Raw genomic sequence first — 1153433 nt, 5'->3', positions numbered from 1 at the left:
TAGCCTAAAAAGTCTTATACCACAATGTGTTGGTAAATAATCTGTAAGTTACCACCGATTACCATCCATTTTCCACTAGACAGATTGAGGTCGCTTGGACATTAATAAGGCTGTGTTTGCATGAGAGAGCTATACGAATGGGGAACAGAATGAAGTCAAGTAGGAAATAACAAAAGAATGTCAGTTGTTGGGTAGGAAGAAAACGTAAGATGTACAAGGACATGTAACAAACTTTTTCTCAGTTAGAAAATATAAAAGGACTCAGAGACAAGGGCAGGGGAGAAGTCACCATCTGGACTTGTGCCAAGTCAGACGTGTACTGCTAGGTAAACTTTCTTGCAGTCACATCAGTCACTTGCAGTCACATCAGAGAGCAGTAGGGCGAGATCTCAATCTAGGACTAAAAAGCGTGGTTACAGGCAGGAGGCCTATTAAAGATGCCTAAAATGAGGAGCAGTTAAAGGTATACAGATGATCAAGTAAGCGGTTAAAGTCATATGGACAATGGAGTGAGCGGTTGAAGATATGGACAACCCAATGAGCTGAAACCCAGAGACCTAGGCGATGGTACAGAGAGGGCGCGGGTTGGTAAAATGGCTCGTCAGTACACTACGGCAATAGACTCGCGACCTAATGGAGAAATAGAGCTGACTCTCTTTGGACCTGTTACAGTGATTACCACGACAGATTTAGCACTTGGGTGATACCGGTGATAATTCCCACGTGGACTTTGACTCGCCCGAGCATCACTGTGCTCGACTAGCTCGGCGCTCAGCGAGTTTTTCCAGGGTCCCCTCCCTGCATCTTTGGCACTCTTTAGAGAGCTAATGAACATGCAAGGATTGCCTGCCACGCACTGTAATGCCGTAGCCATGTTGGTTGTGGGCATTACAGTGATTGGCTGGCCGCACAGCATCATCAGGTCTATATAAGACCTGGCGCCGCTATACTTGTCACAGTCTACCCCGGAATCAGGCAGAGTAGGGACAGGTGCTGCTGCATTAGGGAGAGACTTGCTTGCTTATAGTTAGTATAGGTATTCCACAACATAATATATAAATATATATATATATATATATATATACAGTACAGACCAAAAATTTGGACACACCTTCTCATTTAAAGATTTTTCTGTATTTTCATGACTATGAAAATTGTACATTCACACTGAAGGCATCAAAACTATGAATTAACACATGTGGAATTATATACTTAACAAAAAATTGTGAAACAACTGAAAATATGTCTTATATTCTAGGTTCTTCAAAGTAGCCACCTTTTGCTTTGATGACTGCTTTGCACACTCTTGGCATTCTTTTGATGAGCTTCAAGAGGTAGTCACCGGAAATGGTCTTCCAACAATCTTGAAGGAGTTCCCAGAGATGCTTAGCACTTGTTGGCCATTTTGTCTTCACTCTGCGGTCCAGCTCACACCAAACCATCTCGATTGGGTTCAGGTCTGGTGACTGTGGAGGCCAGGTCATCTGGCGTAGCACCCCATCACTCTCCTTCTTGGTCAAATAGCCCTTACACAGCCTGGAGGTGTGTTTGGGGTCATTGTCCTGTTGAAAAATAAATGATGGTCCAACTAAACGCAAACCGGATGGAATAGCATGCGGCTACAAGATGCTGTGGTAGCCATGCTGGTTCAGTATGCCTTCAATTTTGAATAAATCCCCAACAGTGTCACCAGCAAAGCACCCCCACACCATCACACCTCCTCCTCCATGCTTCACGGTGGGAACCAGGCATGTAGAGTCCATCCGTTCACCTTTTCTGCGTCGCACAAAGACATGGTGCTTGGAACCAAAGATCTCAAATTTGGACTCATCAGACCAAAGCACAGATTTCCACTGGTCTAATGTCAATTCCTTGTGGTCTTTAGCCCAAACAAGTCTCTTCTGCTTGTTGCCTGTCCTTACCAGTGGTTTCCTAGCAGCTATTTTACCATGAAGGCCTGCTGCACAAAGTCTCCTCTTAACAGTTGTTGAAGAGATGTGTCTGCTGCTAGATCTCTGTGTGGCATTGACCTGGTCTCTAATCTGAGCTGCTGTTAACCTGCGATTTCTGAGGCTGGTGACTCGGATAAACTTATCCTCAGAAGCAGAGGTGACTCTTGGTCTTCCTTTCCTGGGGCGGTCCTCATGTGCGCCAGTTTCTTTGTAGCGCTTGATGGTTTTTGCAACTGCACTTGGGGACACTTTCAAAGTTTGCCCAATTTTTCGGACTGACTGACCTTCATTTCTTAAAGTAATGATGGCCACTCGTTTTTCTTTACTTAGCTGCTATTTTCTTGCCATAATACAAATTCTAACAGTCTATTCAGTAGGACTATCAGCTGTGTATCCACCTGACTTCTGCACAACACTACTGATGGTCCCAAACCTATTTATAAGGCAAGAAATCCCACTTATTAAATCTGACAGGTCACACCTGTAAAGTGAAAACCATTTCCGGTGACTACCTCTTGAAGCTCATCAAGAGAATGCCAAGAGTGTTCAAAGCAGTCATCAAAGCAAAGGGTGGATACTTTGCAGAACCTAGAATATAAGACATATTTTCAGCTGTTTCACACTTTTTTGTTAAGTATATGATTCCACATGTGTTAATTCATAGTTTTGATGCCTTCAGTGTGAATGTACAATTTTCAAAGTCATGAAAATACAGAAAAATCTTTAAATGAGAAGTTGTGTCCAAACTTTTGGTCTGTACTGTATATACTGTATATACACAGTACAGAACTAAAGGTTGGACACACCTTCTCATTTAAAGATTTTTCTGTATTTTCATGACTTTGAAAATTGTACAGTCACACTAAAGGCATCAAAACTATGAATTAACACATTTGGAATTATATACAGTGGTGGCCAAAAGTATTGGCACCCCTGCAATTCTGTCAGATAATTCTCAGTTTCTTCCTGAAAATGATTGCAATCACAAATTCTTTGGTATTATTATCTTCATTTAAATTGTCTTCAATGAAAAAACACAAAAAGAATTGTCCTAAAGCCAAATTGGAAATAATTCCACACCAAACCTAAAAAAGGGGGTGGACAAAAGTATTGGCACTGTTTGAAAAATCAAGTGATGCTTCTCTAATTCGTGTAATTAACAGCACCTGTAACTTACCTGTGGCACCTAACAGGTGTTGGCAATAACTAAATCACACTTGCAGCCAGTTAACATGGATTAAAGTTGACTCAACTTCTGTCCTGTGTCCTTGAGTGTACCACATTGAGCATAGAGAAAAGAAAGAAGACCAAAGAACTGTCTGAGGACTTGAGAAACCAAATTGTGAGGAAACATGAGCAATCTCAAGGCTACAAGTCCATCTCCAAAGACCTGAATATTCCTGTGTCTTCCGTGCGCAGTGTCATCAAGAAGTTTAAAGCCCATGGCACTGTGGCTAACCTCCCTAGATGTGGACGGAAAAGAAAAATTGACGAGAGATTTCAACGCAAGATTGTGCGGATGGTGGATAAAGAACCTCGACTAACATCCAAACAAGTTCAAGCTGCCCTGCAGTCCGAGGGTACAACACTGTCAACCCGTACTATCCGTCGGCGTCAGAATGAAAAAGGACTGTATGGTAGGATACCCAGGAAGAACCCACTTCTTACCCCGAGACATAAAAAAGCCAGGCTGGAGTTTGCCAAAACTTACCTGAGAAAGCCTAAAATGTTTTGGAAGAATGTTCTCTGGTCAGATGAGACAAAAGTAGAGCTTTTTGGGAAAAAGCATCAACATAGAGTGTACAGGAAAAAAAAAGAGGCATTTAAAGAAAAGAACACGGTCCCTACAGTCAAACATGGCGGAGGTTCCCTGATGTTTTGGGGTTGCTTTGCTGCCTCTAGCACTGGACTGCTTGACTGTGTGCATGGCATTATGAAGTCTGAAGACTACCAACAAATTTTGCAGCATAATGTAGGGCCCAGTGTGAGAAAGCTGGGTCTCCCTCAAAGGTCATGGGTCTTCCAGCATGACAATCACCCAAAGCACACTTCCAAAAGCACTATAAAATGGTTTGAGAGAAAGCACTGGAGACTTCTAAGGTGGCCAGCAATGAGTCCAGACCTGAATCCCATAGAACACCTGTGGAGAGATCTCAAAATGGCAGTTTGGAGAAGGCACCCTTCAAATATCAGGGACCTGGAGCAGTTTGCCAAAGAAGAATGGTCTACAATTCCAGCAGAGCATTGTAAGAAACTCATTGATGGTTACCGGAAGCGGTTGTTCGCAGTTATTTTGGCTAAAGGTTGTGCAACCAAGTATTAGGCTGAGGGTGCCAATACTTTTGGCTGGCCCATTTTTTGAGTTTTGTGTGAAATGATCAATGATTTGATTTTTGCTTCATTCTCTTTTGTGTTTTTTCCTTGCAAGCAAATTAAATGAAGATAATAATACCAAAGAATTTGTGATTGCAATCATTTTCAGGAAGAAACTGAGTATTATCTGACAGAATTGCAGGGGTGCCAACACTTTTGGCCACCACTGTACTTAACAAAACAGTGTGAAACAACTGAAAATATGTCTTATATTCTAGGTTCTTCAAAGTAGCCACCTTTTGCTTTGATGACTGCTTTGCATTCTCTTGATGAGCTTCAAGAGGTAGTCACCGGAAATGGTTTTCACTTCACAGGTGTGCCCTGTCAGGTTTAATAAGTGGGATTTCTTGCCTTATAAACGGGGTTGGGACCATCAGTTGTGTTGTGCAGAAGTCTGATGGATACACAGCCGATAGTCCTACTGAATAGACTGTTATAATTTGTATTATTGCAAGAAAAAAGCAGTATATATACTGTATATATATACAGTATATATATACTGTGTATATATATATATATATATATATATATACTAGCTATTGAATCCGTTCTACGCCCGAGTGGCGAGCATTTTAATTGGTATATGGTCTCCCATGCTGGTATGTGCTGCCCCCCTCCTTGTATTTGTGCTGCCCCCATCCTGTCTCCACCATCCTATCCTGGTATGCATGGCACCCCTCACCCTCTATCCTGGTATGCATGGCACCCCTCACCCCCAATCATGGTATGCGTGGCACCCCTCACCCCCAATCCTGGTATGTGTGTCACCCCTCATCCCTATCCTGGTATGTATGGTATCCCTCATCCTGGTATGCATGGCACGCTATCCCTCATCACCAATCCCGGTATGCATGGTACCCCTCACCCCCAATCCCGGTATGCATGGCACCCAATATCCCCAATCCCTGTATGCATGGCACCCCTCATCCCCAATCCCAGTATGCGTGGCACCCCTCATCCCCAATCCCGGTATGCGTGGCACCCCTCATTCCCAATCCTGGTATGCATGGCACCCCTCATCCCAAATCCCTGTATGCATGGCACCCCTCATCCCCAATCGCTGTATGCATGGCACCCCTCATCCCCAATCCCTGTATGCATGGCACCCCTCTTCCCCAATCCTGATATGTGCGGCACCCCTCATTCCCAATCCTGGTATGCATGGCACCCCTCATCCCCAATCCTGGTATGCATGGTACCACATCCCTCATCCCTGTCCTGGTATGTATGGTATCCCTCATCCTGGTATGTATGGTACTCCACCCCTAATCCCTATCCTGGAGTGTATGGTATCCCTCATCCTGGTATGCATGGCACCCCATCCCTCATCCCCAATCCCGGTATGCGTGGCACCCCTCGTCCCCAATCCCGGTATGCATGGCACCCCTCATCCCCAATCCCGGTATGCGTGGCACCCCTCGTCCCCAATCCCGGTATGCGTGGCACACCTCATCCCCAATCCCGGTATGTGTGGCACACCTCGTCCCCAATCCCAGTATGCATGGCACCCTTCGTCCCCAATCCCGGTATGCGTGGCACACCTCATCCCCAATCCCGGTATGTGTGGCACACCTCGTCCCCAATCCCGGTATGCGTGGCACCCCTCGTCCCCAATCCCGGTATGCGTGGCACACCTCGTCCCCAATCCCGGTATGCGTGGCACCCCTCGTCCCCAATCCCGGTATGCATGGCACACCTCATCCCCAATCCCTGTATGCATGGCACCCCTCATCCCCAATCCCTGTATGCATGGCACCCCTCTTCCCCAATCCTGATATGCGTGGCACCCCTCATTTCCAATCCTGGTATGCATGGCGCCCCTCATCCCCAATCCTGGTATTCATGGTACCACATCCCTCATCCCTGTCCTGGTATGTATGGTATCCCTCATCCTGGTATGTATGGTACTCCATCCCTAATCCCTATCCTGGAGTGTATGGTATCCCTCATCCTGGTATGCATGGCACCCCATCCCTCATCTCCAATCCCGGTATGCGTGGCACCCCTCGTCCCCAATCCCGGTATGCATGGCATCCCTCAACCCCAATCCCGGTATGCGTGGCACCCCTCGTCCCCAATCCCAGTATGCATGGCACCCCTCGTCCCCAATCCCGGTATGCGTGGCACACCTCATCCCCAATCCCGGTATGTGTGGCACACCTCGTCCCCAATCCCGGTATGCGTGGCACCCCTCGTCCCCAATCCCGGTATGCGTGGCACACCTCGTCCCCAATCCCGGTATGCGTGGCACCCCTCGTCCCCAATCCCGGTATGCGTGGCACACTTCATCCCCAATCCCGGTATGCATGGCACCACTCATCCCCAATCCCGGTATGCGTGACACCCCTCATCCCCAATCCCGGTATGCGTGGCACCCCTCATTCCCAATCCCGGTATGCGTGGCACGCCTCACCCCCCCAATCCTGGTATGCGTGGTACCCCTCACCCCCCAATCCTGGTATGCGTGGTCTCCTCACCCCCCAATCCTGGTATGCGTGGTACCCCTCACCCCCCAATCCTGGTATGCATGGTACCCCTCACCCCTCAATCCTGGTATGCATGGTACCCCTCACCCCCCAATCCTGGTATGCGTGGTCTCCTCACCCCCCAATCCTGGTATGTGTGGTACCCCTCACCCCCCAATCCTGGTATGCGTGGTACCCCTCACCCCCCAATCCTGGTATGCGTGGTACCCCTCACCCCCCAATCCTGGTATGCGTGGTACCCCTCACCCCCCAATCCGGGTACGCATGGTACCCCTCACCACCCAATCCTGGTATGCGTGGTTCCCCTCACCCCCCAATCCTGGTATGTGTGGTACCCCTCACCCCCCAATCCTGGTATGCGTGGTACCCCTCACCCCACAATCCTGGTATATGTGGCCCCTTCATCCCTTTCACACTGTGCACACATACAAAAAAAATAAACACTTATACTCAACTTTCTTCTCTGTACTCCAGCGCTGCTGCGTCCTGTTCTGCCGGAGGCCGGGGGAGGAATGCAGCGCCGGAGCACAGCGCTGTCCGGCGCCATTTTGCTGAAGACACACTGTAAATGTGTCTTCAGTAAAATGGAGCCAGATAGCACTATAAGCACGCGCCGATCCGACGCCTCACTCCTGCCCCGGTCTCCTGCGAAGAGAGGCGCCGCGGCATCGCTCCTCCCGGTCAGGTAAGTATGCGAGTATGGCGCCGGAGATCGCGGTATGCATTCAGTGCCTACGCATACCGCGATCTCCGGCGCCATACACCTCCTCTTACCTGTAACGGCTGGATGCCTGCTTCTGTCTGGAGCCAGACTGCGCGTCACGCATGCGCAGTCTATCGAGGCTTCAGACATAGGTACGCATCTACAGTTATATTATAGATTTATATATATCCATCTGAACTAACAGTCCTTCTGAGGACTAATCCAGCTGCATATATTCAGTGGTGATAGCAGGAGTTAGGCAGACAGGGTATGTGGCAAACTGCAGTGCATGATACAGCACAAGAGGGTCCATTGAATATCCTGTTAGTATAGGTATTCCACAACATATATATATATCCATCTGAACTAACAGTCCTTCTGAAGACTAATCCAGCTGCATATAATCACTGCTAGGCAGGCAGGCAGTGTATGTGGCAGACTGCAGTGTATGATACAGCACAAAAGGGTCCATTCAATGTCCTGTCTGCAGCTGCTGGTGTAATAATTACAGATATTTGTAGACATAGCCCCAGATATCAGAGGCCAAGGCAAATTTTTTTTATCTTAATCCTGGTTATTTGCTTAAAAAGCAATCCAAAGTACACAATTTTTCTGCTTCATTTGCTTGTTCTCACTGCAGAATAAAGATAGATCTGTTCCATATTTCAGAAATAAAAATCTAGAAATTTGAACTGAACGTGGAAAATATTGGCCTCCATTTTCATTCTGTTGCAGTGTGTCAGTCAAGCTTTTCACACTAGGTGTCTGTGAAGAATAGTATTAGTAAATTACAGGCCTGCTATTTAAAACCATGGTTCTCTGTCACACATATCACATATATAACAGCGTTCCCAAATCAGCCATTTCTGCCTTCCATTGCGAGGCAGTGTCTCTATCAAGCTATTCACACTATGTCTCTGTGAAGAATAGTATAAGTAAATTACAGGCCTGTTATTTAAAATCGTGGTTCTCTGTCAGACATATCACTTATAAGACTGTTCCATTTCTTCCATTTCCATTCTGCTGCAGTGTGTCGGTCAAGCTGTTCACACTAGGTGTCTGTGAAGAATAGTATTAGTAAATTACAGGCCTGCTATTTAAAACCATGGTTCTCTGTCATACATATCACATATATAACAGCGTTCCAAAATCAGCCATTTCTGCCTTCCATTGTGAGGCAGTGTGTCTATCAAGCTATTCACACTAGGTCTCTGTGTAGAATAATATTAGTAAATTACAGGCCTGCTATTTAAAATCATGGTTCTCTGTCCGACGTATCACATATAACTAGTGTTGAGCCACCCCCGTAGTGTTCGAGTTCGGTTCGGTTCGTCGAACACCCGTGTGTTCACCGAACTGTTCGTCGAACTGTTCGTCGAACACCTTCGAACACCGTTAAAACCAATGGCAGGCAAACAAAAACACATAGAAACACATAGAAAACACCTTCAAAGGTGTCCAAAAGCTGACAAACTGCTCAGAAGACACAACTAACACATGGAAAAGTGACAAGTACATATAGTCATGCGAAAAGAAAAGAGGTGGAGGAGTAAAAGGAGGGGGAGACACAAATATAGGCATGTCATGCCCTTCTAAAATCCAAAAAGTGAGAAGCCGACACGTTCAGTCCGCTCCTGCCCGTGCCACCTCCGTGTCGCCGGGTTTGTGCCAGAGCCGCGGTGAACCCTGACGGCCAGCCCCCCTCTCCCAATACTGGTGCCTGTCCTCTGGTGGGTCGAGCGAGCCCCCCTGTGGTGGAGGCGGCTCTAAGCTTTTTAATTTAAATTGTCTCTCTAATTTGAATGAATACACTTTAAATCCATTTACAAGGATCTATTAGAGGGCAAGTCTCATGCCAGCAGCCGCGTAATTCCAGCTCCAGTAGCGTCCACTAAAGCTGCTGCAGTTAAAAAGCTTTTATAAGGATCGAGCTCGGCTGTCCACCGCAAGGCATCCTACTGCCAGTCCCAGCCCCTATGCCTTGGGGTGCCTCCTGATGCTCTTCACTGAGTATCCCATGGTCCCGAAGCATTTCCTTTGAAAAAATTAAGTGTCCAAACTACAGGTGGTGTAGCTTGCTTAACAGCCGGGATAATCCGCTGACTAGCAGACACTGCTACTAGGCACAAAGTATTTCCTGGGCTAGATGCAGTTAAAAATTTGTAATTAGATACTCTCGTTGGATGCTGAGAAAGCATTCCATAGAGTCTCCTGGCACGCCATATATGATTCTCTTAAAAAGCTTGGGGTAGGGGTCTAGGGGACCCTTTTATAGCCAAAATCACGGCCCTGTATCACAATACGTCACCTAGGCTGAAGATAAATGGAACTGTAGCACCCTGAGGGCTCGGTTGCTACAGAGGTACTGCACCTCACACAGAGGTGTGATATCTCACTCTCAGGTAAGGATGGAGTGTGGATCAGGACCCAACACCTGCATGCATTACACCACATTGCCGTGGGGCAGGGCGACCAATATGCCTCTGAGATGGGCACGACAGTCCCTGTCCCTGGCTGGAGTGGGGGGAGGGAACACTGAGGAAGGGGAACCCTGTAGTGCAGGAGCAGGGAGGAAGCAGTTCCTGGGTGCATTGAGAAGGGAGTATAAAAGGTGGGCACCATCTTAGTTCAGTGCAGAGAAGTCTGAGCAGAAGTGGCAGGGAGCAGGGGCTCTGCATGAGCTCTGCTCCGGAGGCGGGCCTAGTAACAGAGGCCCAGGCCTGGAAGAGGGAGAAGGAAGGAAGAGGAGCGGAGAAGGCTCCAGGAACGAGGAATGAAGGGATCCCAGGGGTGCGGACGGGCGAGTCGCCACCGCACGCCCGAATCCACCTGCGTGGAGGGGTCAGGCCAAAGGGGGAGACCGGTCCCCGAAAGTAGTGGAGACAGGAAACGACCCTCAGCTAGAAACCGGAGGCTCTGACATTTTATGTGGCGCAGCCCCTCGCTACACCCGCTAGGAAGGCACCACATAGGGTCAGGGAAACTGGCGCCAAGTTTACCAAGAGGAGGCCCGAGACAGCCGGACAGAAGGGTTGGTAAGAAAGGCCAGACAAAGGACACACAAAGGGGGTCCTGTGAAGCGCTCCAAAGTTATCTGGGAGTTGTCTGAGCCCCTCACCTGGTGAGCACAGTACGACGTGGGCAGCCGTTACCTGCAGACGTGGTCTGGATAATAAGAACTGTGAGTAAAGGCCCTGGACTGCATCACTGACTCCGTGTCGTTACTGCTGCTGCCCTGCACCATCACCCCCATCCTCCGCATACACTGCCCTGAGGCTATACTCCTCCCGTGGGGAGTTATGCTACGCTCTGCTGCACCTACAACACCAGCCTCAGCGGTCTGCCCTGCAGCGGCGGTTCACTCTGACCGCAATCCACGGGTGGCGTAGTCGGACATTTAAACATCAAAACCTCATAAATAGTTCCACCACTGGTTTGACCACCCTGAGCCACGGAACCGGGTCGCCACCACGAAGACTACAACCACCAGCATCCACCAAAAAGGGTCCGGCTCCGGGTGTCCCAAGGCCCAGGGGGTGCATCAGAACATTTTCATCACCTTTCACAATCACCAATGGGACAAGGCAGGGATGTCCTCTGTCCCCACTCTTATACATCCTAGTGACGGAGCACCTGCTCTCATCAATTCGCCATAACCCCAATATTAGGTGGATTGAGGTGGGAGGCACCGAGTACAAGTGCTCTCTATTTGCTGATGATGTCCTAGTATATATCACTCAATCACATATATCCATCCATGCTGTTATGGCTGAAATAGATCACTTTGTTACATGGTCAAATTTTAAAATCAATGCAGCGAAGTCTGAGGCCCTCGATGTCTCCCTCCCCAAATCCATATAGGATTCCATCCAGTCCAACTTTCCCTTTGCCTGGCCCTCACAGGGTATCAAATACTTAGGAATTCCTATTCATAGAGACCTCTCCCATCTATGTTATCTTAATTTTGGGCCCTTTATTGAACAACTCTATACAGACCACGGTTGGCAAGTTAGAACTGTAAGATTCACTACGTGAACCACTGGTGTTTTGTGGAAAAGCACATGTACACTGTGTTCCAAATTATTATGCAAAAAGTGTTTAGGAGTGATAAGGGAAGAATTTGTTTGTTTGTCAGTTAAACTCATTGATGGTGATGTGTGTCAGGGCTCTTTATATCACTGTAAGCAATTGCAGACACCTGTGCTAATTAGTTTGGCAGGTGTGTCCAATGAAAGGCAAGACTACTTAAGAAGGCTGTCTCACATTATTAAGCAGCCTACATTTTCTGCCAAAATGGGAAAGAAAAAGGATGTGTCGGCTGCTGAGAAGCAACAAATTGTGGAGTGTTTAGGTCAAGGCATGACTACAATCAACATTGTGCGATGATCAGGATGAAGTATCTTGGCAATCAAGAAGTATGTAGCTGATTCACAGTACACACGTGTGCGTGCTGATAAGGGCAAATTGAGGACTCTTTCCTACAGGCAATTACGTCAGGTTAAAAGAGCAGCGGCAAAAAAGCCTTGTCATAGCAGCAGACAAGTTTTTGAAGCTGCTGGTGCCTCCAACATCCCCCGAACAACAAGATGCAGGGTCCTTCAGAGGTTTGCAGCTGTGCATACGCCATCCTGTCGACCTCCTCTATCCACTTCACACAAGCAGAAGCGGCTCCAGTGGGCTAAACATTACATGAAGACTGATTTCAAAACTGTTTTGTTCACGGATGAGTGCCGTGCAGCGCTCGATGGTCCAGATGGATGGAGTGGAGGATGGCTGGTTGATGGACACCCCACGCAAACACGGCTACAGCGCCAACAAGGAGGAGGTGGAGTAATGTTTTGGGCTGGAATCATGGGGAGAGAGATTGTCGGCCCCTTTAGGATCCCTGAAGGCGCTAAAGATGAACTCCATAATGTATGTGGATTTTCTCAAACAGCACTTCCTGCCATGGTTCAAGAAGAAGAACCGCGTATTTCACAGCAAGATCATTTTTTTGCATGATAATGCACCATCTCATGCTGCACATAAAACATCTGCATCTCTGGCTGATATGGGCATAAAAGGGGACAAATTTATGGTGTGACCCCCATGCTCCCCTGACCTCTACCCCATTCAGAACCTCTGGAGCATCATCAAAAGGAGTGTCTATGATGGCGGGAGGCAGTTCACATCTAAGCAACACCTCTGGGAGGGTATTCTGTCCTCATGCAAAACAATTGAAGCAGAAACCATCCAAAACCTGACAAATTCAATGGACGAGAGAGTTCAGAAGCTCCTTTCGAACAAGGGGTCCTATGTGAAAATGTAACATCACCTAGAATAAAGTTTTGAGTTGAAAACTGTTTGATTTCAGTTTCTAATAACCTGCTAATGCTTATAATTTCAAAAATGACCATTTTTTTGGTCTTTATTAAAATGAAAAGGTTGATCGAAAAGTTTGGGGGATCTAAGAGTGTGGCAACCCAGTAGTCATGATTACTTCGAATTCTGACAATATGAGGGTCATGTTGCAGGTAGTGCAGCAAGAAGGCACTTATGTGTCTTGCGCATCTCGGAGCCCCAAAATTATTTTCCGGGCTAGATGCAGCTAAAAATTATTATTAATTTTAAATCTGGTGGAGATTAGTATAGATGGCCTAATAGGATTAGTGCTGCACACTGCTACAAAGCCCAAATTATTTTCCAGCCAAGATACAGATAAACATGATTAGTAATTTTAAATCTGGTGGAGCTTATTATAGATGGCCTAATAGAATCAGTGTTGCACACTGCTACAAAGCCCAAATTATTTTCCAGCCATGATACAGATAAACATGATTAGTAATTTGAAAGCTTAAAACGGTTGGTAGGGTGATTTTAACCAATCATCAAGCTTTTACTCTCCCCAGGATGACACAGGGGTAGAAAAAGTCGTTTCGGATCCTTGATTTGTTCATCTTTATGAACGTGAGTCTGTCTACATTATCAGTGGAGAGCCGCGTGCGCTTATCTGTCAGCACACCACCAGCAGCGCTGAACACACGTTCAGACAGAACGCTGGCTGCGGGGCATGACAAGATCTCCAAGGCGTAAGTGGCGAGCTCTGGCCATTTATCCAGATTGGAAGCCCAAAAAGAGCAAGGGTCCAGTGACACAGTCATGGCTTCAATGTTTACTTGGAGATACTCCTGTACCATCGTCTCTAGGCGTTGACTATGTGTCAGACTTCTTGTCTCCTGTGGCCTTGCAAAGGATGGGCTAAAAAAGTGGTGAAATGATTCCGTAAAATTGATGTTACCAGCAGATACTGTGGTTCTGTTACGGTTTGAGTGCTGAACACTTGACGGTCCCACGGTTGGCAAGTTGGAACTGTGAGATTCACTACGTGCACCACTGGTGTTTTGTGGAAAAGCACATGTAAGATTCTGCAACAGTCTCTGCTGATACTCCTGCATGCGTGCATCCCTTTCTATGGCTGGAATAATTTCGGCAAATTTACTTTTGTACCGGGGATCTAACAGTGTGGCAACCCAGTAGTCAGGATTATTTCTAATTCTCACAATTCGAGGGTCATTTTGCTGAAGAGTTGTGGAAATCTCTGAAAGAACAGGCAGATCTGTGGCTGACACCGCTGAACCTACAGCCAGGCATGGTCATGTGTGACAATGGCCGGAACCTGGTGGCGTCTCTGAGGCAAGGCGAGCTCATACACGTACCATGCCTGGCCTATGGGCTTAACCAGCAGTTTCTCAAAACCTACCCGCATCTGCCAGATATGCTTGTCAAAGTACGTTGCCTGTGTGGCCATTTTAGAAAGTCAGCTACAGCTTCTGCTGCACTTGCCGTGCTTCTGCAGCGTTTGCAGATTCCAGCTCAGGGACTGATCTGCGATGTCCCCACACGTTGGAACTCTACACTGCAGATGTTGGGAAGGATTTGTGAGCAGAAGAGGGCAGTTGTTGACTACCAGCATCAACAACACCATTGGTATTCAGTTAAGATTCCACACATAAGACCTCAGGAGTGGACATGGATGTCCGGCATATGTACCATTCTTCAAAACTTTGAGGACTCCACCTAGATGGTGAGCGGCGATGAAGCCATAATTAGAGTCACCATCCCGCTTCTCTGTCTTCCGAAATGCTCTCTGTTCACAATAAAAGAGGATGTGTGGCACCACAAGGAGTCCGGTTGCCACAGTGGCATTGCCTCCCGCACAAGGGGGTGATGCCATGCCTGGAAGCAAGGAGGGCAACACTTTCCTGTCTCCAGACCAGCAAGGGGAGCTCCTCCCCTTAGCAACTGGGATCTGGAGGCGGGGTTAGTTAGTGTGAGGAGAACAGACAGGAGTTGAAGTCAGGACGTTGACGAGGAAAGACCTAGGGAGTGGAGCTGCACGGCAGTACACCCCAGAGGGAAGCGCCAAAGAACTGGACACCGGAGTCCGAGGTTGTGGGGCACTGAGAGCCCAGCAGCAGAAACCGGAGGGCAGGAGACTGCAGGTCTCCAGGCCCCATCAGACGCCCAGAGGCTCAGCAGCACAATAGGGCCCAGCACCGCCACGTGGGAGCGACACTCCAGGAAGGCCCGTGCTGCCTGCCATACGGGTGAGCACAAAGACGTTTTACTCAGGGATGAGGGCCGCAGCATAGCTATACGCAGCAGGGCCAAAGAGATAGCGCAAAAGGGAAGGCCTACAACTCCACCTGGCTAGGTGGATCCCCCAACTTGCTTCCAGGCCGTCCGGACCTCTACTACCAGCTAGTACCCATGCCCCGGTCTGCCTAACCACTGCAAGTAAAGAAAAGAGGAAACCGCCATTAAGTTGTGGACTGATTATTAACTGCGCAATCCTCTGCACTACAGCATAACAACAACGTCTACACTGCCCTGGAGCTAAGCTCTACCTGTGGAGAGCTAAACCAACTCTCCTGCATTAACAACAGCTCCAGAGGACCTGCTCCGCAGCGGCGCCTCCATTTAGCCGCATAGCACAGATGGATTCACAAACGCTATATAAAAACTTTAATTCCCCTGTAAATATCCCCTTTTTACTGAACGCCCTGGGTCACGGACCGGGTCACCGCCACTATGACATCTCCCCTAGCAACGACCAGCCCGGCACCGAGTACCCCACGGCCCAGGGGGCGCGTCATTTTGGCGTCACGAACAGGATTCACAATGCCCGGTTTTACCGGGTCCTGTGTGCCATAGACTGTACTGAACTGTGTTATCACGTCATTTGCCGTCAGCCGAGGGGACGCAGGAGGCCTCGATCCGGAACCGCCGGGTAAGAGATCCTTCCGTCTGCAGAGCAGCATACTGGTACATCAGCAGACGCCCAGGACCTGGCTGAGGTTCACTAGGAGGAGGAGGATGCACAACCGAGGAGAGGATTCAGCCGCGGCCGCCCCAGTAGTCGCAAACCCTGAACGACTTTGAGGAGCGACTGCGCAGTTTGTTTAAAGTGTACCCCCTGTCTGAGGAGCAAGAATTCAGCATCCTCATAGGACAGCTAATCGGTGCAGCCCAGAGAGAGGTGAAGTCCTGGCCGGGCAGGGACAAAGGCACTGTAAAGGAAATACTGGCCCGGTTGAAGGATACCTTTGACACCCGCACTGCAGCAAAAATTTAAATGAAGTTCTACGGGTGCAAACAAAGGGTGCAGGACAGTGTACAGGACTATGCTCTAAACCTGAAGGAGGAGCTGCGGGCCATTAAACTGGTGGACCCTGACAGTGTGCGAGACGAGGACAGATTGCTAACTGAGCAGTTTATTGAGGGGCTCCTGTCGAATGCTCACCGGACACAGCTGCGCATTATGGCTCTGCAAAACCCTGATCTAGACTTTGCGCAATTTAAAGACTGAGCCATCCGGATGCTGCGAGAACCAACCCCAGGCGGCACTGCATCCCTCCGGCGCCCAGCAATCACATACCACCAGGAGGTTGCGTCCATTCCCCCAGCACCTGTGGAGGCTGACGCGCAGACTCTACACAATGACCCCTCAGCAGACCTACGCCTTCAGGTCCAGGAGCTGACCAAAAGTGTGGCTACACTAACTCAAACTGTGCAGGCCATGCAAGTGTCTCCAAAGGAAAAGATCCAGCGGCTTCCAGTCCAGATGATGCCCCATGGCGACGACAGAGAAGAATTCCACCGACCAGAGGTAGGAACAGCGATCGCTACAACCAGGACGGACAACCCATCTGCTGCTGCTGTCAAAAGGCGGGGCACTATGCAAGATTCTGTAATTTAAATGAGCAACCCCTGGGGCAGAGGACCAACCCCCAGGAGTAAGACGACCAGGCCCACAAAGCTGGTGAGACAAGTACGTGGGAGGACGGCCGGTCCTACCTGTCGTGCTTGATGGCATCCCGATGAACTGCTGGACACTGGGTCCCAGATGACAACGATGCCATATATCCTTTATAAACAATTCTGGACTGATTCAGACATTACCCGCAGTCCAGATGAACATCTTAGTATCTATGCCAGCAATGGTCAGCCCTAGCCTCGGGTGTGGTATAACGAGGTGACCATAAAAGTTGGCCGAGTAGAACTGCCATCACAAGGAATGATTATTGTTGATATTGATCGCCGAGAAAGTCATCCTATGATAACTATAGGCACCAATGTGATAGAGAATTGTCTTGGGGAAATTATTCTTTTGTTACAGCAGGTCGCAGAGACTGCCAGTTCCAGTCAGCAGCGAGTTCTGCAGAAGGAGATCAGCGCCCTGATGAAAAGACAACAGGTAGATCTGTCTGGTGGAGAAGTTGGCAGTGTCAGGATGAGTGATCCATTCCACATTGCAATGCCCCCTAGGAGTGAAATGTTAATATGGTGTCAGGCAGCAATAGGTCTCAGGGGTCAAGATTAGCAGGCCCTGGTAGAACCTGTGTACTCTGATAGTAGGCCCATCATCTTGACAGCCAGGGGGGTAGTCGATGTCCGCAAGGGGAGAGTACCGATACACATCCTGAATTGTGGGGAGAAAGAGGTCCATTTACCCCGGTATGCTACCCTTGCTAAGCTGTACACTGTCAGTAAAAATGCAATAAAGGCAGTGGAACCCTTGCCTCCATCCAAACTGGCGGAGGATAAATGGCTCCAAGGGGCAGATGGAGGATTGGTGTCAGAAGCTACAAGTAGGCACTGACTCCACCCCTTTGCACCAAAATCATGGAGTATACCGGGTGGTCAGAGAATAAGAGCAAGTCTTCAGCAAACACCCACTAGACTTTGGGCAGGTAAAAGGGGTCCAACATCATATCCCCACACGAGATCATCCACCCATTAAAGAGAGGTACCGGCCTGTACCCCCAGCTCACTATCAATGTGACAAAGGACTGTTACGGGAGATGAAGGAGGCTGGGGTGATCAGAGATAGTTGTTGCCCCTGGGCAGCTCCATTAGCTCTCGTTGGAAAGAAAGTACAATGAGGATGTGTGTTGATTACAGGCAGATTAACCGCATTACACATAAGGACGCCTACCCATTACCCAGAATTGAGGAATCATCAGCAGAATTGAGATCAGCTAACTATTTCTCCACTTTGGATCTCACCAGTGGGTACTGGCAGGCTCCTGTGGCAGAGGCGGACAGAGAAAAGACCGCGTTTACAACACCAATGGGCCTCAGCGAGTTCAACTGCATGCCATTCGGGCTCTGAAACGCCCCAGGAACCTTCCAGCAGTTAATGGAGTGTTGCCTAGGACACAAAAACTTCGAAACCGTCCTGCTGTACCTAGACGACGTAATCGTCTACTCAAAGACATATGAAGACCACCTGAAGCACCTGGCCGAGGTGTTCAAAGCCCTATCTGGTTATGGCCTGAAAGTAAAGCCATCCAAGTGTCACCTGTTGAAGCCCAAGGTGCAGTACCTAGGTCATGTGGTAAGTGCCGAAGGTGTAGCACCAGACCCTGAAAAAGTCACGGTGATCAAGTACTGGCCAAGACCCTCCACTATCAAGGAAGTGTGGCAGTTCCTCGGGCTGGTAGGCTACTACAGGAGATTCATCAAGGGTTTCACCAAGATAGCGGCACCCATGCAGGACCTCTTAGTGGGCCAGTCAAAGAAGGCCAAAAACCCGAAACCTCCGTTCAAATGGGGGAAAACCAGAAGACGAATCTTTCACTCGACTGAAAATGGCTCTTACTGGAGACGAAGTCCTGGCCTACCCCGACTATGGCCAAATCTTTACACTCTGTACGGATGTCAGCAACGTGGGATTGGGAGCAGTGCTGTCCCAGGTACAGCAGGGCAGAGAGAGAGTGATTGCCTTCGCCAGCAGGAAGCTCCGTCCTACGGAAAGGAACCCCGACAACTATAGTTTCTTCAAATTGGAGTTTTTAGCCATAGTCTGGGCTGTAACAGAGCCCTTCAAACACTACCTCACCTCCTCCAGATTTACAGTCTTCATGGACAACAACCAGCTGACGCACGTGGAGACTGCGAAGCTTGGTGCCCTAGAGCAACGATGGATGGCCCGACTGTCTAACTACGAGTTTACAATCAAGTATCGGGCGGGGCATAAAAACACAAATGCTGATGCGCTGTCCAGGATGCCACACTTGCCAGATGGGGGAGAAGACCCGGAAGAGCTGGAGGAGATAGAGCTACCCGCTTTCCATCGTCACGGGGTGACCCAGTGCTCTCACTGTGTGAGGGACAAGCGTTCCGCCAACAGAGAGGCCACGTTCAACCCATTGCCCCACCATGGATGGGCAGAGACCCGACCCGGCTGTCCGCCTGGTAAAGGAATTGCTGGCACAAACTGACTCGAACCCTGATCCAGATGCTCCACCGGAGACACAACAGTTGTGGAAGGAGAAGGGCAAGCTGTTCATCTACGAGAGGAAGCTGTGTCGAAGAAGTATCAACTCCCGGACACACGAACTGGTCTGGCAGGTAGTAGTCCCAAGGCAGGATGCGCCAATGGTCTTAGAAGCATACCACAATGGAGCATGACACTTCGGGTGGAAGAAGTTGGAAGTCCTGCTACATGAGCAATTCTACTGGGTTGGCATGAGGAAAGCAATCGAGAGATGGTGTCGAGAATGTGGTCCATGCAACCTGAGAAGGAAAGACCATGATAGCCAGAGGGCTCCCCTGCAGCCCATAATCACCAAGCAACCATTTGAACTGGTAGCCTTGGACCACGTGAAGTTAGTCCCAAGCCAGTCAGGCTATGTCTACGCTTTCACCATAGTAGACCACTACTCCAGGTTCTTGGTAATAGTGCCAGTGAAAGACCAGACGGCTCAGACGACAGCCAAAGCGTTCCAACAGCACTTTTGTCGCTTACCGACCAAGGTCCAGCCTTTGAAGTAGAGGTGTTCCAGGAATTCTGTAACTTGTATGGCTGCAAGAAAATAAGGACGACACCGTATCATCCCCAGACCAACGAGTTGTGTGATAAGATGAACCAGATGGTAATAGACCTGTTGAAGACGTTGCCCCTTGAAGAACGTAGCCTGTGGCCAGAGAAGTTACCAGATTTGGTGGACCTGTATAACCATATCCCGGTGAACTCCACCAACTGTACACCCGCTTACCTGATGAGAGCAAGACCTGGTAAGCTACCCAATGACTTAGACACGGGAGTTTTAACACCAGAGACGACATCACCAGATGCAGATTGGGATACAGAGTGGCAGCAACAATACCGCAAGGTGCAAGAATGCGTGGAGAGAAGTTTGTCCCAGGCGAGACAGAAGCAGGAGAAAACTTACAATCAGCATGCACCAGCAGTTTCCTTGTCACCTGGAGAACAAGTACTTAAGAGGAAGGATTGAGTCCACAAATTATATGACCAATGGGAGCCCAAGCAGAGACATATTGTTCATACAGGCTTACAGCCCAAGAGTGGCATATCCAGTGGTAGCGTAGCGGAGTTTCCCATCATACGAAGGTGACCTTGTCGTGGTTGATGGGCACACATAAATTGGCCAAATTATGCGCAAAAAAACTTCATTTTTCAAAGTGACATTAGTCTAGATACAATAGTTCTTATATATTCATGTATGGAGTGCCGAAGTTCTTTTTTGCAATGGGAGGTTGAGCCATACACCGTTCTACCCTCAAATTATGATAACACCAAAGTGTGCCTCATCAGTAAAGATGGAGGGGAACCTTCAGCGGCAGTCTCAAGAGACCACTTGAAGATATGTCCTGAACAGTTGAAACACAAAGAACAAGACCGAGACAGCCCTCAGCCCACAGAAGAGGTGGAAGAAACAGTCCAGACAGTCCTTGGAGCATTTCCCCGGTCTTGGACGCAGGTGAACAGAGCAATTGTGGTACCTGTCCTAACCTTTCTCCATGCGGCTTCACCGGAAGCTGCAGAGGCTACAGAACATCTGGAAGACCAGTCAGCCCCAGAGACAGATGTTTCATCAGCAGCAGATCAGGAGAATCTACCCTCTGCTAGCAGTGAACCTGTCGTACCCAGGGAGAGTCAAAGAATAAATAGGAGATTACCCAGCCTACTGCTGTTACCTCAGACTACCCGTAGTGTAGTTCACACTGAACCCACCATACCAGGGGTAGACACTAGGGACCAGGGTAGGTCAGTGACAACAAAAGTACTACGTAGATCAACCCGGAGTACTAAAGGTCAGCTCCCTGCCCGCTGGGGGAACTAAAGTGTAAGAGAACTAAAGAGTATGTTATAAATAGTTGTAATCGTTAAATAATGCTAGAAATATATATATTTGTTAAATTTATGGACAATTGGACCACAGGACTAGGTGTGGTCAGGACAATGATGGATATAGTTACTATTTGGCCTAGAAAATAAACCACAGGCGTGCCTGAAGACCAGGCCCAGTGAAAGAGTGCCCTGAAACCACGCCCAGGTACGATACACAAAGTGGGTTGATGCGGTTCCCACCAGCCAAATTTCAGTTACCCGGATTGTGGCGTAAAGACTAAGCGCCGCAGTGACTGCTGTACGTTTTTGATTGGGTTTTTGTCGTTTTTGCTTTTTGAGATTTTGTAAACTGTTTGTAATGTGAATTGTTATTGTTGATTGTTAATTTTAAAAGGTATCCTCAGTCCGAGAGTACTGAAGTTAACTAGGGGGGATGTGGCACCCCAGAAGTCCGGTTGCCAAAGTGGCATTGCCTCACTCACAAGGGGGTGATGCCATGCCTGGAAGCAAGGAGGGGTCCCCTAATCAGGTTTTGCTAGCATGCAACACTTTCCTGGCTCCAGACCAGCAAGGGGAGATCCTCCCCTTAGCAACTGGGATCTGGAGACGGGGTTAGTTAGTGTGAGGAGAACAGACAGGAGTTGAAGTCAGGACGTCGGCGAGGAAAGACCTAGGGAGTGGAGCTGCACGGCAGTATACCCCAGAGGGAAGCGCAGAAGAACCGGACACCGGAGTCCAAGGTTGTGGGGCACTGAGAGCCCAGCAGCAGAAACCGGAGGGCAGGAGACTGCAGGTCTCCTGGCCCCATCAGACACCCGGAGGCTCAGCAGCACGATAGGGCCCAGCACTGCCACGTGGGAGCGACACTCCAGGAAGGCCCGAGCTGCCTGCCATACGGGTGAGCACAAAGACGTTTTACTCAGGGACGAGGGCTGCAGCATAGCTATACGCAGCAGGGCCAAAGAGGTAGCATAAAGGGAAGGCCTTCAACTCCACCTGGCTAGGTGGATCCCCCAACTTGCTTCCAGGCCGCCTGGATCTCTACTACTAGCTAGTACCCATGCCCCGGTCTGCCTAACCACCGCAAGTAAAGATAAGTGGAAACCGCCATTAAGTTGTGGACTGATTATTAACTGCGCCATCCTCTGCACTATACCATAACAGCAAAATCTACACTGCCCTGGATCTAAGCTCTACCTGTGGAGAGCTAAACCAACTCTGCTGCATTAACAGCTCCAGAGGACCTGCTCCGCAGCGGCGGCTCCCTTTAGCCGCATTACACAGGTGGAATCACGAACTGTATATAAGAACTTTAATTCCCCTGTAAATATCCCCTTTTTACTCACCGCCATGGGTCACGGACCGGGTCACCGCCACTGTGACATCTCCCCTAGCAATGACCGGCCCGGCACCGAGTACCCCATGGCCCAGGGGGCAAGTCAGATGCATTGGAGGCGGAGCACGATGAGATGGAGCAAGGAACCATATATGATGTTTTCACAGCCCAGCCTCATCTCATCCCAACGTGGATATGGTGACAATGAGGAAGAGGAGGAGGAAGTACAGGAGTTAGTTTCCTGCACTATATACGGTGCTACCTGCACAACTCTCATACCATCTCTTCAGCGTGGATGGCCTGAGGACAGGGAAGAGGATGAGGAGGAAGAGGATGAGGAGGAGGAAGAGGATGAGGAGGAGAGCATGGTCAGTCGTCCTCTTGGTGAGGACATGGATGTCTTGCCTCTTTGCAGTCTGGTACACATGGCTGAGGTTATGTTACGCTGCCTTTCCCGTGACCCTCGCATTGTCCAAATTTTGACTGACAGTCATTACTGGTTGGTGACACTTCTAGATCCACGCTACAATGAAATCTTTCTGTCTCGTATTCCCAAGCTGGACAGGCCTAATAAAATGGGGCAGTACCAGAATGCCCTTGTTGCGGGATTATTAAAAAAATTCCCATCTGAATACGTTGGCGGCAGAGGTCACAGTTCGTTGGACAACCAAGGAGTACAGGCGAGACAGACACAAATGCAATCCAGTAGAGGCAGGGGAACACTGTCAAAGTTCTGGAACAGTTTTCTCTAACCCTCCCATCGCACAGGCCCTGAGGCGCAGGATACTCTCCCAAGGAGGGAAAAGTTTCGGAAGATGGTGAGGGAGTACATTGCCGACCATACCAACGTCCTCTGTGATTCCTCTTTGCCTTATAATTATTGCGTATCAAAGCTGGACACGTGGCATGAACTGGCTCTCTATGCCTGGGTATACAATTCACACCACTGATAACCACAACTGCAGAGGACGATGATCCTAAATGAACTGGGTTGTGTTCAAGTTTCATCACGTTCCTGTGGTTTCTTATCACATGCAACTCTTCAACGAAAGCTGGTGAACAGGTAATTGTCAGAAAGCTGTCAGCCAGACATATGTGTCCTGTACATTAAGGACTGAGTACTGGTTGTGGTGCTATATAAAGCAGGGAAGCGTCAAGTTAACCCTTGCTTTGCTGACCAAAAACGTCACATCTGTTCCAAAAGTGACACGAGACCAGTGCGGAAGACATGGAGGATTCCAGAATTATCCAAAGACAATCCAACGTAAGTCCAGGTGACACTACATGAATATTAAAGCTACATTTCATCCATGGACTTTGTTTTCTTATCAATTGACACACATGATCATTCTAATAAAGAGTACAGTTTAAAAACTGAAAAATAATGAATACAATTATGGACTGTACAATATCTGCACGCTATAACTTATTTCAAAGGAGTTTTCACCTAAAGACTGTGTTTTAAAAGAATCAAGAAGACGGGACGAAGACCCGATGACATCAGATGATGACGATTGGACCCGTGATTACTTCAATTTAGATTTAGGGAAGTATAATTATATATGTTAAATGAATATTAGTCACAGCTTACCATAACATGAGTTTACATCATTATATAACAATAATCCGATATTATTATTATTATTATTATTATTATTATTATGGACATTAAATGATATTACCAATAGAGATGAGCGGTGTTCGACTAGAACTGTTCGCCAATCTCAAATTCGAGCTGTTTTGGGCGGTGTTCGAGTTGTTCGACGAACCCGAACGATTTGCAAAAAATTCGGCTGTTCGAGGTTATGTTCGATAACTGTTCGTGCACCAAAAGCGTGTCCTGCATGTCTGGCGCTATTTAGAGCACCAATCATGCAGGGATTGTCTGCTACTCACTGTAATGCCACAGCCATGGTGGTTGTGGCATTACAGTGATTGCCCAAATCGATGGGAACTGTGCTCACAGTGAAACATGAAAAGCCGGCAATTCAGCAGCGGTACACCGGTACCCGACAATTTAGAACTGAAAGAATAGAGCATCACACATAGATTATATAGATATAAACATGTCAGCCACATATATACGAAGTACAGTGAAAGTGCTGCTTACTGTACTTGTCATTTAGCGTAAAGGATTTATCAAAAAAAATAATAGTGTTTTCATGCACCGTCTCTTTAAAAAAGCCGGCCGGCAATTCAGCAGCGGTACCCGACAATTTATAACAGACAGAATAGAGCTTCACACATAGATTAGATAGATAGAAACAAGTCAGTCACATATATATGAAGTACAGTGATAGTGTTGGTTACTGTACTTGTCATTTAGTATTAAAATAAAGGATTTATTATTAAAAAAATTGGCGTGGGGTTCCCCTTAATTTTAGGCTCTAGCGGAGGTTAAGCAGACGGCTGGGGCAGATGTTTGAAGCCTGGGAAGGGGGTAATACCCACGGAGCTTCCCAGGCTACTAATATCAGCCCCCAGCTGAATACATAGCCTTTACTAGCTATTAAAATGGGGGACCCCCCAAAAAAATGACGTGGGGTCCCCCCTAATTTAATAGCTAGCAAAGGCTAGGCAGACAGCTGGGGACTGATATTAATAGCCCAGGAAGGGAGCCATGAATATTGGCCCCCTCCCAGGCTAGAAACACCAGCCGTCAGCCGCCCCAGAAATGGCGCATTCATAGGATGCGCCAATTCTGGCACTTAGCCTCGCTCTTCCACGCTGCCCTGGTGCGGTGGCAGGGGGTAATAGGGTTGGGGTTGATGTCAGCTTATAATGCCAGCTGACATCAAGCCCAGGTTAGTAATGGAGAGGCGTCTATAAGACACCCCCATTACTAACCCCATAGTCAAAGTTAAAAAAAACACAAACACCCAGAATAAAGTCCTTTAATTGAAATAAAGACACAATCCTTTATTGTTCTAAATTAAACCATACTTACCGTCACGCCCATTCCAGCTGAAGCCAACGATCTCCTGCAATAAAAGAAAAATAATAAAGCAACCTCATCCTTACCTTTCCATGGTTCCCACGACAGCTTCAGCTCTGCTACATCGAGATGACAGGCTGGACCGCAGCAGAACGCTGCCATCCAGCCTCTCATCCCGCAGACACTGAGAAGCGCAGGCTTGCTTGCGCTGCTCAGCGTCTCTCTGTGACGACATCCAGATGAGCCGAGTTCATGTCCAATGAACTCGGCTCACCTCATGCACGTCACTGACAGCGTGGGAAAATTCTCACGCTGAAGCGGTGAGTGCAGGAGAATTCTCCCACGCTGTCAGTGACGTGCATAAGGTGAGCTCATGTCCAATGAACTCAGCTCACCTCCTGCACGTCACTGACAGCGTGGGAGAATTCTCCTGCACTCAGCGCTTCAGCATGAGAATTCTCCCACGCTGAAGCGCTGAGTGCAGGAGAATTTTCCCACGCTGTCAGTGACGTGCATAAGGTGAGCTCATGTCCAATGAACTCAGCTCACCTCCTGCACGTCACTGACAGCGTGGGAGAATTCTCCTGCACTCAGCGCTTCAGTGTGAGAATTCTCCCACGCTGAAGCGCTGAGTGCAGGAGAATTTTCCCACGCTGTCAGTGACGTGCATGAGGTGAGCCGAGTTCATTGGACATTAACTCGGCTCATCTGGATGCCCTCACAGAGAGACACTGTGGAGCGCAAGCAAGCCTGCGCTTCTCAGTGTCTGCGGGATGACAGGCTGGATGGCAGCGTTCTGCTGCGGTCCAGCCTGTCATCTCGATGTAGCAGAGCTGAAGCTGTCATGGGAACCATGGAAAGGTAAGGATGATGTTGCTTTATTATTTTTCTTTTATTTCAGGAGATCGTTGGCTTCAGCTGGAATGGGCGTGATGGTAAGTATGGTTTAATTTAGAACAATAAAGAATTGTGTGTTTATTTCAATTAAAGGACTTTTTTCTGGGTGTTGTGTTTTTTTTAAATACTTAATAGAAATTCATGGTGGTCATGTCTAATATTGGCGTGACCCCATGAATTTCGGGCTTAGGGCCAGCTGATAATGCCAAGCTGGCCCTAACCCCTTTATTACCCAGTGAGCCACCGCATCACGGCCCTGGATGAGTTGGGTACAGCGCCAGAAGATGGCGCTTCTATGAACGCGCCATTTTCCGGGGTGGCTGCGGACTGCAATTTGCAGCGGGGGTGGCCCAGAAAGCTTGGGCCTCCCTGCGCTGCGGATTCCAGCCCCCAGCTGCCTAGTTGTACCTGGCTGGACACAAAAACAGGGCGAAGCCCCACGTCAATTTTCTTTAAATTATTTCATGAAATAATTAAGAAAAAAAGGGCTTCCCTATATTGTTGTGTCCGGCCAGGTACAAATAGGCAGCTGGTGGTTGGGGGCAGCCCGTTCCTGCCTGCTGTACCTGGCTGGACACAAATATAGTGCGAAGCCCCACGTCAATTTTTTTTAAATTATTTCATGAATTTCCTGAAATAATTTAAAAAAATTGAAGTGGGGCTTCGCACTATATTTGTGTCCAGCCAGGTACAGCAGGCAGGAACGGGCTGCCCCCATCCACCAGCTGCCTATTTGTACCTGGCCGGACACAACAACATAGGGAAGCCCTTTTTTTCTTAATTATTTCATGAATTTCATGAAATAATTAAAAAAAAAGTACGTGGGGCTTCGCCCTATTTTTGTGTCCAGCCAGGTACAACTAGGCAGCTGGGGGCTGGAATCTGCAGCGCAGGGAGGCCCAAGCTTTCTGGGCCCCCCCCCGCTACAAATTGCAGTCCGCAGCCACCCCGGAAAATGGCACGTTCATAGAAGCGCCATCTTCTGGCGCTGTACCCAACTCATCCAGGGCCCTGGTGCGGTGGCTCACTGGGTAATAAAGGGGTTAGGGCCAGCTTGGTATTATCAGCTGGCCCCAAGCCCAAAATTCATGGGGTCACGCCAGTATTAGACATGACCGCCATGAATTTCTAGTAAATGATTTAAAAAAAACACAACACCCAGAATAAAGTCCTTTAATTGAAATAAAGACACAATTCTTTATTGTTCTAAATTAAACCATACTTACCATCACACCCATTCCAGCTGAAGCCAACGATCTCCTGCAATAAAAGAAAAATAATAAACCAACCTCATCCTTACCTTTCCATGGTTCCCACGAAAGCTTCAGCTCTGCTACATCGAGATGACTGGCTGGACCGCAGCAGAACGCTGCCATCCAGTCTGTCATCCCGCAGACACTGAGAAGCGCAGGCATGCTTGCGCTCCTCACTGTCTCGCTGTGACGGCACCCAGATGAGCCGAGGTCATGTCCAATGAACTCGGCTCACCTCATGCACGTCACTGACAGCGTGGGAAAATTCTCATGCTGAAGTGCTGAGTGCAGGAGAATTCTCCCACGCTGTCAGTGATGTGCATGAGGTGAGCTCATGTCCAATGAACTCAGCTCACCTCCTGCACGTCACTGACAGCATGGGAAAATTCTCCTGCAATCAGCGCTTCAGCGTGAGAATTTTCCCACGCTGTCAGTGACGTGCATGAGGTGAGCCGAGTTCATTGGACATGAACTCGGCTCATCTGGATGTCGTCACAGAGAGACGCTGAGCAGCGCTTCTCAGTGTCTGCGGGATGACAGGCTGGATGGCAGCGTTCTGCTGCGGTCCAGCCTGTCATCTCGATGTAGCAGAGCTGAAGCTGTCGTGGGAACCATGGAAAGGTAAGGATGAGGTTGCTTTATTATTTTTCTTTTATTGCAGGAGATCGTTGGCTTCAGCTGGAATGGGCGTGATGGTAAGTATGGTTTAATTTAGAACAATAAAGGATTGTGTCTTTATTTCAATTAAAGGACTTTATTCTGGGTGTTTGTGTTTTTTTTAACTTTGACTATGGGGTTAGTAATGGGGGTGTCTTATAGACGCCTCTCCATTACTAACCTGGGCTTGATGTCAGCTGGCATTATAAGCTGACATCAACCCCAACCCTATTACCCCCTGCCACCGCACCAGGGCAGCGTGGAAGAGCGAGGCTAAGTGCCAGAATTGGCGCATCCTATGAATGCGCCATTTCTGGGGCGGCTGACGGCTGGTGTTTCTAGCCTGGGAGGGGGCCAATATTCATGGCTCCCTTCCTGGGCTATTAATATCAGCCCCCAGCTGTCTGCCTAGCCTTTGCTAGCTATTAAATTAGGGGGGACCTCACGTCATTTTTTTTGGGGGGTCCCCCATTTTAATAGCTAGTAAAGGCTATGTATTCAGCTGGGGGCTGATATTAGTAGCCTGGGAAGCTCCGTGGGTATTACCCCCTTCCCAGGCTTCAAACATCTGCCCCAGCCGTCTGCTTAACCTCCGCTAGAGCCTAAAATTAAGGGGAACCCTACGCCAATTTTTTTAATAATAAATCCTTTATTTTAATACTAAATGACAAGTACAGTAACCAACACTATCACTGTACTTCATATATATGTGACTGACATGTTTCTATCTATCTAATCTATGTGTGATGCTCTATCTTTCTGTTCTAAATTGTCGGGTACCGCTGCTGAATTGCCGGCCGGCTTTTTTAAAGAGACAGTGCATGAAAACACTATTATTTTTTTAAATAAATCCTTTACACTAAATGACAAGTACAGTAAGCAACACTATCACTGTACTTATTATGTATGTGACTGACATGTTTCTATCTATCTAATCTATGTGTGAAGCTCTATTCTTTCTGTTCTAAATTGTCGGGTACAGATGCTGAATTGCCGGCCGGCTTTTTTAAAGAGACGGTGCATGAAAACACTAATATTTTTTTTAATAAATCCTTTACACTAAATGACAAGTGCAGTAACCAACACTGTCACTGTGCTTCTTATATGTGTGACTGACATGTTTCTATCTATCTAATCTATGTGTGATGCTCTATTCCTTCTTGTCTAAATTGTCGGGTACCGGTGTATGCCGCTGCTGAATTTGCCGGCCGGCTTTTTTAAAGAGAGTGTCTTCTGAGCAGTTTGTCAGCTTTTGGACACCTTTGCAGGTGTTTTCTATGTGTTTCTATGTGTTTTTGTTTGCCTGCTATTGGTTTTAACGGTGTTCGACGGTGTTCTAAGGTGTTCGACGAACAGTTCAACGAACAGTTCCTCGAACATCCCGGTGTTCGAGGAACCGAACCGAACCCGAACACTACGGGGGTGGCTCAACACTAATTACCAATGAAGAAGAAAAGAAAAAAATGATCCTGTTATCCTAATGATGAGCCTATCTTCTTTGAGGTTTTCAGTTGATGTCTGTCATCCTCACAAAGGGGGAATTGTTAAATATTAATTATGGATATTCATTTTATTCTTTATTCTGAATTCTGTACCATACAGATTGCATCAGCCATCGTTTCTAGATGACATGCGCTATTTGTGTGTGTATTTTTAGTTCACTACCATATGCGGAATGACAGGCCTATAAAAGCCCATGTTAGAGACAGGGGGGTCTCTCTTGCCATTCCACAGGACACAGGATGAGGGTTGTGTGTAAACCTGCTGCTGATGTAGGCCCAGGAAACAAGTTCTTTACCCAGACACATGGTGTCATATGGGCACACGTGCTGGACACAGACAGACGCAATCTACCATTCAGAATCCCAGGGAAAGATGGGTGAATCTCAACAATTAAGCTAATTATGGACTAATGGACAATCACTTTGTAACTAATTATTGTATGTGCCTTCTGTAATAATTCTTTTTAATGGACAACCCGAGAATAAATAAATAAATTTTTTTATAAGAATATCTTGATATTGATACTTTGAGAAGTCCTCGATAGAGAAAAAATGCAGAAAGAAGTATTTATTTTACAGTTCCTTAAAATATTTCCCAGGAAAATCCATTTTGGTTTCGTTTTTGTATGTTTTATTGTGAGTCCGTAAAAGTGGCGTAATACAATATTGTTGACAGCATTGACCTAGGAGTCAGAAATGCTTCCAGGGGTCTTCCCCATGCTGTACCCATGTCATTTTAGCACTGTTCCCATCGATTTGGACATTTTTAGGCCCTCTGCAGACCGCCGGGGTGAGCCGCCGGAAAAATGCTTGAGTTTCCCATAGACTTACATTGGGCTCGTTACTCGGACTGAGCACTCGAGCATTCCAATTTGTTCGACTCGAACTACGAGTACCCGAGCATTTTAGTGCTCGCTCATCACTACATGTGACTAGTGTATCAGTTAGAAATATCATTTGGTATATTAGTTAGTTGACTTTGTGATTCAAAACTGTGCTGTAAAGAACAAGGCATTGTTTATATCTTATATACTCAGAATAATAATCCTTAGTATTGTGAACTAGTTTAATATTATCTTGCAAATCACTAAACTTTTAAACCTTTAATTTATGTTCACCTAAATTGCTTGTAGTAAATAAATCATCAATTGGTTCAGGTTACCACTGAGTCTTCATCTTGTGTGCCATTTATTTTCCTTTTTACGCTATCCTGGGTCTGTATAGCTTTCTTTGGCACTGTCAATCTGTGGAGGGCAAGATGAATTCAATTACCAGGAAATACTATAAGAAATTGTCTTATTTTATTTGGAAGATGAAGCATCGGAGTCATTGGCCCTTCCATCAGGACAATGATTTTAAGCATAAGTCCACCCAAGCTTGATTTCAGATGAATTCCTAGAACATTATTGTGTGGCCATCACAACCGCCTGACTTGAACCTTGTAGAAAATCTATGGTGGGATTTGAATACATTTCCAACACAGAATCCCAAGAATATTTGTGAACTGAATGCATTAATCCGTGAGGCATGGACTAAGATTCCATTGCTAATTCTGCAGAAGATGTTGTCTGGCTATGCATCACACTTGCGGCAGGTTCTATCAGCCAAAGGGCTCTACTAAATAATAAAGATGCTACCATGAAGGGGTTGAATAATTCTGAGACTATGGTAGTCATTAAAAAATACTTTTTCGGGATGACTTTGAATAAATCTTTTGTTATACTTGTCATATTGAGCTAATGTATTTAGGCCATGTCCACGTAATGGATAAACGTCGCAACTTTATAAACCCATATGGAAATTATTTTGAGATTGTACATGTTTTTGTTGTCACCCAACTTCTTCACAATCCAGTATTATTTTTTTCAAACTATATAGTTGTGGCAAAGTCCACTTTGAACCTGTAGAAATTGATTCGCAGATTGTAAACTTCCCACCTTGATTTTTCTCTGCCTGCATGCGTTATGGTTATTTTTTTCAGCTTGGAGATTTAACAATAGGGTTGTTATTATGTCATTCATTCCAATGTTCTACCTGCCATTATAATAAGATTACTTTAAAGCAATAAACTATTGAGATCTAATCTTCGTTCTAGGCACCTAAGAGGTCTGAAATTTGATAGTGGAATTAGTAGAACAGTGATTTCTCCAAATTGTCAGAAGAGCTGTTTTGCACTGAACCATGCAATGCAACATATTGCTCATGCTATGGTGAGCAGACTGCATGGCTTAAACATGCTACCATGGCCTGCAGCCTCTCTGGACTTGTCTACCATACAGAACACCTTTATGGGAATTTTTTTTCAATTTTTTTCATCATTAAGATATCCATTGATTGTGTATCTTTTCAGAATGCTACGACTTTTACCTCTTGGTGTTGCTATTCCTATGTTCAGGGGTGTACATAGTTTTATTTTTACCATTCTTGCACAATGAATAAGCTTTTAAAAATATTTAGCTTTTTTCTCTGCATCTCAAGACCCATAACATTTTTATTTTGCCATTGACTGTGCTGTATGAGGGCTTATTTTTCTGATGGTTTGTGATTTATTCATACTATTTTGATGAGCATACTTTTTTGTGATAACTGTTCAATCCATTTTTGGGAGGGAGGATGAAAAATTAATAGCAATTTTGTTATTGCATTTTAGTTTTTATTTATATTTTTTTAATTAAAAACCATTTTGTAAAGGGAAAGCCAATTTTTTTTTATATTTTGCATTTGGGATTTTTTACTCAGAACACTTTAATGATTTTTTTTTTTTTACAATATTTGTTTCATGAATTGACTTGAATTTGTAATTGTGCAGCAAGAGCGCTGTCTATCTATAAACCACTTCGATTCTTTGGACATTATTGAGCAAGACATCCCAGAGGTTAAATGACTGACTGAAGGTTCCACTGATCCCAGATTGTAAGGCGAAAGTGAATATTTTTTTTATTGTTTGCTTTTTGGGATTTTTTTCTCAGAACACTTTAATAAATGTTTTTTTTTTACAACATTAGTTTATGAATGGACTTGAATTTGTAATTGTACAGCGAGAACGCTCTCTATCTATAAACCACTTAGATTCTTTGGACACTATTTACTAAAACATCCCAGAGTTGTAATGACTTTGACTGAAGGTTCCGCTGATCCCAGATTGCCATCAAAAGATGTGTATAACATTCTACAGTCTCCTAGGACTGTACTAGCCACTTTCAATTACGATAATTTCGGCAGCAGCGACCATAGCATGATAAGATTCAACGTAGTATTCAATAAAATATTTCGAAGGGGAAATGCAAAAACCTGGAACTTTAGGAAAGCTAAATTCAATCAATTAGGTTAAAAGCTTAGTCTTGTAGACTGGGATCATATCCTGATAACTTGTGATATTGAACATAAATGGGGCGTGTTTAAAGATATACTACAAGAATACAGTGGAAAGCTTAGATTCTTTAGTAATAAGATATTCAGGAATAAAAATAAACTATAATAGATAAGTAGGATGGTATAAAGTATAAAAAAAACAAAAAAAACAAGGGGCATTCAAAACCTTGAATGCCGAGAAATCAGAAATAGCATTTCAAAAGTATAAAGATCTCAATAGGAAATGTAAAAAATAAATCAAGCATTTAAATAAAGCCCCAATTTTTTTTATAAATACATTAATGCCAAAAAGAAAAAATCTGATGGCATTTGCATTGGCCACTTAATAGATGATCATAACAAATTAATTATAAAGGACAAATAAACGGCTGAGATATTAAAAAGGCAATTTTCATCCACGCTCACCAATGAACTGACTGTTACAGGGATTATTCAACAAGGCAAAAATCAGAGTTCACCACCTGATATATCTAGTTTAACACAAGAAGAAATATGCCATCATTTCAGCAAATTAAGTATTTGCAAATCCCCCAGGCCAGATGGCATTCATCTATGGATATTTAAGTAGATGAGCTTAGTAATTGACAGACTGATGTATCTAATCTACTTAGACTCTCTTGTAACAGGGTTATTGCCACAGGATTGTAGGATAGCTTCCATGGCCCCAATATTTAAGAAAAGTAAGAAGGTGTATCCAGCCAACGACCAGTAAGTCTAACATCTCAGTGGTGTGTAAAGTTTTTGAGGGCATTATAAGAGATATAAAAATATATTGCAGAGAATAATATAATAACTGACAACCAGCATGGATTCATGAAAGCTAGTGGACAGTGTATACAAATGGATGAGGAACTTGTTATGAAACAGGAAACAAAGAGTTGACATAAATGGTACATTGTCTAAATGGAATATAGTTAGCAATGGGGTACAACAATGATCTTTGTTAGGACCTAATTTTTTAATCCCTTTTTTTAAAGGGGAAATCCGTAGCTAACATTTAGTTTGATCCTAAATGTATTTATATTTATAGTTTTAATCTAGTTTCTTTTCTAATATAATCTAATGAAAAAATCCCTATGGTTCCCTCACTATGCTATCTAACTGATTTTTTTTACCTTCTTCCTGTTTGATGATGCTTTGTTTGATCTAGATACGATGTCTGTATGGGCAAACACTTAGCAGGTGTGATCTAATGCTGATCGATGTAGAGTACTGCACCTCGAATGGGACTCCAGAACAGAAGAATTTGGGTATTCTTATTACAAGTAAGATGAGCTGCAGTACTCAATATCAAGTAGCAGCTGGAAAAGCAAAAAAGATTTTACGGTGTATAAAAAGAGAGAGAAAATTCCATGTACCCAATGTATTATTACCCCTCTATAAAATTACATATAAGACCACATCTAGAATAAGTAATCCAGTTTTGGGCCTCACATTTTAAAAAGTATATTCGGATATTAGAATCAGTTCAAAGGCGGCAACTAGAATATTATAAGAGATGGAAGGTCTCGCCTATGATGAAAGATTAGAAAAGAGGAGGCCATGCATACCAAAATTGGGGATGAGGAGGCCATGCATACCAGGATTGGAGATGAGGGTGCCATACATATCAGAATTGGGGGTGAGGAGGCCATGCATAACAGGATTGGAGATGAAGAGGCCATACATACCAGGATTGGAGAAGAGGGTGCCATACATGCCAGGATTGGAGATGAGGGGGCCATACATACCAGGATTGAGGATGGGGCGGCCATGCATACCAGGATTGGAGATGAGGGGGCCATACATACCAGGATTGAGAATGGGGGGGCCATGCATACCAGGATTGAGGATGGGGGGCCATGCATACCAGAATTGGAGATGAGGGTGCCATACATACCAGGATGGGAGATGAGGGTGCCATACATACCAGGATTGGAGATGAGGGTACCATAGATACCAGGATTGGAGATGAGGGTGCCATACATACGAGGATTGGGTATGAGGTGGCCATGCATACCAGGATTGGGGATGAAGGAGTAATGCATACCAGGATGGGTAAATTTTCCAGTAGCTGCTTCATTTCCCACCCTAGGCTTATACAAAAGTCAATAAGTTTCCCAGTTTTTTTGTAGTAAAATTAACTACCTTGGCTTATACTCGAGTCGGCTTATGCTCGAATATATACAGTAAATCTCTGCATTATTCCCAAAATACTACACTAATTTTGTTCACTGGGGCAGTTATACAACACATCACTGTTTGGAATATTTATTCAATGTTTTAGAGTTTTCTTTTCCCATCTCTACTGCTGAGCTGTGATGTACTTTCACAATCCTAAAACCATCCTATAATGGCTGCAGCATTCCTTTCTAAGGCTTTCATACAGGCTATGATAGTCCCTCCTGATTGGCTATCTTAAATCAAATGATGTGTTAGCTACTAGGCATCAAGGGGAAGCCAACTCTAAAGTCAGGTTGCATCTTGTGACTGATGCGATCCTCTACAATGTGTAGAAAGGCAACTGAATTTTTTGTGCACAATAATTTGCACAAATCAAAATACAAATTGTTTGAATTTGCCACAAAGTTCATAAAATTTAACTCAAATTCTATTTGCATCAAATTGATTAAATTTTCTTTAGTGGTCACCAATGACCCCTTTAAACATGCCGATGGAGGATGCTAAACAACCACCAATCTGCCTAATAAAAGACAATTAGTGGTTGTTAGGCGTCGGGCGATTGCTGGACCTGAAATTGGGTCAGAATCATCTGTGGTGTCCCATTCTGGTCCCGCCAGGGAAGATGCTGCTTAGCATCACCATCATGTCCCAACGCCTAGCCAGTGCACGAGAAGTACAGGCTGTCTCTTGGGTCCTTGTTCCTAGTAGTGTTAAGCATAGGTTGCGGAGGGGATCAAGGGCTGCTACAGCCTAAGTCCAGGATGCACTGCACTGAGCATGCCCGTGACATAGCGGACTGTGATTGGGTTTTTGGTGTCAGCTGATCCGGTGACCTGGCACCGCCTGATTGGCCGCAGGTGACGTCATCAGTAGTGCGACCAATAATGAGACAGTGGGCAGGGCTTAGTCTTTAAATAGGCCGCCCACAAGCATGGCGGCGTGCTCTGATCATTGAGCTAAGGTTGTGTTCCTGTGTGGACGCTTGTCTGTTTGGGCTCCACGTGCTCTCCAGCTGCTCTCTCCGTGACCGGCCGATGCCAGAGTTCGCTTGGCTGTTTAGCACAGGTCGCTTAGGCAGGCCTAGCTTCAGACACACAGGTTTAGCTGGGGATAGGCAGTCTTAGCTGGAGGAAGGCATCTAGTTTCCATTTGACAGTCTGGCTCCGTCAAGGGGGTCGCTATACACCCCGAGCAGACTGCGAATTCCATATCCCTGGTACCGCCTTTTAGTCACGTGGAGAGTTACTCCGCAGTCCGGTCGCACACCGGCTGGGAGCATGTACACACCGGCGTGAGTTACACACACTTCCTAGCGCCTGCTGCATAGCCTCTGTGCAGTTAACAGGGCTACGGCTACGTTATTTGTCACACATCTCTCGTGCAGTTAACGGAGATAGTGTGAATCCCTTTTCCCGTCCCGGTGTGAAGTAACACTGCAGGGATTTATACATTAGTTGGTTGTTTTACCTTCTTACCCGGAAGGTGTTCGGCCGCAGCCCTCTAGGCTACATCGCGGACCCCGGGTTCGGTTGTTTTCCATTATTTAATAAAGTTGTTTGCAACCGTCCCCTTAACAGTGGTAATGTAATCACTTTTTTGCCCAGGCCAACCAATATGATATTCTGAATTGTGGATGTGCTACCAATAACATGCTACTATATACCCATATAATAATTGACTTTTATGTAGGAATTATTTAAAAAGGATTTATTTAGAAAAAAATATTCAGTCCTTTTAGCGTTTATGATTCGACCCTTATGGCCAAGTTACTCAAGCATACAGTATATGATTCTATATGGGAACATAGTATCATGTTAATGGCAGCAAATTCACAATTTTCATGGGATGTTGCACTGCCACTGCCAATAACGATGGTTTTGAGACCCAAGGATAGACTATTTTGTTCATTTGTCGAGTGATGGCCAGCCCACTTAAATCGGCTTATAGTTAAGAATAAACATTTATTTTACTCACTTATATAGCACCATTAATTCCACAGCGCTTTACAGACATTGTCATCACTATCCCCTTTGGGGCTCACTATCTAAATTCCCTATTAGTATGTCTTTGAAGTGTGGGAGGAAACTGTAGAACCCAGAGGAAACCCACGCAAACACGGGGAGAATATACAAAATCATTGCGGATGTTGTCCTTGGTGGGATTTGAACCCGAGATCTCATTCCTATGAAAGCTCGTTCCACAATTATTCACTCATCTAACTTGGCTATAAGGGTCAAATAATAAATAAATCCTAAAAGGACTAAATATTTTTTTCTAAGTGAATCCTTTATAAAAGTCAATTATCAAGTGAAAACATTTACATATTTGACATCTGAAATAAGAGTATGTACCCTTCTTGACCGATACACTTATAGTGAAGAAAAATAATGACAACATGACCACATAGCTACCGCTCCCAAATATTTTAATGTTTGCTCCATTTGTAAATTTTGCCAGGAAATACTAGTTTGGGATATTGATTTGTTGTTGATGATGGCTGATGATGGACAACAACATTAATAGTGATAGCACCAGAAATTCATTGGCTAATGCATAAATACACGGGTGCGAATATTATGATAATAACTGATTATATCAGGATATACTGTAGGTGTGGGCATTTCTTTATCATCTTGGGTGCATACACTTACACTGTGTTCCAAATTATTATGCAAATAATATTTTCTCAGATTTTCCCAAATTGAATTTTGACAAATTCAATGGACGAGAGAGTTCAGAAGCTCCTTTCGAACAAGGGGTCCTATGTGCAAATGTAACATCACCTAGAATAAAGTTTTGAGTTGAAAACTGTTTGATTTCAGTTTGTAACAACCTGCTAATGCTTATAATTTCAAAAATGACCATTTTTTTTTTATTAAAATGAAAAGGTTGAAAACTGTGCTGTGCATAATAATTTGGAACATGCATTTTGAGTGCAGTTTGAGTTTTTTATTTTTTTTTAAATATACTGTTATCATAGGCAGTTTGTACAAAAACCTTAAATTGTACTCTAATAGTTATTTGACTGGAAAATTACAATGACTGCAATTCATATAGGTAATTTGGGAAAATCGGAGAAAATATTATTTGCATAATAATTTGGAACACACTGTATATGTTCTATTAGTTCATAGGATGTAGAGAAAGAATGTATAGTTAGCAGACCAGTAGCACTCAGTCACAAAACCTGTTCCCACAAGCACATCCCATAGACCCATTTTACAACTTTTAGTAGTAGTTTGGTGACTTAATTTTGAAGAGAGGAGACAGCAAGAAAGGGAAGAGAAAAGAGCTAAAATAAGGAACACAATACAACTGAGAACCAACAGACCACTGGTTAGTAGATAATAGTTATTATATCATGTAATTTGTAATTATTGTGCACCAGAATATTTTATGTATTGATTATATTTTAGATCATTTACTTTATTTTCAGGTTGATGTGATAATGTACCATATCACATTCAGAGTTGTTTTTTTAATAGTGCCATTGCAGAATTAGGAGCAATTATATCATGTTTTTTCCATGTATTAAGAATAATGATAAACTGATGATTACAGTGATATCACTCATGTAGTTGTGGTTCTATGAATGTTAAAGAAAAACACTATGAATACAGAATGCCTCTATGAGAAATAATTTATTACAAAGACTGACACCCGCAGAAACATTAGAGCTTCACTGAAAACAATGTGTCATGAATACAGATTTTTTTTTCATTGACTGGCAAGAAATTTGTAGTTGTGTAGCTAGAACATTGTAGAGTTTGTTCAGGAACTTCTGTTTGTTAGAAAACTTTTCTTTCTCTTTGTTCATATGGTTATGTTGAGTATTTAGAGTGCTTTTTTATGGACTATAAAAGCATCTCTTGGCAGAAAAATCGCAGAGTACAATAAGAAAGTTTTCATTGCATTTTTGTTCTGTTTTTATTTGGCTTTTTTGCATTAATTTGACTGGGTAAAAAATGCTGTAAAAAATTGACATTCTGCAGATTTGAAAAAATGCGTGAATGATTAAAATACGCAATGAAAAAAATAGCAGCATGTGCATGAGATTTTGGAAATGTTGCTGCTACACTAAAAGGCAGTGTTTTTACAAATGAACAAATATACTGAAAAATGCTGTGTCTGGACATACCCTAAAGAAGTGGTAAGTGACCAGCATATGATTCCCTATGAATGCTAGATAAAGGAGGGGGTTGGAGACAGGCACAGCTAGTGGGAAGCCCCCATGACCGGCATTGGCCGGGTGGTTTCCCTTTTTAAAAGTATTGGGCTTGGATTGGATGGGGGGAAGTTAAAGGGGGCGGGTAATTGGGAGAGGCTGGGGTATATAGGAGAAAGTGCAGGAAAACCGCCATTCCTGGAGGAGCAGCCACAAGAGATTCATCTTACCATGGAGTCAGTGGAATCCCTGGTGGTCCGGCTGAGGGACGTCGCCAGGTCACGGAGCGGTGGATGGCTTGAGGCCCAGCTGTCTGCTTTGCTGGGAGCAGCTGGTACCCAGAATGCTCCGGCTGCAGCTGGGAGGAGAACCAGGAGGACCAGGCCCCCGGAGAGACTGTCACCGGAGGTAACTACGTGCAACAGACGCAGGCTCCGGAGCCCCTCGGGGACCCTGCGGGAGGCGAGCGCAACTGCGTGGTCCCTTCTCATCACGCTCGCCCCAGCAGGAATCCATCCAGCCGGCTTGTTGGCGCAGCACAGCGAGGATCGTGGGCCGCGCCGGAAGTGAGGGCCGCACCGGATGTGCGGCCTGCATCAGTAGCGCTGCCGGTGCCGGAGGCCCGGGCCCCAGCCGACCGGCGCATGCGCACAGCAGCTGGGCCGCAAAGGCCAGCTGCAAAACACGGTGGGGGCCACAGGAGGAGGCAAGGGACTGGGAGGACGCCAAGAGGAGGACCACATGCGGCAGGCACCACTGGCGATGTTCCTGTTGGGGTGCCTGCTGGGAGGAATGCCAGGAGAGGATCCCAGGAGGTTTCTGCGGGCAGGCAGCAGTGCAGGGAACCCCTGCTGCCTGGCTCATCCAGACGATGAGGAGTGTGGGTGGAGGCGGGCAACGATGCCTTATTGCCCGGCAGCTTTTATCCTGGCAGCATGGACCAGGCCCTGCGCCTGGGTCCAGTATTAAAAGAAGATACAGAGCTGCTGATAGGAGCGCAAGGAGGTCTGGCGGCAGGCAATCCTCTGAAAGAAGCCCGGCTACATCATCAGCAACTGCTCAGGTCCCCCCTGATGACGGGGAGGCCAGGGGCGCGGGCCTTGAGCAGCGACCGGAGTCAGAGGGATCTGATTCCAGCAGCGACCGTGATGGAGGAAGAGATCGCCTGGACTCAGGATTTCCATCTGGCGGGGACACAGCACCTGCGCAGCTGCGTGAGTATGACTCTATGTCTGGTTTGTTGTCCGCAGGGGCTGTATTGCTAGGGGACAGCAGTGGTCAAGTTGCAGGGCCAGGGGGGAGGATGTTAGGTGGTCTCGGTGGGGCAGAGGTATAAGGAATGAGGGATATCTTGCAAAGTATGTCGCAGATTTTGCTTAGAATGGAGGGCGGGGCAGCGAGTGGATCAAGGGCATCCCCCATAGGAGCCTGGTTGCCAGGACAGGCCGTGTGGCCACAGGCTAGTCATGAAGTGGTTGGGTCTGTTGCGGGCAAGGAGGTAGCATCTTTGGGTGTTTCAGTGTCGGTTCAGACCGAAAAGACAAAGCGGATAAGGTCAAGTCGGACTATAGGCCAAAAGGTGAGGTTTATGTGTGCTTCGAGGGGCCACTAGGGGCACATTTAAAAAAAGAGGTGAAAGAGAAAATTTGGCGCGAGGAATACGTCAAAATTTTCACCCCCCTTCCCTTGGAAAAGTTTAATTTAGACACAGGGAAGAAGGACGATAGCAAAAAGGAGAAGGAGGAGAAACGCAGGTGGCGGCTTATTCCCCAAACATTCGTAAATTGGCTTTAAGCATTTGCCATAATGGCTGGTGTCATCGGGGAGAAGTTTCCTGAGAATTGCTCAGGCTTATTCTGCTATTTGGATTCTATTGGGGAAGCGCATCATACTTACGGGGGTCAGACATGGCTGAGGTGTGATGAGCAATTCAGGCAGAGGAAGGTGGTGCGGCCGGAGATCAAGTGGGATCAGAAAGATATTGGTCTTTGGTTGAAAATGATGGCCCCGGATAGGTACGAGCAGTCCTTTCATGGAAGCGGGGGGAGCGGTAGTCAAACATTGGGACACGGGGGGGGGGGGTGTAGTCAGGGAGCACGGGGAGGAAAAGAGAAGTCTTGGACATGCTGGCAATTTAATGATGGCCAGTGCAAATATGGGATCGGCTGTAAGTTCAAACATGTTTGTTCCCAATGCTGCGGGAGCTCCCATGGGGCCGCAAAATGTTTTAAAAAAGGAAAAGGAAAGCTGTCTGTGGGTACCGGTCAAGGGGGTGACCCCAGTGAATCTGCTAGGGATGGCACCCTTTCTAAGTAGATATCCTGATCAATTAAAGGCTACAATTATTCGTAATGGTTTTTCAGAAGGTTTCAGGATCCCTACACCTGGTCATAAAGTGCCTTTTTCAGTTAAGAATTTGAGGTCTGCGTTATTGTATCCAGGGATCGTCAGTGTAAAGTTGGCAAAGGAGGTGGAGTTGGGGCGTATGGCGGGATCGTTTGAGAGTTTGCCGGGCGAAAGGGTGATTATTTCTCCTTTGGGGGTTGTGCCTAAGAAAGAGCCAAATAAATTTCGTTTGATTCATCATTTGTCGTACCCGAAGGGATTTTCGGTCAATGACGGTATCATGCCAGAATTATGTTCTGTAGAATATACATCATTTGATGTGGTGTCATGGGTGCGCAGGTACGGGCCTGGGTCATTTTTATCAAAAACCGATATTGAATCAGCTTTTAGGTTACTTCCAGTTCACCCGGTTAGCATTCCGTTATTGGGTTATTTTTTAAACAAAGGTTATTACCTAGATAGGTGTTTGCCTATGGGTTGCTCAATTTCATGTGCATTGTTTGAGACTTTCAGTACTTTTCTGGAGTGGGTGGTTAGGGATGTTGCAGGTGTGCAGTCCGTAATTCATTACCTGGATGACTTTTTGTTCATAGGTCCCCCAGATTCGTTGGTTTGTAGTAATTTGTTGGCAGCCATGGTGTGGGTTGCAGAACGTTTTGGTGTTCCTTTGGCGAGAGGGAAAACTTAAGGTCCTTGTACCGTATTGAGTTTTTTAGGAATACTGATTGATTCGGAAAAAATGGAATGTCGGTTGCCCGAGGACAAATTGGTATTGCTCAAGCAGGAGGTGGAGCGAATTGGAAAATTGCGCAAGGTGACATTGAAAGAGCTGCAGTCGCTGTTAGGGAGATTGAACTTTGCATGTAGGATCATGCCTATGGGCAGAATATTTTGTCGCAGGTTGTCAAGGGCAACAGCAGGTGTGGGGGCATCTCATCATTTTATTCGATTGAATAGAGAGCACAAGGAGGATTTGTTGGTGTGGAAGTGCTTTCGAGATAGTTACAATGGTAGGTCCTTGATTCAGCAGGAGTTTTTGAACAGCTTTGATTGCGAGATTTATACGGACGCAGCAGGCGGTGCTGGCTATGGGACCTATTGTAAGGGAAAGTAGAGCGTTGGTAAATGGCCCAATTCATGGAAGGAGAAGGGTCTTACAAAGAATCTTGCTCTTTTGGAATTATTCCCAATCGTAGTCGCGGTATCAATTTGGGGCAAATTTTTCTCGAATCAGAGAGTCAGGCTCCGCTGTGATAATATGGGTGTGGTGGCAGTGATTAACAGCTTGTCGGCTTCCTCCCCCCCGGTTATTAAGCTGGTTAGGGAATTGGTAATCCGTTGTCTGGAGTTGAATGTGTGGATTTCGGCGGTGCATGTGCCAGGTGTGCAAAATTTTATAGTGGATTCTTTGTCTCGTTTCCAGTGGGATCGTTTTCGGGCACTGGCACCAGAGGCAGAAGTCGCAGGATTGGAATGCCCTTCGCAGTTGTGGCAGCTGATTACGGACGAGCTGGAAGATTTATTCAGGAGTCAGTGGCGAGTTCAACCTGGTCATCATATGAGGCATCGTGGCGAGAATGGCAAAGCTGGGTGTCCCATTGGGGGGCGGTAGAGAGTGACGAGGATAGAACACTGGCGATTTTGTTTTTAGTTGGTAAGGCTGCAGAATTAGGGTGGTCGGTATTTAGAATTGGTAAATTTATTGCCGGGCTTGCATTCGGTTTCAAAGTGCAGGGAGAGTCTGATATCACAAAATCATTTTTGGTCAAGCAGGCATTAAAAGGTTTTAAAAAAAGTAGCAGGATTTTGGATAAGTGTAGGCCAGTGTTAGGCACTTTGAGTTGGAATCTGGGGTTGGTAATTTCTGGTTAGAGGACGGTGTTCATCTTAGCGCAATTGGTATTGATCTTTGGGCCCTGGCGATACAGGAGGGTATTGAAAGGGCACTGGTGGTTTTGGGGCACTCAGGAGCCTAAGGTTTCAGGGCTGTTCGCGGTTGGCGGGGGGGTGGGGTTCTTGGAGTTGGTACCGAATTGTTGGTGGAAGGAATTTGAAATAATTCCAGGTCATTTTAAATTGAGTGGGGGGTGATCTGGCAGTCGGTTCTGGGCTCTGGACAGGGTTTTACCCCAGGAGCATTTAGTTGGCTAGTCTTTCACAGACTGTGGAAGTTTGGTGCCCTTGAGCTGGTGATGCATGGTTGAGGGTAACATGGTGGTTGATTTCTTGTAGTCTATTTCAAAGCCAGATCTATTAGCTCCAAGAACCCTCCCTCCATATTTATATATTTATTTTATTGTATTTTGATTGTTATTGTTTGTGTGTTAATAAAATGGCCGCTGTGGCCAAAATTTATCCAACGAACAGCAGGTTGTAGCGTTTTTATTTTGGGGTCCGGGGTCTCGGGTAAGGCGGGAGAAGGTAAGCCATCAGGTAAGAAACCATATTGGCCATACCAGGTCATGATGTGAAGCCTCAGAAATATCTATTGTTATAAAGCTGTATTAAGGATATGTGGACTCTCTTGTGTTTGGTTGCTCAACCATGATTCTCTTTTTCACATGCTCCACATTTTGTGCTTTGTTACAACATTTATATAATGTACAGCAGCAGTGAAATATTGTTGTACTACTTCTATTTCATGTTAGTTTTCTGGAATGAGTAAATTATTACAATTGGAACTCTTACAAAATTGAGCATTGTCTTACAAAATATTACTAATTATATTGACATTTATAATGATTATATTTATATCTGTACTATGGAGGCATAGCTAGGTTTTACTTTTCCCGTGACATTGATTCAGATTGCTGCCCTGTTCCCACCTGCCCCTTTGGCTACAACCCTGTGTATTTGCCATTAAAACAACTGTGACGTGGGCAAAAGAACATTGCTCACAAATAACAATTTGTACCTTTACTAGATGTGTCTAGTGCACACAAAGCAGAACCATTTTGTAGAGTTTCTTATCTGTAATATCTATGTAACTGTGCTCATCAAAGCGGTTGTCTTCATACGACATCCATCTTTCTAACTATCTATCTATAAACAAAACAATACAGCCCCTTCTGTAAGGGCTAAGATCGATGCAAACACTGTATACATGAAATTTGAACTACATTACTGCTATATAGAATATACTTATAATAATTAAGGTACTTAGTGCATGAATTGGCCAATTCATGTGAGTCCATCAACCAAAGCAAGGTGACCTTTCTTTGATATGACCCTAAACATAATATTTATCAGATATGTTTCTACCGGACTAAAAGCCTTCAAATTTAAAGGGTAGGTAGGATCCAGCCCTAATTAAAAACCATCTTCATCTGATGGGTGGAGCTCAGTCAGAAAAGGAGGCATTCACCACCTCCAACAGTTGACTGTGAAAAATTGCCCGCCACCTCAGGACAATATAAAGCACGTGTGAAAAGATGTAAACTTCTATGTCTTCATAATATACAAAAAAGTGATACAGTGATAACTGTGCTCATCAAAGTGGTTGTCTTAAAGGGGTTGTCCGGTCAAAAGTGATAAGTCTGCAGTCACTCTGTGCGACTGCAGACTTATGAATCCCCCCCACGGCAGACACTGTAAACTGCGGGGATTCGCCGGTATGAGACCTGGTAACAGAGGGTATGTATGCGTTATACATAACTGCCTGCCAGTGAGCGCGGCCTCGCTCTCCATATACTTGTATTGAGCGAGGCCATGCCTTCTAGTTGGATGCATCCACTGGCCGTCCACGTCAGTAGACGGAGCGTGGCCTCCCTCCATATGTGTTTGGAGCGAGGTGGCGCTGAATGGCAGGGGGTATGTATAACATATACATAACCTCCAGTCCCAGGTGTCATACTGGCGAATCCCTGCAGCGCACAGTGCTGCGTTTGGGGGATTCATAAGTTTGCAGTCATACAGAGTGACTGCAGACTTATCACTTTTGAACGGACAACCCCTTTAATAAGGCATCTGGCTGTCTATCTATCCATCTACAAACAAAAGAATACAGCAGTTTCTGAAGGCGCTAAGCTGTATGCAGATATTGAATGCATGAAATTTGAACTGTAATATTACTATATGGAAAACACTTATAAAAATGATGGTACTTAGCTGTATCCTTTTGTTTGTAAATTATGCAGTCATAGCAGCTTGTACCTGTTCACACTTGCTTTATTCCGTTTGGAGGTGCTGGTCAGTTTTTTTTTTTTTTATTATCTACCTATCTATCTATGTACAAAGGAAAAAAAGGCAGCACTCCGAGGATTCCAATATAAAGTGGTTTATTGACCCATCATGTCAGGGCAATGTTTCGCTCCAAGTGATGAACTTTAAAAAAAAAAAAAAGTTGAGAAAGTTCCTCACTTGGAACGAAACGTTGCCCTGACATGATGGGTCAATAAATCACTTTATATTGAAGATAGAATCCTTTGAGTGCTGTCTTTCTATTCTTTTTGGACATACTTAAAGGTTTGGTATTGCCTATGAGGCTGTGCATCCACCTATAACTATCTGTCTTGCTAGTGCTGCACCTATATTTTGCCATTTATCTACACTCAACAATCAAGCGTTTCATGGCAAATAGACAACAGGCTCGCAAGAAGCGTGTTGGCCAAAAAAGGCGCAAAATAACTGCCCATGAATTGAGGAAAATCAAGCGTGAAGCTGCCAACATGCCATTCGCCACCAGTTTTGCCATATTTCAGAGCTGCAACATTACTGGAGTATCAAAAAGCACAAAGTGTGCGATACTCAGGGACATGGCCAAGGTAAGGAAGGCTGAAAAACGACCACCTTTGAATAAGAAACATAAGATAAAACGTCAAGAATGGGCCAAGAAATATCTTAAGACTGATTTTTCAAAGGTTTTATGGACTGATGAAATGAGAGTGACTCTTGATGGGCCACATGGATTGGCCAGAGGCTGGATCAGTAAAGGGCAGAGAGCTCCACTCCGACTCAGACGCCAGCAAGGTGGAGGTGGGGTACTGGTATGGGCTGGTATCATCAAAGATGAACTTGTGGGACCTTTTCGGGTTGAGGATGGAGTGAAGCTCAACTCCCAGACCTACTACCAGTTTCTGGAAGACAACTTCTTCAAGCAGTGGTACAGGAAGAAGTCGGTATCGTTCAAGAAAAACATGATTTTCATGCAGGACAATGCTCCATCACATGCATCCAACTACTTCACAGCGTGGCTGGCCAGTAAAGGTCTAAAAGAAGAAAAAATAATGACATGGCCCCCTTGTTCACCTGATCTGAACCCCATAGAGAACCTGTGGTCCATCATAAAATGTGAGATCTACAGGGAGGGAAAACAGTACACCTCTCGGAACAGTGTCTGGGAGGCTGTGGTGGCTGCTGCACGCAATGTTGATTGAAAACAGATCAAGCAACTGACAGAATCTATGGATGCAAGGCTGTTGAGTGTCATCGTAAAGAAAGGTGGCTATATTCATCACTAATTTATTTTGTTTTCGTTTTTGCATGTCAGAAATGTTTATTTCTAAATTTTGTGCACTGATATTGATTTATCTGGTGAGAATAAACAAGTGAGATGGGATTATATTTGTTTTTTAGTAAGTTGCCTTATAATTCTGCACAGTAATAGTTACCTGCACAAACAGATATCCTCCTAAGAAGGCCAAATCGAAAAAAAGCCCACTCCAACTTCCAAAAATATTAAGCTTGGATATTTATGAGTCTTTTGGGTTGATTGAGAACATAGTTGTTGATCAATAATAAAAATAAAATACAACTTGCCTAATAATTCTGCACACAGTGTATGTATCTATATACAGTCATATGAAAAAGTTTGGGCACCCCTATTAATCTTAAGCTTAATGTTTTATAAAAATTGGTGTTTTTGCAACAGCTATTTCAGTTTGATATATGTAATAACTGTTGGACACAGTAATGTTTCTGCCTTGAAATGAGGTTTATTGTGCTAACAGAAAATGTGCAATCTGCATTAAAACAAAATTTGACCGGTGCATAAGTATGGGCACCCTTATCATTTTCTTGTTTTAAATACTCCTGCCTACTTTTTACTGACTTACTAAAGCACTTTTTTTGGTTTTGTAACCTCATTGAGCTTTGAACTTTATAGCCAGGTGTATGCAATCATGTGAAAAGCTACTTAAAGTGGCCACTTGCAAGTTGTTCTCCTGTTTGAATCTCCTCTGAAGAGTGGCATCATGGGCTCCTCAAAATAACTGTCAAATGATCTGAAAACAAAGATTATTCAACATAGTTGTTCAGGGGAAGGATGCAAAAAGCTGTCTCAGAGATTTAACCTGTCAGTTTCCACTGTGAGGAACATAGTAAGGAAATGGAAGAACATAGGGACAGTTCTTGTTAAGGCCAGAAGTGTCAGGACAAGAAAAACATCAGAAAGGCAGAGAAGAAGAATGGTGAGATCAGTCAAGGACAATCCTCAGACCACCTCCAGAGAGCTGCAGCATCAACTTGCTGCAGATGGTGTCACTGTGCATCGGTCAACTATACAACGCACTTTGCACAAGGAGAAGCTGTATGGGAGAGTGATGCGAAAGAAGCCGTTTCTGCAAGTACGCACAAACAGAGTCGGCTGAGGTATGCAAAAGCACATTTGAAGAAGCCTATTTCTTTTTGGAAGAAGGTCCTGTGGACTGATGAAACCAAGATTGAGTTGTTTGGTCATACAAAAAGGCGTTATGCATGGTGGCAAAAAAACACAGCATTCCAAGAAAAACACTTGCTACCCACAGTAAAATTTGGTGGAGGTTCCATCATGCTTTGGGGCTGTGTGGTCAATGCCGGCACTGGGAATCTTGTTAAAGTTGAGGGACGCATGGATTCCACTCAGTATCAGCAGATTCTTGGCAATAGTGTTCAAGAATCAGTGATAAAGTTGAAGTTACGCAGTGGATGGATCTTTCAGCAAGACAATGATCCAAAACACCGCTCCAAATCTACTGAGGCATTCATGCAGAGGAACAATTACAATGTTCTGGAATGGCCATCCCAGTCCCCAGACCTGAATATCATTGAACATCTGTGGGATCATTTGAAGAGGCTGTCCATGCTCGGCGACCATCAAACTTAACTGAACTGGAATTGTTTTGTAAAGAGGAATGGTCAAAAATACCTTCATCCAGGATCCAGGAACTCATTAAAAGCTACAGGAAGCGACTAGAGGCTGTTATTTTTGCAAAAGGAGGATCTACTAAATATTAATGTCACTTTTCTGGTGAGGTGCCCATACTTATGCACCTGTCAAATTTTGTTTGAATGCAGATTGCACATTTTCTGTTAGTACAATAAACCTCATTTCAAGGCAGAAACATTACTGTATCCAACAGTTATTACATATATCAAACTGAAATAGCTGTTGCAAAGACACCAATTTTTATAAAACATTAAGCTTAAGATTAATAGGGGTGCCCAAACTTTTTCATATGACTGTATCTGTCTGTCTGTCTATCTGTACAACCGTCTTTCTACCCTTCTGTAAGAAATGTTTTGTTTCTGGTGTGTAGCAAAATGATTCTTCACAAATTGAAAGTACTCCATATTGAAAGTATGGCAATGTATTCAATTGCCTTTAAAACACATGGATGAAACTGTGACTCTCCAATCTTTCTCTTCTTAAAAATTAAATCAGTATTATTATCTTTCCTCACACAGTGACACTAATTTTCTATAATGTGTAACATACCTGGCGGCGTCCTAGCATAGTGGTCCATCTCCCACTGTGCAAGAGCGCGCACTTGATTTCCAGTCCAGACTGCCACTCTGGCTTCTTTCCATACTGTCTGCTTTGCTCTGCTCTGGCTGCTTAGGGCGATGCCCGCTGAACTTCCTGTTTCTTGTAGCTGCTGCAGACACACCCCTAATGCGTCCTCAGCCTATTGCTGTCTGTCACCTGGTATTTAAACCAGCTCCTCCTTGGAATCCATGCCTGAGCATCTTGTTCTGTCAGTTGGCTTCTTGTCACTGATGTGCCAGGTCCTGTCTATGTTTTCTGCCTTGCGGTATCAGTTCCCGTGTCTGAACTGTGTCCTGTCTGTGTTCTCTAGTCAGCTGTCTGTCTGCCTTCCTGGAGGCTGTATTTCCAGGCCTGTCTGAACACGCTCCTAGCCTGTTCGTCTTGCCCTCTGGGGGCCGCATACCCAGACCCGCTCCTGTATTTGTTGCAGTACAGTTCCTGTCTGAACTGTCTCCTAACTTCCTACCTGTTTTGTCTTTATGTCCGTTTGTTCCCTTTTTCTGCAGTGTCTGAACCAGCACTTGGCTTTACTTAGGCTCGTTCCTGCATTTTGTTGCAGTTATTCTTCTTGTCTGAACTGTCTCCTAGCTTCTTACCTGTTTTGTCTTTATGTCCGTTTGCTCCCTTTTTCTGTAGAGTCTGAACCTGCACCTAACTTCTACTCATTGTCATTGTACTTCCGTTTGTGAGTTGGAGTCCTTTCGCTACTTCTTTGCAAGTACCTTTTGTGTTTCTGGTTCTGCCTTTCTTTTCCAGTCTGTTCCGTGTGAACAGAGCCCTGTCCCCTTTGCTTTATCTTTGTTTACCGCTTCGGCGATTTATCTCTGTCCTGTCTTACTTACCACTTCGGCGGTTCCTGCCCGCTCATTCTTGCCCACCGCACTTGCGGTTTTGCTCTGCTCGGCCTTGTCCACTGCGTTTGCGGTTTTGCTCTGCTCGGCCTTGTCCACCGCGTCTGCGGTTTTGCTCTGCTCAGCCTTGTCCACCGCGTCTGCGGTTTTGCTCTGCTCAGCCTTGTCTACCGCGTCTGCGGTTTTGCTCTGCTCAGCCTTGTCTACCGCGTCTGCGGTTTCGCTCTGCTCAGCCTTGTCTACCGCGTCTGCGGTTTCGCTCTGCTCAGCCTTGTCTACCGCGTCTGCGGTTTCGCTCTGCTCAGCCTTGTCTACTGCGTCTGGGGTTTCGCTCTGCTCAGCCTTGTCTACCGCGTCTGCGGTTTCGGTCTGCTCATCCTTATTTACCACATCTGCGGTTTCGCTCTGCTCAGCCTTGTCTACCACGTCTGCGGTTTCGCTCTGCTCAGCCTTGTCTACCGCGTCTGCGGTTTCGCTCTGCTCAGCCTTGTCTACCGCGTCTGCGGTTTCGCTCTGCTCAGCCTCGTCTACCGCGTCTGTGGTTTTGCTCTGCTCAGCCCTGTCCACCGCGTCTGCGGTTTTGCTCTGCTCAGCCTTGTCCACCGCGTCTGCGATTTTGCTCTGCTCGGCCTTTTCTACCGCGTCTGCGGTTTTTCTCTGCTCAGCCTTGTCTACCGCGTCTGCGGTTTCGCTCTGCTCAGCCTTGTCAACCGCGTCTGCGGTTTCGTTCTGCTCAGCCTTGTCTACCGCGTCTGCAGTTTTGCTCTGCTCAGGCTTGTCTACCGCGTCTGCGATTTTGCTCTGCTCAGCCTTGTCTACCGCGTCTGCGGTTTTGCTCTGCTCAGCCCTGTCCACAGCGTCTGCGGTTTTGCTATGCTCAGCCCTGTCCACCGCGTCTGTGGTTTTGCTCTGCTCAGCCTTGTCCACCGCGTCTGCCGTTTTGCTCTGATCGGCCTTGTCCACCGCGTCTGCGGTTTTGCTCTGCTCGGCCTTGTCTACCGCACCTGCTGTTTCGCTTTGCTCTGCTTGATTACCGCATCTGCGGCTCTGAACCCGTCTCCCAGTCTGTACTGGACCCTACCCAGCCTGCACTCTAGCCTGCCTGTTCCTGTATTCCCCGGTGTGGGTCAACAGCCGTGTCCGGGGTCTGACCTAGAGTGGCACCTGGTCCCTCTGCTCGGTTCCTCCCTGGTGCACTGGCATCGTATGCCGTCGTGCGACCTTGGTCGGATTGGGCAGATACTTAGTTATGCCCCTCCAGGCACTCTCCGGTTCATGGCACAGTGGAATCACTAATCACACACACGCCAGTCAGTCCGGGCGTGTGCATTACATAATGTAATGCTGTCATGCACTATCAGTGCAGTTTCTTCAGTCTTTAATGGCTTTCTCAATATCCAGTCTCTCCATTAAATGGCTGCTGCATTTCCTGCTTCTGCTTTTATACAGGCAGTAACAGTTCTTGTTATTTAGCTGTGCTGTATTATGTTATGTCATAGCTACAAGGCATTGTGGGAAAGTTGTGTAATCTGTAAAATGGTGTTAGTTATTCTAGGTGATTCTTGTGAAGTGAATCATGTAATGTTCGAATTCGCCGTGTTTAGGACATTTCTAAAAATTTAGCAAAAATTGTATTTCAGATGATTTGACTCACTCATCTCTATCAATAACAGGTTCAATGCTTGGTTAGCAGAATGCCCATGGTGTAGTTGGCAATAAAAAATTATTCTTACGGTAATCAGCGTTTACTTGATCAAAAATAAAGTAAAAATATTTCTGCTCATTACAAATTTTTGTGCTGTTTTAGACAAAATTTAAAAATGTTTTTTGACACCTTTACTTTTTTCTGTCATTTTTTGTGTTACATTATTCTTCCCCTTGGACATTTTGTAACTAAATTCCTTTGTGTATTATCTTTTGTTTTGCAGTCTGACAACGTATACTTCAAGAATGTTACAATCATTGAGGGTAGTAACCTTATTGCTGCTACTGATAACCATCGGTTTCTTTTATGGAATCACCTACAGAGAGAATATCTTGCCTTACATGCCTTTTATATCAGGCGAAAGAAAATTAAATGGATCATCTTTATTAATAGGTAACATTTTCTATCCCTTTCATGGGTGGTCAAGCATCACAAATGTATCAAGTATAACAGCATCAAGTTTTCAGGGAAAGATGTTACTGAGAACAAGCAATCCCCCTTCAACCACAACATTAAATGTTACTCTCAGGTCTCCTTCTGAAGTATTAAAAGAAGGTGATGGCATCATATTTTTAGAAAGTACAGATCGAATGCAACCTCCTTCATTAGTTTTATGTGCCATAGAGTCTGCAGCTCGTGTGTACAAAAACCGGCCAGTGGCTTTCTTCATGAAAGGATTAAGCAATACCAGCATAGAAGAAACAGTGAAGAGAAACTTTCCAGCGCTCTCATCTTTGAGCAATGTTTATTTCTTCCCCTTGAGGATGGAAGAACTTTTTACTGACACACCACTTCACTCCTGGTATCAGAAGGTAATGTGCAGCAAAATCCATTTTTTTTCGGATTCTAGTAGTGATGTAATTAATATGATCAACTGTAAAGTAGACTTTTATTTCAGCAGCGCAGACAGACAACTGGCTCTCCTGAAGACGGCTCTTTATATGGTCCAATGGCCACAATAAATCTTTATAGTAATTCTTTAAACTAATGCATTATATTATAAGAAAATCTGAAGAGGGGTTACCCAAAGACAAAAATTATTTCATCCTACTACACATATATACAGTATAACATAATGAACCAAGAAAAAAGCTTGGAGGATGCAAGAAATCACAATAAAAACATGTGAATTTTTATTAAGTCTCATTAAATATATATATATAAATAAATGTATAAAAAAATGACAAAATATGCAGACACAAAATAGAGGGTGGGTGAGCCAAAAATTATATACAGTATGTATATAACTCATGTAAACGTTAATCTTATAATATAAGATAGGGGCATCACAGGTAAAATATGTAGGAGTGCTCAGATACTCAGATACTCATATTTAAGTCACATGCTGTCCATTTCCTTGTGATCCTCCTTGAGGTGGTTCTACTCCTTCATTGGAGTCCAGCTGTCACAGCTGTCACAGCATGGCAAATCAGAGATGTTCATGGGCGGAGACGATTTTTTGGCGTGAACAAGCTGGAACCCCCAACACGAACCCGAATTTGAAATGTAGAACAAATTCGCTCAACACTACTCAAGATTCCTAAGAGCACAGTGGCCTCCATAATCCTTAAATGGAAGAAGTTTGGGACCACCAGAAGTCTTCATAGACCTGGCCATCCAGCCATACTGAGCAATCATGGGAGAAGAACCTTGGTGAGAGAGGTAAAGAAGAATCCCAAGATCACTGTGGCTGAGCTCCAGAGATGCAGTAGGGAGATGGCAGAAAGTTCCACAAAGTCAACTATCACTGGAGCCCTCCACCAGTTGGACCTTTATGGCAGAGTGGCCCGATGGAAGCCTCTCCTCAGTGCAAGACAAATGAAAGCCCACATAGAGTTTGCTCAAAAACACATGACAGACTCCCAGACTATGAGAAATAAGATTCTCTGGTCTGATGAGACGAAGATAGAACTTTTTGGTGATAATTCTAAGTGGTATGTGTGGAGAAAACCAGGCACTGCTCATCACCTGCCCAATACAATCCCAACACTGAAACATTGTGGTGGCATTATCATGCTATGGGGTGTTTTTCAGCTGCAGGGACAGGATGACTGGTTGCAATTGAAGGAAACATGAATGCGGCCAAGTACAGAGATATCCTGGATGAAAACCTCTTCCAGAGTGCACCAGACCTCAGACTTGGCCGAACAACGACAATGACCCTAAGCACACAGCTAAAATAACAAAGGAGTGGCTTCAGAACAACTCCGTGACCATTGTTGACTGGCCCAGCCAGAGCCCTGACCTAAACCCATTTGCGCATCTCCGGAGAGATCTGAAAATGGCTGTCCACCAACGTTCACCAGCCAACCTGACAGAACTGGAGAGGATCTGCAAGGAAGAATGGCAGAGGATCCCAAAATCCAGGTGTGAAAAACTTGCTGAATCATTCCCAAGAAAGCTCATGGCTGTACTAACTCAACAGGGTGCTTCTACTCAATACTAAGCAAAGGGTCAGAATACAAAAATATCTACATTTCTGTTTTCTTTCAGTCAAGATGGGGTGCAGAGTGAACATTAATGAGAAAAAAATGAACTTTTTAGAAGTTACCAAATGGCTGCAATGAAACAAAGTGTGAAAAATGTAAAGGGGTCTGAATACTTTCCGTACCCACTGTATATAATTAGTGATGAGCGAGCACTAAAATGCTCGGGTACTCATTGCTCGGGTCGAGCAAATTGGAATACTCGGGTGCTCGACCCGAGCAAGGAGCCCAATGTAAGTCTATCGGAAACTCAAGCATTTTTCAGGCGGCTCCCCCCAGCGGTCTGCAGAGGGCCTAAAAATTGCCCAAATCGATGCGAACAGTGCTCAAATTACATGGGGACAGCATGGGGAAGATCCCTGGAAGCATTTCTGACTCCCAGGTCACTACTGTCAACAACGTTGTCAGAGGTATTACGTCACTTTTACGGACTCACAATAAAACATACCAAAACGAAATCAAAATGGATTTTCCTGGGAAATATGTTAAGGAACATCCTTTCCATGACATGTATAATGTATATAAAGCAAAATAAATAACCAAAAACAAAAATACTCCTCCACTCCTTGGGCTATGTTCACACGTAGCGTTTTTGATGCATTTTTGCACTTTTGCATTGCTTTCAACCAAGACGAATGCATTCACCAGGAAATGTCATTTTAACATTTTACAACCTTATCTGGCCACGTTGTGTGTGGCACATCATCAGACACATGCATACAGTGCTGAAAAGTCATGGGAACAGCATGGGGAAGACCTCTGGAAGCATCTCTGACTTCCAGGTCACTGCCTAAAAGTGTGCCCATCATAAGTGATCCTTGGCGCATGCGAAGATGCCTCCCACCATGAACCTGTCGTTGCAGACTTACAACAATCACCGTCCACATCCTTGTCCCACTGCAGAGTTCAGTTGTATCTACCCCATTCCTTGGAATGCAAGCGCAAGTATGCAGGCAGCCAGCCACCCAGCCACCCACAGGCTGCAATACTATACTGCCAAATTTTTGACAGCTGCTTGCACTTGAAATGTGGCCTTTTAGGCTTGTGGAGGCGGAAGCTTTTCATAACCTCATGCTGGCGGAAGCCGGGTGTCCATACTCGGTCCCCAGCCGCCACTATATTTCCCGGTATTGCCTCCGCCTTCCACAAGCACGGGTCCCACAACATTACCCATGCCCTCCCCAGTGCGCTTACTGGGAAGGACCACATAACCACAAACACGTGGACAGGTGAATGTGGTCAGGGACGGTACAGAGCCTGTCCACAACTTTTTTTGCTGACAGTTGTATTTAGCTCGGTGAAAGGACTGGCATAGAGGGAAACCCTATCTACCCTGCATGTCATTTCTCCCAGGAAGTCCTGTAATGCAGCTTGTTGCAGAAGCAATGGCAGCCCATCCAACATCAAGTCGCCCTTGTCGGTGGTGCTTTGACACACACATCTTTCTTTGCGCATTTAATTTCTTGAATACAGAGTTAGACAATGGCCTGATCTGTAATGCGGTTTGAGAAATAACATGCATAAGCATGGCCGATCCACATTAAAAAAGCAGCCATAGAGTGTTCGGGAACCTTCCCCCACACTTTTTTTTAGCCAGGGCTGCTTTTCGGCAGGGTTGGACGGTCCCACCAGAGAACCGGAGACTCCTACGGTGGGTCCTGGCTTCTCCTTCAGGAGAGTTCATAGTGCCGAGGAGAGGCCATGATGAGGATAGAGGCCAACATCTGCTTAGTTTTCTGTTACTTGGAATGCAAGTGCAAGAATGCAGGCAGCCACCCACCCACAGGCCGCAACACTAAACTGCCAGATTTCTGGGCAGCTCTTTGCACTTGAAATGTGGCCTTTTAAGCTCGTGGAGGCGGAAGCTTTTCACAACCTCATGCCGGCGGCGGCCTGGTGTCCATACTCTGTGCCCAGCTGCCACTATATTTCCTGGTATCGCCTCCACCTTCCACAAGCACGGGTCCCACAACATTACCCGTGCCCTCCCCAGTGCACTTACTGGGAAGGACCGCCTAACCACAAACATGTGGACAGGTGAATGTGGCCAGGGACGGTACGGAGCCAGTCCACAACTTTTTTTTGCTGACAGTTGTATTTAGCTCGGTGAAAGGACTGGCATAGAGGGAAACCCTATCTACCCTGCGTGTCATTTCTCACAGGAAGTCCTATAAAGCTGCTTTTACTTGAAATGTGGCCTTTTAGGCTCGTGGAGGCGGAAGATTTTCACAACCACATGCCTCATGCCTCGTGTCCATACTCGGTCCCCAGCCGTCACTAGTTTTCCCGGTGTTGTCTCCATCTTCTAGAAGCACAGGTCCCTGAACATTACTGCTGGTACTTTTCTGTGGGAATTTGCTTGCCTCCTACCAGCCTGGAATATTTCCAGCAAACTATGGTACGACGCCATGGTATTAACACTGCCCCCAGTACCAGTAGCGAAACCATCCCCAATTTTCTTCTCAGGAATTTTATTTGGTAGTCTGAGTGGCTGCCCAAATACATTTTCTCACAAAGGAGGTGAAGATAGAGTGGCAGTAGGTGCAAGCTTCTCCAGCCTGTTAGATATTAGAGGGTGAATGGCAGCACATTGGATCAGTGGTTAGCACTGAAGACTTGCAGCACTGGGATCCTGGGTTCAAATCCCAGCAAGGACAACATCTGCAAGGACTTTGTATGTTCTCCCCATGTTTGCGTGTGTTTCCTCCTCAGTAAAAAAGCAGCCATAGAGTGTCCGGGAACCTTTCCACACACTTTTCTTAGCCAGGACTGCTTCTTGGCAGGGTTGGACGGTCCCACCAGAGAATCCTTTGGTGTGCCTTGGCTTCTACCTCAGGAGACTTCATGATAGCGCTAACTTTGCAGGGGCTCTTTAGCGGGGGAGAAAGGTTAGCCCTCAGAATCAAATCCTCTGGTGGGCACAATGTTTTTCAATCTGAAACAGCTTCTCAGTGGGAGTTGTATTATACCACATAAATATTCTTTAGCTGAGTGAAAGGACTGGTATAGAGGGAAACCGTATCTGCCCGGGCTGTCATTTCTTCGTGACCAGGTTCCGCCCTTTGTCACACACGACCATGCCTGGCTGTATGTTCAGCGGTGAGAGCCACAGATCAGGCTGCTGTGTTACAGCTTTCAACAACTCTGCAGTGCTCGGGGGGTTTGTCAATTAAGCATGAGGTATGTTATCTTCAGCACAGCCTGTTGCCGCTTGGCCAAGGCAGTGCTGCAGTGCTGTCAGCTTGTGACTGATGTGGTCATTTCGGAGATGGAGGAGGAGGTGCATGAGCTGAACAATGTGATTACATTGTTGTTAAATTGGTGATGCTGTTTTTTTATTCTAAAGAAAGACCTTATTGTTTTGCTTTTTTTTTACATTTTTTTTAATGACAAATGCATTCACCGGGAAATGTCATTTTAACATTTTACAACCTTATCTGGCAATGTGGTGTATGACACATCATCAGACACATCCTGTTTTATTTATGATGGAGGGACTCTGAAAGTCATAAACCCTATTTTTATAGGGACATCAGACGGCCCTTAGTATTCTTAAAAGGCCAGCAGACGGCCCTCGCTATTGTTAAAGAGCCATCAGCCGGCTATGCTTTGTTGTTCCCATTATTAACAAGTGGGTCTCCTATACTGTTATTGCGTATCCAGTGACTGCAAGGGCTGCCAAAAATTTGGACGCAACCCAATACCCCTTTGAAGAGACATAGAGGAGGGTCTCAGTAAAAAAAATGTTTCCATTATAAAGGAGCGGGTCTCTTATAGTGGTAATGCCCATGCTGGAACTGCAAAGGCTGCCAAAATTTGGGAAAAGCCCCACTAAGAATTTAAAGACACATAGAGTAGGGCCACAGTAACAAGGTATGACATGTTCCCATTAGAAAGGAGAGGGTCTGCTATACAGTTATAAGGTATGCAGTGAGTCCAATGGCTGACAATTTTAGGAAAAACCCCACTAAGAATTTAAAGACACACAGAGCAGGGCCACAGTAACAAGGTACAACATGTTCCCATTAGAAAGGCGAGGATATGCTACACAGTTAAAGGGTATGCAGTGAGTCCAACGGCTTACCAATTTTAGGAAAAACACCACAAAGAATTCAAAGACATATGGAGCAGGGCCACAGTAACAAGGTACGACATGTTCCCATTAGAAAGGAGAGGGTCTGCTATACAGTTATAGGGTATGCAGTGAGTCCAATGGCTGACAATTTTAGGAAAAACCCCACTAAGAATTTAAAGACACACAGAGCAGGGCCACAGTAATGACAAATTCCCATTAGAAAAGAGAGAGTCTCCCATAGTGTTGGCCTATGCAGTGAAGTCAAGGCTGCCAAAAATTTGGAGGCACTTCAATGACCCTTGGAAGAGACGTGTAGGAGGGCCTCATAAAAAATGTTTCCATTAGAAAGGAGCCGGCCTCCTATACTTGTAATGCCCATGCACTAAGTGTATGGGCTGACAAACATTTACCCCTGGGGGGTATACATGAACATACTGTATAAAAATTTTTTTTTACGGGCATCATAAACACCCTTTAAAAAAATTAGGTGGGTGTTGCATCACGGACCACGGTCACCCTGGTGATATGGTAGTGGAGGATGAGGAGAAGGAGGAGGACAACAGCAAATAGCCAAAATCAGGAAGCATATACCCATGTGTGGTTGTGAAAAGGTGCATGGGAATACACCTCCCAAGAAAAGACACTGGATTAGATTTTATGTTACACTGCTATCATTCGGTGGTGTTGAGAAGTCTGGCCCAATCCAGCCCTTGTTAATTTTTATAAGAGTCAGCCTGTCAGCATTTTCAGTTGACAGGTGGATGCGCTTATCAGTTATAATTCCACCAGCAGCACTAAAATCCCTCTCTGATAAAACGCTGGCGGCAGGGCAGGCCTGGACCTCCAAGGCATAGAGAGCCAGTTCATTCCATGTATCCAGCTTGGATACCCACTAATTATAAGACACAGCAGAATCACGGAGGACGTTGGTACGTTCGGCAAGGTACTCCCTCAGCATCTTCCCAAACTTTGCACTCCTTGTGAGAGTACCCCGCGCCTCAGGGCCTGTCTGATGGGAGGGTCTGAGAAAACTCTCCCAGAACTTTGACAGTGTTCCCCTGCCTCTGCTGGATTGAAGTTGTGTCTCTCTCACCTGTACTCCTTGGTTGTCCAACGAAGTGTGCCCTCTGCCGCCAGCGTTTTCAGATGGGAATTTTTTTAATAGTTCCGCAACAAGGGCCTTCTGGTACTGCTCCATTTTTGTAGACCTGTCCGCCTCAGGAATAAGAGATATAAAGTTCTCCTTGTAGCCTGGGTCTAGAAGTGTCACCAACCAGTAATGACTGTCACCCAAAATTTTGAGAACGTGAGGGTCATGGGAAAGGCAGCGTAACATAAACTCGGCCATGCGTGCCAGACTACTAACAGGCAAGACTTCCGTGTCCTCACCAAGAGGATGACTGACCATGTTCTCCTCCTCCTCTTCCTCCTCTCTGTCCTCTGGCCATCCACGCTGAACAGACGGTATGACAGCTGTGCAGGTAGTACCGTCTATAGTGCATGAAACTAGCTCCTGTTCTTCCTCCTCCTCCTCCCCCTCATTGTCACCCAATCCACGTTGAGATGAGATGAGGCTTGGCTGTGTGTAATCACCCTGTATGGTTCCTTGCTCCATCTCATCGTGCTCCGCCTGCAATGCATCCTCTTTGATTGTGAGCAGAGAGCATTTCAGAAGACAGAGAAGCGGGATGGTGATGCTAATTATGGCGCCATCGCCGCTCAACATCTTGGTGGAGTCCTCAAAGTTTTGGAGGATGGTACATATGTCTGACATCCATGTCCACTCCTGAGGTCTTATGTGTGGAGTCTGAACTGAATATCGACGGCCTTGTTGATGCTGGTAGTCAACAACTGCCCTCTTCTGCTCGCAAATCCTTCCCAACATCTGCAGTGCAGAGTTCCAACACGTGGGGACATCACACACCAGTCTGTGAGCCGGAAGCTACAAACGCTGCTGAAACATTGCAAGGGCGGCGGAAGCTGTAGCTGACTTTCTAAAATGGGCACACAGGTGGAGTACTTTAACAAGCAGATCCGGCAGCTCCGGGTAGGATTTGAGAAACCGCTGAACCACGAGGTTAAGCACATGGGCCAGGCATTGTACGTGTGTGAGCTCGACTCAGAGCCACCACCAGCTTCCGGCCATTGTCACACACGACCATGCCTGGCTGTAGGTGTGAGCTACAGATCTGCCTGCTCTTTCAGAGCTGTCCACAACTCTTCAGCATTGTGCAGTTTTTCACCTAAGCATATTAGCTTCAGCACAGTCTGTTGTCGCTTGGCCGAGGCAGTGCTGCAGTGCTTCCAGCTTGTGACTGATGTGGTCATTTCAGAGATGGAGGCTGAAGAGGAGGAGGAGGGTGAGGAGGTTGAGGTGCAGGAGATGTAGACCATGGGGGCAACCCTGATTGACCTAGGGCCCGCTATCCTTGGCGTCGGGAGTATGTGTTCCGTCCCAAGGTCCGACAGGGTCCCGGCTTCCACTATATTAACCCAGTGTGCCATCAGCGAGATGTACCATCCCTGCCCACAAGCACTTGTCCACTTTTCCGTGGTTAGGTGGACTTTACCTGTAACTGCATTGTTGAGAGCATGGCTAATGTTTTGGGACACGTGCTTGTGTAATGCAGGGACGGCACGCCGGGAGAAATAATTGCGGCTGGGGACCGAGTACCAAGGGATGGCCGCCGCCATCAGGTTGTGGAATGCTTCCATCTCCACGAGCCTAAAAGGCAACATTTCGAGTGCAAGCAGTCATGAAATGTAAGAATTTAGTAGTGTGGCCTGTGGGGTGTTGGCTGCATATTTGCGCTTGCGTTCCAAGGCTGGAGTATGGACAACTGAACGCTGCGCGGGGACAAGGACATGGACGTGCTTCCTGATGTTGCTACTTGAGAGTGTGCAACGACAAGTGCAGGGCAGGAGGCATCTTTGCATGCACCATGGACACGGGATTGACTTGCATGCACAAAAGTGGAAGAAGCAATGGTGCCACCCACAGACATTGTTCCTGGACCCTGGGGTTCGGCCCACAAAATCGAGTGCTTTGCTGCCATGTGCCTGATCATGCTGGTGGTGGTCAGGCTGGTCGTTTTGCCACCCCTACTGATGCTGGCCTGACAGGTGTTGCAAATGACCTTTTTGGGGTTATCGGCAGAGTCTTTAAACAACAACCAGATTCAGGAAGACCTAACACTTGTTCTGGCAACTTCCTTCATGTTGGTGTTACAGGGAACGGTTGCCTGCCTTCTGTCTGCGGCCACCACACTGCTTCTTCCTGCCTGTTGGGGTGCTCTGCCTCCCTCCCCCTGTGTGCTGCTGTTCTCGCTCTGCATGTCCTCCTGCCAGGTTGGGTCAGTTACTATATCATCCACCACCTCGTCTTCCACTTTCGCACCCTGGTCCTCCTCCTGACTTTCTGGCAATTGTGTCTCATCATCGTCCACCTCTTGTGACACTTTCCCACCGTCGCCTTCATGTGACTGTGGCTGCTCAAGTATTTGGGCATCGCACACGCAATCTCCTCTTGCCCCGCTTAAAGTGGACTGGGTGAGAGGCCCGAATCTATAAATGGAAAAGTGAACAGCTCTTCAGAGTGTCCAAGTGTGGGATCAGTTGTCTCTGGGTACTCAGCATGGTGGGAGGAAGGAGGATCAGGGTGATGCAGCAGCACCTCTCCCTACACTGTCTGATCCGGAGTGACTGTGACGAGCATGGCGGCGCCAGGTCTGATATACACCTGATGACGCTTTGCGGCCAGCCAATCACTGTAATGCCCACAACCAAAATGGCTATGGCATTACAGTGCATGGAAGGCAATCCCTGCATGTTCATTGGCTCTCTAAAGAGCGCCAAACATGCAGGGAGGGGACCCAAGTTCCTGCCCGAGCAACCCGGAAATACTCGCCGAGCGCCGAGCTTGTCGAGCACCATGATGCTCGGGCGAGTACCGAGTAGTGGCGAGCACGTTCGCTCATCACTATATATAATATCTATATATATACATACTGTAGAGTTCGGTACTCACCTAGCCACGTTATAGGTAGGCACGGGACACTGTCTCTTTAAAAATGTCCAAGGCAGGTTTATTAGGCTGCATAAACCGCACTTCCAGAAGTAAACAAAAGAAAACCTTGTCCGGCACAGGGTAACAAAACAGAAAGTAAACAGTCCATCCAATATGGCGGGTTCACCCGCTCACAGTCACAGTCAGTGTCTTTTTATCCTCAGACACTCTGGAGGTCTCCACACCTCCAGCCACAGACACTGAATGAGACACTTGGTCTCCATTTTATACACACGCCCTGGGGTGGGGATATGTGAGCAGCCAATCCCCCCCATCTCTTATGACTGCTCGAAAAAACTGGCCCTGATACGCCCTATTAACCCTCTCAGCACTATGTGTGCTGGAGCATGCTTTCCCGGTTTCACATCACTGAAGCTGCCAACCTCATACATATCTCCCCTCAAGGACATGTCTGGCGGCCCTCTCACAATACTGTAATGCAGCGACTTGCTAGCATTACGGTAATGGTCCAGGATGTGTTATACCTGACCATGTACCTTCCCCCTCAGGTGACTAGTCACATGACTGTGACATAGCACAGGTCCTGCGCACACAGAATGTCTGTCTGATCACATGACTGTGACATCAGCAAGGTCCTGTCAGTATGTGTGTGTGTGCATGGGATGCATATATAAACCCTGCTTGATGGGAGACAGGTGTGTTCTGTGAGAGAGGCGTAAGGCCTGTTCCCGTGTGAGTGGGACACCGACCGTGTGAGGCCTAGTGAGGCCGAGTGAAGCCTGGTGCCTGAAAGGTCGAGACTGGATCCTGTGTGGATGCTAGTGGCCTTGGAAGGCAGAGGTTTTGATGAAGAGTCCTGAAAGGCAGAGCTTGGATCCTGTGTGGATGTCAGTGGCCTTTGAGGGAACGACGGCTAGAGACCCCCACCTGGGAAGCCGCAAAGCCACAGTGGTGGCGGATTATTGGTGAAGAGTCCTGAAAGGCAGAGCCTGGATCCTGTGTGGATGTCAGTGGCCTTTGAGGGAACGACGGCTGGAGACCCCACCTGGGAAGCCGCAAAGCCACAGTGGTGGCAGAGTAATGGACTGAGACAGCTAAACCCGGCAAAGGTAATACCCTGTGTTATATGGACATTAATATGGACATTGCTATGTTATTACCTTGCTGAAGGCTGTACCTGGAGCAAGTGGGCCGGTGTGTCACTTGGCTCGTGAATATTATATATATGTGTGTCGGCGTGCCACTGAGTTGGACCCGGTCATATACGGTTTATGAAGTAATAAACTGCTGAGCATTGTTTAAAAACGGAAAGACATTGCACGTGTGCATTGATTGTCGCAGTGAAGCGAGTATCCCCCATTATGATGTCTAGTGCTGCCTTACAATACATACATACATACTTTTTGGCTCACTCACCATCTCTTTTGTGTCTCTGTATTTTGGCATTTTTTATACATTTATATATATTTTTTTTTCAATAAGACTTAGTAAAAACTCATGTTTTAACTGGAATTTCTTGCATCGGGCACAATTTTTTCTTAGTTCATATTGCATTATATTATATAGCATAGTTATTGGATTGCTTTATGTACAGAACTAATATTTTAGTACCATATTTTGGCATTTATGAGTACTGTACAATGGAAGTTACAATTGCATTAGCAGTGCTACTGTACTTAGTAAATGTGCAGAATATTATTTTTTCTAGATTATAGTATAGCAGGTGAAACAGCTTGTTCCTTGCAAAATTAACTGATTGTGCAGGGAAGCAGAGGAAGGACCACAGTAGGTAAGTCCTGTTACTGTTTTCAGTTGCTTTGCAACCATTGCGAAAAAAAAACAACCCTAAAAATCTTGGTAAAAATCTCCTGCTACCATGCACTGAAACCCTATAGCAATAAGTGAGGAAATGAAAAGCAAATATATAAAAATAATACAATGTTGAAGAAAAAATAAATAATTTGTTGAACTGTAGTTGGGCACTTTTGAGTACCGTCCTTTTCTGTCTATTTATATTGAATGTTATTGGCCAACTGTCAAAATAATTAAACCATAAAAATAACAAAGACCAAAAGAAAACTAGTCTTAGAAGCCCAATTTAGTCAATAATTTTTAAATGACAAACTAATTATAGAAAAGAGAGCAAAAAACCTAAAAAATTTTAGCACTTGCTAAACCTCTTCTGGCAAAATTACGTAACTGTATAACCAGATTGCCAGCTGTAAAATACAGCTCTACTCATAATGTGTGTGATGGGTCCTGGGCTAATGCCTGTCCCAGCCCTTTAACCCCCTCAGATGCTGCTGCCAATAGCGACATTTGCAAGTGAAGAGTTTGACAAAGAGAGATTGCTCCATTTGTCAGCCCATTGGCAGCCCCACAGCATGATTGTGGGGGAACACAATGGTTGCTATAGCAACACAAAGGAATAACAATGGCCTCTCTGTCTTCTCTAAGCCTCAGCCACTCAGATCCTGCCAGAGTGGGGAAGGTGAAGCTAGGTTGTGCAGTGTATTATCAAAGTGACCAAAGTATTGCATGTTTAAGTCCTCGTGTAGAATTATTAATTATTTTAATAAAAAAAAGTTTAAGTGTAAAAAAAAATATATAGATATGAAACATCACCACATTCCAGTTTTAATAATAAAAAATAGTTTAATTGTACAAAAAACGCACAAAACCCTAGAAGAACAACACATGTTTAGTATTGGTGCGTTTATATCAAACCATACTATAAAAGTAGCTTATCATTTATTGTGCACAGTGAATGCCATAAGAAGAAAATATGACAAACTGTGACAGAATTTATGTTTTTTAAAAAAATAGGTGAAAAAATCATATGTATAAGAAAGCGATACCAATAAAAACTGCAGGTTTTTTTTACACAAAAACACAGCCCTTATACAAATGTGTATCCAGAAAAATTAACACATTATGGTTCTCAAAATACTGCAACTAAAAGAAAAAAAGTTTTTTTTTTCAACTGTTTATCAACAGTGGTAAAGTACAAAAAACACTATAAATTGGATTGTATTGACACACCAAATTAAGTCAACATGTGAATTAGACTCAACGATGACTCCATAAAGCATAACATTAAAAAAATAATTTAGACTTTTTGCTTTAGTTCATACCTCCTTCCAAAAAAAATTATAAAGTGACAGAAAACCCATATATACTCAAAAATAGAACAAGCAAAAACTTCAGCTTTTCCCAGGAGTGGTGCCTGCACCGATTCGGGTATTTTAACCCCCTAAAGGCTTATTAAAGGATCACTATTGACTTTTAGGATTGCTACTTCCTGTAGCCACACTAGAGTTCTAGTCCTCTTCCTCTCTGAAGAGATAATTTACATATTTCCCAGAGGAGCATTGCGGCTTTAAAAGTCTCCTCACCTGAGGTGCTTAAAACATCACTCTCTGCAAGGAGAAATATTACCCCAGATACTGATCTGACGCCTCTCATCCACCCAAACCAGAACTCACACTTTGCACTGACGAGGGACAGTACCCCAAAACACAGTGTCTGCAAATTGAGTTTCTGGTCTTGGCTTTTTATCCTAAGTCATATGATAAGGCTCATTAAAGGGTCACTATTGACTTTTAGGATTGCTACTTTCTGTAGGTGGCACGAGAGTTCTAGTCCTCTTCCTCTCTGAAGAGACAATTTGTGTAAATCTCTGAAATAAGTGATTCAGACGGAACCCCCAGTGGAAGATTTCCTATAATGAGGCAGATGGAGATACTGTGGATGCCGTCTGGCCTGTGATCCAGCAGTGTTCATCTTTTTATTAGGCGTGCATAAAAGTGCCGTCGGCCACAGCTTTGTGAACCTCTGAAAAAAGGACACAGCTGAACAGAGGCCAGACGGAGTCCAGAGTAACTCTGCTGCCTCATTATAGTGAATGAATCCCTCGGGGGTTTCATCTGAATTATGTTACTCAGAGATTTAAATGGAAAACCTGATATCAGTGCTCAGCATAGAGCACAGGATAAATGGGAACATTTACATAACATTTTGGATCACAATAAAAGCTTCGACTCAATCCACGAAAAAAGCAAGTCCCCACTCAGGTTTATCATCTATTAATGGAAATAAAGGGAGCTTCCACGTTACTGATAGCACAAAGGCTCTGGAAAAGCAAAATGGCCCTTGCTCCCCCAAAAGAAGTTCAGCAAATTCTGTGCTCCAAAATACAAAAGCCCACTTCCCTTTTGAGCCCCACAATGTGCCTAAACCGCAGTTAGCATCCACATGTTTGGCATTTCTGTAGCTATGAGAGCCCACCTAATTTATGGATGCATGTCTCCAGTAGCATGAGCTGAGCACAATGTACTGGTCACTATAACGTACTGGTCACTACATTGTACTGGTCACTACAACGTCAGTTTGCAATTTTCACTCACCAACATCCGCTGCTGCTTGTTTCTGGAAAAGACTCATGGAGTCAAAATCGTCACTACACCCATAGATAAATACCCAAAGGGGCATAATTTCCAAAATGGGGTCATTTGAGGGGGGATTCTGCTATTCTAGCACTTACAAGTATATGAAGTCTGCATACTATTCTAGAAAAATCTGCACTCCAAAGGCAAATAGCGATCCGTCCCTCCCGAGTCTCGACCTATGGCTAGGCAGTACTGTACAGCCACATATGGGGTATTTCTACATTAAGCAGAAATTTTGGTGCCAATTTTACCCATTTCCCAGTGTGAAAGTGTAAAATCTGGGGTTAAAACAAAATTTTTGAGGAAAAAATGTAAGTATTTTTCACTGCCCAATGGTATTAAATTCTGTGATCCACCTGTGGTGACAATATGCTCACTGCACTCCTAGATTAATTCATTGAGATGTGTAGTTTGTTAGATGGGGTCTCTTATTGGGGTCTGCTGTTCTGGCACCTCAGGTGACTCTGCCAATTAGACATGGCACCCTCATACCAGTCCAGAAAAATCTGAAATGCAATATAATGCTTCTTCCTTCTGAGCTTTGGACTGTGCATCAAAAGTAGTTTTTGATCACATATGGGGTCTCAGCATACATAGGAAAAATTGCACAACAAAATTTGAGGTCCATTTTCTCCTGCTATCCTTGTAAAAATAAAAAAAAATGGGGCTAAAACAACATATTTGTGGGGAAAATATATTTTTTGCATTTTTACAGAGCCACGTTGTAAAATTCTGTGAAACAATTATGGGTTCAAGGTGCTCACCATACATCTAAATAAATTCCTTGAGGGGTCTAGTTTCCATAATGGTGTCACTTGTGGGGGGTTTCCACTGTTTAGGCACAAAGGGGGCTCTCAAAACGCGACATTGCGCCCGAGTATTATTCAAGCAAATTTTACATTCAAAAAGTCAAATGGTGCTCCTTCCCTTCGGAGCTCTGCCATGCACCAAAACAGTGTTTTTCTCCCACATATAGGGTATTGCCTTACTCAGGAGAATTTGCACAACAAATTTTATGGTGCAATTTCAACTGTTACTGTTATGAAAATGCAAATTTTGGGGCTGAATACATTTTTGTGGTAAAAATGTGAAAATTTTATTTTTACGGCTCAATGTTATAAACTTCTGTGAAGCACCTGGGGGTTCAAGGTACTCACCACACATCCAGATAAGTTGCCTGAGGGGTCTAGTTTCCACAATGCTGTCACTTGTGGTGGGTTTCCACTGTTTAGGCACATCAGGGGCTCTCCAAACACGGTATGGCGTCCACTAATTATTCAAGCAAATTTTACATTCAAAAAGTCAAATGGCCCTCTTTACCTCCCAAGCCATGCTATGCACCCAAACAGTAGTTTTCCCCCACATATGGGTTATCGGTGTGCTCAGTAACACATTTTGGGGTCTATTTTTTCCTCTTACCCTTGCGAAAATAAAAAAAGTAACATTTTTGTGAAAAGAAAGTTAAATGTTCATTGTTTTCTTCCACATTACAAAAATTCAGATGAAGCACCTGAAGGGTTAATAAACTTCTTGAATGTGGTTTTGAGCACCTTGAGGGGTGCAGTTTTTAGAATGGTGCCACTTTGGGGTATTTTCTGTCATAAAGGATTCTCAAAGTCAGTCCAAATGTGATGTGGTCCTTAAAAAATGGTTTTGTAAATTTTGTTGGAAAAATGAGAAATCGCTGGTGTGACGATAGTCACTACAGAAATAACAGTCCCAGAAGAGGAGAGAAGAGACTAATATTACTGAAAGAAATATTATGTAAGTACTACTTACTGGATAAATAGAGGGAGGTCAAACAATCCAAAGTCAAGTCCAGGAAAATGGCGCAGTACAACAAGGAGAAGTCAGAGACGTAATCCACTACACAAGCCGGGGTCAGGAAAACCAGAAAGACAATGCAGTACACAGGGAGCGGACAAAAGAATAATCAGATAACAGGCAAATGATCAAAATCCAGGTAAGGGAAAATAGTCAGGCACAGGGCAAAGAGCACAGAGCGATCAGTCCTACACAGGCAACAGCAAGTGTACAATTGACACTGGGTGAAGGAGCTAGCATGCTTAAGTAGAACACTAATCAATGGAAGTGAATACAGATGATTGCAGAACTGACCCAGCAAAACCAAAACAGACTGACAGCCTCCACACAATAGTAACATAGCAGACAAGGAAAGTGTAGAGACCGTGAGAGCTGGTCAACTTTTAACCCTTATAACGTCCTAGCAAAAAAAAATTTGGTTCCAAAATTGTGGTGATGTAAAGAAGACATGTTGGAATTGTTATTTATTAACTATTTTTTGTGACATATCTCTCAAATTTAAGGGCATGAAAATTAAAAGTTTTAAAATTGCTAAATTTTTGCAAAATTTCTGACTTTTCCAGAAATAAACGCCAGCCATATCAAATAAATTTTACCACTAACATGAAGTACAATATGTCCTGAAAAAAACATTCTCAGAATCAGTGGGATCTGTTGAAGCGTTCCAGAGTTATTACCTCATAAAGTGACAGTGGTCAGAGTTGTAAAAATTGGCCTGGTCATTAACATGCAAACAGCCTTCGGGGGTAAAGGGGTTAAAAACTGACTAGCTGAATCCTTCTAGACCAGTGATGTCAAACTCAAATACACAGAGGGACAAAATTAAAACCTCACGGGCCAACCAGTATACAGTGTAATGGGCCCCACATAGTCCTCTATACAGAATAATGAGCCCCACATAGTCCTCCATACAGTATTATGGGCACCACATAGTCCTCCATTCTTAATAATGGCCCCACCTAGTTTTCCATACAGAATAATATGCCCCACATAGTCCTCCATACAGTATTAAGGGAACAACATAGTCCTCCATACAGAATAGTGGCCCCACATAGTCCTCCATACAGTATTATGGGCACCACATAGTCCTCCATACTTAATAATGGCCCCACCTAGTTTTCCATACAGAATAATATGCCCCATTTAGTCCTCCATACAGTATTATGGGCACCGCATATTCCTCCATACATAATAATGGCCCCACATAGTTCTCCATACAGAATAATGAGCCTCACATAGTCCTCCATACAGAATAATGGCCCCACATATTTGTGGCAATTTTGGTGTCTCGGGCCAAATAAAACCACCTCGAGGGCCAGATTTGGCCCACGGGCCAGAGTTTGACTTATGTGTTCTAGACTCTATGTCGAAATCAAAAGTCAATTTAACCTGTAGGTCTCATCAGTCACTGCAAAAGTCAATGGCAGGGGGAGGAGGGAGCAGCTTGGTCAGGAGTTGAAGAGAGGAATGATTTCTGCAGGTACAAGAGACTTCCTGTTTCTAAATAGATCAGAGAAAGAGAAGAATTAACTGGGTAGAAAGGCAATTTGAGCAATTGTAAGTACACAGTGCCATATAATATGATGAGTGCAATATATTAAGAGGATAAAACTTTGATAGAAGTGATTCTTTAAAAGGAACCTGTATGTGCGGTCCAATCTGTGGACAGCATGGTATAAAGAAGGAGGAGCTGAACAGAATTATATATAGGATTGGAGTAAAAGATTCAGTATAACTTGTATTTTTTCATAGAAATCCCTGGTGTTTGTATGTAAATCCAGTGGGTGACAGTTATCTCTGTATGCACTGTGATTTAAGGTAGACTGTAAGTCACTGAACAGAACTTCCCACTGGACTCATATCCATAATATCACCAGGGATGTCAATGACCAATATTCAAGTTTTACTGAAGATTTTCCCACAAAAATGTATATAATTCTTCTCAGCTTCTCCTGCTATATAACATCCTGTCTACAGATAAGATACACCATTTTCAACACAACAGGCTCCCTTTAAACATAGTAAAAATACACCCTTTGGGTCCCCACACCATTGCAATATACTCCTTTATGTCTCCACACAGTAACTGCACTGTTTCTGACCACTTACACAGTAATATTGCTCCTTTTCTGCTTTCATACACTGATTATGCTTCTATGCAATAATAAGGTTTCCTTTGTGCCTGCATTCAAGAATAATGCCCTCTTTTTATTTTAACAAAATTAATAATTCGCTCATTTGGTCCCCACAAAAGAATAGGTCCATCTCTGTGCCTCTGCACGGTACATTCCCTCTTATGCCCTCACACAATAGTAATGTTTTTATTTGTAAATTTTCCTTTTGAATCTTCCATGTCCTAACTAAATCTCACCTGATCCTGGTCTCAAAAAATGGTGTCTGGTGCTTCTTTCCTCTACCTGTCTTATGTTGTATTAATAGTCCTAACTTCTAGCAGCTAGTGGCTCACCCGAGTAAGTGTTGGAGCACAGAGTTCTCTGTAATAGGTTTGAGCTAGAGATGAGAGGATCGATATGCGGTCCATTGGCCAGGTCAATAGTCTCTAGCAGCTGTAGAATCGTAAATCTCTTACCTTCCAGTATCCCTGAGGCGGCTTTTGATTCACTGGTGTGGCACAATGTCATTATTGTGGCATATTGCATGGACAATGTTGCACTAGCCCATCAAAAGCTGCACATGCAGGATGGATTAAGAGCAGCAAGTAGCAGTTTAGAAGGCTTTGCCCCCCAACACACACACATCTGATGTATAACGTGACATATCACATGATCCCCCTTTGATAGATCATGTGACAGTTCATGTGAAATTAATTCTGCACAATATTAATATATTAATTATAATTATTTTTTTATATTAATTGTATGACTTAATTTTGAGCAAAATTAAGTATGCTGACACCCCCCTATATACAGTATGAGACACTACATACAATATGAGCTGACACATAATCATACACAGCGAGAGGCCCCCGATACAGTGGGAGACCGCATGGCGCCCCCCATATAAAGCGGGAGGCCACACGGTGCCCCCATACACAGCGGGAGGCTGCATGGTGCCCTCCGATAGAGCAGGAGTCCGCATGGCGCCCCCCAGATACAGCGGGAGGCCGCACGGCGCCCCCATACACAGCGGGAGGCCGCACGGAACCCCCCATACACAACAGGAGGCTGCACGGTGCGTCCAGATACAGCAGGAAGCCGCATGGCGCACCCCATACACAGCGGGAGGCTGCACGGTGCCCCCCCAATACAGCAGGAGTCCGCATGGCGCCCCCCAGATACAGCGGGAGGTTGCACGCAGTCACGCACGTGTGGCACCCTACTACCCACAGGTACCACAGGACCAAAAAGGGTGCATGGATGGACTTCTCCACAAGAGGCCCTCACTCAAACAGACACCTCCACCCTTACACCTCATACCACCAGAGGGTGCCCGGATAGGGATATATATACTGGAGGGTGGAGTTAGGCAGTAAGTTTAGTCAGAGAGTGTGCTGCCACTGAGAGCAGTGAAGACGCAGCACGTCTGCTGCTGTATTGAGGGCCCCGAGTGTGGCCGGAGGCAAGGAGGAGAGGAGAGAGGAGTTGAGGGGGCAGAGTAGCATCATAGGCTCACCCCAAGACACAAACCGGATACCGGGTCCGCGCCTACAGGGTCCTTTATACCCAGGTGGGATCACCGGCATACCAGGAGGACTACAAGTCCCTTGTCGACTTGAAGCTAAACCCTTGACAGGACTAGGAACCACGAAGGCCCCGGCGTCCAGGGATAGTGGTTGCCAGAAAAAGGTCCTACTACCAAGCGACAGGTGAAGGAACAGCATGACACAGAAGTTAGGCCCAGTTGCAGGCTGGCCAGGAGCTTAGAGAGAGGGAGACACAGACCAGGAGGCCTTATACGCGCTCACTGGGGAGAAGTCCTGAAGTGCACCCTTCCTACCGAGTACCCTGGACCGTACCTGACATCTGCACCAGTAAAGGTACTGAAGTGAATCCCCTGTCTCTGTCAGTTACTCCTGCTGCGCCATCTCTCCTGCACTGCAAGCCCCAGCATTTGTAACTACACTGCCCCGGGGTCCCGCTCCGCCTGTGGGGAGCAGAAACATCCTAGCTGCCATCCCATCACCCCCCGGAGGTCTGCAGCAGCGCCGGTAACCATTACCGGAAACCACAGGTGGGGTCACGAGACAAACTAAAACGCCTTTTTAAAGAGAGACCCAGAGTACGGGCCCGGGAGCTGACTGCCGTGACCTCCTAAACAAGGTAAAAAGCCCAGGTACCGAGTCCCCTATATTCCCCCTAGGTGACACACACACGCACACACACAAACATATACAGACATATACAAAGACATATACATACACGCATAAACACATTTTAAACACAAAAATACATATAAACAGACATCACACAATGATATCTGCACACACAAACACACTGTGACAGACACACTGTGACACACACGTCACTCACCATCCCCCTGCTTGGCTCCAGTTGTCCAGCTCCCCTCCAGTGGTAAGTAGCAGCGCAGGGCACACTGCATGACGTCACGCTAGCAGACAGGGCCGTGTCTCCTAGCTGTGAAACGGCCAGGCCAGCACACAAGCAAGTTTACAGGTGCAGTGCTGGCCCGGCCGAAGAAGAAGCAGAGGCCCTGCGCAGCTGCTGGGGGGCCTCCCACCTCTGCCTGATGGGATATGTGCACCGCATTGGTGCCGCACACATTATAATGAGGGCAATCTGGCCATGGGCCCCACCAGATTGCCCTCATTATAATCTGCCTATGTGCACATAGCATCCCCAAAGGTAAGAGATTTGTAAGCTTCCCATCCATCAGCCAGTAACTACTAACCTGGTAGTTGGACCCAAGTTTCAAAAATTGATCCACACATATTTAAACGCCTCGAGGATGCATATACAGTTTAAAGTAATGCTCATCTGGGCATCCATACGGAACCCTAAACCTCTAAGTCCAGTTGAATTCACATCCATTTGGACTGCCATTGTTATGACAATGCAGACAGGAATTCACTTACTTGACAACATGGCTAATTTAGCTTGTAGGTGAAGGCATTGTATATTGTAGGCAGAGCAGGTAAACAAGCCGCCATCTACTGTATATTTATGAGACATCATAATGATTTAGTTACTTGCCAGATATTTTGAAACTCAACCAATTTTGCCAGCCATCCTTAAAATTCGAGAGTCTATTAAAAATAAAAGAACTTTTTTATAATTTGCACCATTTTCTTTCATTATGGAGAAGTATAATTCTTAAAATAAAGTTTTGTAATTCAATTAAATGTGTTTCATTTTGTTCTCAGATTGATCCACAAAAGCAGTCGTACTGGACCCATGTTAGTTCTGATGCCTGCAGGTTAGCTCTGATCTGGAAGCATGGTGGCATTTATTTGGATACCGACGTTATCTCAATACGAACCATTCCCATTAAGAACTTCTTGGCTGCACAATCTTCTCACTTCTCTAGCAATGGTATTTTTGGGTTTTCTTCTCATCATGTTTTCACCCAGACATGTATGGTGGACTTTGTTCAGAATTATGATAGCACAAAATGGGGAAATCAAGGGCCACATCTCTTTACTGAGGTTTTAAAGAAGTTCTGTGAAATACCAAATTTTATTAATACTGAAGATGTCATATGTGGAAACATAACTTTCTTCAATCCCAAGCGCTTTTACCCTATTCCCTACCCAGCATGGAGAAAGTATTTTGAAACATGGGACAGATTGTCAACTTTCAATGACTCATTTGCTTTGCATCTCTGGAACTTCATGAATAAAGAAAAATTAAGTGTGGTACCTGGTAGTAACACACTAGCAGAATATCTCTACAAAGAGTACTGTCCTTCTACATATAAGACAATACTTAAGCATTAAACCACTTACCATGGAACATTACCCACTCGGACTACCTTCTTTTTACTGTTTATAACTTTTATTAAAATTTGAATCTATTTTTCTACATCAGTCCTGATATCCAGGTAATCACTATGAAATTGTCCAATCCTATAAAAAACTCTCTCATTAATCTTATTTATATTTGATTGTGTGCATATTTTGTTTTTAACAGAAAAATATAATACCCAAGGTTAATCTAACAACACATCTAGAGTTAATATCCGATGCAAATAGTGAAATAGTGAGAAAATCTCCTAATATTCGTCTGTCAAATCTATAGGCTTCAAGAGCCATATGTATGACAAAAATGTTCTTTTGACATGAGTTTTCCTGTTATACCTCAATATACTTTTGCTTGAACTACACCATGTAGAGCATATACCTAAGTATATCTGGGGTAAAGTTTGGAAGACAGTTGCAAACAACCCCATTAAACATGAGTCACAGGTGTGTTTTAAACCAAGTCTAATGGCACATTGGCTGGTGATGTGTGAGTTCCTGGCTGGTCTAGGACATAAGAAGAAAGTATGAACTTCAAAACAAAAACTGTTGACCTTGATCCTGACCACTTCCTGCAGCCAGCGGCAGTCTGCAGATTATAAACGAGATGATCAGATTGATCAGTGGTGAGTTGAACTTTTGTCAAATTTCCTGAAATTCAGTTATCTAAAAATTTGAAGAGTTTGCATTTTGATTCACGAAGATTGGTCAAAAAAATGACCCATACCATTTCACACACTCCTGAATAGTCACATAGAAGACTAATGATATCAGTTATGGCCAGGCTAGCTTCAGCACAATGTCCTGCAGCTATCACATCACATGGTCTAGTACAACTAATCATGGGGTCTGTAACAGCCAGTAGCACCAATTTATGCATTTACAGTATAGGGATAGGGGTCAGAACGAACAACTCATTCCATATAGAGACAGAAAAAGGTCACTATTGTTGAACATTTAGTTTCATCAATAGGAAGAGAGAGATGTGGCAGGCTTTTCATCCTTGCAGCACAGAAGTTTTGTCTCTTTCCCTCTCTCTTTCACATCTCTGCTTCCACTATGGTTATGTTGAACAAAACAGATTTGATACAGTACTGGGAATGGCAAAATGTCTCACAAACTGTTCCAAGGCAATTGGACTATTTAAGATTCGCTGCAAATAAATTCAACACAAATCAAGATTTTAAGAAAAAATTGCTGAACCTGGAAAATTCAAATTTCAAAATGTTTGATGATCTCTAAAAATGAACTGCAGAGGAAGTGAGAGAAAATTTAGGAGTATATACAGGATAAAGATGGACCTGCACCACCCAAAAGTGACAATGGCACTGTACTGTAACCAGGAAAGCAGCACAAGCCATACAAAACAAAAGTGTTTTCTTGGCAAAAATAGCACCAGTATTCATACGATAAGAGGCACTTTGAATACAAATGTAATACTTTATTATTCCAGCAAACAAGACACAATTACAATAAAATCAATTAAAAATCAAAACACAGAAAAATCTGTTTTTTGTAAAACACACCACAGTACCACATCAAGGGGATGTAATGATATGAACATGTAATCACATGTAAACCCCCTCTCCAAAATATGCAATAATGTATAAGGACAATATTTCCAAGAAAAATATCAAAATATATAAAGAGAAAAGGAACTCCAATATAGTGAGGTTCTAAGAATAAAAGACATACAAATGTACAATCAAAATAACCAGATCAAGAAAAAATAAACTTGGGACCGTTTGATATTACTCTAGATATTGATAAGGATGAGGAAGAGGCAAAGAACCCCGTGCATTACGCCATGAAACTGTGGCTTCTTCAGGGAAACTCCACTCCTTAGTCCCATAAGTATTAGTAAACAAACTACATACTTCAACTTGTACTTCCTCATTATTTTTGAAATATTAACAGCTAATCATTACTTAAAGGGGTTCACCACTATGGTGATACTGATTACTTGACCTATCCGTAAGACAAACAGACGCTACTCCTACCAAACAGTTATTATGAGCTATCTGACAAACCCTTTAATATATATACTGTAAGTAAATGCTTTTATAATTGGACAATTCTTCTCCTAATAAAGAAATAATTAATTATGTCTGTTTGATAAGAGGAAGGAAAGGAAGAAGATGTAGAGGAATGGTGAAGAGAATATTAAATATTATACATTAATTTCCCTCTAAATCAATAAATTTAGAAGGAAATTAATCTATTGATGAATAGATTAATCTATTAATTTAAATTAATCTATTAATTTAAATCTATTGATTTAGAGAAATTCATTTCACTAAATCAATAGATATAGAGAAGGAAAAAAGCATGAGACAATCTTCCTTAAAATCTTCTTTCTGATCTTAAGTGGTGATCATATTGAACTAACATTCAATTCATATTTTATTTGGTTATAATAAGTCATCTATGTCTTTTGGAAAGCCATCATTTTTCTCTACTGTGACCGTATCTTAAAATAGGATATTTCATATATTTACAATTGTTACGGTAAAGTCTTCTCATCTTTGGAGATTAAACCTTTTTTCTTCTGGATCCCCTTGTCTTTTGAGAAAAAAATGGTCACATGTTTTTATTAATTAAAAAAAAATAAGAGCAATGAAATATTGGAACTAACTTGACAACATAATAAAATTAGTATGGTTTCATCTCTTGTCATACAAAAGCACAGAGATACTTTTCATCAGAAAAAAACTGATAATTTTAATGGTGATACTAACTTTTTTCATCTTTCATAGATGTCTATACATTATGTGACTAGTGATGAGGGTACTACAATTAGGGAAATTATTTCTGGCAGTGGAAATGTCTCTAATATCAGCAACTATCCGTCTTTAGATGGATTAACATCTAACGTGAACACTCTTGTGAACATTGGGATTTCAAACAATATTAACAATGATCTTTACTCAGATTAATTGACATTAGTGGTATGCGAGCACTAAAGTGCTCGGCACTCGAATCGAGCAGGCCAGACGCTCGGAAAGGCTGGACTCGAGTAACGAATGAGGAGAACATAGACAGTCATACTCTTGGTGAGAACAGGGAAGTCTCGGATGTTGGCAGTCTGGCACACAAGGCCGACTTTATGTTCCGCTGTCTTTACCGTGACCATCGAGTTGTACGCATTTTGGGCATTACAGAAAACTGGCACGGCACAAGAGAATTCTTGGAGATGGTCGTGTGAGGTTCTGATTAAGGAAGATGTCAGTCTTAGATCAGTTGCAGAACGGAGGGCACAGGAGGGGTGATGATACACAGAAATAAGGGATGAGATATAGGCAGGTGCAGAACTGTGGACAGCTATTTGGGTGAGAGCGATGAGTTTGTATTGTATTCTGTAGTGATTGTTTAACCTAACCAGTGCAATGACTGGCACACGGTAGAGGTGTCGGTGAAGCTGCTTGATAGAAATATGACCCTGGCTGATGCATTCAGAAGAGATTGGAGAGGAGACAGTTTGGTTAGAGAGAGGCCGATTAGAAGAGAGTTGCAGTAGTGAATAAGAGTGACAGTAAGAGTTTTTGCAGTATCAAAGGTGAGAAAAGGTCGAATTGTGGAGATGTTTTTATGGTGCAGGTGACATGGGCGAGTGAGTGATTTTCCACATTGAATAAAGGAAAGTTGTGTGTCAAATATGACTCCAAGACAGCAGGCGTGCCGAGTGGGAGTTATGATCAGGTATAGGTAGGTTAATAGAGGGAGGAAACTGAAGAAGTTCATTTTTGGACAAATTAAGATCAGGGTCTTGTTGAAGAATTATAGAAAAAAACAAATTCCCAACGCTGACAACGCTGGCAGCAAAGGTCACAGTCAGACAGTTCATTGGACAACCAAGGAGTACCAGCGAGGGAGACACAAACCTGGTGTGGCAGAGGCAGGAGAACACTGTCAAAGGTCTGGAACAGTTTTCTCAGATCCTCCCAGCGCCCAGGCCCTGATACATGGGGTACTCTGACAAGGAGGGAAAAGTTTGGGAAGATGCTGAAGGACTACCTTGGTGACCATACCAGCGTATAGTGTCCATTTTAGGACATGATCACATATCAAAATCAAACGTCAGAATGATGTCAGTTTGAGGCTAAATACCCTGTCTGAGAACTGATTTTGATAAGTGTTTCTGACAAGTGACTTTGACAAGTGACTTTTACAATTGTATTATAATAATAAAAAAAAGTCCCTGTTTGCTGATGGAACTTTAACCCAAAATTCTGTGTCCAGAAACCAGTGCACTAACCACTGAGCTAATAACACAGTTCGAGAAACTTATGAGTTCTATTTGGTTATATGATTTTCAGTGCAAACCTGATTGAAGCTCATTGGGACTTATGCACAGACTGCAAGCAAGTCAAATTCAAATGATGTTTGATTTTGATGTGTGAGTCTGTTGTATGACTTTCTTCAAACATCAGAATCAGAATCACAATAAATTTTAGTCACCCTGAGTATTTTCATTGTTGATTTCATAAGACAGGAAAAGCTGCTGGTTGATATCACTTGACTGGATAGCTCAATGGTACGCCATCAGCCTCTGAAGCTACAGTGTCACGGTTCAATCCCAGTAGTAATGTTTTTATTTTTTTTAATTTATGCCTGTTTAGCACACAAACTACAGGGGTGTTTTACTTTTAATATCTGACATTTTGATTGTCATCCTGACGTGTTAAGAGTTTCAGACACGCTGTCTATTTGCATGGTAAATTACATAGCCAAAGTAAATTGGGAGGCACTAATTTACTACATATCTATTTCCAAGTGACTGTACATTTGCATCATTTCTTAAAGGGGTCTAATGATAAAATTTCTTTATTGTCAATTTTTCTTTCCATCCACCCAAGAACTGGCTGCAAACTCCCAATTTACTTTTGATATGTAATTATTATTATATATCACTACCTAAATTATCAAATAATGAACCTATAGTTTAATGGTAAGGCATCTGTGTCACTTAGTTTTGGTTTGAAAGGATAATAATAATAATAATAATAATAATAATAATAATTAATAATAAAAAGTTCAGTGTCCCTACAGGTTTTTCTTGGCTTATGAGATTAACCATGATAATACACAGGGGGTCTAAAAGTAATTGTGATTCTTATTCTGATGTATGAGAAAAGTCAGATATAAACTCAAATTATGCTGCCAGATGGTTTTTCTTGGTTTATGAGATTTACTATGCAAATACTCATGGTGTCTGGAAGTCCTTCTGATTTTGATTTTGATGTGTGATGAAAGTCAGGTATCAAACTCATTCATCAAACTCATTCATCATTTGAATTTGGTTTGGACAATGCCTGTGTGAAAGTCCTGATTGCACTGGAAATAACATAACCAAGTAAAATGCCCACTTTTCTGTAATGAGTGTAGCTCATTGGTAAGTGTGCTGACTGTGAAACATATGCTTTTGGGTTCAAGTCCCAGTAGGGACACTAAACTTTTTATTATTAATTATTATTACTAATAATGTTTTATTATTATTATTATTATTATTATTATTATTATTATTATTATTATTATTATCCTTTCAAACCAAAACTATGTGACACAGATTCCTTACCATTAAACTGTAGGTTCATTATTTGATTATTTAGGTAGTGATTAGTGTTGAGCATTCCGATACTGTAATATCGGGTATCGGCCGATATTCGCGGTATCGGAATTCCGATACTTAATTCCGATACTTTTACAATATCGGATACCGGAATCGGAAGTTCCCATAATGCCTGCGCTCTGTAGTGTCTGTGAAGGATGACAAGTTGGATGGCAGCGCGATCCAGCCTGTCATCAGAATGCCATCCCAGCGGGGGAGAATTCTCCTGATTGTTTAAAAGCCGGCGGGTGGTATAAAGCCGCCGGCTTTTAAACAATCACACAGCCCCATACTGCTTCCCCGCAGCCTCCCACCCAGATCCTCCGCTCCCCTCGCCACCTCCCATCCCGATCGTAAGTTAGGACCGGGCGGGGAGCGCAGCTCCAAGGAGCGGGGAGTGAAGGACCCGGGCGGGGAAGCCGGCAGTGAAAAGACCACCGCCGGCTTTCCCGTTCTGTGCTGCGCTTTCCCGCCGGTTATTTCAAATGAACAGCTGAGGTATCAGGTGATGCCGATCAGCTGTTCATTTGAAGTCGCCGCGTTGCCCTCAGAGGGTTCATGTGAGTTCATGCTTGACTGCATGAACTCACATGAACTTTCCCACGGCCGCACAGGTCAGCCTCACCTCCCAGACCCGTCATGATTAGTGTGTGTGCGGGGTGTGTGCACGATGTTTGTGCGGGTGTGCGCGGTGTCTGTGCGATGTGTGCGGGGTGTGTGTGCGGGGTGTGTGTGCGGGGTGTCTGTGCGATGTGTGCGGGTGTGTGCGGGGTGTGTGTGCGTGCAGGCAGACATAGGCCGATGTGACACTACTACTCCCATCGGCCTATGTCTGTCCCCCGTCCACTCCTGCCAGCAGGATCAGCTCGATGGGAGCAGTAGTTCCCATCAGACTGATCCTGCTATTTAAATTGCCCTACTGTGTCCCCAATAAATGTTAAATACATGTCATTGGTGGCCAGTGGTTACCTAAAAGAAATTAGTTCATACATTACCTGTCCCCGCCGATCGCCACCTAAAATAAAGTAAAAAATAAAAAACTACACCTATACTCACCTAGACACCTAATTCCCCGAAGCCATCGATCTCCTGTAATAAAATATAAAATAATAAACCACAACCTTATCCTTACCCCTCCGTAGCAGTCCACGAGTGTCCCACGAAGATCTCCAGTTCAGAGCAGCCACATAGAAAGTGACCGCTCTGAACCGCTGCCGCCGCTAGAATGACGGGGCCGTAAGGGTTCACCGGAGTTCAGGCAGCGCTGCTCCAGTTAGCTGCTTTACGGCCCTGCTGTATAGTGAGAAATTCCCACGGTACAGCAGTGCCGTAAAGGAGGTCTCCGGAGCTGCGCTGACTGAATGCACTCCGGTGACCTCAGTCAGTGGCTCCCGCTGCCGGGAGCGGACGTGTTCCCGGCAGCGTGAGCTTACAGCAGCCATGCACAGCTGTCACCATCTCCAGATGTGACAGCTGTGCATGGGAGATCAGCGCAGGAACGTGGACAGGTAACTATTATTTTTAGTAAACTAAGAATTAAATAAAATTGTGTGTTTTATTTCAAATAAATTATTTTTTTCTGGGTGTAGTGTGTGTTTTTTCTTTTTAACACTTTGTAGGTTAGTAATGGGGGTGTCTTATAGACGCCCATCATTACTAACCTGGGCTTCATGGCAGCTGGCGCTGACATGAACCCCACCACTATTACCCCCTGCCACCGCACCAGGGCAGCGTGGAAGAGCGAGGCTAAGTGCCAGAGTTGGCGCATCCTATGGATGCGCCATTTCTGGGGCGGCTGACGACTGGTGTTTCTAGCCTGGGAGGGGGCCAATATTCATGGCACCCTTCCTGGGCTATTAATATCAGCCCCCAGCTGTCTGCCTAGCCTTTGCTAGCTATTAAAATAGGGGGGACCCCACGTCATTTTTTTTGGGGGGGTCCCCCATTTTAATAGCTAGTAAAGGCTAGGTATTCAGCTGGGGGCTGATATTAGTAGCCTGGGAAGCTCCGTGGGTTTTACCCCCTTCCCAGGCTTCAAACATCTGCCCCAGCCGTCTGCTTAACCTCCGCTAGAGACTAAAATTATGGGGGATCCCACGCCATTTTTTTTTTAAATAAATCCATTATTTTAACACTAAATGACATTTGAGGAGTTAATAAAGATGCAGTCCCTAAATTATTATTTATTTTTTAATTAATTTTTCCCAAAACATTTGACGTGGGCTTCGCCATATTTTTGTATGCCAGCCAGGTACAGCATCCAGCTTCTATGAACGCGCCATTTTCCGGGGCGGCTGCGGACTGCAATTTTCAGCGGGGGGCAGAAAGCTTGGGCCTCCCTGCGCTGCAGATTCCATCCCCCAGCTGCCTAGTTGTACCTGGCTGGACACAAAAATAGGGAGAAGCTCCACGTTTTTTTTTTTTTAATTATTTCATGAAATTCATGGAATAATTAAGAAAAAAAGGGCTTCCCTATATTGTTGTGTCCAACCAGGTACAAATAGGCAGCTGGTGGTTGGGGGCAGCCCGTTCCTGCCTGCTGTACCTGGCTGGACCCAAATATAGTGCAAAGCCCCACGTCAATTTTTTTTTAATTATTTCAGGAAATTCATGAAATAATTAAAAAAAAATTATGTGGGGCTTCGCCCTATATTTGTGTCCAGTCAGGTACAGCAGGCAGGAACGGGCTGCCCCCAACCACCAGCTGCCTATTTGTACCTAGCCGGACACAACAATATAGGGAAGCCCTTTTTTTCTTAATTATTCCATGAATTTCATGAAATAATTAAAAAAAAAATACGTGGGGCTTCGCCCTACTTTTGTGTCCAGCCAGGTACAACAAGGCAGCTGGGGGCTGGAATCCACAGCGCAGGGAGGCCCAAGCTTTCTGGGCCCCACCCGCTGCAAATTGCAGTCCGCAGCCGCCCCGGAAAATGGCGCGTTCATAGAAGCGCCATCTTCTGGCGCTGTACCCAACTCATCCAGGGCCCTGGTGCGGTGGCTCACTGGGTAATAAAGGGGTTAAGGCCAGCTTGGCATTATCAGCTGGCCCTAAGCCCGAAATTCATGGGGTCACGCCAATATTAGACATGACCACCATGAATTTCTAGTAAAGTATTTAAAAAAACACAACACCCAGAAAAAAGTCCTTTAATTGAAATAAACACACAATTCTTTATTGTTCTAAATTAAACCATACTTACCATCACGCCCATTCCAGCTGAAGCCAACGATCTCCTGCAATAAAAGTAAAATAATAAAGCAACATCATCCTTACCTTTCCATGGCTCCCACGACAGCTTCAGCTCTGCTACATCGAGATGACAGGCTGGACCGCAGCAGAACGCTGCCATCCTTCCTGTCATCCCGCAGACACTGAGAAGCGCAGGCATACTTCCACTCCTCAGTGTCTGGCTGTGACGGCATCCAGATGAGCCGAGGTCATGTCCAATGAACTCAGCTCACCTCATGTACGTCACTGACAGCGTGGGAAAATTCTCCTGCACTCAGCACTTCAGCGTGAGAATTTTCCCACGCTGTCAGTGACGTGCATGAGGTGAGCTGAGTTCATTGGACATGAACTCGGCTCATCTGGATGACGTCACAGAGAGACACTGAGGAGCGCAAGCATGCCTGCGCTTCTCAGTGTCTGCGGGATGACAGGCTGGATGGCAGCGTTCTGCTGCGGTCCAGCCTGTCATCTCGATGTAGCAGAGCTGAAGCTGTCGTGGGAACCATGGAAAGGTAAGGATGAGGTTGCTTTATTATTTTACTTTTATTGCAGGAGATCGTTGGCTTCAGCTGGAATGGGCGTGATGGTAAGTATGGTTTAATTTAGAACAATAAAGGATTGTGTCTTTATTTCAATTAAAGGACTTTATTCTGGGTGTTTGTGTTTTTCTTTAACTTTGACTATGGGGTTAGTAATGGGGGTGTCTTATAGACGCCTCTCCATTACTAACCTGGGCTTGATGTCAGCTGGCATTATAAGCTGACATCAACCCCAACCCTATTACCCCCTGCCACCGCACCAGGGCAGCGTGGAAGAGCGAGGCTAAGTGCCAGAATTGGCGCATCCTATGGATGCGCCATTTCTGGGGCGGCTGACGGCTGGTGTTTCTAGCCTGGGAGGGGGCCAATATTCATGGCACCCTTCCTGGGCTATTAATATCAGCCCCCAGCTGTCTGCCTAGCCTGTGCTAGCTATTAAATTAGGGGGGACCCCACGTTATTTTTTTTGGGGGGTTCCCCCATTTTAATAGCTAGTAAAGGCTAGGTATTCAGCTGGGGGCTGATATTAGTAGCCTGGGAAGCTCCGTGGGTATTACCCCCTTCCCAGGCTTCAAACATTTGCCCCAGCTGTCTGCTTAACCTCCGCTAGAGCCTAAAATTAAGGGGAACCCCACGCCAATTTTTTTTTAAATAAATCCTTTATTTTAACACTAAATGACAAGTACAGTAATCAACACTATCACTGTACTTCATATATATGTGACTGACATGTTTCTATCTATCTAATCTATGTGTGATTCTCTATTCTTTCTATTCTAAATTGTTGGGTACAGATGCTGAATTGCCGGCCGGCTTTCTTAAAGAGACGGTGCATGAAAACACTATTATTTTTTTAAATAAATCCTTTACACTAAATGACAAGTACAGTAAGCAACACTGTCACTGTACTTCTTATATATGTGGCTGACATGTTTCTATCTATCTAATCTATGTGTGAAGCTCTATTCTGTCTGTTATAAATTGTCGGGTACCGCTGCTGAATTGCCGGCCGGCTTTTTTAAAGAGACGGTGCACGAAAACACTAATATTTTTTTTAATAAATCCTTTACACTAAATGACAAGTACAGTAAGCAACACTGTCACTGTACTTCATATATATGTGACTGACATGTTTCTATCTATCTAATCTATGTGTGATGCTCTATTCTTTCTGTTGTAAATTGTCGGGTACCGGTGAATGCCGCTGCTGAATTGCCGGCTTTTCATGTCATTCTACATTATTCTTAGTTGTTTTACTTCATGTAGAATTAACCTACAAGGAAAGAAAGGGTTTATTTTCATTCCGATATTTGTGTCCCATTGACTTGCATTGGTTTCCGGTATCGGAATCGGCGATATCCGATACTTTTTGGGTATCGGCCCGATCCAATCCGATACGATATTTCCTGATATCGGAAGGTATCGCTCAACACTAGTAGTGATATATAATAATAATTACATAGGAAAAGTAAATTGGGAGTTTGCAGCCAGTTCTTGGGTAGATGAAAAGAAAAACTGACAATAAAGAAATTTTATCATTTAGACCCCTTTAAGAAATTACGCAAATGTACAGTCACTTGGAAATAGATATGTAGTAAATTAGTGCCTCCCAATTTACTTTGGCTATGTAATTTACTATGCAAATAGACAGCGTGTCTGTAACCCTTAACACGTCAGGATGACAATCAGAATGTCAGATATTAAAAGTAAAATGCCCCTGTAGTTTGTGTGCTAAACAGGCATAATTAAAAAAAAATAAAAAATAATAATAGTAATAATATTCCTAATGGGATTTGAACTGTAACAATGTAGTTTCAGAGGCTGATGCCTTTCCATTTAGCTATCCAATCAAACAATAGCAACTGGCAGCTTTTCTTTTCTTATGGGATCAACTATGAAAATACTCAGGGTGACTAAAAGTCATTGTGATTCTGATTCTGATGTTTGAAGAGAGTCACACATCATACTCACACATCAAAATCAAACATCATTTGAATTTGGCTTGCTTGCAGTCTGTGCATAAGTTCCAATGAGTTTCAATCAGGTTTGCACTGAAAATCATATAACCAAATAGAACTCATAAGTTTCTTCAACTGAGTTAATAGCTAAGTGGATAGTGCACTGGTTTCTGGACACAGAATCTTGGGTTTAAGTCCCATCAGCGAACCGTGACTTTGTTATTATTTTTATTACAATTATAAAAGTCACTAGTCAGAATCACTTGTCAAAATCGCTTATCAAAATCAGTTCTCAGAGAGGGTATTTAGCCTCAAACTGACATCATTCTGATGTTTGATTTTGATATCTGATCATGTCCTAAAATGGACACTGTACCAGCGTCCTCCATGATTCCTCTCTGTCTCTGTTCCTTACAACTGTTGGGTATCCAAGCTGGACATGTGTCATGAACTGTCTTTCTATGCCTTGGAGGTCCTGGCCTCTAGCGTTTTGTCAGAGATGGTTTTTAGTGCCGCCAGGGGCATTATAACTGATAAAACTGATAGGCGCATCCTTCTGTCAACTGAAAATGCTGACAGGCTGACTGCTATAAAAATGAACAAGGGCTGGATTTGGCCAAACTTCTCAGCACCACTAGATGATAGCATCAAACATAAACTCAAATCCAGTGGTTATTTTTTGGGGGGTCTATTCCTATGCACCCCTTCACACCCAGACATGGATATACCCCTCAGGAATTGTTCTATTTTATGTCGCCCTCCTCCTTTTCTTCATCCTCATACTGCTTCAAAAAAGCAGTATGAGTGTCTCGCTGACTGTTAAGACACAAATATATCTGTTTAAAAGATTCTGGTGTAGGCCAGAGAAATAGAACTGTGGTTTTCCTCTTCCACAGTTCTAATCTCCTTTTTATTACCCTTTTGCCATTGATAGTGCGAGTGTAAGCAATTTTTCTTTATTTACAATGGGCAAGGCGCGTGGCAAGGGACGTGGAACTGGACGTTCTGGTGATGATGCGTGCAGAGGATGGGGCCGTGGCCAAGGTGAAAATGTGCCACAACCAACAGCCACATCTTCTCGCTCCCACTTCTTGACCGAATTACTAGGGACGCACACAACAACACCACTATTGCGAAATGATCAGTGTGAACAGGTTATTAATTGGATAGCAGATAATACTTCCAGTCACCTGGGCACCACCACCTGCGGTCTGTCTTCCACACGGTCAAGTGTTAGTAGCCATGAGTCTCTACCACATACTCCCCCTCACCCTGATGCTCCTTCCTCCCACCATGCCGAGTGTCGTCAGACAGCAACTGATCCCACAGTTGGAATCTCTGAAGAGCTGTTCACTGGTCCATTTCCATATTTGGGCCCCTCGCCTGCTCCGCTTGAAATGGTGGAAGAGAAGATCCCATGTGGCCAAATATTTGAACAGCCATGGCCACAGGAAGGCAACGCTGGCAATTTGTCACAAGAGGTGGACGATGACGAGACACAATTGCCACGAAGTGAGGTGGAGGACCGTGGTGCGGAAGTGGAAGAGGAGGAGGTGGTGGATGATCTAGTAACTGACCCAACGTGGCAGGAGGACACGCAGAGCGAGGCCAGCAGCACATCGGGGGAGGGAGGCAGAGTACCCCAACAGACAGGAAGAAGCAGTGTGGTGGCCGCAGACAGAAGGCGGGCAACCGTTTCCCGTAACACCAACACGAGGGACGTTGCCAATACAACCGGTAGGTCTTCCAGAGTATGGAATTTTTTTAAAGACTCTGCTGATAACCCCAAAAAGGCCATTTGTACTACCTGCCAGGCCAGAATCAGCAGGGGTGACAAAACTACCAGCCTGACCACCACCAGCATAATCAAGCACATGTCAGCAAAGCACCCGACTTTGTGGGGTGAACCGCAGGGTCCACGACCAGTGTCAGCGGGTGTCACCACTGCTTCTTCTGCTGTTGTGCGTGTAAGAGAACCCCCTGTTGTGCGTGCAAGGCAATCCCCTGTCAATACTGTATGCAAAGATGCCCCCTCCTCTCAGTCTTTACTTGTTATGGCAGTTTCTCAAGAAACAGCATCAACGTCCACGTCCACATCCCACCGCAGCGTTCAATTGTCCATAATTGTCCCAGACCTTTGAACGAATGTGCAAATTCACAGCCAACGCTCCACAGGCCACAGTCCTAAATTCGCACATTTCACGACTGCTTGCGTTGGAAATGCTGCCTTTTTGGCTGGTGGAGACGGAATCTTTCCGCAACCTTATGGCGATGGCCGTCCCTGGGTACTCGGTCCCCAGCCGACACTATTTTGGCCGGTGTGCCATCCCCGCACTACACAAGCACGTGTCCCAAAACATCTGCCGTGCCCTCAACAACGCAGTTACTGGGAGAGTCCACCTGACAACGGACACGTGGACAAGTGCTTGTGGCCAGGGACGGTACATCTCCCTGACGGCACACTGGGTAAACATACTGGAAGCCGGGACCCAGTCTGACCTTGGGACGGAACACATCCTCCCCACACCGAGGATTGCGGGCCCTATGTCAGTCAGAGTTGCCCCCACAGTGTACAGCTCCTGAGCATCATCCTCCTCCTCCTCATGTTCAGCCTCCATCTCAGATATCTCCATATCAGTTATAAGCTGGAAGCTCTGCAGTACTGCCTCAGCCAAGTGGCAACAGGCTGTGATGAAACTCATAAGCTTAGGTGATAAACCTCACACTGCTTGTGAGTTGGGGACAGCTGTGAAAGAGCAGGCAGATCTGTGGCTGAGACCGCTGAACCTACATCCAGGCACGGTCGTGTGTGACAATGGCCGTAACCTGGTGGTGGCTCTGAGGCAAGGCGAGATCACACACGTACCATGCCTGGCTCATGTGCTTAACCTCGTGGTTCAGTGGTATCTTAAATCGTACCCCGAGTTGCCAGATCTGCTCTTCAAAGTACGCCGCCTGTCAGCTCATTTTCGGAAGTCGGCTACAGATACCGCCGCCCTTGCTGTGTTGCAGCAGCGTTTGCAGCTTCCGGCACACCAACTGGTGTGTGATGTTCCCACACGTTGGAACTCTACCTTCCACATGTTGCAAAGGATTTGTGAGCAGAAGAGAGCAGTTGTGGAGTATCAGCTGCAACAAGGCCGTCGATATTCAGGTCAGACTCCACACATAAGACCTCAGGAGTGGACCTGGATGTCTGACATATGTACCATCCTGACAAACTTTGAGGAGTCCACCAAGATGGTGAGTGGCGATAATGCTGTCATTAGCGTCAGCATCCCACTTGTCTGTCTTTTGCAACGCTCTCTGCAGAGAAGTAAAGAGGAAGCATTGCAGCCAGAGTATGATGAGATGGATCAAGAAGCTGTAGCGGGCGATTACACACAGCCCAGCCTCATCTCATCCCAACATGCATTGGGGGCAATGAGGGAGCGGAGGTGGAGGAGGAGGAAGAACAGGAGCTGGTATCATGCGCTGTAGACGGTAGTACCTGTACAACTGTCATACCGTCGGTTCAGCGTGGGTGGCCTGAGGACAGGGGGGAGGAGGAGGGGGAGGAGGAGAGCATGGTCAGTCGTCATCTTGGTGAGGACACGGAAGTCTTGCCCGTTACTAGTCTGGCACACATGGCTGACTTTATGGTACGCTGCCTTAACCGTGACCCTCGCGTTGTCAAAATGTTGGGTGACAGTCATTACTGGTTGGTGACACTTTTAGACCCCCGCTACAAGGAGAACTTTCGCTCTCTTATTCCTGAGGTGGAGAGGTCTAAAAAATGGGGCAGTACCAGAAGGCCCTTGCTGCAGAACTGTTAAAAAAATTCCCATCTGGTCACGCTAGCGGCAGAGGTCACAGTTAATTGCCCAACTAAGGCGTACAGGCGAGAGAGATGAAACTCCAAACCAGCAGAGGTAGGGGAACACTGTCAACGTTCTGGGACAGTTTTCTGAGACCCTCCCAGCTTACAGGCCCTGAGGCGCGGGGTACTCTCAGAAGGAGTGGAAAGTTTCAAAAGATGGTGAGGGAGTACCTTACCGACCATACCAGCATCCTCCGTGCCTTTTAATTATTGGGTATCCTAGCTGAAAACTTGGAATGAACTCGCTCTGTATGCCTTGGAGGGCTATCGTGTTATCGGAGCGTCTTTTTAGTGCCGCTGGGGGAATTATAACTGATAAGCGCACTCGCCTGTCAACTGACAATGCTGACAAGCTGACCCTTATCAAAATGAACAAGGGCTGGATTGGGCCAGACTTCTCATCACCACCAAATGACAGCAGAGTAACATAAAGTCAAATCCACTGTGTTATTTGGGGAGGTGTATTCCCATACACTGCTTCACACCCACACATGGGTATACGCTTCCTCATTTCGACTGTTTTTTGCTCTTCTCCTTATCCTCAGCCTCCACCACCACTATACCACCAGGGTGACCGTGGTCCATGTTGCCAGCTTTGCAAGTTCCTCCGTCCTAATTTTTGGCAGCTTTTGCTTGGAAGGCATAGGCAAAGACTATGGGAGACCCACTCCCCAATAATGGGAATAATGTTTTTAATATGCTGTACTGCATGGCTCTTGTAAGGGGCATTGCAAGTTTCTCCATTCTAATTTTTGGCAGCTTTTGCTTGGAAGGCATAGGCAAAGACTATGGTAGACCCTCTCCCCAATAATGGGAATAATGTTTTTAATATGCTGTACTGCATGGCTCTTGTAAGGGGCATTGCAAGTTCCTCCGTCCTAACTTTTGGCAGCTTTTGCTTGGAAGGCATAGGAAAAAACTATGGTAGACCCACTCGCTAATAATGGGAATAATGTTTTTAATATGCTGTACTGCATGGCTCTTATAAGGGGCATTAAAATCGTCTTGTTAGGCTGTGTGCCCACGATGCGCTTTTTAAGCGTTTCCGCAGCGGCAAAAACGCTGCAGAAATGCTTAAAAAATGCATGGTAGAAGGCCTGCCATGTCCCCCAATAATAATCCGCATGTGCTGTGCACATGCTGCGAAAAATTTCCGCTGCGGATTATCATTGCGGAAAAAAACGCAGCACTACCAATTATTTTGCGCAAGTGCTGCGTTTTCGCCACCATTGACTTGCATTAGAACGTGCCAATTCCACAAGACTGCATCTGTACTTGCATAATTGGCGCATTCTAATGTGCGGATGGTGCCCGGGAGTGGAGGAGAGGAGAGTCTCATTAACACCCAGGTACCAATAAAAAAGCTGTAAAAAAAGAATAAAATAAAAAATAAATATATACTTACCTTCTGGCGGCCCGCTCTGCGCTCCTCCTTGCTTCTCGGCACTTCGCGATGGAATGAAGGACCTGCACTGACGTCAGAGTCATGTGACGGATTACGCGACGCTGACGTCGGCAGGTCCTTCACTCTACCGCTGCCGGCAGCCGGGACCGAGCGAAGCAAGACAGCACGGGCCATCGGAGGGTAAGTATATATTTATTTTTTTATTTTTTGACATTGTCTCGGTCACACTATATAAATCCATGCCTTTTGCATGAATTTATATAGTGTGACCAAGTTATCAAGCACTTTCCAAGTGATGCTGAAATCGCTTGGAAAGCGCTTGACAACCCGCATGCGGAAATGCAAGTGAAAAACGCTTCACTTCCGCATGTCCCTGGCAGGAAAATGCGTTTTTTTCTGCCAGGGAGATGCAGAAACACTCAGGAAAAAATCCTGAGCATTTCTGCATCGTGGGCACATAGCCTGAAGCTACTGTGACATCCACGTCTCTTCCAAGGGTCATTGATATTGTCTTTTTATTCCACTGGGACCTCCACATCTCTTCCAAGGGGCATTAAAACCGTCTTGTTAAGCTACTGTGACCTCCACATCTCTATCCCAAGGGGCATTAAAACTGTCTTGTTAAACCACTCTGAACTCCACATCTCTTCCAAGGGGCATTAAAACCGTCTTGTTAAACCACTCTGAACTCCACAGCTCTTCCAAGGGGCATTGAAATGTTGTTTTTAATTACCTCTAACCTCCATGACTCTTCCAACGGGCATTCCATTTCCTCCTAATTTTAGTCAGCTTTTTCTTTTCAATGCAGAGGCGAACACTAAGGGAGACCCACTCCCCAATAATGGGTAGAATGTTTTTAGTACGCTGTAATCCACGTCTGTTTCAAGGGGCATTGCAGCTCCTCATAATTTTTGGAAAACTTTCCATTCACTGCTTAGGCCAACAGTGTACAGGAGACCCAGTTGCTATAAATGGAAAAAAACGGTTTAGTTAAGGCCCTCTGCCCTCCATGTCACTTCTAAGGGGGTATTGGAGTGCCTCAAAATTTTTTGTAGGCATTGCACTCACTATATGCCCTATAACTGTGTAGCCGAACCCCTCCTTTTTTTATAGAAACATATCCTACAAGACATGTGTGGTTGACTGGCCTGATATTGATGTGAATGGTCCCTGTTCCTCCTGCTCTTTCTCCTTTGCCACCACCTCATCCATCATTCATCACCTGAAGTTTTGTTTTAACGGGAGTCATAGAACTGGGATAGTAGCAGAAAAATATCCAGCAATCCTCGGAGGAGGTAGGATATGCGCCAAAACGCTGACCACCTTAGGCCTAGCCGCTAATACATACATGCGCTTGCATTCCAAGGAACAGAAAGCTAAGGAGATGGATGGCCTCATGATCATGAATAATTTACTCGTTGTGTAGGAGGCCGACCACTGCTGCTGTCTACCTTCTGAACTTTGTGTTGAAGCCTGATAGACCCAGGACCCGCAATCCTCTCTATCTGGAGAAAGTGTTGCATCCCAGTGTCCAACTGTGTCCCGGCTTTCACAATATTAACCCAGTGTTAAGGCGTCAGTGAGATGGACCATCCCTGGCCACATTCACTTGACCACGTATTTGTAGTTAGGCTGTCCTTCCCAATAAATGCACTGAGGAGGGCACAGGTAATGTTTTGGTATGCACGCTTGTGTATAAGGCACACGGGGACAAATAGGGGCGGCTGGGGACCGTTTATGGACACCCAGCCGCCCCCAGGCAGCTGGGAACCGTGTGTGGGCACCCGGCCGCGGGATGGCTGGGGACCGAGTATGGACACCCGGCCGCCCCCTGGCAGCTGGGGACCAAGCGTGGACACCCGGCCGCCAGGCGGCTGGAGACTGAGTATAAATACCAGGCCATCAACGAAGCCATGACGTGGTGGCCAGATTCCGCCTCCACATGCCTAAAAGGCCCAATTTCAAGTGCAAGCTAGCAAGCAGTATGGTATTGCAGCCTGGGGGTGGGTGGGTTGCAGGCTGCATACTTGCGCTTGCATTGCAAGGAATGGGGGAGGTACAATTGAACACTGCCCTGGGACAAGAACTTGCACGGGGATAGTTGCAAGTCTGCATCTTCTGATGCGGCAAGTATCACTTCTGATGGGCACACTTTTAGGCAGTGACCTGGGTGTCAGAGATGCTTCCAGGGGTCTTCCCCATGCTGTTCCCATGTCTTTTTTTAGCACTGTATGCATGTGTCAGACAGCACATGGCCAGATAAGGTAGTAAAATGTTAAAATGACATTTCCCGGTGAATGCATTTGTCAAGGTTGAAAGCAATACAAAAGTGCAAAAATGCATAAAAAATGCTACTTGTGAACATAGCCCAAGGTGTGGAGTATTTTTGTTCTTAGTTATTTATTTTACCTTATACACAAGTCTTTACCCTGGAAAGGATGCTCCTTAACATATTTCACAGAAAAACAGTTTAAGTTTCGTTTTTGAATGTTTTATTGTGAGCCCGTAAAAGTGGCTTAATACCTCTGACCACGTTGTTGACAGCAGTGACCTGGGGGTCAGAAATGCTTCCTGGGGCGATCCCTATTCTGTCGCCATATCATTTTAGCACTGTCACTATCGTTTTGGGCACTTTTTAGGCTTTCTACAGACTGCCGGGGGTGCCGCCGCAAAAATGCTCGGGTCTCCCATAGACTAACATTGGGCTCGTTGCTCGGGTCCAGCACCTGAGCATCACGGTGAGCTCGGCCCGAGCTTTGAGCACCCGAGCATTTTAGTGCTCGATCAACACTAGTTACCGCCAATCACTGCACCTCTCTCCTGCACTTTCACACAGATGACAGCATGGGAAACTACAGTTGTTCAGCGCCCTTTTCGGGTTTGTGTTCGGGCTCGGGTGCCCGAACACGAACCTTTTTTCTTTTGTTTGGGTTTAGCCACCAATTTCAAATATCAAAAGATTTGCTCATCTCCTTCACCAGCTTGCAAAACCTGTCCCTCTTTATCAGACTACACCTGATACACTACTTCCCAGGTTGGGTCAGTGACTTCATTGTCCACCGCATCGTCTTCTCCTTCCGCACTCTCTTCCTCCTGACTTTTTGACTTAACAGTATCATTTGTTGGTAACTGTCTCATCATCATCTACCTCTTGAGAAACTAATTGGCCGTTCAAATATTTAGGTATCACAGGACAAGGTGCCCAGCATTGCGTCAACGGATATTATATAAGACTTGATTCAGCTGGCCAATTATTATTATAATTATTATTATTTTATAAAGCGCCATTGATTCCATGGCACTGTACATAAGAGGTTACATACAAAATAAGAATATCACTACAGTAAACAGACTAACAAAGATAGACTGGTACGGAGGGAAGAGGACACTGCCCTTGCGGGCTTACATTCTACGGGAATGGGGAGGAGACAGTAGGTTGGGGGGTTGCAGTAGTAGTAGCTTCGGCATTGTTGAGGAGGCAGCGGGGTCATGGCAGGCTGTAGGCTTGTTTGAAGAGATGGGTTTTCAGGTTCCGTCTGAAGGATTCGGATGTGGTGGATAATCGGACGTGTTGAGGCACAGAATTCCAGAGGATAGGGGATATTCGGGAGAAATCGTGGAGGCGATTGCGTGGAGAACGGATTAGTATAGAGGAGAGAAGGAGGTCGTGGGAGGACCGGAGGTTACGTGAGGGAATATATCGGGAGATTAATTCAGAGATGTACGGAGGAGAGAGGTTATGAATGGCTTTGTAGGTCAGTGTTAGTAGTTTGAACTGGATGCGCTGGGCAATTGGGAGCCAGTGAAGTGATTTGCAAAGGGACTTAGCAGAGGAGTAGCGAGGCGAGAGGTGAACGAGTCGTGCAGCAGAGTTGAGGATGGACTGGAGGGGTGCGAGAGTGTTAGCAGGGAGGCCACAGAGGAGGATCTTGCAATAGTCGAGGCGAGAGATGATGAGGGCATGCACAAGCAGTTTAGTAGAGTTAGGGTTGAGGAAAGGATGGATTCTGGAAATATTTTTGAGCTGGAGGCGACAGGAGGTGGCGAGAGCTTGGATGTGGGGTTTGAATGACAGGGCTGAGTCAAGGGTTACTACGAGGCAGCGGATTGTCGGTACAGTGGAAAGAGTGATGTCGTTTATTGTGATAGATAGATTAGGTAGGGAAGATATGCGAGATGGGGGAAAGATAATGAGTTCAGTTTTGTCCACATTGAGCTTGAGGTAGCGGGAGGAGAAGAAGGAGGATATGGCTGCTAGACATGCTGGGATTCTGGACAGCAGAGAGGTGACGTCTGAGCCAGAGAGGTAGATCTGGGTGTCATCAGCGTACAGATGGTACTGGAAGCCATAGGATTTTATGAGCTGTCCCAGGCCAAGGGTATAGATTGAGAAGAGTAGGGGTCCTAGGACAGAGCCTTGAGGGAGTCCAACAGAGAGGGGGCGGGGTGAGGAGGTAGCGTGGGAGTGGGAGACGCTAAATGTGCGGTTAGAAAGGTATGAGGAGATCCAGGATAGGGCAAGGTCTTTGACGCCAAAGGAAGAGAGGGTCTGCAGTAGGAGGCAGTGGTCAACGGTATCGAAAGCAGAAGACAGGTCAAGTAGAAGGAGTACAGAGAATTGTCTGTTAGCTTTGACTGTAAGTAGGTCATTGGTGATTTTGGTAAGGGCAGTTTCGGTGGAATGGTGGGGGCGGAAGCCGGATTGTTGGTTGTCGAAGAGAGAGTTAGATGAAAAGTGGGAGAAAAGTTCAGCGTGAACGTGTTGCTCAAGGAGTTTGGAGACAAATGGGAGCAGCGATATGGGGCGATAGCTGGACAGGGCGGATGGATCGAGGGATGGCTTTTTGAGGATGGGCGTGATTGTGACATGTTTGAAGGCAGCAGGGAAAGTACCAGAGGATAGTGATAGGTTGAAGAGGTGGGTTAGGGATGGGACGAGTGTGGGGGTGAGGTTAGGGAGGAGGTGGGATGGGATGGGGTCGAGTGCACATGTGGTGAGGTGTGATTTGGAGAGGAGATGAGTAAGGTCTCTTTCCATGATGTTGGGAAGGGAGGTTATAGGGGTAGGGAAGTGGTGTGGAAAACAGAGGGGTTGTGGTGGTCGGACAGTAAAGACTTGCCGTGTTTGGTCAATCTTGTTTTTGATGTGTGTGGCAAACTCCTCAGCAGAGATGATGGAGGTCGGAGGGGGCAGTGGAGGGCGGAGGAGAGAGTAGAAAGTGTTGAATAGTTGTTTGGGGTTGTAGGATAGGGAAGATATGAGGGTTGTGAAGTAGGCCTGTTTAGCAGAGGTGAGTGCTGATTTGAATGCGAGCGTTGCTTGTTTGAATGCAGTGAAGTCATCTTGAGTATGTGTTTTCTTCCAACGCCGCTCCGCAACCCTGGATGCTTGTCGAAGCTGTTTAGTGAGGTTGTTGTGCCAGGGTTGCCTGTTGACTCGTCGCGCTCTGCCATGTATAAGATGGGCGACCGAGTCAATAGCTGATGCGAGAGTGGCATTGTAGAAAGCAGTGGCGCTGTCTGTGTCATGGAGTGAGGATATGGATGTCAGTGGTAGAAAAGAGTCAGAGAGTGTGTGAGTGTCTATATGTGCAAGGTTTCTGCGGGGGTGTGCTAGTTGCTGGACATGGGTGACAAGTGAGGAGGACAGGGATGAGAATGTGAGTAGGTGGTGGTCAGATAGGGGTAGGGGGAGGTTGTGAGGTTAGATAGGGAGCAGAGTCGGGTGAAGATGAGGTCTAGTGTATGTCCATCTGTGTGGGTGGCTGAGGAGGACCACTGAGTAAGTCCAAAGGATGAAGTAAGCGACAAGAGTTTTGATGCTGCTGACTGGTGAGTGTCAGTGGGGATGTTGAAATCGCCCATGATTATTGTGGGAATGTCAGCCGAGAGAAAGTGAAGAAGCCAGGTGGAGAATTGGTCAATAAAGGCAGTGATTGGGCCCGGGGGTCGGTATATGACAGCCACTTGGAGGTTGGAGGGAGAGTAAATGTTGACAGAGTGGACTTCAAAATAAGGGAGAATAAGGGAAGGAAGAGGAGGAGTAAGGCTAAAGGTGCAATTGTTAGAGAGGAGAAGACCCACTCCTCCACCATGTCTGTTTCCAGGGCGAGGAGTGTGGGTGAAGTGGAGGCCGCCATAACACAGCGCAGCAGGGGAGGCAGTGTCAGACGGTGTTAGCCATGTCTCTGTGATGCCCAGGAAAAAGAGATGACGAGAGGTAAAGAGGTCGTGGACAAAATGGAGCTTGTTGCAGACAGAGCGTGCATTCCACAGTGCTCCAGAGAGAGGGAGCAGCGGGGTGGGCGTCAGGGGGACTGGTTTTGTGCAAGAGGGGTTGTGGTAGATTGCATTTGGTTTGATGCGACAGGTGGGAGAATTGGTGGAAGGTCAAGCTGTGGGGGTCCAGGATTGGGAGATATGTCGCCAGCAGTGAGGAGAAGCAGAGAGAGGGACAGCAGGTGGGAGAAAGAGAGTGTCTGGCTTGTTTTATGTTTTGGGAGGATTAATCTGAGGTTGAGGAGCAGGTCTGTAGATGAGGTTAGGTGGGGAGGAAGGAGGGAAGGAGAGATGATGATTTGGTTAGAGGGTGCTGGGGTGTGGGGATAGCAAAGGAGAGTGAGGATTAGAGGGGCCAAAACTGTAAAAGCATAAGTAAGCATGTTGAAAGTGTAAGGGAGAATGAGAAAGAGAATCTAAGTACAAGTAGTAAATAGTTCTTTGTACCTTCTGGTCACTTCTGGCCGATTTCTGGCATATTTCTTTCCTAGCCCCTTAAAAAGCGAACCTTTGAAAGCCAGACCCGTCTGTCTATGCCAGACATGGCTCCCTTGATTTATGGAGCTCTGACCAGCACATTAGGAAGGTCAGGTGTGTGCAGGAGCCGTACGGACACTGTTCACAAAAGCATGGGTGGAGGGGGACTAATTAGGACACATTGGCTAAATGAATGCAGGAAACAGACAGCTAGGGACCAGTGTGTATTGGGATCAAAGGTTTGAGGTGATGATCATGCAGATTGGGACAAACAGACCAAGGACAGATAGAATGAAATTAGCAGGGATCAGTGAATACACAGCAGATAACGGAAGCAGGAAACGTACCGGGGGACAGATAAATACAGTTACGAAAGACAGTCACATATGCAGCATGGAGTGTGGGGTCCGATGACGTACCGGGGGACAGATAAATACAGTTATGAAAGACAGTCACATATGCAGCATGGAGTGTGGGGTCCAATGACGTACCGGGGGACAGATAAATAGAGTTATGAAAGACAGTCACATATGCAGCATGGAGTGTGGGGTCCGATGACGTACCGGGGGACAGATAAATACAGTTATGAAAGACAGTCACATATGCAGCATGGAGTGTGGGGTAATGCCAGTAGTCAACAAGGCTATGGTATTTACTTGTACGTCAGGCAACTCTGCAAGTTTATTGGCTGTCTAACAGGCTTGAAACATGCGGGACCGGGACTTGAGCATGGCCCTTGAGCACCTGCGTTGCTCGATCAAGTAATGAGCATACCTGAGCACCCCGATGCTCCATATCAATCTCAATCTGCGCATATGCCGCCTCTGGCAGGCATTTTCCTCAGTCCCACTGCAAGGAAATCAATGGGAAGGAGGACTCTGCTAACAGCAGACATCTTGGGAAAGTCCAGGGCTCACAGCCTCGCAGTGCTGGGACATCCCCTCCTCCCAGCCCCACTACTACCACCGCCAGCCTCCTGAAGCAGCGACCCTGCCTCTTGTGACCCCACTCCACCGTCGCTGATTCCCTGGCTAGATACCGTAAAATGGGACTATAAGTCACGCCACTATTTTATTTAAAACATTTTTTTCCTATTTTTCTCCCCAAAATTTGGGATGCATCTTATGGTCTGATGTGTCCGCAAAATACAGTAGATCTTTTTTTTAAACCCACTTGTATCTAACTTATCATCTTTTTATGTGATTCATATTATCTTATTACATATCTTATTTCTTTGAATTTCTCAGTTTACTTTCTATCTTTTACTTTGGATGTCAGCTTGCTGTATTCAAATATTCCACATAATCGAGTTTTATCAGTGGTGGATTTTTTTCTTTCTCAAGAGGATATACTGTATATTCCACCTCACACATTGAATTTTAAGAGATATACAAATTGCCTCTTTAGAGAGAAAGAGTACTTGAACTCTGTAGTGCCACCTATTGGAACCAGCAATCCTACAAGTCTCAATCGACCCTTTAACGAGTTTTCCAATATGACTTAGGATAAAAGCCAAATCAGAATCTCAATTTGCAGACACAGTGTTTCAGGTTATTGGCCCTCGTCAGTGCAAAGTATGAGAATTGATTTGGCTAGGTGAGAGGCTCTGAACTGAGGTCTAAGGGGTAACGTTTCTCCTTGTGGAGAGTGACATACCGGTTTTGGCATGCCAAGGTAAGGAGGCTTATTTGCCGTGCAATGCAGTCTGCGTAATAGTTTGGCATGCCTGTTGAAGAAACCTGATCAGTTTGGAAGCATAGCATGTTTTCATTTAATTACATTTGTATATTTTTTTGCAACACTCTGGTTACTCTAACTGGGACCGCTTCTTCTATTACTGTTTCTTTTTTTCCTCCCTTCTAAATGTCACATGTTATATACTCAATTATTTTTAACAAATTAGCAATAGAAACTTAATATTTTATTTTTTTTATTGATTTGGCATTTCTTATTGAAAAAAGTTTTTCAACACTCATGTCATTCAGGTAATTAACAGAAAATCCCCCGTAAACTAAACAAACTAACAAACACAATATCCCACCCTTAGGAGCAGGTTATGCCACATTTTTAGCAACTGGTTCTACTACCTTCTAATGAATGGATTTACTATATGTTTAACAACAATAAGTGGACATGAGTTTTCTCATTACTTTATCAGATTTTGCTGATGGCAATCTAAAAGTTCTCATTTTGCTTCAACATCACAATTGATATAAACTACTTTTCTTAGTTCATAATTCAAATATCCTATTTTCTTCTTCTTTAATCCAAGGATCCAGATTTTCATCCTAGAGAACTGAATTCATGGTTCATTCAAGAATTGGCTCATAGCATTTTGGTACACAAGTAATTTCTCAACCATTTATCAGTGAAATCCCCGATTGTCAATGGTAAACTTCATATTTCGATGTTTAAAGTTGATGTATGAAACAAATGCATTGAATTATTCTTTCCTCCTAGTTCACACAACACAGAAGAGCATTATCTATGAGCCTTCTCCAGTAGGCCTTCTCCAGTATGTAGTAGGGGCTACTTGTCTTACCATTGCAGTGCCAGTGGACTAGGAATCAGGATTACCGCCTAGTATTCTGGCCGTCAGCATCTGACGTCACTGCCTGTGTCTGGCTAGTGTCCGTGCCTCAGATGAGGAAGAGAATCATCGGTGGAGCGGTGAGAAGGTAAAAAGGAACCTTTTTATTTTTTATTTTGTAAAGCGGAAACATGGGGGCAGATTGCTGAGGAGACACATGGGGCAGAATGCTGAGGAAACACATGTGGCTGAATTCTGAGGAGGAGACACATGGGGACAGAATGCTGAGGAGGAGACACATGGGGCCAGAATGCTGGGGAGACACATGGGGCAGAATTCTGAGGAGGAGACACAAGGGGGCAGAATGCTGAGGAGGAGACACATGGGGCCAGAATGCTGAGGAGGAGACACATGGGGGCAGAATGCTGAGGAGGAGACACTTTGGGAAGAATGCTGGGGAGACACATGGGGCAGAATGCTGAGGAGGAGACACATGGGGCAGAATGCTGAGGAGGAGACATACGGGGCAGAATGCTGAGGAGACACATGGGGCAGAATGCTGAGGAGTCACATGGGGCAGAATGCTGAGGAGACACATGCGGCAGAATGCTGAGGAGGAGACACATGGGGCAGAATGCTGAGGAGGAGACACATGGGGCAGAATGCTGAGGAGGAGACACAATGGGCAGAATGCTGAGGAGGAGACACACGGGGGCAGAATACTGAGGAGGAGACACACGAGGGCAGAATGCTGGGAACGAGACACATGGGGCAGAATGCTAATAAGATATGTGGGGCAGAATGCTAGGGAGATACATGGGGCAGAATGCTGAGGAGACAAATGGGTCAGAATGCTGAGGAGGAGACACATCGGGCAGAATGCTGGGGAGACACATGGGGCAGAATGCTGGGGAGACACATGGGGCAGAATGCTGAGGAGGAGACACATGGGGCAAAATGCTGAGGAGGAGACACATGGGGCAAAATGCTGGGGCGACACATGGGGCAGAATGCTGAGGAGGAGACACATGGGGCAGAATGCTGAGGAGGAGACACACGGGGCAGAATGCTGAGGAGACACATGGGGCAGAATGCTGGGGATACACATGGGGCAGAATGCTGAGGAGGAGACACATGGGGCAGAATGCTGAGGAGGAGACACACGGGGGCAGAATGCTGAGGAGGAGACACATGGGGCAGAATGCTGAGTAGACACATGGGGCAGAATGCTGGGGAGACACATGGGGCAGAATGCTGGGGAGAAACACGGGGCAGAATGCTGAGGAGGAGACACATGGGGCAGAATGCTGGGGAGACACATGGGGTTGAATGCTGGGGAAACACATGTGGCAGAATGCTGAGGATGAGACACACGGGGGCAGAATGCTGAGGAGGAGACACACGGGGGCAGAATGCTGAGGAGACACACGGGGCAGAATGCTGAGGATACACATGGGGGCAGAATGCTGAGGAGACACATGGGGCAGAATGCTGGGGAGACACATGGGGCAGAATGAAGGGGAGACACATGAGACAGAATGCTGAGGAGGAGACACACGGGGCAGATTGCTGAGAAGGAGACACATGAGGGCAGAATGCTGAGGAGACATACGGGGGCAGAATGCTGAGGAGGAGACACATGGGGCAGAATGCTGAGGAGGAGACACATGGGGCAGGAGGGTGATGAGGATGAGACACATGGGAGCAGGATGGTGATGGGGATGAGACACATGGGGGCTGGATGTATTTTATTTTTGAGGATACTGTTTTCAGTGAGGGGGGTTCCTGTTACTGTGCAGGGCAGCACTATGTCACTTTTTTTCTTCATCTGGTGTAGTGTAAAAGTTGGGGAAAAATTGGGGAATATGCTCTACAAACTGCTCTAGATAACTTTTATTTTCTGCAGAGACAAGTCCTGGTTGGGAGAAGTGATGGCGGTCTGCGCTGGATGAAGGAAAAAAGCGAAGATGAAGGACTTCAACTAGAGACGTCACTGGTGAGTTGTTACCTGTATACTATACACTACACTATACACGGGGCTCCAGTGTACAATGTCACTGGTGATCCCTGTATTACCAGTACACTGACACTATATACAAAGCTCCTGTAAGAGTGGGCGGTGGGACTGTGGAAGGTTCAAGGGGTGGAGGTGGAGTTGGGGTGGATCCTGGGCAGAGTCTCAAGGGGGCCCGGAAATTTTGCCAGCATGGAGCCCTGAAATTACTGGTGGCAGCCCTGCCCCAGGGTGAGGTCTGGGCTATAAATAGCAAACCTTTTGAGTCATTACGTAGTATTCAGTGGGTCTGGAGGCAACACCTCCAGAGATGTGTCCTGTGTACCTTTTCTTTTGCTTTCCTGTTATGCCAGAATGGTCATGTTTGTTTTGATGAACTTTACATTGGTTTATGCTGTACTTTAATAAACCAGTGAGAGATGTAATGATACAGCGCTCCTGTGTCTATCTCTGTGTGCAGCCGAGTAAACAGATCTACCATAGCTGGTGTTTTGAATGCAGGCAACGTTAAAGGAATACGTGTAGCGGCTGTGGACAAACTGCGTGTTCTAGGGTGAAGGTGTCAATAAGCCAGGGAACTATGACAGACAGCATGGAGGAGCTAATCAAGCACTTGGTCCAAGTCCAACAACAGCATCAACAGCAGCATCAACAGCAGCAGCAGGTGCAACAGGAAACCAGTAAACTGTCGCTGCAGCAGCTCCAACAGCAGCAGCAGTGACAGCAACAGGAGGTAGCTACGTGGCAGATGGAACTCCCCACAGAAGTTGTTCCTGGGAGGCCCGCAGCCCCACCCCCAAGTCCAGGTGATGACTCATATGTCAGGAAAGCAGTAAGAGGACACATGGAAAAGGTGACGCCAGGGGATGATGTGGAGGCATTTTTGACTGTTTTTGAATGGGCAGCAGAGCAGGAGAAGCTGCTGCCAGAGCAGTGGGCAAAAGGTGATGGCCCCTTATCTAACTGGTGAGCCCCAAAAGGCTTATTATTAGAGATAGGAAAAATGCAATGGGTAAAAGCTGGTGATAAAAAGTGCTAAGGCATATAAAATTCAACAATTGCTACCTTTATTGGGGTCCTTGTAAAAACACAATGCGTTTCGACGGCATGCAAGCCGTCTTCATCAGGTTACTGGTGAGCTGCTTTTGCTTATTTTTTAATCATAGCTCAAGGACTATTTGCCTCCCATTTGACATCCTAGCGCTTCAAACCACCAGCGTCAACGTCTTTTTTCTTTTATTATTAGAGATAAGCAAACCTGTTTTTTTTTCAAATTTGGCACGAACGTTGCTCATTCGGATTCATGTTCGGACATCTGACTCTTTTGCCCAAAAGTCGGCAAAAGTCGGTCCGAACATGTACATCCCTGGTTTCCCATGCTGGCATCTGCGTGACAGTGCAGTAAAAAGGGGCTGTGTTCGGCGATAACATTGTTACCGCGCCGGTCACAGCACTGCGGAATCATGCTGTCAGGTAACAGTGACCCACAGTAAAAAGCTTACCGCAGGTCATAGGCACTGGCTTATGGGTCTACTACCCCCATCAGCCGGCGCCTGCTGTCACTATTAACAATGAGCGCAGGCACAACAGATGAGAGGGTTAATCCCATCAGCGGAGTTTGCGCAGCGAAAGTAAAGAAAAAAAGAAGTCACAATTAATAATTCTTTAAATAAAAATAATAAACACATTATACTCACCTACACCTTGTCCCTGATGCCCTCATCCCCTGAAAAAAAGAAAATATAAAAAAACACCATATACTCACCTTAACAGCTAATCCCCCATGCCCTCATCTCCTGTAATAAATAAAAAATAATAAACCACCATAATTGTCACCTGTCCGCTGTGGTGCATATAATAGCGAGTGTCCCACGTCGATCCCATGAATAGAATGGCCACATTATGAAATATGACCACTCTATTCAGCAGCTGCGATACACTAACATGAGCGTCACCGCTCCCGTAGTGTATTTCGAGGAGCTGCTAGCAGAAAGGTCAAACGAGTTTATCAGTTGATGAACTCGTGTGACCTCCCTTACTGCAGCACTGCTATGTGAGGAAATTCTCACGCAGCAATACTGCAGTAAGTGAGGTCACTGGAGCTCATCATATGATTGAACTCCAGTGACCTCTCTGCCGGCAGCTCAGCCTGATTACATTCCTGTGTCAGTGTATAGCCTGCTGTCCTCTACAACAGTGACATCAGTGGCTGCTGATGTGACTGCTCTAGCAGTGACCCAGATCACCGTGGGACAATCTGGATTGTCATCACGTTGGACAGGTGAGGGATAGTTTTTTTTGTTTTTTTTTTGGTTTGTTACAGGTGATGAGGGCTTCAGCAGATTAGGCATTAGGTAAGTATTTTTTTGAGGTAAATTAAGAATTAATAATAAAAACAAGTGTCGTTATTTTAAATAAAAGATTTTTTTCTGGCTGTGTCTTTATTTCTCAAATTTTAATATAGGATTAGTAATGGGGGCATCTTATATACCGTTCCATTACTAACCTGAGCTTCATGTCAGCCGCCAATACAAGGCTGACATGAACCCCAATCCATTTACCCCACTTGCCAACACTACAGAGAAAGTGGGAAGAGCAGAGGGAAAGTGCCAGATTTGGCGCATCTTATGGATGCGCCATTTCTGGGGCCCCTGAGGGCTGATATCGATGGATCCATGGCCCCTTCCTTGGCTATTAATATCAGCTCACAGCTGTCTGTTTAGCCTTTGCTGGTTAGATTTTATATGGGGACCCCACGTCAATTTTTTTCTGGGGTCCCCCTGTAATCTAGCCAGTAAAGGATAACCAAACAGCTGTGAGCTGTTATTAATAGCTAGGGAACATCTTTGGCTAATGGCCCCTTCCCTTGGCTAGTAATATCAGCCCCCAGTGGTCGGCTTTCCTTCTGCTGGTTATGAAAATGACGCAGGAGCTCACGTCATTTTTTATTTACTTCTTCATTTTATATAATTTATAAGAAATCACATGCCCACTGCGCTTGTATTTGATGCTGCATAAACTCACCAGCAGTATGTAAATTTTTGTATCTCCAAAATGCATTCATTGCTGTATAGAAACTCTTCAAACGCGCGTTTTTCACACCTTTTTTGGATGGTTTTTTTTGCATGCGTTTTTTAGATAGTTTTTGTACAGCAATGAATGCTTTTTGGAGCTAAATAAAGATATTTGAAAAAAAAACGTGGGACATCACTTTCTTGGATTACCGTTGGACCTGGGGTGACTATATTGGTTTAATTTAAATGATCAGGGCTATGTACGCACGTTAAATATTTGGTGATTGTTCCTGGGTAGAAAAATATGGAGGAAAAAGGGAAAGAGAGAACTACCTGAGCGTAGATAGTAGAGAATAAAAATTTTAAAAGAATAAAAAATGTTTTATGCTCACCTGAGCAAGTTGTGCTGATAGGCACAACTCTATTTGAGGAATTTGTCCATTATTAAGGTTCTCAGACCATGGTTTGCAGCTCTTCCATAGACTGTGGTGGTATATTTGCCCTGCCCGACAGTCAGCCACCACGTGAACAAATTGAGACAAATGGATTCTGGAGGCGCTCCCGTGGAAGAAAGAGTACCCAAAAAATTGTTGAATCTTCCAAATGTGGTGCAATCACATGGAGGATATTCCACAAGGGATTATTATTTGTAGGTTTATTAAAAAATCATAAAACCGTGAATACACATAAGGGACATGGATATACAAAAAAGGAAAGGGAGAAGGGAGTCTTTAAAAAGGATCACACAACGCATTTCTGCTCACAGAGCCTTCATCAGGTGTGTATGAGACCTTAGGTTTGACTAAACTCTTATACCCAGCATCTTTACTAGTGGGTGGGGTCACCCTCAGAGGTAACACTAAACTCAAATCTACTCCTTCCCTCTGTTGTGGAGTCTGGAGTCTAATTGATGAATATAGGTGAACTTCTGTATGCATATATTTCTTACCAATAGTGTGAGATGCCATTGTTCAAATTTAAAAAATCATCACCTAGATGTGAGCTGGAAGCCTATGTTAACAAAATGATTATTTTATCAAAATCTGTAATTATCTGCTGTGTGGAGTTCCTACAAGAAATCTAAAAATTGATATAGGGAGGTGATTAATTGATGTGATGGGTAGCAAAAAAAAAAAAAAGAATAAAAAAAAAAAAAAAAAATTTTTGAAAAAAACATTGTTATCCGACAAGCTGACAAGCTGACAAGGGGGAGGACAAAGAGGAATACATAAAGGAAGCCCATAATATATTGTCAAACAACGTTTTAATGTTTCAACTTACTCCCGAGCCTTGTTCACATAGTCTATCTGCATATAGATAGAAGGTCCAAAAGACTTATGGAGAACCCAACAGTGGAAAAACATATGGCAGATTCCTGAATGGAGATAGGAAGTCCATTCTGTATAAATAGAAATTCACATGAATAGGAATGTGTCAAAATCCTTGAGGAAAGTAGTGGTCAGGGCTCACCTGCGCCTCCTGTGTGCATGTCTCATGATATGCGAGTGGCATGTCTTCTTCTCCCTGGCCCGCTACAGAAATAGGGGAACATTTGATTCCCTGGGTGTGTGTGTGCTGTGGTGTTTCAGTGGATGAGATTTTTACACTCACTTCTAATATGCCTTCTTAGGCGCCAAATCCTTTGGTCTTCAGAATGGGGAAATTTCATCAGCTTAAAAACGTAAAGTACTTTTTACTTACAGCAACACTCAAATACATAGAATAACATGTGACAAGTTTCCTTATTCTTCATTCACATACAAGTCGCTTTCTCAGTGGTGAATGACACACACACAGTTCTTGCAATACAGATGAATGAAGAATACTTCAGCCCTAAGGATAATTCCATTTCCCTGGAACATACACATAAAGGAGCTGGTTCTACTTCTCTACTGTTCCTGCTACATGACTTTCCTGGCTGTACCTTGCAGATAAGGCTGTATGGATGGGGTCCCCAACGTACAATAACTGAGCTGCCCACCTCTTCACTACAGTAATTAAGGAAAACTATATTGGGGCATGATTTTTCCATGGTTCGGTGAACTGGCTTTGATTTCAACAACCCATTCAGGTAAACCTAGGAGATATGGCTGATTACTAGCTTGGGTGCTCACTGCTCGGGTCGAGGAAAATTGGAATGCTTGGATGCTGGACCTGAGCAATGAGCCCAATGTGAGTCTATGCTAAAAGCAAGCATTCTCCCGGCGGCCATTCCCGGAGGTCTGGAGGGGCCCTAAAAATTGCCCTAAACAATGGGAACAGTGCTCAAATAGCATGGGAACAGCATGGGGAAGACCCCTAATAGCATCTTTGATTCCCAAGTCACTGCTATTGTCAGAGTATTGCGCCACTTTTACGTGCTCACAATCAAACATACAAAAACTAAACAAAAATAGATTTTCCTGGGAAAAATGTAAAGGAACATCCTTTCCAGGGTAATGACTTGTATACAAAAAAAAAAAATAACTAAAGTCAAAAATGGTCCTCCACACTTTCGGCGATGTTCATACGTAGCGTTTTTGATGCATTTTTGCTCTTTTGCATTGCTTTCAATGGTAAAAAATAAATTTACCAGTAAATGTCATTTAAACATTTTACTACCTTATCTGGCCATGTGGTGTGTGAGACATAATCAGACAAATTCTGTTTAATTTATGAAGGATAGACTCTGAAAGTCACAAAGCCTATTTTATAGGGACATCAGGTGGCCCTTACTATTGTTAAAGGGCCAGCAGTCAGCCCTCACTATTGTTAGAGGGCCATCAGCTGGCTATGCTTTGTTGTTCCCATTATTAAAGAGCGGGTCTCCTATACTCTTTTAGCGTATGCAGTAAGTGGCAGGGCTTCCAAAAATTTGGATGCACTCCAATACCCATTTGAAGAGACACAGAGGGCCTGATTCAAAAAAATAATTTCACATTATTAAGAAGTGGGTCTCCTATAATGTTATTGCGTGTGCAGTGACTCAAAGGGCTGCCCAAATATTGGAAAATCTTCAATACCAATTTGAAGACACCCAGAGGAGGACCTCAGTTAACAAAATGTTCTCATTATTAAGGAGTGGGTCTCCTATACTGTTATTGCGTATGCAGTGACTGCACGTGCTGCCAAAAATTTGGAAAAACCCCAATAACAAATTGAACATAAATAGAGGTGGACCTCACTAATAAAATGTTCCCATTATAAAGAAGCGGTTCTGCTATACAGTTATTGCATATGCAGTGCCTACAACGGCTGCCTAAATTTGGGAAATACTTCAATACCAATTTGAAGACACATAGAAGTGGGTCTCAGTAACAAAATGTTCCCTTTATAAATGAGCGGTTCTGCTATACAGTTATTGCGTATGCAGTGACTATAACGGCTGCCTACATTTTGGAAATAACCGAATACCAATTTGAAGACACATAGAAGTGAGTTTCAGTAACAAAATATTCCCATTATTAAATAGCGGTTCTGCTATACAGTTATTGAGTATGCAGTAACTGCAATGGCTGCCTAAATTTTCGACGCATGCGAAAAGCAATTTCAAGACACGTAGAGGAGGGCCTCAGTAACAAAATGCTCCCATAATAAAGGAGCAGTTCTGCTATACAGTAAATGCGTATGCAGTGACTACAATGACTGCATAAATTTTGAAAATAATCCAATACCAATTTGAAGACACATAGAGGTGGGCCTTAGTAACAAAATGTCCCCATTATAAAGGAGTATGTCTCCTATACTGGTATTGTGTATACAGTGACTGCAAGGGCTGCCTAAATTTTGGAAATACCCCAATACCAATTTGAAGACACATAGAAGTGGGCCTCAGTAACAAAATATTCCCATTATTAAAGAGTGGTTCTGCTATACAGTTATTGCATATGCAGTGACTGCAACAGTTGCTAAATTTTTGACGCATCCCTACACCCCTTTGAAGAGAGGTAGAGGAGGGCCTCAGTAACAAAATGTTCCCATAATAAAGGAGTGGTTCTGCTAGACAGTTATTGCTTATGCAGTGACTACAATGGTACTTAACTTTTGGAAATACCCCATTACCAATTTGAAGACACATAGAAGTGGGCCTCAGTAACAAAATATTCCCATTATTAAAGAGCGGTTCTGCTCTACAGTTTTTGCATATGCAGTGACTGCAACAGTTGCCTAAATTTTTGACGCATCCCTACACCCCTTTGAAGAGAGGTAGAGGAGGGCCTCAGTAACAAAATGTCCCATAATAAAGGAGTGGTTCTGCTATACAGTTATTGCTTATGCAGTGACTACAATGGTACTTAACTTTTGGAAATACCCCATTACCAATTTGAAGACACATAGATGTGGGCCTCAGCAACATAATGTTCCCATTATAAAGGAGCAGTTCTGCTATACAGTAATTACGTATGCAGTGACTACAATGGCTGCTTAAATTTTGGAAATACCCTACTACCAATTTGAAGACAGATAGAAGTTGGCCTCAGTAACAAAATGTTCCCATTATAAAAGAGTGGTTCTCCTATACTTGTATTGCATATGCAGTGACTGCAAGGGTTGCCAAAAATTTTGAAAAATCTCATTACCAATTTGAAGATACATAGAGGTGTGCTTCAATAACAAACTATTTGCATTATAAGGGAGTGGTTCTGCTATACAATTATTACGTATCCATTGACTACAACAGCTGCCTAAATTCTGGAAATGCCCCAATACCAGTTTGAAGACACATAGAGGTGGGCCTCAATAACAAGATGTTTCCATTATAAAGGACCGGTTCTGCTATACAGTAATTGCATATGCAGCTACCACAACGGCTGCCTAAATTTTGGAAATACCCCCATACCAATTTGAAGACACATAGAGGTGGGCCTCAGTAACAAAATGTTCCCATTAAAAAGGAGCGGTTCTGCTATACAGTTATTGTGTATGCAGTGACTGCAACGGCTGGCTAAATTTTTTAAATATCCCAATACCAATTTGAAGACACATAGACGTGGGCCTCAGTAACAAAATGTTCCCATTATAAAGGAGCAGTTCTGCTATACAGTTATTGCATATGTAGTGACTGTAATGGCTGCCTAAATTTTTGACGCATCCCAATACCCCTTTGAAGACAGGTACAGCAGGGCCTCAGTAACAAAATGTTCCCATAATAAAGGAGCGGTTCTGCTATACAGTTATAGCATATGCAGTGACTACAATGGCTGCTTACCTTTTGGAAATACCCCAATACCAATTTGAAGGCACATAGATGTGGGCCTCAGTAACAAAATATTTCTAGTGATGGGCGAGCACTAAAATGCTTGGGTGCTCGATGCTCGGATCGAGCAAATTGGAATGCTCGGGTGCTCGACCTGAGCAATGAGCCCAATGTCAGTCTATGGGAAACTCGAGCATTTTTCAGGCGGCTCCCCCGGTGGTCTGCAGAGGCCTAAAAATTGCCCAAATCTATGGGAACAGTGCTCAAATGACATGGAAACAGCATTGGGAAGACCCCTGGAAGCATTTCTGACTCCCAGGTCACTGCTGTCAACAACATTGTCAGAGCTATTATGCCACTTTTACGGACTCACAATAAAACATACAAAAACAAAACCAAAATGGATTTTCCTGGGAAATATGTTAAGGAGCATCCTTTCCAGGGTAATGACTTGTATATAAGCCAAAATAAATAACCAAAAACAAAACTACTCCTCCAAATCTTGGGCTATGTTCACATGTAGCGTTTTTGATGCGTTTTTGCACTTTTGCATTGATTTCAACCGTGACAAATGCATTCACTGGAAGATGTCATTTAACATTTTACAACCTTATCAGGCCATTTGGTGTGTGAGACATGATCAGACATATCCTGTTTCATTTAATATGGAGGGACTCTGAAAGTCAAAAATCCTATTTTTATAGGGCCATCAGGTGGCCTTTACTATTCTTAAAGGGCCAGCAGTAGGCCCTCACTATTGTTAGAGGGCCATCAGCTGGCTATGCTTTGTTGTTCCCATTGTAAAAGAGTGGGTCTTCTATACTCTTTTAGCATATGTAGTAAGTGGCAGGGCTGCCAAAAATTTGGATGCACTCCAATACCCATTTGAAGAGACACAGAGGGCCTGATTCAAAAAAATAATTTCACATTATTAAGAAGTGGGTCTCCTATAATGTTATTGCGTGTGCAGTGACTCAAAGGACTGCCCAAATATTGGAAAATCTTCAATACCAATTTGAAGACACCCAGAGGAGGACCTCAGTTAACAAAATGTTCTCATTATTAAGGAGTGGGTCTCCTATACTGTTATTGCGTATGCAGTGACTGCACGTGCTGCCAAAAATTTGGAAAAACCCCAATAACAAATTGAACATAAATAGAGGTGGACCTCACTAATAAAATGTTCCCATTATAAAGAAGCGGTTCTGCTATACAGTTATTGCATATGCAGTGCCTACAACGGCTGCCTAAATTTGGGAAATACTTCAATACCAATTTGAAGACACATAGAAGTGGGTCTCAGTAACAAAATGTTCCCTTTATAAATGAGCGGTTCTGCTATACAGTTATTGCGTATGCAGTGACTATAACGGCTGCCTACATTTTGGAAATAACCGAATACCAATTTGAAGACACATAGAAGTGAGTTTCAGTAACAAAATATTCCCATTATTAAATAGCGGTTCTGCTATACAGTTATTGAGTATGCAGTAACTGCAATGGCTGCCTAAATTTTCGACGCATGCGAAAAGCAATTTCAAGACACGTAGAGGAGGGCCTCAGTAACAAAATGCTCCCATAATAAAGGAGCAGTTCTGCTATACAGTAAATGCGTATGCAGTGACTACAATGACTGCATAAATTTTGAAAATAATCCAATACCAATTTGAAGACACATAGAGGTGGGCCTTAGTAACAAAATGTCCCCATTATAAAGGAGTATGTCTCCTATACTGGTATTGTGTATGCAGTGACTGCAAGGGCTGCCTAAATTTTGGAAATACCCCAATACCAATTTGAAGACACATAGAAGTGGGCCTCAGTAACAAAACATTCCCATTATTAAAGAGTGGTTCTGCTATACAGTTATTGCATATGCAGTGACTGCAACAGTTGCTAAATTTTTGACGCATCCCTACACCCCTTTGAAGAGAGGTAGAGGAGGGCCTCAGTAACAAAATGTTCCCATAATAAAGGAGTGGTTCTGCTAGACAGTTATTGCTTATGCAGTGACTACAATGGTACTTAACTTTTGGAAATACCCCATTACCAATTTGAAGACACATAGAAGTGGGCCTCAGTAACAAAATATTCCCATTATTAAAGAGCGGTTCTGCTCTACAGTTTTTGCATATGCAGTGACTGCAACAGTTGCCTAAATTTTTGACGCATCCCTACACCCCTTTGAAGAGAGGTAGAGGAGGGCCTCAGTAACAAAATGTCCCATAATAAAGGAGTGGTTCTGCTATACAGTTATTGCTTATGCAGTGACTACAATGGTACTTAACTTTTGGAAATACCCCATTACCAATTTGAAGACACATAGATGTGGGCCTCAGCAACATAATGTTCCCATTATAAAGGAGCAGTTCTGCTATACAGTAATTACGTATGCAGTGACTACAATGGCTGCTTAAATTTTGGAAATACCCTACTACCAATTTGAAGACAGATAGAAGTTGGCCTCAGTAACAAAATGTTCCCATTATAAAAGAGTGGTTCTCCTATACTTGTATTGCATATGCAGTGACTGCAAGGGTTGCCAAAAATTTTGAAAAATCTCATTACCAATTTGAAGATACATAGAGGTGTGCTTCAATAACAAACTATTTGCATTATAAGGGAGTGGTTCTGCTATACAATTATTACGTATCCATTGACTACAACAGCTGCCTAAATTCTGGAAATGCCCCAATACCAGTTTGAAGACACATAGAGGTGGGCCTCAATAACAAGATGTTTCCATTATAAAGGACCGGTTCTGCTATACAGTAATTGCATATGCAGCTACCACAACGGCTGCCTAAATTTTGGAAATACCCCCATACCAATTTGAAGACACATAGAGGTGGGCCTCAGTAACAAAATGTTCCCATTAAAAAGGAGCGGTTCTGCTATACAGTTATTGCGTATGCAGTGACTGCAACGGCTGGCTAAATTTTTTAAATATCCCAATACCAATTTGAAGACACATAGACGTGGGCCTCAGTAACAAAATGTTCCCATTATAAAGGAGCAGTTCTGCTATACAGTTATTGCATATGTAGTGACTGTAATGGCTGCCTAAATTTTTGACGCATCCCAATACCCCTTTGAAGACAGGTACAGCAGGGCCTCAGTAACAAAATGTTCCCATAATAAAGGAGCGGTTCTGCTATACAGTTATAGCATATGCAGTGACTACAATGGCTGCTTACCTTTTGGAAATACCCCAATACCAATTTGAAGGCACATAGATGTGGGCCTCAGTAACAAAATATTTCTAGTGATGGGCGAGCACTAAAATGCTTGGGTGCTCGATGCTCGGATCGAGCAAATTGGAATGCTCGGGTGCTCGACCTGAGCAATGAGCCCAATGTCAGTCTATGGGAAACTCGAGCATTTTTCAGGCGGCTCCCCCGGTGGTCTGCAGAGGCCTAAAAATTGCCCAAATCTATGGGAACAGTGCTCAAATGACATGGAAACAGCATTGGGAAGACCCCTGGAAGCATTTCTGACTCCCAGGTCACTGCTGTCAACAACATTGTCAGAGCTATTATGCCACTTTTACGGACTCACAATAAAACATACAAAAACAAAACCAAAATGGATTTTCCTGGGAAATATGTTAAGGAGCATCCTTTCCAGGGTAATGACTTGTATATAAGCCAAAATAAATAACCAAAAACAAAACTACTCCTCCAAATCTTGGGCTATGTTCACATGTAGCGTTTTTGATGCGTTTTTGCACTTTTGCATTGATTTCAACCGTGACAAATGCATTCACTGGAAGATGTCATTTAACATTTTACAACCTTATCAGGCCATTTGGTGTGTGAGACATGATCAGACATATCCTGTTTCATTTAATATGGAGGGACTCTGAAAGTCAAAAATCCTATTTTTATAGGGCCATCAGGTGGCCTTTACTATTCTTAAAGGGCCAGCAGTAGGCCCTCACTATTGTTAGAGGGCCATCAGCTGGCTATGCTTTGTTGTTCCCATTGTAAAAGAGTGGGTCTTCTATACTCTTTTAGCATATGTAGTAAGTGGCAGGGCTGCCAAAAATTTGGATGCACTCCAATACCCATTTGAAGAGACACAGAGGGCCTGATTCAAAAAAATAATTTCACATTATTAAGAAGTGGGTCTCCTATAATGTTATTGCGTGTGCAGTGACTCAAAGGACTGCCCAAATATTGGAAAAACTTCAATACCAATTTGATGACACATAGAGGAGGACCTCAGTTAACAAAATGTTCTCATTATAAGGAGTGGGTCTCCTATACTGTTATTGCGTATGCAGTGACTGCACGTGCTGCCAAAAATTTTGAAAAACCCCAATACCAAATTGAACATACATATAGGTGGACCTCACTAATAAAATGTTCCCATTATAAAGAAGCGGTTCTGCTATACAGTTATTGCGTATTCAGTGACTACAATGGCTGCCTACATTTTGGAAATACCCCAATACCAATTTGAAGACACATAGAGGTGGCCTCAGAAACAAAATGTTCCCATTATAAAGGAGTGGCTCTGCTATATAGTTATTGCGTATGCAGTGACTACAACGGCTGTCTAAATTTTGGACATACCCCAATACCAATTTGAAGACACATAGAAGTGGGCCTCAGTAACAAAATATTTCCATTATTAAAGAGAGGTTCTGCTATACAGTTATTGCATATGCAGTGACTGCAATGGCTGCCTAAATTTTCGAAGCATCCCTACAACCCTTTGAAGAGAGGTAGAGGAGGGCCTCAGTAACAAAATGTTCCCATAATAACGGAGCGGTTCTGCTATACAGTTATTGCTTATGCAGTGACTACAATGGTACTTAACTTTTGGAAATATCCCATTACCAATTTGAAGACACATAGATGTGGGCCTCAGTAACACAATGTTTCCATTATAAAGGAGCAGTTCTGCTATACAGTAATTATGTATGCAGTGACTACAATGGCTGCTTAAATTTTGGAAATACCCTAGTACCAATTTGAAGACACAAAGAGGTGGGCCTCAGTAACAAAATGTTCCCATTATAAAAGCGTGGTTCTCCTATTCTGGTATTGCCTATGCAATGACTGCAAGGGTTGCCAAAAATTTTGAAAAATCTCATTACCAATTTGAAGATACATAGAGGTGTGCTTCAATAACAAAATGTTTGCATTATAAATAAGCGGTTCTGCTATACAATTATTACGTATGCATTGACTAAAGCAGCTGCCTAAATTTTGGAAATACCCCAATACCAATTTGAAGATACATAGAGGTGAGCCTCAATAACAAAATGTTTCCATTATAAAGGAGCAGTTCTGCTATACAGTTATTGCGTATGCAGTGACTGCAATGGCTGCCTAAATTTTTGAAATATCCCAATACCAATTTGAAGACACATAGACGTGGGCCTCCGTAACAAAATGTTCCCATTATAAAGGAGCAGTTCTGTAATACAGTTATTGCGTATGTAGTGACTGTAATGGCTGCCAAAATTTTTAACGCATCTCAATACCCCTTTGAAGACAGATATAAGTGGGCCTCCGTAACAAAATGTTCCCATAATAAAGGAGCGGTTCTGCTATACAGTTATAGCGTATGCAGTGACTACAACGGCTGCTTACCTTTTGGAAATACCCCAATACCAATTTGAAGACACATAGATATGGGCCTCAGTAACAAAATATTTCTAGTGATGGGCGAGCATTAAAATGCTCGGGTGGTCGATGCTCGGATCGAGCAAATTGGAATGCTCGGGTGCTCGGCCTGAGCTATGAGCCCAATGTCAGTCTAGGGGAAACGCGAGCATTTTTCAGGCGGCTCCCCTGGTGGTTTGCAGAGGCCTTAAAATTGCCCAAATCTATGGGAACAGAGCACAAATGACATGGGAACAGCATGGGGATGACCCCTGGAAGCATTTCTGACTCCCAGGTCACTGCTGTCAACAACGTTGTCAGTGCTATTACGCCACTTTTACGGACTTACAATAAAACATACAAAAAAACAAAATGGATTTTCCTGGGAAATAAGTTAAGGAACATCCTTTCCAGGATAATGACTTGTATATAAGCCAAAATAAATAACCGAAAACAAAAATACTCCTCCATTTCTTGGGCTATGTTTATATGTAGCATTTTTGATGTGTTTTTGCACTTTTGCATTGATTTCAACCGTGACAAACACATTCACCGGAAGATGTCATTTTAACATTTTACAACCTTATCTGGCCATGTGGTGTGAGAGACATGATCAGACACATCCTGTTTCATTTATTAAGGAGGGACTCTGAAAGTCACAAAGCCTATTTTTATCGGGCCATCAGGCGGCCTTTACTATTCTTAAAGGGCCAGCAGTAGGCCCTCAGTATTGTTAGAGAGCCATCAGCCAGCAATGCTTTGTTGTTCCCATTACTAAAGAGTGGGTCTCCTATACTGTTACTGCATATGCCCCCCAAAATTTGGACGCACCCCAATACCCTTTGGAAAATTTGGATGCACCCCAATACTCCTTTGAAGAGACTTAAAGGATGGCCTCCTGAAAACAATGTTCCCATTATTAGGAAATGGATCTCCCATACTATTTGCCTATGCAGTGAATGCAAGTGCTGTCAAAAATTTGGACCTACTCCAATGCCCCTTGGAAGAGACATAGAGGAGGGTGTTATGCTGGCGTGTCCTTTAATAAAATAAAACTTAAAGGACACGTCGGGGTCCACCGGACTGCAGGGGAGCTGCAGCAGCTGAGTCCCAGAGGAATGTTCAGCTAAACACAGAGAAAGAAATAAACTAGTGTGTTAAGTGCACACACAAGTAGTAACTAAACAAGGTACTATGCTGGGAGTTAGCAACACTCCAGAAAAGAAACTAATAAACTTCTGCATTGCAAGACACCGCTGTGCAGAGCAGGAAGGATTTGGCAGCATGAAACGCCTGAGCACTAGATGTCGGCGTAAAGAGCTGCAGATAGCTGCAGGCCAGGAAAGGCCTGGAACCTAAGTTCCTAAAGAGGAGTAGGATCTCTGCAGCACACAACACATGGGTGTAAAAGTGGCAGTGTGACCATACATACAATGGCGGAGACCTGGAATGCTGGATCGGTAGCGAGGACGCCTCCGTGGCGTGGACACCAACCGGTGAACCGACACGGTAGAGCATGCTGCTCAAAGCATTCCCCTAGCCCTAATTGATGGCTAGGATGACTAGGGAGCACACAGCAGGAACCCTTGACAATGACTCACACACACTGCATTTACTACCAGAGACCTCACCCCAGGTTAGAAAGAGAAAGACTAGGCACCAGGGCGGAACCCACGGAGCCCTTAAATACACTAGAGACACCCCCAGCCCCCCAGGACAACCAACCACGCTGTGCCAGACAGCAGGGGGCGTGGCTTAGCGGCACATGACCGCAAGGGGGCGTGGATTAATGGCACATGACTGCAAGGGGGCGTGGCTTAGTGGCATATGTCCGCAAGGGGGCATGGCTTAGCGGCACATGAGCAGAAACGCAGAAACCACACTTAGTATCCCTAGAACGGAACCTAAATGCTGACAATTACTGACCAGCAGGAAAGGGCCTGGCCAGACGCCACGAGAAAGCCCTCATCCTGCGTACCAGCCTAACATTACTGCCCTCTCTAGGGCTCCCTCCCCCCAGGAATTATGGATACTCTCAAAAGTGGCAATAAGATCCGGAGCGTTAATATTGTCTACCGGCTCCCAAGTCCTATCCTCTGGACCATAATCCTGCCAGTCCACCAAATAAAACTTCTTGCCCCTAACCACCTTAGAAGCAATGATTTCATTTACCTCAAAATCATCCTGTGCAGATTCCGATTCAGCCGGAAAGGAACCAGAGAATTTATTGAGAGTAACCGGTTTGAGTAAAGAAACATGGAAGGTGTTAGAAATTCACCAAGAGGCCGGCAATTTCAGCCGATAGGCCACATCATTCACATTGGCCAAGATTTTAAAAGGCCCCAAATACCGGGGAGCAAATTTAGTTGAAACCACCCGGAGGTGAATATTGCGTGCAGAAAGCCACATCAAGTCCCCAGGAGCATAACTTGGAGCAGGACGCCGATGCCTATCGGCCGTGACCATCATGCGCTACTTAGAAGCACGCAAAGACTCCTGAGTGTGATCTCAGATATCCCTGGCATTAGTTGCCCAATCCTCCACAGCGGGAAGAGGATTAGTACCGGGTACAGGCATCGGGACCCGAGGATGTTGTCCAAAATTCATCGAGAATGGCGTCTGCCCCGTAGAATCTGCCACAGAGTTGTTTAAGGCAAACTCCACCCAGGGTAGCAACGATGCCCAAGAATCATGGCGGGCAGACACAAAATGTCGCAAATAAGTTGCCAATGTCTGATTAGTCCTCTCAACCAAACCGTTAGTTTGGGGATGATACGAGGAGGAAAAGCACAACTCGATTTGTAAGAGGCGGCAAAAGCCTCGCCGAAATCTAGAGGCGAACTGAGGACCCCGGTCAGACACAATCCAATCAGGCATACCATGCAAGTGGAAGATATGGGCAACAAACAATTGAGCAAGCTCACGGGAAGATGGAAGACCGGGCTGAGGAATCAAGTGGGACATCTTAGAGAAGCAGTCCGTAACCACCCAAATCAGCCTGTTACCCTGTGAAAGCGGCAAATCCGTGATAAAATCCATCGCAATCATCTCCCACGGCCTATCAGCCACGGGAAGAGGCATAAGATGCCCCGCTGGCCATTCCCTAAATGGCTTATTTCGCACGCAAGAGACGCAGGCGGCGACAAAATGGGAGATATCAGGAGACATCCTGGGCCACCAATAGGACCGAGAAATTAAATCTTTGGTCCGTTTGTCCCCAAAGTGCCCTCCAATCTTGGAGGAGTGACCCCAATGGTGAACCTCTTGCCTACGAGACTCTGGCACAAAGGTCCTCCCAGATAGAAGTCCCCGCAGGGTGACAGGGTTCACAGAGTAAACTCTCGGATGGGACAATAAGTCGCGCTTCCGACTCTTCACCCAGGAGGTCAAAAGAGCGAGACAGAGCATCTGCCTGTGGATTCCTCTCGCCAGGCACATAATGGAGAGAGAAGTGAAATCGAGAGAAGAACAAGGACCACCTTGCCTGTCTGGGATTTAAGCGCTGTGCCGTCTGAAGGTACAAAAGATTTTTGTGGTCAGTGTGCACATGAAAAGGATGGATCGCACCCTCCCGTAGGTGTCTCCATTCCTCAAAGGCCAGTTTCATTGTGAGCAGTTCCCTATCACCAATCGAATAATTTCGCTCAGCCGAGGAAAAGGATTTAGAGAAAAAGAAATAGACTCTTTTTCTACCCTGAGCATTCTTCTGGTACAGTACAGCTCCTGCGCCGACAGAAGATGCATCTATCTCCAAAAAGAATGGTTTGGATTCGTCAGGACCGTGCAGGATAGGAGCTTTAGTGAAGCAGTTTCAATTTAGCGAAAGACTCTTCTGCCTCAGGACTCCAATCCTTAAGATTGGCCCCTTTTCGAGTGAGGGCGGTGATAGGCAAAGCAAGTGTGGAAAAGTGCGGAATAAACTGCCTGTAATAATTTATGAACCCCAAGAAACGCTGAACAGCTTTTAGAGAACGAGGCTCGGGCCACTTCAGAACAGCCTCGAGTTTCTCGGGATCCATAGGAAGACCGGACCCAGAAACAATAAAACCCAGGAAGGGTAAGGATTCTTGCCCGAAAAGACACTCCGCAAGCTTAGTATATAAGCGATTCAATCGCAGATGGTGCAATAAAGTTTTCACCATCCGACGATTCTGCTCAAGGTCCGAAAAAAAATCAAGATGTCATCAAGATTAGTGTTGAGCAAGCATGCTCGACACTGCTCGGTACTCTCCCGAGCATCTCACTACTTGGGATGTGCGGCGAGCACCGAGCATTTCCTGGTTACTCGGGCGGGAGCTCGGGTCTCCGCCCTGCATGTTTGGCGCTCTTTACAGAGCCAATGAACATGCAGGGATTGCCAGCCAGTTACTGTAATGCCACAGCCATGTTGTTTGTGGGCATTACAGTGATTGGCTGGCCGCACAGCATCACCTCGAGTATTTAAAACAGGGTGCCGCCATCTTGGACACAGTCGCTCTGGATCAGACAGTGTAGGGAGAGTGCTGCTGAGCTAGGGAGAGATTTATACTGCGAAATAAGTAGTGTAGGGTCTCTAAAGCCTGCAAAATCAAACAAACAGTCCTTCTCGGGACTAATATCCATCCCAGATATCAGGCAGGCGGGCAGGCAGGCTGTATAGGAGACGCAGTGGTTATACCAGCAAACACTGCATTACAGTCCTGTGTGCTCCTGTTGGTCAAATTGCTAGACTTATCCCCAGGTCTCAGGGGCCAGGAAAAATCCTTTTTTTTTCATCTAAATCCTGTTTTGTTTTGTTTTTTCCTCAGTCAGACTGTTCAAATACCCATCTTATTAACCTTTTGATATTCCCCTCCCCCCAAAAAAAAAAATTGAGTGTGTCTGTGATTGTTCAGACACAAATATATCTGTAACAATCAGAGAGCTAAGTCACACAGAACCATCAAAATGCCCATGTGTCCGCATAAACAGCAAAAACCTTTAATATGACACCTTGACAATAATACATAAAATATAACATTTATTGTTGATGTATTAAAAACAATGAAAAATGCATAAATATAATAACGGAAGGAAAGCAACACAAACAAAGGTCGTCGGGATTTGACAGCTATAGTACATGTAAAAATGTTCACTAATATTAAATATAGTCATGTGCTGCAAATATATAAAAAAGATCCGCATTGCAAAAGACCATGTGAAGTTTACATAAGGTACAAAGAGTAAGTAGATAGACTCACAGTGCAAAAATAGTCAATGAGGCAGCAAATTGTATAGTGAGACAGAGTATAAGGTAGATATAAATAACAGAGTTGTACTGACCCGTAAGACCTAGATCCAACGCGCGTTTCGCCTGGGCTTTAACGAGGATATAGAGAGAGAGGAAGTGGAGAGGTATTTATTTATGATCCAGCCAATGGATGGGGCAGAAGTTGACTGATACAGGTGTCCGGTGTAAGTGCAGTCACATGGCGCCATGTGTAACATGTCAGACCACGCTTCTCCGTACTGAGCTGCGACCCACATGGGCGCAGAACAGCTGGGGAAGTCAGAGGTCCGGCGTGCGTGTCAATGTGAGACGCGAAACCGGAAGTGACGCGGAACGCGTCATACAGGAAGTGGCCATGCGTTCCACCTTGGAACGCAGAGGGGGAAACGACGCGGTGCGCGTCATATAGAAAGAGATTGTGCGTTCCACCTGTGGAACGCAAGGAAAATGAGCAGATGAATGATGAATAAAAGCAGAGAGAGATATGAGTAGACAGAAGTGCAGTGTAGAGGACCATAAAGAATAGTGTGAGTATATTAATGATATATGAGTGTTGAGTGAACAGAAAGAAAAAAAGAAGAAAAATAAGATATAAACAAAGAAATATAGCATAGGAAAACATAACTGAATGTGAAGAAGAGCAGAAAACGTGATACATGTCCTCATAGGAGGACAAGTGTAAAGTGTCAGAATATAAGGGTAAATATTAGAAATAGGTGATGACACAGATAGGATATGTGCAATAATACAAAACGTCATAATAGACCTTAAATATAGGTATACAAAGTGTCACAAAGGAAGTGACCAGTGTGATAAGTGCAATAACCATAATGTCTACAAAGAAATAAATGCAGCAAAATGTGGAGAATTAAATTAAGATTAAATTAACATATACAAGCTAGAAGGAGAAAGAAAAGAAAAATGGCATCAGTCAGTCAATTCAATATCATATATATGTATAAATATTTTTAAACGAGTATTGCTGCCCAAGTAGGATAATATGTTGATTGAAGAAATCAAACAGTATAGGCCATTCAATGAACTGATGGCTTGATATTACTGCCTCCCAACAGAAATTCAGCTGGAACTACGGGAAAACCAAAACAGAGACCAAGGGCAAAAGAACTATAAAAAAGAGACAACAAGAGTAAGTAAAACAGCAATAAATTTAAAAACATAATTAAAAAATTAAAACATGAACACACACATATACGAGTGATAGACGTATACTATAGAGGCAGCTCAAACTCATTAGAGGAAAGAAACAAAACTATTGGTTTCATTAAGACCAAGGGGGGTTATGGTGTTTAAGATGGTGATCCACCTTTCCTCTTTTTGCGCCAGAATCCTTTTCCAATTCCCACCCCTAACCCCAGGATAGACCAGATCAATGCCACTTACCTGGAGGCCAGACGTGTCACAGTCATGGAACTTTTTAAAATGCCGGGGTAGGGTTTTGAGATGTTCCAGATTGTCAATTTCTTTGGCTGATCTAATATCGAGGACATGTTTCCTGGTACGTCTCCGTAGATCTCTTGAAGTGAGACCAATGTACATCTTACCGCAGGGACATTTTGCGCAATATATGACACCTGTAGTCGTGCAAGTGATGTTATAAGTGATCTTGAATTCTTTGGTATGGTCAGAGTTAAAGAAAACCTTGGTAGACTTGATGCTGGTGCAAGCTACACACGATCCGCATGGGCGACAGCCCCAAGGGGGGCCCTTGGTACCAAAAATTCCTCCGGTATTGGGTGCTTCAAGGTGGCTATGGACCAAGATGTCTTTGAGGTTTTTTGACCGTCGGTATGTGATGGCTGGATGAGGTGGGAGATATTTCTTAAGTGTTTGATCAATACGGAGGACCGACCAGTGTTTCTTTAAGGCTTGCCACATTTCACCGTTTCTGACTTTGTAAGTAGAAATAAATCTCACCGAATCGTCTTGATTTTTGGCTTTTGTGGAATAGAGTAAGTCCTTTCTCTGAGAGAATTTGGCCCTGCGATAACCTTGATAGATGGTCCTGTGATTATACCCACGATTGCGGAATCTGTGTTTTAAGATCTGAGCTTGTCTATCAAATTTGTATTCATTGGAGCAAATTCGACGCATCCTTAGAAACTGTCCAGTATGGATGCTTCTAATAAGGTTTCCGGGATGTGAAGACTGTGCATGAAGCAGCGAATTGGCTGCAGTGGGTTTGCGGTGGACGTCAGTTTGAATAGAGCCATTAGGGTTGATGTCCAATAGTACGTCCAAGAACACAACATTTTTTCTTCCTGTGGTGAAAGTTAACTTGATGTTTTGATCATTACTATTAAGTAAATTGGTTAAGAGCTTGAAATCATCCCGAGGACCCTGCCATAAAAAGAAGATGTCGTCTATATATCTCCCCCAATACAAGATATTGCTTGACAGAAGTGGAGGATTAGTTATAAGGAACTCCCTTTCCCACAGCCCCAGGAAAAGATTCGCATAAGAGGGTGCACAAGCAGCACCCATAGCGGTACCCCGGAGCTGCAGAAAAAAGGAGTCCTGGAAAAGAAAAAAGTTGTGACTTAGGACAAATTCCAATAATTGCAGAATTAATTCACTTAAATCCATGTCGTAATTGGACATCCTCAAAAAGGTATCCACTGCTTTAAGACCGTCCCCATGGTTAATTGAGGTGTAGAGAGATTCAACATCGCATGGAACCATGAGGACGTCATCATCGACATGTATTCCATCCATTTTTTTGAGAAAGTCCGTAGTATCCTTAATATATGAAGGAAGTAGTTGTACTAGCGGATATAGTAGATGGTCAATAAATCTGCATACGGGTTCACAGAAGTTGCCCATACCTGACATTATAGGCCTACCTGGAGGGTTGTTGATGTCTTTGTGAACCTTAGGAATCAGGTAGAAAGTGGCAATTCGGGGGTCCTTGTAGATGAGATAATCACATTCTTTTCTTGTGAGAATGCCCTGAGTGGCAGCTGCATCCAAAATAGTTTTAAGTTCGGCCTGGTATTTGGACAAAGGGTTGAAAGTAATTTTTTTGTAAGTTGTACCATCATAAAGTTGTTTTTTGGCTTCCCGTATGTACATAGGGGTAGGCCACAGAACAACATTGCCACCCTTGTCTGAGGGTTTAATAATTACATATTGTAGTTTTTTGAGGTCGTTGATTGCAATACGTTCCTCCTTAGTACAATTATCGTATGGTAAGGAGGAGGCAATCTGTTTGAACTCCTCGTCGACCAAACGAACAAAAACGTCTATGTTGGGATACATGGACAAGGGTGGAAAGCGTTGAGATTTTGGAATAACACAGGATAGTAACTTACTGGATTGTCCAATTTCTTGTTCGTCGAGGAGACTCTGAAGTGTGTCTACTGCCGCTTGTTCCTCTAGGGTGGGAAATAAATCTATGTCAATAGGTCTGTCAAATATTTTCTTGAAAATTAGCTTACGGGCGAAAAGATGAAGGTCTTTTACAGCAGTAAAATAATCAAACCCGGATGTCGGGGAGAAGGAAAGACCTTTACAGAGAATGTCATTCTGAGCTTGAGTGAGTATATGATGAGAAAGATTAATTACCTTCATAGAGGATGAAGCGGAGTCAGATTCGTCATGACGGAATTCCCTTGTCTTGGTTTTCTTCAAATCCTGGTTCTTTTGGCCCAATCTGGTATGATAATTGCTTTTCATGGAAGAAGATGTGGTCGATTCGTTGTCGGTAGATATAGATAAGGAAGTGGATGCTTTATGTTCGATTCTAACAGACTGTTGGAATTTCCACTTGTAAATTCTATTATTTTCTTTGTCCTGACAGTCACGTTGGTATTTAGATGTTTTAGTGGTTTTAATCTGTTTTTCCCACACAGTAAAATTTTCCTCCATATCACTGTAAAATTTCTCCCAATCGTCTTTTTGGACAAGGGATTTAAGTTTGTCCTGTAGGGCGTTAATTTCTAGATCTGTGTCCGCCAGAGTGGTACCATTCTTTTTAATAATTAGACTAACAAAGTTATTGGAGCATAATTTGCATATCTCCTCCCACTGGGAGGAGAACTCAGGGTCGCCCTTTCCATATGATGGAAAGACTTGTACGCGTAGTCCTCTTGGAATAAGATTTTCCTCTAAATACTGTTCTAGTGTAAACTTGTTCCACCATGTCTTAATGCGGCAGTGGTATAAGAGTTTGAGAGAATTTTTTATGCTCTGTGAGGTTCTAAAATCACTCGGTGTGGATTGTGTGCCCTTCCCTTTAAAAACTGTGAGTGCCTGGCTGTGCCAGGCTGCTTCTTTGGCATGGAAATCCATAAAAAATGGAAAGAAACCTCTGTAATGATACAGGAATTTATAACTATCAGAGAGCTAAGTCACACAGAACTATCAAAATGCCCATGTGTCTGCATAAACAGCAAAAACCTATAATATGACACCTGGACAATAATATATAAAATATAACATTTATTGTTGATGTATTAAAAACAATGAAAAATGCATAAATATAATAAGGGAAGGAAAGCAACACAAACAAAGGTCGCTAGGATTTGACAGCTATAGTACATGTAAAAATGTTCACTAATATTAAATATAGTCATGTGCCGCAAATATATAAATCTCTTTCTATATGACGCGCACCGCGTCGTTTTCCCCTCTGCGTTCCAAGGTGGAACGCATGGCCACTTCCTGTATGACGCGTTCTGCGTCACTTCCGGTTTCGCGTTTCTCACTGACACGCACGCCGGACCTCTGACTTCCCCAGATTATTATTGTCCAGGTGTCATATTATAGGTTTTTACAAATATATCTGTTTAAAAGAGTCTGGTGTAGGACAGATAACTAGAACTGTGCTTTTCCTCTTCCACGGTTCAAATCTGGGTGTTATCAACCAGCTTGCCTTTTTTCCATAAAAAAAAACAGTTTGAGTGTGTCGCTGACTGTTCAGACACAAATATATCTATTTTAACAAGTCTGGTATACACCAGGAAATTATAACTGTGGTTATGCAGTTCCACGGTTCAAATCTCTGTATTATCCACTTTTTTGTCTTTTTTCCATAAAAAAAACATTTTCAGTGTCTTGCTGACTGTTCAGACACCAATATATCTGTTTAAAAGATACTGGTGTAGGCCAGATAAATAGAACTGTCTTTTTCCTCTTCCACGGTTCCAGTTTGGGTGTTATCAACCTGCTTGCCTTTTTTCCATAAAAAAAAACAGTTTGAGTGTGTCGCTGACTGTTCAGACACAAATATATCTATTTTAACAAGTCTGGTATACACCAGGAAAATATAACTGTGGTTTTGCAGTTCCCCGGTTCAAATCTCTGTATTATCCACTTTTTTGTCTTTTTTCCATAAAAAAAAAAACATTTTCAGTGTCTCGCTGACTGTTCAGACACCAATATATCTGTTTAAAAGATTCTGGTGTAGGCCAGAGAAATAGAACTCTGGTTTTCCTCTTCCACAGTTCTAATCTCCTTTCTATTACCCTTTTGCATTGATAGTGTGAGTGTAAGCTATTTTACTTAATTTAAAATGGGCAAGGTGCGTGGCAAGGGACGTGGAACCGGACGTTCTTGTGATGTTGCGTGAAGAGGACGGGGCCGTGGCCAAGGTGAAAATGTGCCACAACCAACAGCCACATCTTCTCGCTCCCAGTTCTTGACCGAATTACTAGGGAAGCACACAACAACAAGACCACTATTGCGAATAGAGATGAGTGGTGTTCGACTCGAACTGTTCGCCAATCTCAAACTCAAGCTGTTTTGGGCGGTGTTCGAGCCGTTCGGCGAACACAAACGATGTGAAAAAAATTCGGCTGTTCGAGGTTATGTTAGATAACTGTTCGTGCACCAAAATCATAACTGGATTTTTTCTCAGTAATGCTGAAAATTAATGTTAATACGCAGTTTGAGTGTACAGTGGGGCGGGGGGAGGGGCAGGGGATGGATCTCTGCAGGAATAATGAAGATCTCCATTTTTTTTCTCTTTCCCGCATTTACAGTGGGGAGGTGCAGTCTGTCAGCCTATCAGCAGCGCACACACGGAGCAAACTGCTTTTTTTCATACAAGCAAGAGCATGTGTCATTGGCAGTCTATGTCACATGTCCTTGCACTATAAGACCCAGCCATTTTCCCCATCGCCACCATTTTCTCACTGCTGCAGCTGCGCGTTAGACGGCACCGCTGTTGCTGTCTGCGCTATACTTTGTTAATTTCAAGCTAATTTTCGCACAAATCTACAGATAGCTTGAGAGTAGGGAAGAGTTGTGATTGCAGTCCTTTTAAGGACTAGGTTACATCATTTCATACGACTTTTATCAGGCAGGTCTGTGCACTTAAATAGATAGGTTGGGAGTAAAGACTAATTGTAATTGCAGTCCTTTTCAGGGCTAGGTTACATCAGTTCCTATAACATTTTGCCAGGCAGGTCTGTGCCAGTGCTGTGCAAGTTTTTTTTCACAGCATTTGACTAAATCTAGCAAAGCAAATCCTTTTTGGCCTATTGCAGAGTGTGTTAGTCAGTGGAGTAGCCTATCTGTGTTGCAAGCTACACCACCTGTGTATAGAATACAATTTTTTTTTACTGCACCTAGTGAAGTAAAACCTTTTGGGCATAACATCATTCTATTAGTCCATCTATACTAACCTCCACCAGTGCAAACTAAAAATAATTTTTTTCTGCATCTACCTCTGAAAAAATATTTCAGCTTCTAGCAGTGTGTGGGACTTGGTCTATTAGTCCATCTATACTGACCTCCATCAGGTTGCAAATTCAATATAATTTTTTTCTGCATCTAGCTCTGAAAAAATATTTAGGCTTCTAGCAGTGTGTGGGACTTGGTATATTAGTCCATCTATACTGACGTACATCAGGTTGCAAATTCAATATAACTTTTTTCTGCATCTAGCTCTGAAAAAATATTTAGGCTTCTAGCAGTGTGTTGGACTTGGTCTATTAGTCCATCTATACTGACCTCCATCAGGTTGCAAATTCAATATAATTTTTTTCTGCATTTAGCTCTGAAAAAATATTTCTGCTTCTAGCAGTGTGTGGGACTTGGTCTATTAGTCCATCTATACTGACCTCCATCAGGTTGCAAATTCAATATAATTTTTTTCTGCATCTAGCTCTGAAAAAATATTTAGGCTTCTAGCAGTGTGTGGGACTTGGTCTATTAGTCCATCTATACTGGCCTCCATCAGGTTGCAAATTCAATATAATGTTTTTCTGCATCTAGCTCTGAAAAAATATTTAGGCTTCTAGCAGTGTGTGGGACTTGGTCTATTAGTCCATCTATACTGACCTCCATCAGGTTGCAAATTCTATATAATTTTTTTCTGCATCTAACCCAGCCAATACTTTTAGCCTAATACCACAGTTTGGCCACTCAGGTCTGCTCGGTTCCCATTCATTGTTTTTTTGTGCAAACAACTCCAGAGTTGTGAATTAGTTAACCACCAAAATGAGTGGAAAAAGGCCTGCTGCTGGAGGAAAGGGGAATAGGCGTGTTGGGAAGGGAAAAAAAGGTTGTGTCCGTGGTCTAGGTGTTAAAGCAACAGTAACATCTGCAGAAGAAAGACCATCTTCCAGCCAAACTAAGATATCTACTTCTTTTAGCGGACAATGTGATAAGATCCCTTTCTTACGGCCACGCCAATCGCTACAAATTCCAGATGAGGCACAAAAACAGCAGGTGCTTCAACGGATATCAAGTGCTCCTTCAAGTGGGCTCTTCTCCACATCAACCTCAACATCACAAATACTCCAGTCCTCAGAGGTGTCACCCCAATCGCACTTGCTTCCTCACAGCTCCCAAGTCTCCAGCTGCCCGTCTGAGTATGGGGTAGAACAGATGGTTGAGTCTGCAGAGCTGTTTACTCATACTATAGCCTGGGAATCAGACGTCGGCTCCAGAGCTTCTGTGAATCCAGACAAGGAAATGATCTGCACTGATGCCCAGAATCTTTATGAGTCGGATCCAGGACCAGACGCAGAAGGTTCTGACCATAATGTAGACTCTCGTTCCCAAACTGTAACTCCTGTTGGTGAAGACAATGAGGAAGACGATGATGAGACTCAAATACCTGATTGGAGTGACAACTTTAGTTTTTTGTCAGGGCAGTAACAGGTTGGCTCTGAGGACGACGGGTGTGATAACACACAGGGTGATGATGATGAGGTTGGAGATCCCACTTACTGTCAACCCACAGTCAGCCAAGAGATGAGGTCAGCAGAGGAGGTGGTGGAGGAGGATGCTAGTGACGACGAGGTCAGGTTGCGCCTTCCTGGACAGAGACGTAGTACTGGAAGCACGTCAACAACTGCATCCTCAAACACAACTCTGCCTCTGACCACAAGTCGTGGTGGCTCTTCAGGCCGCATGGGTGCTAAGCCTTGCATAGCCTAGGCATTTTTTTAGATCGATAAAGATGACCCAACTCGTGTTATCTGTAACATTTGTCAGCAAAAGCTAAGTAGAGGCCAAAAAATACATAGTTTGAGTACTTGATTCATGAACCGGCACATGGTCATGAAGCATAAGTTGCAGTGGGAAGCTCACTGTGCTACAATGCGGCCTAGCCGGCCGGGCCAACCACCGTCTGCCACATCTTGTGCATCTGCGGCCTCTTCTTCCTCTGTGACTGGGGGGACAGCAGTCACACCTGTTTTGGGACGCAGACCTGCCACCTCTTTACCAGCAACAGCCAGCGTGATTGGCAGGTCATCATTTTCTTTGGAGGTGGTAACACCAGCTGGTGTTCAGCGCTGTCCTACATCGATAGCACCACCTTTGGATGAAGGCAACCTAACATGTCCGCCTGCATCTTCCTCACAGACCGGCAGTTTGCCGGGGACACCCTTTTCAACCCCGTCTAAGCACAACAGCCAGCCCTCGGTCCCTCAGTTGTGGACAAGTAAAAGACCATTTCCTCCTAGCCATGAGAAAGCTAAGAGGTTGAATTTCACCATCTGCAAGCTCTTGGCTACAGAAATGCTTCCTTTCCGCCTGGTGGACACAGAGGATTTTCAAGACCTTATGTCCGTTGCAGTGCCCCAGTACCAGATGCCCAGTCGGCACTACTTCTCAAAGAAAGGTGTGCCTGCACTCCACCAGCATGTCGCACACAACATCACCGCTTCTTTGAGAAACTCTGTGTGTGACAGGGTGCATTTCACCACAGACATTTGGACGAGTAGGCATGGACAGGGGCGTTACATGTCGCTGACTGGGCACTGGGTAACTATGGTGACAGCAGGACAAGGGGCTGCTGTCCAAGTCTTGCCGTCCACATGAGTTGTGCGTCAATCCTCTATATCTCAAATTTCCTCCACTGCTTCTGCCTCCTCAACCTCCTCTCAGTCCTCCACCTGCACCCAAAGCCTGTCTGGTCATTCCACAAGCTTTCTAACTGTGCAGAAGGGATCCTGCACACCTCCTTACTATGCTGGCAGCAGGGCTCAACGTCATCAGGCGGTATTTACTTTGAAATGTCTGGGAAATGTGAGTCACACAGCTGAGGAGTTGTGGTCAGCTCTGGAGAACCAGTTTCATGAATGGTTGTTTCCACTGGACCTGAAACCAGGGAAGGCCATGTGCGACAATGCTGCAATCCTGGGTGCGGCCCTTCGCCGGGGCAATGTCACACACGTGCCTTGTATGGCTCACGTGTTGAACCTGGTTGTCCAGCAATTTTTAGCCCACAATCCCAGACTAGATGGCCTTCTGCAGAGGGCACGGTCGCTGTGTGCTCACTTCCGCCGTTCGCATCCCGCAGCTCAGCGACTTACATCTCTACAGAAGTCGTTGGGCCTGCCACTTCACCGGCTACAATGCGATATGCCTACCCGGTGGAATTCAACTCTGCACATGTTGCAGCGACTGTGGCAGCACCGACAAGCCCTAGTGCAATGCGTTCTGACGTATAGCCTGGGCCAACGAGATCCAGAGGTGGTGCAAATGCCATTATCAGCATGACTATTCCGGTGATTTACATGCTGGGGCACATGTTAAACAGAATTTGGAGTCAGGTGGTGGCACAAGAGGAGGTGGAGGAAGTAGAGGAGGAGGAGTTGTATGCGGAAGGGCTAACATCTGCAAGGTCCAGACGGTCGGCAGCACCAAGGCGGCAGGCATGTGAGGGTTGGGGAGATGGTTTTACCAGGGCGCATGGTAGCAGCCAAACTAGTGAGGAAGGTGTAGGAGCCCAGGAAGAACTGGAGGACGAACTGATGGAAGACTCATCAGATGAGGGAGACCTTGATCACATTTCTGTTGTGCGAGGTTGGGGGGAGAGGACAGAGGAAGGAAGCATGATTGGTACCTCGCCACCAACACAACAGGGACTTGGTGCTCCTGGATGCGCAAGACACATGAGTGACTTCTTGCTGCACTACCTGCAACATGACCCTCGAATTGTGAGAATTAGAAATAATCCTGACTACTGGGTTGCCACACTGTTATATCCCAGGTACAAAAGTAAATTTGCAGAAATTATTCCTGCCATAGAAAGGGATGCACGCATGCAGGAGTATCAGCAGAGACTGTTGCAGAATCTTACATGTGCTTTTCCACAAAACACCAGTGGTGCACGTAGTGAATCTCACAATTCCAACTTGCCAACCGTGGGACCGTCGAGTGTCCAGCACTCAAACCGTAACAGAAACACAATATCTTCTGGAAACATCAATTTTGCGGAATCATTTCACCACTTTTTTAGCCCATCCTTTGCAAGGCCACAGGAGACAAGAAGTCTGACACATAGTCAACGCCTAGAGACCATGGTACAGGAGTATCTCCAAGTAAACATTGAAGCCATGACTGTGTCACTAGATCCTCCCTCTTTTTGGGCTTCCAATCTGGATAAATGGCCGGAGCTCACCACTTAAGCCTTGGAGATCTTGTCATGCCCCGCAGCCAGCGTTCTGATTGAACGTGTGTTCAGCGCTGCTGGTGGTGTGCTGACAGATAAGCGCACGCTTCTCTCCACTGATAATGTAGACAGACTCACGTTCATAAAGATGAACAAATCATGGATCCTAAACGACTTTTCTACCTCTGTGTCATCCTGTGGAGAGTAAAAGCTTGATGATTTGTTAAAATCACATCACCAACCGTTTTAAGCTTTCAAATTACTAATCATGTTTATCTGTATCTTGGCTGGAAAATAATTTGGGCTTTGTAGCAGTGTGCGGTACTGATTCTATTAGGCCATCTATATTAAGCTCCACCAGATTTAAAATTAATAATAATTTATAGCTGCATCTAGCGCGGAAAATAATTTTGGGGCTCCTAGATGCGCAAAACATATGAGTGCCTTCTTGCTGCACTACCTGCAACATGACCCTCAGATTGTCAGAATTCGAAGTAATCATGACTACTGGGTTGCCACACTCTTAGATCCCCCACACTCTTCGATCAACCTTTTCATTTTAATAAAGAACAAAAAAATGGTCATTTTTTAAATTATAAGCATTAGCAGGTTATTAGAAACTGAAATCAAACAGTTTTCAACTCAAAAAATTATTCTAGGTGATGTTACATTTGCACATAGGACCCCTTGTTCGAAAGGAGCTTCTGAATTGTCTCGTCCATTGAATTTGTCAGGTTTTGGATGGTTTCTCCTTCAATTGTTTTGCATGAGGACAGAATACCCTCCCAGAGCTGTTGTTTAGATGTGAACTGCCTCCCGCCATCATAGACATTCCTTTTGATGATGCTCCAGAGGTTCTCAATGGGGTTGAGGTCAGGGGAGCATGGGGGTCACACCATAAGTTTGGCCCCCTTTATGCCCATATCAGCCAGAGATGCAGATGTGTTATGTGCAGCATGAGACGGTGCATTATCATGCATGAAAATGATCTTGCTGTGGAATACACGGTTCTTCTTCTTGAACCATGGCAGGAAGTGCTGTTTGAGAAACTCCACATACATTATGGAGTTCATCTTTAACCCCTTCAGGGATCCTAAAGGGGCCGTCAATCTCTCTCCCCATGATACCAGCCCAAAACATTACTCCACCTCCTCCTTGTTGGCACCTGTAGCCGTGTTTGCGTGGGGTGTCCATCAACCAGCCATCCTCCACTCCATCCATCTGGACCATCGACCATTGCACGGCACTCATTGGTGAACAAAACAGGTTTGAAGTCAGTCTTCATGTATCGTTTGGCCCACTGGAGCTGTTTCTGCTTGTGTGCAGTGGATAGAGGAGGTCGACAGGATGGCTTACGTACAGCTGCAAACCTCTGAAGGACTCTGCATCTTTTTGTTCGGGGGACGTTGGAGGCACCAGCAGCTTCAAAAACTTGTCTGCTGCTATGACAAGGCTTTTTTGCCGCTGCTCTTTTAACATGACGTAATTGCCTGTAGGAAAGAATCCTCAATTTTCCCTTATCAGCACGCACACGTGTGTACTGTGAATCAGCTACATACTTCTTGATTGTGCAATGATCAGGATGAAGTGTCTTGGCAATGTTGATTGTAGTCATGCCTTGACCTAAACACTCCACAATTTGTTGCATCTCAGCAGCCGACACATCCTTTTTCTTTCCCATTTTGGCAGAAAATGTAGGCTGCTTAATAATGTGGGACAGCCTTCTTAAGTAGTCTTGCCTTTCATTGGACACACCTGCCAAACTAATTAGCACAGCTGTCTGCAATTGCTTACAGTGATATAAAGAGCCCTGACACACATCACCATCAATGAGTTTAACTGACAAACAAACAAATTCTTCCCTTATCACTCCTAAACACTTTTTGCATAATAATTTGGAACACAGTGTACATGTGCTTTTCCACAAAAAAAACAGTGGTTCACGTAGTGAATCTTACTGTTCTAACTTGCCAACCCTGGTCTGTATGGAGTTGTTCAATAAAGGGCCCAAAATTAAGATAACATAGACGAGAGAGGTCTCTATGAATAGGAATTCCTAAGTATTTGATACACTGTGAGGGCCAGGCAAAGGGAAAGTTGGACTGGATGGAATCCTGTATGGATTTGGGGAGGGAGACATCGAGGGCCTCAGACTTCGCTGCATTGATTTTAAAATTTAACCATGTAACAAAGTGATCTATTTCAGCCATAACAGCAGGGATGGATATTTGTGATTGAGTGATATTTACTAGGACATCATCAGCAAATGCAGAGCACTTGTACTCGGTGCCTCCCACCTCAATCCACCTAATATTAGGGTTATGGCGAATTGATGAGACCAGGTGCTCCGTCACTAGGATGTATAAGAGAGGGGACAGAGGACATCCCTGCCTTGTCCCATTGGTGATTATGAAAGGTGATGAAAATGTTCTGACGCGCCCCCTGGGCCTTGGGACACCCAGAGCCGGACCCTTTTTGGTGGATGCTGGGGGTTGTAGTCTCCGTGGCAGCGACCTGGTTCCGTGGCTCAGGGCGGTCAAACCATTGGCGGAACTATTTATGTGGTTTTGATGTTTAAATGTCCGACTACGCCACCCGTGGATTGGGGTCAGAGTGAACCGCCGCTGCAGGGCAGACCGCTGAGGCTGGTGTTGTGGGTGCAGCAGAGCATAGTATAACTCCCCACGGGAGGAGTATAGCCTCAGGGCAGTGTATGCGGAGTATGGGGGTGATGGTGCAGGGCAGCAGCAGTAACAACACGGAGTCAGTGATGCAGTCACAGTCACAGTTCTTATTATCCAGACCACTTCTGCAGGTAACGGCTGCCCACGTCGTACTGTGCTCACCAGGTGAGGGGTTCAGACAACTCCCAGATAACTTTGGAGCGCTTCCAAGGACCCCCTTGGTGTGTCCTTTGTCTGGCCTTTCTTACCAATGCTTCTGTCCGGCTTCCTCGGGCCTTCTCTTGGTAAACTTGGAGCCAGTTTCCCTGACCCTATGTGGTGCCTTCCTAGCGGGTGTAGCGAGGGGCTGCGCCACATAAAATGTCACAGCCTCTGGTTTACAGCTGAGGGTCGTTTTCTGTCTCCACTAGTTTCGGAGACCGGTCTCCCCCTTTGGCCTGACCCCTCCACGCAGGTGGATTCGGGCGTGCGGTGGCGACTCGCCCATCCGCACCGCTGGGATCCCTTCATTCCTCGTTCCTGGAGCCTTCTCCGCTCCTCTTCCTTCCTTCTCCCTCTTCCAGGCCTGGGCCTCTGTTACTAGGTCTGCCTCCGGACAGAGCTCATGCAGAGCCCCTGCTCCCTGTCACTTCTGCTCAGACTTCTCTGCACTGAACTAAGATGGTGCCCACCTTTTATACTCCCTTCTCAATGCACCAAGGAACTGCTTCCTCCCTGCTCCTGCACTACAGGGTTCACCTTCCTCGGTGTTCCCTCCCCCCACTCCAGCCAGGGACAGGGAACGTCGTGCCCATCTCAGGGGCATATTGGTCGCCCTGCCCCACGGCAATGTGGTGTAATGCATGAAGGTGTCGGGTCCTGATCCACACTCCATCCTTACCTGAGAGTGAGATACCACACCTCTGGGTGAGGTGCAATACCTCTGTAGCAACCGAGCCCTCAGGGTGCTACAGTTCCATTTATCTTCAGCCTAGGTGATGTATTGCGATACAGGGCCATGATTTTGGCTATAAAAGGGTCCCCTAGATCCCTACCCCAAGCTTTTTAAGAGAATAATATATGGCGTGCCAGGAGACTCTATGGAATGCTTTCTCAGCATCCAACAAGAGTATCTAATTACAAATTTTTAACTGCATCTAGCCCAGGAAATACTTTGTGCCTAGTAGCAGTGTCTGCTAGTCAGCGGATTATCCCAGCTGTTAAGCAAGCTACACCACCTGTAGTTTGGACACTTCATTTTTTCAAAGGAAATGCTTCGGGCCCCCGGGATACTCAGTGAAGAGCATCGGGAGGCACCCCAAGGCATAGGGGCTGCGACTGGCGGTAGGACGCCTTGCGGTGGACCGCCGAGCTCGATCCTTATAAAAGCTTTTTAACTGCAGCAGCTTTAGTGGACACTACTGGAGCTGGAATTATGCGGCTGCTGGCATGAGACTTGCCCTCCAATAGGTCCTTGTAAAAGGATTTAAAGTGTATTCATTCAAATTAGAGAGACAATTTAAATTAAAAAGCTTAGACCTGCCTCCACCGCAGGGGGGCTCGCTCGACCCACCAGCGGACAGGCACCAGTATTGGGAGAGGGGGGCTGGCCGTCAGGGTCCACCGCAGCTCTGGCACAATCCCGGCGACACGGAGGTCGCACAGGCAGGAACGGACTGGCCGTATCGGCTTCGCACTTTTTTGGTTTTAGAAGGGCATGACATGCCTATATCTGTGTCTCCCCTCCTTTTACTCCTCCACCTCTTTTCTTTTCGCATGACTATATGTACTTGTCACTTTTCCATGTGTTAGTTGTGTCTTCTGAGCAGTTTGTCAGCTTTTGGACACCTTTGAAGGTGTTTTCTATGTGTTTCTAAGTGTTTTAGTTTGCCTGCCATTGGTTTTAACGGTGTTCGATGGTGTTCGACGAACAGTTCGGCGAACATACGGGTGTTCGACGAACCGAACTGATCTCGAACACTATGGGGGTGGCTCAACACTAATTGCGAACTGATCAGTGTGAATAGGTTATTAATTGGATAGCAGATAATACTTCCAGTCACCTGGGCACCACCTCCTCCGGTCTGTCTTCCACACGGTCAAGTCTTAGTAGCCGTGAGTCTCGACCGAATACTGCTCCTCACCCTGATGCTCCTTCCTCCCACCATGCTGAGTGTCGTCAGACAGCAACTGATCCCACTTTTGGACACTCTGAAGAGCTGTTCACTGGTCCATTTCCATATTTGGGCCCCTCGCCTGCTCCACTTGAAGTGGTGGAAGAGGAGATCCCATGTAGCGATGGCCAAATATTTGAACAGACACGGCCACAGGAAGGCGAAGCTGGTAATTTGTCTCAAGAGGTGGACGATGATGAGACACAATTGCCACAAAGTGAGGAGGAGGACCGTGGTGTGGAAGTGGAAAAGGAGGAGGTGGTGGATGATCTAGTAACTGACCCAATGTGGCAGGAGGACACGCAGAGCGAGGCCAGCAGCACACAGGGGGAGGGAGGTAGAGTACCCCAACAGGCAGGAAGAAGCAGTGTGGTGGCCGCAGACACAAGGCGGGCAACCGTTCCACGTAGCACCAACATGAGGGACGCTGCCAGTACAAGCGGTAGGTCTTCCAGATTATGGAATTTTTTTAAAGACTCTGCTGATAGCCCTAAAAAGGCCATTTGTACCCCCTGCCATGCCAGCATCAGTAGGGGTGACAAAACTACTAGCCTGACCACCACCAGCATGATCAGGCACATGTCAGCGAAGCACCCGACTTTGGGGGGCGAACCCCAGGGTCCACGACTAGTGTTGAGCCACCCCCGTAGTGTTCTAGTTCGGTTCGGTTCGTCGAACACCCGTGTGTTCGCCGAACTGTTCGTCGAACTGTTCGTCGAACACCTTCGAACACCGTTAAAACCAATGGCAGGCAAACAAAAGCACATGGAAACACATAGAAAACACCTTCAAAGGTGTCCAAAAGCTGACAAACTGCTCAGAAGACACAACTAACACATGGAAAAGTGACAAGTACATATAGTCATGCGAAAAGAAAAGAGGTGGAGGAGTAAAAGGAGGGGGAGACACAGATATAGGCATGTCATGCCCTTCTAAAATCCAAAAAGTGAGTAGCCGGCACGCTCAGTCCGCTTCTGCCCGTGCCACCTCCGTGTCGCCGGGTTTGTGCCAGAGCCGCGGTGAACCCTGACGGCCAGCCCCCCTCTCAAAATACTGGTGCCTGTGGTGGAGGCAGCTCTAAGCTTTTTAATTTAAATTGTCTCTCTAATTTGAATAAATACACTTTAAATCCATTTACAAGGATCTATTGGAGGGCAAGTCTCATGTCAGCAGCCGCGTAATTCCAGCTCCAGTAGCGTCCACTAAAGCTGCTGCAGTTAAAAAGCTTTTATAAGGATCGAGCTCGGCTGTCCACCGCAAGGCATCCTACTGCCAGTCCGAGCCCCTATGCCTTGGGGTGCCTCCTGATGCTCTTCACTCAGTATCCCGTGGTCCCGAAGCATTTCCTTTGAAAAAATGAAGTGTCCAAACTACAGGTGGTGTAGCTTGCTTAACAGCCGGGATAATCCGCTGACTAGCAGACCCTGCTACTAGGCACAAAGTATTTCCTGGGCTAGATGCAGTTAAAAATTTGTAATTAGATACTCTCGTTGGATGCTGAGAAAGCATTCCATAGAGTCTCCTGGCACGCCATATATGATTCTCTTAAAAAGCTTGGGGTAGGGGTCTAGGGGACCCTTTTATAGCCCAAATCACGGCCCTGTATCGCAATACGTCACCTAGGCTGAAGATAAATGGAACTGTAGCACCCTGAGGGCTCGGTTGCTACAGAGGTATTGCACCTCACCCAGAGGTGTGATATCTCACTCTCAGGTAAGGATGTAGTGTGGATCAGGACCCGACACCTGCATGCATTACACCACATTGCCGTGGGGCAGGGCGACCAATATGCCCCTGAGATGGGCACGACAGTCCCTGTCCCTGGCTGGAGTGGGGGGAGGGAACACTGAGGAAGGGGAACCCTGTAGTGCAGGAGCAGGGAGGAAGCAGTTCCTGGGTGCATTGAGAAGGGAGTATAAAAGGTGGGCACCATCTTAGTTCAGTGCAGAGAAGTCTGAGCAGAAGTGGCAGGGAGCAGGGGCTCTGCATGAGCTCTGCTCCGGAGGCGGGCCTAGTAACAGAGGCCCAGGCCTGGAAGAGGGAGAAGGAAGGAAGAGGAGCGGAGAAGGCTCCAGGAACGAGGAACGAAGGGATCTCAGTTGTGCGGACGGGCGAGTCGCCACCGCACGCCCGAATCCACCTGCGTGGAGGGGTCAGGCCAAAGGGGGAGACCGGTCCCCGAAACTAGTGGAGGCAGGAAACGACCCTCAGCTAGAAACAGGAGGCTGTGACATTTTATGTGGCGCAGCCCCTCGCTACACCCGCTAGGAAGGCACCACATAGGGTCAGGGAAACTGGCGCCAAGTTTACCAAGAGGAGGCCCGAGGCAGCCGGACAGAAGGGTTGGTAAGAAAGGCCAGACAAAGGACACACAAAGGGGGTCCTGTGAAGCACTCCAAAGTTATCTGGGAGTTGTCTGAGCCCCACACCTGGTGAGCACAGTACGACGTGGGCAGCCGTTACCTGCAGACGTGGTCTGGATGATAAGAACTGTGAGTAAAGGCCCTGGACTGCATCACTGACTCCGTGTCATTACTGCTGCTGCCCTGCACCATCACCCCCATCCTCCGCATACACTGCCCTGAGGCTATACTCCTCCCGTGGGGAGTTATGCTACGCTTTGCTGCACCCACAACACCAGCCTCAGCGGTCTGCCCTGGAGCGGCGGTTCACTCTGACCGCAATCCACGGGTGGCGTAGTCGAACATTTAAACATCAAAACCACATAAATAGTTCCGCCACTGGTTTGACCGCCCTGAGCCACGGAACCGGGTTGCCGCCACGGAGACTACAACCACCAGCATCCACCAAAAAGGGTCCGGCTCCGGGTGTCCCAAGGCCCAGGGGGCGCGTCAGAACATTTTCATCACCTTTCACAATCACCAATGGGACAAGGCAGGGATGTTCTCTGTCCCCTCTCTTATACATCCAAGTGACGGAGTACCTGCTCTCATCAATTCGCCATAACCCCAATATTAGGTGGATTGAGGTGGGAGGCACCGAGTACAAGTGCTCTCTATTTACTGATGATGTCCTAGTATATATCACTCAATCACATATATCCATCCATGCTGTTATGGCTGAAATAGATCACTTTGTTACATGGTCAAATTTTAAAATCAATGCAGCGAAGTCTGAGGCCCTCGATGTCTCCCTCCCCAAATTCATATAGGATTCCATCCAGTCCAACTTTCCCTTTGCCTGGCCCTCACAGGGTATCAAATACTTAGGAATTCCTATTCATAGAGACCTCTCCCATCTATGTTATCTTAATTTTGGGCCCTTTATTGAACAACTCCATACAGACCACGGTTGGCAAGTTAGAACTGTAAGATTCACTACGTGAACCACTGGTGTTTTGTGGAAAAGCACATGTACACTGTGTTCCAAATTATTATGCAAAAAGTGTTTAGGAGTGATAAGGGAAGAATTTGTTTGTTTGTCAGTTAAACTCATTGATGGTGATGTGTGTCAGGGCTCTTTATATCACTGTAAGCAATTGCAGACACCTGTGCTAATTAGTTTGGCAGGTGTGTCCAATGAAAGGCAAGACTACTTAAGAAGGCTGTCTCACATTATTAAGCAGCCTACATTTTCTGCCAAAATGGGAAAGAAAAAGGATGTGTCGGCTGCTGAGAAGCAACAAATTGTGGAGTGTTTAGGTCAAGGCATGACTACAATCAAGATTGTGCGATGATCAGGATGAAGTGTCTTGGCAATCAAGAAGTATGTAGCTGATTCACAGTACACACGTGTGCGTGCTGATAAGGGAAAATTGAGGACTCTTTCCTACAGGCAATTACGTCAGGTTGAAAAAGCAGCGGCAAAAAAGCCTTGTCATAGCAGCAGACAAGTTTTTGAAGCTGCTTGTGCCTCCAACGTCCCCCGAACAACAAGATGCAGGGTCCTTCAGAGGTTTGCAGCTGTGCATACGCCATCCTGTCGACCTCCTCTATCCACTTCACACAAGCAGAAACGGCTCCAGTGGGCCAAACATTACATGAAGACTGATTTCAAAACTGTTTTGTTCACGGATGAGTGCCGTGCAGCGCTCGATGGTCCAGATGGATGGAGTGGAGGATGGCTGGTTGATGGACACCCCACGCAAACACGGCTACAGTGCCAACAAGGAGGAGGTGGAGTAATGTTTTGGGCTGGAATCATGGGGAGAGAGATTGTCGGCCCCTTTAGGATCCCTGAAGGCGCTAAAGATGAACTCCATAATGTATGTGGATTTTCTCAAACAGCACTTCCTGCCATGGTTCAAGAAGAAGAACCGTGTATTTCACAGCAAGATCATTTTTCTGCATGATAATGCACCATCTCATGCTGCACATAAAACATCTGCATCTCTGGCTGATATGGGCATAAAAGGGGACAAACTTATGGTGTGACCCCCATGCTCCCCTGACCTCTACCCCATTCAGAACCTTTGGAGCATCATTAAAAGGAGTGTCTATGATGGCGGGAGGCAGTTCACATCTAAGCAACAGCTCTTGGAGGGTATTCTGTCCTCATGCAAAACAATTGAAGCAGAAACCATCCAAAACCTGACAAATTCAATGGACGAGAGAGTTCAGAAGCTCCTTTCGAACAAGGGGTCCTATGTGAAAATGTAACATCACCTAGAATAAAGTTTTGAGTTGAAAACTGTTTGATTTCAGTTTCTAACAACCTGCTAATGCTTATAATTTCAAAAATGACCATTTTTTTGGTCTTTATTAAAATAAAAAGGTTGATCGAAAAGTTTGGGGGATCTAAGAGTGTGGCAACCAAGTAGTCATGATTACTTCGAATTCTGACAATATGAGGGTCATGCTGCAGGTAGTGCAGCAAGAAGGCACTTATGTGTCTTGCGCATCTCGGAGCCCCAAAATTATTTTCCGGGCTAGATGCAGCTAAAAATTATTATTAATTTTAAATCTGGTGAAGCTTTAGTATAGATGGCCTAATAGGATCAGTGCTGCACACTGCTACAAAGCCCAAATTATTTTCCAGTCAAGATACAGATAAACATGATTAGTAATTTTAAATCTGGTGGAGCTTATTATAGATGGCCTAATAGAATCAGTGCTGCACACTGCTACAAAGCCCAAATTATTTTCCAGCCATGATACAGATAAACATGATTAGTAATTTGAAAGCTTAAAACGGTTGGTAGGGTGATTTTAACCAATCATCAAGCTTTTACTCTCCCCAGGATGACACAGGGGTAGAAAAGTCGTTTCGGATCCATGATTTGTTCATCTTTATGAACGTGAGTCTGTCTACATTATCAGTGGAGAGCCGCGTGCGCTTATCTGTCAGCACACCACCAGCAGCGCTGAACACACGTTCAGACAGAACGCTGGCTGCGGGGCATGACAAGATCTCCAAGGCGTAAGTGGCTAGCTCCGGCCATTTATCCAGATTGGAAGCCCAAAAAGAGCAAGGGTCCAGTGACACAGTCGTGGCTTCAATGTTTACTTGGAGATACTCCTGTACCATCGTCTCTAGGCGTTGACTATGTTTCAGACTTCTTGTCTCCTGTGGCCTTGCAAAGGATGGGCTAAAAAAGTGGTGAAATGATTCCGCAAAATTGATGTTACCAGCAGATACTGTGGTTCTGTTACGGTTTGAGTGCTGAACACTTGACGGTCCCACGGTTGGCAAGTTGGAACTGTGAGATTCACTACGTGCACCACTGGTATTTTGTGGAAAAGCACATGTAAGATTCTGCAACAGTCTCTGCTGATACTCCTGCATGCGTGCATCCCTTTCTATGGCAGGAATAATTTCTGCAAATTTACTTTTGTACCGGGGATCTAACAGTGTGGCAACCCAGTAGTCAGGATTATTTCTAATTCTCACAATTCGAGGGTCATGTTGCAGGTAGTGCAGCAAGAAGGCACTCATGTGTGTTGCGCATCCAGGAGCACCAAGTCCCTGTTGTGTTGGTGGCGAGGTAACAATCATGCTTCCTTCCTCTGTCCTCTCCCGCCAACCTCGCACAACAGAAATGTGATCAAGGTCTCCCTCATCTGATGAGTCTTCCATCAGTTCGTCCTCCACTTCTTCCTGGGCTCCTGCACCTTCCTCACTAGTTTGGCTGCTACCATGCGCCCTGGTAAAACCATCTCCCACACCCTCACATGCCTGCCGCCTTGGTGCTGCCGACCGTCTGGACCTTGCAGATGTTAGCCCTTCCGCATACAACTCCTCCTCCTCTACTTCCTCCACCTCCTCTTGTGCCACCACCTGACTCCGAATTCTGTTTAACATGTGCTCCAGCATGTAAATCACCGGAATAGTCATGCTGATAATGGCATCGTCAGCACTAAACATCTTCGTCGCCATTTCAAAACTGTGCAGAAGGGTGCATAGGTCCCTGATCTGAGACCACTCCTCCAGCGTGATTTGCCCCACCTCTGGATCTCGTTGGCCCATGCTATACGTCAGAACGTATTGCACCAGGGCTTGTCGGTGCTGCCACAGTCGCTGCAACATGTGCAGAGTTGAATTCCACCGGGTAGGCACATCGCATTTTAGCCGGTGAAGTGGCAGGCCCAACGACTTCTGTAGAGATGTAAGTCGCTGAGCTGCGGGATGCGAACGGTGAAAGTGAGCACACAGCGACCGTGCCCTCTCCAGAAGGCCATCTAGTCTGGGATAGTGGGCTAAAAATTGCTGGACAACCAGGTTCAACACGTGAGCCATACAAGGCACGTGTGTGACATTGCCCCGGCGAAGGGCCGCACCCAGGTTTGCAGCATTGTCGCACACGGCCTTCCCTGGTTTCAGGTCCAGTGGAGACAACCATTCATGAAATTGGTTCTCCAGAGCTGACCACAACTCCTCAGCTGTGTGACTCACATTTCCCAGACATTTCAATGTAAAAACCGCCTGATGACGTTGAGCCCTACTGCCAGCATAGTAAGGAGGTGTGCAGGATCCCTTCTGCACAGTTAGAAAGCTTGTGGCATGACCAGACAGGCTTGGGTGCAGGTGGAAGACCGAGAGGAGGTTGAGGAGGCAGAAGCAGTGGAGGAACTTTGACATAAAGAGGATTGACGCACAACTCGTGGGGACGGCAAGACTTGGACAGCAGCCCCTTGTCCTGCTGTCACCATAGTTACCCAGTGCCCAGTCAGCGACATGTAATGCCCCTGTCCATGCCTACTCGTCCAAGTGTCTGTGGTGAAATGCACCCTGTCACACATAGAGTTTCTCAAAGAAGCGGTGATGTTGTGTGCGACATGCTGGTGGAGCGCAGGCACACCTTTCTTTGAGAAGTAGTGCCGACTGGGCATCTGGTACTGGGGCACTGCGACGGACATAAGGTCTCGAAAATCCTCTGTGTCCACCAGGCGGAAAGGCAGCATTTCTGTAGCCAAGAACTTGCAGATGGTGAAATTCAACCTCTTAGCTTTCTCATGACTAGGAGGAAATGGTCTTTTACTTGTCCACATCTGAGGGACCGAGGGCTGACTATTGTGCTTAGACGGGGTTGATAAGGGTGTCCCCGGCAAACTGCCGGTCTGTGAGGAAGATGCAGGCGGACATGTTAGGTTGCCTTGATCCAAAGGTGGTGCTATCGATGTCGGACAGCGCTCAACACCAGCTGGTGTTCCCACCTCCAAAGAAAATGATGACCTGCCAATCACGCTGGCTGTTGCGGGTAAAGAGGTGGCAGGTCTGCGCCCCAAAACAGGTGTGACTGCTTTCCCCCCAGTCACAGAGGATGAAGAGGCCGCGGATGCACAAGATATGGCAGACGGTGGTTGGCCCGGCCGGCTAGGCCGCATTGTAGCACAGTGAGCTTCCCACTGCAACTTATGCTTCATGTCCATGTGCCGGTTCATGCATGAAGTACTCAAACTATGTATTTTTTGGCCTCTACTTAGCTTTTGCTGACAAATGTTACAGATAACACGAGTTGGGTCATCTTTATCGATCTGAAAAAATGCCCAGGCTATGCAAGGCTTAGCACCCATGCGACCTGAAGAGCCACCACGACTTGTGGTGAGAGGCAGAGTTGTGTTTGAGGATGCAGTTGTTGACGTGCTTCCAGTACTACGTCTCTGTCCAGGAAGGCGCAACCTGACCTCGTCGTCACTAGCATCTTCCTCCACCTCCTCTGCTGACCTCATCTCTTGGCTGACTGTGGGTTGACAGTAAGTGGGATCTCCAACCTCATCATCATCACCCTGTGCGTTATCACACCCGTCGTCCTCAGAGCCAACCTGTTCCTGCCCTGACAAAAAACTAAAGTTGTCGCTCCAATCAGGTATTTGAGTCTTATCATCATCTTCCTCATTGTCTCCACCAACAGGAGTTACAGTTTGGGAATGAGGGTCTACATTATGGTCAGAACCTTCTGCGTCTGGTCCTGGATCCGACTCATAAAGATTCTGGGCATCAGTGCAGATCATTTCCTCGTCTGGATTCACAGAAGCGCTGGAGTCGACCTCTGATTCCCAGGCTATAGTATGAGTAAACAGCTCTGCAGACTCAACCATCTGTTCTACCTCATACTCAGACGGGCAGCTGGAGATTTGGGAGCTGTGAGGAAGCAAGTGCGATTGGGGTGACACCTTTGAGGACTGGAGTATTTGTGATGTTGAAGTTGATGTGGAGGAGAGCCCACTTAAAGGAGCACTTGATATCCGTTGAAACACCTGCTGTTTTTGTGCCTCATCTGGAATTTGTAGCGATTGGCGTGGCCGTAAGAAAGGGATCTTATCACATTGTCCGCTAAAAGAAGTACACATTTTAGTTTGGCTGGAAGATGGTCTTTCTTCTGCAGATGTTACTGTTGCTTTAACACCTACCCCACGGACACAACCTTTTTTCCCCTTCCCAACACGCCTATTCCCCTTTCCACCAGCAGCAGGCCTTTTTCCACTCATTTTGGTGGTTAACTAATTAACAACTCTGGAGTTGTTTGCACAAAAAAACAATGGATGGGAACCGAGCAGAGCTGAGTGGCCAAACTGTGGTATTAGGCCAAAACTATTGGCTGGGTTAGATGCAGAAAAAAATTATATTCAATTTGCAACCTGATGGAGGTCAGTATAGATGGACTAATAGAGAAAGTCCCACACACTGCTAGAAGGCCAAATATTTTTTCAGAGCTAGATGCAGATAAAAATTATTTTTAATTTGCAACCTGATGGAGGTCTGTATAGATGGATTAATAGTCCCACACACAGCTAGAAGCCCAATATTTTTTCAGAGGTAGATGCAGAAAAAAATATATTCAGTTTGCAACCTGATGGAGGTCAGTATAGATGGACTAATACAACAAGTCCCACACACAGCTAGAAGCCCAATATTTTTTCAGAGGTAGATGCAGAAAAAAATATATTCAGTTTGCAACCTGATGGAGGTCAGTATACATGGACTAATACAACAAGTCCCACACACAGCTAGAAGCCCAATATTTTTTCAGAGGTAGATGCAGAAAAAAATATATTCAGTTTGCAACCTGATGGAGGTCTGTATAGATGGATTAATAGAACAAGTCCCACACACAGCTAGAAGCCCAATCTTTTTTCAGAGGTAGATGCAGAAAAAAATATATTCAGTTTGCAACCTGATGGAGGTCTGTATAGATGGATTAATAGAACAAGTCCCACACACAGCTAGAAGCCCAATATTTTTTCAGAGGTAGATGCAGAAAAAAATATATTCAGTTTGCAACCTGATGGATGTCAGTATAGATGGACTAATACAACAAGTCCCACACACAGCTAGAAGCCCAATATTTTTTCAGAGGTAGATGCAGAAAAAAATATATTCAGTTTGCAACCTGATGGAGGTCTGTATAGATGGATTAATAGAACAAGTCCCACACACAGCTAGAAGCCCAATATTTTTTCAGAGGTAGATGCAGAAAAAAATATATTCAGTTTGCAACCTGATGGAGGTCAGTATAGATGGACTAATACAACAAGTCCCACACACAGCTAGAAGCCCAATATTTTTTCAGAGGTAGATGCAGAAAAAAATATATTCAGTTTGCAACCTGATGGAGGTCTGTATAGATGGATTAATAGAACAAGTCCCACACACAGCTAGAAGCCCAATATTTTTTCAGAGGTAGATGCAGAAAAAAATATATTCAGTTTGCAACCTGATGGAGGTCAGTATAGATGGACTAATACAACAAGTCCCACACACAGCTAGAAGCCCAATATTTTTTCAGAGGTAGATGCAGAAAAAAATATATTCAGTTTGCAACCTGATGGAGGTCTGTATAGATGGACTAATACAACAAGTCCCACACACAGCTAGAAGCCCAATATTTTTTCAGAGGTAGATGCAGAAAAAAATATATTCAGTTTGCAACCTGATGGAGGTCAGTATAGATAGACTAATACAACAAGTCCCACACACAGCTAGAAGCCCAATATTTTTTCAGAGGTAGATGCAGAAAAAAATATATTCAGTTTGCAACCTGATGGAGGTCTGTATAGATGGATTAATAGAACAAGTCCCACACACAGCTAGAAGCCCAATATTTTTTCAGAGGTAGATGAAGAAAAAAATATATGCAGTTTGCAACCTGATGGAGGTCAGTATAGATGGACTAATACAACAAGTCCCACACACAGCTAGAAGCCCAATATTTTTTCAGAGCTAGATGCAGAAAAAAATTATATTCAATTTGCAACCTGATGGAGGTCAGTATAGATGGACTAATAGAATGATGCTATGCCCAAAAGATTTTACTTCACTAGGTGCAGTAAAAAAATTGGTATTCTATACACAGGTGGTATATCTTGCAACACAGATAGGCTACTCCACTGACTAACACACTCTGCGATAGGCCAAAAAGGATTAGCTTTGCTAGATTCAGCCAAATGCTGTGAAAAAAACTTGCACAGCACTGGCACAGACCTGCCTGGCAAAAACTGATAGGAACTGATGTAACCTAGTCCTGAAAAGGACTCCAATTACAATTAGTCTTTACTCCCACAATCTATCTATTTAAGAGCACAGACCTGCCTGATAAAGTCGTAGGAAATGCTGTAACCTAGTTCTTAAAAGGACTGCAATCACAACTATTCCCTACTCCCAAGCTATCTGTAGATTTGTGCGAAAATTGGCTTGAAATTAACAAGGTATAGCGCACACAGCAACAGCGTTGCCGTCTAACACGCAGCTGCAGCAGTGAGAAAATGGAGGCGACGGGGAAAATGGCTTGATCTTATAGGGCAAGGACATGTGACATACACTGCCAATGACACATGCCCTTGCTTGTGTGAAAAAAAGCACTTCGCTCCGTGTGTGCGCTGCTGATAGGCTGACAGATTGCACCTCCCCACTGTAAATGCGGGAAAGAGAAAAAAAAAATGGAGATCTTCATTGTTCCTGCAGAGATCCATCCCCTGCCCCTCCCCCCACCCCGCTGTACACTCAAACTGCGTATTAACATTAATTTTCATCATTACTGAGAAAAAATCCAGTTATGATTTTGGTGCACGAACAGTTATCGAACATAACCTCGAACAGCCGAATTTTTCTCAAATTGTTCGTGTTCGCCGAACGGCTCGAACACCGCCCAAAACAGCTCGAATTTGAGATTGGCGAACAGTTCGAGTAGAACAACGCTCATCTCTATCCACGACCAGTGTCAGCAGGTGTCACCACTGCTTCTTCCGCTGTTCTGCGTATAAGAGAACGCCATGTTGTGCGTGCAAGGCAATCCCCTGTCCATATTGCATGCAAAGATGCCCCCTCCTCTCAGTCTTCACTTGTTATGGCAGTTTCTCACGAAACAGCATCAACGTCCACGTCCACGTCCCACCGCAGCATTCAATTGTCCATATCCCAGACCTTTGAACGAAAGTGCAAATTCGCAGCCAACACCCCACAGGCCACAGTCCTAAATTCGCACATTTCACGACTGCTTGCGTTGGAAATGCTGCCTTTTAGGCTTGTGGAGACGGAATCCTTCCACAGCCTTATGACGGTGGCCGTCCCTCGGTACTCGGTTCCCAGCCGACACTATTTTGTCCGGTGTGCCATCCTCGCACTACACAAGCACGTGTCCCAAAACATCTGCCGTGCCCTCAACAACGCAGTTACTGGGAGAGTCCACCTGACAATGGACACGTGGACAAGTGCTTGTGGCCAGGGATGGTACATCTCCCTGACGGCACACTGGGTAAACATAGTGGAAGCCGGGACCCAGTCGGACCTTGGGACGGAACACATCCTCCCCACACCGAGGATTGCTGGCCCTATGTCAGTCAGAGTTGCCCCCATAGTGTACAGCTCCTGCGCATCATCCTCCTCCTCCTCCTCATGTTCAGCCTCCATCTCAGATATCACCACATCAGATACAAGCTGGAAGCACTGCAGTACTGCCTCAGCCAAGCGGCAACAGGCTATGCTGAAACTCATAAGCTTAGGTGATAAACCTCACACTGCTTGTGAGTTGTGGACAGCTGTGAAAGAGCAGGCAGATCTGTGGCTGAGCCTGCTGAACCTACATCCAGGCATGGTCGTGTGTGACAATGGCCATAACCTGGTGGCGGCTCTGAGTCGAGGCGAGATCACACACGTACCATGCCTGACTCATGTGCTTACCCTCGTGGTTCAGCGGTTTCTTAAATCGTACGCCGAGTTGCCAGATCTGCTCGTCAAAGTACACCACCTGTCAGCTCATTTTCAGAAGTCGGCTGCAGCTTCCGCCGCCCTTGCTGTGTTCCACCAGCATTTGCAGCTTCCGGCACACCGACTGGTGTGTGATGTCCCCACACATTGGAACTCTACCCTCCACATGTTGAAAAGGATTTGTGAGCAGAAGAGAGCAGTTGTGGAGTACCAGCTGCAACAAGGCCATCAATATTCAGGTCAGACTCCAAACATAAGACCTCAGGAGTGGACCTGGATGTCTGACATATGTACCATCCTGACAAACTTTGAGGAGTCCAACAAGATGGTGAGTGGCGATGATGCTGTCATTAGCGTCAGCATCCCAATTGTCTGTCTTTTGCAATGCTCTCAGCAGAGAATTAAGAGGAGGCATTGCAGCCAGAGTATGATGAGATGTATCAAAAAGCCATAGCGGGCGATTACACTCAGCCCAGCCTCATCTCATCCCAACGTGCATTGGGGGGACAATGAGGGAGAGGAGGAGGAGGAGGAGGAAGAACAGGAGCTGGTATCATGCGCTGTAGACGGTAGTACCTGTACAACTGTCATACCGTCGGTTCAGCGTGGGTGGCCTGAGGACAGGGGGGGAGGAGGAGGAGGAGGAGGAGAGCATGGTCAGTCGTCATCTTGGTGAGGACACGGAAGTCTTGCCCGTTACCAGACTGGCATGCATGGCTGACTTTATGTTACACTACCTTAACCGTGACCCTCGCGCTGTCAAAATGTTGGGTGACAGTTATTACTGGTTGGTGACACTTTTAGACCCCCGCTACAAGGAGAACTTTCACTCTCTTATTCCTGTGGTGGAGAGCTCTACAAAAATGGGGCAGTACCAGAAGGCCCTTGCAAATTCCCATCTGAACACGCTAGCGGCAGAGGTCACAGTTCGTTGACCAACCAAGGCGTACAGGCGAGAGAGACGCAACTCCAATCCAGCTGAGGCAGGGGAACACTGTCAACGTTTTGGGAGAGTTTTCTGAGACCCGCCCAGCTTACAGGCCCTGAGGCGCGGGGTACTCTCACAAGGAGTGGAAAGTTTCAAAAGATGGTGAGGGAGTACCTTGCCGACCGTACCAGCGACCTTCCTGATTCCTCTGTGCCTTTAAATTATTGGGTATCCAAGCTGAACACTTGGAATGAACTCGCTCTGTACGCCTTGGAGGTCCTAGCCTGCCCTGCCGCTAGCTTGTTATCGGAGCGTATTTTTAGTGCCGCTGGGGGAATTATAACTGATTAGCGCACTCGCCTGTCAACTGACAATGCTGACAAGCTGACGCTTATCAAAATGAACAAGGGCTGGATTGGGCCAGACTTCTCATCACCACCAAATGATAGCAGAGTAACATAAAGTCAAATCCACTGTGTTGTTTCAGGAGGTGTATGCCCATGCACAGCTTCACACCCACACATGGGTATACGCTTCCTCATTTCGGCTGTTTTTTGCTCTTCTCCTTATCCTCAGCCTCCACCACCACTATACCACCAGGGTGACCGTGGTCCATGTTGCCAGCATTGCAAGTTCCTCCGTCCTAATTTTTGGCAGCTTTTGCTTAGAAGGCATAGGCAAAGACTATGGGAGACCCACTCCCCAATAATGGGAATATTGTTTTTAATATGCTGTACTGCATGGCTCTTGTACGGGGCATTGCAAGTTCCTCCGTCCTAATTTTTGGCAGCTTTTGCTTGGAAGGCATAGGCAAAGACTATGGGAAACCCACTCCCCAATAATGGAAATAATGTTTTTAATAAGCTGTACTGCATGGCTCTTGTAAGGAGCATTAAAAACGTCTTGTTAAGCTACTGTGACCTCAACGTCTCTTCCACGGGGCATTGATATTGTCTTTTTATTCCACTGCGACCTCCACCACTCTTGCAAGGGGCATTGATATTGTCTTTTTATTCCACTGCGACCTCCACCACTCTTCCAAGGGGCATTGATATTGTCTTTTTATTCCACTGCGACCTCTACCACTCTTCCAAGGGGCATTGATATTGTCTTTTTATTCCACTGCGACCTCCACCACTCTTCCAAGGGGCATTGATAAAGTCTTTTTATTTCACTGCGATCTCTACCACTCTTCCAAGGGGCATTGATATTTTCTTTTTATTCCATTGCGACCTCCATCACTCTTCCAAGGGGCATTGATATTGTCTTTTTATTCCACTTCGACCTCCACCACTCTTCCAAGGGGCATTAAAACTGTCTTGTTAAGCTACTGTGACCTCCACGTCTCTTCCACCGGACATTGATATTGTCTTTTTATTCCACTGCGAACTCCACCACTCTTCCAAGGGGCATGGATATTGTCTTTTTATTCCACTGCGACCTCCACGTCTCTTCCAAGGGGCATTAAAACAATGTTGTTAAGTTACTGTGACCTCCATGTCTCTTCCATGGGGCATTGATATTGTCTTTTTATTCCACTGTGACATCCACCACTCTTCCAAGGGGCATTGATATTGTCTTTTTATTCCACTGCGACCTCCACGTCTCTTCCAAGGGGCATTAAAACTGTCTTGTTAAGCTACTGTGACCTCCACGTCTCTTCCAAGGGGCATTGATATTGTCTTTTTATTCCACTGCGAACTCCACCACTCTTCCAAGGGGCATTAAAACCATTTTGTTAAGCTACTGTGACCTCCACGTCTCTTCCACGGGGCATTGATATTGTCTTTTTATTCCACTGCAACCTCCACCACTCTTCCAAGGGGCATTAAAACGGTCTTATTAATAGTGTTGAGCTACCCCCGTAGTGTTCCAGTTCTGTTCGGTTTGTCGAACACCCGTATGTTCGCTGAACTGTTCGTCGAACACCTTCGAACACTGTTAAAACTAATGGCAGGCAAACAAAAACACATAGGAACACATAGAAAACACATAGAAAACACTTCAAAGGTGTCCAAAAGCTGACAAACTGCTCAGAAGACACAACTACCACATGGAAAAGTGACAAGTACATATAGTCATGCGAAAAGAAAAGAGGTGGAGGAGTAAAAGGAGGGGGAGACACAGATATAGGCATGTCATACCCTTCTAAAACCAAAAAAGTGCGAAGCCGACACGGCCAGTCCGTTCCTGCCCATGCGACCTCCGTGTCGCCGGGTTTGTGCCAGAGCTGCTGTGGACCCTGATGGCAAGCCCCCCTCTCCCAATACTGGTGCCTGTCCGCTGGTGGGTCGAGCGAGCCCCCCTGTGGTGGAGGCAGGTCTAATCTTTTTTATTTAAATTGTCTCTCTAATTTGAATGAGTACACTTTAAATCCTTTTACAAGGATCTATTGGAGCGCAAGTCTGATGCCAGCAGCTGCGGGAATTCCAGCTCCAGTAGCGTCCACTAAAGCTGCTGCAGTTAAAAAGCTTTTATAAGAATTGAGCTTGGCGGTCCACCGCAAGGCGTCCTACCGCCAGTCCCAGCCCCTGTGCCTTGGGGTACCTCCCGATTAAGTGTCCAAACTACAGGTGGTGTAGCTTGCTTAACAGCTGGGATAATCCGCTGACAAGCAGACACTGCTACTAGGCACAAAGTATTTCCTGGGCTAGATGCAGTTAAAAATTTGTAATTAAATACTCTCGTTGGATGCTGAGAAAGCATTCCATAGAGTCTCCTGGCACGCCATATATTATTCTCTTAAAAAGCTTGGGGTAGGGGTCTAGGGGACCCTTTTATAGCCAAAATCACAGCCCTTTATCGCAATACGTCACCTAGGCTGAAGATAAACGGAACATTTTCATCACCTTTCATAATCACCAATGGGACAAGCCAGGTATGTCCTCTGTCCCCTCTCTTATGCATCCTAGTGACGGAGCACCTGCTCTCATTAATTCGCCATAACCCCAATATTAGGTGGATTGAGGTAGGAGACACCGAGTAGAAGTGCTCTGCATTTGCTGATGATGTCCTAGTATATATCACTCAATCTCATATATCCATCCCTGCTGTTATGGCTGAAATAGATCACTTGGTTACATTGTCAAAATTTAAAATCAATGCAGCGAAGTCTGAGGCCTTCGATGTCTCCCTCCCCAAATCCATACAGGATTCCATCCAGTCCAACTTTCCCTTTGCCTGGCCCTCACAGGGTATCAAATACTTAGGAATTCCTATTCATTGAGACCTCTCCCGTCTATGTTATCTTAATTTTGGGCCCTTTATTGAACAACTCCATACAGACCACGGTTGGCAACGAAGAACTGTTAGATTCACTACGTGAACCACTGGTGTTTTGTGGAAAAGCACATGTACACTGTGTTCCAAATTATTATGCAAAAAGTGTTTAGGAGTGATAAGGGAAGAATTTGTTTGTTTCTCAGTTAAACTCATTGATGGTGATGTTTGTCAGGGCTCTTTATATCACTGTAAGCAATTGCAGACAGCTGTGATAATTAGTTTGGCAGGTGTGTCCAATGAAAGGCAAGACTACTTAAGAAGGCTGTCCCACATTATTAAGCAGCCTACATTTTCTGCCAAAATGGGAAAGAAAAAGGATGTGTAGGCTGCTGAGAAGCAACAAATTGTGGAGTGTTTAGGTCAAGGCATGACTACAATCAACATTGCCAAGACACTTCATCCTGATCATCGCACAATCAAGAAGTATGTAGCTGATTCACAGTACACACGTGTGCGTGCTGATAAGGGAAAATTGAGGACTCTTTCCTACAGGCAATTACGTCAGGTTAAGAGAGCAGCGGCAAAAAAGCCTTGTCATAGCAGCAGACAAGTTTTTGAAGCATCTGGTGCCTCCAACGTCCCCCGAACAACAAGATGCACGGTCCTTCAGAGGTTTGCTGCTGTGCGTAAGCCATCCTGTCGACTTCCTCTATCCACTGTACACAAGCAGAAATGGCTCCAGTGGGCCAAACAATACATGAAGACTGACTTCAAAACTGTTTTTTTCACCGATGAGTGCCGTGCAACGCTTGATGGTCCAGATGGATGGAGTGGAGGATGGCTGGTTGATGGACACCCCATGCAAACACAGCTACGGCACCAACAAGGAGGAGGTGGAGTAATGTTTTGGGCTGGAATCATGGGGAGAGAGATTGTCGGCCCCTTTAGGATCCCTGAAGCGGTAAAGATGAACTCCATAATGTATGTGGAGTTTCTCAAACAGCACTTCCTGCCATGGTTCAAGAAGAAGAACCGTGTATTCCGCAGCAAGATCATTTTCATGCATGATAATGCACCGTCTCATGCTGCACATAACACATCTGCATCTCTGGCTGATATGGGCATAAAAGGGGACAAACTTATGGTGTGACCCCCATGCTCCCCTAACCTCAACCCCATTGAGAACCTCTGGAGCATCATCAAAAGGAGTGTCTATGATGGCGGGAGGCAGCTCACATCTAAGCAACAGCTCTGGGAGGGTATTCTGTCCTCATGCAAAACAATTGAAGCAGAAACCATCCAAAACCTGACAAATTCAATGGACGAGAGAGTTCAGAAGCTCCTTTCGAACAAGGGGTCCTATGTGCAAATGTAACATCACCTAGAATAAATTTTTGAGTTGAAAACTGTTTGATTTCAGTTTCTAATAACCTGCTAATGCTTATAATTTAAAAAATGACCATTTTTTTGTTCTTTATTAAAATGAAAAGGTTGATCGAAGAGTGTGGGGGATTTAAGAGTGTGGCAACCCAGTAGTCAGGATTATTTCGAATTCTGACAATCTAAGGGTCATGTTGCAGGTAGTGCAGCAAGAAGGCACTCATGTGTCTTGAGCATCTAGGAGCCCCATATTATTTTCCGGCTAGATGCAGCTAAAAATTATTATTAATTTGAAAGCTGGTGGAGCTTAGTATAAATGGCCTAATAGAATCAGTACTGCAAACTGCTACAAGGCCCAAATTATTTTCCAGCCAAGATACAGATAAACATGATTAGTAATTTTAAATCTCTTGGAGTTTAGTATAGATGGCCTAATAGAATCACTACTGCAAACTGCTACAAGGCCCAAATTATTTTCCAGCCAAGATACAGATAAACATGATTAGTAATTTTATATCTGGTGGAGTTTAGCATAGAGGGCCTAATAGAATCAGTACTGCACACTGCTACAAGGCGCAAATTATTTTCCAGCCAAGATACAGATAAACATGATTAGTAATTTTAAATCTGGTGGAGTTTAGTATAGATGGCCTATTAGAATCAGTACTGCAAACTTTTACAAGGCCCAAATTATTTTCCAGCCAAGATACAGATAAACATGATTAGTAATTTTAAATCTGGTGGAGTTTAGTATAGATGGCCTAATAGAATCAGTACTGCACACTGCTACAAGGCCCAAATTATTTTCCAGCCAAGATACAGATAAACATGATTAGTAATTTGAAAGCTTAAAACGGTTGATGAAGTGATTTTAACAAATCATCAAGCTTTTACTCTCCCCAGGATGACACAGGCTTAGAAAAGTCCTTTCGGATCCATGATTTGTTCATCGTTATGAACGTGAGTCTGTCTACATTATCAGTGGAGAGCCGCGTGTGCTTATCTGTCAGCACACCACCAGCAGCGCTGAACACACGTTCAGACAGAACGCTGGCTGCGGGGCATGACAAGATCTCGAAGGCGTAAGTGGCGAGCTCTGGCCATTTATCCAGATTGGAAGCCCAAAAAGAGCAAGGGTCCAGTGACACAGTCATGGCTTCAATGTTTACTTGGAGATACTCCTGTACCAACGTCTCTAGGCGTTGACTATGTGTCAGACTTCTTGTCTCCTGTGGCCTTGCAAAGGATGGGCTAAAAAAGTGGTGAAATGATTCCGCAAAATTGATTTTACCAGCAGATATTGTGTTTCTGTTATGTTTTCAGTGCTGAACACTCGACGGTCCCACGGTTGGCAAGTTGGAACTGTGAGATTAACTACGTGCACCACTGGTGTTTTGTGGAAAAGCACATGTAAGATTCTGCATGCGTGCATCCATTTCTATGGCAGGAATAATTTCTGCAAATTTACTTTTGTACCGGGGATCTAACAGTGTGGCAACCCAGTAGTCAGGATTATTTCTAATTCTCACAATTGGAGGGTCATGTTGCAGGTAGTGCAGCAAAAAGGCACTCATGTGTCTTGCGCATCCAGGAGCACCAAGTCCCTGTTGTGTTGGTGGCAAGGTAACAATCATGCTTCCGTCCTCTTCCTTCTCCCCCCAACCTCGCACAACAGAAATGTGAACAAGGTCTCCCTCATCTGATGAGTCTTCCATCAGTTCGTCCTCCACTTCTTCCTGGGCTCCTGCACCTTCCTCACTAGTTTGGCTGCTACCATGCGCCCTGGTAAAATCATCTCCCCCACCCTCACATGCCTGCTGCCTTGGTGCTGCCGACCGTCTGGACCTTGCAGATATTAGCCCTTCCACATACAACTCCTCCTCCTCCTCTACTTCCTCCACCTCCTCTTGTGCCACCACCTGACTCCGAATTCTGTTTAACATGTGCTCCAGCATGTAAATCACCGGAATAGTCATGCTGATAATGGCATCGTCAGCACTAAACATCTTCGTCGCCATTTCAAAACTGTGCAGAAGGGTGCATAGGTCCCTGATCTGAGACCACTCCTCCAGCGTGATTTGCCCCACCTCTGGATCTTGTTGGCCCAGGCTATATGTCAGAACATATTGCACCAGGGCTTGTCGGTGCTGCCACAGTCGCTGCAACATGTGCAGAGTTGAATTCCACCGGGTAGGCACATCGCATTTTAGCCGGTGAAGTGGCAGGCCCAACGACTTCTGTAGAGATGTATGTCGCTGAGCTGCGGGACGCGAACGGCAGAAGTGAGCACACAGCGACCGTGCCCTCTGCAGAAGGCCATCTAGTCCGGGATAGTGGGCTAAAAATTGCTGGACAACCAGGTTCAACACGTGAGCCATACAAGGCACGTGTGTGACATTGCCCCGGCGAAGGGCCGCACCCAGGTTTGCAGCATTGTCGCACACGGCCTTCCCTGGCTTCAGGTCCAGTGGAGACAACCATTCATGAAACTGGTTCTCCAGAGCTGACCACAGCTCCTCAGCTGTGTGACTCACATTTCCCAGACATTTCAAAGTAAAAACCGCTTGATGACGTTGAGCCCTGCTGCCAGCATAGTTAGGAGGTGTGCAGGATCCCTTCTGCGCAGTTAGAAAGCTTGTGGCATGACCAGACAGGCTTTGGGTGCAGGTGGAGGACCGAGAGGAGGTTGAGGAGGCAGAAGCAGTGGAGGAACTTCGAGATAAAGAGGACTGACGCACAACTCGTGTGGACTGCAAGACTTGGACAGCAGCCCCTTGTCCTGCTGTCACCATAGTTACCCAGTGCCCAGTCAGCGATATGTAATTCCCCTGTCCATGCCTACTAGTCCAAGTGCTTGTGACGCGCCCCCTGGGCCTGTGCAGTGCAGGGGGATACCCGGAGCCGGATTGCTGGGGGTTGTAGTCCTCCGTGGCGGTGACCCGGTATGTGCCCAGGGCGGTCAAACCAGTGGCAGTCTATTTGTGTTGTAATAAGTGTCCGACTACGCCACCCGTGGATTGCGGTCAGTGGGGACCGCCGCTGCGCTGCAGACCGCTGAGGCTGATGTTATATGCGCAGCCAAGAATGGGATAACTCCCCACGGGAGAAGTATTGCCTCAGGGCAGCTAGAGTAGATGATGGTAGTGATGGTGTGAGCGTCCCAGTACTAATGGTGCTGGTACGGTGATGAAACACAGAGATGTGTGGTTGCCGTTTCCAATGCTTTACTCACAGTTCTTTACTGGTCCTAGTCACCTCGGTACCGGCGGTGACTGCCCAAGCCGTGCTGCGTCCACCAGGCAAGGGGCTCGACCAACTCCCAGGCAATTCCAGAGCGTGGCACAGGACTCCCTTCCTTTCCTTTCTCTGGCCGTCCCCACCGGTGACCCACCTTTGTCCAGCTTCCTCGGGCCTTCTGCTTGCGAAACCTCTCTCCGGTTTCCCTGACCCTATGTGGTATGCTTTCCTGGTGGATGTAGTGAGGGGTCGCACCAAGATGTGGTCACAACCTCCGGTTTTGGCTGAGGATTAGTCGCCTCCACCAATTTGGGTTCCGGTACCCTGGTCTGCCAACCCTTCACCCGTTATCTCGTGGGTTCTTAGGGTTCCTTCTTCACTCGTGTCTCTGGGCCTTTCTCTGTGTTCCAGTTCCTTGCTTCCTTTCTTACTGTCCTTTCTGTTCATTCTCCTTTCTCTCTCTCTCAGGCTCCAGCCTCCTGACAAGGCCTGCCTGCGGAGCAGAGCCCATGCAGGGGCTCTGCATCCTGTCTTCTCCTCTCACTCTTAGCTTCTTCTCTGCACTGCACTGAACACTGTTCTAAGATGGTGCCCACCTTTTATACCTCCTCCTGACACCCGAGCCCAGGTGACTAGCAACCAATGGGCTCCTACCTATGCCCAGAGACCCACCCCTATCTGCTCCTACACCACTGGGTATTCCACCCCCTCCCCACTCCAGCCAGGAACAGATGCTGTCGTGCCTGCACTTCTGTCTAGTGGGAGCACCGTTGAGCTGTCCCTCGGAAATGGGGTGTGTGTGGTGCATGCAGCTTACTGAGTCCTGGTCCACACTCCATCCTTACCCGGGAGTGGAATACCACACCTCTGGTTCGAGGTGCAATACCCCTGTAGCAGCCGAGCCCTCGGGGTGCTACATTCCCCCCTTGTAAATCACAGCACGTCCTCGGGCTGGAAAAGAATAAAACAATTTTCAAAATACAAAATTTTTAGAATGCATTCGCATATAAGACATTTAACCAAAAACTCATCCCTTTATGGGAGGTACTCTTTTCTTTCCAACGTTACTGGTATAAACATTATAAGACTTTCTTCACACACACATAAAATACCATAAACTCTTTTAGCAGCATATAAAACTTTTTCAGTATAAGACATTCTTAAGTAAAACATTTTTTTTTTTTTTCAAAAAACACATTCTTGAGTTCTGGCCGCGGTGCAACTTGTGACCAGGTGTTCGATCGTCTTTTTAAGTGCAACAGTCCATTTAATCCGCCTTGAGGTAGACGTTGCGGTTCTTGTATAAAACCAGTAGGGGGCGCTTTAAGAAGCGCAACTATTTACAAGGGGTTGGCCGCTCTCAGTCCTCGGCCAGTGGGGATAAGGGAGTGGCTGCTCACAGTCCTCAGCCTGGTTAGGGATGGAGGGGGTTAACTTGCACACAGTCAACAGTTCCACAACAATAAACAGTTCTCTGTACCCTGACGGGTAACTACAGTGCCTACAAGTAATATTCAACCCCCTGCAGATTTAGCTGGTTGACACATGCGGAATTAACTTGGCATTGTGACATTTGTACTGTAGATCAGCCTGGAAGTGGGAAATGCACTGCAGCAAATATTGTTTTTTTTTTTGTTTTGTTTTCTTAAAAAACGTTAAAAGTTAATTCAGAGTGTCATTTATTATTCAACCCCTCAAACCACAAGAATTCTGTTTGGTCCCCCTAAAGTATTAAGAAGTAGTTCAGGCACCAAGAATAATGAGCTTCACATGTGTGGATTAAAGATCTCTTTTGCCAACCTTTTCTGAATATTTAAGACCCTCCCCAAACTTGGGAACAGCACTCAGACATGGTCAACATGGGAAAGACAAAGGAGCATTCCAAGGCCATCAGAGACAAGATCGTGGAGGGTCACAAGGCTGGCAAGGGGTACAAAACCATTTCCAAGGAGTTGGGCCTACCTGTCTCCACTGTTGGGAGCATCATCTGTAAGTGGAAGGCTTATGGAACTACTGTTAGCCTTCCACGGCCTGGACAGCCTTTGAAAGTGTCCTCCCGTGCCGAGGCCAGGCTTGTCCGAAGAGTCAAGGCTAACCCAAGGACAACAAGGAAGGAGCTCCGGGAAGATCTCATGGCAGTGAGGACATTGGTTTCAGACAATACCATAAGTAACGTACTCCACCGCAATGGTCTCCGTTCCAGACGAGCCGTAAGGTACCTTTACTTTCAAAGCGTCATGTCAAGGCTCGTCTACAGTTTGCTCATGATCACTTGGAGGACTCTGAGACAGACTGGTTCAAGGTTCTATGGTCTGATGAGACCAAGATCGAGATCTTTGGTGCCAACCACACACGTGATGTTTGGAGACTGGATGGCACTGCATACGACCCCAAGAATACCATCCCTACAGTCAAGCATGGTGGTGGCAGCATCATGCTGTGGGGCTGTTTCTCAGCCAAGGGGCCTGGCCATCTGGTCCGCATCCATGGGAAGATGGATAGCACGGCCTACCTGGAGATTTTGGCCAAGAACATCCGCTCCTCCATCAAGGATCTTAAGATGGGTCGTAATTTCATCTTCCAACAAGACAACGACCCAAAGCACACAGCCAAGAAAACCAAGGCCTGGTTCAAGAGGGAAAAAGTCAAGGTGTTGGAGTGGCCTAGTCAGTCTCCTGACCTTAACCCAATTGAAAACTTGTGGAAGGAGCTCAAGAATAAAGTCCACATGAGACACCCAAAGAACCTAGATAACTTGGAGAAGATCTGCATGGAGGAGTGGGCCAAGATAACTCCACAGACCTGTGCCGGCCTGATCAGGTCTTATAAAAGACGATTATTAGCTGTAATTGCAAACAAGGGTTATTCCACAAAATATTAAACATAGGGGTTGTATAATAATTGACCCACACTTTTATGTTTAAAATTTAATAAAATTCAACTGAGCAACATAACTTTTTGGTTTGTAAGATTTATGCTTCTGTTCATAAATCCTACTCTCGTTTGCAGTTTGAAGGCTCTAACTTATTTGCATCTTATCAAACCAGCTAAATCTGCAGGGGGTTGAATACTACTTGTAGGCACTGTATATACAGTTCAATTTACCGTTCACTGGTAACGGTGTCCTCCTGATGCTTCCTCCTTGTACTCTTCAGATCCGTCCGGACCCTCAGGGTAGTCCATGTCTGGGCGGTACTGCAGTTCTTCCTCTGTTAGATGGTGGACATGGAGGGCATACAGTCCCTTTGCGCCCTTGTGTAGCAGGCCTTGCGACCGGGCCTGGAGAAGGTCGCTGTTAATGACGCCCGGGATCAGAGTGTGCGACTTTGGGCCTGGGCACGGGCTGGTGGTGGCAGTGCCCAGGGCTGGAGGGCTCGGCTGTGGGGCTTGTTGCGGGGTCTGGAGCAGGTTGGTGTCTGCAGCGCCCAGGATTGGCGGCTCCACCAGGGGGCCCGGGAGCAGGCTGACGCTGGCAGCGTCCGGGACAGGTAGACTCCTCTTACCTGCTCCCGCGACCGCTCCTACATCACGCATCTTCTCCTGGCGCTGGTCGGGGCCCGCGACGGCTGCGGCACTGCCGATGCTGGGCAGCTTAGTCTGCTGCCGGTCCGCCTTCTTGCTCTCCGTTCCTGGTGTCCTCCTCCCCCCTGGTGGACCGTGGCCTACCTTACGTTGATCTTCCTCCGTAGGCCGCGGCTCCGCAGTCGATCGTCGGGGTTGAGGACCTTGCGTCGCGCTCCTGTGACGTCAGCGTCGCTCCCTCTACCTTCCAGAACCCTTCCAGCGTCAGTGCGTGGGGCGGATCTTCGGATCTCGCGCGCTTTCGGCGTCCACGCCCCTCTTCTTCCCGCGCGGCGTCCCGAAGATGTCGCCCGATGGCGGGAAAACGACTGCGGATGGCGGGAAGACGGCGGGAAATGACCCAAGATGGCGTCCGATGGCGGGAATCGGCTCCGGATGGCGGGAAACGTCTCCGGACGGCGGGAAACTTCTGGAAATGGCGGGAGACTTCTATTCAAGGTTCATGTACAATCTTCTTCAGGCACGCAATACCCGCTTGTGGCGGGTTGGTAAAGATCCTGCCGACTACGCCAAAGTTGACGCGCCCCCTGGGCCTGTGCTGTGCAGGGGGATATCCGGAGCCGGATCGCTGGGGGTTGTAGTCCTCCGTGGCGGTGACCCGGTCCGTGCCCAGGGCGGTCAAACCAGTGGCAGTCTATTTGTGTTGTAATAAGTGTCCGACTACGCCACCCGTGGATTGCGGTCAGTGGGGACCGCCGCTGCGCTGCAGACCGCTGAGGCTGATGTTATATGTGCAGCCAAGAATGAGATAACTCCCGACGGGAGAAGTATTGCCTCAGGGCAGGTAGAGTAGATGATGGTAGTGATGGTGTGAGCGTCCCAGTACTAATGGTGCTGGTACGGTGATGAAACACAGAGATGTGTGGTTGCAGTTTCCAATGCTTTACTCACAGTTCTTTATTGGTCCTAGTCACCTCGGTACCGGCGGTGACTGCCCAAGCCGTGCTGCGTCCACCAGGCAAGGGGCTCGACCAACTCCCAGGCAATTCCAGAGCGTGGCACAGGACTCCCTTCCTTTCCTTTCTCTGGCCGTCCCCACCAGTGACCCACCTTTGTCCAGCTTCCTCGGGCCTTCTGTTGGCGAAACCTCTCTCCGGTTTCCCTGACCCTATGTGGTATGCTTTCCTGGTGGATGTAGTGAGGGGTCGCACCAAGATCTGGTCACAACCTCCGGTTTTGGCTGAGGATTAGTCGCCTCCACCAATTTGGGTTCCGGTACCCTGCTCTGCCAACCCTTCACCCGTTATCTCGTGGGTTCTTAGGGTTCCTTCTTCACTCGTGTCTCTGGGCCTTTCTCTGTGTTCCAGTTCCTTGCTTCCTTTCTTACTGTCCTTTCTGTTCATTCTCCTTTCTCTCTCTCTCAGGCTCCAGCCTCCTGACAAGGCCTGCCTGCGGAGCAGAGCCCATGCAGGGGCTCTGCTTCCTGTCTTCTCCTCTCACTCTTAGCTTCTTCTCTGCACTGCACTGAACACTGTTCTAAGATGGTGCCCACCTTTTATACCTCCTCCTGACACCCGAGCCCAGGTGACTAGCAACCAATGGGCTCCTACCTATGCCCAGAGACCCACCCCTATCTGCTCCTACACCACTGGGTATTCCACCCCCTCCCCACTCCAGCCAGGAACAGATGCTGTCGTGCCTGCACTTGTGTCTAGTGGGAGCACCGTTGAGCTGTCCCTCGGAAATGGGGTGTGTGTGGTTCATGCAGCTTACTGAGTCCTGGTCCACACTTCATCCTTACCCGGGAGTGGAATACCACACCTCTGGTTCGAGGTGCAATACCCCTGTAGCAGCCGAGCCCTCGGGGTGCTACACTTGTGGTGAAATACACCCTGTCACTCACAGAGTTTCTCAAAGAAGCGGTGATGTTGTGTAAAACATGCTGGTGGAGCGCAGGCACACCTTTCTTTGAGAAGTAGTGCCGACTGGGCATCTCATACTGGGGCACTGCGACGGACATACGGTCTCAAAAATCCTCTGTGTCCACCAGGCGGAAAGGCAGCATTTTTGTAGCCAAGAGCTTGCAGATGGTGAAATTCAGCCTCTTAGCTTTCTCATGGCTATCAGGAAATGGTCTTTTACTTGTCCACATCTGAGGGACCGAGGGCTGGCTGTTGTGCTTAGACGGGGTTGAGAAGGGTGTCCCCGGCAAACTGCCGGTCTGTGAGGAAGGTTCAGGCGGACTTGTTAGGTTGCCTTGATCCAAAGGTGGTGCTATCGATGCCGGACAGCGCTGAACACCAGCTGGTGTTTCCACCTCCAAAGAAAATGATGACTTGCCAATCACGCTGGCTGTTGCGGGTAAAGAGGTGGCAGGTCTGCGTCACAAAACAGGTGTGACTGCTGTCCCCCTAGTCACAGAGGATGAAGAGGCCGCGGATGCACAAGATGTGGCAGACGGTGGTTGGCCCGGCCGGCTAGGCCGCATTGTAGCACAGTGAGCTTCCCACTGCAACGTATGCTTCATATCCATGTGCCGATTCATGAATGAAGTACTCAAACTATGTATTTTTTGGCCTCTACTTAGCTTGTGCTGACAAATGTTACAGATAACACGAGTTGGGTCATACTTATCGATCTGAAAAAATGCCCAGGCTATGCAAGGCTTAGCACCCATGCGACCTGAAGAGCCACCATGACTTGTGGTCAGAGGCAGAGTTGTGTTTGAGGATGCAGTTGTTGACGTGCTTCCAGTACAACATCTCTGTCCAGGAAGGCGCAACCTGACCTCGTCATCACTAGCATCCTCCTCCATCTCCTCTGCTGACCTCATCGACTGGCTGACTGTGGGTTGACAGTAAGTGGGATCTCCAACCTCGTCATCATCACCCTGTGTGTTATCACACCCGTCGTCCTCAGAGCCAACCTCTTCCTGCCCTGACAAAAAACTCAAGTTGTCGCTCCAATCAGGTATTTGAGTCTCATCATCGTCTTCCTTATTGTCTCCACCAACAGGAGTTACAGTTTGGGAACAAGGGTCTACATTATTGTCAGAACCTTCTGCGTCTGGTCCTGGATCCGACTCATAAAGATTCTGGGCATCAGTGCAGATCATTTCCTCGTCTGGATTCACAGAAGCTCTGCAGCCAACCTCTGATTCCCAGGCTATAGTATGAGTAAACAGCTCTGCAGACTCAACCATCTGTTCTACCCCATACTCAGACGGGCAGCTGGAGACTTGGGAGCTGTGAGGAAGCTAGTGCGATTGGGGTGACACCTCTGAGGACTGGAGTATTTGTGATGTTGAAGTTGAGGTGGAGGAGAGCCCACTTAAAGGAGCACTTGATATCCGTTGAAGCACCTGCTGTTTTTGTGCCTTATCTGGAATTTGTAGCGATTGGCGTGGCCGTAAGAAAGGGATCGTATCACATTGTCCGCTAAAAGAAGTAGATATCTTAGTTTGGCTGGAAGATGGTCTTTCTTCTGCAGATGTTACTGTTGCTTTAACACCTACCCCACGGACACAACCTTTTTTTCCCTTCCCAACACGCCTATTCCCCTTTCCACCAGCAGCAGGCCTTTTTCCACTCATTTTGGTGGTTAACTAATTGACAACTCTGGAGTTGTTTGCACAAAAAACAATGGATGGGAACCGAGCAGAGCTGAGTGGCCAAACTGTGGTATTAGCCCAAAAGTATTGGCTGGGTTAGATGCAGTAAAACAATTTTATTACATACACAGGTGGTGGAGGTTAGTATAGATGGACTAATAGAACAAGTCCCACACACTGCTACAAGCCCAAATATTTTTTCAGAGCTAGATGCAGATAAAAATTATTTTTAATTTGCAACCTGGTGGAGGTTAGTATAGATGGACTAATTGAACAAGTCCCACACACTGCTACAAGCCCAAATATTTTTTCAGAGCTAGATGCAAATAAAAATTATTTTTAATTTGCAATCTGGTGGAGGTTAGTAGATGGACTAATAGAACAAGTCCCACACACTGCTACAAGAACAAATATTTTTTCAGAGCTAGATGCAGATAAAAATTATTTTTAATTTGCAACCTGGTGGAGGTTAGTATAGATGGACTAATAGAACAAGTCCCACACACTACTACAAGCCCAATTATTTTTTCAGAGCTAGATGCAGATAAAAATTATTTTTAATTTGCAACCTGGTGGAGGTTAGTATAGATGGACTAATAGAACAAGTCCCACACACTGCTACAAGCCCAAATATTTTTTCAGAGCTAGATGCAGATAAAAATTATTTTTAATTTGCAACCTGGTGGAGGTTAGTATAGATGGACTAATAGAACAAGTCCCACACACTGCTATAAGCCCCAATATTTTTTCAGAGCTAGACGCAGATAAAAATTATTTTTAATTTGCAACCTGGTGGAGGTTAGTATAGATGGACTAATAGAACAAGTCCCACACACTGCTAGAAGCCCAAATATTTTTTCAGAGCTAGATGCAGATAAAAAAAAAAATTAATTTGCAACCTGGTGGAGGTTAGTATAGATGGACTAATAAAACAAGTCCCACACACTGCTACAAGCCCAAATATTTTTTCAGAGCTAGATGCAGATAAAAATTATTTTGAATTTGCAACCTGGTGGAGGTTAGTATAGATGGACTAATAGAACAAGTCCCACACACTGCTACAAGCCCAAATATTTTTTCAGAGCTAGATGCAGATAAAAAATATTTTTAATTTGCAACCTGGTGGAGGTTAGTATAGATGGACTAATAGAATGATGCTATGCCCAAAAGGTTTTACTTGTCTAGGTGCAGTAAAAAAATTTGTATTCTATACACAGGTGGTGTAGCTTGCAACATAGATAGGCTACTCCACTGACTAACACACACTGCAAGAGGCCAAAAAGGATTTGCTTAGCTAGATTTAGCCAAATACTGTGAAAAAAACTTGCACAGCACTGGCACAGACCTGCCTGGCAAAAAGTGATAGGAACTGATGTAACCTAGCCCTCAAAAGGACTGCAATTACAATTAGTCCCTACTCCCAACCTATCTATTTAAGAGCACAGACCTGCCTGATAAAAGTCGTAGGAAATGATGTAACCTAGTCCTCAAAAGGACTGCAATCACAACTATTCCCTACTCCCAAGCTATCTGTAGATTTGTGCGAAAATTGGCTTGAAATTAGCAGTTAAATTATAGCGCACACAGCAACAGCGGTGCGGTCTAACACGCAGCTGCAGCAGTGAGAAAATGGTGGCTACGTGGAAAATGGCTGGGTCTTATAGGGCAAGGACATGTGACATACACTGCCAATGACACATGCCCTTTCTTGTGTGAAAAAAAGCAGTTCGCTCCGTGTGTGCGCTGCTGATAGGCTGACAGTTTGCACCTCCCCACTGTAAATCCTGAAAGAGAAAAAAAAATGGAGATCTTCATTATTTATGCAGAGATCCATCCCCTGCCCCTCCCCCCGCCCCACTGTACACTCAAACTGTGTATTAACATTAATTTTCAGCATTACTGAGAAAAAATCCAGTTATGATTTTGGTGCACGAACAGTTATCGAACATAACCTCGAACAGCCGAATTTTTTTCAAATTGTTCGTGTTCGCCGAACGGCTCGAACACCGCCCAAAACAGCCCGAATTTGAGATTGGCGAACAATTCCAGTTGAACACCGCTCATCTCTACTTACTAAGCTACTGTGACCTCCACGTCTCTTCCAAGGGGCATTAAAACCGTCTTGTTAAACCACTCTGAACTCCACAGCTCTTCCAAGGGGCATTGTAATGTTGTTTTTAATTACCTCTAACCTCCATGACTCTTCCAACAGGCATTGCATTTCCTCTTAATTTTAGTCAGCTTTTTCTTTTCAATGCATAGGTGAACACTAAGGGAGACCCACTCCCCAATAATGGGTAGAAAGTTTTTAGTACGCTGTAATCCACGTCTGTTTCAAGGGGCATTGCAGTTCCTCATAATTTTTGGAAAGCCTTCCATTCACTGCTTAGGCCAACATTGTACAGGAGACCCAGTTGCTATAAATGGAAAAAACAGTTTAGTTAAGGCCCTCTGACCTCCATGTCACTTCCAAGGGGCATTGGAGTGCTTCAAAATTTTTGGTAGGCATTGCACTCACTGTATGCCCTATAACTGTGTAGCCGAACTACTCCTTTTGGTACAGAAACATATCCTACAAGACATGTGTGGTTGACTGGCCTGACATTGATGTGAATGGTCCCTGTTCCTCCTGCTCTTTCTCCTTTGCCAATACCTCATCCATCATTCATCACCTGAAGCTTTGTTTTAACGGGAGTCATAGAACTGGGATAGTAGCAGGAAAACATCCATCAATCCTCGGAGGAGGTAGGATATGTGCCAAAACGCTGACCATCTCAGGCCTAGCCGCTACTACGTACATGCGCTTGCATTCCAAGGAACAGAAAGCTAAGGAGATGGATGGCTTCATGATCATGAATAATTTACTCGTTGTGTAGGAGGCCGACCGCTGCTGCTGTTTACCTTCTGAACTTTGTGTTGAAGCCTGATTGACCCAGGACCCACAATCCTCTATGTCTGGAGGACGTGTTGCATCCCAGTTTCCAACTGTGTCCTGGCTTCCACAATATTAACCCAGTGTGAAGGCGTCAGTGAGATGGACCATCCCTGGCCACATTCACTTGTCCACGTGTTTGTGGTTAGGCTGTCCTTCCCACTAAATGCACTGGGGAGGGCACAGGTAATGTTTTGGTATGCGCGCTTGTGTATAAGGTGCACCAGGACAAATAGGGGTGGCTGGAGACCGAGTATGGACACCCGGCCGCCCCCTGGTGGCTGGGCACCGAGCATGGACACCCGGCCGCCGGGCAGCTGGGGACTGAGTATGGATACCAGGCTGCCGACGCAGCCATGACATGGTGGCCGGCGTCTGCCTCCACGAGCCTAAAAGGCCTCATTTCAAGTGCAAGCAAGCTACCAGTATGGTATTGCAGCCTGGGGGTGGGTGGGTGGCAGGCTGCACACTTACTCTTGCATTCCAAGAAAACAAAGCAGATTCTAACTTCTATCATCATCATCATGATCCTCACCTTGGCACTCTCAACTCCCCTGATGGAGAAGCCAGGGCCCACCGGAGGAGTCTAGTTGTTTGGTGGGCTCGGCCAATGCTGCCCTAAAGCAGGCCAGGCTAAGAAAAGTGTGGGGAAGGTTACCGGGACAAATAGGGGCGGCTGGGGACTGAGTATGGACACCCGGCCGCCGGGCGGCTGGGGACCGAACATGGACACCCGGCAGCACCCTGGAGGCTGGAGACCAAGCATGGACACCCGGCCGCCGGGCGCCTGGGGACTGAGTGTGGACATCCGGCCGTCCGTCGGCTGAGGACCGAGTATGAACACCCGGCCGCCCCCTGGTGTCTGGGGACCAAGCGTGGACACCTGGCCACCGGGCGGCTGGGGACTGAGTATAGTTACCAGGCCGCCGACGCAGCCATGACGTGGTGGCCAGATTCCACCTCCACATGCCTAAAAGGCCCAATTTCAAGTGCAAGCAAGCAGTATGGTATTGCAGCCTGGGTGTGGGTGGGTGGCAGGCTACATACTTGCGCTTGCATTGCAAGGAATGGGGGAGGTACAATTGAACACTGCCCTGGGACAAGGACTTGCACGAGGATAGTTGCAAGTCTGCATGTTCTGATGCGGCAAGGATCACTTCTGATGGGTACACTTTTAGGCAGTGACCTGGGTGTCAGAAATGCTTCCAGGGGTCTTCTCCATGCTGTTCCCATGTCTTTTCAGCACTGAATGCATGTGTCACACAGCACATGGCCAGATAAGGTTGTAAAATGTTAAAATGACATTTCCCGGTGATTGCATTTGTCACGGTTGAAAGCAATACAAAAGTGCAAAAACGCATAAAAAATGCTACTTCTGAACATAGCCCAAGGTGTGGAGGAGTATTTTTGTTTTTGGTTATTTACACTGTGTTCCAAATTATTATGCAAATAATATTTTCTCAGATTTTCCCAAATTACCTATATGAATTGCAGTCATTGTAATTTTCCAGTCAAATAACTATTAGAGTACAATTGAAAGGTTTTTGTACAAATTGCCTATGATAACAGTATATTTTTAAAAAAATAAAAAACTCAAACTGCACTCAAAATGCATGTTCCAAATTATTATGTACAGCAGAGTTTTTAACCTTTTCATTTTAATAAAGAACAAAAAAATGGTCATTTTTGAAATTATAAGCAGTTTGAGTTTTTTATTTTTTTAAAAATATACTGTTATCATAGGCAGTTTGTACAAAAACCTTTCAATTGTACTCTAATAGTTATTTGACTGGAAAATTACAATGACTGCAATTCATATAGGTAATTTGGGAAAATCTGAGAAAATATTATTTGCATAATAATTTGGAACACAGTGTAAAAGCCATTTTAAAACTCATCACCTTCACGGATTCGCACAAGATTGTATGCCCCGCGGAGATCCAATTTAGAGAAAATTGTCGCACCCCGAAACCGATCAAACAGCTCGGTAATCAAAGGCAAATGATATTTATTCTTTACTGTCACCGCATTTAGACCACGATAGTCAATGCAAGGATGCAAAGACCCATCCTTCTTAGTGACAAAAAAGAATCCAGCCCCTGCTGGGAATGCCAGATTATCTGCAATGTATTCTGAAATTGCTTTTGTCTCAGGGGCCGACAAAGGATATACCCTGCCTCTTGGGGGTTCAGAACCCGGTAGTAAGTTTATGGCGCAATCATACGCCCTGTGAGCTGGTAGAGTCTCTGCAGCCTTTTTGGAGAAAACAGCTGCATACTCCGCGTATTGAATGGGTAACGCTGACAGCTCCAGAAGTAAATCAGAACGAGAAACCAGAAGCACCGGACGAATACAATTCCCCTGGCAGGAAAAGCTTCACTGGATAACCTGACCAGTCGACCAGTCCAGATGGGGGGAATGCCTCCGGAGCCAGGGCAGACCCAAAAGTACAGAATCCACCCCCTCCTCCATCACCAGGGAAGAAATAGATTCACAATGGCTAGCTCCTATCTGGAGCTGTATAGCCTCAGTACGATGGGTAACCTCCTTAGGCAGAACAAACCCGTTAACTACCCGGATCTTAACAGGATTAGGAAGTAAAATTAATGGAACTGAGTGACTTTGAGCAAAAGACGCGGACATAAAATTTGTCTCTGCTCCCGAGTCCACACAGGCTCCTATCTCCACAGTCTTCTGATCAAGAATGACTGAGAAAGGCAACAGAATTTTGGAGGAAACAAATTCATTTTCTAGAGACTCGCCTCCAACAGACACTAGAACTCCCTGTTCAACATGCGGAGAGCGACAGGTGCATCGCCCAGACCCCCGAGGGGTGTGGGACAATAAACCGGATTTTATTGACTGTTTGTGAAGACAAAGACCCTCCATGCGTGACACCTCCATGGGCACAGAGGGGTCGAAATTGCCCGAACCCTCACTCAGAGGCACTGAGAAGGTTGGAGCAGAACGCTCCCGTAGCTTCTCAGCAGTCACCTCCAGTCATCTCTCGGCAAACCAAAGGTCAATTCTGGTAGCAAGATTAATCAATGCCTCAATTGTTACTGGCACCGCTCGGGTAGACAACGCATCTTTTACATGGGAGGCCAGACCTCTCCAGAAAATGGGAATCAGAGCTTTGTCTGGCCAATTCAACTCAGCTGCTAGGGTGGGGAAATGCACCGCATAGTCGCTTACGGATGACGTAGCCTGACTAATAGCGAGAAGACGCATGGCAGTGTCATTGGTGACCTCAGGACCCTAAAAGACCTGTTTGAGGGCTGTTGTGAAACCGGCTACAGTCTGCACAACTGGATCCGACCGTTCCCAGAGTGGAGTAGCCCACTCCAACGCCCGCTCAGAGAGCAGGGAAAGTATAAATCCCACCCTAGACCTATCAGTGGGGTACACCTGCAGTTGTTACTCGACGTGCACCGCACATTGATTGAGAAACCCCCGACAGGTCCGAGCGCTCCCAGAGAACTTATTTGGAAGCGCTAGGCGAGGAGTTGGGACAGGGGAGGGTATTAGGGTGGCTACCATCTGGCCCACAGCCTGAGCGGTCAGAGTTGGAATGTCCAGAGTCGGCGCACATTGTTCTACTCGTTGTAACCGAGACTCCAGCTGCTGGATATAGCGTTGCATCGAGGATGTGCCATTCTAACGCTGTACAGTAGCCGTCATACTCAGCCAGACCCTGGCCTAGTCTAATGTTATGTTGGCGTGTCCTTTAATGAAATAAAATAAAACTTAAAGGACACGTCGGGGTCCACCGGACTGCAGAGAAGCTGCAGCAGCTGAGTCCCAAAGGAATGTTCAGCTAAGCACAGAGAAAGAAATGAACTAGTGTGTTAAGTGCACACACAATTAGTAACTAAACAAGGTACTATGCTGGGAGTTAGCAACACTCCAGAAAGGAAACTAATAAACTTCTGCACTGCAAGACACCGCTGTGCAGAGCAGGAAGGATTTGGCAGCATGAAACGCCTGAGCACTAGATGTCGGCGTATAGAGCAGCAGATAGCTGCAGGCCAGGAAAGGCCTGGAACCTAAGTTCATAAAGAGGAGGAGGATCTCTGCAGCACCCAACACATGGGTGTAAAAGCGGCAGTGTGACCACACATACAATGGCGGAAACCTGGAATGCTGGATCGGTAGCGAGGACGCCTCCGTGGCGTGGACACCAACCAGTGAACCGACACGGTAGAGCGTGCTGCTCACAGCATTCCCCTAGCCCTAATTGATGACTAGGATGACTAGGGAGCTTTCAGCAGGAACCCTTGACAACGACTCTCACACACTGCATTCACTGCAAGAGACCTCACCCCAGGTTAGAAAGAAATACACTAGAGACACCCTCAGCCCCCCAGGACAACTAACCACACTGTGCCAGACAGCAGGGGGCATGGCTTAGTGGCAAATGACCGCAAGGGGAGTGGCTTAGCGGCACATGACCGCAAGGGGCGTGGCTTAGCGGCACATGAGCAGAAACTCAGAAACAACGCTTAGAATCCCTAGAACGGAACCTAAATGCTGACAATTACTGACCAGCAGGAAAGGGCCTGGCAGGATGCCGCGAGAAAGCCCTTATCCTGCGTATCGGCCTAACATTGGGTCTCCTGAAAAACAATGTTCCCATTATTAGGAAGTGGGTCTCCCATTGTGTTTGTTTATGCAGTGAATGCAAGGGTTGCCAAAAATTTGGTGGCACTCCAATGCCCCTTGGAAGAGACATGGAGGTCAGAGGCCCTCCTGAAAACAATGTTCCCATTATTAGGAAGTGGGTCTCCCATAGCGTTGGCCTATGCTGTGAATGCAAGGGATGAAAAAAAATTGGGAGCCACCCCAATGCCCCTTTGATGAGACGTAGAGGACCTCATGAAAAAATGTTTCCATTATTGAGAAGTGGGTCTCCCATAGCGTTGGCCTATGCTGAGAATGCAAGGGCTGAAAAAAAATTGGGAACCACTGCAATGCCCTTTGGAAGAAACGTAGAGGGCTTCATGAAAAAATGTTCCCACTGTAAGGAAGTGGGTCTCACATAGTGTTGGCCTATGCAGTGAAAGAAAGGGCTGCCAAAAATTGGGAGGAACTCCAATGCACCTTGGAAAAGACGTGGAGGAGGGCCTCATAAAAAATGTTCCCATTAGAGAGGAGCGGGTCTCCTATACTTGTAATGCCAATGCACTAAGTGTATGGGCTGACAAACATTTACCCCTTGGGGGTATACATGAACATACTGTATAAAAAAATGTTTTTACGGGCTTCATAAACACCCTTTAAAAAAATTATGTGGGTGTTGCATCACGGACCACCGTCACCCTGGTGATATGGTGGTGGAGGATGAGGATGAGGAGAAGGAGGAGGACAAGATCAGATAGCCAAAATCAGGAAGTGCATACCCATGTGTGCGTGTGAAAAGGTTCATGGGAATACACTTTCCAAAAAAAGACACTGGATTTAAGTTTATGTTGCGCTGCTATCTTTCGGTGGTGTTGAGAAGTCTGGCCCAATCCAGCCCTTGTTAATTTTTATAAGAGTCAGCCTGTCAGCATTTTCAGTTGACAGGCGGATGCGCTTCTCAGTTATAATTCCACCAGCGGCACTAAAAACCCGCTCTGATAAAACGCTAGCGGCAGGGCAGGCCAGGACCTCCAAGGCATAGAGAGTCAGTTCATTCCACGTGTCCAGCTTGGATACCCAGTAATTATAAGGCACAGAGGAATCATGGAGGATGTTGGCACAGTCGGCAATGTACTCCCTCAGCATCTTCCCAAACTTTGCACTCCTTGTGAGAGTACCCTGCGCCTCAGGTCCTGTGTGATGGGAGGCATGAGAAAACTCTCCTAGAACCTTGACAGTGTTCCCCTGCCTCTTCAGGATTGGAGTTTTGTCTCTCTTGGCTGCACTCTTTAGTTGTCCAATGAACTGTGACCTCTGCCGCCAGCATTTTCAAATGGGAATTTTTTTAATATTTGCGAAACAAGGGCCTTCTGGTACTGCCTCATTTTTGTAGACCTGTGCGCCTCAGGAATAAGAGATAGAAAGTTCTCCTTGTAGCGTGGGTCTAGAAGTGTTACCAACCAGTAATGACTGTCACTCAAAATTTTGAAAACGCGAGGGTCATGGGAAAGGCAGCGTAACATAAACTCAGCCATGCGTGCCAGACTGCTAACAGGCAAGACTTCCATGTCCTCACCAAGAGGACGACTGACCATGCTCTACTCCTCCTCCTCCTTCCTGTTCCCAGGCCATTCAAGCTGAACAGAAAGGTATGACAGTTGTGCGGGTAGTAATGTCTAGTAAACTAGCTCCTGTTCTTCCTCCTCTTCTTCCTCATTGTCACCCAATCCACTTTGGGATGAGATGAGTCTGGGCTGTGTGTAATCACCCTGTATGGTTCCTTGCTCCATCTCACTGTGCTTCGCCTGCAATGCATCCTCTTTATTTGTGAGCAGAGAGCATTTCAGAAGACAGAGAATCCGGATGGTGACGCTAATTATGGCATCATCGCCGCTCACCATCTTGGTGGAGTACTCAAAATTTAGGAGGATGGTAGAGATGTCTGACATCCATGTCCACTCCTCAAGTCTTATGTGTGGATTCTGAACTGAATACCGATGGCCTTGTTGATGCTGGTAGTCAACAACTGCCCTCTTCTGCTCACAAATCCTTCCCAACATCTGCAGTGTAGAGTTCCAACGCGTGGGGACATCACACACCAGTCAGTGAGCCGGAAGCTGCAAATGCTGCTGAAGCATGGCAAAGGCGGTGGAAGCTGTAGCTGACTTTATAAAATGGGCACACAGGCGGCGTACTTTGACAAGCAGATTCGGCAGCTCCGGGTAGGTTTTGAGAAACCACTGAACCACAAGGTTAAGGTCATGGGCCAGGCATGGTACGTGTGGGAGCTCGCCTCGCCTCACAGCCGCCACCAAGTTCCGGCCATTGTCACACATGACCATGCCTGGCTGTAGGTTCAGCGGTGTCAGACACAGATCTCCCTGATCTTTAAGAGCTGTCCACAACTTTAGCATTGTGCGGTTTGTCACCTAAGCATATTAGCTTAAGCACAGCATGTTGCCGCTTGGCTGAGGCAGTGTTGCAGTGCTTCCAGCTTGTGACTGATGTGGTCATTTCGGAGATGGGGGTTGAAGAGTAAGAAGAGGCTTAGGACCTAGGGCCCGCAATCCTCGGCGTCTGGAGGATATGTTCAGTCCCAAGATCCGACTGGGTTTCGGCTTCCACTCTGTTAACGCAGTGTGTCATCAGCGAGATGTACCGTCCCTGCCTACAAGCACTTGTCCATGTGTCCGTGGTTAGGTGGACATTTTTTGTAACTGCATTGTTGAGGGCACGGCTAATGTTATGGGACACGTGCTTGTGTAATGCGGGGACGGCACACCGGGAGAAATAGTGGTGGCTGGGGACCGAGTACCGAGGGACAAGCGCCGCCATCAGGTTGCAGAAAGCTTCCATCTCCACGAGCCTAAAAGGCAACATTTCGAGTGCAAGCAGTCGCGAAATTTGGGAATTTAGTAGTGTGGCCTGTGGGGCGTAGGCTTCATATTTGCGCTTGCGTTCCAATGACTGGGCTATGGACAACTGATCGCTGTGCTGGGACAAGGACATGCTTGCTGATGGTGCTAGATTAGAGTGTTCAATGACAGGTGCAGGGCAGGAGGCATCTTTGCATGCACAATGGACAGAGGATTGGCTTGCATGCACAACAGAGGAAGAAGCAGTGTTGTCACCCGCAGACACTGTTCCTGATGCTGGATGCTTTGCTGCCATGTACCTGATCATGCTGGTGGTGGTCAAGCTGGTAGTTTTGCTACCCCTGCTGATGCTGACCTGGCAGGAGGGACAGATGGCCGTTTTGCCACCCCTGCTGATGTTGTCAACCTACCGGTTGTACTGGCAACGTCCCTCGTGTTGGTGTTACGGGGAACGGTTGCCCGCCTTCTGTCTGCGGCCACCACACTGCTTCTTCCTGCCTGTTGGGGTACTCTGCCTCCCTCCCCCTGTGTGCTGCTGGCCTCGCTCTGCGTGTCCTCCTGCTATGTTGGGTCAGTTACTAGATCATCCACCACCTCCTACTCTTCCACTTCCGCACCACTGTCCTCCTCCTCACTTCGTGGCAATTGTGTCTCGTCATCGTCCACCTCTTGTGACAAATTGCCAGCGTCGCCTTCCTGTGGCCGTGGCTGTTCAAATATTTGGCCATCACTACATGGGATCTCCTCTTCCACCACTTCAAGCGGAGCAGGCGAGGGGCCCAAATATGGAAATGGACCAGTGAACAGCTCTTCAGAATGTCCAAGTGTGGGATCAGTTGCTGTCTGACGACACTCAGCATGGTGGGAGGAAGGAGCATCAGGGTCAGGAGGAGTATGCGGTCGAGACTCACGGCTACTAAGACTTGACCGTGTGGAAGACAGATCGGAGGTAGTGGTGCCCAGGCGACTGGAAGTATTATCTGCTATCCAATTAATAACCTGTTCACACTAATCAGTTCGCAATAGTGATGTTGTTGTGTGCTTCCCTAGTAATTCGGTCAAGAACTGGGAGTGAGAAGATGTGGCTGTTGGCTATGGCACATTTTCACCTTGGCCACGGCCCCGTCCTCTGCACGCACCATCACCAGAACGTCCAGTTCCACGTTCCTTGCCATGCGCCTTGCCCATTGTAAATGAAGTAAAATAGCTTACACTCGCACTATCAATGGCAAAAGGGTAATAAAAAGGAGATTAGTAACCGTGGAAGATGAAAAACACAGTTCTAGTTCTCTGGCCTACACCAGAATCTTTTAAACAGATATATTTGAGTCTGAACAGTCAGCGAGACTTTCAAACTGTTTTTTTATGCAAAAAAGACAAAAAGGTAGATTACACCCAGATTTGAACCGTAGAAGAGGAAAACCACAGTTCTATTTCTCTGGCCTACACCAGAATCTTTTAAACAGATATATTTGTGTCTGAACAGTGAGCGAGACACTCAAACTGTTTTTTTTATGGAAAAAAGGCAAAAAGGTGGATAACACCCAGATTTGAACCGTGGAAGAGGAAAACCACAGATCTAATTTTTAAATAGATAAATTTGTCTGAACAGTCAGCGAGACACTCAAACTGTTTTTTTTTATGGAAAAAAGGCAAAAAAGTAAATAATACAGAGATTTGAACTGTGGAACTTCAAAACCACAGTTCTAGTTATCTGGTCAAAACCAGACTCTTTTAAACAGATATATTTGAGTCTGAACACTCACAGACACACTCAATTTATTTTTTTTGGGGGGGGGGATACCAAAAGGTTAATAGGATGGGTATTTGTATAGTCTGACTGAGGAAAAAAAAAAAGAGTATTTAGATTAAAAAAAAAAGGATTTTTCCTGGCCCCTGAGACCTGAGGCTTAGTCTAGCAATTTGAACAGCAGCAGCACACAGGACTGTAATACAGTGTTTGTTGGTATAACCACTGTGTCTCCTATACAGCCTGCCTGCCTGATATCTGGGATGGATATTAGTCCTCAGAAGGACTGTTTGTTTGATTTTGCAGGCTTTAAAGACCCTACACTACCTTTTTCGCAGTATAAATCTCTCCCTAGCTCAGCAGCACTCTCCCTACACTGTCTGATCCAGAGCGACTGTGTCCAAGATGGCGGCGCCCGGTTTTAAATACTCGAGGTGACGCTGTGCTGCCAGCTAATCAATGTAATGCCCGCAACCAACATGGTTGCGGCATTACAGTGACTGGCTGGCAATCCCTGCATGTTCTTTGGCTCTGTAAAGAGCGCCAAACATGCAGGGTGGAGACCCGAGCTCCCGCCCGATTAACCCGAAAATGCTCGGTGCTCGCCGAACATCCCAAGTAGTGAGATGCTCGGGCGAGTACCGAGCAGTGTCGAGCATGCTCACTCAACACTAAGTAACACCCATTGGGAAATCTGGCTCCATGCCAACATGCTGTGCACTCAAAGCTTCCTCTTTGAGATTATGCAGTAATTGTTTCAAGAGACACAGCTGAGGGTTGTTTACGCTGATAATAGCCTGATCACCGCTCATGAGATTGGTGCAGTACTCAAAGTTCTCAAGAACCAAATGTCAGTGATCCACACCCACTCAACAGTTGTTTTGTGTGGTGGCTGACTCTCAGTCTGACGGGCATGTTGAAGCTGGTATTCAGCTACTGACCTCTGCTGTTCACTAAGCCTCGCCAACATATTATAAGTGGAGTTCCACCACGTGGGCAGGTCGCAAATGAGTCGGTGACTTAGCAAATTCAAGCGCTTTTGCAGCGCTGTACGAGCAGCAAAAGCGGTAGAGGAATGTGGGAAATGGGTGCTAATACGGCGTACCTTCTCAAGTAGGAATGGCAAGTCACGGTAAGTTTTCAGAAATTTCTGAACAACTAGGTTCAGCACGTGAAGTGGACTAATATTGACAGAAAGCAGGCTGACCCCCCAAAATAGTGGTTAAAATGGCCTTGAGCGTGCTTAGTAGCAGGCAGTAGGAAATGTTTGGACTAATGCTTTGTGCAGGGCACTCAATGATTTTTGAAGTGGACTAATGTGGACAGAAGGCAGGCTGACATCCCAAAATAGTGGTTAAAATGGCCTGGTGCGTGCTTGGTAGCAGGCAGTAGGAAATGTTTGGACTACTGCTTTGCGTAGGGCACCAAACAGTGAACTAATGTGGACAGCAGAAGCCAGGCTCTGACCCCTAAAATAGCAGGAAAAATAGACCGGTGCTAAAAAAAAAAAGGCAGCACAAAATGCAACTTCTGTGTGTGCTGGAAAAATATTGCTTTGCCTCTGACAAGAGCTGTTTTAAGATGGACACTGGAAGAACACTTTATCCTCTCCCTAGCTAATACACAAGCTCTCCCCTGTACTCTTTCTTTGTTGTGAGCCTTCAGCTCTGAAAAGAGCTATTTTTTGGTGGTATTATGGAGCTAGTGAGCAGCTCCTTTAAACACAGAACTAGTATACACTGCAGGTAGCCCTTAAAAGGGCTTTTGTTTTATCAACAGGCCTAAACAATCTCCCTAACAGCTCAGCGATCTCTCCCTCGGCTAACCCGAATACCGTACTATCCATGCGAATAGCGAATAGTAACGAATAGACTTGCTCATCACTAGTCCTAACCTATCTAGTATTAAAACCTTACCATGTGTCATACGACGCCAATGTAAATAAGGGCAGAGCAAGATAGAGCCCCAAATAAGACACTTGTTTTAGAGTCTATGAGCATAGACGCTAAATGAGCATAGACCCTAAAACAAGTGTCTTATTCTTGGCTTTACCTTGCTCTGCCCTTATTCACATTGACGTCATAAGGCACATGGTAATGTTTTAATACTAGGCAGATTAGGACCGTCCCATTGTGTACACCGTGTCGTGGTGGGATGGCTTTTCTGCTTTTTTTTAATCAAAATAGCATTAACTAAATGTGTTAGTTGCCCTATGTTATTTTCATGTACTATTACTATTTACTCAGTTAGGTGTTGTAGGGTCTGTGTGACGCGCCCCCTGGGCCGTGGGGTACTCGGCAGCCAGGCCTCTGGTTGCTGGGGGATATCACGGTAGCTGGCCTCGTCCGTGACCCAGGGCGGTCAGTTAAAAGGGGGGTATTTATAAAGGATTTAAGTGTTCGTGACGCCACCTTTGGAATGCGGCTAAGGGGTGCCGCCGCTGCGGAGCAGTCTTCTGGAGCTGGTGTTATGGCAGCAGGGATGGTGTGGCTCTCCACAGGTAGAGCTAGCTCCAGGGCAGTGTGGGGTGTAATGGATAGTGGTGCAGGGGAGAGACTGCAGGACGGTCCCGGAGGAAAGACGGACACTCACACTGGGGTAAGCTTCAGTACCTTTACTGGTGATGTTGCAGGCACGGTCCAGGGTACTCCAGGCGAAGGGCACACTTTTGGACTCTCCCCAGTGAGCGGGTATAGGGCCTCCTGATCCTTGGCTTTACTTGTAAAGCTTCTGACCTACCTGGAGCTAGGCCTAGCTTGTTTACTGTCTCTCTTTGCACCTGCTGACCTGGTGGTAGGGCCTTCTCTTTGGAGATCACTCTCCCTGGATGCTGGGGCCTCCGTGACTCCTAGCCCTGGTACTGTAGTCAGCGTTTGGTGAACCTTGGCCTGTAGTCCTCCAGGGGTTCCGGTGGTTCCTACAGGGTGTAAAGGGTCCTTGTAGGCGCAGACCCGGTGTCCGGTATATATCTCGGGGTGAGCCTGGTATGCTCCTCTGCCCCCTTGCTACTTTTTCCTTCTCCTCTCGCCTTCGGCCACACTCAGGCCCTCACTAGGCTTTCACTTGTGCTGTAGGCCTTGGCTCGCCTAAGCACAGCAGCCAGCGTGCTGCTCTCTTCGCTGCTCTCTGAGCGTCAGCACGCTCTCTGCTCAACTCTGAGCTCTGTCCCTCTCTGTGTCTGAGAGACTAACTCTGTCTGTCTGAACTCCAGACTCTAACTAAACTGAAACTCCAACTGAGCTGCCTGGCTCCACCCTCCCTATATATATCCCTAACGGGCTCCCTCTGCTGGTCTGAGGTGGTAGGGTGGAGATGTGTGAATGTGTGAGGGCCTCTTGTGGAGAAGTCTATCCATGCACCCTTCTGGGTTCGGTGGCACCAATGCGCAGCAGGGCGCCACATCCCCCCCTAGTAAAACTCAGTACTCCTGGACTGAAGCATTTTTTTCAAAACAGGTTAAACAATAACATTTCTTCCCTTTATGGGAGGCACTTTTCTTGAACGTTACAGGTAACATTATAATACAATAATAACAACAAGTATAATAATAACAATAAAGTTCCAGCAAGTCCCGTAACCTGGTGTCCATTTCACCGATGAAGGAACATGAGGGACTAGCCTGAAAACCCTCAACGTAGGCCCTGGGTGTGGCTACAGGGCATAGGTGATCCAGGTGCTGGACCACGTCTTCCGCCACGCCAAACGGGTTTTGGTTCTGTTGTCACTAAAGGGGCACTCCAGGGAGTGCAACTATGTACATGAACAGTTTTTGGGCTGCTCACAGTCCTCAGCCACCGAGTCCTTTATATATACCCTTACGGTTAACCAAATAAACACATATATTTTCAGTTTATACAATAAACATTATGCAATACCCTACTGGGTAACTATTTATACTACAGGTATTTTTAACTTACTCCTTATATCTGACAGGGGTCTGGCCTTTTGTGCTACGCGATGACCTACGTAGTACTGGAATGCGTGTAGTGTGGATGCTTGCCATATTTTCCGCTCTATGTGTTGGTGGACTGCAAGACTGCCTTGACCTCTCTACGGGACTGGCAAGTACACTGCTTACTGGGCCTACTGGCTCTGCTTCTACCGGTGATCCTTTTTCCGGGGATTCTTCCTGAGCAGGCTCTTCAGGGGCACTTACAGGTCTTACTTGCAGTGGAGAGTCTTCTGGCTGTTGGTAGAAGTGTATCACAGGTATTATTACCGCTCCATCCAGTTGAGGCCAATCTGCTGGGAAATCTCCTAAGACAGTATGGAGTACTTCTTCTTTAGGCTCCTCCGGTACGGCGAGAGGCACTTCCTCCTGGGGCTTCAGCGGACTTGGGCACAACTTCAGATGGTCTCTTGATACCGTTGCAGTTGTTCTTCCTCCGTCTTTACTAATTAGACAGGTTTTCCTATTGTCGAATCTGGAATTCAACACAGTGTAAGGTTCCCTTACCCACTGGTCATCAAGTTTGTGGCTTCTTCTCTTTCGTTTCAGCACAACTTCTCCAGGTGTCAAGAGTTCGGCTGGTGCACTCTTGTTGTACTGTGCTTACTGCTTATCTCTTACCCTACTTAGACTGTCTTCGACACAGGCCTGTACTCTCTTGTACTGCTCCTGTCGAGTCGTATCCCAGTCTTCAGTGGACATATCTGCTTCTTGCTCTACCACTCCAAGCTCCAGGTCTATGGGTAACTTTCCGGGTCTTGCTCTCATGTGGTACGCTGGAGTACAATTGGTGGAACTCACAGGTATATGACTGTACAGATATACCAGGTCAGGTAGCTTGTCTGGCCACTTGTTTCTTTCTTCTAGAGGTAAGGTCTTCAACAGGTCGATGACTATGTTATTCATCTTTTCACATAACCCATTGGTTTGGGGGTGGTACGGCGTAGTCTGGATTTTCTTACACCCGTACAGATGGCAAAACTCTTTGAACAGATCGGCTTCAAAGGCAGGGCCTTGATCCGTCAGCACCTTATCCGGGTATCCATGGGGCCTGCAGAAGTATGCCTGAAATGTCCTTGCTGCAGTTTCTGCTGTCAGATCCTTAACGGGGGCTACCACCAGGAACCGGGAGTAGTTATCCACCATGGTCAGGGCATGCGAGTAGCCTGACCTGCTGGGTGACAGCTTGACGTGATCCAAAGCGATGATCTCCAGAGGCTGGGTTGTCTTGATGGACTGCAGGGGTGCCTTCTGGCTGCTGTAGGCCTCCAACACCATCTGGATGTCTGTCCTGGGCACTACGATCTGCCATATCATCTCATGGGTCCTAGGGTTGACGTACCTTCGGCACAGCTTCTCTCTATAGATGAACAGCCGGCATCTCTCATTCTACAGTTGCTTGGCTTGGGGAGGAGCATCCTTCTCCAGGGAGGAACCTTCCTGGGTTATCAGTTCTTTGATATGACTGACAACCGGGTTGCTGTCCTGGGTCTCCTTCCAACTGTGGTGAGGTAAAGGGTTTAGTGTCTTACCACGATACCTCCTGGAGGTGCGCTGCTCGTGGACCATCCAATTTCTGTGGAAGGCAGGTAGCTCAATCTCTTCCAGGTCATCCACTTCTTCTTCAGTATCCAACTGGTGCGGCATTCTGGATAGGGCTTCGGCGTTAGCGTTCTTGTGGCCTGCCCGGAACTTGATGGTGAACTGATAGTTTGACAGCCGGGCCATCCAACGCTGTTCCATGGCTCCCAACTTGGCTGTCACTAGATGTGTCAAGGGGTTGTTGTCAGTGTAAGCCGTGAACTTACTGAAGGCCAAGTATTGCTTGAATAGTTCAGTGATGGCCCAGACCAAGGCCCGGAGCTCCTACTTGAAGGAGCTATAGTTTTCTGGATTCCTCTCGGTAGGACGAAGCTTCCTGCTGGCATAGGCAATCATCTTCTCCTTGCCATACTGCTTCTGGATTAACACAGCTCCTAGTCCCTCGTTGCTGGCATCAGTGTACAGCAGGAAAGGTTGGCTGTAGTCAGGGTAGGCCAGGATTTCTTCGCCAGTCAGGATCTCTTTCATCACTGCAAAGGACTCAGCCTGCTCTTTACCCTACTGGAAGGGGGGGTTCTTGCCTCTGTTGGACTGTCCCACCAGGAGATCTTGCAAAGGTGCTGCCTTCTTGGTGTAGTCCTTCACAAATCTCCGGTAGTACCCGACCAGTCCCAGGAACTGACGTACCTCCTTGAGATTGTTCAGCTCCGGCCATTTCTGGATGGCAGTGACCTTCTCCGGGTCTGGTGCTACTCCTTCTGGACTGACGATGTGCCCCAGATACTGAACCTTCCATTTGAGCAGGTGGCACTTGGAAGGCTTCAATTTCATTCCATACTGGGACAATGATTCAAATACCTCCGCCAGGTGCTTCAAATGGTCCTCATACGTCTTGGAGTACACTATCACGTCATCCAGGTATAGCAGCACGGTCTCGAAGTTACGGTGTCCCAAACAGCACTCCATCAATCTCTGGAACGTTCCAGGGGGGTTGCAGAGTCCGAACGACATACTTTTGAACTCGCAGAGTCCCATCGGGGTAGTGAAGGCCGTCTTCTCCCGGTCCTCCTCAGCAACTGCTACTTGCCAGTACCCACTAGTGAGGTCAAGGGTAGAGAAGTACTTTGCAGACTTTAATGCAGCCAGGGATTTCTCTATACGGGGCAAAGGGTATGCATCTTTATGTGTTATGCGGTTTACCTGTCTGTAATCTACACACATCCTCATGCTTCCATCCTTTTTCCTGACCAGGACCAGGGGAGCTGCCCAGGGGCTACAGCTATCTCTTATTACCCCTGCCTACCTCATGTCATGCAACATTTCCTTCGCTTTCTGTTAGTGTGCTGGTGGGATTGGCCTGTAACGTTCTTTGATGGGTGGATGGTCAACTGTGGGTATATAGTGTTGTACCCCTTTAATCATCCCAATCCTGGACCACCCTGTATACCCCTTGTTTTTGATGGACAGGAGTGGCGTCAGTCCCAACATGGAGCTGTTGACACCAATCCTCCAACTGAGCTTCAGAGTCATTGTCCTCCACTGTATCTGGTGGGGTCAAGGATTCCACTGTGTATATGGCGCTGTTATCCACAGTATACAACCTGGCAACAGTGGCATATCTTGGTAATTTAACTTCATCCTCCCCATAATTTAGGAGCCATACAGGTCTGTGCTCCGAACTAATGGGCTTCACTACCGCCTGATAGTTCTGTCCTTTGAGACCTATTGCTGCTCTACACCAAATCAGCATTTCACTCATCGGGGGAATCACAATGGGTATCGGGTCTGTCACCCGTACATTACCAATTTCACCACCTGATAGCTTTACTTGTTGCTGGTACATAAGGGCTCAGATCTCTTTCCGGAGCACCCTACTCTGCCCTGGTTTGGCGGAGTCAGCAATCTGTTGGAGCAAAAACAACACTTCTTCCAAACAGTTACCAACAATATTCGTACCAAGTATCATATACAAGTGTGTATCACCAGGATTAGACTCAACTACAATCAGTCCTAGTTCCTTTAGTTCCGCTCTCCCCACTTTCACGGTCACATCCTTAACCCCTACTATGTTAAGAGGAAGGCCGTTAGAGGCATACACGGAGAGGTTCGGGGCTGGTGGCTGGAGTTCATCTATGGACCAGTACCTTTTGTAGAGGACATCAGGTATGATAGTTACCTGAGATCTAGTGTCCAGCAGGGCAGGTGTCACAATGCCATCCAGCACAATGGACAGGAAAGGTCTTCCTGCCCCGAACTGATAGTACCAGCTTGATGGGCCTGCTTGATTTACTCCTGGGTGTCAGTCCTTGGCCCCAGGGTTTGCTCGTTTAAAGGAAAGTTTCGAGCTGTGTTGCCTGCCTTCTGGCAGTGGTAGCAGATGAATTCTCCAGGAGGGCGACGTTGGTCATTGGTCCTCCTACGGGGTGGTGCTGTCCTCCTCCGTGGTGGCGTTGTCCTCCTACGGGGTGGCGTTGTCCTCCTTCTTCTTCTCATCCAGGGGACATGCTCATGGCTGTCAGCGAGTAGTATCCTTCCTTCCAGCTCTGGCTCCTCCGGTAGCTGCAGGGTGCTCAGGACAGTGGCCAAGGTTTTACTTAACTGGCGCACTTCAGAGCGTAGACTGTCCAGCTCGCTAGGGGGCACTGTTTGCATCTTTGTTTCAGCCGTTAGTGAAGGAGCAGTGGGTGCTGCGGGCACTGGGGTGGCCCCACCCTGGTAACGCTGGATAGCAGTATCTGATGTTTCCAGGGGTTGCAGACCAATTATAGCCATGTCCTTAAGGGTGTCAAAGGTGGCATCTGGATGGTCTACGGCCCACCACCGTATAGTTCTGCTCTCCTCCTGGGACCTCAACCCCCGGATGAACTCTTCTGTCAGCATTTTATTTTCATTTTGAATGCTGGCTGGACTAACCTGTTTCAGGGCCTGCAGGGCTTCCTGTACGTGCCAGGCGTAGTTCCGGACACTGTCCTCAGGTTTCTGGACACAGTAGTAGAACCTCACCCGGAGATCCGTCTCAGTGCGGTTTTCAAACACAGTTTGCAGTCTCTTAAAGATGATGGATACTGATTCCTGGTCTGCGGCTGGCCAGGTTTCAACTTCCCGCTCTGCGGCACCAGTCAATTGTCCCAGCACAACAGCAGCCTGGTTCAACGACAGGGGCGGGGCGTGTCCTGGGCTTCTCGCGCTTCCAGTGGTTACGCCTCTCCGATTCCCATGGTTACGCCCCTCTTCTTCCCGCGCAGCGACATCAAGATGGCGGACAACGGCAGGAAATCTCGGGAATGGCGGGAAACCTTCACCACAGTGAGTATTACAGTCCTTTAAGGCGCACAGTACCCGGTGCCAGCGGGCACGCAATCCTGTTCGTGACGCCAAACAAACTGACGCCACCTGTGCAATGTGGCAAAGGGGTGCCGCCACTGCGGAGCAGTCCTCTGGAGCTGGTGTTATGGCAGCAGGGATGGTGTGGATCTCCACAGGTAGAGCTAGCTCCAGGGCAGTGTAGGATGTGAAAGTTGCGCTGGGCGTTGTAGTGCAGTGAGGGAAAGATGGCGTAGATAAAAAATGGACGGAGGTAGTGCGGTGCAGTCATCCGAGTCTTTACTCACAGTTTTTATGACAGTTCCACTGGTGCACTGTACGGGTGCTAGCCTCCCATGTCGCGCTGCTTTCACCAGGCAGGGGTTCAGAACTTCCTCTGGCAGATTAGGAGTACCGGACAGAACCCCACTTTCTTCTGTTCCTAGCTAGACCGACTTCAAGCTGAGTCTTTCTCCCTCCTGCCCTGCGCTGCCCACTCTCAATCCTGCTCGGGTGCTCTGAAGTCCCTCCTGTGCGTCAGAGTTCCCGGACCTGCTTAACCCTCCTGGGGATTAGAATGCGGCTTCTGCAACAGACTATATAAGCCAGAAGCCTCCGTTTTTTCCGGACGATACTTGAAGTACATGACTGGGCCAGGGGCCGGTCCCCTTCTTGCGGCCTATGATCCCTCTGTCTTCTGACAGATGTGGGGCGTACGGGTGCCTTCCTGCACTCGCCGTACCCCCTAGGATCCCTTCTTAGAATGGAGCCTACTCCTCTGCTCCCCTCCTGGGCCTCTATCACTAGGCCCTAGTTGTGGAGCAGAGCTCCTACTGAGACTCTGCTCCCAAACTGTTCTTCTGAACTGTCCTCTCACTACTCAACCTGCCACCCTAAGATGGCTTACTTTTTTATACTCCTACCAAAGTGTTCCCCCTAACTACTTCCTCCACCCACATCCACTACTGGTTCCCCCTACCTTTGGGTTCCCCCCTCTCCAGCCAGGGTCAGGGCTCAGCAGAAACATACATTGCATCTTGCCCCTCCAGCCAGCCTGGAGCAATGCAGTGTTGGATGCAGGTGTTGGGGTTCGGGGCAGCACTCCCTCCTTACCTGAGAGAAGGAGACACCACACCTCTGGGTGAGGTTCGGTACCTCTGTGGCGACTGAACCCTCAGGGGCGCCACACTCCCCCCTGGTAAAACACAGCACGTCCGCAGGCTGGAACAGAGTAAAACAGGGTAAATTGACATGCAAAATTTTTAAGAATGCATACGCATATAAGCTTAGAAAACACAACATTTCTTCCCTTTATGGGAGGCACATCACTTTAACGTTACAGGTATATTTATCAAACATTATAAGAGCATTTTTAATAAAAGGGTATAACAGTAGCACCATGAGGGACCCGTCCGCAAACCCTCAACGTAGGCCCTTGGCGTGGCTGCAGGGTATAGGCGATCCGGGGCTGGACCACGTCTTCGGCCACGCCAAACTGGTTTTTCTTCTGAGGTCATTTGTTGCTGATATAAAACCAATAGGGTGCACCTTAAGAGGTGCAATTATATACAATGGAAAGTTTTTAGGGAGATCACCGTCCTCTGCCCTACTGTCTTTTTATACCCTTACGGGTAATTATATACACACTGTCCAGTCCCACTTACTAAACTAATAGTGGGGTCCCTGCCTGGGGTACGGCTGATTTTTACCTGACCCAGCTGGGTCATACGGTATGTCCTGCGGGGGTGTGTCCTCGATGACGCGGTACACTTGCAGGGTGTACCACCCGCGTTCCCCGTAGTGACGTGTGTAGGTGACCTTGTCACCGGGGTACTGTCGGTATGGCCCTCTTCCAGCTCGGGCTCAACATCCCGCCGGTTAATGAATATGTCCCTCGCAAAGTTGGGATCTCTTATAAAGCCCCACCCAGCCTTCAGGTCAAACTTTACCACGACTCCTTCGTCGCGGTGGCTGGGGTGGGCTGACTCTGCCTGGCAAACTTGGGCCATTGCGGCCTTGTCCCGGGCCTCCAGGTGTTCACAGCGCGCCCGCCGAGCGTGTCGCTCCTTCTCCATCTGCCAGAACTCCCGCCTGCAGAACTCCTTCCTCTGCAGGGCTTCGGCCTGGGTCTCCCGCGGGAACCCCCTGGTTGTCCCACCAAAACTCCTCTCCACCGGAATAGGCAACCAGGGGTGCTGGTATCGGGAGTAGTATGCTCGGCTGTTGGTCCTCGATCTGGGCAGACCAATCGAAGACCGGCGCGCCGTACACCCACTTGGGTGATGGAGGACGAGGCACCGGGAAGGAACCAAGTAGAAGGCTCCTTGTTTCCGTGCCCGGGAGTGAAGGTTCCGGGAGGGCACTAAGTGGAGGCTCCTCAGGGTCAGCGCCCGAGGGTGGAGGTTCCGGGCTGAGCAGCTGCTCCAGGGAGGGCATGGCGGCATACGGGGAGTGCTGGTGAAAGAGGCCCAGGAGCAGGTCAGCGCTTGCAGTGCCCGGGACAGGGGACTCTTTCCTACCTGCTCCTGTGCTGCATCCGGCCTCCTGGTACTCAGCGGGCTCTGCCGGGGCTGGGGTGCCGCTGCTGGCTTCCGGTGCTGCTTTCCGCCGTGCTGCCATCTTTTCCAACAGCTCGCTCCTCCACCTGGTGACCGCTGCTTGCTGAGCCTGTTCCACTTGCCGGCTCAGCTCCAGGACTTCACTTTGGGGGAACTCCGCATTCTCCTGGGACAATTTTCCAATTTCTACCTCCCGGGTGAGGGGATTTGCTTGACACTGCAGCAGGCCAGAGGCAGAGGCTTCGTCTTCGCGTCCGTCCATGCTGGCTGCCGGGTGCAGTCTGTCTCGACTGGTTAAGACCACACCCTGTGTCCATTCCTTCTCTCCTCCTCCTCTCCTCTTTCAGGGGCGGTCCCATGGCAATCTGCTGTCGGTCACTCCTTGTGACGGCCTCCCTGCTTTGACGGACACATCTATGCGGACAGTCACTGTTGCAAGGGGTAGGGTTGGCTTTTGGCGCCATTCCGGGACCCGGCCCACGATGGGAGGTTCCATTTTGTTGTCTTTGAGCACGCACATAATGGCGCCCGTTCTTCTGGGACGGGCGCCACATTCAGTAACATAACACAGTTCTTTAGACACACTTCACCAGCCGGTACGGGCTGTTCACGTATCCTGTTCGTGACGCCAAACTTGATGCGCCCCCAGGGCCGTGGGGTACTCAGCACCCGGGCCCCTGCATATGCCGGTAAGATAGTATCACGGTGGCTGGCCCGGTCTGTGACCCAGGGCGGTCAGTGCAAAGGGGGATACTTTTATATGCGTTTTTTGGGATTATTCGTGACGCCACCTGTGGAATGTGGCAAAGGGTTGCCGCCGCTGCGGAGCAGTCCTCTGGAGCTGGTGTTATGGCAGCAGGGATGGCGTGGCTCTCCACAGGTAGAGCTAGCTCCAGGGCAGCGTAGGATGTAATGGAAGGTGGTGCAGGGGAGATGGGACCCTGCCGGGTCAGAGGAAGAACAGACACACACACCGGGGCTAGTTTCAGTACCTTTACTGCAGATGGTATTCAGGTACGGTCCGGGGCACTTGTAGGCGGTGTGCACTTCTGGTCTTGCTCCCCAGTGAGTGGGTGTAAGGCCTCCTTTCTGTATCTTCCCGTCTCTCTACCTGGAGCTTCTGACCTGCCTGGAACAGGGTCTAGCTCCCTTGATGTTTCTCTCACCCATCTTGCTTGGCGGCGAGGGCTTTCCCACTGGTTACCACGATCCCTGGACGCTGGGGCCTTCGTGGTACCTAGTCCTCTGAGTGTGCGCTATTCACGGGTGGACTGAGGGATATGAAATCCTCCTCAGTATGCCGGATTCCCTACTGGGCATAGAGATCCCAATAGGCTTGGGCCCGGTGCCCGGCTTGCAACAGGGGACGAATCCTCTGTGGTTCCTCTGTCCCTTCTCTTCCTTCTTGCCTTTTAGCCCACTCTAGGCTCTCACTGGCCAAACTAGCCCGCAGCTTGGGCCTAGCCTGGCTTTCAGCCACACAGACTTCAGCTTGTCTGGTGCTGCAGCATCGTGTCACATAAACAGCTTCCCACTGACTGACTTCCTGAACTCCACCCCCCAGTATATATATACCTGACAGGGCTCCATCTAGTGGACTTGGGTGGAGATGTCTGCATGTATTGAGGCCACTGGGGAGAATCCCATCTATGCAACACCAAGGAGTTCTGTGACAGCCTGCAGCCGCAGGGCATCACATATGCTCATTTTGTTTTTTTGTTTTTTTCTTGGGTTTTGTCTGTGAAATGGCCAAAGTGTAAATGTGCTCTTACACTTTGCAAGTATGCCAGCTTATAGTCCGACTCATATTTTTGGTTTCAATGGTTAGACACTAGTTTAGTCTCTGGGCACCATTCATCAAGACTGTCCTTAATGAGGAGATGTATTGGAGTCAGATACTCCAAATTCATGAAGAGGCGCACACCACTCGGCTGACAATCATGATTCAAGAAGAGGTGTACACAGGCACACAGCTCAGATCCTCATTAAGATCTACTACTGGAGTAAGATTTGTGGCGTTACAAACATCACTACTTTTCATGAAGTTGATGAGTGGCAGTCATCATGCCCCTGTCCCACTTTGTCAGATCTAGGCGAAAATAGTGTGAGGGTGCTAAAAGTCGAAAAATTTTAGTGCAGCCTCAAGTTGTGCCAAAAATCTGGGCCTTTTTTTTTGTTATAAAACCTTAAGAAATAAGGAGTTAATATTTTTCTTTAATTTTTACTTTCTTATCTGTCATTTCTCACTGAGCTTCAAGTTTGTGTAGGAGATAATAGTTTCATTTTAGTTTAGCTTTGAAAAAATAGATAAACATTATGTTAACTAGTTTTTGATTGAAATTGTTAGAAATGTAAAATACTAGGTTTATTTTTCATTTTTAGTTACCTTTTATTTTTAATTTTAACAGGTTAAAGCTTCTAAAGGTTATTTTATTTTTCATGCTTATTTGACAATGAGCATGAAAATATTTAGGTGGAAAAACTAGGTACTAAGTTAGGTTCTGAGATTTTTGTGACACATTGAGAGCGATTCATCAAGGTGCTTACTCCAGAAATGTGGTGTTGTTGCGCAAAAATATTGTGATTTTTGATGTTTACATTTATATTTCTTGTGATGGCGTATGCTGGGTGTTTGACGCGCCTGATTCATGAGGCAGTGGACGATGCTTAATGAATCAGGTCAGTATACCTCAGTGAGAGCTTCATTAAGACTGATGTACACTACACCAGTTTTAGTGAGTCACCCCCACTGTACACTTATATTTGTTGTATAATTACCTCAATATGTTTTGAGTTTGTTTATAAAAAAAAAAGCTAAATTTGGCAAAATACCCAAAACATTTTCATTATTCAAATTTTGAATGATTACACTCTTAAAGGGTTGTATTCACATAGATAGTCCAAGTATATATAGAAATGAGAGTACTCCCAATATCACTTATAAATACAAATTTTTACAAAGGTGTGCAGTAATCACCAAGTAAAGAAAGGAGTAATAAAAAGAATATTAAAATCAATATTTTATTTGAGACATATATATAAAAAGATAAATAAAAGGGAAAGGTACCAATCAAAGGAAGACACAATAGGAGTTATTTAGTGCTTGGGAGGATATTAGATGGAAAAAAAAATAATGTAAATAGGGCTAAGGGTGTCCGTAATCAAAATTTCATGGTGAAAACTATCTGCTCAGCTTTGTGAATATAATCCATGACATTCCAAAATGATTTAATTAGTCCAAAGAAAAACAAAGAAGCACCCAAAGTTGACCTATATGTTCCACATAACGGGGCGAATCACCGACAGCAGCATATCAGGTGAGGGAAACAGCAGTGCTATCGTGCCTTAAACACAAAAAATGACACGGCCAAAGAATACAAAGTTCCCCTCTAACCGATATGCCAATTGCCAAAGCGAGTCCTCCAATGAAAAGTGGAATATCAAACATAAGTATCAACACCAGATAGATAATTCACAATAAAGTCATCAAAAAATATATCCCATACCAATGTGAAAGCTCCTGATTCCTGCCCCAACGCGCACGTTTCGCATTAGCTTCTTCTGGAGGCGTGTCAAAGTGGGGGGCGTGTGTGTTTTTATGTGACTGAGGGCCAATCAGACGGTGTTACCGTATACCGTGGTTTGTTAGTGCTGTTCACGCCTCGCTTCCGCTTGTCAGCTGGAGGTCAGTGTGTCATTCAGCACGTGACCGCTGGTATCGGGACTCTTTCATCAGCAGCAGCCTCCACCCGCTCATGCGCCATTGGATCCATATGGTTGCGTCACTCTACTTTTCTCCCCACCCATCACCGTCTGATTGGCCCTCAGTCACATAAAAGCACACACAACCCCCACTTTGACACGCCTCCAGAAGAAGCTAATGCGAAACGTGCGCGTTGGGGCAGGAAGCAGGAGCTTTCACATTGGTATGGGATATATTTTTTGATGACTTTATTGTGAATTATCTATCTGGTGTTGGTACTTATGTTTGATATTCCACTTTTCATTGGAGGACTCGCTTTGGCAATTGGCATATCGGTTAGAGGGGAACTTTGTATTCTTTGGCCGTGTCATTTTTTGTGTTTATGGCACGATAGCACTGCTGTTTCCCTCACCTGATATGCTGCTGTCGGTGATTCGCCCCGTTATGTGGAACATATAGGTCAACTTTGGGTGCTTCTTTGTTTTTCTTTGGACTAATTAAATCATTTTGGAATGTCATGGATTATATTCACAAAGAGCGCTGCTGAGCAGATATTTTTCACCATTAAATTTTGATTACGGACACCCTTAGCCCTATTTACATAATTTTTTTTTTCATCTAATATCCTCCCAAAATAGCTCCTATTGTGTCTTACTTTGATTGGTACCTTTCCCTTTTATTTATCTTTTCATATATATGTCTCAAATAAAATATTGATTTTAATATTCTTTTTGTTACTCCTTTCTTTACTTGGTGATTACCGTAAACCTTTATAAAAATTTGTATATATTCTTAAAGGGTTGTTGTCAAGTTATGTCTCTAGCTGCACACAACTTTGTAGCCTCATCATTTGCCGGTTTCAAAGGTGAAACGGGGACAGGGGCTTCTCCTTGAGTGAGAGTTCTGTAAGTTTCCTTCTGCTGAGCTTATTCTATTATGACACATTAATAGTAATGAGCGAGCACTAAAATGCTCGGGTACTCGCTGTTCGAGTCGAGCAAATTGGAATGCTCGAGTGCACGGACCGAGTAACGAGCCCAATGTACGTCTATGGGAAACTCGAGCATGTTTCCGGCGGCTCCCCCCGGCGGTCTGGAGAGGGCCTAAAAATTGCCCAAATAGATGGGAACAGTGCTCATATTATATGGGATCAGCATGGGGAAGACCCCTGGAAGCATTTTGGATGCCCAGGTCACTGCTGTCAACAACATTGTCAGAGGTATTACATCACTTTTACGGACTCACAATAAAACATGCAAAAACAAAGTCAAAATGGGTTTTCCTGGGAAAAATGTTAAGGAACATCCTTTCCAGGGTAATGACTTGTATATAAGGCAAAATAAATAAACAAAAATGCTCTTCCACACCTTGGACTATGTTCACACGTAGCATTTTTGATACATTTTTGCAATTTTGCATTGCTTTCAAGCAAGACAAATGCATTCACTGGGAAATGTCATTTTAACATTTTACAACCTTATCTGGCCATGTGGTGTGTGACAAATCATTAGATACATGCATACAGTGCTGAAAAGACATGGGGACAGCATGAAGAAGACCCCTGGAAGCATCTCTGACTCCCAGGTCACTGCCTAAAAGTGTGCCCATCATAAGTGATCCTTGGCGCATGTGATGATGCGTATACTCATGTCTGGGAGTGAAGACAGAGGTTCAGGGGAATAGAGTTAGACCTCCCCAAAAAAAAGACACTGTATTTGAGCTTATGTTACGCTGCTATCATTCGGTGCTGTTGAGAAGTCTGGCCCAATCCAGCCCTTGTTCATTTTTATAAGAGTCAGCCTGTCAGCATTTTCAGTTGACAGGCAGATGCGCTTATCGGTTATAATTCCACCGGCAGGACCTCCAAGGTGTAGAGAGCCAGTTCATGCCACGTGTCCAGCTTGGATACCCAATAATTATAAGGCACAGAGGAATCACGGTGGACATTGGTACAGTCGGCAAGGTATTCCTTGGGAGAATAACCCGCTCCTCAGGGCCGGTGCGATGGGAGGGTCTGAGAAAACTGTCCCAGAACTTTGACAGTGTTCCCCTGTCTCTGCTGGATTGCATTTGTGGCTCTCTCACCTGTACTCCTTTGATGTTCAACGAGCTGTGACCTCTGCCGCCAGCGTTTTCAGATGGGAATTTTTTTAATAATTCCACAACTAGGGCCTTCCCGCACTGCACCATTTTATTAGGCCTGTCCTGCAAGGGAATAAGCGACATAAAGTTTTCCCTGTAGTGTGGGTCTAGAAGTGTCACCAACCAGTAATGACTATCACTCAAAATTTGGACAGCGTGAGGGTCATGGGAAAGGCATCGCAACATAAACTCAGATATGTGTGCCAGACTGCAAAGAGGCAAGACTTCCATGTCCTCACCAAGAGGACAACTGACCATGCTCTCCTCCTCATTTTCCTCCTCTTCCTCCTCCTCCCTGTCCTCAGGCCATTCACAATGAACAGACAGTATGACAGTTGTGCATGTAGTACTGTCTATAGCGCAGGAAACTAGCTCCTGTTCTTCCTCCTCCTCCTCTTCCTCATTGTCACCCAATCCACATTGGGATGAGATGAGGCTGGGCTGTGTGTAATCACGCTGTATGGTTCCATGCTGCATCTCATCTTCCTCCGTCTCCAATGCCTCCGATTTAATTGAGATTGAGAGCAGAGAGAATTTCAGTAGAAAGAGAAGTGGGATGGTGATGCTAATTATGGCGTCATCACTAGTGTTGAGCCACCCCCGTAGTGTTCGAGTTCGGTTCGTTTCGTCGAACACCCGTGTGTTCGCCGAACTGTTCGTCGAACTGTTCGTCGAACACCTTCGAACACCGTTAAAACCAATGGCAGGCAAACAAAAACACATAGAAACACATAGAAAACACCTTCAAAGGTGTCCAAAAGCTGACAAACTGCTCAGAAGACACAACTAACACATGGAAAAGTGACAAGTACATATAGCCATGCGAAAAGAAAAGAGGTGGAGGAGTAAAAGGAGGGGGAGACACAGATATAGGCATGTCATGCCCTTCTAAAATCCAAAAAGTGAGAAGCCGACACGGCCAGTCCGTTCCTGCCTGTGCCACCTCTGTGTCGCCGGGTTTGTGCCAGAGCCGCGGTGGACTCTAACGGCCAGCCCCCCTATCCCAATACTGGTGCCTGTCCGCCGGTGGGTCGAGGCCCCCCACGGTGGGGGGGGAGTAACATCTGCAGAAGAAAGACCATCTTCCAGCCAAACTAAGATGTCGACTTCTTTTCGTGGACAATGTGATACGATCCCATTCTTACGGACACGCCCATCGCTACAAATTCTAGATGAGGCACAAAAACAGCAGGTGCTTCAACGGATATCAAGTGCTCCTTCAAGTGGGCTCTCCATCACCTCAATTTCAACATCACAAATACTCCAGTCCTCAGAGGTGTCACCCCAATCGCACTTGCTTCCTCACAGCTCCCAAGTCTCCAGCTGCCCGTCTGAGTATGGGGTAACACAGATGGCTGAGTCTGCCCAGCTGTTTACTCATACTATAGCCTGGGAAACGGAGGTCTGCTACAGAGCTTCTGTTAATCCAGATGAGGAAATGATCTGATCCGATGCCCAGAATCTTTATAAGTTGGATCCAGGACCAGATGAAGAAGGTTCTGAGCATAATGTAGACCCTTGTTCCCAAACTGTAACTCCTGTTGGTGGAGACAATGATGAAGACGATGATGAGACTCAAATACCTGATTGGAGCGACAACTTGACTTTTCGGTCAGGGCAGGAAGTGGTTGGCTCTGAGGGCGACGGGTGTGATAACACACAGGGTGATGATGACGAGGTTGGAGATCCCACTTACTGTCAACCCACAGTCAGACAGTCGATGAGGTCAGCAGAGGAGGTGGAGGAGGATGTGACTAGCACTGGGGATGGGGATGACTCGGTACCCGGGCATTTGCCTGGCCTTGGGGATGTCGCGGTGGTCGGCTCCCTGGCCCGTACCCTGGGGTCTCTCTTTAAAAGGGTGGATAATTGTTAATTTTATAAGAGTTCATGACGCCACCTGTGGTATCTGGTGACAAGCACCAGCGCTGCAGCAGTCCACTGAGGCCGGTGATAAGGCAGCTCGATGGTATAGCTCCCCACAGGTGGAGCTAGGTCTCAGGGCAGCGTATGCAGGGGGAATGCAGGACAGGCGAGACCCAGCTGGGTCAGAGCAAGAACGGGAACGGACACGGTAGTCACTTCAGTACCTTTTACTGGTGGAAATTCAGGCACATCCCGGAGCACTGTAGGGTGAAGGGTGCATATCAGGATCCTCCCCAATGAGCGGGTGTAGGGCCTCCTGTTTCTTGCCTCTGCGTAGTAAGTAGAGATGAGCGTTGTTCTACTCGAACTATTCGCCAATCTCAAATTCGAGCTGTTTTGGGCGGTGTTCGAGCCGTTCGGCGAACACGAACAATTTGAGAAAAATTCGGCTGTTCGAGGTTATGTTCGATAACTGTTCGTGCACCAAAATCAAAACTGGATTTTTTCTCAGTAATGATGAAAATTAATGTTAATACGCAGTTTGAGTGTACAGCGGGATGGGGGGAGGGGCAGGGGATGGATCTCTGCAGGAACAATGAAGATCTCCATTTTTTTTTCTCTTTCCCGCATTTGCAGTGGGGAGGTGCAATCTGTCAGCCTATCAGCAGCGCACACACGGAGCGAAGTGCTTTTTTTCACACAAGCAAGGGCATGTGTCATTGGCAGTGTATGTCACATGTCCTTGCCCTATAAGACCAAGCCATTTTCCCCGTTGCCACCATTTTCTCACTGCTGCAGCTGCGTGTTAGACGGCACCGCTGTTGCTGTGTGCGCTATACCTTGTTAATTTCAAGCCAATTTTCGCACAAATATACAGATAGCTTGGGAGTAGGGAATAGTTGTGATTGCAGTCCTTTTAAGGACTAGGTTACAGCATTTCCTATGACTTTTATCAGGGAGGTCTGTGCTCTTAAATAGATAGATTGTGGGAGTAAAGACTAATTGTAATTGGAGTCCTTTTCAGGACTAGGTTACATCAGTTCCTATCAGTTTTTGCCAGGCAGGTCTGTGCCAGTGCTGTGCAAGTTTTTTTCACAGCATTTGGCTGAATCTAGCAAAGCTAATCCTTTTTGGCCTATTGCAGAGTGTGTTAGTCAGTGGAGTAGCCTATCTGTGTTGCAAGATATACCACCTGTGTATAGAATACCAATTTTTTTACTGCACCTAGTGAAGTAAAATCTTTTGGGCATAGCATCATTCTATTAGTCCATCTATACTGACCTCCATCAGGTTGCAAACTGAATATAATTTTTTTCTGCATCTAGCTCTGAAAAAATATTTGGCCTTCTAGCAGTGTGTCGGACTTTCTCTATTAGTCCATCTATACTGACCTCCATCAGGTTGCAAATTAAAAATAATTTTTATCTGCATCTACAGTACCTCTGAAAAAATATTTGGGCTTCTAGCTGTGTGTGGGACTTGTTGTATTAGTCCATCTATATTGACCTCCATCAGGTTGCAAACTGAATATATTTTTTTCTGCATCTACCTCTGAAAAAATATTGGGCTTCTAGCTGTGTGTGGGACTTGTTGTATTAGTCCATCTATACTGACCTCCATCAGGTTGCAAACTGAATATATTTTTTTCTGCATCTACCTCTGAAAAAATATTGGGCTTCTAGCTGTGTGTGGGTCTTGTTCTATTAATCCATCTATACAGACCTCCATCAGGTTGCAAACTGAATATAATTTTTTTCTGCATCTAGCTCTGAAAAAATATTTGGCCTTCTAGCAGTGTGTCGGACTTTCTCTATTAGTCCATCTATACTGACCTCCATCAGGTTGCAAATTAAAAATAATTTTTATCTGCATCTACAGTACCTCTGAAAAAATATTTGGGCTTCTAGCTGTGTGTGGGACTTGTTGTATTAGTCCATCTATACTGACCTCCATCAGGTTGCAAACTGAATATATTTTTTTCTGCATCTACCTCTGAAAAAGTATTGGGCTTCTAGCTGTGTGTGGGACTTGTTGTATTAGTCCATCTATACTGACCTCCATCAGGTTGCAAACTGAATATATTTTTTTCTGCATCTACCTCTGAAAAAATATTGGGCTTCTAGCTGTGTGTGGGACTTGTTGTATTAGTCCATCTATACTGACCTCCATCAGGTTGCAAACTGAATATATTTTTTTCTGCATCTACCTCTGAAAAAATATTGGGCTTCTAGCTGTGTGTGGGACTTGTTGTATTAGTCCATCTATACTGACCTCCATCAGGTTGCAAACTGAATATATTTTTTTCTGCATCTACCTCTGAAAAAATATTGGGCTTCTAGCTGTGTGTGGGACTTGTTGTATTAGTCCATCTATACTGACCTCCATCAGGTTTCAAACTGAATATATTTTTTTCTGCATCTACCTCTGAAAAAATATTGGGCTTCTAGCTGTGTGTGGGACTTGTTGTAGTAGTCCATCTATACTGACCTCCATCAGGTTGCAAACTGAATATATTTTTTTCTGCATCTACCTCTGAAAAAATATTGGGCTTCTAGCTGTGTGTGGGACTTTCTCTGTTAGTCCATCTATACTGACCTCCATCAGGTTGCAAACTGAATATAATTTTTTTCTGCATCTAGCTCTGAAAAAATATTTGGCCTTCTAGCAGTGTGTGGGACTTTCTCTGTTAGTCCATCTATACTGACCTCCATCAGGTTGCAAACTGAATATAATTTTTTTCTGCATCTAGCTCTGAAAAAATATTTGGCCTTCTAGCAGTGTGTCGGACTTTCTCTATTAGTCCATCTATACTGACCTCCATCAGGTTGCAAATTAAAAATAATTTTTATCTGCATCTACAGTACCTCTGAAAAAATATTTGGGCTTCTAGCTGTGTGTGGGACTTGTTGTATTAGTCCATGTATACTGACCTCCATCAGGTTGCAAACTGAATATATTTTTTTCTGCATCTACCTCTGAAAAAGTATTGGGCTTCTAGCTGTGTGTGGGACTTGTTGTATTAGTCCATCTATACTGACCTCCATCAGGTTGCAAACTGATTATATTTTTTTCTGCATCTACCTCTGAAAAAATATTGGGCTTCTAGCTGTGTGTGGGTCTTGTTCTATTAATCCATCTATACAGACCTCCATCAGGTTGCAAACTGAATATAATTTTTTTCTGCATCTAGCTCTGAAAAAATATTTGGCCTTCTAGCAGTGTGTGGGACTTTCTCTGTTAGTCCATCTATACTGACCTCCATCAGGTTGCAAACTGAATATAATTTTTTTCTGCATCTAGCTCTGAAAAAATATTTGGCCTTCTAGCAGTGTGTCGGACTTTCTCTATTAGTCCATCTATACTGACCTCCATCAGGTTGCAAATTAAAAATAATTTTTATCTGCATCTACAGTACCTCTGAAAAAATATTTGGGCTTCTAGCTGTGTGTGGGACTTGTTGTATTAGTCCATCTATACTAACCTCCATCAGGTTGCAAACTGAATATATTTTTTTCTGCATCTACCTCTGAAAAAATATTGGGCTTCTAGCTGTGTGTGGGTCTTGTTCTATTAATCCATCTATACAGACCTCCATCAGGTTGCAAACTGAATATAATTTTTTTCTGCATCTACCTCTGAAAAAATATTGGGCTTCTAGCTGTGTGTGGGTCTTGTTGTATTAGTCCCTCTATACTGACCTCCATCAGGTTGCAAATTGAATATAATTTTTTTCTGCATCTAACCCAGCCAATAGTTTTGGCCTAATACCACAGTTTGGCCACTCAGCTCTGCTCGGTTACCATCCATTGTTTTTTTGTGCAAACAACTCCAGAGTTGTGAATTAGTTAACCACCAAAATGAGTGGAAAAAGGCCTGCTGCTTTTGGAAAGGGGAATAGGCGTGTTGGGAAGGGGAAAAAAGGTTGTGTCCGTGGGGTAGGTGTTAAAGCAACAGTAACATCTGCAGAAGAAAGACCATCTTCCAGCCAAACTAAAATGTCTACTTCTTTTAGCGGACAATGTGATAAGATCCCTTTCTTACGGCCACGCCAATCGCTACAAATTCCAGATGAGGCACAAAAACAGCAGGTGCTTCAACGGATATCAAGTGCTCCTTTAAGTGGGCTCTCCTCCACATCAACTTCAACATCACAAATACTCCAGTCCTCAAAGGTGTCACCCCAATCGCACTTGCTTCCTCACAGCTCCCAAATCTCCAGCTGTCCGTCTGAGTATGAGGTAGAACAGATGGTTGAGTCTGCAGAGCTGTTTACTCATACTATAGCCTGGGAATCAGAGGTCGACTCCAGCGCTTCTGTGAATCCAGACGAGGAAATGATCTGCACTGATGCCCAGAATCTTTATGAGTCGGATCCAGGACCAGACGCAGAAGGTTCTGACCATAATGTAGACCCTCATTCCCAAACTGTAACTCCTGTTGGTGGAGACAATGAGGAAGACGATGATAAGACTCAAATACCTGATTGGAGCGACAACTTTAGTTTTTTGTCAGGGCAGGAACAGGTTGGCTCTGAGGACGACGGGTGTGATAACACACAGGGTGATGATGATGAGGTTGGAGATTCCACTTACTGTCAACCCACAGTCAGCCAAGAGATGAAGTCAGCAGAGGAGGTGGAGGAAGATGCTAGTGACGACGAGGTCAGGTTGCGCCTTCCTGGACAGAGACGTAGTACTGGAAGCACGTCAAGAACTGCATCCTCAAACACAACTCTGCCTCTCACCACAAGTCGTGGTGGCTCTTCAGGTCGCATGGGTGCTAAGCCTTGCATAGCCTGGGCATTTTTTCAGATCGATAAAGATGACCCAACTCGTGTTATCTGTAACATTTGTCAGCAAAAGCTAAGTAGAGGCCAAAAAATACATAGTTTGAGTACTTCATGCATGAACCGGCACATGGACATGAAGCATAAGTTGCAGTGGGAAGCTCAGTGTGCTACAATGCGGCCTAGCCGGCCGGGCCAACCACCGTCTGCCGTATCTTGTGCATCCGCGGCCTCTTCATCCTCTGTGACTGGGGGGACAGCAGTCACACCTGTTTTGGGGCGCAGACCTGCCACCTCTTTACCCGCAACAGCCAGCGTGATTGGCAGGTCATCATTTTCTTTGGAGGTGGGAACACCAGCTGGTGTTGAGCGCTGTCCGACATCGATAGCACCACCTTTGGATCAAGGCAACCTAACATGTCCGCCTGCATCTTCCTCACAGACCGGCAGTTTGCCGGGGACACCCTTATCAACCCCGTCTAAGCACAAAAGCCAGCCCTCGGTCCCTCAGATGTGGACAAGTAAAAGACCATTTCTTCCTAGCCATGAGAAAGCTAAGAGGTTGAATTTCACCATCTGCAAGCTCTTGGCTACAGAAATGCTGCCTTTCCGCCTGGTGGACACAGAGGATTTTCGAGACCTTATGTCCGTCGCAGTGCCCCAGTACCAGATGCCCAGTCGGCACTACTTCTCAAAGAAAGGTGTACCTGCGCTCCACCAGCATGTCGCACACAACATCACCGCTTCTTTGAGAAACTCTGTGTGTGACAGGGTGCATTTCACCACAGACACTTGGACGAGTAGGCATGGACAGGGGCGTTACATGTCGCTGACTGGGCACTGGGTAACTATGGTGACAGCAGGACAAGGGGCTGCTGTCCAAGTCTTGCCGTCCCCACGAGTTGTGCGTCAATCCTCTTTATGTCAAAGTTCCTCCACTGCTTCTGCCTCCTCAACCTCCTCTCGGTCTTCCACCTGCACCCAAAGCCTGTCTGGTCATGCCACAAGCTTTCTAACTGCTCAAAAGGGATCCTGCACACCTCCTTACTATGCTGGCAGTAGGGCTCAACGTCATCAGGCGGTTTTTACTTTGAAATGTCTGGGAAATGTGAGTCACACAGCTGAGGAGTTTTGGTCAGCTCTGGAGAACCAATTTCATGAATGGTTGTCTCCACTGGACCTGAAACCAGGGAAGGCAGTGTGCGACAATGCTGCAAACCTGGGTGCGGCCCTTCGCCGGGGCAATGTCACACACGTGCCTTGTATGGCTCACGTGTTGAACCTGGTTGTCCAGCAATTTTTAGCCCACTATCCCAGACTAGATGGCCTTCTGCAGAGGGCACGGTCGCTGTGTGTTCACTTCCGCCATTCGCATCCCGCAGCTCAGCGACTTACATCTCTACAGAAGTCGTTGGGCCTGCCACTTCACCGGCTAAAATGCGATGTGCCTACCCGGTGGAATTCAACTCTGCACATGTTGCAGCGACTGTGGCAGCACCGACAAGCCCTGGTGCAATACGTTCTGACGTATAGCCTGGGCCAACGAGATTCAGAGGTGGGGCAAATCACGCTGGAGGAGTGGTCTCAGATCAGGGACCTATGCACCCTTCTGCACAGTTTTGAAATGGCGACGAAGATGTTTAGTGCTGACGATGCCATTATCAGCATGACTATTCCGGTGATTTACATGCTGGAGCACATGTTAAACAGAATTCGGAGTCAGGTGGTGGCACAAGAGGAGGTGGAGGAAGTAGAGGAGGAGGAGTTGTATGCGGAAGGGCTAACATCTGCAAGGTCCAGACGGTCGGCAGCACCAAGGCGGCAGGCATGTGAGGGTGGGGGAGATGGTTTTACCAGGGTGCATGGTAGCAGCCAAACTAGTGAGGAAGGTGCAGGAGCCCAGGAAGAAGTGGAGGACGAACTGATGGAAGACTCATCAGATGAGGGAGACCTTGATCACATTTCTGTTGTGCGAGGTTGGGGGGAGAGGACAGAGGAAGGAAGCATGATTGTTACCTCGCCACCAACACAACAGGGACTTGGTGCTCCTGGATGTGCAACACACATGAGTGCCTTCTTGCTGCACTACCTGCAACATGACCCTCGAATTGTGAGAATTAGAAATAATCCTGACTACTGGGTTGCCACACTGTTAGATCCCCGGTACAAAAGTAAATTTGCAGAAATTATTCCTGCCATAGAAAGGGATGCACGCATGCAGGAGTATCAGCAGAGACTGTTGCAGAATCTTACATGTGCTTTTCCACAAAATACCAGTGGTGCACGTAGTGAATCTCACAGTTCCAACTTGCCAACCGTGGGACCGTCAAGTGTTCAGCACTCAAACCGTAACAGAACCACAGTATCTGCTGGTAACATCAATTTTGCGGAATCATTTCACCACTTTTTTAGCCCATCCTTTGCAAGGCCACAGGAGACAAGAAGTCTGACACATAGTCAACGCCTAGAGACGATGGTACAGGAGTATCTCCAAGTAAACATTGAAGCCACGACTGTGTCACTGGACCCTTGCTCTTTTTGGGCTTCCAATCTGGATAAATGGCCGGAGCTAGCCACTTACGCCTTGGAGATCTTGTCATGCCCCGCAGCCAGCGTTCTGTCTGAACGTGTGCTCAGCGCTGCTGGTGGTGTGCTGACAGATAAGCGCACGCGGCTCTCCACTGATAATGTAAACAGACTCACATTCATAAAGATGAACAAATCATGGATCCGAAATGACTTTTCTACCCCTGTGTCATCCTGGGGAGAGTAAAAGCTTGATGATTGGTTAAAATCACCCTACCAACCGTTTTAAGCTTTCAAATTACTAATCATGTTTATCTGTATCTTGGCTGGAAAATAATTTGGGCTTTGTAGCAGTGTGCAGCACTGATCCTATTAGGCCATCTATACTAAAGCTTCACCAGATTTAAAATTAAAAATAATTTTTAGCTGCATCTAGCCCGGAAAATAATTTTGGGGCTCCGAGATGAGCAAGACACATAAGTGCCTTCTTGCTGCACTACCTGCAGCATGACCCTCATATTGTCAGAATTCGAAGTAATCATGACTACTGGGTTGCCACACTCTTAGATCCCCCAAACTTTTCGATCAACCTTTTCATTTTAATAAAGACCAAAAAAATGGTCATTTTTGAAATTATAAGCATTAGCAGGTTGTTAGAAACTGAAATCAAACAGTTTTCAACTCAAAACTTTATTCTAGGTGATGTTACATTTTCACATAGGACCCCTTGTTCGAAAGGAGCTTCTGAACTCTCTCGTCCATTGAATTTGTCAGGTTTTGGATGGTTTCTGCTTCAATTGTTTTGCATGAGGACAGAATACCCTCCCAGAGCTGTTGCTTAGATGTGAACTGCCTCCCGCCATCATAGACACTCCTTTTAATGATGCTCCAAAGGTTCTGAATGGGGTAGAGGTCAGGGGAGCATGGGGGTCACACCATAAGTTTGTCCCCTTTTATGCCCATATCAGCCAGAGATGCAGATGTTTTATGTGCAGCATGAGATGGTGCATTATCATGCAGAAAAATGATCTTGCTGTGAAATACACGGTTCTTCTTCTTGAACCATGGCAGGAAGTGCTGTTTGAGAAAATCCACATACATTATGGAGTTCATCTTTAGCGCCTTCAGGGATCCTAAAGGGGCCGACAATCTCTCTCCCCATGATTCCAGCCCAAAACATTTCTCCACCTCCTCCTTGTTGGCGCTGTAGCCGTGTTTGCGTGGGGTGTCCATCAACCAGCCATCCTCCACTCCATCCATCTGGACCATCGAGCGCTGCACGGCACTCATCCGTGAACAAAACTGTTTTGAAATCAGTCTTCATGTAATGTTTGGCCCACTGGAGCCGTTTCTGCTTGTGTGAAGTGGATAGAGGAGGTCGACAGGATGGCGTATGCACAGCTGCAAACCTCTGAAGGACCCTGCATCTTGTTGTTCGGGGGACGTTGGAGGCACAAGCAGCTTCAAAAACTTGTCTGCTGCTATGACAAGGCTTTTTTGACGCTGCTCTTTCAACCTGACGTAATTGCCTGTAGGAAAGAGTCCTCAATTTGCCCTTATCAGCACGCACACGTGTGTACTGTGAATCAGCTACATACTTCTTGATTGCCAAGACACTTCATCCTGATCATCGCACAATGTTGATTGTAGTCATGCCTTGACCTAAACACTCCACAATTTGTTGCTTCTCAGCAGCCGACACATCCTTTTTCTTTCCCATTTTGGCAGAAAATGTAGGCTGCTTAATAATGTGAGAGAGCCTTCTTAAGTAATCTTGCCTTTCATTGGACACACCTGCCAAACGAATTAGCACAGGTGTCTGCAATTGCTTACAGTGATATAAAGAGCCCTGACACACATCACCATCAATGAGTTTAACTGACAAACAAACAAATTCTTCCCTTATCAATCCTAAACACTTTTTGCATAATAATTTGGAACGCAGTGTACATGTGCTTTTCCACAAAACACCAGCAGTTCACGTAGTGAATCTTACAGTTCTAACTTGCCAACCGTGGTCTGTATGGAGTTGTTCAATAAAGGGCCCAAAATTAAGATAACATAGATGGGAGAGGTCTCTATGAATAGGAATTCCTAAGTATTTGATACCCTGTGAGGGCCAGGCAAAGGGAAAGTTGGACTGGATGGAATCCTATATGGATTTGGGGAGGGAGACATCGAGGGCCTCAGACTTCGCTGCATTGATTTTAAAATTTGACCATGTAACAAAGTGATCTATTTCAGCCATAACAGCATGGATGGATATATGTGATTGAGTGATATATACTAGGACATCATCAGCAAATAGAGAGCACTTGTACTCGGTGCCTCCCACCTCAATCCACCTAATATTGGGGTTATGGCGAATTGATGAGAGCAGGTGCTCCGTCACTAGGATGTATAAGAGAGGGGACAGAGGACATCTCTGCCTTGTCCCATTGGTGATTGTGAAAGGTGATGAAAATGTTCTGACGCACCCCCTGGGCCTTGGGACACCCGGAGCCGGACCCTTTTTGGTGGATGCTGGTGGTTGTAGTCTTCGTGGCGGCGACCCGGTTCCGTGGCTCAGGGCGGTCAAACCAGTGGCGGAACTATTTATGTGGTTTTGATGTTTAAATGTACGACTACGCCACCCGTGGATTGCGGTCAGAGTGAACCGCCGCTACAGGGCAGACAGCTGAGGCTGGTGTTGTGGGTGCAGCAGAGCGTAGCATAACTCCCCACGGGAGGAGTATAGCCTCAGGGCAGTGTATGCGGAGGATGGGGGTGATGGTGCAGGGCAGCAGTAGTAACGACACGGAGTCAGTGATGCAGTTCAGGGCCTTTACTCACAGTTCTTATTATCCAGACCACGTCTGCAGGTAACGGCTGCCCACGTCGTACTGTGCTCACCAGGTGAGGGGCTCAGACAACTCCCAGATAACTTTGGAGCACTTCACAGGACCCCCTTTGTGTGTCCTTTGTATGGCCTTTCTTACCAACACTTCTGTCCGGCTGTCTCGGGCCTCCTCTTGGTAAACTTGGCGCCAGTTTCCCTGACCCTATGTGGTGCCTTCCTAGCGGGTGTAGCGAGGGGCTGCGCCACATAAAATGTCAGAGCCTCCGGTTTCTAGCTGAGGGTCGTTTCCTGCCTCCACTAGTTCGGGGACCGGTCTCCCCCTTTGGCCTGACCCCTCCACGCAGGTGGATTCGGGCGTGCGGTGGCGACTCGCCCGTCCGCACCCCTGGGATCCCTTCATTCCTCGTTCCTGGAGCCATCTCCACTCCTCTTCCTTCCTTCTCCCTCTTCCAGGCCTGGGCCTCTGTTACTAGGCCCGCCTCCGGAGCAGAGCTCATGCAGAGCCCCTGCTCCCTGCCACTTCTGCTCAGACTTCTCTGCACTGAACAAAGATGGTGCCCACCTTTTATACTCCCTTCTCAATGCACCCAGGAACTGCTTCCTCCCTGCTCCTGCACTACAGGGTTCCCCTTCCTCAGTGTTCCCTCCCCCCACTCCAGCCAGGGACAGGGACTGCCGTGCCCATCTCAGGGGCATATTGGTCGCCCTGCCCCACGGCAGTGTGGTGTAATGCATGCAGGTGTCGGGTCCTGATCCACACTACATCCTTACCTGAGAGTGAGATATCACACCTCTGGGTGAGGTGCAATACCTCTGTAGCAACCGAGCCCTCAGGGTGCTACAGTTCCATTTATCTTCAGCCTAGGTGACGTATTGCGATACAGGGCCGTGATTTTGGCTATAAAAGGGTCCCCTAGACCCCTACCCCAAGCTTTTTAAGAGAATCATATATGGCGTGCCAGGAGACTCTATGGAATGCTTTCTCAGCATCCAACGAGAGTATCTAATTACAAATTTTTAACTGCATCTAGCCCAGGAAATACTTTGTGCCTAGTAGCAGTGTCTGCTAGTCAGCGGATTATCCCGGCTGTTAAGCAAGCTACACCACCTGTAGTTTGGACACTTAATTTTTTCAAAGGAAATGCTTCGGGACCACGGGATACTCAGTGAAGAGCATCAGGAGGCACCCCAAAGCATAGGGGCTGGGACTGGCAGTAGGATGCCTTGCGGTGGACAGCCGAGCTCGATCCTTATAAAAGCTTTTTAACTGCAGCAGCTTTAGTGGACGCTACTGGAGCTGGAATTACGCGGCTGCTGGCATGAGACTTGCCCTCCAATAGATCCTTGTAAATAGATTTAAAGTGTATTTATTCAAATTAGGGAGACAATTTAAATTAAAAAGCTTAGAGCTGCCTCCACCACAGGGGGGCTCGCTCGACCCACCAGCGGACAGGCACCAGTATTGGGAGAGGGGGGCTGGCCATCAGGGTTCACCGCGGCTCTGGCACAAACCCGGCGACACGGAGGTGGCACGGGCAGGAGCGGACTGGCCGTGTCGGCTTCTCACTTTTTGGATTTTAGAAGGGCATGACATGCCTATATCTGTGTCTCCCCCTCCTTTTACTCCTCCACCTCTTTTATTTTCGCATGACTATATGTACTTGTCACTTTTCCATGTGTTAGTTATGTCTTCTGAGCAGTTTGTCAGCTTTTGGACACCTTTGAAGGTGTTTTCTATGTGTTTCTATGTGTTTTTGTTTGCCTGCCATTGGTTTTAATGGTGTTCGAAGGTGTTCGACGAACAGTTCGACGAACAGTTCGGTGAACACACGGGTGTTCGACGAACCGAACCGAACTCGAACACTACGGGGGTGGCTCAACACTAGTAGTAAGTTTCTGACCTGCCTGGAGCTAGGCCTAACTTTGTCTCTGTCCTGCGCTGGCTGACCTTGTGGTAGGGCCTTCTCTTGGAGTTCACGCTCCAAGTATGCGGGGCCTAAGCGTCTCCTGGCTCTGTTACATATCAGCACCTTAGCGATCCTGGCACTTGTAGTTCTCCAGGGATTTCGGTTATGCCTTACTGGGTCATAGAGATACCGGTAAGCTCGGATCCTGTGTCCGGTAAATGATTCGGGGTGAGCTGGTTAAGCCCCTCTGCCCCTTATGTACTAACTCGCCACTCGCCTTCGGCCTACTCGGGCCCTCACTAGGCTATACACACTAACGGCAGCTTGCCGCGCTTCACTGATCTTACGGCACCGGCACACCTTAAGCTCTATCTGGGCTCCCTGAATCTAGCAAGCAGGAGCCTCGTGCTCCACTGCTGAACTATTAACTGCGTTCTCTAGACTAGACTGAGCTCCACTGCAGACTGACCTCTCTTAGGCTTCTCTACTGCAGGAACTCTTCAGAGGAACTGAACTGCCTAGCTCCACCTTCCCTATTTATATCCCTAACGGGCTCCCTCTGCTGGTCTGAGGTGGAAGGTGGAGATGTGTGAATGTTTATGGGGGCATCTTGTGGAGGATTCCATCAATGCACTCTTGTAGGATCTGTGATACCAAGCGCAGCGGGGCATCACAGATGCTATTGACGACGAGGTTAGGTTGCGCCTTCCTGAACAGAGACGGAGTACTGGAAGCATGTCAACAACTGCATCCTCAACCACAACTCTGCCTCTGACCACAAGTCGTAGTGGCTCTTCAGGTCACATGGGCTCTAAGCCTTGCATAGCCTGGGCATTTATTCAGATCGATAAGGATGACCCAACTCGTGTTATCTGTAATATTTGTCAGCAAAAGCTAAGTAGAGGCCAAAAAATACATAGTTTGAGTACTTCATGCATGTACCGTCACATGGATATGAAGCATAAGTTGCAGTGGGAAGCTCACTGTGCTACAATGCGGCCTAGCCGGCTGGGCCAACCACCGTCTGCCCCATCTTGTGCATCCACAGCCTCTTCATCCTCTGTGACTGGGGGGACAGCAGTCACACATGTTTTTGGACGCAGACCTGCCACCTCTTTACCCGCAAAAGCCAGTGTGATTGGCAGGTCGTCAGTTCATTGGGAAGTGGAAACACCTGCTAGTGTTGAGCGCTCTCCGACATCGAGAGCACCACCTTTGGATCAAGGCAACCTAACATGTCCGCCTGCATCTTCCTCACAGACCGGCAGTTGCCGGGGACACCCTACTCAACACCGTCTAAGCACAACAGCCAGCCCTCGGTCCCTCAGATGTGGAAAAGTAAAAGACCATTTCCTCCTAGCCATGAGAAAGCTAAGAGGTTGAATTTCACCATCTGCAAGCTGTTGGCTACAGAAATGCTGCCTTTCCACCTGGAGGACACAGAGGATTTTCAAGACCTTATGTCCGTCACAGTGCCCCAGTACCAGATGCCCAGTCGGCACTACTTCTCGAAGAAAGGTGTGCCTGCGTTCCACTAGCATGTCGCACACAACATCACCGCTTCTTTGAGAAACTCTGTGTGTGACAGGGTGCACTTCACCACAGACACTTGGACGAGAAGGCATGGACAGGGGTGTTACATGTCGCTGACTGGGCACTGGGTAACTATGGTGACAGCAGGACAAGGGGCTGCTGTCCAAGTCTTACCGTCCCCACGAGTTGTGTGTTAATCCTCTTTATCTCGAACTTCCTCCACTGCTTCTGCCTCCTCAACCTCCTCTCGGTCCTCCACCTGCACCCAAAGCCTGTCTGGTAATGCCACCTGCTTTCTAACTGCACAGAAGGAATCCTGCACACCTCCTTACTATGCTGGCAGCAGGGCTCAACACATCAGTGTTTACTTTGAAATGTCTGGGAAATGTGAGTCACACAGCTGAGGAGTTTTGGTCAGCTCTGGAGACCCAGTTTCATGAAAGGTTGTCTCCACTGGACCTGCAACCAGGGAAGGCCATGTGCGACAATGCTGCAAACCTGGGTGCGGCACTTCGCCGGGGCAATGTCACACACGTGCCTTGTATGGCTCACGTGTTGAACCTGGTTGTCCAGCAATTTTTAGCCCACTATCCCGGACTAGATGGCCTTCTGCAGAGTGCACGGTCGCTGTGTGCTCACTTCCGCCGTTCACATCCCGCAGTTCAACGACTTACTTCTCTACAGAAGTCGTTGGGCCTGCCAGTTCACCGGCTGAAATGCGATGTGCCGACACGGTGGAACTCAACTCTGCACATGTTGCAGCGACTGTGGCAGCACCGACAAGCCCTGGTGCAATACGTTCTGACGTATAGCCTGGGCCAACGAGATCCAGAGGTGGGGCAAATCACGCTGGAGGAGTGGTCTCAGATCAGGGACCTATGCACCCTTCTGCACAGTCTTGAAATGGCGACGAAGATGTTTAGTGCTGACGATGCCATTATCAGCATGACTATTACGGTGATTTACATGCTGGAGCACATGTTAAACAGAATTCGGAGTCAGGTGGTAGGACAAGAGGAGGTGGAGGAAGTAGAGGAGGAGTCGTATGCGGAAGGGATAACATCTGCAAGGTCCAGACGGTTGGCAGCACCAAGGCGGCAGGCATGGGAGGGTGGGGGAGAGGGATTAACCAGGGCGCATGGTAGCAGCCAAACTGTTGAGGAAGGTGCAGGAGCCGAGGAAGAAGTGGAGGATGAACTGGCAATGGGCATGGAAGACTCATCAGATGAGGGAGACCTTGATCACATTTCTGTTGTGCGAGGTTGGAGGGAGAGGGCAGAGGAAGGAAGCATGATTCTTACCTCGCTACCAACACAACAAGGACTTGGTCCTTCTGGATGCGCAAGACACATGAGTGCCTTCTTGCTGCACTACCTGCAACATGACCCCCGGATTGTCAGAATTCGAAGTAATCCCGACTACTGGGTTGCCACACTCTTAGATCCCCGGTACAAAAGTATATTTGCCGAAATAATTCCTGCCATAAAAAGGTATTGACGAATGCAGGAGTATCTGTTGCAGAATCTTACATGTGCTTTTCCACAAAACACCAGTGGTGCACGTAGTGAATCTCACAGTTCTAACTTGCCAACAGTGGGACTGTCGAGTCTTCATCACTCAAACAGTAACAGTAACACAGTATCTGCTGGTAACAGCAATTTTGTGGAATCGTTTCACCACTTTTTTAGACCATCCTTTGCAAGGCCACAGGAGACAAGAAGTCTGACACATAGTCTATGCCTAGAGAGGATGGTACAGGAGAATCTCCAAGTGAACATCGAAGCCATGACTTTGTCACTGGACCCTTGCTCATTTTGGTATTCCAATCTTGAAAAATCGCCGGAGCTCGCCACTCACGCCTTGGAGATCTTGTCATGCCATGCAGCCAGCGTTCTCTCTGAACGTGTGTTCAGCGCTGCTGGTGGTGTGCTGACAGATAAGCGCACACGGCTGTCCACTGAGAATGTAGACAGACTCACGTTCATAAAGATGATCAAATCATGTATTCGCAAGGACATTTCTACCCCTGTGTCATCCTTGGGAGACTAAAAGCTTGGGGATTTGGTAAAATCACCTCACCAACCGTTTTAAGCAACAGTGGGGCAATTGATGCCACTTAACCCTAGAACGCATGACCATAAAAATCTACACTTTCACATACCTGGGGCCCTTTAGGCCCGTGTGCAAATAACATGGAATAACTCAAACTCAAATGACAAACAACTATATACATGAAGAATACCTAGAGTTTCAAAATTCTAACTAAAGCAATCTTGCAGAAAATAGAAAACAATTAACTGGGCGGGCCTGCAAGGCCACAGGTATGCGTTCTAGGGTTAAGTGGTGTCTGTGCCACAATTTTGTGAGTCCCCTTGCTGTGTCTTACGTGACGTTGGCATCGTCAATTCCAGGTGGGTTGGGTCGCACCCCCCCCTTTTAACTGTAAGAAACTACATACACTATGGCTTGGGGTAACACAGATGGTTGAGTCTGAAGAGCTGTTTACTCAGAGGTCTGCTCCAAATCTTCAGTGTCTGCTAGTCAGCGTAGAATTTTTAACTGCATCTAGCCTAGGCAATACTTTGGGCGTAGTAGCCCAGCTGCGAAGCAAGCTGCACCGCCTGTGTATCTAATAAGAATTTTTAAATTAATCTAGCCTAGGCAGACTGTGGGGACCCCCAACCAAACCCAGATGCTCAGCCCCCCTTCCGCCCCCCTTTCATGGACAACCCAATAATGTAACTCTTACAACTGGATGGGTGAGGATCGGTCACAGCTTTATTAACTCTTTATACCCATTCCATTAGAAAGGCATTTTATTTCTAAAATAATTCAGCTTGTTGCAGCATGCCCTGGGTCCCCACTCCGGCAAGTTGGCCAACAAGTGTAACTCTCCAACATGTCCTTTCTATTTCCAGGCCACGGAGGATCCAGCGTACTCGTATGCAGGACTCTGACCCCCACCCATCACTCTTAACGCTTGTTCCACTCCGTCCTGGAGTCCTGACAGGAATATGTCCAGTCCAATATCTATTAAGTGAACACCGTCGGGCCGTATGAGGCCTGCTTTATCTCCTTCCAGTTGTCGGTGTCGTATCACTACACCGCCTCTGTCTCTTCTAAATTTTGCCATCCGAATATTTATTACCCGCCTTGTCCATTCGATGGCCGTGATGTCTCGCGCACCTTGCCATACCGCTATCGGCACAATCTCTGACCATACTATAGCTAATTTTGTGAAAAATTCTCTGAAGCGCTCAGTGTCTAGTTTCATTATTGCCATTAGTTATGCGCTCTTGTGATGACCTAGGTTGTTTCCTCCGGCCTGTATAACTAAGATGACCGGACCTCTTGCCTCTCTCCCTACCTTGATTACCTCCATTAGTACCTGTGGCCATAGCAGGCCTCTAATACCTCTCCAGTTGAAATATGTGTTATGAAACTCTAATTTCCTCCCGCCTGGGCGGACTTTCGCCATTTTTTGTGCCCAATATATATACGAGTGGCCTATCACTCACACTGTTGGCTTAGCGTCACCTGTAAAAGAAACAAACCACGTTAGGATAACAAGTCCGGTCTTATGTATCTCGCCAAACACGTGGATCGCCATCTCCCTATCCTCTGAACTTCCGTTTCTGACAGACCTGCTCTTGCTGCTTCCGTGGCCGCACCTATGCGGAATGAGTGTGTCCCGTAATCTTTGGGGTGGTTCCCTGCCGATGTTATGCATTTATTAAATATAGCTTGGAACAGGTATCTTGATAATGGCATTCCATCAATGTGTGATACGAAGAAATTACTTTGTGATCTGATGGTTAGATATGTTTTTACTATTGTTACCCGACTCAGTGTACCGTTTGTGGGTTGTAGAAGTACCCAAGTTCCCCTGCCCGCTGGAACCGTTTTCGATTGGTGTATGCGTACACGTATTGCATTATTGGCTATGACTACTTCCTGGTGTAATAAGCGTCCACTGGTGGTAATTTTGGATTGAGGGACTAATTCGCTTATACATATCGCCCCGAAGAAGGCGATCACAAATGCAGTAGACATTAGTGTTGCTTCAAATTGTGAGTGTCATGTTAATGGTGTTAGGGATAAGATGTGAGAAATCAGTTTTAGTGACACGGGACGGGACGTCTACATTCCTGACTTGGCTGACCCCTTTTCCACCCTTTTATGGATTGTCTGATGATGAATCTTTGTCACATCTCCCCAATTCAGTAGTTGGAAGTGAAATGCTACTCCGGTCAGACACCGCTGCGCTGACGCCCCTGATATGCCCCTCATCATTAGCTGGTGGAGAAATTCTATGGTGACTTGTGATCTGGCTTGTTCACATTGGTCAACCCGTCTGCCTGCTACTAGTCGTGTCCACTCTTCCCATGCCTTACCGTATGCTTGCCACGTTGACGGGGCAACTGACGCTCTGATTAATGGCATCAACTATTCGCCACTAGATCCCATAGGGAGGGTGGGCAACTGTTGCCCGATGGGTGGGCGTTGTGGAAGAGCTCTGTGAAAATCTGCCAATTGAATTGTTATAAAGCGTTAGCAGCAGCTTTATACCCCTCAGCATAGTGGCTAGCGCGGACCCATACATTGTGTTTTAGGCACAGGAATACTAGCCTGCGTAGTAGGCCTAGCACTGGGAGAGACGATGATGCCATCTTATTAATGCAGTGCGCTAGGCTGGTGTTTTGTGTTATGAAGCGTATATTTTTGTTAGCCAGGCGCGCGCCCCATATTTCTATTGCTACCACTATTGGGAAAAATTATTGTCAGGGCTAGATGCAGCTAAAAATTATTATTAATTTCAAAGCTGGTGGAGCTTGGTATAGATGGCCTAATACAATGAGTCCCACACACTGCTAGAAGCCCAAATATTTTTTCAGAGGTAGATGCAGATAAAAATTATTTTTAATTTGCAACCTGATGGAGGTCAGTATAGATGGACTAATAGAGAAAGTCCCACACACTGCTAGAAGGCCAAATATTTTTTCAGAGCTAGATGCAGATAAAAATTATATTCAATTTGCAACCTGATGGAGGTCAGTATAGATGGACTAATAGAGAAAGTCCCACACACTGCTAGAAGGCCCAATATTTTTTCAGATCTAGATGCAGATAAAAATTATATTCAATTTGCAACCTGATGGAGGTCAGTATAGATGGACTAATAGAACAAGTCCCACACACAGCTAGAAGCCCAAATATTTTTTCAGAGGTACTGTAGATGCAGATAAAAATTATTTTTAATTTGCAATCTGATGGAGGTCAGTATAGATGGACTAATACAACAAGTCCCACACACAGCTAGAAGCCCAATAATTTTTCAGAGCTAGATGCAGACAAAAAATTATTTTGAATTTGCAACCTGATGGAGGTCAGTATAGATGGACTAATAGAGAAAGTCCCACACACTGCTAGAAGGCCAAATATTTTTTCAGAGCTAGATGCAGAAAAAAATTATATTCAGTTTGCAACCTGATGGAGGTCAGTATAGATGGACTAATAGAGAAAGTCCCACACACTGCTAGAAGGCCACATATTTTTTCAGAGGTAGATGCAGAAAAAAATATATTCAGTTTGCAACCTGATGGAGGTCTGTATAGATGGATTAATAGAACAAGTCCCACACACAGCTAGAAGCCCAATATTTTTTCAGAGGTAGATGCAGAAAAAAATATATTCAGTTTGCAACCTGATGGAGGTCAGTATAGATGGACTAATACAACAAGTCCCACACACAGCTAGAAGCCCAATATTTTTTCAGAGGTAGATGCAGAAAAAAATAAATTCAGTTTGCAACCTGATGGAGGTCTGTATAGATGGATTAATAGAACAAGTCCCACACACAGCTAGAAGCCCAAATATTTTTTCAGAGGTAGATGCAGATAAAAATTATTTTTAATTTGCAACCTGATGGAGGTCAGTATAGATGGACTAATAGAGAAAGTCCCACACACTGCTAGAAGGCCAAATATTTTTTCAGAGCTAGATGCAGTTAAAAATTATATTCAATTTGCAACCTGATGGAGGTCAGTATAGATGGACTAATAGAATAAGTCCCACACACAGCTAGAAGCCCAAATATTTTTTCAGAGGTACTGTAGATGCAGATAAAAATTATTTTTAATTTGCAACCTGATGGAGGTCAGTATAGATGGACTAATACAACAAGTCCCACACACAGCTAGAAGCCCAATATTTTTTCAGAGGTAGATGCAGAAAAAAATATATTCAGTTTGCAACCTGATGGAGGTCTGTATAGATGAATTAATAGAACAAGTCCCACACACAGCTAGAAGCCCAATATTTTTTCAGAGGTAGATGCAGAAAAAAATATATTCAGTTTGCAACCTGATGGAGGTCAGTATAGATGGACTAATACAACAAGTCCCACACACAGCTAGAAGCCCAATATTTTTTCAGAGCTAGATGCAGAAAAAAATTATATTCAATTTGCAACCTGATGGAGGTCAGTATAGATGGACTAATAGAATGATGCTATGCCCAAAAGATTTTACTTCACTAGGTGCAGTAAAAAAATTGGTATTCTATACACAGGTGGTATATCTTGCAACACAGATAGGCTACTCCACTGACTAACACACTCTGCAATAGGCCAAAAAGGATTAGCTTTGCTAGATTCAGCCAAATGCTGTGAAAAAAACTTGCACAGCACTGGCACAGACCTGCCTGGCAAAAACTGATAGGAACTGATGTAACCTAGTCCTGAAAAGGACTCCAATTACAATTAGTCTTTACTCCCACAACCTATCTATTTAAGAGCACAGACCTGCCTGATAAAAGTCATAGGAAATGCTGTAACCTAGTCCTTAAAAGGACTGCAATCACAACTATTCCCTACTCCCAAGCTATCTGTAGATTTGTGCGAAAATTGGCTTGAAATTAACAAGGTATAGCACACACAGCAAAAGCGGTGCCGTCTAACACGCAGCTGCAGCAGTGAGAAAATGGTGGCGACGGGGAAAATGGCTTGGTCTTATAGGGCAAGGACATGTGACATACACTGCCAATGACACATGCCCTTGCTTGTGTGAAAAAAAGCACTTCGCTCCGTGTGTGCGCTGCTGATAGGCTGACAGATTGCACCTCCCCACTGTAAATGCGGGAAAGAGAAAAAAAAAATGGAGATCTTCATTGTTCCTGCAGAGATCCATCCCCTGCCCCTCCCCCCACCCCGCTGTATACTCAAACTGCATATTAACATTAATTTTCATCATTACTGAGAAAAAATCCAGTTATGATTTTGGTGCACGAACAGTTATCGAACATAACCTCGAACAGCCGAATTTTTCTCAAATTGTTCGTGTTCGCCGAACGGCTCGAACACCGCCCAAAACAGCTCGAATTTGAGATTGGTGAACAGTTCGAGTAGAACAACGCTCATCTCTAGTCATCACCACTCACCACCTTGGTGGAGTCCTCAAAGTTTTGAAGGATGGTACAGATGTCTGACATCCATGTCCACTCCTGAGGTTTTATGTGTGGAGTCTGAAGTGAATACTGATGGCGGTATGCTGGTAGTCAACAACTGCCCTCTTCTGCTCACAAATCCTTCCCAACATCTGCAATGTAGAGTTCCAATGCGTGGGGACATCGCAGATCAGTCGGTGAGCTGGAAGCTGCAAATGCTGCTGAAGCACAGCAAGGGCTGCGGAAGCTGTAGCTGACTTTCTAAAATGAGCACACAGGTGGCGTACTTTGACAAGCAGATCCGGGTAGGTTTTGAGAAACCGCAGAACTACAAGGTTAAGCATATGGGCCAGGCATGGTGCGTGTGTGAGCTCGCCTCGCCTCAGAGCTGCCACCAGATTCCGGCTATTGTCACACACGACCATGCATGGCTGTAGGGTCAGCGGTGTCAGCCACAGATCTGCGTGCTCTTTCAGAGCTGTCCACAACTCTTCAGCTTTGTGTGGTTTCTCACCTAAGCATATTAGCTTCAGCACAGCCTGTTGCCGCTTGGCCAAAGCAGTGCTGCATTGCTTCCAGCTTGCGATTGATGTGGTAATTTCGGAGGTGGATGCTGAAGAGGAGGAGGAGGTGCAGGAGCTGTAGAATGTGGGGACAACCCTGATTGACTCAGGGCCTGCAATCCTCAGCATCGGGAGGACGTGTTCTGTCCCAAGGTCCGACAGGGTCCCGGCTTCCACTATATTAACCCAGTGTGCAATCAGCGAGATGTACCATCCCTGCCCACAAGCACTCGTCCATGTGTCCGTGGTTAGGTGGACTTTCCAAGTAATTGCATTGTTGAGGGCACGTCTAATTTGTGGGACACGTGCTCGTGTAATGCGGGTACGGCAAACTGGGAGAAATAGTGGCGGCTGGGGACTGAGTACCGAGGGACGGCCACCATCATCAGGTTGCAGAAAGCTTCCGTCTCCACAAGCCTAAAAGGCAACACTTAGAGAGCAAGCATTCATGAAATGTGAGAATTTAGTAGTGTGGCCTGTGGGGCGTTAGCTGCGTATTTGCGCTTGTGTTCCAAGGACTGGGGTAGGGACAATTGAATGCTTTGCTGGGACAAGGACGTGGATGTGCTTGCTGATAATGCTACTTGAGAGTGTGCAATGACAGATGCAGGGCGGGAGGCATCTTGGCATGTGCCATGGACAGGGGATTGGCGTGCACGCACAACAGTGGAAGAAGCAGTGGTGTCACCCGCAGACACTGTTGCTGGACCCTGGGGTTCGGCCCACTTAGTCGGGTGCTTTGTTGCCATGTGCCTGGTCTTGCTAGTGGTGGTCAGGCTGGTAGTTTTGCTTCCCCTGCTGATGCTGGCCTGGCAGGTGGTGCAAATGGCCTTTTTGTGGTTATTTGAATAGTCTTTAAAAATTAACCAGACTCGGGAAGACCTAATAGTTGTACTGGCAACTTCCGTCGTGTTGGTGTTACGAGAAACGCTCTCCCACCTTGAGGCTGCGGCCACCACACTGCTTCTTCCTGCCTTTTGTGGTGCTATGCTTCCCTCCCCCTGTGTGATGCTGTCCTCGCTCTGTGTGTCCCCCTGCCAGGTTGGATCAGTTACTATATCATCCACCACCTCATCCTACACTTCCGCACCCTGGTCCCCCTCCTGACTTTCTGGCAATTGTGTCTCATCATCATCATCCACCTCTTGCGACAGTAATTGCACTTTACCACTGTCGACTTCATGTGACCGTGGCTGCTCCAAAATTTGGGCATTGCTACATGCGTTCTCCTCTTGACATGCTTGAAGCTGGCCGGACGAGAGGCCCGAATCTACAAATGGAAAAGTGAACAGCTCTTCTGAGTGTCCAAGGGTGGGACCAGTTGTCTGTGGGCACTCGGCATGATGGGAAGAAGGAGGGTCAGGGTGAGGATTATGCAGACCAGATTCATGGCTACTGAGACTTGACCATGTGGAAGACAGGGTGGAGGTGGTGGTGGCCAAGTGACTGAAAGCATTTTCTGCTATACAATCAATAACCTTTTCACACTGCTCTGTGTTCAATAGTGGTGCTCTGCGGTCCCCTAGTTATTGGGACAGGAAAGTCGAGCGACAAGATGTGGGTGTTTGTTGTGGCACAATTTCACCTTGCCCACGGCCTTGTCCTCGGCCTCTGCATGCACCATCACCATCATGTTCACTTCCCCGTCACTTGCCACGCACCTTGCCCATTTTAAATGGAGCACAATATTTTACACGTACACTAGAAATGGCTGATTTCTCAGTTATATGTGATATGTCTGTCAGGGAATCACGATTTTAAATAGCAGGCCTGTAATTTACTAATATTATTCTACACAGAGAAGTAGTGTTAATAGCTTCACAAACGCACTGCAACATATTGAAAATGGAAGAAATGTATGATTTTTGAACAGTCTTTTAGGTGATATGTCTGACAGAGAACCACGGCTTTAAATTGTAGGCCTGTAATTTACTAAAATTATTCTACACGGAGACCTAATGTGAATAGCTTCACCGACACACTGCAACGGAATGAAAATGGAAGAAATGTATGATTTTTTAAGTCTTTTTGGTGATATGTCTGACAGAGAACCACGGCTTTAAATTATAGGCCTGTAATTTACTAATATTATTCTACACGGAGACCTAGTTTGAATAGCTTCACCGACACACTGCAACAGAATCGAAAAGGAGGCCAATATTTTCCACGTTCAGTTCAAATTTCTGGAATTTTATCGCTGTAATATGGAATAGATATGGATTTATTCTGCAGTGAGCAGAAAAATGGTGTACTCTGGATAGCTTTTTAAGCAAATAACCAGGTTTAAGATAAAAAAAAATTGCCCTGGCCCCTGATAGCTGGGGCTATGTCTAGAAATATCTGTAATTATTACAGCAGCAGACAGGATGTTCAATGGACCCTCTTGTGGTGTATTATACACTGCAGTCTCCCACATACACTGCTTGCCTGCCTAGCACTGATTATATGCAGCTGGATTAGTCCTCAGAAGGACTATTAGTTCAGATGGCAGATGGATATAGATATATGCTCTGGAATACCTATACTAACTATGAACAAGCAAATCTCTCCCTGATGCAGCAGCAGCTCTCCCTACTCTGCCTGTTTCCGGAGAAGACTGTGACGAGCATGGAGGCGCCCGGTCTTATATACACCTGATGATGCTGTGCGGCTGCCAATTACTGTAATGCCCACAACCAACATAGCTACGGCATTACAGTGCATGACAGGCAATCCCTGCATGTTCATTGGCTCTCTAAAGACCGTCAAACATGCAGGGAGGGGACCCTTACAGTAATGCGGCCAGGGCCATTGCAAACATGTGCAAGGGACAAACCTTTGGGGTTTAGCACCCTGTACAACATCCTAGCACAAGCTGTGTTTATTTTGGGGCATGATCCACTTTTGCACATGTGCAATAACACTTTTGGGCGCTATTTATAGCAGACTAATACAATGGATAGGTACCCCTTGAGAAAGGCTCACGCCAAAACGCGCATCGGGGGACGTGTACTACGTGGCTGGTCCAGACTTTAAGCTACTGAGGTAATGTAATGCAATGGTGATATTGCTATGTTCATATGGTGCAATATAATCTATGTAAATAGGGAACATGTAGCCATGTGACCCATGGGCAGCACATGATTCTCCATATATGCACTGTATACTGTTTACATCCATTGCATGTCCATATAATTATATATAAGTCCAGTACCTGCTACTTTGGGCACTCTAGTCATTTTTATTATGTATTTGTCTGATGCACTTTATTCTACCTGTTTGTAGTTATTCTATCAATAAAGTTATTATATATTTTTCTATCTAGTGACGACTTAGTATCGCTCATTTCTGACCTTCGGGTCACCCTTCTCCTTCATAGTGTTTAGTAATATGGTTATCTCTTATATGACTTTGCTACGTTTTTCTCAAAGCTATCTATTATTCTATATTATACACTGCAGTCTGCCACATACACTGCCTGCCTAGCTATGATATATATATATGATTTGAAACTCCAAATATATATATATATATATGTTGTGGAATACATAGACTAACAGGACGTTCAATGGACCCTCTTGTGCTGCATCATACACTGCAGTCTGCCACATACACTGCCTGCCTGCCTAGCACTGATTTTATGCAGCTGGACTAGTCCTCAGAAGGACTATTAGTTCAGATGGCAGAAGGATATAGATATATGTTGTGGAATACCCATACTAACTATGAACAAGCAAATCTCTCCCTGATGCAGCGGCAGCTCTCCCTATTCTGCCTGTTTCTGGAGAAGACTGTGACGAGCATGGCAGCGCCCGGTCTTATATACACCTGATGATGCTGTGCGGCCAGCCAATTACTGTAATGCCCACAACCAACATGGCTACGGCATTACAGTGCATGACAGGCAATCCCTGCATGTTCATTGGCTCTCTAAAAAGAGACAAACATGCAGGGAGGGCACCCAAGTTCCCGCCCGAGCAACCCAGAAATACTCGTCGAGCACAGTGATGCTCGGGTGAGTACCGAGCAGTGGCAAGCGCGTTCTCTCATCTCTACACATTAATTGTCGGTCTATATTAGCATACAATAGTGATAACGGATTTATAACGCCCACTTGAACTTAAAAAAAGTCAACTTTTTTAGATGCCAAATACAGATGCTTCTCACAAAATTAGAATATCATCAAAAAGTTAATGTATTTCAGTTCTTCAATACAAAAAATTAAACTCATATTATATAGAGTCATTACTAACAGAGTGATCTATTTCAAGTGTTTATTTCTGTTAATGTTGATGATTATGACTTACAGCCAATGGAAACACAAAAGTCATTATCTCAGTAAATTAGAATAATTAACTAAAAACACCTGCAAAGGCTTCCTACGCATTTAATAAGGTCCCTTAGCCTGTTCCAGTAGGCTCCACAATCATGGGGAAGACTGCTGACTTGACAGATGTCCAGAAGGCAGTCATTGACACACTCCACAAGGAGGGTAAGACACAAAAGGTCATTGCTAAAGAAGCTGGCTGTCCACAGAGTGCTGTATCCAAGCATATTAATGGAAAGTTGAGTGGAAGGAAACAGTGTGGTAGGAAAATGTGCACAAGCAACCGGGATAACTGCAGCCTTGAACGAAATTGTTAAGAAAAGGCCATTCAAAAATTAAAAATTTGAGGGAGATTAACAAGAAGTGGACTGCTGCTGGAGTCATTGCTTCAAGAGCCACCACACACAGACGTATCCAGGACATGGGCTATAAGTGTCGCATTCCTTGTGTCAAGCCACTCATGACCAATAGACAACGCCAGAAGCGTCTTATCTGGGCCTAGGAGAAAAAGTCCTGGACTATTGCTCAGTGGTCCAACTTGTTGTTTTCAGATGAAAGTAAATTTTGCATTTCATTTGGAAATCAAGTTCCCAGAGTCTTGAGGTCTATTGTGAAGTTTCCACAATCAGTTATGGCTTGGGGAGCCATGTCATCTGCTGGTGTAGGTCCACTGTGTTTTATCAAGACCAAAGTCAGCGCAGCCGTCTACCAGGAAATTTTAGAGCACTTCATGCTTGCTTCTGCTGACAAGCTTTTTGGAGATGGAAATTTCATTCTCCAGCGGGACTTGGCAACTGTCCACACTGACAAAAGTACCAATACCTGGTTAAAAAACAACAGTATCACTGTGCTTGATTGGCCAGCAAACTCACGTGACCTTAACCCCATAGATTTGGGGTATTGTCAAGAGGAAGATGAGAGACACCAAACCCAACAATGCAGACGAACTGAAGGCTGCTATCAATGCAACTTGGGCTTCCATAACACCTCAGCAGTGCCACAGACTAATCGCCTTCATGCCACGCCTTACTGATGCAGTAATTGATGCAAAAGGAGCCCTGACCAAGTATTGATTGCATTTACTGAACATACATTTCAGTAGGCCAACATTTCAGATTTTAAAATCATTTTTCAAGCTAGTGTTATAAAGTATTTTAATTTAATGAGATAATGACTTTTGTGTGTTCATTTGCTGTAAGCCATAATCATCAACATTAACAGAAATAAACACTTGAAATAGATCACTCTGTTTGTAATGACTATATATAATATATGAGTTTCACTTTTGTATTGAAGAACTGAAATAAATTAACTTTTTGATGATATTCTTATTTTGTGAGACGCACCTGTAAATGCATTTGTTATGTCAAAACGGATAATTTTTGAATGGCTTTTTTGAAAGCCATTGTAATTGTTTAGTCAATTTGCAAATCAGAAACTTGATGCAAATTCCAAAAAAGAGATAATTTGTTCACTTCTAGTTGAAAAGCCATTAATTCTTCCTTTTCAAAACAACACAATTGTTTCTGTTCCCTAAATAAAAGGATAATTTTTGGATTGCTTCTGAATGAGTTATTGCATCTTAATTTAGGAAATTACAAAGCTCTTGATATTCCCCAAACAGCGATAATTTGTGCACAATCACTTGTGAAAAAGTTATGGCTCCTTTCCACCGCCTGTGTATAAACATCAGCAAGGCAGGAATATGCCCCCAAAAAGAGATAATTTTTGTAGTTTTTACAATTTTAGACGCCTAAAATGTATGTTAGTACAGTGTTTTGTTAATCAGTCTGTGATTTGCCATCCATTTTTTCCTGGATGGATATGTTGAGGTCATTTTCACATTTCTAAGGCTGTATGTTTGCATTAAGAGTTGAAAGGGATTTAACACAGTACAAGGAGACCTCAGAGTGATACCTATCTTTTCTGGGTAAGTATAGGCTTAGCAGCAATTTACATTTGCAGCCTGTTCATGTGATGCTAAATAAATCTTTTGGAATTTCAAATCATTTAATTATTTTACCCATTAATAGTGAGAGAGACATATAAATGCTTATTCTAATACAGTGGGTACGGAAAGTATTCAGGCCCCTTTAAATTTTTCACTCTTTGTTTCATTGTAGCCATTTGGTAAATTCTAAAAAGTTAATTTTTTTTCTCATTAAAGTACACTCTTCACCCCATCTTGACTGAAAAATATTTCAGTTTTTCTTTTTTAATAAATTTGCAAAAATTTCTACATTTCTGGGGGTTTTTTTCAGTCAAGATGGGGTGCAGTGTGTACTTTAATGAGAAAAAAATGAACTTTTTAAAGTTTACCAAATGGCTGCAATGAAACAAAGAGTGAAAATTTTAATGGGGTCTGTATACTTTCCGTACCCACTGTATACGGCAAGCACTAAAATCTTCAACTTTACTATGTCTGAAAATGTGTAAATAATTTAATAAATTCTCTCCATAGTGTAGATTTACTATTATTGTCTAATTGTTCAAATGTTCAATCATGTATACTGCTCACCATTTACCATGCTCCTTGTCCATATTTTGTATCTGTGTGAGATCTATGTATTGACATTAGGAACCTATCTTTGAAAATATATATTCCGTGCTAAATCTTTAAACAAATATTTGTCCCTTGATTGATACTGTTGTCATCTATATTCATCTGAATTTAGTCAGCCTTTGGTGACTAAATAAGCAAGACTGTAACAAAGGGTGGATGATTGTATGTATGCTATTAATACCTTTGTCATTGAGATCAAGAAAAAAATGAATGGCAAATATTTGAGTTCCGCTAAAGTTAGTAAAACACTTGCAGCAGTCAGACTCATGAAATAATTCTAGAGCATTTTATTTGGGATTTTTTTTGTAATTGTGCATGTATATATTATTAATTCATCAAGAATATCACCATATATATTACATTTACATATTCCTTTCTATTTGACTAGCCACATTCCTTACATTACATTAACACAATTTTACATGCACAACGAATTAACCCTGTGGCTGGACTGTAAATGATCATTATGCAGTCACATAAACTGAACAATATACAAAATTGTAGATTAAAGGTATTTTCCAGGACAATACCAAAATTAGAATTAGGATTTTCTGGTTCAATGAAAAAAATCTAATTTAAAAAGAGATTTACAAAGAGAAAAGTTTACAGAGACTTTCCAAATAGTCAAAGGTTGAGTAGATCGGTTTTCTAATTTTCTATATCCTGTTATTTTACTATTGATATATCATTAATTTTGTGTTTAATGATATATTTTAATACACTGTTCATGTTTTATATATCTTGAATGCAGGGCTCCATTTTGTCTCAGTTGGTGTTCTGAGGTGTCTCTCAGGGGGTGGCACTGTGCGGCAACCTGAGAGATACCACTCATGCAATGTCTATCAGCACAGTACTTAGTTATGCTGTGGCTGTCACCACTTTTGTCATCCGGAGCATCAATATGTTCTGTGCAGGTGACAAGGACATAGCCCTGTCTGTTGCATACCTATGTCACTCCCCCTCCTGGCTCCTTGGTCCTCCTCTCAGGTACAAGTAGTTTTCCACATGGAGAAGACAGACTGTGTGTTGAGCTTCAGTATAGTGTAGGGGCTAGTGGAGCCTGGAGGAGATTATCCTTCTCTGAGTTGCCCTGCATCCTGCTCAACATTGACCTTAACAGCAGGAATGGTGCAGGCAGTGCAAGAGCTGACAGAATGCTGGGTCCAGGAGAAACCAAAGCCTAAACACTAAGGAAACACATAGATTTCCAGGATTTGATGCTGAATCACACTGAGGTAAGTAGATTCTTATATAATGTATACGGGGGTATATACTGTATGTGTACATTATACAGTATATGTGTCTATATATTGTATATTGTATGTACAGTGGGGAAAATAAGCATTTGATACACTGCCAATTTTGCAAGTTTTCCCACCTACAAAGAATGGAGAAGTCTGTAATTTTTATCTCAAGTTCACTTCAACTGTGAGAGACAGAATCTAAAAAAATCCAGAAAATCACATTGTATGCTTTTTAAATAATTACATTTTATTTTATTGCATGAAATAAGTATTTGATCACATACCAAACAGCAAGAATTCTGGCTCCCACAGACCTGTTAGTTTTTCTTTAAGAAGCCCTCCTACTCTGCACTCATTACCTATTTGAACTCATTACCTATATAAAAGACATCTGTCCACACAATCAATCACACTTCAGCCTCTCCATCATGGCCAAGACCAAAGACCTGTCTAAGGACACTAGGGACAAAATTGTAGACCAGCACAAGTCTGTGATGGGCTCCAGCACAATAAGCAAGCAGCTTGGTGAGAAGGAAACAACTGTTGGCACAATTATTAAAAAATGGTAGAAACACAAGATGACTGTCAATCTTCCTCGGTCTGGAACTCCATGGAGGATCTCACCTCGTGGGGTAAGGATGATTCTGACTATGGTCAGGAATCAGACCAGAACTACATGAGAGGACATGTTCAATGACTTGTAGTGAGCTGGGACCACAGTCTCAAACATTACCGTTAATAGCACACTACGTCGTCATGGATTAATATCCTGCAGGGTACGCAAGGTTCCCCTGCTCACGCCAGCACATGTCCAGGCCCATTAGAAGTTCGCCAATGACCATCTGGATGATCCAGAAGGTCATGTGGTCAAATGAGATCAAAATAGAACTTTTTGATATCAACTCCATACGGCTGTGATTGGAGGAAGAAGAAAGATGAGTACAACCCCTAGAACACCATCCCAACCATGAAGCATGGTGGGGAAAACATCATACTTTAGGGTGCTATTCTGCAAAGGGGACAGGACGACTGCACCGTATTGAAAGGAGGATCGATAGGGTCATGTATAGTGAGATTTTGGCCAACAACCTCTTTTCCTCAGTAAGAGCATTGAAGATGGGTCATGGCTGGATCTTCCAGCATGACAATGACCCAAAACACACAGACAGGGCAACTAAGGAGTGGTTCCGTAAGAAGCATTTCAAGGTCCTGGAATGGCCTAGCCAGTGTCCAGATCTCAACCCAGTAGAAAATCTTAGGAGGAAGCTAAAACTACATGTCGCCTAGTGACAGCCCCGAAACCTGAAAGATCTGAAGAAGATCTGTATGATGGAGTGGTCCAAAATCTCTGCTGCAGAGTGTGCAAACTTGGCCAAGAACTACAGGAAGCATCTGCCCTCTGTAATTGCAAACAAAAGGTTTCTGTACCAAATATTAAGTTATGTTTTTCTATTGTATCAAATACTTATTTCATGCAATAAAATCCAGATTAATTATGTAAATCTCATACAATGTGATTTTCTGGATTTTTTTTAGATTTTGTCTCTCACAGTTGAAGTGTACCTACGATTAAAGTTACAGACCGCTCCATTCTTTGTAGGTGGGAAACTTGCAATATCGTCAGTGTATGAAATACTTATTTCCCCCACTGTATATACTGTACATATTGTATATCTGTGTATATACAGTAATTGTGCATATAATTTATGCAACTACCATATACGGAAAGTATGTATATAAACTGCATGTGAATGAATATGTACTGCATGCATACCATCCAACTTTCAAAGTACATGAAGATGAACAGAATAACATTTTGAACCATGCCTTTGACCACACACCCTAATCACACCCATTTACATTCATAAAAAAATGTTGGAAAGTGATGAAGAATTAATTTATGCTGTGTTCACATTACTGTTAAACCCTTCAGATGTCCTGTCCAATACAAGAATAGAGCAATGGAAATTTGAATAGTTATGGATTCCTCCACTAACAGATCTCGACTGTCCCTACTCACTATAATGAGCTCCGTTAACTTTCTGCTTAGATTGCCATAATATTTCAAGCTCTTGTTTTTATAAGTCTACACTCAGGTCATCTCCTCTGCCAAGGCCAGTGGTGACTTTGCATGTCACAGTGTCCACCAAGGGCAGAGAGAGTTTTCCCCCTAATAACACCATCAGCGTGTCTGTATTAAAAATAATATAATCCGCATAATTTCCTTTCCTACAGTGCTAGCTCTCCTCCAATGACCTGTTCTTTGTGTACATACCTCAGCGGTGATGTGATGTCTGTTGCACATGTGACTGCTGAAGCCAATCACTGAGCTCAGCTGAAGCTGTTTGCTCCCCCTAGGATCCCCACAACATGATGTGGCCACCACCATGTTTAATGGTGGGGTGGTCTTTTCAGGGAGATGTGCAGTGTTAGCTTTCCTCCACAAAATGTGTTTTGCATTTAGCCCAAAAAGTTCTACTTTGGTCTTATCTGACCAGAGCACCTTCTTCTACATATTAGCTGTGCCCCCTACATGGTTTTTGCAAACTGTAAATGGAACTTCTTGCTTCTAGCTTGCTTTCAAAAATGACTTTCTCCTTGCCACTCTTTCATGAAGGCTAGATTTGTGGAGGAAATGACTAAGGGCTCATACTCATCTGCGTGAAAAACAAACTAGTGCAATCCGATAAAACATCGGATTGCACTCTGACCAATGTTAATCTATGAATGCCTTCTCATCTGAGATTTTTTTCTCAGCTCAGATTGGGCTGAGAAAAAGGTCGCAGCATGCTGCGATTTGCCACATATATCGGACGAGACTCGCCAATGCAAGTCAATGGGTGTGATTAAAAACTTGAACGGCACTCGGACCATGCGAGTGCCATCTCATTGCAATGCAATTTTAACATGAGCTTTTATATAGAGGAATTCTCTATCATTTACACATAGTTTTCCAAGGAAGTATTCTTCATCAGATAGATAGATAGATAGATAGATATACATGTGCTTCTCACTAAATTAGAAAATCATCAAAAAGTTAATTTATTTCAGTTCTTCAATACAAAAAGTGAAACTCATATATTATATAGAGTCATTACAAACAGAGTGATCTATTTCAAGTGTTTATTTCTGTTAATGTTGATGATTATGGCTTACAGCCAATGAAAATACAAAAGTCATTATCTCAGTAAATTAGAATACTTTATAACAGCTTGAAAAATGTTTTTAAAATCCAAAATGTTGGACTACTTAATACTTGGTCAGGACTCCTTTTGCATCAATTACTGCATCAATGCAATTACTACAATCAGCCTGTGGCACTGCTGAGGTGTTATGGAAGCCCAAGTTGATTTGATAACAGCCTTCAGCTCATCTGCATTGTTGAATTTGGCGTCTCTCATCTTCCTCTTGACAATAACCCAAATCTATGGGTTTAAGGTCAGGCGAGTTTGCTGGCCAATCAAGCACAGTGATACTGTGGTTTCTAAGCCAGGTATTGGTACTTCTGGCAGTGTGGACAGTTGCCAAGTCGTGCTGGAGAATGAAATTTCCATCTCCAAAAAGCTTGTCGGCAGTAGGAAGCCTGAAGTGCTCTAAAATTTCCTGGTAGACGGCTGTACTGACTTTGGTCTTGATAAAACACAGTGGATCTACACCAGCAGATGACATGGCTCCCCAAACCATCACTGATTGTGGAAACTTCACAGTAGACCTCAAGCAGTTTGGATTGTGTGCCTCCCCACTCTTCCTCCTGACTCTGGGACCTTGATTTCCAAATGAAATGCAAAATTTACTTTAATCTGAAAACAACACCTTGGACCACAGAGCAACAGTCCAGGTCTTTTTCTCCTTGGCCCAGGAAAGACGCTTCAGGCATTGTCTATTGGTCATGAGTGGCTTGACGCAAGGAATGAGACACTTGTAGCCCATGTTCTGGATACATCTGTGTGTGGTTGCTCTTGAAGCAATGACTCCAGCAGCAGTCCACTCCTTTTGAATCTCCCCCAAATTTTTGAATGGCTTTTTCTTAACAATCCTTTCAAGGCTGCGGTTTTCCTGGTTGCTTGTGCACCTTTTTCTAGCACACTTTTTCCTTCCACTCAACTTTCCATTAATGTGCTTGGATACAGCACTCTGTGGACAGCCACCTTCTTTAGTAATGACCTTTTATGGCTTACCTTTTTATACCAAGGATGGTGACAAAGACGAGGGGGCACACTATGCGTCTGGAGGAAAGGAGGTTCCTGCACCAGCATAGAAGGGGATTCTTTACGGTCAGAGCCGTGAGACTCTGGAACTCTCTGGGAGAGGAAGTGGTGATGTCCAACTCACTTAATGAGTTCAAGAGAGGCCTGGACGCCTTTCTTGAGAACAATAAAATTACATCTTATGCTTAGTGATAGTTAATTAATTCAGGGATTTAATCTGACTGCCAGATTGGTGTCGGGAAGTGAATTTTTCCTCAATGATGTAAATTGGCCTATACAGCATGTTTTTTTTTTTTGCCTTCCCCTGGACCAACGCTGCGGAATAGCTGCAGTGCACAAGAAATAGGCTGAACTGGATGGACGCTTGTCTTTTTTCGGCCTTATAAACTATCTAACCTTCCTTGTGGAGTGTGTCAATGACTGCCTTATGGACATCTGTCAAGTCAGCAGTCTTTCCCATGATTGTGGAACCTACTGAAACAGACTAAGGGACCTTTTTAAACGCTTAGGAAGACTTCGCAGGTGTTTTTTATTAATTATTCTAATTTACTGAGATAATAACTTTTGTGTTTTCATTGGCTGTAAGCCATAATCATCAACATTAACAGAAATAAACACTTGAAATAGATCACTCTGTTTGTAATGACTCTATATATGAGTTTCACTTTTTGTATTGAAGAACTGAAATAAATTAACTTTTTGGTAATATTCTAATTTAGTGAGAAGCACTTGTAGATAGATATAAGTATGTGAGCGAGATATATAATCAGTGCTTTGCGTGTGTACCTTACTGTGCATGTATTTTAGTACAAAATAAATTATTTTCTGAAAAAAATAGCTTGGGATCCCCTGAAATTTTATTAACTAGCAGAGGGAAAGCGGACAGCTGGAGGCAGTTGCTCATAGCCTGGGAAGGGGGTAATACCCATGGAGCTTCCCAGGCTATTAATATCAGCTCACAGCTATATACTTAGCATTTACTAGTTATTAAAATGAGGGACCGCCAAATAAAATGAAGTGGGACCCCTCTATAATTAATAGCCAGCAAAGGCTAGGCAAACAGCTGTGCACTGATATTAATAGGCTAGGAAGGGGTCATGAATATTGGACCCCTCCCAGGCTAAAAACATCAGCTCTCAGCTGCCCCAGAAAAGGCACATCCATAAGATGTGCTAATTTTTCTACTTACCTTCTGCTCTTCCATCTTGCCCTGGTGTGGTGGCAAGTGAGGTAATAGGGTAGGGGTTCATTTCAGCCTTGTATTGGCAGCTGACATCAAGCCCAGAGGTTAACAATGGAGAGGCATCTATTGCTAACACCATAGTCAAATAGTAAAAAAAGAGACCCAGAATAAAGTCCTTTATTTGAAATAGTGACACAGACTCATTTATTGAATCCAAATTTAACTAAAAAATTTTTATTCACCTTGACGCCCAATCCATTGAAGTCCATGTAACCTGTAAATGAATTTTAAAAAAAAAACAACCATATTCCTCAGCTCTCCGATGAGAAGATAATCCATTTGTCCATAGACTACTCTAGCTCTGCTACATCTACTTGGCATGGTGAACACTGGCATGATACAAACGTTCAGCATACCATGCAGCCAACATACTGAGCTCCATGTGCTTGCGCAGGGCAGAGCAGAGTAGAACCGCAGGGGAAGTGTAGCCGGGCAGAGCAGAGCAAAACAGCAGGTGCGGAGGGGAAGCGGAGGAGGACAGAGCAGAGCCGCAGGTGCAGAGGGGAAGTGGAGCAGGGCAGAGCAGAGCCGCAGGTGCAGAGGGAAAGCGGAGCAGGGCAGAGCAGAGCAGAGCCACAGGTGTGGAGGGGAAGCGGAGCAGGGCAGAACAGAGCAGAGCCGCAGGTGTGGATGGGAAGCGGAGCAGAGAAGTGCCGCAGGAGCGGACAGACAGGACAGGGCTCTGTTCACATGGACAGACAGGGACAGGGAAACACAGGAAGATAGCTAGAACACAGGAGGTAGATACAGAGGCAGGGAGACGGGACAAACAGAACCAGATACACACAAGGTACTTGCTGTGAAGTAGCGAGTGGACACAAAACTCACAAACAGAAGTACAGAGACAATGAGTAGGAGTTAGGTACTGGTTCAGACACTGCAGGAAAAGGGAAGGATCGGACATAGAGACAAAGAGGTAATGGGCTAGGACACAGTTCAGACAGGAACTAACACAGGAGCGAGATACAGGAACGAGCCTGGGCATTCAGCCCCCAGGGTGGCAAAATAGACTAGAAGTCACAGATACAGGTAATGGGCCTGGGTACTAAGCCCCCAGGGTGGTAGAAATGGACAAGTAGTCACAGATACAGGTAACGGGCCTGGGTACTCAGCCCCCAGGGTGGCGGAAAAAAGCAAGATTCAGGACAGGACCTGGCAACTCACAGTTGCACAGAACACACTGTAAGAAATTGTTGCTCAGGCACCTCCTACTGGGTTGAGGAGATTTAAGTATCCAGTGACTCACAGCAATAGGCTGGGGAAGCATTAGGACTACGCACACTGTAACTTTAAGAATCAAGAAGTTCCAGCGCCGCTGCCCTAAGCCAGCAGACAAGAGACATGCACACAGCAAGTAGTGGAGCACAGTGCACAGCCTGGACTGGTAGGTAAGTTGGCGGTCTTCCATGGTGGGAGATGCTAAGCCATGCCAGCATGCTGCCAGGGATGTTACACTATTTAAAGCCCAGACACTCCCCTGATTGGAGAGATATGGTGAATGACCTTCCACCCTTCACAAAGGTCATTCACAAAAAACACTCCCTTTTGCTATAGACTTAACCCCTCTCAACAAATAATATGCTGGAGGAAATTTAATGTTTTTAAGTTCACTGAAGTGAACCGCCTCAGGGAAACATATCTGCCCTCCAGCACTTTACCAGTCACTCTGTCACAATATATTGAAGAATATTTCCTTGGAAAACTATGTGTAAATAACATAGATAATTACTCTATGTAAAAGCTCATGTTAAAATCGCATTGCAATCAAATCACATTCTCATGTCAGTCGAATATCATTCGGATACTATGTGAAAAAAATTGCATTGTACTCACATGAAAATCGCATGACACTTGCCTGACCTTCGTCCCACTTTTCAGGAACAATATTGGACCATTTTTTTTACATTGAAGGGAATGAGCCCCAATAGTTGTCCTGGGAACAAATTCTCCCACCTGATTAGTGGATTTCTGCAGCTCTTCCATTGTAACTATGAGCCTCTTGGCTTTTCTCTAATTAGTGGTCTCTTTGCTTGGGATGTCAGTTTAGGTGGACGGTCATGTCTTAGGTTTGCAGTTGTGTCATTATCTTTCCATTTTTGGATGATGAATTGAACAGTGCTCCATGAGATGTCTACTTTTTTTTTAGAACCTAACCCTGCTTTTCTCTTCTGCACAACTTTATCTCAGACCTGTATAGCGTGATCCTTGGTTTTCATGATGCTCTTTGATCCCTAAAGTTCTCAAACAAACCTCTGAGTGCTTCAAAGAACAGCTGTAGTTATACTGAGAATGAATTACACACAGGTAGACTCAATTTACTACGTATCAGACTTCAGGGGGTCTGAATACATATTCACATCACAATTTTCTGATTTATATTTATAAAATATTTAGAAAACCATGCATTCTTTCCTTTAGACTTCACACATACTTGATACTGTTTTGGTATATCACATAAAATCCCAAACATATACATTTAAGTTTGTGGGTGTTACATGAGAAAAATGTGGAAAAGTTCACAGGATATGAATAACTTTTCAAGGCACTGTACATAAGTATTCATACCCCATTAACTTTTACACATTTTTTAGCATCCCCTAAGGGAGTAATAACATGATTTGCAAGAGCCAGCGTCACCACTGACTCTTTGCATTTGTGCGAATTTCGACATTCTATCTCAGTGCGTAAGGTATGTCATTGGTGTATAGCACATGTCTGGGAAGTGCATCATGATGAAGTAACTTGCCATCCATGGAGGATCTCATATACATACAGTATGCATCTTCTGCTACCGCCTCTTGCTGTGACAGTAAGGCGCGTCCAATACCTTATATTGATGTCAACGCCGCATGTGGGAATGCACATTTTATCTCTCCAAGTATATGTATATTGACATACATGCCCAGGAAGAGTTTGATTCTTTTTAATTGGTTTATCAAAATTCATGGTTTAATCATTTGTGGTGTGTGGGATTTAGTGCTGGTAGAGTGGGGCTGTAAGAACAGCCGCGCTTACAGTGTTCTTCTGACTTCTGGTCTATGGCTCCTCTGTGGAGCGCAGATTATTTTGTCATGATGTGCTCTCCGAATATGAGAACATGTGCAAATAAAACTGTGGATCATACACACGGCTTCATTACGCACTGATATGAAAGGGCAATAGTCCCGTGTGCATAAGCCTTGCAGAGAGTTGACTTCAACACCGGGGTGTGATAACATGATTAGTGGGGCGACTAGTCTAGGGAATCCAACATCCCCTTAACTAGTCTGAAACTAATAAGCAAATCACAAACGTATTTTCAAAATTATTTTTTGCCATGCATAGCAATGACATTTACAGTACAAATTTAACATATGAATAAATAAATGTTAGAAGTTGTGGGGGTTATAGGGGAGCTGTCAGGTTCCCATAAAAAGTAAAAAAAATGAAATTTTGCAATGTTCACACTGGTCAATAAGGCTACTCTAGGTTCTTAAATTATATTCTTTCAGGAAAATCAGACGCACATTATTAGCAACAGACTGACTTATATCTTGTCTTTTGAATTGAATCATCTAATAAGTGTATTCAAAGGTCATTATAAAGGAAGGAGTAAGAGGTGTGCTGTGACATCACTTAATGTGAATATTATATACTGTATACAGAGATATTACCTGCCATTACCAGAGGTGTATTTATAAAGAGGGGCACGCGGGGCATTTACCCCTGGTGCAGCCGGCAAGGGGCTCCCCGGTGCCTGCTTTTTGTTGCACTCTCTGCCACCAGGAGTGGGATTTGGCCTTTCTCTGAACCAGCTGTCAAGATCACAGCTGGCATAGAGAAGGTGTAGCACATCAGCTTCCAGCTTTCAATAGTACTCATATCATTCAAAAGCAAGTACAACTGAAGCCCTGACCGCTTGATTTTCTGGGTCAGGGGGCCATCACCAGCATGATAAGGTCAGGTGATAACACTGCTGATTTCACAAATGCAGCACCTAGGAGATGGATGGTGCCAAGGTAACTGCTCCAGTAAAGCCGAAGGTACAGGAGTTCTATTTGAGGAGGGAGTGTGAGGAGAAAACAGTATGGGGAGAGGGAGATTGGGTTAATGTGTGAGGAGACAACAAAATGGGGAGGGGATAAATGTGTGAGGAGATGACAGTATAGGGTGATGGAGTGGGTAAATGTGTGTGGAGTGTGGAGACTACAGTATGGGGAGGAGTGGGAAAATGTGTGAGGACGAAGCAGTATGGGGGAGAGTGGATACATGTGTGATGAGACATCAGAATGGGTTAGGGGAGTGGGTAAATGTGTGTGGAGTGAGGAGACAGTTTTCGGTCTGTCAGGGAGCGAGAGTGTGTGATAAGACAATGAGGGTAACCGTGCGGCATGTATCAGGAGACAGTAAGAGGAGGGAGGGAGAAATGTATGAGGAGACAGTATGTGATGAGGGGTGGGAAATGTGTGAGAAGACACTATGGGGAGGGTAGGGATAAATTTGTGAGGAGACAGTATAGTGAGGGTGGAGTAAATGTGTGAGGCAACAGTAGGGGCAAGAAATGATAGAGGGGTCAGTAGGATTGAACATGATGGGACAATATGGGAGAAATATGTGAGAAGATAGTATGGGGGAAAAAAGTGTGAGGGGGCACAGTATGGAGATGGCATAGTGCGTGGGGCAATATATTTAGAGGGAAGCATAGAGAGACAATATGAGAGCACAATTTGGAGGGGACAGTATGCAGAGGGGAAAGTGTGAGGAGCGGGAACTGTATAGAGACTGGACAGTGTAGGGGAGACACAGTGTATGGGGACAGTGTGAAGAGGGTGTTCAAAGGAGAGGACAGTGTGGGGGCTATGTATCATAAAATGGAAAATGTGGGGGTCATATTTTATGGAGGGAGCACAGTGAGGGGCAATTATTCAGGGGCACAGCATAGGTAAGATATTTTTATTCGGGAGCATTTTAATCACTCTTTTATTTTTAAAGGCACTGTGTCAGGATGTGCTGCAGAAGACCAGAGAAGATGAAAGTCTAGACAGAAGTCCAACATCATCTTGGTGTCTGGTAAAGATAAAGAAGAAAAGTAAAAGATTGACTCCAATCATAGAAGATGTCATCTATAAATTACTGAGATGTAAAAGTTAATTTGCTGTTAGTGATGAGTGAGCACTAAAATGCTCGGGTACTCGTTGCTCGGGTTGAGCACATTGGAATACTCGGGTGCTCAACCCGGGCAACGAGCCCAATGTAAGTCTAAGGGAAACTCGAGCATTTTTCAGGCGGCTACCCCCGGCGGTCTGCAGAGGGCCTAAAAATTGCCCAAATCGATGGGAACAGTGCTCAAATGACATGGGAACAGCATGGGGAAGACCCCTGGAAGCATCTCTGACTCCCAGATCACTGCTGTCAACAACATTGTCAGAGTATTACGCCACTTTTACAGACTCACAATAAAACATACAAAAACGAAACCAAAATGGATTTTCCTGGGAAATATGTTAAGGAACATCCTTTCCAGGGTAATGACTTGTATATATGTCAAAATAAATAACCCCCCAAAAAATACTCCTCCACACCTTGGGCTATGTTCACACGTAGTGTTTTTGATGCGTTTTTGCACTTTTGCATTGCTTTCAACCAAGACAAATGCATTCACCAGGAAGTGTCATTTTAACATTTTACAACCTTATCTGGCCATGTGGTGTGTGACACATCATCAGACACATGCGTACAGTGCTGAAAAGACTTGGGAACAGCATGGGGAAGACCTCTGGAAGCATCTCTGACTCCCAGGTCACTGCCTAAAAGTGTGCCCTTCATAAGTGATCCTTGGCGCATGCGAAGATGCCTCCCGCCATGCAGCCAGCCACCCACCAACCCACAGGCTGCAATACTATACTGCCACATTTTTGACAGCTGCTTGCACTTGAAATGTGGCCTTTTAGCCTCGTGGAGGCGGAAGCTTTTCATAACCTCATGCCGGCGGCGGACGGGTGTCCATACTCGGTCCCCAGCCGCCACTGTTTCTCCCGGTGTCATCTCTGCCTTCCACAAGCACGGATTCCACAACATTACCCGTGCCCTCCCCAGTGCACTTACTGGGAAGTACCGCCTAACCACAAACACGTGGACAGGTGAATGTGGCCAGGGACGGTACAGAGCCAGTCCACAGCTTTCTCTGCTGAGTTGTATTTCACCTCAGCCATATTCTTTAGCTTGGTGAAAGGACTTGGGAAACCATATCTACTCCAGCTGTGATTTCTCCCAGGAAGTCCTCTAAAGCTGCTTTCACTTGAAATGTGGCCTTTTAGGCTCATGGAGGTGGAAGCTTTTCACAACCTCATACCTCGTGTCCATACTCGGTCCCCAGCCACCACTATTTCTCCCGGTGTTGTCTCTGCCTTCTACAAGCGCAGGTCCCAGAACATTACTGCTGGTACTTCTCTGTGGGAATCTGCTTGCCTCCTACCAGCCTGGAATATTTCCAGTAAACTATGGTATGACGCCATGGTATTAGCACTGCCCCCAGTACCAGTAGCGAAGCTATCCCAAATTTCCTTCTCAGGAATTTTATTTGGTAGACTGCCCAAATACATTAGTTTCTCACAAAGGAGCTGAAGATAGAGTGGCAGTAGGTGCAAGTTTCTCCAGCCTGTTAGATATCAGAGGGTGAACGGCAGCACATTGGATCAGTGGTTAGCACTGAAGCCTTGCAGCGCTGGGATCCTGGGTTCAAATCCCAGCAAGGACAACATTTGCAAGGATTTTGTATGTTCTCCCCGTGTTTGCGTGGGTTTCCACCTCATTAAAAAAGCAGCCATAGAGTGTCCGGGAAACTTCCCACACACTTTTCTTAGCCAGGATTGCTTCTCGGCAGGGTTGGACGGTCCCATCAGAGAATCCTCTGGTGTGCCCTGGCTTCTACATCAGGAGAGTTCATGATAGCGCTAACTTTGCAGCAGCTATGGGGCTCTTGAGCGGGGGAGAAAGGTGAGCCCTCAGAATCAAATCCTCTGGTTGGCACAATGTTTTTCAATCTGAAACAGCTTCTCAGTGGGAGTTATATTTCACCACAGCCATATTCTTTAGCTCGGTGAAAGGACTGGCATAGAGGGAAACCGTATCTACTCCGGCTGTCATTTCTCCGTCACCAGGTTCCGCCCATTTTCACACACGACCATGCCTGGCTGTATGTTCAGCGGTGAGAGCCACAGATCAAGTTGCTGTGTTACAGCTTTCAACAACTCTGCAGCACTGGGTGGTTTGTCACTTAAGCATTGAGGTTACATTGGCGACTCTGTTTTTATACTAAAGAAAGATCCTACTTTTCTTTTTTTTACGTTATTTTTTAAGGCAAATACATTCACCAGGAAATGTCATTTTAACATTTTACAACCTTATCTGGCAATGTGGTTTGTGACACATTATCAGACACATCCTATTTCATTGATGATGGAGGGACTCTGAAAGACACATAGAGCTGGGCCACAGTAACGAGTATGACATGTTCCCATTAGAAAGGAGAGAGTCTGCTATACAGTTATAGGGTATGCAGTGAGTCCAACGGCTAACCAAATTTAGGAAAAACCCCACTAAGAAATTAAAGACACATAGAGCAGGACCACAGTAATGACAAATTCCCATTAGAAAACAGAGAGTCTGCTATACAGTTATAGGGTATGCAGTGAGTCCAACGGCTGACCAAATTTAGGAAAAACCCCACTAAGAAATTAAAGACACATAGAGCAGGGCCACAGTAACGACAAATTCCCATTAGAAAGGAGAGAGTCTGCTATACAGTTATAGGGTATGCAGTGAGACTATCGGCTGAAAATTTTTTTAGGAAAAACCACACTAAGAATTTAAAGACACATAGAGCAGGGCCACAGTAACAAGTATGACATGTTCCCATCAGAAAGGAGAGGGTCTGCTGTACAGTTATAGGGAATGCAGTGAGTACAACGGCTGACCAAATTTAGGAAAAACCCCACTAAGAAATTAAAGACACATAGAGCAGGGCCACAGTAACGACAAATTCCCATTAGAAAGGAGAGAGTCTGCTGTACAATTATAGGGTATGCAGTGAGTTAAATGGCTGACCAAATTTAGGAAAAACCCGACTAAGAATTTAAAGACACATAGAGCAGGGCCACAGTAACAAGTACGACATGTTCCCATTGAAAAGAAGAGGGTCTGCTACACAGTTATAGGGTATGCAGTGAGTCCAACGGCTGACCAGATTTAGAAAAAACCCCACTAAGAAATTAAAGACACATAGAGCAGGGCCACAGTAATGACAAATTCCCATTAGAAAGGAGAGAGTCTCCCGTAGTGTTGGCCTATGCAGTGAATGCAAGGGCTGCCAAAAATTTGGAGGCACTTCAATTCCGCTTGGAAGAGACGTGGAGGAGGGCCTCTTATAAAAATGTTCCCATTAGAAAGGAGTGGGTCTCCTATACTTGTAATGCCCATGCACTAAGTGTATGGGCTGACAAACATTTACCCCTGGGGGTATACTTGAACATACTGAATACATTTTTTTTAAACGGGCATTATAAACAACAAATTATGTGGGTGTTGCATCACGGACCACGGTCACCCTGGTGATATGGTGGTGGAGGATGAGGAGAAGGAGGAGGACAAGAGCAAATAGCCAAAATCAGGAAGCGTATACCTATGTGTGGGTGTGAAAAGGTGCATGGGAATACACCTCCCAAGAAAAGACACTGAATTTGAGTTTATGTTATGCTGTTATCATTCGGTGGTGTTGAGAAGTCTGGCCCAATCCAGCCATTGTTCATTTTTCTAAGAGTCAGCCTGTCAGCATTTTCAGTTGACAGGAAGATGCGCTTATCAGTTATAATTCCACCAGCGGCACTAAAAACCCGCTGTGATAAAACGCTGGCAGCAGGGCAGCCCAGGACTTCCAAGGCATAGAGAGCCAGTTCATTCCACGTATCCAGTCCATGCCTCAGGGCCTGTGCGACGGGAGGGTCTGAGAAAACTCTCCCAGAACTTTGACAGTGTCCCCCTGCCTCTGCTGGATTGAATTGTGTCTCTCTCGCCTGTACTCCTTGGTTGTCCAACGAATTGTGTCCTCTGCCACCAGCGTTTTCAGATGGGAATTTTTTTAATAGTTCCGCAACAAGGGCCTTCTGGTACAGCCCTATTTTTGTAGACCTGTCCGCCTCAGGAAAAAGAGATATAAAGTTGTCCTTGTAGCGTGGGTCTAGAAGTGTCACCAGCCAGTAATGACTGTCACCCAAAATTTTGAGAACGTGAGGGTCATGGAAAAGGCAGCGTAACATAAACTCAGCCATGCGTGCCAGACTACTAACAGGCAACACTTCTGTGTCCTCACCAAGAGGATGACTGACCATGCTCTCCTCCTCCTCCTCTCTGTCCTCTGGCCATCCACGCTGAACAGACGGTATGACAGCTGTGCAGGTAGTGCATTAAACTAGCTCCTGTCCTTCCTCCTCCTCCTCTTCCTTATTGTCACAGAATCCATGTTGGGATGAGATGAGGCTTGGCTGTGTGTAATCACCCTGTATGGTTCCTTGCTCCATCTCATCATGCTCCGCCTGCAATGCATCCTCTTTTATTGTGAGCAGAGAGCGTTTCAGAAGACAGAGAAGCGGGATGGTGATGCTAATTATGGCATCATCGCCGCTCACCATCTTGGTGGAGTCCTCAAAGTTTTGGAGGATGGTACATATGTCTGACATCCATGTCCACTCCTGAGGTCTTATGTGTGGAGTCTGAACTGAATACCGATGGCCTTGTTGATGCTGCTAGTCAACAACTGCCCTCTTCTGCTCACAAATGCTTCCCAACATCTGCAGTGTAGAGTTCCAACGCGTGGGGACATCACACACCAGTCTGTGAGCCGGAAGCTGCAAATGCTGCTGAAACACGGCAAGGGCGGCGGAAGCTGTAGCTGACTTTCTAAAATGGGCACACAGGCAGCGTACTTTAACAAGCAGATCTGGCAGCTCCGGGTAGGATTTGAGAAACCGCTGAACCATGAGGTTAAGCACATAGGCCAGGCATGGTACGTGTGTGAGCTCACCTCATCTCAGAGCCGCCACCAGGTTCCGGCCATTGTCACTCACGACCATGCCTGGCTGTAGGTACAGCAGTGTGAGAAACAGATCTGCCTGCTCTTTCAGAGCTGTCCACAACTCTTTGTGCGGTTTGTCACCTAAGCATATTAGCTTCAGCAAAGACTGCTGCCACTTCGCCGAGGCAGTGCTGCAGTGCTTCCAGCTTGTGACTGATGTGGTCATTTCGGAGATGGAGGCTGAAGAGGAGGAGGAGGCTGAGGAGGATGAGGTGCAGGAGCTGTAGACCATGGGGGCAACCCTGATTGACCAAGGGCCCGCAATCCTTGGCTTCGGGAGAACGTGTTCCGTCCCAAGGTCCGACTGGTTCCCGGCTTCCACTATGTTAACCCAGTGTGCCATCAGCGAGATGTACCGTCCCTGCCCACAAGCACTTGTCCATGTGTCCGTGGTTAGGTGGACTTTCCCGGTAACTGCGTTGTTGAGGGCACGGCTAATGTTTTAGGACATGTGCTTGTGTAATGCGGGGACGGCACACCGGGAGAAATAGTGGCGGCTGGGGACAAAGTACCAAGGGACAGCCGTCGCCATCAAGTTGCGAAATGCTTCCGGTTCCACGAGCCTAAAATGCTACATTTCAAGCGCAAGCAGTCTTGAAATGTGATAATTTAGTAGTATGGCCTGTGGGGCATTGGCTGCATATTTGCACTTGCGTTCCAAGGACTGGGGTAAAGACAACTGAACGCTGCGCTGGGACAAGGATATGGACGTGCTTCCTGATGCTGCTACTTGAGAGTGCGCAACGACAAGTGCAGGGCAGGAGGCATCTTCGCATGCACCATGGACAGGGGATTGGCTTGCATGCACCACAGTGGAAGAAGCAATGGTGCCACCTGCAGACACTGTTCCTGGACCCTGGGTTTCAGCCCGTAAAGTCGGGTGCTTTGCTGCCATGTGCCTTATCATTATGGTGGTGGTCAGGCTGCTAGTTTTGCCACCCCTGCTAATGCTGGCCTGGCAGGTGGTGCAAATGACCTTTTTGAGGTTATCGGCAATCTTTAAAAAACAACCAGACTCAGGAAGACCTAACAGTTTTACTGGCAACTTCCTTTGTGTTGGTGTTTCGGGGAACGATTGCCTGCCTTCTGTCTGCGGCCATCACACTGCTTCTTCCTGCCTGTTGTGGTGCTCTGCCTCCCTCCCCCTGTGTGCTGCTGTCCTTGCTCTGCATGTCCTCCTGCCAGGTTGAGTCAGTTACTATATCATAAATCAGCTCGTCTTCCACTTCCGCACCCGTCCTCCTGACTTTCTGGCAATTGTGTCTCATCATCGTCCACCTCTTGTGACACTTTCCCACCGTCGCCTTCGTGTGACCATGGCTGCTCAAATATTTGGGCATCGCTACACGCTATCCCCTTTTGCACCGCTTCAAGTGGACTGGGCGAGAGGCCCGAATCTATAAATGGAAAAGTGAACAGCTCTTCAGAGTGTCCAAGTGTGGGATCAGTTGTCTCCGGGCACTTGGCATGGTGGGAGGAAGGAGGATCAGGGTAAGGAATATGCGGTCCAGACTCATGGCTACTGAGACTTGACCGTGTGGAAGACAGGGTGGTGGTGGTGACTAAGTGACTGGAAGCATTATCCGCTATCCAACCAACAACCTTTTGACACTGCTCTGGGTTCAATAGTGGTGTGCTGCGGTCCCCTAGGAATTGGGACAGGAAGGTCAGGCGAGAAGATGTGGGTTTTTGTTGTGGCACAATTTCTGCTTGCCCACGGCCTTGTCCTTGGCCTCTGCATGCACCATCACCATCACGTCCAGTTCCCCGTCCCTTGCCACGTGCCTTGCCCATTTTAAATGGAGGACAGTATCTTCCACGTTCACTACAAATTACTGAGTTTGGAGCAAACTTATATGTGATCCGTGTGATGGAGAAAACAGAGTTTTAAATACCTGGCCTGTAGGTAAGTAGTTTGAACAGCAAAACTGGTGTGAATTGCTTCACTGAAACACTAAAGGAAATTTTTAATGGAGGCCAGAAATGGCAGTATTTTCTGACAATGTATTTGTGATCCGTGTGAAGGAGAAAACAGAGTTTTAAATACCTGGCCTGTAGGTCAGTAGTTTTAACAGCAAACTGGTGTGAATTGCTTCACTGACACACTGAAGGAAATTTTTAATGGAGGCCAGAAATGGCAGTATTTTCTGCTTAAATGGAGGACAGTATCTTTCACGTTCACTACAAATGACTGAGTTTGGAGCGAACTTATATGTGATCCGTGTGACGGAGAAAACAGAGTTTTAAATACCTGGCCTGTAGGTAAGTAGTTTGAACAGAAAACTGGTGTGAATTGCTTCACTGACACACTGAAGGAAATTTTTAATGGAGGCCAGAAATGGCAGTGTTTTCTGCTGACAACATATATGTGATCCGTGTGACGGAGAAACAGAGTTTTAAATATCTGGCCTGTAGGTAAGTAGTTTGAACAGCAAATTGGTGGGAATTGCTTCACTGACACACTGAAAGAATTTTTTTATGGAGGCCAGAAATGGCAGTATTTTCTGACAACATATATGTGATCCGTGTGATGGAGAAAACACAGTTTTAAATAGCTGGATTTCTAGCGCTGTAATATGGAAAGGACCTGGCTGTATTCTGCAGTGCTAACAAGCAAATGGCGCAGAAAAATTGTGTTCTCTGGATTGCTTTTTAAGCAAATAATGAGGATTAAGATCCAAAAAAAAGTATTCCTGGCCCCTGAGACCTGGACCTTTGTATAGAAATATCTAACAGCAGCAGAAGGCAGAATTGTAATGGAGCCTCTTGTGCTATATGCACTGCAGTCTGCTATATACCCTGTCTGCCTGCCTATATACACTGCCTGCCTGATATCTCTGCTGATGGATTAGTTAGTCCTCAAAAGGACTGTTTCTTAAGATGGATATGTGTAATGCACGGTTTTTCTCCCTACACTACCTAATACACAAGCAAATCTCTCCCTGACACAGCAGCACCTCTCCCTGATTCCGGAGTGACTGTGAAGAGCACATCAGCGCCAGGTCTGATATAGACCTGATGATGCTGTGCGGCCATCCAATCACTGTAATGCCACAACCACCATGGCTGCGGCATTACAATGAGTGGTAGGCAATCCCTGCATGTTGATTGGTGCTCTAAAGAGCGCCAAACATGCAGGGAGGGGACCCGAGCTCCCGCTGAACAACCCTTTAAATACTCGGCAAGCGCCGAGCATCTCGAGCAGTGAGATGCTCGGGGAGCACCGAGCAGTAGCGAGCATGCTCGCTCATCACTATTTGCTATACTTCTGGGTCTCATCAGTACTGTGGTTCCTGTATAATCTGTCATCTGATGATGGATGGTAACAACAATTCCTAGTATCTTCTTATCATTGTTAAGGACATACTGGGAATTGTAGGTTTATGTGATACAATTGTAAATAAAGCTGACCTGACATTATATTTGACCACTTTACTAAGTTTGGTGATTAATTTATGTACTGATATTGGTTATGGTTATGTATTCCTGCACTGATGATGATTTTGGTGATTGATGTCTTTATTAATGATTGCTTTGGTAATGTTTTTCTGTACTGATGGTGGTTCTGGTGCTATATTCATATACTAATGGTGGTTTTGGAGATGTATTTCTGTTCTGGTGGTGGATCTTGTAATGTACGCATTTCTGTTCTGATAGTGGTTCTGCTGCTGTGTTCATGTACTGATAGTGGTTCTGGTGATGTGTTTCTGTACTAATGGTGGTTCTGGTGATGTATTTCTGTACTGGTGGTGGTTCTGGTGATGCTTTTATGTACTGAGGTGGTTCTGGTGATGATTTATGTACTGGTGGTGATTCTTGTGATGTTTTTATGTACTGTTGGTTGTACTGGTGATGTATTTCTGTACTGATGGTGGTTTTTGTGCTCTATTCCTGTGCTGTTATTTGTTCTGATCATGTACACATGTAACAATTCATAACTTGTAAGAATATGTAATACAATGCCATGTGAATAAAGTATTGTGCTGTTGAAAAGTTAAGGGTTACTATATTTGTTTATATGTTAGGGGATTTAAAAAGCTATCCAGGTTTGTGATTAAAGTGCACAGTCACCCTATATGTGACTGCAGACTTCTGAATCCTTACATCGCGCACGCTATAATAATAGTAATTTTTAATTCCATAGTGCCAACATTTCCCACAGCAGTTTACACTACAGAGAGTACTTGTACAGGCAATACTGACGTAACAGAGTAAACACATAATTCAACAGATACCAAGAGAAGTGAGGACTATGCTCACAAGCTTACAATCTATGAGGAAATAGGGGAGACAAGCTAAATGGTAAAAAGTTCTTGTATTGTAAGGTCCAGCCATCGATATAATAGAGAGGGTATTCAAATAACGCTACATGAACCGGTCACCAGTCAATATCTAAGTCATATATGCTTTCAGGTTTCTCTGATGCCGGCTGTGAGAGTGGGAGGTTAAGTAGCCGCAGATATGCAATTTGTATACGCAGTTACATGCCTATTAGTCCTGCTTTGCTGAATTTCCTTATATTGAGAGAGGCCATGCATGAATGTGGCCAGTAAGGAAATTGCATACAAGAAATCACATGACCGCCATCGGCACGGGAGAATCCTGGCAGTGTGTGGTACGATTGCTGATGGGATTCAAAATTCTGCAGTCACATAGAGTGACTGAAGGCTGTCATCACAAGCCTGAACAATCCTCTTAATTATAAAATAATTAACCACTGTGGCATGTCCAATTACAATATCGCGCAATATTCTTACTGTCAGAATTCAGCTTTGCTTGGCAGTTCCAGTGATCATCACATGTCCACTTATTATATGTGATTTTTATACTTACTGCCAATAACATGTCTCCTGATTGTCTCAATGAAGCAGGGGCTATAGTATTTACATGAACATTGCAAGAATCATGAAAAGCAGCTCTTCGGCACGTAACGCTAAGTATGCAAATCGCATATAAGCTATGTATAAGAGGGGGGCACCAAACTTAATTTTTGCCTTGGGTACTGGAAAATCTAGATCCGCCTCTATCATTGTAATCCTGTATGTGATGATCATAAGGCTGCTGAAAAGTTAACTGTACAGGACAGGAAGTATGAGTCCAAAATATGAGCCAGGGTGAAAATTGCAAGATTACTATTTTTTCAATACAGATAGTGATATTTAAAAAAAAATAGTAAAAAAATACAAACAAAAATACAAAATCCTGATTTTAATAGCAGGTCATTTACTGATGATACAATCTCATTAAAAACTATAGAGAATTCAGTTCACTCAAATGTTCTTTTTTTTTTTTAAAACAATTCCTACTTTTGACCTAAATCTATTCAAGTCACAAAAATTAAAAAGAAGGTTAAAGATATGCAAGAAAATGTTAAAAATACTTATTTACGTATATTTTTATAGAGGACTTCTTATCAGATGCGATAGATTAAAAAATATATATCACGATATTCTTATAAAAAAATGTAGCGGTTTATTCTTGGATTGTCTGTTAAAAAGAACAATTGCAGTAGTTACATAAAATAGGTGAAATAGTTACAAAGTGATTGATTCATGAGTGTCCATCTTTCCTTGGATCATGAAGGATATCTCCCGTCCATCTGTGTCAAGCACATGTCCGGGTAAAGCATGTGTCTCCTTGGGCCTACATCGGCAGCTGTTTCCTCAGCCAGCGTAGATCCTTGTCCAGTGTCCTGTGAAATGGCCAGCGAGCCCCTCCTTATGCCTTACAGGGGTTATATAGCCCTCTCATAGCATCTGTTCATCATATATGGCACTGAGACAAAAATAGCACTTTGTGATGTCGGCTAAAAACCCAAGCACGATGGCTGATGCAATCTTATGCAATGTATGTACAGAATTCAGAATTCAGAATAAAAAAATGAATATCCGTAATTAATATTTAACAGAAAACAAGAAAAAAATCTTGCATATCTCAATTTATAAGCGTCCTATGCGGTATGAGTGCGGGCTATGGGGAATAGCACAGAAGGGAGGTCACAGTTACTCAGGTTTATTTAAAGATTACATTACTAGTCAGTGAAAATGATGCACTGTGTAATGTTATTATATGCTAGCTGCCTTCATGTGTGAAGTAAATCACATTTTCATAGTAAACAATAGATAACATGAATGGGAAAAGTCATCTTTACTTTTCTGTAAAGTCAATAGTACATAACACGTGGAACAAGCAACCGATAGTAATATGAGAGGACTACTAAGCAAAAATATCGCTCTCCATTACTTTACCTGCCACATACAAACATCTCCTGCACTCAGTGTCTGCAGAATTAAGGTACAGTATGCCATCCTTACATTTTCAAACCAACAGGTGTATGTGTTAGAATTTTTTTCTATTTGATATTTAACACCTTAGTTGTTTCCTGAGCATATTGAAAGTCTTTACTTTACATCTCAAATGTTTTCCATAAAATATAATGTATATTATGGCTCCAGAGTACATCTGTGTGTCTACAGAAAGTAGAAGATTTTTTGCTTCTTTTAGCTGTTTTATATTTTTTTATGTTTTAGATTTTATTCTGCCATTTTCCCTGCAGTATAAATATGAGAACCTTATAATATAATAATTATTACATTTTATCAAACTTTTTTTTATTATTCTTTACTAATATATGTTTGTTTTAATGACATAATGCACGTGAATTCCACTATGTTCCAATGTATTATAACTTAATAGCGACTTAATGGCAGCTCCTTATGTACGAGTAGAGGAGAGCTTTTGTACATGTAAATTATAGCATCATAAGCAAAGTGCTTTATAGCAGTTTTCTGTGGCAGCTTTTCATAGAAAGTGCACATATACTGTACATATATTTCTATTTGTGCCATGGTAGATGGAGATTAGATGTATTCAGAGTCAATTTCACTACCAAGAAATGCACAAAGCACTTATATACATAATAGACACTAGGGGGCTCACACCTTGATGCACCATCCACAAAGAACCATCTGCTGGTCACTCACCACCTCTTCATTAGAGAGAAATGTTTCTGAGAACATTAAAAAAAACACACCATACACAGTGCTGTATACCTCCAAGACAGGGCAGAGAGGAGGAATTCTTTATAGTACCCTAACTAAGAATGACCAGATCTTCAGGCAGCACAGATTATGTTTACATTTGCATTGTAGAATTGAAGCTAGGCTTTTATTTACCCAGGGCAAAGATTTGTTTTGCTGACCTGGTCTGGCCAGACCCTAATAGCTTCACCCTTGTGTATTGAATAATAAAACTTAGATGATTGGTGTTACAGAGAAGTGTCCAAAAGTCTGTACCTGTGACATGAATGGTTACGCTGTTCTACATATTTTCAAAAGTTGTCAGGTTCAGGTATGAAATGAGCCATTTCTTAGTGATTTTGACCTCTTGATCCAGAGGAGGTTACATACATAGTTACATAGGTTAAAAAAAGACCTGGGTCCATCAAGTTCAACCTTCCTCCACCAATTGTACATTTTGTCACAAATTTAACTATAACCCACTGTGATGCTGAGTCACTTTTCACGGGCAGGCCATGAGACGGGATAGTCAAGTAGTCAGAAGTCAAAGCCAGAAGGGTACGTCATAAACAGAGGGAAGAGGCAAAGGCATAGTCAGGTAACGTACCGTTGGTCAGAATTCCAGGAGGATAGCAGATCAGAGCAGAAGGGGTTAAACAGACGGATGGTCAGAACAAGGGCCAAGGTCAGGCAACAGAAGATCAATAAACAGAATACAGAGAACAAACCACACACACTAGCTGAATGTACGTCTGGCAGAGATCTTGGACAAACAGCTCAGTTAAGTAGCCAGGCATTCACCTGGGATAATGAACACCTGAAGATAGCCAATACCTCCCAGTCTCAGATTGGACAGCCGAGCTGTCATTCACCACACTGGCAGCTGTTGCACGCCCCCTGTAACAGATTGGATGGTCGAGCTGTCAATCACAGTACTGACAGCTCCAGCATGCCCCTGTATGAGATTGGACAGCTGAGCTGTCAGTAATTGCATCCCAGACGCAGTGAGGGGTGGAACCGTGACACCCACAATGTTATGTGTATCAAAGAAATCATCTAGCTCTTTTTTAAAAGCTGTTATAGTGTCTGCCATTACTACCTTTTATGATCGGCATTCCATAGTCTGACTGCTCTATATGTAAAAGACCCTTTCCTATTTAGTTCGGGAATTGCCTTTCTTCCACCAGTAATGAGTGCCCTCTGGTCCTTAGTATGGTCTTCGGAACGAATAAGTCATGTGCCAGTCCTTTTCTATTGACCACACATATATTTATACATGTACATGAGATCTCATCTGAGGCATCTTTTTTTTTTAAGCTAAATAAGCCCAACTTTTCCAACCTCTCATCATATGGGAGGACTTTCATCCCTTGTAACAATCTAGTTGCTCACCTTTGAACTGCCTCTTACTTCTGAATATCCTTTTTAAAATGTAGAACCCAAAACTGGATCACATGTTCTAGATGTGGCTTCACCAGTGATTTATAAAGGGGTAGCAATACATTGTGATCACAGGATTTTCTCTCTCTTTTTATATACCATAAAATCTTGTTTGCTTTTGCGGCTGCTGCTTGACATTGAGTACTGCTGCTCAGCTTACTTGTAACCAGAATACCCAAGTCCTTCTCCTGTTCTGTAGTCCCGAGTACACTCCCATTTAATATGTATGCAGCAATAGGATTACTCTGTCCTAGATGCATTACTCTACATTTATCTACATTAAACCTCATCTGCCAAGTGTTTCCATTCAATCATCTTATCCAGATCGTTCTGCAATATCATCATGACAAGATCATATTTTAATATTCTACATACTTTGGTGTCATCACGAAAAACTGACACATTATTCTCAATCCCATTCATAAGGACATTAATAAAGAGGTTAAACAGAATCGGTCCTAGCACAGATTCCTTTTGGTTAATGTACTGTATATTATTTAGAGAATACACCATTTACGACAACTTTTTGTTTCCTGTCATTTAGCCAATTCCTTACCCGTCTGCATATAGTTCCCCCAGGTTCTTGCTTATGTAGCTTCAGTATAAGGCTGCTATGTGGTACAGTACCAAATGCCTTTGCAAAGTCCAGATAAATCACATTAGCCTCATTACCAACATCTAGATTTGCACTTACCTCCTCATAGAAACTCAACATATTAGTTAGATATGACTTATTCTTCATGAATCCAAGCTGGTTGTCACTTGTTACATTGTTCTCTGCAATATATTTCTGCAGGTCATCTCTTATAATTCCCTCAAAAACTTTGCACACTACCGATGTCAGACTTACCAGACCAAAGTTGCCTGGATCTACCTTCTTACCTTTCTTAAATATCGATACCACATCGGCTATCCTCCAATCCTGTGGCACACCTGTTACAAGAGAGTCTAAGAATATGAGATACATCTGTCAGTCAATTACTGAGCTTAATTCCCTAGATATCCTTGGGTCTGAGGATTTGTCAATGTTTAATTTGCTCAGAAGCAGGCATACTTCTTCTGCAAAAAATAAGCCCTCACCCAGCCCCAGATCCCGAAAAATAGTGGCGTTACGGGTCTCAGAAAACGGCGCCAATTTTTTTGTTGTTGACAAACTTTGGATTTTTTTCACCAACTTGTATTGGCCTGGAGAATCATAATGGCAGGTCAGTTTTAGCATTTAGTGAACATGGTAAAAAAAAAAACTACTGTGATATGACACTCTTTTTGCAATTTCACAGCACTTGGAATTTTTTCCCATTTACCAAAACACAATGTAGTAAAGCCAATGATGTCATTCAAAAGTACAATCTGTCCCACAAAAAACAAGCCCTCACGTGGCCATATTGAAAAAAAAATAAAAAAGTTATGGCTCTGGGAAGAAGAGCAAAAAAATAAAACGGCAAAAACAGAAAAAAACAAGGCCGCAAAGAGGTTAAATATGACTCATTTATGTTCAGTATCCCCAGTTGCCATGACATGGTTCCAGTCTACACAATTAACCACTTCCCGTGATTTGTTGAAATCAGCTTTCCTATAGTTCCAGGTTGTAGCATTTTCCTCTTTGTAATGTTTTATTGAATACTACATTGAAACGTACCTGCATCACTGATAGGAAATTGTATCTGGTCTATTCGACAGAACCAGATCCATTAGATTACCTCCCCTGGTTGGTTCATCTACCAGCTGGCTGAGAGAGGTAACTTTCCTGAACTGCAGATAAGAACTTGCAGCTTTTAACACAGCCAGAAAATTCTATGTCCCATTGAACATTTAGATAATTAAAATCCCCCATAATAATCTATAATTTGGGATAACTCAACAAGAACCCTAACTAGAAAAGTCCTAAAATGTAACTTTTTTTATGAATTAAAATAGTGGAGTAATACTAAATATAAAACCTTCTGTCCCTATATTGCCTGAACGATTCTAATACAGTATAGAGTAGAGGCGATTGCCAAAATATCACTTAGTGACCCCCAATGGTGTCAACACTATAAGGCAGAAATTCTATCTATAGTCCCATCCCCTGATGGCACCACTTTTGCATTGAAACATGTTGGGGTGACATGTGCTCCAGTAAAAACTGTCTTATCTGCCTTATAGTGCCTTATAGTGTTGAGACACCCCTGGCGGTCAATAACTGATATTTTGTCAATTGCCTTTAAACTGTATTAGAATCGTATCGGCAACATAGGGACAGAATGTTTCATGTTTAGTATTATCCCACTATTTTAATTCATAATAAAAGTTAAGTTTTAGGACTGGTTTGTGAGAGCTCTTGTTGGGTTATCTCAAATTGTAAATAATTGTTATATTTAACCCTCCCAAGCCTTTACAAGATCTCCACAATTTTCATATTGATATCCCCCATAATAAGTACTGTGATGACACATCCTGAATGTTGACTCTTTGATGTTTAGCCTTGGGAAACAGGGATGCAGGGTAACTGAACAATTGATGGTTGCTAAAATGTTGATTACCCATTGTATCAGTAGTTGTAGCTAGTTGACCTGCAGACATTGACAGACAAACTATGCAGATTGATTCAATATTCAAATAATGAGAGATGGCCAGAAGGACAGATGTGGGTATAAAAAGGGATCTCTATCCTTCTGCAGACAGACTTGACAGAACAACAGGCAGGCACCATGGCTCCAACCAGAGGAATATAGATTAGATCCACTCCCCATCACTGTGTTATGAACTGACCTGGGTTGGAGTAGTGGTTTTACAACCACTAGGGACAGCACCAGCAAGTAGCATAGACAGGAATCAGCCAGATGTCAGTACATGGGAGCAGCAGTATAGTATGAAGGATAAGCAGGTTTCGTAGTCAGGGAACAGACAGGGGTCGGTACATGAGAACAGCAGTATAGTTTGAAGGATAAGCAGGTTGTGTATTCAGGAATCAGCCATAGGTCGGTACACGGGAGCTGCAGTATAGTTTTGGATGAGGCAGCAGGCATTACAGATGAAATGGTCTTCATAACCAGATCTGGCCATTCAGAAAGGTCTAAATTGCTTGCAGTTCTGCAGTTTTGGCATTTGTGAAGTCTATAATTCTTTTCTTATGACAGTTAATGGCAAAATGTCCAGGGTCCCCACAACAGAAGCATACATTTTCTGTACGTCGCCTCTCCTTCTCTACTGCAGAGAGGTTTTTGGATGACATCGATTTGCATAGATTCAAGCACACTTTCCATTTCCTGTTGGTTTTTCAATGCTGATTGAGTAAAGGAGTAGTTAGGGTTGTTTCCAAATACTCACAGTATTTCCTTTCTTCGTTCAGTGAGTCTCTGATTAGTTTGGATGCACAATTGAATAAAGTCCTCTAAATTATCAGGGGTCTCAACCCTTGCAAGTTCATCCTTTATTAGCTCTGATAATCCTCATTGAAATTGACTCCCTTGGGCAGCTAAATTCCATGTGGTGTCTTCCACCCAGCAGTGGAATATTGAGGTATATTCAGCTACAGGATGCCCCTTTAGGTAAATTATACAACTTAGTTTCAGCTGTAGCACAACAATTCAGGTCATCTAACATTTGATCCATAGCTGTGATGAAAGAAACTAAGCCATTGAGAAGGTCACAATTATTTTCAACATAAGGTGAGTCCCATGCAAGAGCCTCATCAATCAGGAGATTAATGATGAAAATAACCTTTTTCCTGTTACTGGTAAATGGAGAAGGTTCCATCTGGAAAAGTATATGACATTGATTAAGGAATCCACGGTAATGATGAAGATCCCCACTGAACTTTGTGCGCAGCGGCATGTGTGCGTTTGATTCCGAGCCTGAGTTGCGCATACCTAGAAGTTGCCTCTGTAACTCAATCATTTCTTTTTGCTGATCCAACAGCAATGTAACTTAGAACATTTTTCTTGGTATGTGGCACCAAAATCCTGAAGTTCAGCAACTTGTTGCCTCACATGGTTACAACAGACTCCGTTTTGTGTGTGATATTATTCTGTTATGAACTGATCTGGGTTGGAGTAGTGGTTTTGCAACCACTGTGGACAGCCATGGCAGGTAGTGTAGACCTGAATCAGTCAAAGCTTGGTACATGGGAGTAGCAGTATAGTTTGAAGGATAAGCAGGTTTCGTAGTCAGGAATCAGCCAGAAGTCAATACACAGTAGTTGCAGTATAGTTTTGGATGAGGCAGCAGGTGAAAGTAGAGCTTGACTAAGGTTTGGGAGCTCAATAATTTTGCAAGGAAGGAAGTGCAATGCCAGGTTTAAGTAGGGTGTTCAATCAGGAGATTACAGGGTGGAGCCAATCAGGAACTCTGGGAGAGGGACAATCAGGAACTCAGGGTGGAGACAATCATGAACAACACAAGTACAAATACCTGGGTTATCAAGGAACTGTCCAGCATGCTAAATAGCTGAAAGGGTGGAGCGGCTGCCTTGTGCACAAGAGTTGCTGGGTTTGAGTCCTAAAATAAAACAAGTGAAGAAAACACCGAACACATGGTCCAAGAAAATTTAGAACATGAGTTTAGAAAAATATGACAAATGGTGGTATATGGTGGCACCACAAGCAAGAGAGTGCCAGCACTTATATACAACAGAATACAACACAATTTATATCATAAAAGTAAAACTTGGCGACCACAAGACAAGGCAGTTACTGTATGCAACAAATGTGGTTTGGGGTAATGTGGATCTCCCAGTACAGGAGATGTAAATGGAAAGATAATGACATACAGTAAGGAATGCCTGGAGATGGACAGAGGAAAAATTAATCCATGCTGCAGTACATATGGAGGTTCTCAATTGAAAGAAGGATAAAGTATAAAGTACAGTTAGTGTAGACATTAGTGATGAGCGAGCACTAAAATGCTCGGGTACTCTTGTTCAAGTCGAGCAAATTGGAATGGTTGAGTGCTCGGACCGAGTAACGAGCCCAATGTAAGTGGCAATGTAAATGGGAAGCTCGAGCATTTTTCAGACGGTTCCCCTGATGGTCTGGAGAGGGCCTAAAAATTACCCAAATCGATGGGAACAGTGCTCAAATGACATGGGACATGGGGAAGACCCCTGGAAGCATTTCTGACTCCCAAGTCACTGCTGTCAACAAAGTTGTCATAGGTATTACACCACTTTTACGGTATCACCATAAAACATGCAAAAACGAAACAAAAATGGATTTTTCTAGAAAATATGTTAAAAAAAATCCTCTCCAGGGTAATGACTTGTATATAAGGCACAATAAAAAAAAAATTAAAAAAAAATGCTCCTCCACACCTTGGGCTATGTTCAAAAGTAGCATTTTTGATGCGTTTTGCACTTTTGCATTGCTTTCAACCAAGACAAATGCATTCACTGGGAAATGTTATTTTAACATTTTACAACCTTATCTGACCATGTGGTGTGTGACACATCATCAGACACTTGCATATAGTGCTGAAAAAACTTGGGAACAGCATGGGGAAGACCCCTGGAAGCATCTCTGACTCCCAGGTCACTGCCTAAAAGTAAAAGTGTGCCCATCAAGTGTGATCCTTGGTGCATGCGAAGATGCCTCCCGCCATGCACCTGTCATTTCAGACTTGCAACAATCACCGTCCACGTCCTCGTCCCAGCACAGCGTTCAATTTTTCCTACCCCATTCCTTGGAATGCAAGCGCAAGTATGCAGCCAGCCACCCACCACCCACAGGCCGCAATAGTAAACTGCCTGATTTCTGGACAGCTGCTTGCACTTGAAATGTGGCCTTTTAGGCTCGTGGAGGAGGAAGTTGTCCATAACCTCATGGCAGCAGCGGCGGGCGGGTGTCCATACTCGGTCCCCAGCCGCCACTATTTCTCCCGGTGTCGTCTCCACCTTCCACAGGCACAGGTCTCACAACATTACCCGTGCCCTCGCCAGTTCACTTAGGTGGGAAGTACCGCCTAGCCACAAACACGTGGACAGGTGAATGTGGTCAGGGACCGTTTGGAGCCAGACCACATTAAAAATGCAGCCATATAGTGTCAGGGAACCTTCCCACACAGTTTTCTTAGCCAGGACTGCTTCTCGGCAGGGTTGGACGGACCCACCAGAGAATCCTGGGGTGAGCCCTGGCTTCTCCACCAGGAGAGTTCATGATAGGCTCAAACTTTGCAGCTGTTGTGGGGCTCTTGAGCGGGGGAGAAAGGTGAGCCCTCAGAATCAAATCCTCTGGTGGGCCCAATGTTTTTCAGTTTGAAACTGCTTCTCAGTGGGAGTTGTATTTCACCACAGACATAATCTTTAGCTCCGTGAAAGGACTGGTATAGAGGGAAACTGTATCTACTCTGGGTGTCATTTCACCATCACCAGGTTAAGCTCATTGTCACATACGACCATGCCTGGCTTTATGCAGCGGTGTGAGCCATAGATCAGGCTGCTGTGTTACAGCTTTCAACAACTCTGCAGCGGTAGGTAGTTTGTCACCTAAGCATTAAGCATGTTATCTTCAGCACAGCCTGTTGCCGCTTGGCCAAGTCAGTGTTTCAGTGATTTCAGCTTGTGACTGATGTGGTCATTTCGGAGATGGAGACCGAAAATGACCACATCAGTGTGCAGGAGCTGAACAACGTGATTACATTGAGGTTACACTGGCAACTCTGGTTTTTATACTAAAAACATTGGTAACTCCTATTTTTTTAAGACAAATGCATTCACCAGGAAATATATTTTAACATTTTACAACCTTATATGGCCATGTGGTGTGTGGCACATCCTCAGACACATCCTGTTTCATTTATGATGGAGGGAGTCTGATAGTCACAAAGCCTATTTTTATAGGGTCATCAAGTGGCCCTTACTCTTCTTAATGTGCCAGCAGTCGGCCATCGCTATTGTTAGAGAGCCATCAGCCAGCTATGCTTTGTTGTTCCCATTATTAACGAGTGGGTCGCCTATACCATTATTGCTTATTCAGTGACTGCAAGGGCTTCTAAAATTTGGATGCAACCCAATACTCCTTTGAACAGACATAGAGGAGGGTCTCAGTAAAAAGAATGATCCCATTATAAAGGTCTCCTGTAGTGGTAATGCCCATGCTGTGATTGCAAGGCCTGCCAAAATTTGGGAAAAATGCCACTAACAATTTAAAGACACATAGAGCTGTGCCACAGTAATGAGTACGACATGCTCCCATTAGAAAGGAGAGGGTCTGCTATACAATTAAAGGGTATGCAGTGAATGCATTGGCTGCCAAAAATTTGGAGGAACTCCAATGTCCCTTGCAAGAGACGTAGAGGTCGGAGGGCATCCTGAAAACAATGTTCCCATTATTAGGAAGTGGGTCTCCCATATTGTTTGCCTATGCAGTGAATGCAACGGCTGTCAAAAATTTGGAGGAACTCCAATGCCCTTTGCAAGAGACGTAGAAGTCAGAGGGCCTCCTGAAAACAAGGTTCCCATTACTAGGAAGTGGATCTCCCATATTGTTTGCTTATGCAGTCAATGCAACGGCTGCCAAAAATTTGGAGGAACTCCAATGCCCCTTGCAGGAGACGTAGAGGTCAGAGGTCCTGCTGAAAACATTATTCCCATTATTAGGAAGTGGATCTCGCATACGGTAGCCTATGCAGTGAATGCAATGGCTGCCAAAAATTTGGAGGAACCCCAATGCCCCTTGCAAGAGACGTAGAGGTCAGAGGGCCTCCTGAAAACAATGTTCCCATTATTAGGAAGTGGGTCTCCCATATGGTTTGCCTATGATGTGAATGCAATGGCTGCCAAAAATTTGGAGGAACTCCAATGGTCCTTGCAAGAGACGTAGAGGTCAGAGGGCCTCCTGAAAACAATGTTCCCACTATTAGGAAGTGGGTCCATACTGTTTGCCTATGCAGTGAATGCGACAGCTGCCAAAAATTTGGAGGAACTCCAATGCCCCTTGCAAGAGACGTAGAGGTCAGAGGGCCTCCTGAAAACAATATTCCCATTATTAGGAAGTGGGTCTACTGTTTGCCTATTCAGTGAATGCAATGTGTTCTGTCCTCACAAGACGGTCCGGAGGGTCGTCTAGCTAAACAGGCAGCGAACCGGGAAATACTGAGTCCAACAATAGACTTTAGTGACGTCTGTGCTTTATTGAACGTAGTATTCATAAAATTGCTAAAACTGAAATAACAAATACAGATAATCAGAACATGGATGATACAGCAGGGATCCATTACACCACATGTCAGTACAATCCATAGCCATCCTAGAACTACAATACATATGAAACATAAACTAAGCTAACATGGCAACTAGTCTATATCTAGAACAATAAATGATGATTATCTACAATTCTCATACCGGCAATGTGATCTCAAGAGGGACTGTGCTGAGACACCTCTTCATCTATGCAGTGTAAGAAAGAAAATGGAATCCAAGCTTCCAAAATGCATTGCAAGGAATTACCAGCATGCTTTGCAAAAAGGAGGAGGATCAACAATGCTTAAAGAAACTAAGATGTAATAATTCTTTGGCCACTAGATGGAACCAAAGCATCACGAATGGAAAAAGGTAACTTCACATTTCTAGACCTGGTTATTTTCTGAATCCTAGCTTACTGAATATGCAATTAACTAGCAACGATAAACAACAATAACAAGTCAAATACGGAAGCAGGACACAATGGGTGTAAAAAATTTGGAGGAACTCCAATGCCCCTTGCAAGAGACATAGATGTGTTGATATGGTACATAGGGTGGTGATTTGGTGGTGGAGGATGAGGATGCGGAGAAGGAGGAGGACAAGAGCAAATAGGCAAAATCAAGAAGCATATACCCATGTCTGGGTGTGAAGACAGAGGTGCAGGGGAATAGATTTAGACCTCCCAAAAAAAAGACACTGTATTTTAGTTTATGTTATGCTGCTATTGACTTGCCCCCTGGGCCGTGGAGTACCCGGAACCGGATCTCTGTGTGTCACTGGGGAGTAGTAGTGGCAACCCGGTCCCGTGGCTCAGGGTGGTCAAACCACATGCAGTCTATGTTTATGGTGGTTATTAATGTCCGACTACGCCACCCGTGGATTGCGGTCAGGGGTAACCGCCACTGCGAGGCAGACCGCTGAGGCTGGTGTTGGTGTGCAGCACAGGGGTAGGATAACTCCCCACGGGAAGAGTGTAGCCTCAGGGCAGTGTAGGTAGATGCTGGGGGTGATGGTGCAGGCGCAGCAGAAATCACACAGAGTCCAATGATTCAGTCCAGGGTCTTTTACTCACAGTTGTTATCCAAGTCACTTCTGTCAGCAAGGACTGCCAGAGCCGTGCTGCGTCCACCAGGTGAGGAGCTCGGTCAACCCCCAGGCAATTCAGGAGTATGTCACAGGACCCCCCTTCTGTCCTTTCTCTGGCCTCTCGTGCCCCACCAGTGTCCTGACTTCTGTCCGGCTACCGCTGACCGTGTCGGGTAAGCATTGGCCTTCACTTCCCGCTATCCTATATGGTGCCTTCCTAACAGGTTTAGCAGGGGGTCGCACCAATAAATGGTCACAACCTCCGATTCTTGGCTGAGGGTAGATTTGCCTACACCAACTTAGGGATCCGGTACCCTTCCACGGCCTGACCCTTCCACCCGGTAGAATGCGGGTATGCAACGGTTGCTGGCCATTCTGCACTCTTATGGTCCCTTCTGCCTTCTTGTTTCTGAAGCCTTTCCACTCCTCTGTCTCTCCTCCTTCCTTCCTTCTCCTTCTCCTCTTCTCCTCTCCGGCCTTTTCTCTAGGCCTGCTTCCTGGAGCTGAGCTCAGCCTGAGCCGCTGCTCCCTGTCAGCTCTCTCTCCCTTCTGCTCTGACTGAACTCCCTCCTAAGATGGCCCCCACCTTTTATCTGCTTCTCTGTGTCTGAGCTCAGGTGACCTGCACCCAATGAGCTCCTTCCTGTGCTCCCAGAAACCGCCCCCTTTCTGCTCCTACACCACTGGGTTCTCTTCCCCCTCCCCACTCCAGCCAGGGACATGGTCAGTTGTGCCCGCAGCAGGGAGCACCGTCGAGCTGTTCCCCAGAAATGGGGTGTGTGTGTGTGTAGCTAACTGAGCCCTGGTCCACACTCCATCCTTACCTGGCAGTGGAATATCACACCTCAGTATGAGGTGCAATACCCCTGTAGCAACCGAACCCTCGGGGTGCTACACTATCATTCGGCGGTGTTGAGAAGTCTGGCCCAATCCAGCCCTTGTTCATTTTTATAAGAGTCAGCCTGTCAGCATTTTCAGTTGACAGGCGGATGCACCTATCGGTTATAATTCCAGCGGCAGCACTAAAAACCCTCTCTAACATAACGCTATGCCTTGTGTCCAGCTTGGATACCTAATAATTATAAGGCACAGAGGATTCACGGAGGAGGTTGGTATGGTCAGCAAGGTACTCCCTCACCATCTTCCAAAACCTTTCCTTCCTTGGAAGAGTATTCCGCACAGCAGGGCTTGTGCGATTGGAGGGTCTGAGAAAACTGTCCCAGAACTTTGACAGTGTTCCCCTGGCTCTGCTGGATTGCATTTGTGTCTCTCTCGCCTGTACTCCTTGATTGTCCAACGAACTGTGACCTCTGCTGACAGCGTTTTCAAATGGGAACTTTTTAAATAACTCCGCAACAAGGGCCATCTCGCGCTGCCCCATTTTATTAGGCCTGTCCTGCTTTGGAATAAGAGACAGAAATTTCTTCTTGTAGCGCCGATATAGAAGTGTCACCAACCAATACTGACTGTCACCCAAAATTTTGACAACACGAGGGTCACGCAAAAGGCAGCATAACATAAACTCAGCCATGTGTGCCAGACTGCAAAGAGGCAAGACTTCTGTGTCCTCACCAAGAGGACGACTGACCATGCTCTTCTCCTCATCTTCCTCCTCTACCGTTAGTACCATCTACAGCGCAGGAAACTAGCTCCTGTTCTTACCCCTTCTCCCTCTCTTCCTCATTGTCATCTAATCCACATTGGGATGAGATGAGGCAGGGCTGTGTGTAATCACCCTGTATGGTTTCTTGCTCCATCTCATCGTGCTCCGCCTGCAATGCATCCTCTTTGAATGTGATTAGAGAGCATTTCAGAAAAGAGAGAAGCGGGATGGTGACTCTAATTATGGCATCATCGCCACTCACCATCTTGGTGGAGTCCTCAAAGTTTTGGAGGAGGGTACATATGTCTGACATCCATGTCCACTCCTGAGGTCTTATGTGTGGATTTTGAATTGAATACCGACAACCTTGTTGATGCTGGTAGTCAAGAACTGCCCTCTTCTGCTCACAAATCCTTCCCAACATCTGCAATGTAGCGTTCCAATGCGTGGGGACATCGCAGATCAGTCAGTGAGCTGGAAGCTGCAAACGCTGCTGAAGCACGGCAAGGGCGGCGCAAGCTGTAGCTGACTCTTTAAAATGGGCATACAGGCGGCGTGCTTTGACAAGCAGATCCGGCAGATCCGGGTAGGTTTTGAAAAAATGCTGAACCTGAACCATGTGGTTAAGCACATGGGTCAGGCATGGTACATGTGTGAGTTCGATTCGCCTCAGAGCCACCACCAGGTTCCAACCATCTTCACACACGACCATGCCTGGCTGTAGGGTCAGCAGTGTCAGCCAAAGATCTGCCTGCTCTTTCAGAGCTGTCCACAACTCTTCAGCGTTGTGTGATTTGTCACCTAAGCATATTAGCTTCAACACAGTCTCTTGCCGCTTGGCCGAGGCAGTGCTGCAGTGATTCCAGCTTGCGACTTATGTGGTCATTTCAGAGATGGATGGTGAAGGAGGATGAGGTTCAGGAGCTGTAGAATGTGGGGGCAACCCTGATTGACCCAGGGCCCGCAATCCTCAGGGTCGGGATGACATCTTCCGTCCCAACGTCCGACTGAGTCCCGGCTTCCACTATATTAACCCAGTGTGCCGTCAGCGAGATGTACCGTTCCTGCCCACAAGCACTTGTCCACATGTCCGTGGTTAGGTGAACTTTCCCAGTAACTGCGTTTTTGAGGGCACGACTAATATTGTGGGACACGTGCTCGTGTAATGCGAGGACGGTACAAAGGGAAAAATAGTGGCGGCTGGGACCAAGTACCGAGGGACGGCCGCCGTAATCAGTTTGCAGAAAGCTTCCGTCTCCATGAGCCTAAAAGGCAACATTTCGAGTGCAAGCATTCACGAAATGTGTGAATTTAGTAGTGTGGCCTGTGGGGCATTGGCTGCGTATTTGCGTTTGTATTACAAGGACTGAAATAGGGACAACTGAATGCTGCGCTGGGACAAGGACGTGGATGCGCTTGCTAATTTTGCTACTTGAGAGTGTGCCACGACAGGTGCAGGGCGTGAGGCATCTTGGCATGCCCCATGGACAGGGTATTGGCATGCATGCACAACAGTGGAAGAAGCAGTGGTGTCACTTGCAGACACTGTTGCTGGACCCTGGGGTTCGGCCCACTTATTTGGTTGCTTTGCTGCCACGTGCATGATCATGCTGGTGGTAGTCAGCCTGCTAGTTTTTGTACCCTGTTGATGCTGGCCTGGTAGGTGGTACAAATGGCCTTTTTGGGGTTATCTGCAGAGTATTTAAAAAATAACCAGACTCATGAAGACCTAAAAGTTGTACTGGCATTATGATCGTGTTGGCGTTACGAGGAAAACTTTCCCGCCTTGTGTCTGCGGCCATCACAGTGCTTCTTCCTGCCGGTTGCGGTTCTAAGCCTCTCTCCCCCTGTGTGCTGCTGTCCTTGCTCTGGTTGAATCAGTTACTATATCATCCACCACCTCATCTTCCACTTCCGTACTCTGGTCCTCATCCCGACTTTCTATCAATTGTGTCTCATCATCATTATCCACCTCTTGCGACAGTAATTGCATTTTACCACCTTCGCCTTTGTGTGACAGTGGCTGCTCCAATATTTGGGCATCGCTACATGCGTTCTCCTCTTAAATCACTTGAATCTGGCCAGGCGAGAGGCCCGAATCTACAAATGGAAAAGTGAACAGATCTTCTGAGTGTCCAAGTGTGGGATCAGTTGTCTCCGGGCACTCGGCATGGTGGGAGGAAGGGAGGATCAGGGTGAGGAATATGCGGTTCAGACTCATGGCTACTGAGACTTGACTGTGTGGAAGACAGAATGGAGGTGGTGGTGGCAAAATGACTGGAAGCATTATCTGCTATCCAACCAATAACCTTTTCACACTGCTCTATGTTCAATAGTGATGTTCTGCGGTCCTCTAGTAATTGGGACAGCAAGGTTGAGCAACACGATGTGGGTGTTTGTTGTGACACAATTTCACCTTGCCCATGGACACATCCACGGCCTCTGCACGCACGATCACCATCACGTCCACTTCCCCATCCCTTGCCATGCACCTTGCCCATTTTAAATGGAGGACAACATTTTCCACGTTCACGAGAAATGACTGATTTTGGAACGCAGTTGTAGACCTGTAATTTACTAATATTATTCTACCCGGAGACCTGGTGTGAATAGCTTCACTGACACACTGCAACAGAATGGAAAAGGAGGCCAATATTTTCCATGTTCAGTTCAAATTTCTGGATTTTTATCGTTGAAATATGGAACAGATCTGGCTGTATTCTGCAGTGAGAACATGCAAATGGAGCAGAAAAATGATGAACTCTGGATTGCTTTTTAATCAAATAACCAGGATTAAGATAAAACTAAAATTTGCCCTGGCCCCTGATATCTTGGACTATGTCTAGAAATCTCTCTAATTATTACAGCAGCAGCAGACAGGACATTCAATGGACCCTCATGTGTTGTATCATACACTGCAGTCTGCCACATACACTGCCTGCCTGCCTAGCACTGATTATATGCAGCTGGATTAGTCCTCAGAATGACTGTTAGTTCAGATGGATATAGATATATGTTGTGGAATACCTATACTAACTATAAAAAAGCAAATCTCTCCCTGATGCAGCAGCAGCTCTCCCTTCTATGCCTGTTTCTGGAGTAGACTGTGATGAGCATGGCGGGCCTGGTCTTATATACATCTGATGATGCTGTGCGGCAAGCCAATCACTCTAATGCCCACAACCAACATGGCTACGGCATTACAGTGCATGGGAGGAAATCCCTGTATGTTCATTGGCTCTCTAAAGAGCGCCAAACATGCAGGGAGGGGACCCGAGTTCACGCCAGAGCAACCCGGAAATATTCGCCGAGCTCGTCAAGCACAGTGGTGCTCGAGCGAGTACCGAGCAGTGGCGAGCATGTTCGCTCTTCACTAGTAGACATCCAATGAGAAAATGATCACATAATGTTCCCAATTGTTATGAAGCAAGGAAAGAGACACCAATGTACAGAATATTACCTGAAGGGTCCACAGATCAAGTGCAGCCAGTGTGAACATGCTCTTACTCGTTGCATGTATACCAACTTGCAGTTCATTCCTTTCCATTTTACATAAACCTTTGTAATTGCCAGAGTCATATTTGCCCCCACTCTTGTGTGTGGGTGTGATAAGGTCATGGTTCTAGGAATTAGCGGACATAGCTGAGGCTGCTTAATAATGTGAAACTTTTCTTTATTTGGGTCACCTGGCAAACTAATTTTCACAGGTGTTTGAGATTGATTTCAGTGATCCAAAGAACTCTGAAACACAATATCATCCATGAGTTTATTTAAAAACAAAAAAGTTAATCTTAATGATATTTAGATCCAATTTGCATAATAATTTGGAAAGCGGTCTATCTATCTATCTATCTATCTATCTATCTATCTATCTATCTATCTATCTATCTATCTATCTCTTGTACAAGTGAGACTGTTGTTGCCTGCTTTGCACTTGTGCCCCTGTGCTTGTGTAGGAATTTGCCTAAATGTGTTCAGCTACAATATCGGCACATGCAGGATTAAAATTAAAGTGTTTCAATCATTGCTTTATTTTCATATACAATATTCCCTTCATTGTGCTGCAGATAGTTCCTTAGTAGTGATGAGCAAGTATGTTCTGTTAACCCTTTCGGCGAGCATGCTCGGGTGAACACCTAGTATCTTCAGCTTGCTCGGTATTATGTTTGAATCAATCCCGTGTGCATGATTTTCGACTGTTTGACAGCTTTAATACATGTGAGGAATGCATGTTTCTTTGGCTTTCCTCACATGTATTAAAGCTGTCAAACAGTCGCAAATCGTGCACACGGGAGTGTTTCAAACATAACACCGAGCTCGCTGAAGATACTCAGTATTCGATCGAGCATGCTGGTAAATCTCGAGTAACAAGCATGCTCGCTCATCACTATTCTTTAGACACCCTGTGTGTCAGTTCATGCAAGAGCTGAGTGTTTCTGCTTTCTGAGATCTGCTCTTTTGTACAGTCTTTTGAATAATTGGTGGGGTCTTAAGACCTAGACCCCATTGGTGCACAGCGCATTGAAGAGGGTATTACTTATAAAAAAAATATATTGCAAATGAAAGGTATACTTTAAGTACTATGCCTGCAAATCTACAGACATGTTTGGCCATCATTTATTTTATCGGAAGATGACGAGGTTTTTTATGAAAATATGTTTTTATTATTGAATAAAAACATGTTTGTTTTTACAACAATGTAAGTACATGAGCATATAGCATAACATTAGGTACACAAGGAGTGTCAAATGAGCTTGACAGTGATGTATTTGCAGGATGACTAAACAAAGCTGATCGTCCGCCAGACAACTATTCAGGGTAATGTTTACATACTCTCCATAGTTGTCATCTCAGCAATTATTATTAGTGATGAATCATGTTGAGCCACCCCCGTAGTGTTCGGGTTCGGTTCGGTTCGTCGAACACCGGGATGTTCGAGGAACTGTTCGTCGAACTGTTCGTCGAACACCTTAGAACACCGTCGAACACCGTTAAAACCAATGGCAGGCAAACAAAAACACATAGGAACACATAGAAAACACCTTCAAAGGTGTCCAAAAGCTCACAAACTGCTCAGAAGACGCTTTCTTTAAAAAAGCCGGCCGGCAATTCAGCAGCGGCATACACCGGTACCCGACAATTTAGACATGAAGGAATAGAGCATCACACATAGATTAGATAGATAGAAACATGTCAGTCACATATATATGAAGTACAGTGACAGTGTTGCTTACTGTACTTGTCATTTAGTGTAAAGGATTTATTAAAAAATATAATAGTGTTTTCGTGCACCGTCTCTTTAAAAAAGCCGGCCGGCAATTCAGCAGCGGTACCCGACAATTTATAACAGACAGAATAGAGCTTCACACATAGATTAGATAGATAGAAACATGTCAGTCACATATATATGAAGTACTGTGACAGTGTTGCTTACTGTACTTGTCATTTACTGCAAAGGATTTATTAAAAAAAATAATAGTGTTTTCATGCACCGTCTCTTTAAAAAAGCCGGCCGGCAATTCAGCATCTGTACCCGACAATTTAGAATAGAAGGAATAGAGAATCACACATAGATTAGATAGATAGAAACATGTCAGTCACATATATATGAAGTACAGTGACAGTGTTGCTTACTGTACTTGTCATTTAGTGTAAAGGATTTATCAAAAAAAATAATAGTGTTTTCATGCACCGTCTCTTTAAAAAAGCCGGCCGGCAATTCAGCATCTGTACCCGACAATTTATAACAGACAGAATAGAGCTTCACACATAGATTAGATAGATAGAAACATGTCAGTCACATATATAATAAGTACAGTGACAGTGTTGCTGACTGTACTTGTCATTTAGTGTAAAGGATTTATCAAAAAAAATAATAGTGTTTTCATTCACCGTCTCTTTAAAAAAGCCAGCCGGCAATTCAGCATCTGTACCCGACAATTTAGAATAGAAGGAATAGAGAATCACACATAGATTAGATAGATAGAAACATGTCAGCCACATATATACGAAGTACAGTGACAGTGTTGCTTACTGTAATTGTCATTTAGTGTAAAGGATTTATCAAAAAAAATAATAGTGTTTTCATGCACCGTCTCTTTAAAAAAGCCGGCCGGCAATTCAGCATCTGTACCCGACAATTTATAACAGACAGAATAGAGCTTCACACATAGATTAGATAGATAGAAACATGTCAGTCACATATATAATAAGTACAGTGATAGTGTTGGTTACTGTACTTGTCATTTAGTATTAAAATAAAGGATTTATTATTAAAAAAAATTGGCGTGGGGTTCCCCGTAATTTTAGTCTCTAGCGGAGGTTAAGCAGACAGCTGGGGCAGATGTTTGAAGCCTGGGAAGGGGGTAATACCCACGGAGCTTCCCAGGCTACTAATATCAGCCCCCAGCTGAATACCTAGCCTTTACTAGCTATTAAAATGGAGGACCCCCCCCAAAAAAATGACGTGGGGTCCCCCCTAATTTAATAGCTAGCAAAGGCTAGGCAGACAGCTGGGGGCTGATATTAATAGCCCAGGAAGGGAGCCATGAATATTGGCCCCCTCCCAGGCTAGAAACACCAGCCGTCAGCCGCCCCAGAAACGGCGCATCCATAGGATGCGCCAATTCTGGCACTTAGCCTCGCTCTTCCACGCTGCCCTGGTGCGGTGGCAGGGGGTAATAGGGTTGGGGTTGATGTCAGCTTATAATGTCAGCTGACATCAAGCCCAGGTTAGTAATGGAGAGGCGTCTATAAGACACCCCCATTACTAACCCCATAGTCAAAGTTAAAAAAAAAACACAAACACCCAGAATAAAGTCCTTTAATTGAAATAAAGACACAATTCTTTATTGTTCTAAATTATACCATACTTACCATCACGCCCATTCCAGCTGAAGCCAACGATCTCCTGCAATAAAAGAAAAATAATAAAGCAACCTCATCCTTACCTTTCCATGGTTCCCAGGACAGCTTCAGCTCTGCTACATCGAGATGACAGGCTGGACCTGCAGAACGCTGCCATCCAGCCTGTCATCCCGCAGACACTGAGAAGCGCAGGCATGCTTGCGCTCCTCAGTGTCTGACTGTGACGGCATCCAGATGAGCCGACAATGAACTCGGCTCACCTCATGTACGTCACTGACAGCGTGGGAAAATTCTCCTGCACTCAGCGCTTCAGCGTGAGAATTTTCTCACGCTGTCAGTGACGTGCATGAGGTGAGCCGAGTTCATTGGACATGACCTCGGCTCATCTGGATGCCGTCACAGCCAGACACTGAGGAGCACAAGCATGCCTGCGCTTCTCAGTTTCTGTGGGATGACAGGCTGGATGGCAGCGTTCTGCTGCGGTCCAGCCTGTCATCTCGATGTAGCAGAGCTGAAGCTGTCGTGGGAGCCATGGAAAGGTAAGGATGAGGTTGCTTTATTATTTTACTTTTATTGCAGGAGATCGTTGGCTTCAGCTGGAATGGGCATGGCGGTAAGTATGGTTTAATTTAGAACAATAAAGAATTGTGTGTTTATTTCAATTAAAGGACTTTTTTCTGGGTGTTTGTGTTTTTTTTAAATACTTTACTAGAAATTCATGGTGGTCATGTCTAATATTGGCGTGACCCCATGAATTTCGGGCTTAGGGCCAGCTGATAATGCCAAGCTGGCCTTAACCCCTTTATTACCCAGTGAGCCACCGCACCAGGGCCCTGGATGAGTTGGGTACAGCGCCAGAAGATGGCGCTTCTATGAACGCGCCATTTTCCGGGGCGGCTGCGGACTGCAATTTGCAGCGGGTGGGGCCCAGAAAGCTTGGGCCTCCCTGCGCTGCAGATTCCAGCCCCCAGCTGCCTAGTTGTACCTGGCTGGACACAAAAATAGGGCGAAGCTCCACGTATTTTTTTTTTAAATTCATGAAATTCATGGAATAATTAAGAAAAAAAGGGCTTCCCTATATTGTTGTGTCCGGCTAGGTACAAATAGGCAGCTGGTGGTTGGGAGCAGCCCGTTCCTGCCTGCTGTACCTGACTGGACACAAATATAGGGCGAAGCCCCACATCAATTTTTTTTTCATTATTTCATGAATTTCCTGAAATAATTTAAAAAAAATTGACGTGGGGCTTCGCCCTATATTTGTGTCCAGTCAGGTACAGCAGGCAGGAACGGGCTGCCCCCAACCACCAGCTGCCTATTTGTACCTGGCCAGACACAACAATATAGGGAAGCCCTTTTTTAAAAAAATTATTTCATGAAATAATTAAAAAAAAATTGACGTGGAGCTTCGCACTATATTTGTGTCCAGCCAGGTACAGCAGGCAGGAACGGGCTGCCCCCAACCACCAGCTGCCTATTTGTACCTGGCCGGACACAACAATATAGGGAAGCCCTTTTTTTCTTAATTATTCCATGAATTTCATGAAATAATTTAAAAAAAAAATGCGTGGGGCTTCGCCCTATTTTTGTGCCCAGCCAGGTACAACTAGGCAGCTGGGAGCTGGAATCCGCAGCGCAGGGAGGCCCAAGCTTTCTGGGCCCCACCCTCTGCAAATAGCAGTCCGCAGCCGCCCCAGAAAATGGCGCGTTCATAGAAGCGCCATCTTCTGGCGCTGTACCCAACTCATCCAGGGCCCTGGTGCGGTGGCTCACTGGGTAATAAAGGGGTTAAGGCCAGCTTGGCATTATCAGCTGGCCCTAAGCCCGAAATTCATGGGGTCACGCCAATATTAGACATGACCACCATGAATTTCTAGTAAAGTATTTAAAAAAACACAACACCCAGAATAAAGTCCTTTAATTGAAATAAACACACAATTCTTTATTGTTCTAAATTAAACCATACTTACCGTCACGCCCATTCCAGCTGAAGCCAATGTCTTCTGCAATAAAAGTAAAATAATTAAGCAACCTCATCCTTACCTTTCCATGGTTCCCACAACAGCTTCAGCTCTGCTACATCGAGATGACAGGCTGGACCACAGCAGAAAGCTGCCATCCAGCCTGTCATCCCGCGGACACTGAGAAGCGCAGGCATGCTTGCGCTCCTCAGTGTCTCGCTGTGACGGCATAAAGATGAGACAAGTTCATGTCCAATGAACTTGGCGCACCTCATGCACGTCACTGACAGCGTGGGAGAATTCTCCTGCACTCAGCACTTCAGCGTGAAAATTCTCCCACGCTGTCAGTGACGTACATGAGGTCAGCTGAGTTCATTGGACATGAATGAGCTCACCTCATGCACGTCACTGACAGCGTGGGAACATTCTCACGCTGAAGCTCTGAGTGCAGGAGAATTTCCCCACGCTGTCAGTGACGTGCATGAGGTGAGCTCATTCATGTCCAATGATCTCAGCTCACCTCATGCACGTCACTGACAGCGTGGGAAAATTCTCCTGCACTCAGCGCTACAGCGTGAGAATTCTCCCACGCTGTCAGTGACGTGCATGAGGTGAGCTCAGTCATGTCCAATGAACTCAGCTGACCTCATGTACGTCACTGACAGCGTGGGAGAATTCTCACGCTGAAGTGCTGAGTGCAGGAGAATTCTGCCACGCTGTCAGTGACGTGCATGAGGTGCGCCGAGTTCATTGGACATGAACTCGTCTCATCTTTATGCCGTCACAGCGAGACACTGAGGAGCGCAAGCATGCCTGCGCTTCTCAGTGTCTGCGGGATGACAGGCTGGATGGCAGCGTTCTGCTGCGGTCCAGCCTGTTATCTCGATGTAGCAGAGCTGAAGCTGTCATGGGAACCATGGAAAGGTAAGGATGAGGTTGCTTTATTATTTTTCTTTTATTGCAGGAGATCTTTGGCTTCAGCTGGAATGGGCGTGATGGTAAGTATGGTTTAATTTAGAACAATAAAGGAATGTGTCTTTATTTCAATTAAAGGACTTTATTCTGGGTGTTTGTGTTTTCTTTTATCTTTGACTATGGGGTTAGTAATGGGGGTGTCTTATAGACGCCTCTCCATTACTAACCTGGGCTTGATGTCAGCTGGCATTATAAGCTGACATCAACCCCAACCCTATTACCCCACTGCCACCGCTACAGGGCAGCGTGGAAGAGCGAGGCTAAGTGCCAGAATTGGCGCATCCTAAGGATGCGCCATTTCTGGGACGGCTGACGGCTGGTGTTTCTAGCCTGGGAGGGGGCCAATATTCATGGAACCCTTCCTGGGCTATTAATATCAGCCCCCAGCTGTCTGCCTAGCCTTTGCTAGCTATTAAAATAGGGGGGACCCCACTTCATTTTTTTGGGGGGTCCCCCATTTTAATAGCTAGTAAAGGCTAGGTATTCCGCTGGGGGCTGATATTAGTAGCCTGGGAAGCTCCGTGGGTATTACCCCCTTCCCAGGCTTCAAACATCTGCCCCAGCCGTCTGCTTAACCTCCGCTAGAGCTTAAAATTATGGGGATCCCCACGCCAATTTTTTTTTAAATAAATCCTTTATTTTAACACTAAATGACAAGTACAGTAATCAACACTGTCACTGTACTTCATATATATGTGACTGACATGTTTCTATCTATCTAATCTATGTGTGATTCTCTATTCCTTCTATTCTAAATTGTCGGGTACAGATGCTGAATTGCCGGCCGGCTTTTTTAAAGAGAAGGTGCATGAAAACACTATTATTTTTTTTTAATAAATCCTTTACACTAAATGACAAGTACAGTAAGCAACACTGTCACTGTACTTCATATATATGTGACTGACATGTTTCTATCTATCTAATCTATGTGTGATTCTCTATTCCTTCTATTCTAAATTGTCGGGTACAGATGCTGAATTGCCGGCCGGCTTTTTTAAAGAGACAGTGCATGAAAACACTATTATTTTTTTTAATAAATCCTTTATACTAAATGACAAGTACAGTAAGCAACACTGTCACTGTACTTCATATATATGTGACTGACATGTTTCTATCTACCTAATCTATGTGTGATTCTCTATTCCTTCTATTCTAAATTGTCGGGTACAGATGCTGAATTGCCGGCCGGCTTTTTTAAAGAGACAGTGCATGAAAACACTATTATTTTTTTTAATAAATCCTTTATACTAAATGACAAGTACAGTAAGCAACACTGTCACTGTACTTCATATATATGTGACTGACATGTTTCTATCTACCTAATCTATGTGTGATTCTCTATTCCTTCTATTCTAAATTGTTGGGTACAGATGCTGAATTGCCGTCTGGCTTTTTTAAAGAGACGGTGCATGAAAACACTATTATTTTTTTTAATAAATCCTTTACACTAAATGACAAGTACAGTAATCAACACTGTCACTGTACTTCATATATATGTGACTGACATGTTTCTATCTATCTAATCTATGTGTGAAGCTCTATTCTGTTTGTTATAAATTGTCAGGTACCGCTGCTGAATTGCCGGCCGGCTTTTTTAAAGAGACGGTGCATGAAAACACTATTATTTTTTTTGATAAATCCTTTACACTAAATGACAAGTACAGTAAGCAACACTGTCACTGTACTTCGTATATATGTGGCTGACTTGTTTCTATCTATCTAATCTATGTGTGATGCTCTATTCTTTCGGTTCTAAATTGTCGGGTACCGGTGTATGCCGCTGATGAATTGCCGGCTTTTCATGTTTCACTGTTGGCACTGTTCCCATCGATTTGGGCAATCACTGTAATGCCACAACCACCATGGCTGTGACATTACAGTGAGTGGCAGACAATCCCTGCATGATTGGTGCTCTAAATAGCGCCAGACATGCAGGACACGCTTTTGGTGCACGAACAGTTATCGAACATAACCTCGAACAGCCGAATTTTTTGCAAATCGTTCGGGTTCGTCGAACAACTCGAACACCGCCCAAAACATCTCGAATTTGAGATTGGCGAACAGTTCTAGTCGAACACCGCTCATCTCTAGTGATGAGCGAGTATGTTTTGTTAACCCTTTCGCAGAGTATGCTCGGACGAGCACCGAGTATTTACAGCTGCTCGGTGATACGTTTGAATCACTCCCGTGTGAATGATTTGCAACTGTTTGACAGCTTTAATACATGTGAGGAATGTGTTAGAAATAGACATTTCTCACATGTATTAAAACTGTCATACAGTCACAAATTTTGCACCTGGAAGTGATTCAAACATAACACGGAGCAGCTGTAACTAATCGGTGCTCGGCCCGAGCATACTTGGCAAAAGGGTTAACAGAACATACTCGCTCATCACTAATTATTTTTAATATCTTTGATCAAGTTACTGATAGAATGAGAAGAATTGTTACTCCACCATACAGGAATTCTCAGTTGTTGTCCTCTTTCATGCTGATTCAGCAAAATCCATTTTAGAGAACCGTAAAAGACCATAAAAATATTTTAAAAAATCCTTATAATTGATCTTTCTGGCTGTACCGCATCACTCATCTGGCCCTGAGTAGTGATGAGCGAGCATGCTAGTTTCTCGAGATTTACGAGCATGCTCGGACAAACACTGAGTATCTTCATCGTGCTCGGTGTTATATTTGAATCACTCCAGTGTGCATGATTTGCAACTGTTTGACAGCTTTAATACCTGTGAGGAATGCCAAAGAAACAAGCATTCCTCATATGTATTAAAGCTGTCAAACAGTCCCAAATCATGCACATTGGAGTGTTTCAAACATAACACAGAGCACGATGAAGATAATTTGTGTTCGCCTGAGCATGCTTGCCGAAAGGGTTAACAGAACAAACTCGCTCATCACTAGTCCTGAGGTGTCTTCAGATCGCCATTGAGCCTCTCACCCTGTGTGGGCACTTCAAACTTTGATAAGAGCTCAAGAGGGTTCTGCACAAGTGTGCGAAAGCTCATGGCGTCATGACATCACAGCATGCAGCATGACTTTATCAGTATGCACAGAACCCTTTTGAGCTCCAGGAAATCAGGATGTCCTGGGCCAGTGTGAGAGCCCCAGGGATTTCAGCATAAGTGTCAGCAATCTGAATTATGGGGCGAGGACCAAACAGGTGACACGTAGGAGTGGAGATGTCAGCTATAAGTTGAATATAAGATTTTTTTATTTTTTACATATTATATTTATTGTGCTCTAGGGTCTGGTAAGACAAATGAATTTCACAGGAAAAATTTATGAAGAGGCAAATTCAAATTTTGTCTGATCTGCTCAGCTCAAATTGTGCTTTCTCATGGTGTATTATTTTTTTAATTTGCAACTATTCACTTACATATTTTTTTAGTCCTCTTAAGGGACATGAACCTTCAATCAAGCTTGTACAATATCATACAAAACCTTAGTATTGTTTGACTACAATGGAGTACAAAGATGGCTGTGACATGGGTTTTCAGTAGGACTTCAGCTGCGATAATAAGTTAACTCCATCAACCTTAAATTCCCTCCTTATTCAATTGCATTGGAGAGAGCATGAGAAATGTAATTTCCCTCTACCAGTTCAAACCACTTAAGTGCAACTGTTACCAAGTGACAGCAGAATCTAGGTGGTTAAACAGCTGCTGTTAGAGGTAAGTGCTTGCTGTATAACACAGCCACCATCTATATTAGATAGTGAGGGCACAGTTCCTGAGCTTGCTTCATAAACCTGCACTCGAGATAAGATATACTATTACAGAAAAGGGGCTCAGGATGGGAGGTGGATCCTCTAAGCTCAAGGTCCGGGTGGGCACACGGGCCACAGGCGTCAGTGCAGATGAGGGGTAAGGCAAGACACAGACAGTTAACTAGAGGACAGGAAGAAGCAAGCAGACAGGGGATGTCCTAAAGACGGCAGACAGCTAGCACAGTTACTGAAGTTTGCAGGCAAATAGTGGACTTAAGGACTGGTAGCCTGCCGGCAGACAGGAAATGTCGTGGAGACCGCATAGGTTGCAGAGTTACTGAAGTCTGCCGGCAGACAGGAGACTGAAGGAATGGAAGCTTCAAGCAAACAGGATATGTCCAGGAGACTAGACAGGCTGTTGGGATGCTGAAAATCGGAGGCAGAAAGGAGAATTCAGTAGACCATGGACAGGCAATTGAATGCTAGAAAATGAAGGCAGGCAGGAGATGTCCAGGAGACCATGGATAGGCAGCTGAGATGCTGGAAACTGTAGGCAGACAGCAGACAAAACTCCAGAGTAACAAGAAAGTCTAAATCCTGTCGAAGCCACAGGTGGCTAAGACACATCCTGGAAACTGCCGGCGGACATGCAGCAGAGATCCTAGAAGAATGGGAACAGATAGCAGACTGAACTCCAGAGTAACTAGAAAGTCTGAATACCATGGAAGCAGCAGGCAGGTAGAAGTCATCCTGGGGACTCTAGGCAGTTAATAGTGGTACTGAAAGCAACACACAGGTAACTCGGGGACTGGAAACCACAGGCATCCTGGAAACTGTCGACAGGTTGCAGACTTGCTGTACACAGACAAACTAAAAGTCATACTAGAAAGTCTTTATACCAAAACCCAGGTGTGAGTCTTGGGAGACCTTACATAGGCCTAGGAAGATGGGAGCTGGCTGGGCTACTTGCAAATCCCAATGTGGAGCACAAGAAATTTTAGCAGACTAGGGTGTAGGGAGCAGAGCCCAGACCCAGGAAAGGTATATAACATATAACAGGTGTATAACATGTATATTGATGAAATATGTTGGGGACGAGCTAAAGCCGTATACAACTAAGGCAAAGTGTTCTTAAAGCTACTTAAAAAGACATATTACCTCCTGAATGAAGTAAAACTAAATCAAATTATTGTTAAATATAAGTAAACAAGAAAAGTAAAAATAAAATCCTGTATCTTTTAAGAAAACAGCATTGGCCTTTTAGAAAGAAAAACGTTGCTGAAACTGTATGAATCTTCCTGTTCTGAGCTGGTAGATACCACAGAATAGAGGGAGGCTGGGAGTGTGCAGCATGGAAATCCAGAGGAGATCTGTTCTGTTATCAGCCTTCATTCTGGATGTAGTTCTGTAAGAAGATATGGTAGATGGGTTCCTGTGTATTATGAAGCAGCAAGAGGAGATTAGACACAGCGATTGAAGGAAATTGTGTTATTGCAGCGATACAAATTTAATTCAATTGAACTCCATTTGTATTTTTTTCTGACAATCTCCTTCTGTAGTAGACCTCATTTTTGTGGCCATCTGAATGGAGCGACACGGTTAAAAAGCCCCCAAAAAAAAGAAACAAAAAAACAAAACAAATGGAACTCAGTTGAATTCCATTTGAGTTAATACAGTCTATGTTTCTATTGGGGTTTAATCTGAATCCTGTTTTAAAAAGGATTCACGTGGAACCCCTTACCATATTGCAGGAGCATAGTGTGAACAGGGCCTTATTACATGCCTAATAACTAACAATATGCAGTTCTATACTAATGTCTGGCTCCTGGCTGGGGTGAAAATTTTTCCTGCATCAGGCCATGCTAATCCAATGCTTTGTTTAAGAGGCAGGTCCACAACAGTTTCTCCTCTCTCTGCCCTTCTTGAATGACAGGTTTCTTATTATACCCAAAAATGTAGAGAGAGGCCTGTCACTTAAGGGGCGTGCAAGTAAAAGCCACTGGGAACCTGCCCCTTTGACCAGCCACCCAAGCCTGCATGACTTATTTTAAAGGAAAAGCCTTGTTTGCTCCAATTAGGACCTTATATAAAAGATCACATTGTATGCTGAACCCCACCATTGGCAGCAGCCAACACGTGACACAACAATGTCAAGTTACTTTCTGAGACCAGCCACACCAGCATAATTGGAATCGCACCCCTGTTCCCAGACAATGATGTGACATTGTTTTGTCATGTGTCAGCTGCAGCCAATGAGCAGCCACATATCAACAGTAGCTCATTAATATTCCTCCAGGCAAGATGACTGGTGTAATAGTAAACCCTAGAGCTAACGAGCAGCCGCTCATTGGCTGCAGCTGGAACATGACACACAAAGTCACGTAACTCATTGGGGACAGAAGCACTAACACCGATGCTGCTGCTGGAGGGTTATATACTATTTTTATTTTATATCAAGTCCTGAATTTATTAAACTAGGGCTGTCTAGTAGAGATGTTTAGATTTAACAGGTTGGGCAGTAATCATGACCGATTGTGAATATGGCAATTTAAACCTAAATTTAATTTCATTGATTAGTGAAGCTGAGAGGCAATTACTTTTTCCCTTAAGGATAGACCTGAACAATGTGTTGCCTTCAATAAATGAAATCATAAGTTAAAACCGCTTCTGAATCTGTTTTTTTTTTTTGGGGGGGCGGCTATCTTTGTTTAATTTTAAAAAGTAGTTTTATGATCCAAAGCAGGCAAATAATGCAAAAATAAAGAAATTGTGAATAGACAAAATCCTTTTAAATCTATGTTCAAACAATACCTATGCATTTTTAAAGTACTTAACAAATTGTTCTGGTACAGTATATTTCATTTTGAATTCTTTTTACTCTCATGAAACTAAAGTTATGTAAATCTTTTGACATCTTTTCTTACTCTATTTTGATGTCATTTTTTGTGATACATTATTTCTCACCTTGAACACTTCATAACTACATTTCTTTCTGAATTATCTTTTGTTTTCTAGTCTGACAACATATGCTTCGGAAATGTTAAAATCTTTGAGGGCAATAGTTTTCTTGCTCCTACTGATAACCATCGGCTTCTTTTATGGAATCACCTACAGAGAGAATATCTTGCCTTACATGTCTTTTATCTCAGGAGACAAAAAATTAAATGAATCCTTTGTGCTAATAGGTCAAGTTTTCAATCCCATAAATGAATGGGAAAACTTTACAAATATATCTAGTATCAAACCATCAAGTGTTAAGGAAAATACAATTTTGGAGACCATCAGTACGTCTCCAAGCACAATGGTGAACATTGCTCACAGGTCTCCATTTGAAGTATTAAAAGAAGGTGATGGGATCATATATTTGGAAACTACAGATCGAATGCAACCTCCACCACTAGTTTTATGTGCCATCGAGTCAGCAGCTCGTCTGTACAAAAAACGACCAGTGGCCTTCTTCTTGAAAGGATTAAATAGCACCAATATTGAAGAAACGGTGCAGAGACATTTCCCAGTGCTCTCATCCCTGAGGAACGTTTACTTCTTCCCCCTGCGGATGGAAGAACTAGTTACTGACACACCACTTCACTCCTGGTATCAGAAGGTAAAGTGCAGCAAATTCTGATTATTATTCTGATTATTACTAAGTGTCATGTAGTTAATATGAACAAATGTAATGCAGACTTTTGTCTGTCTAGGCATGTGCAAGTTGTGTAAGCACAAGGATGCCTCTTTTTAAGGCATTGCTTCAAATGGTGTGACCCTGAGATCTGTGGCCACAGCGAATCTAAAAGGGAACTTGTCATGTCCCCAAATGCTATTAATAAAGTGGCCTGCAAAAGTGTTCACCCTTGGCTTTTTACCTATTTTGTTACATTACAACCTGTAAGTAAATATTTTTGTACTCCGATTTGTGTGTGATGCCTCAGCACTAAATAGTCTAAGTTGGTGATGTGATTAGCCACATCCGTATAGTGCTTAAATGACATGGGAACAGCATGGGGAAGACCCCTGGAATCATCTCTGATTCCCAGGTCTAAAACATTGGTAATCAGACGTGATCCTATATTACTGCCGTAATAATACAGACATTTTTGGCAATGTGACAAATATTAAACTCCATTTAAAATGTGCAAGGCACATGGCAAGGGACGGGAAAATCGATGTAATGGTAATGGTGATGGTGATGGTGCACGCAGAGGCCGAGGCCATGGACAAGCTGAAGCTGTGCCTGATGAGGGAGAACAACAAGCACCCACATCATGTTGACCCAGATTACTGTCCCACTTTTTAGGGGGCCGCGGAGTACCATTATTGAAGTCAGACCAATGTGAAATGGTTATAGGTTGGATAGCAGATAAATAAATAATGCTTCCAGTTAGTTTGCAACCACCACCACCCTGTCTTCCACACGGTCCAGCCTCAGTAGCTGTGAGTCTGGACCGCATTATTATTATTATTATTATTATTATTTATTATTAGAGCGCCTTACATGGGAAAAAGGGGTATACATAGCAAAAACAATTACAATAATCTTAAACAAAAATGTGACGTGACTGGTACAGGAGGAGAGAGGACCCTGCCCATGAGGGCTCACAGTCTACAAGGGATGGGTGAGGAATAAAATACAATAGGTGAGGGTAGAGCTGGTCATGCAGTGGTATGGTGGAGCGAGGGTTACTTCTGGTTGTGCACTTGTCAGAAAAGGTGGGTCTTCAGATTCCTTTTGAAGATTTCAACAGTAGGTGAGAGTCTGATATGTTGGGGTAGAGAGTTTCAGAGTAGGGGGGATGCACAGGAGAAATCTTGTATGCGATTGTGGAAAGAGGAGATAAGTGTCACGCTGGGTATGAGGAGAACCCAACGTATAATGACAGGAAAAGGGAAGGGTGCCCTACAAGTGGGGAAAGAGGGAGTGGAGACCCTAAAACAGCTGAAATGACAAACCCTGACTCCCGTATGGACCCTATATAGATTCTGCACTTATCGCCGAGCAGGAAACCTGGCCCTAGCTGATCCTAAAGTAGGGAGGGTAAAGGGTGAGAATTAGTCAGCCCCACTGCAAACTAAAGTACACACAAGGTAAACAAATAAGGGAATACACTTAGCTGAAAGATGACACCGGGGAAAACAAGGCAGCAACTCACGAAGGAACTTCAAGAAAATTCTAGCCAACGACTAGAATTCCAAGCCTGAATAAATGAAAACAGTTTATCACCAGGCAGAGACCAAAGTAAGGTGAAGGGGAGAAGGGGTTTGAAGGAGCTCACCACACTGACAGAAACTTGCTTTGGTTCTATTTGGAGTCCACCTGGTGAGTACCGCACCCACTGGTGATTGCAGCCAAATAGCATGAAGAAAAGGTGAAAATACTGGCACATCCTTCCAGATTGTAAAAGAAGAATTGAAAAACTTTATTGGTACATAATTAAAAAAATTTAAAACAGAAACCTCAGCCTGACTGGTTTCTGGTGCAAGTTGCACCCTTAATCATAGGATACAGTGAGGGAGAAACAAATCATGTGGTATTTATATACACGTCGTATAACAAATTAATATAATTAATTGCCTAGGAACAGAGCAGCGTCTGTCTCCATAAAAAACACAGAGCATTGATAAGCATACAAGTACAAATGAACACATATAGATAGTCAATACACAAATGTATTTGTGAATTGACTATATGTGTTAATTTGTACTTGTATGCTTATGTGTCCTACAATTAAGGGTGCACCTTGCACCAGAAACCGGTCAGGCTGAGGTATCTATTTTTAAATTTTTTTATTATGTATCAATAAAGTTTTTCAAGTTTTCTCTTACAATCTGGATGGATGTGTCGGTTTTTTCACCTTTACTTCATTCTATCACTAGGCACTCTCTGGAGAAACTGAGTGTATATAAGGATACAGCAAGGTTTTGGTAAGTAGCAGCAGAAGATGAGGATCACTGCTGGGTACTAATGGTATAATCCCCAAGCAAGGTGAGGATCTCCACTGGGTCCTAGAGAGAGAGGGATCATGAAAGTATCAAGAAGATGTTTGCAAGGCCAAATGCACCAACCTTCTACAGCTGGACCCCTTATGACTGTCTGTCAAACCTGACACACCCGTGACAATAAGAAGGGAGTAGAGAAGGAAATCTTATGAGGATCAGAGGTTGTGTGTATGTATGTACCAGGAGAGAAGGTCACATACAGTGGTGGCCAAATGTATTGGCACCCCTGAAATTCTGTCAGATAATACTTAGTTTCTTCCTGAAAATGATTGCAATCACAAATTCTTTGGTATTATTATCTTCATTTAATTTGCTTGCAAGGAAAAAACACAAAAGAGAATGAAGCAAAAATCAAATCATTGATCATTTCACACAAAACTCCAAAAATTGGCCAGACAAAAGTATTGGCACCCTCAACCTAATACTGGGTTGCACAACCTTTAGTCAAAATAACTGCGAACAACCGCTTCTGGTAACCATCAATGAGTTTCTTACAATGCTCTGCTGGAATTGTAGACCATTCTTCTTTGGCAAACTGCTCCCCTGATATTTGAAGGGTGCCTTCTCCAAACTGCCATTTTGAGATCTCTCCACAGGTGTTCTATGGGATTCAGGTCCGGACTCATTGCTGGCCACCTTAGAAGTCTCCAGTGATTTCTCTCAAACCATTTTATAGTGCTTTTGGAAGTGTGCTTTAGGTCATTGTCCTGCTGGAAGACCCATGACCTCTGAGGGAGACCCAGCTTTCTCACACTGGGCCCTACATTATGCTGCAAAATTTGTTGGTAGTCTTCAGACTTCATAATGCCATGCACACGGTCAAGCAGTCCAGTGCCAGAGGCAGCAAAGCAAATCCAAAACATCAGGGAACCTCCGCCCTGTTTGACTGTAGGGACCGTGTTCTTTTCTTTGAATGCCTCTTTTTTTTTCCTGTACATTCTATGTTGATGCTTTTTCCCAAAAAACTCTACTTTTGTCTCATCTGACCAGAGAACATTCTTCCAAAACGTTTTAGGCTTTCTCAGGTAAGTTTTGGCAAACTCCAGCCTGGCTTTTTTATGCCTCGGGGTAAGAAGTGGGGTCTTCCTGGGTATCCTACCATATAGTCCCTTTTCATTCAGACTCCGACGGATAGTACGGGTTGACACTGTTGTACACTCGGACTGCAGGGCAGCTTGAACTTGTTTGGATGTTAGTCGAGGTTCTTTATCCACCATCCGCACAATCTTGCGTTGAAATCTCTCGTCAATTTTTTGTTTCCGTCCACATCTAGGGAGGTTAGCCACAGTGCCATGGGCTTTAAACTTCTTGATGACACTGCGCATGGAAGACACAGGAACATTCAGGTCTTTGGAGATGGACTTGTAGGCTTGAGATTGCTCATGCTTCCTCACAATTTGGTTTCTCAAGTCCTCAGACAGTTCTTTGGTCTTCTTTCTTTTCTCCATGCTCAATGTGGTACACACAAGGACACAGGACAGAGGTTGAGTCAACTTTAATCCATGTTAACTGGCTGCAAGTGTGATTTAGTTATTGCCAACACCTGTTAGGTGCCACAGGTAAGTTACAGGTGCAGTTAATTACACGAATTAGAGAATCATCACGTGATTTTTCAAACAGTGCAAATATTTTTGTCCACCCCCATTTTTAGGTTTGGTGTGGAATTGTATCCAATTTGGGTTTAGGACAATTCTTTTTGTGTTTTTTCATTGAAGACAAATTAAATGAAGATAATAATACAAAAGAATTTGTGATTGCAATCATTTTCAGGAACAAACTGAGTATTATCTGACAGAATTGCAGGGGTGCCAATACTTTTGGCCACCACTGTATGTATTGAGAAGACAGGTTGTGGATGACTTTGTATGCCAAGGTTAGTGTTTTGAACTGGAGTCTCTGGGCAATAGGGAGCCAGTGAAGGGATTGACAGTAAGGAGAGGCTTGGGAATAGCATGGGGACAGGTGGATTAGTTGGGCAGCAGAGTTTAGGATAGAATAGAGGGGTGCGAGAGTGTTAGAAGGGAGTAGTGTTGAGCCACCCCCGTAGTGTTCGGGTTCGGTTCGGTTCGTCGAACACCGGGATGTTCGAGGAACTGTTCGTCGAACTGTTCGTCGAACACCTTAGAACACCGTCGAACACCGTTAAAACCAATGGCAGGCAAACAAAAACACATAGAAACACATAGAAAACACCTGCAAAGGTGTCCAAAAGCTGACAAACTGCTCAGAAGACACTCTCTTTAAAAAAGCCGGCCGGCAAATTCAGCAGCGGCATACACCGGTACCCGACAATTTAGACAATAAGGAATAGAGCATCACACATAGATTAGATAGATAGAAACATGTCAGTCACACATATAAGAATCACAGTGACAGTGTTGGTTACTGCACTTGTCATTTAGTGTAAAGGATTTATTAAAAAAAATATTAGTGTTTTCATGCACCGTCTCTTTAAAAAAGCCGGCCGGCAATTCAGCATCTGTACCCGACAATTTAGAACAGAAAGAATAGAGCTTCACACATAGATTAGATAGATAGAAACATGTCAGTCACATATATAATAAGTACAGTGATAGTGTTGCTTACTGTACTTGTCATTTAGTGTAAAGGATTTATTTAAAAAAATAATAGTGTTTTCATGCACTGTCTCTTTAAAAAAGCCGGCCGGCAATTCAGCAGCGGTACCCGACAATTTAGAACAGAAAGATAGAGCATCACACATAGATTAGATAGATAGAAACATGTCAGTCACATATATATGAAGTACAGTGATAGTGTTGGTTACTGTACTTGTCATTTAGTATTAAAATAAAGGATTTATTATTAAAAAAATTGGCGTGGGGTTCCCCTTAATTTTAGGCTCTAGCGGAGGTTAAGCAGACGGCTGGGGCAGATGTTTGAAGCCTGGGAAGGGGGTAATACCCACGGAGCTTCCCAGGCTACTAATATCAGCCCCCAGCTGAATACATAGCCTTTACTAGCTATTAAAATGGGGGACCCCCCAAAAAAAATGACGTGGGGTCCCCCCTAATTTAATAGCTAGCAAAGGCTAGGCAGACAGCTGGGGGCTGATATTAATAGCCCAGGAAGGGAGCCATGAATATTGGCCCCCTCCCAGGCTAGAAACACCAGCCGTCAGCCGCCCCAGAAATGGCGCATTCATAGGATGCGCCAATTCTGGCACTTAGCCTCGCTCTTCCACGCTGCCCTGGTGCGGTGGCAGGGGGTAATAGGGTTGGGGTTGATGTCAGCTTATAATGCCAGCTGACATCAAGCCCAGGTTAGTAATGGAGAGGCGTCTATAAGACACCCCCATTACTAACCCCATAGTCAAAGTTAAAAAAAACACAAACACCCAGAATAAAGTCCTTTAATTGAAATAAAGACACAATCCTTTATTGTTCTAAATTAAACCATACTTACCGTCACGCCCATTCCAGCTGAAGCCAACGATCTCCTGCAATAAAAGAAAAATAATAAAGCAACCTCATCCTTACCTTTCCATGGTTCCCACGACAGCTTCAGCTCTGCTATATCGAGATGACAGGCTGGACCGCAGCAGAACGCTGCCATCCAGCCTGTTATCGCGCAGACACTGAGAAGCGCAGGCTTGCTTGCGCTGCTCAGCGTCTCTCTGTGACGACATCCAGATGAGCCGAGTTCATGTCCAATGAACTCGGCTCACCTCATGCACGTCACTGACAGCGTGGGAAAATTCTCACGCTGAAGCGCTGATTGCAGGAGAATTTTCCCACGCTGTCAGTGACGTGCAGGAGGTGAGCTGAGTTCATTGGACATGAGCTCACCTCATGCACATCACTGACAGCGTGGGAGAATTCTCCTGCACTCAGCACTTCAGCGTGAGAATTTTCCCACGCTGTCAGTGACGTGCATGAGGTGAGCCGAGTTCATTGGACATGACCTCGGCTCATCTGGATGCCGTCACAGCGAGACAGTGAGGAGCGCAAGCATGCCTGCGCTTCTCAGTGTCTGCGGGATGACAGTCTGAATGGCAGCGTTCTGCTGCGGTCCAGCCAGTCATCTCGATGTAGCAGAGCTGAAGCTGTCGTGGGAACCATGGAAAGGTAAGGATGAGGTTGGTTTATTATTTTTCTTTTATTGCAGGAGATCGTTGGCTTCAGCTGGAATGGGTGTGATGGTAAGTATGGTTTAATTTAGAACAATAAAGAATTGTGTCTTTATTTCAATTAAAGGACTTTATTCTGGGTGTTGTGTTTTTTTTAAATACTTTACTAGAAATTCATGGCGGTCATGTCTAATACTGGCGTGACCCCATGAATTTTGGGCTTGGGGCCAGCTGATAATGCCAAGCTGGCCCTAACCCCTTTATTACCCAGTGAGCCACCGCACCAGGGCCCTGGATGAGTTGGGTACAGCGCCAGAAGATGGCGCTTCTATGAACGCGCCATTTTCCGGGGTGGCTGCGGACTGCAATTTGTAGCGGGGGGGGGCCCAGAAAGCTTGGGCCTCCCTGCGCTGCAGATTCCAGCCCCCAGCTGCCTAGTTGTACCTGGCTGGACACAAAAATAGGGCGAAGCCCCACGTACTTTTTTTTTAATTATTTCATGAAATTCATGAAATAATTAAGAAAAAAAGGCCTTCCCTATATTGTTGTGTCCGGCCAGGTACAAATAGGCAGCTGGTGGTTGGGGGCAGCCCGTTCCTGCCTGCTGTACCTGGCTGGACACAAATATAGTGCGAAGCCCCACTTCAATTTTTTTTAATTATTTCATGAAATTCATGAAATAATTAAGAAAAAAAGGGCTTCCCTATATTGTTGTGTCCGTCCAGGTACAAATAGGCAGCTGGTGGATGGGGGCAGCCCGTTCCTGCCTGCTGTACCTGGCTGGACACAAATATAGTGCGAAGCCCCACTTCAATTTTTTAAAATTATTTCAGGAAATTCATGAAATAATTAAAAAAAAATTGACGTGGGGCTTCGCACTATATTTGTGTCCAGCCAGGTACAGCAGGCAGGAACGGGCTGCCCCCAACCACCAGCTGCCTATTTGTACCTGGCCGGACACAACAATATAGGGAAGCCCTTTTTTTCTTAATTATTTCATGAAATAATTTAAAGAAAATTGACGTGGGGCTTCGCCCTGTTTTTGTGTCCAGCCAGGTACAACTAGGCAGCTGAGGGCTGGAATCCGCAGCGCAGGGAGGCCCAAGCTTTCTGGGCCACCCCCGCTGCAAATTGCAGTCCGCAGCCACCCCGGAAAATGGCGCGTTCATAGAAGCGCCATCTTCTGGCGCTGTACCCAACTCATCCAGGGCCCTGATGCGGTGGCTCACTGGGTAATAAAGGGGTTAGGGCCAGCTTGGCATTATCAGCTGGCCCTAAGCCCGAAATTCATGGGGTCACGCCAATATTAGACATGACCACCATGAATTTCTAGTAAAGTATTTAAAAAAAACACAACACCCAGAAAAAAGTCCTTTAATTGAAATAAAGACACAATTCTTTATTGTTCTAAATTAAACCATACTTACCATCACGCCCATTCCAGCTGAAGCCAACGATCTCCTGAAATAAAAGAAAAATAATAAAGCAACATCATCCTTACCTTTCCATGGTTCCCATGACAGCTTCAGCTCTGCTACATCGAGATGACAGGCTGGACCGCAGCAGAGCGCTGCCATCCAGCCTGTCATCCCGCAGACACTGAGAAGCGCAGGCTTGTTTGCCCTCCACAGTGTCTCTCTGTGAGGGCATCCAGATGAGCCGAGTTAATGTCCAATGAACTCGGCTCACCTCATGCATGTCACTGACAGCGTGGGAAAATTCTCCTGCACTCAGCGCTTCAAGCGTGGGAGAATTCTCACACTGAAGCGCTGAGTGCAGGAGAATTCTCCCACGCTGTCAGTGACGTGCAGGAGGTGAGCTGAGTTCATTGGACATGAGCTCACCTTATGCACGTCACTGACAGCGTGGGAAAATTCTCCTGCACTCAGCGCTTCAGCGTGGGAGAATTCTCACGCTGAAGCGCTGAGTGCAGGAGAATTCTCCCACGCTGTCAGTGACGTGCAGGAGGTGAGCTGAGTTCATTGGACATGAGCTCACCTTATGCACGTCACTGACAGAGTGGGAGAATTCTCCTGCACTCACCGCTTCAGCGTGAGAATTTTCCCACGCTGTCAGTGACGTGCATGAGGTGAGCCGAGTTCATTGGACATGAACTCGGCTCATCTGGATGTCGTCACAGAGAGACGCTGAGCAGCGCAAGCAAGCCTGCGCTTCTCAGTGTCTGCGGGATGACAGGCTGGATGGCAGCGTTCTGCTGCGGTCCAGCCTGTCATCTCGATGTAGCAGAGCTGAAGCTGTCGTGGGAACCATGGAAAGGTAAGGATGAGGTTGCTTTATTATTTTTCTTTTATTGCAGGAGATCGTTGGCTTCAGCTGGAATGGGCGTGACGGTAAGTATGGTTTAATTTAGAACAATAAAGGATTGTGTCTTTATTTCAATTAAAGGACTTTATTCTGGGTGTTTGTGTTTTTTTTAACTTTGACTATGAGGTTAGTAATGGGGGTGTCTTATAGACGCCTCTCCATTACTAACCTGGGCTTGATGTCAGCTGGCATTATAAGCTGACATCAACCCCAACCCTATTACCCCCTGCCACCGCACCAGGGCAGCGTGGAAGAGCGAGGCTAAGTGCCAGAATTGGCGCATCCTATGAATGCGCCATTTCTGGGGCGGCTGACGGCTGGTGTTTCTAGCCTGGGAGGGGGCCAATATTCATGGCTCCCTTCCTGGGCTATTAATATCAGCCCCCAGCTGTCTGCCTAGCCTTTGCTAGCTATTAAATTAGGGGGGACCCCACATCATTTTTTTTGGGGGGTCCCCCATTTTAATAGCTAGTAAAGGCTATGTATTCAGCTGGGGGCTGATATTAGTAGCCTGGGAAGCTCCGTGGGTATTACCCCCTTCCCAGGCTTCAAACATCTGCCCCAGCCGTCTGCTTAACCTCCGCTAGAGCCTAAAATTAAGGGGAACCCCACGCCAATTTTTTTAATAATAAATCCTTTATTTTAATACTAAATGACAAGTACAGTAACCAACACTATCACTGTACTTCATATATATGTGACTGACATGTTTCTATCTATCTAATCTATGTGTGAAGCTCTATTCTGTCTGTTATAAATTGTCGGGTACCGCTGCTGAATTGCCGGCCGGCTTTTTTAAAGAGACGGTGCATGAAAACACTATTATTTTTTTTGATAAATCCTTTACGCTAAATGACAAGTACAGTAAGCAGCACTTTCACTGTACTTCGTATATATGTGGCTGACATGTTTATATCTATCTAATCTATGTGTGAAGCTCTAGTCTTTCGGTTCTAAATTGTCGGGTACAGGTGTATGCCGCTGCTGAATTGCCGGCTTTTCATGTTTCACTGTTGGCACTGTTCCCATCGATTTGGGCAATCACTGTAATGCCACAACCACCATGGCTGTGGCATTACAGTGAGTGGCAGACAATCCCTGCATGATTGGTGCTCTAAATAGCGCCAGACATGCAGGACACGCTTTTGGTGCACGAACAGTTATCGAACATAACCTCGAACAGCCGAATTTTTTGCAAATCGTTCGGGTTCGTCGAACAACTCGAACACCGCCCAAAACAGCTCGAATTTGAGATTGGCGAACAGTTCTAGTCGAACACCGCTCAACTCTAGAAGGGAGGCCACAGAGCAGGAGGTTGCAGTGGATGATGCGGGAGATGATGAGGGCATGCACTAGTGTTTTTGCAGTTTATTGTTTGAGGAATGTGCGGATCCGGGAGTTTTTTTTTCTTCAAGTGGCCATATTCCTCAGTTTTCTCTCAGCTTTCAGTTGTCCCATCCCCAGTCCTGGGAATGCAAGCGCAAATACACAGCCACCCACAGGCCACAATACTAAACTGCCACATTTCTCGACTGCTTGCACTAGAAATTTTACCTTTTAGGTTCGTGGAGGAGGAAGCTTTCCGCAACTTCATGGCGGCAGCTGTCTCTCTGTACTCAGTCTCCAGTTGCCACTATTTCTCCCAGTGTGCCGTCCCCACCTTATACAAGTACAGGTCCCAGAAAATTACCCGTACCCTCACCAACGCAGTTACTGGGAAAAACCACCAAACCACAGACACGTGGACAAGTGCTTGTAGCCAGGGACGGTACATCTCGCTGATGGCACAGTGGGTTAATATTGTGGAAGCCAGGACACAGTCGAACCAAAGGATGGAACACATCCTCCCACCACAGAGGATTGCGGGCCCTGGGTAAATCAAGCTTTAACACAATGTTCACAAGGTAGACAGCAGCGGTGGCCAGTCTCGTAGACAAAGAGCAAACTCCTTCATGATGATAGAGGCCATCATCTCCTTAGCTTGTTGGTTGTCACGAATAATTTGGCAGCTCTGGTTATGTTGTAATTTAAATGTAGTTTTTTCCTTTTGGTCCAGCAAGGGTTAATGCTAGTCTCTTGCTAGCAGCCTTTTGTTAGCAGTCAGCTGATGTAGGTTGGTGCCACTCCCACCTCCCTTTAAATAGCCACATGATCCATCAGCTGACCTCCGGTTATAGTTCATTTTATACTTGCTAACAAATGTACTTTTTGAAGGAGCCAGCCTCTCGAGAAGCTGTGGTGTTCATTGCTATTGCACCGAGGATGTTTTCTGTTGAAGAGAAAAGTGTATTTTATGTTGTTATGTTCCTATTGTTTGTCTTATCTTTCTTGTGTAGTCCTATTGCAGTGGTGAGACTAGTGTCTCGATGGACTCTGCACTAGCCAGGTTAAGTCCAGGGCCAGCAAGGGCTTAGGCACTTGATCGCGCATGGGGAAAAAGACCCGTCTTGGGATGATAGGGGAGCTTAGGGACAGACACAGGTTGATGTCAGGAGATGTCCCTTCCCTTGTTCCATACCACTAGAGCCCTCCTTCCCCCTTTATCTTCCGTTGCATCTGTATGTTGTGCCGTCTGCCGGATATCCCCTTGTCATTCCGTGACTCTGGTTCTTTTCTGTGGGAATGAGCTTGTCTCCAACCAGCCAAGAATATTTCCAGTGAATTATGGCACGCCATGGTTCGGTATTAGCACTAGAGATGAGCGAACATTTCAATGTTCTGCACGGAAATGTTCGCCAAATAATTAAAATATTCGCCAATGTATTTGTCAATTAATTTGAACGAACATTTCCGAACACCATAGGATTCAATAGGTGAACAAAAAAAAACGCTTATACAACACCTTTATATGGGCCCAAAAGCTGCCAAAACACATCATATTAGGGGTAGACACCAGGAAAGTGCCATCAATTGACCCAGAGTACAAGTACTATAATTATTATTACTATTACAGCGACATTTATTCCGTGGCGTGTTACATGTGAAAAGGGGTCACCGACTGGTACAAGAGGAGAGAGGACTCTGCCCGCGAGGGCACACAATGTACAAGGGATGAGTGAGGGTACAGTAGGTCAGGGTACAGCTAGTCATGCAGCGGTATGCTGGAGCTAGGCTTACCGCAGATTGTACACTTGTAACAAGAAGTGGGTCTTCAGCTTCCTTTTCAATGTTTACATGGTAGGTAACAATCTGATGTGTTGGGGTACAGCGTTATCACAGGGGAGATGCACGGGACAAATCTGCTGAGAGCCTAAATCACGGTAAGCTTCCAGGAGCTCACAACTGAGCAGATTAACCTCTACACCAATTAATATGAAGGCAAAAGACTTCTAATGACTGCAGGAGTGGGAGGAATCAGATGCTGCAGTCTTTTGGCTCTTCTCTGTCACGGTAAACCAGTGACACCTTGCAAGCTTCAACACAAGGTAAACAGCAGCTGTGGTCGGTCTCCTAGACAATGAGCTAACTCCTTTATGATGATAGAGGACAATATCTGCAAGTAGTTTAAATGTTCTCCCTGGGTTTGCGGGGGTTTCCCCAGGATCTCCGGTTACCTCCTCAGTAAAAAAGCAGCCATACAGTAGTGTTCACAGTTCAAAAAATTAGGGTCTGACACCACCATTTCCATGGCAAACAGATAGGAGATGGAGTTCAACCTCTCAGCTTTGTCATGTATGGGAGGAAACAATCTTTTACGTGACCACAACTGCGGGACCGAGAGCTAGCAAACTGCTGGACTGTGAGTGAGGTGCAGGCGCAGATGTTACGGTAGATTGAGAAACATGTGGTGTGCTCAGTGAAACAAACACAGCAGGCATGTCTGCTTCCATTAGAGCTGACGGGCTCTCACTCAGCCTACCTGGAGCGGGTAGAGATCCAGAAGTTCTGCGGTGGGAGACCTCTGTGACAATACTTGGCACAGTATCTAAGGGGTAACATTTCTCCTTGCAGAGAGTGACATGTTAAGCACGTCACGGTGAGGAGACTTTTAAAGCCGCAATACTCCTCTGGGAAATATGCAAATTGTCTCTTCAAAGAGAAAGAGGACCACATGACTTAGGATATAGTTTCTGGTTCTGGTTTTTATGCTAAGTCATGCGATAAGGCTCGTTAAAAGGTCACTATTGACTTTTAGGATTGCTACTTCCTATATGTGTACTAGAGTTCTGGTCCTCTTCATCTCTGAAGAGACAATTTGAGTACTTGGCACAGTAACAAAGGAAGAAGCAGCGGATGCCGTTGATGGGGCAGCTGATGGTTGTTGAGTAGTGTTGAGCCACCCCCATAGTGTTCGGTTCGGTTCGTCGAACACCGGGATGTTCGTGGAACTGTTCGTCGAACACCTTAGAATACTGTCGAACACCGTCGAACACCGTTAAAACCAATGGCAGGCAAACAAAAACACATAGAAACACATAGAAAACACCTTCAAAGGTGTCCAAAAGCTGACAAACTGCTCAGAAGACACTCTCTTTAAAAAATCCATCCGGCAATTCAGCAGCAGCATACACCCGTACCCGACAATTTAGACAAGAAGGAATACAGCATCACACATAGATTAGATAGATAGAAACATGTCAGTCACATATATAATAAGTACAGTGACAGTGTTGGTTACTGTACTTGTCATTTAGTGTTAAAGGATTTATTAAAAAATATATTAGTGTTTTCATGCACCGTCTCTTTAAAAAAGCCGGCCGGCAATTCAGCATCGGTACCCGAGAATTTATAACAGAAAGAATAGAGCATCACACATAGTCTGTGGATGCGCCATTTCTGGGGCGGCTGACGGCTGGTGTTTCTAGCCTGGGAGGGGGCCAATATTTATGGCACCCTTCCTGGGCTATTAATATCAGCCCCCAGCTGTCTGCCTAGCCTTTGCTAGCTATTAAAATAGGGGGGACCCCACGTCATTTTTTTTCGGGTCCCCCATTTTAATAGCTAGTAAAGGCTAGGTATTCAGCTGGGGGCTGATATTAGTAGCCTGGGAAGCTCTGTGGGTATTACCCCCTTCCCAGGCTTCAAACATCTGCCCCAGCCGCTTGCTTAACCTCCGCTACAGACTAAAATTACGGGGAACCCCACGCCAATTTTTTTTTAATAAATCCTTTATTTTAACACTTTATTTTAACACTAAATGACAAGTACAGTAATCAACACTATCACTGTACTTCTTATATATGTGACTGACATGTTTCTATCTATCTAATCTATGTGTGATGCTCTATTCTTTCTGTTATAAATTGTCGGGTACCGATGCTAAATTGCCGGCTGGCTTTTTTAAAGAGACGGTGCATGAAAACACTATTTTTTTTTTATAAATCCTTTATTTTAACAATAAATGACAAGTACAGTAACCAACACTGTCACGGCACTTCTTATATATGTGACTGACATGTTTCTATGTATCTAATCTATGTGTGATACTCTATTCTTTCGGTTCTAAATTGTCAGGTACCGGTGTATGCCGCTGATGAATTGCCGGCTTTTCATGTTTCACTGTGAGCACTGTTCCCATCGATTTGGACACCCACTGTAATGCCACAACCACCATGGCTGTGGCATTACAGTGAGTGGCAGACAATCCCTGCATGATTGGTGCTCTAAATAGCGCCAGACATGCAGGACACGCTTTTGGTGCACGAACAGTTATCGAACATAACCTCGGACAGCCGAATTTTTTTGCAAATCGTTCGAGTTCGTCGAACGACTCGAACACCGCCCAAAACAGCTCGAATTTGAGATTGGCGAACAGTTCTAGTCGAACACCGCTCATCTCTATTGTTGAGGTCCGCATTTTATCACAGTGAGATTGCCAGAGTAACACATGTTGATTGCGCATGTGAAGGTTCATGAATGTGGTAGTCAAATTATTGCACTTTTTACCTCTACTGATTTTTTTTTCGCAAAGTTTGGAGATAACGTGAGCTGGCTCATCGTTTGCGGTCTCTAAAAAGGCCCAGGCTAGGCAACCCTTGCCGCCCCTGCAAGCTGCAGACCCGTGACCACTGCTGGCCACAGCCACAGTTATGGCTAAGGATGCTGTGCTCCTCATGCTTGCATCATTCCATGTCTGCGCTGTAGGGTGAAAGGTAACCTCCTCATCTTCCTCCTCCACCTCCTCAGATGATTTACTCGGCAGTGTGACTCTGGGTTCACACCAAGTAGGATCTTCAGCATCGTCATCATCCAATGTGTTATCCCATTCCTCACCCTCAGAGTGACCCTTCTCCTCTTGTTGCCCTGACAGCACAGTACAGTCTGCATGAGCCTCAGGTATCTGAGCCTCATCAGGATCACCTCCCTCCCTGGTGGTTAATGTCTGGTGACGAGGGTCAGGAACCTGCTCGGACCCTACTCCGTCCTGCCATGAATCCAACCTAAAAAAATTTGGGGCATCGGTGCAGATGCTTTCCTCCTCTTCTTGACTGTGTGAATATTTGGAGTACACTTCTGATGCCCATGGTATAGAATTGGTGAGCATTTCTACAGACTCACCCATCTGTGGTTCGCTACAGTCCGTTTGACACTTGGACAGTTGTGACACGGGGGAAACACGGGTAATTGGGGTGCCACCTCTGTGGACTGTACTGTGTGTGATGTTGAGGTGGAGGAAGAAGAGGAAAGGTCACTTGAAGCAGCGCTTGCATCCACTGGAGCACCTGCTCTTTCTGACCCTTATTAACAAGGTGTATCGCTGTGCGGCTGCCAAAGAAAAGGAGTGGAGAAGCCCCTCCACTAACAGAAGTTGTCAGTTGTCTTCGGATAGGACATGACGGTGTTGGTTCTCTAGGGCTTTCACTAACATTACCACCTACCCCATGTATACCTTGAACATCAAGCCTATTCCCCCTTCCACCATGACCTCCCCTTTTCCCACTCATGTTGCTCAGATACTGTGGTAGGAGCTAGTGTTGAGCCACCCCCGTAGTGTTCGAGTTCGGTTCGGTTCGTCGAACACCCGTGTGTTCGCCGAATTGTTCGTCGAACTGTTCGTCGAACACCTTCGAACACCGTTAAAGCCAATGGCAGGCAAACAAAAACACATAGAAACACATAGAAAACACCTTCAAAGCTGTCCAAAAGCTGACAAACTGCTCAGAAGACACAACTAACACATGGAAAAGTGACAAGTACATATAGTCATGCGAAAAGAAAAGAGGTGGAGGAGTAAAAGGAGGGGGAGACACAGATATAGGCATGTCATGCCCTTCTAAAATCCAAAAAGTGAGAAGCCGACACGTTCAGTCCGCTCCTGCCCGTGCCACCTCCGTGTCGCCGGGTTTGTGCCAGAGCCGCGGTGAACCCTGACGGCCAGCCCCCCTCTCCCAATACTGGTGCCTGTCCGCTGGTGGGTCGAGCGAGCCCCCCTGTGGTGGAAGCAGCTCTAAGCTTTTTAATTTAAATTGTCTCTCTAATTTGAATGAATACACTTTAAATCCATTTACAAGGATCTATTGGAGGGCAAGTCTCATGCCAGCAGTCGCATAATTCCAGCTCCAGTAGCGTCCACTAAAGCTGCTGCAGTTAAAAAGCTTTTATAAGGATCGAGCTCGGCTGTCCACCGCAAGGCATCCTACTGCCAGTCCCAGCCCCTATGCCTTGGGGTGCCTCCTGATGCTCTTCACTGAGTATCCCGTGGTCCCGAAGCATTTCCTTTGAAAAAATTAAGTGTCCAAACTACAGGTGGTGTAGCTTGCTTAACAGCCGGGATAATCCGCTGACTAGCAGACACTGCTACTAGGCACAAAGTATTTCCTGGGCTAGATGCAGTTAAAAATTTGTAATTAGATACTCTCGTTGGATGCTGAGAAAGCATTCCATAGAGTCTCCTGGCACGCCATATATGATTCTCTTAAAAATCTTGGGGTAGGTGTCTAGGGGACCCTTTTATAGCCAAAATCACGGCCCTGTATCACAATACGTCACCTAGGCTGAAGATAAATGGAACTGTAGCACCCTGAGGGCTCGGTTGCTGCAGAGGTACTGCACCTCACCCAGAGGTGTGATATCTCACTCTCAGGTAAGGATGGAGTGTGGATCAGGACCCGACACCTGCATGCATTACACCACATTGCCGTGGGGCAGGGCGACCAATATGCCTCTGAGATGGGCACGACAGTCCTTGTCCCTGGCTGGAGTGGGGGGAGGGAACACTGAGGAAGGGGAACCCTGTAGTGCAGGAGCAGGGAGGAAGCAGGTCCTGGGTGCATTGAGAAGGGAGTATAAAAGGTGGGCACCATCTTAGTTCAGTGCAGAGAAGTCTGAGCAGAAGTGGCAGGGAGCAGGGGCTCTGCATGAGCTCTGCTCCAGAGGCGGGCCTAGTAACAGAGGCCCAGGCCTGGAAGAGGGAGAAGGAAGGAAGAGGAGCGGAGAAGGCTCCAGGAACGAGGAATGAAGGGATCCCAGGGGTGCGGACGGGCGAGACGGGGGAGACCGGTCCCCGAAACTAGTGGAGGCAGGAAACGACTGTCAGCTAGAAATCGGAGGCTGTGACATTTTATGTGGCGCAGCCCCTCGCTACACCCGCTAGGAAGGCACCACATAGGGTCAGGGAAGCTGGCGCCAAGTTTACCAAGAGGAGGCCCGAGGCAGCCGGACAGAAGGGTTGGTAAGAAAGGCCAGACAAAGGACACACAAAGGGGGTCCTGTGAAGCGCTCCAAAGTTATCTGGGAGTTGTCTGAGCCCCTCACCTGGTGAGCACAGTACGACGTGGGCAGCCGTTACCTGCAGACGTGGTCTGGATAATAAGAACTGTGAGTAAATGCTCTGGACTGCATCACTGACTCCGTGTCGTTACTGCTGCTGCCCTGCACCATCACCCCCATCCTCCGCATACACTGCCCTGAGGCTATACTCCTCCCGTGGGGAGTTATGCTACGCTCTGCTGCACCCACAACACCAGCCTCAGCGGTCTGCCCTGCAGCAACGGTTCACTCTGACCGCAATCCACGGGTGGCGTAGTCGGACATTTAAACATCAAAACCACATAAATAGTTCCGCCACTGGTTTGACCACCCTGAGCCATGGAACCGGGTCGCCGCCACGAAGACTACAACCACCAGCATCCACCAAAAAGGGTCCGGCTCCGGGTGTCCCAAGGCCCAGGGGGAGCATCAGAACATTTTCATCACCTTTCACAATCACCAATGGGACAAGGCAGGGATGTCCTCTGTCCCCTCTCTTATACATCCTAGTGACGGAGCACCTGCTCTCATCAATTCGCCATAACCCCAATATTAGGTGGATTGAGGTGGGAAGCACCGAGTACAAGTGCTCTCTATTTGCTGATGATGTCCTAGTATATATCACTCAATCACATATATCCATCCATGCTGTTATGGCTGAAATAGATCACTTTGTTACATGGTCAAATTTTAAAATCAATGCAGCGAAGTCTGAGGCCCTCGATGTCTCCCTCCCCAAATCCATATAGGATTCCATCCAGTCCAACTTTCCCTTTGCCTGGCCCTCACAGGGTATCAAATACTTAGGAATTCCTATTCATAGAGACCTCTCCCATCTATGTTATCTTAATTTTGGGCCCTTTATTGAACAACTCCATACAGACCACGGTTGGCAAGTTAGAACTGTAAGATTCACTACGTGAACCATTGGTGTTTTGTGGAAAAGCACATGTACACTGTGTTCCAAATTATTATGCAAAAAGTGTTTAGGAGTGATAAGGGAAGAATTTGTTTGTTTGTCAGTTAAACTCATTGATGGTGATGTGTGTCAGGGCTCTTTATATCACTGTAAGCAATTGCAGACACCTGTGCTAATTAGTTTGGCAGGTGTGTCCAATGAAAGGCAAGACTACTTAAGAAGGCTGTCTCACATTATTAAGCAGCCTACATTTTCTGCCAAAATGGGAAAGAAAAAGGATGTGTCGGCTGCTGAGAAGCAACAAATTGTAGAGTGTTTAGGTCAAGGCATGACTACAATCAACATTGTGCGATGATCAGGATGAAGTGTCTTGGCAATCAAGAAGTATGTAGCTGATTCACAGTACACAGGTGTGCGTGCTGATAAGGGAAAATTGAGGACTCATTCCTACAGGCAATTACGTCAGGTTAAAAGAGCAGCGGCAAAAAAGCCTTGTCATAGCAGCAGACAAGTTTTTGAAGCTGCTGGTGCCTCCAACGTCCCCCGAACAACAAGATGCAGGGTCCTTCAGAGGTTTGCAGCTGTGCATACGCCATCCTGTCGACCTCCTCTATCCACTTCACACAAGCAAAAATGGCTCCAGTGGGCCAAACATTACATGAAGACTGATTTCAAAACTGTTTTGTTCACGGATGAGTGCCGTGCAGCGCTCGATAGTCCAGATGGATGGAGTGGAGGATGGCTGGTTGATGGACACCCCACACAAACACGGCTACAGCACCAACAAGGAGGAGGTGGAGTAATGTTTTGGGCTGGAATCATGGGGAGAGAGATTGTCGGCCCCTTTAGGATCCCTGAAGGCGCTAAAGATGAACTCCATAATGTATGTGGATTTTCTCAAACAGCACTTCCTGCCATGGTTCAAGAAGAAGAACCGTGTATTTCACAGCAAGATCATTTTTTTCCATGATAATGCACCATCTCATGCTGCACATAAAACATCTGCATCTCTGGCTGATATAGGCATAAAAGGGGACAAACTTATGGTGTGACCCCCATGCTCCCCTGACCTCTGCCCCATTCAGAACCTCTGGAGCATCATCAAAAGGAGTGTCTATGATGGCGGGAGGCAGATCACATCTAAGCAACAGCTCTGGGAGGGTATTCTGTCCTCATGCAAAACAATTGAAGCAGAAACCATCCAAAACCTGACAAATTCAATGGACGAGAGAGTTCAGAAGCTCCTTTCGAACAAGGGGTCCTATGTGAAAATGCAACATCACCTAGAATAAAGTTTTGAGTTGAAAACTGTTTGATTTCAGTTTCTAATAACCTGCTAATGCTTATAATTTCAAAAATGACCATTTTTTTGGTCTTTATTAAAATGAAAAGGTTGATTGAAAAGTTTGGGGGATCTAAGAGCGTGGCAACCCAGTAGTCATGATTACTTCGAATTCTGACAATATGAGGGTCATGTTGCAGGTAGTGCAGCAAGAAGGCACTTATGTGTCTTGCGCATCTCGGAGCCCCAAAATTATTTTCCGGGCTAGATGCAGCTAAATATTATTATTAATTTTAAATCTGGTGGAGCTTAGTATAGATGGCCTAATAGGATCAGTGCTGCACACTGCTACAAAGCCCAAATTATTTTCCAGTCAAGATACAGATAAACATGATTAGTAATTTTAAATCTGGTGGAGCTTATTATAGATGGCCTAATAGAATCAGTGCTGCACACTGCTACAAAGCCCAAATTATTTTCCAGCCAAGATACAGATAAACATGATTAGTAATTTGAAAGCTTAAAACGGTTGGTAGGGTGATTTTAACCAGTCATTAAGCTTTTACTTTCCCCAGGATGACACAGGGGTAGAAAAGTGGTTTCAGATCCATGATTTGTTCATCTTTATGAATGTGAGTTTGTCTACAATATCAGTGGAGAGCCGCGTGCGCTTATCTGTCAGCACACCACCAGCAGCGCTGAACACACGTTCAGACAGAACGCTGGCTGCGGGGCATGACAAGATCTCCAAGGCGTAAGTGGCTAGCTCCGGCCATTTATCCAGATTGGAAGCCCAAAAAGAGCAAGGGTCCAGTGACACAGTCATGGCTTCAATGTTTACTTGGAGATACTCCTGTACCATCGTCTCTAGGCGTTGACTATGTGTCAGACTTCTTGTCTCCTGTGGCCTTGCAAAGGATGGGCTAAAAAAGTGGTGAAATGATTCCGCAAAATTGATGTTACCAGCAGATACTGTGGTTCTGTTACGGCTTGAGAGCTGAAAACTCGACGGTCCCACGGTTGGCAAGTTGGAACTGTGAGATTCACTACGTGCACCACTGGTGTTTTGTGGAAAAGCACATGTAAGATTCTGCAACAGTCTCTGCTGATACTCCTGCATGCGTGCATCCCTTTCTATGGCAGGAATAATTTCTGCAAATTTACTTTTGTACCGGGGATCTAACAGTGTGGCAACCCAGTAGTCAGGATTATTTCTAATTCTCACAATTCGAGGGTCATGTTGCAGGTAGTACAGCAAGAAGGCACTCATGTGTGTTGCGCATCCAGGAGCACCAAGTCCCTGTTGTGTTGGTGGCGAGGTAACAATCATGCTTCCTTCCTCTGTCCTCTCCCCCCAACCTCGCACAACAGAAATGTGATCAAGGTCTCCCTCATCTGATGAGTCTTCCATCAGTCCATCCTCCACTTCTTCCTGGGCTCCTGCACCTTCCTCACTAGTTTGGCTGCTACCATGCGCACTGGTAAAACCATCTCCCCCACCCTCACATGCCTGCCGCCTAGGTGCTGCCGACCGTCTGGACCTTGCAGATGTTAGCCCTTCCGCATACAACTCCTCCTCCTCTACTTGCTCCACCTCCTCTTGTGCCACCACCTGACTCCGAATTCTGTTTAACATGTGCTCCAGCATGTAAATCACCGGAATAGTCATGCTGATAATGGCATCGTCAGCAATAAACATCTTCGTCGCCATTTCAAAACTGTGCAGAAGGGTGCATAGGTCCCTGATCTGAGACCACTCCTCCAGCGTGATTTGCCCCACCTCTGGATCTCGTTGGCCCAGGCTATACGTCAGAACGTATTGCACCAGGGCTTGTCGGTGCTGCCACAGTCGCTGCAACATGTGCAGAGTTGAATTCCACCGGGTAGGCACATCGCATTTTAGCCGGTGAAGTGGCAGGCCCAACGACTTCTGTAGAGATGTAAGTCGCTGAGCTGCGGGATGTGAACGGCGGAAGTGAGCACACAGCCACCGTGCCCTCTGCAGAAGGCCATCTAGTCTGGGATAGTGGGCTAAAAATTGCTGGACAACCAGGTTCAACACGTGAGCCATACAAGGCACGTGTGTGACATTGCCCCGGCGAAGGGCCGCACCCAGGTTTGCAGCATTGTCGCACACGGCCTTCCCTGGTTTCAGGTCCAGTGGAGACAACCATTCATGAAATTGGTTCTCCAGATCTGACCACAACTCCTCAGCTGTGTGACTCACATTTCCCAGACATTTCAAAGTAAAAACCGCCTGATGACGTTGAGCCCTACTGCCAGCATAGTAAGGAGGTGTGCAGGATCCCTTCTGCGCAGTTAGAAAGCTTGTGGCATGACCAGACAGGCTTTGGGTGCAGGTGGAAGACCGAGAGGAGGTTGAGGAGGCAGAAGCAGTGGAGGAACTTTGACATAAAGAGGATTGACGCACAACTCGTGGGGACGGCAAGACTTGGACAGCAGCCCCTTGTCCTGCTGTCACCATAGTTACCCAGTGCGCAGTCAGCGACATGTAACGCCCCTGTCCATGCCTACTCGTCCAAGTGTCTGTGGTGAAATGCACCCTGTCACACACAGAGTTTCTCAAAGAAGCGGTGATGTTGTGTGCGACAGGCTGGTGGAGCGCAGGCACACCTTTCTTTGAGAAGTAATGCCGACTGGGCATCTGGTACTGGGGCACTGCGACGGACATAAGGTCTCGAAAATCCTCTGTGTCCACCAGGCGGAAAGGCAGCATTTCTGTAGCCAAGAGCTTGCAGATGGTGAAATTCAACCTCTTAGCTTTCTCATGGCTAGGAGGAAATGGTCTTTTACTTGTCCATATCTGAGGGACCGAGGGCTGGCTATTGTGCTTAGACGGGGTTGATAAGGGTGTCCCCGGCAAACTGCCGGTCTGTGAGGAAGATGCAGGCAGACATGTTAGGTTGCCTTGATCCAAAGGTGGTGCTATCGATGTCGGACAGCGCTCAACACCAGCTGGTGTTACCACCTCCAAAGAAAATGATGACCTGCCAATCACGCTGGCTGTTGCGGGTAAAGAGGTGGCAGGTCTGTGCCCCCAAACAGGTGTGACTGCTGTCCCCCCAGTCACAGAGGATGAAGAGGCCGCGGATGCACAAGATATGGCAGACGGTGGTTGGCCCGGCCGGCTAGGCCGCATTGTAGCACACTGAGCTTCCCACTGCAACTTATGCTTCATGTCCATGTGCCGGTTCATGCATGAAGTACTCAAACTATGTATTTTTTGGCCTCTACTTAGCTTTTGCTGACAAATTTTACAGATAACACGAGTTGGGTCATCTTTATCGATCTGAAAAAATGCCCAGGCTATGCAAGGCTTAGCACCCATGCGACCTGAAGAGCCACCACGACTTGTGGTGAGAGGCAGAGTTGTGTTTGAGGATGCAGCTGTTGACGTGCTTCCAGTACTACGTCTCTGTCCAGGAAGGCGCAACCTGACCTCGTCGTCACTAGCATCTTTCTCCACCTCCTCTGCTGACCTCATCTCTTGGCTGACTGTGGATTGACAGTAAGTGGGATCTCCAACCTCATCATCATCACCCTGTGCGTTATCACACCCGTCGTCCTCAGAGCCAACCTGTTCCTGCCCTGACAAAAAACTAAAGTTGTCGCTCCAATCAGGTATTTGAGTCTCATCATCGTCTTCCTCATTGTCTCCACCAACAGGAGTTACAGTTTGGGAATGAGGGTCTACATTATGGTCAGAACCTTCTGCGTCTGGTCCTGGATCCGACTCATAAAGATTCTGGGCATCAGTGCAGATCATTTCCTCGTCTGGAATCACAGAAGCGCTGGAGTCGACCTCTGATTCCCAGGCTATAGTATGAGTAAACAGCTCTGCAGACTCAACCATCTGTTCTACCTCATACTCAGACGGGCAGCTGGAGATTTGGGAGCTGTGAGGAAGCAAGTGCGATTGGGGTGACACCTTTGAGGACTGGAGTATTTGTGATGTTGAAGTTGATGTGGAGGAGAGCCCACTTAAAGGAGCACTTGATATCCGTTGAAGCACCTGCTGTTTTTGTGCCTCATCTGGAATTTGAAGCGATTGGCGTGGCCGTAAGAAAGGGATCTTATCACATTGTCCGCTAAAAGAAGTAGACATTTTAGTTTGGCTGGAAGATGGTCTTTCTTCTGCAGATGTTACTGTTGCTTTAACACCTACCCCACGGACACAACCTTTTTTCCCCTTCCCAACACGCCTATTCCCCTTTCCACCAGCAGCAGGCCTTTTTCCACTCATTTTGGTGGTTAACTAATTCACAACTCTCGAGCTGTTTGCACAAAAAAACAATGGATGGGAACCGAGCAGAGCTGAGTGGCCAAACTGTGGTATTAGGCCAAAACTATTGGCTGGGTTAGAAGCAGAAAAAAATTATATTCAATTTGCAATCTGATGGAGGTCAGTATAGATGGACTAATAGAACAAGTCCCACACACAGCTAGAAGCCCAAATATTTTTTCAGAGGTAGATGCATAAAAAAATTGTATTCAGTTTGCAACCTGATGGAGGTCAGTATAGATGGACTAATAGAACAAGTCCTACACACAGCTAGAAGCCCAAATATTTTTTCAGAGGTAGATGCAGAAAAAAATTTTATTCAATTTGCAACCTGATGGAGGTCAGTATAGATGGACTAATAGAACAAGTCCCAAACACAGCTAGAAGCCCAAATATTTTTTCAGAGGTAGATGCAGAAAAAAAATATATTCAGTTTGCAACCTGATGGAGGTCAGTATAGATGGACTAATAGAGAAAGTCCCACACACTGCTAGAAGGCCAAATATTTTTTCAGAGCTAGATGCAGACAAAAAATTATTTTGAATTTGCAACCTGATGGAGGTCAGTATAGGTGGACTAATAGAACAAGTCCCACACACTGCTAGAAGGCCAAATATTTTTTCAGAGCTAGATGCAGAAAAAAATTATATTCAGTTTGCAACCTGATGGAGGTCAGTATAGATGGACTAATAGAACAAGTCCCACACACAGCTAGAAGCCCAATATTTTTTCAGAGGTAGATGCAGAAAAAAAAATATATTCAGTTTGCAACCTGATGGAGGTCAGTATAGATGGACTAATAGAGAAAGTCCCACACACTGCTAGAAGGCCAAATATTTTTTCAGAGCTAGATGCAGACAAAAAATTATTTTTAATTTGCAACCTGATGGAGGTCAGTATAGATGGACTAATAGAGAAAGTCCCACACACTGCTAGAAGGCCAAATATTTTTTCAGAGGTAGATGCAGAAAAAAATTATATTCAGTTTGCAACCTGATGGAGGTCAGTATAGATGGACTAATAGAACAAGTCCCACACACAGCTAGAAGGCCAAATGTTTTTTCAGAGGTAGATGCAGATAAAAAATATTTTTAATTTGCAGCCTGATGGAGGTCAGTATAGATGGACTAATAGAGAAAGTCCCACACACTGCTAGAAGGCCAAATATTTTTTCAGAGCTAGATGCAGACAAAAAATTATTTAGAATTTGCAGCGTGATGGAGGTCAGTATAGATGGACTAATAGAACAAGTCCCACACACTGCTAGAAGGCCAAATATTTTTTCAGAGCTAGATGCAGAAAAAAATTATATTCAGTTTGCAACCTGATGGAGGTCAGTATAGATGGACTAATACAACAAGTCCCACACACAGCTAGAAGCCCAAAGATTTTTTCAAAGGTAGATGCAGATAAAAATTATTTTTAATTTGCAACCTGATGGAGGTCAGTATTAGAGATGAGCGTTGTTCTACTCGAACTGTTCGCCAATCTCAAATTCGAGCTGTTTTGGGCGGTGTTCGAGCCGTTCGGCGAACACGAACAATTTGAGAAAAATTCGGCTGTTCGAGGTTATGTTCGATAACTGTTCGTGCACCAAAATCATAACTGGATTTTTTCTCAGTAATGATGAAAATTAATGTTAATATGCAGTCTGAGTGTACAGCGGGGTGGGGGGAGGGGCAGGGGATGGATCTCTGCAGGAACAATGAAGATCTCCATTTTTTTTTTCTCTTTCCCGCATATACAGTGGGGAGGTGCAATCTGTCAGCCTATCAGCAGCGCACACACGGAGCGAAGTGCTTTTTTTCACAAAAGCAAGGGCATGTGTCATTGGCAGTGTATGTCACATGTCCTTGCCCTATAAGACCAAGCCATTTTCCCCGTCGCCACCATTTTCTCACTGCTGCAGCTGCGTGTTAGACGGCACCGCTGTTGCTGTGTGCGCTATACCTTGTTAATTTCAAGCCAATTTTCGCACAAATCTACAGATAGCTTGGGAGTAGGGAATAGTTGTGATTGCAGTCCTTTTAAAGACTAGGTTACAGCATTTCCTACGACTTTTATCAGGCAGGTCTGTGCTCTTAAATAGATAGATTGTGGGAGTAAAGACTAATTGTAATTGGAGTCCTTTTCAGGACTAGGTTACATCAGTTCCTATCAGTTTTTGCCAGGCATTTGGCTGAATCTAGCAAAGCTAATCCTTTTTGGCCTATTGCAGAGTGTGTTAGTCAGTGGAGTAGCCTATCTGTGTTGCAAGATATACCACCTGTGTATAGAATACCAATTTTTTTACTGCACCTAGTGAAGTAAAATCTTTTGGGCATAGCATCATTCTATTAGTCCATCTATACTGACCTCCATCAGGTTGCAAATTGAATATAATTTTTTTCTGCATCTAGCTCTGAAAAAATATTGGGCTTCTAGCTGTGTGTGGGACTTGTTGTATTAGTCCATCTATACTGACCTCCATCAGGTTGCAAACTGAATATATTTTTTCCTGCATCTACCTCTGAAAAAATATTGGGCTTCTAGCTGTGTGTGGGACTTGTTCTATTAATCCATCTATACAGACCTCCATCAGGTTGCAAACTGAATATATTTATTTCTGCATCTACCTCTGAAAAAATATTGGGCTTCTAGCTGTGTGTGGGACTTGTTGTATTAGTCCATCTATACTGACCTCCATCAGGTTGCAAACTGAATATATTTTTTTCTGCATCTACCTCTGAAAAAATATTGGGCTTCTAGCTGTGTGTGGGACTTGTTCTATTAATCCATCTATACAGACCTCCATCAGGTTGCAAACTGAATATATTTTTTTCTGCATCTACCTCTGAAAAAATATTGGGCTTCTAGCTGTGTGTGGGACTTGTTGTATTAGTCCATCTATACTGACCTCCATCAGGTTGCAAACTGAAAATATTTTTTTCTGCATCTACCTCTGAAAAAATATTGGGCTTCTAGCTGTGTGTGGGACTTGTTCTATTAACCCATCTATACAGACCTCCATCAGGTTGCAAACTGAATATATTTTTTTCTGCATCTACCTCTGAAAAAATATTGGGCTTCTAGCTGTGTGTGGGACTTGTTGTATTAGTCCATCTATACTGACCTCCATCAGGTTGCAAACTGAATATATTTTTTTCTGCATCTACCTCTGAAAAAATATTGGGCTTCTAGCTGTGTGTGGGACTTGTTCTATTAATCCATCTATACAGACCTCCATCAGGTTGCAAACTGAATATATTTTTTTCTGCATCTACCTCTGAAAAAATATTGGGCTTCTAGCTGTGTGTGGGACTTGTTGTATTAGTCCATCTATACTGACCTCCATCAGGTTGCAAACTGAAAATATTTTTTTCTGCATCTACCTCTGAAAAAATATTGGGCTTCTAGCTGTGTGTGGGACTTGTTCTATTAACCCATCTATACAGACCTCCATCAGGTTGCAAACTGAATATATTTTTTTCTGCATCTACCTCTGAAAAAATATTGGGCTTCTAGCTGTGTGTGGGACTTGTTGTATTAGTCCATCTATACTGACCTCCATCAGGTTGCAAACTGAATATATTTTTTTCTGCATCTACCTCTGAAAAAATATTGGGCTTCTAGCTGTGTGTGGGACTTGTTCTATTAATCCATCTATACAGACCTCCATCAGGTTGCAAACTGAATATATTTTTTTCTGCATCTACCTCTGAAAAAATATTGGGCTTCTAGCTGTGTGTGGGACTTGTTGTATTAGTCCATCTATACTGACCTCCATCAGGTTGCAAACTGAAAATATTTTTTTCTGCATCTACCTCTGAAAAAATATTGGGCTTCTAGCTGTGTGTGGGACTTGTTCTATTAACCCATCTATACAGACCTCCATCAGGTTGCAAACTGAATATATTTTTTTCTGCATCTACCTCTGAAAAAATATTGGGCTTCTAGCTGTGTGTGGGACTTGTTGTATTAGTCCATCTATACTGACCTCCATCAGGTTGCAAACTGAATATATTTTTTTCTGCATCTACCTCTGAAAAAATATTGGGCTTCTAGCTGTGTGTGGGACTTGTTCTATTAATCCATCTATACAGACCTCCATCAGGTTGCAAACTGAATATATTTTTTTCTGCATCTACCTCTGAAAAAATATTGGGCTTCTAGCTGTGTGTGGGACTTGTTGTATTAGTCCATCTATACTGACCTCCATCAGGTTGCAAACTGAATATATTTTTTCTGCATCTACCTCTGAAAAAATATTGGGCTTCTAGCTGTGTGTGGGACTTGTTCTATTAATCCATCTATACAAACCTCCATCAGGTTGCAAACTGAATATATTTTTTTCTGCATCTACCTCTGAAAAAATATGTGGCCTTCTAGCAGTGTGTGGGACTTTCTCTATTAGTCCGTCTATACTGACCTCCATCAGGTTGCAAACTGAATATAATTTTTTTCTGCATCTAGCTCAGAAAAAATATTTGGCCTTCTAGCAGTGTGTGGGACTTTCTCTATTAGTCCATCTATACTGACCTCCATCAGGTTGCAAATTAAAAATAATTTTTATCTGCATCTACAGTACCTCTGAAAAAATATTTGGGCTTCTAGCTTTGTGTGGGACTTGTTCTATTAGTCCATCTATACTGACCTCCATCAGGTTGCAAATTGAATATAATTTTTATCTGCATCTAGCTCTGAAAAAATATTTGGCCTTCTAGCAGTGTGTGGGACTTTCTCTATTAGTCCATCTATACTGACCTCCATCAGGTTGCAAATTGAATATAATTTTTATCTGCATCTAGCTCTGAAAAAATATTTGGCCTTCTAGCAGTGTGTGGGACTTTCTCTATTAGTCCATCTATACTGACCTCCATCAGGTTGCAAATTAAAAATAATTTTTATCTGCATCTACCTCTGAAAAATATTTGGGCTTCTAGCTGTGTGTGGGACTTGTTCTATTACTCCATCTATACTGACCTCCATCAGGTTGCAAACTGAATATATTTTTTTCTGCATCTACCTCTTAAAAAATATTGGGCTTCTAGCTGTGTGTGGGACTTGTTGTATTAGTCCATCTATTCTGACCTCCATCAGGTTCCAAATTAAAAATAATTTTTATCTGCATCTACAGTACCTCTGAAAAAATATTTGGGCTTCTAGCTGTGTGTGGGACTTGTTCTATTAATCCATCTATACAGACCTCCATCAGGTTGCAAACTGAATAAAAAAAAATTCTGCATCTACCTCTGAAAAAATATTTGGGCTTCTAGCTGTGTGTGGGTCTTGTTCTATTAGTCCATCTATACTGACCTCCATCAGGTTGCAAATTGAATATAATTTTTTTCTGCATCTAACCCAGCCAATAGTTTTGGCCTAGTACCACAGTTTGGCCACTCAGCTCTGCTCGGTTCTCATCCATTGTTTTTTTGTGCAAACAACTCCAGAGTTGTGAATTAGTTAACCACCAAAATGAGTGGAAAAAGGCCTGCTGCTGGTGGAAAGGGGAATAGGCGTGTTGGGAAGGGGAAAAAAGGTTGTGTCCGTGGGGTAGGTGTTAAAGCAACAGTAACATCTGCAGAAGAAAGACCATCTTCCAGCCAAACTAAAATGTCTACTTCTTTTAGCGGACAATGTGATAAGATCCCTTTCTTACGGCCACGCCAATCGCTACAAATTCCAGATGAGGCACAAAAACAGCAGGTGCTTCAACGGATATCAAGTGCTCCTTTAAGTGGGCTCTCCTCCACATCAACTTCAACATCACAAATACTCCAGTCCTCAAAGGTGTCACCTCAATCGCACTTGCTTCCTCACAGCTCCCAAATCTCCAGCTGCCCGTCTGAGTATGAGGTAGAACAGATGGTTGAGTCTGCAGAGCTGTTTACTCATACTATAGCCTGGGAATCAGAGGTCGACTCCAGCGCTTCTGTGAATCCAGACGAGGAAATGATCTGCACTGATGCCCAGAATCTTTATGAGTCGGATCCAGGACCAGACGCAGAAGGTTCTGACCATAATGTAGACCCTCATTCCCAAACTGTAACTCCTGTTGGTGGAGACAATGAGGAAGACGATGATAAGACTCAAATACCTGATTGGAGCGACAACTTTAATTTTTTGTCAGGGCAGGAACAGGTTGGCTCTGAGGACGACGGGTGTGATAAAGCACAGGGTGATGATGATGAGGTTGGAGATCCCACTTACTGTCAACCCACAGTCAGCCAAGAGATGAGGTCAGCAGAGGAGGTGGAGGAAGATGCTAGTGACGATGAGGTCAGGTTGCGCCTTCCTGGACAGAGACATAGTACTGGAAGCACGTCAACAACTGCATCCTCAAACACAACTCTGCCTCTCACCACAAGTCGTGGTGGCTCTTCAGGTCGCATGGGTGCTAAGCCTTGCATAGCCTGGGCATTTTTTCAGATCGATAAAGATGACCCAACTCGTGTTATCTGTAACATTTGTCAGCAAAAGCTAAGTAGAGGCCAAAAAATACATAGTTTGAGTACTTCATGCATGAACCGGCAGATGGACATGAAGCATAAGTTGCAGTGGGAAGCTCAGTGTCCTACAATGCGGCCTAGCCGGCCGGGCCAACCACCGTCTGCCATATCTTGTGCATCCGCGGCCTCTTCATCCTCTGTGACTGGGGGGACAGCAGTCACACCTGTTTTGGGGCGCAGACCTGCCACCTCTTTACCCGCAACAGCCAGCGTGATTTGCAGGTCATCATTTTCTTTGGAGGTGGTAACACCAGCTGGTGTTGAGCGCTGTCCGACATCGATAGCACCACCTCTGGATCAAGGCAACCTAACATGTCCGCCTGCATCTTCCTCACAGACCGGCAGTTTGCCGGGGACACCCTTATCAACCCCATCTAAGCACAATAGCCAGCCCTCAGTCCCTCAGATGTGGACAAGTAAAAGACCATTTCCTCCTAGCCATGAGAAAGCTAAGAGGTTGAATTTCACCATCTGCAAGCTCTTGGCTACAGAAATGCTGCCTTTCTGCCTGGTGGACACAGAGGATTTTCGAGACCTTATGTCCGTCGCAGTGCCCCAGTACCAGATGCCCAGTCGGCATTACTTCTCAAAGAAAGGTGTGCCTGCGCTCCACCAGCATGTCGCACACAACATCACCGCTTCTTTGAGAAACTCTGTGTGTGACAGGGTGCATTTCACCACAGACACTTGGACGAGTAGGCATGGACAGGGGCGTTACATGTCGCTGACTGGGCACTGGGTAACTATGGTGACAGCAGGACAAGGGGCTGCTGTCCAAGTCTTGCCGTCCCCACGAGTTGTGCGTCAATCCTCTTTATGTCAAAGTTCCTCCACTGCTTCTGCCTCCTCAACCTCCTCTCGGTCTTCCACCTGCACCCAAAGCCTGTCTGGTCATGCCACAAGCTTTCTAACTGCGCAGAAGGGATCCTTCACACCTCCTTACTATGCTGGCAGTAGGGCTCAACGTCATCAGGCGGTTTTTACATTGAAATGTCTGGGAAATGTGAGTCACACAGCTGAGGAGTTGTGGTCAGCTCTGGAGAACCAATTTCATGAATGGTTGTCTCCACTGGACCTGAAACCAGGGAAGGCCGTGTGCGACAATGCTGCAAACCTGGGTGCGGCCCTTCGCCGGGGCAATGTCACACACGTGCCTTGTATGGCTCACGTGTTGAACCTGGTTGTCCAGCAGTTTTTAGCCCACTATCCCAGACTAGATGGCCTTCTGCAGAGGGCACGGTCGCTGTGTGCTCACTTCCGCCGTTCGCATCCCGCAGCTCAGCGACTTACATCTCTACAGAAGTCGTTGGGCCTGCCACTTCACCGGCTAAAATGCGATGTGCCTACCCGGTGGAATTTAACTCTGCACATGTTGCAGCGACTGTGGCAGCACCGACAAGCCCTGGTGCAATACGTTCTGACGTATAGCCTAGGCCAACGAGATCCAGAGGTGGGGCAAATCACGCTGGAGGAGTGGTCTCAGATCAGGGACCTATGCACCCTTCTGCACAGTTTTGAAATGGCGACGAAGATGTTTAGTGCTGACGATGCCATTATCAGCATGACTATTCCGGTGATTTACATGCTGGAGCACATGTTAAACAGAATTCGGAGTCAGGTGGTGGCACAAGAGGAGGTGGAGGAAGTAGAGGAGGAAGAGTTGTATGCGGAAGGGCTAACATCTGCAAGGTCCAGACGGTCGGCAGCACCAAGGCGGCAGGCATGTGAGGGTGGGGGAGATGGTTTTACCAGGGCGCATGGTAGCAGCCAAACTAGTGAGGAAGGTGCAGGAGCCCAGGAAGAAGTGGAGGACGAACTGATGGAAGACTCATCAGATGAGGGAGACCTTGATCACATTTCTGTTGTGCGAGGTTGGGGGGAGAGGACAGAGGAAGGAAGCATGATTGTTACCTCGCCACCAACACAACAGGGACTTGGTGCTCCTGGATGCGCAACACACATGAGTGCCTTCTTGCTGCACTACCTGCAACATGACCCTCGAATTGTGAGAATTAGAAATAATCCTGACTACTGGGTTGCCACACTGTTAGATCCCCGGTACAAAAGTAAATTTTCAGAAATTATTCCTGCCATAGAAAGGGATGCACGCATGCAGGAGTATCAGCAGAGACTGTTGCAGAATCTTACATGTGCTTTTCCACAAAATACCAGTGGTGCACGTAGTGAATCTCACAGTTCCAACTTGCCAACCGTGGGACCGTCAAGTGTTCAGCACTCAAACCATAACAGAACCACAGTATCTGCTGGTAACATCAATTTTGCGGAATCATTTCACCACTTTTTTAGCCCATCCTTTGCAAGGCCACAGGAGACAAGAAGTCTGACACATAGTCAACGCCTAGAGACGATGGTACAGGAGTATCTCCAAGTAAACATTGAAGCCATGACTGTGTCACTGGACCCTTGCTCTTTTTGGGCTTCCAATCTGGATAAATGGCCGGAGCTAGCCACTTACGCCTTGGAGATCTTGTCATGCCCCGCAGCCAGCGTTCTGTCTGAACGTGTGTTCAGCGCTGCTGGTGGTGTGCTGACAGATAAGCGCACGCGGCTCTCCACTGATAATGTAGACAGACTCACGTTCATAAAGATGAACAAATCATGGATCCGAAATGACTTTTCTACCCCTGTGTCATCCTGGGGAGAGTAAAAGCTTGATGATTGGTTAAAATCACCCTACCAACCGTTTTAAGCTTTCAAATTACTAATCATGTTTATCTGTATCTTGGCTGGAAAATAATTTGGGCTTTGTAGCAGTGTGCAGCACTGATTCTATTAGGCCATCTATAATAAGCTCCACCAGATTTAAAATTACTAATCATGTTTATCTGTATCTTGACTGGAAAATAATTTGGGCTTTGTAGCAGTGTGCAGCACTGATCCTATTAGGCCATCTATACTAAAGCTTCACCAGATTTAAAATTAATAATAATTTTTTGCTGCATCTAGCCCGGAAAATAATTTTGGGGCTCCGAGATGCGCAAGACACATAAGTGCCTTCTTGCTGCACTACCTGCAGCATGACCCTCATATTGTCAGAATTCGAAGTAATCATGACTACTGGGTTGCCACACTCTTAGATCCCCCAAAGTTTTCGATCAACCTTTTCATTTTAATAAAGACCAAAAAAATGGTCATTTTTGAAATTATAAGCATTAGCAGGTTGTCAGAAACTGAAATCAAACAGTTTTCAACTCAAAACTTTATTCTAGGTGATGTTACATTTTCACATAGGACCCCTTGTTCGAAAGGAGCTTCTGAACTCTCTCGTCCATTGAATTTGTCAGGTTTTGGATGGTTTCTGCTTCAATTGTTTTGCATGAGGACAGAATACCCTCCCAGAGCTGTTGCTTAGATGTGAACTGCCTCCCGCCATCATAGACACTCCTTTTAATGATGCTCCAAAGGTTCTGAATGGGGTAGAGGTCAGGGGAGCATGGGGGTCACACCATAAGTTTGTCCCCTTTTATGCCCATATCAGCCAGAGATGCAGATGTTTTATGTGCAGCATGAGATGGTGCATTATCATGCAAAAAAATGATCTTGCTGTGAAATACACGGTTCTTCTTCTTGAACCATGGCAGGAAGTGCTGTTTGAGAAAATCCACATACATTAGGGACTTCATCTTTAGCGCCTTCAGGGATCCTAAAGGGGCCGACAATCTCTCTCCCCATGATTCCAGCCCAAAACATTACTCCACCTCCTCCTTGTTGGCGCTGTAGCCGTGATTGCGTGGGGTGTCCATCAACCAGCCATCCTCCACTCCATCCATCTGGACCATCGAGCGCTGCACGGCACTCATCCGTGAACAAAACAGTTTTGAAATCAGTCTTCATGTAATGTTTGGCCCACTGGATCCGTTTCTGCTTGTGTGAAGTGGATAGAGGAGGTCGACAGGATAGCGTACGCACAGCTGCAAACCTCTGAAGGACCCTGCATCTTGTTGTTCGGGGGACGTTGGAGGCACCAGCAGCTTCAAAAACTTGTCTGCTGCTATGACAAGGCTTTTTTGCCGCTGCTCTTTCAACCTGACGTAATTGCCTGTAGGAAAGAGTCCTCAATTTGCCATTATCAGCACGCACACGTGTGTACTGTGAATCAGCTACATACTTCTTGATTGCCAAGACACTTCATCCTGATCATCGCACAATGTTGATTGTAGTCATGCCTTGACCTAAACACTCCACAATTTGTTGCTTCTCAGCAGCCGACACATCCTTTTTCTTTCCCATTTTGGCAGAAAATGTAGGCTGCTTAATAATGTGAGACAGCCTTCTTAAGTAGTCTTGCCTTTCATTGGACACACCTGCCAAACTAATTAGCACAGGTGTCTGCAATTGCTTACAGTGATATAAAGAGCCCTGACACACATCACCATCAATGAGTTTAACTGACAAACAAATTCTTCCCTTATCACTCCTAAACACTTTTTGCATAATAATTTGGAACGCAGTGTACATGTGCTTTTCCACAAAACACCAGCGGTTCACGTAGTGAATCTTACAGTTCTAACTTGCCAACCGTGGTCTGTATGGAGTTGTTCAATAAAGGGCCCAAAATTAAGATAACATAGATGGGAGAGGTCTCTATGAATAGGAATTCCTAAGTATTTGATACCCTGTGAGGGCCAGGCAAAGGGAAAGTTGGACTGGATGGAATCCTATATGGATTTGGGGAGGGAGACATCGAGGGCCTCAGACTTCGCTGCATTGATTTTAAAATTTGACCATGTAACAAAGTGATCTATTTCAGCCATAACAGCATGGATGGATATATGTGATTGAGTGATATATACTAGGACATCATCAGCAAATAGAGAGCGCTTGTACTCGGTGCCTCCCACCTCAATCCACCTAATATTGGGGTTATGGCGAATTGATGAGAGCAGGTGCTCCGTCACTAGGATGTATAAGAGAGGGGACAGAGAACATCCCTGCCTTGTCCCATTGGTGATTGTGAAAGGTGATGAAAATGTTCTGACGCGCCCCCTGGGCCTTGGGACACCCGGAGCCGGACCCTTTTTGGTGGATGCTGGTGGTTGTAGTCTTCGTGGCGGCAACCCGGTTCCGTGGCTCAGGGCGGTCAAACCAGTGGCGGAACTATTTATGTGGTTTTGATGTTTAATGTCCGACTACGCCACCCGTGGATTGCGGTCAGAGTGAACCGCCGCTCCAGGGCAGATCGCTGAGGCTGGTGTTGTGGGTGCAGCAGAGCGTAGCATAACTCCCCACGGGAGGAGTATAGCCTCAGGGCAGTGTATGCGGAGGATGGGGGTGATGGTGCAGGGCAGCAGCAGTAACGACACGGAGTCAGTGATGCAGTCCAGGGCCTTTACTCACAGTTCTTATTATCCAGACCACGTCTGCAGGTAACGGCTGCCCACGTCGTACTGTGCTCACCAGGTGAGGGGCTCAGACAACTCCCAGATAACTTTGGAGCGCTTCACAAGACCCCCTTTGTGTGTCCTTTGTCTGGCCTTTCTTACCAACCCTTCTGTCCGGCTGCCTCGGGCCTCCTCTTGGTAAACTTGGCGCCAGTTTCCCTGACCCTATGTGGTGCCTTCCTAGCGGGTGTAGCGAGGGGCTGCGCCACATAAAATGTCACAGCCTCCTGTTTCTAGCTGAGGGTCGTTTCCTGCCTCCACTAGTTTCGGGGACCGGTCTCCCCCTTTGGCCTGACCCCTCCACGCAGGTGGATTCGGGCGTGCGGTGGCGACTAGCCCGTCCGCACCCCTGGGATCCCTTCGTTCCTCGTTCCTGGAGCCTTCTCCGCTCCTCTTCCTTCCTTCTCCCTCTTCCAGGCCTGGGCCTCTGTTACTAGGCCCGCCTCCGGAGCAGAGCTCATGCAGAGCCCCTGCTCCCTGCCACTTCTGCTCAGACTTCTCTGCACTGAACTAAGATGGTGCCCACCTTTTATACTCCCTTCTCAATGCACCCAAGAACTGCTTCCTCCCTGCTCCTGCACTACAGGGTTCCCCTTCCTCAGTGTTCCCTCCCCCCACTCCAGCCAGGGACAGGGACTGTCGTGCCCATCTCAGGGGCATATTGGTCGCCCTGCCCCACGGCAATGTGGTGTAATGCATGCAGGTGTCGGGTCCTGATCCACACTACATCCTTACCTGAGAGTGAGATATCACACCTCTGGGTGAGGTGCAATACCTCTGTAGCAACCGAGCCCTCAGGGTGCTACAGTTCCATTTATCTTCAGCCTAGGTGACGTATTGCGATACAGGGCCGTGATTTTGGCTATAAAAGGGTCCCCTAGACCCCTACCCCAAGCTTTTTAAGAGAATCATATATGGCGTGCCAGGAGACTCTATGGAATGCTTTCTCAGCATCCAACGAGAGTATCTAATTACAAATTTTTAACTGCATCTAGGCCAGGAAATACTTTGTGCCTAGTAGCAGTGTCTGCTAGTCAGCGGATTATCCCGGCTGTTAAGCAAGCTACACCACCTGTAGTTTGGACACTTAATTTTTTCAAAGGAAATGCTTCGGAACCACGGGATACTCAGTGAAGAGCATCAGGAGGCACCCCAAGGCATAGGGGCTGGGAATGGCAGTAGGATGCCTTGTGGTGGACAGCCGAGCTCGATCCTTATAAAAGCTTTTTAACTGCAGCAGCTTTAGTGGACGCTACTGGAGCTGGAATTACGCGGCTGCTGGCATGAGACTTGCCCTCCAATAGATCCTTGTAAATGGATTTAAAGTGTATTCATTCAAATTAGAGAGACAATTTAAATTAAAAAGCTCAGAGCTGCCTCCACCACAGGGGGGCTCGCTCGACCCACCAGCGGACAGGCACCAGTATTGGGAGAGGGGGGCTGCCCGTCAGGGTTCACCGCGGCTCTGGCACAAACCCGGCGACGCGGAGGTGGCTCGGGCAGGGGCGGACTGAACGTGTCGGCTTCTCACTTTTTGGATTTTAGAAGGGCATGACATGCCTATATCTGTGTCTCCCCCTCCTTTTACTCCTCCACCTCTTTTCTTTTCGCATGACTATATGTACTTGTCACTTTTCCATGTGTTAGTTGTGTCTTCTGAGCAGTTTGTCAGCTTTTGGACACCTTTGAAGGTGTTTTCTATGTGTTTCTATGTGTTTTTGTTTGCCTGCCATTGGTTTTAACGGTGTTCGAAGGTGTTCGACGAACAGTTCGATGAACAGTTCGGCGAACACACGGGTGTTCGACGAACCGAACCGAACTCGAACGCTACGGGGGTGACTCAACACTAGTCAGTATAGATGGACTAATAGAGAAAGTCCCACACACTGCTAGAAGGCCAAATATTTTTTCAGAGCTAGATGCAGACAAAAAATTATTTTGAATTTGCAGCGTGATGGAGCTCAGTATAGATGAACTAATAGAACAAGTCCCACACACTGCTAGAAGGCCAAATATTTTTTCAGAGCTACATGCAGAAAAAAATTATATTCAGTTTGCAACCTGATGGAGGTCAGTATAGATCGACTAATAGAACAAGTCCCACACACTGCTAGAAGCCCAAATATTTTTTCAGAGCTAGATGCAGAAAAAAATTATATTCAATTTGCAACCTGATGGAGGTCAGTATAGATGGACCAATAGAATGATGCTATGCCCAAAAGATTTTACTTCACTAGGTGCAGTAAAAAAATTGGTATTCTATACACAGGTGGTATATCTTGCAACACAGATAGGCTACTCCACTGACTAACACACTCTGCAATAGGCCAAAAATGATTAGCTTTGCTAGATTCAGCCAAATGCTGTGAAAAAAACTTGCACAGCACTGGCACAGACCTGCCTGGCAAAAACTGATAGGAACTGATGTAACCTAGTCCTGAAAAGGACTGCAATTACAATTAGTCTTTACTCCCACAATCTATCTATTTAAGAGCACAGACCTGCCTGATAAAAGTCGTAGGAAATGCTGTAACCTAGTCCTTAAAAGGACTGCAATCACAACTGTTCCCTACTCCCAAGCTATCTGTAGATTTGTGCGAAAATTGGCTTGAAATTAACAAGGTATAGCACACACCGCAACAGCGGTGCCGTCTAACACGCAGCTGCAGCAGTGAGAAAATGGTGGCGACGGGGAAAATGGCTTGGTCTTATAGGGCAAGGACATGTGACATACAATGCCAATGACACATGCCCTTGCTTGTGTGAAAAAAAGCACTTCGCTCCGTGTGTGCGCTGCTGATAGGCTGACAGATTGCACCTCCCCACTGTAAATGCGGGAAAGAGAAAAAAAAATGGAGATCTTCATTGTTCCTGCAGAGATCCATCCCCTGCCCCTCCCCCCACCCCGCTGTACACTTAAACTAATTAATTTTCATCATTACTGAGAAAAAATCCAGTTATGATTTTGGTGCACGAACAGTTATCGAACATAACCTCGAACAGCCGGATTTTTCTCAAATCGTTCGTGTTCGCCGAACGGCTCGAACACCGCCCAAAACAGCTCGAATTTGAGATTGGCGAACAGTTCGAGTCGAACAACGCTCATCTCTAGTAGGAGCATGCTATTAGTAAAACAAAATTAGATTTTTTCCTCTGCAACAGGTCTGCACACACATGAATTTCAGCGGCACTAAATAACAAGGTAAGATATGGCTTGCTGTTTAACGTTAGGAACCGAACAAAGTATTTTTTACTGTGGATGACGCCTGTATAACATACAAGATATTCTCCAAACTATTTCAAACTGAGATGTCCCTGCTGTATAATGTTAGAAACCGAATAAAGTATTTTTTTTAGTGTGGATGATGCCTGTATAACATACGAGATATTCTCCAAACTATTTCAAACTCATATCTAGCCTGCTGTTTCACGTTAGGAACAACAAAAAATAGATTTTTTTACTCTGCATAAGCTCAGAATACAGCTGAATTTCACTGCCACTAAAAGGACTAGGTGGCTTAGAGCAGAGTGTAACATGTTTGCGACAGCAAAAAAACATATTTTAAACTGTGCCTAGCAGCAGAAAAAATCCTTTTTTTACTCTGAAAACAGCTGAAGTTCAGCGCCACTAACATAGTAGCTGACGTATAGCAGAGTGTATGACATTTGTCACACAAAAAAATGTTTGGTGGACTCTGCCTAGCAAGACAAAATATACATTTTTTTACTCTGAATACAGCTGAGGTCAACCGCCACTAAGATAGTAGGTGGCTTTTAGCAGAGCGTATCATGTTTGTCACACAAAAAAAAAATCTTTGGTGAACTGTGGCAAGCAACAGAAAAAATATTTTTAGTCTATAAACAGCTGAAGTTCACCTCCACTAACGTAGTAGCTGCCGTATAGCAGAGTGCAGGGCCTGATTGGGTCAAAAAAGCAGCCCTGCCACACAAACCCCACCAGCCCACATACTATAAGGGTTTGTGCACATGGTCGGTATTGACAGCGCTTTGAACGCAGTATTCTTTATGCTGCTTCTAAAGCTCTACACGCAGCTGAATCCTCATGTGTTCATTGAAACATGCGGATTCACTGCATCCTATACATTGCACTGATATAATTTCTCTTGCGGACACTAGCGTCTCCACAAGAGAAATTGACATGCTGCAGTCTGGAAAGACACGCCACATGTCTGTGTCCACAGGTGATCCGCAAGAGGACGGAGACGCATAGTGGACATGGGATTTCTACAAATCCCATCCTCTATGCTGTAACATCTGGTCACTGCGATCTGAAGCAATTACTGATCGTGTGCACGTACCCTAACACTCATTACCCCCGATCAGTGAATTTTTCTTTACTTTCTCGTGCCCCTCACCCTCCTAAAAGGAGATATTTGAAGTGCCGCATGTGAATGGCGCCACAGTGCGTATGATCAGCCACAGCTCCATTTATATGGTGCTCTACAGAGCTCTGATTCACAGAAAAAAGGGGGTTCCAACAGTCGGATCTCCAGCAATTTAACAGTTATCCACTATCTAGAGGAGATGGAATTAGTTGGGATAATCAATTTAAACTGGTTTTCCAATATTTATTTTATATTGGGCCATAGTAATATTGAAAATACTACACCAATATTGACACTTCTCTGACAACAGGACTGGAGAAGTGGTACTGTGCAGTGTATATATACAGGGCAGGAGAAATGGTACTGTGCAGTGTATATATACAGGGCAGGAGATGTGGTACTGTGCAGTATATACAGGACAGGAGAAGTGGTACTGTGCAGTACATATATATACACAGGACAGGAGAAGTGGTACTGTGCAGTGTGTTAGGCATCAGGCAGTTAGCTGGACCTGAAATGGGGTCAGAGTCATCAGTGGATTCTGTTGTCTCCCATTCTGGTCCAGGCAGGGCAGATGCTGCTTAGCATTGCCGTCGGTCCCAATGCCTAGCCAGTGAACGAGATGTACAAGCTGTCTCTTGGGCCTTTGTTCCTAGTAGCATTAAGCATAGGTTGCAGAGGGGAACAGGGCTGCTACAGCCTAAGTCTAGGATGCACTGCACTGAGCATGCCCGTGACATGGCGGACCGTGATTGGTGGTTTGGTATCAGCTGATCCGGTGACCTTGCACCGCCTGATTGGTCGCGGGTGACGTCATCAGTAGTGCGACCAATAATGCGATGGTGGGCGGGGCTTAGTCTTTAAATAGCCCGCCCACAAGCATGGCAGTGCGCTCTGATCATTGAGCTTAGGTTGTGTTCTTGTGTGGAAGCTTTGCTGTTTGGCTCCACGTGCTCTCTAGCTGCTCTCTCCGTGACCTGCCGATGCCAGAGTTCGCTCGGCTGATTAGCACAGGTCGCTTAGGCAGGTTTAGCGGGGCTTAAGCAGACTTAGCTGGGGGAGGCAGGTAGTTTCCGTTTGGTAGTCTGGCTTCGGCAAGGAGGTTGCTATACACCTCGAGCAGACTACAGGCTTCGTATCCCTGGCACCGCCTGTTAGCCACGTGAGAGTTACTCCGCAGTCCGGTCCCACACGGGCTGGAGCACGTACATGCCGGCGTGAGTCACACACACTTCCTAGCGCCTGCTGCGTAGCCTCTGTGCAGTTAACAGGGCTACGACTACAATTATTTGTGGCACATCTCTTGTGTAGTTAACATAGATAGTGCGAATCCCTTTTCCCATCCAGGTGTGTTGTAACACCGGAGGGATTTACACTTTAAGTTGGTTGTCTTACACTCCTACCTGGTGGGTGTTCGGCCGCAGTCTTTGTGGCTGCATCGCGGACCCGGGGGATCAGTTGCATATCATTTTAACAAAGTTGTTGCAACCGTCCCCCTAACAGCAGTGCATATATACAGGACAGGAGACGTGGTACTGTGCAGTGTATATACAGGACAGGAGGAGTGGTACTGTGCAGTGTATATCTACAGGACAGGAGGAGTGGTACTGTGCAGTGTATATATACAGGACAGAAGGCGTGGTCCTGTGCAGTGTATATATACAGGACAGGAGAAGTGGTACTGTGCAGTGTATATATACAGGACAGGAGGAGTGGTACTGTGCAGTGTATATACAGGAGAAGTGGTACTGTTCAGTGTATATATATATACAGGACAGGAGAAGTGGTACTGTGCAGTGTATATATACAGGACAGGAGGAGTGGTACTGTGCAGTGTATATATAGGAGAAGTGGTACTGTGCAGTGTATATATACAGGACAGTAGGAGTGGTACTGTGCAGTGTATATATACAGGACAAGAGAAGTGGTACTGTGCAGTGTATATATACTCAACAGGAGAAGTGGTACTGTGCAGTGTATATATACAGGAAAGGAGGAGTGGTACTATGTGGTGTATATACAGAAGAAGTGGTACTGTGCAGTGCATATATACAGGACAGGAGAAGTGGTACTGTGCAATGTGCATATATACAGATACTTAGATTATCACAGTCTCAGCCCAGCACCTTGTCACTTTTGGAACCCTTGCCACCTTAACATAGCCCAGTTCTTCTTCATGATAAACTCTTCAGCGCAAACTCTGCAGTTAGAGGCATTTGAAGCTATTAATTAGTGCATAATATACAAGACCAGCTTTTCAAAGTCAAATCTCTGGCTGGATTGCCCATCCTAAACTCTTAGAACTCTGAGTTGTCCAGTCATTTGTTTATTTACATTCCATAAAGATAAGTAGATAAGCAGATAACCTCAGACTCCACAAAGAATGCATGACTCACTGATACACAATGGTACACTGACGCAGCCCATTTTATGACCTAACAAACCAGCCCACCGGGCATCTGCACAATAAGACAGATTAGCAGTCCGGGCCTGGCAGAGTGTATCACGTTTGTAACACAAAAAAAAACTTTTGTTTGTGCTTGCCAACGGAAAAAAGAAAGGTTTTACTGTGCATACAGCTGCAGTTCACGCACCAAAAAATGACAAACTGGGCTAACACAGCTTGCACTATCACATAAGCAAATGAAAACAAAAAAGTTTTTTGTGCGCTGCACTGACAAGCTCTGCAAATAGCTGAATTTCAACCCCACAGATCAAAAAGTGGCCTACAAGGACTTGCTTGCTTCATCACATTAGCAAGTGCAAAAATAGATTGAAGGTATACTCCTGCATGGAGCGCAGTAAAACCGGTGCATAACACTGTTCTATGGCATGGGCCCTGCTCTTTCTGTCAGAATCTCAGTAATTGCACAAGAAAAAAAAATGTGCTGCAAGGTCGATTGAACAGGTACACAGCAGAGGACTTATCTACACTTTCTGACTTCCAAACAAGCGCCTATCTATCTAGCTAATATCTCTCAGTACACAGGACAGAGCACACGTAGCAGCGTCTGTCTCCTTCAGTGACATGGATAAAATGGCGCTGAGGGAACATGCATGATTTTTATATGGAGAGGACATGTGATTTCAGCAGCCCTTGTGTCTGGACAGTGTGGATGCTTCCTGCACTCTGATTGGCTAGCCGCGCATTCCTGACTTAAACTTACCGCCTACAAGAAGAAAAAACAATAATTACAAACACGCCGCTGATCTGACCTGTTCTAAGCTATCGCCAGCCCCCCCCACTCATCTACCACATCCCCCCGATCATCATACACAAGCACTATGCTAGCAAAACAGTTAAAAACGTAGTTGCCCCGCAATCACATTCCCGCATTTATTCGCCGAATCGTGCTGATTTTTCTCAAATTTAAGAAATTTTACTCGCATTTCCAATCACGAATCCGAATGTGCTATATTCATGTCGAATTTAAGTTGTAAGTTTGGATTTCGAACAAATTCGCTCATTACTAATTAGCACCCAGTACCAGAAGAAAAGTCATCCACAATTTCCATCTCAGGGATTTTATTTTGTAGACTGGCTGCCCAAACATTAGTTTGTCACAAAGGAGCTGAAGATATTGAGTGGCAGTAGGTGCAAGTTTCTCCAGCATGACCTCTTTGTTAGATATCAGAGGGAGAACAGAATTGGCTTTGGATTTTGGCCGTTGGAGCTGAAAGGAGGACATCATGAACCAGGGGAGGAGTCCCGAGGAGACAATTTGCATATTCTCACTGCATTTTGGGATAAGTGAAGAGTCTCCGCGAGCTCAAAGAACTCTGGATTTTGGCCATTGGAGATGAAAGGAGGACATGGGTGAACCAGGGGAGGAGTCCTGATGACACAATTTGCATATTCTCACTGCATTTTGGGATAAGTGAAGAGTCTCCACGAGCTCAAAGAACACTGGATTTTGGCCGTTGGAGCTGAAAGGAGGACATGGGTGAACCAGGGGAGGAGTCCTGAGGAGACAATTTGCTTATTCTCACTGCATTTTGGGATAAGTGAAGAGTCTCTGCGAGCTCAAAGAACACTGGATTTTGGCCGTTGGAGCTGAAAGGAGGACATCGGTGAACCACGCGCCGCTAGGAGCATTTTTCACTGTTTTCAGAACATATCAACAATAAGAACATGGAAGAGTCCAGGAGCCATTTGGTGAGTTGCATATCCTGCTACATGTTCACAGACTTGCCAGTGGAAAAGACAAACTTCACATGCCAGAAATGCAAGCTTGTGTCCCTGTTGGAGGAAAAGTTGCGAAATCTAGAAGAGAGGTTAACTACCTTGAAAATCATTAAGGAAGGTGAAGAGTTCTTAGACAGAGCAGAATTATCTCTTCATGATACAGAAAGAGAAGAAATTCGAACTGCACCTGATGAAACAGAGGAATGGAAGCATGTGACCCAGAGAAGCAGGAGGATCGAGAGGCAGTCAGCACCCATACTGCTCAGGAACCAGTATCAGTCTCTCACGCAGGAGAACCATGAAGAAATACAGCAAGATAAGACTTTGCCCACAATGAATAACCTTGTAGACCCTCAGAATCCTCCTGGATGGAGAAAGAAAAATGTTGTGAAGAAAAAACGGAGAGTGGTGGTCATGGGGGATTCCTTGTTGAAAGGAACAGAGGCCACTATCTGCAGACCAGACATAACCTCAAGAGAAATGTGCTGTCTTCCAGGAGCAAAAATTAAAGATGTGTCTGACAGGATATCAAGACTCTTCAGACCTACAGCTCACTACCCATTCCTGCTAATACATGTGGGGACAAATGACACCGCAAGAAAGGACCTGGAAACCATCTGCAGTGACTTTGAAGACTTAGGCAAGAAAGTAAAAGAATTGGGAGCGCAGGTGGTCTTCTCATCCATCCTCCCAGTGGATGGCCATGGAACAATGAGGTGGAATAAGATTCTACAGGTGGCAACTGGCTACGTCGATGGTGCCATCAACAAGGATTTGGATTTCTGGATCACAGAATGAATTACCTATATGATGGACTACTTGCTAGAGATGGGGTGCACCTTACGAAGACTGGAAAACATGTATTTGGAAGTCGCCTTGCTACACTCATCAGGAGAGCTTTAAACTAGAACAATGTGGGAAGGGAAGCAAAAGGCCAGAAAAAGATATACAGCTGACAAATACTTTTGAGATCTCTGCTACTGGAAGTGGAAAGGAAGAACAAAGACAAAAAAATTTAAATAATAAAAATATGGGAGGAAAAGAAACCAATCACAAACTAAAATGTTTTTATACAAATGCACAAAGCATGAGCAACAAACAAGTAGAATTGGAACTACTAATGAAGGAAAAGGAAAATGATGTCATTGGAATCACTGAAACTTGGTGGGACGATACACATGATTGGAATACAAGGCTAAAAGGATACAACTTATTTGCAAGAAACAGACATGATAAATGAGGAGGAGGTGTCGCATTGTATGTTAGAAAAGCGTATATCTGCACAGAGATTGAAGCTTCAGAGACTTTGAGTTCTGTGGAAACTGGGTAAGAATACAAGGAGAGAACAACGGAAAGGACACCATTGTAGGCATTTACTACAGGCCACCTGGGCAAGCTGAAGATATGGATGAACTCTTTATGTATCAAATGACCAAGTTCTCCAAAAAATATGACGTAGGGGTCATGGGAGATTTCAACTATCCAGACATTTGTTGGGAATCTCTCTCACGTAAAGCTAACAGGTCAAGCAAATTCTTATCCTCTCTTGCTGACAACTTTATCTTCCAAAAGGTAGGGGAGAAAACAAGGGGATCTGCTACTTTGGATCTAATCCTTATAAACAGGGAGGAAATGGTTGAGGAGGTAAAAGTGGCTGTAACCCTAGGAGGCAGCGATCATGCTATTATAGAATTTTGGATAACTAGAGGAGGAAGACATGTGGAGACTCAAACTTCAAGGTTAGATTTTGGAAAGGTAGATTTTAAGCGACTCAGAAAGAGAATAGGAGGGATCCAATGACTGGATGTCCTTAAGGACAAAAATGTCCAGGAAGGATGGGAAATTTTTAAAAATGAGATTCTCAAAGTACAATCGTTAACAATCCCGAAAAGTAGGAAGAATGGGAAGCATTTAAGGAAACCAGGATGGATGAACACAGAACTTAAACACATGCTAAAAAGAAAGAAAGAAATGTTTATCAAATGGAAAGAGGGAGGCATATCTAAAGAAGATTATAATGCAGTCTGCAGATCCTGCAGGGCAAGTTTCAGGTTAGCTAAAGCTGACAATGAATTAAGGCTTGCAAGAGATGTTAAAAGCAATAAGAAATGATTTTGAGGGTATGTCAAAAGTAAAAGAAAAGTCAAAGATGCTATAGGATTTTTACAGGATGAATATGGTGAAATGGTAAGAAAGGATGTTGAGAAGGCCGAGCTTTTTAATTCCTATTTTGCATCTGTTTTCTCTCAGAAAGAAAATGTAACATCAACTGATCTTCACTGTCCTATTAAATGAATAGAAGAATCCAAGTTATCTGTAAACAGAGAGATTGTGAGGGAATATTTAGCTAACAAAAATGAGTCTCCACGTCCAGATGAATTACACCCCAGAGTACTGAAGGAGATCGTAGAAGAAATTTTAGAACCACTCTCCATAATCTTTGAAAATTCTTGGAGAACAGGAGAAGTCCCAGAAGACTGGAGAAGAGCAAATGTTGTTCCTATCTTCAAAAAGGGGAAGAAGGTGGACCCAGGAAACTATAGGCCGGTGAGTCTGACTTCTATACCAGGAAAGATCTTTGAACAAATTATTAAACAACATGTATGTAAGTACCTGGATAAGAATGAAGTGATTAACCAGAGTCAGCATGGGTTTGTAACTAACAAGTCATGTCAGACTAACTTAATTTCCTTCTATGACAGAATCACTGACTGAGTAGATCAGGGAAATGCTGTAGATATAGTATATCTTGACTTCAGCAAAGCATTTAACAAAGTATCTCACGCCATCCTTATAGAAAAAATGACCAAGTATGGAATGGACAAGGCAACTGTTAGGTGGATTCATAACTGGCTTAGTGTTCGGACTCAAAGAGTGGTCATAAATGGCTTCACATCCAGTTGGATGAATGTGGGGTACCACAGGGCTCAGTCCTGGGACCTGTATTGTTCAACATCTTTATCAATGATTTAGATGAAGGAATTGAGGGTAAACTGATTAAATTTGCTGATGACACAAAGCTAGGAGGTATAGCTAATACTAGAGAAGATAGAGAGAGGATTCAAAAAGACCTAAATAAACAGGAGCAGTGGGCAGTAACTAACAGAATGGTTTTTAACAGGGAAAAATGCAAAGTATTACATATGGGCAATAAAGATGAAAAAAGCATATACAAAATGGGAGGAATAGAGCTAAGCAACAGTACATGTGAAAAAGACTTAGGTATACTAATAGATCATAGACTGAACATGAGTCAACAGTGTGATGCAGCAGCAAAAAAGGCAAATACAATTCTGGGATGTATTAACAGAAGCATACAGTCTAGATCACGTGAAGTCATTATAGGACTTTACTCCTCTTTGGTCAGACCTCATCTGGAATACTGTGTCCAGTTTTGGGCACCACATTTTAAAAAAGACATCGACAAACTGGAGCAAGTTCACAGAAGAACGACCAGAATGGTGACCGGTCTGCAAACCATGTCTTATGAGGAACAGTTACAGGATTTGGGAATGTTTAGCTTGCAAAAAAGAAGACTGAGAGGAGACTTAATAGCTGTCTACAAATATCTCAAGGGCTGTCACATTGTAGAAGGATCATCTTTATTCTCATTTGCACAAGGAAAGACTAGAAGCAATGGGATGAAACTGAATGGGAGGAGACACAGATTAGATATTAGAAAAAACTTTTTGACAGTTAGGGTGATTAATGAGTGGATCAGGCTGCCACGAGGGGTGGTGAGTTCCCCTTCAATGGACGTCTTCAACCAGAGGCTGGACAGATATCTGTCTGAGATGATTTAGTGAATCCTGCTTTGAGCAGTGGGTTGGACCAGATGACCCAGGAGGTCCCCTCCAACTCTACCATTCTATGATTCTATGATTCTATGAAACCATATCTACTCCAGCTGTTATTTCTACCTAATGCAGCTTGTTCCATAAACAATGGCAGCCCATCCAACAGTTCTTGGTGCTTTGACACACAAAGATCTTTCTTTGCGTGTTGAATTTCAGGACTAAAGAGTAGTGTTGAGCCACCCCCGTAGTGTTCGAGTTCGGTTCGGTTCGTCGAACACCCGTGTGTTCGCCGAACTGTTCGTCGAACTGTTCATCGAACACCTTCGAACACCGTTAAAACCAATGGCAGGCAAACAAAAACACATAGAAACACATAGAAAACACCTTCAAAGGTGTCCAAAAGCTGACAAACTGCTCAGAAGACATAACTAACACATGGAAAAGTGACAAGTACATATAGTCATGCGAAAATAAAAGAGGTGGAGGAGTAAAAGGAGGGGGAGACACAGATATAGGCATGTCATGCCCTTCTAAAATCCAAAAAGTGAGAAGCCGACACGGCCAGTCCGCTCCTGCCCGTGCCACCTCCGTGTCGCCGGGTTTATGCCAGAGCCGCGGTGAACCCTGACGGCAAGCCCCCCTCTCCCAATACTGGTGCCTGTCCGCTGGTGGGTCGAGCGAGCCCCCCTGTGGTGGAGGCAGCTCTAAGCTTTTTAATTTAAATTGTCTCTCTAATTTGAATGAATACACTTTAAATCAATTTACAAAGATCTATTGGAGGGCAAGTCTCATGCCAGCAGCCGCGGTAATTCCAGCTCCAGTAGCGTCCACTAAAGCTGCTGCAGTTAAAAAGCTTTTATAAGGATCGAGCTCGGCTGTCCACCGCAAGGCATCCTACTGCCAGTCCCAGCCCCTATGCCTTGGGGTGCCTCCTGATGCTCTTCACTAAGTATCCCATGGTCCCGAAGCATTTCCTTTGAAAAAATTAAGTGTCTAAACTACAGGTGGTGCAGCTTGCTTAACAGCCGGGATAATCCGCTCACTAGCACACACTGCTACTAGGCACAAAGTATTTCCTGGGCTAGATGCAGTTAAAAATTTGTAAATAGATACTCTCGTTGGATGCTGAGAAAGCATTCCATAGAGTCTCCTGGCACGCCATATATGATTCTCTTAAAAAGCTTGGGGTAGGGGTCTAGGGGACCCTTTTATAGCCAAAATCACGGCCCTGTATCGCAATACGTCACCTAGGCTGAAGATAAATGGAACTGTAGCACCCTGAGGGCTCGGTTGCTACAGACGTATTGCACCTCACCCAGAGGTGTGATATCTCACTCTCAGGTAAGGATGGAGTGTGGATCAGGACCCGACACCTGCATGCATTACACCACATTGCCGTGGGGCAGGGCGACCAATATGCCCCTGAGATGGGCACGACAGTCCCTGTCCCTGGCTGGAGTGGGGGGAGGGAACACTGAGGAAGGGGAACCCTGTAGTGCAGGAGCAGGGAGGAAGCAGTTCCTGGGTGCATTGAGAAGGGAGTATAAAAGGTGGGCACCATCTTAGTTCAGTGCAGAGAAGTCTGAGCAGAAGTGGCAGGGAGCAGGGGCTCTGCATGAGCTCTGCTCCGGAGGCGGGCCTAGTAACAGAGGCCCAGGCCTGGAAGAGGGAGAAGGAAGGAAGAGGAGCGGAGAAGGCTCCAGGAACGAGGAATGAAGGGATCCCAGGGGTGCGGACGGGCGAGTCGCCACCGCACGCCCGAATCCACCTGCGTGGAGGGGTCAGGCCAAAGGGGGAGACCGGTCCCCGAACTAGTGGAGGCAGGAAACGACCCTCAGCTAGAAACCGGAGGCTCTGACATTTTATGTGGCGCAGCCCCTCGCTACATCCGCTAGGAAGGCACCACATAGGGTCAGGGAAACTGGCGCCAAGTTTACCAAGAGGAGGCCCGAGGCAGCCGGACAGAAGTGTTGGTAAGAAAGGCCAGACAAAGGACACACAATGGGGGTCCTGTGAAGTGCTCCAAAGTTATCTGGGAGTTGTCTGAGCCCCTCACCTGGTGAGCACAGTACGACGTGGGCAGCCGTTACCTGCAGACGTGGTCTGGATAATAAGAACTGTGAGTAAAGGCCCTGAACTGCATCACTGACTCCGTGTCGTTACTGCTGCTGCCCTGCACCATCACCCCCATCCTCCGCATACACTGCCCTGAGGCTATACTCCTCCCGTGGGGAGTTATGCTACGCTCTGCTGCACCCACAACACCAGCCTCAGTGGTCTGCCCTGTAGCGGCGGTTCACTCTGACCGCAATCCACGGGTGGCGTAGTCGGACATTTAAACATGAAAACCACATAAATAGTTCCGCCACTGGTTTGACCGCCCTGAGCCACGGAACTGGGTCGCCGCCACGAAGACTACAACCACCAGTATCCACCAAAAAGGGTCCGGCTCCGGGTGTCCCAAGGCCCAGGGGGTGCGTCAGAACATTTTCATCACCTTTCACAATCACCAATGGGACAAGGCAGTGATGTCCTCTGTCCCCTCTCTTATACATCCTAGTGACGGAGCACCTGCTCTCATCAATTCGCCATAACCCCAATATTAGGTGGATTGAGGTGGGAGGCACCGAGTACAAGTGCTCTCTATTTGCTGATGATGTCCTAGTATATATCACTCAATCACATATATCCATCCATGCTGTTATGGCTGAAATAGATCACTTTGTTACATGGTAAAATTTTAAAATCAATGCAGCGAAGTCTGAGGCCCTCGATGTCTCCCTCCCCAAATCCATATAGGATTCCATCCAGTCCAACTTTCCCTTTGCCTGGCCCTCACAGGGTATCAAATACTTAGGAATTCCTATTCATAGAGACCTCTCCCATCTATGTTATCTTAATTTTGGGCCCTTTATTGAACAACTCCATACAGACCACGGTTGGCAAGTTAGAACTGTAAGATTCACTACGTGAACCACTGGTGTTTTGTGGAAAAGCACATGTACACTGCGTTCCAAATTATTATACAAAAAGTGTTTAGGAGTGATAAGGGAAGAATTTGTTTGTTTGTCAGTTAAACTCATTGATGGTGATGTGTGTCAGGGCTCTTTATATCACTGTAAGCAATTGCAGACACCTGTGCTAATTAGTTTGGCAGGTGTGTCCAATGAAAGGCAAGACTACTTAAGAAGGCTCTCTCACATTATTAAGCAGCCTACATTTTCTGCAAAAATGGGAAAGAAAAAGGATGTGTCGGCTGCTGAGAAGCAACAAATTGTGGAGTGTTTAGGTCAAGGCATGACTACAATCAACATTGTGCGATGATCAGGATGAAGTGTCTTGGCAATCAAGAAGTATGTAGCTGATTCACAGTACACACGTGTGCGTGCTGATAAGGGCAAATTGAGGACTCTTTCCTACAGGCAATTACGTCAGGTTGAAAGAGCAGCGGCAAAAAAGCCTTGTCATAGCAGCAGACAAGTTTTTTAAGCTGCTTGTGCCTCCAACGTCCCCCGAACAACAAGATGCAGGGTCCTTCAGAGGTTTGCAGCTGTGCATGCGCCATCCTGTCGACCTCCTCTATCCACTTCACACAAGCAGAAATGGCTCCAGTGGGCCAAACATTACATGAAGACTGATTTCAAAACTGTTTTGTTCACGGATGAGTGCCGTGCAGCGCTCGATGGTCCAGATGGATGGAGTGGAGGATGGCTGGTTGATGGACACCCCACGCAAACACGGCTACAGTGCCAACAAGGAGGAGGTGGAGTAATGTTTTGGGCTGGAATCATGGGGAGAGAGATTGTCGGCCCCTTTAGGATCCCTGAAGGTGCTAAAGATGAACTCCATAATGTATGTGGATTTTCTCAAACAGCACTTCCTGCCATGGTTCAAGAAGAAGAACCGTGTATTTCACAGCAAGATCATTTTTCTGCATGATAATGCACCATCTCATGCTGCACATAAAACATCTGCATCTCTGGCTGATATGGGCATAAAAGGGGACAAACTTATGGTGTGACCCCCATGCTCCCCTGACCTCTACCCCATTCAGAACCTTTGGAGCATCATTAAAAGGAGTGTCTATGATGGCGGGAGGCAGTTCACATCTAAGCAACAGCTCTGGGAGGGTATTCTGTCCTCATGCAAAACAATTGAAGCAGAAACCATCCAAAGCCTGACAAATTCAATGGACGAGAGAGTTCAGAAGCTCCTTTCGAACAAGGGGTCCTATGTGAAAATGTAACATCACCTAGAATAAAGTTTTGAGTTGAAAACTGTTTGATTTCAGTTTCTAACAACCTGCTAATGCTTATAATTTCAAAAATGACCATTTTTTTGGTCTTTATTAAAATGAAAAGGTTGATCGAAAAGTTTGGGGGATCTAAGAGTGTGGCAACCCAGTAGTCATGATTACTTCGAATTCTGACAATATGAGGGTCATGCTGCAGGTAGTGCAGCAAGAAGGCACTTATGTGCCTTGCGCATCTCGGAGCCCCAAAATTATTTTCCGGGCTAGATGCAGCTAAAAATTATTTTTAATTTTAAATCTGGTGAAGCTTTAGTATAGATGGCCTTAATAGGATCAGTGCTGCACACTGCTACAAAGCCCAAATTATTTTCCAGTCAAGATACAGATAAACATGATTAGTAATTTGAAAGCTTAAAACGGTTGGTAGGGTGATTTTAACCAATCATCAAGCTTTTACTCTCCCCAGGATGACACAGGGGTAGAAAAGTCGTTTCGGATCCATGATTTGTTCATCTTTATGAACGTGAGTCTGTCTACATTATCAGTGGAGAGCCGCGTGCGCTTATCTGTCAGCACACCACCAGCAGCGCTGAACACACGTTCAGACAGAACGCTGGCTGCGGGACATGACAAGATCTCCAAGGCGTAAGTGGCTAGCTCCGGCCATTTATCCAGATTGGAAGCCCAAAAAGAGCAAGGTTCCAGTGACACAGTCGTGGCTTCAATGTTTACTTGGAGATACTCCTGTACCATCGTCTCTAGGCGTTGACTATGTGTCAGACTTCTTGTCTCCTGTGGCCTTGCAAAGGATGGGCTAAAAAAGTGGTGAAATGATTCCGCAAAATTGATGTTACCAGCAGATACTGTGGTTCTGTTACGGTTTGAGTGCTGAACACTTGACGGTCCCACGGTTGGCAAGTTGGAACTGTGAGATTCACTACGTGCACCACTGGTATTTTGTGGAAAAGCACATGTAAGATTCTGCAACAGTCTCTGCTGATACTCCTGCATGCGTGCATCCCTTTCTATGGCAGGAATAATTTCTGCAAATTTACTTTTGTACCGGGGATCTAACAGTGTGGCAACCCAGTAGTCAGGATTATTTCTAATTCTCACAATTCGAGGGTCATGTTGCAGGTAGTGCAGCAAGAAGGCACTCATGTGTGTTGCGCATCCAGGAGCACCAAGTCCCTGTTGTGTTGGTGGCGAGGTAACAATCATGCTTCCTTCCTCTGTCCTCTCCCCCCAACCTCGCACAACAGAAATGTGATCAAGGTCTCCCTCATCTGATGAGGCTTCCATCAGTTCGTCCTCCACTTCTTCCTGGGCTCCTGCACCTTCCTCACTAGTTTGGCTGCTACCATGCGCCCTGGTAAAACCATCTCCCCCACCCTCACATGCCTGCCGCCTTGGTGCTGCCGACCGTCTGGACCTTGCAGATGTTAGCCCTTCCGCATACAACTCCTCCTCCTCTACTTCCTCCACCTCCTCTTGTGCCACCACCTGACTCCGAATTCTGTTTAACATGTGCTCCAGCATGTAAATCACCGGAATAGTCATGCTGATAATGGCATCGTCAGCACTAAACATCTTCGTCGCCATTTCAAAACTGTGCAGAAGGGTGCATAGGTCCCTGATCTGAGACCACTCCTCCAGCGTGATTTGCCCCAGCTCTGAATCTCGTTGGCCCAGGCTATACGTCAGAACGTATTGCACCAGGGCTTGTCGGTGCTGCCACAGTCGCTGCAACATGTGCAGAGTTGAATTCCACCGGGTAGGCACATCGCATTTTAGCCGGTGAAGTGGCAGGCCCAACGACTTCTGTAGAGATGTAAGTCGCTGAGCTGCAGGATGCGAACGGCGGAAGTGAGCACACAGCGACCGTGCCCTCTGCAGAAGGCCATCTAGTCTGGGATAGTGGGCTAAAAATTGCTGGACAACCAGGTTCAACACGTGAGCCATACAAGGCACGTGTGTGACATTGCCCCGGCGATGGGCCGCACCCAGGTTTGCAGCATTGTCGCACACGGCCTTCCCCGGTTTCAGGTCCAGTGGAGACAACCATTCATGAAATTGGTTCTCCATAGCTGACCACAACTCCTCAGCTGTGTGACTCACGTTTCCCAGACATTTCAATGTAAAAACCGCCTGATGACGTTGAGCCCTACTGCCAGCATAGTAAGGAGGTGTGCAGGATCCCTTCTGCGCAGTTAGAAAGCTTGTGGCATGACCAGACAGGCTTTGGGTGCAGGTGGAAGACCGAGAGGAGGTTGAGGAGGCAGAAGCAGTGGAGGAACTTTGACATAAAGAGGATTGACGCACAACTCGTGGGGACGGCAAGACTTGGACAGCAGCCCCTTGTCCTGCTGTCACCATAGTTACCCAGTGCCCAGTCAGCGACATGTAACGCCCCTGTCCATGCCTACTCGTCCAAGTGTCTGTGGTGAAATGCACCCTGTCACACACAGAGTTTCTCAAAGAAGCGGTGATGTTGTGTGCGACATGCTGGTGGAGCGCAGGCACACCTTTCTTTGAGAAGTAGTGCCGACTGGGCATCTGGTACTGGGGCACTGCGACGGACATAAGGTCTCGAAAATCCTCTGTGTCCACCAGGCGGAAAGGCAGCATTTCTGTAGCCAAGAGCTTGCAGATGGTGAAATTCAACCTCTTAGCTTTCTCATGGCTAGGAGGAAATGGTCTTTTACTTGTCCACATCTGAGGGACCGAGGGCTGGCTATTGTGCTTAGACGGGGTTGATAAGGGTGTCCCCGGCAAACTGCCAGTCTGTGAGGAAGATGCAGGCGGACATGTTAGGTTGCCTTGATCCAAAGGTGGTGCTATCGATGTCGGACAGCGCTCAACACCAGCTGGTGTTACCACCTCCAAAGAAAATGATGACCTGCCAATCACGCTGGCTGTTGCGGGTAAAGAGGTGGCAGGTCTGCGCCCCAAAACAGGTGTGACTGCTGTCCCCCCAGTCACAGAGGATGAAGAGGCCGCGGATGCACAAGATATGGCAGACGGTGATTGGCCCGGCCGGCTAGGCCGCATTGTAGCACACTGAGCTTCCCACTGCAACTTATGCTTCATGTCCATGTGCCGGTTCATGCATGAAGTACTCAAACTATGTATTTTTTGGCCTCTACTTAGCTTTTGCTGACAAATGTTACAGATAACACGAGTTGGGTCATCTTTATCGATCTGAAAAAATGCCCAGGCTATGCAAGGCTTAGCACCCATGCGACCTGAAGAGCCACCACGACTTGTGGTGAGAGGCAGAGTTGTGTTTGAGGATGCAGTTGTTGACGTGCTTCCAGTACTACGTCTCTGTCCAGGAAGGCGCAACCTGACCTCGTCGTCACTAGCATCTTCCTCCACCTCCTCTGCTGACCTCATCTCTTGGCTGACTGTGGGTTGACAGTAAGTGGGATCTCCGACCTCATCATCATCACCCTGTGCGTTATCACACCCGTCGTCCTCAGAGCCAACCTGTTCCTGCCCTGACAAAAAACTAAAGTTGTCGCTCCAATCAGGTATTTGAGTCTTATCATCGTCTTCCTCATTGTCTCCACCAACAGGAGTTACAGTTTGGGAATGAGGGTCTACATTATGGTTAGAACCTTCTGCGTCTGGTCCTGGATCCGACTCATAAAGATTCTGGGCATCAGTGCAGATCATTTCCTCGTCTGGATTCACAGAAGCGCTGGAGTCGACCTCTGATTCCCAGGCTATAGTATGAGTAAACAGCTCTGCAGACTCAACCATCTGTTCTACCTCATACTCAGACGGGCAGCTGGAGATTTGGGAGCTGTGAGGAAGCAAGTGCGATTTGGGTGACACCTTTGAGGACTGGAGTATTTGTGATGTTGAAGTTGATGTGGAGGAGAGCCCACTTAAAGGAGCACTTGATATCCGTTGAAGCACCTGCTGTTTTTGTGCCTCATCTGGAATTTGTAGCGATTGGCGTGGCCGTAAGAAAGGGATCTTATCACATTGTCCGCTAAAAGAAGTAGACATTTTAGTTTGGCTGGAAGATGGTCTTTCTTCTGCAGATGTTACTGTTGCTTTAACACCTACCCCACGGACACAACCTTTTTTCCCCTTCCCAACACGCCTATTCCCCTTTCCACCAGCAGCAGACCTTTTTCCACTCATTTTGGTGGTTAACTAATTCACAACTCTGGAGTTGTTTGCACAAAAAAACAATGGATGGTAACCGAGCAGAGCTGAGTGGCCAAACTGTGGTATTAGGCCAAAACTATTGGCTGGGTTAGATGCAGAAAAAAATTATTTTGAATTTGCAACCTGATGGAGGTCAGTATAGATGGACTAATACAAATAGTCCCACACACTGCTAGAAGCCCAAATATTTTTTCAGAGGTACTGTAGATGCAGATAAAAATTATTTTTAATTTGCAACCTGATGGAGGTCAGTATAGATGGACTAATAGACCAAGTCCCACACACTGCTAGAAGCCCAAATATTTTTTCAGAGCTAGATGCAGAAAAAAATTATTTTTAATTTGCAACCTGATGGAGGTCAGTATAGATGGACTAATAGACCAAGTCCCACACACCGCTAGAAGCCCAACTATTTTTTCAGAGCTAGATGCAGAAAAAAATTATATTCAATTTGCAACCTGCTGGAGGTCAGTATAGAAGGACTAATAGAACAAGTCCCACACACTGCTAGAAGCCCAAATATTTTTTCAGAGCTAAATGAAGAAAAAAATTATTTTTAATTTGCAACCTGATGGAGGTCAGTATAGATGGACTAATAGACCAAGTCCCACACACTGCTAGAAGCCCAAATATTTTTTCAGAGCTAGATGCAGAAAAAAATTATTTTTAATTTGCAACCTGATGGAGGTCAGTATAGATGGACTAATAGACCAAGTCCCACACACCGCTAGAAGCCCAAATATTTTTTCAGAGCTAGATGCAGAAAAAAATTATTTTTAATTTGCAACCTGATGGAGGTCAGTATAGATGGACTAATAGACCAAGTCCCACACACTGCTAGAAGCCCAAATATTTTTTCAGAGCTAGATGCAGAAAAAAAATATTTTTAATTTGCAACCTGATGGAGGTCAGTATAGATGGACTAATAGACCAAGTCCCACACACCGCTAGAAGCTCAAATATTTTTTCAGAGCTAGATGCAGAAAAAACTTATTTTTAATTTGCAACCTGATGGAGGTCAGTATAGATGTACTAATAGACCAAGTCCCACACACTGCTAGAAGCCCAAATATTTTTTCAGAGCTAAATGAAGAAAAAAATTATTTTTAATTTGCAACCTGATGGAGGTCAGTATAGATGGACTAATAGACCAAGTCCCACACACTGCTAGAAGCCCAAATATTTTTTCAGAGCTAGATGCAGAAAAAAATTATTTTTAATTTGCAACCTGATGGAGGTCAGTATAGATGGACTAATAGACCAAGTCCCACACACTGCAAGAAGCCCAAATATTTTTTCAGAGCTAGATGCAGAAAAAAAATATTTTTAATTTGCAACCTGATGGAGGTCAGTATAGATGGACTAATAGACCAAGTCCCACACACTGCTAGAAGCCCAAATATTTTTTCAGAGCTAGATGCAGAAAAAAATTATTTTTAATTTGCAACCTGATGGAGGTCAGTATAGATGGACTAATAGACCAAGTCCCACACACCGCTAGAAGCCCAACTATTTTTTCAGAGCTAGATGCAGAAAAAAATTATATTCAATTTGCAACCTGCCTAAGGTCAGTATAGAAGGACTAATAGAACAAGTCCCACACACTGCTAGAAGCCCAAATATTTTTTCAGAGCTAAATGAAGAAAAAAATTATTTTTAATTTGCAACCTGATGGAGGTCAGTATAGATGGACTAATAGACCAAGTCCCACACACTGCTAGAAGCCCAAATATTTTTTCAGAGCTAGATGCAGAAAAAAATTATATTCAGTTTGCAACCTGATGGAGGTCAGTATAGATGGACTAATAGAATGATGCTATGCCCAAAAGATTTTACTTCACTAGGTGCAGTAAAAAAATTGGTATTCTATACACAGGTGTTATATCTTGCAACACAGATAGGCTACTCCACTGACTAACACACTCTGCAATAGGCCAAAAAGGATTAGCTTTGCTAGATTCAGCCAAATGCTGTGAAAAAAACTTGCACAGCACTGGCACAGACCTGCCTGGCAAAAACTGATAGGAACTCATGTAACCTAGTCCTGAAAAGGACTCCAATTACAATTAGTCTTTACTCCCACAACCTATCTATTTAAGAGCACAGACCTCCCTGATAAAAGTCGTAGGAAATGCTGTAACCTAGTCCTTAAAAGGACTGCAATCACAACTATTCCCTACTCCCAAGCTATCTGTATATTTGTGCGAAAATTGGCTTGAAATTAACAAGGTATAGCGCACACAGCAACAGCGGTGCCGTCTAACACGCAGCTGCAGCAGTGAGAAAATGGTGGAGACGGGGAAAATGGCTTGGTCTTATAGGGCAAGGACATGTGACATACACTGCCAATGACACATGCCCTTGCTTGTGTGAAAAAAAGCACTTCGCTCCGTGTGTGCGCTGCTGATAGGCTGACAGATTGCACCTCCCCACTGCAAATGCGGGAAAGAGAAAAAAAAATGGAGATCTTCATTGTTCCTGCAGAGATCCATCCCCTGCCCCTCCCCCCACCCCGCTGTACACTCAAACTGCGTATTAACATTAATTTTCATCATTACTGAGAAAAAATCCAGTTATGATTTTGGTGCACGAACAGTTATCGAACATAACCTCGAACAGCCGAATTTTTCTCAAATTGTTCGTGTTCGCCGAACGGCTCGAACACCGCCCAAAACAGCTCGAATTTGAGATTGGCGAACAGTTCGAGTAGAACAACGCTCATCTCTACTAAAGAGTTGAGCAATGGCCTGATCTGCAATGCATTTTGAGGAATAACTTGCATTAGCAAAGCCACGGTTTAGGCCACTTAAAGTCATCATTAATCGAAACTACATACAGCTTTTCCACAGACTAAAAGAGGTGTATCATGACTTACATGACAGCCAAGACTTTCCTGTCCTCACCAAAAGGACAACTGTCCATGTTCTTATCCTCCTCCTCATTATCACCCAATCTGCATTGAGATGAAATGAGGCTGGGTTGTGTAGCATAACCCTATATAGTTCCTTGCTCCGCCTGCAATGCCTCCTCTTTAATTGTGAGCAGCGAGCGTTTCAGTAGACAGAGAAGCGGGATGGTGGCTCTAATTATGGCGTCATCGCCGCTCACCATCTTGGTGGAGTCCTCAAAGTTTTGGAGGACGGCACAGATCTCAGATATTCATGCTCACTCATGAGCTCTTATGTGTGGAGGCTGACCTGAATTCCATTGGGCGTGTTGAAGCTGGTACTCAACAACTGCCCTCTACTGCTCACAAATCATTCCAAACATCTTCAACGTTGATTTCCAACATGTGGTCGCATCGCACACCAGTTGGTGAGCTGGAAGCTGCAAACGCTGCTGAAGCACAATACTTTCAATTCACAAGCAAAATCTGTCATTGATTCCTTCACCCCTAAGCCTGTTTTCGCTTCCATGACCAGGCCAAATTTTGCAATTCTGACCAGTGTCATTTTATGAGGTAATAACTCTGCAATGCTTCAACGGATCCCACTGATACTCAGATTTTTCCCCAAAAAACTTTTTTTAGCCACAAATGTTTTATTTTTACAAGGGTAACAGGAGAAAATGGACCCCAAAATTTGTTGTGCAATGACTTTTGAGGTACAGTGCAAAGCTCAGAAGGGAAGAAGTGCCATATTGAAGTTAAAATTTTACTGAAATGGTTAGAGGGTGCTATGTCACAAAATTTGTTGTTCAATTTGTCCTGAGTACGCCAATACCCCATATGTAGGGTAAAACTACTCTTTGGGCATACGGCAGGGCTCAGAAAGGCAGGAGTGAATTTTTTTCATTTTCACAAGGATGGCAGGAGAAAATGGACCCCAACGTTTGTTGTGCAAATTCTCCTGAGGACACTGATACCCTATATTTGGTTGAAAACTACTTTTGAGGCACAGTGAAAAGCTCAGAAAAGATGAAGCGACATATTGAAGTTCAGATTTTGCTGAAGCCCCTCAGGTGCCAGAACAGAAAACCCCCCATAAGTGACTTCACTTTACAAAATATATCCCCCCAATGAATTTGTCTAGGGGTACAGAATTTTATACTATTGGGCGATGAAGAAAGAATAATTATATTGTTACCACTAAAATGTTTTTAGCCCCAAGTTTTTAATTTTTCTAAGGGCCAATAGGAATAAATAGACCTCATGTAATCGGGAAATACTTTTCAGGCACAGTGCAAAGCTCATAAGGGAAGGAGTGTCATATTATAGTGCAGATTTTACTGTTATGGTTTGCGGGTGCCATGAACCACTGGGAAAGCCCCTGAGGTGCCAGAACAGCAGAACCTCCCATTAGTGACCCCATTTTACAAAATACACTTAAGGGTGCAGTCATCATATTGACACCACGGGTGTGTCATAGAATGTTATACCGTTGGGCAGTAAAAAAAAATAATTACATTTTTACCACAAAAATTTTGTTTCAGCTCCAGGATTTACATTTTCATAAGAGGAAATGGGTAACAATGGCAACAAAATGTGTCACACAATTTCTGTTGAATGTAGAAATACCCCATATGTGGCTGTGCAGTGCTGATTAGACACATGTCAAGACTCGGATGTTGAGACTCGGGAGAAATGAAGCACTATTTGCCTCCTGGAGTGAAGATTTTCCTAGAATAATTTGCAGATTCCATATAAAGGGGGCCTAACTGCTAGAATAGGAGAATCCCCCTCAAGTTACCCCATTTTGGAAATTACACCCGTTTGGGAATATATCTACAAGTGCAGTGATGATTTGACTTTATGGGTGTTTTCCAAAAACAAGCAGCAGTGGATGTTGCTGAGTGAAAATTGCAAATCAACTATTGTAGTGCCCAGTACCTTGTAATGCCCAGTTTGTTCTTCTGGAGACATGCACTCATAATTAGGTGGGCTCTCATCGCTACAGAAATGCCAAACATACGGACGCTAAATGTGGTTGGGGCAAACTGTGGGGCTCAGAAGGGAAGTGGTCATTTGGATTTGGGAGTGCAAAATTTGCAAAATTTCTTTTGGGGGCCGAGGAGTCATAGTGCTTTTCAATATCCTTTGTGCTACCAGTAATGAGAAAGCCCCCTAAGTTGATGGACCAGAGTGGGGACTTGCTTTTTGTGGAATGAGTTGAAGCATTTTTGGGAACATTTTACATAACATTTGGGATCACATTTATCCTGTGCCCTACGCTGAGCACTAATATCGTGGTTTCCATATAAATCTCTGAGAAATGCAATTCAGATAACACGCCCGACAGGTCCATTCACTGTAATGAGGTGGCAGACACTGACTCTGTACTAGTGATGAGCGAATATGTTCAAAATCCAATCTCAAATGTTAAATTCGACATGAATATGGTACATTCGGATTCGTGATCGGAAACGTGAGCATTTTTTCTTCAAATCATCAAAATTCGGTAACATTCGGCGAAGAAGTCTGGGAAAATTATTGCGGTGCAACTAAACTGTTTTTAACAGTTTGGTTAGCATACTGCTTGTGTATGATGAGCGGGTGGACGTGTTTGATAAGGGGCTGGGGGGAGAGCAGACAGAAGCTGAAAGCAGCACCGTGCTTCTAATTGTTTTTTTCTAACTTTATGTGTGCAAATCATGGCTAGCCAATCAGAGCACAGGAAGCATCCACACTGTCCAGACACAAGGGCTTGTGCCACTGGGTGCTGAAATCACATGTCCTCTCTATATAAAGAGCAGACATATTCTGTGAGTGCCATTTTATGCATGCATTTTCTCTTGCTAATGTGATACAACAAGCAAGCCCTACTAGCCCACCTTTTCATTTTGTGGGGTTGAAATTCAGCTGTATGCAGAGCTCATGAGTGCAGAGTACACAAAAAACTTTTTTTTTTCATTAACTGATATGATAGCACAAGCTCTAGTAGCCCACATTGTCATTTTTTGGGGGTGAAATTCAGCTGTTTGCACAATTAAAAATAACATTTTTTCTGTTGCTAGCCAGAGTACAAAAATTATTTTTCTGTGACAAATGTTATACACTCTGCTATAAGCCACCTAGTCCTTTTTTGGCATTGAAATTCAGCTGTTATCAGAGTAAAAAAAATATATTTTTTCTGTTGCTAGACAGAGGACAAAAAATATTCTTTGTTGTGACAAACGTGATACAGTCTGCTATAAGCCACCTAGTCCTTTTGTAGTGTTGAAATTCAGCTGTTTTCAGAGTAAAAATATATATTTTTCCTGTTGCTAGTCAGAGTGCAAAAAATATTTTTTTCTGTGCCAAACGTGATACAGTCTGCTATAAGCCACCTAGTCCTTTTGTGGTGGTGAAATTAAGCTGTGTGTAGACTGAGTAAACAAACAATTTTTTTCTGTTGCTAACAAGAGTAAAAAATATTTTTTTTGTGACAAACGTGATACACTACATCATATGTCATCTTGTCATTTTGTGGCGGTGAAATTAAGCTGTATACAGTGCTTAAGCAGAGTAAAGAAAATCAATTTTTTTCTGTGCTAATGAGATACCATAGGCTCGATCTGAATTTCAAATATCTTGGAGCATATATTCCATGTTACACAGGCCTCATCCACAGTAAAAAAAAAATACTTTCTTCTGTTACAAACGTGATACAGCCAGGGACATCTCAGTTTGAAATAGTTTGGAGCATATCTCCTATGCTATACAGGCCTCATCCACAGTAAAAAAATACTTTCTTCTGTTACTAACGTGATACAGCAGGGGGCATCTCAGTTTGAAATAGTTTGGAGCATATTTGATATGTTATGCAGGCCTCAGCCACAGGAAAAAATACTTTCTTCTGTTACTAATGTGATACAGTAGGGGACATCTCAGTGTGAAATAGTTTGGAACACATCTCCTATGCTATACAGGCCTCATCCACAGTTGCTAGCTGGCTTTCTGTTGCAAGCGAGTGTACAAAAAATATTTTTTTCTGTGACAAACGTGATACAGTCTGCTATAAGCCACCTAGTCCTTTTGTGGTGGTGAAATTAAGCTGTGTGTAGACTGAGTAAACAAATTTTTTCTTTCTGTTGCTAACAAGAGTAAAAAAAAATTTTTTTGTGTGACAAACATGATACATTATATCATAGGTCACCTTATCATTTTGTGGTGGTGAAATTAAGCTGTACGCAGAGCTTATGCAGAGTAAACAAATCTATTTTTTTCTGTGACTAACGTGATACAGTAGGCTAGATCTGAGTTTTAAATAGTTTGGAACATATCTCCTATGTTATACAGGCCTCATCCACAGTAAAAAATACTTTGTTCTGTTACTAATGTGATACAAAAGGGGACTTCTCAGTTTCAAATAGTTTGGAGCATATCTCTTATGTTATACAGGCATCATCCACAATAAAATAATATTTTCTTCTGTTACTAATGTGATACAGCAGGGAACATCCCAGTTTACATAGTTACATAGTTAGTAAAGCCGAATAAAGACTTGCGTCCATCAAGTTCGACCTGTAAGTTATGTAGTTGCTAAAGTTGATCCAGAGGAGGGCAAAAACCCCAAATGATTTGGCCAATCTTCACCTGAGGAAAAATTCCCTCCCGACTCTGAAACCAGCAGTCAGAATAAATCCCTGTATCAACTTACTATTTTATTCTATTTTTAAGTATATGCTGAAATCTGCCTGGTATCTAGAAATGCATCCAGTCCCCGCTTGAACTGGTTTAGTGAATCCGACATTACTGTCTCCTCACTCAGTGAATTCCATATTTTCACTGCTCTTACCGTAAAGAACTCCTTCCTATGCTGGTGCTGGAACCTTTTCTCTTCCAGTCTTAGTGAGTGCCCTCTTGTTACCGTAATATCCCTCCTTTTGAACAAATCCCTGGCATGGTCTCTATACTGTCCCCTAACATATTTGTACAAATTTATTATATCCCCCCTCAACCGTTTTTTTTCCAGGCTGAATAGTCCTAGTTTTGCCAACCTCTCTGGGTATTGCAGTCCCTCCATTCCCCTTATTAATTTTGTTGCCCTCCTTTGTACCTTTTCAAGCTCGTTTATATCCTTTCTATATATTGGGGCCCATAACTGAGCACAGTATTCCAAGTGTGGTCTGACCAGTGCTTTGTACAGTGGAAGAACAATGTTCTCATCTTTTGCAGCTATACCTCTTCTGATACATCCCATTACCCTGTTTGCCCTTACAGCAGCGGCCTGACTTTGGGCACTCCAATTTAGTTTACTATCAATTAAGATGCCCAAGTCCTTCTCCATCTCTGAATTCCTCAATGATTTCCCATTCAGTGAGTACTGGTGACTTCCATTTTTCCTTCCCATATGTATGACCTTACATTTCTCCTCATTAAACCTCATTTGCCATTTAATGCTCCACCTACCCAGTTTATCCAAATCCCTCTGTAGGTCTTCACTATCCTCTTTTGTATTAATTGTTTTACATAACTTTGTGTCATCTGCAAATATTGATATTTTACTATTTAACCCGTTGACTATGTCGTTAATAAAGATATTAAATAACATTGGGCCTAGTACAGACCCCTGTGGTACCCCACTAGTGACGCTTACCCATTCTGAGTATATTCCATTTATAACCACCCTCTGCCTTCTATCCTTTAGCCAGTTAGCTACCCACTTGCAAACATTTTCCCCCAGCCCCATCATTCTCATTTTGTATACCAACCTATTATGTGGCACGCTATCGAACGCTTTTGAGAAGTCGAGATACACGACATCCACTGGTTCCCCCTGATCTAATCGAGAGCTAACCTCCTCGTAGAAGTCAATCAGGTTTGTTTGGCAGGAGCGATTCCTCATGAATCCATGTAGGTTCGGGGTTAATAGATTATTAGCATCAAGATGCTCCATAATTGCCTCATTAATAAAGCCTTCAAAAATTTTGCCCACAACGGACGTCAGACTCACCGGCCGATAGTTTCCGGCGTCACTTTTTGCTCCCTTTTTGAATATTGGCACTACATTCGCCTGTCGCCAATCAAGTGGTACAGACCCAGTCTCAACAGAGTCCTTAAATATGAGATATAATGGTCTGTCTATCACATTACTTAGTTCCCTTAGTACCCGTGGGTGTATGCCATCAGGTCCTGGTGATTTGTTTATTTTAATGTTACTGAGGCGTTTCTGTACCCCAGCTTGGGTTAGATTTGTCATACTTAGTGGAGGATTAAGCTTGTCCCTTCTCATTTCGCCTGTTAGTTCTTTTTCCTTTGTGAAAGTTGACGAAAAAAATTTATTTAATAGATTAGCTTTATCCTCATCTTTCTCTATGATTTTGCCTTCATCACTTTTTATCGGTCCAATATTATCCGATTTAATCCTTTTACTATTTATATACGTAAAGAACAGTTTGGGATTTGATCTACTTTCCCTAGCAATACGTCTCTCTGTTTCCTCCTTCGCTATTTTTATTTGTTTTTTGCAAGTTCTCGTTTTTTCCTTGTAACACATTAGTGCCTCCTTGCTGATTTCCTTTTTTAATCTCTTGAATGCCTCTTTTTTGCTATTTAACGCCCCTTTTACGTTCTTATTCAACCATATTGGTTTTCTCTTGTTTCTGGCCCTTTTATTCCTATACGGTATATACCTCTCGCACTGAGTATTCAGAATTATTTTGAAGGTTTCCCATTTACTATTCGTATTCCCTTGATTAAGAACTTTGTCCCAGTCTATAAGTTGAAGGCTTTCTTTCAGCTGGTCAAACTTCGCCCTCCTAAAGTTTAATGTTTTAGTTGTTCCCTTATTGATAACCCTACTGAAGGGCATTTTGAAATTGATAATATTATGATCGCTATTACCTAGGTGCCCCCCTATCTGTACCTCAGTTATTCTATCAGGCCTATTAGTCAATATTAAGTCCAACACGACCTTCCCTCTCGTTGGTTCCTGCACTAGTTGGGAGAGATAATTATCCTTAATATTTGTCAAGAACCCTTTTCCTTTCTGAGATCTACAGGTTTCAGTTTCCCAGTCAATATCCGGGTAGTTGAAATCCCCCATTACAATCACTTCATTATTTTTTGCTACTTTGTCTATTTGTCCTAATAGCAGTTTCTCATTCTCCTCTGTTATATTGGGTGGCTTATAGCAGACCCCCAGTAATATTTTATTATTATTTTTAGTTCTCTCTATCTCTACCCACATGGACTCGACCCCCTCTTCTCCCTCTCCTATATCTTCCCTTAGTCTGGGCTTTAGACATGACTTTACATATAAGCAGACTCCTCCGCCTTTCCCCTGTTTCCGGTCCCTTCTAAATAAACTATAATCTAATAAATTTACCGCCCAGTCGTAGCTATCGTCTAGCCAAGTCTCTGTTATACCTACGATGTCATACCTCTCCTCCGATATAAGCGCCCGTAGCTCATCCGCCTTATTGGTCAGGCTTCTTGCGTTCGTCAGCATGCAAGATAAAATTTTGGGGTTATTTAGCATCCTACTCTTCTATAATGATCTAACTGTGCTATCCCCAACCCCCTCTCCACCCTCATTATATTCACTTATCCCCTTCCCCCTTGCTTGCCTCACATCCCACCTATTTCCTTGGTTTCCCCCCCCCGTCTCTAGTTTAAATACTCCTCCAACCAATTAGCCATCTTCTTCCCCAGCACGGCTGCACCCTCCCCATTGAGGTGCAGCCCGTCCCTACGGTAGAGCCTGTAGCCGACCGCGAAGTCGGCCCAGTTCTCCATGAACCCAAACCCTTCTGCCTTACACCAACTCTTTAGCCACTTATTCACCTCCCTAACTTCCCATTGGCACTCCTGTGTGGCTCGCGGGATTGGTAGTATTTCTGAGAAAACTACCTTTCAGGTCCTTGCCCTAAGCTTCCTACCTAGATCCCTGAAATCATTTTTAAGGACCCTCCATCTACCACTCACTTTGTCATTGGTGCCAATGTGGACCATGACCGCTGGGTCTTCGCCAGCCCCTCCCAGTAACCTGTCAACCCGATCCGCGATGTGCCAGACTCGAGCGCCAGGGAGGCAGCACACCGTTCGGCAATCCTGGTCTTTGTGACAGATTGCCCTGTCTGTCCCCCTAATAATAGAGTCACCCACTACCAGGACCTGTCTAGCCTGCCCTACACTCCCCCCCCCCCTCATTACTGAAGCATACACTCCTCCGGCGGTCAGAGGATCTGTCGTGCTCCAATAATGCCGGTTCTGAACCAGCCTTCCTATACTTCTTCCCTCTATCCCTTCTAACTGTTACCCAGCTCCCTGCCTGTTCAGCCTGCACTTCCCCACTATGCTCCACCCCCAGTGTTGACCCATTGAGTGTCTGCTCGGTGAGCAGCAAACTCCGTTCCATGTTGTCGATGCTCCTCAGTACCGCTATCTGAACACTTAGATCCAGGATTTGGGCTTCCAAGTGCACGATATGCTCACATCTCTCGCAGCGGTATGGATCCCTGAGCTGTAGCTCAGGCAATGCATACATTGCGCAAGATGTACACTGCACGGCTCCGGCCAACATGGACGTCATTCTAAATATGGGGATACAGTCAGTATATATGTACAAGTACAAAACACAATTATTATATATAGGTGTATGGACGGGATCAATTAGGGATGTTCAAGTGTATTGATTAGATATCGGCGCGGGATCAGTTAAGTATGGACGGGGGATCAATTAAGTATCAATTAAGTATGGACGGGGGAAACAGCTGAGTGGGTCAGGTGGATTAATTAAGTATGGACGGTGTGTCAATTAACTATGGACTGGGGATCAATAAGTATGGTCTGGGGAAATAATTAATTGTGGACTAGGGAATCAATCAATTAATTATGGTTTGGGGGTTAATTAAATAGGATAAGGGGTAAAGCAAATAAATAGGTATGGACGGTGGGTTAATTAACTAAGGACTGGGGATCAATAAGTATCAATAATATCAATAAATATGGACTGGGGAAATAATTAATTGTGGACTGGGAAATCAATCAATTAATTATGGACAGGGGTTAATTAAATATGGTGGGGATAAGGCAAATAGACAGGGACTGGGGATCAGTAAAAGTGGACAAGGGGAATCTATTAAATAGGACAAGGGGGATCAATCGATTATGGGCTGGGGGGGTCAATCAGTTAAATGTGGTCAGGGGTATCACTTTAATATGGACGGGGGGGGAATTAAATGAGGACGGGGGGGTCAATTTAAATGTGGTAAGGGGGATCAGTTACATATGGACGGGGGGTGATCAGGGGAAACAATTTAAATATGGACGGGGGTGATCAATTAAATATGGACGGGGGGGTGATCAATGAAATATGGACTGGGGAATACAATACAATTACAATACAGATACAAATATAATACAGTACAGCACACACTTGGGTTCAGTAGGGCTGCTTATCGCGGCCTCCTGCCCCTCACTCACCTCCTCTAGGGACGCTGCACGCTATCACAGCGCGCTCGTCCCTCCGGTCGCCTCTTACCGGTCCTCCTGGTCACCACTAGAGATGAGCAATGTTCTACTCGAACTGTTCGCCAATCTCAAATTCGAGCTGTTTTGGGCGGTGTTCGAGCCGGTCGGCGAACACGAACAATTTGAGAAAAATTCGGCTGTTCGAGGTTATGTTCGATAACTGTTCGTGCACCAAAATCATAACTGGATTTTTTCTCAGTAATGATGAAAATTAATGTTAATACGCAGTTTGAGTGTACAGCGGGGCGGGGGGAGGGGCAGGGGATGGATCTCTGCAGGAACAATGAAGATCTCCATTTTTTTTTCTCTTTCCCGCATTTGCAGTGGGGAGGTGCAATCTGTCAGCCTATCAGCAGCGCACACACGGAGCGAAGTGCTTTTTTTCACACAAGCAAGGGCATGTGTGATTGGCAGTGTATGTCACATGTCCTTGCCCTATAAGACCAAGCCATTTTCCCCATCGCCACCATTTTCTCACTGCTGAAGCTGCGTGTTAGACGGCACCGCTGTTGCTGTGTGCGCTATACCTTGTTAATTTCAAGCCAATTTTCGCACAAATATACAGATAGCTTGGGAGTAGGGAATAGTTGTGATTGCAGTCCTTTTAAGGACTAGGTTACAGCATTTCCTACGACTTTTATCAGGCAGGTCTGTGCTCTTAAATAGATAGATTGTGGGAGTAAAGACTAATTGTAATTGGAGTCCTTTTCAGGACTAGGTTACATCAGTTCCTATCAGTTTTTGCCAGGCAGGTCTGTGCCAGTGCTGTGCAAGTTTTTTTCACAGCATTTGGCTGAATCTAGCAAAGCTAATCCTTTTTGGCCTATTGCAGAGTGTGTTAGTCAGTGGAGTAGCCTATCTGTGTTGCAAGATATACCACCTGTGTATAGAATACCATTTTTTTTACTGCACCTAGTGAAGTAAAATCTTTTGGGCATAGCATCATTCTATTAGTCCATCTATACTGACCTCCATCAGGTTGCAAACTGAATATAATTTTTTTCTGCATCTAGCTCTGAAAAAATATTTGGGCTTCTAGCAGTGTGTGGGACTTGGTCTATTAGTCCATCTATACTGACCTCCATCAGGTTGCAAATTAAAAATAATTTTTTTCTGCATCTAGCTCTGAAAAAATATTTGGGCTTCTAGCAGTGTGTGGGACTTGGTCTATTAGTCCATCTATACTGACCTCCATCAGGTTGCAAATTAAAAATAATTTTTTTCTTCATTTATCTCTGAAAAAATATTTGGGCTTCTAGCAGCGTGTGGGACTTGTTCTATTAGTCCATCTATACTGACCTCCATCAGGTTGCAACTTAAAAATAATTTTTTTCTGCATCTAGCTCTGAAAAAATATTTGGGCTTCTAGCAGTGTGTGGGACTTGGTCTATTAGTCCATCTATACTGACCTCCATCAGGTTGCAAATTAAAAATAATTTTTTTCTGCATCTAGCTCTGAAAAAATATTTGGGCTTCTAGCAGTGTGTGGGACTTGGTCTATTAGTCCATCTATACTGACCTCCATCAGGTTGCAAATTGAATAAAAAAAATTTCTGCATCTAGCTCTGAAAAAATATTTGGGCTTCTAGCGGTGTGTGGGACTTGGTCTATTAGTCCATCTATACTGACCTCCATCAGGTTGCAAATTAAAAATAATTTTTTTCTGCATCTAGCTCTGAAAAAATATTTGGGCTTCTAGCAGTGTGTGGGACTTGGTCTATTAGTCCATCTATACTGACCTCCATCAGGTTGCAAATTAAAAATAATTTTTTTCTGCATCTAGCTCTGAAAAAATATTTGGGCTTCTAGCAGTGTGTGGGACTTGGTCTATTAGTCCATCTATACTGACCTCCATCAGGTTGCAAATTGAATAAAAAATTTTTCTGCATCTAGCTCTGAAAAAATATTTGGGCTTCTAGCGGTGTGTGGGACTTGGTCTATTAGTCCATCTATACTGACCTCCATCAGGTTGCAAATTAAAAATAATTTTTTTCTGCATCTAGCTCTGAAAAAATATTTGGGCTTCTAGCAGTGTGTGGGACTTGGTCTATTAGTCCATCTATACTGACCTCCATCAGGTTGCAAATTAAAAATAATTTTTTTCTGCATCTAGCTCTGAAAAAATATTTGGGCTTCTAGCGGTGTGTGGGACTTGGTCTATTAGTCCATCTATACTGACCTCCATCAGGTTGCAAATTAAAAATAATTTTTTTCTGCATCTAGCTCTGAAAAAATATTTGGGCTTCTAGCGGTTTGTGGGACTTGGTCTATTAGTCCATCTATACTGACCTCCATCAGGTTGCAAATTAAAAATAATCTTTTTCTGCATCTATCTCTGAAAAAATATTTGGGCTTCTAGCAGTGTGTGGGACTTGGTCTATTAGTCCATCTATACTGACCTCCATCAGGTTGCAAATTGAATAAAAAAAAATTCTGCATCTAGCTCTGAAAAAATGTTTGGGCTTCTAGCGGTGTGTGGGACTTGGTCTATTAGGCCATCTATACTGACCTCCATCAGGTTGCAAATTAAAAATAATTTTTTTCTGCATCTAACCCAGCCAATAGTTTTGGCCTAATACCACAGTTTGGCCACTCAGCTCTGCTCGGTTACCATCCATTGTTTTTTTGTGCAAACAACTCCAGAGTTGTGAATTAGTTAACCACCAAAATGAGTGGAAAAAGGCCTGCTGCTGGTGGAAAGGGGAATAGGCGTGTTGGGAAGGGGAAAAAAGGTTGTGTCCGTGGGGTAGGTGCAGAAGAAAGACCATCTTCCAGCCAAACTAAAATGTCTACTTCTTTTAGCGGACAATGTGATAAGATCCCTTTCTTACGGCCACGCCAATCGCTACAAATTCCAGATGAGGCACAAAAACAGCAGGTGCTTCAACGGATATCAAGTGCTCCTTTAAGTGGGCTCTCCTCCACATCAACTTCAACATCACAAATACTCCAGTCCTCAAAGGTGTCACCCAAATCGCACTTGCTTCCTCACAGCTCCCAAATCTCCAGCTGCCCGTCTGAGTATGAGGTAGAACAGATGGTTGAGTCTGCAGAGCTGTTTACTCATACTATAGCCTGGGAATCAGAGGTCGACTCCAGCGCTTCTGTGAATCCAGACGAGGAAATGATCTGCACTGATGCCCAGAATCTTTATGAGTCGGATCCAGGACCAGATGCAGAAGGTTCTGATCATAATGTAGACCCTCATTCCCAAACTGTAACTCCTGTTGGTGGAGACAATGAGGAAGACGATGATAAGACTCAAATACCTGATTGGAGCGACAACTTTAGTTTTTTGTCAGGGCAGGAACAGGTTGGCTCTGAGGACGACGGGTGTGATAACGCACAGGGTGATGATGATGAGGTCGGAGATCCCACTTACTGTCAACCCACAGTCAGCCAAGAGATGAGGTCAGCAGAGGAGGTGGAGGAAGATGCTAGTGACGACGAGGTCAGGTTGCGCCTTCCTGGACAGAGACGTAGTACTGGAAGCACGTCAACAACTGCATCCTCAAACACAACTCTGCCTCTCACCACAAGTCGTGGTGGCTCTTCAGGTCGCATGGGTGCTAAGCCTTGCATAGCCTGGGCATTTTTTCAGATCGATAAAGATGACCCAACTCGTGTTATCTGTAACATTTGTCAGCAAAAGCTAAGTAGAGGCCAAAAAATACATAGTTTGAGTACTTCATGCATGAACCGGCACATGGACATGAAGCATAAGTTGCACTGGGAAGCTCAGTGTGCTACAATGCGGCCTAGCCGGCCGGGCCAACCACCGTCTGCCATATCTTGTGCATCCGCGGCCTCTTCATCCTCTGTGACTGGGGGGACAGCAGTCACACCTGTTTTGGGGCGCAGACCTGCCACCTCTTTACCCGCAACAGCCAGCGTGATTGGCAGGTCATCATTTTCTTTGGAGGTGGTAACACCAGCTGGTCTTGAGCGCTGTCCGACATCGATAGCACCACCTTTGGATCAAGGCAACCTAACATGTCCGCCTGCATCTTCCTCACAGACCGGCAGTTTGCCGGGGACACCCTTATCAACCCCGTCTAAGCACAATAGCCAGCCCTCGGTCCCTCAGATGTGGACAAGTAAAAGACCATTTCCTCCTAGCCATGAGAAAGCTAAGAGGTTGAATTTCACCATCTGCAAGCTCTTGGCTACAGAAATGCTGCCTTTCCGCCTGGAGGACACAGAGGATTTTCGAGACCTTATGTCCGTCGCAGTGCCCCAGTTCCAGATGCCCAGTCGGCACTACTTCTCAAAGAAAGGTGTGCCTGCGCTCCACCAGCATGTCGCACACAACATCACCGCTTCTTTGAGAAACTCTGTGTGTGACAGGGTGCATTTCACCACAGACACTTGGACGAGTAGGCATGGACAGGGGCGTTACATGTCGCTGACTGGGCACTGGGTAACTATGGTGACAGCAGGACAAGGGGCTGCTGTCCAAGTCTTGCCGTCCCCACGAGTTGTGCGTTAATCCTCTTTATGTCATTTTTCCTCCACTGCTTCTGCCTCCTCAACCTCCTCTCGGTCTTCCACCTGCACCCAAAGCCTGTCTGGTCATGCCACAAGCTTTCTAACTGCGCAGAAGGGATCCTGCACACCACCTTACTATGCTGGCAGTAGGGCTCAACGTCATCAGGCGGTTTTTACATTGAAATGTCTGGGAAATGTGAGTCACACAGCTGAGGAGTTGTGGTCAGCTCTGGAGAACCAATTTCATGAATGGTTGTCTCCACTGGACCTGAAACCAGGGAAGGCCGTGTGCGACAATGCTGCAAACCTGGGTGCGGCCCTTCGCCGGGGCAATGTCACACACGTGCCTTGTATGGCTCACGTGTTGAACCTGGTTGTCCAGCAATTTTTAGCCCACAATCCCAGACTAGATGGCCTTCTGCAGAGGGCACGGTCGCTGTGTGCTCACTTCCGCCGTTCGCATCCCGCAGCTCAGCGACTTACATCTCTACAGAAGTCGTTGGGCCTGCCACTTCACCGGCTAAAATGCGATGTGCCTACCCGGTGGAATTCAACTCTGCACATGTTGCAGCGACTGTGGCAGCACCGACAAGCCCTGGTGCAATACGTTCTGACGTATAGCCTGGGCCAACGAGATTCAGAGGTGGGGCAAATCACGCTGGAGGAGTGGTCTCAGATCAGGGACCTATGCACCCTTCTGCACAGTTTTGAAATGGCGACGAAGATGTTTAGTGCTGACGATGCCATTATCAGCATGACTATTCCGGTGATTTACATGCTGGAGCACATGTTAAACAGAATTCGGAGTCAGGTGGTGGCACAAGAGGAGGTGGAGGAAGTAGAGGAGGAGGAGTTGTATGCGGAAGGGCTAACATCTGCAAGGTCCAGACGGTCGGCAGCACCAAGGCGGCAGGCATGTGAGGGTGGGGGAGATGGTTTTACCAGGGCGCATGGTAGCAGCCAAACTAGTGAGGAAGGTGCAGGAGCCCAGGAAGAAGTGGAGGACGAACTGATGGAAGACTCATCAGATGAGGGAGACCTTGATCACATTTCTGTTGTGCGAAGTTGGGGGGAGAGGACAGAGGAAGGAAGCATGATTGTTACCTCGCCACCAACACAACAGGGACTTGGTGCTCCTGGATGCGCAACACACATGAGTGCCTTCTTGCTGCACTACCTGCAACATGACCCTCGAATTGTGAGAATTAGAAATAATCCTGACTACTGGGTTGCCACACTGTTAGATCCCCGGTACAAAAGTAAATTTGCAGAAATTATTCCTGCCATAGAAAGGGATGCACGCATGCAGGAGTATCAGCAGAGACTGTTGCAGAATCTTACATGTGCTTTTCCACAAAATACCAGTGGTGCACGTAGTGAATCTCACAGTTCCAACTTGCCAACCGTGGGACCGTCAAGTGTTCAGCACTCAAACCGTAACAGAACCACAGTATCTGGTGGTAACATCAATTTTGCGGAATCATTTCACCACTTTTTTAGCCCATCCTTTGCAAGGCCACAGGAGACAAGAAGTCTGACACATAGTCAACGCCTAGAGACGATGGTACAGGAGTATCTCCAAGTAAACATTGAAGCCACGACTGTGTCACTGGACCGTTGCTCTTTTTGGGCTTCCAATCTGGATAAATGGCCGGAGCTAGCCACTTACGCCTTGGAGATCTTGTCATGCCCCGCAGCCAGCGTTCTGTCTGAACGTGTGTTCAGCGCTGCTGGTGGTGTGCTGACAGATAAGCGCACGCGGCTCTCCACTGATAATGTAGACAGACTCACGTTCATAAAGATGAACAAATCATGGATCCGAAACGACTTTTCTACCCCTGTGTCATCCTGGGGAGAGTAAAAGCTTGATGATTGTTTAAAATCACCCTACCAACCGTTTTAAGCTTTCAAATTACTAATCATGTTTATCTGTATCTTGACTGGAAAATAATTTGGGCTTTGTAGCAGTGTGCAGCACTGATCCTATTAGGCCATCTATAATAAGCTCCACCAGATTTAAAATTAAAAATAATTTTTAGCTGCATCTAGCCCGGAAAATAATTTTGGGGCTCCGAGAAGCGCAAGACACATAAGTGCCTTCTTGCTGCACTACCTGCAGCATGACCCTCATATTGTCAGAATTCGAAGTAATCATGACTACTGGGTTGCCACACTCTTAGATCCCCCAAACTTTTCGATCAACCTTTTCATTTTAATAAAGACCAAAAAAATGGTCATTTTTGAAATTATAAGCATTAGCAGGTTGTTAGAAACTGAAATCAAACAGTTTTCAACTCAAAACTTTATTCTAGGTGATGTTACATTTTCACATAGGACCCCTTGTTCGAAAGGAGCTTCTGAACTCTCTCGTCCATTGAATTTGTCAGGTTTTGGATGGTTTCTGCTTCAATTGTTTTGCATGAGGACAGAATACCCTCCCAGAGCTGTTGCTTAGATGTGAACTGCCTCCCGCCATCATAGACACTCCTTTTAATGATGCTCCAAAGGTTCTGAATGGGGTAGAGGTCAGGGGAGCATGGGGGTCACACCATAAGTTTGTCCCCTTTTATGCCCATATCAGCCAGAGATGCAGATGTTTTATGTGCAGCATGAGATGGTGCATTATCATGCAGAAAAATGATCTTGCTGTGAAATACACGGTTCTTCTTCTTGAACCATGGCAGGAAGTGCTGTTTGAGAAAATCCACATACATTATGGAGTTCATCTTTAGCGCCTTCAGGGATCCTAAAGGGGCCGACAATCTCTCTCCCCATGATTCCAGCCCAAAACATTACTCCACCTCCTCCTTGTTGGCGCTGTAGCCGTGTTTGTGTGGGGTGTCCATCAACCAGCCATCCTCCACTCCATCCATCTGGACCATCGAGCGCTGCACGGCACTCATCCGTGAACAAAACAGTTTTGAAATCAGTCTTCATGTAATGTTTGGCCCACTGGAGCCGTTTCTGCTTGTGTGAAGTGGATAGAGAAGGTCGACAGGATGGCGTATGCACAGCTGCAAACCTCTGAAGGACCCTGCATCTTGTTGTTCGGGGGACGTTGGAGGCACAAGCAGCTTCAAAAACTTGTCTGCTGCTATGACAAGGCTTTTTTGCCGCTGCTCTTTCAACCTGACGTAATTGCCTGTAGGAAAGAGTCCTCAATTTGCCCTTATCAGCACGCACACGTGTGTACTGTGAATCAGCTACATACTTCTTGATTGCCAAGACACTTCATCCTGATCATCGCACAATGTTGATTGTAGTCATGCCTTGACCTAAACACTCCACAATTTGTTGCTTCTCAGCAGCCGACACATCCTTTTTCTTTCCCATTTTGGCAGAAAATGTAGGCTGCTGAATAATGTGAGAGAGCCTTCTTAAGTAGTCTTGCCTTTCATTGGACACACCTGACAAACTAATTAGCACTGGTGTCTGCAATTGCTTACAGTGATATAAAGAGCCCTGACACACATCACCATCAATGAGTTTAACTGACAAACAAACAAATTCTTCCCTTATCACTCCTAAACACTTTTTGCATAATAATTTGGAACACAGTGTACATGTGCTTTTCCACAAAACACCAGTGGTTCACGTAGTGAATCTTACAGTTCTAACTTGCCAACCGTGGTCTGTATGGAGTTGTTCAATAAAGGGCCCAAAATTAAGATAACATAGATGGGAGAGGTCTCTATGAATAGGAATTCCTAAGTATTTGATACCCTGTGAGGGCCAGGCAAAGGGAAAGTTGGACTGGATGGAATCCTATATGGATTTGGGGAGGGAGACATCGAGGGCCTCAGACTTCGCTGCATTGATTTTAAAATTTGACCATGTAACAAAGTGATCTATTTCAGCCATAACAGCATGGATGGATATATGTGATTGAGTGATATATACTAGGACATCATCAGCAAATAGAGAGCACTTGTACTCGGTGCCTCCCACCTCAATCCACCTAATATTGGGGTTATGGCGAATTGATGAGAGCAGGTGCTCCGTCACTAGGATGTATAAGAGAGGGGACAGAGAACATCCCTGCCTTGTCCCATTGGTGATTGTGAAAGGTGATGAAAATGTTCTGACGCGCCCCCTGGGCCTTGGGACACCCGGAGCCGGACCCTTTTTGGTGGATGCTGGTGGTTGTAGTCTTCGTGGCGGCGATCCGGTTCCGTGGCTCAGGGCTGTCAAACCAGTGGCGGAACTATTTATGTGGTTTTGATGTTTAAATGTCCGACTACGCCACCCGTGGAGTGCGGTCAGAGTGAACCGCCGCTACAGGGCAGACCGCTAAGGCTGGTGTTGTGGGTGCAGCAGAGCGTAGCATAACTCCCCACGGGAGGAGTATAGCCTCAGGGCAGTGTATGCGGAGGATGGGGGTGATGGTGCAGGGCAGCAGCAGTAACGACACGGAGTCAGTGATGCAGTTCAGGGCCTTTACTCACAGTTCTTATTATCCAGACCACGTCTGCAGGTAACGGCTGCCCACGTCGTACTGTGCTCACCAGGTGAGGGGCTCAGACAACTCCCAGATAACTTTGGAGCGCTTCACAGGACCCCCTTTGTGTGTCCTTTGTCTGGCCTTTCTTACCAACACTTCTGTCCGGCTGCCTCGGGCCTCCTCTTGGTAAACTTGGCGCCAGTTTCCCTGACCCTATGTGGTGCCTTCCTAGCGGGTGGAGCAAGGGACTGCGCCACATAAAATGTCAGAGCCTCCGGTTTCTAGCTGAGGGTCGTTTCCTGCCTCCACTAGTTCGGGGACCGGTCTCCCCCTTTGGCCTGACCCCTCCACGCAGGTGGATTCGGGCGTGCGGTGGCGACTCTCCCGTCCGCACCCCTGGGATCCCTTCATTCCTCGTTCCTGGAGCCTTCTCCGCTCCTCTTCCTTCCTTCTCCCTCTTGCAGGCCTGGGCCTCTGTTACTAGGCCCGCCTCCGGAGCAGAGCTCATGCAGAGCCCCTGCTCCCTGCCACTTCTGCTCAGACTTCTCTGCACTGAACTAAGATGGTGCCCACCTTTTATACTCCCTTCTCAATGCACCCAGGAACTGCTTCCTCCCTGCTCCTGCACTGCAGGGTTCCCCTTCCTCAGTGTTCCCTCCCCCCACTCCAGCCAGGGACAGGGACTGTCGTGCCCATCTCAGGGGCATATTGGTCGCCCTGCCCCACGGCAATGTGGTGTAATGCATGCAGGTGTCGGGTCCTGATCCACACTCCATCCTTATCTGAGAGTGAGATATCACACCTCTGGGTGAGGTGCAATACGTCTGTAGCAACCGAGCCCTCGGTGCTACAGTTCCATTTATCTTCAGCCTAGGTGACGTATTGTGATACAGGGCCGTGATTTTGGCTATAAAAGGGTCCCCTAGACCCCTACCCCAAGCTTTTTAAGAGAATCATATATGGCGTGCCAGGAGACTCTATGGAATGCTTTCTCAGCATCCAATGAGAGTATCTACTTACAAATTTTTAACTGCATCTAGCCCAGGAAATACTTTGTGCCTAATAGCAGTGTCTGCTAGTCAGCGGATTATCCCGGCTGTTAAGCAAGCTACACCACCTGTAGTTTGGACACTTAATTTTTTCAAAGGAAATGCTTCGGGACCACGGGATACTTAGTGAAGAGCATCAGGAGGCACCCCAAGGCATAGGGGCTGGGACTGGCAGTAGGATGCCTTGCGGTGGACAGCCGAGCTCGATCCTTATAAAAGCTTTTTAACTGCAGCAGCTTTAGTGGACGCTACTGGAGCTGGAATTACGCGGCTGCTGGCATGAGACTTGCCCTCCAATAGATCCTTGTAAATGGATTTAAAGTGTATTCATTCAAATTAGAGGGACAATTTAAATTAAAAAGCTTAGAGCTGCCTCCACCACAGGGGGGCTCTCTCGACCCACCAGCGGACAGGCACCAGTATTGGGAGAGGGGGGCTGGCCGTCAGGGTTCACCGCGGCTCTGGGACAAACCCGGCGACACGGAGGTGGCACGGGCAGGAGCGGACTGGCCGTCTCGGCTTCTCACTTTTTGGATTTTAGAAGGGCATGACATGCCTATATCTGTGTCTCCCCCTCCTTTTACTCCTCCACCTCTTTTCTTTTCGCATGACTATATGTACTTGTCACTTTTCCATGTGTTAGTTGTGTCTTCTGAGCAGTTTGTCAGCTTTTGGACACCTTTGAAGGTGTTTTCTATGTGTTTCTATGTGTTTTTGTTTGCCTGCCATTGGTTTTAACGGTGTTCGAAGGTGTTCGACGAACAGTTCGACGAACAGTTCGGCGAACACACGGGTGTTCGACGAACCGAACCGAACTCGAACACTACGGGGGTGGCTCAACACTAGTCACCACCACTTGGCGCCCTCCGCCGGCCGGCGCTGCACGCTGTCACAGCGCTCTCTAGCGCTCTCTATCGCTCGTCCCTCCGGTCGCCTCCGGTCCACTCGGTCACCTCCGCCTGGCTCCCTCGCCGGAGGGCCGCGAGCCTAGTCGGACCACGCCGCACGCCGCTCACCACAGCCCACGTGCACACACCCCGCGCGGTCCCACTTCCGGTCCCGCTGCTTCCTGCTTCCGGTCACCTGGTTCTTCACCTGCAGAGCCACCACCACATATATGTTTGCGGCTCTGCAGGTGGAGCACCAGGTGATATAGTTTGGAGCATATCTCCTATGTTATACAGGCCTCATCCACAGTAAAAAAAATACATCTGTTACTAACGTGATACCGCAGGGTACTAGTGATGAGTGAGCACTAAAATGCCCGGGAGCTCTTTGCTCGGGTCGAGCAAATTGGAATGCTCGGGTGCTCGACTCGAGTAACGAGCCCAATATAAGTTTTTGAAGAAGTCAAGCATTTTTCCTGGAGACCTGCACTCAGCGGCTGGGTAGGTGGAAGATGAGAGAGAGGGAGCCGAGTGCTGCACTGAAGCCAGGTATATATATCTATGCCTAGCTATTAGATAGTTATAGATGTATATACCTGGGTTCAGTGCGGAAATCTCTGGGTTCGGGTGTTTCCTGGAAACACAGGCTTTGATCGATGGTAATAGCGTTACCACGGTCAGAGCGCTGTGGTATCACGCTGACAGATGTCAATGTAATCCCACAGCTGTGACAGTGACACACGGTAAAAAGCTTACTGCGGGTCATAGGGACCGGCTAATGGGACTACTACCCTACTACTGCTGGATGGAAGCAGTAATCTCTTGTCAGCGGCACCTGGGCTGAAAGTAAAAAAAAAAATGTTCAAGTTAATAAAAAAATTTGAATTAAAAAAACACATTATACTCACCTACATCTTGTCCCCGATGCCCTCGTCCCCTGCAAAAAATAAAAATAAAAAAACTCCATTTACTCACCTTACACCTAGTCCCCGAAGGCATTGTCCACTGTAATAAAGGTAAAATAATAATCCAACCTCAACCTCACCTGTCCACTGTAGTTGATATAGTGAAGGTCCCATGTCGATCTCATGAATAGAATGACCACATCAGAAAATGTGACTGCTCTATTCAGCAGCCGCGATACACTGACAGGAGCGCAATCTCTCCAGTCAGTGTACAGGCTGAGCTGCAGGGAATGAGGTCAGACAAGTTCATCATGAACTAATGTGACCTCACTTACGGCACTACTGCTGTGTGGGAATTTCTCAATTGCAGTAGTGCTGTAAGTGAGGTCACACGAAATCATCAGCTCATGAACTCGTGTGACCTCTCTGCCGGCAGCTCAGTCTGTACACTGACACAGGAATGATTACCCTCCTGTAACAGTGTTAGCTTGCTGTCCTCTAGAACAGTCACATCAGTGACTGTTCTAGACGTGACCCAAATCGCCGTAGGACAATCTAGAGTGTCATCGCGTCAGACAGGAGAGGGATATGTGTTTTTTTATTTTATTTTTGTTAATTAAGAATCAAATAAAATTGTGTGTGCTTTTTATTTCAAATAAAGGATTTTTTTTCTGGCGGTATATTTATTTCTCCAATTTTACTATAGAGCTAGTAATGGGGGCGTCTTATAAACGCCTCTCCATTACTAACCTGGGCTTCATGTCAGCCGCCAATACAAGGCTGACATGAACCCCAACCCTAATATCCCATTCACCACTGCTACACGGCAGTGGGAAGAGTGGAGGTTAAGCACTAGATTTGGCACATGTTAGGGTTGCGCCTTTTCTAGGGCAGCTGAGAGCTGATATTATTAGCCTCGGAGGAGGTTTGTATCCATGGCCCCTTCCCTGACTATTAATACCAGCCAACAGCTGTCTATTTACCCTTTACTGGTTAGATTTTATAGGGGCCCTACGTCAATTTTTTTCTGGGTTCCCCCTGTAAATTAGGTATCTAGGTATCTATCTATTAATCTATTATCTATCTAGCAGTCTGTCTGTCTATCTATCATCTATATATCTATTACTTATCTATGTATCTATATAACTATCTATCTATCCATCTACCGATAGACTGATAGATATATGGATGGATAGATAGATAATAGATAGATAGATAGATAAACACAGATACAAAGATAATACATAGATGTAAGGGCAGATAAATGGATAGACAGACAGATAGATAATAGATAGATAGATAGATAGATAGATAGATGAATAAATAGATAATAGATAGAGAAATAGATAAACTGTTAGATATACTGATAAATGATTAGCTAGATAATAGATATATGGATAGATATAGCCTCACTCTGCCCACTGTTGTATAACGGTGAAGAGTGGGGTTATAGGGCTGGTGTTGATGTCAGCTTATAATGGCAGATGACATCAAGCCCAGGTTAGTAATGAAGGAGCGTCTATAAGACACCCCCATTACTAACCCCATAGTGAAAGTGAAATATTAAAAAAGAACACCCATACCCAGAATAAAATATTTCATTTGAAATAACCACACAGACTCCTTTAATATTATTAATTAAACTCAATTACCATTACCATGCTTGCGCTCCTCAGTGACTCGCAGTGCCGTCATTAAGTTGAGCCGGGTCCATGTCATGTGAACTCCATTCAACTCATTGACGTCAGCACAAGTGTGGGAAAGTTCTCATGCTCGCGGTGCTGGCAAATGTCATCAGTGCATGCTCAGATAACCTTATACATACAGTACAGACCAAAAGTTTGGACACACCTTCTCATTTAAAGATTTTTCTGTATTTTCATGACTTTGAAAATTGTACATTCACACTGAAGGCATCAAAATTATGAATTAACACATGTGGAATTATATACTTAACAAAAAAGTGTGAAACAACTGAAAATATGTCTTATATTCTAGGTTCTTCAAAATAGCCACTTTTTGCTTTGATGACTGCTTTGCACACTCTTTGCATTCTCTTGATGAGTTTCAAGAGGTAGTCACCGGAAATGGTTTTCACTTCACAGGTGTGCCCTGTCAGGTATAATAAGTGGGATTTCTTGCCTTATAAATTGGGTTGGGACCATCAGTTGTGTTGTGCAGTAGTCAGGCAGATACACAGCTGATAGTCCTACTGAATAGACTGTTAGAATTTGTATTATGGCAAGAAAAAAGCAGCTAAGTAAAGAAAAACGAGTGGCCATCATTACTTTAAGAAATGAAGGTCAGTCAGTCCGAAAAATTGGGCAAACTTTGAAAGTGTCCCCAAGTGCAGTTGCAAAAACCATCAAGCGCTACAAAGAAACTGGCTCACATGAGGACCGCCCCAGGAAAGGAAGACCAAGAGTCACCTCTGCTTCTGAGGATAAGTTTATCCGAGTCACCAGCCTCAGAAATCGCAGGTTAACACCAGCTCAGATTAGAGACCAGGTCAATGCCACACAGAGTTCTAGCAGCAGACACATCTCTACAACAACTGTTAAGAGGAGACTTTGTGCAGCAGGCCTTCATGGTAAAATAGCTGCTAGGAAACCACTGCTAAGGACAGGCAACAAGCAGAAGAGACTTGTTTGGGCTAAAGAACACAAGGAATGGACATTAGACCAGTGGAAATCTGTGCTTTGGTCTGATGAGTCCAAATTTGAGATCTTTGGTTCCAACCACCGTGTCTTTGTGCGACGCAGAAAAGATGAACGGATGGACTCTACATGCCTGGCTCCCACTGTCAAGCATGGAGGAGGAGGTGTGATGGTGTGGGGGTGCTTTTCTGGTTATACTGTTGGGGATTTATTCAATATTGAAGGCATACTGAACCAGCATGGCTACCACAGCATCTTGCAGTGGCATGCTACTCCATCCAGTTTGCGTTTAGTTAGAACATTATTTATTTTTCAACAGGACAATAACCCCAAACACACCTCCAGGCTGTGTAATGGCTATTTGACCAAGTAGGAGAGTGATGGGGTGCTACGCCAGATGACCTGGCCTCCACAGTCACCAGACCTGAACCCAATCGAGAGGGTTTGGGGTGAGCTGGACTGCAGAGTGAAGGCAAAAGGGCCAACAAGTGCTAAGCATCTCTGGGAACTCCTTCAAGATTGTTGGAAGACCATTTCCGATGACTACCTCTTGAAGCTCATCAAGAGAATGTCAAGAGTGTGCAAAGCAGTCATCAAAGCAAAAGGTGGCTACTTTGAAGAACCTAGAATATAAGACATATTTTCAGTTGTTTCACACTTTTTTGTTAAGTACATAATTCCACATGTGTTAATTCATAGTTTTGATGCCTTCAGTGTGAATGTACAATTTTCATAGTCATGAAAATACAGAAAAATCTTTAAATGAGAAGGTGTGTCCAAACTTTTGGTCTGTACTGTATATGCTTGCAATGGGCCAGCTGGTGAGCTCTTATGTCACTTACTTTATTTATGATTACTTCACAGGGCTGGTGATATGGCAGAAAATTGATCCTGTGATAAAACAAACAAGCAAGAACATGTGTTCCCTAATACAAATGAGCAGCCGAGAGTCCCTGCTGTGTCAGCAGCATATTCACTTCTGCTTTCTCACCTGTTCTCTCCAGTAGCTGTGTATGTGCGTGAACTGGAGCATCTCTCAGACACAGCAAATAAGACAGTACATACAGTAGCAGGGTCACAGTTATAGCGTTATCTTAGCACAGGAACATTTTTTAAACACAACCAATTTTGGAACTTATTATTATAAGATCTGTTGATTAATATGTACTTTGTTTATGGGACATCCCATTTAAGTTAAGAACAGTGTAATTTAATTGATTAAATAATTTCAAGGCATACCATCTGAAGCATTTGTGTTGAACTACCTGAAAATTAAAAACTGGGTTCACACAGTGCAGACAAGATACTATCATTTTGGGAAAAAATGCATTTTAAACTACACTTGAAAAACTGCAACATACAGGCAGATCATGATCACATATTACCGCTATACTGTTAGCGGACAAAACCCAATGTACTAAGGGGAATATTACCAGCATACAATGATTGTATACTTGTAGATGTCAGTTTTAGTCAGAAGCTCTGCAGTCAGTGTCGATGAACACTAAACAGATAGGTGTATAAGACTATGTTCAGTAATGATCCGTTAGAACAGATCCAGCAAAAATTCATTAAAAAAAGTTGTGCTGACACAACTTTTTAATCACTAACTAATCTCTGCCGGATCCATTTTTTTTTAAACATTGGAGTCAATGGTCAATAGATCTGTTAATACGGCATCCGTTGTCGTCTATTTCTAATGGATCCAGCCTGAAAAGGCTTTTTCTTGCTTGATCTATTAGAAGTAGAAAACAGCAAATGCTGCATTAAAGGATCCGTTGTCCTTTGACTCCGATGTTAAAATAAACAGATCCCGCAGAGATCAGTTAGTGAATCGGGCTAAATTGTACGATTCACTAAGTTGACAAAGTTGTGTCAGCACAACTCTTTTCTAACGGATTGCTTCTGGATCAATTCTAACAGATCATTACTGGACATGTGAACATAGCCTTACAATGTAACATTTTCATTGTTTGCAGTCATTCACTTTCTCTTTTCTTCTCCATAAGGCCAAGACTCGCCATAATGTCTTTGAAGAACTGGATACTCAGACATCTTGGGCTGATCACATTTCCCCTCACATAAACTTTATATTGCCATAGCTGGTATCATACACACTAATAGTACCCTCATTTTGTATTGTCATAGTAATAATAGCTCTCAAAAGTAACAGTGCCCCATTGGACCTTCCTACTAATAGTAATAATGCTACAAGTGTCCCTGCTGTACCTTAACATACTAACACTGGCCCCTTTTGCCTCCCTATAGTGACATTAGAACTCTGTGCTTCCACGAAATAACAATATTCTCTTTGTGTCACCGCAAAATAGTAATGTTCCATACATCAATAGTGCCCCTCTGTGCCTCCACATAGTACTATCCTCCTTTGTGCCCCCTTGTAACAGTACGGTATTCCTGTAATGTCTTCCTTTGAATCCTCCCATGCCATTTTTGTGTTATCAAATAAATTGAAAGTCACATAACTTCCCCCAGCAAAGTACTTGGTGCCTTTACTTACAGTTGAATGCCCAAGTATCACAATACTGTTGTTTGGTAACCCGGAACAACGGGCTCGTACCCTGTGCCTAAAGTTGGGGCGCCCTAGCTATCTCTGCTCCCCGGGTTACTTCTGATGCTGAAGATGCTCCTGAGTCATCCCTTATCTGTCCCCTGCCACACCCAGGGAAGTGGGGAGGAATAGTGTATGTAAATACACAAACCAGACAAACAAGGAAAGGACATAGAGGGATAAATGAAAATGCCAAACATAAAACATTTGTACTCACAGAATACAAGGGGGAAAACACAGAAGGGATTAAGAAGGTAAACAACTTAAAAGAGAAAGGGACTATGCAAACAGCCAAAACACCAAGCAACAGTCACAGAATAATTCTCCTTAAATGCCTCTATCAAACACCATATCCTCCACTCCTCACCAGGCAGTACAAGACTTAACACTGGCAATCCCAGATAGCCAGAGCAAAGACTATATAGGAATGGGTAGTGGCTGGTTCTGCACAGCTGAGAACATCCAAGAAGGAAGCTACAGAGACTCAATGCTGAGCAGTTTAAACCCTGCACTGCTGAAAAAACAGCACCATTTAATAAGAGGGAGAAGTGCTTTTATTTAATGCAGAAGAACATGTAAGCAGATGCTGCAGTCTTCTGGCTCCTCTCTGTCTCAGTAAACCTGTTACACCAATATAGTGATGTCAATGCATGGTCTGACGTCCTCTGCATGCTCCTGTCTTCTCTCAGACTACAGGCCAAAAGCCGTTTGTATTTTACCTGAGTAGATGGTGGGGTAGGGAACCCATGACTCTGTATGGTCATAGCTTTTAACTATAGCTGCATCCTAAAGACACATACAGTTGAAAGGAGTGCTCGCCTGTGAAGTTATACCACTGCAAACAGGATTTCCCTTAGCTGGCTAACTGGCCTATATAGTTCATAGGTGAATGCATTGTACAGAATGGACAAAGCAAGACTTCACCAAGGCTCAGACTGGCCCACAGCAGAACAGGAGAATCCTCTGTTGGGCCCCCATGTAGGAATGGGCTCTTCAGTCCACCTACTTACTGTATATGAGAAGTATTTGGCACAATACATTTGTTTCACTATGTTCAGACAAGCACATCATGTCAACATTCATTTAATAGACTAACTAGTTTATTATTATATAGAAAAATAGGTACCGTAAATTTGAGAATGAGGGTAATGTGATATTAGCATGTAGCTGAACAGTGAGCCACTAGAGTCAGTGTTACTGGTCGGTAGTGTTGAGCATTCCGATACTGTAATATCGGGTATCGGCAGATATTCGCGGTATCGGAATTCCGATACTTAATTCCGATACTTTTACAATATCGAATACCGGAATCGGAAGTTCCCATAATGCCTGCGCTCTGCAGTGTCTGTGAAGGATGACAAGTTGGATGGCAGCGCGATCCAGCCTGTCATCAGAATGCCATCCCAGCGGGGGAGAATTCTCCTGATTGTTTAAAAGCCGGCGCGTGGTAAAAAGCCGCCGGCTTTTAAACAATCACACAGCCCCATACTGCTTCCCCGCAGCCTCCCACCCCGATCCTCCGCTCCCCTCGCCACCTCCAATCCCAATCGTAAATTAGGACCGGGCGGGGAGCGCAGCACCAAGGAGCGAAGGACCCGGGCGGGGAAGCCGGCAGTGAAAAGACTTCACCGCCGGCTTTCCCGTTCTGTGCTGCGCTTTCCCGCCGGTTATTTCAAATGAACAGCTGAGGTATCAGGTGATGCCGATCAGCTGTTCATTTGAAGTAGCCGCGGTGCCCTCAGAGGGTTCATGTGAGTTCATGCTTGACTGCATGAACTCACATGAACTTTCCCACGGTCGCACAGGTCAGCCTCACCTCCCAGACCGGTCATGATTAGTGTGTGTGCAGGTGTCTGTGCGTGTGTGTGCGGGGTGTGTTTGCGGGGTGTGTGTGCGGGGTGTGTGTGCGGGGTGTGTGTGCGGGGTGTCTGTGCGATGTTTGTGCGGGTGTGCGCGGTGTCTGTGCGTGCAGGCAGACATAGGCCGATGTGACACTACTACTCCCATCGGCCTATGTCTGTCCCCCGTCCACTCGTGCCAGCAGGATCAGCTCGATGGGAGCAGTAGTTCTCATCAGCCTGATCCTGCTATTTAAATTGCCCTACTGTGCCCCAATAAATTTTAAATACATGTCATTGGTGGCCAGTGGTTACCTACAATAAATTAGTTCATACATTACCTGTCCCCGCCGATCGCCACCTAAAATAAAGTAAAAAATAAAAAACTACACCTATACTCACCTAGACACCTAATTCCCCGAAGCCATCGATCTCCTGTAATAAAATATAAAATAATAAACCACAACCTTATCCTTACCCCTCTGTAGTAGTCCACGAGTGTCCCACGATGATCTCCAGTTCAGAGCAGCCACATAGAATGTGACCGCTCTGAACCGCTGCCGCCGCTAGAATGACGGGGCCGTAAGGGTTCACCGGAGTTCAGGCAGCGCTGCTCCGGTTAGCTCCTTTACGGCCCTGCTGTATTGTGAGAAATTCCCACGGTACAGCAGTGCCGTAAAGGAGGTCTCCGGAGCTGCGCTGACTGAATGCACTCCGGTGACCTCAGTCAGTGGCTCCCGCTGCCGGGAGCGGACGTGTTCCCGGCAGTGTGAGCTGACAGCTGTGCATGGGAGATCAGCGCAGGAACGTGGACAGGTAACTATTAATTTTAGTAAACTAAGAATTAAATTAAATGGTGTGTTTTATTTCAAATAAATTATTTTTTCTGGGTGTAGTGTGTTTTTTCTTTTTAACACTTTGTAGGTTAGTAATGGGGGTGTCTTATAGACGCCCATCATTACTAACCTGGGCTTCATGGCAGCTGGCGCTGACATGAACCCCACCACTATTACCCCCTGCCACCGCACCAGGGCAGCGTGGAAGAGCGAGGCTAAGTGCCAGAATTGGCGCATCCTATGGATGCGCCATTTCTGGGGCGGCTGACGGCTGGTGTTTCTAGCCTGGGAGGGGGCCAATATTCATGGCACCCTTCCTGGGCTATTAATATCAGCCCCCAGCTGTCTGCCTAGCCTTTGCTAGCTATTAAAATAGGGGGGACCCCACGTCATTTTTTTTGGGGGGGTCCCCCATTTTAATAGCTAGTAAAGGCTAGGTATTCAGCTGGGGGCTGATATTAGTAGCCTGGGAAGCTCCGTGGGTTTTACCCCCTTCCCAGGCTTCAAACATCTGCCCCAGCCGTCTGCTTAAACTCCGCTAGAGACTAAAATTATGGGGGATCCCACGCCAATTTTTTTTTAAATAAATCCTTTATTTTAACACTAAATGACATTTGAGGAGTTAATAAAGATGCAGTCCCTAAATTATTATTTATTTTTAAATTAATTTTTCCCAAAACTTTTGACGTGGGCTTCGCCATATTTTTGTATGCCAGCCAGGTACAGCATCCAGCTTCTATGAACGCGCCATTTTCCGGGGCGGCTGCGGACTGCAATTTTCAGCGGGGGGGGGGGGGGCAGAAAGCTTGGGCCTCCCTGCGCTGCAGATTCCATCCCCCAGCTGCCTAGTTGTACCTGGCTGGACACAAAAATAGGGAGAAGCTCCACGTTTTTTTTTTTTTTAATTATTTCATGAAATTCATGGAATAATTAAGAAAAAAAGGGCTTCCCTATATTGTTGTGTCCAACCAGGTACAAATAGGCAGCTGGTGGTTGGGGGCAGCCCGTTCCTGCCTGCTGTACCTGGCTGGACACAAATATAGTGCAAAGCACCACGTCAATTTTTTTTTAATTATTTCAGGAAATTCATGAAATAATTAAAAAAAAATTATGTGGGGCTTCGCCCTATATTTGTGTCCAGTCAGGTACAGCAGGCAGGAACGGGCAGCCCCCAACCACCAGCTGCCTATTTGTACCTAGCCGGACACAACAATATAGGGAAGCCCTTTTTTCTTAATTATTCCATGAATTTCATGAAATAATTAAAAAAAAAAATACGTGGGGCTTCGCCCTATTTTTGTGTCCAGCCAGGTACAACAAGGCAGCTGGGGGCTGGAATCCGCAGCGCAGGGAGGCCCAAGCTTTCTGGGCCCCACCCGCTGCAAATTGCAGTCCGCAGCCGCCCCGGAAAATGGCGCGTTCATAGAAGCGCCATCTTCTGGCGCTGTACCCAACTCATCCAGGGCCCTGGTGCGGTGGCTCACTGGGTAATAAAGGGGTTAAGGCCAGCTTGGCATTATCAGCTGGCCCTAAGCCCGAAATTCATGGGGTCACGCCAATATTAGACATGACCGCCATGAATTTCTAGTAAAGTATTTAAAAAAAACACAAACACCCAGAAAAAAGTCCTTTAATTGAAATAAAGACACAATTCTTTATTGTTCTAAATTAAACCATACTTACAGTCACGCCCATTCCAGCTGAAGCCAACGATCTCCTTCAATAAAAGAAAAATAATAAAGCAACCTCATCCTTACCTTTCCATGGTTCCCACGACAGCTTCAGCTCTGCTACATCGAGATGACAGGCTGGACCGCAGCAGAACGCTGCCATTCAGCCTGTCATCCCGCAGACACTGAGAAGCGCAGGCATGCTTGCGCTCCTCAGTGTCTGGCTGTGACGGCATCCAGATGAGCCGATGTCATGTCCAATGAACTCGGCTCACCTCATGCACGTCACTGACAGCGTGGGAAAATTCTCCTGCACTCAGCGCTTCAGCGTGAGACTTCTCCCACGCTGTCAGTGACATACATGAGGTGAGGTCATGTCCAATGAACTCAGCTCACCTCATGCACGTCACTGACAGCGTGGGAAAATTCTCCTGCACTCAGCGCTTCAGCGTGAGAATTTTCCCACGCTGTCAGTGACGTGCATGAGGTGCGCCGAGTTCATTGGACATGACCTCGGCTCATCTGGATGCCGTCACAGCCAGACACTGAGGAGCGCAAGCATGCCTGCGCTTCTCAGTGTCTGCGGGATGATAGGCTGGATGGCAGCATTCTGCTGCGGTCCAGCCTGTCATCTCGATGTAGCAGAGCTGAAGCTGTCGTGGGAGCCATGGAAAGGTAAGGATGAGGTTGCTTTATTATTTTACTTTTATTGCAGGAGATCGTTGGCTTCAGCTGGAATGGGCATGACTGTAAGTATGGTTTAATTTAGAACAATAAAAAATTGTGTTTATTTCAATTAAAGGACTTTTTTCTGGGTGTTTGTGTTTTTTTTAAATACTTTACTAGAAATTCATGGTGGTCATGTCTAATATTGGCGTGACCCCATGAATTTCGGGCTTAGGGCCAGCTGATAATGCCAAGCTGGCCTTAACCCCTTTATTACCCAGTGAGCCACCGCACCAGGGCCCTGGATGAGTTGGGTACAGCGCCAGAAGATGGCGCTTCTATGAACGCGCCATTTTCCGGGGCGGCTGCGGACTGCAATTTGCAGCGGGTGGGGCCCAGAAAGCTTGGGCCTCCCTGCGCTGCAGATTCCAGCCCCCAGCTGCCTAGTTGTACCTGGCTGGACACAAAAATAGGGCGAAGCTCCACGTATTTTTTTTTTAAATTCATGAAATTCATGGAATAATTAAGAAAAAAAGGGCTTCCCTATATTGTTGTGTCCGGCTAGGTACAAATAGGCAGCTGGTGGTTGGGGGCTGCCCGTTCCTGCCTGCTGTACCTGACTGGACACAAATATAGGGCGAAGCCCCACATCAATCTTTTTTAATTATTTCATGAATTTCCTGAAATGATTTAAAAAAAATTGACGTGGGGCTTCGCCCTATATTTGTGTCCAGCCAGGTACAGCAGGCAGGAACAGGCTGCCCCCAACCACCAGCTGCCTATTTGTACCTGGCCGGACACAACAATATAGGGAAGCCCTTTTTTAAAAAAATTATTTCATGAAATAATTAAAAAAAATTTGACGTGGGGCTTCGCACTATATTTGTGTCCAGCCAGGTACAGCAGGCAGGAACGGGCTGCCCCCAACCACCAGCTGCCTATTTGTACCTGGTTGGACACAACAATATAGGGAAGCCCTTTTTTTCTTAATTATTCCATGAATTTCATGAAATAATTTAAAAAAAAAATGCGTGGGGCTTCGCCCTATTTTTGTGCCCAGCCAGGTACAACTAGGCAGCTGGGGGCTGGAATCCGCAGCGCAGGGAGACCCAAGCTTTCTGGGCCACCACCGCTGCAAATTGCAGTCCGCAGCCGCCCCAGAAAATGGCGCGTTCATAGAAGCGCCATCTTCTGGCTCTGTACCCAACTCATCCAGGGCCCTAGTGCGGTGGCTCACTGGGTAATAAAGGGGTTAGGGCCAGCTTGGCATTATCAGCTGGCCCTAAGCCCGAAATTCATGGGGTCACGCCAATATTAGACATGACCACCATGAATTTCTAGTAAAGTATTTAAAAAAACACAACACCCAGAATAAAGTCCTTTAATTGAAATAAACACACAATTCTTTATTGTTCTAAATTAAACCATACTTACCGTCACGCCCATTCCAGCTGAAGCCAACGATCTCCTGAAATAAAAGAAAAATAAAAAAGCAACCTCATCCTTACCTTTCCATGGTTCCCACGACAGCTTCAGCTCTGCTACATCGAGATGACAGGCTGGACCGCAGCAGAACGCTGCCATTCAGCCTGTCATCCCGCAGACACTGAGAAGCGCAGGCATAGTTCCACTCCTCAGTGTCTGGCTGTGACGGCATAAAGATGAGCCGAGGTCATGTCCAATGAACTCAGCTCACCTCATGCACGTCACTGACAGCGTGGGAAAATTCTCCTGCACTCAGCACTTCAGCGTGAGAATTCTCCCACGCTGTCAGTGACGTGCATGAGGTGAGCTGAGTTCATTGGACATGAACTCGGCTCATCTGGATGACGTCACAGAGAGACACTGAGGAGCGCAAGCATGCCTGCGCTTCTCAGTGTCTGCGGGATGACAGGCTGGATGGCAGCGTTCTGCTGCGGTCCAGCCTGTCATCTCGATGTAGCAGAGATGAAGCTGTCGTGGGAACCATGGAAAGGTAAGGATGAGGTTGCTTTATTATTTTTCTTTTATTGCAGGAGATCGTTGGCTTCAGCTGGAATGGGCGTGACTGTAAGTATGGTTTAATTTAGAACAATAAAGAATTGTGTGTTTATTTCAATTAAAGGACTTTATTCTGGGTGTTTGTGTTTTTCTTTAACTTTGACTTTGGGGTTAGTAATGGGGGTGTCTTATAGACGCCTCTCCATTACTAACCTGGGCTTGATGTCAGCTGGCATTATAAGCTGACATCAACCCCAGCCCTATTACCCCACTGCCACCGCTACAGGGCAGTGGGAAGAGCGAGGCTAAGTGCCAGAATTGGCACATCCTATGGATGCGCCATTTCTGGGGCGGCTGACGGCTGGTGTTTCTAGCCTGGGAGGGGGCCAATATTCATGGCACCCTTCCTGGGCTATTAAAATCAGCCCCCAGCTGTCTGCCTAGCCTTTGCTAGCTATTAAATTAGGGGGGACCCCACGTTATTTTTTTGGGGGGGTTCCCCCATTTTAATAGCTAGTAAAGGCTATGTATTCAGCTGGGGGCTGATATTAGTAGCCTGGGAAGCTCCGTGGGTATTACCCCCTTCCCAGGCTTCAAACATTTGCCCCAGCTGTCTGCTTAACCTCCGCTAGAGCCTAAAATTAAGGGGAACCCCACGCCAATTTTTTTTAAAATAAATCCTTTATTTTAACACTAAATGACAAGTACAGTAATCAACACTGTCACTGTACTTCATATATATGTGACTGACATGTTTCTATCTATCTAATCTATGTGTGATTCTCTATTCTTTCTATTCTAAATTGTCGGGTACAGATGCTGAATTGCCGGCCGGCTTTCTTAAAGAGACGGTGCACGAAAACACTAATATTTTTTTAAATAAATCCTTTACACTAAATGACAAGTACAGTAAGCAACACTGTCACTGTACTTCATATATATGTGACTGACATGTTTCTATCTATCTAATCTATGTATGATTCTCTATTCTTTCTATTCTAAATTGTCGGGTACAGATGCTGAATTGCCGGCCGGCTTTTTTAAAGAGACAGTGCATGAAAACACTATTATTTTTTTAAATAAATCCTTTACACTAAATGACAAGTACAGTAAGCAACACTGTCACTGTACTTCATATATATGTGACTGACATGTTTCTATCTATCTAATCTATGTGTGAAGCTCTATTCTGTCTGTTATAAATTGTCGGGTACCGCTGCTGAATTGCCGGCCGGCTTTTTAAAAGAGACGGTGCATGAAAACACTAATATTTTTTAAAATAAATCCTTTACACTAAATGACAAGTACAGTAAGCAACACTGTCACTGTACTTCATATATATGTGACTGACATGGTTCTATCTACCTAATCTATGTGTGAAGCTCTATTCTTTCTGTTGTAAATTGTCGGGTACCGGTGTATGCCACTGATGAATTGCCGGCTTTTCATGTCATTCTACATTATTCTTAGTTGTTTTACTTCATGTAGAATTAACCTACAAGGAAAGAAAGGGTTTATTTTCATTCCGATATTTGTGTCCCATTGACTTGCATTGGTTTCCGGTATCGGAATTGGCGATATCCGATACTTTTTGGGTATCGGCCCGATCCAATCCGATACGATATTTCCTGATATCGGAAGGTATCGCTCAACACTACTGGTCGGCCCTTTGCACCCCAGTCCGGCACTGACTACATACCTTCGTGGACATTTAATTTTCAAACTTGGTACTTTATCTGATACAAGTTATTGTGCCAACAGTTCTTAAAATTCTGAACAGTCCGTTAAAATAGAGTTCTTTTTTCAGTTTATTTAAAAAATGTTTGTATCTGGGACTTCTTTGAATGTGGAGGAACTTGTTCAGATTGTTCTGATTGTGATTTATTTTCCAATTCGTCTGTAATAATACTTGCCAGCCATGATTTTTTTTTTAATGAGATGATTACGTTGAGAAATCTGTATACAACAATCATAAAACAATTTACATTAACAATGAAAAGTTCTAAAATAATAATGATGTGATTGAAATTAGTTCAATTTATCCACTTTGCTTTTAGATTGTTCCACAAAACCAGTCGTACTGGACCCACGTCAGCTCTGATGCCTGCAGGTTAGCTCTGATCTGGAAGTATGGTGGCATGTATATGGATACGGATATCATCTCAATACGAGCCATTCCCAGTAAAGACTTCTTAGCAGCACAATCTTCTCAATTCTCTAGCAATGGTATTTTTGCGTTTTCTTCTCATCATAATTTCAGCCAAAAATGTATGGAGGACTTTGTTCAGAATTATGATAGCAGAATATGGGGAAATCAAGGGCCACATCTCTTTACCCGTGTTTTAAAGACATTCTGTGAAATACCAAACTTTAATAGTACTGAAGATATCATGTGTGGAGACATTACTTTGTTCAATCCCCAACGCTTTTACCCTATTTCTTATCCAGCTTGGAGAGAATATTACAAGGTTTGGGACAAATTGCCAACTTTCAATGATTCCTATGCTTTGCATCTCTGGAACTACATGAACAAAGGAGAAAAATTAAGTATGGTACCTGGAGGAAACACTTTAGTAGAACATCTCTACAAAGAGTACTGTCCTTCCATATATAATGCAATTCTTAGGAATGATACCACTTACCTCTGAACAAGACCCACAATTTATACCCAATATCCTATTCTAAACCTATTTTTGCACATCAGTCTGGGTTATCCAAGTAACCATTGTGAAATTTTGTAATTAATTTCTCAAATCATATACAAATTTAACTTGAACAGACTATTATATTTTATGGTATAGCAACTTTTAATGTTTAAACAAATGAAAGATCCTCAACCCAAGGGTAGTTTCAAATGAGCATATAAAAAAGTTGGTCAGAGTTTCACCCAGAAAAGTAGAACGATTTTTTTCTCACTTGTCATTCATGTGCAATCCATTTTTTTTGCAGCAGCAGCACATAGTGCAGAAAGGTTGCCATTGCTATGCAAGCGTCACATCATAAAATACAATCCTTACTTGGGGTGAAATGGTGAAAAGTTGACACTGGACTCAGGGACAGTGGAAACATGTTCTGTGGAATGATAGATTACACTTCTCTATCTGGCATCTGACTTACGAGTCTGGTTTTACAAATTGCAGGAGAACGTTACCTGCCTGTCTGAATTATGCCTACTGTAAAGTTTGATGGATAAGAGATAATGCTATGTGGTTGCTTTTTATGAGTTAGCCTCTAAGCTACAGTGAAGGGAAATCTTCATGCTTCAGCATAACAAGACATTTTGGACAATTGTTCACTTTTATTTTTATAGGAACAGTTTTGTGAAGGCATAATTCTGTTCTAGTATGACTCTGCCACAGTGCATAAAACAAGGTTGGAAAAGGCATTTGGTTTACAGTATGTGCACACATTCAGAATTTGCTGCAGAAATTTCTGCTGAAAATCCAGATGTGTTGGCAGGAAAATCACTGCATGAAATATGCATGGTTTTTGCCTCGTTTTGATTGTGTTTTTACATGTGTTTTTGGTGCATTTTTTTTCCCACCCACAAGTATGGGTGAAATCTGCAGCTAAAACACTGAAAGAATTGACATGCTATAGATTTAAAATAGCTGAAAATCTGCAAGGAACAAAATAGCAATGTGCGCGTAAGACTTCAGGAATCTCATACACTTTGCTGGGACAAGGAAATACTTCAGGTTTTGTGGCAAATCTGCACTGAAAAAAAATGCTACAAAAATGTGACAAAAACACGTGCGCACATACCCTAAAAATAACTTGACTGGCCCACAGAGAGCCCTAACCTCAACCCCTACAGCTTTGGAATGAACTAGAACAAAAACTATGAGTCAGGTCCTCTCATCCAACATTAGCTCTAACCTTATAAATGCTCTTCTGCATGAATGGCCAAAAATGCCCATCCAAAAACTCCATAATCTTGTAGAAAGGCTTCTGAGAAGAATGTCAACTGTTTTGAAGACCAACTCCATATTAAAGGGGTTGTCCGGTCAAAAGTGATTAGTCTGCAGTCACTCTGTGTGACTGCAGATTTATGAATCTCCCCCAGACCAGGCAGTGTGCGCTGCTGGGATTCGCTAGTATGAGACCTGGTAGCGGAGGGTATGTATGTGGTAACGGAGGGTAAGTGCATACTACCGGCCAGTGTGCGCGGCCTTGCTCTCCATACACATCTTCTAGTCATCTGGCTGTCCACATCACTAGACGAGGAACGGCATCACTACATACAAGTGTATGGAGCGAGGCGGCGCTGAATGGCCGGGGGTATGTATAACGTATACATAGCCTCCAGTCCCGGGTCTCATACCGGTGAATCCAAGCAGCACACAGTGCCTGCACTGGGGGGATTCATAAGTCTGCAGTCACACAGTCACACAGAGTGACTGAAGACTTATTACTTTTGACCGGACAACCCCTTTAATGTCTATGAATTTACAATAGGATATCATAAAAGCTCCTGTGGCTGTAGTATGCAGGTGTCCTAATACTTTTGCCCTTAAAATGTAGCGTATTTTTTAGCATACCCACAGCCTTCAATAGTCAAATGGATGATGAAAAACTGTTCTTTTAGTATTAATTTAGCTGTTGGATATTCTGTTGAATGGAAATTCTGTTGCTTGAACTGCAACATGTTGAGGATATAGATGAGCATACTGTATTTGGGGCTCAAGTATGGAAGATTGTTTTAAACTAGCCCATTGAACATTGGGGTGGAAAATAGGGAAAAAAATAATTTTATAAAATTCGGGTCAGATTTATAGTCTGAATTTAAGGTATCTTAACTGGAGGGTGGTAGCGGTGGAGCAGAATCACAGAAGGCATGATCCCTTCCTCAGGAAGCCGGCGGCAGTATAAGTGGGGCAATGCCGTGGGCCCTGGGTGGGATGAGGGGTTATCCCAATGGTGCAATGCTACGGGCCCAGTGTCGGCAGTGAGACAGAGCAGAGTGCATTGCGTGGAGCAGCTCCAGCACCACCGCAACCCGACATAAGCCTGCATTCGGACTATAAGACGCAACCCCCGTTTTCTTCCCAAATTTGGGGGAGAGTGCGTCTTATAGTCTGAAAAATACGGTAATTCACATACTTTTTTTTTTATTAACCAAGTCTAAGCCAAAGATCTAAAGAATATAATTAATAGCACAAACTGCTAGTAATTAGCTGCTTTTTAACAGTCAATTATGCAACACATTTTTATTCGGTACTGTGATCTCTACCAGGACACCAGCAAAGATAACAGTATGAGACAAATACTTTGCTGCTGAGCTCCAATAAATGTTATCCTATTCTGAAGACTTATTTGAACTTTTGCTACATTTATCTTGCAAAGTAGCAGTCACCATGCCATCCACATATATTGTATGTCACATTGTGGCGGATTTGAAGTGGGAATTTGTGGCATTCAGGAATTCAACTATAATTAAATGTAGCCTAGATATATTGGGTTGGAGTAGCAGGGAAAACACACCCAAATCTACAAAAAAATTACCTAAAAATGGCAATTCTGATAGCTGCTTCCTATAATCTTACTGAGATGATTTAACATTACATTTTTGGACTTCTGATAAACCAGAGCTCAATGAGTCAGATATAGACTGTACCAGGGTCAGACATGGTTCATAATACCATTTCTTGCTGCTGCAAGAACACTGTCACTGCCACTTTGACTGTCACTTAATCATCAGGAAATAGTTTCCCATACAGAAATGTCTTCAGGTTTCAAAATAGAAAATATTCATTGGAAGCCAGTTCTGAACTGTAGCGTGGATAGTTAAAGAAGCACTCTTCTGCCCTTCAAAGTTTTTATCTTCTTAATATTATAGTCATCACATTCTATTTCACTGTGTACTTACAATTGCTCATTTTGCCTTTCTACCCAGCTAATTCTACTTTTTTCTCTGCTCTATGTAGAATCAGGAAGTCTCTCTTTTCTGCATTTATCATTTCCCTCTTCAACTTCTCACCTAGCTGCTCCCTCCTCCCCCCTGCCAGGGACTTTTGCAGTGACTCATGACTCATACAGGGAAAATAGACTTCCTGTTTCTACATAGAGCTTAAAAGGATTCAGCTAATCAGTTTTTAATCATCTGAGGTCATAGACCTAATGGAAAAGAGAAGAATTAGCTGGGTAGAAAAGCAAAATGAGCAATTGTAAATACACAGTGCTATATAATATGATTGCAATATGTTACGAAGATAAAAACATTGATGGGAGTGCTTCTTTATGCTCCATGGAGCCACATTTCCTTTGAAGCTTGTGATTTGCAAGACCTATGAGCTGGAGCATTGTCGTGAAGCAACATACCTGCCGCAACTGTCCACAGTTTTTCTCTTTGAATGACTTGCGTAATGCTTTCACTGTTGAAGCATAAGTGTCTCCTTTAACTGTTGTCTTGTGTGTCATGAATTCTAGTAATAAAACATCTTCTGTATCCCAAAAAAACGTTGCCATGATCTTTCCAGCTGACGTCTGGACACACATTTTCTTTGGATTTGGTGAGCCCTTGTGCTTCCATTGCATGGACTCTTGTTTGGTCTCAGGAACATGGTTGAGGACCCATGTTTCATCATTCGAAATAATAGGAGAATTCACAAAATGGACCATTCATACATGTCATATACAAATTTATCCTGTGCTCATTAAGGTCTTTCTTCTCCAGACTACATAAATTTAGGTGTTATTTTGACTGAATTTTACCTTTAAATATTTTAGAATTAGCCCATCAATTATGTATAAAGTTTCTACACCAAAGTTCATATATAATCCAAAATGTCAAATCTCAACAATAGCCAGATATTACAATGGTGTGGGAAAAATGGTCTTTCCCTCCCAGGTGTCCCACATTACATATTTTACTCACTAAATGTATTTTAAACAAATTTACTTTTTTGCAAAGCAAAATTGGATTAAAATAAGACTGATTAATATTTTTCAGCATTGCTTATTAAGTAAAGTTATCCATCACTCATGTCACCTACAGTATGTGTAACTGCTTCTTAGAATCATGAATAGACAGGTTGTACAACATTTAGTTACTGGTTCCACCACTCTGTTATAAACAGGTTGATCTACATTTTTAGCAATAATAAGTAGATATCAGTATTTCACATCTGCTGTTTGCGGTCTCTTTAATGTATTGATAAATTAAAGTAGGTACTGCTAAAAGGTCAATCCAAAAATATTTTATTTTGTTTCTCCTCCACAATAATCCCCTTCCTGCTACTGTCAATATGAGTTTTTGCATTTTTGTTCTTTCTCCCCATCTTGTAAAACTCAAAATGTTTTTATTATGATTTATTATTTTGAATGTCACAATTCATCGTACCATACAATGTACTAGGGAATGGAAATAAAAATGCAGTGAAGTGGTGGAAAAAATCGAATTCCTCCATTTTAATTACAGCTATTCATTGTATGATAAAAGGATCCTGCAATATGATTCTCCAATTCAGTATGATTTTAACTATATCAGACACACGGTCTGTGCAAAAACAGGAACATGTGAATAGCACCACGGATTATAATGAGGCTTTAGAGTAGAGATGTCAAACACAAACGCACAAATGAAAAACTTGAATAAAGTAGCGGACCAACCAGTATACAGAATAATGGGCCCCACAAAGTCCTCCATGTAGAATAATGAGCCCGACATAGTGTTCAATACAGTATTATGGGCACCACATAGTCCTCCATACAGAATAATGAGCCTCACATAGTCCTCCATGCAGAATAAAGGCCCCACATAGTCCTCCATGCAGAATAAAGGCCCCACATAGGGGTGGTAGTTCTGGTGTCACGGGGCAAATAAAACCACCCTGTAGGCCAGGTTTAGCCCACGTGCCAGAGTTCGACATGTCTGCTTTTAAGTGAGCCTCAAGGAGGGAACGTGGAATGTGGTCTTAAGAGTGTGAAAGGACCTGAAGGGACTGACAGAGAGATTGTCCAGTGCAGTCCAGTGTTGTTCCAGGTGTTGACACCAGAACAAAATGATTGAATCAGTATTGTCAGAACCAGTAGATAGTAAATAAAGATCAATTTATACAGTTCACTCCTGTGTTGGTGTCTTGTTGGGGACCCCAGAAATACCCAGCTCAGGCTACAGAGGGTGCTGCGCTTTCAGTTTGACCCCTATACAGTGACAATCTATAGTTGATTGCTCTGGTTAAAAGGCAATTCGCACCTTACACATTTATAGCAGAACATTTTTGTGACTTTGCAATCATTTTTCAATCACCTCTATTATGCTCTGTAATACCTGACAGATGATGTTGACCTTAGGCAATTTCTTGGCTCAATATTTAATGATATATGTTTACCCAGACTGAATTTATGTGACGTTTTACCACTTAAAAGCCCAAACAGGATTTCCTTTGTTTACTCAATTTGGAATGTGGTTTTGAGTTAAGCTCAATGGTTTTGTTCTCAGAGTTGACTATTCAAACTCAAGCAAGAGTCCTGATAAAGGATCAGAAAAGAAATGGCATTAATGTACTTAAAACATACAATATTGACCTACGAGTGCGAACCATGCAGTGTAAATATAACTTATACTCTGAACAGTATGTAAAACTGTAATTATCTTCATCTCATGCATACACCCTTCTGCCCTATCAGACATAACATGCATGTACTACTTAATATATAACAACACTAAACAGACAAATTGTTGGAGCTTCTCAAAGAATATAACTGCTTATATTATTGCATGGTAGTATGTGATTTAATTTATCCTTAAAGGGAACCATTCAGGTCCACTGACTGCTCCAAAAATTGTACACACCGAATTGTATATTCTATTAATATACAAAGTTCCCAGGTCAGAATTGCATGACTATATAAGCAGTATGAAAACCAATGGCAGTATTTCGTTGATCAAGAGTCTTACAAGGATGAGTGAAGAACAAGGCGAAAACTTTCATCAAGGCATAAAGACCATGGGAAATAGATATCAAGGCAGATGGAACACAAACATGATGGCAGACTACTGATGGTGTTTACAACGTGACAACCTTGAGCATAACTATTCCAGAGCATCCAAAAAGAGAAAATTTCTTCCTAGCAATTAAAATTTATACAACTGTTGCTTGCTTAGTTAGATGATAGACTCGTTTTTGCATAAAACAAATATATTACATGCTATCGCTTCTTCAGAATTTTTTATTACGTCCGATAAAACCTATAATCAAACATTTCCCATTTGTGAAAAATGTTGACGTATTCGCATATTTTTTTTACTTCTTTTCTGCAATCAGCACTTTTCATTTGGGTAAAATCAGTAAAAATACTTAGATTATCATAATTTTTTTCAAATGTAGTCCAGTGTAATGATTATGATCAAAGTTTCAGTCATGTCTACATACAACATGACTTGGTGATAATTAAATAGTACATGACATATCTTTTAAGATTACGTAATGACAATGCTGGGGCACTTTTTCTTAGAATGCTGCATCATGCTGTTTCTCCTTTATTCCTCTAGTAAATATACTGTATGAATACATTGTTGAAATTTAATAATATAGTGTGTCTCTACACAGTCTGACTTTTAATACTATTAGCAGTGCCAGCAGGTGCAGATATAATATTGGTGCTACTTGTGCAGTTGCACAAGACCTAAAGACGTAAAAGGGCCACTACCACCTCCAAAGCAAAAATTGTCTATTATCATGATCTTTTGGACTTCATAGGAACTATATATGCTACACTTTTGTTTCCTGGAAGAATAACAGGGGAGCAGCAAAATACAAAGTTTTAAGGAAGAGCTATAAAAAGTGGTATCATATTGTAAAAATCACATCTTCTAAATGACCCTCTTGTCTACTCTCTCAAAATCTTTTCAACGCTACTGCCTCATCTTCACTTCAACATTTCAACATGTTCAGCTCTGTTCACTTTTGACTCCAAACCTCTGGATCGGAACTGAGAGCAGGTGATCGGAAGATGTGCTGGTCGCTGGACCTCCACAGATCTTATATTGATGACCATTCTAAGGATAAGTCATCAAAATAATAAACCTTCAATGATTTACAGGTTGGTCATCAAAAATGTTGTGACCAGACTACTCTTTAAAAATTATGTGTTACAAACATGGTGCATAACCACAATACTCATATCTGTTAGGAAGGCCATGGTCAAGTGTGACATTTGCAGTATGACACTTATTGGAATAGCGGTATTGCTGTTAGGATTGGTATGAAGAAATTTTGACTGTCAGATTAGGGAGACACTATTACAGCTTTATATATTTTACGTTCATATAGAGTTGTTATTCATGAGGCTGCTATCACTGTTGTCTCTGACTTAACTGGTGCTATTATATTATATGCCAGTTATATATAATCATCAATGGGCTAAAGAGCAGTACAATAATGAGAATCAGCAGTCAACAGTGAATCATGGTGGGGGATCCTTGCGAGTTTGGGGCTACATTTTAGTAAATGGAGTTGGGGATTTCATCAGGACTAATGATTAGTGTTGAGCCACCCCCGTAGTGTTCGGGTTCGGTTCGGTTCGTCGAACACCGGGATGTTCGAGGAACTGTTCGTCGAACTGTTCGTCGAACACCTTAGAACACCGTCGAACACCGTTAAAACCAATGGCAGGCAAACAAAAACACAGAAACACATAGAAAACACCTGCAAAGGTGTCCAAAAGCTGACAAACTGCTCAGAAGACACTCTCTTTAAAAAAGCCGGCCGGCAAATTCAGCAGCGGCATACACCGGTACCCGACAATTTAGACAAGAAGGAATAGAGCATCACACATAGATTAGATAGATAGAAACATGTCAGTCACACATATAAGAAGCACAGTGACAGTGTTGGTTACTGCACTTGTCATTTAGTGTAAAGGATTTATTTAAAAAAATAATAGTGTTTTCATGCACTGTCTCTTTAAAAAAGCCGGCCGGCAATTCAGCAGCGGTACCCGACAATTTAGAACAGAAAGATAGAGCATCACACATAGATTAGATAGATAGAAACATGTCAGTCACATATATATGAAGTACAGTGATAGTGTTGGTTACTGTACTTGTCATTTAGTATTAAAATAAAGGATTTATTATTAAAAAAATTGGCGTGGGGTTCCCCTTAATTTTAGTCTCTAGCGGAGGTTAAGCAGACGGCTGGGGCAGATGTTTGAAGCCTGGGAAGGGGGTAATACCCACGGAGCTTCCCAGGCTACTAATATCAGCCCCCAGCTGAATACATAGCCTTTACTAGCTATTAAAATGGGGGACACCCCAAAAAAAATGACGTGGGGTCCCCTCTAATTTAATACCTAGCAAAGGCTAGGCAGACAGCTGGGGGCTGATATTAATAGCCCAGGAAGGGAGCCATGAATATTGGCCCCCTCCCAGGCTAGAAACACCAGCCGTCAGCCGCCCCAGAAATGGCGCATTCATAGGATGCGCCAATTCTGGCACTTAGCCAAGCTCTTCCACGCTGCCCTGGTGCGGTGGCAGGGGGTAATAGGGTTGGGGTTGATGTCAGCTTATAATGCCAGCTGACATCAAGCCCAGGTTAGTAATGGAGAGGCGTCTATAAGACACCCCCATTACTAACCCCATAGTAAAAGTTAAAAAAAACACAAACACCCAGAATAAAGTCCTTTAATTGAAATAAAGACACAATCCTTTATTGTTCTAAATTAAACCATACTTACCATCACGCCCATTCCAGCTGAAGCCAACGATCTCCTGCAATAAAAGAAAAATAATAAAGCAACCTCATCATTACCTTTCCATGGTTCCCACGACAGCTTCAGCTCTGCTACATCGAGATGACAGGCTGGACCGCAGCAGAACGCTGCCATCCAGCCTGTCATCCCGCAGACACTGAGAAGCGCAGACTTGCTTGCGCTGCTCAGCGTCTCTCTGTGACGACATCCAGATGAGCCGAGTTCATGTCCAATGAACTCGGCTCACCTCATGCACGTCACTGACAGCGTGGGAAAATTCTCACGCTGAAGCGCTGATTGCAGGAGAATTTTCCCACGCTGTCAGTGACGTGCAGGAGGTGAGCTGAGTTCATTGGACATGAGCTCACCTCATGCACATCACTGACAGCGTGGGAGAATTCTCCTGCACTCAGCACTTCAGCGTGAGAATTTTCCCACGCTGTCAGTGACGTGCATGAGGTGAGCCGAGTTCATTGGACATGACCTCGGCTCAACTGGATGCCGTCACAGCGAGACAGTGAGGAGCGCAAGCATGCCTGCGCTTCTCAGTGTCTGCGGGATGACAGACTGGATGGCAGCGTTCTGCTGCGGTCCAGCCAGTCATCTCGATGTAGCAGAGCTGAAGCTGTCGTGGGAACCATGGAAAGGTAAGGATGAGGTTGGTTTATTATTTTTCTTTTATTGCAGGAGATCGTTGGCTTCAGCTGGAATGGGTGTGATGGTAAGTATGGTTTAATTTAGAACAATAAAGAATTGTGTCTTTTTTTCAATTAAAGGACTTTATTCTGGGTGTTGTGTTTTTTTTAAATACTTTACTAGAAATTCATGGCGGTCATGTCTAATACTGGCGTGACCCCATGAATTTTGGGCTTGGGGCCAGCTGATAATACCAAGCTGGCCCTAACCCCTTTATTACCCAGTGAGCCACCGCACCAGGGCCCTGGATGAGTTGGGTACAGCGCCAGAAGATGGCGCTTCTATGAACGCGCCATTTTCCGGGGTGGCTGCGGACTGCAATTTGTAGCGGGGGGGGCCCAGAAAGCTTGGGCCTCCCTGCGCTGCAGATTCCAGCCCCCAGCTGCCTAGTTGTACCTGGCTGGACACAAAAATAGGGCGAAGCCCCACGTACTTTTTTTTTAATTATTTCATGAAATTCATGAAATAATTAAGAAAAAAAGGCCTTCCCTATATTGTTGTGTCCGGCCAGGTACAAATAGGCAGCTGGTGGTTGGGGGCAGCCCGTTCCTGCCTGCTGTACCTGTCTGGACACAAATATAGTGCGAAACCCCACTTCAATTTTTTTTAATTATTTCATGAAATTCATGAAATAATTAAGAAAAAAAGGGCTTCCCTATATTGTTGTGTCCGGCCAGGTACAAATAGGCAGCTGGTGGATGGGGGCAGCCCGTTCCTGCCTGCTGTACCTGGCTGGACACAAATATAGTGCGAAGCCCCACTTCAATTTTTTTAAATTATTTCAGGAAATTCATGAAATAATTTAAAAAAAATTGACGTGGGGCTTCGCACTATATTTGTGTCCAGCCAGGTACAGCAGGCAGGAACGGGCTGCCCCCAACCACCAGCTGCCTATTTGTACCTGGCCGGACACAACAATATAGGGAAGCCCTTTTTTTCTTAATTATTTCATGAAATAATTTAAAGAAAATTGACGTGGGGCTTCGCCCTGTTTTTGTGTCCAGCCAGGTACAACTAGGCAGCTGGGGGCTGGAATCCGCAGCGCAGGGAGGCCCAAGCTTTCTGGGCCACCCCCGCTGCAAATTGCAGTCCGCAGCCACCCCGGAAAATGGCGCGTTCATAGAAGCGCCATCTTCTGGCGCTGTACCCAACTCATCCAGGGCCCTGATGCGGTGGCTCACTGGGTAATAAAGGGGTTAGGGCCAGCTTGGCATTATCAGCTGGCCCTAAGCCCGAAATTCATGGGGTCACGCCAATATTAGACATGACCACCATGAATTTCTAGTAAAGTATTTAAAAAAAACACAACACCCAGAAAAAAGTCCTTTAATTGAAATAAACACACAATTCTTTATTGTTCTAAATTAAACCATACTTACCATCACGCCCATTCCAGCTGAAGCCAACGATCTCCTGAAATAAAAGAAAAATAATAAAGCAACATCATCCTTACCTTTCCATGGTTCCCATGACAGCTTCAGCTCTGCTACATCGAGATGACAGGCTGGACCGCAGCAGAACGCTGCCATCCAGCCTCTCATCCCGCAGACACTGAGAAGCGCAGGCTTGCTTGCGCTCCACAGTGTCTCTCTGTGAGGGCATCCAGATGAGTCGAGTTAATGTCCAATGAACTCGGCTCACCTCATGCACGTCACTGACAGCGTGGGAAAATTCTCCTGCACTCAGCGCTTCAGCGTGGGAGAATTCTCACACTGAAGCGCTGAGTGCAGGAGAATTCTCCCACGCTGTCAGTGACGTGCAGGAGGTGAGCTGAGTTCATTGGACATGAGCTCACCTTATGCACGTCACTGACAGCGTGGGAAAATTCTCCTGCACTCAGCGCTTCAGCGTGGGAGAATTCTCACGCTGAAGCGCTGAGTGCAGGAGAATTCTCCCACGCTGTCAGTGAAGTGCAGGAGGTGAGCTGAGTTCATTGGACATGAGCTCACCTTATGCACGTCACTGACAGCGTGGGAAAATTCTCCTGCACTCAGCGCTTCAGCGTGGGAGAATTCTCACGCTGAAGCGCTGAGTGCAGGAGAATTCTCCCACGCTGTCAGTGAAGTGCAGGAGGTGAGCTGAGTTCATTGGACATGAGCTCACCTTATGCACGTCACTGACAGCGTGGGAGAATTCTCCTGCACTCACCGCTTCAGCGTGAGAATTTTCCCACGCTGTCAGTGACGTGCATGAGGTGAGCCGAGTTCATTGGACATGAACTCGGCTCATCTGGATGTCGTCACAGAGAGACGCTGAGCAGCGCAAGCAAGCCTGCGCTTCTCAGTGTCTGCGGGATGACAGGCTGGATGGCAGCGTTCTGCTGCGGTCCAGCCTGTCATCTCGATGTAGCAGAGCTGAAGCTGTCGTGGGAACCATGGAAAGGTAAGGATGAGGTTGCTTTATTATTTTTCTTTTATTGCAGGAGATCGTTGGCTTCAGCTGGAATGGGCGTGACAGTAAGTATGGTTTAATTTAGAACAATAAAGGATTGTGTCTTTATTTCAATTAAAGGACTTTATTCTGGGTGTTTGTGTTTTTTTTAACTTTGACTATGGGGTTAGTAATGGGGGTGTCTTATAGACGCCTCTCCATTACTAACCTGGGCTTGATGTCAGCTGGCATTATAAGCTGACATCAACCCCAACCCTATTACCCCCTGCCACCGCACCAGGGCAGCGTGGAAGAGCGAGGCTAAGTGCCAGAATTGGCGCATCCTATGAATGCGCCATTTCTGGGGCGGCTGATGGCTGGTGTTTCTAGCCTGGGAGGGGGCCAATATTCATGGCTCCCTTCCTGGGCTATTAATATCAGCCCCCAGCTGTCTGCCTAGCCTTTGCTAGCTATTAAATTAGGGGGGACCCCACGTCATTTTTTTTGGGGTGTCCCCCATTTTAATAGCTAGTAAAGGCTATGTATTCAGCTGGGGGCTGATATTAGTAGCCTGGGAAGCTCCGTGGGTATTACCCCCTTCCCAGGCTTCAAACATCTGCCCCAGCCGTCTGCTTAACCTCCGCTAGAGCCTAAAATTAAGGGGAACCCCATGCCAATTTTTTTAATAATAAATCCTTCATTTTAATACTAAATGACAAGTACAGTAACCAACACTATCACTGTACTTCATATATATGTGACTGACATGTTTCTATCTATCTAATCTATGTGTGAAGCTCTATTCTGTCTGTTATAAATTGTCGGGTACCGCTGCTGAATTGCCGGCCGGCTTTTTTAAAGAGACGGTGCATGAAAACACTATTATTTTTTTTGATAAATCCTTTACACTAAATGACAAGTACAGTAAGCAATACTGTCACTGTACTTCGTATATATGTGGCTGACATGTTTCTATCTATCTAATCTATGTGTGAAGCTCTATTCTGTCTGTTATAAATTGTCGGGTACCGCTGCTGAATTGCCGGCCGGCTTTTTTAAAGAGACAGTGCATGAAAACACTATTATTTTTTTTCATAAATCCTTTACACTAAATGACAAGTACAGTAAGCAACACTGTCACTGTACTTCGTATATATGTGGCTGACATGTTTATATCTATCTAATCTATGTGTGAAGCTCTATTCTTTCGGTTCTAAATTGTCGGGTACAGGTGTATGCCGCTGCTGAATTGCCGGCTTTTCATGTTTCACTGTTGGCACTGTTCCCATCGATTTGGGCAATCACTGTAATGCCACAACCACCATGGCTGTGGCATTACAGTGAGTGGCAGACAATCCCTGCATGATTGGTGCTCTAAATAGCGCCAGACATGCAGGACACGCTTTTGGTGCACGAACAGTTATCGAACATAACCTCGAACAGCCGAATTTTTTGCAAATCGTTCGGGTTCGTCGAACAACTCGAACACCGCCCAAAACAGCTCGAATTTGAGATTGGCGAACAGTTCTAGTCGAACACCGCTCATCTCTACTAATGATGTCCTCAATTCTGAGAAATACAGATAGATAGTTAGCCATTATACAATACAATCAACGATTCGCTCCAATTTCATTCTGTAGTAAGTAGAGATGAGCGTTGTTCTACTCGAACTGTTCACCAATCTCAAATTCGAGCAGTTTTGGGCGGTGTTCGAGCCGTTCGGCGAACACGAACTATTTGAGAAAAATTCGGCTGTTCGAGGTTATGTTCGATAACTGTTCTTGCACCAAAATCATAACTGGATTTTTTCTCAGTAATGATGAAAATTAATGTTAATACGCAGTTTGAGTGTACAGCGGGGTGGGGGGAGGGGCAGGGGATGGATCTCTGCAGGAATAATGAAGATCTCCATTTTTTTTTCTCTTTCCCGCATTTACAGTGGGGAGGTGCAATTTGTCAGCCTATCAGCAGCGCACACGGAGCGAAGTGCTTTTTTCACACAAGCAAGGGCATGTGTCATTGGCAGTGTATGTCACATGTCCTTGCCCTATAAGACCAAGCCATTTTCCCCGTCGCCACCATTTTCTCACTGCTGCAGCTGCGTGTTAGACGGCACCGCTGTTGCTGTGTGCGCTATACCTTGTTAATTTCAAGCCAATTTTCGCACAAATCTACAGATAGCTTGGGAGTAGGGAATAGTTGTGATTGCAGTCCTTTTAAGGACTAGGTTACAGCATTTCCTACGACTTTTATCAGGCAGGTCTGTGCTCTTAAATAGATAGATTGTGGGAGTAAAGACTAATTGTAATTGCAGTCCTTTTCAGGACTAGGTTACATTAGTTCCTATCAGTTTTTGCCAGGCAGGTCTGTGCCAGTGCTGTGCAAGTTTTTTTCACAGCATTTGGCTGAATCTAGCAAAGCTAATCCTTTTTGGCCTATTGCAGAGTGTGTTAGTCAGTGGAGTAGCCTATCTGTGTTGCAAGATATACCACCTGTGTATAGAATACCAATTTTTTTACTGCACCTAGTGAAGTAAAATCTTTTGGGCATAGCATCATTCTATTAGTCCATCTATACTGACCTCCATCAGGTTGCAAATTGAATATAATTTTTTTCTGCATCTAGCTCTGAAAAAATATTTGGGCTTCTAGCAGTGTGTGGGACTTGTTCTATTAGTCCATCTATACTGACCTCCATCAGGTTGCAAACTGAATATAATTTTTTTCTGCATCTAGCTCTGAAAAAATATTTGGCCTTCTAGCAGTGTGTGTGACTTTCTCTATTAGTCCATCTATACTGACCTCCATCAGGTTGCAAACTGAATATATTTTTTTTCTCCATCTACCTCTGAAAAAATTTTGGGCTTCTAGCTGTGTGTTGGACTTGTTCTATTAATCCATCTATACAGACCTCCATCAGGTTGCAAACTGAATATAATTTTTTTCTGCATCTACCTCTGAAAAAATATTTGGGCTTCTAGCTGTGTGTGGGACTTGTTCTATTAGTCCATCTATACTGACCTCCATCAGGTTGCAAATTAAAAATAATTTTTATCTGCATCTACCTCTGAAAAAATATTTGGGCTTCTAGCTGTGTGTGGGACTTGTTCTATTAGTCCATCTATACTGACCTCCATCAGGTTGCAAACTGAATATAATTTTTTTCTGCATCTAGCTCTGAAAAAATATTTGGCCTTCTAGCAGTGTGTGGGACTTTCTCTATTAGTCCATCTATACTGACCTCCATCAGGTTGCAAATTAAAAATAATTTTTATCTGCATCCAGCTCTGAAAAAATATTTGGCCTTCTAGCAGTGTGTGGGACTTTCTGTTATGTTCTGCTACCAAAGCTAAGGAAAGAGAGGAGATCTGTCCCTACTATAGGACTCAGCTGAATCCCTACGATGTAACAGGGAACCTGATCCTGCGATCAGACCTGCTAAAGTCCTAATCTAGTCTGTACGGAGACCTATAGATGTGGGGAGGGAATCCCTACAAGTACTAAGGACTGGGAGGAATATGGGACACCTCCTAACAGAAATAGTAGCAGACAGACGAACAAACAAAATAGATAGAACATAGAGGTCCGTAGACCAAGCAAACTAACAGAGCTAGATACAGAGCACAGGCTAGCTAGAAAGTAGATATACAATGAAAATAGGCCAACAAGGTCATGTGACCAGCAAAGGAAAAAAAACCTAACAGCAAGGTTCTAACAGTACCCCCCCTTCTAAGAGGATCCTCCGGATCCCCTAGGACCAGGCTTATCAGGAAATCTCCTGTGAAACGCTCTGATAAGTCTGGACGCGGAAACATCATCTGACCTCACCCAAGAGTTATCCTCGGGTCCGAAACCTTTCCAGGCCACAAGATACTGCAAACTACCTCTATACCGTCTAGAGTCAAGGATGCGAGAAATTTCATATTCCCCGTCCTCCACCACCGGAGGAACAGAGGCAGAGGCGTCACCATCCGACACAACAGCTTTTTTTAACAGAGAGACATGAAAGACCGGATTAATTCTCCAGGAGGTAGGAACCTCCAACCTAACAGCAGATTGGTTGACAACCTGAAGCACCTTAAAGGGCCCTACAAACTTGGGACCCAATTTCTTAGAAGGAATCCTCAACCGCAGATTCCTAGAGGACAACCAAACCATGTCACCAACAGCGAACAAAACCTCCTGTCGTTTCCTATCAAAGTAGTCTTTAGATTTTCTGTTGGCCTCCTGAAGATTACCACGCACATCCGTCCAAACTCTTTCCAAATCACCGGAAAAATTCTCCTCCTCAGGCACGGCAGATCCCAACTTGGAGAACGACCCAAACGACGGATGTCTCCCAGAACAACAAAAAAAAGGCGAACAACCAGCAGAAGAAGATGTATGATTGTTCAGAGCAAATTCGGCAAGTGGCAGAAACTCAGACCACCCCTCTTGATTGTCTGCCACAAAACAACGCAAGAACTGCTCAACATCCTGGTTTTTCCTTTCTGTCTGGCCATTAGATTCAGGATGATATCCGGACGAAAACGACAAATGAATTCCCAACCTGTCACAAAAGGCACGCCAAAAACGAGCCACGAACTGAGGACCCCTATCAGAAACAATGTCAGTAGGAACGCCATGAAGTCTGACAATTTCCTTGACAAAGGCCTTAGCGAGAGTTTTAGCGCAGGGCAGTTTGACGAAGGGAACCAAGTGACACATCTTGCTAAAACGGTCCACGACCACCCAGATGACAGTAAAACCCTCAGAGGGGGGAAGGTCAGTTATAAAGTCCATAGCCAAATGTGTCCAAGGAGCACTGGGGACCTCCAAAGGACAAAGCAACCCCGCAGCAGGAGTATGTGAGGACTTAGATCTAGCACATATAGTACATTGGCGCACCCACTTAATGACTTCCTTCTGCCATCCAGGCCACCAAAAACTGCGACCCACCAGTCTCTTAGTCTCAGAGATTCCGGGATGACCTGCCAACCGAGATTCGTGACACTCAACAAACAAATCTCTCCTAAAGGTCCCAGGCACAAACAACCTCCCATGAGGAGTGTTAGATGGGGCATTCTCCTGAGCTTTAAGAATCTCATCTTCCAAAACGGAGTCTAAAGCAGCTATCACAACACCTTCTTGTAAAATGTTTTCCTCTTTCTCAGCACCGACTATGGGGGAAAAACTGCGAGACAAGGCATCCGCCTTAACATTCTTAGTACCAGGGATGTAAGTAACGGAGAAATTAAACCGCGAGAAAAACAGTGCCCACCTAGCCTGACGGGCATTCAGGCGCTTGGCAGCATCAAGATATATCAGATTTTTATGATCCGTAAGAACCTGAACGGGAAATTCCGCACCTTCCAAGAAGTGGCGCCAGTGTTCAAATGCGAGTTTAATAGCCAATAATTCCCGATTACCAATATCGTAATTCAGTTCAGTCTCCGAAATTTTTTTTGAAAAAAAGGCACAGGGATGTAATCCATCCCCGTTATCCTGAGACAATACTGCGCCAACCCCCACAGAGGAAGCATCAACCTCAACCAAAAACGGCCTAGTAACATCAGGCTGCATAAGGATGGGAGCAGAGGTGAACCTCTCCTTGAGATACACAAAAGCTTCAATGGCCTCAGAAGACCACTGAACCGCATCAGCACCTTTCCTGGTGAGATCAGTCAGAGGTTTGACAATACTAGAAAATTTTTTTATGAATTTTCTGTAGTAATTGGCGAAACCCAAAAACCTCTGTATCGATTTCAAACCAATAGGCCTAGGCCATTCCTGCACAGCCTGAACCTTAACCGGATCCATCTCAAAACCTTTGCTGGAGATAATGTAGCCCAAAAAACTAATTCTCTGTACAGCGAACTCACATTTCTCCAGCTTAGCAAAAAGCGAATTGTCCATTAATAACTGTAATACCTCACGCACGCTCCGCCAATGAGACTCCAGATCTGGCGAATAAATCAAAATGTCATCCAAATACACAACCACATTTTTACCGATCAAAGGTCTAAGGATGTCATTAATCAGATTCTGAAAAAATGCAGGAGCATTAGTAAGACCAAAAGGCATAACCAGATTCTCAAAATGACCCACAGGAGTGTTAAAAGCAGTCTTCCATTCATCACCCTCCTTCATGCGCAACAGATTGTATGCCCCCTTAAGGTCAATTTTAGAGAACCACTTGGCCCCCAATAACTGGTTAAACAGATCAGGAATAAATGGCAGTGGGTAAGGATTGCGTACCGTAATTTTGTTAATCTCACGAAAATCCAGACAAGGACGTAAACCGCCGTCCTTTTTTTTTACAAAAAAAAATCCAACCGCCACAGGAGACTTAGAGGGCCTAATGTGACCGGCGGCCAAACTTGTCTGTATGTATTCCTCCAAAGCCTTCCTCTCAGGAATAGTAAGGTTAAATAAACGACTTTTAGGAAGAGTCGCTCCAGGGACAAATTCAATAGAACAATCATAGTCTCTATGGGGAGGCAAAACCTGCGATTCCTTCTCAGAAAAAACTCTCCAAAAATCCTGAATAGGAACAGGCAATTCTCCCCTATCCAAAGCTGCAATACGCCCGTTACAACACTTGTCATAACATTTATGGCTCCAGGATTTAATTTCACTGGTAGACCAATCCAGTACAGGATTGTGAAATTTTAACCAGGGCAAACCCAATATTACTGGAGAAGGCAAGTTATTCAACACTACCAAATCCAATTTCTCATGGTGAACACCATTAATAGTGAGAGGAAATTCACTGACCTTGAGAGTAATATTCTTCAAAGGGGAGCCATCCACAGAAACCACAGAAATGGGGGATGATAAAGGTTCAGGTTTTAAATTGAGTTTTTCCACGAATCCCCCATCAATTACATTCAGTGTAGACCCGCAATCAACAAACACCCGAAATTCCATTAATTTTTCCTGAGCAATCGTGGAAGCAGCTAAAAATATACCCTTGGAATTTAAACAGGCAATACGGGCGTGACTGACCATTTTTTTTTCTTTCTTCATACGAAGCTCACAGCCTTTAATCAAATGACCAGATTTTCCGCAATAGAAACACAAGCCTTCCGAAAAACGACGGTCTTTTTCTTGAGAGCGAGGTGCCACCGATCCAATCTCCATCGGTTCACCACTGTTAGTACACACATTATCATAACCAGAAACTGACATAGCAGAGGATTTGCTCTCATTAACCCTAGCACGCAGTCTTCTATCCACCCGTATAGCTAATTGCATAGCCTGTTGCAAATCCTCAGGTGTAGGATAAGCAATTAGCAGGTCTTTAACCCTTTCACTGAGCCCAGCAAGAAATAGACTTTTCAGAGCAGAATCGTTCCACCCTGTTTGAGTGGACCAACGACGAAAATGAGTACAATATTTTTCGACATTACCTGATCCTTGTTTTAAACGTCTCAACTCAGTCTCAGCTGATGCCACACGGTCAGGATCATCATATAATAGTCCTAAAGCAGAAAAAAAAACTATCCACTGATCTGAAGCATGTATCACTAGGTTGCAAAGAAAAGGCCCACTCCTGAGGCTCTTTGCGAAAAAGTGACATTATGAACCCTACGCGCTGGGATTCATCCCCAGAGGACTTGGGTCTCAAACGAAAATACAATAAGCAAGCATTTTTAAATGAAAAAAATTCTCGATGTTCACCAAAAAATAAATCCGGCAAACATACCTTAGGCTCCAAGAAATATGCTCCAGGACAGTTACTCACGTGCTGACGGAGTTCGGCCACTTCCAGAGAGAGTCCCTGCAGGTGTTTAGCCAAATCCTGAACCGACACCATGATGGAACAAAAAAAAAAAATCTTTCCTTAGAGAATTTGCAGGCTGGACTTACTGTTATGTTCTGCTACCAAAGCTAAGGAAAGAGAGGAGATCTGTCCCTACTATAGGACTCAGCTGAATCCCTACGATGTAACAGGGAACCTGATCCTGTGATCAGACCTGCTAAAGTCCTAATCTAGTCTGTACGGAGACCTATAGATGTAGGGAGGGAATCCTTACAAGTACTAAGGACTGGGAGGAATATGGGACACCTCCTAACAGAAATAGTAGCAGACAGACGAACAAACAAAATAGATAGAACATAGAGGTCCGTAGACCAAGCAAACTAACAGAGCTAGATACAGAGCACAGGCTAGCTAGAAAGTAGATATACAATGAAAATAGGCCAACAAGGTCATGTGACCAGCAAAGGAAAAAAAAACTAACAGCAAGGTTCTAACACTTTCTCTATTAGTCCATCTATACTGACCTCCATCAGGTTGCAAATTAAAAATCATTTTTTGTCTGCATCTAGCTCCGAAAAAATATTTGGCCTTCTAGCAGTGTGTGGGACTTTCTCTATTAGTCCATCTATACTGACCTCCATCAGGTTGCAAACTGAATATATATTTTTTCTCCATCTACCTCTGAAAAAATATTGGGCTTCTAGCTGTGTGTGGGACTTGTTCTATTAATCCATCTATACAGACCTCCATCAGGTTGCAAACTGAATATAATTTTTTTCTGCATCTACCTCTGAAAAAATATTTGGGCTTCTAGCTGTGTGTGGGACTTGTTCTATTAGTCCATCTATACTGACCTCCATCAGGTTGCAAACTGAAAATAATTTTTTGTCTGCATCTAGCTCTGAAAAAATATTTGGCCTTCTAGCAGTGTGTGGGACTTTCTCTATTAGTCCATCTATACTGACCTCCATCAGGTTGCAAATTAAAAATAATTTTTATCTGCATCTACCTCTGAAAAAATATTTGGGCTTCTAGCTGTGTGTGGGACTTGTTCTATTAGTCCATCTATACTGACCTCCATCAGGTTGCAAACTGAATATAATTTTTTTCTGCATCTAGCTCTGAAAAAATATTTGGCCTTCTAGCAGTGTGTGGGACTTTCTCTATTAGTCCATCTATACTGACCTCCATCAGGTTGCAAATTAAAAATAATTTTTATCTGCATCCAGCTATGAAAAAATATTTGGCCTTCTAGCAGTGTCTGGGACTTTCTCTATTAGTCCATCTATACTGACCTCCATCAGGTTGCAAATTAAAAATAATTTTTTGTCTGCATCTAGCTCTGAAAAAATATTTGGCCTTCTAGCAGTGTGTGGGACTTTCTCTATTAGTCCATCTATACTGACCTCCATCAGGTTGCAAACTGAATATATTTTTTTTCTGCATCTACCTCTGAAAAAATATTGGGCTTCTAGCTGTGTGTGGGACTTGTTCTATTAATCCATCTATACAGACCTCCATCAGGTTGCAAACTGAATATAATTTTTTTCTGCATCTACCTCTGAAAAAATATTTGGGCTTCTAGCTGTGTGTGGGACTTGTTCTATTAGTCCATCTATACTGACCTCCATCAGGTTGCAAACTGAAAATAATTTTTTGTCTGCATCTAGCTCTGAAAAAATATTTGGCCTACTAGCAGTGTGTGGGACTTTCTCTATTAGTCCATCTATACTGACCTCCATCAGGTTGCAAATTAAAAATAATTTTTATCTGCATCTACCTCTGAAAAAATATTTGGGCTTCTAACTGTGTGTGGGACTTGTTCTATTAGTCCATCTATACTGACCTCCATCAGGTTGCAAACTGAATATAATTTTTTTCTGCATCTAGCTCTGAAAAAATATTTGGCCTTCTAGCAGTGTGTGGGACTTTCTCTATTAGTCCATCTATACTGACCTCCATCAGGTTGCAAACTGAATATATTTTTTTTCTGCATCTAGCTCTGAAAAAATATTTGGGCTTCTAGCTGTGTGTGGGACTTTCTCTATTAGTCCATCTATACTGACCTCCATCAGGTTGCAAATTGAATATAATTTTTTTCTGCATCTAACCCAGCCAATAGTTTTGGCCTAATACCACAGTTTGGCCACTCAGCTCTGCTCGGTTCCCATCCATTGTTTTTTTGTGCAAACAACTCCAGAGTTGTGAATTAGTTAACCACCAAAATGAGTGGAAAAAGGCCTGCTGCTGGTGGAAAGGGGAATAGGCGTGTTGGGAAGGGGAAAAAAGGTTGTGTCCGTGGGGTAGGTGTTAAAGCAACAGTAACATCTGCAGAAGAAAGACCATCTTCCAGCCAAACTAAAATGTCTACTTCTTTTAGCGGACAATGTGATAAGATCCCTTTCTTACGGCCACGCCAATCGCTACAAATTCCAGATGAGGCACAAAAACAGCAGGTGCTTCAACGGATATCAAGTGCTCCTTTAAGTGGGCTCTCCTCCACATCAACTTCAACATCACAAATACTCCAGTCCTCAAAGGTGTCACCCCAATCGCACTTGCTTCCTCACAGCTCCCAAATCTCCAGCTGCCCATCTGAGTATGAGGTAGAACAGATGGTTGAGTCTGCAGAGCTGTTTACTCATACTATAGCCTGGGAATCAGAGGTCGACTCCAGCGCTTCTGTGAATCCAGACGAGGAAATGATCTGCACTGATGCCCAGAATCTTTATGAATCGGATCCAGGACCAGACGCAGAAGGTTCTGACCGTAATGTAGACCCTCATTCCCAAACTGTAACTCCTGTTGGTGGAGACAATGAGGAAGACGATGATGAGACTCAAATACCTGATTGGAGCGACAACTTTCTGTAACGGGTCTGGGAGGCGGAACCTCTGAGCTACTATACAAGGGGGCGGTCCTTGTAAGGGAGCTGGTGGCAATCAGGGATGACGGGCAGGCAGTCACAGCAGGTGACCGGGACAGTCTCTGAGTGGACGGGCTGCAGGTCACGGCAAGTGACCGGGGCAGTCTCTGGAAGAACGGGCAGGAGGTCACGGCAAGTGACCGGGGCAGTCTCTGGAAGAACGGGCAGGGAGTTACGGCAAGTGACCGGGGCAGTCTCTGGATGAACGGGCAGGGAGTTACGGCAAGTGACCGGGGCAGTCTCTGGGTAAAGGGTAGGTACGAACTGTGATGGCAGAGCCTCCGGGTAGGCTAGCAGGCAGATGGTAGATGTGTGCTCCCAGGTGAGCAAGCGAGAGTCTCTGGAATGGTAGGTGGTCACAGCACGTGACGGCAAAGCCTCCAGGTAGGCTAGCAGGCAGGTAACAGGTGGGCGCTCCCAGGTGAGCGGGCAGGAGTCTCTGGAAAGGCAGATGGTCACAGCACGTGACGGCGGAGCCTCCAGGTAGGCTAGCAGGCAGGTAACAGGTGTGCGCTCCCAGGTGAGCGGGCAAGCTGGTCCATAGACAGACTGACAGGAGTTGGAAGGCAGACCGTCGGACCTCAGGCTAGCAGGCAGGTGACTGGATATCAGGCAGGACAAAGGCAGCAAGCTGGCAGGAATCTGGCAGGTAACTGGCAGGTAACTGGCAACGGGACCTGAGGGCTGAAGCACAGGTGAGACACAGGTGCAAACAACATTGCTCGGGCAGCTCCATTTTGGAGGAGGTGCCCTTTATATGGGAGGTCCTCCGGCAATTGGCCGGGGACTCCTTAGGACGGCGCGCGCGGTCCCTTTAAGAGAGGGGGAGCGCGCGCGCGCGCGCCCTAAGCACACTGCCGGGGAAGGAGCGCGCGCCGGAAGCAGCGGGGAGAGCAGCGCTGGAGGACTCCGCGCCAGGAGCGGGGAGGTGAGAGGGACGGCGTCTCTGCCTAGAACGGGGCAGAGACGCCGATGCTACAGTACCCCCCCCTTTAGGCCCCCTCTTTTTTAGGCCAGTAAGAAATTTTTCAAGGAGAAGCGGGGCGTTGATGTTCTCCCTGGGTTCCCAAGTTCTCTCCTCAGGACCAAACCCCTTCCAATCTACCAGAAAAAAGGTTTTTCCTCTTACCCTCTTGGAGGCCAGAATACTCTCTACCTCAAAGATGTCATCAGCGGAAACCGGAGCAGGAGGGGCACCTGGATTTTTGGAAAAAGAGTTAAAGACAACGGGTTTGAGGAGAGATACGTGGAAGGAGTTGGGGATCAGTAGGGTGGCCGGGAGTTTTAATTTGTAGGCCACAGGGTTAATTTGCCTGAGGACTTCGAAGGGGCCGATGAATCGAGGACCCAACTTGTAGGAGGGTATTTTGAGCCGCACATGTTTGGATGAGAGCCAAACCTTGTCTCCCGGACGGAATTGGGGCGGATCCAGACGTCTCTTATCAGCATATCTCTTCATCCGCTCAGAGGAGAGAAGAAGAGCGGACCTGGTGCTCTCCCAAATAGTAGAAAATTCGCTGACAAGAGACTCCGCAGCAGGGTTGTCCACAGAAACGGAGACAGGAAGTGGAATCCGGGGATGTTGGCCACCAACTATAAAGAACGGGGATTTGGAAGAGGACTCGCTCTCATGGTTGTTATAAGAGAACTCGGCCCACGGTAGAAGATCCACCCAGTCCGAGTGGTGAGCATCCACAAAGTGCCGGAGGTAGCTGGACAAGATCTGATTGATCCGCTTCACTTGACCATTGGACTGAGGGTGGTAAGCGGAGGAGAAATCCAGGGTAATGTCCAGCAGCTTACAAGTGGCTCTCCAGAAACGAGAGGTGAACTGAACCCCACGATCCGACACGATGTGGAGGGGCAGACCATGGAGACGGAAGATGTGGCGGATAAAGTCTTTAGCCAACTCGGGTGCAGACGGAAGACCAGGCAGGGGAATGAAGTGGGCCATCTTAGAAAAACGGTCAGCGACAACCCAAATGACGGTACAACCGGCAGAAACTGGAAGGTCGGTGATAAAGTCCATAGCGATGTGTTGCCAAGGAGCAGCAGGTACGGGAAGGGGCAGGACATGGCCGGCAGGTAGATGTCGGGGAACTTTGTTACGAGCACAGGATGAACAGGCCGCAACGAAGTCTACCACGTCCTTACGTAGGGTAGGCCACCAGTAATGCCGGGCAATAAGTTGAAAGGTCTTTTTTTGGCCAGCATGGCCAGCTAGTTTAGAAGAATGTCCCCAGCGAAGAACCCTCTCCCGATCTGGCACAGCTATGAACGTCTTACCGGGTGGAAGACGAGTTAGATCCAAGGGAGCCACATTCATCACCTTGGAGGAGTCGATGATGTGCGTAGGTTCCTCCTCTTGATCGGAGGACAGGAAAGACCGAGACAAGGCATCAGCTTTGACGTTCTTGTCCGCCGGACGGAAATGAAGAGTGAAGTCGAAGCGGGCAAAAAACAACGACCACCGGGCCTGGCGAGGATTGAGCCTCTGGGCATTTTGGAGATATGCCAGGTTTTTGTGATCCGTGTAGATAATTACCGGGTAGAGAGCCCCTTCAAGCAGATAGCGCCACTCTCCTAGTGCCAATTTGATGGCTAGCAATTCCCGGTCTCCAATGGAGTAGTTGCGCTCCGACGAGGAGAAGATTTTGGAGAAGAAGCCGCACGTTACCATTCTCCCGGTAGAAGACTTCTGGGTGAGCACCGCTCCGGCTCCGGAGGAGGAAGCATCAACCTCCAGGTAGAATTGTTTATTACAGTCCGGACGGTGCAGGACGGGAGCAGAGGCGAAGGCTTTCTTTAGGGAAAGGAAGGCCTCCTCGGCTTCAGGCGACCATATCCTGGGGTTAGCCCCCTTACGGGTAAGTGCAGATATGGGAGCAGTCCGAGACGAGAAGTGTGGGATGAAAAGACGATAATAATTAGCGAAGCCCAGGAATCGCTGTATCGCCTTCAAACCTTCAGGACGAGGCCATTTTAGAACGGAAGAGAGCTTCTCGGGATCCATTTGCAGACCTGTTTGGGAGATGACATAGCCCAAGAACGGAAGGGAGGTCTGATCGAAGAGGCACTTCTCGTATTTGGCGTAAAGGTGGTTCTGCCGAAGCCTAAGCAGGACCTGACGAACATCCCTCCGGTGTGTGGGGAGATCCGGAGAGAAGACCAAGATATCGTCCAGGTATACCACTACGCAGGAGTACAGGAGGTCACGGAAGATGTCATTGACTAGTTCCTGAAAGACCGCGGGAGCATTACAGACACCGAAGGGCATCACAAGGTACTCGTAGTGACTGTCCCGGGTATTGAATGCCGTCTTCCACTCGTCTCCTTGACGGATACGGACCAGATTATACGCTCCTCGAAGATCCAGCTTGGAGAAGATCCTGGCGCCCTTGAGCCGGTCAAACAATTCGGAGATGAGTGGCAGGGGATATTTGTTTTTTACCGTAATGAGATTGAGTCCTCTGTAGTCAATACAGGGACGTAGCGAGCCGTCTTTCTTTTTGACAAAGAAGAATCCGGCTCCAGCCGGGGAGGTAGATTTTCGGATAAATCCCCTAGCCAGATTCTCTTCAATGTACTCAGACATGGCTCGGGTCTCGGCTGCAGATAACGGGTAGATACGCCCACGGGGAGGAGTGGTGCCAGGTACCAGGTCGATCGGGCAATCGTATGGCCTATGGGGCAGCAACGTCTCAGCTTCCTTCTTACCGAAGACGTCCGCATAGGGCCAGTAGGGAGCCGGGAGACCAGGTAAATTAGCTGGAGTGGGCTGAGGGCGAAGTGGACGGACCGGAACCAGGCAGGTCCTATGGCAGTCAGGACCCCATCGGAGTACTTCACCGGACCGCCAGTTCAATACGGGTTCATGTGTCTGGAGCCAAGGTAGACCTAGCAACAAGGAGTGAGAAAGTCCGGACAGCACATGGAATGAGATCTCCTCAGAGTGCAGCATTCCCACCTGTAGGGTTATAGGTTCGGTGACGAGCAGGATGGTCTCCGAGAGAAGTCTTCCATCCACGGAAGCAACTGACAATGGCTCCGCCAGGGACTTGGTGGGAATATGGTATCTCTCTACCAGAGACTGGGCGATGAGGTTTCCAGCAGCTCCAGAATCCAGATGGGCGAGTTCGAAGAGACGGTTTTCTCCCCAAGCAATAGAGACCGGTAAGGTCAGAGACGGAGAGGACTTACTTTTGTCTAGGACGACCTCTCCGAGTGGTCCTAGACACTGGCGTCTCCCGGCTTTTCCGGGCAGGATCGGATTGCGAATCCTGCTTTGAGCAGGGGGTTGGACCAGATGACCCAGGAGGTCCCTTCCAACTCTACCATTCTATGATTCTATGATTCTATAAGTGCTTCTTACTGCCACAATAGAAACAGCTTCCCTCGGCTCGGCGAGATTCTTGGCGAGAACCGACCATCTTGGTCTGGTCGACCTGCATAGGCTCAGGAGAGACGGAGGGAGTGACGGGTTGCTGAAAAGTAGGAGCTAGGCGTGGAAACCTCCTCTCACGGGTGACCTCTTTGGCACGCTCCTGGAACCGCAGGTCAATCCGGGTGGCAAGAGCTATCAGGTCATCGAGGGTGGTAGGAATGTCCCGACCGGCAAGTTCATCTTTAATACGGCTGGACAGACCCTCCCAGAAGACTGAAACCAGAGCGTCATTATCCCAGGCCAGCTCCGAGGCAAGGGTACGGAACCGTATGGCATATTGGCCCACGGTGAGGCTTCCCTGACGGAGGCGTAGCAGTGACGATGCGGATGAGGTCTTCCGTCCGGGTTCGTCGAAGACTTTCCGGAAGGCCGTGAGAAAGGCAGGCAAGTTGGACACCAGGGGGTCTCCTCTCTCCCATAGAGGATTTAGCCAGGCCAGAGCCTCTCCGGTGAGATGGGACATGATGAAGGCAATTTTGGCCCGGTCGGAGTTAAACTGGTGGGACAGGAGTTCAAAGTGCAGGGTGCACTGATTTATGAAGCCCCGAGCCTGAGCGGAGTCGCCTCCGAAGCGAGGAGGTGCAGAAAGCCGGGGTCCGGGGTAGGATACCATAGTGTTGGTGGACAGCGGAGCTGTCGGATTGCGAATCATGGCGCTGGCGGAGGTTGCTGGCGGAGCAGTCAGAGTGTCCAGGCGAGAATTGACATTCCGCAGGTGACCCAGGATGGACTCCTGTTGGGACCTCTGGCGGGACAGTTCATGACACAGGTCCGAGAGCGAGGGAGCTTGGGTGCCACCGGGTTCCATGGCCCGAGCAAACTGTAACGGGTCTGGGAGGCGGAACCTCTGAGCTACTATACAATGGGGCGGTCCTTGTAAGGGAGCGGGTGGCAATCAGGGATGACGGGCAGGCAGTCACAGCAGGTGACCGGGACAGTCTCTGAGTGGACGGGCTGGAGGTCACGGCAAGTGACCGGGGCAGTCTCTGGAAGAACGGGCAGGAGGTCACGGCAAGTGACCGGGGCAGTCTCTGGAAGAACGGGCAGGGAGTTACGGCAAGTGACCGGGGCAGTCTCTGGATGAACGGGCAGGGAGTTACGGCAAGTGACCGGGGCAGTCTCTGGGTAAAGGGTAGGTACGACCTGTGATGGCAGAGCCTCCGGGTAGGCTAGCAGGCAGATGGTAGATGTGTGCTCCCAGGTGAGCAAGCGAGAGTCTTTGGAATGGTAGGTGGTCACAGCACGTGACGGCGAAGCCTCCAGGTAGGCTAGCAGGCAGGTAACAGGTGGGCGCTCCCAGGTGAGCGGGCAGGAGTCTCTGGAAAGGCAGATGGTCACAGCACGTGACGGCGGAGCCTCCAGGTAGGCTAGCAGGCAGGTAACAGGTGTGCACTCCCAGGTGAGCGGGCAGGAGTCTCTGAAAAGGCAGATGGTCACAGCACGTGACGGCGGAGCCTCCAGGTAGGCTAGCAGGCAGGTAACAGGTGTGCGCTCCCAGGTGAGCGGGCAAGCTGGTCCATAGACAGACTGACAGGAGTTGGAAGGCAGACCGTCGGACCTCAGGCTAGCAGGCAGGTGACTGGATATCAGGCAGGACAAAAGCAGCAAGCTGGCAGGAATCTGGCAGGTAACTGGCAGGTAACTGGCAACGGGACCTGAGGGCTGAAGCACAGGTGAGACACAGGTGCAAACAACATTGCTCGGGCACCTCCATTTTGGAGGAGGTGCCCTTTATATGGGAGGTCCTCCAGCAATTGGCCGGGGACTCCTTAGGACGGTGCGCGCGGTCCCTTTAAGAGAGGGGGAGCGCGCGCGCGCCCTAAGCACACTGCCGGGGAAGGAGCGCGCGCCAGAAGCAGCGGGGAGAGCAGCGCTGGAGGACACCGCGCCAGGAGCGGGGAGGTGAGAGGGACAGCGTCTCTGCCTAGAACGGGGCAGAGACGCCGATGCTACACTTTCGTTTTTTGTCAGGGCAGGAACAGGTTGGCTCTGAGGACGACGGGCGTGATAACGCACAGGGTGATGATGATGAGGTTGGAGATCCCACTTACTGTCAACCCACAGTCAGCCAAGAGATGAGGTCAGCAGAGGAGGTGGAGGAAGATGCTAGTGACGACGAGGTCAGGTTGCGCCTTCCTGGACAGAGACGTAGTACTGGAAGCACGTCAACAACTGCATCCTCAAACACAACTCTGCCTCTCACCACAAGTCGTGGTGGCTCTTCAGGTCGCATGGGTGCTAAGCCTTGCATAGCCTGGGCATTTTTTCAGATCGATAAAGATGACCCAACTCGTGTTATCTGTAACATTTGTCAGCAAAAGCTAAGTAGAGGCCAAAAAATACATAGTTTGAGTACTTCATGCATGAACCGGCACATGGACATGAAGCATAAGTTGCAGTGGGAAGCTCAGTGTGCTACAATGCGGCCTAGCCGGCCGGGCCAACCACCGTCTGCCATATCTTGTGCATCCGCGGCCTCTTCATCCTCTGTGACTGGGGGACAGCAGTCACACCTGTTTTGGGGCGCAGACCTGCCACCTCTTTACCCGCAACAGCCAGCGTGATTGGCAGGTCCTCATTTTCTTTGGAGGTGGTAACACCAGCTGGTGTTGAGCGCTGTCCGACATCGATAGCACCACCTTTGGATCAAGGCAACCTAACATGTCCACCTGCATCTTCCTCACAGACCGGCAGTTTGCCGGGGACACCCTTATCAACCCCGTCTAAGCACAATAGCCAGCCCTCGGTCCCTCAGATGTGGACAAGTAAAAGACCATTTCCTCCTAGCCATGAGAAAGCTAAGAGGTTGAATTTCACCATCTGCAAGCTCTTGGCTACAGAAATGCTGCCTTTCCGCCTGGTGGACACAGAGGATTTTCGAGATCTTATGTCCGTCGCACTGCCCCAGGACCAGATGCCCAGTCGGCACTACTTCTCAAAGAAAGGTGTGCCTGCGCTCCACCAGCATGTCGCACACAACAGCACCGCTTCTTTGAGAAACTCTGTGTGTGACAGGGTGCATTTCACCACAGACACTTGGACGAGTAGGCATGGACAGGGGCGTTACATGTCGCTGACTGGGCACTGGGTAACTATGGTGACAGCAGGACAAGAGGCTGCTGTCCAAGTCTTGCCGTCCCCACGAGTTGTGCGTCAACCTCCTCTCGGTCTTCCACCTGCACCCAAAGCCTGTCTGGTCATGCCACAAGCTTTCTAACTGCGCAGAAGGGATCCTGCACACCTCCTTACTATGCTGGCAGTAGGGCTCAACGTCATCAGACGGTTTTTACTTTGAAATGTCTGGGAAATGTGAGTCACACAGCTGAGGAGTTGTGGTCAGCTCTGGAGAACCAATTTCATGAATGGTTGTCTCCACTGGACCTGAAACCAGGGAAGGCCGTGTTCGACAATGCTGCAAACTGGGGGCGGCCCTTCGCCGGGGCAATGTCACACACGTGCCTTGTATGGCTCACGTGTTGAACCTGGTTGTCCAGCAATTTTTAGCCCACTATCCCAGACTAGATGGCCTTCTGCAGAGGGCACGGTCGCTGTGTGCTCACTTCCGCCGTTCGCATCCCGCAGCTCAGCGACTTACATCTCTACAGAAGTCGTTGGGCCTGCCACTTCACCGGCTAAAATGCGATGTGCCTACCCGGTGGAATTCAACTCTGCACATGTTGCAGCGACTGTGGCAGCACCGACAAGCCCTGGTGCAATACGTTCTGATGTATAGCCTGGGCCAACGAGATCCGGAGGTGGGGCAAATCACGTTGGAGGAGTGGTCTCAGATCAGGGACCTATGCACCCTTCTGCACAGTTTTGAAATGGCGACGAAGATGTTTAGTGCTGACGATGCCATTATCAGCATGACTATTCCGGTGATTTACATGCTGGAGCACATGTTAAACAGAATTCGGAGTCAGGTGGTGGCACAAGAGGAGGTGGAGAAAGTAGAGGAGGAGGAGTTGTATGCGGAAGGGCTAACATCTGCAAGGTCCAGACGGTCGGCAGCACCAAGGCGGCAGGCATGTGAGGGTGGGGGAGATGGTTTTACCAGGGCGCATGGTAGCAGCCAAACTAGTGAGGAAGGTGCAGGAGCCCAGGAAGAAGTGGAGGACGAACTGATGGAAGACTCATCAGATGAGGGAGACCTTGATCACATTTCTGTTGTGCAAGGTTGGGGGGAGAGGACAGAGGAAGGAAGCATGATTGTTACCTCGCCACCAACACAACAGGGACTTGGTGCTCCTGGATGCGCAACACACATGAGTGCCTTCTTGCTGCACTACCTGCAACATGACCCTCGAATTGTGAGAATTAGAAATAATCCTGACTACTGGGTTGCCACACTGTTAGATCCCCGGTACAAAAGTAAATTTGCAGAAATTATTCCTGCCATAGAAAGGGATGCACGCATGCAGGAGTATCAGCAGAGACTGTTGCAGAATCTTACATGTGCTTTTCCACAAAACACCAGTGGTGCACGTAGTGAATCTCACAGTTCCAACTTGAAAACCGTGGGACCGTCAAGTGTTCAGCACTCAAACCGTAACAGAACCACAGTATCTGCTGGTAACATCAATTTTGCGGAATCATTTCACCACTTTTTTAGCCCATCCCTTGCAAGGCCACAGGAGATAAGAAGTCTGACACATAGTCAACGCCTAGAGACGATGGTACAGGAGTATCTCCAAGTAAACATTGAAGCCATGACTGTGTCACTGGACCCTTGCTCTTTTTGGGCTTCCAATCTGGATAAATGGCCGGAGCAAGCCACTTACGCCTTGGAGATCTTGTCATGCCCCGCAGCCAGCGTTCTGTCTGAACGTGTGTTCAGCGCTGCTGGTGGTGTGCTGAAAGATAAGCGCACGCGGCTCTCCACTGATAATGTAGACAGACTCACGTTCATAAAGATGAACAAATCATGGATCCGAAACGACTTTTCTACTCCTGTGTCATCCTGGGGAGAGTAAAAGCTTGATGATTGGTTAAAATCACCCTACCATCCGTTTTAAGCTTTCAAATTACTAATCATGTTTATCTGTATCTTGACTGGAAAATAATTTGGGCTTTGTAGCAGTGTGCAGCACTGATCCTATTAGCCCATCTATACTAAGCTCCACCAGATTTAAAATTAATAATAATTTGTAGCTGCATCTAGCCCGGAAAATAATTTTGGGGCTCCGAGATGCGCAAGACACATAAGTGCCTTCTTGCTGCACTACCTGCAACATGACCCTCATATTGTCAGAATTCAAAGTAATCATGACTACTGGGTTGCCACACTCTTAGATCCCCCAAACTTTTCAATCAACCTTTTCATTTTAATAAAGACCAAAAAAATGGTCATTTTTGAAATTATAAGCATTAGCAGGTTATTAGAAACTGAAATCAAACAGTTTTCAACTCAAAACTTTATTCTAGGTGATGTTACATTTTCACATAGGACCCCTTGTTCGAAAGGAGCTTCTGAACTCTCTCGTCCATTGAATTTGTCAGGTTTTGGATGGTTTCTGCTTCAATTGTTTTGCATGAGGACAGAATACCCTCCCAGAGCTGTTGCTTAGATGTGAACTGCCTCCCGCCATCATAGACACTCCTTTTTATGATGCTCCAGAGGTTCTGAATGGGGTAGAGGTCAGGGGAGCATGGGGGTCACACCATAAGTTTGTCCCCTTTTATGCCCATATCAGCCAGAGATGCAGATGTTTTATGTGCAGCATGAGATGGTGCATTATCATGCAAAAAAATGATCTTGCTGTGAAATACATGGTTCTTCTTCTTGAACCATGGCAGGAAGTGCTGTTTGAGAAAATCCACATACATTATGGAGTTCATCTTTAGCGCCTTCAGGGATCCTAAAGGGGCCGACAATCTCTCTCCCCATGATTCCAGCCCAAAACATTACTCCACCTCCTCCTTGTTGGCGCTGTAGCCGTGTTTGCGTGGGGTGTCCATCAACCAGCCATCCTCCACTCCATCCATCTGGACCATCGAGCGCTGCACGGCACTCATCCGTGAACAAAACAGTTTTGAAATCAGTCTTCATGTAATGTTTGGCCCACTGGAGCCGTTTCTGCTTGTGTGAAGTGGATAGAGGGTGGATAGAGGAGGTCGACAGGATGGCATATGCACAGCTGCAAACCTCTGAAGGACCCTGCATCTTGTTGTTCGGGGTACGTTGGAGGCACCAGCAGCTTCAAAAACTTGTCTGCTGCTATGACAAGGCTTTTTTGCCGCTGCACTTTTAACCTGACGTAATTGCCTGTAGGAAAGAGTCCTCAATTTGCCCTTATCAGCACGCACACGTGTGTACTGTGAATCAGCTACATACTTCTTGATTGCCAAGACACTTCATCCTGATCATCGCACAATGTTGATTGTAGTCATGCCTTGACCTAAACACTCCACAATTTGTTGCTTCTCAGCAGCCGACACATCCTTTTTCTTTCCCATTTTGGCAGAAAATGTAGGCTGCTTAATAATGTGAGACAGCCTTCTTAAGTAGTCTTGCCTTTCATTGGACACACCTGCCAAACTAATTAGCACAGGTGTCTACAATTGCTTACAGTGATATAAAGAGCCCTGACACACATCACCATCGATGAGTTTAACTGACAAACAAACAAATTCTTCCCTTATCACTCCTAAACACTTTTTGCATAATAATTTGGAACACAGTGTACATGTGCTTTTCCACAAAACACCAGTGGTTCACGTAGTGAATCTTACAGTTCTAACTTGCCAACCGTGGTCTGTATGGAGTTGTTCAATAAAGGGCCCAAAATTAAGATAACATAGATGGGAGAGGTCTCTATGAATAGGAATTCCTAAGTATTTGATACCCTGTGAGGGCCAGGCAAAGGGAAAGTTGGACTGGATGGAATCCTATATGGATTTGGGGAGGGAGACATCGAGGGCCTCAGACTTCACTGCATTGATTTTAAAATTTGACCATGTAACAAAGTGATCTATTTCAGCCATAACAGCATGGATGGATATATGTGATTGAGTGATATTTACTAGTACATCATCAGCAAATAGAGAGCACTTGTACTCGGTGCCTCCCACCTCAATCCACCTAATATTGGGGTTATCTCGAATTGATGAGAGCAGGTGCTCCGTCACTAGGATGTATAAGAGAGGGGACAGAGGACATCCCTGCCTTGTCCCATTGGTGATTGTGAAAGGTGATGAAAATGTTCTGATGCACCCCCTGGGCCTTGGGACACCCGGAGCCGGACCCTTTTTGGTGGATGCTGGTGGTTGTAGTCTTCGTGGCGGCGACCCGGTTCCATGGCTCAGGGTGGTCAAACCAGTGGCGGAACTATTTATGTGGTTTTGATGTTTAAATGTCCGACTACGCCACCCGTGGATTGCGGTCAGAGTGAACCGCCGCTGCAGGGCAGACCGCTGAGGCTGGTGTTGTGGGTGCAGCAGAGTGTAGCATAACTCCCCACTGGAGGAGTATAGCCTCAGGGCAGTGTATGCGGAGGATGGGGGTGATGGTGCAGGGCAGCAGCAGTAACGACACGGAGTCAGTGATGCAGTCCAGGGCCTTTACTCACAGTTCTTATTATCCAGACCACGTCTGCAGGTAACGGCTGCCCACGTCGTACTGTGCTCACCAGGTGAGGGGCTCAGACAACTCCCAGATAACTTTGGAGCGCTTCACAGGACCCCCTTTGTGTGTCCTTTGTCTGGCCTTTCTTACCAACCCTTCTGTCCGGCTGCCTCGGACCTCCTCTTGGTAAACTTGGCGCCAGTTTCCCTGACCCTATGTGCTTCCCTCCTAGCGGGTGTAGCGAGGGGCTGCGCCACATAAAATTTCACAGCCTCCGGTTTCTAGCTGAGGGTCGTTTCCTGCCTCCACTAGTTTCGGGGACCGGACTACCCCTTTGGCCTGACCCCTCCATGCAGGTGGATTCGGGCGTGCAGTGGCGACTCGACCGTCCGCACCCCTGGGATCCCTTCGTTCCTCGTTCCTGGAGCCTTCTCCGCTCCTCTTCCTTCCTTCTCCCTCTTCCAGGCCTGGGCCTCTGTTACTAGGCCCACCTCCGGAGCAGAGCTCATGCAGAGCCCCTGCTCCCTGCCACTTCTGCTCAGACTTCTCTGCACTGAACTAAGATGGTGCCCACCTTTTATACTCCCTTCTCAATGCACCCAGGAACTGCTTCCTCCCTGCTCCTGCACTACAGGGTTCCCCTTCCTCAGTGTTCCCTTCCCCCACTCCAGTCAGGGACAGGGACTGTTGTGCCCATCTCAGGGGCATATTGGTCGCCCTGCCCCACGGCAATGTGGTGTAATGCATGCAGGTGTCGGGTCCTGATCCACACTCCATCCTTACCTGAGAGTGAGATATCACACCTCTGGGTGAGGTGCAATACCTCTGTAGCAACCGACAGTTCCATTTATCTTCAGCCTAGGTGACGTATTGCGATACAGGGCCGTGATTTTGGCTATAAAAGGGTCCCCTAGACCCCTACCCCAAGCTTTTTAAGAGAATCATATATGGTGTGCCAGGAGACTCTATGGAATGCTTTCTCAGCATCCAACGAGAGTATCTAATTACAAATTTTTAACTGCATCTAGCCCAGGAAATACTTTGTGCCTAGTAGCAGTGTCTGCTAGTCAGCGGATTATCCCGGCTGTTAAGCAAGCTACACCACCTGTAGTTTGGACACTTAATTTTTTCAAAGGAAATGCTTCGGGACCACGGGATATTCAGTGAAGAGCATCAGGAGGCACCCCAAGGCATAGGGGCTGGGAATGGCAGTAGGATGCCTTGCGGTGGACAGCCGAGCTCGATCCTTATAAAAGCTTTTTAACTGCAGCAGCTTTAGTGGACGCTACTGGAGCTGGAATTACGCGGCTGCTGGCATGAGACTTGCCCTCCAATAGATCCTTGTAAATGGATTTAAAGTGTATTCATTCAAATTAGAGAGACAATATAAATTAAAAAGCTTAGAGCTGCCTCCACCACAGGGGGGCTCGCTCGACCCACCAGCGGACAGGCACCAGTATTGGGAGAGGGGGGCTGGCCGTCAGGGTTCACCGCGGCTCTGGCACAAACCCGGCGACGCGGAGGTGGCACGGGCAGGGGCGGACTGAACGTGTCGGCTTCTCACTTTTTGGATTTTAGAAGGGCATGACATGCCTATATCTGTGTCTCCCCCTCCTTTTACTCCTCCACCTCTTTTCTTTTCGCATGACTATATGTACTTGTCACTTTTCCATGTGTTAGTTGTGTCTTCTGAGCAGTTTGTCAGCTTTTGGACACCTTTGAAGGTGTTTTCTATGTGTTTCTATGTGTTTTTGTTTGCCTGCCATTGGTTTTAACGGTGTTCGAAGGTGTTCGACGAACAGTTCGACGAACAGTTCGGCGAACACACGGTGTTCGACGAACCGAACCGAACTCGAACACTACGGGGGTGTCTCAACACTAGTAGTAAGACAATGACTGCAAACATACAATGTCTTTAAGAACTATATTCAGCGTTAAGAAGAACAAAGAGTCTTGGAAGTGATGATATAGCCCCTCAGAAACCTGATCTCAGAATCGAGTCTATCTGGGATTGCATGAAAAACAGAAGAATTTGTGCAAGCCTACATCTACAGAAGATCTGTGATTTGTTCTGCCAAGTTCCTTCAAAACCTGTAGGGAGGTTTACGTAGAGGAATTGATTCTGTGTTGAAGTCAAACAACGGTAACACCAAATATTGATTTGATTTAGATTTATCTTTTGCTCATTCATTTGGTTGATGGAAATCTGTCACTGGGTTTTTGCTACCCCATCTGAGAGAAACATGATCTAGAGGCAAAGACCTTGAATCCTATGATGTTTCACTTACTGGGCTGCTTGCTGAAATTTTGATATTATTGCCTTCAGATATAGCAGTTCTCTAAATGCTGAGCTCTGTGTAACCCCGCTCACACCACTGATTGGCAGTTTTCTATGTGCACTTTGCATAGGCAGAAAGCTGCCAGTCAGTGGCGGAGGTGGGGTTATATAGAGTTCATGAATATTGAGGACTATATGGCAGCAAGTTTATTAGTCCTCCAGTGAAAACCTCCTGCTGATAAAAATGATTTTATCAAAGCTATAGTAAGTGGCCCAATCAGTGACACATTGCTGGAATAAGGTTAGAGGGACGGCCAAGTATTGGTAGATTTGCAGTGGTCTGATACTCCTTCCATTTCAATATGATGGCTTGCACAGTGCTCCTTGAGATGTTTAAAACTTGGGAAATGTTTTTGTATCCAAATCCGGCTTTAAACTTCACCACAACAGTATCTCGAACCTGCCTGGTGTGTTCCTTGATCTTCATGCTGCTCTCTACACTTGAAACAGAACCCTGATACTATCACAGAGCAGGTGCATTTATACGGAGACTTGATTACACACAGGTGGATTCTATTTATCATTACCAGTCATTTAGGACAACATTGGATCATTCAGAGATCCTCACTCAACTTCTGGAGTGAGTTTGCTGCACTGAAAGTAAAGGGGCTGAATAATATTGCACGCCCCATTTTTCAGTTTTTAATTTGTTAAAAAAGTTTAAAATATCCAATAAATTTTGTTCCACTTCACGATTGTGTCCCACTTATTGTGGATTCTTCCCAAAAAAATTAGAAATTTATATCTTTATTAGTGTTGAGCGAGCACTAAAATGCTCGGGTGCTTGAAGCTTGGGCCGAGCTCACCGTGATACTCGGGTGCCCGACCCGAGCAACGAGCCCAATGTTAGTCTATGGGAAACCCGAGCATTTTTGCAGCGGCACCCCCGGCAGTCTGTAGAAAGCCTAAAAAGTGCCCAAAACTATAGTGACAGTGCTCAAAAGACATGGGGACAGCATGGGGATCACCCCAGGAAGCATTTCTGACCCCCAGGTCACAGCTGTCAACAACGTCGTCAGAGATATTAAGCCACTTTAACGGGCTCACAATAAAAAATTCAAAAACGATACTGAAACGGTTTTCCTGTGAAATATGTTAAGGAATTTCCTTTCCAGGGTAAAGACTTGTGTATAAGGTAAAATAAATAACCAAACACAAAAATACTCCTCTACACCTTGGGCTATGTTCACAAGTAGCATTTTTTATGCGTTTTTGCACTTTTGTATTGCTTTCAACCGTGACAAATGAATTCACCGGGAAATGTCATTTTAACATTTTACAACCTTATCTCGCCATGTGCTGTGTGACTCATGCATACAGTGCTGAAAAGACATGGGAACAGCATGGGGAAGACCCCTGGAAGCATCTCTGACACCCAGGTCACTGCCTGAAAGTGTGCCCATCAGAAGTGATCCTTGCCGCATCAGAAGATGCGGACTTGCAACTATCCCCGTGCAAGTCCTTCTCCCAGGGCAGTGTTCAATTGTACCTCCCCCATTCCTTGCAATGCAAGCGCAAATATGCAGCCAACAACCCACCCACCAGCAGGCTGCAATACCATACTGCTAGCTTGCACTTGAAAAGGGTCCTTTTAATTGGAGGAGGCCGAAGCTGGCCACTACCTCATGGCTGCTTCGGCAGTGAGGTATCCATACTCATTCCCAGCCGCCCGGCGGCCAGGTGTCCACTCTAGGTCCCCAGGCACCAGGGGGCGGCCGGGTGTCCATACTCGGTCCCCAGCCGCACCTATTTCTCCTGTCACCTTCCCCCACACTTTTCTTAGCCTGGCCTGCTTTAGGGGAGCATTGGACAAGCCCACCAGAGAACCAGACTCCTCAGGTGGGCCCTGGCTTCTCCATCAGGGGAGTTGAGAGTGCCAAGGTGAGGAGCATGAAGATGATGATAGAAGTTAGCATCTGCTTTGTTTTCTTGGAATGCAAGCGTAAGTGTGCAGCCTGCCACCCACCAACCCCCAGGTTGCAATGCCATAATGCTAGTTTGCACTTGAAATGGGGCCTTTTAGTTTGGAGGAGGCCGAAGCTGGCCACTAACTCATGGCTGCTTCGGCGGCGAGGTATCCATACTCAGTCCCCAGCCGCCCGGCGGCCGTGTGTCCATGCTCGGTCCCCAGCCAACAAGGGGCGACCGCGTGTCCATACTCGGTCCCCAGCCGCCCCACGGCCAGGTGTCCACACACGGTCCCCAGCTGCCTGGGGGCGGCCGGGTGTCCATAAACGGTCCCCAGCCACCCCTACTTCTCCTGTCACCTTCCCCCACACTTTTCTTAGCCTGGCCTGCTTTAGGGCAGCATTGGACGAGCACACCAGAGAATCAGACTCCTCCGGTGGGCCCTGGCTTCTCCATCAGGGGAGTTGAGAGTGCCAAGGTGAGGATCATGATGATGCTGATAGAAGTTAGCATCTGCATTGTTTTCTTGGAATGCAAGCGTAAGTGTGCAGCCTGCCACCCACCCACCCCCAGGCTGCAATGCCATACTGCTAGCTTGCACTTGACATGGGCCTTTTAGTTTGGAGGAGGCCGAAGCTGGCCACTACCTCATGGCTGCTTCAGCAGCGAGTAGTGTTGAGCCACCCCCGTAGTGTTCGAGTTCGGTTCGGTTCGTCGAACACCCGTATGTTCGCCGAACTGTTCGTCGAACTGTTCGTCGAACACCTTCGAACACCGTTAAAACCAATGGCAGGCAAACAAAAACACATAGAAAGACCTAGAAAACACCTTCAACGGTGTCCAAAAGCTGACAAACTGCTCAGAAGACACAACTAACACATGGAAAAGTGCTAAGTACATATAGTCATGCGAAAAGAAAAGAGGTGGAAGAGTAAAAGGAGGGGGAGACACAGATATAGGCATGTCATGCCCTTCTAAAATCAAAAAAGTGCGAAGCTGACATGGCCAGTCCGTTCCTGCCTGTGCGACCTCCGTGTCGCCGGCTTTGTGACAGAGCTGCTGTGGACCCTGATGGCCAGCCCCCATCTAACAATACTGGTGACTGTCCGCTGGTGGGTCGAGCGAGCCCCCCTGTGGTGGAGGCAGGTCTAAGCTTTTTAATTTAAATTGTCTCTCTAATTTGATTTAATACACTTTAAATTCTTTTACAAGGATCTATTGGAGGGCAAGTCTCATGCCAGCAGCCGCGTAATTCCATCTCCAATAGCGTCCACTAAAGCTGCTGCAGTTAAAAAGCTTTTATAAGGATCGAGCTCGGCGGTCCACCGCAAGGCGTCCTACCGCCAGTGCCAACCCCTATGCCTTGGGGTGCCTCCTGATGCTCTTCACTGAGTATCCCGGGGTCCCGAAGCATTTCCTTTGAAAAAAATTAAGTGTCCAAGTAACAGGTGGCGTAGCTTCCTTAACAGCTGGGATAATCCGCTGACTAGCAGACACTGCTACTAGGCACAAAGTATTTCCTGGGCTAGATGCAGTTAAAAATTTGTAATTAGATACTCTCGTTGGATGCTGAGAAAGCATTCCATAGAGTCTCCTGGCACGCCATATATTATTCTCTTAAAAAGCTTGGGGTAGGGGTCTAGGGGACCCTTTTATAGCCAAAATCACGGCCCTGTAACGCAATACGTCACCTAGGCTGAAGATAAATGGAACTGTAGCACCCCGAGGGCTCGGTTGCTACAGAGGTATTGCACCTCACCCAGAGGTGTGATATCTCACTCTCAGGTAAGGATGGAGTGTGGATCAGGACCCCGACACCTGCATGCATTACACCACATTGCCGTGGGGCAGGGCGACCAATATGCCCCTGAGATGGGCACGACAGTCCCTGTCCCTGGCTGGAGTGGGGGGAGGGAACACCGAGGAAGGGGAACCCTGTAGTGCAGGAGCAGGGAGGAAGCAGTTCCTGGGTGCATTGAGAAGGGAGTATAAAAGGTGGGCACCATCTTAGTTCAGTGCAGAGAAGTCTGAGCAGAAGTGACAGGGAGCAGGTGCTCTGCATGAGCTCTGCTCCGGAGGTGGGCCTAGTAACAGAGGCCCAGGCCTGGAAGAGGGAGAAGGAAGGAAGAGGAGCGGAGAAGGCTCCAGGAACGAGGAACGAAGGGATCCCAGGGGTGCGGACGGGCGAGTCGCCACCGCACGCCCGAATCCACCTGAGTGGAGGGGTCAGGCCAAAGGGGGAGACCGGTCCCCGAAACTAGTGGAGGCGGGAAACGACCCTCAGCTAGAAACCGGAGGCTGTGACATTTTATGTGGTGCAGCCCCTCGCTACACCCGCTAGGAAGGCACCACATAGGGTCAGGGAAACTGGCGCCAAGTTTACCAAGAGGAGGCCCGAGGCAGCCGGACAGAAGCGTTGGTAAGAAAGGCCAGAAAGAGGACACACAAAGGGGATCCTGTGAAGCGCTCCAAAGTTATCTGGGAGTTGTCTGAGTCCCTCACCTGGTGAGCAGAGTACGACGTGAGCAGCCGTTACCTGCAGAAGTGGTCTGGATAATAAGAACTGTGAGTAAAGGCCCTGGACTGCATCACTGCCCTGCACCATCACCCCCATCCTCCGCATACACTGCCCTGAGGCTATACTCCTCCCGTGGGGAGTTATACTATGCTCTGCTGCACCCACAACACCAGCCTCAGCGGTCTGCCCTGCAGCGGCGGTTCACTCTGACCGCAATCCACGGGTGGCGTAGTCGGACATTTAAACATCAAAACCGCATAAATAGTTCCGCCACTGGTTTGACCGCCCTGAGCCACGGAACTGAGTCACCGCCACGGAGACTACAACCACCAGCATCCACCAAAAAGGGCCCGGCTCCGGATGTCCCAAGGCCCAGGGGGCGCGTCAGAACATTTTCATCACCTTTCATAATCACCAATGGGACAAGGCAGGGATGTCCTCTGTCCCCTCTCTTATACATCCTAGTGACGGAGCACCTGCTCTCATCAATTCGCCATAACCCCAATATTAGGTGGATTGAGGTGGGAGGCACCGAGAACAAGTGCTCTGCACTTGTCCTAGTATATATCACTCAATCACATATATCCATCCCTGCTGTTATGGCTGAAATAGATCACTTTGTTACATGGTCAAATTTTAAAATCAATGCAGCGAAGTCTGAGGCCTTCAAAGTCTCCCTCCCCAAATCCATACAGGATTCCATCCAGTCCAACTTTCCCTTTGCCTGGCCCTCACAGAGTATCAAATACTTAGGAATTCCTATTCATAGAGACCTCTCCCGTCTATGTTATCTTAATTTTGGGCCCTTTATTGAACAACTCCATACAGACCACGGTTGGCAAGTTAGAACTGTAAGATTCACTACGTGAACCACTGGTGTTTTGTGGAAAAGCACATGTACACTGTGTTCCAAATTATTGTGTAAAAAGTGTTTAGGAGTGATAAGGGAAGAATTTGTTTGTTTGTCAGTTAAACTCATTGATGGTGATGTGTGTCAGGGCTCTTTATATCACTGTAAGCAATTGCAGACACCTGTGCTAATTAGTTTGGCAGGTGTGTCCAATGAAAGGCAAGAAAACTTAAGAAGGCTGTCCCACATTATTAAGCAGCCTACATTTTCTGCCAAAATGGGACAGAAAAAGGATGTGTCGGCTGCTGAGGAGCAACCAATTGTGGAGTGTTTAGGTCAAGGCATGACTAAAATCAACTAAGCCAAGACACTTCATCCTGATCATCGCACAATCAAGAAGTATGTATCTGATTCACAGTACACACGTGTGCGTGCTGATAAGGTAAAATTGAGGACTCTTTCCTACAGGCAATTACGTCAGGTTAAAAGAGCAGCGGCAAAAAAGCCTTGTCATAGCAGCAGACAAGTTTTTGAAGCTGCTGGTGCCTCCAACATCCCCCGAACAACAAGATGCAGAGTCCTTTAGAGGTTTGCAGCTGTGCGTAAGCCATCCTGTCGACCTCCTCTATCCACTGTACACAAGCAGAAAAGGCTCCAGTGGGCCAAACAATACATGAAGACTGACTTCAAAACTGTTTTGTTCACCAATGAGTGCCGTGCAACGCTCGATGGTCCAGATGGATGGAGTGGAGGATGGCTGGTTGATGGACACCCCACGCAAACACGGCTACAGCGCCAACAAGGAGGAGGTAGAGTAATGTTTTGGGCTGGAATCATGGGGAGAGAGATTGTCTGCCCTTTCAGGATCCCTGAAGGGGTAAAGATGAACTCCATAATGTATGTGGAGTTTCTCAAACTGCACTTCCTGCCATGGTTCAAGAAGAAGAACCGTGTGTTCCACAGCAAGATCATTTTCATGCATGATAATGCACCGTCTCATGCTGCACATAACACATCTGCATCTCTGGCTGATATGGGCATAAAAGGGGACAAACTTATGGTGTGACCCCCATGCTCCCCTGACCTCAACCCCATTCAGAACCTCTGGAGCATCATCAAAAGGAGTGTCTATGATGGCGGGAGGCTGTTCACATCTAAGCAACAGCTCTGGGAGGGTATTCTGTCCTCATGCAAAATAATTGAAGCAGAAACCATCCAAAACCTGACAAATTCAATGGACGAGACAGTTCATAAGCTCCTTTCGAACAAGGGGTCCTATGTGCAAATGTAACATCACCTAGAATAGAGTTTTGAGTTGAAAACTGTTTGATTTCAGTTTCAAATAACCTGCTAATGCTTATAATTTCAAAAATGACAATTTTTTTGTTCTTTATTAAAATGAAAAGGTTGATCGAAGAGTGTGGGGGATCTAAGAGTGTGGCAACCAAGTAGTCAGGATTACTTCGAATTCTGACAATCTGAGGGTCATGTTGCAGGTAGTGCAGCAAGAAGGCACTCATGTGTCTTGCGCATCTAGAAGACCCAAAATTATTTTCCGGGTTAGATGCAGCTAAAATTTATTATTAATTTGAAAGCTGGTGGAGCTTAGTATAGATGGCCTAATAGAATCTGTACTGCACACTGCTACAAAGCCCAAATTATTTTCCAGCCAAGATACAGATAAACATGATTAGTAATTTTAAAGCTTAAAACGGTTGGTGAGGTGATTTTAACAAATCATCAAGCTTTTACTCTCCCCAGGATGACACAGGGGTAGAAAAGTCATTTCGGATCCATGATTTGTTCATCTTTATGAACGTGAGTCTGTCTACATTATCAGTGGAGAGCCGCGTGCGCTTATCTGTCAGCACACCACCAGCAGCGCTGAACACATGTTCAGACAGAACGCTGGCTGCGGGGCATGACAAGATCGCCAAGGCATAAGTGGCGAGCTCCGGCCATTTATCCAGATTGGAAGCCCAAAAAGAGCAAGGGTCTAGTGACACAGTCATGGCTTCAATGTTTACTTGGAGATACTCCTGTACCATCGTCTCTAGGCGTTGACGATGTGTCAGACTTCTTGTCTCCTGTGGCCTTGCAAAGGATGGGCTAAAAAAGTGGTGAAATGATTCCGCAAAATTGATGTTACCAGCAGATACTGTGTTTCTGTTACGGTTTGAGTGCTGAACACTCGACGGTCCCACGGTTGGCAAGTTGGAACTGTGAGATTCACTACGTGCACCACTGGTGTTTTGTGGAAAAGCACATGTAAGATTCTGCAACAGTCTCTGCTGATACTCCTGCATGCGTGCATCCCTTTCTATGGCAGGAATAATTTCTGCAAATTTACTTTTGTACCGGGGATCTAACAGTGTGGCAACCCAGTAGTCAGGATTATTTCTAATTCTCACAATTCGAGGGTCATGTTGCAGGTAGTGCAGCAAGAAGGCACTCATGTGTGTTGCGCATCCAGGAGCACCCAGTCCCTGTTGTGTTGGTGGCGAGGTAACAATCATGCTTCCTTCCTCTGTCCTCTCCCCCCAACCTCGGACAAAAGAAATGTGATCAAGGTCTCCCTCATCTGATGAGTCTTCCATTAGTTCGTCCTCCACTTCTTCCTGGGCTCCTGCACCTTTCTCACTAGTTTGGCTGCTACCATGCGCCCTGGTAAAACCATCTCCCCCACTCTCACATGCATGCCGCCTTGGTGCTGCCGACCGTCTGGACCTTGCAGATGTTAGCCCTTCCGCATACAACTCCTCCTCCTCTACTTCCTCCACCTCCTCTTGTGCCACCACCTGACTCCGAATTCTGTTTAACATGTGCTCCAGCATGTAAATCACCGGAATAGTCATGCTGATAATGGCATCGTCAGCACTAAACATCTTCGTCGCCTTTTCAAAACTGTGCAGAAGGGTGCATAGGTCCCTGATCTGAGACCACTCCTCCAGCGTGATTTGCCCCACCTCTGGATCTCGTTGGCCCAGGCTATACGTCAGAGCGTATTGCACCAGGGCTTGTCGGTGCTGCCACAGTGGCTGCAACATGTGCAGAGTTGAATTCCACCGGGTAGGCACATCGCATTTTAGCCGGTGAAGTGGCAGGCCCAACGACTTCTGTAGAGATGTAAGTCGCTGAGCTGCAGGATGCGAACGGCGGAAGTGAGCACACAGCGACCATGCCCTCTGCAGAAGGCCATCTAGTCTGGGATAGTGGGCTAAAAATTGCTGGACAACCAGGTTCAACACGTGAGCCATACAAGGCACATGTGTGACATTGCCCCGTTGAAGGGCCGCACCCAGGTTTGCAGCATTGTCGCACACGGCCTTCCCTGGTTTCAGGTCCAGTAGAGACAACCATTCATGAAACTGGTTCTTCAGAGCTGACCACAACTCCTCAGCAGTGTGACTCACATTTCCCATACATTTCAAAGTAAAAACCGCCTGATGACGTTGAGCCCTGCTGCCAGCATAGTAAGGAGGTGTGCAGGATCCCTTCTGCGCAGTTAGAAAACTTGTGGCATGACCAGACAGGCTTTGGGTGCAGGTGGAGGACCGAGAGGAGGTTGAGGAGGCAGAAGCAGTGTAGGAACTTTGAGATAAAGAGGATTGACGCACAACTCGTGGGGACGGCAAGACTTGGACAGCAGCCCCTTGTCCTGCTGTCACCATAGTTACCCAGTGCCCAGTCAGCGACATGTAACGCCCCTGTCCATGCCTACTCGTCCAAGTGTCTGTGGTGAAATGCACCCTGTCACACACAGAGTTTCTCAAAGAAGCGGTGATGTTGTGTGCGACATGCTGGTGGAGCGCAGGCACACCTTTCTTTGAGAAGTAGTGCCTACTGGGCATCTGGTACTGGGGCACTGCGACGGACAAAAGGTCTCGAAAATCCTCTGTGTACACCAGGCGGAAAGGCAGCATTTCTGTAGCCAAGAGCTTGCAGATGGTGAAATTCAACCTCTTAGCTTTCTCATGGATTGGAGGAAATGGTCTTTTACTTGTCCACATCTGAGGGACCGAGGGCTGGCTGTTGTGCCTAGACGGGGTTGAGAAGGGTGTCCCCGGCAAACTGCCGGTCTGTGAGGAAGATGCAGGCGGACATGTTAGGTTGCCTTGATCCAAAGGTGGTGCTATCGATGTCGGACAGCGCTCAACACCAGCTGGTGTTACCACCTCCAAAGAAAATGATGACCTGCCAATCACGCTGGCTGTTGCGGGTAAAGAGGTGGCAGGTCTGCCTCCCAAAACAGTTGTGACTCCTGTCCCCCCAGTCACAGAGGATGAAGAGGCCGCGGATGCACAAGATGTGGCAGACGGTGGTTGGCCCGGCCGGCTAGGCCGCATTGTAGCACAGTGAGCTTCCCACTGCAACTTATGCTTCATGTCCATGTGCCGGTTCATGCATGAAGTACTCAAACTATGTATTTTTTGGCCTCTACTTAGCTTTTGCTGACAAATGTTACAGATAACACGAGTTGGGTCATCTTTATCGATCTGAAAAAATGCAGAGGCTTTGCAAGGCTTAGCACCCATGCGACCTGAAGAGCCACCATGACTTGTTGTCAGAGGCAGAGTTGTGTTTGAGGATGCAGTTGTTGACGTGCTTCCAGTACTACGTCTCTGTCCAGGAAGGCGCAACCTGACCTCATCGTCACTAGCATCCTCCTCCACCTCCTCTGTAGTGTTGAGCCACCCCCGTAGTTCGGTTCGGTTCGTCGAACACCCGTGTGTTCGCCGAACTGTTCGTCGAACTGTTCGTCGAACACCTTCGAACACCGTTAAAACCAATGGCAGGCAAACAAAAACACATATAAACACATAGAAAACACCTTCAAAGGTGTCCAAAAGCTGGCAAACTGCTCAGAAGACACAACTAACACATGGAAAAGTGACAAGTACATATAGTCATGCGAAAAGAAAAGAGGTGGAGGAGTAAAAGGAGGGGGAGACACAGATATAGGCATGTCATGCCCTTCTAAAATCCAAAAAGTGAGAAGCCGACACGTTCAGTCCGCTCCTGCCCGTGCCACCTCCGTGTCGCCGGGTTTGTGCCAGAGCCGCAGTGAACCCTGACGGCCAGCCCCCCTCTCCCAATACTGGTGCCTGTCCGCTGGTGGGTCGAGCGAGCCCCCCTGTGGTGGAGGCAGCTCTAAGCTTTTTAATTTAAATTGTCTCTCTAATTTGAATGAATACACTTTAAATCCATTTACAAGGATCTATTGGAGGGCAAGTCTCATGCCAGCAGCCGCGTAATTCCAGCTCCAGAAGCGTCCACTAAAGCTGCTGCAGTTAAAAAGCTTTTATAAGGATCGAGCTCGGCTGTCCACCGCAAGGCATCCTACTGCCAGTCCCCGCCCCTATGCCTTGGGGTGCCTCCTGATGCTCTTCACTGAGTATCCCGTGGTCCCGAAGCATTTCCTTTGAAAAAATTAAGTGTCCAAACTACAGGTGGTGTAGCTTGCTTAACAGCCGGGATAATCCGCTGACTAGCAGACACTGCTACTAGGCACAAAGTATTTCCTGGGCTAGATGCAGTTAAAAATTTGTAATTAGATACTCTCGTTGGATGCTGAGAAAGCATTCCATAGAGGCTCCTGGCACGCCATATATGATTCTCTTAAAAGCTTGGGGTAGGGGTCTAGGGGACCCTTTTATAGCCAAAATCACGGCCCTGTATCACAATACGTCACCTAGGCTGAAGATAAATGGAACTGTAGCACCCTGAGGGCTCGGTTGCTACAGAGGTATTGCACCTCACCCAGAGGTGTGATATCTCACTCTCAGGTAAGGATGGAGTGTGGATCAGGACCCGACACCTGCATGCATTACACCACATTGCCGTGGGGCAGGGCGACCAATATGCCTCTGAGATGGGCACGACAGTCCCTGTCCCTGGCTGGAGTGGGGGGAGGGAACACTGAGGAAGGGGAACCCTGTAGTGCAGGAGCAGGGAGGAAGCAGTTCCTGGGTGCATTGAGAAGGGAGTATAAAAGGTGGGCACCATCTTAGTTCAGTGCAGAGAAGTCTGAGCAGAAGTGGCAGGGAGCAGGGGCTCTGCATGAGCTCTGCTCCGGAGGCGGGCCTAGTAACAGAGGCCCAGGCCTGGAAGAGGGAGAAGGAAGGAAGAGGAGCGGAGAAGGCTCCAGGAACGAGGAATGAAGGGATCCCAGGGGTGCGGACGGGCGAGTCGCCACCGCACGCCCGAATCCACCTGCGTGGAGGGGTCAGGCCAAAGGGGGAGACCGGTCCCCGAAACTAGTGGAGGCAGGAAACGACCCTCAGCTAGAAACCGGAGGCTGTGACATTTTATGTGGCGCAGCCCCTCGCTACACCCGCTAGGAAGGCACCACATAGGGTCAGGGAAACTGGCGCCAAGTTTACCAAGAGGAGGCCCGAGGCAGCCGGACAGAAGGGTTGGTAAGAAAGGCCAGACAAAGGACACACAAAGGGGGTCCTGTGAAGCGCTCCAAAGTTATCTGGGAGTTGTCTGAGCCCCTCACCTGGTGAGCACAGTACGACGTGGGCAGCCGTTACCTGCAGACATGGTCTGGATAATAAGAACTGTGAGTAAAGGCCCTGGACTGCATCACTGACTCCGTGTCGTTACTGCTGCTGCCCTGCACCATCACCCCCATCCTCCGCATACACTGCCCTGAGGCTATACTCCTCCCGTGGGTAGTTATGCTACACTCTGCTGCACCCACAACACCAGCCTCAGCGGTCTGCCCTGCAGCGGCGGTTCACTCTGACCGCAATCCACGGGTGGCGTAGTCGGACATTTAAACATCAAAACCACATAAATAGTTCCGCCACTGGTTTGACCACCCTGAGCCACGGAACAGGGTCGCCGCCACGAAGACTACAACCACCAGCATCCACCAAAAAGGGTCCGGCTCCGGGTGTCCCAAGGCCCAGGGGGTGCATCAGAACATTTTCATCACCTTTCACAATCACCAATGGGACAAGGCAGGGATGTCCTCTGTCCCCTCTCTTATACATCCTAGTGACGGAGCACCTGCTCTCATCAATTCGCCATAACCCCAATATTAGGTGGATTGAGGTGGGAGGCACTGAGTACAAGTGCTCTCTATTTGCTGATGATGTACTAGTATATATCACTCAATCACATATATCCATCCATGCTGTTATGGCTGAAATAGATCACTTTGTTACATGGTCAAATTTTAAAATCAATGCAGCGAAGTCTGAGGCCCTTGATATCTCCCTCCCCAAATCCATATAGGATTCCATCCAGTCCAACTTTCCCTTTGCCTGGCCCTCACAGGGTATCAAATACTTAGGAATTCCTATTCATAGAGACCTCTCCCATCTATGTTATCTTAATTTTGGGCCCTTTATTTAACAACTCCATACAGACCATGGTTGGCAAGCTAGAACTGTAAGATTCACTACGTGAACCACTGGTGTTTTGTGGAAAAGCACATGTACACTGTGTTCCAAATTATTATGCAAAAAGTGTTTAGGAGTGATAAGGGAAGAATTTGTTTGTTTGTCAGTTAAACTCATTGATGGTGATGTGTGTCAGGGCTCTTTATATCACTGTAAGCAATTGCAGACACCTGTGCTAATTAGTTTGGCAGGTGTGTCCAATGAAAGGCAAGACTACTTAAGAAGGCTGTCTCACATTATTAAGCAGCCTACATTTTCTGCCAAAATGGGAAAGAAAAAGGATGTGTCGGCTGCTGAGAAGCAACAAATTGTGGAGTGTTTAGGTCAAGGCATGACTACAATCAACATTGTGCAATGATCAGGATGAAGTGTCTTGGCAATCAAGAAGTATGTAGCTGATTCACAGTACACACGTGTGCGTGCTGATAAGGGCAAATTGAGGACTCTTTCCTACAGGCAATTACGTCAGGTTAAAAGAGCAGCGGCAAAAAAGCCTTGTCATAGCAGCAGACAAGTTTTTGAAGCTGCTGGTGCCTCCAACGTACCCCGAACAACAAGATGCAGGGTCCTTCAGAGGTTTGCAGCTGTGCATACGCCATCCTGTCGACCTCCTCTATCCACTTCACACAAGCAGAAACCGCTCCAGTGGGCCAAGCATTACATGAAGACTGATTTCAAAACTGTTTTGTTCACGGATGAGTGCCGTGCAGCGCTCGATGGTCCAGATGGATGGAGTGGAGGATGGCTGGTTGATGGACACCCCACGCAAACACGGCTACAGCGCCAACAAGGAGGAGGTGGAGTAATGTTTTGGGCTGGAATCATGGGGAGAGAGATTGTCGGCCCCTTTAGGATCCCTGAAGGCGCTAAAGATGAACTCCATAATGTATGTGGATTTTCTCAAACAGCACTTCCTGCCATGGTTCAAGAAGAAGAACCGTGTATTTCACAGCAAGATCATTTTTTTGCATGATAATGCACCATCTCATGCTGCACATAAAACATCTGCATCTCTGGCTGATATGGGCATAAAAGGGGACAAACTTATGGTGTGACCACCATGCTCCCCTGACCTCTACCCCATTCAGAACCTCTGGAGCATCATCAAAAGGAGTGTCTATGATGGCGGGAGGCAGTTCATATCTAAGCAACAGCTCTGGGAGGGTATTCTGTCCTCATGCAAAACAATTGAAGCAGAAACCATCCAAAACCTGACAAATTCAATGGACGTGAGAGTTAAGAAGCTCCTTTCGAACAAGGGGTCCTATGTGAAAATGTAACATCACCTAGAATAAAGTTTTGAGTTGAAAACTGTTTGATTTCAGTTTCTAATAACCTGCTAATGCTTATAATTTCAAAACTGACCATTTTTTTGGTCTTTATTAAAATGAAAAGGTTGATCGAAAAGTTTGGGGGATCTAAGAGTGTGGCAACCCAGTAGTCATGATTACTTCGAATTCTGACAATATGAGGGTCATGTTGCAGGTAGTGCAGCAAGAAGGCACTTATGTGTCTTGCGCATCTCGGAGCCCCAAAATTATTTTCCGGGCTAGATGCAGCTAAAAATTATTAATAATTTTAAATCTGGTGGAGCTTAGTATAGATGGCCTAATAGGATTAGTGCTGCACACTGCTACAAAGCCCAAATTATTTTCCAGTCAAGATACAGATAAACATGATTAGTAATTTTAAATCTGGTGGAGCTTATTATAGATGGCCTAATAGAATCAGTGCTGCACACTGCTACAAAGCCCAAATTATTTTCCAGCCAAGATACAGATAGACATGATTAGTAATTTGAAAGCTTAAAACGGTTGGTAGGGTGATTTTAACCAATCATCAAGCTTTTACTCTCCCCAGGATGACACAGGGGTAGAAAAGTCGTTTCGGATCCATGATTTGTTCATCTTTATGAACGTGAGTCTGTCTACATAATCAGTGGAGAGCCGCGTGCGCTTATCTGTCAGCACACCACCAGCAGTGCTGAACACACGTTCAGACAGAACGCTGGCTGCGGGGCATGACAAGATCTCCAAGGCGTAAGTGGCTAGCTCCGGCCATTTATCCAGATTGGAAGCCCAAAAAGAGCAAGGGTCCAGTGACACAGTCATGGCTTCAATGTTTACTTGGAGATACTCCTGTACCATCGTCTCTAGGCGTTGACTATGTGTCAGACTTCTTGTCTCCTGTGGCCTTGCAAAGGATGGGCTAAAAAAGTGGTGAAATGATTCCGCAAAATTGATGTTACCAGCAGATACTGTGGTTCTGTTACGGTTTGAGTGCTGAACACTTGACGGTCCCACGGTTGGCAAGTTGGAACTGTGAGATTCACTACGTGCACCACTGGTGTTTTGTGGAAAAGCACATGTAAGATTCTGCAACAGTCTCTGCTGATACTCCTGCATGCGTGCATCCCTTTCTATGGCAGGAATAATTTCTGCAAATTTACTTTTGTACCGGGGATCTAACAGTGTGGCAACCCAGTAGTCAGGATTATTTCTAATTCTCACAATTCGAGGGTCATGTTGCAGGTAGTGCAGCAAGAAGGCACTCATGTGTGTTGCGCATCCAGGAGCACCAAGTCCCTGTTGTGTTGGTAGCGAGGTAACAATCATGCTTCCTTCCTCTGTCCTCTCTCCCCAACCTCGCACAACAGAAATGTGATCAAGGTCTCCCTCATCTGATGAGTCTTCCATCAGTTCGTCCTCCACTTCTTCCTGGGCTCCTGCACCTTCCTCACTAGTTTGGCTGCTACCATGCGCCCTGGTAAAACCATCTCCCCCACCCTCACATGCCTGCCGCCTTGCTGCTGCCGACCGTCTGGACCTTGCAGATGTTAGCCCTTCCGCATACAACTCCTCCACCTCTACTTCCTCCACCTCCTCTTGTGCCACCACCTGACTCCGAATTCTGTTTAACATGTGCTCCAGCATGTAAATCACCGGAATAGTCATGCTGATAATGGCATCGTCAGCACTAAACATCTTCGTCGCCATTTCAAAACTGTGCAGAAGGGTGCATAGGTCCCTGATCTGAGACCACTCCTCCAGCGTGATTTGCCCCACCTCCGGATCTCGTTGGCCCAGGCTATACGTCAGAACGTATTGCACCAGGGCTTGTCGGTGCTGCCACAGTCGCTGCAACATGTGCAGAGTTGAATTCCACCGGATAGGCACATCGCATTTTAGCCGGTGAAGTGGCAGGCCCAACGACTTCTGTAGAGATGTAAGTCGCTGAGCTGCGGGATGCGAACGGCGGAAGTGAGCACACAGCGACCGTGCCCTCTGCAGAAGGCCATCTAGTCTGGGATAGTGGGCTAAAAATTGCTGGACAACCAGGTTCAACACGTGAGCCATACAAGGCACGTGTGTGACATTGCCCCGGCGAAGGGCCGCACCCAGGTTTGCAGCATTGTCGCACACGGCCTTCCCTGGTTTCAGGTCCAGTGGAGACAACCATTCATGAAATTGGTTCTCCAGAGCTGACCACAACTCCTTAGCTGTGTGACTCACATTTCCCAGACATTTCAAAGTAAAAACCGCCTGATGACGTTGAGCCCTACTGCCAGCATAGTAAGGAGGTGTGCAGGATCCCTTCTGCGCAGTTAGAAAGCTTGTGGCATGACCAGACAGGCTTTGGGTGCAGGTGTAGGACCGAGAGGAGGTTGAGGAGGCAGAAGCAGTGGAGGAACTTTGAGATAAAGAGGATTGACGCACAACTCGTGGGGACGGCAAGATTTGGACAGCAGCCCCTTGTCCTGCTGTCACCATAGTTACCCAGTGCCCAGTCAGCGACATGTAACGCCCCTGTCCATGCCTACTCATCCAAGTGTCTGTGGTGAAATGCACCCTGTCACACACAGAGTTTCTCAAAGAAGCGGTGATGTTGTGTGCGACATGCTTGTGGAGCGCAGGCACACCTTTCTATGAGAAGTAGTGCCGACTGGGCATCTGGTACTGGGGCACTGCGACGGACATAAGGTCTCGAAAATCCTCTGTGTCCACCAGGCGGAAAGGCAGCATTTCTGTAGCCAAGAGCTTGCAGATGGTGAAATTCAACCTCTTAGCTTTCTCATGGCTAGGAGGAAATGGTCTTTCACTTGTCCACATCTGAGGGACCGAGGGCTGGCAATTGTGCTTAGACGGGGTTGATAAGGGTGTCCCCGGCAAACTGCCGGTCTGTGAGGAAGATGCAGGCGGACATGTTAGGTTGCCTTGATCCAAAGTTGGTGCTATCGATGTCGGACAGCGCTCAACACCAGCTGGTGTTACCACCTCCAAAGAAAATGATGACCTGCAAATCACGCTGGCTGTTGCGGGTAAAGAGGTGGCAGGTCTGCGCCCCAAAACAGGTGTGACTGCTGTCCCCCCAGTCACAGAGGATGAAGAGGCCGCGGATGCACAAGATATGGCAGACGGCGGTTGGCCCGGCCGGCTAGGCCGCATTGTAGCACACTGAGCTTCCCACTGCAACTTATGCTTCATGTCCATGTGCCGGTTCATGCATGAAGTACTCAATGTATGTATTTTTTGGCCTCTACTTAGCTTTTGCTGACAAATGTTACAGATAACACGAGTTGGGTCATCTTTATCGATCTGAAAAAATGCCCAGGCTATGCAAGGCTTAGCACCCATGCGACCTGAAGAGCCACCACGACTTGTGGTGAGAGGCAGAGTTGTGTTTGAGGATGCAGTTGTTGACGTGCTTCCAGTACTACGTCTCTGTCCAGAAAGGCGCAACCTGACCTCGTCGTCACTAGCATCTTCCTCCACCTCCTCTGCTGACCTCATCTCTTGGCTGACTGTGGGTTGACAGTAGTGGGATCTCCAACCTCATCATCATCACCCTGTGCGTTATCACACCCGTCGTCCTCAGAGCCAACCTGTTCCTGCCCTGACAAAAAACTAAAGTTGTCGCTCCAATCAGGTATTTGAGTCTCATCATCGTCTTCCTCATTATCTCCACTAACAGGAGTTACAGTTTGGGAATGAGGGTCTACATTATGGTCAGAACCTTCTGCGTCTGGTCCTGGATCCGACTCATAAAGATTCTGGGCATCAGTGCAGATCATTTCCTCGTCTGGATTCACAGAAGCGCTGGAGTCGACCTCTGATTCCCAGGCTATAGTATGAGTAAACAGCTCTGCAGACTCAACCATCTGTTCTACCTCATACTCAGACGGGCAGCTGGAGATTTGGGAGCTGTGAGGAAGCAAGTGCGATTGGGGTGACACCTTTGAGGACTGGAGTATTTGTGATGTTGAAGTTGATGAGGAGGAGAGCCCACTTAAAGGAGCACTTGATATCCGTTGAAGCACCTGCTGTTTTTGTGACTCATCTGGAATTTGTAGCGATTGGCGTGGCCGTAAGAAAGGGATCTTATCACATTGTCCGCTAAAAGTAGTAGACATTTTAGTTTGGCTTGAAGATGGTCTTTCTTCTGCAGATGTTACTGATGCTTTAACACCTACCCCACGGACACAACCTTTTTTCCCCTTCCCAACACGCCTATTCCCCTTTCCACCAGCAGCAGGCCTTTTTCCACTCATTTTGGTGGTTAACTAATTCACAACTCTGGAGTTGTTTGCACAAAAAAACAATGGATGGGAACCGAGCAGAGCTGAGTGGCCAAACTGTGGTATTAGGCCAAAACTATTGGCTGGGTTAGATGCAGAAAAAAATTATATTCAATTTGCAACCTGATGGAGGTCAGTATAGATGGACTAATAGAACAAGTCCCACACACAGCTAGAAGCCCAAATATTTTTTCAGAGGTAGATGCAGAAAAAAATTGTATTCAGTTTGCAACCTGATGGAGATTAGTATAGATGGACTAATAGAACAAGTCCTACACAAAGCTAGAAGCCCAAATATTTTTTCAGAGGTAGATGCAGAAAAAAAATATATTCAGTTTGCAACCTGATGGAGGTCAGTATAGATGGACTAATAGAGAAAGTCCCACACACTGCTAGAAGGCCAAATATTTTTTCAGAGCTAGATGCAGACAAAAAATTATTTTTAATTTGCAACCTGATGGAGGTCAGTATTAGAGATGAGCGGTGTTCGACTAGAACTGTTCGCCAATCTCAAATTCGAGCTGTTTTGGGCGGTGTTCGAGTTGTTCGACGAACCCGAACGATTTGCAAAAAATTCGGCTGTTCGAGGTTATGTTCGATAACTGTTCGTGCACCAAAATCGTGTCCTGCATGTCTGGAGCTATTTAGAGCACCAATCATGCAGGGATTGTCTGCCACTCACTGTAATGCCACAGCCATGGTGGTTGTGGCATTACAGTGATTGCCCAAATCGATGGGAACAGTGCCAACAGTGAAACATGAAAAGCCGGCAATTCAGCAGCGGCATACACCGGTACCCGACAATTTAGAACCGAAAGAATAGAGCTTCACACATAGATTAGATAGATAGAAACATGTCAGCCACATAGATTCGAAGTACAGTGAAAGTGTTGCTTACTGTACTTGTCATTTAGCGTAAAGGATTTATCAGAAAAAATAATAGTGTTTTCATGCACCGTCTCTTTAAAAAAGCCGGCCGGCAATTCAGCAGCGGTACCCGACAATTTAGAATAGAAGGAATAGAGAATCACACATAGATTAGATAGATAGAAACATGTCAGTCACATATATATGAAGTACAGTGACAGTGTTGCTTACTGTACTTGTCATTTAGTGTAAAGGATTTATTAAAAAAAATAATAGTGTTTTCGTGCACCGTCTCTTTAAGAAAGCCGGCCGGCAATTCAGCAGCGGTACCCGACAATTTATAACAGACAGAATAGAGCTTCACACATAGATTAGATAGATAGAAACATGTCAGTCACATATATATGAAGTACAGTGATAGTGTTGGTTACTGTAATTGTCATTTAGTATTAAAATAAAGGATTTATTATTAAAAAAATTGGCGTGGGGTTCCCCTTAATTTTAGGCTCTAGCGGAGGTTAAGCAGACAGCTGGGGCAGATGTTTGAAGCCTGGGAAGGGGGTAATACCCACGGAGCTTCCCAGGCTACTAATATCAGCCCCCAGCTGAATACCTAGCCTTTACTAGCTATTAAAATGGGGGACCCCCCCAAAAAAATGACGTGGGGTCCCCCCTAATTTAATAGCTAGCAAAGGCTAGGCAGACAGCTGGGGGCTGATATTAATAGCCCAGGAAGGGAGCCATGAATATTGGCCCCCTCCCAGGCTAGAAACACCAGCCGTCAGCCGCCCCAGAAATGGCGCATTCATAGGATGCGCCAATTCTGGCACTTAGCCTCGCTCTTCCACGCTGCCCTGGTGCGGTGGCAGTGGGGTAATAGGGCTGGCGTTGATGTCAGCTTATAATGCCAGCTGACATCAAGCCCAGGTTAATAATGGAAAGGCGTCTATAAGACACCCCCATTACTAACCCCATAGTCAAAGTTAAAAGAAAACACAAACACCCAGAATAAAGTCCTTTAATTGAAATAAAGACACAATTCTTTATTGTTCTAAATTAAACCATACTTACCATCACGCCCATTCCAGCTGAAGCCAACGATCTCCTGCAATAAAAGAAAAATAATAAAGCAACATCATCCTTACCTTTCCATGGTTCCCACGACAGCTTCAGCTCTGCTACATCGAGATGACAGGCTGGACCGCAGCAGAACGCCGCCATCCAGCCTGTCATCCCGCAGACACTGAGAAGAGCAGGCTTGCTTGCGCTCCACATTGTCTCTCTGTGACGGCATAAAGATGAGCCGAGGTCATGTCCAATGAACTCAGCTCACCTCATGCACGTCACTGACAGCGTGGGAAAATTCTCCTGCACTCAGCGCTTCAGCGTGAGAATTTTCCCACGCTGTCAGTGACGTGCATGAGGTGAGCCGAGTTCATTGGACATGACCTCGGCTCATCTGGATGCCGTCACAGCGAGACACTGAGGAGTGCAAGCATGCCTGCTCTTCTCAGTGTCTGCGGCATGACAGGCTGGATGGCGGCGTTTTGCTGCGGTCCAGCCTGTCATCTCGATGTAGCAGAGCTGAAGCTGTCGTGGGAACCATGGAAAGGTAAGGATGAGGTTGCTTTATTATTTTATTTTTATTACAGGAGATCGTTGGCTTCAGCTGGAATGGGCGTGATGGTAAGTATGGTTTAATTTAGAACAATAAAGGATTGTGTCTTTATTTCAATTAAAGGACTTTATTCTGGGTGTTGTGTTTTTTTTAAATACTTTACTAGAAATTCATGGCGGTCATGTCTAATATTGGCGTGACCCCATGAATTTCGGGCTTAGGGCCAGCTGATAATACCAAGCTGGCCCTAACCCCTTTATTACCCAGTGAGCCACCGCACCAGGGCCCTGGATGAGTTGGGTACAGCGCCAGAAGATGGCGCTTCTATGAACGCACCATTTTCCGGGGTGGCTGCGGACTGCAATTTGCAGCGGGGGGGGGCCAGAAAGCTTGGGCCTCCCTGCGCTGCAGATTCCAGCCCCCAGCTGCCTAGTTGTACCTGGCTGGACACAAAAATAGGGCGAAGCCCCACGTATTTTTTTTTTAATTATTTCATGAAATTCATGAAATAATTAAGAAAAAAAGGGCTTCCCTATATTGTTGTGTCCGGCCAGGTACAAATAGGCAGCTGGTGGTTGGGGGCAGCCCATTCCTGCCTGCTGTACCTGGCTGGACACAAATATAGTGCGAAGCCCCACTTCAATTTTTTAAAATTATTTCAGGAAATTCATGAAATAATTAAAAAAAAATTGACGTGGGGCTTCGCACTATATTTGTGTCCAGTCAGGTGCAGCAGGCAGGAACGGGCTGCCCCCAACCACCAGCTGCCTATTTGTACCTGGCCGGACACAACAATATAGGGAAGCCCTTTTTTTCTTAATTATTTCATGAAATAATTTAAAGAAAATTGACGTGGGGCTTCGCCCTGTTTTTGTGTCCAGCCAGGTACAACTAGGCAGCTGGGGGCTGGAATCCGCAGCGCAGGGAGGCCCAAGCTTTCTGGGCCACCCCCGCTGCAAATTGCAGTCCGCAGCCATCCCGGAAAATGGCGCGTTCATAGAAGCGCCATCTTCTGGCGCTGTACCCAACTCATCCAGGGCCCTGATGCGGTGGCTCACTGGGTAATAAAGGGGTTAGGGCCAGCTTGGCATTATCAGCTGGCCCTAAGCCCAAAATTCATATGGTCACGCCAATATTAGACATGACCACCATGAATTTCTAGTAAAGTATTTAAAAAAAACACAACACCCAGAAAAAAGTCCTTTAATTGAAATAAACACACAATTCTTTATTGTTCTAAATTAAACCATACTTACCGTCACGCCCATTCCAGCTGAAGCCAACGATCTCCTGAAATAAAAGAAAAATAATAAAGCAACATCATCCTTACCTTTCCATGGTTCCCATGACAGCTTCAGCTCTGCTACATCGAGATGACAGGCTGGACCGCAGCAGAACGCTGCCATCCAGCCTGTCATCCCGCAGACACTGAGAAGCGCAGGCTTGCTTGCGCTCCACAGTGTCTCTCTGTGAGGGCATACAGATGAGCCGAGTTAATGTCCAATGAACTCGGCTCACCTCATGCACGTCACTGACAGCGTGGGAAAATTCTCCTGCACTCAGCGCTTCAGCGTGGGAGAATTCTCACACTGAAGCGCTGAGTGCAGGAGAATTCTCCCACGCTGTCAGTGACGTGCAGGAGGTGAGCTGAGTTCATTGGACATGAGCTCACCTTATGCACGTCACTGACAGCGTGGGAAAATTATCCTGCACTCAGCGCTTCAGCGTGGGAGAATTCTCACGCTGAAGCGCTGAGTGCAGGAGAATTCTCCCACGCTGTCAGTGACGTGCAGGAGGTGAGCTGAGTTCATTGGACATGAGCTCACCTTATGCACGTCACTGACAGCGTGGGAAAATTCTCCTGCACTCAGCGCTTCAGCGTGGGAGAATTCTCATGCTGAAGCGCTGAGTGCAGGAGAATTCTCCCACGCTGTCAGTGACGTGCAGGAGGTGAGCTGAGTTCATTGGACATGAGCTCACCTTATGCACGTCACTGACAGCGTGGGAGAATTCTCTTGCACTCAGCGCTTCAGCGTGAGAATTTTCCCACGCTGTCAGTGACGTGCATGAGGTGCGCCGAGTTCATTGGACATGAACTCGTCTCATCTTTATGCCATCACAGCCAGACACTGCAGAGCACAAGCATGCCTGCGCTTCTCAGTGTCTGCGGGATGACAGGCTGGATGGCAGCGTTCTGCTGCGGTCCAGCCTGTCATCTCGATGTAGCAGGGCTGAAGCTGTCGTGGGAACCATGGAAAGGTAAGGATGATGTTGCTTTATTATTTTTCTTTTATTGCAGTAGATCTTTGGCTTCAGCTGGAATGGGCGTGATGGTAAGTATGGTTTAATTTACAACAATAAAGGATTGTGTCTTTATTTCAATTAAAGGACTTTATTCTGGGTGTTTGTGTTTTCTTTTAACTTTGACTATGGGGTTAGTAATGGGGGTGTCTTATAGACGCCTCTCCATTACTAACCTGGGCTTGATGTCAGCTGGCATTATAAGCTGACATCAACCCCAGCCCTATTACCCCCTGCCACCGCTACAGGGCAGCGTGGAAGAGCGAGGCTAAGTGCCAGAATTGGCGCATCCTATGAATGCGCCATTTCTGGGGCGGCTGACGGCTGGTGTTTCTAGCCTGGGAGGGGGCCAATATTCATGGCTCCCTTCCTGGGCTATTAATATCAGCCCCCAGCTGTCTGCCTAGCCTTTGCTAGCTATTAAATTAGGGGGGACCCCACGTCATTTTTTGGGGGGGGTCCCCCATTTTAATAGCTAGTAAAGGCTATGTATTCAGCTGGGGGCTCATATTAGTAGCCTGGGAAGCTCCGTGGGTATTACCCCCTTCCCAGGCTTCAAACATCTGCCCCAGCTGTCTGCTTAACCTCCGCTAGAGACTAAAATTAAGGGGAACCCCACGCCAATTTTTTTTAATAATAAATCCTTTATTTTAATACTAAATGACAAGTACAGTAACCAACACTATCACTGTACTTCATATATATGTGACTGACATGTTTCTATCTATCTAATCTATGTGTGAAGCTCTATTCTGTCTGTTATAAATTGTCGGGTACAGATGCTGAATTGCCGGCTGGCTTTTTTAAAGAGACGGTGCATGAAAACACTATTATTTTTTTGAATAAATCCTTTACACTAAATGACAAGTACAGTAAGCAACATTGTCACTGTACTTCATATATATGTGACTGACATGTTTCTATCTATCTAATCTATGTGTGAAGCTCTATTCTGTCTGTTATAAATTGTCGGGTACAGATGCTGAATTGCCGGCCGGCTTTTTTAAAGAGACGGTGCATGAAAACACTATTATATTTTTTAATAAATCCTTTACACTAAATGACAAGTACAGTAAGCAACACTGTCACTGTACTTCATATATATGTGACTGACATGTTTCTATCTATCTAATCTATGTGTGAGGCTCTATTCCTTCTTGTCTAAATTGTCGGGTACCGGTGTATGACGCTGCTGAATTGCCGGCCGGCTTTTTTAAAGAAAGCGTCTTCTGAGCAGTTTGTCAGCTTTTGGACACCTTTGAAGGTGTTTTCTATGTGTTTCTATGTGTTTTTGTTTGCCTGCCATTGGTTTTAACGGTGTTCGACGGTGTTCTAAGGTGTTTGACGAACAGTTCGACGAACAGTTCCTCGAACATCCCGGTGTTCGACGAACCGAACCGAACTGAACCCGAACACTACGGGGGTGGCTCAACACTAGTCAGTATAGATGGACTAATAGAGAAAGTCCCACACACTGCTAGAAGGCCAAATATTTTTTCAGAGCTAGATGCAGATATAAATTATTTTTAATTTGCAACCTGATGGAGGTCAGTATAGATGGACTAATAGAGAAAGTCCCACACACTGCAAGAAGGCCAAATATTTTTTCAGAGCTAGATGCAGAAAAAAATTATATTCAGTTTGCAACCTGATGGAGGTCAGTATAGATGGACTAATAGAACAAGTCCCACACACAGCTAGAAGGCCAAATATTTTTTCAGAGCTAGATGCAGACAAAAAATTATTTTGAATTTGCAACCTGATGGAGGTCACTATAGATGGACTAATAGAGAAAGTCCCACACACTGCTAGAAGGCCAAATATTTTTTCAGAGCTAGATGCAGATAAAAATTATTTTTAATTTGCAACCTGATGGAGGTCAGTATAAATGGACTAATAGAGAAAGTCCCACACACTGCTAGAAGGCCAAATATTTTTTCAGAGCTAGATGCAGAAAAAAATTATATTCAGTTTGCAACCTCATGGAGGTCAGTATAGATGGACTGATAGAACAAGTCCCACACACAGCTACAAGCCCAAATATTTTTTCAGAGGTAGATGCAGAAAAAAATCATATTCAGTTTGCAACCTGATGGAGGTCTGTATAGATGGATTAATAGAACAAGTCCCACACACAGCTAGCAGCCCAAATATTTTTTCAGAGGTAGATGCAGAAAAAAATTATATTCAGTTTGCAACCTGATGGAGGTCTGTATAGATGGATTAATAGAACAAGTCCCACACACAGCTAGAAGCCCAATATTTTTTCAGAGGTAGATGCAGAAAAAATATATATTCAGTTTGCAACCTGATGGAGGTCAGTATAGATGGACTAATAGAGAAAGTCCCACACACTGCTAGAAGGCCAAATATTTCTTCAGAGCTAGATGCAGATATAAATTATTTTTAATTTGCAACCTGATGGAGGTCAGTATAGATGGAATAATAGAGAAAGTTCCACACACTGCTAAAAGGCCAAATATTTTTTCAGAGCTAGATGCAGAAAAAAATTATATTCAGTTTGCAAACTGATGGAGGTCAGTATAGATGGACTAATAGAACAAGTCCCACACACAGCTAGAAGCCCAAATATTTTTTCAGAGGTAGATGCAGAAAAAAATTATATTCAGTTTGCAACCTGAAGGAGGTCTGTATAGATGGATTAATAGAACAAGTCCCACACACAGCTAGAAGCCCAATATTTTTTCAGAGGTAGATTCAGAAAAAAAATATATTCAGTTTGCAACCTGATGGAGGTCAGTATAGATGGACTAATAGAGAAAGTCCCACACACTGCTAGAAGGCCAAATATTTTTTCAGAGCTAGATGCAGACAAAAAATTATTTTTCATTTGCAACCTGATGGAGGTCAGTATAGATGGACTAATAGAGAAAGTCCCACACACTGCTAGAAGGCCAAATATTTTTTCAGAGCTAGATGCAGATATAAATTATTTTTAATTTGCAACCTGATGGAGGTCAGTATAGATGGACTAATAGAGAAAGTCCCACACACTGCTAGAAGGCCAAATATTTTTTCAGAGCTAGATGCAGAAAAAAATTATATTCAGTTTGCAACCTGATGGAGGTCAGTATAGATGGACTAATAGAACAAGTCCCACACACAGCTAGAAGGTCAAATATTTATTCAGAGGTAGATGTAGATAAAAATTATTTTTAATTTGCAGCCTGATGGAGGTCAGTATAGATGGACTAATAGAGAAAGTCCCACACACTGCTAGAAGGCCAAATATTTTTTCAGAGCTAGATGCAAACAAAAATTATTTTGAATTTGCAACCTGATGGAGGTCAGTATAGATGGACTAATAGAGAAAGTCCCACACACTGCTAGAAGGCCAAATATTTTTTCAGAGCTAGATGCAGACAAAAAATTGTTTTTAATTTGCAACCTGATGGAGGTCAGTATAGATGGACTAATAGAGAAAGTCCCACACACTGCTAGAAGGCCAAATGTTTTTTCAGAGGTAGATGCAGATAAAAATTATTTTTAATTTGCAACCTGATGGAGGTCAATATAGATGGACTAATAGAGAAAGTCCCACACACTGCTAGAAGGCCAAATATTTTTTCAGAGCTAGATGCAGAAAAAAATTATATTCAGTTTGCAACCTGATGGAGGTCAGTATAGATGGACTAATAGAACAAGTCCCACACACAGCTAGAAGCCCAAATATTTTTTCAGAGGTAGATGCAGATAAAAATTATTTTTAATTTGCAACCTGATGGAGGTCAGTATAGATGGACTAATAGAGAAAGTCCCACACACTGCTAGAAGGCCAAATATTTTTTCAGAACTAGATGCAGACAAAAAATTATTTTGAATTGGCAGCGTGATGGAGGTCAGTATAGATGGACTAATAGAACAAGTCCCACACACTACTAGAAGGCCAAATATTTTTTCAGAGCTAGATGCAGAAAAAAATTATATTCAGTTTGCAACCTGATGGAGGTCAGTATAGATGGACTAATAGAACAAGTCCCACACACTGCTAGAAGCCCAAATATTTTTTCAGAGCTAGATGCAGAAAAAATATATATTCAATTTGCAACCTGATGGAGGTCAGTATAGATGGACTAATAGAATGATGCTATGCCCAAAAGATTTTACTTCACTAGGTGCAGTAAAAAAATTGGTATTCTATACACAGGTGGTATATCTTGCAACACAGATAGGCTACTCCACTGACTAACACACTCTGCAATAGGCCAAAAAGGATTAGCTTTGCTAGATTCAGCCAAATGCTGTGAAAAAAACTTGCACAGCACTGGCACAGACCTGCCTGGCAAAAACTGATAGGAACTGATGTAACCTAGTCCTGAAAAGGACTGCAATTACAATTAGTCTTTACTCCCACAATCTATCTATTTAAGAGCACAGACCTGCCTGATAAAAGTCGTAGGAAATGCTGCAACCTAGTCCTTAAAAGGACTGCAATCACAACTATTCCCTACTCCCAAGCTATCTGTAGATTTGTGCGAAAATTGGCTTGAAATTAACAAGGTATAGCGCACACAGCAACAGCGGTGCCGTCTAACACGCAGCTGCAGCAGTGAGAAAATGGTGGCGACGGGGAAAATGGCTTGGTCTTATAGGGCAAGGACATGTGACATACACTGCCAATGACACATGCCCTTGCTTGTGTGAAAAAAAGCAGTTCGCTCCGTGTGTGCGCTGCTGATAGGCTGACAGATTGCACCTCCCCACTTTAAATGCGGGAAAGAGAAAAAAAAATGGAGATCTTCATTATTCCTGCAGAGATCCATCCCCTGCCCCTCCCCCCACCCCGCTGTACACTCAAACTGCGTATTAACATTAATTTTCATCATTACTGAGAAAAAATCCAGTTATGATTTTGGTGCACGAACAGTTATCGAACATAACCTCGAACAGCCGAATTTTTCTCAAATCGTTCGTGTTCGCCGAACGGCTCGAACACCGCCCAAAACAGCTTGAATTTGAGATTGGCGAACAGTTCGAGTCGAACAACGCTCATCTCTACTCCTCTGCTGACCTCATCTCTTGGCTGACTGTGGGTTGACAGTAAGTGGGATCTCCAACCTCATGATCATCACCCTTTGTGTTATCACACCCGTCGTCCTCAGAGCCAACCTGTTCCTGCCCTGACAAAAAAGTAAAGTTGTCGCTCCAATCAGGTATTTGAGTCTCATCATCGTCTTCCTCATTGTCTCCACCAACAGGAGTTACAGTTTGGGAACGAGGGTCTACATTATGGTCAGAACCTTCTGCGTCTGGTCCTGGATCCGACTCATAAAGATTCTGGGCATCAGTGCAGATCATTTCCTCGTCTGGATTCACAGAAGCTCTGGAGCCGACCTCTGATTCCCAGGCTATAGTATGAGTAAACAGCTCTGCAGACTCAACCATCTGTTCTACCCAATACTCAGACGGGCAGCTGGAGACTTGGGAGCTGTGAGGAAGCAAGTGCGATTGGGGTGACACCTCTGAGGACTGGAGTATTTGTGATGTTGAAGTTGAGGTGGAGGAGAGCCCACTTAAAGGAGCACTTGATATCCGTTGAAGCACCTGCTGTTTTTGTGCCTCATCTGGAATTTGTAGCGATTGGCGTGGCTGTAAGAAAGGGATCTTATCACATTGTCCGCTAAAAGAAGTAGACATTTTAGTTTGGCTGGAAGATGGTCTTTCTTCTGCAGATGTTACTGTTGCTTTAACACCTACCCCACGGACACAACCTTTTTTCCCCTTCCCAACATGCCTATTCCCCTTTCCACCAGCAGCAGGCCTTTTTCCACTCATTTTGGTGGTTAACTAATTCACAACTCTGGAGTTGTTTGCACAAAAAAACAATGGATGGGAACCGAGCAGTGCTGAGTGGCCAAACTGTGGTATTAGGCCAAAAGTATTGGCTGGGTTAGATGCAGATAAAAATTATATTGAATTTGCAACCTGATGGAGGTCAGTATAGATGGACTAATAGAACAAGTCCCACACACTGCTAGAAGCTGAAATATTTTTTCAGAGCTAGATGCAGAAAAAAATTATATTGAATTTGCAACCTGATGGAGGTCAGTATAGATGGACTAATAGAACAAGTCCCACACACTGCTACAAGCTGAAATATTTTTTCAGAGCTGGATGCAGAAAAAAATTATATTGAATTTGCAACCTGATGGAGGTCAGTATAGATGGACTAATAGAACAAGTCCCACACACTGCTAGAAGCTGAAATATTTTTTCAGAGCTAGATGCAGAAAAAAATTATATTGAATTTGCAACCTGATGGAGGTCAGTATAGATGGACTAATAGAACAAGTCCCACACACTGCTACAAGCTGAAATATTTTTTCAGAGCTAGATGCAGAAAAAAATTATATTGAATTTGCAACCTGATGGAGGTCAGTATAGATGGACTAATAGAACAAGTCCCACACACTGCTAAAAGCCTAAATATTTTTCAGAGCTAGATGCAGAAAAAAATTATATTGAATTTGCAACCTGATGGAGGTCAGTATAGATGGACTAATAGAACAAGTCCCACACACTGCTAGAAGCTGAAATATTTTTTCAGAGCTAGATGCAGAAAAAAATTATATTGAATTTGCAACCTGATGGAGGTCAGTATAGATGGACTAATAGAACAAGTCCCACACACTGCTGCAAGCTGAAATATTTTTTCAAAGCTACATGCAGGGAAAAATTATATTGAATTTGCAACCTGATGGAGGTTAGTATAGATGGACTAATAGAACAAGTCCCACACACTGCTACAAGCTAAAATATTTTTTCAGAGCTAGATGCAGAAAAAAATTATATTGAATTTGCAACCTGATGGAGGTCAGTATAGATGGACTAATAGAACAAGTCCCACGCACTGCTAGAAGCCTAAATATTTTTTCAGAGCTAGATGCAGAAAAAAACTATGTTGAATTTGCAACCTGATGAAGGTCAGTATAGATGGACTAATAGAACAAGTCCCACACACTGCTACAAGCTGAAATATTTTTTCAGAGCTAGATGCAGAAAAAAATTATATTGAATTTGCAACCTGATGGAGGTCAGTATAGATGGACTAATAGAACAAGTCCCACACACTGCAAGAAGCCTAAATACTTTTTCAGAACTAGATGCAGAAAAAAACTATATTGAATTTGCAACCTGATGGAGGTTAGTATAGAAGGACTAATAGAACAAGTCCCACACACTGCTAGAAGCCGAAATATTTTTTTCAGAGCTAGATGCAGAAAAAAATTATATTGAATTTGCAACTTGATGGAGGTTAGTATAGAAGGACTAATAGAACAAGTCCCACACACTACTAGAAGCCGAAATATTTTTTCAGAGCTAGATGCAGAAAAAAATTATATCGAATTTGCAACCTGATGGAGGTCAGTATAGATGGACTAATAGAACAAGTCCCACACACTGCTACAAGCTGTAATATTTTTTCAGTGCTAGATGCAGAAAAAATTTATATTGAATTTGCAACCTGATGGAGGTTAGTATAGATAGACTAATAGAACAAGTCCCACGCACTGCTAGAAGCCTAAATATTTTTTCAGAGCTAGATGCAGAAAAAAACTATATTGAATTTGCAACCTGATGAAGGTCAGTATAGATGGACTAATATAACAAGTCCCACACACTGCTACAAGCTGAAATATTTTTTCAAAGCTACATGCAGAAAATTTTTTTATTGAATTTGCAACCTGATGGAGGTTAGTATAGATGGACTAATAGAACAAGTCCCACACGCTGCTAGAAGCCTAAATATTTTTTCAGAGCTAGATGCAGAAAAAAATTATATTTAATTTGCAACCTGATGGAGGTTAGTATAGATGGACTAATAGAACAAGTCCCACACACTGCTAGAAGCCGAAATATTTTTTTCAGAGCTAGATGCAGAAAAAAATTATATTGAATTTGCAACCTGATGGAGGTCAGTATAGATGGACTAATAGAACAAGTCCCACACACTGCTAGAAGCCGAAATATTTTTTCAGAGCTAGATGCAGAAAAAAATTACATTGAATTTGCAACCTGATGGAGGTTAGTATAGATGGACTAATAGAACAAGTCCCACACACTGCTAGAAGCCGAAACATTTTTTTCAGAGCTAGATGCAGAAAAAAATTATATTGAATTTGCAACCTGATGGAGGTCAGTATAGATGGACTAATAGAACAAGTCTCACACACTGCTACAAGCTGAACTATTTTTTCAGAGCAAGATGCAGAAAAAAAATATATTGAATTTGCAACCTGATGGAGGTTAGTATAGATGGACTAATAGAACAAGTCCCACACACTGCTAAAAGCCTAAATATTTTTTCAGAGCTAGATGCAGAAAAAAATTATATTGAATTTGCAACCCGATGGAGGTTAGTATAGATGGACTAATAGAACAAGTCCCACACACTGCTAGAAGCCTAAATATTTTTTCAGAGCTCGATGCAGAAAAAAATTATATTGAATTTGCAACCTGGTGGAGGTTAGTATAGATGGACTAATAGAATTATGCTATGCCCAAAAGGTTTTACTTCACTAGGTGCAGTAAAAAAAATTGTATTCTATACACAGGTGGTGTAGCTTGCAACACAGATAGGCTACTCCACTGACTACCACACTCTGCAATAGGCCAAAAAGGATTTGCTTTGCTAGATTTAGCCAAATGCTGTGAAAAAAATTTGCACAGCACTGGCACAGACCTGCCTGGCAAAAAGTGATAGGAACTGATGTAACCTAGCCCTCAAAAGGACTGCAATTACAATTAGTCTTTGCTCCCAACCTATCTATTTAAGAGCACAGACCTGCCTGATAAAAGTCGTATGAAATGATGTAACCAAGTCCTTAAAAGGACTGCAATCACAACTCTTCCTTACTCCAAAGCTATCTGTAGATTTGTGCGAAAATTGGTTTGAAATTATCAAAGTATAGCGCACACAGCAACAGCGGTGCCGTCTAACACGCAGCTGCAGCCGTGAGAAAATGGTGGCGACGGGGAAAATGGCTGGGTCTTATAGGGCAAGGACATGTGACATACACTGCCAATGACACATGCCCTTGCTTGTGTGAAAAAAAGCAGTTCGCTCCGTGTGTGCGCTGCTGATAGGCTGACAGACTGCACCTCCCCACTGTAAATGCAGGAAAGAGAAAAAAAAATGGAGATCTTCATTATTCCTGCAGAGATCCATCCCCTGCGCCTCCCCCCGCCCCGCTGTACACTCAAACTGCGTATTAACATTAATTTTCAGCATTACTGAGAAAAAATCCAGTTATGATTTTGGTGCACGAACAGTTATCAAACATAACCTCGAACAGCCGAATTTTTTTCAAATCGTTCGTGTTCGCCGAACACCGCCCAAAACAGCTCGAATTTGAGATTGGCGAACAGTTCGAGTCAAACACCACTCATCTCTAGCAGTGAGGTATCCATACTCCGTCCCCAGCCTCCCCTATTTGTCCCAGTGCGCCTTATACATAAGATTAAGCGCGCATACCAAAACATTATCTGTGCCCTCCCCAGTGCATTTAGTGGAAAAGACAGCCTATTCCGCTGTAGTGTGTGCATGCCAACCCCCTGTTCATGGCACATGCGAAGATGCCTCCCACCCTGCACTTGTTGTTGCAGAATTGCAACTATCCCCGTTCAAGTCCTTGTCCCAGGGCAGTGTTCAATTAAACCTCTCCCATTCCTTGCAATGCAAGCGCAAGTATGCAGCCTGCCACCCACCCACACCCAGGCTGCAATACCGTACTGCTTGCTTGCTTTCACTTTAAATTGGGTCTTTTAGGCATGTGGAGGCGAAATCTGGCCACCACGTCATGGCTGCGTCGGCGGCCTGGTATCCATACTCAGTCCCCAGCGGCGGCCGGGTGTTCACACTGGTCCCCAGCCGTCAGGGGGCAGCCGGGTGTCCATACTCGGTGCCCAGCTGCCCCGCGGCTGGGTGTCCACACACGGTCCCCAGCTGCCCCTATTTCTCCAGGGAACTTCCCCCACACTTTTCTTAGCCTGGCCTGCTTTAGGGCAGCATTGGACGAGCCCACCAGAGAACCAGACTCCTCCGGTGGGCCCTGGCTTCTCCATCAGGGGAGTTGAGAGTGCCAAGGTGAGGAGCATGATGATGATGATAAAAGTTAGCATCTGCTTTGTTTTCTTGGAATGCAATCGCATGTATGTAGTAGCGGCTAGGCCTGAGGTGGTCAGCGTTTTGACGCATATCCTACCTCCTCCGAGGATTGCTGGATGTTTTCCTGCTACTATCCCAGTTCTATGACTCCCGTTAAAACAAAGCTTCAGGTGATAAATGATGGATGAGGTGGTGGCAAAGGAGAAAGAGCAGCAGGAACAGGGACCATTCACATCAATATCAGGCCTGTCAACCACACATATCTTGCAGGATATGTTTCTGTACCAAAAGGAGCGGTTCGGCTACACAGTTATAGGGAATACAGTGAGTGCAATGCCTACCAAAAATTTAGAGGCACTCCAATGCCCCTTGGAAGTGACAGGGAGGTCAGAGGGCCTTAACTATACCGTTTTTTTCATTTATAGCAACTGGGTCTCCTGTACACTGTTGGCCTAAGCCGTGAATGGAAGGCTTTCCAAAAACTATGAGGAACTGCAATGCCCCTTGAAACAGACGTGGATTGCAGCGTACTAAAAACCTTCTACCCATTATTGGGGAGTGGGTCTCCCTTAGTTTTCGACTTTGCATTGGAAAGCAAAAGCTGACTAAAATTAAGAGGAAATGCAATGCGCGTTGGAAGAGTCGTGGAGGTTAGAGGTAATAGAAAACAACATTTCAATGCCCCTTGGAAGAGCTATGGAGTTCAGAGTGGTTTATGAAGACGCTTTTATTGCCACTTTGAAGACACGTGAAGGTCACAGTAGCTTAACAACATGGTTTTAATGCCCCTTGGAAAAGTGGTGAGGTCACAGTAGCTTAACAAGACGGTTTTAATGCCACTTGGAAGAGAAGTGGAGGTCGCAGTAGCTTAACAAGACGGTTTTAATGCCCCTTGAAAAAAAGTGGTGGAAGACACAGTAGCTTAACAAGACGGTATTAATGCACCGCGGAAGAGACGTGGAGGTCGCAGTAACTTAACTAGACAGTTTTAATGCCCCTTGGAAAAGTGGCGGAGGTCGTAGTAGCTTAACAAGACGGTTTTAATGCCCCTTGGAAGAGACATGGAGCTCAAAGTAGTTTAACAAGACAGATTTAATGCCCCTCGGAAAAGTGGTGGAGGTCACAGTAGCTTAACAAGACAGTTTTAATGCTCCTTGGAAAAGTGGTGGAGGTCACAATAGCTTAACAAGACGGTTTTAATGCCCCTTGGAAGAGATGTGGAGGTCGCAGTAGCTTAACAAGACAGTTTTAATGCCCCTTGGTAAAGTGGTGGAAGACACAGTAGCTTAACAAGACGGTTTTAATGCTCCGCGGAAGAGACGTCGAGTTCGCAGTAGCTTTACAAGACGGTTTTAATGCCCCTTGGAAAAGTGGTGGAGGTCGTAGTAGCTTAACGAGACGGTTTTAGTGCCCCCTTGGAAGAGACGTGGAGGACAAAGTAGTTTAACAAGACGGATTTAATGCCCCTCGGAAAAGTGGTGGAGATCGCAGTAGCTTAACAAGACAGTTTTAATGCCCCTTGGAAAAGTGGTGGAGGTCACAGAAGCTTAAAAAGACGATTTTAATGCCCCTTAGAAAAGTGGTGGAGGTCACAGTAGCTTAACAAGACGGTTTTAATGCCCCTTGGAAAAGTGGTGGAGGTCGCAGTGGCTTAACAAGACGGTTTTAATGCCCCTTGGAAAAGTGGTGGAGGTCACAGTAGCTTAACAAGACATTTTTAATGCCACTTTGAAGAGACTTACAGGTCACAGTAGCTTAACAAGATGGTTTTAATGCCCCTTGGAAAAGTGATGGAGGTCACAGTAGCTTAACAAGACGGTTTTAATGCCCCTTGGAAGAGACGTGGAGGTCGCAGTAGCTTAACAAGATGGTTTTAATGCCCCTGGGAAAAGTGGTGGAGGTCGCAGTAGCTTAACAAGACGGTTTTAATTCCCCTTGGAAAAGTGGTGGAGGTCACAATAGCTTAACAAGACGGTTTTAATGCCCCTTAGAAAAGTGGTGGAGGTCACAGTAGCTTAACAAGACGGTTTTAATGCCCCTCGGAAGAGACGTGGAGGTCGCAGTAGCTTAACAATACGGTTTTAATGCCCCTTGGAAGAGACGTGGAGGTCACAGTAGCTTAACAAGACGGTTTTAATGCCCTTTGGAAGAGACGTGGAGGTCACAGTAGCTTAACAAGACGGTTTTAATTCCCCTTGGAAAAGTGGTGGAGATCGCAGTAGCTTAACAAGATGGTTTTAATGCCCATTGGAAGAGACGTATAGGTCACAGTAGCTTAACAAAATGGTTTTAATGCCCCTCGGAAGAGACGTGAAGGTTGCAGTAGCTTAACAATACGGTTTTAATGCCCCTTGGAAGAGACGTGGCGGTCACAGTAGCTTAACAAGACGGTTTTAATGCCCCTTGGAAGAGACGTGGAGGTCACAGTAGCTTAACAAGACGGTTTTAATGCCCCTTGGAAAAGTGGTGGAGATCGCAGTAGCTTAACAAGATGTTTTTAATGCCCATTGGAAGAGACGGGTAGGTCACAGTAGCTTAACAAGACGGTTCTAATGCCCCTTGCAAGAGCTATGCAGTACAGCATATTACAAACATTATTCCCATTATTGGGGAGTGGGTCTCCCATAGTCTTTGCTTATGCCTTCCAAGCAAAAGCTGCCAAAAATTAGGATGGAGGAACTTGCAGTGCTGGCAACATGGACCATGGTCACCCTGGTGGTATAGTGGTGGTGGAGGCTGAGGATAAGGAGAAGAGCATAAAACAGCCAAAATGAGGAAGCATATACCCCTGTGTTGGTGTGAAGCGGTGCATGTGAATACACCTCCCGAAATAACAGAGTGGAGTTGACTTTATTTTACTCTGCTGTCATTTGGTAGTAATGAGAAGTCTGGCCCAATCCTGCCCTTGTTCATTTTGATAATGGTCAGCTTGTCAGCATTGTCAGTTGACAGGCGAGTGCGCTTATCAGTTATAATTCCCCCAGCGGCACTAAAAACACGCTCCGATAACACGCTAGTGGCAGGGCAGGCCAGGACCTCCAAGGCGTACAGAGTGAGTTCATTCCAAGTGTCCAGCTTGGAGACCCAAAAATTAAAAGGCACAGACGAATCACGGAGGACACTGGTACGGTCGGCAAGGTACTCCCTCACCATCTTTTGAAACTTTCCACTCCTTCTGAGAGTACGCCGTGCCTCAGGGCCTGTAAGCTGGGCGGGTCTCAGAAAACTGTCTCAGAATGTTGACAGTGTTTCCCTGCCTCTGCTGGATTGGAGTTGCGTCTCTCTCGCATGTACGTCTTGGTTGGGCAACGAACTGTGACCTCTGCCGCTAGCGTGTTCAGGTGGGAAATTTTTTAACAGTACTGCAGCAAGGGCCTTCTGATACTGCCCCAATTTTGTAGACCTCTCCACCTCAGGAATAAGAGAGTGAAAGTTCTCCTTGTAGAGGGGGTCTAATAGTGTCACCAACGAGTAATGACTGTCACCCAACATTTTGACAACGCGAGGGTCATGGTTAAGGCAGCGTAACATAAAGTCAGCCATGCGTGCCAAACTGGTAACGGGCAAGACTTCCGTGTCCTCACCAAGATGACGACTGACCATGCTCTCCTCCTCCTCCTCCTCCTCCTCCTCCCCCCTGTCCTGAGGCCACCCACGCTGAAACGACGGTATGACAGTTGTACTGGTACTACCGTCTACAGCGCAGCATGATACCAGCTCCTGTTCCTCCTCCTCCTCCCCCTCTTCCTCTCCCTCATTGTCCCCCAAAGCACATTGGGATGAGATGAGGCTGGGCTGTGTGTAATTGACCGCTACGGCTTCTTGATCCATCTCATCATACTCTGGCTGCAATGCCTCCTCTTTAATTCTCTGCAGAGAGCGTTGCAAAAGACAGACAAGTGGAATGTTGATGCTAATCATGGCGTCATCGCCACTCACCATCTTGGTGGACTCCTCAAAGTTTGTCAAGACGGTTCATATGTCAGACATCCAGGTCCACTCCTGAGGTCTTATGTGTGGAGTCTGACCTGAATATCGACGGCCTTGTTGCAGCTGGTACTCCACTACTGCTCTCTTCTGCTCACAAATCCTTTGCAACATGTGGAGGGTAGAGTTCCAACGTGTGGGGATATCACACACCAGTCGGTGTGACGGAAGCTGTAAACGCTGCTGCAACACAGCAAGGGAGGCGGAAGCTGCAGAAGACTTCCGAAAATGAGCTGACAGGCGGCGTACTTTCACGAGCAGATCTGGCAACTCGGGGTACGATTTAAGAAACTGCTGAACCACGAGGTTAAGCACATGAGCCAGGCATGGTACGTGTGTGATCTCGCCTCGCCTCAGAGCCGCCACCAGGTTACGGCCATTGTCACACATGACCATGCCTGGAAGTAGGTTCAGTGGTCTCAGCCACAGATCTGCCTGCTCTTTCACAGCTGTCCACAACTCACAAGCAGTGTGAGGTTTATCACCTAAGTTTATGTGTTTCAGCACAGCCTGTTGCTGCTTGGCGGAGGCAGCACTGCAGTGCTTCCAGCTTGTAACTGATGTGGTGATATCTGAGATGGAGGCTGAACATGAAGAGGAGGAGGAGGATTATGCGCAGGAGCTGTACACTGTGGGGGCAACTCTGACTGACATAGGGCCCGCAATTCTCGGTGTGGGGACGATGTGTTCCGTCCCAAGGTCCTACTGGATCCCGGCTTCCAATATGTTTACCCAGTGTGCCATCAGGGAGATGTACGGTCCCTGGCCACAAGCACTTGTCCACGTGTCCGTTGTCAGGAGGACTCTCCCAGTAACTGCGTTGTTGAGGGTACGGTAGATGTTTTGGGACACGTGCTTGTGTAGTGCGGGGATGGCACACCGGGCAAAATAGTGTCAGCTGGGGACCGAGTACAGAGGGACGGCCACCGCTATAAGGTTGCGGAAGGATTCCGTCTCCACCAGCCTAAAAGGCAGCATTTCCAATGCATGCAGCCGTGAAATGTGCGAATTTAGGACTGTGGCCTGTGGGGCGTTGGCTGCGAAATTCCGCTTTCATTCAAAGGTCTGTGATATGGACAATTGAACGCTGCGGTGGGACGTGGACGTTGATGCTGTTTCTTGAGAAACTGCCATAACAAGTGAAGACTGAGAGGAGGGGGCATCTTTGCATGCAGTATGGACAGGGGATTACCTTGCACACACAACAGGGGGTTCTATTGCACAACACAACAGCGGAAGAAGCAGTGGTGACACCCGCTGACACTTGTCGTGGACCCTGGGGTTCACCCCACAAAGTCTGGTGTTTTGCTGCCATGTGCCTGATCATGCTGGTGGTGGTCAGGCTGGTAGTTTTGTCACCCCTGCTGATGCTGGCATGGCAGGTGGTACAAATGGCCTTTTTGGGGTTATCAGCAGTCTTTAAAAAAATTCCAGACTCTGGAAGACCTACAGGTTGTGCTGGCAATGTCCCTCGTGTTGGTGTTACGGGGAACTGTTGCCTGCCTTCTGTCTTCGGCCACCACACTGCTTATTCCTGCTTGTTGGGGTACTCTGCCTCCCTCACCTTTTGTGCTGCTGGCCTCGCTCTGCATGTCCTCCTGCCACGTTGGGTCAGTTACTAGATCATCCATCACCTCCTTCTCTTCCACTTGCGCACCACGATCCTCCTCCTCACTTCGTGGCAATTGTGTCTCGTCATCGTACACCTCTTGTGACAAATTGCCAGTGCCGACTTCCTGTGGCTGTGGCTGTTCAAATATTTGGGCATCGCTACATGGGATCTCCTCTTCCACCACTTCAAGCGGAGCAGGCGAGGGGCACAAATCTGGAAATGGACCAGTGAACAGCTCTTCAGAGTGTCCAACTGTGGGATCAGTTGCTGTCTGACGACACTCGGCATGGTGGGAGGAAGGAGCATCGGGGTGAGGAGGAGTATGCGGTCGAGACTCATGGCTACTAAGATTTGACTGTGTGGAAGACACACCGGAGGTGGTGGTGCCCAAGTAACTGGAAGTATTATCTGCTATCCAATTAATAACCTGATCAGGTCGCAATACTGGTATTGTTGTGTGCTTTCCTAGTAATTCGGTCAAGAACTGGGAGTGAGAAGATGTGGCTGTTGGTTGTGGCACATTTTCACCTTGGCCACGGCCCGTCCTCTGCTTGCACCATCACCAGAACGTCCAGTTCCACGTCCCTTGCCACGCACCTAGCCCATTGTAAATGAAGTAAAATAGCTTACACTCGCACTATCAATTGAAAAAGGGTAATAAGAAGTAGATTAGAACCGTGGAAGAGGAAAACCGCAGTTCTATTTCACTGACCTACACCCGACTCTTTTAAACAATCTGAACAATCAGGGAGAAACTATTACTGTTTTCCTTTACGGAAAAAATACCAAAAGCTGGATAATAGAGATTTTTTACCGTGGAACGGCAAAACCACAGTTATAATTTACTGGTGTATACTAGACTCTTTTAAACAGATATATTTGTGTCTGAACAATCAGGACACACTATTACTGTTTTTCTTTAGGGAAAAAAATGGTAAAAGCAGGATAATACAGAGATTTGACCCATGGAACTGCAAAACCACACTTCTATTTCTCGGGCCTACACCAGACTCTTTTAAACAGATATATTTGTGTCTGAACAATCAGGAGACACTATAAGAGGGGTTTTTTTTACGTCAAAAAATGCCAAAAGCAGGATAATAAGAGATTTTTGGAATGGCAAAACCACAGTTATAATTTACTGGTGTATACCAGACTTTTTTAAATAGATATATTTGTGGCTGAACAGTGAGCGACACACTCAAACTGTTTTTTTTAGGTAAAAATGGCCCAAAAGTGGATAATACAGAGGTTTGAACCATGGAACTGCAAAACCACACTTCTATTTCTCTGGCCTACACCAGACTCTTTTAAACAGATATATTTGTGTCTGAACTGTCACAGACACACTTTTTTTTTGGGGGGGGGGACACCAAAAGGTTAATAAGACGGGAATTTGTACAGTGTGAAGGAGGAAAAAAAAAAAAAGAGGATTTAGATGAAAAAAAGGATTTGTCCTGGCCCCCGAGACCTGGAGCTAAGTCCTGAAATTTCAGTAACAGGAGCACACAGGACTGTAGTGCAGCGTTTGCTGGTATAACCACTGTGTCTCCTATACAGCCTGCCTGCCTGCCTGATATCTGGGATGGATATTAGTCCTGAGAAGGACTGTTTGTTTGATTTGGCAGGCTTTACAGTCCCTATGTAACATCCCTGGCGGCGTGCTTGCATAGTGCACCACCTCCCACTATGCAAGATCGCAATCTTACCCATCAGTCCAGCCTGCAAACTTTGCTCCAGTTCATGCTGTGTGCATGTCCCTTGTCTGATTGCTTAGGGCGGCGGCCCGGTTACTTCCTGATTCTTATTGCTGCTGTGGGCGCACTCCTAATGCGTCCCCAGCCTATCGCTGTGAGTCACTGGATATTTAAAGCCCCTCCACCCCGAAGGAGGTGCCTGAGCAATACTAACAATCAGTGTGCTCCTTGCCTCTGAAGTTGCCAGTTCCTGTTCTGCATCTTGTCTGTTTCCGCCACTCTGGGGGCTGTATACCCAGACCTGTTATCTGTGACTTCTAGTCTGTTTCCGCCACTCTGGGGACTGTATACCCAGACCTGTTATCTGTGACTTCTAGTCTGTTTCCGCCACTCTTGGCGCTGTATACCCAGACCTGTTATCTGTGAATTCTAGTCTGTTTCCACCACTCTGGGGGCTGTATACCCAGACCTGTTATCTGTGACTTCTAGTCTGTCTCTGCCTTCCTGGGGGCTGAATACCCAGGCTCGTTCCTGTATCTCGTTGCAGTGTCATTTGCAGTCTGAACACTCTCCTAGCCTGTTTGTCTCTATGTCCGTACCTTCCCTTTTCCTGCAGTGTCTGAACCTGCCCCTAACTCCAACTCATTGTCACTGTACTTCTATTTGTGAGTTTAGAGTCCACTCGCTACTTCATTGTAAGTACCTTGTGTGTATCTGGTTCTGCTTGTGCCTTATCCCTTCCTCTGTATCTACCTCCTGTGTTCTAACCATCTTCCTGTATTTTCCTGTCTGTTCCATGTGAACAGAGCCCTGTGCTCTCTGCCTGCACCTTCTGCCCTGTTCTGCTCTGCTTGCTCACCACACCCGCAGTTGGCCTGCTGGCTCACCGTACTAGCGGTTCCTCCCTGCTCTGTCTTGTCCACCGCACCTGCGGTTCCGCTCAGTCTGCTTGCTCACTGCACCAGCGGTTTCTCTCTGCTCTGCCTTGTCCACTGCTTCGGTGGTTTCTCTCTGCTCTGCCTTGTCCACCGCTCTGGCGGTTCCGCTCTGCTCTGCCTTGTCCACCGCTCCGGCGGTTCCGCTCTGCTCTACCTTGTTCACCGCACCTGCGGTTTCACTCTGCACTGCTTGCTCACTGCACCAGCAGTTTCGCTCTGCTCTGCCTTGTCCACCGCTCCAGCGGTTTCTCTCTGCTCTGCCTTGTCCACCGCTCCGGCGGTTTTGCTCTGCTCTGCCTTGTCCACCGCACCTGTGGTTTCGCTCTGCTCTGCTTGCTCGCTGCACCAGTGGTTTCGCTCTGCTCTGCCTTGTCCATCGCTCCGGCGGTTTCGATCTGCTCTGCCTTGTCCTCCGCTCCGGCGGTTTCGCTTTACTCTGCTTGTCTACCGCATCTGCGGCTCTGTTCCTGTATCCCAGTCTGTACTGGACCCTATCCAGCCTGCGCTCCAATCTGTATCCCTGTCTGCACACCAGCCGTGCTTTCCAGTACCCCCATGTCTGCATACCAGCCATGCTTGCCAGTACACCCCTGTCTGCATACCAGCCGTGCTTACCAGTACCCACCTGTCTGCATACCAACCATGCCTGCCAATACCCACCTGTCTGTATGCCAGCCTAACCTGCCTGTTCTTGCATTCCCCGGTGTGGGTGAACAGCTGTGTCCAGGTTCTGACCTGGAGTAGCACCTGGTCCCTCTGCTCGGTTCCTCCCTGGTGCACGGAGTTGACTGAGCCTCCGTGCGAACTTTCTCGGATCGGGTTGATACTTAGTTACGCCCCTCCAGGCACTCCTCGGTTCATGGTACAGTGGGATAACTAATCACGCACACGCCAATCAGTCCAGGCATGTGCATAACACCCTACACTAACTATTTCGCAGTATATATCTCTCCCTAAATCAGCAGCGCTGTCCCAATACTGTCTGAACCCGGCCGTCTGTGTCCAAGATGGCGGCGCCCTGTTTTAAATACTAGAGGTGACGCTGTGCGGCCTGCCAATCAATGTAATGCCCACAACCAACATGGCTACGGCATTACAGTGACTGGCTGGCAATCCCTGCATGTTCACTGGTTCTGTAAAGAGTGCCAAACATGCAGGGCGGAGACCCGAGCTCCCGCCCGAGTAACCCGGAAATGCTCGGTGCTCGCCGAACATCCCGAGTAGCGTGATGCTCGGGCGAGTACCGAGCAGTGTCGAGCATGCTCACTCAACACTAATCTTTATGTTTGATGCCAGAAATGTGGCAAAAGGTAGAAAAGTTCAAGGGGGCCAAATACTTTCTCAAGGCACTGTATATACACATATTAGTACTGTACAATGTAAAAATGTTCTCAAAACTAGAAGTGTTAATAGTTTTATATTATCATCAATTAAGAGGAATCTGTCACTACATACGGTATATGTTTATATAATCTGTATACAATAGATCATAAATGTGCTAAAACTTTTAGCTTAATGGAATAAATGGAACAAATAAGTATAAATTGGATAAAGAGACTCACGTGTGCTTGAACAAACAAAGGAGTGGGGATGTGGGAAAGTAAGTGTGGAGAATAAAGTTTACCTTTCTACGTGGCCAAATAAATACAGCATGTAGAAAAAAGTTAGATTTTATTACTAGTGTTGAGCGAGCATGCTCGACACTGCTCGGTACTCGCCCGAGCATCTCGCTACTAGTGTTGAGCCACCCCCGTAGTGTTCGGGTTCGGTTCGGTTCGTCGAACACCGGGATGTTCGAGGAACTGTTCGTTGAACTGTTCGTCGAACACCTTAGAACACCGTCGAACACCGTTAAAACCAATGGCAGGCAAACAAAAACACATAGAAACACATAGAAAACACCTTCAAAGGTGTCCAAAAGCTGACAAACTGCTCAGAAGACGCTTTCTTTAAAAAAGCCGGCCGGCAATTCAGCAGCGGCATACACCGGTACCCGACAATTTAGACAAGAAGGAATAGAGCCTCACACATAGATTAGATAGATAGAAACATGTCAGTCACATATATATGAAGTACAGTGACAGTGCTGCTTACTGTACTTGTCATTTAGTGTAAAGGATTTATTAAAAAATATAATAGTGTTTTCATGCACTCTCTCTTTAAAAAAGCCGGCCGGCAATTCAGCATCTGTACCCGACAATTTATAACAGACAGAATAGAGCTTCACACATAGATTAGATAGATAGAAACATGTCAGTCACATATATATGAAGTACAGTGACAGTGTTGCTTACTGTACTTGTCATTTAGTGTAAAGGATTTATAAAAAAAAATAATAGTGTTTTCATGCACCGTCTCTTTAAAAAAGCCGGCCGGCAATTCAGCATCTGTACCCGACAATTTATAACAGACAGAATAGAGCTTCACACATAGATTAGATAGATAGAAACATGTCAGTCACATATATATGAAGTACAGTGATAGTGTTGGTTACTGTACTTGTCATTTAGTATTAAAATAAAGGATTTATTATTAAAAAAAATTGGCGTGGGGTTCCCCTTAATTTTAGTCTCTAGCGGAGGTTAAGCAGACAGCTGGGGCAGATGTTTGAAGCCTGGGAAGGGGGTAATACCCACGGAGCTTCCCAGGCTACTAATATGAGCCCCCAGCTGAATACATAGCCTTTACTAGCTATTAAAATGGGGGACCCCCTAATTTAATAGCTAGCAAAGGCTAGGCAGACAGCTGGGGGCTGATATTAATAGCCCAGGAAGGGAGCCATGAATATTGGCCCCCTCCCAGGCTAGAAACACCAGCCGTCAGCCGCCCCAGAAATGGCGCATCCATAGGATGCGCCAATTCTGGCACTTAGCCTCGCTCTTCCCACTGCCCTGTAGCGGTGGCAGTGGGGTAATAGGGCTGGGGTTGATGTCAGCTTATAATGCCAGCTGACATCAAGCCCAGGTTAGTAATGGAGAGGCGTCTATAAGACACCCCCATTACTAACCCCATAGTCAAAGTTAAAAGAAAACACAAACACCCAGAATAAAGTCCTTTAATTGAAATAAAGACACAATCCTTTATTGTTCTAAATTAAACCATACTTACCATCACGCCCATTCCAGCTGAAGCCAATGATCTCCTGCAATAAAAGAAAAATAATAAAGCAACATCATCCTTACCTTTCCATGGTTCCCACGACAGCTTCAGCTGTGCTACATCGAGATGACAGGCTGGACCGCAGCAGAACGCTGCCATCCAGCCTGTCATCCCGCAGACACTGAGAAGCGCAGGCATGCTTGCGCTCTGCAGTGTCTCGCTGTGACGGCATAAAGATGAGACGAGTTCATGTCCAATGAACTCGGCGCACCTCATGCACGTCACTGACATCGTGGGAAAATTCTCACGCTGAAGCGCTGAGTGCAGGAGAATTCTCCCACGCTGTCAGTGACGTGCATAAGGTGAGCTCATGTCCAATGAACTCAGCTCACCTCCTGCACGTCACTGACAGCGTGGGAGAATTCTCCTGCACTCAGCGCTTCAGCGTGAGAATTCTCCCACGCTGAAGCGCTGAGTGCAGGAGAATTTTCCCACGCTGTCAGTGACGTGCATAAGGTGAGCTCATGTCCAATGAACTCAGCTCACCTCCTGCACGTCACTGACAGCGTGGGAGAATTCTCCTGCACTCAGCGCTTCAGTGTGAGAATTCTCCCACGCTGAAGCGCTGAGTGCAGGAGAATTTTCCCACGCTGTCAGTGACGTGCATGAGGTGAGCCGAGTTCATTGGACATTAACTCGGCTCATCTGTATGCCCTCACAGAGAGACACTGTGGAGCGCAAGCAAGCCTGCGCTTCTCAGTGTCTGCAGGATGACAGGCTGGATGGCAGCGTTCTGCTGCGGTCCAGCCTGTCATCTCGATGTAGCAGAGCTGAAGCTGTCATGGGAACCATGGAAAGGTAAGGATGATGTTGCTTTATTATTTTTCTTTTATTTCAGGAGATCGTTGGCTTCAGCTGGAATGGGCGTGACGGTAAGTATGGTTTAATTTAGAACAATAAAGAATTGTGTGTTTATTTCAATTAAAGGACTTTTTTCTGGGTGTTGTGTTTTTTTTAAATACTTTACTAGAAATTCATGGTGGTCATGTCTAATATTGGCGTGACCCCATGAATTTTGGGCTTAGGGCCAGCTGATAATGCCAAGCTGGCCCTAACCCCTTTATTACCCAGTGAGCCACCGCATCAGGGCCCTGGATGAGTTGGGTACAGCGCCAGAAGATGGCGCTTCTATGAACGCGCCATTTTCCGGGGTGGCTGCGGACTGCAATTTGCAGCGGGGGTGGCCCAGAAAGCTTTGGCCTCCCTGCGCTGCGGATTCCAGCCCCCAGCTGCCTAGTTGTACCTGGCTGGACACAAAAACAGGGCGAAGCCCCACGTCAATTTTCTTTAAATTATTTCATGAAATAATTAAGAAAAAAAGGGCTTCCCTATATTGTTGTGTCCGGCCAGGTGCAAATAGGCAGCTGGTGGTTGGGGGCAGCCCGTTCCTGCCTGCTGCACCTGACTGGACACAAATATAGTGCGAAGCCCCACGTAAATTTTTTTTTAATTATTTCATGAATTTCCTGAAATAATTTAAAAAAATTGAAGTGGGGCTTCGCACTATATTTGTGTCCAGCCAGGTACAGCAGGCAGGAATGGGCTGCCCCCAACCACCAGCTGCCTATTTGTACCTGGCCGGACACAACAATATAGGGAAGGCCTTTTTTTCTTAATTATTTCATGAATTTCATGAAATAATTTAAAAAAAAAATACGTGGGGCTTCGCCCTATTTTTGTGTCCAGCCAGGTACAACTAGGCAGCTGGGGGCTGGAATCTGCAGCGCAGGGAGGCCCAAGCTTTCTGGGCCCCCCCGCTGCAAATTGCAGTCCGCAGCCACCCCGGAAAATGGCGCGTTCATAGAAGCGCCATCTTCTGGCGCTGTACCCAACTCATCCAGGGCCCTGGTGCGGTGGCTCACTGGGTAATAAAGGGGTTAGGGCCAGCTTGGTATTATCAGCTGGCCCCAAGCCCAAAATTCATGGGGTCACGCCAGTATTAGACATGACCGCCATGAATTTCTAGTAAAGTATTTAAAAAAAACACAACACCCAGAAAAAAGTCCTTTAATTGAAATAAACACACAATTCTTTATTGTTCTAAATTAAACTATACTTACCATCACGCCCATTCCAGCTGAAGCCAACGATCTCCTGCAATAAAAGAAAAATAATAAACCAACCTCATCCTTACCTTTCCATGGTTCCCACGACAGCTTCAGCTCTGCTACATCGAGATGACAGGCTGGACCGCAGCAGAACGCTGCCATCCAGCCTGTCATCCCGCAGACACTGAGAAGCGCAGGCATGCTTGCGCTCCTCACTGTCTCGCTGTGACGGCATCCAGATGAGCCGAGGTCATGTCCAATGAACTCGGCTCACCTCATGCACGTCACTGACAGCGTGGGAAAATTCTCCTGCACTCAGCGCTTCAGCGTGAGAATTCTCCCACGCTGTAAGTGACGTGCATGAGGTGAGCCGAGTTCATTGGACATGACCTCGGCTCATCTGGATGCCGTCACAGCGAGACAGTGAGGAGCTCAAGCATGCCTGCGCTTCTCAGTGTCTGCGGGATGACAGGCTGGATGGCGGCGTTCTGCTGCGGTCCAGCCTGTCATCTCGATGTAGCAGAGCTGAAGCTGTCGTGGGAACCATGGAAAGGTAAGGATGAGGTTGCTTTATTATTTTATTTTTATTGCAGGAGATCGTTGGCTTCAGCTGGAATGGGCGTGACGGTAAGTATGGTTTAATTTAGAACAATAAAGAATTGTGTCTTTATTTCAATTAAAGGACTTTATTCTGGGTGTTTGTGTTTTTTTTAACTTTGACTATGGGGTTAGTAATGGGGGTGTCTTATAGACGCCTCTCCATTACTAACCTGGGCTTGATGTCAGCTGGCATTATAAGCTGACATCAACCCCAGCCCTATTACCCCCTGCCACCGCACCAGGGCAGCGTGGAAGAGCGAGGCTAAGTGCCAGAATTGGCGCATCCTATGAATGCGCCATTTCTGGGGCGGCTGACGGCTGGTGTTTCTAGCCTGGGAGGGGGCCAATATTCATGGCTCCCTTCCTGGGCTATTAATATCAGCCCCCAGCTGTCTGCCTAGCCTTTGCTAGCTATTAAATTAGGGGGGACCCCACGTCATTTTTTTTGGGGGGTCCCCCATTTTAATAGCTAGTAAAGGCTATGTATTCAGCTGGGGGCTGATATTAGTAGCCTGGGAAGCTCCGTGGGTATTACCCCCTTCCCAGGCTTCAAACATCTGCCCCAGCTGTCTGCTTAACCTCCGCTAGAGCCTAAAATTAAGGGGAACCCCACGCCAATTTTTTTAATAATAAATCCTTTATTTTAATACTAAATGACAAGTACAGTAACCAACACTATCACTGTACTTCATATATATGTGACTGACATGTTTCTATGTATCTAATCTATGTGTGAAGCTCTATTCTGTCTGTTATAAATTGTCGGGTACAGATGCTGAATTGCCGGCCGGCTTTCTTAAAGAGACGGTGCATGAAAACACTATTATTTTTTTTAATAAATCCTTTACACTAAATGACAAGTACAGTAATCAACACTGTCACTGTACTTCATATATATGTGACTGACATGTTTCTATCTATCTAATCTATGTGTGATTCTCTATTCCTTCTATTCTAAATTGTCGGGTACCGCTGCTGAATTGCCGGCCGGCTTTTTTAAAGAGACGGTGCATGAAAACACTATTATTTTTTTTGATAAATCCTTTACACTAAATGACAAGTACAGTAAGCAACACTGTCACTGTACTTCATGTATATGTGACTGACATGTTTCTATCTATCTAATCTATGTGTGATTCTCTATTCCTTCTATTCTAAATTGTCGGGTACCGCTGCTGAATTGCCGGCCGGCTTTTTTAAAGAGACGGTGCATGAAAACACTATTATTTTTTTTGATAAATCCTTTACGCTAAATGACAAGTACAGTAAGCAGCACTTTCACTGTACTTCGTATATATGTGGCTGACATGTTTATATCTATCTAATCTATGTGTGAAGCTCTATTCTTTCAGTTCTAAATTGTCGGGTACCGGTGTATGCCGCTGCTGAATTGCCGGCTTTTCATGTTTCACTGTTGGCACTGTTCCCATCGATTTGGGCAATCACTGTAATGCCACAACCACCATGACTGTGGCATTACAGTGAGTGGCAGACAATCCCTGCATGATTGGTGCTCTAAATAGCGCCAGACATGCAGGACACGCTTTTGGTGCACGAACAGTTATCGAACATAACCTCGAACAGCCGAATTTTTTGCAAATCGTTCGGGTTCGTCGAACAACTCCAACACCGCCCAAAACAGCTCGAATTTGAGATTGGCGAACAGTTCTAGTCGAACACCGCTCATCTCTACTCGCTACTCGGGATGTTCGGCGAGCACCGAGCATTTCCGGGTTACTCGGGCGGGAGCTCGGGTCTCCGCCCTGCATGTTTGGCTCTCTTTACAGAGCCAATGAACATGCAGGGATTGCCAGCCAGTCACTGTAATGCCGCAGCCATGTTGGTTGTGGGCATTACATTGATTGGCTGGCCGCACAGCGTCACCTCGAGTATTTAAAATCGGGCGCCGCCATCTTGGACACTGTCGCCCGGGATCAAACAGTGTATGGACAGTGCTGCTGATTTAGGGAGAGATATATAGTGCAAAATAGTTAGTGTAGGGTCTCTAAAGCCTGCCAAATCAAACAAACAGTCCTTCTCAGGACTAATATCCATCCCAGATATCATGCAGGCAGGCAGGCTGCATAGGAGATGCAGTAGTTATACCAACAAACACTGCATTACAGTCCTGTGTGGTGCTGTTCAAATTTCTAGACTTAGCTCCAGGTCTCGGGGGCCAGGAAAAATCTCTTTTTTTTCATCTAAATCCTATTTTTTTTTCCCTCAGCCAGACTGTGCAAATACCCGTCTTATTAACCTTTTGGTGTTTTTCCCCCACCCCAAAAAAATTGAGTGTGTCTGTGAGTGTTCAGACACAAATATATCTGATTAAAAGATTCTGGTGTAGGCCAGATAACTATAACTGTGGTTCTGCAGTTCCACGGTTCAAATTTCTGTATTATCCAGCTTTTTACCTTTTTTCCGTAAAAAAAAACAGTAATAGTGTCTCCCTGACTGTTCAGACACAAATATCTCTGTTTAAAAGATTTTGGTGTAGGCCACATAACTATAACTGTGGTTTTGCAGTTCCACAGTTCAAATCTCTGTATCATCCAGCTTTTGCCTTTTTTCCGTAAAAAAACACAGTAATAGTGTCTCCCTGACTGATCAGACACAAATATATCTGTTCAAAAGATTCTGGTGTAGGCCACATAACTATAACTGTGATTTTGCAGTTCCGCGGTTCAAATCTCTGTATTATCCACTTTTTGGCCTTTTTTACATAAAAAAAACAGTTTGAGTGTGTCGCTCACTGTTCAGCCACAAATATATCTATTTAAAAAAGTCTGGTATACGCCAGTAAATTAGAACTGTGGTTTTGCAGTTCCACGGTTCAAATCTCTGTATTATCCAGCTTTTGGCCTTTTTTCCATAAAAAAACAGTAATAGTGTCCCCCTGACTGTTCAGACACAAATATATCTGTTTAAAAGATTCTGGTGTACGCCAGCTAACTATAATTATGGTTTTGCAGTTCCACGGTTCAAATCTCTGTATTATCCACTTTTGGGCCTTTTTTACATAAAAAAAAAACAGTTTGAGTGTCTCGCTTAATGTTCAGCCACAAAGATATCTTTTTAAAAAAGTCTGGTATACGCCATTAAATTAGAACTGTGGTTTTGCAATTCCACGGTGCACATCTCTGTATTATCCACTTTTGGGCCTTTTTTACAAAAAAAAAAACTGTTTGAGTGTGTTGCTCACTGTTCAGCCACAAATATATCTATTTAAAAAAGTCTGGTATACGCCATTAAATTAGAACTGTGGTTTTGCAATTCCACGGTGCAAATCTCTGTATTATCCAGCTTTTGGCCTTTTTTACATAAAAAAAAACAGTTTGAGTGTCTCGCTCACTTTTCAGCCACAAATATATCTATTTAAAAAAGTCTGGTATATGCCATTAAATTAGAACTGGGGTTTTGCAGTTCCACGGTTCAAATCTCTGTATTATCCAGCTTTTGGCCTTTTTTACATAAAAAAAACAGTTTGAATGTCTCGCTCACTGTTCAGCCACAAATATATCTATTTTAAAAAGTCTAGTAACGCCAGTAAATTAGAACTGTGGTTTTGCAGTTCCACGGTTCAAATCTCTGTATTATCCCGCTTTTGGCCTGTTTTATGTAAAAAAAAACAGTAATAGTGTCTCCCTGTCTGTTCAGACACAAATATATCTGTTTAAAAGATTCTGGTGTAGGCCAGAGAAATAGATCTCCTTTTTGTTACACTTTTTGTTGCATTGATAGTGCGAGTGTAAGCTACTTTACTTCATTTACAATGGGCAAGGCACGTGGCAAGGGCCGTGGAACTGGACGTTCTGGTGATGGTGCGTGCAGAGGACGGGGCCAGGTGAAAATGTGCCACAACCAACAGCCACATCTTCTCGCTCCCACTTCTTGACCGAATTACTAGAGAAGCACACAACAACACCAGTATTGCGAACTGATCAGTGTGAACAGGTTATTAATAGGATAGCAGATAATACTTCCAGTTACCTGGGCACCACCACCTCCGGCCTGTCTTCCACACGGTCAAGTTTTAATAGCCGTGAGTCTCGACCGCATACTCCTCCTCACCCTGATGCTACTTCCTCCCACTATGCCGAGTATCGTCAGACAGCAACTGATCCCACAGTTGGACACTCTGAAGAGCTGTTCACTGGTCCATTTGCATATTTGTGCCCCTCACCTGCTCCGCTTGAAGTGGTGGAAGAGGAGATCCCACGTAGCGATGCCCATATATTTGAACAGCCACGGCCACAGGAAGGCGACAATGGCAATTTGTCACAAGAGGTGGACGATGACGAGACACAATTGCCACGAAGTGAGGAGTAGGATCGTGGTGCGGAAGTGGAAGAGGAGGAGGTGGTGGATGATCTAGTAACTGACCCAACGTGGCAGGAGGACACGCAGAGCGAGGCCAGCAGCACACAGGGGGAGGGAAGCAGAGTACCCCAACAGGCAGGAAGAAGCAGTGTGGTGGCCGCACACAGAAGGCGGACGACCGTTCCCTGTAACACCAACACGAGGGACGTTGCCAGAACAACCTGTAGGTCTTCCAGAGTCTGTAATTTTTTAAAGACGCTGCTGATAACCCCAAAAAGGCCATTTGCACCACCTGCCATGCCAGCATCAGCAGGGGTGACAAAACTACCAGCCTGACCACCACCAGCATGATCAGGCACATGTCAGCAAAGCACCAGACTTTGTGGGGCGAACCCCAGGGTCCACGACGAGTGTCAGCGGGTGTCACCACTGCTTATTCCGCTGTTGTGCATTTAAGAGAACCCCCTGTTGTGCGTGCAAGGCAATCCCCTGTCCATACTTTATGCAAAGAAGCCCCCTCCTCTCAGTCTTCACTTGTTATGGCAGTTTCTCAAGAAACAGCATCCACGTCCACGTCCACGTCCCACCGCAGCGTTCAATTGTCCATATCCCAGACCTTTGAACGAAAGCGAAAATTCACAGCCAACGCCCCACAGGTCACAGTCCTAAATTCTCACATTTCACGACTGCTTGCATTGGAAATGCTGCCTTTTAGGCTGGTGGAGATGGAATCCTTCCGCAACCTTATGTCGGTGGCCGTCCCTTGGTACTCGGTCCCCAGCCGACACTATTTTGCCCGGTGTGCCATCCCCGCACTACACAAACACGTGTCCCAAAACATCTGCCGTGCCCTCAACAACGCAGTTACTGAGAGAGTTCACCTGAGTGACAACGGACACGTGGACAAGTGCTTGTGGCCAGGGACGGTACATCTCCCTGACTGCACACTGGGTAAACATAGTGGAAGCCGGGACCCAGTCGGACCTTGGGACGGAACACATCCTCCCCACACCGAGGATTGCGGGCCCTATGTCAGTCAGAGTTGCCCCTACAGTGTACAGCTCCTGTGCATCATCCTCCTCCTCCTCCTCACGTTGAGCCTCCATCTCAGATATCACCACATCAGTTACAAGCTGGAAGCACTGCAGTACTGCCTCCGCCAAGCGGCAACAGGCTGTGCTGAAACTCATAAGCTTAGGTGATAAACCTTACAATGCTTGGGAGTTGTGGACAGCTGTGAAAGAGCAGGTTGATCTGTGACTGAGACCGCTGAACTTTCATCCAGGCATGGTCATGTGTGACAATGGCCGTAGCTTGGTGGCGGCTCTGAGGCAAGGTGAGATCAGACATGTACAATGCCTGGCTCATGTGCTTAACCTCATAGTTCAGCGGTTTCTTAAATCGTACCCCGAGTTGCCAGATCTGCTAGTCAACATACGCCGCCTGTCAGCTCATTTTCGGAAGTCGGCTGCAGCTTCCGCCTCCCTTGCTGTGTTGCAGCAGCGTTTGCAGATTCTGGCATACCGACTGGTGTGTGATGTCCCCACACCTTGGAACTTTACCCTCCACATGTTGCAAAGGATTTGTGAGCAGAAGAGAGCAGTTGTGGAGTACTAGCTGCAACAAGGCCATCGATATTCAGGTCAGACTCCACACATAAGACCTCAGGAGTGGACATGGATGTCTGACATATGTACCATCTTGACAAACTTTGAGGAGTCCACCAAGATGGTGAGTGGCGATGACGCCATCATTAGCGTCAGCATCCCACTTTTGCAACACTCTCTGCAGAGAATTAAAGAGGAGGCATTGCAGCCAGAGTATGATGAGATGGATCAAGAAGCCGTAGCGGTCAATTACACACAGCCCAGCCTCATCTCATCCCAATGTGCACTGGGGAACAATGAGGGAGAGGAGGTGGAGGAGGAGGAGGAGGAAGAACAGGAGCTGGTATCATGCGCTGTAAACGGTAGTACCTGTACAACTGTCATACCGTCGGTTCAGCATGGGTGGCATGAGCACAGGGTGGAGGAGGAGGAGAAGGAGGAGAGCATGGTCAGTCGTCATCTTGGTGAGGACACGGAAGTCTTGCCCGTTACCAGTCTGGCAAGCATGGCTGACTTTATGCTATGCTGCCTTAACCGTGACCCTTGCGTTGTCAAAATGTTGGGTGACATTCATTACTGGTTGGTGACACTTTTAGACCGCTGCTACAAGGAGAACTTTCACTCTCTTATTCCTGAGGTGGAGAGGTCTACAAAAATGGGGCAGTACCAGAAGGCCCTTGCTGCAGAACTGTTAAGAAAAATTCCCATCTGAACATGCTAGCAGCAGAGGTCACAGTTCGTTGCCCAACCAAGGCGAGAGAGACGCAACTCCAATCCAGCAGAGGCAGGGGAACACTGTCAACGTTCTGGGACAGTTTTCTGAGACCCGCCAAGCTTACAGGCCCTGAGGCACGGCGTACTCTCACAAGGAGTGGAAAGTTTCAAAAGATGGTGAGGGAATACCTTGCCGACCGTACCAGCGTCCTCCGTGATTCCTCTGTGCCTTTTAATTTTTGGGTATCCAAGTTGGACACTTGGAATGAATTCGCTCTGTACGCCTTGGAGGTCCTGGCCTGCCCTGCCACTAGCGTGTTATCAGAGAGTGTTTTTAGTGCCACTGGGGGAATTATAACTGATAAGCGCACTCGCCTGTCAACTGACAATGCTGACAAGCTGGCACTTATCAAAATGAACAAGGGCAGGATTGGGGCAGACTTCTCATCACCACCAAATCGCAGCAGAGTAACATAAAGTCAAATCCACTCTGTTATTTTGGGAGGTGTATTCCCATGCACCGATTCACACCCACCCATGGGTATACGCTTCCTCATTTCGGCTGTATTTTGCTCTTCTCCTTATCCTCAGCCTCCACCACCGCTATACCACCAGGGTGACCATGGTCCATGTTGCCAGCATTGCAAGTTCCTCCATCCTAATTTTTGGCAGCTTTTGCTTGGAAGGCATAGGCAAAGACTATGGGAGACCCACTCCCCAATAATGGGAATAAGGTTTTTAATATGCTGTACTGCATGGCTCTTGTAAGGGGCATTAAAACCGTCTTGTTAAGGTACTGTGACCTCCACGTCTCTTCCAAGGGGAATTAAAACAGTCTTGTTAAACCACCCTGAACTCCACAGCCCTTCCAAGTGGCATTGATATTGTGTTTTTATTCAACTGCGACCTAAACCACTCTTCCATGGGGCATTAAACCAGTCTTGCTAAACCACCCTTAACTCCACAGCTCTTCCAAGGGGCATTGATATTGTCTTTTTATTCCACTGCGACCTCCACCACTCTTCCAAGGGGCATTAAAACAGTCTTGTTAAACCACCCTGAACTCCACAGCTCTTCCAAGCGGCATTGATATTGTCCTTTTAATCCACTGCGACCTCCACCACTCTTCCAAGGGGCACTAAAACCGTCTTGATAAACCACTCTGAACTCCACAGCTCTTCCAAGGGGCATTGATATTGTCTTTTTATTCCACTGCGACCTCCACCACTCTTCCAAGGGGCATTAAAACCGTCTTGGTAAGCTACTGTGAACTCCACGTCTTCTCCAAGGGGAATAAAAAACGTCTTGTTAAGCTACTGAGACCTCCACCACTTTTCCACCCTGAACCACACAGCTCTTCCAAGGGGCATTGAAATGTTGTTTTTAATTATCTCTAATCTCCACGACTCTTCCAACGGGCATTGTATTTCCTCCTAATTTTAGTCAGCTTTTGCTTTTCAATGCATAGGCGAACACTAAGGGAGACCCACTCCCCAATAATGGGTAGAAGGTTTTTAGTACGCTGTAATCCACATCTGTTTCAAGGGGCATTGCAGTTCCTCATAATTTTTGGAAAGCCTTCCATTCACTGCTTAGGCCAACAGTGTACAGGAGACCTAGTTGCTATAAATGGAAAAAACGGTTTAGTTAAGGCCCTTTGGCCTCCAAGTCACTTCCAAGGGGCATTGGAGTGCCTCGAAATTTTTGGTAGGCATTGCACTCACTGTATTCCCTACAACTGTGTAGCCGAACCACTCCTTTTGGTACAGAAACATATTGCAGCATCGGCGTCTCTGCCCCCTGCCTGGCAGAGACGCCGACCCACTCACCTCCTCGCTCCCAGCGCTCCCCGCTCTGCGTTCTCCAGTGCTCCTCTTCCTGCTGCCGGCTCGCGCAGCTCCCCGGGCACTGTGCTTAGGGCGCTTGCTCCCTCCCTCTTAAAGGGGCCGCGCGCACCATCCTAAGGAGTCCCCGGCCATTAGCCGAGGGTCCTCCCATATATAAGACACCTCCTCCAAAATGGAGGTGCCCGAGAAAAAGTTGTTGCACAGTGTTTCTTACCTCTGCTTCAGCCCTCAAGTCCCGCTGCTAGCCTGTTACCTGCCCGTTACCTGCCTGTTACCTGCCGTGCCTGCCAGCCCGCTCACCTGGGAGCACTTGCCTGTTGCCTGACTGTTACCAGCCATGTCTGCCAGCCCGCTCACCTGGGAGCACTTGCCTGTTTCCTGCTTGTTACCTGCCGTGCCTACCCGGTGGCTCCTGCCGTCACTTGCCGTGACCACCTGCCAGCCCACCTAGAGACTCCTGCCGTCACTTGCCGTGACCACCTGCCAGCCCGTCTAGAGACTCCTGCCGTCACTTGCCGTGTCTACCTGATAGCCTACCTGGAGGCTTCTGCTCGCCAGCCTGCCTGTTGTGCCTACCTGCTATTCCAGTCAGTCCCTGCCATCTGTACATGGGAGTCACCTGCTCCCTTACAAGGTCATCCCCAGAGTAGCACCTGGTCCCTCTGTTCGGTCCCTCACTGGTCACTGAGTCGTTAGCCGCCGTACAACCAGGGTCGGTCCAAGTTGATACTTAGTCACGCCCCTCTGGGTCCCTCCTTTCACCGAAGCACAGAGGTTCCACCTCCCAAACCCGTAACGGTTTGCTCGGGCCATGGAACCCGGTGGCCCCCAGACCTCCGCAATCTCCGACCTGCACCAGGTGGTCTTACATCAGAGGGCTCAACAGAAGTTGGTCCTGTCCTTCCTGCGGTCTGTTAACTCTCACCTAGGCGCTTTGTCTGATCCGTGTGTGTCCGTCTCTGGTCAAGCAGCGCCTGCTTCTGCGGCACCACAACCTAGTCCTATTATGGCATCCGGCTATGGACCCCGGCTCTCGGCACCTCCACGTTTTGCAGGCAACCCCGCCTTAGCTCGAGGTTTCATAAACCAGTGCACCCTGCACTTTGAACTCTTAGCACATCAGTTCATCTCCGACCGGGCCAAGGTGGCATTCACCATGTCCCATCTCACTGGGGAAGGACTGGCATGGCTAAATCCCCTGTGGGAGAGAGGGGATCCCCTGGTGTCCGACCTATCGTCTTTCCTAGCTGCTTTCCAGAAAGTCTTCGATGAACCAGGACGAAAATCCTCTTCAGCCTTCTCTCTGATACGTCTCCGCCAAGAGAGTCTCACCGTGGGCCAATATGCCATACGGTTCCGTACCCTCGCTTCTGAGCTTGCCTGGGACAACGAGGCTCTGGTGTCTGCCTTCTGGGAGGGTCTTTCCGGTCGGATTAAGGACAAGTTAGCCGGTCGGGACATTCCTACCACCCTGGATGACCTGGTGTCACTAGCTACCCGGATTGACATCCGTTTCCATGAACGTACCAAAGAGACTACCTGGGAGAGAAAGTTTCCTCGCCTTGCTCCTGCTTTCCAGAGACCTGACTCTCAACCAGTCACTCCCCGGGCACACTCGCCCGAACCTATGCAGATCGACCAGACCAATATGGTCAAATCTCGCCAAGAGTCACGCCGAGCCGAGGGTAGCTGTTTCTATTGTGGCAGTAAGGAGCACTTCATCTGTTCCTGCCCGGAGAAGCCGGGAAACTCCAGTGTCTAGTACCGCTCGGAGAGGTCGTCCTAGGCAAAAGTAAGCCCTCTCCTTCCCTGACTTTGTCTGTCTCTATCTCCTGGGGAGAGAACCGTCACTTTGAAATTGCTCACCTGGATTCTGGAGCTGCTGGAAACCTCATTTCCCAGTCCCTGGTAGAGAGATACTGGATTCCCACCAAACCTCTGGCTGAACCATTGTCAGTCGCCTCCGTGGATGGAAGACTCCTTCCGGTGACCATCCTGCTCGTCACTGAACCCATAACCCTGCAGGTGGGAATGCTGCACTCTGAGAAGATCTCCTTCCATGTGCTGTCCGGACTCTCTCACTCCCTATTGCTAGGTCTACCCTGGCTCCAGACACATGAACCTGTGCTGAACTGGCAATCCGGTGAAGTACTCTGGTGGGGGCAGGATTGCCATAGGACCTGCCTGGTTCCGGTTCACCCGGCTCGTCCTCCACATACCCCGGCTAATTTACCCGGTCTACCGGCACCTTACTGGTCCTATGCAGATGTCTTTGGTAAAAAGGAAGCAGAGACACTGCCACCTCATAGGCCATATGATTGCCCGATCGACCTGGTACCCGGTGCCACTCCACCCCGTGGGCGTATTTACCCGTTGCCGTTGGCCGAAACCCGGGCCATGTCAGAGTACATCGAGGAGAATCTGGCCAGGGGATTCATTCAGAAATCGACCTCCCCGGCTGGAGTCGGATTCTTCTTCGTCAAGAAGAAAGATGGTTCATTACGCCCCTGTATTGACTATAGAGGACTCAACCAAATCACGGTAAAAAACAAATACCCCCTGCCGCTCATCTCTGAGTTGTTTGACCGTCTTAAGGGAGCTAGGATCTTTACCAAGCTAGATCTACGTGGGGCGTATAACCTGGTCCGAATCCGTCAAGGAGACGAGTGGAAGACGGCATTCAATACCTGGGACGGTCACTATGAATACCGTGTGATGCCCTTCGGTCTCTGCAATGCTCCTGCCGTCTTCCAAGAATTGGTCAACGACATCTTCCGTGATCTTCTTTACTCTTGCGTGGTGGTGTACCGTGACGATATCTTGGTCTTCTCTCCGGATCTTCCCACACACCGGAGGGATGTTCGTCAGGTCCTTCTTAGGCTCAGGCAGAATCACCTCTATGCAAAGTACGAGAAGTGCCTCTTCGAGCAGACCTTTCTTCCATTCCTGGGCTATGTTATCTCCCAGACAGGCCTACGAATGGATCCCGAGAAGCTCTCTGCTGTCGTAAAGTGGCCCCGTCCGGAGAGGTTGAAGGCGATTCAGCGATTCCTGGGCTTCGCCAACTACTATCGACTCTTCATCCCACACTTCTCTTCCCGGACTGCTCCCATATCTGCGCTCACCCATAAGGGAGCAAATCCCAAGGAATGGTCGCCCGAAGCTGAGGAGGCCTTCCTTTCCTTAAAGCAAGCCTTCTACTCTGCCCCAGTGCTGCACCGTCCGGACTGCAACAAACAGTTCTACCTGGAGGTTGATGCTTCCTTCTCCAGAGCCGGAGCGGTGCTCACCCAAAAGTCTTCATCCGGGAGAATGGTAACTTACGGCTTCTTCTCCAAACTCTTCTCCTCGTCTGAGCGCAACTACTCCATTGGAGACCGAGAACTGTTAGCCGTTAAATTGGCGTGGGAGGAGAGGCGTTTCCTGCTTGAAGGGGCTCTATACCCGGTGATCATCTATACGGATCACAAAAACCTGGCATATCTCCAGAATGCCCAAAGACTCAATCTGCGTCAGGCCCGGTGGTCTTTGTTCTTCGCCCGCTTCGACTTCGTCCTACATTTCCGCCTGGCGGACAAGAATGTCAAAGCCGACGCCTTGTCCCGATCCTTCCTGTCCTCCGATAAAGAGGAGGAGCCTATGCACATCATCGACCCCTCCAAAGTGATGAATGTGGCCCCCTTGGAACTGACTCGTCTTCCACCCAGTAAGACGTTTGTAGTGGTACCAGATCGTGAGAAGGTTCTTCACTGGGGTCATTCATCTAAACTAGCCGGCCATGCTGCGCAAGGATGTGGTAGACTTCGTCTCGGCCTGTTCGTCCTGTGCCCGCAACAAAGTTCCCAGACATCTTCCAGCCGGTCGCCTCCTGCCTCTTCCCGTACCTGCTGCCCCGTGGCAGCACATTGCCATGGACTTTATTACTGATCTCCCTGTTTCTGCCGGTTGTTCAGTCATTTGGGTGGTCGCCGACAGCTTCTCTAAGATGGCCCATTTCATCCCTCTGCCTAGTCTCCCATCTGCATCGGAGCTGGCCAAGGATGTCTTCCGTCATATCATCCGTCTCCATGGCCTACTCCTCCACATTGTGTCTGATCGAGGGGTTCAGTTCACCTCACGTTTCTGGAGAGCTGCCTGTAAGCTACTGGATGTCACCCTGGATTTCTCCTCTGCTTACCATCCACAGTCCAATGGCCAAGTGGAGCGTATCAACCAAATCCTTTCCAGCTACCTCCGGCACTTTGTTAACGCTCACCATACCGATTGGATGGAGCTCCTACCATGGGCCGAATTCTCCTACAACAACCATGAGAGCGAATCTACTTCTAAATCCCCGTTCTTCGTGGTCTATGGTCAACTTCTTCGGATTCCGTTTCCCATCTCCGCCTCGGTGGACAACCCTGCCGCGGAGGCTCTTGTCAGCGAATTCTCCACCATTTGGGAAAATACTATGTCTGCACTTCTTCAGTCCTCCGAGCGGATGAAGAAACATGCTGACAAGAGATGTCTGGATCCACCTCAATTTCGCCCGGGAGATAAAGTCTGGCTCTCTTCCAAACATGTCTTACTCAAAATACCCTTCTATAAGTTGAGTCCTCGGTTCATCGGTCAATTTGAAGTTCTCAAACAAATCAACCCAGTGGCCTACAAGTTAAAACTCCCGGCCACCTTACGGATTCCCAACTCCTTCCATGTATCTCTCCTCAAACCAGTTGTGTTTAACTCTTTTTCCAACAATACAGGTACTCCCCCTGCTCCGGTTTCCGCTGAGGACGTTTTTGAGGTAGTGAACATTCTGGCCACTAAGAGGATAAGAGGAAAAACCTTTTTTCTGGTGAATTGGAAGGGGTTTGGCCCAGAGGAGAGAACTTGGGAACTCAGGGAGAACATTCATGCCCCGCTTCTCCTTGAAAAATTCCTTTCTGGCCTAAAAAAAAGGGGGCATAAAGGGGGGGGTACCGTAGCATCGCCGTCCTAAGGAGTCCCCGGCCAATAACCGAGGGTCCTCCCATATATAAGGTACCTCCTCCAAAATGGAGGTGCCCGAGCAAAAGTTGCTGCACAGTGTTTCTTACCTCTGCTTCAGCCCTCAGGTCCCACTACTAGCCTGTTACCAGCCCGTTACCTGCCCGTTACCTGCCTGTTACCTGCCTGTTACCTGCCGTGCTTGCCAGTCCGCTCACCTGGGAGCGCTTGCCTGTTGCCTGCCTGTTACCTGCTGTGCCTACCCGGTGGCTCCTGCCGTCACTTGCCATGACCACCTGCCAGCCCACCTAGAGACTCCTGCCGTCACTTGCCGTGTATACCTGATAGCCTACCTCGAGGCATCTGCTCGCCAGCCTGCCTGCTGTGCCTACCTGCTATTCCGGTCAGTTCCTGCCATCTGTACCGTGGGAGTCACCTGCTCCCTTACAAGGTCGTCCCCAGAGTAGCACCTGGTCCCTCTGCTCGGTCCCTCCCTGATCACGGAGTCGTTAGCCGCCGTATGACCAGGGTCAGTCCGAGTTGATACTTATTCACGCCCCTCTGGGTTCCTCCTTGCACCGAAGCACAGAGGTTCCACCTCCCGGACCCGTAACACATATCCTACAAGACATGTGTGGTTGACTGGCCTGATATTGATGTGAATGGTCCCTGTTCCTGCTGCTCTTTCTCCTTTGCCACCACCTCATCCATCATTCATCACCAGAAGCTTTGTTTTAATGGGAGTCCTAGAACTGGGATAGTAGCAGGAAAACATCCTGCAATCCTCGGAGAAGGTAGGATATGCGCCAAAACGCTGACCACCTCAGGCCTAGCCGCTGCTACATACTTGCGCTTGCATTCCAAGGAACAGAAAGCTAAAGAGATGGATGACCTCATGAATGATCATGAATAATTTACTCGTTGTGTAGGAGGCCAACCACTGCTGCTGTCTACCTTCTGAACCTTGTGTTGAAGCCTGATTGAGAATCCGCAATCTTCGATGTCTGGAGGACGTGTTGCATCCCAGTGTCCAACTGTATCCTGGCTTCCACAATATTAACCTAGTGTGAAGGCGTCAGTGAGATGAACCATCCCTGGCCACATTCACTTGTCCACGTGTTTGTGGTTAGGCTGTCCTTCCCACTGGGGAGGGCACAGGTAATGTTTTGGTATGCGCACTTGTGTATAAGGCGCACCGGGACAAATAGGGGCGGCTGGGGACCGAGTTTGGACACCCGGCCTCCCCCTGGCGGCTGGGGACTGAGTATGGATAACAGGCCGCCGACGCAGCCATGACATGGTGGCCGACGTCTGCCTCCACATGCCTAAAAGGCCCAATTTTAAGTGCAAGCAATCAGTATGGTATTGCAGCCTGGAGGTGGGTGGGTGGCAGGTTGCATACTTGCGCTTGCATTGCAAGGAATGGAGGAGGTACAATTGAACACTGCCCTGGGACAAGGACTTGCACGGGGATTGTTGCAAGTCTGCATCTTCTGATGCGGCAAGGATCACTTATGATGGGCACACTTTTAGGCAGTGACCTGGGTGTCAGAGATGCTTACAGGCGTCTTCCCCATGTAGTTCCCATGCCTTTTCAGCACTTTATGCATGTGTCACACAGCACATGGCCAGATAAGATTGTAAAATGTTAAAATGACATTTCCCAGTGAATGCATTTGTCACGGTTGAATTACAAAAGCGCAAAAACACATAAAAAAAGCTACTTGTGAACATAGCCCAAGGTTTGGAGGAGTATTTTTGTTTTTGGTTATTTATTTTACCTTGTACACAAGTATTTACCCTGAAAAGGAAGTTCCTTAACATATTTCATGGGAAAACCGTTTCCGTTTCGTCTTTGAACGTTTTATTGTGAGCCCGTAAAAGTGGCTTAATACCTCTGACCACAATGTTGACAGCAGTGACCTGAGGGTCAGAAATGCTTCCTGGGGCGATCCCCATGCTGTTCTAATGTCATTTGAGCACTGTCACTATCGTTCTGGGAACTTTTTAGGCTTTCTACAGACTGCCAGCGGTGCCGCCGCAAAAATGCTCGGGTCTCCCATAGACTAACATTGGGCTCGTTGCTCGAGACGAGCACCCGAGTATCACGGTGAGCTCGGCCCGAGCTTCGAGCACCCGAGCATTTTAGTGCTCGCTCAACACTAATAATAACACTTGTAACTCCTGAGCTATTTCTAATACCCAAGCATAAACTGTCCAGGTGTTCTGTACTTGTCCACATATATTGGATAATGACAATTCAACTGATGATAATAAGATGTGACAGCATAATTGACAAGTGGGACATAAGCAAGAGGATATCTGGCATGATAACATCAAAGATGGCTTTAATTTTGCTACTGAGTCTAGATTGCCAACCTTCCAAAAAATTATTGGACAGTCTGTAAAAGGAAGGCACTTTTTTTCCCATCTGAGAAAAAAATTAGCGATGTCCATGAACTTTTATTGACGATGGAGAAACTTCTACAGGTTATTATTAGTGATGAGCGAGCACTAAAAGGCTCGGGGACTCGTTGTTCGAGTCTAGCAAATTGGAATGCTCAAGAATTCGGTCTGAGTAACGAGCCCAATGAAAGTCTATGGGAAACTCAAGCATTTTTCTGACGGCTCCCCCCTGTGGTCTGTAGAGAGCCTAAAAATTGAACAGTGCTCAAATGGCATGGGAACAGCATGGGGAAGACCCCTGGAAGCATCTCTGACTCCCAGATCACTGATGTCAGCAACGTAGTCAGAGGTATTATGCCACTTTTATGGACTCACAATAAAACATACAAAAACTAAACCAAAATGGATTTTCCTGGGAAATATGTTAAGGAACATCCTTTCCAGTGTAATGACTTGTATATAAGGCAAAATGAATATACAAAAACAAACATGCTCCTGCACAATTTGGGCTATGTTCACACTTAATGTTTTTGATGCATTTTTGCACTTTTGCATTGCTTTCAACCAAGACAAATGCATTCACCAGGAAATGTCATTTTAACATTTTACAACCTTATCTGGCCATGTGGTGTGTGACACATCATCAGACACATGCATACAGTGCTGAAAAGACATGGGAACAGCATGGGGAAGACCCCTGAAAGCATCTCTGACTCCCAGGCCACTGCCTAAAAGTGTGCCCATCAGAAGTGATCCTTGGCGCATGGGAAGTTGCCTCCCGCCATGCACGGTCACTTGTCCCGACCCCATTCCTTGGAATGAAAGCACAAGTATGCAGCCAGCCACCCACCCACAGGCCGCAATAGTAAACTGCCACATTTCTGGGCAGCTGCTTGCACTTGAAATATGGGCTTTTAGGCTTGTGGAGGCGGAAACTGTCCACAACCTCATGGCGGCGGCGGCCGGGTGTCCATACTTGGTCCCCAGCCACCACTATTTCTCCCGGTGTCGTCTCCACCTTCCACAAGCACGGGTCCCACAACATTACCCGTGCCCTCCCCAGTGGATTTAAGTGGTAAGGACAAGGACCGCCTAACCACAAACACTTGGACAGGTGAATGTGGCCAGTGACGATACATCTCACTAGAGCCAAGTTAACAGTAAAAAAGCAGCCATAAAGTGTCCAGGAACCTTCCCACACACTTTTCTTAACCAGTGCTTCTTCTCGACAGGGTTGGACAGGCCCACCAGAGAACCAGATAATCCTCCGGTGGACCCTGGCTTCTCCTTCAGGAGAGTTCATAGTGTCGAGGTGAAGTTGTGATGATGATAGAGGCCACTACCTGCCTAGTTTGCTCTTACTTGGAATGCAAGGGCAATTATGCAGCCACCCACCCACAGGCCGCAATACTAAACTGCCACAGTTCTGGACTGCTTGCTTGTTTGCACTTGAAATGTTGCCTTTTAGATTCATGGAAGCAGAAGCTGTCCACAACCTCATGGCGGCGGCTGGGTGCCCATACTCAGTCCCCAGCCGCCACTATTTCTCGCGGTGTCGTCCCCGCCTTCCACAAGCACGGGTCCCTGAACATTACTGCTACCTACCAGCCTGGAATATTTCCAGTGAACTATGGTACGACGCCATGGTATTAGCACTGCCCCAAGTACCAGTAGCAAAGCCATCCCAAATTTCCTTCTCAGGAATTTTATTTGGTAGACTGAATGGCTGCCCAAATACATTAGTTTCTCACAAAGGAGCTGGAGATAGAGTGGTAGTAGGTGCAAGTTTCTCCAGCCTGTTAGATATCAAAGGGTGAACGGCAGCACAGTGGCTCAGTGGCTAGCACTGAAGCCTTGCAGCACTCAGATCCTGGGTTCAAATTCCAGCAAGGACAACATCTGCAAGAATTTTGTATGCTCTCCCCATGTTTGCGTGGGTTTCCTCCTCAGTAAAAAAGCAGCCATAGAGTGTCTGGGAACCTTCCCACACACTTTTCTTAGCCGGGGCTGATTCTTGGCAAGGTTGGACGGTCCCACCAGAGAATCCTTGGGTTTACCTTGGCTTCTCCATCAGGAGAGTTCATGACAGTGGAAACTTTCATCTGCTATGGGGCTCTTGAGGGGGGGGGGATTAGACCCTCAGAATCAAATCCTCTGGTGGGCCCAATGTTTTTCAGTCAGACACTGCTTCTCAGTGAAAGTTGTATTTCACCACAGCAATATTCTTTAGCTCGGTGAAAGTACTGGTATAGAGGGAAACCGTATCTACTCCGGCTGTCATTTCTCCACCACCAGCTTCTGCCCATTGTCACACACAACCATGCCTGGCTGTAAGTTCAGGGGTGAGAGCCACAGATCAGGCTGCTGTGTTACAGCTTTCAACAACTCTACAGCCGTGGGCGGTTTGTCACCTAAGCATTAAGCATGTTATCTTCAGCACAGCCTGTTGCCACTTGTCTAAGGCAGTGCTGTAGTGCTGTCAGCTTGTGACTGATGTGGTCACTTCGGAGATGGAGGCCGAACTGGAGGAAGAGGTGCAGGAACTGAGACACACTCCTTAATAATGGGAAGGACAATTCAAATAGATTATATATTCTAGAATATTAACTGTGTTATCTGAAATTTTTTTACGGGTGAGATATCACAGTATAGATAGCGTATTACACCGATCCTTAATAGTATGCTCTTTGTCAGTGACCAAATGTCAATTGCTTCAACAAAACACAGGTGGCTGACTTTAAAAGGAGTGGTATATTTGGCACCCTGAACAAAATTTCTGTATTATTATAGCAGTCATATGGAAACGTGTGTCTGATCATTGAAAAAAGTTTCTCTGCTTCCACAATACAGTAGAGAAAATCTTGGAAGTGAGAAAGATAAAAAAAACTGGGAGAAGAAAGGAGCGCTATATGAGAGCAGTAAATATGATCACATGTAGAATTTTGATAGGGTAACTGGAGAGGCTTCTTTGTGGGTTGTGCAGATCCAGGCACAACTCTAGTAGAGATTTAATAAAATGTTTTACATGGTCTCCACCAACGGTCTGCCGGTCACCCGAAAGCCGTGGTTGAACACCTTGTCCTGGCCTAACAGGTTGCCTCCACGTAGGTTTGTGATAGAGATTACCGGAGACTTCCACTGGATAATGATAGAGACTCCACTGTATGTTTAGTGGAAACGTTCCAATAGGCTTGCAGGTGACTGCTCATAAGCGCATAGGTTCAAGATATAAAAATTTATTTCGAATTAAATACCACGCAAGGGATGAGTGGTTGACATATAATAGCATATAATGGTACAACGCGTTTCTGCTCTCAAGGAGCCTTCATCAGGTGCACCTATGCGCTTTTGAGCAGTCACCTGCGAGCCTATTGGAATGTTTCCACTAAACATACAGTGGAGTCTCTATCATTATCCACAGGAGCGCCTCCAGTAATCTCTTCCACAATACAGTAATATGAATAAAGCTAAAAAAATCTGGCTGTATTCTGTAAACAAGCAAATGGAGCTGTAAAATGGTGTACACTGACACACTGCTACAATCTATAAATGGAGGTCAATATTTTCCACGTTCACTACAACTGCCTGGAATTGAACCGGAATTATATGTGATATGTCTGACAGAGAACCTCTGTTTTAAATAGCAGGCCTGTAATTTACTAATATTATTCTACACAGAAACCTAGTGTGAAACAGAATGGAAAAGGAGGCCAATATTCTCCACGTTCAGTTCAAATTTCTGGATTTTTATCGCTGAAATATGGAACAGATTTGGCTTTATTCTGCAGTGAGAACAAGCAAATGGAGCAGAAAAATTGTGTACTCTGGATTGCTTTTTAAGCAAATAATCAGGATTAAGATATAAAAAAATTGCCCTGGCCCCTGATATCTGGGGCTATATCTAGAAATATCTGTAATTATTACAGAAGCAGCAGACAGGACGTTCAATGGACCATCTTGTCCTTTATCATACACTGCAGTCCACCACATACACTGCTTGCCTGCCTAGCATTGATTATATGGACTAGTCCTCAGAAGGACTGTTAGTTCAGATGGATATTTATATATACAGTACAGACCAAAAGTTTGGACACACCTTCTCATTTAAAGATTTTTCTGTATTTTCATGACTATGAAAATTGTACATTCACACTGAAGGCATCAAAACTATGAATTAACACATGTGAAATTATATACTTAACAGAAAAGTGCGAGACAACTGAAAATATGTCTTATATTCTAGGTTCTTCAAAGTAGCCACCTTTTGCTTTGATGACTGCTTTGCACACTCTTGGCATTCTCTTGATGAGCTTCAAGAGGTAGTCACTGGAAATGGTTTTCACTTCACAGGTGTGCCCTGTCAGGTTTAATAAGTGGGATTTCTTGCCTTATAAATGGGGTTGGGACCATCAGTTGTGTTGTGCAGAAGTCAGGTGGATACACAGCTGATAGTCCTACTGAATAGCAAAAAGAACTTCGGCACTCCATACATGAAAATATAAGAAATATTGTATCTAGACTAATGTCACTTTGAAAAATGAAGGTTCTTTGCGCATAATTTGGCCAATTTATGTGTGCCCATCAACCACGACAAGGTCACCTTCGTATGATGGGAAACTACGCTACGCTACCACTGGATATGCCACTCTTGGGCTGTAAGCCTGTATGGACAATATGTCTTTGCTTGGGCTTTTAACCTACAATGTATGGGCTGGTAGAGCTAGTTAAAACCACCTGTGACTGAATGGGAGGGACACATGGTCAGAAAAAAGGTTGTCAAACTTCTAATAGTGTGAACACGTACCTGCTGCAATGCTCCAGGAGCGGGATCCCAAAAATGATTAATAGAAAAAAGAGAGGGGTCGCTCACTGGTCTATTCGGGTGCTCTGAAGAAAAGAGTAATCTCAATTGCAAAAAGAACTTCGGCACTCCATACATGAAAATATAAGAAATATTGTATCTAGACTAATGTCCTACTGAATAGACTGTTAGAATTTGTATTATGGCAAGAAAAAATCAGCTAAGTAAAGAAAAACGAGTAGCCATCATTACTTTAAGAAATGAAGGTCAGTCAGTCTGAAAAATTGTGAAAACTTTGAAAGTGTCCCCAAGTGCAGTTGCAAAAACCATGAAGCGCTACAAAGAAACTGGCTCACATGAGGACCGCCCCAGGAAAGGAAGACCAAGAGTCACCTCTGCTTCTGAGGATAACTTTATCCGAGTCACCAGCCTCAGAAATCGCAGGTTAACAGCAGCTCAGATTAGAGACCAGGTCAATGCCAAACAGAGTTCTAGCAGCAGACACATCTCTTCAACAACTGTTAAGAGGAGACTTTGTGCAGCAGGCCTTCATGGTAAAATAGCTGCTAGAAAACCACTGCTAAGGACATGAAACAAGCAGAAGAGACTTATTTGGGCTAAAGAACACAAGGAATGGACATTAGACCAGTGGAAATCTGTGCTTTAGTCTGATGAGTCCAAATTTGAGATCTTTGGTTCCAACCACCATGTCTCTGTGCGACGCAGAAAAGGTGAACGGATGGACTCTACATGCCTGGTTCCCACCGTGAAGCATGGAGGAGGAGGTGTGATGGTGTGGAGGGGCTTGGCTGGTGACACTGTTGGAGATTTATTCAAAATTGAAGGCATACTGAACCAGCACAGTGTAACATACCTGGCGGCGTCCTTGCATGGTGGTCCATCTCCCACTGTGCAAGAGAGCGCACTTGATCTCCTGTCCAGAGTGTCTCTCTGGCTTCCCTCCATGCTGTCTGTTTGTGTCTGTCTCTGCTGCTTAAGGGCGGCGCCCGATCACTTCCTGCTTTTTGTACCTGCTGTGGGTCACACCCCTTGTGCGTCCTCAGCCTATTGCTGTCTGACACTTGGTATATAGCTCAGCAGCTCCCTTCTATCCCTGCTTGAGCAAAGTGTTTTCCTTCAGTGTGTGCTTGCACTCTGAAGGTGCCAGGTCCCGTCTTTGTTTCCTTGTCTGCCTTTCCTGGAGGCTGTATTTCCAGGCCTGTCTGAACTTAGTCCTGTATGTCTCCTGCTTTGCGGTATCAGCTCCCGTGTCTGAACTGTGTCCTGTATGTCTCCTGCTTTGCGGTATCAGCTCCCGTGTCTGAACTGAGTCCTGTATGTCTCTTGCTTTGCGGTATTAGTTCCCGTGTCTGAACTGAGTCCTTTCTGTGTATCTTGTCTGTCCTGTCTGAACACGCTCCTAGCCTGTTCCTCCCGCCTTCTAGGGGCCGATTACCTAGACCCGCTCCTGTATCTTGTCTGTCCTGTCTGAACACGCTCCTTGCCTGTTCGTCCCGCCTCTCTGGGGGCAGTATTCCCAGACCCGCTCCTGTATCCCGCTGCAGTGTCGGTCTCCTCCGTACACTCAGTTCCAGTCTGAACTCTCTCCTATCCTTTACCTGTTTTGCCTCTATGTCCGTTCCCTTCCTTTTTCTGCAGAGTCTGAACTCGTACCTAACTCCTGCCTGTTGTCTCTGTACTCCCGTTTGTGAGTTTGTGGTCCACTCGCTACTTCACTGCAAGTACCCTGTGGGTGTCTGGCTCTGTCTTTCCCTTCCTGTCTGTTCCGTGTGAACAGAGTCCTGTCCTGCCCTGCTTCTGCCCGCTGCTCTGGCAGTCCTGTCCTGCCCTGCTTCTGCCCGCTGCTCCGGCAGTCCTGTCCTGCCCTGCTTCTGCCCGCTGCTCCGGCAGTCCTGTCCTGTCCTGCCCTGCTCAGCCTTGTCTGCACTCTAGCTGTGCTTGCCTGTAACCCTCTGCCTGTATTGTTCCTGAGTCCCGGTGTGTACTGGGTCCTATCCCGCCTGTGTTCCTACCTGCTAGTGCCTCCCTGTCTGCACTCTAGCTGTGCTTGCCTTTACCCCCCTGCCTGCATACCCGCCTGCCTGCATACCAGTCGTGCCTGCCTATACCCACCAGTCTGTGTGCCAGCCTACCAGCCTGTTCCTGTATTCCCCTGTGTGGGTCAACAGCCGTGTCCGGGGTCTGTCCTGGAGTAGCACCTGGTCCCTCTGCTCGGTTCCTCCTTGGTGCACTGGTGTCGTATGCCGTCGTGCGACCATGGTCGGATCGGGTGAATACTTAGTCACGCCCCTCCAGGCATTCACTCTCCGGCACGGTCCAGTGGAATCACTACAATCACACGCACACGCCGCTTAGCCCGGGCGTGTGCATAACAGCATGCTCAGGCCATGGTTCCCGTTGAGCCCCACGGCCTTCGCCCTCTGAGAAGTTTTCCAGCGAATATATGCATTAAAATAAATAAATAATTTTTTTTTTCCCTTAGCTGAGTTCCAGGCGAATTACGCACCGTCCAGATGGATCTATCAGCTCTCGCTCCTGCGGATCCGCCACGTTACTATGGGGATCCAAGACAGTGTCGTGCATTTGTGGAGCAATGCATGCTACACTTTAAGGCCTACCCTCTTTATTTTCCTTCCGATTGGGCTAAAGTGGCCTTTATGATGTCTTACCTGGCGGGTGATGCCTTGGAATGGATCAACCCCCTATATGAAACACAGGATCCGATCCTCCGGGACCTAATGGCCTTCCTGGTGGCCTTTCTAATGGTCTTCGATGATCCTAACCCGGAGGCTCCTGCTGAAGCTTCACTTCCCAATATCCCGGAGCAGCCCCAATGGGTAATGTGTGTGGGTAGCGCAATAGTCCTCCAGCCCAATGAGACTACTGCCCACCCAGAATCCTCTCAGGGTGACTACGCTTTCCGGAATACTTCTCTCAACCTCAAGAGGCAGTCCAGACGTGCTAGACTTAGAGGCAAGCCGTCACGCCAGGGCCTGTCCTCCCTGAGACCTCCTGACCCCAACCTTGAAGTCCCTACTGAAGCTTCATCTCCCTGTATCCCGGAGAAACCCCAATGGGTAGTGTGCGTGGGTAGTGCACCAGTTCTCCTGCCCGAAGAGACTTCTGCCCATCCAGACTCCACACAGGAGAACTTCCTGCACCCGGCATCAGATGCTTCTCTCTCTTTAACCGGTGTGCATGTCCAAGGATGCTCCAAAGCTGTGGTTACCTCTGAGTCTGTGCACCTCTACTACCTGGCGGAGGATCCCCTGTTGCCTCCTGAATCCTCCGGGATACCACTCGATGACAAATGGAGAGAGACTTCTCTACACCCGGTACTCAATACTTTGTCCGCTTCGTCCTGTGAGCCTGACAATGGGTACCCCAAAGTGGTAGTTACCTCCGAGTCTCTACACCCCTCCGACCAGGCGGAGGATCTCCAGTTGTCTCCTGAACCCTTCGGGGTGCTACCTGGTAGCGAAAGGACAGAGACTCTCCTATACTCTGTACCTGATACCTCGCTCGCTTCGTCCAGTGAGTCCAACCTAGTGTACTCCGAAGCAGAGGTTACTCCTGAGTCTCTACACCCCTCCGACCAGGCGGAGGACCTCCAGTTGTGTTCAGAATCCTTCGGGGTGCCACCTGGTGGTGAATGGACAGAGACTTTCCTATACTCTGTACCTGATACCTCGCTCGCTTCGTCCAGTGAGTCCAACCTAGTGTACTCCGAAGCAGAGGTTACTCCTGAGTCTCTACACCCCTCCGACCAGGCGGAGGACCTCCAGTTGTGTTCAGAATCCTTCGGGGTGCCACCTGGTGGTGAATGGACAGAGACTTTCCTATATCCTGTACCTGATACCTCGCTCGCTTCGTCCAGTGAGTCCAACCTAGTGTACTCCGAAGCAGAGGTTACTCCCGAGTCTCTACACCCCTCCGACCAGGCGGAGGACCTCCAGTTGTGTTCAGAACCCTTCGGGGTGCCACCTGGTGGTGAATGGACAGAGACTTTCCTATACTCGGTACCCGATACCTCGCCTGCTTCCTCCAGTGAGTCCGACCTAGTGTACTCTGAAGCAGTTGTTTTCTCTGAGCCTCTGCACTCTTCTGACCCGGCGGAGGACCTCCAGTTGTTTCCTGAATCCTCCGGGGTACCACCAGATAACAAAGAGACAGTGACTTTTCCTCATTATGTACCTGATAACCCGTCTATTTTTTCCTGTGAGCTTGACAAGATGTACCTCGAAGCAGAGATTACCCTCAAGTCTCTGTCCCCCTCCAACCCAGTGAACGACTGGTCCTCGAATTCCCTGCGGAAGATTCTGGCAGGCCTGAAGAAGAGGGGGCGTAAGGGGGGAGGTACTGTAACATACCTGGCGGCGTCCTTGCATGGTGGTCCATCTCCCACTGTGCAAGAGAGCGCACTTGATCTCCTGTCCAGAGTGTCTCTCTGGCTTCCCTCCATGCTGTCTGTTTGTGTCTGTCTCTGCTGCTTAAGGGCAGCGCCCGATCACTTCCTGCTTTTTGTACCTGCTGTGGGTCACACCCCTTGTGCGTCCTCAGCCTATTGCTGTCTGACACTTGGTATATAGCTCAGCAGCTCCCTTCTATCCCTGCCTGAGCAAAGTGTTTTCCTTCAGTGTGTGCTTGCACTCTGAAGGTGCCAGGTCCCGTCTTTGTTTCCTTGTCTGCCTTTCCTGGAGGCTGTATTTCCAGGCCTGTCTGAACTTAGTCCTGTATGTCTCCTGCTTTGCGGTATCAGCTCCCGTGTCTGAACTGTGTCCTGTATGTCTCCTGCTTTGCGGTATCAGCTCCCGTGTCTGAACTGAGTCCTGTATGTCTCTTGCTTTGCGGTATTAGTTCCCGTGTCTGAACTGAGTCCTTTCTGTGTATCTTGTCTGTCCTGTCTGAACACGCTCCTAGCCTGTTCCTCCCGCCTTCTAGGGGCCGATTACCTAGACCCGCTCCTGTATCTTGTCTGTCCTGTCTGAACACGCTCCTTGCCTGTTCGTCCCGCCTCTCTGGGGGCAGTATTCCCAGACCCGCTCCTGTATCCCGCTGCAGTGTCGGTCTCCTCCGTACACTCAGTTCCAGTCTGAACTCTCTCCTATCCTTTACCTGTTTTGCCTCTATGTCCGTTCCCTTCCCTTTTCTGCAGAGTCTGAACTCGTACCTAACTCCTGCCTGTTGTCTCTGTACTCCCGTTTGTGAGTTTGTGGTCCACTCGCTACTTCACTGCAAGTACCCTGTGGGTGTCTGGCTCTGTCTTTCCCTTCCTGTCTGTTCCGTGTGAACAGAGTCCTGTCCTGCCCTGCTTCTGCCCGCTGCTCTGGCAGTCCTGTCCTGCCCTGCTTCTGCCCGCTGCTCCGGCAGTCCTGTCCTGCCCTGCTTCTGCCCGCTGCTCCGGCAGTCCTGTCCTGTCCTGCCCTGCTCAGCCTTGTCTGCACTCTAGCTGTGCTTGCCTGTAACCCTCTGCCTGTATTGTTCCTGAGTCCCGGTGTGTACTGGGTCCTATCCCGCCTGTGTTCCTACCTGCTAGTGCCTCCCTGTCTGCACTCTAGCTGTGCTTGCCTTTACCCCCCTGCCTGCATACCCGCCTGCCTGCATACCAGTCGTGCCTGCCTATACCCACCAGTCTGTGTGCCAGCCTACCAGCCTGTTCCTGTATTCCCCTGTGTGGGTCAACAGCCGTGTCCGGGGTCTGTCCTGGAGTAGCACCTGGTCCCTCTGCTCGGTTCCTCCTTGGTGCACTGGCGTCGTATGCCGTCGTGCGACCCTGGTCGGATCGGGTGAATACTTAGTCACGCCCCTCCAGGCATTCACTCTCCGGCACGGTCCAGTGGAATCACTACAATCACACGCACACGCCGCTTAGCCCGGGCGTGTGCATAACACACAGCATCTTGCAGCGGCATGCTATTCCATCCGGTTTGCGTTTAGTTGGACCATCATTTATTTTTCAACAGGACAATGACCCCAAACACACCTCCAGGCTGTGTAAGGGCTATTTGACCAAGCAGGAGAGTGATGGGGTGCTACGCCAGATGACCTGGCATCCCCAGTCACCAGACTTGAACCCAATCGAGATGGTTTGGGGTGAGCTGGAACGCAGAGTGAAGGCAAAGGGACCAACAAGTGCTAAGCATCTCTGGGAACTCCTTCAAGATTGTTGGAAGACCATTTCGGGTGACTACCTCTTGAAGCTCATCAAGAGAATGCCAAGAGTGTGCAAAGCAGTCATCAAAGCAAAAGGTGGCTACTTTGAAGAACCTAGAATATAAGACATATTTTAAGTTGCTTCACACTTTTTTGTTAAGTATATAATTTCACATGCGTTAATTCATAGTTTTGATGCCTTCAGTGTGAATATACAATTTTCATAGTCATGAAAATACAGAAAAATCTTTAAATGAGAAGGTGTGTCCAAACTTTTACTCGGTATTGTATATATATATACATATATATATATATATACATACATATATATATATAAATATATATATATATATATATATATATATGTTGTGGAATACCTATACTAACATGATGTTTAATGGACCCTCTTGTGCTGTATCATGCACTGCAGTCTGTCACATACCCTGTCCGCCTGCCTAACTCCTGCTATCACCACTGAATATATGCAGCTGGGTTAGTCCTCAGAAGGACTGTTAGTTCAGTTGGATATATATATATATGTTGTGGAATACCTACAGTTGAAAGCAGAAGTTTACATACACTATATAAAAAGACACATATGCATGTTTTTCTCAATATCTGACATGAAATCAGAATAAACCTTTCCCTTTTTAGGTCAGTTAGGATTACCATAATTTTTAGTATTTGACAAATGCCAAAAAATGAGAGAGAGAGAATATTTTAAGGCATTTTTATTACCTACTGCAAAGTCAAAAGTTTACATACACTAAGATCACTATGCCTTTAAACAATTCTGGACTGCCCATATGATGATGTTATGTGTTTAGAAGCTTCTGATAGTTTTTTTGGCAACATCTGAGTCAATTAGAGACCCACCTGTGGATGTATTTTAATGCACACCTGAAACACACTGCTTCTTTTGTGTAGCATCATGAGAAAGTCTAAAGAAATCAGCCAAGATACCAGGAAGAGAATTGTGGACTTGCACATGTCTGGCTCATCCTTGGGTACAATTTCAAGATACCTGAAGGTCCCTCGTTCATTTGTACAAACAATTATATGCAAGTACAAACAAGATGGAAATGTACAGCCATCATGCGGCTCAGGAAGGAAATGGGTTCTGTGTCCAAGAGATGAACGTGCTTTGGTCCAACATGTGCATATCAACCCAGGGACAAAAGCAAAAGACCTTGTGAAAATGACGGCGGAAGCTGGTAAGATTGTGTCAATATCCAGAGTGAAACGAGTACTGTATCAACGTGGGCTGAAAGGTTACTCTCCCAGGAGGAAGCCATTACTCCAAAAGAAACATAAAAATGCCAGATTATTGTTTGAAAATGAAACTGAAATTTAACTTTTTGGGCAAAGTGACCATCGCTACATTTGGAGGGAAAAGGTAGAAGCTTGGAAGCCTAAAAACAACATTCCAACTGTGAAACACGGGTATGGCAGCATCAGGTTGTTGGGTTCTATTCCTGCAGAAGGGACTGGTGCACTTCAGAAAATAGATGGCATCATGAGAAAAAAAGATTATGTGCCAATACTGTAGCAACATCTCATGACATTAGCCAGGATGTTAAAGCTTGGGCAGATATGGATCTTCCAAATGGACAATGACCCGAAGCATGCTGCCAAAATGGTAACAAAGTGACTTAAGGATAACAAAATCAATGTTTTGGAGTGACCATCACAAAGCCCTGATCTCAATCCTATTGAAAATTTATGGGCAAAGCTGAAAAGGCTTTTGCGAACAAGGCGACATACGAACCTGGATCAGTTACACCAGTTTTGTCAAGAGGAATGGGCCCAAATTCTGACCAACTATTGTGAAAAGCTTGTGGAATGATATCCCAAACTTTTGACTCAAGTCATTCAGTTTAAGAGCAATGGTACCAAATACTAATGAAATGTATGTAAATATTAAAAATTATGGTAATCCTAACTGACCTAAAATGGGAAAGGTTTATTCTGATTTCATGTCAGATATGGAGAAAAACATGCATATGTGTCTTTTTATATAGTGTATGTAAAACTTCTGGTTTCAACTGTATGCTAACTATAAAGACACAAATCTCTCCCTGACTCAGCAGTACCTCTCCCTACTCTGCCTGTTCCTGGGGTAGACTGTGACAAGTATAGCGACGCCAGGTCTTATATAGACCTGATGATGCTGTGCGGCCAGCCAATCACTGTAATGCCCACAAAATACATGGCTACGGCATTACAGTGCATGGCAGGCAATCCCTGCATGTTCATTGGCTCTCTAAAGAGCAAGGTTTCTGCATCTCTTGGCAGTAAAAACTCTTTGGAAAAAACTTGCGTTTATGCCGCGTTTTTGCATGCGTTTTTTGCATACGTTTTTCTACAGCTATGAATGCTTTTTGGAGCTAAATAAAAATATTTGAAAAAAGAAAGGGTCATCGCTTTAACCCTTGGATTACCATCGGACCTGGATGAGTATATTTGGTTAATTTAAATGGTTAAATAATGTGTCTGTTTTATTTCAAATAAAGTGTTTTATTCTCAGTGTGTGTGTTTATTTAACTCTTTACTTACAGGTTTAGTAATGATGGTGTCTGGCTGACTTTTTCATTACTAAACCCAGGGCTTGGTGTCAGTGATACCTAATCCCATTACCTAATCCCATTATCCTGATGCATCTGCACAAGGGCATAGGGAAGAGCCTGAGCTAAGAGTCAGAATTGGCACTTCAAATATGAAGTGCCATTTCTGGGGCAGCAGAGAGCTGGTATTTTTAGCCTAGGAAGGCACCATTAGGCCAACATGTTCCCTTGCTATTAATGACAGCTCAAAGCTATTTAGTTAGCCTTTTCTGACTAGAATACAGGGAGATCCCTGAAAAAAATTAAATCTAACCAGGAAAGGCTAACCAGACAGCTGTAGGCTGATATTAATAGCAAGGGAAGGGGCCATGCATACTGGCCCCCTTTGAGGCTAATAACATCAGCCCTCAGTGGCCCCAGATATGGTGCTTCAATAAGATGCACCAAATCTGGCACTTATCCTTGCTCTTCCCACTTGCCCTGATGCTGTGGCAAATTGGGTAATAGGGTTGGGCTTCATGACAGCCTTGTATTGGCAGCTGACATGAAGCCTAGGTTAGTAATAGAGGGACGTCTATAAGACAGCCCCATTACTAACCCTATAGTAAAAGTTTTGAAATAAACACACGGCCTGAAAAAATCCTTTATTTGAAATAAAGTCCACATGGTTTTATTCATTTATTTAAAAATAAGAAACACAGTATGCTCACCTAACGCCTAATCCCCTGAAGCTATTGTTTCCTGTAAAAAACAGAAAATAAAAAAGCAACCTTATACTCAACTAACGCCTAATCCATTTGAAGCTATTGTCACCTGTAAAAAAACAAAAATAAATAAAAACATATCCCTTAGCTGTCGAAAGTCATGAAGTAATCCAGTGTCCCACGGCAATTGGATCATTTGTAGAATAGTCACATCAGCAGTCACTGATGTGACTGCTCTACATGACTGCAGGCTGACATTGACACAAGAGTGTCAGTGCATAGCGTTGAGCTGCTGTGAGAGAGGTCAAGGGATTTCATCAGCTGATGAGCTCTGGTGCCTCACTTACTGCACCAGTTGGTGAACTCGTATGACCTCTCTCACAGCAGCTCAGCACTATACTGCGGGAGCGATCATGTAGGGTAGCCGGGTAGAGCAGTCACATCTCTCTACAAATGATCTGATCTGATTATCCAAATCCCATAATCAAGATGAGTCACACCAGTTCCATAGTATCAAAATTCACTACATTACCTCACATGTATGTGCTATACCTAATGATCATGTCATGATATATGAGTATCATTTACAGTGGGTACGGAAAGTATTCAGACCCCTTTAAATTTTTCATTCTTTGTTTCATTGCAGCCATTTGGTAAATTCTAAAAAAAAAAAAATTTTTTCTCAGAAATGTAAAAATTTTTGCAAATTTATTAAAAAAGAAAAACTGAAATATCACATGGTCATAAATATTCAGACCCTTTGCTCAGTATTGAATAGAAGCACCCTTTTGAGATAGCACAGCCTTGAGTCTTCTTGGGAATGATGCAACAAGTTTTTCACACCTGGATTTGGGGATCCTCTGCCATTCTTCCTTGCAGATCCTCTCCAGTTCCGTCAGGTTGGATGGTGAATGTTGGTGGACAACCATTTTCAGGTCTCTCCACAGATGCTCAATTTGGTTTAAGTCAGGGCTCTGGCTGGGCCAGTCAAGAATGGTAACAGAGTTGTTCTGAAGCCACTCCTTTGTTATTTTAGCTGTGTGCTTAGGGTCATTGTCTTGTTGGAAGGTGAACTTCCGGTCAAGTCTGAGGTCAAGAGCACTCTAGAAGAGGTTTTTATCCAGGATATCTCTGTACTTGGCTGCATTCATGTTTTCTTCAATTGCAACCAGTCATCCTGTTCCTGCAGCTGAATAACACCCTCATAGCATGATGCTGCCACCACCATGTGTCACTGTTGGGATTGTGTTGGGCAGGTGATTAACAGTGCCTGTTTTTTTCCGCCTAGAATTATCACCAAAAAGTTCTATCTTCGTCTCATCAGACCACAGAATCTTATTTCTCTTTGTCTGGGAGTCCTTCATGTGTTTTTGAGCAAACTCTATACTGACTTTCATGTGTCTTGCACTGAGGAGAGGCCACTCTGTGATAAAGGCCCGACCGGTGGAGGGCTGCAGTGATAGTTGACTTTGTGGAACTTTCTCCCATCTCCCTACTGCATCTCTGGAGCTCAGCCACAGTGATCTTGGAGTTCTTCTTTACCTCTTTCACCAAAGCTCTTCTCCCATGATTGCTCAGTTTGGCTGGATGGCCAGGTCTAGAAAGACTTTTGGTGGTCCCAAACTTCTTCCATTTAAGGATTATGGAGGCCATTGTGCTCTTAGGAACCTTGAGTAATGCAGAAATTCTTTTGTAACTTTGGCCAGATCTGTGCTTTGCCACAATTCTGTCTCTGAGCTCCTTGGGCAGTTCCTTTGAGCTCATGATTCTCATTTGGTCTGACATGCACTGTGAGCTGTGAGGTCTTATATGGACAGGTGTGTGCCTTTCCAAATCAAATCCTATCAGTTTAGTTAAACACATCTGGACTCCAATGAAGGAGTAGAACCATCTCAAGGAGGATCACAAGGAAATGGACAGCATGTGACTTAAATATGAATGTCTGAGCAAAGGTTCTGAATACTTATAACCATGTGATTTTTCAGTTTTTCTTTTGTAATAAATTTACAAAAAATTCTACATTTCTGTTTTTTTTTTTTCAGTCAAGATGGGGTGCAGAGTGTACTTTAACCCATTTACCCCTCAAGGGGGTTTGCACGTTAATGACCAGGCCAATTTTTACAATTCTGACCACTGTCACTTTATGAGGTAATTACTTTGGAACGCTTCAACTTAAATCAGAGAGATATGTCAGACAAAATAGTTAATAAATAACATTTCCCACATGTCTTCTTCACATCAGCACAATTCTGGAACCAAAATTTTTTTTTTATTAGTGAGCTATAAGGGTTAAAAGTTGACCAGCGATTTCTCATTTTTCCAACAAAATTTACAAAACCATTTTTTAGGGACCACATCACATTTGAAGTCACTTTGAGGGGTCTTTATGACAGAAAATACCCAAACATGACACCATTCTAAAGACTGCACCCCTCAAGGTGCTCAAAACCACATTCAAAAACTTTATTAACCCTTCAGGTGCTTCACAGGAATTTTTGGAATGTGGAAGATAAAAGATAACATTTAACTTTTTTCACAAAAATGTTACTTCAGACCCAATTTTTTTTATTTTTTCAGGAGTAACAGGAAAAAATGGATCCCAAAATTTGTTGTGCAATTTCCCCTGAGCACGTAGATTCCCCATATGTGGGGAAAAAACACTGTTTGGGCGCATGGCAGGGTTTGGAAGGGAAGCAGTGCCATTTAACTTTTTGAAAGTAAAATTTGCTGGAATAATTAGCGGACGCCATGTTGCGTTTGGGGAGCCCCTGATTGCCTAAACAGTGGAAAACCCCCATAAGTGACACCATTTTGGAAACTAGACCACTCAGGGAACTTATCTAGATGTGAGGTGAGCACCTTGAACCCCCAGGTGCTTCACAGAAGTTTATAACATTGAGCCATAAAAATACAATTTTCACATTTTTCCCACAAAAATGTTTTTTAGCCCCCAATTTTGCATTTTTATAAGGGTAACAGGAGAAATTGCACCCTGAAGTTTGTTGTGCAATTTCTCCTGAATAAGCAGATATCCCATTTGTGGGGAAAACCACTGTTTGGGTGCCCGGCAGGGTTCGGAATGGAAGGAGCGTCATTTGACTTTTTGATTGTAAAATCTGCTTGAATAATTAGCCGACGCCATGTTGCGTTAGGAGAGTACCTGATATGCCTAAACAGTGGAAACAAGTGACACCATTTTGGAAACTAGACCCTTCAGTGAACTTATCTAGATGTGTGGTGAGCACCCTGAACCACCAAGTGCTTTTCAGAAGTTTATAACATGGAGCCGTGAAAATAACAAAAATCTAACTTTTTCCACAAAAATTATGTTTTAGCCCCAATTTGTTTATTTTCACAAGGTTAAGAGGAGAAAATGGACCCCAAAAACTTTTGTGCAATTTCTCCTGAGTATGCCAATACCCCATATGTGGGGAAAATACAGTGTTTGGGTGCACGGCAGAGTTCAGAAGGGAAGGAGCACTGTGTGACTTTTGAACGCAAAATTGGCTGAAATTGAGAGCGAACACCTGATGTGCCTAAATATTGGAAACCCACCACAAGTGACCCCATTTTGGAAACTACACCCCTCAACAATTTTATCAAGGGGTATAGTGAACATTTTGAACCCAGACGTATGACACAGAATTTGATAACATTAGGTCATCATACTGAATAAGTTGTCATTAGTCTTGAGTGCAAGTGCTCGCTACTTGAGTTTGCATCGGCTACTCAGATATGCACCATGTATCACGGGTGCTTGAGTGACATGCTCGAGTCCCCATCCACATGTTTCACAGTTATTAGTCACCCCAAAAAAAACATGCAGGGATCGCACGTGCATGGCAGGCAATCCCCGCGAGGTTTTTTTGGCCGCAAAGCATATGGAGTGGAGACTCGAGCATGCCACTTGAGCACCGCAATACTCAATGCATACCCAAGCACCCGATGCAAACTGAAGTAGCCAGCACTTGCGCTCAACACAAGTCGCCATATCGTCATCTTTCTTTTTTTTACTTTTGAAAAAAATCCCAACCCTAACCCTAGCCCAATCTTAACCCCAACTCCAACCCTAACCCTAGCCCAACCCTAGCCCAACCCTAACCCTAGCCCAACCCTAGCCCAACCCTAACCCTAGCCCAACCCTAATCCTAACCCCAACCCTAACCCTAACCCTATCCCAACCCTAATGCTAACCCCAACCCCAACCCAAACCCTAGCCCAACCCTAACCCCAACCTTAGCCCAACCCTAACCCTAGTCCAACCCTAACCCCAACCATAACCCTAGCACAACCCTAACACTAACCCTAGAGTTCATGTTTTACGCCATTCCTCGTGCGCTATAAGTGATTAGATGACTTTATTCTTTGGGTCGGTGCTATTACTGCAATACCAGATTCATATTGGGTTTTTATGACTGACAGCTATCACACACTAAAAGACACATTTTTTTGTAAAATCTAGTTTTTTCATCGCCATATTTTGAGAGATATAATTTTTCCTTATTTTGGCCGACAGAGTCATGTGCCTGTTTTTTGCGGGATGAGTTGACGTTTTTATTGGTGCCATTTTCAGGCACATGACATTTTTTGATCGCTTTCTATTCCGATTTTTGGGAGGCAGAATAAACAAAAACCAAAAATTCAGGATTTTTTTTTTATTAGAAGACTTTACTACTACTTTATTACTTTAATTTATTAGAGGACTGAGTTATTAAATTTATTAAATTTGGGCTTATTTACTGTAGAAAAACAAAGGCTGAGGGGTGATCTTATTACTATGTACAAGTATATGAGGGGACAGTACAAAGACCTTCCTACTGATCTTTTTACTCTGAGGCCAGAGACGGGGACAAGGGGGCATCTTCTACGTCTGGAGGAAAGAAGGTTTAATCATAATCACAGACGCGGACTCTTTACTGTAAGAGCAGCGAGACTATGGAACTCTCTGCCGCACGATGTTGTAATGAGTGATTCACTTTTAAAATTTAAGAAGGGCATGGATGCCTTTCTTGATAAGTATAATATTACAGGTTATTTATACTAGAGTCCTTGATAGGGCGTTGATCCAGGGAACTAGTCTGATTGTCTTATGGAGTCGGGAAGGAATTTTTTTCCCCAGTGTGGAGCTTAGTGTTTGCCACATGTTTTTTTTTTGCCTTCCTCTGGATCAACATGTTAGGCTATAGGTTGAACTAGATGGACTTAGTGTTCCTTCAACCTTAAAACCTATGTCACTATGTTACTCTTCGCGTCAGTACGTTTACAGCGGTACCACATTTATATAGTTTTTCTATGGTTTGGCACTTTTACACAATAAAACAATTTTATAGAAAAAAATATTTTTTGCATCGCTTTATTCTGAAAACTATAACTTTTTTATTTTTTGGCTGATGGAGCTGTATGGTGGCTTGTTTTTTGCGGGACAAGATGACATTTTCAGCGGTACCATTTTTATTTATATTCGTCTTTTGATCGCGTGTTATTCCATTTTTTGTTTGGCGGTATGATGAAAAAGCATTATTTTTTGCTTCGTTTTCTATTTTTTTTCTACGGTGTTCACTAAAGGGGTGAACTAGTGGGACAGTTTTATAGGTCAGGTCGTTCCGGACGTGGCAATACCAAATATGTGTACTTTTATTGTTTTGTTTTTTTTCATAACAATATTTATTGATGGGTAAATTATATTTTTATTTTTGGTGGATTATTTATTTATTTATTTATTTACATATTTTTACAAATTTTTTATTATTTTTTATTTCATTTTTAACACTTTTTTATACTTTTATTCTTTTTCCCACTATGGGACTTTCACTTTTTTTATTCTGATCGCCTGTATAGCATAGGGATGGAGCACCATCCCTGTGCTAAACAGGCTGTCAGTGCTGCAGATGCAGAAGATACTTTGGTCATACACTGCGCAATGACCAAAGTATCTTCCTGCTGTCTGGTGGCCCGGATGTTGTCATGATGACATCGGGTCATCATGGCAATATCCGGGAACCCGCGGCAGACAGCATTGGAGGCCGGCAGAAGAGGTGAGTATCGCGATGACCTCCCCTTGCCACCCCATTGCTGTGATCGACTTCGATCGCAGCATTGCAGGGGTTAATGTACCAGGAGCAGTGCGGGACTGCTCCCAGCACATAGCACCGGGTGTCAGCTGTGACAATCAGCTGACACCCGGCAGCAATCGCGCCTGCACAGCCTGTGTGCGGGCGCGATCGCCATGATGTACTATTCTGTACCTGGCTCTTAAGTCCCAGGGTGCAGGTACGTATTAGTATGTCATGGGCTTTCAAGGGGTTAGTGAGAAAAAAAATGAACTTTTTAGAATTTACCAAATGGCTGCAATGAAACAAAGAGTGAAAAATTTAAAGGGGTCTGAATACTTTCCGTACCCACTGTATATTTCTGATTTCCTCACAAATACATCACTTTAATTCCCTAACCATCTTGCCAATGTATTCCATGTAGGCCCCAGTGCTTTGTAAATGGTTGCTGAAGAGGACAGCTCAAAGCACCTTCGATACACAAGTGACCATTACAAAAACCTCCAGCAGAAATATAACTGTCCATCACTGCCCCATCAACTGTTTGTCTATAAAGTTGTTAAGGAGTGAGGAAAGTTGGAATAATGCTTATTATTGTATATTGCATCAATTACTATTTACTACTGTTTAATACACTGTGTGCAGAATTATTAGGCAAGCTGTATTTTAGAGGATTATTTTTATTATTGATGAACAACTATGTTCTCAATCAACCCAAAATACTCATAAATATCCAAGCTTAATATTTTTGGAAGTTGAAGTGTTTTTTTTTTAGATTTGGCTATCTTAGGAGGATATCTGACTGTGCAGGTAACTATTACTGTGCAGAATTATTAGGCAACTTAATAAAAACCAAATATAATCCCATCTCACTTGTTTATTTTCACCAGGTAAACCAATATCAGTGCACACAATTTAGAAATAAACATTTCTGACATGCAAAAACAAAAAAATTAGTGATCAATATAGCCACTTTCCTTTATGATGACACTCAACAGCCTTCCATCTATAGATTCTGTCAGTTGCTTGATCTGTTTTCGATCAACATTGCGTGCAGCAGTCACCACAGCCTCCCAGACACTGTTTTCCCTCCCTGTAGATCTCACATTTTCTGATGGACCACAGGTTCGCTATGGGGTTCAGATCATGAGAACAAGGGGGCCATGTCATTATTTTTTCTTCCTTTAGGCCTTTACTGGCCAGCCACGCTGTGGAGTAGTTGGATGCATGTAATGGAGCATTGTCCTGCATGAAAATCATGTTTTTCTTGAACGATACCGACTTCTTCCTGCACCACTGCTTGAAGAAGTTATCTTCTAGAAACTGGCAATAGGTCTGGGAGTTGAGCTTCACTCCATCCTCAACCCGAAAAGGTCCCACAAGTTCATCTTTGATGATACCAGCCCATACCAGTACCCCACCTCCACCTTGCTGACGTCTGAGTCGGAGTGGAGCTCTCTGCCCTTTACTGATCCAGCTTCTGGCCCATCCATCTGGCCCATCAAGAGTCACTCTCATTTCATCAGTCCATAAAACCTTTGAAAAATCAGTCTTAAGATATTTCTTGGCCCATTCTTGACGTTTTATCTTATGTTTCTTGTTGAAAGGTGGTCATTTTTCAGTCTTCCTTATCTTGTCCATGTCCCTGAGTATCGCACACCTTGTGCTTTTTGATACTCCAGTAACGTTGCTGCTCTGAAATATGGCAAAACTGGTGGCTAATGGCATCTTGGCAGCTTCATGCTTGATTTTCCTCAATTCATGGGCAGTTATTTTGAGCTTTTTTTGGCCAACATGCTTCTTGTGACCCTGTTGGCTATTTGCCATGAAACGCTTGATTGTTCGGTGATCACGCTTCAAAAGTTTGGAAATTTCAAGACTGCTGCATCCATCTGCAAGACATCTCACAATTTTGGACTTTTCAGAGCCCGTCAAATCTCTCTTCTGACCCATTTTGCCAAAGGAAAGGAAGTTGCCTAATAATTAAGCACACCTTATACAGGGTGTTGATGTCATTAGTCAACACCCCTCCTCATTGCAGAGATGCACATCACCAGATTTACTTAATTGTTAGTTGGCTCTCAAACCTATGCAGCTTGGAATAGGACAACATGTATAAAAAGTACCATGTGATGAAAATACTAATTTGCCTAATAATTCTGCACACTGTGTAGTGGATGAGATTCTGTCTCCAGAAATAGTGCTATATTGCCAGTAAAGCACGCATGTAAATGTTCAAGCAAAGTGGATGTGATTTGATGAAAACTGTGCGTTTAAAGATGTTGATGAACTGGCAGTTTTGCTGCATTTTTTTCTCCATATGTTTTTATGTGGCGAGTGAATAAAAAGCATTTAAATAATGGCATTGCATTTTTAAGTGCAGAATCAAACCTCTTCTGTACTATTAAAATAGCATAAAAATTATGACAAGGCTCTATAGGTCACTCCCAGTCATGTCTCGTCATCGCTTGTGAGACATGCCTGGGAGTGACCTACGGAGTGACATTCCCACAACGACGCTCCATAGGTTGCAGAAGAGAATTGCTGGACATCGCGGGAACCACAATGGATCACATCAGAGCTGAGGGGTAATAAATGGGTGAACCAGGGAATGTGTCGGGGAGTCTTCACTCAAATAAACTTTTCTTTCCTGTGTGTTTCTTTTTATTTTTAAATACAAGGTTAGTAATGGGGGTGTCAGATAAATACCTCTCTATTACTAACCCCTGGGCTTGATGCCAGCTAACATTACACAGCTGGCATCAACTCCAGAAGCTATTACCTCGATTGTCACAGCACCAGGGCAATCAAGAATAGCCGATGCTAAGTGCCAGAATTAGTACATCTAACGGATGCACCATTTCTAGGGCAGCTAAGGGCTGGTCATATTAGGCTGGGAAGAGGCCAATATCCATAGACTTTCCCAGCCTATTAACCCTTTCTCCCAAGAGCCTGTTTTAACCTTCATAACCAGGCCAATTTTTTTTTAATTCTGACCAGTGCCACTTTATGAGGTAATAACGCTGGAATGCTTCAATGGATCCCACTGATTCTGAGAATGTTTTTGCATGACATATTGTACTTTATGATTGTGATAAAATTTATTTCATATGACTTATGTTTATTTCCGAAAAAATCAGAAATTTGGTGAAAATTGTGAAAATGTTGCACCTTAAATCAGAGAGTTATGTCACACAAAATAGTTAAAAAATAAGATAGAAGGGTTAAAAGTGGTGATGAACGAGCACTAAAATGTTCGGGTGATCGTTGCGCGGGTCGAGCAATCGTAATGCTCGGGTGCTTGACCCAAGCAATGAGCCCAATGTAAGTCTATGGGAAACTCTAGCATTTTTCCGGTGGCCCCCTGGAGGTCTGTAGGGGGGCTAAAAATTGGCCAAATCAATGGGAACATTGCTCAAATAATAAGGGAACAGCATGGGGAAGACCCCTGGAAGCATCTCTGACTCCCAGGTCACTGCTGTGAACAATGGTGTCGGAGTATTATGCCACTTTTACGGACTCACAATAAAACATACAAAAAGCCAAAATGGATTTTCCTGGAAAAATGTTAAGGAATATTCTTTCCAGGGTAATGACTTCAATATAAGGCAAAATAAATAACTAAACTCAAAAATGCTCCTCCACACCTTGGGCTACGTTCACACATAGCGTTTTTGATGCGTTTTTGCACTTTTGCATTGCTTTCAACTGTGAAAAATACATTCACCAGTAAATGTAATTTTAACATTTTTCTACCGTATCTGGCCAAGTGGTGTGTGAGACATCATCAGACACATACTGTTTCATTTATGAAGGAGGGACTGTAAAAGTCACAAAGCCTATTTTTACAAGGCCACCCGGCAACCCTTACTATTCTTAGACAGCCAGCAGTCGTCCCACAGTATTGTTACAGGGCCATCGGCCAGCTATGCTTTGATGTTCCCATTAAGGAGTGGGTCTCCTATACTGTCATTGCGTATGCAGTGACTGCAAGGTTTGCCAAAAATTAGGACGCACTCCAATACCCCTTTGAAGAGACGTAAAGGAAACTGGTACTCAACAACTTCCCTCTGATGTTCACAAATCCTTCCCAACATATGCAAGGTTGAGTTCCAACATGTGGTGACATCGCACACCAGTTGGTAAGCTGGAAGCTGCAAATGCTGCTGAAGCACGGCGAGAGTGGCCCGAAGCTGTAGATGACTTTCGAAAATGGGTACACATGTGGTGTGCTTTCACAAGCAGCTAAGGCACATCTGGGTAGGTTTTGAGAAACCGCTGAACCACCAGGTTTAGCTCATGGGCCAGGCATGGTACGTGTGCAAGGTTGCCTAGCTTCAGAGCTGCTACCAGGTTCCAGCCATTGTCACACACAACCATGCCTGGCTGTAAGTTCAGTGGTGACAGATAGAGATGTGCCTGCTCTTTTACAGCTGTTAACAACTCTGCATAGGTGTGCGGTTTGTCCCCTAAGCATATTAGCTTCAGCACAGCCTGTTGCCACTTGACCGAGGCAGTGCTGAATTGCTTCCAGCTTGCGACTGATGAGGTCATTTCGGAGATGTACCATCCCTGGCCACAATCTTTTGTCCATGTGTCCGTGGTTAAGTGGACCTTCCCAGTAACTGCGTTGTTGAGGGCACGTGACACATGCTTGTGTATGGAAAGACAGCATACAGGGAGAAATAGTGGCAGCTGGGGACCAAGTACCAAGGGAAGGCTGGCGCCATGAGGATGCGGAAAGATTCCTTCTACATGAGCCTAAAAGGCAACATTTCAAGTGCAGAAATGTGACAGTTTAGTGCTGTGGCCTATGGGTGGTTGGCTTGCGTTCAAAGGACAGGGATAGGGACAACTGAACAGCTGGGACAAGGACATGGACGTGGTTGCAAGTGTGCCATGACAGGTGCAGGGACAGAGGATTGGCGTGCATGTACAACAGCGGAACAGGCAGTGGTGTCACCCACAGACACTGTTTCTGGACCCTGGAGTTCGGCCCAACTAGTCAAGTGTTTTGCTGTCATGTGCCTGAGCATGCTGGTGGTGGTCAGGCTGGTAGTTTTGCTGCCCCTGCTAATGCGGCATGGGAGATATTGAAAATGGCCTTTTAGGGGTTAACTGGACAGTCTTTAAACAAGAGCCAGACTCTGGAAGACTTAACAGTTGGACTGGCAACTTCCCTCATGTTGGTGTTCCAGGGAACGGTTGACCACCTTGTGTCTGTGGCCACCCCACTGCTTGTTTCTGCCCTTTGTGCTGCTGGTCTTGCTATGTATGTCACCTTGCCATGTTGGGTCAGTGACTTCATCGTTCACCACCTCATCTTCCACGTATGCACCCTGGGCCTCCTCCTGACTTGCTAGCAATTGTGTCTCATCATCATCATCCACTTCTTGGGACAGTTATTGCACTTTCCCACCGTCGCCTTTGTGTGATCGCGGCTGCTCAAATATTTGGGCAACGCTACATGCAATCTCCTCTTGCCCCACTGATTCAGATTCAGGCCGGGTGAGAGGCCTGAATATATAAATGGGAAAGTGAACAGCTCTTCGGAGTGTCCAAGTGTGGTATCAGTTGTCTCCGGGCACTCGACATGGTGGGAGGAAGGAGGATCAGGGTGAGCAAAATGTGGTCCAGACTCACAGCTACTGAGTCTTGACCGTGTGGAAGACAGGGTGCTTGTCGTGGCAAATTGACTGGAAGCGTTATCTGCTATCCAACCAACAATTTTTTCACACTGTTCTGGCTTCAATAGTGGTGTTCCGCGGCCCCCTAGAAAGTGGGACAGGAAGGTAGGGCGACATGATGTGGGTGCTTTTTGTGCTCCCTCAGCAAGCACAATTTCAGCTTGCCCACGGCTTCGGCCTCTGCATGCACCATCACCATTACGTACACTTCCCCGTCCCTTGCCATGCGCCTTGCCCATTTTAAATGGAGTGTATTATTTGTACGTTCCAAAAAGTGACACAATTATTATGCCAGTAATATCAGATCATGTCTGATGACCATGGTTGTAGGCAGTGGCCTTATAGATGTGATATTGGTCAGCAACCAAATTTGAATAGGTTGAACAACACACAACTGCAAACTTTAAATAGAGTGTAATATTTGGCACGCTCCAAAAAATGTCACGATTATTATGGCAGTTATATCTGATCATGTCTGTGATGACCACAGTTTTAGGCAGTGGCCTTATGAATACGGTATTGATCAGTGACCAAGTGTGAATAGGTTGAACAACACACAACTGGCAGACTTTCAAAAGAGTTTAATATTTGGAACATTCCAAAAAATGTCATGATTATTACCACAGTAATATGGGATCACATCTGATGATGGACAAGTTTATCTGCTTTCACAATACAGCAATGCGAATAAAGTCAACCAAATCTGGCTGTATTTTTCTAACAATCAAATGGAGCAGTAAAAATTGCGTACTATATTGCTTTTTAAGCAAATAATCAGGATTAAGAGCAAAAAGAAAATTAGCCCTGATATTTAACGTTATGAAAATCTGTGACAACAGCAGACAGAAAATGCAATGGACCCTATTCTGCTCTATACACCCTCCACAAACTGTGTCTGCCTTACTCCTGCTATCACCAGAAATAATATACACAGCTGGATTAGTCCTTAGTAGGACTATTAGTCCAGATGTATATTGCATAGTGCAAAGATCAGAAGGGAAGAAGCGCCATATTGAAGTTCAGATTTTGCTGGACTGGCTTGAGGGTGCCATGTGACATTGGTATAGCCCCTGAGGTGCCAGATCAGCTGAACCCCCCCACAAGAGACCCAATTTTATAAACTACACCTCTCAATGAACTCATCTAGGGGATCATATTGATACCACAGGTGTGTCACAGCATATTATATTATTATGCAGTGAAGAATCCTCAGATAAACAATGACGTTGGGTCCCCCTATTTTAATAGCTAGCAAAGACTAGCTACCTATGGGTAGGTTTTGAAAAGCCGCTGAACCACGAGGTTAAGCACATGGGCCAGGCATGGTACATGTATGAGCTCGCTTCAGAGCCGCCACCAGGCTCCGGCCAGTGTCACACACAAGACCATGCCATGTAGGTTCAGCGGTGTCAGCCACGGATCGGCCTGCTCTTTCAGAGCTGTCCACAGCTCCTCAGCATTGTGCGTTTTGTCACCTAAGCATATTAGCTTCATCACAGCCTGTTGCCGCTTGGCTGAGGCAATGTTGCAGTGCTTCCAGCTTGTGACTGATGTGGTCATTTTGGAGATGAAGGCTAAAGAAGAGGATTAGGCTGAGGAGGATGAGGTGCAGGAGCTGTAGATTGTGGGGGCAACCCTGATTGACCTAGGACCCGCGATCCAGAGTCGAGGACTATTGACAGCGGCATCATAGGGGTTAAATACCCACGTTGCTGCGGGGTGTCAGCTCTCACATAGAGTTGACACCTGCACTTGATCGCAGCGGCGTTCAGAGTGAGCCCACGCGATCACAGCGCCATATATATATTACGCTTTGCAGGAACGCAGTTCCCGCAGCTCTGTATATGTACAGTGCATGTCGGAAAGGTTTAATATCAGCCCTCAGCTGTCTGCTTTGCCTTAGCTGGTTACTAAAAATAGCTTATTAAAATTAGGGGAAACACAACATATTTTTTTAGGGTTCCCCCATTTTTAATAACCAGCAAAGGCAAAGCAGATAAGTGGGGTCTGATATTAATAGGCTGGGAAGAGTCATGGATATTGGCCACTTTCCAGCGTAATAAGACCAGCTCACAGCTGTCTGCTTTCCCTTGGCTGGTTATTAAAAATAGGTGGACCCCACGTAATTTTTTTTATTTATTTATAACAAAATTTGAATTTTTATGCCCTTAAATCAGAGAGCTATGTCACACAAAATAGTTAAGAAATAACATTTCTAACATGTCTACTTTACATCAGCACAATTTTGGAAGCAATTTTTTTTTTTATTATGGAGCTATAAGGGTTAAAAGTTGACCAGCGATCTCTCATTTTTACAGCAACATTTACACCACCATTTTTTTAGGGACCACATCACATTTGAAGTCACTTTGAGGGGTCTTTATGCCAGAAAATATCCAAAAGTGACACCATTTTAAAAACTGCACCCCTCAAGGTGCTCAAAACCACATTCAAGAACTTTAATAACCCTTCAGGTGCTTCACAGGAATTTTTGGAATGTGGAAGAAAAAAATTAACATTTAACTTTTTTCACAAAAATGTTACTTTAGACCCAATGGACCCCAACATTTGTTGTGCAATTTCCCCTGAGCACACAGATACCCCATATGTGGGGAAAAAACACTGTTTGGGCGCACGGCAGGGTTCAGAAGGGAAGGAGCGCCATTTTACTTTTTGAATGTAAAATTTGCTTGAATAATTAGCAGGCGACATGCTGGAAACTAGACCCCCCAGGGAACTTATCTAGATGTGTGGTGAGCACCCTGAACCTCCAGGTGCTTCACAGAAGTTTATAACATTGAGCCGTAAAAATAAAATTTTCACATTTTTCCAACAAAAATGTTTTTCAGCCCCCAATTTTGCATTTTCATAAGGGTAACAGGAAAAATTACACCATGCAATTTGTTGTGCAATTTCTCCTCAGTTAGCAGATACCCCATATGTGGGTAAAACCACTGTTGGGCGCACGGCAGGGTTCGGAAGGGAAGGAATGCCATTTGACTTTTTAAAAGTAAAATTTGCTTGAATAATTAGCAGACGCCATGTTGCATTTGTGGAGCCCCTCATGTGCTTAAACAGTGGAAATTCCCCACAAGTGACACCATTTTGGAAACTAGACCCCCCAGGGAATTTATTTAATAGATGTGTGCTGAGCACCCTGAACCCCCAGGTGCTTCACAGAAGTTTATAACATTGAGACGTAAAAATAAAATTTTCACATTTTTTCAACAAAAATGTTTTTCAGTCCCCAATTTTGCATTTTCATAAAGGTAACAGGAGAAATTGCTCCATGCAATTTGTTGTGCAATTTGCTCTGCAGGGTTTGAAAGGGAAGGAGTGCCATTTGACTTTTTGAATGTAAAATTTGCTTGAATATGGCGTACGCTATGTTGCGTTTGGGGAGTCCCTGATGTGCCTAAATAGTGGAACCCCCCCCAGTGACTCCATTTTGGAAACTACACCCCTCCGGGATTTTTATCAAGGGGTATAGTGAACATTTTGAACCCAGAGGTATGACGCAGAATTTGATAACATTAGGTCATCATATTGAATAAGTTGTCAATAGTCTTGAGTGCAAGTGCTCGCTATTTGAGTTTGCATCGGGTACTGGGGTATGCACCAAGTATCGCGGGTGCTCAAGTGACATGCTCGAGTCCCCACCTCGCATATTTCACTGTTATTTGACACCCAAAAAAACATGCGGGGATCGCTCGTGCATGGCAGGCAATCCCCGCAAGGTTTTTTTGGCTGTATAACAGCTGCAAAACATTTGAGGCGGAGACTCGAGCATATCACTAAAGATTATTTTTACGCCGTTCCTCGTGTGGTATAATTGATTAGACGTCTTTATTCTTCGGGTCGGTGCAATTACAGCGATGCCAGATTCATATTATGTTTTTATGATTGACAGCTGTCACACACTAAAAAACCCTTTTCTTTGCAAAGACTAGTTTTTGCATCGCCATATTTTGAGAGCTATAATTTTTCCATATTTCGGCCGACAGAGTCATGTGACAGCTTGTTTTTTGTGGGACAAGTTGATGTTTTTATTGGTGCAATTTTCAGGCATGTGACATTTTTTGATCACTTTCTATTCTGATTTTTGGAAGGCAGAATAAACAAAAAATTCAGAAATTGTTTTTTGGGGTTTTTTTTATGCCGTCCTGCGTATGGTAAAATTGATAAGGTAGCTTTATTCTTCGGGTCAGTATGTTTACAGCGGTACTGCATTTATATATTTTTTTTATATTTTGGCTCTTTTACACAATAAAAACTATTTTATAGAAAAAAGAATTGTTTTTGCATCGCTTTATTCTGAGAGTTATAACTTTTTTACTTTTTGGTCATTGGAGCTGTATGGTGGCTTGTTTTTTGCAGGAGAAGTTGACTTTTTCAGCGGTACCATTTTAATTTACATTCGTCTTTTTGATCGCGTTTTATTCCACTTTTTGTTTGGCGGTATGATGATAAAACATCATTGTTTTTTTTTTGTTGTTTTTTTACCTTGTTCACTAAAGGGGTTAACTAGAGTGACAGTTTTATAGGTCAGGTCGTTCCGGACATGGCGATACCAAATACGTGTACTTTTATTGGTTTACTTTTTTTTCCATATGATTATTTATTTATGGGTACAATACAGTTATATGAAAAAGTTTGGGCACCCCTATTAATCTTAAGCTTAATGTTTTATAAAAATTGGTGTTTTTGCAACAGCTATTTCAGTTTGATATATGTAATAACTGTTGGACACAGTAATGTTTCTGCCTTGAAATGAGGTTTATTGTACTAACAGAAAATATGCAATCTGCATTCAAACAAAATTTGACAGGTGCATAAGTATGGGCACCTCACCAGAAAAGTGACATTAATATTTAGTAGATCCTTCTTTTGCAAAAATAATAGCCTCTAGTCGCTTCCTGTAGCTTTTAATGAGTTCCTGGATCCTGAATGAAGGTATTTTTGACCATTCCTCTTTACAAAACAATTCCAGTTCAGTTGAGTGTGATGGTCGCCGAGCATGGACAGCCCTCTTCAAATGATCCCACAGATGTTCAATGATATTCAGGTCTGGGGACTGGGATGGCCATTCCAGAACATTGTAATTGTTCCTCTGCATGAATGCCTGAGTAGATTTGGAGCGGTGTTTAGGATCATTGTCTTTCTGAAAGATCCATCCCCTGCGCAACTTCAACTTTATCACTGATTCTTGAACATTATTGTCAAGAATCTGCTGATACTGAGTGAAATCCATGTGTCCCTCAACTTTAACAAGATTCCCGGTGCCGGCATTGGCCACACAGCCCCAAATCATGATGGAATCTCCACCAAATTTTATTGTGGGTAGCAAGTGTTTTTCTTGGAATGCTTTTTTTGCCACCATGCATAACGCCTTTTTGTATGACCAAACCACTCAATCTTGGTTTCATCAGTCCACAGTACCTTCTTCCAAAAAGAAATTGGCTTCTCCAAATGAGCTTTTGCATACCTCAGCCGACTCTGTTTGTGGCGTGCTTGCAGAAACGGCTTCTTTCGCATCACTCTCCCATACAGCTTCTCCTTGTGCAAAGTGCGTTGTATAGTTGACCGATGCACAGTGACATCATCTGCAGAAAGTTGATGCTGAAGCTCTCTGGAGGTGGTCTGAGGATTGTCCTTGACTGATCTCACCATTCTTCTTCTCTGCCTTTCTGATGTTTTTCTTGGCCTGCCACTTCTGGCCTTAACAATAACTGTCCCTGTGCTCTTCAATTTCCTTACTATGTTCCTCACAGTGGAAACTGACAGGTTAAATCTCTGAGACAGCTTTTTGTATCCTTCCCCTGAACAAGTATGTTGAATAATCTTTGTTTTCAGATCATTTGACAGTTGTTTTGAGGAGCCCATGATGCCACTCTTCAGATGAGATTCAAACAGGAGAGCAATTTGCAAGTGGCCACTTTAAGTAGCTTTTCTCATGATTGCATACACCTGGCTATGAAGTTCAAAGCTCAATGAGGTTACAAAACCAAAAAAAGTGCTTTAGTAAGTCAGTAAAAAGTAGGTAGGAGTATTTAAAACAAGAAAATGATAAGGGTGCCCATACTTATGCACCTGTCAAATTTTGTTTGAATGCAGATTGCACATTTTCTGTTAGTACAATAAACCTCATTTCAAGGCAGAAACATTACTGTGTCCAACAGTTATTACATATATCAAACTGAAATAGCTGTTGCAAAAACACCAATTTTTATAAAACATTAAGCTTAAGATTAATAGGGGTGCCCAAACTTTTTCATATAACTGTATATATATATATTTTTTTTTAAATTTTTTTTTCATTTTTGTTTTAAATATTTAAAAAAATATATATATTATTTTTTTCACTTTCTGACATTTTTATTACTTTTACACTTTGTCCCACTATGGGACTTTCACTTTTTGCAGCCTGATCGGCTGCATAGCACAGGAATGCAACACCATCCCTGTGCTATGCAGCCTGTCAGCGCTGCACAGGGAGAAGTTATTTTGGTCGCGCACTGCGCATGACCAAAGCAACTTCCTGCCTCCTGGTGACCCAGATGTTGTCATGATGACGTTGGGTCATCATGGCAACTTCCGGGACCGGACTCAGACACCGCGGAATGCCGACAGAGAAGGTAAGTATAGCGCTTACCGCCTCTTGCCACCTGAATGCTGTGATCAATTTAGATCACAGCATTTTGGGGCTTAATGTGCAGGGAGCGGTGTAGGACCACTCCCTGCACATAGCACGGGGTGTCAGCTGTGGCAATCAGATGACACCCGGCGGCGATCTCGCCCACACCACTTGTGTGCGGGCGAAATCGCCAAGGCGTACTAATACGTATCTGGCCCATAAGGCCCGGGGCACAGATACGTATTAGTACGCCTTGGGCCAGAAAGGGGTTAAGTAATTTCCCTATTCACATTTGTTTGTTGGTCAATTGTTCTGCTCTTACTCCCATTTTGCTTCCTTTTGCAGCCCTTTAGCCCATTTTACATCACCAAAGTTTAAGTCAACATTTTCTTCTATTTGGTTCAGGGTCAAGTTCTGATACCTGAACTGAACTTTGGACTAAATTTCAGCCGAACCCGAACATCTACGGGTCCGCTCATCCCTACTTATAATGCTTCCCGGAGTCTATCTTATGTCCTAAGATTTACCTATGTCTTACTATATACTTTAAACTAGACATCTTACTTATGCATTACACATTACCATATAAAATATAAAAGACGCATAACCTTGTTCATATTATGTTAGAACGGTATTGGTGAAATCAGGGACAGGAACACAATAGCACAGTCCACCATTGTTACATCATTCAACTTTCCCTTTCTTTAATTTTAGATTTCACTTATATTTCTCTTCTGCTTTGACCTTTTTGATTCCATGATACCCATCATCACACGGGCAGATAGAGTCGGTATTATCTTTGTTAGGATGGTATTGTAGATATCAGCACCCTCTGTATTCTCTAAATACGCTGTAAGACCAGAGCGAAAATTAAAATATCGCCACTCCCCGTAGCGCATTATAAACCTGCAGTGAATATACGCAGTTCTACTTATTTTAGGATAAAGGAGGAAAGTTTGTTTTACAGCAGTCTTGGTATTATAAAAGTAACCTGGTAACATGATTCTTCAGGTCAGTCAGATTATGTTGATATTATGGTGATATCAATCTTGCAAAAATTAAAGGGTCTGTGCACTACTCGAACAACACTTTCGCCATCTCTTTGTTACCGCCAGTAACCTGCCTGAGGCTCAGGTAACATTATTATGTCATGCGATCCCTGCTGCCAAGAGAGGTCAACAAGGCCTATGATGAAAAGAACACCATTCCTACTGTAAAGAACGGAGGTGAATCGCTGATGTTTTGGGGCTGTGTGAGCTACAAAGGCATAGGAAACGTGGTAAAAGTTGAATGAAAGATGAATGCAGCACGTTATCAGCAAATGCTGGAGGCAAATTTGCACTCATCAGCTTGGAAGCTGCGCATTGGACGTACTTGGAGGTTCCAACATGACAACGTTCCAAAACACAAGGCCAAATCGACCTGTCATTGGCTACAGCAGAACAAAGTTGTAACATACCTGGCAGCGTCCTTGCATAGTGGTCCATCTCCCACTGTGCAAGAGCGTGCACTTGATCTCCAGTCCAGTCTGCTAGCCTGGCTTCCCTCCATGCTGTTTGCTTGCCTCTGTTTCTGCTGCTTAAGGGTGGTGCCCGATCACTTCCTGTTTCTTGTACCTGCTGCGGGCACACCCCTTGTGCGTCCTCAGCCTATTGCTGTCTGTCACCTGGTATTTAACCCAGCTCCTCCCAGGAAACCCTGCCTGAGCATTGTGTTTCATTCAGTGTGCTCTTTCACTCTGAATGTGCCAGGTCCCTTTCTGTGTTTGCTTGCCTGCCTTTCCTGGAGGCTGTATTTCCAGGCCTGTCTGAACTCGCTCCTAGCCTGTTCCTTCCGCCCTCTAGGGGCTGCATTCCTAGACCCGCTCCTGTATCTTGCTACTGTGTCTGTTCTTGTCTGAATACTCTTCTAGCCTGTTTCCTGCTTTTCTCTATGTCTGTACCTTTCCTTTTTCTGCAGAGTCTGAACTTGTACCTAACTCCTACTCGTTGTCCCTGTACTCCTGTTTGTGAGTTTGTGGTCCACTCGCTACTTCACTGCAAGTACCCTGTGGGTATGTGGTTCTGCCTTTCCCTTCCTGTCTGTTCCATGTGAACAGAGCCCTGTCCCCCCTGCTCTGCCTTGCTCACCGCTCCGGCGGTTCTTGCCTGCTCTGCCTTGCTCACCGCTCCAGTGGTTCTAGCCTGCTCTGCCTTTGCTCACTTCTCCGGCAGTCTCTCGCTGCTCTGACCCTTTGCTCGCTGCTCCGGAAGTCTCGCTCTGCTCTGACCCTTTGCTCGCTGCTCCGGCAGGCTCGCTCTGCTCTGACCCTTTGCTCGCTGCTCCGGCAGTCTCGCTCTGCTCTGACCCTTTGCTCGCTGCTCCGGCGGTCTCGCTCTGCTCTGACCCTTTGCTCGCTGCTCCGGCAGTCTCGCTCTGCTCTGACCCTTTGCTCGCTGCTCTGGCAGTCTCGCTCTGCTCTGACCCTTTGCTCGCTGCTCCGGCAGTCTCGCTCTGCTCTGACCCTTTGCTCGCTGCTCTGGAAGTCTCGCTCTGCTCTGACCCTTTGCTCGCTGCTTCGGCAGTCTCGCTCTGCTCCGACCCTTTGCTCGCTGCTTCGGCAGTCTCGTTCTGCTCCTCTCTCGCTCACCGCTCCAGGCGGCCTTGTCCTGCTCTTCTCTCGCTCACCGCTCCAGGCGGTCTCGTCTTGTTCTGCTCTTGCTCGCCGCTCTGGGCGGTCTCACTCTGCTGTTTGTCCACCGCGTCTGCGGTTCTGTTCCTGAGTCCCAGTTTGAACTGGGTCCTATCCACTTTGTGCTCCAACCTGTCATACCAGCCGGTACCTCCCTGCCTGCATACCAGTCGTGCTCGCCAGCATCCACCCATCTGTATTCCAGCCGTGTCTGCCTATACCCACCAGTCAGTGTGCCAGCCTAACCTGCCTGTTCCAGTATTTCCCTGTGTGGGTCAACAGCCGTGTCCGGGGTCTGACCTGGAGTACCACCTGATCCCTCTGCCCGGTTCCTCCCTGGTGCACTGGAGTCGTATGCCGTCGTGCGACCTTGGTCGGATCGGGCAGATACTTAGTTACGCCCCTCCAGGCACTCTCCGGTTCATGGCACAGTGGAATCACTAAACACGCACACGCCAGTCAGTCCGGGCGTGTGCATTACAAAAGTGAAGGTTCTGGAGTGGCCATCTCAGTCTCCTTACCTCAGTATAATTGAGTCAACAAACAGCAATTCTGTCAATGTTTTTCTTTTTACTTTCAGAGCTGGCCAGGCAGGATAAATAGGATAATTTTATAATTCGGGTCACTATAGTTATGGAATACACCAGTTAAATATATATAAATTATGTTTTTTTTAACATGCTTATTTTAGTGTGCAGAAGTAATATAATATTATGTATACTATGTTAAATTACTTCTACACACTAAATTAAGCTTTTTAAAACATATAAACATATTATTTTATATTTTGTGGTGCCATAACCTATAATTTTTTAAATTTTTCCATTGATATGGTTTTGAGGACCAGGAAAGAGATGAAAAAACCCCACACTCATCATCTGTCCTGCTGCCTCAGCCTCCGGTCGGGTCCTCTTTGAAGCTCCCTCCAGCCACTACAATCTTTTGGCATTATGCTCTTTTTTGGCTTTTCTGGCATTTTTCCTCTATGACTGGTGTCAGAACAGCATCTCCACAGCACTGGAAACCTTGGAGCAGACTGAAAATCCTGTTTATTATGCTCTGGGGTCTGTAGAACTTTACATACTTGTCAAATGCTTTTATTGGCTCCTCTTTTGTCATGTCTTCCAACCAAATCTTCCAAGGGTGCAAAACCCCATGCATTCAAGGACTTGCTTATGAAGGGACTGACGACCATCCACAGGCTGCGATGAGGTATGGACTCCCCAGGCTGCAATAGATAGCAATAGCAGTGGAAAGTGAATGAGCAAGTCACACCAGACAAATAAGTGTGATGTACTGCTTGGTTGCAATGCAGGACATCATATCAGCTCTCCAGTGGACATCTTGGGGAACGTGTTGCACTGCAGCCATTAAACTCCTGGCTTCATGGCACAAATATACTATTTCTGATATACTGGTCTAGGGCATAACGTAGTAGGAAAAATTGTTCAAGGCATAGAGCAACTATAATATCCAAATCTCTCTCCTCATTCCTTCCAGCTGCATCTTCAAAAAACTTAGCGAGATTCTTGCTCTGATGTTTTAACTCTAATTTTTCTGGCCTCCTAGTGACTAAACAAATCACACTATTCTGCTACATTCAAGAGAACACTAATTTATTCAATGTGATTACCCTCTTCGACAGACATTATACTACTAAGGGCGCAGTCAGACGACCGTATAACACGAATGATTGCATCGCAATGCTCGTGACGCGCCCCCGGGGCAATGGGTGTACTCGGCAGCCGGGCCTTGTAGATGCTGGGGGAGATGTCACAGTGGCTGGCCCGGTACGTGGCCCAGGGCAGTCAGCTAAAAAGTGTGGTATTATGTACAAGGGATTTGTAGTTTGAGTTTGTGACCCCACCTGTGGTGTCTGGTAATTTATACCAGCGCTGCTTGCAGACCTCTGAGGCAGTTGTTAGGGCAGCTGGGATGGAACGGCTCCCCACAGGTGGAGCGGGCCTCAGGGCAGTGTAGGAATGGATGGGGAAGCAGGTGAGAGGCGGCTAGGACGGACTAGGGGGAATGACGGACACTCACACAGGGGTTCGTCTCAGTACCTTTACTGGTGGATGACTGGTACGGTCCAGGGTACTCGAGGGTAAGGGTGCTCTTCCGGACTCTCCCCAATGAGCGGGTATAAGGCCTCCTAGTCCGTGTCTTCTTCTTAAGCTTCTGACCTGCCTGGCTTCTATACTAGATCTCTCCTTCACCTGCTGACTTGGTAGTAGGACTTTCGTTTTGCAATCACTCTCCCTGGACGCTGGGGCCTTCGTGATTCCTAGTCCTGTATATGAGTTCACCGGGGACTTGTAGTCCTCCTGGTATGCCGGTTGTTCCTACTGGGCATAAAGGACCCTGTAGGCGCGGACCCGGTGTACGGCTTGTATTCTGGGGTGAGCCTATGATGCTCCTCTGCCCCCATAACTCCTCTCACTCTTCTCCTTGCCTCCGGCCCTGCTCAGAGCCCTCACTTCAGGCTTCAGCACGTGCTGTAGGCCCTGGCTGGCCCTCAGCACAGCAGCTCACATGCTGCCTCTTCACTCTGACTCTATCCTCTGACTGACTAACTAACTAACTCCACCCTCCTGTATATATATCCCTAACGGGCTCCCTCTGGTGGTAAGAGGTGGAAGGGTGGAGGTGTTTGTATGTAGTGAGGGCCTCTTGTGGAGAAGTCCATCCATGCACCTTTTTGGGTTCTGTGGTGCCTGTGAACAGCAGGGTGCCACATTCGGACTGGCTAGCGACTCTTCTGACCCAAGCGTAAGAGCCTGTATTTCTATGCAGCTGTCACGCTCGGGTCAGGAGCAATCATCGTCCTTTTTATTCAGCCATCTAATTGCGCTCAAATAAAGTAACTGGCCTAATTTTGATGGTTCACATCTTTTTATTTGAGAAAAGAACTATAGAACCACTTCATTAAGAATGATGTCATAAACACCAATCTTAATGAAGGGGAAAAGGTGGGGAAGATGCACCTTATTCATTAATGAATTTGCTGCATCTTCTCAGTGGTGTGCCCTATGTGTGCCTCGCAAGAAATACTACTCCAGACTGGGATAACATTTCTGGAATAAGTTGCATCACTAAAGTGTGGTAACTTATGATGAGTTCAGATGTCAATGCTTTACATCTTACCCTTATCCCACCCACTTTGGCAGAGCTGGACAAAACTACAGTAAATACGCCAAAAGTCACAACATTTCTGTCTGTTTGAGTGGCACATTTACATTCTGATTAATCAGACCCTTTATTTCTGCTAAATGGACTTTTTTATCTCTTCTCACTGGATAGCAGTCCTCTAAGTTCTGTTTCTCTTAATTTCTAACAATTTGCTGCCATCTACTGGTAAAAACAAAAAGTGCTTCTTCTAAGTATATTACTACAATACTACTACAAATATATTTACAAATTGCCAAAGGCAAATAGACCCTGACTAAAGACTACTAAAATATAACATTTATTGATAAAGTCAATAATAGGGCTAAAGTGCAATTAAAAAAAAAATTGATTATACTATCATCTTTTATCTAAGTGACTGGTCACCGATATTTATGTAAATGAATGCGTTGTCTCTAAATCTAGTTAATTGAGTCCCATTTGACTGATTAATAGTGTTGAGCGAGCAATAAAATGCTCGGGTGCTCGTAGCTGGGGCCGAGTTCACCGTGATACTCAGGTGCTCGACCCGAGCGACGAAACAGATGTTAGTCTATGGGAGACCCGAGCATTTTTGCGACGGCACCCCCGGCAGTCTGTAGAAAGCCTAAAAAGTGCCCAAAACGATAGTGACAGTGCTCAAAAGACATGGGGATAGCATGGGGATCGCCTCAGGAAGCATTTCTGACCCCCAAGTCACTGCTGTCAACAACGTGGTCAGAGGTATTAAGCCACTTTTACGGGCTCACAATAAAACGTTCAAAAACGAAACTGAAACGGTTTTCCTGTGAAATATGTTAAGGAATTTCCTTTCCAGGGTAAAGACTTGTGTATAAGGTAAAATAAATAACCAAAAACAAAAATACTCCTCCACACCTTGGGCTTCACAAGAAGCATTTTTTATGTGTTTTTTCACTTTTGTATTGCTTTCAACCGTGACAAATGCATTTACTGGGAAATGTCATTTTAACATTTTACAAAGTTATATGGCCATGTGCTGTGTGACACATGCATACAGTGCTGAAAAGACATGGGAACAGCATGGGGAAGACCCCTGGATGCACCTCTGACACCCAGGTCACTGCCTAAAAGTGTGCCCATCAGAAGGGATCCTTGCCGCATCAGAAGATGCAGACTTGCAACTATCCCCGTGCAAGTCCTTGTCCCAGGGCAGTGTTCAATTGTACCTCCCCCATTCCTTGCAATGCAAGCACAAATATGCAGCCAACCACCCACCCACCCGCAGGCTGTATTACCATACTGCTAGCTTGCACTTGAAATGGGGCCTTTTAGTTTGGAGAAGGCCGAAGCTGGCCACTACATCATGGCTGCTTCGGCAGCGAGGCATCAATACACAGTCCCCAGCAGCCCGGCGACCAGGTGTCTACACTAGGTCCCCAGCCGCCAAGGGGCGGCCGGGTGTCCATACTCCGTCCCCAGCCGCCCCGCGGCCGGGTGTCCACACACGGTCCCTAGCCGCCTGGGGGCGGTCGGGTGTCCATAAACGGTCCCCAGCCGCCCCTATTTCTCCTGTCACCTTCCCCCATACTTTTCTTAGCCTGGCCTGCTTTAGGGCAGCATTGGACGAGCCCACCAGAGAACCATACTCCTCCGGTGGGCCCTGGCTTCTCCATCAGGGGAGTTGAGAGTGCCAAGGTGAGGAGCATGATGATGATGATAGAAGTTAGCATCTGCTTTGTTTTCTTGGAATGCAAGCGTAAGTGTGCAGCCTGCCACCCACCCACCCCCAGGCTGCAATACCTTACTGCTAGCTTGCACTTGAAATGGGGCCTTTCAGTTTGGAGGAGGCCGAAGCTGGCCACTACCTCATGGCTGCTTCGGCAGCGAGGTATCCATACTCAGTCCCCAGCCGCCCCTATTTGTCCCAGTACGCCTTATACATAAGATTAAGCGCGCATACCAAAACATTACCTGTGCCCTCCCCAGTGCATTTAGTGGGAAGGACAGCCTATTCCGCTGTAGTGTGTGCATGCCAACCCCCTGTTCATGGCACATGCGAAGATGCCTCCCACCCTGCACCTGTCGTAGCAGACTTGCAACTATCCCCGTTCAAGTCCTTCTCCCCGGGCAGTGTTCAATTGTACCTCTCCCATTCCTTGCAATGCAAGTGCAGGTATGCAGCCTGCCACCCACCCACCCCAAGGCTGCAATACCATACTGCTTGCTTGCACTTTAAATTGGGCCTTTTAGGCATGTGGAGGCGGAATCTGGCCACCACGTCATGGCTGTGTCGGCGACCTGGTATCCATACTCAGTCCCCAGCCGCCCGGCGGCTGGGTGTCCACACTCGGTACCCAGCCGCCCCGCGGCCTGGTGACCACACACGGTCCCTAGCCACCTGGGGGCGGTCGGGTGTCCATAAACGATACCCAACCGCCCCTATTTCTCCTGTCACCGTCCCCCATACTTTTCTTAGCCTGTCCTGCTTTAGGGGAGCATTGGACGAGCCCACCAGAGAACCAGACTCCTCCGGTGGGCCCTGGCTTCTCCATCAGGGGAGTTGAGATTGCCAAGGTGAGGAGCATGATGATGATGATAGAAGTTAGCATCTGCTTTGTTTTCTTGGAATGCAAGCGTAAGTGTGCAGCCTGCCACCCACCCACCCCCAGGTTGCAATACCATACTGCTAGCTTGCACTTGAAATGGGGCCTTTCAGTTTGGAGGAGGCCGAAGCTGGCCACTACCTCATGGCTGCTTCGGCAGCGAGGTATCCATACTAAGTCCCCAGCCGCCCGGCGGCCAGGTGTCCACGTTCGGTCCCCAGCTGTCAGGGGGCGGCCGGGTGTCCACACTCGGTCCCCAGCCGCCTTGGGGCGGCCAGGTGTCCATAAACGGTTCCCAGCCACGCCTATTTCTCCTGGGAACTTCCCCCACACTTTTCTTAGGCTGGCCTGCTTTAGGGCAGCATTGGACGAGCCCACCAGAGAACCAGACTCCTCCGGTGGGCCCTGGCTTCTCCATCAGGCGAGTTGAGATTGCCAAGGTGAGGAGCATGATGATGATGATAGAAGTTAGCATCTGCTTTGTTTTCTTGGAATAAAAGCGCATGTATGTAGTAGCGGCTAGGCCTGAGGTGGTCAGCGTTTTGGCGCATATCCTACTTCCTCCAAGGATTGCTGGATGTTTTCCTGCTACTATCCCAGTTCTATGACTCCCGATAAAACAAAGCTTCAGGTGATAAATGATGGATGAGGTGGTGGCAAAGGAGAAAGAGCAGGAGGAACAGGGACCATTCACATCAATATCAGGCCAGCCAACCACACATGTCTTGTAGGATATGTTTTTGTAACAAAAGGAGCAGTTCGGCTACACAGTTATAGGGCAATGCCTACCAAAAATTTCGATGCACTCCAATACCCCTTGGAAGTGACTTTGAGGTCAGAGGGCCTTAACTAAACCGTTTTTTCCATTTATAGCAAGTGGGTCTCCTGTACACTGATGGCCTAAGCAGTGAATGGAAGGCTTTCCAAAAATTATGAGTAATTGCAATGCCCCTTGAAACAGACGTGGACTACAGCGTACTAAAAACCTTCTAACCATTATTGGGGAGTGGGTCTCCCTTAGTTTTCGCCTGTGCATTGAAAAGCAAAAGCTGACTAAAATTAGGAGGAAATGCAATGCCCGTTGAAAGAGTCGTGGAGGTTAGAGATAATTAAAAAGAACATTTCAATGCCCCTTGGAAGAGCTGTGGAGTTCAGAGTGGTTTAACAAGTCGCTTTTAATGCCCCCTTGAAGAGACATGGAGGTCACAGAAGCTAAACAAGACGGTTTTAATGCCCCTTGGAAAAGTGGTGGAGGTTGCAGTAGCTTAACAAGACAGTTTTAATGCCCCTTGGCAAAGTGGTGGAGGTCACAGTAGCTTAACATGACACGTTTAATGCCACTTGGAAGAGGAGTGGAGGTCACAGTAGCTTAACAAGACGGTTTTAATGCCCCTTGGAAAAGTGGTGGAGATCGCAGTAGCTTAACAAGACGGTTTTAATGCCCCTCGGAAGAGAAGTGGAGGTCACAGTTGCTTACCAAGACTGTTTTAATGCCCCTTGGAAGAGATATGGAGGTCACAGTAGCTTAACAAGAAGGTTTTAATGCCTCTTGGAAAAGTGGTGGAGGTCACAGAAGCTTAACAAGACGGTTTTAATGCCCCTTGGAAAAGTGGTGGAGGTCGCAGTAGCTTAACAAGATAGTATTAATGCACCTTGGAAAAGTGGTGGAGGTAACAATAGATTAACAAGACGGTTTTAATGCCCCTCGGAAGAGACGTGGAGGTCACAGTAGCTTAACAAGACGGTTTTAATGCCCCTTGGAAAAGTGGTGGAGGTCGCAGTAGCTTAACAAGACGGTTTTAATGCCCCTCGGAAGAGACGTGGAGGTCACAGTAGCTTAACAAGACGGTTTTAATGCCACTTGGAAAAGTGTTGGAGGTCGCAGTAGCTTAACAAGATGGTTTTAATGCCCCTCGGAAGAGACGTGGAGGTCACAGTAGCTTAACTAGACGGTATTAATGCCCCTTGGAAAAGTGGTGGAGGTCGCAGTAGCTTAACAAGACAGTTTAAATGCCCCTCGGAAGAAACGTGGAGATCACAGTAGCTTACCAAGACGGTTTTAATGCCCCTTGGAAGAGATGTGGAGGTCGCAGTAACTTAACAAGACGATTTTAATGTCCCTTGGAAAAGTGGTGGAGGTCACAGTAGCTTAACAAGATGGTTTTAATGCCACTTGGAAAAGTGTTGGAGGTCGCAGTAGCTTAACAAGATGGTTTTAATGACCCTTACAAGAGCTATACAGTACAGCATCTTAAAAACATTATTCCCATTATTGGGGAGTGGGTCTCCCATAGTCTTTGCTTATGCCTTCCAAGCAAAAGCTGCCAAAAATTAGGACGGAGGAACTTGCAATGCCCCTTACAAGAGCCATGCTGTACAGCATATTACAAACATTATTCCCATTATTGGGGAGTGGGTCTCCCATAGTCTTTGCTTATGCTTTCCAAGCAAAAGCTGCCAAAAATTAGGAGGAAATGCAATGCCCGTTTCGAAGAGTCGTGTAGGTTAGAGTCAAGTAAAAACCACATAACAACATTTCAATGCCCCTTGGAAGAGCTGTGGAGTTCAGAGTGGTTTAACAAGACGCTTTTAATGCCCCTTGGAAGAGACGTGGAGGTCGCAGTAGCTTAGCAAGACGGTTTTATTGCCCCTCGGAAGAGACGTGGATGTCACAGTAGCTTAACAAGATGATTTTAATGCCCCTGGGAAGAGAGGTGGAGGTCACAGTAGCTTAACAATACGGTTTTTTATGCCCCTTGGAAAAGTGGTGGAGGTCGCAGTAGCTTAACAAGACTGTTTTAATGCCCCTTGGAAGAGACGTGGAGGTCATAGTAGCTTAAAAAGACAGTTTTAATGCCTCTTGGAAAAGTGGTGGAGGTCGCAATAGCTTAACAAGACGGATTTAGTGCCCCTCGGAAGAGACGTGGAGGTCACAGTAGCTTAGCAAGACGGTTTTAATGCCCCTTGGAAAAGTGGTGGAGGTCGCAATAGCTCAACAAGACGGTTTTAATGCCCCTTGGAAGAGACGTGGAGGTCTCAGTAGTTTAACAAGATGGTTTTAATGCCCCTTGCAAAAGTGGTGGAGGTCACAGTAGCTTAACAAGACGGTTTTAATGCCCCTTGGAAAAGTGGTGGAGGTCGCAGTAGCTTAAAAAGACGGTTTTAATGACCCTTTCAAGAGACATACAGTACAGCATCTTAAAAACATTATTCCCATTATTGGGGAGTTGATCTCCCATAGTCTTTGCTTATGCCTTCCCAGCAAAAGCTGCCAAAAATTAGGACGGAGGAACTTGCAATGTCCCTTACAAGAGCCTTGCAGTACAGCATATTACAAATATTATTCCCATTATTGGGGAGTGGGTCTCCCATAGTCTTTGCTTATGCCTTCCAAGCAAAAGCTGCCAAAAATTAGGAGGAAATGCAATACCCGTTCGAAGAGTCGTGTAGGTAAGAGTTAATTGAAAACAACATTTCAATGCCCCCTGGAAGAGCTTTGGAGTTCAGAGTGGTTAACAAGACGATTTTAATGCCCCTTGGAAGAGACGTGGTGGTCACAGTAGCTTAACAATACGGTTTTAATGCCCCTCGGAAGAGACGTGGAGGTCACAGTAGCTTAACAAGACGGTTTCAATGCCCCTTGGAATAGACGTGGAGGTCACAGTAGCTTAACAAGACGGATTTAATACCCCTTGGAAAAGTGGTGGAGGTCGCAGTAGCTTAACAAGACTGTTTTGATGCCCCTTGGAAGAGACGTGGAGGTCACAGTAGCATAACAAGACGGTTTTAATGCCCCTTGGAAAAGTGGTGGATGTCGCAGTAGCTTGACAAAACGGTTTTAATGCCCCTTGGAAGAGACATGGAGGTCGCAGTAGCTTAACAAGACGGTTTTAATGCCCCTTGGAAAAGTGATGGAGGTCACCGTAGCTTAACAAGACGGTTTTAATGCCCCTTGGAAAAGTGGTGGAGGTCGCAGTAGCTTAACTAGATGGTTTTAATGCCCCTTGGAAGAGACGTGGAGGTCACAGTAGCATAACAAGACGGTTTTAATACCCCTTGGAAAAGTGGTGGAGGTCACAGTAGCTTAACAAGACGGTTTTAATGCCCCTTTTAAAAGTGATGGAGGTTACTGTAACTTAACAAGTCGGTTTTAATGCCCCTTGGAAAAGTGGTGGAGGTCGCAGTAGCTTAACAAGATGGTTTTAATGCCCCTTGGAAGTGACGTGGAGGTCACAGTAGCTTAAAAAGACGGTTTTAATGCCCCTTGGAAAAGTGGTGGAGGTCACAGTAGCTTAACAAGACGGTTTTAGTGCCCCTTGGAAAAGTGGTGGAGGTTGCAGTACCTTAACAAGACCGTTTTAATGACCCTTACAAGAGCCATACACAACAGCATCTTAAAAACATTATTCACATTATTGGGGAGTGGGTCTCCCATAGTCTTTGCTTATGCCTTCCAAGCAAAAGCTGCCAAAAATTAGGACGGAGGAACTTGCAATGCCTCTTACAAGAGCCATGCAGTATAGCATACTACAAACATTATTCCGATTATTGGGGAGTGGGACTCCCATAGCATAGTCTTTGCTTATGCATTCCATGCAAAAGCTGCCAAAAATTAGGAGGAAATGCAATTCACGTTCGAAGAGTCGTGTAGGTTAGAGTTAATTAAAAACAACATTTCAATGCCCCTTGGAAGAGCTGTGGAGTTCAGTGTGGTTAAAAAAACGCTTTTAATGCAACTTGGAAGAGATGTGGAGGTCGCATTAGCTTAACAAGACAGTTTTAATGCCCCTCGGAAGAGACGTGGAGGTCACAGTAGCTTAACAAGATGATTTTAATGCCCCTTGTAAAAGTGGTGGAGGTCGCAGCAGCTTAACAAGACGATTTTAATGCCCCTTGGAAGAGACCTGGAGGTCGCAGTAGCTTAACAAGACGATTTTAATACCCCTTGGAAAAGTGGTGGAGGTCACAGTAGCATAACAAGACGGTTTTAATACCCCTTGGAAAAGTGGTGGAGGTCACAGTAGCATAACAAGATGGTTTTAATGCCCCTTGGAAAAGTGGTGGAGGTCGCAGTAGCTTAACAAGACGGTTTTAATGACCCTTACAAGAGCCATACAGTACAGCATCTTAAAAACATTATTCCCATCATTAGGGAGTGGGTCTCCCATAGTCTTTGCTTATACCTTCCAAGCAAAAGCTGCCGAAATTTAGGACGGAGGAACTTGCAATGCCCCTTACAAGAGCCATGCAGTACAGCATATTACAAACATTATTCCCATTATTGGGGAGTGGGTCTCCCATAGTCTTTGCTTATGCCTTCCAAGCAAAAGCTGCCAAAAATTAGGAGGAAATGCAATGCCGTTCGAAGAGTCGTGTAGGTTAGAGTTAATTAAAAACAACATCTCAATGCCCCTTGGAAGAGCTGTGGAGTTCAGAGTGGTTTAACAAGATGCTTTTAATGCCCCTTGGAAGAGACGTGGAGGTCGCAGTAGCTTAACAAGACGGTTTCAATGCCCCTCGGAAGAGACGAGGAGGTCACAGTAGCTTAACAAGATGATTTTAATGCCCCTCGGAAGAGAGGTGGAGGTCGCAGTAGCTTAACAAAAACGGTTTTTATGCCCCTTGGAAAAGTGGTGGAGGTCGCACTAGCTTAACAAGACTGTTTTAATGCCCCTTGGAAGAGACGTGGAGGTCACAGTAGCTTAAAAAGACGGTTTTAATGCCCCTTGGAAAAGTGGTGGAGGTCGCAATAGCTTAACATGACGGATTTAATGCCCCTCGGAAGAGACGTGGAGGTCACAGTAGCTTAACAAGACGGTTTTAATGCCCCTTGGAAAAGTGGTGGAGGTCATAGTAGCTTAACAAAATGATTTTAATGCCCCTTGGAAAAGTGATGGAGGTCACCGTAGCTTAACAAGACGGTTTTAATGCCCCTTGGAAAAGTGGTGGAGGTCGCAGTGGCTTAACAAGACGGTTTTAATGCCCCTTGGAAGAGACGTGGAGGTCACAGTAGCTTAACAAGACGGTTTAATGCCCCTTGGAAAAGTGGTGGAGGTCACGGTAGCTTAACACGACGGTTTTAATGCCCCTTGGAAAAGTGGTGGAGGTTGCATTAGCTTAACAAGACGGTTTTAATGACCCTTACAAGAGCCATACAGTACAGCATCTTAAAAACGTTATTCCCATTATTGGGGAGTGGGTCTCCCATAGTCTTTTCTTATGCCTTCCAAGCTAAAGCTGCCAAAATTTAGGATGGAGGAACTTGCAATGCCCCTTACAAGAGCCATGCAGTACAGCATATTACAAACATTATTCCCATTATTGGGGAGTTGGTCTCCCATAGTCTTTGCTTATGCATTCCAAGCAAAAGCTGACAAAAATTAGGAGGAAATGCAATGCCCGTTCGAAGAGTCTTGTAGGTTAGAGTTAATTAAAAACAACATTTCAATGCCCCTTGGAAGAGCTGCAGAGTTCAGAGTGGGTAAACAAGACGCTTTTAATTCTCCTTGGAAGAGATGTGGAGGTCGCAGCAGCTTAACAATATGGTTTTAATGCCCCTCGGAAGAGATGTGGAGGTCACAGTAGCTTAACAGGATGGTTTTAATGCCTTTTGGAAGAGATGTGGAGGTCGCAGTAGCTTAACAAGATGGTTTTAATGCCCCTTGGAAAAGTGGTGGAGGTCGCAGTAGCTTAACAAGACGGTTTTAATGCCCCTTGGAAGAGACGTGGAGGTCGCAGTAGCTTAATAAGACGGTTTTAATGCCCCTACGAAAAGGGGTGGAGGTCACAGTAGCTTAACAAGATGGTTTTAATTCACTTTGGAAAAGTGGTGGAGGTCGCAGTTGCTTAACAAGACAGTTTTAATGCCCCTTGGAAGAGACGTGGAGGTCACAGTAGCTTAACAAGACGGTTTTAATGCCCCTTGGAAAAGTGGTGGAGGTCACAGTAGCTTAAAAAGACGGTTTTAATGCCCCTTGGAAAAGTGGTGGAGGTCGCAGTAGCTTAACAAGATGGTTTTAATGACCCTTACAAGAGCCATACAGTACAGCATCTTAAAAACATTATTCCCATTATTGGGGAGTGGGTCTCCCATAGTCTTTGCTTATGCATTCCAAGCAAAAGCTGCCAAAAATTAGGAGGAAATGCAATGACCATTTGAAAAGTCACGTAGGTTAGAGTTAAGTAAAAACAACATTTCAATGCCCCTTGGAAGAGCTGTGGAGTTCAGAGTGGTTTAACAAGACGCTATTAATGCCCCTCGGAAGAGACGTGGAGGTCACAGTAGCTTAACAAGACGGTTTTAATGCCCCTTGGAAGAGACGTGGAGGTCACAGAATCTTAACAAGACATTTTTAATGCCCCTTGGAAAAGTGGCGGAGGTCGCAGTAGCTTAATTAGACTGTTTTAATGCCCCTTGGAAGAGACGTGGAGGTCACAGTAGCTTAACAAGACGGTTTTAATGCCCCTTGGAAAAGTGGTGGAGTTCGCAGTAGCTTAACAAGACGGTTTTAATGCCCCTTGGAAGAGACGTGGAGGTCACAGTAGCTTAACAAGATGGTTTTAATGCCCCTTGGAAAAGTGGTGGAGGTCACAGTAGCTTAACACGACGGTTTTAATGCGCCTTGGAAAAGTGGTGGAGGTTGAAGTAGCTTAATAAGACGGTTTTAATGACCCTTACAACAGCCATACAGTACAGCATCTTAAAAACATTATTCCCAGTATTGGGGAGTCTCCCATAGTCTTTGCTTATGCCTTCCAAGCTAAAGCTGCCAAAAATTAGGACGGAGGAACTTGCAATGCCCCTTACAAGAGCCATGCAGTACAGCATATTACAAACATTATGCCCATTATTGGGGAGTGGGTCTCCCATAGTCTTTGCTTATGCATTCCAAGCAAAAGCTGCCAAAAATTAGGAGGAAATGCAATGCCCATTCGAAGAGTCGTGTGGGTTAGAGTTAATTAAAAACAACATTTCAATGCCCCTTGGAAGAGATGTGGAGGTCGCAGCAGCTTAACAAGACGGTTTTAATGCCCCTCGGAAGAGACGTGGAGGTCACAGTAGTTTAACAAGACAGTTTTAATGGCTTTTCGAAAAGTGGTGGAGGTGGGAGGAGCTTAACAAGACTGTTTTAATGCCCCTTGGAAGAGACGTGGAGGTCAAAGTAGCATAACAAGACGGTTTTAATGCCCCTTCGAAAGTGGTGGAGGTCGCAGTAGCTTAACAAGACCGTTTTAATGCCCCTTGGAAAAGACGTGGAGGTCGCTGTAGCTTAACAAGACGGTTTAACACCCCTTTGAAAAGTGGTGGAGGTCACAGTAGCTTAACAAGACGGTTTTAATGCCCTTTGGAAAAGTGGTGGAGGCCGCAGTTGCTTAACAAGACAGTTTTAATGCCCCTTGGAAGAGTCATGGAGGTCACAGTAGCTTAACAAGATTGTTTTAATGCCCCTTGGAAAAGAGTTGGAGGTCACAGTAGCTTAACAAGATGGTTTTAATGCTCCTTGGAAAAGTGGTGGAGGTCGCAGTAGCTTAACAAGACGGTTTTAATGACCCTTACAAGAGCCATACAGTACAGCATCTTAAAAACATTATTCCCACTATTGGGGAGTGGGTCTCCCATAGTCTTTGCTTATGCCTTCCAAGCAAAAGCTGCAAAAAATGAGTACGGAGGAACTTGAAATGCCCCTTACAAGAGCCATGCAGTACAGCATATTATAAACATTATTCCCATTATTGGGGAGTAGGTCTCCCATAGTGTTTGCTTATGCATTCCAAGCAAAAGCTGCCAAAAATTAGGAGGAAATGCTATGACCATTCGAAAAGTCGTGTAGGTTAGAGTTAATTAAAAACACCATTTCAATGCCCCTTGGAAGAGCTGTGGAATTCAGAGTGGTTTAACAAGATGCTTTTAATGCCCCTTGGAAGAGACGTGGAGGTCGCAGTAGCTTAACAAGACGGTTTTAATGCCCCTCGGTAGAGACGTGGAGGTCACGGTAGCTTAACATGACGGTTTTAATGCCCCTTGGAAGAGACGTAGATATCCCAGTAGCTTAACAAGACGTTTTTCATGCCCCTTGGAAAAGTGGTGGAGGTCGCAGTAGTTTATCAAGACTGTTTTAATGTCCCTTGGAAGAGACGTGAAGGTCACAGTAGCTTAACAAGACGGTTTTAATGCCCCTCAGAAGAGACGTGGAGGTCACAGTAGCTTAACAAGATGGTTTTAATGCCCCTTGGAAAAGTGGTGGAGGTCGCAGTAGCTTTACAAGACTGTTTTAATGCCCCTTGGAAGAGACGTTGAGGTCGCAGTAGCTTAGCAAGACGGTTTTAATGCCCATTGGAAAAGTTGTGTAGGTCACAGTTGCTTAACAAGACGGTTTTAATGCCCCTTGGAAAATTGGTGGAGGTCGCAGTAGCTTAACAATACGGTTTTAATGCCCCTTGGAAGAGACGTGGATGTCGCAGTAGCTTAACAAGATGGTTTTATTGCCCCTTGGAAAAGTGGTGGAGGTCACAGTAGCTTGACAAGACGGTTTTAATGACCCTTCCAAGAGCCATGCAGTACAGCATATTACAAACATTATTCCCATTATTGGGGAGTGGGTCTCCCACAGTCTTTGCTTATGCCTTCCAAGCAAAAGCTGACAAAAATAAGGACGGAGGAACTTTCAATAATGGCAACACGGACCACGGTCACCCTGGTGGTATAGTGGTGGTGGAGGCTGAGGATAAGGAGAAGAGCATAAAACAGCCGAAATGAGGAAGCGTATACCCATGTGTGGGTGTGAAGCGGTGCATGTGAATACACCTCCCGAAATAACAGAGTGGAGTTGACTTTATTTTACTCTGCTGTCATTTGGTAGTGATGAGAAGTCTGGCCCAATCCAGCCCTTGTTCATTTTGATAAGGATCAGCTCGTCAGCATTGTTGACAGGCGAGTGTGCTTATCAGTTATAATTCCCCCAGCGGCACTAAAAACACGCTCCGATAACACGCTAGCGGCAGGGCAGGCCAGGACCTCCAAGGCGTACAGAGCGAGTTCATTTCAAGTGTCCAGCTTGGATACTCAAAAATTAAAAGGCACAGAGGAATCACGGAGGACACTGGTACGGTCAGCAAGGTACTCCCTCGCCATCTTTTGAAACTTTCCACTCCTTGTGAGATTACCCCGCGCCTCAGGGCCTGTAAGCTTGGTGGGTCTCAGAAAATTGTCCCAGAAAGTTGACAGTGTTCCCCTGCCTCTGCTGGATTGGAGTTGCGTCTCTCTCGCATGTACGCCTTGGTTGGGCAACGTACTGTGACCTCTGCCACTAGCGTGTTCAGATGGGATTTTTTTTAACAGTTCTGCAGCAAGGGCCTTCTGGTACTGCCCCATTTTTGTAGACCTCTCCACCTCAGGAATAAGAGAGTGAAAGTTCTCCTTGTAGCAGGGGTCTAAAAGTGTCACCAATCAGTAATGACTGTCACCCAACATTTTGACAATGCGAGTGTCACGGTTAAGGCAGCGTAACATAAAGTCAGCCATGCGTGCCAGACTGGTAACGGGCAAGACTTCCGTGTCCTCACCAAGATGACGACTGACCATGCTCTCCTCCTCCTCCTCCCCCCTGTCCTCAGGCCACAAACGCTGAACCGACGGTATGACAGTTGTACAGATACTACCGTCTACAGCGCATGATACCAGCTCCTGTTCTTCCTCCTCCTCCTCCTCTCCCTCATTGTCCCCCAATGCACATTGGGATGAGATGAGGCTGGGCTGTGTGTAATCGACTGCTATGGCTTCTTGATCCATCTCATCATACTCTGGCTGCAATGCCTCCTCTTTAATTCTCTGCAGAGAGCGTTGCAAAAGACAGACAAGTGGAATGCTGATGCTAATGATGGCGTCATCACCACTCACCATCTTGGTGGACTCCTCAAAGTTTGTCAAGTTGGTACATATGTCAGACATCCAGGTCCACTCCTGAGGTCTTATGTGTGGAGTCTGACCTGAATACCGACGGCCTTGTTGCAGCTGGTACTCCACAACTGCTCTCTTCTGCTCACAAATCCTTTGCAACATGTGGAGGGTAGAGTTCCAACGTGTGGGGACATCACACACCAGTCGGTGTGACGGAAGCTGCAAATGCTGCTGCAACACAGAAAGGGCGGCAGAAGCTGTAGCCAACTTGCTAAAATGAGCTGACAGGCGGCGTACTTTCACGAGCAGATCTGGCAACTCGGGGTACGATTTAAGAAACCGCTGAACCACGAGGTTAAGCACATGAGTCAGGCATGGTACGTGTGTGATCTCGCCTCGCCTCAGAGCCGCCACCAGTTAACGGCCATTGTCACACACAACCATGCCTCGATGTAGGCTCAGCGTTCTCAGCCACAGATCTGCCTGCTCTTTCACAGCTGTCCACAACTCACAAGTAGTGTGAGATTTATCACCTAAGCTTATGAGTTTCAGCACAGCCTGTTGCCGTTTGGCGGAGGCAGCACAGAGATGGAGGCTGAACATGAGGAGGAGAAAGAGGATGATGCGCAGGAGCTGTACACTGTGGGGGCAACTCTGACTGACATAGGCCCCGCAATCCTCGGAGTGGGGAGGATGTGTTTCGTCCCAAGGTCCGACTGGGTCCCGGCTTCCTCTATGTTTACCCAGTGTGCCGTCAGGGTGTCTGTTGTTAGCTGGACTCTCCCAGTTGACGGCACGGCAGATGTTTTGGGACACATACTTGTGTAGTGTGGGGATGGCACACCAGGCAAAATAGTGTCAGCTGGGGACCGAGTACCGAGGGACGGCCACCGCCAAAAGGTTGCGGAAGGATTCCGCCTCCACCAGCCTAAAAGGCAGCATTTCCAACGCAAGCAGTCATGAAATGTGCAAATTTAGGACTGTGGCCTGTGGGGCATTGGCTGCGAATTTCCGCTTTCATTCAAAGGTCTGGGATATGGACAATTGAACGCTGTGGTGGGACGTGGACGTGGACATTGATGCTGTTTCTTGAGAAACTGCCATAACAAGTGAAGACTGAGAGGAGGAGGCATCTTTGCATGCAGTATGGACAGGAGATTGCCTTGCACACACAACAGGGGGTTCTATTGCACGCACAACAGCGGAAGAAGCAGTGGTGACACCCGCTGACACTGGTCGTGGACCCTGGGGTTCACCCCACAAAGTCTGGTGCTTTGCTGCCATGTGCCTGATCATGCTGGTGGTGGTCAGGCTGGTAGTTTTGTCACCCCTGCTGATACTGGCATGGCAGGTGGTACAAATGGCCTTTTTGGGGTTATCAGCAGAGTCTTTAAAAAAATTCCAGACTCTGGAAGACCTACAGGTTGAAATGGCAACGTCCCTCGTGTTGGTGTTACAGTGAACTGTTGCCTGCCTTCTGTGTGCGGCCACCACACTGCTTCTTCCTGCCTGCATGTCCTCCTGCTACGTTGGGTCAGTTACTAGATCATCCACCACCTCCTCCTTTTCCACTTGCACACCACGATCCTCCTCAATTGTGTCTTGTCATCGTCCACCTCTTGTGACAAATTGCCAGCGTCGACTTCCTGTGTCCGTGGCTGTTCAATATATTTGGGCATCACTACATGGGATCTCCTCTTCCACCACTTCAAGTGGAGCAGGCGAGGGGCACAAATCTGGAAATGGACCAGTGAACAGCTCTTCAGAGTGTCCAAGTGTGGGATGGGTTGCTGTCTGACGACACTCGGCATGGTGGGAGGAAGGAGCATCAGGTTGAGGAGGAGTATGCGGTCGAGACTCACGGCTACTAATATTTGACCGTATGGAAGACAGACCGGAGGTGGTGGTGCCCAGGTAACTGGAAGTATTATCTGCTATCCAATTAATAACCTGTTCACACTGATCAGGTTGCAATACTGGTGTTGTTCTGTGTTTCCCTAGTAATTAAGTCAAGAACTGGGAGTGAGAAGATGTGGCTGTTGGTTGTGGCACATTTTCACCTTGGCCACGGCCCCATCCTCTGCATGCACCATCACCAGAAAGTCCAGTTCCACGTCCCTTGCCACGCGCCTTGCCCATTGTAAATGAAGTAAAATAGCTTACACTCGCACTATCAATGGAAAAAGGGTAATAAAAAGTAGATTAGAACCGTGGAAGAGGAAAACCACAGTTCTATTTCTCTTGGCCTACACCCGACTCTTTTAAACAATCTGAATTATCAGGGATAAACTATTACTGTTTTTCTTTACGGAAAAAATACCAAAAGCTGGATAATAGAGATTTTTTACCAAGGAACGGCAAAACCACAGATATAATTTACTGGTGTATGCCTGACTCTTTTAAACAGATATAATGACACTATTACTGTTTTTCTTTACGGCAAAAAATGACAATAGCAGGATAATACAGAGATTTGACCCGTGGAACTGCAAAACCACTCTACTATTTCTCGGGCCTACACCAGACTCTTTTAAACAGATATATTGGTGTCTGAACAATCAGGAGACACTATTGCTGTTTTTCTTTACGGAAAAAAAACAAAAGCTGGATAATAGAGTTTTTTTTACCGTGGAACGGCAAAACCACAGTTATAATTTACTGGTGTATACCAGACTCTTTTAAACAGATATATTTGTGTCTGAACAATCAGGGAGACACTATTACAGTTTTTTTTTACGGCAAAAAATGCCAAAAGCAGGATAATAGAGATTTTTTACCTTGGAACAGCAAAACCACAGTTATAATTTACTGGTGTATACCAGACTTTTTGAAATAGATATACAGTACAGACCAAAAGTTTGGACACACCTTCTCATTTAAAGATTTTTCTGTATTTTCATGACTATGAAAATTGTACTTTCACACTGAAGGCATCAAAACTATGAATTAACACATGTGGAATTATATACTTAACAAAAAAATGTGAAACAACTGAAAATATGTCTTATATTCTAGGTTCTTCAAAGTAGCCACCTTTTGCTTTGATTACTGCTTTGCACACTCTTGGCATTCTCTTGATGAGCTTCAAGAGGTAGTCACCGGAAATGGTTTTCACTTCACAGGTGTGCCCTGTCAGGTTTAATAAGTGGGATTTGTTGCCTTATAAATGGGGTTGGGACCATCAATTGTGTTGTGCAGAAGTCTGGTGGATACACAGCTGATAGTCCTACTGAATAGACTGTTAGAATTTGTATTATGGCAAGAAAAAGTCAGCTAAGTAAAGAAAAACGAGTGGACATCATTACTTTAAGAAATGAAGGTCAGTCAGTCTGAAAAATTGGGCAAACTTTGAAAGTATCCCCAAGTGCAGTTGCAAAAACCATGAAGCACTACAAACAAACTGGCTCACATGAGGACTGCCCAAGGAAAGGAAGACCAAGAGTCACCTCTGCTTCTGAGGATAAGTTTATCCGAGTCACCAGCCTCAGAAATTGCAGGTTAACAGCAGCTCAGATTAGAGACCAGGTCAATGCCACACAGCGTTCTAGCAGCAGACACATCTCTTCAACAACTTTTAAGAGGAGACTTTGTGCAGCAGGCCTTCATGGAAAAATAGCTGCTAGGAAACCACTGCTAAGGACAGGCAACAAGCAGAAGAGACTTGTTTGGGCTAAAGAACACAAGGAATGGACATTAGACCAGTGGAAATCTGTGCTTTGGTCTGATGAGTCCAAATTTGAGATCTTTGCTTCCAATCACCGTGTCTTTGTGCGACGCAGAAAAGGTGAACGGATGGACTCTACATGCCTGGTTCCCACCGTGAAGCATGGAGGAGGAGGTGTGATGGTGTGGGGGTGCTTTGCTGGTGACACACTGTTGGGGATTTATTCAAAATTGAAGGCATACTGAACCAGCATGGCTATCACAGCATCTTGCAGCGGCATGCTATTCCATCCGGCTTGCGTTTAGTTGGACCATCATTTATTTTTCAACAGGAAAATGACCCCAAACACACCTCCAGGCTGTGTAAGGGCTATTTGACCAAGCAGGAGAGTGATGGGGTACAACGAAGATGACCTGGCCTTTACAGTCACCAGACCTGACCCCAATCGAGATGGTTTGGAGTGAGCTGGACCGCAGAGTGAAGGCAAAAGGGCCAACAAGTGCTAAGCATCTCTGGGAACTCCTTCAAGATTGTTGGAAGACCATTTCCGGTGACTACCTCTTGAAGCTCATCAAGAGAATGCCAAGAGTATACAAAGCAGTCATCAAAGCAAAAGGTGGCTACTTTGAAGAACCTAGAATATAAGACATATTTTCAGTTGTTTCACACTTTTTTGTTAAGTATATAATTCCACATGTGTTAATTCATAGTTTTGATGCCTTCAGTGTGAATGTACAATTTTCATAGTCTTGAAAATACAGAAAAATCTTTAAATGAGAAGGTGTGTCCAAACTTTTGGTCTGTACTGTATTTGCGGCTGAACAGTGAGCGACACACTCAAACTGTTTTTTTTTAGGTAAAAATGGACCAAAAGTGTATAATACAGAGGATTGAACCGTGGAACTGCAAAATCACACTTCTATTTCTCAGGCCTACACCAGACTCTTTTAAACAGATATATTTGTGTCTGAACTGTCACAGACACGCTTTTTTTTTGGGGGGGGGACACCAAATGGTTAATAAGACGGGTATTTGTACAGTGTGAAGGAGGAAAAAAAAAAGAGGATTCAGATGAAAAAAAAAGGATTTTTCCTGGCCCCCGAGACCTGGAGCTAAGTCCACAAATTTCAGCAACAGGAGCACACAGGACAGTAGTGCAGCGTTTGCTGGTATAACCACTGCGTCTCCTATACAGCCTGCCTGCCTGCCTGATATACCTGGGATGGATATCAGTCCTGAGAAGGACTGTTTGTTTGATTTGGCAGGCTTTACAGACCCTACACTAACTATTTCGCAATATATATCTCTCCCTAAATCAGCAGCGCAGTCCCTACACTGTCTAATCCCGGCCGTCTGTGTCCAAGATGGCAGTGCCCGGTTTTAAATACTCGAGGTGACGCTGTGCGGCCAGCCAATCAATGTAATGCACACAACCAACAAGGCTGCGGCATTACAGTGACTGGCTGGCAATCCCTGCATGTTCATTGGCTCAGTAAAGAGCGCCAAACATGCAGGGCAGAGACCCGAGCTCCCGCCCGAGTTACCCGGAAATGCTTGGTGCTCGCCGAACATCCCGAGTAGCGTGATGCTCGGGCGAGTACCGAGCAGTGTCGAGCATGCTCGCTCAACACTACTGATTAACACTCCTCATCAAATTTCTTTAATCAAGTACCTAGGTAACTGTATTTCAGCAGTGATAGTATATTGGTCTATAATGGTGTGGGTAATTGTATCTCAGTGTTATTCGACTATCAGCAGCTAGTGTGTGTTGCACTTTAGCCCTATTATTAACTATATCAATAAAGGTTATATTTTAGTAGTCTTTAGTCAGGGTTTATTTGCCTTTGGCAATTTGTGAATAATGTTGAATTACCCTACGCTGGCTTCATGAACAGTTTCAGTTGTCCTATTACTACAACTAAACACATCTGATCAATCTTATGACTTCATTATAAGGGCTACCTGCCCACTCTACATATGGATTCCTAGGAAACCTTTTCAAGGTGAATGGTGACTCAGCTTTAAACCTAATCACTAGTGTTGAGCGAACATGCTTGACACTGCTCGGTACTCGCCCGAGCATCACGCTACTCGGGATGTTCGGCGAGCACCGAGCATTTCCGGGTTACTCGGGCGGGAGCTCGGGTCTCCACCCTGCATGTTTGGCGCTCTTCACAGAGCCAATGAACATGCAGGGATTGCCAGCCAGTCACTGTAATGCCGCAGCCATGTTGTTTGTGGGCATTACAGTGATTGGCTGGCCGCACAGCGTCACCTCGAGTATTTAAAACCGGGCGCCGCCATCTTGGACACAGTCGCTCCGGATCAGACAGTGTAGGGACAGCGCTGCTGATTTAGGGAGAGATATATCCTGCAAAATAGTTAGTGTAGGGTCTGTAAAGACTGCCAGATCAAACAAACAGTCTTTCTCAGGACTAATATCCATCCCAGGTATATCAGGCAGGCAGGCAGGCTGTATAGGAGACGCAGTGGTTATACCAGCAAACGCTGCATTACAGTCCTGTGTGCTGCTCCTGTTGCTGAAATTGCTGGATTAGCTCCAGGTCCCGGGGGCCATGAAAAATCCTTTTTTTTATCTAAAGCCTCTTTTTTTTTTTTCTCCTTCACAATGTACAAATACCCATCTTATTAACCTTTTGGTGTCCCCCCCCCCCAAAAAAAAAAAGTGTGCCTCTGATTTTTCAGACACAAATATATCTGTTGAAAATAGTCTGGTGTAGGCCAGAGAAATAGAAGTGTGGTTTTGCAGTTCTATGGGCCATTTGTATCTAAAAAAAACAGTTTGAGTGTGTCGCTCACTGTTCAGCCGCAAATATATATATTTAAAAAAGTCTGGTATACACCTGTAAATTATTACTGTGGTTTTGCTGTTCCACGGTAAAACATCTCTATTATCCTGTTTTTGGCATTTTTTCCTGTATAAAAATAATAATAGTGTCTCCCTGATTTTTCAGACACAAATATATCTGTTGAAAATAGTCTGGTGTAGGCCAGAGAGACAGAAGTGTGCTTTTGCTGTTCCACGGTAAAAAATCTCTATTATCCTGCTTTTTGCATTTTTTGCTGTAAAAAAAAAAAAATAATAGTGTCTCCCTGATTTTTCAGACACAAATATATCTGTTGAAAATAGTCTGGTATAGGCCCGAGAAATACAAGTGTGGTTTTGCAGTTCCACGGTACAAACCTCTGTATTATCCACTTTTGGGCCATTCGTATCTAAAAAAAACAGTTTGAGTGTGTCGCTCACTGTTCAGCCGCAAATATATATATATTTTAAAAAGCCTGGTATACACCAGTAAATTATAAATGTGGTTTTGCTGTTCCACAGTAAAAAATCTCTATTATCCTGCTTTTGGCATTTTTTGCCGTAAAAAATAAATAGTGTCTCCTGATTGTTCAGACACAAATATATCTGTTGAAAATAGTCTGGTGTAGGCCCGAGAAATACAAGTGTGGTTTTGCAGTTCCACGGTTCAAACCTCTGTATTATCCACTTTTTGGCCATTTGTATCTAAAAAAAACAGTTTGAGAGTGTTGTTCAATGTTCAGCCGCAAATATATATATATTCAAAAAAGTCTGGTGTACACCAGTAAATTATAACTGTGGTTTTGCTGTTCCACGGTAAAACATCTCTATTATCCTGCTTTTGGTATTTTTTGCCGTAAAAAATAAATAGTGTCTCCTGATTGTTCAGACACAAATATATCTGTTGAAAATAGTCTGGTGTAGGCCCGAGAAATACAAGTGTGGCTTTGCAGTTTCACGGTTCAAACCTCTGTATTATCCACTTTTGGGCCATTTGTATCTAAAAAAAACAGTTTGAGTGTGTCGCTCACTGTTCAGCCGCAAATATATATATTTAAAAAAGTCTGGTATACACCAGTAAATTATTACTGTGGTTTTGCTGTTCCACGGTAAAACATCTCTATTATCCTGTTTTGGGCATTTTTTGCTGTATAAAAATAATAATAGTGTCTCCCTGATTTTTCAGACACAAATATATCTGTTGAAAATAGTCTGGTGTAGGCCAGAGAGACAGAAGTGTGCTTTTGCTGTTCCACGGTAAAAAATCTCTATTATCCTGCTTTTTGCATTTTTTGCTGTAAAAAAAAAAAATAATAGTGTCTCCCTGATTTTTCAGACACAAATATATCTGTTGAAAATAGTCTGGTGTAGGCCCGAGAAATACAAGTGTGGTTTTGCAGTTCCACGGTACAAACCTCTGTATTATCCACTTTTGGGCCATTTGTATCTAAAAAAAACAGTTTGAGTGTGTCTCTCACTGTTCAGCCGCAAATTTATATATATTTTAAAAAGCCTGGTATACACCAGTAAATTATAAATGTGGTTTTGCTGTTCCACAGTAAAAAATCTCTATTATCCTGCTTTTGGCATTTTTTGCCGTAAAAAATAAATAGTGTCTCCTGATTGTTCAGACACAAATATATCTGTTGAAAATAGTCTGGTGTAGGCCCGAGAAATACAAGTGTGGTTTTGCAGTTCCACGGTTCAAACCTCAGTATTATCCACTTTTGGGCCATTTGTATCTAAAAAAAAACAGTTTGAGTGTGTTGTTCACTGTTCAGCCGCAAATATATATATATTCAAAAAAGTCTGGTATACTCCAGTAAATTATAACTGTGGTTTTGCTGTTCCACGGTAAAACATCTCTATTATCCTGCTTTTGGTATTTTTTGCCGTAAAAAATAAATAGTGTCTCCTGATTGTTCAGACACAAATATATCTGTTGAAAATAGTCTGGTGTAGGCCCGAGAAATAAAAGTGTGGCTTTGCAGTTTCACGGTTCAAACCTCTGTATTATCCACTTTTGGGCCATTTGTATCTAAAAAAAACAGTTTGAATGTGTCGCTCACTGTTCAGCCGCAAATATCTCTATTTAAAAAAGTGTGGTATACCCCAGTAAACAATAACTGTGGTTTTGCCATCCCACGGTAAAAAATCTCTATTATTCAGGTTTTGGTAGTTTTTTCCGTAAAGAAAAACAGTAGTGTCTCCTGACTGTTGTGACACAAAAATATATCTGTTGAAAATAGTCTTGTGTAGGCCCGACATCCCAGTGTGGTTTCGCAGTTCCACGGGTCAAATCGCTGTACTATCCAGTTTTGGGCCTTTGGTATCTAAAAAAAAAGCAGTTTGAGTGTGTCGCTCACTGTTCAGCCGCAAATATCTCTATTTAAAAAAGTGTGGAATACCCCAGTAAACAATAACTGTGGTTTTCCTCTTCCATGGTTCTAATCTACTCTTTATTACCCTTTTTCCATTGATAGTGCAAGTGTAAGCTATTTTACTTCATTTACAATGGGCAAGGCACGTGGCAAGGGACGTGGAAGTGGACGTTCTGGTGATGGTTCGTGCAGAGGACGGGGCCGTGGCCAAGGTGAAAATGTGCCACAACCAACAGCCACATCTTCTCGCTCCCAATTCTTGACCAAATTACTAGGGAAGCACAGAACAACACCAGTATTGAGAACTGATCAGTGCGAACAGGTTATTAATATGATAGCAGACAATACTTCCAGTTACCTGGGCACCACCACCTCCGGTCTGTCTTCCACACGGTCAACTCTTAGTAGCTGTGAGTCTCGACCGCATACTCCTCCTCATCCTGATGCTCCTTCCTCCCACCATGCTGAGTGTCGTCAGCCAGCAAGTGATCCCACACTTGGACACTCTGAAGAGCTGTTCACTGGTCCATTTCCATATTTGGGCCCCTCGCCTGATACGCTTGAAGTAGTGGAAGAGGAGATCCCATGTTGCGATGCCCAAATATTTGAACAGCCACGGCCACAGGAAGTCGACGTTGGCAATCTGTCACAAGAGGTGGAGGAAGACGAGACACAATTGCCAGGAAGTGAGGAGGAGGATCGTGGTGCGCAAGTGGAAGAGGAGGAGGTGGTGGATGATCTGGTAACTGACCCAACGTGGAAGGAGGACATGCAGAGTGAGGCCAGAAGCACACAGGGGGAGGGAGGCAGAGTACCCCAACAGGCAGGAAGAAGCAGTGTGGTGGCCGCAGACAGAAGGCAGGCAACCGTTCCCCGAAACACCAACACGAGGGACGTTGCCAGTACAAGCGGTAGGTCTTCCAGAGTCTGGAATTTTTTTAAAGACTCTGCTGATAACCCCAAAAAGGCCATATGTTCCACCTGCCATGCCAGAATCAGCAGGGGTGACAAAACTACCAGCCTGACCACCACCAGCATGATCAGGCAAATGGCAGCAAAGCACCCGACTTTGTGGGGCGAAACCCAGGGTCCACGACCAGTGTCAGCGGGTGTCACCACTGCTTCTTCCACTGTTGTGCGTGCAATAGAACCCCCTGTTGTGTGTGCAAGGCAATCCCCTGTCCATACTGCATGTAAAGTTGCCCCCTCCTCTCAGTCTTCACTTGTTATGGCAGTTTCTCAAGAAACAGCATCAACGTCCACGTCCACGTCCCATCGCAGCGTTCAATTGTCCATATCCCAGACCTTTGAAAGAAAGCTGAAATTCGCAGCTAACGCCCCACAGGACACAGTCCTAAATTCGCACATTTCACGACTGCTTGCATTGGAAAAGCTGCCTTTTAGGCTGGTGGAGACGGAATCCTTCCGCAATCTTATGGCGGTGGCTGTCCCTCGGTACTCGGTCCCCAGCCGACACTATTTTGCCCGGTGTGCCATCCCCGCATTACACAAGCACGTGTCCCAAAGCATCTGCCGTGCCCTCAACAACGCAGTTACTGGAAGAGTCCACCTGACAACGGACACGTGGACAAGTGCTTGTGGCCAGGGACGGTACATCTCTCTGACGGCACACTGGGTAAACATAGTGGAAGCCGGCACCCAGTCGGACCTTGGGACGGAACACATCCTCCCCACACCGAGGATTGCGGGCCCTATGTCAGTCAGAGTTGCCCCCACAGTGTACAGCTCCTGCGCATCCTCCTCCTCCTCCTCATGTTCAGCCTCCATCTCAGATATCACCACATCAGTTACAAGCTGGAAGCATTGCAGTACTGTCTCCGCCAAGCTTCAACAGGCTGTGCTGAAACTCATAAGCTTAGGTGATAAACCTCACACTGCTTGAGAGTTGTGGACAGCTGTGAAAGAGCAGGCAGATCTGTGGCTGAGACCGCTGAACCTACATCCCGGCATGGTCGTGTGTGACAATGGCCGTAGCCTGGTGGCAGCTCTGAGGCGAGGTGAGATCACACACGTACCATGCCTGGCTCATGTGCTTAACCTCGTGGTTCAGCGGTTTCTTAAATCGTACCCCGAGTTGCCAGATCTGCTCGTGAAAGTACGCGGCCTGTCAGCTCATTTTAGCAAGTCGGCTACAGCTTCCGCCGCCCTTGCTGTGTTGCAGCAGCGTTTGCAGCTTCCAGCACACCGACTGGTGTGTGATGTCCCCACACGTTGGAACTCTACCCTCCACATGTTGCAAAGGATTTGTGAGCAGAAGAGAGCAGTTGTGGAGTACCAGCTGCAACAAGGAAGTCGATATTCAGGTTAGACTCCACACATAAGACCTCAGGAGTGGACCTGGATGTCTGACATATGTACCATCCTGACAAACTTTGAGGAGGCCACCAAGATGGTGAGTGGCGATGACGCCATCACTAGTGTCAGCATCCCACTTGTCTGTCTTTTTCAACGCTCTCTGCAGAGAATTAAAGAGGAGGCATTGCAGCCAGAGTATGATGAGATGGATCAAGAAGCCGTAGCGGGCGATTACACACAGCCCAGCCTCATCTCATCCCAACGTGCATTGGGGGACAATGAGGGAGAGGAGGAGGAGGAGGAGGAAGAACAGGAGCTGCTATCATGAGTTGCAGACGGTAGTACTTGTACAAGTGTCATACCGTCGGTTCAGCGTGGGTGGCCTGAGGACAGGGGGAAGGAGGAAGAGGAGGAGGAGGAGGAGAGCATGGTCAGTCGTCATCTTGGTGAGGACACGGAAATCTTGCCCGTTACCAGTCTGGCACGCATGGCTGACTTTATGTTACGCTGCCTTAACCGTGACCTTCGCGTTGTCAAAATGTTGGGTGACAGTCATTACTGGTTGGTGACACTTGTAGACCCCCGCTACAAGGAGAACTTTCACTCTCTTATTCCTGAGGTGGAGAGGTCTACAAAAATGGGACAATACCAGAAGGCCCTTGCTGCAGAACTCTTAAAAAAATTCCCATCTGAACACGCTAGCGGCAGAGGTCACAGTTCGTTGCCCAACCAAGGCGTACAGGCGAGAGAGATGCAACTCCAATCCAGCAGAGGCAGGGGAACACTGTCAACGTTCTGGGACAGTTTTCTGACACCCGCCCAGCTTACAGGACCTGAGGCGCGGGGTACTCTCACAAGGAGTGGAAAGTTTCAAAAGATGGTGAGGGAGTACCTTGCCGATCGTACCAGCGTCTTCCGTGATTCCTCTGTGCCTTTTAATTATTGGGTATCCAAGCTGGACACTTGGAATGAACTCACTCTGTACGCCTTGGAGGTCCTCGCCTGCCCTGCCGCTAGCGTGTTATCGGAGCTTGTTTTTAGTGCCGCTGGGGGAATTATAACTGATAAGCGCACTCGCCTGTCAACTGACAATGCTGACAAGCTGACCCTTATCAAAATGAACAAGGGCTGGATTGGGCCAGACTTCTTATCACCACCAAATGACAGCAGAGTAACATAAAGTCAAATCCACTGTGTTATTTCGGGAGGTGTATTCACATGCACCGCTTCACACCCACACATGGGTATACGCTTCCTCGTTTCGGCTGTTTAATCTTCTTCTTCTTATCCTCAGCCTCCACCACCACTATACCACCAGGGTGCCAGCATTGCAAGTTCCTCCGTCCTAATTTTTGGCAGCTTTTGCTGGGAAAGCATAAGCAAATACCATGGGACACCAACTCCCCAATAATGGGACTTATGTTTGTAATATGCTGTACTGCATGGCTCTTGTAAGGGGCATTGCAAGTTGCTCCGTCCTAATTTTTGGCAGCTTTTGCTTGCAAGGCATAAGCAAATACTATGGGACACCCACTCCCCAATAATGTGACTTATGTTTCTATTATGCTGTACTGCATGGCTCTTGTAAGGGGCATTGCAAGTTGCTCCGTCCTAATTTTTGGCAGCTTTTGCTGGGAAAGCATAAGCAAATACTATGGGAGACCCACTCCCCAATAATGGGACTTATGTTTGTAATATGCTGTACTGCATGGCTCTTGTAAGGGGCATTGCAAGTTGCTCCGTCCTAATTTTTGGCAGCTTTTGCTTGCAAGGCATAAGCAAATACTATGGGAGACCAACTCCCCAATAATGGGACTTATGTTTGTAATATGCTGTACTGCATGGCTCTTGTAAGGGGCATTGCAAGTTGCTCCGTCCTAATTTTTGGCAGCTTTTGCTTGCAAGGCATAAGCAAATACTATGGGACACCCACTCCCCAATAATGGGACTTATGTTTGTAATATGCTGTACTGCATGGCTCTTGTAAGGGGCATTGCAAGTTGCTCTGTCCTAATTTTTGGCAGCTTTTGCTGGGAAAGCATAAGCAAATACTATGGGAGACCCACTCCCCAATAATGGGACTTATGTTTGTAATATGCTGTACTGCATGGCTCTTGTAAGGGGCATTGCAAGTTGCTCCGTGCTAATTTTTGGCAGCTTTTGCTGGGAAAGCATAAGCAAATACTATGGGAAACCCACTCTCCAATAATGGGACTTATGTTTGTAATATGCTGTACTGCATGGCTCTTGTAAGGGGCATTGCAAGTGGCTCCGTCCTAATTTTTGGCAGCTTTTGCTTGCAAGGCATAAGCAAATACTATGGGACACCCACTCCCCAATAATGGGACTTATGTTTGTAATATGCTGTACTGCATGTGACGCGCCCCCTGGGCCGTGTGTACACGTGTGTGGGATACCCGGTGCCGGGTCTCTGGGGTCTGTAGTCTCCGTGGCGGTGACCCGGTCCCGTGGCTCAGGCTGGTCAAACCAGTGGCAGTCTCTCTTAGGTTTTGAGGTTAATTGTCCGACTGCGCCACCCGTGGATTGCGGTCAGGGAGTACCACCGCTGCGAGGCAGACCGCTGAGGCTGGTGTTGTGTGCGCAGCATAGAATGGGATAACTCCCCTCGGGAGGAGTATAGCCTCAGGGCAGTGAGTGTGGATGATGGGGGTGATGGTGCACGAGCGCAGCAGGAACGACTCAGAGTCTTTGCAGTGCAGTTCAGGGTCTTTACTGATGATTATAAGGTAGACCCTCCCGGGAGTACTGGCTAGCATAAGAGGCCTGGTCAGTCTGTGAGCAAGCAGGAGTTCCCCTGGCCAGGTGGAGTTGTAGGCCTCCCCGTCTGTCTGCACTCTTCCTGGCTACCTTGCTGTAAGCGGGTAGAAGTAGCCCACGTCCCTGAGTGTACCGTGTAGTGCTCACCCGTATGGCTGGTGACTTGGGGCCTTCTGTTAGCCTCCGCTCCACGACGGCGGTGCTGGTCCCTTGCTTGTGACTGAGACTCCGGGCTTCTATGGCCAGAGGACCTGAAATCCCCTGCCGGCTGGTTTCTGCTGCTGGATATTTAAGTCCTCACAGCTTCGGACTCCTGTGTCCGGTTCCTATTGTCTTCTGCCAGGGCGAGCTCTGCTCAGCTTCCAGCCCCTGGTCTTTAGCTCCTAGCTCCTACAGATCTCCTTGCTGTTACTTTCCCTTGCTCTCACTCTGACTCTGACTGTTCTCTGACTCACTCAACCCCGCCCCAGATCCAGTTTATAAGGGCAGAATTCTCCCCTCCCAGGACTGGGGCAGGAGGATGTTGCATGTTTAAGGGATCCTGACCAGGAAACCTCCCACTTGCTCTCCGACGTAATATCTCTATTACTGTGGTGACCAGACCCCTGGGGTGCCACACATGGCTCTTGTAAGGGGCATTGCAGTTCCTCATAATTTTTGGAAAGCCTTCCATTCACTGCTTAGGCCAATAGTGCACAGGAGACCCAGTTGCTATAAATCGAAAAAAAGGTTTAGTTAACGCCCTCTGACCTCCATGTCATTTCCAAGGGGCATTGGAGTGGCTCGAAATTTTTGGTAGGCATTGCACTCACTGTATGCCCTATAACTGTGTAGCCGAACCGCTCCTTTTGTTACAGAAACATATCCTACAAGACATATCTGATTGACTGGCCTGATATTGATGTGAATGGTCCCTGTTCCTCCTGCTCTTTCTCCTTTGCCACCACCTCATCCATCATTTATCAACTGAAGCTTTGTTTTAACGGGAGTCATAGAACTGGGATAGTAGCAGGAAAACATCCAGCAATCCTCGGAGGAGGTAGGATATGCGCCAAAACGCGGACCACCTCAGTCCAAGCCGCTACTACATACATGCGCTTGCATTCCAAGAAAACAAAGCAGATGCTAACTTCTATCATCATCATCATGCTCCTCACCTAGGCACTCTCAACTCCCCTGATGGAGAAGCCAGGGCCCACCGGAGGAGTCTGGTTCTCTGGTGGGCTCGTCCAATGCTGCCCTAAAGCAGGCCAGGCTAAGAAAAGTGTGGGGGAAGGTGGCAGGAGAAATCAGGGCGGCTGGGGACCGAGTATGGACACCTGGCCGCCACCTGGCGGCTGGGGACCAAGCGTGGACACCCGGCCGCCGGGCGGCTGGGGACAGAGTATGGATACCTCGCTGCCGAAGCGGCCATGAGGTAGTGGCCAGCTTCGGCCTCCTCCAAACTAAAAGGCCCCATTTCAAGTGAAAGCTAGCAGTATGGTATTGCAGCCTGCGGGGGGGTGGGTGGGTGGTTGGCTGCATATTTTCGCTTGCATTGCAAGGAATGGGGGAGGTACAATTGAACACTGCCCTGGGACAAGGACTTGCACGGGGATAGTTGCAAGTCTGCATCTTCTGATGCAGCAAGGATCACTTCTGATGGGCACACTTTTAGATTGTGACCCGGGGGTCAGAGATGCTTCCAGGGGTCTTCCCCATGCTGATCCCTTGTCTTTTCAGCACTGTATGCATGTGTCACATAGCACATGGCCAGATAAGGTTGTAAAATGTTAAAATGACATTTCCCAGTGAACGCATTTGTCACGGTTGAAAGCAATACAAAAGTGCGAAAACGCATGAAAAATGCTACTAGTGAACATAGCCCAAGGTGTGGAGGAGTATTTTTGTTTTTGGTTATTTATTTTACCTTATACACAAGTTTTTACCCTGGAAAGGAAATTCCTTAACATATTTCACAGGAAAACCGTTTCAGTTTCGTTTTTGAACGTTTTATTGTGAGCCCGCAAAAGTGGCTTAATACCTCTGACCACGTTGTTGACAGCAGTGACCTGGGGGTCAGAAATGCTTCCAGGGGAAATCCCCATGCTGCCCCCATGTCTTTTGAGCACTGTCACTATCGTTTTGGGCACTTTTTAGGCTTTCTACAGACTGCCGGGGGTGCTGCCGCAAAAATGCTCGGGTCTCTCATAGACTAACATTGGGCTCGTTGCTCGGGTCGAGCACCCGAGTATCACGGTAAGCTCGGCCCGAGCTTCGAGCACCCGAGCATTTTAGTGATCGCTCAACACTATCAGTCGTCATCTTGGTGAGGACACTGAAGTCTTGCCCGTTACCAGTCTGGCACCCATGGCTGACTTTATGTTACGCTGCCTTAACCGTGACCCTCGCATTGTCAAAATGTTGGGTGACAGTCATTACTGGTTGATGACACTTTTAGACCCCCTCTACAAGGAGAACTTTCACTCTCTTATTCCTGAGTTGGAGAGGTCTACAAAAATGGGGCAGTACCAGAAGGCCCTTGCTGCAGAACTATTAAAAAAATTCCCATCTGAACACGCTAGCGGCAGAGGTCACAGTTCGCTGCCCAACTAAGGCATACAGGCGAGAGAGACGCAACTCCAATCCAGCAGAGGCAGGGGAACACTGTCAATGTTCTAGGACAGTTTTCTGAGACCTGCCCAGCTTACAGGCCCTGAGGCGCAGGGTACTCTCACAAGGAGTGGAAAGTTTCAAAAGATGTTGAGGGAGTACCAGCGTCCTCCGTGATTCCTCTGTGCCTTTTAATTATTGGGTATCAAAGCTGGACACTTGGAATGAACTCACTCTGTATGCCTTGGAAGTCCTCGCCTGCCCTGCCGCTAGCGTGTTATCGGAGCGTGTTTTTAGTGCCGCTGGGGGAATTATAACTGATAAGCGCACTCGCCTGTCAACTGACATTGCTGACAAGCTGACCCTTATCAAAATGAACAAGGGCTGGATTGGGCCAGACTTCTCATCACCACCAAATGACAGCAGAGTAACATAAAGTCAAATCCACTGTGTTATTTCGGGAGGTGTATTCCCATGCATCGCTTCACACCCACACATGGGTATACGCTTCCTCATTTCGGCTGTTTTTTGCTATTCTCCTTATCCTCAGCCTCCACGACCACTATACCACCAGGGTGACCGTGGTCCATGTTGCCAGCATTGCAAGTTCCTCTGTCCTAATTTTTGGCAGCTTTTGCTTGGAAGGCATAGGCAAAGACTATGGGAGACCCACTCCCCAATAATGGGAATAATGTTTTTAATATGCTGTACTGCATGGCTCTTGTAAGGGACATTGCAAGTTCCCCCTTCCTAATTTTTGGCAGCTTTTGCTTGGAAGGCATAGGCAAAGACTATGGGAGACCCACTCCCCAATAATGGGAATAAGGTTTTTAATATGCTGTACTGCATGGCTCTTGTAAGGGGCATTAAAATCGTCTTGTTAAGCTACTGTGACTTCCACGTCTCTTCCAAAGGTCGTTAATATTGTCTTTTTATTCCACTGCGACCTCCACCACTCTTCCAAGGGGCATTAAAACCGTCTTGTTAAGCTACTGTGACCTCCACGTCTCTTCCACAGGGCGTTGATATTGTCTTTTTATTCTACTGTAACCTTCACCACTCTTCCAAGGGGCATTGATATTGTCTTTTTATTCCACTGCGACCTCCACCACTCTTCCAAGGGGCATTAAAACCGTCTTGATAAGCTACTGTGACCTCCACGTCTCTTCCACGGGGCATTGATATTGTCTTTTTATTCCACTGTAACCTTCACCACTCTTCCAAGGGGCATTAAAACTGTCTTGTTAAACCACTCTGAACTCCACGTCTCTTCCAAGGAGCATTAAAACCATCTTGTTAAGCTACGGTGACCTCCACATTTCTTCCAAGGGGCATTAAAACTGTCTTGTTAAACCACTCTGAACTCTACGTCTCTTCCAAGGGGCATTAAAACCATCTTGTTAAGCTACGGTGACCTCCACATCTCTTCCAAGGGGCATTAAAACTGTCTTGTTAAACCACTCTGAACTCCACAGCTCTTCCAAGGGGCATTGACATGTTGTTTTTAATTACCTCTAACCTCCACGACTCTTGCAACGGGCATTGCATTTCCTCCTAATTTTTGTCAGCTTTTGCTTTTCAATGCATAGGCGAACACTAAGGGAGACCCACTCCCCAATAATGGGTAGAAGGTTTTTAATACGCTGTTATCCACGTCTGTTTCAAGGGGCATTGCAGTGCCTAATAATTTTTGGAAAGCCTTCCATTCCCTGCTTAGGCCAACAGTGTACAGGAGACCCAGTTGCTATAAATGGAAAAAACGGTTTAGTTAAGGCCCTCTGACCTCCATGTCACTTCCAAGGGGCATTGGAGTGCCTCGAAATTTTTGGTAGGCATTGCATTCACTGTATGCCTTATAACTGTGTAGCTGAACCGCTCCTTTTGGTACAGAAACATATACTACAAGACATGTGTGGTTGGCTGGCCTGATATTGATGTGAATGGTCCTTGTTCCTCCTGCTCTTTCTCCTTTGCCACCACCTCATCCATCATTCATCACCTGAAGCTTTGTTTTAACGGGAGTCATAGAACTGGGATAGTAGCAGGAAAACATCCAGCAATCCTCGAAGGAGGTAGAATATGCGCCAAAACGCTGACCACCTCAGGCCTAGCTGCTACTACATACATGCGCTTGCATTCCAAGGAACAGAAAGCTAAGGAGGTGGATGGCCTCATGATCATGAATAATTTACTCGTTGTGTAGGAGGCCGACCACTGCTGCTGTCTACCTTCTGAACTTTGTGTTGAAGCCTGATTGACCCAGGACCCGCAATCCTCTATGTCTGGAGGACGTGTTGCATCCCAGTGTCCAACTGTGTCCCGGCTTCCACAATATTAACCCAGTGTGAAGGCGTCAGTGAGATGGACCATTCCTGGCCACATTCACTTGTAGACGTGTTTGTGGATAGGCTGTCCTTCCCACTAAATGCACTGGGGAGGGCACAGGTAATGTTTTGGTATGCGCACTTGTGTATAAGGCGCAATGGGACAAATAGGGGCGGCTGGGGACCGTTTATGGACACCGGGCCACCCCCACGCGGCTGGGGACTGTGTGTGGGCACCCGGCCGCGGGGCGGCTGGGGACTGAGTATGGACACCCGGCCGCCCCCTGGCGGCTGGGGACCAAGCGTGGACACCCGACCACCGGGGGGCTGGGGACTGAGTATGAATACCAGGCTACCGACGCAGCCATGACGTGGTGGCCAGATTCCACCTCCACATGCCTAAAAGGCCCAATTTCAAGTGCAAGCAAGCTAGCAGTATGGTATTGCAGCCTGGGGGTGGGTGAGTGGCAGGCTGCATACTTGCGCTTGTACTGCAAGTCATGGGGGAGGTACAATTGAACACTGCCCTGGGACAAGGACTTGCACGGGGATAGTTGCAAGTCTGCATCTTCTGATGCGGCAAGGATCACTTCTGATGGGCACACTTTTAGGCAGTGACCTGAGTGTCAGAGATGCTTCCAGGGGTCTTCCCCATGCTGTTCCCATGTCTTTTTAGCACTGTATGCATGTGTCACACAGCACATGGCCAGATAAGGTTGTAAAATGTTAAAATGACATTTCCCGGTGAATGCATTTGTCACAGTTGAAAGCAATACAAACGTGCAAAAACGCATAAAAAATGCTACTTGTGAACATAGCCCAAGGTGTGGAGGAGTATTTTTGTTTTTGGTTATTTATTTTACCTTATACACAAGTCTTTACCCTGGAAAGGATGATCCTTAACCCCTTTCCGACCTGGTCAGTAATAGTATGCACCAGGTCGGGAAGGCCGGTTCAGCGGGGGCTCCGGCGGTGAGCCTGCACTGAAGCGAGCACATGTCAGCTGATTATTGGAATCGCAATCCACCCGCGGCTGTTAACATGTTAAATCTCTGACAGCGGCATTTAACTCGCACTTCCGGGAGTCCTAAGCCCCGCCCATCAGTGACCCCGTCACGTGATCGCGGGTCACCAATGGGTGGGCATGACAACTCAGGGTCTGCAGCAGACGCCTGTGGTTGTCATGTCTCAATTGCTATGAGCGCCACCTAGTGGTCAGAGCTCATAGCAAGTGAGCATTTCTCCTGCATACAAGCGATCTGCTCATCGCTTGTATGCAGTAGAAGCAATCAGACAACTGCTGCTTCTAGTCTCCTCTGGAGACTATAGAAGCAAGCAGAAAGTGTAAAAAAAAAGTTTTTAAAAAAATTAAAAAAATCAAAAATATATAAAAGTTTAAGTCACCCCCCTTTCGCCCCATTCAAAATAAAATATATATATATAAAAAAAAAAACACATACACATATTTGGTATCGCCGTGTTCAGAATCGCCCGATCTATCAATATAAAAGAAGAATTAATACAATCAGTAAACGGCGTAACGAGAAAAAAAATTTAAACGCCAGAATTAAGTTTTTTTGGTCGCTACAACTTTGCAATAAAATGCAATAACGGGCGATCAAAACATCGGATCTACCCCAAAATGGTATCAATAAAAACGTCAGCCCGGCACACAAAAAATAAGCGCTCACCTGGCCCCAGATCCCGAAAAATGGAGAAGCTAAGGGTCTCGGAAAATGGCGTCATTTTTTTTGTTTTTTTTAGCAAGCTTTGGATTTTTTTTTCACCACTTAAATAAAAAAGAACCTATACATGTTTGGTGTCTATGAACTCGTAACGACCTGGAAAATAATGATGGCAGGTCAGTTTTAGCAATCTGTGAACGTGGTAAAAAAAGGACCCAAAAAACAACTGTGGAATTGCATTTTTTTTGCAGTTTCACTGCACTTGGAATTTTTTTCCCATTTTCCAGCACAAGATATGGTAAAACCAGTGATGGTGTTTAAAAGTACAACTCCTCCCGCAAAAAATAAGCCCTCACATGGCCATATTGAACAAAAATTAAAAAAGTTCTGGCTCTGGGAAGAAGGGGAGCAAAAATGGAAAACACAAAAACAGAAAGACCCATGGTCATTAAGGGGTTAACATATTTCACAGGAAAGCACTTTCACTTTAGTTTTTGAACATTTTATTGTGAGCCTGTAAAAGTGGCTTAATACCTCTGACCACGTTGTTGACAGCAGTGACCTGGGGGTCAGAAATGCTTCCAGGGGCGATCCCCATGCTGTCCCCATGTCATTTGAGCACTGTCACTATCGTTTTGGGCACTTTTTAGGCTTTCTACAGACTGCCGGGGGAGCCGCCGCAAAAATGTTCGGGTCTCCCATAGACTAACATTGGGCTCGTTGCTCGGGTCGAGCACCCGAGTATCACAGTGAGCTCGGCCCGAGCTTCGAGCACCCGAGCATTTTAGTGCTCGCTCAACACTACTAATCACTTCTCAACCATGGATAAAACAAGCAAAGACTGCACCAATGATCTTCCAGATACCCCAAAACTATAAAGACAACAATGAGAATTGAACAAATTCTTGAGAGAAAACTAGGGTTTATGCATACTTCTGAAGGCACTAATTAAGCTTGGGAAGTCCTTCAAACACCCCTGTTGAGTTACAATCCTGGATGTCACTAGACAATGAAGTTCACTATCCAAAGTTACTGAGTTTGGATGACTAGTACAGAAATGGGAAGAACAATCTCAGAAAACCATGAAGCACATGTCCAAGACATGTCCCCTACTTGAGTTGACTCTCATTTATATACTTTAAAATGATATGCTGACAGGAGTTTCAATGTATACTGTTTGCTTTTGCTCCCTTGACTCAGGCACGACCATATTGTGGTATTCCGGTACCCATTCTACTACTGCTAAATGAGACAGTTGTAGTGTTGTATTAGATTTGTTCTATTGTGTGTACTGAGTTAGGGGATACAATACATTGCATTGTAAATTGTACTTCCTTGCATTGTAAATTGTACTTTCCTGCCAATGATTATTCTTCTCACAACAAGTGGTGGCCATAGCAATGGCTGTGAGGAGTTTTCAATGCCAGTCTACGCTGAGGGGACATTTTTCCTCACATAATCTCCTTTACAAAAAGAGTGTCTTCTAGTCAGGAGAAAGAAGCTGTACATGGACTCTCGTGCTCTCTGTTTATCCTGATCACTTCTAGCCAGGACCAGATCCATGTGGCTGCCACGCCACCGACTTTGTTTAAACCTAACCCCTGCAAGAGGGAACAGTGGGATAAAAACAGTGAGTACATCCACACTTCAGTGTGCTTTCCACAGAGAGCCAATCTGTGAAGGTCCCTCCATCAGTGTAATATTTCTTGCACTGTGCATAGCATTTCCTGTACAAGCAAGTGAGAGGCCATAACAATGCTTGTCTCATGAGGAGAAAACCATCATTTCCGTATGCACAATATACTGTGAACTTTGCCTGTAAGAAAGTCTGTACCCCGTTACCTCATTCAGTAAAATTGTTATGTTTACAAGTTCACCTGTGTGTCTGGCTGCTTAAGATTGCACAAACATCACGGGCACTCCAAGACCTGCACCCAGACACCACCGCTTCAAGAGTGCCCCCGGGGGTCCTATACCATTCACAAGTGCCACCTCACGCTTTTGAAATTGTTGTGGACACGAGGGAAGCGTTGAGGGGTCCAGTGACCTACTTCAGCTACCGTGACATCGTTATCTGCTGCCAGTGAGGCTACACACTCCAGCTGGCCCTTCTGCAACATCTGGCGCCTCCCCACTGGACCACCACAATTTGTGGCGTCACGAACAGGATTCATCTGTGTGCCTGTATCAGAGACTCTGTCCGATTGTGAGCAGTCACCTCAGTATCTACATCATGAGTGAACCCAGCAACAACAGCCAAGCTGGTGCCAACAACCCTGCTTTGCCCATCTCATGCAACATGCCGTTCCCTGTTCCATTTTATCCTGGAACACCCTGGTTGCCACGCTACAAGGGGGAGCCACACACCTTCAGGGACTTCCGTGACAAGTTGCTGGCTCTCTTTCTGTTTTACCCCCTCTCTTCAGAACAGCAAGTGCAGATCCTGCTGGGTCAGCTTGAGGGTGCTGCTTCCAGGAAAGTTCGATCCTGGACCCCAACAGAAAAGAAAACGTCTGAGCAAATCCTTGCGAAACCGAAGGATGCCTTTGAGGTTACATCCATCTCTGAGATTCTTTGCAATACGACAACAGCCAGATGAGACCCTGCAGGACTATGCTCTATCTCTCCATGAGGCTTTTTCCCCTGTTCTACAGGTTGACCCCCGTGAAAGTGTGTATTTTGACAAAATCTTGATAGACCGCTTCATAGAGGGAACTCGCTCTGAACTGTCACAGAGTCAACTCCGCATGCTCGTGTGGCGCCCCTGCGGGTCCAGTTGCCACAGAGGTACTGCATCTCACCCAGAGGTATGGTACCCCACTCTCAGGTAAGGAGGGAGTACTACCCGGGACCCACATACCCACATCCAATACACTCTACTTCAGTAGGGAAGAGCGAGATTGCTCCTAAGGGAGTGCACAGTCCCTGGTCCCTAGCTGGAGGGTGGAACTAGGTAGAAGAGGTGGGTGGAGGAAGAGGTTCAGTGGAGCACAGAGAGTAGGAGTATATAAGGAAGGCAGAAAGTTCTAGAAGAGGCCAGTCTCCTGTTCCAGTGTTAGGAGCAGGAGCTCAGTTCTGCTCAGGAGAGCAAGGAAGGAGAGAGAGAGGAGTTGGGCCCAGTCAGGGAGGCCCATGTGAAGGAAAGGGGGGGAGGAGTCCTGAGGAGATAATTTGCATATTCCCACTGCATTTTGGGGTAAGTGAAGAGTCTCCGCGAGCTCAAAGAACACTGGATTTTGGCTGTTGGAGCTGAAAAGAGGACATCGGTAAACCAGGGGAGGGATCCTGAGGAGATAATTTGCATATTCCCACTGCATTTTGGGGTAAGTGAAGAGTCTCCGCGAGCTCAAAGAACACTGGATTTTGGCTGTTGGAGCTGAAAAGAGGACATCGGTAAACCAGGGGAGGAGTCCTGAGGAGATAATTTGCATATTTCCACTGCATTTTGGGGTAAGTGAAGAGTCTCCGCGAGCTCAAAGAACACTGGATTTTGGCTGTTGGAGCTGAAAAGAGGACATCGGTAAACCAGGGGAGGGATCCTGAGGAGATAATTTGCATATTCCCACTTCATTTCGGGGTAAGTGAAGAGTCTCCGCGAGCTCAAAGAACACTGGATTTTGGCTGTTGGAGCTGAAAAGAGGACATCGGTAAACCAGGGGAGGAGTCCTGAGGAGATAATTTGCATATTTCCACTGCATTTTGGGGTAAGTGAAGAGTCTCCGCGAGCTCAAAGAACACTGGATTTTGGCTGTTGGAGCTGAAAAGAGGACATCGGTAAACCGCGCGCCTACTGGCGCGCGCATTTTGAAGCTTTTTTTTTAAGCTGTTTTCAGAACATTAACAATAAGAACATGGAAGAGTCCAGGAGCCATTTGGTGAGCTGCATATCCTGCTACATGTTCACAGACTTGCCAGTGGAAAAGCCAAACTTCACATGCCAGAAATGCAAGCTTGTGTCCCTGTTGGAGGAAAAGTTGCAAAATCTAGAAGAGAGGTTAACTACCTTGAAAATCATTAAGGAAGGTGAAGAGTTCTTAGACAGAGCAGAATTATCTCTTCATGATTCAGAAAGAGAAGAAATTCGAACTGCACCTGACGAAACAGAGGAATGGAAGCATGTGACCCACAGAAGCAGGAGGATCGAGAGGCAGTCAGCACCCATACTGCTCAGGAACCAGTACCAGGCTCTCACGCAGGAGAACCATGAAGAAATACAGCAAAATAAGACTTTGCCAGCAATGAATAACCTTGTAAGCCCTCAGAATCCTCCTGGATGGAAAAAGAAGAATGTTGTGAAGAAAAAATGGAGAGTGGTGGTCATGGGGGATTCCCTGTTAAGAGGAACAGAGGCCGCTATCTGCAGACCAGACATAACCTCAAGAGAAATGAGCTGTCTTCCAGGAGCAAAAATTAAAGATGTGTCTGACAGGATATCAAGACTCTTCAGACCTACAGATCACTACCCATTCCTGCTAATACATGTGGGGACAAATGACACCGCAAGAAAGGACCTGGAAACCATCTGCAGTGACTTTGAAGACTTAGGCAAGAAAGTGAAAGAATTGGGAGCGCAGGTGGTCTTCTCATCCATCCTCCCAGTGGATGGCCATGGAACAATGAGGTGGAATAAGATTTTACAGGTGAACATCTGGCTACGTCGATGGTGACGTCAACAAGGATTTGGATTTCTGGATCACGGAATGAATTACCTATACGATGGACTACTTGCTAGAGATGGGGTGCACCTTACGAAGACTGGAAAACATGTATTTGGAAGTCGCCTTGCTACACTCATCAGAAGAGCTTTAAACTAGAACAATGTGGGAAGGGAAGCAAAAGGCCAGAAAAAGCCATACAGCTGACAAATACTATTGAGATCTCTGCTACTGGAAGTGGAAAGGAAGAACAAAGACAAAACAATTTAAATAATAAAAATATGGGAGGAAGAGAAACCAATCCCAAACTAAAATGTTTTTATACAAATGCACAAAGCATGGGCAACAAACAAGGAGAATTAGAACTACTAACGCAGGAAAAGGAATATGATGTCATTGGAATCACTGAAACTTGGTGGGACGATACACATGATTGGAATAAAAGGCTAAAAGGATACAACTTATTTGCAAGAAACAGACTTGATAAACGAGGAGGAGGTGTTGCATTGTATGTTAGAAAGCGTATATCTGCACAGAGATTGAAGCTTCAGAGACTGGGAGTTCTGTGGAAACTGTTTGGGTAAGAATACAAGGAGAGAACAACGGAAAGAACACCATTGTAGGCATTTACTACAGGCCACCTGGGCAAACTGAAGATATGGATGAACTCTTTATGTATCAAATGACCAAGTTCTCCAAAAAATATGACGTAGTGGTCATGGGAGATTTCAACTATCCAGACATTTGTTGGGAATCTCTCTCAAGTAAAACTAACAGGTCAAGCAAATTCTTATCCTCTCTTGCTGACAACTTTATCTTCCAAAAGGTAGGGGAGAAAACAAGGGGATCTGCTACTTTGGATCTAATCCTTATAAACAGGGAGGAAATGGTTGAGGAGGTAAAGGTGGCTGGGACCCTAGGAGGCAGCGATCATGCTATTATAGAATTTTGGATAACTAGAGGAGGAAGACATGTGAAGACTCAAACTTCAAGGTTAGATTTTAGAAAGGCAGATTTTAAGAGACTCAGAAAGAGAATAGGAGGGATCCAATGGCTGGATGTCCTTAAGGACAAAAATGTCCAGGAAGGATGGGAAATTTTAAAAAATGAGATTCTCAAAGCACAATCGTTAACAATCCCGAAAAGTAGGAAGAATGGGAAGCATTTAAGGAAACCAGGATGGATGAACACAGAACTTAAACACATGCTAAAAAAAAGAAAGAAATGTTTATTAAATGGAAAGAGGGAGGCATATCTAAAGAAGATTATAATGCAGTCTGCAGATCCTGCAGGGCACGTATCAGGTTAGCTAAAGCTGACAATGAATTAAGGCTTGCAAGAGATGTCAAAAGCAATAAAAAAGGATTTTGGGGGTATGTCAAAAGTAAAAGAAAAGTCAAAGATGCTATAGGATTTTTACAGGATGAAAATGGAGAAATGGTAAGAGAGGATGTTGAGAAGGCCGAACGTTTTAATTCTTATTTTGCATCTGTTTTCTCTCAGAAAGAAAATGTAACATCAACTGATCTCCACTGTCCTTTTAAAGGAATAGAGGAATCCAAGTTATCTGTAAACAGAAAGATTGTGAGGGAATATTTAGCTAACATAAATGAGTTCAAGTCTCCAGGTCCAGATGAATTACACCCCAGAGTACTGAAGGAGATCGTAGAAGAAATTTTAGAACCACTCTCCATAATCTTTGAAAATTCTTGGAGAACAGGAGAAGTCCCAGAAGACTGGAGAAGAGCAAATGTTGTTCCTATCTTCAAAAAGGGGAAGAAGGTGGACCCAGGGAACTATAGGCCGGTGAGTCTGACTTCTATACCAGGAAAGATCTTTGAACAAATTATTAAACAACATGTATGTAAGTACATGGATAAGAATGAAGTGATTAACCAGAGTCAGCATGGGTTTGTAACTAACAAGTCATGTCAGACTAACTTAATTTCCTTCTATGACAGAATCACTGACTGGGTGGATCAGGGAAATGCTGTAGATATAGTATATCTTGACTTCAGCAAAGCATTTGACAAAGTATCTCACACCATCCTTATTGAAAAAATGACCAAGTATGCAATGGACCAGGCAACTGTTAGGTGGATTCATAACTGGCTTAGTGATCGGACTCAAAGGGTGGTTGTAAATGGCTTCACATCCAGCTGGATGAATGTCTCAAGAGGGGTACCACAGGGCTCCGTCCTGGGACCTGTATTGTTCAACATCTTTATCAATGATTTAGATGAAGGAATTGAGGGTAAACTGATTAAATTTGCTGATGACACAAAGCTAGGAGGGATAGCTAATACTAGAGAAGAGAGAGAGAGGATTCAAAAAGACCTAAATAAACTGGACCAGTGGGCAGCAACCAACAGAATGGTTTTTAACAGGGAAAAATGCAAAGTACTACATCTGGGCAATAAAAATGAAAAAAGCATATACAGAATGGGAGGAATAGAGCTAAGCAACAGTACATGTGAAAAAGACTTAGGTATACTAATAGATCATAGACTGAACATGAGTCAACAGTGTGATGCAGCAGCAAAAAAGGCAAATACAATTCTGGGATGTATTAACAGAAGCATACAGTCTAGATCACGTGAAGTCATTATCGGTCTTTACTCCTCTTTGGTCAGACCTCATCTGGAATACTGTGTACAGTTTTGGGCACCACATTTTAAAAAAGACATAGACAAACTGGAGCAAGTTCAGAGAAGAGCGACCAGAATGGTGACTGGTCTGCAAACCATGTCCTATGAGGAACGGTTGCAGGATTTGGGAATGTATAGCTTGCAAAAAAGAAGACTGAGAGGAGACTTAATAGCTGTCTACAAATATGTCAAGGGCTGTCAAATTGTAGAAGGATCATCTTTATTCTCATTTGCACAAGGAAAGACTAGAAGCAATGGGATGAAACTAAATGGGAGGAGACACAGATTAGATATTAGAAAAAACTTTTTGACAGTTAGGGTGATTAATGAGTGGAACAGGCTGCCACGAGAGGTGGTGAGTTCCCCTTCAATGGACGTCTTCAAACAGAGGCTGGACAGACATCTGTCTGAGATGATCTAGTGAATCCTGCTTTGAGCAGAGGGTTGGACCAGATGACCCAGGAGGTCCCTTCCAACTCTACCATTCTATGATTCTATGATTCTATGATTCTATGAAAGTGAGGAAAGAAGACAGCAGGAGTGGGAAAGGCTCCAGAAAGACAGAGGGGATCCCAGGGGCATGGCGAATGCGGATGCCACCCGTGCACTCGAATTCACGCTGACGTGGAGGTATCAGGCCGCAGTAGGGGACCAGCCCCAGCCTAGTTGAGTATGTTAAGTTTCAGCTAGCCAACCGGAGGCTGCAGCATTGCAGGTGCTGCAGCCACACTCCACACCTAATCGCCAAAAAGGGGGCCATAGAGGACCCAGGGGACAAAGAGAACATCGCCCGACAAGGCCTGTGGCCACTGGCTTGGGACACTGGGTGTGAGGCACAGGGCAGAAGGGAGAGAGCCAGCGCAGTGAGGCGTCCTGGAAAGGTACATAGAAGGGGTTCCCGTCTTAGTGCTCCTGAAATACCTGAGAGTTTGCTGGATCACTACCCCGGAGGACACAGGACGACGTGGGCGGTTACACACCGGTAACTGTAACCTGGAGAATTGAACAACTGTGAGTAAAACCTGAAGACTGCACCCCACTGTGTCCTTGAATAATTGCTGCGCCATCACCAGCCCTGCACTACACTGCACCAACAACATCTACCTCTTTAATCATCTTTACTGCCCTGGAGCTAAGCTCTGCCTGTGGAGAGCTGAACCAACTCTGCTGCGTCACCATCAGCTCCAGTGGATCTGCATCGCAGCTGAGGCCCCATATAGCCGCATACCACGGGTGACATCACGAACATTATTATCCTAAAAACTTTATTCCTGTTTTACTTTCTTTAATTATTTGACCGCCCGGGGCCACAGACTGGGTCACTGCCACTGTGACTACCCCAATTCAGGACCGGACCGGCTACCGAGTGCTCCACGGCCCCAGGGGGCGCATCATACTTGGTGTGACGAACAGGATGAACTGACCCATTACACCGGGTCTCGTGTGCCTATAGACTGTGCTTCAATACTGAATGTAGCGCCCTCCCCAGAAGAACGGGCGCCATTATGTGTGCACTAAAAGACGAGAAAAAACCTCCCATCGTGGGCCTGGTTCCGGAATGGCGCCAAAAGCGGAGCCCGCCTCATGCACCCGCGGCCATATACCTAGACTTGTCCATCAGTCTGGGGGCGCAGCCCCCTGGTGTGGCCGACAGCAAGCTGCAGTGCAACCGCCCCAGGAGGGGGAGAGGAGGAGAAAAACCTTACAGACAGGGTGGGGCCACAGGCAGTGGAGACAGAACACACCCGGCAGGCACCATGGACGGAGGCCAGAACCAGATTCCCGCCCGTGGCCTGCAGCCAACTGATTCCTCCCCCAACCTGGAGTGGGTCCTGGGCAAGCTACCCCTGGAGGATATGGGGTTCCTGCGCACTGAGGTACAGGATCTGGGATGGCAGATGGAAGAAGCCCAGCAGGCCGCCGTCGTGCGGTGGAAGGACGAGCTGCTGGTAAAGTTAGCCCGGCAGTGGATCACACCCAGCTCTACCACCAGCACCCCAGCCCCGGCGGAGCCTGTCTTGGATTCGGAGGCGACACGCAGTACCGGAGTGGCCTCGAGAGCAGGTAAAGACAACACCCCTGCCCTGGGTGCCGACAGCACTGACACCCTCCTAGGCCACCTGGAGGAACCACCTGCCCCTACACCCGGCTGGGTGTACGAGCTTGCCGATTGGGACTGGTCCGTGAAATTTGAGGACCAACAGGGAGCCCCTCTATGGCCCACGCCAGCGCCCCTATCTGCCTGCAAAGGAGAAGGAGAGGAGTTCAGGTGGGATAACCCAGATGGTGATCTCATGGGGTTCCCGCTTGAGACTCAAGCCGAGGCTCTCAGGAGAGAGGAGTATTGCCAGTGGGAGCTCTGAAAACTGGCAGCGGAGAGCCAGGAGTGACAGGAGCGGTGGGAGGCAATGGAGGCCCGCAACATGCAGGCAAAGACCCGGGCCCGCAAAGTCAAGCTTGCCAAACCTAGTCCCCATGCTGAGGGAATCGTGGTCAATTTTGACCTGGAAGGAGGATGGGGCTTCATCCGGGAGCCTCAACTGGCCACGGACCTATTTGTAAACAGGCGTGATGTGGAGTCCCACCTACAGCAGGGACACCCAGGATGGGATCTTTACCCTTGTGAAAAAGTTACTTATACCAGGCACCACGGAGAAAGTGGGTGGTACACCCTCCATGTTCACAGAGTGGTGGAGGAGGAGAGCATGCCCCTGCCATCTAAAGCTGATGACCCGGCTAGGCCATCTAGTGGTAGACCAATGCGTCCCCGGAGAGAGCACCACTACTAAATTGAATTGCACCAGTTAAAAGTTAAAGATTGTATATAGTTACCCAGAAGGGTACTGATAATAATCTTGTGTGTTTAAAAAGTTTTTGTTTGTTTAGTATACCAGGTTAAGGAAAAAGACTTATAGGTGGTGGACGTTGAGCAGCCAAAAACTTTATTTGTACAAAGTTAGCACTTCTTAAGGTGCTTCTTGTTGGTTTTATAAGACCACTGAGCAAAAACCGTTTGGCGTGGCCGAAGACGTGGTCCGACAAGTAGATAAGCTATGCCCTACAGCCACGCCCAGGGCCTACATTGGGGGTTTTCAGACGGGTCCCTCGTGTTACACTTTCACCAGTGAGATGGACAACCTGTTAAGGAACTCACTACAGCCTATTGAACTTGTTTGACAATGTGTTATTAAAAGTGGTTTTATAATGTTTTATGTACTGATAGAAACATGTAACGTTCAAGAAAAGTGCCTCCCATAAAGGGAAGAAAAGTTATGGTTGTTCTTCTATGTGAATGCATTATAAAAATTTTGTATGTCCTAAAATATCTGTGTTTTTACTCTGCTCCAGCCCGCGGACATGCTGTGTTTAACGGGGGGGAATGTGGTGCCAATGTGGGTCCAGTTGCCACAGAGGTACTGCATCTCACCCAGAGGTGTGGTGCCCCACTCTCAGGTAAGGAGGGAGTACTACCCGGGACCCACCCACCCACATCCAATACACTCCACTTCAGTAGGGAAGGGCGAGATTGCTCCTAAGGGAGAGCACAGTCCCTGGTCCCTGGCTGGAGGGTGGAACTAGGTAGAGGAGGTGGGTGGAGGAAGAGGTTCAGTAGAGCACAGAGGGTAGGAGTATATAAGGAAGGAAGAAAGTTCTAGAAGAGGCCAGTCTCCTGTTCCAGTGTTAGGAGCAGGAGGTCAGTTCTGCTCAGGAGAGCAAGGAAGGAGAGAGAGAGGAGTTGGGCCCTGTCAGGGAGGCCCAGGAGAAGGAAAGTGAGGAAAGAAGAGAGCAGGAGTGGGAAAGGCTCCGGAAAGACAGAGGGTATCCCAGGGGCACGGCGAGTGCGGATGCCACCCGTGCCCCCGAATTCACGCTGACGTGAAGGGATCAGGCCACAGTAGGGGACCGGGTGGGTGTGATGCGCAGGGCAGGAGGGAGAGAGCCAGCGCAGTGAGACGACCTGGAAATGTACATAGAGCAGGGTCCCGTCTAAGTGCTCCTGAGATACCTGAGAGTTTGCTGGATCACAACCCCGGAGGACACAGGACGATGTGGGCGGTTACACACCGGTAACTGTAACCTGGAGAATTGAACAGCTGTGAGTAAAACCTGAAGACTGCACCCCATTCTGTCCTTGAATAATTGCTGCGCCATCACCAGCCCTGCACTACACTGCACCAACAACATCTACCTCTTTAATCATCTTTACTGCCCTTGAGCTAAGCTCTGCCTGTGGAGAGCTGAACCAACTCTGCTGCGTCACCATCAGCTCCAGTGGATCTGCACCGCAGCGACTGCCCCATATAGCCGCATGCCACGGGTGGTGTCACAAACATTAATATCCTAAAAACTTTATTCCCCTTTTACTTTCCCTTTAAAAACAGGGTGTCATTGTAACTGATGTAAAGGATGAGGGTTTTGCTGTAATGGTTCTAGGCATGAATGTTCTTAGAAATTGTTTTCCAGAAGTGTTGTCTGCCTTGCATGCCTCTCTCCCTACAGCTAAATCTTCTGATCAATGGACCATTCAGCATGACATCTATGTGCTTGTCACCCATCAGAAGTTTGCAAATAGCAAGGGTGAAATTTGTCGTGTCCGCATCCGAGACACCCGACCAGTGATTCTGCAGCCTAATTCAGAAATCATGGTTTGGTGCCGTGCCCGACCAGGTATTGAAAATCAAGGTTATGAGGCTCTCCTCGAATCAGTCCTGCTAGAAGGATAACCATTAGTGAGAGCTGCTCGCAGCATTGTAACTGTCTCCAACGGAAGAGTGCCAGTTCGACTCATTAACTTAAGTGACACACCTGTTAACCTTCACAAATTTCATCCAGTAGCGCAGTTGTCTCAACTCTCCCCAGAAGACATAATCTCAAGTGAAGTAACAGCTAATCTGTCACGGATCCGGGTGGTGGAACCTCTTTGCTTTGATGCAAGGAGGGACCAAAGGGGTGTAACTAAGTGCCTACCCAGACCGACCCTGGCCATACGGCGGCTTAGTCAACTCTGTGAACCAAGAAGGGACTGGGAAGGTGAACCAGGTGCCACTCTGGGACCGACTTTGTATGAGAGCAGGCGACTCCCACGGGTCAGATGGCTGAAACTGACAGGTACAGCAGTTGAGCATGGCCGGTAGACAGACAGGTGATATGGGTATGCAAGCAGGCAGGCATGGCCGGTAGACTGACAGGTGATACGGGTAGGCAAGCAGGCGGGCTTGGCAGGTAGACAGGCTGGCGGGCACGGCTGAAAGGCAGGCAGGTGGGCACGGCTGATAGGCAGGCTGGCGGGCACTTGAACCTGAGGGATGAGGAGAGTGTTTAGCACACAAACAACAACCTTGCACAGGCACCTCCATTTTGGAGGAGGTGCTTTAAATAGGAGTAGTCCTCCGGACATTGGCCGGGGACTCTCTAGGACGGCGCGCGGCCCCTTTAAGAGGGAGGGAGAATGCCCTAAGTACAGTTCCCAGGAGTCTGCGAGAGGTGCATGCACCCCGGGCAGCAGAAGGGGAGCTGGAGGACGCCGGACCGGACCGCAGCGGTGAGAGGATCGGCGTCTCTGCCCGGCAGGAGTCAGAGACGCCGACTCTAAAGTACCCCCCCTTTACGCCCCCTCCTCTTTAGGCCTGCAAGAAATTTTTCTAGAAGACAAGGGGCATAGATGTTCTCCCTGGGCTCCTAAGTAGAGATGAGCGGTGTTCGACTCGAACTGTTCGCCAATCTCAAAATCGAGCTGTTTTGGGCGGTGTTCGAGCCGTTCAGCGAACACAAACAATTTGAAAAAAATTCGGCTGTTCGAGGTTATGTTCGATAACTGTTCGGGCACCAAAATCATAACTGGATTTTTTCTCAGTAATGCTGAAAATTAATGTTAATATGCAGTTTGAGTGTACAGCGGGGCGGGGGGAGGGGCAGGGGATGGATCTCTGCATAAATAATGAAGATCTCCATTTTTTTTTCTCTTTCCCGCATTTACAGTGGGGAGGTGCAATCTGTCAGCCTATCAGCAGCGCACACACGGAGCGAACTGCTTTTTTTCACACAAGCAAGGGCATGTGTCATTGGCAGTGTATATCACATGTCCTTGCCCTATAAGACCCAGCCATTTTCCCAATCGCCACCATTTTCTCACTGCTGCAGCTGCGTGTTAGACGGCACCGCTGTTGCTGTGTGCGCTATACTTTGTTAATTTCAAGCCAATTTTCGCACAAATCTTCAGATAGCTTGGGAGTAGGGAATAGTTGTGATTGCAGTCCTTTTAAGGACTAGGTTACATCAGTTCCTATCACTTTTATCAGGCAGGTCTGTGCTCTTAAATAGACAGGTTGGGAGTAAAGACTAATTGTAATTGCAGTCCTTTTGAGGGCTAGGTTACAACAGTTCCTATCACTTTTTGCCAGGCAGGTCTGTTTTAGTGCTGTGCAAGTTTTTTTCACAGCATTTGGCTAAATTTAGCAAAGCAAATCCTTTTTGGCCTCTTGCAGTGTGTGTTAGTCAGTGGAGTAGCCTATCTGTGTTGCAAGCTACACCACCTGTGTATAGAATACCAATGTTTTTACTGCACCTAGTGAAGTAAAACCTTTTGGGCATAGCATCATTCTATTAGTCCATCTATACTAACCTCCACCAGGTTGCAAATTCAATATAATTTTTAACTGCATCAAGCTCTGAAAAAATATTTTGGCTTGTAGCAGTGTGTGGGACTTGTTCTATTAGTCCATCTATACTAACCTCCACCAGGTTGCAAATTCAATATAATTTTTTTCTGCATCTAGCTCTGAAAAAATATTTCGGCTTGTAGCAGTGTGTGGGACTTGTTCTATTAGTCCATCTATACTAACCTCCACCAGGTTGCAAATTCAATATAATTTTTTTCTGCATCTAGCTCTGGAAAAGTATTTGGGCTTCAGCTTGTAGCAGTGTGTGGGACTTGTTCTATTAGTCCATCTATACTAACCTCCACCAGGTTGCAAATTCAATATAATTTTTTTCTGCATCTAGCTCTGAAAAAATATTTCGGCTTGTAGCAGTGTGTGGGACTTGTTCTATTAGTCCATCTATACTAACCTCCACCAGGTTGAAATTCAATATAATTTTTTTCTGCATCTAGCTCTGAAAAAATATTTCGGCTTGTAGCAGTGTGTGGGACTTGTTCTATTAGTTCATCTATAATAACCTCCACCAGGTTGCAAATTCAATATAATTTTTTTCTGCATCTAGCTCTGAAAAAATATTTTGGCTTGTAGCAGTGTGTGGGACTTGTTCTATTAGTCCATCTATACTAACCTCCACCAGGTTGCAAATTCAAAATAATTTTTATCTGCATCTAACACAGCCAATACTTTTGGGCTAATGCCAGAGTTTGGCCTCTCAGCTCTGCTCGGTTCCCATCCATTGTTTTTTGTGCACACAACTCTAGAGTTGTCAATTAGTTAACCACCAAAATGAGTGGAAAAAGGCCTGCTGCTGGTGGAAAGGGGAATAGGCATGTTGGGAAGGAAAAAAAAGGTTGTGGCCGTGGAGTAGGTGTTAAAGCAACAGTAACATCTGCAGAAGAAAGACCATCTTCCAGCCAAACTAAGATGTCTACTTCTTTTAGCGGACAATGTGATAAGATCCCTTTCTTACGGCCACGCCAATCGCTACAAATTCCAGATGAGGCACAAAAACAGCAGGTGCTTCAACGGATATCAAGTGCTCCTTTAAGTGGTCTCTCCTCCATCTCAACTTCAACATCACAAATACTCCAGTCCTCAGAGGTGTCACCCCAATCGCACTTGCTTCCTCACAGCTCCCAAGTCTCCAGCTGCCCATCTGAGTATGGGGTAGAACAGATGGTTGAGTCTGCAGAGCTGTTTACTCATACTATAGCCTGGGAATCAGAGGTCGGCTCCAGAGCTTCTGTGAATCCAGACGAGGAAATGATCTGCACTGATGCCCAGAATCTTTATGAGTCGGATCCAGGACCAGACGCAGAAGGTTCTGACCATAATGTCGACCCTCATTCCCAAACTGTAACTCCTGTTGGTGGAGACAATGAGGAAGATGATGATGAGACTCAAATACCTGATTGGAGCGACAACTTTAGTTTTTTGGCAGGGCAGGAAGAGGTTGGCGCTGAGGACGACGGGTGTGATAACACACAGGGTGATGATGACGAGGTTGGAGATCCCAGTTACTGTCAACCCACAGTCAGCCAGTCGATGAGGTCAGCAGAGGAGGTGGAGGAGGATGCTAGTGACAACGAGGTCAGGTTGTGCCTTCCTGGACAGAGACGTAGTACTGGAAGCACGTCAACAACTGCATCCTCAAACACAACTCTGCCTCTGACCACAAGTCGTGGTGGCTCTTCAGGTCGCATGGGTGCTAAGCCTTGCATAGCCTGAGCATTTTTTCAGATCGATAAAGATGACCCAACTCGTGTTATCTGTAACATTTGTCAGCAAAAGCTAAGTAAAGGCCAAAAAATACATAGTTTGAGTACTTCATGCATGAACCGGCACATGGATATGAAGCATAAGTGTAGTGGGAAGCTCACTGTGCTACAATGCGGGCTAGCCGGCCGGGCCAACCACCGTCTGCCACATCTTGTGCATCCGCGGCCTCTTCATCCTCTGTGACTGGGGGGGACAGCAGTCACACCTGTTTTGGGATGCAGACCTGCCACCTCTTTACCCGCAACAGCCAGCGTGATTGGCAGGTCATCATTTTCTTTGGAGGTGGAAACACCTGCTGGTGTTCAGCGCTGTCCGACATCGATAGCACCACCTTTGGATCAAGGCAACCTAACATGTCCGCCTACATCTTCCTCACAGACCGGCAGTTTGCCGGGGACACCCTTCTCAATCCCGTCTAAGCACAACAGCCAGCCCTCGGTCCCTCAGATGTGGACAAGTAAAAGACCATTTCCTCCTAGCCATGAGAAAGCTAAGAGGTTGAATTTCACCATCTGCAAGCTCTTGGCTACAGAAATGCTGCCTTTCCGCCTGGTGGACACAGAGGATTTTCGAGACCTTATGTCCAACGCAGTGCCCCAGTACCAGATGCCCAGTCGGCACTACTTCTCAAAGAAAGGTGTGCCTGCGCTCCACCGGCATGTCGCACACAACATCACCGCTTCTTTGAGAAACTCTGTGTGTGACAGGGTGCATTTCACCACAGACACCTGGACAAGTAGGCATGGACAGGGGCGTTACATGTCGCTGACTGGGCACTGGGAAACTATGGTGACAGCAGGACAAGGGGCTGCTGTCCAAGTCTTGCCGTCCCCACGAGTTGTGCGTCAATCCTCTTTATCTCGAAGTTCCTCCACTGCTTCTGCCTCCTCAACCTCCTCTCGGTCCTCCACCTGCACACAAAGTCTGTCTGGTCATGCCACAAGCTTTCTAACTGCGCAGAAGGGATCCTGCACACCTCCTTACTATGCTGGCAGCAGGGCTCAACGTCATCAGGCAGTTTTTACTTTGAAATGTCTGGGAAATGTGAGTCACACAGCTGAGGAGTTGTGGTCAGCTCTGGAGAACCAGTTTCATGAATGGTTGTCTCCACTGGACCTGAAACCAGGGAAGGCCGTGTGCGACAATGCTGCAAACCTGGGTGCGGCCCTTCGCCAGGGCAATGTCACACACGTGCCTTGTATGGCTCACGTGTTGAACCTGGTTGTCCAGCAATTTTTAGCCCACTATCCCAGACTAGAAGGCCTTCTGCACAGGGCATGGTCGCTGTGTGCTCACTTCCGCCGTTCGCATCCCCCAGCTCAGCGACTTACATCTCTACAGAAGTCGTTGGGCCTGCCACTTCACCGGCTAAAATGCGATGTGCCTACCCGGTGGAATTCAACTCTGCACATGTTGCAGTGACTGTGGCAGCACCGACAAGCCCTGGTGCAATACGTTCTGACGTATAGCCTGGGCCAACGAGATCCAGAGGTGTGGCAAATCACACTGGATGAGTGGTCTCAGATCAGTGACCTATGCACCCTTCTGCACAGTTTTGAAATGGCGACGAAGATGTTTAGTGCTGACGATGCCATTATCAGCATGACTATTCCGGTGATTTACATGCTGGAGCACATGTTAAACAGAATTCGAAGTCAGGTGGTGGCACAAGAGGAGGTGGAGGAAGTAGAGGAGGAGGAGTTGTATGCGGAAGGGCTAACATCTGCAAGGTCCAGACGGTCGGCAGCACCAAGGCGGCAGGCATGTGAGGGTGGGGGAGATGGTTTTACCAGGGCGCATGGTAGCAGCCAAACTAGTGAGGAAGGTGCAGGAGCCCAGGAAGAAGTGGAGGACGAACTGATGGAAGACTCATCAGATGAGGGAGACCTTGATCACATTTCTGTTGTGCAAGGTTGGGGGGAGAGGACAGAGGAAGGAAGCATGATTGTTACCTCGCCACCAACACAACAGGGTCTTGGCGCTCCTGGATGCGCAAGACACATGAGTGCCTTCTTGCTGCACTACCTGCAACATGACCCTCGAATTGTGAGAATTAGAAATAATCCTGACTACTGGGTTGCCACACTGTTAGATCCCCGGTACAAAAGTAAATTTGCAGAAATTATTCCTGCCATAGAAAGAGATGCACGCCTGCAGGAGTATCAGCAGAGACTGTTGCAGAATCTTACATGTGCTTTTCCACAAAACACTAGTGGTGCACGTAGTGAATCTCACAGTTCCAACTTGCCAACCATGGGACCGTCAAGTATTCAGCACTCAAAACGTAACAGAAACACAGTATCTGCTGGTAACATCAATTTTGCGGAATAATTTCACCACTTTTTTAGCCCATCCTTTGCAATGCCACAGGAGACAAGAAGTCTGACACATAGTCAACGCCTAGAGACGATGGTACAGGAGTATCTCCAAGTTAACATTGAAGCCATGACTGTGTCACTGGACCCTTGCTCTTTTTGGGCTTCCAATCTGGATAAATGGCCGGAGCTCGCCACTTACGCCTTGGAGATCTTGTCATGCCCCGCAGCCAGCGTTCTGTCTGAACGTGTGTTCAGCGCTGCTGGTGGTGTGCTGACAGATAAGTGCACGCGGCTCTCCACTGATAATGTAGACAGACTCACGTTCATAAAGATGAACAAATCATGGATCCGAAACAACTTTTCTACCCCTGTGTCATCCTGGGGAGAGTAAAAGCTTGATGATTTGTTAAAATCACCTCACCAACCATTTTAAACTTTCAAATTACTAATCATGTTTATCTGTATCTTGGCTGGAAAATAATTTGGGCCTTGTAGCAGTGTGCAGTACTGATTCTATTAGGCCATCTATACTAAACTCCAACAGATTTAAAATTACTATTCATGTTTATCTGTATCTTGGCTGGAAAATAATTTGGGCCTTGTAGCAGTTTGCAGTACTGATTCTATTAGGCCATCTATACTAAGCTCCACCAGCTTTCAAATTAATAATAATTTTTAGCTGCATCAAGCCCGGAAAATAATTTTGGGGCTCCTAGATGCGCAAGACACATGAGTGCCTTCTTGCTGCACAACCTGCAACATGACCCTCAGATTGTCAGAATTCGAAATAATCCTGACTACTGGGTTGCCACATTCTTAGATCCCCCACACTCTTCGATCAACCTTTTCATTTTAATAAAGAACAAAAAAATGGTCATTTTTGAAATTATAAGCATTAGCAGGTTATTAGAAACTGAAATCAAACAGTTTTCAACTCATAACTTTATTCTAGGTGATGTTACATTTGCACATAGGACCCCTTGTTCGAAAGAAGCTTTTGAACTCTCTCGTCCATTGAATTTGTCAGGTTTTGGATAGTTTCTGCTTCAATTGTTTTGCATGAGGACAGAATACCCTCCCAGAGCTGTTGCTAAGATGTGAACTGCCTCCCGCCATCATAGACACTCCTTTTGATGATGCTCCAGAGGTTCTCAATGGGGTTGAGTTCAGGGGAGCATGGGGGTCACACCATAAGTTTGTCCACTTTTATGCTCATATCAGCCAGAGATGCAGATGTGTTATGTTCAGCATGAGACGGTGCATTATCATGCATGAAAATGATCTTGCTGCGGAATACATGGTTCTTCTTCTTGAACCATGGCAGGAAGTGCTGTTTGAGAAACTCCACATACATTATGGAGTTCATCCTTACCCCTTCAGGGATCCTAAAGGGGCCGACAATCTCTCTCCCCTTGATTCCAGCCCAAAACATTACTCCACCTCCTCCTTGTTGGCGCCGTAGCCGTGTTTGCATGGGGTGTCCATCAACCAGCCATCCCCCACTCCATCCATCTGGACCATCGAGCATTGCACGGCACTCATCGGTGAACAAAACAGTTTTGAAGTCAGTCTTCATGTATTGTTTGGCCCACTGGAGCCGTTTCTGCTTGTGTACAGTGGATAGAGGAGGTCGACAGGATGGCTTACGCACAGCTGCAAACCTCTGAAGGACCCTGCATCTTGTTGTTCGGGGGACGTTGGAGGCACCAGCAGCTTCAAAAAATTGTCTGCTGCTATGACAAGGCTTTCTTGCCGCTGCTCTGTTAACCTGACGTAATTGCCTGGAGGAAAGAGTCCTCAATTTTCCCTTATCAGCACGCACACGTGTGTACTGTAAATCAGGTACATACTTCTTGATTGTGCGATGATCAGGATGAAGTGTCTTGGCAATGCTGATTGTAGTCATGCCTTGACCTAAACACTCCACAATTTGTTGCTTCTCAGCAGCCAACACATCCTTTTTCTTTCCCATTTTGGCAGAAAATGTAGGCTGCTTAATAATGTGGGACAGCCTTCTTAAGTAGTCTTGCCTTTCATTGGACACACCTGCCAAACTAATTAGCACAGGTGTCTGCAATTGCTTACAGTGATATAAAGAGCCCTGACACACATCTCCATCAATGAGTTTAACTGACAAACAAAAAAATTCTTACCTTATCACTCCTAAACACTTTTTGCATAATAATTTGGAACACAGTGTACATGTGCTTTTCCACAAAACACCAGTGGCTCACGTAGTGAATCTTACAGTTCTAACTTGCCAACAGTGGTCTGTATGGAGTTGTTCAATAAAGGGCCCAAAATTAAGATAACATAGACGGGAGAGGTCTCTATGAATAGGAATTCCTAAGTATTTGATACCCTGTGAGGGCCAGGCAAAGGGAAAGTTGGACTGGATGGAATCCTGTATGGATTTGGGGAGGGAGACATCGAGGGCCTCAGACTTCGCTGCATTGATTTTAAAATTTGACCATGTAACAAAGTGATCTATTTCAGCCATAACAGCAGGGATGGATATATGTGATTGAGTGATATATACTAGGACATCATCAGCAAATGCAGAGCACTTGTACTCGGTGCCTCCCACCTCAATCCACCTAATATTGGGGTTATGGCGAATTGATGAGAGCAGGTGCTCCGTCACTAGGATGTATAAGAGAGGGGACTGAGGACATCCCTGCCTTGTCCCATTGGTGATTATGAAAGGTGATGAAAATGTTCCATTTATCTTCAGCCTAGGTGACGTATTGCGATACAGGGCCGTGATTTTGCCTATAAAAGGGTCCCCTAGACCCCTACCACAAGCTTTTTAAGAGAATAATATATGGCGTGCCAGGAGACTCTATGGAATGCTTTCTCAGCATCCAAAGAGAGTATGTAATTACAAATTTTTAACTGCATCTAGCCCAGGAAATACTTTGTGCCTAGTAGCAGTGTCTGCTGGTCTGTGGATTATCCCTGCTGTTAAGCAAGCTACACCACCTGTAGTTTGGACACTTAATTTTTTCAAAGGAAATGGTTCGGGCCTCCAGGACACTCAGTGAAGAGCATCGGAGAGGCACCCCAAGGCACAGGGGCTGGGACTGGCGGTAGGACACCTTGCGGTGGACTGCCAAGCTCGATCCTTTTAAAAGCTTTTTAACTGCAGCAGCTTTAGTGGACACTACTGGAGCAGGAATTACCGCGGCTGCTGGCATGAGACTTACCCTTCAATAGATCCTTGTAAAAGGATTTAAAGTGTACTCATTCAAATTAGAGAGACAATTTAAATTAAAAAGATTAGACCTGCCTCCACCGCAGGGGGGCTTGCTCGATCCACCAGTATTGGGAGAGGGGGGCTGGCCGTCAGGGTCCACCGCGGCTCTGGCACAAACCCAGCGACACGGAGGTCGCACGGGCAGGAATGGACTGGCCATGTCGGCTTCGCACTTTTTTGGTTTTAGAATGGCATGACATGCCTATATCTGTGTCTCCCCCTCCTTTTACTCCTCCATCTCTTTTCTTTTCGCATGACTATATGTACTTGTCACTTTTCCATGTGTTAGTTGTGTCTTCTGAGCAGTTTGTCAGCTTTTGGACACCTTTGAAGTGTTTTCTATGTGTTTTCTATGTGTTTCTATGTGTTTTTGTTTGCCTGCCATTGGTTTTAACGGTGTTCGACAGTGTTCGACGAACAGTTCGACGAACAGTTCGGCGAACATACGGGTGTTCGACGAACCGAACCAAGCTCGAACACTATGGGGGTGGCTCAACACTACTCCTAAGACCTCTCTTCAGGACCAAACCCCTTCCAATCCACAAGAAAGAAAGTATTTCCTCTTACCCTCTTGATGTCCAAAATGTTTTCTACCTCAAAGACGTCCTCAGTGGAGACTGGAGCTGGAGTGGTACCTGGATCATCAGAGAAAGAATTAAGGACAACTGGTTTGAGGAGAGACACGTGAAAGGAATTAGGAATCCGTAAGGAGGCCGGGAGTTTCAGTTTGTAAACCATTGTGCTTATTTGGTTCAGAATCTTGAACGGACAGATGAACCGCGGACCCAACTTGTATGATGGTATCTTTAGACGGACATATTTGGAGGAAAGCCAGACCTTGTCTCCCGGACAGAATAGAGGCAGATCTAGATGTCTCTTATCTGCATGCTTCTTCATCCGCTCAGAGGACTGAAGAAGCGCAGATATAGTGTCCTCCCAGATTGCTGAAAATTCACTGATGAGAGATTCTGTGGCAGTATTGTGCACTGAAGAAGAGATGGGTAACAGAATCCGGGGTTGTCGACCGTAAACCACAAAAAACGGAGACTTAGCCGAGGACTCACTCACATGGTTGTTATAGCAAAACTCGGCCCAAGGCAGGAGCTCTACCCAATCGCTATGGTGAGCGTTGAGAAAGTGCCAAAGAAAACTGGTAAGTATCTGATTGATCCGTTCCACTTGACCATTGGAGGAAATATCCAAAGAGACATCCAGAAGTTTGCACGTGGCTCTCCAGAAGCAGGAGGTGAACTGAACTCCTCGGTCCGAGACATTGTGGAGGGGTAAGCCGTGGAGACAGAAGATGTGACGGATGAAGTCCATAGCCAGCACAGGTGCGGACGGAAGACCAAGTAGAGGGATGACGTGAGCTATCTTGGAAAAGCGGTCAGCGACCACTCAAATGAGAGTACAACCGGCCGATACAGGAAGATCCGTGATGAAATCCATTGCAATATGTTGCCACGGAGCGGTAAAGGAAGAAGGCGACCAGCTGGAAGGTGCCTAGGTATCTTGTTATGGGCACAAGAGGAACAAGCCGCGACAAAATCCGCAATATCCTTGCGCAGGGAGGTACACCAATAATGTCGGGCAATGAGCAGAAGCGTCTTCCTCTGGTTGGCATGACCAGCCAGTTTGGATGAATGACCCTATAGTAAGACCCTCTTCTGATCCTGAGCCGCTACAAAGGTCTTACCAGGAGGTAGATGAGACAGATCGAACAGAGCAACAGACATTATTCTGGAGGGATCAATGATGTGTAGAGGTTCCTCCTCTTGGTCGATGGACAAAGATGAGCGGGACAGAGCGCCAGCTTTAATATTCTTGTCTGCCGGCCGGTAATAAAGAGTGAAGCAGAATCTAGCAAAGAACAAAGACCATCTGGCCTGACACGGGTTTAGTCTTTGGGTGGTCTGCAAATAAGCAAGGTTTTTATGGTCAGTGAGACTGAGTGCACAGCTCCCTCAAGCAAGTAGCGCCACTCCTCCAGCGCTAATTTGATGGCCAGCAGTTCTCGATCGCCTATGGAGTAATTGCGTTTGGACGGAGAGAAGAGTTTGGAGAAGAAGCCGCAGGTCACCATTCGCCCGGACAAGGATTTCTGAGTGAGCACTGCTCCGGCCCCTCAGGTCAGGGCCACTTTAAGATGGCAGACACCTTCCATCCACAGCCTGGTCTCTGAGATGATATACCCCAGAAATAGTAGGGAGGTCTGCTCAAAGAGGCATTTCTCGTACTTAGCATACAGGCGATTCTTCTGGAGCCTCAACAGGACCTGACGCACATCCCTCCGATGAGAGGGCAGATCAGGGGAGAACACCAAGATATCGTCCAGCTACACCACTACGCAGGAATACAGGAGATCTCGGAAGATGTCATTTACTAACTCCTGGAAGACGGCTGGAGCATTACAGAGACCGAAGGGCATCACGCGGTATTCGTAGTGACCTTCCCGAGTGTTGAATGCCGTCAATCCGGACCAGATTGTGCGCCCCATGAAGAACGAGCTTTGTGAAGATCTTCGTGCCTTTTAAGCGGTCAAACAGCTCAGAGATGAGAGACAGGGGGTACTTATTTTTGATGGTAATCTGGTTTAGGCCCTTATAGTTGATACAAGGACAAAGAGAGACATCTTTCTTTTTGACGAAGAAGAATCCTGCTCCACCCGGAGAGGTGGATTTCTGGATAAATCCCCTAGCAAGATTCTCTTCTATGTATTCAGACATAGCATGAGTCTCGGCCAGCGACAAGGGGTAGATTCGTCCGCGAGGAGGTGAAGCACCAGGTATTAAGTCAATGGGGCAATCATACGGCCTATGAGGTGGTAGTGTCTCTGCCTCATTTTATCAAAGACATCCGCATATGACCAGTAGGGTGCCGGTAGGCCAGGTAGGTTAGCAGGAGTAGACGGGGGTCGAGCAGGATGAACCGGTACCAGACAGGACTTAAGTCATTCCAGACCTCAACGGAGCGCCTCCCCCGAGCTCCAATTCAGGACAGGCTCATGTCTCCGTAACCAAGGCAGTCAAAGCAAGAGGGGACGAGAGAGACCGGACACCACGTGAAAGGAGATCCTCTCCGAGAGCAGCATTCCCACCTGAAGAGTCACAGGCTCAGTGACAAGCAAGAGGGTTTCAGAGAGAAGCTTTCCATCCACCGAAGAAACCGCTAAAGGATCAGCCAGACGTATGGTAGGAATCTGAAAACGCTCCACAACGGCCTGTTGAATGAGATTCCCAGCGGCTCTGGAATCCAGATAAGCAGTCTCAAAGAAGTGGGTCTCACTACTGGTAACAGAAGCGGAGAGGAAGAACTCTTGCCTAGGACGACCTCTCCGAGCGGTCCTAGGCACTGGAGTTTCCCGGTCTCACTGGGCAGGAACAGATCTGATGCTCTATATTGCCAAAGTATAAGCAACTCCTCTCGGTGTGGCGGGTCTCCTGATGAGACTTGACCATCTTAGCTTGGTCAATTTGCATTGACTCAGGAGAAGACCCCCAGGGGAATGCTGGCTGCGAGACTGGAATTAGGAAGGTTGGAGCAAGGCACAGAGGTTTTCTCTCACGGGACGTCGCCTTAGCATGCTCTAGAAAACGGATGTCAATCCGGGTAGCTAATGACACCAGGTCGTCCAGGGAGGAAGGTATGTCGCGACCGGCTATCTCATCCTTGATCCGTCCGGAAAGGCCTTCCCAAAAAGTGGACACCAGAGCCTCATTATTCCAGGCAAGTTCAGAGGCGAGGGTTCGGAAACGCACGGCATACTGTCCCACAGAGACACTCCTTTGGCGGAGTCGGAGAAGTGAGGAGGCAGTAGAAGATCTTCGTCCAGGTTCATTGAACCCCTTTCGGAAAGCCGCGAAGAAGGTCTAGAGATCGGACACCAGAGGATCCTCTCTCTCCCACAGAGGGTTAAGCCATGCCAACGCCTCTCCAGTGAGGTGAGACATGATGAATGCCACCTTAGCCCGGTCGGAGGTGAACTGGTGTTCCAAGAGATCAAAGTGCAGCGTGCACTGATTTATGAAGCCCCGACATAGGGCAGGGTCACCACCAAAATGTGGAGACGCAGAAAGCCGGGGTCTAAAGCTGGGTGCCACAGTGCCACTGGGTTGAGGTGTCGCCGGAGCGGGTGCCGCTCAGTGAGAGGCGGACACAGTCAGGGTTGACAGCGCGTCCAGGCAGGAGTTGACTGTCCGTAGATAGGACAGGATAGTATCCTGTTGGGATCTCTGGCGAGAGACCTCTTTGCACAGGTCTGAGAGCTAAGGAGCCTTGGAGCCACCGGATTCCATGGCCTGTGCAAACTGTTACGGATCTGGGTGGTGGAACCTCTATGCTGTGATGCAAGGAGGGACCAGAGTGGCGTAACTAAGTGCCTACCCGCACCGACCCTGGCCACACGGTGGCTTAGTCAACTCCATGAACCAAGGAGGGACCGGGAAGGTGAACCAGGTGCCACTCTGGGACCGACCTTGTGTGAGAGTAGGCGACTCCCACAGGTCAGATGGCTGAAGCTGACAGGTACAGCAGGTGAGAACGGCCGGTAGACAGACAGGTGATATGGGTATGCAAACAGGCGGGCACGGCCGATAGACTGACAGTTGATACGGGTAGGCAAGCAGGTGGGTTTGTCAGGTAGACAGGCTGGCGGGCACAGTTGACAGACAGGCTGGCGGGCACGGCTGATAGACAGGCTGGCGGGCATGGCTGATAGCCCGGCTGGTGGGCACGGCTGATAGGCAGGCTGGCGGGCGCGGCTGATAGACAGGCTGGCGGGCACAGTTGATAGACAGACTGGCAGGCACTAGAACCTGAGGGCTGAGGAGAGTGTTTAGCACACAAACAACAACCTTGCACAGGCACCTCCATTTTGGAGGAGGTGCTTTAAATAGGAGTAGTCCTCCGGACATTGGCCGCGCCCTAAGTATAGTGCCCGGGAGACTGCGTGAGGTGCGCGCACCCCGAGCAGCAGCAGGGGAGCTGGAGGACGTCGGACCGGGACCGCGGTGGTGAGGGGATCGGCGTCTCTGCCCGGCAGGAGGCAGAGACGCCGACGCTACATAATCAACATTCTACCCAAGCATTCAGTAAGCACCCATTGGATATCAATAAGACTACTCTGATTCAGCATTGAATCCTCACAGGTGATCATCCTCCCATCAAGGAGCGACATCGTCCCATACCACCTGCAAAGTACCAGTCTGTCAAGAAAATGCTTCAAGACATGAAAGAGGCTGATGTCATATGTGAAATTCAAAGCCCTTGGGCCGCACCGCTGGTCCTCATGAAAAAAAAAGATGGCTCCATCCGTTTCTGCGTGGATTACCACAAATTGAACAACATCACACACAAGGATGCCTATCCCTTGCCACGAATTGAAGAGTCCCTGACTGCTCTCGGATCTGCCTCCTACTTCTCTACTCTTGACTTAACCTGCGGATACTGGCAAGTTCCCATGGCACCAGAAAACAGAGAGAAGACTGCCTTTACCACACCAGTGGGGCTTTTTGATTTTAACTTTATGCCTTTCGGGCTTTGCAATGCCCCTGCTATGTTCCAACCGCTAATGGAGAGATGTCTTGCCCACAAAAATTTCCAGAGTGTCCTCTTTTACCTTCATGATGTCATTGTCTATTCCCAGACATATGAAGACCACATTCACCATCTGTCTGCAGTCTTCAAGGTACTAAGTCAACATGGCTTCAAAATCAAGCCCTCCAAATGCCACTTACTAAAACCACGAGTAAACTACCTTGGACTTGTGGTAAGCACGGAAGGGGTACAACCTGACCCTGACAAAATTGCTGCAGTTCAAAACTGGAGAACGTCCACTACCGTCAAAGAAGTCAGAAGCTTTTTTGGATTTGCAGGCTACTATCGCCACTTTATTCCTCACTTTGCTCAAGTGTCTGAACCACTTACTGAGTTGCTACGGGGATGTCCTAAGGAAAACTGCAACCGAAGGCTTCTAGTAGACTGGACAAATCGTCAAGCATTCCAAACACTGAAAGACCTTCTTACCCAGCCACCTATCCTGACCTATCCTGATTGCACTCAGCCATTCCTTTTGTATACAGATGCTAGCCTCCAAGGGCTAGGTGCTGTTTTGTCCCAGGTTGAGGACAATATGGAGCGTGTGATTGCTTACGCCAGCCTCAGCCTCAGAGGAACTGAGAAGACTGACAGCAACTACAGTTCGTTCAAGCTTGAACTGCTTGCACTTGTCTGGGCTGTTACAGAAAAATTCAGGGATTACCTGGCTGCCACGCCCTTTACTGTCTACACAGACAATAATCTGCTAGTGCACCTCGATACCGCCCAGTTGGGAGCCATGGAACAACGGTGGGCTTCACGCCTAGCGAACTACAAATTCACAGTCAAATACCGCAGTGGCAAATCAAATGTCAATGCCGATGCATTGTCCCAGCTGCCTGTTGGAGAAGAACCACCCTGATATGACATCTGGGAAGAGGTAGAAATGCCTCATTTCTACTCAAGGTTTGCCCAACAGAGTGCGATCACTTCCTCTGCTGAAAAGGGAGAATCTCATTCCAAGCCACCTGTTGAACCTCTTCAAGAACCTTCCCTGTGGAAGAAATTACAAGAAGAGAGCAGAGTCCTGGGAGAACTCTATGACTTCCTTACTACTGGATGAGTTCCAACCCGGCGAAGGCAAGTTCATCCTGATGTGGAACTTACCCACCTCTGGAGACAGAGAAAACGGCTATTTGTCCAGTAAGGGCCCATAATGAGAAACACTTTGGACCCAGTCTCAGGCGACAGACTTCACCAAATACTCATTCCCTGGAGAGATGCCCGGGTCATCGTTGAAGCCTATCATGATCGCTCTGGCCATTTCGGTGTCCAAAAAACTGAAGCTACCATCTGCCGAAGGTTCTACTGGGTGGGTATGAGAGGAGACATTGAAAGTTGGTGTCGGAATGTTCCGCATGTAACATCACAAAAGATGGATGCAGAGATCAAAAAGCGCCCTTACACCCTATCAAGTCACAAAAACCAGTAGAAATTGTTGCTCTTAATCATGTGAAAGTGGGCCCAACTCACTCTGGCTATATATATGCCCTTACAATGGTGGACCATTACACAAAGGTTGCCGCTATTGCTCCTGTCAAAGATCTTACAGCCAAAACTGCTTCTGAAGTCTTCTATACCGAGTTCATCCAACACTATGGATGTCTAGACCACATCCTCACTGATCGTGGACCTGCCTTTGAATCTCAACTTTTCCACGAGCTGTGCAAGTACAGAGATTGCAAGAAACTGCGTACCACTTCTTACCATCCACAAGGTAATGGACTATGTGAAAGAGTGAAACAAATCATCATAAGTATGCTGCGCACTGCTTCTGCCACCAAGGGAACTGAGTGGCCTGAGATTCTGAAAGATCTTGTCCACATCTACAATAACACCACCCATTGCTCAACTGGTCATACTCCATTTTATCTGATGTTCTGCCGACAAGGCCAGATGCCTTCAGACTTGGCGGTAGGTGCACAAGTACCTGACAACATTAATCCTTTTCCACAAATGGACTGGGTGACTGGACACCGCAGACGCATGGCGGAAGTCAAGGAAATTGTTGATTCTCGCATGGAAGAAGCACGAAGAAGACATCAAGAAGACTATAATCAACATGCCCATGCCAAACCCCTACAAATTGGTGATCGATTCTGGCTCCGAAACAACCATCGGACTGGAAAATTGGATCCACTTTGGGAAGTTGAACCATACACAATAACTGCTATACCCTTTCCATCGTCTGAAGCGTACGAGATATCCAAAATTGGTTGGAAACCCCAGACAGTACACAGAAACCGCCTAAAACTGTGTCTCAAGGAAGAACTTCTGAGAGAGTCACCACTACCCAAGTCAACTTTGATTGGAACACAGAATCCTCCAGATTTATCAGAAAGACTGCCGAGCCTCACTGAACTTATCTTCCCTCCACAATTTGTGTTTTCTGGCTATTGTCAGTTCATTCCTACCTCAACAGAGAATACTTTTCTTCCCGCTGAAGAAACCACAGAACCTGAACTAATCTCCCGCCAATGGACAGTACATTTGAGGTGCTCTGAGAGGAGTACCAAAGGTATCCTACATGATAGGTACAGGGACTAGTTACTTCACCATATATCCTTCTTGAATGATATGCCCTTTTGACATCTATATATTCAGATTTACCACATTAATATGTGTTTTTTTTTCTAGTTAATATAACAGTTCAAGGACTGTGCCTGATTCACAAAGCCAAGAAATCTTAAACTTCATTAACCCCAATTACATGTAACAGTATAATAGTTATTACTAAGAATGTTGTTTATGTTTATCTACTATTGCATTTTTCCTAGGTATGGACATTTACATCAAATGCCTAGAGACTCTATCCCAACAATGTTTCTGAATATCTCTCATGTTCACATCCTACGTTTGTTTTACTAGAATTATTCTATTTTGCCATGCACTTGTGTATAGCACTTTTTCCTCTCTATCCCTAACTTTGTCATTTGTACAAGGCTTCACCCTCCAACTGTTCACCAAGGACGGCTTTTTCTTAAGAGGGGGAGAATGTGGCATCCCGGTACCCGTTCTACTACTGCTAAATGAGACAGTTGTAGTGTTGTATTAGATTTGTTCTATTGTGTGTACTGAGTTAGGGGATGTAATACATTGCATTGTAAATTGTACTTCCTTGCATTGTAAATTGTACTTTCCTGCCATCTGCTGGCCAATGTGTGTATATGAAGTAATGATTATTCTCCTCACAACAAATGGTGGCTATAGCAATGGCTGGGAGGAGTCTTCCAGCTCAGGGCTCTCACTCTGACTGAACGCTGGTACAAACCAGTTGTGGGCAGTTACTGTTGCTTCAGGAAGATTGAGGAAAGACATTACTCTCTCAGAGAAGAGTTTTCAAAGCCAGTCTATGCTGAGTGAAGAGTGAAGTGTCTTCTAGTCAGGAGAGAGAAAATGTACATGGACTCTCCTGCTCTCTGGTTATCCTGATCATTTCTAGCCAGGACCACGTGGCTGCCACGCCACCGACTTTGTTTAAACCTAACCCCTGCAAGAGGGAACAGCGGGATAAAAACAGTGAGTACATCCACACTTCAGTGTGTTTTCCACAGAGAGCCAATCTGTGAAGGTCCCTCCATCAGTGTAATATTTCCTGGACTGTGCATAGCATTTCCTGTACAAGCAAGTGAAGAGAACTCTTCTCCAGCCACCCTGAGAGGCCATAACAATGCTTGTCTCATGAGGAGAAAACCATCATTTCCGTATGAACAATATACTGTGAACTTTGCCTGTAAGAAAGACTGTACCCCGTTACCTCATTCAGTAAAATTGTTATGTTTACAAGTTCACCTGTGTGTCTGGCTGCTTAAGATTGCACAAACATCACAGGCACTCCAAAACCTGCACCCAGACACCACCGCTTCAAGAGTGCCCCCGGGGGTCCTATACCATCCACAAGTGCCAACTCCCACTTTTGAAATTGTTGTGGAATCGAGGGAAGCGTTGAGGGGTCCAGCGACCCACTTTAGCTACCGTGACACCATTATCTGCTGCCAGTGAGGCTACACACTCCAGCTGGCCCTTCTGCAACTTCTGGCGCCTCCCCAGTGGCCCACTACAATATCCTTCAAGCCCAAGGGATACTAGTTTGTATTGAATTTGTAAGATTGCTACATTCTATAGGCTTTATGAGTCAGCATTTGGACATCTTTTCTGTTATGATTAGGGTTGTACTATCATCCCACACCACAAGTTTTACTATGTACATATGTATACATGTATTCAAGGTTTTATTATTGAACACATAATGTTCCACATACTGCTATCTTTTTATTATAATATATTATTAATATTATTATTCTTATTAACCACCTTCAGCTCAATCTCGAGCCATGGCGACTTGATGGATGAATGCACTGTAGGAAGATCAATCTTGTTCAAGCCTAGATAGGTCCACCAGGGTCTTCTTCACTGTTATCTTGATTGTATCAAGCCATCGCATTACTGGTCTTCCTCTTCACATTTTTCATTCTATTCTTCCAAACATTCTGTCCTGCTCCAGTGATTGCTCTCTTCATATGATGTGTCCAAATTAGGAAAGTTGTAGCTTGGTGATCCTTGCTTCACGTGAGATGTCTGGCTTGATTTGTTCCATAAATTGATTTCTTTGTTCTTCTTGTGATCCATGGTATTGATAAGATCCTTCTCTAGCACCACATTTCAATGGTGTTGATTCTTCTTCTGTCTTGTTTATTTATTGTCCAGGTTTTGCATCCATATTTTACTACAGAAAAGACCAAGCTATGTTCAAGCCATGTCTTCGTCGATGTGTTCCTCAATTTCAAAACCTTGTCTAGTGACTTCATTGTTGATTTTCTCTTATAAAATATAGCTAACCTAAATGTTTCTGATTCTGTCACAGTTGCCTTTTTCAATGTAAAAGGCTCATATTCCCTGTCCAATATGGACCAAATTTTAAACCCACTGAGGAAAGCTAAATCTTTTATATTTCTTAAAGATCCGCACTTTAAAGCAGGAAATCTCCCAAATTTTTGACAATCAATGTGGTTGGTCAAAACTTTAAATACTCTTAAGCTGTCCTCTAAAGGATTTCTTATAGTAGGGGGCACCATAAAGTTCGTGCTGAACCACCCTAGATAATTCTACTGGTCATTTCACCCTTACTAATAAAGGATGGGGTCCATAATTCTCTTTCTACAAGCCCTTCACTTCATGGACACATATCTGCTTCAAAACCCCTTTAATATACAATACAGACCAAAAGTTTGGACACACCTTATTTAAAGATTTTTCTGTATTTTCATGATTATGAAAATTGTACATTCACACTGAAGGCATAAAAACTATGAATTGACACATGTGGAATTATATACTTAACAAAAAAGTGTGAAACAACTGAAAATATGTCTTATATTCTAGGTTCTTCCAAGTAGCCACCTTTTGCTTTAATAACTGCTTTGCACACTCTCTGCATTCTCTTGATGAGCTTCAAGAGGTAGTCACCGGAAATGGTCTTTCAACAATCTTGAAGGAGTCCTCAGAGATGCTTAGCACTTGTTGGTCCTTTTGCCTTCACTCTGCGGTCCAGCTCACCCCAAACCATCTTGATTGGGTTCAGGTCCGGTGACTGTGGTGGCCAGGTCATCTGGCGTAGGACCCCATCACTCTCCTTCTTGGACAAATAGCCCTTACACAGTCTGGAGGTGTGTTTGGGGTCATTGTCCTGTTGAAAAATAAATAATGGTCCAACTAAACGCAAACCGGATGGAATAGCATGCCGCTGCAAGATGCTGTGGTAGCCATGCTGGTTCAGTATGCCTTCAATTTTGAATAAATCCCCAACAGTGTCACCAGAAAAGCACCCCCACACCATCACACCTCCTCCACCATGCCTCACGGTGGGAACCAGGCATGTAGAGTCCATCCGTTCACCTTTTCTGCGTCGCACAAAGACACGGTGGTTGGAACCGAAGATCTCAAATTTGGACTCATCAGACCAAAGCACAGATTTCCACTGGTCTAATGTCCATTCCTTGTGTTCTTTAGCCCAAACAAGTCTCTTCTGCTTGTTGCCTGTCCTTAGCAGTGGTTTCCTAGCAGCTATTTTACCATGAAGGCCTTCTGCACAAAGTCTCCTCTTAACAGTTGTTGAAGAGATGTGTCTGCTGCTAGAACTCTGTGTGGCATTGACATGGTCTCTAATCTGAGCTGCTGTTAACCTGCTATTTCTGAGGCTGGTGATTCGGATAAACTTATCCTCAGAAGCAGAGGTAACTCTTGGTCTTCCTTTCCTGGGGCGGTCCTCATGTGAGCCAGTTTCTTTGTAGCGCTTGATGGTTTTTGCAACTGCACTTGGGGACACTTTCAAAGTTTTCCCAATTTTTCGGACTGACTGACCTTCATTTCTTAAAGTAATGATGGCCACTCGTTTTTCTTTACTTAGCTGCTTTTTTCTTGCCATAATACAAATTCTAACAGTCTATTCAGTAGGACTATCAGCTGTGTATCCATCTGACTTCTGCACAAAACAACTGATGGTCCCAACCCCATCTATAAGGCATGAAATCCCACTTATTAAACCTGACAGGGCACACCTGTGAAGTGAAAATAATTTCTGGTGACTACCTCTTGAAGCTCATCAAGAGAATGCCAAGAGTGTGCAAAGCAGTCATCAAAGCAAAAGGTGGCTACTTTGAAGAACGTAGAATATAAGACATATTTTCAGTTGTTTCACACTTTTTTGTTAAGTATATAATTCCACATGTGTTAATTCATAGTTTTGATGCCTTCAGTGTGAATGTACAATTTTCATAGTCATGAAAATACAAAAAAATCTTTAAATGAGAAGGTGTGTCCAAACTTTTGGTCTGTACTGTAGATTTATACAGAAGCCTTCAATACGATCATAACATTGTCAGTTCACGCTCATTTTTTCATGGAAGAAACAATCCAATGCTTAATAGACAGTGATAAACATTAGAGTTGAGCGAATAGTTCCTAGTTTGAGACAAGTTTCTTGAAATGTACAGTTTAATGCAAATGTAAACACTTTTAGATTTGATTTGCAGTTTTCAAAAAAAATAAACGTGCCCGGCATCATTTCCCACACTGTTAAAGGAGCAGATTGTGGGCTAATGTCTTTTTGCATTCCCGCACGGGCCTCCCTTAATGCTCTGGAGCAATGACATCTTACGGATTATCTATCATGACACATTGTACTTTGTGATAGTAGTAAATTTATGTCGATATTATTTGCATTTATTAATGAGAATTTGTAAAATTTTTAAAATAAAATTTAAACATTTGAAATTTTCAACATGAATTTTTATGTGTTGGAATATGTTTAGTGAAACAACTCCATTCCCGTGTATGTAAATGTTCTATTGCTAGGTTTATGTATTGTCTAGAAAGTTTAAAAAAAATAAACTCCCAGAGGCTCAGACACAGAAAAGACCTTATGATAGTGTTCAGTTTCCTGTGTCTGTGCATGAGAGGAGAAGCAGCCTGCTGATGACACTTAAGAGACACTTAAGATATGTATATTCCTGATTCCACAAAGCCTATCATATCTGTACCTGTTTATAGCTAATTAAAGCTTTGTTCTGTTGTCAACACGCTTTGAGAGTATCCTGAATGATCCGCTGCCAACATTATGCCTGTAAAACAGAAAACCATACCACTTAACATAGTTAATAAATAACATTTAACACACAGTAACAAACTATAGGCGGAAAATTTGGACCTGGGCCCCCACAAGCATGTGCCACAATACATTTCAGCTGAATGTGCATCCAAAGACACACATTTGGGTAAAAATGGCGTAAATGTGCCCCATGACTCCCCAAAGGTTGCAACCGCGATCCTTACAACAGCATCATTCTTTAAACTTTTTTTTCTAATAATCCCCCCCACAACAGCACCACAGGATGATGTCACCCCACCCTAATAGGGACAGGAAACACAAAGAGGACAAATAGCCCCTCCCTCATTCTCCCTCCAGTGTTTTTTCCTTTCCTGTTTAGGCACAGTGGAGCTCAGAATGAGGGGAACATTTGGATTTGGGAGCTCAGAATTCACTGCATTTTATTAGAGGGGGTGGGAGCCATGTCGCTTTTCGAGAGTCTTTGTTCTGCCAGTAATGTGGGACCCCCTATAGTTCCAGTGACAGATGATGAGCATGAATGGGGGCTGGTTTTGTCTGGAATAAATTGAATGTTTTATTGGTAACATTTTTGGGTACATTACATTTTTCAATCACTTCCAGAATAACACTGGATCACATTCTTGTGTTCTACGCTGAGCACTTACCTTGGGGTTTCCGTGTAAATCCCACAAAAATGTGATCAGACGAAACTCTCAATGGAACCACCCACCATAATGAGGCAGATGGAGTCCATTTGGCATCTGCTCCGGTGGAATCCATATTTTTAGGCATGCACAGAATGGTGGTCGTCCACACTTGTATGCTTAAAAGATGCCTAAAATGATGGGACACAGACCAGTCCACAATGAAAAGATGCCTAAAATGATGGGACACAGACCAGTCCACAATGACTCCATATGCCTCATAAGTGGTTCTGTCAGGGTTTTGTCTGAATCGCGGTTTTAGAGAATTCAGACAGAAACCTCAACGTAAGCGCTCAGCAGAGAGCGCAGGATAAATGTGAGTCGAGCCTTGTTCTGATTTTTGGGAGGTAGAATGAACATAATAGACATCAGTGCAAGAATAGTTCTTATTTTTATTTTTGCGCCATTCACCGTATAGTAAAAGTGATAAGACTGATTTATTCAAGTCAGTACGATTACAGAGTTATATATTTTATGTTTTGCTATTTTTACACACTAAAAACAATAATTTAAAAACATGAATGTTTTGCATCGTCATATTCTGAGTGCTGCAACTTTTTTCTTTTTTTTGGCTGACTGAGCCATATTAGGGTTTGTTTTTTGTGGAATGGTTTGGTGTTTTCATTTATACAATTTTTTTTTACATACGACTTTGATTACTTTTTATTCACTTTTTGTGAGTCAGTATGATGAAAAAGCGACATTTTTGGTGTGTTCTTTATTTATTTATTCCATTTGCTACATGTAATAAATAACACACCAGTTTTACAGAGCTGGTCGTTCCAGACACGACGATACCAATTATGTGTACTTTTTTTGTTTATTTTAGTTTGATCACAAACGCTGCGTACCCTTTATTTTTTTACAATTTTTTTTCTACTTTTTTTCACTTTCACTTAGTCCCACTGTGGGACATGTATAATTTTTATTTTGATGGCTGGTCTCATACACTGCAGTACTGGATCTCACAGGCCACCGTACCCTTAGGTCATCACATAACCTCAGGGTACCATAGTAACCATTGGGACCCACGAACGATTCTCATTGCGGGGGTCCGATGGTTATTAAGAGGGTTTTGCGACCCCTTTGTAACCACTTAAATAGCGCTGTCACAATTGACAGTGGTATTTAAGGGGTTATTCGGACCCGATCGGCTCCAAAACCAACTGGGGCCAATACTGCAGGGTGTCAGCTGTCATATACAGCTGATACCCGTCGGAAATTCGGGCCGCGGGGCGGTGCTACACTATTATTCCTCACTGCCATTAAAGATCTGAGGATTACGTACCCTTAACGACCGCCATTAAAAGGCGTAACGGCGGTCGTTAAGGGGCTAATGCAGATGTAACGCTTGTCAAAATGTGGCAAAATTCTGTTTTTAAATCTCTAAACCATCTCATAGTCTTCTCAATCAATTATTTTGTTCTATCAAAGCCTCGCCTCACTAAAAACACAAACATTTATTTTCCTACGTTATGTTCATGCTCACCAAGTAATTTATGCTTTGACCACTAGATGGAAGGCAAAAGTCATAAAAAACATCACAAACAAATATATTAGATTTATTTTATTTTCATTTTTATCAAAAACCCAATATCTTGGTAACGTTAGAATATAGAATGTTACATGACTAAATGAGCTCACTATGAACTTCCCTTCTATATATTTGAAGTTTGTTTTATCTCTTGGTGTGCATTTGTTCACTGAGTAGAGTGGGGCCCGATCCAACCTACAGTAATAATGGAACTGTGGAAGAACTCCACTCCATAACAAACCCTGAATCCTGATCCAATGAACCCGCGCTTCATTTTGGTCAAGGCCTAAGAGCTTACCCTCTGGTCGAATGTCCGCTCGCAGCACCCCCCAGTAAAAAGATGAGCGTCTCAGTATCCAAGTTAAGCACTTCCCCGAACCCGCAGAAGGCAAGGGGAAGAGAACAAATAAATTAAAAGCACAACCACCACAAATGGCTGAGATATAATGGCTCACATATTTAAATGTATATATGACATATCTCTTCGATTCCCATTGGCTTATTTGTTTTATCACACTCTCCTGAAGTCCCCAACTCGCCACCTCAGTGGAATCCCATATTCTAAATGAGTGAGATGTAATCTCCTTGTGGTTAAGACCCAACTTTTCCAGCGCCTTACGTAATACCGCCACAAATTGGAATCTCAACACGGCCTTCCCATTTGCAAGTACCAATATGGAGCCACCAACCGCCTAAGGCCTCACTGTCATGTAACTGCTTACACATTGCACTGGACACAACCTAGAACTCGGTATTTTAAACAAAACGTCACACCTCTCTTTTCCCATCTGATAAGTCTTAGAACGCCACAACCTACAAACAACTCAATCCTCTAAACATTTCACGTCCTCAAAAGCCAAACTATCCTGTGAAGTAACCGTATGGCTAACGAATTCGCCAATCCTAAAAGCTCCAAAGAAAGCAAGAGAAAAGGCCGATTGAAATAAAATTGTTTCCAAAACATCTACACACATGTTGTCCAACGTACCAAATACATCCCCCAGTAAACTGAATGAAATCAGTTTCCTCTTATCCTGTGATCCTGAAAATCTCCTATAACCCTTCAATGCCCTCTGCACCATAAAATCTTTAGCCACATCTGGGATGCTCAATAACCTAAACCAAAATGACAAGCCTGCTATTATCCTAGAAATCTCAGCCCCGGACACGCCTTGGGAAAAACAGTCCCTGATGAAATATAATAAAATTAACAACAAAAATTGCCACAAAAAAACAACCATTCTTTCCATGATGCCTCATACGCTGACCTGGTTGCAACCCCCCCTGATTGTAACATCAAATCCGTGTCTATGCGTAGACCAGACTCCATAGAAAGTCTGGGAAAGGGGTGGCAGACTCCTAGACTTCCGGTGCCAATAAACAAAAATGATCCCATTGAAAACGAGAAATGGAATCAGCTATACAGTTCCTAACACCTGGAATGTGCCTCGCAGACAGCCAAGCATTCAGCTCTAGCTCACGTTACACAAATGTCTGGTCAAATTTATCACTGGGGGAGAATAAGCTGACAAACTATTGATAATTTGAACTGCCAAATTATCAACCCTAAATCGGATTCTTTTGTTTTTGAAGAACTCCCCTCAAATCTCGATTCTTGTCACAATGGGAAATAGCTCCAATAATGTTATGCACCCAACCGCTTTCTTTACATTCCTCCAGCCATGAGCCCCAAAACCACCTGCCCTGAAAGTAGTCACCAAATCCACAAGCCCCTGAAGCATAGGTAAACAATTTAAACTCAGAACTGTCGCTCCATTCTTCCATAACAACAGACCGTCCATTAAACTTTTCCAAAAATGAATCCCAGATCTTCAAATCAGCTCTGTTACTAGCAGACAGACAAATAAAATGAGGAGGATTCCTAACCACTGCTGTCACACTAGCCAACCTCCTACAAAAAATCCTCCCCATTGGCATGATATGACATGCAAAGTTGAATTTGCCAAGGAGTGACTGAAGCTGTCTCAAGCGCACCTTTTTCTTCTCCAGTGCAAATCGAATCTCATCCCTCAGATTCTCTACCTTATCCATAGGTAACCTATATTCCATAGCCACTGAATTTAATCCCCAAAAAACAAATTACCATAGAAGGTCCCTCGGTTTTTTTGGGGGCCAGCGGGATACCAAAAGTCTTAGACACCTCTTTGACTGTATGCAAAAGAAGGAAACAAATTGTGGAATCAGCTGGCCCTATACACAAAAAATCATCCAGATAGTGTAGGACTGACTGCTGACCTGCCTCCTGCCTGACCACCCATTCCACAAACGCACTGAACGCCTCAAAGTAAGCACAAGAAATGGAACAACCCATCGGCAAGCAGCAATCCACGTAAAAAATTTTTGTTCCAAGTACAACCCAGTAGGTGAAAACAATCAGGGTGTACCAGCAACAAACGAAAAGCGGCCTCAATGTCCATTTTAGCCATTAGAGCCCCAGTTCTAAACTTCCGCAACCAATCCACTGCCTTATGAAATGACACGTAAGAGACCGAACAAACCTCGGCACTAATTCCATCATTAACCGATTGAAAGGATAAATGATAACTCAACTGAAACTTCCTTCTTAGAGACCATCCCCAAAGGAGAAACCTGCAGGTGAGGCCAAGGCGGTTCCTCAAATGGGCCCGCTGTGCGCCCCAGGGCTACTTCCTTTTCAAGTTTGTCCATCACCACCGCCGGGTGGAGACGTGCAGACCTGAGGTTATTTTGGGTGAAAAACTGGCACATCATACAGAAAGGGGATCCTAGAACCGAAAAGAAAAACATCTTTTATTAAATCTGCGGCTGCCCTATACGGATACTCCCTTAGGTGCGGCAGCATTGCTCCTTTTCTGGTTAGCCTTGATTTCCCGCCCTTTAGACTTCCTGAAACATTTTGATTGTGGATGATTTCCTCTGCAGAATGAACACTCATGCTTAAAGTGACAGCTGGCGCCATACTTGCGCTGGCCGTCGTTAAACTGCCAGCAACATCCTGACCTCTGACTGGCCGAAGGTGTTGACCCAGAGGCCGCACTCCCAGCCCCCTGTCAAAAGGGCTGTGACACAGCATGAGCCAAAACCATAAGGCACATCCACAATGCTATACCTTTATGATCCCACCTCAAACCCGGCCTAACTGCCTTCCGCTGTCGAAACTGCTCGTCATACCTCAGCCAAGCAGTACTGCCATAAACTCAATATGCTTCCCCTATTGAATCCATGTAACAAAAAAGAGGGGAACAATTCTGAGGGAATTTTTCCCCAATTATACTTGCTAAAATCGCAAATGCTTGAAGCCAGTTATAGAAGATACAAGGGATAAGACGGTAATGTCTCTTCTCCTTCTCTTCCTTCTTGCTCACGTTTGGTTTTGTAACGGGTCTGGGAGGCGGAACCTCTGAGCTACTATACAAGGGGGCAGTCCTTGTAAGGGAGCAGGTGGCGACCAGGGAAGACGGGCAGGAGGTCACAGCAGGTGACCGGGACAGTCTCTGGGTGAACGGGCTGGAGGTCACGGCAAGTGACCGGGGCAGTCTCTGGATGAACGGGCTGATGGTCACGGCAAGTGACCGGGGCAGTCTCTGGATGAACGGGCAGATGGTCACGGCAAGTGACCGGGGCAGTCTCTGGATGAACGGGCAGATGGTCACGGCAAGTGACCGGGGCAGTCTCTAGGTAAAGGGTTGGTACGACCTGTGGCGGCTGAAGATAGACGTGAGCTCCCAGGTGAGCAGGCGAGAGTCTCTGGATGAACGGGTGGTCACAGCATGTGACGGCGGAGCCTCCAGGAAGACCAACAGACAGGCGGCAGATGAGCGCTCCCAGGTGAGCGGGCAGAAGTCTCTGGACAGGCGGGTGGTCACAGCACGTGACGGCAGAGCCTCCAGGTAGGCTAGTAGACAGGAAGCAGATGAGCACTCCCAGGTGAGCGAGCAGGAGTCACTGGACAGGCAGGTGGTCACAGCACGTGACGGCGGAGCCTCCAGGTAGACTAGCAGGCAGGTAGCAGGTGTGTGCTCCCAGGTGAGCGGGCAAGCTGGTCCATAGACAGACTGACAGGAGTTGGAAGGCAGACCGTCGGACCTCAGACTAGCAGGCAGGTAGCAGATAATCAGGCAGGAATCTGGCAGGTAACTGGCAGGTAACTGGCAGGTAACTGGCAACGGGACCTGAGGGCTGAAGCAGAGTAGTGAACAGTGCAACAACATTGCTCGGGCACCTCCATTTTGGAGGAGGTGCCTTATATATGGTGAAGTCCTCCGGCCATTGGCCGGGGACTCCTTAGGACGGCGCGCGCGGCCCCTTTAAGAGGGAGGGAGAGCGCGCGCGCCCTAAGCACAGTGGCCGGGAAGGAGCGCGCGCTGCCAGCAGAGCGGGAGGAGGACGCCGGGCACGGAGCAGGGAGGTGAGGGGAACAGCGTCCCTGCCTAGCAGAGGGCAGGGACGCCGGCGCTACAGTACCCCCCCTTTAGGCCCCCCCTTTTTTAGGCCAGACAGAAATTTAGCAAGGATAAGAGGGGCATGGATGTTCTCCCGGGGCTCCCACGTTCTCTCCTCAGGACCAAACCCCTTCCAATCTACTAGAAAAAAGGTCTTTCCTCTTACCCTTTTGGTGGCAAGAATGTTCTCTACCTCAAACTCGTCCTCAGCAGAAACCGGAGCAGGAGGCGTACCTGTAGACTTGGAAAAAGAGTTAAGTACCACAGGTTTGAGGAGAGATACATGGAAGGAGTTTGGGATCCGTAAGTTGGCCGGGAGTTTCAATTTATAGGCCACCGGGTTGATCTGACTGATGACCTCCAGGGGGCCGATGAACCGAGGCCCTAACTTGTAAGAAGGTATCTTGAGTCGGACATATTTAGATGAGAGCCAGAATTTATCTCCGGGACGAAATTGTGGAGGATCCAGGCGTTTTTTGTCAGCGTGTCTTTTCATCCGTTCGGACGACTGAAGGAGTGCGGATCGGGTACTCTCCCAAATGGAGGAAAATTTGCTAACGAGAGATTCCGCAGCCGCGTTGTCCACAGAGGTGGAGATAGGAAAAGGAATCCGAGGATGCTGACCGAAGACTACAAAAAACGGGGATTTGGAGGAGGATTCGCTCTCGTGATTGTTATAAGAGAACTCGGCCCATGGTAGGAGATCCACCCAGTCAGAATGATGGGCATTAACGAAGTGCCGGAGGTAACTGGTCAGGTTCTGATTGATCCGCTCCACTTGACCATTGGACTGTGGGTGGTAAGCGGAAGAGAAGTCCAGGGTGACATCTAGCAGTTTACAAGTGGCTCTCCAGAAGCGTGAGGTGAACTGTACCCCACGATCCGACACGATGTGGAGGGGCAGGCCATAAAGACGAAAGATGTGATGAATAAAGTCTTTAGCTAGCTCGGGTGCAGACGGGAGGCCTGGCAGGGGAACGAAATGAGCCATCTTGGAGAAGCGGTCAACGACCACCCAAATGACCGTACAACCGGCAGAGACTGGGAGGTCTGTTATAAAGTCCATTGCTATATGCTGCCAGGGGGCAGCAGGTACTGGGAGCGGAAGGAGGCGACCGGCTGGCAGATGTCTCGGAACCTTGTTGCGGGCGCAGGACACACAGGCAGAAACAAAGTCTATTACGTCCTTGTGCAGGGTAGGCCACCAGTAGTGCCGGGTAATAAGCTGGAGGGTCTTTTTCTGACCGGCATGGCCAGCTAGTTTAGACGAGTGACCCCAGTGAAGGATCTTCTCCCGATCAGGTACTGATACGAACGTGTTTCCGGGAGGGAGACGATTTAGACTCACGGGAGCCACCTGCATTACTCTGGCGGGATCGATGATGTGTTTCGGATCTTCCTCGAGATCAGACACCAGAAAGGATCGAGACAAGGCGTCCGCCTTGACGTTTTTGTCAGCCGGGCGAAAATGAAGAACAAAATCAAAGCGAGCAAAAAACAAGGACCACCGGGCTTGGCGCGGGTTAAGTCTCTGGGCATGCTGGAGGTAAGCCAAGTTCTTGTGGTCAGTGTAAATTATTACCGGGTGAAGAGCCCCCTCGAGCAGGTAACGCCACTCCTCCAATGCCAGTTTGATGGCCAATAACTCTCGGTCTCCTATGGAATAATTGCGCTCTGAATAGGAGAAGAGTTTAGAGAAGAAGCCGCAAGTTACCATCCTCCCGGAAGATGATTTTTGAGTAAGTACCGCTCCGGCTCCAGAGGAGGAGGCGTCAACTTCCAGGAAGAACTGCTTGCTGCCGTCCGGGCGATGCAGCACCGGGGCGGAAGAGAAGGCCTGTTTTAAGGAAAGAAAGGCCTCCTCTGCTTCGGGCAGCCACTCTTTGGGATTAGTACCTTTACGGGTGAGCGCGGAAATTGGGGCAGTCCGGGAAGAGAAGTGTGGTATGAAGAGGCGGTAGTAGTTGGCGAAGCCCAGGAACCGCTGAATGGCCTTCAACCCCTCCGGTCGAGGCCATTTCTCGATGGCAGACAGTTTCTCTGGATCCATTCGTAGGCCGGTCTGAGAAATAATGTAGCCCAAAAACGGAAGCGAGGTCTCCTCAAAGAGGCACTTCTCGTATTTAGCGAAGAGGTGATTCTGCCTGAGCCTGAGCAGGACCTGACGAACGTCCCTCCGGTGAGTCTGGCGATCCGGAGAGAAGACCAAGATGTCGTCCAGGTACACCACTACGCAGGAGTAGAGAAGGTCCCAGAAGATGTCATTGACCAACTCTTGAAAGACGGCAGGAGCGTTACAGAGACCAAAGGGCATTACCAGATATTCATAGTGGCCGTCCCGGGTGTTGAATGCCGTCTTCCATTCATCCCCCTGACGGATACGAACCAGGTTGTACGCCCCACGGAGGTCCAGTTTGGTGAAGATTCTAGCCCCTCTCAGACGATCAAATAACTCCGGAATGAGAGGAAGGGGGTACTTATTCTTCACCGTGATCTGGTTAAGGCCTCTATAGTCTATACAGGGACGGAGAGAGCCGTCCTTCTTTTTTACGAAGAAGAAGCCTGCTCCCGCCGAGGAGGTAGATTTCCGGATGAATCCCCTGGCCAGATTCTCCTCAATATATTCGGACATCGACCGGGTCTCAGCAGCGGATAATGGATAAATACGCCCACGGGGAGGAGTAGTACCGGGTAACAAGTCGATAGGGCAGTCGTATGGTCTATGAGGGGGTAGTGTCTCTGCTTCCTTTTTATTAAAGACATCAGCATAAGACCAATAAGGAATCGGAAGTCCAGGTAGATTAGCTGGGGTAGGAGAAGGACGGACGGGATGGACGGGAACCAGACAGGTCTTATGGCAGTCCTGTCCCCAGCGAAGGACTTCTCCGGTCTGCCAGTCAAGCACGGGTGCATGTCTCTGGAGCCAAGGTAGACCTAGCAGGAGGGCGTGAGAGAGTCCAGGCAGAACATGAAAGGAGATACTCTCAGAATGCAGCATTCCCACCTGCAGAGTAATGGATTCGGTGATGAGTTGGATGGGGCGTGGTAAGAGACCCCCATCCACGGCAGCAACAGACAAGGGTACAGCCAGAGGTTTGGTGGGGATGCAGTATTTCTCTACCAGGGACTGTGAAATATGATTCCCGGCTGCTCCAGAGTCCAGTTGGGCTAGTTCGAAATAACGGTTCTCCCCGCAGACGATTGAAACTGACAGCAGCAGAGATGGAGAGGATTTATTCTTGTCTAGGTCGACCTCTCTGAGCGAACCTAGACACAGGCGTTTCCCGACCTCTCTGGGCAGGCACGGATCCGGTGCTCCTTACTGCCACAGTAGAAGCAGCTCCCCTCGGCACGGCGTAAGTCCTGACGGGTTTTGACCATCTTGGTCTGGTCGACCTGCATAGGCTCAGGAGAGTGTACCTGGGGAGAGACGGAGGGAGTGACGGGTTTCTGAAAAGTAGGAGCTAGACGTGGAAACCTCCTATCACGGGTGACCTCTTTGGCACGCTCCTGGAACCGTAGGTCAATCCGGGTGGCAAGAGTTATTAGGTCATCGAGAGTGGTAGGAACGTCCCGACCGGCAAGTTCATCTTTAATACGGCCGGACAGACCCTCCCAGAAGACGGATACCAGAGCGTCGTTATCCCAGGCCAGCTCCGAGGCAAGGGTACGGAACCGTATGGCATATTGGCCCACGGTGAGACTTCCCTGACGGAGGCGTAGCAGAGATGATGCGGATGAGGTCCTCCGTCCGGGTTCGTCGAAGACTTTCCGGAAAGCCGTGAGGAAGGCAGGCAAGTCGGACACCAGGGGGTCTCCTCTCTCCCATAGAGGATTTAGCCAGGCCAGGGCCTCCCCGGTGAGATGGGACATGATGAAGGCAATTTTGGCCCGGTCGGAGTTAAACTGGTGGGACAATAGTTCAAAGTGCAGGGTGCACTGATTAATGAAGCCCCGAGCCTGGGCGGAGTCGCCTCCGAAGCGAGGAGGTGCAGAAAGCCGGGGTCCGGGGTAGGATACCATGGTATTGGTGGGCAGCGGAGCTGCCGGGTTGCGAGTCATGGCACTGGCGGTGGTTGCTGGTGGAGCAGTCAGAGTGTCCAGGCGAGAATTGACATTCCGCAGGTGACCCAGGATGGACTCCTGTTGGGACCTCTGACGGGACAGTTCATGACAGAGGTCCGAGAGCGAGGGAGCTTGGGTGCCACCGGGTTCCGGGCCCGAGCAAACTGTAACGGGTCTGGGAGGCGGAACCTCTGAGCTACTATACAAGGGGGCAGTCCTTGTAAGGGAGCGGGTGGCGACCAGGGAAGACGGGCAGGAGGTCACAGCAGGTGACCGGGACAGTCTCTGGGTGAACGGGCTGGAGGTCACGGCAAGTGACCGGGGCAGTCTCTGGATGAACGGGCTGATGGTCACGGCAAGTGACCGGGGCAGTCTCTGGATGAACGGGCAGATGGTCACGGCAAGTGACCGGGGCAGTCTCTGGATGAACGGGCAGATGGTCACGGCAAGTGACCGGGGCAGTCTCTAGGTAAAGGGTTGGTACGACCTGTGGCGGCTGAAGATAGACGTGAGCTCCCAGGTGAGCAGGCGAGAGTCTCTGGATGAACGGGTGGTCACAGCATGTGACGGCGGAGCCTCCAGGAAGACCAACAGACAGGCGGCAGATGAGCGCTCCCAGGTGAGCGGGCAGAAGTCTCTGGACAGGCGGGTGGTCACAGCACGTGACGGCAGAGCCTCCAGGTAGGCTAGTAGACAGGCAGCAGATGAGCGCTCCCAGGTGAGCGAGCAGGAGTCACTGGACAGGCAGGTGGTCACAGCACGTGACGGCGGAGCCTCCAGGTAGACTAGCAGGCAGGTAGCAGGTGTGTGCTCCCAGGTGAGCGGGCAAGCTGGTCCATAGACAGACTGACAGGAGTTGGAAGGCAGACCGTCGGACCTCAGACTAGCAGGCAGGTAGCAGATAATCAGGCAGGAATCTGGCAGGTAACTGGCAGGTAACTGGCAGGTAACTGGCAACGGGACCTGAGGGCTGAAGCAGAGTAGTGAACAGTGCAACAACATTGCTCGGGCACCTCCATTTTGGAGGAGGTGCCTTATATATGGTGAAGTCCTCCGGCCATTGGCCGGGGACTCCTTAGGACGGCGCGCGCGGCCCCTTTAAGAGGGAGGGAGAGCGCGCGCGCCCTAAGCACAGTGGCCGGGAAGGAGCGCGCGCTGCCAGCAGAGCGGGAGGAGGACGCCGGGCACGGAGCAGGGAGGTGAGGGGAACAGCGTCCCCGCCTAGCAGAGGGCAGGGACGCCGGCGCTACAGGTTTGACTTTGTCTAAATTAAATTTCGCCAGCAGAAGCAACGAAAATATCTCGATATACTCGTCCTTCCATATTTTCTCCCTAGTTTCTTGCTTTAGATGGGCACACAAAGTACATCAAAACAAACATAAATTTCGCCCCGTGAAACATAATCTAGTATAATACCGGGATCTGCGGATACAGTGGAATTGACATACCCTAGACCGACGGACTCGCAATCGCTGGAACTGGAGTCGTGGTGCTAGACAGAACTGGAGAGGCAGACCCCCCACTATTCCCAACCCAAGCACTAACCGGCGTAACTGGCCCTCCCTGTTGAGAAGCAAACTGTGACAATACCCCTCTAAATCCCGTCAAAAACTGACCAATAAATTCCCCAAATCCCTGCATGATAACTACACTCCCCTGATTAATTAAAGGTGACGTACAATCCACAACTCTAGATACATGAGAAACACCAGGAGAAGTAAAGGATGAAGACAAACATAAAATTGGGTTCTCACCAGGCTAACTGTGGGCAGGTGCCGGAACAGCCGTCACGCTGGAATGTACGTGTTGATCCCTGTCCCCGACTTCATTGCTGTTGTCCTGCATATCATCGCTTCGGATGCACCCCTGCTAGGACAATCCGCTGCTGTGTTAGAGGACACCCCATGGTCTGACGCCTCCATGGACCGCTGCTCCACGTTGAGCGCCGACTGCCTCACCCTATGGGTCTCGGCATACCCGACCGTGGATGCCGCTGATGTAGAAAGGGACGGAGAGCCAAATTCCCCCTGCAACCCTGTTGATGGAAGTGATGCCTACGGATTTTTTCTCGTTTGCCCACAAGGGAGCGGAGCAACATGCTGCCCCATGTGCCCAGCATTCAAAGGTCTCCTATGTCTGGCCGCTGAAGACCGCTTATTTCCTCCCAACAATGTTCCCTGTTGCGGAGATTCCCTGGTGCCAGGCTCATAAAATATAGACGCCGTTACGCTGCTGTGCCTTGAGAGAATTGCCACAGAATCACTCTGAGGCCCCGGCAAAACGGCCACTGCATTTTCCAGGGACTCCGGGAAAATGGCCACCGTGAACTCGGGTGACCCTGGCAAAATGGCCTCCAAGGTCTCGCGAGAGGAAGCATGGGCAGATCGCTCAGCCCCCTTCCCGTGCTCGCGCTGCTGCTACATCTTTCCCCTGGGAGCTCCGGCCCACCAAGCGCCTCACCTGGTCCATCGCTGCGATGGGCTCCTCACTTGTCTGCTCCTGTGGGGGATGTCGGGGCTGATTCACTCCAGTTCCCTCATTTAAACACTAGTGCCTCTTTGCTGACCTGGCCTTTAACTGATCCCCCTTTCTTCTCAATTCTTCATGCCTACATGCAAAGCTTGCCATTAACCCCTTCCCTACCTCCTAATTTCAAACCCCAGTCATGTCCTGTATTTCATTAGCTTCACCTATTCCTGCCCTCTCTGTTCGACTCTTTTTGATGATCTGGATCACTTGGCTCTGCTCACCAAAAGAGCTGGTTATTTTGGATCTTAAATGGATCCTTATAAAATTTTTGTTCACCCCCAGATGAAATTAATGCAGCTGAAAGCCCACCCAATCTACAGGCAAAACCAGAACGAAAAGGTTTAATTCGGCACGGTTTTGGCTGCCATTTAACCCCCAATAAGATCCATTCAGAGACTCTCATTCAGGTACTGGCTCCAATTGTTCACAGCAGGGAGACGGCTCTTTGTACCAACTTGTTTGCAAATGATCATCACTAGCATCACTAGTTGTCAGAGGTAGGAGCCTTACAACTGATGACTAGCCAGCATTGATAAAAGATGATTGAGGAAGTCAATACCAGATTGCAACTAAAATCCAGTTCTGGAATTTGAAAGCATAGAGTCTCATGCTGGCCCCTATACTCTAAGTTCCCAAAGTTGGGGTCTCTATTGCAAATAGCTGACATTGAGGAAATCAAAATGTAGTACAATTTAAAGATAATCTTAATATTAGTGATGAGCGAGCATGCTCGGGTGCTTTCCGAGTATCTTCGGTGTGATCGCATATTAAGTTTGAGTCCCTGAGTCTGCATGATTTATGACTGTTAATCAGCCTCAACATGTGAGGATTCCCTAACAAAGAGGCAATCTATGTATGTGTTGAGGCCATAACATAACATAGATGAGCATGCCAAAGATACATGGTAAGCACCTGAGCATGCTTGGCGAAAGGGTTAAACGGGCACGCTCGCTCATCACCACTACTTAATATGCATGCTGGGGCCTCTTTTCTCCTGTTTATTAGGCCACAGCGGAGTGTAGGAGCGGACACAGGCAGTAGAGGGCCCCTGTGCAAGAACAGTATATGGGCCCTTTGCTGTACAATAGCTCATCATAATGTACAATTCCACTTGCTTTGGAGATGGTAGTGCCCTCAGGCTTCACATACACATTTTTTTATTTTTGTGCAGAACTCCTCGGGGACGGGGCCGCTCGCTGATCAGTGCATAAATTAAATTACTTCTTTCTCCTGTGATCGCATCTCCTAAGGACGCAAACTTGCTTCAACTGGGATCTTAGTGTCCAGAGGCTGTAGCTCTAACCACTGAGTTACAACTCTCAATGAGAAACATAGGAGATTGCAGGAAATGAATCCAGAAGCAGAGTATACATCTCCATAGAAATACATTACATATAACAAAGTATTTTTATGGTGCTTGTATACTGAGGTGAAGAACAAGATTTTTCGTGTCCAATAAAAGTAGTAAAAATAATGAGTAATTGGAAAATTGTATATTTTTTTCTGTGAGTCCCTGGTCATGAACCTGACGCGCCCAGAGAATGATGGGGACGAACGCCTCGGCGCCCGGGCCTTGTTGTTGACTCTTGTGGATGTCGCGGTGGCCGGCTCCCGGGCCCGTACCCTGGGGTCACTCTTAAAAGCAAGGGAATGGGAGAAAAAGGTGTATGGGAAAGGGGAATGTTCGTGACGACACCCGTGGTGTCTGGTGAGGCTCACCAGCGCTGCGACAGTCCTCTGAGGCCGGTGTTCAGGCAGCTTAGTTGGTGCTGCTCCCCACAGGTGGAGCGGGGCCTCAGGGCAGTGTGGGGAGGAATGCAGAGTAGAGCGTTGGCGGGTGCAGAGCCGCGGAAGAAAGAACAGACAGAGGCAGTAGTTGAAGTCATCCAAGTCTTTTACTCATAGTGTTTTCTCAGTTCAGAGCTCCTCTCTGCTGTTACATGGCGAGCTGCGGCCGCCAGGGTGGGGTTCAGCACACTCCAGGTAGTTCAGGCGCACTTGACAGGACCCCCGTTCTAGTGTGTTCCTCTCTAGTTGAGCTTCTCCCGCCTTGTGTCCCCCACTGAGTCCCATACGGGTACTGCGATGTCCTTTGTGGGTAACGTGTAGTCCCCGGACCGACTGGGTGCCCTTTTTGGTGACTGGTGGTGAGAATGTGGCGTTAGGCCGGGTCCCTCTGGATAAACTCAGATTAGGGCGTACAGGTGGCGACTCCGCTCCGTCTGTATCCCCCTGGGATCCACATAAGCCTCCGGACTTTTCCGACAGAAACGTGAAGTGCAAAGTCAGATAACTGGGAACCGGTACCCCCTCTTGAGGCAGGGTCTCTCTGGCAGAGACAGAATAAGGTATGCAGGTGGCGACTCCGCTCCGTCCGCACCCCCTGAGATCCTTTCGCCTGTGGAGCCTAACTCCTCTGCTCCCCTCCTGGGCCTTCCCCCTAACTTTGCTTCCCCCCCACTCCTCCATTCAGGCCCGGGGCAGCACTATGGTGCTTTTAGGCCCCCTTCAGAACTCGAGTGGTGTAGTGTTGAGTGTGTGGTTGGGGCCCTGAGTGGTACTCCATCCTTACCTAGGAGAGGAGATACCACACCTCGTTCTGAGGTGCAGTACCCCTGTGGTGACTGAACCCTCAGGGGCGCCACAAACCCACAACCTTAAAACATTTGTGGCACCCCAGGAGTCCGGTTGCCACATTGGCATTGCCTCCCTCACAGGGGGTGATGCCATGCCTGGAAGCAAGGAGGGTTCACCTTATCAGGTAACACCAGCATACCACACTTTTCCTGGCTCCAGACCAGAAGGGGGAGCTCTAACCCGGTTTCAGGGGAGCTTCCCCTTTAAATTGGGGCCTGGAGGTGGGTGTTAGGGGAGTCAGTTGGAGATGGAGGAGAGTCGATTGGAGATGAAGGAGAGTCGATTGGAGATGAAGGAGAGTCAGTTGGGGATAGAGGAGAGCGAGTGGAAGATGAGGGAGAACCTGGGGAGGGGAGCTGTGACCAAGCTCGCCCCAGAGAAAAGTGCCAGAAACCGGACACCGGAGTCCGTGGTTGCTCGGGTACTGAAGTCTCGGCAGCTAAATCCGGAGGGCAGGAGACTGCAGGTCTCCTGGCCCCACCAAACACCTGGCGGCTCAGCAGCATACTAGAGCCCGGAGCCGCCATGAAGGAGTGACACCTGTAAAAGGCTCGAGCTGCCTGCCATACGGGCTAGGATTTAACGATCACTTAGGAAAGAGGGCTGCAGCATAGCTTTAGGCAGCAGGGCCAAAGAGGACAGCGCAGAAGGAAGGTCTACAACCCCACCTGGCAAGGTGGATCCCAAATTGCTTCTAGGCTGCCCAGATCTCCATTGCCTTCTGTTACCAGTGCACCGGTCTGCACCATCAGACATCAAGTAAAGTTAGAGGAAACCACCATTTCTGTGTCGTCTGGTCATTATCTCCACCCTCAGCCCTGCACCCCAACATCCACAATCCCCTACATAAACCGTACCAGTAGCCCAGGGGCTCCGCTCTACCCGTGGGGAGCAAATCCATCCCAGCTGCGTCACCAACGGCCCCAGTGTTCTCTTTCAGCAGCGGCGGCCACCTATAGCTGCATACCACTGGGGGCGTCACAAAACTTTTCCCCTAAATAAACTGTCCTTGTTATTGACCGCCCAGGGCCCCGGACTGGGTCACGCCCCCTTGACTATCCCAAGGAACCGACCGACCCCGTGGCGAGTACCCCACGGTCCTAGGGGGCTCATCACATTATTGACACAGGCACTTAAGCTGCTAAACTACAAACTCTGATGATGTCACGGGAGAATTTTGTGTACTTGATCTGTACTGCAGCCTCTGACTACAGGCAACTTGTACTGATAGAAAATTTCTATGTACAATATATGTATTTTTATTCTAGAGGGACATGTTTGGTGTCCCTGTAATCGTATGACCCGCACAATACAGCAATCAGATTATTTTCAGGGATCAGTAAATGATGTAAAAATTGGTGTGATTGATATTTTTTCTCTAATAAATCCATAAATATATAAAACGGTAATGCTGGGGGCGTGTTCACACATAGCGTAAATGCTGTGTTTTTTCTGCCGGTGTCCGCACCTCACAACGCAGTAACAATCTTCTCTGATTATTGTGTGTTTGCGGCATTTCTTTTATGTGTCTTCCTCATTATTTGATGCGATTTTGGTGGAGATATGATAGATAGATAGCAATAGATAGAAGGATAGAGATAGCGGCTCGCAAATTTATCCCTTGTGTACAGCGCTTTGCATAACATAGCGCTAAACAGCAGGATGAGAGATCAATTTTCCCAAAGGGTCACATGAGAGACCATGACTGTTCTGAAGGCCGAACCAATAGGCTGAAATTAATTCTGCTCAATATTAATATTAATTATTTTTTCACATTAATTGTATGACTTAATATTGAGCACAATTAAGTATGCTGACATCCTCTTATATACAGTATGATACCCTACATTCAGTATGAGCTTCCACATAATCCCCCTATATACAGTATAAGTGCAGCGGCTATAAGGGCCTAGGGTACTCGGTAGCCGGGCCGGCAGTTTTTGGCAGGGAGGTCACAGTGGCAGTGGCCCTGGCCGAGCAGATGAAGGGAATATTTACAGGGGATTCATAGTCTTTATGTGACGCCACCTGTGGTGCCTGGTCAGGGATGACCAGCGCTGATATGTGGATCCTGGGGGAGAGATGGTATAGCAGCTGGGATGAAACACTTCCCACGGGTGAAGCGGGCCCCCAGGGATTGAGAAAGCTTATGTGAAGGATGGCGGCGGGGGAAACAGGGTGCAGAGAGCAGGGCGGCAGCAGTGATGATAGTCACAGTGGTAGCACAACTGTTGGGAGGCGTAGAAGAAGAAGACAGACACGAGAAATGCAGTCCAGTTACCTTTACTGCAGAGAAAGCTGCGGAGTCCAGGGCACTGGTCACTAGGTCCAGGAGGGTCCGGTCAGTCTGCAAGTGTGGCGCCCCTGAGGGTTCAGTCGCCACAGAGGTACTGCACCTCACTCAGAGGTGTGGTGCCTCCCTTCACTCAGGTAAGGAGGGAGTGCTGCACGGAACCCCAAACACCTGCATCCAACACTACACTGCTCCTGGCTGGCTGGAGGGGCAACATGCAGAGCGCAGCTGCTGAGCCCTGTCCCTGGCTGGAGTGGGGGGAACCAAAGGTAAGGGGAACCAATAGTGGGTGTGGGTGGAGGAAGTATTTAGAGGAAGCACCATCATAGGAGATATATAAAGGGAAGCCATCTTAGGGTGGCAGATCAGACAGAAGGGACTGTTCAGAGGAACAGTCTGGGAGCAGAGTCTCTCTAGGAGCTCTGCTCCACAGGTTAGGGCCTAGTGACAGAGGCCCCAGAGGGGAGCAGGGTGTAGGCTCCGTTCTAGTAAGAAGGGATCCTAAGGGGTACGGCGCGTGCAGGACGGCACCCGTACGCCCTGAATCTGCCAGGTGTCAGAGGGATCGCGTGCTGCATTCTAATCCCCTGAGGGTCAAGCAAGTCTGCATAACTCCGACGGACAGGAGGGACTTCAGAGTACCCGAACAGGATTGAGAGTGGGCAGCGCAGAGCAGCAGGGAGAAGGACCTAGTGTGAAGACGGTCAAAATAGGAACACGAGAAAGTGGGGTTCTGCCAGGCATTCCCAGGCTGCCTGAGGAAGGATTGAACCCCTGCCTGGTGAACGCAGTGCGACGCGGGAGGCTTGCACCTGTACAGTGCACCTGTGGACTGTCTAAGAACTGTGAGTAAAATCTTGGATGACTGCACTGCACTGCCTCTGTCCGTTCCTTCATTGGCGCCATTGTTCCCCCTGCACTACAACGCCCAGCGCAACCAACCTGCATTGTTTCCACTGCCCTGAGGCCCCCCAGCAGCCAGAGGCCCGGCTGCCGAGTACCCCACGGCCCAGGGGGCGCTTCAGAAGCAATCAGAGTGCACCCTGTCAGGTGGGTTTGGAGGACTGCCTGCTGCGCTTCTCTGTTGAGGGCCCCGCTGCCTGTGAGCTATCATGCGGTCCCTTTTCTTCACTGCTGCCCTACTGTAAGCTCTGTACTAGCAGGCGGTGCGAACCTATAACGGGTACTGCCGTCTTGGGTGCAGCTCCAGGTTCTAGTTATGCTGCTGTGCTGCCGGGCCTCTTCTTGTGGCCAGAAAACTTGCAGTCTCCTGTCCCCCAGATTCAGCTGCCGGGATGTGCAATTGTGGCGCCCCTGAGGGTTCGGTCGCCACAGAGGTACTGCATCTCACCCAGAGGTGTGGTATCTCACTCTCAGGTAAGGAAGGAGTACAGCCCGGGACCCTAACACCTGCATTCAACAGATTCCATTTCGGTGGGGGCAGGGAGAGATTGCTCCTAAGGGAGAGCACAGTCCCTGGTCCCTAGCTGAAGGGTGGAACTATGTAGTGGGTGTGGGTGGAGAACGTAGTTCAGGGGAGAACATGAAAGGAAGTGATATAAAAAGAGGGTGGAACATTCTAGTACAGAGAGAGAGGAACAGTCTACAGTGAGAGGAGTTGGGAGCAGGAGCTCTGTAGGAGCTATGCTCAGGAGTAGGGCCTGAGGAGAGGCCCAGGACTGAAGGAGAAGGAGAGGAGCAGGAAGGGCTCCAGGAGAGAGGAAGGGACTCCAGGGGTACGGGCAGTGCTGGAGGCCACCCGTACGCCTGAATCTACCAGGAGGTGGAGGGGTCAGGCCACACAAAAGGGGACCAGTCCCTCAACTAGCAGAGTACTTTATGACTCAACTAGAAACCGGAGGCTGCAGTATTTCAAGTCCTGCAGCCAACAGTCCATATCAGTCTCACCAAGAAGGTAGCCATAGAGGACCCAGGGGATGGAACAGACGTCGCCCAACAAGGCCCGCGGGTACCGGATTAGGACACTAGGTATGAGGTGCAGGGATATGGCCATAGAGGAAGAACACACAGAAGGGGGTCCCGCTAAGTACTCCGGAGATATCTGAGGGTTGACTGAACCCCTCCCTGAGTAAGCGCGGCACGACGAGGGAAGTTACACTGGTACCTATAACTTGGACTGCAACAACCATGAGTAAAGACCTTGAAGACTGCACCCCACTGTCTCTGTGATTATTATCTGCGCCATCACCCCTGCACTACAATGCCCAGCATCACCTATAACAACTACAACATTTCTACGCTGCCCTGGAGCTAAGCTCTGCCTGTGGAGAGCTGAACCAACTCTGCTGCACTAAACATCAGCTCCAGAGGTTCTGCATAGCAGCGGCGGCTCCATATAGCCGCATACCACAGGTGGTGTCACGAACTCTATACAAAAACTTTAATTCCCCTGTAAATATCCCCTTTTTGATTGACCGCCCTGGGTCACGGACCGGGTTCACCGCCACTGTGACGTCTCCCCTAGCAACGACCGGCCCGGCTCCGAGTACCCCACGGCCCAGGGGGTGCGTCACAATGCCCAAACAACCCAGGACTCTGGCATCCTCTGCTCCACTGCCTGGGGTGAGCTCTTCACTTGCTCTGCTCCCCAGAACTTTCTCTTTCTCCCTCTGCTGCTTTCTCCCCCTCTCCCTTCCATCTCACACTCACTGACTAACTCCTCCCCCCTGCTGGAAAAGGCAGCTCCTCAAAATAGGGTGTAGAGCTCCCCCTTCAGGTCAGGGATCGGAAACTGTGTGTGCATGTGGGGTTTACCTAAGTTGGGGAGCTCCTCATGCTTCCAAGCGTAATATCACCTCCGGTGAAGGAGGCAACACTACTGTGGCAACTGGCCCATGGGGCGCCACATAAGCCCCACATAGCTCCCTATACACTGTACAGTATGAGGCCACACTTAGCCATCTATATACAGTATGAGGCCGCATGTAGCCATTTATATACAGCATGAGGCCGCACGTAGCTCCCCATGTTCAGCATGAGGCCGCACGTAGGTCTCCGTGTCCAACATGAGGCCACACGGCACTCCTCGTGTCCAGCATGAGGCCACATGGCACTCCTCAAATACAGCATGAGGCCGCACGGCACGCTCCCTAGATACAGTATGAGGCCGCACGGCTCTCCCCAGACACACCATGAGGCCTCACGGCGCTCCCCAGATGCAGCATGAGGCCGCATGGCGCTCCTCAGATGCAGCATAAGGCCGCACGGCGCTCCCCAGATGTAGCATGAGGCCGCACGGCACTCCCCAGGCACAGCATGAGGCCGCACGGCATTCCTCAGATGCAGCACGAGGCTGCATGGCACTCCCCAGATGCAGCTCCCCAGATGCAGCATGAGGCCGCATGGCGCTCCCCAGATGCAGCATGAGGCCGCACGGTGCTCCCCAGATACAGCATGAGGCCGCATGGCATTCCCCAGATGCAGCATGAGGCCGCATGGCATTCCCCAGATGCAGCACGAGGCTGCATGGCACTCCCCACATGCAGCTCCCCAGATACAGCATGAGGCCGCACGGCGCTCCCCAGATGCAGCATGAGGCCGCACGGCACTCCCCAGATGCAGCTCCCCAGATGCAGCATAAGGCCGCATGGCACTCCCCAGATGCAGCATGAGGCCCCACGGCGCTCCGCAGATGCAGCATGAGGCCGCACAGCGCTCCCCAGGCACAGCATGAGGCCGCACGGCATTCCCCAGATACAGCAAGAGGCTGCACAGCGCTCCCCAGATGCAGCTCTCCAGATGCAGCATGAGGCCGCACGGCGCTCCCCAGATGCAGCATGAGGCTGCACGGCGCTCCCCAGATGCAGCTCCCCAGATGCAGCATGAGGCCGCACAGCGCTCCCCAGATGCACCATGAGGCTGCATGGCGCTCCCCAGATGCAGCATGAGGCCGCACGGTGTTCCCCAGATGTAGCATGTGTATGCATATTAATGAAATGAATGTTAAAAAAAATATCAGGAAATGGAAGAAAACGTGCACAGTGCAAATGGCTATGTGAATAAAGGACGCGCATCCGTGGGGACATAATTCATAGTAATATCAATATAACAATATATACATATATGTGTTTTATCAAAAATATAATGGCATTCCCTGATATAACCCTAGCCCCATGGGCATGGTAATGGGGAATACTATTTTACAATATTAATTACTAATTAGTATAAACAGCACATCAATGCTTATGTCTTACTGATAGATTAGGGGTAATCCAAAACAGTAGGGGTGAAGGAAGGCAACAGGCTCCAACAGCAATGCGGCCCCGTTCCTTCACCCTTACAGTTCTGGATTACCCCTAATCTGGCAGGGAATGGCATTATATTTTTGATAGGGGTGAAATGCAGGTATATGTATACATGTGCTGCATTATTGTGTATTAGCATGGCTATGATTTCATGATATGGAGGAGACCAACACATATGTATATATTGTTATATTGATATTACCATGAATTATGTTCTCACGGCTTTGCGTCCTTTATTCACATAGCCATTTGCACTGTGCAATTTTTCTTCCATTGCCTGTTATTATTTTTTTTTTTAATAAATGAAGATTAATTTCATTAATATGTATTGTGGCCTGTGTACATAGATAAACACAATGACACACACACACACACACCTCTGCTCGGCTCCCGTCGTCCAGCTCCTCTCCGGTGCAGGGTGTACTGCCTGATATCACGGTAGCAGACACTGCTGCGCACAGGGCCATGTCTCCTAGCTGTGAAGCGGCCGGGCCAGCACACAAGAAAGTTTACAGGGGCAGCGCTGGCCCGGCCGAAAGAAGAAGCAGGGGCCATGCACAGCTGCTGGGGGAGCGGCCTGGCTCCCCCCCCCTCGCCGTCCAGTCCACCCCTGCCTACCGGGAGATGTGCGCACACATTATGAAAGCAATCTGGTCAACGGTTCCCCCGAAGCGTCGGGCACCAGGCGGTAGCCTAGATTGCCCTCATTATAATCCGCCTATGATTACATGCCCCATAATCTGTCCCTTTTTCTGGTCTTCAAAAGTTGGGAGGTATGCTGGTGTGTTTCCAGTGTGCCTTAGTTCTTTAATTATTTGAAGAAAGTCTATAGTATTTTATGAAGTTCTACATAAGAAGCTGGATCTCTCCTTCCTCGCTTGCCTGTATAATAATAGGCGACCACCTCCCCTATGAATAGTAGGCAAGTGACTGGTTGTTTTATCAATATTTTGCACCTCTGCAGCCCCCGTCTTTATCATTGGGTTCTACTACATCCTGCAGTGCATTTAGTGTGACATTTTGGTGTTGGTAAAAACTGCTGCTTTTTTTCTATGATGTTTTTAGAATTTTATGTAGTTTTCAGTGAGTTACTGAACAAAAAATAATTCAAAAATGTATTTCATTCTATTTTTTTCATTTTATATTCCTCTGATCTGTCAAAAGGAGTGAGAAACGAGAAATCACTATTTATATAGAAATATTGCATTACTGACACTGAGAAGTATCTTCTAAATTACAAACTCACCTAGTAATTCATACTTTGACCACTAGATGGCAGGCATAAGTCATATGTCTTCATAAATAAAAATGTAATCTTTTTTTTTTATTACATTAAAAGGTAATAAATATGTTATATTTAAAGGGGTTATTGACTACTAGGCATTGTCAATCTATTAAACTATAAAATTATTTTAAATTATTATACAATTTAAATTATTTAGGCCACACATTTAAAGCCAAAAACGAAAAACCTGAAATGTCAGGATTACTGACACCTCCCCAAGAAATTGCAATAAAAAATATTAAAATGTTGTAAGTAAACAGTTATGCCTCCTCGAAAAAACAAGATGAAAAAAATGAAAGCGCAAACATGAAAAGTGTCCAAGGCTTGAAAGAATTAAGGAGTTGCCCAATAGTGGACAACCCTTTTAACCATCATATCAGACCCCGAGATTCAGACACAGATTTCAGTTTTGTTACTACAAACTATAAGCAGGCCCCGACTTATGAATATCCGACTTACGTGCGACACCTAGTTACGAACGTCGGATCTTCAAAAAAAAAAAAGCCTAATAAACTCATGTCTCCACTGACCTTTTCGGCTGCCATCTGGTCCTTTTACACCTTCATGCACTGCATCTCAGGCCTCTTCAATATAGGCCAGGACTCCGGACTTTATTTTATAATTAAAAGGCTTGACCAGGTTTGAAATGAAAGTCTGCAGTCACTCTATGTAGCTGCAGGCTTCTGAATTCTCACAGCGCATGCACTGCACACTTAGGATTCTCCCTTGCCAAGTACATGATTTGTATACTTCTGGCCACATTCCGACACTAGATGTGTGGCCTCACTCAATGAAAATGAATTGAGCGAGGCCGGACACATGTCTAGTCGGCATGTGACCCACATGTATGTAAATCGCTAGCATGAGAGAATCCTGACAGCGTGCAGTGCGCACTATAAGAATTCAGAAGTCTACAGTCACATAGAATGACTGCAGACTCATCAAACACTTGGACAACCCCTTTAATGCTCCTAACATAAATAAAAACAAGAGAATTAGTCTCAAAAAACATTTACATCCAGGTAACTGGAGTCGTTCTCTTTCATCTTGTCCAGACTATATGATGAGTTTTCTCATCCACAGTTCATCTCTGCAGACTTCCATCTTCTGCAGCACATTACCACATGATGCCCTTAAAGATAGCAGTGTCATTATAATGCTCCTGAATAAAAATATCTGACCTACGCTGAGCCCCTAAATAAATAATTGTCCCTGACTATATTCCCTTCACAAAATATGACCCCCACACTGTCCCTCTTATGGTACATGCTCTCCCCACTGCCCTCTCCTTTCCATACTGGGCCCCCTCTTCACATTGTCCTCTCACACTCTGTCCCCCCTATAGGGCCCTTCTCTATACTGTGCCCCCACATCACACTCCCCCCTTCTTGGCATACTGTCCCCTCTTGGATGTGACCTTACACTGTCATCCCATGCTTCCCCACCCCACACACATAGACACTACTCAGTCTTTATTCTGTGCCCACTCACAATTTTCTCCCCCCATATTGTCTCCTCACACGTTTACCCCTCCCTCCTCATATGCTCTTCTCTCACATCTCCCCTGCTAACCATACTGTCTCCTCACACATTTACCCCGTCACACAACCCCCACCAATTCCCCATACTGTGTCTGCACACATCATCCTCGCTCCCCATACTGTGTCTGCATACATTCCTCTCCTTCACTCCCCATATTGTGTATACATCCATACTCCCCATTCTGTGATTGCCCAATCCCCCACTCACTATACTCTATCCACACAAATCTTCCCCACCCCTCTCCACACACCAGCCAGACAATAAATCTCCCCCCACACTAAATCTCCCCCCCAGCATAAATCTTTCCCTCCATTACAATAAATCCCCCCCACACAATCCCCACCCCATAGTAAATCTTCCCCCAGCCATACAATAAATCTCCCCTTCCATTGAAATATACAGTATATTTGGTATCTTCAGCTCTGGATCAGAGAGCACTTACCACGGATTGGCGCCTCAGCAGCGCCAGCGAGTAACGTCAGCAGCCTGATCACATGACCTGATCACGTTGCCGACATCGCCCTGACCCGCCGGTCAGAGCTTCAATTGTACGTGCGTCTCAAAGATGCAAGTACAATTGATCAAAGGGAGCCGGCGCGCTCCAGCTTATGTGAGCAGGCTGTCAATCTGTCAGAGAATGGCCGACTCAGTCCGGAGAGCGGCAGAATGCAACCGCTGGGGAGACACCTTAGACCGTCGCATTAGGTAGCCCGATTGTGCCCCCCTGCCAGCTACCCCGGGGCACATACCCTGGCTACCCCCCAGATACACCTCTGGACGGCTGGATATGGAATCAAGAAAGAAACAGGCTCGAATCTACCCTATTACACATACCAGCCTAAAAAATGTAAGTACAGGGGACGCCAGCAGTCCACAGATTTTGCTAGGTAGTAAAGAAAGGGCCAGAGCTGAACTACTTAGGCAGAGGCCTGCATGATAGTGATTGGGCCAGGCATAAAAAGGGAAGCACGGTGGCTCAGTGGTTAGCACTGTAGCCTTGCAGCCCTGGGGTCATTGGTTCAAATCCCACCATGGACAACATCTGCAAGGAGTTTGAATGTTCTCCCCATGTTTGCATGGGTTTCCTTTGGGTTCTCTGGTTTTCTCCCACACTCCAAAGACATACTGATAGGGAATCTAGCTTGTGAGCCCCAATGGAGACAGTGCCCATAATGTCTGTAAAGCGCTGTGGAATTAATGGTTCTATATAAGTGAGTAAAATAAAAAATTTCAATTGAGGTTATGGGATTAGGTCATTAGTGAGAGGGAGGGTGGAGTATAACAAGAAAAAAATGTGGGAAACATGGCCATTTTTGGGATCCCAGAGACAGAAGTTCCACCCACTCCCGTTTTTCATATCATGGTGGCATTCTTGTGTTGATAATATATTATATATATATATTACTGTTGGCTGGTTCGTTAGGTAACATTTGAGAATATTTTTGTTACTATTTGTCGCAGTGGCCGAGGTGGTGGGGGTCCTTAGAGTTGGTGGAAATTGTTATGGAGCGGGAATTTATATGGATGTTTCCCTTCAGGATGGAATTATGATCGGCTGATCTTGTACTTAGTGGGGCTGTGGAAGCGCGTGTACCCTGGGAGCCAGTGGTTTTCTTTTTACCACAGATGGCGGTGTGGTGCCTGTGAGCTGGGGGTTACAGCTGATGGTAAAATAATTCTACTGGCAAACACTTTTTTATACACGTGCCAGATCTTGTAGCTTCAAGGACCTCCCCCAATTTCAACAATTTAAATTTGGTTATTGTTATTATTTGTGAATAAATGGCCGCTGTGTCAAATTATATCCAAAAGAAGGTCTCCTGTGTATTATTATTATAAGTTAAGAGGTATGGGGCTGGGGAAGGGAATTAGTGGGGAAGGAGGGGTTTTGAATGGAAGGATACACAGGATGGATTCACTGTCATGACTCTCCTCCTGAGGCCATGTTCACACTATCAGTATTTGTAAGCTAAAATCAGGAGTGGAGATATCAGAGGAAAAGTATAATAGAAAAACGTCACAACTAGTGATGGGCGAGCACTAAAATGCTCGGGTGCTCGATGCTCGGGTCGAGCAAATTGGAATGCACGGGTGCTCGACCCGAGCAATGAGCCCAATGTAAGTCTATGGGAAACTCGAGCATGTTTCAGGAGGCTCCCCCCGGCGGTCTGCAGAGGGCCTAAAAATTGCCCAAATCGATGGGAACAGTGCTCAAATGACATGGGAACACCATGGGGAAGAACCCTGAAAGCATTTCTGACTCCCAGGTCACTTCTGTCAACAACGTTGTCAGAGATATTAGGCCACTTTTATGGACTCACAATAAAACATACAAAAACAAAACCAAAATGAATTTTACTGGGAAATATGTTAAGGAACATCCTTTCTAGGGTAATGACTTGTATATAAGGCAAAATAAATATACAAAAACAAAAATATTCCTCCACACCTTGGGCTATGTTCACACGTAGCGTTTTTGATGCGTTTTTGCATTGCTTTCAAGCAAGACAAATGCATTCACTGGGAAATGTCATTTTAACTTTTTACAACTTAATCTGGCCATGTGGCGAGTGACACATCATCCGACATATCCTGTTTCATTTATGATGGAGGGACTTTGAAAGTCACAAAGCCTATTTTTATAGGGCCATCAGGCGGCCCTTGCTATTGTTAGAGAGCCATCAGCCGGCTATGCTTTGTTGTTCCCATTATTAATGAGTGGGTCTCCTATACTGTTAATGCGTATGTAGTGACTGCAAAAGCTGCCAAAAATTTGGAGACACTCCAATGCCCCTTGGAAGAGATGTAGAGGTCGGAGAGCCTCCTAAAAACAATGTTCTCATTATTAGGAAGTGGGTCTCCCATAGTGTTTGCCTATTCAGTGAATGCAAAAGCTGCCAAAAATTTGGAGGCAATCCAATGCCACTTGGAAGAGACGTAGAGGTCGGAGAGCCTCCTAAAAACAATGTTCCCCTTATTAGGAAGTGGGTCTCCCATAGTGTTTCCCTATGCAGTGAATGCAAAAGCTGCCAAAAATTTGGAGGAACTCCAATGCCCCTAGCAAGACACGTAGAGGAGGTGATATGGTAGATATGGTGGTGAATGATATGGTGATGGAGGATGAGGAGAAGGAGGAGGACAAGAGCGTATACCCATCAAGAAGAGTATACCCATGTGTAGGTGTGAATAGGTGCATGGGAATAGACCTCCCAAAAAAAGACACTGGATTTGAGTTTATGTTACGCTGCTATCATTCGTTGGTGTTGAGAAGTCTGGCCCAATCCAGCCCTTGTTCATTTTTATTAGAGTCACCCTGTCAGCATTTTCAGTTGACAGGCGGATGCGCCTATCGGTTATAATTCCACCGGTGGCACTAAAAGCCCGCTCTGATAAAACGCTAGCGGCAGGGCAGGCCAGGACCTCCAAGGAGTAGAGAGCCAGTTCATTCCATGTGTCCAGCTTGTATACCCAGTAATTATAAGGCACAGAGGAATCACAGAGGACGTTGGTATGGTCGGCAAGGTACTCCCTCACCATCTTCCCAAACTTTGCACTCCTTGTGAGAGTACCCGGCGCCTAAAGACCTGTAAGATGGGAGGGTCTGAGAAAACTGTCCCAGAACTTTAACAGTGTTCCCCTGCCTCTGCTGGATTGGAGGTATGTCTCTCTCGCCTGTAATCCTTGGTTGTCCAACGAACTGTGACCTCTGCCGTCAGCGTTTTCAGATGGGATTTATTTTAATAATTCCGCAACAAGGGACTTCTGGTACTGCCCCATTTTAGTAGACCTGTCAGCCTCGGGAATAAGAGATAGAAAATTCTCCTTGTAGCGTGGGTCTAGAAGTGTCACCAACCAGTAATGACTGTCACCCAAAATTTGGAGAACGCGAGGGTCACGGGAAAGGCAGCGTAACAAACTCAGCCATGCGTGCCAGACTGCTAACAGGCAAGACTTCCGTGTCCTCACCAAGAGGATGACTGACCATACTCTCCTCCTCGATGTCCTCAGGCCATCCACGCTGAACACACGGTATGACAGTTGTGCAGGTAGTACCGTCTATAGTGCATGAAACTAGCTCCTCCTCCTCTTTCTCATTGTCAGCCAATCCACGTTGGGATGAGATGAGGGTGAGCTGTGTATAATCACCCTGTATGGTTCCTTGCTCCATCTCATTGTGCTCCACCTGCAATGCATCCTCTTTAATTTTGAGCAGAAAGCATTTCAGAAGACAGAGAAGCCGGATGGTGATGCTAATTATGGCGTCATCGCCGTTCACCAACTTGGTGGAGTCCTCAAAGTTTTGGAGGTTGGTACATATGTCTGACATCCATGTTCACTCCTGAGGTCTTATGTTTGGAGTCTGAACTGAATACCGACAGCCTTGTTGATGCTGATACTCAAAAACTGCCCTCTTCTGCTCACAAATCCTTCCCAACATCTGCAATGTAGAGTTCCAACGTGTGGGGACATCACACACCAGCTGGTGAGCTGGAAGCTGCAAACGCTGCTGAAACACGGCAAGGGCAGGGGATGGTGTAGGGGACTTTCTAAAATGGGCACACAAGCGGCGTACTTTGACAAGCAGATCCGGTAGCTCCAGGTAGGTTTTGAGAAAAAGCTGAACCATGAGGCTAAGCACATGGGCCAAGCATGGTACGTGTATGAGCTTGCCTCACCGCAGGGCTGCCACCAGGTTCCGGCCAGTGTCACACACGACTATGCCTGGCTGTAGATTTAGTGGTGTCAGCCACAGATCTGCCTGGTCTTTCAGAGCTGTCCACAACTCTTCAGCATTGTGTGGTTTGTCACCTAAGCATATTAGCTTCAGAACAGCCTGTTGCCGCTTGGCCGAGGCAGTGCTGCAGTGTTTCCAGCTTGCGACTGATGTGGTCATTTCAGCGATGGATGCTGAAGAGGAGGAGGAGATGCAGGAGCTGTAGAATGTGGGGACAACCCTAATTGACCCAGGGCCCGCAATCCTCTGCGTCGGGAGTAGAGTTGAGCGTTGTTCTACTCGAACTGTTCGCCAATCTCAAATTCGAGCTGTTTTGGGCGGTGTTCGAGCCGTTCGGCGAACACGAACAATTTGAGAAAAATTCGGCTGTTCGAGGTTATGTTCGATAACTGTTCGTGCACCAAAATCATAACTGGATTTTTTCTCAGTAATGATGAAAATTAATGTTAATACGCAGTTTGAGTGTACAGCGGGGTGGGGGGAGGGGCAGGGGATGGATCTCTGCAGGAACAATGAAGATCTCCATTTTTTTTTTCTCTTTCCCGCATTTACAGTGGGGAGTTGCAATCTGTCAGCCTATCAGCAGCGCACACACGGAGCGAAGTGCTTTTTTTCACACAAGCAAGGGCATGTGTCATTGGCAGTGTATGTCACATGTCCTTGCCCTATAAGACCAAGCCATTTTCCCCGTCGCCACCATTTTCTCACTGCTGCAGCTGCGTGTTAGACGGCACCGCTGTTGCTGTGTGCGCTATACCTTGTTAATTTCAAGCCAATTTTCGCAAAAATCTACAGATAGCTTGGGAGTAGGGAATAGTTGTGATTGCAGTCCTTTTAAGGACTAGGCTACAGCATTTCCTATGACTTTTATCAGGCAGGTCTGTGCTCTTAAATAGATAGATTGTGGGAGTAAAGACTAATTGTAATTGGAGTCCTTTTCAGGACTAGGTTACATCAGTTCCTATCAGTTTTTGCCAGGCAGGTCTGTGCCAGTGCTGTGCAAGTTTTTTTCACAGCATTTGGCTGAATCTAGCAAAGCTAATCCTTTTTGGCCTATTGCAGAGTGTGTTAGTCAGTGGAGTAGCCTATCTGTGTTGCAAGATATACCACCTGTGTATAGAGTACCAATTTTTTTACTGCACCTAGTGAAGTAAAATCTTTTGGGCATAGCATCATTCTATTAGTCCATCTATACTGACCTCCATCAGGTTGAAAATTGAATATAATTTTTTTCTGCATCTAGCTCTGAAAAAATATTGGGCTTCTAGCTGTGTGTGGGACTTGTTGTATTAGTCCATCTATACTGACCTCCATCAGGTTGCAAACTGAATATATTTTTTTCTGCATCTACCTCTGAAAAAATATTGGGCTTCTAGCTGTGTGTGGGACTTGTTCTATTAATCCATCTATACAGACCTCCATCAGGTTGCAAACTGAATATATTTTTTTCTGCATCTACCTCTGAAAAAATATGTGGCCTTCTAGCAGTGTGTGGGACTTTCTCTATTAGTCCATCTATACTGACCTCCATCAGGTTGCAAATTGAATATAATTTTTATCTGCATCTAGCTCTGAAAAAATATTTGGCCTTCTAGCAGTGTGTGGGACTTTCTCTATTAGTCCATCTATACTGACCTCCATCAGGTTGCAAATTGAATATAATTTTTATCTGCATCTAGCTCTGAAAAAATTTTTGGCCTTCTAGCAGTGTGTGGGACTTTCTCTATTAGTCCATCTATACTGACCTCCATCAGGTTGCAAATTAAAAATAATTTTTATCTGCATCTACAGTACCTCTGAAAAAATATTTGGGCTTCTAGCTGTGTGTGGGACTTGTTCTATTAGTCCATCTATACTGACCTCCATCAGGTTGCAAATTAAAAATAATTTTTATCTGCATCTAGCTCTGAAAAAATATTTGGCCTTCTAGCAGTGTGTGGGACATTCTCTATTAGTCCATCTATACTGACCTCCATCAGGTTGCAAATTAAAAATAATTTTTATCTGCATCTACCTCTGAAAAAATATTTGGGCTTCTAGCTGTGTGTGGGACTTGTTCTATTAATCCATCTATACAGACCTCCATCAGGTTGCAAACTGAATATAATTTTTTTCTGCATCTAGCTCTGAAAAAATATTTGGCCTTCTAGCAGTGTGTGGGACTTGTTCTATTAGTCCACCTATACTGACCTCCATCAGGTTGCAAATTCAAAATAATTTTTTGTCTGCATCTAGCTCTGAAAAAATTTTTGGCCTTCTAGCAGTGTGTGGAACTTTCTCTATTAGTCCATCTATACTGACCTCCATCAGGTTGCAAACTGAATATATTTTTTTTCTGCATCTACCTCTGAAAAAATATTGGGCTTGTAGCTGTGTGTGGGACTTGTTCTATTAATCCAACTATACAGACCTCCATCAGGTTGCAAATTGAATATAATTTTTTTCTGCATCTAACCCAGCCAATAGTTTTGGCCTAATACCACAGTTTGGCCACTCAGCTCTGCTCTGTTCCCATCCATTGTTTTTTTGTGCAAACAACTCCAGAGTTGTGAGTTAGTTAACCACCAAAATGAGTGGAAAAAGGCCTGCTGCTGGTGGAAAGGGGAATAGGCGTGTTGGGAAGGGGAAAAAAGGTTGTGTCCGTGGGGTAGGTGTTAAAGCAACAGTAACATCTGCAGAAGAAAGACCATCTTCCAGCCAAACTAAAATGTCTACTTCTTTTATCGGACAATGTGATAAGATCCCTTTCTTACGGCCACGCCAATCGCTACAAATTCCAGATGAGGCACAAAAACAGCAGGTGCTTCAATGGATATCAAGTGCTCCTTTAAGTGGGCTCTCCTCCACATCAATTTCAACATCACAAATACTCCAGTCCTCAAAGGTGTCACCCCAATCGCACTTGCTTCCTCACAGCTCCCAAATCTCCAGCTGCCCGTCTGAGTATGAGGTAGAACAGATGGTTGAGTCTGCAGAGCTGTTTACTCATACTATAGCCTGGGAATCAGAGGTCGACTCCAGCGCTTCTGTGAATCCAGACGAGGAAATGATCTGCACTGATGCCCAGAATCTTTATGAGTCGGATCCAGGACCAGACGCAGAAGGTTCTGACCATAATGTAGACCCTCATTCCCAAACTGTAACTCCTGTTGGTGGAGACAATGAGGAAGACGATGATAAGACTCAAATACCTGATTGGAGCGACAACTTTACTTTTTTGTCAGGGCAGGAACAGGTTGGCTCTGAGGACGACGGGTGTGATAACGCACAGGGTGATGATGATGAGGTTGGAGATCCCACTTACTGTCAGCCCACAGTCAGCCAAGAGATGAGGTCAGCAGAGGAGGTGGAGGAAGATGCTAGTGACGACGAGGTCAGGTTGCGCCTTCCTGGACAGAGACGTAGTACTGGAAGCACGTCAACAACTGCATCCTCAAACACAACTCTGCCTCTCACCACAAGTCATGGTGGCTCTTCAGGTCGCATGGGTGCTAAGCCTTGCATAGCCTGGGCATTTTTTCAGATCGATAAAGATGACCCAACTCGTGTTATCTATAACATTTGTCAGCAAAAGCTAAGTAGAGGCCAAAAAATACATAGTTTGAGTACTTCATGCATGAACCGGCACATGGACATGAAGCATAAGTTGCAGTGGGAAGCTCAGTGTGCTACAATGCGGCCTAGCCGGCCGGGCCAACCGCCGTCTGCCATATCTTGTGCATCCGCGGCCTCTTCATCCTCTGTGACTGGGGGGACAGCAGTCACACCTGTTTTGGGGCGCAGACCTGCCACCTCTTTACCCGCAACAGCCAGCGTGATTGGCAGGTCATCATTTTCTTTGGAGGTGGTAACACCAGCTGGTGTTGAGCGCTGTCCGACATCGATAGCGCCACCTTTGGATCAAGGCAACCTAACATGTCCGCCTGCATCTTCCTCACAGACCGGCAGTTTGCCGGGGACACCCTTATCAACCCCGTCTAAGCACAATAGCCAGCCCTCGGTCCCTCAGATGTGGACAAGTAAAAGACCATTTCCTCCTAGCCATGAGAAAGCTAAGAGGTTGAATTTCACCATCTGCAAGCTCTTGGCTACAGAAATGCTGCCTTTCCGCCTGGTGGACACAGAGGATTTTCGAGACCTTATGTCCGTCGCAGTGCCCCAGTACCAGATGCCCAGTCGGCACTACTTCTCAAAGAAAGGTGTGCCTGCGCTCCACCAGCATGTCGCACACAACATCACCGCTTCTTTGAGAAACTCTGTGTGTGACAGGGTGCATTTCACCACAGACACTTGGACGAGTAGGTATGGACAGGGGCGTTACATGTCGCTGACTGGGCACTGGGTAACTATGGTGACAGCAGGATAAGGGGCTGCTGTCCAAGTCTTGCCATCCCCACGAGTTGTGCGTCAATCCTCTTTATGTCAAAGTTCCTCCACTGCTTCTGCCTCCTCAACCTCCTCTCGGTCTTCCACCTGCACCCAAAGCCTGTCTGGTCATGCCACAAGCTTTCTAACTGCGCAGAAGGGATCCTGCACACCTCCTTACTATGCTGGCAGTAGGGCTCAACGTCATCAGGCGGTTTTTACATTGAAATGTCTGGGAAATGTGAGTCACACAGCTGAGGAGTTGTGGTCAGCTCTGGAGAACCAATTTCATGAATGGTTGTCTCCACTGGACCTGAAACCAGGGAAGGCCGTGTGCGACAATGCTGCAAACCTGGGTGCGGCCCTTCGCCGGGGCAATGTCACACACATGCCTTGTATGGCTCACGTGTTGAACCTGGTTGTCCAGCAATTTTTAGCCCACTATCTCAGACTAGATGGCCTTCTGCAGAGGGCACGGTCGCTGTGTGCTCACTTCCGCCGTTCGCATCCCGCAGCTCAGCGACTTACATCTCTACAGAAGTCGTTGGGCCTGCCACTTCACCGGCTAAATTGCGATGTGCCTACCCGGTGGAATTCAACTCTGCACATGTTGCAGTGACTGTGGCAGCACCGACAAGCCCTGGTGCAATACGTTCTGACGTATAGCCTGGGCCAACGAGATCCAGAGGTGGGGCAAATCACGCTGGAGGAGTGGTCTCAGATCAGGGACCTATGCACCCTTCTGCACAGTTTTGAAATGGCGACGAAGATGTTTAGTGCTGACGATGCCATTATCAGCATGACTATTCCGGTGATTTACATGCTGGAGCACATGTTAAACAGAATTCGGAGTCAGGTGGTGGCACAAGAGGAGGTGGAGGAAGTAGAGGAGGAGGATTTGTATGCGGAAGGGCTAACATCTGCAAGGTCCAGACGGTCGGCAGCACCAAGGCGGCAGGAATGTGAGGGTGGGGGAGATGGTTTTACCAGGGCGCATGGTAGCAGCCAAACTAGTGAGGAAGGTGCAGGAGCCCAGGAAGAAGTGGAGGACGAACTGATGGAAGACTCATCAGATGAGGGAGACCTTGATCACATTTCTGTTGTGCGAGGTTGGGGGGAGAGGACAGAGGAAGGAAGCATGATTGTTACCTCGCCACCAACACAACAGGGACTTGGTGCTCCTGGATGCGCAACACACATGAGTGCCTTCTTGCTGCACTACCTGCAACATGACCCTCGAATTGTGAGAATTAGAAATAATCCTGACTACTGGGTTGCGACACTGTTAGATCCCCGGTGCAAAAGTAAATTTGCAGAAATTATTCCTGCCATAGAAAGGGATGCACGCATGCAGGAGTATCAGCAGAGACTGTTGCAGAATCTTACATGTGCTTTTCCACAAAATACCAGTGGTGCACGTAGTGAATCTCACAGTTCCAACTTGCCAACCGTGGGACCGTCAAGTGTTCAGCACTCAAACCGTAACAGAACCACAGTATCTGCTGGTAACATCAATTTTGCGGAATCATTTCACCACTTTTTTAGCCCATCCTTTGCAAGGCCACAGGAGACAAGAAGTCTGACACATAGTCAACGCCTAGAGACGATGGTACAGGAGTATCTCCAAGTAAACATTGAAGCCATGACTGTGTCACTGGACCCTTGCTCTTTTTGGGCTTCCAATCTGGATAAATGGCCGGAGCTAGCCACTTACGCCTTGGAGATCTTGTCATGCCCCGCAGCCAGCGTTCTGTCTGAACGTGTGTTCAGCGCTGCTGGTGGTGTGCTGACAGATAAGCGCACGCGGCTCTCCACTGATAATGTAGACAGACTCACGTTCATAAAGATGAACAAATCATGGATCCGAAACGACTTTTCTACCCCTGTGTCATCCTGGGGAGAGTAAAAGCTTGATGATTGGTTAAAATCACCCTACCAACCATTTTAAGCTTTCAAATTACTAATCATGTTTATCTGTATCTTGGCTGGAAAATAATTTGGGCTTTGTAGCAGTGTGCAGCACTGATTCTATTAGGCCATCTATAATAAGCTCCACCAGATTTAAAATTACTAATCATGTTTATCTGTATCTTGACTGGAAAATAATTTGGGCTTTGTAGCAGTGTGCAGCACTGATCCTATTAGGCCATCTATACTAAAGCTTCACCAGATTTAAAATTAATAATAATTTTTAGCTGCATCTAGCCCGGAAAATAATTTTGGGGCTCCGAGATGCGCAAGACACATAAGTGCCTTCTTGCTGCACTACCTGCAGCATGACCCTCATATTGTCAGAATTCGAAGTAATCATGACTACTGGGTTGCCACACTCTTAGATCCCCCAAACTTTTTGATCAACCTTTTCATTTTAATAAAGACCAAAAAAATGGTCATTTTTGAAATTATAAGCATTAGCAGGTTGTTAGAAACTGAAATCAAACAGTTTTCAACTCAAAACTTTATTCTAGGTGATGTTACATTTTCACATAGGACCCCTTGTTCGAAAGGAGCTTCTGAACTCTCTCGTCCATTGAATTTGTCAGGTTTTGGATGGTTTCTGCTTCAATTGTTTTGCATGAGGACAGAATACCCTCCCAGAGCTGTTGCTTAGATGTGAACTGCCTCCCGCCATCATAGACACTCCTTTTAATGATGCTCCAAAGGTTCTGAAAGGGGTAGAGGTCAGGGGAGCATGGGGGTCACACCATAAGTTTGTCCCCTTTTATGCCCATATCAGCCAGAGATGCAGATGTTTTATGTGCAGCATGAGATGGTGCATTATCATGCAAAAAAATGATCTTGCTGTGAAATACACGGTTCTTCTTCTTGAACCATGGCAGGAAGTGCTGTTTGAGAAAATCCACATACATTATGGAGTTCATCTTTAGCGCCTTCAGGGATCCTAAAGGGGCCGACAATCTCTCTCCCCATGATTCCAGCCCAAAACATTACTCCACCTCCTCCTTGTTGGCGCTGTACCGTGTTTGCGTGCGGTGTCCATCAACCAGCCATCCTCCACTCCATCCATCTGGACCATCGAGCGCTGCACGGCACTCATCCGTGAACAAAACAGTTTTGAAATCAGTCTTCATGTAATGTTTGGCCCACTGGAGCCGTTTCTGCTTGTGTGAAGTGGATAGAGGAGGTCGACAGGATGGCGTGTGCACAGCTGCAAACCTCTGAAGGACCCTGCATCTTGTTGTTCGGGGGACGTTGGAGGCACCAGCAGCTTCAAAAACTTGTCTGCTGCTATGACAAGGCTTTTTTGCCGCTGCTCTTTCAACCTGACGTAATTGCCTGTAGGAAAGAGTCCTCAATTTGCCCTTATCAGCACGCACACGTGTGTACTGTGAATCAGCTACATACTTCTTGATTGCCAAGACACTTCATCCTGATCATCGCACAATGTTGATTGTAGTCATGCCTTGACCTAAACACTCCACAATTTGTTGCTTCTCAGCAGCCGACACATCCTTTTTCTTTCCCATTTTGGCAGAAAATGTAGGCTGCTTAATAATGTGAGACAGCCTTCTTAAGTAGTCTTGCCTTTCATTGGACACACCTGCCAAACTAATTAGCACAGGTGTCTGCAATTGCTTACAGTGATATAAAGAGCCCTGACACACATCACCATCAATGAGTTTAACTGACAAACAAACAAATTCTTCCCTTATCACTCCTAAACACTTTTTGCATAATAATTTGGAACACAGTTAAATGTGCTTTTCCACAAAACACCAGTGGTTCACGTAGTGAATCTTACAGTTCTAACTTGCCAACCGTGGTCTGTATGGAGTTGTTCAATAAAGGGCCCAAAATTAAGATAACATAGATGGGAGAGGTCTCTATGAATAGGAATTCCTAAGTATTTGATACCGTGTGAGGGCCAGGCAAAGGGAAAGTTGGACTGGATGGAATCCTATATGGATTTGGGGAGGGAGACATCGAGGGCCTCAGACTTCGCTGCATTGATTTTAAAATTTGACCATGTAACAAAGTGATCTATTTCAGCCATAACAGCATGGATGGATATATGTGATTGAGTGATATATACTAGGACATCATCAGCAAATAGAGAGCACTTGTACTCGGTGCCTCCCACCTCAATCCACCTAATATTGGGGTTATGGCGAATTGATGAAAGCAGGTGCTCCGTCACTAGGATGTATAAGAGAGGGGACAGAGAACATCCCTGCCTTGTCCCATTGGTGATTGTGAAAGGTGATGAAAATGTTCTGACGCGCCCCCTGGGCCTTGGGACACCCGGAGCCGGACCCTTTTTGGTGGATGCTGGTGGTTGTAGTCTCCGTGGCGGCGACCCGGTTCCGTGGCTCAGGGCGGTCAAACCAGTGGCGGAACTATTTATGTGGTTTTGATGTTTAAATGTCCGACTACGCCACCCGTGGATTGCGGTCAGAGTGAACCGCCGCTCCAGGGCAAACCGCTGAGGCTGGTGTTGTGGGTGCAGCAGAGCGTAGCATAACTCCCCACGGGAGGAGTATAGCCTCAGGGCAGTGTATGCGGAGGATGGGGGTGATGGTGCAGGGCAGCAGCAGTAACGACACGGAGTCAGTGATGCAGTCCAGGGCCTTTACTCACAGTTCTTATTATCCAGACCACGTCTGCAGGTAACGGCTGCCCACGTCGTACTGTGCTCACCAGGTGAGGGGCTCAGACAACTCCCAGATAACTTTTGAGCGCTTCACAGGACCCCCTTTGTGTGTCCTTTGTCTGGCCTTTCTTACCAACCCTTCTGTCCGGCTGCCTCGGGCCTCCTCTTGGTAAACTTGGCGCCAGTTTCCCTGACCCTATGTGGTGCCTTCCTAGCGGGTGTAGCGAGGGGCTGTGCCACATAAAATGTCACAGCCTCCTGTTTCTAGCTGAGGGTCGTTTCCTGCCTCCACTAGTTTCGGGGACCGGTCTCCCCCTTTGGCCTGACCCCTCCACGCAGGTGGATTCGGGCGTGCGGTGGCGACTCGCCCATCCGCACCCCTGGGATCCCTTCGTTCCTCGTTCCTGGAGCCTTCTCCGCTCCTCTTCCTTCCTTCTCCCTCTTCCAGGCCTGGGCCTCTGTTACTAGGCCCGCCTCCGGAGCAGAGCTCATGCAGAGCCCCTGCTCCCTGCCACTTCTGCTCAGACTTCTCTGCACTGAACTAAGATGGTGCCCACCTTTTATACTCCCTTCTCAATGCACCCAGGAACTGCTTCCTCCCTGCTCCTGCACTACAGGGTTCCCCTTCCTCAGTGTTCCCTCCCCCCACTCCAGCCAGGGACAGGAACTGTCGTGCCCATCTCAGGGGCATATTGGTCGCCCTGCCCCACGGCAATGTGGTGTAATGCATGCAGGTGTCGGGTCCTGATCCACACTACATCCTTACCTGAGAGTGAGATATCACACCTCTGGGTGAGGTGCAATACCTCTGTAGCAACCGAGCCCTCAGGGTGCTACAGTTCCATTTATCTTCAGCCTAGGTGACGTATTGTGATACAGGGCCGTGATTTTGGCTATAAAAGGGTCCCCTAGACCCCTACCCCAAGCTTTTTAAGAGAATCATATATGGCGTGCCAGGAGACTCTATGGAATGCTTTCTCAGCATCCAACGAGAGTATCTAATTACAAATTTTTAACTGCATCTAGCCCAGGAAATACTTTGTGCCTAGTAGCAGTGTCTGCTAGTCAGCGGATTATCCCGGCTGTTAAGCAAGCTACACCACCTGTAGTTTGGACACTTAATTTTTTCAAAGGAAATGCTTCGGGACCACGGGATACTCAGTGAAGAGCATCAGGAGGCACCCCAAGGCATAGGGGCTGGGACTGGCAGTAGGATGCCTTGCGGTGGACAGCCGAGCTCGATCCTTATAAAAGCTTTTTAACTGCAGCAGCTTTAGTGGACGCTACTGGAGCTGGAATTACGCGGCTGCTGGCATGAGACTTGCCCTCCAATAGATCCTTGTAAATGGATTTAAAGTGTATTCATTCAAATTAGAGAGACAATTTAAATTAAAAAGCTTAGAGCTGCCTCCACCACAGGGGGGCTCGCTCGACCCACCAGCGGACAGGCACCAGTATTGGGAGAGGGGGACTGGCCGTCAGGGTTCACCGCGGCTCTGGCACAAACCCGGCGACGCGGAGGTGGCACGGGCAGGAGCGGACTGAACGTGTCGGCTTCTCACTTTTTGGATTTTAGAAGGGCTTGACATGCCTATATCTGTGTCTCCCCCTCCTTTTACTCCTCCACCTCTTTTCTTTTCGCATGACTATATGTACTTGTCACTTTTCCATGTGTTAGTTGTGTCTTCTGAGCAGTTTGTCAGCTTTTGGACAGCTTTGAAGGTGTTTTCTATGTGTTTCTATGTGTTTTTGTTTGCCTGCCATTGGTTTTAACGGTGTTCGAAGATGTTCGACGAACAGTTCGACGAACAGTTCGGCGAACACACGGGTGTTCGACGAACCGAACTCGAACACTACGGGGGTGGCTCAACACTAGTCGGGAGGACGTGATCCGTCCCAAGGTCCGGCTGCATCCCAACTTCCACTATGCTAACCCAGTGTGTCGTCAGCGAGATGTACCATCCTTGCCCACAAGCACTTGTCCACGGGTCCGTGGTTAGGTGGACTTTCCCAGTAACTACGTTGTTGAGGACACGGCTAATATTGTGGGACACGTGCTCGTGTAATGCGGGGACGGCACACCGCGATAAATAGTGGCGGCTGGGGACTGAGTACCGTGGGACGGCCGCCGCCATCAGGTTGCGGAAAGCTTCCGTTTCCACGAGCCTGCAAGGCAACATTTCGAGCGCAAGCAGTCGCAAAATGTGTGAATTTAGTAGTGAGGCCTGTGGGGCGTTGGCTGCATATTTGCGCTTGAGTTCCAAGGACTGGGGTAGGAACACCTGAACGCTGCGCTGGGACAAGGACATGGACGTGCTTGCTGATGGTGCTACTTGAGAGTGTGCAACAACAGGTGGCATCTTCGCATGCGTTATGAACAGAGGATTGACTTGCACGCACAACAGCGGAAGAAGCAGTGGTGTCACCCCAAGATACTGTTCTTAGACCCTGGGGTACGGCCCTCTTAATTTTGATACCCCTGCGGATGCTGGCCTGGCAGGTGTAGCAAATGGCCTTTTTGGGGTTATCGGCAGTCTTTAAAAACAATCAGACTCGGGACGACCTAACAGTTGTACTGGCAACTTCCGTCGTGTTGATGTTATGGGGAACGGTTGCCCGCCTTCTGTCTGCGGCCACCACACTGCTTCTTCCTGCCTGTTGTGGTGCTACATCTCCCTCCCCCTGTGTGCTGCTGTCCTCGCTCTGTATGTCCCCATGCCAGTTTGGGTCAGTTACTATATCATCCACCACCTTGTCTTCCACTTCCACACCCTGGTCATCCTCCTGACTTCCAGCAATTGTGTCTCATCATCGTCCACCTCTTGTGACAGATTCCCACCGTCGCCTTCATGTTATTGTGGCTGCTTAAATATTTGGGCATCGCTACATGTGATCTCCTCTTGCCTCGCTTCAAGTGGACAGGGTGAGAGGCCCGAATCTATTAATGGAAAAGTGATCAGCTCTTCGGAGTGTCCTAGTGTAGGATCAGTTGTCTCCGGGCACTCAGCATGGTGGGAGGAAGGAAGATCAGTGTGAGGATTATGCGATCCAGACTCAGGGCTACTGAGACTTGACCTTGTGGAAGACAGGGTGGTGGTGGTGGTGGTGGTAGTGGCTAAGTGACTGGAAGCATTATCTGCTATCTAACCAATAACCTTTTCACACTGCTCTGTGTTCAACAGTGATGTTCTGCAGTCTTGCCCAGGACAATATTCTCCACGTTCAGTACAAATGGCTGGATTTGAACCGCAGTGATATATAATACGTGTGATGGAAAACCACAGTTTTAAATAGCTGGCCTGTAGGTAAGTTTTTAACAGCGACCTCGTGTCAATAACTTCCCTGACACACTGCAACAAAATTTCAATGGAGGTCAAAAATGGCAGAATTTTCAGAGCAATTAATTGTGATCCATGTGACGGACAAAAGACAGTTTAAATAGCTGGCCTGTAGAAAACTATTTTGAACAGCGACCTCGTGTCAATAACTTCGCTGACACATTGCAACAAAATTTCAATGGAAGACAGAAATGGCAGAATTTTGAGCGCAATTATATGTGATTTATGTAACAGACAAACCACAGTTTTAAGTAGCTGGCCTGTAGGTAACTATTTTGAACAGCTACCTCGTGTCAATATCTTCGCTGAAACACTGCAACAAAATTTCAATGGAGACTAGAAATGGCAGAATTTTCAGCACAATTATATGTGATCCATGTGACAGACAAACCACAGTTTTAAGTAGCTGGCCTGTAAGTAACTATTTCGAACAATGAGCTCGTGTCAATAACTTCGCTAACACACTGCAACAAAATTTCAATGGAGGCCAGAAATGGCAGAATGTTTAGCGCAATTATATGTGATCTGTGTGACGGACAAATCACAATTTAAAATAGATGGATTTTTAGTGCTGTAATATGGAAAGAAACTGGCTGTATTCTGCAATGCCAACAAGCAAATGGAGCAGAAAAACTGTGTTCTCTGGATTGCTTTTAAGCAAATAATCAGGATTCAGATTCAAAAAAACATTATTCCTGGCCCCTGGGACCTGAAGCTATTTCTAGAAATATCTGTAAAAGCATCAGCAGACAGAACTGGAATGGACCCTCTTGCTATAAACACTGCAGTCTGCCACATACACTGCCTGTCTGGCACTGATATCTATGCAGCTGGATTAGTCCTCAGAAGGACTGTTAGTTGAGATGGATATGTGTAGAATATGTTGTGGTATACATACACTAAGTAAGAAACAAGCAAATCTCTCCCTAGCTCAGCAGCACCTCTCCCTACACTGGCTGATTCCGGAGTAGACTGTGACGAGCATGGCAGCGCCAGGTCTGATATAGACCTGATGACGCTGTGCAGCCAGCCAATCACTGTAATGCCACAACCAACATGGCTGCGGCATTACAGTGTGTGGCAGATGATCCCTGCATGTTCATTGGCACTCTAAAGAGCGCCAAACATGCAGGGAGGGGACCCGTGCTCCCGCCGAGCATCCCCGGAAATACTCGGCGAGTTTCGAGCAGTGAGACGCTCGGGCGAGAACAGAGCAGTAGCGAGCATGCTCGCTCATCACTAGTCACCACTTCTGTATTATTTACCCACTCCTGATTTTGGCTTACAAACACTGATGTAAAATACTGACCAAATACTGACAGTGTGAAAAAAAGCATAAAGCACAAGTAATAATTATGCAAACTAGACCCATATCTATCCTATACAGGGACTATCACATTACTGGGCTTTTTATATCCAATCTGGCAGCTAGACGTCTAACAAGGCAGCACAGATGGCACTGTAGTCAGGGACCTTGGCAATTAGACTCACACACAGGTGTAATTAGTCTTCTGTTCTGCCCCTAATCCACCAAAATATAATGAGCAAAAAAAAAAATAGTCTAGATACTTACAGGTAATAAAATTCATTATTTCTTTGTTCCTAAAGACTGCTTGTGATCTGAGACTTTATAATCCGTATGTGAACATCCATTTTCATAATGAAATAAAGGTTTAACAGATGGAGGATGACACTTGTGGACTAAGGAGGGGGCCATGAAAATTTTACTGTATGGGACTCAGATATATCATGACCCTATTGAAATCATTAATAAAATCTCAGTCTGTCACATCCATGGATAAGATGACTTTTCCTGTACATGATTACAACCTGCTGTCACATACAGTAAGTTACACATGAGCCACTGAGGAAGCACGTTCACTGGGGAACGCTATATGTGTGATGCAGGAGATCAGGGGATCATTAGAAGCTTTTCTACTCTCCAGTGGCTTCTGTGTCTGTAATTAGTGTGACTGCACCAAAACAACACTGACAACAAAATGTACAAGAATGAGGACTAATGGTAATATCTCGTGTGAAAAGGAGTGATATCTATCTTAAAAAAAAGCAAGTTTCTTTGGGGATTTACTTCCTATTTCACAGACTTTGCGCACGTAACAAGCATCAGGTGCTGATAGCGACGAGTATCATTTTCTCCTGATTGGTCAGCCGCTTCTTTTATTATAGTTCACCTATGCCTTGCTTTAGGGAATTAAGCTTAAAGTGGTTTTTTTGGGACTTCTGTATTTCATTTTATCATGGGGCTAAGAACTTACAGTCAGGTAGTTGCTAATTACTTGCCTGTTCTGCTTGGTCCCAACTTGACATTTTATTTTTTTCTGGACAGTTTTTATCAAATAATCCAGCACAGACAATATTTTTTATGGACAGATTGGAAAACTATTGTAAGTGACACATGTCTACAGTCCATAATTCTGATATGGAGACAGCAGCTGCATTCATTGCAAACTGTAAAATGATAATTGCAGTCAAAATAATTTGCAAAAATGTAAAAAAAAATCATGTTCTCCTTAAATATTTTTTACGGATAGGGCAAAAAAATAGCCTATTTTTACTGACTGTCCTGGAATTTCTGGATGATTTGACTCAGTGTGGCTACGGATACATATAAGTAAGGGACAAGAAATAGAAAGATGATGGGTCCAATTCAGCAATGGCTCTTATTTTACATCACTTCATTTTTTTTGTCTTCTGGTATTTGTTGGTGTATTTTGCACTAAACTCTTCAAAACGACACACGTGGTTTATGAATTTTGTACAAACGCCTTGAAATGTCCTCAAATTTTTGCGTACTTTTAATTTTATGACTTTAGGGCTACGCTCCCCTCATGATAGGAAATGAAAGATGTACACATCAGAGCTACAGCTGGTGACACCAAGTGATGCTATCTGCATGATAAAGGTATACAGTGGGTACAGAAAGTATTCAGACCCCTTTAAATTTTTCACTCTTTGTTTCATTGCAGTCATTTGGTAAATTCTAAAAAAAGTTCATTTTTTTCTCATTAAAGTACACTCTGCACCCCATCTTGGCTGAAAAAAAAACAGAAATGTAGAAATTTTTGCAAATTTATTAAAAAAGAAAAATTGAAATATCGCATGGTCATAAGTATTCAGACCCTTCGCTCAGTATTGAGTAGAAGCACCCTTTTGAGCTAGTACAGCCATTAGTCTTCTAGGGAATGATGCAACAAGTTTTTCACACCTGTATTTGGGGATCTTCTGCCATTCTTCCTTGCAGATCTTCTCCAGCTCCATGAGGTTGGATGGTGAACGTTGGTGGACAGCCATTTTCAGGTCTCTCTAGAGATGCTCAATTGGCTTTAGGTCAGGGCTCTGGCTAGGCTAGTCAAGAATTGTCACTGAGTTGTTCTAAAGCCACTCCTTTGTTATTTTAGCTGTGTGCTTAGGGTCATTGTCTTGTTGGAAGGTGAACCTTCGGCCAAGTCTGAGGTCCAGAGCACTCTGGAAGAGGTTTTTATCCAGGATGTCTCTGTACTTGGCCACATTCATGTTTCCTTCAATTGGAACCAGTCGTCCTGTCCTTGCAGCTGAAAAACACCCCCATAGCATGATGCTGCCACCACCATGTTTCATTGTTGCCATTGTATTGGGCAGGTGATGAGCAGTTCCTGGTTTTCTCCACACATACCGCTTAGAATTATCACCAAAAAGTTCTATCTTCGTCTCATCAGACCAGAGAATTTTATTTATCATAGTCTGGGAGTCCTTCATGTGTTTTTGAGCAAACTCTATATGGGCTTTCAAATGTCTTGCACTGAGGAGAGGCTTCCGTCGGGCCACTTTGTCATAAAGGCCCGACTAGTGGAGGGCTGCAGTGATAGTTGAGTTTGTGGAATTTTCTCCCATCTCCCTACTGCATCTCTGGAGCTTAGCCACAGTGATCTTGGGGTTCTTCTTTACCTCTCTCACCAAGGCTCTTCTCCCACGATTGCTCAGTTTGGCTGTGTGGCCAAGTCTAGGAAGACTTCTGGTGGTCCCAAACTTCTTCCATTTAAGGATTTTGGAGGCCACTGTGCTGTTAGAAACCTTGAGTAATGAAAAAATTCTTTTGTAACCTTGGCCAGGTCTGTGCCTTGCCACAATTCTGTCTCTGAGCTCCTTGGGCAGTTCCTTTGAGCTCATGATTCTCATTTGGTCTGACATGCACTGAGAGCTGTGAGGTATTATATAGGCAGGTGTGTGCCTTTCCAAATCAAATCCTATCAGGTTAATTAAACACAGCTGGATTCCAATAAAGGAGTAGAACCATCTCAAAGAGGATCACTAGGAAATGGACAGCATGTGACTTAAATATGAATGCCTGAGCAAAGGGTCTGAATACTTATGACCATGGGATATTTCAGGGCTTTTTTTTTATAAATTTGCAAAAATTTCTACATTTGTTTTTTTTCAGTTAAGATGGGGTGCAGAGTGTACTTTAATGAGATTAATGAGAAAAAAAATAAACTTTTTAGAATTTACCAAATGGCTGCATTGAAACAAAGAGTAAAAAATTTAAAGGGGTCTGAATACTTTCCGTACCCACTGTATATTACTATGGTAAGAGTATAGATGCATTTACTGGTACATAATAGAAAGATTAACGAATAAAAAATGACTAAGTCACTTTTCGTTTTTGTTTTGTGGTGTGCATTACCGTTTTTGCACAAAATTCTCACGAATGGTGTAGGAGTTTCATGAATTTTACCCAAAGTAAAAAATTGTCTTTATTTTCATCTATAAGCTATTTTTATAACTTTTAGACCCAAAAAATTCATGAGTTTCAATCAATGGCATAAATATTGTGCAAAAATGTTCTGCCATGTATAACACCAATCCAGGATCCAGGGGGGGATCGGAGGGGATCGGAGGGCAATTTTGAAAATTTTAAAAAAAGTTTCAATTGATGAACCAGCTACAAACACCTTCAATGGTGGACAGTAAAATTAAAAACAGACGACCACATGTAAAATAGATGAAAAACAGGCAATAAAAAAGCACAAAAAAAGAAACTTGCACAAATACAAAGATAAATCAGGCCCTAAGTGTTAAAAAGCAAGTCCTATCCTGCAATGACAGTCTGTAGGTCTTGCAGCATGCTGTGTAGTTTTATGCCAGAGACCTGCTGCAGTCCTCTAGAATGTGGGAAAATGCTCACTATAAATAAGTTCTCGCATTTATTATTATTATTTATTATTATAGCGCCATTTATTCCATGGCGCTTTACGTGTGAAAAAGGGATATACAGGTACATCTCACAAAATTAGAATATCATCAAAAAGTTAATTTATTTCAGTTCTTCAATGCAAAAAGTGAGTCATTACAAACAGAGTGATCTATTTCAAGTGTTTATTTCTGTTAATTTGATGATTATGGCTTACAGCCAATGAAAACACAAAAGTCATTATCTCAGCAAATTAAAATAATTAGCAAAAAACACCTGCAAAGGCTTCCTAAGCGTTTAAAAATGCTTAGTCTGTTTCAGTAGGCTTCACAATCATGGGGAAGGCTGCTGACTTGACAGATGTCCAAAAGGCAGTCATTGACACACTCCACAAGGTCCTAGAGTTCCAATTTTCATTTTGAAATCATGGTCCCAGAGTCTGGAGGAAGAGTGGAGAGGCACACAATCCAAGCTGCTTGAGTTCTAGTGTGAAGTTTCTACAATCAGTGATGGTTTGGGGAGCCATGTCATCTGCTGGTGTAGGTCCACTGTATTTTATCAAGACCAAAGTCAGCGCAGATGTGGCACTCTGCTACCACAGAACCCAAAAGGGTGCATGGACGGACTTCTCCACCAGAGGCCCTCATTACATAACAGACACCTCCACCCTTCCACCTTATACCACCAGAGGGAGCCCTGTTAGGGTTATATATAGAATGGAAGGTGGAGTTAGAGTCAGAGTGTGTGGGCACTGGAGATTAGTGAAGAAGCAGCATGTGAGCTGCTGTGCTGAGGGCCAGCCAGGGCCTAAAGCATGTGCTGAAGCCTCAGGGCCTAGAGCGTGGCCGGAGGCAAGGAGAAGAGTGAGGGGAGTTATGGGGGCAGAGGAGCATCTTAGGCTCACCCCAGAACACAAGCCGGACACCGGGTCTGCGCCTACAGGGTCCTCTACACCCAGTAGGAATAACCGGTATACCAGGAGGATTCTAAACCCCTGGTCAACCTGAAGCTACAATTATCTAAAGAACTGGGAACCACGAAGGCCCCAGCGTCCAGGGATAGTGGTAGCCAGTAGAAAGTTCTTACCACCAAGCATACAGGTTAGGAGAGTGAAAGAGTACAGAAGCTAGGCCTAGTTTCAGGCTGGTCAGAAGCTTTAGAGTGAGAGGAAGAAATGGATCAGGAGGCCTTATACCCGCTCACTGGGGAGAGTCCAGAAGTGCACCCTTCCTATCAAGTACCCTGGACCGTACCTGCCGTCTACACCAGTAAAGGTACTAAAGCGAACCCCCTGTGTGCTTGTCTGTTATTCTCACCTGCATCCCTTTCATCAACCCTGCCCCGAGGGCCCGCTCCGCCTGTGGGGAGCAGAAACATCCCAGCTGCCATCCCATCACCCCCGGAGGTCTGCAGCAGCGCTGGTACCCATTACCAGAAACCACAGGTGGCGTAACGAGACAAAACTGTTAACACACCCCCTTTTAAAGAGTGACCCCAGGGTACGGACCCAGGAGCCGACTGCCGTGACATCCCACAGAAGGTCAAGGCCCGGGTACCGAGTTTCCCCCAAATCCCCCTGGGCGAGTCACAGACATCTACCAGGAAATTTTAGAGCACTTCATGCTTCCCTCTGCCGACAAGGTCTTTGGGTTGGAAATTTCATTCTCCAGCAGGACTTGGCACCTGTCCACACTGCCAAAAGTACCAATACCAAGTTTAAAAACAACAGTATAACTGTGTTGGATTGGCCAGCAAACTCGCCTGACCTTAACCCCATAGAGAATCTATTGGGTATTGTCAAGAGGAAAATGAGAGAGACCTGACCCAACAATGCAGACGAGCAGAAGGCTGCTATCAAAGCCACTTGAGCTTCCATAACACCTCAGCAGTGCCACGGGCTGATCGCCTCCATGCCGCGCCGCATTGATGCAGTAATTGATGCAAAAGGAGCACCGAACAAGTATTAAGTGCATTTACTGAACATACATTGCAGTAGGCCAACATTTCGGATTTTAAAAACATTTTTCAAGCTGTTGTTATAAAGTATTCTAATTTACTGAGATAATGACTTTTGTGTTTTCATTGGCCATAAGCCATAATCATCAACATAAGAGAAATAAACACTTGAAATAGATCACTCTGTTTGTAATTGACTTTTTGATGATATTCTATTTTTGTGAGATGCACCTGTACGTACAAGAACAATTACAATAATCTTGAACAAAACATGATGACGACTGGTACAGGAGGAGTGAGGACTCTGCCCGTGAGGGCTCACAGTCTACAAGGTGTGGGTGAGGATACAGTAGGTGAGGGCAGAGCTGGTCACGTAGCGGTATGGTGGAGCGAGGGTTACTGCAGGTTGTATTCTTGTTGGAAGATGTGGATCTTCAGGTTCCTTTTGAAGATTTCCACGGTAGGCGAGAGTCTGATATGTTGGGGTAGAAAGTTCCAGAGTAGGGGGGATGCACGGGAGAAATCTTGTATGCGATTGTGGAAAGAGGAGATAAGAGGGGAGTAGAGCAGGAGATCTTGTGAAGATTGGAGGTTACATGCAGGTGGGTGTGTAGCACCCTGAGGATTCGGCTGCTACAGGGGTATTGCACCTCAACCCAGAGGTGTGATATTCCACTCCCGGGTAAGGATGGAGTGTGGAACTGAGCTCAGTTAGCTGCATGCACTACACACATCCCATTTCCGAGGAACAGACCGATGGTACTCCCACTAGAGAAATGTGCAGGTACGACAGTGTCTGTTCCTGGCTGGAGTGGGAGGGGGGTGGAACATCCCAGTAGTGTAGGGGCAGATAGGGGGAGCAGCCTGGGTAAAGTTAGGAGCTCATTGGGTGCTGGTCACCTGAGCTCACACATAGAGGGAGTATATAAGGTGGGAACCATCTTAAATCAGGGTCAGTCTGTCAGTCTTTTGTCAGAGTAGAGTCAGAGGAAGAGAGCAGAGGAGAAGAGCAGCTCCAAGGCCAAGAGAGAGAGAGAGGAGAAAGAAAGACCCAGAGGGGGAGAAAGAAGGAACTCCAAGAGCCCAAATTAGACCAGAGGGTGAAGAGTTGGCAACAGGGTACCGGATCCCAAGCTGGCAGAGGCTACAGCACACCTTAGCCAGGAACCGGAGGTCGTGGGCAGGATCGATCTGCCACGATCACCCACTAAATCCACCCGGAAGGCAGACCAGGAATAGGGTCAGGGAACCCAGAGACAAGGGTTTACCACCAAGAGGCCCGAGGGAGCCGGACATAGGTGGATCCCTGGTGGGGAAGGCCAGAGAAGAGGACAAGACAGAAAGGGAGCTCAGGACCACGCTCCAGAATCACCTGGGGGTTGACCGAGTCCAGGACCTGGTGGACACAGCACGGCTCGGGTGGTCACTCAAGGCCGGAGTGACCAGAACAACTGCAGTAAGTAAACAAACCCTGAACTGCACAGCCCGACTCTGAGTCTCATTTCCATCCCCGCTGCACCACCACAACCCCCATCCTCTGCAACTGACCCCCTGAGGCTATACCCCTCCCGTTGGGGGTTATACTATCTGAGCTGCACATACATCACCAGCCTCAGCGGACCCTGCTGCAGCGGCGGCCGTATTGACCGCAAATCAACGGGTGGCGTAGTCGACACAAAAGAACATCTAGTAACATCATAAGGACTGCCACACACTGAGTTTGACACCCTGGGCACGGACCGGGTCACAGCCACTCGGAGACTACAACCCCCATCTGATCCGGCTCCGGGTATCCCTAACAACATGGCCCAGGGGGCGCGTCAACTTTGGCGTAGTCGGCAGGATAACGTGCCCGCAACAACCGGGTACTGCGTGCCTGAAGAAAAGTTCACCGTTACCTTAAAAAGAAGTCTCCTGCCGGTTCCGGAGGGTCCCCGCCATCGGGCCCCATCACAGGTCGTTTCCCGCCGGTTGTCCGCCATTTGCAGCTTTTTCCCGCCATCCATGGAGTTTCCCGCCACTGGGAGACGATTCCCGCCATTTCCAAAGATTTCCCGCCTTGGAAGAGCGGACGCCATTATGGGCGTGCCAGAGGGTGGCAAAAGGCCACCTCCCATCGTGGGCCAGGTCGAAGAATGGCGCCAAAAGCGGAAACCGCGCCCACCAACAGAGACTGTGATGCTGGAAGTGTCCATCAGCGTAAGAGAACTGCCCCTGGAACTGACAATCACTAAGTTGCCCCGGGACCACCTTCAATGTGGGCGTAGACAGAACAAGAGAGCAAAGATGGGTGTCGCCTGGAGCAGTCTGGAGAGAGCGCACCCGGAGACAAGACGTCTGGAAGAGAGTCCAGAGAGAGCGTACCCGGAGATGGAGGGAGAGTCAGGCAGCACCGACCCAGTGGTCAGGAGCCTGTTGCAGGTCGCCACTCCAGAAGGCCTGCTGGAGATCCTAGCACAGCTCCCCCGAGACCGGGAGTGTGCACAGACCGCGCTGGAGGGCCTCGCACGGAGGATGGCCCGGGTGCAGCGAGAGACGTTGGCGGAGTGGAGCCGAGAGATGGCCCAGGAGACCGAAACCCGACAGCGGAGCACGCCGCCCGAGACGAGGAGACAGACCGCCTCTGAGGATGGCGCAGGAGGAACGAAGGCAGGAGACGGCGCCGAGAAGGGAGCTGAACGGATGGAGGCAGGTAAAGGGGACGTCTCTACCCCGAGCCGGGAAACCGCGTGCCTGCCCCAGCTCCCCGTCGCAGAGCCCGAAATTCCCCCTGCCGTGCCCGTCGCTGCATCGTCACCGCCGCCGACTAGGCCTCAACCGGAAACCGCGGCCGCGACCCCTGTGACGTCACACGCCTCGACCCTGAGCGCGACCAAACAGGAAATACCATCGGCCTGGTCGCAAGGCCTAGTACCCCCGGGCGCCGCAATACCAACAGCGCCCCCTACCTCCGCGGAGCCACCGGCCTGGTCGCAGGGCCGAATAACCCAGGGCGCCGCCGTTCTTACGGTGCCCTTTGCCTTTAAGGTGCCCCAGGCCTGGTCGCAAGGCCTGGTCAACCCGGGCGCCGCTACCATCAACGCGCCCTCAACATCTCGAGTGCCGCACCTGGGTGAAGATCTATTCGCCCAGCATACGTGCCCGGATGGGCAGCCCTTCATCTGGCCCCAGGAGTACATTCAGCTGGAACTCCAGAGAGCAAGGCCCATGTGCGAACCCCTAATTCCGGCTCCGAAGCCCGTAAAGAGGACCTCGCCCCCGCTGGAGGAGGCACAGTTCGAGTGGGACCCCACCGGAGAAGACCTCATGGGGTTCACTCAGGAGACTCGGGCGGCCGCAGCAGAGCGTGCAGAGTGCTGCCGCCAGCAGCTCGAGGTCTTCGAGAGGGAGCGGAGAGAGAGGCGGGTCCGGGAACAGCAAGCGCAGATAAGGAGCGCGGAGCAGAAGAGCCGGACCAGGAGGAAACCCCGTGCAGCTCATGGTCCCCGTGCCACCGGGACTGTGATAAAATTCAATATCCAGCACGGATGGGGCTTTATTAGAGACCATCAGACCCCCGGCGACGTCTTTGTAACCCGCAGAGACGTAGAAAGCCACCTGCCGGACGGACACAGAGGTCGTGACCTGTACGTAGGGGACGAGGTCACCTTCACCCGGCACAAGTGTGCCAAAGGACCCTACGCCCTCCATGTGCATCGCCTGACGGAGGAGGAGCTGCGGTGTGAGGAGGAGCAAGAGGACCCGGACGGGTCTGAAGAATCTCAAGAAAGAGCAGGAGGACGCCGTCGTTGAAGTACGGTAGAGAGAGACTGTATAAAGTTGCCCGTCGGGGTACCAAGAACTGTTAGTTATTTAAAATATGTTCCCCGTTGGGACCAGCCAAGAGTGAACTGTTAACCCCGTGTGTCCCTAGTTCCTAATACCTGGCCGAGGACTGAGAGCGGCCATATCCCCTTGTATATAGTTGCGCTTCCTAAAGCGCCCCCTACCGGTTTTATAGGAAACCGTGTTTCTTCAAGAGACTGTCGCACTTTACCCGGTCACAAGTTGCACCGTGGCCGGAGGAACAAGAGTGTTATTTATGATAAGTTTTATATGAAAAGTTTATGCTGATAATATATGATGTTTTATATGTTTATGTTTTATGAAAAAAAAATGTATGTTTGTGGATGTTTATATCTTACAGCCCGAGGACGTGCTGTGATTTACCAGGGGGGAATGTAGCACCCTGAGGATTCGGCTGCTACAGGGGTATTGCACCTCAACCCAGAGGTGTGATATTCCACTCCCGGGTAAGGATGGAGTGTGGAACTGAGCTCAGTTAGCTGCATGCACTACACACATCCCATTTCCGAGGAACAGACCGATGGTACTCCCACTAGAGAAATGTGCAGGTACGACAGTGTCTGTTCCTGGCTGGAGTGGGAGGGGGGTGGAACATCCCAGTAGTGTAGGGGCAGATAGGGGGAGCAGCCTGGGTAAAGTTAGGAGCTCATTGGGTGCTGGTCACCTGAGCTCACACATAGAGGGAGTATATAAGGTGGGAACCATCTTAAATCAGGGTCAGTCTGTCAGTCTTTTGTCAGAGTAGAGTCAGAGGAAGAGAGCAGAGGAGAAGAGCAGCTCCAAGGCCAAGAGAGAGAGAGAGGAGAAAGAAAGACCCAGAGGGGGAGAAAGAAGGAACTCCAAGAGCCCAAATTAGACCAGAGGGTGAAGAGTTGGCAACAGGGTACCGGATCCCAAGCTGGCAGAGGCTACAGCACACCTTAGCCAGGAACCGGAGGTCGTGGGCAGGATCGATCTTCCACGATCACCCACTAAATCCACCCGGAAGGCAGACCAGGAATAGGGTCAGGGAACCCAGAGACAAGGGTTTACCACCAAGAGGCCCGAGGGAGCCGGACATAGGTGGATCCCTGGTGGGGAAGGCCAGAGAAGAGGACAAGACAGAAAGGGAGCTCAGGACCACGCTCCAGAATCACCTGGGGGTTGGCCGAGTCCAGGACCTGGTGGACGCAGCACGGCTCGGGTGGTCACTCAAGGCCGGAGTGACCAGAACAACTGCAGTAAGTAAACAAACCCTGAACTGCACAGCCCGACTCTGAGTCTCATTTCCATCCCCGCTGCACCACCACAACCCCCATCCTCTGCAACTGACCCCCTGAGGCTATACCCCTCCCGTTGGGGGTTATACTATCTGAGCTGCACATACATCACCAGCCTCAGCGGACCCTGCTGCAGCGGCGGCCGTATTGACCGCAAATCAACGGGTGGCGTAGTCGACACAAAAGAACATCTAGTAACATCATAAGGACTGCCACACACTGAGTTTGACACCCTGGGCACGGACCGGGTCACAGCCACTCGGAGACTACAACCCCCATCTGATCCGGCTCCGGGTATCCCTAACAACATGGCCCAGGGGGCGCGTCAGGTGTGTATTGGGAGACTAGATCACAGATATATGGAGGAGACAGGTTGTGGATGGCTTTGTATGCCATGGTTAGGGTTTTGAACTGGAGTCTCTGGGCAATGAGGAGCCAGTGAAGGGATTGACAGAGAGGAGAGACCGGGGAATAGCGGAGGGACATGTGGATTAGTCGGGCAGCAGTTTACTATAGATTGGAGGGGTGAAAGAGTGTTGGAAGGGAGGCCACAGAGCAGGAGGTTGCAGTAGTCGAGGGGGGAGATGATGAGTGCGTGCACTATTGTTTTTGCAGATTCGTGGATGAGGAATGTGTGGATTCGGGAGATATTTTTGAGTTGGAGTCAGCAGGACGTGGAAAGGGCTTGGATATGTGGTTTGAAGGAGAGATCAGAATCCAGGGTACCCAAAGGCAGCAAGCTTGCAGGACTGGGGAGCGTGAACAGCCATTGACGTTGATAGATAGGTCAGATGGGGTGGATGAATGAGATGGTGGAAAGATGATGAATTCGGTTTTGTCCATGTTAAGTTTTAGAAATCTAGCAGAGAAGAAGGATGAAATAGCGGACAGACATTGTGGAGTTTTGGTTAGTAGGGAGATGTAGGGTCCGGAGAGGTAGATCTGTGCGTCATCAGCATAGAAGTGAAACTGAAAGCCGTGAGACTCTGAGCTGTCCCAAGCCAAAGGTGTAGATGGAGAAGAGCAGGGGTCCTAGAACCGAACGTTGGGGGACACCAACAGATATGGGGCGAGAAAAGGAGGTGGTATGTGAGTGGGAAACACTGAATGTCCTGTCTGTTAGGTATGAAGAGATCCAAGATAGGGCCAAGTCTGTGATGCCGAGAGATGAGAGAGTCAGTAGTAAGAAGGATTGGTCCACTGTGTCGAAGGCAGATGACAGATCTAGGAGGAGGAGGACAGAGTAGTGTCGCTTGGATTTAGCCGTTAGTAGGTCATTGGTGACTTTAGTCAGGGCAGTTTCAGTAGCATGGTGCAGTCGGAAGCCAGATTGGAGGCGGTCAAACAGAGAGCAGGAGGAGAGGTGGGAGGACAGTTCAAAGTGGACATGTTGTTCCACTAGTTTTAAGGCATAGGGGTGAAGTGATATGGGTCGACAGCTAACAAAGGGAAGAGAAAAAGCACTGCACAAAGGATGTGCACACCTGAAAATCTATTGTATAGAAAAGTTTATTAGACAAAAAAAAGGGAATAAAGATAAAAACTATTCAATGATACAACAATACATCACAAATAATAATATATTAAAGTAACGGCCTATTAGTGTCAACAGCATACCTGAGCGACAGTGAAAGTATCAGAAAGATGACCATAGTGTATACATTTGCAAAATGCACGATTAGTGTCAACTATAGAGTCATAAAGTGGTGTGTAGTTATAAAGGTCATTCCAATGCAGATATGTTATAAAATACACAAATGCGTTACTAAACTAAAATGCGGCTAGAAATAATTAAAGTGTCAATACACAACCGCAGGCACTCAAAAGATCCCCTGAGTACAGGGAATTGATGTTACGTAGGCAGCATAGTACCTACATGAAGCCTAATAGTGAGTGTGGACTTGAAGGTAGTGAGGGACTGTTTGAATGCTATGAAGTACTCATTGGAGTGGGACCTTTTCCATCTACGCTCAGCAACCCTGGAAGCCTGTCGCAGTTCCTTGGTTAGGCTGGTGTGCCAGGGTTGCATATTGATTGTGCGAGTTTTGGTATGTGTGAGGGGGGCGACCGAATTGAGAGCTGCAGTTGTTGTGGTGTTATATAATGCGGCAGCAAGATCTGCATCGTGTAAGGAACTGATGTCTGTAAGAGTGAGGAGGGATTCAGAGAGTGAGTGTAGGTCAAGGTGTTTGAGGTTTCTGTGAGGGTATGCTACTTTGTGGAGTGGAGATTGTTGCCCTAGAGAGGAGAGGGTAGATAATGTAAGTAGGTTGTTGTCAGAAAGAGGGAGGGGCGATTTAGAGAGGTTAGACACGGAACAGAGGTGGGTGAAGATGAAGTCCAGAGTGTGGCCATCTTTGTGAGTGGCTGCGGAAGACCATTGAGTAAGGCCGAAGGAGAAAGTGAGGAATAGAAGCTTAGAGGTAGATAAGAGAGAAGTGTCAATGGGGATGTTGAAGTTGCCCATGATGATAGTGGGGATGTCAGCGGAAAGGATGACCATGCTTGCCAATGGGGCAGGGAGTGTGGGAAAGGTGGAATCCACCATATGAAAGTTCAGCTGAAGAGGCTGTGTCAGAGGGGGTGAGCCAGGTTTCGGTGATGCCGAGGAAGGAAAATTTGTTAGTTATGAAGAGATCATGGATGTAGGAAAGTTTGTTGCAGAGGGAGCGAGCGTTCCAGAGGGCTCCTGTTAGTGGGACTGGGTAAGCGGTGGCTGGGCGGATGTATATGAGGTTAGAAGGGTTGTGAGAGCTTGTGATAGATCGTGCATAGGAGGTGGAAGTGACTGTGGGGATGTGGTGAGGAAGGTCAGGATTTGGAGAAATATCACCAGCAGTGAGGAGGAGCAAGTGTTAGTAGGTGGGAGCAGGAGAGAGCATGAGTTGGCTGTCTGTGCTTAGAGACACAGGATTGAATGTCGAGGAGGAATAGTTCTGAGGAAGAGGTGAGATGAATTGGGAGGATGGAGGGAGAGATGAAGAGTTCATAGGAAATAGGGGTGGTTGTAAGAAGTGAAGGATTAAGGGGGTGAGAGAGAAGACAACCACAAACATTGTTTACAGTGTCCAAGTATCCTGTTCCCTTCAGGTTCAATTCAGGTATAATTCATAGCTCAAACTTAAGCAATACACTTAAGGCAATGCACTGCAGACACGTCTATAGCAGACTCCTTGTTCACAATATGTGTGCTACAGAATAGTGTCAGGTGTGAACCAGAGGGGGGTGGTCTGTGCTCATCTTGATCAGCTGATTAAGACTAAGCCAGATGCAGGGTATTCAAGGGCCAAGTAAACATGGTCATAAATAACAGTGGGGGGTAGTAGTTAGTTGAGAAACATACCAAATGTATATAGAAGCAGATGAAGGGAGAAGTCAGAATGGGAAAGTTGGGTCACGTACCTGTGGGAGGAATGGATAAACAGAGATGCTGATTAGATTGCGATGGTGGCAGATGACAAGGTACAGTCTGTATGCATCATATTAATCAGGTATAATTCATATCTCACACTTAAGCAATACACTTAAGGCAATGCACTGCAGACACGTCTATGGCAGACTCCTTGTTCACAATATATGTGCTACATTCAATAGTCCAATAATCTTTGTGTCCAATACAAAATATATCTACATCACACATGTCAACCTCTGGCCCTAAGGCCACGGCCCCACCATCAGTATTTGGTCATTATTCGGTCAGTATTTTTTCTCAGGAGTGGGAGCCAAAACCAGGTGAGAAACAATCAGAGAAAAGGTATAATAGAAACAAGTCGCCAATTCTGCATTTATCACCCACTCCTGGTTTTGGCTCCCACTCCTGAGAACAAATACTGACCAAATACTGAACAAATACTGATAGTGGGGCAGTGACGTTAGGCGATGCCGAGGACTCTATGGGGGCATTATTCTGTATGGAGGACTATGTGGGCCCATTATTCTGTATGGATGACTATAAGAGCCCATTATTCTATATGGATGACTATGTGGGGCCCATTATTCTGTATGGAGGACTATGTGGGGCCCATTATTCTGTATGGAGGACTATGTGGGGCCCATTATTCTGTATGGAGGACTATGTGGGGCCCATTATTCTGTATGGATGACTGTGTGGGGCCCATTATTCTGAATGGAGGGCTATGCGGGGCCCATTATTCTGTATGGAGGACTATGTGGGGCCCATTATTTTATATGGATGACTATGTGGGGGCCCATTATTCTGTATGGAGGACTATGTGGGGGCCCATTATTCTGTATGGAGGACTATGTGGACCCATTATTCTGTATGGAGGACTATGTGGGGCCATTATCGTGTATGGAGGTTTATGTGGGGCCATTATACTGTATGGAGGACTATATGGGGCCATTATACTGTATGGAGGACTATGTGGGGCCCATTATACCGTATGGAGGACTATGTGGGGCCCATTATTCTGTATGGAGGACTATGTGGGGCCCATTATACCATATGGAGGACTATGTGGGGCTCATTATACCGTATGGAGGACTATGTGGGGCCCATTATACTGTATACTGGTTGGCCCGCGACATACATCCAGAACATACGGGCAGCACGGTGGCTCAGTGGTTTGCACTGCAGTCTTGCATCGCTGGGGTCGTGGGTTGAAGTTCCACCAAGGACAACATCTGCAAGGAGTTTGTATGTTCTCCCCGTTTTTGGAGTGTGAGAGGAAGCTAGAGAACCAGAAGGAAACCCACACACAGACATACTGATAGGGAATGTAGATTGTGAGCCCCATTGGGGACAGTGCCGATATCGTCTGTGAAGCGCTGTGGAATTAATGGTGCTATATAAGTGAGTAAAATGAATAAATGAAACACTATGCAGTTTATGTTTCTCAGCTTTTCTGTGTAAATTCCACGCTGTTAGTCCAGTACACGACTGCCACCTGGTGGATAAGAGCGGCTCTGCAGAAATAACCAGAAACCGTTGTTGCTCAGGTAACAGCTTGGCTTCTAATGAGTAACAGCCAGCTCAACCAGAGAGGAGCAGAGCAGAGGAGTGTACGCTCACACCAAGAGAGAGGCGCAGAGGAGTGCATGCTCAGAGGTGAGTGTATGTATTCCAGGACGCCCTGCTGTCATGCACACTGTGATCCTTGTGAGCTGATGCTCAGTTACTTTGTTCTGATCTTGTTTCCTTGAAGCTTTCAGCGGAAGCCATGAAATGTATCTGTTCCAGTAACATTTGTAGCAGAGCTGAGTTTGTCAGCGGGTGATTGAGTCGTTTCTGTTTTCACTCTCACCCCAGTGATGTTACAATGTGATATTGTGCTTTTCCGCATTATGCTGTGTGCCCACAATGAAGTTTTTGAGGCCGTGTATTTTTGCTACATCAAAAATGCAGCGTCTTACATTTCCAGCAAAGTGAATGGGATTTATAGAAATCTGCTGCCCACTGTGCGCTTTTTTTTTTAACTCAGCGTAAACTGACCTGCGGTGCGTGTTTCAAATCTGCAACATGTCAATTTCTCTTGCAGTTACACTGAGTTCCATGTGCAGATTTTTCCCATACACTTGCTTTAGATGTGGACAATCTGCAGGTAAAAAACGAACATGCAGTTTGGTGCGTTTCCTTATCAGAAACTCATGTAATCCACACATGACTATCAAAGTTTTGTTAAAGCCAAATACCGGAAGTATCAAAAACAAAGCAGCTTTATATATAATATGACACACCAAAAAGAGAGAAAAAACGTAGAGTCAAAAAACGTGATTAAAAAAAAAAAGTCAAAAAGCACAAGTAACCTAATTTACAGAATAGGTGCAGAAAATCTGCAACATCAAAAACTCACAGAAAACTCCTTATGGGCTCAAAGGTAAATCTACAGAGTTAAAAAGACATAAAAAAAAAAAAAAATAATAATCAGTTTGGCTCGGTGACGTGTGTGTTTTCCAGTCTAAAGCTTGTAGCTAAAGTTTTACTATGTAGTTTGGAGTTTTACAACTCTTGCTGCTTTCAGTATCAGACTGCAAATTGGATTAGCTAGAATTGGCCGTTTTTTAAAGAAACCTAAAAACCTCTTCAAATATTGAACGTTTTATTTCCATTTTTATGTTCCACAAACGGATCATAGAAATGGAAATAAAATCGGAAATGTGAGCAGAGCCTAATACTTAGGCCGCGGCCCCACTATCAGTATTTGGTCAGTATTCGGTCAGTAATTTTTCTCAGCAGTGTGAGCCAAAACCAGGGTGATAAATGCAGAATTGGCGACTTGTTTCTATTATACCTTTTCGCTGATTGTTCCTCACCTGGTTTTGGCTCCCACTCCTGAGAAAAAATACTGAACGAATCCTGATAGTGGGGCCGTGGCCTTAGAGGTATTCCCATATTAGTAACCGATGGCATATCACTAGTTAATGCCATCAGTTAAAGGGGTTGTCCGGTGAAAACGAGTTATTATCTATCAACAGGATAGGTGATAACTTGCTGATCGGGGGGGACCGACAGCAGAAACCAGCCCCGTTCTGCAGTATGGGGAACTTTTTATACCCATTAGGGTGGTGTGGAGTGCACATGTCTGGCCACTGCTCCATTCATTCCTTATGGGGCTGCCGAGCACTGCACTCGTTTTTTTTTCTCTCCGGCAGCTCCTTAGATAATGAATGGAGAGGTGGTCAGGAATCCAATTTTAGTGCTATTTGAAAAAAAAAAGGAGAGGAATAGAGCAACTGCACAACGTTAGAGATCTAACAATTGTTACTGGAATTGTAAATCTCTACTAAAAAATATATTACTTTGTTCCAAATAGTGACTAATTCGCGTGAATCACCCTAGGTTGACAATCGTCTGTACATTTTTAGACAGTCCACAAACACTGGCTGTTTTCTTCTGTCATCTGTAGTGTCCCGCAGAAAAGAGCACTGTTATATTTTTACTTTTTCCAAAGTTTGTTCTGCGCATGCGCTAATGTTTATATGTGCAGCACAAACAGCGCCTGGGAGGAATGATCCGCCATCCAGGTTACTAGAAGGTTGGAGCTGCAGCCCCGAGCGGGAAGGATCTGGGTAGACGATCCATTGCTTGTCCAGGAAGGTGGAAATGGTGGAGGCTGAGGTGTGGGCAAAGGGGATCTGTACGAAGGGGACAGAGTCAAGATGATATGACTGCGCTGTTAATGTGAACTGCCGCACATGCACTTACCTGGAGGAGTCTGTAGAAGGATATGAAGCAAATCTGCAAAGGAGGAGATACAGCAGAGCCCAATGCATTACAGGAGTTTCCGTTTTCAGAAAACACCTTTCCAAAGTTGCATTTCATATCTATGTATCAAGATTAATGATGATCTGTACCAACAAAAATGACACATCTGTAGTGTTGAAATCCTGTTTGGTAACAAGGTGCACATGTTGTAATTCCGTTCACGTGCTGGACACCACTTACAATTGCAGGGTGGTTATCGACGACTAAAAAGTAAACTTGCTTCAGCATAAAGTGTGTGTGTGTTGGTGGTATGGTCCTCCACACCAAAATACAAAGAAGCCTGTGTCTCTCCTGTGTACAAAGCATTGTTAGATTTAGATAAGAACATTCCTGAACTGTCTGTCAAATGTGATGTGCCAGCAATTCGCACAGATGAGAAATCCAGGAAAAGGTTCTGAATTATTTGCTTATATATACAGACATAGTCGAAAGCGTTGGCACCCTTGAAATTGTTCAAAAAAATGAAGTATTTCTCCCAGAAAATTATTACAATCACACATGTTTTGTTATACACGTTATTATTTCCTTTGTGTGTATTGGAACAACACAAAAAAGCAGAGGAAAAAGGCAAATTGGACATACGGTAATTTCATACAAAACCCCAAAAGTGGGCTGGACAAAATTGTTGGCACCCTCAACTTAATATTTGGTATCGCACCCTTTGGAATAAATAACTGAAATCCTTGCTGGCCATTTCTGAACTCCCCAGCACTTTGTTTCCATCCATTTCTGGGTACTTCTTGAACAATGTTTGTGGTCATTATCCTGCTGACCTAGGGGGCAAACCCAGCTTTCTGACACTGCGACCCAAAATCCTTTGGTAATCTTCAGATTTCATGATGCCTTTCAAACAGTCTAGGCACCCAATGTTAGAGGCAAGAAAACAACCCCAAATCATCATTGAATCTCCACCATATTTGACTGTAGGTACTGTGTTCTTTCTGTTGTAGGCCTCATTCTGTTTTTGGTAAACAGTAGAATGATGTGCTTTACGAAAAAGCTCTATCTTGGTCTCATTTGTGCACAAAACACTTTCCCAGAAGGATTTTGGCTTACTCATGTACATTTTGGCAAATTGCAGTCTAGCTTTTTTATGTCTGTGTCAGCAGTGGGGTCTTCTGCCATAGCGTTTCATTTCATTCAAATTGCGACAGATAGCTTACGCTGACACTGAAGCACCCTGAGCCTGCAGGACAGCTTGAATTTCTTTGGAACTTGGTTGGGGCTGCTTATCTACCATTCGGACTATCCTGCATTGCGACCTTTCATCAATTGTTTCTGCCGTCCACATCCAGGGAGATTATCTACAGTACTATAGGTAGTAAACTTCTTGATTACATTGCGCACCGTGGGCAAAGGAACATCAAGATCTGTGGAGATGGACTTGTAACCTTGAGATTGTTGATATTGTTTAAAATTTTGATTCTCAAGTCCTCATAGTTCTCGTCTCCTCTTTATGTTCTCCAAGCTTAGTGTGGCAGACACAGACACACAATGTAAAGATTGAGTCAATGTGCCCACACCTGTTACTTGCCACAGGTGAGTTTGAACGTGCATCACATGCTTGAAACAAAGTTGTTTACCCAAAATTTACCATTTTTAGGGTTTTGTTTGAAATTATGTCCAGTTTGCCCTTTTTTTCTGTTTTTGTTTTTTTTGTGTTGTTCCAATACAAAAGAAATAAACATGTGTAATTGCAATAATTTTCTGGGAGAAATACTTCATTTTCTGGAACAATTTCAATGGTGCCAACACTTTTGGCCATGACTGTTTTTTAACTCTATATGTGCACGTAGGAAAAAACTTGTCAATCCAGGTCAGTGGGCGGGGAAAGGACGCTGGAGACCTATCGGTCCGACTAGTCTAGAGCGACTCAGTCTCCGGTGGCTATTTTAAACTATGTTTTTCTCTGAAATGTTGTAGTGTTTTAGAGTTGAACATATATGGCTTACATCCTACAGCCACGGTCAGGTTCACTTTAAGAAGTTGTAGGATTATTTCCGAAAATGTAAGTTATCTCCTATCCATATCCAAAGCTGGCTGTTTGGACCTTCCAAGGTTCCCTAGAGGCTCTGGATGTTGGGAATCTGACTGTGTCAAGCTCTATCCTAAAAGGAGCATAGATACGTATGCTTTATTGTCTCTAGTACTGCTATACTGCAATGAATGGACTAGATGTTGAGCATGAACACCCCTACTTCATTGATTATGGGCTTGATCCTACAGCCCTATTTTCAGAATCCCTGAAGGTAGCAATGGTCGGAGCAGGGGAGGACATTCCATTGATGCAAAAGGGGCCTAAGTGGTAAGGGTGCCCACTTTAATCTCCAAAGCAGCTTCTGTCACAGACATATTAAAGGCTTCATTGTGATGAACTATTGGACAGCAAGAGGTCCATATACAATTAATGCAAAGGGAGCCTCCTCTGTCTGTGTCCGCCCTGGGTCAAACTCCCGTAATCAAAAAGTTACCCCCTGTCCTATTGATATGCTTTGGGCATGACCCTTTAAAGGACTCTGCCATGGGGTTTTTTTGCCCTCATTTAGGAGAAATGTTGATGGGCTAATTGTCATTTTCGCTGTGTCCAGGGCTGTGTGCAGCAGGTGTAATGTAGGTGACAATGGGGGCTAGAAACACAGCCGGTGAATGGAGTAAGAGGCCGGATCCTGTTACTGAGCAACATTAATATATTAACCAAAGAATGCAACTGCCTGTAATCTGCATGGAGAAATGCGCACGCGACAAGAAGGAGTCAGATTTCATCAGCTGCTACTAGAGCTGCATTATGTGGACAGAGGAGTCCAGGTTCATAGGCACAATGCTGTGACTGTAGCTCTCCTGTCTCCCCTGCTAGTGCACACCGAGCTGCCTCCGAATCTGTATACTTGGTTACTGATTCTCACACTTTGTGAAATCTCGCAAATAAATCAGAGTTTAAAAGGAATCTGTCAGCACTTTTGACCTAAACTATTAATATGGGCATACAGGTTGTAGACTACTGAAAAAAGTCCTCCCTGTATGCCTCATATCAGATGCCTTGTTGTGGATAAATCCTCTTATATCACTTTATATGAATGACCTCTTCCAGACTATGGGGAGGACGCTGCCTGGAAGATAACTCTGCCTCCAGAGATTATACTAAACGAAGGGGGAGTTCCCAGTGTGATGTGTGATGGCCGCTCTCTGCTCTCCTGATATCACTGCAGAGCTGTGTGTGATTATGTAATGGGTCTGGGAGGCGGAGCCTCTGAGCAACTATACAAGGGGGCGGTCCTTGTAAGGAAGCGGGTGGCTCCCAGGGAAGACGGGCAGGTAGTCACGGCAAGTGACAGGGACAGTCTCTGGGTAAAAGGGCAGGTAGTCACGGCAAGTGACAGGGACAGTCTCTGGGTAGAAGGGCAGGTAGTCACGGCAAGTGACAGGGACAGTCTCTGGATAGAAGGACAGGTACTCACGGCAAGTGACAGGGACAGTCTCTGGGTAGAAGGACAGCAGGCAGGCAGGTGACTGGTGAGCGCTCCCAGGTGAGCGGGCGAGAGTCTCTGCACAGGCAGGTGGTCACGGCAAGTGAAGGCAGAGCCTCCAGGTAGGCTAGCAGGCAGGTAGCAGGTGAGCGCTCCCAGGTGAGCAGGCAAGAGTCTCTGGACAGGCAGGTGGTCACGGCAAGTGACGGCGGAGCCTCCAGGTAGGCTAGCAGGCAGGTAGCAGATGAGCGCTCCCAGGTGAGCAGACAAGAGTCTCTGGACAGGCAGGTGGTCACGGCAAGTGACGGCGGAGCCTCCTGGCAGGCTAGCAGGCAGGTAGCAGATGAGCGCTCCCAGGTGAGCAGACAAGAGTCTCTGGACAGGCAGGTGGTCACGGCAAGTGACGGCGGAGCCTCCAGGCAGGCTAGCAGGCAGGTAGCAGATGAGCGCTCCCAGGTGAGCGGGCAGGCTGATCCATAGACAGACTGACAGGTGTCGGAAGGCAGACCGTCGGACCGCAGGCTTGAAAGCAGGTAAACGGATATCAGGCAGGTATCAAGCAGGAATCTGACAGGTGACTGGCAGGTAACTGGTAACGGGACCTGAGGGCTGAAGCAGAGTGAAGGCTTTGCAACAACATTGCTCGGGCACCTCCATTTTGGAGGAGGTGCCTTATATATGGTGAGGTCCTCCGGCCATTGGCCGGGGACTCCTTAGGACGGCGCGCGCGGCCCCTTTAAGAGAGGGGGAGCGCGCGCGCCCTAAGCACAGTGGCAGGGAAGCAGCGCGCGCTGCCAGCAGAGCGGGAGGAGGACGCCGGGCACGGAGTGGAGAGGTGAGGGGAACAGCGTCCCTGCCTAGCAGGAGGCTGGGACGCCGACGCTATAGTACCCCCCCTTTTAGGCCCCCCCTTTTTTAGGCCAGACAGAAATTTATCAAGGATGAGAGGGGCATGGATGTTCTCCCGGGGCTCCCACGTTCTCTCCTCAGGACCAAACCCCTTCCAATCTACCAGAAAAAAGGTTTTTCCTCTTACCCTTTTGGTGGCCAGAATGTTCTCTACCTCAAACTCGTTTTCAGCGGAAACCGGAGCAGGAGGCGTACCTGTAGACTTGGAAAAAGAGTTAAGTACCATGGGTTTGAGGAGAGATACATGGAAGGAGTTAGGGATCCGCAAGTTAGCTGGGAGTTTCAATTTATAGGCCACTGGGTTGATTTGTTTGATAACTTCTAGTGGGCCGATGAACCGAGGCCCTAACTTGTAGGAAGGAATCTTGAGCCGGACATACTTGGACGAGAGCCAGACTTTATCTCCAGGACGGAATTGTGGAGGATCCAGGCGTTTTTTGTCAGCGTGTTTCTTCATCCGCTTGGACGACTGAAGGAGTGCGGATCGGGTACTCTCCCAAATGGAGGAAAATTTGCTAACGAGTGATTCCGCAGCCGGATTGTCCACCGAGGTGGAGACGGGAAATGGGATCCGAGGATGCTGACCGAAGACTACAAAAACGGGGATCTGGAGGAAGATTCGCTCTCGTGATTATTGTAAGAGAATTCGGCCCATGGCAGGAGATCCACCCAGTCTGAATGGTGGGCATTAACGAAGTGCCGGAGGTAACTGGTCAGGATCTGATTGATCATCTCCACCTGACCATTGGACTGTGGGTGGTATGCGGAGGAGAAGTCCAGGGTGACGTCTAGCAGCTTACATGTGGCTCTCCAGAAGCGTGAGGTGAACTGAACCCCACGATCCGACACGATGTGGAGGGGCAGGCCATGGAGACGGAAGATGTGGCGGATAAAGTCTTTAGCCAGCTCGGGTGCAGACGGGAGGCCTGGCAGGGGAATGAAATGAGACATTTTGGAAAAGCGGTCAGCGACCACCCAAATGACCGTACAACCGGCAGAGACAGGGAGATCTGTTATGAAGTCCATAGCTATATGCTGCCAGGGGGCAGCAGGTACTGGAAGAGGAAGGAGGCGACTGGCTGGCAGGTGTCTCGGAACCTTGTTGCGGGCGCAGGACACACAGGCAGAAACAAAGTCTATTATGTCCTTGTGCAGGGTAGACCACCAGTAGTGCCGGGTGATGAGCTGGAGGGTATTTTTCTGACCGGCATGGCCAGCAAGCTTAGACGAGTGACCCCAGTGTAGGATCTTCTCCCGATCAGGTACCGTTACGAACGTCTTACCGGGAGGGAGAAGATTTAGACTCACGGGGGCCACCTGCATTACTCTGGCGGGATCGATGATGTGTTTAGGTTCCTCCTCAAGATCAGACACCAGGAAGGATCGGGACAAGGCGTCAGCTTTGATGTTTTTGTCAGCCGGGCGAAAATGAAGAACAAAATCAAAGCGAGCAAAAAACAAGGACCACCGGGCTTGGCGTGGGTTAAGTCTCTGGGCACTCTGGAGGTAAGCCAAGTTCTTGTGGTCCGTGTAAATTATTACCGGGTGAAGAGCCCCCTCGAGCAGGTAACGCCACTCCTCCAATGCCAGCTTAATGGCCAATAATTCTCGGTCTCCTATAGAATAGTTGCGCTCGGAAGAGGAGAAGAGTTTGGAGAAGAAGCCGCAAGTTACCATTCTCCCGGAAGACGATTTTTGGGTATGTACCGCTCCGGCTCCAGAGGAGGAGGCGTCAACTTCCAGGAAGAATTGCTTGTTGCCGTCCGGGCGATGCAGCACCGGGGCGGAAGAGAAAGCCTGTTTTAAGGAAAGAAAGGCTTCCTCAGCTTCGGGCGGCCATTCTCTGGGATTAGTGCCCTTACGGGTGAGCGCAGAGATTGGGGCAGTCCGGGAAGAGAAGTGCGGTATGAAGAGGTGGTAGTAGTTGGCGAAGCCCAGGAACCGCTGAATAGCCTTCAACCCCTCTGGTCGAGGCCACTTCTCGATGGCAGACAGTTTCTCAGGATCCATTCGTAGGCCGGTCTGAGAAATTATGTAGCCCAAAAACGGAAGTGAGGTCTGCTCAAAGAGGCACTTCTCATATTTAGCGTAGAGGTGGTTCTGCCTGAGCCTGAGCAGAACCTGACGAACATCCCTCCGGTGTGTGGGGAGATCCGGAGAGAAGACCAAGATGTCGTCCAGGTACACCACTACGCAGGAGTAGAGAAGGTCCCGGAAGATGTCATTGACCAACTCTTGAAAGACGGCGGGAGCGTTACAGAGACCGAAGGGCATTACCAGGTATTCATAGTGGCCGTCCCGGGTGTTGAATGCCGTCTTCCATTCATCCCCCTGACGGATACGGACCAGGTTATACGCCCCACGGAGGTCCAGCTTGATGAAGATTCTAGCCCCCATCAGACGGTCAAATAATTCCGGAATGAGCGGAAGGGGGTATTTATTCTTCACCGTGATCTGGTTAAGGCCTCTATAGTCTATACAGGGACGGAATGAGCCATCCTTCTTTTTGACGAAGAAGAAGCCTGCTCCCGCCGGGGAAGTAGATTTCCGGATGAATCCCCGGGCCAGATTCTCCTCAATATATGCTGACATGGATCGGGTCTCAGCAGCGGACAAAGGGTAAATGCGCCCACGGGGAGGAGTAGCGCCGGGCATCAGGTCGATTGGGCAGTCGTATGGTCTATGAGGGGGTAATGTCTCTGCCTCCTTTTTATTAAAGACGTCCGCATACGACCAATAAGGAGCCGGAAGACCAGGTAGATTGGCTGGAGTAGGAGAAGGACGGACAGGATGGACGGGAACTAAACAAGTCTTATGGCAGTCCTGTCCCCAGCGAAGGACTTCTCCGGTCTGCCAATCAAGCACGGGTGCATGTTTCTGAAGCCAAGGTAGGCCTAGCAATAGAGCCTGGCAGAACATGAAAGAAGATGCTCTCAGAGTGCAGCATTCCCACCTGCAGGGTTATGGATTCGGTGATGAGTTGGATGGGATGTGGTAAGAGGCCCCCATCCACGGCAGCGACAGATAAGGGTACGGCTAGAGGTTTGGTGGGAATGCGGTATTTCTCTACCAGAGACTGAGAAATTAGATTTCCGGCAGCTCCAGAGTCAAGTTGGGCTAGTTCAAAATAACGTTTCTCCCCGCAGATGATAGAGACCGACAGCAACAGGGATGGAGAGGGTTTACTCTTGTCTAGGACGACCTCTCTGAGCGATCCTAGACACAGGCGTTTCCCGACCTCTCCGGGCAGGAACGGATCCGGTGCTCCTTACTGCCACCGTGGAAGCAGCTCCCCTCGGCACGGCGTAACTCTTGACGGGTTTTGACCATCTTGGTCTGGTCGACCTGCATAGGCTAGGGTGAGTGCACCTGGGGAGTAGCAGGAGAAGGGACAGGTTTCTGAAAGGTAGGGGCTAGACGTGGAAACCTCCTCTCACGGGTGACCTCTTTGGCGCGTTCCTGGAACCGGATGTCAATCCGGGTGGCAAGAGTTATTAAGTCGTCGAGAGTGGTAGGTATGTCCCGACCGGCGAGTTCATCTTTAATACGGCCGGACAGACCCTCCCAAAAGACAGACACCAGGGCGTCGTTATCCCAGGCCAGCTCCGAAGCAAGGGTACGGAACCGTATGGCATATTGGCCCATGGTGAGATTTCCTTGATGGAGACGTAGCAGAGATGATGCGGATGAGGTCTTCCGTCCGGGTTCGTCGAAGACTTTCTGGAAAGCCGCGAGAAAGGCTGGTAGGTTGGACACCAGGGGGTCTCCTCTCTCCCATAGAGGATTTAGCCAAGCTAGTGCCTCCCCCGTGAGATGGGACATGATGAAGGCTACTTTGGCCCGGTCGGAGATAAACTGGTGGGACAGGAGTTCAAAATGCAGGGTGCATTGGTTTATGAAGCCCCAAGATTGAGCGGGGTCGCCTCCGAAGCGAGGAGGTGCAGAAAGCCGGGGTCCGGGGCAGGATGCCATGGTATTGGTGGGCAGCGGCGCTGCCGGGCTGCGAGTCATGACACTAGCGGTGGTTGCTGGTGGAGCAGTCAGAGTGTCCAGGCGAGAGTTGACATTCCGCAGATGACTCAGGATGGACTCCTGTTGGGACCTCTGACGGGACAGTTTATGACATAGGTCCGAGAGCGAGGGAGCTTGGGTGCCACCGGGTTCCATGGCCCGAGCAAACTGTAACGGGTCTGGGAGGCGGAACCTCTGAGCAACTATACAAGGGGGCGGTCCTTGTAAGGAAGCGGGTGGCTCCCAGGGAAGACGGGCAGGTAGTCACGGCAAGTGACAGGGACAGTCTCTGGGTAAAAGGGCAGGTAGTCACAGCAAGTGACAGGGACAGTCTCTGGGTAGAAGGGCAGGTAGTCACGGCAAGTGACAGGGACAGTCTCTGGGTAGAAGGACGGGTACGCACGGCAAGTGACAGGGACAGTCTCTGGGTAGAAGGACAGCAGGCAGGCAGGTGACTGGTGAGCGCTCCCAGGTGAGCGGGCGAGAGTCTCTGGACAGGCAGGTGGTCACGGCAAGTGACGGCAGAGCCTCCAGGTAGGCTAGCAGGCAGGTAGCAGGTGAGCGCTCCCAGGTGAGCAGGCAAGAGTCTCTGGACAGGCAGGTGGTCACGGCAAGTGACGGCGGAGCCTCCAGGTAGGCTAGCAGGCAGGTAGCAGATGAGCGCTCCCAGGTGAGCAGACAAGAGTCTCTGGACAGGCAGGTGGTCACGGCAAGTGACGGCGGAGCCTCCTGGCAGGCTAGCAGGCAGGTAGCAGATGAGCACTCCCAGGTGGGCAGACAAGAGTCTCTAGACAGGCAGGTGGTCACGGCAAGTGACGGCGGAGCCTCCAGGCAGGCTAGCAGGCAGGTAGCAGATGAGCGCTCCCAGGTGAGCGGGCAGGCTGGTCCATAGACAGACTGACAGGTGTCGGAAGGCAGACCGTCGCACCGCAGGCTTGAAAGCAGGTAAACGGATATCAGGCAGGTATCAAGCAGGAATCTGACAGGTGACTGGCAGGTAACTGGTAACGGGACCTGAGGGCTGAAGCAGAGTGAAGGCTTTGCAACAACATTGCTCGGGCACCTCCATTTTGGAGGAGGTGCCTTATATATGGTGAGGTCCTCCGGCCATTGGCCGGGGACTCCTTAGGACGGCGCGCGCGGCCCCTTTAAGAGAGGGGGAGCGCGCGCGCGCCCTAAGCACAGTGGCAGGGAAGCAGCGCGCGCTGCCAGCAGAGCAGGAGGAGGACGCCGGGCACGGAGTGGAGAGGTGAGGGGAACAGCGTCCCTGCCTAGCAGGAGGCAGGGACGCCGACGCTACAGATTATACCTGACACATCCACCGGTTCCTCTCAGCTTCTATCTCACAGGCAGACATGGTTACAATATTGCTGCAATACAGCAGAGCTCAGAGAGTTCAGTTTTCCTGTTTTGTGGTAGATATTTGTCTCACACTGGTAACACCTCCTTTTGTATAAAATAAGCTCTGGACTAGTGATGGGCAGTCTCTGGTTCTTTTTGGTGATCTGGCTCTTCTGATTCCTCTCAATAAAAAGAGCCGACTCTTTTGGATCCTAAATGGATCCCTATTAAATATGTGATCACCATAGCGGACGTCACATATTTAAGATGACGTTGATGTGGCCAAAACTCCGCCCACCCATGGCCAAAACTCCGCCAATTTACAATTAGCCAATTAAATTGATGAGTGGGTGTAGTTTGGGAGCCGTCTCTTTATGTGTGATCATTCTCCACTGACCCATCAGTGTTCTGGAGGCAGAGTTATCTTCCACGCAACATCCTCCCCAGAGCCTGCAAGAGGTCATTTATACATAAGAAAAACGTGGATTTCAATGAAATAAGACATCAGATATCAAGGTATCTTTCTATTCAGCTTTCTCAGACCTACATGCCCATACAGACGGCTTAGGGCGGCTGATCCTACTCACAGATTCCCTTTAATGGGAGTTAAATATTAATTTGCATTAGGTGGCCAGTAATATAACCCGTCCTGCCACATATCCTGCCTTAGATTTTAACTAGAAATCAATGATACATGCTCACTATTACCACATCACAGCAGAACCACATACGGACGCATTTCTTACTCCAATCGCAGCTTTGTATTGAAAGGTTAAGTTCACACTATGAGATTTGTGTGACTTTTTGACACTGCGTATTTTTGCTGTGTGAAAAATGACTGCAGTTCCAGCAAAGTGGAAGGGATTTATAGAAATCTCACGCCTACTGTGTTTTATTTTTTTATGCTGCGTAAACTGACCTGCGGTGCATTATTGAAAGCTGCAACATTTCAATTCTTCTTGCAGGTACATGAGTTATACATGGGGATTTTCCCCATAGAATTGTGTTAGATTCAGGAAAGCCGGAAGCAAAAACTGTATATGACGCGCCCCCTGGGACATATTCCTTTTTGAGGGGAATACCCAGCACCGGATCAGATGGGGGGGTTTGTAGTCTCCGAGCGGCTGTGACCCGGCCCGTGCCCAGGGCGTCAAGCTCAGTGTTATGTGGCAGTCCTACAGATGTTATTAAGAGTTCTTTTGTGTCGACTACGCCACCCGTTGTGATGCGGTCACTGTGGCCGCCGCTGCAGCAGGGTCCGCTGAGGCTGATGGTGGGTGCGCAGCTTGGTGGGATAACCCCCAACGGGAGGGGTATAGCCTCAGAGGGGACAGGCGCAGAGGATGGGGGTTGTGGTGGTGTAGTGCAGACGGCAGTGAAGACAGAGTCGGGTTGTGCAGTTAAGGGTGTTTACTTACTGCTGATGTTGTACTGGTCACTCCAGCTGCTAGTGACCACCCGAGCCGTGCTGCGTCCACCAGGTCCTGGATCCAGCCAACCCCCAAACAAGTCCGGAGCGTGGCCCTGAGCTCTCTTTCTGTCCCGTTCTCTGGCCGTCCCCACCAGTAATCCACCTAGGTCCAGCTCCCTCGGGCCTTCTGTTGGGACACCCTTGGCCCTGGGTTCCCTGACCCTTCATGTGGTGTGCCTTCGGGGTGGATGTGATGGGTGACCGTGGCAGACGCTGCCCACGGTCTCCGGTCTCTGGCTGGGGAATGTTTTTACCCCCACCAGCTTGGGTTCCGGTACCCTGATGCCGACTCTTCACCCGGTGCTTTGAGTTGGGATCTCAGAGTCCTTCTCTTCTGTGCTCTGGGTCTCTCTCTTTTCTCCTCTCTCACTCTGGGTCTTTGTCTTTCTTCTCTCCTCTGCTCCTGACTTGTTCTCTGCAGCTGACTGACTCTCTGCATCTGATCCTCTGCATCTGACCCTGATCTTAGTTGGTGCCCACCTTATATACACCCTCTATGTGTGAGCTCAGGTGACCAGCACCCAATGAGCTCCTATCTTTACCCAGGCTGCTCCCCCTATCTGCCCCTACACTACATGGGATGTACCACCCCCCTCCCACTCCAGCCAGGAACAGACTCGGTCGTACCTGCACATTTCTAAGTGGGAGTACCGTCGGCCTGTTCCCCGGAAATGGGATGTGTGTAGTGCATGCAGCCTACCGAGCTCAGTTCCACACTCCATCCTTACCCGGGAGTGGAATATCACACCTCTGGGTTGAGGTGCAATACTCCTGTAGCAGCCGAATCCTCAGGGTGCTACATTCCCCCCTGGTAAATCACAGCACGTCCTCGGGCTGTAAGACATAAATAACACCAAAACATACAATTTTTTTTTTTTCATATAAACATAATAAAACATATAAAACATTATATATATAAAACTTTTCATATAAACATTCTCGTCGTCTCTTGTTTCAGGTTCCTCCTCCGGACACTGTGCAACGTGTGTCCGGGAAAAGTGCGACAGTCTCTTAGAAAAACTGGTTTTCCTATAAAACCGGTAGGGGGCGCTTTAGGAAGCGCAACTATATACAGGGGAAGTTGGCCGCTCTCAGTCCTCGGCCAGGTAGAGGGAAGGGAATGGCTGCTCACAGTCCTCAGCCTGTGGGATTAAGGGGTTAACGGGTAAACAGTTCACTCAGCTGGTCCCAACGGGGACTATATATATATGTATCAACAGTTTCTTTGGTACCCGGTCGGGTAACTATTTACATCACTTCTCTGCCGCACTCAACGGCGTCTTCCTCCTGCTCTTTGCTTACAGCTGGTTGTTACTTCAGACCCGTCCGGGTCCTCTTGCTCCTCCTCCTCGCACCGCAACTCCTCCTCCGTCAGGCGGTGTACGTGGAGGGCATAAGGTCCTTTGGCACACTTGTGCCGGGTGAAGGTAAGGTGACCTCGTCTCCGATGTAGAGGTCACGACCTCTGTGCCCCTCCGGCAGATGGGACTCCACGTCTCTGCGCGTGACAAAGACGTCGCCGGGGGTGTTGTTGTCTCTAATGAAGCCCCACCCATGCTGCTGGTTGAACTTGATTACAGTCCCGGTGGTACGGGGACTGTGCGCTGCACGGGGGTCCCTCCTGGTCCGGCTCTTTTGCTCGGCGCTCCTTATTTGGGCCTGTTGTTCCCGGACCCGCCTCTCTCTCCGCTCCCTCGCAAACTCCTCGAGCTGTTGGCGGCAGCACTCCGCACGCTCTGCTGCAGCTGCCCTAGTTTCCTGAGTGAACCCCATTAGATCTTCTCCGGTGGGGTCCCACTCAAACTGTGCTTCCGCTAGCGGGGGCGAGATCCTTATTACGGGCTTCGGAGCCGGAATCAGGGGTGCACACATGGCCCCAACCCTCCTCTGGTGCTCCAGTTCGTAATACTTCTGGGGCCAGATGAAAGGCTGCCCGTCCGGCCACGTGTGCTGGGCAAACAAGTCTTCTCCCAGACGCGGCACCCTTGGTTTTACGGGTGCGGGCGCGGTGGTGGTGGCGCCCGGGTTGCCCAGGCCTTGCGGCCAGGCCTGGGGCACCTGGAAGGTGAAGGGCACCGTTAATACGGCGGCGCCCTGGGCTACCTGGCCTTGCGACCAGGCCGGAGGCTCCGCAGAGGTAGGGGGCGCTGTTGGTGTTGCGGCGCCCGGGAATTCTAGGCCCTGCGACCAGGCTGGTGGTACTTCCTGCTTGGTCACGCTCGGGGTCGAGGCGTGTGACGTCACAGGGGTCGCGGCGGCGGCTTCCGGTTGGGGCCTAGTCTGCGTCGGTGACATGGCGTTTTCGGGCACAGCAGGGGGACTTTCGGGCTCTGCGACGGGGAGCTGGGGCAGGTAAGCGGTGTCACGGCTTGGGGTATAGGCGTCCCCTTTACCTGCCTCCATGCGTTCGGCTCCCTCCTCGGCGCCGTCTCCGGCCTTGGGTCCTCCCGCGCCATCCTCAGAGGCGGTCTCCTTCCTCATCTCGGCTGGCGTGCTCCGGGTCTTGGTTTCAGCTTGCGTCTTGGTTTCAGCTTGCTGGGCCATCTCCCGGCTCCATTCCGCCAATATCTCGCGCTGTACCCGGGCCATCCTCCGTGCGAGGCCCTCCAGGGCAGTCTGCGCACACTCCCGGTCTCGGGGGAGCTGTGCAAGGACCTCCACTAGGCCTAGTGGGGTCGTGGTGTCCAGCAGGCTCCTGACCAACGGGTCGGTGCTGCTCTGCTCTTCTTCCAGCAGGCTCCTGGCCAGCGGGCCGGTGCTGCTCTGCTCTCTGGACATCTCCGGGTGAGCTTCTCTGCTACTCCTCTCCAGACTTCTTGTCTCCGGGTGCGCTCGCTCCAGACTGCTCCAGGCGGCACCCATCTTTGTTCTCTCCTTTCGTCTCCTCCCACTTCGAGGGCGGTCCCGGGGCAACTCGGTGACTGTCAGCTCCAGGGGTAGTTCTTTCACGCTGACAGACACCTCCAGCATCACAGTCTCTGTTGGTGGGGGCGGTTTCCACTTTTGGCGCCATTTTCTGTCCTGGCCCACGATGGGAGGCGGCCTCCTGCCCTCCTTTGGCACGCCCATAATGGCGTCCGCTGCTCTTCCAAGGCGGGAAATCTGCGGTTTTGGCGGGAAGCGTCGCCCAGTGGCGGGAAACTCTGCAGATGGCGGGAACAAGCTGGAAATGGCGGACAATCGGCGGGAAACGACTGGTGATGGAGTCCGATGGCGTGGACCCTCCGGAACCGGCGGGAGACTTCTTTCTGAGGTAAACTTGCACTTTTCTTCAGGCACGCAGTACCCGGGTGTTGCGGGCACGTAATCCTGCCGACTATGCCAAAGTTGACGCGCCCCCTGGGACATATTCCTTTTTGAGGGGAATACCCGGCACCGGATCAGATGGGGGGGTTTGTAGTCTCCGAGCGGCTGTGACCCGGCCCGTGCCCAGGGCGTCAAGCTCAGTGTTATGTGGCAGTCCTACAGATGTTATTAAGAGTTCTTTTGTGTCGACTACGCCACCCGTTGTGATGCGGTCACTGTGGCCGCCGCTGCAGCAGGGTCCGCTGAGGCTGATGGTGGGTGCGCAGCTTGGTGGGATAACCCCCAACGGGAGGGGTATAGCCTCAGAGGGGACAGGCGCAGAGGATGGGGGTTGTGGTGGTGTAGTGCAGACGGCAGTGAAGACAGAGTCGGGTTGTGCAGTTAAGGGTGTTTACTTACTGCTGATGTTGTACTGGTCACTCCAGCTGCTAGTGACCACCCGAGCCGTGCTGCGTCCACCAGGTCCTGGATCCAGCCAACCCCCAAACAAGTCCGGAGCGTGGCCCTGAGCTCTCTTTCTGTCCCGTTCTCTGGCCGTCCCCACCAGTAATCCACCTAGGTCCAGCTCCCTCGGGCCTTCTGTTGGGACACCCTTGGCCCTGGGTTCCCTGACCCTTCATGTGGTGTGCCTTCGGGGTGGATGTGATGGGTGACCGTGGCAGACGCTGCCCACGGTCTCCGGTCTCTGGCTGGGGAATGTTTTTACCCCCACCAGCTTGGGTTCCGGTACCCTGATGCCGACTCTTCACCCGGTGCTTTGAGTTGGGATCTCAGAGTCCTTCTCTTCTGTGCTCTGGGTCTCTCTCTTTTCTCCTCTCTCACTCTGGGTCTTTGTCTTTCTTCTCTCCTCTGCTCCTGACTTGTTCTCTGCAGCTGACTGACTCTCTGCATCTGATCCTCTGCATCTGACCCTGATCTTAGTTGGTGCCCACCTTATATACACCCTCTATGTGTGAGCTCAGGTGACCAGCACCCAATGAGCTCCTATCTTTACCCAGGATGCTCCCCCTATCTGCCCCTACACTACATGGGATGTACCACCCCCCTCCCACTCCAGCCAGGAACAGACTCGGTCGTACCTGCACATTTCTAAGTGGGAGTACCGTCGGCCTGTTCCCCGGAAATGGGATGTATGTAGTGCATGCAGCCTACCGAGCTCAGTTCCACACTCCATCCTTACCCGGGAGTGGAATATCACACCTCTGGGTTGAGGTGCAATACTCCTGTAGCAGCCGAATCCTCAGGGTGCTACATATATATGTTTTTAGTGGATTTTCGTTGTGGAAACACACTAAAATATAGCTTCTTCATTACTGTGAGTACAAGCCATAATACAGGTAGAGAGCGACATACAATAGTGCTGTGTCTGCATGAGTCCCTGACCTGTATGGCTGGCTATGGGAAGTCTCTGTACGGGCCATATGCGCTCATCATCTGCACTCAGCTACAGGTATTATCTGCGAATGCTTGTCCACAACAGGAGAAGACGGCTGGTGGACGATCTATGCATTCATAAGCTAATTAGAAGACCAGTAATCATGTGCATTGGTATGCCTGATGTAAAGAAAAGGGTGCATTTCTGGAATTGAATTCTATTTGAGATGTGCATTACTTTTCAAAAATCTTAGGATGCATTTTAAGCGATACACCCCCTTTAATTAAATAGTCTTCTAAAAGCGAATAATGCTATAAAATAAAAGAAGCAATGAAGGTAAGATCCCATTTTCCCAGTGCAGGCCTCGTTGGGGCACTCCGCCAGGAATGGAAGTGATGATTTCATTTTTCAGTCACCTGGCCATTCAGATCAGTGATTGCCTGCAGCGGTCAGGTGACTGGAATAGCGCATCATCGAAAGTTTGGATAAACTGCAAACAAATATCCTGCTGTAATCAGTGAACTTTACATGTGCCAGATTATCAGATGAATAGTGACAAAAACATATAACACAAACTATTATTAGAAGAGAAAGTACCGAAGATTTACATTTTCATACCAGAAATTTAGACATAGAAAACCAATCAAGATTACTAATCAATCATGATACTGTGTTTGTTGGATTATTAAGTATTGGATTAAATGAAAAACACATCTGTAAGCACATAAAAAAATTCAATATTAAAGAAGCTCTACTCCTCCCATCAAAGTTTTTATCCTTTTAATATATTGCAGTCATTAGTGATGAGCGAGCACGCTCGCCACTGCTCGGTACTCGCCCGAGCATCTCAGTACTCGAGATGCTCGGAGCTCGCAGAGTACTTTCGAGATGCTCGGGCGGAAGCTCGGGTCCCCGTCCTGCATGTTTGCCGCTATTTAGAGCACCAATCATGCAGGGATTGTCTGCCACTCACTGTAATGTCACAGCCATGATGGTTGTGGCATTAGAGTGATTGCCCAAATCGATGAGAACAGTGCTCACAGTGAAACATGAAAAGCCGGCAATTCAGCAGCGGCATACACCGGTACCCGACAATTTAGAACAGAAAGAATACAGCATCACACATAGATTAGATAGATAGAAACATGTCAGTCACATATATAATAAGTACAGTGACAGTGTTGGTTACTGTACTTGTTATTTAGTGTTAAAATAAAGGATTTATTAAAAAAATAATTGGCGTAGGGTTCCCCGTAATTTTAGTCTCTAGCGGAGGTTAAGCAGACGGCTGGGGCAGATGTTTGAAGCCTGGGAAGGGGGTAATACCCACGGAGCTTTCCAGGCTACTAATATCAGCCCCCAGCTGAATACCTAGCCTTTACCAGCTATTAAAATGGGGGACCCCCCAAAGAAATGACGTGGGGTCCCCACTATTTTAATAGCTAGCAAAGGCTAGGCAGACAGCTGGGGGCTGATATTAACAGCCCAGGAAGGGTGCCATGAATATCGGCCCCCTCCCAGGCTAGAAACATCAGCCGTCAGTCGCCCCAGAAATGGCTCATCCATGGGATGAACTCAGCTCACATCATGCATGTCAGTGAATTCTCTCACGCTCACCGCAAGTGCAGGAGAATTTTCCCACGCTGTCAGTGACGTGCATGAGGTGAGCTGAGTTGATTGGACATGAACTCGGCTCATCTGGATGCTGTCACAGTCAGACACTGAGGAGCACAAGCATGCCTGCACTTCTCAGTGTCTGCGGCATGGCAAGCTGGATGGCAGCTTTCTGCTGCGATCCAGCCTGTCATGTGAATGTAGCAGAGCTGCAGCTGTCCTGGGAACCATGAAAGGTATGGTTGAGGTTGGTTTATTATTTTATTATTTTTATTGCAGGAGATCGTTGGCTTCAGCTGGAATGGGTGTGATGGTAAGTATGGATTAATTTAGAACATTAAAGAATTGTGTGTTTATTTCAATTAAAGGACTTTATTCTGGGTGTTTGTGTTTTTTTTAACTTTGACTATGGGGTTAGTAATGGGGGTGTCTTATAGACGCCTCTCCATTACTAACCTGGGCTTGATGTCAGCTGGCATTATAAGCTGACATCAACCCCAGCCCTATTACCCCACTGCCACCGCTATAGGGCAGTGGGAAGAGCTGAGTTCATCCTATGGATGCGCCATTTCTGGGGCGGCTGACGGCTGATGTTTCTAGCCTGGGAGGGGGCCAATATTCATGGCACCCTTCCTGGGCTATTAATATCAGCCCCTAGCTGTCTGCCTAGCCTTTGCTAGCTATTAAAATAGGGGGGAACCCACGTCATTTTTTGGGGGGGTCCCCCATTTTAATAGCTGGTAAAGGCTAGGTATTCAGCTGGGGGCTGATATTAGTAACCTGGGAAGCTCCGTGGGTATTACCTCATTCCCATGCTTCAAACATCTGCCCCAGCCGTCTGCTTAGCCTCCGCTAGAGACTAAAATTACGGGGAACCCTACGCCAATTTTTTTTTTTAATAAATCCTTTATTTTAACACTAAATTACAAGTACAGTAATCAACACTATCACTGTACTTCTTATATATGTGACTGACATATTTCTATCTATCTAATCTATGTGTGATGCTCTATTCTTTCTGTTCTAAATTGTCGGGTACTGGTGTTTGCCACTGATGAATTGCCGGCCGCCTTTTTTAAAGAGACGGGTGCATGAAAATCGGAGGGCACTAGTGTGTTCCAAGTGCCTATTTTTTTCATGCACCCTCCTATATACTCTGCCTGCCTGTCTGCCTATATATTCTGCCTGCCTGACGTTTAATTGAGCACTGTTCCCATCGATTTGGGCAATTTTTGACCTTCTGCAGACCGCCGGGGGGGGGACCACCAGAAAAATGCTCGAGCTTCCCATAGACTTACATTGGGCTCGTTGCTCGGGTCGAGCACCCGAGTATTCCAATGTGCTCGACCCGAGCTTCGAGCACCCGAGCATTTTAGTGCTCGCTCCTCCCTAGCAGTCATCATATTTTATTCCACTGTGTACTTACAATTGCTCATTTTGCCTTTCTGTCCAGATAATTCTCCTCTTTTTTTGTCTATATACTAAAAGGAAGTCTCTTTCACCTGCAGAAATCATTCCTTCCCAACTCCTGATCCAGCTGCCCCCTCCTCTTCCTGCCATTGGCTTTTGCTGTGACTGATGCGTTATACAGGGAAAATTGACCTCCTGTTTTTACATAGAGCTTAGGGTGCTTTCTCATTGCATTTAGGCACCCATTCAGTGGTCCCCGTCGGGGCTTACGTCCGAACCCCCCCCCCCCTCCAAAACAGGGTTTGGACCTAAGCGCCGACGGGGCCATAGACTAAACGCAATGTGAAAGCACCCTTAGAAGGATTCAGCTAGTCCAGTTTTAAATGAAGTGATGGAAAAAGAGAAGAATTATCTGGGTAGAAAGGCAAAATGAGCAATTGTAAGTACACAGTGCTATATAATATGATGATTGCAATATACTAAGAGGATAAAAATTGTGATGCTTCCTTAAATGCTCCATACAACTCCTTTAAAGGGAATCTGTCGTCAAGTTTTTGCTATGTAATCTGAAAGTACTATGATGTAGGGTAAGAGATTCCAGTGATGCAACACTTAATTGGATGTTTTTTTTTTGTCAATACAATTGATGTTTTATCAGCAGGAGATTATCACTACAGGACAAGTCAGCAGCTTTCTGTCAATATACAATGTACACAGAAAGTTGCCAATCAGTGGTGTGGGCGGGATTACACAGAGCTCAGAATTCTGAATACTGCTAGATCTGCAGCAGAGAAAACTGATTGTGTTGCTCCCAGTAAACTAAGTAATACACACTGGAATCAGGGTCTCTGTCCCTACATCATGCTGCTTGCCAGATTATATAGCAAAAACTTGCTGACAAATTCCTTTTAATTAGATATAAAATAGTCATAGTTACAACACGTGCTGCCATATAGAGCAGTGATTTAGGGGTGATTACTGCAAAACCGCATCTGATGGAGTTACCACTGTTTTCTGTATGACTGCATAAGAAATTGGAGGAACAAGGAGGTACACTGGCAGCAGCTCTCTCCTAGAGAACAAGGGAGCATTCGGAGGGGTGAGCTCTCTTGTGTATGGGAGAGAAACGGCTGAGATAGCTGCCGGCCAAACAATCAGCTGAATCATTGTCTAATGTGTATGGGGACTTAACCTAGCGATGATTTATGGGATCAGCGCTCTCCAGCCTGTTTGTAGTCTGACTGATCACAGTGTAGTCACAGGTGTAGGGAGGATAATACCGCCTAATCTCCTGATATCCATCCTCCTGTTTGGCTTCCTGGTTACCAAGGCTTCTTCCTGCTCCTTTTGACCGAGGTTGCTTGACATCTTGTTGAATGTGAGGGATCAAGGCTGACTGCCTGCTGTAGGTGAGCTCTCAGGTACCGCACCTGTAGTGTCCACAGTATGGAATGAAAACGTATTGTATGGACGCATTATTTAAGTAGTACATTATCTTATCGCCAAACATGACTGTACCTCTACATCCAGAGCATATGTACCTGAAAATGCACATTGTGAATTTGGGACTTAATTCACTTATTCTGACATTTTGGGATCCATCTCTTGTTCCCCACATATGCAGTAGCTAGAACCAGAACACAGAGAACCAGTTAGAATTAATAAAGCTATTTTAATTTTACTGTCTTCTTGTTTTTTGTCAATTATCATTATCAGTTATTTTAGGGCGCAGTATAGTGTATGACTGGATTGGCAAAAGCTCACCAGATTCTTGGGGCCCACTGTTCAGCTACATGAAAAAATAATCTGACCCTAGTAAACAAATTTATTTTTGCTTCTATATCGTATTAATTTGGCTAGCTTGCTTAATGAATGATATGACACTTTTTTCTGCACTACTCATTAACACTTCTTCACAGCGGCCTACCGGAGGATTCTCCTGTCCTCCTGTTGGCCAGTCCAAGCCTGGCGCTGTACATATGAATAAAGGGTTTACACACATAACAATAACTTAGCAATGCACAGCAAAGTACAAAACACGTGTAACTAAACATGGCTAAGTGCCAAACGGGTACATTGGGGCTGATGATCTTCACCACAAGGGCTTAGAAGTTATAGCGGAAGAGGGAGTGATGCAGGGTGTGAGGGTAGCAGCTGCTGACATGACAGTGTGGTGGCAGCGAGTTTATAGCAGGTTGCAAGCTTTACTGAAGAGGAAGGAATTTAGGCTGCGTTTGAATATCAGGGAGAGACTGATGGGGTAGGATAGAAAGTTCTAAAGTATGGGGGAAGCGTGGGAGAAATCTTGGAGATTAGAGGAGAGAAAAAAGGACTTCTTGTGAGGACTGTAGATTACATATGGGGAATTTGTTGGAAATTAAGTAATAGATGTATGGAGGGGACAGGTTATGGATTGCTTTGTAAGTCATTTACACTGTGTGCAGAATTATTAGGCAAATGAGTATTTTGATCACATGATACTTTATATACAGGTTGTCCTACTCCAAGCTGCATAGGCTTGAGAGCCAACTACCAATTAAGTAAATCTGGTGATGTGCATCTCTGTAATGAGGAGGGGTGTTGTCTAATGACATTAACATCCTATATAAGGTGTGCTTAATAATTAGGCAGCTTCCTTTCCTTTGGCAAAATAGGTCAGAAGAGAGATTTGACGGGCTCTGAAAAGTCCAAAATTGTGAGATGTCTTGCAGAGGGATGCAGCAGTCTTGAAATTTCCAAACTTTTGAAGCGTGATCACCGAACAATCAAGCGTTTGGCAAATAGCCAACAGGGTCGCAAGAAGCGTGTTGGGCAAAAAAGGCGCAAAATAACTGCCCATGAATTGAGAAAAATCAAGCGTGAAGCTGCCAAGATGCCATTCGCCACCAGTTTTGCCATATTTCAGAGCTGCAACGTTACTGGAGTATCAAAAAGCACAAGATGGGCGATACTCAGGGACATGGCCAAGGTAAGGAAGGCTGAAAAACGACCATCTTTGAACAAGATACAAAAGATAAAACGTCAAGAATGGGCCAAGAAATATCTTAAGACTGATTTTTCAAAGGTTTTATGGACTGATGAAATGAGAGTGACTCTTGATGGGCCAGATGGATGGGCCAGAGGCTGGATCAATAAAGGGCAGAGAGCTCCACTCCGACTCAGACGCCAGCGAGGTGGAGGTGGGGTACTGGTATGGGCTGGTATCATCAAAGATGAACTTGTGGGACCTTTTTGGGTTGAGGATGGCGTGAAGCTCAACTCCCAGACCTACTGCCAGTTTCTGGAAGACAACTTCTTCAAGCAGTGGTACAGGAAGAAGTCGGTATCGTTCAAGAAAAACATGATTTTCATGCAGGACAATGCTCCATCACATGCATCCAACTACTCCACAGCGTGGCTGGCCAGTAAAGGTCTAAAAGAAGAAAAAATAATGACATGGCCCCCTTGTTCACCTGATCTGAACCCCATGGAGAACCTGTGGTCCATCATAAAATGTGAGATCTACAGGGAGGGAAAACAGTACACCTCTCGGAACAGTGTCTAGGAGGCTGTGGTGGCTGCTGCACGCAATGTTGATCGAAAACAGATCAATCAACTGACAGAATCTGTGGATGGAAGGCAGTTGAGTGTCATCATAAAGAAAGGTGGCTATATTGATCACTTTTTTTTTGGTTTTTGTTTTTGCATGTCAGAAATGTTTATTGCTAAATTGTGTGCACTGATATTGGTTTACCTGGTGAAAATAAACAAGTGAGATGGGATTATATTTGGCTTTTATTAAGTTGCCTAATAATTCTGCACAGTAATAGTTACCAGCTCAAAAAGATATCCTCCTAAGATAGCCAAATCTAAAAAAAAAAACACTCCAACTTCCAAAAATATTATGCTTGGATATTTATGAGTCTTTTGGGTTGATTGAGAACATAGTTGTTGATCAATAATAAAAATAATCCTCTAAAATACAACTTGCCTAATAATTCTGCACACAGTGTAATGTTTTGAAGAGTTTGGCAGCAGATCAGCAGAGTAAAAGGGATTTTCCAGTGAAAACATGTCATCATCTATCCCAAGGATAGAGAACTTCCTTATGGTGGGGGTCTGGTTGCTGGGACCCGCATTGTTCGGTGGAATGGGAAATTTTTATTCCCGACAAAGCACTTTTATGCCTATTACAAAACGGAGCAGCAGTACGGATGCCCGACCACTGCCACATTTATTCTCTATAGCGCTAGCACCGGACTCGGCAGCCCTATCAAGAAAGATGGAGCAGTGCATTGCCACTCCATTCTTAAGAGGATAAATAAGCCCCGTTCTGTCAATCGCAGCAGCCGGACCCTTATCAGTCAATAAGTTATCACCTATACCGTGTATAGGTGATAACTTATTTTCACCAGACAATCCCTTTAATTATGGATTGGAAATGTTAGAATGGAGTTCACAGAGAAGGATGTTGTAGTAGATTGGGCAGATGACGATGAGGGCCTGTACTAGCAGTTTTGTTGAGGAAAAGTGCATTCGAGTTAAAGACAGTAGGCAGTCATGGGAGTAGAATCAAAGATTACACCCGGGCAGCCTAATTAGAGTGATTGATAAGTCTGGGGGATTTCATCGAGGTGAAAGAAAGATGGGGAGTTCAGTTTGGTCCATGTGGAGATTATGAAAGCGAAAGAAGAAGGTGGATAGACTCAATAGACACTGCATTAATAGTACATTTATATGGTTTTCTGTCAGAACAGTTAACATCTGGCACCTGTAAAGTCCAATGAGGACAGCTGGACATTATATATCATTGATTCCTACCTACTTTGGATATAAAAGGATTATATTTGCAGTTAGTACATAGATAGTATCTTCCATATAGATTTTTTGTGACACCATTAATAAGTAGTAGGTATTGTAGCTTTTGTGTAAGGGTTATAAAAAATTGGCGACATTCTTTCAGAAACAGCGACACCCCTGAATATAGGTTGTGCTTGGTATTGCAACTGAGCTCACTTCAATGGCGCTGAATTGTAATATTAGACACACAACTCATGGTCACGGGTGGTGCTTAGTCTGAAATAAAGGAGCCATATTTTTCTAATCCTGGACCTTTTAACAATGAAATCGGTCTTTAGGTGCACAATCAGTATTTTATAGCCATTTAGGCTGTGTCTCTGTAGCACCCTGAGGACTCGGCTGCTACAGGGGTATTGCACCTCACTCCAGAGGTGTGGTATTCCACTCCCGGGTAAGGATGGAGTGTGGGACTGAGCTTAGTAGGCTGCATGCACTACATACATCCCATTTCCGGGGAACAGAACTACGGTACTCCCACCAAGTAAATGTGCAGGTACGACAGCGTCTGTCCCTGGCTGGAGTGGGAAGGAGGGTGGAACATCCCAGTAGTGTAGGGGCAGATAGGGGAGGGGCTCTGGGCATAGAGATAGGAGCCCATTGGGTGCTAGTCACCTGGGCTCACACATAGAGGGAGTATATATGGTGGGCACCATCTTAGGACAGGGTCAGTCAGTCAGTCTGAGGAGAAGCAGAGCAGAGGAGCTCAGCCAGGAGGGCTGACAGGGAGCTGTGGCTCCGGCTGGGCCCAGCTCCAGGGCCAGGCTTGTAGTGAGAGGAAGAAGGAAGGCCCAGAGACGCAGAAAAGAGGGAACCCTAAGATCCCAGAATTAAGCCAAAAGGGTGAAGGGTTGGCAGAAGAGGGCACCGGATCCCAAGCTGGCGGAGGCAAAAGTAACCCTTAACCAGGAACCGGAGGTCGTGGTCAAGTTTTGCCACGACCCTCACCACATCCACCAGGAAGGTACACCAAGAGTAGGGTCAGGAAAGCCAGAGAAGGTTTTACCGTAGAAGGCCCAAGGGAACCGGACAAAGGTGGATCCCTGGTGGGGACAGCCAGGAGAAAGAGAGTGAGAGGGAAGCTCAGGACCACGCTCCGGAACTGCCTGGGGGTTAGCCGAGTCCCGCACCTGGTGAATGCAGTACGGCTCGGGTGGTCACTCCCGGCCGAAGTGACTAAAGCAACATCAGTGAGTAAAAACCCTGAAACTGCATCTCACGTCTCTGACTCTCCTTTCTGCACTACCACTACCTCCATCATCCGCACCAGCTGCCCTGAGGCCATACCCCTCCCGTTGGGGGTTATACCTCCATTGCTGCACACATACTACCGGCCTCAGCGGACTGTTCTGCAGCGGCGGCCTTGTGACCGCAAATCAACGGGTGGCGTAGTCGACACAGAAACAACATCTACCAAGACTGCCACACACTTAGTTTGACACCCTGGGCACGGACCGGGTCACCGCCACAAGGACTACTACCCCCATCCAGATCCGGCTCCGGGTATCCCTTGAACATGGCCCAGGGGGCACGTCAACTTTGGCGTAGTCGGCAGGATCACGTGCCCGCAACTACCGGGTACTGCGTGCCTGAAGAAAAATTTATCTGTACCGTAAGAAGAAGTCTCCCGCCGGTTCCGGAGGGTCCCCGCCATCGGACGCCATCTCGGATCGTTTCCCGCCGTTTGCCCGCCATCTGCAGTCTTTTCCCGCCGTCCACGGAGTTTCCCGCCACTGGGAGACGATTCCCGCCATCTGAGACGATTTCCCGCCCTGGCAGAGCGGACGCCATTATGGGCGTACCAGAGGGTGGCAATAGGCCACCTCCCATCGTGGGCCTGGTCCCAGAAGAGCGCCAAAAGCAAGAACCGCCCCCACCAGCAGAGACTGCAATGATTGAGATGTCTGTCAGCGTGGGGGGTCTGCCCCTGGAACTGACAATCACCAAGTTGCCCCAGGACCGCCCTCAGTGTGGGTGGATACAGAACAAAAGACTGAGGATGGGTGCAGCCTGGAGGAGTCTGGAGAGAACGCACCCGGAGATGGAGGGAGAGTCAGGCAGCACCGACCCTGTGGTCAGGAGCCTGCTGCAGGCCGCCACCCCAGGAGGCCTGGTGGAGATCCTAGCACAGCTCCCCCGAGACCGGGAGCGTGCACAGACCGCGCTGGAGGGTCTCACACGGAGGATGGCCCAGGTGCAGCAAGAAACGCTGACTGAGTGGAGTAGGGAGATGGCCCAGCAGGCTGGAACCCGCCAGCGGAGCACGCCACCCGAGACGAGGAGTCTGACCGCCTCTGAGGATGGTGCAGGAGGAATGAAGGCCGGAGACGACGCCGTGGAAGGAGCTGAAGAGACGGAGTCAGGTAAAGGGGACGTCACTACCCCAAGCCTAGAAACCGCGAGCCTGCCCCAGCTCCCCGTCGCAGAGCCCGAAATTCCCCCTACAGTGCCCGTCGCTGCACCGCCACCGCTACAGACTAGGCCTCAAGTAGGCGCCGCGGCCACGCCTCCTGTGACGTCACGCACCTCAACCCCGAGCGCGGCCAAGCAGGAGACGCCACCGGCCTGGTCGCAGGGCCGAGTACCCCCGGGCGCCGCAGTTCCAACAGAGCCCTCTATCTTCACCAAGTCACTGGCCTGGTCGCAAGGTCGAGTGCCCCCGGGCGCCGCCGTCTCCACAGTGCCCTTTACCTTTAGAGCACCACCGGCCTGGTCGCAAGGCCTGGTGACTCCGGGCGCCGCTACTACCACCGCGCCCTCAACCCACAAAGTCCTACCCTTGGGTGAAGACCTGTTCGCCCAGCACACTTGCCCGGATGGGCAGCCCTTTGAGTGGCCACCGGAGTACCTCCATCCCCGACTCCGGAAGGAAAGGCCTCTGTGTGAGCCTCTGATTCCGGCTCCGGCGCCCGCCAAGATCACTCCGCTCCCGTTGGAGGAGGCCCAATTCGAATGGGACCCCACTGGAGAAAACCTCATCGGCTTCACCCAAGAGACCCGGGCGGCCGCAGCCCAGCGAGCAGAGTGCTGCCGGCAACAGCTGGAGGTCTTCGACCGGGAACGGCGAGAGAGGCGGGTCTGCGAGGAGCGGCTGCAAGTCCAGAGTGCAGAGCAGAAGAGCCGGACCAGACGAAACCCCCGTGCAGCCCACGGTCCCCACGCCACCGGGACCGTAATCAAGTTTCAACTGCAGCACGGGTGGGGTTTTATCCGGGACCACAGAACCTCCGGCGACGTCTTTGTCACCCACAGGGACGTCGAGAGCCATCTGCCGGAGGGGCACAGAGGTCGTGACCTTTACCTGGGTGACGAGGTCACCTTCACCCGGCATCAGTGAGCCAAAGGTCCATATGCTCTTCATGTGCACCGATTGACCGAGGAAGAGCTACAGAGCAAGAAGGATCAAGAGGACCCGGACGGGTTTGAAGGTTACCCGCAGGAAGGAGCAGGAGGACGCCGTTACTAAAGTACGGTACAGTGAAACTGTAAATAGTTACCCGTAAGGGTACAAGAACTGTTACCTGTAAAGTATAGTCCCCGTTGGGACCAGCAAACTGTTACCCGTGTGTCCCTATCCCTTAACAGGCTGAGGACTGTGAGCAGCCATCCCTTATCCCCACTGGCCGAGGACTGAGAGCGGCCATACCCTTGTATATAGTTGCGCTTCTTAAAGCGCCCCCTACTGGTTTTATAAGGAACTGTTTTCGTACTGTTGCACTTTTACCTGGTCACAAGTGCACAGTGGCCAGAAGAACAAGAACATTTTATAAGAAGAGTATTATATCAAAAAGGTCTTAAAATATAAGAAGTTACCCGTAATGTTATGTTGCTGATAATGTTTATAATGTTTTATATATTCGTGTATGTTTTAAAAAAAAAATTTTGTATGTTTGCATGTTTTGCTCTTTTACAGCCCGAGGACGTGCTGTGATTTACCAGGGGGGAATGTAGCACCCTGAGGACTCGGCTGCTACAGGGGTATTGCACCTCACTCCAGAGGTGTGGTATTCCACTCCCGGGTAAGGATGGAGTGTGGGACTGAGCTTAGTAGGCTGCATGCACTACATACATCCCATTTCCGGGGGACAGAACTACGGTACTCCCACCAAGTAAATGTGCAGGTACGACAGCGTCTGTCCCTGGCTGGAGTGGGAAGGAGGGTGGAACATCCCAGTAGTGTAGGGGCAGATAGGGGAGGGGCTCTGGGCATAGAGATAGGAGCCCATTGGGTGCTAGTCACCTGGGCTCACACATAGAGGGAGTATATATGGTGGGCACCATCTTAGGACAGGGTCAGTCAGTCAGTCTGAGGAGAAGCAGAGCAGAGGAGCTCAGCCAGGAGGGCTGACAGGGAGCTGTGGCTCCGGCTGGGCCCAGCTCCAGGGCCAGGCTTGTAGTGAGAGGAAGAAGGAAGGCCCAGAGACGCAGAAAAGAGGGAACCCTAAGATCCCAGAATTAAGCCAAAAGGGTGAAGGGTTGGCAGAAGAGGGCACCGGATCCCAAGCTGGCGGAGGCAAAAGTAACCCTTAACCAGGAACCGGAGGTCGTGGTCAAGTTTTGCCACGACCCTCACCACATCCACCAGGAAGGTACACCAAGAGTAGGGTCAGGAAAGCCAGAGAAGGTTTTACCGTAGAAGGCCCAAGGGAACCGGACAAAGGTGGATCCCTGGTGGGGACGGCCAGGAGAAAGAGAGTGAGAGGGAAGCTCAGGACCACGCTCCGGAACTGCCTGGGGGTTAGCCGAGTCCCGCACCTGGTGAATGCAGTACGGCTCGGGTGGTCACTCCCGGCCGAAGTGACTAAAGCAACATCAGTGAGTAAAAACCCTGAAACTGCATCTCACGTCTCTGACTCTCCTTTCTGCACTACCACTACCTCCATCATCCGCACCAGCTGCCCTGAGGCCATACCCCTCCCGTTGGGGGTTATACCACCATTGCTGCACACATACTACCGGCCTCAGCGGACTGTTCTGCAGCGGCGGCCTTGTGACCGCAAATCAACGGGTGGCGTAGTCGACACAGAAACAACATCTACCAAGACTGCCACACACTTAGTTTGACACCCTGGGCACGGACCGAGTCACCGCCACAAGGACTACTACCCCCATCCAGATCCGGCTCCGGGTATCCCTTGAACATGGCCCAGGGGGCGCGTCATCTCCACAATGTGTTTTTGAGGATGAGTATTTTCTCTGCATCAAAAACGCAACGTCTTACAGTTCCAGGAATGTGGATGGGATTTATAGAGATCTCTTGCCCACTGTACTTCTTTTTTGCTCAGCGTGAATTGACCTGCGGTGTTTGTATTAAATCCGCAACATGTCAACCAACGTCTTGCGGGTTCACTGAGTCTTATGCGCAGCTTTTAGATGCAGAAAATCCTTAGATAAAAACACACATCAATATAGTTTTGTCATAGCCAAATACCAGGAAGTATCAAAAAACAAAGCCGCTTTATTTAAAACATAAAACATCAAAAAGCGAAATGTCAAAAATGGATGTAAAAAAAACGCACTCAAAAACACAATAAAGAAACGCAAATAACCAAATTTTTTTTAATACGTGCAGAAATGGTGCACAAGATCTGCAACACCAAAAACTCAGCAAAAACTTATGGTGGGAACGTAGACTAAGTCTATGGAAGTGTGAAAAAAGCAAACATTGTACACTGAAGCCTCTGTGCTTTCCATTTTTCACTACCTTATCGGTGTCTAAGGATAGATTAGGAATCACTGATGTGACTGACTACTAAATCAGTAGAACACTACAGAACATACATTGTGATTATGTTATTAATAGTGATGAGCGAACGTGCTCGCCACTGCTCGGTATTCGCCTGAGCATCACTGTGCTCAACAAGCTCGGCACTCAACGAATATTTCCGTGTTGCTCTGGCGGGAACTCGGGTCCCCTCCCGGCATGTTTGGTTCTCTTTAGAGAGCCAATGAACATGCAGGGATTGTCTGCCATGCACTGTAATGCCATAGCCATGTTGGTTGTGGGCATTACAGTGATTGGCTGGCCGCACAGCATCATCAGGTGTATATAAGACTAGGCGCCACCATGCTCGTCACATTCTACCCCGGAAACAGACAGAGTAGGGAGAGGTGCTGCTGCATCAGGGAGAGATTTGCTTGTTTATAGTTAGTATAGGTATTCCACAACATATATCTATATCCATCTGAACTAACAGTCCTTCTGATGATTAATCCAGCTGCATATATTTAGTGGTGATAGCAGGAGTTAGGCAGGCAGGCAGTGTATGTGGCAGATTATTAGGCAAGTTGTATTTTAGAGGATTATTTTTATTATTGATCAACAACTATGTTTTCAATCAACCCAAAAGACTCATAAATATCCAAGCTTAATATTTTTGGAAGTTGGAGTGGTTTTTTTTTTAGATTTGGCTGCACTTAGGAGGATATCTGTTTGTGCAAGTAACTATTACTGTGCAGAATTATTAGGCAACTTAATAAAAACCAAATATAATCCCATCTCACTTGTTTATTTTCACCAGGTAAACCAATATCAGTGCACAAAATTTAGAAATAAACATTTCTGACATGCAAAAACAAAAACCCCAAAAAATAGTGATCAATATAGCCACCTTTCTTTATGATGACAATCAACTGCCTTCCATCTATAGATTCTGTCAGTTGCTTGATCTGTTTTCGATCAACATTGTGTGCAGCAGCCACCACAGCCTCCCAGACACTGTTCCGAGAGGTGTACTGCTTTCCCTCCCTGTAGATCTCACATTTTATGATGGCCCACAGGTTCTCCATGGGGTTCAGATCAGGTGAACAAGGGGGCCATGACATTATTTTTTCTTCTTTTAGACCTTTACTGGCCAGTCACGCTGTGGAGTAGTTGGATGCATGCGATGGAGCATTATCCTGCAAGAAAATCATGTTTTTCTTGTACGATACCGACTTCTTCCTGTACCACTGCTTGAAGAAGTTGTCTTCCAGAAACTGGCAGTAGGTCTGGGAGTTGAGCTTCACTCCATCCTCACCCCGAAAAGGTCCCACAAGTTCATCTTTGATGATCCTAGCCCATTCCAGTACCCAACCTCCACCTTTTTGGCGTCTGAGTCGGAGTGGAGCTCTCTGCCCTTTACTGATCCAGCCTCTGGCCCATCCATCTGGCCCATCAAGAGTCACTCTCATTTAATCAGTCCATAAAACCTTTGAAAAATCAGTCTTAAGATATTTATTGGCCCATTCTTGACGTTTTATCTTATCTTTTCTTGTTCAAAGGTGGTCGTTTTTAAGCCTTCCTTACCTTGGCCATGTCCCTGAGTATCGCACACCTTGTGCTTTTTGATACTTCAGTAACGTTGCAGCTCTGAAATATAGCAAAACTGGTGGCGAATGGCATCTTGGCAGCTTCACGCTTGATTTTCCTCAATTCATGGGCAGTTATTTTGCGCCTTTTTTGGCCAACACACTTCTTGCGACCCTGTTGGCTATTTGCCATGAAACGCTTGATTGTTCGGTGATCACGCTTCAAAAGTTAGGAAATTTCAAGACTGCTGCATCCCTCTGCAAGACATCTCACAATTTTGGACTTTTCAGAGCCCGTCAAATCTCTCTTCTGACCCATTTTGCAAAAAGGAAAGGAAGTTGCCTAATTATTAAGCACACCTTATATAGGGTGTTGATGTCATTAGTCAACACCCCTCCTCATTACAGAGATGCACATCACCAGATTTACTTAATTGGTAGTTGGCTCTTAAGCCTATGCAGCTTGGAGTAGGACAACCTGTATAAAAAGTATCAAAGTGATCAAAATACTCATTTGCCTAATAATTCTGCACACAGTGTATTGGCCTCCTTTTCCATTCTGTTGCAGTGTGTCAGTGAAGCTATTCACACTAGGTCTCTGTGTGGAATTATATTAGTAAATTACAGGTCTGCTATTTAAAACCATGGTTCTCTGTCAGACATATCACCTATAAGACTGTTCCAAAATCAGCCATTTCTTGTGAATGTGGAAAATATTGTCCTCCCTTTAAAATGGGCAAGGTGCATGGCAAGGGACGGGGAAGTGGACGTGATGGTGATGGTGCATGCAGAGGCCGAGGACGTGGCCGTGGGCAAGGTAAAATTGTGCCACAACAAACACCTACATCTTGTCGCTCGACCTTCCTGTCCCAATTACTAGGGGATCGCAGAACACCACTATTGAACACAGAGCAGTGTCAAAAGGTTGTTGGTTGGATAGCAGATAATGCTTCCAGTCACTTTGCCACCACCTCCACCACCACCCTGTCTTCCACACGGTCAAGTCTCAGTAGCCGTGAGTCTGGACCGCATATTTCTCCCCCTGATCCTCCTTCCTCCCACCATGCCGATTGCCAGGAGACAACTGATCCCACACTTGGACACTCAGGACAGCTGTTCACTTTTTCATTTGTAGATTCGGGCCTCTCACCTGGCCAGCTTCAAGCGAGTCAAGAGGAGAATGCATGTCACGATGCCCAAATATTGAAGCAGCCATAGTCACAAGAAGGCGACAGTGTTAAAGTGCAATTACTGTCGCAAGAGGTGGATGATAATAATGAGACACAATTGCCAGAAAGTCAGGAGGAGGGCCAGGGTGCGGAAATGGAAGATGAGGTGGTGGATGATATAGTAACTGATCCAACCTGGCAGGGGGACATACAGAGTTAGAACAGCAGCACACAGGGGGAGGGAGGCGTAGCACCACAACAGGCAGAAAGAAGAAGTGTGGTGGCCGCAGACACAAGGCGGTAAAGTGTTCCTTGTAACGCCAACACGACGGTAGTTGCCAGTACAACTGTTAGGTCTTCCCGAGTCTGGTTATTTTTTAAAGACTCTGTAGATAACCCAAAAAGGCCATTTGCACCACCTGCTAGGCCAGTATCAGCAGGGGTAGCAAACACGCAGCCAACGCCCCACAGGCCACACTACTAAATTCACACGTTTTGCGAATGCTTGCGCTCGAAATGTTGCCTTTTAGGCTTGTGGAGATGGAAGCTTTCCGCAGCCTGATAGCGGCGGCCATCACTCGGAACTCGGTCCCCAGCCGCCACCATTTCTTCCTGTGTGCTGTCCCTTCATTACACAAGCACGTGTCCCACAATATTAGACGTGCCCTCAACAACGCAGTTACTGGGAAAGTCCACCTAACCACGGACATGTTGACAAGTGCTTGTGGCAGGGATAGTACATCTCGCTGATGGCACACTAACTTAATATATTGGAAGCCGGGACCCAGTCAGACCTTGGGCGGAACACATCCTCCCGACACCGAGGATTGCGGGCCCTGGGTCAATCAGGGTTGCCCCCACATTCTACAGCTCCTGCACCTCCTCCTCTTCTTCAGCATCCATCTCTGAAATGACCACATCATTCCAAGCTGGAAACACTGCAGCACTGCCTTGGCCAAGCCGCAACAGGCTGTGTTGAAGCTAATGTACTTCGGTGACAAACCACACAACTCTAAAAGTTGTTTTCAGCTCTGAAAAAGCAGGCAGATCTGTGGCTGACACCGCTGACCCTACAGCCAGGCATGGTCGTGTGTGAAAATGGCCAGAACCTGGTGGCAGCTCTGAGACGAGGCGAGCTTACACACATACCATGCTTGGTCCATGTGCTTAACCTCGTGGTTCAGTGGTTTCTAAAAAACCTATGCGGATCTGCCGGATCTGCTTGTCAAAGTACGCCACCTGTGTATTCATTTTAGAAAGTCAGCTACAGCTTCTGCCACCCTTGCCATGCTTCAGCAGCGTTTGCAGCTTCCAGCTCAACGACTGATCTGCGTTGTCCCCACGCATTGGAATTCTACATTGCAGATGTTGGGAAGGATTTGTGAGAAGATGGCAGTTGTTGACTGTCGGTATTCAGTTCAGACTCCAAACATAAGACCTCAGGAGTGGACATGGATGTCAGACATATGTAACATCCTCTAAAACTTTGACGACTCCATCAAGATAGTGAGCGGCGATGACACCATAATTAGCGTCACCATCCCGCTTCTCTGCTGTCTGCTCACAATTAAAGAGGATGCATTGCAGGCGGAGCACGATGATATGGAGCAAGGAACCATATGAGGTGATTCCACACAGCCCAGCCTCATCTCATCTAAACGTGGATTGGGTGGTAGTAAGGAGGAGGAGGAGGAAGAACAGGAGCTAGTTTCCTGCACTATTGACTGTACTATCTGTACTATCTGCACAACTGTCATACCGTCTGTTCAGCATGGATGGCCTGAAGACAGGAAGGAGGAGGAAGTTGAGGAGGATGAGGAGAAGAGCATGGTCAGTCATCCTCTTGGTGAGGGCACGGAAGTCTTGCCTCTTTGCAGTCTGGCACACATGAGTTTATGTTATGCTGCCTTTCCGGTGACCCTCACATTGTCCAAGTATTGAGTGGAAGTCAATACTGGTTGGTGACACTTCTAGACCCACGCTACATGGAGAACTTTCTGGCTCTTATTCTCATGCAGGACAGGTCTAATAAAATGGGGCAGTACCAGAATGCCCTTGTTGCAAAATTATTTTAAAAATTCCTATCGGAAAACGCTGACGGCAGAGGTCACAGTTCGTTGGACAACCAAGGAGTACAGACGAAACAGACACAAATGCAATCCAGCAGAGGCCGGGGAACACTGTCAAAGTTCTGGGACAGTTTTCTCAGACCCTCCCATCACACAGGCCCTGAGGCGCTGGGTACTCTCACAAGGAGGGAAAAGTTTCAGAAGATGGTGAGGGTGTACCTTGCCGATCGTACCAACATCCTCTGTGATTTCTTTCTGCCTTTTAATTATTGTGTATCTAAGCTGGACACATGGCATGAACTGGCTCTCTACGCCTTGGAGGTCCTGGCCTGCCCTGCCGCTAGCGTTTTGTCAGAACGGGTTTTTAGTGCCGCTGGTGGAATTATAACAGATCGGTGCATTCACCTGTCAATTGAATATTCCGAGAGGCTGACTCTTATAAAAATAAACAAGGGCTGGATTGTGCCAGACTTCTCAACACCACCGAATGATAGCATCTTTACATAAACTCAAATACAGTGTCTTTTTTTGGGAGGTCTAACCCCATTTCCATGCACCTCTGTCTTCACAACCAGACATGGGTATATGCTTCTTGATTTTGTCTATTTGCTCTTGTCCTCCTCCTTCTCCGCATCCTCCACTACTATATCACCACCATATGTACCATATCAACATATCTACGTCCCTTGCTAGGGACATTGGAGTTCCTCCAAATTTTTGGCAGCCATTGCAGTCACTGCATATGCAAACAGTATGGGAGACCCACTTCCTAATAATGGGAGCATTGTTTTCAGGAGGCTCTCTGACCTCAACGTTTCTTGCAAGGAGCATTGGAGTTCCTCCAAATTTTTGACAACCATTGCAGTCACTGCATATGCAAACAGTATGGAAAACCCTCTCCTTTTTAATGGGAATATGTCATTACTGAGGCCCACCTCTATGTGTCTTTAAATTGTTAGTGGGGTTTTTCCTAAATTTTAGCAGCCGTTGGACTCACTGCATATCCTATCACTGAATAGCAGACCCTCTCCTTTCTAATGGGAACATGTTATACTCGTTACTGTGGCACAGCTCTATGTGACTTTAAATTGTTAGTGGGGTTTTTCTTAAATTTTAGCAGCCGTTGGACTCCCTGCATACCCTATAACTGTATAGCAGACCTGCTTTTTTCTAATGGGAACATGTCGGTACTGTGGCCCAGCTCTATGGGACTTTACATTGTTAGTGGGATTTTTCCTAAATTTTGTCAGCCTTTGGACTCACTGCATACACTATAACTGAATAGCAGACCCTCTCCTTTCTAATGGGAATTTGTCATTACTGTCGCCCTGCTCTATGTGTCTTTAAATTGTTAGTGGAAAACAAAAACAGTTGGAGCGCCAATGGTGAAGAGCCTGAGGTTTGGGGGGGGAAGAAGGGGGAGATGTTGTGACCACTCATCTGGTCCTGTTGTGCCAAGGAGCCCCGCACAACAAGGGAAAACACTTCCAGGTGGGAGTCTGTATGATGACCACTGCTTAACAGGGACTGCTGTAAGGAGTTTCTTCCTGCTTCAGCAGTCACATGACCGGGACCGTGTGACCGAAGTGGGCTTTCCACAAGGACATCACGGCAGGTCCTGTAGTAGCTAGTTGTAAACAGAGCAGCTTCCACAAGGGAGATTGGCAATCAAGAAGAAAGAATTGTGCAGTGTTAGGGAAGCGCTTGAACAACTAGACAGGGAATTAAAGTTATAAAACACAAACCTTTTATGATTTAATACGCTCTCTAACGCCACAACGCGTTTCGATAGCAGAAGCTATCTTCCTCAGGTAGATTAGAGAGCAACCATTATATTGGGTAGGTGCACCAATCAAAAGACACTTAACAATTATGACAACACGGGAAATACAAAACAGGAAGTACATAAAAAAAAAAAAAAGGAAATGAATATCGTATAAATATGAATATAAATATAAAAACTACATTAGATCAAAAGATTAAAAAAGAAGATAAAATATGACACAATATACCCAATAATGTCATGATGTACTAAAAGCAGGGATTATAAATAAAATATAAAACGAATAAAAACTAGTAATGCGTGAATAAGAACAAAGAGAGAACTATTGCTAATGAATCGCATTCTCAATCGTTAAATTAAGGCCCTCAGGGGACAGGGTGCCCAATCTAAAAATCCAATAACTCTCACGATTAATTAAACGACCCAAGCGGTCCGTCGTGGTTTCAGCAATCTGATCAATAATTTTAAGCCTTAAGTCAGTAGGATCCTTATTATGCGCCACAGAAAAATGTTTAGGAACGCTATGTAGAAGGAAACCACTACGAATGTTAGACCTATGCTTATTCATCCGTGCATGTATGGCCTGTATCGTACGGCCCACATATTGTAGGCCTTACGTACATTCAAGAAGATATACCACCACATGGAGTGACAGTTTAAAAATTGTCTAATGGTATATGTTTTGGCAGTGGTGTTCGAGGAGAAAGTCTTTGAACCACTCAAGATGCTCTGGCAACACATGCATTTTGGGGACCCACAAGAGAAACAACCACTGATCAAATTGCCCATACAGATAGGTTTAGTTGGAGAGGATTCACTTAACGTGTTGCTAGGAGCCACCATGTTGCGGAGGTTCTTATCCCTTCTGAACACCACCCTTGGTTTATCAGGAAGGTGCCTAGAGAGGACCGGATCGCTCTTAAGGATGAACCAGAATTTGTCTAGTAACTTCTGGATGTTCCTGTGAAACTGGTCATAAGTAGTCACCAGGCTCCAGTTACTCAACTCAGTAGCGTCATCAGGGGTATTATCAGTGGCCGAAGTCGTACTCTTAACAATACTGTCTTGGGAACTCAGCTGGAGTTTTTTGATACAGGACTCTTGAGATAATGCTCTACATTTCTGAAAAGCATCACTCAGTAGTTTCCGTGGATATCCTTTTTGCCTGAACCGTTTGTTGAGGATTTTGGCCTCCAGGGCAAAATCAGAATCATTGGTACAGTTTTTTTCTAATCCTTCAGTATTGGCCATATGGTACGTTTCTGACCCATCTAGGGAGGTGTCCACTGTCAAAGCAAAGGTAGATGTTAACATCAACCTGTTTAAAATGGGTGGATGTGGACAACCTCCCCGATGGGTCAACCCGCACCAAAAGGTCCAAATAATGGAGGGCTGTTTCTGACACAGTTGCTGTAAAGGTAAGACCCCATGTATTCAAATTTAATTCTTCCACAAACATAAATGCCTCCTCTTTAGTCCCTGACCACAGAAAGAAGAGATCATCAATGAATCTCGTCCCCATCGTGCAGCCCCTCAACTGCTGGTACACAGATGTCCCAAAAGTGAATACATTGTTGTTCAAAATGAATAGGATCCCCATTTTAAGAAATTCCTTCTGGTCCTCCAAGATAGTATCATCCAAGGACAGAAAATGATCTACCGCAGATATACCTAACTCGTGAGGAATATTGGAATAAAGGGCTGTGACGTCTAAAGTCATCAGCAAACAACCTGGCACTGAAGGAACTTCTCTAAGGTGTCCGATCAATTGGGATGAGTCATTCAGATAGGACTCTAACTTAAGAATAAACTTTTGTAAAAAAAAGATCTATATAATGCGATAAGTTGCAAGTAATAGAACCTACCCCTGAAATTATGGGGTGGCCAGGAGGGTTTTTGGCGTCCTTATGGACTTTGGGCAAAAAATAGAAAAAAGGGGTCTGATACCTCGAGATGTTTAAAAATGTCGTCTCTTTCTTATTTAAAATGCCTCGAACGTAGGCATTCTTAATAAGCTTATTGTAATTTAGAAAAATAGAGACAGAAGGATCATTATCAAGTCTCTCATAGTAATTTACGTCGTCGAGAATTTGTTTACCTTTACTGAGATACCAAACACGATTCATCACCACTATGCCCCCCCCCCCTTATCCGCATTCTTTATGACAATCTCCCTATTTTCTCTTAGAGTATTAATAGCCTGCCTTTCCCCCGGAGTAAGATTATCTCTTTTTCTTATGTTCACAAAGGACCGGATTTCTTTTAAGGCTAAATGTTGGAATGTTTCCAAGTGGGGGCCCCTATGATGTAAAGGGAAAAATTTACTGGTACTTTTGGGGTTCACATTTTGGAACCCATCTGTAAGAGGTTCATTAGGGGCACTCATCGTATTAATTGGACCTGATTTTTTGCGCTGCCTTTCTATAATAAAATGGCGTTAAACAGTTATCTTGATTTTAATGAGTACATGAGAAAGCTACAAGGTAAAGGGATTAGCCAGTGAGTTTGGGCAAAATGAAAGACCCCTTTTAAGTAGTGACACTTGTTCCTCCGTGAGAATAATATCGGAGATATTAAAAATCCCCGTACACTCAGAGGAACAGTCAGAAAGTGGTTTTGATTGATTTTCTTTCTTTTCAATGTGAGATCTGCTGCCATCAACAGCTCGGCGGATGCTTCGTCCACTACCTTTGCACCCACGCCACCCTGGAGCCACCTGAAAAAACTGTGTAATTTTTGTATTCTTGAGAGTCATAACAGAAGGAGATTTCCTTACTAATTCAACAGATGACAACAAGGAATCATTAACCACTACTTCTTCTAAAGGTACAACAAGATCCAGTGAGTAGGAAAAGCTCAACCTAGGTGGAGGTTTATTGAGGATTTGGTCAATCTCATTACCCCTTGATTAATTGCTTACTTTCTCAATGTTTATTTTATTAGATGAATCCTCAATAATAATTTCCGATGGATGTAAAGGCATGGAGTCCTGTTGAGTATTCAAACACGATGAAGTTTTTGGGGCTATATTATCTATTATACTAGTTATTGAGAATATACAATCTGTTATAGCAAGCACAGCTGGAGGTACTGGTATAGCGGGAGATTCTGGCAAAGATTCAGGTAGGATTCGGTAAATCGTTTCATCAAGTGGAGAAAGGGACTGTGTTTGGGTTTTTTGGGAATAAGTTACTTCGTGTGTAGTTAATAGGGATAAATTAAGGGAATCCATATTACCTTGTGTGGAGACTAGTGGTTGTGAAAGGTCTAAACCAAAATCTAAAGTGGGGGGAATACGTGGAACAATAAATTCTGTCTCAATGGGGAATGGTGGGTCAGGCACTATTACCGGAGCCAATAGCCGTGTATGAGGTGCAAAGATGTCCAAATTAATTATAGTGTCATGTGATCCTTTCGTTACAGGTGATAATGCCTTTTGAGTCCCTAACATGGTATCATCCACCATTTGCTTACCTAACAAGGAACCCTTCTTCAAAGTTTTTTTATGTAATTTGTAGAAATTCCTCTGTTTGTCCGTTTTTAGTACACTTAAGGAATTACTACTGGGCAATTGATCTTTTTGTGATTCAACCCCCACCGAATTCTGTGAGTTTTGGATTGGGACCTTTGGGCCTTCCAGCATCAGCTGTGGGCAGACCTCCATAAATTCATCTATATCAGTGCAGCCCCTATTTCGTAATAATTCTGCCACCTTTTTTCTAATTATATCATCCTCTAATTTACTTAGTCTTATTCTACTTGCAACTTATTGCACTATATAGACCTTTATTTACAAAAGTTTGTTCTTAAGTTAGAGTCCTATCTGAAGGACTCATCCCAATTGATCAGACACCTTAGAGATGTTCATTCAGTGCCAGGTTGTTTGCTGATGACTTTAGACGTCACAGCCCTTTATTCCAATATTCCTCACGAGTTAGGTATATCTGCGGTAGATCATTTTCTGTCCTTGGATGATACTATCTTGGAGGACCAGAAGGAATTTCTTAAAATGGGGATCCTATTCATTTTGAACAACAATGTATTCACTTTTGGGACATCTGTGTACAGGCAGTTGAGGGGCTGCACGATGGGGACGAGATTCATTGATGATCTCTTCTTTCTGTGGTCAGGGACTAAAGAGGAGGCATTTATGTTTGTGGAAGAATTAAATTTGAATACATGGGGTCTTACCTTTACAGCAACTGTGTCAGAAACAGCCCTCCATTATTTGGACCTTTTGGTGCGGGTTGACCCATCGGGGAGGTTGTCCACATCCACCCATTTTAAACAGGTTGATGTTAACATCTACCTTTGCTTTGACAGTGGACACCTCCCTAGATGGGTCAGAAACGTACCATATGGCCAATACTGAAGGATTAGAAAAAAACTGTACCAATGATTCTGATTTTGCCCTGGAGGCCAAAATCCTCAACAAACGGTTCAGGCAAAAAGGATATCCACGGAAACTACTGAGTGATGCCTTTCAGAAATGTAGAGCATTATCTCAAGAGTCCTGTATCAAAAAACTCCAGCTCCTTTCCCAAGATAGTATTGTTAAGAGTACGACTTCGGCCAGTGATAATACCCCTGATGACGCTACTGAGTTGAGTAACTGGAGCCTGGTGACTACTTATAACCAGTCTCATAGGAACATCCAGAAGTTACTAGACAAATTCTGGTTCATCCTTAAGAGTGATCCTGTCCTCTCTAGGTACCTTCCTGATAAACCAAGGGTGGTGTGCAGAAGGGGTAACATCCTCCCCAATATGGTGGCTCCTAGCAACACGCTATGTGAATCCTCTCCAACCAAACCTTTCTGTATGGGCAATTTGATGTGGTTGTTTCTCTTGTGGGTCCCCAAAATGCATGTGTTACCAGAGCATCTTGAGTGGTTCAAAGACTCTCCTCGAACACCACTGGCAAAACATATACCATTAGATAATTTTTAAGCTGTCACTCCATGTTCGTGGTATATTTTCTTGAATGTACGTGCGACCTACAATACGTGGGCCGTACAATACAGGCCATGCATGCACGGATGAATAAGCATAGGTCTAACATTCATAGTGGTTTCCTTCTACATAGCATTTCTAAATGTTTTTCTGTGGCGCATAATAAGGATCCTACTGACTTGAGGCTTAAAATTATTGATCAGATTGCTGAAACCACGACGAACCACTTGGGTCATTTAATTAATCGCGAGAGTTATTGGATTTTTAGACTGAGCACTCTGTCCCCTGAGGGCCTTAATTTAACGATTGAGAATGCGATTCATTAGCCCTAGTTCTCTCTTGGTTCTTATTCACGCATTACTAGTTTTTATTCATTTTATATTTTATTTATAATCCCTGCTTTTAGTACATCATGACATTATTGGGTATATTGTGGCATCTTTTATCCTCTTTTTTTAATCTTTTGATCTAATGCAGTTTTTATATTTATACAATATTCTTTTCCTTTTTTATTTTTTTTTATTCATTTACTTCCTGCTTTGTATTTCCTGTGTTGTCATAATTGTTAGTGTCTTTTGATTGGTGCACCTACCCTATATAATGGTTGATCTTTCATTTGCTCTCTAATCTACCTGAGGAAGATAGCTTCTGCTATCGAAACGCGTCGTGGCGTTAGAGAGCGTATTAAACAACAAAAGGTTTGTGTTTTATAACCTCAATTCCCTGTCTAGTTGTTCTAGCGCTTCCCTAACACCGCACAATTCTTTCCTTTTTAAATTGTTAATGGTGTTTTTACCAAATTTTGGCAGCCCTTGCAGTCACAGCATTTGCATTACCACTATAGGAGACCTACTCCTTTATAATGGGAACTTTTTTTTACTGAGACCCTCCTCTATGTCTCTTCAAAGGGGTATTGGGTTGCGTCCAATTTTTAGGCAGCCCTTGCAGTCACTGCATACCCAATAACAGTATAGGAGACCAACTCGTTAAAAATGGGAACAACAAAGCATAGCCGGCTGATGGCTCTCTAACAATAGCGAGGGCCGACTGTTGGCCCTTTAAGAGTATTAAGGACCGCCTGATGGCCCTATAAAAATAGGCTTTGTGACTTTCAGTGTCCCTCCATCATAAATGAAACAGGATGTGTTTGATGATGTGTCACACACCACATGGCCAGATAACGTTGTAAAATGTTAAAATGATATTTCCCGGTGAATGCATTTGTCACGGTTGAAAGCAATGCAAAAGTGCAAAAAAGCATCAAAAACGCTACGTGTGAGCATAGCCCAAGGTGTGAAGGAGCAGGTTTATTTTTGGGTATTTATTTTGCCTTATATACAAGTCATTATCCTGGAAAAGATGTTCCTTAACATATTTCCCAGGAAAATCTATTTTGGTTTAGGTTTTGTATGTTTAATTGTGAGTCCGTAAAAGTGGTGTAATACTCTGACCACGTTGCTGACAGCAGTGACCTGGGAGTCAGAAATGCTTCCAGGGATGTTCCCCATGCTGTTCCCATGTCATTTGAGCACTGTTCCCATCGATTTGGGCAATTTTTAGACCCTCTGCAGACCGCTGGGGGGAGACCCCTGAAAAATCCTCGAGTTTCCCATAGACTTACATTGGGCTCATTACTCGGTCCGAGCACTCGAGCATCCCAATTTGTTTGACTCGAACAACGAGTACCCGAGCATTTTAGTGCTCAACCATCACTAGTTATTAAACATCCAAATCTAACAATAGATTTATAATTTCTGAATACCTGTAGTACTGCATTCATTTTGCAGCTGGTGTAAGGCCATGTGCCCACATAGCATTTTTGTAGCGTTTTTACGGCTGCGAAAACGCCGCAAAAACCCTTGTAAAACAGTCTGCCATGGAAAGCAATGTGAATTCGGATGTGCTGTGCACATGATGTGCTAATTTGCGAGCCAAATTCGCATTGCGTTGCAAAACGCAGCATGACCATTTCTACCGCGATTACGCTGCAAATTCGTGGCCATTGAGGGACATTGAAACGCAGCAAACCCGCAGGTATATGTGGATTTGCTGCCTTTCAATTAAAGTCAATGGCTGCAAATTTGCAGCGTAATTGTGGTGCATGTGGTACCCGGGATGAAGAGGAGACTACAACTCTTCATCCCGGGTGAAAATAAAAAATAAAAAAGTTAAAAATAAACAAAACCTGTATATTCACCTCTCCGGTGGCCCCTGGTCTGCTCCCGCCCACGTCCTCTCTCCTTGGCATCCCGCAGTGTACTGTCAGGACCTGCAGTGACGTCATTTAGTCACCTGATGGTCACGCGACCGCTGACGTTGGTGGTCAGGTGATGGTCGCGTGACCATCAGCTGACTAAATGATGTCACTGCAGGTCCTGACAGTACACTGCGGGATGCCGAAGAGAGAGGATCGCAGGATCGCCGCCGGGAGCAGACTGGAGGAGACCGGAGAGGTGAGTATACAGGTTTTTTTTTATTTTTAACTTTTTAATTCTCTTTTTTTTTTACTATAGATGCTGCATTTAAAGCATCAGTTGTTCACACATTATAAATCCATGCCGGTTGCATGGATTTGTATTGTGTGACCAACTTGTCAAGCACTTTTCCAAGTGATGCTAAAATCGCTTGGAAAACTGCTTGAAAAAACGCATGTAAAAACGCTGAAAAAACGCTTCTCTGGCAGAAAAAACGCATGTAAATCTGCATGCATTTTTTTCTGCCAGAGAGAGGCAAAAACGCTCTGCATCAAATCTGCTACGTGGGCACATAGCCTAAGTGACAGTTCCCTGTGCTGGTATACACAGTAAACAAACTTGTGGAGTCGGGTTACCGATGATCACACCTAGATACCAAATTCTAAAACAAAACGTGATGAGACTCAGGAGAAGAAGACATGGTATGTACACACCATACAGCGTACAGCAAGAACCTTCTATATGACACTCCTGGATCCCACTCCTATAGGATCTGTATTATATTGTCATTGACATATAGAGAGGACAACGATATCTGCTTATAGAGCCATTCTCCCATCTGTATCTTTCTACTGAGATAGGAAACTATACAAATACCATGAAGGGTTAAAAATCGAGCTCCGCTACATCTGTCCTAATTTCCCTCTCTCTATTATTTCTATATTATTTCACACCGATCCATTCTCTAATTTTTTTTTCTTTAAAAGTAACGTAAAGTACAATAGATGTGTATATATAATACTCAGCAGTAGATATTTGAGCTTAATGCACATGGCAAATTGTGTCCTGTGCGATTAGGATCTGCGTTACTGAGAACAATGGCCCCATATGTGTAGTGAACGATCTATTTCAGATTGTTCAGCGCGCATCGGTAGCACGGAGAGCCCCTTCTGATTTCATTTGGTTCCTCCCAGTTGAATAATAACAAGTATACTTACCTCTGGTGTCCGTTCCAGCAATGTCGGCACTGGCACTCCCAGGGATTGCATGACATTATGTTCCACGATCCCAGCTGCCAATCAGCACTAGCTTCACGCTCCCCTCCTACTCACTTCCTTCGGATATCTTGATTTGTCTGCAGGACATTATTATGTCACATGAACCCCAGGAGAGCCAGTGCTGACACTGCTGGAACAACGCCAGCACCGGAGGTCAGTATAGATATTATTTTTTTTATCAGGGGGGATACAGTGATTGAAAAGGGTTTCCCGAGTAGTAGTTGACTTGTCATGTAATGGTGACAGTCGATAACGTTTTGAAATGAAAAGTGTCCAAATTATTACGGAAGCAATGAAATAATCACAGCCTAGTGGGACAAAAAATAAATACTGTATAATAAACTTACCCATAGAATAAATGATATATATTATACCATGGTAAAAAGTTAAAATTGGGAATTGCCAAAAATTAATGGTGGAATCGTTTGTTTGTTTTTCATTCACTCAGGCTTCAAAAATCTTATGTTTTATTACCAAATGTGGTAACAATAAAAAATTTAACTCATACCACATCCAAGGGATATACAATCAATATCTGATCAGTGTGGTTGCAGCACCCAGCATCCTCACCGATCAGCTGTTCCCGATGCCGGTGGTGGTCGGGTGTGAGCAGTTGCGGAGCTATACAGTGCCATTAGCCATAGTGGCCACTGTCAGTACTGCACATCTGCCACTATCACTTGAATAGGGCCAGGTGTGCAGTACTCAGCAGTGACCACTATGTAGTTGACAAAGCTGTGCTGGTCTGCTCCACAATTGATAACATCAGGGTGTTGCACCCCCACCAAGTGATATTGCTGACCTATTGTAAGGATAGGTCATCAGTAAAAATGTAGTGGACAACCCATTTAAAAATGCACAGTTCTTAAAGGGAAGCTGTCTTATAAGGAGCATTTTTTCTTAAAACTCTCATGTCCTCTAATTCCTACGAAAAATTTGTGATTAATATGATGACCAGGTCTTACCATTACCATTGTCAAAGAGGCGTGTCCCTTCACAGATTGACTGTGAATTCATAAATTTCTAGAAATAATAGCAGAGGAAGAAAATAGGCTCCAGAATTGTGATTTAAGTAATACAACTATTTACTAAAACTAACCCTTCAGAGTTAGACCTAGGATAGCATGGCACTTAAAGGGTTAACAGTGTCCGAACCAGCCCCATGGAGATGTTGTTTTTTAATCAAGATCAACATTCATCTCCCCAAATGTACTAGAAAAATCTCCTCCAAACAAAGACGTTTATCAGAAATGAAGCTCTTTTTACACTGCTCGCACCCCGACCTCCAGCTCTAGCCCTCTCACTTCTTCTTTACCAGAAGCTTTGCATAAAATAAATAACGCATAACACTCATGAACAAAGTCACTACTGACACAATACTGCCACCTGGTGGTCCTAAAATGTGCTGCTGTGCTAATTATATTACAGGTGCATCTCACTAAATTAGAATATCATCAAAAAGTTAATTTATTTCAGTTCTTCAACACAAAAAGTGAAACTCATATATTATATAGAGTCATTACAAATAGAGTGCTCTATTTCAAGTGTTTATTTCTGTTAATGTTGATGATTATGGCTTACAGCCAATGAAAACACAAAAAGTCACATGTAAAGTGCCATGGAATTAATGGTGCTATAATATTAAATAATTATTATTATTATTATTATTAAGTCATTATCTCAGTAAATTAGAATACTTTATAACAACAGCTTAAAAAATGATTTTAAAATCTGAAATGTATGTTCAGTAAATGCACTCAATACTTGGTCGGGGCTCCTTTTGCATCAATTACTGCATCAATGCGGCGTGGCATGGAGGCGATCAGCCTGTGGCACTGCTGAGGTGTTATGGAAGCCCAGGTTGCTTTGATAGCAGCCTTCAGCTCGTCTGCATCTTGACAATACCCCATAGATTCTCTATGGGGTTAAGGTCAGGTGCGTTTGCTGGCCAATCAAGCACAGTGATACTGTTGTTTTTAAACCAGGTATTGGTACTTTTGGCAGTGTGGACAGATGTCAAGTCCTGCTGGAGAATGAAATTTCCATCTCCAAAAAGCTTGTCGGCAGAGGGAAGCATGAAAATTTCCTGGTAGACTGCTGCGCTGACGTTGGTCTTGATAAAACACAGTGGACCTCCACCAGCAGATGACATGGCTTCCCAAACCATCACTGATTGTGGAAACTTCACACTAGACCTCAAGCAGCTTGGATTGTGTGTCTCTCCATTCTTCCTCCAGACTCTGGGACCTTGATTTCCAAATCAAAATTGGAACTCTGGGATCTTGTGGATTGTGTCAATGACTGCCTTCTGGACATCTGTCAAGTCAGCTGTCTTCCCCATGATTATGGAGCCTACTGAAACAGAATAAGGGATCTTTTTAAATGCATAGGAAGCCTTTGCAAGTGTTTTTGTTAATTATTTTAATTTACTGAGATAATGACTTTTGTGTTTTTATTGGCTGTAAGCCATAATCATCAACTTTAACAGAAATAAACACTTGAAATAGATCAATCTGTTTGTAATGACTATAAAATATATGAGTTTCACTTTTTGTATTGAAGAACGGAAATAAATTTACTTTTTAATGATATTCTAATTTAGTGAGATGCACCGGTATCTTTCAGTGTAGTAATGAAATTTAAAGGTCAGTCTGCAAAAAATAACAGTACAAACCTCTCAGTGCAGGGCTTGGCAAACCAGTTGACTGCACCTTTACACCTACTTTTGTCCATCTGTCTCCACTTTTCTTTGACTCCTGTAAAGCCAGAGCTGTCAATCAAGGAAGAAGAGTACAGCAGTTAATACAAAACAAGTAGATGAGAAGGGGCACGGAAATGTTTGGCTATGCCAAGGGTGCACCATGTGCCTGTACTTGGTTTGACCAGTCATTTTGTGCTGAAAAACTTTCTTTAACTGCTTGGAAAAATACATTACATACCCCTACATCAGCGCTGGGGTGTCTGTGTGCTGAGGGGGCATAAGAGCTGTGCTCTCTCCACATGCGATAGATGCCAGCCATTAAAACGGCGGCATATAAATGGAGCAATTTCCACTGCCCTTTGTCTTCCATTGGCTCCCCTGTAACACGATTTGAGGGAAATAATAGGTTACAAAGGCAGCAAAGACCTGATTGAAGGCCCTGTGTCACGCAAATTGTAGGAAAGACTTAAGTGGAACACAAAGGGAAGGGAGGAAAGGGGGTAGTGGAGACCTCCTAGGCTGACCTTATATCACCCTATCTCCCCTAACGTCCCTACATTGGTTCCACACCAATTGCCACACAGGAATCTCGCCCTGTCTTTCAGACAACAAGGGGGAACAAACAAGAGAAGATAGCTTAACTTTAGTTGACTTCAGAGAGATGAACACACGTCCTCTTAGCTCCAGAGAGGAAGAAGTAATGCACTTGCTCCAAGCCTTCACAAGGGGTCATGTGAGTATCGCCGACACCTCCCTCCAGCAAACATCAGGTATTTATACACCCTGGCCAGGGTGTTAATTAGCAAGAGGAAGGTAGCCACTGGGTCCTAGAGCGACATCTTCTAAGAAGGTGTCTGTAATGCCAAATGAAGAGATCTGCTGCAAACAACTGCAGGGCGACTGTCTGCCACTTCTGACACACCCGTGACAGCAGCCCCCCTCCCCTACGAGTGGCCTCCGGACACTCAGTACCAGGTTTCTCAGGATTAGAGGTGTGGAATGAATGAACCAACCTGGGAGCGTTCACCTCTGATGCCGAAACCCACATCATTTTATCTGGACCATAACCCTTCCAGTGCACCAAGTATTGTAGAGAATGATGTTGGAGATGAGAATCTAGAATCCTCGAAATCTGGAACTCCAGATTACCATCAACTATTGGTAGTGGCGGTAGAGGTGAGGGCTCAAGAGTTTCCACATACTTCTTGAGTAAGGACTTGTGGAACACGTTGTGGACATTAAGGGCCTTAGAAAGTTCAAGATGGAACACTGCTGGGTTAATGACGGTGGTAATTTTATAGGGACCAATAAACCTAGGTCCCAGCTTACAAGAAGGAGCTTTCAATCTTATATTCTTGGTAGACAACCGCACAAAGTCATTCACATTCAGATCCGGAACTGGCAGCATTTTCTGTCAGGCATATGTTTATACCTGTCTCCCATGATCTTTAAATTACTCAGAACACCCCGCCATACCGAGGAGAGTGATGAAGCAAACCGTACTGCTTCAGGAACTCCCGAAGCTCTTCCCCCACTAAAGGTGCCAAACTGTGGGTGGTAATCATATGCACCAAAGAACGGTGACCTGCCATTGGATTCTTGATGATGATTATTAATGGCAAATTCAGCCAGTGGTAAGTAGGATGCCCAGCCTCCTGATTTTCGGAGACGAAATACCTGAGGTAGGTCTCCAAATCCGGATTGACATGCTCGGTCTGTCCATTTGACTGATGGTGGAAGGCAGAGGAAAAGGACATCTGCACCCCCAGTCGAGAACAGAAAGCCTTCCAGAACTTGGAAACAAATTGGGTCCCCCGATCTGACACTACAATTGAGAGAGCCCCGTGAAGCTTCAGGATCTCATTTATGAACACCTAAGCAAGTGTCTTGGCATTTGGAACTGCAGGTAATGCGACCAAGTAAACTATTTTACTGAACCTATCTACACCACCAAAGCCACCATTTTGCCTGCAGAAACCGGTAGGTCAGTAATAAAATCCATGGACCAGTGTGTCAATGGCCTACTAGGGATAGGTAGCAGGTGAAGAGTATTAGACAGACGGGTATGCGAAACCTTAGAACGCGCACAAATACTACAAGCAGATATGTGTTCAATCACATCCCGATGCAACCCCGGCCACCAAAAACCATGAGAGAGGAGGTCCGCGGTTTCCTTACCACCTGGATGACCAGCAAGCACAGAGTTATGATGTTCTATAATAACCTTTATGACACAGATTAGATGGTACAAATAACCTTCCTGGAGGGCAGGAGGCATAGGCGTCCCCCTGAGCCTCCAACACCTCACCCTCCAGTTCAGGATATAATGCCAAAATGACGATCCCCTTCTGTAATATCAGGGCTGGGTTCTCATGGTCACCTCTACAAGGGAAGCTCCGGGACAAAGCATCAGCCTTGACATTTTTGACCCCTGGATGAAAAGTGACAACAAACTTAAACCTAGTAAAAAAACAGGGACCATCTGGCTTGCCTAGGGTTGAGTCGTTTAGCTGACTGGAGATATGACAGGTTCTTATGGTCAGTTATAACAGCAATAGGATGGACATCCCCCTCCAACCAATGTCGCCATTCTTCGAACGCCAATTTGAACACCAAGTGTTCCTTGTTGCCCACATTATATTTTCTTTCAGCCGAAGATAATTTTCTAGAAAAGAAGGCGCGTGGATATCATTTACCAGGGAACGGACCCCGAGACAACACATACATAATCCCCACATCCGACGCATCAACTTCCACAATAAAGGGCTGGGAAACTCTGGTTGACCGACTATAGGTGCAGTGGCAAAATAATTCTTTAAGGAAGATAAGCCTGGAGGGAGGCCATTTGGAAAAATCAGACCCTTTCTTAGTCATGTCAGTAAGGGGTTTCACAATTACTGAGTAATTTTGGATGAATTTTCGGTAAAAATTAGTAAAACCCAGAAAACGTTGTAGAGCCTTCAGGTTCTCGGGACGGTCCCAATCAACGACTGCACGGATCTTCTCCAGATCCATCCGAAAACCCGAAGATGACAACAAGTACCCCAAAAACTGCCCCTCCTGATTGCCGAAAAAATTTTTTTCCAGTTTGGCATACAGTTTGTTATCCCTTAATATCTGGAGCACCTGTTTAACATGCTCCCGATGTGTCCTAAAATCAGGTGAGTAAACCAAAATATCATCCAGATAGACCACCACAAACCTCCCCCCCAAATGATGGAAAATATAATTTATGAAATGCTAGAATACCGCAGGTGCGTTGGTCAAACCTAAAGGCATAAACATACTCTCAATGCCCTTCAGGGGTATTGAATGCTGTCTTCCATTGGTCCCCTTCTCTGATTCTAAACAGATTGTAAGCTCCACTTAAATGCAACTTGGAGAATACCTTAGCTCCTACAACCTGGCTGAACAAATCAGGAATCAGAGGAAGAGGGTATGGATCTCGGATGGTAATTTGATTTAATTCCCGGAAATCTAAACAGGGACGTAGACCGCCATAGATTTTCTTCACAAAGAAGAACCGTGCCACCACAGGCGAAGATGAGGGTCTAATGTGTCCCTTCTCCAGACTTTCTGCAATGAAATCCTTCATGGCTTGTCTCAGGGCCAAAAAGATTATACAGTCTGGACTTCGGGTAGTTTAGCCCTGGGGGTCAGGTTAATAGGACAGGCATATACATGATGAGGAGGCAGTTCCTGACACCACCACTCAGAAAAAACTTTCTCAAAACCAGACAGAAAAATAGATAATATTTCCATAGAGAGAGTAGCAAGGGAAATGTCTAAACCAGGGGTCTCAAACTCGGCTGGGTATATGGGCCGCACATGGAAAAAATTTGAATTTGGGGGGCCGCATTCTTTGTTCAATGTGACATTTTTAGTGATACCATTTTTTTTGTATACACCTTTTGAACATTTTTGCCGTGTTTATTTTTTTATGGCTTGGGTCGTTATGGATGTGGCGATAATAAACGTGCACTTTTTTGTGTTTACTTTAGTTTACATATAAAACAGCATTTTTAGTGCCCAATATTTTTTCATGCTTTATTTTATTTTTTATTTTTTTTACAATTTTATTTCCCCCAATTGGCCACATACAGTAATATTGTCTTACAATTAGCATCATATAGTAATAATGGAAAACATCTTGTAGTAATGTTCCCCATCCAGGTCCCCATCCTGTGGCTATGTGCCCCATCCAGGTCCCCATCCTGTGGCTATGTGCCCCATCCAGGTCTCCATCCTGTGGCTATGTGCCCCATCCAGGTCTCCATCCTGTGGCTATGTGCCCCATCCAGGTCTCCATCTTGTGGCTATGTACCCCATGCAGGTCCCCATCCTGTGGCTATGTGCCCCATCCAGGTCCCCATCCTGTGGCTATGTGCCCCATCCAGGTCCCCATCCTGTGGCTATGTGCCCCATCCAGGTCCCCATCCTGTGGCTATGTGTCCCATCCAGGTCCCCATCTTGTGGCTATATACCCCATCCAGGTCCCCATCCTGTGGCTATGTGCCCCATCCAGGTCCTCATCCTGTGGCTATGTGTCCCATCCAGGTCCCCATCTTGTGGCTATGTACCCCATCCAGGTCCCCATCTTGTGGCTATGTGCCCCATCCAGATCCCCATCTTGTGTCTATGTGCTCCATCCAGGTCCCCATCTTTTGGCAATGTTCCCCATCCTGGCGCCCATCTTGTACTAATGTGCCTCATCCAGGTCCCCATCTTGTGGCTATGTGCCCCATCCAGGTCCCCATCTTGTGGCTATGTGCCCCATCCAGGTCCCCATCCTGTGGCAATGTTCCCCATCCAGGTCCCCATGTTGTGGCTCTGGTCCCCATCTTGTGGCTCTGTGCCCCATCCAGGTCCCCATCTTGTGTCTATGTGCCCCATCCAGGTCTCCATCTTGTGGTTATGTGCCCCATGCAGGTCCCCATTCTGTGGCTATGTGCCCCATCCAGGTCCCCATCCTGTGGCTATGTGTCCCATCCAGGTCCCCATCCTGTGGCTATGTGTCCCATCCAGGTCCCCATCCTGTGGCTATGTGTCCCATCCAGGTCCCCATCCTGTGGCTATGTGCCCCATCCAGGTCCCCATCCTGTGGCTATGTGCCCCATCCAGGTCCCCATCCTGTGGCTATGTGCCCCATCCAGGTCCCCATCCTGTGGCTATGTGTCCCATCCAGGTCCCCATCTTGTGGCTATGTGCCCCATCCAGGTCCCCTCTTGTGGCTATGTGCCCCCTGTTCTTCACACACATAAAATAGAAAAAAAAAGATGATTCTCACCTGTCCTCCGTTCCCTCGGCGTCCTTCCTGCAGATGTGGCCCGCAGGCACCACAGAGTCCGACCCCTTGACGATCCCGACCTGGTCCAGGAGGAGCCGCCGACAGCAGCGCTGCATTGCCGCACAGAGACTGTCTCCCAGCACAGCATTTTCAATGTCAGCCGCCGGCCAATCAGAGGCCAGCAGCTGACATCTGCATATGGCAATGACGTCATACTCGCTGCGCCGACACGCAGATATCAGCTGCTGGCCTCTGATTGGCCAGCGGCTGGCATTGGAAATGCAGTGCTGGGAGACAGTCTCTGTGCGGCAATGCAGCGCTGCTGTCGGCGGCTCCTCCTGGACCTGGTCAGGATCATCAAGGGGTCTGTGCCTGCGGGCCGCATAAAGCAGCCTCAGGGGCCGCATGCGGCCCGCGGCCCGCGTGTTTGAAACCCCTGGTCTAAACAGTTCTCTTGGCAGTAATCTCTCCATTCAATGATCTCCATGGCTTGCCAATCCACCAACTGATTATGTTTCACCAGCCAGGGGAGAGCCAAAACACTTGGGGTAGGAAGACTATCCAGGACATAGCAACGGATTATTTCACAATGAACTGACCCCACCCTCCATTTTACATTATGTACAATCGGAGTAAATGCTTACTGTGCATGTGGCACCTAGTTGATGGCGAAGATAGAAATAGGTTTAGCTAAAGTACAGCAAGCAAGACCATGAGTTTTCACATCAACCATGCTGACTCCAGGTCCACTGTCAACAAACACAGAAATTTTCTCGGTTTTGATCTCTAGCATCACCTCTGCTGTCAGGACAAAGTGGGAACTGCAGGTTGGCAACAAATGCACCCCTTGCTTATCCAACTCCGGACTACCAAGAGTTAATCGAGTCTCCTTTTGTTTAGGAATTGAAGGACAGGTCCCAATAAAATGTCCCCTTTTCCCACAAAAAAAACACAATTTTTCTTCCAAATCTCCAGGGAAATGTGTGATGTAATGGCCCCCTCAACTGCATGGGTTTCTCCACCTTCCCCCCCCCGTACTGGTTCACTGCCAGACCGCTCTTCTGGCAGAGGTACATAACCCTGACAAGAAGGCCCCAGAGAAGGTGGTCTCACCCGTCTACCTGAAGGCGTCTATCAAGACTTATGGCCAACGACATGGCAGCCTCCAAGGACTGAGGGGTTTCATATACTGCCAAGACATCTTTCAACCTTTCAGAAAGACCCTCACAAAATTGGCTTCTAAGGACTGATTCATTCCTTTTAGAATCTGTTGCCCATCGACTGAATTCAGAACTGCATGTTTCCACTGACCGATTCCCCTGCTGAAGGCGTCGTAGCCTGAACTCAGCCAAGGTGAATCTGTCAGGGTCGTCATAGAAGAGGGCCAGAGCCCAGAAAAACCCCTCCACAGACTGGAAACAAACCGGATCCTGCGGTAAAGAAAACACCCTAGATTGAGGTACTCCCTGCAGTGCCGGAGGAGGAGTAAGTATGAAGTTTAAAATACAGTTTGCAGCCTCCTTGAATACAAAAAACTTTTCCCTACTGCCTGAAAACCTGTCCGGGAGGGTAACATTGGGTTCAGGCTGGGCAGGCCTACCTGCAGAGACCCCGACATTAGCGATCTGCAGCCGCTGATGCTGTTGCTGAACCTCACAGCGGAGGTAATTCACCTCCAGAGACAGACTGCCCAGCCACTCTGCGAGCTCTGCAACTAAACACATACCAAGGGAGAAAAGAAAAAAAAAAAGTCCACATCAAAAAAAAAAAAAGAGTCTGTCAGTTTTTGTTTTTTTTTCCTTTTCAAATCATGCACAATCGGCGATAATGTCATGCAAGGTGTTGGAAAGGCTAAGGCCAACACAAAGGGATGGGGGAAAAGGAGGTCCAGACTCGAGGGAAAGGGGGTAGTGGAGACCTCCTAGGCTGACCTTATATCACCCTATCTCTCCTAACATCCTTATACTGGTTCCACACCAATCGCCGCACAGGAACCTCGCCCTGTCTTTCACTGGCGTTTGGCCCTGGCTAGGGAAGAGAGGGGATAAGCACTAGTCGATCCCCACTGCCAACTAAAGACAACAATGGGGAACAAACAAGGGAAGATAGCTTAGCTTAGCTTTAGTTAACTTCAGAGAGATGAACACACATCCTCTTAGCTCCAGAGAGGAAGAAGTAATACACTTGCTCCAAGCCTTCACAATGGGTCATGTGAGTATCGCCGACACCTCCCTCCAGCAAACAGCAGGTATTTATACACCCAGGCCAGGGTGTTAATTAGCAAGAGGAAGGTAGCCGCTGGGTCCTAGAGAGACAGCTTCTAAGAAGGTGTCTGTAATGCCAAACGAAGAGATCTCCTGCAACCACTGTCTGTCACTACTGACACACCCGTGACACCCTGACACTCCCATCTTGTCACGCCTGTAAAACTCTACTGCTGGATGAGCATCATAGGAGAATGCAAATTTTACTATGTACCGCAATTCTGTAGTAGATAATTGCAGGTTCATGTCCCCTAAGGAGCTGAAAAAGATCAAATTAAAAAAAAAGAAAAAAAGTCGTAAACATATAAAAAAAGAAATTGAATTAACCACCTTTTCCTTCTTTAAAAAAAAAAAAGCATATTTGATATTGCCTCGCCTGTTTAAGTCCGGTGTCTATCAAAATATGAAATTAGTTAACCCATATGATAAACCAACCTCATAAAGATAAATTAAAATGCTAGAATTGTGGTTTTACTGACAAAACACCTTTAAAAAAAAATAAAAAAAGAAATACGAAGTCATCAAAATGTACCCCTAATTGGTATCAATAAAACCATCAGCTCACCACATAAAAAAAAAAATTTCACACAAGTCCTGTGACAGAAAAATTTTACAGGCTTAGGAAAATAGCGACACAAACGGAATATTTTTACAAGCTTCAGAATATTTTTCACCACCTAAAGAAGCCCTCCTATGAATATTTTTTCATTCAATTTGTGTATATGTGCATGTAATGTATTGCAAGTGTATCAATATACTCACCTATCGCTTCTTTCTCCAGTGTCCAGCATTGTTCTGCTCCTCTTCTCAGTGACATCACTGCTCATCTCTCCAGATCACACTGTGTGACTCAGAGGTGTTTTTTAATGTAAGTCTTTTGAGAGTCAGAACAATACCTATAGATTACATTGTAAAAGAGACTTCCGGCTCACACAGAGTGAACTGGCTAGTCTGAAGAGTGGTGACATAATTGAACTGTGCTGGATCCCGGAGAAGGTAAGGGTAGGTGAGTATAACCCCTTTACAACCTTGGACGTATAGTTACATCCAAGGTCGTCTCCATCCCTTTTATGAGGGCTCCGGCGATAAGCCCGCGTCTTTCCCGGCAGATGACAGCTGATCTGATCAGCTGTCATGTGCCCCTAAGAGTCGCAGGTGGATTCGCGATCCACCCACGGCTGTTAACATGTGTAGGGCGGCGGTGTTCACACCGTGCAGTAACTGAGGCATTGACCCAAACAAGTCCAACATAAGCAGCTTTCATTCAGCAAAACTTACAGCTAAACAGAAAGTCCTCCGGTTCGCAGCCGGGTTAACACAAGTCCATAACAACGGTCGCCAGGGGCAACAGCCACACCGGGCCCCTCAGAGCCTAACGGGTGCAGAGCCTTCCCAGGCGCCGGTTCAGCTGATCACAGGCCTGCCAAGCTTTCCTGCTATGCTCCTAGCAGGTCCCAACACTGAACAACACTTATCCTTAATGCAGGGTTTTTAAAGGACTTATGGCAAGAGCCACTGGAAAACCCTGGTTGTAGGGAGGAGTCCGCCCCACTGCCTTCCTGTAGCCTCCTCCAAGAAATTAAGGCCCTGCCGGGTTTTACTTAATCTGCCTTAGCCAGATAGCCTGACCAGGTCAATGCTCACCTTCATTCCTGCATTGCAGCCGCAGGTGTGCCTGTGACTGCAATGCACTCCAATGGATTTAATAGGTCTCTGTACACATTCTGGGGAATATATAACGTCCCTCGATCCTAGTCACTGTCTCACACATGGTAAATGCCACTGTCAAACTCTGACAGCGGCATTTAACATGGCCGCGACGGAAGGACGTCATAAGTCCTGCCCATCAGCTCCTGTGTCACATGATTGTGGGGTGCTGATGGGTTGGCATGGCAACCCGGGGTCTGCAGGAGACCCCTGTGGTTGTCATAGCCGATCTGCAATGAGCACAATATAGCGGTCGGTGTTCATAGCAGATGAGCATTTCTGACGATCCCATGAAGACTATTGAAGCATGTAAAAAGTGTAAAAAAAAATGTTTTTAAAAATATTAAAAAAAAATAAAAGTTGAAATCATCCTCCTTTCACCCCATTCAAAATAAAACAATAATAAAATTAAAAATACACATATTTGGTATTGCCACGTATAGAATCACCCGATCTATCAATATAGAAAAAGAATTAATCCAATCGGTAAACAGCGTAACAAAAAAGAAATCAAAATACCAGAATTACGTTTTTTTTGGTCGCAGCAACATTGCAATAAAATCCAATAACGGGCGATCAACATATTGTATCTATCCCAAAATGGTATCAATGATAATGTCAGCTTGGTGAACAAAAAATAAGCCATCACCCAGCCCTTGATCCCGAAAAATGGAGATGCTACGGGTCTCCAAAAATGGTTCTTTTTTTTTTTAACAAACCTTGGATTTTTTTTCATCACTTAAATAAAAAAAGAACCTATACATGTTTGGTATCTACAAACTCGTAATGGCATGGAGACTCACAGTGGCATGTCAGTTTTAGCATTTAGTGCACATGGTAAAAAAAAAAAAAAATTGTGAAATTGCATTTTTTTTTAATTTAACCCCACTTGGAATTTTTTTCCCCATTTTCCAGTACACGATATGGTAAAATCAATGGTGTCGTTCAAAAGTAGAACACATCCTACCAAAAACAAGTCCTCACACGGCCATATTGGCGGAAAAATAAAAAAAGTTATGGCGCTGAGAAGAAGGGGAGCAAAAAGCGAAAACGCAAAAACTGAAAAACCATGGTGGGGAAGGGGATAATACTCTCACACTACCTGCACATATACACAGAATTAATGGAAAAAAACATATTTACAGTGGTGCTTCATTAAATAAAAAAAAACATGCAATGAACACTGTAAAAACAAATTACAAAAATAAATTGAATATTTGTATTTTTTTCAACATTTCATCCCACTTGGAATTTTTTCCAGTTTTTTAGTACATCGTATGATAAAATTACTGGTGTCATTCAAAACTACAACTTGTCACACAAAAAAACACAACTCCTATATGGCTTTGTCAGGAGAAAAAAAAGTTATGGCTCTTGGAAGAAGGGGAGGGAAATATGCAAATGTAAAAAGAACAATTGGCAAAGGGTTAATAATGTCCTTTTTCATCCAGATAAGTCATTTTTATGGTGCTCATTAAAACTATATACATTGATTGAATTGGTTTGGAAAATAAATGTCTGTACAATCCAAGATGTTTCTAATGAATCATAGATTGAATTCTTTCTCTATTTACAGTCTTTCTTTGGAAATATCTACTATCCTCTGTCATCTCTTACATCGAGCCAACATACACTAAAGATGCCAGGATATATTCCAAACCCCCATCAATATCCATCTGCGCCTCTTCTAGCACTGTCCCAAAATGGCAGCCTTCTTCAGAGTTTTAGATTTCGTCCACGTAAGGATCTTATTGACTGGAGACGGTTCAGTGCCATTGATGTGGACAGGGTGGCCTATGAATTAGACATACCTACTCTGCAAGAGACTGTCAGCACAGTGACCTTCTGTAACCTGGATAATGAGAAATGTCCATACTGTAAGCAGCCGGTGGACCCAGTGCTACTCAAAGTCCTTAAGTTGGCACAGATGACGATTGAGTACCTTCTTCAGTGCCAAGAGTTTCTCTGCAATAACATGGCACAGCTAGAAGATCAGGTGCAAAAAGCTATTGATGAACACCAGAAAACTAAGGATGACATGGTCAAGCAGGGCGAGGAATTAAGGAAGGTTAAGGAGGAGAACAAGATTAGGAAGAAACTGTTTGAAGCTCAACAAACCATGTTCAAGGCTGAGGCTAACAATTATCATAAGGTGAGGATAACAGATTATAGGAAATGTTTAATTATTGGGAATTAAAGAGGACCCTTCACCAAATTTTTTTTGATGAAGTAGACACTCTATGTAATAGTGGGGTTGCAGAGTGGAATAATTTTTTATTTTTATTTGCTTCTCAGTTGCAGAGATATTAGATAATGAGTTAACTTTTGTTACGTCCAAGCGGGTGTTTTCACTTGGTGCATGTACAACTCCCTGTATGATGCTGTACAATCATAAGCAGGCAGCAACACAGCAGAAAAAGAACACTTCCAAACTATAGCTTAGAGCAGGTTTTTAAGTCTGTGAGACATATAATTACAGGACAGCCCTGATTTCCTGGTCTAACCTCCTGCATAAGTGTGGGGGGAGGGAGAGTGCAGCTGAGTTTAGCAGTGTCACATTACAGACCCTTCTATCAGCTTCCCTCCTTTCATAGCATTGTCACCTCTGCTGTACCCCCACCCCATCACACTGCCTGTACTAAACTGTGTCAGTAATCACAGTTGCATCTGTTATGCTCAAAATGTAATGGCTCTCCATTGAGATCGGGGTAGTAATATCTCACACAGGAGAAGCCCTGAACAGTTTGGTTACTCCTGTGTAAGATTTAATGATACCCCTGATCTAACTTCAGAGCCATTATAAGTTGAGAACAACAGACATAAATGTGATACTAACACTTTGAGCTCTCAACATCTGACACAGTGTGGGGGAGGGGCAGTACAGCAGAACTGACAGGACTATGAGAGGAGAAAAGCTGATAGAAGATTTGGAATCTGACACATCTAAACTCAGCTATGCTGCCCCCTCCCCCACACTGTCTTATGCAGGAAATTGGACCAGGAGATCAGAGCTGTATCATTACATCTCAGACACTGATAAATCTACTGTAAGAAATCGTGGGGCTTGTTGTTTTTTCTTCTTACTGTTGCTAACTGACTATGATTAGTCAGCATCACACAGGAGGAACTAGAACACGCCTCCAGTGAAAAATATCTGATAATGCCCACTCGCACTTAACAAAAGTTAACTCTTTAGCTGCCAACAACTTTGATTGCTAATATTTCCACAACTGAGTGGCAAAATGTTAAAGAAATGTTTCAATCCATTCTGCAGACACTATTACATCATGTGTCCAGTTCAATAAAAATTTTGGTAAAAAGTCCTTTCTAAGGAGTATGAGGCAATTTGTAATGACTTGATCTTCTTTTACTTATAGTGCCAGCTATGTGATAAAGCCTTTATGACCTACTATCATCTCCAGGAGCATCATAAGCGCAGACACCCTGAGGCTGCAGAGTTTGGTAAATTCAATATTAATCATGTAATGTTCTGTATGTCATGCATGTTGATATGTACCAGAGGATTTAATTCCAATATAATGAATTCCATTTCAATTAAAGCTTTAAATCCAAATGTATCACAGATTTACCCAATCATCTTTGTTCTGAAAAGTTTGCTATTTATGTCACATATTTACTAGATAAACTAAATAGGATTATTAATTTTAAAGCAAATCAGTAAGAGTTCTTTGGATCAGAACCTGGGAGCCTTATCTACAGTGTATCTCTGCTCAGTAAGGAATGCTTTACAGAAAAAACATAATCAAACATTACACTATTTAAAATGTTGATAATGGGGTAAGATGTAACTAGCGATGAGCGAGCATACTCGCAAGTACTCGGCATTCGAGATGCTCGGAGCTCGCCGAGTACATGCGAGATGCTCGGGCGGATGCTCGGGTCCCCTCCCTGCATGTTTGCCGCTCTTTAGACATGCAGGGATCAACATGCAAATATTTGAGCAGCCACAGTCACACGAAGGCGACGGTGGGAAAGTGTCACAAGAGGTGGACGATGATGAGAAACAATTGCCAGAAAGTCAGGAGGAGCACCAGGGTGCGGAAGTGGAAGACGAGTTTGTGGATGATATAGTAACTGACCCACCTGGCAAGAGGACATGCAGAGTGAGGACAGCAGCACACAGGGGAAGGGAGGCAGAGCACCCCAACAGGCAGGAAGAAGCAGTGTGGGGGCTGCAGAAAGAAGGCAGGCAACAGTTCCCCGTAACACCAACACGAAAAAAGTTGCCAGTACAACTGTTAGGTCTTCCCGAGTCTGGTTGTTTTTTAAAGACTCTGCCGATAAACCCAAAAAGGCCATTTGCACCACCTGCCAGGCCAGCATCAGCAGGGGTGGCAAAACTAGCAGCCTGACCACCACCAGCATGATCAGGCACATGGCAGCAACCCGACTTTGTGGGCCGAACCCCAGGGTCCAGGAACAGTGTCTGCGGGTGGTACCATTGCTTTTTCCACTGTTATGCATGCAAGCCAATCCACTGTCCATAGTGCATGCGAAGATGCCTCCTGCCCTGCACCTGCCATTGCACACTCTCAAGTAGCAGCATCAGGAAGCACGTCCACGTCCTTGTCCCAGCGCAGCGTTCAGTTGTCCATACCCCAGACCTTGAAACGCAAGCGCAGATACGCAGCCAACGCCCCACAGGCCACACTACTAAATTCCCACATTTCCCACTGCTTGCTCTCGAAATATTGCCTTTTAGGCTTATGGAGACGGAAGCATTCCACAAACTGATTAGCCGTGCCCTCAACAACGCAGTTACCGGGAAAGTCCACCTAACCACGGACACGTGGACAAGTGCTTGTGGGCAGGGATGGTAAATCTTGCTGATGGCACACTGGGTTAACATAGTGAAAGCCAGGACTCAGTCAGACCTTGGGACAGAACACGTCCTGACGCCAAGGATTGCGGGCCCTAGGTCAATCAGGGTTGCCCCCACAGTCAACAGCTCCTGCACCTCATCCTCCTCAGCCTCCTCCTCCTCTTCAACCTCCATCTCCGAAATGACCACATCAGTCACAAGCTGGAAGCACTGCAGCACTGCCTCGGCCAAGCGACAACAGGCTGTGGTGAAGCTAATATGCTTAGGTGACAAACCGCACAATGCTGAAGAGTTGTGGACAGCTCTGAAAGAGCAGGCAGATCTGTGGCTCACACCGCTGAACCCACAGCCAGGCATGGTCGTGTGTGACAATGGCCGGAGCCTGGTGGCAGCTCTGAGGCGAGGCGAGCGCACACACGTACCATGTCTGGCCCATTTGCTTAGCCTTGTGGTTCAGCAGTTTCTCAAATCCTACCCGGAGCTGCCGGATCTGCTTGTTAAAGTATGCTGCCTGTGTGCCCATTTTAGAAAGTCAACTACAGTTTCCGCGCGCCCTTGCCGTGTTTCAGCAGCGTTTGCAGCTTCCGGCTCACAGACTGGTGTGTGATGTCCCCGCGCGTTGGAACTCTACACTGCAGATATTGGGAAGGATGTGTGAACAGAAGAGGGCAGTTGTTGAGTACCAGCATCAACAAGGCCGTCGGTATTCAGTTCAGACTCCACACATAAGACCTCAGGAGTGGACATGGATGTCAGACATATGTACCATCCTCCAAAATTTGAGGACTCCACCAAGATGGTGAGCGGCGATGACGCCATAATTAGCAACACCATCCCGCTTCTCTGTCTTCTGAAATGCTCTCTGCTTACAATCAAAGAGGATGAATTGCAGGTGGAGCACGATAAGATGGAGCAAGGAACCACACAAGGTAATTACACACAGCCCAGCCTCATCTCATCTCAACGTGGATTGGGTGACAATGAGAAGAGGAGGAGGAGGAAGAACAGGAGCTAGTTTCATGCGCTATAGACGGTACTACCTGCACAACTGTCATACCGTCTGTTCAGCATGGATGGCCAGAGGACAGAGAGGAGGAGGAAGAGAGCATGGTCAGTCATCCTCTTGGTGAGGACATGGAAGTCTTGCCTGTTAGCAGTCTGGCACGCATGGCTGAGTTTGTTACTCTGCCTTTCCCATGACCCTCACGTTCTCAAAATTTTGGGTGACAGTCATTACTGGTTGGTGACACTTCTAGATCCACGCTACAAGGAGAAATTTATATCTCTTATTCCTGAGGCGGACAGGTCTACAAAAATGGGGCAGTACCAGAAGGCCCTTGTTGCAGAACTATTAAAAAAATTCCTATCTGAAAACGCTGGCGGCAGAGGTCACAGTTAGTTTGACAACCAAGGAGTACAGGAGAGAGAGACACAACTTCAATCCAGCAGAGGCAGGGGAACAATGTCAAATTTCTGGGAGAATTTTCTAGGCCCCTCTCATCACACAGGCCCTGAGACGCGGAGTACTCTCACAAGGAGTGCAAATTTTGGGAAGATGCTGAGGGAGTACCTTGCTGACCGTACCAACGTCCTCCGTGATTCCTTTGTGCCTTATAATTATTGGGTATCCAAGCAGGATACGTGGAATGAACTGGCTCTCTATGCCTTGGGGGTCCTGGCTAGAGATGAGCGTTGTTCTACTCGAACTGTTCGCCAATCTCAAATTCGAGCTGTTTTGGGCGGTGTTCGAGCCGTTCGGCGAACACGAACAATTTGAGAAAAATTCGGCTGTTCGAGGTTATGTTCGATAACTGTTCGTGCACCAAAATCATAACTGGATTTTTTCTCAGTAATGATGAAAATTAATGTTAATACGCAGTTTGAGTGTACAGCGGGGTGGGGGGAGGGGCAGGGGATGGATCTCTGCAGGAACAATGAAGATCTCCATTTTTTTTTTCTCTTTCCCGCATTTACAGTGGGGAGGTGCAATCTGTCAGCCTATCAGCAGCGCACACACGGAGCGAAGTGCTTTTTTTCACACAAGCAAGGGCATGTGTCATTGGCAGTATATGTCACATGTCCTTGCCCTATAAGACCAAGCCATTTTCCCCGTCGCCACCATTTTCTCACTGCTGCAGCTGCGTGTTAGACGGCACCGCTGTTGCTGTGTGCGCTATACCTTGTTAATTTCAAGCCAATTTTCGCACAAATCTACAGATAGCTTGGGAGTAGGGAATAGTTGTGATTGCAGTCCTTTTAAGGACTAGGTTACAGCATTTCCTACGACTTTTATCAGGCAGGTCTGTGCTCTTAAATAGATAGATTGTGGGAGTAAAGACTAATTGTAATTGGAGTCCTTTTCAGGACTAGGTTACATCAGTTCCTATCAGTTTTTGCCAGGCAGGTCTGTGCCAGTGCTGTGCAAGTTTTTTTCACAGCATTTGGCTGAATCTAGCAAAGCTAATCCTTTTTGGCCTATTGCAGAGTGTGTTAGTCAGTGGAGTAGCCTATCTGTGTTGCAAGATATACCACCTGTGTATAGAATACCAATTTTTTTACTGCACCTAGTGAAGTAAAATCTTTTGGGCATAGCATCATTCTATTAGTCCATCTATACTGACCTCCATCAGGTTGCAAATTGAATATAATTTTTTTCTGCATCTAGCTCTGAAAAAATATTGGGCTTCTAGCTGTGTGTGGGACTTGTTGTATTAGTCCATCTATACTGACCTTCATCAGGTTGCAAACTGAATATATTTTTTTCTGCATCTACCTCTGAAAAAATATTGGGCTTCTAGCTGTGTGTGGGACTTGTTGTATTAGTCCATCTATACTGACCTCCATCAGGTTGCAAACTGAATATATTTTTTTCTGCATCTACCTCTGAAAAAATATTGGGCTTCTAGCTGTGTGTGGGACTTGTTCTATTAATCCATCTATACAGACCTCCATCAGGTTGCAAACTGAATATATTTTTTTCTGCATCTACCTCTGAAAAAATATGTGTCCTTCTAGCAGTGTGTGGGACTTTCTCTATTAGTCCATCTATACTGACCTCCATCAGGTTGCAAACTGAATATAATTTTTTTCTGCATCTAGCTCTGAAAAAATATTTGGCCTTCTAGCAGTGTGTGGGACTTTCTCTATTAGTCCATCTATACTGACCTCCATCAGGTTGCAAATTAAAAATAATTTTTATCTGCATCTAGATCTGAAAAAATATTTGGCCTTCTAGCAGTGTGTGGGACTTTCTCTATTAGTCCATCTATACTGACCTCCATCAGGTTGCAAATTAAAAATAATTTTTATCTGCATCTACAGTACCTCTGAAAAAATATTTGGGCTTCTAGCTGTGTGTGGGACTTGTTCTTTTAGTCCATCTATACTGACTCCCATCAGGTTGCAAATTGAATATAATTTTTATCTGCATCTAGCTCTGAAAAAATATTTGGCCTTCTAGCAGTGTGTGGGACTTTCTCTATTAGTCCATCTATACTGACCTCCATCAGGTTGCAAATTGAATATAATTTTTATCTGCATCTAGCTCTGAAAAAATATTTGGCCTTCTAGCAGTGTGTGGGCATTTCTCTATTAGTCCATCTATACTGACCTCCATCAGGTTGCAAATTAAAAATAATTTTTATCTGCATCTACAGTACCTCTGAAAAAATATTTGGGCTTCTAGCTGTGTGTGGGACTTGTTCTATTAGTCCATCTATACTGACCTCCATCAGGTTGCAAATTAAAAATAATTTTTATCTGCATCTAGCTCTGAAAAAATATTTGGCCTTCTAGCAGTGTGTGGGACTTTCTCTATTAGTCCATCTATACTGACCTCCATCAGGTTGCAAATAAAAAATAATTTTTATCTGCATCTACCTCTGAAAAAATATTTGGGCTTCTAGCTGTGTGTGGGACTTGTTCTATTAATCCATCTATACAGACCTCCATCAGGTTGCAAACTGAATATAATTTTTTTCTGCATCTAGCTCTGAAAAAATATTTGGCCTTCTAGCAGTGTGTGGGACTTGTTCTATTAGTCCACCTATACTGACCTCCATCAGGTTGCAAATTCAAAATAATTTTTTGTCTGCATCTAGCTCTGAAAAAATATTTGGCCTTCTAGCAGTGTGTGGGACTTTCTCTATTAGTCCATCTATACTGACCTCCATCAGGTTGCAAACTGAATATATTTTTTTTCTGCATCTACCTCTGAAAAAATATTGGGCTTGTAGCTGTGTGTGGGACTTGTTCTATTAATACATCTATACAGACCTCCATCAGGTTGCAAACTGAATAAAAAATTTTTCTGCATCTACCTCTGAAAAAATATTTGGGCTTCTAGCTGTGTGTGGGACTTGTTCTATTAGTCCATCTATACTGACCTCCATCAGGTTGCAAATTGAATACAATTTTTTTCTGCATCTAACATAGCCAATAGTTTTGGCCTAATACCACAGTTTGGCCACTCAGCTCTGCTCGGTTCCCATCCATTGTTTTTTTTGTGCAAACAACTCCAGAGTTGTGAATTAGTTAACCACCAAAATGAGTGGAAAAAGGCCTGCTGCTGGTGGAAAGGGGAATAGGCGTGTTCGGAAGGGGAAAAAAGGTTGTGTCCGTGGGGTAGGTGTTAAAGCAACAGTAACATCTGCAGAAGAAAAACCATCTTCCAGCCAAACTAAAATGTCTACTTCTTTTAGCGGACAATGTGATAAGATCCCTTTCTTACGGCCATGCCAATCGCTACAAATTCCAGATGAGGCACAAAAACAGCAGGTGCTTCAACGGATATCAAGTGCTCCTTTAAGTGGGCTCTCCTCCACATCAACTTTAACATCACAAATACTCCAGTCCTCAAAGGTGTCACCCCAATCGCACTTGCTTCCTCACAGCTCCCAAATCTCCAGCTGCCCGTCTGAGTATGAGGTAGAACAGATGGTTGAGTCTGCAGAGCTGTTTACTCATACTATAGCCTGGGAATCAGAGGTCGACTCCAGCGCTTCTGTGAATCCAGACGAGGAAATGATCTGCACTGATGCCCAGAATCTTTATGAGTCGGATCCAGGACCAGACGCAGAAGGTTCTGACCATAATGTAGACCCTCATTCCCAATCTGTAACTCCTGTTGGTGGAGACAATGAGGAAGACGATGATAAGACTCAAATACCTGATTGGAGCGACAACTTTAGTTTTTTGTCAGGGCAGGAACAGGTTGGCTCTGAGGACGACGGGTGTGATAACGCACAGGGTGATGATGATGAGGTTGGAGATCCCACTTACTGTCAACCCACAGTCAGCCAAGAGATGAGGTCAGCAGAGGAGGTGGAGGAAGATGCTAGTGACGACGAGGTCAGGTTGCGCCTTCCTGGACAGAGACGTAGTACTGGAAGCACGTCAACAACTGCATCCTCAAACACAACTCTGCCTCTCACCACAAGTCGTGGTGGCTCTTCAGGTCGCATGGGTGCTAAGCCTTGCATAGCCTGGGCATTTTTTCAGATCGATAAAGATGACCCAACTCGTGTTATCTGTAACATTTGTCAGCAAAAGCTAAGTAGAGGCCAAAAAATACATAGTTTGAGTACTTCATGCATGAACCGGCACATGGACATGAAGCATAAGTTGCAGTGGGAAGCTCAGTGTGCTACAATGCGGCCTAGCCGGCCGGGCCAAGCACCGTCTGCCATATCTTGTGCATCCGCGGCCTCTTCATCCTCTGTGACTGGGGGGACAGCAGTCACACCTGTTTTGGGGCGCAGACCTGCCACCTCTTTACCCGCAACAGCCAGCGTGATTGGCAGGTCATCATTTTCTTTGGAGGTGGTAACACCAGCTGGTGTTGAGCGCTGTCCGACATCGATAGCACCACCTTTGGATCAAGGCAACCTAACATGTCCGCCTGCATCTTCCTCACAGACCGGCAGTTTGCCGGGGACACCCTTATCAACCCCGTCTAAGCACAATAGCCAGCCCTCGGTCCCTCAGATGTGGACAAGTAAAAGACCATTTCCTCCTAGCCATGAGAAAGCTAAGAGGTTGAATTTCACCACCTGCAAGCTCTTGGCTACAGAAATGCTGCCTTTCCGCCTGGTGGACACAGAGGATTTTCGAGACCTTATGTCCGTCGCAGTGCCCCAGTACCAGATGCCCAGTCGGCACTACTTCTCAAAGAAAGGTGTGCCTGCGCTCCACCAGCATGTCGCACACAACATCACCGCTTCTTTGAGAAACTCTGTGTGTGACAGGGTGCATTTCACCACAGACACTTGGACGAGTAGGCATGGACAGGGGCGTTACATGTCGCTGACTGGGCACTGGGTAACTATGGTGACAGCAGGACAAGGGGCTGCTGTCCAAGTCTTGCCGTCCCCACGAGTTGTGCGTCAATCCTCTTTATGTCAAAGTTCCTCCACTGCTTCTGCCTCCTCAACCTCCTCTCGGTCTTCCACCTGCACCCAAAGCCTGTCTGGTCATGCCACAAGCTTTCTAACTGCGCAGAAGGGATCCTGCACACCTCCTTACTATGCTGGCAGTAGGGCTCAACGTCATCAGGCGGTTTTTACATTGAAATGTCTGGGAAATGTGAGTCACACAGCTGAGGAGTTGTGGTCAGCTCTGGAGAACCAATTTCATGAATGGTTGTCTCCACTGGACCTGAAACCAGGGAAGGCCGTGTGCGACAATGCTGCAAACCTGGGTGCGGCCCTTCGCCGGGGCAATGTCTCACACGTGCCTTGTATGGCTCACGTGTTGAACCTGGTTGTCCAGCAATTTTTAGCCCACTATCCCAGACTAGATGGCCTTCTGCAGAGGGCACGGTCGCTGTGTGCTCACTTCCGCCGTTCGCATCCCGCAGCTCAGCGACTTACATCTCTACAGAAGTCGTTGGGCCTGCCACTTCACCGGCTAAAATGCGATGTGCCTACCCGGTGGAATTCAACTCTGCACATGTTGCAGCGACTGTGGCAGCACCGACAAGCCCTGGTGCAATACGTTCTGACGTATAGCCTGGGCCAACGAGATCCAGAGGTGGGGCAAATCACGCTGGAGGAGTGGTCTCAGATCAGGGACCTATGCACCCTTCTGCACAGTTTTGAAATGGCGACGAAGATGTTTAGTGCTGACGATGCCATTATCAGCATGCCTATTCCGGTGATTTACATGCTGGAGCACATGTTAAACAGAATTCGGAGTCAGGTGGTGGCACAAGAGGAGGTGGAGGAAGTAGAGGAGGAGGAGTTGTATGCGGAAGGGCTAACATCTGCAAGGTCCAGACGGTCGGCAGCACCAAGGCGGCAGGCATGTGAGGGTGGGGGAGATGGTTTTACCAGGGCGCATGGTAGCAGCCAAACTAGTGAGGAAGGTGCAGGAGCCCAGGAAGAAGTGGAGGACGAACTGATGGAAGACTCATCAGATGAGGGAGACCTTGATCACATTTCTGTTGTGCGAGGTTGGGGGGAGAGGACAGAGGAAGGAAGCATGATTGTTACCTCGCTACCAACACAACAGGGACTTGGTGCTCCTGGATGCGCAAGACACATGAGTGCCTTCTTGCTGCACTACCTGCAACATGACCCTCGAATTGTGAGAATTAGAAATAATCCTGACTACTGGGTTGCCACACTGTTAGATCCCCGGTACAAAAGTAAATTTGCAGAAATTATTCCTGCCATAGAAAGGGATGCACGCATGCAGGAGTATCAGCAGAGACTGTTGCAGAATCTTACATGTGCTTTTCCACAAAATACCAGTGGTGCACGTAGTGAATCTCACAGTTCCAACTTGCCAACCGTGGGACCGTCAAGTGTTCAACACTCAAACCGTAACAGAACCACAGTATCTGCTGGTAACATCAATTTTGCGGAATCATTTCACCACTTTTTTAGCCCATCCTTTGCAAGGCCACAGGAGACAAGAAGTCTGACACATAGTCAACGCCTAGAGACGATGGTACAGGAGTATCTCCAAGTAAACATTGAAGCCATGACTGTGTCACTGGACCCTTGATCTTTTTGGGCTTCCAATCTGGATAAATGGCCGGAGCTAGCCACTTACGCCTTGGAGATCTTGTCATGCCCCGCAGCCAGCGTTCTGTCTGAACGTGTGTTCAGCGCTGCTGGTGGTGTGCTGACAGATAAGCGCACGCGGCTCTCCACTGATAATGTAGACAGACTCACGTTCATAAAGATGAACAAATCATGGATCCGAAACGACTTTTCTACCCCTGTGTCATCCTGGGGAGAGTAAAAGCTTGATGATTGGTTAAAATCACCCTACCAACCGTTTTAAGCTTTCAAATTACTAATCATGTTTATCTGTTTCTTGGCTGGAAAATAATTTGGGCTTTGTAGCAGTGTGCAGCACTGATTCTATTAGGCCATCTATAATAAGCTCCACCAGATTTAAAATTACTAATCATGTTTATCTGTATCTTGACTGGAAAATAATTTGGGCTTTGTAGCAGTGTGCAGCACTGATCCTATTAGGCCATCTATACTAAAGCTTCACCAGATTTAAAATTAATAATAATTTTTAGCTGCATCTAGCCCGGAAAATAATTTTGGGGCTCCGAGATGCGCAAGACACATAAGTGCCTTCTTGCTGCACTACCTGCAGCATGACCCTCATATTGTCAGAATTCGAAGTAATCATGACTACTGGGTTGCCACACTCTTAGATCCCCCAAACTTTTCGATCAACCTTTTCATTTTAATAAAGACCAAAAAAATGGTCATTTTTGAAATTATAAGCATTAGCAGGTTGTTAGAAACTGAAATCAAACAGTTTTCAACTCAAAACTTTATTCTAGGTGATGTTACATTTTCACATAGGACCCCTTGTTCGAAAGGAGCTTCTGAACTCTCTCGTCCATTGAATTTGTCAGGTTTTGGATGGTTTCTGCTTCAATTGTTTTGCATGAGGACAGAATACCCTCCCAGAGCTGTTGCTTAGATGTGAACTGCCTCCCGCCATCATAGACACTCCTTTTAATGATGCTCCAAAGGTTCTGAATGGGTTAGAGGTCAGGGGAGCATCGGGGTCACACCATAAGTTTGTCCCCTTTTATGCCCATATCAGCCAGAGATGCAGATGTTTTATGTGCAGCATGAGATGGTGCATTATCATGCAAAAAAATGATCTTGCTGTGAAATACACGGTTCTTCTTCTTGAACCATGGCAGGAAGTGCTGTTTGAGAAAATCCACATACATTATGGAGTTCATCTTTAGCGCCTTCAGGGATCCTAAAGGGGCCGACAATCTCTCTCCCCATGATTCCAGCCCAAAACATTACTCCACCTCCTCCTTGTTGGCGCTGTAGCCGTGTTTGCGTGGGGTGTCCATCAACCAGCCATCCTCCACTCCATCCATCTGGACCATCGAGCGCTGCACGGCACTCATCCGTGAACAAAACAGTTTTGAAATCAGTCTTCATGTAATGTTTGGCCCACTGGAGCCGTTTCTGCTTGTGTGAAGTGGATAGAGGAGGTCGACAGGATGGCGTATGCACAGCTGCAAACCTCTGAAGGACCCTGCATCTTGTTGTTCGGGGGACGTTGGAGGCACCAGCAGCTTCAAAAACTTGTCTGCTGCTATGACAAGGCTTTTTTGCCACTGCTCTTTCAACCTGACGTAATTGCCTGTAGGAAAGAGTCCTCAATTTGCCCTTATCAGCACGCACACGTGTGTACTGTGAATCAGCTACATACTTCTTGATTGCCAAGACACTTCATCCTGATCATCGCACAATGTTGATTGTAGTCATGCCTTGACCTAAACACTCCACAATTTGTTGCTTCTCAGCAGCCGACACATCCTTTTTCTTTTCCATTTTGGCAGAAAATGTAGGCTGCTTAATAATGTGAGACAGCCTTCTTAAGTAGTCTTGCCTTTCATTGGACACACCTGCCAAACTAATTAGCACAGGTGTCTGCAATTGCTTACAGTGATATAAAGAGCCCTGACACACATCACCATCAATGAGTTTAACTGACAAACAAACAAATTCTTCCCTTATCACTCCTAAACACTTTTTGCATAATAATTTGGAACACAGTGTACATGTGCTTTTCCACAAAACACCAGTGGTTCACGTAGTGAATCTTACAGTTCTAACTTGCCAACCGTGGTCTGTATGGAGTTGTTCAATAAAGGGCCCAAAATTAAGATAACATAGATGGGAGAGGTCTCTATGAATAGGAATTCCTAAGTATTTGATACCCTGTGAGGGCCAGGCAAAGGGAAAGTTGGACTGGATGGAATCCTATATGGATTTGGGGAGGGAGACATCGAGGGCCTCAGACTTCGCTGCATTGATTTTAAAATTTGACCATGTAACAAAGTGATCTATTTCAGCCATAACAGCATGGATGGATATATGTGATTGAGTGATATATAGTAGGACATCATCAGCAAATAGAGAGCACTTGTACTCGGTGCCTCCCACCTCAATCCACCTAATATTGGGGTTATGGCGAATTGATGAGAGCAGGAGCTCCGTCACTAGGATGTATAAGAGAGGGGACAGAGAACATCCCTGCCTTGTCCCATTGGTGATTGTGAAAGGTGATGAAAATGTTCTGACGCGCCCCCTGGGCCTTGGGACACCCGGAGCCGGACCCTTTTTGGTGGATGCTGGTGGTTGTAGTCTCCGTGGCGGCGACCCGGTTCCGTGGCTCAGGGCGGTCAAACCAGTGGCGGAACTATTTATGTGGTTTTGATGTTTAAATGTCCGACTACGCCACCCGTGGATTGCGGTCAGAGTGAACCGCCGCTCCAGGGCAGACCACTGAGGCTGGTGTTGTGGGTGCAGCAGAGCGTAGCATAACTCCCCACGGGAGGAGTATAGCCTCAGGGCAGTGTATGCGGAGGATGGGGGTGATGGTGCAGGGCAGCAGCAGTAACGACACGGAGTCAGTGATGCAGTCCAGGGCCTTTACTCACAGTTCTTATTATCCAGACCACGTCTGCAGGTAACGGCTGCCCACGTCGTACTGTGCTCACCAGGTGAGGGGCTCAGACAACTCCCAGATAACTTTGGAGCGCTTCACAGGACCCCCTTTGTGTGTCCTTTGTCTGGCCTTTCTTACCAACCCTTCTGTCCGGCTGCCTCGGGCCTCCTCTTGGTAAACTTGGCGCCAGTTTCCCTGACCCTATGTGGTGCCTTCCTAGCGGGTGTAGCGAGGGGCTGCGCCACATAAAATGTCACAGCCTCCTGTTTCTAGCTGAGGGTCGTTTCCTGCCTCCACTAGTTTCGGGGACCGGTCTCCCCCTTTGGCCTGACCCCTCCACGCAGGTGGATTCGGGCGTGCGGTGGCGACTCGCCCGTCCGCACCCCTGGGATCCCTTCGTTCCTCATTCCTGGAGCCTTCTCCGCTCCTCTTCCTTCCTTCTCCCTCTTCCAGGCCTGGGCCTCTGTTACTAGGCCCGCCTCCGGAGCAGAGCTCATGCAGAGCCCCTGCTCCCTGCCACTTCTGCTCAGACTTCTCTGCACTGAACTAAGATGGTGCCCACCTTTTATACTCCCTTCTCAATGCACCCAGGAACTGCTTCCTCCCTGCTCCTGCACTACAGGGTTCCCCTTCCTCAGTGTTCCCTCCCCCCACTCCAGCCAGGGACAGGGACTGTCGTGCCCATCTCAGGGGCATATTGGTCGCCCTGCCCCACGGCAATGTGGTGTAATGCATGCAGGTGTCGGGTCCTGATCCACACTACATCCTTACCTGAGAGTGAGATATCACACCTCTGGGTGAGGTGCAATACCTCTGTAGCATCCGAGCCCTCAGGGTGCTACAGTTCCATTTATCTTCAGCCTAGGTGACGTATTGCGATACAGGGCCGTGATTTTGGCTATAAAAGGGTCCCCTAGACCCCTACCCCAAGCTTTTTAAGAGAATCATATATGGCGTGCCAGGAGACTCTATGGAATGCTTTCTCAGCATCCAACGAGAGTATCTAATTACAAATTTTTAACTGCATCTAGCCCAGGAAATACTTTGTGCCTAGTAGCAGTGTCTGCTAGTCAGCGGATTATCCCGGCTGTTAAGCAAGCTACACCACCTGTAGTTTGGACACTTAATTTTTTCAAAGGAAATGCTTCGGGACCACGGGATACTCAGTGAGGAGCATCAGGAGGCACCCCAAGGCATAGGGGCTGGGACTGGCAGTAGGATGCCTTGCGGTGGACAGCCGAGCTCGATCCTTATAAAAGCTTTTTAACTGCAGCAGCTTTAGTGGACGCTACTGGAGCTGGAATTACGCGGCTGCTGGCATGAGATTTGCCCTCCAATAGATCCTTGTAAATGGATTTAAAGTGTATTCATTCATATTAGAGAGACAATTTAAATTAAAAAGCTTAGAGCTTCCTCCACCACAGGGGGGCTCGCTCGACCCACCAGCGGACAGGCACCAGTATTGGGAGAGGGGGGCTGGCCGTCAGGGTTCACCGCGGCTCTGGCACAAACCCGGCGACGTGGAGGTGGCACGGGCAGGAGCGGACTGAACGTGTCGGCTTCTCACTTTTTGGATTTTAGAAGGGCATGACATGCCTATATCTGTGTCTCCCCCTCCTTTTACTCCTCCACCTCTTTTCTTTTCGCATGACTATATGTACTTGTCACTTTTCCATGTGTTAGTTGTGTCTTCTAAGCAGTTTGTCAGCTTTTGGACACCTTTGAAGGTGTTTTCTATGTGTTTCTATGTGTTTTTGTTTGCCTGCCATTGGTTTTAACGGTGTTCGAAGGTGTTCGACGAACAGTTCGACGAACAGTTCGGCGAACACACCGGTGTTCGACGAACCGAACTGAACTCGAACGCTACGGGGGTGGCTCAACACTAGTCCTGGCCTGCCCTGCCGCCAGCATTTTATCAGAGCGGGTTTTTAGTGCCGCTGGTGGAATTATAACTGATAAGCGCATCCCCCTGTAAACTGAAAATGCTGACAGGCTGACTCTTATAAAAATGAACAAGGGCTGGATTGGGCCAGACTTCTCAACACCACCGAATGATAGCAGCGTAACATAAACTCAAATCCAGTGTCTTTTTTTGGGCGGTGTATTCCCATGCACCTCTTCACACACACACATGGGTATACGCTTCCTGATTTTGGCTATTTGCTCTTGTCCTCCTTCTCCTCATCTTCATCCTCCACCACCATATCACCAGGGTGACCATGATCCGTGATGCAACACCCACATAATTTTTTTAAAGGTTGTTTATGATGCCCGTAAAAAAAAAAATGTATACCGTATGTTCATGTATACACCCCAGAGGTAAATGTTTGTCAGCCTATACACTTAGTGCATGGGCATTACAAGTATAGGAGACCCGCTCCTTTCTAATGGGAACATTTTTTATGAGGCCGTCCTCCACGTCTCTTCCAAGGTGAATTGGAGTGCCTCCCAATTTTTGGCAGCCCTTGCATTCACTGCATAGGCAAACACAATGGGAGACCCACTTCCTAATAATGGGAACATTTTTTTTCAGGAGGCCCTCCTCTACGTCTCCTCCAAGGGGCATTGGAGTGCCTCCAAATTTTTGGCAACCCTTGCATTCACTGCATAGGCAAGCATAATAGGAGACCCACTTCCTAATAATGGGAACATTATTTCCAGGACGCCTTGTGACCTCCACGTCTATTCCAAGGGGCATTAGAGTGCCTCTAAATTTTTGGCAACCCTTGCATTCACTGCATTGGCAAACACTATGGGAGGCCTACTTCCTAATAACGGAAACATTGTTTTCAGGAGGCCCTCCTCTAAGTCTCTTCAAAGGAGTATTGGGATGCATCCAAATTTTCAAAGTGGTATTGGGGTGCGTCCAAATTTTGGGCAGCCCTGCCACTCACTACATATTAAATAACAGTATAGGAGACCCACTCTTTAGTAATGGGAACAATAAAACATAGTCGGCTGATGGCTCTCTAAGAATATTGAGGGCCTACTGCTGGCCCTTTAAGAATAGTAAAAGCCGCTTGATGGCCCTATAAAAATAGGCTTTGTGACTTTCAGAGTCCCTCCTTCATAAATGAAACACGATGTGTCTGATGATATCTCACACACCACATGGCAAGATAAGGTTGTAAAATGTTAAAATGACATTTCCTTGTGATTGCATTTGTCACGGTTGAAAGCAATGCAAAAGTGCAAAAACTCATCAAAAATGCTAAGTGTGAACATAGCCCGAGGTGTGAAGGAGTACTTTTGTTTTTGGTTATTTATTTTGCTTTATATACAAGTCATTACCCTGGAAAGGATGTTCCTTAACATATTTCCCACGGAAATCCATTTTGGCTTCGTTTTTGTATGTTTTATTGTGAGACCGTAATACCTCTGACAACGTTGTTGACAAAAGTGATCTAGGAGTCAGAAATGCTTCCAGGCGTCTTCCCCATGCTGTTCCCATGTAATTTGAGCACTGTTCCCATCGATTTGGGCAATTTTTAGACCCTCTGCAGACTGCCGGGGGGAGCCGCCTGAAAAATGCTGGAGTTTTCCATAGACTTACATTGGGCTCGTTACTCAGGTCGAGCACCCGAGCATTCCAATGTGCTCGACCCGAGCATCTAGCACCCGAGCATTTTAGTGCTCGCCTATCACAAGATGTAACCCAAAACAGATAGTGATACCATGTTAGCAAGTCAAATATGAATGATTTAAAAAAAAATTTGGAGACAAAATAGAATTAATTATTTCATGGGTGAGATCTTTATTGCCTGACAATTCAAATTATAATTATAAGATTTGGAGCATGGATGCTCCGTCATGAGGGTGGTGTTTTTTTTGTCAAAATGGTAAATGGTCCATGAGCTTTATTGCCAAGGGCCACAAAAATTATGTTCTCTAGTGTGATGTGGAGACATGTATAGAAAGTTTAAGTAGAAACTCCAAAGGGTTTCACACATTTGCCAGTTTTGATCAAATCAGGGAGTCTATCGATCGGAGAAAAGCGAACACACAACCAATTCTGTGTCCCAGACTTGTCTGAGTCTCAGTTGCCTTATTACAAGTTTTTATTACAAACCACAAAGAGAAGGAAAGTGGGAGTGGCTTATATTACGTTACCTAAAAAGGGAGATAAGTTGGGAAAAACAAATTCATAAATCATGTCTTCTGCTGCATTCCTTAGGAGGCTGGTTATATCTAGTTTACTATACGTTCAGAAACAAAGGAAGGCTTTAATGCATCTCTATATCAGAGACGACACCCTGCTTTTAAGAATAACACTTATAAAGCTAATATTAAAATACAAAATTATCAAAGATATATGAATTGTCTAAACAATAAAGCAAAGTATAAATATTTACCATAACAAGTGCTTGCAATTAAAACCTGCAGGAGAACAGCCAAGAAAGTATGCTATCCCATGACTCCCATAGTCATGACTCTGGGAGGAGTCATATTTATTTTTGGAAAAATATGTTTTTGGCCATCTTATAGATTTTTACAGCAGATATATAGATGATTTGATTATGATTTGGAAGGCTACTGAGGAAGAAACCAAAGATTTTATCTCTTATCTGTGTAATAATGAATTTAATCTATCATTTACATATATTGTGAATTCCAACGAGATGAATTACTTGGACGTTACACTAGCTGGAAATACTATAACAGGTAAAATTGATATTTATTCTTTCAACCCCTTTCCGGCCCAAGGCGTACTAATAGGTATCTGTGCCCTGGGCCTTATGGGCCTGATAAGTATTAGTACACCTTGGTGATTTTGCCCGCACACAAGCGGTGCGGGCGAGATCGCCACCAGGTGTCAGCTGATTGTTACAGCTGACACTCGGTGCTATGTGCAGGAAGCGGTCCCGCACCGCTCCCGGCACATTAACCCCTGAAATGCTGCGATCGAAATCGATCGCAGCATTCCGGTGGAAAGAGGAGGTATACGCGATACTTACCTTCTCTGCCAGCGTCCCGCGGCATCTGAGTCCGGTCCCGGATGTTGCCATGGTGACCCGATGTCATCATGACAACATCCAGGTCACCAGGTGGCAGGAAGTTGCTTTGGTCATGCGCAGTGCATGACCAAAGTAACTTCTCCCTGTGCAGCACTGACATCTTGTCCTGCAAAAACAAAGCCGCCATACGGCTCCAACGGCCGAAAAATAAAAAAGTTATAGCTCTCAGAATGAAGCGATGCAAAAACAATTCTTTTTTCTATAAAATAGTTTTTATTGTGTAAAAGTGCCAAAACATAAAAAAATATATAAATGCGGTACCGCTGTAAACGTACTGACCCGAAGAATAAAGCTACCTTATCAATTTTACCACACGCAGAACGGAATAAAAAAAAAAAAAAAACAATTCCTGAATTGTTGTTTTTTGTTTATTCTGCCTTCTAAAAATCAGAATTGAAAGCGATCAAAAAATGTCACGTGCCCGAAAATGGTAAATACGTCAGCTTGTCCCGCAAAAAACAAGCTGTCACAAGTCTCTGTCGGCCGAAATATGAAAAAATTATAGCTTGCAAAATATGGCGATGCAAAAACTAGTCTTTGCAAAAAAAATGTTTTTTTTTAGTGTGTGACAGCTGTCAATCATAAAAACCCAATATGAATCTGGCATTGCTGTAATTGCACCGACCCGAAGAATAAAGACGTCTAATCACTTATACCGCACGAGGAACGGCATAAAAAATAAACCTTAGGGTTAGGGTTCTGTTAGGGTTAGGGTTGTGCTAGTGTTTGGGTTGTGCTAGGGTTAGGGTTGTGCTAGGGTTAGGGTTGGGCTAGGGCTAGGGTTGGGCTAGGGTTAGGGTTGGGCTAGAGTTAGGGTTTGTGCTAGGGTTAGGGTTGGGCCAGGGTTAGGGTTGTGCTAGGGTTGTGCTAGGGTTAGACTAGGGTTAGGGTTAGGCTAAGGTTAGGGCTAGGTTAGGGTTAGGCTAGGGTTAGAGTTGGGCAAAGGTTGTGCTAGGATTAGGGTTGGGCTAAGGTTAGGGTTGGGGTTGGGATTTTTTCAGAAGTAAAGAAAAAAAATGACGATGATATAGCGACTAATGTTGAGCGCAAGTGCTCTCTACTTGAGTTTGCATCGGGTCCTCGGGTATGCACCGAGAATCGCGGATGCTCAAGTGACACAAATATTTTGCGGAAGTGCTGCCTTTTTGCCGCCATTGACTTGCATTAGAACGCATGGATTACGCATCACTGCATATGTAGATGCGCATTCCATGCGTTACAATGTGCGGATGGTACCCAGGTCTAGAGGAGACGAGACTCTCCTCTGGACCCGGGTACCATAGAAACTGTAAAAAAAAGAATAAAATAAAAAATAAATATGATACTTACCTTCTGATGGCCCCTGCTGCGCTCCTCCTCTCATGCTGGCAGATCGCGATGGACTGAAGGACGTGCGCTGACGTCATAGTCATGTGACGGTCACGCGACGCTGACGGCGGCAGGTCCTTCAGTGTACCGCGATCTGCCGGCAGTCAGCATCAAGCAAAGCAAGACTGCAGGGGCCATCGGAAGGTAAGTATAGATTTAATTTTTATTTGTTTACATTCTCTCGGGTCACACTATATAAATCCATGCCGTTTGCATGGATTTATATAGTGTGACCAAGTTGACAAGCACTTTCCAAGTGATGCTAAAATCCCTTGGAAAGTGCTTGTCAACCCGCATGCGGAAATGCATGTGAAGAATGCTTCACATCCGCATGTCCCTGGCAGGAAAAACGCATGTACAATCCGCATGTACAATCCGCATGCGTTTTTTCTGCCAGGGGAGATGCAGAAATGCTCAGGAAAAATCTGGAGCATTTCTGCATCGTGGGCACATAGCCTAAAAGTCACGTCAAATGTGATGTGGTCTCTAAAAAATGGTTTTGTAAATTTTCTTGTAAAAATGAGAAATCGCTGGTCAAATTTTAACCCTTATAGCTCCCTACTAAAAAAAAATTTTGCTTCCAAAATTGTGTTGATGTAAAGTAGACATGTGGGAAATGTTATTTATTAACTATTTTGTGTGACATGTCTCTCTGATTTAAGGGCATAAAAATTACAATTTTGAAAATTGCGAAATTTTTTACATTTTTTCCAGATTTCTGATATTTTCAAAAATAAACGCAAGTGATAGCAAATAAATTTTACCACTATCATGAAGTACAATATGTCATGAAAAAACAGTCTCAGAATCAGGGGAATACGTTGAAGCGTTCCAGAGTGATAACCTCATAAAGTGACAGTGGTCAGAATTGTAAAAATTGGCCTGGTCATTAACGTGCAAACCACTCTCGGGGATAAAGGGGTTAAAAAACCTACAGATTCTAACTCTATTTTAAAGGCAAATTCATGTCATTCTCCTCACGTCATCAAAAACATTCCAGTGGGTGAGCTTAATAGAACAAAGAGGAATAGCTCACAAAAGGAGTCATTTACCACTGAATCATACAAAATTGTGGACAGATTTAAACCAAGGGGTTAGTCCAACCGATATCTGAAGTGTGCGGTAAACATTGTCAATAATATAGATAGAAAAATATTGTTACAAGAGAAAAATCAGAATGCTAGTGTGAATACTGCTGGCATTTTTTCTACTCATTATAGTCCTCAATTCTCTATGATAACTGATATTATTAAAAAATATTTGCCAATTTTAAATCATGATGACAGGCTTGCAACAGTCCTACATAAAACGGACATCAAATTTGTAGCGACAAGGACACCTACAATAGCTAGCATTCTTTCCCCTAGTTCAGTCCATTTAAATAAATCGAATACTTCTTCCACCTAGATTTCCTTGAAAGGATTTTTTAGGTTGGGACATAATCCCCACAAAGCCTGTCTTTTTGCTGAGAATAGGAAAAGTAAATTTCAATCATTTGGTTTCCAAACAACAATTTAATGTCCGTAGTTTCATGAATTGTTGCAGTTCTGCAGTAGTTTATTTAGTAGAATGTATCAGTTGTGCTGTACAATATGTGGGATGCACAACTGGTCCACTAAAAAAGAGGATTCACAGACGTTTGTCTGGTGCCGTTAATCCGGCTGCATTTAATGTATCGGCAGTCTCCAGACACTTTTCCACTATACATAAAGGGGACTTAAGCTCCTTCAAATTTGCAGGGATAGAAAAGGTTTTTCGACCTAGGTGAGGCGGTGATTTGAAACGGAAGCTTTTGAATAGAGAGAGCTTCTGGATATTTAACCCTGCTGTTCTGTTCGGGTCATAGTGACCCGAACAGACTTTTTGTGGCCCTGTAGATTTTTTTCTGTAAGTCTCTAAAAATTGAGACTCCTTGACTTTTCCTCATTTGGGGACCTACCTATGAGTATTTTTTTTTTTTTTTTTTTCCGTTTACTTTTTGCTACACGCAAAAAGTTACACTTGTTGTGTTCGGGTCATAGTGACCCAACATCGTTTTTTACAGCTGTGAGGCCATATTTTCAGTGAAATAAAGGAGTTATAACCTCAGTTGGGTCTATTTATTGCATCTACTATTGTATATCAATTGATTTTTTTCCTAAATTATTTCAATGGGGTCGTACACGCGCTCTACCGGGGGTATGCATTGAGATCTGCGCACCATAAAAATGGCTTTATATTGATTATTTTGGTGCACAGTCTATTCTAAAATGTAGAGTGCATCCGGAGAGATCACTAGGTGTGCACTACACGTGTATATTATGCGCAGAACGGACTGCTCAGAACGCGCTGTCTAAGACGTTTTTTTTGTAAAGCTGAGCTGTAAAGTCTTGCAAATAATTTTTTTTTGCTTAGTAAGTCTGTCTTCCTGGCTTATCTGCTTGTTTTCAGATGGGTTCTTATCTTCTCTGCTCTTATCAGTACACATATACTAGCACAGACATTTGTACAACGTTGGGGAAGCAGTAACCGTTGATGAGCAACTAGTTTCATTTCGTGGTAGGTGCCCATTTCGTCAGTATATGCCAAGCAAGCCGGCGAAGTACGGGATAAAAATATGGGCATTATGTGACAGCACAAGCTCTTACCTTTATAATGCACAGGTGTATTCTGGCAAAACACCAGGACAAAGAGTTGAAAAAAATCAGGGGATGAGAGTTGTCCTTGATTTGACGAATGGTCTCAAAGGTCAAAATGTAACTTGTGATAATTTTTTTACTTCATACCAACTAGGGCAAATGTTACTAAAGCGACAACTTACCATGTTGGGTACGATCAGAAGAAACAAGCCTGAACTACCACAAGGTATTTTGGGGAAAAGAAGTTTACATAGCTCTATGTTTTACCTTACTCCAAATACAACAGTTGTGTATGTGCCAAAAAAAAATAAAAACGTCATACTAATGAGTACTAACCACCATGATAATGAAGTAAGTACACGGGAAGATAGAAAACCAAATATGATCTTGGACTACAATGCAACGAAAGGTGGTGTAGACACATTAGACCAACTCATTGGTACATATTCCTGCAAAAGAAAATCAAGTCGGTGGTCAATGATTCTCTTTTACAACATTCTGGATTTGTCAGCCTATAATTCTTTTGTGTTGTGGAGGGAAATCAATCCCAATTGGAACCCCAACAAACTCCATAAAAGAAGACTATTTATAGAAGAACTGGGGAAGTCACTGGTTAGGCCTTATATTGAGAACAGAAAAGTTACACCAAGAACAGAAGCAGCAGCAGGCCTGGTACAAAGCATCCATCAACATGCCCAGGACAGTGAAGCCATGTCCTCCACAAGCGCTTCTACCCCCATGGCCTCTTCCGGCATCAAAAGAAAAAGATGCAGCTATTGCCCTTCTACTTGTGACAACAAGACGAGTATAACATGTTCTGGCTGTAAAACATTTCTATGCAAAAAACATGTGTATTGTTTTTCATGCAAGAATCCATAAATTTACATGATTATGTAAATATATTCACATTGTAATGTTTATTATCCTTAATTTTTTTTCACAAAATGTTTGATTTGATTGTTTTTTTTTTTTTTTTTTTTTTACAAAATATGTGTAGTTTTTTTTTTTTTACTACCAAACATGTTCACAAACAGTCTAGTAATCAAAAAGTATAAAAAAAATTGAGTTAGAGTGTCTAAAATCAAGGTTTAATAAGCCGGGTCATAGTGACCCGGAACACTACAAGTGTATAGTAAATGCGAACAGAACAGCAGGGTTAAACTCCGTACAAGGGTGCCGCAAGGACTAAACACACGCCAGGATCTCATCTTGCAATATAACTGATAAAATGAAAATACCTGTTTTTTTTTTGTTTTTGTTTTTTATTTTATACACCCATGTGAATTGGTTTTTAAGCTGTTTAGTTGTCTATATGTTTCTATTCATCAGACCTTCTATACAGGTAGGGGTTAATTCACAGGTGACTTTGATTGAAGATCCGACCCCATCTTTTCTCTTAGGTTTTCTTTCATTCCTTTAAAGATGTCTGATGTGCCTGTACACACTTACCATGACTAAGGCACTTCTGCCGAAATGTGTCGGTCAGTGTTTCTAGGATTCTTCATAGTGTCTACATGTTTTTAAAACGTTACATGATGGAAGAATAAAGTATGGACTTTTTATAAATAATATGTTTTTCTTTTTCGCTGGAGGATTTTTTTCTTTTTTTTATAATGAGTCCCATAGAGTACAATATAGACTGGTCATGCCCATGCAACTTACCTCCTCTCAACCAGGAATTAGGAGCTGTGTGCCAGTAAGAATGATATCCCACAAATGTCTCCAATGTCTGCTTCACCCTTATCTTTGCATAACTGCTCTTTGTGAAATTAGTCCTAATGTAACCAAAGTATGGTAAATCTTAAACGTGCCCATGTGGGCTTGAAAAGAGAAATTAGGTATGACCAGTTTGGTCAATAATCCATTGTTTTCTTTAGCGTTCTAAGTCTTCTTCAAAGTCTTCCAAAAGTTTTTGCGGTTTTGCATCTTCTACAACTTCAATTTCTTTTATTACATTGGTAAAATCATTCTTGATTTGCTTGTTGCAGAGAAACAAAAGAAGAGGCAGGTCGATGATATACAAGAAGGCATCCAAGAGCTGAAGAACACCTTGGTGAAGACTCAGTCTCAGCTGGAGAAAGAAAGGGAGATGGAGCATCAGCGCAGGATACAGGTAGAACAGACATTAGGTATCATTGCTGAATAAGTGCCTGGATTTTGATTTTGAAGAGGTTTATTATTTTCATATTATAAACTGTGACTGCTAATGTTTTTCCACATATACAACATCTGGAGAAAAGGGAACACCTGACCTTTTTCTTTAATTGAAGTGGCTGCTACTAGCTCCTTTCTTTATTCAATTGCTCTTCCATCTTATTTGTATTTGGTATTATTTAGTAATATCCAAGACTTGCGTGTTCATATGGCATTTTGGGAGTGGCGTTGATCTTAACGACAGATTCCCTTTTAAACATGGCGGTCCATTGATAATCTATGCCACAGATTGACTTATATCTGAGCTTTATGTTCGGCAAATTTTCCTAACGTGCACCAATTGTAAAGTCTAAACATAATGTAAACAGAGCCCAATAGAAATAGCGGAGCATACACCGCACATTGAGTTCCCTATACAAAGAGACCTTCGTTCTGCTGAAGGAAGGAGATCACAGTGGTTGGAAATGCACCATATCCTTTGTATTTTATGGTAGAAAATGGAGTTCTCAGAACATGTATAAATAGTTGCCAAAGTGCCATATTGGATGAGTTTTATAGTTTTAAAGGTTGAAACATAAATAAAAAATAAATCCATCAAGTTCAACCTATAATGCAACATGTTGATCTAGAAGAAGGCAGATGCTAATTCCTCCATACAGCTATCAGACTTGTTCCCTGAATCAATGTCCCATCACAGAATCTACAGCCCATAGCCTGTAATTTTATATTTTTTTAAGATAGACATCCACACTTTGCTTGTATTTTTTTAATGAATCAACCATTACAACATCATGTGGCAGAGAGCTCCACAGTCTCACTGCTCTTACAATAAAGAATATAATTCTAAAAATAGATTATAAGATGTGACAAAGTCACTGACAAAGTACTAGAGGGAAGATGTGTAGCACTGAGATTGTTTGCTCCAGTAATATAAACACAGAAAAATGTTCCAGCACACAAAGTAGAAAAAAGAGTTAATCAGCCATCTTTAGTCTAGGGTGATTAAAGAGGGAGGAGCTCAGAGGATAAAATCCAAGCCTTTTAGAGCATTTGAGTGTGGTAAGGGCCTGGAGGTGAAAGCTCTGGAGTTGGTTTGTCATGTGAAGGAAAGCTAAACCTTGGGTTGTGTGTACCTGAAACGGGCGGTTACCTGTAGCAACAAGGACTGTGCCATGTGTTGTGTTTTGTTTTTCCTGTTAGGCCAGGAAGTCCGTGTTTGTTTTTTTGCTAACATTGCCGTGGTCTATGCAGAACTCTCAATAAACCCAGCAGAAGATTTAAAGAGACAGTGTTCCTGTGTAACTCTATGTGCAACCAAATGAGTCGCTCTACCACAAAGGTCAGAGAAGTATGAATAGAGGCCCATAAACCACTCCAAATTACATAATTATCACAATTAGAGGAAAAAAAGTTGTATGGCTTAAAAAACAATTGACTTTTTATTGAAAATACACATATAAAAAATAAAGTTATGTAGGATGACAAACCAGCACACGGCAACCTAGGCATATATAAATGCAAAGTAAGGTAGGTGTGTAGAGAGATGGACAAGAGAGACTAAGTAACTGTAAGAAAACACCACCCTCTGTTGGAACAAACTGAAAATGAAAGTAAGCAAAGAATTGTGCTAGCAGGAACTAAATGTTGCTGGCAGATGGGCAGGGGGAGAGACTTTGTGGCTGGACCTGGTCATGTGACCCAGAGAGTTTCCTGGGTATAAAGACCCTGTGAGCCAGATTGCAGGGGCTTTTTGGCACCAAGAGAGCGCAGGGTGCGGATGTGCACCACAGGAGACGCTGCAGCCAGAGAGTTTTGGCGACAAGCTGCAGAGTGGAGCAGACGTGCTCCAGAGGGACAGAAGAGCCCAGCACGACAAGCCTCAGCTGGAGGGCTGCGCTGCACTAGAGTTGGACATCGCCTGAGAGGCTCCGCACTCCTCACAGAAGCACCCTGAGCCCTGCATATGTTGGTCAAAGTCAGGACCTGCGCCCCACACTGAGTAAGTTCCCGGGATCCGACGCCACCTGTCAAGAGCCGAGGTCAGGACCCCCTTCCCCCCAAGCGTGAGAGACTACCGTCGACGGTCAAGCCGAGAAGAGCTGAGAGAGGACCGCTACAGGAAAGACGCGCCAGCAGCAGCGGAGGAACTGCGCAAGTGAACAGAGCTGGGGACAAGACATAGGAAATGTGCAATTAAGGGTAATAGACACCATGGTCATAAAGGATACATTCCCAGCACGTTCCAATTCATATATTAATAGTTGAGAAATCACTAAAACCCATCATAAAATTCATCTAGCCAGGTCACCAGAAATGCAAAATGCCCTAACGCACGTTTTGTGTATGATAATCTTGCTTCCTCAGGGGTTTAAGTGCACTAAACTGAACCACAGGTCCTTCAGACCAGGGACCACGTGATCACATAATATCCAATGAGATCAGATCTGCTGGTTCATGCACATTGCAAATATTAAAATTCTTCTCTGTATGCCTTCTAATAGGTCATTAATAAATACTGTGTTTCTCCAAAAATATGACAGGGTGTTATATTATTTTTTGCTCTGAAAGAAGGGGTTAGGGCTTATTTTCAGAAGATGTCTTTTTTTCCATGAAAAACAATCCACATGTATTCTTGAAAAGAAAAAAAATTAACATTTATTGAAATATAATCATGTCATCACATTCTGATACATCATTATAACTCTCCAGACCTTGTACAACAATCTACTCTTTACACAGGCTAACAAAGAACTATGGGGTTAGAAAGATCACCAATAGATCATTCTGTCCCCACACATATCATGTTATCGGCAGCACATCTCCTATTTACACTGGGCGATTCCTGCAGCTTGTTACGGGTCCACGTGGTGAAACCTCTGTGCTGTGATACAAGGAGGGACCAGAGTGCCTACCCGGACCGACCCTGGCTGATAGACAGGCTGGCGGAAACGGTTTGATATACAGGCTGGCGGGCACGGCTGATAGACAGGCTGGCGGGCACGGCTGATAGACAGGATGATGGGCACGGCTGATAGACAGGCTGGCGGGAACGGTTTGATAGACAGGCTGGCGGGCACGGGTGATAGGCAGGCTGGCCGGCACGGCTGATAGACAGGCTGGTGGGCACGGCTGATAGACAGGCTAGCGGGCACTGGAACCTGAAGGCTGAGGAGAGTGTTAGCACACAAACAACAACCTTGCACAGGCACCTCCATTTTGGAGTAGGTGCCTAATATAGGAGTAGTCCTCTGGCCATTAGCCGGGGACTCTTTAGGACTGCCTGCGGCCGCTTTAAGAGGGAGGGAGCGCGAGCACCCTAAATACCATGCCCGGGAAACTGCGTGTGGTGCGCACACCCCGGGCAGAAGCAGCAGGGCGGCTGGAGGACGTCGGACCGGGACCGTGGCGGTGAGAGGATTGGCATCTCTGCCCGGCAGGAGGCAGAGGCGCCGACGCTACACAGCTGTGTGAGCATTGGTGACATTATGGTCACATGACTGTGAAGTCACCAAAGCTCCTCCACACCCTTTGTTTCCTAACATACATGAAAATTAATGATACATGAAAACTTATTATTTTGTGATCCCAATTACCCATCCCATACATTTGATATTCTGTCTGGCCTATTGGTTAAAATTGGGTCTAGAAGTGTATGAATATATTTTCTGCCACTTTCATTATACTTGGAGACTTATAACAAACAGTATTTTATTATACTTTCTCCTTCCCCTTATCTCCACAAACATGGACTCTACATATTCTTCCGACATTAGTACACATGCACTTTATGTATTTTTCTCTGTTTATTCCTCTCCTGTATATTAACAGTTATAACCCCTCCCCCCAGACCACTTTGATTACTTAGGATTAGGTTACTATCTACACTATTTTCCCCTCCTGTACAGTAATTTCCCACCCCTTAGTCCCTAGTTTAAACCCTCCTTTAACTTTCTCACCATTTTTCCCCAAGTACAGCTGCACTCTCTCCATTGAGGTGGGATCCATCCCTAGCGTAGAGCCTGTTCCAAACTGAGAAGTTGGCCGAGATCTCTAAGAACCCAAAACCCTCTTTCTACACCAATTCCTGAGCCACTTATTCATCTATCTTAACTCTCGGTGCCTCTTTGGTGTGGCACGCAGATCAGACAGTGTTTCAAAGAATACTACCTTCGAGGTCCTTGCCGTAAACTTTCAGCCTAATTCCCAGAAATCATCCTTAAGGACTGTCCAAATACCTCTAAATTTGTTATTGGTGCTAATCTGCATCATGACCGCTGGGTTCTCACCCAACTTAGTTATGTTATTTTTTCATAATCCTTATCTTATCAGTACCTTTTTTGGGACAATTGGGTGTTAATCAATTTTGTGACCTTTAGGCTGTCTTTCATGTTATGTCTGTCATGACTCTAGTCACCCACTGCTAGTTACCTGGTTATTTTTTCCTTCTTCTGATTTCACTTCTGCTTGTGTTTGTACCAGGAGCTGGACGAAGCGCGGCGAAAGGAGGAAAATACGATGAGGGACTTTGAAAGATGGAAAGAAGAAGAAAGAGTGAAGCTTCAGAATGAGATGGATAAACTCAGACGACAGCTTGTTTCTCAATTCGAAGACATTGCCCTTAAAAACACAGCGGTAAATGAGGAGGGGTTAAATTATGAGCCTAATGGGAACCATCCAAAATTGAGATAGATATCCACTGAATATTATAAATCAGTTCTCAAATCTGGATGTTTAACTTGTCTGCCATTATAGTAGTATGCCATATATGTGCAACAATGTACAGTATGAGATTTTATCTGTATGATATTCATCTGGAGGGAAAGCGTTTAATAAATTTACTATGAACTGGAATAGATTTGACTTTGACTTTGCACCAGTTTTATTAATGGGGTTTTCCACTTCCAAAAAGGTGGTCCCCAAATGATTGCAGAAATGTAAAACAACAAACACAAATAGTACTCACCCTCCCTGTTTCCAGTGCCTACTCTTCACCACTGTTCCAGTCTCTGTGTATTGACTTGTACTGTAGTCATGACATCACCACTGCAGTCAATCACTAGCCTTATGTAGACAGCACTAGACACCGAGCTCAGTGATTTTGCCGCAGCATTCACATGCGCTGTAGACCTGACGTTACCGATGCAGCAAAAACACAAAGATCAGAGCAGCGGTAGAGAGCTGGAGCAGGGGAGGGTGAGTACCATCTGTTTTACATATCTCCTTTTAAATTTACACCATTTTCATTCTCTAAACCATTACGTCTGACAACACAGTTTAATAAGGACACAATACGATAACTTTACAAATCTTGGTGCCGTTGATTCAGTTTTGGACTCTTGTCCGATCTCCATGGAAATCCACTGTTGTAAGAGGCCACAAGATCGCACAGGTAAATCCCATGAGCGAATGCCATAGCATCAACTTATTGGACTTATTCTAGATGTCCATTATCTTTTAGAGATTCCAGGACATGGAGAGTAAAATGTCAGTGACCTCCAATCTTGGCGAGCTGCTGGATGACGAGGACCGTCAGGAGAGGCAGAGAATACAGAGAGATCTTCTGAACATGAAGGAAGAGTTAGAGAAACAGGTACATTTAGGAATATTTTAAATTTCCTTTCGATCGTTACTAACAATTAAACCGCGTCTTATAAATATCTACATTTTTCACAAACATATGTATTTTCAGAGGACAGACTGGAAGAGGAAGATCAAAAATATGAAGACGAGCCACACTGTAGAGAGAGAAGAGGTAAAGTAGATTTATTAGAATTAGGATTAAAGAGAATCTGTCACCTGGTTTTCTTCTGCCCCATATGAGTATATCATGATGAAGGGGCAGAGACCCTGATTCTATCTATGTGTCACTTACTGGGTTTCTTGCTGCAGCTTTGAAAAAATCACTGTTTTACCTCCTGCAGATCTACCAGTTCTCTGAATACTGAGCTCTGCATAACCCCAGTCACACCACAGCTTTCTGTGTACACTGTGCATTGGCAGAAAGCTGACAATCAGAGATGGGGGTGGGGTTATACAGAGATCATGACAATAGGGGACTACATAGCAAAAGGTATACTAATAATCAAGTGATAATTTCCTACTGATAAAACAGTGATTTTATAAAAAGTACAACAAGTAGTCCAGTAAGTGACACATCTCTGGAATCAGGGTCTCTGTCTCAACATTATGCTGCTCTCAAGATTAGGTGGCAAAAATCTGGTGACAGATTCCCTTAAGTTGCAAAAAAATTTCTATAGTAGAGGTTTCTTGTCCAATAATTTTCTATTGCATCGCCAGCTCATAAGTGAGAATAAACGACTGAGAGCTTCATTATCCAGTGACCAGAAGGCAAGAGATGAGCACTTTGAATCCTCAATGCAGACGCTGCAGTCTACAATTAAGAGTCAAGGAAAAGTCATCAAGTCTCAGGAGAAGAAAGTATGTTCAGTATTTTCCATCTTATATCTTACATCATATGATTAACGCTCAGTATCACTCACCACATGGTCAGTAGAGCGGGGGAATTATATATGATAACACTTCATTGTATATTGAAAATTATTTAATACTTTCAGATTTATAGTGTAAAGGATATGGACGTCTTCAAGGCAGATTTTGGTTACCTTAATACATGTATTAAAAACTTTGCATTATTTGTCAGTTATAGCCTCTGTGTTGCACTGTCTATTTCTGAATGAGTAAAGTGAGTATACATCAGTGAGCTCATTCTGAGAGTTTAGAACTATTACTTTCTTTCTACTGAGCTCCCCTCAGCTGATTTATGAGCACGTAAAACTTGAGCTGAGATGAGATTGGAAGAAGGAAGATAACAACAGTTATAAACTCTTCCATCACAACAAGCTCACTGACAGATTCTCAGTTAACTCTGCAACCAGAAATACACAGTGCAGCCCAAAAGAAATTTGAAGACAAAAATGGTGAAAATGTTTAATAAAGCTTAATTTCAAAAATGATTTTTAACCATAAGTACATGCATGCAGTAAACAAAGAATGTCCCCAAAGGTCTCCATAACGTTTATGGCAGCTGTGTTTAGGAGACAACATTATGATTGGCTTTAAAAATAGGTCTCTCATTAAGGGAAGGCCGGACACCAGTTTACCATTCTTAAAAATAATGACTTTTAGGGAGTGTACCAACTCGGCATGTATTGTTTTTTTTTTACCATTTGGAATTACAAATGTGCTAAATTAAAAAATGTGTTATGATACCCAATAAATGTAATATCCCACTATCCCAATGAAGCAGTTAAAAAGGCCAAAACTAACTGTAATGGGGTTTACTTACAAAATATCCTGATATTACTCATCTACAAACAGCAATAACTTTGGTATACTCAGATGAAAGTTGGCCAAACCTACAAATTTAGCGAAATCTGACTCACATCTGATGTGTGTGGGGTCTCCTCACTCTACATCAACAAGTGATGTAGGGAAGAGACGTTTCAGGCAGATGAAATTTCATTGCCGGATCCTTTTGTGTTCAACAGCTTTCTCCTCTTTTTGCTTTGAAAACACAAAACTTCTCAACTGAGTGGTCATATATATTAGGGAGTGTAGAGAGAAAAATGAGTACTCGTGTATATCAGAGATTGTGAAGAGATAGCTGTGTATCACGGATTCTAGAGTGATAACTGAGCGCTAATGTGTATAGTGAATTCTAGAAAGATAACTGAGCGTTCATGTGTATATCTGGGAGTGTAGAAAGACAACTGAGTGTTTATGTTTATCAAGGATTATAGAGAGAGAACGGAGCGCTGATTTGTATCGAGAATTTTAGAGAGATAACTGATCGATAATGTGTATCAAGCTTTCTAGAGAGATAACTGAGTGCTCATGTGTATATCGAGGAGTATACAGAGACAGCTGAGCGCTCCTGTGTATCGAGGAGCGGTGCATCTTCCCGGTGCTGAATGTTCTGTATTGAGCAATTGTTTTTCCCCAGTAGCGATGCTTCTATGAGAGTGTGGGCATGTGCACATGTTGAATATTTTTTGGTGCAGAAATTTCTGCACCATTTCTGCATCTCTTGGCAGGAAAACGCAGCCTCAAAAACAGTGCCTGTGGTTTTTCAGTGCATTCAATGGGTGAAAAGTGCAGGCAAAAATGCACAGAGAATTGACATGTTGCAGGTTATTTTTTGCACCAAATCTGCAAGTCAAAAATACTCAACGTGTGCATGACACTTCAGGTTTCTCATTCACTTTGTTAGCACCAGCCTTTGCTTCAGGGTTTGTTAACAAATCTGGACGGAAAAGAACGAGGCAAAAACGCAACATGTGCACATGGCCTAAAGCTCTGTATGCACAGCAACTAATGGAGCTCTAAACTATTTATTTTGTCTCACATGAACACAGAACCTGACTGAAGAAAAGTTCCAAATGTTCATATATGAAAAAATCATATGGTCATTTTTATGGGATTTCTCTTTGAACAGTACATTCATTTGTAAAAGTGTCTTGTAACAATTGCAATGAAACATCTGTTGTCAGTGTCATCAATTAAACAATATTTGTCACCTTTTACCCCCTAAGATCAGAGAACTGAGCACAAGCAGAGAATTCAGGGAGGGTAAGTGCAAATACAAACATTTTAATATATATATATATATCTGTATACAGTGCCTTGAAAAGGTATTTGTATCTCATGAACTTTTCCACATTTTTCTCACCCACAAACTTAAATCTATTTTGTTATGATTTTACCTGATATACCAACACAAAGTAGCAAGTATTTGTAAAGTATGAAGGAAATAATACATGGTTTTCCAAATATCTTAAAAATATAAATCTGAAAATTGTGACATGAATTTGTATTCAGTATCGTTCCCCCAAATCAATACTTTGTAGGACCACCTTTCGCTGCAATTACTGTTGTAAGTCTTTTAGGATCTGTTTCTACCAGCTTTGTGCATCTAGAGGCTGAAATTGTTGCCCATTCTTTGCACACTCGCTCTAGCTCAATGAAATTGGATGGAGGAGTCTGTGAACAGCAATTTTCAAAGTTCAAGTGAACCTATGCCCCAGTCTCAAGTCTTTTGTAGCCTCTAACAGGCGTACCTCCAGAATTGCCCTGTATTTAGCATCATCTATCTTCCCATCAACTGTGACCAGCTTCTTTGCCCCTGTTGAAGAAAAGCCTCCCCTTAGTATGATCCTGCCAATACCATGTTTGATGGTGGGGATGGTGTTTTCAGGGCAATGTGCAGTGTTAGTTTTCCGCCACACATAGCGTTCTGCATTTAGCCCAAAAAATTCTACTTTGGTCTCATCTGACCATAGCACCTTCTTCCACATGCTAGCTGTGTACTCTACATGGTATGTACAAAACTGCCAAATACGTTTACATCGAGAGCAGATAATAAAATGGTAGACAGTTTTACTTTCAACCTTTCCATTATATTGCAGCACCTCAGGTTGCACAAGTGGTTTTGCCAGTGGCAGAAGCAAAACAAGAGGCAAGCGAAGATTCAAGTAATGATGGTGAGTAGAGCATATACTGTATATATGTGTTATATGACTGCATTCATAATTCCTTCTCAAAGACTAGAGCGTATGTTAAGGCTTGTGGACATCAGAGAGGAGGGTCCCCACTTAGTTCCCACCTCTATAAGCCCGATCAGGGAGCCTCACCATCAGATGTAATTCCAGCTTCGTCCTGCAAGTATCAGTTAAAGGGAATCTGTTAGTATGTTCCACCCATTTAGTCCATCTACATTGGCATGCAGGTAATTGGAAGCTGAATAATATGATACCTAGATATCTATAATCCTATGTCTTATTCCAGAGAAATCCACATTTTTCTTATATGTAAATGAGCTGTTAAGGACTATGAGCCGGACACTGATCTGCATGAGAATCTGCCTCCAAAGATTATTTTAGTTAAAAGGAAGCGTTACTAGTGTGAAACATGTAATTAACACAGAACAGCAAAACTGAACTTTCTCTCCTTACAAACACATTTGCTGCAGCTCTCACAGCTCTGCTGTATTGTAACTGTCTGCCTGTGAGATGGAAGCTGAGAGGAACCTGCGGTTGTGTCAGGTGTAATCACACACAACTCTGCAGTGAGATCAGGAGAGCAGAGAGCAGCCATTACACATCACACTGGTAACTCCCCCTTCATGGAAAATAATTTCTGGAGGCAGATTTTCCTGCAGATCAGTGTCCAGCCCATAGATCTTAACAGGTAATTTACATACAGTATAAGAAAACTGTGGATTTCTCTGGACTAAGACATCGGATCACAAATATCAAGGTATCATTTTATTCTGCTTCCTATGACCTACATGCCCATATAGACGGCATAGGAGGGTCGATCCTACTGACAGATGCTCTTTAAGAATATTAGAGGTTAGTTTGTGTTCCAAGATCTACAGTAGTGTTCAAAATAATAGCAGTCCAATATGACTAACAAGATTAATCACTGTTTGTAGTATAAATTATATTACCAAATGTCAAACAATTTACCAGTTGGTGCAGTAGATTCTAGAAAAAACAACAGACTCAGCATTCATGATCTGCATGATTTTGAGTCTGTGTATTTGAATAATTAATTGAAAGGGGGGGTGTTCAAAATAATAGCAATGTGGAGTTCAATTAGTGAGGTCAACCATTCTGTGAAGAAACAGGTGTGAATCAGGCGGCCCTTATTTAAGGGTGAAGCCAGCACATGTTGTACATGCATTTCTCCTTGAAAGCGTGAGAAATATGGGTCGTTTGAGACATTGTTCAGAAGATCTGTGTACTTTGATTGAAAAGTTGATTGGAGAAGGTAAAAGTTATAAAGAATTGCAGACAGTGATAGGCTGTTCAGCTAAAATGATCTCCAATGCTTTAAAATGGAAAGCAAAACCAAAGAGACATGGATGAAAAAGGAAGACTACCATTCAAATTGATTAAAGAATAGCCAGAATGGCAAAGGTTCAGCGAATGATCAGCTCCTGGATGATCAAAGACAGTCTCAAGTTACCTGTGAGGACTGTGACAATTATAAAACGTCTGTGTGAAGCTAATCTCTTAGCAAGAAATCCCTGCAAAGTCCCACTGTTAAAAAAAAAAAAAGAAGGAAAAAAAGACATGTACTGAAGCGGATACAATTTGCCTCAGAACACATCAACTGACCTAAAGAGAAATGGAGAAACATTTTGTGTACTGATGAAAGTAAAATTGTTCTTTTTGGATCCAAGGGCCGCAGACAGTTCGTTACATGACCCCCAAACTCTGCATTAAAGCCACAGTACACTCTGAAGACAGTGAAGCATGGTGGTGCAAGCATCATGATATGGGCATGTTTCTATTACTATGGTGCCGGACCTATTTACCGCATACCAGGGATCATGGACCAGTTTACATATATTAAAATACTTGAAGAGGTCATGTTGCCTTACGCTGTAAAGGATATTCCCTTGAAATGGGTGTTTCAACAAAACAATGACCCTAAACACACCAGTAAACAAGCAAAATCTTGGTTCCAGTTCAACAAAATTGAGGGTATGTAGTGGCCAGCCCAATCCCTGGACCTTAATCCGATAGAACACTTGTGGGGTGACATCAAAAATGCAGTTTCTGACGCAAATCCAACAAATGCCAAAAATTGAGGGATGTAGTCAAAGCATCCTGGGCTGGAATAACAGCTGACAGGTGCCTGAAGTTTGTTGACTCTATACAACAAAGGTGTGAAACAGTTCTAAAAAAAAAAAACGTGATTATACAACTAAGTATTAGGTTATTGATTCACAGGAATGCTATGTCCTAAAAAAAAAGAGTACATATTGTGAGTTTGTAAAGAAAAATGCAGACACTACTATTTTTTGAACAGTGTTCATTTTTTGTTATTTTCTGTAAAGTAGTTAAAAATCTATTCATTTCTCTTCATGTTTTGAATTAGAAAACAGTGTGCAATGTTCCCAATGCATGGAAATAAAAACTAGTGAAAAGATTTTGTGCTTAACTCATGTTTTTGAACACACTGCTAGTGTTGAGCCACCCCCGTAGTGTTCGAGTTCGGTTCGGTTCGTCGAACTCCCGTGTGTTCGCCGAACTGTTCGTCGAACACCTTCGAACACCGTTAAAACCAATGGCAGGCAAACAAAAACACATAGAAACACATAGAAAACACCTTCAAAGGTGTCCAAAAGCTGACAAACTGCTCAGAAGACACAACTAACACATGGAAAAGTGACAAGTACATATAGTCATGCGAAAAGAAAAGAGGTGGAGGAGTAAAAGGAGGGGGAGACACAGATATAGGCATGTCATGCCCTTCTAAAATCCAAAAAGTGAGAAGCCGACACGTTCAGTCCGCTCCTGCCCGTGCCACCTCCGTGTCGCCGGGTTTGTGCCAGAGCCGCGGTGGACCCTGACGGCCAGCCCCCCTCTCCCAATACTGGTGCCTGTCCGCTGGTGGGTCGAGCGAGCCCCCCTGTGGTGGAAGCAGCTCTAAGCTTTTTAATTTAAATTGTCTCTCTAATTTGAATAAATACACTTTAAATCCATTTTCAAGGATCTATTGGAGGGCAAGTCTCATGCCAGCAGCCGCGTAATTCCAGCTCCAGTAGCGTCCACTAAAGCTGCTGCAGTTAAAAAGCTTTTATAAGGATCGAGCTCGGCTGTCCACCGCAAGGCATCCTACTGCCAGTCCGAGCCCCTATGCCTTGGGGTGCCTCCTGATGCTCTTCACTGAGTATCCCGTGGTCCCGAAGCATTTCCTTTGAAAAAATGAAGTGTCCAAACTACAGGTGGTGTAGCTTGCTTAACAGCCGGGATAATCCGCTGACTAGCAGACCCTGCTACTAGGCACAAAGTATTTCCTGGGCTAGATGCAGTTAAAAATTTGTAATTAGATACTCTCGTTGGATGCTGAGAAAGCATTCCATAGAGTCTCCTGGCACGCCATATATGATTCTCTTAAAAAGCTTGGGGTAGGGGTCTATGGGACCCTTTTATAGCCAAAATCACGGCCCTGTATCGCAATACGTCACCTAGGCTGAAGATAAATGGAACTTTAGCACCCTGAGGGCTCGGTTGCTACAGAGGTATTACACCTCACCCAGAGGTGTGATATCTCACTCTCAGGTAAGGATGTAGTGTGGATCAGGACCCGACACCTGCATGCATTACACCACATTGCCGTGGGGCAGAGCGACCAATATGCCCCTGAGATGGGCACGACAGTCCCTGTCCCTGGCTGGAGTGGGGGGAGGGAACACTGAGGAAGGGGAACCCTGTAGTGCAGGAGCAGGGAGGAAGCAGTTCCTGGGTGCATTGAGAAGGGAGTATAAAAGGTGGGCACCATCTTAGTTCAGTGCAGAGAAGTCTGAGCAGAAGTGGCAGGGAGCAGGGGCTCTGCATGAGCTCTGCTCCGGAGGCGGGCCTAGTAACAGAGGCCCAGGCCTGGAAGAGGGAGAAGGAAGGAAGAGGAGCGGAGAAGGCTCCAGGAACGAGGAACGAAGGGATCTCAGGGGTGCGGACGGGCGAGTCGCCACCGCACGCCCAAATCCACCTGCGTGGAGGGGTCAGGCCAAAGGGGGAGACCGGTCCCCGAAACTAGTGGAGGCAGGAAACGACCCTCAGCTAGAAACAGGAGGCTGTGACATTTTATGTGGCACAGCCCCTCGCTACACCCGCTAGGAAGGCACCACATAGGGTCAGGGAAACTGGCGCCAAGTTTACCAAGAGGAGGCCCGAGGCAGCCGGACAGAAGGGTTGGTAAGAAAGGCCAGACAAAGGACACACAAAGGGGGTCCTGTGAAGCACTCCAAAGTTATCTGGGAGTTGTCTGAGCCCCTCACCTGGTGAGCACAGTACGACGTGGGCAGCCGTTACCTGCAGACGTGGTCTGGATAATAAGAACTGTGAGTAAAGGCTCTGGACTGCATCACTGACTCCGTGTCATTACTGCTGCTGCCCTGCACCATCACCCCCATCCTCCGCATACACTGCCCTGAGGCTATACTCCTCCCGTGGGGAGTTATGCTACGCTCTGCTGCACCCACAACACCAGCCTCAGCGGTCTGCCCTGGAGCGGCGGTTCACTCTGACCGCAATCCACGGGTGGCGTAGTCGGACATTTAAACATCAAAACCACATAAATAGTTCCGCCACTGGTTTGACCGCCCTGAGCCACGGAACCGGGTTGCCGCCACGGAGACTACAACCACCAGCATCCACCAAAAAGGGTCCGGCTCCGGGTGTCCCAAGGCCCAGGGGGCGCGTCAGAACATTTTCATCACCTTTCACAATCACCAATGGGACAAGGCAGGGATGTTCTCTGTCCCCTCTCTTATACATCCTAGTGACGGAGCACCTGCTCTCATCAATTCGCCATAACCCCAATATTAGGTGGATTGAGGTGGGAGGCACCGAGTACAAGTGCTCTCTATTTGCTGATGATGTCCTAGTATATATCACTCAATCACATATATCCATCCATGCTGTTATGGCTGAAATAGATCACTTTGTTACATGGTCAAATTTTAAAATCAATGCAGCGAAGTCTGAGGCCCTCGATGTCTCCCTCCCCAAATCCATATAGGATTCCATCCAGTCCAACTTTCCCTTTGCCTGGCCCTCACAGGGTATCAAATACTTAGGAATTCCTATTCATAGAGACCTCTCCCATCTATGTTATCTTAATTTTGGGCCCTTTATTGAACAACTCCATACAGACCACGGTTGGCAAGTTAGAACTGTAAGATTCACTACGTGAACCACTGGTGTTTTGTGGAAAAGCACATGTACACTGTGTTCCAAATTATTATGCAAAAAGTGTTTAGGAGTGATAAGGGAAGAATTTGTTTGTTTGTCAGTTAAACTCATTGATGGTGATGTGTGTCAGGGCTCTTTATATCACTGTAAGCAATTGCAGACACCTGTGCTAATTAGTTTGGCAGGTGTGTCCAATGAAAGGCAAGACTACTTAAGAAGGCTGTCTCACATTATTAAGCAGCCTACATTTTCTGCCAAAATGGGAAAGAAAAAGGATGTGTCGGCTGCTGAGAAGCAACAAATTGTGGAGTGTTTAGGTCAAGGCATGACTACAATCAACATTGTGCGATGATCAGGATGAAGTGTCTTGGCAATCAAGAAGTATGTAGCTGACTCACAGTACACACGTGTGCGTGCTGATAAGGGCAAATTGAGGACTCTTTCCTACAGGCAATTACGTCAGGTTGAAAGAGCAGCGGCAAAAAAGCCTTGTCATAGCAGCAGACAAGTTTTTGAAGCTGCTTGTGCCTCCAACGTCCCCCGAACAACAAGATGCAGGGTCCTTCAGAGGTTTGCAGCTGTGCATACGCCATCCTGTCGACCTCCTCTATCCACTTCACACAAGCAGAAACGGCTCCAGTGGGCCAATCATTACATGAAGACTGATTTCAAAACTGTTTTGTTCACGGATGAGTGCCGTGCAGCGCTCGATGGTCCAGATGGATGGAGTGGAGGATGGCTGGTTGATGGACACCCCACGCAAACACGGCTGTAGCGCCAACAAGGAGGAGGTGGAGTAATGTTTTGGGCTGGAATCATGGGGAGAGAGATTGTCGGCCCCTTTAGGATCCCTGAAGGCGCTAAAGATGAACTCCATAATGTATGTGGATTTTCTCAAACAGCGCTTCCTGCCATGGTTCAAGAAGAAGAACCGTGTATTTCACAGCAAGATCATTTTTCTGCATGATAATGCACCATCTCATGCTGCACATAAAACATCTGCATCTCTGGCTGATATGGGCATAAAAGGGGACAAACTTATGGTGTGACCCCCATGCTCCCCTGACCTCTACCCCATTCAGAACCTTTGGAGCATCATTAAAAGGATTGTCTATGATGGCGGGAGGCAGTTCACATCTAAGCAACAGCTCTGGGAGGGTATTCTGTCCTCATGCAAAACAATTGAAGCAGAAACCATCCAAAACCTGACAAATTCAATGGACGAGAGAGTTCAGAAGCTCCTTTCGAACAAGGGGTCCTATGTGAAAATGTAACATCACCTAGAATAAAGTTTTGAGTTGAAAACTGTTTGATTTCAGTTTCTAACAACCTGCTAATGCTTATAATTTCAAAAATGACCATTTTTTTGGTCTTTATTAAAATGAAAAGGTTGATCGAAAAGTTTGGGGGATCTAAGAGTGTGGCAACCCAGTAGTCATGATTACTTCGAATTCTGACAATATGAGGGTCATGCTGCAGGTAGTGCAGCAAGAAGGCACTTATGTGTCTTGCGCATCTCGGAGCCCCAAAATTATTTTCCGGGCCAGATGCAGCTAAAAATTATTATTAATTTTAAATCTGGTGAAGCTTTAGTATAGATGGCCTAATAGGATCAGTGCTGCACACTGCTACAAAGCCCAAATTATTTTCCAGTCAAGATACAGATAAACATGATTAGTAATTTTAAATCTGGTGGAGCTTATTATAGATGGCCTAATAGAATCAGTGCTGCACACTGCTACAAAGCCCAAATTATTTTCCAGCCAAGATACAGATAAACATGATTAGTAATTTGAAAGCTTAAAACGGTTGGTAGGGTGATTTTAACCAATCATCAAGCTTTTACTCTCCCCAGGATGACACAGGGGTAGAAAAGTCGTTTCGGATCCATGATTTGTTCATCTTTATGAACGTGAGTCTGTCTACATTATCAGTGGAGAGCCACGTGCGCTTATCTGTCAGCACACCACCAGCAGCGCTGAACACACGTTCAGACAGAACGCTGGCTGCGGGGCATGACAAGATCTCCAAGGCGTAAGTGGCTAGCTCCGGCCATTTATCCAGATTGGAAGCCCAAAAAGAGCAAGGGTCCAGTGACACAGTCGTGGCTTCAATGTTTACTTGGAGATACTCCTGTACCATCGTCTCTAGGCGTTGACTATGTGTCAGACTTCTTGTCTCCTGTGGCCTTGCAAAGGATGGGCTAAAAAAGTGGTGAAATGATTCCGCAAAATTGATGTTACCAGCAGATACTGTGGTTCTGTTACGGTTTGAGTGCTGAACACTTGACGGTCCCACGGTTGGCAAGTTGGAACTGTGAGATTCACTACGTGCACCACTGGTATTTTGTGGAAAAGCACATGTAAGATTCTGCAACAGTCTCTGCTGATACTCCTGCATGCGTGCATCCCTTTCTATGGCAGGAATAATTTCTGCAAATTTACTTTTGTACCGGGGATCTAACAGTGTGGCAACCCAGTAGTCAGGATTATTTCTAATTCTCACAATTCGAGGGTCATGTTGCAGGTAGTGCAGCAAGAAGGCACTCATGTGTGTTGCGCATTCAGGAGCACCAAGTCCCTGTTGTGTTGGTGGCGAGGTAACAATCATGCTTCCTTCCTCTGTCCTCTCCCCCCAACCTCGCACAACAGAAATGTGATCAAGGTCTCCCTCATCTGATGAGTCTTCCATCAGTTCGTCCTCCACTTCTTCCTGGGCTCCTGCACCTTCCTCACTAGTTTGGCTGCTACCATGCGCCCTGGTAAAACCATCTCCCCCACCCTCACATGCCTGCCGCCTTGGTGCTGCCGACCGTCTGGACCTTGCAGATGTTAGCCCTTCCGCATACAACTCTTCCTCCTCTACTTTCTCCACCTCCTCTTGTGTCACCACCTGACTCCGAATTCTGTTTAACATGTGCTCCAGCATGTAAATCACCGGAATAGTCATGCTGATAGTGGCATCGTCAGCACTAAACATCTTCGTCGCCATTTCAAAACTGTGCAGAAGGGTGCATAGGTCCCTGATCTGAGACCACTCCTCCAGCGTGATTTGCCCCACCTCTGGATCTCGTTGACCCAGGCTATACGTCAGAACGTATTGCACCAGGGCTTGTCTGTGCTGCCACAGTCGCTGCAACATGTGCAGAGTTGAATTCCACCGGGTAGGCACATCGCATTTTAGCCGGTGAAGTGGCAGGCCCAACGACTTCTGTAGAGATGTAAGTCGCTGCGCTGCGGGATGCGAACGGCGAAAGTGAGCACACAGCGACTGTGCCCTCTGCAGAAGGCGATCTAGTCTGGGATAGTGGGCTAAAAATTGCTGGACAACCAGGTTCAACACGTGAGCCATACAAGGCACGTGTGTGACATTGCCCCGGCGAAGGGCCGCACCCAGGTTTGCAGCATTGTCGCACACGGCCTTCCCTGGTTTCAGGTCCAGTGGAGACAACCATTCATGAAATTGGTTCTCCAGAGCTGACCACAACTCCTCAGCTGTGTGACTCACATTTCCCAGACATTTCAATGTAAAAACCGCCTGATGACGTTGAGCCCTACTGCCAGCATAGTAAGGAGGTGTGCAGGATCCCTTCTGCGCAGTTAGAAAGCTTGTGGCATGACCAGACAGGCTTTGGGTGCAGGTGGAAGACCGAGAGGAGGTTGAGGAGGCAGAAGCAGTGGAGGAACTTTGACATAAAGAGGATTGACGCACAACTCGTGGGGACGGCAAGACTTGGACAGCAGCCCCTTGTCCTGCTGTCACCATAGTTACCCAGTGCCCAGTCAGCGACATGTAACGCCCCTGTCCATGAGAAGTAGTGCCGACTGGGCATCTGGTACTGGGGCACTGCGACGGACATAAGGTCTCGAAAATCCTCTGTGTCCACCAGGCGGAAAGGCAGCATTTCTGTAGCCATGAACTTGCAGATGGTGAAATTCAACCTCTTAGCTTTCTCATGGCTAGGAGGAAATGGTCTTTTACTTGTCCACATCTGAGGGACCGAGGGCTGACTATTGTGCTTAGACGGGGTTGATAAGGGTGTCCCCGGCAAACTGCCGGTCTGTGAGGAAGATGCAGGCGGACATGTTAGGTTGCCTTGATCCAAAGGTGGTGCTATCGATGTCGGACAGCGCTCAACACCAGCTGGTGTTACCACCTCCAAAGAAAATGATGACCTGCCAATCACGCTGGCTGTTGCGGGTAAAGAGGTGGCAGGTCTGCGCCCCAAAACAGGTGTGACTGCTGTCCCCCCAGTCACAGAGGATGAAGAGGCCGCGGATGCACAAGATATGGCAGACGGTGGTTGGCCCGGCCGGCTAGGCCGCATTGTAGCACACTGAGCTTCCCACTGCAACTTATGCTTCATGTCCATGTGCCGGTTCATGCATGAAGTACTCAAACTATGTATTTTTTGGCCTCTACTTAGCTTTTGCTGACAAATGTTACAGATAACACGAGTTGGGTCATCTTTATCGATCTGAAAAAATGCCCAGGCTATGCAAGGCTTAGCACCCATGCGACCTGAAGAGCCACCACGACTTGTGGTGAGAGGCAGTGTTGTGTTTGAGGATGCAGTTGTTGACGTGCTTCCAGTACTACGTCTCTGTCCAGGAAGGCGCAACCTGACCTCGTCGTCACTAGCATCTTCCTCCACCTCCTCTGCTGACCTCATCTCTTGGCTGACTGTGGGTTGACAGTAAGTGGGATCTCCAACCTCATCATCATCACCCTGTGCGTTATCACACCCGTCGTCCTCAGAGCCAACCTGTTCCTGCCCTGACAAAAAACTAAAGTTGTCGCTCCAATCAGGTATTTGAGTCTTATCATCGTCTTCCTCATTGTCTCCACCAACAAGAGTTACAGTTTGGGAATGAGGGTCTACATTATGGTCAGAACCTTCTGCGTCTGGTCCTGGATCCGACTCATAGAGATTCTGGGCATCAGTGCAGATCATTTCATCGTCTGGATTCACAGAAGCGCTGGAGTCGACCTCTGATTCCCAGGCTATAGTATGAGTAAACAGCTCTGCAGACTCAACCATCTGTTCTACCTCATACTCAGACGGGCAGCTGGAGATTTGGGAGCTGTGAGGAAGCAAGTGCGATTGGGGTGACACCTTTGAGGACTGGAGTATTTGTGATGTTGAAGTTGATGTGGAGGAGAGCCCACTTAAAGGAGCACTTGATATCCGTTGAAGCACCTGCTGTTTTTGTGCCTCATCTGGAATTTGTAGCGATTGGCATGGCCGTAAGAAAGGGATCTTATCACATTGTCCGCTAAAAGAAGTAGACATTTTAGTTTGGCTGGAAGATGGTCTTTCTTCTGCAGATGTTACTGTTGCTTTAACACCTACCCCACGGACACAACCTTTTTTCCCCTTCCCAACACGCCTATTCCCCTTTCCACCAGCAGCAGGCCTTTTTCCACTCATTTTGGTGGTTAACTAATTAACAACTCTGGAGTTGTTTGCACAAAAAAACAATGGATGGGAACCGAGCAGAGCTGAGTGGCCAAACTGTGATATTAGGCCAAAACTATTGGCTGGGTTAGATGCAGAAAAAAATTATATTCAATTTGCAACCTGATGGAGGTCAGTATAGATGGACTAATAGAGAAAGTCCCACACACTGCTAGAAGGCCAAATATTTTTCCAGAGCTAGATGCAGAAAAAAATATATTCAGTTTGCAACCTGATGGAGGTCTGTATAGATGGATTAATAGAACAAGTCCCACACACAGCTAGAAGCCCAATATTTTTTCAGAGGTAGATGCAGAAAAAAATATATTCAGTTTGCAACCTGATGGAGGTCAGTATAGATGGACTAATACAACAAGTCCCACACACAGCTAGAAGCCCAATATTTTTTCAGAGGTTGATGCAGAAAAAATATATTCAGTTTGCAACCTGATGGAGGTCTGTATAGATGGATTAATAGAACAAGTCCCACACACAGCTAGAAGCCCAATATTTTTTCAGAGGTAGATGCAGAAAAAAATATATTCAGTTTGCAACCTGATGGAGGTCAGTATAGATGGACTAATACAACAAGTCCCACACACAGCTAGAAGCCCAATATTTTTTCAGAGGTAGATGCAGAAAAAAATATATTCAGTTTGCAACCTGATGGAGGTCTGTATAGATGGATTAATAGAACAAGTCCCACACACAGCTAGAAGCCCAATATTTTTTCAGAGGTAGATGCAGAAAAAAACATATTCAGTTTGCAACCTGATGGAGGTCTGTATAGATGGATTAATAGAACAAGTCCCACACACAGCTAGAAGCCCAATATTTTTTCAGAGGTAGATGCAGAAAAAAATATATTCAGTTTGCAACCTGATGGAGGTCAGTATAGATGGACTAATACAACAAATCCCACACACAGCTAGAAGCTCAATATTTTTTCAGAGGTAGATGCAGAAAAAAATATATTCAGTTTGCAACCTGATGGAGGTCTGTATAGATGGATTAATAGAACAAGTCCCACACACAGCTAGAAGCCCAATATTTTTTCAGAGGTAGATGCAGAAAAAAATATATTCAGTTTGCAACCTGATGGAGGTCAGTATAGATGGACTAATACAACAAGTCCCACACACAGCTAGAAGCCCAATATTTTTTCAGAGGTAGATGCAGAAAAAAATATATTCAGTTTGCAACCTGATGGAGGTCTGTATAGATGGATTAATAGAACAAGTCCCACACACAGCTAGAAGCCCAATATTTTTTCAGAGGTAGATGCTGAAAAAAATATATTCAGTTTGCAACCTGATGGAGGTCTGTATAGATGGATTAATAGAACAAGTCCCACACACAGCTAGAAGCCCAATATTTTTTCAGAGGTAGATGAAGAAAAAAATATATGCAGTTTGCAACCTGATGGAGGTCAGTATAGATGGACTAATACAACAAGTCCCACACACAGCTAGAAGCCCAATATTTTTTCAGAGCTAGATGCAGAAAAAAATTATATTCAATTTGCAACCTGATGGAGGTCAGTATAGATGGACTAATAGAATGATGCTATGCCCAAAAGATTTTACTTCACTAGGTGCAGTAAAAAAATTGGTATTCTATACACAGGTGGTATATCTTGCAACACAGATAGGCTACTCCACTGACTAACACACTCTGCAATAGGCCAAAAAGGATTAGCTTTGCTAGATTCAGCCAAATGCTGTGAAAAAAACTTGCACAGCACTGGCACAGACCTGCCTGGCAAAAACTGATAGGATCTGATGTAACCTAGTCTTGAAAAGGACTCCAATTACAATTAGTCTTTTCTCCCACAATCTATCTATTTAAGAGCGCAGACCTGCCTGATAAAAGTCGTAGGAAATGCTGTAACCTAGTCCTTAAAAGGACTGCAATCACAACTATTCCCTACTCCCAAGCTATCTGTAGATTTGTGCGAAAATTGGCTTGAAATTAACAAGGTATAGCGCACACAGCAACAGCGGTGCCGTCTAACACGCAGCTGCAGCAGTGAGAAAATGGTGGCGACGGGGAAAATGGCTTGGTCTTATAGGGCAAGGACATGTGACATACACTGCCAATGACACATGCCCTTGCTTGTGTGAAAAAAAGCACTTCGCTCCGTGTGTGCGCTGCTGATAGGCTGACAGATTGCACCTCCCCACTGTAAATGCGGGAAAGAGAAAAAAAAAATGGAGATCTTCATTGTTCCTGCAGAGATCCATCCCCTGCCCCTCCCCCCACCCCGCTGTACACTCAAACTGCGTATTAACATTAATTTTCATCATTACTGAGAAAAAATCCAGTTATGATTTTGGTGCACGAACAGTTATCGAACATAACCTCGAACAGCCGAATTTTTCTCAAATTGTTCGTGTTCGCCGAACGGCTCGAACACCGCCCAAAACAGCTCGAATTTGAGATTGGCGAACAGTTCGAGTAGAACAACGCTCATCTCTACACACTGCTATTATTTTGAACACTACTGTATATGGTGGCCAAACCATCAAAATTCGCCTTGTGTATAATAGTCTTACTACGAGACAGAAATTCATCAAATCTTGGACAGGATTACATTTCTGCTATAAGTTGCACCATTTTTTTCTCAAAAACTTTCCAATCTTTGCAATAGTTCTACCCCAGTTTTCTCGAGCTGTTTGATGAATTAGGCCATTGGTTTACAACCTTCTTGACAAGTAAAAGCACTCTTGGTCACTTTTTAAGAATGATGTTAGGCTCACTTAGTGAGGAGGATACCTTAAGCCTCAAGTTCGAGTGGGCACACACACTCTGGGAGTTGGTGTAGCATGCAGGAAGGCACATGTGTAGCGAAGACTTGGCTCACAATAGACTACAGAAAGATGATAGCAGTTGAAGGGAAACACGGCAAGTTGAAAGCAACACCCAGGGAAGAAGAGGAACCTCAGGCGTAGTGCAGCAATGAATGTTCAATATGAAGAGATTTCAACAACTGAATATGGCTTAATGCAACAGGGAGGTAAATGCAGGAGGAGGATTGCAGAAGGTTAACCAGCAAGGCAGATGATATGCAGGGTCATCAAGTCAAATTCAGACTAGGAACAGAAGGTGGAGCACACTAAACAAACTAACACAGTACCAGGAGTCTTAATGCCAAGACACAGTTGTATGGTTCAATGGGCCTTAAATAGGCCTAGGAAGATGTCATGGAGGCACACTGGGCCACTTGTAAAAGGTGATGAAGCCCTGTCAAGCCAAAGCAGGTGCGTAACAGATGCCCTTCCCTGGTGGACATACGGCATGTGAAGAACAACATCAAAAATGCCACCCTACTGCCACACCACTGTTTTTCAGACTGCACAGCCCATTTGTCTTTCACACCAACTGAAATTACCATTTAACACTGGGCCTTTGATGATCAAACACAAGAAACCTGCTGTAACCACTACTTTTCTGGGGGTTTCAGGATGTTTTGGCGGCACCCAACTGATTTGCCAACTCCCCCTGGATTCTAGCAAATCTGCACAACCATGAAAAACGTGAAAAATTGTAGATATCTTTGAATTGAAACTTTTAGGAAGAGTTTCTAGCTTTTTTAGAGATATACCTTTTTTCCACCCCAAAGTTTCAGTTGCTGTGCCAATATTATCTAATATTCTCAGACAGAGAGGGTATTTTCTGAAATGACCGCAGCTTAGTAGTATATCGCTTTGTTCTAGTAAATGGGGCTATTCTAGAATACACATTGGGTAGCAGAGATTGATGAAGCAGTCAGAAAGTATTGCATATTGCAGCAATAGCTTTAGCTGATAGAACTTTGGCAATTAACTCCATAAACAGTTTATTGTTCTCTTTTAATATAACTTTTTATTTTTCTGTCTTTATTAGATGAACCCCTACATCACAAAATACAAACAATTGAGACTATGAGAAAAGACCCCAATTTTGCCAAGAAATTTCGCCCAATCTTGAAGCAGACATTATTGGAGAAGCTTGAAAGTATGGGTGTAAAAAAGGTAATATAAGTCTGCTTGATACAACACTAATATAATTTCAGACAATGCATAATTTAATTTTGACCCTATAATTCTCTGATTTTTCTGCTATTGTCATTTAAAGGGATCTAAAGGGATTTCGTTATCTGTCTACAAAGAATTGAGGTCTGTGTTGGCAAAGCAGTACCAGCAAAAATTGAAAAAATGGCCTGAAATTGAGACTGAAAGAGCAAAGATGGAGAAACTTCTGAACAAACAAGTGAAGAAACAAAATAAAAATTTGGATAAAGAAATGTTAATGTCTACAACCTCGCAGCTGTCAAGTAAGGATCTGTGCAAGTCATTATTTCACACGGTTTATAGACATTCATCACTGCATTTTGCTTGTTTTTTTCTGTTAATGCTTACTAGTGTTGAGCCACCCCCGTAGTGTTCGAGTTCGGTTCGGTTCGTCGAACACCTTCGAACACCGTTAAAACCATTGGCAGGCTAACAAAAACACATAGAAACACATAGAAAACACCTTCAAAGGTGTTCAAAAGCTGACAAACTGCTCAGAAGACATAACTAACACATGGAAAAGTGACAAGTACATATAGTCATGCGAAAAGAAAAGAGATGGAGGAGTAAAAGGAGGGGGAGACACAGATATAGGCATGTCATGCCCTTCTAAAATCCAAAAAGTGAGAAGCCGACACGGCCAGTCCGTTCCTGCCCGTGCCACCTCCGTTTGTGCCAGAGCCGCGGTGGACCCTGACGGCCAGCCCCCCTCTCCCAATACTGGTGCCTGTCCGCTGGTGGGTCGAGCGAGCCCCCCTTTGGTGGAGGCAGCTCTAAGCTTTTTAATTTAAATTGTCTCTCTAATTTGAATGAATACACTTTAAATCCTTTTACAAGGATCTATTGAAGGGCAAGTCTCATGCCAGCAGCCGCGTAATTCCAGCTCCAGTAGCGTCCACTAAAGCTGCTGCAGTTAAAAAGCTTTTATAAGGATCGAGCTCGGCTGTCTACCGCAAGGCGTCCTACCGCCAGTCCCAGCCCCTATGCCTTGGGGTGCCTCCTGATGCTCTTCACTGAGTATCCCGTGGTCCCGAAGCATTTCCTTTGAAAAAATTAAGTGTCCAAACTACAGGTGGTGTAGCATGCTTAACAGCCGGGATAATCCGCTGACTAGCAGACACTGCTACTAGGCACAAAGTATTTCCTGGGCTAGATGCAGTTAAAAATTTGTAATTAGATACTCTCATTGGATGCTGAGAAAGCATTCCATAGAGTCTCCTGGCACGCCATATATTATTCTCTTAAAAAGCTTGGGGTAGGGGTCTATGGGACCCTTTTATAGCCAAAATCACGGCCCTGTATCGCAATGCGTCACCTAGGCTGAAGATAAATGGAACTGTAGCACCCCGAGGGCTCGGTTGCTGCAGAGGTATTGCACCTCACCCAGAGGTGTGATATCTCACTCTCAGGTAAGGATGGAGTGTGGATCAGGACCCCGACACCTGCATGCATTACACCACATTGCCATGGGGCAGGGCGACCAATATGCCCCTGAGATGGGCACGACAGTCCCTGTCCCTGGCTGGAGTGGGGAGAGGGAACACTGAGGAAGGGGAACCCTGTAGTGCAGGAGCAGGGAGGAAGCAGTTCCTGGGTGCATTGAGAAGGGAGTATAAAAGGTGGGCACCATCTTAGTTCAGTGCAGAGAAGTCTGAGCTGAAGTGACAGGGAGAAGGGGCTCTGCATGAGCTCTGCTCCAGAGGCGGGCCTAGTAACAGAGGCCCAGGCCTGGAAGAGGGAGAAAGAAGGAAGAGGAGCGGAGAAGGCTCCAGGAATGAGGAACGAAGGGATCCCAGGGGTGTGGACGGGCGAGTCGCCACCGCACGCCCGAATCCACCTGCTTGGAGGGCTCAGGCCAAAGGGGGAGACCGGTCCCCGAAACTAGTGGAGGCGGGAAACGACCCTCAGCTAGAAACCGGAGGCTGGGACATTTTATGTGGCGCAGCCCCTCGCTACACCCGCTAGGAGGGCAGCACATAGTGTCAGGGAAACTGGCGCCAAGTTTACCAAGAGGAGGCCCGAGGCAGCCGGACAGAAGGGTTGGTAAGAAAGGCCAGACAAAGGACACACAAAGGGGGTCCTGTGAAGCGCTCCAAAGTTATCTGGGAGTTGTCTGAGCCCCTCACCTGGTGAGCACAGTACGACGTGGGCAGCCGTTACCTGCAGAAGTGGTCTGGATAATAAGAACTGTGAGTAAAGGCCCTGGACTGCATCACTGACTCCGTGTCGTTACTGCTGCTGCCCGGCACCATCACCCCCATCCTCCGCATACACTGCCCTGAGGCTATACTCCTCCCGTGGGGAGTTATGCTACACTCTGCTGCACCCACAACACCAGCCTCAGCGGTCTGCCCTGCAGCGGCGGTTCACTCTGACCGCAATCCACGGGTGGCGTAGTCGGACATTTAAACATCAAAACCACATAAATAGTTCCGCCACTGGTTTGACCGCCCTGAGCCACGGAACCGGGTCGCCGCCACGGAGACTACAACCACCAGCATCCACCAAAAAGGGTCGGGCTCCGGATGTCCCAAGGCCCAGGGGGCGCGTCAGAACATTTTCGTCACCTTTCATAATCACCAATGGGACAAGGCAGGGATGTCCTCTGTCCCCTCTCTTATACATCCTAGTGACGGAGCACCTGCTCTCATCAATTCGCCATAACCCCAATATTAGGTGGATTGAGGTGGGAGGCACCGAGTACAAGTGCTCTGCATTTGCTGATGATGTCAATCACATATATCCATCAGCAGACTGTTATGGCTGAAATAGATCACTTTGTTACATGGTCAATTTTTAAAATCAATACAGCGAAGTCTGAGGCCCTCGATGTCTCCCTCCCCAAATCCACACAGGATTCCATCCAGTCCAACTTTCCCTTTGCCTGGCCCTCACAGGATATCAAATTCTTAGGAATTCCTATTCATAGAGACCTCTCCCATCTATGTTATCTTAATTTTGGGCCCTTTATTGAACAACTCCATACAGACTACGGTTGGCAAGTTAGAACTGTAAGATTCACTACGTGAACCACTGGTGTTTTGTGGAAAAGCACATGTACACTGTGTTCCAAATTATTATGCAAAAAGTGTTTAGGAGTGATAAGGGAAGAATTTGTTTGTTTGTCAGTTAAACTCATTGATGGTGATGTGTGTCAGGGCTCTTTATATCACTGTAAGCAATTGCAGACACCTGTGCTAATTAGTTTGGCAGGTGTGTCCAATGAACGGCAAGACTACTTAAGAAGGCTGTCCCACATTATTAAGCAGCAACATTTTCTGCCAAAATGGGAAAGTAAAAGGATGTGTCGGCTGTTGAGAAGCAACAAATTGTGGAGTGTTTAGGTCAAGGCATGACTACAATCAACATTGTGCGATGATCAGGATGAAGTGTCTTGGCAATCAAGAAGTATGTAGCTGATTCACAGTACACACGTGTGCGTGCTGATAAGGGCAAATTGAGGACTCTTTCCTACAGGCAATTACGTCAGGTTAAAAGAGCAACGGCAAAAAAGCCTTGTCATAGCAGCAGACAAGTTTTTGAAGCTGCTGGTGCCTCCAACGTCCCCCGAACAACAAGATGCAGGGTCCTTCAGAGGTTTGCAGCTGTGCGTACGCCATCCTGTCAACCTCCTCTATCCACTGCACACAAGCAGAAATGGCTCCAGTGGGCCAAACATTACATGAAGACTGATTTCAAAACTGTTTTGTTCACGGATGAGTGCCGTGCAATGCTCGATGGTCCAGATGGATGGAGTGGAGGATGGCTGGTTGATGGACACCCCACGCAAACACGGCTACAGCGCCAACAAGGAGGAGGTGGAGTAATGTTTTGGGCTGGAATCATGGGGAGAGAGATTGTCAGCCCCTTTAGGATCCCTAAAGGGGTAAAGATGAACTCCATAATGTATGTGGAGTTTCTCAAACAGCACTTCCTGCCATGGTTCAAGAAGAAGAACCGTGTATTCCACAGCAAGATCATTTTCATGCATGATAATGCACCATCTCATGCTGTACATAAAACATCTGCATCTCTGGCTGATATGGGCATAAAAGGGGACAAACTTATGGTGTGACCCCCATGCTCCGCTGACCTCTACCCCATTCAGAACCTCTGGAGCATCATCAAAAGGAGTGTCTAAGATGGCGGGAGGCTGTTCACATCTAAGCAACAGCTCTGGGAGGGTATTCTGTCTTCATGCAAAACAATTGAAGCAGAAACCATCCAAAACCTGACAAATTCACTGGACGAGAGAGTTCAGAAGCTCCTTTCGAACAAGGGGTCCTATGTGCAAATATAACATCACCTAGAATAAAGTTTTGAGTTGAAAACTGATTTCAGTTTCTAATAACCTGCTAATGCTTATAATTTCAAAAATGACCATTTTTTTGGTCTTTATTAAAATGAAAAGGTTGATCGAAGAGTGTGGGGGATCTAAGAGTGTGGCAACCCAGTAGTCAGGATTACTTCGAATTCTGACAATATGAGGGTCATGTTGCAGGTAGTGCAGCAAGAAGGCACTTATGTGTCTTCCGCATCTCGGAGCCCTAAAATTATTTTCCGGGCTAGATGCAGCTAAAAATTATTATTAATTTTAAATCTGGTGGAGCTTAGTATAGATGGCCTAATAGAATCAGTACTGCACACTGCTACAAAGCCCAAATTATTTTCCAGCCAAGATACAGATAAACATGATTAGTAATTTTAAATCTGGTGGAGCTTAGTATAGATGGCCTAATAGAATCAGTACTGCACACTGCTACAAAGCCCAAATTATTTTCCAGCCAAGATACAGATAAACATGATTAGTAATTTGAAAGCTTAAAACGGTTGGTGAGGTGATTTTAACCAATCATCAAGCTTTTACTCTCCCCAGGATGACACAGGGGTAGAAAAGTCGTTTCGGATCCATGATTTGTTCATCTTTATGAACGTGAGTCTGTCTACATTATCAGTGGAGAGCCGCGTGCGCTTATCTGTCAGCACACCACCAGCAGCGCTGAACACACGTTCAGACAGAACGCTGGCTGCGGGGCATGACAAGATCTCCAAGGCGTAAGTCGCGAGCTCCGGCCATTTATCCAGATTGGAAGCCCAAAAAGAGCAAGGGTCCAGTGACACAGTCATGGCTTCAATGTTTACTTGGAGATACTCCTGTACCATCGTCTCTAGGCGTTGACTATGTGTCAGACTTCTTGTCTCCTGTGGCCTTGCAAAGGATGAGCTAAAAAAGTGGTGAAATGATTCCGCAAAATTGATGTTACCAGCAGATACTGTGTTTCTGTTACGGTTTGAGTGCTGAACACTTGACGGTCCCACGGTTGGCAAGTTGGAACTGTGAGATTCACTACGTGCACCACTGGTGTTTTGTGGAAAAGCACATGTAAGATTCTGCAACAGTCTCTGCCGATACTCCTGCATGCGTGCATCCCTTTCTATGGCAGGAATTATTTCTGCAAATTTACTTTTGTACCGGGGATCTAACAGTGTGGCAACCCAGTAGTCAGGATTATTTCTAATTCTCCCAATTCAAGGGTCATGTTGCAGGTAGTGCAGCAAGAAGGTACTCATGTGTGTTGCGCATCCAGGAGCACCAAGTCCCTGTTGTGTTGGTGGCGAGGTAACAATCATGCTTCCTTTCTCTGTCCTCTCCCCCCAACCTCGCACAACAGAAATGTGATCAAGGTCTCCCTCATCTGATGAGTCTTCCATCAGTTCGTCCTCCACTTCTTCCTGGGCTCCTGCACCTTCCTCACTAGTTTGGCTGCTACCATGCGCCCTGGTAAAACCATCTCCCCCACCCTCACATGCCTGCCGCCTTGGTGCTGCCGACCGTCTGGACCTTGCAGATGTTAGCCCTTCCGCATACAACTCCTCCTCTACTTCCTCCACCTCCTCTTGTGCCACCACCTGACTCCGAATTCTGTTTAACATGTGCTCCAGCATGTAAATCACCAGAATAGTCATGCTGATAATGGTATCGTCAGCACTAAACATCTTCGTCGCCATTTCAAAACTGTGCAGAAGGGTGCATAGGTCCCTGATCTGAGACCACTCCTCCAGCGTGATTTGCCCCACCTCTGGATCCCGTTGGCCCAGGCTATACGTCAGAACGCATTGCACCAGGGCTTGTCGGTGCTGCCACAGTCGCTGCAACATGTGCAGAGTTGAATTCCACCGGGTAGGCACATCGCATTTTAGCCGGTGAAGTGGCAGGCCCAACGACTTCTGTAGAGATGTAAGTCGCTGAGCTGCGGGATGCGAACGGCGGAAGTGAGCACACAGCGACCGTGCCCTCTGCAGAAGGCCATCTAGTCTGGAATAGTGGGCTAAAAATTGCTGGACAACCAGGTTCAACACATGAGCCATACAAGGCACATGTGTGACATTGCCCCGGCGAAGGGCCGCACCCAGGTTTGCAGCATTGTCGCACACGGTCTTCCCTGGTTTCTGGTCCAGTGGAGACAACCATTCATGAAATTGGTTCTCCAGAGCTGACCACAACTCCTCAGCTGTGTGACTCACATTTCCCAGACATTTCAAAGTAAAAACCGCCTGATGACGTTGAGCCCTACTGCCAGCATAGTAAGGAGGTGTGCAGGATCCCTTCTGCGCAGTTAGAAAGCTTGTGTCATGACCAGACAGGCTTTGGGTGCAGGTGGAGGACCGAGAGGAAGTTGAGGAGACAGAAGCAGTGGAGGAACTTTGACATAAAGAGGATTGACGCACAACTCGTGGGGACGGCAAGACTTGGACAGCAGTCCCTTGTCCTGCTGTCACCATAGTTACCCAGTGCCCAGTCAGCGACATGTAACGCCCCTGCCCATGCCTACTCGTCCAAGTGTCTGTGGTGAAATGCACCCTGTCACACACAGAGTTTCTCAAAGAAGCGGTGATGTTGTGTGCGACATGCTGGTGGAGCGCAGGCACACCTTTCTTTGAGAAGTAGTGCCGACTGGGCATCTGGTACTGGGGCACTGCGACGGACATAAGGTCTCGAAAATCCTCTGTGTCCACCAGGCGGAAAGGCAGCATTTCTGTAGCCAAGAGCTTGCAGATGGTGAAATTCAACCTCTTAGCTTTCTCATGGCTAGGATGAAATGGTCTTTTACTTGTCCACATCTGAGGGACTGAGGGCTGGCTCTTGTGCTTAGACGGGGTTGATAAGGGTGTCCCCGGCAAACTGCCGGTCTGTGAGGAAGATGCAGGCGGACATGTTAGGTTGCCTTGATCCAAAGGTGGTGCTATCGATGTCGGACAGCACTCAACACCAGCTGGTGTAACCACCTCCAAAGAAAATGATGACCTGCCAATCACGCTGGCTGTTGCGGGTAAAGAGGTGGCAGGTCTGCGTCCCAAAACAGGTGTGACTGCTGTCCCCCCAGTCACAGAGGATGAAGAGGCCGCAGATGCACAAGATGGGGCAGACAGTGGTTGGCCCGGCCGGCTAGGCCGCTTTGTAGCACAGTGAGCTTCCCACTGCAACTGATGCTTCATGTCCATGTGCCGGTTCATGCATGAAGTACTCAAACTATGTATTTTTTGGCCTCTACTTAGATTTTGTTGACAAATGTTACAGATAACACGAGTTGGGTCATCTTTATCGATCTGAAAAAATGCCCAGGCTATGCAAGGCTTAGCACCCATGCGACCTAAAGAGCCACCACGACTTGTGGTCAGAGGCAGAGTTGTGTTTGAGGATGCAGTTGTTGATGTGCTTCCAGTACTACGTCTCTGTCCTGGAAGGCGCAACCTGACCTCGCCGTCACTAGCATCCTCCTCCACCTCCTCTGCTGACCTCATCTCTTGGCTTACTGTGGGTTGACAGTAAGTGAGATCTCCGACCTCATCATCATCACCCTGTGTGTTATCACACCCGTCGTCGTCAGAGCCAACCTGTTCCTGCCTGACAAAAAACTAAAGTTGTCGCTCCAATCAGGTATTTGAGTCTCATCATCGTCTTCCTCATTGTCTCCACCAACAGGAGTTACAGTTTGGGAATGAGGGTCTACATTATGGTCAGAACCTTCTGCGTCTGGTCCTGGGTCCGACTCATAAAGATTCTGGGCATCAGTGCAGATCATTTCCTCGTCTGGATTCACAGAAGCGCTGGAGCCGACCTCTGATTCCCAGGCTATAGTATGAGTAAACAGCTCTGCAGACTCAACCATCTGTTCTACCTCATACTCAGACGGGCAGCTGGAGACTTGGGAGCTGTGAGGAAGCAAGTGCGATTGGGGTGACACCTCTGAGGACTGGAGTATTTGTGATATTGAAGTTGATGTGGAGGAGAGCCCACTTAAAGGAGCACTTGATATCCGTTGAAGCACCTGCTGTTTTTGTGCCTCATCTGGAATTTGTAGCGATTGGCGTGGCCGTAAGAAAGGGATCTTATCACATTGTCCGCTAAAAGAAGTAGACATTTTAGTTTTGCTGGAAGATGGTCTTTCTTCTGCAGATGTTACTGTTGCTTTAACACCTACTCCATGGACACAACCTTTTTTTCCCCTTCCGAACACGCCTATTCCCCTTTCCACCAGCAGCAGGCCTTTTTCCACTCATTTTGGTGGTTAACTAATTCACAACTCTGGAGTTGTTTGCACAAAAAAACAATGGATGGGAACCGAGCAGAGCTGAGTGGCTAAACTGTGGTATTAGGCCAAAACTATTGTCTGGGTTAGATGCAGAAAAAAATTATATTCAGTTTGCAACCAGATGGAGGTCAGTATAGATGGACTAATAGAACAAGTCCCACACACTGCTAGAAGGCCAAATATTTTTTCAGAGCTAGATGCAGAAAAAAATTATATTCAATTTGCAACCTGATGGAGGTCAGTATAGATGGACTAATAGAACAAGTCCCACACATTGCTAGAAGGCCAAATATTTTTTCAGAGCTAGATGCAGAAAAAAATTATATTCAGTTTGCAACCTGATGGAGGTCAGTATAGATGGACTAATAGAACAAGTCCCACACACTGCTAGAAGGCCAAATATTTTTTCAGAGGTAGATGCAGTATAAAATTATATTCAGTTTGCAACCTGATGGAGGTCAGTATAGATGGACTAATAGAACAAGTCCCACACACTGCTAGAAGCCCAAATGTTTTTTCAGAGGTAGATGCAGAAAAAAATTATATTCAGGTTGCAACCTGATGGAGGTCAGTATAGATGGACTAATAGAACAAGTCCCACACACTGCTAGAAACCCAAATATTTTTTCAGAGGTAGATGCAGAAAAAAATTATATTCAGTTTGCAACCTGATGGAGGTCAGTATAGATGAACTAATAGAACAAGTCCCACACACAGCTAGAAGGCCAAATATTTTTTCAGAGCTAGATACAGAAAAATATTATATTCAATTTGCAATCTGATGGAGGTCAGTATAGATGGACTAATAGAATGATGCTATGCCCAAAAGGTTTTACTTCACTAGGTGCAGTAAAAAAATTGGTATTCTATACACAGGTGGTGTAGCTTGCAACACAGATAGGCTACTCCACTGACTAACACACTCTGCAATAGGCCAAAAAGGATTAGCTTTGCTAGATTTAGCCAAATTCTGTGAAAAAAACTTGCACAGCACTGGCACAGACCTGCCTGGCAAAAACTGATAGGAACTGATGTAACTTAGTCCTGAAAAGGACTGCAATTACAATTAGTCTTTACTCCCACAACCTATCTATTTAAGAGCACAGACCTGCCTGATAAAAGTCGTAGGAAATGCTGTAACCTAGTCCTTAAAAGGACTGCAATCACAACTATTCCCTACTCCCAAGCTATCTGTAGATTTGTGTGAAAATTGGCTTGAAATTAACAAGGTATAGCGCACACAGCAACAGCGGTGCCGTCTAACACGCAGCTGCAGCAGTGAGAAAATGGTGGCGACAGGGAAATTGGCTGGGTCTTATAGGGCAAGGACATGTGACATACACTGCCAATGACACATGCCCTTGCTTGTGTGAAAAAAAGCACTTCGCTCCGTGTGTGCGCTGCTGATAGGCTGACAGATTGCACCTCCCCACTGTAAATGCGGGAAAGAGAAAAAAAAAAGGAGATCTTCATTATTCCTGCAGAGATCCATCCCCTGCCCCTCCCCCCGCCCCGCTGTACACTCAAACTGCGTATTAACATTAATTTTCATCATTACTGAGAAAAAATCCAGTTATGATTTTGGTGCACGAACAGTTATCGAACATAACCTCGAACAGCCGAATTTTTTTCAAATTGTTCGTGTTCGCCGAACGGCTCGAACACCGCCCAAAACAGCTCGAATTTGCGATTGGCGAACAGTTCGAGTAGAACAACGCTCATCTCTAATGCTTACAAATTAGTGATTTTTTTGATATGCATCAAATTAATCAAACAATTTGCACCTTCTTTTAAGTTGCCTTTTGTTGTTTAGTTACTTTTTTAATTTTTATGAAGATGTGGCTTTTCCAGATGTCTTAGACTTATACATCGAATTTGATTTTTTTAACAAAAAAAGTGCAAAATTCGACACAAATGTACTCCAGATCTGCACTGAAGTAATTTTCTGTGGACCATTTATTTTGCTGCTTTTTTGTCATCATTTTGTGAAATATGCTAAGATGTCACAGAACAGTCAAAGACAAGAAAAAAAGTTATTTTTTATTTGGAGCAAAATTCATGAAGTATTGCCACATTTTGAAGTGCAAAAAGCCTCAAACCACACGGAAAAAGCAAAAATGACTTAAAAAAAATTATGAATCAGGCCCATGTTGTATATACTTGCATTCCAAAAAAGAACAAAGCTGACTTTATAATATAAATGTCCCACACCTTATAGTGGCCTTACAGCAGTTACTCACACCAACTGACTGTAGTTCATATAGGAAAACTGCAAAAAAGTAATTTTCTTCATAATTTATAAAAAATATTTAGTCCAGTGTGTATTTAAATAACTGCAATATATATTGCAATTGCAATATATTCACCACTGTGAACAATACATCCAGGCTGCCATATGGGCTCCCATGAAATGAATAGGAGAGCGGAGACACTTTCTTCTTGGTGCTCATATGGGGCAAATACCTAATAATAATCTTGTTTTCTCTCTTGTGTGATAGATACTTGGAGTTTATAATTATTATTCTTCTGCTAAGGCCTTCTTCTCCCACATTGGTTGTTATTGTCAGTGTGTGATCAGATATTTCTGTCTTTTTTGCTGACTGTCAGAAAGTTTAAGAAATTCATAGAAATGTTGCACTGTGATCTGTTTTGTGGACAGATCCAGCCCATTCAAGTTACTATTTGCAAGGGGAAACTTGGGAAACCTCCAAAGAATTTTTTGGGGGGATACAAGAAAAACATATAATATAGAGATGGAAAGAAAACAAAATGAAATGATTATATAGCAGCCTCCCAATATACTTTTCCTAGCAGATATTCCTTGTGTTAGTTATTTTGTGTTCTGAGCCCGTGGCTGCAGATGGCTTCACATTTTCTAGGAATCAAGTAATACCAGTTTAAGAGATGAGCAAACATATTTGAACTACCCTGGTTCACAACCAGTGGGGTCCTCTGTGGTAGCCGTTCATGAACAGTGTTCATATCTGCAGCCGGCATCCTCTCCCCGGCATCTTGGGCACCTCTAGCTTACTAAGCGACATCATAACAGCTTGTGAGTCATAGTCACTAGACTTCCCACAACGTCATGACGGGTGGCGTGCTGCACCTTTATGATGTTACGGGGGCATAGTAAGTGGCAGACGTACCAAGGATGCTGACCACAGAAGTTAAGACTGTCCAGGCTCAGCTGCCATGGAGGACCGAACTGGATTCCAGAACAGGGTAGTTTGACTCTCCTTGCTCTGTCTTCTCATACACCCACGTGGAATATAGTGTGACGTGTCATATGCAATAGTTCTAATACTCAAGGACTTACATTAGAGTCCAGCATGTGCCATATAGGTGTAAAACTCAAGGACTGATAAGTACTGAAACTTTTTGAATTATAGGAGAAGACACTATGTAGGATATAATAAATCTTAGTATATAAAGTAACTGATAAGTACTCAAACTTTTTGACTTATAGGAGAAGACACTATGTAGGATATAATAAATCTTAGTATATAAAGTAATTGTTTATCAAATGCAACCTTTGCTCCTCATCTGTTTGTACAATATTACGATGTATTGTGTTGTCTCCTAATGCATTTTCTCATTGCCATTTTGTGTTGTTGTTGTGCAACGACAGTTCAAAGTCCAAAGAGTCCACGTTACGTCACATCTGCTGGGTCCACTGAACATGTTAGCAATGTCAGAATGGTTACCTCTGCAAGAACTCTTTCAGAAGGAACGGCTGGTCATATTGTAAGCAAGCCGATTAACGTCTCTCCACGGGGAAGGTGAGCAAAGTCTAAATATATTTATTGAATTTTCAGATGACCATTTACCTCCTGGAAAACTGCACAAACTAATAGAATACCAGAATATAAAACCTTTGTGAAATATACAGTATATAACTTATAAAAACTCAAAAATACCTGTCAAATTTAGTGATGAAAGTTCTGGACCTTTAAGAAAGGGAGACTGATTTTGGGCTCTTCACTGTCTCCTTATTGTGTCTGTTTGGGGGGAGAGGGCAAAAAGTGTGCAGAATGGAAACCCATAATTCTGGATGTAGTTGTGTTAGAAGAGAAGTAAAATGGATTCTTCTGTATTATAGCGCAACATGAGGGTAGTTGGAAGCTGCACAATTGAAATGTAAATATCCTATCTTTTTACTCTTCTCTTGTAGTTATGTTCCAATATCGTCCACCTCTGCAGTCTCAGTGCTTCTTCCTGGCTGATTTCCTATGCAAGGAGCATGTGCTTCTCGCATGCTCTATGCTTTACATACTGCAAGCACTACTCTGACTGGCTGAATTGCTCTCTGATCGAAGCTTAATGGGGTATTCCCATCTCCAAGATCCTGTCCCAATATGTAGTAGGTGTAATAAGAATAATATTAACAAATACTTCCAATTAGAAATGTAGGATAGTTTTTCTGATTCACTATGTCTCTTTCCTCATGTGCAGGCATCGCAGGACCTTAGGTATCCATGTTTACGACCACTAGCAACTAGCTAACTGTCACTATATCCGTGGTTGTAACCATGGATACCTAAGGTCTTGCAATACCTGTACATGAGGAAACAGACATGGTGAATCAGAAAAACTATATTACATTTATAATTGAAGGTATTTGCTAATATTGTTATTTTTACACCTACTACGTATTGGCATAGGATCTTTGAGATGGGAATACCCCTTTAAGTGTTTCTTCCATGCGGTAGAGGCAAAGTTGCCAATGCTTTCAGTATGGGATGGCGCTCAGTTTGAACCCAGAGTGTGACCATGACGCTAGACTGAATTGTCAATCTTTAAGAGCAAAACGCCTCCCGGTAAACAGGAAGCAACAAAGCAGGGAAGCTGATTGCTTTTAAAGAAACATATGCTAAACTCACAAAAAAAAATTGAAACCATGAGGCTATGTGCCTACGATGCAGAAATGAAGCAGAAATTTTCCTGAGCATTTCTGCTTCTCCCTTGCCAGAAAAACGCATGCGGTTTTTAGGTGCATTTTTGACGCGTTTTTCCATGCGGATTTTACATGCGTTTTTCAAGCGTTTTTGAACACAAAGTTAGTGAAAAAAAAAGAAAAAAGTAGGACACTTCTGATGTCATTTCCTAGTTCAACCCCTCTTCACCATTTTGCTTTTTGCAATAGACAGGATGCTACAGCGTATGCAGGAGCTTTCAGTGAATGAACCCACATGCGCTGTCCAATAATCTTACATTACAATAAATATTATTTTTTTTTTAATATTATGTGGGCTCCCGCATAATTTTAATAACTAGCAGAGGGCTGATGTTATAGTCTGGGAAGTAGCCAATAACCATGGCTCTTTCCCTTGCTATTAAGACCAGGCCGCAGCAGTTAACTTAGCATTTACTGGCCATTGTACAGGGGGACCCCAAAAAAAAAAATGACGTGGGGTCCCCCTATAAATTGAAGCCAGCAAAGGCTAGCCGCTTTGCCTTTTCTGGCTACTATACAGGGAGACCCCCCCAAAAAATGACATGGGGTCCCCCTATAAATTGTAGCCAGCAAAGGCTTGGCGGACAGCTGCAACCTGATATTAATAGCCTGAAAAGGGGCCATGGTTATAGGCCCCCTCCCAGGCTATATTATCAGCCCTCAGCCACCCCAGATTTGGCGCATCATATTTGTGCGCCAAATCTGGCGCTTAGCCTCGCTCTTCCACGCTGCCGTGGTGGGGTGGCAGGGGGTAATAGCGGTGGGGTTCACATCAGCGCCAGCTGCCATGAAGCCCAGGTTAGTAATGAGTAGTGTCTATAAGACACCCCCATTACTGACCTACAAAGAGTTTAAAAAAAACACACTACACCCATAAAAAAATAATTTATTTGAAATAAAACACACCATTTTATTTAATTCTTAATTTATAAAAAAAAATAATTACCTGTCCACTTTCCCGCGCTGATCTCCCATGCACAGCTGTCACATCTGGAGATGTGACAGCTGTGCTTGTCTTCTGTAAGCTGAGCACCTGACTGAGGTCACCGGAATTCAGGTAGCGCAGGTCCGGTGACCTTCCTTATGGCCCTGCTGTACCGTGGGAATTTCTCGGAGCAGCGCTAGCTGAACTCCGGTGAACACGCTTATGCAATGATGGGAGCGGCCCAGTCATTGAAGCAGCGGCGGCGGTTTAGAGCGGTCACATTTTATGTGGCTGCTGTAAACTGGAGAGCATCATGGGACACTCGTGGACTACTACGGAGGGGTAAGGATACGGTTGTGGTTTTTTATTTCATTTTTTATTACAGGAGATCGATGGCTTCGGGGAATTAGGTGTCTAGGTGAGTATAGGTGAATTTTTTTATTTTTTATTTTATTTTAGGTGACGATCGACGGGGACAGGTAATGTATTAACTACTTTATTTTTTATTTATTTTTTTATAGATAACCACTGGCCACCAACGAATTTAATTTCTTCGGGAAAAAAAGTAAAAACTAATAAAATAGGGTGACATTAAATTAATAAATAATTTTGGGGGCAATAAATTAAAGTATGTGGACAAAAAATAAATAAATATGGGGGGCCAAAAAAAAAAATGTGGCCAATAAAAAAATAAATAATATAGGGGGGCAATAAATAAATCTGTGGGGGAAATAAATAATTAAAAATATATGAAGTCAATAAATAAGTAAAAATATACGGGGCAATTACTAAATAAATGGGGGTATAAATAACAAATATATGGGGGCAATAATTACATTTTTGGGGCACATTTTACAGCTGGAGCAGGCTGATGGGAACTACTGCTCCCATCGAGCTGCTCCTGCTGGCACAAGTTAACTGAGAACAGACATAGGCCGATGGGAGTAGTAGTCTCACATCGGCCTATGTCTGCCTGCTTGTACCACCCCAGTTCACCAGCCATGATCCAGGAAGACAGGAATAATATGGGGTTCTCGTCTTCCCGGATTATGGGATGCTCATGGGATTTCAGGAGCGCCCTCACATGAGGTCACTTCCCATTTGCTTCAAATCCGCAAGTATTTTTACATGTTTGCGGATTTGAAGCGGCCCAATGTTAGTCTATGGCGGCGAAAACGCCACGCTTCCACAAAATTAATGGACATGCTGCGGATTTTTCTGCAATGATAATCCGCAGCGGAAATTTCCGCGGCATGTGCACAGTACATGCGGATTATCATTGAGGACCATGGGAGACGTATTACCAAGCTTTTTTTAACCGTTTTTGCTGCAGAAATTTTGCTGCGAAAATGCTTGAAAATCGCATCGTGGGCATGCAGCCTAACAAAACATCAATTTCTCCCTTAAATGTGTTTTCTGGTTTCGGTAAAATATTGACCCCTAGTGAAGATCAGTTTAGAAAAATAAGCTGTACTTTACTTACCCTCCCTGGTTCCATCGCCGAGGCTCTGCCGCTGCTCCAATCTCTGTTTGTCTGCAGCACTGTCGACATGAAGCGGCGGAGGCTCTGCACTAGAACTGGATATGGAAATTAAAGCAGAATACTACACATAGAGATAACCGTTTACTGAAAGCTTAAAACCCCTTTAGTCTCTTCTCTCCTCTCCCATTCTATCTCATATGAATTCTAACTAAGAATTGTATAAATATAAATCTTCTCAATGTGTCTCAAGAAGTCAGCCATGTATCCATTCCTCCTAGTCATAATCCTGTGTCTGGCTGTAAAACAACTGGCTGCAGCAGGAGCCTCCACCTCTGCTCTGTCTGCATTTGGTAAAGCCTCACCCTCAGCCATTCACCCACATAAAAGAGATCAAAATTGTGGCAAAGTAATCCTGTTTTTCTCACAAGACTGTTTGTCAGCCTGCAGGATTTTTTGTAGGGTCTTCAATCAGTGGCAACAGGTTTATTTTCTCTTTAGTTGTATCTTTCACTTCTAGATTCATTGCTCCGTTACAAATGCTGTCTATTACTTTCTCTGCTTTTCTTTTCATTTCCACCAGGACACCCCCATTCACATCAGAAGACGACACCTCAATGTTGGACCGTTCACCCTTCCCTACTCCTGCACCCAGAACTAATCTGAACTCCCAGAACACTCCTTTGGCGCAGAAGCAAGTTGAAGACATCAGTGATGATGACTGGTCAGATGAATCCGATATTTCTCCTGGAAAGCCTAGCCCCAGAGTGGTTAGCTTTATAAAAGACAAAGCAAATAAAGGTTAGCGATTCGCAAAAAAAAATGTAATGTGAACAAATAGCATAAATAGTTTAAGAAATAATTGAAATGATTTATTTTAACTCTTTAATTTAGCCTATCAGCCATTTATAATGAATGGTCAATGTCTCCTCCGAGATCAGATATAGAAAGGATTGAATATATTGGTTTTGCTCTTCTATAACAGGTGTCTACTAGTGGCATATCTCCATCCTAGTTGTAAAAAATACATGATTAAGCCATCTGAGCCTACTGTACATGTACTTGGGGGCAGCTCCTTCCTCTCCCATATTATCATCAGATCTAAGTGCTACACAGCTACCTCGATGGCGCCAACATCAGGTGAAGGCTTCAAGCAGCAGCAACTATGGGATCCAAATGTTATTTTCCCATAAAGGTTCCTTCCTCTGTAGATGTCCAAGCAGTTACTCATTGCACAATATGGGACATTTTTTTCATGCACTCTATCTTGTGCTTGCTTCCAAGGTTAAAGGTGCTATAAAGACAACCAACATAGTTTATATGTGGCCCCTTTAGAGAGTGGGTCTAACCCTGGTTGGACCCCCCCTTTGCTATTGAGTGCTACTGGATTCCCCCTTTAGAGGAACTGTGTTCTTAGTAAATGAGGATGTGATTAATTGTCCCTGAGTTGGGGATCTAGTATGGAGAGGAAAAGAGCATGACTTTATTAGGTGCCCATTATGATCATTACTATAGGGTTCCTTCTCTTCATTGTACGTCATTGCTTGCTATGCAGGAAAAAGTGCACTAATATTCAATGCTTATTGTGTTTTTCAAATTTAGGGTCTGCGGTCCAATCTATGGCTCGAAGTCTGGAGAGACAACTGTCAAAGCCAAGGGAGAAACCATTTGGTGGAGTAGAAACTCTTTCCACTACTGTAAAATCTGCAAATACATCTGAAATAAGAAAATCTCAGGTAAAACATAAAATAAGTGTGTATTAGGAGGATACGTGGCCTAGACATGGATTTAGGCTGGGGTTCATGTCGCTCAACAACGAGTCTCGGACAAGTCACACAGCCAAAAACATTTGTGCATGATGTATGCGACTAAAGACTCATTCAAACGTCTGTTGCAAATTGTACAAGATCGGACCGCAGTGCACAGACTGGCCGTGGCTCTCCCAACCAGAAAGCCTCCTGGAAATACATGAAACTGTCATGCTTGGGTCAGGAGACCCACTGCCAGAACATGCGATAGCGGTCCCATCTCAGGCCAATATGCACTGACGGCTGAATGAGCCTTTACTGATCTTCTACTATTATAGATCTATTATTTTGCTGTAAAAACAGCTTAATAACAGACCTGTTACAAGTGATTTGGCGACTTGCATTGAAGTCAGTGGGGGCAAAGTCAAGTTTGCCTTGTGATCTGCAACAAAAAATCCAACAGGTTTGGCTAATGATTCATGCCAAAAAAGTGATGCATAACATGACCATGGTATGTCTTATTGTTTTTTATATATTTTTTTACATTTTCTGTGGTCCCTATATAGAACTTGACCATGCAATCACTTGATCTCTTCTATAATACAGTGCAATACTCCTGTATTGCAGTGTATTATGCCTGTTAGTGAATTGCAAGCATCCTATAAGGTCCTAATTTTTGGCAGGGGCTAATAGGAGTTCAGACGTAACCTGAGTGATTTTGTTAGGCCCCAGATATGATAAAAGTCCATCACTACCCAGAGATCATATTGCAGAGTGCTGATGCAGTAACATAATGACCCCCCTCTTTGTTTTACTTTTTAAACGCCATGATAGATGTTCACTGCTGAATCTAATAGGTTGAAAGGACTAAATGATCCATCCTCCAATGCTTTTAATTTACAGTGCATAGGGAAAATGTGTTAAAGGGGAATACCTTTTGAACATCATTTTACAGATAAGATATGTATTTTAGAATCTACATAAAAAGTTACCGTAAGTAATAAACTATGTCCTATATTAAAGTCCAGGCTTAAGAGCTGCTATTTTAGTGTTCATAATCCTACATTGACTCCCTAAATGACTTGCAAACTACAGTTTGTTCATGTATTTTTTAGTCATGGGATGACAGTGACTCTGAATTTTCATCGTTGGAAGAAATTACAGATAATCAAGACCAAAGTCCAAGAAAGCCTCAGCCTGCATTACGTCAAAGTGCAGAATCTACAGGCTCACATGGAACCAGCATCTGGAGCTCCACAAGTGCTAAGGGCTGGTAACCCTGAGACCATGAACGTCTTCAAATCTATGATGAAGTGAACTCAGGAAGTGTCCTAATGTGCAAGATTTCTATCCAGCAGCAATGTATTACAGCAGAAACCTAAAAGTTTTGAGGAGTTTTCTCAAGAAAGATATTTATCACTTTTCCACAAGAGAGGTGATAAATATCTGATTGATTGGGGGCCTCACCTCTGAGACCCCCCCACTGATCATGAGAATGTGGTTTGGGATTGACTAGTGCACCATGGTTGTATGTGACTGCTGCTCCATTCAGTGTCCATGGGACAGAGATAACCAAATACAGTGCAAATCGGAGCAGATTCAAGGTATAGAAAATAAATAATTATGTTATTTTATGTATCTTTCACTATATTATCATTACTTACAACATAATATAATTTAAGTCTCACTCTAAAAAAAAAAAAAGAATAATGAAGTAAAAAAGCTGAATAACAAAACTTTTTTTCATAATAAATCAGATGTAATCAAACATAGAAATTCATAACTTCTACAGCTGGAATCAAAATTATACAACCCCCAGTGCAAATAAAGTTTATTAGAAAAATGTACAACCCTCAAATTGTCTTTAGTACTCAATGTACCCTGTACAACCCTTTGGTTGTTATAACCTGCTGCAAACCTGATGCATAGTCAGACATCGGCTTCTGGCAGAAGAAGAAGAATCTTAGCCCATTCTTCATGGGCAATAGTTTCCAGTTCGCTAATTCTTGGTTTATCAAGAGAGTTTTCCAAAAAGGTAAGCAAAGAAATAATTTCTTTGCACAAGCAAGCACCTGTTACAAAAAGAAGAAACAAAGGCATTGACTGCTCCTACAGATAAAATTGTAAGCAGAGTTCACAAGTTGAAAGTTAAAGACCACTAGCTACACTAACTGGACGTGGCAGAAAGAGGAAGCTATGACCGGTTGCCACCAGACCTCTGAGAAGTCAGGAAGTCGAAAACCCTTCAGAAACTGATAAGGAGCTGCACCAAGATTTGGTGGCAGCAGACACTGATGTTTCACTTTGCACAGTAAGGCTATGTGCCCACGATGCAGAAATGCTCAGGATTTTTTCCGGAGCGTTTCTGCATCTCCCTGGCAGAAAAAAACGCATGCGGATTGTACATGCGGATTGTACATGCATTTTCCTGCCAGGGACATGCGGAAATGGAGCGTTATTCACTGACATTTCCGCATGCGGATTGACAAGCGCTTTCCAAGCGATTAGCATCACTTAGAAAGTGCTTGTGACAACTAGGTCACACTATATAAATCCATGCAACCAGCCCGTGCTGGCTTGCTTCGCTTGGTGCCTGCACTTTGCAGTGGATTGAAAGACCTGCCGACGTCAGCGTCGCGTGACCCGTCACATGACTCTGACGTCAGTGCAGGTCCTTCAATCCACTGCAAAGTGCCGGGAAGCAAGGAGGAGCGCAGCACGGGCCGCCGGAAGGTAAATATACATTTATTTTTTATTTTATTCTTTTTTTACAGATTTTTTAATGGTACCTGGGTGTGGATGAGACTCTCCTCTCCTCTACACCCTGGTACCATCCGCATATTAGAACGCACCAATTACGCAAGTACAGATGCAGTCTTGCGGAATTGGCGCGTTCTAATGCAAGTCAATGGCGGCGATAAACGCAGCGTTTCCGCAAAATAATTGGTAGTGCTGAGTTTTTTTCCGCAATGAAAATCTGCAGCGGAAATTTCTGCAGCATGTGCACAGCACATGCGGATTATCATTGGGGAACATTGCTGCCCTTCTACCATGCTTTTTTAATGCGTTTCCACAGCATTTCCGCAGCTGCAAAAACGCTGCAGAAACGCATTAAAAATGTATCGTGGGCACACAGCCTAAGGCACATACTAATCGCTGAAGGTCTCTATATACGAACACTGAAACAAACACTTGTGTTGAGTCAAAAACACAAAGCAAGTTGGCTCAGATACGCTCAAAACTGTACAAATAAGCCACATAAGTTTGGGGATTCTATTTAGTGGTGCAATGAAACAAAACAGGAACTTTTCAGGGGATGACATACAGATTATATAACCCGTGCAGAAGCACAGGAACCCAATATGTTAGGGTGCCGACAGCCATCCTTAAAGCAGTTTCTTATTATCAATTAAATTGCTCGAAAGTGCTTGAGATACTAAACTTCGTAAATTACTGGAGGATTGTTAAAGAAAAATAAGTAGGTGTTTTATGTTGAGCAATGGGATAAGAGGGTGCCCTTATACAGTTCTTGCACAGGGGCACTCTGTCTGTGCCCTCCACTGTTTGGATAAGCAGTATATCTGGAGGCGGAAACATGAAGCATACACTGAAAGGACACCTACGACTGCCTACTGTGAAACATGGCGGTGGCTCAGTGATGCTTACAGTGAAGCATGGTGGTGGCAGGAGATGCTCTGAGGCTGCTTTGTTTCCTCTGTAACTAGAAAGATGTGAAGGGCAAGATGAATTCAATCAAGAAGCGGGAAGTACTAGGTTAACCCCTTAGTGACCGGACAATTTTTTTTTAAATCTGACCAGTGTCACTTTATGTAGTAATAACTCTGGAATGCTTCAACATATCCCAATGATTTTGAGACTGTTTTTTGTGACACATGATACTTTATAATAATGGTAAATTTAGGTTGATATGTTTTGCGTTTATTTCTAAAAATATCACAAATTTGGCAAAAATGTTTTAAAAATTGCAATTTTTAAACTTTGAATGACTATCCCTTTAATCCCAATAGTCATACCGCATAAAAACATTAATAAATAACATTTCCCTCATGTCTGCTTTACAGCAGCACCATTTGCAAAGTGTTGTTATATTTTGTTAGCATTTTAGAAGGTTTAAAAATGTAGCTGTAATTTTTCATTTTTTCAAGCAAATTTACAAAAATAATTTTTATAGGGATCTGTTCAGTTTTGAAGTGACTCTGGGGGTGCTATATGTTGGAAACCACCCAAAATTGATACTATTTTAAAAACTGCACCCCTCAACGTATTTAAAATTGCAGGAAATAATGGAAATTGGCATGACAAGAACGAAAAAGTTTACTTTTATCACCTAAATTTTGATAACTTCTGAACAGGCCGCTATAGCCAGTAGACTCTAAGGCCATTATTTGGCCATAAACTGCCATGGCAAACATCAAGACCACACAATCAAGTTATCAGGGTGCTGATGAGATTAAAGAGTGAGCCCCCACACTCTGTTAACTTTTTAGATTCTGTAGTCACTATAGATAGCAGTTTCTTAGTGGTTAAACCTCCATGGTCGGTACCAACACTGATCGTGGATGATGCAGCAAGTTGTCAGCTATAGTGTACAGGTGACAGTTACAGGATTGTCACCTGTCGGGGAACGCTAGTCTCTTATATCGCAGGTCAGTAAAAGGATGTCTATTGGTCACTAAGGGGTTAAAAGATAATACATTATGCAAGGAAACTGATGCATGGGTAACATTGGATCTTCCAATGATCAAAAGCCTATCTCAAAATCCACCAAGGCTTGGTTTCAGAAGAAGTCATGGAAGGTTTAGGAGTGGCCGGCACAGTCTCCTTATTTAAACACAATAGAAAATCTTTGATGGGATTTGTAGAGCGAGGTTGTAGCATGGAAACCCAAGAATATTAGTGAACTGGAGGACATTGCCCAGGAGGAATGGGTGAAGATTCTTCAGGAAAGCTGCCAGAAGCTGGTGTCTGGCTATGCATCACTTTTAAAGCAGGTCATCACCGCTAGAAGGGCTTTACTAAGTGCTAAAGATGCTTGTCATCAAGGGGTAAAATAAGCCTCTGTATGTATTTGGTGCACTCTGTACTTTTCTTCACAAACTCAAATTTCAAGTTATTTGCTGCAATAAATACTTTTCCCTCCTTTTTTACAAATAAATTTAGAAAGTGTGTATTAAAACTATATTTTGTTATAAAATCTACTTGAATGTTAACATAGAGAGTGGTGGATTATATTTCTTCTCTATCAAATGTTTCCATGTATTCCAATCAGAATTAGGATTAGTCCTGAATATACAATAATTTGCCTTTGTGTCGGTCATTTCTTCAGCATTTCACAATTTTAAAAGGAGGAATCAATTCCTAGGATTTGCTTTGCTAAAAAAATGCTGAGTTTGTGTGTGTTCTCAATTCAGAGAGAGATGTGAGTTGTTGCCAGTCCCCTATGGAGGCGACATATCTCCATTGAAAACAAAATGATTGGACATGCTGAAACCCAACATGCCCGACCCTTCCTTTCCCCCAGCATCTACTCTTAGGAAATTAGATAAATGAGATACACATTACACAGTTTCTACTTACATCAAATAACTGTTCAGATTAAATGATTTGGCATGAAAACTTGACCTATAGTCAATTAACTTATAGTAAAGGTTTTCTTCAGGAAGAGGTGCTTCCCTAAAACACTGGACACACTATTGAGGTAAGAGGTCTCTCAAATTTCTGAGCGTCCTGCCTTTCTGAATGCTGTGACCCGGAGATAAGCTGAACAATGTATAGCCAGAGGAGCTACTCCTGGACATGCTCACAGGCTCCTATTCTAACATTCTAGGACACATTTTAATTCTATAATGATTAAATGTCTAGTCAAAACGATTGTTATTTGCTAATTAAATGTATTTAGGAATTTATTTATAATGACATATAATTTAGTAATTAATTTTTCATATTCCGTGATCACCCCCTTTAAGTACCGTAATTATTACCACCAACTCTAAAAATTATTTCGTTATTGTTTCAGATTCAGAACCCATAAGAGGATCCTCTAGTACTTTGAAGGGCCAGGCCAACCCTGGGTGTCCATGTAATGCGTTAATGCATGCATCCAAAGACCACCCAATAATTGAACCCTCTCATTATGGTGAATTTCCTATATTTTAAACCTTCTAAAAAAAACTCAAAAGCCCAAAAATTCCCATTTCACTAATATCTTGGCAGAAGCATACTTCTTGTATAAATGGTTACATCGTTGAAAAAACTATTTGCCTATGAAAATGGAATTACTAATTGAAGGAGCACAAATGGAATTAAATATCTGTTATGGGTTTTGGGGTTAAAGAAAAAATATCATTTAATTTTTTTTCATGAATCAGAAAATAATGAAAATCATAAAAATAAGAAACTGTAAAATATCTTGAGAAATCTTCTTTCTCCTTCTGGGTTGATCTTTCACTCTCAGTTCAGGGGTAAAATCTGTAAAATCAGTTTTCGGTGAAGACGGTCTTTCCCATTACTGAGATAGGAAATGATAGTTGCTGCTTATTAGAATCTATGGAGATGAGGAGGAGCTGAAGGCAGACACACACATTCTGCTGCAAGTTCTCCTGAAATGACAGTTACACTATAAATGATCAAATGTTTTTTTTTCTGTCTTGTTTTTAATCTATTTTTCATTTTTAATAATCAGTGCTGGATATTAATATTTTGCATTTTTGATTGTTTTCAGTTTATTTTTTATTTTTATACAAATAAATCTGATATTACACTGGATTGCCAAATTGCTCTACGCTAATGAATTGTGATAATATGTAGCCGTGGTCTACTGTATACAAGATATGTCCAGGGGAGGACGCAGCTATACAGAATGCCAAGGTAGCCGTTGCACTTGGGTCTTGTCTGTAGGGGCCCAAGTGTCCCTCTGCCATATAGGAAGACAGTAGTAATATGGCAATTGAGGTCCCTATTACAGACTTTATTTTGGGGCCTTGGAGCATCTGGTTACTTATTTGAATGATTCTTTAGGAAAGTCGAATTTTTGGGCAGCACGGAACTAGGCGAACATCCATAACTTTAATAGTGTGGGTCTTTTACAAGTATACGGTATGTTGACAGCATATTAATCTGTTAATTACATTGTATTATGTCCTGTTTTCTGTCGAATTTCACGTGGTCCGTGCACGGCCGGGTACATAAATGAACCGTCTCCGCAGTCATGTCAAAATCCATTCAGTCATGTTGACACTTTCTGCGGTGAAGCATTTAGCTTTTATACCATCCCCACAGGCCATAAACATTGAAAGTGACAATGCCCTGGTGCTTGTCAAGAGCGTCTTGGTAAAGGGGACGTGTCATAGAACAACATTTTACATCTGACAGATGGATTGTGTCTTTATATATGAGGTAGGAACAAGCCATCCGAGAGCTGCTACAAACAGTGCCAGGCCTGGTATTCATTAACTATTCATTTAGAGGATGCTCTCCGCACGCCCATGGCTTTGTTAGACAAATCTACTTCCCACAAAGGTAAACAGGACAAATTCATTAAGCAAAGAAAGAGGAGATGGATTTAAGCGCAGCTCCATAGTAATTAAAAGGCAAAACTCGCAGCCAGTGCAGGGAATTCATGGAGACATTGGTAGGCTGCACACTTCTTTCTACAGTTCTTATACATATTAACGAGACAGAAGGTTTCACACTGGCGTATCGCTACAGTAAATATGAGACAGATCCAGAATACGTATTATATATTATATTTTATTATATTATTTATAAGTATTGTATATAAATATATATATACAGTACAGACCAAAAGTTTGGATACACCTTCTCATTTAAAGATTTTTCTGTATTTTCTTGACTATGAAAATTGTACATTCACACTGAAGGCATCAAAACTATGAATTAACACATGTGGAATTATATACTTAACAAAAAAGTGTGAAACAACTGAAAATATGTCTTATATTCTAGGTTCTTCAAAGTAGCCACCTTTTGCTTTGATGACTGCTTTGCACACTCTTGGCATTCTCTTGATGAGCTTCAAGAGGTAGTCACCGGAAATGGTTTTCACTTCACAGGTGTGCCCTGTCAGGTTTAATAAGTGGGATTTCTTGCCTTATAAATGGTTTTGGGACCATCAGTTGTGTTGTGCAGAAGTCTGGTGGACACACAGCTGATAGTCCTACTGAATAGACTGTTAGAATTTGTATTATGGCAAGAAAAAAGCAGCTGAGTAAAGAAAAACGAGTGGCCATCATTACTTTAAGAAATGAAGGTCAGTCAGTCCGAAAAAATGGGCAAACTTTGAAAGTGTCCCCAAGTGCAGTTGCAAAAACCATCAAGCGCTACAAAGAAATTGCTCACATGAGGACCGCCCCAGGAAAGGAAGACCAAGAGTCACCTCTGCTTCTGAGGATAAGTTTATCCGAGTCACCAGCCTCAGAAATCTCAGGTTAACAGCAGCTCAGATTAGAGACCAGGTCAATGCCACACAGAGTTCTAGCAGCAGACACATCTCTTCAACAACTGTTAAGAGGAGACTTTGTGCAGCAGGCCTTCATGGTAAAATAGCTGCTAGGAAACCACTGCTAAGGACAGGCAACAAGCAGAAGAGACTTGTTTGGGCTAAAGAACACAAGGAATGGACATTAGACCAGTGGAAATCTGTGCTTTGGTCTGATGAATCCAAATTAGAGATCTTTGGTTCCAACCACCGTGTCTCTGTGCGACGCAGAAAAGGTGAACGGATGGACTCTACATGCCTGGTTCCCACCGTGAAGCATGGAGGAGGAGGTGTGATGGTGTGGGGGTGCTTTGCTGGTGACACTGTTGGGCATTTATTCAAAATTTAAGGCAAACTGAACCAGTATGGCTACCACAGCATCTTGCAGCGGCATGCTATTCCATCCGGTTTGCGTTTAGTTGGACCATCATTTATTTTTCAACAGAACAATGACCCGAAACACACCTCCAGGCTGTGTAAGGGCTATTTGACCAAGAAGGAGAGTGATGGGGTGCTACGCCAGATGACCTGGCCTGCACAGTCACCAGACCTGAACTCAATCGAGATGGTTTGGGGTGAGCTGGACCGCAGAGTGAAGGCAAAAGGGCCAACAAGTGCTAAGCATCTCTGGGAACTCCTTCAGGATTGTTGGAAGACCATTTCCGGTGACTACCTCTTGAAGCTCATCAAGAGAATGCCAAGAGTGTGCAAAGCAGTCATCAAAGCAAAAGGTGGCTACTTTGAAGAACCTAGAATATAAGACATATTTTCAGTTGTTTCACACTTTTTTGTTAAGTATATAATTCCACATGTGTTAATTCATAGTTTTGATGCCTTCAGTGTGAATGTACAATTTTCATAGTCAAGAAAATACAGAAAAATCTTTAAATGAGAAGGTGTGTCCAAACTTTTGGTCTGTACTGTATATATACCCCAAAGTGTTGGCACCCTTGAAATTTCTCCAGAAAATGAAGTATTTCTCCTATAAAATTATTGCAATTATGCATGTTTTGTTATGCACATGTTTATTTCCTTCGCGTGAATTGGAACAACAAAGAAAAAAGGCAAATTGGGCATAATTTCACACCAAACCCCAATATTGTTGGTCCCCTCAACTTAATATTTGGTTGCACACCCTTTGGAATAATTCTTACACTTCTCAACTGTAATTTTGGGTCACTCTTCTTTTGCACACTGCTCCAGGTCTCTAATATTTGACGGCGCCTTCACCCAACAGCAATTTTAAGATCTCTCCACAGTTGTTCAATGGGCTTTAGATCTGGACTCATTGCTGGCCACTTCACAACTCTCCAGCTCTTTGTTTCCATCCATTTCTGGGGGCTTCTTGTAGTATGTTTGGGGTGATTGTCCTACTGGAAAGCCCATGACCTAGGATGCAAACCCAGCTTTCAGACACTGGGCGCTACATTGCGACCCAAAATCCTTTGGTAATCTTTAGATTTCATGATGCCATGTACACAATCAAGGCACCTAATGCCAGAGGCAGCAAAAAAAACTTCTTTGAACATCCACCATATTTAACTGAAGGTACTGTGTTATTTTCTTTGTAGGCCTCATTCTGTATTCAGTAAACAATAGAATGAGGGTCAGGAAAACAGGTAGGAAATCTGTCACAACCATTGATCCATAAAAAAATACTTTATTGTAAAGCCTTTAAAAATTTAGGAATCCAAAATTACATATTTAAACCTGAGGCATTTCTGGTGCAGACAGACGCCATTAGTCGTCAGGTTGTAATTTTGGATTCCTAAACTTTTTAGTGGCTTCACAATAAAGTATTTTTTATTTATGGACAGTTGTGTTGGATTTCCTCTCTGTTTTCCTGAACATTAGCTGTGTTTCACCAGCAGGATCGACACCCACCATCCAGACTTTAACTGTGGCATGTACATTATAAAGTATGGTGAGCTCAACTCCTTTTCTCTTCAGTAGAATGATGTGCTTTACTAAAAGCTCTATCTCGGTCTCATCTGTCCACAAGACACTTTCCCAGAAGGATTTTGTCTTAGTACATTTTGGCAAACTGCAGTCTAGCTTTTTCATGTTTCCATGTCAGCAGTGGGGTCCTCCTGGGTTTCCTGTCATAGCGTTTCATTTCATTCAAATTACGACGGCTAGTTCGCACTGACACTGATGCACCCTGAGCCTGCAGGACAGCTTGATTTTCTTTGGAACATGATTGGGGCTGCTTATCCAGCGTCTAGACTATCCTGCATTGCATTGGCTTAAATTTTTCTATGCCTTTCACACCAAGGGAGATTTGCTACAGTTCCATGGGTTGTAAACTTCTTGATTTTGTTGCACATTGTGGACAAAACAACATAAAGACCTCTGGAGATGGACTTGTAGCCTTGAGATTGTTGATATTTTTCAACAATTTTGGTTCTCAAGTCCTCAGACCGTTCTTTTCTCTTTCTGCTCACCATGCTTAGTATGGTACACTGAGACACACAATGCAAAGATTGAGTCAAATTCTCTCCTCATCAGGTGTTTCAGATGTGATTTTCATATTGTCCACACCTGTTACTTGCTACAGGTGAGTTTGAACGAGCATCATATGCTTGAAATAAAGTTGTTTATCCACAATTTTGGAAAGGTGCCTACAATTTTGTCCAATCTATTTTTGGGCTTTGTTTGAAATTATGTCCAATTCGCCTTTATTCCTCTGTTGTTTTTTGTGTTACACACAAAGAAAATAAACGTGTATAACAAAACATGTGTAATTGCAATAATTTTCTTGGAGAATTACTTCATTTTTGAAAGAATTTCAAGAGTGCCAACACTTTTGGCCATGACTGTATACAGTTGAAACCAGAAGTTTACATACACAAATATGTATGTTTTTCTCAATATCTGACATGAAATCAGAATAAACCTTTCCCGCTTTAGGTCAATTAGGATTACCATTATTTAAAATATTTGCCAAATGCCAAAATAATGAGAGAGAGAGAATGTTTTAAGGTTCATGTGTGTGAATTCATGTGTTTGGAAGTTTTGGACAGGTTTTTTGGTAACATCTGAGTTAATTAGAGACACACCTGTGGATAAACACCTGAAACACACTGCTTCTTTGTGAAGCATCATGGGAAAGTCTAAAAAAAAAAATCAGCCAAGATATCAAGAAGAGAATTGCGGACTTCCACAAGTCTGGCCCATCTTTGGGTACAATTTCAAGATACCTGAATGTGTCTCATTCATCTGTACAAACAATTATCCACAAGACAAACAAGATGGGAATGTCCAGCCATCATACCGCTCAGGAAGGAGATGGGTTCTGTGTCCCAGAGATGAACGTGCTTTGGTCTGACATGTGCATTTCAACCCAAGCAAAAGACCTTGTGAAGATGATGACGGAAGTTGGTAAGATTGTGTCAATATCCACAGTGAAACGGGTACTGTATCAACACGGGCTGAAAGGCCACTCTGCCAGGAAGAAGCCATTACTCCAAAAGAAATATAAAAAACCCAGATTAATGTTTGCAAATGCACACAGGAAGAAAGACCTAATTTTTTGGAGACATGTCCTGTGGTCTGATGAAACTAAAACTGAACTTTTTGGGCATAATGACCATCGTTACGTTTGGAGGAGAAAGGGAGAAGCTTGGAAGCATAAAAACACCATCCCAACTGTGAAACACAGGGGCATCATGTTGTGGGGTTGTTTTGCTGCAGGAGGGACTGGTGCACTTCACAAAATAGATGGCATCATGAGAAAAGAAGATTATGTGGCAACACTGAAGCAACATCTCCAGACATGAGCCAGGAAGTTAAAGCTTTGGCGGAAATGGATCTTCCAAATGGACAATGACCCGAAGCATACTGCCAAAATGGTAACAAAGTGGGTTAAGGATAACAAAGTCAATGTTTTGGAGTGGCCATCACAAAGTCCTGATCTCAATCCTTTTGCAAATGTATGGGCAAAGCTAAAAAGGCAGGTGCAAGCAAGGTGATCTACAAACCTGGATCAGTTACACCAGTTTTGTCAGGAGGAATGGGCCCAAATTCCAACCAATTATTCTTGTGGAAGGATATCCCAAACTTTGACCCAAGTCATTCAGTTTAAGGGCAACGGTACCAAATACTAATGAAATGTATGTAAACTTTTGACTTTGTAGTAAGTAATAAAAATGCCTTAAAACATTCTCTCTTTATTCAGGCATTTGGCAAATATTAAGAATCATGGTAATCTTAATTGACATAATCGGGAAAGGTTTATTCTGATTTCATGTCAGATATTGATAAGAACATGCATATGTGACTGGATTAAATATCAGTTCTGCAGGGTGTTTGATTGGAAGCACTTGCATGGTTTCTCTAAGAAGCAGGAAGTAGCATTATGGAGTGGCAGTCGATCGAGTAACGAGCCTACCCGACACCCCAATGCTCGATCAAGTATCGAGTAGTGGTGAGCACACTCGATTATCACTTCTGATGTCCAGTTGCTTTGATACTTAACCCCAGGCCTATGAGGAAAAGCTGTGGAGGTGTTCGCCGCACTCCCTCGAGAACAAGATGGAAGCTATGAGGCCATCAAACATGCCCTGATAAGAAAATATAAGCTGACCCCAGAAGTGTACCGCAAAAAGTTCCAGATCCTCCAACGTGAACGTCACAGCAGCTACGATGATGTGGTGGACTGGCTCAGATCCAACTTCAAGCAGTGGATCCAGGGAATATCTGTTACCACCTTTGAGGAATTGAAGAACCTGATTGTGAAGGACCAGTTTCTTAATCTTTGCCCTGTGGACTGGGAGTCAAAGGAGGCCACCAAAGCAGTACAGATAGCAGATACCTATAAGCCCAACCATACATCTTAGGTGCCGAAATCAGCCATCATCAGCTGTAAAGGGGGTAAGCCGACACCCAATGCCCCTGCCAGCCAGTCCTCAGGGGGGTTCGCACCCTCTTCCAACATCTGGCCTGCATATGACTCACACCGGTGCTATACCTGCAATGAACCTTGACATACAGGTGCATCTCACTAAATTAGAATATCATCATAAAGTTAATTTATTTCAGTTCTGCAATACAAAAAGTGAAACTCATATATTATATTGCGTCATTACAAACAGAGTGATGTATTTCAAGTGTTTATTTCTGTTAATGTTGATGATTATGGCTTACAGCCAATGAAACACAAAAGTCATTATCTCAGTAAATTAAAATAATTAACAAAAACACCTGCAAAGGCTTCCTAAGCATTTAAAAGGTCCCTTAGTCTGTTTCAGTAGGCTCCACAATCATGGGAAAGACTGTTGACTTGATAGATGTCCAGAAGGCAGTCATTGACACACTCCACAAGGTCCCAGAGTTCCAATTTTCATTTGGAAATCAAGGAGCAGAGTCTGGAGGAAGAGTGGAGAGGCTCACAATCCAAGCTGCTTGAGGTCTAGTGTGAAGTTTCCACAATCAGTGATGGTTTGGGAAGCCATGTCATCTGCTGGTGTAGGTCCACTGTGTTTAATCAAGACAAACGTCAGCGCGGCCGTCTACCAGGAAATTTTCATGCTTCCCTCTGCCGACAAGCTTTTTGGAGATGGAAATTTCATTCTCCAGCAGGACTTGACACCTGTCCACACTGCCAAAAGTACCAATACCTGGTTTAAAAACAACAGTATCACTGTACTTGATTGGCCAGAAAACTCGCCTGACCTTAACCCTATAGAGAATCTATGGGGTATTGTCAAGAGGAAGATGAGAGACACTAGACCCAACAATGCAGATGAGCTGAAGGTTGCTATCAAAGCAACCTGGGCTTCCATAACACCTCAGTAGTGCCACAGGCTGATCTCCTCCATGCCATGCCGCATTGATGCAGTAATTGATGCAAAAGAGCCCCGACCAAGTATTGAGTGTATTTACTGAACATACATTTCAGTAGTCCAACATTTTGGATTTTAAAAACATTTTTCAAGCTGTTATTATAAAGTATTCTAATTTACTGAGATAATGACTTTTGTGTTTTCATTGGCTGTAAGCCATAATCATCAACATTAACAGAAATAAACACTTGAAATAGATCAGTCTGTTTGTAATGACTCTATATAATATAGGAGTTTCACTTTTTGTATTGAAGAACTGAAATAAATTAACTTTTTATTGATATTCTAATTTAGTGAGATGCACCTGTATATATTGACGGACGACCCGTGAAATCTTGCAACCGGTTACTGTGGGCAACATCGTCAATGTGGGGCTCAAGGACGCTGGTGCAGAACTAACTCTCATCCGCTCTGAATTTGTGTTCCCTCAAGAGCTTATCACTGGGAAGACCCTGACTATCACTGGGATTGGGGGTGTTCACCGACCTTTACCTATGGCCCGGGTTTTCCTAGACTGGGGTGCCAGGAGAGGGTTAAGGGAAGTGGGGGTTTCCATGAACCTCCTGACAAATGTTTTATTTCAGACTTATATGGGACAGTTCCTGATTCTGACGTTCCTGACAACCCTCCCAGATTTGGCTTTTCATATAATTCAAATGTAGATAACTTTGATGTCAATTTTGTGCAGGATGATAATGTCACACTGCGGGGTGATGTTGCTGAGGATCCCATGAAAGAAACGAGCATCAGTGCTAAGGGCGATGGGGAATGGCACGGGGATCAATAACAGGGTGGTGTGCAGATGACCAGTGTCATAACGTACTGTGACATGGCCGGTGGTAGCTGTGCCAAGATTAGAACTGCTCCTGAGGTATTCGGGGAGGATGGAAATAGTTACGGGGATCATAAAGAAGGAGGTCACGTGTAAATGATCAGTGTCACAATGGACTGTGACATGGCCAGTTTTTGCTGCCCCATGATTAGCACTGTTCCTGAGGTATTACTAGAGGATGGGGACAGGCACAGGGAAGGTGGTTGTTTACAGCTGACCAATATCACGATGGACTGTGACATGGCTAGTGGTAGTTGCCCCAGGATTAGCACTGCTCCTGAGGTATCAGAGGAGGCTGAGAAAGAGTGTGACTCGCCCAGGGGGATATATGGGGGAGACTCGGTACCCGGGCCTTTACCTTCTTTGCAGGATATCACTGCAGTCGGCTCCCAGGCCCGTCCTCTGGGTCACTCTTTAAAAGGGGTTTTGTTAACAGTTTGTCTCGTGACGCCACCTGTGGTTTCTGGTAATGGTTACCAGCGCTGCTGCGGACCTCCGGGGGGTGATGGGATGGCAGCTGGGATGTTTCTGCTCCCCACAGGCGGAGCGGGCCCCCCGGGGCAGGGTTGATGGAAGGGATGCAGGTGAGAGATGGCCCGGTCAGGTCAGGGGGAATGATGGACACGCACACAGGGGATTCGCTTCAGTACCTTTACTGGTGTAATGGCAGGTATGGTCCAGGGTACTTGCTAGGAAGGGTGCACTTCAAGACTCTCCCCAGTGAGCAGGTATAAGGCCTCTTGATCCATTTCTTCCCCTCTCTAAGCTTCTGGCCCGCCTGGAACTTGGCCTAGCTTCTATGTTGTGTTGCTCTCTCACCTGACCGCTTGGTAGTAGGACTTTTCTTTGGTAACCACTATCCCTGGACACCAGGGCCTTCGGGGTTCCTAGTCCTGAATTTGATGGTAGCTTCAGGATGACCAGGGGTCTGGAAGCCTCCTGGTATGCCGGATGTCCCTACTGGGCATAGAGAACCCTGTAGGCACGGACCCAGTGTCCGGATTGTGTCTTGGGGTGAGCCTCAGATGCTCCTCTGCCCCCTCAACTCCTCTCTCCTTGCCTCGGCCACACTCCGGGCCCTCAGTACACAGCAGCTCAAGTGCTGCTTCTTCACTGGTCTAAGTGCCAGCACACTGTCTGACTGAACTCAACTGCCTGACTCCACCCTCCATATATATATCCCTAACAGGGCTCCCTCTGGTAGTATGAGGTGGAAGGATGGAGGTGTTTGTAATGTAATGAGGGCCTCTTGTGGAGGAGTCCATCCATGCACCCTTTTGGGTCCTGTGGTACCTGAAGTAGCAGGGTGCCACATTCTCCCCTAGTACAATTCAGTACTCCTGGACTGAAGCATTTTAAACAGGTAACAAAAAGTAACAATAGTAATAACAATAACAATGTTACAGTAAGTCAGTTGTCCATTTCACTGATGAAGGTGTAACAAGAGGAAGCATGAGGGACCCGCCTGAAAACCCTCACTGTAGGCCCTGGGCGTGGCTACAGGGCATAAGTGATCCAGGTGTTGGACCACGTCTTCGGCCACGCCAAACGGGTTTTTATTCTGTGGTCTTTTTAATATGAAATAAATAAGGGGGCACTTTGGTAAGTGCAACTATTTACAAGGGAAAGTTTTTGGCTGCTCACAGTCCTCAGCCTACAAGTCTTTATACCCTCACGGGTAACTAAATGAACACATTATTTTCAGTTTACACAATAAATAACAGTAGGCAATACCCAACTGGGTAACTATTTACAATGTAGGCACTTTGTACTTATTCCCTATACTTGGCAGGGATTTGGCATTGTGTAATACGTGTGGACCTTGGGGTGATACTGGTGTCTGTTTGTAGTGAGGGCCTCTTGTAGAGAAGTCCATCCATGCACCCTTTTGGGTCCTGTGGTACCTGTAGTAGCAGGGTGCCACATTCCCCCCTAGTAATATTCAGTACTCCTGGACTGAAGCATTTTAAACAGGTAACAAAAAGTAACAAGAGTAATAACAATAACAATGTTACAGTAAGTCCCGTCACCAGGTGTCCATTTCACTGATGAAGGTGTAACATAAGCAGCATGAGGGACCCGCCTGAAAACCCTGGGCGTGGCTACAGGGCATAAGTGATCCAGGTCTTGGACCACATCTTCGGCCACGCCAAACGGGTTTTTGTTCTGTGGTCTTTTTATGAAGCAAATAAGGGGGCACATTGATAAGTGCAACTATGTACAACGGAAAGTTTTTCGGTTATTCACTGTCCATAACCTACAGTCTTTATACCTTTACGGGTAACTAAATGAATAACAGTAAATAACAATAAATAACAGTAGGCAATACCCAACTGGGTAACTATTTACAATGTAGGCATTTTGTATTTATTCCCTATACCTGGCAGGGATTTGGCCTTGTGTGCTGCGTGTGGACCTTCGTAGCCCTGGGGTGATACTGGTCTCTGTGCATGCACTCTCTGTTAACCTATCAGATCTATGTGCGGGTAGGTTATAAAACTGCCTCAATCTCTCTATGGGACAGGCAAGTACACTGTTTACTGGGGACTCTTCCTGTTCCTGAGCAGGTTCTTCTAGGGCGCTCACAGGTTCTTCTTGTGGTGGAGGCTCTTCTGGTGGTTGACAGAAGTGTATCACTGGTATGATTACTGCTCCATCGAGTTGAGGCCAGTCCGCAGGGAAGTCTCCTAGAACTGTATGAACTACGTCTTCCTTGGGTTTCTCCGGTATTACAAGAGGTGTTTCTTTCTCCTGTGTCTTCAGTAGACCTGGGCACAATTTCAAGTGGTCTCTTGAGACTGTTGTGGTTGTTTTACCTCCATCCTTGCTGATCAGGCAGGTTTTGGTGTTGTCAAATATAGAATTCAACACTGTGTAGGGCTCTCTTTCCCACTGGTCATCAAACTTGTGACCTATTCTTTTCCGCTTTAGCACTATCTCTCCAGGTGCCAAGGGTTCTGCTGGTGCATGCTTGTTATACTGATCTTCTTGTCTTTCCCTCACCTTGTTTAGACTGTCTTCGACACAGGCCTGTACTTTCCTGTACTGCTCTTGCCGATTTGTGTCCCAATCTTCAGTGGACGTATCTGCAGCAGGTTCTACCACTCCGAGCTCTAGGTCCATGGGCAATTTTCCAGGTCTTGCTCTCATGAGGTACGCTGGGGTACAATTAGTAGAACTCACAGGTATGTGGTTATACAGGTCCACTAGGTCAGGTAGCTTGTCTGGCCACTGGTTCCTCTCTTCCAAAGGTAGGGTTTTTAGCAGGTCTATAATGATGTTATTCATTTTCCCGCACATACCATTGGTTTGCGGATGATATGGCGTAGTCCGAATCTTGTTGCATCCATACAGGTGACAGAATTCCTTGAATAGTTCAGCTTCAAAAGCAGGGCCTTGATCTGTTAGCACCTTGTCCGGATATCTATGGGGTCTGCAGAAGTAGGCTTGGAACGTTCTTGCTGCAGTTTCTGCTGTCAGATCCTTGACAAGGGCTACCACCAGGAACCGGGAATAGTGATCCACCATGGTCAGAGCATAGGAATAGCCTGATCTGCTGGGTGACAGTTTGACGTGATCCAGAGCGACAATCTCCAGGGGTTGGGTTGATTTGATGGACTGCAAGGGTGCTTTCTGGCTGCCGTAGTCTTTCCTTCTGAGGCTACAGGGCCCACAATTCCGGCACCACCTTTCTATGGAACTCCACATTCCAACCCAATAGAATCGGTCCTTCAGCAGGGTTTCCAGCTTCTTCCAGGCAAAGTGACCTGCTTGGTCGTGGTAGGCCTCTAACACCATCTGGATATCCGTCCTGGGTACAACAATCTGCCACACCATTTCATGGGTTCTAGGGTTGACATACCTTCTGCACAGCTTTTCTCTGTAGATGAACAGCCGGCTTCTCTCATTCCACAGGTGTTTGGCTTGTGGAGGAGCATCCTTCTCCAGGTGAGAACCTTCTTGGGTTATCAGTCCTTTGATGAGGCTGACAACCGGGTCACTGTCCTGGGTCTCCTTCTAACTGTGATGAGGTAAAGGATTCAGCATCCTACCATGACGTCTTCTGGAGGCGTGTTGCTCGTGGACCACTCCTCTTCTGTGGAAAGCAGGTAATTCAACTTCTTCTAGGTCATCCACTTCATCCTCGGTGTCCGACTGTTGGGGCATTCTTGACAGAGCATCAGCGTTGGTGTTCTTGTGACCTGCCCGGTACTTGATTGTGAACTGATAATTCGACAGTCTGGCCACCCAATGCAGTTCCATGGCTCCAACCTGTCTGTCTCCAGGTGTGTCAAAGGATTATTGTCGGTAAAGGCTGTGAATTTGGTTGAGGCTAGGTAATGCTTGAATCTTTCAGTGATAGCCCAGACCAAGGCCAGGAACTCCAGCTTGAAGGAACTGTAATTCTCCGGGTTCCTCTCAGTAGGGCGAAGCTTCCTACTGGCATAGGCAATTACCTTTTCTCTGCCGTTTTGCTTCTGGGACAACACAGCTCCCAGTCCCTTGTTGCTGGCGTCGATGTACAACAGGAAAGGTTGGCTGTAGTCGGGGTAAGTCAGGATTTCCTCACCGGTTAGGACTTTCTTCATTGTTGCAAAGGACTCAGTCTGCTCTTTGCCCCACTGGAATGGGGGACTTTTTCCTCTTTTGGACTGTCCTACAAGGAGATCTTGTAGTGGTGCTGCCTTTTTGGTATAGTCCTTAATGAACCTCCTGTAGTACCCGACCAGTTCCAGAAATTGACGTACTTCTTTGATGTTCCTTGGTTCAGGCCACTTCTGGATGGCAGTGACCTTCTCCGGGTCTGGTGCTACTCCCTCTGAGCTGACCACGTGTCCCAAGTACTGAACCTTCTGCTTGAGCAAGTGGCACTTAGAAGGTTTTAGTTTCATCCCATACCAGGACAATGCCTCAAATACCTCCGCCAGGTGCTTCAGATGGTCTTCATACGTCCTCGAGTACACGCTAACGTCATCTAGGTATAGCAGCACTGTCTCAAAGTTCCGATGTCCCAAGCAACACTCCATCAACCTCTGGAACGTTCTGGGTGCGTTGCAGAGTCCAAATGGCATGCTGTTGAACTCGCATAATCCCATCGGGGTGGTGAAGGCTGTCTTCTCCCGGTCTTCCTCAGCAACAGAGACTTGCCAGTACCCGCTAGTGAGATCCAATGTGGAGAAATAATTGGAAGATTTTAGTGCAGCCAGGGATTCCTCTATACGGGGCAAAGGGTATGCATCTTTATGTGTTATTCGATTAATTTGTCTATAATCTGCACAGATCCTCATGCTACCATCCTTCTTTCTGACCAGGACCAGGGGAGCTGCCCAGGGGCTACAGCTATCCCTTACTACCCCTGCCTTTTTCATGTTATGCAACATTTCTTTGGCTTTTTGGTAATATGCTTGTGGTATGGGTCTGTGACGCTCCTTAATGGGTGGATGGTTACCGGTGGGTATGTGGTGTTGTACCCCTTTAACCCTTCCAAAATCAAGTAGGTGTTTACTAAACACCTGCTCATATTCCTGAACCACTCTGTAAACACCGTGTTTCTGATGGACAGGAGTGGCGTCAGTCCCAACATGGAGCTGTTGACACCATTCCTCCAGCTGAGCTTCGGAGTCATTGTCCTCCACTGTATCCGGTGGGGTCAAGGATTCCCCTGTGTGTATGGCATCATTATTCACAGTATACAGTCTGGCAACAGTGGCGTATCGTGGCAATTTAACTTCCTCCTCTCCACAATTTAGGAGACGTACGGGTACCCTCCCATTGCGCACATCAACTACCCCTCTAGCAGTTAGGAGTGTATGTCTGTGTTCTGAGTTGATGGGCTCTACTACCGCCTGGTAGTTCTGTCCCTTGAGACCTATTGCTGCCCTACACCAAATCAGCATTTCACTCATTGGGGGAATCACAATGGGTATCGGGTCTGTCACCCGTACATTACCAATCTCACCACCTGTTAGCCACCTGTTAGCTTTACCTGTTGCTGGTACAGAAGGGCGCGAATTTCCTTCTGGAGCACCTTCCTCTGCCCTGGTTTGGCTGTGTCAGCAATCTGTTGGAGCAAGAACAACACCTCTCCCAATAAATTACCAACAACATTTGTACCAAGTATCATATATGGATTTGTATCACCAGGGTTAGAGTCTATAACAATCAGTCCTTGGTCCTAAAGTTCCACTCTCCCCACCTTCACTGTCACGTCCTTAACCCCTACTAGGTTAAGAGGAAGGCCATTGGAGGCATACACAGAGAGATTTGGGGCTGGCGGGTGGAGTTCATCTATGGACCAGTACCTTTTGTAGAGGACATCAGGTTTGATGGTTACCTGTGAGCCAGTGTCCAGTAGTGCAGGTGTTGCTATGCCGTCCAGCACGATGGACAGGAAAGGCCTTCCTCCTACAAACCGGTCGTACCAGCTTGATGGGCCTGGTTGATCTACTCCTGGGTGTCGGCCCTTGGCCCCAGGGTTTGCCCGTTTAAAGGACAGATCCGCGAGGTGTGGCCTGCCTTGTGGCAATGGTAGCCGATGAGTTCTCCTGGAGGGCGACGTTGGTCATTGGTCCTCCCACGGGGTGGCGTTGTCCTCCCTCTTCTCCTCATCCAGCGAGTAGGATCCTTCCATCCGACTCGGGCTCCGCCTGTAGCTGCAGGGCGCTCAGGATAGTGGTCAGGGTTTTACTTAGCTGACGCACTTCAGAGCGCAGGCTGTCCAACTCACTAGGGTGCGCTGTTTGCACTTTTGTCTCAGCTGCTAATGAAGGGGCAGTGAGTGTTGTGGCCATTGGGGTGGCCCCACCCTGGTAACGCTGGATAGCAGTATCTGATGTTTCCAGGGGCTGAAGGCCCTTAATAGCCATGTCCTTCAGGGTGTCAAAGGGGGCATTTGGATGATCTAAGGCCCACCACCGTACAGTTCTGCTCTCCTCCTGGGACCTCAAACCCTGGGTGAATTGTTCTGTCAGCATTTTGTTCTCATCATGTATGCTGGCTAGACTAACCTGTTTCAGGGCCCGCAGTGCCTCTTGTAGACGCCAGGCATAGTCCCGGATACTGTCCTCAGGTTTCTGGGTACAGTGATAGAACCTCATCCGAAGATCTGTCTCAGTGCTGTTTTCAAAGACAGTTTGCAGTCTCTTAAATATGATGGATACTGATTCCTGGTCTGCGGCTGGCTAGGTTTCAACTTCCTGCTCTGCGGCACCAGTCAATTGTCCCAGCACAACAGCGGCTCTCTGTTTACCAGTCATTGAGTACATGTCTAATACACCGCATATTTTCCTTTTGAATCCAGACACGGTGCCTGGTTTGCCGTCATACTGGGGAAGCCATTTCGCTCCGGGGTTATACGTCTGGGCCATGGGTATCAATGGAGTCACGACCCCAGCTGGTGGGGCAGCCGCTCCGGCCTGAGCAGCGCCGGGCGCGAGTTGAACATTGCGAGCGTTAACTGGTGCTTCGGCATCTTGCTGGTCGTCGGCCATGGTTGCGCCCCCCTTGTAAACCATAGCCTACCTTCTCTTTCTTTTTCGGGTAGGCCGCAGCTCCGCAGACGACGGTCTCCTTCCAGGACCTGACGCTTCCTGGTGCTGCGTCAGAGCGCGAGGCGGGGCTTGAGCTTCGCGCGCTACCAACGGTCACGCCTCTCTGGTTCCCGCGGTTACGCCCCTCTTCTTCCCGCGTGGCGACGCGGTAATGGTGGCGATGTTCACCACAGTTCAAACACAATTCAAATACGACACACAGTACCCGGTGGCAACGGGCACGAAATCCTGTTCGTGACGCCAGGAAAGAGTGTGACTCGCCCAGGGAGATATATGGGGGAGACTCGGTACCCGGGCCTTTACCTTCTTTGCAGGATGTCACGGCAGTCGGCTCCCGGGCCCGTCCTCTGGGTCACTCTTTAAAAGGGGTTTTGTTAACAGTTTGTCTCGTGACGCCACCTGTGGTTTCTGGTAATGGTTACCAGCGCTGCTGCAGACCTCCGGGGGATGATGGGATGGCAGCTGGGATGTTTCTGCTCCCCACAGGCGGAGCGGGCCCCCCGGCGAAGGGTTGATGGAAGGGATGCAGGTGAGAGATGCCCCGGTCGGGTCAGGGGGAATGACGGACACGCACACAGGAGATTCGCTTCAGTACATTTACTGGTGTAACGGCAGGTATGGTCCAGGGTACTTGCTAGGAAGGGTGCACTTCAGGACTCTCCCCAGTGAGCGAGTATAAGGCCTCTTGATCCGTTTCTTCCGCTCTCTAAGCTTCTTGCCCGCCTGGAACTTGGCCTAGCTTCTATGTTGTGTTGCTCTCTCACCTGACCGCATGGTAGTAGGACTTTTCTTTGGCAACCACTATCCCTGGACGCTGGGGCCTTTGTGGTTCCTAGTCCTGTATTTGATGGTAGCTTCAGGATGACCAGGGGTCTGGAAGCCTCCTGGTATGCCGGTTGTCCCTACTGGACGTAGAGAACCCTGTAGGCGCGGACCCGGTGTCTGGATGGTGTCTTGGGGTGAGCCTCAGATGCTCCTCTGCCCCCTCAACTCCTCTCTCCTCTCTCCTTGCCTCGGCCACACTCCGGGCCCTCAGTACACAGCAACTCACGTGCTGCTTTTTCACTGGTCTAAGTGCCAGCACACTGTCTGACTGAACTCAACTGCCTGACTCCACCCTCCATATATATATGCCTAACAGGGCTCCCTCTGGTGGTATGAGGTAGAAGGGTGGAGGTGTTTGTAATGTAATGAGGGCCTCTTGTGGAGGAGTCCGTCCATGCACCCTTTTCTTTTGGGTCCTGTGGTACCTGTAGCAGCAGGGTGCCACAAAAGTTTATCCCCAGCCAGTCAGGATGGTGGGAAAGGGGTACCCACAGTCTGTCAGTATGGCTGGAAAATGGTACCCACAGTCTGTCAGGATGATGGGAAAATGGTACCTATAGCCTGTCAGGATCTTCATTCTGTCACGGTGAGGGGAAAGTGTTGTTATTCCCGGGAAGACAGTCTACATAGCTGGGGACATTCTGTAAATCAGTCTCCCGTGCCTCCTCTAAAAGGGGTAGGTGTCATAGAGAAAAATTAAAATCCATAAAGACATCTCCGGAGAGGGGAGATATCACCCTCTCATTGAACATATGGTATTAAGTAAAACTGGGGAAGTGAGCTGACACTACAATTTTCATTGAAGGAGGACATCCTGCTCTGAACAGGAAATTACAGCCGATATCTACTCTTAAGAACCAGCCAACAGGTCTAGGATTCATATATTCAGTTGTGAAGAAGAACACTTATGAGGCAAGAGCTTCCTCTGTTCAAAGGACTGGTCATTCTTGAATATTGGGATTTGCATTAATTGGGTATTTGTTGGAGATATATTTTTAGTGTCGTAGCGGGACGAACATATTGCATTCACTCACATTACCGTAAAGCCATTCTAACACCTACAACTTAATATCAGACAGGTGAATGATGCTATCCATACCATGTTTCATTTCTATAGAAAAGATAGAAAAAGTAAAATTGCAATAGGAAACATGACAACATTACCTTCTGCCTGGGACCTCCAGGGGCAAAGATATCCTGAAATTTGGGGATCTCATAATCCCCTAGTACATCCCACAACCAGCTCCCATATGAATTTACCAAGGGGAGGTATGTTGGCATTAGTTTGTCTAATAAAAATCAAAGTTTGGGTTTCTTTCATTGTTCATTTTCTGGAAGACACAGTTACAGTAGCTGTGAGAGTGGTCCATTTTCCTAATCTGAGTGTTTCCCTCCATAAAGAAAAGAGTTATTGCTGCAATCAGGTTTAATACTTCTCTTTTGTTATACCTTTTTATTCTATGTAATTGTATATAATGTATAGTTTTATTCCCATTTTGTAACCTCTTTGAATATTTTTTATCAACACTGCCCACCTTTCCGGATTGAATATTTAAAATTTATTAGCTCTGTTCCTGTTGCTCTGTAAACCAACCCTGAAGCCACACGCTATCTATAACAGGTGTCCAATACGCCTATATAAACAAATGGTGTTGGCAGCTAGTAGTTCTTTTGTTACTGTGGAATTGGCATTAATTGTATAGGGATATATATATATATATATATATATATATATATATATATATATATATATCTATATATATATATACAGTGGCATGTAAAAGTTTGGGTACCCCTGGTCGAAATTACTGTTATTGTGAACAGTTAAGCAACTTGAAGATGAAATTATCTCTAAAAGGCATAACGGCCACTCTAGTAACTGCCATTTCTTAATTACATTTCAAACTGAGGAAAGGGCAACTTGAATACGCTTTACTATCTTCTTATAGCCTTCCTCTGCTTTGTGGGCCTCCACCGTTTTCATTTTCAGAGTGCTGGGCAGCTGCTTAGAGGAACCCATGGCTGCTGTTCTTGGCACAGGGTTTGAGGAGGCTGGGTTTTTATAAGGCTACCTGGCCTTTCCTAAAAATGATAGTGAACAAGGCATAACCCTAACAGGCTAATTAAAGTCTGAAACCTTGGTCAAAGTTATCTGAGCACACAAATCTCCAAGGGTGCCCAAACTTAGCATTGGCGCATTTTCCTTTTTGTAATTTTTAAAGTGTAAAAAATTAAAAACATTTTTTTTGTTGCCTAAAATACAATGGAAATGTGTCATCTTTATCTTTTAGGCCTTTTAGAGATAATTTCATTTTCAACTTGCTTAACTGTTCACATTAACTGTGATTTTGACCGGGGTGCCCAAACATTTATATTCCATGCGTTGGAATCGGAGGTGTATATACCATATGCTCACTGTGAGTTCCCAAATAACCAGCCTAGCAGTGAAAGTAGCTGCGGCCTTGTCTATCACCCATCTATCATTCTAATTCCATTACCTTCTTTTGTAATCTGATAACGGATGTAGCTTTCCTTCTCCAGTCAATTGTCAATTGTGAAATTGTCCTGATGACTGGAGGCATCGGAGTTGCATGTCCCTGACAATTGTTAGCATAGGTGGGATCTGTTATGTTCTGCAACTAAGAACTAACGAATAGGAGGGAAAAGCTGTCCCTGCACTGAGACTCAGCTTAAACCCTAAGCTGGGACGGGTGCCCTATTCCTTGTGAATAGCCCCAAGGGTGTCCCTTAAAGATCTAAGGACTGGTAGCAAAAACAGGAGACCTCCTAAAAGAAAAGTTAGCTGCGGAAGCGAAGATTAAAGGAAACAAAACTGGTGGAACAAGAAGTCCCAGGATATCAATTGTCCTAAGCACAAAGAACTAACAAGGCAACTTAGCCAGAGCAGAAGCGTAACAACACTGATGTCCAGCGAGTAATGGGAGACAGGTGCTGAGTAATAAAGAGTGAGGAGATCACGTGACCAAGACACCCAGCACCAGAGGAAAAGACTAGAAGCCAGCAAACCACAAAAAGATGGCCGAAAAGTAAAACAACATAGATTCTAACAGGATCTGGCGTTCTCCCTGACATAGGTGTTAAAGGTGTTGTCGGGACTTTATGATTGAATAAGAGACAGCTGTACATTACCCAACTGTGGCTACTATGCAGCTATGCTGTGCTGCTCCGCAACTGAGCACTTCCATGGGGCTGCCCACACTGGGAACAACTGATCAGTGTGGGTGCTGGGTGATTACATTGATTAACATTAACGGCCTATCCTTAGAATAGGAAAAGTCCAGGACAACCTCTTTAACTTGTTTTAAAAGAAAAAAATATTTTAACCGCATGGGTTTCAGGTTTTGTAACAGTAATGTTGACCACCCAGCATGGTCATTTGTTACTTTAATACATCCAAATGAATGTAGAAAAAATTGAGGCATTGAGAGCTGCTCCCACGGACAATCTATTAGTTCATGAAGAATCTAAAAAGTTTATCTCAGAGCTTGAAATCAAATAATGAAACCTAAGATACTCACTGTTTTGGAGGTCACAAAAACATTAAAAAGCAAAGAAACATAAAGGCTTTGGTCATAATCGTACTTTCAACAGAGGCTGTGAGATGCCACGCTCTTGTGTCTGCACATATCCCACATCTGCACACCCACAAGTTATAGGGGTTTGTCCTATCCTTTCTGTTTAGGATCTCACTCTCAGCTTTTTTGTTGGAGGAGGGCTCTTCTGCTTGATTGACAGTCAGTTTGATCAGCACTTATGGACCAAACTGTGCACTCGCCAATGCTCCTAAATGAGGCAATTCTACCTCTGCAGTATCGAAATGTACTACAGTGATCTCTGTCAGCATTTTCTAACTCAATACAAAAAAGCTTGTAAGCACTGTATGTGTTTGGCCACCGATTCCAGACCATGGTGGCCAATATCCTAGACAATTAACGGTATACAATAAAAAATAAAAATTATAGTTATCTTGAGAATGGTGCAGAATTTTAAAATGAAGTAAAATGTAAAATTGTTTGTTTTTACAAGCACTTTCCAATTATACCCATCTTTTAAGGTGGAAATAATCCTGACCAATCAGTAATTTTGGTGCCAAATTTAAACACCGCTCTGCTCATTGCGCCCGGTGTACCGCATACATATTCTAGAATACCCGATGCGTTTGAATCGGGCTACCATCTAGTCCTTTATATTCAGGTTACCATAATAAACATGAGTATACATAACATCCCAATGAGGCAACAAACGAAAGTTAAACACAAATTGTAAAGACAGCTTATCATTTGTTAAATGGTTAAACACAACATACATTTGTTGTAAGGGGGTGACTCGGTGTTCTAAAGATTCTCTTCCGTACAACCTGCACCCCCCTTACAAGCTGCAAGATGCGGATGTTTCCTAGATCCAATTCTGGTTCCAAACGGTAACAGTACCAAAGAGAGAGAAAAGAGAGAGAAATGTATTTAGCCATAAATATCAGGTACTCAAGCTGCCCTGAAAACATGTATAACACTCTGAGGTCTTCTAGGACAGTATGCACCCCTTTTCAAACTCTTTAATGATTCATTCACACATCCAATTTTCATGTATGAATACTATCCATGTTTTCTATGGATAGTACTTGTACTTGTGATAGTCTATGGGGCCATTCACTTGTCCATGACGTTTCTTGGACCGAGAGGTCTATGGAATATTGTGGAGACATGTCCAATTTTGATCTGAGGATTGGATCAAAATCGACAATGCAAGTCAATGGGTCCGTAAAAAAATCTGACCGCAGTCGGTTGACATCTAAGTGCAGTCCGATTTTCACGGTCTGTAAGAAAAGAGAAGGTGGAGAATTTTTTTTTTTAAATTTCTCCATGTAAAAGAAAAAATGAATGATACTCAGACCACACTCTGATCAAAGTCTAATTAGAATAATCAGGCAGCCCATTCTGTGCAGAGCACTGACTCAGGCCACGGCCCTACTATCAGTATTTGGTCAGTATTTGGTCAGTATTCGGTCAGTATTTTTTCTCAGGAGTAATAGCCAAAACCAGGTGAAGAACAGTCAGAGAAAAGGTCTGATAGAAACAAGTCACCAATTCTGCATTTATCACCCACTCCTGGTTTTGGCTCCCACTCCTGAGAAAAAATACTGACCGAATACTGACCAAATACTGATAGTGGGGCCTTGGCCTCAAACTGATAGTGTCACTGTGACAAGTGATGTGCCATATATACCATAACGCCCTCCACTTCCACCTCACTAATGCAAAAGACAATTGTGGCCTGCGTTCTGTAGTTCTACTGCCCAGACATATGGTACCAGTGGTGGTGATGCTTCTGCTCCATCTTTTGGCTGCTACATCCTTAGTCGTAGTATGTTTTGATTTTCTTTCACACTAACCATCCATAGTCATTGCCACTTTTTCTTTTACCATACAATTTGTACGGCACTATAAGTAACTTTTCTCAGTCTTTTAAACCCCGGATATTCAACTCTTGCCAAAAATGATACAAGTAGAAATGCTAGGTACATGTACAGAAAAACAAAACGTGGCAGCAGGAAGCGCTATAGGTGTGTCAAATTGTGTCAAAACGGTTGTGAAAAAGCGTGTTCACAGTTAAATGTCTACTTTTTTAACAAAATTCAACCTCTTTCCAAAAATTTACATACTGTAGTAGGAAATTCCAGATAGACACACATCCAAAAAGACAGCACCAGCAACAGGATGTTGCACAGCAGAATCAATAACCTGGCTGTTGATATTGAACATTTTGCTCAAAGATTAAGGCTATGTTCACACTAGTCTCTTTTTCTTCGTGTTTTTTTATGCAAACTTTCAGCTGTGTTTTTGTGTTTGATGGAGGTTGACTAATGCTCATCTCCTTCCATCCCTAGCCATAGCCATGCGCCAGGGAAAGTAGGGCGTGGAATGCGTGCGGCAATTGCTGAAGAGGCAATATACGGACGGTAGTTGAGACAGGGTGACGCTAGACCAGACTAGGAGGTCTCCACTTCCCCCTTTCCCTAGTGTCTGGGCTCCCCTTCCCTTTTCTCTTTGTGTTGCACTAACACCTGGAGTGACATTATAGCCGGCCAAGCACGTTTTCAAAAGAGAAAAAAAAAAAAGGAACTGACATTTTGTTTTGTTTTTCTGTGTGTTTGTTGGGCATGCACCTTTTTTGCCTTTCTCACTTTGGTATGGGTTCAGCTGCAGAGCTTGCAGAGCGGCTGCACAGGCTGTCTCTGGAGGTGAATAACCTCCATGGTGAGGTACAGCAGCAGCATCAGCGACTACAGGTTTCCAATATGGGGGTCTCTGCAGGTAGGCCTGTCCAGCCTGAACCCAAGATTGCCCTCCTGGACCGGTTTTTCAGGAGGTAGGGACAAGTTTTTTGTATTTAAGGAGGCATGCAAATTGTATTTCAAACTTCATCCCTACTCTTCCGGTAATGAGGAGCAATGGGTTGGTATTGTGATCTCTCTATTGAAGGGCGATCCTCAGTCATCGGCGTTTTCATTACCGCAGGACTTGGTTTGTCTCCAGGGTTTTTTCGAGCTCTGGCCCTCATCTATAATGACCCTGACCGATTCGCCTTGTCTGAGTCTAGACTAAGTCTCCTTCAGCAGGGGATTTGGTCAGTGAAAACATACAGTTCGGAATTCTGTAGATGGGCATATGGAATGACTCAGCCCTTAGAAGTCAATTTTGTGAGGGGCTTACTGAAAGGTTGAAAGATGCCTTGGCGGTATATGAAACCCCTCAGTCATTGGAGGCTACCATGTCTTTGGCCATAAGTCTTGATAGACGCCTTCATGATAGACGGGTGCGTCCACATTCTCCAGGGCCTTCTTGTTGGGGTTGTGTACCTCTGCCAGGAGAGCGGTCTGGGTGTGAACCAGTACTGGAGGAGGTGGAGGAACCCATGCAGTTAGGGGGTGTCTCTACATCATACATCTCCCCGGAGATTCACAAGAAAACAGGTGTATTTTTTTTGTGGGGAAAAGGGATATTTTGTTGGGACCTGTCCTTCAATTCCTAAACAAAAGGAGACTCGATTAACTCTTGGTAGTCTGGAGTTGGATAAACAAGGGGTGCATTTGTGGCCAAACTGCAGTTCCCGCTTTGTCCTGACAGCAGAAGTGGTGCTAGAGAGCAAAACCAAAAAAAATTCTATGTTTGTTGACAGTGGAGCTGGAGTCAGCATGGTTGATGCTGAGTTTGTGAAAACTCATGGTCTTGCTTGCTGTGCTTTAGCTGAACCTATTCCCATCTTTGCCATTGACGCGGCGCTTGCACAGAAAGCATTTACTCAGTGCATAATGTAAAACTGAGGGTAGGTTCAGTTTATTGTGAAATCATCCCTTGCTATGTTCTGAACAATCTTCCCACTCCGATTGTCTTAGGTATACCTTGGCTTATTAAACATAATCCGTTGGTGGATTGGCAAACCGGGGAGATTATTGAATGGAGAGATTACTGCCATGAGAACTGTCTAGATATTTCCATTGCTACTGTCTCTACGGAAACATTACCTGCTTTTCTGTCTGGTTTTGAAGACGTTTTTTCTGAGAAGGCGTGTCAGGATTTGCCTCCTCATCATGCTTATGCCTGTCCTATTAACCAGACCCCTAGAGCTAAACTACCAAAGTCCAGACTGTATAATCTTTCTGGCCCTGAGACACAAGCCATGAAGGATTTCATTTCGGAAAGTCTGGAGAAGGGACATATTAGACCCTCATCTTCGCCCGTGGCGGCAGGGTTCTTCTTTGTAAAGAAAAAAGATGCGGTCTACGTCCCTGTTTAGATTTCCGGGAATTAAATCAAATTACCATCCGTGATCCATACCCTCTTCCTCTGATTCCTGATTTGTTCAGCCAGGTTGTAGGAACTACGGTATTCTCCAAGTTGAATTTAAGGGGAGCCTACAATCTGGTTAGAATCAGAGAAGGGGGCGAATGGAAGACAGCGTTCAATACCCCGGAAGGATATTTCGAGAGTCTGGTTATGCCTTTTGGTTTGACCAATGCACCTGCGGTATTCCAACATTTCATAAATTATATTTTCCATCATTTGGTGGGGAGGTTTGTGGTGGTCTATCTGGACGATATTTTGGTTTATTCACCTCATTTTGAGACTCATCGGGGCATGTTAAGCAGGTCGTCCTGAAATTAAGGGATAATAAACTTTATGCCAAACTAGAAAAATGTGTTTTCGCTGTTCAGGAGGTGCAGTTTTTGGGGTACTTGCTGTCATCTTCAGGCTTTTGGATGGATCCGGAGACGATCCGTGCAGTTCTTGACTGAGAACGTCCCGAGAACCTGAGGGCTCTACAACGTTTTCTGGGCTTTACTAATTTTTACAGGAAATTCATCCAAAATTACTCTGTTATAGTGAAACCCCTTACTGACATGACTAATGTGACATGTAGAACTAGTGCTGTTGCAGAGTGTGACATGCAGAAGTAGTGCTGTTGCTTTAAAAGCATTCAGCAACTATTAGAAGTAACACAAGCACAGGAGACAGGAAGTGTTGTGCTCCAGAAGCATCCAGCAACTAGAGGGGTTAACACAGTCACAGGAGAAGGGGAGTGTTTTAGCAGAGCCCCAGGGGGATTGTGGGGAAGTTGTTTTTCTGTCTGTGTTCTGTGTTCTGTATCTCACAGAAGCGCCCCTGCAAGTGAAAAGGATTCAAGTCAGGAGAGAAGGTAAGCATAGGTCAGGTAGAGTTCCTTAACTAGCAATGCAGAGTATTGTCAGGCAGAAAGATAAGGACTGAAAGAAATGGTGTCACATGGATCATCTCCCTCAGCAAACCCTCCCCCCCTCCATCTCACGGTCCTGTATATAATGCTGTGTTCATTAATGTATTTTTGCATTAGAACTGTGCAGTCCTGTACTACTGGGAAGACTGTGAACTGCTGTGCTGCTAAGGAAACTGTACCGTTTGTCATTGGAGCCTGTTGCTCACAAGACTTAACTTGCACTGGCTATGCGGCTTCTTATTAAATGCTACTGTTCTACCGTTTATGAAGACTCTTGTCAAGTGTGTCTGGTCAGCCACTGAAATAGCCTATGTGTCTGAGGGTCAATACCCCTGTGTGCCTGAGAGAAGCTGCAGCACATGGTCTATATTCGCCCTGAGAAACAGTTCCCCCTGGATTCCAAAGAATTCATGTAACCTGTCTCGCCCCTATCTGAACCTAGCAGCATGTGTGTAACACTAAGAAGGAGTCTGATTTTTCCAAATGATCGGATGCTTCCCTCCAGGCTTTTTCTTCCTTAAAAAATCATTTTGCCACTGCACCTATACTCAGTCAAGCTGATGTTTCTCAACCCTTTATTGTGGAAGTCAATGCTTCAGATGTCAGGGTTGGGGCTGTGTTGTCTCAGGGTTCGTCCCCTGGTAAATGGGGTCCATGCACCTTCTTTTCTAAAAAATTGTCTTCGGCTGCGAGAAATTATGACGTGGGTAATAGGGAACTTTTGGCGATCAAATTGGCATTCGAGGAATGGCGACTTTGGTTGGAGGGGGCTGTCCATATTACTGTTATTACTGACCTTAAGATCCTGTCATATCTCCAGTCAGCTAAACGTCTCAACCCTAGGCAAGCCAGATGTTCCCTTTTTTTTACTAGGTTCAATTTTGTTATCACTTTTCGTCCAGGGGTCAAAAATGTCAAGGCTGATGCTTTGTCCCAGAGCTTCTCTGGTGGTGGTGACCATGAGAACCCTGCCCCGATATTACAGAAAGGGGTAGTCATTTCGGCTCTTCATCCTGAACTGAAGGGTGAGGTGTTGGAGGCTCAGGGGGATGCCCATGCCTCCAGCCCTTTGTGCCGCAAAGTAATCAAGGAACATCATAACTATGTGCTTGCTGGGCATCCAGGTGGTAAGTCAACCACGGACCGCCTCTCTCATCATTTTTGGTGGCCAGGGTTGCATTGGGATGTCATTGAACATGTAGCTGCTTGTAGTATTTGAATGCGTTCTAAGGTTTTGCATACCCGTCCGTTTGGTACTCTTTTTCCACTACCTATTCCTAGTAGGCCATGGACACACTTGTCCATAGATTTTATTACTGACCTACCGGTTTCTGCAGGTAAAACGGTGGTTTTGGTGGTAGTAGGTTCAGTAAAATGGTTCACTTCGTCACATTACTTGCACTTCCCAATGCCAAGACACTTGCTCAGGTGTTCATAAATAAGATTGTGAATCTTCACAGGGTTTTCTACAATGTGGTGTCTGATTGGGGGACCCAGTTTGTTTCCAAGTTCTGGAAGGCATTCTGTTTTTGACTGGGGGTGCAACTGTCCTTTTCTTCTGCCTTCCACCCTCAGTCGAATGGTCATACCAAGCGTGTCAATCAGAACTTAGAGACATACCTCAGGTGTTTTGTCTCCGAAAATCAGGAGGATTGGGCATCCTATTTACCGCTGGCAGAATTTGCCATCAATAATCATCGTCAAGAATCCACTGGCAGGTCACCGTTCTTTGGTGCATACAGTTATCATCCACAGTTTGGTACCTTCAGTGGGGGAAGAGCTTCAGGAGTTCCTGAGGAGGAACAGTTTGCTTCGTCGCTCTCCTCGGTATGGCAGGGTGTTCTGTGTAATTTAAAGACCATGGGTGACAGGTATAAACGAATGGCTGACAGAAAACGCTTGCCCGGTCCGGACCTGAATGTGAATGACTTTGTGTGGTTGTCTACCAGGAATATAAGATTGAAAGTTCCTTCTTGGAAGCTGGGATCTAGGTTTATTGGTCCCTATAAAATAACCGCTGTCATTAACCCAGCAGCGTTTCGTCTTGAACTTCCTCAGGCCCTTAAGGTCCACAATATGTTCCATAAGTCCTTACTCAAAAGGAATGTGGAAATTCTTGAGCCCTCACCTCTACCACCGCCCACAGTAATGGTTGATGGTAATCTGGAGTTCCAGATTTCAAGGATTGTAGATTCTCATCTCCAATGTCGTTCCCTACAATACGTGGTGCACTGGAAAGGCTATGGTCCTTGAGGGACACCGACAGATAGGGATCAAGATGAGGAGGTGGTGTGTGAGTGGGAGACACTGAATGTCCTGTCTGTTAAGTATGAGGAGATCCAAGATAGGACCAAGTCTTTGATGCCAAGAGCTGAGAGAGTCTGTAGTAAGAGGGAATGGTCCACTGTGTCAAAGGCAGATGACAGATCCAGTAGGAGGAGGACAAAGTAGTGTTGCTTGCATTTGGCAGTTAGTAGGTGGTTGGTGAATTTGGTCAGGGCAGTTTCAGTGGAGAGATGCGGTTAGAAGCCATATTATAAGCGGTCAAAGAGGGAGCAGGAGGAGAGATGGGAGGACAGTTCCAAATGGACATGTTGTTCCAGTCGTTTTGAGGCATAAGGGAGAAGTGATATGAGGCAATAGCTAGTCAGAGAGGATGGTTCAAGGGAGGACTTTTTGAGGAGGGGTGTGATCGAGGCATGTTTGAAGCATGAGGGGAAGACACCTGTTGTTACTGACAGGTTGAAGAGGTGGGTTAGGGTTGGGATGTAGACTGTGGTGAGGTAAGGAATGAGGTGGGACGGGATTGGGACAAGTTCGCAGGTGGTGAGGTGTGATTTGGAGACTAAAGAGGAAACTTGATCATCCGTAATGGTGGAGAAGCTGGTTTTGGAGGAGGAGGTTTGAGTAGATATGAGGAGGGGCTGTGTGGACTTTAGGCAAAGGCTTTGTCTCATGGTGTCAATCTTCTGCTTGAAGAATGAGGCAAAGTCTTCAGCTGAGATAAGAGGAGAGGGAGGAGGCGCTGGGGGACTGAGGAGAGAGTTGAAAGTGTTGAATAGCTGTTTAAGGTTGTGAGACAGGGAGGATATGAGAGATGAGAAGTAGGTTTGTTTTGCTGCATTAAGTGTGGACTTGAAAGAAGTGAGGGACTTGTTGAATGCGATGAAATGCTCATTGGAGTGGGACCTTTTCCATTTCCTCCCAGCAGTTCTTTAGTCAGGTTGGTGTGCCAGGGTTGCCTGTTGTGTGGGCGAGCTGTTGTGGTGTTATATAAAGTGGCAGCAGCATCTGCATCATGTAATGAACTTATGCCTGTGAGAGGGAATAGGGATTCAGAGAGTGAGTGTAGGTCAAGGTGTCTGAGATTTCTGCGAGGGTGTGCAAGTTTGTGGAGTGGGGCTTGTGCACCTGGAGAGGAAAGGGAAGAGAATGCAAGTAGGTTGTGGTCAGACAGGGGGAGAGGAGAGTTAGAGAAGTTAGATAGGGAACAGAGGCGGGTGAAGATGATGTCCAGTGTGTGGCCATCTTTGTGAGTGGAGGCAGAAGACCATTGAGCAAGGCTGAAGGAGGAAGTGAGGGATAGAAGCTTAGAGACAGATGAGTGGAAAGTGTCAATGGGGATGTTGAAATCACCCAAGATTATAGTGGAGAAATGATCATTTTATTATTTTACTTAGACCAAATATATGGGGATAAACACAAAATAAAACGTATTCCACTTTTAAAGGAAACCTGACAGCTGATATAAGATGAACAGAAAACCTATACAGAAAAGAAATACCAAATATATAACAAAATATATATATATAAGTGCCAAAGAATACCAAAGCCAACAAGAAACCAAATAAAATGTGTGACGTGTCTCCCGGACTTCCGGTGCACAGATCCGTGGCGCGCCTGCTGAACTAGCCGCACCATGTAACTATGGCACTGCCTTATTTGTAATTATTACCAGCTGTATGGGTCCTTTATAATCCGACCTATATCCCCTCCACATCACTCCCTGACGAAGCGACAGTGAAACGCACGTTGGAGTGGCATGAGGGGATTTGTAGTGTGTCCAATTTGTGGTATGTTGTACCCCTTACTTATGATTTGATTGGACATTAGTGTTGAGCGAGCATGCTCGACACTGCTCGGTACTCGCCTGAGCATCTCACTACTCGGGATGTTCGGCGAGCACCGAGCATTTTAGGGTTACTCGGGCGGGAGCTTGGGTCTCCGCCCTGCATGTTTGGCGCTCTTTACAGAGCCAATGAACATTCAGGGATTGCCAGCCAGTGACTGTAATGCCGCAGCCATGTTGGTTGTGGGCATTGCAGTGATTGGCTGGCCGCACAGCGTCACCTCGAGTATTTAAAACCGGGCGCCACCATCTTGGACACAGTCGCTCTGGATCAGACAGTGTAGGGAGAGTTCTGCTGAGCTAGGGAGAGATATATACTGCGAAATAGGTAGTGTAGGGTCTCTAAAGCCTGCAAAATCAAACAAACAGTCCTTCTGGGGACTAATATCCATCCCAGATATCAGGCAGGCAGGCTGCATAGGAGACAAACACTGCATTACAGTCCTGTGTGCTGCTGCTGCTCAAATTGCTAGACTTAGCCCCAGGTCTCAGGGGCCAGGAAAAATCCTTTTTTTTCATCTAAATCCTCTTTTTTTTTTTGTTTCCTCAGTCAGTCTGTACAAATACCCGTCTTATTAACCTTTCGGTATTTTTTCCCCTCCCAAAAAAAATTGAGTGTGTCTGTGAGTGTTCAGACACAAATATATCTGTTTAAAAGATTCTGGTGTAGGCCAGAGAAATAGAACTGTGGTTTTCCTCTTCCACGGTTCTAATCTCCTTTTATCACCCTTTTGCCATTGATAGTGCGAGTGTAAGCTATTTTACTTCATTTACAATGGACAAGGCGCGTGGCAAGGGACGTGGAACTGGACGTTCTGGTGATGGTGCATGAGGAGGACGGGGCCGTGGCCAAGGTAAAAATGTGCCACAACCAACAGCCACATCTTCTCACTTCCAGTTCTTGACCGAATTACTAGGGAAGCACACAATAACACCACTATTGCCAACTGATCAGTGTGAACAGGTTATTAATTGGGTAGCAGATAATACTTCCAGTCACCTGGGCACCACCACCTCCGGTGAGTCTTCCACATGGTCAAGTCTTAGTAGCCGTGAGTCTCGACCGCATACTCCTCCTCACCCTGATGCTCCTTCCTCCCACCATGCTGAGTGTCGTCAGACAGCAACTGATCCCACAGTTGGACACTCTGAAGAGCTGTTCACTGGTCCATTTCCATATTTGGGCCCCTCGCCTGCTCCGCTTGAAGTGGTGGAAGAGGAGAGCCCATGTAGCGATGGCCAAATATTTGAACAGCCACAAGAGGTGGACGATGACGAGACACAATTGCCACGAAGTGAGGAGGAGGACCGTGGTGTGGAAGTGGAAGAGGAGGAGGTGGTGGATGATCTAGTAACTGACCAAACGTGGCAGGAGGACACGCAGAGCGAGGCCAGCAGCACACAGGGGGAGGGAGGCAGAGTACTCCAACAGGCAGGAAGAAGCAGTGTGGTGGCCGCCGACAGAATGTGGGCAACCGTTCCCTGTAACACCAACACGAGGGACGTTGCCAGTACAACCGGTAGGTCTTCCAGAGTCTGGAATTTTTTTAAAGACTCTGCTGATAACTACAAAAAGGCCATTTGTACCACCTGCCAGGCCAGCATCAGCAGGGGAGACAAAACTACCAGCCTGACCACCACCAGCATAATCAGGCACATGTCAGCAAAGCACCCGACTTTGTGGGGCAAACCCCAGGGTCCACGACTAGTGTCAGTGGGTGTCACCACTGCTTCTTCCGCTGTTGTGCGTGTAAGAGAACCCCCTGTTGTGTGTGCAAGGCAATCCCCTGTCCATACTGCATGCAAAGATGCCCCCTACTCTCAGTCTTCATTTGTTATGGCAGTTTCTCAAGAAACAGCATTAACGTCCACGTCCACGTCCAACCGCAGCGTTCAATTGTCCATATCCCAGACCTTTGAACGAAAGCGCAAAATCGTACCCCGAGTTGCCAGATCTGCTCGTCAAAGTATGCCGCCTGTCATCTCATTTTCGGAACTCGGCTACAGCTTCCTCCGCCCTTGCTGTGTTGCAGCAGCGTTTGCAGCTTCCGGCACACTGACTGGTGTGTGATGTCCCCACAAGTTGGAACTCTACCCTCCACATGTTGCAAAGGATTTGTGAGCAGAAGAGAGCAGTTGTGGAGTACCAGCTGCAACAAGGCCATCATTAGCATCAGCATCCCACTTGTCTGTCTTTTGCAACGCTCTCTGCAGAGAATTAAAGAGGAGGCATTGCAGCCAGAGTATGATGAGATGGATCAAGAAGCCGTAGCAGGCGATTACACACAGCTCAGCCTCATCTCATCCCAACGTGCATTGGGGGACAATGAGGGAGAGGAGGAGGAGGAGGAGGAGGAATAACAGGAGCTGGTATCATGCGCTGTAGACGGTAGTACCTGTACAATTGTCATACCGTCGGTTCAGCGTGGGTGGCCTAAGGACAGGGGGGGGAGGAGGAGGAGAGCATGGTCAGTTGTCATCTTGGTGAGGACACGGAAGTCTTGCCCGTTACCAGTCTGGCACGCATGGCTGACTTTATGTTACGCTGCCTTAACCGTAACCCTCGCATTGTCAAAATGTTGGGTGACAGTCATTACTGGTTGGTGACACTTTTAGACACCCAGAAATTTCACTCTCTTATTCCTGAGGTGGAGAGGTCTACAAAAATGGGGCAGTACCAGAAGGCCCTTGCTGCAGAACTGTTAAAAAATTCACATCTGAACACGCTAGCAGCAGAGGTCACAGTTCGTTGCCCAACCAAGGCGTACAGGCGAGAGAGACGCAACTTCAATCTAGCAGAGGCAGGGGAACACTGTCAACATTCTGGGACACTTTTTTGGGAGACCCGCCCAGCTTACAGGCCCTGAGGCGTGGGGTACTCTCACAAGGAGTGGAAAGGTTCAAAAGATGGTGAGGGAGTACCTTGACGACCGTACCAGCGTCCTCCGTGATTCCTCTGTGCCTTTTAATTATTGGGTATCCAAGCTGGACACTTGGAATGAACTCGCTCTGTACGCCTTGGAGGTCCTGGAATGCCCTGCCGCTTGCGTGTTATCGGAGCGTGTTTTTAGTGCCACTGTGGGAATTATAACTGATAAGCGCACACGCCTGTCAACTGACAATGCTGACAAGCTGACCCTTATCAAAATGAACAAGGGCTGTATTGGGCCAGACTTCTCATCACCACCAAATGACAGCAGAGTAACATAAAGTCAAATCCACTGTGTTATTTCGGGAGGTGTATTCCCATGCATCGCTTCACACACACACATGGATATACGCTTCCACATTTTGGCTGTTTTTTGCTCTTCTCCTTATCCTCAGCCTCCACCTCCACTATACCACCAGGGTGACCATGGTCCATGTTGCCAGCATTGCAAGTTCCTCCATCCTAATTTTTGGCAGCTTTTGCTTGGAAGGCATAGGCAAAGACTATGGGAGACCCACTCCCCAATAATGGGAATAATGTTTTTAATATGCTGTACTGCATGGCTCTTGTAAGGGGCATGGCAAGTTCCTCCGTCCTAATTTTTTGCAGCTTTTGCTTGGAAGGCATAGGCAAAGACTATGGGAGACCCACTCCCCAATTATGGAAATAATGTTTTTAATATGCTGTACTGCATGGCTCTTGTAAGGGGCATTGCAAGTTCCTCCGTCCTAATTTTTGGCAGTTTTTGCTTGGAAGGCATAGGCAAAGACTATGGGAGACCCACTCCCCAATAATGGGAATAATGTTTTTAATATACTGTACTGCATGGCTCTTGTAAGGGGCATTAAAATCGTCTTGTTAAGCTACTGTGACCTCCACGTCTCTTCCAAGGGTCATTGATATTATCTTTTTATTCCACTGGGACCTCCACGTCTCTTCCAAGGGGCATTGATATTGTCTTTTTATTCCACTGTGACCTCCACGCCTCTTCCAAGGGGCATTAAAACCGTCTTGTTAATCTACTGTGACCTCCACGTCTCTTCCAAAGGGTCATTGATCTTGTCTTTTTATTCCACTGGGACCTCCACCACTCTTCTAAGGAGCATTGATATTGTCTTTTTATTCCACTGCGACCTCCACCACTCTTCCAAGGGGCATTGATATTGTATTTTTATTCCACTGCGACCTCCACCATTCTTCCAAGGGGCATTGATATTGTCTTTTAATTCCTCTGTAGTGTTGAGCATTCCGATACTGAAATATCGGGTATCGGCCGATATTCGCGGTATCGGAATTCCGATACTTAATTCCGATACTATTGCAATATCGTATACCGGAATCGGAAGTTCCCATAATGCAATGAGACATTTTCATTTTATTCAGCCAATGAGGATCCTAAGAAGTGTGGGCACATCCTGTTAGGCATGTAGGCATCTTAACTAATGGCATGGCTGTGATTGGCTGCTGAAATGATGTCATGATGCACTATAAAAGCCACCGCCGCCATTTTGAGCTCACTCTGCTGTGAATTCAGTTAGGGATAGGACGCTGTTGTTCTGAGGGACAGTTTTAGCTACCTATTTGCTCTATACTGCTTTACCCAAGCTACTTTCTAAATCACTGTGCCTTGCAGTGCTAGTGCACAGTTCCCTGTGCTGTTCACCGCTATCTGCAAGGTCTGTGTGTGTGAGTGCAGCTCACCCTGTAGTGTGTGCTTCAGCCAAGTCTGGTTGTAGTGCACTCAGTGTGTGTCACTGCCTCATACATTGTCCTTTTTTGCCAATTCATAATTTTTCCTGATATCTCCTATTAGTGTGGTGGTTCCATCTGTATTCAGCTAAATTGGTTCCAAACACACTATATAGGAGTAGATAGAGAAATTTTTTTCCGTCTTGCAGCACTAGTGCACAGTGCTCTGCATCTGTACTGTTCACCGCTGTCTGCAAGGTCTGGTGTGTGAGTGCAGCTCACCCTGTAGTGTGTGCTTCAACCCCGTCTGGTTGTAGTGCACTCAGTGTGTGTCACTGCCTCATACATTGTCCTTTATTGCCAATTCATAATTTTTCCTGATATCTCCTATTAGTGTGGTGGTTCCATCTGTATTCAGCTAAATTGGTTCCAAACACACTATATAGGAGTAGATAGAGAAATTTTTTTCCGTCTTGCAGCACTAGTGCACAGTGCTCTGCATCTGTACTGTTCACCGCTGTCTGCAAGGTCTGGTGTGTGAGTGCAGCTCACCCTGTAGTGTGTGCTTCAACCCCGTCTGGTTGTAGTGCACTCAGTGTGTGTCACTGCCTCATAAATTGTCCTTTATTGCCAATTCATAATTTTTCCTGATATCTCCTATTAGTGTGGTGGTTCCATCTGTATTCAGCTAAATTGGTTCCAAACACACTATATAGGAGTAGATAGAGAATTTTTTTTCCGTCTTGCAGCACTAGTGCACAGTGCTCTGCATCTGTACTGTTCACCGCTGTCTGCAAGGTCTGGTGTGTGAGTGCAGCTCACCCTGTAGTGTGTGCTTCAACCCCGTCTGGTTGTAGTGCACTCAGTGTGTGTCACTGCCTCATACATTGTCCTTTATTGCCAATTCATAATTTTTCCTGATATCTCCTATTAGTGTGGTGGTTCCATCCATATTCAGCTAAATTGATTCCAAACACACTATATAGGAGTAGATAGAGGAGCCTTTCTGCAGCATTGGGCCCTGCAGCCCCAGCCAGATTAGTATTAGCCTATTTTTTGCAGCCTCATCTATTGCATTGTAGGTTACCTTCCTACATTGTAATAGCTACAAAAAGTTTGTGATACTATCGTTATTACATCTTTAGGCACATCCAGTGTCTTTTTGTGACAAAAAAAACCTAAATAAAGTTCACCAAACACTCCACTTTACAGTTGTGTAGGCCACATTAGCTCATATTAAAGTCTAGTCCACACTTTATAAAATTAGTGTTTCTTATACCTGTTAGCAGCTGTTCAGGAATAAGCACACTAAGCCCTTAGTACTTTTCTGCCTATCTTTATCAGTCTACCAAGATGAAGAAGGCAGGGAGTAAGGCATGTGGTCGTGGTCGTGGGCGTGGGCGTGGAGTTTCTGCAGGGAGAGGACGTGAGGATTCTGTGCCTGCAGGGAGAGGACGTGGGGATTCTGTGCCTGCTGCGGGCACCAGTGACTCAGCATCCCCCAGTTTTACCAGGGAACAGTCCTTTATGCGCAGCTTTGTAGGAGCTAGCCGTACCCCACTGCTGCGCGAGGACCAAATTGAAGCCGTTGTCGGATGGATGGCAGCTAACGCATCGACTTCAATTAGTTCCAGATCCTCTCAGGTCCTGAGCACTGAAGAGCACCCATCTGTCTCTTCACCACCTGCCAAATTGCCCAGGCAGTCAGAGAGCCCTGGACAGGAGCCATCTCTACTTCTGTTCTCTGAATCTCTTGGCTTGGAAAGAGGGGGCCAGCCAAGCAGAATTCGAGAATTTGAAGAAGAGGTAGTATGCAGTGATGCGCAACCGTTTTGTCTCTCTGAATCTGAAGAGGCGGGTGGGCCAGTGCCTATGGTCAGCAGCACACCTCAGTACGCATCTGATGATGAGACTCAGGTGCCACTTTCTGGTGCGTACTGTGCTGTCGAGACTACCCAGGAGAAGCAGTTGTTTGAAGAGGGTGGTGTAGATGATGAGGTCCTTGACCCATCATGGCGTGAGGGACAGGAAGGTGGTGGGAGCAGCTCTGAGGAAGAGATTCCCCGAACGGCCCCAAAAGGAGGGAGAGGGAGGGGGCAGACTTGGTTGCCTGTAGCCTCCACTTCGGCACCCATTAGGAGCATGGCTCTTCCAAAATCCAAAGCGGGCGCTCCCAAGACTTGCAGTGCCTGGTCCTTTTTTGACACAGTTGCAGATGACATTTGCTTTGTCAAATGCAAGCTGTGTAATCAGAAGGTGAAAAGAGGGAAAAGTGTCAGCAACCTCAATACCACAAATATGTGGAAACATGTGCGGACCAAGCACGTGGTGGAGTTACACAAACACACTGAAGACCTAGGCCAACCTACAGCGCCACCTACCACCTCTTCAGCTCGTGTTGTAGCCTCTTCCTCCAGCTCACACACAGCTGGTTCGGCTTCCTCACAGGATCGCCATGGAAGAATCTCTGGCACTGTTGTACAGAGACACAGTGTAATTCCACCCACAGCACCACTTTCCCAGTCATCCTCACACTCCCAGGCCAGTCTACAGCCATCGTTAGCACAGGCATGGGAGAAAAGGCGCCCATACTCGGCAAACCACCCCCGAGCACAGGCTCTGAATGCTGGCATTGCTAAACTACTGGCCCTTGAAATGCTATCATTCAGGCTGGTGGAGACTGACACATTCCGTAACTTTATGGCATTGGCAGTCCCACAATACAACGTGCCCAGCCGCTTTTATTTCAGCAGGCAAGCCGTCCCTGCCCTGCAACATCATGTGGAGGGAAAAATTAAACATGCGCTACAAAACGCCGTCAGTAGCAAGGTCCACCTGACCACTGATGCGTGGACCAGTAAGCATGGACAGGGACGATACCTTTCCCTCACTGCCCATTGGGTAAATGTTGTGGAGCCGGGTACAGATCTTGAGAGTGGCGCTGTACGTGTTCTGCCAACTCCAAGGATTGCAGGAATCCAGTCTGTACACATTGACTCCTCCTCATACTCCAGTTCCTCTGAATCAGCGCTGCAGGAGCCGTCACGGTCTACCTCCACATCGACCCGTGAACGGTTACCTGTTATGATGACCGATATGAGCACAGCCGTGGCCAAACGTCAACAGGCCGTATTAAAATTAATTTCTTTGGGGAATCGAAGCCACACAGCGCAGGAGCTCTGGAATGCCATCAAGCAGCAGAGTGACGTGTGGTTTGTGCCAGCGAATCTCCAGCCAGGCATGGTAGTGTGTGACAATGGCCGAAATCTGGTGGCAGCTCTGGGCCTAGGCAACCTCACTCACATCCCATGTCTGGCACATGTGCTCAACTTGGTCGTGCAGAGTTTTTTGAGGGACTATCCGGATCTTGATGCACTGCTTCACAAGGTCCGCATAGAGTGCGCTCACTTGCGGCGTTCCAGCAATGCAAGATCACGCATTGCAGCTCTGCAGCGCCGATTATGTCTTCCGGAACATCGCATCATATGTGACCTACCCACCAGGTGGAATTCAACGTTACATATGTTGGAGAGGTTGTGTGAGCAGCAGGCAGCAGTAATGGAGTACCAGCTGCAGCAGGCGCAAACAAGTCGCAGTGCGCGCCGTTCACACTTCACCACCACTGAGTGGGCCTCTATGAAGGACATTTGCCACGTTTTGCGTGCCTTCGATTATTCCACGCGGATGGCGAGTGCAGATGATGCACTAGTCAGCATGACTATCCCCCTTATCTGCCTGCTTGAAAAAACACTGCAAGCACTAAGGGACGAGGTTTTGGAAGAGGTGGAGGATGAGGAGTCACAAATGCCATCTGCTTCTCTACAGTCTGCGCAACGTGGTTCCTCACAAAGGCCTAGGCAGGGGACACTTTGTGAGGAGGATGAGGAGGAGTCAATGGATGAGGAAGACATCTGTCCAGAGGAGGGAGGTACACAATGCTCTAGTAGTCAGTATCTAGAGCGAGGGTGGGGTGATGCAGAGCAGGCAGAGATCACGCCTCAAGCAGGGGACAGCGTTTCTTGGCCAGTTGGCAGTCTGCAGCACATGGTTGATTTCATGCTGCAGTGCCTCAGAAACGACCGCCGCATCGCCCACATTCTCAACACGGCTGATTATTGGGTGTCCACCCTCCTAGATCCTCGCTACCGGGACAACTTACAAAGCCTCATAACACCATTGAACCGGGAGCGTAAAATGCGGGAGTACCAAGACGCACTGGTGCATTCCATCATGTTCTCCATTCCAACCGAGAGCAGTGCTGCTAGTGCTTTACAAAGCAGCTCAGTGCGTCGAGGCAGTGGAGGAAGCTCTGCACAAAGAGGGAGCAGAAGCAGCGCCTCAGCACAAGGCAAGACCAGTATGGCCGAAATGTGGCAAAGTTTTGTGTCCCCGCCGCCACAAATGTCTACACCATCACAGACAGCTCCAGTCAGCAGGAGGCAACGTTTCCGTCAGATGGTGACAGACTACATGTCTTGCCCTCTTAGTGTACTCCCAGACGGCTCTTCTCCCTTCAAGTTTTGGGTCTGTAAGCTGGATACATGGCCAGAGCTTAGTCAGTATGCACTGGAGGTGCTAGCTTGCCCTGCTGCTAGTGTATTATCGGAACGCGTCTTTAGTGCCGCAGGTGGTGTACTAACAGACCGTCGCATGCGACTATCCTCCGATAACGTTGACCGGCTTACTTTTCTCAAAATGAACAAGGCCTGGATCTCTCATGAATTTGCCAGTCCTCTTCCAGAATAAATAATTGGTTGGCAACAGTATCCAGGTCTCCTGTTCTGTTCATGTTTCTACCACCTGAACTGTAATCCCTGAGCTCCAACACCGCCAGTTGGCGCTCGGAAGTGCCGTCTGCACAGTCAACACTTGCTGCCGTGTTATTGGGGTTCAGTAACGTCAGCTGTTCTCCTGCTGTGCGGACGGCAATTTCTCCTGATTTGTCCACATCCACTGTACTACACATTTTAAAGTTGCTCCAATTACTCCTCTGGCTCCTCTGTTTTCATTCTTATCCCTGGGCTCCAGCACCGCCAGTTGGCGCTCGGAAGTGCTGTCTGCACAGTCAACACTTGCTACCATGTTATTGGGGTTCAGTAACGTCAGCTGTTCCCCTGCTGTGCGGACGGCAATTTCTCCTGCTCTGTCCACATTCTCACTACTACAGATTTTAAAGTTGCTCCAATTACACCTCTGGCTCCTCTGTTTTCAGTATTATCCCTGAGCTCCAACACCGCCAGTTGGCGCACGGAAGTGCCGTCTGCACAGTCAACACTTGCTGCCGTGTTATTGGGGTTCAGTAACGTCAGCTGTTCTCCTGCTGTGCGGACGGCAATTTCTCCTGCTTTGTCCAAATCCACTGTACTACACATTTTAAAGTTGCTCGAATTACACCTCTGGCTCCTCTGTTTTCATTCTTATCCCTGGGCTCCAGCACCGCCAGTTGGCGCTCGGAAGTGCCGTCTGCACAGTCAACACTTGCTGCCGTGTTATTGGGGTTCAGTAACGTCAGCTGTTCTCCTGCTGTGCGGACGGCAATTTCTCCTGCTTTGTCCACATCCACTGTACTACACATTTTAAAGTTGCTCGAATTACACCTCTGGCTCCTCTGTTTTCATTCTTATCCCTGGGCTCCAGCACCGCCAGTTGGCGCTCGGAAGTGCCGTCTGCACAGTCAACACTTGCTACCATGTTATTGGGGTTCAGTAACGTCAGCTGTTCCCCTGCTGTGTTCACGGCAATTTCTCCTGCTCTGTCCATATTCACTGTGCTACTTATTTAAAACTTGCTCCAATTACACCTCTGGCTCCTCCGTTTTTAGTATTTACCCTGGGCTCCAACACCGCCAGTTGGCGCTCGGAAGTGCTGTCTGCACAGTCAACACTTGCTGCCGTGTTATTGGGGTTCAGTAACGTCAGCTGTTCCCCTGCTGTGCGGACGGCAATTTCTCCTGCTCTGTCCACATTCTCACTACTACAGATTTTAAAGTTGCTCGAATTACACCTCTGGCTCCTCTGTTTTCATTCTTATCCCTGGGCTCCAGCACCGCCAGTTGGCGCTCGGAAGTGCTGTCTGCACAGTCAACACTTGCTACCATGTTATTGGGGTTCAGTAACGTCAGCTGTTCCCCTGCTGTGCGGACGGCAATTTCTCCTGCTCTGTCCACATTCTCACTACTACAGATTTTAAAGTTGCTCCAATTACACCTCTGGCTCCTCTGTTTTCATTCTTATCCCTGGGCTCCAGCACCGCCAGTTGGCGCTCGGAAGTGCCGTCTGCACAGTCAACACTTGCTGCGGTGTTATTGGGGTTCGGTAACGTCAGCTGTTCCCCTGCTGTGTTCACGGCAATTTCTCCTGCTCTGTCCATATTCACTGTGCTACTTATTTAAAACTTGCTCCAATTACACCTCTGGCTCCTCCGTTTTTAGTATTTACCCTGGGCTCCAATACCGCTAGTTGCTGCTCAGAAGTGCCGTCTGCACAGTCAACGCTTGCTCCAGTGTTATTGGGATTCAGTAACGTCAGCTGATCCCCAGCTGTGTGTCCGGCAAATTCTCCTGCTTTGTCCACATCCACTGTAGTACGGATTTAAAACCTCCTCCAAATACACCTCTGGCTCTTCTGTTTTTAGTATTTACCCTGGGCTCCAGCACCGCCAGCTGGTTCTCGGCAGTTCCATTGGCTCTTGTACCTTCTGCTACCCATCCGGGTTCCAGTACCGTCAGCTGGTTCTCGGCAGTGTCTTTGGCACGGGTACTCCCTCCTGCCCAGCCTGGTTCCAGCACGCCAGCTGTTTCCGGGTAGTGTCAACGTCACTTTGCCTCCAATGCGTTGTCCTGTCGTGTTGCGGTCGGGTTAGCCGACTCTATGGTGCCTGCAGTTTAGGTGACTCCTATGTGGGCTGCGGGATCTGGCAATGAAGGCTGGTTCCATAGTGCCAATAGGACAAGCACCCTCTGTAGGACTGTGGGTTTTGGTAACTGCGGCCGGCTCGCGGCCTTGAACTTTTTTTTTACATGGGTACCTTCTGCTACCCATCCGGGTTCCAGTACCGTCAGCTGGTTCTCGGCAGTGCCTTTGGATTAGGTGCCTCCTTCTCGGTATCCAAGTTCCACCAACGTCTGCTGGTCCTTGGTAGTGCTTTCTGGCACAGGTACCTCCTGCTTAGTAACCGAGTTCCAGTAACATCAGCTGGTCCTCGGTAGTTCCATTGGCTCTTGTACCTTCTGCTACCCATCCGGGTTCCAGTACCGTCAGCTAGTCCTCGGTAGTTCCATTTGCTCTTGTATCTTCTGCTACCCATCCGGGTTCCAGTACCGTCAGCTGGTTCTCGGCAGTGCCTTTGGATTAGGTGCCTCCTTCTCGGTATCCAAGTTCCACCAACGTCTGCTGGTCCTTGGTAGTGCTTTCTGGCACAGGTACCTCCTGCTTAGTAACCGAGTTCCAGTAACATCAGCTGGTCCTCGGTAGTTCCATTGGCTCTTGTACCTTCTGCTACCCATCCGGGTTCCAGTACCGTCAGCTGGTCCTCGGTAGTTCCATTTGCTCTTGTATCTTCTGCTACCCATCCGGGTTCCAGTACCGTCAGCTGGTTCTCGGCAGTGCCTTTGGATTAGGTGCCTCCTTCTCGGTATCCAAGTTCCACCAACGTCTGCTGGTCCTTGGTAGTGCTTTCTGGCACAGGTACCTCCTGCTTAGTAACCGAGTTCCAGTAACATCAGCTGGTCTTCGGTAGTTCCATTGGCTCTTGTACCTTCTGCTACCCATCCGGGTTCCAGTACCGTCAGCTGGTCCTCGGTAGTTCCATTTGCTCTTGTATCTTCTGCTACCCATCCGGGTTCCAGTACCGTCAGCTGGTTCTCGGCAGTGTCTTTGGCACGGGTACTCCCTCCTGCCCAGCCTGGTTCCAGCACGCCAGCTGTTTCCGGGTAGTGTCAACGTCACTTTGCCTCCAATGCGTTGTCCTGTCGTGTTGCGGTCGGGTTAGCCGACTCTATGGTGCCTGCAGTTTAGGTGACTCCTATGTGGGCTGCGGGATCTGGCAATGAAGGCTGGTTCCATAGTGCCAATAGGACAAGCACCCTCTGTAGGACTGTGGGTTTTGGTAACTGCGGCCGGCTCGCGGCCTTGAACTTTTTTTTTACATGGGTACCTTCTGCTACCCATCCGGGTTCCAGTACCGTCAGCTGGTTCTCGGCAGTGCCTTTGGATTAGGTGCCTCCTTCTCGGTATCCAAGTTCCACCAACGTCTGCTGGTCCTTGGTAGTGCTTTCTGGCACAGGTACCTCCTGCTTAGTAACCGAGTTCCAGTAACATCAGCTGGTCCTCGGTAGTTCCATTGGCTCTTGTACCTTCTGCTACCCATCCGGGTTCCAGTACCGTCAGCTGGTCCTCGGTAGTTCCATTTGCTCTTGTATCTTCTGCTACCCATCCGGGTTCCAGTACCGTCAGCTGGTTCTCGGCAGTGTCTTTGGCACGGGTACTCCCTCCTGCCCAGCCTGGTTCCAGCACGCCAGCTGTTTCCGGGTAGTGTCAACGTCACTTTGCCTCCAATGCGTTGTCCTGTCGTGTTGCGGTCGGGTTAGCCGACTCTATGGTGCCTGCAGTTTAGGTGACTCCTATGTGGGCTGCGGGATCTGGCAATGAAGGCTGGTTCCATAGTGCCAATAGGACAAGCACCCTCTGTAGGACTGTGGGTTTTGGTAACTGCGGCCGGCTCGCGGCCTTGAACTTTTTTTTTACATGGGTACCTTCTGCTACCCATCCGGGTTCCAGTACCGTCAGCTGGTTCTCGGCAGTGCCTTTGGATTAGGTGCCTCCTTCTCAGTATCCAAGTTCCACCAACGTCTGCTGGTCCTTGGTAGTGCTTTCTGGCACAGGTACCTCCTGCTTAGTAACCGAGTTCCAGTAACATCAGCTGGTCCTCGGTAGTTCCATTGGCTCTTGTACCTTCTGCTACCCATCCGGGTTCCAGTAACATCAGCTGGTCCTCGGTAGTTCCATTGGCTCTTGTACCTTCTGCTACCCATCCGGGTTCCAGTACCGTCAGCTGGTTCTCGGCAGTGCCTTTGGATTAGGTGCCTCCTTCTCGGTATCCAAGTTCCACCAACGTCTGCTGGTCCTTGGTAGTGCTTTCTGGCACAGGTACCTCCTGCTTAGTAACCGAGTTCCAGTAACATCAGCTGGTCCTCGGTAGTTCCATTGGCTCTTGTACCTTCTGCTATCCATCCGGGTTCCAGTACCGTCAGCTGGTCCTCGGTAGTTCCTCAGCTTTCTTGTACCTTCTGCTACATTTCCAAGTTCAAGCTTTTTGAAATGGTTCTTGGTAATCACTCTGGATCTCCCTGACGAGGACCCTGAAGACGAGGACCCTGAAGACCAACCCTAAGAAGACGAGGACCCCGAAGACAATGACCCTGAAGACGAGGACCCTGAAGACCACCCCGAAGAAGACGAGGACCCTGAAGACCACCCCGAAGAAGACGAGGACCCTGAAGACCACCCCGAAGAAGACGAGGACCCCGAAGACGAGGACCCAGAAGACCAACCCGAAGAAGACGAGGACCCCGAAGACGAGGACCCCCGAAGACGACGACCCTGAAGACCACCCCGAAGAAGACCAAGAAGATGACCCTGAAGAAGTTGACCAAGAAGACAAAGAAGAGAAGACAAGCACCAAGATACAGAAAAACAAGAGACAGAAAACCAAGAAGCAGAAATACAAGAAGCTGCAGAACAAAAAGCGGAAGAACATTAAGCATAAGACTAAAAATCAGAGCAAAAGATAATATCTAAATTATAAGCAGAAGATGACTAAGCAGTGTATGGGGGTGAGTCCGTTCCTCCTCGTGGTGCCCCTGGAAAAGACCTGCTGCTGCAGGCCAAACTGAACGCGGACAAATCCTGTTGTAAATCTTTTGTGACGGGCAGAACGAAAGGTGTAATGTCCAACCTTTTATAGATAACAACTACAGGAATGCCTGTCACAAATAAGAATATGATGAAGAAGAAGAATATGAAGAAGATGAAGAAGTAGAATATGAAGAATGTAAAAAAAAGAATAATACGAAGAAGGTGAAGAAGAAGAAGGTGAAGAAGAAGTGGATGAAAAAGATGCTGAGGATGATGAAGGAGAAAGTGTGGGAGAAGTAAAAAAGAAGGTGAAGAGCATGGAAGTAGTGAAACATAAATATCTGACAAAATATAAAAATACTTAACATAGTTAATATTTCCGTAACTCAGAACATAATAAAAAAATATTAATTCCTGCTATTCCATTTGACTGGGCTAAACCTCTATGCCTTTATTGTCTCCCCCACCTCCCCCAATACATTCTACATTATTCTTAGTTGTTTTCCTTCATGTAGAAATAACCTACAAGGAAAGAAAGGGTTTATTTTAATTCCGATATTTATGTCCCATTGACTTGCATTGGTTTCCGGTATCGGAATCGGCGATATCCGATACTTTTTCGGTATCGGTCCGATCCAATCCGATCCGATATTTCCCGATATCGGAAGGTATCGCTCAACACTATTCCTCTGTAACCTCCACCACTCTTCCAAGGGGCATTAAAACCATCATGTTAAACAACTCTGAACTCCGCGTCTCTTCCAAGGGGCATTAAAACCGTCTTGTTAAACCACTCTGAACTCCACGTCTCTTCCAAGGGGCATTAATATCGTCTTGTTAAGCTACTGTGACCTCCACGTCTCTTCCAAGGGTCATTGATATTGTCTTTTTATTCCACTGCGACCTCCACCACCCTTCCAAGGGGCATTGATATTGTCTTTTTATTCCACTGGGACCTCCACCACTCTTCCAAGGGTCATAGATTTTGTCTTTTTATTCCACTGTGACCTCCACGTCTCTTCTAAGGGGCATTAAAACCATCTTGTTAAGCTACTGTGACCTCCACGTCTCTTCCAAGGGGCATTGATATTGTCTTTTTATTCCACTGGGACCTCCACCACTCTTCAAAGGGTCATTGATATTGTCTTTTTATTCCACTGGGACCTCCACCACTCTTCCAAAGGGCATTGATATTGTCTTTTTATTCCACTGTAACCTCAACTACTCTTCCAAGGGGCATTGATATTGTCTTTTTATTCCACAGGGACCTCCACATCTCTGCCAAGGGGCATTAAAACCGTCTTGTTAAACCACTCTGAACTCCACGTCTCTTCCAAGGTGCATTAAAATCGTCTTGTTAAGCTACTGTGACCTCCACGTCTCTTACAAGGGTCATTGATATTGTCTTTTTATTCCACTGGGACCTCCACCACTCTTCCAAGGGGCATTGATATTGTCTTTTTATTCCACTGCGACCTCCACCACTCTTCCAAGGGGCATTGATATTGTCTTTTTAATTCCACTGTAACCTCCACCACTCTTCCAAGGGGCATTGATATTGTCTTTTTATTCCACTGGGACCTCCACCACTCTTCCAAGGGTCATTGATATTGTCTTTTTATTCCACTGGGACCTCCACGTCTCTTCCAAGGGGCATTAAAACTGTCTTGTTAAACCACTCTGAACTCCACATCTCTTCCAAGGGGCATTAAAACCGTCTTGTTAAGCCACTGTGACCTCCATGTCTCTTCCAATGGGCATTAAAACCGTCTTGTTAAACCACTCTGAACTCCGCATGACTTCCAAGGGGCATTGAAATGTTGTTTTTAATTACCTCTAACCTCCACGACTCTTCCAACGGGCATTGCATTTCCTCCTAATTTTAGTCAGCTTTTGCTTTTCAATGCATAGGCGGACACTAAGGGAGACCCACTCCCCAATAATGGGAAGAAGGTTTTTAGTACGCTGTAATCCACGTCTGTTTCAAGGGGCATTGCAGTTCCTCATAATTTTTGGAAGGCCTTCCATTCACTGCTTAGGCCAACAGTGCACAGGAGACCCAGTTGCTATAAATGGAAAAAACGGTTTAGTTAACGCCCTCTGACCTCCATGTCACTTCCAAGGGGCATTGAAGTGCCTCAAAATTTTTGGTAGGCATTGCACTCACTGTATGCCCTATAACTGTGTAGCCGAACCGCTCCTTTTGATACAGAAACATATCCTACAAGACATGTGTGGTTGACTGGCCTGATATTGATGTGAATGGTCCCTGTTCCTCCTGCTCTTTCTCCTTTGCCACCACCTCATCCATCATTCATCACCTGAAGCTTTGTTTTAACGGGAGTCATAGAACTGGGATAGTAGCAGGAAAACATCCAGCAATCCTCGGAGGAGGTAGGATATGCGCCAAAACGCTGACCACCTCAGGCCTAGCCGCTACTACATACATGCGCTTGCATTCCAAGGAACAGAAAGCTAAGGAGATGGATGGCCTCATGATAATGAATAATTTATTCATTGTATAGGAGGCCGACCACTGCTGCTGTCTACCTTCTGAACTTTGTGTTGAAGCCTGAATGACCCAGGACCTGCAATCTTCTATGTCTGGAGGACGTGTTGCATCCCAGTGTCCAACTGTGTCCCTACTTCCACAATATTAACCCAGTGTGAAGGCGTCAGTGAGATGGACCATCCCTGGCCACATTCACTTGTCCACGTGTTTGTGGTTAGGCTGTCCTTCCCACTAAATGCACTGGGGAGGGCACAGGTAATGTTTTGGTATGCGCACTTGTGTATAAGGCACACCGGGACAAATCGGGGCGGCTGGGGACCGAGTATGGACACCCGGCCGCCGGGCGGCTGGGGACTGAGTAGGGATACCAGGCTGCCGACGCAGCCATGACATGGTGGTCGGCGTCTGCCTCCACAAGCCTTAAAGGCCTCATTTCAAGTGCAAGCAAGCTAGCAGTATGGTATTGTAGTCTGGGGGTGGGTGGGTGGCAGGCTGCACACTTACGCTTGCATTCCAAGAAATCAAAGCAGATGCTAACTTCTATCATCATCATCATGCTCCTCACCTTGGCACTCTCAACTCCCCTGATGGAGAAGCAAGGGCCCACCGGAGGAGTCTGGTTGTCTGGTGGGCTTTTCCAATGCAGCCCTAAAGCAGGCCAGGCTAAGAAAAGTGTGGGGAAGGTTACCAGTACAAATAGTGGCGGCTGGGGACTGAGTATGGAGACCTCGCTGCTGAAGCAGCCATGAGGTAGTGGCCAGCTTCGGCCTCCTCCAAACTAAAAGGCCCCATTTCAAGTGCAAGCTAGCAGTATGGTATTGCAGCCTGGGGGTGGGTGGGTGGCAGGCTGCACACTTACGCTTGCATTCCAAGAAAACAAAGCAGATGCTAACTTCTATCATCATCATCATGCTCCTCACCTTGGCACTCTCAACTCCCCTAATGGACAAGCCAGGGCCCACCGGAGGAGTCTCTGGTTGTCTGGTGGGCTCGTCCAATGCTGCCCTAAAGCAGGCCAGGCTAAAAAAAGTGTGGGGAAGGTTCCCGGGACAAATAGTGGTGGCTGGGGACTGAGTATGGAGACCTCGCCGCCGACGCAGCCATGAGGTAGTGGCCAGCTTCAGCCTCCTCCAAACTAAAAGGCCCCATTTCAGGTGCAAGCTAGCAGTATAGTATTGCAGCCTGCGGGTGGGTGGGTGGTTGGCTGCATATTTGCGCTTGCATTGCAAGGAATGGGGGAGGTACAATTGAACATTGTGGAGGAGTATTTTTGTTTTTGGTTATTTGTTTTACCTTATACACAAGTCTTTACCCTGGAAAGGATGTTCCTTAACATATTTCACAGGAAAACAGTTTCAGTTTCATTTTTGATCGTTTTATTGTGAGTCCGTAAAAGTGGCTTAATACCTCTGACCACGTTGTTGACAGCCATGACCCGGGGGTCAGAAATGCTTCCTGGGGCGATCCCCATGCTGTCCCCATGTCTTTTGAGCACTGTCACTATCGTTTTGGGCACTTTTTAGGCTTTCTACAGACTGCCGGGGGTGCCACCGCAAAAATGCTCGGGTCTCCCATAGACTAACATTGGGCTCGTTGCTCGGGTCAAGCACCCGAGTATCACGGTGAGGTCGGCCCGAGCTTCGACCACCCGAGCATTGTAGTGCTCGCTCAACACTATTGGCCATTATCCACATATGTAATTGTGGTCTAATTTCCACTTGGAATACATTTGTATATCTATTTTTGTATTTTTGACCACCTTATCTATTTATCTATACCTCTGGTTTATATACTTATCTATATTGATGCCTATGCACATTGTACTTTTCTGTTACACTATATTATTATTGTGATCTACTGCATTTGATTAATTATATTATTATGTATTGTTAATTATTTTTATTTATCTTTGCACTCTGCACTTTATTAAGTATTCATGTAATATTACCATCAGTCATTTTTTGCATGTTGTCCTATATTTTTGATATCATGGATACACCCAGATCTCCTCTTTTTATATTTTGTGTTTTTGTCATGTTGTGTTTTTATTTTTGTTGTGTAGTTCTTTACTAATAAATTGATTTCTTATCTACAATTGTCTGGTCTTAGAATACATTTAGCTGATATAAGATGCCTGATCCACGTGCAGCGTGTATCAGGCACTGGCTGCATGATTTCAGCCAGGTATGTTTGACTCTGAAATTCTGCCATGTTTCATAACAAAACAAATGTTAAAAGCCATCGGGGACCAAGCCATGCTGGTGACTAGTGTTGAGCGAGTATGTTCTATTAACCCTTTCGCCGAGTATGCTCGGGCCGAGCTCCAAGTATTTACAGCTGCTCGGTGATATGGTTGAATCGCTCCCGTGTGCATGATTTGCAACTGTTTGACAGCTTTATTACATGTGAGGAATGTGTAAGAAATAGACATTCCTCACATGTAATAAAGCTACCAAACAGTTGCAAATCATGCACACGGGAGCGATTTAACCTTATCACCGAGCAGCTGTAAATACTCGGAGCTCGGCCCGAGCATACTCGGACAGAACATACTCGCTCAACCCTACTGGTGACTAGTCATACAGGTGGGTCCCCGGCGTCTACTAGGCGACCAGCCTTTCCAACTAGTCTCTCGTGCAGTTCTGTCCCCAGTGGCTTTGAAAGTATGTTTTTCTCGGAAACACTGCAGTATTTCATAGTGAAAAATAAATCATAAAATGAACAGCCACGGTCTGATACATGCTATCTGTGTATAGGACAGCATGCATCCACCATCAGGTTTATTTTAACGGATTGTGCTCTGAGTGATTTACAGTGGTTGTAGGGAGTTTTTCCCACCTTTAGTCAGCAGATTGTTCCTCCCTTCTCCTTCATCCTTCTTTTTTTCTCTTAACTTTTCTCCACTTCCCCTTCTTCTTCTTATTCTTTTTTAGACTTAAAGAAAACCTGTCAGTATAATTTTGTAATAAAAAGTAAAGACATGGCTGTGATGGTGCTGTAATACTGATTACATTGATACTTTCGGTGAAGAGATCTGCTTTGTGGTTCTTCTTTAATCACCATTTGAAGTTTTCTGCTAATTAGATTTCGGTGCACAGGGGCCGGACTGTGCACTGCGTCTTCTCCTCACTGTCTGTGATTCCCCGACCCCTCCGCCTGCCTCCAGTCTTTCATTGACAAGTCACTGCTGAGATTTCATACAGAGGAGGCAGGTCATTTGGACGATAACACGATATCAGGCTGCGCTGATGTAATGAAGAATCTTTAGAACCAAGATTGCAATTGTTTTTTTCACTAGAAAAAGTCTATAGTCCAGCACAGAAACGCATTGTGGAAATAAGAAACATTCAACTCATCTTGGTCCTAAGAATTCTTCATTACAGCAGCGCAGCCTGATATTGTATTTTTATAGTCCAAATTGGTCACATATTAGTCTATAACTGAGCCAAAATAAAAATCTACTAGAAACCTTATTCCATGCACAGACAATATTTTAAAAAGTCTCATTTCTTGAATCTGTCTAAAAACAATCTGGATAAGCAAAGTTGAGGAAACAATAAAAAAAAGATGTAAAAGGAAAAAAACAACTTAAAAATTGACCAAAACTTTGGAGAATAACGCACAAATACTAAAGCCAATAATAAAGCACACATTCTTACAGGAAACTAGAAAAAGCAACAATTATAAATCAAAATATCTATAAATATGTGTCAAATATCAATGAAAAGGGGGATTTATCCACTGGATGTAAACACTTTATTTTGGTCAACAGCAGATTTCTTAATAATTTTTATAAATCGATACACATATTGGAAAAAAAACTGTATATAAAAAATAACATTTGCTAAAACTAAATGAAGCATTTAATATGTGGTTTTGTCTTTAATAACGAGGTGAAATGTAAGGAAGCTTTGCTTTTATTATTAGTTTTGTTAATAAATGGGTGCATTACATGCTCAGTCCACCAGGTGGCAGGAAATACACATACATTTTAGATTGAAATGATCCTAACTCATCTTCTTCAAGCATTTACAGATAAATCTTTTCTTCTTTGATGTTACCTGAAACCAGGAACACTTGATCTTCTTAACAACTAAAAAGAAGGTCGACGGCGCTGCTCATTTTATTGGGAGATATAAAAACCAGGATCATCTTACTACTGAAAACTAAAGTCTATCCAAGGCTTTGATGATCTGGTGGTCATCAACTTTGGCTACTGCTGCAGACCTACTGATGTCCCTCTTTGCTTTCTCCATCATCTTTAAATGTCAGTGAAAAACTTTGAGTATTCCCAGATCTGTAAAATGTTTATCATGATAAAAAGAGAAATTAAAAATTAAAAACTAAGCTTAATGTGGATTCAGTCTGTTGAATTATTCTGTAGATTCAAAAACTGTCATACGAGTTGTTCATCCATTTGCTTTGCTAACAAAATATAGCATAGTAAGGGCCAGAATTAAAAGAAGCTAACAGCAAAACTGACCTTTTATTTCATTGAGCTTTTGTGTCATATATTTACATTATAATATATATTTTTAATATCATGATGTTTATTTAAAAGAAAATTTGTAGACTTGCAATTTTCACACTGGCCACTAGGGTCTTTTTAGACTCACATTTCCTGTCCTTTCAAGAGTTTTTAGTAGTCTCATTATCATCAGAGTCAGGATTGCAATGACAGGTCACAGCTTTGTACACAGCTGAAAACACAGGACCCATCAATCACAATTAGTGATGAGCGAGCACTAAAATGCTCGGGTGCTCGATGCTCGGGTCGAGCAAATTGGAATACTCGGGTGCTCGACCCGAGCAACAAGCCCAATGTAAGTCTATGGGAAACTCAAGCATTTTTCAGGCGGCTCCCCCAGGCGGTCTGCAGAGGGCCTAAAAATTACATGGGAACAGTATGGGGAAGACCCCTGGAAGCATTTCTGACTCCCAGGTCACTGCTGTCAACAATGTTGTCACAGGTTGCTTTCAACCATGACAAATGCATTCTCCGTGAAATGTCACTTAACATTTTAGAACCTTATCTGGCCATGTGGTGTGTGAGACATGATCAGACACATCCTGTTTCATTTATGAAGGAGGGACTCTGAAAGTCACAAAGCCTACTTTTATAGGGCCATCAGGCGGCCTTTACTATTCTTAAAGGGCCAGCAGTCGGCCATCGCTATTCTTAGAGAGCCATCAGCCGGCTATGCTTTGCTGTTCACATTACTAAAGAGTGGGTCTCCTATACTGTTATTGCGTATGCAGTGAGTGGCAGGTCTGCCCAAAATTTGGACGTAACCCAATACCCCTTTGAAAATTTGGACGCACCCCAATACCCCTTTGAAGAGACTTAGAGGAGGGCCTCCTGAAAACAATGTTCCCATTATTAGGAAGTGGGTCTCCCATACTGTTTGCCTATGCAGTGAATGCAAGGGCTACCAAAAATTTTGACCTACTCCAATGCCCCTTGGAAAAGACATAGAGGAGGGCCTCCTGAAAAAAAATGTTCCCATTGTTAGGAAGTGGGTCTCCCATTGTGTTTGCCTATGTAGTGAATGCAAGGGTTGCCAAAAATTTTGAGGAACTCCAATGCCCCTTGGAAGAGACGTGGAGGTCAGAAGGCAACCTGTAAACAATGTTCCCATTATTAGGAAGTGGGTCTCCAATTGGGTTTGCCTATGCAGTGAATGCGAGGGTTGCCAAAAATTTGGAGGCACTCCAATGCCCCTTGGAAGAGACATGGAGGTCAGAGGGCCTCCTGAAAACAATGTTCCCATTATTAGGAAGTGAGTCTCCCATTGTGTTCGCCTATGCAGTGAATGCAAGGGTTGCCAAAAATTTGGAGGCACTCCAATGCCCCTTGGAAGAGACGTAGAGGGCCTCATGAAAAAATATTCCCATTATTAGGAAGTGGGTCTCACATAGTGTTGGCCTATGCAGTGAATGCAAGGGCTGCCAAAAATTTGGAGGCACTCCAATGCACCTTGGAAAAGATGTGGAGCAGGGCCTCATAAAAATGTTCCCATTAGAAAAGAGCGGGTCTCTTATACTTGTAATGCCCATTTTCTAAGTGTATGGGCTGACAAACATTTACCCCTGGGGTGTATACATGAACATACTGTATAAAAAATGTTTTTACGGGCATCATAAACACCCTTTAAAAAAATGATGTGGGTGTTGCATCATAGACCACAGTTACCCTGGTGATATGGTGGTGGAGGATGAGGATGAGGAGAAGGAGGAGGACAAGAGCAAATAGCCAAAATCAGTAAGCGTATACCCATGTGTGGGTGTGAAGACAGAGGTTCATGGGAATATAATTAGACCTCCCAAAAAAAGGCACTGTTTTTGAGTTTAAGTTACGTTGCTATCATTCGATGGTGTTGAGAAGTCTGGCCCAATCCAGCCCTTGTTCATTTTTATAAGAGTCGGCCTGTCAGCATTTTAAGTTGACAGGCGGATGCGCTTATCAGTTATAATTCCACCAGCGGCACTAAAAACTCGCTCTGATAAAACGCCAACGGCAGAGCAGGCCAGGACCTCCAAGGTGTAGAGAGCCAGTTCATTCCACATATCCAGCTTGGATACCCAATAATTATAAGGCACAGAGGAATCACGGAGGACGTTGGTACGGTTGGGAAGGTACTCCCTCAGCATCTTCCCAAACTTTGCACTCCTTGTGAGAGTACCCTGCACCTCAGAGCCTGTGCGATGGAAGAGGCTGAGAAAACTCTCCCAGAACTTTGACAGTATTCCCCTGCCTCTGCTGGATTGGGGTTATGTCTCTCTCGCCTGTACTCCTTGGTTGTCCAACGAACTGTAACCTCTGCCACCAGCGTTTTCAGATGGGTATTTTTTTAATAGTTCCGCAACACGGGCCTTCTGGTACTGCCCCATTTTTATAGACTTGTCTGCCTCAGGAATAAGAGATATAAAGTTCTTCTTATAGCGTGGGTCTAGAAGTGTCTGACGCGCCCCCTGGGCCGTGGGGTACTCGGTAGCCGGGCCGGTCGGTGTTGGGGGATGGCACAGTGGCAGTGACTCGCTCCGTGACCCAGGGCGGTCAATAAAAGGGGATTATAGTTTTTATAGTTTAATGTTCGTGATGCCACCTGTGGTATGCGGCTATATGGAGCCGCCGCTGCGGTGCAGATCCTCTGGAGCTGATGGTGACGCAGCAGAGTTGGTTCAGCTCTCCACAGGTAGAGCTAAGCTCCAGGGCAGTATAGATGGTGATTTGGTAGATGTTGCTGTGCAGTGTAGTGCAGGGGATGGCACAGATAATAATTCTAGGACACAGTGGGGTGCAGTCTTCAAGGTTTACTCACAGTTGTTGAGCTCCAGGCTACCAGGAAAAGGGTAACCTCCCACGCCGTCCTGTGTTTACCAAGGAAGGGGTTCAGCAAACTCCCAGGTGTTTCAGGAGTACATAACGGGACCCCATTCTGTGTGCCTTCCTCGCTCGTCTTCCTGCGCTGGCTCTCACCCTCCTGCCCTGTGCCTCACAACCAGTGTCCCAAGCTGGTAACCTTGGATTTTGGCGGGCAACGTGTAGTCCCCTGAATTCTATGTGGCTACCTTTTTAGCGATGTAGTTGCGGTTATGAGCAGCTGCACTCTGAAAGTACAGAAGCTTCCGGTTTCCAGCTGAGCCTTGTAGTTCTCCACTAGTTAGGGGCCGGTCCCTTTTGTGGCCTGATCCCTCCACGTTCCAGCAGATTCGGGCGCACGGGTGGCTTCCTGCACTTCCCGTGCCCCTAGGATCTCCTCACTCCTGGAGCCTTCCTCTGCTCCCTTCCTTGTCCTGCCAGTCCTCCTGGGCCTCTCACTCTAAGTCCGCTCCTCTGAGCAGAGCTCCTACAGAGCTCCTCCTCCCACTCCTTCTCCTCAGGCTGACTGGTCTCAACTGTCTGCTTCTAGATGGTTCCTTGCTTTCATATACTCCCACTGAAGATGCTCCCCTAAACTACTTCCTCCACCCACACCCACTACATGGTTCCACCCTCCAGCTAGGGACCAGGGACTGTGCTCTCCTTTAGGAGCAATCTCGCCCTTCCCTCTGAAGTGGAGTGTATTGGATGCAAATGTATGGATCCCGGGCAGTACTCCCTCCTTACCTGAGAGTGGGGTACCACACCTCTGGGTGAGATGCAGTACCTCTGTGGCGACTGAACCCGCAGGGGCGCCACATGTCACCCACCAGTAATGATTGTCACCCAAAGTTTTGAGAACAAGAGGGTCACGGGAAAGGCAGCGTAACATAAACTTAGCCATGTGTCCCTGACTGCTAACAGGCAAGACATCCGTGTCCTCACCAAGAGGACGTCTGACTATGCTCTCCTCCTCCTTCTCCCTATCCTCAGGCCATCCATGCTAAACAAATGGTATGACAGCTGTGCAGGTAGTACCGTCTATAGTGCATGAAACTAGCTCCTGTTCTTCCTCCTCCTCCTCTTCCTCCTTTCACCCAATCCACGTTGAGATGAGATGAGGCTGGGCTGTGTGTAATCACACTGTATGGTTCCTTACTCCATCTCATCGTGCTTCGCCTGCAATGCATCCTCTTTGATTGTGAGCAGAAAGCGTTTCTGAAGATAGAGAAGCGGGATGGTGACACTACTTATGGCGTCATCACCACTCACCATCTTGGTGAAGTCCTCAAAGTTTTGGAGGATGGTACATATGTATGACATCCATGTTCACTCCTGAGGTCTTATATGTGCAGTCTGAACTGGACACCGACGGTCTTGTTGATGCTGGTAGTCAACAACTGCCCTCTTCTGCTCACAAATCCTTCCCAGCATCTGCAGAGTAAAGTTCTAACGAATGGGGACATCAAACACCAGTCTGTGAGCCGGTAGCTGCAAATGCTGCTTAAGCACGGCAAGGGCAGCGGAAGCTGTAGCTGACTTTCTAAAATAGGCGCACATGCGGCGTACTTTGACAAGCAGATCCAGCAGCTCCGGGTAGGATTTGAGAAACTGCTGAATCACGTGGTTAAGCACATGGGCCAGGCATGGTACATGTGTGAGCTCGCCTCGCCTCAGAGCCGCCACCAGATTCCAGCCATTGTCACACACGACCATGCCTGGCTGTAGGTTCAGCGGTGTCAGCCACAGATCTGCCTGCTCTTTCAGAGCTGTCCACAACTCTTCAGCATTGTGCAGTTTGTCACCTAAGCATATTAGCTTCATCACAGCCTGTTGCCGCTTGGCTGAGGCAGTGCTGCAGTGCTTCCAGTGCTTGTGGCTGAAGTTGTCATTTCGGAGATGGAGGCTGAAGAAGAGGAGGAGGCTGAGGAGGATGAGGTGCAGGAGCTGTAGACTGTGGGGGGAACCCTGATTGACCTAAGGCCCGCAATCCTCGGCGTCGGGAGAATATGTTCTGTCCCAAGGTCCGACTAGTTTCCGGATTCAACTATGTTAACCCAGTGTGCCGTCAGTGAGATGTACCATCCCTGCCCACAAGCACTTGTCCACGTGTCCATGGTTAGATGGACTTGTCCAGTAACTGCATTGTTGAGGGCACGGCTAATTTTGTGTGACACATGCTTGTGTAATGCGGGGACGGTACACCGGGAGAAATAGTGGTGGCTGGGGACCGAGTACCGAGGGACAGGTCCCTCCATAAGGTTGCGGAAAGCTTCTGTCTAAAAGGCAACATTTCGAGCGCAAGCAGTCGCAAAATGTGGGAGTTTAGTAGTGTGACCTCTAGGGCATTGGCTGCCTATTTGCGCTGGCGTTCCAAGGACTGGGGTATGAACAACTGAACGCTGTGCTGGGACAAGGACGTGCTTGCTGATGCTGCTACTTGAGAGTGTGCAATGACAGGTGCAGGCCAGGAGGCATCTTGACATACACTATGGACAGGGGATTGGCTTGCATGCACAACAGCGGAAGAAGCAGTGGTGTCACCCGCAGACACTGTTCCTGGATCCTGGGGTTTTGCCCACAAAGTCGGGTGCTTTGCTGCCATGTGCCTGATTATGCTGGTGGTGGTCAGGCTCGTAGTTTTGCTACCCCTGTTGATGCTGGCCAGGCAGGTGGTGCAAATGGCCTTTTTGGGTTTATCGGCAGAGTCTTTAAAAAACAACCAGACTCGGGAAGACATAACAGTTGTACTGGCAACTTCCGTCGGGTTGGTGTTACAAGGAACGTTTGCCCGCCTTCTTTCTGCGGCCAACACACTGCTTCTTCCTGCCTGTTGGGGTGCTCTGCCTCCCTCCCCCTGTGTGCTCCTGTCCTCGCTCTGCATGTCCTCCTGCCAGGTTGGGTCAGTTCCACCACCTCGTCTTCCACGTCCACACCCTGGTCCTCCTCCTGACTTTCTGGCAGTTGTGTCTCATCATCGTCCACCTCTTGTGACACTTTCCCACTGTCACCTTCATATGACCGTGGCTGCTCAAATATTTGGGCATCGCTACATACGATCTCGTCTTGCCCCACTTCAAGTGGACCAGGTGAGAGGCCCAAATCTATAAATGGAAAAGTGAACAGCTCTTCAGAGTGTCCAAGTATGAGATCAGTTGTCTCTGTGCACTCGGCATGGTGGGAGGAAGGAGGATCAGGGTGAGGAATATGCGGTCCAGACTCACAGCTACTGAGACTTGACCATGTGGAAGACAGGGTGGTGGTGGTGGCTAAGTGACTGGTAGCATTAGCTGCTATCCAACCAATACCTTTTCACACTTCTCTGGGTTTAATATTGGTGTTCTGCGGTCCTCTACTAATTGGGACAGGAAGGTCGAGCGAGAAGATGTGAGTGTTTGTTGTGGCACAATTTCAGCTTGCCCACAGCCTCGGCCTCTGCATGCACCGTTACCATCACCATCACGTCCAGTCCCCGTCCCTTGCCACGTGCCTTGCCTATTTTAAATATGAGGACAATATCTTCCACGCTCACTGCAAATGGCTGAATATGGAGCGAACTTATATGTGATCTGTGTGATGGACAAACCACAGTTTTAAATAGCTGGCCTCTAGGTAACTAATTTTACAGCGCCGACCTCGTGTCAATAAGTTCATTGACACACTGCAACAAAATTTCAATGGAGGCCAGAAATGGCAATATTTTCAATGTAATTATATGTGATCCGTGCGACGGACAAACCACAGTTTTAACTAGCTGGCCAGTTGTTAACTATTTTTAACAGCAAGCTGGTTTCAATAACTTCGCTGACACACTGCAACAAAATTTCATGAAGGCCAGAAATTGCAGAATTTTCAGAGCAATTATATCTGATCCATGTGACGGACAAACCACAGTTTTAAATAGCTGGCCTGTAGGTGACTATTTTTAACAGCGCCAACCTCATGTCAATAAGTTCACTGACAGACTGCAGCAAAATTTTAATGGAGGCCAGAAATGGCAGAATTTTCCGTGCAGTTATATATGATCCGTGTGACGAACAAACCACAGTATTAAATAGCTGGACTGTAGGTAATTATTTTTAACAGTGCCGACCTCCTGTCAATAAGTTCACTGACACACTGCAACAAAATTTCAATGGAGGCCAGAAATGGCAATATTTTCAGTGCAATTATATGTGATCCGTGTGACGGACAAACCACAGTTTTAAATAGCTGGATTTTTAGCGCTGTAATATGGAAAGGATCTGGCTATTTTCTGCAGTGCCAACAAGCAAATGGCGCAGAAAAACTGTGTTCTCTGGATTGCTTTTTAAGCAAATAATGAGGATTAAGATCCAAAAATAAAATATTCCTGGCCCCTGAGACCTGGGCTTATTTCTAGAAATATCTAACAGCAGCGGCAGACAGAACTGGAATGGAGCCTCTTGTGCTATATGCACTGCAGTCTGCTATATACCCTGCCTGCCTGCCTATATACACTGCCTGCCTGATATCTCTGCAGATGGATTAGTCATCAGAAGGACTGTTTGTTGAGATGGATATGTGTCTTTAATATAGTTTGGTACACCTACACTAACTAGAAACAAGCAAATCTCTCCCTAGCTCAGCAGCACCTCTCCCTACCCTGTCTGATTCCTTAGTGACTGTGACGAGCATGGCGGGCCAGGTCTGATATACACCTGATGACGCTGTGCGACCGGTGTTCTCTGGATTGCTTTTTAAGCAAATAATCAGGATTAAGATAAAAAAATATATATTCCTGGCCCCTGATTAGTGTTGAGCCACCCCCGTAGTGTTCGGGTTCGGTTCGGTTCGTCGAACACCGGGATGTTCGAGGAACTGTTCGTCGAACTGTTCGTCGAACACCTTAGAACACCGTCGAACACCGTTAAAACCAATGGCAGGCAAACAAAAACACATAGAAACACATAGAAAACACCTTCAAAGGTGTCCAAAAGCTGACAAACTGCTCAGAAGACGCTCTCTTTAAAAAAGCAATTCAGCAGCGGCATACACCGGTACCCGACAATTTAGACAAGAAGGAATAGAGCATCACACATAGATTAGATAGATAGAAACATGTCAGTCACACATATAAGAAGCACAGTGACAGTGTTGCTTACTGTACTTGTCATTTAGTGTAAAGGATTTATTTAAAAAAATAATAGTGTTTTCGTGCACCGTCTCTTTAAAAAAGCCGGCCGGCAATTCAGCAGCGGTACCCGACAATTTATAACAGAAAGAATAGAGCTTCACACATAGATAGATATAAACATGCCAATCACATATATAATAAGTACAGTGATAGTGTTGGTTACTGTACTTGTCATTTAGTGTAAAGGATTTATTAAAAAAAATAATAGTGTTTTCATGCACCATCTCTTTAAAAAAGCCAGCCGGCAATTCAGTACCCGACAAATTAGAATAGAAAGAATAAAGAATCACACATAGATTAGATAGATAGAAACATGTCAGTCACATATATATGAAGTACAGTGACAGTGTTGCTTACTGTACTTGTCATTTAGTGTAAAGGATTTATTAAAAAAAATAATAGTGTTTTCATGCACCGTCTCTTTAAAAAAGCCGGCCGGCAATTCAGCATCTGTACCCGACAATTTAGAACAGAAAGATAGAGCATCACACATAGATTAGATAGATAGAAACATGTCAGTCACATATATAAGAAGTACAGTGACAGTGTTGATTACTGTACTTGTCATTTAGTGTTAAAATAAAGGATTTATTAAAAAAAAATTGGCGTGGGGTTCCCCGTAATTTTAGGCTCTAGCGGAGGTTAAGCAGATGGCTGGGGCAGATGTTTGAAGCCTGGGAAGGGGGTAATACCCACGGAGCTTCCCAGGCTACTAATATGAGCCCCCAGCTGAATACCTAGCCTTTACTAGCTATTAAAATGGGGGACCCCCCAAAAAAAATGACGTGGGGTCCCCCCTATTTTAATAGCTAGCAAAGGCTAGGCAGACAGCTGGGGGCTGATATTAATAGCCCAGGAAGGGTACCATGAATATTGGCCCCCTCCCAGGCTAGAAACACCAGCCATCAGCCGCCCCAGAAATGGTGCATCCATAGGATGCGCCAATTCTGGCACTTAGCCTCGCTCTTCCCACTGCCCTGTAGCGGTGGCAGTGGGGTAATAGGGCTGGGGTTGATGTCAGCTTATAATGCCAGCTGACATCAAGCCCAGGTTAGTATAGACACCCCCATTACTAACCCCATAGTGATAGTTACAAAAGAACACAAACACCCAGAAAAAAGTCCTTTAATTGAAATAAACACACAATTCTTTATTGTTCTAAATTAAACCATACTTACCACCACGCCCATTCCAGCTGAAGCCAACGATCTCCTGCAATAAAAGAAAAATAATAAAGCAACCTCATCCTTACCTTTCCATGGTTCCCACGACAGCTTCAGCTCTGCTACATCGAGATGACAGGCTGGACCGCAGGAGAACGTTGCCATCCAGCCTGTCATCCCGCAGACACTGAGAAGCGCAGGCTTGCTTGCGCTCCTCAGTGTCTGGCTGTGACGGCATCCAGATGAGCCGAGGTCATGTCCAATGAACTCAGCGCACCTCATGTACGTCACTGACAGCGTGGAAGAATTCTCCTGCACTCAGCGCTTCAGCGTGAGAATTCTCCCACGCTGTCAGTGACGTACATGAGGTCAGCTGAGTTCAATGGACATGAATGAGCTCACCTCATGCACGTCACTGACAGCGTGGGAAAATTCTCCTGCACTCAGCGCTTCAGCGTGAGAATTTTCCCACGCTGTCAGTGACGTGCATGAGGTGAGCTCATTCATGTCCATTGAACTCAGCTGACCTCATGTAGGTCACTGACAGCGTGGGAGAATTCTCACGCTGAAGCACTGAGTGCAGGAGAATTCTCCCACGCTGTCAGTGACGTGCATGAGGTGAGCTGAGTTTATTGTCGGCTCATCTGGATGCCGTCACAGCCAGACACTGAGGAGCGCAAGCATGCCTGTGCTTCTCAGTGTGTGCGGCATGGCAAGCTGAATGGCAGCGTTCTGCTGCGGTCCAGCCTGTCATCTCGATGTAGCAGAGCTGAAGCTGTCATGGGAACCATGGAAAGGTAAGGATGAGGTTGCTTTATTATTTTACTTTTATTGCAGGAGATCGTTGGCTTCAGCTGGAATGGGCGTGGTGGTAAGTATGGTTTAATTTAGAACAAAAAAGGATTGTGTCTTTATTTCAATTAAAGGACTTTATTCTGGGTGTTTGTGTTTTCTTTTAACTTTGACTATGGGGTTAGTAATGGGGGTGTCTTATAGACGCCTCTCCATTACTAACCTGGGCTTGATGTCAGCTGGGATTATAAGCTGACATCAACCCCAGCCCTATTCCGCTACAGGGCAGTGGGAAGAGCGAGGCTAAGTGCCAGAATTGGCGCATCCTATGGATGCGCCATTTCTGGGGCGGCTGACGGCTGGTGTTTCTAGCCTGGGAGGGGGCCAATATTCATGGCACCCTTCCTGGTCTATTAATATCAGCCCCCAGCTGTCTGCCTAGCCTTTGCTAGCTATTAAAATAGGGGGGACCCCACGTCATTTTTTTGGGGGTGGTCCCCCATTTTAATAGCTAGTAAAGGCTAGGTATTCCGCTGGGGGCTGATATTAGTAGCCTGGGAAGCTCCGTGGGTATTACCCCCTTCCCAGGCTTCAAACATCTGCCCCAGCCGTCTGCTTAACCTCCGCTAGAGCCTAAAATTACGGGGAACCCCACGCCAATTTTTTTTTAAATAAATTCTTTATTTTAACACTAAATGACAAGTACAGTAATCAACACTATCACTGTACTTCTTATATATGTGACTGACATGTTTCTCTCTATCTAATCTATGTGTGATGCTCTATTCCTTCTATTCTAAATTGTCGGGTACCGCTGCTGAAATGCCGGCCGGCTTTTTTAAAGAGACAGTGCATGAAAACACTATTATTTTTTTTAATAAATCCTTTACACTAAATGACAAGTACAGTAATCAACACTGTCACTGTACTTCATATATATGTGACTGACATGTTTCTATCTATCTAATCTATGTGTGATTCTCTATTCTTTCTATTCCAAATTGTCGGGTACCGCTGCTGAATTGCCGGCCGGCATTTTTAAAGAGACGGTGCATGAAAATACTATTATTTTTTTTGATAAATCCTTTACACTAAATGACAAGTACAGTAAGCAACACTGTCACTGTACTTCATATATATGTGGCTGACATGTTTCTATCTATCTAATCTATGTGTGAAGCTCTATTCTTTCGGTTCTAAATTGTCGGGTACCGGTGTATGCCGCTGCTGAATTGCCGGCTTTTCATGTTTCACTGTTGGCACTGTTCCCATCGATTTGGGCAATCACTGTAATGCCACAACCACCATGGCTGTGGCATTACAGTGAGTGGCAGACAATCCCTGCATGATTGGTGCTCTAAATAGCGCCAGACATGCAGGACACGATTTTGGTGCACGAACAGTTATCGAACATAACCTCGAACAGCCGAATTTTTTGCAAATCGTTCGGGTTCGTCGAACAACTCGAACACCGCCCAAAACAGCTCGAATTTGAGATTGGCGAACAGTTCTAGTCGAACACCGCTCATCTCTACCCCTGATACCTGCGGCTATTTCTACAAATATCTGTAAAAGCACCAGCAGACCGAACTGGAACTCTTTTTTATTATAAAAATACAAAGCACAAACATAAACACGAATATCACATAGAGAAACGGTACCACAGCAAAAAAAAAAGCAACAACCCACAAACCTCGAAAGTCCAAAGTCCAAAGTCTAGCCCCTTTCCCCTTTTCTTTTAACCCCCCCCAGCAAGGGGAGAAACCTTAACTTTCCATCATATTGTCAATATGCCAAAAAAATCAACATCCAACCACATCCAAACACATTCATGCCCTCACATTCACACCTAAACCCTCTGATATATACATAGTAACATAGTAACATAGTTTTTAAGGTTGAAGGAAGACTAAGTCCATCTAGTTCAACCCATATCCTAACATGTTGATCCAGAGGAAGGCAAAAAAAAACATGTGGCAAACACTAAGCTCCAAATTGGGGAAAAAAATTTCTTCCTGACTCCATCCGGCAATCAGACTAGTTCCCTGGATCAATCCCCTATCAAGGAATCTAGTATATATAACCTGTAATATTATACTTTTCAAGGAAGGCATCCATGCCCTTCTTAAATTTTAGTAGTGAATCACTCATTACAACATCATGCGGCAGAGTTCCATAGTCTCACTGCTCTTGCAGTAAAGAATCCGCGTCTGTGATTATGATTAAACCTTCTTTCCTCCAGACATAGAAGATGCTCCCTTGTCCCCGTCTCAGGCCTCAGAGTAAAAAGATCAGTAGAAAGGTCTTTGTACTGTTGTAGCGCCCCGAGTGTTCGGTCGCTACAGAGGTATTGCATCTCACCCAGAGGTGTGATATCTCACTTCCAGGTAAGGATGGAGTGTGGCTCAGGACCCTAACACCCACATGCACTACACCACATTTCCGGGGGACAGGGCGACAATGCTCCCAAGGGTGAGCATAACTGCCCCTGTCCCTGGCTGGAGTGGGGGCAGGGAACACCTGGAAAGGGGGAACCCGGTAGTGTGTGGGTGGGGAGAGTAGATCCCGGGTGCACTGTATAGGGGAGTATATATGGTGGGCACCATCTTAGAGTCAGTGGAGAAAGTAGAGAGAGAAGGAGACTGGGAGCAGGGGCTCTGTATGGGCTCTGCTCCGCAGGCAGGCCAAGTCTCAAGGCCTGAGCCTGGAGGAGAAGAAAGGAGGGGAGAGGAACGGAGGAGGCTCCAGGAGTGGAGTGAAGGGACCCCAGGGGTGCGGACCAAGAAAGGGAACCGGATCCCTCATCTAGTGGAGGAGAGCAACTACCCTCAGCTAGTAACCGGAGGCCGTGGCATTGCACGTGTACGTCCCCTCACTACACCCCTTAGGAAGGCACCATATAGGACCCAGGGAAAGGGAACATACGTTTGCCCGCCAAGGCCCGAGGCAGCTGGACAGAAACGTGGTCAATTGTGGGGTACGACAGGCCAGAGAAAGGACACACGAAGGGGGTCCTGAAAAGCATTCCAAAGGTACCTGGGAGTTGGCCGAGCCCCTCACCTGGTGAGCACAGTACGACGTGGGCAGCCATTACCTGCAGAAGTGGCTTGGAGTGTAAGCTGTGAGTAAAGACCTTGGACTGCATCACTGGACTCTGAGTCATTACTGTTGCTCCCATGCACCATCACCCCCACCATCTGCACTCACTGCCCTGAGGCTATACTCCTCCCTGTGTGGAGTTATACTACCCTCTGCTGCGCACACATCAGCCTCAGTAGTCTGCCCCGCAGCGGCGGTTCTCAGTGACCGCAATCCACGGGTGACGTAGTCGGACATTTAAACATTACAAGACCAAGTAAACAGATCCGCCACTGGTTTGACCACCCTGAGCCACGGGAACGGGTCGCCGCCATGGAGACTACAACCTCTAGCATTACACAGAGACCCGGCTCCAGGTATTCCCTCACACACGGCCCAGGGGGAACGTCAACTTTGGCGTAGTCGGCAGGATCGAAACCAACCCGTTATCTTCGGGTATTGTGTGCCTAGAGACTGTTTCACTCTATTGGGTGTGGCGCCCGCCCCAGAAGAATCGGCGCCATTATGTGCGCGCCAAAAGACAACAAGAAGCCACCTCCCATCGTGGGCCAGGTCCCAGAATGGCGCTAAAGACGGAGCCCACCCCCAACGGCCATGAGTGCGGCTGTAGAGATGTCCATCAACGTGGGGGGGCTGCCCCTGAGAGTGATTGCCAGCAGGTTGCCCCGGGTCCACCCCCAACAGGGGCAGACGAGAAAGAAAACTGAAGGGCAGGGTGTGGTTTGGATCAGTCTTGGCGGACCATACCCGGAGATGGCGAGGAGCGCCAGCCCCGGTACCCTGATGAGTGGCCTGCTGCAGGTCGAAGCGGCTCCGTACAGCCTCGCGGAGCTGATGGCCCAGCTTCCCGGAGAGGACCCTGAATTCCTCTGGGCTGGACTGGAGGATTTGGACCGGAGGATGGTCCAGGCGCAGCGGGAGGCCATCGCGGGATGGAAGGAGGAAATGGACCGGCGGGTCGCAACCCAGCAGCGGGTGGCGACCCAGCAGCAGGTGGCGTTGCCAGCACCCGACAGCCTGCCTGCCCCTGAGGACAGAGGAGGACCACCGGAGGCTGAGAGCAGCGCTGCAAAGGGAGCAGGTAAGGGGGACGCCCCCACTACAAGCCCGGACGCTACTAGCCTGCCCCTGGACCCCGTCGCGGAGCCGATCGCCCCGGAAGTCGCTGCACCTCCTCTGCTCCCGCCACCTACACCTAGGCCCCAAGCCCCGAGCGCAGCCACCGGACCACTCCCCACACCGTGCCCCATGATCCTGGGTGCAGTCGGAAGCGGCCCGCTCCAAGCCTGGTCGCAAGGCCTGATGCCCCCAGGCGCCTTCCACCAACGAGCGCCCCCGGTCCCAACACTACCACCCCTGGGCACGGACTTATACAGTCAGCTTGCCCATCCTGATGGAGAGCCTGTCCCCCTGCTACGCGGATGGGTTCACCCTTGCCACCGGAGGGACCTGTCCGCAGGGGCCAAAGCCCCACTTCCTCCGCTGCTGCCCGCTCCGCAGCCAGTCACCATTCCCCAGCTCCCGGATGAAGAGGTCCAAATAGAGTGGGATCAGACCGGGGAGGACTTGATGGGGTTCTCGCAGGAGATGCGGGCGGACGCAGCTCGCAGGCGAGAATTCTGCCGCCGGGAGATAGCGCAGCTGGAGAAGGAGAAGCGGGCACGGCGCCAGAACAGGAGCAGCTACAGGCCCGGAGCGCGGAGGAAAAGACTCGAACCCGCCGAGACCCCCAGGCTGCATGCGGTCCCAAAGTCACTGGGATCGTGGTCAGGTTCCACCAGGAGAAGGGGTGGGGGTTCATTCGGGACCCAACGACAAACACAGACCTCTTTGTTAACCGGAGGGATGTGGAGAGTCGCCTGCCCGAGGGTCACCGGAAATGGGATCTGTTTCCGGGGGATCAGATGTCATACACCCAACACCGAGGCCTGCTGGGGTGGTACGCCCTCAACGTTCAGCGGGAAGAAGAACACCGCTACCCTGAATCCTGCTACGCGGAGGACCCGGACGGGTCTGAAGAGTACGAGGAGCAGGACATCCACAAGGGGGACACTGCTACTAGAGAGCAGCAGCATGAACTGTACATAGTTACCCATCAGGGTGGAAGAGGAAAAGTCACGCCCGTTTGCGGATTATAAAAAGTTCACCCGGTTCGGGATTGTTGTCAGTTTATTTGTTTGCTAAGTTACCGGAAAAGGGTCTGTGAACTATCCGGCTGAGGACTGGGAGTAGCCAACTCTTTTTATCTGGCTGAGGACTGGGAGCTGCCAACCCTTGTAAATAGTTGCACTTCTTAAAGTGCCCCCTATTGGTTTTATAAACACCTACCTCAATGAATACCTGAAGGTGTTTGAAAGTTTGCTCTTAGTAAAATTGCACCTTGTTGGGTGACATGGACACCTGGTCGCGGCAAGGACTGTGACCTGTTAGAGAGACTTCGCCGTTGATTGCTGATAATGTTTTATATTTTCTACTTAAAAAAAAAAAAAAATGTTTTATATGTGTATATTGAAAGTTATATCAAGGAAAGAGTAACCGTAAATGAAAGGAATGTTGTATATGTTGATAAAAAGAGAAAAGTTTTATGACCAGTAACGTTTAAAAAAAACAAAAAAACATTAATTCTGCATGTCTTGAAATCAATTGTCTTTTGCTCTGTTCCAGCCCGCGGACATGCTGTGATTTACCAGGGGGGAATGTAGCGCCCTGAGGGTTCGGTCGCTACAGAGGTATTGCATCTCACCCAGAGGTGTGATATCTCACTTCCAGGTAAGGATGGAGTGTGGCTCAGGACCCTAACACCCACATGCACTACACCACATTTCCGGGGGACAGGGCGACAATGCTCCCAAGGGTGAGCATAACTGCCCCTGTCCCTGGCTGGAGTGGGGGCAGGGAACACCTGGAAAGGGGGAACCCGGTAGTGTGTGGGTGGGGAGAGTAGATCCCGGGTGCACTGTATAGGGGAGTATATATGGTGGGCACCATCTTAGAGTCAGTGGAGAAAGTAGAGAGAGCAGAGAGAGAAGGAGACTGGGAGCAGGGGCTCTGTATGGGCTCTGCTCCGCAGGCAGGCCAAGTCTCAAGGCCTGAGCCTGGAGGAGAAGAAAGGAGGGGAGAGGAACAGAGGAGGCTCCAGGAGTGGAGTGAAGGGACCCCGGGGGTGCGGACCGGCCAGACGCCACCGCACGCCCGCCGCTACCAGAGTAGGGGGGTCAGGCCAAGAAAGGGAACCGGATCCCTCATCTAGTGGAGGAGAGCAACTACCCTCAGCTAGTAACCGGAGGCCGTGGCATTGCACGTGTACGTCCCCTCACTACACCCCTTAGGAAGGCACCATATAGGACCCAGGGAAAGGGAACATACGTTTGCCCGCCAAGGCCCGAGGCAGCTGGACAGAAACGTGGTCAATTGTGGGGTACGACAGGCCAGAGAAAGGACACACGAAGGGGGTCCTGAAAAGCATTCCAAAGGTGCCTGGGAGTCGCCCGAGCCCCTCACCTGGTGAGCACAGTACGACGTGGGCAGCCATTACCTGCAGAAGTGGCTTGGAGTGCAAAACTGTGAGTAAAGACCCTGGACTGCATCACTGAACTCTGAGTCATTACTGTTGCTCCCGCGCACCATCAGCCCCACCATCTGCACTCACTGCCCTGAGGCTACACTCCTCCTGTGGGAAGTTATACTACCCTCTGCTGCGCACACATCAGTCTCAGCGGTCTGCCCCGCTGCGGCGGTTCTCAGTGACCACAATCTACGGGTGGTGTAGTCGGACATTTAAACATTACAAGACCAAGTAAACAGATCCGCCACTGGTTTGACCACCCTAAGCCACGAGACCGGGTCGCCGCCACGGAGACTACAACCTCTAGCATTACACAGAGACCCGGCTTCGGGTATTCCCTCACACACGGCCCAGGGGGCGCGTCACTGTCCCCTTATATACTTGTAAATAGTAATAAGATCACCCCTAAGCTTTCGTTTTTCCATAGTAAATAACCCCAAGTGTAATAACCTGTCTTGGTATTGCAGACCCCCCAGTCCTCTAATAACCTTGGTCGCTCTTCTCTGCACCCGCTTTAGTTCAGCTATGTCTTTCTTATACACCGGAGACCAGAACTGTACACAGTATTCTAAGTGTGGTCGCACTAGTGACTTGTATGGAGGTAAAATTGTGTTCTCCTCATGAGCATGTATGCCTCTTTTAATGCATCACATTATTTTATTTGCCTTTGCAGCAGCTGCCTGACACTGGCCACCAAATGTGAGCTTGTCGTCCACCAATACACCCAGGTCTTTTTCTGTTACAGTTTTGCCCAGTGTTTTACAATTAAGCATATAATTATACATTTTATTTCCTCTGCCCAAGTGCATTACCTTACATTTATCCCCATTAAAGCTCATTTGCCATTTATCAGCCCAAGCTTCTAGTTTACATAGATCCACCTGTAATATAAAATTGTCCTCCTCTGTATTGATTACCCTGCAGAGTTTAGTGTCATCTGCAAATATTGAAATATTACTCTGTACGCCCCCTACAAGGTCATTAATAAATATGTTAAAAAGAAGCGGGCCCAATACTGACTCCTGTGGTACCCCACTGTTAACTGAGACCCAGCCTGAGTGCTTTCCATTAATAACCACCCTTTGTTTCCTATCACTGAGCCTGTTCTTAACCCACATGCATATATTTCCCCCTATCCCCATTGTTCTCATTTTATGTATCAACCTTTTGTGTGGAACCGTATCAAAAGCTTTTGAAAAGTCCATATACACAACATCCACTGCATTACCTTGGTCCAGTCCGGAACTTGCCTCCTCATAAAAACTGATCAGATTAGTTTGACAGGAACGGTCCTTCGTAAACCCATGTTGATATTGGGTCATGAGGTTATTCTTCTTCAGATACTCTAGTATAGCATCTCTTAGGAAACCCTCCAGGATTTTACCCACAGTAGAGGTTAAGCTTACTGGCCTATAATCTCCAAGTACAGTTTTTGTCCCCTTTTTGAATATTGGCACCACATTTGCTATACGCCAGTCCTGTGGTACAGAGCCTGTTATTATGGAATCTGTAAAGATTAAAAGTAATGGTCTATCTATGAAGTTACTTAATTCCTGCAGTACTCGCGGGTGTATCCCATCCGGGCCCGGGGATTTGTCAACTTTAGTGATTTTTAGACGCCGCCATACTTCCTGCTGGGTTAAGCAAGTGACATTTAATGGAGAATTTTTGTTATCAATAACCATGTTTTCTGTCATGCGATTTTCTTGTGTAAATACGGTTGAAAAAAAATCATTTAGCATATTGGATTTTTCCTCATCCTCATCCACGATTTCACCCAGACTATTTTTAAGAGGGCCAACACTATCATTTTTTAGTTTTTTACTATTTATGTAGTTAAAGAATATTTTGGGATTATTTTTACTTTCTTTGGCAATGATTCTCTCTGTCTCAATCTTTGCTGCCTTGATTTGGTTTTTACAGAATTTATTTAATTTTCTGTATTTATTTAATTCCTCATCACTACCTATTTGCTTTAGTTCTCTAAATGCTTTCTTTTTGTCACTTATTGCGCCCCTTAAAGCTCTATTTAGCCATAGTGGTTTCCTCCTATTTCTAGCATGTTTATTCCCATAGGGTATGTATTGTGCACAGGTCCTATTCAGGATGCTAATAAATGTCTCCCATTTGCTTTGTCTAGTTTTATGTCTCAGGATATCGTCCCAGTTTATTGCACTAAGATCATCTCTCAAACGTTGGAAATTTGCCTTCCTAAAGTTTAGTGTCCTTGTAACCCCTCTACTACACATCTTATTAAAGGATACATGAAAACTTATTATTTTGTGATCACTATTACCCAAGTGACCCCCAACTCGTATATTTGATATGCGGTCTGGACTGTTGGTTAATATTAGGTCTAGCAGTGCCCCCCTTCTTGTTGGGTCCTGAACCAGTTGTGAAAGGTAATTGTCTCTCATAGTTGTCAAAAACCTATTACCTTTGCTTGAACTACAGGTTTCTGTTCCCCAATGTATTTCAGGGTAGTTGAAGTCCCCCATAATAATGACTTCTCCTTGAGTCACTGCTTCATCTATTTTCTTTATGAGGCTATTCTCCGCTGCTTCCATTACTGTATTTTTGGAGACTTATAACAAACCCCTATCAGTAATTTATTACTTTTTCCCCCTCCCCTTATCTCCACCCACAGGGACTCTACATTTTCATTAGATTCACATATATTCTCACACAAGATGGGTTTTAAGGATGATTTTACATATAAACACACACCCCCCTCGCTTGTTTGTACGGTCATTTCTGAACAGACTATAGCCCTGTAAATTAACTGCCCAGTCATGGCTCTCGTCCAGCCATGTCTCAGATATCCCCACCATGTCATAATTTTTTTCCAACAAAATTAATTCTAATTCCTCCATTTTGTTGGTGAGGCTTCTGGCATTAGTGTACATACATTTTATGTATCTCTCTGTATCTCTATTCCTTCTTACTATATTGACTGTTCTAACCCCACCCCCAATTTCTTTATATGTGCCCAGGTCACTATCTGCACTATCTTTCCCACCTATAAAATGAATACCCTCCCCCCCAATCCCTAGTTTAAACACTCCTCCAACCTTCTAGCCATTTTCTCCCCCAGCACAGCTGTACCCTCCCCATTTAGGTGCAGCCCGTCCCTAGCATAGAATCTGTAGCCAACTGAGAAGTCGGCCCAGTTTTCCAGGAACCCAAACCCCTCCTTTCTACACCAGTTCCTGAGCCACTTATTTATCTCCCTAATCTCCCGTAGCCTCTCTGGCATGGCACGTGGTACAGGTAGTATTTCAGAGAAAAACACCTTGGAGGTCCTTGCTTTAAGCTTGCAGCCTAATTCCCTGAAATCATCTTTAAGGACCTTCCACCTACCTCTAACTTTGTCATTTGTGCCAATGTGCACCCTGACCGCTGGGTCCTCACCAGCCCCTCCCAGTAATCTGTCAACCCGATCAACGATGTGCCGGACTCAAGCGCCAGGTAGGCAGCACACTGTTCGACTATCCCTGTCTTTGTGACAGATTGCCCTATCTGTTCCCCTAATAATTGAGTCCTTCCTGGCCTGCCCTGCTCTCCTATTTCCCCCCTTACTGGAGCTGACACTTCTCTGGCTTTCAGAGGACATGCCTTGCTGCAGCAGTGCTACCCCTGTACCGACACCCCCCTCATCTGCCAACTTTGGAAACTTATTGGGGTGTGCCAGATCAGGACTAGCCTCCCTGGCACTCTTCCCTCTACCCCCCTTCTAACTGTCACCCAGCTAGCTGCCTCACTGTCCTGCAGCTCCCTTCTACCACCCTCCCCCACATCTACCCCAGTGAGCAGCAGACTCCTTTCCATATTGTCAATGGATCTCAGTGTTGCCAGCTGCTCATTTAGATCCAGTATCTGGGCTTCCAAATGCACAACGTGCACACATCTCGCACAGCAGTATGCACCCCCGACCGGCTGTTCAAGGGTGGCATACATGTGACAAGATGTACACTGGATAACTGGTTATCATTGCGGAAAAAAACGCAGCACTACCAATTATTTTGTGGAAGCGCTGCGTTTTTGCCGCCATTGACTTTCATTGGAACGCTTGGATTCCGCATCACTGCATCTGTACATGCGGAATCCAAGTGTTTCAATGTGCGGATGGTACCTGGGTGTGGAGGAGAGGAGACTCTCCTCCGGACCCGGGTACCATAGAACCTGTAAAAAAAAGAATAAAATAAAAAAATAAATATTATATTTACCTTCTGATGGCGCTTGTCTTTACTTGCCGGCAGCTCGCTGTGACGGCAGGTCCTTCAGTGTACTGTACTGCGAGCTGCCGGAAAGCCAGGACGGAGCGAAGCAAGACTGCGGGGTCCATCAGAAGTTAAGTATAGATTTATTTTTTTATTTTTTTACCATTCTTTAAGGTCACACTATATAAATCCATGCCGTTTGACAAGCACTTTCCAAGTGATGCTAAAATCGCTTGGAAAGCGCTTGTCAACCTGCATGCGGAAATGCATGTGAAGAACGCTTCACATCCGCATGTCCCTGGCAGGAAAAACGCATGTACAATCCACATGCGTTTTTTCTGCCAGGGAGATGCAGAAACGCTCAGGAAAAAATCCTGAGCATTTCTGCATCGTGGGCACATAGCCTTAAAGAGTTTTTTTTGTTCTTTTCCCCTTTTAGCAGCAATCCAACCTACAGCTCAATCCAATTCCAAAGGGAATACTTAAAGGAAAACCAAAATTTGGCCCCTTGCCCAAAACAAAAGGAAAAATTGGGCCGCCTGGCCAAAACTTACCATTAACACACACTTATATATACAGTATATATATTTTTTTTTTCCTCCCCACCTAAACTAAACCCTCATACCAACACCCAAAGGTCCCACGAAAGTTTGTGGCCTATCACACCCCGCATACCACACCAAGGTCCACGAAAGTTTATGGCCTCTCCTCCACAAGCAAATAGGTCCTCTTTGCCTTCCCAGCATCCCGCATTCCAACAACACCCCCACTCCCTCCAGAACCCCCCTACCCCACCTAAACTAAACCCCCCACAAGCATCACAGTACACACATTTACAAAAAGAAAACAATATGCACAAACTTTACAATAGCAATCCTTACAATAACAAACCTAACAAATGACCAAGAACATGAGAAACTTACCATAAACCACAAAACTTATCCAGACCCAAGTTTGGTGCTTGCAAGTAGTGTTGAGCCACCCCCGTAGTGTTCGAGTTCGGTTCGGTTCGTCGAACACCCTTGTGTTCGCCGAACTGTTCGTCGAACACCTTCGAACACCGTTAAAACCAATGGCAGGCAAACAAAAACACATAGAAACACATAGAAAACACCTTCAAAGGTGTCCAAAAGCTGACAAACTGCTCAGAAGACATAACTAATACATGGAAAAGTGACAAGTACATATAGTCATGCGAAAAGAAAAGAGGTGGAGGAGTAAAAGGAGGGGTAGACACAGATATAGGCATGTCATGCCCTTCTAAAATCCAAAAAGTGAGAAGCCGACACGGCCAGTCCGTTCCTGCCCGTGCCACCTCCGTGTCGCCGGGTTTGTGCCAGAGCCTTGGTGGACCCTGACGGCCAGCCCCCCTCTCCCAATACTGGTGCCTGTCCGCTGGTGGGTCGAGCGAGCCCGCCTGTGGTGGAGGCAGCTCTAAGCTTTTTAATTTAAATTGTCTCTCTAATTTGAATGAATACACTTTAAATCCTTTTACAAGGATCTAGTGAAGGGCAAGTCTCATGCCAGCAGCCGCGTAATTCCAGCTCCAGTAGCGTCCACTAAAGCTGCTGCAGTTAAAAAGCTTTTATAAGGATCGAGCTCGGCTGTCCACCGCAAGGCGTCCTACCGCCAGTCCCAGCCCCTATGCCTTGGGGTGCCTCCTGATGCTCTTCACTGATTATCCCGTGGTCCCTAAGCATTTCCTTTGAAAAAATTAAGTGTCCAAACTACAGGTGGTGTAGCTTGCTTAACAGCCGGGATAATCCGCTGACTAGCAGACACTGCTACTAGGCACAAAGTATTTCCTGGGCTAGATGCAGTTAAAAATTTGTAATTAGATACTCTCGTTGGATGCTGAGAAAGCATTCCATAGAGTCTCCTGGCACGCCATATATTATTCTCATAAAAAGCTTAGGGTAGGGGTCTAGGGGACCCTTTTATAGCCAAAATCATGGCCCTGTATCGCAATGCGTCACCTAGGCTGAAGATAAATGGAACTGTAGCACCCCGAGGGCTCGGCTGCTGCAGAGGTATTGCACCTCACCCAGAGGTGTGATATCTCACTCTCAGGTAAGGATGGAGTGTGGATCAGGACCCCGACACCTGCATGCATTACACCACATTGCCGTGGGGCAGGGCGACCAATATGCCCCTGAGATGGGCACAACAGTCCCTGACCCTGGCTGGAGTGGGGGGAGGGAACACTGAGGAAGGGGAACCCTGTAGTGCAGGAGCAGGGAGGAAGCAGTTCCTGGGTGCATTGAGAAGGGAGTATAAAAGGTGGGCACCATCTTAGTTCAGTGCAGAGAAGTCTGAGCAGAAGTGACAGGGAGCAGGGGCTCTGCATGAGCTCTGCTCCAGAGGCGGGCCTAGTAACAGAGGCCCAGGCCTGGAAGAGGGAGAAGGAAGGAAGAGGAGCGGAGAAGGCTCCAGGAATGAGGAACGAAGGGATCCCAGGGGTGTGGACGGGCGAATCGCCACCGCACGCCCGAATCCACCTGCGTGGAGGGGTCAGGCCAAAGGGGGAGACCGGTCCCCCAAACTAGTGGAGGCGGGAAACGACCTTCAGCTAGAAACCGGAGGCTGCGACATTTTATGTGGCGCAGCCCCTCGCTACACCCGCTAGGAGGGCAGCACATAGGGTCAGGGAAACTGGCGCCAAGTTTACCAAGAGGAGGCCCGAGGCAGCCGGACAGAAGGGTTGGTAAGAAAGGCCAGACAAAGGACACACAAAGGGGGTCCTGTGAAGCGCTCCAAAGTTATCTGGGAGTTGTCTGAGCCCCTCACCTGGTGAGCACAGTACGACGCGGGCAGCCGTTACCTGCAGAAGTGGTCTGGATAATAAGAACTGTGAGTAAAGGCCCTGGACTGCATAACTGACTCCGTGTCGTTACTGCTGCTGCCCTGCACCATCACCCCCATCCTCCGCATACACTGCCCTGAGGCTATACTCCTCCCGTGGGGAGTTATGCTACGCTCTGCTGCACCCACAACACCAGCCTCAGTGGTCTGCCCTGCAGCGGCGGTTCACTCTGACCGCAATCCATGGGTGGCGTAGTCGGACATTTAAACATCAAAACCACATAAATAGTTCCGCCACTGGTTTGACCGCCCTGAGCCACGGAACCGGGTTGCTGCCACGGAGACTACAACCACCAGCATCCACCAAAAAGGGTCCGGCTCCGGATGTCCCAAGGCCCAGGGGGTGCATCAGAACATTTTCATCACCTTTCATAATCACCAATGGGACAAGGCAGGGATGTCCTCTGTCCCCTCTCTTATACATCCTAGTGACGGAGCACCTGCTCTCATCAATTCGCCATAACCCCAATATTAGGTGGATTGAGGTGGGAGGCACCGAGTACAAGTGCTCTGCATTTGCTGATGATGTCAATCACATATATCCATCAGCAGGCTGTTATGGCGGAAATAGATCACTTTGTTACATGGTCAAATTTTAAAATCAATACAGCGAAGTCTGAGGCCCTCGATGTCTCCCTCCCCAAATCCATACAGGATTCCATCCAGTCCAACTTTCCCTTTGCCTGGCCCTCACAGGGTATCAAATTCTTAGGAATTCCTATTCATAGAGACCTCTCCCATCTATGTTATCTTAATTTTGGGCCCTTTATTGAACAACTCCATACAGACCACGGTTGGCAAGTTAGAACTGTAAGATTCACTACGTGAACCACTGGTGTTTTGTGGAAAAGCACATGTACACTGTGTTCCAAATTATTATGCAAAAAGTGTTTAGGAGTGATAAGGGAAGAATTTGTTTGTTTGTCAGTTAAACTCATTGATGGTGATGTGTGTCAGGGCTCTTTATATCACTGTAAGCAATTGCAGACACCTGTGCTAATTAGTTTGGCAGGTGTGTCCAATGAACGGCAAGACTACTTAAGAAGGCTGTCCCACATTATTAAGCAGCCTACATTTTCTGCCAAAATGGGAACGAAAAAGGATGTGTTGGCTGCTCAGAAGCAACAAATTGTGGAGTGTTTAGGTCAAGGCATGACTACAATCAACATTGTGCGATGATCAGGATGAAGTGTCTTGGCAATCAAGACGTATGTAGCTGATTCACAGTACACACGTGTGCGTGCTGATAAGGGCAAATTGAGGACTCTTTCCTACAGGCAATTATGTCAGGTTAAAAGAGCAGCGGCAAAAAAGCCTTGTCATAGCAGCAGACAAGTTTTTGAAGCTGCTGGTGCCTCCAACGTCCCCCGAACAACAAGATGCAGGGTCCTTCAGAGGTTTGCAGCTGTGCGTACGCCATCCTGTCGACCTCCTGTATCCACTGTACACAAGCAGAAATGGCTCCAGTGGGCCAAACATTACATGAAGACTGATTTCAAAACTCTTTTGTTCACGGATGAGTGCCGTGCAATGCTCGATGGTCCAGATGGATAGAGTGGAGGATGGCTGGTTGATGGACACCCCACGCAAACACGGCTACAGCGCCAACAAGGAGGAGGTGGAGTAATGTTTTGGGCTGGAATCATGGGGAGACAGATTGTCAGCCCCTTTAGGATCCCTGAAGGGGTAAAGATGAACTCCATAATGTATGTGGAGTTTCTCAAACAGCACTTCCTGCCATGGTTCAAGAAGAAGAACCGTGTATTCCACAGCAAGATCATTTTCATGCATGATAATGCACCGTCTCATGCTGCACATAACACATCTGCATCTCTGGCTGATATGGGCATAAAAGGGGACAAACTTATGGTGTGACCCCCATGCTCCCCTGACCTCTACCCCATTCAGAACCTCTGGAGCATCATCAAAAGGAGTATCTATGATGGAGGGAGGCAGTTCACATCTAAGCAACAGCTCTAGGAGGGTATTCTGTCCTCATGCTAAACAAATGAAGCAGAAACCATCCAAAACCTGACAAATTCAATGGACGGGAGAGAGTTCAGAAGCTCCTTTCGAACAAGGGGTCCTATGTGCAAATGTAACATCACCTAGAATAAGGTTTTGAGTTGAAAACTGTTTGATTTCAGTTTCTAATAACCTGCTAATGCTTATAATTTCAAAAATGACCATTTTTTTGGTTTTTATTAAAATGAAAAGGTTGATCGAAGAGTGTGGGGGATCTAAGAGTGTGGCAACCCAGTAGTCAGGATTACTTCGAATTCTGACAATCTGAGGGTCATGTTGCAGGTAGTGCAGCAAGAGGGCACTTATGTGTCTTGCGCATCTCGGAGCCCCAAAATTATTTTCTGGGCTAGATGCAGCTAAAAATTATTATTAATTTTAAATCTGGTGGAGCTTAGTATAGATGGCCTAATAGAATCAGTACTGCACACTGCTACGAAGCCCAAATTATTTTCCAGCCAAGATACAGATAAACATGATTAGTAATTTTAAATCTGGTGGAGCTTAGTATAGAAGGCCTAATAGAATCAGTACTGCACACTGCTACAAAACCCAAATTTTTTTCCAGCCAAGATACAGATAAACATGATTAGTAATTTGAAAGCTTAAAATGGTTGGTGAGGTGATTTTAACCAATCATCAAGCTTTTACTCTCCCCAGGATGACACAGGGGTAGAAAAGTCGTTTCGGATCCATGATTTGTTCATCTTTATGAACGTGAGTCTGCCTACATTATCAGTGGAGAGCCGCGTGCGCTTATCTGTCAGCACACCACCAGCAGCGCTGAACACACGTTCTGACAGAACGCTGGCTGCAGGGCATGACAAGATCTCCAAGGCGTAAGTGGCGAGCTCCGGCCATTTATCCAGATTGAAAGCCCAAAAAGAGCAAGGGTCCAGTGACACAGTCATGGCTTCAATGTTTACTTGGAGATACTCCTGTACCATCGTCTCTAGGCGTTGACTATGTGTCAGACTTTTTGTCTCCTGTGGCCTTGCAAAGGATAAGCTAAAAAAGTGGTGAAATGATTCCGCAAAATTGATGTTACCAGCAGATTCTGTGTTTCTGTTACGGTTTGAGTGCTGAACACTCGACGGTCCCACGGTTGGCAAGTTGGAACTGTGAGATTTACTACGTGCACCACTGGTGTTTTGTGGAAAAGCACATGTAAGATTCTGCAACAGTCTCTGCTGATACTCCTGCATGCGTGCATCCCTTTCTATGGCAGGAATTATTTCTGCAAATTTACTTTTGTACCGGGGATCTAACAGTGTGGCAACCCAGTAGTCAGGATAATTTCTAATTCTCCCAATTCGAGGGTCATGTTGCAGGTAGTGCAGCAAGAAGGCACTCATGTGTCTTGCGCATCTAGGAGCACCAAGTCCCTGTTGTGTTGGTGGCGAGGTAATAATCATGCTTCCTTTCTCTGTCCTCTCCCCCCAACCTCGCACAACAGAAATGTGATCAAGGTCTCCCTCATCTGATGAGTCTTCCATCAGTTCGTCCTCCACTTCTTCCTGGGCTCCTGCACCTTTCTCACTAGTTTGGCTGCTACCATGCACCCTGGTAAAACCATCTCCCCCACCCTCACATGCCTGCCGCCTTGGTGCTGCCGACCGTCTGGACCTTGCAGATGTTAGCCCTTCCGCATACAGCTCCTCCTCCTCTACTTCCTCCACCTCCTCTTGTGCCACCACCTGACTCCGAATTCTGTTTAACATGTGCTCCAGCATGTAAATCACCGGAATAGTCATGCTGATAATGGCATCGTCAGCACTAAACATCTTCATCGCCATCTCAAAACTGTGCAGAAGGGTGCATAGGTCCCTGATCTGAGACCACCCCTCCAGCGTGATTTGCCCCACCTCTGGATCCCGTTGGCCCAGGCTATACGTCAGAAAGTATTGCACCAGGGCTTGTCGATGCTGCCACAGTCGCTGCAACATGTGCAGAGTTGAATTCCACAGGGTAGGCACATCGCATTTTAGCCGGTGAAGTGGCAGGCCCAACGACTTCTGTAGAGATGTAAGTCGCTGAGCTGCGGGATGCGAACGACGGAAGTGAGCACACAGCGACCGTGCCCTCTGCAGAAGGCCATCTAGTCCGGGATAGTGGGCTAAAAATTGCTGGACAACCAGGTTCAACACGTGAGCCATACAAGGCACGTGTGTGACATTGCCCCGGCGAAGAGCCACACCCAGGTTTGCAGCATTGTCACACACGGCCTTCCCTGGTTTCAGGTCCAGTGGAGACAACCATTCATGAAATTGGTTCTCCAGAGCTGACCACAACTCCTCAGCTGTGTGACTCACATTTCCCAGACATTTCAATGTAAAAACCGCCTGATGACGTTGAGCCCTACTGCCAGCATAGTAAGGAGGTGTGCAGGATCCCTTCTGCGCAGTTAGAAAGCTTGTGGCATGACCAGACAGGCTTTGGGTGCAGGTGGAGGACCGAGAGGAGGTTGACCAGGCAGAAGCAGTGGAGGAACTTTGACATAAAGAGGATTGACGCACAACTCGTGGGGACGGCAAGACTTGGACAGCAGTCCCTTGTCCTGCTGTCACCAGAGTTACCCAGTGCCCAGTCAGCGACATGTAACGCCCCTGTCCATGCCTACTCGTCCAAGTGTCTGTGGTGAAATGCACCCTGTCACACACAGAGTTTCTCAAAGAAGCGGTGATGTTGTGTGCGACATGCTGGTGGAGCGCAGGCACACCTTTCTTTGAGAAGTAGTGCCGACTGGGCATCTGGTACTGGGGCACTGCGACGGACATAAGGTCTCAAAAATCCTCTGTGTCCACCAGGCGGAAAGGCAGCATTTCTGTAGCCAAGAGCTTGCAGATGGTGAAATTCAACCTCTTAGCTTTCTCATGTCTAGGAGGAAATGGTCTTTTACTTGTCCACATCTGAGGGACTGAGGGCTGGCTTTTGTGCTTAGATGGGGTTGAGAAGGGTGTCCCCGGCAAACTGCCGGTCTGTGAGGAAGATGCAGGCGGACATGTTAGGTTGCCTTGATCCAAAGGTGGTGCTATCGATGTCGGACAGCGCTGAACACCAGCTGGTGTTACCACCCCCAAAGAAAATGATGACCTGCCAATCACGCTGGCTGTTGCGGGTAAAGAGGTGGCAGGTCTGCGTCCCAAAACAGGTGTGACTGCTGTCCCCCCAGTCACAGACGATGAAGAGGCTGCGGATGCACAAGATGTGGCAGACGGCGGTTGGCCCGGCCGGCTAGGCCGCATTGTAGCACAGTGAGCTTCCCACTGCAACTTATGCTTCATGTCCATGTGCCGGTTCATGCATGAAGTACTCAAACTATGTATTTTTTGGCCTCTACTTAGCTTTTGCTGACAAATGTTACAGATAACACGAGTTGGGTCATCTTTATCGATCTGAAAAAATGCCCAGGCTATGCAAGGCTTAGCACCCATGCGACCTGAAGAGCCACCACGACTTGTGGTCAGAGGCAGAGTTGTGTTTGAGGATGCAGTTGTTGACGTGCTTCCAGTACTACTTCTCTGTCCAGGAAGGCGCAACCTGACCTCGTCGTCACTAGCATCCTCCTTCACCTCCTCTGCTGACCTCATCTCTTGGCTGACTGTGGGTTGACAGTAAGTGGGATCTCCAACCTCATCATCATCACCCTGTGTGTTATCACACCCGTCGTCCTCAGAGCCAACCTGTTCCTGCCCTGACAAAAAACTAAAGTTGTCGCTCCAATCAGGTATTTGAGTCTCATCATCGTCTTCCTCATTGTCTCCACCAACAGGAGTTACAGTTTGGGAATGAGGGTCTACATTATGGTCAGAACCTTCTGCGTCTGGTCCTGGATCCGACTCATAAAGATTCTGGGCATCAGTGCAGATCATTTCCTCGTCTGGATTCACAGAAGCGCTGGAGCCGACCTCTGATTCTCAGGCTATAGTATGAGTAAACAGCTCTGCAGACTCAACCATCTGTTCTACCTCATACTCAGACGGGCAGCTGGAGATTTGGGAGCTGTGAGGAAGCAAGTGAGATTGGGGTGACACCTCTGAGGACTGGAGTATTTGTGATGTTGAAGTTGATGTGGAGGAGAGCCCACTTAAAGGAGCACTTGATATCCGTTGAAGCACCTGCTGTTTTTGTGCCTCATCTGGAATTTGTAGCGATTGGCGTGGCCGCAAGAAATGGATCTTATCACATTGTCAGCTAAAAGAAGTAGACATTTTAGTTTTGCTGGAAGATGGTATTTCTTCTAAGATGTTACTGTTGCTTTAACACCTACTCCACGGACACAACCTTTTTTCCCATTCCCAACACGCCTATTCCCCTTTCCACCAGCAGCAGGCCTTTTTCCACTCATTTTGGTGGTTAACTAATTCACAACTCTGGAGTTGTTTGCACAAAAAACCAATGGATGGGAACCGAGCAGAGCTGAGTGGCCAAACTGTGGTATTAGGCCAAAACTATTGTCTGGGTTAGATACAGAAAAAAATTATATTCAGTTTGCAACCTGATGGAGGTCAGTATAGATGGACTAATAGAACAAGTCCCACACACAGCTAGAAGCCCAAATATTTTTTCAGAGCTAGATGCAGAAAAAAATTATATTCAATTTGCAACCTGATGGAGGTCAGTATAGATGGACTAATAGAACAAGTCCCACACACTGCTAGAAGGCCAAATATTTTTTCAGAGCTAGATGCAGAAAAAAATTATATTCAATTTGCAACCTGATGGAGGTCAGTATAGATGGACTAATAGAACAAGTCCCACACACTGCTAGAAGGCCAAATATGTTTTCAGAGCTAGATGCAGAAAAAAATTATATTCAATTTGCAACCTGATGGAGGTCAGTATAGATGGACTAACAGAACAAGTCCCACACACTGCTAGGAGGCCAAATATTTTTTCAGAGTTAGATGCAGAAAAAAATTATATTCAATTTGCAACCTGATGGAGGTCAGTGTAGATGGACTAATAGAACAAGTCCCACACACAGCTAGAAGCCCAAATATTTTTTCAGAGCTAGATGCAGAAAAAAATTATATTCAATTTGCAACCTGATGGAGGTCAGTATAGATGGACTAATAGAACAAGTCCCACACACTGCTAGAAGGCCAAATATTTTTTCAGAGCTAGATGCAGAAAAAATTATATTCAATTTGCAACCTGATGGAGGTTAGTATAGATGGACTAATATAACAAGTCCCACACACTGCTAGAAGGCCAAATATTTTTTCAGAGCTAGATGCAGAAAAAAATTATATTCAGTTTGCAACCTGATGGAGGTCAGTAAAGATGGACTAATAGAACAAGTCCCACACACTGCTAGAAGGCCAAATATTTTTTCAGAGCTAGATGCAGAAAAAAATTATATTCAATTTGCAACCTGATGGAGGTCAGTATAGATGGACTAATAGAACAAGTCCCACACACTGCTAGAAGGCCAAATATTTTTTCAGAGCTAGATGCAGAAAAAATTATATTCAATTTGCAACCTGATGGAGGTTAGTATAGATGGACTAATAGAACAAGTCCCACACACTGCTAGAAGGCCAAATATTTTTTCAGAGCTAGATGCAGAAAAAAATTATATTCAATTTGCAACCTGATGGAGGTCAGTATAGATGGACTAATAGAACAAGTCCCACACACTGCTAGAAGGCCAAATATTTTTTCAGAGCTAGATGCAGAAAAAATTATATTCAATTTGCAACCTGTTGGAGGTTAGTATAGATGGACTAATATAACAAGTCCCACACACTGCTAGAAGGCCAAATATTTTTTCAGAACTAGATGCAGAAAAAAATATATTCAATTTGCAACCTGATGGAGGTTAGTATAGATGGACTAATAGAACAAGTCCCACACACTGCTAGAAGGCCAAATATTTTTTCAGAGCTAGATGCAGAAAAATATTATATTCAATTTGCAACCTGATGGAGGTCAGTATAGATGGACTAATAGAACAAGTCCCACACACAGCTAGAAGCCCAAATATTTTTTCAGAGGTAGATGCAGAAAAAAATTATATTCAGTTTGCAACCTGATGGAGGTCAGTGTAGATGGACTAATAGAACAAGTCCAACACACTGCTAGAAGGCCAAATATTTTTTCAGAGCTAGATGCAGAAAAAAATTATATTCAATTTGCAACCTGATGGAGGTCAGTATAGGTGGACTAATAGAACAAGTCCCACACACTGCTAGAAGGCCAAATATTTTTTCAGAGCTAGATGCAGAAAAAAATTATATTCAGTTTGCAACCTGATGGAGGTCAGTATAGATGGACTAATAGAACAAGTCCCACACACTGCTAGAAGCCCAATTATTTTTTCAGAGGTAGATACAGAAAAAAATTATATTCAGTTTGCAACCTGATGGAGGTCAGTATAGATGGACTAATAGAACAAGTCCCACACACTGCTAGAAGGCCAAATATTTTATCAGAGCTAGATGCAGAAAAATATTATATTCAATTTGCAACCTGATGGAGGTCAGTGTAGATGGACTAATAGAACAAGTCCCACACACAGCTAGAAGCCCAAATATTTTTTCAGAGGTAGATGCAGAAAAAAATTATATTCAGTTTGCAACCTGATGGAGGTCAGTATAGATGGAATAATAGAACAAGTCCCACACACTGCTAGAAGGCCAAATATTTTTTCAGAGCTAGATGCAGAAAAAAATTATATTCAATTTGCAACCTGATGTAGGTCAGTATAGATGGACTAATAGAACAAGTCCCACACACTGCTAGAAGGCCAAATATTTTTTCAGAGCTAGATGCAGAAAAAAATTATATTCAGTTTGCAACCTGATGGAGGTCAGTATAGATGGACTAATAGAACAAGTCCCACACACTGCTAGAAGCCCAAGTATTTTTTCAGAGCTAGATGCAGAAAAAAATTATATTCAATTTGCAACGTGATGGAGGTCAGTATAGATGGACTAATAGAATGATGCTATGCCCAAAAGGTTTTACTTCACTAGGTGCAGTAAAAAAATTGGTATTCTATACACAGGTGGTGCAGCTTGCAACACAGATAGGCTACTCCACTGACTAACACACTCTGCAATAGGCCAAAAAGGATTAGCTTTGCTAGATTTAGCCAAATGCTGTGAAAAAAACTTGCACAGCACTGGCACAGACCTGCCTGGCAAAAACTGATAGGAACGATGTAACTTAGTCCTGAAAAGGACTGCAATTACAATTAGTCTTTACTCCCACAACCTATCTATTTAAGAGCACAGACCTGCCTGATAAAAGTCGTAGGAAATGCTGTAACCTAGTCCTTAAAAGGACTGCAATCACAACTATTCCCTACTCCCAAGCTATCTGTAGATTTGTGCGAAAATTGGCTTGAAATTATCAAGGTATAGCGCACACAACAACAGCGGTGCCGTCAAACACGCAGCTGCAGCAGTGAGAAAATGGTGGCGACGGGGAAAATGGCTGGGTCTTATAGGGCAAGGACATGTGACATACACTGCCAATGACACATGCCCTTGCTTGTGTGAAAAAAAGCACTTCGCTCCGTGTGTGCTCTGCTGATAGGCTGACAGATTGCACCTCCCCACTGTAAATGCGGGAAAGAGAAAAAAAAATGGAGATCTTCATTATTCCTGCAGAGATCCATCCCCTGCCCCTCCACCCGCCCCGCTGTACACTCAAACTGTGTATTAACATTAATTTTCATCATTACTGAGAAAAAACCCAGTTATGATTTTGGTGCACGAACAGTTATCGAACATAACCTCGAACAGCCGAATTTTTTTCAAATCGTTCGTGTTCGCCGAACGGCTCGAACACCGCCCAAAACAGCTCGAATTTGAGATTGGCGAACAGTTCGAGTCGAACATCGCTCATCTCTACTTGCAAGCCCTATACTCAGGATTCCAATATTACAAAACAAAAAGCTATAAGTGAGGGTAACAGCCTACCACCAGGAACTGGAGACCAAAGAGTCTCTCACCCTAATCTACTACACATCACCCTGTCCCTCTCTAACAAAGAAAAACAAAAACTGTCCCTACTGCCCTTCCAGCCTATCCCTATCTTTCCCTATCTGTCCCTCACTCGCCCTCACTACAAAACCTAATACTAACTACCTGTCCCTAGAGACTATCCCTATCTGTCCCTGTCTGTCCCTACACATCTTTCTGACCCTACCAAAATAAAGACAAAAAAGACTAAACTCACGCTATCTCAAGCACCCGGAAACCTAACTCTCCTTAGGGCACATTAAAAGAGGCCCTCCCTGCACCCAGCCTCTCAAACTCCAGAGAGTGCACTTTTGCCAGGTCACCCAGGATGTTCCTAATCACCTCTTCCCGGGGGAGGACTTTCTGCTGGGTGGACACTAAACACTGTGCATTCCAAGTGTAGAACCTAGTCACTAAACTAATTAAGAAAACAGTGCCCCGATCTCGGCCATCAGGGGACCTGAATGCCCCATAGGCTAACTCTGCATAGGAAAGGCCTGCCAGCCTGGGCCAGCCAAAGGAAGTACCCACGCTGCTGTAGAGAAAAAAAACTATCCTATACCTACTGCTACCCCTATGAAATGTGAAACCCCCGTGACCTGGGTTGTGCCGGATGTGGACATTCACCAGGCAAGCTTGCTATGCTATTAAGAGTATTACTATCATAAGTCAGCCGGCCTCCGGGGCCTCCCCTATCACGGGACCTGGTTACGGTATTAAAATCCCCACCGAAGACCACCTGCCGGCTCGTAAAAAGATAGGGCTTGATCATCAGGAAGAGACACTTACGGTCCCACTTGAATTGTGGGCCATAAATGTTAATGAGCCAAAGCTCTTATCCCCTCATGAAGACGTCTAAGATCAAGCACCTCCCCATTTCTCCCTCAATCACCCATCGGCATTCCACCGAAGCGGCCTTAAAAAAGACTGCTACCCCGCTATACGGCTCGGCCGCAAGAGACCAGTATGAAGGCCCACACCTCCTCTCCCTCTTCACTTTGTAAATGGACCCCATGTCCATTAGTCTGGTTTCCTGCAAAAATAAAATATCAGCCTCAACTCGAGTGAAAAAAAACAAAGGCCGTAAATCTGGCCGCATCTGACTGTCTGCTGGTGACATTAATCGATGCCAGATTCAACGGAGTAGGTTCCGCTATCATGGGTGATTAAGTTAAACGGCCTTCTTTTTAACCGCACCCCCCGATTTCCTTTCTTCCTCTGAAGAAGAGCCAGACTCACCCCTCCTCTTTAGAGATACTGAGGTATCCATACCCTCATTCCCAGCACTGGGTTCCTCGTCTCTGGACCCCGAGGTAGTCCCCCTCCAGAGGAAAGTACATCCCCCGGAGGACGGACCTAGCCACCCCCTGAAGGCACCCCAGATGTTACCCCCGGCCCTTCACCCCTGACCTCTGATACAGCAGAGTCGTCGAGGGCTTGGAAACGGTTGGAGAGGGGGATCAGAGGGGAGCCAGTGAGCCCTTTCGTAGGCACCTTAGTGGCCAGGGAAGGGGGCTTTAGATTTTTTAGCCCTGTCCTTCCTCCAACTCTTACCGGTACTATTGCCACCCGTTTTTTTAGGCTGTTCCACAACCTCCTCATCCAGACTTTCATACTGGGAGGAATCATCGGAAGCAGCCAACTCCTCCCTCTCCATCCTCATGATCTCCTCGCACACCGCCCTCTCCCCTAGGGCCTCAGAGGCACCGGCTGCCACCTCCGGGGAGGGGACAGTCATCACCCCAGTCGCCTGAGGCTTATCCTGCCGCCTGTCTCTACGGCGCCTCATCTGTTGCCACTGGTGGGAGGATGTACCAGCCTTGCCATTCCTCACTGACCCCTCAGCTCCCCTCCCGCCCCCACCTCCAGCTTCAGCAGAGGTTGCACCATTGGGGACCCTGCCACGGCTCTCCCCTGCCTGACCAGAGATGGTGTTGGAAAAGGAACGGGGGCAGCGGCTGTACAGGTGACCTAGATCACCACACAGGTGACACCTAATGTCACCACAGGCCGCGGCAACATGACCTACCCCACCACACCAGGCACATTTCTGCACCTTGCAGCCCGCGCTGTAGTGGCGGGGATCGCCGCAGATGTGGCAAACCTTTGGCTGCCCCTGGTAGAAGATCAGGATTCTGTCCCTCTCCAGGAATGCTGAGGGAATGTGGGTGACCGTACCACCTGAATACTTCAACTTCATCATGAAGGTCCATCCCCCTGACCAGATACCAAACTCGTCCCTGTTCTTCTTCGGGACCTCAGTGACTTCCCCATAGCGGGAAAGCCATGTCATAATGTCAACGCCAGAGAGTGACTCGTTACTTGTCAACATGGTCACCCTCTTTATGCCGTTTTGGTGAGACACTGCCTGTATGGCAAAATCTCGCCAGCCAGGCTCCCCCTTCAACAGTTCAAAATTCAACCAGAAGAGCTCTAAGCCCTCCGGCCGAACAAAACTGATGTTGAAGATGTAAGTACCAAAAGGATGGATGAGGGCAAAGATGTCCGTCGCCCTGAAGTTTATCTTCAGGAGGAGCTCCACGACCCTAGCTCTTGGTGGGCACGCTTCACTGCCCCTCCACCGAAGATGGACCACATTCCTCCTGGCCATCCCCTGCCCGGCTGTCGGAAGGGACCATACCATGTCCCCCTCCCTTTTATCTTGGAAGGTGTCCAGGCCATGTCTGTGTGGTTCAGTCGCCACAGAGGTGCTGCACCTCACCCAGAGGTGTGGTGTCTCCTTCTCTCAGGTAAGGAGGGAGTGCTGCCCGGAACCCCAACACTCACATTCAACACTACACTGCTCCAGGCCGGCTGGAAGGGCAACATGCGTGCGCAGAGCTGAGCCGTGTCCCTGGCTGGAGAGGGGGGAACCCAAAGGTAGGGGGAACCAGTAGTGGGTGTGGGTGGAGGAAGTAGTTTAGGGGAGCACTTTGACAGTAGGTATAAAATGGGAAGTCATCTTAGGGTGGCAGGTCAGAACAGAACAGAATGAGGTCAGTTAGTGGAGTGGAGTGTGTTACGCTCGCGCCTGGACTGACTGGCATGAGCGTAATTAGTGATCCCACTGTACCATGAACCGAGGAGTGCCTGGACGGGCGTAACTAAGTATCAACCCGATCCGAGCAAGGTCGCATGGTGGCTAGTTGACTCCGGGGACCAAGGAGGAACCGAGCAGAGGGACCAGGTGCGACTCCAGGTCAGACCCCGGTCACAGTTGTTGACCCACACCAGAGAATGCAGGAACAGTCAGGTTAGACTGGCATACAGGCAGGTGGGTATTGGCAAGTATGGCTGGTATGCAGACAGGTGGGTACTGGCAAGTAGGGCTGGTATGCAGACAGGTGGGCACTGGCAAGCACGGCTGGTATGCAGACAGGTAGGCACTGGCAAGCACAGCTGGTATGCAGACAGGTGGGCACTGGCAAGCATGGCTGGTATGCAGACAGGGAGATACTGGCAAGCACGGCTGAAGTGCAGACCGGGAGGTACTAGCAGGTTGGAGCGCAGGCTGCTGATGCGGTGAGCAAGCAGAGCGGAGCGAAAACCACAGGTGCGGTGAGCAAGGCAGAGCAAAGCGGAACCGCTGGAGCGGTGGACAAGGCAGAGCAGAGAGAAACCGCAGGTGCAGTGGACAAGGCAGAGCAGAGTGGAACCGCCGGAGCGGTGGGCAAGGCAGAGCAGAGAGAAGCCGCTGGAGCAGTGGGCAAGGCAGAGCAGAGAGAAGCCGCCGGAGAGGTGGGCAAGTCAGAGCAGAGAGAAACCGCTGGTGCGGTGAGTAAGGCAGAGCAGAGAGAAGCTGCAAGAGTGGTGGGCAAGTCAGAGCAGAGAGAAGCCGCCGGAGCGGTGGGTAAGGCAGAGCAGAGGGAAGCCGCCGGAGCGGTGGGCAAGTCAAAGCAGAGAGAAACCGCCGGAGCGGTGGGTAAGGCAGAGCAGAGGGAAACCGCTGGTGCGGTGAGCAAGGCAGAGCAGAGAGAAGCCGCCGGAGTGGTGGGCAAGTCAGAGCAGAGAGAAGCCGCCAGAGCGGTGGGCAAGACAGAGCGGAGCGAAACCGCAGGTGCGGTGGACAAGGCAGAGAGGACAGGGCTCTGTTCACATGGAACAGACTGGAAAATACAGGAAGATATGGAGGAAGGGAAAAGGGACAAGCAGAACCAGATGCACACAAGGTACTTCCTATGAAGTAGCGAGTGGACACAAAACTCACAAACAGAAGTACAGAGACAACGAGTTGGAGTTAGGTGCAGGTTCAGATACTGCAGGAAAAGGGAAGGTACGGACATAGAGACAAACAGGTAACAGGCTAGGATACAGTTCAGACAGGAACTGCTACTACAATGAGATACAAGAACAAGCCTGGGTATACAGCCCCCAGAGATGGCGGAAACGGACAGAAGTCACAGATAACAGGTCTGGGTATGCAGCCCCCAGAGATGGCGGAAACAGACAAGAAGCAGAACTGGACCTGGCAACTTCAGAGTCAAGGAGCACACTGAATGTTAGTGTTGCTCAGGCACCTCCTACTGGGTGGAGGGGGTTTAAATATCCAGTGACTCACAGCAATAGGCTGGAGAAGCATTAGGGGTGTGCCCACAGCAGCTATAAGAATCAGGAAGTAACCGGGCCGCCGCCCTAAGCAGTCAGTCAAGAGACATGCACACAGCATGAACTGGAGCAAGATTTGCAGGCTGGACTGACAGGTAAGATTGCAGTCTTGCATAGTGGGAGGTGGTGCACAATGCAATCACGCCGGCAGGGATGTTACAGTACCCACGCCTTTACGCCCCCTCTTCTTCAAGCCTGCAAGGGTCTTCTGCAGAGAATTTGGAGGCCAATCCTTCTCTTCAAGAGGATTACCTCTTCTGTCCATTAGAGGAAACGAAACTGATTTCATCATCTTGGTGACTATGATGCTTCCTCCTATCAAGCCATACTCAGCAACAGATGAAGTGGGTGAAGTACCAGGAACAGCACACAGGAAAGTCTCTCTCCGTTTGTTATCAGGTAGCACCCTGTTGGATTCAGGAGACAACTGGAGGTCCTCTGCCTAGTTGGAGGGGTGCAGAGACTCGGGGGTAACCACCGCCTTGACGGTCACTTTGCCAAGCTTACTGGATGAAGTGGGCTGCGTACCAGGTACCGGGTGTAGGAAAGTCTCTCTCCGTTTATCAGGTAGCACCCCGGGAAATTCAGGAGACAACTGGAGGTCCTCCATCTGGTTGGAGGGATGCAGAGACTCGGGGGTAATCACTGCTTCGAAGTACATTTTGCCAAGCTTACTGGATGAAGTGGGCGAAGTACCAGGTACAGGGTGTAGGAAAGTCTCTCTCCCTTTGTTATCAGGTAGCACCCTGGAGGATTCAGGAGACAACTGGAGGTCCTCCGCCTGGTTGGAGGGGTGCAGAGACTCGGGGGTAAATACCGCCTTGATGGACGTAGGACCAGATTTATTAGAGACGGAGGGTCCTTGCTTTAGGACTATCTTCAGACTGGTTTCAGAGATGACTTGTCTGTAAGTCGGGACGGTACCTGAAGCCAGATCATTGGTACAATCGTCCAGACTGTGTGGGGACAACGCCTCTGCTTCTCTTCCTTCGGAGACTTCAGCGCACAGCAAGTCAGCGACTAGCAGATCTGATTAAGAAGAAGAAACTGCTGACAGTCCTGAAGATGTGGGGACTGGACACCCCTTGTACCTTAGCAGTCCCCCAGGATACACCATGCAGGATCTCCAGACCTGAGCGGGAACTAGATCTCTCGGCTCTGGATGACCTGTGGGTAAGCCAGTCAGCACCTGAAATGTGAACTTCTTCATATGTAATGCTCCAATCTGGAGCTTAATTTGTACAGACATATTTTGACTGTTTCTGAGTAGGGCTCGTCCTTCTGCTGACAATGCCCAAACCGACTTCTGGAGTTGTCGGACGGGAATCAGACACCGACTCTTCAAGGCATTAAGCATGAAACTTCCGGTTAATCCGAGGCCTTCACTTGCCACGGAGACAGTAATGGTCATCTGTGGAGAGGAAACACTAACGCCAAGGGCAGCCTCTCCTACAGGCCTAATGTCTTGGGATTCTCCAACCTTCGCTGGACAAAGACCATCAGGGGGTCCCAAACCACCACAGCGGGACCGCAATCCGATTTTGTGACTGAGTTCTGGCTTCTGCTTTGCCTGACGAACATAGTCATCCTTCATGGATTCTGTGCGGAAAGCTGCCTCTACAGGATGGGGAACAGGAGGTCTTTGGGAAGACAGAACCTGGCGTGACGGTTTACCTCTACGCCTTGCACGTCTGGACTGCCTCTTGAGGTTGGGAAGAGAAGTATTCTGTGTAGCATAGTCATCCTGTGTGGATTCTGGGTGGGCAGCAGTCTCTTCGGGCTGGAGGACTGGTAGGCTACCTACATACATTACCCATCGGGGCTGCTCCGGAATATTGGGAAGGGAAGCTTTAGCAGAGACATCAGGATTAGGGTCATCGAAGACCTTTAGAAAGGCCACCAGGAAGGCCTGCAGGTCAAAGATGATAGGATCCCATGCTTCCCATAGGGGGGTGATCCATTTCAAGGCATCACCCGCTAGGTAGGACATCATGAATGCTACTTTAACCCGATCAGTAGGAAAATAGTGAGCATAGAACTTGAAATGCAGCATGCATTGTTCCACAAATGCACGGCTTTGTTTTGGATCCCCATAGTACCGTGGTGGATCTGCAGGAACGAGTGCTGATAGATCCATTTGGGCTGGTGCATAAATCGCCTGGGCCATAGCTTGAGAAAAAACATTTTCTTGGTGCACGTATTTGCCAGACAAGGATTCAAAATGTCTCTGAGAGCGAAAGGCCGTGGGGCTCAACGGGAACCATGGCCTGAGCAAACTGTTACGCTCGCACCCGGACTGACTGGCGTGAGCGTGATTAGTGATCCCACTGTACCATGAACCGAGGAGTGCCTAGAGGGGCGTAACTAAGTATCAACCCGATCTGACCAAGGTCGCACGGCGGCTAGTTAACTCCGTGGACCAAGGAGGAACCGAGCAGAGGGACCAGGTGTGACTCCAGGTCAGACCCCGGTCACAGTTGTTGACCCACACCGGGGAATGCAGGAACAGGCAGGTTAGACTGGCATACAGGCAGGTGGGTATTGGCAAGTACGGCTGGTATGCAGACAAGTGGGCACTGTCAAGCACGGCTGGTATGCATACAGGTGGACACTGGCAAGCATGGCTGGTATGCAGACAGGGAGATACTGGCAAGCACGGCTGGAGGGCAGACCGGGAGGTGCTAGCAGGTTGGAGCGCAGGCTGGATAGGGTCCAGTACAGACTGGGTGACAGGTACAGAGCCGCAGATGCGGTAGACAAGCAGAGTAACGCGAAACCGCCGGAGCGGAGGACAAGGCAGAGCAGAGAGGAACTGCTGGTGCGGTGAGCAAGCAGAGCGGAGCGAAAAACCGCAGGTGCGGGTGGGCAAGGCAGAGCAGAGCGGAACCGCCGGAGCGGTGGACAAGGCAGAGGAGAGAGAAACCGCAGGTGCGGTGGACAAGGCAGAGCAGAGCGGAACCGCCGGAGCGGTGGACAAGGCAGAGGAGAGAGAAGCCGCCGGAGCGGTGGGCAAGGCAGAGCAGAGAGAAGCTGCTGGAGCGGTGGGCAAGTCAGAGCAGAGAGAAACCGCTGGTACAGTGAGCAAGGCAGAGCAGAGAGAAGCCACGGGAGCGTTGGGCAAGGCAGAGCAGAGACAAGCCGCCGCAGCGGTGGGCAAGTCAGAGCAGAGAGAAACCGCTGGTGCGGTGAGTAGTGTTGAGCCACCCCCGTAGTGTTCGAGTTCGGTTCGGTTCGTCGAACACCCGTGTGTTCGCCGAACTGTTCGTCGAACTGTTCGTCGAACACCTTCGAACACCGTTAAAACCAATGGCAAAAACACATAGAAACACATAGAAAACACCTTCAAAGGTGTCCAAAAGCTGACAAACTGCTCAGAAGACACAACTAACACATGGAAAAGTGACAAGTACATATAGTCATGCGAAAAGAAAAGAGGTGGAGGAGTAAAAGGAGGGGGAGACACAGATATAGGCATGTCATGCCCTTCTAAAATCCAAAAAGTGAGAAGACGACACGTTCAGTCCGCTCCTGCCCGTGCCACCTCCGTGTCGCCGGGTTTGTGCCAGAGCCGCGGTGAACCCTGACGGTCAGCCCCCCTCTCCCAATACTGGTGCCTGTCCGCTGGTGGGTCGAGCGAGCCCCCCTGTGGTGGAGGCAGCTCTAAGCTTTTTAATTTAAATTGTCTCTCTAATTTGAATGAATACACTTTAAATCCATTTACAAGGATCTATTGGAGGGCAAGTCTCATGCCAGCAGCCGCGTAATTCCAGCTCCAGTAGCGTCCACTAAAGCTGCTGCAGTTAAAAAGCTTTTATAAGGATCGAGTTCGGCTGTCCACCGCAAGGCATCCTACTGCCAGTCCCAGCCCCTATGCCTTGGGGTGCCTCCTGATGCTCTTCACTGAGTATCCCGTGGTCCCGAAGCATTTCCTTTGAAAAAATTAAGTGTCCAAACTACAGGTGGTGTAGCTTGCTTAACAGCCAGGATAATCCGCTGACTAGCAGACACTGCTACTAGGCACAAAGTATTTCCTGGGCTAGATGCAGTTAAAAATTTGTAATTAGATACTCTCGTTGGATGCTGAGAAAGCATTCCATAGAGTCTCCTGGCACGCCATATATGATTCTCTTAAAAAGCTTGGGGTAGGGGTCTAGGGGACCCTTTTATAGCCAAAATCACGGCCCTGTATCACAATACGTCACCTAGGCTGAAGATAAATGGAACTGTAGCACCCTGAGAGCTCGGTTGCTACAGAGGTATTGCACCTCACCCAGAGGTGTGATATCTCACTCTCAGGTAAGAATGGAGTGTGGATCAGGACCCGACACCTGCATGCATTACACCACATTGCCGTGGGGCAGGGCGACCAATATGCCTCTGAGATGGGCACGACAGTCCCTGTCCCTGGTTGGAGTGGGGGGAGGGAGCACTGAGGAAGGGGAACCCTGTAGTGCAGGAGCAGGGAGGAAGCAGTTCCTGGGTGCATTGAGAAGGGAGTATAAAAGGTGGGCACCATCTTAGTTCAGTGCAGAGAAGTCTGAGCAGAAGTGGCAGGGAACAGGGGCTCTGCATGAGCTCTGCTCCGGAGGCGGGCCTAGTAACAGAGGCCCAGGCCTGGAAGAGGGAGAAGGAAGGAAGAGGAGCGGAGAAGGCTCCAGGAATGAGGAATGAAGGGATCCCAGGGGTGCGGACGGGCGAGTCGCCACCGCACGCCCGAATCCACCTGCGTGGAGGGGTCAGGCCAAAGGGGGAGACCGGTCCCCGAAACTAGTGGAGGCAGGAAACGACCCTCAGCTAGAAACCGGAGGCTATGACATTTTATGTGGCGCAGCCCCTCGCTACACCCGCTAGGAAGGCACCACATAGGGTCAGGGAAACTGGCGCCAAGTTTACCAAGAGGAGGCCCGAGGCAGCCGGACAGAAGGGTTGGTAAGAAAGGCCAGACAAAGGACACACAAAGGGGGTCCTGTGAAGCGCTCCAAAGTTATCTTACACTGCCCTGAGGCTATACTCCTCCCGTGGGGAGTTATGCTACGCTCTGCTGCACCCACAACACCAGCCTCAGCGGTCTGCCCTGCAGCGGCGGTTCACTCTGACCGCAATCCACGGGTGGCGTAGTCGGACATTTAAACATCAAAACCACATAAATAGTTCCGCCACTGGTTTGACCACCCTGAGCCATGGAACCGGGTCGCCGCCACGAAGACTACAACCACCAGCATCCACCAAAAAGGGTCCGGCTCCGGGTGTCCCAAGGCCCAGGGGGTGCATCAGAACATTTTCATCACCTTTCACAATCACCAATGGGACAAGGCAGGGATGTCCTCTGTCCCCTCTCTTATACATCCTAGTGACGGAGCACCTGCTCTCATCAATTCGCCATAACCCCAATATTAGGTGGATTGAGGTGGGAGGCACCGAGTACAAGTGCTCTCTATTTGCTGATGATGTCCTAGTATATATCACTCAATCACATATATCCATCCATGCTGTTATGGCTGAAATAGATCACTTTGTTACATGGTCAAATTTTAAAATCAATGCAGCGAAGTCTGAGGCCCTCGATGTCTCCCTCCCCAAATCCATATAGGATTCCATCCAGTCCAACTTTCCCTTTGCCTGGCCCTCACAGGGTTTCAAATACTTAGGAATTCCTATTCATAGAGACCTCTCCCATCTATGTTATCTTAATTTTGGGCCCTTTATTGAACAACTCCATACAGACCACGGTTGGCAAGTTAGAACTGTAAGATTCACTACGTGAACCACTGGTGTTTTGTGGAAAAGCACATGTACACTGTGTTCCAAATTATTATGCAAAAAGTGTTTAGGAGTGATAAGGGAAGAATTTGTTTGTTTGTCAGTTAAACTCATTGATGGTGATGTGTGTCAGGGCTCTTTATATCACTGTAAGCAATTGCAGACACCTGTGCTAATTAGTTTGGCAGGTGTGTCCAATGAAAGGCAAGACTACTTAAGAAGGCTGTCTCACATTATTAAGCAGCCTACATTTTCTGCCAAAATGGGAAAGAAAAAGGATGTGTCGGCTGCTGAGAAGCAACAAATTGTGGAGTGTTTAGGTCAAGGCATGACTACAATCAACATTGTGCGATGATCAGGATGAAGTGTCTTGGCAATCAAGAAGTATGTAGCTGATTCACAGTACACACGTGTGCGTGCTGATAAGGGCAAATTGAGGACTCTTTCCTACAGGCAATTACGTCAGGTTAAAAGAGCAGCGGCAAAAAAGCCTTGTCATAGCAGCAGACAAGTTTTTGAAGCTGCTGGTGCCTCCAACGTCCCCCGAACAACAAGATGCAGGGTCCTTCAGAGGTTTGCAGCTGTGCATACGCCATCCTGTCGACCTCCTCTATCCACTTCACACAAGCAGAAACGGCTCCAGTGGGCTAAGCATTACATGAAGACTGATTTCAAAACTGTTTTGTTCACGGATGAGTGCCGTGCAGCGCTCGATGGTCCAGATGGATGGAGTGGAGGATGGCTGGTTGATGGACACCCCACGCAAACATGGCTACAGCGCCAACAAGGAGGAGGTGGAGTAATGTTTTGGGCTGGAATCATGGGGAGAGAGATTGTCGGCCCCTTTAGGATCCCTGAAGGTGCTAAAGATGAACTCCATAATGTATGTGGATTTTCTCAAACAGCACTTCCTGCCATGGTTCAAGAAGAAGAACCGTGTATTTCACAGCAAGATCATTTTTTTGCATGATAATGCACCATCTCATGCTGCACATAAAACATCTGCATCTCTGGCTGATATGGGCATAAAAGGGGACAAACTTATGGTGTGACCCCCATGCTCCCCTGACCTCTACCCCATTCAGAACCTCTGGAGCATCATCAAAAGGAGTGTCTATGATGGCGGGAGGCAGTTCACATCTAAGCAACAGCTCTGGGAGGGTATTCTGTCCTCATGCAAAACAATTGAAGCAGAAACCATCCAAAACCTGACAAATTCAATGGACGAGAGAGTTCAGAAGCTCCTTTCGAACAAGGGGTCCTATGTGAAAATGTAACATCACCTAGAATAAAGTTTTGAGTTGAAATCTGTTTGATTTCAGTTTCTAATAACCTGCTAATGCTTATAATTTCAAAAATGACAATTTTTTTGGTCTTTATTAAAATGAAAAGGTTGATCGAAAAGTTTGGGGGATCTAAGAGTGTGGCAACCCAGTAGTCATGATTACTTCGAATTCTGACAATATGAGGGTCATGTTGCAGGTAGTGCAGCAAGAAGGCACTTATGTGTCTTGCGCATCTCGGAGCCCCAAAATTATTTTCCGGGCTAGATGCAGCTAAAAATTATTATTAATTTTAAATCTGGTGAAGCTTTAGTATAGATGGCCTAATAGGATTAGTGCTGCACACTGCTACAAAGCCCAAATTATTTTCCAGTCAAGATACAGATAAACATGATTAGTAATTTTAAATCTGGTGGAGCTTATTATAGATGGCCTAATAGAATCAGTGCTGCACAGTGCTACAAAGCCCAAATTATTTTCCAGCCAAGATACTGATAAACATGATTAGTAATTTGAAAGCTTAAAACGGTTGGTAGGGTGATTTTAGCCAATCATCAAGCTTTTACTCTCCCCAGGATGACACAGGGGTAGAAAAGTCGTTTCGGATCCATGATTTGTTCATCTTTATGAACATGAGTCTATCTACATTATCAGTGGAGAGCCGCGTGCGCTTATCTGTCAGCACACCACCAGCAGCGCTGAACACACGTTCAGACCGAACGCTGGCTGCGGGGCATGACAAGATCTCCAAGGCGTAAGTGGCTAGCTCCGGCCATTTATCCAGATTGGAAGCCCAAAAAGAGCAAGGGTCCAGTGACACAGTCATGGCTTCAATGTTTACTTGGAGATACTCCTGTACCATCGTCTCTAGGCGTTGACTATGTGTCAGACTTCTTGTCTCCTGTGGCCTTGCAAAGGATGGGCTAAAAAAGTGGTGAAATTATTCCGCACAAATGATGTTACCAGCAGATACTGTGGTTCTGTTACGGTTTGAGTGCTGAACACTTGACGGTCCCACGGTTGGCAAGTTGGAACTGTGAGATTCACTACGTGCACCACTGGTGTTTTGTGGAAAAGCACATGTAAGATTCTGCAACAGTCTCTGCTGATACTCCTGCATGCGTGCATCCCTTTCTATGGCAGGAATAATTTCGGCAAATTTACTTTTGTACCGGGGATCTAACAGTGTGGCAACCCAGTAGTCAGGATTATTTCTAATTCTCACAATTCGAGGGTCATGTTGCAGGTAGTGCAGCAAGAAGGCACTTATGTGTGTTGCGCATCCAGGAGCACCAAGTCCCTGTTGTGTTGGTGGCGAAGTAACAATCATGCTTCCTTCCTCTGTCCTCTCCCCCCAACCTCTCACAACAGAAATGTGATCAAGGTCTCCCTCATCTGATGAGTCTTCCATCAGTTCGTCCTCCACTTCTTCCTGGGCTCCTGCACCTTCCTCACTAGTTTGGCTGCTACCATGCGCCCTGGTAAAACCATCTCCCCCACCCTCACATGCCTGCCGTCTTGGTGCTGCCGACCGTCTGGACCTTGCAGATGTTAGCCCTTCCGCATACAACTCCTCCTCCTCTACTTCCTCCACCTCCTCTTGTGCCACCACCTGACTCCGAATTCTGTTTAACATGTGCTCCAGCATGTAAATCACCGGAATAGTCATGCTGATAATGGCATCGTCAGCACTAAACATCTTCGTCGCCATTTCAAAACTGTGCAGAAGGGTGCATAGGTCCCTGATCTGAGACCACTCCTCCAGCGTTATTTGCCCCACCTCTGGATCTCGTTGGCCCAGGCTGTACGTCAGAACGTATTGCACCAGGGCTTGTCGGTGCTGCCACAGTCGCTGCAACATGTGCAGAGTTGAATTCCACCGGGTAGGCACATCGCATTTTAGCCGGTGAAGTGGCAGGCCCAACGACTTCTGTAGAGATGTAAGTCGCTGAGCTGCGGGATGCGAACGGCGGAAGTGAGCACACAGCGACCGTGACCTCTGCAGAAGGCCATCTAGTCCGGGATCATAGAATCATAGAATCATAGAATGGTAGAGTTGGAAGGGACCTCCTGGGTCATCTGGTCCAACCCCCTGCTCAAAGCAGGATTCACTAGATCATCTCAGACAGATGTCTGTCCAGCCTCTGTTTGAAGACGTCCATTGAAGGGGAACTCACCACCTCTCGTGGCAGCCTGTTCCACTCATTAATCACCCTAACTGTCAAAAAGTTTTTTCTAATATCTAATCTGTGTCTCCTCCCATTTAGTTTCATCCCATTGCTTCTAGTCTTTCCTTGTGCAAATGAGAATAATGATGATCCTTCTACAATGTGACAGCCCTTGACATATTTGTAGACAGCTATTAAGTCTCCTCTCAGTCTTCTTTTTTGCAAGCTAAACATTCCCAAATCCTGCAACCGTTCCTCATAGGACATGGTTTGCAGACCAGTCACCATTCTGGTCGCTCTTCTCTGAACTTGCTCCAGTTTGTCTATGTCTTTTTTAAAATGTGGTGCCCAAAACTGTACACAGTATTCCAGATGAGGTCTGACCAAAGAGGAGTAAAGACCGATAATGACTTCACGTGATCTAGACTGTATGCTTCTGTTAATACATCCCAGAATTGTATTTGCCTTTTTTGCTGCTGCATCACACTGTTGACTCATGTTCAGTCTATGATCTATTAGTATACCTAAGTCTTTTTCACATGTACTGTTGCTTAGCTCTATTCCTCCCATTCTGTATATGCTTTTTTCATTTTTATTGCCCAGATGTAGTACTTTGCATTTTTCCCTGTTAAAAACCATTCTGTTGGTTGCTGCCCACTGCTCCAGTTTATTTAGGTCTTTTTGAATCCTCTCTCTCTCTTCTCTAGTATTAGCTATCCCTCCTAGCTTTGTGTCATCAGCAAATTTAATCAGTTTACCCTCAATTCCTTCATCTAAATCATTGATAAAGATGTTGAACAATACAGGTCCCAGGACAGAGCCCTGTGGTACCCCACTTGAGACATTCATCCAGCTGGATGTGAAGCCATTTACAACCACCCTTTGAGTCCGATCACTAAGCCAGTTATGAATCCACCTAACAGTTGCCTGGTCCATTGCATACTTGGTCATTTTTTCAATAAGGATGGTGTGAGATACTTTGTCAAATGCTTTGCTGAAGTCAAGATATACTATATCTACAGCACTTCCCTGATCCACCCAGTCAGTGATTCTGTCATAGAAGGAAATTAAGTTAGTCTGACATGACTTGTTAGTTACAAACCCATGCTGACTCTGGTTAATCACTTCATTCTTATCCATGTACTTACATACATGTTGTTTAATAATTTGTTCAAAGATCTTTCCTGGTATAGAAGTCAGACTCACCGGCCTATAGTTCCCTGGGTCCACCTTCTTCCCCTTTTTGAAGATAGGAAGAATAGTGGGCTAAAAATTGCTGGACAACCAGGTTCAACACGTGAGCCATACAAGGCACGTGTGTGACATTGCCCCGGCGAAGAGCCGCACCCAGGTTTGCAGCATTGTCGCATTGTCGCACACGGCCTTCCCTGGTTTCAGGTCCAGTGGAGACAACCGTTCATGAAATTGGTTCTCCAGAGCTGACCACAGCTCCTCAGCTGTGTGACTCACATTTCCCAGACATTTCAAAGTAAAAACCGCCTGATGACGTTGAGCCCTACTGCCAGCATAGTAAGGAGGTGTGCAGGATCCCTTCTGCGCAGTTAGAAAGCTTGTGGCATGACCAGACAGGCTTTGGGTGCAGGTGGAAGACCGAGAGGAGGTTGAGGAGGCAGAAGCAGTGGAGGAACTTTGACATAAAGAGGATTGACGCACAACTCGTGGGGACGGCAAGACTTGGACAGCAGCCCCTTGTCCTGATGACACCATAGTTACCCAGTGCCCAGTCAGCGACATGTAACGCCCCTGTCCATGCCTACTCGTCCAAGTGTCTGTGGTGAAATGCACCCTGTCACACACAGAGTTTCTCAAAGAAGCGGTGATGTTGTGTGCGACATGCTGGTGGAGCGCAGGCACACCTTTCTTTGAGAAGTAGTGCCGACTGGGCATCTGGTACTGGGGCACTGCGACGGACATAAGGTCTCGAAAATCCTCTGTGTCCACCAGGCGGAAAGGCAGCATTTCTGTAGCCAAGAGATTGCAGATGGTGAAATTCAACCTCTTAGCTTTCTCATGGCTAGGAGGAAATGGTCTTTTACTTGTCCACATATGAGGGACCGAGGGCTGGCTATTGTGCTTAGACGGGGTTGATAAGGGTGTCCCCGGCAAACTGCCGGTCTGTGAGGAAGATGCAGGCGGACATGTTAGGTTGCCTTGATCCAAAGGTGGTGCTATCGATGTCGGACAGCGCTCAACACCAGCTGGTGTTACCACCTCCAAAGAAAATGATGACCTGCCAATCACGCTGGCTGTTGCTGGTAAAGAGGTGGCAGGTCTGCGCCCCAAAACAGGTGTGACTGCTGTCCCCCCAGTCACAGAGGATGAAGAGGCCGCGGATGCACAAGATATGGCAGACGGTGGTTGGCCCGGCCGGCTAGGCCGCATTGTAGCACACTGAGCTTCCCACTGCAACTTATGCTTCATGTCCATGTGCCGGTTCATGCATGAAGTACTCAAACTATGTATTTTTTGGCCTCTACTTAGCTTTTGCTGACAAATGTTACAGATAACACGAGTTGGGTCATCTTTATCGATCTGAAAAAATGCCCAGGCTATGCAAGGCTTAGCACCCATGCGACCTGAAGAGCCACCACGACTTGTGGTGAGAGGCAGAGTTGTGTTTGAGGATGCAGTTGTTGACGTGCTTCCAGTACTATGTCTCTGTCCAGGAAGGCGCAACCTGACCTTGTCGTCACTAGCATCTTCCTCCACCTCCTCTGCTGACCTCATCTCTTGGCTGACTGTGGGTTGACAGTAAGTGGGATCTCCAACCTCATCATCATCACCCTGTGCGTTATCACACCCGTCGTCCTCAGAGCCAACCTGTTTCTGCCCTGACAAAAAACTAAAGTTGTCGATCCAATCAGGTATTTGAGTCTCATCATCGTCTTCCTCATTGTCTCCACCAACAGGAGTTACAGTTTGGGAATGAGGGTCTACATTATGGTCAGAACCTTCTGCGTCTGGTCCTGGATCCGACTCATAAAGATTCTGGGCATCAGTGCAGATCATTTCCTCGTCTGGATTCACAGAAGCGCTGGAGTCGACCTCTGATTCCCAGGCTATAGTATGAGTAAACAGCTCTGCAGACTCAACCATCTGTTCTACCTCATACTCAGACGGGCAGCTGGAGATTTGGGAGCTGTGAGGAAGCAAGTGCGATTGGGGTGACACCTTTGAGGACTGGAGTGATGTTGAAGTTGATGTGGAGGAGAGCCCACTTAAAGGAGCACTTGATATCCGTTGAAGCACCTGCTGTTTTTGTGCCTCATCTGGAATTTGTAGCGATTGGCGTGGCCGTAAGAAAGGGATCTTATCACATTGTCCGCTAAAAGAAGTAGACATTTTAGTTTGGCTGGAAGATGGTCTTTCTTCTGCAGATGTTACTGTTGCTTTAACACCTACCCCACGGACACAACCTTTTTTCCCCTTCCCAACACGCCTATTCCCCTTTCCACCAGCAGCAGGCCTTTTTCCACTCATTTTGGTGGTTAACTAATTCACAACTCTGGAGTTGTTTGCACAAAAAAACAATGGATGGGAACCGAGCAGAGCTGAGTGGCCAAACTGAGCTAGATGCAGAAAAAAATTATATCCGATTTGCAACCTGATGGAGGTCAGTATAGATGGACTAATAGAACAAGTCCCACACACAGCTAGAAGCCCAAATATTTTTTCAGAGGTAGATGCAGAAAAAAAATTATTTTTAATTTGCAACCTGATGGAGGTCAGTATAGATGGACTAATAGAGAAAGTCCCACACACTGCTAGAAGGCCAAATATTTTTTCAGAGCTAGATGCAGAAAAAAATTATATTCAGTTTGCAACCTGATGGAGGTCAGTATAGATGGACTAATAGAACAAGTCCCACACACAGCTAGAAGCCCAAATATTTTTTCAGAGGTAGATGCAGATAAAAATTATTTTTAATTTGCAACCTGATGGAGGTCAGTATAGATGGACTAATAGAGAAAGTCCCACACACTGCTAGAAGGCCAAATATTTTTTCAGAGCTAGATGCAGAAAAAAATTATATTCAGTTTGCAACCTGATGGAGGTCAGTATAGATGGACTAATAGAACAAGTCCCACACACAGCTAGAAGCCCAAATATTTTTTCAGAGGTAGATGCAGATAAAAATTATTTTTAATTTGCAACCTGATGGAGGTCAGTATAGATGGACTAATAGAGAAAGTCCCACACACTGCTAGAAGGCCAAATATTTTTTCAGAGCTAGATGCAGATAAAAATTATTTTTAATTTGCAACCTGATGGAGGTCAGTATAGATGGACTAATAGAGAAAGTCCCACAAACTGCTAGAAGGCCAAATATTTTTTCAGAGCTAGATGCAGATAAAAATTATATTCAGTTTGCAACCTGATGGAGGTCAGTATAGATGGACTAATAGAACAAGTCCCACACACAGCTAGAAGCCCAAACATTTTTTCAGAGGTAGATGCAGATAAAAATTATTTTTAATTTGCAACCTGATGGAGGTCAGTATAGATGGACTAATAGAGAAAGTCCCACACACTGCTAGAAGGCCAAATATTTTTTCAGAGCTAGATGCAGATAAAAATTATTTTTAATTTGCAACCTGATGGAGGTCAGTATAGATGGACTAATAGAGAAAGTCCCACACACTGCTAGAAGGCCAAATATTTTTTCAGAGCTAGATGCAGAAAAAAATTATATTCAGTTTGCAACCTGATGGAGGTCTGTATAGATGGATTAATAGAACAAGTCCCACACACAGCTAGAAGCCCAATATTTTTTCAGAGGTAGATGCAGAAAAAAAATATATTCAGTTTGCAACCTGATGGAGGTCTGTATAGATGGATTAATAGAACAAGTCCCACACACAGCTAGAAGCCCAATATTTTTTCAGAGGTAGATGCAGAAAAAAATATATTCAGTTTGCAACCTGATGGAGGTCAGTATAGATGGACTAATAGAATGATGCTATGCCCAAAAGATTTTACTTCACTAGGTGCAGTAAAAAAATTGGTATTCTATACACAGGTGGTATATCTTGCAACACAGATAGGCTACTCCACTGACTAACACACTCTGCAATAGGCCAAAAAGGATTAGCTTTGCTAGATTCAGCCAAATGCTGTGAAAAAAACTTGCACAGCACTGGCACAGACCTGCCTGGCAAAAACTGATAGGAACTGATGTAACCTAGTCCTGAAAAGGACTGCAATTACAATTAGTCTTTACTCCCACAATCTATCTATTTAAGAGCACAGACCTGCCTGATTAAAGTCCTAGGAAATGCTGTAACCTAGTCCTTAAAAGGACTGCAATCACAACTATTCCCTACTCCCAAGCTATCTGTAGATTTGTGCGAAAATTGGCTTGAAATTAACAAGGTATAGCGCACACAGCAACAGCGGTGCCGTCTAACACGCAGCTGCAGCAGTGAGAAAATGGTGGCGACGGGGAAAATGGCTTGGTCTTATAGGGCAAGGACATGTGACATACACTGCCAATGACACATGCCCTTGCTTGTGTGAAAAACAGCAGTTCGCTCCGTGTGTGCGCTGCTGATAGGCTGACAGACTGCACCTCCCCACTGCAAATGCGGGAAAGAAAAAAAAAAATGGAGATCTTCATTATTCCTGCAGAGATCCATCCCCTGCCCCTCCCCCCACCCCGCTGTACACTCAAGCTGCGTAATAACATTAATTTTCATCATTACTGAGAAAAAATCCAGCTATGATTTTGGTGCACGAACAGTTATCGAACATAACTTCGAACAGCCGAATTTTTCTCAAATCGTTCGTGTTCGCCGAACGGCTCGAACACCGCCCAAAACAGCTCGAATTTGAGATTGGCGAACAGTTCGAGTAGAACAACGCTCATCTCTAGCGGTGAACAAGGCTGAGCAGAGAGAAGGTGCCGGAGCGGTGGGCAAGTCAGAGCATAGAGAAGCCACCGGTGTGGTGGGTAAGGCAGAGCAGAGGGAAGCCGCCGGAGCGGTGGGCAAGTCAGAGCAGAGAGAAACCACCGGAGCAGTGGGAAAGTCAGAGCAGAGAGAAGCCACCGGAGCGGTGGGCAAGACAGAGAGGAGCGAAACCGCAGGTGCGGTGGACAAGGAAGAGAGGACAGGGCTCTGTTCACATGGAACAGACTGGAAAATACAGGAATATACGGAGGAAGGGAAAAGGGACAAGCAGAACCAGATACACACAAGGTACTTCCTATGAAGTAGCGAGTGAACATAAAACTCACAAACAGAAGTACAGAGACAACGAGTTGGAGTTAGGTGCAGGTTCAGATACTGCAGGAAAAGGGAAGGTACGGACATAGAGACAAACAGGTAACAGGCTAGGATACAGTTCAGACAGGAACTGCTACTACAATGAGATACAAGAACGAGCCTAGGTATACAGCCCCCAGAGATGGCGGAAACGGACAGAAGTCACAGATAACAGGTCTGGGTATGCAGCCCCCAGAGATGGCGGAAACAGACAAGAAGCAGAACTGGACCTGGCAACTTCAAAGTCAAGGAGCACACTGAATGTTAGTGTTGCTTAGGCACCTCCTACTGGGTGGAGGGGGTTTAAATATCCAGTGACTCACAGCAATAGGCTGGAGACGCATTAGGGGTGCGCCCACAGCAGCTATAAGAATCAGGAAGTAACCGGGCCGCCGCCCTAAGCAGTCAGTCAAGAGACATGTACACAGCATGAACTGGAGCAAGATTTGCAGGCTGGACTGACAGGTAAGATTGCGGTCTTGCATAGTGGGAGGTGGTGCACTATGCAAGCATGCCGCCAGGGATGTTACAGAGTGAGAGAAGTCAGTCTGGGAGCAGAGTCTCCTTAGGAGCTCTGCTCCATAAGTAGGGCCCAGTCATAGAGGCCCAGGAGGGGAGCAGAGGAGTAGGCTCCATTCTAGTAAAAGGGATCCCAGGGGGTTCGACGAGTGCTGGACAGCACCCGTTTCTCCCCTAATCTGTCAGAAGACAGAGGGATCAGGCCGCAAGAAGGAGACCGGCCCCTGGACCAGCCGTGTCACTTCAGGTCTCGACTGGAGTTTCCGGAGGCTTCTGGCTTATATAGTTCAGTTGCCAAAGCCTCATTCTAATCTCCATGAGGGTCAAGCAGGTAAGGGAACTCCAGTAAGAGAGGAGGGACTTCAGAGCACCCGAGGGGGATTGAGAGTGGGGAAGCGCAGGGCAGGAGGGAGAAGACCCAGCGTGAAGCCGCTCTAGAGAGAGGAACACAAGGGTTCCGTCAGGTGCTCCCAAATTACTTTAGGAAGAGCTGAACCCTTGTTCTGGAGAACGCAGCGCGACGTGGGAGGCTGTAAGCTGGACAGTGCAACCTGAGGAACTTAACAACTGTGAGTAAAGACTCGGATGACTGCACCGCACTGCCTCCGTCCATTATTTCACCTGCATCATCTTACCCCCTGCTTTACAACGCCCAGCGCAACCAACAACACCTACACTGCCCTAGAGCTAGCTCTTCCTGTGGAGAGCCATACCATCCCTGCTGCAGTAACATCAGCTTCAGAGGACTGCTCTGCAGTGGCGGCTCCCTTTGGCAGCATTCCACAGGTGGCGTCACGAACACTTTACAAATCCCCTGTAAATAAAACCCCTTTTTGTTGACCGCCCTGGGCCACAGACCGGGCCAGCCACCGTGATATCCCCCATCGGCATCCATAGGCCCGGCTTCCGAGTATGCCACGGCTTCGGGGGCGAGTCATCTTTGGCGTCACGAATAGGATACGTGAGCAGCCCGTTAACAGCGGGTATTGTGTGCCTAAGGAACTGTTTTCTACATTGAATGTGGCGCCCGCCCCAGAAGAACGGGCGCCATTATGTGCGTGATCAAAAACAACAATATGGAACATCCCATCGTGGGTCGGGTCCCAGAATGGCGCTAAAAGCACACCCTGCCCCTTGCAACAGTGACTGTCCGCATAGATGTGTCCATCAAGGCAGGGAGGACGTCACAAGGAGTGACCGACAGCAAACTGCCATTGGATCGCCCCCGAAAGGGGAGGGAAGGAAGAGAGAAGGAATGGAGACAGGGTGTGGTCTTAACAAGTCTAGACAGACCGCACCCGGCAGCCAGCATGGACGGAAGCCAGGATCCAGCCTCTGCCTCTGGCCTGCAGTGGCAAGCGACCCACCTCACCCTGGAGGGGGAATCCAGTAAATTGTCCCTGGAGGATGCGGAATTCCTCCAGAGTGATATTCTGGAGCTGAGCCAGCAAGTAGAATGGGCCCAGCAAGCAGCGGTCATGAAGTGGAGGAGCGAGCTGTTAGAGAAGTTGGCAGCCCGGCGGAGAACAGCACAGGATGCCAGCAGCGGCACCCCAGCCCCGGCGGAGCCCGCTGAATACCAGGAGGCCGTGTGCAGCACAGGAGTGGGTAGGAAGAAATCCCCTGTTCCGGGCGCTGCAAGTCCCGACCTGCTCCTGGGCCTCCTACAACAGCACTCCCCGCACCCCGCCATGTCCTCCCTGGAGCAGCTGCTCAGCCCGGAACCTCCACCCCCAGGCGCTGACCCTGAGGACCCTTTACTTGGTGCCCTCCCGTAACCTCCACTCCCTGGTGCTGAAGCCAGGAACCTCCTGCTCGGTTCCCTCCCGGAGCCCCCACCTCAGGCACCCGAGTGGGTGCATGGTGCGCTGGCCTTCGATTGGTCCGCCCGGTAAACTCCAGCAGCTGGAGAAGGAGCGGCACGCTCGGTGGGTGCATTGTGAGCGACTGGAGGCCCGGAACAAGGCCGCAAAAGCTCAGACCCGGCAGGCGGAGTCTGCCCACCCCAGCCCCTGTGAAGAGGGACTCGTGGTGAAGTTTGACCTGAAGGCTGGGTGGGGCTTCATTCGAGACCCCGACTTCGAGAGGGACATTTTTGTAAATCGGCAGGATGTCGAGCCCCACCTGGAACAGGGCCATCCCGACCGGAATCTGTACCCCGGTGACTGTGTCACTTACACTCGGCACCACGAGGAACGTGGGTGGTATGCCCTCTAAGTGTACCGTGTGATCGAGGACACACCCCCACAGGACATAGCTGATGACCTGGCTGGGTCCAGCAAAAATCAGAAATACCCCAGGTGGGGACCCCACTACTAGTACAGTAGGTGGGACTAAACTGTAAATAGTCACCCATAAGGGTATAGGAGTTAAGAATGTTTTCTTATAGTGTGTGTGCATAATTACCCGTCAGGGTATACAGACTCCAGGCTGGGGACTGTGAACAGCCAGAAACTGATTTTGTATATAGTTCTGCACTTCTGAAAGTGCCCCCTATTGGTTTTATAAGTGTAACCAAATGACCTTAGAAGAAAAACCCGTTTGGCGTGGCGGAAGACGTGGTCCAGCACCAGGATCACCTATGCCCTGCAGCCACGCCCAGGGCCTACGTTGAGGGTTTGCGGACTGGTCCCTCATGCTGCTACCTTTGCACTCTTTTACCAGTAAAAGGACACCCTGTTACAGAACGTTATGAAAAGTGTCTTATAATGTTTGATAAATGTAACCAGTAACGTTAAAGTGATGTGCCTTCTATAAAGGGAAGAAAGTTTTATTATCTTATATGCGAATGCATTCTTAAAATTTTGCAAGTCCAATTTACCCTGTTTTTACTCTGTTCCAGCCCGCGGATGTGCTGTGTTTTACCAGGTGGGAGTGTGGCGCCCCTGAGGGTTCAGTCGCCGCAGAGGTACTGCACCTCACCCAGAGGTGTGGTGTCTCCTTCTCTCAGGTAAGGAGGGAGTGCTGCCCGGAACCCCAACACTCACATTCAACACTACACTGCTCCAGGCCGGCTGGAAGGGCAACATGCGTGTGCAGAGCTGAGCCCTGTCCCTGGCTAGAGTGGGGGGAACCCAAAGGTAGGGGGAACCAGTAGTGGGTGTGGGTGGAGGAAGTAGTTTAGGGGAGCACTTTGACAGTAGGTATAAAATGGGAAGCCATCTTAGGGTGGCAGGTAAGAACAGAACAGAATGAGGTCAGTCAGTGGCGTGGAGTTAGAGAAGTCAGTCTGGGAGCAGAGTCTCCTTAGGAGCTCTGCTCCATAAATAGGGCCCAGTCATAGAGGCCCAGGAGGGGAGCTGAGAAGTAGGCTCCATTCTAGTAAAAGGGATCCCAGGGGGTATGGCGAGTGCAGGACGGCACCCGTTTCTCCCCGAATCTGTCAGAAGACAGAGGGATCAGGCCGCAAGAAGGGGACCGGCCCCTAGACCAGCCGTGTCACTTCAGGTCTCGGCTGGAAAAACCGGAGGCACCTGGCTTTTATAGTTCAGTTGCCAAAGCCTCATTCTAATCTCCATGAGGGTCAAGCAGGACCGGGAACTCCAGTAAGACAGGAGGGACTTCAGAGCACCCAAGCGGGATTGAGAGTGGGGAAGTGCAGGGCAGGAGGGAGAAGACCTAGCGTGAAGACGGTCTAGAGCGAGGAACACAAAGGGTTCTGTCAGGTGCTCCCAAATTACTTGAGGAAGAGCTGAACCCTTGTTCTGGTGAACGCAGCGCGACGTAGGAGGCTGTAAGCTGGACAGTACAACCTGAGGAACTTAACAAATGTGAGTAAAGACTGGGATGACTGCACCGCACTGCCTCAGTCCATTATTTCACCTACGTCATCTTCCCCCCTGCACTACAATGCCCAGCTCAACCAACAACACCTACACTGCCCTGGAGCTAGCTCTTCCTGTGGAGAGCCATACCATCCCTGCTGCTGTAACATCAGCTTCAGAGGACTACTCAGGCTCCCTTTGGCCGCATTCCACAGGTGGCGTCACAAACACTTTACAAATCCCCTGTGAATAAAACCCCTTTTTGTTGACCGCCCTGGGCCACGGACCGGGCCAGCCACCGTGATATCCCCCATCGGCATCCATAGGCCCGGCTGCCGAGTATCCCACGGCTCCGGGGGCGAGTCATCTGTCCAGCCAAAATGCCAGGTTCACCTCTCTTCCCTCTACCTCGATCGCCTTTTTCAGGGCCTCCAAGAAACAGCATCCCAAGACACCGTCCCTAAGGTCCAGAGGCGAGGAAGCCCCCTGAGGAGACCCCGAGACCCCAGCCACTACCCCCAAAAAACGCCGGCGACTTGCGGCCGGGGGAGAAGATGGACCAGCCCTCTCCCCACGCCCCCGCCCCCACTACCATCAGACGCTCCACCACCCACGCTTTCCATCACAGACACACCGACACTCGCATCCTCAACCACAGACACATCCATACCCACGCAATCCCCATCCATGTCATCATTCACTCCACTCACCCCACTCATGCTCTCACGCACACTGGGGTCAGTATTATTTTGTTTCTGGGCACATTTCTTGCCATCCTCTTTATTGTTACCAGCTTTATTACCAACTTTATTGTTCTTATTATTATTGTTGCTGCCACCTTCTGGTGGCATCTTCACTGCTGGGGGGTTTGGCACATTGAGTGCTGCGGCCTCTTTTAGAGCAATGCTGCAGGGCTTAAGCAGCATGGTCTCGTTCATTAGGGGCACGGCACTAACAATGCTTGTAGAAGCAGGGACAGAGCCAGGAGTAGCCACTCCCCCAGCTCCGTCCTGCCTCACTGCTCCTGAGTCCAGAGAAGCCTGCGCCGCTGGGGCCCCTGATGCAGGTAAGCTTACATTCACAGGGGACTACGGCAGGCCGGCTCCCCCACTGCTCTGTGCCGCGGCCACAGCTCCTTCACCTGCCGCAGCTGCGGCCACCACTCCATTCAATGCGGCTGTGACCGCCACAGCTGTTGCTAGGCTCCGCCCCTTGGCTGATACCGCGCCCATGTGGGCGAGTGTTTGAGAGGCCGCACTTCCTGAAACCGGCTTCGCCGGGACCCCTGAAGCTGACTCGTAACTGGATCTACTCCCAGGGGCCCCCAGTCCGGTGGTACCGGCTTCCAGGGGCACAGCACCCCCCACCATCACACCCTTAGCCAAAAACAAGCCAGCAGCAGCAAGTAGGCTAGGCCACTCCCCCTCAGCGTTCACCAGCGGCGGGGCCCCCAGCGCCGACCCATTGCTGGATCCTTGTGCAGGGACCCCCGACCTCGCCGCGGACCCCACCAGGGGAGCGGGCCCCATCCTTTTCCTTTTGGTGGCCGGCTCTGCTGGAGCTGCAGGCTCCACCCCCTCATTTTACCAGGTGCCTGGGTCCCCAAAAGCGATTCAGTAGCGGATCCGTGAGTGGGGGACCCAGACACCCAGCGCACACTGCCGGAGATGCGACCCCGGATGTCAGTACGCCGCCAGCAGTGCAGGAGGCAGCGGCAGTTACATTCACTATCCCCTGCACACCAGCGGGTGCACCAGGTGCCAGGCCTGCCCCCCCTCTCACAGGAGACCCAGCCCGAGGAGTACTACCACAGTTCTTGCCAGCCGACGGGCCCTCCTCCCCGTCATGCTCCATATCCGGCACCTCAGCTGAACTACCCCCTCCCTTACCACAAACAGAGGCGGCGCTCTGCATGTCATGAACTATAGTCTCCCAGCTCCCTTTCTGCAGACCCACAACAGAGCCCGAGCTGGGATGGGTAGCGGGTGCAGCACAGCGGGACCGAGGGGCCCCAGAGAGGGGGACATACACAAACTTGTGCACAACCAATGTTTCTTTCTTGGCATTTTTCCTAGCTTTTGATTTTCTCTTCATCCCCCTCCCGGTTGGCTCATCCTCACAGATCTCATCCCCGAACATCAGTTGGTTAAAACGTGTCGGGGACTCGATCTTCCGGATCTGTTGCATGACGAGGCAGCCCCCCTCACTGCTGCTGCCACCATCCTCATCCTCCCCTTCGCTCCCGCTGCCCTCTGAAGGGCCAGAATCTGAGGGGAGAGCCACCTGTTCAGGGGCTATCCCGCTGTACGATGCCTGGATATCTCTTACCGGGCCACCAGGCTGTGGGTAGGGCGTGACCTCCTCCTCACATTCCTCTTCATCCTCCTCCACCACCTGGCCGGAGCTCCGTGACCCCTCCAGAGCCCCACCGGTCATGGCTCTGAACCGGTCATCGTTCTCCAGCTTCTCACGGAAGGGCCCGCTGCCAGCCAGGATCTCACACCTCCGCCTTTCCAGATATTGTATGGACTTTTTAATCTGCCTGACCGTGACGGATAGCTCAGCTTTCTTATTGCTGGAGGCTCTGTCCGACCTCTCCTTAGCTACCCTCAACTCCCCCCAGAGGGTTTTTAGTTGTTTTGAGGCTTCCTTGTACTCGCAGAGGTGAGCATGGATGCGGGAGCCATAGCTGACAGTGGACTCCTCTGCCACCTTTGTGCCCCAGTCAAGGGGCACCGCTGCAGCACCCCTGTTCGTACTCCGCCTACCTCGGGGGGAGGAGCCGCCGCAGCCATGACCTCAGGGGTCTTGCGGGTCCTCGCACGGGAGCCCTGGCCTGACCTGGTGGTCACTCTAGCCGGATTCGGAGCCCTCCCACCTCCCGCCGGCTTGAACCAGGAGGTGGGAGTCAGGGGCCCAGCCCCGGAAGCCAGTCCCAGGCTCACCTCTCAGTAGCTGGGAAGGGGTCAGATGAAAAAGTCCTGAAGATGTTTTTCCCTCCTTCCCAGCTCCTACAGCAGCACACACTCCTAGCACCAACTGGCTCCTCCTCCTCCTCTTCCAATCTGGAGCTGTAGCAGACAGAACTGGAATGGACTCTCTTGCTATGTGCACTGCAGTCTGCTATATACCCTGTCTGCCTGCCTAGCACTGATATCTCTGCATCTGGATTAGTTTCTGATACAATCATTTTTATATATATTGGACATGTGCTTTTTTTTCTTTCTGAAGCGTGGCTGGAAACAACAATTTGGACTGTTTAGTAACTTTCTTATTTTATTTTGTTTTAATTATTTTCCTACTTTTTATTTAATTCTTATTAATTTCACACATAGCACTCCCCATTAGGTCATAAAAAACCTCTTGGACGGCACATTACTTTTGCATTTTAAATATTAATAATATAATATTTTTTTAATATTGCTGATACAGTTGTGCTCAAAATTTTACATACCCCGGCAGAATTTTACCTTTCTTGGCCTTGTTTCAGAGAATATGAATGATAACAAAAAAACTTTTTCTCCACTCATGGTTATTGGTTGGTGAAGCCCTTTATTGTCAAACCACTGTGTTTTCTCTTTTTAAATCTTAATGACAACCAAAAACATCCAAATGACCCTGATCAAAAGTTCACATACCCTGGTATTTTTGGCCTGATAACATGCACAGAATTTTACACGAATGGGTTTGAATGGCTACTAAAGGTAACATCCTACTAAAGGTAGTTGAACTGTAAAACACAGGAAAGGGATACAAAAAGATATCCAAGGAATTGATAATGCCAGTCAGCAGCGTTCAAACTATGATTAACAAATGGAAAATCAGGGGCTCTGTTAAAACCAAACCACGGTCAGGTAGACCAACAAAACTTTCACCACAACTGCCAGGAAAATTGTTCGGGATGCAAAGAAAAACCCACAAATAACATCAGCTGAAATTCAGAACTCTCTGAAAACTAGGGGTGTGACTGTTTCAAGATGCACAATAAGGAGGCACTTGAAGAAAAATGGGCTGCATGGTCGAGTCGCCAGAAGAAAGCAATTACTGTGCAAATGCCACAAAGTATCTTGCCAAAATACGCTAAACAGCACACAGACAAGCCTCAAAACTTCTGAAACAAGGTAATTTGGAGTGATGAGATCAAAATTGAACTTTTTGGCCACAACCATAAATGTTACATTTGGAGAGAGGTCAACAAGGCCTATGATGAAAGGAACACCATTCCTACTGTAAAGCACAGAGGTGGATCGCTGATGTTTTGGGGATGTGTGAGCTACAAAGGCACAGGAAACTTGGTAAAAGTTGAAGGAAAGATGAATGCAGCACGTTATCAGCAAATGCTGGACGCAAATTTTCACTCATCAGCCCAGAAGCTGCACATGGGATGTACTTGGACGTTCCAACATGACAACGATCCACAACACAAGGCCAAATCGACATATCATTGGCTACAGAAGAACAAAGTAAAGGTTCTGGAGTGGCCATCTCAGTCTCATTAATTCAATATCATTGAGCCACTCTGGGGAGATCTCAATCGCGAAATTCATGCTAGACATCCCAGGAATTTACAGGAACTGGAGGTTTTTTGGCAAGAAGAGTGTGCAGCTTTACCATCTGAGAAAATAAAGAACCTCATCCACAACTACCACAAAAGACTTCAAGCTGTCATTGATGTTAGAGGGAGCAATACAAGACTAAGAACTGGGGTAAGTAAACTTTTGATCAGGGTCATTTGCTTTTGGCTGTCATTAAGATTTAAAAAGAGAAAACACAGTAGTCTGACAATAAATGGCTTCACCCAACCAATAACCATAAGTGGAGAAAACATATTTTTTGCTATCATTTATATTCTCTGAAACAAGGCCAAGAAAGGAAAAATTCTGCCGGGGTATGTAAACTTTTGAGCACAACTGTAACTGGTGCTGGCATACTAGTGCTCTGCGGGCGCCTGGCAATGACATGATCCCTAGGATCCGAGCAATAAACACTTTGATCAGGAAGGCTGAGAAGCAGTGGCGTAACTAGTGTCTGATGGACCCTGGATTTTGCAATTAGAGTATAAAGTAGGGAAAAGTAAAGCATAGCTACAGGTGCTTCTCACAAAATTAGAATATTATCAAAAAGTTAATTTATTTCAGTTCTTCAATACAAAAAGTGAAACTCCTATTTTATATAGAGTCATTACAAACAGAGTGATCTATTTCAAGTTTATTTCTGTTAATGTTGATGACTATGGTTTACAGCCAATAAAAAATTATTTTAAAATCCGAAATGTTGGCCTACTGAAATGTATGTTCAGTAAATGCACTCAATATTTGGTCGGGGCTCCTTTTGCATCAATTACTGCATCCATGCGGCATGGCATGAAGGCGATCAGCCTGTGGCACTGCTGAGGTGTAATGGAAGCCCAGGTTGCTGTGATAGCTTGTCTGCATTGTTGGGTCTGGTGTCGCTAATCTTCCTCTTGACAATACTCCATAGATTCTCTATAGGGTTAAGGTCAGGCGAGTTTGCTGGCCAATCAATCACAGTCATACTGTTGTTTTTAAACCAGGTATTGGTACTTCTGGCAGTGTGAACAGGTGCCAAGTCCTGCTGGAGAATGAAATTTCCATCTTGTCGGCAGAGGGAAGCATGAAGTGCTCTAAAATTTCCTGGTAGACGGGTGTGCTGACTTTGGTCTTGATAAAAAACAGTGGACCTATACCAGCAGATGACATGGCTCCCCAACCATCACTGATTGTGGAAACTTCACACTAGACCTCAAGCAGCTTGGATTGTATGCCTCTCCACTCTTCCTCCAGACTCTGGGACCTTGATTTCCAAATGAAATGCAAAATTTACTTTGATCTGAAAACAACACCTTGGACCACTGAGCAACAGTCCAGGTCTTTTTCTCCTTGGCCCAGGTAAGACGTTTCTGGCGTTGTCTACTGGTTATGAGTGGCTTGACACAAGGGATGCGACACTTGTAGCCCATGTCTTGGATACGTCTGTGTGTGGTGGCTCTTGAAGCAATGATTCAAGCAGATGTCCACTCCTTGTGAATATCCCCCAAATTTTTGAATGGCCTTTTCTTAACAATCCTGTCAAGGCTGCGGTTATCCCGGTTGCTTGTGCACCCTTTTCTACCACACTTTTTCCTTCCACTCAACTTTCCATTAATATAATAATAAATAATGCTTGGATACAGCACTCTATGAACAGCCAGCTTCTTTAGCAATGACCTTTTGTGGCTTACCCTCCTTGTGGAGTGTGTCAATGACTGCCTTCTGGACATCTGTCAAGTCAGCATTCTTGCCCATGATTGTGGAGCCTACTGAAACAGACTAAGGGGCCTTTTTAAATGTGTAGGAAGTAATGATAAATGAGCACTAAAATGCTAGGGTACTCATTGCTCAGGTCAAGGAAATTGGAATGCGCGAGTGCTCAGTCCGAGTAACGAGCCCAATGTAAATCTATGGAAAACTCAAGCATTTTTCCAGCGGCTCCCCCCAGTGGTCTGCAGTGGGCCTAAAAATTGCCCAAATCAATGGGAACAGTGCTCAATTGTCATGGGAACAGCATGGGGAAGACCCCTGGAAACATTTCTGACTCCCAGGTCACTGCTGTCAACAATATTGTCACAGGTATTATGCCACTTTTACGGACTCACAATAAAACATACAAAAACAAAAACAAATGGATTTTCCTGGGAAAATGTTAAGGAACATCCTTTCCAGGGCAATGACTTGTATATAAGGCAAAATAAATAACCAAAAACAAAAATGCTCCTCCACATCTTGGGCTCTGTTCACACGTAGCGTTTTTGATGCATTTTTGCACTTTTGCATTGCTTTCAACCATGAAAAATGCATTCACCTGGAAATGTCATTTTAACATTTTACTACCTTATCTGGCCATGTGGTATGTGACATGGGAACAGCATGGGGAAGACCCCTCCCAGGGCATTGCCTAAAACTGTGGTCATCTCATCAGACGTGATCCTATATTACTACGGTAATAATACAGACATTTTGGCAACGTGACAAATCTTAAACTCCATTTAAAATGGGCAAGGTGTGTGTCAAGGGACGGGGAAGTGGACATTTTGGTGATGGTGATAGTGCACGCAGAGGCCATGGGCAAGATGAAACTGTGCCTGCTGAGGGAGCACAACAAACACCCACGTCATGTTGAACTACTTTCCTCTCCCAATTTCGAGGGGGCCGCGAAACACCACTATTGAAGCCAGGGCAGTGTGAAAACGTTGTTAGTTGGATAGCAGATAAAGTTTCCAGTCAGTTTGCCACCACCACCACCCTGTGTTCCACATGATCTAGTCTCAGTAGATGTGAGTCCGGATCACATTATTATTATTACTTTATCGCCATTTTTTCCATGGCGCTTTACATGTGAAAAAGGGGTATCTTTTTCATTGCAAAAACAATTACAATAATCTTGAAAAAAAATGTGACAGCGACTGGTACAGGAAAGAAGAGGACCCTGCCCGCTAGGGCTCACAGTCTACAAGGCATGGGTACAGTAGGTGAGGATAGAGCTGGTCTTGCAGCGGTATGGTGGAGAGGGTTACTTCAGGTTGTACGCGTGTCGCAAGAGGTGGGTCTTCAGGTGCTTTTGAAGGTTTCAACAGTAGGCGAGAGTCAGAAATGGTGGGGTACAGAGTTCCAGAGAAGGGGGGATGCATGGGAGAAATCTTGTATGCGATTGTGAGAAGAGGAGATAAGAGGGGAGTAGAGAAGGGGATCTTGTGAGGATCGGAGGTTGCGTGCAGGTAAGTACCGGGAGACTAGGTCAGAGATGTATGGAGGAGACAGGTTGTGGATAGATTTGCATTCCAAGGTTAGGGTTTTGAACTGGAGTCTCTGGGCAATGGGGAGCCAGTGAAGAAATTGACAGAGAAGAGAGGCCAGGGAATAGCGAGGTGACAGGTGGACTAGTCAGGCAACAGAGTTTAGGATAGATTGGAGGAATGTGAGAGTGTTAGAAGGGAGGCCACAGAGCAGGAGGTTGCAGTAGTCGAGGTGGATGTTGATGAGGGCGTGCCCTAGTGTTTTTGTAGATTCGTGGTTATGGAATGTGCAGATACGGGAGATTTTTTTTACTTGTAGTTGGCATCTTCCTCACCCTGATCCTGCTTCCTCCCACCATTCCGCGTGCCCTGAGACAACTGATCCCACACTTGGACAATCTGAAGAGCTGTTTTGATCATCTTTCCATCCATAGATTCTGGCCTCTCGCTCGGTCCGCTCGGAAGTGGAAAGAGTTTGGATATGTGGTTTGAAGGAGAGATTAGAGTCCAGGGTTACCCCAAGAGCTGTTCACTTTTTCATCAATAGATTTGGGCCTCTCGACTAGCCAGCTTCGAGAAGGGCAACAGAAGATCGCATGTAGCGATTTGAGCTGCCATGGTCACCCGAAGGTTACGGTGGGAAAGTGCAATTAAGGGGATAATGATGAGACACAATGGATAGAAAGTCAAGAGGAGAACCAGGGTGCGGAAGTGGAAGACAAAGCAGTGGATGATGAAGTCACTGACCCAACCAGGCAAGGGGACATGCAGAGCGAGGACAGCAGCACACAGGGGGAGGGAGGCGTAGCACCACAACAGGCAGGAACAAGCAGTGTGGTGGCCTCAGCCACAAGGTGGGCAAATGCTCCCCAGAACACCAACACGACGGAAGTTGCCAGTACAACTGTTAGGTCTTCCCGAGTCTGGTTCTTTTTTAAAGACTGTTTAGATAACCCTAAAAAGGCCATTTGCAACATTATTATTATTATTATTATTTATTATTATAGCGCCATTTATTCCATGGCGCTTTACATGTGAAAAAGGGGGTATAATACAAGAACAATTTCAATAATCTTGAACACAATGTGACAGCGACTGGTACAGGTGGAGCGAGGACCCTGCCCGCGAGGGCTCACAATCTACGAGGGATGGGTGAGGATACAGTAGGTGAGGGTAGAGCTGGTCGTGCAGCGGTATGGTGGAGCGGTGGTTACTGCAGGTTGTAGGCTTGTCGGAAGAGGTGGGTCTTCAGGTTCCTTTTGAAGGTTTCCACGTTAGGCGAGAGTCTGATACGTTGGGGTAGAGAGTTCCAGAGTAGGGCGGAAGCACGGGAGAAATCTTGTATATGGTTGTGGGAGGAGGAGATAAGAGGGGAGTAGAGCAGGAGATCTTGTGAGGATCAGAGGTTGCGTGCAGGTATGTAACGGGAGACTAGGTCGGAGATATATGGAGGAGACAGGTTGTGAATGGCTTTGTATGTCATGGTTAGGGTTTTGAACTGGAGTCTCTGAGCAATGGGGAGCCAGTGAAGAGATTGACAGAGAGGAGAAGCCGGGGAATAGCGGGGGGACAGGTTGATTAGTCGAGCAGCAGAGTTTATGATAGATTGGAGGGGTGCGAGAGTGTTAGAGGGGAGGCCACAGAGCAGGAGGTTGCAGTAGTCAAGGCGGGAGATGATGAGGGCGTGCACTAGTGTTTTTGCAGATTCATGGTTTAGAAATGTGCGGATCCGGGAGATATTTTTAAGTTGGAGTCGGCAGGAAGTGGAAAGGGCTTGGATATGTGGTTTGAAGGAGAGTTCCGAGTCCAGGGTTACCCCGAGGCAGCGAGCTTGAGGGACTGGGGAGAGTGGGCAGCCACTGACTATGATGGATAGGTCAGTTGGGAGGGTTGAATGAGATGGCGGAAAGATGATGAATTCTGTTTTGTCCATGTTAAGTTTTAGAAATCTAGCAGAGAAGAAGGATGAAATAGCAGACAGACATTGTGGGATTTTGGTTAATACGGAGGTGATATTGGGTCCAGAGAGGTAGATCTGTGTGTCATCAGCATAGAGGTGATAATGAAAGCCATGAGACTCAATGAGCTGTCCCAGGCCTAAGGTGTAGATGGAGAAGAGCAGGGGTCCTAGAACTGAACCTTGGGGGACACCGACAGATAGGGGGCGAGATGAAGAGGTGGTGTGTGAGTGGGAGACACTGAATGTCCGGTCTGTTAGGTATGAGGAGATCCAGGATAGGGCCAAGTCTGTGATGCCGAGAGATGAGAGAGTCTGTAGTAAGAGGGAATGGTCCACTGTGTCAAAGGCAGATGACAGGTCTAGGAGGAGGAGGACAGAGTAGTGTCGCTTAGATTTGGCGGTTAGTAGGTCATTTGTGACTTTAGTCAGTGCAGTTTCAGTAGAATGGTGCGGTCGGAAACCAGATTGTAGGCGGTCAAAGAGGGAGCAGGAGAAGAGGTGGGAGGACAGTTCAGAATGGACATGTTGTTCCAGTAGTTTTGAGGCATAGGGGAGAAGTGATATGGGGCGATAGCTAGACACAGAGGATGGGTCAAGGGAGGGCTTTTTGAGGATGGGTGTGATTGAGGCATGTTTGAAACATGAGGGGAAGACACCAGTTGTTAGTGACAGGTTGAAGAGGTGGGCTAGGGCTGGGATGAAGATAGTGGTAAGGTTTGGGATGAGGCCAGCATCAGCAAGAGCACCAAAATCACCAGCCTGACCACCACCAGCATGCTCAGGCACAAGACAGCAAAGCACCTAACTAGCTGGGTAAAACACCAAGGTCCAGAAACTGTGTCTGCTGGTGACACCATTGCCTCTTCCACTGTTGTGCTTGCACGCCAATCCCCTGTCCATGGCGCATGAAAAGATGCCTTCCTCCTTGCACTTGGCATTGCAGACTTGCAACCATCACCGTCCACGTCCATGTCCTTTTGCAGCATTCAGTTGTCCCTACCACAGTGCTTGGAATGCAAGCCCAAGTATGCCGCCAGCCACCCACCCACCCACCCACAGGCCACAATACTAAACTGCCACATTTCTGGACCGCTTGCACTTGAAATGTTGACTTTTAGGCTCGTGATGGTGGAAGCTTTCCAAAACCTCAAGGAGGCAGTGGCCGGGTGTCCATAGTCAGTTCCCAACCGCCACTATTTCTCCCGGTATCCTCTCCGCCTTCCACAAGCACGGGTCCCAGAACATTACCCGTGCCCTCCCCAGTGCACTTAAGTGAGAAGGACCGCCTAACCACAAACACGTGGACAGGTGAATGTGGCCATGAACGGTACATCTCACTGATGCATGTCACTGGGATAATATTGTGCTCGGTCTCCTAGACAACGACCGAATTATTCATGATGGTTGGAGCATCCATCTCCTTAGCTTTGTGCTACTTGGAATGTAAGCGCAAGTATGCAGCCAACCACCCACCCAGAGGCCGCAATACTAAACTGCCACATTTCTGGACCGCTTGCACTTGAAATGTTGCCTTTTAGGCTTGTGGAGGCGGAAGCTTTCCAAAACCTCATGGCGGCGGCCGGGTGTCCATACTCGGTCCCCAGCCGCCACTATTTCTCCCGGCATCGTCTCCGCCTTCCAGAAGCGCGGGTCCCAGAACATTACTTGTGCCCTCCTCAGTGCACCTACTGGGAAGGACCGCCTAACCACAAACATGTGGACAGGTGAATGTGGCCAGGGACGGTACGGAGCCAGTCCATAGTAAAACAACAGCCATAGAGTGCTCGGGTACCTTCCCACACACTTTTCTTAACCAGGGCTGCTTCTCGGCAGGGTTGGATGGGCCCACCCGAGAACCAGACTCCTCCAGTGGGCCCTGGCTTCTCCATCAGGAGAGTTCATAGTGCCAAGGTGAGTTCGTGATGATAATAGAGGCCACCATCTCCTTAGCTTGCTGCTGGTACTATTCTATGGGAATCAGCTTGGCTCCAACTAGCCTGAAATATTTCCAGTGAACTATGGCACGATGCCATGGTATTAGCAGTGCCTCCAGTACCAGTAGCAAAGCCATTTACAATTTCCTTCTCAGGAATTTTATTTGGTAGACTGAGTGGCTGCCCAAATATATTAGTTTCTCACAAAGGAACTGAAGATACTGAATGGCAGTAGGTGCAAGTTTCTCCAGCATGTTAGATATCAGAGGGAGAATAGAGATGGCAGCCCAGTGGATCAGTGATTATCACTGAAGCCTTGCAGTGCTGGGGTCCAGTGTTCAAATCCCACCAACGACAACATCTGCAAGGATTTTGTATGTTCTCCCCGTGTTTGCATGGCTTGCCCCCTCAGTAAAAACCACAGCCAAAGAGTGTCCAGGACCCTTCCCCCACACTTTTCTTAGCCAGGGCTGCTTCTCGGCAGGGTTGGACAGGTCCACCAGAGAATCCTCGGGTGGGCCCCGGCTTCTCCATCAGGAGAGTTCATGATAGCACAAACTTTGCAGCTGCTATGGGGCTCTTGAGCGGGTGAGAAAGGTGGGCCCTCAGAATAAAATCCTCTGGTGGGCCCAATGTTTTTCAGTCTGACACTGCTTCTCAGTGAGAGTTCTATTTCACCACAGCCATATTCTTTAGCTCGGTGAAAGGACTGGCATAGAAGGAAACGGTATCTACTCCAGCTGTCGTTTTTCCGCCACCAGGTTCCGCCCATTGTCACACATGACCATGCCTGGCAACAACTTTGCAGGGGTGGCCGGTTTGTCACCTAAGCATTAAGCATATTATCTTCAACACAACCTGTTGCCGCTGGGCCAAGGCAGTGCTGCAGTGCTTCCAACTTGTGACTGATGTGGTATATTCGGAGATGGAGACCGAACTGAAGGAGGAGGTGCAGGAGCTGAACAATGTGATTATATTGAGGTTACATTGGTATATTACATTAGTATATTTTTATACTAAAGAAAGATCCTACTGTGTCTTTATTTATTTTATTTTTTTTTACGTCTCTTCAAATGTGTATTGGAGTGTGTCCTAATTTTTGGCAGCCCTTGAAATTGTTGCATATGCAATAACAGTATAGGAGACACAGTCCTTAATAATGGAAAGGACAATTCAAATAGATTCTATGTTCTAGAATATTAACTGTCTTATGTGAAATTCTTTTATGGGTGAGGTATCGCAGCATGGATAGCTTATTACACCGATCCAGCCAGGTATTATTGCCTTATACTGCGTTCTGCTGGTGCTGCCCAAAAAAAATTAAAATCTATTCTATTCCCTATCAATAATGCTGTCAGATGCACTTACAATACTAACAGGTGCTGCTGCTAGGTGGTATTGTAGAATGAGCAAAAAAGCTTGTAAAAGAACTTCAACATAACGTTTCAAGGATGGAGCAAGACTGTCATCTACTGGCCAGAGACAGTCAAGCGGAACCAAAATATACAAAGGAAGTTGCAGGGAGGGCAGATTCAGAGGCTGGACCCGATCAGGTGACTTCCAGGAAGGAGTTCAGAGAGATAAGAGGCCAGCGCGCCAAACCTGAGGGGCCTTTGGCGCCAAGCAGCAGAGAGGAGCAGACGTGCTCCCTGTGTCCTGAGAAACCCCGCGTGAGAGGCCAAATCCAGAGGCCTAGAGGTACTCCAGCCGGGCACCGGTAAAAGAGCTCCGGATCCTTCACAGTTGTGACTCGAGTGCTGTGCCTGCTGAGGATACTAGGAACCTGATCGCGGTGCTGAGTGAGTTCGCGGAACCCGACGTCGGCCGCCGACAGACGAGGCCTGGACCCCCCTATCCAAGGCTCGAGAGACTGCCCCCAACAGCCAAGCAGAGAGGAGCTGCATACGTGAGCAGGGCCGTCACTTCCACTGCTCACCCACGGTACCGGGGACAATTGGGTTTAAGTACTCAGGTTGGGAGGGGGACGGTTGGGGCTAAAGTAGCACAACGTGATTTCATTGAATTCATCCGGAAAGAGACTCACGGCCTAGCGGGAATAACCGGTGACCCCCGCTAGGGCCAAATTCACGGTTAAAGAACTTGTGTGGTGCTTCTCATGCTTGAGGGCATCACCTTACTTTAAGAGACTGCACCTTATTTTGAGAGACTGCGCCTTACTTTGAGAAATTTCGTATTTTTCTGATATTTCAAACCACTCTTCATTACCCTTGTTGCTAATCCCTTGTTTCAGTATACCTGTTGTATAAAACTGTTTACAAACATTTCTGACTGTTCCCGCCTTGTGTCTCTGTGCGTTACATTCTGGTACCTGCATTACAGTATCATCACCAGCTACAGATGAGTGTTCATTCTAGTGCCATAAATGTCTTCCACAGTTCATAACTTTATTTTTTTTATTTCTTTGGCCTTATATACGAGTCATTACCCTGGAAAGAATGTTTCTTAACATTTTTTCCATTTTAGCTTGTTTTTTGTATGTTTTTTTTGTCAGTCCGCAAAAGTGGCGTAATACTCTGACATTATTGTTCAAAGATATGCTATTTGTCACCGACCAAACTGTGGGTTTGAACCCACAACTGCAATACTTTAAATGGAGTGTAATATTTGACACGCTCACAGTAATTGCTGGATTATTAGGGAAGTCATATGGGATATTGCTTGCTGGCCACGGTTTCAGGCAGTCGCCTAATAGTATGGTATTTGTCAGCGACCAAGTGTCAATTGGTTCAACAAAACACAGGTGACTGATTTTAAAAGGAGTGAAATATTTGGCACACTCCACAAAATGTCTGTATTACTACAGCAGTCATATGGATCACGTGTGTTTGATCAGTGAAAAAAGTTCCTCTGCTTCCACAATACAGTAATACAAATAAAACAAAAAAAATCTGGCTGAATACTTCGAACAAGCAAATGGAGCTGTAAAATGGTGTGCATTGACACACTGCTACAATCTATAAATGGAGGACAATATTTTCCACGTTCACTACAAATGGATGGATTTGAACTGCAGTTATATGTGATGCGCCTGACAGAGAACCACATTTTTAAATAGCAGGCCTGTAGTTTGTTAAAACAATTCTTCAGAGAAATAGTGTGAATAGCTTGACCAACACACTGCAATGAAATGGAAGGCAGAAATGGCTGATTTTGGAACACAGTTATATGTGATATGTCTGACAGAGAACCACGGTTTTAAATAGCAGGCCTTTAATTTACTAATATTATTCTACACAGAGACCTAGTGTGGATAGCTTGACCTACATACTGCAATGAAATGTAAGGCAGAAATGGCTGATTTTGGAACACTGCTATAGGTGATATGTCTGACAGAGAACCACGGTTTTAAATAGCAGTCCAGTAATTTACTAATACTATTCTTCACAGACACCTAGTGTGAATAGCTTGACCGACACACTGCAAGAGAATGGAAAAGGAGGCCAATACTTTCCACGTTCAGTTCAAATTTCAGGATTTTAATCACTGAAATATGGAACAGATCTGGCTGACTTTTTCAGTGCTAACAAGCAAATGGAGCAGAAAAAAAGTGTACTCTGTATTGCTTTTTAAGCAAATAACCAGGATTAAGATAAAAAAAAAAAATTGCCCTGGCCCCTGATATCTGGGGCTATGCCTACAAATATCTGTAATTATTACAGCAGCAGCAGACAGGACATTCAATGGACCCTCTTGCGCTATATGCACTGCAGTCTGCCACATTCACCGCCTGCCTGCCTAACTCCTGCCTAGCACTGATTATATGCAGCTGGATTAGTCCTCAGAAGAGCTGTTAGTCCAGATGGATATATATATATATATACAGTACAGACCAAAAGTTTGGATACACCTTCTCATTTAAAGATTTTTATGTATTTTCATGACTATGAAAATTGTACATTCACACTGAAGGCATCAAAACTATGAATTAACACATGTGGAATTATATACTTAACAAAAAAGTGTGAAACAACTGAAAATATGTCTTACATTTTAGGTTCTTCAAAGTAGCCACCTTTTGCTTTCATGACTGCTTTGCACACTCTTGGCATTCTCTTGATGAGCCTCAAGAGGTAGTCACCGGAAATGGTTTTCACTTCACAGGTGTGCCCTGTCAGGTTTAATAAGTGGGATTTCTTGCCTTATAAATGGGGTTGGGACCATCAGTTGTGTTGTGCAGAAGTCTTGTGGATACACAGCTGATAGTCCTACTGAATAGACTGTTAGAATTTGTATTATGGCAAGAAAAAAGCAGCTAAGTAAAGAAAAACGAGTGGCCATCATTACTTTAAGAAATGAAGGTCAGTCAGTCTGAAAAATTGGGCAAACTTTGAAAGTGTCCCCAAGTGCAGTTGCAAAAACCATCAAGCGCTACAAAGAAACTGGCTCACATGAGGACCGCCCCAGGAAAGGAAGACCAAGAGTCACCTCTGCTTCTGAGGATAAGTTTATCCGAGTCACCAGCCTCAGAAATCGCAGGTTATCAGCAGCTCAGATTAGAGACCAGGTCAATACCACACAGAGTTCTAGCAGCAGACACATCTCTACAACAACTGTTAAGAGGAGACTTTGTGCAGCAGGCCTTCATGGTAAAATAGCTGCTAGGAAACCACTGCAAAGGACAGGCAACAAGCAGAAGAGACTTGTTTGGGCTAAAGAACGCAAGGAATGGACATTAGACCAGTGGAAATCTGTGCTTTGGTCTGATGAGTCCAAATTTGAGATCTTTGGTTCCAACCACCGTGTCTTTGTGTGGTGCAGAAAAGGTGAACGGATGGACTCTACATGCCTGGTTCCCACCGTGAAGCATGGAGGAGGTGTGATGGTGTGGGGGTGCTTTGCTGGTGACACTGTTGGGGATTTATTCAAAATTTAAGGCATACTGAACCAGCATGGCTACCACAGCATCTTGCAGCGGCATGCTATTCCATCCTGTTTGCGTTTAGTTGGACCATCATTTATTTTTCAACAGGACAATGACCCCAAACACACCTCTAGGCTGTGTAAGGGCTATTTGACCAAGTAGGAGAGTGATGGGGTGCTACGCCAGATGACCTGGCCTCCACAGTCACCAGACCTGAAGCCAATCGAGATAGTTTGGGGTGAGCTGGACCGCAGAGTGAAGGCAAAAGGGCCAACAAGTGCTAAGCATCTCTGGGAACTCCTTCAAGATTGTTGGAAGACCATTTCTGGTGACTACCTCTTGAAGCTCATCAAGATAATGCCAAGAGTGTGCAAAGCAGTCATCAAAGCAAAAGGTGGCTACTTCAAAGAACCTAGAATATAAGACATATTTTCAGTTGTTTCACACTTTTTTGGTAACTATATAATTCCACATGTGTTAATTCATAGTTTTGATGCCTTCAGTGTGAATGTACAATTTTCAAAGTCATGAAAATACAGAAAAATCTTTAAATGAGAAGGTGTGTCCAAACTTTTGGTCTGTACTGTATATGTTGTAGAATACCTATACTAACTATAAACAAGAAAATCTCTCCCTGACTTGGCAGCATCTCTCCCTACTCTGCCTGTTTCCGGGGTAGACTGTCACAAGCATAACTGCGCCATGTCTTACATATACCTGATGACTCTGCGCGGCCAGCCAATCACTGTAATGCCCACAACCAACATGGCTACGGCATTACAGTGCGTGGCAGGCAATCCCTGCATGTTCATTGGCTCTATAAAGAACACCAAACATGCAGGGAGTGGACCCGAGTTCCCGTCCAAGCAATCCGGAAATACTCGCCCAAAGGTACAATTAGGACCCACTCCAGGTTTATGTGGGTCCAGTGGACTTCTCCTTTTTATTTTTTAATCCCAGTCAAACTAGAGCTATAGCTTTATTATTTTTTGGTTGGTGGAGTAGTGTGAGGATTTGGTGGAGTATTGTGAGGATTTGTTTATTTGTGGTGTGAACTGTATTTTTATCAGGATGAGGGACATATATATGTAGCACCCTGAGGATTCGGCTGCTACAGGGGTATTGCACCTCAACCCAGAGGTGTGATATTCCACTCCCGGATAAGGATGGAGAGTGGAACTGAGCTCGGTAGGCTGCATGCACTACATACATCCCATTTCCGAGGAACAGGCCGACGGTACTCCCACTTAGAAATGTGCAGGTACGACCGAGTCTGTTCCTGGCTGGAGTGGGAGGGGGGTGGTACATCCCATGTAGTGTAGGGGCAGATAGGGGGAGCAGCCTGGGTAAAGATAGGAGCTCATTGGGTGCTGGTCACCTGAGCTCACACATAGAGGGTGTATATAAGGTGGGCACCAACTAAGATCAGGGTCAGACGCAGAGAGTCAGGAGCAGAGGAGAGAAGAAAGACCAAGACCCAGAGTGAGAGAGGAGAAAAGAGAAAGACCCAGAGCACAGAAGAGAAGGGACCCAAGAACCCAAATCAGAGCACCGGGTGAGGAGTCAGCATCAGGGTACCGGAACCCAAGCTGGTGGGGGCAGAAAACAATCCCCAGCCAGAGACCGGAGACCGTGGGCAGTGTCTGTCACGGTCACCCACCACATTCACCCCGAAGGCACACCACATGAAGGGTCAGGGAACCCAGGGCCAAGGGTGTCCCAACAGAAGGCCCGAGGGAGCTGGACCTAGGTGGATCACTGGTGGGGACGGCTGAAGAAAGGACAGAGGGAGAGCTCAGGGCCACGCTCCGGACTTGTTTGGGGGTTGGCTGGATCCAGGACCTGGTGGACGCAGCACGGCTCGGGTGGTCACTAGCAGCTGGAGTGACCAGTACAACAACTGCAGTAAGTAAACACCCTTAACTGCACAACCCGACTCCGTCTTCACTGCCGTCTGCACTACACCACCACAACCCCCATCCTCTGCGCCTGTCCCCTCTGAGGCTATACCCCTCCCGTTGGGGGTTATCCCACCAAGCTGCGCACCCACCATCAGCCTCAGCGGACCCTGCTGCAGCGGCGGCCACAGTGACCGCATCACAACGGGTGGCGTAGTCGACACAAAAGAACTTTAGTAACATCTGTAGAACTGCCACATCACACTGAGCTTGACGCCCTGGGCACGGGACCGGGTCACAGCCGCTCGGAGACTACAACCCCCCCCGATCTGATCCGGTGCCGGGTATTCCCCTCAAAAAGGAATATGTCCCAGGGGGCGCGTCAACTTTGGCGTAGTCGGCAGGATTACGTGCCCGCAACACCCGGGTACTGCGTGCCTGAAGAAAAGTGCAAGTTTACCTCAGAAAGAAGTGTCCCGCCGGTTCCGGAGGGTCCACGCCATCGGACTCCATCACCAGTCGTTTCCCGCCGATTGTCCGCCATTTCCAGCTTGTTCCCGCCATCTGCAGAGTTTCCCGCCACTGGGCGACGCTTCCCGCCAAAACCGCAGATTTCCCGCCTTGGAAGAGCAGCGGACGCCATTATGGGCGTGCCAAAGGAGGGCAAGAGGCCACCTCCCATCGTGGGCCGGGACAGAAAATGGCGCCAAAAGTGGAAACCGCCCCCACCAACAGAGACTGTGATGCTGGAGGTGTCTGTCAGCGTGAAAGAACTCCCCCTGGAGCTGACAGTCACCGAGTTGCCCCGGGACCGCCCTCGAAGTGGGAGGAGACGAAAGAGAAGAGAAAAGATGGGTGTCGCTTGGAGCAGTCTAGAGCGAGCGCACCCGGAGGCAAGAGGTCTAACGAAGAGTGGCGGAGGAGCTTACCCGGAGATGGAGGGAAAGCAGAACAGCACCGGCCCGCTGGCCAGGAGTCTGCTAGAGACCGAGGAAGGAGAGCAGAGCAGCACCGGCCCGCTGGCCAGGAGCCTGCTGGAAGAAGAGCAGAGCAGCACCGACCCGTTGGTCAGGAGCCTGCTAGACACCACGACCCCACTAGGCCTAGTGGAGGTCCTTGCACAGCTCCCCCGAGACCGGGAGTGTGCACAAACTGCCCTGGAGGGCCTCGCACGGAGGATGGCCCGGGTACAGCGCGAGATACTGGCGGAGTGGAGCCGGGAGATGGCCCAGCAAGCAGAGACCAGTCAACGGAGCACGCTACCCTGGAAGAGGAAGCAGACCGCCTCTGAGGATGGCGCGGGAGGACCCAAGGCCGGAGACGGCGCCGAGGAGGGAGCCGAATGCATGGAGGCAGGTAAAGGGGACGCCTATACCCCAAGCCGTGACACCGCTCACCTGCCCCAGCTCCCCGTCGCAGAGCCCGAAAGTCCCCCTGCTGTGCCCGTAGCCGCCACGTCACCGCTATGGACTAGGCCCCGACCGGAAGCCGCCGCAGCGACCCCTGTGACGTCACGCGCCTCGACCCGGAGCGTGACAAAGCAGGAAATACCACCAGCCTGGTCGCAAGGCCTAGTACCCCCGGGCGCCGCATCACCAACAGCGCCCCCTACCTCCGCGGAGCCTCCGGCCTGGCCGCAAGGCCAGGTAGCCCAGGGCGCCGCCGTCCTAACGGTGCCCTTCACCTTCCAAGTGCCCCAGGCCTGGCCGCAAGGCCTGGGCAACCCGGGCGCCACCACCACCGCGCCCGCGCCCGCAATACCAAGGGTGCCACACCTGGTGGAGGACTTGTTCAGCCAGCTCACATGGCCGGACGGGCGGCCCTTCATCTGGCCCGAAGGATACCATGAGCTGGAACGGCAGCAGAGACTAAGACCCCTGGATGAACCCCTGATTCCGGCTCCGAAGCCCGTGGCACGGATCTCGCCCCCGCTAGCGGAAGCGCAGTTTGAGTGGGACCCCACCGGAGAAGATCTAATGGGGTTCACTCAGGAAACTAGGGCCGCTGCAGCAGAGCGTGCGGAGTGCTGCCGCCAACAGCTCGAGGAGTTTGCGAGGGAGCGGAGAGAGAGGCAGGTCCGGGAACAACAGGCCCAAATAAGGAGCGCCGAGCAGAAGAGCCGGACCAGGAGGGACCCCCGTGCAGCGCACAGTCCCCGTACCACCGGGACTGTAATAAAGTTCAACCAGCAGCACGGGTGGGGCTTCATTCGAGATAACAACACCCACGGCGACGTCTTTGTCACGCGCAGAGACGTGGAGTCCCATCTGCCGGAGGGGCACAGAGGTCGTGACCTCTACATCGGAGATGAGGTCACCTTTACCCGGCACAAGTGTGCCAAAGGACCTTACGCCCTCCACGTACACCACCTGACGGAGGAGGAGTTGCGGTGCGAGGAGGAGGAGCAAGAGGACCCGGACGGGTCTGAAGTTCAAAGAGCAGGAGGAAGACGCCGTTGAGTGCGGCAGAGCAGGAGCTGTAAATAAGTTACCCAATGGGGGTATAAAGAAACTGAAACTGTTGCTGCTAAAATAGTCCCCGTTGGGACCAGTGAACTGTTTACCCGTTAACCCCTTCATCCTACAGGCTGAGGACTGTGAGCAGCCATTCCCTTCCCTCTACCTGGCCGAGGACTGAGAGCGGCCAACTTCCCCTGTAAATAGTTGCGCGTCCTAAAGCGCCCCCTACCGGTTTTATAGAAAACCAGTTTTTCAAAGAGACTGTCGCACTTTTCCCGGACACACGTTGCACAGTGTCCGGAGGAGGAACCTGAAACCAGAGACGACGAGAATGTTTTATATGAAAAGTTTTATATGATGTTTTATATGTTTATGTTTATAAAAATTTGTATGTTTTGGTGTTTTATGTCTTACAGCCCGAGGACGTGCTGTGATTTACCAGGGGGGAATGTAGCACCCTGAGGATTCGGCTGCTACAGGGGTATTGCACCTCAACCCAGAGGTGTGATATTCCACTCCCGGATAAGGATGGAGAGTGGAACTGAGCTCGGTAGGCTGCATGCACTACATACATCCCATTTCCGAGGAACAGGCCGACGGTACTCCCACTTAGAAATGTGCAGGTACGACCGAGTCTGTTCCTGGCTGGAGTGGGAGGGGGGTGGTACATCCCATGTAGTGTAGGGGCAGATAGGGGGAGCAGCCTGGGTAAAGATAGGAGCTCATTGGGTGCTGGTCACCTGAGCTCACACATAGAGGGTGTATATAAGGTGGGCACCAACTAAGATCAGGGTCAGACGCAGAGAGTCAGGAGCAGAGGAGAGAAGAAAGACCAAGACCCAGAGTGAGAGAGGAGAAAAGAGAAAGACCCAGAGCACAGAAGAGAAGGGACCCAAGAACCCAAATCAGAGCACCGGGTGAGGAGTCAGCATCAGGGTACCGGAACCCAAGCTGGTGGGGGCAGAAAACAATCCCCAGCCAGAGACCGGAGACCGTGGGCAGTGTCTGTCACGGTCACCCACCACATTCACCCCGAAGGCACACCACATGAAGGGTCAGGGAACCCAGGGCCAAGGGTGTCCCAACAGAAGGCCCGAGGGAGCTGGACCTAGGTGGATCACTGGTGGGGACGGCTGAAGAAAGGACAGAGGGAGAGCTCAGGGCCACGCTCCGGACTTGTTTGGGGGTTGGCTGGATCCAGGACCTGGTGGACGCAGCACGGCTCGGGTGGTCACTAGCAGCTGGAGTGACCAGTACAACAACTGCAGTAAGTAAACACCCTTAACTGCACAACCCGACTCCGTCTTCACTGCCGTCTGCACTACACCACCACAACCCCCATCCTCTGCGCCTGTCCCCTCTGAGGCTATACCCCTCCCGTTGGGGGTTATCCCACCAAGCTGCGCACCCACCATCAGCCTCAGCGGACCCTGCTGCAGCGGCGGCCACAGTGACCGCATCACAACGGGTGGCGTAGTCGACACAAAAGAACTTTAGTAACATCTGTAGAACTGCCACATCACACTGAGCTTGACGCCCTGGGCACGGGACCGGGTCACAGCCGCTCGGAGACTACAACCCCCCCCCATCTGATCCGGTGCCGGGTATTCCCCTCAAAAAGGAATATGTCCCAGGGGGCGCGTCATATACCAGTATGGGGGACATGTATATTAGGATGGGCCCAGGATAGGTGACATATATACCAGGAAGGAGCCCAAGATGGGGGACATTACTACATAATGGGGGGGTGCAACTCTTATGTCCTTATAGGATTTAGAACACTACAAGGGTCCATACATCTGACCAATATGCAGGAGGGGGTGGAGCAGGTCCACATTATTCACAGTTACGCCACTGCTTCCCACCATCACTTAGGCCATTCTCCAAAGCACCATTGGACTTTGCAGTAAGCCCAAAAACCTGTACCACTCACTGCATTAATGAACAACAATTAGCAATTGAATAAACACCCCAGAGACCTAATCCGGCACATAAAATGTCATTTTCCAAACAACTTGAAGATCCCACAATTTTCTTTTCTAAAGCCAACACACTTTCTGGACCTCACCACGCATCACTACAATTTTCTTCTCAGGCAGCCTGCACTCCATCCGTAGCGAATCAATGGTTAGTAGAGATGAGCGTTGTTCTACTCGAACTGTTCGCCAATCTCAAATTCGAGCTGTTTTGGGCGGTGTTCGAGCCGTTCGGCGAACACGAACAATTTGAGAAAAATTCGGCTGTTCGAGGTTATGTTCGATAACTGTTCGTGCACCAAAATCATAACTGGATTTTTTCTCAGTAATGATGAAAATTAATGTTAATACGCAGTTTGAGTGTACAGCGGGGTGGGGGGAGGGGCAGGGGATGGATCTCTGCAGGAACAATGAAGATCTCCATTTTTTTTTCTCTTTCCCGCATTTACAGTGGGGAGGTGCAATCTGTCAGCCTATCAGCAGCGCACACACGGAGCGAAGTGCTTTTTTTCACACAAGCAAGGGCATGTGTCATTGGCAGTGTATGTCACATGTCCTTGCCCTATAAGACCAAGCCATTTTCCCCGTCGCCACCATTTTCTCACTGCTGCAGCTGCGTGTTAGACGGCACCGCTGTTGCTGTGTGCGCTATACCTTGTTAATTTCAAGCCAATTTTCGCACAAATATACAGATAGCTTGGGAGTAGGGAATAGTTGTGATTGCAGTCCTTTTAAGGACTAGGTTACAGCATTTCCTACGACTTTTATCAGGGAGGTCTGTGCTCTTAAATAGATAGGTTGTGGGAGTAAAGACTAATTGTAATTGGAGTCCTTTTCAGGACTAGGTTACATGAGTTCCTATCAGTTTTTGCCAGGCAGGTCTGTGCCAGTGCTGTGCAAGTTTTTTTCACAGCATTTGGCTGAATCTAGCAAAGCTAATCCTTTTTGGCCTATTGCAGAGTGTGTTAGTCAGTGGAGTAGCCTATCTGTGTTGCAAGATATACCACCTGTGTATAGAATACCAATTTTTTTACTGCACCCAGTGAAGTAAAATCTTTTGGGCATAGCATCATTCTATTAGTCCATCTATACTGACCTCCATCAGGTTGCAAATTAAAACTAATTTTTATCTGCATCTACAGTACCTCTGAAAAAATATTTGGGCTTCTAGCAGTGTGTGGGACTTGTTCTATTAGTCCATCTATACTGACCTCCATCAGGTTGCAAACTGAATATATTTTTTTCTGCATCTACCTCTGAAAAAATATTTGGCCTTCTAGTAGTGTGTCGGACTTTCTCTATTAGTCCATCTATACTGACCTCCATCAGGTTGCAAACTGAATATAATTTTTTTCTGCATCTAGCTCTGAAAAAATATTTGGCCTTCTAGTAGTGTGTCGGACTTTCTCTATTAGTCCATCTATACTGACCTCCATCAGGTTGCAAATTAAAAATAATTTTTATCTGCATCTACAGTACCTCTGAAAAAATATTTGGGCTTCTAGCAGTGTGTGGGACTTGTTCTATTAGTCCATCTATACTGACCTCCATCAGGTTGCAAACTGAATATATTTTTTTCTGCATCTACCTCTGAAAAAACATTGGGCTTCTAGCTGTGTGTGGGTCTTGTTCTATTAATCAATCTATACTGACCTCCATCAGGTTGCAAACTGAATATATTTTTTTCTGCATCTACCTCTGAAAAAATATTTGGCCTTCTAGTAGTGTGTCGGACTTTCTCTATTAGTCCATCTATACTGACCTCCATCAGGTTGCAAATTAAATATAATTTTTATCTGCATCTACAGTACCTCTGAAAAAATATTTGGGCTTCTAGCAGTGTGTGGGACTTGTTCTATTAGTCCATCTATACTGACCTCCATCAGGTTGCAAACTGAATATAGTTTTTTCTGCATCTACCTCTGAAAAAATATTGGGCTTCTAGCTGTGTGTGGGTCTTGTTCTATTAATCCATCTATACTGACCTCCATCAGGTTGCAAACTGAATATATTTTTTTCTGCATCTACCTCTGAAAAAATATTGGGCTTCTAGCTGTGTGTGGGTCTTGTTCTATTAATCCATCTATACTGACCTCCATCAGGTTGCAAACTGAATATATTTTTTTCTGCATCTACCTCTGAAAAAATATTTGGCCTTCTAGTAGTGTGTCGGACTTTCTCTATTAGTCCATCTATACTGACCTCCATCAGGTTGCAAATTAAAACTAATTTTTATCTGCATCTACAGTACCTCTGAAAAAATATTTGGACTTCTAGCAGTGTGTGGGACTTGTTCTATTAGTCCATCTATACTGACCTCCATCAGGTTGCAAACTGAATATATTTTTTTCTGCATCTACCTCTGAAAAAATATTTGGCCTTCTAGTAGTGTGTCGGACTTTCTCTATTAGTCCATCTATACTGACCTCCATCAGGTTGCAAACTGAATATAATTTTTTTCTGCATCTAGCTCTGAAAAAATATTTGGCCTTCTAGTAGTGTGTCGGACTTTCTCTATTAGTCCATCTATACTGACCTCCATCAGGTTGCAAATTAAAAATAATTTTTATCTGCATCTAAAGTACCTATGAAAAAATATTTGGGCTTCTAGCAGTGTGTGGGACTTGTTCTATTAGTCCATCTATACTGACCTCCATCAGGTTGCAAACTGAATATAGTTTTTTCTGCATCTACCTCTGAAAAAATATTGGGCTTCTAGCTGTGTGTGGGTCTTGTTCTATTAATCCATCTATACTGACCTCCATCAGGTTGCAAACTGAATATATTTTTTTCTGCATCTAGCTCTGAAAAAATATTGGGCTTCTAGCTGTGTGTGGGTCTTGTTCTATTAATCCATCTATACTGACCTCCATCAGGTTGCAAACTGAATATATTTTTTTCTGCATCTACCTCTGAAAAAATATTTGGCCTTCTAGTAGTGTGTCGGACTTTCTCTATTAGTCAATCTATACTGACCTCCATCAGGTTGCAAACTGAATATAATTTTTTTCTGCATCTAGCTCTGAAAAAATATTTGGCCTTCTAGTAGTGTGTCGGACTTTCTCTATTAGTCCATCTATACTGACCTCCATCAGGTTGCAAATTAAAAATAATTTTTATCTGCATCTACAGTACCTCTGAAAAAATATTTGGGCTTCTAGCAGTGTGTGGGACTTGTTCTATTAGTCCATCTATACTGACCTCCATCAGGTTGCAAACTGAATATAGTTTTTTCTGCATCTACCTCTGAAAACATATTTGGCTTCTAGCTGTGTGTGGGTCTTGTTCTATTAATCCATCTATACTGACCTCCATCAGGTTGCAAACTGAATATATTTTTTTCTGCATTTACCTCTGAAAAAATATTTGGCCTTCTAGTAGTGTGTCGGACTTTCTCTATTAGTCCATCTATACTGACCTCCATCCGGTTGCAAACTGAATATAATTTTTTTCTGCATCTAGCTCTGAAAAAATATTTGGCCTTCTAGTAGTGTGTCGGACTTTCTCTATTAGTCCATCTATACTGACCTCCATCAGGTTGCAAATTAAAACTAATTTTTATCTGCATCTACAGTACCTCTGAAAAAATATTTGGGCTTCTAGCAGTGTGTGGGACTTGTTGTATTAGTCCATCTATACTGACCTCCATCAGGTTGCAAATTCAAAATAATTTTTTTCTGCATCTAACCCAGCCAATAGTTTTGGCCTAATACCACAGTTTGGCCACTCAGCTCTGCTCGGTTACCATCCATTGTTTTTTTGTGCAAACAACTCCAGAGTTGTGAATTAGTTAACCACCAAAATGAGTGGAAAAAGGCCTGCTGCTGGTGGAAAGGGGAATAGGCGTGTTGGGAAGGGGAAAAAAGGTTGTGTCCGTGGGGTAGGTGTTAAAGCAACAGTAACATCTGCAGAAGAAAGACCATCTTCCAGCCAAACTAAAATGTCTACTTCTTTTAGCGGACAATGTGATAAGATCCCTTTCTTACGGCCACGCCAATCGCTACAAATTCCAGATGAGGCACAAAAACAGCAGGTGCTTCAACGGATATCAAGTGCTCCTATAAGTGGGCTCTCCTCCACATCAACTTCAACATCACAAATACTCCAGTCCTCAAAGGTGTCACCCAAATCGCACTTGCTTCCTCACAGCTCCCAAATCTCCAGCTGCCCGTCTGAGTATGAGGTAGAACAGATGGTTGAGTCTGCAGAGCTGTTTACTCATACTATAGCCTGGGAATCAGAGGTCGACTCCAGCGCTTCTGTGAATCCAGACGAGGAAATGATCTGCACTGATGCCCAGAATCTTTATGAGTCGGATCCAGGACCAGACGCAGAAGGTTCTGACCATAATGTAGACCCTCATTCCCAAACTGTAACTCCTGTTGGTGGAGACAATGAGGAAGACGATGATAAGACTCAAATACCTGATTGGAGCGACAACTTTAGTTTTTTGTCAGGGCAGGAACAGGTTGGCTCTGAGGACGACGGGTGTGATAACGCACAGGGTGATGATGATGAGGTCGGAGATCCCACTTACTGTCAACCCACAGTCAGCCAAGAGATGAGGTCAGCAGAGGAGGTGGAGGAAGATGCTAGTGACGACGAGGTCAGGTTGCGCCTTCCTGGACAGAGACGTAGTACTGGAAGCACGTCAACAACTGCATCCTCAAACACAACTCTGCCTCTCACCACAAGTCGTGGTGGCTCTTCAGGTCGCATGGGTGCTAAGCCTTGCATAGCCTGGGCATTTTTTCAGATCGATAAAGATGACCCAACTCGTGTTATCTGTAACATTTGTCAGCAAAAGCTAAGTAGAGGCCAAAAAATACATAGTTTGAGTACTTCATGCATGAACCGGCACATGGACATGAAGCATAAGTTGCAGTGGGAAGCTCAGTGTGCTACAATGCGGCCTAGCCGGCCGGGCCAACCACCGTCTGCCATATCTTGTGCATCCGCGGCCTCTTCATCCAATGTGACTGGGGGGACAGCAGTCACACCTGTTTTGGGGCGTAGACCTGCCACCTCTTTACCCGCAACAGCCAGCGTGATTGGCAGGTCATCATTTTCTTTGGAGGTGGTAACACCAGCTGGTGTTGAGCGCTGTCCGACATCGATAGCACCACCTTTGGATGAAGGCAACCTAACATGTCCGCCTGCATCTTCCTCACAGACCGGCAGTTTGCCGGGGACACCCTTATCAACCCCGTCTAAGCACAATAGCCAGCCCTCGGTCCCTCAGATGTGGACAAGTAAAAGACCATTTCCTCCTAGCCATGAGAAAGCTAAGAGGTTGAATTTCACCATCTGCAAGCTCTTGGCTACAGAAATGCTGCCTTTCCGCCTGGTGGACACAGAGGATTTTCGAGACCTTATGTCCGTCGCAGTGCCCCAGTACCAGATGCCCAGTCGGCAATACTTCTCAAAGAAAGGTGTGCCTGCGCTCCACCAGCATGTCGCACACAACATCACCGCTTCTTTGAGAAACTCTGTGTGTGACAGGGTGCATTTCACCACAGACACTTGGACGAGTAGGCATGGACAGGGGCGTTACATGTCGCTGACTGGGCAATGGGTAACTATGGTGACAGCAGGACAAGGGGCTGCTGTCCAAGTCTTGCCGTCCCCACGAGTTGTGCGTCAATCCTCTTTATGTCAAAGTTCCTCCACTGCTTCTGCCTCCTCAACCTCCTCTCGGTCTTCCACCTGCACCCAAAGCCTGTCTGGTCATGCCACAAGCTTTCTAACTGCGCAGAAGGGATCCTGCACACCTCCTTACTATGCTGGCAGTAGGGCTCAACGTCATCAGGCGGTTTTTACATTGAAATGTCTGGGAAATGTGAGTCACACAGCTGAGGAGTTGTGGTCAGCTCTGGAGAACCAATTTCATGAATGGTTGTCTCCACTGGACCTGAAACCAGGGCAGGCCGTGTGCGACAATGCTGCAAACCTGGGTGCGGCCCTTCGCCGGGGCAATGTCACACACGTGCCTTGTATGGCTCACGTGTTGAACCTGGTTGTCCAGCAATTTTTAGCCCACTATCCCAGACTAGATGGCCTTCTGCAGAGGGCACGGTCGCTGTGTGCTCACTTCCGCCGTTCGCATCCCGCAGCTCAGCGACTTACATCTCTACAGAAGTCGTTGGGCCTGCCACTTCACCGGCTAAAATGCGATGTGCCTACCCGGTGGAATTCAACTCTGCACATGTTGCAGCGACTGTGGCAGCACCGACAAGCCCTGGTGCAATACGTTCTGACGTATAGCCTGGGCCAACGAGATTCAGAGGTGGGGCAAATCACGCTGGAGGAGTGGTCTCAGATCAGGGACCTATGCACCCTTCTGCACAGTTTTGAAATGGCGACGAAGATGTTTAGTGCTGACGATGCCATTATCAGCATGACTATTCCGGTGATTTACATGCTGGAGCACATGTTAAACAGAATTCGGAGTCAGGTGGTGGCACAAGAGGAGGTGGAGGAAGTAGAGGAGGAGGAGTTGTATGCGGAAGGGCTAACATCTGCAAGGTCCAGAAGGTCGGCAGCACCAAGGTGGCAGGCATTTGAGGGTGGGGGAGATGGTTTTACCAGGGCGCATGGTAGCAGCCAAACTAGTGAGGAAGGTGCAGGAGCCCAGGAAGAAGTGGAGGACGAACTGATGGAAGACTCATCAGATGAGGGAGACCTTGATCACATTTCTGTTGTGCGAGGTTGGGGGGAGAGGACAGAGGAAGGAAGCATGATTGTTACCTCGCCACCAACACAACAGGGACTTGGTGCTCCTGGATGCGCAACACACATGAGTGCCTTCTTGCTGCACTACCTGCAACATGACCCTCGAATTGTGAGAATTAGAAATAATCCTGACTACTGGGTTGCCACACTGTTAGATCCCCGGTACAAAAGTAAATTTGCAGAAATTATTCCTGCCATAGAAAGGGATGCACGCATGCAGGAGTATCAGCAGAGACTGTTGCAGAATCTTACATGTGCTTTTCCACAAAATACCAGTGGTGCACGTAGTGAATCTCACAGTTCCAACTTGCCAACCGTGGGACCGTCAAGTGTTCAGCACTCAAACCGTAACAGAACCACAGTATCTGCTGGTAACATCAATTTTGCGGAATCATTTCACCACTTTTTTAGCCCATCCTTTGCAAGGCCACAGGAGACAAGAAGTCTGACACATAGTCAACGCCTAGAGACGATGGTACAGGAGTATCTCCAAGTAAACATTGAAGCCACGACTGTGTCACTGGACCCTTGCTCTTTTTGGGCTTCCAATCTGGATAAATGGCCGGAGCTAGCCACTTACGCCTTGGAGATCTTGTCATGCCCCGCAGCCAGCGTTCTGTCTGAACGTGTGTTCAGCGCTGCTGGTGGTGTGCTGACAGATAAGCGCACGCGGCTCTCCACTGATAATGTAGACAGACTCACGTTCATAAAGATGAACAAATCATGGATCCGAAACGACTTTTCTACCCCTGTGTCATCCTGGGGAGAGTAAAAGCTTGATGATTGGTTAAAATCACCCTACCAAACGTTTTAAGCTTTCAAATTACTAATCATGTTTATCTGTATCTTGACTGGAAAATAATTTGGGCTTTGTAGCAGTGTGCAGCACTGATCCTATTAGGCCATCTATAATAAGCTCCACCAGATTTAAAATTAAAATTAATTTTTAGCTGCATCTAGCCCGGAAAATAATTTTGGGGCTCCGAGATGCGCAAGACACATAAGTGCCTTCTTGCTGCACTACCTGCAGCATGACCCTCATATTGTCAGAATTCGAAGTAATCATGACTACTGGGTTGCCACACTCTTAGATCCCCCAAACTTTTCGATCAACCTTTTCATTTTAATAAAGACCAAAAAAATGGTCATTTTTGAAATTATAAGCATTAGCAGGTTGTTAGAAACTGAAATCAAACAGTTTTCAACTCAAAACTTTATTCTAGGTGATGTTACATTTTCACATAGGACCCCTTGTTCGAAAGGAGCTTCTGAACTCTCTCGTCCATTGAATTTGTCAGGTTTTGGATGGTTTCTGCTTCAATTGTTTTGCATGAGGACAGAATACCCTCCCAGAGCTGTTGCTTAGATGTGAACTGCCTCCCGCCATCATAGACACTCCTTTTAATGATGCTCCAAAGGTTCTGAATGGGGTAGAGGTCAGGGGAGCATGGGGGTCACACCATAAGTTTGTCCCCTTTTATGCCCATATCAGCCAGAGATGCAGATGTTTTATGTGCAGCATGAGATGGTGCATTATCATGCAGAAAAATGATCTTGCTGTGAAATACACGGTTCTTCCTCTTGAACCATGGCAGGAAGTGCTGTTTGAGAAAATCCACATACATTATGGAGTTCATCTTTAGCGCCTTCAGGGATCCTAAAGGGGCCGACAATCTCTCTCCCCATGATTCCAGCCCAAAACATTACTCCACCTCCTCCTTGTTGGCGCTGTAGCCGTGTTTGCGTGGGGTGTCCATCAACCAGCCATCCTCCACTCCATCCATCTGGACCATCGAGCGCTGCACGGCACTCATCCGTGAACAAAACAGTTTTGAAATCAGTCTTCATGTAATGTTTGGCCCACTGGAGCCGTTTCTGCTTGTGTGAAGTGGATAGAGGAGGTCGACAGGATGGCGTATGCACAGCTGCAAACCTCTGAAGGACCCTGCATCTTGTTGTTCGGGGGACGTTGGAGGCACAAGCAGCTTCAAAAACTTGTCTGCTGCTATGACAAGGCTTTTTTGCCGCTGCTCTTTCAACCTGACGTAATTGCCTGTAGGAAAGAGTCCTCAATTTGCCCTTATCAGCACGCACACGTGTGTACTGTGAATCAGCTACATACTTCTTGATTGCCAAGACACTTCATCCTGATCATCGCACAATGTTGATTGTAGTCATGCCTTGACCTAAACACTCCACAATTTGTTGCTTCTCAGCAGCCGACACATCCTTTTTCTTTCCCATTTTGGCAGAAAATGTAGGCTGCTTAATAATGTGAGAGAGCCTTCTTAAGTAGTCTTGCCTTTCATTGGACACACCTGCCAAACCAATTAGCACAGGTGTCTGCAATTGCTTACAGTGATATAAAGAGCCCTGACACACATCACCATCAATGAGTTTAACTGACAAACAAACAAATTCTTCCCTTATCACTCCTAAACACTTTTTGCATAATAATTTGGAACGCGGTGTACATGTGCTTTTCCACAAAACACCAGCGGTTCACGTAGTGAATCTTACAGTTCTAACTTGCCAACCGTGGTCTGTATGGAATTGTTCAATAAAGGGCCCAAAATTAAGATAACATAGATGGGAGAGGTCTCTATGAATAGGAATTCCTAAGTATTTGATACCCTGTGAGGGCCAGGCAAAGGGAAAGTTGGACTGGATGGAATCCTATATGGATTTGGGGAGGGAGACATCGAGGGCCTCAGACTTCGCTGCATTGATTTTAAAATTTTACCATGTAACAAAGTGATCTATTTCAGCCATAACAGCATGGATGGATATATGTGATTGAGTGATATATACTAGGACCTCATCAGCAAATAGAGAGCACTTGTACTCGGTGCCTCCCACCTCAATCCACCTAATATTGGGGTTATGGCGAATTGATGAGAGCAGGTGCTCCGTCACTAGGATGTATAAGAGAGGGGACAGAGGACATCCCTGCCTTGTCCCATTGGTGATTGTGAAAGGTGATGAAAATGTTCTGACGCACCCCCTGGGCCTTGGGACACCCGGAGCCAGACCCTTTTTGGTGGATGCTGGTGGTTGTAGTCTTCGTGGCGGCGACCCGGTTCCGTGGCTCAGGGCGGTCAAACCAGTGGCGGAACTATTTATGTGGTTTTGATGTTTAAATGTCCGACTACGCCACCCGTGGATTGCGGTCAGAGTGAACCGCCGCTACAGGGCAGACCGCTGAGGCTGGTGTTGTGGGTGCAGCAGAGCGTAGCATAACTCCCCACGGGAGGAGTATAGCCTCAGGGCAGTGTATGCGGAGGATGGGGGTGATGGTGCAGGGCAGCAGCAGTAACGACACGGAGTCAGTGATGCAGTCCAGGGCCTTTACTCACAGTTCTTATTATCCAGACCACGTCTGCAGGTAACGGCTGCCCACGTCGTACTGTGCTCACCAGGTGAGGGGCTCAGACAACACCCAGATAACTTTGGAGCACTTCACAGGACCCCCTTTGTGTGTCCTTTGTCTGGCCTTTCTTACCAACACTTCTGTCCGGCTGCCTCGGGCCTCCTCTTGGTAAACTTGGCGCCAGTTTCCCTGACCCTATGTGGTGCCTTCCTAGCGGGTGTAGCGAGGGGCTGCGCCACATAAAATGTCAGAGCCTCCGGTTTCTAGCTGAGGGTCGTTTCCTGCCTCCACTAGTTCGGGGACCGGTCTCCCCCTTTGGCCTGACCCCTCCACGCAGGTGGATTCGGGCGTGCGGTGGCGACTCGCCCGTCCGCACCCCTGGGATCCCTTCATTCCTCGTTCCTGGAGCCTTCTCCGCTCCTCTTCCTTCCTTCTCCCTCTTCCAGGCCTAGGCCTCTGTTACTAGGCCCGCCTCCGGAGCAGAGCTCATGCAGAGCCCCTGCTCCCTGCCACTTCTGCTCAGACTTCTCTGCACTGAACTAAGATGGTGCCCACCTTTTATACTCCCTTCTCAATGCACCCAGGAACTGCTTCCTCCCTGCTCCTGCACTACAGGGTTCCCCTTCCTCAGTGTTCCCTCCCCCCACTCCAGCCAGGGACAGGGACTGTCGTGCCCATCTCAGGGGCATATTGGTCGCCCTGCCCCACGGCAATGTGGTGTAATGCATGCAGGTGTCGGGTCCTGATCCACACTCCATCCTTATCTGAGAGTGAGATATCACACCTCTGGGTGAGGTGCAATACGTCTGTAGCAACCGAGCCCTCAGGGTGCTACAGTTCCATTTATCTTCAGCCTAGGTGACGTATTGCGATACAGGGCCGTGATTTTGGCTATAAAAGGGTCCCCTAGACCCCTACCCCAAGCTTTTTAAGAGAATCATATATGGCGTGCCAGGAGACTCTATGGAATGCTTTCTCAGCATCCAACGAGAGTATCTAATTACAAATTTTTAACTGCATCTAGCCCAGGAAATACTTTGTGCCTAGTAGCAGTGTCTGCTAGTCAGCGGATTATCCCGGCTGTTAAGCAAGCTACACCACCTGTAGTTTAGACACTTAATTTTTTCAAAGGAAATGCTTCGGGACCATGGGATACTCAGTGAAGAGCATCAGGAGGCACCCCAAGGCATAGGGGCTGGGACTGGCAGTAGGATGCCTTGCGGTGGACAGCCGAGCTCGATCCTTATAAAAGCTTTTTAACTGCAGCAGCTTTAGTGGACGCTACTGGAGCTGGAATAACGCGGCTGCTGGCATGAGACTTGCCCTCCAATAGATCCTTGTAAATGGATTTAAAGTGTATTCATTCAAATTAGAGAGACAATTTAAATTAAAAAGCTTAGAGCTGCCTCCACCACAGGGGGGCTCGCTCGACCCACCAGCGGACAGGCACCAGTATTGGGAGAGGGGGGCTGGCCATCAGGGTTCACCGCGGCTCTGGCACAAACCCAGCGACACGGAGGTGGCACGGGCAGGAGCGGACTGGCCGTGTCGGCTTCTCACTTTTTGGATTTTAGAAGGGCATGACATGCCTATATCTGTGTCTCCCCCTCCTTTTACTCCTCCACCTCTTTTATTTTCGCATGACTATATGTACTTGTCACTTTTCCATGTGTTAGTTGTGTCTTCTGAGCAGTTTGTCAGCTTTTGGACACCTTTGAAGGTGTTTTCTATGTGTTTCTCTGTGTTTTTGTTTGCCTGCCATTGGTTTTAACGGTGTTCGAAGGTGTTCGACGAACAGTTCGACGAACAGTTCGGCGAACACACGGGTGTTCGACGAACCGAACTCGAACACTGCGGGGGTGGCTCAACACTAATGGTTAGTCAACAAAAACGAAGGCAGGTAGAGGGCCCCTCCTTTTTGTCCTGAGCTAAAGGGACCTTAAAATGTCAATCTACCCTCGCTATTCCAATAACAATTGGCAAAATGGAGACTCTGGACGAGCGATGCACAAAAAATTATGGAGATAATAAATAATTCTAGCAATGTCGAATAGCACACATTCCAGGAATCATCTGGACGATTTGAACAAAGTGCTCAAAATTGAATAGCCCATTTGAAGACACTGATTGACAAAATAACCACTCTTTCAAATAACAGCTCAACAAATGTAAACTCTCTAGCTGAACGGGCAATAACTAAAAAGTAGACTCAATATCTGTTTTCCCGAAAAGCGCCTCCCTCCAGTAACTCCTTACCCAACTAACTGATGCATCAAAAGAGGTATATACATTGGCGACAAAACAACATATTTTTTAAAACATTGTACCTCTCCTGTGACATCCCATTATAGGAGTAACACTTGTTTATAAATTTGTAATTAACGCCAAATTTACATTACCCCCTGGACCATGTTGCTTTCATCTACTGAAACTGCTCATTAAACCACAGGCAAGTTTGCCTATGGCATCCAAATAAAAAGCGCAGAACAATGCCAATGACACTCTCACCAACACTTTCCAACATATCAAAAGTGTGCAACAAATTCAGAAATGTCTGCGAAGTTACTGACGCGCCCCTGGGCCTGTGTCGCGCAGCGTTGCGCACGCGGGAGCTTACCCGGAGCCGGATCTCTTGAGGGTTGTAGTCTCGTGGCGGTGATCCGGTCCGTGCCCAGGGAGTCAGACTAAGTGGCGCTGTATCAGCGGTAGATGTTGGACGACTACGCCACCCGTTGAGTACAGCTAAGGAGCTGCTGCTGCAGGGCAGACCGCTGAGGCCGGTGGTAGGATTGTGCAGCGTGATAGCATAACCCCCAACGGGAGGGGTATGGCCTCAGGGCAGCCGACGTGGACGATGGGGGTAGCAGGAACCACTCGGAGACGGTACGGTGTAGTTCAGGGTCTTTACTGGTGACAAAGATAGACCCTCCCGGAGTACTGGCTAGCGATTGGGGCCTGGTCAGTCCTTGAGCAGATGGGATCTCCCCTGGCCAGGCGGAGTTGTAGGCCTCCCAAACTGACTGTACTCTTCTGGCTACCTTGCTAGAGGCGGGTATAAGTAGCCCACGTCCCTGAGTGTACCGTGTGGTGCTCACCCGTATGGCCGGTGACTCGGGGCCTTCTAGTAGCTTCCGCTCCACGACGGCGGTGCTGGTCCCACGCGTGTGACCGTGCCTTCGGGTTTCTGGGCCAGAGGACCTGCAATCCCCTGCCGGTCGGTTTCTGCTGCTGGATAGGAGTTAGAACCCACAGCCTCGGACTCCGGGTCCGGTGAGAAATCTTCTCAGTCAGGGCGAGCTCTGCAGCTGCCAGCCCCTGACTCCTTGTTGCACTGCTCCTACAGAGCTCCTGTAGTTTCTTCCTATGCTGCTTCTCTTCTCTACCTCTTCTCTACTCACTAACCCTGCCTCAGCCCTAGGTTTATATAGGGGAAGTTCTTCCCCTCCCAGGACTGGGCAGGAGGTGTGGCATGCATAGGATCCCTGACCAAGAGACCTCCCACCTGCTCTCAGACGTAATATCTCTATCACTGTGGCAACCAGACCCCTGGGGTGTCACATTCCCCCCTAGTGAAATTTAGTACTCCGGGACTAAACATATTTTTGGAAAAACATAACAAGGTATAACAATAATGATACAATAAGAAAAACACATAAAGGTGGTCACGGCATGTCCGTAACCGGGTGCAGTCTTTGAAGAAAAGCAAGGTGTCCATTTCACCAAAACAGGGAGACGTAACCAGGTAGGGGTCTGTCCTGCCCCGAGTCCTTAACAGTCTTTAGTCCGTCCTGGGTTACGCTCCAACTATGTACACAGGATTCCCGGTAAATCCACCAAAGACTCCTATAAACAACTAGAAACACATAATTATACACAAGCAACAAGAAAAACAGGTAACCACAAATAAAACAATTTATACACTTCAAATCCTCCAACGTGCGGGTAACTGGCCTCTAGTGGCCCTAGTGGACCTACGGAGCTGACTGTCTAGCCCTGAACTACAGGGTGTAGGAGCTGTCAAGGGTAAACTGGGCAGCTGTCTACCGGCTCCTTGGCTCACTAGGGGTACGGCAGGCTCACTATAAGCAGAGGGTTGATCCTCCTGTTCTGCTTGTGTGGAGTCTTCTGCCTCCTGGACCGGCTGCTCTTCCAGCTCTACCTGTCACTCCGTAGGTGCTTGGGATGCTGGTTGGAGGAAGGTGAGTACGGGTACCACAACTGCGCCATTGACTTGAGTCCAAGACCGAGGGAAGTCTCCGAGCACAGTACTAACCATGTCTTCCCTTTCCTCTACGGGTCGAGGGTCTTCTTGTTCCTCTTCAGGGTTCCGTAGCTGTTCGGGACACTTCTTCAGGTGATCCAGGGATACAATGGTCGTGGTTTCCCCTCCGTCTTTACTGATGGTACAGACCTTTGGGTTGTCGTGGCTTGAGAGCAGTACGGTGTACGGGTCCTTCTCCCACTGGTCGTCCAACTTGTGGAGCCGTCTTTTTCTCTTCAAGACCTGCTCTCCGGGTACCAGGGGAACAGCGGGAGCATACTGGTTGTAAGTTTTCTCTTGTCTTTCCCTAGCCTGACAGAGACTTCGCTCCACACTCTCCTGTACTCTCCGGTACTGCTGCTGCCTCTCTGTGTCCCAGTCTGCTTCTGGTGAAGTGTCCTCGGGTGTCAGGACTCCCATTTCCAGGTCAACAGGTAACTTACCAGGTCTCGCCCTCATTAGGTAAGCCGGGGTACAGTTGGTGGAACCTACCGGGATGTGGTTGTATAGGTCCACCAGATCGGGCAGCTTCTCAGGCCACAGACTGCGTTCTTCCAGGGGCAACGTTTTCAGAAGATCCATTACCACCTGGTTCATTTTCTCACAAAGTCCATTAGTTTGCGGATGATAGGGTGTTGTCCTTATCTTCCGGCAGCCATACAGAGTGCAGAATTCTTGGAAGACCTCCGCTTCAAAGGCAGGTCCCTGGTCTGTCAACACTTGGTCCGGGTACCCGTGTGGACGGCAGAAATGCTGCTGGAAGGCTCTAGCTGCTGTTCGAGCTGTTAAGTCCTTGACGGGGACGACAACCAAGAACCGGGAGTAGTGATCCACGATGGTTAGTGCGTAGACGTAGCCACTTCTGCTTGGGGTCAGTTTTACATGATCCAAGGCTACCAGTTCCAACGGCTGCCGGGTGACGATGGACTGCAGGGGAGTCTTCTGGCTGGCAAGGTCCTTCCTTCTTAGGTTGCACGGGCCACAGTCTCTGCACCACCTCTCGATGGTTCCCCTCATGCCTACCCAGTGGAACCGCTCGCGCAGCAGGAACTCCAGCTTCTTCCATCTGAAGTGTCCAGCCCCGTCGTGGTATGCCTCCATCACCATGGCTGCGTCTCTTCGTGGCACCACTACTTGCCAGATTAGTTCATGCGTCCGGGAGTTAACCATTCTGCGGCACAACTTCCCCTTGTAAAGGAACAGTCGACTCTTCTCAGCCCATAGTTGCTTGGCTTCCTCCGGAGCGTCTGGGTCAAGGCGAGCCTCTGGCCGAGTCAGCATCTCCTTCACCAGTCGGACGGCAGGGTCACTGTCTTGCGTTTCCTCCCAGTTGTAGTGAGGCAAGGGGTTAAACGTAGCGGCTTGCTTACTCTTTACCCGATGGGAATACTGGATAGTCCCATGACGGTGGAACGCGGGGAGTTCAACTTCTTCCAGTCCCTCTGGATCTTCTCCTACGTCCGGTAGGTTTGGCATCCTGGACAGGGCGTCCGCGTTGGTATTGGAGCGTCCTGCCCGGTATTTGATTGTGAACTCGTAGTTGGACAGACGGGCCATCCATCTCTGCTCTAGGGCACCGAGTCTTGCCGTGTCCAGGTGTGTCAACGGGTTGTTATCCGTGTACACGATGAACCGGGAAGTAGCGAGGTAGTGCTTAAAGCGTTCGGTGACTGCCCACACCACTGCCAGGAACTCTAGCTTAAATGAGCTGTAATTCTCAGGGTTTCTCTCGGTGGGTCGCAGTTTTCGGCTGGCGTAAGCGATTACTCGTTCTTTCCCCTGCTGGATCTGGGACAGCACGGCTCCTAGCCCGATGTTACTTGCGTCGGTGTAGAGGATAAAGGGCTGGCTGTAATCAGGGTACGCCAGGATTTCATCCCCCGTGAGGGCCATCTTCAGCTGGCGGAAGGACTCTTCTTCTAACTTCTCCCATCTGAAGGGTAGCTTCTGGTTCTTGGCCTTCCGGGACTGGCCTATCAGGAGGTCCTGCATAGGAGCTGCCTTTTTGGTGAAACCGGGGATGAATCTGCGGTAATAGCCTACCAACCCGAGGAACTGCCGCACTTCTTTTACACTGGAGGGACTTGGCCATTCCTTAATTGCGGTGATCTTATCAGGGTCGGGAGCCACTCCGTCAGCGCTCACCACGTGTCCCAGGTACTGCACCTTTGGTTTCAGGAGGTGACACTTGGAGGGTTTCACCTTTAGGCCGTAGCTTGCCAGAGCTTCGAACACTTCCGCCAGGTGTTTCAGGTGGTCCTCATACGTCTTGGAATATACGATGACATCGTCCAGGTACAACAAGACCGTCTCGAAGTTTCTGTGGCCCAGACAGCACTCCATTAATCGTTGGAAGGTTCCTGGTGCGTTGCAGAGTCCGAACGGCATGCAGGTAAACTCGCTAAGTCCCATCGGGGTGGTGAATGCGGTTTTCTCCCGGTCCGCCTCTGCTACAGGAACCTGCCAGTACCCACTAGTGAGATCCAAGGTAGAGAAGAAGTTAGCAGATCTTAAAGCAGCCAAAGACTCCTCTATCCTTGGTAAGGGGTACGCATCCTTGTGTGTGATACGGTTGATTTTCCGGTAATCTACACACATCCTCATGGTGTTGTCTTTCTTTTTGACTAAGACTAGTGGAGCTGCCCAGGGGCTACAGCTATCCCTGATCACCCCAGCCTCCTTCATGTCTCTAAGCATCCCCTTGGCGTGTTGGTAGTGTGCAGGGGGTACGGGTCGATACCTCTCTTTTATGGGAGGATGGTCTCCCGTGGGGATGTGGTGTTCTACCCCCTTGACTCGCCCGAAGTCTAACGGGTGTTTACTAAACACTCTCTCGTACTCTTGAACCACCCGATAGACTCCCTGTTTCTGGTGTGAGGGAGTGGAGTCAGTACCCAAATGTAGTTGCTGACACCAGTCCTCCATCGTTTTCTTAGAGCCGTTACCTTCCTCCGGGGAAGATGGAGGCAAGGGTTCTACGGACTGTATGGAATCTTGATTGATGGTATACAATTTGGCTAGCGTGGCATACCGGGGCAGGTACACTTCCCTCTTCCCGATATTTATTATGCGAACGGGCACCCTCCCATGGCGTACATTGACCACCCCCCGTGCTGTCAAAATGGTGAGCCTACTGTCTGAGTAAACTGGTTCTACCATTGCCTGGTAATCTCTACCTCTCAGACCAATAGCTGCCCGGCACCAAATCATCATTTCACTTTTTGGGGGCATGGCAATAGGGAAAGGGTCACACATTCGCACGCTACCAATCTCACCACCGGAGAGTTCTAGCTGTTGCCGTCGCATCAGTGCCCGGATCTCTTTCTGGAGCACTCGCTGCTGGCCGGAGCTGGCGTTCTTGGCAACCTGCTGTAAAAGGAAAATCACCTCTGCAAGACAATTTTCAATTACATTAGTTCCTAGAGTTATCTTTGGGTGACTCTCGTGTTTGTCAATGTCTACAATGATCAGTCCCTGTGCTGCCAATTCGACTCTACCGATTTTAATGGTCACCTCTTTAAATCCAATCTGTGGCACGGGCTGACCATTGCTGGCGATGATACTCAAGTCGTCGTCAGGGTAGCGGGTGATATCCGAGTCATTCCAGTACTGCTTGAAGAGCACGTACGGGATGGTGGTGACCTGTGACCCGGTGTCCAGCAGGGCACTCATAGGAATGCCATCCAGTACCACGGGTAAGACTGGACGTCCTCCCACACATTTGTCGCGCCAGTTCGATGGGCCTGGTGATCTTTTTCCTGGGGGTTGGCCCTCTACCCCAGGTTGTGCCAGTTTAAAGGACAGTACCTTGCCATATGTCCGGGTTGATTGCAGCGGCGGCAGATGGGTCGTCCGTCCTCGTTGTATCGGTCGCTGGGTCTTCCTCTGGCCGGTGGGGTCCTCCTTGGTCGACGCCACGGGATGTCCTCCGGTCCGGATGCCAGCTGGATCTTCCCTGGAGTGGAAACCTGTAAAGACTGCACAGTTCGGGTTAGCGCAGCAACGCTTTTAGCTAGCTCTTGGACCTGATGGTGCAGGTCTGGAGCCGGGTCATTGTTCAAAGCCTGCGCATCAGCTCCCACAGGCCCTGCCGACAAGGGCGCCGCCTCCTGGTGGTAAGTGGTAGTGGGGCGTCTGTGGGTCACAACGCCACCTGGTGCCGGTTCTCGAAGCACCCGGATGGCTCTGTCCTTGAACTGTGCAAATCCCAGATGAGGGTCCTGTAAGGCCATTGCCCGCAACTGGGTTCGGTGGGCATTGCAATATAAACCCTCTATAAATTGTTCAGTCAACAGCCTGTCCTCGTCTCCCACGCCGTCAGGGTCGGTCTGCTTAATGGCTCTCAGGGCCTCTTGTAGGTTTAGGGCATAGTCCCTTATACTCTCATGTGCCCGCTGTTTGCACCCGTAGAATCTAAGCTTAATCTCGGTTGAGGTGCGGGTATCAAAGGTGTCCCTCAGCCGGGTTAGTATCCCTGCGACAGTCCTCCCCCCAGGTGGCCAGGACTTTACCTCCCTTTGGGCTGCCCCGGTTAATTGGGCCACCAGGATGCTCACTTTTTGCTCCTCTGTGAGGGGGTACACCTGGAAGAGGCTATCCAGCTTTTCTCTAAAGTCATGCAGGGTATGTGACTCCCCCGAGTACTGGGGTAGCCAGGCTGCCCCCGGGATATAGGGCATGGTGAAAGGCATGACCGCCACAGCGGTGGCGCTGGCGGGGGTTGAAGCGGTGAAGCTCTCCTCCGTATCCGACATCCTTCTCCCCCCTAGTGGACCGTGGCCTACCTTGCGATGATCCTCTTCCGTAGGCCGCGGCTCCGCAGTGGATCGTCAGGGTTGAGGACCTTCCGTCGCGCTCCTGTGACGTCGGCGTCTGCTGGGCTCCTTCCAGGACCTTACGCAACGTCCGGACGTGAGGCGGGGCTTCAGTTCTCGCGCGCTTTCGGAGTCCACGCCCCTCTTCTTCCCGCGCGGCGTCCTCAAGATGGCGTCCAATGGCGGGAAAACTCCACGTATGGCGGGAAGAAGGCTGAAGATGGCGCCGGATGGCGGGAAAACTCCACCGATGGCGGGAAGGAAGCGGGAGATGGCGCCGGATGGCGGGAATCTTCACCACAGGTAAGTTTGAACAGTCTTTTTCAGGCACGCAGTACCCGGTGGTTGCGGGCACGAGATCCTGCCGACTACGCCAAAAGTTGACCCGCCCCTGGGCCTGTGTCGCGCTGTGTTGCACACGCGGGAGCTTACCCGGAGCCGGATCTCTTGAGGGTTGTAGTCTCGTGGCGGTGATCCGGTCCGTGCCCAGGGAGTCAGACTAAGTGGCGCTGTATCAGCGGTAGATGTTGGACGACTACGCCACCCGTTGAGTACAGCTAAGGAGCTTCTGCTGCAGGGCAGACCGCTGAGGCCGGTGGTAGGATTGTGCAGTGTGATAGCATAACCCCCAACGGGAGGGGTATGGCCTCAGGGCAGCCGACGTGGACGATGGGGGTAGCAGGAACCACTCGGAGACGGTACGGTGTAGTTCAGGGTCTTTACTGGTGACAAAGATAGACCCTCCCGGAGTACTGGCTAGCGATTGGGGCCTGGTCAGTCCTTGAGCAGATGGGATCTCCCCTGGCCAGGCGGAGTTGTAGGCCTCCCAAACTGACTGTACTCTTCTGGCTACCTTGCTAGAGGCGGGTATAAGTAGCCCACGTCCCTGAGTGTACCGTGTGGTGCTCACCCGTATGGCCGGTGACTCGGGGCCTTCTAGTAGCTTCCGCTCCACGACGGCGGTGCTGGTCCCACGCGTGTGACCGTGCCTTCGGGTTTCTGGGCCAGAGGACCTGCAATCCCCTGCCGGTCGGTTTCTGCTGCTGGATAGGAGTTAGTCCCCACAGCCTCGGACTCCGGGTCCGGTGAGAAATCTTCTCAGTCAGGGCGAGCTCTGCAGCTGCCAGCCCCTGACTCCTTGTTGCACTGCTCCTACAGAGATCCTGTAGTTTCTTCCTATGCTGCTTCTCTTCTCTACCTCTTCTCTACTCACTAACCCTGCCTCAGCCCTAGGTTTATATAGGGGAAGTTCTTCCCCTCCCAGGACTGGGCAGGAGGTGTGGCATGCATAGGATCCCTGACCAAGAGACCTCCCACCTGCTCTCAGACGTAATATCTCTATCACTGTGGCAACCAGACCCCTGGGGTGTCACATTACCAACTTACACTTCTCCTCCTCCTTCTTCTTACTCTCATGTTTTCTTCCATTATCTAGATATAGTTTCTCTAACATGAAAAGAGAAATATTTAAACATATTTATTCTTTCAAATGTTTGTTGTTATCTCATTTTTTAAATATGCCCCGAGATGACCCTATCTTTCAAAAGGACTTTATCCCCATCTTCATCCTTATAAGTCTGTGCTAACACTGAAATACTACTCCCACTTATAGCTTCCGCCACAGCAACATCTACAACCGTCCGAGAAGAATTGCATCCTGAAACCCACACTGGAACTTATACTAACCTATCACTTGACTAATCTAAACACTCCAGTAACTCCTGTACACCCCCTAGAAAATTCCCAATAGCTCCCCTCTCCATATTCCATAAACCTAAGCCCACAAGAGGTACAACCCTTTCATAAAATTGGTACCTAGCTAAATCCCACCCACGAGGAAGCTACACTAGAGGAGGACAAGCACCACATAGGGGTTACTAACCGGGCTGCATTGAGTCATGAATCCAACCAGCCAAATCTCCAGATTTCAGATGATCATTGTACTGCTGTCCAGAGATTAACCCTTCTGCTGACTGTCCCCTCTCCAGAATAAGCTGCACAGCTCCACAGACTTACCAAGTGGAACCTCACCAGATATACTCACCGCAATGTTGGAGGAAGTTGAAGCTTTAAAGGAAGTGGGCACAGCCTCATGAGCAACTACAGGCATACAGTACACAGACACCGACTGCCTGTAAGAATTTCTCCCAGATAGAGACCTGTGACCCACAGTAGAAGGGGTGCAATCTAGTGATGAGCGAATATGTTTTGTTAACCCTTTCGCGAGCACCGAGTATTTACAGCGTGCTCGGACTTTAAGTTTTCGTTGCTCCGTGAACATGATTTGCGACTGTTTGACAGATTTAATACATGTGAGGAATGCCTGTTTTTCCAGCATTCCTCACATGAATTAAATCTGTCAAACAGTTGCAAATCATGTATACGAAGTGACGAAAACTTAAGCCCGAGCACGCTATAAATACTCGGTGCTCGCCCGAGTATACTCGGAAAAAGGGTTAACAAAACATATTCGCTCATCACTAGTGCAATCCAAATCTGGGAAGTTCTTGGTGAAGCTCCTGCAGCAGCGCCATGGCATAAGAGCTACATCCAGATAAAGAAGTTCCAAGGACTGTGCCCTGCATGCACATCATGCAAGTAGTGTTAAAACCCCACCTCTGGCATCTGGCCCTCCAAGAATCTTCTGTACACGTGACCTCCCCCAAGCTCTATCAATGCCACCGGCTACAGCCCTGAGCTTCTCTCTCCAGGATGCCTTCTACTACCGCCAACGCATACCAGGATGCCAGAAAATAAGCGACCACGTTGCAAGTAAGGCACAGGAATATTTTCTAGTACTGTCTCTGTGCGGTCTGACACCCCAACCCAACAATTATGTTTTACAAAATTCACTGATATTTGTAACTGTTCATAATTTCCACCATTTTGACGAAAGACCAAGTCCCAGCTGCCACAAAACAGCCTGCAAGCATATTGCTGCCTCTACCATGCTTTACTATGGGTATGGTGTTTTTTGGTAATGCATAGTATGACTGTCGCACACGGACAGAAGAGGGCCCTTATGCAAGAACCGTATATGGGCCCTTTTCAGCCCAATAACTCAAACACAATGCACAATTCCACCTGCTTTGGAGGTGGTAGTGGACCCCTTTACCATTTGGGTCACTTTGCAGCTGCACAGCTAGCACCAATGGTATGTGCACTCCTGTGCAGTATGGGCTTTGCACCAAACATACAATAGTGTTCAAAATAATAATAAAATATTTATGCTAGTTTTTATTTCCACGCATTGGGAACATTGCACACTGTTTTCTAATTCAAAACATGAAGAGAGATGTATATATTTTTTAACTACTTTACAGAAAATAACAAAAAATGAACATTGGGCTGTTCTAAAAAATAGCAGTGTCTGCATTTCTCTGTACAAACTTACAATATGTACTTTTTTTTGAGGATTTAGCATTCCTGAGAATCATTAACCTAATATTTAGTTGTATACCCACAATTTTTTAGAACTGCTTTACATTTATGTTGCATAGAGTCAACCAACTTCTGGCACCTGTCAACTGTTATTCCAGCCCAGGATACTTTGACTACATGCCACAATGTTTGGCATTTGTTGGCTTTTCTCAAAAACTGTATTTTTGATGTCACCCTACAAGTGATATATCGGATTAAGGTCCGGGGATTGGGCTGGCCACTCCATAACCTAAATTTTGCTTGACTGGAACCAAGATTTTGCTTGTTTACTGGTGTGTTTAGCATCATTGTCCTCGTCATGTATATTAAAGAAGTCACACCCAGCAGCCACCGCGTGCTTTCCCAATGAATGGGGAGAGGCAGAGTCCGTGGTGGATGCTGGGTGTGACGCGGGGGGGGTAACCCCGCCCACAGCCTGGCATCCACCTGGAAGGCGGAAAACAAAGACCCCCGGCTGTTGCCAGCACTTGTTGTGACATCAGCGGATGTCAGAGCCGGCTGCAGCCACGGGTCACTTGATGCCTGTGAGCGGCCAGTGATAGCGCAGCTCACAGGCATTATCAGCAACGTAAGGTATTTACAAAAAGTCTTAGGGGCCCCGGGGGGATACATTGGGGAGTAATATAAAGTAGTGTACAACCCCTTTAATATATGCAAACTGGTCCATGATCCCTGGTATACGGTAAATAGGTCTGGCACTATAGTAAGAGAAACATGCCAATATCATGCTTCACCGCCATGCATCACTGTCTTCAGAGTGTACTGTGGCTTGAATGCAGAGTTTGGGGGTTGTTTGATGAACTGTCTGTGGCCCTTGGACTCAAAAATAAAAATTTTACTTTTATCAGTCCACAAAATGTTTCTCCATTTCTCTTTACGCCAGTTGATGTGTTCTTTAGCAAATTGTATCCGCTTCGTTACATGTCTTTTTTTAACAGTGGGACTTTGAGGGGACTTCTTGCTAAGAGATTAGCTTCACACAGGCGTCTTCTAACTGTCATAGTACTCACTGGTAACTTGAGACTGTCTTTGATCATCCTGGAGCTGATCGTTGGCTGAGCCTTTGCCATTCTGTCTATTCTTTGATCCATTCGAATGGTAGTCTTCCGTTTTCTTCCACATCTCTCTGGTTTTGCTTTCCATTTTAAAGCATTGGAGATCATTTTAGCTGAACAGCCTATCGCTGTCTGCAGTTCTCTATAAGTTGTGACAGAGTCACTGGCAGAATACTGGAGGGGAGATATGTGTCACTGAGACTGTTAGCATCAGTGATGTGAAACATGTAAGTTTCTCCTGCACGTTAGTTGCAGAGAGGGTTAAAAGCCACGTTTACAAGGGCATGCTTTACAGGTGGATGGCTAAGTGCAGGGAGGGAGTCATCCACCCTATTTCCTCTCTCGGGCGTTGTTTGGGCTAGAAAGAGCCAACCTTTTGATTTCAGGAGGTGTTCAGTACCTGGAGGCCAGCCCCAGAGAGAGGAGCTCCGGTTTGTATGTGCTAAGCTGAACCAGGAGGGTCTCTTTTGCTATTCCTGAGTGGCCGGACCCTGGCCTGTGCAAGGACTTTGCTGGACACTTTCTCAGTTTGTTTTGCCATTATGCCAAATGGGCTATGTTTATGTTTCATGAACTATTGCGTTGGTTTATGCCGCTAAATAAACCAACTGAAAATTTAAAGAGACAGTGTCACTTGTTTACCTCCGCATACAGCCAAGCAAGTCGCTTTACCACAAGTGGTGTTAGAAGTGCAGGCAAAACTCCCAGCGAACACGTGTGACTGTTACCAAATGTGTTACATGTCCTGGGTGAAGTCGGTCAAAGCCAGAAAGTGACGCCGGACAAAATGGAGGACCTGCTTAAGCATCTTTTGCAGGAACAGCAGGTGCAACAAGCGCAGCACCAGCAGCTATACAGCAACATCAGGCGCAGCAGGTGCAGTTCCAGCAGCAGCACCTGCAGAGCCAGCAGAGCATGCAGCAGGATCGGGAGCAGCTACAGCAGCAACGGGAACAGCAGCAGGACACAAATAAACTCCTGATGCAGCAGATCCAACAGCAGCAAAGACAAATGGAAATCCTAGCAGAACAGATCTGTGTGCAGGACAACCGCCCCACCCTCACATCCTGGTGATGACTCACACGTCAGGAAGAAGGTAAGAAGAGCATTACAAAAGATGACCCCCGGGGGATGATATTGAGGCGTTCCTGACTTTGTTTGAAAGAGTGGCGGAGCGGGAGAGATTACCTCCAGAGCAGTGGTCGTAGGTTCTGGCACCATATTTAACAGGGGTGCCACAGAAGGCCTATTATGACCTGGCGTTGCAAGATGCAAAAGAATATGCAAAGTTAAAAACTGAAATTTTGGCACGCTTCGGGGTAACATTGTCTGTCAGGTGTGAGGCAGTGACTGGGATCGTATACGAGGGACGTTATATATCCCCAGAATGTGTACAGAGACCTATTAAATCCATTGGAGTGCATTGCAGTCACAGACACACCTGCGACTGCAATGCAGGAATGAAGGTGAGAATTGACCTGGTCAGGCTATCTGGCTAAGGCAGATTAGTAAAACCTGGCAGGGCCTTCATTTCTTGGAGGAGGCTACAGGAAGGCAGTGGGGCGGCCTCCTCCCTCCAACCCGGGTTTTCCAGTGGCTCTTGCCACAGGTCCTTTAAAAACCCTGCATTAAGGATTAGTGTTGTACAGTGTTGGGACCTGCTAGGAGCATAGCAGGAAAGCTCGGCGGGCCTGTGAGCAGCTGAACCCATGCCTGGGAAGGCTCTGCACCCATCAGGCTCTGAGCGGCCCGGCGCTGCCGTTCGCCCTGGCAACCATTGTTGTGGACTTGTGTTAACCCGGCTGCGAACCAGAGGACTTTCTGTTTACCTGTAAGTTTTGCTGAATAAAAGCTGCTTATGTTGGACTTGCTTGGGTCACTGCCTCAGTTACTGCATGGTGTGAACACTGCCGCCTTACAGCTTGGTGGAGAATGCGGCCATTGTGACTGAGGCATACCCCACTGGCAGGGGCATGACCACAATCCGGCCGGCCACCTTTCAGCCCAACCCCGTGGACAAAATGGAGGAGCTGTTAAGGCAATTGGTCCTCAAGTTGCGGCAGCAGCAGGAGCAGTTCAAGCAGCAGCAGGAGCAGCTCAAGCAGCAGCAGCACACCAATGAGCTGAACGTGCAGCAGCTCACAGCCCTGCAGGAGACGCCGACGGCACCAGCCCCAGAACGTCGAGAGGCCCGGGACAAGGTTCGCTCAGTGTCGTGGAACAGTTAGTGGTACCTCAGTCGTATCGTCTGGCGGTTCTGGAGCTGGCACACACACACCTGCTGGGAGGACACTTAGGGGTTAAAAAGACGCAAGAGCATATCTTGCATTTGTTCTTTTATCCGGGGATTTACTAGGAGATCCAAAAGTACTGCGAATCCTGCCCCGAATGTCAGCTGACCACACCCACCGAGAGCTTCCATAGCCCATTGGTACCTCCGCCAGTGATTGAACGGATTGCAATAGACTTGGTAGGGCCCATTGTAAAATCCACTCGTGGCCACCAACATATACTTGTGGTCGTCAACTGTGCCAGCCGGTACCCGGAGGCTATACCGCTACACCACACCTTGGCGAAACTGATTGCACGGGAGCTGTTTGCCATGTTCTGTCTCCTTGGACTACCTAAGGAGATCCTGATGGATCAAGGAACCCCTTTTATGTCCAAGGTGACGAAGGAACTGTGAAAACTGCTAAAAACAAAACAATCGGGCACCTCGGCGTACCACCCTCAAACCGACGGGCTAGTAGAACGGTTCAATAAAACCCTCAAGTCCATGCTAAAAAAGGTGGTTTCTAAGGACGGAGGGGATTGAGACATGTTACTACCCTATTTGATGTTCACCGTCCGTGAGGTATCCCAGGCTTCCACAGGGTTCTCTCCCTTTGAGTTATTGGACGTAGCCAAAGAGACGTGGGAACAAGAGCCGACTCCACATAGGAGTATAATTGAACACGTGGCTAGTATGCAGGACCGGATCGCGGAAGTCATGCCCATCATGATAGACCATCAGTTAGATTCCCAGGCAGCACGGAGGCACACATATAATAAAAGAGCCACGGTCAGGTCTTGTAACAAGGGCGATCGGGTGGTAGTACATGTACCCTCAGCCAGGGGTGTGTCCGGGGGAGAGGTCAGGATAAGTGATGCTCTCCCTAAACAATGGTTTATGGGAGGCTCGCTCGCTGGTGCAACAGAATACCGACGTGTTCTCAGAGCTACCGGGTAGGACTGCTGTTCTCCAATATGACAGTGTCACCGAACTTGAGGTAAGGGTACGAATGAGACCGTACCAGGTACCCGAAGCGAGTGGTTATGGATCGGTTCGTACATTCTCTGCAAAAGCCAATACAGGCTTGGGTTGCCCAGGGTGATCCCCGGGACACTGATGAACTGGTCGGACTGGTTGAGAGGTACCAGGGGGCCGAGGGTTCCTTGGGAAGGTAGCCCACTCCATATTGGGGAACTCACCAGGGAACGCAGACCCAAAAAGGGGCGGGGCGTCAAAGGTTAAAAGGGGCGGGGGAGGTGGTGTCCAGGGTCCCTGCGGGAGAGATTATTTGTTGGAGGTGTCACGGCCCCAGCCACGTAGCTGCCCGCTGTCTTCGGACCTTTGAACAAATGGAGTGTAGCCTGGGATGGCATTGATCCTACTATGCCTACCCCACCTGCAGTGTGGACCGTCAGCCCGTTAAGGGCCCACAATCATGTCCTGTGATCGTTAATGGGGTACTGGTGGCAGGACTCCTGGACTCAGGGAGTTTTGTGACTCTGATAAGGGCCACACTCCCTCACCAGTTGATCCCCGGAAAACGTGAGTTTCCGCTGTATTCACAGGGATGCCAAAGACTACCCTATTGCCAGAGTGACTATAAAAACTGACTGCGGCGCCAAGTCCCGTGAAGTGGGAGTAGTTAAGGACCTGTTACACCCAGTGATAATATGGTGGGACTTTAGCCTGTTCTGGGAATTATGGCCGAAAGCAGGCGTACCACATGACTCCGGAATGAGCCGGTCCCACCATGTTGAATCCCCAATGCAGACTGAGACGGATGAATTCCCTCTGTGTGTCCTTGCCGGTTATGAGGACGAGACGGTGACCCAAGAGGCCGAGGTTCCTGAGTTGGGGGTTTCTGGGGGGAATTTTGGTACTGCTTAGATGCAAGACCCCACATTGAAAAATGCATTTAAAAATATGTCTGTGATAAATGGGGTTGCTCAAGAGCTGGGGTCTGACATCAGGTTCCCATATTTCACCCTAAATGAGGAACTACTTTATTGGGTCACTAAACCGAGAGGGAAAGTGGTAGAGCAGTTGGTGGTGCTGGGTCCCTACAGGTGTAGAGTGTTATACCTGGCCCATTCTCATATCTTGGGTGGACATGAGGGAGTAGAAAAAACCCAAGAGTGGGTCCTGCAGATGTTCTGGATGTCACAGAGAGATTTTTAATTACTGCTGGTCCTGCCCCACTTGTCAGATAACTGCTCCCGTGTCCCACTTATGAAGCCCTCTAGTGCCATTACCTATTATAGAGGTCCCATTTGATCGGATTGCCATGGACCTTGTCGGGCCCCTGGTCAAGTCCGTCAGGGTGCACCAATACATCCTGGTAGTGTTGGACTATGCAACTCGGTATCCGGAGGTGGTACCACTGAGAAACTCCTCAGCCAGGAGTATTACTAGAGAGCTGGTGCATATTTTCTCCCAGACAGGCCTACCAAAGGAGAACCTGATGGACCAGAGAACTCCTTTTATGTCAAAGGTGATGAGGGAGTTGTTCTGGCTCTCCAGATTATACAACTCAGGATGTCTGTATACCATCAGCAGATGGACGGCCTCGTGGAGAGATTCAACAAAACCTTGAAGTCTATGCTGAAGAAGGTTGTGGAGAAGGATGGGCGAGACTGGGATTGCCTATTGCCATACCTATTGTTCTCCATTAGGGAAATTCCCCAGAGCTCTACGGGATTCTCACCATTCGAGCTCCTATACAGACGGCACCCTCGGGGACTTCTGGACATAGCGAATGAGACTTGGGAAGCAAAGGTTACGCCCCATCGGAGCGTCATTGAGCATATGGCCCAAATGCAGGACCAGATCGCGAGGGTGATGCAAATTTTAAAGGAGAGCCTCCTACAGAAACAAGAAGCCCATACGAGGGTCTACAATCAGACCGCAAGGCTGAGACACTTCAGCCCTGGAGACCTGGTGCTAGTATTATTACTAGAGATGAGCGGTGTTCGACTCGAACTGTTCGCCAATCTCAAATTCGAGCTGTTTTGGGGGGTGTTCGAGACGTTCGGCGAACACGAACGATTTGAAAAAAATTTGACTGTTCGAGGTTATGTTCGATAACTGTTCGTGCATCAAAATCATAACTGGATTTTTTCTCAGTAATGCTGAAAATTAATGTTAATACGCAGTTTGAGTGTAGAGCGGGGCGGGGGGAGGGGCAGGGGATGGATCTCTGCAGGAATAATGAAGATCACCATTTTTTTTTCTCTTTCCCGCATTTACAGTGGGGAGGTGCACGGAGCGAAGTGCTTTTTTTCACACAAGCAAGGGCATGTGTCATTGGCAGTGTATGTCACATGTCCTTGCCCTATAAGACCCAGCCATTTTCCCCGTCGCCACCATTTTCTCACTGCTGCAGCTGCGTGTTAGACGGCACCGCTGTTTCTGTGTGCGCTATACCTTGTTAATTTCAAGCCAATTTTCGCACAAATCTACAGATAGCTTGGGAGTAGGGAAGAGTTGTGATTGCAGTCCTTTTAAAGACTAGGTTACAGCATTTCCTACAACTTTTATCAGGCAGGTCTGTGCTCTTAAATAGATAGGATGGGAGTAAAGACTAATTGTAATTGCAGTCCTTTTCAGGACTAAGTTACATCAGTTCCTATCAGTTTTTGCCAGGCAGGTCTGTGCCAGTGCTGTGCAAGTTTTTTTCACAGCATTTGGCTAAATCTAGCAAAGCAAATCCTTTTTGGCCTATTGCAGAGTGTGTTAGTCAGTGGAGTAGCCTATCTGTGTTGCAAGCTACACCACCTGTGTATAGAATACCAATTTTTTTACTGCACCTAGTGAAGTAAAACCTTTTGGGCATAGCATCATTCTATTAGTCCATCTATACTAACCTCCACCAGGTTGCAAATTCAATATAATTTTTTTCTGCATCTAGCTCTGAAAAAATATTTCGGCTTCTAGCAGTGTGCGGGACTTGTTCTATTAGTCTATCTATACTAACCTCCATCAGGTTAAAAATTCAATATAATTTTTTTCTGCATCTAGCTCTGAAAAAATATTTCGGCTTCTAGCAGTGTGTGGGACTTGTTCTATTAGTCCATCTATACTGACCTCCATCAGGTTGCAAATTTAATATAATTTTTTTCTGCATCTAGCTCTGAAAAAATATTTCGGCTTGTAGCAGTGTGTGGTACTCATTGTATTAGGCCATCTTTACCAAGCTCCACCAGCTTTGAAATTAATAATAATTTTTAGCTGCATCTAGCCCTGAAAATAATTTTTCTTCCCAATAGTGGTAGCAATAGAAATATGGGGCACGTGCCTGGCTAACAAAAATATACGCTTCATAACAAAAAACACCAGCCTAGCGCATTGCATTAATAAGATGGCATCATTGTCTCTCCCAGTGCTAGGCCTTCTATGCCGGCTAGCATTCCTGTGCCTAAAACACAATGTATGGGTCCGCGCTAGCCACTATGCTGAGGGGTGTAAAGCTGCTGCTAACGCATTATAACAATTCAATTGGCAGATTTTCACAGAGCTCTTCCCCAATGCCCACCCATCGGGCAGCAGTTGCCCACCCTCCCTATGGGATCTAGTGGCGAATAGTTGATGCCATTAATCAGAGCGTCAGTTGCCCCGTCGACGTGGCAAGCATACGGTAAGGCATGGGAAGAGTGGACACGACTAGTAGCAGGCAGACGGGTTGACCAATGTGAACAAGCCAGATCACAAGTCACCATAGAATTTCTCCACCAGCTAATGATGAGGGGCATATCAGGGGCGTCAGCGCAGCGGTGTCTGACCGGAGTAGCATTTCACTTCCAAATACTGAATTGGGGAGATGTGACAAAGATTCATCATCAGACAATCCATAAAAGGGTGGAAAAGGGGTCAGCCAAGTCAGGAGTGTAGACGTCCCGTCCCGTGTCACTAAAACTTATTTCTCACATCATATCCCTAACACCATTAACATGACACTCACAATTTGAAGCAACACTACTGTCTTCTGCATTTGTGATTGCCTTCTTCGGGGCGCTATGCATAAGTGAATTAGTCCCTCACTCCAAAATTACCACCAGTGGAGGCTTATTACACCAGGACGTAGTCATAGCCAATAATGCAATACGTCTACGCATACGCCAATCGAAAATGGTTCCAGTGGGCAGGGGCACTTGGGTACTTCTACAACCCACAAACGGTACACTGAGTCGGGTAAGAATAGTAAAAACATATATAACCATCAGATCACAAAGTAATTTCTTCCCATCACACATTGATGGAACGCCATTATCAAGATACCAGTTCCAAGCTATATTTAATAAATGCATAACATCGGCAGGGAACCACCCAAAGATTACGGGACACACTCATTCCGCATAGGCGCGGCCATGGAAGCAGCAAGAGCAGGACTGTCAGAAACGGAAGTTCAGAGGATACGGAGATGGCGATCCACGTGTTTGGCGAGATACATAAGACCGGACTTGTTATCCTAACGTGGTTTGTTTCTTTTACAGGTGACGCTAAGCCAACAGTGTGGGTGATAGGCCACTCATATATATATTGGGCATAAAAAAGGGCGAAAGTCCGCCCAGGCGGGAGGAAATTAGAGTTTCATAACACATATTTCAACTGGAGAGGTATTAGAGGCCTGCTATGGCCACAGGTACTAATGGAGGTAATCAAGGTAGGGACAGAGGCAAGAGGTCTGGTCATCTTAGTTATACAGGCCGGGGGAAACGACCTAGGTCATCACAAGAGCGCATAACTAATGGCAATAATGAAACTAGACACTGAGCGCTTCAGAGAATTTTTCACAAAACTAGCTATAGTATGGTCAGAGATTGTGCCGATAGCGGTATGGCAAGGTGCGCGAGACATCACGGCCATCGAGTGGACAAGGCGGGTAATAAATATTCGGATGGCAAAATTTAGAAGAGACAGAGGCGGTGTAGTGATACGACACCGACAACTGGAAGGAGATAAAGCAGGCCTCATACGGCCCAACGGTGTTCACTTAATGGATATTGGACTGGACATATTCCTGTCAGGACTCCAGGACGGAGTGGAACAAGCGTTAAGAGTGATGGGTGGGGGTCAGAGTCCTGCATACGAGTACGCAGGATCCTCCGTGGCCTGGAAATAGAAAGGACATGTTGGAGAGTTACACTTGTTGGCCAACTTGCCGGAGTGGAGACCCAGGGCATGCTGCAACAAGCTGAATTATTTTAGAAATAAAATGCCTTTCTAATGGAATGAGTATAAAGAGTTAATAAAGCTGTGACCGATCCTCACCCATCCAGTTGTAAGAGTTACATTATTGTATTGTCAAGGAAATGGTGGCGGTAGGGGGGCTGAGCGTCTGGGTTTGGTTGGGGGTCCCCACAGTCTGCCTAGGCTAGATACATTTAAAAATTCTTATTAGATACACAGGCGGTGCAGCTTGCTTCGCAGCTGGGCTACTACGCCCAAAGTATTGCCTAGGCTAGATGCAGTTAAAAATTCTACGCTGACTAGCAGACACTGAAGCTTTGGAGCAGACCTCTGAGTAAACAGCTCTTCACACTCAACCATCTGTGTTACCCCAAGCCATAGTGTATGTAGTTTCTTACAGTTAAAAGGGGGGGGGGAGCGACCCAACCCACCTGGAATTGACGATGCCAACGTCACGTAAGACACAGCAAGGGGACTCCAAAAAGAGTCTCCATTTTTTCCCAAAATTGTGGCACAGACACCACTTAACCCTAGAACGCATACCTGGGGCCTCGCAGGCCCGCCCTGTTAATTGTTTTCTATTTTCTGCAAGATTAATTTAGCTAGAATTTTGAAACTCTAGGTATTCTTCATGTATATAGTTGTTTGTCATTTGAGTTTGAGTTATTCCATGTTATTTGCACACAGGCCTAAAAGGTCCCAGGTATGTGAAAGTGTAGATTTTTATGGTCATGCTTTCTAAGGTTAAGTGGCATCAATTGCCCCACAGTTGCTTAAAACGGTTGGTGAGGTGGTTTTACCAAATCCTCAAGCTTTTAGTCTCCCCAGGATGACACAGGGGTAGAAAAGTCCTTGCGAATCCATGATTTGTTTATCTTTATGAACGTGAGTCTGTCTACATTCTCAGGGAACAGCCACATGCGCTTATCTGTCAGCACACCACCAGCAGCGCTGAACACACGTTCAGAGAGAACGCTGACTGCAGGGCATGACAAGATCTCCAAGGCGTGAGTGGCGAGCTCCGGGCATTTTTCCAGATTGGAATCCCAAAATGAGCAAGGGTCCAGTGACACAGTCATGGCTTCGATGTTCACTTGGAGATACTCCTGTACCATCCTCTCTAGGCGTTGACTATGTGTCAGACTTCTTGTCTCCTGTGGCCTTTCAAAGGATGGTCTAAAAAAGTGGTGAAACGAATCCACAAAATTGCTGTTACCAGCAGATACTGTGTTACTGTTACGGTTTGAGTGATGAAGACTCGACAGTCCCACGGTTGGCAAGTTAGAACTGTGAGATTCACTACGTGCACCACTGGTGTTTTGTGGAAAAGCACATGTAAGATTCTGCAACAGCGTCTGCAGATACTCCTGCATGCGTAAATCCCTTTTTATGGCAGGAATTATTTCGGCAAATTTACTTTTGTACCGGGGATCTAAGAGTGTGGCAACCCAGTAGTCGGGATTATTTCGAATTCTGACAATCCGAGGGTCATGTTGCAGGTAGTGCAGCAAGAAGGCACTCATGTGTCTTGCGCATCCAGGATTACCAAGTCCTTGTTGTGTTGGTAGTGAGGTAAGAATCATGCTTCCTTCCTCTGCCCTCTCCCCCCAACCTCGCACAACAGAAATGTGATCAAGGTCTCCCTCATCTGATGAGTCTTCCATGCCCATTGCCAGTTCGTCCTCCACTTCTTCCTCGGCTCCTGCACCTTCCTCAACAGTTTGGCTGCTACGATGCACCCAGGTTAATCCCTCTCCCCCACCCTCCCATGCCTGCCGCCTTGGTGCTGCCAACCATCTGGACCTTGGAGATGTTATCCCTTTCGCATACGACTCCTCCTCTACTTCCTCCACCTCCTCTTGTCCCACCACCTGACTCTGAATTCTGTTTAATGTGTGCTCCAGCATGTAAATCACCGGAATAGTCATGCTGATAATGGCATCGTCGTCAGCACAAAACATCTTCGTCGCCATTTCAAAACTGTGCAGAAGGGTGTGTGGCGCCCCTGAGGGTTCAGTCGCCACAGAGTTACTGCATCTCACCCAGAGGTGTGGTATCTCACCCTCAGGTAAGGAAGGTGTATGACTCGGAACCCTAACACCTGCATCCAACACATACCCGCAGTGGGGGTAGGGCGAGATTACTCCTAAGGGAGAGCACAGTCCCAGGACCCAAGCTGGCGGGAGGTTCCTATGTAGTGGGTGCTTAGGGGAGCAGCTTAGGGGAGCACATGACAGGGAGAGTATAAATAGGAAGCCATCTTAGAAAGAGCAAGCCAGTCAGAGGAGGAAAGTGACAGGAGCAGAGGCTCTGCATGAGCTCTGCTCCAGAGGCGGGCCTAGCCTGGGAGGCCCAGGACTGAAGGAGAGAAGAGAGGAGTGGGAGCAGGAAGGCTCCAGGAACCGAAGGGACCCTAGGGGTACGGGCCGTGCAGAAGGCCACCCGTACTCCCGTTGCTACCAGGAGGTAGAGGGGTCAGGCCAGATAAGGGGAACCGGTCCCTCAACTAGCGGAGAAACAGCAAGGCTCAACTAGAAACCGGAGGCTGCAGCATTTCATGTACTGCGGGCCAAAGTCCACACCAGTCTCACTAAGAAGGTAGCCACATAGGACCCAGGGGACGGAACACACGTCGCCCGCCAAGGCCCGAGGATACCGGATAGAAGTGTCACTGGGTGTGAGGTGCAGGGAGAAGGCCAGAGAAAGGACACACAGAAGGGGGTCCTGCTAAGTACTCCAGAGCTATCTGGGGGTGGACTGAGCCCCTCACTGAGTACGCACAGCACGACGGGGGAGATAGCTCTGGTACCTGTAATCTGGACTGCAACAACTGTGAGTAAAGATCTTGGGACTGCATCACACGGACTCTGTGTTCATTACTGACTCCCTGCACTACAACCACCATCATCCACCCACACTGCCCTGAAGATACACTCTTCCTGTGGGGAGTAATAATACCATTGCTGCAAAACCACCAGCTTCAGAGGACTGTTCCACAGCGGCGGCCCCTTTTGCCGCACTCCAGAGGTGGCGTAGTCGAACATTATAAAACCCATATATACAAATTACGCTTGGATTGACCGCCCTGGGTCATGGACCAGGTCACCGCCACAGTGACTACAACCCCCAGCGTCTACCGGCCCGGCTCCGGGTACCCCACGGCCCAGGGGGCACGTCAACTTCATAGGTCCCTGATCTGAGACCACTCCTGCAGCGTGATTTGCCCCACCTCTGGATCTCGTTGGCCCAGGCTAAAAGTCAGAACGTATTGCACCAGGACTTGTCGGTGCTGCCACAGTCGCTGCAACATGTGCAGAGTTGAATTCCACCGTGTTGGCACATTGCATTTCAGCCGGTGAACTGGCAGGCCCAACGATTTCTGTAGAGATGTAAGTCGTTGAGCTGCGGGATGCAAATGGCGGAAGTGAGCACACAGCGACCGTGCCGTCTGCAGAAGGCCATCTAGTCCGGGATAGTGGGCTAAAAATTGATGGACAACCAGGTTCAACACGTGAGCCATACAAGGCACGTGTGTGACATTGCCCCGGCGAAGGGCCGCACCCAGGTTTGCAGCATTGTCGCACACGGCCTTCCCTGGTTGCATGTCCAGTGGAGACAACCATTCATGAAACTGGGTCTCCAGAGCTGACCACAACTCCTCAGCTGTGTGACTCACATTTCCCTGACATTTCAAAGTAAACACTGATGCCGTATAGCCCTGCTGCCAGCATAGTAAGGAGGTGTGCAGGATTCTTTCTGCGCAGTTAGAAAGCAGGTGGCATTACCAGACAGGCTTTGGGTGCAGGTGGAGGACCGAGAGGAGGTTGAGGAGGCAGAAGCAGTGGAGGAACTTCGAGATAAAGAGGATTGACGCACAACTCGTGGGGATGGTAAGACTTGGGCAGCAGCCCCTTGTCCTGCTGTCACCATAGTTACCCAGTGCCCAGTCAGCGACATGTAACCCCCCTGTCCATGCCTACTCGTCCAAGTGTCTGTGGTGAAATGCACACTGTCACACACAGAGTTTCTCAAAGAAGCGGTGATGTTGTGTGCGACATGCTGGTGGAGAGTAGGCACAACTTTCTTTGAGAAGTAGTGCCGACTGGGCATCTGGTACTGGGGCACTGCGACGGACATAAGGAGGAAATGGTCTTTTACTTTTCCACATCTGAGGGACCGAGGGCTGGCTGTTGTGCTTAGACGGGGTTGAGTTGGGTGTCCCTGGCAAACTGCCGGTCTGTGAGGAAGATGCAGGCGGACATGTTAGGTTGCCTTGATCCAAAGGTGGTGCTCTCGATGTCGGAGAGCGCTCAACACCAGCAGGTGTTTCCACTTCCCAATGAACTGACGACCTGCCAATCACACTGGCTGTTGCGGGTAAAGAGGTGGCAGGTCTGCGTCCAAAAACATGTGTGACTGCTGTCCCCCCAGTCACAGAGGATGAAGAGGCTGCGGATGCACAAGATGGGGCAGACAGTGGTTGGCCCAGCCCGCTAGGCCGCATTGTAGCACAGTGAGCTTCCCACTGCAACTTATGCTTCATATCCATGTGACGGTACATGCATGAAGTACTCAAACTATGAATTTTTTGGCCTCTACTTAGCTTTTGGTGACAAATATTACAGATAACACGAGTTGGGTCATCCTTATCGATCTGAAAAAATGCCCAGGCTATGCAAGGCTTAGCGCCCATGCGACCTGAAGAGCCACTACGACTTGTGGTCAGAGGCAGAGTTGTGGTTGAGGATGCAGTTGTTGACGTGCTTCCAGTACTCCGTCTCTGTCCAGGAAGGCGCAACCTAACCTCATCGTCAATAGCATCTGTGACGCCCCGCTGCGCTTGGTATCACAGATCCTAGAAGAGTGCATTGATGGAACCCTCCACAAGAGGCCCCCATAAACATTCACACATCTCCACCTTCCACCTCAGACCACCAGAGGGAGCCTTTTAGGGATATAAATAGGGAAGGTGGAGCTAGGCAGTTCAGTTCCTCTGAAGAGTTCCTGCAGTAGAGAAGCCTAAGAGAGGTCAGTCTGCAGTGGAGCTCAGACTAGTCTAGAGAACCCAGTTAATAGTTCAGCAGTGGAGCACGAGGCTCCTTCTAGCTAGATTCAGGGAGCCCAGTTAGAGCTTAAGGTGTGCCGGCGCCATAAGATCGGTGAAGCGCGGCAAGCTGCTGTTAGTGTGTATAGCCTAGTGAGGGCCCGAGTAGGCCGAAGGCGAGTGGCGAGTTAGTACATAAGGGGCAGAGGAGCTTAACCAGCTCACCCCGAAGCATTTACCGGACACCGGATCCGAGCTTACCGGGATCTCTATGACCCAGTAAGGCATAACCGGAATCCCTGGAGAACTACAGGTCCCAGGATCGCTTAGGTGCTGATGCGTAACAGAGCCAGGAGACGCTTAGTCCCCGCATACTGGGAGCGTGAACTGCAAGAGAAGGCCCTACCACAAGGTCAGCCAGTGCAGGACAGAGACAAAGTTAGGCCTAGCTCCAGGCAGGTCAGAAACTTACTACGCAGAGGCAAGAAACAGGAGGCCCTACACCCGCTCATTGGGGAGGATCCTGATATGCACCCTTCACCCTACAGTGCTCCGGGATGTGCCTGAATTTCCACCAGTAAAAGGTACTGAAGTGACTACCGTGTCCGTTCCCGTTCTTGCTCTGACCCAGCTGAGTCTTGCCTGTCCTGCATTCTCCCTGCATACACTGCCCTGAGACCTAGCTCCACCTGTGGGGAGCTATACCATCGAGCTGCCTTATCACGGGCCTCAGTGGACTACTGCAGCGCTGGTGCTTCTCACCAGATACCACAGGTGGCGTCATGAACTCTTTTAAAATTAACAATTATCCACCCTTTTAAAGAGTGACCCCAGGGTACGGGCCAGGGAGCCGAACACCGCGACATCCCCAAGGCCAGGCAAAGGCCCGGGTACCGAGTCATCCCCATCCCCTGGGCTAGTCACATCCTCCTCCACCTCCTCTGCTGACCTCATCGACTAGCTGACTGTGGGTTGACAGTAAGTGAGATCTCCAACCTCGTCATCATCACCCTGTGTGTTCTCACACCCGTCGTCCTCAGAGCCAACCTCTTCCTGCCCTGACCGAAAAGTCAAGTTGTCACTCCAATCAGGTATTTGAGTCTCATCATCGTCTTCATCATTGTCTCCACCAACAGGAGTTACAGTTTGGGAACGAGGGTCTACATTTTGCTCAGAACCTTCTTCATCTGGTCCTGGATCCGACTTATAAAGATTCTGGCATCAGTGCAGATCATTTCCTCATCTGGATTAACAGAAGCTCTGGAGCAGACCTCCGTTTCCCAGGCTGTAGTATGAGTTAACAGCTGTGCAGACTCAACCATCAATGTTACCCCATACTCAGACGGGCAGCTGGAGACTTGGGAGCTGTGAGGAAGCAAGTGCGATTGGGGTGACACCTCTGAGGACTGGAGTATTTGTGATGTTGAAGTTGAGGTGGAGGAGAGCCCACTTGAAGGAGCACTTGATATCCGTTGAAGCACCTGCTGTTTTTGTGCCTCATCTGGAATTTGTAGAGATGGGCGTGTCCGTAAGAAAGGGATCGTATCACATTGTCCACGAAAAGAAGTCGACATCTTAGTTTGGCTGGAAGATGGTCTTTCTTCTGCAGATGTTACCCCCCCCCACCGCGGGGGGCTCGACCCACCAGCGGACAGGCACCAGTATTGGGAGAGGGGAGCTGGCTGTCAAGGTCCACCGCGGCTCTGGCACAAACCCGGCGACACGGAGGTGGCACGGGCAGGAACGGACTGGCCGTGTCGGCTTCGCACTTTTTTGGTTTTAGAAGGGCATGACATGCCTATATCTGTGTCTCCCCCTCCTTTTACTCCTCCACCTCTTTTCTTTTCGCATGACTATATGTACTTGTCACTTTTCCATGTGTTAGTTATGTCTTCTGAGCAGTTTGTCAGCTTTTGGACACCTTTGAAGGTGTTTTCTATGTGTTTTTGTTTGCCTGCCATTGGTTTTAATGGTGTTCGAAGGTGTTCGTCGAACAGTTCGACGAACAGTTCGGCGAACATACGGGTGTTCTACGAACCGAACCAAACTCGAACACTACGGGGGTGGCTCAACACTAATTATTACCCACGATCGACAGTAAATTTCTGGCCCAGTGGCAAGAGCCATATGAGGTGGTCGAGAAGTTTAATGAAGTCAATTATAAAATCTACCAGCCGGAAAGAAGAAAGCTGTTCCAGATCTACCACATCAACTTGCTTAAGCCATGGCGGGACAGAGAACCGGTGGAAGCTGCATGTCTGGGGGACAATCCTGACGCCCGGGTCGAGGATGTCACAATGACAGAGACACTATCGCCGGCCCAAAACCAACAGTGCCGAGAATTGCTTAACTGAAACCTGTTTTCGGAGTTGCCAGGGTGCACACAGGTTGTGGAACATGAGATCCGGACGGAACCGCATGTACGGGTGAACCAGTGGCCGTATCGAATCCCCGAAGCCCACCGTGAGGTAATCTCCAAGGAAGTGTGGAAAATATTGAACCTGGGCGTCATCGAGGAGTCAAAGAGTAACTGGTTCAGCCCCATTGTGCTTGTGCCAAAGTCGGATGGAGAGTGGCGGTTCTGTAACGATTACAGAAGGCTAAACGAAGTGTCTGAATTCGACGCGTACCCGATGCCCCAGGTAGGCAAACTTATTGAAAGGCTAAGGCCAGCCAGGTACATCACCACCCTGGACCTAACAAAAGAGTACTGGCAAATCCTCCTGTCTCCAAGTGCCAAGGAGAAAACTGCCTTCTCTACATCCGACGGGTGTTTTTAGTACACCCGGATGCCGTTCGGTTTACAGGGGGCCCCAGCTACCTTCCAGAAGGCCATGGACCGGATCCTGGCCTCGCACAGGAAGTACGCCGCCTCCTATGTAGACGACATTGTGATCCTCAGCCCAGATTGGGAAAGTCAACTACAGAAGGTCCAGGCGGTTCTGGATGTGCTGAGGAAGGCCGGCTTTACCATTAATCTAGGGGGAAAGAAGAGGCAAAGTACTTGGGCTATATTGTCGAAAGGAGCAAAATAAATCCACAAGTAAAGAAGGTGGAAGTCATCCAAAGTTATTCACAACCGGTCTCCAAAAAACAGGCTTGAGCATATCTAGGACTGGTGGGGTACTACCGGCTGTTTATCTCGAATTTCTCCATCATAGCCGCGCCACTGACCTACTAAAAGGTACAAAGACGGCAGTGGCCAATTGGTTTTCTGAGGCAGAGGTGGCGTTCCAGGAATTGAAGCTCACTCTGTGTAAACAGCCGGTCTTGATTGCCCCAATAAGGAGTTCATAGTTCAGACAGATGCCTCAGAAGTCAGGGTAGGAGCTGTGTTGTCTCAAGAAATAAATGGGGAGGAGCATCCCGTGTTATATCTAAGTAGAAAACTCTCGGATAGTGAGAAGAACTATACTATCGTGGAAAAGGAGTGCTTGGCCATCAAGTGGGCAGTTGACACCCTGAGGTACTACCTGTTAGGTTGGAAGGTCAGATTAGTGTCAGACCTTGCACCCCGAGATGGATGAGGGAAAGGATGGGGAAAAATGCCCGGGTAATTAGGTGGAAGCGAGATGGGAATGCTGATGCCCTATCCAGACTTCCATGTTTAGTAAGTGAAGGTGCCAAAACCCCTGTCTTTGGGCAGAAGGGGGGGGGATATATGACAGAGTCACTTGCAGAATACTGGAGGGGAAATATGTGTCACTAAGACTGTTAGAAGTTTCTCCTGCACGTTAGGTGCAGAGAGGGTTAAAAGCCACGTTTACAAGGGCATGCTTTACAGGTGGATGGGAGGGAGCCATCCACCCTATCTCCTCTCCAGGGTGTGGTTTTGGGCTATAAAGAGCCAGCCTTTTGACTCAGGAGGTGTTCAGTACCTGGAGGCCAGCCCCAGAGAGAGGAGCTCCGGTTTGTATGTGCTAAGCTGAACCATGAGGGTCTCTTTTGCTAATCCTGAGTGGCGGACCCCACCGGTGCAAGGAGTTTGCTGGACACTTTCTCAGTTTGTTTTGCCATTATACCAGATGGGCTATGTTTATGTTTCATGAACTTTGCGTTGGTTTATGCCACTAAATAAACCAACTGAAAATTTAAAGAGAGTGTCACTTGTTTACCTCCGCATACAGCCAAGCAAATTGCTTTACCACAAAGTCAAAACCATGCAGATCATGAATGCTGTCCATTGGTTTTCTTAGAATCTACTGCACCAACTGGTAAATTATTTGACATTTGGTTATACAATTTATACCAAAAACAGTGATTAATCTGGTTAGTCATATTGAACTGTTATCATTTTAAACACTACTGTATCTTTTGAAATTATAGCCAAAGAGTTCAACCTTCAGACCAGAATATGTTATTCCCACTTGCTTTTGGCAGACTTGATGTAGATTTTGCCAAAACATAGCTGGGCTTGGATGTTTTTTTTGTAAGAAAGGGCATCCCTATTGCCATCCTACGCCACAGGTCAGACAAATGAAAAATACAGGAGACTATTCTCACATGCAGTATACAACCAGTACTTGCCAGCAGGGTCGGACTGGGGTGTCTGGGGCCCACAGGGAGAACTGACTCTAGGGGCCCACCTACAGCCATATGCAAATATCTGTTATCCGCTATCCCTGTTATAGTGGAGCATTGACTGGCGGCTCCTGCACATCTACTGTGCGACACTAACTGGGATGTAGAATTACTGTAGTTTGCATTAAAGGGGTTCTTTGGTTAAAATAAGTTATCACCGATCCATGGGCTCTACAGGATAGGTGATAACTTATTGATCGCTTGGGTCCGAACATTGGAAAACGCACCTATCGGAAGAATGGGGAAGTTTTATCCCTGACAGGACACTTATCCCCATTTTAAAATGCAGCGACAGCTGGGACGTCTGACTGCAGCTCCATTCATTCTCTTGGGGGCTTCCAAAAAAGAGCAGCGCTCACAGCCACTGAAGGAATGAATGGATCAGTGGTCGCATCTCACATGCCGCTCCAGTCTAATGGGGAGAAAAGCTCCACATTCTGCCAATTGTGTCCCAGCAGTCAGACCCCCACCAATCAATATTATCACTGATCCTGTGGAGAGGTGATTACTTGTTTTCACCGGAGAACCCCTGTAAGTGCATCTCTGCTGCTCTGGTCCAAGTATTTAATCTCTAAAGCCACGGCCCCACTATCAGTATTTGGTCAGTATCCGGTCAGTATTTTTTTTTTTCAGGAGTGGGAGCCAAAACCAGGTGAGGAACAATCAGAGAAAAGGTAGAATAGAAACAAGTCACCAATTCTGCATTTATCACCCACTACTTGATTTGGCAGCGACTCCTGAGAAAAAATACTAACCAAATACTAATGGTGGGGCTGTGGCCTAATGGAAAAAAATCTTTTCCTAGTTAATATCAGCAAGAACAAAATGACCGCCATACACAACATAGTTCACTATATCAACACCAATAATACCACATACAAAAGGGACAAATATCGCCACACCATGACTAGATCACATATTACCACCACATAGTGACCGAATAATACCACATACAAGGAACAAATATGGCCACACCATGACCAGACCACATATTACCACCCCAAAGTGACGAAATACTACAATACTGATCATGAATACAAACCACAATACTAACAATCCTGTTATTACCACCAGCGACATTATACACAGGAGCTCTGTATATAGTGTCAGTGTACAGGTAACACAGTGATCACCAGTGACCTTATACACAGGAGCTCTGTATGTAGTGTCATTGTACAGGTAATACAGTGATCACCAGTGATATTATACACAGGAGCTCTGTATATTGTGTCAGTGTATAGGTAACACAGTGATCACCAGTGACATTATAAACAGCAGCTCTGTATATAGTGTACAGGTAATACAGTGGTCACCAGTGACATTATACACAGAAGCTCTGTATATAGTGTATACGTAATACAGTGATCACCAGTGACATACACAAGAGCTCTGTATATACTATATACACACGTGGTCAGAATTGTTGGTACCCCTCGTTTAATGAAAGAAAAACCCACAATGGTCACAGAAATAACTTGAATCTGACAAAAGTAATAATAAATTAAAAATCTATGAAAATGAAGAAATGAAAGTCAGACATTGCTTTTCTTTTTCCACAGAATTAAAAAAAAAATAAACTCATGAAATAGGCCTGGAAAGAAATTATGGTACCCCTGAAAATAATGTGACAAAAGGGACATGTTAAATCAAGTTGTGTCCACTAATTAGCATCACAGGTGTCTACAATCTTGTAATCAGTCAGTGGGCCTGTATATAGGGCTACAGATACTCACTGTGAGGTTTGGTGACATGGTGTGTACCACACTCAACATGGACCAGAGGAAGCAAAGGAAAGAGTTGTCTCAGGAGATTAGAAAGAAAATTATAGAAAAGCATGTTAAAGGTAAAAGTTATAAGACCATCTCCAAGCAGCTTTATGTTCCTTTGACTACAGTGTCACATATTATTCAGAAACTTAAGATCCATGGGACTGTAGCCAACCTCCCTGGACGTGGCCACAGGAGGAAAATTGATGACAAATCAAAGAGACGGATAATATGAGTGGTAACAGAAGAGTCCAGGAAAACTTCTAAAGAGATTAAAGGTGAACTTCAAGCTCAAGGAACATCAGTGTCAGATCGTACTATCCATCGTTGTTTGATCCAAAGTGGACTTCATGGGAGACGACCAAGGAGAACACCATTGTTGAAAAAAAAATAATAAAAAAGCCAGACTGGAATTTGACAAACTACATGTTGACAAGCGACAAAGCTTCTGGGAGAATGTATTATGGACAGATGAGACAAAAATGGAAGTTTTTGGCAAGGCACATCAGCTCTATGTTCACAGACGGAAAAATGAAGCATATCAAGAAAAGAACACTGTCCCTACTGTGAAACATGGGGGAGGCTGTTATGTTCTGGGGCTGCTCTGCTGCATCTGGCACAAGGTGTCTTGAATCTCTGCAGGGTACAATGAAATCTCAAGTCTATCAAGGGATTCTAGTGAGAAATGTGCTGCCCAGTGTCAGAAAGCTTGGTCTCAGTCGCAGGTCATGGGTCTTGCAACAGGATAATGACCCAAGAATGGCTAAGAGGAAAACATTAGACTATTCTGAAGTGGCCTTCTATGAGCCCTGACCTAAATCCTATTGAGCATCTTTGGAAAGAGCTGAAACATGCCGTCTGGAAAAGGCAACCTTCAAACACGAGACAACTGGAGCAGTTTGCTCATGAGGAGTCGGCCAAAATACCTGTTGAGAGGTGCAGAAGTCTCATTGACAGTTACAGGAATCGCTGGATTGCAGTGATTGCCTCAAAAGGTTGTTCAACAAAATATTAAGTTAAGAAGAACCATCATTTCTGTCCAGGCCTATTTCATGAGGTTAATTTTTTTTTTAATTCTGTGGAAGCAGAAAAGCAATGTCTGACTTTCATTTGTTCATTTTCAAAAATTTGTAATTTATCAGATTCAAGTTATTTGTGTGACCATTGTGGGTTTTTCTTTCATGAAACGAGGGGTACCAACAATTTTGACCACGTGTGTAGTGTAAGTGTACATGTAATACACTGACTCACCAGTTACGTCTCTAGGTGAAGTCCTTCATCTTCACTTTTCTTCTTCATCAGGCACAGTCCGCCATCACTTCTTCCAGCCAGGAATCGTCTGCAGAAAATAACACACAGTTACCAATAACTGATCTCTTCTAGAGAATATTCCCACTTTTCCCCCCTGACTTCTACACTATACCAGTTGAATAAAAAAAGCAACATAGTGCCATCCTGCACAGTAACAGGACTCCTCTTTTGTCCCATCCCATGGAAAACAGTTTCCTAAAATGTAAATTATATTACAGAAGTAATAATGTAATAATAATAATTGGAATCTAAAGTAATAATGTTCCCCACTGGCCACCATAAACTAATAAAGTATGTTCCTCAATCTGGCCCCCAAACAGTAATTAAGTCCCTTGTCCAGCCAGGCACCCCATATGTCCCTTCTGGCCCCCATATGTCCAGGGTGGCCTCTCCATATATTTATCCTAGCCCACATGTATCAAGCCTGCCCTCCCCCCCATATATCCATCTTAGCCCTCCATGTGGCCAGCCTGCCCCCCCACATATCCATCCTTGCCTCCATGTTTCCACCCTGCCCCCCCATATATCCATCCTGGACTCCATGTATCCATCCTGACACCCCCCTGCATATATCCCTTCTGGCCCCCAATTGTCCAGTGTGACCCCTCCATATATTTATCCTAGCACACGTGTATCGAGCCTGCCCCCTCCCATATACCCATCCTAGCCCCCCATGTGGCCAGCCTGCCCCCCCCATATCCATCCTTGCCTCCATGTTTCCAGCCTGCCCCCCCATATATCCATCCTGGACTTCATGTGTCCAGCCTCCCCCCCATATATCCATCCTGCCCTTCCCCCCTGCATATATCCATCCTGACACCCCCCCATATGTCCATCCTGCCCCCTCATATATACATCCTGGACTCCATGTGTCCAGCCTGCCCCACCCATATATCCATCCTGGCCTCCATGTGTCCAGCCTGCTCCCCTCTACATATCCATCCTGGCCTCCATGTGTCCAGCCTGCCCCCCCATATATCTATCCTGCCCTTACCCCCTGCATATATCCATCTTGACACCCCCCATATATCCAGCGTGCCCCTCCATATATTTATGTTAGCCCACGTGTATCGAGCCTGCCCCTCCACATATCCATCCTAGCCCCCCATGTGTCCAGCCTGTCCCCCCCCATATATCCATCCTGGCCTCCATGTGTTCAACCTGCCCCCCCATATATCCATCCTGGCCTCCATGTGTTCAGCCTGCCCCCTCTACATATCCATCCTGGCCTCCATGTGTCCAGCCTTCCTCCTCATATATCCATCCTGCCCTTACTCCCTGCATATATCCATCCTGACCTCCATGTGTCCAGCCTGCCCTCCTATATATCCGTCCTGGCCTCCATGTGTCCAGCATGCCCCCCCATATATCCATCCTGACCTACATGTGTCCAGCCTGCCCCCCCATATATCCATCCTGGCCTCCATGTGTCCAGCCTGCCCCCCATATATCCATCCTGGCCTCCAAGTGTCCAGTCTGCCCCGCATATACCCATCCTGCCCACCCCCCCTTTGCCTGGGTCCAGCCAGGGTCCCCTCTTGTGTGTCCAGTCAGGGTCCCCCCTTGTGTGTCCAGCCAGGGCCCCCCCTTGTGTGTCCAGCCAGGGCTCCCCCTTGTGTGTCCTGCCAGGGCCCCCTTGTGTGTCCAGCCAAGGCCCCCCCCTTTGGGTGTCCAGCCAGGGTTCCCCCTTGTGTGTCCAGCCAGGGTTCACCTTGTGTGTCCAGCCAGGGCCCCCCCTTGTGTGTCCAGTCGGCTCCTCCCTTGTGTGTCCAGCTGGCCCCCCCCTTGTGTGTCCAGCCAGGGTTCCCCCTTGTGTGTCCAGGCAGGGTCCCCCCTTCTGTGTACAGCAAGGGCCCCCCCTTGTGTGTCCAGTCGGCTCCCCCTTGTGTGTCCAGCTGGGCCCCCCATTGTGTGTCCAGCCAGGGTTCCCCCCATGTGTGTCCAGCCAGGGCTCCCACCTCGTGTATCTAGCCAGGGCTCCCCCCTCGTGTGTCCAGCTTGGCCCCCCCTTGTGTGTCCAGCTTGCCCCCCCTCATGTGTCCAGCCAGGGTTCCCCCTCATGTGTCCAGCCGGGGTTCCTAATCGTGTGTCCAGCTGGGCACCCCCTTGTGTGTCCAACCAGGGTTCCGCCTTGTTTGTCCAGCTAGGGCCCCCCCTTGTGTGTCCAGCTGGGCCCCCACTTGTGTGTCCATCCAGGGTTCCCCCTTGTGTGTACAGCAAGGGCCCCCCCTTGTGTGTCCAGTCGGCTCCCCCCTTGTGTGTCCAGCTGGGCCCACCCTCTGTGTCCAGCCAGGGTTCCCCCCTTGTGTGTCCAGCCAGGCTTCCCCCTTGTGTGTCCAGCCAGGGTTCCCCCCTTTTGTGTCCAGTTGGCTCCCCCTTGTGTGTCCAACTGGGCCCCCCTTGTGTGTCCAACTGGGCCCCCCTTGTGTGTCCAGCTGGGCCCCGCTTGTGTGTCCAGCCAGGGTTCCCCCCCTGTGTGTCCATCCAGGACCCCCCCTTTTGTGTCCAGTCGGCTAACCCCTTGTGTGTCCAGCCAGGCTACCCCCTTGTGTGTCTGTCCAGCTTGGCCCCCCCTTGTGTGTCCCGCTGGGCCCCCCCTTGTGTGTCCAGCCAGGGGCCCAGACCATTACACACACACACACACACACCTCTTACCTTCCTGCGCTCCAGTGCGGTGTCCTCCTTCTCCTGAGTTGCACGCCTCCTTCACAGCAGGCGCATGACGATGACGTCAAACGCCGGCTGGCGAAGGGAGACGCGCAGCTTCAGCTGCTTCACAGGGACGTGCGCCGCGGTGGTTCAGGTAATGAACGCCGCGTGCGCGCGTCCCTGCATACACTGTGCCTGCGCTTTTAAAGGGCCCGTGCCCCTTAAAATCGCAGGATTTTTTTTTTTGCTCTCTTCTCCCCCCTCTCCTCTGCAGCAGGGGGCGGGGCCCACCGGGAAAATTCCTGGAATCCCGCCAGCCCAGATCGACCCTGCTTGCCAGAAATTCCTACAGCTACTTTAAGGTTGCTATTAGGCCTTTTTCTTCTTTTCTTTTCATCAATTTTTGAGGGATGTCCAGTTCTAATTAATGACAGTGTTGTGCCAAATGTAAGTCACTTCTTGATTACCATCTTCACAGTGTTACATGATCTATCTAGTGCATTGGAAATGTTTTAGTACCCTTCTTCTGACTGATAATTTTCAATAATGAGAACCCTTTGCTCTATTTTAAGCCTTTTGTGGACCAGTGCATTTTCCTACAAAATGCAACTAAGAAAATGTCAGAAATCCTATCAAAACAGCTAAAGTTTAAATGGGGTTAATAAGAATTACTTTACCCATTCCGGACCTGGCAATTTTCTGTTTTTCCTCTTAAGTTTTTTTCCTCCCCTTCCAAAAGCCATAACTTATTCATTTTTCTGTGGACATACATATATGAAGGCTTGTTTTTTGCAGGACAAGCTGTTCTTTTGATTGACACAATCCATTTTACCATGTGATGTACTGGAAAGCAGGAAATAAATTTGAAGTGTGGTAATAGTGAAAAAAAGCGCCATTCCACATTTGTTTTTTGTATTTTGTAATGACAACGTTAATTATATGGTAAAAATGACATACCAGTGTGATTTTCCAGGTCAATAGGTTATGGTGATATCAAAACATGCATAGATTTCTTTTAATATTTAAGTAATTAATTTTTTTTTTAATTCCCCCCAAAAAATTTACTTCAGTTGCCATTTTCTGAGACCTGTAACATTTAAAATTTTTGGTCAACAGCTGTGAGAGGGATTATTTTTTGTGCTCTGAGCTGATGATTTTATTAACACCATTTTGAGGTAGATACGATATTTTGAACTCCTCTTATTGCATTTTTTATTATTTATTTATTATTTTATTATTTATTTTTTATTATTAGTATTGCAGTGGCCAAAAAAAAACACAATTCTGGTGTTTAGATTTTTTTTTCTTATTGAATCTTATTACAGCGTTTACTGATCGGGTTAATTAATTTTATATTTTGATAGACTTTTACTTTTATGTGGAGATGCCAAATATGTATTTTTTAAAGGATGAGAAGGGTGATTCAAACTTTTATATATTTTTTTGTTTTTTTCATATTTTTCAAAACATTTTTTTTACTGTATTTGTAGTCTCTTTAGTGGACTTGAACCTTCTATCATCTGATCGCTTGTGCTCTGCATTCAGCAGTACTATAGTATTGCTATATATAGCCAGAATCACAGGCTCCTATGAACGCTGGCCAAAGGCTGGCTTTTACACAAGTACTGTCATGACAGGCATGACATCTTCAGCAGATGGGTTCCAATGGTCTGTTTGAATAATGGCCCCTTGACCCCTCTGGACACGTGCTGTAAATGCTGCTGTCACAGATTGACAGCAGCATTAACCCTTTCACCCGAAGCTTGTTTTCACCTTCCTGATCAGTCCAATTTTTTGAATTCTGACCAGTGTAATAACTCTGGAATGCTTCAATGGATCCCGGTTCTTCTAAGAATGTTTTATCGTGACATATTGTACTTCAGGATAGTGGTAAAATTTCTTTGATATGACTTACCTTTATTTGAGAAAAAAATCGGAAATTAGGCGAAAATTTTGAAAATTTTGCAATTTTCAAACTTTTAATTTTTATGCCCTTAAATCAGAGAGTTATGTCAAACAAACTAGATAATTAATTACATTTCCCACATGTCTGCTTAAAATCAGCAGAAGTTTGGAAATATAGATTTTTTTATTAGGAAGTTCTAAAGGTTAAAAGTTGACCAGCGATTTTTTATTTTTACCACAAAATTTACAAAACCATTTTTTAGGGACCACATCACATTTGAAGTGACTTTGAGGGATCTATATGATAGAAAATACCCAAAAGTGACACCATTCTAAAAACTGCACATACCCATTTGTGAATTTATCTATTGGTGTAGTGATGATTTTGACTCCATGGGTGTTTTCCAGAAACAAGCAGCAGTGGATGTTGCTGAGTGAAAATTGCAAACAGCCGTTCTAGTGACCAGTACATTGTAGTGACTAGTATGTAGTAGTGACCAATACGTTGTGCTTAACTCGTGCTTCTGGAAGCACGCATCTGTAAATTAGGCGGGCCCTCATGGCTACAGAAATGCCAAACATGTGGATGCTAAATGTGGTTTAGGCACACTGTGGAGCTCAAAAGGGAGGGAGGCATTTGTATTTGGGAGCGCAGAATTCGCTAGATTTCTTTTGGAGGGTGAGTAGCCATTTCTCTTTTACAGAGCCTTTGCATTACCAGTAACATGGAAGCCCCTATATTTCAATTAACAGATGACAAAACTGAGTGAGGACTTGCTTTTTTTGTGAATGCAGTTGAAGTTTTTAGTGGGAAAATTTTACATAACATTTTGGATCACATTTATCTGGCACTCTATGCTGAGCACTTACATCGGGGTTCTAGCTAAATCTCAGAGTGACGTGATTCAAATGAAACTCCAGAGGGATCCATTCACTATAATGAGACAGCAAAGTTACTCTGGACTCCGTCTGGCCTGAATTCAGTGTTGTCCTTTTTTTTGCAGAGGTGCACAAAACTGTGGCCAATGGCACTTTTATGCACGCCTAATAAAAAGAAGGATCACAGGCCAGCCGGCGTCCACAGTGCCTCCATCTGCCTCATTACATGGAATGATCCACCGGGCGTTCTGTCTCAATCATGTATTTCAAAGATTTACACAGAAACCCCAGTGTAAGTGCTCAGTGTAGAGCGCAGAATAAATGTGCGCAGAGCCTTACTGCAATCTTTGGGAGGCAGAATGAACAAATCATCAGCAGGTGAAGAATATTTTTTTTTTTTGCCATTCCTCGTGCAGTATAAGTCATTAGGTGATTTTATTCTTCGGTTCGGTGCGATTACAGCGATACCAGATTTATATGGTGTTTTTATGTTTCGCAGCTGTCACACACAAAAAGGCGCTTTTTATTCTAAAAACAAGTTTTGCTATGCCATATTTGATAGCTATCATTTTTCCATATTTCGGTGGTGGCTTGTTTTTGCGGGCTAGAGTTGACGTTTTTATTGGTACCATTTTCAGCCAAATTAAATTTTTTGATTGCTTTCTATTACAATTTTGGGAGGCAGAATGAACAAAAATCAGCCATTCATGAATTGTTTTTTGGGGATTTTTTTATACCATTCACTGTGTGATAAAATTGATAAGGCAACTTTATTATTCGGGTCAGTATGATTACGATACCACGTTTATTTCGTTTTTTTATGTATTGGCACTTTTACACAAGCAAAACTATTTCATAGAAAAAAATATTATTCTTGCAGCTCTTTATTCTGAGAGATGTAACTTTTTTATTTTTCGGCTAATGGAGCTGTGTGGCAGCTTATTTTTTGCGGGACAAGATGATGTTTTCAGGCATAGCATTTTTATTTACATTCGTCTTTTTGATCGCGTTCTATTGCACTTTTTCTTCAGCGGTATGATGATAAAGCATAGTTTTTTGTCTTGTTTTTCATTTATTTTTTTGTCATGTTCACTGAAATGGTTAACTAGTGGGACAGTTTTATAGGCTGGGTCGTTCCGGACGCGGCGATGCAAAATATATGTACTTTTTTTGTTTATTTTTTTTACACAGAAAAATATATTTAATTGAATAATTGATTAATATTTTTTCTTTTTTTTTCTTGTTATTTATTTTGTGATTTTTTTTTTTTTTATATATTTTTGTAATTTTTATTAACTTTTTTACATTGTCCCAGGATGGGACATAAATGTTCCCTGCCCTGATTGCTGATCTGATACTCTGCAATGCTTCTGCACTGCAAAGCATCAGATCATCGTCTGATAGGCAAGGAGGAGACATCTGTGTCTCTGTCATTATTGACAGTGGCATCACAGGGCTTAAATGCCTGCGATCAATGCTGGCACCGATAGTGGGCGTAGCTGTGGGGTATAAGCTCTTACATAGAGCTGACACCCGCACTCGATTGTAGCGACGCTCAGCGTGAGCCCGCGTGATCAAGGCGCCTTATATATACTGCTCTTTGCATGAACACAGCTCCTGCAGTGCAGTATATATACGGCGCATGTCGGGAAGGAGTTAAACTGGTTGACACATGTTAGCATAGCTCGTGGGTGTGAGGAATAGGTGATGACTATGTAATTCTTGAAAAGATGCAGGCTCAGTTCCTGAGCCGACATTAGATTAGGGATTTGCATTAGTTTCTTCATAAATCAAGGGCAGGAGTTGACTGGTGTTATTGACAAGACTTTAAGTGCTTCTGGCTCTTATAGATGCCAATTTATGAGCTAGCAAGGAGAGAGAACACTAGGCAGTCCGGGAGGGAATCCTGTGCTCATCTTCCAGTGTGTAACCATCCTAATTACAGAACCAAATGCTAGTAACAACCTGAACATATTTCAGCAGAATTTAGCTGAGGGTTTCAGTAGGTTTAATTATAGGAATGAGACCTGTCATGTCTCCTTGCAATTAAATTGTAGCCATCACTTTTTTTTCTTATATATCAATAGTGAACTTGAAAATAAAAAACTTTGTTATATATCTTATCAGAGAAATCTGCTTCTTTCGCCTTCTGATCTCAGCTGTCATTTTCAATTCACAGGTAAAATATGTCTTCAGTGAAGACAGGTTTTCCAACTAATGATGTGGAGGTGACAGTTGGTGCTCATAAAGTTCTACAGAGGGGGAGGAGGATGAGCTAGAGACAGACACATATATCCTGCTGCAAGTTCTCTTGAAACAAGAGTTACACTGTAAGGAAACATGAGGACATATATGTACCTGTAGCTATATTCATTTTGTACCAGAATTTTCCATTATTTTCCTCTTTTTGTCCTTCATTGATGGTTATGTCAATACTCTGGTTTGTTGCAAACCAGCTCATAGAAAAAAAATTCATCTAGTTATGATTAGTACATTTTGTGATCCAGTTTCCCTACAGTCATTGCCTAGTGCTTTCCAATCAGTAAATATAACCTTGACGCCACAAAGCTATTACATTAACTGCTGCTGAGCATTCATAAGTTTGGGTTGAAATGGGGATATTCTTTAGTTTTCCATTTTGGCTATAAAATGCATCAGTCAGTTAATGCCTCATGACTCAGAAATGACATGTAAAAAGCCCAAATCTTTCTAATAGGGTAAACACAACAGGGTTGGGTGTCTGGTGTGAAAACACAGATAACGCCAATTATCTACTGGTCAACTTAACTGTGTCAACACGCCGCTGCGCTACCTAGATAAAGGCAGGAACATGGTGCTAACTGGAAGGTTTCTGTTGGCTGCATTTCAGGGTCCCTAGTTAACTGTGTAAGGACAGTGGTACAAAAAAAAGGGTTTTATATACAAACCTTGTCGCACGCTGAAAGGGTTTAATATATACCGTCGTGAGATATATAACACTAGGCAGAGATTTATGATTCACGGGATAAATGCAGAATATGATTTATATCTTGAAATCCAGTCAATCAATTTTAATGAAAAATAAAATGAAAAATTGATTTGTAATTTACTAATTATGAGTGTATTCTGAGCTTCCACATATAAAATGTAAACTATTTTAACATTTCAAAGAAATAAATGGATCTATGGCTTTTTTTTTGTTAAAGCCTCAAACTTTTCTTATATCAGATATCTAGAGCAGGGTGGTCAAACTTTAACACACAGAGGGCCAAAATGAAAAACTTGGACAAAGTTGTGGGCCAACCACTATACAGTATAATGGGCCCCACATAGACCTCAATACAGAATAATGGGCCTCACATAGTCCTCCATACAGAATAATGGGCCTCACATAGTCTTCCATACAGAATAATGGGCCTCAAATAGTCCACCATACAGTATAATGGGTCCACATAGTCCTCCATACAGAATAATGGACCCCACATAGTCCTCCATACAGTATAATAGGCCCACATAGTCCTCCATACAGAATTATGGACCCCACATAGTCCTCCATATAGAGTAATAGGCCTCACATAGTCCTCCATACAGAATAATGGGCCCCATATAGTCCTCCATACAGAATAATGGGCCCACATAGTCCTCCATACAGAATAATGGCCCCCCATAGTCCTCCATACTGAATAATGGACCCCACATAGTCCTCCATAAAGAATAATGGACCCGATATAGTCCGTTATACAGAATAATAGGCCCCACACAGTCCTCCATACAGAATAATGGGCCCCACATAGTCCTCCATACAGAACATGGGCCCCACATAGTCCTCCATACAGACTAATGGACCCCACATAGTCCTCCATACAGAATAATGCACCCCACATAGTCCTCCATACAGAATAATGCACCCCACATAGTCCTCTATACAGAATAATGACCCCCCATAGTCCTCCATACTGAATAATAGGCCCCACATAGTCCTCCATACAGAATAATGGACTCGACATAGTCCGCCATACAGAATAATAGGCCCCACACAGTCCTCCTTACAGAATAATGGGCCCCACATAGTCCTCCATATAGAATAATGGACCCCACATAGTTCTCCATACAGAATAATAGGCCCCACATAGTCCTCCATACAGAATAATGGACCCCACATAGTCCCCCATATAGAATAATAGGCCTCACATAGTCCTTCATACAGAATAATGGCCCTCCATAGTCCTCCATACAGACTAATAGGCCCCACATAGTCCTCCATACAGAATAATGGACCCGACATAGTCCGCCATACAGAATAATAGGCCCCACATAGTCCTCCATACAGAATAATGGGCCCCACATAGTCCTCCGTACAGAATAATGGGCCCCACTTAGTCCTCCATACAGAATAATGGGCGCCACATAGTCCTTCTTGCAGAATAATTGGTCCCTCATAGTCCTCCATACAGAATAATGGGCCTCACATAGTCCTCCATACAGAATAATGGGCCCCACATAGTCCTCCATACAGAATAATGGGCCTCACATAGTCTTCCATACAGAATAATGGGCCTCAAATAGTCCACCATACAGTATAATGGGTCCACATAGTCCTCCATACAGAATAATGGACCCCACATAGTCCTCCATATAGAATAATAGGCCTCACATAGTCCTCCATACAGAATAATGGGCCCCATATAGTCCTCCATACAGAATAATGGGCCTCAAATAGTCCACCATACAGTATAATGGGTCCACATAGTCCTCCATACAGAATAATGGACCCCACATAGTCCTCCATACAGTATAATAGGCCCACATAGTCCTCCATACAGAATAATGGACCCCACATAGTCCTCCATATAGAATAATAGGCCTCACATAGTCCTCCATGCAGAATAATGGGCCCCATATAGTCCTCCATACAGAATAATGGGCCCCACATAGTCCTCCATACAGAATAATGGCCCCCCATACTCCTCCATACTGAATAATGGACCCCACATAGTCCTCCATAAAGAATAATGGACCCGATATAATCCTCCATACAGAATAATGGGCCCCACATAGTCCTCCATACAGAATCATGGGCCCCACATAGTCCTCCATACAGAATAATGGACCCCACATAGTCCTCCAAACAGAATAATGGACCCCACAAAGTCCTCCATACAGAATAATGCACCCCACATAGTCCTCCATACAGAATAATGACCCCCCATAGTCCTCCATACTGAATAATAGGCCCCACATAGTCCTCCATACAGAATAATGGACTCGACATAGTCCGCCATACAGAATAATAGGCCCCACACAATCCTCCTTACAGAATAATGGGCCCCACATAGTCCTCCTTACAGAATAATGGGCCCCACATAGTCCTCTATACAGTATAATAGGCCTCACATAGTGCCCCATACAGAATAATGGACCCGACATAGTCCGCCATACAGAATAATTGGCCCCACATAGTCCTCCATACAGAATAATGGGCCCCACATAGTCCTCCGTACAGAATAATGGGCCCCACTTAGTCCTCCATACAGAATAATGGGCCCCACATAGTCCTCCATACAGAATAATGGGCCCCACATAGTCCTCCATGCAGAATAATTGGCCCATCATAGTCCTCCATACAGTATAATAGGCCTCACATAGTCCTCCATACAGTATAATGGGCCCCACATAGTCCTCCATACAGAATAATGGATCCACATAGGAATGGCAGTTCTGTTGTCAGGGGCCAAATTTAACTGCCCTGGGGGCCAGATTTAGCCCACAGGCCGGAGTTTGACATGTGCAATCTAGAGCTACAGCATACTCTTTGTAGTCAGCATTGCAAGTCATTACATGAAATTTAGTGGGTAACTAACTATACTTTCCAGCAACATACCAGAATAAGCTGTCCTGTGTACATGAGGAATAACACTATTTCTGACCATTAGATGATTTGTATTCTTCATTTTCACCAGTTTTCTCCTCTTCAGACTCAATTGTCTCTGAGCTAGTAGGATGAGACTATCTGCTATGATTACTCCCATACTCAGCACAAAACACAGAGAGGGGTTCCTGGTCTTCACTACTTAGACAGAAACAGCAGCATGGAGAAAATTGTACAGCAGTCCTGAGCTGTGTAGCTGTGAATCCAACCCTTTGGTAAGGTAAAAGACTTATTAGAAAGCTCAGCACCATCTTTCTGTGACTCCCTTTGCCTGTTTTCTCAGTTGTTCATTACTTTTCTTCCCCTCTCAATATAGTAGAATTGGCAGCAAACCTGACACCTCGCTGTGCAGGAAAGTCCATCTTATCTTGATCTAGATGAAGTTGAGCTGATTTTTTATTTTCACAGTGTTTGACAAGCTCAGGAGCCAAAGAGGAGTGAGAGGCAAGGCTCATAAGTGGAGAAAGAAGCAGATTTTTCTGATAGGATATATTTAACTTTTTCTAACATTCTCACATACTACTATACTATTGTCCAGTTATCTTTTAATATATGTTATTAAGGAAAAGTGGCATCTACCTCATTTCCCAGCAGCCTGTACCATATGCCCCATTATCCAAACCTCCAAGCTTATTATAAGACAGGAGGAATGGAAATGAGGGGACACTTTCTGTGTGTGCTGGTACAGGGGATGGGACAAGGTGGGAACACATCTGAATGGCTCAGAGTTTATGGCACAGCACTAAAGTCACAAAACTTATCCAAACACAAAACAGACATAATTTAGATGCCACAAATATAAAACTAAACATAAAACTAGCTAGGAGTTTGGATTTCCCAATGAAAATTCTCCAAAATACACTAGCCAGAGCTGAAAACTGTTAGATGGAGCAGGAAAATAAGTGTGTTCATATCAATATGCTAGTGATCATTTAAACAGCTTTACAACAAAGTAACACAAAAAAAAAGACTTTTTTTTTTTTGTTTATTAATACGTATGCAAATGTATAGTAGATAAAGAATACCAAAAAAGACATATTACAAGCCTTCAAGGAGTTTAAACCCTTTAACAAAAGTGGTCCCCAAAAGCTTTTATAATTGCAAATTAATAAAGAGAGCAGGTAGTCACCCCCCCTGGGTGCAGCATCGGTTCTACGCCACGTCTTCAGTCTCTCAGTGGCTTGTACAGTTTACATCGGAAGAGCCGCTGAGCTCAGTGATTAGCTGCAGCTGAGATGTACGCTTTCAATATGACGTCACCGCTGCAGCCAAAACATAGACTGGAGTAGAGACGATAGAGCTGGCGCTAAACCCATGGAGGGTGAGTACCTGCTCAAGGCTTTTGGGGACCACTTTTCTAAAAGTAGAAAACCACTTTCATATGAAAACATTTAGAGTTAATAATATAGAAAGGCTGTCAGTGATAAACCTATTGGATAAGATGGTCATACTAATGCTCATGAGTACAAATATTACAAATTTCTATAAAAGCAATGCAAATAGCACAGACAAAAAAATGAAATATACTCTTGAATATTTCAGGGACGAGGTACAATTTGATACTAGTTATATACTTATATACATACAGCATTGACAATGATAATGGCATAAAATTAGACCCAATCTATCACCAACTTTATGCTTTTCCATAATATAATAGGGATAGAGATGCTGATTCCAATGCTGTGTCACTTACTGTGCTCCTTGCTGTAGTTTTGAAAGAATCGCTGCAGCTGCTCTGCTAGTCCTCTCAACGAGGAAGTCTGTCAAACTGCGGCGAAAAATTGATTGACTGCTTTCTGCACACGCTGTGCATAGACAGAAATCCTACAAATCAAATATTTTGGGCTGGGAATAGCTTATGAATATCAAGGACTACAAATCCTGATTAATCACTTAGAGGATTAGAAGATATGCAGCAGATTAAAGCTTTTCATCAAGACAACTGCAAGGAGCCCAGTAAGTGTCACAGCACTGGACTCAGGTTCTCTGCCCTTACTTCATGCTGCTTTCAGTTCAAACAGCAAATACCTGGCAACACATTTTCTTTAAGAATACCTAATTGCATATGACTGTGGTCATGCTTATAGTTTCTTACAATTATTAGCAGGCATTGTGTTAAAATTCTCATAAATAATTTTGAAGACAGAATTATTGTATTGTTTTTACAGTTCTTATATAAATATCAGTTGCACTAAGACTTCGGACCCTGAGGTTGTCAAAGCACAATACCACTACATATCAAGACACCTGTATTATAAATGGCACATGGCAGGTGGGGGGCTCTGTTCTATATTTTGTATTTAGGCCTAGGAGCTTTGACTTATATTCCTATGTATAATGCATGATTCCACCTCTTGGAACCAGATCGGTGGGCCACTATCAAAAGGCTTTCTTTTCACTGGTTATTCCAGCAGGTAATACTACATTTCCCCTGCAGTGGCTTCTACAGGAGAAATGTATGACTAGGGGCAGCTTTCCTAGTGATAGCCGCCAATTGCTAGAGGTTTCTGATCTTGGACCTTTGGAGATTAACCAATCGTGGGGCTGACTTCAAAGATAAATCAACTCATCTAAGTCTTACTTGACAACTTTTGATAGCGTGCATTCATGAGATGAGTAGAAATTCTCACCCATAGCCACACCTTTTAGAGGATATCGCTTTCCACCTCGACTACTGCAATATCCTCCTCTGTGGCCTCCCAACTAACACTAGCACACCTCTCGAGTACATCCTTAACGCTGCTGCCGATTAATCCACCTCTCCCCTTGGAACTCCACTGTCTCTCCATTCTGCAAATCTCTTCATTGGCTCCCTATTCCTAATGGATACTGATTAGACTACTAACACTGATCTACCAAACCGGCCATAATCTGTCTCATATATATCTCCAAACTAATCTCCCAATATCTTTCCACAAGTAATGTCCAGTTTTCCCAAGACCTCCTTCTCTCCTCCACTATTTTACATTCCTCATCCAGTCACCTCCAAGAGTTTTCCCAATTATCCCCCATCCTCTGGAATTCCTTGCCACAACAAGTCTGGTTGTCTCCATCATCTGGAAACCTCAGACAGAACTTAAAAACCCATCTCTTCATGAAAGCTTACAACCTGAAATGACCCCACTGTCACTTCACCACCAATGGAGCTGCCGCAAGCCCCCAAATTACTGTCTCCTTCCCCATTACCCTGTTGACAGATATCTCTCCCTCTGTACCAGTCTTTTACCGTTGTAAGTTAGATTTGTATTTTGTATTTAAACCCCTTTTCACATGTTCATTACCATGGAATCAATGCGGCTCTAAAAATAAATAATATCCTACAATGCATTTCCATTAATTCCCCATCATCTTTAAGTCTTAGTCCTCACTTACCAAACACTTAGGCACAAGAAACCTTTGAGTGAAATTATTAGTGCCTTAGAGATTCGCCAACTCTACTGGAAGATCTCCACTTCCTCCAGTAGTGCCCCCATTCCAGAAAAGTTATTTTTCTTTGGAAAATATCATTCTATAAGCTCTAATTGGCCATGTAAAGTCTTAGTCCTGGACCTCTCTAGGCTTATGGGTGTTTGCATTAAAATAACTATTATTCTTTTGAAAAGACAAAATAAAATCTATTTTCACAAAAGAAAAAAAATGCCAAAAATTGCAAATATATAAATGAGGAATGGTTATTTATTGGCGACACAGAAAGTCTTAGAATTTTGTATTTTCCTCATCTACATCGACAGCATAGCAATGCCTTAGAAAGCTATCTCCTCTCCAATATTTATGTTAACATGGAAAGGTACAGGGCTTTTTGAAATGAAATCCATCTTTATTCAAAGAAGAGGAGTAGAATTGGAAATTAAATTGTAGTGATATTCCATAGAACCTTAAACTCGCACAACTCGCTGATTGTATATAGCAATAAAAGCCCAGAAAACTCAGTGTTTTGCTTTCAAAATGCAATAGAAATGTTTTCTCAATGTTCCTTTCCTGCTTCTCTATAAAATCTCATAGTCTGTTGACAGTGTATAAAATCAGAATTTATGTCTTCTTTAACTCACTGGAAGAAACGCATTTGAGTAAAGGCTGCAGAAGTTAAACCAGCAAGGAACTGAATAGAGATATGCCTAAATGTGAACCGCTTCATTGATAAGCTGCTAAAACCTCTCAAAACTCCCTTCTCTGCTTTCAAAGTAGATTGCAACATTTCCATCTTTATAGATTTGACCACCTGTACTGGAAGGTATATATTTTTTTATCACATATAGAAACTTTTAAGAAGTTTTCAAAATGTAATGAAACTGCCCCATAATAAAAAAAAAAAAAAAGTTATAAGTTGAACACTTTTTGGATGAGTAGCCTTAAAACTTCGAAGTAGCTGATAGGACGGAAGGTGTTTTATTTTACATATATAAAGACAATACTTAACATGTTTTGTGTGTATGCAGGAGGAGCTGAAAAATTATATTTATCAAAACCTACATTCATTTTGAGCTTAGGGGTCCAGTAGGCGGTCCCTCTCAGTGGCAGCTACAGCTGTATGGAAAGGCTATGAGCTGCCCAGAGTAGAAGGAGAAGAGGTTTAGATCAATATGTTAAAAGTTCTACTAAATATTTTTCTACAAAATCAATGTATTAAGCTTCTCAATGCTCCTGGTTGTTATATGAAAAGTAAAGGTTACAGAATATTGTATCTATAGAAATGTAAAAAACAAATGTTCTTTAACTCCATAGAGCCTGTGTGCCAGTTTTCATACAGCGAGCTCAGTTTTACCTCCTAGACGGAAGAAGAGTCCATGAGATTAAGACTCCATAAGTTTACGGCTATGAATAAGGCTTTCTAGCCCAAAATGTGTAAACTTATGAAGCCTTAATCTTTTTTATTTTTTTTGCTTTTTCTTACCATGTTGTTAATTGCACAGTAAAAGTTTAATATTTTCCCATTGGTGCTGGTGCCTAGTCCCCATTGACCCTTCTTCCATTTCTGACCTGGATATCAGCCTAGTGTGTTCCAACACTCCTTGCACCACACCCTGACCAAACAAGGTCTACCAGGGGTTTCTATGTGAATACAAGTGGTTTTCCCACTGGATTGTCCTCACTGGAAGGTGAGCTGATTACTTATTTTTCTAACCACTTAGATACCTCTGGTAATCGTAACATTTAGGAAGTTAGGAACAGGGGAAGTTGCTTCCAACACTCATAGCACTTAGTCTCAAAGGATGCCAATAACAATACTGTATGCTGCAAAACAACAGTTGTGCAAAGTATTGTATAGGAAATAAAACACTCACAGGCACAAGTTCCATAAGGGGACCAATTAAAAAAATGGAAAAAAAAACATTACAACTTTTTTTTATTTCAATTGGAAAAAAGACCCTACACAAATATAAAAGTTTAAATCATCCCTCTTATCCCTTATTCAAAATAAAAAAAGAACATATTTGGTATCACCATGTGAGCAATTGTCCAAACTAACAAAATATAAAAATATTTATACCATATGGTAAACGCCGAAACAGAAGCAAATCAAAATGGCGGAATCGCAGTTTTTTTTTTTTTTTAATTATGTCAACTACCAAAAAAAATCAATAGAGATCAAACTGTCATGTTGACCCTAAAATGGTACCAATAAAAACTACAGCTTGTCTTGTAAAAAAAAAAAAAAAAACAGTCGTCATTTAACTTTATTAACAGCAAAATGAAAAAAAGTTTTGCCTTTTGGAAGGCGAGAAAGGCAAAACAAAAGCGAAAAAGTAAAGAATGGCCACAGCTTCTGGGGTTAAAGGTGTATATTGATTATAAATTTGAGGAATTTGTGAGCAGCGCTCAGGCTGAAGGTGTTGGAACATATGAACTATTACCTTAAAATTTGCCATTGAGGCACAGGTTACTGCCATTTTTATAAAACGGTGACATCTGGGAAAACCAGAGACAACGATGGCTTTGGCTAGGCTGGTTGGCTACTATTTGTTTAGCATGTGATTTTGTTATAATTAGTACAGTTGGATAAGTGTATGAAATACCTTTTTAGATAAAAAAAATAGATATTTTATCAGTTTATCTGTTTTATTGTTTATATTTTAGAACCCAAACTAGCAACAGCAAAAAACGCACAAAAATATAAGTAATTCCAAGCAGAACATCCCAATGAACATGCATCTGTTTCATGTTAATCCTACCCAGATCTCTGTAATGTCTGGTCATTGTGATGTGGTCACAAGTGGTCAGTGACGTGGGGTCAGCGTACGACAGAATTGCTTATCTTTACTGACTCTAGTTTTACATAGACTTTTACATAAACAATTATAATGTCCTAGACCTGGAATGCAGAATTATTTATAAATTGAAGAGGTAAAAAAATATATATACAAATATCATAATTATACTAAATTTGGGATAATATATGATATGATGTGAGATTGAAGATTCTGGTATATGCAAATAAGAAAAAAAAGAGTCTCTAACTTTTTGTCTAGTTTGATAATTATTGCACGCAGGTGCCGCTAAGTACAGGACTCTGATTTGCATCGTACACATTATGTCACTATAGATAAATGGGGTCATTCATAATTTTACACATAATCGTATTTTGAAGGGTAGCTCTTGCCATCCTCGCTGCGTCGAGACTCATTGTAAATTGATTTCTTGCTCTTGTCTTCATATACTGATGTCTTATAACCAGCACTTTTGGCAGACACATGGTAGGAAACACCTTTGTACCTTGAGAAAAAAAATATTAAAGATATATTATAGGTATATTACCATTCACTACTATATTTACCACTATATTTATTGCCATACATAACAAGCTTGGCTTGACCCAACAGATCTTTACACACATTGATCCAAGATCAGGGCTGATTTAGATGTATTGTAGGTTGGACAATTGATAGGTCCTTCATTTACTATAAGGAGCTTACATAAGAAATAAAAAAAAAATCTATTTTTTTTTTAGAATTGTACTGCAGTATTATTAGAGAGTTGAATTGGTTCTTTAGGTTCTTTAAAAAGAGTTGGACCGTAAGCAACATTTGTCACCTCTCCATACGATAGAATATAAATATATGATCTCTAGGGATTCCTGGAGGTCGATGTGACCCCAACCAATTGTGAGAACCAGTGTTCCATATTCTCAGCTTGAACTAAGCTGTGGTCATCCCTTAGTTCTACCCCAATATACATCTTCCATGGGACAAATGGAGATAGGTGTATAAGGGAAAAAAAAGGGAAAATTTCAGCCTACCATGCATATGCCATAAGGGTCCACTGGTGCATGGAAATCCTTGGCAGCAAATCCAGGGATGAGAAGTAGTAAGAAGTAGATTGTAAAAACTCCGGCACCTTCTCCGTATCCATCACAAGAGATGTAAAGTTAAAACGTCCATTTTATTAGTTCCATTAAAAAAGCGCCATATGTAAGGCAGACCTTACTCGTTTCAAACCATACAGGGGTTCTTAATCATAGGTTACATTGCTATAGTTAAAAAACATATATATATACATATGGACTGAAAACAAAAGAGAAAATAGGGTGGAGACAACAAAGAACAGGAAGTTCATTAGTGAATGAAAATCCTCCTGAGGATAATTGCTCAGTAATATACATAGATTAAATTTATGTGCATGGTATGCTGGCAAATTATGTACACCATTAGAAAAAAGTATCAAAAAATGTACATTAGATCATTGCAAAAATTGAGACCATTGGGAATGCGAGAGTTAAGTTTAAGAATCCATGAGGCTTCTCTGGCTAAGAGCAGCTTGCCTCTATCTCCTCCAGGTATTTGTCTTTGCACCTTATCTATACCAATAGCCTTAAGGCTGTGTGCCCACGATGCGTTTTTTAAGCGTTTCCGCAGCGGCAAAAACGCTGCAGAAACGCTTAAAAAATGCATGGTAGGAGGTCTGCCATGTTCCCCAATGATAATCCACATGTGCTGTGCCCATGCTGCAGAAATTTAATCTGCGGATTACCATTGTAGCGTTTTTGCGGCGTTTTTACGGCCGCAAAAACGCTTGTAAAACAGTCTGCCATGCAAAGCAATGTGAATTCGGATGTGCTGTGCACATGATGTGCTAATTAGCGCGCCAAATTCGCATTGCGTTGCAAAACGCAGCATGACCATTTCTACCGCGATTACACTGCAAATTCGCGGCCATTGAGGAACATTGAAACGCAGCAAACCCGCAGGTATATGTGGATTTGCTGCATTTCAAGTAAATTCAATGGCCGCGAATTTGCAGTAAATGTCTGGGTCTTAACCATAAATTTGCATATGTTACACTTAGTGCCTCCACATTTATAGGATCTATTAATATGAAGCCATGTGTCTGACCTTGGAGATAATAAATTTCCTATATTGGGGGATTTTTTAGCAACAAAATTAATTAATTTTATTAAAAAAAAATCCCCCAATATAGGAAATTTATTATCTCCAAGTTTTTTGTCCACCAAAAGCCCAAGGTCAGACACATGGCTTCATATTAATGGATCCTATAAATGTGGAGGCAGCAAGTGTAACATTTGCAAATTTATGTTTAAGACCAAGACACTTACTGACAGTGCAGGCAAAATCTATAATATTAAGCACTTTATTAGTTGCTCTAGTACATATGTCATATATCAAGCTCTGTGCACATCTTGCAAAAAATGTTATGTGGGTTGCACCAGCCGCATGCTCAAAAGACGCATCGCAGAGGATGCTACTGGAGCGACTCCGAATCCTAATGCAGTGAGTCCTCCATGTCAGGGCTCAGCAAACATTTTGCTGATTTTCACTGTGGTGATCTTTCCACACTTAGGCTATGTGCCCACGATGCAGAAATGCTCCGGATTTTTCCTGAGTGTTTCTGCATCTCCCTGGCAGAAAAAAACGCATGCGGATTGTACATGCGGATTGTACATGCGTTTTTCCTGCCAGGGACATGCGGATGTGAAGCGTTCTTCACATGCATTTCCAAGCGATTTTAGCATCACTTGGAAAGTGCTTGTCAACTTGGTCACACTATATAAATCCATGCAACCGGCATGGATTTATATAGTGTGACCGAAAGAATGTTTAAAAATAAAAAATAAATCTATACTTACCTTCCGATGACCCCCGGAGTCTTGCTTCGCTCCGTCCTGGCTGCCGGCAGATCGCGTTACACTGAAGGACTTGCCGACGTCAGTGTCGCGTGACCCGTCACATGACTATGACGTCAGCGCAGGTCCTTCAGTCCACCGCGATCTGCCGGCATAGGAGGACGAGCGCAGCAGGGGCCGTCAGAAGGTAAGTATAACATTTATTTTTTATTTTATTCTTTTTTTCACAGTTTCTATGGTACCCGGGTCTGGAGGAGAGTCTCCTGTCCTCCACACCCGGGTACCATCCGCACATTGGAACGCATGGAATGCGCATCTACATATACAGTGATGCGGAATCCATGCGTTTCAGTGCAAGTCAATGGCGGCGAAAACGCAGCGCTTCCGCAAAATAATTGGTAGTGCTGCGTTTTTTTCCGCAATGGTAATCCGCAGAGGAAATTTCTGCAGCATGTGCACAGCACATGTGGATTATCATTGGGGAACATGGCAGACCTTCTACCATGCATTTTTTAAGCGTTTCTGCAGCGTTTTTGCCGCTGCGGAAACGCTTAAAAAACGCATCGTGGGCACACAGCCTTAAGGCTATTGGTACAGATAAGGTGCAAAGACAAATACCTGGAGGAGATAGAGGCAAGCTTCTCTTAGCTAGAGAAGCCTTATGGATTCTTAAACTTAACTCTCGCAGTCCCAATGGTCTCAATTTTTGCAATAATCTAATGTACATTTTTTGATACTCTTTTCTAATGGTGTACTTAATTTGCCAGCATACCATGCACATAAGTTTAATTTATGCATATTACTGAGCAATTATCCTCAGGAGGATTTTCATTCACTAATGAACTTCCTGTTCTTTGTTGTCTCCACCCTATTTTCTCTTTTGTTTTCAGTCCATATGTATATATATATGTCTTTTAACTATAGCAATGTAACCTATGATTAAGAACCCCTGTATGGTTTGAAATGAGTAAGGTCTGCCTTACATATGGCGCTTTTTTAATGGAACTAATAAAATGGACATTTTAACTTTACATCTCTTGTGATGGATACGGAGAAGGTGCTGGAGTTTTTCCAATCTACTTCTTACTACAAATGGAGATAGCATAGTACAGTGCTTGGTGTCAGTCCCATAGTCAATTAATATTCTTGAACATGGTTGGAGGGTTTCAACAATCATTCATCCTGGCAATTATACAACTTGATGATAGGTGAAAGATGTTTTTATCTTTGAGCTTAATTTGAAAATACAATCATAGCCAATCATTTTGAGACTGACACAAATTTTGGTTCTCACAAGGTTTGCTGCTTTGTTTTTATAGTGGCAACTTGTATCATCTCTAGATTATTAGGAAGTGAATTGCAAACAATTGCAAAGTAATTTAATCACAAAAAAAATATCCACTAAATTTCATACCTCCCACGAAATGATCTGCTTACATAATTTTAGTGATCTTATCATTAGCTTAGGAGAAAGTGTTAACGAAGACAAGGCAGCTGATATTTTGTCATGCTGATTATAAGAGAAGAATGGTTGCATTAAAAGGGGGCTGGTGCTTGAAATCATTGTCTTCTTCTGTTAACCATGGTTACCTCCAAGGAAATATGTGAAAGACATTTTTGCTTTGCATAAAATGAACTTTACAGGCAAGGACATTGCTGCTTGTAAGATTGCACCTAAATCATCCATTTATCGGATCATAAAATTTCAAGAATTTCAAAGACAATTTCTGAAAATAAGAATTCAAGATGCCAAAAGAAAATCTAGCAAGTGCTAAGATCACCTCCGAAAGAGGATTGAACTGTGGGATTGATTCAACATGAGTGCAAAGCTCTCTTAGGAATGGTAGCAGACAGGTGTCAGTGCACCGGCATACACAGTGAGTCAAAGGCTTTTAGAGGCTGGGCTGGTGTCAAAAAGGGCACCATAAAAGCCTACTTTCTACAAAAACTATTAAGGACAGACTGACATTCTACATAAAGAATAGGAATTGGATTGCAGAGGAGTGGGGTAAGATGCTGAGATCCAGCTGCCAGGGTGAACTACAGAAGTCTTGGAAAAAGAGGGTCAACCCTGTAAGTATTCAGTCTTGCATAAACTTGTTCTATTTGGCAATAAAAGTTTAAAAACCAAAGAAATTAATATAATTGTACTTCAGTAACCATATAAACATCTGACTAATAGATCTAAAAACAGTGAAGCAGCACATTTTGTGTTTTGATTAATGCCAATCTTAATGAAGGGCATCACTGGAGTGTGATGCGCCAAATTCACTAAGGCCTCATTTAATCAACACTGGGTTGGAGTCCGACGCTCTTGATTCATCAAGAGACAAATGCCTTTTAATGAATCAGGAGTTTCTGACAAGTGACAGTAGCCATCGTGTGGCTTGCCACAGATCTTATTCCAATCAGGGACTGAAGTAAGATTTCTGGCATAAGGAATGCCACAATGATTCTTAGGCTCCCATTCAGCAAAGCAATTATGCCAAAATTCAACTCCGTGTTGTGCAAAAATCTTGTGTTGTTTTTGTAATTTTCCCCTCAGTCAACTTGGATGAAAGCTCCAAAAGTGTCAAAATGTTTGCACAACACCGAGTTGAATTCTGGCGTAATCACTTTGCTGAATGTGAGCCCAAGAATTATTATTAAGTGGTCAATTATGGTACATACAACTCCCAATTGCAAGGAAGATCTCTACATTGAAGAAATTTTTGGAAATTGATAGTAGATGCATCAAGCACAACTCTAATGTTCATGTAGTGTTTTGCCAGTTAATTACAGATTTAAATCTATTGGTCAGTCTCAGCATTATAAAAATTTGTTAGCTTTAGATATCTACTGTATGTATTCATTCAATTTTCCAGTTGTAACCACAGGAGTCCTCCTAGTTGAACTTACAGCACCAAACATGGGTGCGATACTTTTGTCTAAATGGAGCTTGTCTGTAGTTTGTCTTTAGGAAACTCATTAGTTAAAATTAAATTCACAAGTCGACTTACTTGGTTTCCTCGGGCATTAGACCGCGGCATGCTATGCACATCATGACTCCACCAATTAATGTAACGCCACCAGCAACCCATCCAACAAACAGCGCAGATCCAAATGTGTACCTGCGTCACAAGGAGATAACATCCATTGTTTTGATCAAATGAATTATATTCTTCAGTTGTCTAGACCCATGTACACAGAAATGGTGAAAGTCAACAGTCAATAAAAGTAATTTCAGACCTTGTCAGGAGTTGACATACTTTACAGTGTACAGTACAGACCAAAAGTTTGGACACACCTTCTCATTTAAAGATTTTTCTGTATTTTCATGACTTTTAAAATTGTACATTCACACTGAAGGCATCAAAACTATGAATTAACACATGAGGAATTATATACTTAACAAAAAAGTGTGAAACAACTGAAACTGGTCTTCCTTTCCTCATGTGAGCCAGTTTCTTTGTAGCGCTTGATGGTTTTTGCAACTGCACTTGGGGACACTTTCAAAGTTTGCCCAATTTTTTGGATTGACTGACCTTCATTTCTTAAAGCAATGATGGCCATTCGTTTTTCTTTACTTAGCTGCTTTTTTCTTGCCATAATACCAATTCTAACAGTCTGTTCAGTAGGACTATCAGCTGTGTATCCACCTGACTTCTGCACAGCACAACTGATGGTCCCAACCCCATTTATATTCAAGAAATCCCACTTATTAAACCTGACAGGGCACACCTGTGAAGTGAAAACCATTTCCAGTGACTGCCTCTTGAAGCTCATCAAGAGAATGCCAAGAGTGTACAAAGCAGTCATCAAAGCAAAAGGTGGCTACTTTGACGAACCTAGAATATAAGACATATTTTCAGTTGTTTCACACTTTTTTAAGTATATAATTCCACATGTGTTAATTCATAGTTTTGGTGCCTTCAGTGTGAATGTAGAATCTTCAAAGTCATGAAAACACAGAAAAATCTTTAAATGAGAAGGTGTGTCCAAACTTTTGGTCTGTACTGTATTAATTTTGGTAATAGTATTAAGCGCAATGCCCAATATATGACCTGAGTGGGTAATGCATGACCATCACCCCTACAGGCCCTGGATCAGTCTTGACACAGTATTTTTCCAAGAATTTTCTTTTAATTCCAAGAGTACTTACAATAAATGCTGTATATATACCATACAATAAATATGTATTTCGTTTGTATAAAGGAGGTGATATGAATTTTCACAGTTACCTTGTCTGAAGTGTCTGGAGACCTCCCATGCCTCCCATGCCACTGATGGCTCCACCTGTATACATGCTACTAGTGGTCATCCAGAAGTTGGTCACCAACATATTAGCAAAGACAGATACCCCGATTATGGAGCAAAGACCTTCAATAGACCAAAATAAAAAAGATAACTTTAATAACAATAACAAGGTTACATCACTACGTGGTGATAAAAACGGGAAAAATAAATGGATGAAAACAAGTGAAAGCTTAGAAGAAAGATGCCAGCATTTATATACACTGCTTTACATGGAGACAATATAACACTTGTGATTTAAGAAATTATTTTTGTACTATAATCAAAATCCTTTATAGAGTTTTCCAACTTTATCATTTTTAAAGGGGTTTTCCCACAAACAAAGTACATTTTAATTTATAGCTCTTAGAATAAAAATAAGTTTCACAAATGAATGTATTAAAAAAATGTTCCTGTCCCGAGACAATCTTATAAATGTGACCCTGTGTAATGGAAGTGTCCGACCATGTAGGAACATGGTCTTCACATGCCACAGCTCCTAGGCATGGGAGGAAGCACAAGTGAGTATGCAGACGGGACAGCATGGGATGGGGTTACACTATGGGATTTCAGCTGAATCTTTCTGTAAGGTAAAACAAGTTCCTAAACTGGCTGGGAAATGTTTTTCCTTACAGAAACCAGCAGCTGTGATCCCCTGCTGGTATGTCTGTATACTCTTTTGCTTCCTCCTCTGCCCAGGAGATGTGGTATGTGCAGAACATGTTCCTGTACGGTCAGACACAACCATTACACAGTACACAGCAGGGGCACATTTATAAGATTATCTCAGCACATGAACATTTTTTTCACACATCCGATTGTGAAATTTACTTTTATTCTCAAGATCTATTGATTAAAGAGTACTTGGTTCATAGGACAACCCCTTTAACACTAAAGCCTTTCCAAACATATTAAACTAATGTCGGTCAAACCCGTCGATAACAACAGGTATGGCCGACAGTATAATATGCATGGGAACTCCAGAAAATTTATTTTATCTGCATAGGGCAGGTGCAGACTAGCAACAATTATGCTAGTCACACTCTGATGAGATTCTGATAAGAGTTTGTTCAGAGTTTGATCATAATGTGATCCACTTTTCTTGGATGTGGAGAAAAAAATGTCTGCATCTTCTTCATTATGTCAGTCCGTGAAAATTGGACTGCAGTCAGATGTCATCTGAGTGCAGTCCAATGCTTTCCACACACTTAGTGACTTGCATGGCCGAGTGTGATCCGAATATCAGATCAAACTCATGCATGCAGCAATATTTTACTCTGACAGACTTGTGCATGACCCCATAGACTAACATTGGTCTGATGTTTTGTCGGGTCACACTTGGGCTGAAAATACAGTCATCTGAACGAGACCATAAGGTAAGTTGCCACCAGACATGTCTGGCAACAGCTGCCTCATAGGAAAACACAGAAACGCTCAGACGTGCGAACATTTACTGCAGGCCACCTGGGCAAGCTGAAGATATGGATGAACTCTTTATGTATCAAATGACCAAGTTCTCCAAAAAATATGACGTAGTGGTCATGGGAGATTTCAACTATCCAGACATTTGTTGGGAATCTCTCTCAAGTAAAACTAACAGGTCAAGCAAATTCTTATCCTCTCTTGCTGACAACTTTATCTTCCAAAAGGTAGGGGAGAAAACAAGGGGATCTGCTACTTTGGATCTAATCCTTATAAACAGGGAGGAAATGGTTGAGGAGGTAAAGGTGGCTGGGACCCTAGGAGGCAGCGATCATGCTATTATAGAATTTTGGATAACTAGAGGAGGAAGACATGTGAAGACTCAAACTTCAAGGTTAGATTTTAGAAAGGCAGATTTTAAGAGACTCAGAAAGAGAATAGGAGGGATCCAATGGCTGGATGTCCTTAAGGACAAAAATGTCCAGGAAGGATGGGAAATTTTTAAAAATGAGATTCTCAAAGCACAATCGTTAACAATCCCGAAAAGTAGGAAGAATGGGAAGCATTTAAGGAAACCAGGATGGATGAACACAGAACTTAAACACATGCTAAAAAGAAAGAAAGAAATGTTTATTAAATGGAAAGAGGGAGGCATATCTAAAGAAGATTATAATGCAGTCTGCAGATCCTGTAGGGCACGTATCAGGTTAGCTAAAGCTGACAATGAATTAAGGCTTGCAAGAGATGTCAAAAGCAATAAAAAAGGATTTTGGGGGTATGTCAAAAGTAAAAGAAAAGTCAAAGATGCTATAGGATTTTTACAGGATGAAAATGGAGAAATGGTAAGAGAGGATGTTGAGAAGGCCAAACTTTTTAATTCCTATTTTGCATCTGTTTTCTCTCAGAAAGAAAATGTAACATCAACTGATCTTCACTGTCCTTTTAAAGGAATAGAGGAATCCAAGTTATCTGTAAACAGAAAGATTGTGAGGGAATATTTAGCTAACATAAATGAGTTCAAGTCTCCAGGTCCAGATGAATTACACCCCAGAGTACTGAAGGAGATCGTAGAAGAAATTTTAGAACCACTCTCCATAATCTTTGAAAATTCTTGGAGAACAGGAGAAGTCCCAGAAGACTGGAGAAGAGCAAATGTTGTTCCTATCTTCAAAAAGGGGAAGAAGGTGGACCCAGGGAACTATAGGCCGGTGAGTCTGACTTCTATACCAGGAAAGATCTTTGAACAAATTATTAAACAACATGTATGTAAGTACATGGATAAGAATGAAGTGATTAACCAGAGTCAGCATGGGTTTGTAACTAACAAGTCATGTCAGACTAACTTAATTTCCTTCTATGATAGAATCACTGACTGGGTGGATCAGGGAAATGCTGTAGATATAGTATATCTTGACTTCAGCAAAGCATTTGACAAAGTATCTCACACCATCCTTATTGAAAAAATGACCAAGTATTCAATGGACCAGGCAACTGTTAGGTGGATTCATAACTGGCTTAGTGATCGGACTCAAAGGGTGGTTGTAAATGGCTTCACATCCAGCTGGATGAATGTCTCAAGAGGGGTACCACAGGGCTCCGTCCTGGGACCTGTATTGTTCAACATCTTTATCAATGATTTAGATGAAGGAATTGAGGGTAAACTGATTAAATTTGCTGATGACACAAAGCTAGGAGGGATAGCTAATACTAGAGAAGAGAGAGAGAGGATTCAAAAAGACCTAAATAAACTGGACCAGTGGGCAGCAACCAACAGAATGGTTTTTAACAGGGAAAAATGCAAAGTACTACATCTGGGCAATAAAAATGAAAAAAGCATATACAGAATGGGAGGAATAGAGCTAAGCAACAGTACATGTGAAAAAGACTTAGGTATACTAATAGATCATAGACTGAACATGAGTCAACAGTGTGATGCAGCAGCAAAAAAGGCAAATACAATTCTGGGATGTATTAACAGAAGCATACAGTCTAGATCACGTGAAGTCATTATCGGTCTTTACTCCTCTTTGGTCAGACCTCATCTGGAATACTGTGTACAGTTTTGGGCACCACATTTTAAAAAAGACATAGACAAACTGGAGCAAGTTCAGAGAAGAGCGACCAGAATGGTGACTGGTCTGCAAACCATGTCCTATGAGGAACGGTTGCAGGATTTGGGAATGTGTATAGGAGACATAATTGCGGATAGTCTTCACACAGTAAGTTTGACAGAACAGAAAATTGGAGTTAGATTCTGTAGAGGATAAAACAGCTGAAAAATACAGAATGCAAGTTATGGTGCTATCCTTTATGTACACATATATGACAGCTTATTCTAAAAAATAATAAAAAAAAGCTGCCCTTTACTCATCCTACTCAGGTCCAACGCTAAGTCCCCACTGCTGCTCCCAGTATCTGATAGCAAGGAGCAGCATTGACAAAAAGTGAATCCAGCTGCTCTCTTGTCTAGATGAAATGCCCCCCGGAGACCCACTGAGCTCCCTGATTGGCTACTGAGCTGTCAACTTGACATCAGCACTGCAGCCAATATCAAATATCAGATATAGAGAACAACTGCAGAGACTTAGCACTGGACTCAAGAAGGGTGATTAAAGTGCAATTTATTTGTTGTTTTTTTAAACAAAAAAAACTGCACCCTAGGAGTGCTATTTTCTGAATGTGGACAACTCCTTTAAGTTTACTTCAGTAACAATTTAGTTAAAAAGATAAAAGAGAAAAAAAAAACCTTCTTACTGTCACGGATGTGTCAGATGTGACAGACAGTCGCCCTGCAGTTGGTTGCAGAAGATCTCTTCGTTTGGCATTACAGACACCTTCTTAGGTGTTTCAATCTAGGACCCAGTGGCTACCTCCTTCCTGCTAATTAACACAATGGCCTGGGTGTTAAATAGTTTCACTTTGCAGTAGGGAGGGACCGGTGATGCTCACATGTTTCCTTGTGAATGTTTGGAGCTCTCAGACTGCTATCTTCCTCTGTGGTGCTAGGAGGACGCTTGGAGTTATCTCTCTGAAGTCGGCTAAAGCTAAGCTACTTTCCCCCGTGTCTGTCTCCCTTGTTGTCTTTAGTTGTCAGTGGGGATCGACTAGCGCTCATCCCCCCATTCCCTATCTAGGGCCAAGCGCTAGGGAAATACAGGGTTTAGGTTCACGAGCGGTGATTTTTTGAGGAACCAATACAGGGACGTTAGTGAAGACAGGGTAATATCAGATCAGCCTAGGAGGTCTCCATTCCCCCCTTTCCTTAGAGTCTGGGCTCCCATTATCCCTTCCCTTTGTGTTGCACTTAGTCTTTCACACACCTTTCATGACACTTACCTGCAACAATGAACATTACTCCAGATGTCAGGGTGATATTGGCTTTAGCAGAGTCTTCCATGCTTCCAATTCTGATACATTTCAAAGCAAAGATGGAAATGAGTAAACCGATGGCTCCTAGTACAATTCCTACAATCATCAAGGCTCTGACTGCCTGGAACATAGCTATAAAGAGAAAAACATCAGGATCAGTTCACTTTGTGATTATGGATAATAACTAAAACAGACTTTTTGTAGATGTTTATACTATAAATCTCAGGACACTTAATCAAAAGCCAGGCTGTGAAAAGACTTGGTAGAAAAAGTAAAAGTGAAGTGGGGCCCTACTCTACCATTTATTCCCCATGTCCTTTTCTGCTATTTTTGTTTTCCTAGTACTGCATCCAAATTCCACTCTCACCTTCCATCAGATTCTTTAATCATTAACTGCATTCATTAACATTAACTCACCTTGATTCTCATTTTAGGTAAATGCTACCCTGATAATCATGCCATGGTCTCATTATTAGTGTAGATTTTTTAGGTAAAATAAAACCATGTTGTTCCAAATGTAAATATTGTATATATGTGCAAATGTATATCAATATAAATGTATATAAATTCCTTACAGTATTGTTTTGTTTAAATACCTCTAAAATTTATCCTACTAGTTTTTCCGTTATTTATGGTTTTTAAGCTGTAGTTTCTAACAGAACAAAAAAATTTTTTTTTCCAGCTCATAAAATATTCAGTTATTTCCATAGACAATAAGTCATTTAGATACATTATAGAAATACAAATTGAAAAAATAAACGTTTCAAAAGTTTATATTTGAGGGCATATTTTGTTTTTTGTTAGTCTGCAATACAATTAATTTCTAGAACCTAAATTTCCTTTGTGAGAGAATAAAGCACAGTTGCATGGCCAGTATACAGTGGAATGCATATAGGGCTCTGGAGCTGTACCTTGGTTTTCTTTATTCAGATGAAAATTCAGACAACCAGGGGATATGCTCCACCGATCTCCACTAAAGCTATGCCCAAATGTAGATCTCCAAATGCATCTTATGTCAAATTTGCTTTTATTATTTTGGGTTGTTCCATCTTATAGTATGATAATTTTTGTGTCGATCATACAAATAAACAATGTCTGACATTTATAGTGTGTTAAAAATTATATGATGTGGAGTATGACATTTATCTACATAGTAATGCACTTACTAGTGTTCAAAGTGTATAGTATCATGCTCTTCCAACTAATGAGCTAAGTTCTGGTGGAGACATAGGCTCGGTCAGTCTCCTTACACCCATTTCTCTGCATAAATAAACTGAGTTTACTACAGAGCAGTCAGTGGAAATAGCTTTCCCTCCTGTTTGTCAAGGAAGGAGCAAAACTTCTGCAGTAACAAAGCAGTATAGCTAAGAAAAGGCTCTTTCAGGAGGTGATGTAAGAAAGCTGCCAGAAGGGGAAGGAGATTGATTCGCAGCACAGGTTAGCAACAGCACCAAAGAGGGAGATTAAAAAAAAAATGATTTTGAAAATAATATTTTTTTTATGCAACAAACACTATAAATCAAATTAAAACAGCTTTTGACAGCATTCTAAGACTTTTTGTATGAAAAAAAATCATGGGATAATGCTTAAACTCTGTAATATATATATTCCTGAGGTTGTTTTGGCTTGTTTTGTCTAGTCTATAATAATTAAACACCAATATGTGTAAATGACTAAACCAAAAGTTTTTCACTACGCTGTAAATTCACCTTATTATTTATATACCTTTATATAAAATATGAATTTCCAGCCATTCCTGTTAAAATATAAGAACATTTGTATAAAAAGAGACTAATCATTCCTATCACAGTTCTCTTTTGCATGGGCAGGGTGTGACATTATTCATATATCTGATAAGGACCAGAACACCTGAATCACTGGTGATAAGATGTGTTCTGCTCTGCAGAACAAAAGAGCAAATTCACAACCAGGGAGCTATTGTTTATCAGCATTTGGAAGCCAGTCAAAAAAACGCCATTTTCTTTCCTAATATGAATAAAGAACAAGTTTTGATAGTTCATATTTTCATGCATTATTCCTTAAGTACTGTACATTTGTGCTTTTACAGTCACCTAGAATTCTACTCAGATAACAGTCTTTAGACGTGAAAAGTGTTAGTTGACTTCATCATCTCAGCTCAAACTATGAAAATTCTACACCACCATACCTAGCAAATAAGAATAAGATAAAACTGAAAATCATCAGATTAAATATTTTTTATAATAAAAATAGCCATCTCAAAAACAACACTTAGATCAATCCTGTTTGAAAAATCGTGATAAAATGTACGTAAAAATATTATGTCAACATCTGTTTAATCCTAAAATGTTATCCTAAAAAGCAGAATAAAAAACATCTACAGCTTTAATCAAAAATATATTGAAAAATAGGTAGACCTGGTAATCCGAGGATGGTGAAGTAGGGTCGACACTCTGTGAATCCAGAGCTCTGTCGTACGCAGCTTCTCCATAGTCCCTGGTACTGAAACACTGCAGTCACTGGGTTATCGTAGAGGTCCTGTGTACTCCACATATCCAGACCTGTGGCTGCAATGATGCCAGCAAACCCCAAGGCTGAGACTACGAAGCCCATCGTTTGGCACATTGTGACCGACATGGTTGAGAGCTGATGAAGGTCCAAGCTGGTTCTGTCTGCTTCTCCTGATATGCTGCACTCCTATTCTGAAGGACAATTGTAACCTCCTCTCTCTGCCACCTGCCTTGTTTGCTTTTTATGTTTTCATAAGATATCGCAGTTTCACCCTCATCATGGGTAGCGTGGGGTTGAGTTTCGCATGACACAACACACTGGGCTACAAGGTTTTGGCATCATGATAGGAACCATCATCATGGTTTCTATTTTGACCGAAACCTTTTATGTTTTTTGTTGGATGACTATATGCAGAAACGTTTTCGGGAAGTTCACAGATTTACCAAATTCAGTATCATTGTGCTCATATTTGCAAGGAAGGTTATGACAGAGTTAATTGAATAGAATGGTGCTGATGGAATCCGACACACCCCATTACAAGTCAGTGTCTGCTGACCAGCTTCATACTCCATACCGGTGGCCTTTATGGAAGAGTGTGCAGAAAAAAGCCTTTTCTTACACACAAAAATTGTAAGGCTCGTTTTTAGTTTGCCAAAAGACATGTGGAAGACTCCCCAAATGTATGGAGGAAGGTGCAGTGGTCAGATTAGCCCAAAATTGAACTTTTTTGCCACCAAGGTAAATGCTATGTCTAGCACCAAACCAACACAAGAACACCATTCCCACAGTAAAACATGATAGTGGCAGCATCATGCTGTGGGGATGTTTTTCGGCACCAGGGACAGGGAACATGGTCTGATTCGAGGGGAAGATGGATGGTGTGAAATACAGGGATATTCTTGAGCAAAACCTGTTTCAGACTGGGACGAAGGTTCACCTTCCAACAAGACAATGACCCAAATCATACTGCTAAAGCTACTCTCAAGTGGTTTAAGAGGAAACATGTAAATGTTTTGGAGTGACCTAGTCAAAACCCAGACTTTAATCCAATTGAGAATCTGTGGTCAGACATGAAGATTGCTGTTCACCAGAGGAAACCATCTAACTTGAAGAAGCTGGAGAAGTTTTGCCTTGAGAAATAAGCAAAAATCCCAGTGGCAAGATGTGGAAAGCTCATAGAGATTTATCCAATGCGACTTGCAGCTGTAATTGCTGCAAAGGAGGCTCTACAACGTTTTCAGTTATTTTGTCCTATTTGTTCTCTGCTTCACAATAAAAAGAATACCAAATGTCCACAGTTTGCGTGTTCTTTACATGAACTGATGCAAGTCTTCAAAAAAACAGTGAAATTCCAGGTTGTGAGGTGGCAAAACTCAAAAATGCCAAGGGGGGGGGGGGTTGTCATTATGGTGTGGCATACCAAGTCACTGTATCTTGGTATGCCACACCATAATTATTAATACGTCACATAGTGTTAATCTAGCAAGGACTTCTTCAATATTGCACGGATTATTTTGTTTCTGTTCATTAACCTTTTGTCACCATGTTTGAATTATGCTCTTGAAGGTAAGAGTTCAGTGCATGCAACTATATGGCCATACAGTATAAAATTTGTCAGCCATTTACTAGCCATGTCACTGGTATTTAGATGGCTTATGGAAATCTATGGTCATGTTAAACATACATGTTGAAAGCATTTTCCATTTTATACAGTATGATGAACATATGGCTCAACCCATTCACCCATCAGCCTGTTTTCACATTACTGACAAAGCCAAATTTTTCAATTCTGACCAGTGTCACTTTACGAGGTAATAACTCTGGAATGCTTCAACATATTTCTCTGATTCTGAAAAACATTTTTCGTGACATGTTGTACTTCATGTTAGACATAAAGGTTGGTCACTATTTTTTGCGTTTATTCATAAAAATATTGAAAATGTGACAAAAAAAATTAACATTTTGAAATTTTCAAACTTTACTTTTTGTAAGCCCTTAAACCAGATAGTTATACTACACAAAATAGATAATAAATAACATTTACCACATGTCTACACATCAGCAAAATTTTTGAATAATCTTTTTTTTGTTATAAGGGTTAAAGGGTTAGAAGGGTTAAAAGTTTATCAGCAATTTCACATATTTCTACCAAAATTTACAAAACCAATTTTTTTAGGGACCACTTCCCTTTTGAAGTGACTTTGAGGGCCCTATTGTACAGAAAATACCCAAATGTAAGACCATTTTAAAAAATACACCCCTCAAAGTGCTGGCTCAAAACCACATTTGAGTTTATTAACCCTTTAGGGACTTCACCAAAATTAAAGCAATGTGGAAGGAAAAAATGAAAATTTTACTTTTTCCCACCAAATTTTGCATTTTCAAAAGGGTAGCAGGTGAAAATCAACCATGTAATTTGTTGAGCAGTTTCTCTTGAGTACGCCGATACCCCACGTATGGTGGAAAACAATTGTTTGAGCACACAGCAGGGCTCGGAAGCAAAGGAGCACCATTTCACTTTTAGAGAGCAAAATTGGCTGGAATTAATAGGGGACACCATGTCGCATTTGCAGAGCCCCTGATGTGCCTAAATAGAGGAAATTCCCCACAAGTGACCCCATTTTGGAACCTACACCCCTCAAGGAACTTATCTAGAGGTTTGGTGAGCACCTTGAATCCACAGGTGTTTCACACAATTTTATAAAGTTGAGCCGTGAAATGAAAAAAATACATTTTTACCACAAAAATGATCCTTTATCCCCAGATTTTTCCTTTTCATAAGGGTAACAGGAGAAAATGGACCCCAAATATGTTGTGCAATTTCTCCTCAGTATATCGATACCCTACAATTGGTGGAAAACTACTGTTCCGGCACACAGCAGGACTCAGAAGGGAAGGCCAATTGAATTCTGGATTGCTATTTTGGCAGGAATAGATTGTGGATGCCATGTCAAATTTGAAGAGCCCCTGAAATGCCAATAAAGCAGAAACCCCCACAAGTGACTCCATTTTGGAAACTACACCTCTGGAGGAATTCATCTAGGGGTGTAGTGAACATTTTTAACCCTCAAGCGATTCACAGAATTGTGTAACATTGGGCAGTTAATGGAAAATTACCATTTTTTCCACTAAAATGCTTTAGCTCAAAGTTTTTAATTTTCAAAAGAGATAATAGGAGAAAATTAACTTTACAATTTGTTATGCAATTTCTCCTGGGTATACCAATACCACATATGTGGTCAAAATCTACCTTTGAGGCTCAGTAGAAAGCTTGTAAGAGGAGTGCCATATTGCAGTTCAGACTTTGCTGGAATGGTTTTGAGGGTGCATTATTACATTGGCAGAGCTCCTGAAGGTGCCAGAACAGCAGAACCCCCCAATAAGTTACCCCATTTTACAAACTACTCCGCTCAATGAACTCATGAACTCATCTAGGGGAGCAGTGAGCATATTGACACTACATGTGCCTCACAGAATTTTATACTATTGGGTCTAGTGATGAGCGAGTATGTTTTGTTAACCCTTTCGCCGAGTATACTCGGCCGAGCACCAAATATTTATAGCGTGCTCGGGCTTTACGTTTTCGTCGCTCCATGAACATGATTTGCAACTGTTTGACAGATTTAATACATGTGAGGAATGCCTGGATTCACTGGATTTCTTTTGGGGGGTGAGGAACCATAGCTCTTTTCCAGAACCTTTGTGCTACCAGTAACTTGGAATTCCCTTATAATTCCGTTAACAGATGATGGACCTAAATGGGGACTTGCTTTTTTTTTGGATTAAGTTGAAGCTTTTGTTAGGAACATTTTATATAACATTTTGGATCATATATATCCTGTGCTCTACGCTAAGCACTTGCATGGAAGTTTCCATCTAAATCTCTGAGTGACTTGATTCAGATGACACCCCTGAGGGATCCAATCACTGTAATGAGGCAGCAGAACTATCTGGAATCCGTCTGGCCTCTTTTCAGCAGTGTCCTTTTCAGAGGTTGCACAAAACTATGGCCGACCGCGCTTTTATGCACGCCTAAAAGACGGACACCGCCGGATCATATGCCAGAGTCCAGAGTGTCTCCATGTACATCATTATAGGGAATCTTCCACAGTGGGTTACGTCTGAATTATGTATTTCAGAGATTTACACGGAAACTCCGGTGTAAGCGTTCAGCGCAGAGCGCAGGCTAAATGTGTGCCGAGCCTTACTGCAATCTTTGGGAGGCAGAATGTTCCTCATGCGGTAAGTGATTAGATGATTGTATTCTTCATGTCGGTGTGATTACAGCGATACCAGATTTATATCAGTTTTTTTATGTTTGGCTGCTATGACTCACTAAAAAATGCTTTTTATTGCAAAAACTTGTTTTCGCAATAAAAAGCATATCTTGAGACCTATAGTTTTCCTATGCATCTGCCAACAGAGTCATGTGAAGACTTGTTTTTTGGGGGACGAGTTGACATTTTTATTGTAACTATTTTTGGGCACTTATTCGTTTTTGATTGCTTTCTTTTCCAATTTTTGGGAGGCAGAATGAACAAAATCCCACAATTCACGAATAGTTTTTATTTATGCCATTTACCTTTCGCTGTTCACTATGTGGTAAAAGTGATAAGACAACTTTATTATCCAAATTACGGCTATACCACATTTATATCGTTATTTTTATGTCTTGCCGCTTTTAGACAATAACAACTATTTTGTAGAAAAATAATTGTTTTTGCATTGCTATATTCTGAGAGCTATAACTTTTATATCTCTGTCTGACAGAGCTGTGTTGTGGATTGTTTTTTGCGAGACAAAATGACGTTTTTATCGATACCATTTTTATTTCCATTCAACTTTTTGATTGTGTTTTATTCCAATTTTTTTTCGGCAGAATGATAGTTTTTTGTTTCATTTTTTTATGATGTTCACTGAAGGAGTTCACTGAAGGAGTTAACTAGAGTGACAGTTTTTTTTTTTACATTTTTTCACTTAATCCCTCTATGGGACTTTAACTTTTTTTACACTGATTGCTGGAATAATGCATTGCATTGATGCCTCTTAAACCATGCTTCTGGCATTGTCTAACAGGCTTGCTGTAGCTGGCTGACCCGGAGGTCATCATGACAACCCCTGCTTTTCCATGGCGACAATCGGGCCCTCGTGATGATGTCGCGGGGGCACAAATAAGAAGGGGGAGGGAGTCTTCTCACTCTCTCAGCCTTCTAAATTCTGCAATCGATATTGATCAAGCATTTAGAGTGTTTAAATGCCCGGGGTGGTACAGTTGGGTCTCAGCTTTAACTTAGGCTGACCTCCTGGCGGAGATCAGCTCCTGTGCCCCGCACGATTCCAATGATGTACCCATACATCAAAGGGCAATTACATATGGGTGCGTCAAGGATTATGAAAGGTTTAAAGGGGTTTTCCAAAGATAGTCAGTTATCTACTACCTGTAGGATAAGGGATAACTTTTTGATCAATGGGAATCTGACAACTTGAACTTCAGCTTTTAAAGATCCCTGCTTGAATGGAACAGAAGTTGAGCATGCGCATCTATGGGACTGCTGGACAGCGCTCACCTGAGTTTAGCGCTCGGCTTTTTATGGCAGACCCATAGACAATTAATGGAACAGAGGTGAGAATGCTTGGCCTCTGCTGAGGTCCCTCCACAGTGATCAGTAAGCTATTACTAATCCTAATGGGATAATTTATTATCTGAGGAAAACCCCTTTAAATTATGTGGATCTAGCCTTCATCAATGCCTTTATACTGATAATAATTATCACACATGATCCCTCTTTGGGTGATCTTACAATCATGACAGCTGGCAATGTCTCATTACTGGACTGGAGAAACCCTGTTCAGCAAAAGTAACAGATGTCCAGTGACAGTCTTTCATGGCAGCCATTACAGGGCCTAAAGGGGTCCCTTTAACCTGCTTTCCACAAACGTTTAGAGGGGCTGTTCCCAACAAATTTTTTTAAATAAAAATTAAGTGAACATTATTTTGTGGCACTTACTAATTTATAAGTATTACAGGTTCTCCTCCTTCACTTGATACTGGAGCCTACATCACAGACTGTACAGCTCTCATGTTCTCAAAATAGCGGTGAAGGAGCATGTGACCAGACCTGTCCATCAAACTCCTCTAATTGAAAAATACTGCACATAAAATGCACTGGAAAGAGACTGATGGAGACATGTCACATGCTCGTCTACCAGCAGCCATGGAAAGAGCAGATGAGCTGTGCAGTCTCTTAGGGAGGCTCCAGTAAGAAGAACAGGAAGAGAACTTGTAGTACTTATAAATTACTAAGTGCCACAGAATCATGTCCCCAACATAATTGTTATGATAAAGATAAAGTGGACAACACCTTTGATAACTATATTATTTTGCAGACATACAGCACAGAAATAACATAGAATATATTATTTTTAGACAAAAAAAAAAAAAACAGAAAACCCCTAAAACAATGCAAAAGAACATGTTCTGATATAAAAAAGTACCTGCAGTACCAGTAATTATTCTTAAACCTAAATGTTCAGGCTCTGAGTGAAATTAAGTTTTGGATAAAAACACGCTTATTATCAAGAAAATGTTTGTTCTCTATTTCAGATAGGGCCAGATTTTTTGTGAAATTTATTAGTCTTAGTGAGTGAGTAAGTGAGGAAAATAAATAAGTGCATGAGCAGACAGCTCTTTTTACTTGGTCCTGGTGAGCCACATGTGATGCATATTTTTGGTATATGGTATATGTATATGCCATACATCTGTTAGATAGGAATAACCTTTTAGAAATAATAAAAGGCAAGAAAAAGCTAAAAGATTCAAATTTATTTTTTCCCCATCTAAAAAGGTAAAAATTATGTAATAATGCCAACATTGCCATAACCAGTAAGAAAAGCCATTTTAACATTAATAAGACACAATACCCTCAATTTTATGGATAAGATAATTTTCCTAAAATAAGGTTTTAACTTTGAAGTTATATGTAACTTCATTTATATGAGGTTTCCACAATAATTCTACTTATTTGATCTGCTTTAAAGGGTTTTTCTCCTGATTTTCTGCAGAAGCTCACCGGCTTACTGCTTTCTGGATGGCGGTGTACTCCTCCTTGATTTGAGTTTGGGACAGTGCCATTCCTGCACGGCCGGCCTGAACCAGCACTTTAAGCACCTGTAAGCACTGTGCGTGTTCTCCCATCTCTGATAGACTGCAGAGGTAGTCCAGCTACCTACTAACCTAGGCAACGAGCCATGAACAATAAACTTAAAAATCACTCCCTTTTTTAATATCCCTATTTTTCATATGAACTAAGCTGTTTATATTAGCAAGCATTTGGCAATTTTTTCCTATTTAAGAACATGGAAATAACCATTTAAAGAAAACAGTGAGGCCATTTCCAGATCATGGAAGAAGTAATGTAATAGAGAATTGGAAACCATTCCTTTTAATTTCAGGTTAGTACTGCTTCTACAATAATGTATGGATGGACACAGACAGTAGAAGATCTACAAATCTGGAACTATATTTGGTTGCTTGGGTATATTTTCTCTATTGACTTAACAGTTGAAAGCTATATACTGAATAATATATGGTAATCAGACCGTTTTCACTCATCCGTCTTTCACAGTCCATGATGCACCGACTGGCCGTTGGTCTCTTGACCCAAACTCAGCAGCCACATGGGCATATTTACAGGTGCATCTCACTAAATAAGAATATCATCAAAAAGTAAATTTATTTAGTTCTTCAATGCAAAAAGTGAAGCTCATATATTATATAGAGTCATTACAAACAGAGTGATCTATTTCAAGTGTTTATTTCTGTTAATATTGATGATTATGAAAACACAAAAGTCATTATCTCAGTAAATTAGAATACTTTTATAACACCAGCTTGCAAAATGATTTTAAAATCTGTGATGTTGGCCTAATGAAATGTATGTTCAGTAAATGCACTCAATACTTGGTCGGGGCTCCTTTTGCATCAATTACTGCATCAATGGCATGGAGGCGATCAGCCTGTGGCACTGCTGAGGTGTTATGGAAGCCCAGGTTGCTTTGATAGCAGCCGTCAACCTTGGGTCTGGTGTCTCTAATCTTCCTCTTGGCAATACCCCATAGATTCTCTATGGGGTTAAGGTTATGGGGTTAAGGTCAGGCGAGTTTGCTGGCCAATCACGCACAGTGATACTGTTGTGTGTAAACCAGGTATTGGTACTTTTGGCAGTGTGGACAGGTGCCAAGTCCAGCTGGAGAATGAAATTTCCATCTCCAAAAAGCTTGTCAGCAGAGGGAATGAAGTGCTCTAAAATTTCCTGGTAGATGGCTTCACTGACTTTGGTCTTGATAAAACACAGTGGACCTACACCAGAAAATGACATGGCTCCCAAAACCGTCACTGATTGTGGAAACTTCACACTAGACCTTGATTACACTAGATCAAGCAGCTTGGATTGTGTGCCTCTCCACTTTTCCTCCAGACTCTGGGACCTTGATTTCCAAATGAAAGAAAATTGTATCTCTGGGACCTTGTTGAGTGTGTCAATGACTGCCTTCTGGACATCTGTCAAGTCAGCAGTCTTCCCCATGATTGTGGAGCCTACTGAAACAGACTAAGGGACCTTTTTAAATGCTTAGGAAGCCTTTGTAGGTGTTTTTTATTAATTATTTTAATTTACTGAGATAATGACTTTTGTGTTTTCATTGGCTGTAAGCCATAATCATCAACATTAACAGAAATAAACACTTGAAATAGATCACTCTGTTTGTAATGACTCTATGTAATATATGAGTTTCACTTTTTGTATGGAAGAACTGAAATAAATTAACTTTTCGATGATATTCTAATTTAGTGAGATGCACCTGTATGTCTAAGCACAGACCACAAAATGCGCATGTGTGAAACCCCTTTATTTTTATAGTCTAAGATTGCTGCCTGTTGCTAGTTCATGTAAATTGTGGTATGTGTGTTGCATAGCGTTGATGCACTTATGTTTAGAAGCTTCTAAACATCTAAGAAACGTTAGAATGATTGATACTTAGTGTATTGGTTGGCACATTTGGTTTATCCATCTTTGTTGCTCTGTTGTTGGACATTTGTTTTTTTTACTTGAAATAGATGTGCGGCGTTGAAACGCATTGTTAATAAAAAGACTTTTCATCATCATCATCATCATCATCTCTGAAGAATTGATTTACTTCAGCAGCGCAGCCCACTTACGTGTTTATCCAACTGGATCCAACATCTCTGTTGCTCGGCAGACATAGATTGCCTATGCCAGATGCCACCTGAACCTAGTGAGCTCAAGAAAGCATTGAAATAGTGTTTGCATGCTTCAGGAGAAGAGAGCAGTATGTGGAGAAGACCCAATTTGTAGTTATTCAAGTTACCCTGATATTTGTGAGAGCATTGGAGAGGGAAAGCCACCGAAATCCAACAATTGAGTATTAATTTATCAAGCTAATGCAGTTGAACTGTTGCTGAAACAATGTTGCAGTACTGAATAAAGTTATTTTAGTCTGCATAAAACTGACTGGAGACTTTGCTGTTGCTGCAAAATACAGAACTATAAGCCAATGGGGCCAGGTACAGATATATAGGGACACACATAAATAAGAGCATAGTTTTAGCAGTGTTAACTAGTGATGAGCGAGCATACTCGCAAGTACTCGGTACTCGCCCGAGCATCTCAGTACTCGAGATGCTCGGTGCTCGCCGAGTACTTGCGAGATGCTCGGGCAGATGCTTGGGTCCCCTTCCTGCATGTTTGGCGCTCTTCAACATGTAGGGATTGCCTGCCACTCACTGTAATGCCGCAGCCATGTTGGTTGCGGCATTACAGTTATTGGCTGGCCGCACAGCGTCATCAAGTCTACATCACACCTGGCGCCGCTGTGCTCGTCAGTCTACTCCGCAATCAGGCAGTGTAGGGAGAGGTGCTGCTGAGCTAGGGAGAGATTTGGATGTGTATTAGGTAGTGTAGGGAGAAAACAAGTACATTACACATATCCATCTCAACAAACAGTCCTTCTGAGGGCTAATCAATCTGCAGAGATATCAGGCAGGCAGGGTGTATAGGCAGGGAGTGTATATAGCAGACTGCAGTGCATATAGCACAAGAGGCTCCATTCCAGTTCTGCTTTCTGCTGTTGTTAGACATTTCTAGACAAAGGCCCAGGTCTCAGGGGCCAGGAATAATTTTTTTGGGATCTTGATCCTCATTATTTGCTTAAAAAGCAATCCAGAGAACACTGTTTTTCTGCGCCATTTGCTTGTTGGCACTGCAGAATACAGCCAGGTCCTTTCCATATTACAGCACTAAAAATCCAGGTATTTAAAACTGTGGATTGTCCGTCACACGGATCACATATAATTGCGCTAAAAAGACTGCCATTTTTGGCCTCCATTCAAATTTTTTTTCAGTGTGTCAGCAAAGTTTTTGACACCAGTTTGCTGTTTAAAATAGTTACCTACAGGCCAGGTATTTAAAACTGTGGTTTGTCCGTCACACGGATCACATATACGTTATCTGCAAATTTTGCCATTTCTGGCCTCCATTCAAATTTTTTTCAGTGTGTCAGCAAAGTTTTTGACACTGGCTTGCTGTTCAAAATAGTTACCTACAGGCCAGGTATTTAAAACTGTGATTTGTCCGTCACATGGATCACATATGACTTCGCTCAAAATTCAGCAATTTATAGTGAGCGTGGAAGATATTGTCCTTCATTTGAAATGGGCAAGGCGCGTGGCAAGGAACGGGGAACTAGATGCGATGGTAATGGTGCATGCAGAGGCCGAGGCCATGGACAAGCTGAAATTGTGCCACAACAAACACCCACATCTTCTCACCTAACCTTCCTGTCCTAATTCCTAGGGGACCGCAGCACACCACTGTTGAACCCAGAGCAGTGTCAAAAGGTTGTTGGTTGGATAGTGGATAATACTTCGAGTAACTTTGCCACCACCACCATCCTGTCTTCCACACGGTCAAGTCTCAGTAGCCGTGAGTCTGGACTGCATATTCCTCACACTGATCCTCCTTCCTCCCACCATGCCGAGTGCCCAGAGATAACTGATCCCACACTTGGACACTCTGAAGAGTTGCTCACTTTTCAATTTATAGATTCGGGCCTCTCGCCTGGTCCACTTGAAGCGGTGCAAGTGGAGATTGCATGTAGCGATGCCAAAATATTTGAGCATCCACGGTCACACGAAGGCGACGGGAAAGTGTCACAAGAGGTGGACGATGATGAGGCACAATTGCCAGAAAGTCAGGAGGAGGACTAGGGTGCGGAAGTGGAAGACGAGGTGGTGGATGATTTAGTAACTGACCCAACCTGGCAGGAGGACATGCAGAGCGAAGACAGTAGCACACAGGGGGAGGGAGGCAGAGCACCCCAACAGGCAGAAAGAAGCAGTGTGGTGGCCGCAGACAGAAAGCAAGCAACCGTTCCCCGTAACACCAACACAAAGGAAGTTGGCAGTACAACTGTTAGGTCTTTCCGAATGTGGTTGTTTTTTAAAGACTCTGCCGATAACCCCAAAAAAGCCATTTGCATCACCTGCCAGGCCAGAATCAGCAGTGGTGGCAAAACTAGCAGCCTGACCACCACCAGGCACATGGCAGCAAAGCACCCGACTTTGTGGGCCGAACCCCAGGATCCAGGAACAGTGTCTGCGGGTGGCACCACTGCTTCTTCCGCTAATGTACATTCAAGCCAATCCCCTGTCCATGGTGCATGCAAAGATGCCTCCTGCCCTGCACCTGTCGTTGCACACTCTCAAGTAGCAGCATCAGGAAGCACGTCCACGTCCTTGTCCCAGCGCAGCGTTCAGTTGTCCATACCCAGTCCTTGGAACACAAGCGCAAATACGCAGTCAATGCCCCACAGGCCACACTACTAAATTCCCACATTTCACTACTGCTTGCGCTCGAAATGTTGCCTGTTAGGCTTGTGGAGACGGAAGCATTCTGCAACCTGATGGCGGTGGCCGTCCTTCAATACTTGGTCCCCAGCCGTCACTATTTCTCCCGGTGTGCCATCCCTGCATTACACAAGCATGTGTCCCAAAACATTAGCCATGCCCTCAACAAAGCAGTTACCGGGAAGGTCCACCTCACCACGGACACGTGAACAAGTGCTTGTGGGCAGGAACAGTACATCTCGCTGACGGTACACTGGGTTAACACAGTGGAAGCCGGGACCCAGTCGGACCTTGGGACGGAACACGTCCTCCCGACGCCGAGGATTGCGGGTACTAGGTCAATCAGGGTTGCCCCCACAGTCTACAGCTCCTGCACCTCATCCTCCTCAGCCTCCTCTTCCTCTTCAACCTCCATCTCTGAAATGACCACATCAGTCACAAGCTGAAAGCACTGAAGCACTGCCTTGGTCAAGCGGCAACAGGCTGTGCTGAAGCTAATGTGCTTAGCTGACAAACCGCACAATGCTGAAGAGTTGTGGACAGCTCTGAAAGAGCAGGCAGATCTGTGACTCACACCACTGAACCTAGAGTCAGGCATGGTCGTATGTGACATTGGCCGGAACCTGGTGGCGGCTCTGAACTCTATACTGCAGATGTTGGGAAGGATTTGTGAGCAGAAGAGGGCATTTGTTGAGTACCAGCATCAACAAGGCCATCGGTATTCAGCTCAGACTCCACACATAAGACCTCTGGAGTGGACATGGATGTCAGACATATTAGATAATTGGAGTAGCACTGTAAACCTGGGAAGACACTTACACTGCATAACATACATATTTATGAAAGATTAAAAGGGTTGTTCCATGAACAAAGTACCATATTTTTCAGACTGTAAAATTTACTTTTTTCCTTCAAAATGTTGGCATGTGTGGGTGCATGGCAGTGACATCATGCTCGGCTTACACACTGAAATCAGCTGCTGGCATCAGTAGAGGACACAGCGCTGAGAGAGAGCAGATGGAAGGTGAGTATTATTTTTAAGTTTTTCATGTGTGCGGCATGATGGGGGCCATATATACTAGGATGGAGATGGGATGGAGGCCATTTATACCAGGGTGGGGATGGTATGGAGGCCATGTATACCAGGATGGGGGTGGGATGGAGGCCATGTATACCAGGGTGGGATGGAGACCATGTATACCAGGATGGGATGGAGGCCATATATACCTGGATGAAGATGGGATGGAGGCCATGTATGCCAGGTTGGGGATGGGATGGAGGCAATGTATAAGAGGATGGGGATGGGGATCCATATGTACCAGGATGGAGGTGCCATGTATATCAGGATGGGATGCCACATATACCAGGACAGGGTGCCATGTATACCAGGATGGGGGGTGGGAGCCATGTACATCTGGATTGGGGGCCATATATACCAGGATGGGGGGCATATATACCAGGAAGGGGACATATACAGTAGAGACCAAAAGTTTGGACACACCTCATTTAAAGGTTTTTCTGTATTTTCATAACTTTGAAAATTGTACTTTCACACTGAAGGCATCAAAACTATGAATTAACACATGTGGAATTATATACTTAACAAAAAAGTGTGAAACAACTGAAAATATGTCTTGTATTCTAGGTTCTTCAAAGTAGCCACCTTTTGCTTTGATGACTGCTTTGCACACTCTTGGCATTCTCTTGATGAGCTTCAAGAGGTAGTCACCGGAAATGGTTTTCACTTCACAGGCGCGCCCTGTCAGGTTTAATAAGTGGGATTTCTTGCCTTATAAATGGGGTTGGGACCATCAGTTGTGTTGTGCAGAAGTCAGGTAGATACACAGCTGATAGTCCTACTGAATAGACTGGTAGAATTTGTATTATGGCAATAAAAAAGCAGCTAAGTAAAGAAAAACGAGTGGCCATCAATACTTTAAGAAATGAAGGTCAGTCAGTCCAAAAAATTGGGAAAACTTTGAATGTGTCCCCAAGTGCAGTTTCAAAAACCATCAAGCGCTACAAAGAAACTGGCTCACATGAGGACCGCCCCAGGAAAGGAAGACCAAGAGTCACCTCTGCTTCTGAGGATAAGTTTATCCGAGTCACCAGCCTCAGAAATCGCAGGTTAACAGCAGCTCAGATTAGAGACCAGGTCAATACCACACAGAGTTCTAGCAGCAGACACATCTCTACAACAACTGTTAAGAGGAGACTTTGTGCAGCAGGCCTTCATGGTAAAATAGCTGCTAGGAAACCACTGCTAAGGACAGGCAACAAGCAGAAGAGACTTGTTTGGGCTAAAGAATGGACATTAGACCAGTGGAAATCTGTGCTTTGGTCTGATGAGTCCAAATTTGAGATCTTTGGTTCCAACCATCGTGTCTTTGTGCGACGCAGAAAAGGTGAACGGATGGACTCTACATGCCTGGTTCCCACCGTGAAGCATGGAGGAGGAGGTGTGATGGTGTGGGGGTGCTTTGCTGGTGACACTGTTGGGGATTTATTCAAAATTGAAGGCATACTGAACCATCATGGCTACCACAGCATCTTACAGCGGCATGCTATTCCATCTGGTTTGCGTTTAGTTGGACCATCATTTATTTTTCAACAGGACAATGACCTCAAACACACCTCCAGGCTGTGTAAGGGCTATTTGACCAAGAAGGAGAGTGATGGGATGCTACACCAGATGACCTGGCCTCCACAGTCACCAGACCTGAACCCAATCGAGATGGTTTGGGGTGAGCTGGACCGCAGAGTGAAGGCAAAGGGCCAACAAGTGCTAAGCATCTCTGGGAACTCCTTCAAGATTGTTGTAAGACCAATTCCGGTGACTACCTCTTGAAGCTCATCAAGAGAATGCCAAGAGTGTGCAAAGCAGTCATCAAAGCAAAAGGTGGCTACTTTGAAGAACCTATAATATAAGACATATTTTCAGTTGTTTCACACTTTTTTGTTAAGTATATAATTTCACATGTGTTAATTCATAGTTTTGATGCCTTCAGTGTGAATGTACAATTTTCAAATTCATGAAAATAAAGAAAAATCTTTAAATGAGAAGGTGTGTCCAAACTTTTGGTCTGTACTGTATATACAAGGATGGGGGATATTTGCACAGAATTAGGGGACATTAATCCTATAACAGTGTCAGCAGCAGATCCCCCCCATAACAATGTGTCATGACCTCATTTTTTGTTGCACTTTTTTTTCTATTTTCCTCCTTTAAAACCTAGGTGTGTGCGTCTTATGGTCCGGTGCGTCTTATAGTCCAAAAAAATTTGGTACATTTTAATCTATATATCTTGGAATAAAAGTTAGTTCCTCAATTGGATGTGTTAAAAAAATGTTCCTTTGTTGAGATAATGTTATAAATGTGCCTCTGCTATGTGCTTTGTAACTTAGGGCTGTGTCTTATCGTACAGGAACATGATCTGATAATACCACATCTCCTGGGCAGGGGAGGACGCAAAAGAGTATACAGACAGGACAGCACGGGATCGCAGCTGATTCTTTCTGTGAGGTAAAGACTTTGATGCTTGTTTTTTTTTTAAATTACCTCACAAAAACTAGCAGCTGTGATCCCCTGCTGTCTCATCTGTATACTCTCTTTTGTTTCCTCCCCTGCCCAGGAGCTGTGGTATGATCAGACCATGTCCCTGCACGGTCAGACACAGCCATTAAACAGTACACAGCAGGGGCACATTTATAAGATTATCTCAGCACAGGAACATTTCTTTTGTGGAACCTGTTTTATTCCAAGATTTATTTATTAGAATGTTCATGGGAAAATCCCTTTAATGAAAAAGAAAATTGCTGAGACAATTTCTTTCATGTAAAATATTTAGAACACCGTCTCAATAAATTGTCATTAAATGCCAATAAATGTGCTTTAGTACATCGTAAACATTGCCATCTAAGCATCCAAGACAACTCTCTCATACTCCTGTGTTCTCTGTGAGAATACCACTGGTTAACATGTCGGTTAGCGGCTTATCTACAGAGGAACAATCTGATCAACAGTCCAAAATTGGACATGCCTTATTGACACCTTTTCTGACAATCAGTTGACTGGCACCTCCATGCATATTAGACTGTCAGGCAAGCCAGTCAGTATCGTCAGGTTTGGCCGACATTATTCTAATGTGCATGGGGGCCTTTAGGGTTAATTGAAAATAGTTACAGGGGTGTTAAGGTCTGATCTATGGCAACTTAATTCTAATACAATGAGCTCAAAGTAAATTAAAACTCAAAATAAAAAGTTTGAATCCATATTCCACTACAAATTTAAAAAAAAAAAACACCAAGGGCCCGATTCTTTAAGATTGGCGTTGTGTATGCCAGTCTTAATGAATGCACCAGTGGAGTAAGATGTACAATACTTAGTTCATTAAGAGGGTCTGGAGAACATTTCTGGTGTAATTTATGCTCTAAAGTAGTTCAAATTTTGATGAAGTTGTCGAGCGGGCTTTGCCTCACCCATGCCTCCCAAGCTCCACCCATCTTGGCAGAGCAAAAGACAATGAACTTTGGTAAGTTCAAGTTGAGTAAAAAAATTGTGACATTTCAATGTGCAAAACACCTTGATAATATGGCCCCAAGCTTCCATAATCAAAATGATGATCATTTTTGTGGAGAAATATGTTCCTATATCTCTCATTAATTTAACTTGACTGTATATTATAAATAAGATACAAGAAATTCACAAAAAAATAAAGGTTTTCAAATATTTAATTTTTCTAAATTACTCATGTCAAAATTCTAATTATATTACTTATTCATTTTAAATATTAAGCGTAAGGTTGTGACATTTTTATCTATTTTTAGAAAAATTATTGAAAATTTTTAGCAAACTTTGATAAACTAAATGTAATGTTTTCAGAAATATGACATTATCATAGGCTGTTGTGGGTGGATACACACACATATATATATATATATATATATGTATATATATATATATATATAAAAAATAGTAAATAAAGTAATGCTCCTAAAAAAATATGCTCCTAAAAAATATGATATGTTTGTTTCTTTTATGATCCACTCCTCACTTTGGCTTAAAAAAGAAAAAACTACATGTATCAATTCAGACTTTTTTTGGAAAATACATGGATTTAGAATATATACACCTTAAACAGATCTCAATTAATATTTTGGATTCTATGAATAAAACATATTATCAGTGCCTGTTAAGCTTCTTTCATATTTGTGTTTTATTTTTTCATACTAAAATTAAAATGAAAATATATATCTCTTTAAATTATGCCTTTTTTAAATTATAAAATGAGTTAAAAATAATTCAATAACAATAAAACAATATACAAATTATTTAAATTATTATTACTTTGATACTAATTGCAACAATAGGTGGTGTGCTTGGCACAATTAGCGTCTCAGTTAACAACTGCAAAAGAAAAATTGTCAATATTCACTCTGATAATCAAGAGTCAGACAGACTCAAAACGCGTCAGATATTTTTCAAGCCCATGGTACAATTTTAATAAAGTCACAATAAAGATTTTTTGCTTTGAATTCGCTTCTTTGGATTGAAAAATCTTTTTTTCATCAATAGGAAAATCCCTCATTTGGAAAAAGAAATATATATATGTATATATATATATATATATATATATATATATATATATATATATATATGTATATGTATATATATATATATACACACACATATATATATTTATATATACAGTATATATATATATATATATATATATATATATACACAGATATATATATTTATCAAGGCACATATATAAGAGATTGGTTGCATACATCAGAAAAAAAAATCTCTTGTATTTGTCTGCAATATTTTGCAATATGTATATATATATATGCAATATGGATATTTTCAAACCCTATTTTTATGACCATTCTAGAAATGTATTCTCTATATCTGTCATATATAAACGTATGTTCCTTTAAGAACTCCAGATTTAGTACATACTGTACATCTGTCAGAGTCGCAAATGGTTAATTTATCGATATGGTCATTAACATCAGACATCACAATCTTCAAATGAAATGGAAAAAAATGTCTTACCAGGTAATCCAAGGATAGTAAAATACGAGCGGCATTCAGTATAGCCGGAGCTATCTCTAATGCAACTTTGCCATAAACCTTGGAAATTGAATGTCTCGGTCACTGGGTTATTATAGAGGTCCTGAGTGCTCCATTGATTCATAACAGTGGCCGCTGTTATACCAGCCACACCGATAGCTGCAAGGAAGAACCCCAAGCACTGGCAGAGTGCTAAAGCCATGATGCCACTCTACCTGTCTATGTGTCCACAAGTTTAGATTCTAAAGAATGGATAGTGCAATTAGTGGCAGGACTGTAGGGGATGTTGTATTTTTACACTTGCAGGGTTATATACGTCACATATTCAGCTGTACAGCTGCATGGAATGAGCACCCGCCCCAGATCTAATCTAAAACTGGCAGATAAGTATGCCATTCAGTACCAGGTTGCTATTGTTGTATCAGACTTTCTCTGTTTAACCGTATCATGAGTAACAGTCACTTAAAAATGAGCAGTCTACAAAGAATAATCAGCTATATAACATTGTAATAGAATGCTTCAGAATACAGAAAGTCCATAGAAAGTGCATGGGAAAAATATAAAGTTTACTTATTGCCTTCACGATAACTCAAAAATTATAGCGAATAATCTTCTTTCTATAGGGTGGACGATGATAGAAAAAGGACATCATACGTGATACATAAAGGAAATTGAAAATACAAAATTAACTTGATCTTAATAATTTTTTAACAATGGAAGTTTTTAAGAAATATTTATAGTTCAAGGTGGGTAATGGGTGTCATTGAATAGACCCAACTCAGTAGGGAGAATTATTTTTAATAATTCAATTGTAAAAAAAAAATGATATAAAAAGTAGCTCATAACAAACCAGAGACCCAGAAAACACTGTTTTATTGACCCTCATCAGAACAGAGTATGGTACTTACCTTGCTGCTCACTTATTCCACTGATGCAGCCCGTCATTTGTTCTTCCGCACTATTGGCATCTTCTTTCCACCTCCTTCCATCATGTGAAACTGGAGTATTCAGCCTTCTTTACTCGACACTGGGCTTCAGGCAACAATTAGGACTCTGATCTTATGGCGCACATCATGATATTCCAACATTACAGCATTCATTTCCCGAGATGCTGACTAGGCCTCAAGCGACGAATGCACTAACAACGTGACATCACATTGTGTGCCGTGATGTCAGAGTCCTACTCTCTGCCAGAAGCCCCAGCACAGAGTAAAGAAGGCTGAAGAGTAGTGATGAGTGAGCACACTCGTAAGTACTCTGTACTCGCCCGAGCATATCAGTACTTGAGAGATGCTCGAGCGGATGCTCGGGTCCCTTACTGTATGTTTGGCACTCTTTAGAGTGCCAATCAACATGCAGGGATTGCCTGCCACTCACTGTAATGCCACAGCCATGTTAGTTGTGGCATTACAGTGATTGGCTGGCCGCACAGCGTCATCAGGTCTATATCAGACCTGGCGCCCCTGTGCTTGTCAGTCTAGACAGTGTAGGGAGAGGTGCTGCTGAGCTAGGGAGAGATTTGGATGTGTATTAGGTAGTGTAGGGAGAAAACAAGTACATTACACATATCCATCTTAACAAACAGTCCTTCTGAGGACTAATCCATCTGCAGAGATATCAGGCAGGCAGTGTATATAGGCAGGCAGGCAGTATATATAGCAGACTGCAGTGCATATAGCACAAGAGGCTCCATTCCAGTTCTGCCTTCTGCTGCTGTTAGACATTTCTAGACAAAGGCCCAGGTCTCAGGGGCCAAGAATAATTTTTTTTTGGATCTTAATCCTCATTATTTGCTTAAAAAGCAATCCAGAGAACACCGTTTTTCTGCGCCATTTGCGCTTGTTGGCACTGCAGAATACAGCCAGGTCCTTTCCATCTTACAGCGCTAAAAATCCAGCTATTTAAAACTGTGGTTTGTCCATCACACGGATCACATATAATTGCGCTAAAAATACTGCCACTTTTGGCCTCCATTCTATTTTTTTTTCAGTGTGTAAGCAAAGTTTTTGACACCAGTTTGCTGTTCAAAATAGTTACCTACAGGCCAGGTATTTAAAACTGTGGTTTCTCCGTCACAGCGAATCACATATATTTGCGCTGAAAATTCAGTCATTTCTGGCCTCCATTCTAATTTTTTTTCAGTGTGTCAGCAAAGTTTTCAACACCGTTTTGCTGTTCAAAATAATTACCTACAGGCCATGTATTTAAAACTATGGTTTCTCCATCACACGGATTACATATAACTTCGCTCCAAATTCAGCCATTTGTAGTGAGCATGGAAGATATTGTCCTCCATTTAAAATGGGCAAGGCGCGTGGCAAGGGACAGGAAACTGGACGTGATGGTGATGGTGATAGTGCATGCAGAGGCCGAGGCCGAGGCCGTGGGCAAGCTGAAATTGTGCCACAATAAACACCCACATCTTCTCGCCCGACCTTCCTGTCCCAATTCCTAGGGGACCACAGCACACCACTATTGAACCCAGAGCAGTGTCAAAAGGTTGTTGGTTGGATAGCGAATAATGCTTTCAGTCACTTTGCCACCACCACCACCACCCTGTCTTCCACACAGTCAAATCTCAGTAGCCATGAGTCAGGACTGCATATTCCTCTCCCTGATCCTCCTTCCTCCCACCATGCCGTGCCCGGAGACAACTGATCCCACACTTGGACACTATGAAGAGCTGTTCACTTTTCCATTTATAGATTCGGGTCCCTCGCCTGGTTCACTGGAAGATGAGCAAGAGGAGATCGCGTGTAGCGATGCCCAAATATTTGAGCAGCCATAGTCACATGAAGATGACGGTGGAAAAGTGTCACAAGAGGTGGACGATGATGAGACACAAATGCCAGAAAGCCAGGAGGAGGACTAGGGTGCGGAAGTGGAAGACGAGGTGGTGGATGATATAGTAACTGCCCAACCTGGCAGGAGGACATTCAGAGCGAGGACAGCAGAACACAGGGGGAGGGAGGCAGAGCACCCCAACAGACAGGAAGAAGCAGCGTGGTAGCCACAGAGAGAAGGCAGGCAACCGTTCCCCGTAACACCAACACGAAGGAAGTTGACAGTACAACTGATAGGTCTTCCCGAGTGTGGTTGTTTTTAAAGACTCTGCCGATAACCCCAAAAAGGCCATTTGCACCACCTGCCAGGCCAGCATCATCAGGGGTGGCAAAACGACCAGCCTGACCACCACCAGCATGATCAGGCACATGGCAGCAAAGCACCCGACTTTTTGGGCCGAACCCCAGGATCCAGGAACAGTGTCTGCGGGTGGCACCACTGCTTCTTCTGCTGCTGTGCATGCAAGCCAATCCCCTGTCCATGGTGCATGTGAATATGCCTCCTGCCCTGCACCTGTCGTTGCACACTCTCAAGTAGCAGCATCAGGAAGCACGTCCACATCCTTGTTCCAGAGCAGCGTTCAGTTGTACATACCCCAGTCCTTGGAATTCAAGTGCAAATACGCAGCCAACGCCCCACAGGTGACACTACTAAATTCCCACATTTCACGACTGCTTGCGCTCAAAATGTTGCCTTTTAGGCTTGTGGAGACGGAAGCATTCCGCAACCTGATGCCGGCGGCCGTCCCTCGGAACTCGGTCCCCAGCTGCCAGTATTTCTCCTGGTGTGCCGTCCCTGCATTACACAAGCACGTGTCCCAAAACATTAGCCGTGCCCTCAACAATGCAGTAACCGGGAAAGTCCACCTAACCACGGACACGTGGACAAGTGCTTGTGGGCAGGGACGGTTCATCTCGCTGACGGCACACTGGGTTAAGATAGTGGAAGCTGGGACCCAATCGGACCTTGGGACGGAACACGTCCTCGTGACACCAAGGATGGCGGGCCCTAGGTCAATCAGGGTTGCCCCAGCAGTCTACAGCTCCTGCACCTCATCATCCTCAGTCTCCTCCTCCTTTTCAGCCTCCATCTCCGAAATGACTACATCAGTCACAAGCTGGAAGCACTGCAGCACTGTCTCAGTCAAGCAGCAACAGACTGTCTTGAAGCTGATAAGCTGAGGTGACAAACCGCACAATGCTGAAGAGTTGTGGACAGCTCTGAAAGAGAAGGCAGATCTGTGGCTCACACCGCTGAACCTACAGCCAGGCATGGTCGTGTGTGACAATGGCTGGAACCTGGTGGTGGCTCTGAGACGAGGCGAGCTCACACACGTACCATGCCTGGCCCATGTGCCCAACCTCGTGGTACAGCGGATCCTACCTGGAGCTGCCGGATTTGCTTGTTATAGTACGCCACCTGTGTGCCCATTTTAGAAAGTCACCTACAGCTTCCGCCACCCTTGCTGTGTTTCAACAGCATTTTCAGCTTCCGGCTCACAGACTGGTGTGTGATATCCCCACGCGTTGGAACTCTACACTGCAGATGTTGGGAAGGATTTGTTGGCAGAAGAGGGCAGTTGTTGAGTATCAGCATCAACTAGGCCGTTGGTATTCAGTTCACACTCCACACATCAGACCTCAGGAGTGGACATGGATGTCAGACATACAATACAGACCAAAAGTTTGGACACACCTTCTCATTTAAAGATTTTTCTGTATTTTCATTACTATGAAAATTGTACATTCACACTGAAGCCATCAAAACTATGCATTAACACATGTGGAATTATATACTTAACAAAAAAGTGTGAAACAACTGAAAATGTGTCTTATATTCTAGGTTCTCTAAGTAGCCACCTTTTGCTTTGATGACTGCTTTGCACACTCTTGGCATTCTCTTGATGAGCTTCAAGAGGTAGTCACCGGAAATGGTTTTCACTTCACAGGTGTGCCCTTTCAGGTTTAATAAGTGGGATTTCTTGCCTTATAAATGGGGTTGGGACCATCAGTTGTGTTGTGCAGAAGTCTGGTGGATACACAGCTGATAGTCCTACTGAATAGACTGTTAGAATTTGTATTATGGCAAGAAAAAAGCAGCTAAGTAAAGAAAAACGAGAGGCCATCATTACTTTAAGAAAGGAAGGTCAGTCAGTGCGAAAAATTGGGAAAACTTTGAAAGTGTCCCCAAGTGCAGTTTCAAAAACCATCAAGCGCTACAAAGAAACTGGCTCACATGAGGACCGCCACAGGAAAGGAAGACTAAGAGTCACCTCTGCTTCTGAGGATAAGTTTATCCGAGTCACCAGCCTCAGAAATCGCAGGTTAACAGCAGCTCAGATTAGAGACCAGGTCAATGCCACACAGAGTTCTAGCAGCAGACACATCTCTACAACAGCTGTTAAGAGGAGACTTTGTGCAGCAGGCCTTCATGGTAAAATAGCTGCTAGGAAACCACTGCTAAGGACAGGCAACAAGCAGAAGAGACTTGTTTGGGCTAAAGAACACAAGGAATGGACATTAGACCAGTGGAAATCTGAGCTTTGGTCTGATGAGTCCAAATTTAAGATCTTTGGTTCCAACCACCGTGTCTTTGTGCGACGCAGAAAAGGTGAACGGATGGACTCTACATGCCTGGTTTCCACCGTGAAGCATGGAGGAGGAGGTGTGATGGTGTGGGGGTGCTTTGCTGTTGACACTGTTGGGGATTTATTCAAAACTGAAGGCATACTGAACCAGCATGGCTACCACAGCATCTTGCAGCAGCATGCTGTTCCATCCGGTTTGTGTTTAGTTGGACCATCATTTATTTTTCAACAGGACAATGACCCCAAACACACCTCCAGGCTGTGTAAGGGCTATTTGACCAAAAAGGAGAGTGATGGGGTGCTACGCCAGATGACCTGGCCTCCACAGTCACCAGACCTGAACCCAATCGAGATGGTTTGGGGTGAGCTGGACCGCAGAGTGAAGGCAAAAGGGTTAACAAGTGCTGAGCATCTCTGGGAACTCCTTCAAGATTGTTGGAAGACCATTTCCGGTGACTACCTCTTGAAGCTCATCAAGAGAATGCCAAGAGTGTGCAAAGCAGTCATCAAAGCAAAAGGTGGCTACTTTGAAGAACCTAGAATATAAGACATATTTTCAGTTGTTTCACACTTTTTTGTTAAGTATATAATTCCACATGTGTTAATTCATAGTTTTGATGCCTTCAGTGTGAATGTACAATTTTCAAAGTCATGAAAATACAGAAAAATCTTTAAATGAGAAGGTGTGTCCAAACTTTTGGTCTGTACTGTATGTACCTTCCTCCAAAACTTTGAGGACTCTACCAAGATGGTGAGCGGCGATAACGCCATAATTAGCGTCACCATCCCGCTTCTCTGTCTTATGAAATGCTCTCTGCACACAATCAAAGAGGATGCATTGCAGGCAGAGCACGATTAGATGGAGCAAGGAACCATACCGGGTGATTAAACACAGGCAAGCCTCATCTCATCCCAACGTGGATTGGGTGACAATGAGGAAGAGAAGGAGGAGGAAGAACAGGAGCTAGTTTCATGCGCTATAGACGGTACTACCTGCACAACTGTCATACCGTCTGTTCAGCGTGGCTGGCCAGAGTACAGAGAGGAGGAAGAGGAAGAGAGCATGGTCAGTCATCCTCTTGGTGAGGACACGGAAGTCTTGCCTGTTAGCAGTCTGGCACGCATAGCTGAATTTATGTTACGCTGTCTTTCCCATTACCCTCGTGTTCTCAAAATTTTGGGTCACAGTCATTACTGGTTGGTGACTCTTCTAGACCCACGCTACAAGGAGAACTTTATATCTCTTATTCCTGAGGCAGACAGGTCTACAAAAATGGGGCAGTACCAGAAGGCCTTTGTTGCGGAACTATTAAAAAAATTCCATCTGAAAATGCTGGCGGCAGAGGTCACAGTTCGTTGGACAACCAAGGAGTACAGGTGAGAGAGACACAATTTCAATCCAGCAGAGGCAGGGGAACACTGTCAAATTTCTGGGAGAATTTTTTCAGCCCCTCCCATCGCACAGGCCTTGAGGCGTGGAGTGCTCTCACAAGGAGTGCAAAGTTTGGGAAGATGCTGAGGGAGTACCTTGCCGACCGTACCAACGTCCCCCATGATTCCTCTGTGACTTATAATTATTGGGTATCCAAGTTGGATACGTGGAATGAACTGGCTCTCTACGCCTTGGAGGTCCTGGCCTGTCTTGCCGCTAGCGTTTTATCAGAGCGGGTTTTTAGTGTCGCTGGAGGAATTATAACTGATAAGCGCATCTGCCTGTTAACTGAAAATGCTGACAGGCTGACTCTTATAAAAATGAACAAGGGCTGGATTGGGCCAGACTTCTCAACACCACCGAATGACAGCAGCATAATATAAACTCAAATCCAGTGTCTTTTTTTGGGAGGTGTATTCCCATTCACCTCTTCACACCCACACATGGGTATACACTTCCTGATTTTGGCTATTTGCTCTTGTCCTCCTCCTTCTCCTCATCCTCATCCTCCACCATATCACCAGGGTGACCGTGGTCCGTGAAGACCCGCATAATTTTTTTAAGGGTGTTTATGATGCCCGTAAAAAAATGTTTTTATACATTATGTTCATGTATACCCCCCAGGGGTAAATGTTTGTCAGCCCATACACGTAGTGCATGGGCATTACAAGTATAGGAGACCCACTAATTTCTAAAGGGAACATTTTTTATGAGGCCCTCCTCCATGTCTCTTCCAAGCGGCATTGGAGTGCCTCCAAATTTTTGGCAACACTTGCATTCACTGCATATGCAAACACAATGGGAGACATACTTCCAAATAATGGGAACATTGTTTTCAGGAGGCCCTTCTCTAAGTCTCTTCCAAGGGGTATTGGGGTACGTCCAAATTTTGGGCAGCCCTGACACTCACTACATACGCAATTACAGTTTAGGAGACCCACTCTTTAGTAATGGGAATAATAAAACATAGCCGGCTGATGGCTCTCTATGAATAGTGAGGGCCGACTGCTGGCCCTTTAAGAATAGTAAAGGCAGCCTGATGGCCCTATAAAAATAGGCTTTGTGACTTTCAGAGTCCCTCCTTCATAAATGAAACACGATGTGTCTGATGATATCTCACACACCACACGGCAAGATAAAGTTGTAAAATGTTAAAATGACATTTCCCGGTGAATGCATTTGTCACAGTTGAAAGCAATGCAAAAGTGCAAAAATGCATCAAAAACGCTAAGTGTGAACATAGCCCAAGGTGTGGAGGAGTATTTTTGTTTTTGGTTATTTATTTTGCTTTATATACAAGTCATTACCCTGGAAAGGATGCTCCTTAACATATTTCCCAGGAAAATCCATTTTGGTTTCGTTTTTGTATGTTTTATTGTGAGTCCGTAAAAGTGGCGTAATACCTCTGACAACGTTGTTGACAGCAGTGACCTGGGAGTCAGAAATCTTTCTAGAGGTCTTCTCCATGCTGTTCCCTTGTCATTTGAGCACTGTTCCCATCGATTTGGGTAGTTTTTAGGCCCTCTGCAGACTGCCGGGAGGAGCCGCCTGAAAAATGCTCATTATCACTGAAGAGGAAACTGTGTGATAGGGGATGGTGGAAAGAAGAAGTCATTTGGCGTGAAGAACTGTCGTGGTGGAGGGACCGGTTGGCAGCGAGGTGAGTATTTATTTTCTACACCATATGTTTATTATGCTCTGAGGTGAGGAAAGATTGTAGAGAGCTGGGACAGAACCCAGAGCATAATAAAGAACATTCAATTCAGTTGTTCAGTCATCCAAATTTGGCAGGGAAATTTGCATCAAAGTTACTCAATGTTAATCGAATTTTCCTTCCAAATTCGAGCGATCTGCAGAATTCAAAGCACAACTGATTTGCTCATCCTTAATATTTTTGTATATATAAATTTCTGTATATATAACCTGAGGAAGAAGTGTGTACCTTGAAACGCGAAGATTAAAAACGACCTTAATACAAACTCCAGCAGCGCAGAATACCCATGTTTCCTCTCCCAAGTTGATTATAATGAAGTTGAGCATTTTCTGACCGCAGGGGCGGTATTGTGTTTACCCAGCCATCTAGGCTGTTTCCCTATGCCACCAGTGGAACTCCCCTGATGATTCTGCATGAATAAACAAGTTGAGATCAATTGGGAGCATTTGCGGTCTGTTAATCCTGACTGGGGTAATGTGTGGAAGTATCATGAGGTTGCCCACCCTTATCATTTAGGGTCACTTGCAGACACCACCTGGACCTATCAAGGTTTCCTTCTGAGTGAGATTGTTCCATTCTTCTTTTTTATACTTTACTAATTTTGGTTCATTTTGACGTTTGCATGGACTGTCATAATCACTCAGTGGGTCGCAATTAGCAATCTGTGCTTAAACTATGGATCTGTTATATGTTAGCGTGTCTGTCTTTTTATAGCCCGGAGGCTTTTTATATTATACTTCATTATAAGTTATGTTTTAATCATCTACCCTAGCTATAGCGTTGTACACCTGGACTAGTAGATCATTCTATTATCCACTATTGGATATTTTTGAATTTATAGCCTATATAAATGAACCTTAAATATTGTTATGTTGTTGACAGATGCCATTATTTGCTAAAATCTGCCTCTGTAAACCCACCTTTAGGCTATGTGCCCACGTAGCATTTTTCAAACGTATATGCTGCGGAATTTCCGCAGCGTAAACGCTTGAAAAACGCATGTATATCCGCACCCCATGTTCCCCAATGGGATTCCGCAAGTTCTATGCACATGCTGCGGTTTTTTCCACAGCGTTTATGCCGCGTTCAAAAATCCGCAGCATGTCATTTAATTTTGCGTTTCCGCAAGCGGAATTGCCTTTGTCCAATGCATAAAAAACGCAAGGCAATTCCGCATGTGGAAAACGCGTGATAAACGCGCGAAAAATGCGCGATAAACGCGTGCGGAATTCCACATGCGTTTTTCCGGGAGAGGACTTGCATTTATGCAGCAGAAATTTTCTGCTTCATAAATGCAACGTGGGCACATAGCCTTAGGCTATGTGCCCACGTAGCAGATTTGATGCAGAGCGTTTTTGCCTCTCTCTGGCAGAAAAAAATGCATGCAGATTTACATGCGTTTTTTCTGCCAGAGAGAAGCGTTTTTTCAAGCACTTTTCCAAGCGATTTTGAGCATCACTTGGAAAAGTGCTTGACAAGTTGATCACACAATATAAATCCATGCAACCGGCATGGATTTATAATGTGTGAACAACTTAGATGCTTTAAATGCAGCATCTATATTAAAAAAAAGAATTAAAACGTTAAAAATAAAAAAAAACCTGTATACTCACCTCTCCCGTCCGCTCCCGGCCGCGTCATCTCTCTCCTTGCCATCCCGCAGTGTACCGTTAGGACCTGCGGTGACGTCATTTAGTCAGCTGATGGTCACGCGACCATCAACTGACCACCGACATCAGCGGTTGCGTGACCATCAGGTGACTAAATGACGTCACCGCAGGTCCTGACAGTACACTGCGGGACGCCAAGGAGAGAGGATGTGGCTGGGAGCAGACTGGAGGAGACCAGAGAGCAGACCGGGGGCCGCCGGAGAGGTGAATATACAGGTTTTGTTTATTTTTAACTTTTTTATTTCTTTTTTTCACCGCGTGGTAGCCGGGATGAAGAGGAGTTGTAGTCTTCTCTTCATCCTGGGTACCACACGCACCGCGATTACGCTGAAAATTCGCGGCCATTGAATTTAATTGAAACGCAGCAAATCCACATATACCTGTGGGTTTGCTGCGTTTCAATGTTCCTCAATGGCCGCGAATTTGCAGCGTAATCGCAGTAGAAATGGTCATGCTGCGTTTTGCAACGCAATGCGAATTTGTCACGCAAATTAGCGCATCATGTGCACAGCACATCCGAATTCACATTGCTTTGCATGGCAGACTGTTTTACAAGCATTTTCGCAGTAAAAACGCCGCTAAAATGCTACAAAAACGCTACGTGGGCACATAGCCTTACTCATCGGATATGATACATGGAAAGAGAAAAGTGAAAGACATTCCCGTTGCATTCACTATTGCATTTACTATTCCTAATTGTGCGACCCCTGCAGGTTTCACTCACTAATTATGAGCAAAACTAAACATATCAGTGTTTATTTCTGCAGATTACATGGTCTCCGCACCCTGTCTACTCACACTGAGCAAAGAGGTGATCTCTGCTTCCCGATAAGGCTCACAATGTCTCTCTTGCCACTCATCGGCAGTAGATTGAAACTGTGACTCATTTCTGTTTCAGATACAAGGAGGAGTGATTGAATCGATGTGTCACTTCTGTTTTTTAATGTTGATATTTTCTTATATATACACTCTCACATAATATCAGTGTAAAGTCTAAAAAATACTAATTGATTGGGTTACTTTATCATTATTATCCAATTCTTTATGTAACATGTTTTTGCTATTTTATCCTATAATCCATGAGTCCATAACCTGCGGCTTGGGAGCCACACATGGCCTGTAATGTACAGCTCACAGATGTCTCCGAGCTTGGTGCATTAGTACCAGGTCTAGCAAACTGCTATTAAGGCTGTGTGCCCACGATGCGGATTTAATGCGTTTCCGCCGCGAAAACGCATTAAAAACTAATGTTAAGTTGTCTGCCATGTTTCCCATTGATAATCCGCATGTTCTGTGCACAAGCTGCAGAAATTTCCGCTGCGGATTATCATTGCCGAAAAATCTGCAGCACAACCATTAATTGTGAGGAATCGCGGCGAAATCGCCGCCATTGACTTGCATTGAATCGCATAATATCCGTATGTGTACATGTATGCATGTGGATGTTATGCGATTCAATGCGTGGATGGTACACGGGTCTAGAGAAGAGGATACTCTCCTCCAGACCCGGGTACCACAGTACTTGTAGTTAAAAAATAATTAAAATGAAAAAAAAAACATTATACTTCAGGGGGTAGCGGTGGTGTAAAAGGACCTTCCATGACGTCATTTAGTCATGTGATGGTCACGCGACCGTTGATGTCGGCTTTTTAGGGCACAGCGAGCCGCCGAAGACACCGGACGCACCGTAGAGGAGACCGGGGGACATCGGAAGGGGAATATAATGTTTTTTTTTATTTTTTAACATTTTTATTCTTTTTTTTACCATTGATGCTGCATTTACAGTATCGTAACTTGGTCACACAACATAAATCCATGCCTGTTGCATGGATTTATATTGTGTTACCAACTTGTCAAGCACTTTCCAAGTAATGCTAAAATCACTCGACAAAACGCATGCGAAATCACATGTTAAAAATGCTTCACAAACGCTTCTACCTGGCAGAAAAAATGCATGTAAAATCCACATGCGTTTTTTTCTGCCAGGGAGATCCAAAAATGCTCAGGAAAAATCCGAAGCATTTCTGCATCGTGGGCACATAGTAGCCTTAGGCTAAGTGCCCACGTAGCGTTTTTCAAGCGTATATGCTGCGGAATTTCCGCAGCATAAACGCTTGTTAAACGCTAGGTAATCCGCCCCCCATGGTCCCCAAGGGGATTCCGCAAGTTCTATGCCCATGCTGCAGATTTTTCCGCAACGTTTATGCTGCGCTCAAAAATCCACAGCATGTCCATTAATTTTGCGGAAGCGCGGCGTAATTACGCCGCCATTGATTTGAATTGAGACGCACATAATCCGTGTCAGTACATTTGTACTCACGGATTATATGCGTTTCAATGTGCGGATGGTACCCAGTTCTGGAGGAGAGGAGACTCTCATCCAGACCTGGTGTAGCGCCGGCGTCCCTGCCCTCTGCTAGGCAGGGACGCTGTTCCCCTCACCTCTCTGCTCCGTGCCCGGCGTCCTCCTCCAGCTCTGCTGGCAGCGCGCGCTCCTTCCCGGCCACTGTGCTTAGGGCGCGCGCGCGCGCGCTCTCCCTCCCTCTTAAAGGGGCCGCGCGCGCCGTCCTAAGAAGTCCCCGGCCAATGGCCGGAGGACTTCACCATATATAAGGCACCTCCTCCAAAATGGAGGTGCCCGAGCAATGTTGTTGCACTGTTCACTACTCTGCTTCAGCCCTCAGGTCCCGTTGCCAGTTACCTGCCAGATACCTGCCAGATTCCTGCCAGCTTGCTGTCTTATTCCTGCCTGATATTCTGCTACCTGCCTGCTAGCCTGAGGTCCGACGGTCTGCCTTACAACTCCTGTCAGTCTGTCTAAGGACCAGCTTGCCCGCTCACCTGGGAGCGCACATCTGCTACCTGCCTGCTAGCCTACCTGGAGGCTCCGCCGTCACGTGCTGTGACCACCTGCCTGTCCAGTGACTCCTGCCCGCTCACCTGGGAGCGCTCATCTGCTGCCTGTCTGCTAGCCTACCTGGAGGCTCTGCCGTCACGTGCTGTGACCACCCGCCTGTCCAGAGACTTCTGCCCGCTCACCTGGGAGCGCTCATCTGCCGCCTGTCTGTTGGTCTTCCTGGAGGCTCCGCCGTCACATGCTGTGACCACCCGTTTATCCAGAGACTCTCGCCTGCTCACCTGGGAGCTCACGTCTACCATCAGCCGCCACAGGTCGTACCAACCCTTTACCCAGAGACTGCCCCGGTCACTTGCCGTGACCATCTTCCCGTTCATCCAGAGACTGCCCCGGTCACTTGCCGTGACCTCCTGCCCGTTCTTCCAGAGACTGTCCCGGTCACCTGCTGTGACTGCCTGCCTGGTCGCCACCCGCTCCCTTACAAGGACCGCCCCCTTGTATAGTAGCTCAGAGGTTCCGCCTCCCAGACCCGTTACAGTTTGCTCGGGCCATGGAACCTGGTGGCACCCAAGCTCCCTCGCTCTCGGACCTGTGTCATGAACTGTCCCGTCAGAGGTCCCAACAGGAGTCCATCCTGGGTCACCTGCGGAATGTCAATTCTCGCCTGGACACTCTGACTGCTCCGCCAGCAACCTCCGCCAGTGCCATGACTCGCAATCCGGCAGCTCCGCTGCCCACTAATACCATGGTATCCTACCCTGGACCCCGGCTTTCTGCACCTCCTCGCTTCGGAGGCGACTCCGCCCAGGCTCGGGGCTTCATAAATCAGTGCACCCTGCACTTTGAACTCTTGTCCCACCAGTTTAACTCCGACCGGGCCAAAATTGCCTTCATCATGTCCCATCTCACCGGGGAGGCCCTGGCCTGGCTAAATCCTCCATGGGAGAGAGGAGACCCCCTGGTGTCCGACTTGCCTGCCTTTCTCACGGCTTTCCGGAAAGTCTTCGACGAACCCGGACGGAAGACCTCATCCGCATCATCACTGCTACGCCTCTGTCAGGGAAGTCTCACCGTGGGCCAATATGCCATACGGTTCCGTACCCTTGCCTCGGAGCTGGCCTGGGATAACGACGCTCTGGTATCCGTCTTCTGGGAGGGTCTGTCCGGCCGTATTAAAGATGAACTTGCCGGTCGGGACATTCCTACCACTCTCGATGACCTAATAACTCTTGCCACCCGGATTGATCTACGGTTCCAGGAGCGTGCCAAAGAGGTCACCCGTGAGAGGAGGTTTCCACGGCTAGCTCCTACTTTTCAGAAACCCGTCACTCCCTCCGTTTCTCCCCAGGTACACTCTCCTGAGCCTATGCAGGTCGACCAGACCAAGATGGTCAAAACCCGTCAGGACTTACGCCGTGCCGAGGGGAGCTGCTTCTACTGTGGCAGTAAGGAGCACCGGATCCGTGCCTGCCCGGAGAGGTCGGGAAACGCCTGTGTCTAGGTTCGCTCAGAGAGGTCGACCTAGACAAGAATAAATCCTCTCCATCTCTGCTGCTGTCAGTCTCAATCGTCTGCAGGGAGAACCGTTATTTCGAACTAGCCCAACTTGACTCTGGAGCAGCCGGGAATCTTATTTCACAGTCCCTGGTAGAGAAATACTGCATCCCCACCAAACCTCTGGCGGTACCCTTGTCTGTTGCTGCCGTGGATGGGGGTCTCTTACCACGCCCCATCCAACTCATCACCGAATCCATTACTCTGCAGGTGGGAATGCTGCATTCTGAGAGTATCTCCTTTCATGTTCTGCCTGGACTCTCTCACGCCCTCTTGCTAGGTCTACCTTGGCTCCAGAGACATGCACCCGTGCTTGACTGGCAGACCGGAGAAGTCCTTCGCTGGGGACAGGACTGCCATAAGACCTGTCTGGTTCCCGTCCATCCCGTCCGTCCTTCTCCTACCCCAGCTAATCTACCTGGACTTCCGATTCCTTATTGGTCTTATGCTGATGTCTTTAATAAAAAGGAGGCAGAGACACTACCCCCTCATAGACCATACGACTGCCCTATCGACCTGTTACCCGGTACTGCTCCTCCCCGTGGGCGTATTTATCCATTATCCGCTGCTGAGACCCGGTCGATGTCCGAATATATTGAGGAGAATCTGGCCAGGGGATTCATCCGGAAATCTACCTCCCCGGCGGGAGCAGGCTTCTTTTTCGTCAAAAAGAAGGACGGCTCTCTCCATCCCTGTATAGACTATAGAGGCCTTAACCAGATCACGGTGAAGAATAAGTACCCCCTTCCGCTCATTCCGGAGTTATTTGATCGTCTGAGGGGGGCTAGAATCTTCACCAAACTGGACCTCCGTGGGGCGTACAACCTGGTTCGTATCCGTCAGGGGGATGAATGGAAGACGGCATTCAACACCCGGGACGGCCACTATGAATATCTGGTAATGCCCTTTGGTCTCTGTAACGCTCCTGCCGTCTTTCAAGAGTTGGTCAATGACATCTTCCGGGACCTTCTCTACTCCTGCGTAGTGGTGTACCTGGACGACATCTTGGTCTTCTCTCCGGATCTCCAGACTCACCGGAGGGACGTTCGTCAGGTCCTGCTCAGGCTCAGGCAGAATCACCTCTTCGCTAAATACGAGAAGTGCCTCTTTGAGCAGACCTCGCTTCCGTTTTTGGGCTACATTATTTCTCAGACCGGCCTACGAATGGATCCAGTGAAACTGTATGCCATCGAGAAATGGCCTCGACCGGAGGGTTTGAAGGCCATTCAGCGGTTCCTGGGCTTCGCCAACTACTACCGCCTCTTCATACCACACTTCTCTTCCCGGACTGCCCCAATTTCCGCGCTCACCCGTAAGGGTACTAATCCCAAAGAGTGGCCGCCCAAAGCAGAGGAGGCCTTTCTTTCCTTAAAACAGGCCTTCTCTTCCGCCCCGGTGCTGCATCGCCCGGACGGCAACAAGCAGTTCTTCCTGGAAGTTGACGCCTCCTCCTCTGGAGCCGGAGCGGTACTTACTCAAAAATCAACTTCCGGGAGGATGGTAACTTGCGGCTTCTTCTCTAAACTCTTCTCCTCCTCAGAGCGCAATTATTCCATAGGAGACCGAGAGTTATTGGCCATCAAACTGGCATTGGAGGAGTGGCGTTACCTGCTCGAGGGGGCTCTTCACCCGGTAATAATTTACACTGACCACAAGAACTTGGCTTACCTCCAGCATGCCCAGAGACTTAACCCGCGCCAAGCCCGGTGGTCCTTGTTTTTTGCTCGCTTTGATTTTGTTCTTCATTTTCGCCCGGCTGACAAAAACGTCAAGGCGGACGCTTTGTCTCGATCCTTTCTGGTGTCTGATCTCGAGGAAGATCCGAAACACATCATCGATCCCGCCAGAGTAATGCAGGTGGCTCCCGTGAGTCTAAATCGTCTCCCTCCCGGAAAGACGTTCGTATCAGTACCTGATCAGGAGAAGATCCTTCACTGGAGTCACTCGTCTAAATTGGCTGGCCACGCCGGTCAGAAAAAGACCCTCCAGCTTATTACCCCACTACTGGTGGCCTACCCTGCACAAGGACGTAATAGACTTTGTTTCTGCCTGTGTGTCCTGCGCCCGCAACAAGGTTCCGAGACATCTGCCAGCCGGTCGCCTCCTTCCGCTTTCTGTACCTGCTGCCCCCTGGCAGCATATAGCAATGGACTTTATAACTGACCTCCCAGTCTCTGCCGGTTGTACGGTCATTTGGGTGGTTGCTGACCGCTTCTCCAAGATGGCTCATTTCGTTCCCCTGCCAGGCCTCCCGTCTGCACCCGAGCTAGCTAAAGACTTTATTCGTCACATCTTTCGTCTTCATGGCCTGCCCCTCCACATCGTGTCGGATCGTGGGGTACAGTTCACCTCACGCTTCTGGAGAGCCACTTGTAAACTGCTAGACGTCACCCTGGACTTCTCTTCCGCTTACCACCCACAGTCCAATGGTTAAGTGGAGCGGATCAATCAGAACCTGACCAGTTACCTCCGGCACTTCGTTAATGCCCATCATTCAGACTGGGTGGATCTCCTACCATGGGCCGAGTTCTCTTATAACAATCACGAGAGCGAATCCTCCTCCAAATCCCCGTTTTTTGTAGTCTTCGGTCAGCATCCTCGGATTCCTTTTCCTGTCTCCACCTCTGTGGACAACCCGGCTGCGGAATCTCTCGTTAGCAAATTTTCCTCCATTTGGGAGAGTACCCGATCCGCACTCCTTCAGTCGTTCGAACGGATGAAAAGACACGCTGACAAAAAACGCCTGGATCCTCCACAATTTCATCCTGGAGATAAAGTCTGGCTCTCATCTAAATATGTCCGACTCAAGATACCTTCTTACAAGTTAGGGCCTCAGTTCATCGGTCCTCTGGAGGTCATCAGTCAGATCAACCCGGTGGCCTATAAATTGAAACTCCCGGCCAACTTACGGATCCCTAACTCCTTCCATGTATCTCTCCTCAAACCTGTGGTACTTAACTCTTTTTCCAAGTCTACAGGTACGCCTCCTGCTCCGGTTTCTGCTGAGGACGAGTTTGAGGTAGAGAACATTCTTGCCACCAAAAGGGTAAGAGGAAAGACCTTTTTTCTAGTAGATTGGAAGGGGTTTGGTCCTGAGGAGAGAACGTGGGAGCCCCGGGAGAACATCCATGCCCCTCTTATCCTTGCTAAATTTCTGTCTGGCCTAAAAAAGGGGGTGACCATCTGCCCGTTCATCCAGAGACTGCCCCGGTCACTTGCCGTGACCTCCTGCCCGTTCTTCCAGAGACTGTCCCGGTCACCTGCTGTGACTGCCTGGTCGCCACCCGCTCCCTTACAAAGACCGCCCCCTTGTATAGTTGCTCAGAGGTTCCGCCTCCCAGACCCGTTACACCTGGGTACCATTGTACCTGTAAAAAAAAGAATAAAATAAAAAATAAAGTTTATATTCACCTTCCGACGGCCCCCGGTCTCCTTCCCTGTGCTTGCGGGCAGGACTGAAGGACCTGCGGTGACGTCACAGTCATGTGACCGCAGGCCCTTCAGTGCAGTGTCCCGCGATCAGCTGGCAGACAGGAGCGAGCGCAGCTACACACCCCGGGCCATCGGAGGGTAAGTATAGGTTTATTTTTTTATTTTTAAACATTCTTACGGTCACACTATATAAATCCATGCCGGTTGCATGGATTTATATAGTGTGACCTAGTTGTCAAGCACTTTCCAAGTGATGCTAAAATCGCCTGGAAAGCGCTTGTCAATCCGCATGCAGAAACGCATGTGAAAACGCTTCCAATCCGCATGTATTTGGCAGGAAAAACGCCAGGAAAAACGCCAGGGAGATGCAGAAATTTGCTGCTTCATTTCTGCATCGTGGGCACATAGCCTAAGAGCAAGTTTCTAGATTGTGACTTTTGTGACTAGCTCCACACAGAAGAGCAGACCTGGATTCACAAATACTGGCCTTGGGTGTTTAGAGATAATTTAAGTCTGGTAAGCTGGAGACAAGATGATACAACCTGTCAGAGTAATTAGCTTCCTTGACCGTGGAAAATAAAATGCACTTTTTTAGACTTTAACTGTGAGCTGGATTTTTCTGTAAGGTGGAAAACCATGGATTTTGGTATAGTACCTCCATATGATTTCTGTGGAAAAGCTTTGACTACTTTTTCTATCATTATACCAATAATATGACAGGGCAGGTAGCTGGATGTGGCTTGCGACCCTCTCACAGAGCTTAATGAGGCTTACAACCCTCTCTCAGAGCTGAATATGGCTCTCAAGGTAAGAAAGGTTGGGGACCACTGCTATGATCCAATTAAAATGCCAAGGGACCTGCTGTCATGTACCTAACAGGCAGAGCCTGGATAATGTATTTTGGTGTCTTAGACAGGGGAGGACAATGTTGCCCCCTCCTTCTCACTTCCACACCCTGAAAAACAATGCCTCAAAGAGTAAGCCCTTCAAATGTGTCCACAAACCAGGTAAAACACTCTGACAACCACTTCCACAAGGATTACCACCTTTTTCACTTAAAAATATCAAGCTAGAAAAAAAGTGCACTTTTGGGTGCACCTTAACAGTGTGTGCAATTTCATAGTTAGATATAGAAATATATTGTATAATATACATTGTTTTTAGATCATTTACAATTATTTTACAGAATACTAGGGATAAATAGCATTCATCCCTGACATCCTATATTTAAAATGTTATACCCAAGACTATTCAATCATGGAAACTAATATAGCTTAGTTATAATGGGGTCCATTTGGTTTCAATTGAGATGTCCAGCATTTGATGGGTAACCTAACAGAAGCCAAGCCTATACTATTATAGTTAAAGGTTGTCCATTTCATGGTGTTTCCATCCATCATGGAACAATACAGCTCACGACATAGCTTCCATATGGAGGCTCAAGTATATACAGTCATGGCCAAAAGTATTGAGAATGAGACAAATAGTAATTTTTCCAAAGTTTACTGCTTCATTTTTTGTAATGGCAATTTGCATATACTCTTGAATGTCAAAGAGTGATGAGCTTAACAGCAATTACTGTACTTGCAAAGTCAATATTTGCCCAGAAAATGAACTTTAACCCCCAAAACACATTTCAACATCATTGCAGTCCTGCCTTAAAAGGAGCAGCTAACATCGTTTTAGTGATTGATCCATTAACACAGGTGTGGGTGTTGATGAGGACAGGGCTAGCGAACAATCAGTCATGATTAAGTAAGAATGACATCACTGGACACTTTAAAAGGAGGCTGGTTCTTGGCATCATTGTTTCTCTTCAGTTAACCATGGTTATCTCTAAAGAAACACGTGCAGCCATCATTGCACTGCACAAAAATGGCCTAACAGGGAAGAGTATCGCAGCTACAAAGATTGCACCTCAGTCAACAATCTATCGCATCATCAAGAACTTCAAGGAGAGAGCTTCCATTGTTGTCAAAAAGGCTCCAGGGCGCCCAAGAAAGACCAGCAAGCGCCAGGACCGTATCTTAAAACTGTTTCAGCTGCGGGATCGGACTACCAGCAGTGCCGAGCTTGTTCAGGAATGGCAGCAGGCTGGTGTGAGTGCTTCTGCACGCACTGTGAGGCGGAGTCTCTTTGAGCAAGGGCTGGTTTCAAGGAGGGCAGCAAAGAAGCCACTTCTCTCCAGAAAAAAACATCAGGGACCGACTGATATTCTGCAAAAGGTACAGGGAGTGGACTGCTGAGGACTGGGGCAAAGTCATTTTCTCTGATGAATCCCCTTTTCGATTGTTTGGGACAACTGGAAAACAGCTTATTCGGAGAAGAAGAGGTGAGCGCTACCACCAGTATTGTCTCATGCCAACTGTAAAGCATCCTGAAACCATTCATGTGTGGGTTTGCTTCTCAGCCAAGGGAATTGACTCACTCACAGTCTTGCCTAAAAACACAGCCATGAATAAAGAATGGTACCAGAATGTCCTCCAAGAGCAACTTCTCCCAACCGTCCAAGAGCAGTTTGGCGCCCAACAATGCCTTTTCCAGCATGATGGAGCACCTTGCCATAAAGCAAAGGTGATAACTAAATGGCTCATGGAACAAAACATAGAGATTTTGGGTCCATGGCCTGGAAACTCCCCAGGTCTTAATCCCATTGAGAACTTGTGGTCAATCATCAAGAGACGGGTGGACAAACAAAAACCAACAAATTCTGGCAAAATGCAAGCACTGATTATGCAAGAATGGACTGCTATCAGTCAGGATTTGGTCCAAAAGTTGATTGAGAGCATGCCAGGGAGAATTACAGAGGTCTTGAAGAAGAAGGGGCAACACTGCAAATATTGACTTGCTGCATTAACTCATTCTAACTGTCAATATAACCTATTGGTACTCATAATATGATTGCAATTATATTTCTGTATGTGATATAAACATCAGACAAACACTAATAAAAACCAAAGGCCAGCAGATCATGTGAAAATATAATTTTGGTGTCATTCTCAAAACTTTTGGCCATGACTGTAGATTATTCTTGCTTAGGCCTATCTTATGTGATACTGTCTGCTGAAAGACTACATCTAAGTCTGTATCAGGCCTCTGGTACAGAGAGGTGATAACATATTGCTGATCATTATAATGTCCATACAAAGTAAATCCAAGTTTTCCATAGACTATAGCATAGCCACCATCAATACATGATTATAGCACCAAAACTACATCCAGTACATGAATACATTGTCAGAACCACCATCACTACATGAATGCATAACAAAAACCATCATCAGTACATGAATACATCACTAGTGTTGAGCGAGCATGCTCGACACTGCTCGTTACTCGCCCGAGCATCACGCTACTTGGGATGTTCGGCGAGCACTGAGCATTTCCGGGTTACTCGGGCGGGAGCTCGGATCTCCGCCCTGCACGTTTGGCGCTCTTTACAGAGTCAATGAACATGCAGGGATTGCCAGCCAGTCACTGTAATGCCGCAGCCATGTTGTTTGTGGGCATTACAGTGATTGGCTGGCCGCACAGCGTCACCTCGAGTATTTAAAACCGGGCGCCGCCATCTTGGACACAGTCTCTCCGGATCAGCCAGTGTAGGGTCAGTGCTGCTGAGTTAGGGAGATATATAGTGCGAAATAGGTAGTGTAGGGTCTCTAAAGCCTGGCAAATCAAACAAACAGTCCTTCTCAAGACTAATATCCATCCCAGATATCAGGCAGGCAGGCTGTATAGGAGACGCAGCGGCTACTGCGACCTCCACCACTTTCCCCAGGGGCATTAAAACCATCTTGTTAAGCTACTGCAACCTCCACGTCTCTTCCAAGGGGCATTAAAACCATCTTGTTAAGCTACTGGTACCTCCACGTCTCTTCCAAGGGGCATTAAAACCGTCTTGTTAAGCTACTGCGACCTCCACCAATTTTCCCAGGGGCATTGATATTGTCTTTATATTCCACTGCGACCTACACCATTCTTCCAAGAGGCATTAAAATCGTCTTGTTAAGCTACTGAAACCTCCACGTCTCTTCCAAGGGGCATTAAAACCATCTTGTTAAGCTACTGTGACCTCCACGTCTCTTCCAAGGGGCATTAAAACCGTCTTGTTAAGCTACTGCAACCTCCTCGTTTCTTCCAAGGGGAAATAAAACAGTCTTGTTAAGCTACTGCGACCTCCACGACTCTTCCAAGGGGCATAAAAACCATCTTGTTAAGCTACTGCAACCTCCACGTCTGCTCCAAGGGGCATTAAAACCGTCTTGTTAAGCTACTGCAACCTCCACGTCTCTTCCAAGGGACATTAAAACCGTCTTGCTAAGCTACTGCAACCTCCACGTCTGCTCCAAGGGGCATTAAAACCGTCTTGTTAAGCTACTGCAACCTCCACGTCTCTTCCAAGGGACATTAAAACCGTCTTGTTAAGCTACTGTGACCTCCACGTCTCTTCTAAGGGGCATTAAAACCGTCTTGTTAAGCTACTGCGACCTCCACTTCTCTTCCAAGGGGCATTAAAGCCATCTTGTTAAGCTACTGCAACCTCCAAGTGTCTTCCAAGGGACATTAAAACCGTCTTGTTAAGCTACTGCGACCTCCACCACTTTTCCAAAGGGCATTGATATTGTCTTTTCATTCCACTGCGACCTCCACGTCTCTTCCAAGGGGCATTAAAACCATCTTGTTAAGCTACTGCAACCTCCACGTCTCTTCCAAGGGTCATAAAAACCATCTTGTTAAGCCACTGTGACCTCCACGTCTCTTCTAAGGGGCATTAAAACCGTCTTGTTAAGCTACTGCGACCTCCACGTCTCTTCCAAGGGGCATTAAAACCATCTTGTTAAGCTACTAGGACCTCCACGTCTCTTCCAAGGGGCATTAAAACCGTCTTGTTAAGCTACTGCAACTTCCACGTCTCCTCCAAGGGGCATTAAAACCGTTTTGTTAAGCTACTGCAACCTCCATGTCTCTTCTAAGGGGCATTAAAACTGTCTTGTTAAGCTGCTGCAACCTCCACGTTTCTTCCAAGGGGCATTAAAACCGTCTTTTTAAGCTACTGCGACCTCCACCACTTTTCCCAAGGGTATTGATATTGTCTTTTTATTCCACTGCGACCTCCACGTCTCTTCCAAGGGGCATTAAAACAGTCTTGTTAAGCTTCGGCAACCTCCACGTCTCTTCCAAGGGGCATTAAAACCGTCTTGTTAAGCTACTGCGACCTCCATGTCTCTTCCAAGGGGCATTAAAACCGTCTTGTTAAGCTACTGCGACCTCCACGTCTTTTCCAAGGGGCATTAAAACTATCTTGTTAAGCTACTGCGACCTCCACCACTTTCCCCAGGGGCATTAAAACCGTCTTGTTAAGCTACTGCGACCCCCACCATTCTTCCAAGGGGCATTAAAACCATCTGATTAAGCTACTGCGACCTCCACCACTTTCCCCAGGGGCATTAAAACCATCTTGTTAAGCTACTGCGACATCCACCATTCTTCCAAGGGGCATTAAAACCGTCTTTTTAAGCTACTGCAACCTCCACGTCTCTTCCAAGGGGCATTAAAACCATCTTGCTAAGCTTCTGCGACCTCCACGTCTCTTCCAAGGGGCATTAAAACCGTTTTGTTAAGCTACTGCAACCTCCACCACTTTCCCCAGGGGCATAAAAAACATCTTGTTAAGCTACTGCGACATCCACCATTCTTCCAAGGGGCATTAAAACCGTCTTTTTAAGCTACTGCAACCTCCACGTCTCTTCCAAGGGGCATTAAAACCGTCTTGCTAAGCTACTGCGACCTCCATGTCTCTTCCAAGGGGCATTAAAACCGTCTTGTTAAGCTACTGCAACCTCCACCACTTTCCCCAGGGGCATAAAAACCATCTTGTTAAGCTACTGCAACCTCAACGTCTCTTCCAAGGGGCATTAAGATCGTCTTGTTAGCCACTGCGACCTCCACGTCTCTTCCAAGGGGCAATAAAACCATTTTTTTAAGCTACTGCAACCTCCACGTCTCTTCCAAGGGACATTAAAACCATCTTGTTAAGCTACTACGACCACCACTTTTCCCAGGGGCATTGATATTGTCTTTTTATTCCACTGCGACCTACATTATTCTTCCAAGGGGCATTAAAACCGTCTTGTTAAGCTACTGCGACCTCCACCACTTTCCCCAGGGGCATTAAAACCGTCTTGTTAAGCTACTGCAACCTCCACATTTCTTCCAAGGGGCATTAAAACCGTCTTGTTAAGCCACTGCGACCTCCACGTCTCTTCCAAGGGGCATTAAAACTGTCTTGTTAAGCTATTGCAACCTCCACGTCTCTTCCAAGGGGCATTAAAACCGTCTTGTTAAGCTACTGCGACCTCCACCACTATTCCAAGGGGCATTGATATTGTCTTTTTATTCCACTGCGACCTCCACCATTCTTCCAACGGGCATTGCATTTCCTCCTAATTTTAGTCAGCTTTTGCTTTTCAATGCATAGGCAAACACTAAGGGAGACCCATTCCCCAATAATGGGTAGAAGGTTTTTAGTGTGCTGTAATCCACATCTGTTTCAAAGGGCATTGCAGTTCCTCATAATTTTTGGAAAGCCTTCCATTCACTGCTTAGGCCAACAGTGCACAGGAGACCCAGTTGCTATAAATGGAAAAAACTATTTAGTTAAGGCCTCCATGTCACTTCCAAGGGGCATTGGAGTGCCTCGAAATTTTTGTTAAGCATTGCACTCACTGCATTCCCTATAACTGTGCAGCCGAACCGCACCTCTTGGTACAGAAACATATCCTACAAGACATGTGTGGTTGACTGGCCTGATATTGATGTGATTGGTCCCAATACCTCCTGCTCTTTGTCCTTTGCCACCACCTAATCCATCATTCATCACCTGAAGCTTTGTTTTAACGGGAGTCATAGAACTGAGATAGTAGCAGGAAAACATCCAGCAATCCTCGGAGGAGGTAGGATATGCGCCAAAACGCTGACCACCTCAGGCCTAGCTGCTACTACATACATGCGCTTGCATTCCAAGAAAACAAAGCAGACGCTAACTTCTATCATCATCATCATGCTCCTCACCTTGGCACTCTCAACTCCCCTGATGGAGAAGCCAGGGCCCACTGGAGGAGTCTGGTTCTCTGGTGGGCTCGTCCAATGCTGCCCTAAAGCAGGCCAGGCTAAGAAAAGTGTGTGGGAAGTTTCAAGGAGAAATAGGGGTGGCTGGGGACCATTTATGGACACCCGAGCGCCCCCAGGCAGCTGGGGACCGTGTGTGGACACCCGGCAGCGGGGCGACTGGGGACTGAGTATGGACACCCGGCCGCCCTCTGGCGTCTGGGGACCGAGCGTGGACACCCGGCCACCGGGCGGCTGGGGACTGAGTATGGAGACCTCGCTGCCGAAGCAGCCATGAGGTAGTGGCCAGCTTTGGCCTCCTCCAAACTAAAAGGCCCCATTTCAAGTGCAAGCTAGCAGTATGGTATTGCAGCCTGGGGGTGGGTGGGTGGCAGGTTGCACACTTACGCTTGCATTCCAAGAAAACAAAGCAGATGCTAACTTCTATCATCATCATCATGCTCCTCACCTTGGCACTCTCAACTCCTCTGATGGAGAAGCCAGGGCCCACCGGAGGAGTCTCTGGTTGTCTGGTGGGCTCGTCTAATGCTGCCCTAAAGCAGGCCAGGCTAAGAAAAGTGTGGGGAAGGTTCCCGGGACAAATAGTGGCGGCTGGGGACTGAGTATGGAGACCACGCCGCCGACGCAGCCATGAAGTAGTGGCCAGCTTCGGCCTCCTCCAAACTAAAAGGCCCCATTTCAAGTGCAAGCTAGCAGTATGGTATTGCAGCCTGGGGGTGGGTGGGTGGCAGACTGCACACTTACGCTTGCATTCCAAGAAAACAAAGCAGATGCTAACTTCTATCATCATCATCATGCTCCTCACCTTGGCACTCTCAACTCCCCTGATGGAGAAGCCAGGGCCCACTGGAGGAGTCTGGTTCTCTGGTGGGCTCGTCCAATGCTGCCCTAAAGCAGGCCAGGCTAAGAAAAGTGTGTGGGAAGGTGACAGGAGAAATAGGGGCTGCTGGGGACCGTGTGTGGACACCCGGCCGCGGGGCGGCTGGGGACCGAGCGTGGACACCCGGCCGCCGGGCGGCTGGGGACTGAGTATGGATACCTCGCTGCCGAAGCAGCCTTGAGGTAGTGGCCAGCTTCGACCTCCTCCAAACTAAAAGGCCCCATTTCAAGTGCAAGCTAGCAGTATGGCATTGCAGCCTGGGCGTGGGTGGGTGGCAGGCTGCACACTTACGCTTGCATTCCAAGAAAACAAAGCAGATGCTAACTTCTATCATCATCATCATGCTCCTCACCGTGGCACTCAACTCCTCTGATGGAGAAGCCAGGGCCCACTGGAGGAGTCTCTGGTTGTCTGGTGGGCACGTCCAATGCTGCCCTAAAGCAGGCCAGGCTAAGAAAAGTGTGTGGGAAGGTGACAGGAGAAATAGGGGCTGCTGGGGACCGTGTGTGGACACCCGGCCGCGGGGCGGCTGGGGACCGAGCGTGGACACCCGGCCGCCGGGCGGCTGGGGACTGAGTATGGATACCTCGCTGCCGAAGCAGCATTGAGGTAGTGGCCAGCTTCGACCTCCTCCAAACTAAAAGGCCCCATTTCAAGTGCAAGCTAGCAGTATGGCATTGCAGCCTGGGCGTGGGTGGGTGGCAGGCTGCACACTTACGCTTGCATTCCAAGAAAACAAAGCAGATGCTAACTTCTATCATCATCATCATGCTCCTCACCTTGGCACTCAACTCCTCTGATGGAGAAGCCAGGGCCCACTGGAGGAGTCTCTGGTTGTCTGGTGGGTACGTCCAATGCTGCCCTAAAGCAGGCCAGGCTAAGAAAAGTGTGGGGAAGGTTCCCGGGACAAATAGTGGCGGCTGGGGACTGAGTATGGAGACCTCGCCGCCGACGCAGCCATGAAGTAGTGGCCAGCTTCGGCCTCCTCCAAACTAAAAGGCCCCATTTCAAGTGCAAGCTAGCAGTATGGTATTGCAGCCTGGGGGTGGGTGGGTGGCAGACTGCACACTTACGCTTGCATTCCAAGAAAACAAAGCAGATGCTAACTTCTATCATCATCATCATGCTCCTCACCTTGGCACTCTCAACTCCCCTGATGGAGATGCCAGGGCCCACCGGAGGAGTCTGGTTCTCTGGTGGGCTCGTCCAATGCTGCCCTAAAGCAGGCCAGGCTAAGAAAAGTGTGTGGGAAGGTGACAGGAGAAATAGGGGCTGCTGGGGACCGTGTGTGGACACCCGGCCGCGGGGCGGCTGGGGACCGAGCGTGGACACCCGGCCGCCGGGCGGCTGGGGACTGAGTATGGATACCTCGCTGCCGAAGCAGCCTTGAGGTAGTGGCCAGCTTCGACCTCCTCCAAACTAAAAGGCCCCATTTCAAGTGCAAGCTAGCAGTATGGCATTGCAGCCTGGGCGTGGGTGGGTGGCAGGCTGCACACTTACGCTTGCATTCCAAGAAAACAAAGCAGATGCTAACTTCTATCATCATCATCATGCTCCTCACCTTGGCACTCAACTCCTCTGATGGAGAAGCCAGGGCCCACTGGAGGAGTCTCTGGTTGTCTGGTGGGCACGTCCAATGCTGCCCTAAAGCAGGCCAGGCTAAGAAAAGTGTGTGGGAAGGTGACAGGAGAAATAGGGGCTGCTGGGGACCGTGTGTGGACACCCGGCCGCGGGGCGGCTGGGGACCGAGCGTGGACACCCGGCCGCCGGGCGGCTGGGGACTGAGTATGGATACCTCGCTGCCGAAGCAGCCTTGAGGTAGTGGCCAGCTTCGACCTCCTCCAAACTAAAAGGCCCCATTTCAAGTGCAAGCTAGCAGTATGGCATTGCAGCCTGGGCGTGGGTGGGTGGCAGGCTGCACACTTACGCTTGCATTCCAAGAAAACAAAGCAGATGCTAACTTCTATCATCATCATCATGCTCCTCACCTTGGCACTCAACTCCTCTGATGGAGAAGCCAGGGCCCACTGGAGGAGTCTCTGGTTGTCTGGTGGGCACGTCCAATGCTGCCCTAAAGCAGGCCAGGCTAAGAAAAGTGTGTGGGAAGGTGACAGGAGAAATAGGGGCTGCTGGGGACCGTGTGTGGACACCCGGCCGCGGGGCGGCTGGGGACCGAGCGTGGACACCCGGCCGCCGGGCGGCTGGGGACTGAGTATGGATACCTCGCTGCCGAAGCAGCCTTGAGGTAGTGGCCAGCTTCGACCTCCTCCAAACTAAAAGGCCCCATTTCAAGTGCAAGCTAGCAGTATGGCATTGCAGCCTGGGCGTGGGTGGGTGGCAGGCTGCACACTTACGCTTGCATTCCAAGAAAACAAAGCAGATGCTAACTTCTATCATCATCATCATGCTCCTCACCTTGGCACTCAACTCCTCTGATGGAGAAGCCAGGGCCCACTGGAGGAGTCTCTGGTTGTCTGGTGGGCACGTCCAATGCTGCCCTAAAGCAGGCCAGGCTAAGAAAAGTGTGTGGGAAGGTGACAGGAGAAATAGGGGCTGCTGGGGACCGTGTGTGGACACACGGCCGCGGGGCGGCTGGGGACCGAGCGTGGACACCCGGCCGCCGGGCGGCTGGGGACTGAGTATGGATACCTCGCTGCCGAAGCAGCCTTGAGGTAGTGGCCAGCTTCGACCTCCTCCAAACTAAAAGGCCCCATTTCAAGTGCAAGCTAGCAGTATGGCATTGCAGCCTGGGCGTGGGTGGGTGGCAGGCTGCACACTTACGCTTGCATTCCAAGAAAACAAAGCAGATGCTAACTTCTATCATCATCATCATGCTCCTCACCTTGGCACTCAACTCCTCTGATGGAGAAGCCAGGGCCCACTGGAGGAGTCTCTGGTTGTCTGGTGGGTACGTCCAATGCTGCCCTAAAGCAGGCCAGGCTAAGAAAAGTGTGGGGAAGGTTCCCGGGACAAATAGTGGCGGCTGGGGACTGAGTATGGAGACCTCGCCGCCGACGCAGCCATGAAGTAGTGGCCAGCTTCGGCCTCCTCCAAACTAAAAGGCCCCATTTCAAGTGCAAGCTAGCAGTATGGTATTGCAGCCTGGGGGTGGGTGGGTGGCAGACTGCACACTTACGCTTGCATTCCAAGAAAACAAAGCAGATGCTAACTTCTATCATCATCATCATGCTCCTCACCTTGGCACTCTCAACTCCCCTGATGGAGAAGCCAGGGCCCACCGGAGGAGTCTGGTTCTCTGGTGGGCTCGTCCAATGCTGCCCTAAAGCAGGCCAGGCTAAGAAAAGTGTGTGGGAAGGTGACAGGAGAAATAGGGGCTGCTGGGGACCGTGTGTGGACACCCGGCCGCGGGGCGGCTGGGGACCGAGCGTGGACACCCGGCCGCCGGGCGGCTGGGGACTGAGTATGGATACCTCGCTGCCGAAGCAGCCTTGAGGTAGTGGCCAGCTTCGACCTCCTCCAAACTAAAAGGCCCCATTTCAAGTGCAAGCTAGCAGTATGGCATTGCAGCCTGGGCGTGGGTGGGTGGCAGGCTGCACACTTACGCTTGCATTCCAAGAAAACAAAGCAGATGCTAACTTCTATCATCATCATCATGCTCCTCACCTTGGCACTCAACTCCTCTGATGGAGAAGCCAGGGCCCACTGGAGGAGTCTCTGGTTGTCTGGTGGGCACGTCCAATGCTGCCCTAAAGCAGGCCAGGCTAAGAAAAGTGTGTGGGAAGGTGACAGGAGAAATAGGGGCTGCTGGGGACCGTGTGTGGACACCCGGCCGCGGGGCGGCTGGGGACCGAGCGTGGACACCCGGCCGCCGGGCGGCTGGGGACTGAGTATGGATACCTCGCTGCCGAAGCAGCCTTGAGGTAGTGGCCAGCTTCGACCTCCTCCAAACTAAAAGGCCCCATTTCAAGTGCAAGCTAGCAGTATGGCATTGCAGCCTGGGCGTGGGTGGGTGGCAGGCTGCACACTTACGCTTGCATTCCAAGAAAACAAAGCAGATGCTAACTTCTATCATCATCATCATGCTCCTCACCTTGGCACTCAACTCCTCTGATGGAGAAGCCAGGGCCCACTGGAGGAGTCTCTGGTTGTCTGGTGGGCACGTCCAATGCTGCCCTAAAGCAGGCCAGGCTAAGAAAAGTGTGGGGAAGGTTCCCGGGACAAATAGTGGCGGCTGGGGACTGAGTATGGAGACCTCGCCGCCGACGCAGCCATGAAGTAGTGGCCAGCTTCGGCCTCCTCCAAACTAAAAGGCCCCATTTCATGTGCAAGCTAGCAGTATGGTATTGCAGCCTGCGGGTGAGTGGGTGGGTGGTTGGCTGCATATTTGCGCTTTCATTGCAAGGAATGGGGAGGTACAATTGAACACAGCCCTGGGACAAGGACTTGCACGGGGATAGGTGCAAGTCTGCATCTTCTGACGCGGCAAGGATCACTTCTGATGGGCACACTTTTAGGCAGTGACCTGGGTGTCAGAGATGCTTTCAGGGGTCTTCCCCATGCTGTTCCCGCGTCTTTTCAGCACTGTATGCATGTGTCACACAGCACATGGCCAGATAAGGTTGTAAAATGTTTAAATTACATTTCCTGGTGAATGCATTTGTCACCGTTGAAAGCAATACAAAAGTGCAAAAACGCATAAAAAATGCTACTTGTGAACATAGCCCAAGGTGTGGAGGAGTATTTTTTTGGGGGGGTTATTTATTTTACCTTATACACAAGTCTTTACCCTGGAAAGGAACTTCCTTAACATATTTCACAGGAAAGCAGTTTCAGTTTTATTGTGAGCCCTTAAAAGTGGCTTAATACCTCTGACCACGTTGTCGACAGCAGTGACCTGGGGGTCAGAAATGCTTCCTGGGGCGATCCCCATACTGTCCCCATGTCATTTGAGCACAGTCACTATTGTTTTGGGGACTTGTTAGGCTTTTAAAAGACTGCCAGGGTGCCGCCGCAAAAATGCTCGGGTCTCCCATAGACTAACATTGGGCTCGTTGCTTCAGTCGAGCACCCGAGTATTACGGCGAGCTCAGCCCGAGCTTCGAGCACCCGAGCATTCTAGTGCTCGCTCAACACTACTTATTAGACATCATCAATATCACAAATAAGCATTTACATCCAAGTACCTAACAGGTGATGTCTTCTTTGATTAGCGTCATTCTTATCCCTTTTTTCTTAATCTGGTAATGATGCCAGGGTGACTTTTCAAATCCTCAGCTCCTCTCTGCAGACTACTCTGTTCTCCAGCCTTCTGCAGCACTTCCCAACCCGGTGTCCTTAAAGGGGTTGTCCAATAACTATAATACCCTTTATAAATATACTGTATATCTTTATGTTTTGTAATTTATTACTATACAATTCCCTACCATTCTCCCTATAGCTAATCCCTATATCTGTAATTTTACTTTACTTCCTGTGACATTTTGTTTGAGGGGAGTCTCCCCAGACCCCTAGAAAATGTTAATGTCCTGTTTAAGTGCTTTAGAAAACACTGCCAACAGTTTGCTCCGTAGAAATGTATAAGGTCCTCTGTGTGCCCCTTTGATGGTCACAATACCCTGATGTCCCCTATACCAATAATGCTTCCTAAATGCCCATTTAACATTTAATAATGTCCACTTAGTCCCCACATGTATAGCAATAATGGCTCCTGAGTCCCCCAAATGTACTGTAATATTGTCCACTGATTCCCCTCACGTACAGTAATAATGCACCGAGTCTACTCATTTACAGTAACTATGTCCTTGGAGTCTCCCATGTGCAGCTCCCTTATACACAGTATGATGGCCTCACAGCTCCTTCATGCCCAGTATAATAATGACATAATGACTCCATAGCTTCTGTATATACAGTTAAAATGAGCCCACTGCCCTTATGCATAGTATGTTGAACCCACAGCTCCCCTATACCCAGTATGATGGCCACCAAAGTCCCCACATAGTATGATGTCCCCACTGTGCTCCCATACACAGAATGATAGCCCCCACTTCTCCTCTAAATACAGCATGATGCTCACCTAAACAAAGTGTAATGTCCCCGCATCTCCCTATGTATAGTATGATAGCCCTTAAAGCCCCTCTATACACAGTATAATGCCACAAAACCCTATAAACAGTATAAAGTATAATGACCTCAAATGTAGTCCTCACACACTATAATGCACTCAAAGCCCCCTTTACAAAATATAATGTCCCAAAACCGCTCTATGCATAGTATAATAACCAGTTTTCTATACCCAGTATACTTCACACTGTATGATATCCACCCACATTAATCCTCACAAAGTATAATGCCCCATAGCCCCTAAACAAAGAATAATACCCCCACAGCTCCCCTACCCACAATATAATACCCTCACATCTCCCTATGCACAATGGAATGCCCTCCTACACACAGTATAATGCCCCTTAACCCCCTAAGCACAGTATAATGACCCCCTATACACAGTATGATGCCCCTGTAGTTCCCCTATTCACGGTATAGGGCCCCCCCACACAGTATAATGCCCCCACAGCTCTCTATATACAGTATAATTCCCCCTGAACACAGTATAATTCCCCCATAGCTCCCCATATACAATATAATGCTCCCTATACACAGTATAATGCCCTCTATACACAGCATGATGCCTCTTTAGCTCCCCATTCACAATATAATAGCCCCTCACACTGTATGATGCCCCCAGAGCTTCTTATATGCAGTATAATGGCATAATGCCCCCCACAGTGTATGACAGCCCCACAGTAGTCCCATCATGCAGCAGTCTTGCAGCCAGGCTCTGGTTTGTGCTGCCTGAGGTGTAGGAAGCATAGGTCTAATGACAGGTTCCCTTTAAAGGTTGCATTTTAAAAAGCATGCCCTTATCATGATGATATTGGTGCACACCCAGTTGCACAAGTCACAAAAATAATTATTTTGATCAATAATTTGTGTTCTTTAATACAATACATTGACAGCCATTTAAAATAGACTTTTCTGGATTTTATGCACATATTCAGTGACAATTACCCCCTTAATTCTCAGGTCATATCATTAAAGCTTGGCTGAGGATCACATTTAGGATTAAATTGACCAGAAGCTTCCAGCGGGAGCAATTATCCAATAAAACAATTGGAAACAAATTGACAAAGCAGTGGTATTATCGAAAGAGCTACTCTCATCCGTCACTCATTCTCCAACACAAGTTCTTAATGGGAAAACCAATTTCTCCCAACTAATAGGCCTCCTCGGAATTAATCTGAGAGACAATAGGGTAAAGGAGTGGTTCTGCTATTAGCAAATGATGCAGAGCCAGGTTCTCATTATTTCAGGAGCCGCAGTCCCTGTATTCCACTATTATGTTCTGAACACGAATTACAACCCTCATTTGAAATGATTAAGTGGATATAATTATTTTTCAATTAAAAGTTAGGTATTCCACTCCAGATCCATCATTTAACTTGCTTCCTTCTCTTTCTATCTCTCTGTTATTTGAAATATGCTCATGTGTCTGCAGATTAAAATAAGTCACCGGATCATTAAGCCAAAAATAGAGCTTGTAATTTATATTTCAGAGCCTGCGAGCTAAAGATTTAAAGAGTAATCTTGCTGAGCAAAGTGGGGTTGGGGGTGGGGATTAGGAGTATTTTGGAGTACATGTATCATTTGATGGTTTATTCCCAGCAAGGTGACCAGATGACACCTAAAATTACAGATATAATACATTACATATGTTCTTGTACACTAAAGAAATCATATTAAAACTGAAGCTAGCAATCTTTTGTTTAAAGGGACTGTGTCACCCATATCCTTTTTACTAATTAAACCCAGATACTGATACACATTCACTTAGTGGCTCTGGTGACATTGAAGACTAATGGTAAAAGTGTGTATTAAAGTGACACTTTAGTAGAAATGTAATATTAAAGAGGTTGTCTGGGACTTTAGCATTGATGGCTTATCCTTAGGATAGGTCATTGATGTCTGATTGGTGAGAGCTGTCCTTGGTGCCTTCGGCAGGAACTGCTCATTTACGGGGCTGCACAGCACTGTTGATGGAATAGTGGCCGCAACCAGTTACTGCACATCCTCCCCCTCTTTGATTTGAATGTGCAGTGCCCAGTCACGGCCACTATACAGTCGATGGAACTGTGCTTTGCATTTACCTGAGCAGTTCTGGCCACCGCTGACACTGGCTGATCATCGGAGTGGCACCCCCACTGATCAGACACTGATCAGACTATCCTAAAGATAGGCCAGCAATGTTAAAGTCCCGAACAACATCTTCTATACTTCTGAGTCTTATTACAAAATCTAGAAGAGGGCCATTTGCTTGCCATGTGACTTTTACAATACTGCTGTTTGCTTATATGGCAATGGGGCTATTGGGGCTACTCAGTCATCAGAGTCTGGCTTTAACTATTAACTCTGCTCCCTTATTTGTTTTATTTCTAATATTAAAGAAGTTGTCAACTACTTTTACATTGATTCCCCATCCGCAGTACATCAAATTTAATCCTTGATGTTCTATAACATTTTTTTGGAGTACCAGTTGATGTATTGTTAGATGGTTTATGTGTTGATCTCTCTGGCATTTTTCAATGCTTTCCCAGGCTTGTTATATGAGTACATTTTGCAAGGATGTGAACCACACCAAGAAAACCCCTTTGTGTCTAGCCAAGAGTTGTGTCATTGTCTGATTTAATAAAAAAAGTTAGGGGTTCATTTAGTAGCCAATGTAGGGGCTTTTTGGACACCACCATACTATCTAAAAATCAGTTTCTGTATAGGATAATATGGGAAAAAAACAACAGAAAATGAGCAGTGTATAGGCCTGGTAGAAAACCAAGAATAAATCTTTACCAAATAACACCCATGATAAAACCAATGAAAAGGACAATGTAATACAGATAACTATTCCACTGAGGTAGCCCACATATCTCAAAGGGGGGACTCTGTGACCAGAGTGATCAACAGAATGGCACCGTAAAGTAAGACAATTGAGTCAGGTCACGAGAGAGAGAGTGTCTTTAATAAGGCAGTTGGCCTGCATTATCAATTTTTTTTTCTACCTCTTAGTAGTGTAACACAGGTGTCGGAATGCAACGCACAGAGACCCCGAGGCGGAAACAGTCAGGGATTGATATAACCACTTTATATATAACAATTATTTTAAAGGGGTTAGTAACAATGGAAATCAACAGTAACTTGAAATAACAAAAAGGAATCTTTCAGTAAGTAACAGTTAAGTTCTTTTCAAGAATGTGATGCACCCACATAAGTTCTCTTCCTCTCTATTTGGCCCTAGCTGTGGTCACCGGTTCTTTCCCCTAGTCCGCAAGTCTCTTTCGGATATAATCAATCAAGTCCCGTTGAGCCTCCCACGCACTAGACGGCCCCCTCCCAGCCTGAAGTCCTAATCCCAACTGTCCCCGGTACCATAGTTGAAAGCTGGAAGTGACGGACCTGCTCACTCGTGCTATTCCAACGCTATCACTGGTGCACCTCTCCTGTCGCCGTCTTCTCTCAGGTCTTCTTGGCTTGACCGTTGACGGTAGTCTCTCAGGCTTGGGGCAGGGGGGTCCAGACCTCGGCTCTTGACAGGCAACGTTGGATTCCGGAAGCTTAATCAGCGCAGAGAGCGGGTACTGGCCCTGACCAGCATATGCAGAACTCGGGGCACTTCTGTGAGGGGTCCGGACCTTGTCAAGAGGTGTCCGACACTTAGGTGACACGGGCCTCCTCCTGAGGTTTGTCATGCTGGGCTCTGCGGCACCTCTAGAGCAGGTCTGCTCTGCTCTCCGGCTTGGCACCAAATCTGCCTGCGGTTTGTCGCTTAGGGCTTTTATATGCAGGAAATTCCTCCTGTGTGTCACCTGATCAGGTCTGGTATCTGAATTTACTCCCCCTTGAAATCTTCTAGCACAACTTTGTTCCACTTGGTTTTTCCTGGCCAGCAGATGGCAGTCTTTCCTCACTAATGGTACATCCAGCAAGAGTTCTTCTGAGATTTTACTGCCTCCTATTACAGTAGTACCTCACTTTAATGCTTATGGACACTCTCCCTCCTTGCGATCTGACTCAATTTATCTTACTTTGCATTTACTGTGCCTTTCTGTATAGTCACTCTGGTCACAGAGTCCCCCCCTATGGAGGGCCTTATATTGATTTGGTCTTATTCTTATGATGCGCCCCCTAGGACTGTGAGGTACTCGCCACCGGGTCGGTCGGTTCCTTGGGCTAGTCACGAGGGCGTGACCTGGTCCGGGGCCCTGGGGGGTCAATAAAAAGGACAGTTTATTTAGGGGAAAAGTTTCATGACGCCACCAGTGGTATGCGGCTATAGGTGGCCGCCGCTGCTGAAAGAGACCGCTGGGGCTATTGTTGACGCAGCTGGGATGGATTTGCTCCCCACAGGTAGAGCGGGGCCCCAGGGCTACCGGTACGGTTTATGTAGGGGATTCTGGATGTTGGGGTGCAGGACTCAGGGTGCAGATAATGACCAGACGACACAGGAATGGTGATTTCCTCTACCTTTATTTGATATTTGATGGTGCAGACCAGTGCACTGGTAACAGAAGGTAATGGAGTCCGGGCAGCCTAAAAGCAATAAGGGATCCACATCGCCAGGTGGGGTTGTAGGCCTTCCTTCTGCGCTGTCCTCTTTGGCCCTGCTGCCTAAAGCTATGCTGCGGCCCTCTTTCCTGAGTGATCGTTAAATCCTAGCCCGTATGGCGGGCAGCTCGAGCCTTTTACAGGTGTCGCTCCTTCGTGGCGGCTCCGGGCTCTACTATGCTGTTAAGCCGCCAGGTGTTTTGTGGGGCCAGGAGACCTGCAGTCTCCTGCCCTCCGGATTTAGATGCCGGGACTTCAGTACCTGAGCAACCACGGACTCCGGTGTCCGGTTTCTGGCGCTTTTCTCTGGGGCGAGCTTGGTCACAGCTCCCCTCCCCAGGTTCTCCCTCGTCTTCTCCTCTATCCCCAACTGACTCTCATCCGTCTCCAACTGACTCTCCTAATCCCTGCCTCCAGGCCCCACTTTAAAGGGGAAGCTCCTCTGAAACCGGGTTAGAGCTCCCCCTTCTGGTCTGGAGCCAGGAAAAGAGTTGGATGCTGGTGTTACCTGATAAGGGGACTCCTCCTTGCTTCCAGGCATGGCATCACCCCCTGTGACAGAGGCAATGCCAATGTGGCAACCGGACTCCTGGGGTGCCACACTTGTAATTCATGGCAAGTTCTTTTAATGCATTAACATTTTTAGATCATTAAAGAGAACCGGTCACCATAAAAAATGCAGTCTAATTTGCTGTCATCATCTTATAGAGCAGGAGGAGCTGAACAGATTAATATATATTTTTGTGATAAAAGATTCAGTGTAACATCTGTTTTAATCACTTTAAGCACCACTCCAGCATTTTTTTATATTGCCCCGCTGGAGTGGTGCTTTAAATGTAATTCCCCTGTCTCATACTCACCTGCCACCACCTTCATCCTTTTCTAGCATCACTCCTGTCCTTCTCTGGTGAAAAGTGACCTTCTGGCAGCTCCAGTGTTTTATAGAGCGGCGCGGAGTTCACTTTTCAATGCCAGTCTATGAGACCCTTGTTCTGCCCTCGTTCTGGCTCGATAGACTTGCATTGAGCTCTTGTGATTAGTGTTGAGCCATCCCCGTAGTGTTCGAGTTCGGTTCGGTTCGTCGAACACCCGTGTGTTCGCCGAACTGTTCGTCGAACACCTTCGAACACCGTTAAAACCAATGGCAGGCAAACAAAAACACATAGAAACACATAGAAAACACCTTCAAAGGTGTCCAAAAGCTGACAAACTGCTCAGAAGACATAACTAACACATGGAAAAGTGACAAGTACATATAGTCATGCGAAAAGAAAAGAGGTGGAGGAGTAAAAGGAGGGGGAGACACAGATATAGGCATGTCATGCCCTTCTAAAATCCAAAAAGTGAGAAGCCGACACGGCCAGTCCGTTCCTGCCCGTGCCACCTCCGTGTCGCCGGGTTTGTGCCAGAGCCGCGGTGGACCCTGACGGCCAGCCCCCGTCTCCCAATACTGGTGCCTGTCCGCTGGTGGGTCGAGCCTCCCCGCGGTGGGGGGGAGTAACATCTGCAGAAGAAAGACCATCTTCCAGCCAAACTAACATGTCGACTTCTTTTCGTGGACAATGTGTTACGATCCCTTTGTTACGGACACGCCCATCGCTACAAATTCCAGATGAGGCACAAAAACAGCAGGTGCTTCAGCGGATATCAAGTGCTCCTTCAAGTCGGTTCTCCTCCACTTCAATTTCAACATCACAAATACTCCAGTCCTCAGAGGTGTCACCCCAACCGCACTTGCTTCCTCACAGCTCCCAAGTCTCCAGCTGCCCGTCTGAGTATGGCGTAACACAGATGGTTGAGTCTGCAGAGCTGTTTACTCATACTATAGCCTGGGAAACGGAGGTCTGCTCCAGAGCTTCTGTTAATCCAGATGAGGAAATGATCTACACTGATGCCCAGAATCTTTATAAGTGGGATCCAGGACCAGATGAAGAAGGTTCTGAGCATAATGTAGACCCTCGTTCCCAAACTGTAACTCCTGTTGGTGGAGACAATGATGAAGACGATGATGAGACTCAAATACCTGATTGGAGCGACAACTTGACTTTTCGGTCAGGGCAGGAAGAGGTTGGCTTTGAGGATGACGGGTGTGATAACACACAGGGTGATGATGACAAGGTTGGAGATCCCACTTACTGTCAACCCACAGTCAGCTAGTCGATGAGGTCAGCAGAGGAGGTGGAGGAGGATGTGACTAGCCCAGGGGATGGGGATGACTCGGTACCCGGGCCTTTGCCTGGCCTTGGGGATGTCGCGGTGTTCGGCTCCCTGGCCCGTACCCTGGGGTCACTCTTTAAAAGGGTGGATAATTGTTAATTTTATAAGAGTTCGTGACGCCACCTGTGGTGTCTGGTGAGAAGCACCAGCGCTGCAGCAGTCCACTGAGGCCCATGATAAGGCAGCTCGATGGTATAGCTCCCCACAGGTGGAGCTAGGTCTCAGGGCAGCGTATGCAGGGGGAATGCAGGACAGGCAAGACCCAGCTGGGTCAGAGCAAGAACGGGAACGGACACGGTAGTCACTTCAGTACCTTTTACTGGAGGAAATTCAGGCACATCCCGGAGCACTGTAGGGTGAATGGTGCATATCAGGATCCTCCCCAATGAGCAGGTGTAGGGCCTCCTGTTTCTTGCCTCTGCGTAGTAAGTTTCTGACCTGCCTGGAGCTAGGCCTAACTTTGTCTCTGTCCTGCGCTGGCTGACCTTGTGGTAGGGCCTTCTCTTGGAGTTCACGCTCCCAGTATGCGGGGCCTAAGCGTTTCCTGGCTCTGTTACGTATCAGCACCTTAGCGATCCTGGGACTTGTAATTCTCCAGGGATTCTGGTTATGCCTTACTGGATCATAGAGATCCCGGTAAGCTCGGATCCGGTGTCCGGTAAATGCTTCGGGGTGAGCTGGTTAAGCTCCTCTGCCCCTTATGTACTAACTCGCCACTCGCCTTCGGCCTACTCGGGCCCTCACTAGGCTATACACACTAACGGCAGCTTGCCCTGCTTCACCGATCTTATGGCGCCGGCACACCTTAAGCTCTATCTGGGCTCCCTGAATCTAGCTAGCAGGAGCCTCGTGCTCCACTGCTGAACTATTAACTGAGTTCTCTAGACTAGACTGAGCTCCACTGCAGACTGACTTCTCTTAGGCTTCTCTACTGCAGGAACTCTTCAGAGGAACTGAACTGCCTAGCTCCACCTTCCCTATTTATATCCCTAATGGGCTCCCTCTGCTGGTCTGAGGTGGAAGGTGGAGATGTGTGAATGTTTATGGGGGCCTCTTGTGGAGGATTCCATCAATACACTCTTCTAGGATCTGTGATACCAAGCGCAGCATGGCGTCACAGATGCTATTGACGACGAGGTTAGGTTGCGCCTTCCTGGACAGAGACGGAGTACTGGAAGCACGTCAACAACTGCATCCTCAACCACAACTCTGCCTCTGACCACAAGTTGTAGTGGCTCTTCAGGTCGCATGGGCTCTAAGCCTTGCATAGCCTGGGCATTTATTCAGATCGATAAGGATGACCCAACTCGTGTTATCTGTAATATTTGTCACCAAAAGCTAAGTAGAGGCAAAAAATCCATAGTTTGAGTACTTCATGCATGTACCGTCACATGGATATGAAGCATAAGTTGTAGTGGGAAGCTCACTGTGCTACAATGCGGCCAAGCAGGCTGGGCCAACCACCGTCTGCCCCATCTTGTGCATCCGCGGCCTCTTCATCCTCTGTGACTGGGGGGGACAGCAGTCACACATGTTTTTGGACGCAGACCTGCCACCTCTTTACCTGCAACAGCCAGTGTGATTGGCAGGTCATCAGTTCATTGGGAAGTGGAAACACCTGCTGGTGTTGAGCGCTCTCTGACATCGAGAGCACCACCTTTGGATCAAGGCAACCTAACATGTCCGCCTGCATCTTCCTCACAGACCGGCAGTTTGCCGGGGACACCCTACTCAACCCCGTCAAAGCACAACAGCCAGCCCTCGGTCCCTCAGATGTGGAAAAGTAAAAGACCATTTCCTCCTAGCCATGAGAAAGCTAAGAGGTTGAATTTCACCATCTGCAAGCTGTTGGCTACAGAAATGCTGCCTTTCCGCCTGGAGGACACAGTGGATTTTCGAGACCTTATGTCCGTCGCAGTGCCCCAGTACCAGATGCCCAGTCGGCACTACTTCTCAAAGAAAGGTGTGCCTGCGCTCCACCAGCATGTCGTACACAACATCACCGCTTCTTTGAGAAACTCTGTGTGTGACAGGGTGCATTTCACCACAGACACTTGGACGAGTAGGCATAGACAGGGGCGTTACATGTCGCTGACTGGGCACTTGGTAACTATGGTGACAGCAGGACAAGGGGCTGCTGTCCAAGTCTTACCGTCCCCACGAGTTTTGCGTCAATCCTCTTTATCTCGAAGTTCCTCCACTGCTTCTGCCTCCTCAACCTCCTCTCGGTCCTCCACCTGCACCCAAAGCCTGTCTGGTAATGCCACCTGCTTTCTAACTGCGCAGAAGGAATCCTGCACACCTCCTTACTATGCTGGCAGCAGGGCTCAACGGCATCAGTGTTTACTTTGAAATGTCTGGGAAATGTGAGTCACACAGCTGAGGACTTGTGGTCAGCTCTGGAGACCCAGTTTCATGAATGGTTGTCTCCACTGGACCTGCAACCAGGGAAGGCCGTGTGCGACAATGCTGCAAACCTGGGTGCGGCCCTTCGCCGGGGCAATGTCACACACGTGCCTTGTATGGCTCACGTGTTGAACTTGGTTGTCCATAAATTTTTAGCCCACTATCCCGGACTAGATGGCCTTCTGCAGAGGGCACGGTCGCTGTGTGCTCACTTCCGCCGTTCGCATCCCGCAGCTCAACGACTTACATCTCTACAGAAGTCGTTGGGCCTGCCAGTTCACCGGCTGAAATGCGATGTGCCGACACGGTGGAATTCAACTCTGCACATGTTGCAGCGACTGTGGCAGCACCGACAAGCCCTGGTGCAATACTTTCTGACGTATAGCCTGGGCCAACGAGATCCAGAGGTGGGGCAAATCACGCTGCAGGAGTGGTCTCAGATCAGGGACCTATGAAGTTGACGCGCCCCCTGGGCCGTGGTGTACCCTGAGCCGGGCCGGTAGACGCTGGGGGTTGTAGTCACTGTGGCGGTGACCTGGTCCGTGATCCAGGGCGGTCAATCCAACGGTAATTTGTATATATGGATTTTATAATGTCCGACTACGCCACTTGTGGAGTGCGGCCAAAGGGGCCGCCGCTGCGGAACAGTCCTCTGAAGCTGGTGGTTTTGCAGCAATAGTATTATTACTCACCACAGGAAGAGTGTAGCTTCAGGGCAGTGTGGGTGGATGATGGTGGTTGTAGTGCAGGGAGTCAGTAATGAACACAGAGTCCGTGTGATGCAGTCCCAAGATCTTTACTCACAGTTGTTGCAGTCCAGATTACAGGTACCAGAGCAATCTCACCCGTCGTGCTGTGCGTACTCAGTGAGGGGCTCAGTCCACCCCCAGATAGCTCCGGAGTACTTAGCAGGACCCCCTTCTGTGTGTCCTTTCTCTGGCCTTCTCCCTGCACCTCACACCCAGTGACACTTCTATCCGGTATCCTCTGGCCTTGGCGGGCGACTTGTGTTCCGTCCCCTGGGTCCTATGTGGCTACCTTCTTAGTGAGACTGGTGTGGACTTTTGCCTGCAGTACATGAAATGCTGCAGTCTCCGGTTTCTAGTTGAGCATTGCTGTTTCTCCTCTAGTTGAGGGACCGGTTCCCCTTATCTGGCCTGACCCCTCTACCTCCTGGTAGCAGCGGGAGTACGGGTGGCCTTCTGAACGGCCCGTAGCCCTAGGGTCCCTTCGGTTCCTGGAGCCTTCCTGCTCCCACTCCTCTCTTCTCTCCTTCAGTCCTGGGCCTCCCAGGCTAGGCCCGCCTTCGGAGCAGAGCTCATGCCGAGCCTCTGCTCCTGTCACTTTTCCTCCTCTGACTGGCTTGCTCTTTCTAAGATGGCTTCCTATTTATACTCTCCTTGTCATGTGCTCCCCTAAGCTGCTCCCCTAAGCACCCACTACATAGGACCCTCCCACCAGCTAGGGACCTGGGACTGTGCTCTCCCTTAGGAGCAAGCTCGCCCTACCCCCACTGCGGGTATGTGTTGGATGCAGGTGTTAGGGTCCCGAGCCATACGCCTTCCTTACCTGAGGGTGAGATACCACACCTCTGGGTGAGATGCAGTAACTCTGTGGCGACTGAACCCTCAGGGGCGCCACACACCCTTCTGCACAGTTTTGAAATGGAGACGAAGATGTTTAGTGCTGACGGCGATGCCATTATCATCATGAATATTCCGGTGATTTACATGCTGGAGCACACATTAAACAGAATTCAGAGTCAGGGGGTGGGACAAGAGGAGGTGGAGGAAGTAGAGGAGGAGTCGTATGCGGAAGGGATAACATCTCCAAGGTCCAGACGGTTGGCAGCACCAAGGCGGCAGGCATGGGAGGGTGGGGGAGAGGGATTAACCAGGGCGCATGGTAGCAGCCAAACTGTTGAGGAAGGTGCAGGAGCCGAGGAAGAAGTGGAGGATGAACTGGCGATGGGCATGGAAGACTCATCAGATGAGGGAGACCTTGATCACATTTCTGTTGTGCGAGGTTGGGGGGAGAGGGCAGAGGAAGGAAGCATGATTCTTACCTCGCTACCAACACAGCAAGGACTTGGTCCTCCTGGATGCGCACATGAGCGCCTTCTTGCTGCACTACCTGCAACATGACCCTCAGATTGCAGAATTCGAAGTAATCCCGACTACTGGGTTGCCACACTCTTAGATCCCCGGTACAAAAGTAAATTTGCCGAAATAATTCCTGCCATAAAAAGGGATTGACGCATGCAGGAGTATCTGCAGACGCTGTTGCAGAATCTTACATGTGCTTTTCCACAAAACACCAGTGGTGCACGAAGTGAATCTCACAGTTCTAACTTGAAAACCGTGGGACTGTCGAGTCTTCATCACTCAAACCGTAACAGTAACACAGTATCTGCTGGTAACAGCAATTTTGTGGAATTGTTTCACCACTTTTTTAGACCATCCTTTGCAAGGCCACAGGAGACAAGAAGTCTGACACATAGTCAATGCCTAGAGACGATGGTGCAGGAGTATCTCCAAGTGAACATCGAAGCCATGACTGTGTCACTGGACCCTTGCTCATTTTGGTATTCCAATCTGGAAAAATGGCCGGAGCTCGCCACTCACGCCTGGGAGATCTTGTCATGCCCTGCAGCCAGTGTTCTCTCTGAACGTGTGTTGAGCGCTTCTGAAGGTGTGCTGACAGATAAGCGCACGCGGCTGTCCACTGAGAATGTAGACAGACTCACGTTCATAAAGATGAACAAATCATGGATTCGCAAGGACTTTTCTAACCCTGTGTTATCCTTGGGAGACTAAAAGCTTGAGGATTTGGTAATATCACCTCACCAACCGTTTTAAGCAACTGTGGGGCAATTGATGCCACTTAACCCTAGAACGCATGACCATAAAAATCTACACTTTCATATACCTGGGGCCTTTTAGGCCCGTGTGCAAATAACATGGAATAACTCAAACTCAAATGACAAACAACTATATACATGAAGAATACCTAGAGTTTCAAAATTCTAACTAAAGTAATCTTGCAGAAAATAGAAAACAATTAACAGAGCGGGACTGCGAGGCCCCAGGTATGCGTTCTAGGGTTAAGTGGTGTCTGTGCCACAATTTTGGGAAAAAATGGAGACTCTTTTTGGAGTCCCCTTGCTGTGTCTTACGTGACGTTGGCATCGTCAATTCCAGGTGGGTTGGGTCGCTCCCCACCCCTTTTAACTGTAAGAAACTACATACACTATGGCTTGGGGTAACACAGATGGTTGAGTCTGAAGAGCTGTTTACTCAGAGGTCTGCTCCAAATCTTCAGTGTCTGCTAGTCAGCGTAGAATTTTTAACTGCATCTAGCCTAGGCAATACTTTGGGCGTAGTAGCCCAGCTGCGAAGCAAGCTGCACCGCCTGTGTATCTAATAAGAATTTTTAAATGCATCTAGCCTAGGCAGACTGTGGGGACCCCAAACCAAACCCAGACGCTCAGTCCCCCTACCGCCCCCCTTTCCTTGACAATACAATAATGTAACTCTTACAACTGGATGGGTGAGGATCGGTCGCAGCTTTATTAACTCTTTATACTCATTCCATTAGAAAGGCATTTTATTTCTAAAATAATTCAGCTTGTTGCAGCATGCCCTGGGTCTCCACTCCGGCAACTTGGCCAACAAGTGTAACTCTCCAACATGTCCTTTCTATTTCCAGGCCATGGAGGATCCTGCGTACTCGTATGCAGGACTCTGACCCCCACCCATCACTCTTAACGCTTGTTCCTCTCCGTCCTGGAGCCCTGACAGGAATATGTCCAGTCCAATATCCATTAAGTGAACACCGTTGGGCCGTATGAGGCCTGCTTTATCTCCTTCCAGTTGTCGGTGTCGTACCACTACACCGCCTCTGTCTCTTCTAAATTTTGCCATCCGAATATTTATTACCCGCCTTGTCCGTTCGATGGCCGTGATGTCTCGCGCACCTTGCCATACCGCTATCGGCACAATCTCTGACCATACTATAGCTAGTTTTGTGAAAAATTCTCTGAAGCGCTCAGTGTCTAGTTTCATTATTGCCATTAGTTATGTGCTCTTGTGATGACCTAGTTTGTTCCCCCCCCGTATAACTAAGATGACCGGACATCTTGCCTCTCTCCCTACCTTGATTACCTCCATTAGTACCTGTGGCCATAGCAGGCCTCTAATACCTCTCCAGTTGAAATATGTGTTATGAAACTCTAATTTCCTCCCGCCTGGGCGGACTTTCGCCCTTTTTTCTGCCCAATATATATACGAGTGGCCTATCACCCACACTGTTGGCTTAGCATCACCTGTAAAAGAAACAAACCACGTTAGGATAACAAGTCCGGTCTTATGTATCTTGCCAAACACGTGGATCGCCATCTCCCTATCCTCTGAACTTCCGTTTCTGACAGTCCTGCTCTTGCTGCTTCCGTGGCCGCGCCTATGCGGAATGTGTGTGTCCCGTAATCTTTGGGGTGGTTCCCTGCCGATGTTATGCATTTATTAAATATAGCTTGGAACTGGTATCTTGATAATGGCGTTCCATCAATGTGTGATAGGAAGAAATTACTTTGTGATCTGATGGTTAGATATGTTTTTACTATTGTTACCCGACTCAGTGTACCGTTTGTGGGTTGTAGAACTACCCAAGTGCCCCTGCCCGCTGGAACCGTTTTCGATTTGTGTATGCGTAGACGTATTGCATTATTGGCTATGACTACGTCCTGGTGTAATAAGCCTCCACTGGTGGTAATTTTGGATTGAGGGACTAATTCGCTTATGCATAGCACCCCGAAGAAGGCGATCACAAATGCAGTAGACAGTAGTGTTGCTTTAAATTGTGAGTGTCATGTTAATGGTGTTAGGGATATGATGTGAGAAATCAGTTTTAGTGACACGGGACGGGACGTCTACACTCCTGACTTGGCTGACCCCTTTTCCACCCTTTTATGGATTGTCTGATGATGAATCTTTGTCACATCTCCCCAATTCAGTAGTTGGAAGTGAAATGCTACTCCGGTCAGACACCGCTGCGCTGACGCCCCTGATATGCCCCTCATCATTAGCTGGTGGAGAAATTCTATGGTGACTTGTGATCTGGCTTGTTCACATTGGTCAACCCGTCTGCCTGCTATTAGTCGTGTCCAATCTTCCCATGCCTTACCGTATGCTTGCCACGTCGACGGGGCAACTGACGCTCTGATTAATGGCATCAACTATTCGCCACTAGATCCCATAGGGAAGGTGGGCAACTGTTGCCCGATGGGTGGGCATTGTGGAAGAGCTCTGTGAAAATCTGCCAATTGAATTGTTATAAAGCGTTAGCAGCAGCTTTAGACCCCTCAGCATAGTGGCTAGCGTGGCCCCTTACATTGTGTTTTAGGCACAGGAATGCTAGCCTGGGTAGTAGGCCTAGCACTGGGAGAGACGATGATGCCATCTTATTAATGCAGTGCGCTAGGCTGGTGTTTTTTGTTATGAAGCGTATATTTTTGTAAGCCAGGAGCGCGCCCCATATTTATATTGCTACCACTATTGGGAACAAAATTTATTTTCAGGGCTAGATGCAGCTAAAAATTATTATTAATTTAAAAGCTGGTGGAGCTTGGTATAGATGGCCTAATACAATGAGTCCCACACACTGCTAGAAGGCCAAATATTTTTTCAGAGCTAGATGCAGATAAAAATTATTTTGAATTTGCAACCTGATGGAGGTCAGTATAGATGGACTAATAGAACAAGTCCCACACACTGCTAGAAGGCCAAATATTTTTTCACAGCTAGATGCAGATAAAAATTATTTTTAATTTGCAACCTGATGGAGGTCAGTATAGATGGACTAATAGAACAAGTCCCACACACAGCTAGAAGCCCAAATATTTTTTCAGAGGTAGATGCAGAAAAAAATTATATTCAGTTTGCAACCTGATGGATGTCAGTATAGATGGACTAATAGAACAAGTCCCACACACTGCTAGTAGGCCAAATATTTTTTCAGAGCTAGATGCAGAAAAATATTATATTCAATTTGCAACCTGATGGAGGTCAGTATAGATGGACTAATAGAACAAGTCCCACACACAGCTAGAAGCCCAAATATTTTTTCAGAGGTAGATGCAGAAAAAAATTATATTCAGTTTGCAACCTGATGGAGGTCAGTATAGATGGACTAATAGAACAAGTCCCACACACTGCTAGAAGGCCAAATATTTTTTCAGAGCTAGATGCAGATAAAAAATATTTTTAATTTGCAACCTGATGGAGGTCAGTATAGATGGACTAATAGAACAAGTCCCACACACTGCTAGAAGGCCAAATATTTTTTCAGAGCTAGATGCAGAAAAAAATTATTTTTAATTTGCAACCTGATGGAGGTCAGTATAGATGGACTAATAGAACAAGTCCCACACACTGCTAGAAGGCCAAATATTTTTTCTGAGCTAGATGAGGATAAAAATTATTTTTAATTTGCAACCTGATGGAGGTCAGTATAGATGGACTAATAGAACAAGTCTCACACACTGCTATAAGGCCAAATATTTTTTCAGAGCTAGATGCAGAAAAATATTATATTCAATTTGCAACTTGATGGAGGTCAGTATAGATGGACTAATATAACAAGTCCCACACACAGCTAGAAGCCCAAATATTTTTTCAAAGGTAGATGCAGAAAAAAATTATATTCAGTTTGAAACCTGATGGAGGTCAGTATAGATGGACTAATAGAACAAGTCCCACACACTGCTAGAAGGCCAAATATTTTTTCAGAGGTAGATGCAGACAAAAAATTATTTTGAATTTGCAACCTGATGGAGGTCAGTATAGATGGACTAATAGACCAAGTCCCACACACTGCTAGAAGGCCAAATATTTTTTCAGAGATAGATGCGGAAAAATATTATATTCAATTTGCAACCTGATGGAGGTCAGTATAGATGGACTAATAGAACAAGTCCCACACACTGCTAGAAGCCCAAATATTTTTTCAGAGGTAGATGCAGAAAAAAATTATATTCAGTTTGCAACCTGATGGAGGTCAGTATAGATGAACTAATAGAACAAGTCCCACACACTGCTAGAAGGCCAAATATTTTTTCAGAGCTAGATGCAGATAAAAATTATTTTTAATTTGCAACCTGATGGAGGTCAGTATAGATGGACTAATAGAACAAGTCCCACACACTGCTAGAAGGCCAAATATTTTTTCAGAGCTAGATGCAGAAAAAAAATATTTTTAATTTGCAACCTGATAGAGGTCAGTATAGATGGACTAATAGAACATGTCCCACACACTGCTAGAAGGCCAAATATTTTTTCAGAGCTAGATGCAGATAAAAATTATTTTTAATTTGCAACCTGATGGAGGTCAGTATAGATGGACTAACAGAACAAGTCCCACACACTGCTATAAGGCCAAATATTTTTTCAGAGCTAGATGCAGAAAAATATTATATTCAATTTGCAACCTGATGGAGGTCAGTATAGATGGACTAATAGAACAAGTCCCACACACAGCTAGAAGCCCAAATATTTTTTCAGAGGTAGATGCAGAAAAAAATTATATTCAGTTTGCAACCTGATGGAGGTCAGTATAGATGGACTAATAGTACAAGTCCCACACACTGCTAGAAGCCCAAATATTTTTTCAGAGCTAGATGCAGATAAAAATTATTTTTAATTTGCAACCTGATGGAGGTCAGTATAGATGGACTAATAGAACAAGTCCCACACACTGCTATAAAGCCAAATATTTTTTCAGAGATAGATGAAGAAAAATATTATATTCAATTTGCAACCTGATGGAGGTCAGTATAGATGGACTAATAGAACAAGTCCCACACACTGCTAGAAGCCCAAATATTTTTTCAGAGGTAGATGCAGAAAAAAGTTATATTCAGTTTGCAACCTGATGGAGGTCAGTATAGATGGACTAATAGAACAAGTCTCACACACTGCTAGAAGGCCAAATATTTTTTCAGAGCTAGATGCAGATAAAAATTATTTTTAATTTGCAACCTGATGGAGGTCAGTATAGATGGACTAATAGAACAAGTCCCACACACTGCTAGAAGGCCAAATATTTTTTCAGAGGTAGATGCAGAAAAAAATTATATTCAGTTTGCAACCTGATGGAGGTCAGTATAGATGGACTAATAGAACAAGTCCCACACACTGCTAGAAGGCCAAATATTTTTTCAGAGCTAGATGCAGATAAAAATTATTTTTAATTTGCAACCTGATGGAGGTCAGTATAGATGGACTAATAGAACAAGTCCCACACACTGCTAGAAGGCCAAATATTTTTTCAGAGCTAGATGCAGATAAAAATTATTTTTAATTTGCAACCTGATGGAGGTCAGTATAGATGGACTAATAGAACAAGTCCCACACACTGCTAGAAGGCCAAATATTTTTTCAGAGCTAGATGCAGAAAAATATTATATTCAATTTGCAACCTGATGGAGGTCAGTATAGATGGACTAATAGAACAAGTCCCACACACTGCTAGAAGGCCAATTATTTTTTCAGAGGTAGATGCAGACAAAAAATTATTTTGAATTTGCAACCTGATGGAGGTCAGTATAGATGGACTAATAGACCAAGTCCCACACACTGCTAGAAGGCCAAATATTTTTTCAGAGCTAGATGCAGAAAAATATTATATTCAATTTGCAACCTGATGGAGGTCAGTATAGATGGACTAATAGAACAAGTCCCACACACAGCTAGAAGCCCAAATATTTTTTCAGAGGTTGATGCAGAAAAAAATTATATTCAGTTTGCAACCTGATGGAGGTCAGTATAGATGTACTAATAGAGAAAGTCCAACACACTGCTAGAAGGCCAAATATTTTTTTAGAGCTAGATGCAGATAAAAATTATTTTTAATTTGCAACCTGATGGAGGTCAGTATAGATGGACTAATAGAACAAGTCCCACACACTGCTAGAAGGCCAAATATTTTTTCAGAGCTAGATGCAGAAAAATATTATATTCAATTTGCAACCTGATGGAGGTCAGTATAGATGGACTAATAGAACAAGTCCCACACACAGCTAGAAGCCCAAATATTTTTTCAGAGGTAGATGCAGAAAAAAATTATATTCAGTTTGCAACCTGATGGAGGTCAGTATAGATGGACTAATAGAACAAGTCCCACACACAGCTAGAAGGCCAAATATTTTTTCAGAGCTAGATGCAGAATAAAATTATATTCAATTTGCAACCTTATGGAGGTCAGTATAGATGGACTAATAGAATGATGCTATGCCCAAAAGGTTTTACTGCACTAGGTGCAGTAAAAAAATTGGTATTCTATACACAGGTGGTGTAGCTTGCAACACAGATAGGCTACTCCACTGACTAACACTCTCTGCAATAGGCCAAAAAGGATTTGCTTTGCTAGATTTAGCCAAATGCTGTGAAAAAAACTTGCACAGCACTGGCACAGACCTGCCTGGCAAAAACTGATAGGAACTGATGTAACTTAGTCCTGAAAAGGACTGCAATTACAATTAGTCTTTACTCCCACAACCTATCTATTTAAGAGCACAGACCTGCCTGATAAAAGTCGTAGGAAATGCTGTAACCTAGTCCTTAAAAGGACTGCAATCACAACTATTCCCTACTCCCAAGCTATCTGTAGATTTGTGCGATAATTTGCTTGAAATTAACAAGGAATAGCGCACACAGCAACAGCGGTGCCGTCTAACACGCAGCTGCAGCAGTGAGAAAATGGTGGCGACGGGGAAAATGGCTGGGTCTTATAGGGCAAGGACATGTGACATACACTGCCAATGACACATGCCCTTGCTTGTGTGAAAAAAAGCACTTCGCTCCGTGTGTGTGTAGCACCCTGAGGATTCGGCTGCTACAGGGGTATTGCACCTCAACCCAGAGGTGTGATATTCCACTCCCGGGTAAGGATGGAGTGTGGAACTGAGCTCGGTAGGCTGCATGCACTACATACATCCCATTTCCGAGGAACAGGCCGACGGTACTCCCACTTAGAAATGTGCAGGTACGACCGAGTCTGTTCCTGGCTGGAGTGGGAGGGGGGGTGGAACATCCCAAGTAGTGTAGGGGCAGATAGGGGGAGCAGCCTGGGTAAAGATAGGAGCTCATTGGGTGCTGGTCACCTGAGCTCACACATAGAGGGTGTATATAAGGTGGGCACCATCAGAGAACAGGGTCAGTCTGCTGTAGAGGAGGAGTGAGTCAGCCTTTTGCAAAGAGTCTGTTGGAGAGCAGAAGAGCAGAGCAGAGAAGCCTGAACCAGAGAGAGAGAGAGGAGAAAGAAAGAGAGACCCAGAGGGGGAAACAGAAAAGGAACTCTGAGAACCCAAAGTCCATCAGCGGGTGAAGAGTTGGCATCAGGGTACCGGAACCCAAGCTGGTGGGGGCAAAAACACACCCCAGCCAGAGACCGGAGGCCGTGGGCAGCGTCTGCCACGGCCACCCACCACATCCACCACGAAGGCATACCACGTGGAGGGTCAGGGAACCCAAGGCCAAGGGTCTCCCAACAGAAGGCCCGAGGGAGCTGGACCTGGGTGGATCAATAGTGGGGACGGCCAGTGAAAGGGCAGAAGGAGAGCTCAGGGTCACGCTCCGGACTCGCTTGGGGGTTGGCTGGATCCAGGACCTGGTGGATGCAGCACGGCTCGGGAGGTCACTCGAAGCTGGAGTGACCGGAACATCAGCAGTGAGTAAATACCCTTAACTGCATAACCCGACTCTGTCTTCATTACCATCTATGCTGCACCACCACAACCCCCATCCTCTGCACCTGACCCCCTGAGGCTATACCCCACCCGTTGGGGGTTATACCATAAAAAGCTGCACCTACACCATCAGCCTCAGCGGACCCTGCTGCAGCGGCGGCCATAGTGACCGCAATACAACGGGTGGCGTAGTCGACATTAAGAACTTATTAACATCTGTAGGACTGCCACATACAACTGAGTTTGACACCCTGGGCACGGACCGGGTCACAGCCACTCGGAAGACTACAACTCCCATCTGATCCGGCTCCGGATATTCCCCCTAAAGAAAATGGCCCAGGGGGCGCGTCAACTTTGGCGTAGTCGGCAGGATTACGTGCCCGCAACAACCGGGTACTGCGTGCCTGAAGAAAAGAACGAGTTTACCTCAAAAAGAAGTCTCCTGCCGGTTCCGGAGGGTCCCCGCCATCGGACCCCATCACCAGTCGATTCCCGCCGGTTGTCCGCCATTAACAGCTTTTTCCCGCCATCTGCAGAGTTTCCCGCCACTGGGAGACGATTCCCGCCATTTCCAAAGGTTTCCCGCCTTGGAAGAGCGGACGCCATTATGGGCGTGCCAGAGGGTGGTGAGAGGCCGCCTCCCATCGTGGGCCAGGACCGAAAATGGCGCCAAAAGTGGAAACCGCCCCCACCAACAGAGACTGTGATGCTAGAGGTGTCTGTCAGCGTGAAAGAACTGCCCCTGGAGCTGACAGTCACCAAGTGGCCCCGGGACCGCCTTCGAAGTGGGAGGAGACGAAAGGAGAGAACAAAGATGGGTGCCGCCTGGAGCAGTCTAGAGCGAGCGCACCCGGAGGCAAGAAGCCTGGAGAAGAGTATCGGAGGAGCTTACCCGGAGATGGCGAGAAAGCAGAGCAGCACCGGCCCGTTGGCCAGGAGCCTGCTAGAAACAGAAGAGGGAGAGCAGAGCAGCACCGGCCCGCTGGCCAGGAGCCTGCTGGAGACGACTGTAGGAGAGCAGAGCAGCACCGACCCGTTGGTCAGGAGCCTGCTGGAAACAACGACCCCACTAGGACTAGTGGAGGTCCTAGCACAGTTCCCCCGAGACCGGGAGTGTGCACAGACCGCTCTGGAGGGCCTCGCAAGGAGGATGGCCCGGGTGCAGCGAGAGACGTTGGCGGAGTGGAGCCGTGAGATGGCCCAGCAGACCGAGACCTGTCAGCGGAGCACGCCACCCGAGACGAGGAGACAGACCGCCTCTGAGGATGGCGCGGGAGGATTGAAGGCCGGAGACGGCGCCGAGAAGGGAGCCGAACGAGTGGAGGCAGGTAAAGGGGACGTCTATACCCCAAACCGGGAAACCGCGTACCTGCCCCAGCTCCCCGTCGCAGAGCCCGAAGTCTATCCTGCCGTGCCCGTCGCTGCAACGTCACCGCCGCCGACTAGGCCTCAAACGGGAGCCGCGACCCCTGTGACGTCACACGCCTCGACCCCGAGCGTGACCAAGCAGGAAGTACCACCAGCCTGGTCGCAAGGCCTAGTACCCCCGGGCGCCGCAATACCAACAGCGCCCCCTACCTCCGCGGAGCCCCCGGCCTGGTCGCAGGGCCAAGTAGCCCTGGGCGCCGCCGTCCTTACGGTGCCCTTTACCTTCCAGATACCCCAGGCCTGGCCGCAAGGCCCGGGCAACCCGGGCGCTAACACCACCGCGCCCATAAGACCAAGAGTGCCGCATCTGGGAGAGGACCTGTACGCCCAGCATACGTGCCCGGATGGGCAGCCATTTATATGGCCACCGGAGTTCCACCATCCCCGACTCCGGAGAGAGAGACCCCTGGATGAACCCCTGATCCCGGCTCCAAAGCCCGTAAAGAGGATCTCGCCCCCGCTAGCGGAAGCACAGTTTGAGTGGGACCCCACCGGAGAAGATCTTATGGGATTCACTCAAGAGACTCGGGCAGCTGCAGCGGAGCGTGCTGAGTGCTGCCGCCAACAGCTCGAGGACTTCGAGAGGGAGCGGAGAGAGAGGCGGGTCCGGGAACAGCTAGCTCAAGTAAAGAGCGCGGAGCAGAAGAGCCGGGCCAGGAGAGACCCCCGTGCAGCGCATAGTCCCCGCACCACCGGGACTGTGATAAAGTTTAACCTGCAGCATGGGTGGGGCTTCATCCGAGACCACCACACACTAGGCGACGTCTTCGTAACCAGGAGAGACGTTGAGTCCCACCTACCGGAGGGACACAGAGGTCGTGACCTTTACATCGGGGACGAGGTCACCTTCACCCGGCACAAGTGTGCCAAAGGTCCTTACGCCCTCCATGTGCATCGCCTGACGGAGGAAGAGCTGCGGTGTGAGGAGGAAGAACAAGAGGACCCGGACGGGTCTGAAACTAGAGCCAAAGGTAACCAAAAAGCAAGAGCAGGAGGACGCCGTCGCTAAGGACAGCGAAGCAGAAGCTGTATATAGTTGCCCGTCGGGGCACAGTAAACTGAAACCGTGAACTGAAACTGAAACTGAAACTGTTGTTGCTAATATAGTCCCCGTTGGGACCAGCAAGTGTGAACTGTTACCCGTTTTTCCCTAAATCCCACTGACCGAGGACTGAGAGCGGTCATTCCTCCCTAATACCTGGCCGAGGACTGAGAGCGGCCATATCCCTGTATATAGTTGCGCGTCCTAAAGCGCCCCCTACCGGTTTTATAGGAAAACCAGTTTTCCAGAAAGACTGTCGCACTTTACCCGGTCACACGTTGCACAGTGACCGGAGGAGGAGCCGGAGGCGACGAGAATGTTTTATCTGAAAAGTTTTATATATATATAATGTTTTATATGTTTTATATGTTTATGTAAAAAAAAAATTTGTATGTTTTGGTGTTATGTCTTACAGCCCGAGGACGTGCTGTGATTTACCAGGGGGGAATGTAGCACCCTGAGGATTCGGCTGCTACAGGGGTATTGCACCTCAACCCAGAGGTGTGATATTCCACTCCCGGGTAAGGATGGAGTGTGGAACTGAGCTCGGTAGGCTGCATGCACTACATACATCCCATTTCCGAGGAACAGGCCGACGGTACTCCCACTTAGAAATGTGAAGGTACGACCGAGTCTGTTCCTGGCTGGAGTGGGAGGGGGGTGGTACATCCCAAGTAGTGTAGGGGCAGATAGGGGGAGCAGCCTGGGTAAAGATAGGAGCTCATTGGGTGCTGGTCACCTGAGCTCACACATAGAGGGTGTATATAAGGTGGGCACCATCAGAGAACAGGGTCAGTCTGCTGTAGAGGAGGAGTGAGTCAGCCTTTTGCAAAGAGTCTGTTGGAGAGCAGAAGAGCAGAGCAGAGAAGCCTGAGCCAGAGAGAGAGAGAGGAGAAAGAAAGAGAGACCCAGAGGGGGAAACAGAAAAGGAACTCTGAGAACCCAAAGTCCATCAGCGGGTGAAGAGTTGGCATCAGGGTACCGGAACCCAAGCTGGTGGGGGCAAAAACACACCCCAGCCAGAGACCGGAGGCCGTGGGCAGCGTCTGCCACGGCCACCCACCACATCCACCACGAAGGCATACCACGTGGAGGGTCAGGGAACCCAAGGCCAAGGGTCTCCCAACAGAAGGCCCGAGGGAGCTGGACCTGGGTGGATCAATAGTGGGGACGGCCAGTGAAAGGGCAGAAGGAGAGCTCAGGGTCACGCTCCGGACTCGCTTGGGGGTTGGCTGGATCCAGGACCTGGTGGATGCAGCACGGCTCGGGAGGTCACTCGAAGCTGGAGTGACCGGAACATCAGCAGTGAGTAAATACCCTTAACTGCATAACCCGACTCTGTCTTCATTACCATCTATGCTGCACCACCACAACCCCCATCCTCTGCACCTGACCCCCTGAGGCTATACCCCACCCGTTGGGGGTTATACCATAAAAAGCTGCACCTACACCATCAGCCTCAGCGGACCCTGCTGCAGCGGCGGCCATAGTGACCGCAATACAACGGGTGGCGTAGTCGACATTAAGAACTTATTAACATCTGTAGGACTGCCACATACAACTGAGTTTGACACCCTGGGCACGGACCGGGTCACAGCCACTCGGAAGACTACAACTCCCATCTGATCCGGCTCCGGATATTCCCCCTAAAGAATATGGCCCAGGGGGCGCGTCATGTGCGCTGCTGATAGGCTGACAGATTGCACCTCCCCACTGTAAATGCGGGAAAGAGAAAAAAAAATGGAGATCTTCATTGTTCCTGCAGAGATCCATCCCCTGCCCCTCCCCCCACCCCGCTGTACACTCAAACTGCGTATTAACACTCATTTTCATCATTACTGAGAAAAAATCCAGTTATGATTTTGGTGCACGAACAGTTATCGAACATAACCTCGAACAGCCGAATTTTTTTCAAATCGTTCGTGTTCGTCGAACGGCTCGAACACTGCCCAAAACAGCTCGAATTTGAGATTGGCGAACAGTTCGAGCCGAACAACGCTCATCTCTACTTGTCATGTCGCTTCTGACTACCGGCCAGTCAGAAGATGCACTCATAAGATGATGCCGTGGAACTGGAGTGGTGCTGAAAAACAGAGAAGATGCAGGAGGGTGAGTACTGTATATGACCAAGGGCTTACATTTAAAGCGCCACTACTGTGCTGACAAAAACGCCGCTGGAGTTGTGCTTTAAATCTCTGCTCTTTCTGGGTTTTTCAGTCCAGTGGATGGTCCTATCAATGATTGATAGCATGCAGACTTATACATAGAAAGCTGTCAGTCTCTAAAAGGACCACCCACTGGACCAAAACTCCCAAAAAGAGCAGAGCTTTAAAGGAAACCTGTCATGTGAAAAAATACTATTAACCTGCAGATATGGGGTTAATCAGCAGATTAATAGCGTTCTGAAGCTGTGCAGCCACCACACTGAAAGCCCCTCTGCCGGAAGGAAATTAACTTTAATCCCCCTGGCATCTTTGGACTTTAAGTCAGTAAGGCGCAGCTGATGCGGCTTCAGTCACAACTCTGTATACAGTGAGTAGCGGCTGTAACCGCGGCCCAGCACTGACTGACAGCTTAGCACTGATGCACTGTAGAGCCAGCTGTGAGTCCATGCTGGAGGTGTAGTTAAAGCTGCCACTCACTATGTACCGAGCAGTGACTGAAGTCACGTCAGCCGCACCTCATTGACTAAAGGCCAAAAGTTACTGGGAGATATAAAGTTCATTTCCTCCCAGTATCCAGGCGTCTAGGACAGTATGGTGCCTAACAGCTTCAGAACACTATTAACCCCATATCTGAAGGTTAATAGTTTTTTTCACATGACAGGTTCCCTTTAAATGATTAAAACACAGGTTATAGTGAATTTTTTATCTTTTATCACAAAACTATATATCAATCTACTCAGCTCCTCCTGCTCTATAGCATGGTGCTCACAAATTGGACTGCATTTTCATGGTGACAGGTTTTCTTTAAATTGTTGACTGTGATTTAACTACTTCACAACATATGACCTACATTTGTAGTGTCACTGCACACTGAGCCCACATCTTTCCTGGCAGATGATGGGTGATTTACTCAGCAATCATGTGCCTTTAACTTCCGCGTGTGTGCATCTGCAGGCAGATGATGGCTGATTAAATGTAACCTGTTAAATACTCTGTCAATCTCTGACAGCTGTATTTAACATGTGCTGGCAGAGGGGCGCATCATTCCACGTGCCCATCAGCACCCTGTGATCACAGTTGCCATAAAATCCGGTGGTCTGCTGAAGACCCCCGTGGCTTCCATTATTATTATTATTATTATTATTTATTATTGGAGTCTCTGTGAAATTTTGAGCCAGTGAAGGGATTGGCAGAGGGGAGAGGCCGGGGAATAGTGGGGTGACAGGTGAGTTAGTCGGGCAGCAGAGTTTAGGATAGATTGGAGGGGTACGAGAGTGCTAGAAGGGAGGCCACAGAGAAGGAAGTTCCAGTAGTCGAGGCAGGAGACGATAAGGGCGTGCATTAGTGTTTTTGCAGATTCTTGAGTAAGGAATGTGCAGATCCAGGAAATATTTTTGAGTTGGAGTCGGCAGGAAGAGGAAAGGACTTGGATATGTGGTTTGAAGGAGAAATTAGAGTCCAGGGTTACCCCGAGGCAGCGAAATTGCAGGATTGGGGAGATTGAGCAGCCATTTACTTTAATTGATAGGTCTGTTGGGGGGATTGAGTGAGATGGGGAAAAGATGATGAATTATGTTTTGTCCATGTTAAGTTTTAGAAATCTAGCAGAGAGGAAAGATAAAATGGCAGACAGACATAGTGGAATTCTGGTTAGTAGGGAGGAGATATCGGGTCCAGAGAGGCAGATCTGTGCGTCATCAGCATAGAGGTGGTACTGGAAGCCGTGAGACTCTATGAACTTTCCCAGGCCCAAGGTGTACATGGAGAAGAGTAGGATCCCTAGGACTGAAACTTGCGGGACACCGACAGATAGGTGGCGAGGTGAGGAGGTGGTGTGTGAGTGGGAGATGCTGAATGTCCGGTCTGTTAGGTATGATGAGATCCAAGCTAGGGCCAAGTCTATGATGCCAAGAGATGAGAGAATCTATAGTAATAGAGAATGGTCCCCTGTGAGAAAAAGCAGCAGTAATAAATACTGGTGTCTAAACCCCAAAAGATAGATAAATGCAGCAAGGGTATATTATTAAAAATTAACTTTTACTTCAACTGGTTAAAAGATAGAAAACAAGACAAACACTTAGAATTCAATCACATGTGGACTGTTGCAGAACTATTCAACCCAGGGTGTGACCTTATACCGATCAGATCTGCAAAAAGCACCATACCAGGACAGGTTACTCAAAACTGGATCCCTTTCTGGGTAATATCAGTGTTCAAAAACTTTTCCAGTGAGTCACCTGTTCCAATAGATTGTACATTATCAATTGGACATAAACATGAAATGGATACCCACTCAATATAGTACTGAGACCAAACAATAAGATGCTGTGTTTCAGTGGTTACTTAATATCCATCTAAGAAGAACATTAACCACCCCAATGGTGGATCAGAGTATTTAAATCATATACATGATAAAAATGATATCAGAAGAAAGATAATGGAACGTCCTCATACAGGAACATATCACAGGTATCCTTCATCAGAGTGGCACATGATGCTTCCCCTAACAATCCCTAAGGGGTCTGCGATAGTCTGTTTCCTCTTTGCTCCCGCCCTAACAAGGGCAGTCCACAACTAAGCCTAAACTAAATGATCTTGTGCTTTCCCTCTGTATGTTTTAGCAAAAGTCCCTAAAATGGTCCTCTGTGTCAAAAGCAGAAGACAGGTCCAGGATGAGAAGGACAGGGTAGTATTGCTTGGATTTGGTGGTTAGTAGGGCATTGGTGACTTTAGTCAGGGCAGTTTCAGTGGAGTGATGTGGTCGGGAGCCAGATTGTAAGCAGTCAAAGAGGGAGCAAGAGGAGCAGTGGGAGGACAGTTCAAGATGGACGTGTTGTTCCGGTATTTTTGAGGCATAGAGGAGAAGTGATATGGGGTGATAACTAGACACAGAGGATGGGTCAAGGGAGTGCTTTTAGAGGATGGGTGTGATGGAGGTATGTTTGAAGCATGAGGGGAAGAAACCAGTTGTTAGTGATAGGTTGAAGAGATGGGTTAGGGTTGGGGTAAAGACTGTGATGAGGTTTGGGGTGAGGTGGGATGGGATCGGATCGAGTGCACAGGTGATGAGATGTGATCTTGAGAGTAGAGCAGAAAGTTGATTTTCTGTGATAGCTGGTTTTTGAGGAGAAGGGCTGAGTAGTTATGAGGAGGGGCTGTGGGGGTTGTAGGCCAAAGCTTTCTCTAATGTTATCAATCTTCTGCTTGAAGAATGAGGCAAAGTCTTTAGCTGAGATGAGAGGAGAGGGAGGAGGCGCTGGGGGACGGAGGAGAGAATTGAAAGTGTTGAATAGCTGTTTAGGATTATGAGACAGGGAGGATATGAGAGATGAGAAATATGTTTGCTTTTCTGCAGTGAGTGTGGACTTGAAAGTAGTGAGGGACTGTTTGAATGCAAAGAAATGCTCTTTGGAGTGGGATCTTTTCCATCTTTGCTCAGCAACTCTGGAAGCCTGCCTCAGTTCTTTGGTCAGGCTGGTGTGCCAGAGTTGTCTGTTGATTTTGCAAGCTTTGCTTTGTTTGAGAGGGGTGGCCGATTTGAGAGCTGCAGCTATTGTGGTGTTATATAGAGCGGCAGCGGCATCTGCGTTGTGTAAGGAATTTCTGCCATTACGATTCTCCTGTGAAAGCCAACCTTTAGCTGGCGTTCATAGGACATCGTGATTTTCACTATACATAGCAGCTGAAGCTGTGTATAGCACAAGCGATCAGCCTATCATAGCTTTAAGTCTCCTAAGGAAACTATACAGGAAAAAGTGAAAAAAAGTTTTTAAAAATACAAAAAAATAAAAAAAACACAAAAAATAAAATCACCCTCTTTTGGCCCATTAAAAATAAAATAATTAAAAAAAAATAAAAAACAACATATTTGGTATCGCTAAGTTCTTTAAAGTCCGATCTATCAAAATATGAAATTAATTAATCTGATCGGTAAATGGCGTAATAAGAAAAAAAATCAAAATGAAGATCAATACATCGTATGTACCCTAACATTGTATCAGTAGAAATGTCTGCTTAGGACACAAAAAATAAGCCCTCACACAGCACTATATCCTGAAAAATGAAAACGTTAAGGGTATCAGAAAATGGTGAGACAAACAACGTTTTTTTGTTTTATTTTTTACAAATTTCCGATTTTATTTTTCACCACTTATATAAAAAACTGTACACGTTTGGTATCTGCATAATTGTACTGACCTGGAGATTCATGTTGCCAGGTAAGTTTTACTGTATAGTGAACATGGTAAATAAAAAAAATAAAAAAACATGAATGTTTTTGCAATTTCAACTCACTTGGAATTTTTTGCCCGCTTTCCAGTGCATTACATGAGAAAATTAATTATTATTATTTATTATAGCGCCATTTATTCCATGGCGCTTTACATCTAAGAAAGGGGTATACATAGCGAAAACAATTACAATAATCTTAAACAAAACGTGATGACGACTGGTACAGGAGGAGCGAGGACCCTGCCCACGAGGGTTCACAATCTTCAAGGGATGGGTGAGGCTACAGTAGGTGAGGGTAGGGCTGGTCATGCAGCGGTATGATGGAGCGGTGGTTACTGCAGGTTGTACGGTTGTCGGAAGAGGTAGGTCTTCAGGTTCCTTTTGAAGGTTTCCACGTTAGGATACAGTCTGATTTGTTGGGGTAGAGCGTTCCAGAGTAGGGGAAATGCACGGGAGAAATTTTGTATGCGATTGTGGGAAGAGGAGATAAGAGGGGAGTAGAGAAAGAGATCTTGTGAGGATCGGATGTTGCGTGGGGGTAATTATAGGGAGACTAGGTCAGAGATATATGGAGGAGACAGGTTGTGAATGGCTTTGTCTGCCATGGTTAGGGTTTTGAACTGGAGTCTCTGGGTAACGGAAAGCCAGTGAAGAGATTGACAGAGAGGAGAGGCCGGGGAATAGCGGGGGGACAGGTGGATTAGTCGGGCAGCGGAGTTTAGGATAGATTGGAGGGGTGCCAGAGTGTTGGAAGGGAGGCCACAGAGCAGGAGGTTGCAGTAGTCGAGGCGGGAGATGATGAGGGCATGCAGTAGTGTTTTTGCAGATTCATGGTTGAGGAATGTGCGGATCCGGGAGATATTGAATGATGTCTCTCATGATGAGAGAATGAATTTTCTCTGATGAGAAAATGAATGATGTCTCTCAAAAATACAACTCGTCCCGCAAAAAAAAAACAAGCCCTCACCCAGCTACAGTGGGGAAAATAAGTGTTTGATGCACTGCGATTTTGCAAGTTTTCCTACCTACAAAGAATGGAGAGGTCTGTAATTTTTATAGTAGGTACACTGCAACTGTGAGAGTCAGAATCTAAACAAAAATCCAGAAAATCACATTGTATGATTTTTACATAATTAAATTGCATTTTATTGCATGAAATAAGTATTTGATCACCTACCAACCAGCAAAAATTCTGGCTCTCAAAGACCTGTTAGTTTTTCTTTAAGAAGCCCTCATATTCTACACTCATTATCTGTATTAATTGCACCTGTTTAAACTCGTTACCCGTATAAAAGACCCCTGTCCACACACTCAATCAATCACATTTCAAATTGAAATAAGTATTTGATACAATAAAAAAACAGAACTTAATATTTGGTACAGAAACCTTTGCTTGCAATTACAGAGGTCAGATGTTTCCTGTACTTCTTGACCAAGTTTGCACTTGCTGCAGCGGGATTTTGGCCCACTATACCATACAGATCTTCTCCAGACCTTTCAGGTTTCGGAGCTGTCGCTGGGCAACATTGAGTTTCAGCACCCTCCAAAGATTTTCTAGTGGGTTCAGGTCTGGAGACTGGCTAGGCCACTCCAAGACCTTGAAATGCTTCTTACAGAGCCACTCCTTAGTTGCCCTGGTTGTGTGTTTCGGGTTATTGTCATGCTGGAAAACCCAGCCACGATCCATCTTCAATGCTTTTACTGAGGGATGGAGGTTGTAGGCCAAAATCTCATGATACATGACCCCATCCATCCTCCCTTCAATACAGTGTAGTTGTCAGGTCCACTTTGCAGAAAAGCACCCTCAAAGTATGATGTTTCCCCCATCATGTTTCATGGTTGGGATGGTGTTCTTACGGTTTCACTCATCCTTCTTTTTCCTCCAAACACGGCAAGTGTAGTTGATACCAAAAAGTTAAATTTTAGTCGCATCTGACCACATGAACTTCTCACTTGCTTCCTCTGGATGATCCAATTTAGTTCTAGACTGATGTCTGACCTTTCTCAGAATCATCCTTACCCCATGAGGCGAGATCTTGCATAGAACCCCAGACCCGAAACATCTTGCGTTTCTTCCATTTTCTAACAATTGCGCCAACAGTTCTTACCTTCTCAAAAAGCTGCTTGCCTATTGTCTTGTAGCCCATCCCAGCCTTGTACAGGTCTACAATTTTGTACCTGTTATCCTTAGACCGTTCTTTGGTCTTGGCCAATGTGGAGAGGTTAGAGTGTGATTAAGTGTGTAGACAGTAGAGATGAGCGGTGTTCGACTAGAACTGTTCGCCAATCTCAAATTCGAGCTGTTTTGGGCGGTGTTCGAGTTGTTCGACGAACCCGAACGATTTGCAAAAAATTCGGCTGTTCGAGGTTATGTTCGATAACTGTTCGTGCACCAAAAGCGTGTCCTGCATGTCTGGCGCTATTTAGAGCACCAATCATGCAGGGATTGTCTGCCACTCACTGTAATGCCACAGCCATGGTGGTTGTGGCATTACAGTGATTGCCCAAATCAATGGGAACTGTGCTCACAGTGAAACACGAAAAGCCGGCAATTCAGCAGCGGCATACACCGGTACCCGACAATTTAGAACCGAAAGAATAGAGCATCACACATAGATTAGATAGATATAAACATGTCAGCCACATATATACGAAGTACAGTGAAAGTGCTGCTTACTGTACTTGTCATTTAGCGTAAAGGATTTATCAAAAAAAATAATAGTGTTTTCATGCACCGTCTCTTTAAAAAAGCCGGCCGGCAATTCAGCAGCGGTACCCGACAATTTAGAATAGAAGGAATAGAGAATCACACATAGATTAGATAGATAGAAACATGTCAGTCACATATATATGAAGTACAGTGACAGTGTTGATTACTGTACTTGTCATTTAGTGTAAAGGATTTATCAAAAAAAATAATAGTGTTTTCATGCACCGTCTCTTTAAAAAAGCCAGCCGGCAATTCAGCAGCGGTACCCGACAATTTAGAATGGAAGGAATAGAGAATCACACATAGATTAGATAGATAGAAACATGTCAGTCACATATATATGAAGTACAGTGACAGTGTTGCTTACTGTACTTGTCATTTAGTGTAAAGGATTTATTAAAAAAAATAATAGTGTTTTCATGCACCGTCTCTTTAAGAAAGCCGGCCGGCAATTCAGCATCTGTACCCGACAATTTATAACAGACAGAATAGAGCTTCACACATAGATTAGATAGATAGAAACATGTCAGTCACATATATATGAAGTACAGTGATAGTGTTGGTTACTGTACTTGTCATTTAGTATTAAAATAAAGGATTTATTATTAAAAAAATTGGCGTGGGGTTCCCCTTAATTTTAGGCACTAGCGGAGGTTAAGCAGACAGCTGGGGCAGATGTTTGAAGCCTGGGAAGGGGGTAATACCCACGGAGCTTCCCAGGCTACTAATATCAGCCCCCAGCTGAATACATAGCCTTTACTAGCTATTAAAATGGGGGACCCCCCCCAAAAAATGACGTGGGGTCCCCCCTAATTTAATAGCTAGCAAAGGCTAGGCAGACAGCTGGGGGCTGATATTAATAGCCCAGGAAGGGAGCCATGAATATTGGCCCCCTCCCAGGCTAGAAACACCAGCCGTCAGCCGCCCCAGAAATGGCGCATTCATAGGATGCGCCAATTCTGGCACTTAGCCTCGCTCTTCCACGCTGCCCTGGTGCGGTGGCAGGGGGTAATAGGGCTGGGGTTGATGTCAGCTTATAATGCCAGCTGACATCAAGCCCAGGTTAGTAATGGAGAGGCGTCTATAAGACACCCCCATTACTAACCCCATAGTCAAAGTTAAAAAAAACACAAACACCCAGAATAAAGTCCTTTAATTGAAATAAAGACACAATTCTTTATTGTTCTAAATTAAACCATACTTACCGTCACGCCCATTCCAGCTGAAGCCAACGATCTCCTGTAATAAAAATAAAATAATAAAGCAACCTCATCCTTACCTTTCCATGGTTCCCACGACAGCTTCAGCTCTGCTACATCGAGATGACAGGCTGGACCGCAGCAGAACGCCGCCATCCAGCCTGTCATCCCGCAGACACTGAGAAGAGCAGGCTTGCTTGCGCTCCACATTGTCTCTCTGTGACGGCATAAAGATGAGCCGAGGTCATGTCCAATGAACTCGGCTCACCTCATGCACGTCACTTACAGCGTGGGAGAATTCTCACGCTGAAGCGCTGAGTGCAGGAGAATTTTCCCACGCTGTCAGTGAGGTGCATGAGGTGAGCTGAGTTCATTGGACATGAGCTCACCTCATGCACGTCACTGACAGCGTGGGAGAATTCTCCTGCACTCAGCACTTCAGCGTGAGAATTTTCCCACGCTGTCAGTGACGTGCATGAGGTGAGCCGAGTTCATTGGACATGACCTTGGCTCATCTGGATGCCGTCACAGCGAGACACTGAGGAGCGCAAGCATGCCTGCTCTTCTCAGTGTCTGCGGCATGACAGGCTGGATGGCAGCGTTCTGCTGCGGTCCAGCCTGTCATCTCGATGTAGCAGAGCTGAAGCTGTCGTGGGAACCATGGAAAGGTAAGGATGAGGTTGGTTTATTATTTTTCTTTTATTGCAGGAGATCGTTGGCTTCAGCTGGAATGGGCGTGATGGTAAGTATAGTTTAATTTAGAACAATAAAGTATTGTGTGTTTATTTCAATTAAAGGACTTTATTCTGGGTGTTGTGTTTTTTTTAAATACTTTACTAGAAATTCATGGCGGTCATGTCTAATACTGGCGTGACCCCATGAATTTTGGGCTTGGGGCCAGCTGATAATACCAAGCTGGCCCTAACCCCTTTATTACCCAGTGAGCCACCGCACCAGGGCCCTGGATGAGTTGGGTACAGCGCCAGAAGATGGCGCTTCTATGAACGCGCCATTTTCCGGGGTGGCTGCGGACTGCAATTTGCAGCGGGGGGGGCCCAGAAAGCTTGGGCCTCCCTGCGCTGCAGATTCCAGCCCCCAGCTGCCTAGTTGTACCTGGCTGGACACAAAAATAGGGCGAAGCCCCACGTATTTTTTTTTTAATTATTTCATGAAATTCATGAAATAATTAAGAAAAAAAGGCCTTCCCTATATTGTTGTGTCCGGCCAGGTACAAATAGGCAGCTGGTGGTTGGGGGCAGCCCGTTCCTGCCTGCTGTACCTGGCTGGACACAAATATAGTGCGAAGCCCCACTTCAATTTTTTTTAATTATTTCAGGAAATTCATGAAATAATTAAAAAAAAATTGACGTGGGGCTTCGCACTATATTTGTGTCCAGTCAGGTGCAGCAGGCAGGAACGGGCTGCCCCCAACCACCAGCTGCCTATTTGTACCTGGCCGGACACAACAATATAGGGAAGCCCTTTTTTTCTTAATTATTTCATGAAATAATTTAAAGAAAATTGACGTGGGGCTTCGCCCTGTTTTTGTGTCCAGCCAGGTACAACTATGCAGCTGGGGGCTGGAATCCGCAGCGCAGGGAGGCCCAAGCTTTCTGTGCCACCCCCGCTGCAAATTGCAGTCCGCAGCCACCCCGGAAAATGGCGCGTTCATAGAAGCGCCATCTTCTGGCGCTGTACCCAACTCATCCAGGGCCCTGATGCGGTGGCTCACTGGGTAATAAAGGGGTTAGGGCCAGCTTGGCATTATCAGCTGGCCCTAAGCCCAAAATTCATGGGGTCACGCCAATATTAGACATGACCACCATGAATTTCTAGTAAAGTATTTAAAAAAAACACAACACCCAGAAAAAAGTCCTTTAATTAAAATAAACACACAATTCTTTATTGTTCTAAATTAAACCATACTTACCGTCACGCCCATTCCAGCTGAAGCCAACGATCTCCTGAAATAAAAGAAAAATAATAAAGCAACATCATCCTTACCTTTCCATGGTTCCCATGACAGCTTCAGCTCTGCTACATCGAGATGACAGGCTGGACCGCAGCAGAACGCTGCCATCCAGCCTGTCATCCCGCAGACACTGAGAAGCGCAGGTATGCTTGCGCTCCACAGTGTCTCTCTGTGAGGGCATCCAGATGAGCCGAGTTAATGTCCAATGAACTCGGCTCACCTCATGCACGTCACTGACAGCGTGGGAAAATTCTCCTGCACTCAGCGCTTCAGCGTGGGAGAATACTCACACTGAAGCGCTGAGTGCAGGAGAATTCTCCCACGCTGTCAGTGACGTGCAGGAGGTGAGCTGAGTTCATTGGACATGAGCTCACCTTATGCACGTCACTGACAGCGTGGGAAAATTCTCCTGCACTCAGCGCTTCAGCGTGGGAGAATTCTCACGCTGAAGCGCTGAGTGCAGGAGAATTCTCCCACGCTGTCAGTGACGTGCAGGAGGTGAGCTGAGTTCATTGGACATGAGCTCACCTTATGCACGTCACTGACAGCGTGGGAGAATTCTCCTGCACTCAGCGCTTCAGCGTGAGAATTTTCCCACGCTGTCAGTGACGTGCATGAGGTGCGCCGAGTTCATTGGACATGACCTCGGCTCATCTTTATGCCGTCACAGCCAGACACTGCAGAGCGCAAGCATGCCTGCGCTTCTCAGTGTCTGCGGGATGAGAGGCTGGATGGCAGCGTTCTGCTGTGGTCCAGCCTGTCATCTCGATGTAGCAGAGCTGAAGCTGTCGTGGGAACCATGGAAAGGTAAGGATGATGTTGCTTTATTATTTTTCTTTTATTGCAGGAGATCGTTGGCTTCAGCTGGAATGGGCGTGATGGTAAGTATGGTTTAATTTAGAACAATAAAGGATTGTGTCTTTATTTCAATTAAAGGACTTTATTCTGGGTGTTTGTGTTTTCTTTTAACTTTGACTATGGGGTTAGTAATGGGGGTGTCTTATAGACGCCTCTCCATTACTAACCTGGGCTTGATGTCAGCTGGCATTATAAGCTGACATCAACCCCAGCCCTATTACCCCCTGCCACCGCTACAGGGCAGCGTGGAAGAGCGAGGCTAAGTGCCAGAATTGGCGCATCCTATGAATGCACCATTTCTGGGGCGGCTGACGGCTGGTGTTTCTAGCCTTGGAGGGGGCCAATATTCATGGCTCCCTTCCTGGGCTATTAATATCAGCCCCCAGCTGTCTGCCTAGCCTTTGCTAGCTATTAAATTAGGGGGGACCCCACGTCATTTTTTTTGGGGGGGTCCCCCATTTTAATAGCTAGTAAAGGCTATGTATTCAGCTGGGGGCTCATATTAGTAGCCTGGGAAGCTCCGTGGGTATTACCCCCTTCCCAGGCTTCAAACATCTGCCCCAGCTGTCTGCTTAACCTCCGCTAGAGCCTAAAATTAAGGGGAACCCCACGCCAATTTTTTTTAATAATAAATCCTTTATTTTAATACTAAATGACAAGTACAGTAACCAACACTATCACTGTACTTCATATATATGTGACTGACATGTTTCTATCTATCTAATCTATGTGTGAAGCTCTATTCTGTCTGTTATAAATTGTCGGGTACAGATGCTGAATTGCCGGCCGGCTTTTTTAAAGAGACAGTGCATGAAAACACTATTATATTTTTTAATAAATCCTTTACACTAAATGACAAGTACAGTAAGCAACACTGTCACTGTACTTCATATATATGTGACTGACATGTTTCTATCTATCTAATCTATGTGTGATGCTCTATTTCTTCTTGTCTAAATTGTCGGGTACCGGTGTATGCCGCTGCTGAATTGCCGGCCGGCTTTTTTAAAGAAAGCGTCTTCTGAGCAGTTTGTCAGCTTTTGGACACCTTTGAAGGTGTTTTCTATGTGTTTCTATGTGTTTTTGTTTGCCTGCCATTGGTTTTAACGGTGTTCGACGGTGTTCTAAGGTGTTCGACGAACAGTTCGACGAACAGTTCCTCGAACATCCCGGTGTTCGACGAACCGAACCGAACCCGAACACTACGGGGGTGGCTCAACACTAGTAGACAGGTGTCTTTTATACAGGTAACAAATTCAAACAGGTGCAATTAATACAGGTAATGATACAGCAAATGAGGGCAGGGTAGGAGGTCTTCTTAAAGAAAAACTAACAGGTCTCTTAGAGCCAGAATTCTGCTGGTTGGTAGGTGATCAAATACTTATTTATGCAATAACATGAAAATTAATTATGTAAAAATTATACAATGTGATTTCCTTTTTTTTTTAGATCCTGTCTCTCACAGTTGAAGTGTACCTGCGATAAAACTTACAGACCTCTACATTCTTTGTAGATGGGAAAACTTGCAAAATCGGCAGTGTATCAAATGCTTATTTTCCCCACTGCATATTACCACTGAAAGATCTTGTATTTTCCTTTTGTTATGATCATTTTAACTGACCCTCTCTCCCTGGGTTTGCTGCATATTATTTTATTTAGAAATTTTTATGTGTATTTTCTTTTCTATCTAAGTCACAGCGGCGATCAGTTATTAATTTGATGTGATTTATGGCTACGAAAGCCAACTTGCCCGCTGGGAGTCTGTTGGTTGGCATAGCATTTTGTACCCCCCATTTTGTTGTACTAGCCAATAATGCTTTAATGTTACAAAGTAAACTATTTTAAAGTTTATAAATCTGACACCGACCCCCATCCATTGAAAGAAGTTCGGATGTGTTTGTGACTTTATTCATTGCTTGGACATATGTTATGCTTTATAGATTGATGGTTTGAGGTCTCATCACTCATTTTTGCACCTAGCCAGATTGACCATGCATGAAGAAGCAACTAAACATATGGTATTACCCTTTGTTGTACCCAATTAATTGATCAGGGCAGTTAGGCCAACGTTACTAGGTCTGTGAATAGCTCTGTGAACTTGTCTGCACCATGGACAGGCACAGGAGGTCCCTGCCCAGGCTTGGACTGGCCCACAAGTGAACAGGAGAATCCTCCGGTAGGTCCCTGTGAAGAAGTGCGGATGAGCAGTGACTACTGCACCTAGTTCACTATTTGCAAACAAAGGTATCATCTAATCATTCTGTAAACAAGCTAGCCAAATTAATATTACATAGAAGCAAAAGTAAATTTGCATACTAGAGTCAGATCATCTTTGCATATAGCCGAGCAGTGGGATGTAGAAGGGGATGTATTGAATGAGTATAGCTCTCTGCAGGATGACTGGATCTTCTCCTGATGAACCAACCACTAACGGGGAAACGAGTCGAGAAGTACTGACGGCAACCCAATAGCTTTGCAAAGATAAGTTTATTTTCTAATTCACTATATATTATGTGGCTATTATGTTATGGCAGACATGACGCTGACATCGGCCTGCCACTCTAAATAACTGTGGTTCCATCAGGATGGGGAACCACAGGGTTTCTGCATCTAAAGTGGGATGTGTGAATAGTGTCTTAGCTTATCTTGTGGGCTGCACCCCTGATATGTTAATTTGTGTTGGCAGGGGGGATAAAACTAGTAGGACCTATTAGCATCAGATAAGTATCCCCCAACTGCATTTTACTGCTGTTTTTTAAACAAGCGATTTATGCATTTAAAATGTTGTCTGTGTCTAAACCCCACACTAAGATTTTGTATATCCAGTGGCAAAAAAATCAAGTCTATCACCACTGGTGGTGGTGTGGGGGAAGGAACCGCATAGGGTTAGTATCTATATACAGTTAGGTCCATATATATTTGGACAGAGACAACATTTTTCTAACTTTGGTTCTCGACATTACCACAATGAATTTTAAACAAAACAATTCAGATGCAGTTGAAGTTCGTACTTTCAGCTTTCATTTGAGGGTATCCACATTAAAATTGGATTAAGGGTTTAGGAGTTTCAGCTCCTTAACATGTACCACCCTTTTTTTAAAGGGACCAAAAGTAACTGGACAATTGACTCCAAGGCTATTTCATGGACAGGTGTGGGCAATCCCTTCGTTATGTCATTCTCAATTAATCAGATAAAAGGCCTGGAGTTGATTTGAGGTGTGGTGCTTGCATTTGGAAGGTTTTGCTGTGAAGTAAACATGCGGTCAAATGAGCTCTCCACGCAGGTGAAACAAGCCATCCTTAAGCTGCAAAAACAGAAAAAACCCATCTGAGAAATTGCTACAATATTAGGAGAGGCAAAATCTACAGTTTGGTACATCCTGAGAAAGAAAGAAAGCACTGGTGAACTCATCAATGCAAAAAGACTTGGCGCCCACGGAAGACAACAGTGGTGGATGATCGCAGAATAGTCTCCATGGTGAAGAGAAACCCCTTCACAACAGCCAACCAAGTGAACAACACTCTGCAGGAGGTAGGCGTATCAATATCCAAATCTACCATAAAGAAAAGACAGCATGAAAGTAAATACAGAGGGTTCACTGCACGGTGCAAACCACTCATAAGTATCAAGAAGAAAAAGGCTAGACTGGACTTTGCTAAAAAAAATCTAAAAAAGCCAGCACAGTTCTGGAAGAACATTCTTTTGACAGAAGAAACCAAGATCAACCTCTACCAGAATGATGGAAAGAGAAAAGTATGGCGAAGGCGTGGTACAGCTCATGATCCAAAGCATACCACATCATCTGTAAAACACGGCGGAGGCAGTGTGATGGCTTGGGCATGCATGGCTGCCAGTGGCACTGGGTCACTAGTGTTTATTGATGATGTGACACAGGACAGAAGCAGCCAAATGAATTCTGATGTATTCAGAGCCATACTGTGTGCTCAGATCTAGCTAAATGCAGCCAAACTGATTTGTCATCATTTCATACTACAGATGGACAATGACCCAAAACATAAGCCAAAGCAACCCAGAAGTTTATTAAAGCAATGAAGTGGAATATTCTTGAATGGCCAAGTCAGTCACCTGATCTCAACCCAATTGAGCATGCATTTCACTTGTTAAAGACTAAACTTCAGACAGAAAGGCCCACAAACAAACAGCAACTGAAAACCACCGCAGTGAAGGCCTTGCAGAGCATCAAAAAGGAGGAAACACAGCGTCTGGTGATGTCCATGAGTTCAAGACTTCAGGCAGTCATTGCCAACAAAGGGTTTTCAACCAAGTACTAGAAATTATCATTTTATTTACAATCATTTAATCTGTCCAATTACTTTTGGTCCCTTTAAAAACAGGGTGGCACATGTTAAGGAGCTGAAACTCCTAAACCCTTCATCCAATTGTAATGTGGATACCCTCAAATGAAAGCTGAAAGTCTGAACTTCAACTGCATCTGAATAGTTTTGTTTAAAATTCATTGTGGTAATGTCTAGAACCAAAATTAGAAAAATGTTGTCTCTGTCCAAATATACTGTATATGGACCTAACTGTAACTACCTGCACTAAGTCATTATTAAAGATTATCTTTTATGTAAAAGGGTTATTTTGCGTTAGATAGCCGAGCAGTGGGCCCTAAGAGTCAACATTATTGGTGGGTCTTTGTCAACCGAGTCCACCACTGTCTCTGCCCCTACCTTGCACTTGTTCTCTTCCATACAACACATGATAATAGTGCATCTAGTAATTTTTGTAAACATTGACTAACCTTTATCAGGGTGCTTTATGTGCTCAGTCCTTTGCCTACTCGCACAGCACACTGACCAAAAATAGGTTAGTCGGAGCCCTGCACCCTCAGACCAGATTTATCTCTTGTACTATATATTATGCATGCTAGCCATCTACTCTGAGAAGATCGTCCACTGGAAAAACCCCTGATAGGCTGTGTGCCCACGATGCGTTTTTTAAGCGTTTCTGCAGCGGCAAAAATGCTGCAGAGACGCTTAATAAATGCATGGTAGTAGGCTTGCCATGTTCCCCAATGATAATCCGCATGTGCTGTGCACATGCTGCGGAAATTTCCGCTGTGGATTATCGTTGCGGAAAAAAACGCAGCACTACCAGTTATTTTGCGGAAATGCTGCGTTTTTGCCGCCATTGACTTGCATTAGAATGCGCCAATTCCGCAAGACTGCATCTGTACTTGCGTAATTGGCGCATTCTAATGTGCGTATGGTACCCGGGTGAAGAGGACAGGAGGCTCTCCTCCACACACAGGTACCATTAAAGCTGTAAAAAAAAAGGAATAAAATAAAAAATAAAGATTATATTCACCTTCCAACGACCCCCGGACACCTTCCCTGTGCTTGCCTACAGATCGCGCAGGACTGAAGGACCTGCAGTGACGTCACAGTCATGTGATGGCAGGTCCTTCAGTACAGCGTACCGCGATCTGCCGGCAGCCAGCACAGGAGCGCAGCAAGACAACGCGGGTCATCGGAAGGTAAGTATAGATTTATTTTTTAATTTTTGACATTCTCTCGGGTCACACTATATAAAATTCATGCCGGTTGCATGGATTTATATAGTGTGACCGAGTTGTCAAGCACTTTCCAAGTGATGCTAAAATCGCTTGGAAAGCACTTGTCAACCCGCAGGCGGAAATGCATGTGAAGAACGCTTCACTTCCGCAGGTCCCTGACAGGAAAACGCATGTACAATCCGCATGTACAATCCGCATGCGTTTTTTTTCTGCCAGGGAGATGCAAAATCGCTCAGGAAAAATCCGGAGCATTTCTGCATCGTGGGCACATAGCCATAGGACAGATTATACCCCACATCTTACTGGTCAGAACAGTGGTAATATACTTAAAAAAGGTAGTTACTATAGAACGATATATGCATAAAAATATGTATGGCGGTATCGATATTTGTGGGAGACATGAAAGCCATGGAATAGACCTCTCTTCAGTTCATTAAGAAGCGTCCTTCAAAATGTTCACACATTTCACAAAAGTGTTGAACAAACATTACTGTTACCCGAAATATGTCACTAGATGGCAGCCATGTGTCATATATTGTTTCCTTTGAGAATTTAGTCTGTGCAAGATTTTTCCCAAATTACAATGAATGATATGAAATACACACACTTACCCCGGGTACAGAGACAGATGGTTTCAAGGGCAAATTTTATTACATGATTTTTTATTTCTCTTATTTTGAGCATCAGTTTGACCTGACACATGATTGGCTTGGCAATAGGTCATCATAAAGCAGCCTGTATATATATATATATATATATATATATATATATATATATATATATATATATACATATATATATATATACACACACACACACACACACACACACATGTATTTATTATGTGCATGCATTCAATGTGATTTCATCTACTTTGCAGAATGTAAATAATAATATAAATAATAATTCTAGTTTTCCGATGTTAGCTTTTCTTTCCTTCTTGGTTTAAAGGGTCAAATAAAAGACTTATAAGGGCAGGACTTCTCTTTGTTGTCCTTCTTAAAGATCACACAATGTCTTTTTCAGGCAGATTCCACCTTGAACCTGCCTGAAAAAAGCGCTACAAGACTGCCTGAAAATGAACATAATGCACAGCAATGTAAAAAAGACATTGCTGTGCACATGTTCAGACTTATGTTAAATCTTCCAAAACTGTGAAGCTGTTAAAAGATGTAACCTATGCATTCTTAAGGTGGCTTCATTTGGAAGTTGTCTGCTCTTTATAGTTGAAAACAATGGCAAAACTGCTATCAAAGCCACTTCAGGAAAAAGACCGCTAGCTTTCTTCCTAAAGCATCTTCGCCTAAGAAAAATTTGGTGGCTCTGTCGGCAGCGTAAAGATGTTGTGCTCACATACCCTTAGAAACTGAATTATGTCAGCAGGAGCTTGTAGGAAGTTTCTTTGTAGTAGGGGTATTCACACCCAGTGACCAAAAGCCCCTCCACCACCATTAATTTGCCTGAAAAAGCTGGCACACAGCAATAAGCAATTTGGATTAACTTATGACTCCACACCCACTTTCCATCTAAGACAACACAAATATCAAGTGTGGCTCATACTCCTTATTCATTTTGACATAAAGCATAAATTTAAAGAAACTTTCCATCAGCATCTGCAAAGTATGAAAGAAATTGTGCAAGAAATCAATGGCGGAATATGAGTAGCTGCTGTGCTGTGATTGGTTGCTGTGAGCACAAAAGTTGTTTTTCTTTTAGCCAGTTTTCAAAAATGTCCCCAATGTTTGGTGCATGCGCAGAGAAAGCCCCCGATGCATGTTACAAAATGATGCGTTTAGCAGTATTGAGATTGGATATGCCAAGAAATTGTCCTTTGGCATCTATTAGACCATTAAGTATTTGCATACTTAATGGTCTAATTAGCATTTTAGTATTAGCATTTTTTTTTTGCTGTATGGAATTGCATAGATGTCTATGATCTCGGGTTGTAAATACTTTTTAAATAGAATTCTGGGCTGCTTACTGTAGTTCTGAAAAAATTATCAATTTTATCTGATGCAGATCTGCCAGTTTTCTGAATATTGAGCCTTGTATAGCCCTGCCTGCACCACCTAATGGCGGCTTTTAGTGTACACTGTGCATAGGCAGAAAGCTGACAAACAGTGGTGGGGTGGGATTATACAGATTTAATGTATATGAAGGACTATCTGGCAGCAGGCTTACTAGTCATCTAGTGATAATCACTTGCTGATAAATGTATCAAAACTAGAGCAAGTATCCATGTCAAGTGACACATCACTGGAATTAGGGTCTCTGTCTCTACATTATGCTCCTCTCAGATTGAGTGGCAAAAAATTGGTGATAGATTCCCTTTAAGACCCACGATACTGTAGTTGTGGGCCATGTTGGAGATTTTGCTTGAAGCTTCAAGTTAACCCACTATGACTACGCTAGTTCAAGCAGGGGCGTACTGAGAAAAAACTTATAGTGCACTTTTGTTCAATTGGGTCCTATGGGCGATGTATTTTTTTATTTTTTATTTATTGAATTTACTCACGTATATAGTGCCATTAATTCCACAGCGCTTTACAGACATTATGGGCACTGTCCCCATTGGGGCTCACAATCTACATTCGCTATCAGTATGTCTTTGGAGTGTGGAAGGAAGCTGGAGAACCCGGAGGAAACCCACGCAAACCCTGGGAGAACATACAAACTCCTTGCAGATGTCATCCTTGGTGGGATTATGAACCCAAAACCCCAGCGCAGCAAAGCAGCAGTGCTAACCACTGAGCCACCGTGCTGCCCTATTCAGCTTTTTGCCTATATAGTGGCATACGCGGAGCCATTTGATGGTGGTGCGTCTCAGACAGAGGCCTACTGATGACTCACATGGGACCAGTATATGAATGCTCATTAGGATGGGTAGGCATAAAACATATATACATATACATTATGGCCTTCTTTGTTTAACCCCCCGCTGACATTGCTATACTGAATGTAGGAAACAACACCTTTGCGATAGCAAGACGGAGTGATGCGATTATCTTATCTGACGGTATTGTCAGGTTAAAACGCTCACTCTATCAGCATCTAATAGGAATCTGGGGTTTATCTAATCCCAGCGCCCATTGTTCCTCATTGAAAACTAGGTTTCTTTATCCTCCTATGGAAGATAGCAGGATCCCAGGCAGCCAGTCTATTAACCCCGGCTAACCTTCCCTACACTAAATCACACCCTGACCTCACTGTGTTCGATGTGACCTGACAATCTAAGCATCATGGGATGTGAACCGGACTGATTTAATAAAAGAAGCGGCTGAATTATATTAATGAAAGGTGAACGTAAGCAAAGTTTGAAAAGGAGGGAGATAACAGAATACAGGATAGAGTCATACATAAGAAAATGGAGGTTAAGTCCATTCATTACTTTGGTATTTTTTATTTTTTTTTTACAGTTGCTTGCTCTTATATATATATATATATATATATATATATATATATTTATTTTTTTTTTACAAAGTATTTATTATATAGTTGTCAATTTTAAGTGTACTACTTACTGTAGTTTTCACTGCATTTCTTCTTGTGATCACCATTTTTTTAAAACAGTTCAGATATTTTGTTGATTCATTTCTGAATATATAATTATAGCAGCCAGGGCTCATAGTTTTCTAACTCAAAGCACCAAATCCCCTGCTCAAGAGCTTATGGCATGCTGTTTATATTGAAATCTGTCACCAAATTAGCATAATGAAGGGCGAAGAGCCTGATTCCAGTGATGAGTCACTTACTCGGCTGCTTGGTGCTCTGGCTATGTTCACACTGAGTTTTATGAAGAGTTCAAAAAACACAAGTTTTTCAAGGAGAAACTTCAGGAATAAATTTTTGGGAAAATACTTTTGCATGATAGGGCAGCATAAGGGTCTGTCTACGCTGAGCGGGGGCACCAATTCTTATATCTAGGGTGCCAACCTCCTCGATAAGGCAGGGATTATTGAGGGAGATTTAGGGATAGGGTAGATTTCTGCTGTCCTGATTTATATTAATTATCCTATTTTTACATGTATAACTCTTTCCCTGATTCAGACACCGCTACTTATCATGACATACATTGTATATTTCTTTCTAACTTTGGAGTATATACTCTTACGGTCTTGGTTTTAAAAGTATCTAATAAAATCATTGTTTTTAGTTTTTTTCTCTTATTTTTGGTAGTTATAAATTGGACCCCCTTTCTTTGTTACCTAGATTTTGTTTTTCTCCTATATAATTATAGCAGCCAGAATTCATATTTTTCTAACTCAACGCACAAAATCCCCTGCTTAAGAGATTACGGCATACTGTTTATATTGAACTTAAAGGGAATCTGTCACTAAATCAGCATAATGAAGAGGTGGAGAGCATGATTCCAGTGATGTGTCACTTACCGGGCTGCTTGGTGCTCTGGCTATGTTCACACTGAGCTTTATGAAGAGTTCAAAACACACAAGTTTTTCAAGGAGAAACCACATCTGGAATACTTATTTAAGAGAATTTTTGCAGGAATTTTGCTTTTCCTGAAGTTTATCCTGAAGCAGTTTTATGAGTAGTGTTGAGCCACCCCCGTAGTGTTCGAGTTCGGTTCGGTTCGTCGAACTGTTCGTCGAACACCTTCGAACACCGTTAAAACCAATGGCAGGCAAACAAAAACACATAGAAACACATAGAAAACACCTTCAAAGGTGTCCAAAAGCTGACAAACTGCTCAGAAGACACAACTAACACATGGAAAAGTGACAAGTACATATAGTCATGCGAAAAGAAAAGAGGTGGAGGAGTAAAAGGAGGGGGAGACACAGATATAGGCATGTCATGCCCTTCTAAAATCCAAAAAGTGAGAAGCCGAGACGGCCAGTCCGCTCCTGCCCGTGCCACCTCCGTGTCGCCGGGTTTGTGCCAGAGCCGCGGTGAACCCTGACGGCCAGCCCCCCTCTCCCAATACTGGTGCCTGTCCGCTGGTGGGTCGAGAGAGCCCCCCTGTGGTGGAGGCAGCTCTAAGCTTTTTAATTTAAATTGTCCCTCTAATTTGAATGAATACACTTTAAATCCATTTACAAGGATCTATTGGAGGGCAAGTCTCATGCCAGCAGCCGCGTAATTCCAGCTCCAGTAGCGTCCACTAAAGCTGCTGCAGTTAAAAAGCTTTTATAAGGATCGAGCTCGGCTGTCCACCGCAAGGCATCCTAGTGCCAGTCCCAGCCCCTATGCCTTGGGGTGCCTCCTGATGCTCTTCACTAAGTATCCCGTGGTCCCGAAGCATTTCCTTTGAAAAAATTAAGTGTCCAAACTACAGGTGGTGTAGCTTGCTTAACAGCCGGGATAATCCGCTGACTAGCAGACACTGCTACTAGGCACAAAGTATTTCCTGGGCTAGATGCAGTTAAAAATTTGTAAGTAGATACTCTCGTTGGATGCTGAGAAAGCATTCCATAGAGTCTCCTGGCACGCCATATATGATTCTCTTAAAAAGCTTGGGGTAGGGGTCTAGGGGACCCTTTTATAGCCAAAATCACGGCCCTGTATCACAATACGTCACCTAGGCTGAAGATAAATGGAACTGTAGCACCGAGGGCTCGGTTGCTACAGACGTATTGCACCTCACCCAGAGGTGTGATATCTCACTCTCAGATAAGGATGGAGTGTGGATCAGGACCCGACACCTGCATGCATTACACCACATTGCCGTGGGGCAGGGCGACCAATATGCCCCTGAGATGGGCACGACAGTCCCTGTCCCTGGCTGGAGTGGGGGGAGGGAACACTGAGGAAGGGGAACCCTGCAGTGCAGGAGCAGGGAGGAAGCAGTTCCTGGGTGCATTGAGAAGGGAGTATAAAAGGTGGGCACCATCTTAGTTCAGTGCAGAGAAGTCTGAGCAGAAGTGGCAGGGAGCAGGGGCTCTGCATGAGCTCTGCTCCGGAGGCGGGCCTAGTAACAGAGGCCCAGGCCTGCAAGAGGGAGAAGGAAGGAAGAGGAGTGGAGAAGGCTCCAGGAACGAGGAATGAAGGGATCCCAGGGGTACGGACGGGCGAGTCGCCACCGCACGCCCGAATCCACCTGCGTGGAGGGGTCAGGCCAAAGGGGGAGACCGGTCCCCGAACTAGTGGAGGCAGGAAACGACCCTCAGCTAGAAACCGGAGGCTCTGACATTTTATGTGGTGCAGCCCCTTGCTCCACCCGCTAGGAAGGCACCACATAGGGTCAGGGAAACTGGCGCCAAGTTTACCAAGAGGAGGCCCGAGGCAGCCGGACAGAAGTGTTGGTAAGAAAGGCCAGACAAAGGACACACAAAGGGGGTCCTGTGAAGCGCTCCAAAGTTATCTGGGAGTTGTCTGAGCCCCTCACCTGGTGAGCACAGTACGACGTGGGCAGCCGTTACCTGCAGACGTGGTCTGGATAATAAGAACTGGGAGTAAAGGCCCTGAACTGTATCACTGACTCCGTGTCGTTACTGCTGCTGCCCTGCACCATCACCCCCATCCTCCGCATACACTGCCCTGAGGCTATACTCCTCCCGTGGGGAGTTATGCTACGCTCTGCTGCACCCACAACACCAGCCTTAGCGGTCTGCCCTGTAGCGGCGGTTCACTCTGACCGCAATCCACGGGTGGCGTAGTCGGACATTTAAACATCAAAACCACATAAATAGTTCCGCCACTGGTTTGACCGCCCTGAGCCACGGAACCGGATCGCCGCCACGAAGACTACAACCACCAGCATCCACCAAAAAGGGTCCGGCTCCGGGTGTCCCAAGGCCCAGGGGGCGCGTCAGAACATTTTCATCACCTTTCACAATCACCAATGGGACAAGGCAGGGATGTTCTCTGTCCCCTCTCTTATACATCCTAGTGACGGAGCACCTGCTCTCATCAATTCGCCATAACCCCAATATTAGGTGGATTGAGGTGGGAGGCACCGAGTACAAGTGCTCTCTATTTGCTGATGATGTCCTAGTATATATCACTCAATCACATATATCCATCCATGCTGTTATGGCTGAAATAGATCACTTTGTTACATGGTCAAATTTTAAAATCAATGCAGCGAAGTCTGAGGCCCTCGATGTCTCCCTCCCCAAATCCATATAGGATTCCATCCAGTCCAACTTTCCCTTTGCCTGGCCCTCACAGGGTATCAAATACTTAGGAATTCCTATTCATAGAGACCTCTCCCATCTATGTTATCTTAATTTTGGGCCCTTTATTGAACAACTCCATACAGACCACGGTTGGCAAGTTAGAACTGTAAGATTCACTACGTGTACCACTGGTGTTTTGTGGAAAAGCACATGTACACTGTGTTCCAAATTATTATGCAAAAAGTGTTTAGGAGTGATAAGGGAAGAATTTGTTTGTTTGTCAGTTAAACTCATTGATGGTGATGTGTGTCAGGGCTCTTTATATCACTGTAAGCAATTGCAGACACCAGTGCTAATTAGTTTGTCAGGTGTGTCCAATGAAAGGCAAGACTACTTAAGAAGGCTCTCTCACATTATTCAGCAGCCTACATTTTCTGCCAAAATGGGAAAGAAAAAGGATGTGTCGGCTGCTGAGAAGCAACAAATTGTGGAGTGTTTAGGTCAAGGCATGACTACAATCAACATTGTGCGATGATCAGGATGAAGTGTCTTGGCAATCAAGAAGTATGTAGCTGATTCACAGTACACACGTGTGCGTGCTGATAAGGGCAAATTGAGGACTCTTTCCTACAGGCAATTACGTCAGGTTGAAAGAGCAGCGGCAAAAAAGCCTTGTCATAGCAGCAGACAAGTTTTTGAAGCTGCTTGTGCCTCCAACGTCCCCCGAACAACAAGATGCAGGGTCCTTCAGAGGTTTGCAGCTGTGCATACGCCATCCTGTCGACCTCCTCTATCCACTTCACACAAGCAGAAACGGCTCCAGTGGGCCAAACATTACATGAAGACTGATTTCAAAACTGTTTTGTTCACGGATGAGTGCCGTGCAGCGCTCGATGGTCCAGATGGATGGAGTGGAGGATGGCTGGTTGATGGACACCCCACGCAAACACGGCTACAGCGCCAACAAGGAGGAGGTGGAGTAATGTTTTGGGCTGGAATCATGGGGAGAGAGATTGTCGGCCCCTTTAGGATCCCTGAAGGCGCTAAAAATGAACTCCATAATGTATGTGGATTTTCTCAAACAGCACTTCCTGCCATGGTTCAAGAAGAAGAACCGTGTATTTCACAGCAAGATCATTTTTCTGCATGATAATGCACCATCTCATGCTGCACATAAAACATCTGCATCTCTGGCTGATATGGGCATAAAAGGGGACAAACTTATGGTGTGACCCCCATGCTCCCCTGACCTCTACCCCATTCAGAACCTTTGGAGCATCATTAAAAGGAGTGTCTATGATGGCGGGAGGCAGTTCACATCTAAGCAACAGCTCTGGGAGGGTATTCTGTCCTCATGCAAAACAATTGAAGCAGAAACCATCCAAAACCTGACAAATTCAATGGACGAGAGAGTTCAGAAGCTCCTTTCGAACAAGGGGTCCTATGTGAAAATGTAACATCACCTAGAATAAAGTTTTGAGTTGAAAACTGTTTGATTTCAGTTTCTAACAACCTGCTAATGCTTATAATTTCAAAAATGACCATTTTTTTGGTCTTTATTAAAATGAAAAGGTTGATCGAAAAGTTTGGGGGATCTAAGAGTGTGGCAACCCAGTAGTCATGATTACTTCGAATTCTGACAATATGAGGGTCATGCTGCAGGTAGTGCAGCAAGAAGGCACTTATGTGTCTTGCGCATCTCGGAGCCCCAAAATTATTTTCCGGGCTAGATGCAGCTAAAAATTATTTTTAATTTTAAATCTGGTGGAGCTTATTATAGATGGCCTAATAGGATCAGTGCTGCACACTGCTACAAAGCCCAAATTATTTTCCAGTCAAGATACAGATAAACATGATTAGTAATTTGAAAGCTTAAAACGGTTGGTAGGGTGATTTTAAACAATCATCAAGCTTTTACTCTCCCCAGGATGACACAGGGGTAGAAAAGTCGTTTCGGATCCATGATTTGTTCATCTTTATGAACGTGAGTCTGTCTACATTATCAGTGGAGAGCCGCGTGCGCTTATCTGTCAGCACACCACCAGCAGCGCTGAACACACGTTCAGACAGAACGCTGGCTGCGGGGCATGACAAGATCTCCAAGGCGTAAGTGGCTAGCTCCGGCCATTTATCCAGATTGGAAGCCCAAAAAGAGCAAGGGTCCAGTGACACAGTCGTGGCTTCAATGTTTACTTGGAGATACTCCTGTACCATCGTCTCTAGGCGTTGACTATGTGTCAGACTTCTTGTCTCCTGTGGCCTTGCAAAGGATGGGCTAAAAAAGTGGTGAAATGATTCCGCAAAATTGATGTTACCACCAGATAATGTGGTTCTGTTACGGTTTGAGTGCTGAACACTTGACGGTCCCACGGTTGGCAAGTTGGAACTGTGAGATTCACTACGTGCACCACTGGTATTTTGTGGAAAAGCACATGTAAGATTCTGCAACAGTCTCTGCTGATACTCCTGCATGCGTGCATCCCTTTCAATGGCAGGAATAATTTCTGCAAATTTACTTTTGTACCGGGGATCTAACAGTGTGGCAACCCAGTAGTCAGGATTATTTCTAATTCTCACAATTCGAGGGTCATGTTGCAGGTAGTGCAGCAAGAAGGCACTCATGTGTGTTGCGCATCCAGGAGCACCAAGTCCCTGTTGTGTTGGCGGCGAGGTAACAATCATGCTTCCTTCCTCTGTCCTCTCCCCCCAACCTCGCACAACAGAAATGTGATCAAGGTCTCCCTCATCTGATGAGTCTTCCATCAGTTCGTCCTCCACTTCTTCCTGGGCTCCTGCACCTTCCTCACTAGTTTGGCTGCTACCATGCGCCCTGGTAAAACCATCTCCCCCACCCTCACATGCCTGCCGCCTTGGTGCTGCCGACCGTCTGGACCTTGCAGATGTTAGCCCTTCCGCATACAACTCCTCCTCCTCTACTTCCTCCACCTCCTCTTGTGCCACCACCTGACTCCGAATTCTGTTTAACATGTGCTCCAGCATGTAAATCACCGGAATAGTCATGCTGATAATGGCATCGTCAGCACTAAACATCTTCGTCGCCATTTCAAAACTGTGCAGAAGGGTGCATAGGTCCCTGATCTGAGACCACTCCTCCAGCGTGATTTGCCCCACCTCTGAATCTCATTGGCCCAGGCTATACGTCAGAACGTATTGCACCAGGGCTTGACGGTGCTGCCACAGTCGCTGCAACATGTGCAGAGTTGAATTCCACCGGGTAGGCACATCGCATTTTAGCCGGTGAAGTGGCAGGCCCAACGACTTCTGTAGAGATGTAAGTCGCTGAGCTGCGGGATGCGAACGGCGGAAGTGAGCACACAGCGACCGTACCCTCTGCAGAAGGCCATCTAGTCTGGGATAGTGGGCTAAAAATTGCTGGACAACCAGGTTCAACACGTGAGCCATACAAGGCACGTGTGTGACATTGCCCCGGCGAAGGGCCGCACCCAGGTTTGCAGCATTGTCGCACACGGCCTTCCCTGGTTTCAGGTCCAGTGGAGACAACCATTCATGAAATTGGTTCTCCAGAGCTGACCACAACTCCTCAGCTGTGTGACTCACATTTCCCAGACATTTCAATGTAAAAACCGCCTGATGACGTTGAGCCCTACTGCCAGCATAGTAAGGAGGTGTGCAGGATCCCTTCTGCGCAGTTAGAAAGCTTGTGGCATGACCAGACAGGCTTTGGGTGCAGGTGGAAGACCGAGAGGAGGTTGAGGAGGCAGAAGCAGTGGAGGAAAAATGACATAAAGAGGATTGACGCACAACTCGTGGGGACGGCAAGACTTGGACAGCAGCCCCTTGTCCTGCTGTCACCATAGTTACCCAGTGCCCAGTCAGCGACATGTAACGCCCCTGTCCATGCCTACTCGTCCAAGTGTCTGTGGTGAAATGCACCCTGTCACACACAGAGTTTCTCAAAGAAGCGGTGATGTTGTATGCGACATGCTGGTGGAGCGCAGGCACACCTTTCTTTGAGAAGTAGTGCCGACTGGGCATCTGGTACTGGGGCACTGCGACGGACATAAGGTCTCGAAAGTCCTCTGTGTCCACCAGGCGGAAAGGCAGCATTTCTGTAGCCAAGAGCTTGCAGATGGCGAAATTCAACCTCTTAGCTTTCTCATGGCTAGGAGGAAATGGTCTTTTACTTGTCCACATCTGAGGGACCGAGGGCTGGCTATTGTGCTTAGACGGGGTTGATAAGGGTGTCCCCGGCAAACTGCCGGTCTGTGAGGAAGATGCAGGCGGACATGTTAGGTTGCCTTGATCCAAAGGTGGTGCTATCGATGTCGGACAGCGCTCAAGACCAGCTGGTGTTACCACCTCCAAAGAAAATGATGACCTGCCAATCACGCTGGCTGTTGCGGGTAAAGAGGTGGCAGGTCTGCGCCCCAAAACAGGTGTGACTGCTGTCCCCCCAGTCACAGAGGATGAAGAGGCCGCGGATGCACAAGATATGGCAGACGGTGGTTGGCCCGGCCGGCTAGACCGCATTGTAGCACACTGAGCTTCCCACTGCAACTTATGCTTCATGTCCATGTGCCGGTTCATGCATGAAGTACTCAAACTATGTATTTTTTGGCCTCTACTTAGCTTTTGCTGACAAATGTTACAGATAACACGAGTTGGGTCATCTTTATCGATCTGAAAAAATGCCCAGGCTATGCAAGGCTTAGCACCCATGCGACCTGAAGAGCCACCACGACTTGTGGTGAGAGGCAGAGTTGTGTTTGAGGATGCAGTTGTTGACGTGCTTCCAGTACTACGTCTCTGTCCAGGAAGGCGCAACCTGACCTCGTCGTCACTAGCATCTTCCTCCACCTCCTCTGCTGACCTCATCTCTTGGCTGACTGTGGGTTGACAGTAAGTGGGATCTCCGACCTCATCATCATCACCCTGTGCGTTATCACACCCGTCGTCCTCAGAGCCAACCTGTTCCTGCCCTGACAAAAAACTAAAGTTGTCGCTCCAATCAGGTATTTGAGTCTTATCATCGTCTTCCTCATTGTCTCCACCAACAGGAGTTACAGTTTGGGAATGAGGGTCTACATTATGGACAGAACCTTCTGCGTCTGGTCCTGGATCCGACTCATAAAGATTCTGGGCATCAGTGCAGATCATTTCCTCGTCTGGATTCACAGAAGCGCTGGAGTCGACCTCTGATTCCCAGGCTATAGTATGAGTAAACAGCTCTGCAGACTCAACCATCTGTTCTACCTCATACTCAGACGGGCAGCTGGAGATTTGGGAGCTGTGAGGAAGCAAGTGCGATTTGGGTGACACCTTTGAGGACTGGAGTATTTGTGATGTTGAAGTTGATGTGGAGGAGAGCCCACTTAAAGGAGCACTTGATATCCGTTGAAGCACCTGATGTTTTTGTGCCTCATCTGGAATTTGTAGCGATTGGTGTGGCCGTAAGAAAGGGATCTTATCACATTGTCCGCTAAAAGAAGTAGACATTTTAGTTTGGCTGGAAGATGGTCTTTCTTCTGCACCTACCCCACGGACACAACCTTTTTTCCCCTTCCCAACACGCCTATTCCCCTTTCCACCAGCAGCAGGCCTTTTTCCACTCATTTTGGTGGTTAACTAATTCACAACTCTGGAGTTGTTTGCACAAAAAAACAATGGATGGTAACCGAGCAGAGCTGAGTGGCCAAACTGTGGTATTAGGCCAAAACTATTGGCTGGGTTAGATGCAGAAAAAAATTATTTTTAATTTGCAACCTGATGGAGGTCAGTATAGATGGACTAATAGACCAAGTCCCACACACCGCTAGAAGCCCAAATATTTTTTCAGAGCTAGATGCAGAAATTTTTTTTATTCAATTTGCAACCTGATGGAGGTCAGTATAGATGGACTAATAGACCAAGTCCCACACACTGCTAGAAGCCCAAATATTTTTTCAGAGCTAGATGCAGAAAAAAATTATTTTTAATTTGCAACCTGATGGAGGTCAGTATAGATGGACTAATAGACCAAGTCCCACACACCGCTAGAAGCCCAAATATTTTTTCAGAGCTAGATGCAGAAAAAAATTATTTTTAATTTGCAACCTGATGGAGGTCAGTATAGATGGACTAATAGACCAAGTCCCACACACCGCTAGAAGCCCAAATATTTTTTCAGAGCTAGATGCAGAAAAAAATTATTTTTAATTTGCAACCTGATGGAGGTCAGTATAGATGGACTAATAGACCAAGTCCCACACACTGCTAGAAGCCCAAATATTTTTTCAGAGCTAGATGCAGAAAAAAATTATTTTTAATTTGCAACCTGATGGAGGTCAGTATAGATGGACTAATAGACCAAGTCCCACACACCGCTAGAAGCCCAAATATTTTTTCAGAGCTAGATGCAGAAAAAAATTATATTCAATTTGCAACCTGCTGGACGTCAGTATAGAAGGACTAATAGAACAAGTCCCACACACTGCTAGAAGCCCAAATATTTTTTCAGAGCTAAATGAAGAAAAAAATTATTTTTAATTTGCAACCTGATGGAGGTCAGTATAGATGGACTAATAGACCAAGTCCCACACACTGCTAGAAGCCCAAATATTTTTTCAGAGCTAGATGCAGAAAAAAATTATTTTTAATTTGCAACCTGATGGAGGTCAGTATAGATGGACTAATAGACCAAGTCCCACACACCGCTAGAAGCCCAAATATTTTTTCAGAGCTAGATGCAGAAATTTTTTTTATTCAATTTGCAACCTGATGGAGGTCAGTATAGATGGACTAATAGACCAAGTCCCACACACTGCTAGAAGCCCAAATATTTTTTCAGAGCTAGGTGCAGAAAAAAATTATTTTTAATTTGCAACCTGATGGAGGTCAGTATAGATGGACTAATAGACCAAGTCCCACACACCGCTAGAAGCCCAAATATTTTTTCAGAGCTAGATGCAGAAAAAAATTATTTTTAATTTGCAACCTGATGGAGGTCAGTATAGATGGACTAATAGACCAAGTCCCACACACCGCTAGAAGCCCAAATATTTTTTCAGAGCTAGATGCAGAAAAAAATTATTTTTAAATTGCAACCTGATGGAGGCAGTATAGATGGACTAATAGACCAAGTCCCACACACTGCTAGAAGCCCAAATATTTTTTCAGAGCTAGATGCAGAAAAAAATTATTTTTAATTTGCAACCTGATGGAGGTCAGTATAGATGGACTAATAGAATGATGCTATGCCCAAAAGATTTTACTTCACTAGGTGCAGTAAAAAAATTGGTATTCTATACACAGGTGGTATATCTTGCAACACAGATAGGCTACTCCACTGACTAACACACTCTGCAATAGGCCAAAAAGGATTAGCTTTGCTAGATTCAGCCAAATGCTGTGAAAAAAACTTGCACAGCACTGGCACAGACCTGCCTGGCAAAAACTGATAGGAACTTGTGTAACCTAGTCCTGTAAAGGACTCCAATTACAATTAGTCTTTACTCCCACAATCTATCTATTTAAGAGCACAGACCTGCCTGATAAAAGTCGTAGCAAATGCTGTAACCTAGTCCTTAAAAGGACTGCAATCACAACTATTCCCTACTCCCAAGCTATCTGTATATTTGTGCGAAAATTGGCTTGAAATTAACAAGGTATAGCGCACACAGCAACAGCGGTGCCGTCTAACACGCAGCTGCAGCAGTGAGAAAATGGTGGCGACGGGGAAAATGGCTTGGTCTTATAGGGCAAGGACATGTGACATACACTGCCAATCACACATGCCCTTGCTTGTGTGAAAAAAAGCACTTCGCTCCGTGTGTGCGCTGCTGATAGGCTGACAGATTGCACCTCCCCACTGCAAATGCGGGAAAGAGAAAAAAAAAATGGAGATCTTCATTGTTCCTGCAGAGATCCATCCCCTGCCCCTCCCCCCGCCCCGCTGTACACTCAAACTGCGTATTAACATTAATTTTCATCATTACTGAGAAAAAATCCAGTTATGATTTTGGTGCATGAACAGTTATCGAACATAACCTCGAACAGCCGAATTTTTCTCAAATTGTTCGTGTTCGCCGACCGGCTCGAACACCGCCCAAAACAGCTCGTATTTGAGATTGGCGAACAGTTCGAGTAGAACAACGCTCATCTCTATTTATGAGGTGTTAGAAGAGTTTAGGAGAGGTTTCTTCAGGATTCACTTCATTTTTTAAATAAAAAACTTTTCAAAAGAAAAAAAAATCCTCATATGAACAGTAAGGCTGTGTGCCCACTATGCGTTTTTTAAGCGTTTCTGCAGCAGCAATTCCACCGCAGAAACACTTAAAAAACACTTGGTAGAAGGTCTGCAATGTTCCCCAATGATAATCTGCATGTGCTGCGTACATGCTGCGGAAATTTCCGCTGCGGATTATCATTGCAGAAAAATCCGCAGCACTACCAAATTATTGTGCGTAATCGCGGCGTTTTCGCCGCCATTGACTTGCATTGAATTGCTTAATATCTGCATGACTACATGTGCACATGCGGATATTAAGCGATTCAATGTGCGGATGGTACCCGGGTCTGGAGAAGAGGAGACTCTCCTCCAGACCCGGGTACCATAGTACCTGTAAAAAAAAGAATAAAATAAAAAATATACATTATACTTACTTTCTGATGTCCCCCGGTCTCCTTAGTCCTGGCTCCCCGGCTCCTTAGGCGGTCACCACAGGGAGGCGGGGAGACCGGACGCATCGGATAAGGAGACCGGGGGCCATCGGAAGGTGAGTATAATGTTTTTTTTTTTATTTTTTACCATTTTTATTCTTTTCTTTAACTAACTTGGTCACACATTATAAATCCATGCCGGTTGCATGGATTTATATAGTGTGACCAAGTTGTCAAGCACTTTCCAAGTGATGCTAAAATCTCTTAGAACGCGCTTGACAACCCGCATGAGAAATTGCTTGTGCAAAACGCATGACAAACGTTTGTCCCTGGCTGAAAAAACGCATGTAAAATCCGCATGTACAATCCGCATGCGTTTTTTCTGCCTGGGGATATGCAGAAACGCTCAGGAAAAATCCGGAGCATTTCTGCATTATGGGCACATAGCCTACAGCTTGGGTAGAGGGAGGGTAGAGTAAGCAGGGGAGCAGAATAATAGAGGCAAAAACACACTTTATACTAGGTGTTTCATCTCACTCCAGAGCTGGATTCACAGCTACACTGTCGCTGCCACTAAACATGTGACTCAAAGGGAATCCCTCATGTCTATGTATGCTGTGTGGGGGAAACATCATAGTATTTAGTCTCTAACCACTACCTCAGAGTCCGCAGAGGAGAAAACGTAAGAAAATTGCAGGATACAAGTCGTATGATGGGCAGAAATAACGTTATTTTTCATGTGCACATATGACAGTATCCTCTGAAAAGTCGCTTGTTTTGTTTTGTGTACAGGTTTTCTCACCTTAATGTGGTTCACAAATCTGCATTACATTTAATAGATAATTGCTTTTCTACATGACATTATCTTTTATTCTGGCATCAAAATTATAGTATGAGAATTTGAGTTTATTGTGACTATTTCTGTAAAATAAAACATCGTGTCTCCATCAGCTGCGCCGTGCTGTTAATCTGACCAGCTAATTTCATTTGTTCACATGATATGCTGCAGATACGGAGCTCTACACAATAGATTTTGCTAATTAGCGATAAGAAGCTTCATTTGTGATTGGTTTTGAATCAAGGTGAAGATTGACACATCACTGAAATATTGTTAAAGCCATAATTACCACAGGAAAGAAATCTGCCCAAAAATCCATAATTGTGTGCAAACGTTTCAAACAGTGAAATGATGTAGCAGTGGTGATAACAGCAGTACAGTAGGTCCTGTACTGATATTAGAAGGGTCCCCAGTCAGGTCCAGTGGTCCAAGGAGTTATTGTCAAAATTCTAAAATGTAGCAATTTTTTTTAGAAACTTAAAGTTGAGCAAAAATTTTGCAACTTTTGTTGTTTTTATGCCAGCCAAAGTTGTCAGATCTGGGATGTCGTGAAGCTTGTCTGACAAATTTATCATGAGTTACACCACATACAGTGGGGAAAATAAGTATTTGATACACTGCCGGTTTTGCAAGTTTTTCCCACCTACAAAGAATGGAGAGGTCTGTAATTTTAGGTACACTTCAACTGAGAAACTGTTTTCTGAAAAGGGGACCGGACAACTACACCGTATTGAAGGGAGGATGGATGGCGTCATGTATCGTGAGATTTTATCCAACAACCTTCTTCCCTCAGTAAGAGCATTGAAGATGGGTGGTGGTTGGGTCTTCCAGCATGACAATAACTCGAAACACACAGCCAGGGCAACTAAGGAGTGGCTCCATAAGAAGCATTTCAAGCTCTTGGCGAGGCCTAGCCAGTCTCCAGATCTGAACCCAATGGAAAATCTTTTGAAAGTTCTGGAGAAGATCTGTATGGAGGAGTCGGCCAAAATCCCTGCTGCAGTGTGTGCAAACTTGGTCAAGAACTACAGGAAACGTCTGACCTCTGTAATTGCTAACAAAGGTTTCTGTACCAAATATTAAGTTCTGGTTTTCTTTTGTATCAAATACTTATATCATGCAATAAAATTCAAATTAATTATGTAAAAATCATACAATGTGATTTTCTGTTTTTTTTTTTCAGATTCTGTCTCTCACAGTTGAAGTGTACCTAAGATAAAAATTACAGACCTCTCCATTCTCTGTAGGTGGGAAAACTTTAAAAATCGGCAGTGTATCAAATACTTATTTGCTCCACTGTAGGTGGTTTAAGTTAAACCAGAAATATACGCCAGACTCTGGCTGGAATAATATTTCTGGCCTAAGTGCATGGCAGTTGTAAGATGGGTCAAATTCGTTAGCATCCCTCTTAATGAATTTGGAACTTCTTACTCCAACCATGCCTTCATTAAGAATATAGTTGAGCGGATCTGCCGAGATTCAAAATTTGGCAAATCCAGCTGATTTTAAAGGCTAACTTGAGTTGGACTGAAGCTATCCTCTGCAAATTGAATGTTCTTTATTATTCTCTGCAGTCTCTCCAGACTCCAGAGAAAAATAAATGTATGATGTAAAAAAAAAGAATACTCATCTCACCGCTCATCTGTCCTGCCATTCCCGAAGCCTGTTGTTCAATCCTCTGCACCTCTTCTTTTACCCATCGCCACAGCGCACATTCCCTTTACCTGCTTCACACCAGGCCCCTGGCTTACAGCATGTCTATGCTTCTAAAGTCGCTATGCTTCATGCCATCAATCGGGCGGCGGGCATTGTAATGTTGTGATATCACGATGTGCATCGCAACGGCACACAGGGTGTCAGAGGCCTAATCCAGTCGAAAAGTCCTGGCCTGGAGTGAAAAGGCTGAATAGGATGCACACAACCAGGAAAAGGGAAATGAAGAGGCATGGAGGAACAAATGGCGGGTGCGGCGGACAGATGAGTTGTTAGGTGAGTATTACTATTATTTTTGTATTAACTTGTTTTTTCATAGCCCTCTGTAGTTCAATAAAAAATGAAAGCCACAACTGACACCATTTTGATGAAATTGCTCAGAGTGAATTGCAAAAAATCTGTATTCTGGAAAATATAAATTTTTGTAAAATTCGAGAGAATTCAGTCTAATTCAAACAAAATTGTTCATCTCTAAAACAAAACACACTGCAAAACACCAGTCTTAATGAATAGGGTCCAACATGCTCCATATGGAAAAAATGCCAAAAATGGCACTAGTGTCATATGTTGCACTTTGAAAAAAATAGCATTTACTCCAAAAGTGCTACACAAAAGCAAAAAATGAAAACACTTTGTCCGCTACCTCTTTAATATCCTGTTGCAGACTTTAAAGAAAACATGTTAGCACAATTATGCTTGTTAGAGTAAAGGCTTTACCATAATGGTGCTGTTATACAGATTAAATAGATACTTTTAATAAAGAAATCCACATGGTGGTTGTCCTTTAATCAGCATTTGAAGTTTTGGTGTAATAAGCTTTAAGTACATAGGGGCAGAACAGTGGTTCCAGTCTTTGGCTCCTACTCCGGCCCCTCTAACTGCCTCTGCTGTCTGTATGACAGGTCAACACTCTGTCAGTGTCCTGCCTCCTGTTTGAAAATTCATGCCGGTACTGTCCTCTCTGTGGTCAGCACTTGCTCAGATTCACTCCCGCCGGTCTTCATTAAAATGGCACCGGTACCAGCACATGTGCAGATTGAGGTCTCGGTTCAATTAAATCTCTAAACGATGTAATTGAGCCCAGACCTCAATCTGCACATGCGGCACCACTAGCACTATTTTAGTGAAGATGGCTTGGATATCAATCTGCACAAGGGCCACCCACAACAAGGACGCACCGGCACAAACTTTCAGACAGGAGGCAGGACACTCACAAAGCTGTGACCTGTCATACAGACTCTAGAGGCAGATGAAGGGGATGGGGCAGGAGCCGAAGACCCTACCCACAGTCCTGCCATTATGCACCCTAACCTAATTACCCTAAAAACATCAAATGGAGATTAAAGAACAACCACAAAGCAGATTTCTTCACTAAATGTATCTATTTAATCTGTATAAGGCTGTGTGCCCACGATGCGTTTTTTAAGCGTTTCGGCAGCGGCAAAAATGCTGCAGAAACGCTTAAAAAATGCATGGTAGAAGGCTTGCCATGTTCCCCAATGATAATCCGCATGTGCTGTGCACATGCTGCGGAAATTTCCGATGCAAATTATCATTGCTGAAAAAAACGCAGCACTACCAATTATTTTGCGGAAGCGCTGCATTTTCGCCGCCATTGACTTGCATTGGAACGCATGGATTCCGCATCACTGCATATGTAGATGTGCATTCCATGCGTTCCAATGTGCGGATGATACCCGGGTGTGGAGGACAGGAGACTCTCCTCCGGACCCGGGTACCATAGAACCTGTAAAAAAAGAATAAAACAAAAAATAAATGTTATATTTATCTTCTGACGGCCCCTGCTGCGCTCATCCTCCCTTGCCGGCAGATCGTGGTGGGCTGGAGGAACTGCACTGATGTCATAGTCATGTGACGGATTATGCGATGCTGACGTCGGCAGGTCCTTCAGTGTACCGCGATCTGCCGGCAGCCAGGACGGAGTGAAGCAAGACTCCGGGGGCCATCGGAAGGTAAGTATAGATTTATTTTTTTATTTTAAACCATTCTTTGGGGTCACACTATTTAAATCCGTGCCGGTTGCATGGATTTATATAGTGTGACCAAGTTGACAAGCACTTTTCAAGTGATGCTAAAATCGCTTGGAAAGCGCTTCTCAACCCGCATGCAGAAATGCATGTGAAGAACGCTTCACATCCGCATGTCCCTGGCAGGAAAACGCATGTACAATCCGCATGTACAATCCACATGTGTTTTTTTCTGCCAGGGAGATGCAGAAACGCTCAGGAAAAATCCGGAGCATTTCTGCATCGTGGGCACATAGCCTAACAGCATCATTATAGTCAAGCTTTTTTTAACATGTAAAATTGTGCTGACAGATTCTCTTTAAAGTACAACTTTCAAGAATGTTTTAAACTAAAGAAAATGCAAAAAATGCTGATAAAATTGAGGTGAAAATGCATTAAAATGCTTTTAAAAACCATAGATTCAGTCTGTGTAGATTCACATATCAGCCACATAGTTACGGTACATATGAAATTGTTTGTGTGGGCCAGGTTGCATAAGGTTTTCATGATGATTTTTTGACAATGCTTTTTTCAGTTTTCCATGTCACTATATTCAAAAATCTTGTAATTTTCACACTGGCCACTCACACATGTGATCTCCTGCTGTCCTGTCTGTATACTCTTTTGCTTCCTCCCTTGCCCAGGAGTTGTGGTATGATCAGACAATGTTCCTGCACAGTCAGACACGGCCATTACACAGCAGGGGCACATTTAAAAGATTATCTCAGCACAGGAATATTTTATTTAAACGCATCCAATTGTCTATTGATTAAAATGAACTTTCGTTTGTGGGAAAACCCCTTCAACTTTTTGTAAAAATTCTTCTTACTGTTTTAGAGAAACCCATAGTTGAAATTGTATGGCCCTGCTTCTCTCCCTATTCCCCACTGCCTGCCTCCTGTCTCTGAGTGACTCAGGTCACTCATGTTTCACTCACGAATGAAAAGATGCATTTTCCTGAAGCGTCTTAACCTTAAAAAAAAAAAAAAACCTTGTGCAAAAAGCTGTATGCACATACCCTTACTATGTAATTTCATAATTTGTTTGACAACCTAAAAAGAAGTTAAGGCCTCTTTCACATCAGTATAAAGCCAGGACTGAAAAAAAAATAGTACCGGTGTTATCAGTGATGTGGATTAGTGTGCCATCAGTGTGTCATCAGTGTCATCAATGTGCCATCATTTTTTTCCAGTATGACTAAAGAAAAAGAAATTACAAAGCTTTTCCTATACTTTACAATGTTAAACACGTATAGCACATGGATGGCATCCATGTGCTGTACGTGTTTTACACCGACCCATAGACTTGTATTGGCCCTTGTCATTTGATTTGTGCTGCCGGTAAGGCTGGTTTCACACGTCCATATATTTCCGGTGCCGGAAAAGCCGATACCGTAGATATCCATGTGTCCATGTGTGTCACACGTGTGGCAACCATGTGCTGCCCGTGTGCCGAATCAGGATCACACATACCAGCTCTTGGGAATCAGTGTACAGTTAGCCCTGTTCCCAAGCGCTGGATGCTGAACGCAGCCCTCATTGTGCGATCAGCACCAGCAGGGACAATGATGAGGGTAGTAGTGTCTGCTGCCGCAGTGTCCTCCCGTAAAAATAAGAATAAAATAAAAAATCCATATATTCACCTGTCCTAAGTGTCCCCGCTGTAATCCATGTGACCGCTCAGCAGAGGAGCCAGGGAGAATGACTCCTGCAGTGACCGGGCCCCGCAGCTCTGCTGAGCTCAGGAGCGGTGTCCTGTCACTCACTAAGCACAGCTCCAGAGCCCGCTCGCTGCAGTAGTCACTCACCCTGGCTCCTCTGCTGATCAGTCTCATGGATTACAGTGGGGGGGCACTTAGGACAGGTGAGTATAAGGATTTTTTATTTTATTTTTACAGGTGGACACTGCGGGAGCAGACACTACTACTCTCATCATTGTCCCTGCTGGTGCTGATCACAGCGCCGGCAAGGAACCATGATGAGGACAGTGTTCAGCACCCGGCGCTTGGGAATAGCGCTAACTGTACACTGATTCCCAAGCGCGGGTACATGTCATAGGTAGAGATGAGCGTTGTTCTACTCGAACTGTTCGCCAATCTCAAATTCGAGCTGTTTTGGGCGGTGTTCGAGCCGTTCGGCGAACACGAACAATTTGAGAAAAATTCGGCTGTTCGAGGTTATGTTCGATAACTGTTCGTGCACCAAAATCATAACTGGATTTTTTCTCAGTAATGATGAAAATTAATGTTAATACGCAGTTTGAGTGTACAGCGGGGTGGGGGGAGGGGCAGGGGATGGATCTCTGCAGGAACAATGAAGATCTCCATTTTTTTTTCTCTTTCCCGCATTTGCAGTGGGGAGGTGCAATCTGTCAGCCTATCAGCAGCGCACACACGGAGCGAAGTGCTTTTTTTCACACAAGCAAGGGCATGTGTCATTGGCAGTGTATGTCACATGTCCTTGCCCTATAAGACCAAGCCATTTTCCCCGTCGCCACCATTTTCTCACTGCTGCAGCTGCGTGTTAGACGGCACCGCTGTTGCTGTGTGCGCTATACCTTGTTAATTTCAAGCCAATTTTCGCACAAATCTACAGATAGCTTGGGAGTAGGGAATAGTTGTGATTGCAGTCCTTTTAAGGACTAGGTTACAGCATTTCCTACGACTTTTATCAGGCAGGTCTGTGCTCTTAAATAGATAGATTGTGGGAGTAAAGACTAATTGTAATTGGAGTCCTTTTCAGGACTAGGTTACATCAGTTCCTATCAGTTTTTGCCAGGCAGGTCTGTTCCAGTGCTGTGCAAGTTTTTTTCACAGCATTTGGCTGAATCTAGCAAAGCTAATCCTTTTTGGCCTATTGCAGAGTGTGTTAGTCAGTGGAGTAGCCTATCTTTGTTGCAAGATATACCACCTGTGTATAGAATACCAATTTTTTTACTGCACCTAGTGAAGTAAAATCTTTTGGGCATAGCATCATTCTATTAGTCCATCTATACTGATCTCCATCAGGTTGCAAATTGAATATAATTTTTTTCTGCATCTAGCTCTGAAAAAATATTGGGCTTCTAGCTGTGTGTGGGACTTGCTCTATTAATCCATCTATACAGACCTCCATCAGGTTGCAAACTGAATATATTTTTTTCTGCATCTACCTCTGAAAAAATATTGGGCTTCTAGCTGTGTGTGGGACTTGTTCTATTAATCCATCTATACAGACCTCCATCAGGTTGCAAACTGAATATATTTTTTTCTGCATCTACCTCTGAAAAAATATTGGGCTTCTAGCTGTGTGTGGGACTTGTTCTATTAATCCATCTATACAGACCTCCATCAGGTTGCAAACTGAATATATTTTTTTCTACATCTACCTCTGAAAAAATATTGGGCTTCTAGCTGTGTGTGGGACTTGTTCTATTAATCCATCTATACAGACCTCCATCAGGTTGCAAACTGAATATATTTTTTTCTGCATCTACCTCTGAAAAAATATTGGGCTTCTAGCTGTGTGTGGGACTTGTTCTATTAATCCATCTATACAGACCTCCATCAGGTTGCAAACTGAATATATTTTTTTCTGCATCTACCTCTGAAAAAATATTGGGCTTCTAGCTGTGTGTGGGACTTGTTGTATTAGTCCATCTATACAGACCTCCATCAGGTTGCAAACTGAATATATTTTTTTCTGCATCTACCTCTGAAAAAATATTGGGCTTCTAGCTGTGTGTGGGACTTGTTCTATTAATCCATCTATACAGACCTCCATCAGGTTGCAAACTGAATATATTTTTTTCTGCATCTACCTCTGAAAAAATATTGGGCTTCTAGCTGTGTGTGGGACTTGTTGTATTAGTCCATCTATACTGACCTCCATCAGGTTGCAAACTGAATATATTTTTTTCTGCATCTACCTCTGAAAAAATATTGGGCTTCTAGCTGTGTGTGGGACTTGTTCTATTAATCCATCTATACAGACCTCCATCAGGTTGCAAATTGAATATAATTTTTTTCTGCATCTAACCCAGCCAATAGTTTTGGCCTAATACCACAGTTTGGCCACTCAGCTCTGCTCGGTTACCATCCATTGTTTTTTTGTGCAAACAACTCCAGAGTTGTGAATTAGTTAACCACCAAAATGAGTGGAAAAAGGCCTGCTGCTGGTGGAAAGGGGAATAGGCGTGTTGGGAAGGGGAAAAAAGGTTGTGTCCGTGGGGTAGGTGTTAAAGCAACAGTAACATCTGCAGAAGAAAGACCATCTTTCAGCCAAACTAAAATGTCTACTTCTTTTAGCGGACAATGTGATAAGATCCCTTTCTTACGGCCACGCCAATCGCTACAAATTCCAGATGAGGCACAAAAACAGCAGGTGCTTCAACGGATATCAAGTGCTCCTTTAAGTGGGCTCTCCTCCACATCAACTTCAACATCACAAATACTCCAGTCCTCAAAGGTGTCACCCCAATCGCACTTGCTTCCTCACAGCTCCCAAATCTCCAGCTGCCCGTCTGAGTATGAGGTAGAACAGATGGTTGAGTCTGCAGAGCTGTTTACTCATACTATAGCCTGGGAATCAGAGGTCGACTCCAGCGCTTCTGTGAATCCAGACGAGGAAATGATCTGCACTGATGCCCAGAATCTTTATGAGTCGGATCCAGGACCAGACGCAGAAGGTTCTGACCATAATGTAGACCCTCATTCCCAAACTGTAACTCCTGTTGGTGGAGACAATGAGGAAGATGATGATAAGACTCAAATACCTGATTGGAGCGACAACTTTAGTTTTTTGTCAGGGCAGGAACAGGTTGGCTCTGAGGACGACGGGTGTGATAACGCACAGGGTGATGATGATGAGGTTGGAGATCCCACTTACTGTCAACCCACAGTCAGCCAAGAGATGAGGTCAGCAGAGGAGGTGGAGGAAGATGCTAGTGACGACGAGGTCATGTTGCGCCTTCCTGGACAGAGACGTAGTACTGGAAGCACGTCAACAACTGCATCCTCAAACACAACTCTGCCTCTCACCACAAGTCGTGGTGGCTCTTCAGGTCGCATGGGTGCTAAGCCTTGCATAGCCTGGGCATATTTTCAGATCGATAAAGATGACCCAACTCGTGTTATCTGTAACATTTGTCAGCAAAAGCTAAGTAGAGGCCAAAAAATACATAGTTTGAGTACTTCATGCATGAACCGGCACATGGACATGAAGCATAAGTTGCAGTGGGAAGCTCAGTGTGCTACAATGCGGTCTAGCCGGCTGGGCCAACCACCGTCTGCCATATCTTGTGCATCCGCGGCCTCTTCATCCTCTGTGACTGGGGGGACAGCAGTCACACCTGTTTTGGGGCGCAGACCTGCCACCTCTTTACCCGCAACAGCCAGCGTGATTGGCAGGTCATCATTTTCTTTGGAGGTGGTAACACCAGCTGGTGTTGAGCGCTGTCCGACATCGATAGCACCACCTTTGGATCAAGGCAACCTAACATGTCCGCCTGCATCTTCCTCACAGACCGGCAGTTTGCCGGGGACACCCTTATCAACCCCGTCTAAGCACAATAGCCAGCCCTCGGTCCCTCAGATGTGGACAAGTAAAAGACCATTTCCTCCTAGCCATGAGAAAGCTAAGAGGTTGAATTTCACCATCTGCAAGTTCTTGGCTACAGAAATGCTGCCTTTCCGCCTGGTGGACACAGAGGATTTTCGAGACCTTATGTCCGTCGCAGTGCCCCAGTACCAGATGCCCAGTCGGCACTACTTCTCAAAGAAAGGTGTGCCTGCGCTCCACCAGCATGTCGCACACAACATCACCGCTTCTTTGAGAAACTCTGTGTGTGACAGGGTGCATTTCACCACAGACACTTGGACGAGTAGGCATGGACAGGGGCGTTACATGTCGCTGACTGGGCACTGGGTAACTATGGTGACAGCAGGACAAGGGGCTGCTGTCCAAGTCTTGCCGTCCCCACGAGTTGTGCGTCAATCCTCTTTATGTCAAAATTCCTCCACTGCTTCTGCCTCCTCAACCTCCTCTCGGTCTTCCACCTGCACCCAAAGCCTGTCTGGTCATGCCACAAGCTTTCTAACTGCGCAGAAGGGATCCTGCACACCTCCTTACTATGCTGGCAGTAGGGCTCAACGTCATCAGGCGGTTTTTACATTGAAATGTCTGGGAAATGTGAGTCACACAGCTGAGGAGTTGTGGTCAGCTCTGGAGAACCAATTTCATGAATGGTTGTCTCCACTGGACCTGAAACCAGGGAAGGCCGTGTGCGACAATGCTGCAAACCTGGGTGCGGCCCTTCGCCGGGGCAATGTCACACACGTGCCTTGTATGGCTCACGTGTTGAACCTGGTTGTCCAGCAATTTTTAGCCCACTATCCCAGACTAGATGGCCTTCTGCAGAGGGCACGGTCGCTGTGTGCTCACTTCCGCCGTTCGCATCCCGCAGCTCAGCGACTTACATCTCTACAGAAGTCGTTGGGCCTGCCACTTCACCGGCTAAAATGCGATGTGCCTACCCGGTGGAATTCAACTCTGCACATGTTGCAGCGACTGTGGCAGCACCGACAAGCCCTGGTGCAATACGTTCTGACGTATAGCCTGGGCCAACGAGATTCAGAGGTGGGGCAAATCACGCTGGAGGAGTGGTCTCAGATCAGGGACCTATGCACCCTTCTGCACAGTTTTGAAATGGCGACGAAGATGTTTAGTGCTGACGATGCCATTATCAGCATGACTATTCCGGTGATTTACATGCTGGAGCACATGTTAAACAGAATTCGGAGTCAGGTGGTGGCACAAGAGGAGGTGGAGGAAGTAGAGGAGGAGGAGTTGTATGCGGAAGGGCTAACATCTGCAAGGTCCAGACGGTCGGCAGCACCAAGGCGGCAGGCATGTGAGGGTGGGGGAGATGGTTTTACCAGGGCGCATGGTAGCAGCCAAACTAGTGAGGAAGGTGCAGGAGCCCAGGAAGAAGTGGAGGACGAACTGATGGAAGACTCATCAGATGAGGGAGACCTTGATCACATTTCTGTTGTGCGAGGTTGGGGGGAGAGGACAGAGGAAGGAAGCATGATTGTTACCTCGCCACCAACACAACAGGGACTTGGTGCTCCTGGATGCGCAACACACATGAGTGCCTTCTTGCTGCACTACCTGCAACATGACCCTCGAATTGTGAGAATTAGAAATAATCCTGACTACTGGGTTGCCACACTGTTAGATCCCCGGTACAAAAGTAAATTTGCAGAAATTATTCCTGCCATAGAAAGGGATGCACGCATGCAGGAGTATCAGCAGAGACTGTTGCAGAATCTTACATGTGCTTTTCCACAAAATACCAGTGGTGCACGTAGTGAATCTCACAGTTCCAACTTGCCAACCGTGGGACCGTCAAGTGTTCAGCACTCAAACCGTAACAGAACCACAGTATCTGCTGGTAACATCAATTTTGCGGAATCATTTCACCACTTTTTTAGCCCATCCTTTGCAAGGCCACAGGAGACAAGAAGTCTGACACATAGTCAACGCCTAGAGACGATGGTACAGGAGTATCTCCAAGTAAACATTGAAGCCACGACTGTGTCACTGGACCCTTGCTCTTTTTTTGCTTCCAATCTGGATAAATGGCCAGAGCTAGCCACTTACGCCTTGGAGATCTTGTCATGCCCCGCAGCCAGCGTTCTGTCTGAACGTGTGTTCAGCGCTGCTGGTGGTGTGCTGACAGATAAGCGCACGCGGCTCTCCACTGATAATGTAGACAGACTCACGTTCATAAAGATGAACAAATCATGGATCCGAAACGACTTTTCTACCCCTGTGTCATCCTGGGGAGAGTAAAAGCTTGATGATTGGTTAAAATCACCCTACCAACCGTTTTAAGCTTTCAAATTACTAATCATGTTTATCTGTATCTTGGCTGGAAAATAATTTGGGCTTTGTAGCAGTCTGCAGCACTGATCCTATTAGGCCATCTATACTAAAGCTTCACCACATTTAAAATTAATAATAATTTTTAGCTGCATCTAGCCCGGAAAATAATTTTGGGGCTCCGAGATGCGCAAGACACATAAGTGCCTTCTTGCTGCACTACCTGCAGCATGACCCTCATATTGTCAGAATTCGAAGTAATCATGACTACTGGGTTGCCACACTCTTAGATCCCCCAAACTTTTCAATCAACCTTTTCATTTTAATAAAGACCAAAAAAATGGTCATTTTTGAAATTATAAGCATTAGCAGGTTGTTAGAAACTGAAATCAAACAGTTTTCAACTCAAAACTTTATTCTAGGTGATGTTACATTTTCACATAGGACCCCTTGTTCGAAAGGAGCTTCTGATCTCTCTCGTCCATTGAATTTGTCAGGTTTTGGATGGTTTCTGCTTCAATTGTTTTGCATGAGGACAGAATACCCTCCCAGAGCTGTTGCTTAGATGTGAACTGCCTCCCGCCATCATAGACACTCCTTTTAATGATGCTCCAAAGGTTCTGAATGGGGTAGAGGTCAGGGGAGCATGGGGGTCACACCATAAGTTTGTCCCCTTTTATGCCCATATCAGCCAGAGATGCAGATGTTTTATGTGCAGCATGAGATGGTGCATTATCATGCAGAAAAATGATCTTGCTGTGAAATACACGGTTCTTCTTCTTGAACCATGGCAGGAAGTGCTGTTTGAGAAAATCCACATACATTATGGAGTTCATCTTTAGCGCCTTCAGGGATCCTAAAGGGGCCGACAATCTCTCTCCCCATGATTCCAGCCCAAAACATTACTCCACCTCCTCCTTGTTGGCGCTGTAGCCGTGTTTGCGTGGGGTGTCCATCAACCAGCCATTCTAAACTCCATCCATCTGGACCATCGAGCGCTGCACGGCACTCATCCGTGAACAAAACAGTTTTGAAATCAGTCTTCATGTAATGTTTGGCCCACTGGAGCCGTTTCTGCTTGTGTGAAGTGGATAGAGGAGGTCGACAGGATGGCGTATGCACAGCTGCAAACCTCTGAAGGACCCTGCATCTTGTTGTTCGGGGGACGTTGGAGGCACAAGCAGCTTCAAAAACTTGTCTGCTGCTATGACAAGGCTTTTTTGCCGCTGCTCTTTCAACCTGACGTAATTGCCTGTAGGAAAGAGTCCTCAATTTGCCCTTATCAGCACGCACACGTGTGTACTGTGAATCAGCTACATACTTCTTGATTGCCAAGACACTTCATCCTGATCATCGCACAATGTTGATTGTAGTCATGCCTTGACCTAAACACTCCACAATTTGTTGCTTCTCAGCAGCCGACACATCCTTTTTCTTTCCCATTTTGGCAGAAAATGTAGGCTGCTTAATAATGTGAGACAGCCTTCTTAAGTAGTCTTGCCTTTCATTGGACACACCTGCCAAACTAATTAGCACAGGTGTCTGCAATTGCTTACAGTGATATAAAGAGCCCTGACACACATCACCATCAATGAGTTTAACTGACAAACAAACAAATTCTTCCCTTATCACTCCTAAACACTTTTTGCATAATAATTTGGAACGCAGTGTACATGTGCTTTTCCACAAAACACCAGTGGTTCACGTAGTGAATCTTACAGTTCTAACTTGCCAACCGTGGTCTGTATGGAGTTGTTCAATAAAGGGCCCAAAATTAAGATAACATAGATGGGAGAGGTCTCTATGAATAGGAATTCCTAAGTATTTGATACCCTGTGAGGTCCAGGCAAAGGGAAAGTTGGACTGGATGGAATCCTATATGGATTTGGGGAGGGAGACATCGAGGGCCTCAGACTTCGCTGCATTGATTTTAAAATTTTACCATGTAACAAAGTGATCTATTTCAGCCATAACAGCATGGATGGATATATGTGATTGAGTGATATATACTAGGACATCATCAGCAAATAGAGAGCACTTGTACTCGGTGCCTCCCACCTCAATCCACCTAATATTGGGGTTATGGCGAATTGATGAGAGCAGGTGCTCCGTCACTAGGATGTATAAGAGAGGGGACAGAGGACATCCCTGCCTTGTCCCATTGGTGATTGTGAAAGGTGATGAAAATGTTCTGATGCACCCCCTGGGCCTTGGGACACCCGGAGCCGGACCCTTTTTGGTGGATGCTGGTGGTTGTAGTCTTCGTGGCGGCGACCCGGTTCCGTGGCTCAGGGTGGTCAAACCAGTGGCGGAACTATTTATGTGGTTTTGATGTTTAAATGTCCGACTACGCCACCCGTGGATTGCGGTCAGAGTGAACCACCGCTGCAGGGCAGACCGCTGAGGCTGGTGTTGTGGGTGCAGCACAGCATAGCATAACTCCCCACAGGAGGAGTATAGCCTCAGGGCAGTGTATGCGGAGGATGGGGGTGATGGTGCAGGGCAGCAGCAGTAACGACACGGAGTCAGTGATGCAGTCCAGGGCCTTTACTCACAGTTCTTATTATCCAGACCACGTCTGCAGGTAACGGCTGCCCACGTCGTACTGTGCTCACCAGGTGAGGGGCTCAGACAACTCCCATATAACTTTGGAGCGCTTCACAGGACCCCCTTTGTGTGTCCTTTGTCTGGCCTTTCTTACCAACCCTTCTGTCCGGCTGCCTCGGGCCTCCTCTTGGTAAACTTGGCGCCAGTTTCCCTGACCCTATGTGGTGCCTTCCTAGCGGGTGTAGCGAGGGGCTGCGCCACATAAAATGTCACAGCCTCCGGTTTCTAGCTGAGGGTCGTTTCCTGCCTCCACTAGTTTCGGGGACCGGTCTCCCCCTTTGGCCTGACCCCTCCACGCAGGTGGATTCGGGCGTGCAGTGGCGACTCGCCCGTCCGCACCCCTGGGATCCCTTCATTCCTCGTTCCTGGAGCCTTCTCCGCTCCTCTTCCTTCCTTCTCCCTCTTCCAGGCCTGGGCCTCTGTTACTAGGCCCGCCTCCGGAGCAGAGCTCATGCAGAGCCCCTGCTCCCTGCCACTTCTGCTCAGACTTCTCTGCACTGAACTAAGATGGTGCCCACCTTTTATACTCCCTTCTCAATGCACCCAGGAACTGCTTCCTCCCTGCTCCTGCACTACAGGGTTCCCCTTCCTCAGTGTTCCCTCCCCCCACTCCAGCCAGGGACAGGGACTGTCGTGCCCATCTCAGAGGCATATTGGTCGCCCTGCCCCACGGCAATGTGGTGTAATGCATGCAGGTGTCGGGTCCTGATCCACACTCCATCCTTACCTGAGAGTGAGATATCACACCTCTGGGTGAGGTGCAATACCTCTGTAGCAACCGAGCCCTCAGGGTGCTACAGTTCCATTTATCTTCAGCCTAGGTGATGTATTGTGATACAGGGCCGTGATTTTGGCTATAAAAGGGTCCCCTAGACCCCTACCCCAAGCTTTTTAAGAGAATCATATATGGCGTGCCAGGAGACTCTATGGAATGCTTTCTCAGCATCCAACGAGAGTATCTAATTACAAATTTTTAACTGCATCTAGCCCAGGAAATACTTTGTGCCTAGTAGCAGTGTCTGCTAGTCAGCGGATTATCCCGGCTGTTAAGCAAGCTACACCACCTGTAGTTTAGACACTTAATTTTTTCAAAGGAAATGCTTCGGGACCATGGGATACTCAGTGAAGAGCATCAGGAGGCACCCCAAGGCATAGGGGCTGGGACTGGCAGTAGGATGCCTTGCGGTGGACAGCCGAGCTCGATCCTTATAAAAGCTTTTTAACTGCAGCAGCTTTAGTGGACGCTACTGGAGCTGGAATTATGCGGCTGCTGGCATGAGACTTGCCCTCCAATAGATCCTTGTAAATGGATTTAAAGTGTATTCATTCAAATTAGAGAGACAATTTAAATTAAAAAGCTTAGAGCTGCCTCCACCACAGGGGGGCTCGCTCGACCCACCAGCGGACAGGCACCAGTATTGGGAGAGGGGGGCTGGCCATCAGGGTTCACCGCGGCTCTGGCACAAACCCGGCGACACGGAGGTGGCACGGGCAGGAGCGGACTGGCCGTGTCGGCTTCTCACTTTTTGGATTTTAGAAGGGCATGACATGCCTATATCTGTGTCTCCCCCTCCTTTTACTCCTCCACCTCTTTTATTTTCGCATGACTATATGTACTTGTCACTTTTCCATGTGTTAGTTATGTCTTCTGAGCAGTTTGTCAGCTTTTGGACACCTTTGAAGGTGTTTTCTATGTGTTTCTATGTGTTTTTGTTTGCCTGCCATTGGTTTTAACGGTGTTCGAAGGTGTTCGACGAACAGTTCGACGAACAGTTCGGCGAACACACGGGTGTTCGACGAACCGAACCGAACTCGAACACTACGGGGGTGGCTCAACACTAGTCATAGGTCCATTCAAGTGGGTCCATGTGATCTGTGCTGTCATCCAAAAATGGACATGTCAGTGTGTGGAGCAAACAAACACACGATCTGTGGAAACACACTGACATGTGTGTAGACCCATAGATTTGAATGGGTCTGCATGTGTCAGTGTCTCCGGTACGTGTAGAAACTGTCACCACACGTACCGGACACATGGACATGTGAAAAAGCCCTAAAAAACAGACGCATCTCCGTGTAGTTTGTCCGGACACACGGTCCTTGTAAAAAATACGGACATGTGAGCAACCTCATAGGTTATAATAGGCACTTGTGGTATCTGTGAAAAAAAAAGGATACCACACGTACTGGAGACACAAACGTGTGAAGGGGGGGGGGGCGTAAGACATATATTGAGCATGCCAAAGATAAATCATTCATTCCTATGTAATTTAAAAGATGAGTATTGACCCTGCCACCAACCTTAGGCTACATTCCCACAATGAGAATTTGTTCAGCTTTTGATGTTGCAGATTTTCTGTAACATTTCTTCACCTGTTAGCTAAATTAAGCTGCTTATGTTTTTAATGCATTTTTTACATGTGTTTTTATCACGTTTTTGTCACCACTGTTTTTGCTTCTTTTTAGTAAATTATGCTGCTTTATTTTTTATATTTCCTGGTATTTTAGCTTTGACAAAACTTCATTGATATATGTACAGATTACATGCGTTCTTAGTGCATTTCAGCAGCGAAATTACGATGAAAACGGATGTGTGTTTTTTACCTGTGGATTTTCTGCATCTAATGCAATTATATTGGAACATCCACACATAAAACTTAGCATAGTGTTAAGAGAGATGAACATGTTGTGGATTTCATACACGCACCACACGTCAGTTTACACAACGTAAAAAAGATCCCATAGTGGCCATGAGACTTCTATAAATTCCATCCACTTTGCTGGAACTGAAAAACGTTGCGTTTTTTTTAACAGTAAAAGTTACCGTTAGTCTAAGATATAGAAGCAGAGTACGGAGAGATACAGATATATTGACACTGTGAATTGTCATCTACTTAATGAAGGATAATTTGAAGATTATAATTATGTCTTTGAGCTGGACATTACATTCATGTAGTTCCCCATGACCGTGTATCCACTATCCGGGTTTCAGTCCTTCTCAGCCCTTATCCACATGCACGTCACTTGACAAATGGTAAGTTTTTAATATTAGAGGTTAGCACCATCCCAAATAGGGTCACCTTGATGTGGTCGGATGGCTTTTAAATTTTTTTTATCAGATTTATGTTAACTAAAAACCCTATATTATTTTCATGCATTATTGTTATTTATTTATTTACTGCAGGGTATTTGCTTATTATGTTTATATCTTGGGTTTTGTCTGTTTAGTGGCCAGTGTGAACATGCGCCTACATGCTGCATGCACACCAACTTATATTCCAGTTCATTTCTCTAGGTTTTTATTATTATTATTAGTGCAGCGTTTCCTAAATTAAAATAAAACATATCAAAGATACAATAGATTCACGTGAATGAATGTTTCCTGTTTTGTACATTTTTGGATTGACTTCAACCCTTATTGAACCAATATGTAATGTTCATTCTCGTCTTCTATCAGACATCCTAGAACTGAGCCGACAGCATGGCAATACAACATTTCTGGGCATTGTGAAGCGGGTTCTTTTCTTGACTTTTTTGTAGCTTTACAATCATTTTTAATCCTTCAATCTACAACCACAATAGATGTTCTAAAAAATCAGGGCTAATTATTATAGGATGAGCATAATGTGGGGGAAAACATTGGTAGAGGTAAAAATCCTTCACATTACAAGAATCACAATGTACAAGCTATTTCTTTAGCAGATGACAAAGGCTTTGCATTGCTTGTCCACAATGGATTTGCTAATTTCACCTTCCAATGAGGCCTACACCTTCACCCTCCTAGGGCAAACGCTTCACCTGCTTTTCAGCGGCATTACAAAGTAAGCTTTATCTATTGTCTATGCAGGCCAATCCTTTGTACCTCTCTGTTTTATCCCACTCTCTTCCTTTCTCTCTTTCTTATTTCAATGGTGTAACAAAGAATTGTTGTTGTGAAAAGATTCCTGGCTAAATAACCTTGATTCATAACAACATCTTAGCCTTCTGTGCTATTTTCTATTGTTGACCCACCGTATAAAAGAAGGAGACACTGAGAATTGTAAGGAAAAGGAACGCAAGATTAATTCTCACTTGTTTCCACTGTTCTCCTGCATATTTGCAGCCAGGGATATTGTATTTCATGGGTTGGGAGTGCAGACTATTCATCTTTAATTTGTGGAAAATTAAAACTTAAAATATTCTCAGTCTAAACCGTTTCCGTCACATAGCATGCTTCAGGTTTATTATTTATTTATTTTTTTTAAAAAATGTAAAGCAGCACTCTTTTTTCACAGCTGGAATGGCGCATTAAATGTAAACACCCTACCCCCAGTCATATACTCACCCTCCGGAATCTTCCCCGTTTTTCGGCTCCGGTCCCGCGACGTCATCTTCTAACCCTAGCTTCTGACTGGCTGGAAGTCAGAACCAACGTCACAATCTCTCAAAGCAAGTCTATGAGAGCCAGAACAAGTCTCTCATAGACTGTATTGAAAAGTGATCTTCGCCATGCTCCATGAAACATTGGAGCTGCTGGCTGGTCACTTTTCGTCAGAGATTGACTGGAGTGGCAGCGAAAACAGAAAAAAATGCTGGAAGGTGAGTACCAGACAAGGGGCAGGGGACTGATATTTAAAGCACCACTCCAATGGTGAAATAAAAAAAATCACTGGAGTGGTGCTTTAAATTCTTTAGGCAATTCATTTTCATACTCTAGCCTTAGATTAAACTACATTTCCTAGTCTGCAAAGAACTGTATTATTGCACTCCTGGTATCCCACTTTATAAATGCTACAGGAAACAAAACCTTTAGTAGGGGTGAAACAAGAGGGGCAGGCGGGGCAGACTGCGCATTTGCCTCTTGGACACAGACAACAGTCAGCACAGTCGATCTTTGAGTCGGTTGTTGAACTGATAGCTGGCTCAGAGAAGGCAGGCTCCCTACATTAAATTATAATCTGATGGGCCCGCCTAGTCGAATAGCATGGGCGTAACTAATAGGCTGTAAGCCGGATACTGTGCACTACCCTAGTGTGAGCAGCACCCTATACAAGCCTATCTTTGTGCAATTCTAATACTAAGCAGTCACCCCCTTCATGAAATGGTAGGTTGTGAGTGATTGTCTCATCAGTATTTTGCACCTGTGTATCCACCATCTTTATGTGGGTCTGCTGCATCCTGGTAGTGCATTTGGCTTTGAAGATCTGGGCAGGTAAACACTGCTGCCCTTTTTTGCTGTTTTTTCTTGAATTTCTGGGGGAATTTTAATTCTTCTTAGTGTGGTTTTTGCTGTGAGTGTTTAGAGTAGGACTCGTAAGCATGAGGACCCTTGACGCGGGTTACGAGCTTACGTATTTTGGCCAAAATATCAACTAATACCTCATATATTTTATATATCTGTAATTTTGCACACTTTTATTTCAGGGTGCACCCAGGCCCATCAGTGCGGGTATTGTAAACTAGGGAGTCTGTTCCCAGGGGGTGCACTTGGATAGTACCAGGCAGCCCGCCTAATCGAATAGTATGGGCATAACTAATAGGCTGTAAGCCGGATACTGTGCACTACCCTAGTGTGAACAGCACCCTATACAAGCCTATCTTTGTGCAATTCTAATACTAAGCAGTCACCGCCTCCATGAAATGGTAGGTTGTGAGTGATTGTCTCATCAGTATTTTGCACCTGTGTATCCGCCATTTTTATGTGGGTCTGCTGCATCCTGGTAGTGCATTTGGCTTTGTATGACAACGTAAACCTGCAAGAACAGCTTGTGCACTTTTTTTTTCATCATCATAGTAAACGCTTAGAGCAAGTAAAGTACGCGAAGCACAACATACCATGGCTAAACATTGATTCAATGATAGAACATGACTGTAATGTATACCTCAAAAAATGGTGGCAATTACACCAAAACATATGATTTTTTGGTATGATTTCATTAAAACAAGTTTAACCCTGGAAACCCTTTAAGTAATGTAAGCAGCTGTGTCATCACATCTCTAACAGCTAACTACCTGTGGCCTTCAAATTGCGTTGATTTGGAAACCAAGGGGCCCATATTCTGTTTGTCAAAACAGTCCTCCTGCCCTGTCTAGTAAAATCTTACTTAAAATTAAACCATTGCTTTAAAATAAATTTTTAACATCATACAAAGAGAAAAGGGTTCCTTTTTTAGTTGTATGTTGGATGATCAGCTATAAATACAGACTATAAAAGTTTCTTGTATAAAAGAGCTATTTTTTTGTTAAATATACCAATATGTTCTTTACTTCGATTATAATTACATTTTGTATTTTAAACATTCTTGAACTTTTTCTCCCTGGTCCTCAGTTTGCCAGATTTGTGATGGTGTATCTCACCTGCATCAGTTTAATTCCAATAGAATATAATGAATAAAGTTAGAGAACTACTGTAAATGGATTTTTATACCTAAAAAAATGATGGCATGCAAATAGGCCATAGTATCAGCAGTATCATGATTATTTTAGATCATTCCTCAAATATTGTGTACTGTTACAGCCCGTCTACCAAAACGCAGTAAAGTAGAATCTTGAAATTGCAACTCAGTTTGGCCTACTGTATATAAACCAGGTGAAGTGTCTAAAGGGTTCTCTGGTATTCATTCATCTTTTAATACTAAATAGGAATCTGGGCTTCACTGCTGGGAATCCAAAGGGTTTTGTCCTGGAATAGTCTCAGATTTGCAGCTGTGGCACTGTGGACAATAATTTGGGGTCAAGGACAGAGTCAAGCTTCATCACCAAGTAGGCAGACAGGAAGCAACATGCCGATGAATGACACTGATGTGCTAGCCAAAAAAATCAAGTCAGGTTTGTGTGGAACCAATAATATCCAGTAGGCTATCACAGGAACAAGTTAGTGGAGGCAATGCAAACTGAATTAAGATGAATTATAGGAATCTGTACTTCTCTGCAGGGAATCCCAAGGTTTTGGTTCTGGGATCGTCTTGGAATTACGGCTGTGGAGCTGTGGACAAGAAGGTGAGGTCAAGGAATGAGTTGGGGTTCATCTCCAGGTAGGCAGGCAGGAAGTAACAAGACAATGGATGATTAGATGTATTGTCAAGTGCTAGCCAGGGGTCAGATTCATGAAGAACCAAGAATGTCCTGTAAAGTAGCCACAAGATAAGACAGTGGGCAGTAACTAGGCAAAAGGAATTAAGTAAATTACAGGATTATACTCATTATTTACTAAATTCAGCTATATCTAAAAACACTTAGACCCCAAATCATCTTTGGTAATTCCTTAAGGGCACTTTTCATTGTTTATCTTGTGGTATTTGGTGACATATCTTATGACAAATTCTTCAAACTGGTGCACGTGGTTCACAAATTTGGTTTAACCTCTTTACCCCCGAAAGTGGTTTGCATGTTAATGACCGGGCCAATTTTTACAATTCTGAACACTGTCACTTTATAACTCTGGAATGCTTCAATGGATCCCACTGATTCTGAGACTGTTTTTTGGTAACATATTGTACTTCATGACAGTGGTAAAATTTATTTGATATGTCCGGTGTTTATTTGTGAAAAAAACGAAAATTTGGTGAAAGTTTTGAAATTTTTCAAAACTTGAATTTTCAAGTCCTTAAATCAGAGAGTTATGTCACACAAAATAGTGAATAAATGACATTTCCCACATGTCTTCTTTACATCAGCTCAATTTTGGAGCCAACATTTTTTTTTGTTAGGAAGTTATAAGGGTTAAAAGTTGACCAGCGATTTCTCATTTTTACTACAAAATTTACAAAACCATTTATTTTAGGGACCACACCACATTTGAAGTTACTTTGAGGGGTCTATATGACTGAAAATACCGAAAAGTGAAACCATTCTAGAAACTGCACCCCTGAAGGTGCTCAAAACCACATTCAAAAAGTTTAATAACCCTTCACTTGCTTCACAGCAATTAATCGAATGTGAAAGGAAAAAATGGACATTTTACTTTTTTTCACAAACATTTTACTTTAGACCCCATTTTTTTATTTTTAAAAAGATAACAGGAGAAACTAGACCATAAAAGTTGTTGTACAATTTCTCCTGAGTACGCTGATACCCCATATGTGGGGGAAGGGAAGGAGCATCCTTTGACGTTTTCAATGCAAAACTCGCTGGAATTGACAGCGGACGCCATGTCGCGTTTGGAGAGCCCCTGATGTGCCTCAACAGTGGAAACCCCCCACAAGTGACCCCATTTTGGAAACTAGATCCCTTAAGAAACTTATTTAGATGTGTGGTGAGCACTTTGAACCCCCAAGTGTTTTGCAAAAGTTTATAACGTAGAGCCATGAACAAAGAAATCATTTCTTTCCACAAAAATTACCTTTTAGCCTCAATTATGTTATTTTCACGAGGGTAAGAGGAGAAATTGGACAGCAAAAGTTGTGCAGTTTCTCCTGAGTACGCTGACACCCCAGCACTTTTTGACGTTTTCAACGCAAAACTCGCTGGAATTGACAGAGGACGCCATGTCGCGTTTGGAGAGCCCCTGATGTGCCTCAACAGTGGAAACCCCCCACAAGTGACCCCATTTTGGAAACTAGACCCCTTAAGAAACTTATTTAGATGTGTGGTGAGCACTTTGAACCCCCAAGTGTTTTGCAAAAGTTTATAACATAGAGCCATGAACAAAGAAATCATTTATTTCCACAAAAATTACCTTTTAGCCTCAATTATTTTATTTTCACGAGGGTAAGAGGAGAAATTGGACAGCAAACGTTGTTCAATTTCTCCTGAGTACGCTGATACCCCAGCACTTTTTGACGTTTTCAACGCAAAACTCGCTGGAATTGACAGCGGTTGCCATGTCGCGTTTGGAGAGCCCCTGGTGTGCCTAAACAGTGGAAACCACCACAAGTGACCCAATTTTGGAAACTAGACCCCTTAAGAAACTTATTTAGATGTGTGGTGAGCACTTTGAACCCCCAAGTGTTTCACAAAAGTTTATAACGTAGGGGCGTGAAAAAAATCATTTTTTTCCACAAAAACAATCTTTTAGCCGCAATTTTTTTCATTTCATGAGGGTAACAGGAGAAATTGGACCCCAAAAGTTGTTGCGCAATTTCTCCTGAGTACGCTGTTACCCCATGTGTTGGAGAAAAGTACTGTTTGGGTGCATGTCAGGGATCGGAAGGGAAGGACTGAAGCTTTGGAATGCAGACTTTGATTGATTTGTTTGTGCCCGTCATGTTGCATTTGGAGAGGAGCCTAAACAGTGAAAATGCACAACAAGTGCCCCCTTCTTGGAAACTAGACCCCCCAATGAATTTATCTAGATGTGTGGTGAGCACCTTGAACCCCCAGGTGCTTCAAAGAAAATTATAATGTTGACTTGTGAAAATAAAAAAAATCAAATTTTTTCCACAAAAATCTTATTTTAGCCAAAAATAAATATTTTCATAAGGGTAACAGAAGAAAGTGGACCTCAAAATCTGTTGTGCAATGTCTCCTGAGTACACTGATACACCATGTGTGGGAGAAAACTACTGTTTGGGCGCATGTCAGGGCTCGAAAGGGAAGGAGTGACACTTTGGAATGCAGACTTTAATGGAATGGTCTGTGGGCGTCATGTCACATTTACAGATCCCTTGATGTGCCTAAACAGTGAAAATGCCCAACAAGTGCCCCCTTTTTGGAACTGATCTACTGATTCCTGATGTGAATTTTATAATGTAGTGTCATACGTCAGTTGTGTACTGTTTGTCAAGTTATCCTACGTCAGTTGTGTAATGTTCGTCAGGTTGTCCTATGTCAGTGTGTAGTGTTTGTCAGGTTATCATATGTCAGTTGTGTAAGTCAGAAATGAATTTAGTAGTGCATGGAAGTATGGTACCTTCTGAAGCATTCTTTCATGCACAAGCCAGGCTTGTTGGGGCAGTTGTTGCATTGATAAGCGGTGTCCTTGCATATTCCCCTTTTGTAACACACTCGGCACCTCTTTTGTGACTAACCTTTTTTTCCTGTTTGAGGGACCTCCCCCAGTAAATGCTGGCCTGGTACGATTCGAGGTCCTTCAGTTCCGGAAGTACTGGGGCCCGCTCCATCATCACTACCAAATATCAGGGCCTTGATCACTACCTCCTGGAACTGAAGGTACGATGTAGAAGTCTGGCCTGCACATCGTGATAGAAGGAAAGCGTTATGCATTGATCTCTGTACAATGTGCACGGCCAGCTTCTTGTACCACACCTTGGCCTTTCTCAAAGCACTGTATGGCTGGAGGACATGATCACAGAGATCAACTCCCCCCATGTACTTGTTGTACCCCACTACACAGTCTGGTTTGACGACCTGTGTAGAGGAACATCGTATAATGCAGAGGGTGCTGCCATCACCATGTATGGTGGTCAAGAGAAGGACATCCCTCTTGTCCTTGTACTTGACCACCAGCAGGCGGTCGCTACATTGAGCTCTGCTCTTACCCCTTTTGAGCATCTGCTCAATTAGCGTCTTCAGAAGGCCTCTCTGATTTTTGCAGACAGTACCGCAGGCTACGGTACCTCGCGCAGAGAAGGACTTGAAGAGTGGGATGCTGGTATAAAAGTTATCCAAGTAAAAGCAATAAATTTGATCCAGCAGTGGGTGCACCAAATCCCACAAAATTTTCCCACTCACTTCCAGAACAGAGGGGCATTCAGGGGGTTAAATCCAGGAGTCCTTCTCTTCATAAACTCTAAACTTGTGAGTGTACGCTGTGGTATTCTCACACAGTTTATACAGCTTAATTCCATACCAAGCCTTCTTACTGGGCAGGTACTGCCGGAATCCAAGCCTTCTCTTAAAATTAATTAGGGACTCATCCATGCAGATGTCCCTTTGGGGCACGTACACTTCAGCAAACTTGTTGTTAAAGTGCTCGATGACTGGCCGAACTTTGAAAAGACGATCAAAATTAGGGTCACCTCGTGTAGGACACCTTGCATTATCATTGTAATGCAAGAACTTGTGGATGGCCTCAAAACATGTCCGGGTCATGACCATTCGGAACGCTGGCGTGTTATGCAAAACGTCAACACTCCATTATTGCTGAACTTCTGCCTTCTTCAGGATCCCCATATGAAGGACCAACTTCATCATTTCTACTGCGTCTACAGGAGACCAGTTAGAAAATGATGAAGGGTCGGTTTTCTGCCAAAAATTGTTGAGCGTACAAATTAGTTTGTCCCACCATAAGATTTACAAAATCCTCAGAGAAAAAGACTTTGAAAAAGTCTGTTTTTGTGAGGCCAGTGGTGTCAAACTTGATTCCTGATTCCGCTACAAAATCAGGAATCAGTGGCTCATAATTCTCGGGGGGCTAGGTCCATGCGGAGTCAGTAATGGGGGGCGCTGGTTCATATTCTCTCGTGGGGTGTCTGCATGTCTGCATGGTGGTTCAGCAGCACCTGAAGAGGAAGAGGAGGACGAGGACGAGAAGTCCGAAAAATAAAGAAAGGTGGGATCCTCTCCCTCACTGTCAGTGTTGTGGCAATGAAAGCATATGCCTCCTCCACTGAATAGCAGGTTTGGGACATTTTTTATTTATGTATGTGCTGTGTGCTTATCAGTACTTTATTCAGAGTGTGTGTGTCAGTGTGCCTGGTGTAAACTTTTTTTTTTTCTGAAAGAAAAAGATAAAAAAAAAGGAACAACCGTAGATGGTGCAAACAGCGAGCACAAGTGCAGATCAGTGAACTGCGTCACCGATCAATGCTCGGCGCCTGCTGGATGTGCGCACGGATGTGGTGCAAAGGAGGGGGGAGTGTAAAACAGTGAGCACGCGTGTGGATCAGCACTCGGCCGCTGCAGGAAGCACAAAAAAAAAAAACTGACAAAAGTCGAGCGATCAAGTACTGATCAGCAATCAAGTACTGATCAGCACTTGGTGGCAGAAAGGGGGATACGAAGGGGTGAAGGGGGAAAACGGGATTGGGGTGGATGAGACGGTATCAAAAAATCTACTTTCAGTTGTCTTCCGTCTGATGTTTTCTGTAGGAGCAGCAGGAATTGTGGTGTCACAGGCTTTTGTGGCACTGCAAGGCCCAGCACGGCGCAAGATCAGACAGTGTGACAGCCCTCTACAAAAGAAAAAAAGTTAGTGGAAAAAAATGTGTAAAGTAGCGAGCATGATTGCTGATCGGTGCTTTGCATCACCGATCAACGCTCGGAGGCTGCTGGATGGAGGTGGCGCAAAGTGGGGGTGGGGAAATGGACAGGGACAAAAAAAGTCCTGGAAAACAGCGAGCACGGACATTGATCAGTGATGTAGTCACTGATCAGCCCTCAGCCACTGCAGGACGCACGAAAAAAAAAAAAAACTGCCAAAAATCGATCGATCGAGTACTAATCAGCGCTCAGTAGCATAAAGGGGAGGTGGGGAAGAGTGTAAAAGGTGGGGGTGAGGGGGGAGAGGGTGATTGGGGTGGATGAGGAGTGATCAGGTCGGGATCAACTTACTGATGTCTCTTTTCTTCTGTAGCAGCAGGAGTGGTGATTGTGGTGTCACAGGCTTCTGTGGCACCATAATGCCCAGCACGGCACACGATCTGACAGTGTGACCGTACTGTACAAAAGAAAGAAAGTCCGTGGTAAAAAAAAAGTGTAAAGTAGCAAGTACGAGTGCTGATTGGTGATTTGCATCACAAATCAACGCTCAGCGGCTCGTGGTAAAAAGAGGGGTGGAGAGGGGGATTGGGGTGGATGAGGAGGGATCAGAGAGAGATGTACTTACCAAAGTCTTCTCTCTTCTTTTTGCAGGAACAGTAGACCGGATCAGGAGCAGGAGCAGCAGACCGGATCAGGCGCAGCAGACCTGATCAAGAGCAGCAGCAGACCGGAGCAGAAGCAGACTGGAGCAGCAGACTGGAGTAGCAGCAGACCGGAGCAGGTAGGAGATGGTCATGTGGAGTCACAGAGGCTTATGTGGCACCAGAAGGCCCAGCACAGCAATGATCAGCAGTGTAGCCGCCCTGTACAAATACTCACCAACTGTGAGGAGATGCAGGGCGGTCACAGGGGGGTGATAGGGCGGTGACATCCAGGTCACAGGCCGGTCATTGCCCAGTCATCGCTTGGTCACGCTCTCTGATTGGTGCAATCGATGTCACGCTGGGGCCAGGCTTGGCATCACAGGGGGTCATAGGGTGTTACAACCAGGTCACAGGCCGGTCAGCGCCCTGTCACCGCCGGGTCACCCCGCAGTCACGCGCTCTGATTGGTACGATCGATGTCATCATCGATCACACCAGTTAGAGCGGGCTGGGGCCAGAGCGCTGATCCTAGGCTGCACATCAGTACTTCAGGCAATCTGATTGCCTAAAACACTGAAAAATGCTGCGATAGCCTGTTCAGAATTGAAAATCCAATCACAGCAATCGTGGTTGCGGGGGGGCGGCGACACACCCCATGATGACGATGCCATCTACCCTAGGGTAAGATGACGTCGGAAATTTAAGGCGATCACCGCAACTTCGATCGTGGGACCGCATTAAACATTGTACTTAATAGTACATACATAGTCCAATAGGCCAAGGGCACAGGGAAGTACTATTACTGACAATGTCAGAAAGGTTTAAAAAGAAAAATGGTATTTAATTTTGTTTTAACAGTTTTTTGCGTCTTTTTCGCACCAAAAAGAAGCAAACTCTTTAAAAAGTCACACATTTGTCTAAAAAGACCCTACTTGCGCTTAAGCAGAACCCTCCAGGGTCTCATCAGGGCTGGAAGTCAGCGCTTTGCAAGAACTAGATGGGTGACTGTGAGGAGCAGTGGGCCTGGAGAGGTGAGCGGTGAGGTGAGCATATGCATTTCTTAATTTTATGTATCTTATGCTTGTTATGCTCAGTGGTCTGTAGAGACCCAGAACATAATAAAGGACAGTAATTTAAAGGAGAATAACTTCTTAGTGAATCAAATTTCCCAGGAAAATCTGCATAAACAGGTCAATTTGGATCTTGCCTGATCTGCTCACTATTTCCAGTTATAGGTGTTATACCCCAAGGTTCAGAGCCAAGTCCCCTATTATTCCTCTTATTTATTATTATAGAAGAAGGGATTAATAGTGTTGTCTCTATTTTTGTAAATGACACCAAGCTATGAAGTATAGTGCAGCCTATGGAAGATGTTCATAAGTTACAAGCTTACTTGTACTTGTTTTTAGCTTACAAACTATGTGTTTGGGCATCAACACAGCAGAAAAGGCTCAATGTGGAGAAATGTAGTTATGTACTTGGGCACTAATATGTGGGCATCATATTTTCTAGGGGAAGTAAAACTAGGAGAGTCACTTGTAGAGAAGGAAGAGCTCTTGAGACAGGAATGTAATACTACCACTTTACAAAACATTAATGAGACCTTACCTGGAATATGTAGTTCAGCTCTGAGCACCAATTCACGGAGACAGTGCCCTGTAGTTAGAAAAGATACAAAGAAGAGCAAAAAAACTGACAAGGGGAATGGAGGATCTATGTTAAAACTTACATTTATTTTGTCTTGAGAAGAAATGTCAAAGGGCTGACATGATTGACTTTTACAAGTACATAAATGACCAACAGAAAAACTATGGTCAAAAACTGTTTCTTGTAAAACCTCCCTCAAAAGACAAGGTGGCACTCCCTCTGCCTGGAGAAAGAAAGGTCCAATCTCCAGAGGAGACAAGGCTTTTATGCAATGAGAACTATTAATCTGTGGAATAGTCTATCTCAGAAGCTGGTCACAGCGGAAACTGTTGATGGTTTCAAAAAAGACTTGGATGATTTTTTAGAAGAAAATAACAAATAATTATGTATTTGTGTAAAGTCCTTTTCTAAATGTTTGATCCAGTGCATCGACAATTGGGATCAGGAGGGAAAAATTTGCTCTTTTAGGGCAGACCCTTTATCTTTTCTCATCCCTCGGTTGCACTAGATGGACATATACTGTATGTCTTTTTTTAACCACATTAACAATATAACTATATCTGGACTTGACATCTCTATGGAAAACATGTCAATTCAGCAGTATTGCATACATATGGCCTTGGAATTTTTCCAATAAGGCACATTTTTCAAAACAGGTGCACATATATGTATTTGCCATAAAATGAATACAATCCCAGATAAAGCTGTTTTTTTCCTATTCGTGAAGGTGAAGGCAGGTGTTAAAGATATTTAAGGCCGGATAGACAAACATTTTGTTCAGGATACTTAGAAACTCCGACCACACAGAAGTAATAAACAGAAAGCTGGAGTAGACATAAAACCTGAAAGAGAATGAAGACTGAAATATGTGTGTGCTCATTATGTGAGCCGAAGCTGGAGAGGACTAATTTATAGGAAGAACACACTTCACATTTAATGGCACTGTAATCTTTAAGCAATAATTTAGGAAGGGAATATATGAGCCTACCAATTATGGCATCCTATCTCATGAAAGATTTTAATGCCTACACCCCCTTCTAACATAGCCACTGCTAACAAGATATATTCTGTGCATGAGAAACGTTTAATGACCAATCCATCTCTCATTATTACATTCAGAGAGATTAAACTTCTCGTGGACACCACACTAGGCTTTGTTGATGAGGACACAGCTTCTGACTTGTTAATGGTGTAATCACACTTACAATGTGTGCAGGTGGCGATGGGAGGGAACAATGGTCGAGTCTTGGCCATATTTACCAAGGTCAGGCAACGAGTAACAAAGGTATCATTCAAAGTATGGAAATCTTACACATTAAAGTAATTTGTTCACCCTTTATTTATTTATATTACATGACATCTTTTTTTTCACAAGGTGCCCTGACCCCTTATGATAGCCATCTAATTTCCTGCGCAAAATATAGTGGAAGCTTTACAGCTTTCATAAGACATATTGGTATATATGTTGGGAAATTTTGTATTCACTCAATCTTTCTATTTTCTTAAATATATGAAATATAAAGTGCCCTTGCATCAAGGCTTCTAGCCTGGCATAGTCCAAGGAAGGTATAACTATATAGACACAGTGGCTTGTATCATGTGGACATGACTAGGGTATTGAAGAATTGGATACGGCATTAATAAATGAACACCATGAGGGTGAGTGACAATGGAAAATAATGGCCACAGCAGCCTTTACTGATTACCATATAAATATAAATAAAACTTAAATCATCATTTTCCCTGAGTAGATATTGGATGGCCAACCAAAACACACTGGGCAGTACAAACTCCAACACTCCCCAGTCGCACAACTCCAACTCGGGGTTGACAAACTTTCATAGTACTGCCCACACAACCATTTCTCTGTTCCCCCAAAACCGTCCCAGTGGGAACTAACCACACCGATTAAGGGTCACCATCCCTCTGATGTGCCCAAACCCCAATTAACCAAGGCCATCCCTGACCTCCAGGCCTCCAGCTGCCATGACAAGATAAACGAAGGATTCCCACACCACACCAAGGAAATTTGGTCAATGATAACCAACAAAATTAAGGCGGGTGGGAGGGATGTTCACTGGTCCTGTATCCTTGACCCAAGCAGTTGGTCCACCATCCTCCTCTTCTTATAAGGTACCCTAAACTATTCCTTCCCCTATAACGTTATCTAATCATAACCTAATGCCCCCTCCCTGTGTAACCTATCCTTCAACCCACGCACCTGTCTTCCGTCTCTTCATGCCTACGTGCAAAACTACCAGTTAACCACTTCCTGGCTTCCTACTTTCAAACCTCTGTCATGTCCAGGCCTCCACTAGCTGCACCGGTTCCGGGACTTTCTTTGCAGCTCTCAGTACTAAGTAAAATTGGCACAGCAGCTTGCATTTTTCAGGCACTATAGATGGCAAACATTTGCCAATTCTTACAAATGTCTGAGAGGCTACTAGTAAAAACTGAAACCTCCCAGACTTTCAGAAGAGTTGACAGATCTCACAGGCACATTCTGAAGCCTCCTGAAATTATTTGGAAAGAGGCAATTATTTTTGTGTATATTGCCAGGATTATCAGTCATCTGGAGGAGCCCAGGGGTAAAATGTACATTCATAGCAGTGAGACACAGGGCGTGGGGGCAGGGAAGGTGTGTGAAGGGGGAATGATTTGATAAAGGGTACATGTCTATGTAAAAGATTTGTGTATAACACCCTGGTGCCTCCTAGACGAGGAAGTCCTAGAGTTGGCATAGGCGCTATGGTTACAGTATACTGCAACTATGCATGGAGCTATGTGAGCATTGATATGTCTTGGGGCCTTGTGCGGCTGTACAGGTTGCACCAATGGTATGTCCGCCCCTGATGGGTTTAATGGTTGATACTAAGTTATCTGCACTATTAACTATATAGATTGTACTATTATATGAATACTAGAGGGGTTGTAAAATGTTCTCAGAAGTATGCCTAGTTTTAAAATCCAGTAAGATTCTATGTGAGTTTTATATGGGTTTTACAAAAACATTTTTGATCATTGATTTTTTTAAAACGATACAAAAATATTGATCTGTCATGAATGCAGATACATTGACTTCCTAATCCTAAAGTGAAACTGTCAGCAGCTTTTTGCTATTTAAAGAGACAGAGACCCTGATTCCAGCAATGTATCACTTATTTTACTGGGTGCAGCAGTTGTGAGAGAATCACAGTTTTCTCTGCTGCAGATCCACCAATTCTCTGACTGCTGAGCTGTGTATAACCCTGCCCACACCACTGATTGACATCTCTTTGTGTACACTGTATATTGACAGAAAGCTGATAATAGCTCCCAGCACATTAACCCCCGCGATGCTGTGATCGAAGTCGATCGCAGCATTGAGGTGGCAAGGGGAGGTGATCGCAGATACTCACCTCCTCTTCCGGCTTCCAGCGCTGACTGCCGTGGCTTCCAGGATGTTGCCATGACGACCCGATGACATCATGACAACATCCGGGTCACCAGACAGCAGGAAGATTTTTTAGACATGCGCAGTGCATCTCCAAACAATCTTCTCCCTGTCCAGCGCTGACAACCTGCATGGCACAGGGATGGTGCTGCATTCCTGTGCCATGCAGGCGATCAGAGAAAAAAAAGTGAAAGTCCCACAGTGGGACAAAGTAATAAAGTATAAAAACTATCAGAAAGTGAAAAAAAAAATAAAAAAATTTGTAAAAATATAAAAAAAAAAATAAAAAAAAATAATCCACCAAAAATAAAAATATAATGTACCCATCAATAAATATTATTATAAAAAAAAACAATAAAAGTACACATATTTGGAACAACCTGACCTATAAAACTGTCCCACTAGTTAACCCCTTCAGTGAACACAGTAAAAATAAAAAATAAAAAATGAAGCAAAAAACAATGCTTTATCACCATACCGCCAAACAAAAAATGGAATAACACACGATCAAAAAGACAAATATAAATAAAAATGGTACCGCTGAAAACGTCATCTCGTCCCGCAAAAAACAAGCCACCATACAGCTCCATCAGCCGAAAAATAAAAAAGTTATAGCTCTCAGAATAAAGCTATGCTAAAAAATTATTTTTTCTATAAAATAGCTTTTATTATGTAAAAGTGCAAAACATAGAAATACGATATAAATGTGGTACCGCTGTAAACGTACTGACCCGAAGAATAAAGCTGCCTTATCAATTTTACCACACGCGGAACAGAATAAAAAAAAAAAAACAATTCCTGAATTGTTGGTTTTTGTTTATTCTGCATCCCAAAAATCGGAATAGAAAGCGATCAAAAAATGTCACGTGCCTGAAAATGGCACCAATAACAACGTCAACTCATCCCGCAAAAAACAAGCCATCAAATGACTGTCTGCCAAAATCTGGAAAAATTATAGCTCTCAAAATATGGCGATGCGAAAACTAGATTTTACAAAAAATGCGTCTTTTAGTGTGTGACAGCTGTCAGTCATAAAAACCCCATATGATTCTGGTATCGCTGTAGTCTCACCGACCCGAAGAATAAGGTCGTCTAATCACTTATACCGCATGAGGAACGGCGTAAAAAATAAACTCTCAGTTTAGGGTTGTGCTAGGGTTAGGGTTGTGCTAGGGTTAGGGTTGTGCTAGGGTTAGGGTTGTGCTACGGTTAGGGTTGTGCTACGGTTAGGGTTGTGCTACGGTTAGGGTTGTGTTAGGGTTAGTGCTGGGGTTGGGGTTGTGATGGGGTTGTGATTTTTTTCAAAAGTAAGAAAAAAAGATGACGATATGGCGACTAGTGTTGAGCGCAAGTGCTCGCTACTTGAGTTTGCATCGGGTGTTCTGGTATGCATTGAGTATCGTGGGTATTTGAGTGACATGCTCGAGTCTTCGCCCCATATGATTCACGGCCCAAAAAACTTTGCGGGGATTGCCTGCCATGCACGAGCAATCCCCGCATGGTTTTTTTTTGGGTGTCTAATAACCGTGAAACATCCGGGCGGGGACTCGAGCATGTCACTCGAGCACACGCAGTACATGGTGCATACCTGAGTACCCGATGCAAACTCAAGTAGCGAGCACTTGCGCTCAAGACTAATGACAACTTATTCAATATGATGACCTAATGTTATCAAATTCTGTGTCGTACCTCTGGGTTCAAAATGTTCACTATACACCTTAATAAAATCCTTGAGGGGTATAGTTTCCAAAATGGGGTCACTTGTGGGTGAGCTCCACTGTTTAGGCACATCAGGGGCTCTCCAAACGCGACATGGTGTCCGCTAACAAATTGAATGGAAAATCGTCTCAAATTGTTAGCGGACGCCATGTTGAGTTTGGAGAGCCCCTGTGTGCCCAAACATTGGAGCTCCCCCACAAGTGACCCCATTTTGGAAACTAGACCCCCCAAGGCACCTATCTAGATGCATAGTGAGCACTTGGAACCCTTAGGTGCTTCACAAATTGATTCGTAAAAATGGAAAAGTATTTTTTTTCCACTTTTTCATTTTTACGAATCAATTTGTGAAGCACCTGAGGGTTCCAACTGCTCACTATGCATCTAGATAGGTGCCTTGGGGGGTCTAGTTTCCAAAATGGGGTCACTTGTGGGGGAGCTCCAATGTTTGGGCACACAGGGGCTCTCCAAATGCAACATGGTGTCCGCTAACAAATTGAGCCGATTTTCCATTCAATTTGTTAGCGGACACCATGTTGCATTTGGAGAGTCCCTGTGTGCCCAAACATTGGAGCTCCCCCACAAGTGACCCCATTTTGGAAACTAGACCCCCCAAGGCACCTATCTAGATGCATAGTGAGCACTTGGAACCCACAGGTGCTTCACAAATTGATTCATAAAAATGAAAAAGTGTTTTTTTTTCACTTTTTCATTTTTACAAATCAATTTTTGAAGCACCTGGGGGTTCCAACTGCTCACTATGCATCTAGATAGGTGTCTTGGGGGGTCTAGTTTCCAAAATGGGGTCACATGTGGGGGAGCTCCAATGTTTGGGCACACAGGGACTCTCCAAATGCAATATGGTGTCCGCTAACAAATTGTCCGCTCAAATTGTTAGCGGACACCATGTTGCGTTTGGAGAGCCCCTGTGTGCCCAAACATTGGAGCTCCCCCACAAGTGATCCCATTTTGGAAACTAGACCCCCCAAGGCACCTATCTAGATGCATAGTGAGCACTTGGAACCCCCAGGTGCTTCACAAATTGATTCATAAAAATGAAAAAGTGTTTTTTTTTTCACTTTTTCATTTTTATGAATCAATTTGTAAAGCACCTGGGGGTTCCAAGTGCTCCCTATGCATCTAGATAGGTGCCTTGGGGGGGTCTAGTTTCCAAAATGGGGTCACTTGTGGGGGAGCTCCAATGTTTGGGCACACAGGGGCTCTCCAAACGCAACATGGCGTCCGCTAATTATTCAAGCAAATTTTACAATCAAAAAGTCAAATGGCGCTCCTTCCCTTCCGAGCCCTGCCGTGCATCCAAACAGTGTTTTTTCCCTCACATATGGGGTATCTGCGTGCCCAGGGGAAATTGCACAACAAATTTTGGGGTCCATTTTTTCTTGTTACCCCTGTGAAAATAAAAAAATTGGGTCTAAAGTAACATTTTTGTGAAAAAAGTTAAATGTTCATTTTTTTCTTCCACATTGCAAAAATTCCTGTGAAGCACCTGAAGGGTTAATAAACTTATTGAATGTGGTTTTGAGCACCTTGAGGGGTGCAGTTTTTAGAATGGTCTCACTTTTGGGTATTTTCTGTCATAAAGACCTCTCAAAGTGACTTCAAATGTGATGTGGTCCCTAAAAAAATGGTTTTGTAAATTTTGTTGGAAAAATGAGAACTCGCTGGTCAACTTTTAACCCTTATAGCTCCCTAACAAAAAAAAATTTTGGTTCCAAAATTGTGCTGATGTAAAGTAGACAAGTGGGAAATGTTATTTATTAACTCTTTTGTGTGACATATCTCTCTGATTTAAGGGCATAAAAAATAAAATTTTAAAAATTGCAAAATTTTCAAAATTTTCACCAAATTTCCATTTTTTTCTCAAATAAACACAAGTGATATCGAAGAAATTTTACCACAATCATGAAGTACAATATGTCACGAAAAAATAATCTCAGAATCAGGGGGATCCGTTGAAGCGTTCCAGAGTAATTACCTCATAAATTGACAGTGGTCAGAATTGTAAAAATTGGCCTGGTCATTAACGTGCAAACCACCCTCGGGGGTTAAGGGGTAAACATATTTCTACTGTATTTTATTTGTTGCAGTAGTGACTTGAAGCAATGATCTTTGATCACCTGTATAATGCTTTGGAGTACCTCTATTCTTCACTTCCACAAGATATCCGAACAGCCTCGTCTATTGACCTACAGATCCCTGGCTTGGTATGTTATTATTCTATATAATACTGAGTTGCGTACTTGTATTGCCAGTGAAGTGCTGTCTGATAATACCGGAGTGGCCATCACAGTCTCCTGATTTCAGTACTATTGAGCCACATTAGATATGCTAAGAATTTACGAATCTGAATATGTATCGTCACATGACCACATAAGAAAATAAAGTGCCTCAAAGATACCCCTTAAGCAGAATAAACCACCTATATTATAGTTTGTTAAAGGAGCACTCCCATTAAAGTTTTATCCTCTTAGTATATTACAGTCATCATATTATATAGCACTGTGTACTTACAATTGCTCATTTCACCTTTCTACCCAGCTAATTCTTCCCTTTTATCTGCTCTATGTAGAAACAGGAAGTCTCTTGTCCCTGCATTTATCATTCCCCTCTTGAACTCTTAAGCCAGCTGCTCCCTGCTCCCCCTGCCAGGGACTTTTGCAGTGACTCATGAGTCATGCTGGGAAAATTGACCTCCTGTTTCTACACAGAGCTTAGAAGGGGTCAGCTAGTCAGTTCTTAATCACATGATGTCATAGAGCTAATGGAAAAGAGAAGAATTAGCTCGGTAGAAAGGCAAAATGAGCAATTGTCAGTACACAGTGCTGTATAATATGAAAATTGCAATATGTGAAGAGGATAAAAACTTTGATGGGAAGAATGCTTCTTTATTTGAAACCAGATACTGGTTCATTTTACTTTTTTTTCTTATCTATATCATTTTCTGATTTGTAGATATTTTTATTCATGTCATGTCAGCCATCTTGCCTGAGTTGCTTTTAAAGTGTTCATAGATATTCTGTACAGCAGCCACATGGACAATAGAAATTTGTAGACTAAAGCTGTGTCCTAGGCTGCAGCAGTGCAGCTCATAAAATCGTTTTTGCCAGAATAAAACTGTTTGAAATGTTGAAACATTATTGTGCACCTTGTAGGTGCACAAAGGTTGCTACTTTAGCACTTTTTACAACAGTCCATGCCATTTAAAAACTGGATGGAACATGACTGGGCGCGACCGACAAATCCATCATAATTTACTTCACAATCATGAAAGTCGCCAACCGGATCACATTCCATGCGGTTGTGCACGGCACCTGGAAAATGTGCCACTTTTACGCCTCTTAATGGATTTGGTGCATCTTACTCTTCATCAAAAATAGTGCCAGTCTTGATGAGTCAGAGACAAATAATTTTATGGGAAGGTTTCCTAGGCATGATCTGTGACTGGTGCAATGTTTATTACACAGGGTTGTTTCTTTCACTTATTTTTTCCCCACTTATTTGAAAGAAGTAAATTGTTACAAAACATAACAAAAATGAATCATTTTTAAAGATTTTTTTAGTATCATTGAACTCCATTTGATTGTTAAGCAGGCAGCTTAAAAGGGTTATCCTGCACTTAGGGTTTTATTACTTTTGGCCTAACGACTTACAGGCAGGTGGTTGCTAACTATCTGCCTGTGCTGCTCTGCAATGATTAGATCCAGTTCAAAGTAGTCATTGACTGTTCCTGTCGACATTTCTCTTTCTTCTGGTGATGTTACTTAGACAGAGCAACACTTTCTTTTCCATTCTGCTCTGTTGATGGGGCATGTCTGTCTATATCATGCTGATTGACAACTGGCTTCTTGCTGCCTAACTTTGAGGAGACAACTGTCAGTCAGCATGAGGTTGGCAGTGACACCGCGTTGACAGAACAGCCCAGAAAAGAATGTTCTGCTCTGTTGATGTTAAGCAGGAAAGATCTTTGCAGTGCAGAACAGGTCCCTTTAACCCCTTTGAGAAAAAAAAACACAAGGGGGCCAATTAATCAAGGCTGGTGTAGTATAAGCTCATGCTATGCCAGTCTTGACACAGTATATAGCTCTAAGTTCATTAAGAGCATGCACTCGCCGTTTAGTTAATTTGATTTGATTAAGTGGCGTGCACCTACGTGTGCTGCTCCAGAAAGGCTTCTCCGGTCAGGGACTGAAGTAGTATTTCTGTGGCAAAGAAAATGCCAGCAGATTGGATGAATTGGCCAGGCAGGTGAGGCCACACCCCTGTCCCACCCCAGCTCCGACCCATCTCAGCCCATTTTGTCGGAGCTGATCCAAAGTGGCGTGAAAATACCAAAAATTAAAAAAATTCTGTGCAACTTCATGGTGTGTAAAAATGTTGTGAGTTTTCAAAGCTTTTATGGAGTAAAAACTTCGATGGACTGGCCCCAAGATTAATTCATTTTGAGCAGGTAGGTTATGACCTATTGATTCCATATTGAATTTTGGCAATTGTCTCTTACATTAATATAACCTTCTGAACATTTGTGAAATTTTACACTCCCAGACTGAGTATTAAAGAGAATGAGATAACATCCAAGATGTTAAAAGAGTTGTCCAGGTTTGGCACAAAATTCTGCAGTCACTCTATGTCTCTATGATTCTTGACTTGTGAATCTTCACAGCACTCACAGCGCACGCTATCAGGATTCTCCAGTGCTCGCGGCGAGAACGGATGGTCACCTGACCACAAGTATGTGATAGGCATACTCTCACCCACATTTCGACTAGACGTGCGTTGCCTTGCTCAATTCACTTGAATTGAAATGTGGCTGGGAGTATGCATATCACATACTTTTGGCCACATGACTGCCTGTTCCCGCCACCAGAGAATCCTGATAGCACGCAATGTGCGCTCTGTCAGGATTCACAAGTCTGCATTCACATACAATGACTGCAGACTTTCATGTCAAACCTGGACAACCCCTTTAAACAATTTTTGCTGTTGCTGTACTTGACTACATCTGGCAGCCCAATAGACAGTAAATAGAGTGATGGTCGTATGTGCACATTACCACTTCATTCACACAGGCCACTACAGACCCTCATTACTGTGACTGTAGGGGCCCCAGCAGTCAGACCTTTCAGCCATCATAAATTAATGGGAAAAATGTTATATACATGGGAAAACCCCTTTAGAAAGTGACATGGAATATTCTTAAAAATGCACATAGCATAAAAACTTGATTTAAGGTAATTTTCACAAGAGCCTACTCAGTATAGGGCACCATCCAAAATAATAACAACCCTGTGATATCTTTGTCCACCTATGCTTTTAGAAAGGTAACCTGATAATAGATTCAAGATGCCCAAACAACTGGCAGCATAAATCAAACACTGGCTGTGTTACTGCAATGTGGGATGTGAGAGAAAACATTCTTTGAAAACCCGGCCAGAGACCAAAGCCTTATTATTAAGCCAGAATTCTGGAGGAAATCACTTTGAAAAACTGCAAAATTTTTGTGCAACTCTGAGTTGTACAAAAATCTTGTGACTTTTGGCATTTTCATCCTACTTTCACCCAGCTCTCCCAAAATGAGCGGAGCTATGGCGGATGAAGGCAGAAAGGGGGCGTAACGCCACAGCTCTTCTAATTCTAAACATCATGAAGAGAACAAAGGATTTGTACAAGATTATATCAACAGAAGATCTGTGGTTATTTCTTTAAGATGTTTGGAACCTGCCGAGTTCCTTCAATAACTGTGTACCTAGAAGAGTAAGTGCTGTTTTGATGGCAAATGGTGGTCACATTAAGTATTGACTTGACTTAAACTTCTCTCTTGTTCATTCACTTTGCACTATGCTAATTGATAAAAATAAACTATTAACAGTTTTTCTATTTTTTCAAATATTTTTACCTTACCTGCCTAAAATTTATGCACAGTACTCTTTCCAATCGCTACACTGATGCCTCTACCCTGTGACAGTCGTTGCACTGGTTGCCCATCTGCTAAAGAGTCCAATATAAACTTATGACTCTCATCCACAAAGCTCTCCATGCTTCAGCACCGCCCTACATCTCCTCCCTCGTCTCAGTCCACCACCCTACCCGTGCCCTCCGTTCTGCTAATGACCTAAGACTAACATCCTCAATAATCTGAACCTACCACTCCCATCTCCAAGACTTCTCATGTGCTGCACCAATTCTTTGGAACGCACTGCCCAGGACAATTTGATGAATTCCCAATAGCCACAGTTTTAAGAGTAGCCTAAAAACACATTTTTTAGACTGGAGTATCACCTCACTTATCTAACTATCCTTGTTTTGCCCACACAAAATTTTCTTCAAAATCAGGACCCTCGTATCATCTGTTCACACACCCCCATGTACTTAATAGCCCTCTGTGTCTGTACTTGTACAAATACTGGCGACCAGTTCTTGCAGCACTATTTGAATAGCCTATTTATTATATTGATGGATGGACCTTACAATACAAGCACTTTTTACCATTTACCTTTTGTGTCTCCCCTGTTTCCTCATAGATTATAAGCTTGCGAGCAGGGCAGTCACTCCTATTGGTATCTGAATTATGTGTTATTCTGTAATGTCTTTATTGTCTGTACAAGTCCTCTCTAAAATTGTAAAGTGCTGCGGAATATGTTGGTGCTATAGAAATAGAAATGATTATTGTGATTATTATTATTATATATACATTTATGAAAACGATATATATATACATTTTTTAATTATTTTATAGATTTTTCTGTTATGTGCATTTATATCTAAAAGAGAATAATGGACACATTTCTTACATTTTGTTCTTTTGTACTTTCTCATATAATAAGAATTATATATCTACATATATGTAGAAACATATTTACTTTATTATAAAATTATTTTACAGGTTCTTCTGTATTTTCTGATACAATAAATGAGCACCCTATATCTTATGTGTTGGCTGTTTTATGCTCTATTCTATTTTTAAGAAATAATTGTACGTAATATACAGTACATATATGTGTTGTGTGTTATGTACAATTATATCTAAGGAAGAATAAAACAATCTCCATTCTGAATATCAGCGGCTGGACCTTTAATCATATTGTAATACGATGTCTGTCTGCAGTAATGGCCTATATCTACACCATTTCAGGCCCCCTCCTATTTAAATACAGAACGAGTGGGAGGAATATAGATATATTCATGTATGATTGTGCATGTTTGCAGAGCGCCAGTGAAGCTTTTGATCTCTCAGAAAAGTACAGTTAAAGTGTTTAACACTCATCCTTTGAATGTATGCTCCGTGCTTTTTTCAAAAGGGTCTTTTTTTTTACATTCTGCCACTGGTCCCATCATTTTAATTTGCTGGCTAATTAATTTCCGTACCCCTCTTTGGAGTGAGATGAATTGACATAAATGAGGATCCCTTTTCAGCTGTAGCTCGCACCTTTAATCTGTGATATGCCCTTTCGCTATGAAGACGTCACCTAGATGGCTTTCTCTCTGTTGTTGCTATCTAAGTTTGAGAACAGAATAATGAGTTTAATAGGTGAATAAAAGGTTCTGCAAGTTTTCCATGCACATACAAAAAGGGAAAATGAGAAACCATTTTAGCATGCTACCTTTAATCTAGCCCATTCTGCTGCTAATAAGTGTAAATTATCATGCCCTATCTTCTAGGCCCTTTAGACTGCATAATGCCTCTTCTATTTAATATCATCTTTAATCTGCCGGTACCAGCCGCCTTGACTCCTTAGAGGATGCTGGTAAAAGCCATACTGAAGTTTAGTTTTTGTGCACAGGCTTATAGTATTAGAGATATGGTTTTTATTATATTTATTTTTTATATTCAATTATTTAAATTTTTTTTACTAATAGGAAGCATGGAGGATCTCAGTTCTGACAAAAGATACAAAGAATTAAATGTGTTAATCTTGAGAAGAGCTGCCTGAGGAGGTACATGTATATAAATGGTATAAAAAATACAGAAAAATATAGTAAACAGCTCTAAAGTCAAAAGTGACGCTCCCTCCATGTTTTTTTTTATTTTATCCATGGGGACATTAAAGGAGGTTGTACCCTTTTAGGAAATATTGGTCCTTGAGAGCGCTTTAGTATGAAATAAACAAACCATGCTACACTTTTCATCCATGGATCCACCGGTGAGTCTCTGCCGCTGCTCCCAGTGTCTAGCATTGGTTACGGATCTGACATCACATTGACATCATAGCAGCACCCAAGGACCAGGAACTCCTGAAAGAGGACAACCCCTTTAAAGGGGGCTGTCTGGTCAAAAGTGATAAGTCTGTAGTCACTCTGTGTGACTGCAAACTATATGAATCCCCCAACGCACGCACTGTACACTGCAGGGATTCGCCGGTATGAGACCCAGTAACGGAGGGTATGTATGAGTTATACATATGTAGCACCCTGAGGATTCGGCTGCTACAGGGGTATTACACCTCAAGCCAGAGGTGTGGTATTCCACTCCCGGGTAAGGATGGAGTGTGGGACTGAGCTCAGTAGGCTGCATGCACTACATACATCCCATTTCCGGGGGACAGAACTACGGTACTCCCACCAGTATATGTGCAGGTACGACAGCGTCTGTCCCTGGCTGGAGTGGGAGGGGGGTGGAACATCCCAGTAGTGTAGGGGCAGATAGGGGGAGTAGTCTGGGTAAAGCTAGGAGCTCATTGGGTGCTAGTCACCTGGGCTCACACATAGAGGGAGGTATATAAGGTGGGCACCATCTTAGGACAGGGTCTTTTTAGCCTGAGGAGCAGAGCAGAGGAGCTCAGCCAGGAGGGCTGACAGGGAGCTGTGGCTCCGGCTGGGCCCAGCTCCAGAGCCAAGCCTGCAGAGGGAGAGAGGAGAAAAGAAGGACCCAGAGAGAAAGACAAGAAGGGAACCCCAAGACCCCAGAATAAAGACAAAAGGGTGAAGGGTTGGCGAACAAGGGTACCGGATCCCAAGCTGGCAGAGGCCAAAACAAACCTTAGCCAGGAACCGGAGGTCGTGGGCAGGATCTGCCACGACCCTCACCAAATCCACCAGAATGGCACACCGAGCATAGGGTCAGGGAAGCCAGGGAAGGTTCAACCAACAAGAGACCCGAGGGAGCCGGACACAGGTGGATCCCTGGTGGGAACGGCCAGAGAGAGAGAGAGTCAGAAGGGAGCTCAGGACCACGCTCCGGAATCGCCTGGGGGTTAGCCGAGTCCAGGACCTGGTGGACGCAGCACGGCTCGGGTGGTCACTCAAGGCCAGAGTGACCAAAAGAACACCAGTAAGTAAAAACCCTGAACTGCATCTCCTGACTCTGAGTCTTCTTTCTGCATCATCACAACCCCCATCATCCACACCTGCTGCCCTGAGGCCATACCCCTCCCGTTGGGGGTTATACCATCACTGCTGCACATATACCACTGGCCTCAGCGGACTGCTCTGCAGCGGCGGCGTCAAAGCCGCACTCAACGGGTGGCGTAGTCGACAATCAAGTTAACATCTACTGCCATAGACTGCCACTTAGTTTGACACCCTGGGCACGGACCGGGTCACCGCCACAAGGACTACTACCCCTATCCAGATCCGGCTCCGGGTATCCCTTGCACATGGCCCAGGGGGTGCGTCAACTTTGGCGTAGTCGGCAGGATCACGTGCCCGCAACCATCGGGTACTGCGTGCCTGAAGAAAAGTTCGTATTTACCGTAAAAAGAAGTCTCCCGCCAATTCCGGAGGGTCCCCGCCATCGGACGCCATCTCGGATCGGTTCCCGCCATTTGCCCGTCATCTGCAGTCTTTTCCCGCCATCCACAGAGTTTCCCGCCACTGGGAAGCGGTTCCCGCCATTTCAGAAGATTTCCCGCCCTGGCAGAGCGGACGCCATTATGGGCGTGCCAGAGGGTGGCAAGAGGCCACCTCCCATCGTGGGCAAGGACCAAGAATGGCGCCAAAAACGAAGACCGCCCCCACCAGCAGAGACTGCAATGATTGAGATGTCCATCAGCGTGGGGGGTCTGCCCCTGGAGCTGTCAATCACCAAGTTGCCCCAGGACCGCCCTCAATGTGGGCGGAGACAGAACAAAAGAGAGAAGATGGGTGCAGCTTGGAGGAGTCTAGAGGAGCCGTACCCGGAGATGGAGGGAGAGGCAGGCAGCACCGACCCTGTGGTCAGGAGCCTGATGCAAGCAACCACCCCACAAGACCTGGTGGAGATCCTGGCACAGCTCCCCCGAGACCGGGAGCGTGCACAGACCGCGCTGGAGGGCCTCGCACGGAGGATGGCCCAGGTGCAGCGAGAAACGCTGACGGAATGGAGCAGGGAGATGGCCCAGCAGGCTGGAACCCGCCAGCGGAGCACACCACCTGCAACAAGGAGCACGCCTGCCCCAGAAGAGGATGCAGAAGGGACGGAGGCCGGAGACGACGCCGCAGAGGGAGCTGAAGAGACGGAGGCAAGTAAAGGGGACGTCACTACCCCAAGCCCAGCCGCCGTAAGCCTACCCCCGCTCCCCGTCGCAGAGCCCGAGGTCCCACTGAACGTGCCCGTTGCCGCACCGCTACCGCTCCAGACTAGGCCCCAAGCAGGAGCCGCGACCACGCCCCCTGTGACGTCACGCGCCTCAACCCTGAGCGCAGCCAAGCAGGAGACGCCACCGGCCTGGTCGCAAGGCCGAGTGCCCCCGGGCGCCGCCGTCTTCATGGTGCCCTTTACCTTCAGGGTACCCCAAGCCTGGTCGCAAGGCCTAGTGATCCCGGGCGCCGCTGCCACCACCGCGCCCTCAACTTCCACTGTGCCGCACCTGGGTGAGGACTTGTTTGCCCAGCACACTTGCCCGGATGGGCAGCCCTTTGTGTGGCCGCCGGAGTACCACCATCCCCGACTCCGGAAAGAAAGACCCCTGGATGAGCCCCTAATCCCGGTTCCGGCGCCCGTCAAGATGACCCCGCTCTCGTTAGAGGAGGCGCAGTTTGAGTGGGACCCCGCAGGAGGAGACCTCATCGGGTTCACTCAAGAGACCCGGGCGGCTGCAGCGGAGCGTGCGGAGTGCTGCCGCCAGCAGTTGGAAGCCTTTGAGCGAGAACGGAGAGAGAGACGGGTCCGCGAGGAGCGGCTGCAAGTAAAGAGTGCAGAACAAAAGAGCCGGACCCGAAGGAACCCCCGTGCAGCCCACGGTCCCCGTGCCACCGGGACTGTAATCAAATTCCAACTGCAGCACGGTTGGGGCTTCATCAGAGATCATCACACCCCCGGCGACGTCTTCGTGACCAGAAGAGATGTCGAATCCCACCTACCGGAGGGACACAGAGGTCGTGATCTTTACCTGGGTGATGAGGTCACCTTCACCCGGCACCAATGTGCCAAAGGACCCTATGCCCTTCATGTACACCGACTGACAGAGAAAGAGCTGAGGTGTCAGGAGGAGCAAGAGGACCCGGACGGGTCTGAAGGGTACACGGAGGAAGGAGCTGGAGGACATCGCCACTGATGTACAGTAGGAGCACTGTAAAATAGTTACCCGTTAGGGTACAGGAACTGTTACCATTATAGTCCCCGTTGGGACCAGTGAACTGTTCCAGTGTGTCCCATCTCCCCACAGGCTGAGGACTGTGAGCAGCCATCCCCTTTTCCCCACTGGCCGAGGACTGAGAGCGGCCATATCCCTTGTAAATAGTTGCGCTTCCTAAAGCGCCCCCCTACCGGTTTTATAGGAAACTGTTTTTTCTACCAGAGACTGTGGCACTTACCTGGTCACAATTTGCACAAGTGGCCAGAGGTCAAAAATGTTTTATATGAAGAGTATTATGCTGCTGATATATATATAGTGTTTTATATGTTTATGATGTTTTTGCAAAAATTTTGTATGTTTTTGGATATTTTGCTCTTTTACAGCCCGAGGACGTGCTGTGATTTACCAGAGGGGAATGTAGCACCCTGAGGATTCGGCTGCTACAGGGGTATTACACCTCAAGCCAGAGGTGTGGTATTCCACTCCCGGGTAAGGATGGAGTGTGGGACTGAGCTCAGTAGGCTGCATGCACTACATACATCCCATTTCCGGGGGACAGAACTACGGTACTCCCACCAGTATATGTGCAGGTACGACAGCGTCTGTCCCTGGCTGGAGTGGGAGGGGGGTGGAACATCCCAGTAGTGTAGGGGCAGATAGGGGGAGTAGTCTGGGTAAAGCTAGGAGCTCATTGGGTGCTAGTCACCTGGGCTCACACATAGAGGGAGGTATATAAGGTGGGCACCATCTTAGGACAGGGTCTTTTTAGCCTGAGGAGCAGAGCAGAGGAGCTCAGCCAGGAGGGCTGACAGGGAGCTGTGGCTCCGGCTGGGCCCAGCTCCAGAGCCAAGCCTGCAGAGGGAGAGAGGAGAAAAGAAGGACCCAGAGAGAAAGACAAGAAGGGAACCCCAAGACCCCAGAATAAAGACAAAAGGGTGAAGGGTTGGCGAACAAGGGTACCGGATCCCAAGCTGGCAGAGGCCAAAACAAACCTTAGCCAGGAACCGGAGGTCGTGGGCAGGATCTGCCACGACCCTCACCAAATCCACCAGAATGGCACACCGAGCATAGGGTCAGGGAAGCCAGGGAAGGTTCAACCAACAAGAGACCCGAGGGAGCCGGACACAGGTGGATCCCTGGTGGGAACGGCCAGAGAGAGAGAGTCAGAAGGGAGCTCAGGACCACGCTCCGGAATCGCCTGGGGGTTAGCCGAGTCCAGGACCTGGTGGACGCAGCACGGCTCGGGTGGTCACTCAAGGCCAGAGTGACCAAAAGAACACCAGTAAGTAAAAACCCTGAACTGCATCTCCTGACTCTGAGTCTTCTTTCTGCATCATCACAACCCCCATCATCCACACCTGCTGCCCTGAGGCCATACCCCTCCCGTTGGGGGTTATACCATCACTGCTGCACATATACCACCGGCCTCAGCGGACTGCTCTGCAGCGGCGGCGTCAAAGCCGCACTCAACGGGTGGCGTAGTCGACAATCAAGTTAACATCTACTGCCATAGACTGCCACTTAGTTTGACACCCTGGGCACGGACCGGGTCACCGCCACAAGGACTACTACCCCTATCCAGATCCGGCTCCGGGTATCCCTTGCACATGGCCCAGGGGGTGCGTCACATACTCCCGGCCAGTGAGTGTGGCCTCGCTCTCCATACAGTTGAATAGAGAGAGGCCACGCCTTCTAGTCAGATGCGCCCACTGGCCATCTGCGTCACTAGATGGGGCGTGGCTGGGGGTATGTATAGCTTATACATACCCCCCAGCCAGCCAAGTATCACTTATACATACCCTCAGGTCCAGAGTCTGAAACCGGCGAATCCCCGGTCCAGCAGCCATGGATGGAGCTGAGCTCCAATCTCTGCTTTAACTATTTAAAGGCTTCTGTAAATCAATGACAGCAGCATTTGAGTGACATCATTGGCCCCCATGACAGCTGAAGTGCCAAAATGGTACGTCTCTGAAACTCAGCAATGGGCTGAGCTTCATAGGAGACCGCAATTTTCACAATATTTTCTTACACCTCTCAACTGGAATTGTGGACTACTCACCCTTTGAAAACTGCTCCAGGTCGCTCATATTTGAAGTTTCCCTTCTCCTGACAGCAATTTTAAGATCTCTTCACAGGTGATCAATGGGATTTAGATCCGGTCTTAATGCTGGACACTTCAAAACTTCAGCGCTTTGTTTCCATCCATTTCTGGGTGCTTCTTGAAGTATGTTTGGGCTTATTATCCTGCTGGAAGACCCATGACCTAGGACGCAAACCCAGCTTTCTGACACTGGGCACTAAAGGTCAGCTTAGATGAAGATGACGCGCCCCCAGTGCCGTGGGGTACTCGGTGACGAGCCTGTCGTTGCTAGGGGAGATGTCACAGTGGCGGTGACCCGGTCCGTGGCCCAGGGCGGTCACCAAAAAGGAGGATTATTTATAGGGGATTTGTAAAGTGTTCGTGATGCCACCTGTGGAATATGGCCAAAGGGAGCCGCCGCTGCGGAGCAGTCCTCTGAAGCTGATGTTACTGCAGCAGGGATGGTATGGCTCTCCACAGGAAGAGCTAGCTCCAGGGCAGTGTAGGGGTTGTTGGTTGCGCTGGGCGTTGTAGTGCAGGGGGAAAGATGGCGCAGATGAAAGAATGGACGGAGGCAGTACGGTGCAGTCATCTGAGTCTTTACTCACAGTTCTTATGACAGTTCCACTGGTGCACTGTATGGGTGCCTGCCTCCCCCACGTCGCGCTGCGTTCACCAGGCAGGGGTTCAGCTCTTCCTCAGGCAAATTAGGAGCACCTGAAGGAATCCCGCTTTCTTGTGTTCCTAGCTAGACCATCTTCACACTGGGTCTTTCTCCCTCCTGCCCTGCGCTTCCCCACTTTCAATGCCGCTCGGGTGCTCTGAAGTCCCTCCTTTCTTACTGGAGTTCCCAGACCTGCTTGACCCTCGCGGAGATTAGAATGAGGCTTTTGGCAACTGACTATATAAGCCAGAAGCCTCCGGTTTTTCCAGCTGAGACTTGGAGTTACACGACTGGTCCAGGGGCCAGTCCCCTTCTTGCGGCCTACGATCCCTCTGTCTTCTGACAGATTCGGGGCATACGGGTGCCGTCCCGCACTCGCCGTACCCCCTGGGATCCCTTTACTAGAACGGAGCCTACTCCTCTGCTCCCCTCCTGGGCCTCTAGCACTAGGCCCCAACTTGTGGAGCAGAGCTCCTAAAGAGACTCTGCTCCCAGACTGACTTCTCTCACTGTCTGACCTGCCACCCTAAGATGGCTTCCCTTTTTATATCTCCTACAATGGTGCTCCCCTAAACTGCTTCCTCCACCCACACCCACTACTGGTTCCCCCTACCTCCGGGTTCCCCCCACTCCAGCCAGGGTCAGAGCTTAGCTCTACATGTTGCCCCTCCAGCCGGCCTGGAGCAGTGTAGTGTTAGATGCAGGTGTTGGGGTTCCGGGCAGCACTCCCTCCTTACCTGAGAGAAAGAGACACCACACCTCTGGGTGAGGTGCAGTACCTCTGTGGCGACTGAACCCTCATGGGCGCCACATAAATAAAACCTGTCTGCCAAAGATGGGTGAATAAGGGTGCACTGCTTTATTCATCCATTATGCAATACCATCCAGGACATATCTGATTGGCTCCAAATTAATTCTGCAGCAGGACAACAAACCCAAACTTATAGCCAATATCATTAAAGTAGCATTCCGGTGATTTTTTTTTTATTTTCCCATTTATTAGCAAATAGTAATATGTATGCAGAAGCTCTATTTTGCAATACTTACTGGTTGCCGTTTTTGGATGTTTCCAGCAAGGTTGCTGTCACGTTCTCAATGTAAGTCTTTGCGACTCAAAACAAAACTCGACAGCCTATGTGCATTGAGAAAATGTAAAAAGTGACCTCAAATCCACACAGCAGATAATATGTGATTCACAAGGTAACAAAAGCGATCATGTGACACCAGAGTGGACTGGTGCAGTGTTGGAAATGGCCGAAGATGGATACAATCTCTACATACACCTTACTATTTACTAATAAATGGGAAAATATTAACACCTTCACAACATCCGCCATATATGTATGACGCAAGTTGGAAGCACGGGGTGAACCCACCCCATACTCGTCAGGTAATGGCTGCATATTATAGCCAGGACCTGCCTCTAATAATTAATGGTGGAGTGGAGCTCGACCCGCGATTGTTAAACTGCTAAATGCTGACAGCGGCATTTCACATGCGCCGGCATGAGGGCACGTCATTCCATGTACCCATCTGCGTGCCCGTGGCATGATTGCGGGTCACCTTTGGGTTGGTATGACAGCCGCAGGTCTGCCTGTTGTCGGGCTTCAAAGGAGACCATGATTTTTGCTATTAAGAACAGTGTAAACTAAAAAATAAAATGTTTTAAAAAATATTTAAAAAATTGAAAACACATAAAAGTTCAAATCACCTCAGATATTAAAAAGATTAAAATAATACACATATGTGGTATCGCTACATTCAGAAAAGTCGGATCTATAAAAATATAAAAATAATTAACCCAATCTGTAAACATCGTAAAAAAAAATCAAGAATGCCAAAGTTAAATTTTTTTGGACAATGCAATTCCACAAAAAATGCTGTAACAAGTGATCAAAACGTCATTTCTATCCCAAAATAGCATCAATAACAACTTTGTCTCGCCCCTCAAAAAGTAAGCCATCATTCAGCTCCATTGACCCAAAAATAAGAACGTTACAGGTCTCAGAAAATGGTAACACAACCCCAAAATTTTTTTGCAAACTTCTGATTTTTTTTCTCCACTAAAATAATAAAAATACAGGACATGTTTGGCATCCCATAATCGTACTGATGAGCAAAATCATATTGCAAGGTCATTGTTACCACAAAATGTACACAGTAAAAACAATTCCTAGAAAAACATGTCAGAATTGCATTATTTTCACAATTTCTCCCCACAATTTTCTAATTTTCAAGTATACTATGTGTAAAATGAATGGTGTAATTCAAAAGTAAAACTCGCCCCACAAAAAACAAACCCTCATATGTTTATGTGGACAGAAAAATAAAAAAAGTTATGGCTCTGGACAGAAGGGGAGAAAAAAATGAAAATGCAAAAATGGAAATTGGCCATGTCGCTAAAGGGTTAAAAAAAACTACATAAGTGCTGCTTTCAGAGCTATCACCTTCATAAAGGAGAACAAAGAGACTTGAAGTATTGACGTGGCCCCTAGAGAGCCCTGACCTCATCTTGGCCATGAGCAGTAGTGGCCAAGAACGGTAGTTATGACTGAGCTGTTGTCCGGTTATGCTTTGGCACTTTACAGGAAAACAATGTCACATTCCCAGTGTGCTGTCAGGTGTGGTGTGCATCACACTTACTTGTAGGCCGCAGGCCTCCACCATCTCCAAGCCTTCATCTTCAGGAGCTGCGGCACACAACTCAGTTGACACCAAGTTCATTGCAACAAGCAAACGTTTACTGGTCAGTTCAAGTTCATCAGATTGTAACATGTGGGATAGGGCACTTCGTATTCCTTACTTTCTTAGCACGACACATTTCCCGCCCTACCATTCATTCCTCTTGGACTATCCCTAAGCCCACTGACTCTGTCAGCCCCAGGAATTTCCTGTCCAGTTCCACAGTGCACCCAGGATCAGCTATCTGCACTTCACATGGTTCTGCTTCCATCTTCCTCTGTGCACCAGAGGGCATGATGAGCCCTTTAGCCCCTATGCCGAGCTTTGCGCTCCTGTCATAGCTGGAATGTCCACAATGGATATCAGTATGGCCTCCCACTGCGTTGAACGATTGCTACATGATGGCCCTAGCAGCCCACTGCACTTGATCTCGACCTTGTTACTCTAATTCCCTATCTAACAACTACCAGGAATTTAGTCCCTTTCCTAACCTCACAAACACCCTCCCACTGTGGGATAGCCCCAAACATTAACTATATCTTATCCTATATCAGTATATTCTATGCCTATTGTTCTTATCTTATGTCCTATATCGCTGCTATGTCACAAAACTATATTAACAGCGCTCATACTATTCCATATTACAGTCTAGTTGAAACATACACTAAGCCACAGTACATAGTTCACATTTCACATGACACTATGTCTATATATAAAACGCATGACATTATATACTGTACATTAGGCGATTGTTGTCTTCAAGGACGGGAACAGGGCAGTACAATCCACACCCTTACGCAACTCGATGAAAAACATTACATTTCCCATCTAAGTTGTTTATTTTCATCTATTACAGTGAGAATAATAACTGAACAACTCCAAATATACAAAAATACATTTCTAACATTTTCAAAAAACATATATAGTGAACCATTCTTTTCAATAACAGTAAGAAACCTTTCATTCATTGAGTCTGTCAACTTTTAATCTCTTTATGATCAACTTTTTGGGCAGCACCAACTACAGCCTCCCAGACACTGTTCAGAGAGGTGACTGTTTTTCTTCAATGTAAATCTCTCATTTAAGATGGGCCCACAGGTTCTCAATAGGGTTTGAGTTAAGTGAGGAAGGGGCCATGTCATTATTCTTTCTTTAAGGCCTTTATTGGTATCCAAGCAGTGGAGACTTCAATAGAGCATTGTCCTGCTTTTCCTGCGGAAAATGTATTCTAAAAAGTGGTAGGTGTTGATTTTGAGCCCATCTTCAACCCAAAAAGGTCCAGCTGGCTCATCTTTAATAATACCATCCCATAGCAGTACGCTATCACCACCTTACTGGCTTCTGTGGACATCTGTGCCCGTTACTGATCCAGCCGTGGACCCATCCATCTGATCTGCTAAGAGTCATTCTGATCCCAAAGTTCTTAAAACCTTTGAAAAACAAATATTCAAATATATCATGTTTTGATGTTTCAACTTCTGTGTTGCTCAGTTGTGGTTGGGCTACAGCCCTCCTTACCTCGGCCATGTCTCTGAGCACTGGACACCTTGTACTTCTGGGCCTCCAGGGAGGTTGCAGTTCTGAAATATGTCAGCACTGGAAGATAATGGCTTCCTGGGCACTTCATGTTTGATTTTATATAAAGCCTTTGGCAGTTAATGTGTATTTTTTTTTTCCTAAAAAATATTTGAGACCCTGTAGACTATTTCCAACAAAACTTTTGATGGTTCCTTGATCTCGTCTCAATATCTTAGCAATTTCAAGAGTGCTGCATCCCCTTGTAACTTTTTTGACTTTTCAGTCAGTTAAATCTCTTTTTTGGTCCATTTTGCCTGAGGAAAACAAGCTGCCTGATAATTTTGCACACCTTGACAAATGGTGTTGTATCCTCAGTCCGCAACCTCCTGATTACACAAATACGCATCACCTGATCTGCTTCATCCAATAAGCATTCATGGAGTTGGAAAATCTACATAAAAATGATAATATGGTCAAAAAAATACCTACTTAATAATTGTGCACACAGTTTACATATATATACCAGGTGACTTGACATCTTGGTCATTTGACCTGGGAGCAGGCCTGACAATAGAAACCACTGGGCGGTTACTAATTTCTCCTCAGTGATGTCCCGTTCTGTAAGAATAGAGAAAGTCATGCTGTATCTTTTCCCTCAGTAGCTGCCGTCATTTCATCAAATTCCCAGAAGACTTCAGCATTCAGTAAATGAGCCTGAGGGAGAGCAAGCAGTTCAAGGAAACGGAGCAGCACACAGTTTGCAGACCGTGTTTGAACACTGCAACGATATGTTTACCCTCTAACCACAGCATTTCAGAATGCAAACTCTCCAGACAACACATCCGCCTTTATGTGAGGTATTAAAGCCTTTCATTATTTTAACCTCGATTTATAATTAATTTGCTCTTCATTGTATGGAGAACATTGTCCTGAACAAAAGTAATTTACAGGATTTACTAACAGGAAGATGGTTCCATGAAAACTGATTCCCAGTATATCCCATTAACCAGAAGTTTCATATTTTCAACCATTTTATCTCAAAATAATAATACATCCATTTTAGTTGAACAGGGAACAATTTTTATTAATTAACTATTATTATTAAATAAAAAATATATATTTCTGCGCAGTGGCATCACCGGCATCTAAGATGATGGGCGAGCGCCACTTTGAATTGTATGAGCATTAGAATTACACCTATACAGATCGATCCTGTGGTAAAGCACAGGATCCCTACCCTAACACTCTATGTCTTCTAGGCTGCAGGCTGCAGTTGTCCGGGGGTCTACAAGACGTCTGCATCCCAGGCGCAGGCTGTACAATATGACATCACTGCATTGCACTGCCTGCATCTAGCCACTCTTGAGTGCAGGGCAGAAGAAAAGTTGGTGCTTCAGGAGATTAGATTAGGTGAGTATAATCTTTAGATTTTGGGGGAGGGTGTATAGCAGACAAGGGGCATTATTAATTAAGTGCAACCAGGGGTGGATTAAGAGTAGCAAGGGCCCCGGGCAGTTTAGAAGGCGCGGCCCCCCCCACACACACACCTGATTTATCACGTGACATGTCATATGATCCCCTGTGATAGATCATGTGATAGTTCATGTGAAATTAATTTGGCACAATATTAATTATAATATTTTTTTTTAGGCTGTGTGCCCACTATGCGTTTTTTAAGCGTTTCCGCAGCAGCAATTCCACTGCAGAAACGAATAAAAAATGCTTGGTAGAAGGTCTGCCATGTTCCCCAATGATAATCCGCATGTGCTGTGTACATGCTGCGGAAATTTCCGCTGCGGATTATCATTGCGGAAAAATCCGCAGCATTACCAATTATATTGCGGAAGTGCGGCGTTTTCGCCGCCATTGACTTGCATTAGAACGCATGGAATCCGCATCCCTGCATCTGTAGATGCGGAATCCATGAGTTTCAATGTGCGGATGGTACCCGGGTGTGGAGGACAGGAGACTCTCCTCCGGACCCGGGTACCATAGAACCTGTAAAAAACGAATAAAATAAAAAATAAATATTATACTTACCTTCTGATGGCCCCCGGTGTCTTTATCCGATGCGTCCTGGCTTCCGGCAGCTCGCGATGGTCTGAAAAGGACCTGCCGTGACGTCATTCAGTCATGTGACGGGTCACGCGACCGCTGACGTTGGCAGGCCATCAGAAGGTAAGTATATATTTTTTATTTTTTACCATTCTTTTACGGTCACACTATATAAATCCATGCTGGTTGCATGGATTTATATAGTGTAACCAAGTTATCAAGCACTTTCCAAGTGATGCTAAAATCGCTTGGAAAGCGCTTGTCAACCCGCATGCGGAAATGCAAGTGAAGAACGCTTCACATCCGCATGTCCCTGGCAGGAAAACGCATGCACAATCCGTATGTAAAATCTGCATGTACAATCCACATGTACAATCCGCAGGCGTTTTTTCTGCCAGGGAGATGCAGAAACGCTCAAAAAAAATCCGGAACATTTCTGTATCGTGGGCACATAGCCTTACATTAATTGTATAACTCAATATTGAGCACACGTAGCCATCTATACACAGCGGGAGGCTGCACGGTACCATCTATACACAGCGGGAGGCCGCACGTAGCCATCTATACACAGCGGGAGGCCGCACGTAGCCATCTATACACAGTGGGAGGCCGCACGGCGCCATCTATACACAGCAGGAGGCCGCACGGCGCCATCTATACACAGCGGGAGGCCGCACGGCGCCCCCCCCAGAGACAGCAGGAGGGCGCACGGCACCATCTATACTCAGCAGGAGGCCGCACGTAGCCATCTATACTCAGCAGGAGGCCGCACGGTGCCATCTATACTCAGCGGGGGGCCGCACGGCACCCTCCCCAGAGACAGCAGGAGGCCGCACGGCGCCATCTATACTCAGCAGGAGGCCGCATGTAGTCATCTATACACAGCAGAAGGCCGCACGGCGCCGTCTATACACAGCAGGTGGCGGCAAGGCGCCATCCATACACAGCAGTAGGCGGCATGGCGCCATCTATACACAGCAGGAGGCCGCACGGCGCCATCTATACACAGCAGGAGGCCGCACGGCGCCATCTATACACAGCAGGTGGTCGCACGGCGCCATCTATACACAGCAGGGGGCCGCACGGCACCATCTATACACAGCAGGGGGCTGCACGGCGCCATCTATACACAGCAGGGGGCCGCACGGCGCCATATATACACAGCAAGGGGCCGCACGGCGCCATCTATACACAGCGGGAGGCCGCACGGCGCCCCCCCAGAGACAGCAGGAGGCCGCACGGCGCCATCTATACTCAGCAGGAGGCCGCACGTAGCCATCTATACACAGCAGGAGGCAGCACGACGCTATCTATACACAGCGGGAGGCCGCACGGCGCCCCCCAGAGACAGCAGGAGGCCGCACGGCGCCATCTACACTCAGCAGGAGGCCGCACGGCACCATCTATACACAGCAGGAAGCTGCACGGCGCCCCCCCAGAGACAGCAGGAGGCCGCACGTAGCCATCTATACCCAGCAGGAGGCTCCACGGCGCCATCTATACACAGCAGGAGGCCGCACGGCGCCATCTATACACAGCAGGAGGCCGCACGGTGCCATCTATACACAGCAGGGAGCCGCACGGCGCCATCTATACACAGCAGGGGGCCGCACGGCACCATTTATACACAGCAGGAGGCCGCACGGCACCATCTATACACAGCGCCATCTATACACAGCAGGGAGCCGCACGGCGCCATCTATACACAGCATGGGGCCGCACGGCACCATCTATACACAGCGGGAGGCCGCACGGTGCCCCCCCAGAGACAGCAGGAGGCCGCACGGCGCCATCTATACTCAGCAGGAGGCCGCACGTAGCCATCTATACACAGCAGGAGGCCACACGGCGCCATCTATACACAGCGGGAGGCCGCATGGCGCCCCCCCCAGAGACAGCAGGAGGCCGCACGGCGCCATCTATACTCAGCAGGAGGCCACACGGCGCCATCTATACACAGCAGGAGGCCGCACAGCGCCCCCCCAGAGACAGCAGGAGGCCGCACGGCGCCATCTATACTCAGCAGGAGGCCACACGTAGCCATCTATACACAGCAGGAGGCTGCACGGCACCATCTATACACAGCAGGAGGCTGCACGGCGCCATCTATACACAGCAGGAGGCCGCACGGTGCCATCTATACACAGCAGGGAGCCACACGGCGCCATCTATACACAGCAGGGGGCCACACGGCACCATCTATACACAGCAGGAGGCCGCACGGCACCATCTATACACAGCGCCATCTATACACAGCAGGGAGCCACACGGCACCATCTATACACAGCAGGGGGCCGCACGGCACCATCTATGCACATCAGGAAGCCGTACGGCACCATCTATACACGGCAGGGGACTGCACGGCGCCATCTATACACAGCAGGGGGCCACATGGCGCCATCTATACACAGCAGGAGGCCGCATGGCGCCATCTATATATAGTGGGAGGCCGCACGGCGCCCCCCCCAGAGACAGCAGGAGGCCGCACGGCGCCAACTATACTCAGCAGGAGGCCGCACGCAGTCACGCATGCAGTCACGCACACACACAAACATATACAGACATATACATACACGCATAAACATATTTGAAACACAAAAATACATATAAACAGACATCACACAATGATATCTGCCTGCACACACACACACACACACATACATACACACATACACACAGACTCACCATCCCCCTGCTCCATTCCTCCTGCCTGCTCTGACTTCTCTGTTGCATCAGTGCAGGCCGGGCGCGCACTGCGTGACGTCACAGTTAGGAGACACGGCCGCGCACTGGGCCAGATGGAAAAAGCTGGAAATGTGAAAGACTCCAATTAGAAAGAACGTCACCTGTAAGTCACTATATATAACTGTACTGTAATCACAGTCTGCAGAACTTCTATTTACCATTATATGGTCACTGTATGGTGGTAATATTAATGGGGTTTTGTAAGCATCACTTTTGTTGTGCAGTTCAGTCACTCTGTAATGGTGTATAGTATATAGAGGTGTATAGTGGTATTATTAGTAATATTGGTCTTACTATGCTGTGTTTTGCGGTATTCATGGCATGGTGGGATTATTATAGCCTAGTAGAGGGGTGTTATTGGTAATAATGGTGTTTGTATGGTGTGTTTTATTGGGAACAGTATGTAGGTATTATTAAGTCCTGGTATAGCAGCAATAGTGTTACATGATAAAATTGGAATAGGCCATTGACATGTGATCTGTGGGTCTGACTGCTGTAACCTTACCATTCAGCAAAATGAAGGAAGCTCTATATATCCCTTTTATTGCATGATTGATAGGGGTGGGCTCAGGAAAAGAGGTCCCACTTCTACCTCCAATGCAGCAAGCATCTTCTGACACCGGAACATAAAGGGGTGCATTCTGATAAACTATTGGACTGCAAGAGGTCCATATACTGTTCTTATAAAAGGGCCCTATTCTGTCTTCATCCGGCCCTGCTGCCATTAGTTTAGGACAGACACTACCGATATAACCAGACATGATTTTGTAAAGTGAACAGAGCGAATAAAGGTGAGACTTATGCTTAAAAATATGTATCATTGCACTCTGTGCAAGCTGCATTCCTGTACCTCTACGAGTTGGGGAAAGGCTAAAAATGCACAGATTATTGAAATCTATTGAAGCAAGCAACAGTATGTAATCAGTATCTGTGGCAAAGCAATTGGGGGTCCCAAGGTAGTTGTTGCACCCTGGCCCTGAAGCCTCATGTAGTCCATAGTTTCCTCTGCCACAATGTAAAAGAAGGAGACCTATTACTGACTTGGAATTACAGCCCCTTTGTTTCAAGTTAAATTCTGATTTACTGACGACCTGAGATTAGAGAAAACACATGTATAACATTTATAGTGTGTCTCACTACTTTCATTACTTACTATTGCTGTTAAGAATAATTGGGGTATAGCAGTTTAGTACAGAGGCACCTAAATTAGTAAGAGAAAATGAGATTTAAACTTCCTGTTAAAAATTCAACAAACCAAAGGACAAGATACTTGTATCTTCTAAAAATCCCAATGTAAGATAACGCTGAGTTAAATAGCAATTTGAAGGAAAAGAGTGGTGATGTTCTTGGTGAACTGGTAACAAGGCTAAATGACCCCATATACATTAGACTAATTTTGGCCAAATCTTCCGAAATCAACATTAAATGTGTATGTGTATTGATGGTCGGGAGAGATATGGATCATGTTCTTGGTGAACTGGTAACAAGGCTAAATGACCCCATATACATTAGACTAATTTTGGCCAAATCTTCCGAAATCAACATTAAATGTGTATGTGTATTGATGGTCGGGAGAGATATGGATCAAAAACGTCTGATTTCGTATTGCATTGTTCTCCCAGAGATAAGCCGCTAGTCAACATGTCAGTCAACTACTTTCTCATAGAGAACACTGGAACACTCGGCCAAATGAGCGTTTCTTTGTAAGGGAGAGTTGGCTGAGATGATTGTCAGATGAACGATCGGCCGAGACATCATTCGGCAGACAGATCTCTAATATTTATAGCCAGATTAAGAGAGAGATGGGTACATGCACCAACTCTGGATGGGGGAGATGAGTACACTTCACCAGCATAAGCTCACCCTTCTCCATTACTGCTATTTCCTAGGAATGACAGGTGCTTTCAGAAGAGTTTTGCCATTTTATATAGCAATTTAGAGAGATGTTGTTCTAAATTAGAGATGAAAGATTTGCCCTTCCTTTAATGACCTTACAAACAAAGCAGAGGACAAACGTACTTTCTGCTAAAAATTCACAGTTGAATCAAATGACATTTTGAAGGTATTCAACAACTTGGACAAGTTCATCCTTCTTGGGCATGAAGAATTTAAAGGTAATCCAGGGTAAATTTAAATGTAGGCTATAATTCAGGTAAACAGCCAAACTTGCTGATCCCTGAAACACCAGAGCTTTTAGTACTCTCAATTATTCATAAACACTCTCACATTCCTCCCCGAAAGTTCAGGAGGTCACATCTATATGAATATTCCACATTTCTCTTCTCTATAGGTCAGAAATTGGGCTTTTCACGCTTGAATGGTTTCCATTCAGACTTTTTGATTTGCCATTAATATTGATTTATTATTATATATATTTTTTTTCTCTTGTAAATTGAAATATTTGTGTGTTCTTTGTTGTCGATTTTACTTTTCAGAATTTGTTTGTTGTGCTGTAGATGCATGGGTGATCACTGACATTCACAGTCAAAGCTTAAATCTTAAATTGATATTTTCAGAGTGAAATACTTGTTTGAGGCTTTTAACAATTGTTGGTATAAGAAATTTATAAAAAAAACAAAATTATAGAGAACAATCATTACATATGATGTGTAGTTTGCCTCTAAACACATAGAAGATGCAAAAAAAGTAATAAAAAGGAATAGCAAATTTTCAGCACCATGGTTAGGGCTTAAGCCCATCATCATGGACTGCACTTTGTTTTAATAAATTATAGAAGTCCTTCAAAATACTCCTGACACATATCTCTAGTTAAAATCAAGTTCCATACATTATGTGCATAGGGAAAAGAGTGGTGATTAGTGATGAGTGAGCATGCTCGTTACTCGAGATTTACGATTCATGCTCGGTGTTTTCCGTATGTTCGGTGTGCTTGGGTGTTATGATTGAGTCACTCCATGCACATGATTTGTGACTGTTTGACAGCTTTAATATATATGAGGAATGCCTGTTTATTAGGCATTCCTCACATGTATTAAACCTGTCAAACAGTCGCAAATCATGAGCATGGAGTGACTCAAACATAGCACCCGAGTGCGCTGAAGATACTCGGCGAGCACCCGAGCATGCTCGCAGAAAGGGTTAACAGGACATGTTCGCTCATCACTAGTACTGATGAGTCTTTATGTAAGTACATGTAGTGTATTCTCCTATAGGATGGAACATTTTATTAGTAGCTCCTACAGGTTATCGCCATACAAATGGGTATTGTTGCCCACCAGCTGTGCCAATTATTGTTAATTATTATTCATCTAAATACATTTTTATTAAATATGATTACTACTTTCATATTAATGACCTATCCTTTGTACAATGGGGGTCTACCACACTCATCCCCAGCAATCAGCTGTTATCAGCTGGGGAGTGTCAAAATATAAACAGTATACGGAGCTATGGTTCTTGGCAACAGACACTAAACAATGAATAGAGCTGTGTACTGTTTACATCGGCCAACGCAGACAACAGATGACCATTCGGGTGCCGGTTCTCAGAGCTGTAGCAATCTGATATTGATGACCTCTACTAAGAATGGGTCATACATATTAAAGTAGTTGACAAGCCCATTAACTTAATAATATATACATTTAACCAACATAGCTCCTGTCTTAAATATTCAGCTAAAACCCTGCAAGTCCTCTTCTGATTTATGTCCAACACGTGACAGCATTTCATGTGTCACCATTTGACCATAGCTGTCTGTGAGGGTTTTTGGATAACTATTCAACTTCAAAAAATCAATAATTTGCCCAACCCCCTTCTCTGCCACATCCAATTTCTAGACAGAGGTTATGGCTCTTAAAATGAACAGTCGTACAGTCTTTACTCACAGCTGGCGTCACAAGACGGGGCAGGAAATGCAACCCTCGGTCAAAACAATCCGGAAGAGGGCGTATCGGGACTAGATCTTTTAGCTGAAGATTATTCATATTGAAAG

The 1153433-nt window shown here is 46.0% G+C and overlaps 3 protein-coding genes across 6 annotated transcripts; 2 read left to right on the top strand and 1 right to left on the bottom strand.

Annotated features, from left to right (window-relative positions):
• The first annotated feature begins 52324 nt into the window (after positions 1–52324).
• On the top strand, positions 52325–74972 carry LOC141257999 (alpha-1,4-N-acetylglucosaminyltransferase-like). The gene is made up of 2 exons (XM_073672988.1): positions 52325–52891; positions 74281–74972. The coding sequence occupies exons 1-2, from the start codon at positions 52325–52327 to the stop codon at positions 74851–74853; spliced, it is 1140 nt and encodes a 379-aa protein (XP_073529089.1). The 3' UTR covers positions 74854–74972.
• A 173763-nt stretch (positions 74973–248735) lies between these two features.
• Positions 248736–774219, top strand: DZIP1L (DAZ interacting zinc finger protein 1 like). 3 transcript variants are annotated; one of them, XM_073674291.1, is made up of 17 exons: positions 248736–248841; positions 278387–278975; positions 701680–702255; positions 703481–703565; positions 726886–727010; positions 731531–731683; positions 732510–732641; positions 732741–732803; positions 733349–733489; positions 735604–735640; positions 736477–736551; positions 751121–751248; positions 751352–751550; positions 763510–763660; positions 767824–768041; positions 768843–768976; positions 770104–774219. In XM_073674291.1, the coding sequence occupies exons 2-17, from the start codon at positions 278409–278411 to the stop codon at positions 770263–770265; spliced, it is 2946 nt and encodes a 981-aa protein (XP_073530392.1). In that variant the 5' UTR covers positions 248736–248841; positions 278387–278408; the 3' UTR covers positions 770266–774219. The 3 variants fall into 3 exon arrangements, with proteins under 3 accessions (XP_073530392.1, XP_073530394.1, XP_073530393.1); XM_073674293.1 differs by lacking the exons at positions 248736–248841; positions 278387–278975 and adding an exon at positions 641388–641515; XM_073674292.1 differs by lacking the exons at positions 248736–248841; positions 278387–278975 and adding an exon at positions 687507–687568.
• Positions 774220–969758: 195539 nt separating this feature from the next.
• Positions 969759–1003061, bottom strand: CLDN18 (claudin 18). Of its 2 annotated transcripts, none has more exons than XM_073674290.1 (5): positions 1002730–1003061; positions 982223–982387; positions 977413–977551; positions 976192–976302; positions 969759–970827 (listed from the first exon to the last, which is right to left on the bottom strand). In XM_073674290.1, the coding sequence occupies exons 1-5, from the start codon at positions 1002947–1002949 to the stop codon at positions 970680–970682; spliced, it is 783 nt and encodes a 260-aa protein (XP_073530391.1). In that variant the 5' UTR covers positions 1002950–1003061; the 3' UTR covers positions 969759–970679. The 2 variants fall into 2 exon arrangements, with proteins under 2 accessions (XP_073530391.1, XP_073530390.1); XM_073674289.1 differs by lacking the exon at positions 1002730–1003061 and adding an exon at positions 984652–984962.
• Between the last annotated feature and the right edge of the window lie 150372 nt (positions 1003062–1153433).

This window comes from Phyllobates terribilis, unplaced genomic scaffold (genome assembly GCF_046119375.1).
Source record: "Phyllobates terribilis strain yellow unplaced genomic scaffold, ASM4611937v1 Scaffold_3__8_contigs__length_932513732, whole genome shotgun sequence".
Classification (NCBI taxonomy): Eukaryota; Metazoa; Chordata; class Amphibia; order Anura; family Dendrobatidae; genus Phyllobates; species Phyllobates terribilis.
Note: the sequence above shows the minus strand (reverse complement) of the source record. Positions and strands in the feature narration are given on the sequence as shown.

Bases quoted from the DNA above. Each gene is read 5' to 3' on its own strand.
- LOC141257999 (XM_073672988.1), top strand. From the start codon at position 52,325: ATGTTACAATCATTGAGGGTAGTAACCTTATTGCTGCTACTGATAACC. The intron at 52,892-74,280 runs GTAATGTGCAGC...TTTTGTTCTCAG, and splicing joins TTCACTCCTGGTATCAGAAG to ATTGATCCACAAAAGCAGTC.
- DZIP1L (XM_073674291.1), top strand. From the start codon at position 278,409: ATGTTAAAATCTTTGAGGGCAATAGTTTTCTTGCTCCTACTGATAACC. The intron at 278,976-701,679 runs GTAAAGTGCAGC...CTCTATTTACAG, and splicing joins TTCACTCCTGGTATCAGAAG to TCTTTCTTTGGAAATATCTA. The intron at 763,661-767,823 runs GTGAGCAAAGTC...CATTTCCACCAG, and splicing joins AACGTCTCTCCACGGGGAAG to GACACCCCCATTCACATCAG.
- CLDN18 (XM_073674290.1), bottom strand. From the start codon at position 1,002,949: ATGGCTTTAGCACTCTGCCAGTGCTTGGGGTTCTTCCTTGCAGCTATC. The intron at 982,388-1,002,729 runs GTAAGACATTTT...TTCTCTTTATAG, and splicing joins TACTATCCTTGGATTACCTG to CTATGTTCCAGGCAGTCAGA. The intron at 976,303-977,412 runs GTAACTGTGAAA...CTTGTGACGCAG, and splicing joins CTCCAGACACTTCAGACAAG to GTACACATTTGGATCTGCGC.